General features: G+C 35.7%; 36 protein-coding genes, 5 long non-coding RNA genes and 1 pseudogene across 91 annotated transcripts; 21 read left to right on the forward strand and 21 right to left on the reverse strand.

Annotated features, from left to right (window-relative positions):
• Positions 1–5,100: 5,100 nt before the first annotated feature.
• Positions 5,101–24,491, forward strand: LOC138319675 (bifunctional glutamate/proline--tRNA ligase-like). Its single transcript, XM_069262821.1, has 25 exons — positions 5,101–5,276; positions 8,430–8,517; positions 8,923–9,022; positions 10,716–10,872; positions 11,311–11,465; positions 11,911–11,996; positions 12,196–12,322; positions 12,929–13,121; positions 13,536–13,707; positions 14,052–14,176; positions 14,592–14,700; positions 14,998–15,082; positions 15,456–15,515; positions 15,670–15,780; positions 16,334–16,470; positions 16,766–16,817; positions 18,294–18,446; positions 18,633–18,745; positions 19,065–19,176; positions 19,406–19,561; positions 19,992–20,201; positions 20,590–20,805; positions 21,161–21,388; positions 22,238–22,432; positions 24,447–24,491. Exons 1-25 carry the CDS (start codon positions 5,234–5,236, stop codon positions 24,489–24,491), a joined length of 3,228 nt encoding a protein of 1,075 aa, XP_069118922.1. The 5' UTR covers positions 5,101–5,233.
• A 35,277-nt stretch (positions 24,492–59,768) lies between these two features.
• Positions 59,769–61,064, forward strand: LOC138319676 (bifunctional glutamate/proline--tRNA ligase-like). The gene is made up of 3 exons (XM_069262822.1): positions 59,769–59,941; positions 60,386–60,540; positions 60,987–61,064. The coding sequence occupies exons 1-3, from the start codon at positions 59,797–59,799 to the stop codon at positions 61,062–61,064; spliced, it is 378 nt and encodes a 125-aa protein (XP_069118923.1). The 5' UTR covers positions 59,769–59,796.
• A 1,825-nt stretch (positions 61,065–62,889) lies between these two features.
• LOC138319677 (bifunctional glutamate/proline--tRNA ligase-like) lies at positions 62,890–79,211 on the forward strand. The gene is given in 17 exon segments (XM_069262823.1): positions 62,890–62,945; positions 63,380–63,465; positions 63,915–64,023; positions 64,327–64,369; positions 64,371–64,391; positions 64,393–64,413; positions 64,795–64,854; positions 65,010–65,120; positions 74,201–74,353; positions 74,541–74,653; positions 74,973–75,084; positions 75,314–75,427; positions 75,901–76,110; positions 76,499–76,714; positions 77,048–77,275; positions 78,137–78,331; positions 79,200–79,211. Coding segments are annotated over 17 exon segments (1,860 nt in total).
• On the forward strand, positions 75,359–96,847 carry LOC138318624 (bifunctional glutamate/proline--tRNA ligase-like). 2 transcript variants are annotated; one of them, XM_069261154.1, is made up of 16 exons: positions 75,359–75,468; positions 75,901–76,110; positions 76,499–76,714; positions 78,137–78,331; positions 87,323–87,544; positions 87,910–88,130; positions 88,266–88,317; positions 90,173–90,382; positions 90,794–90,946; positions 91,267–91,368; positions 93,585–93,740; positions 94,091–94,285; positions 94,784–94,957; positions 95,391–95,551; positions 95,887–96,030; positions 96,324–96,847. In XM_069261154.1, the coding sequence occupies exons 5-16, from the start codon at positions 87,452–87,454 to the stop codon at positions 96,478–96,480; spliced, it is 1,818 nt and encodes a 605-aa protein (XP_069117255.1). In that variant the 5' UTR covers positions 75,359–75,468; positions 75,901–76,110; positions 76,499–76,714; positions 78,137–78,331; positions 87,323–87,451; the 3' UTR covers positions 96,481–96,847. The 2 variants fall into 2 exon arrangements, with proteins under 2 accessions (XP_069117255.1, XP_069117257.1); XM_069261156.1 differs by lacking the exons at positions 75,359–75,468; positions 75,901–76,110; positions 76,499–76,714; positions 78,137–78,331 and adding an exon at positions 85,364–85,499.
• Positions 96,848–104,849: 8,002 nt separating this feature from the next.
• Positions 104,850–108,145, forward strand: LOC138318625 (tetratricopeptide repeat protein 19, mitochondrial-like). Its single transcript, XM_069261157.1, has 2 exons — positions 104,850–105,135; positions 106,947–108,145. Exons 1-2 carry the CDS (start codon positions 104,981–104,983, stop codon positions 107,950–107,952), a joined length of 1,161 nt encoding a protein of 386 aa, XP_069117258.1. The 5' UTR covers positions 104,850–104,980; the 3' UTR covers positions 107,953–108,145.
• Positions 108,146–111,949: 3,804 nt separating this feature from the next.
• Positions 111,950–139,944, reverse strand: LOC138318623 (spermatogenesis-associated protein 7-like). The gene is made up of 10 exons (XM_069261153.1): positions 139,844–139,944; positions 138,163–138,222; positions 137,659–137,748; positions 137,218–137,265; positions 136,578–136,708; positions 126,069–126,928; positions 125,578–125,625; positions 118,504–118,581; positions 117,586–117,643; positions 111,950–114,919 (listed from the first exon to the last, which is right to left on the reverse strand). Exons 1-10 carry the CDS (start codon positions 139,866–139,868, stop codon positions 113,990–113,992), a joined length of 2,328 nt encoding a protein of 775 aa, XP_069117254.1. The 5' UTR covers positions 139,869–139,944; the 3' UTR covers positions 111,950–113,989.
• On the reverse strand, positions 132,945–134,029 carry LOC138318626 (uncharacterized). The gene is made up of 2 exons (XR_011207893.1): positions 133,990–134,029; positions 132,945–133,625 (listed from the first exon to the last, which is right to left on the reverse strand). It is a non-coding gene; the product is annotated as an uncharacterized lncRNA (long non-coding RNA).
• A 3,309-nt stretch (positions 139,945–143,253) lies between the features above and the next one.
• On the reverse strand, positions 143,254–145,556 carry LOC138318628 (ESX-1 secretion-associated protein EspK-like). Of its 7 annotated transcripts, none has more exons than XM_069261163.1 (5): positions 145,455–145,544; positions 145,263–145,363; positions 144,216–144,414; positions 143,731–144,000; positions 143,254–143,510 (listed from the first exon to the last, which is right to left on the reverse strand). In XM_069261163.1, the coding sequence occupies exons 2-5, from the start codon at positions 145,320–145,322 to the stop codon at positions 143,314–143,316; spliced, it is 726 nt and encodes a 241-aa protein (XP_069117264.1). In that variant the 5' UTR covers positions 145,323–145,363; positions 145,455–145,544; the 3' UTR covers positions 143,254–143,313. The 7 variants fall into 7 exon arrangements, with proteins under 7 accessions (XP_069117264.1, XP_069117266.1, XP_069117263.1 ...); XM_069261165.1 differs by having other exon boundaries at positions 145,263–145,360; positions 145,455–145,500; XM_069261168.1 differs by having other exon boundaries at positions 143,256–143,510; positions 144,216–144,374; positions 145,263–145,360; positions 145,455–145,473.
• A 2-nt stretch (positions 145,557–145,558) lies between these two features.
• On the forward strand, positions 145,559–164,659 carry LOC138318627 (uncharacterized). Of its 4 annotated transcripts, none has more exons than XM_069261160.1 (19): positions 145,559–145,846; positions 147,355–147,513; positions 147,789–147,828; positions 148,124–148,238; positions 148,864–149,023; positions 149,244–149,318; positions 151,431–151,640; positions 152,025–152,159; positions 152,983–153,120; positions 154,853–155,065; positions 155,506–155,661; positions 155,823–155,975; positions 156,832–156,901; positions 157,037–157,188; positions 157,804–157,910; positions 158,072–158,146; positions 158,569–158,685; positions 159,916–160,291; positions 163,554–164,659. In XM_069261160.1, the coding sequence occupies exons 2-19, from the start codon at positions 147,360–147,362 to the stop codon at positions 163,586–163,588; spliced, it is 2,481 nt and encodes an 826-aa protein (XP_069117261.1). In that variant the 5' UTR covers positions 145,559–145,846; positions 147,355–147,359; the 3' UTR covers positions 163,589–164,659. The 4 variants fall into 4 exon arrangements, with proteins under 4 accessions (XP_069117261.1, XP_069117260.1, XP_069117259.1 ...); XM_069261159.1 differs by having other exon boundaries at positions 145,562–145,846; positions 147,792–147,828; positions 157,801–157,910; positions 163,554–164,658; XM_069261158.1 differs by having other exon boundaries at positions 145,566–145,846; positions 157,801–157,910; positions 163,554–164,658.
• Positions 164,660–168,781: 4,122 nt separating this feature from the next.
• Positions 168,782–182,127, forward strand: LOC138318630 (solute carrier organic anion transporter family member 4A1-like). The gene is made up of 14 exons (XM_069261173.1): positions 168,782–169,186; positions 172,633–172,746; positions 173,410–173,471; positions 173,917–174,233; positions 174,535–174,741; positions 175,121–175,226; positions 175,556–175,677; positions 176,010–176,101; positions 178,508–178,646; positions 178,989–179,184; positions 179,601–179,742; positions 180,475–180,659; positions 181,055–181,119; positions 181,607–182,127. Exons 1-14 carry the CDS (start codon positions 169,127–169,129, stop codon positions 181,837–181,839), a joined length of 2,040 nt encoding a protein of 679 aa, XP_069117274.1. The 5' UTR covers positions 168,782–169,126; the 3' UTR covers positions 181,840–182,127.
• Positions 182,128–182,260: 133 nt separating this feature from the next.
• Positions 182,261–205,171, reverse strand: LOC138318629 (solute carrier organic anion transporter family member 4A1-like). Of its 3 annotated transcripts, none has more exons than XM_069261171.1 (14): positions 204,088–205,171; positions 191,272–191,337; positions 190,581–190,636; positions 189,994–190,319; positions 189,410–189,613; positions 187,676–187,775; positions 187,030–187,157; positions 186,577–186,701; positions 186,212–186,350; positions 185,498–185,696; positions 185,053–185,212; positions 184,291–184,475; positions 183,971–184,035; positions 182,261–183,818 (listed from the first exon to the last, which is right to left on the reverse strand). In XM_069261171.1, the coding sequence occupies exons 1-14, from the start codon at positions 204,142–204,144 to the stop codon at positions 183,466–183,468; spliced, it is 2,163 nt and encodes a 720-aa protein (XP_069117272.1). In that variant the 5' UTR covers positions 204,145–205,171; the 3' UTR covers positions 182,261–183,465. The 3 variants fall into 3 exon arrangements, with proteins under 3 accessions (XP_069117272.1, XP_069117271.1, XP_069117273.1); XM_069261170.1 differs by lacking the exon at positions 204,088–205,171 and adding an exon at positions 195,244–195,346; XM_069261172.1 differs by lacking the exon at positions 204,088–205,171 and adding an exon at positions 193,798–194,578.
• Positions 205,172–210,984: 5,813 nt separating this feature from the next.
• On the reverse strand, positions 210,985–216,446 carry LOC138318631 (cholecystokinin receptor type A-like). Its single transcript, XM_069261175.1, has 2 exons — positions 216,219–216,446; positions 210,985–212,421 (listed from the first exon to the last, which is right to left on the reverse strand). Exon 2 carries the CDS (start codon positions 212,244–212,246, stop codon positions 211,050–211,052), a length of 1,197 nt encoding a protein of 398 aa, XP_069117276.1. The 5' UTR covers positions 212,247–212,421; positions 216,219–216,446; the 3' UTR covers positions 210,985–211,049.
• Positions 216,447–231,618: 15,172 nt separating this feature from the next.
• LOC138318632 (neuromedin-U receptor 1-like) lies at positions 231,619–247,155 on the reverse strand. 2 transcript variants are annotated; one of them, XM_069261176.1, is made up of 2 exons: positions 246,969–247,155; positions 231,619–236,307 (listed from the first exon to the last, which is right to left on the reverse strand). In XM_069261176.1, the coding sequence occupies exon 2, from the start codon at positions 236,281–236,283 to the stop codon at positions 235,018–235,020; it is 1,266 nt and encodes a 421-aa protein (XP_069117277.1). In that variant the 5' UTR covers positions 236,284–236,307; positions 246,969–247,155; the 3' UTR covers positions 231,619–235,017. The 2 variants fall into 2 exon arrangements, with proteins under 2 accessions (XP_069117277.1, XP_069117278.1); XM_069261177.1 differs by lacking the exon at positions 246,969–247,155 and adding an exon at positions 236,950–237,248.
• Positions 247,143–263,063, forward strand: LOC138318634 (uncharacterized). Of its 2 annotated transcripts, none has more exons than XR_011207894.1 (3): positions 247,143–247,279; positions 261,053–261,162; positions 262,946–263,063. It is a non-coding gene; the product is annotated as an uncharacterized lncRNA (long non-coding RNA). The 2 variants fall into 2 exon arrangements; XR_011207895.1 differs by lacking the exon at positions 247,143–247,279 and adding an exon at positions 248,795–248,813.
• LOC138318633 (transmembrane emp24 domain-containing protein 10-like) lies at positions 256,104–260,890 on the reverse strand. The gene is made up of 5 exons (XM_069261178.1): positions 260,629–260,890; positions 258,531–258,651; positions 257,908–257,978; positions 257,402–257,528; positions 256,104–256,990 (listed from the first exon to the last, which is right to left on the reverse strand). The coding sequence occupies exons 1-5, from the start codon at positions 260,806–260,808 to the stop codon at positions 256,869–256,871; spliced, it is 621 nt and encodes a 206-aa protein (XP_069117279.1). The 5' UTR covers positions 260,809–260,890; the 3' UTR covers positions 256,104–256,868.
• Positions 263,064–268,972: 5,909 nt separating the features above from the next.
• LOC138318635 (uncharacterized) lies at positions 268,973–275,541 on the forward strand. The gene is made up of 2 exons (XR_011207896.1): positions 268,973–269,792; positions 271,645–275,541. It is a non-coding gene; the product is annotated as an uncharacterized lncRNA (long non-coding RNA).
• A 2,327-nt stretch (positions 275,542–277,868) lies between these two features.
• Positions 277,869–314,718, reverse strand: LOC138318636 (vasodilator-stimulated phosphoprotein-like). 8 transcript variants are annotated; one of them, XM_069261186.1, is made up of 12 exons: positions 314,530–314,718; positions 296,140–296,305; positions 292,699–292,867; positions 288,654–288,735; positions 287,877–287,917; positions 287,085–287,455; positions 285,996–286,133; positions 285,562–285,680; positions 285,307–285,345; positions 284,999–285,028; positions 283,842–283,981; positions 277,869–283,245 (listed from the first exon to the last, which is right to left on the reverse strand). In XM_069261186.1, exons 1-12 carry the CDS (start codon positions 314,532–314,534, stop codon positions 283,217–283,219), a joined length of 1,329 nt encoding a protein of 442 aa, XP_069117287.1. In that variant the 5' UTR covers positions 314,535–314,718; the 3' UTR covers positions 277,869–283,216. The 8 variants fall into 8 exon arrangements, with proteins under 8 accessions (XP_069117287.1, XP_069117282.1, XP_069117280.1 ...); XM_069261181.1 differs by lacking the exon at positions 314,530–314,718 and adding an exon at positions 309,306–309,435; XM_069261179.1 differs by lacking the exon at positions 314,530–314,718 and adding an exon at positions 302,009–302,347.
• A 174-nt stretch (positions 314,719–314,892) lies between these two features.
• Positions 314,893–317,344, forward strand: LOC138318637 (signal recognition particle 9 kDa protein-like). Its single transcript, XM_069261188.1, has 3 exons — positions 314,893–315,057; positions 315,491–315,559; positions 316,016–317,344. The coding sequence occupies exons 1-3, from the start codon at positions 314,986–314,988 to the stop codon at positions 316,109–316,111; spliced, it is 237 nt and encodes a 78-aa protein (XP_069117289.1). The 5' UTR covers positions 314,893–314,985; the 3' UTR covers positions 316,112–317,344.
• Positions 317,345–322,498: 5,154 nt separating this feature from the next.
• LOC138318638 (zinc finger protein 723-like) lies at positions 322,499–329,843 on the reverse strand. Its single transcript, XM_069261189.1, has 3 exons — positions 329,777–329,843; positions 328,171–328,337; positions 322,499–327,218 (listed from the first exon to the last, which is right to left on the reverse strand). Exon 3 carries the CDS (start codon positions 327,079–327,081, stop codon positions 325,972–325,974), a length of 1,110 nt encoding a protein of 369 aa, XP_069117290.1. The 5' UTR covers positions 327,082–327,218; positions 328,171–328,337; positions 329,777–329,843; the 3' UTR covers positions 322,499–325,971.
• Positions 329,844–330,596: 753 nt separating this feature from the next.
• On the reverse strand, positions 330,597–335,132 carry LOC138318639 (mediator of RNA polymerase II transcription subunit 29-like). Its single transcript, XM_069261191.1, has 4 exons — positions 334,970–335,132; positions 333,178–333,236; positions 331,987–332,071; positions 330,597–331,573 (listed from the first exon to the last, which is right to left on the reverse strand). Exons 1-4 carry the CDS (start codon positions 335,108–335,110, stop codon positions 331,361–331,363), a joined length of 498 nt encoding a protein of 165 aa, XP_069117292.1. The 5' UTR covers positions 335,111–335,132; the 3' UTR covers positions 330,597–331,360.
• A 4,539-nt stretch (positions 335,133–339,671) lies between these two features.
• On the reverse strand, positions 339,672–417,358 carry LOC138318640 (uncharacterized). 3 transcript variants are annotated; one of them, XM_069261193.1, is made up of 15 exons: positions 417,201–417,358; positions 416,276–416,425; positions 408,228–408,324; positions 355,158–356,149; positions 351,032–351,132; positions 349,141–349,257; positions 348,611–348,761; positions 347,783–347,983; positions 346,557–346,673; positions 345,948–346,043; positions 345,421–345,550; positions 344,612–344,760; positions 344,121–344,144; positions 343,826–343,894; positions 339,672–343,428 (listed from the first exon to the last, which is right to left on the reverse strand). In XM_069261193.1, exons 2-15 carry the CDS (start codon positions 416,399–416,401, stop codon positions 340,423–340,425), a joined length of 5,376 nt encoding a protein of 1,791 aa, XP_069117294.1. In that variant the 5' UTR covers positions 416,402–416,425; positions 417,201–417,358; the 3' UTR covers positions 339,672–340,422. The 3 variants fall into 3 exon arrangements, with proteins under 3 accessions (XP_069117294.1, XP_069117295.1, XP_069117293.1); XM_069261194.1 differs by lacking the exons at positions 408,228–408,324; positions 416,276–416,425; positions 417,201–417,358 and adding an exon at positions 406,589–406,625; XM_069261192.1 differs by lacking the exons at positions 408,228–408,324; positions 416,276–416,425; positions 417,201–417,358 and adding an exon at positions 371,978–372,854.
• Positions 417,359–424,248: 6,890 nt separating this feature from the next.
• On the forward strand, positions 424,249–490,588 carry LOC138319678 (girdin-like). The gene is made up of 31 exons (XM_069262825.1): positions 424,249–424,596; positions 424,716–424,798; positions 429,938–430,043; positions 449,155–449,224; positions 452,395–452,537; positions 453,305–453,424; positions 453,639–453,799; positions 455,540–455,621; positions 456,094–456,165; positions 456,404–456,490; positions 456,787–456,933; positions 457,427–457,562; positions 458,069–459,456; positions 462,249–462,376; positions 462,810–462,871; positions 465,005–465,254; positions 466,869–466,958; positions 467,859–467,972; positions 468,208–468,307; positions 468,523–469,293; positions 469,703–469,848; positions 470,447–470,533; positions 473,554–473,611; positions 473,760–473,874; positions 476,041–476,175; positions 477,388–477,471; positions 480,866–480,990; positions 481,146–481,322; positions 481,465–481,564; positions 484,963–485,087; positions 485,229–490,588. Exons 1-31 carry the CDS (start codon positions 424,552–424,554, stop codon positions 486,690–486,692), a joined length of 6,771 nt encoding a protein of 2,256 aa, XP_069118926.1. The 5' UTR covers positions 424,249–424,551; the 3' UTR covers positions 486,693–490,588.
• A 1,114-nt stretch (positions 490,589–491,702) lies between these two features.
• On the reverse strand, positions 491,703–510,172 carry LOC138319679 (DNA-dependent metalloprotease SPRTN-like). The gene is given in 8 exon segments (XM_069262826.1): positions 491,703–493,228; positions 493,230–493,852; positions 496,245–496,515; positions 496,774–496,848; positions 497,220–497,270; positions 504,850–504,907; positions 508,248–508,490; positions 509,923–510,172. Coding segments are annotated over 7 exon segments (1,800 nt in total). The 5' UTR covers position 508,490; positions 509,923–510,172; the 3' UTR covers positions 491,703–492,748.
• Positions 510,173–510,369: 197 nt separating this feature from the next.
• On the forward strand, positions 510,370–547,457 carry LOC138318641 (tau-tubulin kinase 1-like). 3 transcript variants are annotated; one of them, XR_011207897.1, is made up of 9 exons: positions 510,370–510,487; positions 529,393–529,524; positions 529,756–529,903; positions 530,184–530,398; positions 530,851–531,021; positions 531,124–531,494; positions 532,609–534,729; positions 542,037–542,563; positions 544,089–547,457. XR_011207897.1 is itself a non-coding variant. In XM_069261196.1 (9 exons), exons 3-9 carry the CDS (start codon positions 529,468–529,470, stop codon positions 544,177–544,179), a joined length of 3,174 nt encoding a protein of 1,057 aa, XP_069117297.1. In that variant the 5' UTR covers positions 510,378–510,487; positions 511,657–511,853; positions 529,393–529,467; the 3' UTR covers positions 544,180–547,457. The 3 variants fall into 3 exon arrangements, 2 of the variants coding, with proteins under 2 accessions (XP_069117296.1, XP_069117297.1); XM_069261196.1 differs by lacking the exon at positions 542,037–542,563 and adding an exon at positions 511,657–511,853 and having other exon boundaries at positions 510,378–510,487; XM_069261195.1 differs by lacking the exon at positions 542,037–542,563.
• A 74-nt stretch (positions 547,458–547,531) lies between these two features.
• Positions 547,532–572,397, reverse strand: LOC138318642 (serine/threonine-protein phosphatase 2A 56 kDa regulatory subunit epsilon isoform-like). Its single transcript, XM_069261197.1, has 12 exons — positions 571,939–572,397; positions 567,847–568,046; positions 560,793–560,894; positions 560,318–560,410; positions 559,099–559,229; positions 558,293–558,352; positions 556,082–556,190; positions 553,936–553,989; positions 553,442–553,492; positions 551,977–552,096; positions 551,257–551,486; positions 547,532–550,902 (listed from the first exon to the last, which is right to left on the reverse strand). The coding sequence occupies exons 1-12, from the start codon at positions 572,078–572,080 to the stop codon at positions 550,812–550,814; spliced, it is 1,383 nt and encodes a 460-aa protein (XP_069117298.1). The 5' UTR covers positions 572,081–572,397; the 3' UTR covers positions 547,532–550,811.
• A 2,138-nt stretch (positions 572,398–574,535) lies between these two features.
• Positions 574,536–575,555, forward strand: LOC138319680 (uncharacterized). Its single transcript, XM_069262827.1, has one exon. It carries the CDS (start codon positions 574,536–574,538, stop codon positions 575,553–575,555), a length of 1,020 nt encoding a protein of 339 aa, XP_069118928.1.
• A 3,128-nt stretch (positions 575,556–578,683) lies between these two features.
• Positions 578,684–586,549, forward strand: LOC138318643 (mitochondrial import receptor subunit TOM20 homolog). The gene is made up of 5 exons (XM_069261199.1): positions 578,684–578,862; positions 581,380–581,429; positions 582,733–582,814; positions 583,274–583,416; positions 586,034–586,549. The coding sequence occupies exons 1-5, from the start codon at positions 578,724–578,726 to the stop codon at positions 586,103–586,105; spliced, it is 486 nt and encodes a 161-aa protein (XP_069117300.1). The 5' UTR covers positions 578,684–578,723; the 3' UTR covers positions 586,106–586,549.
• Positions 586,550–588,505: 1,956 nt separating this feature from the next.
• On the reverse strand, positions 588,506–611,659 carry LOC138318644 (ribosomal protein S6 kinase alpha-5-like). The gene is made up of 16 exons (XM_069261200.1): positions 611,459–611,659; positions 609,296–609,376; positions 608,545–608,763; positions 608,172–608,287; positions 607,236–607,343; positions 603,827–603,910; positions 603,096–603,199; positions 602,472–602,616; positions 601,882–602,043; positions 599,078–599,200; positions 597,281–597,357; positions 596,944–597,088; positions 595,722–595,892; positions 595,219–595,422; positions 594,660–594,810; positions 588,506–594,162 (listed from the first exon to the last, which is right to left on the reverse strand). The coding sequence occupies exons 1-16, from the start codon at positions 611,517–611,519 to the stop codon at positions 593,393–593,395; spliced, it is 2,721 nt and encodes a 906-aa protein (XP_069117301.1). The 5' UTR covers positions 611,520–611,659; the 3' UTR covers positions 588,506–593,392.
• Positions 611,660–618,391: 6,732 nt separating this feature from the next.
• Positions 618,392–722,096, forward strand: LOC138318645 (serine/threonine-protein phosphatase 4 regulatory subunit 4-like). Of its 14 annotated transcripts, none has more exons than XR_011207898.1 (29): positions 618,392–618,643; positions 618,770–618,843; positions 665,063–665,171; positions 674,882–675,029; positions 681,982–682,055; positions 687,013–687,119; positions 689,803–689,910; positions 690,232–690,353; positions 691,306–691,428; positions 693,807–693,925; positions 698,924–698,998; positions 699,332–699,451; positions 699,810–699,887; positions 700,038–700,127; positions 701,965–702,147; positions 702,557–702,662; positions 703,127–703,419; positions 703,628–703,669; positions 704,503–704,580; positions 705,520–705,646; positions 706,480–706,536; positions 707,453–707,500; positions 709,102–709,194; positions 713,831–713,917; positions 714,641–714,766; positions 715,680–715,842; positions 717,928–718,018; positions 718,387–718,466; positions 718,750–718,804. XR_011207898.1 is itself a non-coding variant. In XM_069261201.1 (29 exons), the coding sequence occupies exons 1-29, from the start codon at positions 618,569–618,571 to the stop codon at positions 719,480–719,482; spliced, it is 2,919 nt and encodes a 972-aa protein (XP_069117302.1). In that variant the 5' UTR covers positions 618,392–618,568; the 3' UTR covers positions 719,483–722,096. The 14 variants fall into 14 exon arrangements, 11 of the variants coding, with proteins under 11 accessions (XP_069117302.1, XP_069117303.1, XP_069117307.1 ...); XM_069261201.1 differs by lacking the exon at positions 715,680–715,842 and adding an exon at positions 719,452–722,096; XM_069261202.1 differs by lacking the exon at positions 715,680–715,842 and adding an exon at positions 719,452–722,096 and having other exon boundaries at positions 709,102–709,179.
• On the reverse strand, positions 708,064–713,516 carry LOC138318647 (uncharacterized). The gene is made up of 3 exons (XR_011207901.1): positions 713,440–713,516; positions 709,215–709,341; positions 708,064–708,676 (listed from the first exon to the last, which is right to left on the reverse strand). It is a non-coding gene; the product is annotated as an uncharacterized lncRNA (long non-coding RNA).
• Positions 722,097–722,434: 338 nt separating the features above from the next.
• On the reverse strand, positions 722,435–723,058 carry LOC138318648 (uncharacterized). The gene is made up of 3 exons (XR_011207902.1): positions 722,940–723,058; positions 722,689–722,898; positions 722,435–722,537 (listed from the first exon to the last, which is right to left on the reverse strand). It is a non-coding gene; the product is annotated as an uncharacterized lncRNA (long non-coding RNA).
• A 17,769-nt stretch (positions 723,059–740,827) lies between these two features.
• Positions 740,828–742,016, forward strand: LOC138319681 (uncharacterized; annotated as a pseudogene).
• Positions 742,017–765,429: 23,413 nt separating this feature from the next.
• On the forward strand, positions 765,430–891,709 carry LOC138318649 (sodium channel protein para-like). 9 transcript variants are annotated; one of them, XM_069261214.1, is made up of 32 exons: positions 765,430–765,739; positions 803,338–803,800; positions 837,673–837,731; positions 853,176–853,522; positions 856,135–856,252; positions 857,835–857,916; positions 858,361–858,489; positions 859,327–859,418; positions 859,920–860,120; positions 860,443–860,506; positions 861,073–861,217; positions 861,999–862,148; positions 862,629–862,820; positions 863,677–864,108; positions 865,524–865,619; positions 870,024–870,108; positions 870,257–870,307; positions 870,650–870,894; positions 871,215–871,388; positions 872,095–872,454; positions 872,977–873,095; positions 873,607–873,824; positions 876,487–876,524; positions 878,182–878,538; positions 879,140–879,313; positions 879,691–879,813; positions 880,027–880,293; positions 880,654–880,707; positions 881,087–881,224; positions 881,487–881,594; positions 884,327–884,597; positions 885,278–891,709. In XM_069261214.1, exons 4-32 carry the CDS (start codon positions 853,238–853,240, stop codon positions 886,369–886,371), a joined length of 5,862 nt encoding a protein of 1,953 aa, XP_069117315.1. In that variant the 5' UTR covers positions 765,430–765,739; positions 803,338–803,800; positions 837,673–837,731; positions 853,176–853,237; the 3' UTR covers positions 886,372–891,709. The 9 variants fall into 9 exon arrangements, with proteins under 9 accessions (XP_069117315.1, XP_069117316.1, XP_069117317.1 ...); XM_069261215.1 differs by lacking the exon at positions 803,338–803,800; XM_069261216.1 differs by lacking the exons at positions 765,430–765,739; positions 803,338–803,800; positions 837,673–837,731 and adding an exon at positions 843,649–843,828.
• On the reverse strand, positions 772,554–773,496 carry LOC138319682 (uncharacterized). Its single transcript, XM_069262828.1, has 2 exons — positions 773,465–773,496; positions 772,554–773,325 (listed from the first exon to the last, which is right to left on the reverse strand). Exons 1-2 carry the CDS (start codon positions 773,494–773,496, stop codon positions 772,554–772,556), a joined length of 804 nt encoding a protein of 267 aa, XP_069118929.1.
• A 16,959-nt stretch (positions 891,710–908,668) lies between the features above and the next one.
• LOC138318651 (alpha-mannosidase 2x-like) lies at positions 908,669–912,686 on the forward strand. The gene is made up of 2 exons (XM_069261222.1): positions 908,669–908,802; positions 909,473–912,686. Exon 2 carries the CDS (start codon positions 909,607–909,609, stop codon positions 912,661–912,663), a length of 3,057 nt encoding a protein of 1,018 aa, XP_069117323.1. The 5' UTR covers positions 908,669–908,802; positions 909,473–909,606; the 3' UTR covers positions 912,664–912,686.
• Positions 912,687–913,195: 509 nt separating this feature from the next.
• On the reverse strand, positions 913,196–923,007 carry LOC138318652 (uncharacterized). The gene is made up of 4 exons (XM_069261223.1): positions 922,692–923,007; positions 918,453–919,336; positions 914,800–914,988; positions 913,196–914,221 (listed from the first exon to the last, which is right to left on the reverse strand). The coding sequence occupies exons 2-4, from the start codon at positions 919,294–919,296 to the stop codon at positions 914,112–914,114; spliced, it is 1,143 nt and encodes a 380-aa protein (XP_069117324.1). The 5' UTR covers positions 919,297–919,336; positions 922,692–923,007; the 3' UTR covers positions 913,196–914,111.
• A 5,367-nt stretch (positions 923,008–928,374) lies between these two features.
• On the reverse strand, positions 928,375–971,734 carry LOC138318655 (tubulin polyglutamylase TTLL5-like). Its single transcript, XM_069261225.1, has 33 exons — positions 971,633–971,734; positions 970,211–970,484; positions 969,846–969,875; positions 968,474–968,586; positions 967,869–967,951; positions 965,603–965,773; positions 965,158–965,224; positions 964,846–964,928; positions 964,417–964,486; positions 964,068–964,152; positions 963,590–963,691; positions 963,255–963,346; positions 962,800–962,907; positions 962,346–962,427; positions 961,683–961,744; positions 960,484–960,572; positions 955,898–955,930; positions 953,136–953,401; positions 952,006–952,068; positions 948,727–948,756; positions 946,859–946,907; positions 946,373–946,475; positions 945,514–945,958; positions 945,234–945,348; positions 944,890–945,036; positions 941,598–941,719; positions 940,562–940,815; positions 939,933–940,127; positions 938,695–938,790; positions 937,642–938,398; positions 936,199–936,287; positions 933,871–933,915; positions 928,375–932,086 (listed from the first exon to the last, which is right to left on the reverse strand). Exons 2-33 carry the CDS (start codon positions 970,321–970,323, stop codon positions 932,079–932,081), a joined length of 4,167 nt encoding a protein of 1,388 aa, XP_069117326.1. The 5' UTR covers positions 970,324–970,484; positions 971,633–971,734; the 3' UTR covers positions 928,375–932,078.
• Positions 971,735–986,994: 15,260 nt separating this feature from the next.
• Positions 986,995–1,006,450, forward strand: LOC138318656 (homeobox protein Nkx-2.2a-like). 2 transcript variants are annotated; one of them, XM_069261227.1, is made up of 3 exons: positions 986,995–987,096; positions 997,759–998,011; positions 1,005,312–1,006,450. In XM_069261227.1, the coding sequence occupies exons 2-3, from the start codon at positions 997,759–997,761 to the stop codon at positions 1,006,073–1,006,075; spliced, it is 1,017 nt and encodes a 338-aa protein (XP_069117328.1). In that variant the 5' UTR covers positions 986,995–987,096; the 3' UTR covers positions 1,006,076–1,006,450. The 2 variants fall into 2 exon arrangements, with proteins under 2 accessions (XP_069117328.1, XP_069117327.1); XM_069261226.1 differs by lacking the exon at positions 986,995–987,096 and adding an exon at positions 988,375–988,566.
• A 42,282-nt stretch (positions 1,006,451–1,048,732) lies between these two features.
• LOC138319683 (uncharacterized) lies at positions 1,048,733–1,054,193 on the reverse strand. The gene is made up of 4 exons (XM_069262829.1): positions 1,053,143–1,054,193; positions 1,052,571–1,052,889; positions 1,051,306–1,051,982; positions 1,048,733–1,049,397 (listed from the first exon to the last, which is right to left on the reverse strand). The coding sequence occupies exons 1-4, from the start codon at positions 1,054,191–1,054,193 to the stop codon at positions 1,048,733–1,048,735; spliced, it is 2,712 nt and encodes a 903-aa protein (XP_069118930.1).
• Positions 1,054,194–1,068,265: 14,072 nt separating this feature from the next.
• On the reverse strand, positions 1,068,266–1,089,937 carry LOC138318657 (serine palmitoyltransferase 2-like). The gene is made up of 13 exons (XM_069261228.1): positions 1,089,778–1,089,937; positions 1,088,032–1,088,202; positions 1,087,570–1,087,724; positions 1,086,739–1,086,884; positions 1,083,296–1,083,420; positions 1,079,481–1,079,574; positions 1,078,864–1,078,969; positions 1,078,414–1,078,633; positions 1,077,419–1,077,545; positions 1,076,965–1,077,100; positions 1,074,942–1,075,071; positions 1,074,405–1,074,503; positions 1,068,266–1,074,185 (listed from the first exon to the last, which is right to left on the reverse strand). Exons 1-13 carry the CDS (start codon positions 1,089,904–1,089,906, stop codon positions 1,074,183–1,074,185), a joined length of 1,641 nt encoding a protein of 546 aa, XP_069117329.1. The 5' UTR covers positions 1,089,907–1,089,937; the 3' UTR covers positions 1,068,266–1,074,182.
• A 275-nt stretch (positions 1,089,938–1,090,212) lies between these two features.
• LOC138318658 (reticulon-1-A-like) lies at positions 1,090,213–1,116,072 on the forward strand. 4 transcript variants are annotated; one of them, XM_069261229.1, is made up of 9 exons: positions 1,090,213–1,090,759; positions 1,097,583–1,097,612; positions 1,099,690–1,099,734; positions 1,107,295–1,107,502; positions 1,108,450–1,108,588; positions 1,108,767–1,108,836; positions 1,109,822–1,109,868; positions 1,111,739–1,111,797; positions 1,112,287–1,116,072. In XM_069261229.1, exons 1-9 carry the CDS (start codon positions 1,090,336–1,090,338, stop codon positions 1,112,333–1,112,335), a joined length of 1,071 nt encoding a protein of 356 aa, XP_069117330.1. In that variant the 5' UTR covers positions 1,090,213–1,090,335; the 3' UTR covers positions 1,112,336–1,116,072. The 4 variants fall into 4 exon arrangements, with proteins under 4 accessions (XP_069117330.1, XP_069117332.1, XP_069117331.1 ...); XM_069261231.1 differs by having other exon boundaries at positions 1,090,213–1,090,486; XM_069261230.1 differs by lacking the exon at positions 1,099,690–1,099,734 and having other exon boundaries at positions 1,090,215–1,090,759.
• Positions 1,116,073–1,132,635: 16,563 nt separating this feature from the next.
• Positions 1,132,636–1,133,046, forward strand: LOC138319684 (uncharacterized). Its single transcript, XM_069262830.1, has one exon. The coding sequence runs from the start codon at positions 1,132,636–1,132,638 to the stop codon at positions 1,133,044–1,133,046; it is 411 nt and encodes a 136-aa protein (XP_069118931.1).
• The last annotated feature ends 20,387 nt before the right edge of the window (positions 1,133,047–1,153,433 follow it).

Raw genomic sequence — 1,153,433 nt, forward strand, 5'->3', positions numbered from 1 at the left:
TGTTATTAGCTTACCGTTATACTACGCTTATCATCACCTTAATCTGAATAATTTAATTAAAATGAATATGTTGTGAATTATAGTTGACTATCACTTCGGCAGGTGGCAGAAAGACGAAATAACATTTATAGACTACGTAGGAAATCTTGTAGTTGCTTGGTTTTGTATCCCCATCTTTGACCATCGATATACATTTTTAGTGTTATTGTTACTTTAAAAAAATTGTTTCGGAAAGGTATTGGATAAAGATGAAGCACTTAATTTATGACGCAGTTTTCTTAGGTCAGATGATAAAGGATGAAGTAGGGCTACGTGACTAACCCTAAGGCCAAAATGAATGTTGACTGAAGTGTTAATAAGAACGTGGCAGACTTGGAAAGAAAATCCATGAGAATGGTGTTTGGTACGGTGGCCGGTTAGTGCCATATCGCCACTTCGGAATGAAGCAATCCTTACAAAAAAAAAAAAAAAAAAAAAAAAAACTTCAATACATCTTTCAAGTTAGATGCAATATTGTAGCTCTGAGACTTTTAGACATATACTGGTGTCGAAAGGTAGATTAGTCCGGGTACGTAGATTAGTTCTACTTTCAAGTAACATCGATATGAGACATGTTCCTAATGAACAGGACGAATTCATGAATCAGTCCCACATTGCTGGTACAAAAAAATTAACCCCCCCCCCCCCCCAAAAAAAAAAAACCCCAAAAAAACCCCGACAACATGATATCCAAAATGAATCTCTGTGCACTGTCTAATGATCTTTTCTCTGTTTCTCCCTTTTTTTCTCTTTCTTTGAAATGCTTGACAATTCAAATGATAATGATGAGGGTCTGATGATGGTGGGCTCTAAAAAAACGTAATATCCTCGGAGATTACCAGTCAAATGGAATAGCATATGCCACTTATTTTTCAGTTCCGATTTTTTTTTCACTTCAGAAATACAAAACCGCTATTTTCCGGACCAATTTTCATAAGTCCCAACGACCCACTAAATTAACACTAAGGGGACCTTTCACACCCTCGGGTGAACTAACTACACCGCAGGTACATCAGTCAGTCGTATTTTGTTTCCGTCGACCTAATTATTCAGTATTATCCTACATGTACTAGGAGAGTGGGGTTTAATCGCCATCATTTTCATACTTGTGCACTGGCAGTTGACGTGATCGAAACCACAAAGTAATGCAAAGCCCTGTGGGCGAGATCGAACGATTTAGGCAGGATATTAAAGATTCTTTAATGTTATGAACTTAATTTCAGATATTTATGCAGTAACCGTACGGCATATCCATCTCATTTCAAGAGACATTGGTTAAAAGTACTCGCTTGACTATTGCATCAGTAATCTTTCAAAACACTTTACCGATTGTGAATCGTAAGTTATTAACTGATTGCAACATGGCGGATAATTAAAATCGATTTTACGTAAATATTAATAATAATTTACACAGATCAATACCAATTTTAGAACACATAGATCAGGTGATACTATGTGATAATTAAACCATGAGACATAGATTAATTTAATAACTATTCTAAATCTCACTGATTAAACTAACATAATAGAAAGTAATGTCTAGGTCTTTTACATTTAGATTGTCAACATTACTATCAGTGAAATAGCACACATCCCATTAAGAAATAAAATATGTCAATGCACTAGAAATAAATGGTAATCAGTCATTATATGTCCCTAATTTTTAATCAAACTTTTAAAAAATAACTTGTAAATTATTGGTTTTTGTGCAATTGCATGTATGTTTACTTATGTTTTTTTATATTTTGATTTTAAAATCGAAATGTATATGTGCTGTATATTGCATTTCTGATTCTCATAAAATTCAATTTTGAACCAAAAATACAGTACATACCGGTATATTATTAGGATACAGGAGATATCTGTTTCTTGATTCGTCATGATCATAGTCTCTACGGCCTCAGAATTACGGACCACCTCGCTATTAAGACCACTTTTACCTCAGAACCACTTGGGTGATAGGTGTTATTGTTTCTACATATTCTCAAAACACATGTCTAATGGTTTCTGGACGTCCCTTGCTCATTACACATTTTCATTTTCCGGAGCGGTTTAGGGAGCCTGGGTTTTTTCGAGAAAAATATTTCAAAACATTCACTAAATTATATCTCATGAAGCTTATAATTCTTACGTTACTCTGTGAAAGAAATTTTAGACTCAATAACATCTACCCATTTCAAAATGATTCGACTGAACGTCTTGATAATAAAACCTGTGATATTCCAACAAAATTAGTACTAATCTGATAGATTTGTATCAATTCATCAAAACATGTAAAAAGTAAAGCGTGTCACTATCCTTTCATTAAATCATATATACTACAATTATGTTTTTCTTGAAACCAAGACTTATAAGAACAGTTTTTCTACCAATATTCATATTTCAAAGTAAATTATCATGTTCAAGCCTTATGAAAACATTTTTGGATAACCCAATAGTCAAATTTTCAAAGTAAATTATCATGTCAAAGTAAAATTTCTGAGTGAAATTTGCGATCCGAATTTTGGACCTATCCTTGCTCCAAATTTTTGCTGAACAACTTTCCATAATGTTTAATAAGAAGATATTTAACCAAATTGTAGTTAGATAAAGAGACACTGATGACAATATCTGTCATTTAGGTAACTCGTGCCGTTACCAGTTTGTTAGAAATATATGTTGTAATGAACTACAAACTTGATGAACATAGAGAAAAAATATTAAACATGTTTTGACAAAAAACATCCTTCGTGCCATGTACATGTCGTTTTAGTTAATTAACTCAGGATATTTAGTTTTATAGTTAATATATATACATTCATGTACTTGAAACTTGATAAAGCATATACCGGTTAAACAGCTGATAGCTGACAGAGATTTTTTCTCGTCTCTTTCCCTCTCTTTTCCCCTCTTTCTCCCTTAGTTGCCAAAGTAGTATAAGTGAAGTTATGAAGCATGAAAGTCATCCTTTATGACAATATACGTTAGGTATATATGTTACATTACAACGGTCTGACAACCATTAATTTTTGAGTTATAGATAGTATGGTGTTTCTTAACTTGCTAGATACATTTTTGTTAAAAAGGAAATCCTTGATGTCATTTCATATTAGTCATTAAAGGTCAAATACGTGTACGGTATTGCTTAAACATTATATGAGATTTTATATATAATATAACCAGTAATTTTTTTCTTGATATCTGAAGAATGCCTGTTTAGTTATTTAACAAAAAAAAATCAATTTAATTTGACATTACAAGTCACCATAATGCTGAAAACTTTTCTTTATATAAACTTGACACATAAATACTTCCTCTTTGATTGAAGGTTCTGCACTGAAATGCATTATGTGTATTTAGAATAACTGGACCTGTACAAAATGTGAGAAAATAAATCAATGTGATAAATTATTACGACCAAATGTTGTTTTCTGATTTGTCAATATTTAGTGTTAAAAACGGTATTTTCATTGTAAATGTTGTTTTCTGATTTGTCAAAAGTGAAAATAATCAAAAATGATGTTTTCACTCGATAGAAAAATACCACGAATAGAGAATAATTCCTGTTGTCACAAGCTATCTTCATTCCTTCTTACTAGTACTCCACTCTGTGTAAACATCGGGTAGTTTCAAACGGGCCCTAGTCTGGTGTGGCCTACTGACTTTTCGCAGATATATCTTATACATTAGTATATATGCATATACATGCATTGATAAAAAAATGGGTGTAAAGTAAATATATAAGAGATGTGGTCGATATGAGTACTGTGAAAGTACAGGAGTGGGTACAGGTTGGGTTAAGAGGATATACAATGAATATATATATTCGAGATAAGATGACTAAGCTGATATCAGAACGCATAAAAAAGGTACAAATTGTGTGTAATTGGATTATGAAATACTATTGTAAATATTGTTTTTAAATGTTCAATTGTTATTATGGCTATCAATTCATTATACAACACTCGATATATATATCGATTGTCCTTTTAAAGTATATATATAGTTTAATGAAGCTAAATACATTTTGTAATCGGCAAGTTGTAGCATAAAATATAAAACCCACTTAAGTTATGGTATGCTGGACTTCAGCTCTTGATATATTTCACAGGTGTTTGGCTCTATAGACATTTTTCTCTATATATATATATGTAATACTGTGTCACACATTATTACATATATATAGAGAGAAAAATGTCTATAGAGCCAAACGCCTGTGTATAACGCTAACATCAATACAATTGCGTCAATGCTTTTAGACTACGCGTTGTTACAAAGTATCAAATAGATTTAAATAAAGATTGTAACTTCGAATCACGATATGCCAATAGACGAATGATTTGCTAATTTCTGTTTTGTTTTATTTATTATTATTTTCTTTTTGCTTTTCTCTCTCTGTTTTTGTGGGCTTTTTTTCAAATGTTATAGGCAGACATTGCAAGCAGCCAATGTATTCACAGGGATTTGAGTTACAGATTATATAATCATGGACCCACCATAGTGCCCTAAGACCATTTTTAGATATTTTAGAGGTCTATATCTGACGTAGTATTCACCCCTGGATTATCTGGCTCCTGGGTCTATCTATACAGACAAACATGTCAATAAAGGGGATCAAGAATAAAAAATGGTCTTTACAACCAATTCATATGTGTTTTTTTTATATATGTGCTTAATTATAATTACTCTGAAAGATTTACATAAATATCTGCTTCTGTACATACAATCCCAGTCTGTGCTTGACGTTCTGTCAATAATATATAACATAGATATATGAAAATACCCCCTATATATTATATAAAAACTAGTATAGAAGCTTAGGGGTATTCTTATTATATTAATCGAACGTCGAGCTCCTGTGATACTACAAAGCAAATTGTGTTGAAATTGACCATTTGGGATCTTGATAAGGTAGTTAGAAATAAATCCCGATGCATCACATAATTATTCTTGTATATTTTTTATGTAAAATAAATTTTATTCTTTGTTCAAAAAATAAATGCATAATATACTGTACACTGTACGTTTCTGCTATGTTGTATTATTTAACGTCCGGAACTTGTGCTCTCCGTATTTGGCTTCTGTATTATAATCAAAAAGTACTTCCGGGCTGATGAAACCACATGCAACTTTTTTTATTTCGAGGTCTAGATAAGCCGGTTTCCTATTTAAGGCCTCCCAAAGCTGACGATTAGTTGTAGAAACTGTTGATACGATGTCGTATAGTGTTGCAGTGCAGAAGGATAGGCCAGCTTTGGGTAAGAACAATCTCTGAATGATGCAAGGCACATCAGCCCCAGTCAAATCGTCCCCTCTTGTCCAAATATGGTATGTAAATGTAGAGTACCTTGCCCGATACCAAACGGTGTCGGCTTATTCAAGGTTTTCGAGTACTACTGCGCTCTGGCCCTAAACCAGACATCTATCTGTCATAATGTCTAAGTCTGGTGTCAGGGCCAGAGTATCTTGGGCTAGCCTAGGCTATGCAGCTAGCTGTTTATGTCTTCCTGAATTTTGTTTATATCAGCTTGTGATATGAAAGCTTATATCATTCAGGCGATCATAAAATTATAAACTGTGAAATGAGAATGAGCCCCCAAATTTCATTAGCCGTGAACAATCTCATAAACATATATAAACGTACACAAGTTTCTAATAATGTCAATCTGATGACTAATAGAATCTTACATGGGTCTGTGAAGTTGACAGGGATATCTCAACCCGAGTGAAAGATTTTGGCCGGTCAACCCGAGTGCAAACCCGAGGCTTGCACTCGGGTTGAGATATCCATGTCCACTTCACAGACCCATGTTTGATTCTTTTTCTCCCATACTTAGTAGAAAAAATGATGAAATTCCACATGATTTCCAGCTTTTTCATCGCACAATTATCGCAGTAACATCGTGCTCGTTATGCGTCAAAATTGATGACATCATCTACAATGCGTGCCGCAGTTACGCCGCATGTATTGCATGATGACATCACGTTATTGTCTAGCGCGTGTGAGCTGTCTTTCACCCCCTGTGTAAGATAGAGATATCTTTTCCTAGCTAGCAACCACAGAATATCCCTGTGAAGTATATATGGGGGAAATACTTATCTCACAGTGTGATTTAAACAATTGAATGTTTAAAAAAACTAAGGAAAATGTATCATTGACCATCCATCAGTCAGCATTTTATTGATTCATCACAATTTGAAATTTTGAATCCAGCGTATATTGGTTCACAAGCATCATTTGGCCACTGCATTATACTTGTCAAGTTGACATGTATTTATATATGGCAACAGAGACAAATTATGAATATGTATTGTTGAATTTTAGTTTACGTCTATTTTAGGCTGTTTAATTTGTACTTTTGTAACTATATATAGTAGATGGGAAAATGTAGCACATGCCTATTTAGATATATACGTAGTTAATATTTAAAAATAGAAATAAGAAATAAATATATTATATATTCAGGATAGAATTTTTCTAAATCTAGACTAACACATGTACAAGAATGAGAAAACTGGAGATTTTCATCAATTTCAGGACTCACATATGTGCATGGGTCATCTTTTCAGACTGAAAACTTAAGTATTTTGTTTGAATTTTCGGGAGTATCCTGCAATCTTAGTACTGCAGGAAACTTGACAGGTATATCAAATCCAGTATGGTAGCAACCAGACTGAGTAAAAACTGAAAAGTCAGAGATGGAAGTTCTACCAATTTAACCAAAATTAAGAAAATGTTAGGGCCAGTGAGACATCACCATACAGAGTAAAACTCGTGAATAGAGATCTTATCAACTAGACAGCTAGAGGCTTATAATTACAAAAGTCCTCTACATTAATGATGATCAACCATGTTGAGATCAGATCCTTCACTAGAATTTAATTCAACCGAACCTTTTTTGTTATTGAAGTTGCACATGTATATTATATATAAACACTAGTTCTACTATATTAAAGGGACATTTCACTCAGGCTAGTTCTTTTACATAACCAAGAAGCAAAATATGGCATAAATGTATTGTTCTACATTTCTTATGAAACATATAACATAAAATATTGACAAATTCCACGTCATTGTTTAGTATTTTAATTAATATCGTTGAAACATCAATTCGTTGATCAACACGATTAACAGGTACAATATGGACGCTGTACCCATACCCGAGCCAAAGTCACGCACGTTAAACAAATAAGCTACATAACCCCTGAGAAGGTGATAAAATGATTTTTAGGCAAGACAATTCGCCTAATAAGGTAAAATCACTACTGTCAGAGCGATTTTAGCAGTTCTAGACAAAAGTTGCATTACTCTACGAGCAAGGGACAGGGTTCGGCATACAAGAAGTTCGACTACAATGTGTAATGGCGGACAGCGAGCGAGTTTGAACATCTACACACATGTCACAACCACGGGCTTTTCAGGCATATCACAGTAAAACCGACTGATCTAATTATCCCCCGCGAAACGCGTTTGCGGGGGATATTGATTTGGGCTCTGTCCGTGCGTCCGTGCGTCCGTCCGTCCGAGTATCGTTTCCGGGCTATAACTCCTAAACCGTTCAACTTGGCTACACGAAACTTTCTGTACATGTTAGGCTAGTGCTCTAGTTGTGCCTTTTGCTAATGGGAACCTTTCATTTTCGATACTTTTTCTGTTACCATGGAAACTTATTCAAAAATACCATATTATTAAAGTTTCCTTTCTATTCCGGGCTATAACTCGAAAACCGTTCAACTTGGCTACACGAAACTTTCTGTACATGTTAGGCTAGTGCTCTAGTTGTGCCTTTTTCTAATGGGAACCTTCCATTTTCAATACTTTTTCTGTTACCATGGAAACTTATTAAAAAATACCATATTATTAAAGTTTCCTTTCTATTCCGGGCTATAACTCAAAAACCGTTCAACTTGGCTACACGAAACATTCTGTACATGTTAGGCTAGTGCTCTAGTTGTGCCTTTTGCTAATGGGAACCTTTCATTTTCGATACTTTTTCTGTTACCATGGAAACTTATTCAAAAATACCATATTATTAAAGTTTCCTTTCTATTCCGGGCTATAACTCAAAAACCGTTCAATTTGGCTACACGAAACTTTCTGTACATGTTAGGCTAGTGCTCTAGTTGTGCCTTTTTCTAATGGGAACCTTCCATTTTCAATACTTTTTCTGTTACCATGGAAATTTATTAAAAAATACAACTGGGCGCGGGGGATAATGCCAAGCTTTGCGGCTCCTTGTTTCCATTAGAACTGGGATTTTTTTTCGATATATGTACAAATTTTAATGTTTTCTTAGACTGAATTGTCCCTTTAAATATATTCAGGCATATGCATATTGTTTAGCAAAAAGTACAGCATATGAAATATAAACAATATCTTTACCATGTCTTACTTTCTTTTCATTTATTAGCTGCCTTTCTAACTGCCCAGTTTTTGAAGTCCCGTGGGAAAAAAGTATCTACAGAATTAGGAAAGGCCACTTCACTTGATGTTGGAAAGTGAGTATATTATAATGTGGAAAAGTAAAGAGCAGACAATGTATTTTGACAATATATCTCACTTTGAATTAAGGTTATGGATGTAATAGCTGATGCATTCATTGCAGTGTGCATATATATCTTGACTATAATTTTTTTTTAATACAACACATATATGATATACAGCGTTTCCCTGGAATTAACTTTTGATAATAACTACATGTAAATGATAATTACTTGTAGCTATAGGTAGCAGAAAGTTGAATTCTGTGTCCCTTTTTTTGTGTCTATGAATATATGCACAATTTTAAAATGCAGCAAAAATCTAGATGCATTTGTGAAAAATTATTTACTTTTTTTTTAATTCTGAAAAAAATTGGACCAGAACTAATATTTATTACCAGTAATGTTATTTTTTATTTACAGTGGTGATACTTTCACAAGTAATTTTTCAATTGCCCGTTTCTTGGCAAGAACATTTCCAGATGAAGGACTGCTGGGAGACTCAGTTTTACAGAAAACAGAGGTTTTTTTTTGTTCCTACATGTAGTTATGTACACACTAGTGAGTAGTGATGTATCCCACTATCTAAAAACTACATACTACCAGGTATTTGAATTGTGTGGATACATAACATGATGTGATATCTATTTGCATGGTAAAATAAATAGAGTATGTTTATTGAAACTGATAACTTCATGTTATCCTATAGAAAGGGAAAGAGATCCACTATACAAGAAGACACAACACAAAAGACACAACACAAATATATCACAGTCTCCCAAAACATACACCACGCACTTCATACATGCTACATACCACATACATAGGAGGTTGTCCTTACATGACCCTGGTTGTTAATAGGACGTAAATACATGTATAGCAAACCAAACAAAATCATGTTATCCTTGTAATGATTTAGGAATTGACCAAGAACATAAATCACACTGCCTGTATTGTATAGGGATTGGATTTCGCTTTTATGTTAACCATGCTTGTATGGAGCAACTCCTCTAAGAATATATTCTATGGGGGGCGTTAGTTGTTTGTATCATATATAAATATAATACATATATATATATTGTTTCCATTTTTCCAAAATTCTATGAAAAACAACAATACACATGTAATGTTGTGTCAAAATGTAAACAATGCCATGTGTTTCTTTTTAAAAAAAAGTAGCCCCTTTACATTGCATAGAACATTTGCATACGCAAGTTCAAAGTTCAATGTTACCATGCAGTTATGGTAAACAAAATCGGCTAGTACTTGCGTAAAGTAAGCAAGCCTAGCAAGTGTAAATATAATGTTATGGTCATTATATCAAGTGAGAGAATTTTAACACAAATCCTGAACTGAACTGTTACAACGTTTGAGTTGAAGGTGAATGCTTAAAGGGAAATAACTCAAAGTTTCGAACACATTATCTGCAGTGTCTGTACATGTAAATCAACATTCTTTCGTGACTACTTTTCACACTTTCAATTTCAATTAAAGTTGATGGAGATAAATTTTTGCAGATTTAAAAACTGAATTGAAATTTCTTTCAATTTAATTGTGTATGAGTTTACCGTTTTAATAGTAAATCTTATGAATTTATATCACCTTAATTGCAAAAATCATGAAAGTAAATCACACACTAAAGAAAGTTGGTATACAACAATATAAGGTGATTTCTGTTAGTACTTGAAGATACAGATCATCTATAAGATGGTTTACTTATAGGAGATTGTATAAATAAAAGGACCGTTTCTATATAATTAGGTTAATGTATGTATTTAAGGAATAGCTTTTTATTTCAGGCTATGAGGGGATAATGATAATTGAATCCAGATATAAAAAAGTTAATTACATTAGGCTTTGCGATGATTGAGCACATGTTAATTATGTAATCCCTGCAAAGCTGGATTAATCTTGCATGAAGTTTATTTTGGATCACTTGTCATTATCCCTGCATGACCTAATATTTAAACAAAAGTGAAAGTTATTTCTTAGATTTACGTTTTTTGTGAAGTTTAAGAAATCTATTTTTCTGAGAAATCTCTTTATATTCTTTAGAAATATTTCTTCTTTGCATCCTGTCATTGTCAAATGTCATTTTATCATACCAAAGTGATTGTTCAATATTGACAGAACCATCCTGCATGTTTTTTGTATCATTATTACTTTTTCAAAAGTATTGTTTTTAAGACAATCTGTAAATATTTGTCTATAAACAGGTTGACCATTGGATGACGTTTGGCGCCGGTCACCTATCCTGTGCCAGCGAGTTTGCCTCAGCCTTACAGTACCTAGAAGACAGACTGTCTCTTGTTACCTTCCTGGTTGGCCATGGCCTTACAATCGCTGACTTTGCTGTCTGGGAGGCACTGCATGGTAATCTATCTATTTTGTTTGTTTCTGGTTTTTGTCTTGGGCCATTTCAGGACCAGTTTTAGAAGGTGGCCTAAAGCTAAAGCACCTGGAGAATAATCGCTGATATATGATATGATATATAAAACTTGAAACCCAGAGATGGAGGGCTAGTGGTAATATGTTCAAACATCTTAACAAATGAAAGAAGACATATTGTAATTGTAGTTCTCCTGAATCCTCCACTTGTTTTTATCTTTTAATAATAATTCCTTTCTATGCCTGAATACATGGTAATAAAACTTGAAGGAATATTTCCATGGTAGCTTTTTCACAGTAGTAAAGTTGCCATAGCGTTTCATAGATGATCTTATTTTTCTTTACACAGCATGATCACTCATATTAATTATTCATATCTGATATAGAAATGAATAGTTGTTTTGAACTTGTTTTTCTCCACAGTCAACAAGCAATGGTATGATATGCTGGCTAGGAACACAGCACCAGTGAATGTTTCACGTTACTTTAAGTTTCTGTCTGATCAAGAGGCATTTACATCTGCACTGAAAGTTGTTCCTAAACCTCAACCACAAGGAAACAAAAAATCAGAAACTACTGTAAGTCAAAGCTTTTGTAGCCAATAATCAATCTAGTGTTGTTCATGAAAGGAGTGTTAAAGAATAATTTTATGTATAACTTTTTTCGTTTCAAGTACCTGTTCAAACATTTTGGAAGAAAATCTATGTCACTTTTAAATTTTCTCAGCTTTAATTTAATGATTGGATGTTTGAAGGAAAAATGCATAGCTCTTGAAAGTTCTGATAAATTTGAATTATTATATATGAATTAAGAAGAAAGATGTTGACATGTTTTTATAAAATAGTTTAAATAAAACTTAATACCGTACAACATTCTTAATGTTTAAAAATACAAAGTATGTAGGAAACGGAAGTCTTTAAAGTGTGTATACGAAGCACTGCAGGCATTATATTTCAGTCCAGTTTATCAGATTTGTGAGAAAGAAATAGACGGATTTACAGGATGTATTTTACTTTGTTACAGGTGAAAAAGGATGAGGGGAAATTTGTAGATCTGCCAGGAGCTGAGATTGGTAAAGTGGTAGTCCGATTTCCACCTGAGGCCAGTGGGTAAGTTCAACTCTCAAGGGACTGTTTTGCTCATTTTAATTCTGAGAACATACATTTGCTCCAATGTTAAATTCTAAACTATAAAACAACAAGCTCCATACCTTCAGAGAATCTCAGATATTTTATATTGCTCTGGAATACCTATAATACATTGTATCAATATTTATAGAAATTAATAGGAAATGATGTTCGTCAACAGATATCTCCATATTGGTCATGCCAAGGCAGCCCTCCTGAATTACCACTATGCACAGCTGTTTAAGGGCAAACTGATCATGAGGTTTGATGACACAAACCCAGCCAAAGAGGATGCCGACTTTGAGAAGGTAAATCAAGTCTGTAAGACACAGAAGGAAGACAAAAAATGTTCTCACTATTTTGGTTTTGATTCTTGTCATAATATTTTTCTGTGACACTTCTAATCTGGTGAAGACTCATCTTATCTAAAGCCAGTGTGCAATGATTTGACTCACAAATCCACTGTTGAATGGGGATAGATGTACCTAGTATTTATGTTATGTATTCTTATTGTAAAAAAAAAATTAGTAAAAATAAAAATTTAAAAAATGAGGAAAACCCTTTTTCCATTAGCTCGCCTCTCGAAGATATGATGGAATCACTCTGGTATGGGCATGGTATTCATTTTTGCATTAATATATGGTTACCTGTGCAAATGTTATATTTTGTATTGACAATAATTTCAAAGGAGAATAACAAAATTCAAAAGATCCAATTATACTCTAGGGTTTCCCTTTACAACTGATAAGGATTTATGCATTGATATAGGATTACAGACATCGTTATAGATATGGGCAATCTCTTTAAGAGGGAAAACACAGAATTTTGATGATTTCAAAAGAGAACGAAGGGGCTAATGTGTACTCAAAGATTGGTACAGCATTTGGATTAAATTTGATACATTTTATGTTTAGGTGATTCTGGAAGATGTAGCCATGTTGGGAATCAAGTATGACATCTTCAGTCATACTTCTGACCATTTTGACCTCATACTGAAGCTGGGAGAAAAGATGATCCGTGAGAAAAAGGCATACTGTGACAACACAGACCCTGAAACCATGAAAAAAGAGAGAGAAGAGAGGACTAGTTCAAAAAATAGATCTAATAGTATGTATAAAAGAAGATCTATTCATGGTTTAACTCAGTAATTATTGCAGTTTCTATGCATTTTGTGGTCATTTCATTTATTCATATTTCATTTCAACAAATATGGACAAGATGTTATATTTTAAAAGATTGAAAAACGGCAAAACTTACTTTGTTTTTTCTTATTGTATAGAATTAGGTAGACATCAAACCAAAGAATCCATGTGAATTCTGTATAAAAAGTGAACGTACATTTAAGGATATTATGTATAAAAGTACTACAGGTAAAGTCAGATGCCTCTGTCGTGCTACACTATTTTGTCTTTCTAGATTCTATATAAGTCAGAACCTAAAATATATAAATCCAGTCATGCAATTTGTAGCTTTGTTCAACATTAAAGCAAGGAGAAATATAGTTATATGTTTACTCCATAGGTGTGGAGAAGAACTTAGAGATATGGGAGGAGATGAAGAAAGGCTCCGATCTTGGGAAGACATACTGTGTGAGAGGGATGATTGACATGCAGTCAGACAATGGTTGTATGAGAGATCCAACCTTCTTCAGGTGTAAAACTGAGCCACATGTCAAAACAGGCACCAAGTACAAGTACGTTGCTATCTTAGAGTAAAGAGATAGAAGTGAAAACTTGGCCACTACTCTTCCTAAGTTAGAGTTATAAAGTCATAGTTAAAGTTGCTAGAATAGAGGCACACAGCTGCCTCAGACTAGCAGATGTTTGTTATTAAAACTTTGTACTTCACATTCAATTAGATTTGTTTATTTTTGTATTTATCTTTTTTCATAGCTCAGTTAGAAAATAACAAATGTGTAACATGGCTTTTTAAGTTTATACTGATAACTAGATGTTACAGTATTATATTTTGATTGGCTAGGGAAAGTATCAGTCTACTATGACTGGTGATAAAATGTACTGTGATGTTTTATAAAAGGGTCTACCCGACATACGACTTTGCCTGCCCGATCGTTGATAGTGTTGAGGGAGTGACGCATGCTCTGAGGACGACAGAGTACCATGACCGTGACTGTCAGTATTTCTGGATCATTGATGCGTTGGGTAAGTATAGGAAGTAAATAAGCCCCTATTTCATCATCACTCCTTCTTTTACTGTGAGGTAAGGGAGTTCCTAAACCTCTCCATGGGGAAGCATTAATGTAACAGAAATTAAAGGAAATCATAATGTATAGTCAAAGATTGCTTTATATATATATTCTGTAACATGAATTTCCTCATTAATATTCCACATGACAGTGTTCATACAGATAACAACACATCCGAATAGATTTCCTCAGAAAGAAACTTAAATAAATTGACATAAACATTATTGTGACATCTTCAATGTTACAAGATAGGCTTATGTTCAACCTGCCCAAACCATTTAGCATTAAAGAAAATGTAATGTAAGCAGATATGATAATTTCTACGAATACTTACATTCTGACATGTTTAAGATTTAATGTTATTTCGGCAGGTCTACGTAAGCCACATATATATGAGTATAGTCGACTCAATCTACAGAATACTGTGCTCTCCAAAAGGAGGCTCACATGGTTTGTGGACCAGGGTATTGTCGATGGATGGTACGTGTACATCTAATTGGATTTTCTGGATAAAAGTATTCATTAATGTGTAAAACCATAAATTAGATAAACTTTTGTGTCAAAATCATGTGTCTTCAGCACAAAATAGAAAAATGACACAAAATATTTAGATTTTGGGATTACCAAGTGGCCATTAAGGTTATGTATGCAATTGCATTGTGTATCTTTACCATTAACTAAATCCATAAAGATTTCTTTCTCACTGAAATATAGAAAAATCTCCCGCACTATGTCCAATTAGGTGTTTGTAGTAACATGAAATACTTTTACATATAGGGATGATCCCCGATTTCCGACAGTGAGAGGAGTTTTGAGACGTGGTCTTACTGTGGAGGGACTCAAACAGTTCATTGTAGCACAGGTAAGCTACTTCTGACTGAGTAGGTACAGTCAAACCTGTCTATAAATACCACCCAAGGAACAAAGGAAAAATGATCTGCTGAATGGCCTTAAAGCATAGGTTAGATTGTGTTAAAACTGGTCATATGGAGACCCAAATGTAATGGTTAATATAGCAGTGGTCTTAATACAAAGATGGTCACTATGGCAAGTTTACTGTATATTTAGCATCCTAAAACTTTTCTCACTACAAGTGAATAAAACAATATTTTATTGAAATAATGAATAGATTTCACATCATTAATTACAATCTCTAAATGTCAAAAAGTTTTGATGAAATTTGACAGTCATAACTTTTCTATATTCTGAATTTCTCGTTTTTTTTTTACTGACAGGGTTCATCACGTTCTATTGTCATGATGGAGTGGGACAAAATCTGGTCTGTTAACAAGAAGGTTGGTATGACATTTTATAAGACTACAAAAACTTGTTTCTGTTTCTGGCATAATACAAAAGGTTAGGTCTGCTCTCAAAAAAAATTTAGTTAAAGTTGATTCTGTGAAAATTTCTATTTCGATTCATTCTTAATCTTTTATTATATACACACAGGTGATAGATCCAATCGTACCGCGATACACAGCCCTCCTAAAGAGTGATGTGGTGCCAGTCAACGCCAAGGGAGCTAGTGTGGGCTGTAAAAAAGTCGCAGTTCACCCGAAGGTACATGTCTCTAACAGTTATTGACAGCCAATATCTTTTAAGTAAACTTAATCATTATTAGCTCCTTAACCAGTATTAGGGCACCGAAACGCATCTGAACATTTGATCGAACCAACAAGATGCTTGGAGGTAAACAAGCCTTCAATTTTATATGAGTTTGTCAATGAGTTATCTAGGTTTGATTTTAGTTTCAATCTTATTCATATATCAATTAGTCTCTGAGCATAATTTATTAACTATGGAGCTAATTTATTTCCTGTGCTTCTAAACTATAAAATTTAGATTGAGTAAGAATCCTCCATAACACAACACTCATGTGTTCAACTAAAAACACAGTGTTGTTCATGTTTTCATCTTCGAACTTAAAACATTCAGATGTACTTAATATATTTAAAAGATAAAAGTCTGAATAAGGGGATCATAAACATATTTATGAAAGGCAATTTCGAAACATTTCATAGCATTTCATAGCATTCAGAGTAATGATTAGCTGTAAAGATATTTTGATCACATTGTATGTATAAATTCATGTTTCCATTTATGATTTTTCCAGAATTCAGAGCTGGGAACCAAAGATACCTGGTACTCTCCCTTGCTCTATATAGAGGGCGCTGACGCTGAGATGTTAAAACAGGGGGAAACTGTAACCTTTATCAACTGGGGCAATCTCAAGATAACCAAAATCAATCGGTAATACCAGGTTTAGAGAAATAACCCCAAAATCATTCGGTTACAAAATTAATGTACATGTACCAATACTAGCATTGCACAATACCTATTTTTTTGTTTGTTTTACATTCTGACCGTTTCATGTTTGAAATAATAATTAGTGTTGAAATTTTTTTATAAAAACGACATTTATTATAATTTAATACATGTCAATAAAATATTTTAATTTTCTATTTAATTTGTTAACCTTTTGTTAAACTTTATGATGGTTGTAGGTTTATCTGATTAAATATCATTTATTGGTTTTACTTTACAGAACCGAAGGAAAAATAACTTCACTTGATGCCGACCTTGACCTTGAGAATACAGTATGTCATTTTCCCTATATGTTCTATTGATAGAAACAGTTTCTTACCTGTATCAAGAATCACTCATACAACCATCTATCTTATGTCTTATGTAGCTCTTTAGGAAATTATGGCTTAAAAAATACCTAAATACAGTCAAACCTCGATGTATCGAAGTTCAAGGGACCGTCAGAAAAACTTCGAAACATCGAGACTTCGAATTATTCATGGTTGAAATTAGACTGATTTTTTTACCATGACCAACTGTGGTAGCCTAGTTGTGTACATGTCGTCTCTGTTTCGTAAACTTTATAATCACTGTATTTACCACAAACAAAACAAAATAAAAACGAAGTATGCAATTAATCACACGTATTGCTATCGTTAGCAATACATGTATATTATAAACAAGACTTACTTGTACTAGGCCTAACCCATGTACATGTGCACGTTTGTTGACTAGTTAAGCGATGGTTAATATTACGGAATGAATATAAAAACGAAAACACATTGTAAAAACGAAACTAAAAAGGGGGAACCGAAAGCGCTACAACACCTACAAAATACTTTGATTTAGAATGAACGATTTGCTCCAGTATGTATGCCAAAGTTTTGCAATGTAACAGTTTTGAGTATGAGTTACTAATAATGTGGCTCGCTATTTACCGTTCCGTAAATTCTACAAACCGCTACCAATGGCGGCGGCGAACATAAAAAACACGACTAACTGTATCTTTGCCGTACTAATGATTTGATAATGCAGCTTGTAAAAACAAAGCACCAGATATCGGCCTGATCAGTGATATTAATTATCTCGTTGGTTTCAAGCAAGCAACACAAGCTGTCATAATCCCTATTGTCCGGCGAAGAGCCGTCGCGAGACAGGTGTGACAGCATGCCGCGGGGTATCGGCGAACACCTGATCTGTACAGGTAAACTTTTATTAGAATCATCGAGTGACAGTTACCTATGATTCTATAACAAATGGTCCATGAAAAAAGTTCGATACATCGAGAACTTCGATTCATAAAACTTCGATTCATACATGGGTTAGTTAGTAATGTTATATAGTGAAGAAATTCGGGACCAGACAAAAAGTTCGATACAGCGAGAAATTCGATTCATCGAGGTTCGAATCATCAAGGTTTGACTGTAGTGTTGAATTAATTGAAATATAACCATCTCAAACAAAGGTTAAATACATTTGTCAGCATCTTTTATATATGTAATTTAATTTTTGAAAAATTATTAAAAAATAAATTTCTTTCATGTTTAAGCTTATAACATCAAATTGATTTACTCAAAGACAATATCAAATATTGTCCAAAGTTCACATTTAAAATCTCTTGATTTATATTTCGGATAATTAAGTCAATTTTAATCCCAAATGCTGAGAAAAAGGAAGTGAAATGTTTTCCAAAGAATCACCTACAAAACTGATCTACGTGATCTACGTGATTGATTACAATACAGTGTATGTATCTTGATCTTCTTTAGGATTATAAGAAGACTCAGAAGATCACCTGGCTGGCTAGTACTGACCAAGCTCCGTTCACTCCGGCCATCTGTGTCCAGTACGATCATATCATCACCAAACCTATCCTAGCAAAGGATGAGGACTTCAAAGGATATGCAAACAGAGACTCAAAGGTAAAGAGGGCTCATTTGAAGAGAGAAAAATGTATACCAAGATTTTTTCTTTCAACTAGAACAGGTAGTTCATGAAAGAAATAATTCTTGTATTAAATGTTTAAAGAAAAAACAGCAAACCTTCACACTATTTGACAATTAAAAATGTAGATGAAAATTTTAAAATTGGATCGTGATATTTTACAGAAAGAGCAGGTTATGTATGGAGATCCGTGCCTTGCCAGTTTGAAGAAAGGGGACATAATCCAGCTACAGCGTCGTGGATATTACATCTGTGATCAGCCGTACCAGCCAACCAGGTAATCCCAATACCTCTACTACCAAATAACTCTCTATATCCCCATTGGGTCTATATCATTAACTCACACTTAGTATCAAAGAATTTAATGACTTAGTATCCATCATATCAAACTCAAAATCTCATATTCTGTGGAGGCAAAAAAAAAATACCATATAGCATTTTATTTCCGTGGGGTTGATATTTTAGTGGCATATTGCTGTAATCACGAAATTTATTTCTGCAAAATATTGAGATGCCTGAATCATATACATGTGCACTTACTGCCAGATCACAAAAGTTTATAACAAAATCAATTTTAAAATCCTTTCCCGTCACAGTCCATACACTGGGAAATGCAGTCCATGTGTGCTTCTAAACATCCCAGATGGTCACCAGAAAGAAATGCCAACAGCGGGCTCTAAACACAAGCAGGAGGCCAGTGCTAAAGAGGTATACAAATCCATTAATTCCTTTGCTAGTTAAGTATTGAAAAAATATTTAATTTCTTAGCCATGTGACCAAATGAAGATGAGTTGATGATAATAGTTACAAAAGGTAAAAAGTAATATAAAAGGATTCGAGGCATGATTTGTGTAAAGCATTCTCCAATAAAATTAATATTAACATTCTATCTGATCATTTTAGGAATGTACTAGGAATGTTATTTACTTAATTACAGAAAGCACAAAGCAAAAAAGGAAAGTCAGCTGAAAAATCTCCCCAAGATGAGCAAGCCCCAACTGTTCCAGGAGGGGCCTCGGCCGCTGATCTGGACAATAAGATTTCTGCCCAGGGTGAACAGATTAGGAAGCTGAAGGGCAATAAAGCTCCAAAGGTAATTTGGTGATGTTTGTGACCTTTTCGGCAGTACACATCACATATCCTGATCAATTGTGATATGAACATTAAAGTATGTTGCAGTTGAATTTCATAAATGGTGTATTATGGTGAAATGAAATGATGTTATTCTTTTGCTGTAATTTTGTATGAATGTTTAAGGTGGGACCAAAGTTGTCTTAGATAGTTCCAGTTATACAGTAATTTAAAGATAAGAATTGACCAATGTAGTGCACACTGAAGTTTTAGACTCAAAATTTCCCTTTTGCTTGTCAAGAGTCATACAATAGATTTTTATGACAATGTGTTTAAAAATATTATGTATTTATTAATTATTTACTGTGTTGTGTGCACATATTTGATATACAGTGCTTTATATCGAATGATAATGAATTTTTTGTTTATCGTAAAATGTTTCGTATGTGTAGAACCAGATCGACTCGGAGGTGAAGATCCTTTTGGACTTAAAGGCTCAGTATAAATCTGCTACTGGTAAGGACTGGAAACCAGGAGCCAAACCATCCCCGGCCCCAGCTGCTGCTGCTCCCCAAACCACTGGAGGGGGCGCCGACCTTTATGACAAGGTCGCAGCCCAGGGCAACAGGGTTAGGGAACTCAAGGGACAGAAAGCAAAAAAAGTAAGGCTTAATTTATTGCTAAACTTTACAGATTTCAGTCATCTGAAAACTTTCTTGATGAAAATTATCCAAACTTTAATAAAATTATCTGAATTGTAATCTCTTTGTATCAGATATTTCATAATTATATTTTGAAATTCACCAAAATTTCCAATATCTGAAAAACAATTTTACGCAAGTTTTTTACTTTTGAAGCAGTGTGAGAACTGTTAAACAAAACTAAATTGAATCAGTTTGAACCAAATGAATCTTAGATTAGATATGCTAAAACTTGATTAGCAATATAAAAAGTTATTATGTTCATAGTTCAGTATGTTTGTCCTATACTTAACTAAACATCATTTTGAATGGTATTGGTATATTACACTAAATAACGATTGTGTTTCAGGACCAGATCGATGCTGAAGTGAAAATCTTATTGGCGTTGAAGGCAGAGTATAAATCAGCTACTGGTAAAGACTGGAAACCAGATGCCAGACCGGCCCCAGCTGCTGCCCCAGCTGCTGCTGCTCCCCAAACCACTGGAGGAGACGCTGACCTTTATGACAAGGTCGCAGCCCAGGGCAACAGAGTCAGGGAACTCAAGGGACAGAAAGCAAAAAAAGTAAGGCTCAATTTATTGCTGAACTCTGCTAGTTTTATTCATCTGAAAATGTACTTGATAAGGAATTTTCTAAAATATAAACAGCAAGTTTCCTTGATCATTATTAAACTGATGTGTGAAATGTAATTTATTTGTAAACTGATTACAAATTTCAGGAGAATTTTGTAAGTACCCGAAAGAGTGAGTTTGGTCTATATTGAGCATGAGTGTTTATTTGGGCAAATAAGTAACATTCAGCTTTGATAGTATGTATGTATGAGTAAAACTGTCAGTGTTTATGTTTATAAATTATTATTATGAGAAATAATTTTTAGTGGTTGATGGTATACTAAACTAAATAATTATTGTGTTTCAGGACCAGATCGATGCTGAAGTGAAGATCTTATTGGCGTTGAAGGCTGAGTATAAATCAGCTACTGGTAAAGATTGGAAACCAGACGCCAGACCGGCCCCAGCTGCTGCCCCAGTCCCTACTCCGGCTGCTGCTGCTCCCCAAACCACTGGAGGAGACGCTGACCTTTATGACAAGGTCGCAGCCCAGGGCAACAGGGTTAGGGAACTCAAGGGACAGAAAGCAAAAAAAGTAAGTTAATTATTTTTATTATTTATTACTCAAAGCTTTGAAGGATTTAGAACTACGTTTTTTGACCGTTTGAGTCTGATCAGAGGTTTGTAGAGTGTTTGAGGCTGAGCGGAGGTTTGTTGACTAAGTCTGTGCGGAGTTTTGTAGACTAAGTCTGAGCGGAGGTTTGTAGACAGTTTGAGTCTGAGCGGAGGTTTGTAGACTGTTTGAGTCTGAGCGGAGGTTTGTTGACTAAGTCTGTGCAGAGGTTTGTAGACTAAGTCTGAGCGGAGGTTTGTAGATTGTTTGAGTCTTGGTGGAGGTTTGTAGACTGTTTGAGTCTGAGTGGAGGTTTGTAGACTGTTTGAGTTTTGGTTGAGGTTTTTAGACTGTTTGATTCTTAGCGGAGGTTTGTTGACTGTTTGAGTCTGAGCGGAGGTTTGTTGACTTAGTCTGAGCGGAGGTTTGTTGACTAAGTCTGTGTGGAGGTTTGTAAACTAAGTCTGTGCAGAGGTTTGTAGACTAAGTCTGTGCGGAGGTTTGTAGACTAAGTCTGAGCAGAGGTTTGTAGACTAAGTCTGAGCGGAGGTTTGTTGACTAAGTCTGTGCGGAGGTTTGTAGACTAAGTCTGAGCGGAGGTTTGTTTACTAAGTCTGTGCGGAGGTTTGTTGATTAAGACTGTGCGGAGGTTTGTTGACTAAGTCTGTGCGGAGGTTTGTTGACTAAGTCTGTGCGGAGGTTTGTAGACTAAGTCTGAGCGGAGGTTTGTTGACTGCTTGAGTCTGATCGAAGGTTTGTTGACTAAGTCTGTGCGGAGGTTTGTAGACTAAGTCTGAGCGGAAGTCTTTTACCATTTGGTGTTTTTTTTAGGACCAGATAGACGCTGAGGTGAAGATCCTATTAGCGTTAAAAGGAGAGTACAAATCTAAAACTGGTAAAGACTGGAAACCTGATGCTAGACCAGCTCAGGCAACCCCAGCAACAACTGGAGATTCTGACCTCAATAATAAGATCGCTGCGCAAGGAGACAAAGTCCGAGAACTAAAGAGCAAGAAAGCTGACAAAGTAAGAAGAGTTTTATAAATCACATTCATATCGTATTTCACTGATTTATGACTTCTGATAAGATTTTCATTGGCTGTTTGTATCAATTTAATATATTGCATATTTTGTGCAAGACTCTTCCTCTCTTTTTTAAGTATTTTATGCTATCAGATAGATATATAGGCCAGCATTCAAATTTCGGATGTTTTGGGGGGCTGCAGTGGCTGAGTGGTTAAGATGTACCGACATTATGTTACAAGTCCTCCATTTCTCGGTCATAATTTTGAATCTATGTCGGAAATTGCCATGTACTGGCCAGTGGTTTTTCTCTGGGTACTCCAGCTTTCCTTAACTTTGACCTTAGTTTAAAATCATGAAAAAACTCATTTCACAATCTGTTGTTTTACTACCTGTCCAGTACATTTTAACCACTGCTTCTTAATTAGCAGTACTAGTGGTCACTTGGAGTTACAGTGAACACTTTTTATATTGAGATTGATGCTACCTAAATACAGCTGTTGTGTTATGCTGTAACACTACCGATGTCCTCAGCAGAGGCCATCATTCATTGCATGTTTCCACCCTTTAATTGATACACTCTTAGAATGGGGAGTGGGGAGTCCAACACAGTTGATGATCAGTTACTGCGTGCCCGTGGTGGGTGTCCAGCTACACCCAAAAGATCATTCTGCTGTCATGGCCATCCTCTGCACAGCTATGTTCTGGTCCTGCCCGACAATCCTAATGCAGATAGCATTCTGCACACAGACTGTGCAGGAAAGCCCCTGCATCCAACATCAATAGGGTAGTTCCATGTCTGCTTGCCACGCTCCCTACATTCCAGCAACAGTGCCTCATACTTGGTCCTCTTCCTTTCATGTGCTTCAGTTAGCTCAATGATGACAATTTTCTTTGTTCCTGGTGACCAAAAAACCATATGCTGTCTGAGGTTGGTGGCAACAATATCTGGAAAATTTAATCTCTGGTTGAGATCTACCTCCAGCTTCCAGTGCCCTGCCTGGCTGATGATTCCGGTAGACTTCTCAGGTCTGGGTGTTCTTGTTTAACCTTCTCTTACAAACCAAATCTCTATCTATGGTAAATTATTTTTGGCTTATTAGGTGTTTGGCATGAAAGCGCCAAAATTAACACACCAAAATTTGGCTACGTATTTATTTGTTTGTATGCAACTATCTATACATCTACATGCCATTTCTTAGGTATGTGAACACATACTCTCGGGTAAATTACTCTATCACATTACATGAGCATACATTTCAGGTATGTTCTGTCAACCTGGAAAAAAAACTTTCTTTTGTGCAAACATGTATATAACTATTAATCACTTTTATTGAAGACCAATATTTCAGAGGGTTGTCTTTATATTGATAAGGCTTCAAAACTAATGACTTCAGTTTTTCATTGTTGCAAAGTAAATCTTCGTGTTTTTTTTTTTTTGACAGTAAAATTTTTGGGTTTAACTTCAGTTTTGAAATCATTTTGGAGATGGGTTAAACAAGTCATTGTACCGCCCATCTGGATTTTAATTAGTTTGTTGGACCCTATTTCAGAAGTCTCCCTGATAGCGTTTCAATGTATAGCAAGCCCCTTTTGTGCATCCATGTTTTTGTCCGATGCTCAAACAAGAGTGGTGGACTTTTTTGATAGATGCTAAGTTTGAGATTTCCAGATTAGCTTTGAATCTGAATATTTCACATGTAGTTCCCAGGTAGGACCCCTGATTAATAGGAAAGTTTGTACAGCTGATTTGTGTGATGGTCCAACATGATTATGGAGAGAGGGGCCTCTAAACAAGAAGCCTGGCGGCCATAATAGATCCTCTGTTACCGAGCTAATAGGACAGTGAGAAATTCCTTTGACTAGGGGGATTTAGTCAACCTAAAGTGACTATGTCCATCTTGGATATTGAGTTAAACTGAATCTGTGATACTGATAAATTTCTCAAAGTACTGAAAGGATCTCTCTGTTTGTCATTTTGTGACTGATCTGACTAAACCATTTTATTTCCCCACAGATGAATGAGACTGCGAAGATGTTATTAGGATCTAAATTAAGGTAAAGACTGGAAACGTTTGTTCCCATGTAGATAGGCACAATGTAGTGTAAAGGCAGCTGAGTGAGGGACCCAGCAACAAAACTGTATTGGGACTGTATAGTAAACCCCCTTTCTAATTGTTCATTGTTGCAAAAGTGTGACATAAAATTTTTGTTTTAGTTCGAGAAATAACAGTGTAAACAAAGACTGCCTGTTTTATGACCTTTTGATACTAGTCTTTGTGGGTTTCATTCTAAACAGGGTATTTTCTGTAATAGTCCCCTGTAATAGGACAGTATTTGTGTGAAATGTCCAATATAAGCGGATGTAGGCTACCACCCCTGAGTAATAGGACAAACTGTGAAAGGTCCTTTGAGAGAGGGGCCTCTAAACAAACTGTATATCCTCTGTAATAGGACAGTGTGAAATGTCCTTTGAGAGAGGGGTCTCTAAACCAACTGTATATAGTCCCCTCTAATAGAACAGTGTGAAATGTCCTTTGAGAGAGGGGTCTCTAAACAAACAGTATAGTCTCCTGTAATAGGACAGTGTGAAATGTCCTTTTAGAGAGGGGTCTCTAAACAAACTGTATAGTCCCCTGTAATAGGACAGTGGGTGAAATGTCCTTTTAGAGAGGGGTCTCTAAACAAACTGTATAGTCCCCTGTATTAGGACAGCATGAAAGGTCAATTGAGAGAGGGACCTCTAAAACAAACTGTAAAATCCCCTGTAATAGAACTATGTGAAAGGTCCTTTAAGACAGGGGTCTCTCTAAACAAACTGTATAGGGTCCCCTGTAATAGAGACAGTGGTGAAAGTACCACTGAGAGAGGGGCCTCTAAACAAACTGTATAGTCCCCTGTAATAGGACATGTGAAAAGTCCCTTTGAGAGAGGGACACTAAATAAACTGTATAGTCTCCTGAAATAGGACTGTGTGAAAAGACTTTTAAGACAGGGGCCTCTTAACAAACTACCTAGTCTCCTGTAATAGAACAGTGTGAAAGGTGCTTTGAGAGAGGGGTCTCTAAAACAAACTGTATAGTCCCCTCTAATATGACAGTGTGAAAGATCCTTTGAGAGAGGGGCCTCTAAACAAACTGTATCAAAATCCCCTGTAATAGAACTATATGAAATGTCCTTTGAGACACGGGCCTCTAAACAAATGGTAATAGTCCCCTCTTAATAGGACAGTGTGAAAGGTCCTTTGAGAGAGGGGTCTCTAAACAAACGTATAGTCCTCTGTAATAGGACAGTGAGAAATGTCCTTTGAGAGAGGGGCCTCTAACAGTCTGGTATAGTCCCCTCTGTATAGGACAGTGTGACAGTGAAAGGTCCTTTGAGAGAGGGGTCTCTAAAAACACAACATATAGTCCCCTGTAATAGGACAGTGGTGAAATGTCCTTTGAGAGAGGGGCCTCTTAACAAACTGTATAGTTCCCTGTAATTGGGACAGTGTAGAAAGGTCCTTTGAGAGAGGGGTCTCTAAACAAACAGTATAAGTCCCCTGTAATAGGACAGTGTAAAATGTCCTTTGAGAGTGGGGCCTCTAAACAGTCTGTATAGTCCCCTGTAATAGGACAGTGTGAAAGGTCCTTTCAGAGAGGGGTCTCTAAACAAACAGTATACTCCCCTGTAATAGGACAGTGTGAAATGTCCTTTTGAGAGAGGGGCCTCTTAACAAACTGTAATAGTCCCCTGTTATTGGACAGTGTGTAAGGTCGTTTTATAGAGAGGGCCTCTAAAGAAACTAAATCGGGTCCCCTGTAATAGGACAGTGTGAAATGTCTTTTGAGAGAGGGACCTCTAAACAAACTGTAATCGATCCTGTAATAGGACAATGTGAAATGTCCTTTTGAGAGAGGGGCCTCTAAATAAACTGTATAGTCCCCTGTAATAGGATAATGTGAAATGTCCTTTGAGAGAGGGGCTCTCTAAACAAAACTGTAAAGTCCCCCTGTAATAGGACGGTGTAAAGGTCCTTATAGAGAGGGGCCTCTAAACAAACTAAATAGTCCCCTGTAATAGGACGGTGTAAAAGGTCCTTTGAGAGGAGGCCTTTAAACAAACTAAAAAGCCCCCTGTAATACGACGGTGTGAAAGGTCCTTTGAGACAGGGTCCTCTTAACAAATGGTATAGTCGCCTGTAAATAGGACAGTGTGAAAGGTCATTTGAGAGAGGGGTCTCTAAACCAACTGTATAGTCCCCTCTAATAGAGCAGTGTGAAAGGTCCTTTGAGAGAGGGGTCTCTGAACAAACAAAAAAAGGTCCCCTGTAATAGGACAGTGTGAAATGTCCTTTTAGAGAGGGGTCTCTAAACAAACTGTATAGTACTCCTGTATTAGGACAGCATGAAAGGTCATTTGTGAGAGGGGCCTCTAAACAAACTGTATAGTTCCCCTGTAATAGAACAGTGTGAAAAGTCCTTTGAGAGAGGACCTCTAAACAAACTAAATAGTCCCCTGTAATAGGACGGTGTAAAATGTCCTTTGAGAGGAGGCCTTTAAACAAACTAAAAAGCCCCTGTAATACGACGGTGTGAAAGGTCCTTTGAGACAGGGTCCTCTTAACAAATGGTATAGTCCGCCTGTAATAGGACAGTGTGAAAGGTCATTTGAGAGAGGGGTCTCTAAACCAACTGTATAGTCCCCTCTAATAGAGCAGTGTGAAAGGTCCTTTGAGAGAGGGGTCTCTGAACAAACAATAAAGTCCCCTGTAATAGGACAGTGTGAAAATGTCCTTTTAGAGAGGGGTCTCTAAACAAAACTGTATAGTACCCTGTATTAGGACAGCATGAAAGGTCATTTGTGAGAGGGGCCTCTAAACAAACTGTATAGTTCCCTGTAATAGAACAGTGTGAAAAGTCCTTTGAGAGAGGGACCACTAAATAAACTGTATAGTCTCCTGAAATAGGACAGTGTGAAAAGACCTTTAAGAGAGGGGCCTCTTAACAAACTGTACATAGTCCTCCTGTAATAGGACAGTGTGAAAGGTCCCTTTGAGAGAGGGGTCTCTAAACAAACTGTATAGTCCCCTGTAATAGGACAGCATGAAAGGTCATTTGAGAGAGGGACCTCTAAACAAACTGTATAATCCCCTGTAATAGAACTATGTGAAAGGTCCTTTAAGACAGGGGCCTCTAAACAAACTGTATAGTCCCCCTGTAATAGGACAGTATGAAATGTCCTTTAGAGAGGGGTCTCTTAAACCAACTGTATAGACCCCTGTAATAGGACAGTGTGAAAGGTCCACTGAGAGAGGGGCCTCTAAACAAACTGTATAGCTCCCTGTTATAGAACAGTGTGAAATGTCCTTTGAGAGAGAGGGACCACTAAATAAACTGTATAGTCCCCTGTAATAGGACAGTGTGAAAGGTCATTTGAGAGAGGGGCCTCTAAACAAACTGTATAGTCCCCTGTAATAGGACAGTGTGAAATGTCCTTTTAGAGAGGGGTCTATAAACCAACTGTATAGTCCCCTGTAATAGGACAGTGTGAAAGGTCATTTGAGAGAGGGGTCTCTAAACAAACAGTATAGTCCCCCTGTATTAGGACGGTGTCAAATGTCCTTTGAGAGAGGGGCCTCTAAACAAACTGTATAGATTCAGTAATAGAACAGTGTGAAAGGTCCTTTGAGAGATGGGCCTCTAAACAAACTGTATAGTCCCTTGTAATAGGACAGTGATAAAGGTCCATTTTAGTGAGGGGCCTCTAAACAAACTAATATAGTCCCTTGTTATTGGACGGTGTGAAATGTCCTTTGAGAGGAGGCCTCTAAACAAAATAGTCCCCTGGAATAGGACAGTGTGAAATGTCCTTTTAGAGAGGGGTCTCTAAACAAACTGATATCCCCTGATAGAACTATGTGAAGGCCTCTAAACAAACTAAAATAGTCCCCCTGTAATAGGACAGTGTGAAAGGTCCATTTTTAGAGAGGGGTCTCTAAACAAACTGTAATAGTCCCCTGAAAGGTCTTTAGAACAGTGTAAAAGGTCATGAGGAAAGTGGATAATCCCCCTGAAATTGGGAAAGTCCTTTAAGACAGGGCCTCTAAACAAACAGTATAGTCCCCTGTAATAGGACAGTGTGAAAGGTCCTTTTGAGAGAGGGGTCTCTAAACAAAGTGTAATAAGTCCCCTGAAATAGAACTATGTGAAAGGTCCTTTAAGACAGGGGCCTCTAAACAAACAGTATAGTCCCCCCTGTAATAGGACAGTGTAAAAAGGTCATTAGAGAGAGGGACCTCTAAACAAAGTGTATAAACCCCTAAATAGAACAGTATGTGAAAGGTCCTTTAGAGACAGGGGCCTCTAAACAAACAGTATAGTCCCCTGTAATAGGACAGTGTGAAAGGTCCTTTAGAGAGGGGTCCTCTCTAAACCAACTGTATAGTCCCCCAGTGTAAAAGAAACAGTGTGAAAAGTCCTTTGAGAGAGGGGTCTCTAAACCAACTGTATAGTCCCCTGTAATAGGACAGTGTGAAAGGTCCTTTGAGAGAGGGGCCTCCTAAACAAACTGTAATAGTCCCCTGTGATAGGACAGTGTGAAAGGTCCTTTTAGAGAGGGGACCGGCCTAAATAAACTGTATAGTCCCCTGTAATAGGACAGTGTGAAAAAGACCTTTGAGAGAGGGGCCTTTAAACAAAACTGTATAGTCCCCTGTAATCAGGACAGTGTGAAAGGTCCTTTTAGAGAGGGGCCTCTAAACAAACTGTATAGTCCCCCTGTAAATAGGACAGTGGTGAAAGGTCCTTTTAGAGATGGGGCCTCTAAACAAACTGTATAGTCCCCTGTAATAGGACAGTGTGAAAGGTCCTTTGAGAGAGGGGCCTCTAAACAAACAGAATCGATCCCCTGTAATAGGACAATGTGAAAGGTCCTTTGAGAGAGGGGCCTCCTAAACAAACTGTAAATATCCCTGTAATAGGACAGTATGAAAGGTCAGGTCCTTTGAGAGAGGGGCCTCTAAATAAACTGTATAGTCCCCTGTAATAGAACAGTATGAATTGGTTGTAAAGACCATTTTTTATTCTTGATCCCCTTTATTGACATGTTTGTCTGTATAGATAGACCCAGGAGCCAGATAATCCAGGGGTGAATACTACGTCAGATATAGACCTCTAAAATATCTAAAAATGGTCTTAGGGCACTATGGTGGGTCCATGAATATATAATCAAAACAACTGTAACTCAAATCCCTGTGAATACATTGGCTGCTTGCAATGTCTGCCTATAACATTTGAAAAAAAAAACCCACAAAAACAGAGAGAGAAAAGCAAAAAGAAAATAATAATAAATAAAACAAAACAGAAATTAGCAAATCATTCGTCTATTGGCATATCGTGATTCGAAGTTACACATCTTTATTTAAATCTATTTGATACTTTGTAACAAACGCGTAGTCTAAAAGCATTGACTCAATTGTATTGATGTTAGCGTTATACACAGGCGTTTGGCTCTATAGACATTTTTCTCTCTATATATATGCAATAATGTGTGACACAGTATTACATATATATATAGAGAGAAAAAATGTCTATAGAGCCAAACACCTGTGAAATATATCAAGAGCTGAAGTCCAGCCATTCCTATATACTTTAAGTGGAGTTTAATTTTTTATGTCTACAACTAGGGCGATATACCAAAATTGACATTTTAGCTGCATTAAGCATGATATATGTATACTTTAAAATGGCACAATTGACTATTATATATATCGAGTGCTTGTTTATGAATTGTTGAGCCATATTAACAATTTGAAACATTTAAAATCAATATTTACAATAGGATTTCATAATCCAAGTACGACACATTTTGTATCCTTTTTTATGCGGTCTGATAGATCTGCCTAAGTCATCATTATCTCGAATTCGATTACTATTTATTTAATTGTTTTATTCCTCTCTCAAAAACCCAACCGGTTACGCACATTACCTGTACTTATTCACTGTTAGCTCTGATCGTCCAACATCTCTTATATATTTACTTTACACCCAAATTTTTTTATCAATGCATGTATATGCATATATACTAATGTATAAGATATATCTGCGAAAAGTCAGTAGGCCACACCAGACTAGGGCCCGTTTGAAACTACCCGATGTTTACACAGAGTGGAGTACTAGTAAGAAGGAATGAAGATAGCTTGTGACAACAGGAATTATTCTCTATTCGTGGTATTTTTCTACCGAGTGAAAACATCATTTTTGATATATTTTCACTAAATATTGACAAATCAGAAGACAACATTTACAATGAAAATACCGTTTTTAACTTGAAGACGTGATATTTGTGACAACATTAATAACAAAAATAGATATATAGCACCGAATTGCACAAAAACTTATTATATATCTCGTATTTCCCTTCATGCCCCCCCCCCCACCCTTTATCTCAAGCAGCAAGGACATCCATGGTCCAAACACATGGTTTCTTAGCTCTTTATATGAATACCTCTATTATATGTGTATTACTGTGACGATCTATAGAGCCAAAGAATGTGATTGGGTCCCAGTAACCTTGGCAATAGGTTATATACAAGAGACGGTCAGTGGGTTGGCGGAGTATTATACGCTTATATAAGATGGTAGGGTATCCAATAACCTCGGGTCATAAACCTCTCATCCGATTTGACTGGTAATCTCCGAGGATATTACGTTTTAGAGCCCACCATCATCAGACCCTCATCATTATCATTTGAATTGTCAAGCATTTCAAAGAAAGAGAAAAAAAGGAGAAACAGAGAAAAGATCATTAGACAGTGCACAGAGATTCATTTTGGATATCATGTTGTTGGGGTTTTTTGGGTTTTTTTTTTTTTTTGGGGGGGGGTAATTTTTTTGTACCAGCAATGTGGGACTGATTCATGAATTCGTCCTGTTCATTAGGAACACATGTCTCATATCGATGTTACTTGAAAGTAGAACTAATCTACGTACCGGACTAATCTACCTTTCGACACCAGTATATGTCTAAAAGTCTCAGAGCTACAATATTGCAGCTAACTTGAAAGATGTATTGAAGGTTTTTTTTTGTAAGGATTGCTTCATTCCGAAGTGGCGATATGGCACTAACCGGCCACCGTACCAAACACCATTCTCATGGATTTTCTTTCCAAGTCTGCCACGTTCTTATTAACACTTCAGTCAACATTCATTTTGGCCTTAGGGTTAGTCACGTAGCCCTACTTCATCCTTTATCATCTGACCTAAGAAAATTGCGTCATAAATTAAGTGCTTCATCTTTATCCAATACCTTTCCGAAACATTTTTTTAAAAGTAACAATAACACTAAAAATGTATATCGATGGTCAAAGATGGGGATACAAAACCAAGCAAATACAAGATTTCCTACGTAGTCTATAAATGTTATTTCGTCTTTCTGCCAACTGCCGAAGTGATAGTCAACTATAATTCACAACATATTCATTTTAATTAAATTATTCAGATTAAGGTGATGATAAGCGTAGTATAACGGTAAGCTAATAACATTTGCGACTCCACAAAATGTCAATCTCGTTTTACATGCCTTTTTTAAAAATCAAAAGCCATTTCAAAAAGGTAGTGGGCTTTAATGCTACTGGAAACGACAAGAGCCATGCAACTGGGTAAAAAGGGAATTTAAGACTATGACTTGCAAAAATGGAAAACTTTATGTATTCGTAGTCAACATTTTATGAGCACATTTTCTATTTATTAATGATGGTTTATATTTTTGCCATTTAATCATTGAATTGCATTCAGTTGACAATAACAGGAGTATGAATACCAACTGGAAAGCCGAAAGGTTTATCATGGCAGGATTTACACCTTGTCTCCCAAGACATAGTCAGATCAGCAATTACCAGTTTCTTCTTGCTAGGAGATAACAACACTACGTATGTCTGGATGTAGTGCTGTCTCCACCATCTCTGGGAAGACTGACTTTTACCCTCCCAGGTCGACAGTATCCTGCACATCCTAGAATGCCTACGTTGGCCCTGCTACATGTAGCTGTTTGTTCGTCTTTCCAAAGCTGTATAAATGGTGACCTTTTATATCTGTTGCCTTCTTCCTCACCCTTTCCAAGGTCTATGCATGGTTCCTGATGCATTGCTCTTGAACCAGTGTCCATAAATATACAATCGCAAAGTCCCTATTCATATTTGTCAATTAGGGACCTTTTTTGAGGTCCATATGGTGTTTATACCACCTTGATGAAATGAAATAATGACCGAGGACGTAGGCTTGGGTCATTATTTTAAATTCTACCAAGGCGGTATAACACCATATGGACCGAATCAAAAGTCCTTAATTTTTATATTAGATATGTAGTTCCTTTTACAATTGTGTAAATAATTATCCTTACTATAATTACAAGAAGAACGATGTCCCTTTAATGTCACAAATGAAGAACTCAACGTTTAAGTAATGACGTCACAGAAGGAATATTGACAATACGTTTCTAAACATGGAACCACAGAGTCGATATGTCTTATACCGAACTTTTTAAATGTAAGTAATGCATTATCATTTCTATCTTAACATGTCATCGCTCACAAAGACAAATACAATGTAATATATTTGCCATTCATATAATTAACTTTGAAAATGTTTTGACGCAAAAATCAATATATCGATAACCAATCTTTGAACGAAAATACCATGTTACCACCATTTGAGTAAAAAGGACACTACACCTAATGGCCAATATGGTATAAAATGCTATTTTTAACTACAACACTATCATTGAATAAAATATACCATGTAGGCATCATCATCATCATTGTTTCTTCTAATTAATTTTCCTTACCATATTTTATAATGATTTACACTGATGATATTGGATTGATATGTTACATTTACGTAACAACCAGGGTCATTTCAGGACAGTCTCCCGTGTATGTGGTGTCTTGCGTGTGTAAAGTGCAAGGTGCATGTTTTGGGAGGCTGCGGTACATTTTATACTGCTATATCACTGAAACATGTCGCCGAAGACACCAAGCGACACATCCCACCCGGCACATTATACTGACAAGGGACGAACCAGTTGCCTAAGTGCTGTGTGGTAAGCAGGAAACAGATTTGCTACCGTTATAGACTAAGGTGTGACTCGGCCAGTTGAAAGAACCCAGAGCCTACCTCAAAGGAGCGAGCGCTCTCAACTTAAAGCCAAAATTGAGGCGTGGTCAAGGAGACGCTAGGAAAAATAATGTCAAATAAGAAGATGAGAAAAGATAAGATCCTATTAATTTAGTCGCCTTTTACGATTATGCAATAGAGACAACATGTATAATTCTTACGCCCTATCTGCAGGGCAGTTCTCAGTGCATAGTTTTAAATTCTCGAATGCACCAATATAGACATGCATGGGGTTCATATAGCTTGTTCGACCTCAAATATTAGGAAGGTCAACATCAAGTGAAGTTGTATACGGAACCACGCATTTGTCCATGCTGTCATCTTTTACATCCCTAAACTACAATTTAGACACCATGCCTTGATGTGATGGCATCATGGCTTTCAACCAGTGTGAATTTGAATGCTTGTAACATTTCTGGTGAACCATAAATCGCTACTTATCAGAGTAACAAAACATCGTTATATAACTAGATTAAGAATGTAATTTTTGTCCTTACAAAGTTTTGATGAATGTCAATATTTTTTCTATAATCAGTATACAGTGCATAGGAGGAGATGAGAGACATAAGAGAGTGACCTAAGTATGCTATAGTGTCTCACCATTTGCGATTTCAAAGTAACCAATTTACGTCAATTTGGTTTACGTCAATTCGAAACTTATTAATTCGAACATTAAATTGAGTTATTCTTATAATCATCGCTTAAGTTATTGAACCTAGTCACCAAGGCTTCATCAGTTGGACTCAAGCTTTGTAATCATCTGATCAATAAGACAATAAAATATGTTTAAAGTCAGTCATCCACTTGCCTTCTTGCGGTCAGTCGCCTTTGATAATAAAGGTAAATAGGCAACTAGTCTGCTCACATATTCTTGTTATAGACAGGTGATACAAGACGTTAACCACCTACAAGACCTGCCATGTCATGTCTGCATACTGTTGTCGTAAAATTCGGCACTCCTTATATTAATCTTTTGCACATCCCTTTGCGATAGAACATAACTAAATACCATAAGTAATTATTTCGTCATAATTTAATTCTTTGCTACAATACAGAATATGCACATTGTTTTCAACGATATGAAAACGTAACATATCCAGCATTTGTATTAATTTTAAGCATGGTTAAATTAAAAAGATATTATTTTGCATCCTGCACGACATTGTTGAGTCCTTCAAATAGTTTAGAGTTTAGTATAGTTACGTACGCATGGGGTTTCGTCCTAAACAGTCAAATTGTATATCCTTAATTCTAGGTCATCAGGCAACAACGGCTTTAAAATATATCTAAAAGCACATACACGTTTCTGAAGTAATATGTAATTCATCGAAGCTTTTGATACCTTCATTCTCTTTGTTATTTCTTATATGTCTTTTTTATTTTAAGATACTACACCGCCGACGAAAATATTTTTTCCTTTATACTAAACACTTTTACTACGCTTGAAAAGTTGGGACTTCGGATTTATCTTTAAAAAATGAAATGCAATAAAAAACATAATTAATTAATTAAGATTTTTTTCGCCTCAAAGTACGAGCAAACTATACTCTATCTTGATGTTATGTGTGTGTGGGGGGGGGGGGGGGTTTAAAAAGACAGTTATTGTTTAATATTGGTTTCAAAATTTAAATACATTCTGTTCAATGCGAAAAAGATTTTGATCTTTACATCTTGGAACAGCAGGAATTATATTTTTGTTTTCATGTCGGTCTATAAACGATCTTTAACTACCAGAGTCGTATTAGAGTGAGAGAGATGGACATTATCAAGTCTTAGTTTCAAATAAATAATCGCATGATCTTGGTATCTTTAATGCGAGATTTAGTTGGATGCTGATGGCAAATTTTAAACATATACAAATCTTGCGTTTTTTATAACTTTCATATACCATTTACATTATGCGAAGGTTTGAAACAGGTTTCCCTGTACATAAAGAAGGTTTTGGTACATCCATTAAGTAAAAACGTGTAGGCCTTCTATCTAAAGAATTTTTTTTAAATCGATCTATGTTTCTTTTATCTTGAAAAAGCTAATGTATGACGGAAAAATAAATTAGGATTACCTTCACACAAGATACAAATTGCAATCGCAGACCGTACAGAATTCTACATCATCTACTGCCAACTAAGGTAAAAAAATAATATGTCTATTTAGGATTACCCGACCGACCCTAATTTTTTTTACCCCCGACCCTATTTTCCCCCATTTTTTCTACGAAAAAAAATTAAAAGTCGGGATTTCGATCTCAGCCTCCGGTTCCAGCCATTATTTTAAAGTGAAAGACACTAAAAGAAATACTCCCGACCTACCGACCCTATTTTTTTGCCAATGTAACCCTAAACAGACATATATTTTTTGGCCTAATGTATTTTTTATATAGAACTAAGGTTCAATATTCTGAATTTTGCGCTTTCTGTAGGGAAGAGAAACATATATAATTACAGGAAAGAAATATAGATTTATTTTGGTCAAAAATCAACTATTTATGTAAATGAATCAAGAGAAAACATTATTTTCCTTAGTATTGCTTATTTCTAGTTATTACTATATAAAAACTTATATTTCTACGGGCACATTTTCTTTTAAATAAAGTTCTGTTGTCTTGATCTACTGATCGACTGTAATTTTGCAACTTAAACCTTGTAAGGTATATATGCATTTATATATGTTACAATACGAACAACATTACAGTATACATTACATACATCAATGTCATCTACTAAAAGGCAGAGTAATTACTTTTTTCATTGTATAAATACTTTTCTACCTTATAATTACAACTGTTATGAGATTTTAGAACATCAAAGTTTATATACATTTCATGTGGTCTACATTTGTATACTTATTGTTTAAAAAGAAGTAAAACCATGTTTTAAAGCAATATTCTGTAAATATAATTGAAATAGGAGAAACATGAACTCTTAGAGGAGTTGTTTTCTTGAATCCAGAATTTTAACTCATGGCGTTCATTGCTTACTCGAGAAGACTTATAAAATACATGTTATAAAGTTTCTATATACATTATCAAGATACCAATACGATTTGTCCATTGTATGCACTGTATTCATTGTTATTGTACTGTGAATTGTATTATTATACTGAAAACTAATAAAAAAAATCCATGAGAGAAAAAGGTTTAATTTCAAACACTATTTTATTTTCGGGTGAATAAGAAATGCGTCCAAGTATATGGATCAAGGACGTATATGATCTCACTTATAAATCCTTGATATGGATACAGTAAATGGGGAAGGAAATAAGAATAACTAAAGGCCAATCTATTTCAAAACTGATATATTAATGTATAAAATATAAACAAAGTGTGCAAAGTGATGAAAATGTATTTTTTTTATAATGAAGAATGCTACGTATTCCAGAAAACTAAATGTCGTCAGTATAATCATCAACACCAGCAATACTATTTAAGGCTGAAACACAATTTGATTCAATAGGAAAAATGAATGCAATGGTTTTTTGCAACATAAAATATTCAAAAGTGACAAAAAATAACCTTTTAATTGACCGAACAGTATGGGTGACGCGACACATGAGAAGGTACAAACGTTTCGTAATTGATAATTTTACATATTGAATTTCATGATACCGGCATATACGGAGTGAAAATAATTCAAAATTTTGTCGATATCAATTTGTTACATCAAAGTAAAAAAATAAATGTATACCAAGCCATGCATACAGCGACCATGTATGTTATAATGCATGTGAGCCTTTGCGTGGAATGGTGTCAAATATGGAAACATGTTAAGCAACCAAAGATTGGTTGACATGTAATTTTCATATAAAGGCCCTTCACACTGGATTAGGTCTTTACTCTCCACGACCTCCACGACCTCCACCACCATTAAGATCGTACCGAGATCTTGAAACTTTTTGAAAACCATCTTCAGTGTGACTGTAAAAACGACACTGATACGCCCCTACAGCGCACAAAATAGCTTTGCGCCACATTCTTTACGTCAATGGTACGTTCTTGGCACGATTATACCACGACAAACCATGCTGCCAGTACGATATTATACGACTAGGCCCGGATGTTTCTACGCTCTAGAAGATCGCATCACGCTAGTATTCCGCTGCTTCCACGAGTGTCACGTTTACGCTACGTTATTTCCACGACTTTGTCAAGACCGACCGACGATTACTATATATATATAGATATACGATGTCCTTTGCTGATATGAAAAATCAAGCTTTGATGCACCTTACGCTATTGCAAGGTATCACTGGTTGCAGGAGGTACAACCAGTGGCGTAGGAAGATGAAACGTCAGGGGGGGGGGGGGGGGGCAAAGATCTCATCAATATTTTGTAAACCCCCCCCCCCCCCGGCCCCACACCTACAGGAGGAGATTAATTCAACTCCCAACCATATAATATATGCTTTATGTACATTTTTCATATATCACTAAATCAAATCCTTGTACACATTTATAGACAGTGGGGTCGCTAAAAGGAAATTAACGAATGGCCAAATTAGCGTGTGAGCGTCGAAGGCGCGTGTTTTATTAGGGGCCTGAGGGTGACCCCCGGGATGAGTTTTATGTATTTTGATGATTTTGCGATCACCCGAAAGCGCGAGATTTTGGTGTTTGTGGGGTCCGGGGGTCTCCCCCGGGAAAAAAATACGATTTAGAATGGCTTAGATGAGTTTTACGATGCATTTTGATGAATTTGCGAGCGCCCAAAGGCGCGAGAATTTGGTGTTAGGGGGGTCCGGGGGTCTCCCCCGGGAAAAAAATTACGATTTAGAATGGCTGAGATGAGTTTTACGATAAAGTTTAATGATTTTAAAGCGTTCTTAACATGGTAATTTTTCGATTTAAAGCTACCTGCATTTAGAAATGATAATTGTGTCGTCATAACATTATGCAACCCTACTCGATCTGAATATACAGGCTTCACACCATCGGCACATTGTTGTGTGACATAAAAAATGAATTAATCGCTCGCTACGACATATAAACAAATTGATCTGTTAAGAGACATTTTTTTTAAATAGTACATAGAATCCCTTGATGGACATTTTTTTAGTCTAGTTTGTGTGTAATGAATTTTTACTTTTTAAGGTTTGACATTATGTGCTTGAACGTTTTAGGAAATGCGCCGCGCAGCGGATAATTTTTTAGAATGAAGCACGAAAAATGTGCAGGAGGACCCTTTTTTCTTTCAAATAAGCATTTTTAGAAAAATTTCAGACGGCGAAAATAGGGGGGGGGGGGGCAAAAAGACATGTTTGCCCCCCCGTCCTGGGGAAGGGGGGGGGGGGGGGGGCAGTTGCTTCCTACGCCCCTGAACTTGGCTAGCCAGGAAACAGGGATCTGAGAATTAGTTACAGATTATATAATCAGGGACCCACCAGAGTGCCTTATGACCATTTTTAGACGTTTAAGAGGTCTAGATTAAAAAAACGATAAAAATCATACTCTACATGGTACTATATACCACAGGGACCTGGCACGAAATTTTTTAACCAACACTATACATATATATATGTTATAGTATCAAGGGTATGAACTCGGCGGTTGAGAAAAACGGACCTATTTTTTTAAAACCGTGATTATTTTCATAAATGGGTTCTATACAACATTGACGGATATCTTACCTTTAAGAGAAATAATTTATCTTTCCATTGAGTGCTTGATGAACAAAATTGGCCAAGTATTGACGAAGTTATGGCTTGATATATCGGGAAAATTTACGAAAAATATGCTAGGTAGACATTTCCCTGTCCGGTCGAAATGTCGTCTCGGCTCTAATGGGTACCTCAAAAACCAAGCCAAAATCACAAAATCTACGCTTGTGGTGGTAAACAGTACCTATAACTGTGTTCATCCACAATCTCCTTTGGAGGTGTCATGACCCGTACTTTGTAGAAACTCCATAAAAACATCGTGTAGCTCACTTACTTTAACCGTCACCGCCATGTTCATTTTTCTCTCGGAACGCTTCTCGACTTTACATAATGTGACTACATTATGCAAATTATGTAATGTTGTGCTTTTGGGTAAACTCGAGAAGCATTCCGAAGAACAAATGAACATGGCGGTGACGGTTAAAGTAAGTGAGCTACACGATGTTTAAATGGAGTTTCTACAAAGTACGGGTCATGACACCTCCAAAGGAATTTGTGGATGACCACAGTTATGGGTACTGTTTACCACCACAAGCGTAGATTTTGTGATTATGGCTTGGTTTTTGAGGTGCCCATTAGAGCCGAGACGACATTTCGACCGGACAGGGAAATGTCATCCTCGATATTCCAGGGGTTCCGATGACTTACGATCTCTACACCCCTGGACTATCTCATAGTAAAACTGGAGGCAACAGAACAGAACAGGTAATTTAGTCCTTTGATGTACATCAAAAGAGCCGTATAACGGTACACTGTGGTTGACTGTGTGGCTTTGAAGTTGGGCGTCGCTCTCTCTGTAGTCTTCAAAGGAAATCTTTGCTGGTCTGTGATTGGTCAAATGTTTTCCGCTGAGCTGCCTTCAATATCACTATGAGATAGTCCAGGGGTGTAGAGATCGTAAGTGATCGGAAGCCCTGGAGTATCGAGGATGGGGAAATGTCTACCTAGCATATTTTTCGTAAATTTCCCGATTCATCAAGCCATAACTCCATCAATACTTGGCCAATTTTGTTCATCAAGCACTCAATGGAAAGATAAATTATTTCTCTTTAAGGTAAGATATCCGTCAATGTTGTATAGAACCAATTTATTAAAATAATCACGGTTTTAAAAAAATAGGTCCGTTTTTCTCGACCGCCGAGTTCATACCCTTGATACTATAATATGTATATGTATACTGTTAATTTGAAAAAATCGTGCCAGGTCCCTGTACTATGTACGAGAAGGGTGGAAACTCACAGACTCAAAATTTCTAACCTGCCTACCTTTAGTGGCTATAAAAACACATTTCTAGCACATCGTCATAAAAACGGTAACTACCGTTGGAAAGAGCGATAATTTTCCTTTCAAAATCATCCTACACATCTATACAAAGTGTCGTCATTAAGACGATATAAGCCCCATTATGACAAACATCTTGAAGCCATCTAATTAAAAATGCATACTGGTTTAGTGGCTGATATAATATACATGAGCGAGGCTTCGGCTGCAATCTCATTGGCCGGCTATAAAATATCTCTTCTCAGGACGTCGTACATCTATATATGGAGTTCGCCGTTACTATTCAAACATATACATCTGTGGACTTTTTATAGCCGGTGTAACGTTGAAAATGGACCTCCGTTGAAAATTGACCTCGGGTCAGTTTTCAACGTTGAAAACAGACCCCGAATGCCGTTGAAAACACGACACAACATCACAACAAAACAACACACAACACAACAACACACAACAAAACCACACACCACAACACACAAACCACACAACAATACAACAACATTCCAACAACACAACAACACTCAACAACACTACACGACACAACATCACACAACACAACATCAACACAACGCAACACATCACCACAACACCACAACCATACAACAACAATACAACACCACCTAACAACAACAACACAACATTACACAACAACACAACATCACACAACATAACGCAACAACATAACTCACTAAAAACATCACAAACAATACATTACACAACACGGGACAACAACACAACACAACACAAAACACAGCCACAACAGCATACAACTACACATAACATAAACAACACATCAATAACACAATAACATTACACAACCACACATAATTAAACACAACACAACACACAAAAACACAACAACACACAACACAAACATCACACAACAACAACAAACAACACACAAACACACAACCACAAAACAACACAACACAACTACAACACAATCATAACGCAGAACATAACATAATTGATCCATACGCAGATATATAGGAAACATCTGTATTCTTGTATTGCATATATTAACAATTACTGAATACCTGACAAACGTAAAATCGTCAAAAATATAATAAAAAAAATCAATAGTACAAACTTTTCAAAAGAACCATCCGTTTATATTGGCCAAGGTCATTTTTCATACGGCTCCAGACCTGCCATTAAGAATTGACCCTAGATACTGGTCAATTTTCAACGGCATGTTCAATTTTCACAAACGGCCATTCGGTGTCTGTTTTTGCCAACGTTGAAAACGGACCCGAGGAGGACAATTTTTCAAATATTCGCAACGGGAGTGTCCATTTTCCACCAATCAGATTTCGTTTTCAAACACCAACATTCAACGTTAGACACACACACTGGCCAATGATGGCTTAAGCATATTATATTCATAGTATGTTGAGGGCATATCATATGCACGTTTCATTTTAGAAAGTGGTTATATACTCCAACCCTCACATAAAGTTTTGCAGAAATCAATATACCTATGCGAAAGTCTCCGAAATTATTACAAAGACTCAATACTACCTACTATATGGATCCATATTACTTTGAAATATATAACACCTTGCTAGGCTTTGTGTCACTATACGCTACTTATTACTTAGCCGATTTTTGTTGTACCTTAAACTGCATGGTAAAACATATTGAACTTTGAACCTTGCGTTAAGGAGATGGTATGCTGATATCAACCGTAAAAGGAGCTTACTTTTTTTTTTATTAAAAAGAACCCATAGGCTTATTTTGTTAGTATAATTATACTATTAGACGAAAACTTTAAAAAATACGTGCTAATAGTGTTGTTTATTATCAAATCATTAGAAAAAGATGGGAGGGAAAAAGTAAACAATATTAAACAAGTATTTATCTTATATAAATGACTTCAAAAACACAAATTATTGATTTTATTAAAAAAAAAAATTAACAATTGTATCAAGGAAACGGAAAAATGAATCACCCGACCGTCCCGACCCCGGGGCGGACGTGGGGCTATTCCATATATTGTTTAAAAAAGGCTGGAGGCTGACAAATGTACACCATTACCAACTGTAGCCTATGTTCGTCTCCTAAAACTAGCGACGGCTCGAGCCTATGAGGTGGACGGGTGTGAGACCCACGTTGATAAAAGGGCAGTTATAAACATATCCACTTGTCCTATGTATCTTATTGAGAATTTAATGTAAATCATTGTAATTATAAAACATGCCCGCTAATAAACCACCGTGTTGACAGTTACGCGTCACCACAAAAGCATTGTAGGAATCCATCGAAGTCAGCAGAGTGATTTGTTTCCATCTAACGATGTGGCAAATGGAAAACTAAGCGTAATTATATAATCAACCAAATCACATCACGATGGCTCCTCCCAAGGAGTAATATCCGGCCCAGGTCAGAGAGGACGACATCCTCAAACACATTGAGCTACTTGAAAATAAATCGGGTGTTATTTGGACAACTTTGGGTGGTCAAACCAAGTGTGTAATCCGGGTGTGGTGCTTCAGCATCGCTCGGCCGCCGTCGCAGGAGCGCAAGCACGGTCACCCGAAAACCCGAGTTCACACATGTGGCCGTGTACAAAATTCTTAATGTTAACGAACGCTATATATTAATAATTTAAAGCAAAAATTGAATATATTATTTAAAGTTCTGATCTGATTAAATAAAGTTATCTCTGACATTTATTTGTTTTTCATTGTTTATTTTACACTAAAATATTGAACTATTTTTTGTTCGTCGCGGCTGAAATAATTCTACCTTACGTGAAGCGTTCATCATTCGCTGTTCAAATTGAGTAAGCTCCTCCCACTTTTGATCGACTTTTATTTAATAATTTACGTCACTTTTCAAATGACTATTTTATTGCATAAAATATAAATAAAAAAAAGTCGTTGTGAGTGTAAATATAGGGATTGGATTTCGTTTTTAGTGTTAACCATGCATGTCATGGAGCAATTCCCTCTAAGAATATATTCCAATATGGGCGCTAACGCGCCCCATAGAATATATTCTTAGAGGAATTGCTCCATACCACGCATGGTGAACATAAAAACGAAATCCAATCCCTAATATGGGTATTTGTTGGATAAATTATCTCCCATTAGTCTTCTATTAGACATTTTTTCCACCAACTGAGTGGATTTGTGAGAATGAAGGCTGTGAATGTGAACATCTGACGGGGGGGTCATCTCAATATGTTAATTTGTATATTCATTATGCTTTTTAAAAACTATATAATGTAATGTTAGTTTTTAGGACTTAAAAGCGCGTGCTTAGCTCAGGGTCGGTTAGCCAGCCAGCCGTTCAGTGACAAACAGGTGCCCTAGTTCGGAAGCACATTTCTATGGGACGATAACATTTTGAATTTTTTATATAATGCATTTTAAACAAAAATGAATTTAAAACAGATAAACCGATTTATTTTTATTAAGGACAATGCACAATTTGGTCTTGTCACACTACAGTATTACATATAAAATATGAGTCAGTCAGTCGATAATACCGGTATGAACAATCAAACACCTATTATTGGTTAGTTAGCGATCTTGTGCCCAATGTACCAGTGAGTAAGAATAGATCACACTCTTTGGGGTGACACAGGGAATCTAATATCAAAATCCGTGGGGGGGTAATTCGGGGGGGGGGGGGGGGGGGGGGGGGGGGGGGGGGGGGGGGGGGGGGGGGGGGGGAGTGGGGGGGGGGGGGGGGGGGGTGGGGGGGGGGGGGGGGGTTAAGATAATCGTAAGTTGTTCAAAACGAAAAAAAGGCTGTACACTGAGTGCTTTGCAGAGATTGAGGTTTCCTGTCGTAGGCCTACACAAATGAGGGATGGAATGAAGAAAGAAGTAAATTAGAGTTCCGTACTGCTACTCTTTGTGCGCCATGTCATTGTCTCTAATGGAAACGGGGGTCAGCAATGCAAAGCAATGATGTTCTTAAGCGTGCACTGAATAAATCGTCGATCGTCATTTTGTGAGGTCTTGACAATTGTGTCGCTGAAGTAATGTGCAACTGTTACCGCTACGTTTGGGATAGTTGTTGTCGCGAGTCATAAGTTTTTTTTATCCCAGGGCCGAGATAGAATAAATACGATAAAATTAATATCATATTTAATGTAAAAAGATAACATCCCAGCCAAGGCATTAGATGATCACTTACATGGTGGAACTGACATATTTTATTAATCTTTCCATGAATATCCTTGAATGATTTAATTGTCATTTGTTACGCTTTATCATTTCTATTGCTTAGATTCTTTGAGGTAATTTTTCCATAGACCGAGAGAACTGTATGTCAATTATGACGTCAAGTATACAAAATGGTTTCGCGGGGAATTTTAAAGCGGCAGTCATTGGCCAAATTGAATTATTAAATAAGATATCACTGTGCCACATCTCAATTTGTTTTACTGTAAAAGTAAGTAAATTCAGGGAATTTATGCCTTATTGAGATATCCCCCATTGTTGAGATATGTGTTGCTCCTGCTGTACGGCAACTTCTCTTCAATTTATTGGCACAGAAGTAAAATAAAAGTAGAAGAATGATTGATTTTTGGTTTGTTACGTTAGTTACGAATCCGTGTAAATGTGTGTGTATGTTTTTTTTTTCTTAAATTCAATTTGTATTACATCTTCTGACTGCCGTAGATTGATTCATAAATTGTGCAAGTAAACGGACAAATAAACTGACGTGGCCCTATTATATTATTACACTATAACGTATACATTTACATTGATGATTTGTCAATACATGTAAAACGTATTAGTTTTTAACAATATGCAGACCACCATCTTCGACTATGAGAGTGTGAAGGACGTTTTAGGCCATGGGCTAGGAGGGTTCCCACATGCAACCCCCCCCCCCCACCCAAACCTCCGAACCAATATTTTTCTGAACCCTTATGACCCACTGATCACAAATCTAAATGTTAACATTGCATAAGTTGGGATGAACTTCCAGGTTATGACGTCATCAAGATGGCCGCCATCTCGAATTGCACTAAAAGTTGAAAAATAGTCATAACATTACATTTTTTCAACCGAAGTAGACAAATGAGGGTATCAAAATGACCACAATAGAACAACAAATACATATCAGGACCAAACAATCCAATATATGTAGTGATTTCTACGTAGGAAATGAAAAAATCTTGGATATAAAGCTCAAAAATGGTGATTTTTCAGCAAATTTTTCATATTTTGTTTGACACACAGCAACAATGTTTCCGAACAGCAATCTATTATTTCTAATAAGTTTTTTGACCACTTGTTGATCAGTTTAAGCAACAAAAACAACCAAAACTAAATGTTAACATCGTATAAGTTCCGGTTATGACGTCATCAAGATGGCCACCATCTCGAATTTCACTGAAAAAATGAAAAATAGTCATAACATTGACATTTTTCAACTGAAGTAGACAAATGAGGTATCAAACTGACCACAATAGAACAACAAATACATGTCAGGACTAAAATAATCCAATTTATGTAGTGATTTGAACGCAGGAAATGAAAAAAAAAATTTAAAGCTCAAAAATGGTAACTTTTCAGCATTTTTAGCTCATCTGACCGAAGGTCAGGATGACCTATTTGTCATCGTGTTTCGTCCGTCGTCGTGCGCCGTCCGCCGTCCGCCGTCCGCCGTCGCCGTGCGCCGTGCGCCGTCCGCCGTGCGTCGTGCGTAAGACTATTTATACAAAAGCCTACTCCTCCTTAACCCTTGAGCGGATTACATCCATATTTGGTGTGAAACATCATTGGGGAAGGACAATCATATTTTATATAAATGAGCCTGGTCCGACCCCTTGGGGCTGAGGGGTGGGGCCCCAAAAGGGCAAATTTTCTTAATTTTAGCTTTAAAATGTTTACTCCTCCTTCATCCTTGGATGGATTTCATCTATATTTGGTGTAAAACATCGTTGGGGAAGGACAATCATATTTTATATAAATGAGCCTGGTCCGACCCCTAGGGGCAGAGGGGCGGGGCTCCAAAGAGGAAATTTTCTTAATTTAAGCTTTTAAAATCCTACTCCTCCTTCATCCTTGAATGGATTTCATCCATATTTGGTGTGAAACATCATTGGGGAAGGACAATCATATTTTATATAAATGAGCCTGGTCCGACCCCTTGGGGCTGAGAGGGGTGGGGCCCCAAAAGGGCAAATTTTCTTAGTTTTAGCTTTAAAATCCTACTCCTCCTTCATCCTTGGATGGATTTCATCCATATTTGGTGTGAAACATCATTGGGGATGGACAATCATATTTTATATAAAATGAGCCTTGTCCGACCCCTAGGGGCTGAGGGATGGGGCCCCAAAAGGGCAAATTTTCTTAATTTAAGCTTTAAAATCCTACTCCTCTTTCATCCTTGGATGGATTTCATCCATATTTGGTGTGAAACATCATTGGGGAAGGACATTCATATTTTTTATAAATGAGCCTGGTCCGACCCCTAGGGGCTGAGGGATTAGGCCCAAAAAAGGGCAAATTTTCTTAATTTTAGCTTTAAAATCCTACTCCTCCTTCATCCTTGAATGGATTCCATCTATATTTGGTGTAAAATATCATTGGGGAAGGACAATCATATTTTATATAAATGAGCCTGGTCCGATCCCTAGGGGCTGAGGGGTGGGGCCCCGAAAGGACAAATTTTCTTAACTTTAGCATTAAAATCCTACTTCTCCTTCATCCTTGGATGGATTTCATCCATATTTGGTGTGAAACATCGTTGGGGAAGAAGGACAATCATATTTTATATAAATGAGCCTGGTCCGACCCCTAGGGGCAGAGGGGCGGGGCTCCAAAAGGGGAAATTTTCTTAATTTAAGCATCAAAATCCTACTCCTCCTTCATCCTTGGATGGATTTCATCCATATTTGGTGTGAAACATCATTTGGGAAGGACAATCATATTTTATATAAATGAAATAGATCCGACCACTATGGGCAGAGGGGCGGGGCCCCAAAAGGGCAAATTTTCTTAATTTAAGCTTTAAAATCCTACTCCTCTTTCATCCTTGGATGGATTTCATCCATATTTGGTGTGAAACATCATTGGGGAAGGACATTCATATTTTATATAAATGAGCCTGGTCCGACCCCTAGGGGCTGAGGGATTGGGCCCAAAAAAGGGCAAATTTTCTTAATGTTAGCTTTAAAATCCTACTCCTTCATCCTTGGATGGATTTCATCCATATTTGGTGTAAAATATCATTGGGGAAGGACAATCATATTTTATATAAATGAGCCTGGTCCGATCCCTAGGGGCTGAGGGGTGGGGCCCCGAAAGGACAAATTTTCTTAACTTTAGCTTTAAAATCCTACTTCTCCTTCATCCTTGGATGGATTTCATCCATATTTGGTGTGAAACATCGTTGGGGAAGAAGGACAATCATATTTTATATAAATGAGCCTGGTCCGAACCCTAGGGGCTGAGGGGGTGGGGCCCCGAAAGGGCAAATTTTCTTAATTTTAGCTTTAAAATCCTACTTCTCCTTCATCCTTGGATGGATTTCATCCATATTTGGTGTGAAACATCGTTGGGGAAGAAGGACAATCATATTTTTATATAAATGAGCCTGGTCCGACCCCTAGGGGCAGAGGGGTGGGGCTCCAAAAGGGGAAATTTTCTTAATTTAAGCTTTAAAATCCTACTCCTCCTTCATCCTTGAATGGATTTCATCCATATTTGGTGTGAAACATCATTGGGGAAGGACAATCATAATTTTATATAAATGAAATAGATCCGATCACTATGGGCAGAGGGGCGGGGCTCCAAAAGGTCAAATTTTCTTAATTTAAGCTAGATCCTACTCCCTCCTTCATCCTTGGATGGATTTCATCCATATTTAATGTAAAACATCATTGGGGAAGGACAATCATATTTTATATAAATGAGCCTGGTCCGACCCCTAGGGACAGAGGGACGGGGCTTTAAAAGGGGAAATTTTCTTAATTGAAGCTTAAAAATCCTACTAGTCCTTCATCCTTGGATGGATTTCATCCATATTTGGTGTGAAACATCATTGGGGAAGGACAATCGCATTTTATATATGAGTCTGGTCCGACCCCTAGGGGCTGAGGTGTGGGGCCCCAAAAGGGCAAATTTTCTTAATGTTAGCTGGCCCACTTCCTGTTTTTCAGATTTTGGTCTCCAATCTCAATGAAAATTGGTCTATAGGGGTTTAAATTAATGCCGAACAACATGCAAACATTTTCATTAAGTCTTTGGTTTTCCAAGATGGCCGCTGGCCCACTTCCTGTTTTCAGGTTTCAGTCTCCAATCTCAAGGAAAAATTGGTCTATAGGGGTTTTAATTGATTCTGAAGGGGAACTTTAGGTGAGGACAATCATATTTTATAAAGGACCGAGCTAAGACCCATGGGGATAGTATGGCGGATGTCCAAAATGGAAGCTTTGCTGAAATTTGGCTTTAAAATCCGTAAATGGGTTACAACCATATGTGGATGAAGGGCTACCAAGTTTGTTCAACGAATGACATTTACCTATTTCAGAAACTTACATATTCAACTAAGGAGTTCCTTGTATTGTTTATATTAATCGTTAACCAATACTTTATACTGTGACTTTGTTGTTTTGTGCAATGAGTCAGATGACCGTTAAGGCCCATGGGCCTCTTGTTTCATATTTGGCTTGACGCAGCAAAATTGTTTCCCAACAACAAATTAATATTCACAATCAGTTATTTGACCTCTTATCAAAACAACAACAAAAATATATAGAAATGCAAAAGAGAATTGTTATAACCATCATTTGGTTTACAAAAAATCACCGGATGCGGCATATGATTGTTATTTTTTCCAAACCGCTAACACTACAGTTTCCTGGTGTCTTGGAATTTCCTGAATATAACAAATTTGAATTTAAAGTTGGCTGAATATCTAAGTTGGACTTCAAAATAATCCATTTTCATGTTCGAAATTTTGTAGACTAGTAGCCTCTGAAACTGAATTATAACAGCAAAACGCTAACTAATAGCTATATGGTATCAAATTAAAGTTCCGTAAAGACCATGACAATTTTCGAAACATATTGTGTCTTTCAGAATGAGCACATCCATTGTTTATTTCCTGTGTATAACGCAAGGAAATATAAGATGGTTACTACAGTGTCACATATTTCTTTCACTAGTTCTTAATGGTAATCATTTTCGTTGTGCGTGCTTTCTCGCCAGAGTGTCGTCTTCGACCTCGGTGACCTGATGTGACATTGCATTACCGGGTTACCATCGTGGTTCTAACTTGCAACTGTCCATGGTCAGAGTTAATATCAGAAACATCGGCTTCAGGGATGTGGGAGCTCTTCCTGTTTCCGACCTAGTTTCACCTAGATTCACATATCGTATGTGATGTTCCAGACTTCCCCGGTATGATGGAAAAGACACCAGGTCAACATTCTGCAGAGGGTTGAGTTGGTTCTCCTTAATTCGTATGAAGCACAATTCCTCATTCTTGTGAACCTCAGTGACCATAGGTAGCACAGGTGGATTCTTTGAGGTCATAAATGAGGTCTGCAGTGAAGTTTCACTCTTTGCCAAGTCTGGAAAGCACTTTAGAGAACTTTTTACTGGAGAGTCTTCAATGGTCTCTTTGCGCATACACCAGATGTGACACAAACCTGTACCTTCAAGGGAGTGGGAAAAGTCAGACCAATGAAAAACATTTAACATTTATGCCCTCATTAATGACCTCGATGATATCACCTGTGCCATTTATGGTTGCACAAGGGTCCACAAGATTGATGAATAGTACTTCATACGAATTATGAAGTTATCTGCTCAGGAGAACCAATTCCACCATTAGAAGAATGTGCATCTGGTGTAATTTCCATTATGCCGGAGAAGTCTGAAACAGCATATACGTACGATATGTTAAAATCTGAAAGAGATCCCACATCCCTGAACATGTTGTTCCTGATATGAACTCTGGCCATGGATGGGTCATAAAAGGCTAGAACAACACTGGTAATGCAGTGTCACATGAGCTCATCGACATCGAAGACGTCGATCTGGCTTTCGACGAATTGGATACTGATATCTCGAGTACTCTGATTCGGACTGCATCTACCAGCTACCAGATATGCCGAGTCTCTTCAGTGGATAGGTCAGTGAGTCGAGAAAGCACGCACAATGATAATGGTTATCATTGAGAACCAGTGAAAGACATATTAGTGTCATTGTAGTAACCATCTGGCATTTTGCTTATTCTATGCATAGGAAATAAACAATGAATGTGCTCATTTTCAAAGACACAAACACTTTGGGAACTGTTAAAGATATTAACGAAAACACAGACTTAGCTTAGGTTACATTTGGTACGCTATCAGTAGGTGTTGTGTTATTTTTGAGACGCTGCTAATCTACAAAATTGAGGATATAACAATAATTCTTTTTTTTTATTTCTATATATTTTTGTTGTTGTTTTTGTTTTTACTGATTGATAGGAGTTTAAATAACTGATTACGAGTAATAATTTGTTGTTGGGAAACATTTCTGCTGCGTCAAGCCAAGTATGAAAAATTTGCTGAAAAATCACCATTTTTGAGCTTAAAAGTTTATTTTTTTAATTCTTCCGTACAAATCACTACACATATTGGATTATTTGGCCCTGATATGTATTTGTCGTTCTATTGTGGTCATTTTGATACCACATTTGTCTACTTTAGTTGAAAAATATCAGTGTTATGACTATTCTTCATTTTTTAGTGAAATTCGAGATGGTGGCCATCTTGATGACGTCATAACCGGAACCTATACAATGATAACATTGGTTTTATTGTTGTTGTTGTTTAAACTGATTGAAAAGTGGTCAAAAAACTTATTAGAAATAATAGATTGTTGTTGGGAAACATTTTTGCTGCGTCAAACAAAATATGAAAAATTTGCTGAAAAAATCACCATTTTTGAGCTTTAAATCCGATTTTTCATTTCCTGCGTAGAAATCACTACATATATTGGATTGTTTGGTCCTGATATGTATTTGTTGTTCTATTGTGGTCATTTTGATACCTCATTTGTCTACTTCGGTTGAAAAATGTTAATGTTATGACTATTTTTCAATTTTTAGTGAAATTCGAGATGGCGGCCATCTTGATGACGTCATAACCGGAAGTTCATCCCAACTTATGCAATGTTAACATTTAGATTTGTGATCAGTGGGTCATAAGGGTTCAGAAAAATATTGGTTCAGAGGTTTTGGGGGGGGGGGTGCATGTGGGACCCTCCTAGCCCATGGCCTATTTTAGGCAAAGCAGTAACGTCTGCTCTGAAATGTAGAAAGAAAAAAGAATAACATTTTCAAAAGAGTTTTAAAAAAAGGCTGTGGAAATGACAGTGAAACTGAAACAGCTGTTTTTGGATGATTACATGGTTACTGCTGTAAGAATTCAGACTTTTAACTTTAAACGTAAAGTCATAATTTGGATAGGTTCTGCGAACGTTCAATGAAGAAATATAGTGTAAGTAAACTATATACTTACGATTGCTACGAATGATTGAATATTACAAATGTCAATCATAAGATGGTATGGTCTCCTACTCTGAAAACGTGATTTTGTTCACGTTTTTGTAACTTTTTAACATAGACGATGGTGATTTTTCCCATGTTATGCAGAAACTATTTATACACTGCTGCCCGTCAACAAATTCATTAAACTTATAATAAAGTTGATTTTTAAATGCTTAGTATTTGTTTTATATGTTAACTTTTTCATATTTTCAAGCATTTCTTATTTTCAAATTTCAAATAGTATGATTTGGAATTTGATCTACATGTTTAAAGATTCCTTTCCTAAAATGGTTAATATTTTCAAAGTATCTTCTTTGGGAGTATACCTTTTAGAAGTATTTTATCTGAAGGTATTTTTACAAATATAAATTGCTTTAATTGGGAGATCCCTTGTTTTGAAAAAAATATCCCTCTTATCTGGACACCGAAGATATTTAACGGACAACTCGAAATTTTCTGGTGGTAAGGCCTCTGTCCTTTCTAATAATACTTTTTATCCTCGATAAAAAGTTGCGATTTCATTCAGCGTTACTTTGTTAACAAACCTATTTCACTCTGACAAGCGGTCGCCTTAAGATTAACAAGCGTTGGAATAAAAAAAAATACAGCTGAACATCGATTAAATCCAATGCAAATTATCAAATTACATATGTATTTGAAAAATAAAAAGCTCCTCGGCGACATTACAACTAAAGGTATTTCAGATAAGGAGTATTTCCATAATAAGAATATTTTAAATCGTTTACAGAATAGTGACTTTGAGTGTACACGAAGACACTAATTATAAGACACTTATCAATAGTGAATGCCTCCCCAGGCGAAGCCTCATTGTAGCTCCATTTGTTCTTAACAAAGTTAATGTTAATGTGACAGGGGAAGAAACCATGTAGTGGCCAAACAGGGACACGAACCCTGGACCTGTGAAATCTGGCCTGATTGAGCTACCTGGTCAATGATGATCGGCCAAGTCCGTTACCGCCACAGGGACCTGGCACGATTTTTTTAAATTAACAGTATACATATACATATTATAGTATCAAGGGTATGAACTCGGTGGTCGAGGAAAACGGACCTATTTGTTTAAAACCGTGATTATTTTAATAAATTGGTTCTATACAACATTGACGGATATCTTATCTTAAAAAGAAATAATTTATCTTTCCATTGAGTGCTTGATGAACAAAATTGGCCAAGTATTGACGAAGTCATGACTTGAGTTTACCCAAAAGCACAACATTACATTATTTGCATAATGTAGTCACATTATGTAAAGTCGAGAAGCGTTCCGAGAGAAAAATGAACATGGCGGTGACGGTTAAAGTACGTGTCTACAAAGTACGGGTCATGATACCTCCAAAGGAGATTGTGGATGAACACAGTTATGGGTACTGTTTACCACCACAAACGTAGATTTTGTGATTTTGGCTTGGTTTTTGAGGTACCCATTAGAGCCGAGACGACATTTCGACCGGACAGGGAAATGTCTACCTAGCATATTTTTCGTAAATTTCCCGATATATCAAACCATGACTTCGTCAATACTTGGCCAATTTTGTTCATCAAGCACTCAATGGAAAGATAAATTATTTCTCTTAAAGGTAAGATATCCGTCAATGTTGTATAGAACCCATTTATGAAAACAATCACGGTTTTAAAAAATAGGTCCGTTTTTCTCGACCGCCGAGTTCATACCCTTGATACTATAACATATATATATGTATAGTGTTGGTTAAAAAATTTCAGTGCCAGGTCCCTGTGGTTACCGCTACACCCCCCTTCTTTTCTCAAGTCTTCAACCTCGCACCTTCGGAAACCCAGTGACTTAACTCCACTATGCTAGAATGATTAAAGTCGGTAACCGACGATGTCAACCTCGGTACCCTTATTCCACCACCTTGGATATTTTACTGCCAATTTTGCTACAGGGAAATGCACATTCCTGTCAAGATCACCAACAGAAATCGAAAGGGTCTCCGGGGTGATAAAACCGAAGCATGTTGGAGTCACACTGGTCAATTTCTTTTATTTTTTTAACATAAATGTTGTATTATTTTGTGATTTTTTTATCACAAAGAAAAGAAAATGGGAGTAGTTTGAAAAATCCAATGGAGTACAATATAGTCTACATTTGGTCCACTAAAATTATGAACCACAAGTGAGGCAGGCCTGAACATTCTGTAAGCATCCTCTAACAGGCCGACTTGACCTCTGTGAAAGTCTAGGCTATAAAATATATAATTATTTTCGATTACACCTCCAACAACGAGGTTAAGATAACATCCAACTGATGATAGAAACACATTCAAACACATGGTGGTATAAGATATTAATGTTAAAGTTGTATTTCTTGTAATTTTCACCATCACAAACTGTCATAAAACATACAAAGTGTGAATATGGATGCTTTATATATGATGGTGGTAAATGTCGCATGAAATATCACACGTTTTGAAAGAACCGCCACAGTCAGCGCCATGTTTCAAACTTTCGGGTAATAACGGAAAAACCGAGTTGCATCACAATGACCGACATCGGCGATACAAGTATAGATTGTGAACCTCCAGAGCCGTAATCACATGGCCAACATCGGCAATACCCGTACAGATAGGATCAGCTATTTTATACATGGACACGGTTAAAAATCAATATTTAAAATTTAATTGTTTAACAATTTTGCGAATAATTAGAGCGGCAGAGAAAATATGTAGAATACTTAAAATACTTTTTCTATGCCAAAAATACTAGCAAGTCACAGACCATCCAAATTTAAAATAAAACAATCCTTATTATAATAAATAGCGGAATAAAATCAACTATACTAGCATCTCAAAACATAAAACTTATTAATTAAATTACGTTGTTTATCCACTTGCTTCTTATTTTCTGATACATTGCGCAACGGTTTTTCGAAAAAAAAATTTTTTTTTAGTTTATGTAAATTTGTGAAGTATATTGAGTTCGTAAGAGATTAATATAAAAAAAATTTATAGAGCTATAACACAAAACATGCATAGTTTTGTAGCATCGTATTCGGAAATTGGGGCCCCCCGCTTTCGTTTAGGGTACATAACCCGACATAAGGCCTTGATTTTGTGTTATAGTATAAACTCTATTACCAAATAACAAATACAAGTTCATTCTTCAAATCTAAAAAGGTTACATTTTACTTTTATAACAAAGTTACATTTTACGATTAGGTAGTAGATATCTAAATGAAACAAAACATTGAGTGCAAAAGAATAAATTTAAACATTACACCACGGTTTTAGAAATTTAACAAATTTAATTGCTTTATATATTTTACTGAACACTAAGCAATATTAAAATAATGTATCATGTTGCACGCATACATATTTGTTAAATGAATAAATTACTATCGTTGTCAATAATATAATGACTATAAAATTTATCAAATCCAACAATAACGAATATACATGTTTCGCGACCAAAAATAGTATCTATTTAACAGTTTAAAAAATTTGTAGGAATCTGCCTTCGTTTAATGCTCCGAAACATTCTTTTGAAAAAATGTTGTTTTTCTTCATTTCATACATTTTCAAAGACACAAGTGACTAGCTTTTTCAAAAACGTCTTGAACACTCATAATTATCGTTGAATAGATTGGTTTCCTACTGATCACAGACATAGACGTTCGTCTCTCTTAGCTAATATCCTCACCTTACTTAGCGTACTAATCGAAAAGTCGAGAATCCGGATTAACGGTTGTGTCTGTTTGAGTAGCGATTAGAATAATCGACGATTTGTTGCCTCTGAATTTTCTGATTTCCGGCAGCCAGGAATGATGTTATGTGGTTAAATGTGTCTCTATCATTGGCATTGTAGCAGAGGAGTATGACCTACACAGTCCGTGTAGGTGCAGGCTCGCATACGGGAATAGTCGTGCCTGTAAATAATAAAATAAAATTGATAAATACAGAAATATGAATAATATGTTGGCGAAAAAAAGATCGCGTACGAATAGATACTATTATAGATGTTCTGGTGTAAGGAACGACAATTGTTTTTATAAATATTTCCACAAATTTCGTAAATTGAATAAAAACAATAAGCAGGAAAAAAAAAGACACTCAGTGGATATTAAGACCAATCTCAAAATGCGGATATTGCATTAAACTTTTTCTAGATTTAATTTTTATTTGTTTGATGTGTGGACTATATCATGACGGATAACGAGGCGAGGAGGTGATAATTGGACGATAATGTTTATTTGACCCATTTACACAAACGACCTAATTTCATATGTATTTTCCTAGCAATATTGACCCATATGTACTTCTTGATGTTGTGTTTTTACAGCTGTACTTATATTTTGATCTACAAGTTTTAGCAAACTGTAGCAAACTGATATTACAGGTTTTGGAAATGATCCTTCAATCCTGAAGACGATAATAGAAAAAGTATCAATTAAGTGATTTTTGTTCTTTCTTGCTAGCCTGATTATATCTACGCAGGAAATGATTATGATAGGTTAAAAAATGTAATTTATTGATGGAAGTGGGAAAACATAAAAGAATGATTTATATATAAAAAATATATGGCGTAAGGTCTTACATGATTATAGCGTAACTTTTTTGTAATTTTGGTCATATTCCGAAGTGCTCGATGGAGGGGGGAACGTTCAGATATTTTGCTTAAGACATATTTTACGATTCTACGCTCCGACAATGTCCATCACATATGAAAAGCTGTGTCTCGTATGCACGAATCATGTGCACAGCAATGAGGTCAATGAGAATTAAATATGAGACTGGAGAGATATCCGCCCTTGCCCTACTTCCAAGTCGATCTTCCTGTCGCTATCCACAGTGCAACGTACCAAATACCGTATACAGACACTGTATATCTGCCAAAATTCCGCTGTGATCTTACTACTTATCTGGACCACTCTCTTACTTAATAACCCACCCATACTACCACCTCCTACATAGATTTCCATCTATCTATTAAAATGTCTAACACTCAAATTAAAGGTTGATATCTGTTCTTTTTAGAAATTGCCCTAATAAAGATGGTGTAAATAAAAGCAATCATCACAAAAGTTAATTTTTCATTGAAACTGCCAAATATTAAGCATTCAGGTGAGCAATTGATATAACTATTGCACAATGTACATTAGATAACGCTAGCAGAATGTGCTGATTATACGTGCCAAAGTTTAGCAGTAAGATATAATAGCTTCTTACCTTTTCATGATATATCTGTTATCATCAGATTTGCTCCTTATCGTTAATTGTTAAAACAGGAGCATCCAACATTCATCCAAATTAATTAGAAAAGCAAACATTCATGTGTGTTGGCTAAAAACACTCATCAATGATACAATTACAACCTCGTGGAGAATTATGATAAACGAAGGAAAAAATAACAAAAGGTGAAAAAAAGCAATTTAAATGAGTTGTGTATGACAATACTTTTATGTGACGCAGAATGAATACTTTACATTCATTATAACACATATATCTAAGTATTACCTGCATAGTTCTCAGAATACTGTTGCAAAGTATCTGGTCACCGATTCCTTTCCTAATGTAGGTATGAGCGATTGATGTCTTCCCAACCATTCCATCTCCGACCAGTGTACAATGAATAGGGTTTCATGTTGACCACCATCATAACCAAGCTATAGGTATACTGTCATGGAACTAGAGTAAATACTGATGGTGTTTTATACATCCGTTTATATGAGGCATTACATGGCAAACCAATCACTAGGTCGCATGTAACATGTTTGACACCATTCTACGCAGAAAGTATGACGCATTTTTCATCACATGGATGTAAAGTATATGGATACATGTATCAAGTTTTTTTTTATATCATCTTTCATATTGAGTAAGCTTAACTAAGCTGATTAAATTCTTAATCGTTATATAACCATAAACAAATTAATATACATCCAATTATGAAAAAAAAGAGATAAATTAAAGTTAATCCTAATTAAATATTGTTTTTATCATTCCTTTTGACATTCGTTTTTGCATGTTATTCGATCAATCCTTCGGTCATGTTCGATTTCTATCAAAAATGACCAGAAAATAGCAGTCATAGTAAAATGCAGTAGATAATTTAAATGTCTATTGTACGCTTCATTAGAAATTGGCAAGCAAAAGGTTCTACGTGTTGACAATAATCCGCAGCAAATATGCCTATGCTCCTGGAGCGGGTAAATCGAGAACGAACACGTCGTACTTGCATTGGGTGTGCTGTCTACGTGCAAAAACGCAGACAAAATTTGAGGCTTCGTAACGTCTATATGAGTAACAGTCCAAATAGGACACTAATATTTTTAGTCTATGCAGAACTTTTGCTTGCGTTCGGGCCTGCATCTGGTCTGCCGTTTCAGGCCAATGATTCAACCACGTGACGGAAGACGCTGGGGGGCACCGAACGTTCATCGTCACGTTCAACGGTTCGATCCATGCGTGTGTACTGACAGTTGCCACATCGTTGTCGTAGCACACAAGTATATTCTATGGCACCGGTCTGACTTAAAAGACTCGTTGGAGACAGTACGGTGCACACATCTTGAATTACAACGAAAAAGTACTGTATACATGCACCTAAATAAATGGTTAAGCATCTATCAGATTCACTCATCTATAGTATCCCAAATATGGCATACGGCGTTTGTATTATGGTAGGTACACTTGGTTCTGACATCATTGTTTCATCTTCTATCTTATTTTGATTATTTTTGAAAATGAAGAATCAACTTCTGAATAATAGCCCTGTATCGACGAAGGAAATGACGTTACTTGCGTAAAGTAAGCAAGCCTAGCAAGTGTAAATATAATGTTATGGTCATTCACGATCAATCAAGTGAGAGAATTTTAACACAAAATCCTGAACTGAACTGTTACAAATATACAAAACGTTTGAGTTGAAGGTGAATGCTTAAAGGAAATAACTCAAACTATCAAATTTTTCGAACACATTATCTGCAGTGTCTGTACATGTAAATGCAACATTCTTTCGTGACTACTTTTCACACTTTCAATTTCAATTAAAGTTGATGGAGATAAATTTTTGCAGATTTAAAAACTAAATCTTATGAATTTATATCACCTTAATTGTGTATGAGTTTACCGTTTTAATAGTAAATCTTATGAATTTATATCACCTTAATTGCAAAAATCATGAAAGTAAATCACACACTAAAGAAAGTTGGTATACAACAATATAAGGTGATTTCTGTTAGTACTTGAAGATACAGATCATCTATAAGATGGTTTACTTATAGGAGATTGTATAAATAAAAGGACCGTTTCTATATAATTAGGTTAATGTATGTATTTAAGGAATAGCTTTTTATTTCAGGCTATGAGGGGATAATGATAATTGAATCCAGATATAAAAAAGTTAATTACATTAGGCTTTGCGATGATTGAGCACATGTTAATTATGTAATCCCTGCAAAGCTGGATTAATCTTGCATGAAGTTTATTTTGGATCACTTGTCATTATCCCTGCATGACCTAATATTTAAACAAAAGTGAAAGTTATTTCTTAGATTTACGTTTTTTGTGAAGTTTAAGAAATCTATTTTTCTGAGAAATCTCTTTATATTCTTTAGAAATATTTCTTCTTTGCATCCTGTCATTGTCAAATGTCATTTTATCATACCAAAGTGATTGTTCAATATTGACAGAACCATCCTGCATGTTTTTTGTATCATTATTACTTTTTCAAAAGTATTGTTTTTAAGACAATCTGTAAATATTTGTCTATAAACAGGTTGACCATTGGATGACGTTTGGCGCCGGTCACCTATCCTGTGCCAGCGAGTTTGCCTCAGCCTTACAGTACCTAGAAGACAGACTGTCTCTTGTTACCTTCCTGGTCGGCCATGGCCTTACAATCGCTGACTTTGCTGTCTGGGAGGCACTGCATGGTAATCTATCTATTTTGTTTGTTTCTGGTTTTTGTCTTGGGCCATTTCAGGACCAGTTTTAGAAGGTGGCCTAAAGCTAAAGCACCTGGAGAATAATCGCTGATATATGATATGATATATAAAAAACTTGAAACCCAGAGATGGAGGGCTAGTGGTAATATGTTCAAACATCTTAACAAATGAAAGAAGACATATTGTAATTGTAGTTCTCCTGAATCCTCCACTTGTTTTTTTATCTTTTAATAATAATTCCTTTCTATGCCTGAATACATGGTAATAAAACTTGAGGGAATATTTCCATGGTAGCTTTTTTCACAGTAGTAAAGTTGCCATAGCGTTTCATAGATGATCTTATTTTTCTTTACACAGCATGATCACTCATATTAATTATTCATATCTGATATAGAAATGAATAGTTGTTTTGAACTTGTTTTTCCCCCACAGCCAACAAGCAATGGTATGATATGCTGGCTAGGAACACAGCACCAGTGAATGTTTCACGTTACTTCAAGTTTCTGTCTGATCAAGAGCCATTTACATCTGCACTGAAAGTTGTTCCTAAACCTCAACCACAAGGAAACAAAAAATCAGAAACTACTGTAAGTCAAAGCTTTTGTAGCCAAGAATCAATCTAGTGTTGTTCATGAAAGGAGTGTTAAAGAATAATTTTATGTATAACTTTTTTCGTTTCAAGTACCTGTTCAAACGTTTTGGAGGAAAATCTATGTCACTTTTAAATTTTCTCAGCTTTAATTTAATGATTGGATGTTTGAAGGAAAAATGCATAGCTCTTGAAAGTTCTGATAAATTTGAATTATTATATATGAATTAAGAAGAAAGATGTTGACATGTTTTTATAAAATAGTTTAAATAAAACTTAATACCGTACAACATTCTTAATGTTTAAAAATACAAAGTATGTAGGAAACGGAAGTCTTTAAAGTGTGTATACGAAGCACTGCAGGCATTATATTTCAGTCCAGTTTATCAGATTTGTGAGAAAGAAATAGACGGATTTACAGGATGTATTTTTACTTTGTTACAGGTGAAAAAGGATGAGGGGAAATTTGTAGATCTGCCAGGAGCTGAGATTGGTAAAGTGGTAGTCCGATTTTCCACCTGAGGCCAGTGGGTAAGTTCAACTCTCAAGGGACTGTTTTGTTCATTTTAATTCTGAGAACATACATTTGCTCCAATGTTAAATTCTAAACTATAAAACAACAAGCTCCATACCTTCAGAGAATCTCAGAATATTTTATATTGCTCTGGAATAACCTAAAATACATTGTATCAATATTTTTATAGAAATTAATAGGCTTCAAATGATGCCCCTTCAACACATACTCTCCATATTGGGTCTATAGCCAAGGCAGCCCTCCTAAATACTTACCACTATGCACAGCTGTTTAAGGGCAAAACTGATCATGAGGTCTATGATCGACACACATCCCAGCCAAAGAGGATGCCGAACTTTGCGAGAAGGTTTATAATCAAGTCTCGTAAGGACACAGAAGGAAGACCAAAAAATGTTTTCACTATTTTGGGTTCATTGATTTATTCGTCAATAATATTTTATCTGAGTCGACACTTCTAATCTGGTGAAGACTCTTCTTACTCTCTACTCGCCCAGTGTGCAATGATTTGACTCAACCAACAATACCACGCTGGTTTGAATGGGGATAGTATGTACCCTAGTATTTATCTTATGTAAATTCATTATTGTAAACAAAAAAATTAGTAATAATATCAACAATTCTAATACATGCTGGAAAGGAGGAACCCACTACTTCTTCTCCATTCGACCGTCCTCTCGAAGATATGATGGAATCACTCTGGTATGGGCATGGGTATTCATTTTTGCATTAATATATGGATACCTGTGCAAATGTTATAATTTTGTATTGACAATAATTTCAAGGGAGAAATCACAAAATTCAAAAGATCCAAATATACTCTAGGGTTTCCCTTTACAACTGATAAGGATTTATGCATTGATATAGGATTACAGCACATCATTATAGATATGGGCAATCTCTTTAAGAGGGATTATTGATGATTTCAAAGAGAAAAAGCGGGCTAATGTTACTCAAAGATTGGTACATGCATTTGGATTAAAAAATTTGATACATTTTATGTTTAGGTGATTCTGGAAGATGTAGCCATGTTGGGAATCAAGGTATGAGAATCCTTCTAGATCATTGATCTTCTGACCATTTCTTTGAACTCACAATACGTGAAGGCTCTAGGTTGAGATCAACGGATTGAATCTCGGAGGGAAACAAGGCACTTCCTTCAGTGACAACACACACCTGTGAAACCATAGAAAAAAAGACGAAGTGAAGACAGATGACCTAGTTTCAAAAAATTAGAGTCTTGTATAGATACTTATGTATTAAGACAGTAGATCTATTCTCTGGTTTAACTTCTTTCTATCTCGTACACTTAAATTGTCAGGTTTCTATGGCACATTTTTTGGCAATTTTGTGAGCTAATGGTCATTTATCTCATATTTGCACCATGTTAAACTAAATTTCTGTGGACCAACACAAGATGTTATATTTTGAAAAGATTGAAACAAACGGCCAAAACTGTCCGTTTGGTTTTATTCTTATTGTATAGAATTAGGTAGACATCAAACCAAAGAATCCATGTGAGTATTCTGTATAAAAAGTGAACGTACATTTAAGGATATTATGTATAAAAGTACTACAGGTAAAGTCAGATGCCTACTGTCGTGCTACACTATTTTGTCTTTTCTGATTCTATATAAGTCAGAACCTAAAATATATAAATCCAGTCATGCAATTTGTAGCTTTGTTCAAACATTAAAGCAAGGAGAAATAAGTAGTTATATGTTTTACTCCATACGTGTGGAGAGAACTTAGAGATATGGGACGGAGATGAAGAAAGGCTGACCGATCTTGGGAAGACATTACTGTGTGAGAGGGATGATTGACATGCAGTCAGACAATGGTTGTATGAGAGAATCCAACCTTCTTCAGGTGTAAAACTGAGCCCCATGTCAAAACAGGCACCAAGTACAAGTACGTTGCTATCTTAGAGTAAAGAGATAGAAGTGAAAACTTGGCCACTACTCTTCCTACGTTAGAGTTATAAAGTCATAGTTAAAGTTGCTAGAATAGAGGCACACAGCTGCCTTAGACTAGCAGATGTTTGTTATTAAAAACTTTGTACTTCACATTCAATTAGATTTGTTTATTTTTGTATTTATCTTTTTTCATAGCTCAGTAGAAAATAACAAATGTGTAACATGGCTTTTTTAAGTTTATACTGATAAACTAGATGTTACAGTTATTACATTTTGATTGGCTAGGGAAAGTATCAGTCTACTATGACTGGTGATAAAATGTACTGTGATGTTTTTATAAAAGGGCTCTACCCGACATAACGACTTTGCCTGCATCCGATCGTTGATAGTGTTGAGGGAGTGACGCATGCTCTGAGGACGACAGAGTACGGCACGACCGTGACTGTCAGTATTTCTGGATCATTGATGCGTGAGGGTAAGTATAGGAAGTAAAATAACCTCCCCTATTTCATTCATCACACCTTCTTCATGAACTCACATTCTTTTACTGTGAGGTAAGGGAGTTTTCCTAAACCTCTCCATGGGGAAGCATTAATTTATATAAACAGAAATTAAAGGAAATCATATAATGTATAAGTCAAAGATTAGCTTTATATATATATTCTGTAACATGAATTTCCTCATTAATATTCCACATGACAGTGTTCATACAGATAACAATACATCAGAATAGATTTTCCTCAGAAAGAAACTTTAATAAATTGACATAAAACATTATTGTGACATCTTCAATGTTACAAGATAGGCTTATGTTCAACCTGCCCAAACCATTTAGCATTAAAGAAAATGTAATGTAAGCAGATATGATAATTTCTACGAATACTTACATTCTAACATGTTTAAGATTTAATGTTATTTCGGCAGGTCTACGTAAGCCACATATATATGAGTATAGTCGACTCAATCTACAGAATACTGTGCTCTCCAAAAGGAGGCTCACATGGTTTGTGGACCAGGGTATTGTCGATGGATGGTACGTGTACATCTAATTGGATTTTCTGGATAAAAGTATTCATTAATGTGTAAAAACCATAAATTATATAAAACTTTTGTGTCAAAATCATGTGTCTTCAGCACAAAATAGAAAAATGACACAAAATATTTAGATTTTGGAATTACCCAGTGGCCATTAAGGTTATGTATGCAATTGCATTGTGTATCTTTACCATTAACTAAATCCATAAAGATTTCTTTCTCACTAAAAATATAGAAAAATCTCCCGCACTATGTCCAATTAGGTTTTTGTAGTAACATGAAATACTTTTTACATATATAGGGATGATCCCCGATTTCCGACAGTGAGAGGAGTTTTGAGACGTAGGTCTTACTGTGGAGGGACTCAAAACAGTTCATTGTAGCACAGGTAAGCTACTTCTGACTGAGTAGGTACAGTCAAACCTGTCCTATAAATACCACCCAAGGAACAAAGGAAAAATGATCTGCTGAATTGGCCTTAAAGCATAGGTTAGATTGTGTTAAAACTGGTCATATGGAGCACCAAATGTAATGGTTAATATAGCAGTGGTCTTAATACAAAGATGGTCACTATGGCAAGTTTTACTGTATATTTAGCATCCTAAAACTTTTCTCACTACAAGTGAATAAAACAATATTTAACTTGAAATAATGAATAGATTTCACATCATTAATTACAATCTCTAAATGTCAAAAAGTTTTGATGAAATTTGACAGTCAATAACATTTTCTATATTCTGAATTTCTTCGTTTTTTTTTTTACTGACAGGGTTCATCACGTTCTATTGTCATGATGGAGTGGGACAAAATCTGGTCTGTTAACAAGAAGGTTGGTATGACATTTATAAGACTACAAAAACTTGTTTCTGTTTTGTGGCATAATACACAAAGGTTAGGTCTGCTCTCAAAAAAATTTTAAAGTTGATTTCTGTGAAAATTTCTTATTTCGATTCAATTCTTAATCTTTTATTATAATACACACAGGTGATAGATCCAATCGTACCGCGATACACAGCCCTCCTAAAGAGTGATGTGGTGCCAGTCAACGCCAAGGGAGCTAGTGTGGGCTGTAAAAAAGTCGCAGTTCACCCGAAGGTACATGTCTTTAACAGTTATTGACAGCCAATATCTTTTAAGTAAACTTAATCATTATCAGCTCCTTAACCAGTATTAGGGCACCGAAACGCATCTGAACATTTGATCGAACCAACAAGATGCTTGGAGGTAAACAAGCCTTCAATTTTATATGAGTTTGTCAAAGAGTTATCTAGGTTTGATTTTAGTTTCAATCTTATTCATATATCAATTAGTCTCTGAGCATAATTTATTAACTATGGAGCTAATTTATTTCCTGTGCTTCTAAACTATAAAAATTTAGATTGAGTAAGAATCCTCCATAACACAACACTCATGTGTTCAACTAAAAACACAGTGATTGTTCATCGTTTTCCATCTTCGAACTTAAAAAACAATCAGATGTACTTAATTTATATTTAAAAGATATAAAGTCTGAATTACAGGGGATCATAAACATATTTATGAAAGAGCAATTTCGAAACATCTTCATCTGCATTTCATAGCATTCAGGAGTAATGATTAGCAGTAAAGATATTTTGATCACATTGTATCGTACATTAATTGCATGTTATCCATTTCTTATGATTTTTCCAGAATTTCAGACAGACATGGGAAAAAATAGATACCCTTGGTACTCCACCCTTGCTCTCATATTGAGGTGACAGCTGACGGCTGAGATGCTTTAAAACAGGGGGAAACCTGATAACCCTTTATCAACTGGACTGGCAATCTCAAGAATATAAACCAATAATGAACACTTCGGCTTAAATACCCAGGATTTAGAGAAACTATCCTCAAAATCATTCAAGGGTATACAAACATTAATGTTTACAATGTACACAATTATCTAGCATTTGACCACAAATACCTAAATTTTTTGTGTGTCTTTTTACATTCTGCACTCCGTTTCAATGCTTTGATAATAATAACTTAGCTGTGGCAATTTTTTTTATTAAAAACTACCATTTTATTTATAATTTTAATACATGTCAATAAAATAATTTTAATTTTTCGTTAATTTAATTTGTTAAACCTGTTTGTTAATAACTTTATGATGGTTTGTCGGATTTTATCTGATTTAAATATCATTTATTGGTTTTACTTTATCGATACGAACGGAAAAAAAATAAACTTTCACCATTGATCGCCGAAACCTTTGACATTGATGAATACTAGTATTGTCATTTTACACTACATTATCGTTATCTATTCCGATAAGAAAAACAGTTTCTTACCTGTATCAAGAATCACTCATACAACCATCTATCTTATGTCTTATGTAGCTCTTTAGGAAATTATGGCTTAAAAAATACCTAAATACAGTCAAACCTCGATGTATCGAAGTTCAAGGAACCGTCAGAAAAACTTCGAAACATCGAGACTTCGAATTATTCATGGTTGAAATTAGACTGATTTTTTTACCATGACCAACTGTGGTAGCCCTAGTTGTGTACATGTCGTCTCTGTTTCGTAAACTTTATAATCACTGTATTTACCACAAACAAAACAAAATAAAAAACGAAGTATGCAATTAATCACACGTATTGCTATCGTTAGTGTTATGTATGACACTAAATACATGTAGTTATGAGATAAGGGAGATAACTCCTATAGTTTTTTTTATCAATACATCCTATGAAGGTCATATCATTGATTTAGGTTTTATAGAACTTTCTAGAATTTAATCATGTATAGAACAAATATGTTTGTAAACATGTTGATTTTAAGTAGAGATCTAGAATGATCTATTTCCAGAAAGTTATGTGTGTTTACTTGTTTACTGTTTTTTAGTTAGATATTTCTAGAAGTAGAAGGTTCTCCAATAATTCTTGAATTACAGTTTTAGCTATATATACTCCAGCTGTCCCAAGGCTAATCAGAACTGTAATGAGACCTGTAATAAGACAATATCAAGAATTGTACAGCGCCATATAAAGATTCTATTGGGAGAGCTATTGTGACTTTATCTGTGGATTATTTTACAACACTTTGTGTGGATTATTCATATTGCCTGGAACTTTACAAATCATCGGTGGACATTCAATTTCCTTGTGGATTTGTGATTATTGGTAATTTGAAACCTGGAAGGATCAAGGATTATACCAAGGACATACGCGCATACAGATAAGTAACACTTTAAATCATCGTACTAGTCTTGTACCACCACCAATTACTTTAGACATTGTAAACCATCACTGTATAATATTGTATATATAATTAAATTGTGTTTTGAATTTAGCTGCTGGTTTCTCCTTTCTGTTATTCGTTCATGTAACAGGAATTGGGGGCTCGTCCGGGATCGATATTCAATTTGTGAAATCTAACTTTGAAAAATTAATTAAGAAATTTTCAAAATTTGTGTACAAACTTTGAGTTTACATTTGAAACCAACAGCTAGATAAATATGACTACTATGCAGGTAGAACAGTTTGTTAAAAGGCCATCCCTGGAAGTTCTTTTGCAAGTTAGTAAGAAGGATTTACTGTTATTGGGTAAACATTTAGGCCTTACTATCAAAACTAATTTGAGGAAAGCTGAAATTAGGAATGTAATTATAAGATATTTTGTTGACAATGACAAATTTGACTCTAGTGCATTAGATAGTATAGAGGAAACAGTCAGCTCAGAAATTCAAATTAGACAAATGGAACTTGAACATGAAATGAAACTAAGACAAATGGAAATAGAAAAAGAGTTAAGAGAAAAAGAAATTGAAAGAGACTTAAAAGAAAAAGAGATTGAGAGAGATCAGATGTTAGAGCTAGAGAAGCAGAAAATTCAAGCTGAAACAGAACTTAGAATGAAAGAATTAGAGCTAGCTTCTCAAGACAGTTCAAGTAATCTAACTTTTAGGGGTTTACAAGGAAACAGAGGTTTTGATGTCAGTAGAAACATTAGGTTAGTTCCTCCTTTTCAAGAGAAAGAAGTTGACAAGTATTTTCTGCATTTTGAGAAAATAGCTGATATTATGAAATGGCCTGAAGATAAGCTTACAATGCTTCTTCAAAGTGTCTTGATTGGTAAAGCTAGAGACATTTATTCTTCTTTATCTGTAGATGAGATTTCAAATTACCAAGTAGTCAAGAAAGCTATTTGAAAGCTTATGAGTTAGTTCCTGAGGCTTACCGCCAGAAATTTCGAAACTCGAGAAAGAGAGATGAACAAACTCATGTAGAATTTGCCAGAGAAAAAGAACAATTATTTAATAGGTGGTGTGATTCTAAAGAAATTGATGAGGATTTCGGTAAATTGAGGCAATTATTGTTGATAGAGGAGTTTAAACGTTGTGTCCACACAAACATAAAAAAACTCATTTAGATGAGAGAAAAGTTGAAACCCTTAGTGAAGCAGCTACAATGGCTGATGATTACGCTCTCACCCACAAAGGCTCATTTGTTAAAAACAGTTCTCAAGACAAAAACAGTACCACAGGTACTAGTAAATTTGGTCAGCCTAGGAACCCAACCTTTAGTGGCCCTTCCTACGACAAACCTAAATTAGGTGATAAAACTAAGTCTGCTTCTAAAACAGATGATAGGGTAGGTGTGGGGTCTCCTTCTGGTCCTGTTTGTAATTACTGCAAGAAAGTAGGGCATACTATGTCTGAATGTTATTCTCTCCAGCGTAAGGAGCAAAGGCGTAAACAGTCAGTTCCTTCTGTGTTAGCTATGTCAAAGCCTAGTCAGAAACTTAGTGATATTGTGGAAGATTCTAAAGTGTCTGTTGAGATTAAGAGCTCAGAGTCTGATAGCGTCTTGGAGAAGTACTCTCCCTTCATTTCTGAAGGTTTTGTTTCACTTACTAGTGATATTACCAACTTGAAACCTGTGAAGATTTTGCGAGATACTGGGGCTTCTCATTCTTTGATATTAGATGGCGTAGTGCCTTTGTCTGAGGAGACCTCATCTGGTAGTAGTGTTTTGCTTCAAGGTGTAGAGTTAGGTTTTGTTAATGTGCCTCTCCATTGTGTTTATTTAAAGTCAGATTTGGTTACTGGGCCTGTCACCATTGGTGTTAGACCGGAACTTCCCATAGAGGGCGTGTCGCTCATTTTAGGCAATGACTTGGCTGGAGAGAAAGTTAGGGTAGATCCCTTAGTGTCCAGTATCCCTGATAAAACAGATGATGCTGAGACTATTCAACAGGAATTTCCTGGTATTTTCCCTTCTTGTGCTGTAACTCGTTCAATGAGTAAGAAGGTTTCTGATGTTGCAGTAGTTGAGGATCATTATAGTCCAGGGTTAGGTGACACTTTCTTGGCTCATGATATAGAGGATGTCGGGAGCAAGTGTGATCTTTTGAGCAATCCTGTAGACTTTGATAGTGATAGAGTTGTTCCTAACAAGGGTACTTCTTTGTCTGACATGATGAGCAAATCATCTTTGTCTAGAGAGGAGCTTATAGTAGAACAGGAAAAAGATCCTGAAAATCTCCTTACTGTGTGATCGGGCTTTGAGTGAGGAAGAGGCGGAGAAAGTCCCAGTTTGTTACTTCCGTAGGTCAGGTGTGTTGATGCGCAAGTGGCGCCCCCCTGATGTGTCTCCCGAGGAAGACTGGAAGGTTGTCAATCAAATAGTTGTCCCACCGAGGTATAGGCAAGATATTCTGAGTTTGTCTCATGATGTACCTATGGCAGGGCATTTAGGTGTGACCAAGACTTATAACAGGATCTTAGATCACTTCTTTTGGCCCAAGTTGAAACGGGATGTGGCTGATTTTTGTAGGTCTTGTCATACTTGTCAGTGGTAGGGAAACCCAATCAGAAAATCCCTGTTGCACCTTTGCACCCCATTCCAGCATTTGAGGAACCATTTAGTAGAGTCATTATAGACTGTGTAGGTCCTCTACCCAAAACTAAGTCTGGGAATGAGTATCTTTTAACTATTATGTGTGCTTCCACACGCTTTCCTGAAGCCATTCCACTCAGGAATATTAAAGCCCCTAACATAGTCAAGGCTTTGGTTAAATTCTTTACATTGGTTGGTCTTCCAAAAGCTGTCCAATCGGACCAAGGTTCAAAATTTCATGTCTGGTATTTTTCAACAAGTCATGTACCAGCTCCAGATCAAGCAGTATAAGTCTAGTGCTTATCATCCAGAGTCTCAGGGTGCTTTAGAACGTTTTCATCAGACATTGAAGAATATGATGAGATCTTATTGTTTTGAAAACAAAAGAGATTGGGACGAAGGTATACACATGTTGTTGTTTGGCGTTAGAGAATCTGTACAAGAATCTCTTGGCTTTAGTCCCTTTGAACTTGTGTTTGGACATACTGTACGTGGTCCTTTGAAAATTTTGAAAGACAAAATTTTGGACGAAGATTCTAAAGTGAATCTCTTAGAGTATGTATCTAACTTTAAGCAAAGGTTGACAAGGGCATGTGAACTGGCAAAAGAAAATTTGGCCGTTACTCAAACCAAAATGAAAACATGGTATGATAAAGATGCCCGTGCAAGAAGTTTTGATCCAGGTGACAAAATTTTGGCTCTATTACCAATACCGGGTCAGCCTTTGCAAGCTAGATATTTTGGACCTTATGTTGTTGAGAAAAAGGTCGATGATGTTAACTACATTGTACAAACTCCAGGGAGGCGCAAGAAAACTCAATTATGTCATGTTAATATGCTTAAGAAATATGTAGATAGAGAAGAGAGCAAGACCTCTCAACCTATTGCTACTTTGGCCTCTGTACCATCACAAAGTGAAAGTACAGCTGATATTTGTAAATTAGACTTAGATGGTGGTGTACAAGATGTAGGTTTAGACTGTGGTGTTAAGTTACGGAATTCAGATGTGCTCGCGAACTTGGACAAGAAACTGTGTCATCTATCAGAAAAAGAACGCAATGAACTTAAAGATTTGATACTTGAGTATAAACATTTGTTTCCGGATACACCAGGCAAAACAGATGCTATCTATCACGACGTGGATGTAGGCGATGCGCCACCTGTCAAGCAACATCCTTACCGTGTCAATCCTTTGAAAGAAGAACACTTAAAGAAAGAAATTCAATACATGTTGGACAATGATATTATTGAACCAAGCAAAAGTGAATGGAGCTCTCCATGTGTTCTGGTGCCAAAGCCAGACAAGACATACCGGTTCTGTACTGACTTCAGAAAAGTAAACTCTGTCAGTAAAACAGACTCTTATCCAATTCCAAGGATTGACTCGTGTATTGACAAAGTTGGCAAAGCCAAGTACGTAAGCAAGTTTGACCTGTTGAAAGGAATATTGGCAGGTGCCATTAACAGAAAGAGCTAAAGAAGTGTCGGCATTTGTAACCTCGCAAGGTTTGTACCAGTACAAAGTTATGCCATTTGGTATGAAGAATGCCCCGGCAACATTTCAACGTCTTCTTAACAGCGTGATATCAGACCTGGAAGGCTGTGATGGATACATTGATGACGTCATCAACTACCACGACACGTGGGAAGACCATCTACGCAGGATTCGTGAATTCTTCGAAAGACTCACTACCATGAAATTGACTGTAAACTTATTGAAATGTGAATTTTGTCATGCAACTGTTGAATTTTTAGGCCATGTTGTAGGACAGGGGCAGGTTAAACCTGTTCAGGCCAAAGTAGAATCAATTACAGATTTTCCAGCTCCTGGAGGCAAGAGAGAGCTGATGAGGTTTCTTGGTATGGCTGGATACTACAGAAAATTTTGTCAAAATTTCTCTGTTATAGCAGCTCCACTTACTGCTTTGTTAAAGAAAAATGTCAAATTTGTCTGGTCAGACGAATGTAAGTCTGCCTTTGAGAAATTGAAAGCCATACTATCAAACTCACCAGTTCTGACTGCTCCAGATTTTAATAAACAGTTTAAACTGTTTGTTGACGCCAGCGATGTAGGTGTTGGTGCTGTTTTGATGCAAGAAGGTACTGAACAAATTGACCATCCAATTTGTTATTTCTCGAAAAAGTTTGACAAACACCAGAGAAATTATTCCACCATTGAGAAAGAATGTTTAGCATTGATTTTGGCCTTAAACCAATTTGATGTGTATCTATGCACTACAGTTGTGCCTGTGTTGGTCTCGATTCTCACCGACCACAACCCATTTGACATTCATTGGGAAAATGAAAAACAAAAATCAAAGAATTCTCAGGGTGGAGTTTGACTTTGAGCAAGAGTACAATCTTGACATCAAACATATCAAAGGGAAAGACAATAATTCTAGCTGAGTGCATTTATCAAGGATTTTAAATATTACTTGATATGTCAAGAAAGTTTCCCTTTTCAAGAAAACTTTCTTTTCTTTAAGGAGGGGTGTGTTATGTATGACCCTAAATACATGTAGTATTAGTGTGAGTACATAAGGGAGATAACTCCTATAGTTTTTTTTATCTATCACAACATCCTATGAAGGTCATATCATTTGATGATTTAGGTTATAGAACTTTCTAGAATTTAATCATGTAGTTAAACCACTAAATAAGTTTGGACAGAACGATGTTATTGAATATAAGTTAGGGAGATCGTAGTGAAAGATCAATATCCAAGAAAGTTCAAAGATGTGTGTTCACCTAGTTTTCTACCTAGATATTTAGTTAGATAGTTATACGAAGAAGTTATAAGATCAGTAGGTTGTCTACACAATATGCTAGAAATATACGGTTTAACCATAATATAATACTCCCCATCTGTCGCAAGGCTTTATCAGAACACAGAACTGCGTACCTGAAATAAGCACATATCAAGAATTGTATCAGAGCGCCATAAAAGATTCTAAGGGGGGAGAGCTATAGTATCATATCATATACTCCTGTGGAATAGATACAAACCACTTAAGTTGATGGATTAATTCATATTGCCCTGGAACTTTAGCAAATCTATCGTTTGGACATTCAATTTCCTGTGGATTTGTGATTATTGGAATTTGAAACCTGGAAGGATCAAGGATTATACCAGGGACATTTAGCAATACAATGTAAAACCATCACTGTATAATATTGTATATAAAATTAAATTGTGTTTTGAATAGCTGCTGGTTTCTCCTTTTATAAACAAGACTTACTTGTACTAGGCCTAACCCATGTACATGTGCACGTTTGTTGACTAGTTAAGCGATGGTTAATATTACAGAATATGAATATAAAAACGAAAACACATTGTAAAAAGGAAACTAAAAAGGGGGAACCGAAAGCGCTACAACACCTACAAAATACTTTGATTTAGAATGAACGATTTGCTCCAGTATGTATGCCAAAGTTTTGCAATGTAACAGTTTCGAGTATGAGTTACTAAAAATGTGGCTCGCTATTTACCGTTTCGTAAATTCTACAAACCGCTACCAATGGCGGCGGCGAACATAAAAAACACGACTAACTGTATCTTTGCCGTACTAATGATTTGATAATGCAGCTTGTAAAAACAAAGCACCAGATATCGGCCTGATCAGTGATATTAATTATCTCGTTGGTTTCAAGCAAGCAACACAAGCTGTCATAATCCCTATTGTCCGGCGAAGAGCCGTCGCGAGACAGGTGTGACAGCATGCCGCGGGGTATCGGCGAACACCTGATCTGTACAGGTAAACTTTTATTAGAATCATTGAGTGACAGTTACCTATGATTCTATAACAAATGGTCCATGAAAAAAGTTCGATACATCGAGAACTTCGATTCATAAAACTTCGATTCATACATGGGTTAGTTAGTAATGTTATATAGTGAAGAAATTCGGGACCAGACAAAAAGTTCGATACAGCGAGAAATTCGATTCATCGAGGTTCGAATCATCGAGGTTTGACTGTAGTGTTGAATTAATTGAAATATAACCATCTCAAACAAAGGTTAAATACATTTGTCAGCATCTTTTATATATGTAATTTAATTTTTGAAAAATTATTAAAAAATAAATTTCTTTCATGTTTAAGCTTATAACATCAAATTGATTTACTCAAAGACAATATCAAATATTGTCCAAAGTTCACATTTAAAATCTCTTGATTTATATTTCGGATAATTAAGTCAATTTTAATCCCAAATGCTGAGAAAAAGGAAGTGAAATGTTTTCCAAAGAATCACCTACAAAACTGATCTACGTGATTGATTACAATACAGTGTATGTATCTTGATCTCCTTTAGGATTATAAGAAAACTCAGAAGATCACCTGGCTGGCTAGTACTGACCAAGCTCCGTTCACTCCGGCCATCTGTGTCCAGTACGATCATATCATCACCAAACCTATCCTAGCAAAGGATGAGGACTTCAAAGGATATGCAAACAGAGACTCAAAGGTAAAGAGGGCTCATTTGAAGAGAGAAAAATGTATACCAAGATTTTTTCTTTCAACTAGAACAGGTAGTTCATGAAAGAAATAATTCTTGTATTAAATGTTTAAAAGAAAAAACAGCAAACCTTCACACTATTTGACAATTAAAAATGTAGATGAAAATTTTAAAATTGGATCGTGATATTTTACAGAAAGAGCAGGTTATGTATGGAGATCCGTGCCTTGCCAGTTTGAAGAAAGGGGACATAATCCAGCTACAGCGTCGTGGATATTACATCTGTGATCAGCCGTACCAGCCAACCAGGTAATCCCAATACCTCTACTACCAAATAACTCTCTATATCCCCATTTGGTCTATATCATTAACTCACACTTAGTATCAAAGAATTTAATGACTTAGTATCCATCATATCAAACTCAAAATCTCATATTCTGTGGAGGCAAAAAAAAAAAACCATATAGCATTTTATTTCCGTGGGGTTGATATTTTAGTGGCATATTGCTGTAATCACGAAATTTATTTCTGCAAAATATTGAGATGCCTGAATCATATACATGTGCTCTTATTGCCAGATCACAAAAGTTTATAACAAAATCAATTTTAAAATCCTTTCCCGTCACAGTCCATACACTGGGAAATGCAGTCCATGTGTGCTTCTAAACATCCCAGATGGTCACCAGAAAGAAATGCCAACAGCGGGCTCTAAACACAAGCAGGAGGCCAGTGCTAAAGAGGTATACAAATCCATTAATTCCTTTGCTAGTTAAGTATTGAAAAAATATTTAATTTGTTAGCCATGTGACCAAATGAAGATGAGTTGATGATAATAGTTACAAAAGGTAAAAAGTAATATAAAAGGATTCGAGGCATGATTTGTGTAAAGCATTCTCCAATAAAATTAATATTAACATTCTATCTGATCATTTTAGGAATGTACGAGGAATGTTATTTACTTAATTACAGAAAGCACAAAGCAAAAAAGGAAAGTCAGCTGAAAAATCTCCCAAGATGAGCAAGCCCCAACTGTTCCAGGAGGGGCCTCGGCCGCTGATCTGGACAATAAGATTTCTGCCCAGGGTGAACAGATTAGGAAGCTGAAGGGCAATAAAGCTCCAAAGGTAATTTGGTGATGTTTGTGACCTTTTCGGCAGTACACATCACATATCCTGATCAATTGTGATATGAACATTAAAGTATGTTGCAGTTGAATTTCATGAATGGTGTATTATGGTGAAATGAAATGATGATATTCTTTTGCTGTAATTTTGTATGAATGTTTAAGCTGGGACCAAACTTGTCTTAGATAGTTCCAGTTATACAGTTATTTAAAGATAGGAATTGACCAATGTAGTGCACACTGAAGTTTTAGACTGTCAAAATTTCCCTTTTGCTTGTCAAGAGTCATACAATAGATTTTTATGACAATGTATTTAAAAATATTCTTTATTTATTAATTATTTACTGTGTTGTGTGCACATATTTGATATACAGTGCTTTATATCGAATGATAATGAATTTTTTGTTTATCGTAAAATGTTTCGTATGTGTAGAACCAGATCGACTCGGAGGTGAAGATCCTTTTGGACTTAAAGGCTCAGTATAAATCTGCTACTGGTAAGGACTGGAAACCAGGAGCCAAACCATCCCCGGCCCCAGCTGCTGCTGCTCCCCAAACCACTGGAGGGGGCGCCGACCTTTATGACAAGGTCGCAGCCCAGGGCAACAGGGTTAGGGAACTCAAGGGACAGAAAGCAAAAAAAGTAAGGCTTAATTTATTGCTAAACTTTACAGATTTCAGTCATCTGAAAACTTTCTTGATGAAAATTATCCAAACTTTAATAAAATTATCTGAATTGTAATCTCTTTGTATCAGATATTTCATAATTATATTTTGAAATTCACCAAAATTTCCAATATCTGAAAAACAATTTTACGCAAGTTTTTTACTTTTGAAGCAGTGTGAGAACTGTTAAACAAAACTAAATTGTATCAGTTTGAACCAAATGAATCTTAGATTAGATATGCTAAAACTTGATTAGCAATATAAAAAGTTATTATGTTCATAGTTCAGTATGTTTGTCCTATACTTAACTAAACATCATTTTGAATGGTATTGGTATATTACACTAAATAACAATTGTGTTTCAGGACCAGATCGATGCTGAAGTGAAAATCTTATTGGCGTTGAAGGCAGAGTATAAATCAGCTACTGGTAAAGACTGGAAACCAGATGCCAGACCAACCACAGCTGCTGCCCCAGCTGCTGCTGCTCCCCAAACCACTGGAGGAGACGCTGACCTTTATGACAAGGTCGCAGCCCAGGGCAACAGGGTCAGGGAACTCAAGGGACAGAAAGCAAAAAAAGTAAGGCTCAATTTATTGCTGAACTCTGCTAGTTTTATTCATCTGAAAATGTACTTGATAAGGAATTTTCCTTGATCATTATTAAACTGATGTGTGAAATGTAATTTATTTGTAAACTGATTACAAATTTCAGGAGAATTTTGTAAGTACCCGAAAGAGTGAGTTTGGTCTATATTGAGCATGAGAGTTTATTTGGGCAAATAAGTAACATTCAGCTTTGATAGTATGTATGTATGAGTAAAACTGTCAGTGTTTATGTTTATAAATTATTATTATGAGAAATAATTTTTAGTGGTTGATGGTATACTAAACTAAATAATTATTGTGTTTCAGGACCAGATCGATGCTGAAGTGAAGATCTTATTGGCGTTGAAGGCTGAGTATAAATCAGCTACTGGTAAAGATTGGAAACCAGACGCCAGACCGGCCCCAGCTGCTGCCCCAGTCCCTACTCCGGCTGCTGCTGCTCCCCAAACCACTGGAGGAGACGCTGACCTTTATGACAAGGTCGCAGCCCAGGGCAACAGGGTTAGGGAACTCAAGGGACAGAAAGCAAAAAAAGTAAGTTAATTATTTTTATTATTTATTACTCAAAGCTTTGAAGGATTTAGAACTACGTTTTTTGACCGTTTGAGTCTGATCAGAGGTTTGTAGAGTGTTTGAGGCTGAGCGGAGGTTTGTTGACTAAGTCTGTGCGGAGTTTTGTAGACTAAGTCTGAGCGGAGGTTTGTAGACAATTTGAGTCTAAGCGGAGGTTTGTAGACTGTTTGAGTCTGAGCGGAGGTTTGTTGACTAAGTCTGTGCAGAGGTTTGTAGACTAAGTCTGAGCGGAGGTTTGTAGATTGTTTGAGTCTTGGTGGAGGTTTGTAGACTGTTTGAGTCTGAGTGGAGGTTTGTAGACTGTTTGAGTTTTGGTTGAGGTTTGTAGACTGTTTGATTCTTAGCGGAGGTTTGTTGACTGTTTGAGTCTGAGCGGAGGTTTGTTGACTTAGTCTGAGCGGAGGTTTGTTGACTAAGTCTGTGTGGAGGTTTGTAAACTAAGTCTGTGCAGAGGTTTGTAGACTAAGTCTGTGCGGAGGTTTGTAGACTAAGTCTGAGCAGAGGTTTGTAGACTAAGTCTGAGCGGAGGTTTGTTGACTAAGTCTGTGCGGAGGTTTGTAGACTAAGTCTGAGCGGAGGTTTGTTTACTAAGTCTGTGCGGAGGTTTGTTGATTAAGTCTGTGCGGAGGTTTGTTGACTAAGACTGTGCGGAGGTTTGTTGACTAAGTCTGTGCGGAGGTTTGTTGACTAAGTCTGTGCGGAGGTTTGAGCGGAGGTTTGTTGACTGCTTGAGTCTGATCGAAGGTTTGTTGACTAAGTCTGTGCGGAGGTTTGTAGACTAAGTCTGAGCGGAAGTCTTTTACCATTTGGTGTTTTTTTTAGGACCAGATAGACGCTGAGGTGAAGATCCTATTAGCGTTAAAAGGAGAGTACAAATCTAAAACTGGTAAAGACTGGAAACCTGATGCTAGACCAGCTCAGGCAACCCCAGCAACAACTGGAGATTCTGACCTCAATAATAAGATCGCTGCGCAAGGAGACAAAGTCCGAGAACTAAAGAGCAAGAAAGCTGACAAAGTAAGAAGAGTTTTATCAATCACATTTATATCGTATTTCACTGATTTATGACTTCTGATTAGATTTTCATTGGCTGTTTGTATCAAGTTAATATATTGCATATTTTGTGCAAGACTCTTCCTCTCTTTTTTAAGTATTTTATGCTATCAGATAGATATATAGGCCAGCATTCAAATTTCGGATGTTTTGGGGGGCTGCAGTGGCTGAGTGGTTAAGATGTACCGACATTATGTTACAAGTCCTCCATTTCTCGGTCATAATTTTGAATCTACGTCGGAAATTGCCATGTACTGGCCAGTGGTTTTTCTCTGGGTACTCCAGCTTTCCTTAACTTTGACCTTAGTTTAAAATCATGAAAAAACACATTTCACAATCTGTTGTTTTACTACCTGTCCAGTACATTTTTAACCACTGCTTCTTAATTAACAGTACTAGTGGTCACTTGGAGTTACAGTGAACACTTTTTATATTGAGATTGATGCTACCTAAATACAGCTGTTGTGTTATGCTGTAACACTACCTATGTCCTCAGCAGAGGCCATCATTCATTGCATGTTTCCACCCTTTAATTGATACACTCTTAGAATGGGGAGTGGGGAGTCCAACACAGTTGATGATCAGTTACTGCGTGCCGGTGGTGGGTGTCCAGCTACACCCAAAAGATCATTCTGCTGTCATGGCCATCCTCTGCATTGCTATGTTCTGGTCCTGCCCGACAATCCTAATGCAGATAGCATTCTGCACACAGACTGTGCAGGAAAGCCCCTGCATCCAATATCAATAGGGTAGTTCCATGTCTGCTTGCCACGCTTCTTACATTCCAGCAACAGTGCCTCATACTTGGTCCTCTTCCTTTCATGTGCTTCAGTTAGCTCAATGATGACAATTTTCTTTGTTCCTGGTGACCAAAAAACCATATGCTGTCTGAGGTTGGTGGCAACAATATCTGGAAAATTTAATCTCTGGTTGAGATCTACCTCCAGCTTCCAGTGCCCTGCCTGGCTGATGATTCCAGTAGACTTCTCAGGTCTGGGTGTTCTTGTTTAACCTTCTCTTACAAACCAAATCTATCTATGGTAAATTATTTTTGGCTTATTAGGTGTTTGGCATGAAAGCGCCAAAATTAAATACCAAAATTTGGCTACGTATTTATTTGTTTGTATGCAACTATCTATACATCTACATGCCATTTCTTAGGTATGTGAACACATACTCTCGGGTAAATTACTCTATCACATTACATGAACATACATTTCAGGTATGTTCTGTCAACCTGGAAAAAAACCTTTCTTTTGTGCAAACATGTATATAACTATTAATTGCTTATATTGAAGACCAATATTTCAGAGGGTTGTCTTTATATTGATAAGGCTTCAAAACTAATGACTTCAGTTTTTCATTGTTGCAAAGTAAATCTTCATGTTTTTCTTTTGACAGTAAAATTTTTGGGTTTACTAGTTCAAATAACTAGCAGTGAAAAAAATAAACATCACAGACTGCCTGTTTTATGACCTTTTGATACTAGTCATGTGGGTAGTCATTTTAAGAGAGTAGTCATTGTACAATCTTAATAGTTCCCTATTTAAGAGTCCCCTGTTCAAGGACCTTTTGACGCTTGTCTCATTGGTGGTCTATTCAGAGATGGCCGCTTTTACAATATAGCGGTATACCCCTGTAATAGGACAGTGTGAAAGGTCCTTTGAGAGAGGGGCCTCTAAACAAACTGTATAGTCCTCTGTAATAGGACAGTGTGAAATGTCCTTTGAGAGAGGGGTCTCTAAACCAACTGTATAGTCCCCTCTAATAGAACAGTGTGAAATGTCCTTTGAGAGAGGGGTCTCTAAACAAACAGTATAGTCTCCTGTAATAGGACAGTGTGAAATGTCCTTTTAGAGAGGGGTCTCTAAACAAACTGTATAGTCCCCTGTAATAGGACAGTGTGAAATGTCCTTTTAGAGAGGGGTCTCTAAACAAACTGTATAGTCCCCTGTATTAGGACAGCATGAAAGGTCATTTGAGAGAGGGACCTCTAAACAAACTGTATAATCCCCTGTAATAGAACTATGTGAAAGGTCCTTTAAGACAGGGGTCTCTAAACAAACTGTATAGTCCCCTGTAATAGGACAGTGTGAAAGGTCCACTGAGAGAGGGGCCTCTAAACAAACTGTATAGTTCCCTGTAATAGAACAGTGTGAAAAGTCCTTTGAGAGAGGGACCACTAAATAAACTGTATAGTCTCCTGAAATAGGACTGTGTGAAAAGACTTTTAAGACAGGGGCCTCTTAACAAACTACATAGTCTCCTGTAATAGAACAGTGTGAAAGGTGCTTTGAGAGAGGGGTCTCTAAACAAACTGTATAGTCCCCTCTAATAGGACAGTGTGAAAGATCCTTTGAGAGAGGGGCCTCTAAACAAACTGTATAATCCCCTGTAATAGAACTATATGAAATGTCCTTTGAGACAGGGGCCTCTAAACAAATGGTATAGTCCCCTGTAATAGGACAGTGTGAAAGGTCCTTTGAGAGAGGGGTCTCTAAACAAACAGTATAGTCCTCTGTAATAGGACAGTGTGAAATGTCCTTTGAGAGAGGGGCCTCTAACAGTCTGTATAGTCCCCTGTAATAGGACAGTGTGAAAGGTCCTTTGAGAGAGGGGTCTCTAAACAAACAGTATAGTCCCCTGTAATAGGACAGTGTGAAATGTCCTTTGAGAGAGGGGCCTCTTAACAAACTGTATAGTTCCCTGTAATTGGACAGTGTGAAAGGTCCTTTGAGAGAGGGGTCTCTAAACAAACAGTATAGTCCCCTGTAATAGGACAGTGTAAAATGTCCTTTGAGAGTGGGGCCTCTAAACAGTCTGTATAGTCCCCTGTAATAGGACAGTGTGAAAGGTCCTTTCAGAGAGGGGTCTCTAAACAAACAGTATACTCCCCTGTAATAGGACAGTGTGAAATGTCCTTTGAGAGAGGGGCCTCTTAACAAACTGTATAGTCCCCTGTTATTGGACAGTGTGTAAGGTCGTTTTAGAGAGGGGCCTCTAAAGAAACTAAATAGTCCCCTGTAATAGGACAGTGTGAAATGTCTTTTGAGAGAGGGACCTCTAAACAAACTGTATCGATCCTGTAATAGGACAATGTGAAATGTCCTTTGAGAGAGGGGCCTCTAAATAAAGTGTATAGTCCCCTGTAATAGGATAATGTGAAATGTCCTTTGAGAGAGGGGCCTCTAAACAAACTGTATAGTCCCCTGTAATAGGACGGTGTAAAGGTCCTTATAGAGAGGGGCCTCTAAACAAACTAAATAGTCCCCTGTAATAGGACGGTGTAAAATGTCCTTTGAGAGGAGGCCTTTAAACAAACTAAAAAGCCCCCTGTAATACGACAGTGTGAAAGGTCCTTTGAGACAGGGTCCTCTTAACAAATGGTATAGTCGCCTGTAATAGGACAGTGTGAAAGGTCATTTGAGAGAGGGGTCTCTAAACCAACTGTATAGTCCCCTCTAATAGAGCAGTGTGAAAGGTCCTTTGAGAGAGGGGTCTCTGAACAAACAATAAAGTCCCCTGTAATAGGACAGTGTGAAATGTCCTTTTAGAGAGGGGTCTCTAAACAAACTGTATAGTACCCTGTATTAGGACAGCATGAAAGGTCATTTGTGAGAGGGGCCTCTAAACAAACTGTATAGTTCCCTGTAATAGAACAGTGTGAAAAGTCCTTTGAGAGAGGGACCTCTAAACAAACTAAATAGTCCCCTGTAATAGGACGGTGTAAAATGTCCTTTGAGAGGAGGCCTTTAAACAAACTAAAAAGCCCCCTGTAATACGACGGTGTGAAAGGTCCTTTGAGACAGGGTCCTCTTAACAAATGGTATAGTCGCCTGTAATAGGACAGTGTGAAAGGTCATTTGACAGAGGGGTCTCTAAACCAACTGTATAGTCCCCTCTAATAGAGCAGTGTGAAAGGTCCTTTGAGAGAGGGGTCTCTGAACAAACAATAAAGTCCCCTGTAATAGGACAGTGTGAAATGTCCTTTTAGAGAGGGGTCTCTAAACAAACTGTATAGTACCCTGTATTAGGACAGCATGAAAGGTCATTTGTGAGAGGGGCCTCTAAACAAACTGTATAGTTCCCTGTAATAGAACAGTGTGAAAAGTCCTTTGAGAGAGGGACCACTAAATAAACTGTATAGTCTCCTGAAATAGGACAGTGTGAAAAGACCTTTAAGAGAGGGGCCTCTTAACAAACTACATAGTCTCCTGTAATAGGACAGTGTGAAAGGTGCTTTGAGAGAGGGGTCTCTAAACAAACTGTATAGTCCCCTGTATTAGGACAGCATGAAAGGTCATTTGAGAGAGGGACCTCTAAACAAACTGTATAATCCCCTGTAATAGAACTATGTGAAAGGTCCTTTAAGACAGGGGCCTCTAAACAAACTGTATAGTCCCCTGTAATAGGACAGTGTGAAATGTCCTTTTAGAGAGGGGTCTATAAACCAACTGTATAGTCCCCTGTAATAGGACAGTGTGAAAGGTCCACTGAGAGAGGGGCCTCTAAACAAACTGTATAGCTCCCTGTAATAGAACAGTGTGAAAAGTCCTTTGAGAGAGGGACCACTAAATAAACTGTATAGTCTCCTGAAATAGGACTGTGTGAAAAGACCTTTAAGAGAGGGGCCTCTTAACAAACTACATAGTCTCCTGTAATAGGACAGTGTGAAATGTCCTTTGAGAGAGGGGCCTCTAACAGTCTGTATAGTCCCCTGTAATAGGACAGTGTGAAAGGTCCTTTGAGAGAGGGGTCTCTAAACAAACAGTATAGTCCCCTGTATTAGGACGGTGTCAAATGTCCTTTGAGAGAGGGGCCTCTAAACAAACTGTATAGATTCTGTAATAGAACAGTGTGAAAGGTCCTTTGAGAGATGGGCCTCTAAACAAACTGTATAGTCCCTTGTAATAGGACAGTGTGAAAGGTCCTTTTAGTGAGGGGCCTTTAAACAAACTAAATAGTCCCTTGTAATAGGACGGTGTGAAAGGTCCTTTGAGAGAGGGGCCTCTAAACAAACTGTATAGTCCCCTGTAATAGGACAGTGTGAAATGTCCTTTTAGAGAGGGGTCTCTAAACAAACTGTATAGTCCCCTGAAATAGAACTATGTGAAAGGTCCTTTAAGACAGCGGCCTCTAAACAAACAGTATAGTCCCCTGTAATAGGACAGTGTGAAAGGTCCTTTGAGAGAGGGGTCTCTAAACAAAGTGTATAATCCCCTGAAAATAGGACAGTGTGAAATGTCCTTTTAGAGAGGGGTCTATAAACCAACTGTATAGTCCCCTCTAATAGGACAGTGTAAAAGGTCATTAGAGAGAGGGACCTCTAAACAAAGTGTATAATCCCCTGAAATAGAACTATGTGAAAGGTCCTTTAAGACAGGGGCCTCTAAACAAACAGTATAGTCCCCTGTAATAGGACAGTGTGAAAGGTCCTTTGAGAGAGGGGTCTCTAAACCAACTGTATAGTCCCCTGTAATAGAACAGTGTGAAAAGACTTTTGAGAGAGGGGTGTCTAAACAAACTGTATAGTCCCCTGTAAAAGGGTAGTGTGAAAAGTACTTCGAGGGAGGGGCCTCTAAACAAACTATAGTCCCCTGTGATAGGACAGTGTGAAAGGTCCTTTTAGAGAGGGACCACTAAATAAACTGTATAGTCCCCTGAAATAGGACAGTGTGAAAAGACCTTTAAGAGAGGTGCCTTTAAACAAACTGTTTAGTCCCTGTAATTGGACAGTGTGAAAGGTCCTTTTAGAGAGGGGCCTCTAAACAAACTAAATAGTCCCCTGTAATAGGACAGTGTGAAAGGTCCTTTTAGAGAGGGGCCTCTAAACAAACTAAATAGTCCCCTGTAATAGGACAGTGTGAAAGGTCATTTGAGAGAGGGGCCTCTAAACAAACTGAATCGATCCTGTAATAGGACAATGTGAACTGTCCTTTGAGAGAGGGGCCTCTAAACAAACTGTATAGTCCCCTGTAATAGGACAGTATGAAAGGTCATTTGAGAGAGGGGCCTCTAAATAAACTGTATAGTCCCCTGTAATAGAACGGTGTGAAATGTCCTTTGAGAGAGGGGCCTCTAAACAAACTGTATAGTCCCCTGTAATAGGACGGTGTGAAAGGTCCTTTTAGAGATGGGCCTCTAAACAAACTAAATAGTCCCCTGTATTAGGACGGTGTCAAATGTCCTTTGAGAGAGGGGCCTCTAAACAAACTGTATAGATTCTGTAATAGAACAGTGTGAAAGGTCCTTTGAGAGATGGGCCTCTAAACAAACTGTATAGTCCCTTGTAATAGGACAGTGTGAAAGGTCCTTTTAGTGAGGGGCCTCTAAACAAACTAAATAGTCCCTTGTTATTGGACGGTGTGAAATGTCCTTTGAGAGGAGGCCTCTAAACAAACTAAATAGTCCCCTGTAATAGGACAGTGTGAAATGTCCTTTGTGAGAGGGGCCTCTAAACAAACAAACTATAGTCCCCTGTTATAGGACAGGAGGTGCCTCTCAATAAACTACCTGGTATATAATCCCCTATTTATTATCCATTGGTGTTTCTTTGAGAGATACCCACTTCATAAATATTGTAGTCCCTTGACACATAACTATTTATTAATCAAATGAATGATTCTTTGAAAGAGGGGCCAGTTTAAGGACCCTTTGATTTTAGTCCCTTGGATTAGATGCAGCGCTGCACACATTTTATAGTCCCACATTTTAAAATACTTGCAGTTCCCTGCCACATTCGACCATTCAATATCTGCCCAGGACAATAAAAATTAACTTACACCAAAATAGAGAGATTGATATGTTACCTAGTTATCATGGATCTTCTTCACACTGGGCAGTGCCAAAACATGGACATAAGTTGTATGTTATAGCTCTATTGTAAAAAGTTATTGGTCAAAATTACTATTACTGTAACATCTATATATGGACCCAGGGCTTATTCTGAAGGGTTTTTATTTAGCTGCCACACAAACAGGCTCGGGGCTACTAGGCTATCTTACTGCATGAATGAAAAAATAGGTCAGGCAGTAGTAATGTGAGTCAGTATGTGTGTATGTGTACATGTTGACTAGGAGAAGTATAGCCACGTGGATAGCTTCTACAGCAGACAGGAAAACAGGCATTATATGTAAGTTTTGTATACCAGAATGGTGTTTTATATCGATAGATAGTCAAATAATAAATGTGTATCAAATTCTGATGATTCTTAATATAGATATAGGTAAAATAGATGAAATACAGGTGTAAAGATGTCGTCCCATTTGAAACATATGTGTGTGACAGTGTGTGTTTACATACAGACACATGTATGTTATGTCTACAATTTGTTTACTGAAAATTTCAAAAATAGTCTGTTATATTGACTTGGAAAGCTATCTTATCACCTATACAGGTATTTTCATTTGATAATTACATGGTGATCAATGGAAACTTAACATACAGCTTTATGTCCATGTTTTGACACTGTATAATGATATAACTAATGATCTTATATATAAACATGTAGGAAGTTTAAAATCACTATTTTTTGAGTATCATGTGAGGAATCCTCATGTAACAGAGCAAATTTGGTATCACTTTACAGATAAACTTGTTTAATTAAGGGCCTACTTAATTAATAAATGCTGCGCAGGTACTATGCTACATTTCCATATATATAGATAGCATGTAGTTATTCTGACATTTGGTGATTGATTATGAACACATTTCTGTTATAGGTATTAAAAATCTATATTGAAACAATAATAATTCCAAGTTATAATTAATGCATCACAAGTAACTTTCGACTTATTTGAAGCTTTAGTGGTATAGTATCTGATAACACAGCACATACAACACTATGTACATGTATATGTGTATGATGATGCAATATGAAGAAATTTTCTCTATAGAATGAAATACCTGTGTTATTTCTGAAATAATTGGTAGTATATATAAATATTTACAGTGCTCATTATTATCATTTCAATGACAACTCTGTAATTTTATGTACCACTAGAAGTAACTGTAATTTTATGTATCGCTCAAAGTCTTATTTAGAATATTATGCTTATCCTTATACATTTAAGTTTGCAGATTTAAAGTTTTTTATATACATTTGTATTTAAAATAAAACTTGTTCGACCAGATATTGTTCCATTCATTCTGTAATTATTGTCTAATTTAATATAATGATTTCTATATTTAGCTCACCATCATCAGATGAAATGTGGGCTATTCAAATCGCCTTTGGTCTGTGGTTTGTCCGTCTGTCTGTCCGTCAGTCGTCCGTTAACAATTCTTGTTGCCGCTATTTCTCAGAAAGTACTAAAGGGGTCTGTCTCAATTTCACATGCAAGTTTCCTTAGGGTCCTAGTTGTGCATATTGTATTTTCGGACCGATCGATGAAAAAGATAGCCGACAGGACGCCATCTTAGATTTTGACAATTGAAGTTTGTTACGGCTATTTCTCAGAAAATACTGAAGGGATCTGTCTCAAATTTCATATGTAGTAAAAGTTTGAAAAGCAGAGAAAAGATTTCTCTTTCTGTTGTTGGACATGGATCATTTTTTGGTGGGCACCAAGATTCCTCTTGGATCTCCTGTTTATGTTTCCACAATGGAATGATGGGGCATGTGCGATTGTAGTGTTGTATATCCATGTCTGTCCCATCCATTCTGATTTCCAAACTGGCATGGGGGCATTTTTGTATGTCTTAGTGACATTTCTATAGTTACTTGTTCCTATCGGAATTTTTTGTTACAATCTATGTTTACCTGGGTTCGGTTGTATACTTCATTGTGGTAGACTGGTTAAGTTGGCTGATTCTTCTACTTCACAACACCTTAACATGTGATCTTTCTTTAGATTTACTTTGAGCAATCGAAAAGCAATTTTTTATTTCTGTATGCTTTGAAATAGACAAGCACTGTCTCCTTTTCCTAGATCAAATTGCATTTGTCTTCAACAGGCGACAGTCGATGCCGAAGTGAAGGTACTACTGGCACTGAAAGCAGACTACAAGGCCGCTACTGGCAAGGACTGGAAACCTCAGCTAGCAGCTGCTGCCCCCAAACCAGCTGAAACATCCAGCTCCAACATGGCTGAGTCCACAGAGGCGAAGGATCTAAAGGCCCAGATTGATTCCCAGGGGGAGAAAGTTAGGACACTTAAGACTTCTGGTGCAGCCAAGGTATATATCTTTCTTCGTATAGCAGTGAATTGATTTATCAAAATATCTGCAGTTACAAATTATGCTTGTTTAACTGTAACAATCTTTGATATACCAAAAGATTTATATAACTTTGACCTTCATAGAGAACTTTTAACCTGTAAATGTGTATTAGTGAGAAAGAAATCATATTTTGACTTAATGGTACAATGGAAGATTTTGGCCTTTGGACCTGCTATTTTTGAGAAAAAGGTTTGCTATTTGAATTCATAGTCATGGGAATGTTAGTACCAATAGTTTTTGTCGATTGATCAAAAGTTGATCTGAGGTTTGAAACCCCTGACTTTTAAAGGAAGATGTTTATCATTGTGAGTGGACCTTTACAGGCTGATGTGGATAAAGAAGTACAGGCGTTACTGGCACTAAAAGGTAAATACAAGGAACTGACAGGAGAGGACTTGGCAGGAGGTGGACGACAAAACAAGAAGGGCGACAAAAAGGCAAAGGAAAATAAACCACCAGAGAAAAAGAAAGAATCAGCACCAGCCAAGGCCGATACAGCAAGCAAGGATGACCCGGAAAACAAAGACATTAAGAAAATCACCAGGTACATTAAACAAGCTGTTTTTGACAGTGTACATTTGATGTATAATTTTTGCGCAGATTGAATTAAATAAGCGTATAATTGATCCTATTTTTTATATATGTATAAATATTTCATCTCTGTCTATGTCCATTGTAGGCTTTGTCTGGAGGCAAAGAAAGAGGAGAATCTGTCTGACTGGTACCAACAGGTATGTCAATAAAGCTACTCAAAGTTTTCTTGTCATGATAAAGTAGAAATTTTAATTTATAAATATGTTTGAAGTTTTGAATCTTCCACTTAATGAATGAAGAATATTGCAAAATTAGCATTTCATTGTAGAAAAGCATTGAACATTCATAACGGCATATATTTTTACCAATGTCCATTCTGTTTTATCATTTCTACCATGTTCTGTGTTGTCCTGCTGTCAAGTATGGAGGCACTCACATAATGCAATGTAGTCATCGTTATAGGGTGGGGATTCAAAATTGTACAAATGATGGGGCTGACCCCCCGGGGGCCTGAGGGGCGGGGTCAAAAGGGGCCAATTTGGCTATTTCCATATAAACGACTTCTTCTCTGAAACCAAGCATGGGATAGCATCACCATAATGCAATGATATCATCCTTATAGGTGGGGATTCAAAATTGTACAAATAATGGGGCTGACCCCCCGGGGGCCTGAGAGGCGGGGTCAAAAGTGGTCCAATTTGGCTATTTCCATATAAACGACTTCTTCTCTGAAACTAAGCATGGTATAGCACCATAATGCAATGGTAGCATCCTTATAGGGTGGGGATTCAAAATTGTGCAAATGATAGCGCTGACGCCCCCGGGGGCCTGAGGGGCGGGGTCAAAAGGGGTCAATTTGGCTATTTCCATATAAATGACTTCTTCTCTGAAACCAAGCATGGTATAGCACCCATTATGCAATGGTAGCATCCTTATATTGTGGGGATTCAAAATTGTGCAAATGATAGGGCTGACCCCCCGGGGGCCTGAGGGGCGGGATCAAAAGGGGTCAATTTGGCTATTTCCATATAAATGACTTCTTCTCTGCAACTAAGCATGGTATAGCACCCATAATGCAATGGTAGCATCCTTGTAGGCTGGGGATTCAAAATTGAGCAAATGATAGGGCTGACCCCCGGGGGCCTGAGGGGCGGGGTCAAAAGTGGTCAATTTCCATATAAATGACTTTTTCTCTGCAACTTAACATGGGATTGCGCTCATAATGCAATGGTTACATCCTTAAAGGGTTTGGATTCAAAATTTTGCAAATGATGGGGCTGACCCCCCCAGGAGCCTGAAGGATGGGGTCAAAAGGGGTCAATTTAGCTATTTCCATATAAACGACTTCTTCTCTGCAACTAAGAATGGAAGAGCACTTATAATGCAATGATAGCATCCTTATAGGGTTGGGATTTGAAATTGTACAAATGATAGGGCTGACCCCGGGGCCTTAAACGGCAATAGATGCGAGGTCAAAAAGGGCAATTAGGCTACTATTTTCATATAAATTACTTTGTCTCTGAACCTATGTATTGGATAACATATTTGTATGGTATCAATAGCATCATTGTATGGTTGTGATTCAAAATTAAAACTTTGGGAGTCAATTTTGCTTATTTTTCTAATTGTCAGATTCTTGTGATAATTACTAACTTTTTTTTATATATGTATAAATATTTCATCTCTGTCTATGTCCATTGTAGGCTTTGTCTGGAGGCAAAGAAAGAGGAGAATCTGTCTGACTGGTACCAACAGGTATGTCAATAAAGCTACTCAAAGTTTTCTTGTCATGATAAAGTAGAAATTTTAATTTATAGATATGTTTGAAGTTTTGAATCTTCCACTTAATGAATGAAGAATATTGCAAAATTAGCATTTCATTGTAGAAAAGCATTGAACATTCATAACGGCATATATTTTTACCAATGTCCATTCTGTTTTGTCATTTCTACCATGTTCTGTGTTGTCCTGCTGTCAAGTATGGAGGCTTAGGCATTGATGTCTTTCATTACATACTTATTCAGATGTTCTACAAAATTCTATGTTAATCAGGTTATTACTAAATCTGAGATGATAGAATATTACGATGTGAGTGGTTGCTACATCCTGCGTCCATGGTCCTATTCCATCTGGGAGTTCATCAAGGATTTCTTTGATGGGGAAATTAAGAAGCTAGGTGTAGAGAATACCTACTTCCCAATGTTCGTCTCCAACCAAGCTCTAGAAAGGGAGAAAACTCATATAGAGGACTTCGCTCCGGAGGTGAGTAAGACTTCAATGTAGAGTGAACCAGCTGTAGATACCAGAAGATAATTCATGTATTTGTCAGTTTTCTATTTGAATGTTTAAGGATGATAAAGACAAAACAATACTTTATAAATGTATAAGGATTTTGTGACAGGTTCTCCTGCCTGAATAATGATGAAATAATATCTAGTCTTCAAAAACTTTTACTCTTAGACTAGTGCATTCCAAAAGCATTATTTCCTGCCTGAAATATATATCTAGACTTTTAATCTTGGACTAGTGCATTCTACGATGATCAGATGTGGCACTCTATCATCGACTACCGGGTAGTCCTGTCTCTTTCTGCCACTCATTGGCCACACTGCTAAACATGATAGGTTTTTTTTTTGCTGATAGGCGAATTTCAAATTTATTTTGGCTGTGTAGGTTGCCTGGGTAACCAAGTCTGGGAAGTCCGAGTTAGCTGAGCCCATAGCTATCAGACCAACCAGTGAAACTGTCATGTACCCGTCCTACGCCAAATGGATCCAGTCCCATCGAGATCTGCCACTCAAACTTAACCAATGGTGTAATGTAGTGGTATGTATGCGAAATGTTTAAATTATTTATTGGTGGAATCGCCCATAGAATTGATACAGTAAATTATATATAGTATACAGGGTTTGTACAAAAGTCCCAACTATAGACAGATACAATTTGGTAATGGGTAGATACATGTTTTAAAGTTATGAGTTTAAATGAATATCTGGATAGTCTCTTGTTGTCACATTCCATGATATTATAAAGAAATTTTAAAAATAATATTGGAATTAACGCCATCATCGACATTCTTAGCTTTTACTTAGTTATTCTGGGAAACAATGACATAATTTCAATCAAACCTATGACCTATTTTACAGAGATGGGAGTTCAAACACCCACAGCCTTTCCTGAGGACGAGAGAGTTTTTATGGCAGGAGGGTCACACGGCCTACGGTAACGCCAAGGATGCACAGGAGGAGGTGTGTAGCAATAAGTAAAATGATAGGTCGTCTGATAACCAAAACTAATCAATATAAATTTAGACCCAAATATTGTGAAAGTTAATTTACGGAATGATTTTTATTGTTTGTTGTTTACTGGTGTGTAAAATGCATTTTTAGCCCACCATCATCAGATGGTGGGCTATTCAAATCGCTTTTTGTCCGTGGTCCATCGTCCGTCCTTCCGTCCGTCCGTCTGTCCGTTAACAATTCTTGTTATCGCTATTTCTCAGAAAGTACTGAAGTGATCTGTCTCAAAATTCATATGAAGGTTCCCCTAGGGCCTCAGTTTTGCATATTGCATTTTGGGACGGATCAGTCAACAAGATGGCCGCCAGGCAGCCATCTTGGATTTTGATAGTTAAAGTTTGTTATCGCTATTTCTCAGAAAGTACTGAAGGGATCTGTCTCAAATTTCATATGTAGGTTCCCCTAGGGACCTAGTTATGCATATTGTGTTTTGGGACCGATCGGTGAACAAGATGGCCGCCAGGCAGCCATCTTGGATTTTGATAGCTAAAGTTTGTTATCCCTATTTCTCAGAAAGTATTGAAAGGATCTGCTTCAAATTTCATATGTAGGTTCCCCTAGGAACCTGGTTGTGCATATTGCGTTTTGGGACCGCTCAGTCAACAAGATGGCCGCCAGGCAGCCATCTTGGATTTTGATATTTAAATTTTGTTATTGCTATTTCTCAGAAAGTATTGAATGGATCATTCTCAAATTTCACATTTAGGTTCCCCTTGACCCTAGATGTGCATATTGTGATTTGGGACTGATCATCAACAAGATGACTGCCAAGCAGCCATCTTGGATTTTGATAGTTGAAGTTTGTTACTGCTATTTCTTAGAAAGTACTGAAGCGATCTGTCTCAAATTTTATGTGTAGTATATGTTTAAAAAAAAAGTTTAAAAAGTAGAGAAAAGATCCATCTTTCCATTGTCAGACATAGATCATTCTTTGGTGGGCGCCAAGATCCCTGTGGGATCTCTTGTGATACTTTAAAAGTTTGTTATCGCTATTTCTCAGAAAGTGCTGAAGGGATCTGTCTCAAATTTCATATGTAGGTTCCCCTAGGGCCCTAGTTGTGCATATTGCATTTTGGGACCAATCGGTCAACAAGATGGCCGCCAGGCAGCCATCTTGGATTTTGATAGTTAAAGTTTGTTATCGCTATTTCTCAGAAAGTACTGAAGGGATCTGTCTCAAATTTCATATGTATGTTCTTCTGGGGCCTTGTTGTGCATATTGCGTTTTGGGGCCATTTGGTCATCAAGATCTTGGATTTTAATAGTCTAAGTTTGTTATCATAATTTCTCGGAAAGTACTGAAGGGATCTGTCTCAAATTTCATATGTATGTTCTCCTAGGGCCCTTGTTGTGCATATTGCGTTTTGGGGCCAATCGGTCAAGAAGATGGCCGCCAGGCAGCCATCTTGGATTTTAAAAGTATAAGTTTGTTATCATAATTTCTCAGAAAGTACTGAAGGGATCTGTCTCAGATTTCATATGTATGTTCTCCTAGTACCCTTGTTGTTTTGGGACCAATCGGTCAACAAGATGGCCGCCAAGCAGCCATCTTGGATTTTCATAGTTAAAGATTGTTATCGCTATTTCTCAGAAAGTACTGAAGCAATCTGTCTCAAATTTTATATGTAGTATTTTTGAAAAAGTTTGAAAAGCAGAGAAAAGATCCCTCTTTCCATTGTCAGACATAGATCATTCTTTGGTGGGCGCCAAGATCCCTCTGGGATCTCTTGTTTGTACAGATATTTCAACATGACGTGCATTATGCATGCAATTTATTGAAGATTTGTCATACAGATACAATAGGCCTATCCGGATGCGCACATTCACACTACTTGCAGAAGTCAGTGTTCCGGTGTGTGTATTCTTGTGCGGCAACCACTGCGTTAATGCAAGTGTAAACGATTTCGCAGTTGCTATGGTTATATAGCAAAGAGAAAACGGAAATGTAAATATATGATTTTAAATACATGTCCGTGTCTTTTGTACTACAATATAATTATGCCATTTTCTGGTTGTCTTGATAAATCATTGATATAAGTTATAGGTATTCATTTTTTGAGCTATTTTGTTCAGAATGCAAAAATAAGAATGTTTTCAGTATCTAATAGTATTTTTCCATGTATAAAAATTAACTGATACTTACTGTATATTTTAAATCTTTGCAGGTCTACACAATTCTAGAGCTTTATGCCAGAGTGTACGAGGAACTCCTCGCCATCCCAGTGGTGCGTGGTAGGAAAACAGAGAAGGAAAAGTTTGCAGGAGGAGATTTCACAACAACAGTCGAGGCCTATATCAGTGCTAGTGGACGTGCTATACAGGTTAGTTCAAGGTCAAAACACAAGGTCATCAGGTGATACTTTAAATAGATATACATGTACCTTAAAACTGGTTAAAAACATAAAACTTGTGGAAATATTGTGTTTGGTTTTTTGTTTCTTCTATATACGATTAGGATTATGAAAGTTGTCTGATTACTTCATACTTTTATTACTTAGATAATGAAAAGAACATTTCCAAATAAAGCATTTGTTTTACAAATAAGATCTTCCTTTAAAATCAATTTGTTGTTGTCTTGTGGACTAAGTACAGCAGATATGCTTCACACTAAAAGCCCATTTCTAAGTATTTATGGAGCTGGACTGTTAATAGATGTTATGTTTTGTTGTAGGGAGCCACATCCCATCATCTTGGCCAGAACTTCTCTAAGATGTTTGACATTACGATAGAGGACCCAGAGACGAGAGAGAAGCAGTTTGTGTATCAGAACTCGTGGGGAATCACCACAAGGACCATTGGTGTGTTGTGTATGATCCACGGTGATAATAACGGCCTCGTCCTCCCACCGAGAGTAGCCAGTGTACAGGTACCTATGCTGTTCTTATAGATAACAAACTAGTACAAAATTGGCATAAAATTCAACAGGAGATGCAATTTTGGCATTAGTCATTGTTTTGGTTTTGACAAACCAGGATCAAAGTAAGCTTTGTGGCCTATCCTTTATCTATCTACCTATCTAAAATTATGTACCACCTGGTAGCTAGTTGGTGCCACTTTGGAAATGCACTTGCCTATTATCGAGATGGCTGTAGTTTGATTCCCTGTTTGGACCTAAAAAGGATGGGGTCAAACAAATTTCTTGAATGATGGTGATTCAATGATTGCTTATACATGTACATCATACATTTGTGGTCAAGAGTAGTGATGTAAAAATATTTGACCTGATCTCCAGTCAGTTAAGGGGTCTAGCCTAAAAGAATAGACTTTATAAAATATCAAAACTCTTTCAGTCATCTTTGTATTGTCAAAATGGCAAGATTCAAATGATATGTCGATTATTCTGGGTGTTTTATTTCCAAAACAGGTGATAATTGTACCCTGTGGTATCACAGCCAGTTTATCAGCGGCTGATGAAAAAGCTTTGCTGAAGAAGTGTGAGGATCTGCAGGCGTCTTTAGTAGCAGCAGGGATTAGGGCGAGATGTGATCTACGTGACAATTACTCTCCAGGCTGGAAGTTCTACCACTGGGAACTCAAGGTAAACAGTAGGCTGGTTGATTACCTGTACTTGTAAGAAGAAAATATTCTTAGTCTGTCAGTTTTGAATTTCGATTAAAATTACAATTTAAAACTTTTGCCTTCCAATTGATTTAACGGCTTTCAATTTTACTCATTACTTTAGTGTGCAAACTTCAGTACTTAATTGATCGGAGGTCTAAGAAAAATTTTACCTGTCATCCTTAATGGTGCTTAGTCAATAAAAAAATCTTTATACAGTAATGTAGCGAACTTTTCTTCAATAATTATTTACTAGATTGGGAGATGTTATATATATATGTGATTTGTCAAGTTTCCGTCATAAGAAGAGTTGAACAATTTTTAACTTAAAATAGCATAAACTTTCTGACTTCATATGAAAATAATGTAAATTGAAACTGACATCACATGACTTGTTAACTTAACTTATTCAGGGAGTTCCGCTGAGGTTAGAGCTTGGTCCTCGAGATATTAAAAAGAACCAGGCTGTCCTTGTGAGACGAGACACTGGAGCCAAGTCAACAGTTGCCATGGATAACTTGGCTGGCACCACCAAAGACACTCTAAACAATATACAACAGAACCTCTTTGCTAAGTAAGCCCACCATTCAAGATCTTATTCTGCCATGAATTCAGTTAAATTGTTGAGACAATCTTTTCACTGTGAATGCCATTTGATAGATTTACAAGTCTTTCCTTCAAACAAAAGGAAACGTTATGTTTAAGAATCAATTAATTGATAATTCTTTGTGAAACCATAGTATCTAAACTGTTAAGATATCTTGGGCACGAATTGCAATACTATTGAATAACCTGAAATTGATGTGCAGAACGCAAGATCATGAGGAAGATTTGCAGACCTTTATCTTTCGGTCAGACAAGTCTGATTATTTATCATTCTGATAACTGTAATTTGATCTATTCTTCTAGAGCTAACGAGGACCTGTCTAAGCACCTGCATGTAACACATGACTGGGAAGATTTCTGTAACAGTCTCGATGACAAGAAGATCATCCAGGCTCCATTCTGTGGAGCAATTCCCTGTGAGGACAAGATCAAGAAAGATAGTGCCAGGTAAGCAACTTTTCATTTCGTCACTGAATACTTGAGAACTCTTTAACCTTTAATCTGTGTCAAGCACTAATTACTATAAAAAGGATTTTGTTTGTTTGTTTGTTTGATTAACTAACGTCCTATTAACAGTCAAGGTCATGTAAGGACGGCCTCCCATGTATGCAGAGTGTTGCGTGTAAAGGAAAGCAAGAAATAATATAAATAGATAAAAGCTTTGAAATTTTACGTAAATTCAAAAATGCTTACTTTATGGGTAATTTTATACTACAGTAATGTGTATCATGTATTTCCAGGGACGCTGTGGTAGAGGAAGGAGCACCAGCTATGGGTGCTAAGGGGCTGTGTATCCCATTCAAACAGCCTAAGGAGCTGACCAAGGGTACCAAGTGTGTCATGCCAGGCTGTTGCAATGAAGCCAAATACTACACACTGTTTGGCAGGAGTTACTAAAAACATTGTACTGGACATTTACATGAACAGTTTTATTTCATTGGCCCTGAAAACAAGGATATCTATATAATTCAATTGAAAGTATGTCATGAAATTTAACATTTTACAGAGCACCTGTCCCAAAAATGAATTCTGTATGGAAAAAAAAATCAATCAGAAATATAATACAATCAGAGAAATATCAGCAGAATTGCCTGTGTCTGACTGATATGAAGAGATGTTTTTTTCTTAATTCATAAAAGTTTGTTCCTTGCCATTACAAAAAGTCACAGAAAAATCTTTTGGTGCAATACAATTCAGTATGTGTGAATACATAGTGTTATTCAAAATCTTAACTTTATTTATAATAAAATATCAATGCAATTTCTTCTGCTGGTTTTGAGTGTTGATTTCTCTGTATTCTGAATGATGTCTGATTTCCTTCTGACAAGTCTATGTACAGTACTATACAATGAGCCACTTGTAGGAATGTCACCAAGGGTAATATTGTGGCTATATTCCAATGGACAGATCATTGAGGTGTTCATTACCATGTATCACTCATTTCATTTAGTTAATATGGTTTTACCTTGGTTATTTACAATGAGTAAAGGTGGCTGGCTCGACCGTTTGAAAGTAATTAACATTCATAATCAATTTTTGTTCTCAGAAAGTACTGAAAGGATCTATCTCAAGGGACTATGACTAGGCTTTTGTGTGATTTGGGCCCTTTTTGCTTCCTCAATAAAAATCCATCAAAGTTTTAACTACATGCATGTGTTAAGATTAAGATGCAAGTTTAAGTAAGTTCAAGGATGCAGTCAAGGTGTCTTGATTAAAAACTTGGCAAAACATCACCATTATTGACCAAATACAACTACGGGTCTGCAATGGTACACAATAAACACCAATTGTATCAGAATGGTACTGTTTGAAATGTCAACATATAGAACTGGTTTGAGAAAGTACATTTCCAAAAAGAGAATTTTAAATGATTGAATTATATGTAAAGCCTATGTTTTTATGGAGGATTTTCCTCCCATAATTAGAAGTAGTTAGAATTTACTTTTACAGTCTATATTGATCTTAATTACAGTCTAAGATAATTATATTATTATAGAATTGATGAAATAATCTTCAGTGTCTATGAACATGTATAAATTGATTAATTTATAAACTTTATTAATCTGTCACTGAGTGGTAAAATAAAACTTTTTGTTATCCGAGTCCCATCCAACTCTCTTTATGAATGTAAATAGAGTATTTTTGACTCCTTTCAATTAAACTCTATTGAAAATTGTTACAAATATATAAATTCTCAATCAATTAATAGTTTGACTGTTGACCAGCGAGGAGTGTTTGCATGTGGTTAATTGTTGACGTCATAAAAATTGATATGCACTAGACCCAACTAGTCCTTCAAAAACATCGTTCTCGTCAGAAGCTGCGACAAGTTTAAGATTGCAATTTAATTCAAGTAAAAAAAATCCTTGACTCCAGGGATTCTGATCTTTACAGCCCTGGACCATCCTTGATATTCCACTGGTTACAATCACTTAGGAACTCTACACCCCTGGACTATCTCATAGTAAAATTGGAGGCAGGTAATTTAGTCGTTTGATGTGCATCAAAAGAGCCATATAATGGTACACTGTGGTTGGATGTGTGGCTTTGATGTTGGGCGTGGCTCTCTCTAATCTTCAGATGAAATCTTTGCAGGCCTGTGATTGGTTCAGCTGTTTTCTGCCGAGATGCCTCCAATTTTAATATGAGATAGTCCAGGGGTGTAGAGATCGTAATCCCTGGAGTATCGAGGATGGCTTTATCGGTCATGTCAAAACTGCAACATGACCAACCCAATAAATAGTGGTCACCTAAACATTTTCATTTGGTTGGTCCCAACACCTCGGTAAAAGAGGATTTTTTGAACTGTTGACTGTTAAGTTATGAAACATCAAACAACTGTATATCGAATTATAAAATCTTGTGACCAGAGGAACCAAAGCAGAACCTTGTTACCAAAGGTTAATTATATCTGGACTTTCTTACCAGAAGTCCAGTCTTTACCATTGCGTTGGCCCTAAAGGTAGGGCGTTAGAATTGAACCTGCTGCCCTTATTGCATGATTGTAAAAGGCAACTAAATTTAGGATCTTATCTATTACATGAATGCGAGAGTATTTTACATGTGAATCGCGACAAAATAATGCTTTTCAAAGGATAAATGGCATTTGCATGTATACTGTAGAAGATTAATGTACCACAAGTAAAACTTAAATTTTGGTTCATTAATAATCGCTCCCCCTCCCTTTTTTACAATTACTTAAGCACTAATTATGGCAAATATGGTACATTCCTCAGTTACCAAAGGATGCAACCCCATGAGAGCAGAGCCCAATAAAGGAAATACAGGGAAATCCTTTACCTGTAAATCGCTACTAGTCATATAGTTTTGCACATGGATACATCCTTTGGGGATGGGGAACTGAATTTTGGGTCGGATGCGACCTGGAGCATAAAGATTATATATTGTGGTCCAAAAGTGAAATTTGAGGTTAATCTTTAATTAAAATCCTACAGAAAAGAAACAATGATTCTGTATTCAGAACATATTTCTTGGCGACCAGATGAGCAATACATGCCCTCTGGGCCTCTCCTCTCTTTGAGGAAATTTTTGACAAGTTATTCCCGGCCAAAGACAAAATCTATTAAAATTAGACTTGAAATTCTGCTCCACTAAGATTCGCTCCAATACAAGATCTAACAACTCCTCATTCATGGTCACCTCAGCGTGACACTTGCCCTATAATCGGAACATCTATGACGTACTAATAGCCATTAATACTTTGAGAGATTCTACCTCACCTAAGATTTCAGGAGATGACCTGGCCAAATACCAAATGGTGTCGGCAAGTTCCACTTTTTAGCCCACCATCATTAGATGGTGGGCTATTCAAATCGCTTTTTGTCCGTGGTCCGTCGTCCGTCCTTCCGTCCGTTAACATTTCTTGTTACCGCTATTTCTCGGAAAGGGCTGAAGGGATCTTTCTCAAATTTCATATGTAGGTTCCCCTAGGGCCCTAGTTGTGCATATTGCATTTAAGGACCGATCGGTTAACAAGATGGCCGCCAGGCCGCCATCTTGGATTTTGATAGTTAAAGTTTGTTACCGCTATTTCTCAGAAAGTACTGAAGGGATCTCTCTCAAATTTCACATGTAGGTTCCCCTAGGGCCCTAGTAGTGCATATTGCATTTTAGGACGGATCGGTTAACAAGATGGCCGCCAGGCCGCCATCTTGGATTTTGGTAGTTAAAGTTTGTTACCGCTATTTCTCAGAAAGTACTGAAGGGATCTCTCTCAAATTTCACATGTAGGTTGCCCTAGGACCCTAGTTGTGCATATTGCATTTTGGGACGGATCGGTTAACAAGATGGCCGCCAGGCCGCCATCTTGGATTTTGGTAATTAAAGTTTGTTACCGCTATTTCTCAGAAAGTACTGAAGGGATCTCTCTCAAATTTCACATGTAGGTTCCCCTAGTGCCCTAGTAGTGCATATTGCATTTAAGGACCGATCGGTTAACAAGATGGCCGCCAGGCCGCCATCTTGGATTTTGGTAGTTAAAGTGTGTTACCGCTATTTCTCAGAAAGTACTGAAGGGATCTCTCTAAAATTTCACATGTAGGTTGCCCTAGGGCCCTTGTTGTGCATATTGCATTTTGGGACCAATTGGTCAACAAGATGGCCACCAGGCCGCCATCTTGGATTTTGATAGTTAAAGTTTGTTACTACTATTTCTCAGAAAGTACTGAAGGGATCTCTCTCAAATTTCACATGTAGGTTTCCCTAGGGCCCTAGTTGTGCATATTGCATTTTGGGACCGAACGATCAACAAGATGGCCGCCAGGCCGCCATCTTGGATTTTGATATTTAAAGTTTGTTACCGCTATTTCTCAGAACGTACTGAAGGGATCTCTCTCAAATTTCACATGTAGATTCCCCTAGGGCCCTAGTTTTGCATATTGCATTTTGGGACGGATCGGTCAACAAGATGGCCACCAGGCCGCCATCTTGGATTTTGATAGTGTAAGTTTGTTACCGCTATTTCTCAGAAAATACTGAAGGGATATGTTTCAAATTTCATGTGCAGGTTCCCTTTGGTCCCTAGTTATGCATGTTACATTTTGGGACTGATCGGTCAACAAGATGGCCGACAGGCCACCATTTTGAATTTTGATAATTGAAGTTTGTTAACGCTATTTCTCAGAAAGTATTAAAATAATCTGTCTCAAATTTTATATGTCGGTTCTCCTAGGACCTGCATATTGCATTTTGGGACCGATCGGTCAACAAGATGGCCAACAGGTTTTTGACAATTGAAGTTTGTTAGTGTTATATATCTCAGAAAGTACTGAAAAGATCTTTCTCAAATTTCATATGTAGTAATATGTAGTAAAAATTTGAAAGCAGAGAAAAGATCCTTCTTTCTATTGTCAGACGTAGATCATTCTTTGGTGGGCGCCAAGATCCCTCTGGGATCTCTTGTTTATATAGCAGTGTGCTCTGGCCCTACAACAGACATTTTTCTGTCATACGGTGCGCTCAAAATGCTTATTCTGGACAAGTTCCAATCCACAGAACAGTACCTTTCGAATGCATCAGCAGAGGAAGTAAATTATACAATATGGCGGACCATAGTGATATGAAGTAAACTGTTACAGATCTATGTATTAAAGTATGAATGAAGTCATTTTCACTCAATACATCGTTGTAAAATTCATAGAAATTTAGGAAAATAATGATAATATTCAACTTTGCCTATATAGTATTATTATATTTAAATTACTTTACAGCCAGAACTTCAAGCACCTTAATTTGAGTGTAGTTGAAATAGATTGGCGCGTTTCTCAATCTCTGGTACAAATACATCCTCGATATTCCAGGGGGTTCCGATAATTTGCGATTTTGCAATCTCTACACCCCTGGACTATCTCATAGTAAAATTGAAGGCAGCTCAGCAGAAAACATTTGACCAATCACAGACTTACAAAGATTTCCTTTGAAGACTAGAGAGATAGCGCGAGGCCTAACATCAAAGCCACACAGTCGACCACAGTGTACTGTTATACGGCTCTTTTGATGTACATCAAATGACTGAATTACCTGTACTGTTCTGTTGCCTCCAGTTTTACTATGAGATAGTCCAGGGGTGAAGAGATCGTAAGTGATCGGAAACCCATGGAGTATCGAGGATGGTACAAATATGACACATCAAATCTGAATAAACAAACTTTAGAATCTATCTAAACATTTGAATAAGCATGTCCGTGCAGGAAGCCATGTAGAATGACATCACTGTTCCAGCTGCACTGTCTCATTGGTTGGTACAATCAGAACCAATCTGGAACACTGTTCCGAAGTATCGGAAAGCTGTTTCCAGAACGCACCCCAGATGTCTAAGTCTGGTGTTAGGACCAGAGTATCGCGGGCTATGTAAATGTATATGTGTCACTATAGTGAAGCGGAATTACAAATCAAATCTTAATCAGATTCAAATGGGTAATTACTATAGGATTCCTGCATCTTCAATGCTGTGAGGTACCTTAATAATTATAAGGTCACAGCCACCTTTATGTCATCAGTAACTTAACTGAAGCATAGTTACATACAGTCATAAACTATTCGACACAAGATTGTGATGTAAGATATTGTAAATGATTAATCCATGTCATGAATATCCAAATCTTCAGATCAGATATTAAATATTTAACATTAGCAATAAAACAAAATTCATTGTAGAATTGAGGAAACAGATTTATTTGATATCTGTTCTTATGATATCAAGAGCAATGTCTCTATCACACCCTTCTTGGTTTCATCCTTCCCTGCTTTCCTCTGTGGATTTCATCCTCAACTTCGGTGTCATTAATCCAGCTGCAAGAAAAGACAATATGATATATATATATTGTTCAAATCTCATTTCCAAAGCTGTATTACTAGATATGATAAAAAGTTGAAATGGAAAAAAGTCCTGACCGGAGACCAACATATTGAAATTTCATTCCAATAATGAAGTTTAGAAAATATTTTTTGGAATAATGTACAAAATATGAATACATATATTTCTTTCCTTTATTACAACTACTTCCTTCTCTGCTGCCAATTAAATACAAGTCTAGCTACAGCCTCTCATCAAGAAATATCTTTTTTTTAATGTAATGTCAATTTGAATCTCATACCTTTTTGAAACCAATGTCATCCGAATATTCTCTGAAGCATCTTCTGCACATGTTCAGGCCATATTTACGGATGATTCCATGGGTGTTCTTGCAAACTCGGCTGAAAAAAAGAAAGAAACTTTTTAAACATACTTGGAAAATAAACTGTCTTTGCAGTTTTGTTATACCTGTCTCGTCACAATTACAAACAAGTCAATATGTAAGTCAATTGTCATGTTACATCATGTCTTGCCATTAAAATCTGTTAGACCAAAAAATACAATTGGTAAAAATTTTAAAACCGAAAGTACGTAAACTGGAAATGGCTGCCCAATATATATGTCATCACAAAAATAAGATCATGTGTTATCAATAAACTCATATTGGGTTGACATTTGACTCTAAAATAATGTTGAGTATACATAAATAAAACACGGCAAATAAACATGTAGCTGTGATTAGTCGTTTCACTGGATATTTCTCTTTGAAGACTTCGCTGTGGCTTAGTATTTGTAATGACATAAACGGCAAGATGGCGAGGTGAAAGTAAAAAGCATGCCGACGACAGACATGTAATTGTGGATGCAGGCATGTTGATTGCAAGGTATTTACGTTATTTGTTATCGGGAAAATGTCATCCTTTGATATGGCAAAGGATTTGTTCGAGATTGGCAGTTTCTGCTGTATTAGGTTTTTACTTCCAGCCACATGTTCTGTCCCACATTGCTTGTGTGTATGGCAAATGTGTCCAAAAGTAAAACTAGCTTGTAGCTTGAACATGCATCATGAACAACATAGATCTCGTTAATAAAGACACATTATATGTCGCCCGTGACAACAAGAGGACCATCTCAAAAAATAGTTTTTAAAATACAGAAACCAGCGTCCAGATTAAACGTCACAAAAAACAAATTCAACAGTAGAGTAGTTGACACATAGAATAGTTTGCCAGGAAAAATTATATCTGCGATTACATTAAAATGATTAAAAGTCAAACCTGAATCAATATTGGAGAAATGAGTCATCCAAATTTATACCCGAGTGTTTTTAGTGTTGCCTGATCGGATATTCAATCATTACCAGGAACACCTCCAGAAGCGCTTATATGGTGTTAAATTGACATAATTGAAAAAGTAAACAAAACTCTGTAAATACATGTAACCACAATAACACTGAACATGTATGGAAGGGTTTTTGTTTACAGATGTGCATCATTATGATTAGCTACTGTTGTAGCGGAAAAGATATCACCTTCTGACGGAAAAGTCAGTCAGAAGGTGATATCTTTTCCGCTACAACAGTAGCTACATTATGATAATTTCAAACAGTTCTTAACACCGACAAAAGTTAGAATTTTGTTGTTACAAAAGTTATTTTTTTCGAGTCGAGTTTCAACGTTGTATGTATTTTAAACAAAGTGAGGAAAATATTAGAGCATTCCGTGAAGTTCATAGCTTGTTTGACAAATAACGTTTCACACCCTCCAAAATAGCGATAGTGTTGTCCAATAGCCCTCAAGTTTGTTGAAATGAAATGGGTCAAATAAGGGTTATGTAAGGAGGCAACCGCTCAACACGACCGCTCGCAACCAAGGTAGGTAGACAATTTTGATAGCATTATGAGCCAATCGGACCCCATTTTCCAAACATAATTGAATCGATTTACGATTACTCAGATTAGGTCCATGACGACCCGAATGGTCATCATATAATCAAGAGCGAGATTGATAACACGCAATATGTTCCTATGTTGTTCGATTTTACAATCAAAATTTATACAACTTCTTAAGTAATTAGTATCTAATTAGCCCATTTAGCCAATAGCCATACAAGAAATTACGATTCGTTAACCGTAACACGTTAAAACAAATTAGGCCTACTTCAAGTCGAATATAATTTTTCTACACAATTCTATGAAATGACAATCTTTTAAGTTGCAGAATGATAAATTGATGTTTATTGAATGTAATGGTATAAGAATGAGTTGAATATATACCAGTAACGTGAGCCAGGCCCAAACTTTCTTGGATGAGCATTCCAAACGTTTGCGAACCCCATGATGGCGGTATTGGAAAAGAGAGCGCATGGGTTGGCCTCGTTGTGAGACCGGAAGCAGTATGCGACACCTGTAGTGTAATGATATTGGGGAAAACACTTTTTATGGTAAATCTGTCATAAAACAAGAGGAAATAAAACTAAATTTTATTGCTTAAAATATAATATCAACAAAACACTTTTAAAATAGATATCACCTACATCAAATACGAAACTCTTCTGCCAGCTTTACTTAAGGTATTTTTCAAAATGGCAGCCTCCATGAGACATGTTTTTAGAGTAGTAAAGGCTTGCTCAGACAAATTTTACAAACATACAGGATTTGTCAACACATATAGGACCAAGGTCATAACAGAATGCCCACGGCTGATACTTTCTCGAAATTATCCTTCCTTCGCAAATAGGTAAGTACGTTCTTTTCTGCATTCATACGTTGCCCTTCATACATGATGAAATCATAATGGAAATATCTGTTAGGTTGTGTGGAGGTCATTTCAAGAATCTTTACATAACTGTCATGTAATGGCTACTTGGTCACGTTCAAATCGACTAATGTACATAGATTGTTGAATAATTGGAGAAAAATTGGTGAATGTATGCAACAGTGCTATTTTCAATAAAATATTTAAGACCAAGTTATAAAGGATCAATGGAAAGGTAGATAACTCGTATAAAATTTGACATAAATGATATGTTTGACAGGATTTCAGTCTACATATGTATATACACAAATCATACTTTGAGCCATTTTCATTTTTGTGTTTTGATATTTCAAGTTTTGAATGGCAATCAGCAGGTTGGGCACAACCCTGCATATGGGTAACAGTTACCCATTTGAGTAACAGTTACCTGTTTGAGTAATCAATAAGTTATCCAAAACGAGGAATATTGTGTAAGAAAAATGCATGAAGTTAAAAAGGGCGTAATAATTTTGACATGGCACCATTACTTACATAACATAGTATATTTTTAATTAAAATGGGACAAACTTCATTGTCTCAATTTTGGTAAAAGTCACAAAATAAACCACATCCATTGTTTACTATGGTGCTAAAATTAGGTAAAAATCATTCAACCATGACATTTGCACTGAATTTCCCTGATAGCTATACACTGAAGTCAATGGAGAGCACCTAATTTGTCATCTTACAACAAAGTGTGACAACAGAATTTGATATTTCACCCACAGAAACATAGAGCCTTTGATCGGCTATAAGGCATTCTAAAAATTATGACACCCTTTTTTGATAATAAATTTTAAAACAACATTATGCGTTTTCTTTTCACATAATTACTCAATTGGGTAACTTTTGAATACTGCAAACAGGTAAGTGTTACTCAAATGGGTAACTGTTACCCATATGCAGGGTTGTGCCCAACCTGATCAGTTTGAGTCAAATGTCTTAACCACATGCAGTGTTAATATTTTAGGTCATATGTAAATGTGTTAACATTTTAGGTCATATCTAAATTTAATCATGTATCATTCCATATACAGTTCAGTACAGATTTACAAAATGAACATTAATGATAGAGTCTGAGATACAGCATGACAAGACACTTTTAAAGCAATAATGTCTGATAAGAAAAGCCTATTTTAAGGGCTGACCAGTGGACTCTCATGTTATGGGAGAAGCCCATGTATAGTTATAACAAATAATCATAGCCTGCTTTGAGTCCAAATGCAGGATTCTGTGATATACCGCTTAATACTGTTGTTAAGAAAAAACATTTAAAAAAAAAAGAAGTTAGTGACTTTTACGAAAATTTAGACAATTAAATTCCCTTTTGAGTAATAATATTGCGTTTTTTTTTTAGATATTTAACAACAAATTACTCTGTGTGTTTTTCTTTCACAGAAAATGACAGACTCCTGCATTTGAACTAATTATTGATTACGGTACTCAAATTGGTAACTTGCTCAAAGACAGGACTGCTACCCTTATGTGAGGTTGTGCCACATCAAAGTATATGTTTCCAAAGCATCACTTTGAATCATGTTTACCTCCATCATATTTGTAGAGTAATTTGCCAGATATTTTACCACTTCAGAGTCTGTGATGATCCAGAACTAATTCACTCTTTCCTCTGTTTTAAGTCTATGGCCAGAAGATTGAACTCATAATCATAAGACCTGCTGACATACATTCAATAATTCAATCAATATTATATATATATATATTTAACATCAACACCTTTTCATGTCTCCTTTCAGATTTATTCCTCTTTGGAAAGTTAGTGGCTTTGCTGCAGTTGGAATGTGGAGTTTCTTTACGGTCAAAAAAGAGGAGGAGGATGTAATTAAAAAAGAAGAAATTGTTGAAGCTGATGAAGACCATGATAAAAACCCAGAAAAGCATCGGACAGATATTGAACGTTATGTGAAGCTTGCGAAAATGGCACAAATGAAAAAAGAATTTGATGAAGCAGACATGTACTACCATAAGGCCTTGAAGGTGGCAAACAACAAATTAAACAATGAACAAATTTCAAAGAAATTTAGCACACAAGCTAGAACATATATTCATGATGCAATGGCTGATATGGCACTCAGTCGTGGCCAGTTTGACAAAGCTGAAGCACTTTACAAGGACACATTAAAAGGCTATCTAGAAACTGGTGGGAGTAAGACAGATAATGCTGTAATGGAGCTCACTTTGAAACTCTCTAGTTTGTACGCTATTGTAAGGAAAGACCATGAGGCCAGGTTAGGACTTACAACAGTTATTGATTGTCAAGAGGAGAAAATTAAAACCAATCCAAAAGCTGACATTGATACCTATGGTCTTCTGGGCATTGCTCTACAAACATATGGGCGATATCTTCTTCATCATAACGAATTAGAAAAGGCAGAAGCTACATTTGGTCGTTGTGAAGAAGTGTGCTCTCATGCAGTTGGTGAAAATTCTTCTCAGATGCTGAAAGTTTTGAATGATTTAGCAGCAGTGCAGATTATACAAACAAGGTATGCCCAAGCTGAAGTGACATTGCAAAAGGCATTAGTGATCAGCCAGGCAATGGAATCATGTGATACTGTTCATGCTATTTATAGCAATCTAGGAGCTATCTCACTTAAACTTTCACAATTCGATATAGCAGAGTCCAGATGTTCAACCGCTTTAAAACTTGCCAAACAAGCTGGAGATGACTTTGCCCAGAAACAGGCTAAACATTGCCTGGATAAAGTGAAAGAGGCAAGGCAATCACCACCTGTCCAGTGATGGTTTACATGTCTAGGATTTTATCTAATTAGAGACTGAAACTGATATTTAATTTATTTCTAGGCTATTCATATGTCAGACTACCAGTAGTTGTGAAAATGTCCAAATCGCATCAGTAGTCATATTCAATGCAATAAAAATTGTGGACCTTTTGATTTTTAAATTTGATATGTTTTTTTGTTGTTGTTGTTTTTTTAAATAACATATTGATTAAAAAAATGAAAATATAAAATCTAAATACTCAATACTGTCCTCCATGTGACCAATCATGTAATTAGCCAATGAGATCACTGGAAAATCACAGCATACGATATCTAATATCATGAATTACATGGCTGTACTGTTAGATGCATAGTACAAAATAGCAGTACTGCTTGTGTTTTTATTTAAAATCTAGACCAAATTAACTTATTTCAAATTTGGTATTAAATTTTGTTATCTTAAAATATTTGCAGACTTTTACTTTTAAAATCAAATGAAATTTTTTAAATCTAAATTCACATTTTGAGAAATAGATAATTGAATCTATAGATGTTGTTTTGTACATTTGATGGTAGTTTTTAGTTATTTTCTTTCCTTGTCCACTGGTTGTGCATACGGACTTTATAATGAGCAATTTATCTTGTTGCTACTTTATTATAGCTGTTTATAATGAGATTTACCAGAGTAACCAATGAATAATGTGTTACTTTGATAAAAAGTAATCAAAGCTGTTCATACTCAGATCTCAGGTTTGTACTGAATTGTAATTGTTATGCGTGTTTATGTTTTATGAAGTAAAAGAAAATTGAAACTACCAATATAAGTATTCGAGTTCAAATTGTACTTTGAAAACATTTATGATATGTGAAGCATCCTTTTATGCCCAAGGAAGGTCTGGGCTAAGGACTTAGACATAGACAATACATGGTCAGCGTCTTAAATTATCAGCTGTATATATATATTTGGCTTGCCACTTTCCTTTCTTAAAGATGCTCCACTGCTGACAGCATAAATGATATTCATAATTTGAACAATTATAGGTGTTTAATCGTGTATATATATGCCTAATTAACACAAAAAATAATATAAAATAATCTATTTCGCCTTTGGTGCATGCGCAATCAGTACTTCATTCCATATAGGATATAGTGTTATGGAATTTTTTCGGGACGCATTTAATTATTTTTCATATTTTGAACTTGAAGTAAAATTAGAAGCTCAACCTTTGCAATGGTGGTAATTGTGTAAAGTAAGTAACTTTTGTAACTGAAGAAAAATACTAAATCGTCTGCACCTGTTTTTGATAGTGAAAAAATACCATTTGTCAGCGGTGGAGCATCTTTAACCCTCATCAAAATACAGACTTATCATTTAAGACACTGACCATGTATACTTATACATATCTTGCAACATTCATTCAAAACCCACACATCTACTAGTAAGCTGAAAGATGTCAACTCTGTTTTCAAATTCATCTTTCAGACAAGGTTACACCCCCAAAATAGGTTGTCAAATCGGCACATTTACAAATTCTAAAATACAGCTGTTTTCTGTGAATGCTGTTAAATTATGATAATTGAATGACAAATTTATGCTATGGTGAAACCTTAATTTAAAAAAACAACATAAATTTCAAGTCTTTCTACAATGTGAAAGAAAATATTGAAATATTTTCAAACAATGGTTTTGTGCAATAATTATTTGCTGCTGTCTCTCCGATGTTTTAAAAATATATCGGGTTTAGAGCCTCCACATTGTTAGCCATAATATCTACTGTAGTTGAAAGAAATGGTGTGCAGTAAATCTTGATTTGAAACTCACAGCTCACTGACACTGTACCTTGCAATAAATGAAGCCATGCCCTATAGTTTTAGATGATTTAAAGTTTCTTATTGAATTAATTTACATAAATAAAAGCTGTTAAAATACTTTGAAGTAAGTATTTATTTGAAGGCAAAAATGCATGGTATTAACAGGGATGTCAGGCTGCATGTATGGTCATCAGCTTTTACTAAATGATTGAAAGTGTAAAAATACAATATGGCAGCTGTTTACTTAGAATAGAAAACAAAACACTTAAATGTAATTTAAAAAATGTTTATAACTTTCATCATAGAAAGCATGCCCTCACAATTGGTGAGCTGATTATATATAAGCAACAGATTGGTGCTACAAAGGACATTGCTCACATAAGTCTGTTTCTGTTTGCCATAAAGATAAAACATGTTAAGGAAATGAACATATTAATGACACACTTGATGCATTAACTAACTTAAGTGAAAACACCATAGTTAATCATGAAATGTTATTTTAATATGGATCAATTGAAAAAAAAAATGATCAAAAGTAGAATGTATGTTTTAAATATAAAGAAAACTAGGTTTACAAAAATGGAATACCAAACTACGAGCAGAGTCTTACTAAATCAAGATTGTACAGTTTAGAAGACCTCTATTTATTGTAATGAAAGTCTGATTCCTCAAATATAGAAAAATACTGAACCCTGTGAAATCTTGCCAACATACAAGTTCCTTTGATTTATTTGTTACAAGATATATTTTTTCAATGCATTTATGTAATAAATATTTTGATACTTGTAAAAATATATCTGTGCTGTAAAATACTGAATACATACAGTCAAAATTGTTTTAAGAGACCTTCCAAAGGAGACTGAAAAATAGGTCACATATGACAGTTGGTCTCTTAATTGAATCACCCCTTTCGAAACAATTAAATACATGTATCAATGTATATTGTGGGACATGTTTTGACAGTTTTGTTGTACTAAAAACAGTCAAAATAATAGGAAAATTATTAAATATATGATATATCACATAATCTAATACATCTTTTAATTATGTATTTAATTTTAGGCACTTTTATATTTTCAATTATCTATTTATTCATGTCGTTCTTATGTGAGTAAATCATTGTTCATCATTATTTTAGTTGGTTTTGGAAGTGATTATTCTTGATTTTTATCACAAACATCGTGAATAAATAGCACAGTTTCTTTGCAATATCCAGCTCAGACATGCAGACGGCTTCGGCCATCGGTACCGAAGCCGAGAGACTTCATGCATGAATAAGTGCTAATTTATGTCAAAGTGAACACCTTGTGTATATAACCAAGCCATATGGATAGCTCTTTTGTCTTGCCTTAATTGGGCTGGGTTGGAAGCCCTACAGGATAGTTAACTGGCTTGGCTTTATATATGAATAGAAGACAAATGCATGTGTGATTTGGGTCGTTAAATACAGAACATCGAGTGTCGTTGGATCCTAAAAGTATGGTCGCTTGTCGCATAAGACAGACGGTCGTTTAATACAGATAGATTATATAGTAATTTTCGCTGGGAAGAATAATTTAGGTCGTTTAAGATAGAAGGTCGCTGAATTCAGAAGGTATCTGTGCTGTAAAATACTGAATACATAAGAGATTCTACTTTTATAGTACTCTACAAACTACTAATACTTGTTAGACTTACCATCAGTCTCTATAATATACAGTATAAATATTATTAAGTTTGGTTTGATCAATTTGTCCATCTTAACAGCCAACAACATGTCCAAATCTAGAAACTAGGGGGAGATAAGCCAGTATCAGATTTCAGGTGAGAATTATTTTGAAAACTTGTGGTTTGGTAGCCTGTCTATTATACATCTCTACAACAAGACCTTCATTACATTAATAAGTCTGAATTGGTTTTAAAAGTCTAATTACAATAATATCACATTCTTAAAATATCTGATAATAATCAAGTATTTGCTCCAACTCATGTACAATTGTATTTCTGAGTAAATATGTCATGTTTTCAAAAGAAATTTTTCACAAACTGAAAATCATTTAAAATGCAGTTTCTTGTTTCATATTGCCGAAAAAAAACCATGAAATTCATGGCTGGAAAAATACATTATGTAACCAATAATAAGCTTACACAACAGTGGACGGCACATTATTTTGTCAGAAAAATAATTAGTAAATTACTTTTACTTTGATCACACTGAAGACATGCATGATACACATATATGAAAACATAGAATACTTGGTTGATTGGGAAATTACAGGTATAATCACAGAATATGCTGCAGCTTTAACTTCGTTATCACAGTTCACATTAACGGTACAAATAATTGTATTGATTTTATTATCTCTAACTTTAGAGTACATGTATGTAAATATTGTAGTCTATTCCTTTTAAACATTAAAGATGAAATTACTGTACATATTAATTTGTTTTTTGGTAAAATATCATAGTTTAAGGCTTGGTGTACACGTATGTATCAAAGAGTTCAAGGTTTTTATTAATATTATATGTGATGACTAGTACTACAATGACAAATGACACAATTACAATAACCATGCAAAATAAAAAAAAAATATGTAAAAATTCATCTGGTTTCATTAATTGCAAATTATGTAAATTATACGTAAATAACAACATACAAAATGCAAGGTTTCCTATGTATGGAGTACACAGTATATATGTATTTCTGTGTACTACCATCAAAACAAAAATATAGGATAAAATATATTGCAACAGCCATTAAATGGACGGTTAAGATATGGGAAAGAGACAAGAAACAATAATGTTAAGCAAATGATAAGTTAATACAAAACTACAATAGGTGACCAATGAAGTGAATAACAATATTAATATTACATCTACAACATTTCTTTTGTTCTAAATTTATATACCGATTTCCTTCAGCAGTTATAGAGTTTTGAGCCAGATAGAGTTTAGATCACAGATACAGCATGCATAACATTACTGGGGTAAGATTGTACTAAGTACTCCAGGGATCCCCATAACATGAAAGACCATGAACCGTGCATGGCCATGAGCCAGTTAATTTATTTTCATACAACCTAATGTAAGCAAATTTTGTTAGTTTCTCACATGGGCCTCTTATGAACAAATTGTGAGCAGATTTTGGTAAGGGTTTTAAAAGTTTCTAAACGTAAATAAACTCTCACATTGTTGCTTTAAGATAAATTTGGAACATAACATTTTATATATATGTAAATCCAGCAGCACTTACTACATCAATTATAAAAGAGATATCAATTATCAACAAGTCTTCTAAAATGCCTTTAACTGAACTACCCTGTACAGCTCTCAAATTATCATAACAAATCACATCATACATAACTTTAGGTACAAAAAAAAAAATACCCTCTATTACAGTATATTTTAAACACCTGCAGTTTAGAAAGAATTTATAGAATCCCCCCCTGCCCCATTCAATCTGTTTTGCCTAATGTTACAAGGAATGTCATGCTACAAGTTTTCATTGCTGCAAGAAAAACCAGTTTTAGCTAATTCTAATCCATCAGAGTAACATTTCTCCATGTTACTACGGTACATCAGAATTACCGGTAAATATATAATAAATATGCATGTATGTGTAGATGGTTTAATTTACAGTTATCATGACTAAAATGCAATAACTGAGGTGATGGAAAATGTGTCCGATAATTTAAACTAAGATTATACTCCACCATGCATACTAGTAGCCAGCTATTGGTAAAATGTTAAGTTATCTGTGCAGTAAGAATATCTGAAATATTGTAGTGATGACTTGATAAATTAATGATTAATTGTGACTTTTAACGACATCCGACAATGTATAGATAAGCGAGTGTGAGGGTTTGACAAGGTTTGGTGAGCAATTCTAACAAGGTACCTGGGAAGAATATGATGGGTTGATTTATGAACAAGTGAGTGGTGTTCAGTTTTTCAGCACTTTCTCCAGATATGCAGTGCATCAATAAGCCAATCAAGTGAATAACATTTAAGATAACATTTTCTCCCTAAAGACTTATAATCTTGTTGCTAAGTAAATCCTGCATCTTTTTGTTTTTCTTCAAATAATCATTTCCACCAGAACAATTTACTGAAATACATATTTTTGCACATGTATTTATAGAAAAGATTAGAACATAGTTATAAAATATTGTAGCACAGTGTCCAAAATAAACTAGGAAATCTTTCCCAACATGAGTACAAGCTGCAGATAGTTTGGAAAGATTCCACAAGTGTACAAGTATTCATTAGAAGTCATCATCCGATGTTCTGTGTGTAGCTCTGCCTAACTGATCCTCAGGCTCACTCTCCTCAAACTCGTCCTCACCATATGCCCCTTCAGTCTCGCCATCACTCAGTGCCTGTGAATGGTCGTGTGTTAGTGTGTCATCTGTCTCCTCACCACGGGAGGCCAGAGATCGTGCTTTAGGAGATTGCAGTGTATTCTGATAGCCGTCACCATATTGTCTTGGTTGTGCAGAAGCAGGTTTTATCCTTGAGTGTGTGGAGGCATTGTCTACCTCCTGTCCTCGAGATGCGGCTGATACAACACTGCTGGGTTTGCTTCTGGTGCCAGGAGTCAGTCGAGACTGTGATGCCTGAGAATGCACTGAAGCCTTCTCTAATGCCTCATCCTGGGATGGAGCAGACGCAGCATCATCTGACATTTTATTCCTTCTATTCCTTCTGCTTTTTGAGGCTGATGAATGAACCGATTCATCATCTGTTTCTCTTGATCCGACTTGTATCAGATGACCTCTGGGCTGTGGTTGTGGATCTGCCACCTCTGGTGTTATCCCCTCCTCAACTTCCTCCTCTTCTTTAACTTCTTCCTCTTCTCCCTCGTCTATTGCATCTTTCCTCGTCATTTCTAGCTGGTAGCTCTGTAGGGCCTGTGTGTTGGACATATCATCCCTATCAATCTCGGAGTTGATTGTGCTGAACATGTCTCCCGAGGTACTCTGTAGACCATATGTGTTCTGGGAATCCATGGTTGAGTTGAAGGTCCTGTCAAAGGGTTTGGAGATTCCAAGGCTGTTGGTTTTTCCTGTATATCCTGTGGATTTCAGTCGGGATGAAGTGTTTGGAGATTCTGTTAAGGAACTCATGTCAGAGTCAGGCTCATTTGGAATATCCAGGTCTCTCCTAATCTCATCCAGAACTCCTCTCATTTTATACTGTAAATCAGAGAACATTTTAAAAACAATAAGAAAAAAATTACAATAATACTTTAAAAAAATTAAAAATCACAGACTACAAAAGGCCCATGGGCCTTAACGGTCATCTGACTCATGGCACAAAACAACAAAGTCACAGTATAAAGTATTGGTTAACGATTAATATAATCAATACAAGGAACTCCTTAGTTGAATATGTAAGTTTCTGAAAAAGGTAAATGTCATTTGTTGACCAAACTTGGTAGCCCTTCATCCAAATATGGTCGAAACCCATTCAAGGATTAATATAAGGAGGAGTCAGATTTTAAAGCCAAATTTCAGTAAAGCTCCCATTTTGGACCTCGGTCATACTATCCCCACGGGTCTTACCTCTGTCCTTTATAAAATATGATTGTTCTTACCTAAAGTTCCGCCTTCTGAATCAATTAAAACCACTATAGACCAATTTTCATTAAGATCGGAGACTGAAACCTTAAAACAGGAAGTGGGCCAGCGGCCATCTTGGAATACCAAAATCTTTAAGAAATTTTTTGCATGTTGTTCGGCATCAATTAAAACCCCTATAGACCAATTTTCATTGAGATCGGAGACTAAAACCTTAAAACAGGAAGTGGGCCAGCGGCCATCTTGGAATACCAAAATCTTTACGAAAATGTTTGCATGTTGTTCGGCATCAATTAAAACCCCTATAGACCAATTTTCATTGAGATCGGAGACTGAAACCTTAAAACAGGAAGTGGGACAGCGACCATCTTGGAATACCAAAATCTTTACGAAAATGTTTGCATGTTGTTCGGCATCAATTAAAACCCCTATAGACCAATTTTCATTGAGATCGGAGACTGAAACCTTAAAACAGGAAGTGGGCCAGCGGCCATCTTGGAATACCAAAATCTTTACGAAAATGTTTGCATGTTGTTAGGCATCAATTAAAACCCCTATAGACCAATTTTCATTGAGATCGGAGACTGAAACCTTAAAACAGGAAGTGAGCCAGCTAAAATTAAGAAAATTTGCCCTTTTGGGGCCCCACCCCTCAGCCCCTAGGGGTTGGACCACGCTCATTTATATAAAATATGATTATCCTTCCCCAATAATGTTTTACACTAAATATAGATGAAATCCATCCAAGGGAGGAGGAGTAGGATTTTAAAGCTAAAATTAAGTAAATTTGCCCTTTGGGGGCCCCACCCCTCAGCCCCTAGGGGTTGGACCACGCTCATTTATATAAAATATGATTGTCCTTCCCTAATGAAGTTTCACACCAAATATGGATGAAATCCATCCAAGGGTGAAGGAGGAGTAGGATTTTAAAGCTAAAATTAAGAAAATTTGCCCTTTTGGTGCCCCACCTCTCAGCCCCTAGGGGTCGGACCAGGCTCATTTATATAAAATATGATTGTCCTTCCCTAATGAAGTTTCACACCAAATATGGATGAAATCCATCCAAGGATGAAGGAGGAGTAGGTTTTTAAAGCTAAAATTAAGAAAATTTGCCCTTTTGGGGCCCCACCATTCAGCCCCTAGGGGTCGGACCAAGCTCATTTATATAAAATATGATTGTCCTTCATCAATAATGTTTCACACCAAATATGGATGAAATCCATCCAAGGATAAAGGAGGAGTAGGATTTTAAAGCTAAAATAAAAAAATTCGCCCTTTTGGGGCCCCACCCCTCAGCCCCTAGGGGTCGGACCAGGCTCATTTATATAAAATATGATTGTCCTTCCCCAATGATGTTTCAAACCAAATATGGATGAAATCCATCCAAGGATGAAGGAGGAGTAGGATTTTAAAGCTAAAATTAAGAAAATTTGTCCTTTTGTGGCCCCGCCCCTCTGACCCTAGGGGTCGGACCAGGCTCATTTATATAAAATATGATTGTCCTTCCCTAATTAAGTTTCACACCAAATATGGATGAAATCCATCCAAGGATGAAGGAGGAGTAGGATTTTAAAGCTAAAATTAAGAAAATTTGCCCTTTTGAGGCCCTGCCCCTCTGACCCTAGGGGTCGGACCAAGCTCATTTATATAAAATATGATTGTCCTTCCCCAATGAAGTTTCACACCAAATATGGATGAAATCCATCCAAGGATGAAGGAGGAGTAGGATTTTAAAGCTTAAAATAAGAAAATTTGCTCTTTTGGTGCCCCACCCCTCAGCCCCTAGGGGTCGGACCAGGCTCATTTATATAAAATATGATTGTCCTTCCCTAATGATGCTTCAAACCAAATATAGATGAAATCCATCAAAGGATGAAGGAGGAGTAGGCTTTTGTATAAATAGTCTTACGCACGACGCACGGCGGCACGGCGCACGGCGGACGGCGGACGGCGCACGACGACGGACGAAACACGATGACAAAAATTACAATAATACTTTAAAAAAATTAAAAATCACAGCGACTACAAAATAAGTAAAGAGTTTAGGATATACCTGTAACTGTTTTGGCAACATCTTCTCTTCCACCAGTTCATATAACATTTACAATTGACAACCAATCAAAAGTAGAACATATTGTTTGATATCTCTAAAGTAATTTGAAGGGAAATTTATAAGTGTTGGAACCATATACTATTATTAAAAGGAAACAACTTCAGGGTGGTTTGATCTTGATATTTGCTTCTCTACTGATAATAACTACTACCAAATACATTATGTATACCTCATCCAGTTGTCCTTTCCTTTTCTCGATGTGTGTGTTAAAAACTTGCTTCAATACCCTGATGATAAGAAACAGTAAATCGGTACATAAATTCTAACAGTAAATAAATATCTTGTACATCTCATTGTCTAATATCCGTATTTATAATTTTGAGAAACAAAACTGCAGGCAATAAAAGTATAATACATTATTATTATATCCATGTACTGTATTTGATTAAAATGTTTAGTGGACATGTCAATGTCATTTGTCTACTCTAGGGAAATTAGAGGTCAAGTCAGTGTTTGGTGTAAATCAATGTAATTGCAGTCAAAGGGATATAACTAATAATTCATATTTCATGGCAAATTTAGTGTTAGAAATGAATCAAAGTTATTGTCATAGCGATTTTATTGTTACCCGGGTATGTGGTAACAATGCTTCAACATAAAGGAATCATATTGTTTTATGAGTAAGGTCACTTTACACATAAAACAAAGGTCACGGTCATTGTCTAGTGATATCCTAGTTCCTGATCATTATATCCTCATACCCTAGTTCACGCAATAATATTAATGTCATTGTCTTTTGATGTCAAGGTCATTGTTCAGTGATGGTCACTGTCTAGTAAAAATAGGTCAAGGACAACATATGAGAGAGGTTTAATGACAAGACTACCAACCTTGTTGGAACTAGCTTGTCTAAATTGTTGTTTTGTTTTGAATCAAAACCATTTTTGTTTAATGTAAAAGTGTTTTGCTATACTTGAATTACTGTAATGGCATTCTTCTTTGCTTTATATCGATGATGGTGTTTTGCTTTGAATCAATTGTGGTTGTAATTAATCAATACTTAACAATTGTTAGCCCACACATGGTCTTATCCAATGTTGCAAAACATGAATGTATAAAAAGTGTTCATGTTCCATGAACCACTCACCTGTTTGTAAATACACCCCTGTTAAGGACATCATCGGTCACTTCCTTCATGAACTCAACATACTGCAGCTCCTCCTCTCTGTAAAGTGGTATTTCAGATGGTTTTACTCAACATCCCTACCTCTTTTGTCAATCTAAGTACTCTGTAAATTGGTAGTTCAGATGGTTTTACTCAACATCCCTACCTCTTTTGTTAATCTAAGTACTGGAAAGTCCGGTTTATTAATGAAGCCTCTTTATCATGATGAGTATAAATCTGAGTGACAACTGGCACAGCTATATAGTTATATTTATTGTGGTATAAATCACCTATACAAGTGTTCTTATCAAGTTCTGGCACTATATTGTTTATGTACAGAGAACAGCAAAACCTACCCTACATCATAAATATCAGAGTAAAGGGCTAAAGTGACCAGGTCGGATGTCCCAACACACTACAATCAGCGCTCCACCTCTGGGTTTTAAACATACATTCACATATGTACATTGTATTGAGTGTAGGTCTCTATAGTTTCCTTCACATTCTACAATTTTCTTTGACTTCTTAAATCTGGCATATCCTTAAATGACCCTTTATGAGATGTTAAACAAAAAATATTCTTGATATCTTAAGGTTTCACTTCATCGAAAATGTTATACTCACATTTATGTTGCAACATCTAAAACTGTTAGTTACAATTAATTTTGTGTAGACATTCTGTGTAAGTGGATATCTGTTATTTCACATCATCAAATAACAATTAGCAATATAGCAAATAACATGTTATACTGGGCCAACAACTATCACTATAGCTACTTTAATATTCTTTCAATATATGTACAGGCCTTTATATAAGAAATCTGATTAAAATTGAGATCCTTTTCTCTCTTCATTCAATTAAGGATCTGACAAAATCCCATAAGAGATCATGTTCTGGTGACCTTTCATCCACGATATTCCAGGGGTTCCGATCAATCACGATCTTTACACCCCTGGACTATCTCATGAAATTGAAGGCAGCTCAGCGGAAAACAATTGACCAATCACAGGCTAGCAAAGATTTCCTTTGAAGACTACAGAGAGAGTGACGCCTAACATCAAAGCCACAGTCAACTACAGAGTACCTTTATACGCTCTTTTGATGTACATCAAATGAATAAGTTACCTGTTCTATTCTGTTGCCTCCAGTTTTACTATGAGATAGTCCAGGGGTGTAGAGATCGTATGTGATCAGAACCCCCTGGAATATCGAGGATGGTGACCTTTATACCTTCTGTATTTCAGTTTCATTTAGCTAAAGAACAATATTCGATCACATCGAATATATAGCTGTGTTGTTCTCTATGGGTGAAATGACTACACAAAAAGGATTCTGCAGGTTTTACAAACTACCTATTGCCCCAAAAATTTACTTTCTAAATTCTGGAAGCAATATTATGATAGGTCAATCTGAAGGTCACCAGAATAATGACCTGTAATGGAATGCTGTCAGATCCCCTTACAAAGTGAAAATAAGGATCTGAATTTAACATCAGATCGACTTATAGCGGATAAGTCATATTTATTTAGTCTTTGAAATATAACAGTGATTATATGTGGAAATATAATGGTGATTATATGTGGTAAACCTTTTAAAAGCTATCAAGCTATCTTTCATAAAGATAAATTATATCATTTTTCTAAAAGCCAATCAAAGCAATCATCTTTTCCTCAAGAAAAGATCCAAATTGAGTCAAAAGATTGATAAAGTACTTATTTCATACTTTTCCTAAAAGTAGCCAATAGAGCATTTTTAATACTTTTTCCTACACAATAATTTCCCCTTCATCTTTCCTAAAAGCAACCATAAGTAAATTTTATTTGTCTTAAAGATGCTACACCTCTGATAATTGATAAATTAATATGTTTCTTCAGTTGCAAATGTTACTTTACACCATTACCAACATTGAAAAGTTTGAGCTTCTTATTTGACTTCAAGATAAAATATTAAAAATAATTAATTGCGTCCCGAAAAAATTCCATGGCACTTTAATGTCCTATATGGAATGAAGTACTGATGGTGCATGTACCAAAAGCAAAATAAATTATTTTATATCATTTTCTCTCTCTGCAGTGGAGCATCTTTAATTAATACTAAATGTGAAGTGTCAAACATATTCATATCTCATCTTTGGTAGCTATAGTTAGCAGTAAAGAGTGCAATAAATTCCTTGTGCTCTTCATGTATAAGTTATGTCGAGGCAAGTTGGTTTATCAATGTAAAGCGGGTCTGTGTCTAATTTATCATCCTTTAAAAGCAGAAGCAATAATCAGTCAAAAAGTTTTTCTTCCACAATCATACGGGCAATTAAAAAATAAGCCTCTACTTTTTTATCCTGAGAAGGTGGAAAGTAGTTTTTTTTTAAGACATATGCACATTTTTGTTAAAATTTGCAAAACAAATAGCATACCTGGTAGCTACATTATTAATAACCACACTTCATTTTAAGTGCCACATTAATATCAATCAGCAGACACATTACAGAAAAAAATGTGACTTTTGTTATAAACATATATATATTATGTAAAAATGTGATCAAAATGCATAGTAACCAAATATAATTAGTAAAATTTTGAGACAGAAAAATCAAACACAGAAAGAAGAGAGTTAATGTAAGAAGCTGTGAGGGTGCAAACATAATACATGTAATGAAGACATAAAAAGTGAACCTTAATTGTCAAATATTCCATGAATAAGCAGCTTTGGAAAACTATGAATTTTATATGTCTGGTCTAATTTATCTACAAATTTGTTGAATTTTCTCTATACATTAATATCTATACAAATCTGAATCTAAAGCTCTAAATTCAAGCAATAAGGTAAAAAATGTAAGAATAAAAAATCGCAAGCAACTTCTACACAAACAACCATCAACTGCAACATTTTAACAAAGAACTTATTTTCAAAAAGGAAAACAAAACCAGAAGAAATTTCAGCAATTGATTTTAATTATTCAACATTAAATTACACTATCAATCTTTACAAAAGTTTAAACATCAAAACTTGGATCAAACAGCATCACTACAGAGGACAAAACAACCTATACCAGATCACAAATTATTGAAATACTGGACAATATGATATATGCATTATGGGATGTCAATGCAATATCAATACAAATTATTACAGCAATTTCTGATATACATTACAAATGATAGAATACTCACAAACTGCCCCTTGTGTCTAGTGAATACCGTATGTAAAGTAATTTATCAAGTATATCAATGCAGACCCATTTATCAAGTGAGAACAATATTTCATTTAAACCTCTTACTATAGTCTTGAGCTTATTAACAGATAAATATGATATCATAGTTATCAAGAAAATTGCTGTTCAATAGCCTACTGTTAGAAAAATAATTCCATGCAAACATGCTCTTTTCATTATCTAAATAAAAGAAGCAAATAATGCTGTATGGCAATGCAGTTTCCTTCAGGAAGACTTCAACAGATTATTCTAATCCACAGTCATAAATGCACCTTACATTAAATAGAAAGAATATTCAAGTTTTATTCTTGATATTAAAGCTTAGTTAAACTGTTTGACAAGCACCAATTAATTACACAATAACATATGCATTGAATCTCATTTTCCATCAATTAAGATATTGGGTCGATCATATTCTCCTTTTAATACTATTGCATGAGCTCTATCATTGATAAGTAGCTTATCAGACTATTAACAATGTACGTTTTTCATAAATAATTTGTCAATTAATTGAGAAAATATTTTAATAAATACATGTAAACTGTATATACTTTACACAAATTTGATACAACTTTAACTATCTATTACCCTAGATATTCTTTCCACTCTTGATATAAAACTAGATGGACTTCACAAGACATGCACACTAAATGTTGACATCTGATATTTAAATCAAGTCTGATGTAATTAAAATCAAGTAATAAATTTACATCACATGTATACATGTACATGAATATGCAAAACAGGAATTCAATCATCAAAAATGAATCAGTTTAAAAGTTCAGATGTTATATAATTAGAATAAATTTGAGAAAGTACCCACAGATAATTTTAGCTTTATAATGTTGAAAGGATTTGTTGGGCAAATTAGCTCTAAAGAATTAAAGAAAGCAGCTTATAGTAAGCTTTATCATGAACCTTTAAAGACTATCATTAATCAAATAACATTTAGGTCAATATTTGATCTCAATAAGGCATGTTAACCCAATTGTTCCATTTGCATGTCCTTATTAACATTTTTTAACAATATTATGAATTTTCTCAAAAGAGATTTAGTTAGGATATTTTGGGTATGATAATGCCATGTACATATGTACATGTAGGGTATGTTAATACAGTTATTGATCATGCAGAAATTACAATAACTTAGAAAACTTCTATCTCTTCTGTAGAAATAGTATCTCACCAGTGATAAAAACAGTACTTGTAAAAATTTGTATGAAACTCCTTGTTTTTCTTTGTCAGAAATTTCTAAGCAACCACATCTTTTGTCTGAAATTTGCCATATTGTTTAACGCTATATTTGATTTTAAAATTGTGGTTATATTATTAGGTCAACATGTACAGGAAGTATAATTATATAGAGAAGCATACAATCAAATATTCATCACTGGTGAAAGGTTGATAAAATATACTTTATGAATAATAATTCAAAACAGACTGAAAAACTGATAAACTGAATCAATTTCAATTCCATGCAATTACCGATCTAATTATAATCCATATACTTACATAGAGACAATTCTATAATTAGATCGTGGTTTATATTGGAACATAATCCTAAAATAGACATATTTTCCTAGCAACACTCAATATTTATATCACTTTTTAAAATTCAACATTGAGATAAGTTTTTGACATTATTTTCTGGTAAAAAATGCTTTTCCCACTAACACTTGATTCAATATTTTTAAAAAAAAATGTGAAACTATAGAATATACAGATCTGTTTTCTTATTGGTTCTTACATGTAATCTGAAATTCCATAACATGATTTCTTGAAAATTAATATAAGTTACATGAATTTTTGTTTAAGTATCAGATCAAATACATTGTATAACCCATAATTTATTTTCGAAAAGATTGTTGGAAGTTTTTAATCATAATTTAGAAGAAAGTAGTAAAGAAACAATTTCATGCTTGAAATAAGAAGTAATGCATAATTATACAACAGTATTTGTGGGGTTTAGAAGATGAAATGCAATTGTACTATTATGATACTGGATAATTTATTGTAGACTAAAAGTTGTAGGAAAATGCTTTTAAAATGAGTTGGTTGGTCTTAATTATATGTACTAAACTAAACTTTGACACAGACAAAGTCTATAAACTACAGAAAAACCTGGATTTGACACAAATTCAGTTTCTCAACTATAAAAGAAATACATGAAGAAGACTTTTTTTGAATAAATCATTTTCCAAATATACTTTGTAGATCTTCAACTATAACCTTTTAATATCATGAGAGAACACATTTTTAACATTAATTTCTCTTTCTCGCTTCCACAATTTCCGAATGCCTTTATGAAAATTGCGAATACTTAATGTGATAAATCTTCATTATAAATATAAATTACACTAAGATAAATGGAAATTTAATGCATAAAGCAACTATAAAATGTGAAATCACACACCAAAAGTGAAATTCTGGGTAAATCCTAATTATAAATCAATGTTTCCTATTGTAAAATATATCAAAGTTTTAAATTTGTTTATAAAAATATCAAAATCAAATGATATAACAGATTACAATCACACATCATTACATATAAAATCTACCATGAAATGTGCCATCTGACATTAATAGAAAACTTTTAAAAAGGTCTTTCTACAAATTTTAAACCAGAACATACAAACAAATGAAAACCAACTCCTTATTTTACAGATTAACTTTTTATATTCACTTAATACAAAATAGGTATAAAATAATCTATCATAAAAATCTTAAATTTTCCCATTCTTCCTGATATGTATACAAATTAATATAACATAATTCAATTTTGCTTGTAACAAGCATTTTCATTGGCTTAAAAATTTACTTTATCAGTCCATAAAGGAAAAAATGGCGTCGCCGTTTGTAACGTTGCTTCTGATTGGCTGAGATGACGGCGTAATGATTTCATAGACAAAAGAGTCCCAAAATGAATTTTAAATATTGAAGAGATTATCTTTAGTAAATTGAATTATAAGGATTAATTTGAATAGATTTTTTATGTTATGGAGATATAACACAAAAATCTGAGTGTACTCTCATCATAAACCGCTTCGCAGTTTATTTAGAGTACACTCAGATTTTTGTGTTATATCTCCATAACATAAAAAATCTATTCAAGTTAATCCTTAAATATACCAAGGTATACAAATGTACATCTGTATACTGAATAGATATATACACAGTAAACATTCTCTATTGTAGAGTTTCAAAAACTCCGTACATAACTGGCCTAACTTTACTAAATGCTTATTTTTCCAGTAGCTGGTTACTCATGGAATGTGCTTATAGACATTAGAAAGAAGATCTTGGATCACTTTTTTCAAATGGAGAATACTTCAGTGTGCAAGAAGAATTCATTATTCCATTCTGTCATCATATATATGCAGAGTTGTCTACTCTTAAAAGCAATAATTCATAGTTAAGTTACATCAAAACTTTGCATGAGAAAAGAATACTTCATATTCTAAAACAAAAACGGATTTACATGTTCTAATGCCAGTATATAAATCATATATAACATTGATCAACATTCATGTTCCCAAGAGCAGACAACTCTGAACATCCAAAGAAATGGAATAATATAGATATGCATAGTAGAAAATTTGTCATTAGGAATTAAGGTTAAAGGTCAAGATTTAAGACAAGTCACAGTACATTGACAGATAAAGTTTTTAAGTCACAGGTGAAAATTAAAGCAGACATTAGGTAGTAATGATACAAGTGATTGGATAGTTATAACAGGAATGTAGTCACAGCCATGTCACCCACAGGGGAAGTGTGATAGCGACAAGTAAACCAACAGAAAAGGTGCTAAGATACACAATTACGGTTCATTGTAGATACAAGTACTCACTGATCATTGAGACGTGCTGATCGACCCATAGTTCTGGTACCGAACGACCTACAACAAAAACCGTGGGTGAAAATTAGATAACAGACGGAAAAATTGTAATTATAATGTAGTTTTTAAAGATATGGAATTATTTTTTAGGATAATAAGACATCCATTCTTCAATTTCAAAATAATCATATTCTCTAGAAACCTGACAGTTTGGTAATTATTTGCTAATATTGACATGCACTAACTGTTCTGTACAAGGTTCACATTCATAATTACATTAATTTATTATCTAATCACATGATAATACCATGCTGCTCCCATTCTCTCGAGGGTTACAGATTTGCTTGAATTCGTCATTTTCAAAGGGTCAAGCTTATAGACAGTTTCTTAATATAATTGTTGCTTCACCTGACTGTACTAACAGTCAAGAATAATTCCTCAGAAAATATAAGTAATTGACCTGCAAGTGACTATGTTTAGCTACATATATCCAGGAAATTTACCTAGTGGTTCGGCCCAGACTACCTGAGGTGAGATTACCAGTCTCACCCATTTCTGTCGTCTCAAGCATGTCTTTCTCCTTTATTCGTTCCATGTTTGACCGAAGCCTTGAACTTTTGGCACGAACCTCAGCCTTGGAGGCCTGTTCCTTGATCCAATTGAGGTGGTCTTTGTCCATGGAAATATCTAGTGTTGGAACCATTTTGTCTTTACTAAACTTTGTGAAATCTCTGCTTTGTAAAGTCTCATACATAAGACTGGTTTCAGTAAGAGGAGTTTCTGTTCTATTCATAGGTGACTTAGCTCTCCTTGGTTTAGGTTTCGGCCTTTCAACTGTTTCCTCTAACCGTGTCTCGTTGTGCCTTTCCTCTGGCTGGTCTTTCCTCTTCTGAGGAGGCGCTGTATAAAATTTAGTTTGGCTCAATTTTGACGTTCTTGTTGATTTCAAAGTTCTAGGTGTAAAAGGTTTGTCAGGTTCTGTGAAAACATGTTTCCGTGTGGCTAGTATATCTCCATCCTCAACCTTTCTGTTATGTGTTGCTCCCTGTGCCAAAGCTGACCTTGATACACCACTTGTAGCCGATCGTACAGATCTAGCTGACTGAGGTCTCTTGGGATAGCCTGTTCTATTTGTTTGCTGATACGCCTGGTAGTGATAGCCTTGGGGCTCAGGCTGTTGATAACTGTGACCTTGACTGCGGTAGTTGTGGCCTTGACCTTGTCCACTATGAGCCTCATAGGACTGTGAACCGCCATAAGTCGCCTCGGTGCTCTCTACCCTGTCTGGTCTGTTAGATTTTAAAGTTGTTTTCATAATGTCCAAAACTAAACGATCATCATCATCTTCTGGGTCATAGTCATTCTGAAATAATCAAAGTACCAAGGCCACTAATAGATGCTGTGAATGAAGAACTCAAACAAAGGAATAAAGAAATTGGTTTTGCATTTAAATATTGAATTTAGTATACTAAGTGTACAGTGTTATATTAGGGAGTTAAACAAAATATGTTTACGGTATATCGTATTTATTTTATGATATATAAGTTGATTCAAGAACAATAAGTTGAATAACTCATTTTCCTGAAGTAAATTTTATATTAAAATTTTAAACTATTTCTGAAATAATGATTTCAACACCAATAAAACCGGTCAGAATCTGAGTATCTTTTTTATGATTCTGTATTAATTACTAAAATTATCAATTTCATCAATATCTCTTCAAACATTTAAGAATATTTTCGGAAAAATATAACATTAGAAATACATGTATTACCATTTCCGGATATGTTTTGGTTCCCTTTCTAAAAAATTAACATGGGTTGTTTTGACGACTTTTGACTAATAAATCACGGCCACATACTTTTGCCAAATAAAAGGTACATTATTTCGTTACATATAACACTCAGATTTATTTTAAATTCACAAGAACGCTAGTCGGTAACATCAAGGATTTATAAGTGAGAAGGATTCGTGACTGTCTCTTTACACTACTAAACACCACACGAGACGCCTATGAACCGGGAATAAAAACCGTTTTTCTCAACAAATACTTGTCTTATCAAGTCAAACGAAACACCAATGTAAAGTTTATTAAATTTTACAACGTTTATCACTTGCTTTAAGGACGGAAGATTTAGAAGATATGTCTTAAATTTTCGTTAAAAAGTACGACAGCTCATGAAATGACGGCCCCGCTTTAGAAAGTAAGACGGTAACCCTCGCACCCGCAAGCTACATCAAAGGCTGCGCCGGCAGATATCAAAGGAAAACGGTCGTCGCCCAACGTCACGGTCAGTGCACAAACACAAAAGCTCCTTCTCATATACGTCCTTGGTAACATCAAAAAAACTTGTAATGCATCGGACTTACACCCGGTCCACCCCAACTGCGAACGATGCGTGTATATAAACCCCTACCGCTCTACCGCTGACTTGTATCGATGTATTGAATGAGTGTAGTTATTTATAGACTCCAGTACTGTCGCCAAATCCACAGGTAAACTGGTACTGGATGCTACGCTCGGGCCTCTCATCCAGCTTAACGAAACTGAATGGCTAGTTAGCTTAACCGATCTATATATCATCAACAATGCGTCTATATCTACTTAAAAACAAAACAAATATTCTTCAAATTGCATAAAAATTCACTTGACTAGTATTTCTTTATTTTAGATATTTTAACAAATCTTCATATTTCTAGTAAAACTGCATATGAAACTCCTTATAGATCTAGCTATGCTCATTACGTAGGGAACCGCCATAACATGTCCCGGCTGCAGGCCGTGTGCAAAAAGTCAAAACACACGTGGGATTTATAAGACGAGTCCTAAACTGTCCTATATTTAGGATTTTCAATAAGTGGTTTGTAATATTATTACAGCAAAACTGACAAGCTAGAAGGTTAGTGGCATTTTACTGCCGTTCTATCATAAGATTGCACGATTGTGTTACAGTACTAGTGTATCGACTCACTGTAGTAGATTACATCGCTACATGTTACAGGTGAAGTGCCTATGTAACACGCATTGTGATTGGCTGAGTTGATCTAAAAATAGAAGAGAACAAGAGGCCCAGAGGGCCTGTATCGCTCACCTGGTTTGTAATGCCAAATAATTTTCTGAATACAGGTTCATTGTTTCTTTTCTGAAGGAATTTTAATATTTACCTCTATTTCCCCTATTGGGCCCCACCTCTCCTACCCCCGGGGGATCAGAGCCAAAATTTATACAAGTTCTGTTCCCCTTCCCCCAAGGATATTTCTGGCCAAATTTGGTTACAATCCATGCAGAACTCTATGAGAAGAAGTGATTTAAAGGATTTACCTCTATTTCCCCTATTGGGCCCCACCCCTCCAGCCCCCGGGGGATCAGAGCCAAAATTTATACAAGTTCTGTTCTCCTACCCCCAAGGATGTTTGTGGCCAAATTTAGTTACAATCCATACAAAACTCTTGGACAATTAAGTAGCAATTTAAAGAATTTACCTATAATTCCCCTATTGGGCCCTGCCCCTCCTGCCCCGGGGACCAGAGCCAAAATTTTTACAAACTCAGTTCTTATTCTCCCAAGGATATTTCTGGCCAAATTTGGTTACATTCCATGCAGAACTCTATGACTAGTAGCGAATTATAGGATTTACCTCTATTTCCCCTATTGGGCCCCACCCCTCCTGCCCCCAGGGGACCAGAGCCAAAATTTATACAAGTTCTGTTCCCCTTCCCCCAAGGATGTTTCTGGCCAAATTTGGTTACAATCCATGCAGAACTCTATGAGAAGAAGTGATTTAAAGGATTTACCTCTATTTCCCCTATTGGGCCCCGCCCCTCCTGCCCCCGGGGGGTCAGAGCCAAAATTTATACAAGTTCTGTTCCCCTACCCCCACGGATGTTTGTGGCCAAATTTGGTTACAATCCATGTAGAACTCTAGGACAAGTAGCGATTGATAGAATTTACCTCTATTTCCCCTATTGGGCCCTGCCCCTCCTGCCCCCTGGGGGTCAGAGCCAAAATTTATACAATTTCTGTTCTCCTACCCCCAAGGATGTTTGTGGCAAAATTTAGTTACAATCCATACAAAACTCTTGGACAATTAAGTAGCAATTTATAGAATTTACCTATAATTCCCCTATTGGGCCCCGCCCCTCCTGCCCCGGGGACCAGAGCCAAAATTTTTACAAACTCAGTTCTTATTCTCCCAAGGATATTTCTGGCCAAATTTGGTTACATTCCATGCAGAACTCTATGACTAGTAGCAAATTAAAGGATTTACCTCTATTTCCCCTATTGGGCCCCACCCCTCCAGCCCCCGGGGGGCCAGAGCCAAAATTTATACAAGTTCTGTTCCCCTTCCCCCAAGGATGTTTCTGGCCAAATTTGGTTACAATCCATGCAGAACTCTATGAGAAGAAGTGATTTAAAGGATTTACCTCTATTTCCCCTATTGGGCCCCGCCCCTCCTGCCCCCGGGGGGTCAGAGCCAAAATTTATACAAGTTCTGTTCCCCTACCCCCACGGATGTTTGTGGCCAAATTTGGTTACAATCCATGTAGAACTCTAGGACAAGTAGCGATTGATAGAATTTACCTCTATTTCCCCTATTGGGCCCTGCCCCTCCTGCCCCCTGGGGGTCAGAGCCAAAATTTATACAATTTCTGTTCTCCTACCCCCAAGGATGTTTGTGGCAAAATTTAGTTACAATCCATACAAAACTCTTGGACAATTAAGTAGCAATTTATAGAATTTACCTATAATTCCCCTATTGGGCCCCGCCCCTCCTGCCCCGGGGACCAGAGCCAAAATTTTTACAAACTCAGTTCTTATTCTCCCAAGGATATTTCTGGCCAAATTTGGTTACATTCCATGCAGAACTCTATGACTAGTAGCGAATTAAAGGATTTACCTCTATTTCCCCTATTGGGCCCCACCCCTCCAGCCCCCGGGGGGCCAGAGCCAAAATTTATACAAGTTCTGTTCCCCTTCCCCCAAGGATGTTTCTGGCCAAATTTGGTTACAATCCATGCAGAACTCTACGACTAGTAGCAATTTATAGGATTTACCTCTATTTCCCCTATTGGGCCCCGCCCCTCCTGCCCCCGGGGGGTCAGAGCCAAAATGTATACAAGTTCTGTTCCCCTTCCCCCAAGGATGTTTGTGGCAAAATTTAGTTACAATCGATGTAGAACTCTATGACTAATAGCGAATTAAAGGATTTACCTCTATTTCCCCTATTGGGCCCCACCCCTCCAGCCCCCGGGGGGCAAGAGCCAAAATTTATACAAGTTCTGTTCCCCTTCCCCCAAGGATGTTTGTGGCCAAATTTTGTTACATTCCATTCAGAACTCTATGACAAGTAGCGATTTAAAGGATTTACCTCTATTTCCCCTATTGGGCCCCGCCCCTCCTGCCCCCGGGGGGTCAGAGCCAAAATTTATACAAGTTCTGTTCCCCTTCCCCCAAGGATGTTTGTGGCAAAATTTAGTTACAATCCATGTAGAACTCTATGACTAGTAGCGATTTAAAGGATTTACCTCTATTTCCCCTATTGGGCTCCGCCCCTCCTTCCCCCGGGGGGTCAGAGCCAAAATTTATACAAGTTCTGTTCCCCTTCCCCCAAGGATGTTTGTGGCCAAATTTTGTTACATTCCATTCAGAACTCTATGACAAGTAGCGATTTAAAGGATTTACCTATATTTCCCCTATTGGGCCCCGCCCCTCCTGCCCCCGGGGTGTCAGAGCCAAAATTTATACAAGTTCTGTTCCCCCTCCCCCAAGGATGTTTGTGGCCAAATTTGGTTACAATCCATGCAGAACTCTATGACTAGTAGCGATTTAAAGGAAATGTTGACGGACAGACGGACGGACGGACGGACGGACGGACGGACGGACGACGGACGGACGGACGGACGGACGACGGACGACGGACGACGGACGCCGCGCCATGACATAAGCTCACTGGCCCTTCGGGCCAGGTGAGCTAAAAACGTGTGTGCACAGTAAAGCTGTTTTTTTTAGCCAGCCATGCTTGGTCTCATTTTCTTCCGATATTCGACGAATTTAACAACTTCTTCACTGACCTTTGTTGGTGTCATGATAGACCGAACACGTGGAAGCAGAGAACCATCTGTTCCTCGCAACTTTGCTGTTCCGACAGTGGATTACAACAACATTTGCGATGTTTCCGACAGGTGGATTTTTACGTTGAACGTCGCAATTTTAGCGAGAGATTTAGATATATTTCCATAGGTTCACTACCCTTTCGCGTACTTTTAGAGAGACATCTATCAGACGTCCGAATATAAAAGAGTCTAGAGGAGGAATCTCAATAGGGATTAGTGCAAACACACATGTAACTTACCGGTAACTTATAATATGCACGCGTTGGCAGCTTGGCGATCGACGATTTTTAGTACTTCCACACTTTTTTATTCAGTATAAAGTTCAAATTCAGAGTTAAATTGACATTTTAAATATACCTTACCATAATTATGAAACTGAACAGTTGTTTTAGCAGATACTTTCTTCTTGACCTTCATATTTATTCATTAACGGTACCAGTATTATCATGTTTAAATCAATATTATGTATTCTTCTACAGCTAGTATAACCTGATTGTGTGTTATCTCTTTCCATGTTTGATTTTTTTTCAATCATCTTATTTATATATTTACAACAGCTATTTCAGGAAACTCTGTCAGTCAAGTTCGTCACATGTGCTAGGTGTACTACGGAAAAAAACACCCAACAGTCATGTATATTACAGCGCGAATTCTAACTATATCAGCGTTATTTATTTTTACAGCGTAATACTTCTATTTTACAAATATTAATTTTTCAGATGTTTATCTATGAACATTTGTAATTGTTTCGACGTACTTACAACGTCCCAATTGCACAAATAGGTTGCATTGTGTAACGTTTATTTATATACACACTTCAGCCAATCACAATGCGTGTTACATAGACACTTCACCTGTACCATGTAGCGATGTAATCTACTACAGTGAGTCGATACACTAGTACTGTAACACAATCGTGCAATCTTATGATAGAACGGCAGTAACCGTACTGTTATATATAATTAGCCATCAGCTTGGATCTGGTGCCGTACAGATAGTGAGTTCACTCACGATGTGATTATTGCAAGCCAACGTAAATGCTATCGGAATGCTCTTTAAAGTTTGTTAATGATCTCAAACACACTTAAAACTTATTGTGGCAATATTAAAGTAACTAAATTATAATATTTTCAAATAGTTCTGATAACTATTCATGTGTAATATCTCCAGACATTGACATGTGTACGGATCGAATACGGCGGACTGCCAATGTTTTTGACATGTTCTGCAAGATCAAGAATACGGCTACAATAGCCAAATATAGCTATATCAGTGTTTTTTTAACTCTTTTTCAACAACAGCCTGTGCCTTTTTGATTGGGAAAATATGATCGGCATATGGGGGAAATTGGGAAAATATGAAACATTACAAAATCACAGAAAAAACACACAAAATCAACAATTCAGTTTTATTATGATGTACCAGCCTTTGCTTTGACTTTACAAAGGTACAATACAGTACTGTATGGCTGCGAAATGAAAATTACAGACAATTTTGTTTTCGTAAAGATTTGTGAAAAATCACAGTCTGAAATGTCTCTAAATCTCAGGTTTGAGACTATTGTTTACATCAAATCGGTGTTATTTATCAACAATACATATTCAATCGTCTTTTAGACAGTAAATTTGTATAGAATTCACATGTCCCGTTTTCTTTTTTTCAGTCCTTTGAAGTCATCAACCAACTTCTCCAGATCTGTAGATTGAAGTTTTACTTCAGTGTGGCAGATCCTCATCACACCCTCCAGCTGCCGTTGTGAAAGTCGGTTTCTCTTTGGTGTCAGAATATTGTTCATCAGAGAGAAACCTCTTTCCACAACAGCAGTGGATGGTGGGATGAGCATTGCTAGCTCATATAGTTGCTTGACAGAGGGGAAACATTGTTGTAAAACTTGGTCCGTCATGAAGCGGTGTTGTATGTCTTGAAGTTTCAACTTCTCATTCTTCCTGCAAAGACAAAAATAAAAATGGACATCAGCACAATCTGTCAGTGTGTTAATAACTATTAAGAAAATCAGAGAATTATAATGATTGAATTTATCACTACTCAACTGCCAAGTGATCTATTTTTCCTAACTAATAGTTTGATATCATAGTTATCTAGCTAAAGTTTATCTCAATCTGAAATAAACTAGTAGGTAAACACAAAGATTCATTTTTTAAGTTAGTAATTTATTTAGAACACTTAACTTAAGGATTATTTTTAAATAAAATAACTGAATAAATTACTAGTCTATTAGTGCAATTGGCAGTAGATTACCAACAGGAAAATTGAAAACAAAAGGTATCAGATATGGACTACTCTACTAACCTCATCCTGGCTGTGTGACTGTCGGTGTACACATAGTTTTACTAGTAATTCAGTTTGTTGTGTCGAATTTTTCAAATTCCAAAGGTCATTTATCCTTGTCAGACCCCTGGCATCTTTTTTGTTGAGCCGTTTGTTGTAATATTTTGAATTATGCGACATTTTCACCCTTGACTCGTACCTGCGTTCACAATCCTATAGACGCTTGACAAATACGTTTACAGATAATGTGATTCAAACTCAAGAGTGACCCTGAACGAAATACCGGAAGTAAAACGCATTGGCGATAACGATCAATCATCAGCGCGCTTTGCAGTCAGATAACAGTAAACACGGAAGTTCTACGATGTTTTTCTGAATTTATTACGGCATCTTTTGAGACAAAAAAACACTGGGACAAGACAACTGCTATCAATAAACGACAGACAACTCAATTGGGAAAATACGATTTTATTTTGGGAAAATACGATTTTATTTTGGGAAAAATATGCTACTTTTGAGCTAGGGGAAACAGCCGAAGTTCGGCGGTAGATTCGGCCTAAAAAAAACACTGAAAGTATACATCAGCTTATAATTTATGTTATTTCTTCTAAATACAACACTTTTTGTGCAAGTTGTCAAGCATTTATTGTGAATGTTTTGCAATGAAATTACCACCTTTATAACACTGAATTTGTGGTTCCCCGGACATCGTTTTCCCCAAAATTTGAATGACCAAAATAACCCGATAGTAGATTTTTTTCAGTATTTAAAGCCATAAGAAAAAATACATGTGCAAAGTACACTGGTGTGTAAGTAACACAAGATTTTACGGTATTTGTAACATTTACGATTGTGTTTGGTATAGCTGATGTAGCCAGAGCGCCCCGCGATTTACCTGTGGATTTGGCGACAGTACTCGAGTTTAAAAATAGCCACGTTGTACATGTGTCGGTAGAGTGTTAGCGTTTATCGCTACACGGTACAGAATTTCTCGCTGTGTTACAAATCAATCGATTGACGGTAAGGAACTTCATAATATTTATCATTCGCAGTTGGGGTGGACCGGGTGTAAGCAAGTAAATGGTTGGCAGCATATTATCGCGAAGAATATATCGTGATTTTTGCTTTGCCGACTTTTGAATAATAATAAATTATGGCCAGATATTTAAGTCAAATAAAAGGTACATTATTTGGTTACTTATAACACGTCAAGAAAACTAGATGCAATGCATCAGACTTTAGCAAGTCTTCGTAAGGCTACCGTAAAACAATATAAGTTCATTTGTCACTTATATAGATCTATATAATCATTATATTTTGTAAGTTTCTGTCGACAAATTTTGTACCTTTTCCCTTTCAATATAACCCAGTTGTCGATAAACAAAAGGCACAAGTCCCAGTGACCTATTAACTTTTACTGCGCAATGATATCACCAGATATAGTTCGTCAATACAACCAAATTAAAAAACTCTATAACCGTAATAAGAACTTTTTTTTTGCAATTATCTTCCAAACATTTCGTTACATTAATCGATCAGTAGGATGAATTACGTAAAATTGAAATAGACATACACAATCCAAAATCGACCGAAATTCTGCCGCGTAGGAAGACATCGAAGAAGGCGTTGTTCATGATTTTTGGGACCATACATGACGCGTAGGGATACATAAATCATAGAGTCCCAACTGAACACTTAATTCATACCGTCTTTAGTGCATATGTATGAACAAATTTAATGTTTGTGGTTTTGAATACTAAGGTTCGATACATTCATACTATCAAGTAATATGTAAAATGAACAAAACAACATTTAATTTTCATCGCGGAGTGGTTTTATTGTTTAGATGTGCACAGGTTCGCCGAGCGTACCTAAGAATGCTGTTTCACAGCATCAAAAATTATTGATTGATATGTTACCAAACAGTGAATTTAAGTTTTAAAAGGAACAAAACATAATACTATCTAAACAGAGTCTGTATAAATAAGATAATTACCAGATGCTATGTCATTAAAGGCAAGAAAAACTGAAAGTGACATGGCCTGATGCAAAATGTTGGCTAAGATCAAATTACTGTAAATGGGCCATATTTATGATGGGGTGATTTCTACTATTCATAAAATATGTATACCTTAATGATGTAGGAATTCTTTTGTTTATTTTTATAAATCATTGATGTTTTTTTTTTATTTCATCAGCTCTCTTTCAGCTATAAGTACAGATCACACTAAAATTTGAACTAGAAAACCGCTTCATACAGCTATAGTTACTGATGGTAAAATGTTGTTCTTTGTCCTGTACTTAATATCAAAATAGAACTTAAACTTTTTAATGCAACTTAACACAACCTTGTATCGGAAGTTATTTTTCTCTTACAGTGAAAATTGATTTGATAAAACTACAGTGTATATCAGGTATCAATTTAGAGCCCTATCTTTACAATCTCTGGATTTCAAGTTGGAAACCTACATGGGGCTGTTGCCAGGTACTGACTGTTCGGTCAGTGATTTTTCTATAGATTGATATGTCGGGTTTTCTCCAACTCCTAAACATGGCACATCATTTAATTATTGACTGTTAATAGGACATCAAATGAAAGAAACCCTTACCAGTTCATCATGATCAACCATTCCATCCATATCGTCATAATAAACATTTCTGGAAGAAGGTCGAACGTTCATACTAGAGCCGGGACGTACCCCAGTCTTCTTCACATAATCTCTTGTTTTCCTATCACGTGCTATGAAGATAAAAGTCCAAACATCTCATATATCAGAGGTATGTAAACATTAACCTCAAACAATATCTAGATGATTTTTATTATTATTTCAACATAAGAATCAGTATTTTTTTTAATTAGATTTGTTTTCTTCTTATTGGTCAATGTTACAATGTACATTGTACTTACATTTAAATTATAGTTTTAACTTTATATACTTAAAATTCAATATATGTTTTCTGTTTTAGCTTCTTTTATGACCAGTACTGTGAGTACAATAAACATAATTATATGTCCATAGACTTATTATTCCATAAACTAATTATATAAGTGATTACTTCAAAAGCTTTAACATTGAAATTAGATGACACAACAATATTGGAGCTATCATTTCTAAGATAGGTTTTAATTAAAATAAATTACACTTTTTTAAAAGCCACTCAATCTAATATTACCATTTAATATATTTGTAAAACACATAAGACTTCGTAAATGACAAATAGATGAAAGATATTGATTGTCTTACTTACCTTTCTGACTGGTTGCCAGTACCTTTGGTGGCCTGTTGTCTATGGCAGCTAAAACATTGAAAAATATTTTAATGAAAAAATTAGTCTATTCAATATTTTCTGTACATTCCATTTAACCTAACAATATGTGTACCATTTACAGCTTTGGTGACAGCATCAATGTTTTATGGGAACATCATACTCAATGAGGCGTCTTTCTTTTGTAATGGGCAAATGTTGTTGGTTTTTTTCCTAGGAAAGTGTTCAGATGTTGTTGTTTTTTTTGGGTTTTTTTTTCAATATTCAATCACATGTAAATGGAAGAATTGGGAAGGAGCTGGGGATCTTTCATCACTCCAAAATCACTAAACATATGTGCTATACAGGTATTTATTCTAGATTAAAGTAACTTCATTTCATATGGATGTATATTTTATATTATTATTTGATGGTCATACTTACATTTTGCATTGACAATTTTGCTGTAATGGTTGTTCATGTGATCTAACACAAGGTACTGTGTTGTCAGCTTGGCAGATGTAGGGGCCAGCGCTGGAAATCACAAAAGGAATTTGTCTTACAGTAATTTTCAATTGATTAATGTGAAAAGGGAATTTTTTTTTAAATTGAAATGTTATTTTAGTTTGAGGCAAAAATTATATATGGTAATAGACATATTTACATTATTTCACAATTAGAAATTAGGAAAAGACATTAATTTGGATATGAATTGTTTGAGTAAATAGGAACAGAAATCGAACAGGCAAACATAGTAAATTGATTAATTAGCAAGAAATATAGTGAAGTTGGAAATTTCTTAAGAAAGAACTTAACTTTTTTACATTCAAGTCATATTCAGAACTTTAACATAATTAAAAGCTACATTTGTTTACCGTTTATAAAGAAACTTATTCTCATCATTATTTTTCACGTAAAATATGATTAACACACAAAATCTGTAATTACCACTGCTGCGTAATCCAAGCTGGCCTTTCATAGCTGTCATGTTGGATTTTGCCTGCATCCCTTCAGATAAACAATATTTTTGCATATTTTAACATTCCAAATTGGGGCGAACAAAATCATATACATATATCGCTGTCATTATATCATGCACCCCTGGATTATATATGTCATGGTAGCCTACAGAGACCATCTTCGATACTCCAGGGGTTCCGATCACTTACGATCTCTACACCCCTCGACTATCTCATAGTGAAATTGAAGGCAGCTCAGCTGAAAACATTTGACCAATCACAGGCCAGCAAAGATTTCCTTTGAAGACTACAGAGAGAGCGACGCCTAACATCAAAGCCACACAGTCAACCACAGTGTACCGTTATACGGTTCTTTTGATGTACATCAAATGACTACATTACATGTTCTATTCTGTTACTTCCAGTTTTACTATGAGATAGTCCAGGGGTGTAGAGATCGTAAGTGATCGGAACACCTGGAATATCGAGGATGACAGAGACTTTCTTTATAGATTATGTAGAGACTGAGAGTAGTGATGCCGATGAACAACTTCAAAGCAATTACAATCATTCAACCAATGTTACATTATTTGATTCTTCTGATGCACACCTAGGTCACCACGACAAGGGACTAAACTAGTATTTCTGCTGTTGTACACATAGTCCAGGGGTGGATTATAACTACAGTCAGAATGTCAAGGATGAACCATGGTTACATGTACACATACAGATTCACTTCATTTTGTTATTAAATATGTTTATTGTATATACTGGCAGGCGATTAATTCTCCCCAAGTACCCATGATTCGTGATCGCCATCACATGTGTATTTGTATGGTTCTTCTTATCATATGGTCAAGCCATCAATAATGACGACTTACGATCTGTAACACAAACTTTTGAGAATAAAGTCATCTTCTTACAGAAGACACTTCCAAGCAGGTTTCTACGAAATATTGTTTGGAAATTTGAGTGTAACCATACCAATACACACATGATGGCGATGACAGGTGCTTGCCAAAAATTGGTCACTGATGAGCTTATGTTATTCCATTGTACAGCTGTTGTATACAACACAAAATAAATCTTATTGTTTCTTGTATAATGTAGGCCTATTTAATCTGATTGATGGATAAGTTTTATGTGCAATATGACTTAAGTATTTCAAATGTTTCTTAAGCTTGTGTTAAATGTTTCACATGATTGTTTGAGTATCGCCTAGTGCCTGTCACTTGTCCTATTTTTAAGAATTGGTAGTGCATTTGCTTTACTGCTGTAGCTAACATGACCTAACTTTTTTTAGTCCTAATAGCTTACTGTACGTTACATTTGTAAGCTTACACTAACGTTACAGAAAATATCCAGCGACACAGACTTCAGCTTAGTCATATAATACATACACAGATATTCATATATAACAAAGTAAGATATTAAAGAAGGCAATGGCATAGCGTCAGAGCTGTCAGAATGCATTAATAATGAAAATATTCTGGAAGGAAATCAATATACTGGAGACAGGGGGAAATAACCGACATGTTTTTACACGTTAGGAGTAGAAAAACGGTCGTATATTTCCACTGTGCGTTAAAGTAAAACGTATTTGGGATGTTAAATGAGTTGATATATATTGCATTTTCATGTCTCAAGTGAAACACGTTATTGGTAATAACCTGCATTCCCTGTTCGTCCACCCATTCTTCAATATTTATCTGGCCTTCACAAAACGTCGTCCATTTTGGTAACTAGTAACTCGATGTAAAGCGCCACAAGGGAGATAACCGTATTTGTAGTAGTAACCCAAATCAAAGTACTGAAAGTTCTGTTTCATAGCCTAAATGTGTAAGTAATTGATTCAACCGAAATTGACTACATTAATTTTCATTACTATTATAATAGTATAGAATTAAATATCCATCAAAATGGAATACATGTAAGAAGACCAAAAGGCCGTTAACAAATTTCCCATTTCTTCAACATTCTTTATACATTTCGTGCACTTACGAAGTCGGATATTGAAATATACAGAAATGAAAAAAAAGCCAAACTAATCCCAATCCAAAAACATTTATCCAATGCTGGTGATTAAGTTAAGGGGTTTTACAACTCTCTCCTTGTCCTATATACATGTAGTGATACCTAGCTGACGCAAATAAAAAATGCATTACCTTCCAGTGCCAAGGTCATCCTTTTTCGCGCACCTCCCAAAACAACTTTCTACGGTGATTCACAAATAACTTTTGTCATATAACGATATCATTTGATTCTTTATCATTTATGAAAATTACATTAGTTCTGATACAAATTAGGTAGAAAAATAACCGGGGATGTGAGAAATGTATTGATTTCAGTTTTTAAAGTATTAAAAATAATTTGATTTTAAAAAATCTATCATCCGTCCATTAATAGTTAGGCGACAAAAAACATTCCTGGCGATGATATTTTCTGCAGTTATAAAGAGTCTTATAAAAAGCTCCAACTATTTTATAAAATATATTATGGACTAACACCAACCTATTTACAAACACTCCTTCCTTCTATAGTTGCTGATAACACCCAACACCTTCTTCGTAATGTAGAAAATTATACACGTCCTGATAATAGACTCGAATACCATTCGTTTATGGAATCAGTTGCCTATAAACACCAGTCATAGCGAGTTATTCTGTAATTTTAAACATGCTATCCGGAAGCAAGACTTACTTGTAGTACCCGATTTTTTGTATTTTGGAGACCGTAATCTAAACATAATACGCAACTAAGAAACCGTTCAAGTTCCTTACGTAGTCATTTATTCAGAGCTAATATTGTAACCGATCAAAAATGTCATTGCGGCTTCCCAGTTGAAGATCCACAGCATTTCTTCTTGAATAGTAATTCATATATTGACCAAAGAATCATTCTATTCCGACAACTTAAGGATGTATTCTTCTGAGGTTCTGTAGCAAGTTGCCAGATGCAAATTTTGTCAAAAAATTACATTTCTATTTTCAGTAGATTTTTTTATACAGGGATTTTAAGAAATGACCCATTTGGCGGACATTTTGAAATTGTGTCTTTTTCCTCTTTGAGTAGAGCCATAGTTTAACCACTTTTTACTGAAATTGTTTTTACTTAAATCATCACTACACCAGCATTTTTAGCTGTTAATCTTTACTAGGTTCGTGGTTATTAAAATATTGAGCATTAATGTGTGAAGTGATACGCTTTTGTCACTTTATTTTTACATTTAATGGTAATTTGAGCACTTTTATTTTTTACTCTAAAATACTGAAAAATAACACATATTCAAATGGGGCAAAAAAGTAAGCACACTGACCCCCCATTTTTCTGCCTAATTTAGAAAGAACAACCCATTCCCTATTGATATGCAAAATATTAACAAAAGTTTAATACCACAACTGTTTCTATAAAGGGTTAAATTTGGCAAAAATGGCTGAAAATGGTGTATTTTGTAGCTCAAAATTAAGGGGTAGGGGTAGCATATGTTGTTATTCTGAGAAAAAATATGAGTCTTATTAATCAAAACTTGTATATTTTTAAAGAAGACTACAGGAAAATAAATTCTTCAAACTTCCATACATATCAAACATCTCATTAGGAAATTATGGCTTTAAACTCTTGTGTATATGGTCAAAACGGCAAAAATCCCAAAAAATCCAATATTTTGTCAACTTGGTATCTTTGAGTGACAATAGCTCAAAAACAAGCACACCGACATATGTTTTTTCTTCCATTTTCTTGTATGGTATGAACTCCTATTTCCAAAAATCTATATGAGAAAAAAAGTTTAATACAAGAAAATTTTGACTTCTCAGAAGAGTTCATCCTTAACTCATATATTCCACTCTCTGTAAATTCATTACTTTTTGGAAATATGAACATAAGTACACAAGAAAACGAATTAATCTTCATGCACACTCAGCAATATATCAAAGATACTCATAGATTTAAGTTCGTCCTCCTATTATTATCATATATCTCCATATCTGTTTTGCTCCCAACATCTTTCGAGTTTTGTATTTACACGTAAATTATATTTGTAAAATCCTCCGATACTGACGACAAAAGAGAAACGAATATTCAGAGGAAGCATAGAGTGAACAGGAGAATACCCAACGTAGGAAATGATGGTATGAATATTGATAAGTTGAAAGTTATGAAAGTGGTTTGAGAACTTCTGTCGTCTTTATCGGAGGGAAGAATAAAAAATAATAATATAGTAGGAGGCGATATTATCACTTTGATGAGCATACTGGTTATAAAATAGCTCTCCCCCTATGTCTCAAATACAACTTGTATATATTATGTATTGCTTATATTGTAAATGCCATCTTGTCTATGTAGTTTCAATGTTTTATTTTCTTGGGAACGGGCTTTATATAAGTTGTACAACTTCTTCCCAACCCCATTGCACTTTTGGCAATAAAATATTTTTAGATGCGAAATATATCTATACGTTTTCAAGCAAAAATGCTTTCCTTTCTCTTCATAATTAATATTAGGGATATTTTTTTGATGTGATGACGTAAAAACAATTTACTGGGCTTCCCTTAAACATCCTAACACAAATCAAAATTGTGACGTGCAGTTGTAACAAAAAACTAAAATAATAGAAAAAAGGCGTCTTTTTGCTTTGATTCAGTCAATTCTTAAGAAAACCAAGATATAGCAAGAACCATAAAAACCTTCACTTGTAATGATTAGTATACGTAAGTCTTGTTTATGATATATTGCTAGCGATAACAATACACGTGATTGGTTTTATACTTCTATATTGTTTTGTTTGTGGTAAATACAATTATCATAAAGTTTACGGAACGGAGACATGTACACAACTGCCACAGTTGGTCACGGTAAAAAAAACCTTGGTCTAATATTCCAACGGTTGAACCATGAATAATTCAAAGTTTTTCTCTCGGTACCTTGAACTTCGATACATCGATGTTTGACTGTATGAGTTAAATTAAGTTGTATGTAAATGCTGTACTTTCGATCTATGGTGTTATAATCGATCTGTGATGTTATCGATCTGTTTATTTTGTGTATTTTCGGAAATATATGGAACAAATTACTCATTGACAAAACTATTTTCATAATTCAGTTTTATTTTTGTGTCTAAACATGAACCGCCTTGCACATCTTAGTCAAAGTAATCATCACCAGAGAACAAATCTAAATGTCTGTAATTAGTGGACTGAACTTCTGGTGAAAGTAGAATCCTCGGCGTCCTGCTCCCATTGCTTGGTCTTGTGTCTTTTTTTGTAGACATCAATGCTTGAGACTTCGGAGTCGCTGCTTCGTTAAACTTTGGAGTAGCTGGAACCATCTGTTCTCCTCCTTCAAAGATATGATTCTCAATGAAATAATGTTACAAAATATGTGTATTGAAAAAAATGAAATAATTTTAAACTCTATAGCCTCTTTGTTCCTTTTAACCGCTCCTATAAATGTCGTTCGCGTATATGTTTGTTCATAATTATGACGATGTAAAAATGAAGACAGATTTACAGCAGTTTCATTGTCAACATTTGATATTGTTTTACAGAAAAAAATGTACCTCGAAGCCATTTCTGTTGAACATTTTGGTAACAGCTAGTTCCGGACGGTGTCCTTTGACGAGTCGGTGCCATACCATGTGTAGGTGTATGTACGAATATTGTCCCCCGTAATGGTGAAGTTCTGGTCCTTGGAAGTGGGGTCAGGGTTGGAGTCGTGGAAGATAGGGGCGTTCTGAATGTAGGTGTTGTGCCTCTACTTTCATTTAAAGGCGTGACCCATGGAGACACGGGAAAGGGATTTTGAGGAGTCCGTGGTACCACGGGTGTCTCTATACAAACAGAATGAGTACAGTGTCATAACATTATGCCAATAATGCCATGCCTCGTTCTTTTTTTACTATTTGTAAGCAATCTTTTTCCAGAATTTCAATATTTAACCAATAATTTTGGCATTTACTTGTTTACAGAAGTGAAAATTATGTAAGGAACGACAACTTTGGATAGATTGATTTTTTAACAAAATTAAAGGCAAAATTTCTTTCACCTGAATCCACAGAAGGAGCGTCAGTTTCAGGCACAACAGCTGAAGGTGATTCCCACCATTCATATTCGTGGTATCTAAGTCTAAGAGAGGGTGTGGTTGGTACATGTTGGGCTGGTGAATGGCTGTTCATTATCAATGTATGTTGTCTCGCAGTAGCCCCTTTCAAAAGGCATATCGAAAAAATATACATGTACGTACACTAAAAATGTGTAAAAAGAATATTTGAGCATGTAAAGTAGTCATTAAAGTTTTGTAGTAAACCAAAATCCTTCTCTAAGCGATCTGACCATGGGCTTTGCTCTGAAACCTTTCTGAAAAGAAACTATTCGCAATTATTGTCAACTCGCTTAAAAAATTGGATAGTCGTTGGAAAAATCGGAACTTTTTTTTCAATATTATAAAGCAGCAATAACATTAAAAGATCGTAATTTTGTACAATGAACATTTTTATCACCAGTTTCTCATCAGTCCAACATCATTGGAAAGCCAAAAGGGCTTGTAGTGATATATGTAGTATATTTACATTAATGGTAAAAGATTAAAAAAAAAAACGTGTGATTGCTTAAAATCCTTAAAAGTATGTCCCATGTTTGGGTATAAAAATAACACGGCTACTATCAGAATTGAACTAAAGAGTCTATTTAGTAGCATTGTCGCATCATTTTGATATTTTGTCAAGACCTACTCAGTACGTGTTATTGACATATTTTTGTTAACTTAGCTCAAGAACTGAGATAGAAATGTATTTGTAAGTTACTTTAAAACACACCAAACGTACGAACATGTTTGCGTTTATAGAAAAGGGTGATTAGTTCTCGATTCAAGTTGCAGTAGGTCAGTGAATGACTGACCAACTCTACTTTCTGTTCAAGTGTAGTTAACATCACAAATGACACATCAAGTGCGAAAGACAGTTCGATAATATTTATACACTATTTTGTTTCATATAATTTTTAGTTTATCTACACTACACTGTTGATTGTGGGATTTTATATACTTCAGACTTAACCATGTGCTTTTTCTTTACTATTGAAACATCATACAAACCACAGATATAATCAGAAGCAATGACGCTAACAACACGGCAGCAAGTATTCCCAGTGGCATCGTGATAAGTGTGAGCTCCTCGACAGACAACTTGGAACCTACTATTTTAAACAAAATAGTGTAGCATACAATTCCTAGAAGAAATGATTGCATTATAGCAAACCAAAACTTTGAGTGTAATAATATTATTACAATTATATATTTCGTTCCTTTGGTTACTTCGTATCTCGGCGCCTTTCCTACTTCGAAGTGTCGTCTGGTAGGCTAAAAATTACCTTTCGGGGTTGACTAATGAAAACGGTTATTACAAAACTTTTTCCTGTGACAACCAATCAAAACTCTCGTTTCATTTCCACAGGAAGTAGAAATCGAGAGGCGATTACAGATCTAGAGCTGATATTTCGTTGATAAGGGTGTATATTCTGCCATATTAGAATGGAATGAAAATGTACATGTAGATCCTGGAAAATACTTTATCAGAACAGCCTTTCAAAGATGTACGCCGGCTTCCCATTTTCCGTCAGTCGAGCTATCGAATTCTGGCCCTGAGTGATCATCAATCTCCTGTAACATCAGTATCACAGGTGCTTGTTTTTTTTAAAGAAATCTGTAATTGGTTAGTATAGAATTGATGTTGGAAATGATGTGCTTCACAATTAACAAGATAGTATAGCATGATATACAATAATAGACCTTCTATATTTATTTGAAAAATAAATAAATAAATAAATAGGCCTAAACAAAAACATATTTACATTTGTATGTCCACAAGTACTCCAATAATGTTAGAGGTGCCTAACTCATTGCCATCGGTATTGTCCATCAGACAGAAGTTTCTCAATACCGACGTCTAATAATATTGGATTAGTCCACAAGCACCTACACTGCATACTCGAACTTAAAGGTTTTACATCCTAGCCTTGTCCTTAGGCTTACATTACATGTATGTGAGGGGTCGTGCCAGGCCTGCATGGCTTTAAGTTTTAAGACATATTTGGCCTAAAGGCCTGTAAAAGGAGCGTGTCAGTGTAGTTTGTAAATAGTGTTAAATATGGTCTCTGTCACTCAGTTGACGGAGTATACTTCTTTGCATCAATCGGTAGAGCCGTAGTTTTTCACACCGGAGACTCGGGTTAGATTCCTAGTCAGGGCACTTGACAAGAATCATATGTGTATTTTCCCTGTTTTTCTACATTATAATTGGCGCCCAACTAAATAACTCACGGAAGGTGGTTATAGAGTCTCGGGGTGAAATTTAGGAAATCTCGAGGTAAACGAGGATTAGTGTAAAAGGAGCAGGTCGTTGTGGTTTGTAAATAGTGTTAAATACGGTCTCTGTCACTCAGCTGAATAGTAATGAATAAAGGATTCAAGTTGTAAACTATTTTTGGCTTAGGCCTATGTTTATATCTTGTGTTCATCAGGCCTTACCAATCTTAATCAACAGCTCACAGAAAGTTTGCATGTTAATTGGACAAGTATATATGCATTCTCTATAACAAATAAAGGTTTTCAAATACAAATAATGTATAAGTCAAAAATCTGAAATTATAATGAATACTTTCTGAATAATAATGAATGAAGAATCATTATGCTACATTTGCCACTTTTTGACTTGTAGACTATTTAAAGGCCCATTACCTTTCCGGAGCAAAATATAAAGGTTTCTTAAAAAACATTAATAACATCAGAAAATGCGTACCGGTGACCTAAAATAAGGTTACGACACCAAACGTATGCAAGATTTCCTGCGAAATAAATGAAAACAGTAGCGAGTCAATTTGCTGTTTTGACGTCTGGCGCAGTGATAGTCAACTACCGCCCGGTATTTAGGACGACGGTGGGAAACATAATACGACCCGCGTTATGAAAATAAACATTTTATTTATTTTAATCAAATCGTTCAGAAGGTGATGATAAATGTAGTATTAACGGTAAGTTAATAATTTTTGCGACTCTACAAAGTTATCGATCTTGTTTTACATTCCCATTTCAAAAATTAAAAGCCGTTTCGGAAAGGTAGTGGGCCTTTAATTATGTTGTCATTAAAAAAAGACATTTGATACTTTTTATTTTTGTTAAAATTCTCAAGGTATAATGGATTCAAAAGCAATATTCTCCCCCAAACCCAAAGAACTGAGGACCTATGGCCGAACAACAATATGTCGAGACAGACCAAGAGGAATTTTTCTTCAAAAGAAACAGATTGAGGCTCCAGCTGTGAATACTTCTGGAAATTTCAGTTTGTCAGGTAGAAAATAGCATTTATTTAATATGGCTAGGTATGTTATATCTCGTTCAAAATAAATTATATATATTATAGTTCTTTATAAAAGGATAAAAATATGAACTCCAGAATTATGTGTAATGCTTTATTATATCAATTTAGACACTTGTTGAAGCATTTCAACCTCAACCTCCAAGGGTTAACCGTTACTCTCACTAAAAGAGCATATTTTAGCATAACCATTGAGATCAAGGATGTCGGCATTTACAACCTTAATACTTTCATTATTTTACTTTTAGAAGAATCTGATGACATTCCGAAGGTCAAAGATAATAACAGGTACATTTTAAAAAGATTACAAAATGATTTAAAATTTTGTTTTAATAGATGCAAATATTTTGATCTGAGAACTGTTTCTATATATACACTTGACTATATCTAAATTACAAAATGTTTGAAAATATTCAAAGACTTCACTAGCTTCTGGACCACAAAAATAATTACTCTGACCATGTACATATATTATTTGAGACAAAATTAACTGTAAGTCTGATAACACTGATATACATGTACTCATGACACTACACTTTTGTTAGCAGAAATTGATAATTTTTTACCTTTTATATCACAACAGGAAATTAACCAATGCCAAACAAAGCAAGAAAAGCAATGGTGTTCTGTTACAAAAGCGAACAAGAAAAGCTGCAAAAGCTCCTGTCACAAAGAAACAGACAAAAGCAACACCAAAAGTGAGAAAAAAATGTTTGAATTATAGGATGCTGTAAGGGGTATTCCAGTAAAATATACCTGGCGTATACTACATCCCTGGGTCATCCCAAAACTCCAGATTTTGTTTTAAGCATACCACCCTCTAAAGTTTAGGTCAACTGAGACAGAGACCTAAGTGGACCTCAGGCACAGGGCCAAAAGGAGTCAAAATGACTAAAATCACATAATTATTCTTCTCAACTGCCATATATGATCACATCGATTTTAACACAAACTGTTAAGAATTCAAGGTCCTTTACAATTTCTTTTTTAAATTTCGGCAGTACATGGGCCTCAGATTTTCCCTGGAGTCAATATGTGTGTGAGAGGGTGTGTGTGTGTGTGTGGGGGGGGGGGGGGGACAAGTAAACTTTTTAGGAAAATAAACCATGCCATCAATTTGCTTGTAACTGGAGAGAATTCATTCAATGAAAAAATCCAATATCAGAAAGTTTTCTCTTGGGAGATGTATGAAATAAAAAGTTACCATTCTACCTTTTATCTCATAACATCAAATTATTCTGTCTATTCAATCCAATTTTGTTGACAATGATTTATGAGATTCCCTTTTGTGAATAATTCATTGAGGAATAAATTGCTGCTCAGGAAAACATAAAAGACAAGATGGTAGAAAAGAAACAGATGAAGCCAACTCCAAAGCATGGCCTTGACCAGTCCAATCAGTTATGGGTTAAAACTAAGATTAGAGGTAGTGACATCGAGGAGGACAGCATTGAGTTGCCGAGGCGTGACCAAGACATCACATGTGAGTTAATGATACCCATTTGTCAGCTTTTCTGGAAGTAAAAAGAAATTGAATAATGAAAAATTCTACCATTGTCTTCCACTTCTGTAATATGTTAGATGTAAGGTTTGAAGACATATATAATGTGATTATTGACTAAAATGTTTTTGAATACAAATTTAAAAACAAAATTGAATTTATCAGCAATATAGGCATAAAGCTAATCTTGATTTACCCACAGGGCAAGAGAAAATATCTCTACTGATGCCAAAAATGACTTTTGGGAATCAGCAACATACTGATAGAAAAATGACAGGTATACTATCGTGTTTTAATGTAATTTTAATACGGACGAGACATGTTCATAATGAAGTTTATGCTTAATTGAATTTTTTGTTTTACAGGATACAAATTAATGTTAATTTTCTTTCAACCAATTAAAAGCATTTTAAAATGATTGTGACTCTTTGCAGAGAGGTAAAGAGTCTACTTTACCTTTAAGCCTAAAGACATGGCATTTTATATAACCTTGACAACTATTCTGGCACCAGATGGAATGTTGAATGTGAACATAACCCTATGCTGTAAAACAGTGTTACATAAAGAAGTGCCTTATAATCATGACATTGTCTGAAGTAGTACATCCCATGCCAGAAAATATTATTGAAAATGTCTACCAAGTTAAAATTCTGTGATTTATTAGCCCACCATCATTAGATGGTGGGCTATTCAAATCGCTTTTTGTCCGTGGTCCGTGGTCCGTCCTTCCGTCCGTCCGTCCTTCCGTCAGTCCGTCCTTCCGTCCGTCCGTCCTTCCGTCCTTCCGTCCGTTAACATTTCTTGTTACCGCTATTTCTCGGAAAGGGCTGAAGGGATCTTTCTCAAATTTCATATGTAGGTTCCCCTAGGGCCCTAGTTGTGCATATTGCATTTTAGGACCGATCGGTTAACAAGATGGCCGCCAGGCCGCCATCTTGGATTTTGGTAGTTAAAGTTTGTTACCGCTATTTCTCAGAAAGTACTGAAGGGATCTCTCTCAAATTTCACATGTAGGTTCCCCTAGGGCCCTAGTAGTGCATATTGCATTTTGGGACGGATCGGTTAACAAGATGGCCGCCAGGCCGCCATCTTGGATTTTGGTAGTTAAAGTTTGTTACCGCTATTTCTCAGAAAGTACTGAAGGGATCTCTCTCAAATTTCACATGTAGGTTGCCCTAGGACCCTAGTTGTGCATATTGCATTTTGGGACGGATCGGTTAACAAGATGGCCGCCAGGCCGCCATCTTGGATTTTGGTAGTTAAAGTTTGTTACCGCTATTTCTCAGAAAGTACTGAAGGGATCTCTCTCAAATTTCACATGTAGGTTGCCCTAGGGCCCTAGGTGTGCATATTGCATTTTGGGACGGATCGGTTAACAAGATGGCCGCCAGGCCGCCATCTTGGATTTTGGTAGTTAAAGTGTGTTACCGCTATTTCTCAGAAAGTACTGAAGGGATCTCTCTCAAATTTCACATGTAGGTTGCCCTAGGGCCCTTGTTGTGCATATTTTATTTTGGGACCAATCGGTCAACAAGATGGCCACCAGGCCGCCATCTTTGATTTTGATAGTTAAAAGTTGTTACTGCTATTTCTCAGAAAGTACTGAAGGGATCTCTCTCAAAAAATTTCACATGTAGGTTTCCCTAGGGCCCTAGTTGTGCATATTGCATTTTGGGACCGAACGATCAACAAGATGGCCGCCAGGCAGCCATCTTGGATTTTGATATTTAAAGTTTGTTACCGCTATTTCTCAGAAAGTACTGAAGTGATCTCTCTCAAATTTCACATGTAGATTCCCCTAGGGCCCTAGTTGTGCATATTGCATTTTGGGACGGATCGGTCAACAAGATGGCCACCAGGCCGCCATCTTGGATTTTGATAGTGTAAGTTTGTTACCGCTATTTCTCAGAAAATACTGAAGGGATATGTTTCAAATTTCATGTGCTGGTTCCCTTTGGTCCCTAGTTATGCATGATACATTTTGGGACCGATCGGTCAACAAGATGGCCGACAGGCCACCATTTTGAATTTTGATAATTGAAGTTTGTTAACGCTATTTCTCAGAAAGTACTAAAGTGATCTGTCTCAAATTTTATATGTAGGTTTTCCTAGGATCTGCATATTGCATTTTGGGACCGTTCGGTCAACAAGATGGCCAACAGGTTTTTGACAATTGAAGTTTGTTAGTGTTATATATCTCAGAAAGTACTGAAAAGATCTTTCTCAAATGTCATATATAGTAATATGTAGTAAAAATTTGAAAGCAGAGAAAAGATCCCTCTTTCTATTGTCAGACGTAGATCATTCTTTGGTGGGCGCCAAGATCCCTCTGGGATCTCTTGTCTTACACATGATAGCAACTCAACAATGATCCTAAATTGTTCTTTAGGAATGGAATCTGTGAACAGGAAGGTGTCTGGTTACCCTGTATTGAACCTTAGTGCCGAGGAAGTAATAGAGGATGAGGAAAGTAGTAGTGTAGAGGATGAGGCTGATCACATCAGAGCAGTGCCCAGAGTGTCTGCGCCAAAAGTGATAAACCCCAGGCTGTCACTGGATTCACCACCACACGGTAAACCACACAAAGAGGATGATAAGGGTAAGTTACTTTTTAATAAATATGGAAGGTACAATATATCATTCTTCATTGTAGATGGATATTAAATTATTTATTTCAGTCTCAGAATTAGAAAGGTTCAAATTTGTATTAAAGATCGATTGGATAAGTTAAATCTGAAACAATGGAATTGGTAAAAATGAAGCCTGCAGATGTCTATTTCATGACATGCACTCTAAATCTCATTAATACTGATTTCCAACAGACACATTTGTTATATCATAGGTAATTCTAAAATTTGATGTTGATAGAGAAATTTTGCTTCGAAAGTTTTAAATTTTGTGAAGATGAAATGTTAAATATTATTCAAACATGATGTTTAATTCCTATAAGAACTACTTTCATGTTTCATGTTGCTTGATTCAGAAAACAACACGTCACACTCAAAGTTATCCCAAAATCATACATCAAGTGAGGAATATACTTACACTTATGAATGGATAACAGACTCTGGTAATTCACTTCCAGTCAGCCGACAGACCAGCAAATCAACACAACCAGGTCATGTGGTATTTTAGTGAAATCTTTGAGTAAGATTTTTATGCTCCTTCATGATATGGAGGATGGTAGCTTATAGTAGTACACATCCTGTACCATCACGTCCCTTCACAATATGGAGTTAGGGGCATTTATGTTTTGCAGACATTTCTTTGTTTTAACTTAACATATTGGATTTGTCTTCCCATTTATTAAATCATCAGTTGTTAGGTAAAGCATGTAAACCAATTTCAACTATTTTTTTTTTAGAAAAAGATATGAAAATTTAGTGACAAAGCCAGCACTCTCTATGCTCTTTAGACCAAAGCACTTTCAAAAGAACATTTTATCCTGTAGTTGATAATATATCTAGTCACATTCTATAACACAGTCACTTTTGTTAAGTTCATATTCATAAAGTTATTTTTCTTGTCTACACATTTAAAATGTTACCTCAGAAGGTTTTATCTATTTGGCATTCGATCTATTTCGACTTAACAAGTATTGGAGATGTCGGTCATGTGATGCAACTTGAGAGGCTTCGATCTATTCCGATCTGTACGGGTAACGCCAATGTCGGTCACATGATATGACTAAGGTTTTTGATATTAGCCAAAAGTTTTACATATGTTGTTGATCTGGCAATTATTCAAAATGCATGATATTTCATCCATCATTTCCCTTATCTTATGGTGCTCTATATGGATTTGAACCATCATAAATATGAATCCATATTCACTCATTGAAAGTCTTAGAACTGTTTGTTAGAATAAAAATTGCATGAAATATAACTTTATATTACTATACAAAATGGAAAAATAACTGAATGTTTTCATACATTATATAGGTACCGACAAGGTGACGTCTTCGACAGCACAAAACTGCAGTGATATCTACACTTATGACTGGGTGACAGATTCTGGCCAAGTCCATCAAGCCAGTAGCCAATACAGCACCTGTCCATCCACTCAAATCCAACAAAAAGGTGACTTACCCAAGATTATTATAGATTAATACAGAATTATTTGTGTCAACATGATGGTTTTTGGTTGGGGAGGAAGTTGTCAATGAATTAAAATATAATGAGTGTTAGCATATATTAAAATCACCATTTTGCTGGTATTTAAATCATATTTTGATATTTGGACTATAAGTATCTCTACAAAACTGCCTTCCTTGGCTCCAACATACTCTGAAGTATGTTTTGGTTCGGTTTGATTTTCTTTTACACCTTATTAACAGCCAGGGTTAAGTACCACGTTAAAGGCATTTAAGTAAAGAAAGCTTATATTATGCATCAATTGAAACAAAAATATAAAAGATTGAATTTTTAGCTCACCTGGCCCGAAGGCGCGGCGTCCGTCGTCCGTCTGTCCGTCGTCCGTCCTTTAACATTTCATTTAAATCACTACTAGTCCTAGAGTTCTGCATGGATTCTAATCAAATTTGGCCAGAAACATCCTTGGGGGAAGGGGAACAGAGTTTGTATAGATTTTGGCTCTGATCCTCCGGGGGCAGGAGGGGCGGGGCCCAATAGGGGAAATAGAGGTTAATTCTATAAATTGCTACTTGTCCTAGAGTTCTTCATGGATTGAAACCAAATTTGGCCAGATAATCCTTTGGGGAAGGGGAACAGAGTTTGTATAGATTTTGGCTCTGATCCTCCGGGGGCAGGAGGGGCGGGACCCAATCGGGGAAACAGAGGTAAATCCTATAAATCTCTACTAGTCCTAGTGTTCTGTATGGGTTGAAACCATATTTGGCCACAAACATCCTTTGGGGAAGGGGAACAGAGTTTGTATAGATTTTGGCTCTGACCCCCAGGGGGCAGGAGGGGCGGGGCCAAATACGGGAAATAGAGGTAAATCCTATAAATCGCTACTTGTCCTAGAGTTCTGCATGGATTGTAACCTTTGGCCAAAAACATCCTTGGGGGAAGGGGAACAGAACTTGTATAAATTTTGGCTCTGACACACCGGGGGGCAGGAGGGGTAGGGCTCAATAGGGGACTTAGAGGTATATCATATAAATCTCTACTTGTCCTAGAGTTCTGCATGGATTGTAACCTTTGGCCAAAAACCTCCTTTGGAGAAGGGGAACAGAGTTTATATAAACTTTGGCTCTGACCCCCCAGGGGCAGGAGGGGCGGGGCCAAATAGGGGAAATAGAGGTAAATCCTTTGAATGGCTACTAGTCCTAGAGTTCTGCATGGATTCTAATCAAATTTGGCCAGAAACATCCTTTGGGGAAGGGGAACAGAGTTTGTATAAATTTTGGCTCTGACCCCCCCAGGGGCAGGAGGGACGGGGCCCAATAGGGGAAATAGAGGTTAATCCTATAAATTGCTACAAGTCCTAGAGTTCTTCATGGATTGAAACCAGATTTGACCAGGAACATCCTTGGGGGAAGGGAACAGAGCTTGCATTAATTTTGGCTCTGATCCCACCCGGGGACAGGAGGGGCGTGGCCCAATAGGGGAAATAGAGGTTAATCCTTTGAATGGCTACTAGTCATAGATTTCTGCATGAATTGAAACCTAATTTGGCCAAAAACATCCTTAGGCGAAGGGGAACAGAGTTTGTATAAATTTTGGCTCTGACACCCCGGGGGCAGGAGGGGTGGTGTGCATGCCCAAAAGGGGAAGGTAAATATTCAATTTTCCTTCAGGAAAGAACAATAAACCTATATTCAGAACATTACTTGACATTACAAACCAGGTGAGCGATACAGGCCCTCTGAGCCTCTTGTTTTAGATACCTTTGGCAATAATGAGAATTCAGAAAAGAGCTGTGTTTGGAGGGAGTCAAATAAGGAGAGAAGGTCTTATGGTTACTTTAATTCAACAAAGAAGCCTGGAGCTCTCAATGTTCTACAGGCTAAATTTCCAGAGGATCTCTCAGTTATCACCAACAGTCCATCACACTGTAAAGGTAACGACAAGAAAACACAGGTTTTGGAGTTTAAAATCTTATTTATGATAAGCACAATGTTAAAATTATATACACCATTTTCACTATAAATATATTAAATTGATAGTCTATTTAAGATTATTGCTCGCTCATTCCATTTCTCATCAAGTAGTTCTAATTGAATGAAAAACGTTGAAAACAATTTTATAAGTTGCTGTTACAATGAGGAATCTAATTTTATCTTGAATTTAACTTTCTTAAAAAATACATGTTATCAAGTATAGGTGACCTCATATCTTTTCACTTCTAAATAGAAAATAGAACCCCCAAGCTTAAAGGGGAGCATCTATTTGTGATTCAGTGGTGTAAGGTACATTTGGATTGAACAGAAGAAGATAGTTTTAAAAATCAAACTGAATGTTTTGTAAATCTAAAGCATTTCTTTTCTCTTATTCAAACAGAGAATATTATTCTTTATGACAAATCGTCATTGAGCACAGGAGAAACAAAAAAGGGACTTCAACAAATGAATTCTACTCGTAAAAAGGATGGTCTGGAAATTAACATGATCAAGCTACCCGATATGTCTGCTATCGAAAGAATCAGTCCTTTGAAAGGTAAATTGAAAGAATTCATGGCTGTCATTAAAAATTGTAAGAAAAGAAAAAAATATTTCTAGATATTGTCTTTTGAGGATTAAAAAAAAAACTATGAAAGAAGAATTTGAAAATGACAAATTTTTACTGCAGTATTTTGAGAAGAAATTTTGGTTTTTCAGAGCAAGATATTGATATGAATATCTCCAAGACCTTAACAAAAGATGACAAAGTGCCTTATTACTTGAGCTCAACAAGGAAAAATGGTGGACTGGAGTTTGATAAAGACAAGTTTGAAGTTGATGTCTCTGAAATCAAAGAATTTAGTAATGAAGGTATGTGCCAGTTACATTGACTTGATCTAACATTAAATATTCGAATGTCTATAGTATTGCAATAGTTTACAAAAAGCTGTGATTTCTGTTAAGATCTTTATTACTTTTTTAATGACTTTGTAATTTCACTAAAGTGCAACCAGAGGGAGGTGAGAAACATTCCTGATATCAAGTTGGAATGGATTCTAGAACGAATATACGTACCCGGCCTACTATACCTTTCGGCCGGGTACGAATTGGTCTCTATGTGTCGTAGTGGAGCACTGCCTCCGAAAATCACTCGGGCATAGTTTTCTACACTTTTTTGTAGGTTTCCAATTATTTTATACGTATACATCCGTTTACATAATATTTTTGTCCAAAACAAACACAACCACCATTCTTAATATCTACCGTACCGCTCACAAGACGTCAAATTCACAATTTGTGGACTTGCCGTATAAATTCCCTTCAGAAAGACCTTTACCGGTATATGTATTACATAAAAAAATAATGCCTCGATGAGAATTTGATATTTTATGTGGTTCAGTTTTATTGCCTAGTAAGTAGGCGATATCAAACAATACGATAAAAATGCAAACAAACGTTTTATAATGGTTTGCATAATCATTTCTTTGCTCCATTAGCAGTAATAGCCACCAATTGTAGCTCTAAAGACGACACCATTTTCTGTCTAATAGTCTTTTGAGCTACAATATTGCAGCTAGAATGGATTCATGTCATTAAACTTCTCTTTCACTTACATTTAATCTTTTTCTTTATCTGTATTTAAATGAGGCAATTTCAATTTCAAAAGATAACTTAAAATGCAGAAATGTGAATTGGGACTAAATTGTATATTTTCTGTGGCCTGTAGATAGACCAGAACAAATACAGCTGTTACAAGAAGTAACTCCGAAGGCAAGGCAAAAGGAAACCAAACGTGTGTAAGTTTAGAGTCTTACATAAACTTATTGGATTAAGTGTATGAACTTTGTATAGGCATTAAGAAATGGTATTAAATCAGTTATTATCTCTTGGCTAGCTAATTATTGTCGGGATGGTCTTTCTTTTTCTTTTAGCAAAACTCCTGTAAAATGTGACGGTGTTGTTCCTAAAAAGAAGAGGAAACTGTTACCTCAGAGTTCTACAGTTTTGTTTGTGACAGGTTGTACTGGGGAACTGTCCTGTCACACACCATCACTGTCAGCTATCACAGGAACACAAAATACAGGTATCTCAATTATCAATTACGACTCAAAGTATGTTTGGTCGTAAGCAAAACACTAATTTTGAGCGCAATATCTACTCACTGCACACATCAGACTTGAGTTATTATACAGATAAAATTTTAATTTGTAAAGTTTGTTTTAATCCTATTAACAGCTAATTGTCATTTGATAAAAGGTCAATAATTGTCAGGTGATTCTTACAATGGTTAAAAGTCAGATTTAGAAGAGAAAGTAGAGAGTTTGTGTTGGAATTTGTTATTGAACCCAGAGTTGGAGAATTAATGGTAGAATGCTACATATATATAGTTTTTTTGTTCAGAATTAGATAGTAATGATATTATGGAACCCAGAGTTAGAAGAATTAATTGAAAGAGAAATGGTTTTAAAATGGCAATGCTACATTTAAAAAATACATTTTACAGAGCAATAGCTTAAAATTTGAATATTGTTCATATGATTTATCCAGGAAAATTAGTAATTGGTAGAAAGCTGCATAACATTCTTATTGAAAGTAGAAGTGTCTCTTTACTCCTCGAGTCCTAGTACTTATATTATCACAATATTATAATGATATTGAAATTTTAATGGCTTACTTATGCTTCTTTTCTTTCTAGTAGAAAATGGTCTTGAGGACAAGGGTGCAACAGAGGGTCACTCAGTCAAGAGAACAAGGAGTAGGGAAAAGCATTTATGTAGAAGTGGGCCCAATTCATGGTGGAAGGAGGTTTGTGTGGCAGTTAGTCGGACATTAACCAGTAATACCTGGTAAATTCTATATGAAATACTTATCAGTGTGTATAGAAAATGATTAAAAATTAATATATTGATGATTCCTTATGTACTTGATAACTAAGTGAAATCGAAGTCTTAATTAATTTATTCCAGGATGCTAAAACTTCAGGAAAGATTTTGACCAGCACTCCTGTTTCCTCTACTCAGAAACAGACTCAAAGACCAGATGTAAGTCATGATATCTTTAAAACATGAAAAATTTAATATTTCTCCTTGGAAATTAAAAAAGAGTAATACTGCAACAAAATAAAGGATATTTTACTAAAATTAATAACTGTAGAAGTAGGGGAAATTAAGAAATTTGCATACTAGTGTTTTCAAAATTGGCATGACTAATAAAAACAATGTATGCAGTTATAAGGAAAATGCAGTATTTTTATTTTCTGGCTATTGAGAAAAGCAGATACATAATGTATTTTCAAATACATGCAGTAGTAATTGTCAGTAAGAAAATACTTTTTTCCTGAATTGTTTATCCAGACATATTATGAAATAATTGGTGTGTATCATGAATTTTCTGTTTCAAAACATATGATTTAATTTGCAGGCCTGTCTATGTCCTAATCTGTCATGATTTGCTGTATTAACAGATAAACTTGACATGTGTTCCCCGTCCATGTTTTGAGGACGAGTTAGAGATCCATGAATCCATCGAAGTAAATTCTAACGAGATAGTGCCAGCAGATTTAGGGGAGGATAGTATTGAGGTAAATGATGTAATATAAAGGCGATTATTAATAGATTTCAAATTACAGTGGAACCTCCCAAAACCGAACCTTCTCAAAACCAATCACCTCTAGAAACCGAACATGGATGTCATGTACAGAATTAATTCCTCTTTATTAATAGTATATAAAACTTCCCAAAACCGATCCCTCCCAATTCCGAATACAGGACCAATTTTGAGATCGGAATAGTCAAATGTAACTAAAATACACTTCTGAAAACCGGCCTTACCTGAGCGACACCGATAGATTGCATTGAGGTCTGATCAACCGACCATGAAATACACATGTACCTGTACCATAGTTGTTGCATGCCATGTCCTTGGGCATGTATACAGATGTGAAGGCTATAGGTACACGGTAATTATACCCGAGATGGTGGTGTAATTATTTAATCATGCCTATTGTTTAGATATCTAATGAAGGTCTACCATGTGCACCCGGTTTGTTTACTGTAGGAAAACAAGCAGAGCTAGTAATAAAGAGAAAGTTTCGTATTCAAATCACACGTTTTTTTTTATTTACATATGTAGTTGTCAGATAACGTAAATTATCTGTATGAAGAAGCCGAAGCCATGTATTGTTTTAGAAAATGACTATGTCATATAATGACCGGCATCGACTGATCATCGTGTAATTAGACCATATAATTTGATTCTTGACGTAACCGGAAGCGATCGGTCATATGTAGGTTGCAGACGGTCGCGAGAACATCCCCAAGAACATTCACGCAACTAACTAAACTACGTTTATAAGCGGTAACAAAGTCAAGTTTGCTGTAATCCATTCCTTTTAAACGTATGATTCTCTCTTTTCTGATAACATTCACATTAACAATCAATATCGATCGGTTTAAACGAACACTAGGCATACCTGCGGTGCGCTAATGTAAAAAACGAATTCCGATCGATTAAATCCGGATCGTAATGATCAGTATTCGGTTCACTTCTCCAAACTGAACCCTCTCTAAGCTGGTCGAAATTATATGCATCGACCATGATCGGTTTCGGGAGGTTCCACTGTATTTTACTTTTATTTCTGTTTCAAATTCCTAATGCACTGGTTTAGGGTTTTTTCAGACTGCTAGCTAGTGCATACAAACCATATATTAACAATTTAACATGCTAGTCTAGTTCTTTTATCAATTTACTTTCAAATCAATTTTATACTATGCAGTTTATGATTATAGTGTATGTTTGTTTTTGTGTTAAGGAATGGACTTCTGTACCAGAGAAACAAAGAAGGTTTGAGAAAAAGGATAACCAGAGAAAGGCAGATGGATACAAAAAATTGCAGGTGTCCTTTTCATCAATATGTAATGTAAAATCCTCATTGCTGACTGCTCCAAAATGTTCAAACAGCAGTTTCTCTAGGAAATTATCGGTTAAACCCATCACAAAGCCAGATTCATCATCTAAAATTATGGAAAGTTGTCTCACCGATCCCATCGCAAAGACAGTTTCATCGGCCAAAATTACAGAATGTTGTCTGACAGATCCCAGTTTTGTCTTTCCTCCCACGAATAAAAGTGCACTGTACATGGAAGTCTCACAGAAAATGTTCAAGGACAAGGCTGAGTTGTCAGAAGGTGTGTATATGGTTATATGTGGCCAAAGTACATGACACTATATTCTACTATGCAAACTCAGCTGTAATGAAGGTTATTATTATTTTTGATTTAAAGTGCCATCAATGGGTAAAAATTTAACCTGGTTTTTTCCTCAACAAATTTTGAAAAAAACATAAATTTTAATGAACATTAAAATAGCATTTATGCACTGTGAAATTTCATGTTTTAATGCTATATCCTGTTTTACTTGAAACCATACCTGTAGATGTCACGTTACAATTACTAACAACACTTGAAATGTGAAATGATATGATACCTTGTAGACCGCTACTTGGCTTCACGACTAGACTGTTTGTACACAATGCACTGCACTGTATAAATGATATGAGGATTTTTAGGTCATCTGACCTGAAGGGTCAGGATGACCTATTGTCATCATGCACCATCCGTCGTCGTGCGCAGTGCGCCATGTGCCGTGCGTAAACTTTTCATTAAAACGACTTCTTCTCAATAACCGAAAAGCTCAGGGTACTGATATTTGGCCTGTAGCATGCTGGGATGAAGGGCTACCAAGTTTGTTCAAATGAATGACGTTGACCTTCATTCAATGTCACAGAGGTCAAAAAGGTTAAAATCTTTTAACACTTCTTCTCAAGACCCAGTAGGCCCAGGGTACTGAAATTGGGCCTGTAGCATGCTGGGATGAAGGGCTTCCAAGTTTGTTCAAATGAATGACCTTGATATTGATTCAAGGTCACTGGGGTCAAATAGGCTAAAATCCTTCAAACAACTTCTTGTCAATAACTAAGACGCCTAGAGACCTGGTTTTGGGCCTGTGACATGCTTGGATGAAGGGCTATCAAGTTGGTTCAAAAGAATGACCTTGATCTTCACGGGAGTCAAATAGGCAAAAATCTTTAAACAACTTCTTCTCAAGAATCGGAAGGCCCAGGGTACTGATATTGGGCATGTAGCATGCTGGGATGAAGGGCTACCAAGTTTGTTCAAATGAATGACTTTGACCTTCATTCAAGGTCACAGGGGTCAAATAGGCTAAAATCTTTAAAAGACTTCTTCTCAAGAACCAAAATGCCCAGGATACTCATATCGGGCCTGCAGCATAATGTGATAAAGGGCTATCAAGTCTCTTCAAATGAATGACGTTGACCTTCATTCATGGTCACAGGGGTTGAATAGGCTAAAATCCTTTACACAACTTCTTCTGAATAAATTAGAGGTCTAAAGACCTGATATTGGGCCTGTGAAATGCTTGGATAAAGGGCTATCAAGTTTGTTTAAATGAATGACGTTGACCTTCATTCAATGTCACAGAGGTCAAAAAAGGTTAAAATCTTTTAACGACTTCTTCTCAAGACCCAGTAGGCCCAGGGTACTGATATTGGGCCTGTAGCATGCTGGGATGAAGGGCTACCAAGTTTGTTCAAATGAATGACCTTGACCTTCATTCATGGTTAAAGGGGGTAAATAGGCTAAAATCCTTTACACAACTTCTTCTGAATAAATTAGAGGACTAGAGACCTGATATTGGGCCTGTGACATGCTTGGATGAAGGGCTATCAAGTTTGTTTAAATGAATGACTTCGATCTTCATTCAAGGTCATAGGGGTCAATTAGGATAAATCTTTAAATGACTTCTTCTCAAGAACCATAAGGCCCAGGGTACTGATATTGAGCCTGTAGCATGCAGGGATGAAGGGCTACCAAGTTTTTTTTTCAAATGAATGACTTTGACCTTCAGTCAAGGTCACAGGTGTCAAATAGGCTAAAATCTTTAAAAGACTTCTTCTCAAGAACTAAAAGGCCCAGGATACTCATATTGGGCCTGCAGCATAATGTGATAAAGGGCTACCAAGTTTCTTCAAATGAAGGACGTTGACCTTCATTCATGGTCACAGGGGTCAAATAGGCTAAAATCCTTTACACAACTTCTTGTGAATAATTTGGAAGTCTAGAGACCTAATTTTGGGCCTGTGACATCTTGGATGAAGGGCTATCAAGTTTGTTTAAATGAATGACTTTGATCTTCATTCAAGGTCATGGGGTCAAATAGGCTAAAAAAATTAAATGACTTCTTCTCAAGAACCAGAAGGCCCAGGGTACTGATATTGGGCATGTAGCATGCTGGGGTGAAGGGCTACCAAGTTTGTTCAGATGAATGACCTTGATCTTCATTCAAGGTCACAGGGGTCAAATAGGCTAAAATCTTTAAAAGACTTCTTCTCAAGAACCAAAAGGCCCAGGATGCTCATATTTGGCCTGCAGCATAATGTGATGAAGGGCTACCAAGTTTGTTCAAATGAAGGACTTCATTCAAGGTCACAGGGGTCAAATAGGCTAAAATCCTTTAAACAACTTCTTGTGAATAACTAAGAGGCCTAGAGACCTGATATTGGACCCTTGACATGCTTGGATGTAGGGCTATCAAGTTTGTTCAAATGAATGACCTTGATATTCATTCAAGGTCACAGGGGTTAAGTAGGCTAAAATCTTTAAACGACTATGTTGTATTGTACTAATAGTCAGATGACGGTTTACGCCCATGGGCTTCTTGTTGAGTAATGCCAAAATTCATTTGGAGCTCTTATTTGTACATGTAAACTTAAAGCCTATGCATTGAAAGTATTGTAATTCTTTTATATTGATAACTTTTCCTAGACAAAAACATACTAAAAGTGAGAAAATTAAGGCTCATATAACTTAAATATCTTTCAAATTTGATTTTTTGACATTTTAGCCCATCATCATCAGATGGTGGGCTATTCAAATGGCCTTTCATCCATTCAATTATCATCTGTCCATCCATCCTTCAGTCAGTCCTTCCTTAATCCGTCCTTCCATCCATCCTTTCATCCATTAACTATTCTTGTTACCGCTATTTCTCAGAAAGTGCTGAAGGGATCTTTCTCAAATTTCCTATTTGACTGACCAGTCAGCAAGATGGCCAACAGTCAGCCATCTTGGATTTTGATAGTTTAACTTTGTTACTGCTTTTTCTCAGAAAGTACTGAAGGGATCTGTTTCATATTTAGGTTCCCCTTGATCGATAGGTTTGAATATTACATTTTGGGACCGATCAGTCAAGAAGATGTCTGACAGGCCGCCATCTTGGATTTTGATATATATCCCTGTTTCAATTGTCAGACATAGATCAATCTATGGTGGGCACCACAATCCCACTGAGATCTCTTGTTTATGCACTGGAAAAGCTTAGAATAATTGCTTCAAATAAATATTCACTTTTGCTATTCTTTTCTTTCAGACATCCTGTTTACACACCGTTTCAAAAGAAGGTGACAGTGTTTTATTTCGGCAGCATACTGTGCTTTGGAAATTCTATGATTAGCTCTTAAGACAGGAACTTAAAATTGGTATTTTTGGTAATTATTATCAATCAAACATTTCATTTCGTGGAAAAGTCTGATATAAAAAAATGTGATTTTTTTACAGACATTTGTGGGTATTAGCATTGGGTAGAAATGCAAGATAGAATCAAGAATTGGACATTTTTTGGCTATGTATGATAATAATGTATAGTTTGTGTTTTCTTTGCTTATACATTTTGTCTTTCGGTTACCAAGTGATATTGGTTTTGTTTCAACTTTATAAGAGGATGTGATCATCTCTAGTTATTTCTAAATATTATTGATTTATGTCAGAGATCTGGATCTTCTTACTTTTACCAGGAACGACTTTAAATTTTTAAATGTACATAACTGTAAAACGAGTTTGATATTTTGTAGTCCTGAAAGTCATCAACTTACTGTTAATTCAGACAAATTAAATGTTAATGCAAGTCGTCTTATGTTTTCCAGCATCACTCTTATTATCACATTGTATAGTTGACTATTTTGTACCACAGGGCAAAACAACAAAACGTTTACTTAGGGATCTTGCAATCCTTTGGTGTTGTAATATCTTTTTTAGGCCACACATGCAAGTGTTCTAACATTATAATCGTTATTGATAAACTTTTAATTTTTGTTTCGGAAAATTTACATGTAGTGGGCCTTCAATGTCAAATTCAGAATAAAAAATGTTCACATTTACATGTTTAAGAATTTCTGTAAACAATGTGATGTTGTATATTTGTTGAAATCCATATTTTGACTATTGTCAACATTTATTTGTATAATTAGAATAAAAGCAAGTCTTTATAATATTTTCTTGATGATTAAATGGAGAAGAAATTCTTGAAACTAACTTTGTTGTCAGTGTTTTTAGGTCATCAAACTTCAAGGATCAGGAGGACCTTTAGTCATTGTGTCGTTGCTGTGTGCCATCTTCTGTATGTCATTTTCATTGAAATTATATCTTCTCATTCATCATCGTCCATGGACCTGAAATTGGTTCTATAGCATGCATAGACAAAAAAGTAATGAAGTGTTCTAAAGATACTTTGACCTCAATTCAAAGTCTGAGTGGTAAATATGCAAAAAAAAAAAAAGGAATTTCTCATTTAGCAAGTGTCCAGAGTCTTGATTATAGTCATTAACTTGTGTAAATGAATGACCTTTAGAGATTTAGGGATCAGGCTGCCTAGAATATACAAGTGTCTGAAGCCAAATGATTCACGAGACCAAGGCTGATAGAGATGACTTAACTGTAGTAACTGACTAGACATTGTATATTGAAGCATCCCATTCAAGCTGATTGAAATAGTGTTGCAGCACTACCATGTCCCTGAACATGTCACTGGCATTGTAAAAAATGCTTTGATGGTATGCACAGGGATCTGGCACGAAATTTTTTTAACTGACATTATACGTATATATATTACAGTATCTTTAAAATACATGTATATATGTATACTGTTGGTTAAAATTTTTCGTACCAGGTCCTTGTGATGGTATGCAACTCGTCTTAACCACAAATCATGGTATCGCTGCTTAGTAGGACCTGCATACTAGTAACTACATTGTTATTAACTGCATAACATCTCCATATCCTTTTAACTCAACTGGTCCATATACCATCATCCATCTGTCCGTCAACATCTTCAAATTTAACGGAATTTAATTGGCAGCATACTTTCGGCCTTTTGATTCAGGAACTAGGACACGGGATAATCCATATATTGTATTGTTTGCATACATATGAGAGGGGGGTTCAAATTTGTACAAGTGGTTGAGCCACCAGAGGACCTAAAGGGACGGGAAAATATTCAAATGGTTCAGAGCGTTGTCAAAGGGTCAATATCGCTATTTCCAAATAAACAACTGTTCTGAAACTCATCATAGGAAAGCACTAGCAAGACATTGGCAGCATACCTATGAACTGGCGAAGATTCATTATACATGTATTACAAATGGTTGGGCAGACACACGTACACACACCCCACCCAACCTCCTTGTTGGATAGCAAAAATGTGAGAAATGTAGGCCTAGATCAAGCCAATGACTGAAAAAGGATAGACAAATTTGGATTGCTTTGGTATTCAAGGTCTCGTATTTCTGCATGGTGCTCTTCTTAGATTATATTTGGACTCCTATGCTGTATTAACTTCCATTAACGGTTGTTAAATCTAGATAGATGTATCCTTATGAAGCTGCGTTCATGGCGTGGGTAGTAACCAGGACAGGCCGATAATGGTCGGCTTGTGTGTGCCACAATATTCGGCACATTCTGAGTCAGAAGATGAACCTGGAAGTCGGTCATTTTCGTCATTAGAGCAAAGCAAAAGGCAAGAGAGTAGAGTAAAAAGAAAAGAGCTGCGGAGTTAGGCCAACAAGGATCATTTAGTCGCGGGAACCTTCTAGAAGGCAAGATCAGATGGAACGACATGCGAAAGATGAACTGGTGAGGATCACATTATCCAGTCAGTGTATGGTATATTGCCATCTATGGAAAAACCCGCTTGGCAGAGTGACGCTATCGTATATCCTATCTGGCTGCAGGGTAGCTCTTCAGCAGTAAGGAAGTAACCGTTGGTGACATGACCAGCCTCTAGCTGCTTAAGCTGACGACATCTTGAGAAAGAATGATGGCAGAAGGGGATAGCAACAAAACAGCGGTAACCCGCCCACTTAGTTTGTGAAAGCTGGGAATAGGATGTCGCGGAAAAGAGCCCAAAACGACCGATGAGGGTTGGAATCCAACTGACGACGCTGTCCACAGAGGTTTCCGAATCTCCATGGAAGAGGTGCCTAACAGATCAGCAATTAGATTAGAAAATTGTAAGTTATCACTCAAGACCTAATGAATTCATTTTAGCTCAACTGGCCCGAAGAACCAAAGTGAACTTGTGTCATACCGTGGCGCTGGACGTCCGTCCGTCAACAAGTCACAAAATTTACTTCTCGAAAATCAATGGTTGGGATTTAAGTGGTGGAACTAAAACGGGTCAATTTGGCCACATTGCTAAACATGACTTGTCGGAGTGTATAGGCGATGTTGCTCATAACTTGTATGTGGCATTCTTTATGGGTGTGGATTCAAAATTTTACAAATGGCTGGTCTGGTGAGCGCGGCGAAAAGAGGCCGATTTGGACATATTACTATGAACAACTTCTTTGAAAGCTATGAATGGTTATTACTCATATTTATATTTAGCATCCATATGGGGTTTGGGAGTGGACTCTTGTTTGTGTTTAGTTAAACTAGGTGTTAAACATCGTTTTCCACTGATTTAACAAACCAATAAGTTGACTGAACTGGAACGTTCCACTAATTAGAACACGCTGAAGGTGTTAAACCACTTCCCAATACATTTGATTGGAGGGAGGCTTTTGATCTGTAAAATGTATATTTGACCCCATGCTAAATTTTGAAAATCCGTTTAAAAGGAATTCTTTAGTCATCTAATATGAAACATCCTTTGTTTAAAACGAGCTATTTCCATATTTATAACACTAAAGCATCCGGGTAACAAACTTTATCTATTGTTGTAAAGGAAAGGCAAATGATCTCAGAATAATTCAAATAGCTATAGTTATGTTCGAATTTGGGGAAACATATTTAACTCATTCAAATCATGTTTACCGTAAACCATTTTTTTGTGGCTACTAAATTTCGCTATTTCCATTTCAAAACATTTTCGCAGAGATAAAGTTTCGCGGATTTAAAAATGAATGGGGATATCTTTGAATTTGATTGTGCAAGAATTGATTAAGTTACTAATTCGCTGAGATAGACTTTCGCTAATTTACCTAGATCGCGAATTAGCAAAATTAAATCATCTGCGAAAGAAAGTTGGTTTACTATAGTCATGTCATTTTGGCCACTTTGTATCTAGTACTTTTGTCATTTGTTTAAACTGGTTTTGACTTCATACACTGACAAACTTTTGTTTGTCCTTGAAATGCAAATAACGGCTGTAAAGTAAACTATACAAATATTTCTTAGAGTGAGTCATTGCAATCATTAAAATACTCTTAATAGTCTGATCAAGACAAGACTATTTTGTGAAAATTAGCATAATCGCTGTACTTGGGTCAATAAGGGAAAAACTAAGATAATGCATTCACTTTTTTCCGAAGATATTCTTACTTATTGTCCACACTTACTAAGATCCAGTACAATTGTAATATTTGAATTGTAAGGCATTGTTGTTTACTACTATCCATGAACATCATTTAAGTGTTTCCTTAGTTTGTCTAGGCATGTTAAAGTGGCCCCTGTAAATAGCGTCATGGTCCATAAGCAGACCTCGGGTAAACACATACACCTACAGTTGACCGTGTTGGTTTTGTAAACCTTAGCTTTGTGCCTCTTTATATTGTCATTTTATCTTTAAAATAAAACGTAAACATTAAATGACCAATGGTCATCCAGAGATGCTTGTTCAATGGAGGTTTATATTCCATTTAAGTTATGTCCAGCGTCGGTTGTGTGGGGTTTATTATGTGCTCGCAAGGCCACACAAACACTAAAAAGTTATGACCGCCACGATTCACGGTATCGACCACTGACCCAGCCAAATTGTGCTTTCTCTGAATAGCCTTGATCAGTTATTTCTGATAAAGACATGTACATCCACCATGCTTTCGACGGCTATATATTTTAACACGTCAATCAGGAAAAAAATTATAAAAAGAAGCATCAAAATACGATATATACTTCAACGTCTCCATGCATCGCATTTGTTACAATGATGTCTGTATAAACCATAAAATATAAACATACGATATCCACTTTAACGTATCCATGTATACCGTTGATATGCGGTTGGTAGAAACCATTGGTCAAAGTTCTGCTCATTTCAATCGATCAAAATCATTATCGAGAGAGAAAAAAATGCTGATAAAAATTGAAAAAAGTTACTCCGACGTCTGTTTCGAGCGTTCAGCGATACAGCGTTCTTTTCCTTGTTTTGTAACTCTTTTCTTCTCTTATTCTTCTTCTCCGAAATTACATCGTACAAAACAGTTCAATATTGTAAATATATTTTAGATTATGGTTTACCTTATATCTTACTACATAACTGTATTTTATGAAATCTAGATAAAAATCGGTGGGTAACCAATCAGATCTGACAGTGTTCTGAGGTACAACTGACGCTCAATGTTGTGTTAACATTAGGAGACCCATTTACACAGCGGGCCTTATTTAATGTCGGAAACTACTTATTGTGTTCGAAATTCTTTTTGTCTGAGACGCTCATTGTGTCCGATACTGTGTATGTTTGTCACATTAACCCATATATGTGACACAATTTAAGGTTCCGCAATGGACATTCAGCTACCGGTTGAGTCACAGGGGCTTGTAACGTAGGTTGTGAGAAAGACTGTCCCTCGCACAAGAGCCGATTGTATCGGTCACGAGGTCAGAGTAAAGTGTCCCTGTTAAAGTCGGAATCAATCAACCATTACCAAGGTAGATCGTATAGCGTATCTTATGTCGGCTGGACATCAGATAACCACAACAGTGACCCAAAGCTACAGGATGCAAGGCCAGGTAAGTCTGTTGTAAGAATAACTTTCTATAAATTATCACAAATAGTATTCTTGTTTAAAGAAAGTTAGGCGTATTGTAATGACATGAAAACTAAAGTTATGGTAATATAAGATAAGATAATGATCACCTGTTTCTAAGCTGCAGACGATTATTTTTTTGTTCAAGCGAGACATACATGTATTCTACATATGATCATTTACAGGTAAACAGCGTGACTTTGTTTACTTTGGAAAGCTACGCTATGTCCATGAATATATACCTTAATTTACCTGTTGGTGTGTCCATACATAGTATACACAGGATGCATTTCACATCCTTACACACCTGCTATAGTGAGTACCTATGTATGAAGACCACTTCCTTATTTAGATCATTTGCTTTGTACTTTCACAAATATTGACCTTTTTAGAAAAACTTTGTTATAAATACCTGCTTTTCTTTGTACATAGGATAAGTCTGACTGTGTTGCCGGTGTAGCGTTGGAAATTGACCTCCGTTGAAAATTGACCTCGGGTCATTTTTCAACGTTGAAAACGGACCCCGAATGCCGTTGAAAATTGAACATGCCGTTGAAAATTGTCAGATTCGAGGGTCAATTCTCAACGGCAGGTCTGTTGAAAAATGACCGTTGAAAAATGACCTTGGCAAACTCTCAACGGATGGTCTGTTGAAAAATGATTTTAGTACAAACACATCTATAGCTGTTGCACAAATATAATTCTCGAATTCTGTTATCGCCATTCCTAATATAAGCGCCCCTTCTGTGTGGATGTTTAAATTAGGTAATCACCGCGATTTGAATTGAAATTTTGTATTGTTATCTTCGTAACAAATACCTCATTTAAATATTTTAGGTGCTTGTGTGTTTATTACGAAGAATACGGCATTTCAAAATTTTAATTTTTCTATAGTCATTTTGTCCGCCCGTCCGTGTAGATACTGTTAAGTGTTCTCAAACTGAGGAATAGCTATATAACACTGAGGTAACACAGTAAATAAAAAGGAATGTTGTTATATACTGCATGCAAAGTTTGTACTGTGTGATGTTCACTTCCGAGTATCAGTGGATAGTGTTACAAAACTATAATTATGGGATATTATTAATTTGTTTTTTAATTTTTGTTTTATGATCATATTTTCGACGACGATTGATTTTACGTCACAAATTGTATCTGACAAACAACTGAACTCGCCTTATGAGGGTTGCGTACATGAACACAATTTGTAGGCATTAAAACAAAAACGAAAATCAAAACAAGTCTGCAATCTCTAGCGCTTTCGCAGCTATCGCTACTCTTCAGGAGATGTTTATAAACATAACAAGACCAACAATACCACTCAAGTATTAAGGTTTTTAATACATGTTTTCGTTACAGATGCGCATGCACATATCTCTTATGAGTATGTACTTAAAACTATTTCGACGTTTACCACAAATATCTTTGCGAGACTCGAATTCACACAAGATTTTGATAGAAGTCCCTTATCTGAAAAATTCAGCTTACAAGTACTTCAACTTAGCAACAATTTTTGAGCGAAAATCTCGATATCACATAGAAGGTTAAACACACTCGGATCTATTGTTCCGTTATCTCAATTTTGTATGAAACATTTGTGGAAGACTTCACAAAGATATCCTGGACATGGCTTTGCTCCATACAAATATCCTCGTCGTGGTGCTTGTCCACAAGAATTGCATCCAGAGTCCCCGAGTAAACTGTGCTTTATTCCAATGTACGGATTCTTTATCAAATCAATGTATTGGGACGTGGAGTCTGGGTGATAATTTTTTACTCTTATGCCAAGCTGAGCGGATTTAACATCCTGTCATTTTCTGTCCACCTCGGCTCATTTGGTAAATTCTCTCCAACAACAGATAAATCCAGTTCAACTGGCACCACAGCTCTAATGAGAATGGGTCCATTTTCGTAAACTTGTGATTTGCCGTTCTGTATGCAAACAGGACAAAATCCAACTTTTCTTCCTAGTCGTTTGTATATGACAAATTCATTGTACATAGTGTCCTGTTATACCTCTCTGTAAGGCCCCCGGTCTGTGGATGATAAGGAGAAGCTATTCGATGCTGTATCCCATTCTTTTGCAAAGAGCTTCTTTTATTACGTTGCAAAATTCGCGCCCTTGCTCGGTTATAAGATTTCTTGGAACACCATGATTTAAGATGAAATGTACATTCTTACTTGGAATAGCTTTAGCGCCCACATACTTTATCAGGTATTCGGCGAATGTTAATATATATTTATTCCCTGCTATACAAAAATGCATGTATTATATACCTGGGTATGGATCAGTTTTGTTGTGATTTGCGTATGGTTGTGTTGTGATGTTGTGTTGTTGTATGTTGTTGTTTTTTGTGTGTGAGGTTGTGTGTTGTATTGTCGTGTTGTTATGTGTTGTGTGATGTATTGTGTGGTGATGTGTTGTTGTTGTGTGTTGTGGTTAGTGTTGTGTGGTGTTGTGTTGTTTTGTTGTTTTGTTGTGTGTTATGTTGTTGTGTGTTGTTGTTGATTTGTTGTGTTGTCGTATGGTGTTGTTGTGTGTGGTGTTGTTGTGTGATTTTGTGTTGTGTGTTGATGTGTTGTGTTGTCGTATGGTGTTGTTGTATGATGTTGTGTTGTTGTGTGTCTTTCTCTAGGTTCTCTGGCTATCCACTACCTCCTAAACCTGGCACGTTTTGAAATGACCTTGACTGTTAATAGGACATAAAACAAAAATAAACCAAACCAAACTAACTAATACATTTGTCCGACAACTTTTCGTTAATTTCTGCACTTATTTGCTTCATAATATCTTTAAAAAAATAGACGAAAATGTACAAAAAATCTTCGCCTTTAATAAAAATATTGACCTTGAATTTTGGCATTCATTTTTTTCCAAATGAAGACAGATAAATCGAGTCGACTGAGGCCAGTCATCGGGAAAGTTGGGTAACGTAATAAAAAAGAAACGAGTTCTTATGGGGTCACCTTTCAACGGGGTCCATTTTCAACGGGTCGGTGTGAAATGTGCACTCAAAGTTCAGTTTTCAAAAGTTTTTGGGGTCATTCTTCAACATTGAAAAATGATCCGAGGTCAGTTTTCAACGGGGGTCCATTTTCAACGTTACACCGGCATCTATACATAGACATGTGTCTAGAATTCCAAGAAACACATTTTTCAGAATAATAGAATAAATACATTGACGTTTTAGCGCAATATCATCATGAACATTGTATATGAAAAAAAATAGTTAAGGGTTGGGGTTTTGATCTAGTAGGCATATAAAACGTAAGACGAAGTATTTATTTATTATTGCACGATAAGGATATACAATTTTCCTTGATTATATGGATATTGAATCTGAGAAATATGGATTATTGAAGATTCCAGCGTTCTTAAAAGTTGTCTATAAATACTTTGAATATCTTATTTGTTCTGTCACTTTCTAGGATAATTCGTCCTACCAAAATCACAGTACCAAAGACAGGCCGATATACGACAACGCTGCCTATGTTGTGGACGCTAGTGACGTCAATGTTGGAATACGTCACAATTCTGAAAAGGTAAGTACATCAAAAACAAAAGCGTGCGAACATTCTACAAATATGGTTACTTCAAATCGATAATATGAACGTCAAGCAAACAATAAAGTCATCTGAAAAGTACTAAATTGAAAGGATCGATTTTACCGAAAAAGTGTCAACGTGTTTTTGATTTACCGAAAAATTCAACCGCCTGTAGTCATGGTTAATAGAATCTTTCCCTATCTGAAGGGTGTGGCAACGAAATCACATCCCGAGGGGATTACTCATGAATGTCCAACCCGAGGCTTGCCGAGGGTTGGCCGTTCATGAATTCCCCCGAGGTTTGTGATTTTGTGATGATTCTTTTTCTCCCATATACAAAAGGAAAAGATGAGACAATAACAAAAACTTGCATTTTCACCGCCACAAGGACATGATTCCGTCGACTGCACGTCGATATCGATATCAACAATGCACGCAACCTTCACACCCAAGAAGCCACGACGACACGTAATTGTCTTCGGGTTCAAAAGGTTAACGCGCGCAATCTGTCATACCCTAGGGGTTAACAAAGAAATCTCTCAGGCTAAAACTGTTGACAAATCAGTGAATTATGGGAGAGAAAAAAAACGGGTTATGATTTACCTGCTTTCTATTCGCACAACATTATCTAAACACTGAATACCGATACCTCTGTTTTAGAAATCTGACAAATTTGACGACGGAATAGATCGGAGATGTGGATACTGGAATCTAAAGTCAAGGTGAGCTTCATCATTATGGTCCTTTTATTTGTTACAGCAAAATGATTTCTTTTGATAGTAATTTTCATATTTGGATGACAGATTTGTCAATTTATTTTGGTAATTGAAAATATATTCAATACCCATCCACTGAATGCATTGCAAAATCGTTATTGAAATGAAAATTGTATACGTGTACGGTGCATTAACTACTTTCACCTCAATCTAAGAATCCCTGCGCTAAAAGGTCTTTTCGGAGTCACGCTGTGTGGTTTGATATGAATTGGAAGAATATTGGAATAAAGTTTACAATATATATGATATTAGTCTTTGTGTAGACATGTTATGCCCTCCCCAGTGCATTGTATGACCATTCAACGCCATTTTGTCATTGATTGTGACGCCCGTAATCACTCAAAGTTTTACATTTTGAATGATTTTTGTGTAATTCGTTGTACGGACACAGATGGATGCAAGTATTCAACAAGATGTCTATCTTTGTCCTATGGGCGTTCATACTGTGCTTCCTGGAAGGATTCGCCGTCAATGGTATTGGTAGTGCGGCCTTGCCGTCACTAGAAAAGCAATTTCAGCTGACATCAACCAAGTCTGCCCTCATCCCAAGTTCACAGGACATAGGGGCACTCATCGTCGTTCTCTTCGTCAGTTTTCTCGGTGGACGGTACCACAAACCTTTCATCGTTGCTACTGGATCGGTGATCATGGCGGTCGGCTCCTTCCTGTTCATGGTACCTCACATCGCCGAGACCTACACCCCCGGGGGTTAGTTTGCATTTATTGTTGATTGCAACACAAAAAGATTCCCTGCTTAGTCTTGTGGCAATCAGTTTTCATGAAGAAATGATATCATAGAATGAAGTCTGTTTTCATATTTTCTACATATGTATCACAAATTCTCTTATACTGATTTTTTCAGTTCCTCAAAAGCTGTCTTACTTAAATCTACTTGTGCCGATTTTTTTCTAAAGCTTCTGTAGTTGATTGCAAAAATACACACTGTGGAGTCTATTTCCTTAATCATCCATAATCTGAAGTAAAATCGGTAATTTCTAATAATTTTCAGAGATATCTACGACATCAGCTTCCATTTGTCCTTCATCGGGAGCAGGTGGCGGCTCGGCGTCATCATGTGAATCCAGTGGAGAGAAGTATCTTGGTGTTTTTATGCTGGCACAGGTTGTTCATGGCTTGGGATTTACTCCTATGTTTACACTTGGTACCGTCTACATAGATGAAAATGAGAAGCACGCCACAGCCGCAGTCTACATTGGTGAGTGTAGTTCCGCTTCCAATGTACAGTATAACTTTTGATTTATTCATATGATTTTTTTTACTAAAATGTCTTAATGCACTTACATTGCATGGTTCACTGGCAAAAAACGGAGAATTTTCCGGTGATCTTATAATCTCTATAACTATGAAAATTGAATGTTCTTGTCACAATAATTTCTTGACACAATTCTCGCTGTTAACAAATATTTCATGTTTACTCTTTAAGCTTCGAAAATCTTAAATATTATGAATAACACATAATTATTGACATAGCCGTTTCCAAAAACAAAACATACATACAAAATTGTTAGAAAATGTTAGCTGAATAAGTGTATTTTTAACAATGCCTGAGGTAAAGTGGTGTTTTTTATGATCAGGTCTGACGTACGCAGCAGCGGCTATAGGCGTTGCAGCTGGCTTTTTCGCTGGTGGTCAGCTGTCGGAAAAATTATTTGTGGACTTTGACAGAATAGACCAGGAAAGGTAACGACTGTTTTAACGGATTAAAAAAAATCAATCGACGATAGATAGGAATATTACAATTAATGAGGTTATTTTTTTGTTTTTTTTTAACATGACAAAAAATTAACCGACAATGAAGTGTTAGGTTGATATGTTTCTGTTAGATAAGTTTTAATATTAGAATTCCATAACCTAGATAAAAGTCCATCAAATTATTATAATACCAAGAATAAGTGTTTGCCACTTTATTGGTGATTTTAACAATGTTACTGCTTTTATATCGTGCGACTATTTAAAGTATCAAAAATGTTGTCTATAAAAAAGAGAAAGTAAAAAAGTATGTTTTTCAGTCTCGGATTCGGCGCCCGTGATCAACGATGGGTCGGTGCGTGGTGGGTGGGGTTCATCATATCTACAGTGGGATTTCTACTGGTCGCAATCCCTATCTACGGTTACCCCAAGCACATGCCTGGCGAGTAAATATTGACTACCTTTTATGATGAAATGAGATTGAACAAACGAATACTCAATAGTAACATCGTGTTAACCTACGGAGAATGTATTTTAATTATATCATCTAGAACAATGGTGCAGCCTTATTTCTGATCCATCTGTAATAAGTGTTTTTTCATCGCTAAAATGAGAGTGCCGCTTTGTCTGTCTGCTTCTTAATACATCTACCGATGACAGTTGTATTACCTAGTACTATCACTGTATTATAATGTAGAAAATTACTTATTGTTTTATTGATGAATGTATTTATTTATTTAAGAATTGAAACATGCCATCGCTTATACCCAACAGGTTATGGGCCAGTTGCTGGTCAAAAAGAAACCCAAGACAAGAGGACCATCAAGCAAATGATAAAAACATTCTTTAAAGACTTACTACGATTGGTAGGTTTTAAAGCATTATAACAAAAATGAAACAGTATTCCGAGAAAGGAGATGAGCCATTTGTTGTAATATTGCGCTACTTGCACGAAATAGCGTACCAAGTAATGCTCTTGATTAACGTTTGTTTTCAAATGAGGTATTTCCTCCAAAAAAACTCGATGATAACGTCAAACTCTTGGTACTTTTATTGGTTCCACACACAACAATGACAGTTTGATTACCATAATATAACACAATGGGTTTTTTAAGTTTTAATTCAATTTTCATCATACATGTATTAAACAAAACAAGACAGCACAAAACATTAGTTTGCATATGTGTACAAATATATAAAAGTATATATCTACAAATAATTTTCTTTTTTTTTCTTTTTGTGTCTTGACAAAGGGGCAGAATTTGTTCTTTTTATGTCTTGATTAAGGGGTAGATAGATCGCCTCGAAAATTCCACAATATTTTGTCCACACTGTTAGAATTACTTCTTTGCCCGATATTTACTACTTTAAGTAATTCGCATCCAACAGACATATACTTAATGGATCCAGTGTTATATGGAACACCACTGTTGATATTACTTCCTTGACCCATATATATCTAGAGATAAACATAAGAAACCATTCGACATGCCAAAATAGTAAAGTAAAAATCAAACCAGTTATCTTATGTAATATTCAAGCAATAATAGTGTTTGAGTTTAAAGTCAAGTATATGATTACTATTTTAATCAACAAGTTGAATAGGGTTTTTTGCATTCAATAAAATAGAAATTTGTTATGAAATAGCAACTATGAGATATGCGAGCGAATGACACTAAAGCATCGTACACAAATTTGTATCTCCAGTCTACATACATGCATAGCTGTGTGTCGGGTGGGGGGGGGGGTGTTGTAAACGAAGTAAACAATACAGCATTGCTACATATAAATAACTATTATAATAGTTACTATTTGTTATTTCTTTCAAGAAGTATTGGTCCTTTACACATTTACTATGTTATAAACTGTAACATGATAATTTGTTTTCATAACTGAAGCTATTTTTCTTATTTTTTGTAAATCAATGTGATTTCTATATATTTCATGGGTTTTTTATCAAAATCTTATGTAAATTTAGTTCAAAGCGTATTTGTTTTTATGTCAATTTATTTAAATATGTTTTGTTTAATAATAAGTAGAATAAGGTTATCAATGATTAAATCAGCATCACAAAGTTAAATGTTCCTAAAATAAATTCCTGTTTTACCCAATTTCAATATTTATGACTGCAAGGACATGTTTAAATTCTCTTAATAAATCACAAACTTTATCACATTCCCAAAACAGATGTTCATTTTTTTCGGAGTTATTTTTACATAATGTACAAAATAGGTTTTCTTTTATTCCCATTTTCTGTATGTTAAAATTCTATGATTTATGTGATATTGTAGCCATCTTAATTTTGAGCTATGGTTGGTTCTAAAAGGACTTGTGTATATTACGTTAAAAATCAAAGAGACCAGTTCCGTTGTGTTGTACACAACGCTCTATATATATCTTGAGCACCCTTCGTCTTCCTTAGTATGATTTTCAAATTCAGAGGTATATTCAGTAAACTTTCAGGCATTTAAAAATGAAAGGGGTGTTGTTTGTTGTCCATAAAATGTTTATTGCTCTAATTATACTATGGTATGTCAAAAAATTTGATCTAATGCCATATCTTTTTTTGACTTCCACGAAATCATAAAATGAGCCATCTTCTTTGATAAGACCATATACGAAAAATACACCTTTAGATACCATTCATAACAAAAGGCTGGTTTATTATTAATTCTAATATGTTGATTATACCCTAATGGATTTTCGCCCATGTGATCATCATATATCTTGGTTGAATCTATTGTTTGCCTCCATGCTTAAAGGACATCTTCCAAAATACATTAGTACATTCATCCAAGGTGTTCTTGATTTTACATGTTCAACAATTAGCTAGTGAATAGTTATTTATGTATTTGTCTAAAACACACATCCAACCAGCATCTTCCTTATACATTCTTCTTACCCATGTTGCTTTAGGAGCTGTTATGAAAGTTTTTAAATTAATTATTTTCAAGCCACCCTCTTTGTATGATTTAACAACGATGTCACGTTTATTTTAAAAATAATCGTGATGTTTCGGGAGTGCCATAAAGAGGTGATATAACATATTATTGACGTCACTGGTTGGATTTCCGAAATTCTCCGACCAGCTGTGAAAAATTAAATAATTTTCCTGACAACCTGAATGCCATCGATTCACCCAGTTTTTTCATAACAGTTCAACGATTTTTTTGTATTTTAAAACCTGTTACATCTTTTACAGTTGAAAGAAATCTCATGGACGCTAAACAAAATATGTCTAAATTAATCTGTGTTTTACTCCATTTTTGCAGATAAAAAATCCTGTGTATATGTTTATCAACCTCGGCGGATGTACAACATCCCTCATTATATCTGGAGTATCAGCATTCTCATTCAAGTTCCTGGCAGAACAATATCAGATCAGCTTTGATGTCGCCGGTTATCTCATCGGTATGTCATCCGACTGTCAAATGGCGACATTTCACGATGTTTCTAAATTCAATTTGATTAATTTAATTAAATAATCATCCAAATACTAGTATAACAAACACACTAAGTTAATTATAGATCGAGCCGCTGATAAATTAAGTAAAATTACAATAAATATGCATGGTAAACATGTACTTATCATTAAACTTGTTGCAGTACGTTAAAAGCATACAGTACTTTCCGTAATTTAGGGACTTTTCAATAAGGAGACTAAAATTGCATAGAAATTATTTAATTTTTTTTTTGCTATTACACGGTTTCCCTCCAAACTTTATTCTCAATGAACTGTCCTTATCTACAAAGGAGGTCTGATTCTCGTTGGAGCTGTTGGCATGGCGATGGGAGGAGTGCTGGTGAGGATATTTAAGTTGCAGATCGTGGGTATGATACGGCTTAGTATGTTGACAACACTGGCATCGGCAGTCTTGGGAGTAAGTTTCCTCGCAGGATGTCCCAACATCAACCTCGTTGGACTTTCAATACCATATTCTGATACCAGGTATGATCGGAGTTACTAATGGTGATGTTCTGTCAACATCATGAATAACCAAGTTTTCCTTTATTTGATTTCTATTCACTATTTGATTATCAATATCTTTGCATTTAGCGAGCGAGTTGACAAAATATGTTTGTTATTGTTGAAACTTCTTGTTTTATCTTTTATTGCAATCGTTTGGCGTGACTTTGAGCATAAAATTAAACCAGTAGGTTGTTTTATAATTGCTATTAAAATTGACTATTGAATTGCATGCACGCATTCCTCTACGTGTAAAAAAGAGTTAAGGGTCAAGAAATATAGAATTATGTTTTTTATTCAACTCGAAATGAAGGGTTTATACAGTATTTAGTGTAAATATAGAGGAGAGCTAAAGCCAAATCAAGGATTATCCCAGTATAAAATCTCTTTTATTTCAGTGCCGTTAATGGATACATAGATACATGTCAGGGGTCATGTGATTGCACCTCCATGTCGTATTCGCCCGTGTGTGGCCATGACAATAACGTGTATTACTCGGCCTGTCACGCTGGATGTAGAACCCAATCCTCATTAGGCCAGGTAAGTAATTTATGGTTTAAATATGATAACTGATCTTATTTGCCTAATTTGATTATTAGTGAAAGGTCTTTCTTAAACAGATTGAAACGATAAAACTATGTTTGCATCAAAGGTGATGTGCATTTTACAATACAAATAAAATGCAAAACATGCGTATATCTGTATTGTCCTTTATTCGCTAATGACGTCCGTGCGTTCCTGAACAATGACTGAATATGATGGCTTCGATCTGGGAAAACCTTCACGTAAATTAGATGAAAGGTTAGCTGAATTTATTTCATTAAAATGACAAGAAATGTTCATCGAACTCACGTTATTTTCATATATAAAACACTTTAACTTCAGTGTAACCATGAGTTACACGGAGTGACAAAATGTTCTGATGAATTTACTGTATACTGGTTTAATGTCGCGGGTGAATATTGTCACTGTTTTGTAAACGGATCTTATTCGCGATATAAAAAAAAAATCGCGCTTCATCATATACGAACTGAAACAATTTTAGACTTTATAGTTCTTAGAAAAATTTCACGCAGTATTGAATTTGGCACTGATTGATCTGATTGATCTTAAACCTTCACACGACCTCGTATTGTATAGACACACAGTTTGAAATCATGTGATGGATGTACTAATATGTATGTAATGGAAATTACTTGATATACATATCCTGTTGTTAGGATTACCTGAATTAACACTCCGCTCAGACAGATATTGATTTCATCCTTACAGGAGACCAAGTATGGCAACTGCACCTGTGTAGCCAGCCAGCTGAACATTTCTGTAACTGATGCTCAGGCATTGTTAGGTCGATGTGAGGATAACTGTACCAATCTGAATATTGTAGCCCCATGTATGTACATCGCCCTCCTCGTCATCCTCCTCAGCGTCACGCCCAATTCCATGGCAACACTCAGGTCGGTGTTATTTGATATCAAATAAAACTTAAAAGGACGAAATGACTGTAATGTGATGATATCTGATGTTGTCACTTATTAGGACAAATACAGTCGTGACATAATTTGAGGGCGTGATGATATTGTAATCTGTTAACTATCTTTTAACGTCGCGCTATCAAAATAGAGCGCTACCTAAAACACCATTTAACACATATCATACGGAATTTCTATTTGCCAAGCATGATTGCTGCTAAATTAATATTAATTATGGTGAATTTTACACGCCAAATATCTCCATTTAGATATTTAAATAATGAAATTGTAAAGAAGAAAAAAAGTAGACGAAACTATATTGGATTTGTATATCGTGCCAAGCAAACGTACTTTATCGATAAGAATTCCTTCTTATGCAGATGTGTTGATGAGGACCAGAAACCGTTCGCTCTGGGACTAGGCTGGCTTATTCTCAGACTACTAGGTACTGCAACTCGTATTATACCGAAGTCTTTGTACAGTAAATGTACATTATTTGTACCTATTGTAATAGTTTTTCTTTTTAGCAGATTTTCTCGTAAAAGCTTTCATCTTACATCTTTGTACAGTATGTATGTACATAATATGATGTAATCATATTTTTTGTATTTTTTTTTGGTATTTTAAATTACATTATTTATAACTTAAGTTAAAACATGACTAATCCCGTTCTTATGCAGTGTACGTGTACTAGTATATACATATATATGTTTCATCAGAACAAAAACTAACTGGTCCATTTTTATGGACCGTGCAATTTCCCAACGTCAAATTAATTCAAAACAAGTAAGATTGAAATATAAGTGTTGTTTTAGTTGACAAAAATTTTCAATTACCAGTATTTCTTTATGAGTGACCAGTCATTAAGGGTTTTCAATCATAATCTCAACATCAGTTGGATAATTTGTACCTATTATATTTACGGTTTGTAGGTACGATCCCCGGACCTTTGTTGGTGGGCGCAGTCCTTGACGGTACGTGTGAGATTTGGACAGAGGTACCGTGTACCGACAGTCGGTTCTGCATGATGTACAACTTGTCCAATATGTCAACAGGAATCATGATGTGGTGGGTCATTGTCTCTGCCTCGTCCGCCATCTTTTATTTTATAGCGTCAGTGTTCGCTTCAAGGAACAAAAACACATTTTCTTTTGGTTCTTCATGAAATTTATTTCGGTTTGGAATGGTGCTTAATGAAACTTAAAAGGTCGTGTCCTTCGAATTTATTAATTAACGCGCTCCATAGAATATGTTAGTTGCCACCTGCCTATATACTACCGTATACTCAATCACAATGATGTTACAGATGTTTATAAACTTTTATTCTCTTGTGATTATACCTCTATATTTTTTCATATTTCATATTCTGTTGCATTTTACATGTTAATTGTATAAAAATATATGTATGATAAATCCAATTAATCACAAATAAACATGAAACGGTTTTTTATGCTTTTATCGTTAGTACTTTCTCATTTAAATCTGCAGCTCATGTAGAAAATTACGGAAGATACCGTATAGTTGGGACTTGTTAATTGTATAAACATGTAATCTTTGTATGATAAATCCAATGAATAAAACAAAAGTAAATAAGAAAAATGATTTTATTGAAGTTAACATTCTCTCATTTATTTGAAGATACATTGAGAATATTACGGAAGGTACTGTATATATTGGGACTTTTAAATAACAATCTTAAGTTTCATTGAACTTATATTATTTTGGAATAATGCATTACGCGAAGTTATTTTCTGTGCCATCTTAATACGCAACTATTGTCCTTACTATCTTCAAAACTCAAGAACTTACTTACAAAGGCGGTTTCTTTTAACGAAGCTAAAATGTATCATGTTTTATTTACTTTGTTCTTCAAATAAAGTTACATTTCTAGTAGTAATGCATATTTTATAGCATTGGACGGATTCTAATAAGAATACTAGGAGGTTTTTGTGGCCGGTAACATCTCTTTATATGAAATCTTATATTAGAGGTATATAATGATGATTTTAAAGTAGAGTTGATTATGATTCAATAATTTCACTTTAATATCACAAGGATTCCAACCTATTGTATGAAGCTTTATAAAACATGATATTACACAAATGAAAAAAAAAATCATAACGGGGCTAATATTCTTAATGGAAGTTTTTTGTGAAGCTTCATAAAATAGGACATCACAAATCATAGGAAAATTCTTACAAGGGTTATTTTTTTGTATAAATCTTGATAAAAATAGGATATTAGGTGCCTATACTAAAGAGAAAATCCTAATAGAACTTGTATTTCAAAAGGTAGACTTCTACTTATCATATGACTATTCTGACTACAGTGATTGGTACCTGGTACTGGAATGTTACAACTACAGAGTATATCATTTATCACCAACCACAGAAGAGAGACAAATCTCAGCTGTCGAGAATACAAGTTTTCGTGTGAAAATATTATTCATGGAATATGTTACTTCCCGTAGGACGTTAAATCTTCCGTGGATATGGCTTCAAACACCTGACGATACAATTCGCAGGTAAATTCCAACTTTAGACAATGATGATGATATGATTAAGTTTTAAATGCAAATTTTATATTTGAACGTGATATGATAAAATACAAACGTCATTGTTTGTCACTTTCTTATCTATCAGAGTTACTTCCATTCGTTTCACTCCGGGTGAAACGAAAGGAAATAAGTCTGATAGGTCAGAATGGTTAGAACGTAACATTTATAATATTGAATGGTAGATTTACTCAATTAAAAATTTTGCCACCAATATGCTACATACAATCATATGAATTATAAGTGTGTAACAGTGGCCATACTATCTATGTTGCCTTTATCAGTCCCATTATGCGAACTCAATGTCACGCCATTGCTTGTAGTAGTTTTCTCGTCCGGCTGATAACCATTGTTATATTCAGACTTTATTTCCTTTTTGGAGTCTTGCCGTTGGGATTTATATGTCACACTTGCGAGGAAGAATGCACTTGCACTAAATAGTTTGACAGAGATCCACCACAGAAAGACACGCCAACCCATCTCATTCCTGTCATACACATAACAAGAACCTTCCATACCACAAAGGTCCTGCCACAGTGCGCATGACGAATCTATCACATATCCGGTTAATACGGGCCCTGGTATTGTACCTGACAACATAAAAGACAATGGAATAAGATATAAGATAAATACAACGATCATGTCTTACTCAGTGTTTCACAATGATGACAATTTCATGTTGTTCTATATTTTCTTCTCATACTTATACCAACTGTTTCATGTTGTAATAAAGCATCCATACCTAATAACCGTAGTGCTACCCACTGTAGTCCTAATCCTAGAGCTCTGTGTTCATCTGGTACACATCTACAAACAAAATAAACAAATATGTCACTATCATGAAATCGTTGTTTAAAGTTTATCAAACTAAATAATGTCAAATAAAGAGGAGTGTACGGGATAATAAGATAAAGCAGTTTCAAACTGGTCTAGATTTACTTACTACATGTGGAAAGAAATGTCACTAAGACAGTGATCCTGGTATATATTCCAAATGTATCAATGGCTCGCTATTTAGTGATAGGATATATTCCAGAACGTTAGAGAGTACTAGTGCTTTACCGCAGAATGGCCATGGAGGCAGGAGTAACTGTGGTCAGAGTCAACAGCATGCCGACCAATAGGAGGATGATAAAGGCGTACATCTGGTCACAAGTCTGTCCACACTCGCCAGACTGAGCGGAAGGCGCAAGGGTCGAACCAGTGGAGTTAAGTCGATCACTAATGCATTCACAAAAAGCAAATTTCTGTAATTGAAAAAAAATCAAGGCTTTAAACTGCAACTGACGATATTTATGAATATTACAGTGCCACGCAACAAGATTTTTCGAAAGTGGATATTAAAATCCGTTGGTTATAATCATGTTTAAATTACAAACGATGCATGGTGCTATCTTTGTGACAATGACTTAGTCGACATATGTTTCCGTTTGCCGCTGCCATCTTCCATAGATGGGCTTTGTTGACGCAAACACAATGAGGAATTAGGCAAAATAGCGTTGCTACGTCGCAGAGGCATCTGCAATTGTAACTGAAATGTCACGATGACTGACGTCATAATGTTCCTACCTTTATATAGATAGATACGTCCCCACCACTTTGCCTTTAGACAGTGACTCCATGTGATATGTATGTGTGATAGTCACTTCATATTTTACCTTTGAGATAATGGCGTCATATTGCATTTGCTAAAAGTAACGTCATTGAATATTTACTACTGTGACTTTGTCATTATGATGTTCCTATATGTGGTGCCATATTGATTAACCTACATTTAGTGCCATACGGATAAACCTACCTTAAGTGCCATAATGATGTACCTACCTTTAGTGCCCCCTCAGCAGTATAGTTGTTGTTACATCCGGCATGGCAGGGAGAGAAGTATGTCAGTCCGTCCGCCCCACATATCGGTTCGTACGTATACTCCCGACACCCACAGTTGGCATTACATGACGACTCCAAAACGTCAGTCGGGTTTATAGTACTATACGAAAGACATTCATCGGGTAAGTTCATATATAGCTCAGGGAAATCAATAAGGTTTAATAAAAAAAAAGGAAAGACATTATAATTTATCGTATAATTCACAGTTAACTTTGCTCGATCTTAAAAGAAAAAAACAACACACTTTTTATTATTAGTAACTGCAAACAGACTTTGTAAACTCTACTTCGTATTAAATGTTGTTAATGGTGTATTATTAAACATATGTAAATGTAAGTGGTTGTAAGTACTAGAATACAGAAATACTAGAGATAACTTCACTCACTCTCCAGGGTAGTATGGCTGGTTCAGTCCTGCGAACTGGAATTCCGGACAGTTGATAAAAAGTCCTCCTCCCGCCGCTATGGCCATTATGGATAACAATACACACAATCGCAGCATGCCTTTAGCCTCCAGCTTAAAGCACTTGATCAGAACACCCCCTAGTATCATACCACCAGCCCCTCCCCCTATAGTCACGGCTCCTGGAAACAAAATATTAATTACTTATTTATTTCAAAAGATTTCAAGACTTAGATGTTACCTTGCAAATTAATTTTCTCCTCTATATCATTAGTCATAAGATATTTATTGTTTCGTCTGAAGTTAATAGTTTCAAAGGTCTTGAAGTTAAAGAGTTGCTTGTGTTTTATTGAGTTGCATGTAACGCGCGATTGGTCTTTGCTTCATATATTGATAAATTATTGACTTAATATATATTCTCTAGCAGTTCAAACTTAATGTCGACATGATATTTAATTATTTCCGCACTAGTTTCACTTACAACTGAAACAAATACCCGTATTGTGCTGAGTTTAATTGATACACCAAATCCCGTTTTAAATAATAATTACCAAAAATGATGACAAGATCACATGAAATACCTATCATACATCTAAAACATTTCAATGTTTTGTCCCTATTAAAAAGCATTTTCATTTTGATATTATTCTATCTTGCATACACTGGCACTTATAAAACCGTCGCAATGTTAACTCACCCATTATAAGACCAGCTTCAGCAGGACTAATGTCGAATTTTTCCTCTAGAATTTTAGGTGCGAAGGCCGACAACCCTCCAATTATTAACGTTTCTGCGCAGGCCCCCAGGACCATACAAATGTAACTTGGATTTCTAAGCTAGACGTTAAAACAATATACATTTTAAAACTATTATATACAACCAAAAACGTTAATTAATTGTTTGAACAGCATAGAATCATATCTTTTAAAGCCTTATAAACGTACAGATATGTACGGGTTAAACGAAGGAGAAACAATTCAAAACATTAAAAGAAGGTATACTACTAAAATCATTATTAAGTCGAGTAAAATTCACTTATAATATGTGGTCTATAAAACTTACCAGAACAAATATGGCTTTTGGGAAGTCCTTGGCTCTTTGCCACATCGATCTGCTGTCATTTTTCGCAGCCTCTATTCTGGCTCTGTCTTTTTCTGTTAACCGTGCTTCACGGATGTGTTCGGTTCCTGTAAAGTAACATCAATCTTAAAACCCAGCTAATATAAGTGTAGCTCTACAAATTGCCTTTTGAATTTTCTGAAATTGTATTTCTCTTTTATTTACAATTCGATAAAAATGCATTATTAAAACGTAAAGCATTCGTAAAATATAACCTGTTTTTATAACATGTTATTTGGCACATGCATTCACAAAAACATATATTGTTTTAGTAGTGCATATCAAGAAGATTTTTTTTCTGCTTATCAAGAAATAGTGGATAAGAAAATAAAAGTAAAAAGTTAATGATAATGATCTTACTGACAGATATTGGAAGAGCAGGTACAGCAGACTTACCTGGAAGATTCTCGGGGTAACCAAAGACCGGAAGTGCAAACAGGAAGAAGAGGACAGCAGTAATGATGAATCCTACCCACCATGCACCTATCCATATCGAGTCCATGGGAGTGAACCCCTCATACAGCCTGTGTTTGGTAAAATGTATTTAATCTTGAATGTTATAATAATTGCATTATCTTATCTTGTTAAATCCGGTCAGATATGGTCCTAAACATGGTGTGATTTATTGGTGCCAATCTAACTTTCATTTTCAGTTATGACTTTTATGTAAGCAGACGATGATTTTTTTCCTATTTATTTTGTCCTCATTTCCCTAACGATTTTTTTACATATAACCAAGACGACTTTTGATAGTTATACAAGCGTTTCACGTGATTAAAAATAATGAATTTTCTGATTATAAGAAATGGAAACAATTGACTATTTTTTTCTTCCCACGCATTCGTTTCCAATCAAAACAACATATTGAAGTTTCGACTATGATTGCCTCTAATCTCAGACGAGTCTTCATACGCAACGATGTAGAGTAATTCATCTTTGGCCACAATCTAGACTATCGGGAGTAACATTAATTGTAAACGTGTTTATTTATTTATTTTTTAGTATTATTGTTTAAGGGTGTGTTCATGTATTTTGTACTTACGATTGGTCAACTCTGTCAAAATCTATCCACAGATTAAGAAACTGACCCCCGCCAATGAAGCCTGCAGCCACACCCAGCGCAGTGATTGCGTATATAAGACCTTAAACATAATACATTTGTGAGTTATTAGATTACACTGTTTAACTGTATGATAATATAACATTTTGAAAAAAAAATATCATATACTGTTTTCACTTATCTCTAGGTATGGTCAATCAAAATATTGTCGTAATTTAAGGTATCTTCAGCACCATAGTTGTTATTTATAATGAATGATATGCTATCATCAATTGGTATAGGGAGAAGGTGTGTATAGGCATGTTGCCTGCTCAATTCCCATTGTCTTAAACACACGCCAATGAAATATTCTAAAATATATTCTTACCCATTGTGACTTTTTAATATTTTTATATGCTGCTAAAACAATGCCAGAAATACTGTGGGATGTATAAAATTCATTTTGTGACGTACTTAAACAATGCCGATAAGAAATTATCTCTCAAGTTTCCTTTTTATAACATTACGAATTGTCGCACGATACTTTCAATGATGTAAGTTCTAATCGGCTTAGTGCTAAAATTTCCCTGTCGTATATGTTACTTAACTCGTTATGACTTTCCAAACAACACATTTCACGCCTGTTTGATTTATTGGTTTACGCACACGTTTCCAGTAGGGATTCACAACTTTAGGTGTTTGTGTTACCGTGGTTTTTGTTCTTGTTGTAAAATCAATCCGCCAATGACGTAATTTGACAAACCATGGTTGGATCGTTTTTGTACAATAAATACAAAGTGTCGTTAATGTTTAATAATGTATCTTGAAGATTAAAATGATATATATATTATTCCATGGAGTTGCATTACATCAGCAAATAAGGGCGTGTGAATATACAAATGTAACAGTGTTTTGCCATTTGAATCACTCTCTTACCATTCAAGTCCTTAAACGATCCTTTAATGTTGACATCTTGATCTTATTATGAAATCATTCAAATTAAATCAAATTATTTGACTTCTGGTTCTTTATTAAAATTAAACTTCTTCGTTCAATCTTCTTGATATAATTTGTGGTTACGTCTTATTCTCAATTGAGATCGAAAGTTGACATGGGTTGACATTGATTTGAGTTTATAAGTTGACATGGTTTTTGACATTGATTTGTATAACTCTTCTATGCAATCTATACGTCTAAGTAATGGAGCATCTGAGTTTAACCACATTGATTTGTATAACTCTTCTATGCAATCTATACGTCTAAGTAATGGAGCATCTGAATTTAACCCTGTACGTTTCATGGAACTTCGGTAAGGTATATTTTGTCCAATTTTGCCTTTATTTGAATTTATTTTGGGCTTATGTACAATTTGGTTATCATGTAAGCATGCTACAGCCAGTGATAGTAATGCTTTAAAAAAATACAGTACTATGGGTGGTCGGGTGGTGTAGTGGTTAAGCCGCTCGCCTTTCACCTAACCGGCCGGGGTTCGACCCCCGGCACAGACGTAAAAAGGTTAGGGGTCACCTGCCCGATCACATGGGTTTTCTCCGGGCACTCCGGTTTCCTCCCACACTAAGACCCCTCGCGCGCTTACATCCGGGCCATCGAGAGTGATTTATATAAGTTGTAAAACTTGTTTCTCAATCGATGTAAAATAAATAAAGTTTATATTTATAAATACAGTACTAGAAGTCAATGGTAGCTGCTAAGTATACAATTGTTTTACTTTATTACCTAGGTATATAGCAGTCGACTCCGTTTTGGCATTGTCGTCGACGTAGGCTGTCCCGAGGGTAAAGAATGGAGTGAATCCTACACCATGTACAAACTGTGCTAACATGAACACATACAGAAAGCCAGAAGTTTCACCGGATTTCTGCTCTGCGCAAGGATCAGGGTTGTTGGGATCACAAATATGCGTGCCATTTCCACCCGATTCTATTAAACATGCAAAGCAAAAGAAAGTTGGTGATATTAAAATCAATCAGATACTGATCAAACATTATTTTAGGGGGGTATTCATATTATTTGGGAGAAAGGACATTTGTTAGAACAAATTTCAAATTAAATTAAAGAGATATAAGAGAACGGGTTGATATAGCTAGATAGTTGTTTTAATAGTAGAAATGTTTCTTGACACGTTTCATGACAATGATATCAATTTTCTTTATCATTATCATCCTCTTAGTTCATAAAGTTCATTCAAACATTGTCCGAGAATTATATAACAATATCTGTATGGCATATAATCACATATCAGAGTTAGTTGCTATGCAACATACTGTTTCACTAACTAAGAATAATTCTGCAGTATTTACCTATTGCAGACACGTCGTAGACGTCCGAGAAAATATGTGGCAGGAGAAATATCAGTGAGCCTAACATCATCACCAGTGTTCCCCCTCCCAACCAGCGAGGCCGGTGACCTTTAGACCCGAAGTAGCTGACGAGAAGGACGAATAGGATAGCACCAATATCTGTAGAACTGACGATTAAGGCAGACTGTGAGCTTGCAAGACTGTACCGTTTCTCAAGGGTAGTCAACACAATGTTGACAACGCCGTTGACAGCAGCGCCCTCTACGAACCCAATAAGGCACATCCAGAGAACATAAAACTGGATCTTGTTGAAACACTTGAAACATCTGAAAAAGCAAGGTGATCATTTCTTATCCTACTTATCTTATCTTAAAGATTCATCTTACACATCTTCAATGAAACTTGCCACTGTATCTATTACACTTTATGAACTAAATCTTAGTCCAATTTTAATCGATGTGAATGAAGGATCAATCAAAGTATATATTCCAGTATTTATAATGTATTACTCTTACTTTACTGTTTTGTGAATTTAATTAACCATTAATTAAGTATTTTTAAAACTGATATGTACGTGATGTACTTACTTTATTGGTCCATAGCCACATTCCAATTCACTATCGTCCTTTCCTTCTTTAGAACACTGAAGAAATAAGATCCGTTTTTAAAGTAAAAATTGATATAAGCAAATATATAATCATAACCAGAAAAATGATTAATTCATTCACTGTAGAAAAATAGCCAAAGGAAATATTACATTAATTCATTTATTTCGTTGTTTTGTTTCAATATTAATGTGCTGCTTACGCACCGAAATCGTTGATTCATTTAAATGAATCTTAGGGACTTTGTCTTTGTCATTAGTTATAGTCAGGATTACTTATGGTTTGCAGCATGGATACAATTTCGTGAACAGAAAACAAATTCCGTTGTTTTTATATTCGTGGTTTCAAAGCAACCATGGAAACAACGAAAATGTGTTCATAACGAATACTTGATGGTATACAGTAGATATGTTTCCTTCCACTGTAGAAGCCAAGTTCTAGTTGCAATTCTTGATGGTATACAGTATATATGTCCCATTCCACTGTGGATGCCAAGTTCTAGTTGCAATACTTGATTGTATAGAGTATATATGTTCCTTTCTTCTGCAGAAGCCCAGTTCTAGTTGCAACAACATCTCACGCACGTGTTTTAAGTAAACTCGACAAACTTCGTTTACATTATTAAAAGGTTAACATTTTGTAATTCCATAAACAAATGAATGTCGAGTCTTACCTTTTTCTCCTCATCGTTGTCCAAATCAGAGAACGCTTTATTGTCAATACCTCCTAACGTCTTGCCCTAAAATAAAATGAAAAATGTGTCTTTGAATTTATTACGGTAAATATCCTAGTTTGCATTAAAGAATAAAATTTTGTATTTTGAAATCATTTTACTTAAAATTGGTAGAAAAAAGTATGTGTAGTGTTCTCAGTACTGTGACCATGGCAATATGTTTTGTGGGGTTGGGAAAAGGGTTAAAATGTACATCATCAACAAGTGTGCAACAATTCTACTCAATTTGCTGTTAGTATACCATCATATGAATTTATGAACTACATGAATACTAGTATTTGCTGATGATAGGAATAAGATATGTTGGTAAAATGATTTAAGCATTGATGTCACTATTTTCTAATTTTATCGGGGTATGAAAAAAAAATTGTTTGCAAACTGTGTGAATCCGCGTAGCGGATTCTCACAAAAGTTTGCAAACAATTTTTTTTCATACCCCGATAAAATTAAAAAAATAGTGACATCAATACTTATAATTAATTTTATACTCTATTTGATAAAATGAAGTATGTTTAAATGTAACGTTATAGTGGTTTTTCAAGGGATTCTTTTTTCCGAATCAATACGCAACGTCAATGTCTCTATTGTGACGTCACGAAAACGTCGGGGTTTCGCGCCATCCTCGGATTTTTTTTCATAGTGGTATGCAAAAAAAAATATTGGCTAATCAGAAAGCCAGATTTGGTATGAAAACAAAGAAAAATTAATTATAACAGTATGAAGTAGTGCTATAGGTAGGTGTTGATGAGATACAAAGTACGAAATGAAATGTACTGCCGCCTTAACTGATGTTGGTGAAAATTCAAAAAGAAAAGTCCTGTAGACGTGACAATGTAAACCCTGCGATCTCTTGGACAATCAAAACTTGTGGATCATATTGATACGATGTAAATAAATTTTAACAGGACCGTGTATACAAACAAGTTTAGATCAACAACGGTTGGTGGTTTAGATGGATAGGGAGGTTATGTTTAAACGACATGTATGAACTGTTTGAACAGGAAAGTAAATATCAATTATATGTCACGTAAAAGTGTAAAATAATCAAAAGGTAAACTGTTCAGATTATTTTGCATTTTTTCTAACTTAAAGATGCTCCACCGCTGACAAATGATATTTTTCTCTATTGAAATTAGAAGCAGACGATTTAGTACTTTTTTCAGTTAAAAGAATACTTACTTTACACCATTACTATCATTGAAAAGTTTGAGCTTCTTATTTAACTTTAAGTTAAAAATATAAAAAATAATTAATTGCATCCCGTAAAAATTCCTTGGCACTATATCCTATATGGAATGAAGTACTGATTGTGCATGCACCAAAGGCAAACAAATTTATTTTATATTATTTTTTTTGGTGTTAATTAGACATATATATACACGATTAAAAACCAATTTTTGTTTAAACGATGAATATCATTTATGCTATGTCAGCGATGGAGCATCTTTAAGGTAGGGATACGTGCTTTTTAATATGCGTCAAAATATTCTTTGAATTGTATGCAGATAATAGTGTAAATATTTTGATACAACAATGTATAACAAGTCATATAGGAAGGATTGGGAAGGGAAAGGAACAAATAATGAGCTGTTTGATAAGGTCACTGACAAATCTTCATCAATCTGTAATTGGAATTATACACAAATACAGTGACGTTGGCGTAACGACCCTCTGGCGTTTCGAACAATTGTTCTTCCTTTCCTTGAAAATTGAATCGACCCATTAAAACATAACTGCCGTATTGTGATAAGAACAATCATGTTTATTTCGCTAAAGATTTTTCTTTCTACTGTGCTTTCGTAATGACGATGAAATATATTTCATTTAACGGACTTTCGCCAAAACATAATAATAGGTTGATGAATAGATAAGTTTGTGTTGTAAAGTAAACGATGGTTTCATTAAAACAATATTAGAATTAGTATTTAATTTTGTACACAAAACAAATACACTAAACCAAATATGAATCGTAGTGTTAAAGAATTCAATACAATCAAACCAAATTCGCTGAAAAGAGAAGTAAAACATTTCTTAAAAGACGTAATGCGTTTTCTTACAAAGATGAGTCCCCGGCACTATAAAACTATTCCCAGACAGATGTTTAGTATATGATTTTACATTGACTTGAGTAAACAATCTGTCTGAGAAAAGTTTCATGGTGCCGGACCCTGCCAAGGATCATGAAAAAGACTTAAATCAAAAGCTGTCTCAATTTTAAACTTAGCCAATCAAAGATGATGTTACAAAAAGTTACGTCATTTATGATTGGCTAAGTCAAAACTTAAGTCTAAGATTATTTCATAATAATAGAGCTGGGTTTGTACAGTAGTGAAAATTTCCTAAATAAGGCGATGAGCAGTCACACATTCATTTCTTTCTCTAAACTGGTGAAAGGTTAAGTTCAATATACTTATTCAAGGACAGATATATACATTTGAATGATATATTAATCCCATATCGACTTACCTTCATATTTTTCCAATTGTTTTTAAAAACTATAATCGTAGATTGTTTTGCGTAATGTCATCAATTTAGGCGATAAAGAAACACAAATGTCGGTCCATATTCACTTCACACAACCATTGACTGGATTGTTTTTGGGTAGTGTTATCCCATTGATTTCACCGTGATTTATGTCAATAGTTCTACTTCCTTTCTTTGCTTGCTATAATAGGACAAATATGCTTTGAATATTAACTGGTAAATCCGGCAAGAACTGTAAACACGATGGACGTAGAACAGTCTTATATTTGTACCTTGTTTAAAGGTTAAGAGTTGATTGGCAGAAAGCAAATGTTTACCGCAGGTCTTTATAACAACTGGCCAGTGGTCAGCTACAACTGACCATCGTAAATTACGCTGTCCACTCTGTGACACCAGCAGGTACAAAGCCAGGCGTTGTCTAAGTGTTAATCTGTACTAACCAATAGCGACAAAATAATCAAGCTATGTACAATTTGTAAACAGCAATGACGGCATCTGTTTATCAATTGGATTTCTTGTTGTGCGTTGAAATTAACAAAGTTTTACATATTTGAAATACGGTCGGTTTGTATAAATTTGTTTATTACAAGAGAGATGTAAAATGGTAAGTGACATACGATTATGATCATACAATGTATTTAGTCGCCATCTGTAGAAGGCATAAGTTTTCTGAGAAAAATGAAGTGTTGGTAATAAGTGTTGATACATATATATGAGACAAATTCTCCCCCATTTGTCTTGTGATGCTATTGTAATTTAATATTATTTCTTGTAGTTATTATCTCCCCTTTCTGAAAGTCTACAGGTTATCATCTCTTTGTAAAGTATTTTCCGGATGTCACTATTATTTTTTTTTTTTATTTCCATGGAGCTATTTATAAAAGTCGATTAACATAGCTTGCATGACGACCACCGTAAAGAGAACAGATGCACGTATTCTGTATGTATGACGTGATAATTGAACAGCGTCAGATTTATTATATATTATCGCAAACCGACAAACAAGACAGCTTATCGAACAACTTTCGCATGGGAAGAACATGCCCGTTGTTGTAGAATTCAAATATTTTCAGTGTTCCGGCGCCGATTGTTATCGATGGTTATCGGATGGCTGACGTAAGACATTATCTCTTTCCATCTTTTTGTTTTACTATCAGTTGGCTCACGAAATCTACGAAACTGTTAAGTTTACGACTAATCTTAAACTCTACATGAGCTTAAATTAAAGCCAATACTTTTTCTTAGATTGGTCTTCCAAAGACAAAAATAATGTAAACTTAGTATAGTTAAAGTCTCCATCTCTAACTGACATATACCAACATATTACCTGTTTCATTATGATGAATAGATTTGGTACTGTTAGTGACAGTCATACATGTTGTAGATTAAAAAAAGGTAAATATACCCCGGGGAATGAACAAAACCAACCTGTCCCTCCGTGTCCCCGCCCCCTTCCTGGGGCGTTATCACTTCCGGGTGTACTCTTTTGGACATTCCCATGGTCAAGGTGTGGCTATGTCTCGCACACTCTTGCCTGACCAGGTCCCAGGATACCCGATTTAATACAAAATTAATGGTTTTACAATAGGTGTGCGTGACCGTAGATACACCCTTAATCTCCAATGATACAATAACAGTTATATTCGTCATATAGTGTGCCATAAACTGTTATCTCTGACCAAATTAGCTGTTATGCCGAGTTCGGACACTTTGTCCCCATCTCTGGTCACCTAGTGGTCATGGTATAATAAACGTATAATATTTACTACCATGCAAGTGTGTAATTATACAAAGATGTACCCTCTTGACCGTAAGATAATTCAGACTTTGACTTAGAAATAGAGCAGCTGTCTATCGAAGTTTACTTTACCGTGTGTAATACACACTGTATATTATTTCCAATGTTGATGAAAATATCATTTATATGCATCATTAATAAATCATTACCGCTCCATCAAACACTTGTATGGAATTTAAGAAATTATTCTAAATCAAGCGTTTTTTGTGATTCACAAAAAAAGCAGTGTCCAAAAGTTAAAATACGTCTACACGAACAAAGGATTGGGGAATAGTGACAAGCTGAAGTACTTTTTTATTGTATGTTACGACCTTCGTGGTGGAAGGCAGTTCATGGTATATTATCGGGACACCGTTATACCAGGTGCATCCATCTGTCGGTACTTTGTATCGAGCATGTACGAGTTAAAACAATATAATGTAGTTGTCCTCAGTGTTTATTATGTTCAATGATATTTAGTCCATTTTCTTAATCATTTACTCGCATCTCTCGAAAACACGTATCAAATAAACTTTTATTCTATTAACTGTCAACGTTGGAAGTTATTGTATTTTGAACTGTCAGATTAGCATTGTTAAAGGATTTATTTTCGGTAGCAATCAGTTTGAAGGGCTGTCAGCACCAATTGTCTTACCAGATATACTGCCCAATATAAATTTACATTTGAGTGCAAGACACTTGTGTCTGGGTCGTGGTCAATTTTTCCACATATATCATGACCCTTTTAAGTGTAGGACCGTAAATAATTTTGTCAGCTACCGATCTTTATTGGCATTGAAATCATAATTGTAAATATTGGTAGACGAACAGATTAAGGCAATATTTATGATACGAGTGAGTGCTGAGAGACTTCGATAATGATACTTTAAAGGTGCTCCACCGCTGACGAGTGGTATTTTTCTCTATCAAATAATAGGAACAGACAAATTAGTATTTTTTATCAGTTACAAAAGTTACTTACTTTACACCATTAAAACCATTGAAAAGTTTGAGCTTCTAATTTCACTTCAAGATAAAGATATTGAAAATAATTGAGTCCCGAAAAAAATCCTTGGAACTATGTCTTATGTTGAATGAAGTACTAATTGCGCATACATCAAAGGCAAAATACATTATCCCATATTATTTTAGTGTTAATTAGACATATATATATATATACAGTGTACACTATTAAACACCAATATTGTTGAAATGATGAGTATCATAGAAGCTCTGTCGGCCATGGAGCATCTTTAAGCAAGTTAATGTCTGTTTGTAAGAACGCATGGGGAGTCGTTCTTACAGTCGTGTGATATACTTGAGCTCGAAATGCTAGATTTTTCAGTCTTTTTCTAAACACTTAAAGGTCGATTTTTAAAAAGGCATTGACAATTGTAGAAATAGCTGTTTGATTTGTCTTTAGTGATCTAAGACCTGCTCGAAGTTATGAAACAACTTAAGACTTCATTTTTGATAAGCCAATCGAAATAACTTTTTGCGTCATCCTCTGAGATTGGCTAAAGGTGGTGTTCAAGCTAATGTCAAGAATCCAATAGAAACTGTCCACAGCCCAATTTTCTTGAAACTTTGCATATTGAAAGAACCACTAGTTGTCCCTTTAAAATGACACTACAATTTCCTTTTCTGAATTCTTCGTATTCATTTTCATTTAAACTACCTACACAAACATGCCAAAATAGCTTAGCCTTTGTTAAATATTTAACATTTGTTACACATAAATCCTTTGAGTAAACCGTATATGTTATATATAATTCTTTTAGATTTTTAACGGAAAATTTTGTTTAAAATAAGATTTAAATAAGATAAAGTTATATTGCTGCTTATTTCACTGTAAAGATATGTAAATTAAACATTTGATATTTAAACATTGACATGTAACTTGATGATTTAGCTCCCCAAAAGCATATGTCGGCCTATAAGAGAGCCGAAATCTAGGAATCATATATTCCTGGTTTTGAATAAAGCGCCTTCAATCACCGCCATGTTCAGTTTCTTCGGGTTTTGTCGGATTCCGAATCGTAGCACGTGGCTGACGTTCGACACGACCTGTACGTGGTGAGCCAGGTAAGTAGCGTAAGCGCACATATCTTATGAGCAAATCATGCTGGTATATGCCCAAAGATTGAGTATTAGAAACATCCAATTTACACGTTGCCGTAAAATATTGTGTGCATCAAATATTGTAATGTGCGAGCATTATTCTCTTTAAGGATTAACTTGAATAGATTTTTTATGTTATGGAGATATAACACAAAAATCTGAGTGTACTCTAAATAAACCGCGAAGCGGTTTATGATGAGAGTACACTCAGATTTTTGTGTTATATCTCCATAACATAAAAAATCTATTCAAATTAATCCTTATAATTCAATTTACTAAAGATAATCTCTTCAACATTTAAAATTCATTTTGGGACTCTTTTGTCTATGAAATCATTACGCCGTCATCTCAGCCAATCAGATTCAACGTTATAAACGGCGACGCCATTTTTTCCTTTATGGGCTGATAAAGTAAATTTTTAAGCCAATGAAAATGCTCGTAACAAGCAAAATTGAATTATTTGTAGATAGAGTCTGCTGCGGTCGATCACATGTTTTGTTTATGAAAAATTGTTGACATTTTATCTTGGTTTTACAACTCTTGTTTTACTTCGAGATTGTCGCGACGATATTCGGAAGGGTTCGGAATGATTCGGCATCTTTCGAGCCTATTTTTCACGTGTACACGTTAAAAAGATTTTTCACTTTTATAATTAAAAATACTTCCAGTGCTGTAACTTTATAAAAAGTGGTAAAATTAGAAAGTTTGAAACTCAGACAGACGGAGAAAAATATGTATAACACTTAAACAGTTTTCAATATGACAAAAAGAGCGAAAGTTATAGACCATACAATTTTAAGAAAAATTAACACTTTTGGGAAAATACGAAAACGAAACATTACTCTTTGTCATCTCATTTCACCCTGTTACGGGTTTTGTCCCCAATTTTACCCCCCCATTAAAAAACTCTCATGACATTTTCTGTCTCTGTGTTAGTTAGTTTCGAAATTAAAATCCGGGAAAACAGTTTTTGAGTGAATTGAAAATAGAGAGTGCAGGTTGCAACGGATCACTCTTTGTTAGTATACATTTCCAATTTATGATTCCAGAGTCCGATGTAAATGAAAATAGTGTACAGTAATAATTTTAAATGCTAAATATCATGATAACGCTTTTGAAAATATTGGTTGCCAATGGTAACAGAACGAAGGTCTCTGATTGGCTGAAATTAAAATGATGTCAGAATTAAGTAAAAATTGGTATATAAAGGTAACGAGGTATGCTGAATAACACGGTATCACTTTCAAAAAGATTGGTTGCCATGGAAACAAAATAGAGGCATCTGATTGGTTGAAATTTAGATTTTGTCAGATATAAGTGAAAATTGGTATATAGGACTTATGAAATTTGCTGAATAACGAGGTATCACTTTCAAAAAGATTAATTGCCATGAAAACAAAATTGAGGCCTCTGATTAGTTGAAATTTAGATATTAATAGATATAAGTGAAAATTGGTACATATAGGTCATGGGGTATGCCGAATGAGATAGTCACGAAATTAAAATTCTCTGATTGGCTAAATTTAATATTGCAGCCTTTGTGGTGCTGGTATTATTTTGAGATTAAACATATATGATTTCAAAATCAAATGTAAAACTGTTTCCCTCTTTAATCATTTTTAATTCAATTTAAAATAGTTTTGTCTACATAAGAGATGGAGTTGCTAGCGAAAATATGTTTCTTTCCAATAATTATTTGATTTCTGATATTAAAAAAGAAACTATTTCTTTCACGGAAAAGCATATCTAGTTGTTATGCGTTTTGTACTGTTAGTGGAAATGCAAGAATAAAAATGCCCTAATTTTACAGTATATATGTAAGTTTACAAAATTCTATCACTAACTGTTGTTGTATCGTTGTGTTTATGATCAAGTTTGAATTTACAGTCATCTAGGGCAAATATTGATTTTTTAAAAGATTCTCCTGGCTACATTTCAGCCTATTAAAAGCTATTTTCCGGGATTTCAATTTTTTAAAGAATCTTCTATAAGATTATACCTATAGCATGTTTTTAAAATGGTTTAAAAGTGCAAAATCGATGACATGCCTAATATTTCGACCAAACCCAATATCCTCAATTTTTATCCTTCTAAAATTTTTGATTTTTTTTAGCTTGAAAATCAATTTATTGTGAAAATAATTAATAAATATCATTATCAATGGGTATAGAATAAAGAATAAAGCATCGTATATTAACAAATATAATTGAAAAATAAAAAAAGATATGTTCAAAAGATGGACACAAGGGGTCCCCTTGCCAAATACCCAAAAATGATAGCAAAGCAAGAGCGGCAATGTGTTTCAAAATACAGGGAAGATCGATTTTACAGGGATCTACCTATTAGATTGATTATTATAAACAAAACATTCAAACATTCAGGTACCTCGAGTTCAAATTTTAAAACCTGAAATCCAAATGTATCGATGACTTTTTTACGCACGATGGCCCACCTTGTCTTGTGAAGCTTGAGAGATTATCATTATGTTATCAAAATCAAACATGCAGTAATAAGTCTGTGAACCAAGGGGAATAACTCATTTTGACCTTTAGACAGAAATGTACTGTAACCATGTGATTAAATGTGAAATAATCAGAGATGGCCTTGAAGAACATATTTGATGTCAACATACTATCAGCTTAAGGATGTATTCTTCTGAGGTTTCAGTCCCGTTGAAGTCTCGTTTCAACATAGATCAAAGAAGTTATGAGATTTTCAAATATAATTTATCAGTATCTGTAGCAAGTTGCCAATAGCAAATTTTGTCAAAAAATTACATATCTATTTTTAGTAGATTTTTTTATACAGGGATTTTTAGAAATGGCCCATTTGGCGGCCATTTTGAAATTGCGTCTTTTTTCGCTTCAAGTAGAGCCACAGTTTTACCATTTTTTACTGAAATTGTTTTTAATTAAATCATCACTGCGCCAGCATTTTTAGCTGTATGTAGCTAATTTTTGCTGCAAATCGTTACTAGGTTCGTAGTAATTAAAATATTGAGCATTAATATGTGAAACGATACACTTTTGTGACTTTATTTTTACACTTAATGGTAATTTGGGCACTTTTATTTTTTACTCTAAAATACTGAAAAATAACAAAAATTCAAATGGGGCAAAAAAGTAAGCACACGGACCCCCAATTTTTCTTCCTGATTTAGAAAGAACAACCGTTTCCCTATTGATATGCAAAATAATAACAAAAGTTTAATACCAGAACTTTTTCTATAAAGTGTTAAATTTGGCAAAAATGGCTGAAAATGGTGCATTTTGTAGCTCAAAATTAAGGGGTAGGGGTAGCATATGTTGTTATTCTGAGAAAAAATATTAGTCTAATTGATCAAAACTGGTATATTTTTAAAGAAGACTACTAGAAAATGAACTTACAAACATTCATACATATCAAACACCTCATTAGGAAATTATGGCTTTAATCTCTATCTTATATGGTCAAAACGGCAAAATTCCCATAAAATCCAATATTTTGTCAACTAGGTGTCTTTGAGTGACAAAAGCTCAAAAACAAGCACACGGACATATGTTTTTTCTTCCATTTTCTTTTATGGTATGAACTCCTTTTTCCAAAAATCTATAGAGAAAAAAAGTTTAATACAAAATTTTTTTGACTTCTCAGAGGTGTACACCCTTAAATCGAAGTAAGAAACTGATTCTTAATGTGATCTGATAGTCCTCATTTTACGTGTAAAATGACATTCTAGTGATAAATGGGGAGTAATTTAAAACATGATTAATTCAAAATAAAACAAAAATACTAATAAGTATATTATACTTGTAGGTTTAGCTTATTTTGCTAAGTTAAGATGTCTTTCTGACAAGATCTATACTATTCTATACTTCCTATACTAGTCAGAACATCATTCTCATGGGAATTCCGATAATCTCCTGAATGATTTGTTTATAAGTTCTAACAAGGTATTATCAGTAACCCATAATACCGTTGGTGTTTCTTGGAAAAGATAGCTGATCAGTGGATCTTGAAAGTAGATTGGTGGTATAAAGTAAATCTTCGGTATAATAGATATCGCCTATCTGTGGCATTACATGATCGCGTTTTATTCAATATTGATTAATATTACTATTTATTACACGTTTCTTGTTATGCCAGTCATTGCCCGACGTCTCCAGTGATACAGTGATATAGCACTTTAAAACAGTTCCACTATACAAGAAGACACAACACGAACATACTACAGTCTCCTAAACCACGCTCCTCGCACTTACACACGCTACACACTGCATGCATGGGAGGTCGTCCTTACATGACCCTGAATGTTAATAGGACGTTAAAATAATCAAACAAACAAACAAAACAAACATGGCCCAATGTTTCAATAAAGCACAATACGTCTAAAATTGGAGCTCTCTGAAATTTCATTTTTTTAGGAATCCTTTTGTAAATGAGCCTTTTTCTGTAATTTATATAATTTTCTCATTTTATCTTTTCGTTAAAGGTCCACTACCTTTCTGAAACCAAACTTTTGAGTTTCTTAAAATCAACAACAACAGTCGGAAATATATATTGATGGCCATAGATGATGTTGCAACACCAAATAAATGCAATAAGCATAAGACGACAGGCGTTATGAAAATTAACATTATTTATTTAATGAAATTGTCCATAAGGCGATGATAGGATAGTATTAACGGTAAGCTAATAACTTTTGCGACTCTAAAAAATTATTTATTTCGTTTTACATTTCCATCTTAAAAATTAGAAGCCGTTTCGGAAAGGAAGTAGGCCTTTAACTTGTAGTGTAAATAGGACTTTATGTTTGATTTTTGTTAATTTACTATCTATTTTCCGCTCGTTTACATTCCCTATTCCTCGGCCGATTTTCGTTTTATGATATTAATTCGAACAAGTCCTTGGTCCTAAGTTCAAGAACAAATGTTAGAATATAGGTTTTGTATTGTTTCTGACCGGACCTTGCAATCATTGACAACATAAAATTATTAAGTGGCGACGTGCATTCGCGCATGCGCTTTATTGTCATTCATTAAGCGGGAAATAGAGTACTTAATCGAGAGCAGTCACAATAGGCGTAAGGTCTTAATAAGTATCATCATTGTGATCTGTACTGTATCAGTGCCCTCATTCGGATGTTATCTAAATATATTTTTTAAATATAGGACAGTTCAAATAGAATGGCGAGATCACTAGGTTGTCCCGCTTAAGTGTTTGCTATAAATATGGGGAAATATTTTATTATTTAACCCTACACATGAATTGGTTTAAATATAACCAAGACACTTCAAATAAACATACATTTTGTAATAAAGGAAAAAAATTATTTAAGCATTGATGTCAATATTTTTTTATTTTATCGGGGTATGAAAAAAAATTACGCGGATTCTCACAAAAGTTTGCAAACAATTTTTTTTCATACCCCGATAAAATAAATAAATAGTGACATCAACACTTATAATTAATTTTATACTGTATTTGATAAAATGAAGTGTGTTGAAATGTAACATTATAGTGGTTTTTCAAGGGATTCTTTCCCGAATCAATACGCAACGTCAATGTCTCTATTGTGACGTCACGATAACGTAGGTGTTCCGCGCCATTCTCGATTTTTTTTTTCATAGTGGTATGCAAAAAATTATTGGCCAATCGGAAAGCCAGATTTGGTATGAAAACAAAGAAAAATTAATTATAAGTTTTTATCTAAATTCTTACCCTTTTTTGTGTATCTATTAATTTGTGTTACAGTAATATAGCATGCTAAATTTTGCAGAAAGAAAACTTTTCTGTAGATAATTAATGGTAATTTTAAAAGCTAATAAAACACAACGCATGTTCCCATACCTCTCAATTTAAAAAATAAATTCTTGTCAGTGATATATCTTTTAAAACTTTGTTACACTACAATAACGTCCTATTAACAGCCAGGGTCAGTTAAGGACACCATCCAGTGTGGGTAACGTGTTGCGGAGGGTGACTATTTTGACTATTGTGTGTCTCGGCAACATTTTTGTTAGATTGATATACTAAGGTTGATCACGAAACTTGGAATGAAGATTAAACTATATGTTTAGCATGCTTATCCCAGACGAATGTTGGGGGTGATATATATTTGTTTTAATTGGTTTTGCCTATTTTTATATACATGTAATTAAAACAATTGTTTGAAATTGTCGTAAGAGTAATATCAAGAACTCCTGCAAGACCATTACTTTACTTCCATCCCTACCACAATTTAGGGGTGATTGCTGCCACCATTAAAAACAAAACGCTTTTTGATTGGTCGTGAAATGCGGTGAAGGAGTGAGCGCTTTAACTATTGGTGGTTAACAAGTACTTATAGATGTAAGACTGTAAGGACTTCCTTACTGTATTCGTTTCGTACTTACACTTTTCCGACCGGTCGCATGAGGACAGGGTTTAGAGTCCACTTGAGATGACCACATACTTTCCCTCCGACGCGCTTAAGATGTAATCTCAACGTTCCAACCCAATTCCTTCAAACAATTATTTCTTCCAGGAAGACGAACCGGGTATACACATTATCAAGCGAATTAGTTCAAAATCCTATATTAGAAAGTTCACATGGCTCGTTTGATTTGTTGTGTTTAAATTTCATACATTTACTGAGGTCATGATAAACCATATATGGCCTCCTTTCAATAATAACTTAATTTCCACGATATGAACTCTTTGTTTAGTTTCCGTTAACATATCCTCTTTGTTATTTCCACGAAACTAGTTATCCAGTCATGGACGGAGGTCGCCCTGAATACATATTTTATTTCTTTGTATATTTCATTCAAGAGAATAAAGTATGCCGACATGTTTACATTTTTAAGACCATGCTGTACTATAAATTCAGTGAATTGAAGGGTGTAGTCAGTTGATGATCAATGTGCCTTAACCATATGGAATTAAGAGGTACTCAGTTGTTTTGCTACAAACATTGTGCATCTATGCTTTATTAAATCGTTGAGTTGTTGGGTCCTTTTTCTAATCCATCGATTTTAATTTTTTTGGTATTGCATTGCCACATTTGAGGTTTGGATTTAGGCGTCTACCACCATAAACATTTGAACAATCCGTGATCACATTTGTGATAAGGCATGTCAATGGTATACCTTTGGTTTCGGGAGATGTAAATCCGTAAATGGGAAGGAAACCTGTAGCCTTTACAACAGGACTGTATATGAGAGTCCTATGATAAGGTACTCGGTCATTCTAGATATTAAATACTGCTTTATCGTCGTGGATGTTAATGAAACAAAACTTGACATATTCTTGAAATATGTATTAGCAAATTAGACACTGGGTCAATGTACTGTTACTCTTTAAATCCCCGGAAGTCAGGTGACCACGTGACCATGTGTTTTGTAGTGTTCATTTCCCGACAAGAAAACAAAGATGACGTCGGCTAAGATAATCATGTGCGAGGTATCCATATATGGTTAGAGTTTAAAACTAATCCTGCTATAGGTTACTCCTGTAAAACAGTGGTCAAATGATTAACATTGAATGTATTTCCTTTACGTACTTTGAACTTCTGTTTTACATTATGACTGTAACAGTATGGCGCCCTAAGAATTGCACTTGCATAAATTAAAGAGTGATCGCTTCAAATAAAAACGATTATCGTATTATAAAATGTTAATTCTTTATTTGATATTCTATAGCTCTGTAGTCTTCATTTATTTAAAAAGCTCGGTAGATCTCTGAAATGCTTCGAGAACCCATGATCTGTTTCATGACTTGACCCGATCTTGAGCTTTTGTTTGGCGTTCTCATGTCGATGAGACAAAGAACTCTTACATCTCCGGAGCTTCTATTTCCTTCATCCTTCCAGATCGTTGCAGTCACAAATCTTTATTTCATTTATGGTTCATATTATAATTTTGATTTTTTTTTGTTTTTTTTTTATCTTTATTCTAAAATGTTTGGTATTTTATATCATTGAATTTTTAAAGGGATTCAGTGAGGCTAATTAAATGTTAAATGTTTAATAACCATGAAGCAAAATATGACGTAAATGTATTGTTATACATTCCTTATGAAACATATAACAAAAAATATTGACAAATTTCACTACTTTCTTAAGTATTTTGATATTCGTTGATACTCAAAAATCGTTGATTAATTCGATTAAGCAGGTACAGCCTCGCCCCTCAGGACCAATTTGATATAATGTTAAAATACTATATCAGACTAATAATGCTAATCATTTTTGACTCCTTTCATATGAAAATTGAGCAAGAAATGCTCATAAATGTGTTTTCCCTACATAAACAATTGTAAACTTAACCCCAACCCCAGGGGGAAACAAGAGACCCCCAAGGTCATATAATTCACATTTTTGTAAAAGACTTTAAGATCTTTTATCTTTGAAGAGTATATGATTCTACCATTTCCAGAATTTCAGAAGACGATTTTTGAAATTTAAGCCTATTCGACCCCTTTTTACACCGCCCCTAAGGCCCCTGTGGGTCAGTCATGGAACATTTGTTAATATGATTCAATGGCCATCCCATACTGATAATTCTGACAACATTTGACTCATTTCCTATTACAAAAGACCAAATAATGTTCAGAAATGTGTTTTCCTTATATAAACTATAGTAAACTTAACCCCATCCCAAGTGGGAAACGAGAGACCCATGGGTCACATAATTCATCTGTGAGTGGAGAAGAATATTTTTGAAAGTTTAGTCAATTTTACCCCCTTTTGATCCCTGCCACAGCCGCCTGGGGATTGGGGACCATCTAATTCACAATTTGGTTGTCCTTATGCCTCAGAAGGTTTATACAAAATTTCATTGAAATTGCTTCAGCAGTTTTGGAGGAGAAGTTGAAAACGTAAATTGTTTATGGACATACGATGGACGACGCACGACGACAGACAAACGGCAATTAGAATAGGTCACTTGAGACTTCGTCTTAGGTGACCTAAGATGTTATAACTACTTCAAAGAAAATGTAGAACAGCATACATTTGTTTTTGAGGACTATTCATGATAAAAGTACATAAAATATAGTCAAAATATTAAAGAGTTGAAAACCCTTTTCGGTCCCTTGTAATAAGCAACAGTGAAAGTAAACGTGAAATTGAAGTCATTACAAAAACATCCCTCACGAACTGAAATCAAGATATCGACTGTGAAAAGTCCACTTATTGTTCATTGAAAATAAATTAGCACCTGGCATCAGTGAGAATTGTATTATGCTGAAAAATCATCTATTACCTTTCTTTGAATGATTACATAGGTAATTATAATATGATTAACCACGTTATTAGTCATAACACTTTCAAATGAGATATTAATGCTAATGGAATAGAAGACGAGAAACATTTACTTCAATATAAAAATCACACTACTGAAAGTATAACGAGCAGAAAAACAGGTCCGTTTATCATGTTTCTTTACTTCGTCCAAATATTAGTGAGTGTCGTTAAAAGATTTGAAAGGTTTTTGTGCTGAGCAGATTTCTTAGAGTAATAAAACTTACTTTCGGTATCTGGAAACTGCCTCACGAAGACATCGAGCTTGTTATATATGTGGAGAGCTGGGAGACATATTAACATATTGCTCTATGGTACAAGATGGAATGCAAGTGGTAAAATGACAAATGTGGTCAAATATACTCAAATATAATCTGACACTTAGCCATTGCAGTCCAGAAGTGAAAGGATCGTGGCGGAATATCCCATACCTTAACCACGGTGAATTCTCTGATGTCTCACGCTATGGCAAGACCAGTAGTTTATAAGGGTTATAACTCTCCTTTTGTATGCTAGTGCGCTAGAATTTTACCTGCTGCCAATCCGTAAAAAGCGACTAAATTGTGGACCTTACATTTTTTTTCTTTTCCCTGACTTCTTCCTTGACACTGCCCAATCGTTGAGCGTTTGCTTCTGCAAGGAATGCTCTGGATTCTACCCCATTACCCAATGCATATCCAATGCCTATATATAAATAAGGTAGGTTCTGCTTCTGCGTGGGGTTCAGCATAATGGTTATGCAGTTCGGTGCCTAAATGTTACATAAATGAAAATTTTTTTATGAAGATGAGAGATTGATTTGATTTATTATCAAACACAGCAAATAACTGTCATGATGTTATACACTTGTATCGATGGTATGGTTCATCTGCATGTGATGGTAAACCTGACGTATATTAAAACAGAAAAAGTATAACAGTACATTCACATAGTTGTAGCATTATCTGGCCTTTTATAGTACACAGTTGTAAGATCAAGATTACAATTTATTTATTTCACACTTCATGCACTAATTATTCAACTACCAGTACTTAAAGTAACAAATTAAGACTGACCTTTCAGACCTGGCCTGAACAGACGTTATTGGTTATTGTTCAGTGGATATAAAATGTGATTATATCATTATATAGGGATAATGAATACAGAACAATGGCATTATAAATAATTTATGGACACACAATATCGTGGATATCAAGGTTTGATTTAATATCACATTATTATCAATGTATGGACCTTTGTTATATAAGAATTAAATCGTCCATATTTATAAGAATTAAATAATGACCGAGAGTGTAGACTGAGGTGATTATTTAATATTCTACCAGGGCGGCATAACACCATATAAACCGCATCAAACTTCCTTAATCTTTATAGAAGATAAGGATTATCTGATGTGCATGTTTCAAGAAAAACGATGGTCATAAGACGCCACCTTGAAGAACGTTTGGGCAATGAAGTTTCCACAAAAGGACTATTAACTCGGTAAATGGAAACACCGAGCCGATATAAGGTACATCGAACTTCACGTGACCAGACAATAAGAAAATTTGACCGTGCAATATTTTTGCATGTGTAACATAACCTTGAACGAATTTCAATTTGCAGGGCATTGAACGATCTCCAGGCAGTATAAAGCCAAGTTTGTTTGTTAGTTTAATTATTTTAACGTCCTATTAACAGTCAGGGTCATGTACGGACGTCTATTCATGTAAGCAGTGTGTAGCGTGTGTTAAGTGGGAGGTGCGTGCCACCGAAGACAACAAGCAACACACCCCATCCAGTCACATTATACTGACAACGGGCGAACCAGTCGTCCCACTCCCTGTTTGCTGAGCAGGAGCAGAAACTGCCACTATTATAGACTTTAGTGACTGTCTCGGCCAGGGAACTTCCGACAGAACCCAGAGCCTTCCTCACAGGGGCGAACGCTCAACTCAAGGCCAACAGTGAGGCGGTGTCAAGGGAGGCTTTAGGAAACATAAAGTCAGTTAGGAAAAGGGAAAAAATAATATCCTAAATTTAGTCGCCTTTTACGATCATGCAATAGGGACAGCAGATACAATCATGACGAAAATAGTGAACAAAAAACGTGACGTCATGATTCAAGTACAGCGGGACAAAATGGCTGCCTCCCCTGGATTATGTGATTAAAAAGTATCTTGAATGTGTGTCCATTCATGTGTTTCATGAAACTCGCCAAGGATAGCGAGATAAAGAAAAACGAGTCACAACATCAGACTTGTTTCATATTTTTTATATTATTTTCTTTCATGACTAGTCATTAAAAGACCCTATATTTAAAATGAAAAGAAAGCAAGGGACCTTGAGTCTGACAAATGTACACGTTATATGTTTTATGTGCGTTATATCCATGGGGTAAAGTGAGGTAAAATCGTTTGAAAATATAAAGAAATTTCAATTTTTTGTGAATTCTGGTGGCCGAGATGTTACATATACTTTGATCAATAGAATAGTTTTCTTCGTGATGGATCTATCACTGATAATTCATATTGCAAAAATAATGAAAAACTGTTAGCATGACATAATGGAATTATTGTGATGTAAGGTTCTTTTATATGTAGGAATGAACAACGGAGATATTCGACACGAGAGTGGTAAAACCGGGTGCTGATCATCTCGAAGGTCAAATATCCTGTCCTTCATTTCAAAATATGAAAGAGCATTCTGCACATTGATAATACAATTTCATACGCCATTTTGAATATTACCAAAATTGCACGCTTTATTTTTACAAGCTGTCACGGAAAAATAATTATCCAAACATGAAATTGACAACAAGTTTATGTTAGATTTTCAAACAAAACCCCATCGTTTGTACTCTGTATAATCAAATCTCGCGGCTGTATAGATAGCCACGTAATATAGCCATTAACTGACTACTCTGTGTTATGTTTGAGACTATATATTTCATTGGCGTCAAATGAGAGTAAACGTTTTGTTCCTCAAATAACATTGGCACTGTCGGAATTTGTTTGGCTGTATTTTGAAATTTAACACCGATTCGACTAAAAATTGTTTGAAAGACAAAATAAATATATTAGGAACAGTGCTGGCCTCTTAGGACTTATGATTTTCATGGTTTGTTAATGATGAAGGATGAAAAAGAAAAATGTGGCCAATGTCATAATGTTAAAGTTTCTCATGACAAAGAAAGCTGCTCTCCCAAGGGTCTTACTCAACAGATCACCACTTACGTAATTGTTTAATATTGGTTCTCGCGAATTTGCACTCAGTTGTCGTTACTGTAAACATATTTTGATTTTACTTGGCTGCATGAGTTTGGAGTTTTGTGTAACACGCAGTATGTACATATCAATAAAATAATTTATAAGATATAGTGCATTGACAGAAAACAGCTGTATTTTAGAATTTCAACACGTGCGCCGATGCCACTGACTTATATCCATAGCGAAACTTGGTTTGAAACACGGACATTTGCAGCGTCTTGGTATATTTTAGCTTAAATATGTATGTTTTGAATGAATGTTGTATGTTAGAAAAGTATAAATGGCCAGTGTCTTATTTTATAAACTGTATCTTTGACTCGAATTAGAAAAGGACAATGGGTTGTCATTTTTACCCTTCTTAACCCTTGCCAAAATACAGCATATATCTTCAGACTCTGAGCATGTATTCTCTCTATATCATTTAACAGTTTAAACTTCGAGTATCTAGATAAAGGTATGAACAGAAAGCTCATGAATTCTACAACCCGAAAAATAAAAAGGAAATTGAGTGCATTCACATAGCCATTCATCTTTAAACATCATAAAAAATATTGTAAGACACTGATCATGTATTATCCATGTCTTTCATCTAAAGCCCATGCCAGAGAAGTTTTTCCCATTTGTTTGGTAGTCAAAAACATCACGTCATTTTACTGTCAAAACCGTCGATAATGTTAAATGCTGTGGCCAGCTATACATTGTACTAAATACATATTTGACAGAGGACACGAAAGCAAAACTAAAAACGTAAATATCATCAATTTCATGAAATAAATAGTTTTATTGTAAAGCGTAACGTTAAAGGTAAATACATATACATATGTGATCAATTTCCATGTCGTAACCTGTGTAGACAGAAGCATCGCTTAAATGAGGCAATGAGATCCTTTCTGAATCTGACGTTGAGTATACTATAAATAAAGGGATTTGCAGCACTGTTTATCATATATGATCTCACTAGCAAATTGTAAATGATCTCTGTATCGTCAAATGAGTGACTTTCCGTAAACGCCATTTTAAGCATTTTCAATGTCCGCACAGTAAGATGAGGTAGAAATCCTAGAATAAATACAACGGTTACGGAATAAAACATCACTGTCGATCCTTGCACTTTCGGCTTGCTACGGCGTATAGCATATCCTAAACTGGATTTTCTCACGTGGTTCTTCCTGATGGGTTTTCCCTCCGTGAGGCTCTTGCCCTCACTAGTACTAGTGCTGGTACTGGTACTGGAGAGAAACATAAGTCCATTCTTATTGACAGATCCTCGGCGACGCCGGTAAAGCTTTAGTCCAATCAGAATATATATGACAATCAGAGTTATTAAAGCGCTTACAAAGGTTGCGATCAAGACCAAATTATATATATTGTCATTCATAAATCCTTCATAGTCATTTCTAAAAGTAGTACATTCTGTGCCTGTTATATTGGTATCAACACCGTCTTTGAGAATATTGAACTGTTCTGTCCCTGCAAAAATCAGAACAGGCCAAGACAATGTTAGGGCTACGATGACACAGAAGAGCGCGAGCTTCTTGGCCCTGCTGGGTGTGATGATACGTTTAGAAGCTTGGACCAGATTGACATATCGATCAATGGATACTGATAACAGAATAAATCCGGACGAAAGCACAAGTGAAGTCTCGATAAACCTGAACATTTTACAGACTTCAGTAGACTGGAAATAATGTTGGTTTCTCATGTCATATATCTCAAAGGGCATCACAAGTACACAGTTGAGTATATCGAAGATAGCTAAAGTCAGAATAAACACTCTTTTTGTAGTCTTCCTCTTTTTGATTGTCGGTGAGTTATAAACGTAACAGACTAGAGAATTTCCCACAAATCCTAGAAGCATCAGAACTCCAACAACAATTATCACCGGAAGTAGCAGTAACGCATTCTGGTTGTTTCTTTCAATGATATAGGCATCTATATCGAATGTAATGTTAACGTTACTATCGTTTGCCGACAGTGCAAAATTTGCGGCAAACGGATGGGCTCGTTCAGCCATCTTATTCATTTTACTTATCCAAAAGGTTATAATCACAAAATCCAACTAAACAATTTAAGTACTATTTCCTACGATATCATCCCACACTCATCGCCACGGTTATTGTCATGGTAACATCCTGTCAAGTTTCCGGAGCTCAATAAAGTCCTACTTTCGCTGGCGTCAGACAAATAGAGGGCAAATCCTACAACATATCAAAAGGATAGATGAACATTATGTATACACATTATAGATGCTCATAGTTTATACACGTCGATGTATATTTTGTATCCTATATATACCATGTAAACTATCGTTTATAAATACAAACGCATGCATGTAAACACCATTGACATGAGTGCACGTTCCCAACCAAACGTAGTGTTTTTTATATATATATATTAGTAAACTTCGTCATGAAACATCTCTGTAATGTATCCCACATGTTTCTATATGTTATGTTTACCTCTTGCAAGTTGAGTACATTGAATCAACGTTCCGTAACATGTTAAGGAAACATCTGTGTTCGATAATCATATAGAAACTTTACTCATCGTATGTACAGAAGTGGGACACCTGATGAACATTCAGAATAGAATTACATTAATAGGTGTGTGATTGTATCCGATAAACCGGTCCGTGAGTTTGTTTACAATACTCCTATTCATAGTGTAAGTTTAAAGTATATCTTCTTATTTTGTTCTCAAAGAATTACATTAATAGGTGTGTGATTGTATCCGTTTAGTATTTCAGTGTTAGTGTACCAATATATATATAAATATATTATATAAATACAAATCGGGGAAAGTTTTACTGTGTTGAATTCTCATAAATATTTTTTCAGAATTATAGCATATCATTTTACGATTTACCTTCAATTTCTTTGGTTGAACTGAGCTCAATTTCCGTATTAATTTCCATAAGAAAACCATACCACAATTAATAACTATATGTATCGAATGAAAGCGACACCTCTATAAACTATATATTAAACCGAGCGTAAAACTGAATGTTAAGATGTACTTGATGAAATATCCACCCCACGTAGACTACTATAACTAGGATCACTATATCGTGACGTCATAGAAATGGTTCAACCTCAAAGTTGTCCTTACAGCCGGAAATATATGTCCATAAAACGTTGATAAAACTAGGCCCTATATACAACAAATATCACGCATTTGTGAGAATATAGCATTGCTGAAAGCAATACGAGAAACATTATATAATGCATTATAACCATTATATAATATCATTTGTTGCATCTTATGGAAATGGTATATCGATATGACAAAGGAAGATAATTTCGTTTGTTGCTTTCACCTATTACAGTGATGCAAGAATACTTAATGTGAGTGTGCATCTGTCTGCTGTCTGATCATAAGATTATCGTTAAGATCACAAAGTCGAACTTAGTATAATTTTGATCATCATTTTTAACAACTATTACCAGTTACTATCGCAAGAATAACATTTGAAATTTTCCGACTCAAAATGAAAATTTAATGTAATAAGATATTTATTTATCATATATGTAAAGTAAACAGCTCGCGTCATATTATTTACACGTACAGGATGTTGTTTACTGACTCAGTATATACGTTTTATCAGTAGATTAACTAACGGTTGCTGTATTTTAGCTTAAAAGTATGCGTATGTATGTGTGTGGATTAATTGGTATCCTGATTAGTAAAAGCGGTTTGACATCAAGTTTAGTAACTGGTGGATTGATGACTAATACAACACCTTGTTCGGAACAAAGTCCGGCTACTGTGTAGTTCGTGAGTTACATCATAACAAAGTCCGGCTACTTCGTAGTTTGTGTGTTACATTATACTATCATATTTATGGGTTACCATATTTGGTTAAAAAAATCAAATTAGTGAGATCGTTATCAGATACATTAACATGAAATTATCTCTATCATTGTATAACAATGGTAAGCACATCATCACTGACATGATTGAATTTATTTTGGAAAACTAATATTAATGTGTAATATTGTTGCGTAAGCGATGATATTGGTATTATTTTTTGGTTTCAAATATATAAAGACATATATAGTGTATGTACTAGGTGTTGTGTAGGAAACCCTAAAATAGGAGCTGTCGAATAATGTTTTCTTCAGTCACAAAAGTTACTTACTTTACACCATTACCATAATTTAAAAGTTTGAGCTTCTAATTTTACTTCAAGAAAAAAAAGTTAGAAATAATTACTTGCGTCCCGAAAAAAATCATAGCACTATAGAATAGAATATAGAAAATTTTCAGTACAGGAGCTACCTAGTTCCTCTACACCGGGTAAGGTAGTTTTAAAGTTAAATAGTGTTTCCTGATTTTCCAATTATCATCCAGTCTATTCTTAATGCAGCTTATGTTGGGTGCTGAAACAACTTGTTTGGGTGGACTGTTCCACAGTTTCACCGTTTATCTATGTCCTTTATGGAATGGAGTACTGATTGCGCATCCACCAAAAGCAAAACAAGTTATTCTTTATCATGTTTTGTGTTTATTACACATGCATTTTCATGATTAAACAGCAATTATTGTTCAGATCATGAGTTTTGTTCATGTTCTATCGGCGGTTGGGCATTTTAACCATTTTAAAACATTTATCTGCTGTTTTTCTTTTGTATTCATAACAATTCTATTTGTTGAACCAAAGGAAACATATAAATAATGTATAGAGAGTTTACGACTAACTACTAAAACATCCCCACCCGTGGATACTACCACTGAAATAATAATTAAATGGTTGTCCTTGAAAACAAGGCAATACTTAGTCTGTGGTATGTAATAACAATACTGTTACATAACCTCCCTGTCACCTAAAGACACAACGATGGAGTACTTCTAATCGCTGAAAATCAATAACGTCACTGAAAAACAACTTTGCTTCCCCGTCACTATATCTATGACAAATCAACACTACTGTTGGCCTCGGTTTCTCAGTACAGAAAATAAAACATATTCTCATTAAGTCTATCTACGTTATAAACATCGTATGGCGTACTGGCACCATGGAAATCCCAGGTGATTCTCGCCAAGCCACACACCTGCCTACATGAAAGGCTATAAAAGATAATCCAGTCTTTGGAAATTTCCTGGGGTGGAAACATGACATGTTAAATATTAATAACCTGACGGTATAACAAAAGTATGACTAAGAAACCACTACGTCTGTTCTGTATAAATATAGATTTGTGAGTACAGAGTAACGGCAGTATATCGTCATGATAACTGAAGATAGGAAGTAAGGTCATATATGACCAGTTGTAGTGCAGTTTTCTATCTAGTCCAAGCTAAGGTCGTTTTAGGAACGATAACAATAGATTGTTTAAACTACACAAGATAATCTTTTACCAAGCACCTACAGGGACATACTATATAGGACCATATAGTGATGTTAAAAGGAGACTTAGTGCTAATAGATGGGAAAATATCAACAAATATTCAAAAGAATATATAGTACGTGTCAAAATGGGTGTAATACCTGCAGTACATATTGTATCAGGAAAAACACAATTCAAATCTGAATAAAATGGCCGACTAGAGTTTATAGGAAACATATCTTTATAATTTACAAAGGGAAGTATAGTTGTACTGAAAACATGTCTCTAAACCATAATGAACGATATGCACTATATTTACCTGAGAGCAACCGATCTACCCTTTTGTGTATATGTGTATAAAATGATTGGGCCGCGTACAACACATATGTGCTTAAGATACTTCATGATGTTTAACGACCGAAGAAAACACAGTGGAAATTTAAATAACTTGGATGAGATCGGTAGGGTACAATTTGTGATTTAAAATAACAAGGTATTTTGTTCATTGTTTGAAGTGATAAAACACTAAAACATTCATGTACCCGGAAATTCCTTCACACACCTGTTTATGTTGTTTTTATAGGTGTCGAAAAACACATTGATTGTATCGGATGTATTTACCTGTACGTCAGATATATAAATATATATGATGTTCATATGGTACTTACTTTGAATCCTTACAGCGTGTCTATATCTCTTCCTAAGAAGTAAAATGATCGTTTCGTATACTATCTGAATACTGTCCACTGACGAACACTTTTCCCTGTGGCCTATATCTGTTGAAGTGAAGTCACTGTAGTGTTTAAAGCCTTAAAAAGAAACTAGAGTATGTGGTTAACAAACAGGAACACACTCTTCTGACAGTGCCCCCTGTCGGCCGTACAATGAAGAATGTTGTACAGTCACACTGACTATCCCAGCTGGTCCTGTGGCTGATGAAAGCGCGCGCTATTGTTCCAGTCCAGTGACCAAATCAAACGTTCAGGATAGAGGTCATGCACTCGTGTCGAGTTTAATCCAATTAGTGGTAAAATGACTCAACCTTAAAACAGAAGTTGCAAATCAGTGTGATGCTGACGATACACGCACATATTCCAATTCCTGATCAGTTCTTTAATGTTACATGATGAAGAACATGGTTCAGCATTAGAACTGATAATGATCCTTACGATGATACAACCCGATCGATTACTGCTGTCGTTTATCAGCAAACTGGAGCCTCATTAACTAGAAAATTGTAATTTGCACATCTGACGCACGACTAATGTGGTGCTTTATATACAACAAGTTATTGGCAATAACAACCACTGGTTAATACAAATGTACACTAGCATGGTACGTACTTGTGCTTTTGATCTCAATGTATACTTACCTTGTAGTATCTTTTGTAGTCTCTTTGGTGGTCGATATTCCATCTGTCTAGATGATCGCCTCTGTGTTTACTGTAGATTCAATGTTTTACGTTCGTTTATCCTTCTACCATACTTTATTACCATTTTTTGTAAATTGGTTATAAATAAACCAGATTCGATGACAAACTGAATAAAAAAGCATATATTAATACGGCGGTTTCGAGATCCCCAAACGATGTGGGAAAAGCACAATTTACCGTCGATTAGTCCACCTCCCGGTGATTGTGACGTCATCTTTTGACGTGAATTTGGTAACGTCATAACTGGAAAGTGGGATTAATCGACGGAACATTGCCCATTACTCACGTCGTTTTAGGATCTCAAAACCCCCTGTAAATTATTTAACAAATTATGCTAGATATTTAATTGTTGTTTTTTTTAACTTGATCGGGTTGTGAAAGAAATTTTGTTTGCAAACTGTATGAATCCGCGAAAAGCTTAACATGCTTGGCCATAAAGTTTGTTCTTTATTGATTTTGTTTATGTTTTAAATCTGCATTTGGTGATTCAGTTAGGAATGCTGTAGAGTTGGTCATCTTTGACGATAGTACCTGAAAGGAAGATTTAGTTCTGAATCACATAAAATCAAGGCTCATGGATAATATGTAACTAAGTGCATATTGCTATTAAATAATTAAAACTACTGAAACTAGGTAAAATAAAATGGTGCAAGGATTGTACAATAATTCAGGAAGGAAGGAAATTAAGTAAAAATCAGGATCCTAGGGATTCAGACTCGATTGCACTCAATGTATGATTTCAATCTAGTTATGGGTTAGGTATCATCAATTAACCATTTGTAGAAGAAATTTTAGTCCACTGTCAAAATGATGAGGTTCTGTGAGGTCCATGTTTAACATGAGGATTGATTGATTGATTGATTGATTGATTGATGGGGCGTAACGTCCTTGTTCCGGTTATTACCGAGCCTAGGACACTTTAACATGAGGGAGACATACTTTTTCTTTTATTTTAAGACTAAAATTATTTCAAACACTGCAAAATGTCCAAAAAATGAACACTGCAGTCTACTGATATTCAACCAACCAGTGATATAGCTGGGTGGAACTGAATAGCCAATAAGTATGTGTTATACACAGGTGGTCAATTCTGAGTTTTTAAGATTCTTCTATACATTGCTTTGATATAATATTATGCAGATTTGGTAAGGGTGATAATATATACATAAACTTAAACTGGGGAACTAGTCTCAGTGGAATGTTTTTGTATGCACTAGTCATTTGTTTGTGAATGAAATGGGTAAATGTCAAATAATGCAATTGTGTGAACTTTAGTGTGTGTGTTGTCTAAGCAAAATGGCAGCAATTCGATAATGGATACGAGGAAGTTAAATGAATAGGAGTGGGTCCATTTAAAAAATGACATTACTAAGCAGAAGTTAGTTTAAGGAGAAATGATAAAAACAAAACACAACTGTTTTCATTGACTTACGTGCATAAAACCACGACCCACTACCAAAAAAAACCCAACAAATCATACGTTTGACACACAAGCTAATTCGACTACACTATACTTCCGTTCTGGTAACACAGGAAACACTCTGTTAAAACTATCTTACAAACCGTCACCATGATGGTACAGGACTGGATCAGTTGTGTTTTTTCCTAAAATTAACATGACAAATAATGTTGATATTAATGTGTGAGAACAATAGAGGCCATTGTTTTCTAGGGTTACGTCCCATTAAGTGATAATGCAAATCAGGAAACTAGATTGAGCACATGTATATTAGAGACGGAGGAGAGTGTGAAAGGTTGCTTTAATAAAGTGGGGTGGGGGAGGGGTGAGAAAATTAAAGGATGTGAGAGTGGTGAAGGTAAGGTAAAAAGTGGAAACAACGAAATTGAAGAAAAATAGAGTATGGAAGGTTGAATTACAAGGAAAACGAGAAAGTGAGAAAAATGGTGTTGGAAATGTTGAATTTATTAGGGAGGGGTGTTGGAAATGTTGAATTTATTAGGGAGGGTTGCAGACAAGGGAAGTCAATGAAAACATGAGTGGGGAAGGTTGAGAACATGTAGTTGGAATGGTTGAGTAAAACTGTTAACCCTGTATTGTTTATCAATGCTTGTTGGATGTTTCATCCTTTCAGTATTTATTGCTATTCATATTTATTATAATTTGTATAAAGGTTTATTGCTCCTGAAATACTCTTGTTAGACACTATTCGCTATGTATTAGCCATTGTTTACCTGTCTTCTGAATTTGATTTTAGACAGTTAAAGGTATGTATTAGAGAAGGCTCGGATATGCTCATCAAATGGCAAAAATAATGAAATCAGTTCTTTTTGCACTCTCATTGGTTTACTTTTATAACGCTTACTTTTCCAATAAAAAACAATTACATTGGAACCGACTTAATTTGAAATCAGTTATTTTGAATTACTGCTTTTTTAAGATGAATTATAATCCCTGTTCACACATATCTATTGTCTTTCTCCTTGGTTATATTGAAATATGTAAGAGTTTGTACGATGCAGGTTGTGCAAGCTTTGTGGCTTATCGATCGGGACATTGACAGTTTACTCTTGTGGAGTGCCTGGTGCTTCTCGCCTCATACTTTACAGGGTTATCCATAAACATCTGTATTGTGTTTATTGTTGTCCTTGGTAAACAGACATTGAATGTGGAGAATGTCTTTGTTATAATCATTTAACAGAACTATTGTTATTATCAGCACACAGTATTGAAATCTGAAGACTTATTCTCTGTGGACTACCACAACTGGTCAACTACACATGTACATTGAATATTCATATATATATATATATTATGAATACTTATCCCCTTGCATAGTGGTAGTAAATTGATTATGATTGTTTTAAAGAAAACAAAACATGTCGTCAAAGCATACGTGACCAACTGCACATAAAGGTTCGTCCTATCTCTGTCTGGCATTCTAATCTGTCCCATAACGAGCACCATCCATAGCCAACACAACAACTTCCGGTGCTATTATGTCCACATGGAAGTGCACTTTAACAATCGATAAGATTATTCTATACAATACACATTTAATATTATTGCAGATTTATGTGTTATTATGTCTATGGATGCCCATGGAAAATATAATAATCGGTTAAGTTTATAACGAAAGACTTAAAAATGCTTTTACTTGTGAAAATGGGCAATTTGTTGATAGTCAGTTAAAGAGAAAAATGATGCAGATACATTTATCTTCTCAATGTAAAAAATACAATGTTGATGTTGTAATAGTTTTTCATCGTCAAAGTGCAAACGAATTTTACGCTTGCCAATGAGGATCATCAACGTATTTACACTGTCTTAGTTACCAAGGACGGATGTGTCACGACAGAGTAAAAAAGAAATGTACGTATCCATTTGTTTCCTGGAATATTGATATTAAAGTTGTTGATATCGTATCTGCTTGAATCAATACAGATAAAAAGAATACTATTTCATTGTTTTATTCTTCTTCTTTTTTTTTATTGTTATAAGCTTCTGTAAACACACTTATTTTCACGAGCGATTAAATTTGCGTATGTCGCGGGAAATATGAAATCGCGAAAATGCTTCAAATACATGTTAAGTAAATCCATGGAAGAATAGAATGCGAAAAAGTCCTAAGGCATGAAAACACGAAATTACGTCGTAGTCAAAAATTCCTGAGGCATGAAAACGAGAAATTAAGTCGTAATGAGAAAGTCCGTAGGCATGAAAACGCGAAATAAGCTGGTGTACAGTATTGTAAAATCGTCAGCAAAAAGAATGAAAGAGATTCAGTTTATATTTACTGAATGACATGACACAGAAAGTCGTTTTTTGCATATTTTAATACTTTAAAAGTCTGCAATCGATGGGTCATGCAAATAAACACTATCTAAACAGGTAATAACATACAACGAGAGATATTTAACGAATTAAAGGCAAATATAAAAAAAACTTAGCAAAGGTCATAAAAAACGAAGACGCAGTTTCATCCCCTTTTTCGTGAGTGTACTTTTATAAATGAACATGATATTAGAAAAGCGTATGACACGAAATTATGGTAAAGTTTGGACAGTGATTTTTGACATGCTAAAACTTTTGATTCTTGGTTAATCAAGTGCATGTATGGTTTAGTTTAAACATAGGCACCAGTTATACAACTTAGAATTGTCCTCTCCCATACACATGTATATGATGTTACATAATAAAACATACAACAGCATTATTATATCATTAATGATTGTATACCAAATTATATGTAAAAGAAAGAAAGAAACAAACAAACATTAACAATAATCGGTAGTCACATTTGATTTCTTTAGCTATATAAATTGTTTTAACATTTGGCATTCATGACGTTACTTATTCCGTACAATTGAACATTAATTTTATAAAAAATCTAAAATGTTATATAATAATAGTAATTTTACAATAAATATCTTACAAATACATTTTGGCATTATTGTTCTTTAGAAAAAAAAATATCACGAAACAAGTTTTGATAATGAAATACCAGCAATCATCATTTGACAAGCAGTGAATGTTGTTAGATCAAACAAAACGATAAGTATTTCTTATATATTCTTGGATTGTCAGGCGTATGCTTTCATTATCTTTCGGACTAAGTGTATCGGAACCATTAAGTATCAACTTCAAATTAATATTCGTATTATACAGACAATTTTCTCATAAGTATGACACGGTGGTCATTGAATTGGTCACATTGGAAAAAATAATGAAACGTATTAGAATAAACAACGACAAGATGGTGATAAAACTAAATTAACTTTGAATAAATCAGCATTTAACGCACAGCAACCATGACGAAGTCTTGTATGCATAATATCAAGTTTTCTGTTTCCAAATGACCGTCTTGCTACAGTCTTTTTCCATGTGATATGTATGGTTAAAACTATATATATATATAATTTGGTTTGGTTTATCATGTTAACGTCCTATGAACAGCTAGGGTCATGTAAGGACATGTATGCGGTGTATATTCGTGTTGTGTCTTTTTGTAAAGTGAAACCGTTGACCTTTTTATAGTGCTATATCACTGAAGTATGCTGCCGAAGACACCAAGCAAGACAACCCATCCGGTCAAATTATACTGACAACGGGCGAACCAGTCGTCCTACATCCGGTATGCTGAGCGCTAAGTATGAGCAAAAAAAACTACCACTTTTATAGACTTTGGCGTGTATCGGCCAGAGGACAGACCACAGGGTTCACAGGGACGAGCATTCAACAGAATGTCAAAAGAGAAATGGTGTCAAGAGAGACGTTAGGAAGAATAAAAAGTCAGTTATAGGAAGAAGAGAAATTATCAAATCCTAAATTTAGTCTCCTTTTACGATGATGCAATAGAGGCAGCAGGATTGTTTGTTTGTTTGATTAATTAATGTCCTATTAACAGCTATGGTCATGTAAGGACGGCCTCACATTTATGCAGTGTGCAGCGTGTATGTTGTGGGAGACTGCGGTATATTCATGTTGTGTCTTCTTGTATAGTGGAACTGTTGCCCTTTTTATAGTGCTATATCACTGAAGCATGCCGCCGAAGACACCAAGCAACACACCCCACCGGTTACATTAAACTCACAACGGGCGAACCAGTCGTCCCACTCTCTGCATGCTGAGCAGAAACTACCACTTTTATAGACTTCGGTGTGTGTTAGCCAGGGGACAGAACCCAGGGCCTTCCAAAAGTGAGGCGGTGCCAAGGGAGGCATTAGGAAAGATAAAGTTAGTAAGGAAGAAGAGAAAAGATAAGATCCTACATTTAGTCGGCTTTTACGAACATGCAATAGGGGCAGCAGGTACAATTCTAACGCCCTACCTGCAGGGCAGAGGCAGCAGGTACAATTGTATATGTGCTTTTCAGAATGCAACCCACAAGACACAAAGTGAAGTCTGTTTTGTGCGTGTAGAATCATCATCCGAGAAAAGCCTTGCTGACAATCACCATATTTTATCATGATCAATCATACAATGTATCATATGAAATTTAGTACTCTCCGAGAAATATCAGTCACAATCTTCAACTATGGAAATCCAAGATACCTCTCCGTCGGCAATATTGTAGTGCGATCGTTCCCAAAATGCAAGATAAGTGGAACTCAAGGGGAGCATACATATGAAATTTGAGATACATGTAGATACCTTCAGTACTTTCTAAGAAGTGTGTTATCGCTATTTCATAAAATGTATGAAATGGATCCATTTGCCTCATATGCAGGTTCCTAAAGTTCTTTCAATAGCACTGACGAGATCTTTCTCAAGTTATTATCAAGGGTCTGCTTGGTCTTAAATTTTGCATATTTATTTTAAAACAAAACCAAACACAATATTGCTGACTGTGGTTGTTGCTGCTATGCAGAATATGTTTTCCTATGTATATGGATTATATCAAAAATAGAGGGAAAGGAATGAAAATCAGAGACATGATCCGTGTTTTCTTTGACTGACATATAGATATAGTGGATGCCAAGATTCTTCTGGGATCTCGTGTCAATTTAGTTCCATTTGTGTAACTGGTATTTCTAAGAAAACTACATAAGGGATCTTATACTTGACTGTGTGATGGAAACGAAGAAATTAAGACATATACACTTTGATATAGACTATCAAAAACATTGTTTCATTTATGTGGACATTCCCTATCAAAGATTTTAATGGAAAAGCAAAGAAATGTAAAGCAGAGAAAAAACCCATCTTACTGATCGAGATCAAACAATGGTGAGCGTGAAGATCTGTCTAGAATCTCTTGTTAGATAATCAGGAGACAAATGCTTAGACATATTTACTGGATAGGTATAATTACACTGTTACCTAAAGTAATACATTGTGTAATCCGTAATAATATCCTTTTTTTGTTAATCCTTGATCATATTTTCTATGAGTTGAACTTCTTTATTGACATGTTTTAAACTTTTAAATCGTATAAGGCTTCGATCATGTTTTGAATTATATTGTCAGATAACTTTAATTTACAGAAACCCCTATTTTAGACATAGGCCATAGACCCATACATAAATGAATGTTTGTTTATGTGTAAGGTGGTATTCTTAACATAAATAAAAGGTTTCATGGGAAATTCACTGCAAAGAAGACTCCGTACATCCGATAATCAGGTCATGATAACTTATCATGGTCATTATAATATTTGTAGAGCCATCCACTATTATCAAGTGATAATCTGTTGATGATAAACATTTCTCTTGAGCTAGTGTAATAGGACTTGAAATAAAATATTGTTTGTTTCCCCTTTGCGACCTACCCGCTCAACACAAAACACCTCCTACCCAAAATATTTTATTGGCATTTTCCATATCAAAAATATTTCTGTTATTTTTTTTTACATGTACTTTCAAAATACTTTCCATTGTCTATCATTTTATATCTATAATAGTATTGTCTGTTTTGGTTTTGTTCTTATAATTCATTTTATACTTCTACCAGTTTTGGAAAAAAAGCTAATAATTTTGGGTATTTGTTGCCTAACCAAAGGGGAAAGGAACAATTTATTAAGGTAGGCGTAGAGTGCTAATAGAGTACATCAATACCATTTGAAGTGTTTTAAGTTGATAATACTTCAATGTTCACAGGACTATAACTTTAAAATTGGCTTAACTTATGATAAGAACATTTTGTTGATAACAAAACAGTGTTCAAGCTAGAAAGAGTTACCTCCCCTTACCCGCTCTTCATGTCTATAATAGACAGGATACAAAAAAGGAACAAAAACCAAACGGCTTTCTGAAGATGTGTTTATTTTGTCTATTAATTACTCTCCTAAAAATACAACTACTTATTTACAGAGGTCATTATCAAAGATCTAGTCAATCCATATCCGTGTTGTATGTTCTGGTCGATGACCGGTAGGAAAATACTCAAACACTTCTTGTCTGGATTTCACGTCTGCTTTTATTTCTGGTCTTACATCTTACATCTCTCATTGCGCATGCCCAGCCTCTCACTTACGTGCGTATTGGAGTTATCTCCCTTTCCACACACATGCATACTATGTCAATACCACACTCCTCCCTCTTTTCTAAACTGAAGCATATCATGTAACAGCCATATTAAGGTAATTTCAACAATTTAATTGGCTGAACTTTCACCTACTCGTGGAAGGTTCACATGAACGGCAACAGTACAGTTCCATTTGTTCTGCTTCTTTGTTGTGTTGTTGCCAAATGTTTTCGGGCAAGCACATTCCAATTTAGTTTCTTTCTAGTATTGCAGACAATGCATCTCTTCACAAACTTTTGCACATTGTAAGGTAAACCATTTTGCAAAGTCGAATTCACTACTTTGCTGGAGATTTCCACGCTGCCACCAATTCGACAAGACACTCGCGCTACGCTGTTAGGTGGCACTCCTGTTCTTTTCATTTCTCCATTAGAAACTCTTTTGATACCACTGCAATTAGCCTTGGGTTTCAGTTTAACATCTGTAGCAGTTTCACCAACACATGTATATTATGACATCATCAGAGATAGGGACCGTTTCAGTATCCAAGGTCGGGGTTTGGCCCTGCTGTCCGACCTCTACTCGTTTAACTCCTCCTTGACCTCGTACTCTTCTGATTCATTAGCCGGCTCCAGCTCTGAAGGGGTGGAGACGTCAAGAGTCTGAACTACATTCTTCTCTCCTGTCCTTGAAGGGCAGTTTGGCTTAATATGCCCCTTCATACCACAACCATAACACATGACATCCTTTTTAGGACTTGATATAGCTGCTAGCACCTGCCGCATAGAATCTTGCAACTCGTTGACTCTCCTTTCCACTAAAGAAAGTTGTTTGGTTACCGCCTGAAAATCATGATCAGCGGTGGATGAATTCCGCTGGCTTGGATTATTCATTACCCTTTGAGTAAATGTCCGGCTTACGTTAGGTTGTTCTAGATCATCCTCATGACATGCCTCCTCATTGTTGTGATATTTTGGTCTTTCCCTGCCATAGATTGCTTTTCTGTTATGTTGAAACAGGCGAATTTGGTCGATCACTTCCTCAATAGTACCCAGTCTATGGTTTAGTACATGTTGACCGGCTTCCTTATCCAATGCTCCCTGACAAATTGTTGCAATAGCTTGTCGGTACATGAATTCCTCTGGAATGTCTCGGTAAGCTTTGGTCGCTAATGACACCACTCTGTCTGCCCAATCTGCTATCTTTTCTCCTTGGTATTGCTGAGCACTTCGCAATCGCGCTTGTGTCGTTTCGGGCAGTTCTTTGAATCCGAATCGTCTGTCCATCTTTGACATGATATCAAAGTATTCAATTTGGGGTTCGCGTTCCAACAGTAATGTAAAATATTCGCTTGCCTTTCCTTCCAATACCCAGCAGAGATTATCCTTACATTCCCTTGCTGTCATGTTTTCAGACTCTGCAAACTTAGTAAACTTTGTTACAAAGGCTTTCCAATCCGAGTTTCCGTCGTACTTTAGAGTCTTCGGAATCATCACCCGACGTCTTTGAGGTTGATAATCATAATTATGAACTGGCTCATTATGTTGTTGGTATGGATCTCGACCTCTGCCGTTTGGCGTATACCTGTAGTCTGGGGTCCATATGGATTCCTTTGAAAATGATGAACTTGATTATATGGCAATGGCTCATGCTGATATGACGGTTGTTGTTGAACATATCCATACTGAGCGCCTCCCTCATAATTAGAGAATCTATAGGTTGATGAAGGTTCTTGCTGATATGAAGGATGTTGTTGAGCAAACTGAGGGCCTCCCTCAAAGTGAGAGGATCTAGCCGTTTGAGATTTATCCTTTGGGGAACTAACCTCTCCTGGATGGCTACTGGCTGTTTCACTCAAGCTTGTTGCTCCACTCATTGAAAATTGGTCAATCCTTTTTTCGTAGCTTGGCGAAAAATCCACACAATTCATCATTGGGTCTGTTGGTTTGGGGTAGGGTATTGAAAGAAAAACTTCTCTATTAATGTCCCCTAACACCTCTCTGAGCTGTAGAATCTTATCTGCTAAGCGATCCCCAATACCGGGAATTTCCTTTAAGGAGTCCTTATTAGCGAAGTTTATGTGAATCATTTTGTGAAAGGGGAAGAGGCGACAGCAGATCACCAACCACACAAACACAAAATATTGCTTTAGTTCAAACTTATATGTGCATGGGGATCAGGCGACAACAGATCACCAACCATGCAAACACAAATAAGTAAGCTTTCAAATTTTCCTATTTGGAACTCTCCAGCTTTGAACTGTCCGCAGATATGCCAGTAATTATCTGGTTAAATAACACCTTTTTCGTCTCTGACTTGGCGTGCAAACCATCATAAAAGTGTTCGTAGTTGAAATTATAGGCCACGACAAGTTTCCGGGCTCTACCGCGTCGTTTTTTGTGCTTTTTAATCACAATGTCAGCCCACTTGACTGTCCAACTAGCTGGCACGTTTTGCTGGTTTAACAGATGAAGTCTTGAATTCACCTCCAATATCACCCTGTTATGTTGTTCCTGTAGAGGTCCAAAATGTTCGGTACACACTTGCGTCTTGCTGTAAGTTGTTTGAAAATCCTTTAATGATGCAGGAGGAATTGTCACAAAACTGATGTTAGAAGTTGGTCGTATCTCCTTAATCCTGTCCTTAAAATTTGTAAATTCTTTTACCAAATCATCTGCTGATTTTTCTGATGGTATAATTGCCTTTCCTGATGAGTCACGTTTAAGAATTAATAAGTCGTTGATACCGGCTGCGATTTTGATAGGTAGTATTTTTTGTGGCTCGAATGTCCGCAAAATTGGAATTGATAATGCTCTTAAGTCTTCTATTTTAGCGCCTCGTTGAATAATACATTTCAATCGGAATTTATCTGCAGGAGTCTTGAATTTATCGAAATTATTTCCTCTTGAGTCAGCAATGAGCACATCAGCAAAATGTCTATTACTTTATGAGTCCAAAACAAGAAATTTACAAATTCAAATACTAAAATAAGTAATTATCTTATTACTGAAAACTTAGTATATTAATTATATCATTGAGAATCAATAGTAATACATATATGTGATATAACAAATGAAATGTTAGATTATTATGGAAAATAAATTTCAAAATGAAATTGAAGAATCCTGGGATATTAAAATTACAACATTTATATCAAATACAATATCATCAAAATTACTATTAAAATGGATACAAGATATGTACAGTATTAATTAATAACAGTACCAGAATGATCCACTGATTAATCAAAATAGCAAAATTTTCAATACGTACAATGAAATAACTATAACTCTTGTTCAAAAATGCAATATACTATTAATGTATGTGAAATATTGACAAAATGTATTTGTTATTATAATAAAGTTCAAACATTAAACAATTGAAATAATAAATGATTATTAAGTCAAATACTTGCAATACTATTGGGGATTAGCGTCCACAAAACACCCACCACACCGAATAGCACAACAATATTAATCAATAAAGAAACATCACTATCAACAAAACTTTCAGCGGGAAAATAAAGCTGATTCCGCACAATAAAAAAATTCAAATTTAATTCTACACAGTACAGTTAATTACAACTTGATAATGTAAACAAAAGTTTCTTTATTACAAATTACTGACACTTCAAGGTATTAAGCTAACAGCAGACCTTCTACACAGGAAAGCTATCACTCAAAACATTGGTTAAGCTAACAAGTCGATCACGTAACAATACACCCTCTCCACGGGATATTACGATCTTGAAAACACTTAAAACACGCAAAAAAAAAACCACTGAAATTTCTGCCCAATTTCAGAAAATACTTGCGAACAAGTCCACCCTGCTCGCGACGCCAATTTGTTGTATGAATACTCAAACACTTCTTGTCTGGATTTCACGTCTGCTTTTATTTCTGATCTTACATCTTACATCTCTCATTGCGCATGCTCAGCCTCTCACTTACGTGCGTATTGGAGTTATCTCCCTTTCCACACACATGCATACTATGTCAATACCACATCCGTAACGAAGTGTTAAAGGCCCACTACCTTTCCGAAACGGCTTTAATTTTTAAAATGGGAAAGTAAAACGAGATCGATATTTTTGTATAGTCGCTAAAGTTATTAACTTACCGTTAACGCTACACGTGTCATCACATTCTGAACAATTTGATTGAAATAAATAAAATGTTAATTTTCATAACGCGGGTCGTCTTATGTTTCCCGCCGTCGTCCTAAATACCGCGCGGTAGTTGACTATCACTGCGCCAGACGGCAAAACAGCGAAATAACTCTCCACTGTTACCAAACATTACGCAGGAAATCTTGCATATGTTTGGTTTTCTAACCTCAGGTTAGGCCATTGGTATATATTTTCTGATGTTATTAATGTTTTTAAGAAACCTATATGTAGGTAGTGGGCCTTTAATGAAAAAGCAAATATTTTATATATAGATCTAGTATACTTACCTTTTTATGAATGTGTATGTGTCAGTGTGTATACACGAAGTTACTATCCTTTATAGTTCCTTACATTTTTTGTTGTTGTTTTGTTATATGCCATAAAAAATCTTTTCAGTTATATAAAAAAAAACACTTAATATTATACTCACTGACTGAGACTCGCCATAAACTAAACCAAAATGGTACTTTCTGCTCATTTGCTCTCTGCATAAAAAAGAGGTTCGTCCGTTGTCAGTATTAATATGACCGTCTGTCCTGCAGTAGCGTAAGAATTGTGCCTGCTGCACTTATCACATTTTGATCGTAGAAGGCGACTAAATTTAATATCCTTTCTTTCTTCCTAACTTACTTTCTTCTTCATAACGTCTCCCTTGACACCATCTCACTTTTGGCGTTTGGTTGAGCGCTCGCCCTTGTGTGGAAGGCTCTTGTTTATGTCTCCTGGCCGAGACACACCATAGTCTTTGAAAGTGGTATTTTCTGCTCCTGCTAAGCACTCAGCATAAAAGGAGTGGAACGACTGGTTCGCCTGTTGTTAATGTAATGTGACCGGCTAGGGTGTGTTGCTTGGTGACTTCGGCGGCATGCTTCAGTGATATAGCACTATTAAAAGGGCAAGAGTTACACTATACAAGAAGACGCAACACGCATATACCACAGTCTCCCAAAACACACACCCGCACTTGGGAGGCCGTCCTTACATGACCCTGGACGTTAGTTAAATTAATCAAACAAAAATAATATGAACGTTTGGGTGTATTTTGCAGCATTGTGGTTGGTTGGTTGATTAGATTATCGTTCCATTATGCTGAGCGATAAGCAGAGGCTACCATATTTATAGATTATGATGTGTCTCGACCAGGGAACATAACCTAGAGCCCTTCTCACTGAGGCGAGCGCTCAACTCATGGATGACCAAACCTGACTCGGTGTAAAGGAGACGTAAGATCGAAGAAAATAAGTTAGGAGGAAGAGAAAATATAATATCTTGAATTAAGTCGCCTTTTATCGATCATGCAATAGAGGAAGAAGGATCACTCCTAACGCCCTACCTGCAGCGCATTTCTATCAACATGCTTCAGTGAGATAACGCTTTAAAAAGTGCATATGATTTTGTGTACATATCAACTTTGTAAACAAACTTTTAAGTAGTTAACAATGAGTTGACCATTTTGAATTTGGAAAAATCCTGAAATATATTTCAATAAAGTATAAAATAGAAACTGTAACTGCATGTAGAGCATTAGAATTGAACCTTATTACGTAAAAGGCGACTTAATTTAGGATACTATCTTTTCTCTTCTTCCTAACTGACCTTTTTTCTTCCTAACGTCTTCCTTAACACCGCCTCACTTTTACCCTTCAGTTGAGCGCTCTTCTTTGTGAGGAAGGCTATGGGTTCCCTGACAGACACATACCAAAGTCTTTAAAAGTGGTAGTTTTAATGCCCCTGCTTGGCGCTCAGCATAAATTTAAAGAAGTGGGACGACCGGGTGGGATGTGTTGCTTGGTGTCTTAAGTGGCATGCCTCGCTATAAAAAGGGCAATATACCGCAGCCTCCTAAAACATACAGACATTCACACACCGTAACACAGTGTACACACGGGAGGCCGTCCTTTAATGTTATTGGTTGTTGATAGGAAGTTTAATCTAAAAACAAACTAAAAGGAAAAAAACAGGCTTTACCATCTTTTCCACCCCAAAGATACCAGAAAATTAAGAATGGTCACTTCTGTCCAATAGCTGGAATCGAGGTATTGACTACTTGTCATACAGTTCTGCTTGGATCGTAACCAAATTTGGGCAATCATCCCATGGACAGAGGGAATCCGTGGTGCAAGTGGAAATGGCACTATAAGGGAAAACAGTGGTATCCTTTAAATCTCTACTATGCCTAGTCATAAAGTTCATGGGTTGTAACTATATTATGCCAGAAACATCCTTTGGATAAGGGGAACAGAGTTTGTATCAATCGTGGCTATTGTCCTCTGGGCAAGTAGGGCCATGGCCCAAATTAGAGGTAACGCATTAAAACCTTTTAGAAAATAGCGTCTGAAGTACTCTACCTCTGACTCTCATAACGTTACTATCTTAACAATCTCAAAGTGAGCGATACAGGCCTTCTGTACCTCTTGTTGGTTGCTGCGTCAAAAAGGCGGGGTAAGATATGACATATAACATCTAGGATTATGTATCTCACCACATTTGTAATACACCTCTCTCCATTTTTTCTTTTAAAATAAGATAAAAGCAAAAATTAAAAAAAAAATATATATATATTTATTATCATCATATTCTGAATGCACTTTAAGACAGTTGAATTGCACATAGTATTGCACATTGATTTGTTATAAAGTATAATGTTAGATAAGCAATTGAATTTAAGACCTCGGTATAGTTAACTGTACAGCTAGTGATAGTTACGGTCTGTACCATTCTACATAGAAATTAATATTTCTGAACATTTTGAGAAAATGGATCGATACAATTTTGATCAGGATACCCCACCATGAAATGAGGGGCCTAATATTACGTTAGCGCGTTGCGTTGCATCTGCGGGTAGGTATTGGTTAAGATCATATGTTTGCGAGCGTAACGTTAGTTTTCATTGAATACGACGTGGGTTTCGCTAATAAAATAATGACGTCACAATGTATACCTTTCCGCATGGGAAATAACTCTGTAATGTGCAAAAACGATGGAATTAGTATTCAAGTCTTATAGATATTTCTATTTTTTCTTTTTTTTCTCATTTTTCCTCACAAAAAATGCTATGTGATGACGTAGGGTGGTCCTAATCGAAAGGTCATGTCATGTCCGTGTGGTTTCTTGACGTTAACAATGGTCCACATCGAGGACCGCTGTGACCACACACATCCTATCCACTTTCCTTGTTTCGCATGAGAAATATACACCTGGTTTTTATAATACAATTACACATGTAGAAATATGACGCCATAGCGTCACGGACCTGAACACCGTATGTAATAGACTGCCTACAAGTGAATAATTAGCGGGTAATAAATGTGTGTGATCTATTCCAGTAACTTCACGTAACAAACCCTAGGGAAGAAAATTTCATACACCATTAGAGCGATTTGGCTTAAGGTTAATTCTAAAAAGAGATTTTTGTAGACTTAATGACTCAAGTACAGGAAATATTATGTTTCAAGAACAATTAATTCGGTCCGACAACGCAGAAATGAAAAAAAAAAAACACCCGGAAGAATACTGTTTCCTTAAGGTTTTTCTATGCATTATATTTTACTGGATTACAGTATAATAATAAAATGCTTTCATTTAAAAGATGATTAGAGAACTAATTGGATCTTTTTTTTCAAGTGGAAGATCATCAAGGAAAAAATAGAATTTCTCCAGACATCCAACATATCCATAAAAAGGAGAGAAAAATGCAACGGTAACACATAATTGCTTTTTTGGAAGCTTTTAAGTTTGTGTCAACGGAGGAGAATGCAAAATGATTAATGCTTAAGATATTAAATTGTTTGTTACTTCGTTCACATATTAAAGACAAGGAAAAATTGTTTTTGAAAGGCGTCTTTTCAACATACACGAACTCGTTTTCATTAAATAAATCCAAACTTCTATTACATTCCAAAATATATAATGAATAGCACACGTCCTCCATTGTCGAATTAAGTAAGGGAACCAAATGTAATATAGAGGCACGTATCATAGTATGTTACGATGTATATTGTTGGAGTATGTTACACACTTAAAGCCGTTAATCCGTATCTTGAAGGTCCATTAAACAACTTTTCCCTAATTACAAGCCGAACATGTTTTAAAGTTCTACAGTACAGGATAGCATATACCCATAAGAACTAAAATGAAATGATATTTTTCTATAGATATAAGTTTATGATTGATGCGATTATATTCACAGGGCAATTTGACATCAGAGAATCGTTTGACCTTGTTTTGTTCCCATATTTCTAAATGACAAGCGGAATATGTGTGCTGTGCATTATATATATATCATGTCTATTCAAGTACTGAGATAAATCAACAATAAGTAGGCACCATTTACACACAAACTATGGACCGTGCTTGGCTGGGCAGATAAACTATGTCCCTAACATATCTTTACAATAGATGTGTGAAAGGCCATACAAATCTAAACATGACAGGAATGTCACTGAGATGGGAGTCTGACGAATTCGAGCTTCATGTGAAAGCTACTGTTAATAATATACACATTCGCGTGATGGCCCTACAAACAACCGATTGTTTTTCTAAACACATTGAACAATGGCTGTCTCCAACCTTGAGTTTGGCACAGGGACCAGTGATTTGTTTATAATAAAAAAAGTATCCCGAAACATTTCTATGCCGAAATCAGCATTTTAGGGAGAAATTATCAAAATCCAGTGGAAATACTGCCTATGTTCAATGACAATGCAAGCAGATCTCTTAAAATTTTATAATAGAGCCCTTTACAATCGTCTCCAAAAATAAATATCTAAACGTATAAAGACTAACAAATTATCAGGCTCCTGCATGTGAATACAATAAAAGACATTTGTTCTTAGTGAGGTGGAACAACGTATTGCGATAAGATCGCTTAAACATATCTTGTTGCATCTTTGAGTAAGAATATAAAAATAGACGATATTGTTAATTGATAAGAAGCGTTACAGAGATACACTATAACACTGTATCTATCACTGTATAAGAATTGTAGAGTATGATTGTGTAATGGTATAAAATAGCTTGTCAGCTCTGACCTCTAACCTTAGGTAAACAAATCACTAGAAAAATGTCTTTGTGATCTAAACAATAAGATTTCCTGTTATTTTACTCGCTGCCAACATTTGTACACTTGGTTTTACACCTGTCTATTGTATTATTCAACAAAGACCTGTTTACTGTAAACGTTCAACATTCGATTTTCAGCGGATATCAACATTTCAAACATAATGGTATTTCTCTAGTACTTAATTTCAAATTTTAGTGCATTAATGTTTTTCAAGTTTCAACAGATAGCAACAATTTCCTCAAAATTTAGACGATCTACGAGTCTCACTTACAAATCCTTGGAAATAGATATCAAACTTCAGCGAATAGCTGAATTTCCTTTAACGAATAACTGAATTTCACCAGATAAATCAACTGGCGCAACAATAATTTTTACATATATCCATAAACAGAAACCGTCAGATTTTGCTGTCAACGTGTGTCACAGATATCTTGGTGTAGTATTCTGACAATGATGATTGTTCTATTCCTAAGTTCCTATTCAGTTTATTCAGAATTAATATGCCTTTTATTAGCAGATAATGTCAAAGAATACTAAAGGCTCTATAAGAAACATAAGCACCCTGGATCATATTTTATAAAAAAAAAAATACTAAAATACAAATAAGTATAAAATGGCTCGTCCAAAGTTTACACTAAGCTTTGGAAAAAATGAAATTGTATATGAAATATTGCTGGTATTGAATGTTAAATATAACACATAAATTACACACTCTCTCACATTATAGGCATAATTTGTCATACATCAACAACGCTCGTATTCATATATGTATAAAGGTTAAACCGAAACCGGAAATGACTTATTTATATACGTATCATACGTATTTTTTTGTGTCACAAAGAATAAGTCTGCAGATGGATTCCTGCCGAATGGCAGAGATATCACCTTCGTGAATTAGGAGACATCTGTCTGTCCTGCTGACAGCACCGACAGCAATATCTTTTGAATAAAATCTTGCACTCCTTTTGGAATCGTTTGTTCAATAGACTATAGATGACTGGATTGATAAAATTACTGATGAAAAATGAACGCACACAGAGGTTGTAAACCACTTCCTCTGTACCGGTGTTAAATTCATGAAACATAGTCTTTGTGTGTTTGAGTATGTTGACGATCAAATATGGCAGGAAGCTGATGAGAAATGCAACGAAAACGGCTAGGAAAATGTAAGTTGTTCTGATGCTGCGATACATGGACTTCCGCCGACGAGACGGAAGTGTGTTGTTCATGCTGGAGTCGAAATGATTATCGGAACTCTTCAAATCGTTGTTAACATCGGACTTAAAGTGATGAACAATGTAGTCCCGCAGGTGGGAAAAGCTACTACGATTGGAGCGAAGTTCGCGTGCTGTTTCGTCGTCAGAACAGGGTTCGGCCGATGTCGACTCCTCATCAGAAAGTATTGACGTCGTCAACTCCCGTCTTCTCATAGTTTCTCGTGAGATCGGGGGCCCTCTGTCGCCAACCGGGTTCTTTTTCCGTCGATTTATTTCTATTCCAATCCTAACGTAAAGTGTAGTGAAAATCGCGAACGTCACTATAAATGCCGTCACAAGTGTTGCATAATAGATCAATGGGAACACTGTCCCGCCCATAGAGTCGGACGTAGAACATTCCTTCCCATACAAGCCTGGTTCGGATGTTTTTACTGTTTTTATCCCAAAGATGACAAGGGCAGGCCACGATAGCACTGCCCCAATCATAATTGCAACACCACAAAGAATCTGAACCTTCGTGATTGGGAATCCTTTCAGAGGTTTGCAAACTTTGTAGTATCTGTCAAACGCTACACATATTAACGTAATACACGACGAAATAATTGTAAATGATAGGACAAAACGGAGAAACTTGCATGCAAATGGTAAGGTGAATGTATATGGGAGAAACAGATCCCCTAACTCGGAGGGCATCCCTATACAACAGGAAACCAAATCCAGAACCGCCAAAAACAAAACAAAGTAGTGCGACGGTGTCTTGCGCATCCGGAAGTAGTATACATAACAGACTAGAGAGTTCCCGAGTGTTCCTAGGATCATGATAACAATGACGATAACTATCACCGGAAGTAAAAGCATGACCTTGTCCTTGTTCGCCTCCTCCAGTAGAAGCTGGTCTGACGTCACGTTTGATGCCATACTACTTCTCATTTGTTTTCACTGACTAGAGGACATCTGGAAAGATAAGAGAAGATCATTAGCATATTCGAAAAAAATGCATATACCGGAATCTTGCAACAGTAAGGCCAAATACTGACTATGAGATTGGCGATTTTGTCTTCGTGATCTCCGGTTTCCTTCATCGCCATGCGAAGACATATATATAAAAGCTATACATGGCTACAATGGGCGTAAAAATCATTTAACGGTGTGTAGAGCGGACATGCCATCACTATAGCAGATAAACCTACAACAAATTATATCATTATCAACAACATGTCCTCCCCCTCCTCCTCCTCCTCCTCCTCATTATCATCATCATTATCATCATCATTATCATCATTATCATCATCATCATTATCATCATCATTATCATCATTATCATCATCATCATCATCATCATCATCATCATCATTATCATCATTAGTATTTGAATGTTCAAAAACGAAATATATATTTCGCATGATCAACAAACATATATCTAATAACACAACGTACATGTACATCAAATTATGTAGGCACTTAATGGTAATATGAATACAGACTTGCAATATCAAGACTCATGTGTTAATTACCTTTCCTAATTTCGGAAATTTCCATATACCTTTTTTTTGTCACAGAGAGTTTCATTATAATTTGGTACTACAAACAACTTACAAATGATTCCTCGCGGTTTTATGAATCCATCATCGGAAAAAACACCAGCAGCACGATAGTCAGGAATCTATATATTCCAAAAGTCTTAATATCCTCAGTACTAATCCTTGTGATATATATTCTCCTTCGATCTTGTAAATTAAACCTAAAACATATCTATAAATGTCTTTGGTTCGTTTTCTGGATCCTTAAGTGGGAATATTATATATATCGCACGTGTGTTTGGTCAGGCAAAAAGAATGCATCTGAATATTTTGATACTAACAAGGTATGTTTATGTATATACAAGTTTCCTAGTCTTGTAACCGGAAAACTACAGATTTGTCAACAAACCGGGATTCATAATTACATTTAAGTGGTGATGGTTAATACTAAAGTACGGCGGTCAGGAGTAAACTATTTTCTCTGAGTCACTGTGCCTCTCCACACACTCAGAGGAGACTGGGAACACATGGCAAACAGACGTCCGGAAATTTGCCATTGGACAACAACACGGATCCATTATGTTAGAATCCACTTTCCGGAAGTGACGTTTCATTTTTGGAGACAATAATGCTTGAGAAATATAGTCGATGACCAAATAATTAGAAACAAAGAGTATTAATGTGGTAGTACACGTAGGTTTTGTTGATGTGACATACTTGAAATGTTCAAGTGTGTTTCACTTATTTGTTTAAATAACCAAATTAAGTATAGACTAGTTGAAATATAATGTTTGTGTCTTTTGGGCGGATTTTCTAGAGATTGGGACAAATAAGACTTACAAGAGGGGTAGTTACGTACGAATAACAGTAGTGTCAGTAGAAAATATCTAGTTACGCGGATCCATAGGGGGGCGGACCCGGCGTACGCCCCCCCTAAAAGAGAAAAGGGAAAAAGAAAGAGGGGAGGGAAGGAAAAGAAGGAAGAAAGAAAAAATAGAGGGAGAAAGGAAAAGGGGAAAAAATAAGGAATTAGATAAAGAGTGAGAATTAGACAGAAAGCTCCATTTCCTACCTTTACCGTTTGATGTTATCATTTTAAAATCTAAATGTATTCGACTTTGTGGTACATACATGCATGAACATAAGATTTTATCTCCATCGCTTAAAAGGTACAATGTAAATTCCTTCAAGTGTTTACTTTTTCCTAAAAAAAAACCCGATAAAATCCCAATATATTAGATAATTTATTGTCATTAATATTCAATATTGACAGGTTATATCTCGATATCCTTAGCAAATAAAAGAAAAGGGGGAGGGGGTGGGTATAAGGAATTGTAGCTGGCCATGAGTCTTCGCTAGTTGACTATATGTCATGCCCTTCGTTTTCCAGGTTGTAAATGATATAATACACATTTTTGATTCAGCATTAAAGTCATGTATTAAATCCGACTATCAATTCACAAATGTGTGCGTACTTTCAAAACGCCAGTTACAAGATTACTACTGACGTCGAATGCTTCTAGAAGCTTTTTATTTGTCCTAAGAAAATGTGTGTAAAGAAAAAAGTGGAAAATCAAACCAAATGGAGAACCAAATGCGACAGAAAATGAGAGCTTCTAGGGGTCTGGGTGCACACCATGGCCAGATGCCTTCCTTTTTTGTTTCAACAAAAACATATCTTACCGATAATGTTATAAGATGGGACAAACGATGTTAAAAAATTAAAGCACATGGCAAAAGGCTCCCTATTAGAAAACAGGATGATAGTAATAATTCCAGGCAGCGTCTGGCCATAGACAGACCACTAGCCTACTTTTCTGTCATTGTCCAATACACGAATTATGAAGATTGTGTATGTTAGTGAAAATAAATTATCTAATCCGACAAATAATGTATAAAAGTAAAAGCTTATATCGTTAAAAAAGTTCACATACATTTTTATTAGTCCTATAAAAACCTTCAATAGGCGACCCCTAGCTGCAACATTGTAGCTCAAAAGTATTTTAGACTGAAAATGGTGTCTTCTTTAGAGCTACAATTGTTCCTTATTACTGCAAATGGAGCAAAGTGATGATTATGTAAACCATTATAAAACGTTTGTTTTACATTTTATCGTACTTGTTTGATATAGCTTACCTACTAGGCAATAAAAACGAACCACATAAAATATCAAATTCTCATCGAGGCATTATTTGTTTACATTATACATATGAAGGTCTTTCAGAAGGGAATTTATACGGCAAGTTCACAAAATGTGATTTTGACGTTTTATGAGCGGTACGGTAGATAGTAAGCATGGTATTTATGTTTGTTTTGGACAAAAATAATATGTAAATGCATAGTAGGCCGGGTACGTATATTCGTTCTAGGCGGCCCCCAGACCCCCATCCTTTTCTTTGCTTCGTGCCTCTATAAATATTTAGATTTTAGGCAGTGCAATTCTGTAACTTTATATTCAAAATATGACATTAGACGTCAAAAATAATAAACGAACATTTTTACATGGCTTCAAATATTTTTTGGGAAAAGTGTACATGAAGTCCTCAGAAAGCAGGATTTATTAGCATTTATTCGAGGGCTTGGGGGGGGGGGGGGGGGGGCGGCCCCCAGACCCCCACCTTAAGATTTTGATATTGCAATTCTGTAAGTAAAAAATATTAAATCAAAACTTCAAATAAAAAATATGACACTTGACACGAAAACCATAAATAAACATCATTAAATGGCTTCAATTATTTTCTGGAAAATGTGTTCATGAAATCCTCAGAATGCAGGATTTTGCACCATTTATTCTAGAGCTTCTGGGGGCCTAGGCGGCCCCCAGACCCCTCGCCTGATTTGCTTGGTCACACGCCCCCCTCTAACCTCAAAACCGGTAGTTACGAATAACAGTAGTGTCAGTAGAAAATATCTAGTTACGGATAACAGTATTTCAACAATTGCATCCAAAGTAAGCTGGTAATTTTGACCCATTAAGCCTCTTGAAATTCTCAAACTACTGCGCTTCTTCATTCAAGCGATTGTCCATATTCATCACAACACTTATAATCCTGTAGAAATCAATGTCAGGGTTTTTTTTTAATGGAAAACGGTATTTCAACGATTTCGTCCCATTGGGCCTCTTGAAATTCTCAAAATCTGGCTTTTTCTTCCTTCAAAGGTTTGTCAATGTCAGTTTTTACATGGATAACAGTATTTCGACACATACAACAAAACTTTAATCTGGTGTGTTTTCCAAAGCCGATGCCATGGTGTTTCCATATATATTTTAGAGTGTTCCTACTTTCTGATAAACCAGATATTTTGTCCTTTTGTTTTACTTGCTTTCTTCATATTTCATATTCCAGAGGTTACTATCACTATTTTTATATCGACGCCTTTTTTTGGCCATTTTGATGACATATTTCAAGGGTAATATCACGACAATGATAATAACCCTTGGAATGCCGAGAACGTTTACTTTGATTCCAATTCTTCGTAAGTTCCATATTTTGAAGTTCTTTGCCATGAGACTTTGTTTAAAAATTAAATTCTTTTGTATAAAGTCTCATGACAAATAAAGTATCTTATGCATGAAATCTAATTAACATGTTCAACATTTGGAACAGACCTTAAATCTAGTGTACGACCCATAGTTCCTGATTTCAACAACTTAATCCTTCATGTACGCCGTAACATTATTATATAGGGATACAGACAGTAGACCATATATTGGATAAAGACAGGTAATAGAATTAGACGTAAATGGGATGGACAATACTGATTACATTGGTGTTAATCCAGTCTGTCCGGGCGCCATGGGATGGACAATACTGATTACATTGGTGTTAATCCAGTCTGTCCGGGCGCCATGGGATGGACAATACTGATTACATTGGTGTTAATCCAGTCTGTCCGGGCGCCATGGGATGGACAATACTGATTACATTGGTGTTAATCCAGTCTGTCCGGCCGCCATGGGATGGACAATACTGATTACATTGGTGTTAATCCAGTCTGTCCGGGCGCCATGGGATGGACAATACTGATTACATTGGTGTTAATCCAGTTTGTCCGGGTGCCATGGGATGGACAATACTGATTACATTGGTGTTAATCCAGTCTGTCCGGGTGCCATACTGTGTGGAAATACTTTATCTACAGTTGTGTGACAGTTTTTGGTAGGTTGTGCGGTCACACAACTGTAATATCACGAGTGGTTTGATCGAGTGGCAGTGAACGAGAAAGGAAATATTTAAAATAAAAAAAATCAATATTTTCCTTGTTTAATGGTGTGAATACGCCCTACAATGAATACACGCCTAGCGACATGTATATTAATTAAGGTCGCAGATATTTTACACACAAAAGACTGCATTTCATTATGATATGTAATATTGACAAAGTGTAATATCACGCGCCTCCTTCAGTTAAGGAGATAATACACTTAAGTACACCGGGTCATCTAAACTAAATTTCGGCGAAGTGCGCTTGAAAGAATAAATAGGAGTCATTTCGTCGATAAAACGCTTTTCAGCGAAATATATGAAGTGCAAGACTGAAACATACTTGACCTTTTTTCCAAATCTGGTTTTTCATATAGTCCGCAGAGTATATGACAAAGCACAGGGACCGGTAGTCCGTTAATTATTTATAAACCTGTCTGTATTAGATACATGTACATTCAAAACTGGTTTTGCCGATGATAAAGTGTATCCTTGATTCATCATTATCTCTTCCCTATAATGCTATAGTTATACGGGACTAGGAGACTGGAGCGCGAGAAAAAGTTATTCCCATCCATTGAGAACATTATGGGAGACTTGTCAGCCCTCGGCATTATTGGATGATGTCAATCTTAGTACATTACCTATGATTACTACGGAATTGTGAGAGCTATAGTAATTATACTCACTGGCTTTCCTATCTACAATCAATTTATACAATTTAAATGTGTCTATGGGAACCGTGGCAGTGCGAGTCATTATAAATAGCCAATTTCGTGATGTAATGGGTCTTTATCGGAAATTATTGGCGTAAACGAAACATTTAGAATCAATAAAAATAAGAAGGTATTTAAAACCAACTCATCTCTTTAGATTGCGTGTTCAACAGTTAACGCTTGTCCTTTGGTGACAAACTTTCTCTAGAGAAGAAGATTACTTATGTGGATAACGTGCATATTGTACTGTATAAGTAAGAGGGGCTAACTTTAATCTTATTGAGTGTCGAGATTAGTTTAAAAATTATCCATCAAACTATAACCAGCCCATTACATTGCAGCTAGCACTTTATGCATAGGTGATCTATCCCTACAGGTAGGACGTAAGAAGATCTTTAAGGCGACTAAATTTAGGATTTGATATTTTCTCTTCTTCCTAACTAACTTTGTTCTTCCTAATGTCTCCCTTGACAACACCTCACTTTTGGCCTTCAGTTGAGCGCTCGTCCCTGTGAGGTAGGCTCTGGGTTCTGTCCACTGGGCGAGACACACCAAGGTCTATAAACGTGGTAGTTTCTGCTCCTGCTTAGCGCTCAGCATAAAGGGAGTGGGACGACTGGTTTGCCTTTGTCAGTATAATGTGACCGGGTAGTGTGTGTTGCTTGGTGTCTTCGGTGGTATGCTTTAGTGATATAGCACTATAAAAAGGGCACAACGCGAATATACCGCAGTCTCCCAAAACACGCATCACGCAATTCATACACGCAACACACCGCATACAGATGGGAGGCCGTCCTAACATGACCCTGGCTGTTCATAGGACGTAAATTTAATCAAGCAAACAAGTATAGGTGATCATGAAAAAAAATCGTGAAAGTCGTCACTTTTTGGCGTACATGATGCCAAGCTTCAACTTTGCACTGTTCATTACATCAATGTTTTTTTTTATTTGTTTTACTAAGTGAAAAGTGGCACTGTGATTGTATATATATTATATATATATATTATGTATAGTAGCTATTTTTTAAAATGGCTACATATTGCAAATCTCAATATTTTCAATGAAACTTACCATTTTATGTCGAAAGTTGTTGCTATATCATCATTCTTTTCTTTATTTCGCAAAAATGAGAATATATAATACAGAAATAATGAATAATTATACACAATATAGACCAAAGTTTGAAAGTCTCATCCTAACACATAGGTGTATCTTTTGTCGAATTTTAACTTAGGCATCTTAAATGTCCAAAAAATAGATCTATGGACACTTCAGGTCTAAGTGTGCGTAGATCTGCGGGTATATATATATTGTATTTTGTGGATCGTAAAGAAACTACGATATATTCTCTATAATAATTAAGAATACATAACTATTCAATGCACCCAAAAAGATTGTTGTCCAATGGATATAAATTGTTTTAAATTGAAACATATTTTATTGTTAAATAACAAAAGGATTAAACAATACAATATCGTCTGGTCCATCGAAATTTACCAACAAACATTTTTCCATCTCGGATAAAAGTGTTGGACTCCCCGATATGTACTTTTTGTGGAAATGAATATGAAACGTATTAACAATTATTTTGCGAATGTTCAATCGTACCAAGCTTCGTATGGAATTTGATAAATGGCTTTGTGAAAATACTACTTTTAATGTTAGTTTATCTTCATTATCAATACTGCTTGGCTTACTTAGTCGCTATAACAATAGGATTGACATGGTACTATTACTTTATAAATAATATCACTGTAGAATTCAGAAAAGCTATGTTTGTTTTTTAGTACTTAAATCTCATACACGATGCGGTTGATGGCATTCCTAATTTGAAAAGGGAGAACCTCTTAAATCACTTGTGATATGCATATAGATGAATAATGGTCTAGTAATGCACATGTTACATGTATATTGCTTGTCACCCCAGCTATTTTTGTATGTTGAATTTATAATATATCAATATAGTAAAGTGTGATACACATGCAATCATTGTAATGTGTAGTGTAACGTTTAGTTTTGTCCAGTGTAATAAATTGTACTGTGTATGTTATGAAAATCAATAAAAAAAATGAAAGGTTAAAAAAAGGATTGGACACGAATTATATCAACTCATTCAGTCCTTTCCTTGATGTTACAAAATGATATACATAGTAGAATGAATGGAAAGGATACCGTTTACGTGTACTTACAAAGTGTCCTAATTCCAAATTAACAAACGAGTTTACTTGAATGAAATAAAATTTCTTTTTATCTTGACCGATTCAGTAAATACTCGCAGAGGTACGCTATTAAATACTCGGTTTATTTGAACAGATTTCTAATAGACCTATATTATGTTGTGCACACGTCAAACGTGATAATAGTAGACGTTTGTGGGCGTGCTTGATATACACCTCTGTAATGATGTATACTTACTGATTCAACCTATATCGGTCCTTTGTTTAATGGCACACGCCTTTGTTAAACAAGTAATAATGTACACGTACACTTACAATGACATACGCGTACATATGTGATAATAGTGATGTAAATGTACACATATTATAATGTACATACACGTACATAGTAATGTACACGTACACTTACAATGACATACGCGTACATAAGTGATAATAGTGATGTTTAATGGCACACGCCTTTGTTAAACAAGTAATAATGTACACGTACACTTACAATGACATACGCGTACATAAGTGATAATAGTGATGTAAATGTACACATATTATAATGTACATACACGTACATAGTAATGTACACGTACACTTACAATGACATACGCGTACATAAGTGATAATAGTGATGTAAATGTACACAAATTATAATGTACATACACGTACATAGTAATGTACACGTACACTTACAATGACATACGCGTACATAAGTGATAATAGTGATGTAAATGTACACAAATGTACAAACAATAATGTACATACACGTACATAGTAATGTACACGAACACTTACAATGACATACGCGTACATAAGTGATAATAGTGATGTAAATGTACACATATTATAATGTACATACACGTACATAGTAATGTACACGTACACTTACAATGACATACGCGTACATAAGTGATAATAGTGATGTAAATGTACACATATTATAATGTACAAACAATAATGTACATACACGTACATAGTAATGTACACGTACACTTACAATGACATACGCGTACATAAGTGATAATAGTGATGTAAATGTACACAGTACTATAATGTACATACACGTACATAGTAATGTACACGTACACTTACAATGACATACGCGTACATAAGTGATAATAGTGATGTAAATGTACACAGTATTATAATGTACATACACGTACATAGTAATGTACACGTACACTTACAATGACATACGCGTACATAAGTGATAATAGTGATGTAAATGTACACAAATTATAATGTACATACACGTACATAGTAATGTACACGTACACTTACAATGACATACGCGTACATAAGTGATAATAGTGATGTAAATGTACACAAATTATAATGTACATACACGTACATAGTAATGTACACGTACACTTACAATGACATACGCGTACATATGTGATAATAGTGATGTAAATTTACACATATTATAATGTACATACACGTACTTAGTAATGTACACGTACACTAACAATGACATACGCGTACATAGGTGTTAATAGTGATGTAAATGTACACATATTATAATGTCCATACACGTACATAGTAATGTACACGTACACTTACAATGACATACGCGTACATAAGTGATAATAGTAATGTAAATGTACACAAATTATAATGTACAAACAATAATGTATACACGTACATAGTAATGTACACGTACACTTACAATGACATACGCGTACATATGTGATAATAGTGATGTAAATTTACACATATTATAATGTACATACACGTACATAGTAATGTACACGTACACTTACAATGACATACGCGTACATAGGTGATAATAGTGATGTAAATGTACACAAATTATAATGTACATACACGTACATAGTAATGTACACGTACACTTACAATGACATACGCGTGCATAAGTGTTAATAGTGATGTAAATATACACATAATTACATACACATACATAGTAATGTACACGTACACGTACACGTGTAATGATGTATACGTAAATTTATAGTCACATACGCGTACATATGCAGCAATGTACGTGTACACTTTACAGTTACATACAGGTACACAAGTGATAAAAGTGGTGTACATGTACACATTGTAATGTACATACAATGACGTACATGCTTATTTAATTATGTACGTTAACCCATGAATCAAGTTGTATGTAATATTGTACTAATACACTTGTACGGTATGTAGCTATGTACACATATACTTAAAGTTAGCAAATACACATGTAGAGATGTACATGTTTATACATATGTGATGGTGTACATGTACGCATGTAGCGATGTATACCTGCACATATAATTACGTACACTTACTATACAGTGATGCTCATACTGAAATAATGTACATATATATTATTATATACACATATAAGTGAAATAATTTACGCGTGTGTTTAATGAGATGTACACGCGTAAAATGATGTTAACGCGTAATATGATATCCACTTTTTGAAATGATGTCATTACGTGAAATGGTACACACAAATGTAGTGATGTACACATGTGATTTAAGGTACTTAAGAAAAATGTAGACACGTGAAACGATTACTCACGTGAAATTATAAACATATGTATGTGATATGATGTATATACATGTACGCGTGAAATGAGGTGTACACATGTGAAATGAGATGTACACATGTGAAATGATGTACATGGAAAATTATGTGTACACGCGTGAAATGAGATGTACACATGAGGAATGATGTACACAAATATGCAATGATCTGATGATAACCACGTAAATTGATTTATACACGTGGAATGATGTACACACGTACATGTTGCATGTACTACTGTCACAAGTAGTATATACATATGTACATTGTATGTAAAATGTACATATATGAGTGGCGTGACGAACACATGTGCTATTTCCAGTCCAGTAATGTATAAAGTACACCATACACCTAGAGATTAGGGTATAATATCGTAGAGAACATGTCAATCATTAGTTCATATATATAACTACAGATCTATATACTTACCTCACGTTCAGATATAGGGATTTTTACCTGTACTCACCTTTGATCATCACCTGTAATTGTCTCCTACGTCTCAATATGAGTCCGTCCATGTTTTCACAGAAAATATCTACACTACCTTTGTCTGATAAATAATCCTAGAAATTCTGTGTTTCATGTTCCTGGTATGATTTGTACTCCATATTTACACCTGGTGTGTACACACACCTGGGGACAGGTAAGTGTGTGTACGTATCGGCACAGGTAACTCCTGATTTAACATGATTTGGCCCGCTAAGTATAAACCACCTATCAAAGAATCGGCTATACGGAACAACTGAAACGAAACTACTCGCCCACGTATATACCACGGTAGGTAGTCTTTATAAGCTTGCCCTAACGATAGTCATGTTCACATGTCATAAAGGTATCACCAGGAAACTGTCGTCCTTAAATTGTTCCTGTTATTCATATTATTTGCATAATTTGAATTAAAGGATAACGACAAAACAGAGTTAATGAGTTACATAATGTACATGTGATGTCTTTTCTGGATCTGATATTTTCACTTAATTATATATACATCAAGTATAGCCAGAGAATTTTTACATTAATATATATTTATAATGTATTACAAGTTCAATACCGATTCTATATTCAAAATCAACTTTGGTTTTCCATTCTAATATTTGACTATTACTTAGAATTATCATTTTATTTTACACAAGTCAGGACTGAAATATTGTATGTGAAGATGTATGTGTATATATAAGGTTTTGGCCAGGCGAGGCTACTGTTGCAGTGACCACTTCCTGGTCAATACAACCCTAAGGCACAAAACAAAATGTGACGTCACTTTTCAATATAGCGTAGCGCTTGTCTAGTCCGCTAAACCTGCCTATATCATTAGGCGTTTTAATTTTTTTTTTTTTGCCTGATATAAATTAAGGAATTTAAAAAAAAAGCCTAATAATATAAGCAGGTTTAGCGGACTAAGCACTAGTCGTATGCATAGTTCATACCAAGGATTTATAAGTGAGAAATACGTCCTTTAGTTGGGGGAGGAGAAATAGGTTCCCATGTACCCCTCTGGCAGTTTTTCGAAACATGGTTTTTTTTAGGACCGGTATGATGAATATATACATATAGAACACATGTCTATAAAGGACACCCGTCTATAAGGAACGCCTCTCTATAAAGGACACGTGTCTAAAAGAACATATGTCTATAAAGAACGTCTGTCTATAAGGGACATGTCTATAAAGAACATATGTATATAAGGAATGCCTGCCTATACAGGAAGAACACCTGTCTATAAACGACACATGTATACGTATGTAGAACACATGTCTATAAACGACACCCGTCTATAAGGAACGCCTGTCTCTAAAGGACATCCGTCTATTAAAAACACATGTCTATAAAGAACGCCTGTCTATAAAGGAAACCTGTCCATAAAGAACGCCTAGAGCAAACTAATGTATTATCGACCCCTTACCGGTAAAAGTGCCATATACATGTTTGAATATCAAGGATTCGGTGTCTTATTATTTATCCTAATTATGGATTCGACTAATATTAATCTGTCTCAATCAAAATAAATAGATATTTAGTATCAGAGATGTTTTTCAGTGTGTAATTGTATATCACTATGTAATACCGATACTGGACATATACAACCCATCGGAAATAAAAACTTCATGTTGATCACGCGGACACTAACACATCGTTAGATATGACATACATTTCTATATTTTATATCAATAGATACATGTATATGAACAAAAAGAGCGGGTACACCTAAAGAACGTAAAATGTACCCTAAAACGGGATATAATTTTAAAAGGTATCTCCTTAACGTAGTGGTGGATTCAGAGGAGTTGTTTGGAGCACAGGCACTTGGAAGGTATTCCCAATTATGTTTCATAGCAAGTCCCTGTGGTTGAATTTCAGGAAATCCCCATCCTCAGAATCATCTTAAAAATCATGAATGTCCTCAGTCAAGTGAAAATTATAAGTTGATAACTCCTATATATACATATATCAATTTGATGTGCTTTAAAATGTCTCACCACGCATTGTAACATCGTTATTGGTTACAGACGCAAAACTTGTCAGCTAGCAATATAAAATATACGGACAAAAATTATTTTTTTATTACGGTCGGATATGATGAATTTATGTTTTCTTCTCGATTCATTCAGGACTAGAAACCGAAGTTAACTACGTGTAATATCTAGTAATATCTAAAGAAAATTCTAATTTCTTTGAATTGCAAAAAGTTTCTTTGAGACGGTAAATGTATACCAGCTCAAGATAAGGCATTATAACTTTGGGACGTTTCTAATATTACGTATATCGCAGGGGCGTAGGAAGCGGGGGGAGGGGAACATGTCTTTTTGCCCCCCCCCCCCCCCCATTATCGCCGACCGAACTATTCTAAAAATGTAGAAATAAAAGCATATGAGAGAAAAAAGGGTCCTCCTGCACATTTTTCGTACTTCATTTTAGGAAATTGAGGACCTTTGACCCCCCCTCCTCCATAAGGTTTCAACTTCCTACGCCACTGTATCGAGACTTTACCGATAGTAGACTTGGTAAACTATTAGCACAAACAATCAAATTTGGGACATGATCTACAGAGTTATCCTTCTTGATTAACTTGGCGCCAAGATAGCACGGTATCATTTTATCAACGAATTCCATTTTTTAAAACTTATTTTTTATCCAAATATACGTGTGCATATAAATTAACAGACTTAAAATAAGAATTTCAAAATTCTGTTCCCAGGCATCAGGCTGTACTAAAGAACTGTCGGACAGAAGCACCATAACCCTATATATCTTCATTATACAAATTATGCCTCAGGGGGATAATCCAATAAGAATACGGCTTACTTATAAAACAAAAATTATGATTTTCAGAAACGGTGGGGTAATTAGGGAAAATGAACAGTGGTTTTATAACGGTGAAAAATTAGAAATTGTAAATGAATTCAACTATTTAGGTATGCTTATGAATTACAATGGCAAATTTAGACAAACTCAGAAAAAAGTAGCAGATCAGGGACGTAAAGCATTATTTGCGATCGACAAAATTTGTAGAGAGAATTTTTTCAACATTGAAACTCAACTATCCGTTTTTGATACTTTCGTAGGTAGTGTTTATAAACTATGCCTCGGAAATATGGGGTTTCCACCAAGCACCTGATGTCGAAAAAATACAAATTAGGTTTTGTAGAAAGTTGCTAGGAATTAGAAAGAGTGCTTGTAACAATTTTGTTTACAAAGAACTTGGGCGCTACCCTTTACACATCGTGCGAAAATTAAGAATTTTTAAATATTGGATCAAACTCAAAAACACAGATAACTGTATACTTCAGGCAAGTTATGAAAATATGCTACAGAACGGCGATAGTTGGGTTCTGAGTATTAAAAATGAATTGTATAGAAGTGGACTAGGGTTCATATGGGAGTCTCCCAATGTTGATAACGTAACATATTTAAAAATAAAATACAGAATCTTGGACATTTTTCAACAAAAATGCCACGAATCTATAATTTCAAGTCCGAAAGGACATATTTTTCAACATTTAAATAATTCGTTTACCCTCCAAACTTATCTGATCAAAATGAGCAGCCGAGTCTATCAGAGAGAAGTCACTAAAATTAGGACATCCGCCCACTTACTCAATATCGAAAGTGGTCGTTTTAGGAATATTCAAAGAACTGAACGAAAATGCCATGTCTGCGATAAAAATGATATTGAAGATGAATTCCATTTTATACTTATTTGTCCTTTATACAATGATTTACGCCAACAATTAATCAAACTGTTCTATAGAAGAAACCCAAGTGTGTTTAAGTTAATCCAACTGTTATCTTCTGATAATGTAACAGAATTAAATAATTTGGGGAAATACATTTTCCGCGCGAACAAACGCCGAGCTGAATGTCTTGTGTTACAAAATGTACAGCCGTAAATTGCCATCCATGCCATTAATGCCCTATCTTTATCTATATTATTATTTCTATGTTATTGATCTATCTTTATTTCATCATGTGTTTGTTTGTCACGCTCTCAAGGTTTTCACTCTCTTAATTGTTATGTTATGTATTTATATGATTTGTATAATCTGATTAGCGTTTGCTAAAGGAATAAAGAAATTGAAATCCAATAAGAATACGGCTTACTTGACGGGATTATCCAATCAGAGTACGACTTACTAACAGAATTATTCCAATCAAAATACAACAGGATTATCGAATCAGAATACAACTTACTTGGCGGAAGTATCCAAAAATAAAAATACAACTTACCCAACAGTATTTTCTAATCAAGAGTACAATTAATTCAACAGAATTACTCATTCAGAAAACATCTTATTCAGTAGGAGCACAGGACTTTGACTCTAATATAGGTATATATGTGTAATATTGTTACACTAGCACAGTATTATACATACATAGTGATATCCATATCTATATAGAGTCAAAGACATGTGGTAGGAGTATACTCTAACAGAATATGAATACATCAACACTGTTACACAGTATCACAGAGATATGTTATCAGTATCTCCCTCCACAGATATCTAATAATAATCTCTCTCCACAGAAATATTTAATCTGTATATCGCTCGACAGAATTATCTTGTCAGAATCTCCCCCGACAGAGATACCTCAGTAATTATCTGCACTGAGATATGTAATAAGAATCTCCCTGCACAGAGATGTCTATTCAGAATATCCCTGCACAGAGATATCTAATCAAAATCTCTCTGCGCAGAGATATCTATTCAAAATCTCCCAGCACAGAGGTATCTAATCAGAATCTCCCTCTACAGAGATATGTAATTAGAATCTCCCGCCACAGAGCTATCTCATCAGAATCTCCCTCTACAGAGATATGTAATTAGAATCTGCCTCCACAGAGCTATCTCATCAGAATCTCCCACCTCAGAGATATCTAATTAGAATCTCCCTCAACAGAAATATCTCATCAGAATCCAAAGAGAAAACTAATCAGAATCTCCCTCCGTTGATATCTTATCAAAATTCCTCCACAGAGCTATCTCATCAGAATCTCCCTCCTCAGAGATATCTAATTAGAATCTCCCTCAACAGAAATATCTCATCAGAATCCAAAGAGAAAACTAATCAGAATCTCCCTCCGTTGATATCTTATCAAAATCCCCCCACAGAGCTATTTCATCAGAATCTCCCTCCACAGAGATGTTTAATCAGAATCTTCCCCCACAGCGATATTTAATCAGAATCTTCCTCCACAGAGATTTGTAATCAGAGTCTCCCTTCACAGAAATTTGTAATCATGATCACCCTTCACAGAGATATGTAATCATGATCACCCTTCAAAGAGATATGTAATCATGATCTCCCTGTACAGAGATATGTTATCAGAGTCTCCATTCACATAGATATATTATCAAAAGTTCTCTCCAAAGAGATATCTAATCGGAATATTCTTTCATGGATATATCAAATCAGAATATCCTTCCACAGATATCTCATCAGAATCTCCCTCCAGAGATATATCTATGCAGAATCTTCCTCCACAGAGATATCTAATCAGAATATCTCTCCACTGAAATATCTAATTAGTATCTCCCTGGACAGAAATATCTAGTCAGAATCTTCACCCTCAGAGATATCTAATCAGAATTTAACTCCACAGAGATATCTAATCAGAATCTCCCTTCCCTGAGATATCTTATAAGAATCTCCCTCCACAGAGAAATCTTATCAGAATCTTCCCCCTCAGAAATATCTAATCAGAATTTCCCTCCACAGAGATATCTAATCAGAGTTTCCCTCCACAGAGATATCTAATCAGAATCTCCCTTCCCTGAGATATCTAATAAGAATCCCCCTCCACAGAGATATCTTATCAGAATCTTCCTCCACAGAGATATCTAATTAGAATCACCCTTTGTAGATATTTTATCAAAATCTCTCTCAACAGAGATAATTAATCAGAATCTTCCTCCACAGAGATTTGTAATCAGAATTTCCCTCCACAGAGATATCTAATAAGAATCTCCCTCCACAGAGATATCTTATCAGAATCTCCCTTCCCTGAGATATCTAATAAGAATCTCCCTCCACAGAGATATCTTATCAGAATCTTCCTCCACAGAGATATCTAATTAGAATCACCCTTTGTATATATTTTATCAAAATATCTCAACAGAGATAATTAATCAGAATCTTCATCCACAGAGATTTGTAATCAGAATTTCCCTCCACAGAGATATCTAATAAGAATCTCCCTCCACAGAGATATCTAATCAGAATTTCCCTCCACAGAGATATCTAATCAGAATCTCCCTTCCCTGAGATATCTAATAAGAATCTCCCTCCACAGAGATATCTTATTAGAATCTTCCTCCACAGAGATATCTAATTAGAATCACCCTTTGTATATATTTTATCAAAATCTCTCAACAGAGATAATTAATCAGAATCTTCCTCCACAGAGATTTGTAATCAGAATTTCCCTGCACAGAGATATGTAATCTTGATCACCCTTCAAAGAAAAATGTAATCAGAATTTCCCTCCACAAAGATATCTAATCAGAATCTCTCTTCACAGAGATATATAATCAAAATCTTCCTCCACAGAGATATCTAATTAGAAACTCCCTCCAGAGAGATATGTAATCAAATCTCCCTAGATATATCGAATCAGAATTTTCCTTCACAGGGATATGTAATCAGTATCTCTCTCCAGAAAGAGAAATGTAATCTGAATCTCTCTCCACAGAGGTTTCTTATTAGAATCTCCCTCCACAAAGATATGTAATTATAATCTACCTCCACAGAGATATCTCATCAGAATTTCCCCCACAGAGATATCTACATGAATTCAGAATCTCCCTCCACAGAGATATCTAATAAGAATCTTCCTCCATAGAGATGTCTAATCAGAATCTCCATCCAGAGATATCCAATCAGAATCTTCCTCCACAGAGCTATCTTATCAGAATATTCCTTCACAAAGGTATATAATCAGAATCTCCCACCACAGAGATATATAATAAGACTCTCTCTCCACAAAGATATGTAATCAGATTCTCCCTTCACAAAGATATGTAATTATAATCTCCCTCCCCAGAGATATCTAATCAGAATCTCTCTCCAGAGTTACATAATCACAATTTCCCTCCAAAGAGATATCTAATCAGAATCTCCCTCCACAGAGATTTTTAATCAGAATATTCCTCCACAGAGGTATATAATCAGTATTTCCCACCACAGAGATATATAATAAGAATCTCTCTCCACAGAGATATGTAATCAGATTATCCCTCCACAGAGATATGTAATCATAATCTCCCTCCCCAGAGATATCTAATAATAATCTCCCTCCATAGAGATATATTATCAGAAGATCGCTCCAAAGATAATCTAGAGGTATTTCATTATAATCTATCTGTTTTCTATATCGGAAAACAAATAACCCACCAGGAGTGTTTAGCCAGAACAAGATGAAATCAACAAAAGTATCCAATAAGAATACATGTAACTATCTCAGTTGAAGTGTCCAATCAATTTATCAAGAAATATCAAAATAAACAGATCTTAACATTGACATAAAACAAGAAACTATAAGGTAATTACCTTTCATTTATTCACCATATTTCCAGGGAAATATTTACAATTTAAATCACAAATCGCTCTCACATTCATTTCTGACACGTGAAACTCAAGGCTTTCAAAAGTTAAATTGGAAACATCACCAGTGAGGCAGGGAAAAGGGAAACAAAAGGATCACTCATTAAACCGTACAGTGGTATACTTACTCTCAAAATCAACTCATAAATAATGCAATAATGAATATCTACATGAACCTTCAAAGCTACAAACTTCAAAAGCTTTTAAAGAAAGTCAAAACATATTTAAGAGGTTTTTTTGTAATTTTTTTTTCTTGATAATTTTGCAAACAATATGTTGTTAATATCAAAAATCAGATTTATCAAATGAAATAATTAAAAAAAATTTTGCTTACTGGGGGAATTTTAATAAAAGCTAAAAATAGTTGCTCTAACTCAATTTAGGGACTTGTTAAGCTATAGAAGCTTTGAACAAAGGCTCTAACTCAATTTAGGGACCTGACAGAAAAAAAAGTTAATTCTAACTGTCATAAGTTCCAAAGGCATTCATACCTATCAAAGTTGCACCATTTACATATGGATTAATATATTTACACTTCTAAATCATTCACCTCAATTTCATACGTTGATGGCTTATAACAGACCCTGACAGACTGGTTAATCTATACACGGAACATGGCATGAATTCACACACATACAAATTAGGATAAGTAAGTGGGATTATCAATATATTCAGTGATGTTTATATTTTGGTTACATGCATGATTCAGTCCTATTTGTAACACTTACATTTGCAAAATTTTTAATCAAAATGATATGACATTAATCTGCAAATTATCTACCAAAACACATGATGTTGTATGCATGTTCACATTGCATAATAGATGAAAACGAAAATACAGTGAAACAAATTACATTGTATGGCTTCCAGACTTATATGGATTCAGCCCTGATGGTCTGCTCTGTCTCATTCAAAAAAGATTTTATCAATAGTACAAGCACACACCCATTCAAGGAATATGATAAAAACACTCAACCCATTGTCTTCATTCTCACTCCCTCTCATCATCTCTCTATCCTCCATATGCTCCAACTCAGAATCAACACACTGACTAAATCTATTAAAGCAATGAACACCCTACCTAAATATGCATTAAATAAGTATCAACAATTTGAAGAATTTTGCTTTCTTCAAAATGCATGTGTAGCCATTTGTCTTGAAATAAATTTTTTTTGACATCAAAAGCACTTTTCTCAAAATGTATTCCAAATATCAAATTCATATTAAGTTGAGAAGTGTTTGCATTAAGTAAATCTAGAGTAAATGTCCATGGTCATATACACAATGGAACTTTGCTAGGGAAGTAATGAATCAATATAAACTTGTTAAATAGTAAATACCAAACCAAAATAGATATATGGGACTAACCAAAGACATTGGTGTAACTGGTTTAAAATTACTGATTAAAGCAGCCTTTGAAGGGAATATTTTTAGATTTAGCTTATAATTGATATCTTTAGTGTAATATCCTTTAAAAGAAGATAAACTTTGAATGATAGTGTTAGTGCAATTCCCGTAACAGAAGATATTGAAGTTTGAATGTACAAACAGCAATTCTTTGTTATAAAATGAAAGATCAGTAAAAAAATCGTGCATTTTTAAGAAGCTCTCAGTTGAATATCCTCCAATACTTTCAGAAATTTCAGATGAATGAAAACATCAATGGTCATGAAGTAAAACTATTTCATGACTAATTACTTTTTAACCAATGGATTTATCATAAAAGTCAAAGTTGAGGTAACTCTGTTTCATTATTCAAGGCTTCATTTATATACTCACGGCTGCAAGGTTATGAGGAATGGCTGTTACTTCAAAAAAAGCAGCATTGCCCTTGTTCTGATAATTTTCTAATTTCTATGATATTTAATTTTCTTTCTATTCTAAATCAAAGAAGGTTTTACAAGAGAGAATGTGTTATCTAGTGACAATAATGTAAAAACAAATCCTTTTTTCATTTCAATTTATAGTATTTAAGATTTTTGTACTTGGCAGTCAAAATGAAATGTATAATGTACGTACTAATCAAACAAATATACATTACTCGAAATAAATTTTAATACTGAATAATCCAAATACCAGGGTGATCACAAAATCCTATACACAATTTAACTTCAGACAAATCACATATGACTGAAAAAATATTCTGCTTAATCATACCCTTATTTTATATCCAAAAATAAATAATAGAAATGCTTATTTTATAAAAGGGAGAGCACTCTCCTAGAGTGATTACAGAAAATTTATTAAATCTAAATATGACTGGTGTTCATTCGATGAGTTTCTTAGCCTTGAAGTATCGTCGTAGATAAAGAACTTGCCATGTTGCCAGGCCTAAGAGACAGCACATAGAGAAAATACTGAAGTACATCACACGTGAGTGGGTCGACTCTGAAAGAGAGAAGTGACAGAATAGAAACAACATTAGTTATAAGTCTGTAGGACAGTAATGAGGAAAACTAGGAGTTTGAGGTTTCAGATCTCTGTTTAAGCAAATCCAACTCGAGAATCACAGACTTAAGCATAAATTATTGAAATGCTTTTAAAACAGGAAATCTGTATCTTTTTTATTGCACATTGACAAGATACAAGTACCGGTACATGTCATGTAATGCATATAACAATTGAATTGAGTTTAAGCATCAATATCTGTACTTTTAAAATCATAATATTACAAAACATAAATAGATCTTGAAAAGTATATATTGTAATGAGTGGTATATCATTATACAACACCAAAATTTACCTCCATTCTATAGAAGTTAGCTATTACTTTAAAGAGTGTTTGTTTTATCAACTCACCATTTGTGTCTCTCATTTCCTTTTCTCTTTCTTTCATGTATTCAAAATCATCTACTATTGATTTAGAAAGATCCTCAAGTCTTCTCAACTCAACTTCCAATGGTTTCAGCTTTTCTGCCTTAGCAAGCTGTGGAATAAATCAATATTTAAGAGCTTTTCCATGAAGCTGACACTGATTAATATTTAAACTGTTCAGGTCTAACCTGGCCAGCTATGACTTGAACAACAGCATGAATTCCATATTTAGACAGTAAGAATTGCATCATATTTTTTATAAATACTGATAACTTTACCAATGTATTTATAGTTGGTGTCAAATCAAGTGGCATTCCCTAATCTTAAATCTTTATACATGTCTTTCTATTGTTTTTTTAAATAACATTTTTGTATTGATATCCACAGAGACAATATCCTCAATTACCCAAAGTTTAAAGGTCCATCAGATAATTCCCTTAAAATATTTGTGTGATGATAATAAGCAGATTATATCTATGTGAACTACTTACATCATCATAACTCTTAGCTTCAATGCCATGTTTCATGTCCAGTGTCACTTCTCTGTCTGCACCATGTCCACCTGTAAGTAAATGAAGTACCCGGTAATAAAATACATATTTTATGTTGTATATTATCATTTCTAATAGTTTTTATTTGTAATTTCATTAGGTACATAATGTTAAATTATATACATTGCATATCAAGCTAGCAGTAGTTTACTTTACAGTTTTAACATTTTTTAACTTATCATCAATGCTAATCATGACCCAAAAAGTAATAGATTGATCTATAGTACAAGTTTTCATAAAGGATAAAACTTTTTGGATAGTGATCAAACTGTCATAGCATAGAAGTTGGAACTAATCTTGAAATTAAAGACTGATGCACAGTCACTAAAATCAAAATCAACATTTTCCAAACAACCTTGTTACTATAAACTGCTATATATTGAAGAACATCAGCATGTTTAGGTTTGCTAAGGTACTTTAGTTTAAAAGGACTTTCAAGAAAAAAAACATACAGAAAGATTCAAATTTTATTTGAATGTTGACAATTTTGATGACAATATAGGTAATTACCAGTAGTAGCAGTATACATTGTGTACTAAAATAACAAAGACATCTATACTTACCTCCCACCATCTTAGTCTGGAAGCAAACTTCAAACATATCATACTCCTCTGTTGTAAAGGCAAATTTCCCTTTCTTGGCATCATCTTTGGTGTAGAGTATATGGCCTTTGGAGTCGGTTACCTGTTAACAAATTAAAACTAGTGTTACAGTTAGAGTGAATTAATTTGACAATTCGTGATACTTCATCATTAGCTGCAACTATCAAGTAAGGGAAACCTAGTGCTAACTTGCTAAGTAACAAAAACATGGAATATATTATCTGTCACACATATGAGGCAATGAATTAGTAAAATTAAAGTATACCTATCTATACTGTATTACTATGAGTTCATGATCAGTTGGTTAGATTTAGTATTACTTGAGGGCAAACACTGACACAAAATACCAGTAACATCCAGAGTCCCTCAAGGAACCTGTCTGGGCCCCGTACTTTTCTTAATATATATCAACGACCTACATGAATACATGAAACACAGCTCCCTTAGACCTTTCGCAGACGATAGTATCATTTACAAAACCATACACAAACAAGAAGACACACAGAAACTACAACACGACCTTGACAACACAGGACAATGGGAACATGACTGGCTAATGCAATTTCACCCCGACAAGTGCAACGTCATCTCCACTACCACCAAACGTAACAAAATCCACCTCAACTACACTCTCCATAACCACTCACTTGAACACGTCAAATACAGTAAATACTTAGACCTCACGTACATAACAAAACAACCTCCAATGGGACAAACACATTAACAACATCACCGCAAATGCAAACAGAACACGAGGTTTCCTAAAACGAAACCTCATAATCAATTCACCACACATTAGAGAACACGCATATAAAGCACTTGTCAGACCCAAACTAGAGTACTGCTCCTCTATCTGGGACCCACACAATACTGGCCAAATATAACAAATAGAAAAAACTCAACGCAGAGCAGCAAGATATGTACACAACAGATATCATATATAACACTTCTTCAGTCTCAGACATGTTATACACACTCCAATGGCCAACACTACAAACATGCCGTCTACAATCACGACTCATCCTCTTATATAAAATCACACACCATCTCGTTGCCATCAACCCAGAACAATACCTAACACCTGTAGACACCCGCACTAGACACACACATCCCTATGCATACAGACACATTGCAGCCACAAAGGATACATTTAAGAATTCCTTTATACCACACACCATCACACACTGGAATCTCCTCCCTGTGGCACTCACTCACAAATAAACACCTCATTTTTATCATGTTTTTAACTTATCTACTTTTATCTATTCCAGCACCAGAAGAAAAATAAAAAATAAAATAAACAAAATGCACTGTATATAACCCCCTCCCCCACGCCACTGAGCCGTATCACCTCATCTAAAATTGTCACTATTGACGGATGGTGATAAACCAAAGAAGAAGAAGTTTGTTTTATCAGCTCTTAGCTCTAACAACCAGGATCTAGTAGCGCCTAGTAACATGCATGTGCTTAATTGTCAGGATACAGTGCACCTGGACCATGGTTTAACTCACAAGTACATGCACATGTAGCAACCTTGTTGTGGCCAGAGGTGGAGATAAGAGTGGTAAATACAGACTTATATAGTTATAATATTTTAACATATCTCACACAGCATGATATCATATCCGCAGTATCACAAATTGCAAACTCCACTGAACTCACCATCATATTGTTGGCAACAATTTTGATGATGTGTCAAGGTATTTGATTCTTCAGAGGATGAAACTGATCATGACATTTTCCTTTTTGATATTATGGTTTATCATAATATAAAAATGACTTCTCTTCAAAAGCAAATCATAAATATCGCCAGTAGCGCGAACAGTTTTCAATCATTCGACAAGAAAGCAGTATCCCATATGTGCTTATCAGGGCACAACTTAACAGGGGAGGTAACTTTAGTCTTAAAATTTTAACTTCGTGTTACAGTTTTACTGACGGAAATATACGAAGATAAGAGTAAACATTAAGTGTAAAATAGATATCATTTATCCAATGGGTTGCTTATACTGATAAAAACTTGATCTCATCAGCAAATAGTCTTTAGTTATTGTTTACCGTTAGTGTTGCTTTCTGACCCGGCGCGTCTGACAGTTCATAATCGCCGGTCACTAAGACATCCTTGTGGATCTCCTCTCGTAAACATTTTTTCGCATTTGCTGGCAAATGAAACATTAAACAGTCAATTGAAGTAAAGAACACGAAAAATAAAACACATGATATCTGTGTCAGATCCATGTTCAACGCTGTTTTCTGTACCCAACACTGGTAACGCACGTTTGTTAACGTGGCATTCGGTAAACTCCGGCAGCTGTCGGCATCAATATCCGGTAGTAACGGGAAAATGAAATATAAGCGATATGATCACATACATAAAAAAATAATACTAACCATGATTAACAATGGATACCATTTTACAATCACATACTACCAAAAGCAATTAAATTTAACTAAATGATTTTTAATTCTCTCTTCCACGCAGCAAATGACTAGTCGGAATCTCGTCTGCGTTTGTACAGGAGGAAACTGAAACATTGCAAACAAATGCAACAAACTGACCCGGAAAAACATGGCTCGGAAGAGGATTGCAAAGTGAGTAAATAAAATATTTGTTTTTGATTTGACAAATATTTTATTTTATAATCTCCAGTGGTTAATTAATGCCATTAAAGCTTTTACCGTCACCCACCCTAAAAAAATATACACGTTTGTTTTGATAGACAAAAGTTATGTTACCACATTCAACGATTTTCAGGATAGGGCACAGATTCGGAAGGTTATCAACAGGTTGGGCACAACCCTGCATATGGGTAACAGTTACCCATTTGAGTAACAGTTACCTGTTTGCAGTAATCAATAAGTTACCCAATTGAGTAATTATGTGAAAAGAAAACGCATAATGTTGTTTTAATAATTATTATAAAAAAAGGGCGTCATAATTTTTAGAATGCCTTACAACTGATCAAAGACTCTATGCTTCTGTGGGTGAAATATTAAAATCTGTTGTCTAACTTTGTTGTAAGATGACAATTTAGGTGCTCTCCGTTGACTTCAGTGTATAGCTATCAGGGAAATTCAGTGCAAGTGTTACTCAAATGAGGTAACTGTTACGAGTCCTACTAAAGACCTGAATGGACCTGAACGGGACCTGAAGGAGGACCTGAACGGGGTTTTAGAGTATTGAATCAATATATATAAGTAACATCTCTCTTTGTTTTCCGTTTGAATATATATAAATACACATATGGTTGTAATTTTTTTGAAATATTATATATTTATTTAAATATAGTGTCCTATCATATTTTTATTTTTTTTATTTTTTTTGACTATGTAAATCAATATTAGGTAAGCATTACTTGCTATTAGCTAACAAAGAGTCAATCACCTTTACATTGATATATCTGTATACATGTATGTGTATATACATATATTAATTCAGTTTGATATCCTTACTAATAAAAAATGAGAAATTACTGAAAACTTCACTCAATGTCCATTCAGTTCATGATCATTTGTTGTCTTCTGACCACCATATAGCATTAACATAATACAGTAAAGACATCCTTGTGATCTCAAGCTTTGAAATTAAGTTTCTTTGTTCAAATGCCAAAATCATTAATATAGTTTATTAAGTGAATAATATTGGAAATAAAACATTTTGATATATGTGCTTCCATGTTCAATGTTTTTTACCCTACGAAATTAAGCACGTTTGTTAACGTGCCCATTCCTAAACTCCGGCAGTGTCGGCACAATATTATCGGTCAATTTTCAAAAGCTGTCGCGATAATAATTTCAAAACAATTGTTTTTTCAAAAAAAAACGGAAAATTAACATAATATTAAATAGATATTTACCATTTTACAATCTACATATTGAAATAATTAAATTTAAAATGCATTTAATTCTCTAAACCCCGAAGGTCCTGATCAGTCCCTAGGTCTGCGTTTTAGTTAATCCAAACATACCCATATTGCAAACAAATGTGTTTAAATCTGATCAAAAACATGGCTGTCGTAAGAAAATTGCAAAGTGAGTATTCTTATTTAAAATATTTTTTTTTATTTGACAAATATTTAAGATTCAAAATCTATTTTTAATTAATGCCAAAATATTTTTAGTGTATCGCCAATGAATGCAAAATTCTTATCAGGTTTTGATTTGTTAACAAAATATGTTCATGCAGTCGCATTTTAAGATTTTCAAATAGGGCATTTTTCCAGATTTAGGTCATCAACAGGTTGAGCATCGGACCACAGAGTCCATCGCTGGTTCGAGGCTGGCAGTTACTCTTGCCCTCTTACAATCTTGCAGTTAATTATCCAATTGTAATAATTATGCTTCTATAATATTCATAATGTTTTATTTGTTTTAGATTTACAATTGTGCTGCTTGAGAGCTTGGCAGGCACTGGTCATCGGCGGGTTATGGTTAGGTTGAGGGAAGCTGACAAAGCAGAACGCATCATGAAGGATCCATTGTGGGTACATAATCTATAACTTTGTAGCCTGAATTTTCCCTGTCCTTTATATATATATATAAGTTTTATGCATCTTATAAAGTATTTACCCATTTTAATCAATCTCTAGTACGGCGGCAAACACCACTGAAATAATATCCGGAACTTTACAAAAATAAGGCTTCGTGAGAATTGCATCATGGATGGTAGCAAATTGAGACCGCGAAAACTCTAAACGAAGTCAGTTTTATTAGATTAATGATACAAGCCTTGATAATACAGTAATCTTTTAACACATTAATATAATAAATAACGCTAAATATATCAAAATAGAGATAAAATAACATCATATGCATACTGAAGAGAAGTATTTTAAAACTGGCATGCTGAAATATGAGAGAGAGTAAGCGTGAATTCGTACGGCCGCCATGTTTTGTTTACACACAAGTAGGTTTTCTCGTAATGGCAGAATAAACAACGAACAGAAACATGACCAAGTACAATTGCTAAGATTTTACATTTTGTGAATAATTTTTATTTTATATATTACAGTACAAGTTTACAATAGTTTTCGTATTCTAAAGCATTTATACTTCAATAGTGATCCCTGTCCCTATATACTGGCTTATTAACAAATCATTTGTGTACAAAACCTGAAAAACATATAGCCCTGTCCCTATATATAACAGGTGCGGTTTAGCATCTTATAAAGTATTTATATTATCAGTTAAGTTATCTCAGTATAGTGTCTGGCCCTCCAAACTTAATTTTGACCTTTTAAAATTTAATAGCATGCATACATTTACATAGTAAATTTAAGCAGTAAGATATGAAAATGCTTTATAGCTAATCATCTACAAAATTAGAATATTTGTATTAAATTGTGTTTTTTTAATGATTAATATTTGTCTTTCATTCTCTTTTGATATGTTAACAGTTGGACAAGATGTGCTATACAAGGAAATAAAGAAACTTAAGAGTTTGAAAGTGCCAAGAAGAGTTTGAGAGATTGGGATCTTTAGATGTAGCTACTAGGGACAAAATGAATTAATGTAGGATGAAACAAGGATTTTCTGGGTGAAAGATGTTTGAGTGTTTAATGTTAAGGAATCTGGAGATTGTGACTGGATTTATTTGACTTTGTTGTGAATTACTGTATATGTTATTATGCATGTGCTGGACAATGTTGCCAATGTTTGGTAGTTCCATAGACTCTGTTTCAATGAAATCAGTTTTATATTTGTTGATGTCAGAAATAATATAAATAAAAAAAACACCAAATGAAATCATTCAGTTATTTGTGTTGCTGATTCCAGTGGTACATGTATACAATCATGTGATCCTACAAAAACATATATAGCTGTGACCTAATGAAACAACTTGTGATAATCTGAGTAAATGGGGAGCAGTATATTTGTGTAGCTGTGGGATGCAGAGCCATGCAATCAGTTATCTTATATGATGTTGAAAATGTCAAGAAGGTATAATGAAATCATCTTTACCTGTATTCTCTGATGCCTTGAAAAATAAGCGATTGAGGTTATAAAAACCATTATAACAAATTAAGATAAAATGCTGTATCATGACCTAGGATGAATTCACTACATTATCTTGTGTTAACAGTGTAGATTTTAATTTCCTGCTTTTCGGTCTCGGGCAGTGAAAGTCAATGGAAATTAGCATGGATCATATTTACTTTTTCCTAGCAGTGTAATTAATTTATTTAAGAGAACATTTAAATCGCTCAGGTGTTCATAATCGGACTAGTAGCTGACGTTATTTCATATATAAGGTCTAGATTAAATCACACGCACTTCATTGTTCATTTCAATGGAGCAGGGGCGTAGGAAGCGGGGGGGGGGGGGGTAGCTTTTAAATCGATCGAAATATTATTACCATGTTAAGAACGCTAAAATTATAATCATTAAAATACATCGTAAAACTCATCTCAGCCAGTCTAAATCGTAATTTTTTTCTCGGGGGAGACCCCCGTAAACCCCCCTTAACACCAAATTTCCTCGCGTTACCTTGGGCACTCGCAAATACATCAAAATGCATCGTAAAACTCATCTAAGGCGTCCTAAAACGTAATTTTTTTTTCCGGGGAGACCTCCAGACCCCCCAAACACCAAAAATCTCGCGCTGTCGGGGCGCACGCAAATTCATCAAATTCCATTTAAGATATTCTTAATCGTAAAATTTTTCCCGGGGGGTGGCCCCGGACCCCCCAAACACTAAAATCGTCGCGCTTTCAAGCGCTCGCAAAATCATCAAAATACTTGTAAAAACTCAACTCAGCCATTCTAAAATTACAATATTTTTTCCCAGGCGGTCACCCTCAGAACCCTAAAATACCTAAATCTCGCGCCTGCGACGCTCACAAACAGCCAACTAAACTCGCTAATTTGGCCAATTTGCGTATTCGTTAATTTTTCTTTAGCGACCCCCACTGTCTATCATATATGTGTACAATGATTAAAATTTAATGATCAATGAAGGTATATAAAGGATATATCTTAGAGGATTAAGTTCTTTAATCCTTGAAGGCAAAATAAAGCATTGGTGTATTTAAGTCAGAATTAGTGGGGGTTACACAAATATTGAGGTATCATGTAATTAAATCTTTAAAATCTTCCTAACTACAATATTATGTTCATGTGCAAAGAAATAGACATTTCAAGGCAACTACCTTTCCGGAGGAAAAGTCAAGATATTTATAATTTCCCAAATCATTAAAAAATGGTATTTATACATCAAAGATTTGTGTTTAAAAACCAGTTTATAAACAAATTTCCTGATATATAAATCTTATACAATGACTCTTAAATGAATTCATTTCTATACTATCATTACTGTTTGTTGCCGCAGTGATAGACAATTTACCGCATGGTACTTAATTGTTATGGGCGGTGGAAAACATAAATGGAACCCGCGTTTACAAAATTAAATTTCATAGCATTTAATTAAATTGTTTAGGAGAACATATAAGTATTTGTATTCAAAATGTGGTTAGAAGTTGCTTAACATTAAAGGTTATTAATTTAAATCACAAATCCATTTTTAAAATGGATCTAAAAAACGTTTCGGAAAGGTAATGGGCCTTTAATATAGTATATCCAGGAAAAGAATTTTCATCATATCACAAATTGTATGTACATTTACCGGGAAATTTCCTCTTTACATGAAGAAGAAATCAACAAAGTTAAAGTACAAATGTACATGTATATAACCGTAGCTACTTAGCTTGTTAATGTAAAAACTACACGTGGAATTTTATTGTTTGAGAAGTAATGATTAACTATGAAGTTGTAACAAAATGTGCTTGAATAATTTTCTTCACATTTATCAATAAGAATTAACGTTTTATGACAATTCTAGATCTGTTACGCATAGTGTACAAGACACGCTGATCTTACTAATAAGCTGCCGCGGATTCAAACTATGTGGATTGTACAGTATTTAATTTTTCTGTTCTCAAGTTATTTATTCTCCCGCACACATGACACTCAGTACTATGACAAACTGATAGATTATGTAATTGTTTGTCACTATTTTCATGGTTTGTATATCTACTTTTCCCCTATAATTTGCTAAAAGTACGAGAAGTTTTTCCTTGGCGAAGTGCGAGTCGTGTTCAAACGCGATCCCGTGTGCCCCGAAACGATGCGTGACGGCACATAAAACTCTTCACTTCAGACGCGATCTTGACATTCCACTGTTTGTATTTAATAACGATCTGACCAACTTGAGATTTTCTGAATAAATATCGCGCGTAGTAACTGTGTGATAAATACGGAACATTATCTACATGAACTTATATTTATGAAAACACATGCTTGTTAAACAATGTCATAAATGTAATGGAGTAAACATATTTAATTTTATTCAGTTTTAAATTACTTGAAAGTGTTCTGAATGACAGGTACTAATTGTTTCAATAAAATTACTTAGTAAATATCTTTTCAATAAACGAGTTTTATCTATCTTGAACCAAGGACTACGTCCATGCTTGAACAATATCTCAAAAATGTTTCGCCGAGTGAAATGTTCTAATAAACTTGCACATTTTATTTGCCAAAATAAACTTGCACATTTTTGTAGGTTCATTTTAGAAATACGTGCAGCGACGCGTTATCGCAAAGGAAACTACGTTCAAGCACGTAATGCCTTCATACTTTTTTCACGCCTTAATAATGAAAAAATTTTGTAATACACACGAACTAGACGTAAAATGTTCATCAAAGGAATACTATTTAAAAAAATGCTTCATAAAAGATTTTTGCCTTGAAATGTCATGTACATTTACTTAATCAAGATAATCAATCATTATAAATTTTGAGTTACACACCAATGGCGATGGGTCAAGCCGGTATGGAATGGGCTGGGTTGCATAATTGCCCGACACTCAAAATTATCATTTCTAAATGCTGGACATGTTTAAATTAACCGTACCTCCCCCATTTTCGCCGAGTGAAATGTTCTTATAATGCACATTTGAAAGACAAAAGGGTCCTCCTGCACATTTTTGTACTTCATTTTAGAAATTTTTTCGCAGCGCGACGCGTATCGTATTTAACGTTCAAGCACGTAATGTTCAAACTTTTAATAATGAAAATTCAATTACACACGAACTAGACCAAAAATGTTCATCAAGGGATTATACTATTTAAAAAAATGCTTCATAAAAGATTGATTTGTTGATATGTCTTAGCAAGACAATCAATTCATTATTATTTTGAGTTACACACCAATGTGCCGATGGTGTCATTCCGGTATGTTGATTGAGCTGGGTTGCATAATGGTATGACGACACTCACAATTTAAATGCGGGGGGGGGGGGGGGGGGGGGGGGGGCAATTGCCCGTTCCCCAGGATGGGGGCAGACATGTCATGTCTTTTTTCCCCCCCCCCCCCATTTTCCCGGAGGGAGACCCCCGGCGCCGAGTGAAATGTTCTAATAACGCACATTTGAAAGAAAAAAGGGTCTTCCTGCACATTTTTGTACTTCATTTTAGAAATTTTTCCGCAGCGCTACGCGTATCGCAAAACGTTCAAGCACGTAATGTTCAAACTTTTAATAATGAAAATTCAATACACACGAACTAGACCAAAAATGTTCATCAAGGGATTATACTATTTAAAAAATGCTTCATAAAAGATTAATTTGTTGATATGTCTTAGCAAGACAATCAATTCATTATTATTTTGAGTTACACACCAATGTGCCGATGGTGTCATTCCGGTATGTTCAGATTGAGCTGGGTTGCATAATGGTATGACGACACTCACAATTATCATTTCTAAATGCTGGTAAATTTAAATCGAAAAAAATACCGTGCCTAGAACACTTTAAAATCATTAAAATACATTGTAAAACTCATCTCAGCCATTCCAAATCGTAATATTTTTTCTCGGGGGAAGACCCCGGACCCCCAAACAAAAAAATTTCACGCCTTCGGCGCTCGCAAATTCATGAAAATACATAGTAAAACTCATCTCAGCTATTCTAAATCGTAATTTTTTTCCTGGTGGAGAACCTAGGAACTCCCAAACACAAAAACGCGCCTTCGACGCTCGCAAATTCAACAAAATGCATCGTAAAACTCATTTCTGCCATTCTGAATTGTAAAAAAAATTCCCGGGGGAAGACCCCCGGCCCCCCAAAACACCAAAATCACGCGCCTTCGGCGTTCGCAAAATCAGCAAAATACATTATATAGACGTGTACAAGGATTATATGTAATGATCTATGAAAAACGTATGTCAATTATCTCCTGTATGTGCGGGGCGCGCGAGGGGGGGTAGTTACGAAATATTGAGGACCTTTGCCCCCCCCCCCCCCCCACTACGTTTCATCTTCCTACGCCACTGTTAATGAATCCTGTGGATATCTAGCCAAAATACTAATAATAACTTTTTTGAGATAGGTGCGAGAAATAGGCGCGAAATAGTTATAGCTAAATATGGACTAGAAAATAATATCAGGCTACTTGCATGAAAACGGTATTATTTTGACACATTGAAACTTCAGGTTTTATAATTTGGGAAGATCTATATTTGGTGTTTACTTGAGATATTCGAGAAAGCAAAATTTGAGTACCGTTCGTCAATCACAACAACTTTTAATTCTTGCTTCAAGATGCTCCACCGCTGACAAATGGTATTTTTTCACTATCAAAAACAGGAGTAGACGATTTAGTATTTTTCTTCATTTACAAAAGTTACTTACTTTACACCATTACCACCATTGAAACGTTTGAGCTTCTAATTTTACTTCAAGTTGAAAATATAAAAAAAAATTAATTGCATCCCGAAAAAAAATCCGTGGCACTATATCCTATATGGAATGAAGTACTGATTGCGCATGCACCAAAGGCAAAATAAATTTCTTATACATTATTTTTTTTGTGTTAAACTAGACATATATATACAAGATTAACCACCAATTATTGTTCTAATAATGAATGTCATTTATGCTCTGTCGGCGGTGGAGCATCTTTAAATCAAGGATTTATAATATAATAATATAATCTTCGATTGTTTTATTTCTATCTAAACTAGCCAGATTTTTAAGGTGAATATGACAAGTTCACATATCTTTTTCCAAGAAGTTTGTAACCAAACAATGCTACAGAGGCTCGCGGGCACCTGCGATAATGTTTGTGTGGCGTACGTGGACTAAGGAAAGATAACTACCACAAGGTTGCTTCCCCTCGATTTCAGTGACCTACTGTGTGAAAGAGACAGCACGGTAGCCTGCAAGGTAAGCTTTAATACTCCTAGTTTAGGTTGCTCGGAATGAGGATACTGCTTGTTCTATTTAGCAATCAATGCCAACAATTAATTCATTGCATTGTATAACGTTCCAAAATCCACAGGACAGTGTACTGAGTGTAGTTATATAGGCCTATATGTTTACATACTGTATTAGCCTACTGTGTATAAACGTTGTTCATTTTTACATAGTATGCCTATTATAATCATAGCCCTGTGTCGTAAATTCTACTGTAATTTCAGAAAGTGAAACTTATTGGGCCATAAGCTCAGTGATGCGTGTTTTCCACGCGATAATTAGACATTTATTTAGCATAGTTTATCAAAATGGGACGTCCGAAACCCCGATTGTGACACCGTATCACAGTCGCTACAATATGTATATATAGGCATAAATGCTTCATTTATTAAGCCTATGTTATGTGAGCTTTAATAAGAGCTGTTACCACATATAAATGTAATGGATAGCTCTGTATAGATATATATCAGTACTGTGTAGTGGTGACTTATGAGTCATGACTTTGCTTGGTACCATTTTATATATTATGGCCTACATATTAAATGAGGTCAAGATTCCTAGCTGTACTGGAATATACATTGTAAGTATGTACATTGTAGCTTATAGCTCTACTAACCATTCATACAAAGTTATAGCAATACAAGGTATGCATGTGGCCAAGAATCATTGGTAGGTACAAGTTTATTTTGTAACTGGTAATTAAAAAAGGCTATTTCCAATTTTATGATTATGTACTGTTGCATATATGTATGTTAATTTGAAACACCACACCATGAGCTTTAGGAATAGAGGAAATAGATGATTGTTTAAAATACTTTTGTAGGTAGAAGAGAAATTTGAACAGTCTGTAGTTTTACAGTCATAAACTTCCAATGTAAACAACTGGACTTATTTATGGCTGAATTTAGGACCAAACTTCCTCCTATCTATAGAGACATTGTACATACTATAATCATGGGTAAAATCCCTTAAAACTCTAGGCCTTATCTAATGGAAACTAGCATATACAGGAAATAATTATTAAATATTGTATATTATGAACTAGACTGTGTTTTATTCACAAAATCTTGTAGTAAAAGCCCCTATTCACAAACAAACAGGGGAAAATCTGCAAAAATAATGATAAAAATATAAAAACAAAATGGTTAAAAAACCTCACAATGTCACAATCTAGCCAACTAATTATTATTTAAGAAGTATATTGATGCTTATAAACCCAACAAACAATTTTAAAGCTTTGTAACCCAAGTCACTGATAGAAGGTCCTCAGCTGAATAAGAATTACATCACTAAATAAATTTATATCTTCTAGTTTGAACAAAGTCTGGCTAAAAAAACTGGTAGCCTAGCTAAGTTTATATTATTGCTGGAAAATAATTAAATTCCCCTTATTTACAACAGGTCTAGATTCCTCTTAGCCTGGCCAACAGATTCAAAATTTGAAAAATTTGGTAAGAACTTTTTAGCTGAATTAAATTTACAGCTATCAATTATCTCCCCCTAGTTTCAAATTTGATTTAGATTATTCAATTATCTGCTGAATTCATAGACTATATTATCTCCCCTAGTTGCCCAGGCATATCATGTTGAAACCTAGACTGGCCACTAGATCTGAAGGTTTTGATAAAAAAAATGGGCTGTACAATATTCACAGTCAGCATTAAATTATCTCCCCCTGGTTTCAAATTTTGACGAGCCAACAAATCGATTATCTCTTGTTAATTTTAAACTAATTCCACATACCATGTAACATGTTCATTATGTTTAAAAGACTATTTAAAGTACATTTGTTTATTGAATACAATGTTTTTCTTTGCTGCAGGTAAATCAGTAAGAAGAATAAAGATAATGGCTAATTGTGGTTGGTTGTGGTCTATTATCTGGGTGATTATTCTCCTGGTGTTTGGCTGGCCCATAGGACTCATCTGTGCCCTCTTCTACTGCATGCTCAGTCCATTTGCTGCCTGCTGTCATGGCTGTAGTGAACTTGTCAACTTACTGGACAGAGGCGTAAAACTTCCGATGACTTGTGCTCAAAACATGGTTGCTGGAAAGTCCATGTGTTAATCCTAGCCAAGCTTCTGTTGGTAGACTGATGGGGAGCTCTAAGTGCAATAATTACATTTGTGCAACTTATATATATCCATGGATATTTGAGACAGCTAGGAGATGAGAGAGAGCAGAAATGTATGTGTACTTTTCTTTCAAAGATCTCAGTAAATCCGGAATTCATCTTAACTTTACACATGAAAAATACAAAGAAATAATAAGTGGAAACCAGGAAAAAGGCTTAGAATCAAGGAAACTTGAAGCAAAGAAATTAACAATCATGTTTTGAAATTCGAGACTTTGGTTATGGATCAATAATTGCACATGACTCCTATCAGACAAACTGTTTCATATTTACATATTTACTTGTGTATTTTACGCAGAGGGTGCATGCTACCTCACTATGTATCGGCTTTCAATCCATACTTGTCACTTAGCATTATGACATTCTAGTTTAGTTGTGTATGAAATGTATGTTTAACCTAGTACTTATCTCGGCTGGACTAAAAAGCTTCGGAAAGTCCTAATACTACATAAGATTATATGTTATAAGACAAAACTTGTACATTATACATGTACAATGTATATTAGAAAGCAAAGGGTTGTCAGAATACTTGCCAGCCAAACAGAATCACCATTTTGTATGAGATAATACCCCAGGAGCCACATGTATTCTATGATACTAAAGGCTATAGATTGAACAAGGTACCACCATGGTGGCTAAAGGGATTACCAGTAAACCCCTGATCACAGGGGCAGGAGATTTTAGGGAGATCATAGTGTAACAAAAAAAATCTATGTCACATTCCCTTATAAGGCCCTTATCTTTGGGTTGCGGTTTGGAGGTCCACACAAACGGCTTTTTCAGGGAATGTCAGCTTTCTTCCTTCACCAAATCCTGATTTGACCATATTTATTACCAGTACTATTAGGACATAAAACACAAACAAACAAAAAACCATCAAATTACGTATATCATTGTTTTCAATCTGAAATCCAAAATAGTTGCCTAAGTGACGTTATCGTTTTATGTCTTCCATCTGTGTGATTATCAAAATTAACTTTAAGCTTGCACAATTATTTCTAGGTCTGCTGCAAGGATCCAGGATAACTTTAGCGTAAAAATGCTTACTTTCGCTAGCTATGCTTTAATCAGATACTGCATATAGATGTATCATTAGTTAAACAGAATGAATAACTGGAATTCAAGATGGCTGCCATAGATCTATGATTAATTTGATTGAAACTTTAAAAATTATCCTGCTTTAGAGCCAATTAAATGCTTTAAAGTGACCAATCGAGAGTTACGATGGTACTATAGTTGTTATACAACTTTGGCGGGGCTAAAATGACCGGTCGTTAGCCACATTAAACTGGTGGTCCTTATGTACAGTGTCATTATATAGTAAAAACGAACGGGGAGTCCACATACTGGTCATTATAGACAGGTGGTCGTTATAGACAGGTGGTCATTAAAGCGGGTTTGACTGTACATGTATTTAGTAAAGTGGTCTGTGTGTGGATAATGAAAATGATAAACTGTATCAGTATGATGCTTCACACACACACACGCACAAAAAAAATGAATGAAATGCTGAATTTTAATGTTTTAAAAATGTCATAAATCATTATTTAATGTTAAATATTTTGATGAGATCTTATAATTACATGTTTATTAATACTCAAGTGTAAATGACATTGGTGTACCATTATGACTTAAATGTATGATTATGTAGTAATTTTATTTCATCTTTTCTTTGAGATCTGAGATGTTTAAAGATGCTCCACCGCCGACAGAGCATAAATGATATTCATCATTTGAACAATAATTGGTGTTTAATCATGTATATATATGCCAAATTAACACAAAAAATAACATAGAATATTTTTTTTCGCCTTTGGTGCATGCGCAATCATTCCTTCATTCTATATAGGATATAGTGTCATCGAATTTTTTCGGGATGCAATTAATTATTTTTCATATTTTTAACTTGAAGTAAAATAAGAAGCTTAAACTTTTCAATGGTGGTAATGATGTAAAGTAAGTAACTTTTGTAACTGAAGAAAAATACTAAATCGTCTACTCCTGTTTTTGATAGTGAAAAAATACCATTTGTCAGCGGTGGAGCATCTTTAAGTCATCACAAGGAGTGAAATGTCCATCACAAAACTGTGTTCACAATTTAACACGAGTCTACCATTTAGTGATGGATGCTGTATTAATTGTTCTTTGTCTGACGTGATTTGTTTTATCCTATCTCTTGATTTTCATCTTACAATTTTTTTTAAATCTCTTTCAATCTTGGTGTTTACTTTTGAAGTATTTACTGTTGAAAACTTTCCTTGTATTTTTTACATAACAATGTACATTTATCGCCTTCATGGTTCAGAAACTTACATTGTATAATATTGTATCAAAAATCAGACTTATCTGCAGTTACTTAATTACATATACCCCGGTACTGGGCATATTTTTAAACTAAATGCACTAGGTAGGTGACAGAGATTTTTCCTCTATAAAAGTTTGTTCACATTGCACAAGTTATAAATACCGTACATGTAGATGCCTTTTTGCAGGGAAACTGATGGTATCAAGCCAATATTTTAATTGCCTTACTAAAGTAGTTCAGATGTTTCAGAATTTGTCATGCTTTTCTACAGAGAATAGTCTACTTTTGGTTGATCTAACACCTATTAATGATTTTGACGTCTGTGTGACTAGATGTCGGATGTAGTATGTACAACAAACTTGCCATATAATGTATTCCAGATTGTATGTTTTGACAACTTGATTTGTTTAAGGTTGTAGTTTAAATATATATATATATATACATGTTATATATTAACCATAAATGCTTATGTGAGAATGTATGGAATTTTTCAATATTTAGATATTTTTGTTATGATATATATATAGCTATTTTACTGGTAAACGTTAATAGTATTCTAGATATATGTATATAAATACCTCTCTGTCCTGTGCCTTTCATTGGTAAAGCTCTATGCTAGTAAAGTAAAGCTACCAGATCCATCATAAACTCTTATATAATAAATATTTTTTGGAAAACATTATTAATAAATCACCATCTCTGAAAATTTGTAACATTTAAATTGTCTCCCCTTTGATAAGATTTACCATAAATGACAATGAAGATTTACCTGTTATTTGGATCATCAGTACATATGTAACCCAACATATTATTGTGGAAATTAATTTTTGCATTCACATTTTTCATACGAATTCTACTGTACCTGTACATTTGTGCTTAGAACATTTTAATAGTTTCTAACACTCCCGAAATATACGGAATTATTTACATGTGAAAGCTAATTGGTTTCCAGTTTATACTTACAACGATCATCAACATCAAGGACGGCTTTAGCATTGGCTGGTCATACTGGTGGAGCTTTATTTTACTATCTTAAAGCTTGAACTTCAGCTCTTTTAGTGGTATAGTTTACCAGGCTTCTGAAACCACACAACTTGTCCAAGTCTTGTGATGAAAATCTACCATCAAGTGCTTTTACAATAGAAAGTAATAAAGTTATAATTTTGCATAATAATAGTTATATTGTCATGCATGCAAAGCTATTCAAGGATGAAAAGGGCAATTCTATGTTTTCTGTTTAACATAATTTTTTTGTCATAATAAAGATAATACTGAATTTAGTAATATGTTTCCTTTTTATTTTCTCATCATTTACAAGAGTACCGGTTCTTCCTTTTGGAGAACAAGATATCCCCGAGTGACACATGAAGCTGTCCATACATGGTCTAATTTGGTGAAATTAGTTCAGGATCCTTTAAGTAACAGCCATCTTGATCTTGTCAACACCCTCAAGCATGTATGGCACACTCAGTACTACTTTTTATTATCCCCCGCCCAACGAAGTTGGCAGGGGATATACAAATGGGTTCCGTCCGTCCGTCTGTCTGTCCGTCCGTACGAATGGTTTCCGGAGCATAACTCTAAAACCAGTAGAGATATTTCCACGAAACTTCATACACACATTGGTCTTATGGTCTAGTAGTGCCTTTTGCTATTTTTAGGTTTTCATTTTTTGTATTTTTCTGTAACCATGGAAACATTGCTGAAAATGGCAGATTTTTGTGTAAGAATCGTTTCCGGAGCACAACTCTAAAACCAGAAGAGATATTTCCATGAAACTTCATAGACACATTGGTTTTATTGTCTAGTAGTGCCTTTTGCTATTTTAAGGTTTTCACTTTTGTACTTTTTTCTGTAACCATGGAAACATTGCTGAAAATGGCAGATTTTTGTGTAAGAATCGTTTCCGGAGCACAACTCTAAAACCAGAAGAAATATTTCCATGAAACTTCATAGACACATTGTTCTTATGGTCTAGTAGTGCCTTTTGATAATTTTAGGTTTTCATTCTTTGTATTTTTCTGTAACCATGGAAACATTGCTGAAAATATCATTTTTTTACCAGGTTCGTTTCCGCAGCATAACTGGAAAACCGGTTGAGATATATGCACGGAACTCCATAGGCACATTAGTCTTATGGTCTAGTAGTGCCTTTTGCTATTTTAAGGTTTTCACTTTTTGTACTTTTTTCTGTAACCATGGAAACATTGCTGAAAATGGCAGATTTTTGTGTAAGAATCGTTTCCGGAGCACAACTCTAAAACCAGCAGAGATATTTCCATGAAACTTCATAGACACATTGTTCTTATGGTCTAGTAGCGCCTTTTGCTATTTTTAGGTTTTCACTTTTTGTGCTTTTTTCCGTAAACATAGAAACATCGCTGAAAATATCATATTTTTGTAGCAGGTTCATTTCTGGAGCATAACTCTAAAACCAGCAGAGATATTTCCACGAAACTTCATAGACACATCCTTTTCATGGTCTAGTAGTACCTTTTGCTATTTTTAGATTTTCATTTTTTGCACTTTTTCCGTTACCATGGAAACATTGCTGAAAATATCATGGTAAATGGTAAATATTACTTTGCAAAACTCCACCCATTTTTGTGTATATAGTCTAATATAAATGTCAAGGCTGTATACCTGATTCAACAATTGCAGCCCCGCTCTACTTGAATTATACTCCATCTTTCTTTAGCTCAACTTCCTTTTTCCTGGTTTTTTTTCATACACATAAGTCTCCACAATCAAACTTACTTCAGCTTTGATATCTCCATTGGCGGGGGATCTGAATGACTATGTCCTTGTTTCTTTTTATTTTCCTTTAAAATTTACTATTTGTGAATACACTGATTTTTTTCACTACAAGGTCAATGTCTAATTGTTAAACTTAGTACAGTATCCTAAGGACAGTAATAGTCATCTTATCTCGACACTCTGAATGATATATAGAATACTTGGTACTAATGCACTTGAATGTCATGGAATTTTCACAATTTTGGTTGTCACAATCTAGTCTTCCAGGCATGCCTTGAAATACAAACTTCGCTACAAACAGTCATTCAGATGGGATAATTCTGTAGCAGGTTTTTTAAATGTAAATAGTGATATGGTCGCCTTCTAGCTTTGCGCTAGAGGGAATTTCCCTTTAACTCAGTCGGTAGAGCTGCAGACCAGCAAGTCAGGGTTGAAGGTTCAAGCCAGGTTGGTAGCACACTACTCTTACCCTGTTACATTTTGGTGCTGTAGACCACTACAGTGCAAGCTAAAGGAGATTAAGAGGCTTCGTTGGAGATAGAACCTGGGTTGACTTCTATTCGGGGGCGAACATTTAGCTCAGTTGGCCTAGCCCAGCTGGTGGTATACTACTTTCACCCTATTATACTCCTGTAAATCCAAAGATAAAGGAATATGATAAGTTCTATATTTTACATATACCATGTATGTATTCCTGAAAGGTATTGCCCTGGCAGGTTATACCATTACTTTTGTCTGAATAGTTGACAGAGACATTAAGTTTTACTAAAGACTTCTTCTGAGAAGTTGTTTACTCCTTTGGCCCCGTCCCTCAGGCCCCAGGGTATAAAAAGAAGAGATCAAAATATGATTTATAAAAGCAATTACGTTTATTGTACATACAAGATAAATACAATATACATGTATAACTGATTCTTCAATGTTGATGATTTACAAGAAACAAAATGAGTGCAAACATGGAAAATGAATGAACATCCTGCAGAAAGGGATTTTTACGAAGCATATTTGGCCCTTCTTAACAGCAGCTTTCATTTCACTCAAAACGAGGGAAAAATTATTTTACGAAAACAAATATTACTCTGCAATACAATGTACTATCAATCATAATAAAATCTATTACAGGTGCCAATTCAGAGAGATTTTTTTCCACAAAACATGGCCAAGGTATTTGGAGATCATTTAAGTTTTATTGAAATTTAACATGTAAATATATTGACTATATATTGGTACAAATCATTTACATATAACTATGTATTGGTGATTAAGGACCATATTAAAACTATATAATTATCCTTTGGTAGTTTATGTGGAATTATATAAGTTTATAAATATATAACTTGTCTTTGATCTTATATGCTAGCTAAATTACTTTCACCTTCCAAGTAGTTACTGCAAACATACAAATTTAAGCTGTGATCTAGTTTTAACTCTTTCTGCATTATAAGAAAAACAGTAAAATATTTAATTTACCCATTCTATATTATATTATCTCTATAGCACATGTATTGGATGAATTAATTGATATGCTACCCTGGTAACACTTTCAAACTCAGCGCTGCACAAAGATCTCTGTGCACTGAAAATATAGACAGTTTGGTGGTAAGAAACATCTGGTAACATTTATTTGGACATCCAAATGTTTGAAAATTTAAAAGGGTGGGGAATTATCAAAACTCAATAAGCAAACTTGAAAACTTTGATTAGGTTAATTACCATGAAATAAACAAAATTAATTCTTCAATTCAACTGTTTTTTTTTTGGAAACAATGTATTGAAAAATTTCTATGAAATCCTTAAATCATATTATAGATGGTTGGCTTGTGATTACAACAACAGAAAAAAGAGAAGAAAATTGCACTTCCACGCAGGCACATTTAGGATCAACTTCCATGCAAAATTCTGATAATGACAAAATATTTCTGCTTATCTTCTAAAAAAACATTGTGTTACAAAATGAAGCACAGATCTATGACACCTAATGGGAGATCCATAGTGTATCAGAAATTGCCTGCAATTTTGATTTATTGGATGATCCAAAATGGAACACGATTGAACTGTTAGTGGAAGAACTGTGATTAACATATCTTCAGTAATTAACATGGAACAATGGAAAACATGTATAGCAATCACACGAGCTTCACATTATATCCACAAAAAGTTTAATGCTGATATTTTCAATATACCGGGTACCTACCACTAATGACAATGTCACTAACTGAATTTCAAAATCAAAATCATTACTTTATTTGTCATTTTGTTGAATAGAAAATTGTATCAATTGAGCAAGAAATGAATCAAATGTGGAAAGAAAAATATTTCACTGGCAACACACAATCACTTGCCACTTTTGATTTATTATAAAATCTTAATTTATTATGCATCTCTATCAGTTTCTTCTATAAACCTAATTAAGTATAGCTAAATTTGTTTGTTAATCTCTCTTCTAAATTGTTATATGCTACTGATATAGGCACAGGTTAAGAGGTAGGTTATTTTTTTTAAACTTAGAATGAAATAAAATTAATAAAATTAATCAGAAATTAAGAAAAAACAATATTGATTTTGCTAAGATGGAAGAACAGTCCAATTTAGCTGATTATTCATTGTCTCTAATCCATCAACATAATTCCAAGCCGTCTATTTTAAATAAGACAATGTTTTAATAGTTGTGTTTTTTGCTAAATCAGATTCTTATTAAGTGTTCAATAATGGTTTTTGTGTTCGATACAGTGGCCGACATGAGATTAATTGATTGCATAATACATATAATAACAATATGTAAGGTTATTCTCATAGTGTTTGTATTTGTTAACAATTGTTATAACATTTTTGTATTAAAATTCTATTATGCAGTAATTACTGTAGAAAGTGGAGTGTTAAGAGATTTACAGGGTAATTCAGTATGAGTTTAGATAAAATAATATACAGTACAAGGAGACATTGATGGTTTTTTTTGTATGTAATTGATTTATCAGACTTTTTTGTTCATCAGCACTTATTAATGAACACACCATCAGTGCACACCACTATCACAAGATAAAATGAGAAATAGAAACAAAATCTATGATTTTAGCTGAATGAGCGAGGCAGCTTTTAATGGCACAGACACATGATTTGTTTTCTTTTACAAAATGATTCAGCAAACGTTTGAATATCTATACCTGAATCAGCAATAACACATTGTCTTAAAGACTAAAGTTTATAAACACAAAGATGAACTCCCCAAAACTTATGAATTCTAGTTGTAAGAAAGAGTATGAAATTGATGTAATTCTCAGTGAGCTTCTTAGAATCATGGGCTACCATAGGAGGAAATGACCATGCAGCCCAATGTCCTGAGTATGCATAAGATTCTGGCCATACTGATATATCAACATAGGGACACCTATTGCCAACTAAAAGTCCAGAAATCAGTATTATAGATACTGTATAAGGTATTTATGGGCCTTGGATTAGCATTCTATCAAGTTCTTGTGCCACCAGTACCAAACATATTCTTTGAAGTTCACAATAGGTACAACATGGCACCAAAAAGATAAATCTTAAAATTATAAAAATCTTTTCTATGATAAATCTACTTTGGCATTAAATGATGAATTTGGTCAGCTCTAACCTAAATGGGCTTACAAACAGATGATAAAAAGTCTACAATAATCTATAACTACAATGTACATGATTTAAAGCCCACATTAGCACTTCGTATGGATTTCTGTACAAAAAATGTCAGGAAATATGAAATACAAGCAAAGTAATTTCTATATATCTATCTACAGAAATTGAGAAAGGGAATTAAAATAATATCTTCAAACATTTCTTTATATAAGCAGCTGTTCCACTTTGTAGTATAACAGTACAATGCATTTGCATGTGGAGACCATGTGTTTCTCTGATGGTTTCAGCATATCAGTCATGCAGTGAAGATTTAAAGATTAGAACATTCTGTATTTAATTATGATAAGCATTTATAGTGACTTTTTTTTCTTTACTATAGACAGCTTTGGCCACATTTAATATCTTTATTCATTCTTACTTCATTGAAGATCATGTAACTGCATGCTAAAACTTTTTTCTGTACTAATGTTTTCAAATTCTCCAATTCTGAGATCAGCAACGGTATTGAGCAATCAAGCAGGCTATAGTTCCGTATCTGGGACATATCTAAGTGGAATGTGGAGTCTGTCTTATAGAAAACAGACATCCATCCACTTTATCTAAACCATACAGTTTGACTGATCAGAGCAAAAATTCCTTCAACTATCAACTGATTCTATAGGTAGAAATCAACATAGGTTAGACCTGAGCATCTGAAAGGATTTTGGCGTTATGTATATATCAAGACCAGACCCATAACATTATAAAGTTGTAATAACGTGAGCTTTCTAACTACTTCCAAACAAGAAGCACCGGATAGAACTTCTCATGTCATGGTGTCAATGATTATCTCCCTTTAAATGTCATTCTTCTATTATATCACTGCTCCATTCCTTTAGTATAAAATCTACATGAACACAACAACTCACTCCTCCTTGATTACTCAGATTGCACTTTTCCATTGTCTTACTAATTATCCATTCTAAATGAACATACAACAATCAAACATGAATTAACCCCCTTTGTATTGATTATCTCCCCTCCCATGACATTGGTACAGAAATCACGGGGAGGATATATGTAAACTATAGTGTTATTTATGACCCACTGTTTTCAATATCTTTGTCTACAAAACATGTACAAAACATTTTACTAAACTCTAGTGTAGTTAGGCAAGGGAGATGACCAGTGATCATGTTTAGTTCTGACTGACATTAACAGACACAAAAAAAAACATGTTTTATAAATATTGAGATATAATATTCCTGTATCGACAGTAGTTTGTGTGGGCGGGACTGACCCCTCCCAGTGACTGGTCTCTAATTAACATAACAAATAAACACATCAACAAAACATCTTATAAATATCAAATCAAAATATTCATCAAGTTAGTGTACTAGATTTTGTTTTCAAGGTAAAAAAAAAAATCATTTGTCCCTCATCAGTTAATACTTAGAATAGCAGTTAACATGAAAGTGATGGTCCTATGTATATGTGACAATAAACCTGACCATGTGACAAAATTCAGGTCATGTGACAATGATCCTGAGCATGTGACATATTTCAGATCATGTAATATCAAACCTGATCATATGTGACACATTTAAGATCATGTGACAATAAGCCAAATCATGTGACAAGACAAGTCTGATTTAGTAATAATAACATATGTGATGATAATTATAATAATAATGTTAAAAAAAATTTTGGCTCATTTTCTCATCTACTCTCCATAAATTTCTTCTCTACATTTCACTAAACCACTCATTCCTCTCTCATACTTTCATAATTATATTTTCAAAGAAATGTGACTCAAGGAATTAGAAATAAGAATTGATTAGTGGCCAATTTAAACAATATCTAATAAATGTTGATCTGTCATCATTTATAATTTGATTACACTATACACATTTTTACATTGAGATACATTCGCCTACAAACAGGCTACAAGTTGTTTACACCGATATTGCCAAATTATTGTAAAATCCAAGACTGACTATAAAAGCTGATTACTGAACAGATCCTGCATCTATCTGTTCTAGCTTCAGCAAAAACTTAACTAATTCACCCCTATAGACATATTTAGACTCTTCCAGTTCAACGACTGGAACATTCCACTATGAAAGTCCAAAGGTAAATGTGTTAAAGGCTTATTTCTTGAATATTTTTATGACCTTGGCTAAATAGGAATTTGTTATATTAGATTTTAACTTGCTAGATTATTCTGGTCAAAAGTTGTTTCCTGTTACGATATGACCAGATGTGTATACCTGTCCAATCCAAGACTGACCCAGTCATTTGCTCCGAAACTAACAAACTGTAGCAGTTGTTACTGTTGGAATAGATGCCACATTCTGTCCAAGTTATAAATCTAACACAAGAGGAAAACAAAGCCTCTCCATCACCTGTTAGCACTGATCACAGCAGTGACATTAAAGCCTCAAGCTTTCAGGGTATACTGGTTACACAATGATTTTTGGTCTGCAGAAAAGGTCTGCTGGGCCTGTAAACATCTTGTGTTGATGCTGCACCAAAGAGGTGACTCCTAATTCAGAGTATGCAGTCCATAGTTCACACACACCAGCTAAACAGCTATCACACTACGCTTTATCTATGGCCCAACTCTTGTCGAATTGCTGCAACAAAAACATTGAAACAAACATCACCTAACCATAAAATGATTCACTTGATAAGTAAAATGAAAACAACTAAAAGAATTTAATCTGTTAACAAAGAAGCCCTTCGTTAATACAGTTCCTAGTAAATATCTTTAGTTGTTTTTTTAACAAGAGTTATCTGATCTTTGGAGGACATGTGACTTTGATTTTTATGGCATTAGTATGTTGCTTGAAAAAATATGAATTACTTCAAAAACTTTGTGATGTCATTCTGAAAATGATATACCAATCAAAACATACTCCGAAGAGCAGACATATATATATATCATCCTTAAATAATTCCTTTTCAAAATAAATATTCAACCCAATAAAAGTTCCCCCATCCCTATAAGTTCACCTCCCCCTTTTATAGGCCTAAATATCACTTACCTCTCATTACTTAATTTAGGTACAAAGATATCCCATACCTTTGTTTGACGTATAAAACAACTTCGAGCCTTTTATAATATTTCTATTTATTATAACAATCATAATTAATTATAGAATAAGAATAATTATAAAATTAATAAAAAATTTAATGATTTAAGATTATCAAGAGATATATTTCCTCTCACCGTCTATAATTTCTAGTTTGACTTTTTGCATTTCATTCCTCATCTCAGTAAGGATTTCTTGTTTGAGTGACTCTAGATCTGAACTGCTTGGTCCGTTAGAAACCCCCGTCGTGTCCTGGCCAGGTAAAGAATTTATTCTCCTACAGAGAAAAAAGTGCAGACTTGTTGGTCTTCAGTATACTGATACAGTGTTACAGAAAACAGAATTATACATTTTTTTTCCGTTCCTCAAAATGTGAAATATGTCTTTGAATCTGATATGTCATTCTGATTTCTCAAAACAAACATGAAATTTTAGACAAATTCTACTTACCTTATATTATTTTTATATTTGCAAACTTATCCCATGATTATTTAAATTTTGTAGACTCTATCTTCATCAGAATTAAATAGAAATCACTAATGTAGAGTTTTCATTCATTTGTATCTAAGTACATGTATCACATATGAACATTTTTGCTATAGTTTTATGCCAGGATCATTCCCTTAAAATATCACAATATTAATGTCATTTAAACAAACGAAGTTCAAAAATTCAAAATTCTACCTACTGACTTCAAATCGTAGCAAAATACTAAAATCATTTCACCATCAGAAATCATTTTTACTTAAATTTTACAAAAAAAATATCTTTTTACAATTTTGTACGATAGATCAAAGAAGCTATGATTTTAGAGCAAATAAATGACACCTTCCCAAAGTTGAAAAAAAATCATAAAATTAAAATTTCATTTAAAAAATATTCCTTTCCAAGTGACAAAATTTCTTACAAAAAAAAAAAGAAATAAAATTAATTCCTGACCCAGTGTAAGAAATATTTACTCTTTGATGGCAATATTTACAAGACTCATAGGTTAATCGAAGTTTAGAGATAGTATTGCTAAATTTGACAAGACAGATCATCTAAACACTTTCATGCTACATTGAGGTTAAGATCACTGAGATAAATGGCAGATATATCATGACTTTAGAGGAGAACAGAGAAACTAACATATCTGAAGCTAATAAAATGACAAATACATTTTTGAGTTGAGAATTATCAATATTAACAAGAAATATGACTTGAGTTGAGGTCTGGTTCTTTACACAACAGTATATGTGATAGAGTCACCATACAATGACATGCATCAGTAGATAACAGAAGTATATCGCTGTACCTGTCAGTTTTTGTCAAATATGAAGGCTTCCTACAGCGAAAAAATTAATACTTTATGAATAAAGATTTGTTTTAATTATGTGCAGCTAATACACTTATTTAACTATTATTTATCAGGGCTTTTTTCATTAAGTATTTTGGTTTTCTGGGGGAATTGCAAAAAAAAAGTTTCCAATAGAAAAATAAATAGAAATAGATATTTATTACAATTTTTTTTTTATTAAGAAGTTACTGACTGTTTATCATTGAAATACCAAAGATCCTGATCCTGAACAGTACCATAGAGAATAGTACCATGCAAAAATATACCTTGGGAAAGAGGGTTCTGGACTTTGATGGGGATGGGATCTAGATGAAATAAAATATCAAAACATTTTGATACCTAACAAATCAAGTAACATTACATATACATTCACCTCTAAAACAAATAGTGAAAATTCAGATGTTCGTTCTTACATACCTTAGAATCCTACCCTTCAGCTAACCACTATTATTTCAAATTCAAAATTTTCTCTTATTTATTTCGTTTGAAACTTATTCCCAAGGGAGGTAACTCTTACTTACTTTCTACCAAGCTGTGGTGAATCTGATCCATTTGATAGTGCCTTCCCATTGGATGCTTTTGTTGGTGGCGGTCGATTACTGGAGACGGGTCCTGAGGGTGGAGTTTGGTTACCAGGGTCCTATCAAAAAATCGAAAGAACAAAATTTTCATTTTGATTAGGACCAAATTGGCATTTGGTGTTGAATAATGAAGAACATCGGGTAATCATTTTTATTTTTCTTGGCAAAATGATTTCATTACGATACATTATAAATATTTTTTTTTTTATTTGCGTTTTCTAAACTGGCAATCAAATCTGCAAAAAAACACTCCTAAAATCTTGTTCACCAAAGTCTCTAATTTTGAAATTGGGTTCATGAAATACTGTATTACTTTTACAAATGCAAATGTTAATCTAGAAGAGAGGCTTTAGCCAAGCTCCTGAAGTCCTTACATTGGATGGTGGTGCTTTAGATTTCTTTAGTCGGTTTTGTAGTTCACTCATGAAGTCACCGCCTCCCCCACTTCCTGATCCTCCGCCACTTCCTCCACCACTACTTCTGTTCTTATCTCCACCACTAGTCCGGTCAGCCTATAACACAGCGTAACAAAAACATAATTACAGAAAACGTATACAATTTATTTGAATTGTTAAATAATGTTTTTTTCCAGTAACAAAGCAATTATTGATTTAGAAATATTTACATAAGCAAATATGTGATGAAAGTGTGTCCATCTGCTAATGACTAAGGGTATACGGGTTACCAAGGTAATAATTATATAAAAACGTTTTGATATACCATATAGCCTTCCCTACAATTTTTAATCGGTGTAGCCTACCCTAAAACATGAAATTGTCATTGATACTTTTGTTTGTAGCTTATACTTTCAGGTTATTTCCTGGATAGAAATTACTCAGAAGTATTTGTAGCTTATGGCATAGTGCTTCCAAAAGTGAACGAAATATAAATCAAATTTGTTTTTATTTGTGGTTTCATAGCAATTACATAACCAACGAGCTTTACCCCAAAAAACACCTTATGTTATACAAAAGGTAACATAATTTAAGTATATGAATACTTCCTTAAATGTATAGTGTTCTTATACGAGTGACTACCTAGTGTATAACGTTACATAGTAATCAAGGAACAGCAGACATGTCCGGAAAAATTTGATGCAGACCACCTATTCTAAAATCTGGTCCGGAGCGACCATCCAGTAATTATTGAGAACTGGAAGTCAGTAGAAATGGCAAGCCTGCTCATTTGATTTAATTAACAAAATCATTACTTTTTTACCCCACAGCAATGTAGAATTAAAATGCATAAAATAATTATGAAAGTAGCTGCCTGAATACTAATAGCAGGAAGTTATGTTTACTTTCAAAATTCCCAATAATGTTCGGTCCGACAAAGTCTTGTTTGGTCCGGCTTTTTTTCAACTTTCGCGATGTCTGGAACAGACATGACAATATGTTAAAATCATGTATGTAAAATGTTCCCTATATACTGGTGAATAGCATCAAAGTAGATTCTTTACTTACACTTTCTACTGATTTCATCTTCTTTTGTTGAGCCTGTAGAGCTGCGGCTAGACCTCCGCCTCCCCCTGAGGATATACCAGGACCTCCTCCACCTCCTACTGGGGGTGGTGGCGGCGGGGCTGGAGGTCCACCGGGTGGTGCTGGTGGTCCTCCAACAGATGGCGGTGCTGGTGGAGCTGGAGCTGGAGGGGCAGGTGGTGCTGCAGGGGCCGCTGGGGGTGCTGGAGGAGCAGGAGGGGCAGCAGGGGCTGCTGGGGCTGGAGGAGGGGCAGGTGGTGCTGGGGCCTGTGGAGCACTAGGGGGTTTAGGGGCTTGTGGGGGTTGTTGTGGTTGCACTTGTTGAGAATCATAATGGCTGAAATCTCTGGGTGCTGAAATCAGAGGAAAGAAACAATAGTACACATACACCAGAATTTTAAAGTACCACACATACAGCTGTTATACCTGTAATTTATTTAAGCTTTTTGTGCAATACTTCTGTTTAAATATTTAATCTTTATTAGGATACACAAGAAAAAGTGATGAAGTAATTATTATATCCTATTTGTAGTAAAAATCAAAGCATCAATATTCAATTATGGACAAAGAAAGAAATTTGCTGATCGCCTGACAATTTATAGTAACGCCTTGTGCTCGCACACATGTACCTTATTCAATGTCAGAACAAGCATCGTAGCATACATAATATAAAATGTAAGTCCCATGCTGTTTGATTGACAGCTGGCGATCCATCAATGATAGAAGGAGTACACTAATTGTATAGAAAATCAACATTTTGTTACCATGACTTACCTCCCCCTGATGGATGTCTAACATGACCACCAGCAGAGTGTCTGTAAAAGAAACAAAGTACCTCACATTATTGTCTTGGACTTACGACCTTATTTACGATAACAGTTAATTCACATATTTTATGGATGATTGCAAATTGAGAAAATTATGTTTCAAACATAGCTATAGTCAAACCAGAAAACTGATGAATTGCACTAATCAAACTACTTTCATTTACGATTACAGTTAATTCACATAGTTTACAGAAGATTGGAAATCAGAAAATAATAACTCAATCATAGCTTTAGTTAAACCAGAAGATTCTAAAATCTAAATCATGAAATTAAATTGGAGTGTAAAAGATTTATGGAAAGAAAATGCAAAATTAAGTCAATGTGAAAAATAGTGGTTTACAGAATCCTTCTCCCTTTGGGATGTCAATCTGAAGGGCAGGATTCTGACAAACCATTGTCTAGTATCTAACAACTTTACCTTGGCCAAGGCACTACCTTTCCGAAACAGATTGAATTTTTTCAAATTGGAATGTAAAACGAGATTAATAATTTTGTAGAGTGGCAAAAGTTATTAGCTTATCGTTAATACTACACCTGTCATCACCTTCTGAACAATTAAATTTGAATAATCTTAGGCCATCGATATACATTTCCTCATGTTATTAATGTTTTTAAGAAACTTAATTTTTTTGTTTCGGAAAGGTAGTGGGCATTTAAGCACAATGCAAATGAAACTTGGATACATTTTTGTTTATACATGTATGACTGAGGAAGACTGCCATACCTGTGGTCGGGTCCGTTTGGGTTGGCAATGTTTGGTTGGTTGTAGATTTGCTGAGCTGGAGGTGCAGGGGGAACTTGTCCTCCTGTCAAATAAAACCACGGCATTACTTAGCATGTATAGTAAAATCTGTGTTAGCAACAACCTCTGTATAAAGACCACCTACTTAACAAGATCACTTTACTTGGGATTCAAAGGGTCACTTTTCTGTGTATTAAAACCACTAAGCTGTAAAGATTACACTCTCTTTATCCCTTTACGGTAATATAGATTAGTTTGACAGTACAGCATCTAGATAAGTTTTACAGTAAAACATATCTTACTGACATATATAGCTTGACAGTTATATAGACAAAATAACCTACTGATTTAAAAATCATCCTTTCAAGTCATATGTTGAGTTTGTTTGTTTCAATATGTCTGGGTATAGTTGGTATCTTCTTTCCTTCATTTTATATTGAAATTTTTTTTGATGGCTATCGTTTGAGCCAGCAACTTCTACACTTTTGCACTTAAAGATAAATATGCCCCATAAATGGTTATTTATATGAGAGGACAGCATGTATATCAATCATGATTCCTTTTTTCTTTAGTTTGATGTTTGACCTTTGGAAAACACTATGACATTTAACTTTATTTTCTTTTTTAGAAAGAGATCTAAAACATGTAGATTTAAAATTAGATAACAAGTAAATAAACAAAGAACAATGCAGTAACAGCAATAACAGCAATAAATGCTAAAATCAAAAATCAATAAAGAAATGGGAAAGAAAATTTATGTCTGATTTTATACCCACGAAAAGCCTAGTGAACAACCAAATTACATAATACTTGCAAACATAGGATACAGTTTAACATCGTTACAATTCGGTTATATAGAAAAGCAATATAAATTGATAGGTTTGTAAACAAACCTGTCTGTTTGATTACGTTTTAAATCTGCTTTCTGAAGTTAGGTGTTTTAATGGTGTATCATGTTTGGTTTTACTGAATTTGATCTAATAAGCACCCATACATAGCACACAAATCATTGGGAAAAATAGGACTAGCATTTCACAGCATTATTACACAAAGTAAGCAATAAATCAAATAAAGAAACTTGCATGGTTTTCATATTTTCATTGCATTTAATTTGAGGCAAAGTGAAATTGGGGCTTCAAAAAGAGGTGAAGCACTAATAGGGATGGATGCTAATATTTACACAATTTAAATAAATGTTGACCAAGTCCTTCTTGATAGATTTTTTAGATTAAAGTATGAGAAAACCCCATTTTAAACCACCGTTGCTAAACAAAAATGTACATAAATTAAGAAGCATTACAGTGATTAGATATGGCTTCAGGAAGCTAAAGTGAATCAGGTCATAAAGTGGTAACAAAATGACAAATCCATTGTAAGTACATAAGTGTTGGGCATGGCTTATTATGTAATTACTAACTGATATTGTAAAATCTTATCACGAGATCAACTCGCGGAAGAAAAACAATGTGAAAACTGCCATTTCAGAAATATCAACATTGTGTTAATGTGCATTCTATCAATTATTAACAGGCACTTTCCCTAAATCACAGCCATTGCTATTGAAGGACACACAGAACAGTATATATGTACACAATATGGTAATATTTGATAAAACAATACCAGATTAATCATTACCAGATAACGTCTTCCTCAGAGTTTGAAATCCCTTGGAGATTTTTTTCATTGTCTGTCGTTGGAATGGATGATAAAGTTTACTGTAATTACGACAACTTTAGATGTATATCTGTTGCTGTGAGTAATGATAGCCGTGGATTTGTTTCCTGACATATGCCTTCCTGCCATATACATATCCTTTATAGACAAATTTCAAATCAACATTGGTTTCAAGACGGATTGTTTGTTAGCTTAAGATTTGTAAAAGTACTACTATTACAGAAAATGTTTTGTGTTTTTCTTTCAAGAAGAAACATAATTTTTCATAAATATTCAATTGCAACTTAAATCATTTATTAATTTGGTTGAAATTTTACTATTTAAGCATTTTTTGTTGTGATTTTATATTTTCCACAGGTGTTAGCCCATATCAAGATCTACATGTATTTAAAAATGAATGCCCTATTGGCCCAAACCATTTTTCTACGTATAGTGAACTGAAAATATAACTAATTTACGTGGCTGGTTGGGCAGCTGCAGTCTTTGCTTGTATGTATATAGAAGTAATCATTTTAAGTAATTCATCTTCGTACTAGTCAAAATTGAAGATGGGCTATTAAATACATATCTGCTTAAAATACAACATTTACAAAAATATTCAATAGAGTCTGAGAGCCAAGAAACATAAGTGTTCATGAAAACCTGCCTAAGTATCGGATGCAGAAAATAGCTTCCCTCATTAATGTTATGTATTTGAGGTAGGTATAAATATAAAGTTTCCCAGAGAAACATCAAGCTGACCAATATATATATAGATATATGTATGTACATTGGATCTGATAACAATTTACTGATAATGTTTGATTTTCTATACTTAGTAGTATGAAGTGGATCTTTATCTTTACATTATAGCACTTCCTGTTTCAAATTAATTATATAAGATGACCTAATTTATCTCTAACTTATAGGCAAGCATTTCAAAAGATCAATATGGTGTACATATATGTATCCTACTTACAAACCGGATGTGTTTGTGTACCAAACATCTGTTATTAACTCTTTATTAATCGTATAACTAAAGGTAAATTTGCTGAAACATTTTGATGTTATGTAATTGTACATCAGTCAATACATGCGATGAGTTTTTATATTGGGAATTTACACCACATAAACTCTGAAATATACTACAGTTGTCCCTCCATCATAGTGGTCTCTATTATGAGGTAAAATTAACATAACTATAACTATTATGTAGTACATATGTCTCCCAAGCAAACTTTAGCATTGCTCTACTAGTTTATAGTAGGTCATCATTTCTGTCAACATTGAAATAGTGCTCCCATTCTAGTGAAAACAAATGAAGCTTCCATCCGTGGATGGGTGTCTGTGATGAGAGTTACAGCCAGTTAATTTGGTTTAGTCTCTGAAGTAGATTTTTTGTTTATGATGTTCCTGCTCCTGTTACAGGCACTGACCTCCTCACTCCGAGATAAGATGGAAATATCTGGCTCCAGTGAACTAGGTCTATATAACTATAGTGTGAAACCTCATACCAGGTCCATAAACTATCAATCAAGTTCCAATCACCATCCAAAGATTACCTCCCTTCAGAAGCCATCCATCAAATCTGGCTCTGTCAAATTAACAATGGTATCACATGCCTAGCCTAACCTAAACGTTTGGATGTCCCTGGGTTGAAGAAGTTGGCTGATTATAGTGTAATAATCTGGAAGCTGGGTGTACTTATCTCAAATTAGCCTCTAAAATATCAATCAAACCAGACATCATCATGCTTGGTTAGTGCTTTTTCATCCATAAATTTTCAAGTTTGAGGCACACATACCAACAGAGTATACAATTTGTTTTTTTATTTAAAATGTTAAAAGCATCCAATATAACATTCAATTACTGGTTAACTGAAGCATCAGCACTTAAATGATAAATTTTCACTCACAACTTGATAATTATCAAATAAATTTGATTATTAAATGAAGCATATATCATCCTGCTTCATTTTCAAAGCTTATAATTTAACAAATTTCACATCCAAACTCATACACATACTAGTAGTACTACAAATCCCTTTCTGAATATGCATTTGTGCTTGGACATTTATATACATTTTTGTATACATATACAAATGTACATTTTATTAAATAAGGCAAGAAAATGAAAGATGAATAAGTATGCTTTGATCATCTGTAACTAAAAATCCTTGTTTTACTCATTTTCACAAAGATCAGAGACTAATAGATTTGTTCACCCAATTACGAGGTGAGACATGAAAACAAGAGGGATAAGATTGTTTTAAAATGTGTCAAACACAAGCTTAAGGCTTGCCTGCAGGGAAGAAACAAATCAGCATGATGATTATGTAAAAATTTGCAAGAGAAGTGCATCGAGCTGAATATACCTTGATTTAAAGTTTCAAGTGTTGTCATCATAGCCTGGGCAAAACTTTCCGCATCTTCCCGAGAACTGAAGTTTAATCCGTACACCTGTTTGTTGTCTCTCCATTGATGGAATGTTGCTGTGGCTTGATTGTATTTTAATGTTCGTAAAATTGCACAATTTATTACAACCTGCAAAAACAAAAATAATAAACAGTGTAAATAATTAAGAAAATTATAAGGAATACAGCCATGGATAGAAGTAGAACTTATTAAAATTAGGATTTATAATTACAAATTAGCACAATAAAATTTGGTTGATTTTGATAACTATCCTTACACTTGTTTAAAGATTGTCTTGTCATGATAGGACAAGGATGCATGTGATCAAATTAGGTCAATTTCATGGTTTGGGAGTCTGCCACATATTTATGATTTGCAAATTTAAATCTGCTTTCTTTTCATACAAAAACTCTGATAATAATAGCTATACAAATAAATCTATTGTAAGTATGTAAAATTTGTAATTTCAGTGATCATGATAGGTATACAAATAAATCTAGGTATGTTAAATTACTGCACAGGAGTAAATATTCCAATGATAAATGATCTCCCCTTAGTTTTGCCTAAGAAGATCAAAATTAGAAATGTTATATTTTGATTTGATGTTGGGTTTGGGCATATAAAGACAAATGGGCTAGTGTATGTACACTCCTGGTGTGACCACATCCTTCTGAAAGGCTACACCTCTTATATATAGTACAATGTATTAACTGCAGGTCTAATCCAATACATTAAACTACAGGGAAGTGGCAAGTCAAGATTCACACAATATTGTACCATAAACCAGATATCATGTACATTGTCTGTCAAGTCTAGTTAACCCAAATTCTCTGTATCTTCACAAAGGCCAGTACAATGACTTATGTGGTACTTGTGATATTGTGCACATAGCACACCTAAAAAGATTTTAAAGTGCCATTTGCTTTTTAAACTAAAATCTTTGTCTTAAGCTGTGGGTTTTTCTGACAATTATTGTAGTCATGTCTCTGATACTGTACCAGTCTAGCTATAATGTCTATTATATTTGATAGATTGTAGTTCCTGTTTCCGGTTCTAACACTTCCATTTAATGTCCTATTTAACAGTTGGGGTCATAATTTACGGACATGCAGTTTGAGCAGGTAGAGGAAAGTCAGGACACTACAAGAAAAATCATCCACCAACATTCAGTACATCGGGCTACTGCACATGTTTCACAACCTAGAGGTTGAGGACTAGTGGTAAAATGTGGGACGTTCCCCGCCATTTGGCCACTTGTACTACAGGATTTACTTGGTACCTATAGGTTCAGAGCCTGGTATATCCTGTATGTTATGAATGTAAACACACTTCACATCCTTCCGAAGCGACAACAATACACATTAACATACTTACTGTTGTTTGTAACATTTATGTATATATTACTGACTAATTTTACTGAGATATGCTACACTCTCTACTAACAACGAGCTGCCTAATAAAACAGTCTTCTGATGTAGCAACAGTTTGTTGTGTCTACATGCAATGATGGCTATCATCCAGTGGAAGGCTTTACCAACAACTAAACAATGATAGAGGGGCCACAATGTCCGAGTTAAGACAATACTTCTTGTCCTTCACCTCTATGTTGTGTCAAAACCCACTTGGGGCATGTGCAGTTATAATGACCAGGTCCTGACCTGTGGGCTACCTACTTTTTTCTCTGACTTTATTCAACTCATAAACCTGAAATGTCCTTACATGACCCTGGCTTTTATTACTATATTTTTAGGTCATATTAAATATAAATTAGTAAACAGAACTTCTATTTCACTTTATCCATATTACAGTAAAACCTTTTTATAACCAACATGCTAACAGCAAATTCATGGTTATAACATTTTCACTCCCCTTCACAATTCCTATAAGAGGCCTGTAATATGTGTATAACAAACTATGTTTATAACGATGTGGTTTTGTTGGCCCCCTGGGGTTTGTTATAATCATGTTTACTGTATACAATATTAATTTATTTTTAATGCATTGACCACAATAGTCTCTAGCCTGATTTTATAAGGGGGATAATCATGTGTCAGTTTTTCTAATTGTTCCAATATCTAAAGTTGTTTGTAACCAACTTTCTACACCCAGTTTAAGGAAAGTATGATAATAGCAGGCTTAAGGTTTATTCTGAAGCAGTCTCCTTGTAGTAGCTGGTAGCTATATACAGATGACCACATCTAAGCCAGAAGTATCTGGAGCTATATACAGATGACCACATCTAAGCCAGAAGTATCTGGTGACAAAAGTATCTGGTAGCTATATACAGATGACCACATCTAAGCCAGAAGTATCTGGAGCTATATACAGATGACCACATCTAAGCCAGAAGTATCTGGTAGCTATATACAGATGACCACATCTAAGCCAGAAGTATCTGGTAGCTATATACAGATGACCACATCTAAGCCAGAAGTATCTGGTAGCTATATACAGATGACCACATCTAAGCCAGAAGTATCTGGAGCTATATACAGATGACCACATCTAAGCCAGAAGTATCTGGATAGAGTAATGTGTCTAGCATATGCTACTACAGCAGAGGTAAATGTATAGATGTGTGTATATTTGTTTTTTTTAGCTAAGCTTATTCTTGATAAATGGAAACGCCCTTGAAAACTGAAATTGGATCATACACCAGGTAACCAGTAATTCTGGAACATATTACAACATCATTCAACAGCAAGAATGCCACAAATGATAAGGCATCAAGCCATCCTTGAATCTAAAGATTGCCTCTCCCCAGGTTCCAACTTTCCAAATCTTCCCTCCATGGAATTTTAATCTAGAACAAGACTAGATATTACTATCTGGCAGTGCTTAAATATTAGCCTTGGTGTTCAGAGAATTGTCAGTAACTTATAATGAAAAAGGTTTAAGGATTCTTGCTAAACTGAAATAAGCAGCAACAACACTAATACCATCAATCATGTAATATTGTATTAAGGTTTCGATATTCACATTTAAAACAAATCTTGGACAAAGAAGCATGAAATTTCAATCTCAAAATTAATGCTGACAACAGGCATTGGTCTCAGAGATTGTAATTGTCAGCAATGAATGGTTATGATGACCAATGAATCAGTAGCTGTCTTAAGTATCAGTACGTAAGTCAGCAGATCTAGATACTACTGTAAACGTGTATATATTTGCAAGTATTTAATTTCGCGATTTTTATGTGTAAACATTTCACGACATTGCTATTTTTGTGATAGATAGGAGTGCTTTCCTTTTGTAATATAGCTTCATAAAAACACAACATAGAGCGGAAATTTTTCGCTAAAAAGGCATTCACGTAGTTAGTGTTTATTTCCTTCTTGCATAAATGTAAACATTCACAGTATGATAAAGTGTTGTTACCTTCTACAGACTTTCTACCTTACCTGATGGTCCTGTAGTTTACGGCCGACCACTCTGAATGTGTTGTTGACTGTATGTGAATAGATCTGGACTTTGGCAAGACCCTGTGTACCTCCACTTGGAATCCATCTTTTGTTAAGATCATCATAGATCATAACATTAGCCTTAGCTGTCACAACAGCTACCTCACTGCAAGTAAAAGTAAACACATGATAAATAACCAATCCACACAAAAATGTTGTAATGTGCACTGAATTTAACATATCTATAGTTTAATTCCATCTTAGTGAGAATTGTAGTGAATTGAAGACTGCACCTTTACAATCCCTTTCAAGGTAAAGTCTGTCAGTATTGGTTGGTGACAACCTGACAACATACATCAGCACAGTACAGACTGTTTCTCAATTGGCATCAATAGCCCTGAACTATCTGCTGTAGGACTCACTGATAGAGATCAAACTTAACTAAGCTAGTTCACAAATAATGGAGCTTTTATGTTTTGTCAGTCATAAAAGCTCATAGAAACTGATTATTTAATAATAAATCCCTAGAACTTTAGAGTATATATCAGATTGTATGAACCATGAAATATCTTGCCACAACAATCTTTTTATAATAGTATAATTGATACCATCATAAAACTGATATAATGATAGCAATAAACTGCAGTATTTACCTCATCTTGTGTAATCAATGTGCTTGTTTTACCTTCTGCTGTACACACATGTATAACAAAGTTACCTCATCACGTTTGTGACACACAGAAATCATATACAAATGTAGATCTGTATAACGTGCAAAAAATCTATCCTTCTTCCTCAAAATGTAATAACCATGTATAAGCTCATCACACACCAGGAACATTATGTATGTACAATGTGTGAGGGTATACACCTATACAGATTGTAGCTTTATCACACAAGTCATAAACATACATAACATATTATCAGTAAGTAAAAACGAAATGATCAGATCGTTATTTATATGATGATAAACTCAGATAAAAATCAAACAGGGACTCGGGTGTTTATTTTCTCTACCTATGTTCTCTATAAATAGATATGCATGAATATCAACTTGGTTAGTGGGATCCACCCTCTAGACCAGCTATATTATTGTATTCCAAGAGCTTTTTCTTTTCTTCATCAGTATGAATATACACTCATTAGACAGACAAAATCAGTAAAAGGATATACAGTTACGACAGACAGCTTATAAGATATTTTGATGGGAGTGCCAAGTACATATATACTGCCAGATAGAATATCATTCTCCAGTTATAATATTTCTATCAACAAGACGACACACCTTATAATATTGGAATGTAAAGAGAATAACTGATGATGAGTCTAGATCAGTTGAACTCTTTATAAATAGCTGTTCCTTCTGTTTGGTATAATATTGATATAGTGAATCATATGTTTGGCAAAGATTGCATGATGAGTGGCTTGAGTAAGGAGCTAGCTTACAGAACTGTTATATGGTTATTTTAGGATTTAATACTGAATTTCAGAAATTGATAATCTAGATTTTAAAGCTAGTTTCAAAAAGGTTTCACACCTCTTTAGTATTCTACATTTTAACGAAATAATCTCATAACTGAACTATGGTAATTCTAGAACCATGGTTATTCTAGATTCAAACTGTCAAAACATGGATGGATGCCAATTCTGAACTCTGGCGTGAATCAGAACATTTCAGCATCAGTCAGGAGTTCTGTTTGAAATGATGATCACACAGAGCTGGTAAATGTAAGGATATCAATAGGTATATCTAACCACAACATAGTCGTACAAGCTGATAACTCAATCCAGGGATGAAGGATATGAGTATTTTAACACTTTTACTGATATCAATAAATACAAACTATAGATATTCCTACCCTCATCTCATTATCCATTATCCCCCACCCTGACAGGTCTCATCTTCCCCATCTGATACTACACCTGCCACCCCATCTTATAATCTCTCATCTTCCTTACCCATCTTTTTATCGCCCTTCTAACCTTCCATGACTCCCATTGCACCATCTCATCTTTCTTATTCCCTAGGTCACTCTATAATCTTCCTTTGATACCCCCTAAATCCCTCATGCTCAAAAATCTTTCCCCTGGCATTCTTGAGCCCCATACACCTCCCATTACTTCTCTCAGAAAGGCAGTACATGTAAGCAAGTTGCTAAATTAAAAGGATATTTTAAGAAAATTTAATCAATGTTTTAAGAAATATACATAGCTATGTAAAACACTGTTGAATCAAACCTTCACATAATATAACATGTTACTGATTCATTTTACGGTTATATGAGAATGAGAGAGGGTTGCCATGTTTTCACCTCCACTGACAGGTGTGTCTGGCGTGGAGCCAATGTCATAAGGAGTCAGGATCATATAGATAACTTATAAAACAAACACACTGATAAAGTTCAAACTATAAAACTTGTGTTTACATTCCGGGTCAGAGATTCAACATTCTTCAATATAATTAAAATCTACGATCAGTTCTGATAGAACATCCTCATCAGTAATCTACCGACTGATCTGACACAGGGAAATTTTAAGTAGAGATGTAACAAGTTATCTCCCTTGGCCAGTAAGTATAAACATTGTAGCTGTGGCAGTTCTGCTGTAGTATTTACCAAAGTCTAGCCGTCTAGACTGTAAGGTGTAGGAATCCTATGGTATCTACAGCTGCCACAATCATACAAATATTACAATAATCTCCAGTGGAGAGCACCCTCCCTCCTCATCTGTCTGTGTGTGATGTTACAGTGGTACTAGAGTAGTGGCGAAGCACTTCCTGAAAAGCTACCAAATAATCAAAGAATTCAATAATTCCAAACTTCCTGTCAGCCACTTAATGCCTATAATGCTATTTAAATCCCAGTCTCAGGTACCTGTAAGCACTTTTTCTGTCAGGAGTCCTCATAATGTGGTCGTTCTATGGAATTCTAATTCAAGCCATCAACAACGCGAAGTCAGGTCAAATGATGACATTGGTGTAAGACAACACCACGAAGGCTAGGTACACCCAGTCTGTAGTGGCCACAATAGCTCAGGTAAAAAGACACTGCAAGTGTTACGAGGATCTTTCTACTGTCAAAGTCACTAGAGCGTGAAAAATTCCTAATGACAATCCAACCATTACAAGACATCAAGGCCCAGTGACCTGGAGCTACCAGTTGGACTGTCCGACTCTAGGACAGAGGGACACGATTGTTTATATTCTCAATAGTAATCAGTAGTAATCAGTCCTCGGGTAGACAACATACTGTAGGATATCACATCCAAAGTCTGGTAATCTTACTTATACAGCATCCCCTAACTCAAGGCATCATATTTTTCCTATTGCAGTTAAGAACCACTTTAGTTTTAGATATGTTCGAATTTTAATTATTAAATTTTACTAAGTAGAACATATAAATTCATAAAAATTTACATACAAGTGAATTTTCCCCCTAAAGCTGACAATTTTGTATAATATTTACTGATGACAGCTGGAACAGTTTATTTTATACATCACCATATAATACAAATGACAACCTAAATAATTCAAGCATTGTCAACTTCACCTACAATTTTCTTTAGTAAACTTGGACACCTGACATCAATCTTACTAAAAAGTATGAAAATAAATCTCAATTTTTCACACCAAAAACTAAATTTAGACATAGAATTGAAATGTAAGATAAACTGAGAGATTTGAATATAAATCCAACACAAGATTTCGAGTCCTAAGCTTGTAATTGTGTGACCATGAAATGGCTAGGAATTAATGTGCAGTTGGTGATCATGACTCACTTTTAGTTAGACAATTGTATTATATAACATAAGGAAATAACAATAAAACCACATATACACACATTCATGACCACTCAATTGCCCATAACCAGCTTTTCATTTCAAGCCAATGGAGCAGTAAAATGAGAGGAGAGTTTGGAAAGGGGGAGACGAGGGGGTAGGAATAACTATACACTAAAAATATATTAATGATCATGATAAATATCCATTAAATATTGCTAAATAGCAATTAGTGCTGTAGTTATAATATATATTGTATAATGTAATTCCCCTTTCCCTAGCTGGTGATAGAAAATGGACTTTTTCGCAATGTTGATCTTTTTGTGTGTGGATTGTCATGATCATCTATATTATCATAGCTATTGAAGAGCCATCAGGATATGGTGAAAACAGTTACGGATGTGTCATCATTATTGTTATGCTTGTATGATTATGACTTACAATTTTAATCTCTTCCATGCAAATGACTCATTCCAAGTTTCAAACTAAGGGCAGATAATCTAGAATAATTAGGGTGATTGATGTCTTAAGTTTTTATACATAGATTATATCTATCTGTGTTGAAACAAACTGACAGCATCATGCTCTTTTGTTTACATTGAAATGTAATGAAAATAGTTTGTTGATAAACATTACTGACAGAATATCTCTATGCCTTACATATAACCACTCTACAAAATGTATTTATTGACATATAAACGACAAACATTCCCGTGAATTTTATTGACCTTCTATGTTTACAAAATTTCTCTATGAACTCGTTTGAAAGCTGTAATATGTACCTCTCTATATATGTTAAGCTCTATGTGTATATTTATTTATTAGTCTGAAATATTTTAAGTGAACTAGCAAAACATCAATAACAAAGGCTTTTAGTGAAAGTGAGGCTTAAAATGTATTCCTAAAGGACATGCATTATACATTATATTTATCTACATTGGGCCGATAGTTGTACCATTTGATAATAAATATGGGCACTCTATGATTACATTACAAGGATTACAAATTACAACAATTTTACAAAAGTCTATTGGAAATACCTATATGGTATTAATTCAATAAGCCTAAGAGAGCTCCATGAATCCTCCTCTGTAGATGGTGATCGCGATCGAGGAAGTAAGGTGTTGTCTATCAGTTTCAGTAGGATGAAAGGATAATACGACTTTGGTTATAATTAAACAAAGACTGAATAATGAATAAATCAAAGTATATTCTTCTTTGCTATAATAGAGTCTGTGTATACCATTATATAAATCGTGGGAAACGCCAGGATATTCCAACAGACATTTGTATGTTTTGTAAGTTTGGATACAAGCTAAGTAGAACAACTAGAGCATACCAGAAACAGCAGGTGTTCATTATATAAAACTAATCCTCATGTTTGTGTAAGTTTCTATCACCAGAATGTAAAACATGTGCACTTTGTGAAAAAGGTTATCCCCCCTGCTGGTCCAATTATTATTAAGGGTTGCTAAGGGCTACAGACTGGTAAAGAGGCTGGCAGTCTTATCAACTATAACTACTGTACCATTCAGGAAACCAAAGACATAGAGAAACACATTCAGATATCACCACAAATATGTGTAGAAAAGTTTGACATTTGAGAGATAAACATTAACCCTGTATATATACTTGATAGCTGTGTTCGCTGAGTGGTTCCACAAAAAAGATTTTCTTTAACTAGCAGTTAGTACACCAGGTTTTCTGATGTTTATTTATTACACTTGATACGTCTCTTTCTTTTTCACAGTAGTATTTTGTTGAACCTAAGCAAATTTTACACCACATTTTTAACCCCAATAAATTAATTTTTTCAAGCTTATATGGTCCTGCTGGTTTTGAGACAACAAGGTTTGACTGTTGATTTTGTACAAATCTGTCATCTGGTTTCACATACATATCAGCTTTAAGTACTTACAAAATGCTAATATAATGATAAAGTATAAGGAAGTTGCATTTAAGTTTCTTGCAGAAAGTTAAAATAATGTACATGGTATTTGTGTTCAGAACATGATTTAAATACAAAGTTTTGTTGCGTTTTGGAGTACATATTTGATAGTGAAATATATAATCTAAGTTCATAAAGTCTTACATGTCCTCCATGTTAGGTGATCCTCTGCGCATCAGTACCATGATTGTCAAATATCGGGTAATCCACTCACTAAAATGGCTTGGCCACTTCTCACACATTTATAAATACTCGTTAAAGGTACTCACTCAGGCAGGTGAGAGTGGTACTTGTGCGTCAGTTACATAACCCAAATAATTTGAATTTGAAGACAGTTTGAACATTTGGTTCAATACGTAGCTATGGGCTACAAATTAAAGTTCATATTGGAATGATAGATGACAAATGATGTAAAGATGTACCCTAGTGACGAAAGTTTACAGTGACCTCAAGCCAAGGTGACGAATTTCACTCCTACCTGGACCCAAACAAACCTACAACCTGACGTACGACAACAGTCTTAGCTGGCCTCTGGCTATACTGTCAATCACGAATCCTAAAGACATATATCACACATATTCCTACACTCCTCATGACATCATAAGCACTGACTTGTCCGAGTCAATTACTTGTACAGGTAAGCATGTTCACAAGTGTGTCTTGTATTTGCCTACTGTGGAAGAAGAATTGGTATTGTATGCATACCTCTAAAACAAATGAAATGTTTGTAGGATATTTGTTTAACCAGTAACCTGAGACTGATGTTATTACACACAGGTACCCCTACTTTGGTCTCCTTCTGATCTATACTTTATCAACATCAAAATTTCAACTCCTGTTTCATATGATATTGATCTTTTTATCTACTGATCATGAGTTCTAGTCAACAACTCATAATAAGCCTTGCCATGAGGCTAAAACAGTGGCCATATATATATCAGAACATACCTGGTATTTCTCCAGATATTATTTTAGGAACTACAATTGTTCTGCTTTTGGTTCCTTTGTCAAAAACTATTGTTCAATGTTCAAAGATGTACACCAAGGAGATAATACTGCTTACTCACTTTTATACAGTTTAAAAAGATATGTATGTTAGGTACATTTAGTCATTGCCCTGAATTTCTGATATTTCAGAGTCAAAACGTACATGACATCCACAGACATTTTGGCGAGTGATTTTGGTATAATCTAATATTGCCATTGCTGCTTTTAATGTCTTCGATTTGTAAATGGGTGGTGGAAAAATCCATTGTTTGTTGTGGTAAATACAGCAAAGTTCACTTCTGTTGCACTGCCATTAGCATTTATGATAGAGTCAATATCTTACAATTCTACATATTCAACAGCAACAAAAAATCTACTAAATTGGGGCATCCGCATAATCGTTAAACCACTGGTTGTTTAGCAGTTATATTTGTTCCTGCTTTTAATAGAGGAAAGAACTTTATTTGTGAATTAACAGCAGTTAACATAACCTGCCGTGGGAAAAGGAGGAAAATCAATACTGATTCAAGTGAATTACCTTTGATTTCTACCGATGGGGGTTCACTTAGCACGGCAATGTACTGAAAACACACATACCGATAAAATGTTTACTGATCTGTGACAGGAAATATAGCAAACAAACAAATTTTCCATTACATTGACAGTCTATGCATGTTTATATACATTGGGGATTGATCATAGATGTACACAAATTTCCTTATCCACAAATTGCACACAGAATAAAGTCTCAGCCAAGTTAAGGTATATATAGAACGACTAGATTTCAGACTACTTCCTACACATTGTCACAGACTTTACATATAAACATATGCATTTGGGCTTTGGATGTACATGCACTTGAAATGCAGTAATCACAACAAATTTATCAAAATCTAAAATTCATACAGTTGGCTTATGTTACTGTATTTGTAAGTGCATAAGGTTTAAATGAAGGAGCTCAAGCAATAGCTATAAGTATTGGTTTACCATAAAATAACCCATTCTTTTCCCCCAACAAAATCTAATGATTTTACATCGGGTTTTTTTAAATTCATATTGAGGGTTATTGGATCAAAGGTCAAATTAAGGACATGCATGCAATAAAAGTTTATGTGCAGTCATTATATGTACATGTTGCACTTGAGCCTCAAACTTGTGACTCAGACAGGTGTATGTATCTTTGTGTTAGAATGTCAGATACATCAACCATTCAGATGCTCACTGGTTGCCGCTATGTTCAAATAATCTATTGCTTCTGTAAAATTTACTTATAGATTTGGATTGTGGTATTTACAATACCAGCATCTCCCAGACCTTGTTTCTATCACATGTAGGAAACATATGAATAATTCATATTTTTGGGAATTCAACACAAACTCATAAATAATTGTTAGGGAAATCCAAAGGCAGCAAAGACTTTTTAAATACTTACATCCATGATTTCTATTTTTCTACAAAAAAATGAAATTTAATCACATGCGTCTTTTACGAAAACAATTTTTACTTTGGTGCCTTTACTTTAGTCCAATACTGTGTTGTTTTATCACACTGAACAAAAAAGACTTTATTTTACATTCTATCCACTCATGCATTGAACTGCATGCCTATAATAAACGCATTTCTTAATATAATTATATAATTGTATATAACCAGGATGATTGCACATTCATTTTAGATGTCGATAGAGGGGTGAAAGGTCATAGGTCAGAGTGATTTAATTTACTTTGTTTTGTTTAACCTTGATTAACAACTACATGTACTGTGGTTTAAAGACATACCATGGCCACTGGACAGTGAAGGAAAGCCAGAATACCCAGAGAAAAACTACCAACCTCAAGTCAGTGCCTGGAAGGCTGTGGTAGAGAGTGTGGACATCCATTTGGCTTCTACCTTTAGTAGCCTGAGCAGATGGTCTATATCAATGTTGGAATGACCTTCTTTCTATACCTTATGGACTTTGATTTGAGTGAAGTCAAACTAAACACTTGCTTGTCTGAAGTATTTGGCTGGAGCAAAAAGTTAGGTAGTCTTTAATTTTATCTGAATTGATAAAAGGTCATATTGTTGATAAAACCTGACTAACTTCCTTTAAATTTGGTACATCTTTTTGAACTCAACCAAGAAGACAGTGCTTTATTTTGTAGGAGATAATGCTTTGAAAGGCAAAAACAAAGACTGATGAACACAACACAAAATTTAAATCTCTTATATTACAGTTCTTGTTGATAATAATTGAGCTAAGAATGTTTAAAAGCAAAAACATTAATTGATGAGTCAAGAGCTTGATATTGCAGTCAGAAGCTTGGAGTTTTGGAGTCTCGCGACTCATATATTTGGATGTATCAAAGCACAAGATTAAGTAGTTTTGATCAGGAAGAAGCTCAAAATTAAGAAGTCTTGATCAGGAAGAAGCTTGAGATGACTTAAGACAACATGACAATGTATGCAATGCCCCTTATACTGCTGTATGGTCTGACCAAATCACCATGGCGATCTGGACTATAGGGTCTAGTATTGATCTGCATCCTCAACTGGCACCTGACAGACAAATCTAGGTCTGACACAAATTTAAGAGTTTCCATAAACGGATTCCCAGCACTGATGACTTTAAGACTGTGATTGATACAGTCATTTACCTGGGGAATTATCTACTAGCCAGAGAGTCTAAAACCATTGGCAGCATTTAATTGTAAATCAGAAGTTTCAGGACATAATCACATTTTGTATAGAAGCTAGCTAGGAACCATGTTTTACTTATACTGATACAAATGCACTATTTATTGGATATGTCTGTATTATAAGTAATAAAGATTCCAAATGATCATGACAGATCATAAAACAGTAAAGGAACATCCTATCAAAAGATTTGTATGAGCTTTCAGTTATTTTTACAATCTTAACACAATAATCTGCAATAGTAAATTATCTTTACACACCAAAATGACCAAGCTAACCAAACGCAAGCTGACCCCAGAGGGTTAACTGTAGAAAGCATTAAATATTTAATCTCCAACAAAATCTACCCCTCAGGCTGACAAATCTCTCTGACAGGTTCATCAATTTTTCATATTATGTTCGCCAACTCATTTGTTCTTTTTATTCTACTGTTCACAGTATATGAATCCCTGCTGGTTCAGCTACTAAATAGTAAAGCTAGGGGTATTATTTTTAATATAATATATTATGAAAGCAACATTCTTAACAGATAATTAACTAAAATTCCTGAATTATGCAATACTAGTGGTGTACCAGATTTGTTTTCTATGACAGATTCTTACACTAGCATAACACTCTTATATCAATAATTACAAAATCATAGACAGTTGTGGAGCTATAATTAGGTATAATCAGATGACCTAGTAAATCTGACTAACAAGATAATATGTAGGAAGTATGTTACAGGATGTAGCTGAGGAACACAGTCTCCATTAATCAGATGAAGGAAGTGGAGCACCCTGTTCCAGTCCACACCTACCTAGATCAGCTGTTTACTGCAGGTCATGATTCACTTTAATCTATATCTTCAGCACATAAATATGACTTGTGTGGAGTATATATAAGTACCATTTTGATGTAAAACCAATAGTAGAGATGGTAGTCTGGTGCAGCTGTTTCTGGAATTACATATACATGTATCTGTGACCAACTACAGTAAAATATGGTTTTAACGAACCTCTGGGGACCACAATCACTTCATTATAAGCATAGTTCGTTTATACACACATTACAAACATATCATATGAACATTGATTGGGAATGAAAATTACTATGTACAGTTATAACCATGAATTTGTTGTAACATGTAAATATGTTTTTTTTTCTGTATTGAGTTTGAATTATAGTAGCTAGTATCAACAATTATAGCAACACTTCTGTATTTTAAGTTCAAGAGAATACAAATCAATTTTGCTAAACAATATAAGCTATAGATGTATGTGATAAAACTTGTAATTACCTATATGTCCCTTGCACACACACCCTAATAAATCTTATTTGAAATCATGAGATGGTGCTAAAATTTTATAAGCGAGCATACAAATATATTTCATAAAGACTTAAAAAGTTACAGACACATGACAACTTTAAACTGCTGTAGTACAGTCATGAATGTTTTTCACAGGAGTATAGAATATGTAGATGTACAATTCTATATAAAATTGCAGGTACAACTGAGTCAGGATACAAATCTGTACCTGACATGTGCATGTTCTTAAATGACCATTAGGTGTTCATAAAGGATAGAACAAACCAAAGCAACAAACCAAACTTTTATAATTAGACTGTAAACAAGGATATACAGCACTAAGGCCTTGTTCAGATTACAGGGCCTTTATCTTATCAATGTGGCTACGTGTTACGTCATTTTGAGCCTACAGTTACATTTCTCTGATATTTTTAGCGGTAATTCACTATGAAAGTTGCACTGATAAAACACAATCACCATCAGAAAATGGTCATGTGGTGCTGATTGCTGGCTAAGATTAATTCTGGGCTGGATTCTTTATCGTTAATGCAGGGATGATATAATATTATGCTGCAAAGAGCCAATGCAAACAACTCAATGGTAAAACGTAACTGTACAGCAAATAGGGCCAATACCCGCACAAAAGATTTGTTTACATAATAATCAGTTATTTTTTTGTGTTGTAGAGTTTAAGGAAATAGGGAACACCTGTTAATGATTATCATTGATTTGTTTTGTGAAAAAATGGATTACTTAGTCATAAATTAACTACAGTCTTGATGTAAATCAGTCTTGGATGATGTTATATAGCTTGTACAAATCTACTGTAATACAATATTAATTGAATGATGAAGCCTTGTAAATATTATCTATTTCTTGGTGATTATAAATCATATACAGATAATGGTAACAATCACTTAAAATTCTTTATATCAATTAAATGTTGATTTAGTTTCAGTTTTTCAACACCCCATCAACAGTCGGGGTCATTTAAGGATATGCCAAATTTATGTGATGGAGGAAAGGCGGAGTACCCAGAGAAAAGTAACAAGCCTACGGTCAGTACCTGGTAACTGCACAACATGGGATTCAAACCTGTGACCCAGAGGTGGAAGGCTTGTAGTAATTTGTCGGGACATATTACTACTCGGGTACCATGGCATGATATATATATATTTTTTTATTTTTAAGCTATCATGAACTAAAAGTTCCCCCAAACGATAATTATTTGCTGTTATATAAGATCCCATGGTCCTATATAGACACTGGATTAACATGTATCAGGTGATTGACAATAGAACCAACATATGGCACACACCACCAAGACAATACATTTGATCACTTAATGATTGAATTTAAAACATGTTTCCTGGTCTCACATTTGTTGTGGCTGGAGTAAGCGACTAGGACAGCTGACGGTGGGATTGGGTTACCACCAGCCACAGAGGGAGATATAACCAGGGGGAGGGGGTTCACACACTTTTAAAATTATTCCTACAAGCATGAATCAGCACCAGGAATGGGATACGGTACAGATTTAATGATACAGAAGGAATCCACTTTACACTTGGTTCCACAGAAATAAATCGTGGGAAAGTGTAACCATAGTGCACATAACACTGAATCAAATAATTACCTGGATTGGATCACATCGGTGACACAATTGGAGTTTTTTTTTCTCATAATTTTTTGCCAGAGAATAAGACGGTTACAAAATCCTTGAAACCATTCCATCGCCATTAGTCATTCCTTCATAGTGTTTTGTGTACATGTTTTTACTTAAGTTTTTACATATTGTTTCTATATTTTTTTCTCCAGATTGGTACAATTAATTCAAGCAAGCAAATCTTGTTAGTCAAATGTGAATCTACACAATTATCTTATTTATCTGATAAATATTGTCAATATTGCAAATGTAATGTTACATATTTAGGAACCTGAAAATTCTGATGCCAACGCCTGCACTCAGTTCTTAATTGATGAGTACAGCAAATGTTATACTGATATATATCACAAGACTATACAGGTGATGAAGAATCTATAATACACACCACATGTACAATCACAATGGAATAAACATACAAATTACCCCGATCTCTGTCTAATTGGAAAGGCCAGAAGTAGTGAATAGTGTAATAACCTATGACATTAGCCCTAATACAAACGCATTTGGGATCATTTCCCTTGGCACCAGATCGAACACACGTAACACAAGCAGGAAACACATCAGAAAACAGAATTTATTTAAAAACTTCACGAAAATTCTAAACATAACCAGGTACCTAATAACATTTGAAAACTTTATGAAAATAACATTTCTGTATTTTTCTATATAAAGATATACTGGTTTGTTACAATTAGTTATTTCATCAACATTTCGAGTTAGACCATGCTGTCAACCATGATGGACCAATAATCTGCGTGGTCGCACAATGTAATTACACACACTTATCACCGTGGTGACAATTAGCCAATCGCCAGGGCACTTACCCATATGGAGATGTATAGATATCCTCTTCCTCAATACTACAATTATTGGAATCCACACCATAGTGATCATAATACTCCATCATCGATCATTCATTTGGCTACAGTACTACTCCTCCTCCCTCACAGACAACACACAAGCCTAGTATTGGTACGTGGAGGTGGCCTAGTCCCTACTACGCTGCCATGTGCTATAATTGCCTTCCCACATTGATCCAGTTCCCAAACCTTAACACCCCCTCTACTGGCCATGACTGACACAGATAGGCCTGACACAATTCTCTTAGGCCACAAGTCATACATGTATGCCATTAACTAAATTCACTAATTATTTTTCAGGCAGAATAGACTCAAAAAGACAATGCAAATATTGATATCATTCCCTTGAAACATTTCTTTAATGTTGTATAAATCATAAAAAAAAATTATGTTGAGCAAGATCAAAATCAAAATGTTCAAATGTTTAACGTATTAATCATGCATTGATCAATATTAACACACTTCAATGTTGACATAAATATTATATCAACAACACATAGGACAGGTGACTAGGAACCTGAATATGGAATGCTAAACCAATGCAATGTTATTTATGATGTAAATTACCATAGTTATCATTATATTAGCCTCAGATTGAGGCTTGATTATCGTGAGTTCTCTTAAAGTTGTTTTCTGATATTTTTTACAAACTTTTATGCTTCATGCATAAGCAATAAAGATGATAATTGGGTACATTTATTTGTGAACTTATTGATTGTGTAATTAATTGATTCATTAATTATAATTGCCATATTGAATATGTGAAACTGCCATGAAAACATATGATTCGTGAAATCATTCCAAACCACAAGATTTCATTTATGCATCTTTTGATAAGAAATGGCATATTTTAGGGGTTTTAAACTTTAACATTACATCTCTTGCTATGTACACTATTTTAACTAATTTTCTGTGAAAGGTTTAAAGCTAATAAAGCCCTACAGTATCAACTTACCACCAAAGATAACCTGCTGGAAACTATTGTCTGATTTTGCTAATTTTGAAGTTAGAACACTTGAGGAAGCCTCAGCTCACATAGGGCCATGATTTGGTAGAAGTAGTTGGCCATGCCTCATTACCTAGGAATCTGGCTAGACAATCACATACAGGCCTAGGTCAGGCACATTGCACAAACTACTAGTACCAAAATATTTCACTTGGCATCAAATCATTAACAAAAACACATGCTTTACCATGTTTTGATACCAGATAGTATCTGCTATACATGTATGTATTTCAATGCAATGATAAGACTAGCTAGCTTACACATCATTAATTAGGCCATAGATAAAGGATTCTGGACAGCCATATGGTTTAAACATCAGTTTTAAACACTTTTTATAACTATCTTACTTTAATAATTCTAAATTAAGTATTTTATCAACTTTACATATGTTGGAGCATTAAACGCAAGCAATGTTCTGTCATTCCAACTTTTTTTTTCTAATTTTTAAGCTATACTTTTGTACAATATATTTCAACATTAGTTAATTACATGTACCAATATTTTGATATTTAAGGTCTACATAGAGAGCTCCCACAGTGAAGGCGTTTGGGTGAGGTTTTATGTAATTACATGTATGTAAGTAAGACAGGAATATCTTGATATTTATTGAAAAAAAGAAATTTTCTAACCTCTTTGAAAGTAATTCCGTTTTGTAATTTCTTTCAAATTTGAAATTATATAAGTAAAATACAATAAAAGGTAAGTTCAAGCAAGTTTCAAATGTACACTTTCTGAAAAACTCTAGTACCTTTTTAGCACTGACCAAAAAATCCATCGTCTTTGCGAACCATGTTTGCAGTGACTGACCATATCCATATTCTACATTTTTTTTTACATATATACCCTTTCTTTAACATCTGATTGTTCAGCTCAAAGGCAACAATTTAATCAAATGTTAATTAAAGAAATAGACCAGTATTAAACATGTTGTTCAAGATTGTGCTTGTAGTCACTAGTAAGTTGAAGCTTTTGGTTCTATCACAATAATCTCTCAATTATAACATTTAAAAGAAATGCCACAGTCCGAAGAATCAAGGGAAATAATTCATTATTCAACACTTGATATAAAGATCCCAACCTATCTTTTCCCTTCTATTATCTACACTACAAATGCCTTACGAGTAAGTTATATTTTAAAGTGTCTTCAACCAACAAAGTTAGTGATCTATGATACAGGCTGTTTAATTACTAATTAATCTCTGCATCTCCATTCTTGTGTCATTATATAATTATTAAATATCATATTAGCAAACATTTTGGAAGACAAAATATGTACTAGTACTCATTACCTTAAAAACTACCAAACAAAAACCTATATTACATAGCCAACCTTGTATTAATATCATCCCAGTGATGAGGAGAACAGAAACATTTAACAGTCTAAAGGTACATAAGTGTTAAGCTCTTACATCAGGTCAAGTATGTATACATCCCTTTCAGCCAATGAGTAACACAGTAAGTCTGACGAGTTTGCAGCAGCTTTATTTAATACTTAGGCTCATCCTTCTTATTCAATATCCAGTTCAGCTACATGTAGGTTACAAAATGAATTCAAATAAATCTCCATCACAAAATAATTGTTTTATTAGCAGACATTATCTTCTCAATAGTTGCTAGCTCCTGAAAGACATACACATACAAGGGCAAATTTATTATTTAGATCCTTTCATGATCAGTTGTGTACGCATCTCTTTAATTCAAGTTGGCTTCTAAAGACAACATGAAGACATACAGTTGTAAAACTTGTAGTTGTCACATGTTTACATATACTATTTTATTATTATTTACTATTATATTTTTGGCTTATGATTCCATATATCAGACTTAGATCCCTATAATAATAAAAAATATATATATCTTATCTTGGATCAAACTTTTTTAATTCATCTGACATCCTGTTGTTGTGGACAAGAGACATACACTTTAATGCAGTTCTTCTTGTAGTCACTGATTGCTATCTCACTGAAAAACAATGCTAAGGCACATTCCATCAAGAACAATTATTGTCAAAAATTGCTATATGTCTGGCCAAGATCACAACACAACAGCTAGATAGAACATGCACAGGACATTTTACTGATTAACACCAATTAAGCCCTAGCTACCATGGGTGTTGGAACTTTGAACGCTCGAGCACTTCAGATTACACTGGTTATTGGCTATATACTTTGTATATTCCATTTTAGCATATTACAGGGTTACCTCCCATTATTGAGTTTCCTCCCTTGCATGTAGATTATGATTATGACACCTTATTTTGTCAATGAAACTTCTGTCATATCCTCTGAAAAGTTTATGACGTTACGCTCACAAATACATGACATCTGATCACAATCAATATATACCTACCCACAAGGGTACATAACTCTATAAAATTCAAATACAGAATACTGATTTGTATCAAAGTCAGAATAAGATTAAGTACATTCCATGGGTATGTTTTTTTATACCTTGATTAGGACTTATGATTCAGATGAGATTATCTCAACAAACTTAATTCATCTGAAAATAGATTGCTGCTTCCAGTTCTTTTGTAAATTGAGATTTATATATAATTAACGAAAGAAAATCTATCAAATAGTATATTATTAATGTTATTATATATATATTTATAGGTCAAGCAAGTAATATCAACAGTTGTTTTCCATATAACACTGAATCCTTATAATTATAGACATATGCTGGTAGGATACAAATTACTTAAAGTATTAAATATAGGGCAAAGAAGTAATTCTAACAGTGTGGACAACAGATTGTCAAAGGAGAAGGTACGTTAAGACTCGAATATGGCCCCAAAATTAATTATCCAGTAAAGAACAACATATTTTGCCATATAACAGTTGAATACATTTGCTAACACATTACATCCCAAAAATATCCCGCATGTGCCAATTATGTTCACTATGACGTCATCAACATGCAGTTTCCCGCCATTTTTCACAAAAATCCTTGAAAAATCATACTTTTTAAGTGGTTTTCTCTAAAAATGAATGTGGCCGCCTTTGTGGAGCAGAAAGAGATTTTCACATGTTGTGTAACCTATATTTATGCATACTCATGCAAAATATAAAGTTGCTCCAAGGTGGCGGCCAAATCCATTTCGAGCCTTTTCTAACCTAAAGATGATAAATTTCTAGCAAAATTTGACGAGAAGAGGAAAATCATCAATTTGATGACGTCATAGGTGCAGCACATCGTGCACATGGTTATGAAAAGTTATGTTTTGATGAATGGCAAGTATGAGAGTATTTATTGATGTGAAATTGATTTGGATCAGAGTTAATATTTTTCGGCCTGAAAAATTAAGGCCAAATACTGGTCCTATCATATCTACTCCTTTTTCGAAGGCGATGTGCCCCATAACTTGTCAAGACATGAGAAGAACAAATACAATTAAGGATATGGTCACTGACGTTCACAAAAACGTAAACAATGAACACATATATAGAACATACACATAAACTATAGTGACAATAGCTCAAAATAATATTTCTGGCATTATACATGCATGCACACAACATGATGTATAGGGATTATATCATCATAGTGAAGTGCTTGTAGATATCTTACACTGTACATTGATACAGGCAATATGTAATCATAATAATGATGTATGTTTGATATGCATGGATTTGTGCATTGAAAACCAACATTAGACAACATCCTGTCCTAGTAATATACACTAAAGTGATAATCATATCAATGTGAGATAATAGAATAAGACTTGCATAAAAAAATAATATTGGTAATACACAGTCACAAGTGACAATGCATATTTTACAACTCATTGGTTGCAATTGTCGGCCTACTTATTATTAAAACCGAATTCTTATGAATAAATGTTTAAACTAGTATATTACCTGACCACCGATGTACTTAATCGTGAAGTTAGCCCATTATCCATCATGTATGTTATGCACTGCACAGTACCGTTGGAGATTGTGTATTGTTAATGAGAATCTTGTGTATTGAGCATAAAACACTTAACTAAAAGTGTATGCTCATTGAGTGTATTGAATTAAATGACAACACCATATATGCGTTTTTCGATACTATCCAATTTCATTAACTGCTTACTGTAAGGTAAGTTTGGAAGACAGATTTATATCTTACGATAGACAGACTGGCTGTATCTCAAGGTTTCATCACGATGATGTCGTAAGGATAATGGGATAAACTTACCTCATCTTTAGGCTTTTACAGTGTTTCTTTAGTCGATAGGCAGACGTCTAAGATTAAAAGGTGAATGTATACACCGAGGAGCAGAAGGCGATATCCTCTGTACGTTTTCTTGTTTCATATAAACTTGTTTCCGCATAACCCCATCTTCCTTGTCACAAAAGCAACGCCATTATTGACAAGTGAGAATTATGGGATTAATAAAATATTTTGGAAACAAATTGACCTAATACCAAAATTTAACAGCTAATGTGTGAAGTATGAATACATTAAAAATGGGGAAATGGCTGAATAATGTTTAAAATTCCGAAGAAATGAGATAATCTATGTCGAAATTCACCGGAAGTTGCATTTACTCCGTATCTTTGTTATCATTCCTTACTTCCGGTATAGAAATCTGCTAACACGTTGCATGCAACTCAAGATTTAAGCCGGTAAATCAAACAAGACAACGTCAAAATGACATTTATGACATCATGGGAAGAGTTTTCAAAAGCGGCAGAACGCCTTTACTTAAACGACCCTTCAAAGGTAAGAAAATTGGGCTGAACATAACTTGCGTATTACAGAAAGATTTGACTTACCTATTGAGGCTATTCTTCAAACATCTGTCATAGACCAAACACCGAATAAATAGAATAGACACAGCTTACAGAGAGGGATCACGCAACATATGGAATAACAATATAAGGTGATTTAAATTAGGCTTATACATCTTAGCTCTGATGGAAAAACATTTTACACAATTGGTTTCGGTTATTGTTTGGATTTGTATATATATTTGCTGATATTGCTGTTACTAGCAAGGCTACTGCAGCAATTTTATGCTTACGATATAAACCTTGACCAGTTCGCCGATCTTGTAACATTAAAACAGGTATCAAGTCTTCATTTTTATTATTCCAATCTTAATTTTTTATTTACATTTTTAACTTTTATATATTCATGATTTTTTATGTTTCAGTGTCGGTATACCATCAAGTACAGACATTGTGATGGGAAAGTCAATGTTAAAGTGACTGATGATACAGTGGTTAGTATTTTTTTTTCATTTATTTTTCAATCTTAAAACATTTGTATCATAGGAAGCATTCTATTCTATTTTTTTCTTTTTGATGATAACTCTATGTTAATTAGCCTTACTCTCACTGGTTAGGAATATTCAATACCATACCAGTAATTTAACTGTGCCCATTAGTTCATTCAACCGAACATTTCAATTACATTATGAAATACGAAAAAAGACAGTAACTATATCTCCATATGTATCTTATATACATGTTAATAAACAACTTCATTTACAGAAATCAATTAAAATATAATACTGGAAATTCAAAATTTGACTTTTTATCCTAGTTACTCTGTATAGATATATGGAAGTTCCCTACAATGGTAACATTTAATGTCAGAATAGAATAACATTGTTGTCAAATATTGACTGTGAAGTACTAACACATGTCTTTAAATAAATAAGTCAATTATATTGCAGTGTCTACAATACCGTACAGAACATGCACAGGATGTAAAGAAACTGGAAAAATTAACAAGCTTACTGATGAGACATATGGCATCAAAAGAAAAATGAAAATGTGGTCAGCAGATCAGGGCTGAAATAATAAAATGAACAAGATTCTACATCAGTATGGGACTATGGCAACACAAATCCACCAGTGTTATTTCTGTAGAAATGAAAATGTGTTGTTGTTATGAAATATTCGTCAAAATAATTTAAGACCTTTCTTAAATAGAAGCATGGGAAAAAAACAAACCCAAAATTAAAAGAAGAATGTGTTAAAAGAAAAATCCCAAACAATCTTCTTTTGTATAATCATGGTACTGTAAGAAAACAGATGTAATTATAACCCTTGTCCCACTTGACTGTCGAATGTTATATTTTGTGAGTTGGTGGATGTGCTTTGATTGTAATTGAGAGATTTGTGTGGGAAAGAGGAGCGAGTGGAAGAATTAAACACTTATTTTTAAGTTTCTATGTATGCATCTGATCTAATTTTTTATGAATTAATTATAAACAATGTTGGAATATATAATATTGAAATATGATGATATTTTGATCTGTCATAATATATTATGAATGCATCATGATAATTCATGCAGTACTAAGATCTAGTTCATTGCAAGCAGTTGCATGAAAAAATGTATTCAAAGGGCCATAACTCTTGACATTTTAATATAAGCAGAGCCTACCTTGATTCTGGAATATAACTTCTGATTACTCCATTGTGGTTTTTCTACTTTTGGAAATTCTTTCATCTATAAAGCTGGAAGATCTTCTGAGGAGACTTCTTTTCTTAGAAGAAAGCAAATCGATTTGGCCTCGGGATAAATAAATGTAGTGAGAATTACAAAGATTATGAAGTGTAGTATAAGCTTCAACAACATTACTTGTTCCTTTTCAAAATTGAGTTCACATTATTTTTTTCTGTTTTTTGTTAAAATTTATTTTGATTGTATAATTTTACAAACAGATTGTTTGTTTCTTATGTAAGCTTTATTGGTAATGATTTTATAATTAATTATAAAGACTGAATCTGCTAGAGGTAGAGTCTGAATAAACACACATGTATTTCCAATGTTAAACAAATAAAGTGTGTGGAATAAAATTAGGCAACTATCTACAACATTATTTAGCACTGTTTAAATTTAGCTTTATTTATGTAATTTGAAATGTCTTGCTCCTGACATTGAAATTTAGGATTTATTTTTAAATCCACGAATTATTTATTAACAGCACTTGAATATCAGTTCAAATTGTATAAAGACAATGCCTTTGAAAGTTGATAATAAAATGTTACAATAAATAAGAAACACCTTTGTTTGCTTTATTTCAATGGAATAGTGTTACAAATTCAGTAAAATTGTAACTTTAAAGAAAAAAAAACAGAAGTTCTTCACTAGAGAACATATATATACAATGTTCATCAGAAACCTGGAAAATTCCACATTTAGGTATGTTTTTAAAGAGGCTGTTTAGTCTTTACCAGTAACCTTGACAGTTTACCCTTCTAAGACCAGAAGAGACGCTTCACCAGAAGATTTTCAAAAAAAAAAAAGGTCAGGTTTCCTTATAGAAAAAAGGGTCCCTATATCAAGGTGACTCGCCACCAATTTGTACAATATTACTATGATCACTGAAATTTGACTTCATTACCAGTATTTATGTTTCTACAAGATAAATTGTCTGATTAAACTAGGGGAGATAATCTAATATCAGAATTCGGATGAGAAAAACGCTTGAGGTCTGGTAACCAATCTACTCATCAGGTTCTGGGAATGTTCTACCACCAGAAATGAGTGTCCATACTTCACACAACGAATTGTGAACCGTGATGACCAAGATCTGAGAAGTTCACCAGGAAAATGGACAAACAGGCCTTCTGTTATTCAGACAGAGAAGTTCCCAGATCGAGGGAAATGATTCTGCCACTAGCAACCTAGAGAGGAAAGGATGGTTCATCCAACAGTAGATGAGATGGTTACTACTTTAGAATCTGGAAGAGAAACCTAACTAGTAACTGAAATGATTTTGCCATCAGAAACTGACAGTGCTGAAATTATTCCCTCACAAAGAATTTGGAGGATTCCACAACCAAAACCTACTGTATAAGCTAGTGTGCCATACCAGAGCCTGGTGTCCTTAAGGATCCTATCCAGGGTTTTGGTAGACTGCCCAGAGGTGGAGGGGTCATGGTTCTTAAAGAGAAATCTAAAGGTCCAACAAAAAAGGGGATGTTTATACTTGATTTTGCCCTTACTTATCTTTACAAGGACTTTTATTTCATAAAAAAAATTATACATAATGTTTGAACTTATATATATAATTATGTACAAATGTATACATTATGTATTAGATACTTCATTCAGATTGTCTACCTGTCTGTCCGTCTGTAGACAATGTGATAAGGGTCTTTCATTAATTATGAAATATGGCAGCAATAATTCAGTTGACCACCTGGATGACATTCTAGTACTGAACATATAAGTTGGCAGGTTTTTTCATGTCCTTAAATGACTCTGACTGCATTGATAAGATGTTAAATAAAACGGTCATCTGACTATCATGGTCGTATAGGAAATTAATTAGATATGGGGTTAGGGTAGCCATATTCAATTTTGGATCAACCACAGATGTAACAACACTTTGTCAGGACCATGTCAGGATCTTTTAAGGCAAGTTTCAGCCAAATTGCACTGGTAGAACATGAGAAGAAGTTCAAAATGTGTTTTCAAGTTGGCAGCTATAGCGTCCATCTTGGGTTTCGGATTGACCTGAAAAATAACAAAACTTTGTCAGGACCATGTGAGGATCATTTCAGGCAAGTTTAAGTCAAATCGCACTGGAAGAACTTTTGAAAAGTTTACTGACGGCAAATAATGACGGACAAAGCATGATGACTATAGATCATCAGACTTTGGGTCGGATGACCTAAAAAATAACTTTCTATACCTGAAGAAGACTTATAGATATTGGCGGTTGGCTGTGGGTCTTTTATATTGTAAAGACTTTCAATCCAAGAGTTCTGGTCACTGGAACTTGACCAATCAACAGGCGGTACGTAGTCACACCATGTGCTCACACACGCATGTGTACCTATTTAATTGGTCTAGCAGATACAATGCAAAATACAAAGTCACATGCTGCTTGATTGACATCAGACGAACTGTCAACTTAGTTACAAGTTTACCAAGATCATGTCATCTATTGTGCACCAAAATTAGATTATGTCATTATCTTTATTAGGCCAAAAAAGAAATATGTCTGTTTAGGGTTACCAGACTGACCCTAATATTTAACCCGAACCTATTTCCCCCTCCACCCACTTTTCTACGAAAAATATATATTAAAAGTCGGGATTTCGATCACAAACTCCTGTCCCGTCATTATTTTATAGTGAAAGACACCAAGAAAGAAAAACCTCCCGACCTACCGACCCTATTTTTTTACCTATGTATCCTTAAACAGACATTTTTTTTTTGCCATATCTTCAATTTAAACTATAAATATGGTAATAGTAATGGATCTTATCTACTTTTTTATCTTTCTTTTTCTCTCAACAAATCAAGCAAAAATAACTCATTATATCATTGCATATTTATTTCCAATATTACTACAATAAACTACAATATTTCTAAGAAGACAACATTCAGACAAGATAGTTTCATGTGTGTTTAGCTCCTGAGACCTCCATAATAAGCAATTCAAGGACAGAACAGTCACACATAAAATCACACTCAAAATTTTAACACCAGTTACAATGTATGTATTACAATGCCAGTAATGGTGACCTGGACTACATACCACAGAAATCATTTTATCATAATGTTCCTGCTTCATATAGCATGTATAATGCAGAATATTTTCACAGCAACTTTCGCATTTTCATGCCTTTTGACTTTTTAACAGTATCTTAATTTAACAATTTACTGTTAAAACACTAAATTGTAGTTGTGGATGTTGTGTTTTTGCTTTTAGTTTATTAACTCCTAAGTGAGTTTCATAATACTCAAAATGTATATATAATTGTCTGCAAAAGTTAGTTGGTAGAATAAAATAATTATATAGGGTCTTAAATAGTAATTAGATGCTCCACCACTGTCAAATAGTATTTTTTCACTATCAAAAACAGGAGCAGACAAATTGGTATTTTTCTTTAGTTATAAAAGTTACTTTACACGATTACCACCATTGAAAAGTTTGAGCTTCTAATTTTACTTCAAGATAAAATTATCAAAAATAATTAATAATATCCAGAAAAAATTCTGGAATGAAGTACAGATTGCGCATGCACCAAAAGCAAAGTAAATTATATTTTTTTTTTGTGTGTGTTAATTAGACATATATAATTAGACATATATATACATGATTAAACACCATTTATTGTTCAAATGATTAGTATTGTTTATGCACTGTCGGTGGTGGAGCATCTTTAACTGTTGTTAGTGTTAATTTCATACAATATTTTATTTATCTGAGCCTGGAAAGTTTAATCTCTTTGTATGATATTAACACAAATATACATTTTTTATCACATAACTACAACAACTCACATTTTGAAGAATTTCAAAGTCAAAATGTACATGTTATGAAAACCCAGCAAAGACAGCTAATTTGTCACATCATCTTCAGATTCTATGTGACATTGATTCTTTGGATCACATCGATGTAAATATCATGACACCTCAATGGATTTCCTGCCAAGCACAACCAATGAAGACTGCTCCAGGTTATATTAAACAAATACATACCAGTATGCAAAAATGTTAATTTTAAGCTGCAACCTTTTCCCTGGAAATCTGGAGTGCAATGTATATGTGGTACATTTGTATGTGGTTTCAATGTACAAGGGAAAATGGAATATAAAACAACTTTGCTATATGCAGCAATAAGGATTTATATACTACTGTATACAAGTGTACTTGTTATTATAGAAGTGATGTTGATAACAGAGTTACTGTAAGCGTACCTATTTTAGGGGCAGATTTTTAAATTTAACATTCAGTTATACAATGTAATTAATTTTCTCTTTGTTTCTGGCTTTCAAATTGGCCTATTCATGTTTTTCATTCCGTGCTGAAAAAAATTCTGAGAATGACACGGAAACCTGACGTTATCGTGACATCACAATAGAAACATAGACGTTGCGTATTGATTTGGAAAAAATAATCGCTTGGAAAAAATCAATTGAATCATACGTGTCAACGTATTTCATGTTATAAAGTATTCTGGAAAGTTAATTATAAGCATTGAAGTCACTATTTCTTAATTTCATTGCGTTATGAAATAAATTTTTGTTTGCTAACTTTAGTGAGAATCCGCTACGCGGATTCACACAGTTTGCAAACAAAAGATGAAATTAAAAAATAGTGACTTCAATGCTTAAAGATGCTCCACCGCTGACAAATGGTATTTTTTCACTATCAAAAACATGAGCAAACAATTTAGTATTTTTCTTCAGTTACAAAAGTTACTTACTTTATACCATTACCACCATTGAAAAGTTTGAGCTTCTAATTTTACTTTAAGTTAGAAACATAAAGAAATATTTAATTGCATCCCGAAAAAAATCTGTGTCACTATACCCCATATGGAATGAAATACTGATTGCGCATGCACCAAAGGCAAAATTAATTATTTTATTATAGTTTTGTGTTAATTAGACATATATACATACGATTGAACACCAATTATTGTTCAAATGATGAATGTCATTTATGCTCTGTCGACAGTGGAGCATCTTTAATTGAACCCCCAAATTGCGCTAATTCATATCCATGCAATCATGATTTTCAGTTTTTGGCAAAAAATTTCACTGTGCTATATAAGTACCAGGTAGATTAACAGTTGTGTGGATGATATCTAGAGAGCCTCTAGCTACTTATTAAGGTAGCTCCATACTTTTGGGAAAACCCATGTCATTTTTTTCTAACAGGTCTTATTTTCTTGCATTTTTCATGTAGATTTCAAATCTGTAAAGATAAATGGGTGTTCTCGAACTACTTTTTGAGATATTTAAGCTCGAAATATACCATCCATGCAAATTTGCTGGCCGAAAATAGAAAAATTCATAAAATTATGTTTTCTGTAATATTAGGGTGAATGTAGTCTCGATCCTGATGAATTTTTGTCCTATATTTCTAAGGATAGAACAATGTACAAAACTATTGTATTTTTACAAATGCTTACTAATTTTTGTTATTTTCCAGGATGGTTTCTATACGTAATTATCATGTTTTGTCATATTTTCGCCCGTAAAAAATCAATGAATAGGCCAAAAAGGAAATGAAAACCCATGTCAATTACACAATATTTGTATATGATATGCTCAAGATAATATATTTTTCAAATATCATACAAAAACATGGGGTCCTCGAAAAAACAATAAAGGGTGAAGTTTGTAACTCACAACCCTTCCCCCAACTTCGCTAGCCAAGGGTATTAGGACCGATTCTCTTTCTACTAGTAGAGAATCGGTCCTAATACCCTTGGCAAGCGAAGTTTCCCTACCCCCATTTCATCAGCGCTCAGATGGGTGATATATGACTATTTTTTTAAAATCATGCCGCAAAAAAACATTCCACATCAATTCATATGTTTTATGTGATAGTATATCTGGTTTATGTCTGTTTGTTTATATGATTTTCTCCAAATTTTGTGTTTAAAGGAAATCCGTATGCGATTTTTTTAGAATTCCGGAATTTCGGTCCGGCCGGGTCCCCTCTTACCATTTATAGCAACGAACGGCACTTCCGGTGTTTGAAAATCCATTCCCATTTACGACGGGGAACGCAAAAACCTCAGAGATAGCATATAATTTTCTCTTCACTGTTTTTATTTGATTTATTTACTGATTTTAAACATTCAATATTATATGTAGACAATTTTCACCTTTTGAAAAAATATCCAAGTGGGATGTCGTGGCGTATCGGAGACCATTCTGGAATTCAAAACAACCTCCGCAACTTCCGGTATAGCGTCATATGAATTGGCGCGGTCTTCAAAAGTATAGACCTACCTTAACACAACAGAAGGATTTCATTTACAAAATTCTTCTCACAAGTAACACTAAAAATAAATTTCTCACAAAAATCAGTGATTTGAAGTGGCAAATTTCCTGCATATCCAGAAAAAAATCTTTACAACTAAACAGTTCTTAATTACTTTCCTTCCTAATTATACAATGTATTCAACAGATCCTATGTACATGTTTCATTTCGTAGAGAGAAGATTTCATTTTTTGTTCATATAGCATTTTGTAATAGTAAGCTATACAAGTTATCTTTCTTGTCATTCTTTCCATTTAAGTATGTAAGTTTGAAGAAATAAATTTAATGTGAATGACACCAACTCTACAGTATGCTAATCAGTTTTTAAAGGTGTCAATTTGACCTACTGTAGTATGTTTACTTCAATACTGTATTGAAATGTCAACTGAACTAATACATCTCGACTTTTTATTGTTTTTGATCATAGATTAAATTAATTATCTAATATAATTAAATCATGGACAATGGTCATGCAAGCATCAGGGGTGGAGGGGATGGAGGGTGGGTAAATGGCTGTTCCTGCAATCTAACCCTCTGTGTAACACATACATATGTATAACAGATGTATTGTAGTTGGAAGTTAAAACAGGTCGCAGACCAGTGTTTTTGTTCACTAGGAACTCTAGCTTCCTCCATTCTCAAAATCCTGTATGTTATTGATCCTTAAACAAAACTAACCAACAAGAAAACTACAATCATTAAACTTTATCTAGCTATAGTAAGAATGTAGTCAATATGTGGAATCTCCAATTTTAATTACGGTAGACAATTTTTGGTCAGATAACAGGCTTTCGGAATATTATGCTCCATCTACAAATACCTACACAATATGATTTTATTAGTTTGATGTCCTATTAACAGCCAGGGTCATGTAAGGACGTGCCAGGTTTGTTGGTGGACGACAGTCTGAGTACCCGGAGAAAAACCACCGACCAGCAGTCAGTACCTGGCAACTGCTCCACAAGGAATTCTTGTTCTCTATATCTTATATTAGGCTCAGTTATATGACAGGAACAAGCTTAAGGATGTTAAGTGACCATCAATCAATATTTCCCTCTATACAGAGACATGCAGGGTACATTTTGGTTATCATGTTGACAATAACCAGGACATGAAGGCATATGGGTGCACATCATGAAAACATTATACAAGATTATTATTTCTATCACAAATTAGGGCTTTTCAATATAGACTCATGGGAAATAATTTATAAGTTACATAGGGCCTATACAAAAATGTATATTTAACGAGTTTACATGTGATGTATATTTCAAAGATATACACAAGTCAAAAGAATCTACAGAAATGTTGTAGTACATGATCAGTGTATATTCAAAAAGGATATGGGTTTAAGTTAAAATGTATTTTTGTGCTGCAAAAAAGCAACTAATTAAGGAAATTAAGTTCAATTTAAAAATGTGTAAAGATATGTATATTTAAAATGAGTGAAAATACAGTAAATACTAATACATATAATATACAAATGTAATATACTTTTAACAATTCATGTATATAAAAAGCATTTTAAAAATTTCTACATATATATATATATACATATTTACCATTATTTTGGTATTATATATTTCTATCACAATACATCATGTTTTTTACTCTCGGGCCATCATATTTTGTGTCAAGGCTGTTGGATAAATGTATTGATATTTAAAAAAACTTCTGGTCGTCAAACTGCTGTGCTCCGATTGTAAAACAAATTAATAATGGAACTGAATGTGATGTAAGAATCATTCATGCTGTCCTATTTGTGTAGCATTAAATACCAATTCAAAGCCCTGTGGTCAGTTATATCTTGAAAGGACCCTTTCAGTAATTTTGGTATAATTAACAATTAACATACCACATTAACTGGACTTGATTACAATGGTTCAATGTCTATAAATCATGCAGTAGCTACAGATATCACTTTGCAGTAAACATACCTGCATGCAGTTTGTCAACAAGTAGTTAATTCTCAAGTACGTAATCTAGATCTAAAAAGACGTTCAATGAGTTAGAATATATATCATGGAGTTTTTGCTGAAAAAAAAATCATTGATATTTTCTTTATGCAATTAAGATTTTGAATATTAATGAGTGCCTACTTCAATTTGCTTACGAAGATATATCTGTACACCTTATTTGCATATCTTGGCAAAGGTGTTTTACCTAATCTAGCATGTTTAATTTGAAGTTAATTCATTATACAAAAAAAGGTATATAATTGTGGTAGAAAATAACTAACATTTATCGGATATGGAATTTATTTCACACTTATATGTCAGTTTTTAAAAGTTACAAAAAGACACTTGCTAAAGCTTAATAATACACTTATCTAGAAAAAATATCATATCTTTAATTTTCCAACTACCACTCACTGTGTAACCTCTATATCATTCACATTTCATGTAGTTTAACAACAAGGACATATTTTCATTATTCTAATCCTAATAGAGTTAATTTCTCTTCAGTTCTTTCCAGTGTATGGTCACCTCAATTTGAGCTTTTCAAAAATAAAGGCTTTCCATATGATCTACAAAACAAGAGACTGTAAATTATATTCTAGAAGCGAAGTAGGTAGATGAAGAAGAGGGCGAATCGTATATCTAGCAAAATGAGGGTGGCTACAAGGCTACTTTAGGCTTGTAATTGTTAGTCCACCATATTGCAACAAAAACAGAAATTTTAATTCAATTAAATACTTGTCTATCATACTATATCATCATGGGGCGCCATAGCAACAGGACATTAGAAAATTATTGCAACCAGAAATGTTATTTCATAGTTGTCTATGACGCCATAAACATGTAACAAAAGGGAATAAAAAAGATTAAAAGTCACAGAGAAACAGAATCTGAATCTGAATTCTCCATGATTTTTCCTGATTCTTTAGGTACCATTACTCATCGAGCTCTGTCCTTCAGGCACAACACTCATCGGCCATTCTTCTACTGGTTCACAGGTGTGCTCCTCTAATTCATCGGAATCTTTAAACCCCTTACCACACGCATCGCATGTGTGTGATATCTGATGATCATCATGTATGGTAATGTGTTTTTGCAGCCTATCTGTGTCCTTAAAACTCTTACCGCAGATATCACATGTGTAAGGTTTAGAATTAGTGTATGTGCAGGTGTGTTTTTCTAGATTATCAGAATCCTCAAATTCTTTACCGCAGATGTCACACATGTACGGCTTCAGTTCTATGTGTTTCTTGGAATGAATCTTTAGATCTGATGCCCTCTCGAATCCTTTACCACAGACCTCACATCCGAACGGCTTCTCTCCTGTATGTATCTTCATGTGTGTCCTCAGATTGCCAGACTTTCGGAACTCTATACCACACCAGTCACACTTGTAGGGTGTTTCCCCAGTATGGAGCGTCATGTGATCCCGTATGCTAACTCCCCATTTGAATTCCTTTCCACACACATCACACTTGTATGGTGTTTCATTTGAATGTATCGAGGCATGTTTCTGTAGATTACCGGACTCACTAAACCCCTTCCCACAGATTTCACATGTATATGGTTTCTCTCCTGTATGTGTTCGTGTGTGTTTCTTTAAGCTCCCTAATTCGCTGAACTCTTTAGGACAGAGCTTGCACTTATAAGGCTTTTCCCCTGTATGTGTTCTGAAGTGTTTTCGTAGGCTTCCTGATTCCCTAAACGCTTTTCCGCAAGCAGCACATTTGTATGGTTTTTCTCCTGTATGTATACGGAAATGTCTCCCGAGACTTCCGGAAGTCCTGAAATCCTTTCCACAGACTTCACATTTGTGGGGCTTCTCTATGATAGCTGTACCAGTATTAGATAGTCTATTTATATTTGGATCCATTCCATACATGTTGGAGGTATTCTGGCCACCTGCATGTCCCTGATAGAAGTTACCTGGCACATCGTGTGACTTCTGATTATTTTCTCCTTCCTTTGTTCCACTAGTTTCAGCTTTCACTTTGGGGAAATTGTCTTGTGTTAAAAGTTTCAGCAATTCACTCATCGTTGATGGTTAGCATTGACTGTATCTGTGGATTCGTAATTTAAAAGTCTTTGCGGTGTGTTTATCCCCTTTGTATCAATCTGTGTTAAACTTGATCTTCCCGTCCTATTGTCATGCAAGAAGATTCCTCAGAAGACCTAAATGGAACAAATTACAAAAATAAACAAGTTACCTTTACACTCTATTGCACAAGTTTACCTTTACACTCTATTGCACAAGTGTTCATCAAAAATTGTTCTCATGGCAACCATTGTTTTCTATAAACATGTACATGTATATCAGTTATCTCATAGTCTCATTCGTAATAATATATGCAATTAATACTTAACTGCTCATACATGTAAATCATCTGTGATGAAAAGATGATAAATTACTTTTGGGAGCATATGTAATACAATTGTAGCTTATTATTACGTAAACATGTAGTTTGACTAATTAAAATTAAATAGTTCAAGTTTTGGAACCCATCGCCAGAGCTCCAAGAACGACCCAAGAAAGTTTATACTATAGATTAAAATAAAATCCCTATATATATGTATATAGAGATAACAATTAAGCTAAGAAACAATAAATGATTATATTTAGGATCTTTTTTTCAAAATTATGGTATTTTGTGACATTTGAGCATCATGCATTGATGATAAGTAATGCCAACTGTGGCAAAATCTTCCTGACACAATACAAGCAGACACAAATTATACATTAATATCAAAATTTCTAGAAAGATGTTTTTGACATCTTTTAGGCAATAAAAGATACTGTAGGTACAAAGGGCAATAACTCTTACACATGGTCTAGATTATTTTGTTATTGTCTCAGAAATCTCTCACAAAGTTGAACGAAAAAAATCAGTTTTTAAATATTCAATTAGTTTTTTCTTTCAAAATTTTCTTAGCAATAAATACTTGAGGTAGTAAGTTAATGGTAAATATTACATTAATCCTTTCCATTTACAAATGAAGCGAAAAATGTTAATGAATGATGTAACAGCTATGAGAGATTTATATCTCAAGACTTGCAACACTGTAATTACAAGGTTGACATTCTACCATTCAACTCAAAGGAACTAAGATAGTAAGGCAATGGTACCTGATGCTCTCACTTCAACTTTTTACAATTCTTTAAAATTCTCCACCACAAAGTCTTCAACCAAAAAAATAACAAAAATCTATGGCCAGATTCAATATCGCCAAGGAAGCAGTTCATCCTCCAACAACTTCAATCCCTGAATAGTTTAAATGGCTTATGCAGCAAATCTGTAATAAAAGTGAGAAGAAAAACTCAACAATGCTGTTGAATTGTCAAGACATTAAAACTTGTGCTTCTTTTATGTTCATATGATGCACACTATACCATGCATGTGGACTTCCCTCAATTTTAGAGAAATTCACATTAGCAGAATCAAGATATGTTCACATGATGCACACTATACCATGTGGACTTCCCTCAATTCAAGAGAAATTCCAGCTAGCAGAATCAAGTAAAATCTATATACATTATATAATTTCTAAATCTCTGATAATATACTGTAACGTTAAACTGTAGAGCTCTGTTACATTCGTTCCATTTAATATTCAGTTTGCTTTATACTCATTCTTTTCTTTTATACATATAGTTTTACCATACAAAGGTGTGACAAATGATATCGAAATACATAAAGATATACTACATTATTATACGATTGGTGTTTTTGCTGTATTTTGATTGGCCAAAACGTTTTTTGACGTCGAGTCGTACCCAAATATAGCGTAACAGGGGTTTCCTAATTCAATGACGTCTGAATAATCTATTGTGACGTCATTATTATAGTTGGCAACATTTATGACGGAAGTTTACTGCAACCAACGGTGATCAACTGCGAACTTCAATTTATGGAAAACGTTCAAGAATGCCAGACGGGCAATTGATGCAGCGATGAAATACTCGGATCCGGTTCTACCAGTCTAAAACATTAGCAAGAAGCATTTGGATATTTACCATTTACTACAGGTAATGGATTAACTACTTTTGTAAAAAGAACAATTACAAATATCATCCAGTTTAGTCTTTTTGAATAGCCGGGTTAGTATCCTGTAAATGTCATATAATAAAACAGCTATCGACCTATTTTCAAGTGGATAGGGTGAGTTATCAACCCTCGAAAATGATATAACCCTCGGCCTTTGATCTCGGGATATATCACTTACTTCGGTTGATAACTCACCGTATCCACCTGAAAATAGGTCGATAATTGTAAAGTATCATGATCACAAATTCAAAAAGAAGTAAGTTTTAAAAGAAAGTAACCGTAACATTAAAATGCAGCAATTTTCCAATGTTATTGATATTCTTTTTTTAATTAGGCCTACACAGTAGTAGTTGTCTCCCTTGTACCTTTAAAATGTTACTTACAATTTAAATATTCATTTCTAGTACTAACTACGAATAACCTAAAAATATATATGCGACGGTATACTCGATTTCAGCTTCACTTTGTTTTCATATCACTGGATAGTACAATTATAGGCCTAATTCGATTCGTGCACACACAAAGCGGCACTGATGCACTGGCCCATGGCATATCACCGAGTAAAAGTGTCGCTATTTCAGCTTTATTTATTCCAGGTACAACTTTTATATCAGTTATTTAATTTCAATAATTTCCAGTATTTCATATTTAGTAAATAGGGAGAATTAATAACGGCTAAGTCCTTACCTCTGAATGATTTTGTCAATGTTTAATTTCCATCTTGGATTTTTTATTGTCATATAGTCGTTGTCGGTAAAACGCTTGAAAATCATAATAGGGACTTACTACTATCAGGATTCCTCATAGGAACGGTTACGAATCGACATGATAAAACAGTGAAGACTCTAAAGTGGGATAAACCCCAGGGGGCCAACTCAATGAAAATGGATGTTGTCATACATTTTTTTTGTATTTTGTGGTTGGACTGATGAATATGTATAACAGTCATGTGATTTTTTTTCAGAAAATACGAGATTTGATAGTAAATACGAGATAAAATACGAGATTTACTCTAGTAAATATCCTGATTTTTAAATAATTTTTCAAATCTTGCATTTTCTGAAAAAAATCACATGACTGTTGTTCATATTCATCAGTCCATCCACAAAATACAAAAAATGTATGACAACATCCATTTTCATTGAGTTGGCCCCCTCTGGGATAAACACAACGCCAACGACTAGTGTATTTGCATATACTGCAAAACTTCAGAAAATATTATTTCCAAAAGCATTATGAATCATCTTATTACTACCAACATGGTTTCTGTGCAAAATGATCAATCAAAACGCATGACCTCAAAATCTAGACAAATTAACCTGATTTCACCAAATCATTTGACATACATTATACTTCTATGGCACTGGTTGAAAACCCTTAAACTGGATATTTTCGTTTCCTCTGCAGTGTAACTCAAACTGTCATTACACTGTACAATGTTTGTCTGAAAACTAATTCATGTTTGTCTGAAAACTAATTCTTATTACAAAGAGAAAGACAACAAAAGTATGTTGTTATTCTTTTTATTTTCTTTCAATCATTGTACATGTAGATTGTATAGCCAGACATATTGTCATACACTTTACACTCGTACACATATTCTACCACAACTTTCCCATAAAAAATCCATATACTCACTCATATATATACACATTTGTTCTTACTTCTCTAAAACACACTTATTTACCATCATTTATTCATTGATTTATTCTTCTTTACATACCCACAATTAGTGTCAAAACACTAATTACTTTTTCAATTTTTAAACAGACATGAGATATTTTGGGACATCAGAATGTCTAGTAACAACAGGGAAAAAATGAAAGAAAAAACTTAGTCAATTACTGAAATGCTAAGAGCACTCTGCTGATATTACTTTTATAATTTTTTTTACATCTTTACATAGACACTGACTGTTTGAAAGACACCTCACGGTACTGTTGGATTAATTTTCATGGTAAGGGAGATTTTAAGGTAATTTTAATTATATGAAAAATAATAATTGTATACTGGTATCAGTATTTAATCAATTAATTTAATGGCAACTAAAATGGCACATCTCCATCTTTTAACTGATATAGTTTCATCATGTTATAATCACAGGAGCCTTGCACAATATTTCCCAACACATCTTCCAAATACAATGCATACTATATGCACTACAGTACATAATGGAGATTGAGTATATAGGAATCAGTGACTAAATCCTGTGACCACAATATATATACACAATTTTTGATGCCATTTTTTCATGAATTTCTCTCAGTATAGTTATGAGTCAGAAATTTTCTTTGAGCAGTCCATTAAGAGATCATGAATTTCCTTGGCACAGTTGATTTGCTGTCTGACCATTGAGAGGAATTGAGAGTAAGGTACTGCTGTAGGAGTCTCCGGCCACTGGTTGTTCTCCTTGGGCACATTTACAGTAAATGGGATAAACTTCTGGCTGTCTGCATTCTGTTGGTGAATTTCTAATGCAAGTCGCTGAAAAAACAATCATAAATGTGGTACTTTCATGTACAATTTATAGCAGTTCTTTATTTTGTCTCTTTACCAAGTTATAAGGATGTTGATTATTGAGGTTATCACACTACAAATAAAAATGTTAATAAAATAGAGTAAGAAAATATCAGCTAACAAAAATCTTAATAAGTCATATCAAATAATCATGCAATTTCAAACTAATATTTTGAAGGTAAAATTTGATTTTAAAAATATTCCATTGTAATTTCAATACTACTAAATAATCTTGATTTGTTTTCTGATCCCTATTGTCTACAACATAACAAAGATCTTTTGACTGTTTGTACAATTCTATTGTGACATTGGTAGTCATGAGATATTTTTTATGTTACATTCAGAGCCTTGATTCTATAATATATTGTAGACCTACTTACCAAATTAGACTCAATCTGGTCACAGAGAGAATAAAACTCCTCCAGACTTTTCTCAAACTTTTGCTGTTGGCTGTCTGCAGGGCGCCTGTAAAGTAAAATCAATACAAGATCAAAGAGGGATCTGAGCAAATAATACCGTATATTAAAATGTTTTAAACGGAATGTTTTAAATGGACCTTTAAAATCGATAGCAATTGATAATTATAAACTTTAAAGATGCTCCACCACTGACAAATAGTATTTTTTCACTATTAAAAACTGGAGCAAATGATTAGGTATTTTTCTTCAGTTACAAAAGTTACTTACTTTACACCATTACCACCATTGAAAATTTTGAGCTTCTAATTTTACTTTAAGTTAAAAATATAAAAAATAATTAATTGCATCCCGAAAAAATTCCATGTCACTATATCCTATATGGAATGAAATACTGATTGCACATGCACCAAAGCAAAATAAATTGTTTTTTAATTTGTTTTTGTGTTAACTAGACATATATATATATATACGATTAAACACAAATTATTGTTCAAATGATGAAGATCATTTATGCTCTGTCGGCGGTGGAGCATTTTTAAGCTTTCAACTAAGTATATATATCTCAAAGAATTGTTGATAAAAACTTGGTTGATAAATGTAAATCTCAATTAGCAATTAAAATGTAAAAACAATCTTGGAATTATGACATGGAGATTTCACCTGCATTATGCATCCTAAAGAATGTAAAAACAATTGTCAATCGTGACAGAATGATATCAGAGTAGTAACATGTATACCATTCTATACGTTTATAATGGTGATAGGGTATCCAAGGATTAATTGTCTTTCTTTGATACTTTATTGGTTTAAAAAAATCATTGACCGTTAGAGACCGACAGTTAGTCAGTCGCAATGATGGAAGATTTCTGACAGATGGTAGTCGGGAGAAGAAGTGGAGGCAGGGTATGATTACCGGTATTCAATCTACCATGGTGATTGCACTATGGTACGCTACACTTATCATTGGACATGTAGAGTGTAGTGCAATCAGCCGTGAGTCTCCGACAAATCCGATGCAGAAAAAAATTGGTATGATTGAGACATTTGGTTAATGATTTAATTATCTATTATATCATAATATGTTAAAATTTTATCAAATTGCTTGCATAGATTTGTAAACGCTATATGTAGTGTTTTAAATTGTACACTTACAATCCGTCATCTGTCAATGCATTCTGACGTAAGGACTGGCCTGCAACTTTGATGAGATTCTACAAAGACAAAAATGTCATTTCAATAACTTTATAAACTGGGAATACTTCTCAATATTACATTAAAGATGCTACATCACCGACATAGCATAAATGATATTCATCATTTGAACAAAAACTGGAGTTTAATCGTGTATATATATGCCTAATTAACACAACAAATAACATGAAATAATTCATTTCGCATTTGGTGCATGTGCAATCATTACTTCATTCTATATAGGATATAGTGCCACGGATTTTTTTCGGGATGCAATTAATTATTTTTCATATTTCTACCTTAATGTAAAATTAGAAGCTCAAACTTTTCAATGGTAGTAATGGTGTAAAGTAAGTAACTTTTGTAACTGAAGAAAAATACTAATTCGTCTGTTCCTGTTTTTGATAGCGAAAAAAAAACATTTGTCAGCGGTGGAGCATAATATCATGTATCACAAATTAAATTGTACTCCATAAATTGCAAAAAAAAAAAAAAAAAAAAAAAAAAGATGAAATAGTTTCAGTATTAGTGCGTTGTCCGAGAATTTCCAAAATAAGTGATCTAGTGTTTAGAGGATTGCCAAAGCCTTTAACAACACAGACGCCTACAATACAAATTAAAATACTACGGCATAACAGGCAACACACACAAATCAATCACAGACTTTCTCTCACAACAACAATCAAATAAAATACAAGTAACTTCAGGAGTCCCTCAAGGAACATGTTTGGGCCCAATTCTGTTTCTCACATACATTAAAGATTTCCATCAATACATGCAGCACAACATACTAAGATTATTCGCAGATGACAGTATTATATACAAAACAAAAAACAACAAAGACGACACAATAAAACTACAGAAAGATTCGGACGCAGCAGCACAATGGGAAACAGACTGGCTAATGAAGTTTCACCCAGATAAATGCAACATCAACAGTGTTACACCAATACGCAACAAAATACATCACAACTACACACTCCACAATCACACACTCGAGCAAGTAAACTCAAGTAAATATTTAGGACTAACACTACAAAAAAACCTAAAATGGGACATGCACATAATTAATATCATCGCAAACGCAAACAGATCAATAGGCTTTAAAGCACAACTTAAAAATTAATTCACCAAATATAAAAGCACGCGCATACAAAGCACTAGTCCGACCCAAACTGGAATACTGCTCTTCCATATGGGATCCCCACAACACACACCAAATTCAACAGATAGAAAAAAACACAACGCAGAGCAGCAAGATATGTTCACAACAAATATCACGACATCAGTTCAGTTACAAACATGATACATCAACTCAACTGGCCAACATTACAGACACGACAGCTACACACAAGATTAATACTTTTCTACAAAATAATATTCAATATAGTTGCCGTTCTTCAGACAAATCTCTGCTACAAAGGACACATACAAATATTCATTTTCCCCACAAACAATAACACAATGGAATCTCCTCCCTGTACAGGCTGTAGCAGCAGTACAATGCACTACACTCGAGGACTTCAAGGCACATATTTCCAACGTAGCCCTTGAAGCCCTCACGCATTAGTTTTGCACACACCTGTTATCTATATACTAAAAAAAATCACAAATTTAATCCCTTCACACCTTTTTACCCCTACAGATCACCGTGACATAATCATCATTTTTTGACGGCGTTCATGTAAAAAGAAGAGAAGATTACTCGACGATGCTTTCGTATATTTAGGCAATACTCAAAGTGTTACCTTACCGCAAGTGACTCTTTGAGTCGTGGTACAAGAATTTTAACTCGATGAACGGGATCTGAGTCTGTTAGTTGCTGCTGCTGTTGTGATGGAGCATTCTGTTGTCCCTGTGGCGCCTGCATTCTATGATCTGCGGAGGCAGCCATTTTGGGACAATCGGAATCAAACAGGTGCTTTTATCGAAGGGTCACATTCGATTCGGAGCAATGTTACTTGGCCAGGATGGACAGGATCACAGTTGCCAATATGTAATATTTACATACTACACTAGTACTGGTGCACTCAAGTTTACCGAAAATTGTAATAAAGATAATTAAGCCTGAAGTTTATATAATTAGAAAACACAAACAGGCCTACTGTAAAAAATTATATAAGCTGTGTCTAACATTTCATCTATTCAACGAGCGATAATACAGTGGCCTTGGACTTGAATGTACGAAATCATATGCGCCATATATATCTAAATAGAGGACAAATCGGCCAAACCCAGGGGCGTTTTCGTTCGACCGTTGTTAAAGCACAGGTTTACGACGCAAAAAAAAATAAAAATAAAAATATAAAATCACCAGGTCCGTCTTTAATTAATAAACGAACAACTAGGTCCAACCAGTCAAACCGTATAATCGAAAACGGACCAGGTCAAATCGGCCAAACCTGCTATACAAATCTAGGATAAATCGGCCACACCCGCAAAACAAATTTATTAAGGTCGCCATACAAATTTAGGTCAAATCTGTCATACCTGCCATACAAATCTAGGTCAAATTGGCCACACCCGCAAAACCAATTAATTTAGGTCGCCATACAAATCTAGGTCAAATTTGTCATACCTGCCATACAAATCAAGTTCAAAACGATAATTTTTAGTCAACTTTACAACGTTGTCGAACAAATCAAGTTCAAATCGGCCACTTCAGCTCAAAGAGCGACAAGGCAACAGCGCATATAGTTCCCATGGATATTTCAGTCGCCTAAAAACATTGATTAAACCAGGAAATGACAAGCAATATTAATTTTATATAGCTAAAAACATTGATTAAATTATCGGTGATTTGTGCTGTCGCTTCGAGTGTAGCTATTTCCGGTCAATCTAATTAAAATTATACTTGTAATTCCGCTCCACTACGATACTCTACGTTACGCTCCAATACATTTTAATTAGATTGTATTTCCGGTGTACCGATGTACATGTATGGCCTATTGAAAGCAAGAAGCTGACATGATGACGTCATGGATCAGTAGTTACATGGATTCGTATGAAGGTAAGACGCTTTGCATTAATAACTTTAAATTCTGATAAGTCTTTGGGAATTATTATCCAATGTTGAAAATGATAATGTCAATAGATCAGAATAATTTGATAAAGAATGGTCTAAAATAAAGTAAGTAAAGAAATGTCGTTCATATCGTTTACAACCAAATAAAAGTTGTCGATTGGTGTCAGAAGAGTCCGTCATAACGAATTGTTGATGTTAACAAAGCATGAAGGTATGTCAATTAATTCTACATGGGTGTAATCATCTTTTTTCTTCGATGTAAGTTTCGAAGACCGACAGTAAAAATGAAAATGAAAAAACAATGATTGGCAGAAAACCAAATCATCTGGACAATGACTACATGTTAACTGTTGCCGATGTCTTCTTTTTGGTTATGTTCATGCTCAAAAATCAAATCAAACATTTCATCAATAAAATATTCATCCTTTATAAAATGAAAGTTAACGATATGCGATGCCTGTTATATTCCAAAGAACGATTACATGTGGTGATAAAATATTTGGCTTAAATCAATAACGTCCAAAACAGGGTCATTTAAGAATGGAGTTTCGTGTATGCGATATGTTGAGGACTGTGTGCACACGTGCATGGTCTTATGGACATTAGTTCGGGCTTACCACATTAGATTAGTTTAGTTTCTTCTGCATCAGTCGTATCAAACTGAAACTGGAGTGGTAAAGAGTCGTAAAATAATTCAGTAAAGGTAAAAGTATCAAGGAAATGACGTGGAACTTTATTGTCAGATTAGACGTTCTAAATTCCCTAATATAAAGCTCATGCTAAAACACAGCATGTTTTTGTGTGAAAAAGGTTGCTTAAAATTACCATTCATTTTATTTGCTCATATGCGTTATGGATACGCCTTCGAAATATACAATGTAAGCGATTTTCTAATGCAGATTGGCCTTATTACAGACATAGAGAAAATAAAACAAAAACAAATATGCTTTCAGTATCAAATTTATTCGTATAAGAAACATCTTTTTAAAAACACCTTGTTGTACAATATTATGTAGACTTCTGTACAATTGTATGTATGAAACGTCTACTTTGATACCGGGTATAGCACAGTTAAATATTAGCACATTAATTACATGGACATTGCAGTAAGTAATCACAAACGCCTTGGTCCATCTACATTACGTATTATATCATTAACAAACATATCATGAATCTAGTGAAATGCTCCAGGCTCCTGTGCTCATAATATGGCAGACTATACTACGTGATTTTTTTCAGTATAAGGAAATATTATAGTTGGCCCAACAAAGTGGTTAACAATGACGTCTACAAGTAGGATATGATGCATTCAGTCTGTGAAATGATATTCATGGAACATTTTCACTTGTATGATACATGGTCATTGTTTTTTACATGTATAATATGGATCCTTTAGGGTGATAAAACAATGTAACAATTTTTGTTAATTATTTATAGAGCTTACAGATATAGAATACATGTTGCAAGATAACACACAAGTAATTATAGTAGTAGATCTTCACACAAAAATGAAAACTACTATTACTTACAGCGGAATTGATTCCAGCAAACTTGAAATGTATATAGTTATCAAAAAGCAAATAAGTTTTAAAGAAACACAGACGCTCCACCGTCGACAGAGCATAAACAATATTCATCATTTGTGAACAACAATTTGTGTTTAATCATGTATATATATATCTAATAAACACTAAAAAGAAATATAAAATAATTATTTTGCTTTTGGTGTATGCGCAATCAGTAGTTTATTCCATATAGGACAGAGTGCCACGGAATTTTTTCGGAATGCAATTAATCATTTTTAATATTTCTGTCTTAAATAAAATTACAAGCTCTAACTTTTCAACGGTGATGATGGTGTAAAGTAAGTATTTTCTGTAACTGAAGAAAAATACTAAATTGTCTGCTCCTGATTTTGATAGAGAGAAATAATACCATTCGTCAGCGGTGAAGCATCTTTAAATAACCTTAAGTGGAGTGTCTTTTCGACATCACTTTTAAGAAATGATCACTTTCATATTCTAATTGTAATTGAACACATCAAAACACGAATATGGAGCATTTACAAATTATAATCAAAGAAAGAACAAAAGAAAACGTAAAGAAAGCTAGAACTTGGTGAGATAATTGCATCACAAAGCTAATACGATAAACAGCATTATGTCGTGGTAGCATTTAGATTGTTTTCCGTTAGCTGGCGTGAAAAGCAACATTATGACATACAGGTATACTCAGATGATTACAAAAGCTATACCCAAATGAACTTCATCCCCCTACTGTAGGCCCACCTAAGGACAAGATCCGACAAAAGCAGCGGCGAAAATATTTACGAAAAGCAGGGGCAGAGCAGAATGGTGCGATTTACAAACACAGTCACAGGCACAGAACATATCCGGTAAGCAGTCTTTAAACATTTAAAATTGTAAATAAACATTACACTGAAAACTCGTTTGTTTTCGCGGTGATTGTACAAATAAATATTTCGTACGGTCATGACTTTAGTACGGTCATGACTTCATTACGGCTTCAGTACGGTCATGAGTTCAGTACGGTCATGACTTCAGTACGACTTCAGTACGGTCATGACTTCAGTACGACTTCAGTACGGTCATGACTTCAGTACGACTTCAGTACGGTCATGACTTCAGTACGACTTCAGTACGGTCATGACTTCAGTACGACTTCAGTACGGTCATGACTTCAGTACGACTTCAGTACGGTCATGACTTCAGTACGACTTCAGTACGGTCATGACTTCAGTACGACTTCAGTACGGTCATGACTTCAGTACGACTTCAGTACGGTCATGACTTCAGTTCGACTTCAGTACGGTCATGACTTCAGTACGACTTCAGTACGGTCATGACTTCAGTACGACTTCAGTACGGTCATGACTTCAGTACGACTTCAGTACGGTCATGACTTCAGTACGGTCATGACTTCAGTACGACTTCAGTACGGTCATGACTTCAGTACGACTTCAGTACGGTCATGACTTTAGTACGACTTCAGTACGGTCATGACTTCAGTACGACTTCAGTACGGTCATGACTTCAGTACGACTTCAGTACGGTCATGACTTCAGTACGACTTCAGTACGGTCATGACTTCAGTGGTGAAGACCATCTGAAATATGTATTCGTAACACATTATTTTTTCAAAGTAAATTATCCTGTCAAAGTAAAATTGCTGAGTGAATTTGCGTCCCAAATTTTGGTCATGTTTTTGCATACAATTTGCAGTAAGAATAGGACCAAAATGCGGGTCGCAAACTTAGCATTCACTATTGACAGGATATTTTTACTTTGATATAAAAAGAATGTGTTTCGTGCTCTTTGATTTGTTGGTGGATATCTGATTGGTGAATAAAGAATACCCAGAAAACAAAGCGAAAGTTAAACAGCCGCGTAAACTAATGATTTTATAGTAAGGTGTTCTCTTGTTCATATTTGTCCAGTTGTTATATTGACAACTTGTTGAAAAAGTGTTATCTGAACTATGAGAATCGACCCTCAAGTGTAATGATATTTCCTTGTGAATTATAGTTCACGTAATTATCAAACTAACACTAACTGTCAGCTAGAGCTTAAACTCTCATATCGATAGCATTTTAATTGAAAGTATGCATATACATGTCTAGTTCTTTACATAGGAATTCGACCAATTGAAAATAGATTTTAGATAATCAAACACGTTTTCAAGTAGTTCATCACAAAGCTAACGATATTTCGTAAAATCATTGTTTCAGAAAACTGGAAAAATAAAGCAAAGGTTTTATCTCTTTCCCAATTAATTTTTAGAAACAATGGATCTTGTATATTTTGAATTTATGTCATAAATTAGTTTACGGCATGTTTAGTAGCAATAGAAAAAAAAGTTTAAGGAAAAAATGAAAACCTGTTTGCAATACAGTATAAAGTTTGAAAGTTCGAACCAAAAATGTAAAGGAATCAAAACAAACACCTATTATAATAAGTTTACAGCAATATACAGACATCAAATCACAACACATATATAGTAACAAAACTAACAATACAACAACGCAAAGTGTCTTCTTATGGGTAACAAAGTAAACTAAACATAAACTCACTGTTGTCCGTAACTAATAAAAAAGTAACAAATTAAATTGATTGGTCAGGACTGTTGATAACACATCAACCGATTATAAATATTGAACGTGATCAGGAATTTGTTGACTGAAATTTGTCAATGAGTTGTTGGACCCATCCCTTCATAACGACAAGATTGTCGGCATCTGAAGTCAGCTGGTCAAGGCGACCCAAGGACCGTGATGGTTTCAGAGCACCGCTTCCCGGCGTGCTTGACCGACTCCTGAACACCTGAGCAGGATCAGAACTTTCTCTGAGGAAGTAACCGTCCTCTCCTCTACAGGGAGTTGACGCACGTTTATACCTAAACCTGCTAGCTAAGGGAGACGACTCCCGTTCACAACTGGCCGACTTGGTGTGGGCACGGAGTTCTCGCTCTTCACTGGAGGGTCTGGAATTCCGATATATTACATCCTGCTGAAGACTTTCCATTCTTTGTTTCACAACAGCTCCTGGCTCTTTGGGAGGTTTCCCTATCCCTGCCCCAATCTTGTTTACTATCGAGTTGCTTATGGGATAGTGTTTAGTAGACTCGGGAAGCACAGTCACTTCAGACTTTGGCTGGATTTTCTCCTCCAGTCTTTGCACATAGGCCTTGATCGGGAGGTCAGCCTTTGGTTTTGACACTAGTGAGATAGAAGGTATTGATGAGACAGGTGAAAGTTTATCATTGTGGTCAACAGGGTCAACATCCATCTCGCAGTATACGGCAGAATCTCGAAACGCATCACCGTCGTCAAAAGCCATTGAAAACTGACGCTCATAAAAACTATCTCCAGAAGAGTCAGACTCAGTGTGATCTCTTAGTTTCACATTTTCATCAGTGCTACGAGGAGAGTTTTCAGTGTTGCAGCTTTCGCCAATAGAAAAGGCAGAATCACATTGCTGAATGTTGAGGTTTTGAAGGTTTAATAGAGTTGAAGTAGAATCCTTTAACATTTCCGAAGACAATTCTTCACTCCCTTGTAACTCGTCGTTGTTGAAACTGCAGACCTGCTGCAAGTTTTCTATACTAGGCGTTAATGAAATATTTGATTCAGGAAATATGTGTTCTGGATTTCTAGACATGTCCGACTCGGCCATACGTTGGCCTATCATAGCACCACCGAGTTCCCCTGACTGTAATACCGACGTGAGATCTAACTCACGTGACTTTGGCGACCCGAACCACGAGTTGACAGACAGAAGACTGTGTCTATTGTCTTGTTTCTCTGAATACGTATCATCCTCCTGCTCACACACACCTTGAAGTTTATTGTCATATGAGCCTGATCGTCTGTGCGTAATTTTACTTGCAAAATCATGAATTTTGTTTTTCAGCGTGTCTACGAGACTATCGTTACAGGAGTCTTCATCGCTTTCCTGACTTTCATAAGAAGAGGATGACACGTTAGATGCACAGGAATCTCGATGAGAAAGCTGATTGGTTGTTTCATTTTCTGGTGGTATTTGAATAATATTTGTTGGGAACTTTTGCGACTCGAGAGATAAAGTTGAATCCGATTTTTGCAAATATTCTTCCATTTCTGCCACAATTTTTTCATGATCAAATATAACTTGATCCATATCGAAAGAGGAGGACCTAGCCCCTTTCAAATTGTCACTGGTTGGCACGCCAACTCTAGCACTAGGCGTTGAGTTTGACCTTTTCAAGGGTCGATGCTTACGAATTTGCGGGAGTTTACCCAGCGTGCTGTAATCATCTCCATCCCGATCATATGGCGAGAAATTCTGAAGATGGCTGTATTTCCCGATCTGCCTGCTTGAACCTCCGATGCCTGAATGAAGATCCGACACTGAAGAAGAACCGTTGGTGGTGACGAGATCACAATGACAGGTGGACTGGTAGTGGTGACCATTGTAGCAGTTATTATTCTTACTGAAATCACTGAACACATCCTCTGAACTGCTTTTGTCCAGTCTTTCGCGTGACGAGTTACCTTTACATAACTTAGGTATATCGTCAGTAGAAAATCCTGTCACCGGAAGCGAATTTCTATTTGCATACACCATCCAATCTAGACTATCTAATTCCCCATCAGTAGAATGGGCGCGCTGACGCATTGGCTTATCGTTAACCTGTCTCACATCTATATTTGACTGAACCCAGGGGTTCTCATTCCTGAATGAAGAACTACGATTCCCGACACTTTCAACATTTGAACAACTGGATGAACACATTCTTTGGTCAGACGTTAGAGAGGATGATAAAGGCAATGGTCGAGTAAGGAATACGGACTTTTGACCAGAGGGAGACGATGTTCTAGATGAATCTTGCATAACCTTTCTAGTGAATGTATCATTGAATGCAGACACTGATTTCCCATCTCTTCGTAAATTGCTTAAAGGTTCTTTAGGGGGAGAATTTTGATCACGATTCACTGTAAAATATTGTTTGATATCGATCACTCTCTTTGGTTGAGGTAAAAGAGCACTAAAACTATCTGTACTACAGACAGAAGATCTCTCCACACTTGAACGTGGCGTGGACGGTCTCTCGATGTCAGAACTGTGTATACTGGATCTTTTATTGTCCAAACTTGTATTACTAGAATTTGGTGTGACACGTCCATTCACCCCATTCTCATTAAGAACTGGCATACTTGAATAAGTGTCTAACCGATAACTATTCAAACATGGCCTGCTGGTAATACTGATATGAGATCCCGGATCCTTTGTTGTTGGTCCAAAGTTATCCATAGCATTGTCTTTCACGGGAGTGTTCGGACCAGAGACAGAAAGGCACTCTTCACTAAAATCAACAGATCTTAGAGGTTTCATACGAGTTGCAATTCGAAAACTTCTTGATCGCCTTGTGACGGCGTCCCCATTTGGCTTCTTATTTTCTGTATCAGCGGTTTCTTCTCCGGAGTCGATCGAAGCAGACAGTAATGGGCGACCTCTCACAGCTGATTTAAAGCTGCGAGTTCGACCTAGGGCATTTCCCTCAGAGTCATCATCTTCCATGAGACTAAGGTCGCCGTCGCTTTTCAATGCTGAAATGTCACTGGCTGCTCTGTCACGTGACATAGGGCTATTTATCTCCACTGCTGAACCATATTCTGCCTCTTTACGACCCTGTAGAAAAAAAAAGGATCAACAATCTAAGTAAGGCGGATGTCTATTTTTTACATTTATAAGCACGAAAAGAAAAACTGCGTGAAGGTCAGTGAAATTATTGCCAAGAAATAAATAATTTGACAAAATAAAAATCATCTCCCATTACATACTGAAAACATCCATGATTAAGTGAAAGTCTTCTTAAAAGTGTACTTATCCTAGAGAAATCATGCTAATTTAGTTATGATTTGACTGATATATTTTTATTGGTGTAATTAAATGTACTTAATTTAGCACTGAACTTGCTGCTATAATTTAGATAATGAACAAAACTTGACAATATCAAAATAAGCATACACATTTAACAAACATATTCCCAATCCAATCACAAGTATAACTGATTATAATGCCTCACCTTTATCTTTGGAGTAAGACTCATTTCTGAAGCAGTAAGGAGTGAGTGCTTCCTCGGAAAGTTTGGTGACTGGAAACAATAGGAAACAAAAATTAATTTAACAGACATTCCCTCTAGTTTTCTGGCCTAACAGTGTCAAAGTTGATAAATCAAGATATTGTGGAAATATTTCTAATGATTAACTGAACTCTTTGCTAAACGATGCATTACTCAAATGTTTCATTCCCATCTTTAACAGCCACGTTATGATCTGGATATGACAAAGTTACTGACGATAGAAATAGGCAACACTTACCACCCTTGGACTTACAGACTCCGCCTGAAGGTAAGTCAAACATAAGAAATATCAGTAAAAGCTTGGTAGTTAATCATGCGACAGTTTATGTCAGTTTAAAAACATAGGAAGCATCATCGTAAAATAGTACATGTAATTTGAAATCTTCAATTACACTTAAATGTTTCTATTTATTCTATCATACTAAACTGGCCATTTTGGACTGACCTAGACATTACCAAAACTGTTCATAAATCTGGTTTTTCAGTGACGAATTTAGTTATTTCTTCTACTTCAAGTTTTAAGACAACACCTGCTTGCTTTGTATTAAACCCTATATACTCAATCTGGTTTTTCTGTATGTAACCTTTGTCCACCAAATCTCATAGCCATATCCTTCTTTTTTTGAAGCCATATTCGATTATTTTTTAATTTTTGCTGCAACATAGGGCAAAGTTTTTCTTCATATTATTGAAGGTATATAACTTTATTTCTATGATTATAAGACTTACCCTTCTATTATCCTTCCTGTTATGAGGTTTCAGAAGTTCAGAGATAATGGTGCCTGATTTTCGCCTCATCCTCTGTCGCCTCTCTAAGTACTCCGGAGCATTGTGGTGGTGGATCTTCTTGGCACCAAGGTCTGCAGGTGATACCGACTCTGGCCAAACAAATTCACTCGTATAGAAATCAAGGTATCATAAATCCTATTATCACCATCTGACACTGTCTGAATGATTTCTTTTTAAGGTCGAAAAAATATTTACGATGAAAGTTAATGATTACTTGCACTACATGATACAAAATAAGGTATCTAAATGGTGTGGTTTTCATTAAAATTACTCTAAAAACAAACAAGTTGGTCCCTTGATTGCATGATGGTATGAAATGATAATTATCTACCAGGTATTTGCCAGTGTCTTATTTCATCACATCTGAGGTATGTGAAAAGACAAAAATATCCTCCTCATTATGGTATGACGAGTAGGTTTATGATATTATATATGAAATAAAACATACAGAAATTGTCACCATAACTTGCACAAATGTTAAAATAATATCACTAAATTGAAATGTAATAGAATATCCGTCAGAAGTGAGGAAATACTGAAATATTGGAAGCTCCTGTTGCAGGGGACATCTTTTCCCTGTTAAGTGGAGTGACATTAAATATTAAGAACACTTAAACCACCATTACATTTAATTGCTGTCAATACTGTTTTGCAAATTTTATTTTGAAAAGAACATAAATATACTATGAGATCCACTGATCAGTGACAGATTGCCCGTCTCCCACCACCAGCTCTATAACTTTACTGACCTTCCTGTTTACTCTTGCCGAGCTGCATCACCAGACCTTTGGCTTTCTCTGGGATTTTGTCCTTGTAACTTTCGATGATGAGTCGTTTGATTTCCTGACACCATTTGTGTTTCTGGTCCAGATTTCTCGCCTGTTGAAATAAAATTTGAATTTTCATTACATGCCTGCATTTCAATGGTTTTCAGTGATCATTGTCATCATCTTCACAAACATTTATATATATAATTAATAGTTGAAAGTTTAAACCATCATTTTGCATTGTGACTTATGGATACATATGTTATTGATATATTTTCTGGTACATTGCACTGAACCCTGCCTTAGGATTAATAGGATATATTGTTTTTGTTTTATTGTTTATTGTTCAATCAAAGAATAATGAAAACTCGTTGGCAACTTTTCAATCGAAGATTTTAATTGAAATTCCTCTTTATCATCGTATACAAAGTAACGAGCTGTCATGAGCTGCAGATTTATTCTAACAGACAGAATGTTATATAAACAAGGAGATTGCAATCAGTACAGACCTGAAGTGTATGTTGGCCTCGTGGATTGTCAAAGGGAATTATCTGGAAACTTAATGGCTCCTTCGGCAAACTCTCCACCAGCATCAAATTTGAACACTACAAAAACGTAATTTTCAAATATGTGGAACGGCTCCAAATCCTCAAATTACCTATGGAGCTAATAGATTTAGGACTATTGATAACAGCAGCCATTAGATGTTTGGCATTCAGGTGCAATAAAAATGTGTGTTGGTAAATTTCCCAATTCAATCAAACTCAAAGTATACAATATAAAGAGTTATCTCCCCTTAACCTCAAATCAATGAGGAGCCATACAATATCAAAAGAAGCAAAACTACAATTTTTTTAATGAAAATTGCATATTCTCTATAAAATTACATATTATTTCTAATTTGTCTAACAAAAACACTGAAATTATATATCCATGACTTTTAAGAGAAACAAGAATTACATAGATTGATTCTAAAAGATCTAGCTAAAATTCTTCGAAACATAATATCAAATTCATCAATGATACCAATACAATCTTTTTATGGAGATTCCTCATCGACTTTTTTATCAGAAAGAAGCTAAGAAAATCTGAGGCTATTTTAAAGATGTAAAACATACCAATATAACGCCTTTACTACTGAGCATGGAGTCTTCCTTCCTCTTGGCAATTAGAATTCCCTTCTCAAACAAGAACACATGTCTGGACGTCTTAGCTCCATAGATACGAAAACTTCCCTGCAGAAAGATCATTAGAAAGTATAAGTAAGTTTATTAGAAATGAAACATATTTTTTCTGAATAATGTGTAAGAGATTGGGGTAAAATTTCAGACTTTTTGTTTACTCTGTACTAGCCTTCCTAATCTCCATGATTATCTTTGTTATGGATTAAACATTCATGTACATAGACATACAAATCAAATGTTTTTGTGTTTGGACAAACAAATCCAATGTCTTTGTGCTTGGACTTACAAATCCAATGTCTTTGTGGTTTGACTTATAAATCCAATGTTTTTGTGCTTAGACTTACAAATCCAATGTTTTTGTGCTTGGACTTACAAATCCAATGTTTTTGTGCTTGGACTAACAAAGCCAATGTTTTGTGTATGCACTTACAAAGTCTACATTTTGTGCGTGGACTTACAAATGCAATTTTTTTGCTTGGACTACCAAAGCCTATGTTTTTGTGCTTGGACTAACAAATCCAATGTTTTTTGTGCTTGGACTTACAAATCCAATGTTTTTGTGTTTCGACTTACAAATCCAATGTTTTTGTGCTTGGACTTACAAATCCAATGTTTCGTTTTTGTGCTTGGACTAACAAAGCCAACGTTTTGTGTATGCACTTACAAAGTCTACATTTTGTGCTTGGACTTACAAATCCAATGTCTTTGTGCTTGGACTTACAAAGCCAATGTTTTTGTGCTTGGACTTACAAAGCCAATGTTGCCCAAGCTAACTATTTGTAACTCAATTCAAGAAGGAAAAAAAGTTCATGCACCTATCCCTCTGCCTTTTAGACTTACAACTATCCTGTAGCAATATCACTACCTATTTTGTAAAGCTGATGCAATTTCTTTATGTCGTAATGACCCATTACCATATCAGTAGACTGGTCTCCTCACTTTGTGAGTATTTTTAAGCTGAATTTCAATGAGTCATTTACTCCTAGTTTAAAACTAAGAATCAGACATAGTAGAGAGCAAAACTCATTAAGCCAAACAATTTTATAAATAATTAAAATATTCTAAAGACTGTTGGTGAATCTAACATGTTTGTAACAGGGTAATTTTGAAAATAAGACTGCATTCAAATGATAAATTTCTCTTTAGAAAATCATGTGTACCTCAAGGACAAGTTCTCCGATTCTCGTCAAGTCTTCTCCCTCGTATTCCTCTAACTGTGACTGAATCTCCTGAACTCTAACAGCGTGTTCGTGTTTGCGTTTCATCTCGTTAATGTGCTGCGCCATGCCCGTCATGTGATCGAGAGCTGTAGACAACACCTTATGGCCAGGGTCCTTCTTGTCATAGTTCTTCAGGATGTTCTGTCAGGATAGAAGTATTCTATGTACTAAAGTTTGCCCTAATGAAGCTTTCTATGAGTGTGATTTAAATATGGGCCCTAATTCATCAGCATTCCTTAACTTTTAGGAAAGAATTACAGAAGTAAGAAAAGACTATCCCTAACTTCTGCAATTCTCTCCAATGGATCATTTTTAGTTAATGAATTTCTTAAAGTTAATGGATGTTGATGAAACTGGGCCATGGTTATAAGGCTTAACTACTCTGTAACGATTACCTCCCAACAGATTATCATACAAGTATTCAAGGTAAGTGAAATGGAATATTAAGGTAGGATGAAATCAACCAAAGACATCAAACAGAGTACATGTAGTACACTGTAACTAAGCCTTATGGAAAACAAGGCTCTAATAATCTCCTATAAAATCAGGCTACCAGGGTATAAACCTATTGTTTTCATCAGAATAAACAGGACCTTTTCTTATCAATATGTTTATTTGAGAGTTGTTTGGTTTAGTTGGCAGGTATTCATTTTTCATATTTCTTTGTAATTTCAGAAAGTATTGCAATTTTCTCTCACAAACTCCTGATATAACAACTATTACCCACTCACAACAGCAGATAACTTTATTGTTTCTCTTCCTACTTACATGGAGCAGGAGGTGATATTTTAGCACTCTTTGGACAGGCTTGAGGAGGTAGGAACCCAGGGGAAGGTTGTGGCCAAGTCGTTGTTGTTGTTTCTTCAGCATCTCACAGAGATCAGGGTCCATCATGACTCTAGTTAACACCTCCACAGCACTACAACATCATGTTTATTTTTGTAATTTGGTGTATTTACAGGTGATAAGAAATCGTGAAAATAAATGTATGTCAAAAAAATGTTTCAAATACAGGAAAAGCAGAAACATAGAAGTCTACATCGCGATTGCAGTGAAAAAGTCCTTATGCAAGAATATCCTTAATTAAATGGTGGCCAAAATAACTTGGTTTACATTAATGTGCTTATTTGACCTTTATTTTCTGTTTTTAGTTTGGAATCACAGTTTTATTAATATTTTTGTTTTCATTATTTCATGTATTACACAAATAAACCATATCATAAATCCAATGTAAGTTCAAGCATACTTATACTCTTATATATCTGTCAGCAGCATTAGATAATTTAGGATGGATATACCTTGGATAGTTGGTGCAGTATTGTGCGTAGATTGCAAATCCTTCATTGTGTCTAACAAAACAGTCGGCGACCTTCAGTGGGTTATCATCACATTGTTCTAGTTCTCCCAGGAACACTCTGGTCAAAATACACACAAATGTTATACCCATCAAATATATTCAATGTTCGTATAATTAAACTTCGGACATAAATTTAAGTATTGGTAAACCCATGCAGGTTAATTTGAGCTTGTAGAGACAAATGCTCTTTGTCAACATTGGCGTAAATAAACTTTACCCTACAACTAATTAAACAAGCAAATTTGTGGACTTTCCATCCCCTGCTTTCAGGACATATTGTAGGTAAACGTTATTGAGGTTAGGTTTAACCTTGATTAAAATATGAAAAATTAAACTGAAGTCTTATTCAGAAGTAAAACATTTAACTTTGCTACCAAGAAAATCGGTTAATATTTACAGTTATTGTACGGAAGTGGCAGAAAATGATTTTTTTTTTTATTAAATCAAAGGGCCATAACTCTGCTAATTAAGATCTGCCAAAAGTGGCGATCGAACTTGGCTAAGCCCTTAAGGCATTTAAGAAAAGGGCCATAACTCTGCTAAATAAGGTCCGTTGGAAGTCGCGATCGAACTTGGCTGAGTCCTTAAAGCATTTAACCTTGTTACTAAGTTTGAAGAAAATCAGTTTACATTTGTTACACTTATTGCATGGAAATGGCAGAAAATGATGTTTTTAGTCATTCACAGGGCCATAACTCCGCTAAATAAGGTCCATCGACAGTCGCAATCAAACTTGGCCGAGCCATTAAGGCATTTAATCTTGTCACCAAGTTTGAAGAAAACCGGTTTACATTTGTTACAGTTATTGCACGGAAACAAATTGTTACAGACAGACAGATAGACAAACAGACAGACAGACGGACAAACCCAAATTAATATTGATCCCCCGTTCCGGAGAAAGCGGGGGATAATGAAAGTTAATTAAATGATCAAAACTTTAACAACAGAAAGTCAAACTTCAAGAAAATACTAAATTCAGACATTTTAAATCTAAAAGGTAGAGAAGACAGTTAAGTATGTACATGACCATAAATTAAAGACTTGAATAAGTGAATGGGTAAGTAGATGTACATGTAAAAGCAAAGTAATTCAAACAATTTAACAATTTAAATACAATTTAGATTCAGCTTTGAATGTCACATGCATGTGCTTAATGAGTTGACATGATCAGGCTTGCTCATCCAGCCTTATATACATGTGTTAATGATTCAAACAAATGTAAACTCTGCATTTTCATGTTGATCTAATGTCCTTTACTCCTACATCAAATTCAGTATATTAATTCTGGAGAAAATTACGTAACTTTGTCACATACCGGTATATCCCATGACATGATATTCATCACAGATGAAAATAAATTACTCAATCCTAAAGTATGGTATGAATTTAGTTTATCCACTAATTAGCTGAAGAAATTTATTTATATTTTATCTCATTGTTTGATAATTTTGACAACTGTATGTAGATAACCCTATCATAATTCAATGCTAATATATCAACTTTTCGATTATTGCTATCAAACCATATACCGGTATTTTTTTTTTCTATTTTACTCATTGTATTTCATCTTATCAAGTATATATAACAAAGCTATCAAAATATCACATCATTGATTTTTCTGCTACTTCACTTGTTAAGTCCTTTGTTTTGTTTGGTGTATAGCTTTATTTGCTTGATCAATTGTGGAATGGGGGGATGGGTTGAGTGGGGTTGGGACATATATATATATAGGACACTCTTGCAGTCCTTTTATAGACAGGTTTGACTATGTATACATTTCTGTGTGTTGTGTCACTTCATTGTGTTGTCAGGTGATTTTTTTCGCCCATTACCTGCTAAACTCGTAAATCTCTATTATATTTCCAAACAAACAGTCTCGCTCCTTCTTAGATACCCTTTTCTTGGTCGCATTCTTCAAAAATTCTAAATATCCCTGAAAATACAGAAAAAATCTTTATAGATACAGATAAAGCAGGTGTAAAATGAGATTTGTTATTTAATGCAACATTTCTTTTTTTCCATGCAGAATCATTTTTCATCCCATGAACAATGTGTACGTTATAATACAGGATTCTTTAACAACACCTATCCAAGTTGTTTACAGGTGTCAAATAGACTTAGAATGTGAGAAATGTAAATGAGGCCAAAATCTAAAACTTGATGAAATATACATGTACCTGGTAGTACCTGTACTTAAAACATTTCAGGGTATATATCCAAATTTTGACAAATTAGCGAAACAATGGTTTTAATCCTGTACGTTATAATACAGGATTCTTTAACAACACCTATCCAAGTTGTTTACAGGTGTCAAATAGACTTAGAATGTGAGAAATGTAAATGAGGCCAAAATCTAAAACTTGATGAAATATACATGTACCTGGTAGTACCTGTACTTAAAACATTTCAGGGTATATATCCAAATTTTGACAAATTAGCGAAACAATGGTTTTAATCCTTCACCGCTGAAATTTCCTAGGGACAGGTCTAGACTTTGAATCAGAAGAGCCTAAATACGTAACCAGTGGTGAATGAGTTAAGCTCCCAAAAATGTTTCCCAAAGAATGACAAAGTAGAGAGCAGAGTAAAGATTGTAGATTGTTCTGAAATGACCTAAGTTGTTAATTTGACATTAAGCCTATTCAACCAACCAACCAATTGTAGTATTCTAATATTAGGATTATTCGTAAAGAAGCAGGAAAATGTCGGTGCAAAAACACACTCAAATAATATTACCACTAAGATTTGTGTATAATCAGTATGTAGAGTCTCGAGTGTAAAGCAACTTTTCATAGCCCTTCTAAGTCTGGTGCAGTGACTTAATTAGTTCATTATATAAATATTACATAAGATATATCAGTAGCAGCGTGTGCCTTCTCTGCACCTGCCTGCGGGCAGCAGGTTTTTATTGGGGAAATGGTTCCTTGTAACATTATTATCTACATTATAGTAGTATGTCATAAGTTAGGAAGTCTAATGCAATTCCTGTGTTTACACTGCAGAAATCCTTTATTTATAATTTGGTGCTTTATATCAGAATTCTGTCATTTAGTCTCCATTAACTTATAACTTCATATACTCACTCCAATAGCATTGTGACTAACACATAGATATATCACGTAGGTAACAGAATTGAAATTACCTGATACATGTATACGTTTTGGGTTACAGTTTTATTAGTTTAACATCCTATTAACAGCCAGGGCCATGTAAGGATATGCCAGATTTGTTGGTGGAGGAAAGTCGGAACACCCGGAGAAAAACCACCGACCAGTGGAGTGGTCAGTACTTGGCAACTGCCCCACATGGAATTCAAACTAAGAGGTTGAGGGCTTGTGATAATATGTTGAGACACCTTAACCACTCGGCCACAGTGGCCCCTACCTGACACACAGCTATGTTTCAAAGATACCAAGGACTGTATTATAAACTTTATGATAACAAAATTCTTATAATGTATTATCTCCCCTTGATTTAAAACTTGCTAAAATTATCCCCAAATTACCATTCCTAGTGTTATAAAATAAATATTTTATAGAATACCTGTAAAGTTAATTTAAGAGCTCAACCATACCTATGAACTCATTTTAACTTACTATTGGAAATGGCAGCGTCTGCAGATGAAATTGGCTGTTTTAAATCATTTTCATTTGTAAGTTTAATGCCAATTGTATTCAATTATTGACAACATTTAGAATGAAATGTCAGTTTGGCTCACCTAACCATTCTAAACAATCAGACAGAACCTTTGACATCTTACAGAACTATTAACAATAAAATGTTGGAATTTTGAAAAAACAAACCGCACCAAATGTCAGTACCTGGCAACTGGCAAGTGTTTTGAACTCAGGTGTAAATGTCTAAATTGATACCTTAACCCACTAAGTCATCATGGCCTAAAGGTAATGGTCAGCTTGGCCGAGAGATAATTCTTAAAGGACTAGTCACAAATGTCAGACACCTTAACCACTGTAGCCTCTATTCATATTGAAATAAACCGAAATGAAGAAACAGCATGCTGGTTCTAATCTACATAAAAAGTTCATTTTAACATTTGAATTATTCAGTGTCTACAATTTCTGAGTGACAAATTGTGCACGATCCTATGTAGGATAAAGTTACAGAAATGTCAGCTATAGGACATATTTTGGCAAGCATTCAACTCACTTTGAATTTATATTTTCTATCATTTACATGTACTTAATATTGAACAGCATGTATTTCTTTTCAAGTTCTGGTATGAGCATATCTATGAATTTCTTTGACATTTACACTCATACATTAAAAGATGCAAACCATGCAGTTTCTCAGAGTTGTGACTGCAATGAACAAATGTTAAGATATGTTTGGCATTTTGTTTCTAACTTTTAAACAAAATGCCAAACTTGTCCATTACAACCTGAATCTTTTAAAAAAAGGCAGCAGTGACCAAATGGTTAAGATGTTCTGACATGTTATTTCAAGCCCTCTACCTGTGTGTTGCAAGTTTTAACCCCATACATGTAGTTCAGTTCCCAGGTGCTGACCACAGGCCAATGGTGTTTCTACAGATTACTCCTGCTTTCCTCCATCTACTAAACCTGGCATGTCCTTCTAAGATGACTTTCACTGTAAATAGGACATTATATCAAACAAATCAAGCTTTCAAACTCTGGGTGGCACGTTAGAAGCCCAAGTGTAGGAGTTACCAGATTTTGATCAATGGTTGGTGGTTTTTTCTCCAGAAGTCTGGCTTTTCTCCGACACATAAAACCTGACACATCCATAAATGACTAAATCTGCTTAATGGGACATAAAACACATTTATACCAAACCACATTATCGAAGTGATATTACACCATTCCTAACTGAACTATAGGTGGCTTGGAATGATGTGTTTGTAGGTGTCATTGACTGTTTATGGAGATGAGGTGTAACGTTATACCCGCTATCACAGTTTCTCTAAATAGGTCCTCAAATCTCTGAGAGAATCCAGAGAAAAGATTCCGACCTTTTTCAGATTTTATGAAGATGAGGTTAGGGCCCCCTTGACATACAAAACAACTTCCTAAGTGAGAACTCGAGGATCGTAAATTACAAAAGTGCTCAACCACATCAAATATACCTGAAGCTGCTTCATCTGTGTACTTAACATATACTTGTTTAAACTTCAATTTAATATCTAAGGTGTGATTTTTATCGACATTTAATTAGAAACAGATCAAGCTTATAAGAGCATACTGAACAATTTCACCACATTTAATCGGAAGTTACTCACAGTTAAAAGTAATTTCTCTTTTAAAAGATTTTTTTCCTTCCAAATATTACCACCCATCAAAAACATTATATATCAGGGTTTCCATAATACTATTATATGTAGGCCTTGAAGCATTCATAATTTTTTCCTGTTTGATTGAAATGTTTTATTTGTTCCATGAGTTTAGGAGCCGAGTGGTTAATATAGTGTGCAATATTCTACCACTAAACTTCCACATCTCACTTTCAAGTGGACAGTTTAGTTCAGTATTGAAGGTCAGTGATTTTCTCAGGTTACCATGGTTTTTCCTCTACCAAAAAAAACAAAAACAAAAACAGATTTGTCCACAAATGACATACTGCATGACACATAATATTTCAAATAAAAAAGGTAGAACTACCTGGTATTAGGGATTTTTGTGAAAAGTTGACAGACTGCGGACACCGTGCCGTGACCTAAGCTCACCAGCCCTTCGGGTCAGGTGAGCTAGATAACACAACAGTACATCTTTATGACTTGTAACTAGTACCAGACTGAATTTGATCTCCACATTCTAAAGAAGCAGTAAAAATCAACCCTCCCTAAAAACTTCCATTATGTAATATTTTTCCCAAAACAGTACCCTGAACATACATCACTAAGTCTCAATGACAACAGCCATTTGCTTTTGTGAGGGTAACAAATATGGGAAATTCAGTTCCTAAATTAAAATTAAAACTTACATCAATGATTTCCTTGAGGTATTTAACATAAATTCGTTCTGTTTCAACGATCTCTGCCACCACCCTCTGCACGTAGGTCACATATTTAGAAGGACTTGTACTGTCTCTGCGACTAAACGAGTGAGAGGACCGCGGAGTGACCCCTGGGCTAATCCCCGACGCAGGGGAATCACTCGCTTCTGAAGTCACAGATATTGTAGGTGGTGTTACACTGATGTTTTTTGATGTACTCTGTGATTCCTGAAGTGGACTTGAAGCATTGCTGTTATCATTAAATGTGTTGCTACGGCACTTTTCCCCTTGATTTATATTGCACAAAGTGGTTCCTTTCTCCTTGGCCCCGCAACTGTTTCTACGATTTTCCTTATCATTGTTTTCTGAAGATTGACTAGTATTTGACATAGTACTTGCAGACGACACCCCACTCGTAGACGACTGCGTACTAGTAGACGACAGTATGCTTGCCGAGGAGTGGACACTGGCCGCTGATTGGTCGTATTTTTTAAAACTTTCACTGTCTGTGTCCACAGACATGTCATCATCACCAGTTCCACTCGGTACATCATCGTCTATATACATTAACTGGTCTAGCTTTTCCATGTCGCCGCGTCCTAAAGTCACAGGATCACACTCACACAAATTTGGTCGTTTTCGAATGTGACGGGGTAGTGAGGACGACGATGAAGAAGATACTGAACTAATACTGAGAGGACGTTTCTTGCTGTCGTTGGGATCATCATTATGTCCAGCACCATCACCATGGCAACTATTACCCTCACATGTTGTATCCCCAGAATCAAGTTTAATCAATGGTGGAATTCGAGATACATCGTCCTGATTGGAGGAATGGCTGTCTGATGAACTATTTTGATTGGTCGAAGAAGATGTGTCTTGGTCATTTGATTGGTCTCCCACATCTTGTGACGTTTTATTGGCTAAAGCGATACTATCATACAGCGATAGAAGGGAGGGTGCTAAGTCCAGGGACGAGCCTGAAACATCAACAAACATGCTGTTAGATTTACAGCAAAAACGAAAAACATGCATTTTTTCTTATCTAATAACCTCTGCATAGGTTTTTAAGACATTGTTTGGATAGGCAATAAATAAAATATGTGTACAGTCAAACCTTGATAATTCAAAATTAATGGAACCATGGTCACACTTCAAGAAATTGCTTCTTTATATAAACATAATTTGTATATTACAAACAACTTATATTAACCTTGATGGGGGAATGAAAAATATGTTAAAACCATAGATTAATTGTAAGCATATTCATCATGACCATGTTTTTTCTGTATTCAGGTTAAGAGTACATGTACTTTCATATAGAATGTATTGAAAAGTGTGGTTAGGACCAACAAAACCCTTCAAAATAAACAGAATCATCGAGTTATATACAAGTTCAAGTTCACAAGGTTCTACTGTAATAGAGAAAGAAAATTATTCTTTGTGCTGCATTATTAGCTGTAAAAAAGAGGCGCAGAAAATTGTCTAGTGACTACATGTATGAACTTGGAGTCTGAAGGAATGTCATGCTTATAAGATAACCAGGAAAGTGTTATAACATTCGGCCAATATTTTTTCCGATACATGGTAAATTAGGTACCTGGCAAACATATACAGGTATCTCTGTAATACATGTAGCTCTATCGAACCCCTGACATCATGTATTATTTATACACCAAAGGTATGTAGAATGTACACCTGAGATTTACACCTGGTGCAGTGAGACTGAAAGATGGTAGTGCAATGGCATTTTGTATGTTTATAGCCTATCTGTTTTGTAACATGATAACATTTTAAAACCTATATCTCTTTTCACAGGAAAATTTTGTTTTATCTTAAAACCAGGTAAAAGGCATTGACAAGTACTGGTGTTGGTTCCAAAAAAAGTTTTACTGTAGCCCATTAGCAGCATATAAGTAATGCACCTTTAAATATACAATTGAACAATCCTGGTTCAAAGACTGGAACAGCTCAAAGTGAAATTTCAGAAGTGGATGAGTTAAATAAATATCATATAAAACAATATCAATGGTATAATTTACAAAGGTTTAAACAGCAAAAATATAATCACCAACAACATTTCTTTTCCAGCAGCATATAAAATTCATTTCATTTCTGAAGTTCATGTACTCTTAAGAAAAATGGCCCAATCTGATGTTTGTGCACATTGAATTCTAAACCTGAAATTTCACTTTTGTATATCCAATGACTCCTACAATGAAATTTGATATAATACTTCAACCTGAACACTAGAATAGCATTAACCTCCGTGGGACCTTGAGTTTCCTAAGACATGGTTGTATCCCCCATTTCCACCTCCTCCCAAACATTTGTACTTGGGAAGTGTTTAGATTATTTCTATAGTCATCAACTTTCTCTACACAGGAAGTCAGAACTTCAGATCATGTTCTGTAAAGAGCCAGGCATATCTCCTAAACGTCTGCTGGTACCAAATCAGAGGAAACCAACAACAACATTTTATATGAAAGCGTCATACAAATCTCATAATGTTTGGAATTGTTGTAGAAATATGAAGAAAAGACAAAAAAGGAAAACTAATATAAATCACCAGCTAGGAGTCCTCATTTGAATTTGATTGACAAGTTTTTTGGAGTTATGATGTTTATAGAATGTAGGGCTAAACATTTACTGGTGTATAGCGAATGTTGGGGAGTACCATCTGTTGTGGGACAGCCTGATGGGATCTACAGACAGACTTGGCCCCGGGCTAACCCCTTACACAAAGCCTGGCCATTAAATGTAGCCTGTCATCTTCATCATTATAACTAAACATCTCCCCGTCATCCATATACACCATAACATATAGTCATGTTTATTCTATTAAGGGTTTTGTAAGATCCCAAATGGCAGCCTCACCTGTGCTGCTCCACCAAATAGCTTCCTCATCATCTACACTAAAATGCTTGCCTGCTATGAATTTATATCCAGTAACTAGCATATTCATTAAATTAATGCCCCACTGTTACAAGGGTATTCGTTAAAAAAAAAAAAAAAAAAACACACAAAAAAATCCATTCATGTCTGGAGAGTTACTCATCACTTAGATGCTGAAGTTAAGCAAGAGGCCCAACAGTCCTGTATAGCTTTTCATTCAAACTGTAATACTAACTAAATGTATTACATCTTACATTATTTTAGAAGTTGTTGACCACATAAGAGCTCTTACTTAATACCTTTTATTTTGATGTTAATTACCTCCCTTTTCTATCATAAGGCATCAAATATTACTTTCTCTTTTTACTCATTTATCATTTGTGTATTTAATTTTTCCATACAATGTATGATATCAAATAAAACCATTAAAATACTGACAAGTCATTCAAATAAATTAAAATGGTATTTTTTTCTGTGGAGTTGTTGGTTCTGAAGAAGATTTTTGCTTGTTGAATATTGTGACTCTAATTACAATACAAGTAGATTCAAAGACTGTACATAAGGTGTCAAATAGAGCCAAGGATATCATTAGTTTCCCCGATAACCTTTGACTCAGTGACAAAACCCTAGTTTAAAAGCCAGAGATTCCGACTTTACACCAAGTTTTGTTAGTTGGTGTGGCAACATTATCAAAACAATCACATTGTTTACCCATATACAAACTCCCTTACAATCAAAATAGACTTTTTTAACAGTTTCCAGTGAACAATGACATTGTACTTTGTACCAATGATGACAGACACACACCATTAGACAGACAAAATAGGGACAGCACCAGTCACACACTCCCACCAGAAATTCAGTTAACATTTTCTCTGAAATATTTTCATAACAAATTTTTGTTTTTCAAGATTAATTCCAGAAAAGTTTAGATGAAGTTTTCATTAAGTTTTTTCAATATCTTTCTGAAAATATAAAGTTTGTCTTAACATATCGCATTAGCTCTACACCATGGTCTAAATTTCTATTTCAAATTTTTTCATCTATCAAACAAAATATTTTCAGACCATTATCATCTCTTTTTTACATTGAGGGTATAAATGATTCAATAAACAATACAAATAATGTGTGTATAATCTAATATGATCTCAATGTATACAGTGGACCCGCGATAATCCGGACGCCGATAGTCCGGAAAACTCACAATCTGGACGGAAATATCAGGGAACGGATTTCCGTAACGTTATTTATACTAACTTGTCCGGAAATTCGTATTCCGAATCCGGAACTCCATTTTGGGAACGGAATGTAATTTTCGTTAATAAATTCCCGAAATAATCCAGACAATTTGTTGTCGCCACGTGCCGAGAAAATCCAAGGCCAGCTACAGTCATGTGTAAAATATACACTGCCAACTAACACTAGTTAAGTAGTGTGTGTTGTCATAACAACGGCTGCCAGGTCATAGCCACGGGCGTTTACCTGAACACCTTTCAAACGGGTACATGCAGTCGGTTTTCTATAGGAGATCAAACTTCAGTGTTGTAATTGAGATACAGCAATATATTTTTAGCCACTCTCTTTTAAACATGCAGTTTGAGTTTGAGTACGGGTACGTATGTTGAAGATACCTTACTTGTTTCGCATGCAGAATATATCACTATGAGTATCGGATACAATAAAGTGAGATAATACTCACAAAATTAATAAAGAATTTTAAATGTAAGTGAATCTATTTGAATTCATCGTCTGTGGTATAAGATAAAAAGGCTACGGCACATGCCATTTACACGTGTGTGACATTGTGCACGAAGTTAGACGTGAATGGGCGCGTGGTTGTTACGCATGCCTGTTAGTCAGAAAGCAAAGATTTGTGGAAATGGTTATTAAAAACACACAATATACAAAATAACAATTATATGAGTTCATAAAATGTTCACAACCATTTGTTATCAAAGGGTTTTTTTATGCCAAGAACGTAGATGTTATTGATCCTTGGTTAGGCAATTTGCCGTACGACAGATCAAGAGTGGCATACATAGTACACGATTAGCGATGGCTTTATGTTTTGTATTTTGAAAAAGAAATACGTTTATTTATCATTCTTAACGTAATGATATAAGAATACCTATAAAACATAACAAACAAAGTATTAATTATATAGTAACTCGTACGTGACAATTTAATTGACTAAGAAAACGAAATACGGCAGTCCGGAAAACTCGTAATCCGAACGGTTTAGGCTGGGAACCAAGTTGTCCGGATTATCGAGGGTCCACTGTATATAATTTGTTTATTTGAGTTTTATATCCCAAAATTTTTCATTTTGGTGGTGGAAATTCGGAGTATATCCAAGAAAAACAACCTACAGTCACAATCTTCTGATTTGAGGCGTAGAGCTAGTGGTTCACAACCCCCACCAGTATACTTTCTGTAAATTTTGGCTGATTGACATCCCTCTATAAGGGCAGTATTTGGGTAGTCAACTTAAAGTACCAAATGACCAGCTATCAGTTTTGTTATCTATACTAAACGGTCCAACATGTTCTGATCATCAAATGACAGATGTTTTAGGAGATTTTTTTACTGACATTGAGACCTATAATTAGACCAACTCGTGTAGATAGATGCAATCTCAATAAAATATCTTAAATATCAGCCTATCTGTCGTCCCATCAACAGGAAACAAACTGAATACTTTCTTTATCCTTTGTTATACCATCCTGTTTCCGGTTATCTAAGACTATATAACAAACTGCTGTTGTGTTGAGATATGTTATTGATGGTGAGGCAGACAGCTCTCTCAACAAAGCTACATTGAAACAGTAGGTATGACTTTCATCATCCCCTCCCCCAACATCATCCCCTCGTCCCATTGCCCCACTCCCACCCCACACACATCATCACTGAGCACCAGTGGACAAAACAAAGATGTATAGTTACCCCCCCCCCCCCATAACCCCCCCCCCCCCTGCAATCTCTATTCTGATGTTATATTACCTCTCTTAGTTGTACCCTATCCCCATAAAAACCCTGTCCAAACAGGACAGTCCACTTTAAAAACCCCTTTTAGACCTCCCAACCCTCACACACAATATCTGCTAAAGATAACTTAGTTAAAACCCAGACAGGACAGTCTGTCCCCTCCATTAGCCCACTCCCTTCATCTCCTGTCCCCAACCCTCTTCCTTTTAGATTAGTCTGACTTAGCCCCCTCCTTTTATCTTTTATGACTAGTCTGAGTTCACCCCCTTCTTCCATTCTATGCCCCCTTTCCTCCTTTTAGACCAGCATGACTTCACCTCCTCCCCTCAGACCAATATCTCTTAGCCCCTACCCCTTCCCACTTGTAGACCACCCTGACTTCACCCTTTCACCCCCTCCTTTTAGTTCAGTCTCACTTAGCCCCCTCCCTTCCACCTTTTAGACCAGCCCTCTCCCCTCCTCCTTTTAAACCAGTCTAACTTAGCCCCCTCCCTTCCACCTTTTAGACCAAGCCCCCTCCTTTTAGACCAGCTTGGCTTCACCCCCTCCCCTCCCTGGATCAGCCCAGCCTGAACCTGCCGTCCCCTAACATTATCTCCCCTGAGAACATCAGTCATTGTCCCCTTCACTCCCCCAGCAGATCTATGAATCCCTGATAACAGGGCAACACAATAGCCCAGTCGGCCCTCTTATCATGTCCTCTCCCTTGTTAATGTTGGATTACATTACTGTATGATCAAGATTTATTTCACACAAAATGTGAATGAAGGGCAGACTTCTCTGCAGCAGATTGTATTCAATGGTGATGAAGGTATCTGAAGTTCAGAAGAAACATTTGGTATAGATAGTGTTGAAGTAGGGAAGAAGTGGAGCTGATGGGGGGGGGAGGGGTAGAGGAGGAAGGGAGGGGGTGAGAGAATTGAATGACAATGCCATTCCATGCAGATTTTATTTGATCCGAGATAAAAGGAGAATTCTTATTCACATAAATTCTAAAAGGGCAGAACATATCAAAATAAAGTAGAATTAGATGGAAAAGACAAGAGTGACCATCAGTCTCAAGAGCACCAAAATTGTCAATAAAATGTACAAGATTTATCATACTTGTCTTTATTATTATTTATATGTCTGAGTCTTAGTTTCAAATGGGGAGATAATTCAATATTAGAAAAGGGGAGAGGATTTAGAATGTAGTAAGTTAGGGGACAATCAAGTGGAGGGGGGAGGGGAGTGGGAAGGATCATAAAGTGAGGTCCAGGGGATTCAGGTGTCTGTGTGGGAGGGCAGATCAGAGATAAAGGTGTGGGAGGGCAGATCAGAGATAAAGATGAGGAGGCCAGATTTGTAAAGTACAATGGTAAGGTGATTTTTTATGAGGACAAAAGGATGTCTGGTAACTAGGAAGACTAGGGTATTGTTATATAGGTCTGAAGGTCATAGTGTCACCGCCACACCCCTGTGTAAATCTATCAGATTTCTGTATAGAGCTATCAAAACTTTATCTTAATCTCTTCTTACACAACAGGTCTGCCACTCAAACCAAAGATAACAGGATGCCTTATCAACAAACCTTTACTAAATGCAACTCCAAAATGCAAATGCAGACCCCTGTAATTGCAATTTTTTTATAATAAATATTCATTCTGCATTACAAAAGAGTTGATTATGATATTCTATGTAGTCGAGTTATAGTTCTCCATACAATACACTTGATGACCTTTCCATGTACTTTGAAATGTTAATTATACAGATTTAGTGTAGAAGTAATGTGCACACTCAGCAGATCAAAGTCGGTCTTTACGATTATAGTATATCAATGTCTGCTTCAAACAAAAAACCTCCATCTCTTTAGGGACCCTACTGCCATCTTTTCCTTTAATCTTCCGTCTCAGCAACAAAAACCATTCAGTTCTCATCAGGGATAAAAAATTGCAGTCTTCTTTCAAGTTCAGATACCAGAAATTTTGCAGCATTCATAGCATTTGTTGTAAATAATGTAACTTAAAAAAGACTGAATGTTTGGGCTTTTCATGGCTGTCATAGTAACCAGCCCAACATCCCTCATACCTTGAGGGTCTATAGTATTGACCTCTGACCTATGCTGGTAGTAAAACTTGCAATTCAATGTAAATACTTATCACGTAAGAAGTGTTTGCTATGTAACACTTATTTTTTATGATCAGACAATAAAATAGTACTTGTTAGCACTTTGGTAACTCGGAAACAACAGAAAGGGGATGGTTTGTTAGTGGGCTTGGGCTTACATTAACAGTAATAAAATAGTTATGACACATTATAACTGATTTCATTCAAAGTGATATTTGCTTAATTTTACTCTTGTACAATATATTATCATTTCTGTTTGAATTATAAATGCCTTAAATACATTAATACCTGCACCTTCTGACTCCATACATCAAAGTGGTGCGACCAAAACAGGCAGGATCGAGACGGGACAGGGACGGAACAGACCAGGATGGGATGGGACGCACATGGTTAACTCATATGCCCCCATCCCTTACATTTCTTGGTATTGTGGGGCATAATAAAATTGATGACATTTTTTTTTTTACATATTTCAAGTTAACAAGTTAAAACCATCATTATTTTCCTCAAAGTGACATATTATTTCCTGTTTGTGTCTCTGATACAATACAAGTGTATTTCTTTATTTATGGTACTCCACCTAATAACTTCTTGTCAATCCACACCTTGGACGTTGCATAATCATGATCGGGCAAACCGAAGTCGATTATATGTCATACAATACGTCAGAGAGACATAGGTATCCAGATGAGAAGAGTTATATTGTCAGACAATACGCCATGAAGACGTAACAAACTCAAACAACAGATTGCCTCATCTTTTCATGCAAGAACAGATCTGCTGATATACCTCCCAGATAACATTAGATACATTGCCAGTAACACGATGTGGTATAGGGTTCGTTACTGTTCTACCAAAGATCATTCAGCCCACTGGAGGTGGTGACTGGGTACATCATAGACAAAGACCAGTACTATCGTACAGTGCATTATGTCCAGGCGATGATAATTTGTTTAACATCTTTTGTTAATTAGGGATACAGACAGATGTATATACCTTTAACCTGACGGTTTCTGTTGGCAACATGTAAAAGGTGATAATGTACACTGAACTGCCTTATAACCTGGTAACATTAACCTTTGACCTATTATATTATAACCTTGTTCATATTATTAAACCTTGTCTATAATATTAACTACGTAACACCCTTATAACCTGGTAACATTAACCTTTAACCTATTATATCATAACCTTGTTAATATTGTTTAACCTTGTCTATAATATTAACTACATAACACCCTTATAACCTGGTAACATTAACCTTTAACCTATTATATCATAACCTTGTTAATATTGTTTAACCTTGTCTATAATATTATCTACATAACACCCTTATAACCTAATGAACACATAAACTATATCCTGACAACCATTCTAACTACACAGCTCTACTTTAGCCACATAACACAATTTTCACCCTTTATAAGCTACTACACCTTTAGCCTATACAACATTTTGATTTCACCAGCATCCCTTTATACTTGGTATTGATAAAACTACCACCTGTTATACAAACTGACTATGATAATCTGGAAAGTTTTTATGATTTACAGTAGAATAAAAACAATATTCAGTGAGATGATCCAGCAATCTATATTATCCAGTGTACAGATTACACAGGTTCTGTGGTATAAACCACTACCATGACAAAAACCACATTCAGTTCAAACTAGACTGGTTATTCAACATTTTTGAGTGATGTATACCAGGTACATCGTGAAAAGTGTGTCTATTTTCGTCAGAGATTGGAATAAAAAAAGTGCGGGGGTTCTGTCAACTCCCCAGGGGCTGTGGTTTTTCTCCCTGCGTATTGGGTCAAAAGTTTATCTGATATGGACTCAAAGAACATCCTCATGATAAATCAGATCCTGCTGGAATGGGACTGTTTTGGGGGAGTTATATCACCCTGGGGTTACCATGCTCTGAAAGCTAGAACATATCTTAGAGGAAATTAGTCAGAGATTTGCTAAAATGATAAAAATCAAGTTATTTATGGCATCTTAAAATCTCAAAATAAGTCATGATTCTTCAGTTGAACAGGAAATCTTGGTGAAATTTATACACAAGCATTGAATTTGTTCTTTAAATATAGAGTATCTGTTAGCAGTGCTCATCAACAGTCGACTTTGTAAAGAAACATGAGGCTTCAAGGGCAATGCCTTCACGAACACTATAAAACACATGTTCTAATCCACTCGCTATTGATACAAGTAAAACATGTGCATCTGTAGCCATGTTCATTGTGTTTTTATTTCTGCTGCCAATACAAAATTTAAAAGAGAATTTTACATCTATTCAGCTAAAGACATTGCCCTGGTCACTTACTTGGTTTGATCAGTGTTTCATCAGTGTTAAAGTGAACCGAAATTTCTCTTCTATACTGACGATTGTTCAACCATAACAACATCTGGTTCTTAAAGGTTTTATTGGTTGATGGGTTGTTAATTTCACGAAAAAATCAACCACCTGAAAAATATACCTGGTGATTACAAGCCCTGCTAAACAGTGATAGGAACCAAAAACACGGCTGTCTGATACTTTTATTGGATTTTTAAAGAAAATCCCTAAAATACCCCTCGACTTTTATACAGCTGACAGTCTAAAGAGTTGGGGCTCCTTCAAAACATAGACAGTCGCACAAAGAAAGGAGGAATTTATGAACCACCTTGATGTTTTAGAAACATTCTACCCAGAGTTGACACGATTCCTTTGTAAGTTTAATCTCTGGTGTAAGTTGTTTTAATAAGAATTCTTATCTCCTGTAATATCAGCGTGTCGTCTTACATAATGTTATTGCGTGTGTATGTAGGTAAAAGTTTATAATAGGCTTTCCCTGTAGACTAGACAGTTACAATAGACATGAGGGTCTCCTCATTGACAGACGTGTGACATAGTGTTCACAGAAATACACACATAACCGTCAACAAACACAAATAATAATATTATTGTATTAACAACATTTCAGCTTGATGGCCTACAAACACAATATATTGTCTTCTCCCCACATTGGGAGCCTTTCCTTCTTTTAGGAAAGACAAATGTGTCAGTGGGTAACATTATGTAATCTAAATCCATAACGTGTACAATACTTCTTTCTTACTAAAATTTTATTAGTGTTTTTAGAAAGGATGACAGGTCTGAGGATTTGAGCACTGACATATTAGTGACAATTTCAATTTAGTAGAAATCTCTAAGTGATAGAGTTCAAACGGCAAACAACCGTGTAGCAGATCTGTTTACAATGCAATTCAATTGTAGCGGGATTGGACTGGGTCAATCATCAGTGACCAGGTAGCGCAGCTGTAGAGCATTTAGAGGTCCCGGATTCGAATCCCGTCTGACTGCTCCATTTTCTCCTCTCCTGTTACACAATAATACTCTATCATGGTCTAACATTCGTACTTTGTAAATAATTCTGTAAAGTTACATACCTGGTATAAAGTTACAACTAGCAATGTCCGTAAGACATAATAGTACATAATGTCCCACCTCCATATGGAATCAGAGTGGGAAAGATGGACATACATTGGTAACACTATAGACCCCTTTATTTCATGGCAGAACATGAAAACGTATTGACAGAAGAAATGGTTAAATGTTTGGTATCACTGTTATCAGTTATAGGTATTGACCAGACGTAAAAACATGATATATGATCCCCTCTAGGGAAACACTTGTCTACACTGCACAACTATACAGAACATTGACCTAAAGGTAAATAATCTTACAGACAGATATAGGTCAACCTTGGTGACTTATCGTTTAGGGCTGGCACACACTGATAATTACTGTCGAAGAAATTAACATCTTACTCGAACTGAAACCACAAAATTTCGATTGATACCTGTTAATCCAGACCTAAAGGACAAAGAAACAATCTGTCCATCCAGAGAAATTACCATCTAATTCAAACCTGAGCACCGAAATTCAAAGAAATGTCCACCTTACTGACACCAAACAACAGACTTTGGATTTATATCCCTCCTAACTCAAACCCAAATGACACACAGTTCATATCAGAGACATTACTACTTAATTCAAGCCTGAGCGACCCATTGACACTCAGAGAAATTACCCCCTAACTAAAACCTAAAGAATACTTTCCACAAAGAAATTTCCATTAAATTCAAGCCTTAATAATAAATTTAGCCCACTAGATAAATGACCCCCTTATTCTAACCTTAGGACACTTGGGCCATCCAGAGAAACTCTCACCTACTTCAAGCCTGAACAACAAACAGACATCCACAGAATTACCTACTGTTTCAAACCTTAAAACTAAAGTAAGGATCTTCACTTTCCACCATTTTTTTTACTTCAATAAAAATCCAATCAGGGAATTCATACAACAAAGTATGGATCTGTACAGAGATTTCAGCACAATAAAGAATAGAACCAGGAGGTTCACAAGGCTTGGCATTTCCATACTCCCTCCACATCACTCTACACATATGCATATTGGTATTATAGATACACACCATAGGAGATACCAAAAAGGATACCATAAAGAAAACCATCCAATTTCATATCTTCATATAAACTTATGTCTCCCTAATCCCTGCATAATAAATTTCTCTCTCAGCAAACGACATGATAATCATTAAAATGGGAACAAAATATCAATGCTGGATAAAAACAATGAATCGACGAAACATATATTATAAGAGATCACAGCACCAATTTCCCACGGCAAGTTTGATATTTAGTACATACATACTTTGTAGTTGTACACATCGTTTGTGACATGTAATGATGTATATATGGTGATAAATCATAAGATCTCCTATAAACTGTATATTACCTGTGTATTCACAGAACAATGACGACATCAGTCAATCAGATACCATAGGTGTCAGCGTATGTCCACTACTGTGTTCACTACCGGTCAAGCCTATCTGGTCATTAGACCTATTAGTCAATGTGAGGTGACAGTTAACCCAATCAAACACTCACTCTGACCATTAGCTAACCAAATATTCACATGATTAACACTTTGTTACGTAACCATAATCATTATTCCTGGCACAGTACTTACTTAGATAGATATATTACATGTTTATCATAAGGGAAAAGGTGTGTACTACTTGGCCACAAGACTCTAACCAATTGAGTATTGGCTATTTACCAGTGGCATAGAGGTGGGTGCTCCCTAGCCAATCTTAGCTGTGTGTGTGCAGGTTTCTCAGAGAACTGAGAAAGGACTGGTCTGTGCTGATGTGGCTGTTTCTTTTCAGGTCTTAATTTGTTTAGATCCTATGTGAGGTATCCGCCAGCTTCTACAAAACGATCAATCTTAAAATGGCCCTGATTTTCTTTGCTTACCACCATACTGATTCACCAGAATCTAAAATAAGTTTTAAGCATTATTTATTATTTACAAAGTGAATTCAAATGACTATTTTACTGAAAATATAAGATATAAGATATCCCATATCTAAAATGCTACATCTATTTCACATTAAATTTCATTTGCTTCCTACTCCATGTGCAATAAACATGTTTAAAAAGCAATTTCTATCTCATTCTTCAGTCGAACTCTAGAATTGAAATGTCACTTGAAAAATATATATGATGTGGTGTGAAAGGTATTTGTGATAATTGATGGAAAGAAATCTATATATTACACTTATCACCTTATAATTATCGTGACCGTGTTTAAGATAAATCGGTATGATTATACCACATTCAGTACTGGAGAATGTCTCAGCATAAGTCAGGTAACTCAATCGGCCAGGTGTGTTGATGTGCGAGAGTAATGGAAGATGATGAACTGGTGAAATGGATAGGTAAGATTGCTGAGTGATGATGAGGCCCCATCAACTATATATACATAGCCCCCAGGTAGTAATGATATACTGACACCAGACCAGAGAAAAATGTGACTGGCTCCTAGTGTGTTCTAGTGACCTTGACAATCCGGGGATATCTTCACCTATATATTGATATAAACCTGTCTTTAAACTGTGCATACTTGTCAAAAGCATACATCTATAGTATAAACTTATAATATACCTGTCTACAGAGAACACAAAATAGCAGACTTGTGACTGTGTATACCTGCATACAGATTTGTTTACAGTGCATGTACCTACATACTTGTACACACCTGTCTACAGTTCACACATGTACAAACCTGTCTACAGTACACACCAGTACATACCTGTCTATAGTACACACATGTACATACCTGTCTACAGTACACACCTGTACATACCTGTCTACAGTACACACCTGTACATACCTGTCTACAGTACACACATGTACATACCTGTCTACAGTACACACCTGTACATACCTGTCTACAGTACACACCTGTACATACCTGTCTACAGTACACACCTGTACATACCTGTCTACAGTACACACCTGTATATACCTGTCTACAATACATACCTGTCTACAGTACACACCTGTACACACCTGTCTACAGTTCACACATGTACAAACCTGTCTACAGTACACACCAGTACATACCTGTCTATAGTACACACATGTACATACCTGTCTACAGTACACACCTGTACATACCTGTCTACAGTACACACCTGTATATACCTGTCTACAATATATACCTGTATATACCTGTCTACAGTACACACCTGTATATACCTGTCTACAATATATACCTGTATATACCTGTCCACAGTACACACCTGTATATACCTGTCTACAATATATACCTGTATATACCTGTCTACAGTACACACCTGTATATACCTGTCTACAATATATACCTGTCTACAATACGCGGTAATACATACCTGTCTACAGTACACACCTGTACAAACCTGTCTACAGTGCACATGTATATACCTGTCTATAGTACACACCTGTACATACCTGTCTACAGTACACACCTATACATACCTGTCTACAGTACACACCTGTACATACCTGTCTACAGTGCACATGTATATACCTGTCTATAGTACACACCTGTACATACCTGTCTGTAGTACACACCTGTACATACCTGTCTACAGTACACACATGTACATACCTGTCTACAGTGCACATGTATATACCTGTCTATAGTACACACCTGTACATACCTGTCTACAGTACACACCTGTACATACCTGTCTACAGTACACACCTGTACATACCTGTCTACAGTACACACCTGTACATACCTGTCTACAGTGCACATGTATATACCTGTCTATAGTACACACCTGTACATACCTGTCTACAGTACACACCTGTACATACCTGTCTACAGTGCACATGTATATACCTGTCTATAGTACACATCTGTATATACCTGTCTACAGTACACACCTGTGCATACCTGTCTACAGTACACACCTGTGCATACCTGTCTACAGTACACACCTGTACATACCTGTCTACATTACACACCTGTACATACCTGTCTACAGTACACACCTGTACACACGTCTTCAATACACACCTGCACATTCCTGTCTACAGTACACACCTGTCTACAGTACACACCTGTATATACATGTCTACATTACACATCTATACATACCTGTCTACAGTACACACCTGTCTTCAGTACACACCTGTACATACCTGTCTATAGTACACACCTGTCTACAGTACACATGTGTACATACCTGTCTACAATACACACCTGTACATACCTGTCTACAATACACACCTGTAGGTACCTGTCTACATGCATACCTGTCTACAGTATACACATGTACATACCTGTCTATAGTACATACCTGTCTACAGTACACACCTGTACATACCTTGACATGCCTGTCTACAGTACATACCTGTCTATAGTACACACCTGTACATACATACCTGTACATACCTGTCTACAGTACACACCTATACATACCTGTCTACAGTACACACCTGTACATACCTGTCTACAGTACACACCTGTACATACCTGTCTACAGTACACACCTGTACATACCTGTCTACAGTACATACCTGTCTACAGTACACATCTGTACATACCTGTCTACAGTACACACCTGTACATACCTGTCTACAGTACACACCTGTACATACCTGTCTACAGAACATACCTGTCTACAGTACACACCTGTACAAACCTGTCTACAGTACACACCTGTACATACCTGTCTACAGTACACACATGTACATACCTGTTTACAGTACACACTTGATATACCAATTTACAGTACACATCTGTACATTACACCTATACATATCTATCTACAGTACACTTGCAGTTTTAATTCACTCTTGCTTACCTCAAAATATCTACTCAAAATCAGTGACATACATATCAGTATTGTTTCTATAAGAATGTTTGTTTTGCAGTTGATATTTAAAAATCAATAATGTTTTAAAGTTAGTCAGACGTAAAATTAGGCTAGTGTGCGTCGTAGGAGCTAGGTGTGTGTCGTCGGTGTAGGAAGTCTGGAGATAGCACCTGTCTATTATTATAAGGCCAGACAGGTAGATTACGGAGAGTTAACAGATAAACAACTTACAACACACCATAACACACCATTTAAAACGGCTATAAGATAGGTGTCAAACCGACCTATAGGTTTATATATAGGTGAGAATAAAGGTACGAAGAAAATATATATGTTCTAAGGATAGAGAGAATATGAAGATTGGACTCTCTAGTCTCTCCTTCTAAAGTGTTTCAAAGATGATTAAAACTTTGGTTACTTAATGTTAATCTAAAATTATTAAATGCAATATCATCTGAAGACTTTTGCATACAAAAACTGTACAATTATAACTATTAGACACAGTACTTTAAGATCTGTGCAAGGCTGTTCATCAATGTCTTGACAATAATCACATAAAAAATATGAAATATTTGAAAACAATTTCAATGTGAATAAGATTCATACCAAAGAACTCATCCCAGTGCATCGAAAGGCGTACAAGAGTGGGGTCTGAAGCATCACTGGGGGTGGAGTGACCCCGTCCTCCACCCCCCTCCCCCCTCACATGTTTACGTAGCTGGGGTTCCTCTCCCTCCCCTGAATCCTCCGAGGGGCAGTCCAGGTCTGCCCTACCCAGGTTCCATAGATCCTCTCTATATTCCTCCAAACGAGATTTGTAATCTGGACACATCCTTACACCTTTCTTCATCTTGGTTTCACTTGTTTTGACAACTTTAAAACCTTCCTGAAATTTTCACTGAATTCTGGCAAGCATTTTTCCTCCAAACAAACTTGTGTCTGTAAATCCCAGATCTAGCAGACGACACCTGTCTGCCATTAGTCCCCTGTTCAATAAACTTGTGTATCACCAAGTAAGAATATCCTGACATTCAGAGTAATTTTTTAACACAGAAGAGTAAATATTTAGATATGGCTTGGCCCACTAGCCCCACTGTACTGTGGAGAACTGAGGTATATTGGACTGTGCCTGTGTGTTATGAATGAAGCGCTCTGCCAGTACACCTATAGGCAGACATCAGACACCCTCACACTGTCACAGGCAAACCTCACTGTCATGTCGAATAAACTTTTATCTTTAACATCCAAATCCAACAAACTATATCAAAATGTTTCCATTGAAACCACAAAACACTGTTTAACTTATCTGTTTAAAACTTGTCATTTTTTACAAAACGTCTGCACATCACTTTGATCTCTTTCCTCTACCATTATCATTTCATGATCTAGATCTGAACTTGTTGATTAAAAAGTTCATATCTTTTTTATAAAGTTATCAAAATAAAATACACGTCTGTCTGTGACTGTAGGAATGGCACAGTCAAAGGTAAACTTCCATGTATGACTCAACAGCGCAGTGGCGATAAAAAGTAGATATTACACCGATCGTTACACACATACCGCATGGATACTAATAATAGTTTGTTCATAATGATTCTAATAATATCATAATATGCTGATCCATTACAGCAATTTCATAGAATTCACTTCTAAATGTTTATTGTTACCTAATTCCAGTCAAGGTAATTCCAGTGTAAGAGGTCCTGGGAGTCCCAGAAAAGGGATATAGCTTAAATACAACTAAGCTTAAGGGTGTATGTTACTTTAAGTACTTATATTAACCTTATTTCATAGAAAGAAATTGATTCTTTCCAGATAGTTCATTTCATGATTAAGATGTAATTATTAACATTTTAAATTCTGAGCTCAGTATTAGAAGATTGTCAAAAAGATCCAAAAGATATTTAGCATCTCTTTTCCTGCAATAAGGACATGCCAATTAATTTGAAGAAATAATATATGAAACTTGAAGAACAAAAAGCTAAATGCTGAAAACTAATGATAGTAAATTGGAGTTCAGACTTATTGACTTTATGATATCATAATTTTCATTTTATGACAGTACAGTTTTTTTGTCTTTAGCATTTTTAGTAATTATTACCGTACAGGTTTTTCATCTTTGGTTATTTTGTTTGGTTTTTCTTTTACTATTTGTACAGTTCTGGTTTTCCCTCCCAGGGAATGTTTTACTATCCACACAGTACATGTTTTCCAACTGTATCCTAGCTATCCAGTCAGGGCCACCTCTAATGGACTTTTTTTAGTATCAGTATGGTACAGGTCGCAAGTATCCTATCCAGTCAGGGCCACATCTAATGATATTTTTTAGTATCAGTATGGTACGGGTCCCCTTGAATCCCATCCAGTCAGGGCAACATCTAATGATATTTTTTAGTATCAGTATGGTACGGGTCCCCTTGTATCCTATCCAGTCAGGGCCACATCTAATGATATTTTTTAGTATCAGTACGCTACAGGTCCCCCTGTATCCTATCCAGTCAGGGCCACCTCTAATGGATACTTTTTAGTATCAGTACGGTACAGGTCCCCCTGTATCCTATCCAGTCAGGGCCACATCTAATGATATATTTTAGTATCAGTATGGTACAGGTCCCCCTGTATCCTATCCAGTCAGGGCCACATCTAATGGATATATTTTAGTATCAGTACGGTACAGGTCCCCCTGTATCCTATCTAGTCAGGGCCACATCTAATGGATATATTTTAGTATCAGTACGGTACAGGTCCCCCTGTATCCTATCTAGTCAGAGCCACATCTAATGGATATATTTTAGTATCAGTATGGTACAGGTCCCCATGTATCCTATCCAGTCAGGGCCACCTCTAATGGATACTTTTAATATCAGTATGGTACAGGTCCCCCTGTATCCTATCTAGTCAGGGCCACATCTAATGGATACTTTTAATATCAGTATGGTACAGGTCACCCTTTATCCTATCCAGTCAGGGCCACTTCTAATGGATACTTTTTAGTATCAGTACGGTAAAGGTCCCCCTGTATCCTATCTAGTCAGGGCCACATCTAATGGATATATTTTAGTATCAGTATGGTACAGGTCCCCCTGTATCCTATCCAGTCAGGGCCACATCTAATGGATATTTTTTAGTATCAGTATGGTATGGATATTTTTTAGTATCAGTATGGTACAGGTCCCCCTGTATCCTATCCAGTCAGGGCCACATCTAATGGATATATTTTAGTAACAGTACGGTACAGATGTCACTGTATTCTATTCAGTCATGGCAACCTCTTACGGACACTTTTTAGTATCAGTATGGTACAGGTCCCCCTGTATCCTATCCAGTCAGGGCCACATCTAATGGATATTTTTTAGTATCAGTATGGTACAGGTCCCCTGTATCCTATCCAGTCAGGGCCACATCTAATGGATATTTTTTAGTATCAGTATGGTACAGGTCCTCCTGTATCCTATCTAGTCAGGGCCACATCTAATGGATATTTTTTAGTATCAATACGGTACAGGTCCCCTGTATCCTTTCCAGTCAGGGCCACATCTAATGAAACACATGCCTCTGTTTTCCTTGCTATTAGTACAGCAATAGTTTTCCTGTCTTAAAGCAAACCTTTCCTGTCCATGTAATTAACACACATTCTTAGTCTCATCATTCTTTCTTTACAGAAAAAAATCTTTTATACTTCATATATAACTTCTTTTGTAAAAGTCATGCATGTCTTTCTGGTCTATAATCATGATGTTTTAGTGTTTTCTTGATGCATTGTGAGTATTGAAAGTCACAATGTCTAGTCCAGTTGTCTAAATGATTGCTCAGCAATTCTTCACAATCATGCCATATATGTAATATATATACATTTTGTACATATATAACATAAACAATTTGATGAAAACTTAAGTGTATTTTATAATCCTAATAAATTATTCCACTGACATCCTGAACATGCATGCAAATGCAAATTGCTTCACTTTCATTAATTTTATTCAGTTTGCATCTTACACTCATACGTATGCTATGTCTTTCCTATCATATATTTTCATATCTTCGATATCAAATTTAATTTGAAAATGAAATATAAATGCTACATATCAAATGGTGTCACCAGGCTAGATCTTTGACATGTTATTGTAAGCTTTCTTAAAACGAATGAAGAAAAAAAAAGTCATAACCCATAAAACTGACACAGATTCAGTTCTCCACATGTATAATCATCTCAACAGAAATACGTTCTATCTAAATTTGTAACAATCTGACAGAACCCCATGATTCCAAAACAAAAAGATAATTTTTAACATCTTATTTTTTTCTTCTCATCATTCGTTTCCAACACACAACATTTCTCTGTATAAATTTCTGATATAAACTGTGTTTACCATTAAAACTTAGATCAGTGACAGACATTCACAGACACACATGTATTTGTTCTGTAAGTCTTGATCCTGTAATTTTATGAAAATAAAACCAGCTTGTCGCTGTATTACAATGCCCTACAGCATTAGAACTACTTCACTGTAAAGTGACATTGTGTAATAATCCCAATAGCGTACAGAAATTGTTTTATTTAGCTGTTAGAATCATTAAAGGTGTCTAAGTGTTTTAGTGAATGGACTGTATATTTTACCAATATTATGCAAGTTTTGTTGTTTTATTAGTTCTATAAATGGATCAGTCCAAGTACACCATATAATTGAACATGACATCTCGATAAATTGTTACAAATTACATGGATTTTAGCCAAAGGCAAACACCAATGATTTTAACACAAGCTTTAAATACAGTAAATTCACTGACCTAAATACCTGCCTTGTCTGGGCTAATGTAAGATGACCAATGTCCAGGTAATTAAACCATTGGTCAAGCTTTAAGACCTAAACCAATTATGCATGGCGACAGACCTTTGTACTGAGCCAATGGACTGTCCATCGATAGGATAGTCACATCCATAGCTGATACATTTACATTAAAGGTCAACAGTTTTAATTGGATTTGAATCTCAAATAATCAAGTTTTCTAAGACATTACTTACTTAAACTTGCCTTGACGTCACACACTAGAAATGACTGAAAGACATGAATGCCCCCTCCCCCACCCACATCTCTTCCATATGACAGACAGAGTGGGACAGAATGGGACTTTAGACATGACAGGACACAACAGGAAACACATGGCTAACACGTTATGTCTCCTCCACCAGGCAGGGCATGATTCCCATACTTATACAGATATTACTTAAAAATCAATGGCAGCAAGAAAAACGTTAAAGAAATCCAGAATATATGAAATAAATGTTTACATTTTGAAGAGATTATGCCTACTAATGGTTATCCTGGATTATACAGTCACTGACATTCCTGATAGCAAAGTTTGATGTAAAAATTTAAAAAGGTTGTTTTTTCTTCATTCTTAAAAAATCTTTAAACAAAATGGGTGGAGAAATGGACAGAATGGCCTCTGTTGATACCTGATTTTTTATGATTTTTACCTGTCGCCATTTTCAGCTGTAACATGTCACTATCCTGACATCGTCCTTTAGCATTAATGTTGTTTTGAAAATATGTCAGGTAGAAGCGATGACGCTGAAAATTTTAATAATGGACTTGACTACGGACATTATATTATCGTTCTTGCTGTGTAATGATCTTGTTTACATATATCCAATGTTATTAGGTATTTTGTGAGGTTTTTTAGGTACACAAGATAAATCTACATTACATTAAATCAGACAAAAAACGTATCAACGAGTTTTAACTGGTGCTTTATAAAGACGTATACAACCGGAAAACATTAAGCAGTTATGTATAATGTCAAAAAAAATAAAATAATATACAAAGACATTTATTGTCATGATAAGCAATAATATAGGTAATCCCTTCCTCTTTCCTTCAGAGAAAAGCTTTGAACAAATTAGCTTTACCATGCTGAATCTGTGTTAGATCCTTTATCAGCTGAGGAACATTTCAGGCCTCACTGGTTTTAGATATGCAGGAAAACCAGAGTTCCCAATGAAAAACCACACACCAATAGCTTGTACCTTGCTGCCAGACATGGGCCTTGAACTAGTGCCCTGAGATAAGGGTAAGTGGAAGAATGTCAGACAATTGTCCACACAGCTTCAAGTTAGAGGCTAGGTGATACACCTGAACCATTAAGCCAATCGTGGCCTCCCATATTAATACATCCATAGGCAAATAATACAGAGATTATTTAAGGCTCTATGCAAATCCATTTATTTACCCATTCAATGCTAAACAGTCATTGATCTAGTTAATACAGGTGACCAGACTAAACAGGTTAAGTTGATATGGAAAAGAGGCCAGAACATACAGGTTCAGTTGGTATAGAAAGGAGGCCAGAATATACAGGTTAAGTTGGTATAGAAAGGAGGTCAGGATATACAGGTTCAGTTGGTATAGAAAGGAGGCCAGAATATACAAGTTAAGTTGGAATAGAATTGAGGCCAGAATATACAGGTTCAGTTGATATAGAAGGAGGCCAGAACATAAGGTTAAGTTGATATAGAAAGGGGGCCAGAATATACAAGTTAAGTTGGAATAGAATTGAGGCCAGAATATACAGGTTCAGTTGATATAGAAGGAGGCCAGAACATAAGGTTAAGTTGATATAGAAAGGGGGCCAGAATATACAAGTTAAGTTGGAATAGAATTGAGGCCAGAATATACAGGTTCAGTTGATATAGAAGGAGGCCAGAATATACAGGTTAAGTTGGTATAGAAAGGAGGCCAGAATATACAAGTTAAGTTGGAATAGAATTGAGGCCAGAATATACAGGTTCAGTTGATATAGAAGGAGGCCAGAAATAAGGTTAAGTTGTATAGAAAGGAGCCAAATATACAGGTTAGTTGATATAGAAAGGAGGCCAGAATATACAGGTTCAGTTGATATAGAAAGGAGGCCAGAATATACAGGTTAAGTTGATATAGAAAGGGGGCCAGAATATACAGGTTCAGTTGGTATAGAAAGGAGGCCAGAATATACAGGTTCAGTTGGTATAGAAAGGAGGCCAGAATATACAGGTTCAGTTGGTATAGAAAGGAGGCCAGAATATACAGGTTCAGTTGGTATAGAAAGGAGGCCAGAATATACAGGTTCAGTTGGTATAGAAAGAAGGCCAGAATATACAGGTTTAGTTGGTATAGAAAGGAGGCAGAATATACAGGTTCAGTTGATATAGAAAGGAGGCCAGAATATATGGGTTCAGTTGGTATAGAAAGGAGGCCAAAATATACAGGTTTAGTTGGTATAGAAAGGAGGCCAGAATATACAGGTTAAGTTGGTATAGAAAGGAGTCCAAAATATACAGGTTAAGTTGGTATAGAAAGGAGTCCAAAATATACAGGTTAAGTTGGTATAGAAAGGACTTCAGATCCCTTAGATTAAGGTATTTAAGTCAGATATATATACATTTCCAAACTAATATCCTAATCAAAGTTCAAAATTAACACAAGAACTTCTAAAAACTTCAAGCCTTTGAAGCATTAAACTATAGACCAGGAATAATGAAAGATAAACAATACCAGCTGACTCTATTTGTATAGCCCACAGGACTTGTGCATATGAGCACCTAATCAGGTATAATTTGTACCTGTAATTATGCATGCCGAGCAGGTAACTCATACAGGTATGACAACAGGATGGGTGTATATTCCGATGATTCACCAGAATGGGGTCACTCGGTGCACCCCTGATCAGAATACCATGGCCTTTTTCGGAACTGTCGGTGACAACAAGCCAATGAAGTGAAAATTTGACTGATTGTACAGTGTGCGAGCTGTCAACTCTCGGGTTCCACAAAACCAGGTCTGGTCCCTTGGTCTATACAACATTATCATTACAATGAGTTCAATCTACACAGACTTTAGAATGTCCAAATTCCTCAATTTATCTACTAACAATGCAGGCTGACATTGAGTTTGTGGTCATCTAGGGTTCTCCATTGTAAAAAGCATGTCTCTAATATTCTGTCCATCAGAATACCATATCACGTTATTGTCAAAAACAGTATCACCTTACAACTGGCCTCAGCACTATAGAAAAAAACAGTTTAAATGTCTTTTGAAGTAGAAAATCGGTGGATTAATCCAATATCAAATTTCAATGTTTTTTACCCAAATGAAGTTTAGTTTACTGAAGATCTGAAAAAAAACAATTCATTTAAAACTGCAGAATAAATCTTTTTTTTATTCCAAAAATACTAGTTATACTGCTGATATTACCATATTCAACCCAATAAGCAGTGAATAAACCCCCCAGTCACAATAAGTATACCCTTCCATTTTTGAGGCAAGTTATCTTGAATATAAATCTTCATTAAATGTAGACCGAAAGTATGAATACTTTATATATAGTTTCTCCATTTATTTCTTTTGGTAATTGATTTGTGGCTTCGTTAACTTATCCAATAATTTTGTGAAATATCCAAGTTTGGAACCATTTAGCACTTCCAAAAAACATTTTGAAGATTTTAAAGTTCACTGGGCACATATTGGATTGAATATGGTACTTTGCTATATCTTTAATAATAGAAATTTTATGACATCTTAATTGGAATAATTAATTCGTTAGGAAAAAAGGCAATGACAAATTTATGAAATATTACAAGCAAAAATGTCCATGAATCCTTGAAACCATATGCAGCTGCATTAGGGGAAAGGTGTGGGTAAAACTACACTAAAAATCTGTTACATACAAAACCAACAGTTACATTGTCTGTGTCATACCGAACAGATGAGGGTTACATGCAATGTGCGGCAAGAGGTCAAAGGTCACTGTCAGACATTATACAACAGAAACATTTCTGTAAATTGTACAATATATTCACCAGGAGCTACATTAAATGTGACAACAAGATTTTCTGCAATGCAGGCCAAGTCACCGTAGAGATAAAGGAGCCCCTATCAGCCCTTCTTTGTTGGTCTGGTCGTCTAGGAAGGCAGACTTCTCCAGTCTTGTCAGCTCGAATTCTACCTCAAATATTTGTCAGGGTGATAATAGATAGTTTTTTTATATTTAAGGATTAAGTGTCAGTAATATCTGTTGTGAATATTACAGTACCTAATATTTATTTCAGTACAATCTAAACACACGAAACATCACTTCAGAAAATGAAATTTAATATCCGAAAATCTTGTTTAACTTTATTGCAAAATATTTGCATTTAAAATAAAAAAATCATATTTAAAATACATAGTAACAAAAAATATTTTGCAAAATCAAAGTTTTTTTTACATTTTTTCTTATCATAAATGCCACAGAACTTCTTCTCTACCATTAGCTCTATTTAAAGGTTTATTGACTTATGGTACTCAGTTTTACGTGTAATTCAAATTTAAAATTAAATGCATCAACAACCAAAACTGCATATATTGATAAAAAATTGATAAACCATAAAATATTTAATTTCTTAAAACTTTTTAAAACATCACCATTGAAATTTAAATTTCATTTTGATGTGAAGCTTGACAAAGGTGATCAAGCTAGTTAAGTGATGTTAGTCTTCCTAGATGTACAGATGTTCCAACTCCTAGCCTGGCTTTACAAAGCACAATTCATACCTGTATTTATTATGAGCGTCACTAATAAAACGTGGCATGTTACCTGGAGCATGCTGTATTATACACGTTTAAATTTCTTTCCTGTTACATAAGATCCACACAGCTGCACGTTAACTTCCCTTTGTACTATTCAAAATTTTATTTAGCATGGACAGTTAAATTTTTTTTCCCTTTAAAGTTTTGTAACAGAACAGTACCAAAAACTCTTCTTTAGTGATCGGCCGTTTGCTATATGCAAACTGTTAACTAATAAAATGTAAAAGGCAAACCTGGACTTTAAAGTCTATGGAGTTTGGATAAGTTAATTTTGCTGTATGTCCAATAAACAACCAAGGTCATCTACACTATGCAAGGTTATTTTTGATGAGTTGGAGATGGGAGTACCCAGAGGAAAAAACACCGACCTACAGTCAGTTGGTACCTGGTAACATGTCTTACTTGGACCTCATATTTGACCAAGAGGATGAGGGCTTTTGGTAGATTGTTGGCCATCATTACCCTCAAAGACCTATGGAATATTAGGAAGAAAACAAAGATCAGGGACACCTTGATTTACTCTTGATTAACCCCGGTCCAGGGTTAGGTTTAGGGGTTATTTGACAATGATTTAAATATTAATATATGTTAATAAATATTGGTGTCCGTAGTGACCGAGTGGTTAAACTGTTCCAATATATCAACAAATGCCCTACAGATCTGGATCGCAAATTCAAAACCTAAAGAAACAGATCATAGGTCAGTCAATTTGCTATTGGTAAATCCTGGTATGTCCTCAAATGACTTCGGCTGTTGATAGGACATCGAGCAAAACCTGCATTAAATGTTGATACTGTTATATTAAATGATAAAAAATCATTCTTTTAGTTCAAATTATTTTATAGTACTAAAATGCTTATTACTAAAATTTCTATTATTTTGAAATGAAAACATTGGCTCAAAAGAAAGTCATACAATGAAGAATAACTATCAGTATGGATTATGATGATGACAATACAGGCACATATAAATCGTGTGTACAGTTACACACAATTGTGTAGTTACAATAACAAAGTCAAATGTACAAACAGGTAGCAATTGCTTTTCTCTTAAATTAACATTTCAAAACATCTGAACTGATTAATTGGTACAAAATATATTTTGCAAATTACTCTCAACATCAACCTTTTATAGTTCCTTTTACTAAATTGTACTATCTCACTGTCCTAAAGAAATTCTCTTACAGACAGCTTCTTAATGCTGATTCTTTGAATATTACATGTTGGAAATATCAACAAATTCAAAACGTTTCCAAACAGAACCATCCCTCACAACCTCGACATAACATGTTATTCTGATTCAGACTTAGATAAGGTAACACTGATCCTTTGATTCAGCATCACATCATGGTGGAACATCACGCAGATATCTGTATACTAATAGTTTATATTTCCAGTACAGTATACATTTATAAAGACAAACTTTGCAGTGACCCAGAATATCCAGATTCCCAAAGATGTTTAGATTTTATATGATTGTATGCCATAAAACTTGAGTATAAAGAAATTCAGAAACAGTATAAAGTTGTCATAGGTGGGGGTTTGGGGAGGGAGTTGGGGTGGGGGAGTGGGGGGGTTATTCCACAGACTCACTCCTGATACTAATTCCACAGATTCACTTCTGGTACTATGGCCCTGAAGAACCAAGCGGGTAATGCTTGATCTCTGTAACCAACAGCTACTGTTCATCTTAAAAGAAATAATTCTCCCCCAACCAGCTGGTCATACAATAACAGAGTAAAACATCTGGAGAAAAGATAAATAGATTCCCTGTGTATATATATATATCTCATTCCTACGCCCTTCAGTTATCCAAAACCCACAACATCCCTAGTGATTTCTGATTCAAATGACAACCATTACCACTTCTAGTTATCATAACTCACAAAATAATATCCTCTCTTATCATATTAATGATCATTACAAACAAACATTGAGGTAGAAGATATGTTTTATTGACCTTGCCATGAGTAGACGTTTTGTTGAGAGACACAATAATGTACAATATTTGTTTATCATCCTTTATAGGGCTTCCCCAATCCATCTACTGGAAACTCCCAAGATATAATATATAGTAAATGATTTTCTGTCGCTGTTTAATAAATTGAGGTTAAAAAAACAACAATATGTTGATTGACAGCTGATAGAAATCCTCTCTTTCAATGGAGGAACAAAGGCCACATTTTACACATGTCATCCAATCTCTATAATGCTGCATGCAGTGTGCACATGCGAAAACAGTTCAATTATGTATAAAGTTAGATAAGAAATATCCCAGAACAACTTACCATACAATACGCTCTTTCATTAGAAATCAAAACTGTTTCTGATACATAAAATTAGAAACCCACACATATTGCTTTTAATTGATGATTTTGATAAAAGTAAAGTTGTTCAACTTTTAACATTTTGAAAATATCCACAAATATATCAATAGAATCAAGACACCTGAACTGTTGATTTTTTGTCATTTTATGAATAAAACCACATGTCTTGTCCTTAACAGTTTGAAAATGAAGAAGCATTTGCATTGTTTTGAATAACATAATAGTAATGCACTGCACATAGCTTGGTGATTCAGCTATACTTTAACTTTATTCAATATATTTTAAATGGCTTAAAGTTAATCACTTAAAAAATAATTACAGTATATTGTGATTATTATTTCTGTTTTCCTTCACCATTGACCTTGGAGGTCAGACTGGTTTGACCACTGCTAAGGAATCTTGGATGGATGGAAAGAGTTGCATATAAGGAAAAAATTAAGAAGAAGACAAAGTTTCATACAAAAAGTACCTGTGATGTACTTGCTTCACATCAACACCCAGTTGATATACACAGAGATGGAGATGTTGACCATATATCAGCCTATTTACAAAACATAAACCATTAAGTATGGTTCAGCTTCATGCCCCAGTTGCCTAAGTAGGCTATCTATATTACACTTTATAACCAGGATCACTTTTTAAATTACCACAACTTTGTAGCTTTATTCAGGGGGACTTTTATCAACAACATAGTTCATTCGAGTACTGTAGTCTGTTTTTAATACTCTCAACTGTTCAAGATAACAGGATATAGGTAAAATTAACATAAACATATAGACATTATTTACATTTCTAGCCATAAATAGTTTATCTTTATCTAATATTTAGAGTTCTCCATTAAAATCATTAAAGTTGAGTTCATATTACAGCATGTGTCACTATGGGTACAACATTGCCTAACATATCCCAATCAAAAGTACAAGTTCAGGGTGGATACTGTGACCTATGGTTTTATCAAAAGTTTAGACAGGGCTGGGATAGTTGGTATGACCCCATGGTTTAGACAGGGCTGGGATAGTTGGTATGACCACAAAGTTTACACAGGGCTGGGATAGTTGGTATGATCCCAGGGTTTACACAGGGGTGAGATAGTTAGTGTGACACCAGAGTTTAGACAGGATTGGGATAGTTGATGTGACACCAGAGTTTAGACAGGGCTGGGATAGTTGGTGTGACCCCAGAGTTTAGACAGGGCTGGGATAGTTGGTGTGACCCCAGGGTTTACACAGGGCTGAGATAGTTGGTGTGACCCCAGGGTTTACACAGGGCTGGGATAGTTGGTGTGACCCCAGGGTTTACACAGGGCTGAGATAGTTGGTGTGACCCCAGGGTTTACACAGGGCTGGGATAGTTGGTGTGACCCCAGGGTTTACACAGGGCTGAGACAGTTGGTGTGACCTCAGGATTTACACAGGGCTGGGATAGTTGGTGTGACCCCAGGGTTTAGACAGGGCTGGGATAGTTGGTGTGACCCCAGGGTTTACACAGGGCTGAGATAGTTGGTGTGACCCCATGGTTTAGACAGGGCTGAGACAGTTGGTGTGACCCCAGGGTTTACACAGGGCTGGGATGGTTGGTTTGACCCTAGGGTGTACACAGGGCTGAGATAGTTGGTGTGACCCCAGGATTTACACAGGGCTGGGATAGTTGGTTTGACCCCAGGGTTTACACAGGGCTGAGATAGTTGGTGTGACCCCAGGGTTTAGACAGGGCTGGGATAGTTGGTGTGACCCCAGGGTTTACACAGGGCTGAGATAGTTGATGTGACCCTAGGGTTTACACAGGGCTGAGATAGTTGGTGTGACCCCAGGGTTTACACAGGGCTGGGATAGTTGGTGTGACCCCAGGGTTTACACAGGGCTGGGATAGTTGGTGTGACCCTAGGGTTTACACAGGGCTGGGATAGTTGGTGTGACCCCAGGGTTTACACAGGGCTGGGATAGTTGGTGTGACCCCAGGGTTTACACAGGGCTGGGATAGTTGGTGTGACCCCAGGGTTTACACAGGGCTGGGATAGTTGGTGTGACCCCAGGATTTACACAGGGCTGGGATAGTTGGTTTGACCCTAGGGTTTACACAGGGCTGGGATAGTTGGTGTGACCCCAGGGTTTAGACAGGGCTGGGATAGTTGGTGTGACCCCAGGGTTTACACAGGGCTGGGATAGTTGGTGTGACCCCAGGGTTTACACAGGGCTGGGATAGTTGGTGTGACCCCAGGGTTTACACAGGGCTGGGATAGTTGGTGTGACCCTAGGGTTTAGACAGGGCTGGGATAGTTGGTGTGACCCCAGGGTTTACACAGGGCTGGGATAGTTGGTTTGACCCCAGGGTTTACACAGGGCTGGATAGTTGATGTGACCCCAGGGTTTACACAGGGCTGGGATAGTTGGTGTGACCCCAGGGTTTACACAGGGCTGAGATAGTTGGTGTGACCCAGTTACAGGTTTACCAGGGCGGATAGTTGTGTGTGACCCCAGGTTTACACAGGGCTGGGATAGTTGGTGTGACCCCAGGGTTTTACACAGGGCTGGGTAGTTGGGTGTGACCCTAGGGTTTACACAGGGCTGGGATAGTTGGTGTGACCCCAGGGTTTACACAGGGCTGGGATAGTTGGTTTGACCCAGGTTTACACAGGGCTGGGATAGTTGGTGTGACCCCAGGTTTACACAGGGCTGGATAGTTGGTTTGACCCCAGGGTTTACACAGGGCTGGGATAGTTGGTGTGACCCCAGGGTTTACACAGGGCTGGGATAGTTGGTGTGACCCCAGGGTTTACACAGGGCTGGGATAGTTGATGTGACCCCAGGGTTTACACAGGGCTGGGATAGTTGGTGTGACCCCAGGGTTTACACAGGGCTGGGATAGTTGGTGTGACCCCTAGAATTTACACAGGGCTGGGATAGTTGGTTTGACCCCAGGGTTTACACAGGGCTGGGATAGTTGGTGTGACCCCAGGATTTACACAGGGCTGGGATAGTTGGTGTGACCCCAGGGTTTACACAGGGCTGGGAGTTGGAGTGACCCCAGGGTTTACACAGGGCTGGGATAGTTGGTGTGACCCCAGGGTTTACACAGGGCTGGGATAGTTGGTGTGACCCCAGGGTTTACACAGGGCTGGGATAGTTGGTGTGACCCCAGGGTTTACACAGGGCTGGGATAGTTGGTGTGACCCCAGGGTTTACACAGGGCTGAGATAGTTGGTGTGACCCCAGGGTTTACACAGGGCTGGGATAGTTGGTGTGACCCCAGGGTTTACACAGGGCTGAGATAGTTGGTGTGACCCCAGGGTTTACACAGGGCTGGGATAGTTGGTGTGACCCCAGGGTTTACACAGGGCTGGGATAGTTGGTGTGACCCCAGGGTTTACACAGGGCTGAGATAGTTGGTGTGACCCCAGGGTTTTACACAGGGCTGGGATAGTTGGTGTGACCCCAGGGTTTACACAGGGCTGGGATAGTTGGTGTGACCCCAGGGTTTACACAGGGCTGGGATAGTTGGTGTGACCCCAGGGTTTACACAGGGCTGGGATAGTTGGTGTGACCCCAGGGTTTACACAGGGCTGAGATAGTTGGTGTGACCCCAGGGTTTACACAGGGCTGGGATAGTTGGTGTGACCCCAGGGTTTACACAGGGCTGAGATAGTTGGTGTGACCCCAGGGTTTACACAGGGCTGGGATGGTTGGTTTGACCCCAGGGTTTACACAGGGCTGAGATAGTTGGTGTGACCCCAGGGTTTACACAGGGCTGGGATAGTTGGTGTGACCCCAGGGTTTACACAGGGCTGGGATAGTTGGTGTGACCCCAGGATTTACACAGGGCTGGGATAGTTGGTTTGACCCCAGGATTTACACAGGGCTGGGATAGTTGATGTGACCCCAGGTTTACACAGGGCTGGGATAGTTGGTGTGACCCCAGGGTTTACACAGGGCTGGGATAGTTGGTGTGACCCCAGGGTTTACACAGGGCTGGGATAGTTGGTGTGACCCCAGGGTTTACACAGGGCTGGGATAGTTGGTGTGACCCCAGGGTTTACACAGGGCTGGGATAGTTGGTGTGACCCCAGGGTTTACACAGGGCTGGGATAGTTGGTGTGACCCCAGGGTTTACACAGGGCTGAGATAGTTGGTGTGACCCCAGGGTTTACACAGGGCTGGATAGTTGGTGTGACCCCAGGGTTTACACAGGGCTGGGATAGTTGGTTGTGACCCCAGGGTTTACACAGGGCTGGGATAGTTGGTGTGACCCCAGGGTTTACACAGGGCTGGGATAGTTGGTGTGACCCCAGGGTTTACACAGGGCTGGGATAGTTGGTGTGACCCCAGGGTTTACACAGGGCTGGGATAGTTGTGTGTGACCCCAGGGTTTACACAGGGCTGGGATAGTTGGTGTGACCCCAGGGTTTACACAGGGCTGGGATAGTTGGTGTGACCCCAGGTTTACACAGGGCTGGGATAGTTGGTGTGACCCCAGGGTTTACACAGGGCTGGGATAGTTGGTGTGACCCCAGGGTTTACACAGGGCTGGGATAGTTGGTGTGACCCCAGGGTTTACACAGGGCTGGGATAGTTGGTGTGACCCCAGGGTTTACACAGGGCTGGGATAGTTGGTGTGACCCCAGGGTTTACACAGGGCTGGGATAGTTGGTGTGACCCCAGGGTTTACACAGGGCTGGGATAGTTGGTTTGACCCAGGGTTTACACAGGGCTGAGATAGTTGGTGTGACCCCAGGGTTTACACAGGGCTGGGATAGTTGGTTGTGACCCCAGGGTTTACACAGGGCTGGGATAGTTGGTGTGACCCCAGGGTTTACACAGGGCTGAGATAGTTGGTGTGACCCTAGGGTTTACACAGGGCTGGGATAGTTGGTGTGACCCCAGGGTTTACACAGGGCTGGGATAGTTGGTGTGACCCCAGGGTTTACACAGGGCTGGATAGTTGGTGTGACCCCAGGGTTTACACAGGGCTGGGATAGTTGGTGTGACCCCAGGGTTTACACAGGGCTGGGATAGTTGGTGTGACCCCAGGGTTTACACAGGGCTGGGATAGTTGGTTTGACCCTAGGGTTTACACAGGGCTGGGATAGTTGGTGTGACCCCAGGGTTTACACAGGGCTGGGATAGTTGGTGTGACCCCAGGGTTTACACAGGGCTGGGATAGTTGGTGTGACCCCAGGGTTTACACAGGGCTGGGATAGTTGGTGTGACCCCAGGGTTTACACCCAGGGTTTACACAGGGCTGGGATAGTTGGTGTGACCCCAGGGTTTACACAGGGCTGAGATAGTTGGTGTGACCCCAGGGTTTACACAGGGCTGGGATGGTTGGTTTGACCCTAGGGTTTACACAGGGCTGGGATAGTTGGTGTGACCCCAGGGTTTACACAGGGCTGGGATAGTTGGTGTGACCCCAGGGTTTACACAGGGCTGAGATAGTTGGTGTGACCCCAGGGTTTACACAGGGCTGGGATAGTTGGTGTGACCCCAGGGTTTACACAGGGCTGAGATAGTTGGTGTGACCCCAGCTGAGATAGTTGGTGTGACCCCAGGGTTTACACAGGGCTGGGATAGTTGGTGTGACCCCAGGGTTTACACAGGGCTGGGATAGTTGGTGTGACCCCAGGATTTACACAGGGCTGGGATAGTTGATGTGACCCCAGGATTTACACAGGGCTGGGATAGTTGATGTGACCCCAGGATTTACACAGGGCTGGGATAGTTGGTGTGACCCCAGGGTTTACACAGGGCTGGAGATAGTTGGTTGTGACCCTAGGGTTTTACACAGGGCTGGGATAGTTGGTGTGACCCCAGGGTTTACACAGGGCTGGGATAGTTGGTGTGACCCCAGGGTTTACACAGGGCTGGGATAGTTGGTGTGACCCCAGGGTTTACACAGGGCTGGGATAGTTGGTGTGACCCCAGGATTTACACAGGGCTGGGATAGTTGGTGTGACCCCAGGATTTACACAGGGCTGGGATAGTTGGTGTGACCCCAGGATTTACACAGGGCTGGGATAGTTGGTGTGACCCCAGGGTTTACACAGGGCTGGGATAGTTGTGTGTGTGACCCCAGGGTTTTACACAAGGGCTGGGATAGTTGGTGTGACCCCAGGGTTTACACAGGGCTGGGATAGTTGGTGTGACCCCAGGGTTTACACAGGGCTGGGATAGTTGGTTTGACCCTAGGGTTTACACAGGGCTGGGATAGTTGGTGTGACCCCAGGGTTTACACAGGGCTGGGATAGTTGGTGTGTGACCCAGGGTTTACACAGGGCTGAGATAGTTGTGTGACCCCAGGATTTACACAGGGCTGGATAGTTGGTGTGACCCTAAGGTTTACACAGGGCTGGGGCTGGGATTAGTTGGTGTGACCCCAGGGTTTACACAGGGCTGGGATAGTTGGTGTGACCCCAGGGTTTACACAGGGCTGAGATAGTTGGTGTGACCCCAGGGTTTACACAGGGCTGAGATAGTTGGTGTGACCCCAGGGTTTACACAGGGCTGGGATAGTTGGTGTGACCCCAGGGTTTACACAGGGCTGGGATAGTTGGTGTGACCCCAGGGTTTACACAGGGCTGGGATAGTTGGTGTGACCCCAGGGTTTACACAGGGCTGGGATAGTTGATGTGACCCCAGGGTTTACACAGGGCTGGGATAGTTGGTGTGACCCCAGGGTTTACACAGGGCTGAGATAGTTGGTGTGACCCCAGGGATTTACACAGGGCTGGGATAGTTGATGTGACCCCAGGATTTACACAGGGCTGGGATAGTTGGTGTGACCCCAGGGTTTACACAGGGCTGGGATAGTTGGTGTGACCCCAGGGTTTACACAGGGCTGGGATAGTTGATGTGACCCCAGGATTTACACAGGGCTGGGATAGTTGATGTGACCCCAGGATTTACACAGGGCTGGGATAGGTTGGTGTGACCCCAGGGTTTACACAGGGCTGGGATAGTTGGTGTGACCCCAGGATTTACACAGGGCTGGGATAGTTGTGTGACCCCAGGTTTACACAGGGCTGGGATAGTTGGTGTGACCCCAGGTTTACACAGGGCTGGGATAGTTGTTGTGACCCAGGTTTTACACAGGGCTGGGATAGTTGGTGTGACCCCAGGGTTTACACAGGGCTGGGATAGTTGGTGTGACCCCAGGATTTACACAGGGCTGGGATAGTTGGTTTGACCCCAGGATTTACACAGGGCTGAGATAGTTGGTGTGACCCCAGGGTTTACACAGGGCTGGGATAGTTGGTGTGACCCTAGGGTTTACACAGGGCTGGGATAGTTGATGTGACCCCAGGGTTTACACAGGGCTGGGATAGTTGGTGTGACCCCAGGATTTACACAGGGCTGAGATAGTTGGTGTGACCCTAGGATTTACACAGGGCTGGGATAGTTGGTTTGACCCTAGGGTTTACACAGGGCTGGGATAGTTGGTGTGACCCCAGGGTTTACACAGGGCTGAGATAGTTGGTGTGACCCCAGGGTTTACACAGGGCTGAGACAGTTGGTGTGACCCCAGGGTTTACACAGGGCTGGGATGGTTGGTTTGACCCTAGGGTTTACACAGGGCTGGGATAGTTGGTGTGACCCCAGGGTTTACACAGGGCTGGGATAGTTTGGTGTGACCCCAGGGTTGTACACAGGGCTGAGATAGTTGGTGTGACCCCAGGGTTTACACAGGGCTGGGATAGTTGGTGTGACCCCAGGGTTTACACAGGGCTGAGATAGTTGGTGTGACCCCAGGGTTTACACAGGGCTGGGATAGTTGGTGTGACCCCAGGGTTTACACAGGGCTGAGATAGTTGGTGTGACCCCTAGGGTTTACACAGGGCTGGGATGAGATAGATGTGTGACCCCAGGGATTTACACAGGGCTGAGATAGTTTGTGTGACCCCAGGGGTTTACACAGGGTTGGGATAGTTGGTGTGACCCCATGGGTTTACACAGGGCTGGGATAGTTGATGTGGACCCCAGGGTTTACACAGGGCTGGGATAGTTGATGTGACCCCAGGGTTTACACAGGGCTGGGATAGTTGATGTGACCCCAGGATTTACACAGGGCTGGGATAGTTGATGTGACCCCAGGATTTACACAGGGCTGGGATAGTTGATGTGACCCCAGGATTTACACAGGGCTGGGATAGTTGGTGTGACCCCAGGGTTTACACAGGGCTGGGATAGTTGATGTGACCCCAGGATTTACACAGGGCTGGGATAGTTGGTGTGACCCCAGGATTTACACAGGGCTAGGGATAGTTGGTATGTGACCCAGGATTTTACACAGGGCTTGGATGGTTGGTGTGACCCAGGGTTTACACAGGGCTGGGATAGTTGGTGTGACCCCAGGATTTACACAGGGCTGAGACAGCTGGTGTGACCCCAGGGTTTACACAGGGCTGGGATAGTTGGTTTGACCCTAGGGTTTACACAGGGCTGAGATAGTTGGTGTGACCCCAGGATTTACACAGGGCTGGGATGGTTGGTTTGACCCCAGGGTTTTACACAGGGCTGGGATAGTTGGTGTGACCCCAGGATTTACACAGGGCTGAGATAGTTGGTGTTGACCCCAGGGTTTACACAGGGCTGGGATAGTTGGTTTGACCCCAGGATTTACACAGGGCTGAGATAGTTGGTGTGACCCCAGGGTTTACACAGGGCTGGGACAGTTGGTGTGACCCTGGGTTTACACAGGGCCTGGGATAGTTGGTGTGACCCCAGGATTTTACACAGGGCTGGGATAGTTGGTGTGACCCCAGGGTTTACACAGGGCTGGGATAGTTGGTTTGACCCTAGGGTTTACACAGGGCTGGATAGTTGGTGTGACCCCAGGGTTTAGACAGGGCTGGGATAGTTAGTTTGACCCTAAGGTGTACACAGGGCTAGGATAGTTGGTTTGACCCTAGGGTGTACACAGGGCTGGGATAGTTGGTGTGACCCCAGGGTTTACACAGGGCTGAGATAGTTGGTGTGACCCCAGGTAAACAGATAGTTGGTGTGACCCCAGGTAAACAGGGCTGGGATGGTTTTTACACAGGATGCTAGTATGACTAATGATGACATACATGTGATGGTTTACACTTTGTAAAATGGATAGTTGATGGTATTGACCTCATGAAAACAGGGCTGCTTTTTTGAAATTGTAGGAAGGAAGATAATCCAAACAAAAAGTCTATGTGGTTTTTTTTCTGTCCAGAATAGTGCTCTGTATATCCCTATACCTGATAGCATAGGATCCTCATGTACCAGACTCCAAAACATACACTCACTGATTTATAAACCAACCGACATCTAATTTTAAATGTCAGATAAAATGTCTGTATAATGTATATTTAAACTAAAGAATTCTCTCTCTTATCAACAAAACCTCTGTAGCTAAATATAAACACTTACATTGCCTCTGGTTTAGATATGACCTACATGTCTAAATCGATATCGTAGGGGAGGCAACTCTTGCAGGTCTATGGCTTCACAATGTCTATCTATAAGTCACACTTCCTCCTTACAGACAATTACTCTATTAAAACAGAACCTCTTAATTGAAATGAAATTTCATTGATGGACAGATTATAGTTTTTAATCAATAGGGTTAGAACCATGCTCCCCTCTTCCTTGGTGTGTGAAATTTACATGAGAATATTGTGGTTTTTTTTAAATGAAAGATGTTTGAAACTTTCACCTCACCACAGCCACAGTCACAATGTTAAAATGAAAAATACTTGATTATTATCGACAGTGTGACAGCAAATTAGTCACTTCTTAAACCAAACTCTGTTTGTAGCTTTCCATGAATTATAGCTTTTGAGTAATTGGTATGATTTGTTGCAATCTTGACATTTCTAATAGACATAATAGAAAGTAAAATGTGTGTAATATCGAACACAAATTCAGTCTCTAAGTGGATAAAGTGGCTCACTTCTACCACTAACCCTCCACCCCTGAGTCACACTGGCTGTGTAGATAATGTGTCAGACATTCTACCACTAACCCTCCACCCCTGGGTCACCCTGGCTGTGTAGGTAATGTGTCAGACATTCTACCACTAACCCTCCACCCCTAGGTCACACTGACTGTGTAGTTAAGGTGTCAGACATTCTACCACTAACCCTCCACCCCTGGGTCACACTGGCTGTGTAGATAATGTGTCAGACATTCTACCACTAACCCTCCACCCCTGGGTCACACTGGCTGTGTAGTTAAGGTGTCAGACATTCTACCACTAACTCTCCACCCCTTGGTCACACTGGCCATGTGGTTAATGTGTCAGACATTCTACCACTAACCCTCCACCCCTGAGTCACCCTGGCTGTGTAGGTAATGTGTCAGACATTCTACCACTAACCCTCCACCCCTGGGTCACACCGACTGTGTAGTTAAGATGTCAGACATTCTACCACTAACCCTCCACCCCTGAATCACACTGGCTGTGTAGTTAAGGTGTCAGACATTCTACCACTAACCCTCCACCCCTGAGTCACACTGGCTGTGTAGTTAATGTGTCAGACATTCTACCACTAACCCTCCACCCCTGGGTCACACTGGCTGTGTAGTTAATGTGTCAGACATTCTACCACTAACCCTCCACCCCTGAGTCACACTGGCTGTGTAGATTAATGTGTCAGACATTCTACCACTAACCCTGTGTCACACTGGCTGTGTAGGTTAATGTGTCAGACATTCTACCACTAACCCTCCACCCCTGGTCACACTGGCTGTGTAGTTAAGGTGTCAGACATTCTACCACTAACCCTCCACCCCTGGGTCACACTGGCCATGTAAGTTAATGTGTCAGACAATCTTCTACCACTAACCCTCCACCCCTGGGTCACACTGGCTGTGTAGTTAAGGTGTCAGACATTCTACCACTAACCCTCCACCCCTGGTCACACTGGCTGTGTAGTTAATGTGTCAGACATTCTACCACTAACCCTCCACCCCTGGGTCACACTGGCTGTGTAGTTAATGTGTCAGACATTCTACCACTAACCCTCCACCCCTGAGTCACACTGGCTGTGTAGTTAATGTGTCAGACATTCTACCACTAACCCTCCACCCCTGAGTCACACTGGCTGTGTAGATAATGTGTCAGACAATCTACCACTAACCCTCCACCCCTGGGTCACACTGGCTGTGTAGTTAAGGTGTCAGACATTCTACCACTAACCCTCCACCCCTTGGTCACCCTGGCTGTGTAGGTAATGTGTCAGACATTCTACCACTAACCCTCCACCCCTGGGTCACACTGGCTGTGTAGTTAAGGTGTCAGACTCTACCACTAACCTCCACCCCTTGTCACACTGGCCTGTGTAGGTAATGTGTCAGACATTCTACCACTAACCCTCCACCCCTGGGTCACACTGGCTGTGTAGTTAAGGTGTCAGACATTCTACCACTAACCCTCCACCCCTGGGTCACACTGGCTGTGTAGTTAATGTGTCAGACATTCTACCACTAACCCTCCACCCCTGAGTCACACTGGCTGTGTAGTTAATATGTGTCAGACATTCTACCACTAACCCTCCACCCCTGGTCACACTGACTGTGTAGTTAATGTGTCAGACATTCTACCACTAACCCTCCACCCCTGAGTCACACTGGCTAAGGTGTGACATTCTACCACTAACCCTAGTTAAGGTGGGTACCTGGCTGTGTCAGACATTCTACCACTAACCCTCCACCCCTGGGTCACACTGGCTGTGTAGTTAAGGTGTCAGACACTACCACTAACCCTCCACCCCTGAGTCACACTGGCTGTGTAGTTAATGTGTCAGACATTCTACCACTAACCCTCCACCCCTGGGTCACACTGGCTGTGTAGTTAAGGTGTCAGACATTCTACCACTAACCCTCCACCCCTGGGTCACACTGGCTGTGTAGGTAATGTGTCAGACATTCTACCACTAACCCTCCACCCCTGGGTCACACTGGCTGTGTAGTTAATGTGTCAGACATTCTACCACTAACCCTCCACCCCTGAGTCACACTGGCTGTGTAGATAATGTGTCAGACATTCTACCACTAACCCTCCACCCCTGGGTCACACTGGCTGTGTAGTTAAGGTGTCAGACATTCTACCACTAACCCTCCACCCCTGAGTCACACTGGCTGTGTAGTTAAGGTGTCAGACATTCTACCACTAACCCTCCACCCCTGGGTCACACTGGCTGTGTAGTTAAGGTGTCAGACATTCTACCACTAACTCTCCACCCCTGGGTCACACTGGCTGTGTAGTTAATGTGTCAGACATTCTACCACTAACCCTCCACCCCTGGGTCACACTGGCTGTGTAGTTAAGGTGTCAGACATTCTACCACTAACCCTCCACCCCTGGGTCACACTGGCTGTGTATATAATGTGTCAGACATTCTACCACTAACCCTCCACCCCTGGGTCACACTGGCTGTGTAGTTAAGGTGTCAGACATTCTACCACTAACCCTCCACCCTGGGTCACACCCTGTCAGACATTCTACCACTAACCTCCACCCCACACCTGGCTGTGTAGGTAATGTGTCAGACATTCTACCACTAACCCTCCACCCCTGGGTCACACTGGCTGTGTAGTTAAGGTGTCAGACATTCTACCACTAACCCTCCACCCCTGGGTCACACTGGCTGTGTAGTTAAGGTGTCAGACACTACCACTAACCCTCCACCCCTGAGTCACACTGGCTATGTAGTAAGTGTCAGACATTCTACCACTAACCCTCCACCCCTGGTCACACTGGCTGTGTAGTTAAGTGTCAGACATTCTACCACTAACCCTCCACCCCTGGGTCACACTGGCTGTGTAGTTAAGGTGTCAGACATTCTACCACTAACCCTCCACCCTGGGTCACACTGGCTGTGTAGTAATGTGTCAGACACTACCACTAACCCTCCACCCCTGGGTCACACTGGCTGTGTAGTTAATGTGTCAGACATTCTACCACTAACCCTCCACCCCTGGGTCACACTGGCTGTGTAGTTAAGGTGTCAGACATTCTACCCACTAACTCTCCACCCCTGGGTCACACTGGCCTGTGGTTAATGTGTCAGACATTCTACCACTAACCCTCCACCCCTGAGTCACACTGGCTGTGTAGTTAATGTGTCAGACATTCTACCACTAACCCTCCACCCCTGGGTCACACTGACTGTGTAGTTAAGGTGTCAGACATTCTACCACTAACTCTCCACCCCTAGGTCACACTAGCTGCATACCCCCCCCCCCCTGTAGTTAATGTGTCAGACATTCTACCACTATAGTACCCTCCATCCCTGGGTTACACTTGCAGCATGGTTAATGTGTCAGACACTCTAACCACTTGACCTTCACCTCTGTGTCATGGTGGTGAAGTGGTTGAGGTTTCTCTGGGTGATAATGGCCTTGACATTCTACTACTATAACTTTCCACCTCTATGTCACTATGACTCGGTGGTCACAGGATATGCAGAAGTTGCTAGTTGGGAATTTTCTCTAGAAACACGTTTTTTTTCAATATTTTGAGATTACCATGTTAATAGGACAACTGCATGATATATGAGCTCATCACTTGGTGTCACCTATATATATTATAACTATATACTTTGTTTATTTTAAACAAATTGTAAAATGAATTACACAACTTATATAAATCACTTTTGAGGCCTGGATTTTAGCAGCACACAAGGGATCTTTGTGTGGGAGGAAACAAGAGTGCCCAAAGAAAAGCCCAAATTATATGGGTGACCCCTAACTTTTTCACATCCTACTAGGGATCAATCCCTGGATGGCTAGATGAAAGTCAGTGGTTTAACTACAATACACCACTAGATCACCCGGATGTTTATATCATCATCAATGGGTTTGTTACAGTAATCATAAAGTTTATATCATGGTAAAGAAGGCCATATGCTTCAATATTCAATTGTCGGACTGTTGTTTCATACTTAAAAGCTTTTCAAAAACTTATCATTAAAAACTTTTTGAATGAGCCATCAATGCTGATGCAGATACCATGGTGACATAACGACTAAAATATGATTACTTATTATCATCAGTGAGCTAATGATAAATCAAACCAAACTATCATGTGACACGTCCCCAGTTTTCACTTTGAGAACATGACATGATCCAAGTAGTTTATCTAGATAAAAACAGCTGATCACATCGAATTTGTGTCTTAGATGGTCTCTGTATGTAAGGTTTTGTTCATACGTTATAATTGTTTCATTAATAAAAACTTTCCTCTTGTGGTTTTATATAACAAACTTAAATACCACATGGACACTTCTGGGATTCTCTGTAACTGCCTGAATTGACTTCTGTGTGAATCATAATTACGTCAGTATATAAGAAGACAAACAGCACCTATATCTGTAAAACTTATGAATAGACATACAGGAAGTTTACATTTTCTATTGTTTACCAACACAATAGCCTGTACTGTACAAATAGAGAGCTAGGCCAATACACTGGACAAAGTTAATGGGTGGGGCGACGGTGATAAAACAATTCTCTGGGTCACCACAAAACAATGCTGTTAAGCTTCATTATCAGCTGCTATCTGTAAACAACTTACGGTCTACACAGGTCCTGGCTATCCCTCTCACAAACGCTCCATATGTTGTCCAAAAACTTAAACAAAGATTCTTGTTATGTAACGGCTAGGAGTCAAGTTTCAAGTTAACCAACACATTCCACTTTTAGAAAACTTCCAAACTCACAGATAATTCTAATAAAAAAGTTTGAAAGAGTTTGTTTTTCAATTTTAGATCTAAATTCAAACTTCGAGACGCTGTTAAATTTTCAATCCAGTTAAGATTTGAAGTGTTGAGTATGTTTGAACATGGTGTAAGGGTTAGCTGACTAATTCCCAACACATGTACAGCTTCCTCTCGGTACAAGGTAAACTTGCAGTGACAGCTAAGAACTGCAATCAATACACGGGGGCCCATCCAGGTAGCCCATGAACAGGTGAACTTTAATTACAGGTGCCACCAGTACGTTTAAATTCCATTAGGTATACAAATAAAGTGGTAGCACACAGACATTTAAACCCTATAAGCCTTATTTTGTGAATGTGGAGGCCAGCATCACAATGATAGGTATAGCGTACATAAGTATATAATAGCATTACAGGTCACAGGCCTTACCCCCAATACAGACAGTCTAGTCGCTTTTCAATCATTGCCTTTCCAAAAGTTATTTCTCTGTTAAATTCATGTCACTTCCTTTATACATGTATTTCATTCAGAGCTGTTAAACAAGTCAACATGTTTTGAATTATTCTCGTAAAGCAAAACCAATAATATGAATGATTTCCATGTTTTTGAATTAATTAGAAATCTTTATATCAAAATATGTGAAATATGCATTTTAATATTTTTTTTCTCAAAAGAGGTCAACATAACAAAAATAGGTTATAGTGACCTACATTTGATGCATGACATACTTATTCACCTATGTGAATCCATGACAGTTTTAGATAATGAAACTCAAATGAAAAGCTAAAAGAAGACAGCAAATGGAATTATATTTTCTTCCATATAGAATGTAGGTAATAATATAGGTCAGAGTGATCTTATAATTATCGTCCCTAAGACATTAATCAATACTTAATGACATTAGAAGAGTTGAAAGAAAACCTTTTACTTTGATGTTGGTCAAATAAATTTGAAAATTTAGGTCTCAGCAACATATTTTTCATACATGGGTAAAATAAATCTCAAAAGAAGGTCAAATATCATATTGTAGGTCATAGTGACCTGTTTTTCCACTTTTCTATATTGTCTGAAATCAAAATCAAACTGTCAATACTAATATGGAACAATAAATGAATGCCTCGCTTTCTTGCTTTATTTCACAATCTAGTATCCTTCATTGTTAAAATATGCCAGCTAGACTGATCCAAAGATTGCTTTGATAAGTTTTCTGTAAACAGTCAGGGTCAGGTCAGGTTTAGGTGGTGGAGGAAAGCAAAAGTACCCGCTGAAAAACCACCAACCAACCTCAATTCCTGGCAATTGCCCCACATAGGATTCAAACTTGTGACCCAGAGGTGGATCATGGAGGGCTTTTGGTATTATATCGATTGTGACAAATTAACTACTCAGGCACCACGGCCCCCTCCATAGACCAAATAAATATGACAAAATCAATGTATATTCATACCGGTATGTATCTTGATCTACACTTTCTCTTTTATATTTAGAGGTCAAATGATCATTTTTTGATCAATAATCATAGCAACTGATAAGGGAATTTTAAATAATTATGCTAAGATTTCATTTTGCCATTAATTGGATGATAACAATATCAATATATTTGCTTAATGCATAAAAATGCTAAAATAATATTTTCCTCAATCAATTGACTCCCCAGACATGTGAAGATAAGCAATGCTCAACCATTGGCTGTCCATCGATTATGGATTTTGACATTCATAAATTGGTCACTAACTTAACCCAATAAAGAATTATCTTTTTTAGAAGTTTGTCAAAATAAGGTACAAGTATCAAGGTACAAATTAAAGCACAATAATCTGCTCTTACCTTAATGCTGGATAAGGAAAATATGAAATGCCCAATATTACCAGGTGTGCAGCAGCTCGTTAGCCTAATATCCCGGTAGGTAAACCAGTCTCAGTTACACCTGGGCAGGTGATAATCTACAGGTAAAAGTTTTACAGTGCCGAAACTTGTGCCGAGCACGATACTACCCAGGATGTCACGGTGGTTGAATTACCCACACTAACTTGGGCTTTGGCTGAAGAACAAAAGAGCCAACTGCCAAATGAAATATAGCCAGACTATTGTATATAGGCCGAGCATGATGACTCCATTGTCATCATCTCCTGTCAAAATATTCCATTTACAATTTTACGTTAAAAAATGTGAGGATCATCTCAACTTATAGCTAAAACTATTGTATGCATATTTTTTTTAGAAATATAGAATATCAGCAAAAATGGATCATGTGTATACTAAAAGGCATTATTATCTATCCAAATGATGAACATTTCAATGCATTTCACTTTCTGATAGCTTTTCAAATAATCTCATATGACAGAAAGGTCATATGTCTTTCCTTCATGCTTATAATAAGAGACTGTCTTGTTGTCGTAACCCATTTAGTTTCAACAGTGATACATCATTTCCAATAAATTTTGGAACTTTTGTTAAGTTTTTCTTACAGGCAGTAGTCTAAACGAAAGACAAAAGGTTGACAATTTAATTGCTCCTCTTTTTATTTCTTTTACTTCTGCATGATGGTACATCCAAATCCCCTATCTGAGTAAGAGTCTGTGAGATATCCCATGGTAAATCCAAATCCCCTATCAGAGTAAGAGTCTGTGAGATATCCCATGGCATATCCATATCCCCTATCTGAGTAAGAGTCTGTGAGATATCCCATGGCATATCCATATCCCCTATCTGAGTAAGAGTCTGTGAGATATCCCATGGTATATCCAAATCCCCTATCAGAGTAAGATTCTGTGAGATATCCCATGGTATATCCATATCCCCTATCTGAGTAAGATTCTGTGAGATATCCCATGGTATATCCAAATCCCCTATCTGAGTAAGATTCTGTGAGATATCCCATGGTATATCCAAATCCCCTATCTGAGTAAGAGTCTGCGAGATATCCCATGGTATATCCAAATCCCCTATCTGAGTAAGATTCTGTGAGATATCCCATGGTATATCCAAATCCCCTATCTGAGTAAGATTCTGTGAGATATCCCATGGTATATCCAAATCCCCTATCAGAGTAAGAGTCTGTGAGATATCCCATGGTATATCCAAATCCCCTATCAGAGTAAGAGTCTGTGAGATATCCCATGGTATATCCAAATCCCCTATCTGAGTAAGAATCTGTGAGATATCCCATGGTATATCTAAATCCCCTATCTGAGTAAATGGGTTAAACTATAAACTTTATTTATAATACATTCACTGCAAAACAAATCATACAACAAAATACTTTCAATGGCTCAGATGTAAGCACTTGAGGGGTAAAGTGTGGCTACTGCAAGAAAACCCATCTATGATTGGGCTGTGATCTCTGACTTTTTCACTTCCATAACTAGGATCGAAGCCCAGACGAGAAGGTGACAGGGCGAATGGCTTACCACTTCACCAGACCATCCTCTTATTCATGCAGTTGGAGGTGGTGATATAACTACAGCTTTGATTTACTTATCAAAGGTTAAAAATAGTAAAGATGTATAAATGTCACCACTCTGTTAGTTGTAAGACAGGTTTTGCAGTTGTCCTGAGATAAACCAGAAACAGTCCCACTATCATAGGCTTCATGTAGATTCAGAGTACATATTGGTTTTTCTCCCTTTGCAAAATTAGACCTGCTACAGCAACATCATAATAAGCAACCTTGGGAGTTATCTTAAGCTCTCTATAACCCCAACACATAATGCTGATATACCATAGGGTCCTTACAACCGAGTCATATTTCAGGTAAAAAGTTATAATGAACAGATGAACTTGTACTTACAGTATGCAGTTTGTCATCAGCCTACAAGCAGTTTGCGTTTTGTCAGGTAAACATGAAGAGTACAGTACACACATTAGTATTGTCCTACAGCAATCCTATGGCCAACTCCTTAGACAAAACCACAAACTTTTGTTGGCCCAGAAAACATGAAATATACTCTGTCTCACCTCTAATAAACAGAGCAGAAATGATGTTAACATTTCTGAAGTATTTTTTAGGTTCAAATAATTGTAAAACTAATTCAGTGAAATTGCAATACTAAATCATAGGCTGTTATGGCCCAGTAGTTTTTTAACATCTGTACTCGGATGCTGACGTCCCACAAAATCATCTGAATAATATGTAGTAAATGCACCTAAAGCCTTCAGTTTATCTAGCACAGTATGTAATGGACTTATCATAAATTACATTTTTCATCATAAACTACATGTTTCATACCCAGTAGCCAAATTTCAAAACTTTTATTTTTTAAATTTTGAGAGTATATATCGAAATATATAAAAGTTTTCATTTTTCATTTTTTGTGCTGGGAAAATGCATGTACATTTTCTACAGCTGTGAATTATCACAAAATAAAACAAAAAACATCACATATAATCCTTGAATACAGTACATGCATTCCTGAATGCAACTGCAAATAAATTCTGACATGTATACCTACAACTCAAAGAGATTTTAAAGGGATTTTACATGAGACACACTAATATCGTAAGAACATTTGACTATAAAACTGCATCATCCTAGGCTTGGTCACTATACGCTAATACTAGCCGATTTTGTTTACCATAACTGCATGGTAACATTGAACTTTGAACTTGCGTAAGGAAATGTTCTGTGCAACGTTAAAGGACTACTTTTTTTAAAAGAAACACATGGCTTTGTTTACATTTTGACGAAACATTACGTGTATATTGTTGTTTTTCATAGAATTTTGGAAAAATGTAAACAATATATACATGTTTTTATATTTATATATGATTCAAACAATTTTTAAATTAACAATTGTATAAAGAAACGGAAAAATATCCCGACCGGGGGCGACGTGCTTTCATTTTTGTTAAAAATGATGGGTGTCAAATGTAAACATTACCTCTGTGCCTATGTTCGTCCTACGATCGAGCCTTTGGGGTGGACGGGTGTGAGACCCTCTGATAGAGGTCAGTTATAAACATATCGTCTTGTCTTTGCTCTTTGAGTATTTAATCATGTGTATTATAAAACATGCACCGCTAATAATCCACGTGTTGACAGTTCCGCGTCACCACAAATACATTGTATCCATCGAACACAAGTGAATTTGTTTCATCTATCGATGGCGATATGGATCTAAACGTAGATTATATAATCACATGGCTCCCAAGGATGTAATATCGTCAAGTCAGACGACATCTCAAACACATTGAGCTACTTGAAAATCGGTGTTTTCACAACTTCCGCAAACTAAAGTGTGTAAGCGTGCGTCAGCTTCGCCTCCCTGCACAACGGTCACCGAGTTCACACATGTGGCCGTGTACAAATTCTTTATGTTATTACGCTATATATTAACTTTTAGCAAAATTGAATATATATAATTGTTAAAGTTCTGATCTGATTAAATAAAATTATCTCTGAAATTTACTTTGTTTGTCATGTTTATTTTTACACTAAAATATTGAACTTTTTTGTCGTCGCGGATGAATAATTCTACCTTACGTGAAGCGTCATCATTCGCTGTTCAATTGAGTAAGCTCCTCCCACTTTTGACCGACTTTTATTGAATAATTACGTCACTTTCAAATGACGATTTTATTGCATAAAATATAAATAAAAAGTCGTATGAGTGTAAATATAGGGATTGGATTTCGTTTTTATGTTAACCATGCTTGTATGGAGCAATTCCTCTAAGAATATATTCAATATAGAATATATTCTTAGAGGAATTGCTCCATACAAGCATGGTTAACATAAAAACGAAATCCAATCCCTATATAAAACTGCATCATCCTGCTGTTTACATCCTATGGTTTGTCAGTGGTGGGTTATAAAATCAAAACTTTAAGTATATAAAAACATATCATAGACCAGACCATTGAATGCCAAAATTATAAATGAGACAGCACAGAAGACCCATACTTCAAGAACTTGATTTTTTTTTAGAAATTCATTTTTTTTTTAACTGAATTTCGAGAGAACTTTCCTCAAGATAATCATGGTCACTAATATAATCTCATAATAATATACCGTTAATAACTTAATTGATTTTCCTGGTGGAGCCATTATGTGATTTTTATAAGGACTGAAAAGCATTCAGCTTATCAGCTGAAGAATGAACAATGCTGAAATGTTCTCTATATCATTTACAACAGAATATTTGAGACATTCAACACAAAATATCAGTCAATCGCCTCTATGTCAGATATAGACAAGTCCCAATTCCACAACAATTTGGTAGAGCTAGAGACAAAAACTAAATTGACAAGCATTTTCTCAATGTAGGTCAAAAGTTAATATATAGGTCATAGTGACTTTCTTAGGGTATGTCACATATTATCTCAAATAAGTCAGAACATAGCCCATTTATGAAGTTGCCATGACAAATTGTCTTGGAGATATGGTATAGGTTAGATAAAAAGATAGTCAAAGAACAAAATCTAGGTCACAGTGACCCTCCTTGTGAATGTGTGACCTAATTAGTGCTTATAACTCATAGCATTAGAAATATAGAACAAAGAATGTTTCAATGTGTATGCCAACTATCAAAATATAGGTCTTAGTAAACTTAAAGTCCTTTTAGACAACCTATGTGTGGAAGGAAGGGCACACATTCAGCCCTATTCCCCTGAGGTAGCATGCATTCATGAAGCCAAAAATATCGGATATAGAGGAACAGCGCCTTTGTTTATTCCACATTTAAGGTGGGATATCAGGTAAGTTTTCAGTGACAATATCAATACAAGGTATTTCTGTTTATCATTGCAGAACAGCAAAATGTCCAAAGGAAGACATCAAATTCTGAAAAATTCAGGCATGACATTCATAAAATTCAAAAACATTTTGCAATATCTAAAGTCAAAATGTGTTCCTGGAAAACACTGCACAATTTAGCAGATATCTAAAGTCAAAATGTGTTCCTAGAAAACACTGCACAATTTAGCAGATATCTAAAGTCAAAATGTGTTCCTAGAAAACACTGCACAATTTAGCAGATATCTAAAGTCAAAATGTGTTCCTAGAAAACACTGCACAATTTAGCAGATATCTAAAGTCAAAATGTGTTCCTAGAAAACACTGCACAATTTAGCAGATATCTAAAGTCAAAATGTGTTCCTAGAAAACACTGCACAATTTAGCAGATATCTAAAGTCAAAATGTGTTCCTAGAAAACACTGCACAATTTAGCAGATATCTAAAGTCAAAATGTGTTCCTAGAAAACACTGCACAATTTAGCAGATATCAGTCATTGATTGATGACCGTAACTGATTGTTCTTTGCATTTTGCAAGACGTAAATCAAACTGAATCAGATGTTATTATACCACAATAAATTTCTGGCATCGTATTATTGTCAGAAGCATGGCGTCATAATCAATGTCTAACTCATACTAATTATACTGGTGACATTGGCGAAAACATGTGACACAACTGAATCCACTGTATCTATAACTAAGGAATTCAGTATCCCCTCTAACAAGTAAAAAACTATATATTTGTTATAAATATCAGTGTGAAATGGTTATTGAACATTATGATCAAAATGGCCCTGACTGACCCCCAGGGGCACATGGGGCGGGGCCAAATTACATAACATAACAGACTGCACAATCACCTACCTGCTACAATGTATACATCCCCTATACCTTCACAGCACAAAAACACAGCTGACAAGGTTTCCAGCCGATAAAATAGTTTACTGGCAAGGAAATAGCAGTATCGAGGAAGTTTGTAACAGTTTGAAAGTGTACCAGAGATAGCAGTGAGAGGAGGCTGTACCCTGTTGTTTGTTGGGGGGGGAGTTGTTATCTCTCCCCAATACACAGATTATAGCCCCGGCAAGGTTACACTGTTACAGTTTTACACTGTATTAATACTCATAACTAACATACAGGGTACCTATAAAGCTTTCGGTTGTTTTTGTGTTACAGTCACATTATAAGTCCAGATTAACTACATAAATCTGATGGACCATATCCTTGAGAAATTTTTATAATTTCTGTTCAAAATGATTGAAGTGAATTCAATTCTTCACTGATTAACTCTGTGATAGTGATGAGTTATATGCTTAAAGGATATTAACCTGTCAAATGAATTAGGCAACCAAAATGTTTATAAAACATCTGAAAGCTGGAATTAGGCAACCAAAATGTTTATAAAACATCTGAAAGCTGGAATTAGGCAACCAAAATGTTAATAAAACATCTGAAAGCTAGAATTAGGCAACCAAAATGTTTATAAAACATCTGAAAGCTGGAATTAGGCAACCAAAATGTTTATAAAACATCTGAAAGCTGGAATTAGGCAACCAAAATGTTTATAAAACATCTGAAAGCTGGAATTAGGCAACCAAAATGTTTATAAAACATCTGAAAGCTGGAATTAGGCAACCAAAATGTTTATAAAACATCTGAAAGCTGGAATTAGGCAACCAAAATGTTTATAAAACATCTGAAAGCTGGAATTAGGCAACCAAAATGTTTATAAAACATCTGAAAGCTGGCAATCAAAAATCCCATCTATCCCATAAATTTGGTAAAAAACCAAGTAATTAAGAACCAACTGTCTGATCAATTACCTTAACTACTATAAAAGATTATTTTATGATTATAAAATACATATCTACCTGCACATGATCTTAACTCCATACGACCGAACTCCTAAAGATATGTCCATGATTGTAACTTAAGTGTGTATAATAACTTCATTGGTCGGTTTGGGAATCTATGTTATTTACAGCTAGCAATGAAGACATATCCGAAATGTCCGTGGGCAGGAGATTTGTAAATGTGCTATTGTTATTACACACCTGAAGAGCATGGGATCAGTTTTCACACTGAGCCTCATTCAAGTGTGAAGTTTACTTTTAAGGGTGAACTGAAATTATCTATACATCTGGATGGAATAGCAGTCTGACATTCCAAGGGAGGGCACTCTTAGCCATTTCTCTGTATTCCTTGACCACCATATCGATTTTATTGTGTATAATCTCTAGATATTAGCAGATATATAGCCAAAATATATAGCCAAAATGAGGATGACAATTTTATTCCTAGCAACTTCTATTGTAAAATATCAAAATACTGCTATATTTACTGAAATAAAGTTTTCTTCCCAACAACTATCAGAATATTTGTAATTTACTAAAGTGATCTTCATGAACTAATCTATAAAATAATAATGGTCTGTAATGGCTACAGATGTAAACATATACCAGGGGTATTTTGTACTAGACAACCTCTAACTTGTAACAGTATTTCATGCGTAATGAGCTCTACTGTATTTTGTACTAAAAGACCTCTTCTGACATAATTGTACAAGTTGTATTGTCTTTAGACAGCTTCTAGTGACTTACACGTATGTTGCACTACTGTATGTTGTCAGATTCAGATTCAGTATGTTGTACTGTCTTCACATGACCTCTACAGACTTACGTGTATGTTGTACTGTCTTCAGATGACCTCTACAGACTTACCTGTATGTTGTACTGTCTTCAGATAACCTCTACAGACTTACCTGTATGTTGTACTGTCTTCAGATGACCTCTACAGACTTACCTGTATGTTGTACTGTCTTCAGATAACCTCTACAGACTTACCTGTATGTTGTACTGTCTTCAGATGACCTCTACAGACTTACCTGTATGTTGTTCTGTCTTCAGACGACCTCTACAGACTTACCTGTATGTTGTACTGTCTTCAGACGACCTCTACAGACTTACCTGTATGTTGTACTGTCTTCAGACGACCTCTACAGACTTACCTGTATGTTGTACTGTCTTCAGACGACCTCTACAGACTTACCTGTATGTTGTACTGTCTTCAGACGACCTCACGACGACCTCTACAGACTTACCTGTATGTTGTACTTTCTTCAGACGATCTCTACAGACTTACCTGTATGTTGTACTTTCTTCAGACGACCTCTACAGACTTACCTGTATGTTGTACTTTCTTCAGACGACTTCTACAGACTTACCTGTATGTTGCACTGTCTTCAGACGACCTCTACAGACTTACCTGTATGTTGTACTGTCTTCAGACGACCTCTACAGACTTACCTGTATGTTGTACTGTCTTCATACGACCTCTACAGACTTACCTGTATGTTGTACTGTCTTCACACGACCTCTACAGACTTACCTGTATGTTGTACTGTCTTCATACGACCTCTACAGACTTACCTGTATGTTGTACTGTCTTCACACGACCTTTACAGACTTACCTGTATGTTGTACTTTCTTCAGACGACCTCTACGGACGTACCTGTATGTTGTACTTTCTTCAGACGACCTCTACTGGCAGATAAGTTCAAGGCCCCAAGGCTGCTGGATCGTTTGCCTTCCACAATCTTTGACAAAGTCTGCACAAAACAAAACAAATCTTGAAGGTAATAACTGAAAAAAATGAACATTAGTATCTAAAAATGTGAAACCCAGATATCATGGAACTGGGTCTGAAATTAGATGGGAATATCAGAAATGTTGAAAAAAGAGAATGGTAGATCTATGATAAATAATAGACTTTGTACGATACAATTATTTTCTTTTTACTCTTCATATACAATCAAAATCTTGTTAACCCATATAACACAAAGTTCCTGTTTAATGTGATTTAATTTGTGTGACTGTTCACATTATATATTTAATTAAATAAAACTCTACTTATAACTTGAGTATTTCCATGGCTCCATTTACCATATGCCTATTACCTTTGAACACAGATTTCTGAGGTTCCATTTGACATGCCAGTCCTGTGACCAGACACAGAGAATATTCCCAGTCTTTATCAGTCAGGAGTACAAAATGACAACATCCATCATCCTTGGACAAATTGAGATGATGACATTAAGCTGTATCTGTTTCTTTTTAATCAGGATGACCTTATCTTAGCAGGGTTATATTTAACATTAAGACGGCCAGGCCTTTCTTATTCTCAATGTTCTGTGTTATCTATGGGATGTCAGCAGTAACCCTATCAGGGTCCACGTATTTAGTAGGGGAGAATGGGGTAAGAAGGCAAGGTTATTGTTATCATAGCTATAGGAGATGTGAAAAGTTTAAATGTAGGGGGTGGGTCATGGGTGGGGGTGGGGAGAATGGGTGAGAGGGGAAGATTATTGTTATCATTGCTATAGGAGATGTGAAATGTATAGATGTAGGGGGCAGGGCAAGGGGGGCAAGGGCCAGGAGAATGGGTGAGAGGGCAAGGTTATACAAAGTAGTTATCATTGCTATAGGAGATGTGAAATATAAAGATGTAGGGGGTGGGGCAGGGGGAGGGGGGTGGGGAGAATTGGTGAGAGGGCAAGATTATAGTTATCATTGCTATAGGAGATGTGAAAAGTATAGATGTAGGGGGTGGGGCAGGGGGGGGGGGTCGGGGAGAATTGGTGAGAGGGCAAGGTTATAGTTATCATTGCTATAGGAGATGTGAAAAGTATAGATGTAGGGGGTGGGGCAGGGGGGGGGGGTGGGGAGAATTGGTGAGAGGGCAAGGTTATAATAGTTTAGATGTACGGGGTGGGGAGGGGGAGGGGAGGGGAGAATGGGTGAGAGGGCAAGGTTATAGTTATCATTGCTACAGGAGATATGAAAAGTTTAAATGTAGGGGGTGGGGCAGGGGGAGGGGGGCGGGGAGAATGGGTGATAGGTCAAAGTTAGAATTACCATTGCTATAGGAGATATGAAAAGTATAGATGTAGGGGGTGGGGTAGGGGGAGGGAGTGGGGTTTGGGAGAATGGGTGAGAGGGCAAGGTTATAGTTATCATTGCTATTAGAGATGTGAAATGTATAGATGTAGGGGCTGGGGCAGGGGAGGGGGAGGGGTTGGGGAGTATGGGTGAGAGGGCAAGGCTATTGTTATCATTGCTATAGGAGATGTGAAAAGTATAGATGTACGGGGTGGGGCAGGGGGAGGGGGCGGAGAGAATGGGTGATAGGTCAAGGTTATAGTTATCAGTGTTATAGGAGATGTGAAAAAATAGATGTAGGGGGGTGGGGCAAGGGGGAGGGGGCGGGGAGAATATGGGTGAGAGGGCAAGGCTATAGTTATCATTGCTATAGGAGATGTGAAAAGTATAGATGTAGGGGGTGGGGCCAATGGAGGGGGCAGGGGGAGGGGTGGGGACAATGGTGAGAGGGCAAGGTTATATAAGTTTAGATGTACGGGGTGGGGTGGGGTGGGGGGGGGGCGGGAAAAATGGGTGAGAGGGCAAGGTTATATTTATCATTGCTATAGGAGATGTGAAAAGTTTATAAATGTAGGAGGTTTGGCAAGGGGGGAGGAGAATGGGCGAGAGGGCAAGGTTATAGTTATCATTGCTATAGGAGATGTGAAATATAAAGATGTAGGGGGTGGGTCATGGGAGGGGGTTGGGAGAATGGGTGAGAGGGCAAGGTTATACTTATCATTGCTATAGGAGATGTGAAAAGTATAGATGTAGGGGGTGGGGCAGGGGGCGGGGGAGAATGGGTGGGAGGGCAAGGTTATAGTTATCATTGCTATAGGAGATGTGAAAAGTATAGATGTAGGGGGTGGGGTAGGGGGAGGGGGTGGGAGAGAATGGGTGAGAGGGCAAGGTCATAGTTATCATTGCTATAGGAGATGTGAAAAGTATAGATGTAGGGGGTGGTGGGGGGGGGGGGGGGAGAATGGGTGAGAGGGCAAGGTTATAGTTATCATTGCTATAGGAGATGTGAAAAGTATAGATGTAGGGGGTGGTGCAGGGGGGGGGGTAAGGAGAATTGGTGATAGGTCAAGGTTATAGTTATCATTGCTATAGGAGATGTGAAAAGTATAGATGTAGTGGGTGGGGTAAGGGGAGGGGGTGGGGAGAATGGGTGAGAGGGCAAGGTTATAGTTATTATTGCTATAGGAATGTGAAAAGTATAGGAGAATGGGCGAGAGGGCAAGGTTATAGTTATCATTGCTATAGGAGATGTGAAATATAAAGATGTAGGGGGTGGGTCATGGGAGGTGGTTGGGAGAATGGGTGAGAGGGCAAGGTTATACTTATCATTGCTATAGGAGATGTGAAAAGTATAGATGAAGGGGATGGGGCAGGGGGAGGGGAGAATGGGTGGGAGGGCAAGGTTATAGTTATCATTGCTATAGGAGATGTGAAAAGTATAGATGTAGGGGGTGGGGTAGGGGGAGGGGGTGGGGAGAATGGGGTGAGAGGGCAAGGTCATAGTTATTATTGCTATAGGAGATGTGAAAAGTATAGATGTATGGGGGTGGTGCAGGGGGCGGGGAGGGAGAATGGGTGGGAGGGCAAGGTTATAGTAATCATTGCTATAGGAGATGTGAAAAGTATAGATGTAGGGGGTGGTGCAGGGGGAGGGGGTGAGGAGAATTGGTGATAGGTCAAGGTTATAGTTATCATTGCTATAGGAGATGTGAAAAGTATAGATGTAGGTGGTGGGGTAGGGGGAGGGGGAGGGGGCGGGGAGAATGGGTGGAGAGGGCAAGGTTATAGTTATTATTGCTATAGGAATGTGAAAAGTATAGATGTAGGGGGTGGTGCAGGGGGAGGGGGGTGAGGAGAATTGGGTGATAGGTCAAGGTTATAGTTATCATTGCTATAGGAGATGTGAAAAGTATAGATGTAGGGGGTGGGGCAGGGGGAGGGGGTGGGGAGAATGGGTGAGAGGGCAAGGTTATAGTTATCATTGCTATAGGAGATGTGAAAAGTATAGATGTAGGGGGTGGTGCAGGGGGAGGGGGTGGGGAGAATGGGTGAGAGGGCAAGGTTATACTTATTATTGCTATAGGAGATGTGAAAAGTATAGATGTAAGGGGTGGGATAGGGGGGAGGGGGCTGGGAGAATGGGTAAGAAGGCAAGGTTATAGTTACCATTGCTATATGAGATATGAAAAGTTTAAATGTAGGGATGGGGCAGGGGGAGGGAGTGGGAAGAATTGGTGAGGAGGGGGGACTCAAAAAGGCTCATAGCTGGGTGAGAGGGCAAGATTATAGTAACTTATCATAGTTATAGAAGTGTAAAGATGTAAGGGGAAGGACAGGGGTTGCTAATTGGATTGTAAGGGGAAGGACAGGGGTTGCTAATTGGAGTTAATGTAAGTATTAACTAGCAGATCACTATTGCACACTCCTTACAACACTATCAGAGATAGTGAAAACCCTGGACTTCCACGACAAAATTACTGGACACAAATCACCACACTTTTGGACACACCTAAAGCATTGGTGAACTATAATCCTCACCAACAATTAGATGTTTATTTACACACTATTGAATACCCACTTCTAACCTAATAACTAGACACACCTCACCATACTATTGGACACCCCTCACCACACTATTGGACACTCATCACCAAACTATTCAACACCCCTCTCCACTATTGGGACACCCTCACACTCACCCCTCACCACACTATTGGCCCTCACACACTATGGACCCTCACCAACTATTGACACCCTCACCAACTGACACCCTAACCACACTATTGGACAACACCACACTATTGGACACCCCTCACCACACTATTGGACACCCACACTATTGGCTTTGACACCCCTCACCACACTAGTACTATTGGACAACCCCTCACTCACAGTATTGGACACAACCCTCACCAAACTATTGGACACACCCCTCACCACACTATTGGAAACCCCTCACCACACTATTGGACACCCCTCACCAAACTATTGGACACCCCTAACCACACTATTGGACACCCTCACCACACTATATTGGACACCCCTCACCACACTATTGGACATCCCTACCCACACACTATTGGACACCCCTCACCACACTATTGGACACCCCTCACCACACTATTGGACACCCCTCACCACACTATATTGGACACCCCTCACCACACTATTGGACACCCCTCCCACTATGGACACCCCTCACCACAACAATTGGACACCCTCACCACACTATTGGACACCCCTCACCACACTATTGGACACACCCTCCGGACACACCACCACACTATTGGACACCCCTCACCACACTATTGGACACCCCCACCACACTATTGGGACACCCCTCACCACACTATTGGACACCCCTCACCACACTATTGGACACCCCTCACCACACTATTGGACACCCCTCACCACACTATTGGACTCCCTCACAACACTATTGGACACCCCTCACCCCCACTATCGACATCCCTACCCACACTATTGGCCCCCTCCTACCACCTCTATAGGACACCCCTCACCACACTATGGCACCCCTCACCACACTATTATTGGGCCACTCACCCAACGTCACCCTCATCACCCCCTCTTCGACACCCTCACACACTATTTGGACATCTCCCTCACCACACACTATTGGACTCCCTCATCCATAGTAATTGACACTCATCACCTAACTAATTCGACGCACCCCTCACCACACTATTGGACACCCCTCACCACACTATTGGACACCCCTCACCACACTATTGGACACCCCTACCCACACTATTGGACACCCCTCACCACACTATTGGACACCCCTCACCACACTATTGGACACCCCTCACCACACTATTGGACACCCCTCACCACAGTATTGGACACACCCCTAACCACACTATTGGACACACCCTCACCACAGTATTTGACACCCCTCACCACACTATTGGACACCCCTACCCACACTATTGGACACCCCTCACCACACTATTGGACACCCCTCACCACACTATTGGACATTCCTCACCACACTATTGGACATCCCTCACCACACTATTGGACACCCCTCACCATAGTATTGGACACTCATCACCAAACTATTCGACACCCCTCTCCACAGTATTGGAAACACCTCAGCACACTATTGGACACCCTCACCACACTATTGGACACCCCTCAACACACTATCGACACCCCACACCAAAGTATTTGACACCCCACACCAAACTATTGGACACCCCTTACCACACTATTGGACACCCCTCACCACACTATTGGACACCCCTCACCACACTATTGGACACCCCTCACCACACTATTGGACACCCCTCACCACACTATCGACACCCCACACCAAAGTATTGGACACCCCTCACCACACTATTGGACACCCCTCACCACACTATTGGACATTCCTCACCACACTATTGGACACCCTTCACTGCAGTATTGGACACCTCTCACCACACTATCGACACCCCACACCAAACTATTGGACTCCCCTCACCAAACTATTGGACACCCCTCGCCACAGTATTGGAAAACACTCACCACACTATTGGACACCCCTCACCACACTATTGGACACCCCTCACCACACTATTGGACACCCCTCACCACACTATTGGACACCCCTCACCACACTATTGGACATCCCTCATCACAGTATTGGACACCCCTCACCACACTATTGGACACCCCTCACCACACTATTGGACACCCCTCACCACACTATTGGACACCCCTCACCACACTATTGGACACCCCTCACCACACTATTGGACATTCCTCACCACACTATTGGACATCCCTCACCACACTATTGGACATCCCTCACCACACTACTGGACACCCATCACCAAAGTATCGGACACCCCTCACCACAGTATCCGACATCCCTCACCACACTATTGAACACCCCTAACCACACTATTGAACACCCCTAACCACACTATTTGACACCCCTCACCACACTATTGGACACCCCTCACCACACTATTGGACACCCCTCACCACACTATTGGACACCCCTCACCACACTATTGGACACCCCTCACCACACTATTGGACACCCCTCACCACACTATCGACACCACACACCAAAGTATTTGACACCCCTCACCACAGCATTGGACTCCCCTCACCAAACTATTGGACACCCCTCACCACAGTATTGGACACCCCTCACCACACTATTGAACACCCCTAACCACACTATTGAACACCCCTAACCACACTATTTGACACCCCTCACCACACTATTGGACACCCCTACCCACACTATTGGACACCGCTCACCACACTATTGGACACCCCTCACCACACTACTGGACACCCCTCACCACACTACTGGACACCCCTCACCACACTATTGGACACCCCTACCCATAAGATATGCCCCAAGTGACACATTGTTTTCTCATATCAATGCCTCATTAAAACCTCCCAGATAAATTAGTATCAGGTTGCCCCAGCTGACTTATCTTTGTCCTAAAATAGGTCTGTATTTCCTCCTGCTCTATATGTACTGTATAGACACTGCATTTCTCTACACTTACAAAGTCTCTATTTGTTTACATTTTACATGTTTTAACACACATTGTCCTAAATGATCACTTTGATCCTGTTTTCACACTGATGCCGTATGAGTTTGTTTGGTTTTTGTTTTGCTCATTGCAAATGTATAATTATTATCATCGTTGTATACTAATGTAAAAATGTGATTCTTATTAATCAATAAATTTTCAAAGAGTAAACAAATAAGCTAAGTGAAAAACTAGAGACATCTCAAATAAATACCCTTCATGGGTAACACTATATGCTTCCATGTATCATAGCAGCAGCCATTTTTGTTCTGCCAAAGAAATAAATGTAGACCTACTGGTATTTCATTTTTAGTGCATTCTTTCTATACAGGTAAGGCATGTCTGATAGAAGAACACAATAGCCTTCTGTCAACTGAAGGAATACAAGGATTGACCAACTGTCCACTAAAGGATTGACCTTCTGTCCACTAAAGTACAAGGATTGACCTTTTGTCCACTAAAGAACAAGGATTGACATTCTGCCCACTAAAGGACAAGGATTGACCTCTTGTCCACCAAAGGACACAGATTGATATTTTGTTCACCAAAGATCAAGGATTGACATTCTTGTCCACTAAAGGACAAGGATTGACCTTTTGTCCGCTAAAGGACAAGAGTTGACCTTCTGTCCATTGGAGGACAAGGACTGACCTGTCCACTAAAGGACAAGAATTGACCTGTCCACTGGAGGACAACAAATTTTAACTTTTTTGTCAGTACAAACTGACCATCTGTCCACTTAGGATCATTTTATATATGAACAAAAATTAGATTTCTGTTTGCTAAAGAAGGACTGAACTTTGGTTTACTGAAGGACAAAGATTGCCCATCTGTCTGTCGAAGGACAAATATCAATGACAAAAGGATCATCAAGGCCAGAGTAACTCACTTTGTTTCCGGTGAAAAAAACACATATAAAATAAGACTTTAAAAACTAGATTGAACTTGTACAAAAACTGACTTCTATGATCTGTATCACATTGATAACGTATATTCTCCATCATCCATTTCCTCTCATTCCTCTAACGAGGCTATAGGTGAAATCTCATCTCACCTGTACTCTCTGGAAGACAAATCCCTTCCGTCGGACAGCCTGGCGCCGATGAAATCGAGCATTATCCTCCTCAAGAGTATTTTCCATCTTGACTAAAGGAAACTGGATCCTCAGAAATGAAACCATGCACGAATTCTATGGTATAACTCCCTACAAAAAACATTGGAATAAACATTAAATATGTAGGTCACAGATTAAAGTCAATCATTATAAGTCCCAGAACAGATTTAACTTCACCACAACACTTTTAAATTTAACTGAAATTCACATCTTTAGAGAATTCAATAAATTCCCAGATAAAACCTTTTAGTAATGTAGGTACATATTACCTGTAGTCGGTACATAAGTCTAACTGTGTATATATCCGTATACAGGTAATTATCCCATTTCAGTATGACACAAAAATATTCAAATTTTCACTCAACCATGACCATATATGTAAACATAATACACTTTACACCCATCCTAAGAATTTTTACATTATGTCGCCATGGTGACAAGGTACGCACTTCACTTTTTCTTTATCACTTTTCTGACACTAGAAGTTAATCAACCTTGTCTGAAAATCAACAATTTCAGATTAAAAAGTAAAACTTAATTATTAACTTACCTTACCTGAGTGTATCAAATAGGTAATAGATGTACGTACTTAACAACTTTAAATCTGTCAAATTGATAAACAACAGTGTGAATCACTTTGACATTTCACAAATAACAAAATTAGTTTGAAGAACACTTTAGAATTAAGTGAAAGTCATTTACCCCAACTTATTGGATCTAGTTATATTACAGCTAGATCTAAATCTGTATACTACAAGTATTGCTATACAGTATGGGATACTAAGTTGTACTTACATGTACACTATACTAAATTACCTTGACATGAAAAAGTTATAAAATAATTTTCATTTACAACTACACTTACAGTGTCGTAATGATGAAATTAGTCCCCAGTACATCAAATGACACTAAACTGCTTTGGAATGTGTAACACTCCCAATTAAAACCGAAGATAAATCCGCACGCCACAGGAAATCACATACATAAGCGACACCCTCAAATAAATAACGACAGGTTTCATTTCAATATTCACGCCCACAGGACAAATACACGTGCCTCCGCCCGAGTTAGCGATAAATTGTAGCTGCCGATAGCTCTTTACCTGGAATATATCATGTTTTGTGCCTTGATAAACAAACATTTGTAAAATGTGCACCGCCACATACGTGTCAGATGTTTACGTGTGTAAAGCTGACAATGCTGTAATTTTCAAACTTTTTTGTAACATGTTATTTCATTGGATGAGAAATTCTTTTGGTCGGCTTCCCATTGCCATACCTGACCAGCATCATGCACGAACTCCGGAATGGTCCAGATGGTTTATGATAACCTTATTAGATATCATGCCACTACACATAGGTTTGAACAGCCAGACATGAAAAGATTGTTTGTATGCATGTAAAAAAAATGTATAAATGACTCTGGATTTTTTGTTATCCAACTGAATATATATCACAGACCACACATGCAATTGACATAATGAACTTCCGCACATTTTGTTAATTTGTAATGATGACGTACAGAAGTATTGAAGTTTAAAGGCCCACTAACTTTGAAATTCAATAACTTTGACCTGACGGAGAGATATTATAGAGTGTCCAGAATGTAACCGATATGTTCCATACATTACTGACCATCTCATATTTCTTCTTCGTTATTTTCTTTCTACTATCCAATGTTGCTTTTTTTAATTTCTTGATTTGATACACATAGTTGTTATATTATATACACATTCATGGCGCGCGCGCATCCCCCTACCAGGATTTCGTTTGATTTTATAGTCGAAATGGTAATTTTGGCACGAACAAGTTCTTTCCGGAAGCCGTTTTGGACTTCATTATATCCAATGTCAATATATGGTAAAAAAGACTTTCTCAGAAATTCCTGAGACATTAAGAATCTTGCCGCCGTTTAGATGTGGAATTGGTCTTTTCTTTGATGTTATACCAATCGAAGACTCGCTACCCGAAGATTTTTTTTTCGGAACAGGAACATGATGTAAGATCCTGTTGTACCACTCATTTGTAGTAGAATCAGTTGAAATGTGGGGGGCAACTGCCGTAAAACTCATCTAACCCATTCTAAATTTTAGACGTTTTAGAGGTATAGATAAAAAAACCCCGATAAAAATCATATTCTACATAGTACTATATACGGAAAGGGTGAAAAGCCTTAGACTCCAAATTTCTAACCCGCCTACATTTAGCGGCTATAAAAACACATTTCTAGTATATCGTCATAAAAACGGTTACTACCGTTGGAAAGAGCGATAATTTTCCTTTCAAAATCATCCTACACATCTATACAAAGTGTCGTCATTAAGACGATAAAAGACCCATTATGACAAACACCTTGAACGTCAGCTAATTAAAATTATAATATGCATAAGCGAGGCTTCGGCTGCAATCTCATTGGCCGGCTATGAAAAGTCCATAGTTGCATATATTTGAATAGTAACGGCGAAATCCATATATAGATGTACAACGTCCCGAAAAGATAGACTTTTATCAGTGGCGTAGGAAGATGAAACGTCATGGGGGGGGGGGGGGGGGGGGGGGCAAAGGTCCTCAATATTTTGTAAAACCCCCCACCCCCCCCCCCCCCCCCCCCGCACACCTACAGGAGGAGATTAATTCAACTCCCAAACCATATAATATATGCTTTATGTACATTTTTCATATATCACTAAATTTAATCCTTGTACACATTTATAGACAGTGGGGTCGCTAAAAGGAAATTAACGAATACGCAAATTGGCCAAATTAGCGTGTGAGCGTCGAAGGCGCAAGATTTTGGTGTTTTATTAGGGGTCTGAGGGTGACCCCCGGGATGAGTTTTATGTATTTTGATGATTTTGCGATCGCCCGAAAGCACGAGAAATTTGGTGTTTGGGGGGTCCGGGGGTCTCCCCCGAGAAAAAATTACAATTTAGAATGGCTTAGATGAGTTTTACGATGCATTTTGATGAATTTGCAAACGCCCAAAGGCGCGAGAATTCGGTGTTAGGGGGGTCCGGGGGGTCTCCCCCGGAAAAAAAATTACGATTTAGAATGGCTGAGATGAGTTTTACGATAAAGTTTAATGATTATAAAGCGTTCTTAACATGGTAATTTTTCGATTTAAAGCTACCTGCATTTAGAAATGATAATTGTGTCGTCATAACATTATGGAACCCTACTCGATCTGAATATACCGGCTTCACACCATCGGTACATTGTTGTGTAACAGAAAAAAAATGAATTAATTGTCTCGCTAAGACATATAAACAAATTGATCTTTTAAGAGACATTTTTTTAAATAGTACATAGAATCCCTTGATGGACATTTTTAGTCTAGTTTGTGTGTATTGAATTTTTACAATTTAAGGTTTGACATTATGTGCTTGAACCTTTTAGGAAATGCGCCGCGCAGCGGAAAAATTTTCTAGAATGAAGTACGAAAAATGTGCAGGAGGACCCTTTTTTCTTTCAAATAAGCATTTTTAGAAAATTTCAGTCGGCGAAAATGGGGGGGCAAAAAGACATGTTTGCCCCCCCCCGTCCTGGGGAACGGGGGGGGGCAGTTTGCCCCCCCCCCCCCCCCCCCCCCCCCCCGGTGGGTCCATTATTATATAATCTGTAACTAATTTTCATATCCCTGTGGTACCCAGCTAAAAAGTGGGTACACGGATTTTCCACCAATTAGCATACAGAACTTCTGCACGTTTTGTTAATTTGTAATGATCACGTGAGAATTTTGAAAACTGTGTTAGGAAACTGATGTTAAAATTTAGCAACTATTCACTCAAGTTAAAGCACTTTTAAATTAATCACAAAATTCTTTGACACAATTTAGTACCCTTCAAATAATAACAGGAATACGTATATTATACACATGGACTGGCATTACTACAGGGACATGGGACTTTTGTTACAGTCGAGAGGCTTATCTCACAGGGACTTGGCGAGTTAGCTACACTCTTCTCACGTATCCCTATAGTTTATGTGTTTAGTTTTTGGTGTCACTAGATTAAAAGTCAGTAAAACAATTAGCATACAGAGATTTTTTTATCAGTTTCGTCAATCTAGTCTCCTAAAATATCTACAGATGTTCCGATGACACCAGATGACCTAGGATGGATTAGCCCCAAGGTTAATGTGGTTTACTAAAATGAGACAACAGCGTAAGTTATCTAAGTTACATATATATAGGAAGGCGATCACTATTTCTCACCCAGAAATCCCGCATGGATTTCATATAGGCCTTTAAACAGTTTTATCTTTTCCTGCATACTAAGAAATAATGCTTCTCGAATTTCACTTGGGTAATTATATAGTCTACAATATGTACACAGCTAGTTAGACATGACTTTAATGTGAGGTGTCACAGAAATACGCAACATTGAAGAAGTAAACGAATCTTGAGAACAGCTGAACTATGAGTTGTTACACAGAAAGCCCTTTGGGCCTGTTGTGTTTCTAGTGTTGCGCTGTTAGATGTTTCTGCATGACATTGTTGACATTTATATCATTGTTTCCTTATATTGTATTTCAAGGAATCGTCCGCATATCTAATGAGGATGTGTAGTCTGATTTCAAGTATGATTGTCCATATAGATGTATATATAAGGAAGAGTTATGATGTCGTTGAGGAAGGGTAATTTGTAAAATCAGAGATTTAGATAGTATCCATGTTCCAGAATAATATCCCTGATACATATCTACGAACCATAAATAAATTACAAGAACTTTGACGGTTTTCCCATTTATCATTTTGAAATACAAAGGGTATAAGTCTCGACGCCTTATGGCTGATTCTCAAGTTTTAGGATGCAAAAAAATATATGGATATGTGATTATATCTTTAAAAAATATTATTAGAGACACTAGCTGTTTGATTATGAGAGAAAAAAAAATCGTTATATAGGGGAGACAACTGGTATATAGTAACAAAAGTTTTTTCCTACTGAATTGTCTCCCTTTTTGTTAAATGTAAAATTTAATGCCACCAAATACATTCTATGTTTATGTACTATAGATGCTTCTATCATGGAAGTGTACTAAGATCACAGGCACTTGCGTTGCACTTGAAAGATAACATTTGACTTAATTGTTGAACCTAATTATAGAATTACCAATATCCCTGCCGGATTGTATTTTTTAAATCAATTTTTGAAAAGCAATGCAATTACCTGCGCTAAAGACAAGCGAAGTGAACTTATTTCAAGGTAAAAAAGGAAGACATTGATCAAGAGCGGGCAAGGTGAAGACGCTAGATCATCAGAGGATCGTATATGTACCTATCATTGAGGTTTTCCTCAAAAGTGTCGTGTAGCGGTTGACGGCAGACGAGTGGAGAATACAAGGTAATCAAATGGACCTCGTTATAGTCCAATTGCCTTGGTGTATCTTGAAGCATTGTGTCTACGCCAAGTACGGACACGTAAGAGTTGCCTTTCATATCTGTAGAGGCAATTGGGAAGAATGATATAGTTGAAACTTGGTCAACTGGTGTACCTAGGAACTTCAGAAGTATTCAGGAGAACCCGCCAGATAAATTAAGTGGTGGCCGCCAGATAACTAAGTGGCGGTTGCCAAATAAAACATTTTGATTTTTCAATAAAAAAATCCTGTGTGAGTCTAACACGCTTCCGTAGGTGGGTTTGTGGTTTTTTTGTTTTCTTTCTATGTAACATAATCAATAAAATGTTCAGTATGTTTAGTAACCTAATAAGATAATGTTTGGAATAAGGGAGGCAACTCCTCCGATCGTATCGGACAAGCTGCACTAGATACTTTGTACATGTTTTGAATTGCCATTGAACCGCATGGATAACATCTTTAATTTATAATAAGTTAACTTGAAAACGCATGATTTGTATCCTGTTGAATCGTATTCTTGTTTTTGGATGAAGTGCATGGTGCTTTATTAGTTGATATTCCTTTAAAAATGTGTCGATACGAAAAAAAATACTGCCCAATGTCAGGAGGAGGCAATTCATGGAACTTGGGGCAGTCCTTTTGAAATATAACTTAATCTTTTCGCTTTAGTTTTGTATTTGTAGAGAATCACAAAAGTAATGCTAACCTTTTCTACAGACAAAATTCATTATAATGTTTGCTTCCTTTGTTTTCTTGTATTTTCTGTTGTAATTGTGGCATATCATGATGTCATGCAACTTCGCTAGCCAAGGGTATTAGTCCGATTCTCTTTCTTAGAAAGAGAATCGGACTAATACCCTTGGCTAGCGAAGTTGGATGTAATGGTGTTGTTTGTTTTATGTTTTTTTTTCTTTGTATGTCTTGATAAAGGGACGAACTAGAAAATTCGACAATTCTTAATATTTTGTCTAAACGGTATAAATACACTTTGAAGTCACTATATAGGCTATATACTTTTGTAATGATCCGTATTATCCGATCATATTACCTCTTGTTTCTTAGATAGAATTTATCGAGAATATTCTTTTTTGACATTCTAGTGTTTGCATTAAAAATATATCCATGTATTATAAAAGAAACCGATCACCAGCAAATGGAGAAAAAAGCAAATATGTACATTGTACATGTACTGATGATATTATGTAGCGGTAGCACTTACTACTATCCTTACAATGATGTACGTTACACAAAAGTGATAACTCTATTAATAATGCACCCTCGTGTTCATCAATATAGGTCTAATGCATAGATCTGTCCACAGTGGTGGCAGACTGATTTTGGTGTCCATGCTCCTTAGTTCAAAAAAAAAATACATATACGTCTGTTTAGGGTTAAATTGGCGAAAAAATAGTGTCGATAGGTCGCGACATTTTGAATATATATTATAAGCGTCTTTCACAAAAAGTAATGGCCGGAACCGAAGTCTGAGATCGAAATCCAGACTTTTATTTAGTTTTTTTTTGTGTAGAAAAGTGGGAAAAAATAGGGTTGGGGGTAAACAATTAGGTTCGGTCGGGTAACCCCAAACATATATATATATATTTGCCTTATAAATAAATTTTCTGATCCTGGATCATGATATTTAAATAATTTACTGTAAAGCCAAAAAAATATGTCTGTTTAGGGTTACATTGGCAAAAAAAATAGAGTCGGTAGGTCGGGAAGATATTTTTTAGTGTCTTTAATGATGTCCAGGACTGGAATCAGAGATCGAAATTCCAGACCTTGTTTTTTTGTAGGAAAGTGGAAAAAATTAGGGTCAGTATAGACAGATATCCTTTTTAGGCGTTATAAATAAGTTTTCTGATCCTGGATCATCACCTTCCTAAAATATCAAGTAAAAGTAATTTAAAAAGAAAGTTTTAAAACAACTTATGATATTTAAATAATGTACTGTAAGGCCAAAATATGACTGTTTAGGGTTACATTGGCAAATAGGGCCGGTAGGTCGGGAGTGTCTTTCACTCTAAAACAATGGCCGAAACCGGAGTCTGAGATCGAAATCCCAATTTTTAATTTATTTTCGTAGAAAAGTGGAAAAAAATAGGGTCGGGAGTTAAAAAAAATAGGGTCAGTCGTGAAATCCTAAACAGACATATTATTTTTTGGCCTAAGTATGATGTTTTTGTCGATATTTTTGATCTATAAGACCTTGTATAGATTGGTCCATTTTTGAGAAACTAAGTCACAGATTGTAAAACTTTGTTACAGACACTACTGCGAAGTCACCAAGAGTTGTCTCCACTTTAGCGTCATTGGTATCCACCGACAGATGTCACTGGCATTCGTAGAGCACCTTGCATAAAATATAATTCCATATATATTTACGTGTTATATAATTTTAAATTGATTATTATTCAGAATTTTTGATCCAATAATCAATTACAATTAAAATGTAGTCGCAGATAATTTAACAAAACAATGGATATCGTTTAATAGCTCATTTATTTCTGAACATTTGGCGTAAGAATATCTACTCGTAGGTCAAAGGTCAGCGATACTCATGTCAGCCAGTCGGTGTTACCTGAAAACTGATATTTGTGTGTGACAGTGTGTGACAGCGTTTGTGTGTCGGTTGTGGATATTTCACGTGCTATTATTTTGTTTCCGATATTTACGAATGGATTACATAATTTACCAAGGAAAGGATTAATATACCATGTAATCTATCGCTTGTTTACTGTTCCGTTATTCGCCACAATGGAGTTAGTTTGTAAAATTCAACATGTCTCATGTGAATTTTACACTTTGTTAAAATTGAAAAGAAATGCATGATCGGGCAAGCTATCGCTGAGAATGGCTGCCATTAAAAATATTATGGAGACTCCACTCGTTTTATGGGTAAGTGTTAAAGATTTTGTCTGGAGTCGTCACGAAATATTTCACCAAGAAGAACCTACAATGTTCAATTTGTTTATGTCCGACCCCGCGCGTACAGGTGTGTTTTCTTTCTTTTACAGGTGGAGTCTTTCAATCAAGGTAAATCTCTCGAGTATGCCGAACTTTATAACGGAATATTCCTCAACGATGTCATGCAGCAGATGTAAGTGTCTTTTTCTCACCATACCTTAAATGTTGTTTATTGAATATAAATGTATTATGATTCAGTAAACACTAAAATGACTAATTTACATGTAAATACACGTTACATTCCTGATTAAAAATCTACTTATAATCGGACATTGTTGTAAGATTAAATTCGAGATAACCTCGTGCTTGAGATATCGCAACCGGTGTGTTTTTGTGATTTAAAAATTCTCATTAAATACCATACAGCCTATTTATTGTTGGAATATATTTGACATTTTATGTCTGTATCTGAGTAATTTTACCAGGTAAGTGCCTCGGTGCCAATACACTTATTTGAATTAATTCATTAGGCTAGAGCAAGGGTACAAATTAATTAAATGTAACGTTAATTGCATGCTAACCTTACCTGGGTATCTACTAACATAAAGCCTACAAGTCTTGATGAATTTAAAACAACAATATCTTGTCCTTGGATAGTGACCCCCGGTTGAATGAAGGATAAATGGAATTTATTTCTTTATTATTATTGTTTCTTTATTTCCTCCAAATATGAAGAGCAATAATTCAGTTGAACATACAATTGATACTAAAAGAGAAAGTTGTACTGCATGTGGAAGCAAGGAAGCATTTCTTATTATAATATTTCTTGTCTAGAAAGCTGCATGTATAAATATGATTAAACAATAATGCTGACATGTGTGCATGTTTAAGTATAATGATAGAAGTTTGAAATTAACTTGTTACGGGTTATAAGGTGCATCATTGCTTAGTCATCTTAATCTGTTTTCAAATCCATATACATGCAGTCATGTTTCCATGAGAATCAAATGCCTACACTTACTAGTTAATGTAGACATATTAATTTTGGTAGGAGACTTATATGAACACCCACCCCATCATGATCATCTACTGTATATCAATTTCAATAAGATAGAAACGATAGACCAAAAAATAAAATATGTTATTCGTTTTATCTCTATGTATATACCATTAGGTCGTTGTCTTTCCTGTCTACTATGGGTGTGTATTATACTGTTTCCGATACCTATACATGACATGTACTGTATATATATATATATATATATATAATCACTTCAAAGTCAGAGTAATTGTTCAATTTTCAAGGTCCCCATGGCCATAACATAGTAATGTATCTGGTAATCTATCATATCAACCCATATCAGCACACAGACATACCCACCTTATTAAGGAATTCCCCAAGTCAATGTCATTATAATTATGATATTGATTAGACATATTAATTTTGTTCTCATTTTTCTTTTGCTCTTAGAGCCTTTTTAACATGTTAAAGTGACCCTGTTGGATAATATTGTATACATTCAATGGTACAAACACTTAGCAGTGTGCATACATCTACCTGCAATATGCTAAAAACTTTAAACTTTTTTGCTCTATCAATTGTTTACTCAAAGAAAATGTATTAAATTAGATTATGTAATCAAATAGTTGTTGAGTCATAATGATATTATCTTAGAGGGAACAAATCCCTGATAGCAACCGCCTATTAGGGCATAGCAATTACATGTTTAGTGTTTGGGAAAGTTTTTTTATTTCCAAAATCTGCGAAATTTGTTTCTCTCTAAGAGATTGTAATTACAATGAGTAAATGTTTTATCATGTATATATATACACACCTAGTTATATCATGTTATTAGAGACAAGTTAATTGAATTTTGTCCTGGAGGCTACTGAATTAGTGCTTTGGTAGTTTGGAGCACAAGATAAAAATAACGGCAACCTATAGCTGTTAAACATCATGTTTTTTCATCTTGTTGAGCAAGGAAACTATTAAGCATATCAGTGATGTAAGTTAAGTTAATACCAAGGAATTTGTTTTTATGACCTTACTTCAGCAATTGTATGGAATCACAGCATGATGCCATTATAGCTAATTTGTGTTACATTAATACCTGAATTTATGTACACTTACAAACATTTATATATACATCTACTTTGACTGAACACAAATGTATAAAGATGGTACTACATTTTCTGTCCTGTTGAAATTAGGGTTTTTATATTTTTGTTCCTTTCATTAAAAGACTGAAGATTTAACTTTTTTATGGAGACTTGTGACATGTATCTCATAGAATAGTCCTATGCTCTGTATTTTGCAATTAAACAACTGGAAAATGTTTTAAAAATGTATGTAAATTATAAGATACATTTCATTCAGTTAAATTGTCATATTAATATCCCTGTTTTAATCCACATACCTGGAGGTATTTTAAATTTCAAATACTGGTACAATGATATGTACCGTTTATATACTAAGAAGATGAAATACACAAGACATACAATTCAAAAATACATATGTATCTCTTTAAAACAGCATGCACATGCTGTACTTAAAGGTCTAAGGTATACATCTAATTACTGTATGTATCAGAACATTTTCTGTAAAGATGGCTTGACATGTCTTTAATGAAAGCCGCTGCTCTCTATCGCCTGTGGATTGTGTTAATCATTTGCTAGTGTTTGTGATGGTCGTGTTTAATGAAGATGCCGCCATGCCACGGTTTGTCTAACAGTAATGATGCCGCCATGTGTGGCCATGGAATGGACCATGTGTTTTTCTGACAGCTCACCAACAGTTTAATCTAAGTACATGCCATATACAAACACATGCAAACATATCACTTAGTAAAGATTGTTGATCCATACCTACACTATTGTTTTTTCGCTTTAAGCCTGTTGAGTTAATTAAAAATCGTGAATACCATGTTTCCTAATAATTATATAGGAGTTTATCAAGCCTAACAAATATGTTATGCATCATGACTGAAAGGGGTAGGGAATACATTTAGTGTCATCCAAGTCTAAAATGTATGTCTATCTATACCGATAGTCATAGGCAATTTCAGATGTTTTGAGGTACCTGTATAGTTAGATTAGTCTTGTCAAATTGTTTAGTGTGTTAAAAACAAAGGGGATTTGCACATGTCACTCTACATGTACCACCGAACATATCCAGGACATTCACATTCTCATACATGTTAAATCTGACAATTATAATAGGGGTTTCAAAGGTCAAAGCCATTTAGACCCCTCCTGTATATGGTACATGTAGGTAGATTAAAGGCCAGGGTGAACGTTATGTATGCATGCTAGTCTGCAGGTTTTCCTTCATCAGATATTTTCCAACCTATTTTGATGTATTGATTATATTGCACAATATTGCATTGGTCAGGTCTTAATTGCGAGCATTTCTCTTTATAACTGCAATTAGGAAGTGAAAATAAGTTAGATACAGGTTATTTCTATAAGGTTGAAGATAAATCTATGATTACATTCAGATGAGGTTCTTCTAAGTTCTTGGATTCTTAGATTGCCTATTTTGCTACAAAGACCAAATAAATTATGTTAAATGGTTACAAAAAAAAACCCCAAAAAACAAACAAACAAACAAAAACCAAATGTACTTTAATAATTAAATGGAGTCTAAAAATGCAGATTGGCTTGTAGGTAGATACATTTTGTTGTAAGATATGTACAATAATATCAATGCTACATGTCAGGTATCATGTTTCAAATGAATATCATATGATTTTCACCTGGTCGCTTTTACGATGACTGCTACACAGGTAGTATAATGTGAAGTGGCCACTGGTCTGGAAAGTTCATGTATTTCAGTAGGACTTCATTCATTTTATTGTTCACTTAATGAGTTGTCCTGGTTTAGACACATGCCTTTAATTTTACCCGGTCACCAGGTGTATTAAGTTATATTACAAACTCGTCAAACTGGATCACGTCTTATTCATTTACTAGAGAGATCCATTATCGGGGATCAGAAGAGATTTTCCTATCATACTAAATATGGCATTCATAATTATCAATAAGGCCAAAAGTTTGTTTATCGAAGGGTTTTTTTCCCAGTTTGAACGATAATATTCAGTAAATGTTAGACCAAATTTTGCCCATCATGGTGTTAGATTTGACTATAGATATATTGAAGTTTTGGTCTTTTCATAATTTCATTACATTCACAAATTAAAAAACAAGAAATAGATTTAAAGTATGAAGTTCAGCTGCAAAGAAATCTATTCGGTTGACTTCCTTCCAATAAAGCAGTTGTCATATGCATGCTTAAGCTGGTATGTATGTACAGGAATGCAAACTTATAAAAAATGCAAATAATATAAACATTTGTATGTGAAAGTACAATCAAGAAAAAACATATAATTAATGTTTTGGCCTATTGTAATCCACTGAGTGAAAACAAACATTTCCGCCAGTAAAAGCTTTTAATGTATAGTGGCACACTGTATTGGGTAAATGGAAAACTACTATTGAGTGGAATTTAATGGAAATGATCTTTTCTATTCAGTGATAACTGGAATTGATTATAAAGTGACTGTAACAATTGTGTATAAACAGATAACATGTTAAATACCTCGACATGCATGCTAACAGTGACCTACAATGTAGTATAGTCGGAACTGCTTTGTCTGTTGTAATCAATGGAGAGAATTATTTATGGTATCTTATTACGCGCTTGATCAACTCAGGTCAATGGCAGTTGCATGTCGTTATGTACATCATTGATTTTAAGTTTCCACCTTGTGTATAAAGAGTTGTTGATATACATGATATTATGCATTTAAAAAGAGTTGTCTGTCTTTGCATAGAGTTGTCTGCCCTTAGATATTAGAGTTGTTCGCTCCTTTCTATATATGGTACAGTAGATTGAGAATTTTGCCCCAAGATATAAAATTGTCTGTCATGACATATATATGGTATAGATAGAGTTGTCTTCCCATCATATCATTTAACATTGATTGGGTACCTGCCTTGCTAATACAATTCTGAAATATACAAAATTTGTATTTCACTCATGTGTGTTAAAATTTAAACAGTATGTTTACAGTTTGAATATATGTATATGTCTTTCCCTGCAGATACATTTTCTGCTTGTTAGAAAACTACATTATATAGTAAGAGTTGTGTGCCCTTAAATACATCTGGGTTAGATATAGTTGTCTGCCCCTACATGTAATTTGTTAATAGACTTGTCTCCCTACCAGCTGGACTGGTCTGCCGGACCTCCATATAATTTTATAAAATTATGTGAATGGATTTGCTTTCGTATTTGTAAAATGCATAACATTTTGAATTTTAATTTTTGTAGTGACCCTCGTCCCACCAATCAGAGCGTGAATCGCCATGTGGATGATGTTGATGCGCGACTACATAACTGGGACCTCCTCCTCCGAAACATTAGAGGCTACTATGTGGTATGTATACTTGTTGAGGAAGCGTTTAACACATTACAATGTCTGTACTAAAATGTACGGAAATCAACTCATCTGATAAATGTCATAAGGGTGATTGTATTTGGCAATGCAATAGCTATATATATACATATCTATAGTATTTCTTCTAGGGTATCATGTTTTCTTGGTTAGTGTTTTAAGCTAAACAAAGCTACAAACATACATGTTCCATACTTAATCTGTCATGAGCAATTCTTTGAATACAAAAACGACTTTAAAATGGTAATCAATAATGAATTTAAAACCTTTTTGAAGCCAATTTAGATGTGTTATGAAATATGAACACCTGAAGAGCTATATATGCTGATGTAGCTTCCTGTTGATCTAAATTATGTATATATAATATTCTCTGGAATGTCGGATGTTTAATCCTAGTATTTCTTATGTTGATCTGTATTACATTTGCTGGAATTTCTGACCAATAATCGTGAGATGTTTGATGTTTTTTTCTGACACTCCCTTTATCACTGGAGACATACATACATGTGTATTTAGTGGCAGTAAGGCCAAAGCTGGCTTAGCGCTATATATATATTATATAATCATCTACAAGGAAAAATCTGTGACATAGAAAAAAAAAGTTACCTAATTGGTTTCCCCAAAAGATTTGTTTGGACTTTCATTATATTTAGTATTTTCTTTGTTTAGCAAACAGACCCATGTTAATAAGGAAACTTGGGTTTAAAATGAGAAACAAATCCAAGTGGATTCATTTACATTTTACTTGTTTGATTAATGTATAATCCTAAGCATGATGATGTATACACACAATATGATTTTGAAGAACTGATTTTCAAAGTATCAGTATCATTACATTATTATATGATTATAGCCAAAGAGGCATTGTCCCAATGATAATGATGTAGGTCCTACACCGATATCGTCATTCAAAAGGAATCTGATTCCAAGTAGGCTTCATTATCAGTAATGCACGACAAGACTCGCAATGCTATATATATATATATGTAATGTGCAAGCGTTGGAAATTTGATAGGATAGTGTAATTAAGACAGATGTCAAAGAAAAGTTTTAATTATTCATGAGACGTGTTCATTTAATGCACAGATAGGTTATATATGACATACTGCTAAGCTTAGCTAGCATTTTGGTGCATAAGATGTCTACGACCTTTGACCTTATTGTCACAGCTATCGTTGATCTAGAACAATGTTTATTCTGTGATAAAGTCCAAACATCAATATTGACTGATCCTTTGATTGGGACGTACCTGCTCTGATAGACAATTCTCCACACACTTGACAGCTACACAACATAAAAAAAGGCTTACATATACTGGATTGATATAGATTTATAATCACGAGAAACCTGTATTTGTAAATGGGAGAAACCTGCCATATCAACGAGACATTCAAAACCTGAGAGATATAAAATGTTTCTATCCTTTTAAGGTCAGCTTTCTTTATCAAAGACATTGAAACTAAATCCTTATAATAAAACAAGGTTATTTATATACACCAGCTACTCAGCTAGCTAAATAGTCTTGGATATCTATGTATTGAATGCATAATTTTCCAAAATTGTCTGCAATACGCCAAAAGTACAGTGTAGTCGAGAAATTTCAATTTTGAATTAAATCTTTTAACTTCTGTTATTGATGTAGTTTTGTAGCTGTTACATGGATGTCAGTGTTCTGTATATGGCATCACATGTAAAGTTTGGCCTTTGCCTGTCAAGGACACCAGAAAGTGATGTAAACAAGCTGATCACTGAAGGTTAAATCGCTCTATAATGACCCATGGCCAAACCCTTATATGGAATTCTTGATACACATCCGACATGTAGATACACGATCTTGATATAGCTACTGTTATTGATAAATAAATTATACAGGTATGTTGAAAGGAATGAAACATTAAAAAAACGTTATGTTGATAGCAACTTATTGATTATACAGGTATGTATGGCTTTTAATGTCTCTGCAGATGTAACGATACCTTCTACGTGAATTCTTATAAGCAGCTACAGGTAATGGTATACGCAAATAGTATAATCCCAAATAACGCTAGAGATATCAATTATTTATCTCTACACAAGTAATTTCTCTGTCTATATTTGGCTTAAGATGCCAGGTGTATTGTAACACCTTGGCGCACCTGGATGGAAGCTGATTCTCAGGTATATCTATACCTGTGTTAATTGCAATTCATGATCAGCTATAGATAGCGTTGTATCGATTTTACTACCCGGTTTATATATTTCTAATTAATCACCAGACGATCCTGATGTTAATGGCCATCTGATGACTTTAGCCTGTTACAGACTGATCAGCCTTATAAATCTACTGATAGATTATCTCTGACTGATTTTTTTTATCAGCTGATTCTAATCAGTGCAATTGGGAGATTATCTGAATATCAGTACTGGTGTCTATACAATGGATAGAAATCAGCAGGGTGATTAAGATAAGGTAATAAGATATATATGATCAATAAGGAAACCTGTAGTCACTGGTTTCCATAATGACAGAATTAAATAAATCAAAACTTCTTTTTGTGTCTCCTGCACTGCAAGGGTGACACATATATATAGGTATCACTAGGTCGACAGCAGTGGCATCCGGGAAAAGGTTCCCATGCAATAACTTAAGTATTTATTGTCCGATTTCAACCAAATTTGGTATATTGCTTTATATCAAAGAGATCTTAGAAGAGTTCGATAAAAGTCAAAGTCCGTCATTATATGCAAGAGTTACGGGACTTCAAAGTCGTAAAAACAGATAAATCCATGGTTTTTGCTCGATAACTTTAGTATTTATTGTCCGATTTCAACCAAATTATATATATTGCTTTATATCAATGAGATCTCAGATTGGTTTGATACTGCTCAAAATCTGTCAATATTTGCAAGAGTTGGGACCTGATAATTTTACCTAATTATAAACAATATTTTCAACTGTAAATATCTATTTTTTGTGATGTTTTAAACTGCTGTCCAGGCGACACATCCACCTCCACGGAATTCTTGTCTCTTAAAAACTTATTGTACAGCTTCTGAAATTATTTTTCTATCTGGAGGAATGATGGTGCAAGTATATATATGAAAGTTCATTTGATAGTAACAAGGATTTGAAGTTGTATTTTTGTGTGTTTATTTTTTTTTTGGGGGGGGGGGCAATTAGCTGGTAGTTGTCCTACAGAAATGTTTCCAGATTTTTCAGATCTGAGCTAGATAATTCCAGTAAGAGTGTTGATGTTTGTGATTTAGTGGAGAGTGTGTACCCTGATTACAGTAATTCATTAGATAAACAGCAATAGATTGGATACATAATGTTAAATAAAGTTTGTGTAGATTACCTTCGGGTCCGGTAAACTTTTTTGGCTTTTAACTAGGCAGCCTAGCTACCATATATGTGAGACTTTCCCCCCAATATCTTCATTTTTAATGGAGTAAGTTGCATGCTGGACAACATCGGTTTTCTTTGTGATTTAGCCGGCTTCATGAACTTTATTTAAATTTCAGAATTTCAGAATTGCAGTGACTAGGTTGTGGCGTTGGTTTAAGGATGTATTGATAAGAAAATTGAGAACAAAAAAATCAAAATAGACATCTCTGTTTCACATTATCTCTTTAATTTAAAATCTGTCTGACTTAATTGCTTGTTGATTCCTGTTAATTTCCAGACAGATATTTCCATGTAGACTTTATCAGTTGTGGATTCTTAGTCACGAGCCCCTGTCTGTACACAGCCAAACATCTGGGCATCATTATCGGGCCTCCTTGATGCTTCACTGATACATCTCACGATTATTTACAAATTATGAGTGTCTTAATTGAGGAATGTTGTTTAGTACTTGAAGGCTTCAGGCAGGTTTGCTGGTACAAGATAACCTGTAAATGTCCTCTCCTCGTGTACACATATATCATGTCTACTCATGTTTTGTTAGGGACAACATTAATTTGTAACAGGCAATGTTTATAAACATGTGTCACAATATGTTATATAACTTAAACAGTACAATTATGCCACATTATTATTAAACAAATATATGTACTGGTTTAACCTATCTGCAATATGTCACAATATTGTATTAATTAATATATCATAAACATAGGAATTTGTGTTTCTTCAACAGAAATATTATCCTAGGTGTTGGTGGATGTTATAGGTAACCAATGTAATTAATATTGACACCCCTTACCCCCTCCCCCACACCTTGCATGCTTATTCCCAATCATGATCCTTCTTAGAATGTTAACATAATCAATCATGACTCTAGCTAGATTATTCACATACAATGCAATTCTTCTTGAGTGTTTATAACCTGCAGTCATTATTCTTCTTCTTCTCATATCCAGTCATAATTCTTCTTACCCAAAATACAGTCATGTGCCTTGTTTGAATGATGATAAGCAATCATGATCCTTGCTAGAATGATGATAATCATGATTTAATTGTCTAAAATGATGATCCCTCATAGAATGTTCATAACCAATTATGGTTCCTCCTAAAACCTTGATAGCCAATCATGATCCTTCCTGAAACCTTGATAGTCAATCATGACCCTTCCTAAAACCTTGATAGCCAATCATGATCCTTCCTAAAACTTGATAGCCAATCATGCTCCTTCCTTATACCTTGATAGCCAATCATGATCCTTCCTAAAACCTTGATAGCCAATCATGATCCTTTCTAAACCTTGATAGCCAATCATGATCCTTTCTAAAACCTTGATAGCCAATCATGATCGTTCCTAATACCTTGATAGCCAATCATGATCCTTCCTAAAAATGTGATAGCCAATCATGATCCTTCCTAAAAACGTGATAGCCAATCATGATCTTTCCTAAAACCTTGATAGCCAATCATGATCCTTCCTAATACCTTGATAGCCAATCATGATCCTTCCTAAAAATGTGATAGCCAATTGTGATCCTTTCTAAAAACTTGATAGCTAATCATGATCCATCCTAATACATTGATAGCCAATCATGATCCTTCCTAAAACCTTGATAGCCAATCATGATCCTTCTTAAAACCTTGATAGTCAATCATGATCTTTCCTAATACCTTGATTCATGCTGGTTAGCTTAAGCTTTTTAAGCAACACTTTTATGACCTTAACTGTAGAAATGTTTTTAATCAAAACCAAACCAGTAAGTTCATTATTGATTTTTTTACAATCTTCAGAACTAGTTTTAAAATGGTAATGTAAAGAATTATTGAGTTCTTAATGAATGAGTGCAAGTTATTGCAAAATCTTTTCAAAAGTCAGTTCAGAATCATTTATATTTATGCCATATCATCCTGATATAATCAACTAATTTGTGTTTATTGATCAATGACAATTGGCACATACTCACTAAGGTACCTGTAGATCATTAAAGTAAATCACTCTGAGTTCCTATCCTATACCTTTAGGGTTCCCTATGTATTGCAATTATAAAGTGATTAATTTCATCATTGGTACATAGATTAGAATTTTAATGATTTAATAATTGTAAATTTGAACATTCCTCAGTTCTCAATTCCAATAAAATACCCAACATAATTTAATTATGTAATGGTATAATATTCATTAATGTGCCTTTATCATATTTGTACACTATATAGGTATACATAAGTTTATCATCTGTATAACCAGTACCTATTACTATCTATATAATACATTTTTTCAGGATCAAGAATTTCACATTATGCACGTTCACAGAGAAATGTGGTTGCTGTGCACTTGTGAAGTGTATTCTAAGGAGTATTATCTATACTTGTGTTCTTTGTATTCCTGCTGCCTACTATATGGACATGTTTTATCTCCCAAGCAAAATACATAGGAATCAGTGATCGGGGCTAATATCATATCACAGCTGGATATATTGTCATTTGACAGTTTGACATCAGTATTAGTGATAAATATCATGTCAACATACTTTCTTACAAGGTTCGCACTGCTTTCAAATTCCTTTTGATATTTTGTAGCTTCAATATCATTACATATATATTAATATATATTCATATGTTTGGAAAGAAGTGGTCAAACATTACCCAAATTTTCTCTTCTTTATGCACTTAGAAGTTTATAGTCCCATTTTCATGTTTTCATCTTATGGACATACAAATTTGCCCTGCAGGTAGGTGTTAGAATTGCTGTCCTATTGCATGATTGTAATTAGTGACTTTATTCAGGATCGTATCTTTTCTGTTCTTCCTAACTGACTGGTGTCTTTATTCTTCATACCCTTTGACATTGCCTCACTTTTGGTCTTCAGTTAAGAACTGGCCCCTGTGAGGAAGGCTCTAGGTTCTGTTCCCTGACACAGATGATGCTCTCCATAAATGACCCTAGCTGTTAATAGAACTTAACCCTAATCACCCAAATCAAATGTATACTGGTGTAAAATTATTAGACATATATTTCTGGTTTGGTATATACCTAGGGTATCAGTAAGTCCTGAATAATTAAATTGACTATCAGGTAAGATGTAGTTGTAGGACAGATTGATGGCTCTTTTACCTGCTAGCCTCGTAAAATGCCAACAATCCCTGTGGTCTGCAATCCTTTAAATCTTTATTCCACCATATCTTTGAGATGGAAATTGGACTTTGTTTATAACCCTAATCAAACACACAACATCAGTTTATGTGTGAATTATTTATAACGTTTTACTCAAGTGGTTCATAGTCAAGTGGACTCATAATCAATTTCAGAAAGGGGAGATAAGAATGAAACTGAAAGTGTAACAAACGCTCCACAAAATATTAATAACTGATTTATTTATTGTGGTGCTGGTGTGGCATGTACAGGCAGGTTTCTGCCACTGAGGTATTTACCTCCATCTGTGTAGGATAACATACCTGGGCTAGGTCGAGATTCAATTTGTGCCTTTGTATCTGGGTCAGGATATACAATTTGTACCTTTACATAATGGCAGATAGGAACACAAAACTCTGTCTGTATTTAAGTCTCATTAACACAGCGATATTTCTGACATCAATATTTGTGGCATTCTGTAAGGTATTCGCGACATTGTATTGGATATTGGCGACTTTGTATTGAGTATTATTGGGGACATTGTAGTTCATGTGTATAGTTGTGGTGATTACGACGCGGGTTAATCTGTGTGTATATAGGGGTATACAATGCCTGTTGTTTTACATATAATTCCATGGAGAGATAGACTAAGGCTGTCACTGGCAGAAAATTACTGGTTATCTGTTGTATACCTTCAAATCTTTACCTCACATGATTTTATACTGTCTGAGGAATCAACATATTCAAACTACTATTGGTGGTCAGGTGGATATTTCCTATCACATGTCTGAATTATGTATCCCCTAGTCCTCAAACCTATGATTAAAACAAGAACCTCTATCGTGGGAAACGACAGACATATATCTACAATTCTACAGGACCAGACGCGAGTGTCAACAGCTGAACACAGCCCAAAGAAACATTAATTGGAGAAATGTCAAATTATAAACATAATTTATATGTAAAACTAGAAATAGATTTGTCAGTTTTTGGCATTCACTGTAAATCCTCGTGCTGGATTACACCTGGAAATTCTACTTTATCTGGAATATCCGTGCCGAAATCAACATAGCTATTTATAGACAGGTATCGGATTACTCACACCAGATCTCTGATTCTGTTATCTGTCCAAAGCATTGTTAAAGAGACTTAAAAGATTGTCACATTGTGGTCTAGAGACCAATGTTTGTATCTGGGGTATAGCTAAAATGTACTGGAGGCAACTCAATATCTTCTTGAGCAAGATGAAAAAAAAGACCTCAAACTATTACAAATCAAATACATGGTACTGCAGAGTAAAAAACTATATAAATAAACCTCCTAGTTTTAACAGAAACCTCAATGAGGTCATAAAAACCTTTAAAATTCCTTATGCGATTTTCATGATAGAATACAGTGGAAATAAATATCAAAATTGGACAGACAAATTATTAGAGCTCTTAGCTTCCTTTGAGATGGAGGGTTCAGGCTAATAAACTAGTCTATGACCAGCATGCAGTGTAACTTTAAGAAGACATTTCTTCGTTATCAATTAGGTGATTCAAAGAATTTTCATAGACAAAAAGATAAGTTTGAACAGATAACAACATGTTATAAGAATATTGTAACCTTAAATCATGGAATGTGAAACTAATTTCAGGACTTGATTTGTAATGCGTCTAAACTTTTCCACTATATTGTAAATAAACGCTAATCTGCTAATCAAAGGAAAAATATTTCAAAGATAATGTAAACAAAAAAGGTGGGCTTAAAAGTGAGCGTTATTTCTAGTAGAGGTAAATATATTGTGGAGGCATTTGGGAGTAATTTATGGAATGTGTGCTCTCCATTGTAAACATGGCTACAAATTAAATACCAATACCCAATCAGCTTTACAGGATTGTAAATACGTTATTTATACAGTGTTAAATTGGAGTAGCTATTCCAATGTCCAATAGTAGTGCACATGACTGGTCACAAATACTTATACAAGGCAATGTACCTGCACACATATACAGTTTTACTGGGTACAGCACGACGACTAAGGACTTTATAACGGTCGACCGAGGCCGTTATTGAAAACCTTATACTATAATCTGTTGAATTGATACTACTCGGGGAATTATTGAGATTTAAGGTGTAATTTGGATTTTGTATGGCTCGTTGGCCAGTATAGGCTCGTTATATGTGTATTTGGTCTGTGGATCAGGAATGTTTTCTACCCAATATTGTATAGGGCCATTTCTCATGGCTGTATGATAGTTCAACCTTTATAAGTACTGCCATTTCTTTTAGTATGTGAATCTTTTTCTATTCGAAAAAGGTGTTTGTTTTACGGCTAAGGCTATTTCCATCAGTCATTGATAGCGAATGTTGGACCAAATTTAATCTGCATGAATGGTATCGTGTAGCCTGCAGAAACAAATAGAAGTCCCCCATTATCATCAGAGTTATGGGCCTTTTCAATTTTAATAGGGTTTACTTGTTCTTTTCTGACACCAAAACTTTTCCAATATCCAATGTGATGATCCAATATATAAATGTTAGTCATCATACGATATATATATGTTTTTATGTCCTGATGCCGTTTCAGTCTGAGAAATAAGGATCATTATTTTACTTAATTGGATTCTTTATAAAAATTAGTCGAAGATTTTGCTGTTTTGGATACAGCCCAATGTTGCAGTTTTCCAAAATATCAACTTCTGATTGTCTCTGCACATTTTAACATAAAACAAGAAAACTTTGGGCCTAATCGGTTTTTCTGTCTGCCTGTTTAAAACAATCGCAGCTGTCGATCACATAACCAGTCATCATCCATCACTACACAACTACAGTTGTCATGGTGACAGCAGCCATGCTTGTCTTGTGTGTGTGTCTGTAAAAACAACATCCTCCCTCAAGCTTCTGTCAAACCATTGAACAATCAATTTTTAAATGATTTATCTAAAGCTCATGCATATGAAGCTTGAAAATTAAATTAACATGAAGTGCAGTAGTTATGTTGTTCTGGCTGGACTTTCATTGGTGGACATCTGTTGTTTATGTGAAATGTTCAGATCTTGACCGAAGAAATATTGATCCTGGTCTTGATAAACTTGAAGGATTTCTTGTTTGGTCAAATTTCTTTATGATAACCATTACCCTAATTTGCAAGACTCTTTCCATAAATATATGGACTTCTACTCTGTAATTTCACTTGATGTCTGATAGATTTTTATTTTTAGAATCCATGGTGTTTGCCAGGTCTAGAGACTTGCTAAGAGTTTCCAAGAACAAAGCAGATTGAACAGATGTTTCTATCAATCATTCTTCTGCGGTCACCAATAAACTCTGATTGGATCGAAATCCATTGTTTAGTTGGTAATTGCCTGCTCACTAAATATGAGCTACGCAGCTCAAACATATGCATAATACCTGGTAGATGATAAAAAAAGTAAGCCCTATGGACCTTTTACTCAATAAAAAGGAAGGTCTGTTTTGAGCTAAGCATATCAGCAGGCAGTTGAAATCTTGCATAATCAGAAAATGTTGTTTGATAAAGCTAAGGATTTTAATTAAATGTATAGAAATGCTGTATAAATTTTGAGTTTACAAAACATGCTACGATCAACAGTGTGTACAATACCACCATTAAGTGCCGTAGTTATTGATCGTTCACTGGATATAGGTAGTGGGTTCAGTAGACTGGAACTGGTGGACAGTGAACGGGAGACAAGGTCGACCAAGCATGACCTCACACCTGTTCTGGGAGGGGGACATGGGTAGAAGGGAATATGATAGGCTTCAATGCTCCTGTACTTTTTGTGTGATAATTAGCATCCCAATGGCATATAGTCTGCTTTTAAAACTGCTGTGAGATTCTAAAATAATAGTGGTAGATTAAATATGCACAAACATTATTTGAATAAAGAGTTCACTATTTAATAAATAAAATGATCATGATATAGAGATAAGTTAATAATTAACTTACATTATGTATAATAATGATAATAAAAATACTGTAAGAGGTATCTTCATAATTCCAATTGTTCTGAAATCAGAATGATTTTTAAGTGTTCTAGCAAAATTAATGTAGTGTAACTTACTTATTTTTGGGGAAAATCAAATTTTTTATTCGGTGTTTATTCCCGTTGAAAATAAGCGTTCTGACGCCCTTCGCTGGTTAAGTTCATTTTATGAATTTAAAGTCAACAAAAGAAGCGGAACAATATCAAGAAACAATGCATTTTCAGCTCTAATATCGACATTAGTCGGGCACAGAACTTGATACCGGATAATAAGAATTTCCTGTAATAGTTGCAATAGGAAAACATTACGATGTCAGTAAATAGATGTTTAATTTCTTTTGTTTGATTCGATTTCTAAACTTGATGACTTGATCCCGAACATTCCAGTGACGTCACTTTTAGTAGGACAGAATGAAACGGCAGTCAGTCCCGCCAAACAGTGACGTCACAATCACCGGAATGACCTCGCTTACAAATATCCCACGGTAGTAAAATGGAGTACACACTCATTCGGTTTAGTGAATGCATCTTTTTTTGATCATCAAAGAAGCATTTCGCTTTGAGCAAAATCGTGTAAATAACAGGCAATTTGCTTTTGTTTTGAATACCATCTTCTGTATGTATAATGAAAAAGTTGAAGGATAAACAGAATACACGGTCACTATCTTACAATACAAGTTTTATTTTGGTGTCGACAGGGAAAACCGAGATGACTCGGCAAAACCTCCTCATCTCATCTCATTGCACAAAAGATAGCAGCATCGATATTAATTATAGCAAAATAAAAATGTCCAACGTTGGAAATATTGCAAGAACATTCATTATTTACATAAACCAGAAATTAGAATAATCATTTATTTCATCTAGACTAAATAATTTGCAAATCCAATACACCGCCTGCAAGGAGACGTCCTTGGCCTATCGGGGAGTATCGCTACCCACGATGCTCTAAATCGTGGTCTGATATTATGTAACTTTTAACGGGATATTAAATCTAGATATATCTGTTTTTCGATAGTTAAATTTCTATGAACACGTGTAAAACAAGCAGTCTCAACTGCTATTCAGAGACCTTAAAATGCAATCTTGGTCACCTCAGCCAAAACACAGGGGCACGCAAATTATAACAGAAACGTTTACAAGTAATTTGATACATATGTCATTTAAAAGTATTGGAGAACTTTTGATATGCACGTGTATATCATGACTTTCAAGTGGCTGCCCGTATTATTTTTTGTGAAAAATGAATTATACATAGATGTTATAAAACTCAGTTAGCTTTTTTATTGTCATTATTGTTATATACACTGGATGTGAAATATTTTACCAAAGAAGCCAATGATATATATATAATGTAAGTATCGGTTAGCTTGTATAATAAATATTATTAATATTTCATGTTGACTTTGTTGTGTTTGTCACAGAAATAGCGTTACTGTGCTTATGTTATATGTTTATAATATACAACGTTAAATAAAGCTTCTTGTATCATGCATCTTGTAAGTTGCATTGCTTAAACTTTATGAAATTACATATTAATTTGTTCATGGTCAAGTCATGTTTAATATAATGATACATCCATATTTATACAATAAATGTCTAGACAATGAGTCAATGTTGAATCATGTGTCGCATACACTTTTGTTAAAATGTATAGAAACTAATTATATATACCTTAGGGAAAAAAACGGAATGCTGCTAGCTGAACTATTTCACAGAAGTTCTTACACTGGTCTTCGCTTGATACTAGAAAAGTACATGTTTTATTATTGCAGCTGGCAGAGTTGGGTTAGAGTCAGGTCAGATTTGATTGATAATCAAATACAGACACCTATACCTTCACCATAACTAGATTATAATATTATACCAGTAAGGAACCCTCTTTGGTACACCAGAAACTATTTGGAAGCTTCTTCTCTCTATAGCTAGTTATAATTTATATCCTCCATCCCCTGGGCCATCCCAGTATCTCCTTGTGTTTTCACACAGCTGGTTACAATCAGTCTCTGCAGTATCAGAGTGCATGGTCAGTCTGTGTTAGTGACCACCAGATTCTGGCTAGTTGCTAACCTTGAGCAGTGACCTTTTGATGGTCAAGCTGTCTGGCCATTATTGGCCTGTAATGACTGGACACTTAACTAGCCATTACAGGTTCTAGACCAGGGATGACAGGGGACATAATCACAGTATAATGGGTAATAGAAGGTCAGGCCCATATCTACATGGCCTTATCACTTTGCTGCATGCTCTCAGGTTGGCTGGGGTGGCAGATCTGTCTATTATAAATTACCCAACGTGTCTAAAATGCTTTGAAATGGGCAAAGACTAGGATTTCAAAATAGAATTTCGGAATAGATTTAATGTTTGTTTTATTGTAGCCATGCAGATGTCATATAACATTCATATTACTGGAATACTTGCATATCATGTGACTTTCAAAATCCATTGAAAACTTTATCTGAAACATATCTAGTGCTTTTGCCAATTTTTGAGAGCTTTTCAGTTTGTAACAGATACAGGTGTGCAAACTATTCTAAGCATCCTACGTATATCACCCAGTGACCCCTTCTTAGTTATGTGTAGCCATGCAGGCAGTAAAAGAAGTCCTGCAACAATTGATTGTCATTTCAAAGCAGAGATTTGACCTTTATTGACCTTGAACATGCTGTGAGAAATTTTTAAATAGCCTGTATAGAAAGGCTAGTGAAAACAGACACAAAAAGACACCATACATTTCAAGTACAATTGTAAAGTCACAGTGGTGAATGTGTTGTTGAGTGTCAATAAAAATACTTGTAAAGGAACCATATTAACCCTGGGATCACCGGCTGGATCTGAAATGCTCTAAAAACAATCATACACTAAATATGCTTTGGGAATTTGTTTAACTACATGGATAAAACTGTTTTAGACATCAACATGCATTCATGCTGTATTCATACTAATTCATAAGGGTCATGCCCTGAGGTTGTTCAAAGAAGTATGTTACAATTCTTATCATTGGTTGAATGAGGATTAACTAGAGTTGCTGATTGGTCAAGGTGCACCACCAGAAGAACAAAGGTTAGGTACTGGCTGTACACATAGGGATCTTTCTCTCTGTACTTGAATTGGAACTGACCTTCCACCACCTTCAAACCAACCCAGTATTGCAACCAAAGTGTCCAGATGAGAAATGGTTACAATAGCCATGATGGGTGGGAGCCAACAGTTGGGCCAAAGATTGTAGACTGTTTATTGTAACAAATGATGTGTGTTGATAGACATGATTTCTCACTCCTTAGGGTATAATTTGTTAGTGTAAACTCCAATAGTATCTGATAGGGATATATCCAGTATTAAGAACCAATTGTGTGCCACAGGGACCTGGCACGAATTTTTTTTGACCAATGGTATACATACATATATTATAGTATCAAGGGTATGAACTCGGCGTCGAGAAAAACGGACCTATTTTTTTCAAACCGTGATTATTTTAATAAATGGGTTCTATACAACATTGACGGATAACTTATTTTAAAGAGAAATAATTTATCTTTCCATTGAGTGCTTGATGAACAAAATTGGCCAAGTATTGACGATGTTATGGCTTGATGAATCGGGAAATTTACGAAAAATATGCTAGGTAGACATTTCCCTGTCCGGTCGAAATGTCGTCTCGGCTCTAATGGGTACCTCAAAAACCAAGCCAAAATCACAAAATCTACGCTTGTGGCGCTAAACACTACCCATAACTGTGTTCATCCATAATCTTCTTTGGAGGTGTCATGGCCCGTACTTTGTTGAAACTCCATTTAAACATCGTGTAGCTCACTTACTTTAACCGTCACCGCCATGTTCATTTGTTCTTCGGAACGCTTCTCGAGTTTACCGACAAGCACAACATAACATAAATCTCGGCTCTAATGGGTACCTCAAAAACCAAGCCAAAATCACAAAATCTACGCTTGTGGCGCTAAACACTACCCATAACTGTGTTATCCACAATCTCCTTTGGAGGTGTCATGGCCCGTACTCTGCTGAAACTCCATTTAAACATTGTGTAGCTCACGTACTTTAACCGTCAGCCATGTTCATTTGTTCTTCGGAACGCTTCTCGAGTTTACCGACAAGCACAACATAACATAATTTGCATAATGTAGTCACGATATGTAAAGTCGAGAAGTCGGTTAAAGTACGTGAGCTACACGATGTTTAAATGGAGTTTCAGCAGAGTACGGGCCATGACACCTCCAAAGGAGATTGTGGATGAACACAGTTATGGGTAGTGTTTAGCGCCACAAGCGTAGATTTTGTGATTTTGGCTTGGTTTTTGAGGTACCCATTAGAGCCGAGACGACTTTTCGACCGGACTGGGAAATGTCTACCTAGCATAGTTTTCGTAAATTTCCCGATTCATCAAGCAATTACTTCGTCAATACTTGGCCAATTTTGTTCATCAAGCACTCAATGGGAAGATAAATTATTTTTCTTTAAGGTAAGATATCAGTCAATGTTGTATAGAACCCATTTATTAAAATAATCATGGTTTTAAAAAAATAGGTCCGTTTTTCTCGACCGCCGAGTTCATACCCTTGATACTATAATATATATATAGAACCAATTGTGTTTAAAAAAAAGTCGTGCCAGGTCCCTGTGTTGTGTGCTATCTCCATTGGGGAACTTGGTTGTACACATATCTATATGAACTTGCATTGGTCATTGGTCTCGTCTAATGATATAAATGTAAGGTGGTATTTATCAGTTATAGAAAAATTTCACTTTTTTATCAAATATTAAAGAAATACATAAAGAATGACCCAATATTGTGATGTCGGTCGTTACGTCACAATGGGAATGTTGACTCTGTACAGTATTTAAAAAAAAAAAAATGGAAGCATGAGTTGGTATGCTAAATATCGACCTCATTATGACTGTTTAATTAGCCAATGAAAATAATGGAAACTGGAAAGTCCGGAACATATCTTATATCTAATTAAAAGGTGATTAGAGCTAGGGAAGTACAACATGGGTCTTTATCAATATCTGTGGGGATTATCTGAGAGGAATAGTAAGAGATGAATATCATCAATACTGAATAGGTATGGTAAATACAGGGGAGGGCTATACGGCTATAGGTATGATAAATACAGAACTGGTCAGTTAATATCTGAGGGGATGAATGAAGGTTGGGGAATGATTAATAGGAAAGAGGGTGGAGAGTATGTCTATCTATTAGACATAGGGGAGGGTGTTTGGGGTTGGGTATAAGATAGGGGGAATAGGGTATGTATATAGTTATCTGTAAGATAGGGGAGGGAGATTTAGTATAGATGTAGCTATTTATATAGCTACAGTATCTATATGATAAGGGAGGGTGCAGAGTGAGATATTTACAAAAAGATAAATTGGCTCCTCATTAGATATTACCCTTGACTTAGTGCACTTGTTGGTATATCAACCTCACAAAAAAAACCAGGAATCTCTCTCTGGAATCTCTTGTTGGTATATCAACCTCACAAAAAAAACCAGGAATCTCTCTCTGGTATATCAACCTCACAAAAAATCAGGAATCTCTCTCTGGTATATCAGTCTCACAAAAAATAACAGGAATCTCTCTCTGGTATATCAGTCTCACAAAAAATAACAGGAATCTCTTTCTGGTATATCAGTCTCACAAAAAAAACCCAGGAATCTCTCTCTGGTATATCAGCCTAACAAAAAATAACAGGAATCTCTTTCTGGTATATCAGTCTCACAAAAAAAACCCAGGAATCTCTCTCTGGTATATCAGCCTAACAAAAAATAACAGGAATCTCTTTCTGGTATATCAGTCTCACAAAAAAAACCCAGGAATCTCTCTCTGGTATATCAGCCTAACAAAAAATAACAGGAATCTCTTTCTGGTATATCAGTCTCACAAAAAAAACCCAGGAATCTCTCTCTGGTATATCAGCCTAACAAAAAATAACAGGAATCTCTCTCTGGTATATCAGTCTCACAAAAAATAACAGGAATCTCTCTCTGGTATATCAGTCTCACAAAAAATAACAGGAATCTCTTTCTGGTATATCAGTCTCACAAAAAATAACAAGAATCTCTTTCTGGTATATCAGCCTCACAAAAATAACAGGAATCTCTCTCTAGTATATCAGTCTCACAAAAAATAGCAGGAATCTCTCTCTCTGGTATATCAGTCTCACAAAAAATAAAAGGAATCTCTCTCTGGTATATCAGTCTCACAAAAAATAATAGGAATCTCTCTCTGGCTGGTATATCAGTCTCACAAAAAATACACGGAATCCCTCTCTGGTATATTAGCCTCACAAAAAATAACAGAAATCTCTCTCTGGTATATCAGCCTCACAAAAAATAACAGGAATCTCTTTCTGGTATATCGGTCTCACAAAAAATAACAGAAATCTCTCTCTGGTATATCAGCCTCACAAAAAATAACAGGAATCTCTTTCTGGTATATCGGTCTCACAAAAAAACCCACAGGAATCTGTTTCTGGTATATAAGCCGCACAAAAAATAACAGGAATCTCTTTCTGCTAACTAGCTGGTCTTTTGATACCAAAAAGAAAAGTAAAGGTCGGTGGGTGGGTTGAGTGTTTCTGAAAAAGAAGGGAGGAGAAAAAAGAAGCTGATGTAGTCTGTTGGTGATTTGTGTCCGAGTTTATAGACATCATTATTCAGGTATCACCACTGTGCAGTTGTTTCTTATTTTTTCTTACACATTGATAACTCAGGCGAGTGTAAGAGTTGTTTGATTGCTATAAAATGGTGTTAAGTCCATTTCCATGATGGACCCACAGGTCAAGAAATTGTTAAATCTACCCACCTTGGTATGACCTTAACTATTATGTGGCCTTCCACAAACATTTACGGACACTGGTCCAAGTTTATTAAAAGTAACAGTATATTATCAGTCTGATTTGTATGTTATCTGTTATCATAGCTTAAACCTTATTGTCCCTTCCTCTGGGCCATACAGGCATTTATTGATCAGAATGAAATGAAATGGTGTCGGATTTGGACAAGAATTATCGAAATGCGTGCTGTAGGGTTCCTGTCTGAACTAGCTTTCATCTAGAAAAAGAACAAATTACCTACCTCTATACAAATGAACTGAGGATTTTTTTGTAAGGGAAGTGGGATTATTGTTGAATTGGTAAATTTGACCCAACTAATATTTAAATCTATATACATTTAACTTGTACTTATTTGAACCTAGTGTATGGGTTATAAATTTCCGTTATTTCAGTTGACGTAAACGGCTTCGTCAAAGGCGCGGTATTATATGTATATAGACCACTGTATCAAACATTTGATCTAGAGGAAGTGGTATGCTGGTTATATTCGGGTCAGTCAAACAAAACAATGGTCAGTGTGTCTGACCGTTCTGTTCTCTAAGGACAATGGAGAGAGAATGCATGAGATCAAGTCGAAAATTAAGTGTTTGGCGTGAGTGCCCTCTGTCAGGGTAGTTTGTACTCATTATGTAAATATCACAAATAAACTTTACATTCCTTTACCAACACACCGATATACAAATATTTAACACTGAGTAAGAAGCTCTCCCTAATCTCGCTTGTTAGGAGTTCCACAAAGGGAGATAATCCTCTTACAAGACCAGTAATATTGTCTGACTTACGTTGATCCAATTAACAACAATGTTTTGGTGGCTTTGTCTCGCTGAAACAACCATGATTTCGATCCGTTTTCTGTGCAATGGTCAAGTGCCTTTTGCTTTGAAAGTTTAAACGAACATTATTTAATCTTTAACTTAAGGAGATCAGCGATACAGTGAATCAAAAACCAAGGAAAAATAGCCAAAGTGATTATCTTTGATTTTTCACTGCCTCGAGGTGTTAGGTTCAAGTTTATTTTAGCCAGGAAACTTGAGCCCCACCCGAGTCACAAACAGTAAACTGATGTAAAGGTCAAGAGGTTTTAAATATATATTTGTATGTATAGTAAACAATTATTTGGTTTGGAAATATTATTTCAGAAGTGTAATAGTTACATTTCACATGTAACTTATGGGTAGGGTTGATATATTTGTATGAATTCTTGACGTCAGATTTTATTAAAGGGTCAAGAAAATAGGTGTGATACCAAACATGGTAAAAACATGTTAATCCTTCATTTTCCTGTGATCTGGAATACCGTACATAATGTTCCTGTCATTCATTACAGCATAATAAATATATAAAAACTGTAAAACAGCATTAAACAAGCAAATAATGATAACTATAAGCACAAATGGATTTTGAAATTGATATTTATAAATGATGGATCTATGCAAGCCTGTTTTAAAATGTGTGGTCTTTATAGCAAGTTAAGTGGTCTTTTTGCATATTGTCAATGTGTGTTGAAATTGGCCAATTAGGACCCCTAGAAATTGGGCTTATTAAGCAGGTGGTCTTTATACAGAGGAAGTTGCAGATTATAAGTAAACCTTGGTAAGAATGACATTTATGAAAGTAAGGTTTTTTTGACAAACCAAATATCAAACAGAAAGAATGGAATATTACATTTAGATATCATTGTTGTATTCGCCTGTGTTGTATTAGCAGTCTGTATAATTTGTTTTTATTTTTTGTGTTTTAGGAAGTGTTACAACAGTTACTGATACTTAAACCACCAAACGTTGGTCTCATCTGTCGACATCCAGAAAATGGTAAGTCACAAAATACATTGGTCCCATTTGTCAACATTCAGAAAAGGTAAGTCATATAATAACACATTGGTATTATATCAGTCGACATCCAGAAAAAGGAAATGTGTCATAAAACAATCTATTTCCAAAATGTAATAATTCACAATAAAAACATTGTTGATCTCATCTGAAAACATTTAAAAGATACGAAAACAATATCCGTGAAGTCTACACCCTGGAAATGACCAATCACTAGAAGTACAATAGAAATCGAACATGATGTCATAATCAGTATATCAATGTTGTAACGGAATAGAGATAATACCATTTTAAGAAAAGAAGTTGAGATTTTCACCAGTGTTGATGGTTTGGAGAATTTCTATACAGTATAACTTGAGTTAATCAATGGAGGTGTGTTGTATAAGATGGAATGTTGAGCCAATCAGATGATATCTTATGTACACAGACGTTGTAAGTTATCAGAGTACTACCCACTTAAATGAGGTGTGTGTGTTTGTTCCTGTGTTTAGTTAGACTTGTTTGTAAACAGAACGACTAGATATAGTTCTATACTGGCCTAGACAATTCAGTACATGTACAGTACTACTAATAGTTACTGAAGTATATGTAAGGTTCTCCTTACCTACATCAATGGTAGACAAAAGGTTAACTATAGCTTGTACACCTGTCTGTTATAAAAAATTCTATGTCACACCAATTCCGTCTTTGCATATTACAGAGTTATCTTATTGACGTCACTATTTTGTGTCCAGCGAAATTTTCATTGCTTTCTCTGAAAAATACGATGCCACAACCAACTCACAAGGAAACTCTTCAATATAGAAAGATGGAATACCTGAACACCATTTGGTGTCCATACAGAGGAATGAATAGTAAACTTCATTTAGTTGTATTCTGTATATTGTTTTCCATGTTCCTAATGATACCAAATTGTTCTGATGAAATTTTTAATGATACCAAATTGTTCTGATGAAATTGTTTTATCTCATTCGTTTCTCAGTTGGTGAAGCCTTACACATAAAGTGTAAAGATATAATTGTGTTTCCTTATGTATGAATCACTTGAATTTTGTATTTACTAGCTAAGAATGACTGATCAAGCAATTATTTGTAAACCAGGTATGCCTCAGGCCAGGTGCTGTGCCTATTAGAGGGCATTATTAGCATATTGGTATAGAAATGATTGGAATTTAAAGTCAAACTGAGGTCTATTGAGATGCCTGGTGGGAGGGTATCTCTCACTCCCTGGCAACCACAAGCTGTGTCGTCTGATCATCAAGGAACTACAGCTGCTCATGTATCTGCTCAGCTCCTTTACCAAAATATAAAGGAATCTGGTGCCTTTCTTATATATTAGTAATTGTATTTTTGACATTACTATGAAGGAAATAAAAATTTTCAAAAGTTTTTGTGAAAATTTGGCCTAAATTTTTGTCTTTAAAATGTAGTATTTATTTTAATTCACAGTAAATTATTAATTGATGCCATCGACAATTTTGACATGTTAAGAGTATTTGAAAATATAATTTCACATATATAATATAAATAGCAATACTCTATTACTAGTAAACCTAGCTATTATTTCAGAGTGATTATCTGCCCATTTTCAGCTGACACTAATTCATCCTAATTGGTTTCTATAATGTCGTTGGTACCTCAACATGTAAACACAAAGATCATAATCAGTGATATCAAAAGGAAAACCCGAGACATTGTGTGATGATGTCCATTCTTCATTGTAATCTTAACTTACTCTCGCTTCGATGTTCAATTCTATACACAAAGTGTTTTGCTTAAAAAGCAGAAAATGAGTGATTTTGAAATTTCAGATATTATCTTGTTGTAATCGAAACCGAGGAATGAGAGGATTAGTGTAATTATGAACAGCTGAGTAATTTCATTACTAGTGACTTCGTCTTGTGTTCTGACTATCAATAGAGTCTAGTTAACACTGAACACAGATTTAGAGCTTGTGATAGCTAGTGATAGTTATTGTTAGTACATGTATTTAAAGGTAATTGACTTCAATAGACTTCAATAGCTATAATAGTCACCTGTACAGGATTGAAGGTTTGCAGATTTATATGATGTCATAGCTTAATGCTTCATGGACGTTAAGGAATTCCTGATGGATAATTAACTGTCCTAATTTTATACCAAAAAATGAACATCCTCACTAGTAATTGGTATTCAATGACTTCTATAGAATAACAGTATTTTATATACTAATGTAAACCAGCTTTATTTCGTGGTTACAAATTTCATGATTTCCATTTAAAATCCAATTGTATGAACATTTATTTCGCAGATTAACCAATTAAAAACATTCCAATATGGCTAATAAAGTAATTATTGATTCACAGAGGTAAACTTTTATTTACTTTGATCATGAAGGTAAATCGCATATTTACTTTGATCGTGAAGGTAAATCACATACCCCAGTATTTACTTTGATCATGAAGGTAAATCACTTATTTGCTTTGATTGTGAAGGTATATCACATATTGACTTTGATCGTGAAGGTGAATCACATATTTACTTTGATCGTGAAGGTAAATCACATTTTTACTTTGATTGTGAAGGTAAATCACATATTTATTTTGATCCTGAAGGTAAATCATATATTTTACTTTGATCGTGAAGGTAAATCACATATTTACTTTGATTGTGAAGGTAAATTGCATTTTTACTTTGATACTGAAGGTAAATTGCATATTTATTTTGATCCTGAAGGTAAATCATATATTTTACTTTGATCGTGAAGGTAAATCACATATTTACTTTGATCGTGAAGGTAAATCACGTGCAAAAGAAACTTGGTTTATAGTATTACATATTATAACTACAGCATTGCTGTTGAAAAGCAGTTAAAATATCTGTTTTATTTTGTCTTTAATAAACATTAAGCCAATGTCTTTCTGCTTTCAATCAGAAGCATCAGTTTTAACATCTGGAGCTGCCATTTAGTCACCTGCACCTTTCACATGACATATGTTTTAGCCTTTTAGTGCCCTTTTGACAGAGTATATGTGTTATGTGATATGAGCAAAGTATCTTGTTATAATTAGAGCACCCCTACTGTTACCACCACCACTACCATCAACATTGTATCTCACCAAACAATACTGAAATTAAGATGTATTTCAAAGTGTTTTTGTATTTGTATTACAGATAGTAGTTTCCAGGAGGTAAAGAAGGCCATTCTCCTCATCCTGGGATGTGCGGTCCAGTGTGAGCGAAAGGAGGAATTCATTGATGGCATCAAACGTCTCGATGTCGATGTCCAACATGCTATCGTGGAACACATCAAAGAGGTAAATTGTATTAAAATAAACCTCAAGTGAATTAAATCTGTAGAGGTAAATGAATTATTGTTAAAGTGTTTCTTCAGAAATCTTTATAGTTAAAATTTGGTATTGAAATTTCCATGTGAATTATGAATATTTCATCCTATAAAGTATCCTATAAAGTTATCCTATAAAGTATAATATATTTGCCAACGTTTGGAGAAGCAAAAACTACATATATATTACTCTATATTCAGAATTTTGAGAAAACATCCTTCTGTTGAAACAAAGCCTTTACTTGTATTTCTAGAATAATCTGAATCCTTTTGGTTTGTGACTGTACATTTGTATCATTTGATTTTTTATGGAAGTTTCAGACCTCTTTAGATATTTTCCTTTCCTTTTATATATCTGAGATTCTATGTTGTATAGAGTTATAATGCTTCTCAGTTTTCTTGATAGAAGTTCATGGTAGAATTCTTTGTGGTCGTTTTCAATTACGAAGGGTGCCGTGTGCAGTTATTGTCTGTACAAAGGTCAGACTTGTTTTCAATTACACAAGGGATGTTTGACCCTAATGTTTGGGTGTCTGGTTATACATATGGCTGAGGTTTACCACAAGGTGTCCACAATCTTCATTTTTATATTTCAATGATTTTCTCACTCTATATTGTGTAAACAGGTTGGCTTCAACTGATATTTGACACTTAATTTAAAAATGTCCTTGTTTCAGACCTTCAGAAGTTAGATTTATGATGGTGATGTTTTCATTTTTTCTGTATTTTTCACTACAGGTCACGGATGACACCGAGTGTGTGTTGTCAATGGAGCCGACGGAACATCTGGAGACATACACAGAGAAGATGTTCAATCACTTGACGAGAGTTCTACGGGAGCGTGATGATATCGTGGAGGTTGGTTAATACTACATTCCATCTATATATGGCTAATTTGTCTGGAAAATAGAAAATCTTTTAGTTGTTTATTGTCTAGTCATTTTTTTTACCTTCGCTTGTTTTGCGGAGTAGATTTACATAATTATGCATTCCTTAAATGTAAGAAATGTTATTAGCAGAAATTGTTCATGAATTAGAAAATCCTAATTTGTCTTTCTTTGTATTTGACCAGGTAACTAATGAGATAGCTCAGGAGCGTGACTTCTATCAGTCACAGGTACAAGAACCCCCCCAGCTCAATGTGACGCCCCCGACGGCCAGTCCCGACAAACATCATACAGCGGTCGAACTGGCGGACGCTAAGGCTAAGATACGGAAGTTACGTCAGGAACTGTAAGTGTTTAGTTTGACATGGTTACACATTAGTGTTGTATCCCATCGCTCCATCAACGTAGTCAACGGTGCAATATTCAAGAATCCTATTAGAATCAGACAAATACAGAAAATCTTAAGCAACAGCCTGACACTTTTTTGACCAATTTTTGCATATTATAGAGTCATATTCCTTGTGTATAGTCATGGATTGTGATAACATTGCTTTGTGAGCTAAAATTGTTGCTTCCTCTGAAAAATATAAAGTTAAACTCATCAAAACAATATGTAACAATCAATAGCTACCTATAACTATGCAATATGTAAATGCAGTAATTACAATGATGGTGTTAAATGTTGTAGGGAAGACAAATATGGGGAACAGTAATTACAATGATGGTGTTAAATGTTGTAGGGAAGACAAATATATGGTGGGAGTAACAGTAATTACAATGATGGTGTTAAATGTTGTAGGGGAAGACAAATATGGGAACAGTAATTACAATGATGGTGTTAAATGTTGTAGGAAGACAAATATGGGAACAGTAAATTACAAAATGGTGTTAAATGTTGTGGGAAATTGGGAACAGTAATTACAATGATGGTGTTAAATGTTGTAGGGAAGACAAATATTGGGAACAGTAATTACAATGATGGTGTTAAATGTTGTAGGGAAGACAAATATTGGGAACAGTAATTACAATGATGGTGTTAAATGTTGTAGGGAAGACAAATATTGGGAACAGTAATTACAATGATGGTGTTAAATGTTGTAGGAAAGACAAATATGGGGAACAGTAATTACAATGATGGTGTTAAATGTTGTAGGGAAGACAAATATGGGGAACAGTAATTACAATGATGGTGTTAAATGTTGTAGGGAAGACAAATATGGGGAACAGTAATTACAATGATGGTGTTAAATGTTGTAGGGAAGACAAATATGGGGAACAGTAATTACAATGATGGTGTTAAATGTTGTAGGGAAGACAAATATGGGGAACAGTAATTACAATGATGGTGTTAAATGTTGTGGGAAGACAAATATGGGAACAGTAATTACAATGATGGTGTTAAATGTTGTAGGGAAGACAAATATTGGGAACAGTAATTACAATGATGGTGTTAAATGTTGTAGGGAAGACAAATATGGGGAACAGTAATTACAATGATGGTGTTAAATGTTGTAGGGAAGACAAATATTGGGAACAGTAATTACAAATGGATGGTAGGAGTTAAATGTTGTAGGGAAGACAAATATTGGGAACAGTAATTACAATGATGGTGTTAAATGTTGTAGGGAAGACAAATATTGGGAACAGTAATTACAATGATGGGTTAAATTGTGGAAGACAAATATATGGGAACAGTAATTACAATGATGGTGTTAAATGTTGTAGGGAAGACAAATATGAACAGTAATTACAATGATGGTGTTAAATGTTGTAGGGAAGACAAATATGGGGAACAGTAATTACAATGATGGTGTTAAATGTTGTAGGGAAGACAAATATTGGGAACAGTAATTACAATGATGGTGTTAAATGTTGTAGGGAAGACAAATATTGGGAACAGTAATTACAATGATGGTGTTAAATGTTGTAGGGAAGACAAATATTGGGAACAGTAATTACAATGATGGTGTTAAATGTTGTAGGGAAGACAAATATTGGGAACAGTAATTACAATGATGGTGTTAAATGTTGTAGGGAAGACAAATATTGGGAACAGTAATTACTATGATGGTGTTAAATGTTGTAGGGAAGACAAACAGGAACTTATCACAGACCTGAAGGATGATCAGGAGGAAAACAAGATTATTGTGGCCAAGCTACGGAACGAGGTGAGACCTAGTCATTTTCCTATCATTCACAATTTGTTTCTTCTTCTTCAAAAATGTTCAGGGCTCTGTCACCCCATGGGATGACAATTATAGCATATCTTTGCAAACTTCACCAGAAGTAAGAAATATATACTTTTATACATGTTGCCCCATTCAAAAATCTTAACAATAACTTCTAGCTTAGCTATAGTTTCTTAGAAAATAACAAGACCTTGTGATTAATACTTGCTGTTGGAACAATGCAAGCTCTAACTTAAATTTCTAAATCAATTTGGCTTTCTTCAAATTACTTTAATCATGAAATAGCAATCACATTTTTGGAGTACAAATAAACATTTTGAAATATTGAGTTGTTTTTGAGTATGAGCTCAACTCTGGTGTTATTGGGTTCCTGGTCTACATAACCTCAATATTATTGAAATTATAAGCAAAGTTAACAACATTTTCTGATCTTGGCTATTGATCTTTACAGAATGTGGAACTGATACAGGATGCCCGGTCAGCACGCTCACTCAGAGATGAGCTAGACATTCTCAGAGAAAAGGTCAGTTGTTTGCAGACAAAAGGAATTCTAGTCTTTAGATTCTGCTATGTCTACTGTAAATTCATATTTTGAGAGAAAACAATTTACACTAAATATATTGATCACATCATACAATATAATGTTTATCCACTCATTATAGTTTGGAAATGAAATAGTGTTTTTTGCAATTTTTAAAGCATTCATTATTTATGTATTTATGACTCAAGGGAAATAACTCTTTATTTTTTTTCTGTTACAGTTTGGGAAAGTGAAAAGCTACGAGACTGAAATCACAAAAATGAAGGAGAAATTAAATGAAATGGAGTTCTACAAGTCACGAGTAGATGTAAGTTTATACTCTTAATTGGTTGTTATTAAGATTGATTTCTAGCATGTGAAGTACTAAAATATTGTATAGTCACATCATGTCTACATTTAAATGATTTGAATCATATTTATTATTCATTAAATTATATTTCAACACACTATCTGTCCCTCTGATATAAAAACAAAAACATAACATATTCATTATTTGTCATCAATGCAACAATTTTGAGGGGCTTTGTAAAACATGGTGGGTTTTGTACTTCTAAGACTTGACATTTTACAACTTTCTTTACTTGTGATCATTAATGTATACAGGAACTACGAGAGGACAATGCTATCCTAATAGAAACAAAGAATATGCTCCAGGAACAACTCGATAGCTGTCACAAACGTGTGGAGACTGTAATCGCCCTGGAAAACGAGCTCGGACGCTACAGACAACAGGTGGAGGAACTGGCCAAGGTGAGATATTATACCATGTTCTGTATTTACATATTACAGAGTTATCTACCCTTGTGGAAAACGTTATGATCATTATCTGCCGACAAGGTATATATTAACTCTGTAATATGCATTAGACTGAATGTACACTAATTGACTTGCTAGTTGTTTGCCCTGATCATGTGTAGGTTCACAGGAATGAGGTAAAAATATTCCAGGCAAGGATATAGCATTGGATAAAAAGGGAGGGGAATGTCGAGTTATACAATAAACAAAATATTTCAAGATAAATATTCGGACAAGTGATACAAGGATGGGGTAAGGGGAGGTAACTTCACTGGGAGGTAGCTAGGTATAATAGGGCTAGTGATCTTGGTTTTTTTCTCAGCTGCTCTCTCCTCTTCTATAGTCATTCTTTTTGTAAAAATCGAATCTCACTTAATTAGCATCTCATTTCAAAACTGAAAAAAAAGTGCATCAATAGAAAATATATAAATTATGGACTTTGTTACAGGAACGAGACACAGATCGACAGAAGATACAGATACTGACAGAGGAAAACGCAAACCTACAGTTTGAGAAAAAGACAAACATGAATGAGAGTACCAATATCGAAAAGGAACTGGAGTCTGCACGTCTAAGGATAGCAGGTAGTGAAAAGTATTATATGGTCATGTATAAACAATGATTTAAAAAAAAAAAATTTAAAGGATACTTAATTTTTCAAACCTACACGAATCGAGCCTTATGTCACTATGCATTTGCATGAACTTGTATAAATTTTGGCCCTGTTTAGTTAAAGTAAATATCAGCATGTTTTGGGGGGAAGAGGAACAGAACTTGTAAAATGAAAAAAAAAGGAAGAAAATTTTGAGAGCAACCTACCTATCAAGGACTCTTTTCTACTGTAAACCAAATGATTTTGTTATCTAATTTAAGAGTTCTGTTTTGTGGTGATTTTACTCTCTGGTTTCCCCTGGGGGCAGGAGGCGGCGGGGAATTCTCAGGGGGTTGGGGATAGGGGATTTAGAGGTTAATATTAAAATTTTTAAATGTTGATTGATAATACAATGCTCAGTGTAACCTGCTTTTTTGATTAGAAGTCTCAGATGGTTTAAATGTTGTTGATAATCCGAACTAATTTGGACTTACTCAGGTATGGGAGGATCATTATCAAATCAACTTAATGAAACGACCAACGCCAAGATTCTGAGACTGGAGTTAGAAAATCAACGTTTACAGCAGAAACTGGAAGAGGCAAGAGAAAGCGCTCTAATAGAAAATACAACACTGACTTTAGAACTGGAGAAGGAAAACCAACGACTGGCCAAGAAAGTTGAGAAACTTCAGGAGTCAAGTCGTGAAATGTCAGAGACACAAATTGAACTGGAACAAAAACTTGAAGAGTTCCAGCATGAAAAAGAACAGTTATCACAAACATTAGAAACGGTGAAGGAAAGTGCTGATAGACAGGTTCGAGAATTAGAGCGTGAGAATGAGAACTTAACAAGTACAGTAGAGATTGTAAGAGCGCGAAGTGAACAAACTAATGATGCAAGGCTCAAAGATCTCGAACGGGAAAACAAACGTATGCATGAGACAGTGACAGCAAAAAACCAATTACTGTCCAAAATAGAATTCGAAAACAGACAATTGCAAAAATCTTACAATAAAATAAAGCAAAGTTCCGATAAGTTGTCAGAATTAGAAACAGATAGTGCGAATCTGGAGAAAGAAAATCTAGATTTACATAAAACTGTGCAAACTCTTAAGTTAACTTGTGATAAATTCGAGGAAATTGAACAGGAAAATTCTGATTTGGAAGTCGAAAATAGAAAACTTAAGAAAAATGTTGAGTCTCTTCAAAGTGCTTTACAAAAAATGGACCAGCTTGAAAAAGAACACATTAATTTGAATGTAGAAAATCAGAAACTGCAACGAAATTTAGACTCTCTCCGAAATTCTTCCTCCAAACTTGTAGAGGTAGAGAATGATAAAGATTCATTAAACCGTGAAATCCAACAGCTTCGTAAAACGATAGAGGTGCAGCGAAGTCAGCAAGTCAAGCATGAACAGATGGAGTTAGATTTGCTGGACTTAGACAATGAAAACCAACGACTACAGAAGTCACTAGAAATGACTACCAAACGGTTACAACAATTGGAGCATGACAACACCGACATGGAAATAGAAAATGAAAAATTACAAAAAAGTGTAGATGCTTTTAAAGCGTCAACAAAACGTCTCCAGGAGTTGGAGAAAGCCAATGGAGAACTGGATAGTGAAGTGTTGAGACTTGCCAAAGACAATTCGGTGTTAACGAAAGAGAAAAAACGATTAAAACAGTCAATTGAGCTAAAGGATTCTGAACTTGATGACCTTTCCTCAAAACACAGTGGATTAGAACGGACAAATCGTAGCTTAAAACAACAGATTGACAGACAAAAAGACACTCTAGCAAATGTAAAGGAAAATGAAAAAGAGAACAAAGAGTTACTACAACAAGCCATTATCACCAAGCGCACACTGGCAACTCTTCGTGAGGTAAGGTGTTGACTCTCTCAGAGTTATTGGTACTTCAGTGTGCCTAAAGTTTAAAATTAGCAGCAAATATTTTCAGTGTAACGGTGACTTTGAATCACTAAAAATTAAACACTCCAATAATTTTTATTGAATTCATATCTATTCGATTTGATTGTACAGGACATTTCATAATTTAACTTAACTGCCAATAGATCTAGATCTAGAGCAGCTTTGAAGTATCCGACACATATGTACTCAAGAAATAAATATTATAATTACATCCTCAAAGATAAATGGATTTACATTTCTTATAAGAAACTAACAGTCTGTATATATATTTTAATTGCCTTTATTGATATGTAGACTCGTGGAAAGGGAGATAGATCATGATTTTTCATACAGACGCTTGAGTTATGACAGTGCCCCAAGCTCTTCAAGCATTTGAATGACCGCGATTTGATTAATACCCCCTTTTCTGAAGTTTGAATTTATGAATAAATTATTTTATTAGTTTGAAAAATAACAACACAAATAATCCTATCAATCTTAAATTGCTATTTTTCTGGTAAAATATATATTAATTAAACATTGTTAATGATTTTAAAACTAAAAGTATTGACATCTAGGCTATATTGTAACAGAAAATTCTGCAGTGATTGTATAAAAAGTATACATATTAGGGGAGATAACTCTATTGTGAATCCCGTCTTTTTCAATGAAAAATGAAGGTTTTTTGGTGCTAAAAATGCTCTATCTTGACAAATTGTGGTTCAATTTTCTTGAAAATTGAAAGATTAAAAGCAACTTTGTCACTTTTTAGTCTGTTATTTTTCTATAAAAATTGAACTTCACAATTTTGATTTATTTTCATTTTGGTGAGAATATTTTAGGTAATTTACTTGCATCTTTTTTACCTAATTTCCTCCAAAAATGATCACTAGAAATTAATTATGACGAGAAGTAAAGCATTTTCTTCAAAAATGGATTGATATATATCACATCAATTAAACAATATATATATCGTAGAACATTTTGTTAATTATTTTCATTTACAGGGCAGATTTAGTACAGACTAATGCTGTTTTATCATGTGCAGTATCTACTCAAAAATGGCAAATTTGAATATTTATTTAGAAAAAATGGATGGTTCAATTTCTTCGAAACTTTGACAGAAGATGCATAACAACATATTTACTTCATAAATCAAATATGAAAAATATTGAACGACAGGAAAATTTTGGGGAATGTGAGACTACCACCTTAATTGCCTCTATTGATCTTAGCTATGATTGTTGGTCACTGGTACCCATGACCATGGCATAGAGTTATGTCCCTTTGTCCATATTTCAAACTAAAGATGGGTTCCCGCATAAGTTGCGCTCAAAGTCACTTATAGGAGAAGGAATACAAATTTTTTTATTTTTCCTCAATGCCTAAAGTTATAAACTTAAGTGTTGATACAAAAATCACCAAGTAATTTGAAGTATAAGTAATTAAAATATACCACGTGTACGGAATATATAATGTGCCGATGGTTCCCGATCAAGCTTGCATGCTGTTAAAACACTAACCAAGGAAAATAACAACGGCTCATTTTCAACGAAACCCTGGTCATCCTAGATTATTAACTGACACTTACAGAAATTTACTTCATTTTACTGTTTAAATGCTTTTATGTTAACCTGACCCACATAGCCCTTACATGATATCATTGATGTTTATTCCAAAATTGTTACAAATATATTTTCTTCTTCCTTTTTTTTGTTTGGGTGGGTGTGGGGAATATTTACTACATTAACCAGGTAATCGATACAGGCCTATAAGATCTGCATGTGCCTCTAGTTTCTCATCCTCAATACTCAAGGGGTTCCAATCACATAAGATCTCTAGCAACCCCTGCAGTATCAAGGATGCTAGTTTCTATACAGCTTCTGTTTTTCGATCTTATGTGTCTTGACCTCTGTTTAACCGTCCTCAGGATATGTGGATTCATAAAGTTTACAAACAAAATTTTTTTCATAACCCAATGAAGTTAAAAAATAGTGACATCCATGCTTAAATGTAGTTAGTTACAATAGGAAGTTATTCTGACGTCGTCTACATAAGTGTGCCTATTTCTAATTTTTTTTTACATTTTTATTGATTTTCCTCTAATAAATCCACAAGAAATGCATATGCTAATCGGTTTTGTGGTTGAAAAAAATTCTCTTATATACAGGGGAACCCATCTGTAAGGTTTAGCCATATAGCAAGATAAGGGAACTGAGGCTGCTAGCCTGCTAGACAGGATTTTATGTCTGAAGGCTCCATTTCTTAAATATAAAATTCTATTGGTCTTGGGAATCACTGATATGCACACAAATAAGTCAATATTGATGCTCTGATATGGAAAAATATCTGTATCTATAAATATTACAAAAAGGAAAGTTTATTTTTATAACCCTTTGTCAGAGGATTCAGAAGAGTTATGATCTTATATGTGTTAACACATAATGTAATTTGAAACTGGTAATAGTTTTCAAAAAAAGGAATGGTACATGATTTTCGAACTGAATTTTATCATTTAACTGTTTCGTTTCTTGGATAACTAGCAAATACATTTGATACTCTGGTGTTGTAATGGCTTTGGATTTGTTTTTTAACTGAAAACCTTTTAAAATTATTCTCAAGACTTTATATGAATTTGGGTCTTTAAAAAAAACTTTGAAAATTAATTTTATTGTTTTTCATTCCAATTCATTGATATACTTTTGTATTATTTATTCTTAACGAAATCCTATTGTTATCTATCCATTTATGGTTTGTTTACATAGGGCCTTGTGAATGAGAAAGTAAAGAGTCAGCAGATGAAGAATGAGATGGACAGATTGACACATGACCTGGAGCGTGTCGGTATAAATAAGGAGAAGTTAGTCAAGGCAGATAACTCTCAGGACGACAGGTAACAATTACTTGATTTATACTGTTTATAAAAATAAGTTATCATGGGGACTTTGTGTTACCTATCATGTGCGAGATCCAAACTTGATGGCTTCTTTGGTAATCATCCAGCAGATCAACACAGCAGACTAGGAAAGAGCATTTAGTTCTCAATTTATGATAAGAACAATGCGTCAAACCTTGGCACAAGGATAGATCATCTGAAAAGAGCGATGATTGAAGGAGAAGAGGATTAGTTAGGGGACTTACTAGGATGTCCAAAAATGGAGAACCAACAAGACACAGGCTCCGCTCAATAGAATTGTCCTTGACTTGAGAGCTTAATTAATTTTTCATAAGCATGCAAAAAGATGTGCAGAAAAGGGCGTCTTTTGCATGTCAAAATTGTCACAATAGAGTCATGCCAAATGTTGCACCACTTCGATAGTGCCCAGGGCAGCGCCACTTCAAGAGTGCCCAGGGCAGCGCCACTTCGAGAGTGCCCAGGGCAGCGCACGTTTGCTTCATACAAAATTGCAGATTAAAATAAATATGCGAAGTAAGAAAATACATGATGTCCTGTGTGAATCCATGTATAACTTTTCTCAATATTTTATGATAATTAAATTTGTTTAGAAAACTAAACAAACTCCCTGTCCACAGCAGTAAATCAGGAAAATCAGGAAAATGAAATGGATGTTATTTGGACATAATGATCTGGATATCCCAAAAAAATGGTATCGGCCCTTCATTAATATTGAGTTTATAGTCAGATAAGGTGAAATATAAGCTGTTCATATCTAAGTTTATATGATCAATGATTATGGCCAAATGAAGTATGATTTTGTCTTTCAGTAGGTAGTTAGATTATTAAAAAACATGTTGGCTGTTTAGTAAAAAAATTGATATTAATTAAAACTTTTAATGAAAATATAAAGTGATATTGGCTGTAAAATAGTAAGTGGGTCTGATCAGTGATGAATAACATCAAACATAATAAAAATAATTATTTATATATATGTACCTAGCATGTGAAGGTCAATTGATAAAACAGTTTTTTTCTCTGGGTAAAATCATAAAACCTACAAGTGTTTTATTAAATAGACAGGGAATGTGTATTACCAAGTTGTAAAGACCCGTATGTAGATATACAAGATACAAAAATGTATTTCATAGTTGGCTACAGTTTTCTCATGCATTTGTATACATATGAAACTAAACGTTTTTCATTGTTAAACAGAGAGAGATAAATAATTGATACCTCCTTTGTCATAAGGCAAGAATTCTATTGAATAGCCATACCATCGTACTGTAGAATTCTCACAAGCTTTCAAAGAATATCCTGCTTACCTCTATTTAACAAAACTAAAAAACCTTATAGATGTTTTTGTATGATGTTATTTAAACTATTATTGACTGCAGTCAGATCTCTGGAGCTTTAAAAGGTTTCATTTGAATATTAGAACAGATGTGGCTTTCACCGATCACAGATGTAAGATAATCCCCGGATGTTGTATAAAATAACACCATGCTTTACCTTATTGATTTTTAATTGATTTTTGGCCTCTTTTGTATGGAGTTTATGGGAGTGTAAATATTAGGCCACGGGCCGCCTCTTGACCCTGCCCCGAGCTCCAGCTGTATTTATACGACTGTGTCCACACCAAAGTGTCAATTGGTTTGTTAGTACTTTACAGTGTTGTTACAATGTTTTTGTATTAGTACCAGATTCTTTCGGGGCTACTTAAAGCGGGTCACACTTCATTCATTTGCAAACTTATCAGGAGCTTATGAATGACGTTATAAAGTTCAACACATGTTCTCAACATAGAAACTGGAGGAAATCAATTGACTATTGACTCCCCATAGGGTGTATAGGGTACGTTACTGAGGTGAGGCTGGATACTGGTACACCTGGAATACCTCCAATAGAGGACTAGATAGAGAAATCTAGTCTGGAGTACGAGCATTTCACATGCAAAGTAGTGTTACAATCCAGATATCAAGCATATTCTAATAAATACTTCATATCATACCAGCTGTAGGATGTTATTGGATCCGCGCTTTCCTAAATAGGACACGCCAGGATGTTATGAGAAACAGTGTTGCTTGGATTAGTTGAAGTTGGATGTGTTTTTGAAGGACACGGTATTACATAAAAGACTGGATGTTTAATATATGCTGTGTACTAACTTGGAAGAGGAATGACTTTGATGTTTTAAATAAGGACAAGTTGGATGTTTTTAAAGGCCATACCTTTATAGTAGGACGAATAGAGATATTTACTGAAACAAGGGCCGTTCTATTTACATGTATACTGATACATAGCCTGGGCCATACCTTCAGTTAAAGGACAAGTTGGAGGTTTTAAAAATATGGGCGACTTTCAGTTGGACAAATTGGATATATCCATGATTTAAAGCAAACAGGGGCACCTGGATTAATGTTACAGGTAGCCAAAGTATATTGATGTGACATCATAATTTCCACACAGGATCATTGCACTTAGAACTAGATCAGGTGTCATAAGGACATGATTTGACCTTGACTTCAGGGATTCCCCTTAAACAGGAGATATTACTTTAAATCCCAAGTAATCGCCAATACAGGAAGTTTGTGTTTACACATGGATTTTGTGAGGAACTGTAAGCCTTGATAGGCATGGTGGATGTACAGGAGTACTACCTTTCTCTCCTACCCCTGGGGGAGGTAGGCCAGCCCCCCTGGGAGGAGGAGGAGGAGACTGAGGGACCACGGATAGAGGATGAGTACTGTGTTGAGGAGGAGGAGGGTGGAGAGGAACAAGAGGAACTCCTCCCTGTCATAGAAAATGTACCTGATCAGGGAGGGGTACTAGAGGAAGAAATAGATTTTCAAAATTTGAAGGAGCAAGTAATTATGTGAGTGAAATGAGAGTCTGTTTTCTTAAGGAATTGATTTCTAACATATTACTGTTTATCGCACCTCGGACAGAAATGTCCCCAAATGATTGGCGGAGAGCCGTCACGTGGTGACCCCCCTATCACTTTATAGGGGGTCAGTAAATTTTATTATGGTGCAATATGGCGGCTTTCGCCCTCGCTTCAAAATTTTAACACATTATCTTCAATTAAATATACCACTTCATTACCGTAAAACTATATATAATTGTTTATTTTTATGTAAAAATACGTTGAATCGTTTTAATACTTCAAATTACATGAAATGCATTTTTTAAATACGAGTTGCTTCCCCTACGCCAGTTTGAAAGTTGATGACGCGGCGAAAGTCAAACATAACAATTCAAGCGTTTCTAGACTGTGATTATAAACAAATGGAGGTGTTCGTTCCTACCTACAGATCAATCTTCACTCTACAATCAAATTATCGGCATAACTTTTAAGTGATTATCTCAGCGAGAATGCACAGATGATCAAGGAGATTGTGCTTAAAATGTTAGATGGATATTTGTGTCACTCTTTTTTGTGATGCTTTCAATTTACAGACGGTCTGGTGTCGTATTGAGGTAGGCCTACTGTGCACATAGGAATGTCGAAATTATTGTTGATTTATGAATTATTCATTATTATTCTGCAGGTTCCTAATACAGTATATTTGAAAATTCTTGAAAGAAATACATAGATAAATATGTAGCCTAGGCCAATTATTTTAAAATCGGCGATTGTTTGTTATCATTCGCGCCAGCATGATTTAAGTTTGACTTCAGATTCTTGACCAAACAAATAGGAAACAAAGAATTAATAAAACAAATAAATGGTCCTCGATGCGATAAATTCGTTATATAGTCAGTTACTGACCCCCTATAAAGGCATAGAGGGTCAGTAAGAAGTATAGGAGGCTCGGGCTACGCCCTCGCCCCCTCGGGCTACGCCCTCGCCCCCTATAAATCTTACTGACCCTCTATGCCTTTATAGGGGGTCAGTAACTGACTATATAACTAATAATATATATCATTGACAATTGGCATTCTGTTCAGGTGTAGTGGGTTTTTTTATGATACTGACATAATTATGATACCAATTAAGTTTAAAAAGACAATGATTTAGCTATATATATATTTCTAATCATTCCAAGGAATCATGTAGCACGACTGTCTCCCATAAATACTGGCCATATTTCCCAGGACATAAACTGCTGTAAATGTCACACTGACAGTACAGAATTCTTTAGTATTGATTTTTGTGTATTTCAAATACAGAATTGCTAACTTGTTCTTTTCAAAAGAACAGCATTAAAAGTGATGAATAGATAGAACTCCCAGTATAGGAATGTTGTGTTTATCTTTATGTTGGTGGAGCCCATTGATATGAAAACATTTCATTATTTAGCAACATGTTCATCGCTGGTGTCATTGACGTTAGGACCCCGCCTTAATGACTGACCAGCTGAGTTTAATTACAGGGTAAAAGCCTCAGCTTACATAGCTATTGTTGTTGAATCTATATGGAACAATAAAAAAGTATTGGTAATTCTATATGGTACACACTAACTATATATATATTTAACTTCCACAGTCGCTACAAAGCCTTGGAAAACATGATGGAAGATGCTCTGAAGAAGAGCATGGAGATCAAAGAAGAAAAGATCCATGCCCTTGAGAGCAGGTATAATTACACAATTACAAAAAGTTAAATCCTCCTGACATTCCAGCATCTTGATGCTTCCCTTGGTCCTTTTATCTCCATGTTCCATCATTCATACATTCCCATGTCCTTAAATTCCATTGTCATTTAATCCAGTAATTTGTGACTCTACTATTAGCATCCCTCTGTTCTGAGTCATATAATCACTGTGTCCCAGTATATAGTCAGGAAGGTTTCTCAAAAGTATTTAAAAGCTACTTTAGTACTTAGATATTACCAAATTGGATAATGGGGAATAAGCATAATCAGACAAAAATATTGAACTTTAAAAAAGGTGATGTTTTTCACCATATTATTTGATCAAAGTGTGAAACTGTCATGAATATTCATGTGTAAGGAAAATCTTCCTGGCAGTTGTCAAATATTTTCTCTATACGTATGAATTTGAAGAAAAATCTCAAGCACATTGTTATTGAAATTATTTAGATCTACCTTCTCCATCCTAACTGATCTTACAAAGATATTCATAAACCTGATACATGTAGTAACCATTGCATACCACTAGCTTTGGAAATTAAGTTATTTACCTATATATATTATTTCTACATGAAGCTTGCCTTAACTTCCTTAGTCATTTTACCTGTGAGGTGTCAACATTAATTTGTTAAACTAATGGGAATAGAATATTGAGGAAGTAAAGGGAATCAAAACTATTTTTTTCTTAAATCAACACTTTGTTGTCCTGACTTTCTAATTGATTTCCTCTTTGGATTTTGTTTTGAAATCTGTGACCAAGATAGTACATGTATTTAAGAAAGAAAGAAAAAATGGGAAAAAAAACCACAAAGAAACCCAGAATAAACAAATGATGAAAAAAAATTGAAAACTGATGTATACAATTGACATTTAATCTATTTATAGATTAGAGGAGTCAAAGAAACGCAACATCCGACTACAAGACGAGTTACGTCAGCTGAAACAGGAGTGTGAGTCGCTGAAGCAGAGATATGAGGAGGAATCTCACGCCCAAGACAGGTAAAGGGGCTCAGGTGTTCTCATCAAACATGATATGTTGGTCTGGGGTTCTCATCCTCACAGATTCCTACATTTGATCCCTACTGTAACAGAATTCAGAATTACAGAATCTGATAAAATATCATCATACAGATAGCAATATCGGAAAAATACAGAAAAGGTCAATAACATATTATTTGTAGGTGCACTAAAAAAAATTTAAGTGAGTTGTATATGTTGGTGTTTTATATTGCAGACATGAGAGTGGTGTAAGAGGTAGTCAGTCAGGTCGCACCAATAATGCATCCAAGGAAATGTTTGAGGTGAAGGACCATCTGATTCAGGTGGAGAGACAGGTGGGTTGTGTGGTTACATAATGAGGAGTTCTGAAGTTCAGCATTACTATAAATAAACACAATCTGTTTAAAAATAAACCATTTGAATATAAGATCAATATTGCTTTCCATCTTAAAAGTGTAAAAGACAATTTAAGCCTTGTCAAGATGGTGTCCTCTAGAAAAGACAATCCTGAAACTTCAATATTGAGGTAATCATTCAATTTTTTTTCCAGAATGCCACATTCATGGCAGAAAACAAGAATCTGAAATCACAGACCAACTCGCTGAATCTTCAAATACAGAAGTTGGAAAGTCAGAATTCTACACTTCAGAGCCAATCATCTTCATTCCAAGATCAGTTCACTTCACTGCAATCCAGCAATGCTAAGTTGCAAGTAGAGAACTCAACGTTGAAGTCAGAGTGTTCCACATTACGGACCCAGATGTCAACATTACAGTCACATCTGTCACAGCTGGAGGGTGAACACAAACACTTACTAGAGAACCAGGAGGAGCTACAGTCCTCACATGAACAACTGGTTCAGGATCACGAACAATTACAGCAATATCATGAACAACTCGCGTCTGAGTATGAGGGACTAATTTCTGAACATGGCTCGCTAAAATCTGTACATAAATCTATGAAAGGAGAAAATAAAGAGATGAAAGAAAAGCTAGATGCCTTCCTGCAAGGTCGGGAAGATGTTTCACGTGTTCGTGACCGAGCCCAGCGTGAGAAGGATGCGCTGCGGTCCGAGTTACAGTCACTAGGTGGTGTACAAATGGAGTATGATCACCTGCGCGAGGAGCATGTTAAACTGCTGGGTAAACATGAACAGTTGTGTAAGGACTATAACGATGTGGTTGGTGATAATAAACATCTCAAAACAGAAAACAATACATTCCTCACCAAAAACACTGAGCTCAAAACACAATGTGATGAGTACAGAGAGCAACTACATTCCATGGAAATCGATGTCAACAGTCTCGCTCATAAATATGATGTAAGTGAACCTAAACCTGCTGTAGAATGATGTATATAGAGATCCAGTGTTAAGTTATTCACATGTTTATCTTTTACTGTAAGTTTTATGTTCACATGGCCTTTGCTCAACTTTACTCACCAATTGCCCGTATTGGTCATTGATGAACTGTTGCCTTTCTGTGTGATCTAGTTGACATTATATTATCTTCTTTAAACATTGATATTGCCAACTCTGGACAAACTAAAAAAATCTTATTTACTTTTTTATTGACTCTTTGGTAACCTGTATTGACCCAAGTTGATTTATAATGAACTTATATTTGACCTATATTGACCTGTGTTGACCTGTATTGACCTATATTGACCTTTGGTTAACCTTTATCAACTTTAGTTGTTGACCTGTATTGACCTCCCTTTGGTGTTTGCAGACTCTGTACCAGATGAACCAGAAGATGGAAGAAGACAACAAGAATCTGTTGATGCAGATCCAATCACTACTCAACTCTAACCAGGAGCTGTTATCTCAGATCCTCAACAGTAAAGAACACTTCGCTGAGGAGGAGAAATCCTACCTGTATGTATCTTCCTTAAAGCTATCAGAATACATAGACTAACCAGAAAATGTGTTCAGTACGAACATTATAACAAAAACAGAATTGTCATACACAATTTTCATGTTATGGAGTTCCTGATTACCTGTGACACCATCATTTTCTGCGATGTCATCATTTAAAAAGGATGTTATTCTACCACGTTTTCTACATTATTGGTGCTTTTGCCAAAGAGTATATAGTTGAAATTCTTTGTCACATAGCCTGAAGAACAGCTGTTAGCCTGATGAACATCTTAGAAGTTTGGCTAGAATTAATAATACACTAAAAGTTCCACAGATTTTAAAGATTCCAGTTACCTATATGAGCTTAAAAAATCATAGCTTATATGTTCTAGTTACAAAAATTTCCTCCAACATCAAACCTGACCTTACAAAATGTTTCAAAGAAAATAACATTTGTCACTAGGTTCAAAATTTCTCTGTGTAGAAAGTGAAGGCTGATGGATTGAAGTGCGATGCTCTATACTAAGTATAAAACTGCATCATTTAAAGTGTTTTAGTTAACAAATAGAATCATTGATAAAATTCTAATAATAAATAATCCTATTTCCTATTTTAGAGAAAAGATGTCAGACTTACGGCGTCAGAAGGAAAGACTTGAAGAGAAGATCATGGATCATTACCGGCGCCAGGAAGTGTCAAAGAAGTATGCAATAATTTGTTAATTGGAAAACAGTGTCATTATACATCTTTTGTACTTGAATATAAACTTTTACCAACACACACTATTTCAGCATACTCCAACTTTAACTCAGTTATTGAGTTTTTAACCAGAAGTAATTGGTCTGTCTTATGTGATACAGTTGGATTTTGCTATTGTTTTGACATTGATAACCAGAAGTCTGTATTGTGTGATACAGTTGGATTTTGTTATTGTTTGACATTGATAACCAGAAGTCTGTATTATGTGATACAGTTGGATTTTGTTATTGTTTGACATTGATAACCAGAAGTATGTATTATGTGATACAGTTGGATTTTGTTATTGTTTTGACATTGATAACCAGAAGTATGTATTATGTGATACAGTTGGATTTTGTTATTGTTTTGACATTGATAACCAGAAGTCTGTATTATGTGATACAGTTGGATTTTGTTATTGTTTTGACATTGATAACCAGAAGTCTGTATTATGTGATACAGTTGGATTTTGTTATTGTTTTGACATTGATAACCAGAAGTCTGTATTATGTGATACAGTTGGATTTTGTTATTGTTTTCAAAACAATAACAAAATCCAACTGTATCACATAATACAGACTTCTGGTTATCAATGTCACATTGATAACCAGAAGTCTGTATTATGTGATACAGTTGGATTTTGTTATTGTTTTGACATTGATAACCAGAAGTCTGTATTATGTGATACAGTTGGATTTTGTTATTGTTTTGACATTGATAACCAGAAGTCTGTATTATGTGATACAGTTGGATTTTGTTATTGTTTGACATTGATAACCAGAAGTCTGTATTATGTGATACAGTTGGATTTTGTTATTGTTTTGACATTGATAACCAGAAGTCTGTATTATGTGATACAGTTGGATTTTGTTATTGTTTTGACATTGATAACCAGAAGTCTGTATTATGTGATACAGTTGGATTTTGTTATTGTTTTGACATTGATAACCAGAAGTCTGTATTATGTGATACAGTTGGATTTTGTTATTGTTTTGACATTGATAACCAGAAGTCTGTATTATGTGATACAGTTGGATTTTGTTATTGTTTGACATTGATAACCAGAAGTCTGTATTATGTGATACAGTTGGATTTTGTTATTGTTTTGACATTGATAACCAGAAGTCTGTATTATGTGATACAGTTGGATTTTGTTATTGTTTTGACATTGATAACCAGAAGTATGTATTATGTGATACAGTTGGATTTTGTTATTGTTTTGACATTGATAACCAGAAGTCTGTATTATGTGATACAGTTGGATTTTGTTATTGTTTGACATTGATAACCAGAAGTATGTATTATGTGATACAGTTGGATTTTGTTATTGTTTTGACATTGATAACCAGAAGTCTGTATTATGTGATACAGTTGGATTTTGTTATTGTTTTGACATTGATAACCAGAAGTCTGTCTTGTGTGATACAGTTGGATTTTGTTATTGTTTTGACATTGATAACCAGAAGTCTGTATTATGTGATACAGTTGGATTTTGTTATTGTTTTGACATTGATAACCAGAAGTCTGTATTATGTGATACAGTTGGATTTTGTTATTGTTTTGACATTGATAACCAGAAGTCTGTATTATGTGATACAGTTGGATTTTGTTATTGTTTTGACATTGATAACCAGAAGTCTGTATTATGTGATACAGTTGGATTTTGTTATTGTTTTGACATTGATAACCAGAAGTCTGTATTATGTGATACAGTTGGATTTTGTTATTGTTTTGACATTGATAACCAGAAGTCTGTATTATGTGATACAGTTGGATTTTGTTATTGTTTTGACATTGATAACCAGAAGTCTGTATTATGTGATACAGTTGGATTTTGTTATTGTTTGACATTGATAACCAGAAGTCTGTATTATGTGATACAGTTGGATTTTGTTATTGTTTGACATTGATAACCAGAAGTCTGTATTATGTGATACAGTTGGATTTTGTTTTTGTTTTGACATTGATAACCAGAAGTCTGTATTATGTGATACAGTTGGATTTTGTTTTTGTTTTGACATTGATAACCAGAAGTCTGTCTTGTGTGATACAGTTGGATTTTGTTATTGTTTTGACATTGATAACCAGAAGTCTGTATTATGAGATACAGTTGGATTTTGTTATTGTTTTGACATTGATAACCAGAAGTCTGTATTATGTGATACAGTTGGATTTTGTTATTGTTTTGACATTGATAACCAGAAGTCTGTATTATGTGATGCAGTTGGATTTTGTTTTTGTTTTGACATTGATAACCAGAAGTCTGTATTATGTGATACAGTTGGATTTTGTTATTGTTTGACATTGATAACCAGAAGTCTGTATTATGTGATACAGTTGGATTTTGTTATTGTTTTGACATTGATAACCAGAAGTCTGTATTATGTGATACAGTTGGATTTTGTTATTGTTTTGACATTGATAACCAGAAGTCTGTATTATGTGATACAGTTGGATTTTGTTATTGTTTGACATTGATAACCAGAAGTCTGTATTATGTGATACAGTTGGATTTTGTTATTGTTTTGACATTGATAACCAGAAGTCTGTATTATGTGATACAGTTGGATTTTGTTATTGTTTTGACATTGATAACCAGAAGTCTGTATTATGTGATACAGTTGGATTTTGTTATTGTTTGACATTGATAACCAGAAGTATGTATTATGTGATACAGTTGGATTTTGTTATTGTTTTGACATTGATAACCAGAAGTCTGTATTATGTGATACAGTTGGATTTTGTTTTTGTTTTGACATTGATAACCAGAAGTCTGTATTATGTGATACAGTTGGATTTTGTTATTGTTTGACATTGATAACCAGAAGTATGTATTATGTGATACAGTTGGATTTTGTTATTGTTTGACATTGATAACCAGAAGTATGTATTATGTGATACAGTTGGATTTTGTTATTGTTTTGACATTGATAACCAGAAGTTCTCTTGTTGTATCTTTATTTCTGGAATCCTATATAATTTCAGAAACCGAGGTCTGGGAGCAAGAATAGCACGGAGAGCTGCAAAGATTTTTGTGTCTAGGGTAGGTCCATCAAATTTTATGTTAATTAAAAAAATAAGGTTCCTTACAAGAAATTTTTTTGATTTGTATCTGCCTTTATCTTCACATTTGATATTTGACCTTTAGTCTCTTGACAAGTTCTTGACCTCTAACCTTTTCTACCCTCCAGAATCGAGAGCGCAGTAAGAGCAGAAACAACCTGTCGAATATAGACAACAGTCAAGACAATACGTCACAGGGATCAGGGGACATAACCAATGACCACAACGACTCTCGTAAGTCAGGTGAGCATTATGGGATACAGTATACTGGGGCATGAGGTGTAGATCTTGTCACTAGATAGGCAGTGGTTCTCTGGTGACAGATGGCTGATTCTGTAGTAGGCATATATACTCTAAGTACCTTATATGGTGTGCTCTTTGGATTTGGGGAGCTGTCATGGTAAATTCATAACAATAAAGGCATCTGTTCTTATGTCATTCTGATTTGACATTTTAAAAAGTAAATGTTTGACAGGATACAATTAAAAACTGCTAGAGAAAATACATTGTTCGTTTAATTTTAACAGATTAATAGGTTATATAGGTCTAGCTGTTAGATTAAGTGTGAATGGAAATTATGTTTTGGCATGTTTTGAAACAGTATGTCCTTAATTTTAATATATTTAGATAATCACAGTGTTTTTAATAAATTAGGGCTACAATTTGACATTTTATTTGTTGTAATCCTTTAATATTTTCCTGGAATATCACTAGCATTACCTCCTGTAATGTTATCTCTTAGGAATATCACTAGCATGACTCCCTGTAATGTTATCTCTCAGGAATATCGTTAGCATGACCCCCTGTGATGTTATCTCTCAGGAATATCACTAGCATGACCCTTTGTGATGTTATTTCTCAGGAATATCATTAGCATTATCCCCTGTGATGTTATCTCTCAGGAATATCACTAGCATGACTCCCTGTAATGTTATCTCTCAGGAATATCGTTAGCATGACCCCCTGTGATGTTATCTCTCAGGAATATCGTTAGCATGACCCCCTGTGATGTTATTTCTTAGGAATATCACTAGCATTACCCCCTGTAATGTTATCTCTCAGGAATATCACTAGCATGACTCCCTGTAATGTTATCTCTCAGGAATATCGTTAGCATGACCCCCTGTGATGTTATTTCTTAGGAATATCACTAGCATGACCCCCTGTAATGTTATCTCTCAGGAATATCATTAGCATGACCCCCTGTGATGTTATCTCTCAGGAATATCGTTAGCATGACCCCCTGTGATTTTATCTCTCAGGAATATCACTAGCATGACCCCCTGTGATGTTATCTCTCAGGAATATCGTTAGCATGACCCCCTGTGATGTTATCTCTCAGGATACCACTAGCATGACCCCCTGTGAAGTTATCTCTCGGGAATATCACTAACATGACCCCCTGTGATGTTATCTCTCAGGAATATCACTAGCATGACCCCCTGTAATGTTATCTCTCGGAAATATCATTAGCATGACTTTTCTGTGATGTTATTATCGTTGTCTTGAGAATGACCTACTTTGAATCCTTGTCTGTGTTGTCATGGAAATGACCTTCATGGTCACTTGACCTTTGAAACCTTAAATCCTCCTTGTTATTGAAATATCCTTTGTAATATATGTGTTGTCATGAAAATAGCCTCTAAGCCTGTCAGTGTTGTCATGGAAATAACCTTTGACCTTTGTACAGTCTGTATTGTTTTGGAAATATCCTTTGTTACCTTACTTGTGTTGTCTAAGAAATTGCCCTTGTAACCTTACCTGTGTTGTCATGGAAATGACCTTTGTAACCTTACCTTTGTTGTCATGGAAATGAACTTTGTAACCTTACCTGTGTTGTCATGGAAATTACCTTTGTAACCTTACATGTGTTGTTATGGAAATAGCTTTTGTAACCTTACCTGTGTTGTTATGGAAATGACTTTTGTAATCTTACCTGTGTTGTTATGGAAATGACCTTTGACTATTGTTACACTGCATGTCTTGTCTTTGAAATAATATCAATTGTCACCTCACCTGTGTTGTCACCAGAATGAAATTGTATTGTTTCCTTGTAATTGTCAAGGGCTTGGGGAAATAGTTTCTGTTCCAATTGGGACATATTTGTCCCTGCATGTCTCCCAATGACTAGGCATGCTTCTTGGTGTCAAGGTCTACCTTTAATCAGTATGACTTTGCACAGAGTTTGTGTGGGCACATTAACTAATTTTCATGTTCTGGTGTGGTCAGATATTTTAATGACTATCTGTGCTAACCATTCAGCATGTATCCAGTCTATTATTGCTGACCTGTATTCGGTGACCATGTGATATATCCCAGCATGCTCTTCACCAATTCTCTAGCAAGCTTCTGTGTATAGCTTCTGTAATAGAGGCAGTGGTTTTGAGCGTTTTGTTTTTGTACCATCAGAGCGGAAGCATAATCGCCGGGGTAGTGCTGAGAATATTTTGGAAACTTCGGCACTCTCTAAGCAGAGTCGAAGTCGTGCAAAGTCCACCACGGCTCTCAACCTTGAAGCTGACAGTAGTGACCGATCTGTCAGAGGTAACATTGTAGCATGTGTTTCCCGGTTATAGTACCGATTATTGTTGTCTGCGATAGATGTCTCTTTGACTATATATTATATTTTATATACTGAATGTTACATTAATCAGTATATTTTATTCTGTTTCTATTTAAAATGCCTTTGTGTTGTTCATTTTAGTAAAATTTGTTCCATTACATTAATGTTCCTATTTTCTATCTCTGTTTTGATGACTTACATTGTGGTGGTATATCTATTCTGTCCTCTTCCCATATTTACTATCCTAGTGGTATTGTGGTGACTGTCCCGACTCTGTGGGTAGAAAGATGATGTTCGTGATCTCCTGTCAGTGTATTTGTCATTTATATATACAAGACATGATTTCCTGGAGTAATTTTGTCATTTTTCATACTGTCTTTAAAGGCTCAATATATGTAGCTTTGGGTAAAAATTGAAAATCTTTAGAGATTTGTTCCGAATCAGCAATATTGGAACAACAGCATTTGTAAACAAGGCTCTGGTTTGAACTAAATGCAACTGAAATGTGGTTGAAAATATTTTTGTTGAAATGATCTCGGAAAGTTCCTAACCCTTCAGAATGTTGATCAACAGTGATTTGTTGTTTTTGTATGACTATTATATTTTTCTGATTTGTTTTTCATAATCATATAAAGAGGTGTATATTGGGCCTTTAAAAGTATTGAATGAGTTCAAAGTTGTCTCGTGCTGTGGATGGCCATGATAAAGCTTGTAGCTGTATGTATGTTGAGTATTACCAGTCTGTGAAAGTCTCAGGATTTTATGTAGAACTAACATTAGCTATAGAAGTTTGTGTGCATATTTTTCCTTGATATAATTAACCAGAGCACTTGGGGATGGAAGTAAATACTTTATAAGCACTAGACTGGGAACGATACAAATTGTATGTAATATAAACGAATTCAAAGTCAGATAATCAACGTTACACTCTTTTTAAAAACTGTAAACTCATAATCTTCAAATAGGAGTTTGCATATGGTCACAGCTAATTTAAGGTTTTTTGAAATTTAGAAATATTTTTTCTCAATTCAACTGGTAACAACATAACAATGTCAAGGTAACAATTGAGCAAATAAAAAGAAATTGTCAAAATTTAGTGAAGTATTTATATCATGGTTTAGTATAACATACCTAGAGTCAACATCACAAATCATCTGCTTCATTATATGCACCCTAAATCCTGTTTGATAAAGGAGCCAAATCCAGTGACAACCTCTTGGATTCTGTACATGGGGACAAGGGCTCCACCAGCTTTCCTAGTAGTACCACGTTGCCAGGTAACGGTCTGCTTGGGAATATCTAGTTCATGTGGTGGTGGGACTACAGCATGCCGTGTTGGGACCTTGCTTGTACATATAATACAGCATGCAGTGTTGGGGCCTAGCTTGTTTGCAAAACATGTAACCTAACTGTGTGTAATGGTTCTTTTCTGATATGGAAATTTTGTAAACATTTGTGGTTTGCTATTTCTGTTCAAAATACTGTTACTAGGGTACATATTCAAATTGAAATGTATTTCAAATATTTGTCAGAATATAACTTGGTCATTTTATTGAAAATCCAATTTTTGATTGAAACAATAATAAAAATTTCTTTCTGTTGAATTACTTTTGCTCTTTCAGTATTCAGTCAAATTTCCTGCTCACTACCGATTAATTAGTTTTCAATCAATTGCATGTATTCAATATTTCAATTATGATTGTGATTTAGAAATGTACACAAAATTTGAATTCAGAATTGAAAATTCAGTTTCCACACAGAAAATTTCCATAGCAGCAGAACAGTGCCTATTTATGCTTAGCTGAACACACATATACTGCTTGCTTAGTTGCCATAACATCACTGAATTTTATGTGCTTTTGTAGCCTCCATAGAACCGTTTGCAACTTTCACAAAAATATGATACATAGCTGACTATTTACCACATGTAGCTTTAGTTGGTAAAATCTGAAATTTTGTGCCAGAAAATCAATAACTAAGTCAAATATGTTTCATTTTCCCTCCACATGATAATTAATCTTACAACATCTACCAATAAGTCTATCCTAGTTACATTTACCAATTTATGACTTTCTGGTGACAATATCAATTTTGCTTCTGAACATTTGTACCTGTGTCCTATAAGCATTTTGGAAAAAAAACATCATTGAGAAGAAAAGTAATTCACAGTATGACCAGAGTATGACTATTAGTTTCCCCTGACAGATTCGTTCCATTAATGGTTCATTATGGCTATACATAGTTACTTATAAAGACAGTGCTAATGTAAGCTTGGTATTAAATAACAGAATGTCACAATATACATGTATACCTGTATAAGTTAAATCAAACTTGGGCCCTCTGGATTACTAGTCTTGCACTCACCCAATCAAGCTAAAGAAAGGTTCCCTCTAGCTGAGAGATATTTTGTGACTAGTATTCACCAAACCAGGATTACATTATGATAAAAATTATCAAATATTGAAACTGTATATGTAGACTAACATTAGAAAGATCTCTGATGACTTTCAAAATTGACTTGATTCGACTGTAAATTACGGAGTTATTGCCCTTTGCAATTATAATTATTATTGAACCTTGTGAATGCGATAACTAGTAAATATGAACCGAGCTTATGGAACTTTTTGTGTAGACTAACATGAAACAATCTCGGACAAGTTAGAAAATCAGCATGATTCAATTGTAATTTATGAGTTTATTGCCCTTTGCACTAATAATTATTATTGGACATTGTGAACACAATAACTTTAGTTAATATGAACTGAACTTAATGAAACTTTTTGTGTAGACTAACAATGGAAAGATCTTGGATGAGTTCGACCTGATTTGATTGTAACTTACAGAGTTATTGCCCTTTGCAATAATATTTATTGAACCTTGTGAACGTGATAACTTGAGTAAATATAAACAGAGCTTAATGAAATTTTGTATGTAGACTAATATTAGAAATATCTCAGACGAGTTCAAAAATCAGCTTGATTGACGATAATTTACAGAGTTGTAATTATTATTGGACCTTGTTAATACAATAACTTGAATAAATATGCACTCAGCTTCATGAAACTTTGTATTTACCGGTAGACTAAAATTTGAAAGATATCCGACTAATTCAAAAGCCGCCATGTTTAGACTGTAACTTACGAAGTTATTGTCCTTTGCGATTATAATTATTGAATCTTGTGAACATGATAACTTGAGTAAATATGATCTGAGCTTAATGAAACATTGCATATAGACTAACATTGGAAATATCTCGAACAACTTTGGAAACCAGATTGTTTGACTCTAACTTATGAACAGAGTTATTGCCCTTTGCAATAATAATGATGATTGGACCTTGTGAACACGGTAATGTGAGTAAATATGCACCAAGCTTAATGAAACTTTGTATGTGCATGTTCCTATTTCGTGAACAAAAGACATCAGTTAGCTAGTAAATTACATAACTAATTTGTATCAAATATCAGGTGACTGTTAAGGCCCATTGGCCTCTTGTTTGAAATAAAATTTGTTGAAATTGAGAAGAAAAAAACATGGTTCTTTCGACTGCAGTCAATATTGATGATGTCATCAACAATGCACACCATGATAACATCGCATGAAGTCATGATACCGCATAATTTTCAGGTTCAAAAGGCTAGTGTGCGCAATCTGTCATAGCCTAGGGGTTGACAAAGAAATCTCTCACGGCTAAAATTGTTGACAAATCATTGAATGTTTGGAGTATAAACTCGTTATTTTCTTTTATAAAAATCTGCTGGATTATCTTTACTTGTGAAGTTTTCTTATGATCATTATGGAACTGATTTATGCACATATGGTAAAATGAATAGTATATGTATAGCATTTCAATTAAAACCTATTATCATTGGTCAAGATTTTTTTTCGTAATTTTCTTTAGAATTTTTTGTTGATGAAATCTGGAGTTTCATTTTATTTGTCATTTAAAGTTTCTCATAGCACTGTACGAGAATTGTCTGTACCCATACTTCAACACCCTAATTTTGAGGTCAAGTAGACTTTTAGTAATCATCAGATGTGCTTGTTATATAATAAACATTGTAGAGAGCCTGCTTGTTGTTGCTTTGTAGATTTTTACTAATAGTTTTATTTTAGCAGACAAATTACTTTTACAGCATGACAGTCAATGTAGAAAGGACACTGTACATAATATTACACCTTGTACACCTTGTATGAAATGTAAACAGTACTATACACTCTGTAACTGTACATCAGAAGGCTATAGATAACATTATTAGGAATATAATATTTTTAAAACCGTGACCAATTAAAACAAGTATCTACTTTATTTATCTATTTGTTAAACTTTTTATTGTAATTGAAACTTATCCAAACATACAACAAACTTTTATGGCAAATGTTATTTTTTAGTCATATTTTATATTAAGCACAATGGATGAAGATGTTTAAGTTTGAAAGGAATATTTTAAGGGATAATTAACAATTAATATATATAGAAAAGAGGGGAGGAATTGGATTATAATATGTCTCAAATCCACCATCCATATACCTGTTATGTTTTCAGCAATATGTTCATGATACGTGTGAAGTCTGTACTTTGAATTGTCCCGTTACTGTATTTTGTTAATCTGTTGATAGGCCTTGTACTTTGAATTGTCCCGTTACTGTATTTTGTTAATCTGTTGATAGGCCTTGGCAGACCAACCTGTTTCTCCGATGATGATGATGGTGGATTCCGTTCTAACGCTGCCGAGGGTGGCAATGACTTGCTGACTTTGGAGGAGTTCCTAGGAGAGGCGAATCGTGACAATAAGGTAATAAAATAAAAGTAAGAATAGTAAGGTAATGGGCAGTGTAGTACTCATTCAAAATTACTTGGAAGAAGTTTGGTACATGAATTCTTTGAGTTTATTTTTATTTATGCACTTGATGTGTAATGATATTAACTAGCTTGCTTGTCATGTTTCAGAGGCAGTCAACTGACCTTGGTAAGATCAAGGATGATATGGAGTCAAAAAGTAGCGAGAATTCAGACAACAGTTTCCGACAGAAACGACAGGCACCACCTCCACCGATGACTAACAATCGACATATGCATTCCATTCCTGACGTGGCTGCCGTCTCACATCAAGACCTAGTGGAACTGGTAACAACATAACAATGTCAAGGTAACAATTGAGCAAATAAAAAGAAATTGTCAAAATTTAGTGAAGTATTTATATCATGGTTTAGTATAACATACCTAGAGTCAACATCACAAATCATCTGCTTCATTATATGCACCCTAAATCCTGTTTGATAAAGGAGCCAAATCCAGTGACAACCTCTTGGATTCTGTACATGGGGACAAGGGCTCCACCAGCTTTCCTAGTAGTACCACGTTGCCAGGTAACGGTCTGCTTGGGAATATCTAGTTCATGTGGTGGTGGGACTACAGCATGCCGTGTTGGGACCTTGCTTGTACATATAATACAGCATGCAGTGTTGGGGCCTAGCTTGTTTGCAAAACATGTAACCTAAACTGTGTGTGTGTAATGGTTCTTTTCTGATATGGAAATTTTGTAAACATTTGTGGTTTGCTATTTCTGTTCAAAATACTGTTACTAGGGTACATATTCAAATTGAAATGTATTTCAAATATTTGTCAGAATATAACTTGGTCATTTTATTGAAAATCTAATTTTTGATTGAAACAATAATAAAAATTTCTTTCTGTTGAATTACTTTTGCTCTTTCAGTATTCAGTCAAATTTCCTGCTCACTACCGATTAATTAGTTTTCAATCAATTGCATGTATTCAATATTTCAATTATGATTGTGATTTAGAAATGTACACAAAATTTGAATTCAGAATTGAAAATTCAGTTTCCACACAGAAAATTTCCATAGCAGCAGAACAGTGCCTATTTATGCTTAGCTGAACACACATATACTGCTTGCTTAGTTGCCATAACATCACTGAATTTTATGTGCTTTTGTAGCCTCCATAGAACCGTTTGCAACTTTCACAAAAATATGATACATAGCTGACTATTTACCACATGTAGCTTTAGTTGGTAAAATCTGAAATTTTGTGCCAGAAAATCAATAACTAAGTCAAATATGTTTCATTTTCCCTCCACATGATAATTAATCTTACAACATCTACCAATAAGTCTATCCTAGTTACATTTACCAATTTATGACTTTCTGGTGACAATATCAATTTTGCTTCTGAACATTTGTACCTGTGTCCTATAAGCATTTTGGAAAAAAAACATCATTGAGAAGAAAAGTAATTCACAGTATGACCAGAGTATGACTATTAGTTTCCCCTGACAGATTCGTTCCATTAATGGTTCATTATGGCTATACATAGTTACTTATAAAGACAGTGCTAATGTAAGCTTGGTATTAAATAACAGAATGTCACAATATACATGTATACCTGTATAAGTTAAATCAAACTTGGGCCCTCTGGATTACTAGTCTTGCACTCACCCAATCAAGCTAAAGAAAGGTTCCCTCTAGCTGAGAGATATTTTGTGACTAGTATTCACCAAACCAGGATTACATTATGATAAAAATTATCAAATATTGAAACTGTATATGTAGACTAACATTAGAAAGATCTCTGATGACTTTCAAAATTGACTTGATTCGACTGTAAATTACGGAGTTATTGCCCTTTGCAATTATAATTATTATTGAACCTTGTGAATGCGATAACTAGTAAATATGAACCGAGCTTATGGAACTTTTTGTGTAGACTAACATGAAACAATCTCGGACAAGTTAGAAAATCAGCATGATTCAATTGTAATTTATGAGTTATTGCCCTTTGCACTAATAATTATTATTGGACATTGTGAACACAATAACTTTAGTTAATATGAACTGAACTTAATGAAACTTTTTGTGTAGACTAACAATGGAAAGATCTTGGATGAGTTTCGACCTGATTTGATTGTAACTTACAGAGTTATTGCCCTTTGCAATAATATTTATTGAACCTTGTGAACGTGATAACTTGAGTAAATATAAACAGAGCTTAATGAAATTTTGTATGTAGACTAATATTAGAAATATCTCAGACGAGTTCAAAAATCAGCTTGATTGACGATAATTTACAGAGTTGTAATTATTATTGGACCTTGTTAATACAATAACTTGAATAAATATGCACTCAGCTTCATGAAACTTTGTATTTACCGGTAGACTAAAATTTGAAAGATATCCGACTAATTCAAAAGCCGCCATGTTTAGACTGTAACTTACGAAGTTATTGTCCTTTGCGATTATAATTATTGAATCTTGTGAACATGATAACTTGAGTAAATATGATCTGAGCTTAATGAAACATTGCATATAGACTAACATTGGAAATATCTCGAACAACTTTGGAAACCAGATTGTTTGACTCTAACTTATGAACAGAGTTATTGCCCTTTGCAATAATAATGATGATTGGACCTTGTGAACACGGTAATGTGAGTAAATATGCACCAAGCTTAATGAAACTTTGTATGTGCATGTTCCTATTTCGTGAACAAAAGACATCAGTTAGCTAGTAAATTACATAACTAATTTGTATCAAATATCAGGTGACTGTTAAGGCCCATTGGCCTCTTGTTTGAAATAAAATTTGTTGAAATTGAGAAGAAAAAAACATGGTTCTTTCGACTGCAGTCAATATTGATGATGTCATCAACAATGCACACCATGATAACATCGCATGAAGTCATGATACCGCATAATTTTCAGGTTCAAAAGGCTAGTGTGCGCAATCTGTCATAGCCTAGGGGTTGACAAAGAAATCTCTCACGGCTAAAATTGTTGACAAATCATTGAATGTTTGGAGTATAAACTCGTTATTTTCTTTTATAAAAATCTGCTGGATTATCTTTACTTGTGAAGTTTTCTTATGATCATTATGGAACTGATTTATGCACATATGGTAAAATGAATAGTATATGTATAGCATTTCAATTAAAACCTATTATCATTGGTCAAGATTTTTTTCGTAATTTTCTTTAGAATTTTTTGTTGATGAAATCTGGAGTTTCATTTTATTTGTCATTTAAAGTTTCTCATAGCACTGTACGAGAATTGTCTGTACCCATACTTCAACACCCTAATTTTGAGGTCAAGTAGACTTTTAGTAATCATCAGATGTGCTTGTTATATAATAAACACTGTAGAGAGCCTGCTTGTTGTTGCTTTGTAGATTTTTACTAATAGTTTTATTTTAGCAGACAAATTACTTTTACAGCATGACAGTCAATGTAGAAAGGACACTGTACATAATATTACACCTTGTACACCTTGTATGAAATGTAAACAGTACTATACACTCTGTAACTGTACATCAGAAGGCTATAGATAACATTATTAGGAATATAATATTTTTAAAACCGTGACCAATTAAAACAAGTATCTACTTTATTTATCTATTTGTTAAACTTTTTATTGTAATTGAAACTTATCCAAACATACAACAAACTTTTATGGCAAATGTTATTTTTTAGTCATATTTTATATTAAGCACAATGGATGAAGATGTTTAAGTTTGAAAGGAATATTTTAAGGGATAATTAACAATTAATATATATAGAAAAGAGGGGAGGAATTGGATTATAATATGTCTCAAATCCACCATCCATATACCTGTTATGTTTTCAGCAATATGTTCATGATACGTGTGAAGTCTGTACTTTGAATTGTCCCGTTACTGTATTTTGTTAATCTGTTGATAGGCCTTGTACTTTGAATTGTCCCGTTACTGTATTTTGTTAATCTGTTGATAGGCCTTGGCAGACCAACCTGTTTCTCCGATGATGATGATGGTGGATTCCGTTCTAACGCTGCCGAGGGTGGCAATGACTTGCTGACTTTGGAGGAGTTCCTAGGGGAGGCGAATCGTGACAATAAGGTAAGAATAGTAAGGTAATGGGCAGTGTAGTACTCATTCAAAATTACTTGGGAGAAGTTTGGTACATGAATTCTTTGAGTTTATTTTTATTTATGCACTTGATGTGTAATGATATTAACTAGCTTGCTTGTCATGTTTCAGAGGCAGTCAACTGACCTTGGTAAGATCAAGGATGATATGGAGTCAAAAAGTAGCGAGAATTCAGACAACAGTTTCCGACAGAAACGACAGGCACCACCCCCACCGATGACTAACAATCGACATATGCATTCCATTCCTGACGTGGCTGCCGTCTCACATCAAGACCTGAATTTATCTCGAATGTCTCGTATATCTACCGGCAGCAGTGGGAGTGGTCAAGAGAGTCGGCCTGAGAGTTATGGACAGGCCACACCTCCTCAAGGCAAACTCCCCGAGACCTCCACACCAGCACAACATAACAATGGAGGATATCACAGCAATTCTCTCGAGGAACTAGACAAATTTTCTCCATTCCCACGTCAACAACCCCCACATGATTTCAGGAGAAATACTCTTGGATCAACACCATCCACAACTACAAGAACTCTTCAGTACTCAATGTTATCATCTCCTGGCCAATCAGGAAGCTCACCAGCAAATCGCTCATCCAATCAGAACAGAGAGCTGCCCCCCACACCTTCAGAGACGGCTACAGACAGACTTGATAGACTCACCTCATTTAGTCAATCCTCATCCTCACATAACAACTCCATCATTTCCAACACATCAAACTTCAGTGACATTTCCAAAAACAATAGTGTATACTCTCCTAAGGACAGTTATAATTACCAGTCGCCTCATATGGCAAACAAACCACCCACCCCTAGGGGATACCAAAACCAGCCCCCAGGGCCAACTCGGGCCCCTCCCCACCCTAATCAGTCAGGAATGGTGAGGAGTCGACAAACCCCTACAGACAGTCAACCCAGTCCTCAGCAATATTCACATAACGGTCCAGTCAGACCTATACCCACAAGAGATGCTAGCCGACACGGTCCCATGTCTCGACCAAATAATTATATGGACCAAAATAACAGTGCAAATGTCTATTCTAGTGTGGGGGATAATCGGACACGCAATTCTATGGATTATTCTCCACAAAAATCTAGTGTTCAAAGTAATGGACCAACGGAAGGAAGTCAAGAGCATCATTACGCGCGTGTACAAAAAATAGAACGACCCAAGTCGGTTCCTCCAAACATTTTTCAACAATTGCAAATGCAGGCTCAGCAACAGCAGGGACAGAAACAGGACCAAGGACCAATATATTCACAACCTCAGAAAGGCCGTACACCCCCTGTGCCTCCCCCACGGAGGAATCGCGAAGTAATCGCTCGTGTAAGTCTGGTCCGAGAACCAGGACAGATGCCTACAGGGCGTATGTCTGCCCAACCGTACCAGACCTCGGGGGCCAACTCCTCTAACGGTCCCGTCAGTAAAACCCTGCCTGGTGGGGGCATGTCTCGTTCAGTTACTCCAGGGATAAAGTCACCGCCCTCATCCGCGCCACGACCAATGAAACCAGAGGAGAATACTGCAGAACCAAACGAAAATTCACGATGGTACGAGTATGGCTGTGTGTGACGTAACGCCACAGTCGTAAACATCTACCTCATAGTAGACGCTTTCTAATGTCTCTCCTCGCAATGGCATAGACATTTTGTCTGGTTAATCATAATATATTTCATTATTATTATTATTTTTTTTTTTTTAAGAATTTGTTTCCATTTATAAAACACTGTCTGTGGAATGCATATGAATTCAGCACATAATTTAACACACTAATGCTTAAAACCTTACAATAGCTTTCTATGATACACATGTATGGAATCTCATTTAATCTGACAATTTCACACAAGAAGATCTGCAATACTTTCATCTCAAAAACTGATAAAAGGTTTTAGATGGCATGGTTCAGTGAGATTCCATTTTCCCAGCATTTATGAAAGCATGAGATTTTTTTTCTCTCTTTCTGCTTCATTTTTTTCTGTAAAACATCAACTTTTTTATGCTAATTAAAACAGATATATTACAAAATTAACTTTTAACTTGTCTAAAAATGTTTATATTTTTATTTTTTGTCTTTTAAGAATCTCTACTCTGGCCAGTTTATGACTGGTCCGCCAACATCTTACTGATAACATTTTCTCTTTTAACAGGACTAGGGAAGCACGGTGATAGGTGGACAATTTAGCCCTATGCATGTGGAACGGTGTAGTTGTCTCCCCTTGCCAGAGACAGAACAGTCTATTTATAGTAACAAGTGTTCTTTTGTGTCGGGAGATTGTGAAGTCAACTGTTAGCAAGGAAGCGAATCCATGGGCATTATATGTGGAATGTTGAAGAAACTAACTTTGTCTTTAACTCCTTGACCTTGACCTTTGTTGCTGTCTGTCCTTGACCTTTGTATGATGTAAAAATGTTGCATCTCCCAGCACCTATCCACAAGCATGTTGTCTGTCACTCGGATTCAATAAACACATTTTCATTACAAATTCCAGAAATGAATTGGCAATATTGTCTTAGAAACATATTACAATTTTCCAACAGTTCTTTCAAATGTTAAATTTTGTAGCAATTTCATTTTGAGACCGAAAGATGAAAATGTGGCCTTGAATCTGATTGGCTATTGTCTAACCCTTCACTAAATGCTTACCTTCCTTGTATCGTTAACATGAAGGCGGCAGCACTATCCAGTCTCCACAGAATGATTTATCTCGCAGTTATATGGCAGCCATTTTGATTGATGACACTGCCATTCTAGCTCTGTCATCATCATCAAAAGCAATATTTTCCATGGGCACCATTTGTCTGTCCAGGCAGCCATTTATGTACATCTGTTTAACACAATATAGCCGTACTGCAGTTTGTATGTATGTATATACAATTGTATAAGTGATGGTGTTTTATCTAATAGTGACCTTGTCAATGACATTGAGGTATATTTACACCGTTAACAAGTGTAACAATATTGGAGTCACTTGAAGATATATTTGATAAAATTATCATTCACATATAATTTTATTAATCAACTCCACAGTGCTGTATGTTACATTACTTCTATACAATCTTTGAAATCCAAAATACTTGGTACATGTAATTTATATTTTTTTTTATCTTTGCAAGCTTTACAAACAATTGAGATTTTTCACTACATGCAATGAACTTGTCTGTTTTGAATAAGAATCCAAGACAAACCATTAATTTGCTTCAAAGTCTGTTGCAAGTAAGAATGTATCTAGAAGTATTGAAGTAAGTTACTGCAAGAAGTTTGTTTCTGTTTTGTTTTTTTAAGTGATATCACATTCTTAGTTTTGCATTTAGATTCATATTTTTCACTGAAATTCAAAGATAAATGTTTACAATAATTCAAAAGTAAAAAGATAAATTTACATGGATGCGGATGAATTAACATATAAACACCAATTGAAAATATTTATGTATATCCAACCCTTGATACATATTTGAACTCTTCTTGTCCTAGGATCGGATCAGTTCATTATGAATTTACAGGAATTAATTAGTTAAATTTATTACTATTGTTTTAAATACAATAGTATTTCATCAAGCTTTTAAATATGAAATCAATACCACTTTACATTTCTTAGAAGATTTAGCTAAAAATGTCCACTATTCTTTGAATGTTCATCAAACGAACAGCTTGCCAGTACACAATATGTGTTTGCTATGTTACCATGTCTATCAGGCTTGAATGGGATTGTTAAGTGTAACCATAGTTACACATGAAACAATGTATTTATTTATAGAACTATAATATCTATTTAAAATTATAGTTCAATTGGATTTTTTTAACTTTGAGCACTTTCCTTACAGCCAGCCATAATGTCCGTCCTACAATAAAAATATTTTTATAACTGTCTCGACCGCGACCCCCGAGACACTGGCTCTCGTGTGGGAGCACATCCACTATGGATATATGCGCATGTGATGAAATTGTGTTGTGATTAGCGTTTTGTACAAAGCTAGTTATATACATTTTTGTGTTGTGAAGTTTTACACTAAAAGTCATTCCATTATTGTATATCACCTTCTCAGCTTACTCTGTAAACCATGGGCTTCTTTATGGTTTCTAACCAGAAAACACCTTTCCTAAATCCCTAGGGACCATCCATGTATTATTGATGGAGTACCTGAAAGTAAATTCTAGTTATATAAAGTAAAATTATACAGATTTTCTATTGGTTTAGACAGACTTACAATAGGCTATTTTTACAGATTTAGATGAATGCTACAAAATTTAGTTAAGACAGTTTGTCTCACAATGTAATATTTATAAATCAGCTGATATCTACATGTGCCTTGAGATTATATACCTTTACTTTTGTAATTTGCTCACCTGTTCACTGTCCGCCTTACTGTAAAACATCAGTGTATGTGAATTTTACACCTAAATTCAAAGTCAGTTTATAGTGGATGCACAAATTTGTTGTAATTAAAGATTAAGAAAGAATGAATTGTTTTACAGATAGTTGTTTATGGAAAGATGTGAAACATCTCTTATTTTCTTTGTAGATTTGTGTCAATATTTTGTAAAAATCTCTTGGGTAAGCATTGTAAGCTTAAGGCTACTCATTATTTATTATCTATCATGCTCACTCTACTTGTCTTCACTTGTGACGAAAGTCGGGAACATTACTAGATTTAAGTGTCCACATGACGCTGATCTGTCAGAGTTACTTCCCTTTGTTTCACTACAAGTAAAATGAAGGGAGGTAACTGTGATACATCAAAAAGACATGCTACTGACGTCATTCCTTCATTAAACAGACACTCCATATGTATTTGTCAGATAATATGTCCTCACATCTATACGCAGATGAACTCTGATTGTCCGTCCTCCACTAACCTGTCTCAATTATCTCCCCTGCTAGACAAATTTTTCCATATTCAGTTTTAAAGCATGGAAAATGTTATTTTCAACTATTACAAAATAGTTGCCATGAAATTCCTTAACCTTGTTAGTGAAATTTTACTTACATTGGAGTGATAAGAAATAAATAACTTCACACTAACGTCACTATTCAACTCTCTTTGCAGTCATAAATTATCAACAAGAATATGTATAGATATTTAAACATGTTACACTGTTATATATATATATTTTTCAAATTTTACGTAAAGATCATTTTTACATCAATCCTGCCTTTTTCACATTAAGATTTTGCTTGTATATTTTTGTACCATTCTCATCAACTTACATTGTTTATAAGACAGCAGTATCGGACCAGTGTTAATATTATGTTGGTGATGCAGCGTTAAATCATTGTTAACAAAATGCTAACAATGATAAATCAGTGTTATGAAAAAGCTTGATTGGATATATATAATCATGTGGATTCCACTCTGCTAACAGTGGATACATATCCTAATAGATGGTCATTGTTTTTGCAATAATTTATTACATGGATCACCAGTTAATATGAATTAACTGAATAGAATTAAATGTCATAAAACTGAAATATATTGTTTGTTTTCATTTACCTAAGAATACCTATGTAAAGCCCAAGTTATCAAAGAGGTTGATTAATGTGTCTGACATTTTACCTCCGACCTTTAACCTCTGGGTTACAAGATCAAGGAAGACTTATAGGTCCTGCATCAGATGGTAGACTGAAAATTTTTTTTGAAAAATAAATAATTTTTTTTTTTTTTTTTTTTTTTTCAAAATTCATTTTCGGGACAGCTCCTTGCGTTTCTAAGGATGAGCAGTTGCCATTTTGATTTAACTCTGCTTGGATACAACATGCCTCCTGACCCCTATTTAAAGCATGTGTATCTACACCAAAAATTTCAACACAAGTGAATAGAAATCCAAATAATAATCCATCCACAAAGCTCAACGTATATCTTCATACTCGATGCACTCGACTGGCTATGTACATGCGACGTAGCTGTCCCAAACTAGCGATAACTACCAAGTACACGCACGTTTTGATGTATGTGTAAAAATTTCTGTATATTGAAGTGTTTTATTAGCTTGTATTGGACATATTTTGGGATCTAACTGACAACACATTCATGTATTACTTCATTAAAACCTTGTCAGGTTAGTGCACTGTTTATTTTCATTTTGACATCGTTATTTGCAATATCAGGGCATGTGTATCCGAGACCAGGTATGTTTAGAATGACGCACCGTCACATGTGTCAAGTCTGGGACTTGACACATGTGCGTCACTCTAAAGCATGGGACTGTCCCATGTTTTTTATAGGGAGTTGGCCAGTGGTTACTAAGCAGAGCCAAAGAAAAATGGCTGCCACTTCCTTGGATACGATGCTCATAACTGGGGAATATCTCAAAATCAATTTTCGAAAAAAAAATATTTCTTTATATATTTTTTTAAATTTCAAATGCATACTTTTTAACTTGCTTTGTCAGCTTTAATCTGATTTTGTAAATATTTTATCATGTGACTTGCAAAACTCAACAAAAAACATTAATACTTTATATTCATTGTACAAACACTGAACCATTCCTGGATATAAAAATCTTAAATTACCGGAATCTCAATAAAGTGCTTTTGGACAAGATGAATATCTTGTTGAGAATAATGAACTCAAAAATTATGTAGGATAACAAATTTATTAAAAGTCAAATTGAACAACACAATATTTATTCAAAAAACTGTCAAAAAATTCTGATAAGCATGATCACCTGAAGGACAATTCCTCCTGAAAATAATAACCCATGTAGACCATAAGTAAAACATGTACTGCATGTAAGACACTCTAACATATCAATTACATCTGTAATTATGATGGCTGATCGAGGACTATGTAAGGTTTGGGCCCTTTTTGGCCCCCAAATTGTAAAATTTTCAAAACTGTTATTCAGTATTTTAATTGTTGGAATTTACATATGTAGTATACCGCTAATTTAATTGTAATGATAGTTTTCTAATTTTGCAGCTTCTGTTGCCAGGTAATCACTTGAAATATGCATAAATTACGAAAATGTGGAAATTTTGACATATTTGGCAATTTTTAACAGGTTTTTGTTTTAGAAACCATAGAGTGCAACCTTGAACAAACTTGATATTTCTCCTAAAGATGTATTGGAAATGGAGACATATTTCGGTAAATATTAAGTTTGTTGAAGGACGTGCTCTTTAGTTTCATAGACAAAAATGAAGCAAAAAAAATGGCAAAAATTGTCAAAATTCCATATTTTCAAAATTTATGCATATTTTAGGTGGTTACCATGGCAACTACATCTGCAAAATTAGAAAACAGTCATCATAGTTGATACAAGTTTGATGAATTTGGGGCTAAAAAGGGCCCAAACCTTACATAGTCCTTTGTCAAGTATAATATAGTTACTAGCACCATTAACAAAAACCGGAAGACAATGATTGCTTGAGGCATTCAATGAAGGATCAAAATAACTAGGTCTGTATCATGACTATTGTTACTGCATCGATTTGTGAGTGTAATGTCATTATTCAGAGAAATAACAGTTTTCGTACATAAACTTCCTGATATAAAAATACCACAGTATACCCTCCAGAGAAATGGATTGTAGTGAAATTGATGACAAATACAGCATACAAAGTAACATCACTCGCAACATCTATCTCCACATCTATCTCGGCCCTCTTTTGTTAAATTCACTCTCTTTGTCATGATGATAGACATAAATCTAAATGAGTATTCATCTCCGTAGCCAGCACACTCTTAGTGCAGACTGGACATTCATGGAAAGTCGGAGAGGAAGGATCAAGGGAGACTACTCTGTCACCACTGTCTTTCGATGGTGATCTCATTTTACTGAACATATCACTGACTGTATTTTGATTACTGCCAATCACAGTTTTCTGGCTGCCTGAGTGAGATGTCTTTTTACCAGGATTGTTTTTACCAGAAATATTTGTCTTCTTACTGCCAAAAATAGAAATACTTTTACCATCCAAAGTAGCTGACTTAGTTTTGGACGTGATATCGTTTTGCGATCCAGATCGAAATTCTTTACTGTCGACAGAAAGAAAGTCTGAATTACCAGATGTGGTACCTAATATTCTATCTATACACTGTTCGCTGTCCTGCTCACTTTTGCACCGTTTGGTAACACTAGAGCCGTTAGTAGACTGGTACCCCTGTGTCCAATTTCTTAGGTCTACTGAGCGCAGGTAACCCTGTTGAACTAGAAGCTGAATCAAATTTATTTGCCCAAACTTCCCTGAGTTTTAATCTCACATCACCTTGACCACTGGTCAGTGCACTACTGTTGCTATCTATTGGGGTTTGATTTATTGTCACTGGCTTACAGATCTCTGACCAATCATCCTCATCAGAATCTAGCACCGTCACATGACTAGCATTACTCACTTGGTTGTCTTGGTGATGAGGTTGTGTGGATGACCTAGATCCTGAAGTTACACTATTTACAGATACTTTACTGGAAAGAACACCATTGACCAGAGTGTTTGATGTCGGTTCTTGTGTTACTGTAGAGGTTGGCTTATTTCCACTAGTTGCAACTTTCTTGCCAGTATTTCCATTGGCTGTGACCTTCTTACCAATGTTTCCACTGACTGACACTTTTTTTTCAAGAACACCACCTACTGAGACTTTCTTATCAGTATTTCCACCTATTCCTCCTATCCTCTTATTTCTGTTTTCATTTGTTGAATTTGTATCATTCACAGAACTACCTTTTCCCTTGTCTGAGGTCATAATATTTCCTTTACCTCCGAACAGCCTGATGTCCATGTTTTTGTTGGTTTCTGAAATGAAAACAAGTATAGATCTTCATTAGTAAAGTGGTCTATCTAAAGTGATGCCTTCATAGCAACAATAGCATTAAGCTTATAAAAGCTTTGATGTTAAAACAAAAGATTCACCATTCATTGTAAATGATGCAGTAACATGAATCCATCTGTAGCCCCTACAGTAAGCACTGAAGAATGGAAGCAACAGGTTACTGAAAGTTAACTGTGAGTGGATTTTTTCGACACCCATAAATCTTAAGATAAATTTTATGTCATATGTTGTTGAACAAAATGACCACCAGTAAAAAATCATCGGAAGTCATAGGTCCTGCATGATGTGGATAGATTGTGTTTCATATATTCTATCAGTACCTTTGGTCCTTTAAAAATTTGAGAAAAAACAAGAGGCCCATGGGCCTTAACGGTCACCTGAGTTCAGATACAGAATGAAAGAATGAAACACACACTATATGTAGATATTGACCCATTACACCTTGAAATAAATCAGTAATTTTATCAATTTTACCTTTTAATTTATGGCAAGTATTTGATTCAATCACATATGTTTAGAAAAAAGTTTTTGAAATTTTAGCCATTAATTTTGACCCCTTTTGGCTCCGCCCCTTTGGCTCCTGGGATCAGCCAGGACCAATTTAGATATGATATTAAAATGCTATCTCAGGATAATAATTCGAACCAAGTTTGACTATTATGAATCCAATGGAAACTGAACAAATAGGCCTAATGCTCATAAATATGTTTTCCTTACATAAATTATAGTATATTTGACCTCAGAGATCCCAGGGCCAAGAAATTCACAATTTTTGTATTCTCACTCTTACTCAATACTCTTCTATCAATGAAGAGTATTTGATTCTACCACATCTGTGCGTTGAGAAGATTTTTTGAAATTTTACTCAATTTTACCCCTTTTCGCCCCTCCCACAGCCCTCTGAGGGGGACCATATAATTCATAATTCTAGGCCTTATGCCTTGGAATGTTAGTGCCAGATTTCACTGAATTTGCTTCACTAGTTTTTGAGAAGAAGTCAAAAATGTAAATTGTTTACGACACACAGCAACACTCAAAAGGTAATTAGAATATATAGGTGACAGGTCACTTGAGACTTTTCTTATTTCCTTGACTTAATTCCTATGAAATTGTTCTAGCATATTGTTTATCGTTGCACGACAGATGGCGCACAATGACGGACCAAAGACAATTAGACTAGGTCACCATGAGACTTCGTCAGATGCTCCACCGCTGACAGAGCATAAATATTTATCATTTGAATAACACTTAATGTTTAGTCGTGCATATATATGTCTAATTATCACAAAAATATGTATGAAATAATTTGTTTTGCTTTCGTTGTCTGCGCAATCAGTACCTCAATCCATATAGGGCATAGTGTCATGGATTTTTTTTTGGTGTGCAATTTATTGTTTAAAATACTTTTATATTGGAAGTAAAATAAGAAGCTCCATGGTGGTAATGGTGTTAAAGTAAGTAATTTTGTTACTGGAGAAAAAATACTAATTCATTGGCTCCTGTTTTTAATAGACAAAAACTACCATTTGTCAGGAGTGTAGCATCTTTATGTATGTAAGACATCAATATCATCAGCTTCATATGATGAAATCTGAACAGGATGGATATACTACTTGACCCATCACATATGGGGTCATAATACTGTGAACTTTTGTATTTATAAATCAAAATACTAGTAAGAATCTACAATGTATGTTATGTTGGTTTGGAGTGCTGACGTTTAAAATTTGAAACTTTAGTCGTTAATCAATAGAGTACAAAATCAGAGCATGGCCTCTGATGGGATGTTGTCAGATTTAACTTCAACTAGCAAACATGGCCTCTGATGGGATGTTGTCAGATTTAACTTTAACTAGCAAACATGGCCTCTGATGGGATGTTGTCAGATTTAACTTTACTATCAGATTTAACTTTAACTAGCAAACATGGCCTCTGATGGGATGTTGTCAGATTTAACTTTAACTAGCAAACATGGCCTCTGATGGGATGTTGTCAGATTTAACTTTAACTAGCAAACATGGCCTCTGATGGGATGTTGTCAGATTTAACTTTAACTAGCAAACATGGCCTGTGATGGGATGTTGTCAGATTTAACTTCAACTAGCAAACATGGCCTGTGATGGGATGTTGTCAGATTTAACTTTAACTAGCAAACATGGCCTCTGATGGGATGTTGTCAGATTTAACTTTAACTAGCAAACATGGCCTCTGATGGGATGTTGTCAGATTTAACTTTAAATAGCAAACATGGACTCAATTTCATTTTACCACAGTGACTTTTTTCTTTTTTTGTTATTCAACATTTGTCAAAGGGAATATTATATATTACAACTAACTCTACAGTCACATACTAACCCTTGCCTTTTCCTTGCTTTTTGACATCAGAGCTCTCTGATTTCTCAGAAGCTTTCTTTTTCTTCCCGTATCCCTCGGGTTCCTTGACCTTCTCAAACACACCATTACAGCTGTTCTTATGGTCTCTCCACCAGGGATCTCTCTCAGACGGTGCACGGTTCATGGCTCGTTTAACAAAACCAAAGAAGGGTTTTCGTTGTCGACAGGGGCCGGTACATCGCCACCAATGTTGTCTGTAATTCTCAACCTCGTCATGGAAGGTGTGGTAAACCTAAAATTACAACAAACTTCACACTCATCTTGACTGTACAAAGCAGGTGTCAAAACCATGTACATTGTAGTCCAAAGGGTTTCAGACTATATGATCTGCTATATATTGAGTTGATGATATGATCAGTAGTCACTAACACTAAAATTACATCAGAACTTTTCAGACTTTATACCATATCACCATAAATTACACATTTCTCACCCTATACACAATTACACATCATTGTTTAGATCTGGGCCTTATATATGTTATACTTACGGAGATGTTGGCCCCGGTCTCCTTGTTAATACGGTACATGTGTTTGTGAAACTCTGGCCCATGTCCATCGTGGTCCTAAAGATTTGTGAAAATTAAAAAATAAATAATCTGGCCACTCCAATACTAATTTGATAATGTATCTAAAAGAATTGTGTTATAAATATGTATTTGTTAATAAAACAATTAAAATAACTTCTATAAGCTATATGTAAATAAAAGTAGATTACCAAATTGTTTATAATTTATATAATATCAATGCCACAATTTGAGGATTAATATCTTTCATCAGAAGATAACAATTAACATCAGATTTTAAAGAAACCATTCTCTTTCAGATCTATCAAAATATTGGGAAAGTAAAAATCTATATTTTTTACACTACTTCTTTTAACTATACTATTTACATTAACTATATTTTATAGAAAACTGAAAATTTTGTACACTACCTTGTTATTGTCTGTCACAAAAAGGTACGCATGGATCATTTCATGCTGTAAAACACAAAACATAACAACATGTTATTATGTCAATGCAACTACAAAACACCATGTATTATACAATCAGTGGAAAACACAAAACATAACACTATGTATTATACAATCAGTGGAAAACAAAAACATAACACCATGTAATTAAACCATCAGTGGAAAACACAAAAACATAACAACATGTAATTATACCATCAGTGGAAAACACAAAACATAACACCATGTAATTATACCATCAGTGGTAAACACAAAACATAACACCATGTAATTATACCATCAGTGGTAAACACAAAACATAACACCATGTAATTATACCATCAGTGGAAAACACAAAACATAACACCATGTAATTATACCATCAGTGGTAAACACAAAACATAACACCATGTAATTATACCATCAGTGGAAAACACAAAACATAACACCATGTAATTATACCATCAGTGGGAAACACAAAACATAACACCATGTAATTATACCATCAGTGGAAAACACAAAACATAACACCATGTAATTATACCATCAGTGGAAAACACAAAACATAACACCATGTAATTATACCATCAGTGGAAACAAACAAACACATGTAATTATACCATCAGTGGAAACACAAAACATAACACCATGTAATTATACCTCAGTGGTAAACACAAAACATAACACCATGTAATTATACCATCAGTGGAAAACACAAAACATAACACCATGTAATTATACCATCAGTGGAAAACACAAAACATAACACCATGTAATTATACCATCAGTGGAAACACAAAACATAACACCATGTAATTATACCATCAGTGGTAAACACAAAACATAACACCATGTAATTATACCATCAGTGGAAAACACAAAACATAACACCATGTAATTATACCATCAGTGGAAACACAAAACATAACACCATGTAATTATACAATCAGTGGGAAACACAAAACATAACACCATGTAATTATACCATCAGTGGAAACACAAAACATAACACCATGTAATTATACCATCAGTGGAAACACAAAACAACACCATGTAATTATACCATCAGTGAAACACAAAACATAACACCATGTAATATACCATCAGTGGAAAACACAAAACATAACACCATGTAATTATACCATCAGTGGAAAACACAAAACATAACACCATGTAATTATACCATCAGTGGAAACACAACAAAACATAACACCATGTAATTATACCATCAGTGGAAAACACAAAACATAACACCATGTAATTATACCATCAGTGGAAACACAAAACATAACACCATGTAATTATACCATCAGTGGAAAACACAAAACATAACACCATGTAATTATACCATCAGTGGAAACACAAAACATAACACCATGTAATTATACCATCAGTGGGAAAACACAAAACATAACACCATGTAATTATACCATCAGTGGAATACACACATCATGGAACACAAAACATAACACCATGTAATTATACCATCAGTGGAAAACACAAAACATAACACCATGTAATTATACCATCAGTGGAAAACACAAAACATAACACACCATGTAATTATACCATCAGTGGAAAACACAAAACATAACACCATGTAATTATACCATCAGTGGAAAACACAAAACATAACACCATGTAATTATACCATCAGTGGAAAACACAAAACATAACACCATGTAATTATACCATCAGTGGAAAACACAAAACATAACACCATGTAATTATACCATCAGTGGAAAACACAAAACATAACACCATGTAATTATACCATCAGTGGAAACACAAAACATAACACCATGTAATTATACCATCAGTGGAAACACAAAACATAACACCATGTAATTATACCATCAGTGGAAAACAAAAACATAACACCATGTAATTATACCATCAGTGGAAACACAAAACATAACACCATGTAATTATACCATCAGTGGAAAACACAAAACATAACACCATGTAATTATACCATCAGTGGAAACACAAAACATAACACCATGTAATTATACAATCAGTGGGAAACACAAAACATAACACCATGTAATTATACCATCAGTGGAAAACACAAAACATAACACCATGTAATTATACCATCAGTGGAAAACACAAAACATAACACCATGTAATTATACCATCAGTGGAAAACACAAAACATAACACCATGTAATTATACCATCAGTGGAAAACACAAAACATAACACCATGTAATTATACAATCAGTGGGAAACACAAAACATAACACCATGTAATTATACCATCAGTGGAAAACACAAAACATAACACCATGTAATTATACCATCAGTGGAAAACACAAAACATAACACCATGTAATTATACCATCAGTGGAAAACACAAAACATAACACCATGTAATTATACCATCAGTGGTTAACACAAAACATAACACCATGTAATTATACCATCAGTGGAAAACACAAAACATAACACCATGTAATTATACCATCAGTGGAAAACACAAAACATAACACCATGTAATTATACCATCAGTGGAAAACACAAAACATAACACCATGTAATTATACCATCAGTGGAAAACACAAAACATAACACCATGTAATTATACCATCAGTGGAAACACAAAACATAACACCATGTAATTATACAATCAGTGGAAAACACAAAACACATCATCACCATGTAATTATACCATCAGTGGAAAACACAAAACATAACACCATGTAATTATACCATCAGTGGAAAACACAAAACATAACACCATGTAATTATACCATCAGTGGAAAACACAAAACATAACACCATGTAATTATACCATCAGTGGAAAACACAAAACATAACACCATGTAATTATACCATCAGTGGAAACACAAAACATAACACCATGTAATTATACCATCAGTGGAAACACAAAACATAACACCATGTAATTATACCATCAGTGGAAAACACAAAACATAACACCATGTAATTATACCATCAGTGGAAAACACAAAACATAACACCATGTAATTATACCATCAGTGGAAAACACAAAACATAAAACCATGTAATTATACCATCAGTGGAAACACAAAACATAACACCATGTAATTATACCATCAGTGGAAAACACAAAACATAAAACCATGTAATTATACCATCAGTGGAAACACAAAACATAACACCATGTAATTATACAATCATGGGAAACACAAAACATAACACCATGTAATTATACCATCAGTGGAAACACAAAACATAACACCATGTAATTATACCATCAGTGGAAACACAAAACATAACACCATGTAATTATACCATCAGTGGAAACACAAAACATAACAACCATGTAATTATACCATCAGTGGAAAACACAAAACATAACACCATGTAATTATACCATCAGTGGAAACACAAAACATAACACCATGTAATTATACCATCAGTGGAAACACAAAACATAACACCATGTAATTATACCATCAGTGGAAACACAAAACATAACACCATGTAATTATACCATCAGTGGAAAACACAAAACATAACACCATGTAATTATACATTCATGGAAACACAAAACATAACACCATGTAATTATACCATCAGTGGAAAACACAAAACATAACACCATGTAATTATACCATCAGTGGAAACACAAAACATAACACCATGTAATTATACCACATCAGTGGAAACACAAAACATAACACCATGTAATTATACCATCAGTGGAAAACACAAAACATAACACCATGTAATTATACCATCAGTGGTAAACACAAAACATAACACCATGTAATTATACCATCAGTGGAAACACAAAACATAACACCATGTAATTATACCATCAGTGGAAACACAAAACATAACACCATGTAATTATACCATCAGTGGAAAACACAAAACATAACACCATGTAATTATACCATCAGTGGTAAACACAAAACATAACACCATGTAATTATACCATCAGTGGAAAACACAAAACATAACACCATGTAATTATACCATCAGTGGAAAACACAAAACATAAAACCATGTAATTATACCATCAGTGGAAGCACAAAACATAACACCATGTAATTATACAATCATGGGAAACACAAAACATAAAACCATGTAATTATACCATCAGTGGAAGCACAAAACATAACACCATGTAATTATACAATCATGGGAAACACAAAACATAAAACCATGTAATTATACCATCAGTGGAAGCACAAAACATAACACCATGTAATTATACAATCATGGGAAACACACAAAACAAACATCAATGAAACACAAAACATAATGTAATTATACCATCAGTGGAAACACAAAACATAACACCATGTAATTGGAAACACAAAATACCATGTAATTATACCATAAGTGGAAAACACAAAACATATCAATGTAATTATACCATCAGTGGAAACACAAAACATATATCAACCATGTAATGTAATTACCATCTGTACCATCAGTGGAAAACACACCAAAAAACATACACAGTGAAGCACACAAAACATAACACTCCATGTAAGTATATACCATCAGTGGAAGCCCAAAAATTTAAAAAATCCCACCATGGGAACGTCACTTGCATACATAAAAGTTTCAGAGAAAAGTCATCAGTGGAAATAGCAAAACACACACCTGTCAGGTAGATATAAAGCTACACATCATAACAGCACACACCAGCACACCTGTCAGGTAGATATAAAGGTACACATCATATCACAGCACACCCATGCACACCTGTCAGGTAGATATAAAGGTACACATACATCATAACAGCACACACACACACCAGCACACCATAGATATAAAGGTACACATCATAACAACAACACAGTCAGCACACAACCATGTAATATAAAAGGTACATCATAACACATAACAGCACACACCACACAAAACATAAACCATGTAATATAGATATAAAGGTACACATCATAACAGCACACACCAGCACACCACCATGTCAGGTAACATAGTATATAAAGGGTACACATCATAACAGCACACACACCAGCACACATTTCAGGTAGATATAAAAGGTACACATCATAACAGCACACACCAGCACCTGTCAGGTAGATATAAAGGTAATATTATAATGATACACATACACACCACACCAGCACACCTGTTTAGGTAGATATAAAAACACACAATAACATACACAGCACACACCAGCACACACAGCACACATAACACCATGGATAGATATAAATAAAAAATGTAATTATACACATCAAACAGCACACCAGCACACCTGTCAGGTAGATATAAAGGTACACATCATACCACACATCCATATCAGCCATGTAATTTATACACACACAAAACATACACCATGTCAGGTAGATATCAAGGAAACACATCAAAACATGTAACATTAACATATATAAAGGTACACATCATAAAACACACAAACATAAACACACATCATGGAACAGCTGCACAAAACATTGCACATGTGGAAACAGCATTAGATATAAAACCATGTACACCATCAAACAGCAGCATGTCAGGTAGATATAAAGGTACACATATAACACACACCAGCACACCTGTCAGGTAGATATAAAGGTATACATCATAACAGCACACAGCACACAGTCAGGTAGATATAAAGGTACACATAAACACACACCAGCACACTGTCAGTACACATCATACACACACACCAGCACCAGCACCATGTCAGGTAGATATAAAGTAAAACATATATAAGCACACAAACAGCACACCTGTCAGGATATACAGGTAACAAAATAACACATCATGCACACACCACACACCAGCACCTGTCAGGTAGATATAAAGGTACAATCATAACAGCACACACACAAAACAGCACACCTGTCAGGTAGATATAAATCATGGTATAACACATCATAACAGCACACACAGCACACCTGTCAGGTAGATATAAAGGTACACATCATAACAACACACACCAGCACACCTGTCAGGTAGATATAAAGGTACACATCATAACAGCACACACACAACACCAGCACACCTGTCAGGTAGATATAAAGGTACACATCATAACAGCACACACCAGCACCAGGCACACACTGTAACAGCACACACCAGCACACCTGTCAGGTAGATATAAAGGTACACATCATAACAGCACACACCAGCACACCTGTCAGGTAGATATAAAGGTACACATCATAACACACACACCAGCACACCAGTCAGGTAGATATAAAGGTACACATCATAACAGCACACACCAGCACACCTGTCAGGTAGATATAAAGGTACACATCATAACAGCACACACCAGCACACCTGTCAGGTAGATATAAAGGTACACATCATAACAGCACACACCAGCACACACCTGTCAGGTAGATATAAAGGTACACATCATAACAGCACACACCAGCACACCTGTCAGGTAGATATAAAGGTACACATCATAACAGCACACACCAGCACACTGTCAGGTAGATATAAAGGTACACATCATAACAGCACACACCAGCACACCTGTCAGGTAGATATAAAGGTACACATCATAACAGCACACACCAGCACACCTGTCAGGTAGATATAAAGGTACACATCATAACAGCACACACCAGCACACCTGTCAGGTAGATATAAAGGTACACATCATAACAGCACACACCAGCACACCTGTCAGGTAGATATAAAGGTACACATCATAACAGCACACACCAGCACACCTGTCAGGTAGATATAAAGGTACACATCATAACAGCACACACACCAGCACACCTGTCAGGTAGATATAAAGGTACACATCATAACAGCACACACCAGCACACCTGTCAGGTAGATATAAAGGTACACATCATAACAGCACACACCAGCACACCTGTCAGGTAGATATAAAGGTACACATCATAACAGCACACACCAGCACACCTGTCAGGTAGATATAAAGGTACACATCATAACAGCACACACCAGCACACCTGTCAGGTAGATATAAAGGTACACATCATAACAGCACACACCAGCACACCTGTCAGGTAGATATAAAGGTACACATCATAACAGCACACACCAGCACACACCTGTCAGGTAGATATAAAGGTACACATCATAACAGCACACACCAGCACACCTGTCAGGTAGATATAAAGGTACACATCATAACAGCACACACCAGCACACCTGTCAGGTAGATATAAAGGTACACATCATAACAGCACACACACCAGCACACCTGTCAGGTAGATATAAAGGTACACATCATACACACACACACCAGCACACCTGTCAGGTAGATATAAAGGTACACATCATAACAGCACACACCAGCACACCTGTCAGGTAGATATAAAGGTACACATCATAACAGCACACACCAGCACACCTGTCAGGTAGATATAAAGGTACACATCATAACAGCACACACCAGCACACCTGTCAGGTAGATATAAAGGTACACATCATAACAGCACACACCAGCACACCTGTCAGGTAGATATAAAGTTACACATCATAACAGCACACACCAGCACACCTGTCAGGTAGATATAAAGGTACACATCATAACAGCACACACCAGCACACCTGTCAGGTAGATATAAAGGTACACATCATAACAGCACACACCAGCACACCTGTCAGGTAGATATAAAGGTACACATCATAACAGCACACACCAGCACACCTGTCAGGTAGATATAAAGGTACACAGCATAACAGCACAGACCAGCACACCTGTCAGGTAGATATAAAGGTACACATCATAACAGCACACACCAGCACACCTGTCAGGTAGATATAAAGGTACACATCATAACAGCACACACCAGCACACCTGTCAGGTAGATATAAAGGTACACATCATAACAGCACACACCAGCACACCTGTCAGGTAGATATAAAGGTACACATCATAACACACCTGTCAGGTAGATATAAAGGTACACATCATAACAGCATACACCAGCACTACTGTCAGGTAGATATAAAGGTACACATCATAACAGCACACACCAGCACACCTGTCAGGTAGATATAAAGGTACACATCATAACAGCACACACCAGCACACCTGTCAGGTAGATATAAAGGTACACATCATAACAGCACACACCAGCACACCTGTCAGGTAGATATAAAGGTACACATCATAACAGCACACACCAGCACTACTGTCAGGTAGATATAAAGGTACACATCATAACAGCACACACCAGCACACCTGTCAGGTAGATATAAAGGTACACATCATAACAGCACACACCAGCACACCTGTCAGGTAGATATAAAGGTACACATCATAACAGCACACACCAGCACACCTGTCAGGTAGATATAAAGGTACACATCATAACAGCACACACCAGCACACCTGTCAGGTAGATATAAAGGTACACATCATAACAGCACACACCAGCACACCTGTCAGGTAGATATAAAGGTACACATCATACAACACACACAGAGCACACTGTCAAAAAGGTACACATCATAACAGCACACACAGCACACCTGTCAGGTAGATATAAAGGTACACATCATAACAGCACACACGAGCACACCTGTCAGGTAGATATAAAGGTACACATCATAACAGCACACACGAGCACACCTGTCAGGTAGATATAAAGGTAACACATCATAACAGGATACACCAGCACACCTGTCAGATAGATATAAAGCTTAAGGTACACATCATAACAGCACACACGAGCACACCTGTCAGGTAGATATAAAGGTACACATCATAACAGCACACACGAGCACACCTGTCAGGTAGATATAAAGGTACACACATCATAACAGCACACACGAGCACACCTGTCAGGTAGATATAAAGGTACACATCATAACAGCACACACGAGCACACCTGTCAGGTAGATATAAAGGTACACATCATCAAACAGGCACACCTGTAGAGAATAAAGGTACACATCAGCACAGCACACCTGTCAGATAGATATAGCTTAAGGTACACATCATAACAGCACACACGAGCACACCTGTCAGGTAGATATAAAGGTACACATCATAACAGCACACACGAGCACACCTGTCAGGTAGATATAAAGGTACACATCATAACAGCACACACCAGCACACCTGTCAGGTAGATATAAAGGTACACATCATAACAGCACACACCAGCACACCTGTCAGATAGATATAAAGCTTAAGGTACACATCATAACAGCACACACCAGCACTACTGTCAGGTAGATATAAAGGTACACATCATAACAGCACACACCAGCACTTCTGTCAGGTAGATATAAAGGTACACATCATAACAGCACACACCAGCACATCTGTCAGGTAGATATAAAGGTACACATCATAACAGCACACACCAGCACACCTGTCAGGTAGATATAAAGGTACACATCATAACAGCACACACCAGCACATCTGTCAGGTAGATATAAAGGTACACATCATAACAGCATACACCAGCACACCTGTCAGGTAGATATAAAGGTACACATCATAACAGCACACACCAGCACACCTGTCAGGTAGATATAAAGGTAAAAGTTACACATCATAACTGCACACACCAGCACTACTGTCAGGTAGATATAAAGGTACACATCATAACAGCACACACCAGCACACCTGTCAGGTAGATATAAAGGTACACATCATAACAGCACACACCAGCACACCTGTCAGGTAGATATAAAGGTACACATCATAACAGCACACACCAGCACACCTGTCAGGTAGATATAAAGGTACACATCATAACAGCACACACCAGCACACCTGTCAGGTAGATATAAAGTTACACATCATAACAGCACACACACCAGCACACCTGTCAGGTAGATATAAATGTACACATCATAACAGCACACACCAGCACTACTGTCAGGTAGACATAAAGGTACACATCATAACAGCACACACCAGCACACCTGTCAGGTAGATATAAAGTTACACATCATAACAGCACACACCAGCACACCTGTCAGGTAGATATAAAGGTACACATCATAACAGCACACACCAGCACACCTGTCAGGTAGATATAAAGGTACACATCATAACAGTACACACCAGCACACCTGTCAGGTAGATATAAAGGTACACATCATAACAGTACACACCAGCACACCTGTCAGGTAGACATAAAGGTACACATCATAACAGCACACACCAACACACCTCTTAACTCACCGGAACCTGAAACAATAACTGTGATGGGTCGTGAGAGCGGTGAAAGCCGATAATATTTGACCTCGACAACAGGCAACAAGTAAAGTGGATATAAAGGTACATCAAGTTGTACCGAATAAACTATTTCAACAGAACACCATGTCTTGGTTATGTAGCTCACTAAAAAGTATTCTAGCTGGATAGTAGCTGCAATTTTGTAGCTCAAAAGACTTTAAGACAGAAAATGGTGTTGTCTTTAGAGCTACAATTGGTGCCTATTACTGCTAATGGAGCAAAGTAATGATCACGCAAAACATTATTTAAACGTTTGCATGCATTTTACCGTACTTGTTCGATATCGCTAACCTACTAGGTATTAAAACTGAACGACATTAATTATCAAATTCTCATCGAGGTATTATTTTTTTTACATAATACATATGAAGGTCTTTCTGAAGGGCAAGTCCAGAAATTATGAATTTGACGTCGTGTGAGTGGTACGTTATATATTAAGAATGTTAGTTATGTCTGTTTTGGACAAAATAATATGTAAAATCATGTATACGCATACAATAATTGGAAACCTACAAAAAAGTATAGAAAACTGTGCCCGAGTGATTTTCGGAGACAGTGCTCCACTACGACACATAGGGACCAATTCGTACCCGGCCGAAAGGTATAGTAGGCCGGGTAGGTATATTTGTTCTAGTTGGATAGCAGAGGTATATGTGAACTGGAATCAATTATAATCAATGATAATCAACTTCATGGACTATCATTGAAATTGATTGTTCATGGTTCTTATGCAAAATATAATAAATTCTCTTGATAATTCCTATGCTATAATTATAAATCTTTACTAAATTGCATAAGAAGCCAACAGATACATGCATATAAATAAAAGTGTTGTCATACAATGTCATCCTTGGGCTCCAACGAACTTCAATTCCGGCCAGCCTCCCCCAAAAGAACTGATCATTAAACTGAAGAAACAGTGCTCTGATGTCAGGTATTGGGTCCAGGTACTCCCAACTGGGATCAACCGGAGAAAGTTTGGAGTGGTCATCTGGAGTTGTTTTTATGACAACTGCTGGAGATTCCTCATTGAATTCACTTTGAAGTTGGATTGCTAAGGCTAGATCTTCATCAGTGTTCATGCTAAAAAAGAGTTTACAGATGCTTTATAGACTGAACAAAGAATATCAGTGACAATCAGAAAAAAAATGGGAAAACACATTCCTGCAGTTCTCTGCACATAAAATGCCAATCATAAGAAGTACTCTTACTTTACAATAATGCATTTGAATTGCCATTTGAACGAAAATTATAAAACCCTGCTAGCTTTTTAGCTGATATTTATATAGGATCTTACATGAGATTGAATGAAACTAGTCTATGAAGTTTTTATTTTTGCAAGCCTTGGCGAGCAAAAATTAAAATTTCGAGATAGGTTTCATTAAATCTCATATGAAATGAACACAAATTTCCGAAAATCCAGCATAGACTGCCATTTTGTCCTGTCGTCCTTGTAATCCTGACGTCATGTCATTATTCCTGACGTCACTTTATTATTTCTGATGCTGATGTCACTATGAATTTCCAGCAAAATCACTGGATATCAGTCGGATTATGTGATAAATTATATTATGCCTACTACAGGCATACACGTGGCTGGAAATTTGTTTACCTCTAAACTACACATGGTTTTTTAATAATAAAACCAGAAGCAATTGTGATTGGCTGTTGGTTTATTCAACCAAATGTGTAATCGGCAGCCATTATAAATGTGTGAAATAGAAGGGATTCGGATGTATTTCATTGTGCAGAGTTGTTCAAATGGGATGTAACATGGGGGCATTGGAGTACATATAAGATCCCAATAATTAGGTATGTGTACGTTTTCCCGGCATAGCATGCACAATGTATTAGAGATGCTAATCTGTCCAACAATTTCACGTTTGTTAGAGGTTTCAAGGGCTGACTATATATTAGGTAACAATTTTTTTTTTTTAAAAGCCTAATAATATAGGCAGGTTTAGCAGACTAGGACCATACATTGTACATGTAGGTTCAACTTCAACTTGCAAGCTATGTTGGAAACTTTTACCTACATTCTTACACTGGACTATCTTTCTTAGAAAAAGCTTGTCAAAGCTCGGCCATCTCCCACGGTATTAATTTGTAACTGGAACTACATGTATGGGAGTGATGATATATTGTATCAGAAGTGGGTCACAGTGACCTATTATTCTATTATGGCCCTTTCCAGAGGGAACTGTTCTCCTATAGTGTTGTCTGGCGAGGTATAGTCCCCAAGTCGAAGACGAGGGGACTATACCTCGCCTGAGACAACACTATAGGAGAACTGTTCCCGAGGGAAAGGACCATAATAGATTTAGTACGTCACATGACATTCATTATGACGTCATATATTTGGCCGTGTGCTCATTCCCGGGGGACTATACTTTAGTAAAGTTCCCGTAGTCAGGTATAGTCTCCCGTAGTGCAAAATAGACCATGGCTGTTATCCAATCGCATTCATAGTAATTATCATGTGATGTATTAAATGTTATTATCCTATTTGACCTACTTTCACATTCGACGACAATCAGCCATAAAGCAAATTTCAAAACACTCTTATGGCAATTGGATAATTAACAGTCGTCACTTGGCCTAACACCTGCAAATAATATAGCAATGTTTTTTAAACGAGTGGTTAAGTAGCAGTCAACTTGTGTGCATGTGTTATGAAACAGTCCATATGCTCGCAATCGATTGGATACAAAGACTTTCAGAACACTTTAACGCATTATCTATTAATTACCGATTCAGGTAAAATCTGTTTATAGCCGCATACTCTGACTACAAACTGACAGGTAAATATATTGGTAGAACCTACTTATCTTACCTTCAAAATCAACAAGATTGGAATATTGTATAACACAGAGGAATTCCAAAGGGCAATATTATGGTTTCATATATTCTTAGCTACATAGCTGTATGTTCCGAATGAGCAAAAACTCGTCATAGCCGCGTTCTGGTAACCGGAAGCTCATGAATATAAGGAATGTCAATGCAGTCGACAGGGATGTGATTACCGACAGCGAGCTTATAACGTGTTCACGGACAGTATTTATACCAAAGAGAGCCAATAAGTAAGTGAGACAACCAGTAAGAATTATAGAATTAATCCCCTTACCACAAACTATTCTGAATACCCGTGATTTTTCTCGTTTTGTAAAACGATGGTGGTTACCATGGCATGCTAACGATAACTAGCACTGCTGGAATCGACATGTCATACAGCCAAGTCTATCGATGCAGTTCGCTTGATGTTGAAGATAATTAAGTTGTGTTACAGTCTGATAGGTATTTTGATATCTCATCAGTCACTGTTGAAAAATGATTTTTTTTATTTGTAAGTGCATATCATTTTTCAAAACACTTTGCTTGTAGACATTTTTAATTAGATATCAACCAGTACTATCCATTGTACATAGTAATGTAGTTAAAAGAGATTGCATATATACAGGTGTTTTGGCAAAGAGAAGTTACCTGTCCTGCAGGTCTTCATATTATAGGCTGGGGGCCTCTCTGACCCATCACATTTAAATCTTCAGGTTCCGGAAGGTTTTAAAAAGAGCTTGGGTTGAATTTTAGTTCATGGTATTTCCAGAAGTTGGTTAGTCTACTCTTAAAGTGTTGATGTTTGCAACATCGACTGTATTGTCTGGTAATGGGTTCCATGTGTTGATGACGCGATGGGAAAAGTTGTATTTTCTAGTATCCAGTCTACAATTACTCTTTGGTAACTTATATTTGTTTCCTCAAGTCACAGTTCTTTAGTTGAAGCTAAACAGGTTGTTGCGGTCACAATGATCTATTTCATGGACTTTAATATTCTAAACACTTCAACCATGTCACCACGGAGTCGCCTGTATTTTTATTTACACAACACCAGGAATTATAGACAGATTATAATGCATCAGTTACATACATGATACAGAAAAGTGTTATTATAATTTATTTATAAAAAAAATGTATCTTTAAGTAACATACATGTATCACAAGATTTGTATGTCAACAATGAGATAAAGCCAAGCAATGAAGGACTTTTGTAATCTATGAAGAATGAAATGTTTGAAAATAGAAGTTTTTTACATTAGGATTTAGCAAAAACAGAAACTTGTTCTTTTGTTTATATATATAATTATTGTGGCATCACTGACAACATGACAGCATAAAACGTAGCCTTGATCTAAAACAAAAACAAAAAATGCAATGAACAATAACATGGTACAGGTGTAATATGTCTAATCACCAGGATTGATGGATCCCAGCAAAGAAGAGGGAGGCCTGTATTGCAATAGGTCCACACAATAAATTGACTCAGCAGATCCCTGCAACAATAATGATGAGTGGATAGATCATGTCTCAACATTTATATAGATTGGCTCCAAATATCCTAACAATAGCATTGGATATCTCCAACAGGTCCCAACAGCAGCAATAACTAGTGAGGTAGGTCCCAACGGTATCAATAACTGGTGGGATAGGTCCCAACTGTAGCAACGACATGGTGAGATAGGTCGCAACAGTTGCAATGACATGGTAAGGTAGGTTCTAACAGTAGCAATGACTGGTGAGGTAGGTCCTAATAGTAGCAATGACTAGAAGAGGTAGGTCCCAACAATAGCAATGACTGGGTGTGGTAGGTCCCAACAATAGCAATGACTGGTGAGGTAGGTCCCAACAGTAGCAATGACTAGGTGTGGTACGTCCCAACAGTAGCAATGACTAGGTGTTGTACGTACCAACAGTAGCAATGACTGGTGAGGTAGGTCCTAACAGTAGCAATGACTAGATGAGGTATGTCCCAACAGCAGCGATGACTGGTAAGGTAGGTCCCAACAGTAACAATGACTGGTGAGGTAGGTCCCAACAGTAACAATGACTAGGTGAGGTAGGTCCCAACAGTAACAATGACTAGGTGAGGTAGGTCCCAACAGTAGCAATGACTAGGTGTGGTACGTCCCAACAGTAGCAATGACTAGGTGTTGTACGTCCCAACAGTAGCAATGACTGGTGAGGTAGGTCCTAACAGTAGCAATGACTAGATGAGGTATGTCCCAACAATAGCAATGACTAGGTGAGGTAGGTCCCAACAGTAACAATGACTAGATGAGGTATGTCCCAACAGTAACAATGACTGGTGAGGAAGGTCCCAACAGTAACAATGACTAGGTGAGGTAGGTCCCAACAGTAACAATGACTAGGTGAGGTAGGTCCCAACAGTAACAATGACTGGTGAGGAAGGTCCCAACAGTAACAATGACTAGGTGAGGTAGGTCCCAACAGTAACAATGACTAGGTGAGGAAGGTCCCAACAGTAACAATGACTAGATGAGGTATGTCCCAACAGTAACAATGACTGGTGAGGAAGGTCCCAACAGTAACAATGACTAGATGAGGTATGTCCCAACAGTAACAATGACTGGTAAGGTAGGTCCCAACAGTAACAATGACTGGTGAGGTAGGTCCCAACAGTTGCAATGACTAGGTGTGGATAGGTCCCAACATACAATGACCCATGACAGGATGTAACACAACTGGTAGGAAGGACAGGAACAATGACTGGTAGGTAGTCCCAACAGTAACAATGACGGTGAGGTAGGTCCCAACAGTTGCAATGACTGGTAAGATAGGTCCCAACAGGAACAATGACTAGATGAGGTAGGTCCCAACATAGCAATGACTGGGTGTGGTAGGTCCCAACAATAGCAATGACTAGGTGTGGTAGGTCCCAACAATAGCAATGACTAGGTGTGGTAGGTCCCAACATTAGCAATGACTGGTGAGGAAGGTCCCAACAGTAACAATGACTAGGTGAGGTAGGTCCCAACAGTAACAATGACTGGTGAGGTAGGTCCCAACAGTAACAATGACTGGTGAGGAAGGTCCCAACAGTAACAATGACTAGGCAAGGTAGGTCCCAACAGTAACAATGACTGGTGAGGTAGGTCCCAACAGTTGCAATGACATGGTAAGATAGGTCCCAACAGGAACAATGACTAGGTGAGGTAGGTCCCAACAGTAGCAATGACTGGGTGTGGTAGGTCCCAACAATAGCAATGACTAGGTGTGGTAGGTCCCAACAATAGCAATGACTAGGTGTGGTAGGTCCCAACATTAGCAATGACTGGTGAGGAAGGTCCCAACAGTAACAATGACTAGGTGTGGTAGGTCCCAACATTAGCAATGACTGGGTGTGGTAGGCCCTAACTAGGAGTGTAAAAATACATCAAACTATCGTTCTATAGCAATCGTATGCCTCTTAATACAACTAATTGGTGGCCAATGCAAAAAGTTGATAACAATTGATAACAGTCGATAGTACCCCAATCTATCCATAGTTTCAATAGTCAGATATTGTATGATACAACAACAGACTAGCAGTCATGCTTTAATGTCACTTTTTCCATCCTATTCAATCAAAAACATTGTTCTATATCATGATTGACGGTATGTTGGAGCTCGAGTTGCTATTGATGCTAGCAAGTTGCGGGAAGTTACTCTAAACCAACACTGCACTTATAGGACATGACGACCAATTTAACGACTGGCATTTAATAGAATTCAGAATTTCCCAACAGTACCAATGACGTGGTAAGGTATTTCCCAACAGTACCAATGACTTGGTAAGGTATTTCCCAACAGTAAAAAATGACTTGGTGAGGTATTTCCCAACAGTACCAATGACTTAGTAAGGTATTTCCCAACAGTACCAATGACTTGGTAAGGTATTTCCCAACAGTAAAAAATGACTTGGTAAGGTATTTCCCAACAGTAAAAAATGACTTGGTGAGGTATTTCCCAACAGTACCAATGACTTGGTAAGGTATTTCCCAACAGTACCAATGACTTGGTAAGGTATTTCCCAACAGTAAAAAATGACTTGGTGAGGTATTTCCCAACAGTACCAATGACTTCGTAAGGTATTTCCCAACAGTACCAATGACTTGGTAAGGTATTTCCCAACAGTACCAATGACTTGGTAAGGTATTTCCCAACAGTACCAATGACTTGGTAAGGTATTTCCCAACAGTACCAATGACTTGGTAAGGTATTTCCCAACAGTACCAATGACTTGGTAAGGTATTTCCCAACAGTACCAATGACTTGGTAAGGTATTTCCCAACAGTACCAATGACTTGGTAAGGTATTTCCCAACAGTAAAAAATGACTTGGTGAGGTATTTCCCAACAGTACCAATGACTTGCTGAGGTATTTCCCAACAGTACCAATGACTTGGTAAGGTATTTCCCAACAGTACCAATGACTTGGTAAGGTATTTCCAACAGTACCAATGACTTGGTAAGTATTTCCCAAAGTACCAATGACTTGGTAAGGTATTTCCCAACCCAATCACTTGGTAAGGTATTTCCCAACATGACTTGGTAAGGTATTTCCCAACTAGTACCAATGACTTGTAAGGTATTTCCCAACAGTACCAATGACTTGGTAAGGTATTTCCCAACAGTACCAATAATCACTTGGTAAGGTATTTCCCAACAGTACCAATGACTTGGTAAGGTATTTCCCAACAGTACCAATGACTTGGTAAGGTATTTCCCAACAGTACCAATGACTTGGTAAGGTATTTCCACAGTACAATACTTGGTAAGGTATTTCCCAACAGTACCAATGACTTGGTAAGGTTTCCCATACCAATGACTTGGTAAGGTATTCCAACAGTACCAATGACTTGGTAAGGTATTTCCCAAACAGTACCAATGACTTGGTGGGTAAGGTATTTCCCAACAGTACCAATGACTTGGTAAGGTATTTCCCAACAGTACCAATGACTTGGTAAGGTATTTCCCAACAGTAAAAATGACTTGGTAAGGTATTTCCCAACAGTACCAATGACTTGGTAAGGTATTTCCCAACAGTACCAATGACTTGGTAAGGTATTTCCCAACAGTACCAATGACTTGGTAAGGTATTTCCCAACAGTACCAATGACTTGGTAAGGTATTTCCCAACAGTACCAATGACTTGGTAAGGTATTTCCCAACAGTACCAATGACTTGGTAAGGTATTTCCCAACAGTAAAAAATGACTTGGTGAGGTATTTCCCAACAGTACCAATGACTTGGTAAGGTATTTCCCAACAGTACCAATGACTTGGTGAGGTATTTCCCAACAGTACCAATGACTTGGTGAGGTATTTCCCAACAGTACCAATGACTTGGTGAGGTATTTCCCAACAGTACCAATGACTTGGTGAGGTATTTCCCAACAGTACCAATGACTTGGTAAGGTATTTCCCAACAGTACCAATGACGTGGTAAGGTATTTCCCAACAGTAAAAAATGACTTGGTGAGGTGGTGTTTAACAATAAATCATGCATTGGATCACAATAACAGTACCAATCAATTAGGTAGTATGTGCCAACAATAGAAAGTTCTATAGATTGTTGAACTTAGTTACAAATTAATGGGATCTGAAACTTGTATTGCCTGATGAAACTTGCTAGACACTGCATCCAGCTGCCATAAAGTACAAGCTTATGAAGGAAGAAGTTTTTGATAATTCAGATCTAGGCTAGTGTGAAAAAGTTGAATATTTACAACTTTACTGAACTTAAAAATAAATAAATTGTAATTACTGAATCTTTCCTGAATAGCTTGTGCAAATATTACATGTTTTAAATGAAATAAAGCCATTTTTAATTTATTTTTATTATTTTTACATGAGTATTTTTAGGTAATCTGTAGTTTTATTGTTAAAGTATTTTACAAACATACAACTTATGTTAAACACGTGAGAAATGTTGTGAAATATTCATTAACAGTGTACAGCATCACATACTAGATATGAATGCCTATTGAATATTCATGAACTACACTGAACAACATTTCCACATGAAAAGTGGAAAAAAAACGATAAAAATTAATAATTGATTTGTGCAAAAGATTGTACTGAAGAGAATACATTCAATATAGTAAAAGGTAATTATTGGGGCCTGTGGTGGGTTGTCTGAAAATTGATTGTTGTTTATTGTTTGTTTATGTTTCACATCCCTGTAATAAATACCTTATCTTCAGAGCCAGTTCCTTCTGGTAACTATCCCACTTGGGCCTCAAATATGGGATCTAAAATTGAAGTGCTCATGGTATAGTGTTAGACACCTTAACCATTGTCACTGCTGTCTCTTTGTTATGTTTTGTTAGAATATACAATGTATACCATATTCCCCGTAATTAGCACCCAAGGCACTTAAAATTTTTAACAAAGTGGGCACTTATTAGGGAACTAAACTAAGTTGTGGACGAAAACCTCTAAAAAGTCTGATGTACTTCAACTTTTGCTGTACTCATGGCACATTAAAAACAGAAAAGGCTAATGCTATTTCATTATTGGTAGAAAAGGCTAATGCTATTTCATTATTGGTAGAAAAGGCTAATGCTATTTCATTATTGGTAGAAAAGGCTAATGCTATTTCATTATTGGTAGAAAAGGCTGATTCTATTTGATTATTGGTAGAAAAGCCTGTTACTATTTGATTATTGGTAGAAAAGGCTTAGCTATTTGATTATTGGTAGAAAAGGCTAATGCTATTTGATTATTGGTAGAAAACCTATTGTTGCTCAAAGTTTGGCTCCTTGCCCCATTTCTGTATGTTCCCAGTTGAATTTATCGGCCAATTTAGGTAAGAATGCTGACAGTAAATATACAATGGTTTCAATCCAGCAGGTTCTATTGTTAATAAGGAGCCTGGTAAGGAAGGGAATGAAGCATTGCAGAAATTATTGATTGCCGCTGTTTCTCAATGTAAATATAATTTTCTGAAACACCAAGTTGATCTTGTAACTTGTATATAGGACTGCTATGTGTGTATATCGGTGGTGATTGTACTCTGTAGTGATATAAACCTGGATATGTTCACATAAAATGTTGGAATATCTAGATCATCGTACTGTTGGGGAAATATTGACAGAAACTACACTGGCTCTAGCCAGTTACCGTACCTATTTCAAATGATAGCGCATACAGTATTCATGATAATAAGGATCCAGTCAGTAGGTGTAATGTATTTTGACGATCAAACAAATATTGATACATGGTACATATTAATTACTTAATTGCTGATCACCAATCTTTAGAACCTTTTAACATCAATGTTTGACAGGGTATTACGTAATCTGAATCATTTTATTGTGATGAATTGGGCAGTACCTCCTAAGTTTACTGCTACATGTAGTTTACCCTCATGATCACGAATCTAGGGAGCTGTTTACAGCTATAGCAATCTGATTGAAATACAGATCCTTATAACCACTCCGTTCAATAGAGGATCAGACAACATCCCATAAGGGGTCATGTTCAGATGACCTTTGTACCATGTATACTTCGGACCAAGAGATTTTTCTACACATTGCAACGTCATGTTGGCCCAGTATACATATATACAATTAGCTCTCTTGTGCTGTTTGAGCGAGATGACGTCGTTCAAGAAAATAATTCTGACAGCTTTTCTAAACAATTTCGTCCCCATAAAGTCACATTCAAGGTTCTAGCAGCAGCAATTTGATTCGCCATTTACAAAGGTCACCTGGACATGACCCCTAATGGGATGTTGTCAGATCCTCTTATCCAATGCAGTGATAATAAGGATCTGTATTTTAATCCGATTGCAGCTATGGAATCAATTTATTACAGTCCTGTAGTTCAAGCAGTTGATCAGAGGGGCTGTGTTAACTCCTACATGTAGATCACCTTCCCTTCACATGTGTTCGACTTCCTGATCCCATCAGATTTTAACTTGTAGATTACCTTCCTGACCTTTAAAGAATGTGTTCTTTTTCGTGGTCCCAGGGGCTTTGATATCTTGTAGATCACCTTCTCCAACCCCATCCCCAAAGAACATGTTTACCTTCCTGATCCAAGAGGCTGTGTTCACTGCTACAAGAAGGTGTACGATCCATTTGAACTGTCTTACAGAAGATGTAGAAGCGACATTTGGTAAATATTTGACAATGGTTCCCCGCCCCCTCATATCCTTACTGTGAGTTATAAAAACCTCACACTCCTTGATTATGTCTGGAACTTCTAATCTACATTGTGGTGGGAGAAAACTAGGCTGGAGTCATAAGATTCCATCTATAGTATTGATTTTACATGAAAGTTACACTGTCTGCAGAATCCAGCACAATGGCTAACTGAGTGTTCCACTGCAGGTGATATGGTCTTATACTGACTGTGGGATTAGCTAGGTGCTTCTCTTTTACAGATTTACGCACCCGGACATGTCTTTGTATTGCCATGGAAACCTGTCTAGTAGGCTACTACAGTCATGTGACACATCTGGATTACAGACCAGATCTGCTGAGAATTTTACTGTGACAGTATTAATTTATACATGTATATGTTTATACCATGTGCTGCGATGTGTATGTCCACATGTGTGAATATTGTGTAATCATTATACGTGTACATCTTCTAAATAACCAAGAGGCCTAAAATTCCAACATTGTGACTTTAGCATTCTAACTTAAAGTGCTACCAGGATCTGAGATAAGAAAAAAAAAAATTTGCTTCAATCCATAAGGTGATGGAATCAAATTATATATCAAATATTTAAGCATATTTTCAATTGCTATTAAGCAACGTACCATAATGTAGATTTGCAAATAAGAGTTATAAACACAAGAGGTTTTTAAAGTTTAATGGGGCTTAGTCTAATTCATTAACTTATTTGCCAACCATTATCAGATGGTGGGCTATGCAATCACCTTTAGTCTGTGGTCTGTCCTTCTGTCTGTAAATAATATACAGTTGTTGACTGGGGTTTTCGAACAACAGATGATTTGTTGGACTTTAGACAAACTGTTGCCTGAGGTCAATGGTCCTCGCCAAGGGCAACAGTTTGTGTGAGGGTCCAACAAATCATTTAGACATCTGTTGCCCGAAAACCCAGTTGATAATTGTTTTGTACTTCTTGGGAAACAGCAATAGCTTTTGTTATACCCTTATAAAATAGTTTCTATATAAACTCTATTGACAAAAATACCAATAAATGAACTGTATCGTCGAGCAGTCCAAAGAATTGTTAAAATTGACTGTTAAAATTTGCTGTTGGACCGGAGTGACGTCACACCTGCAATTTGTGATGTCAAATGTTTTGAGTCAATGAGGTATAACAAATGTACTGAAGGATCTCCCTGAATCCTAGTTATGCATATTGCATTTTGGGGTCAGTCAGAAAACAAGATGGCCAGCAGGCCACCATCTTGAATTTTGACAGTTTAAGTTTGTTATCGCTAATCAACTTGAAAAAAAAAGTATTTTTTGTTCGAAAAGAGTTCTGCATTGAAACAGACAGAATTCTCGGGTACTTTGAGATTCATTCCTATGATTTATAGTTGTAAGAAAACTTAGAACTACCATCACTGGTACTTATAATGTCAAGTTTCTAGTAAAAAATGAACTATATACTGTCTTATTACATTCTGCTCCACTTTTTGCAACACTAACAGTATACATCAGTCTCTATGGCTTTCAGACAATTTTAATTATGTGATCTCTATCGATAGCTTGTCAGTGAATCAGATGGTGATAAAGTAATAGTAGATAGGCCGAATATATAATGCTTCTTCCCATGTTTCTAATAAATGGACCATAAGTTATTAGGTCTATCCATCTCATATAACTGGTGAATGAGATGTATACACTATACATATATACAGCATACTGTGTCCTATACAAACCCCCTCTGATATTATTGATACCATCAGTGTCAAGTTGCAGGCTAGCTCAATCCTCATCAGCTTGTGATTAATTAGGGTATACCACATACTGTACAATAATCTCTGTACTGATATTACTGCTTTGGAGTTATGTCCCTATAGCTACCTGGGTTATGTCCCTTTATGTTCTATACTCCCATGTCTACAATTCACAGATTGTGTGAGTAATTATAACCAGATGGATAGCAGAGAGTGATGCTTTTAAACATTGTTATCTTCCGCCCAACGAAGTTGGCGGGGGATATACAAATGGGTTCCGTCCGTCCGTCCGTCCGTACGAATGGTTTCCGGAGCATAACTGTAAAACCAGTAGAGATATTTCCACGAAACTTCATACACACATTGGTCTTATAGTCTAGTAGTGCCTTTTGCTATTTTTAGGTTTTCATTTTTTGCATTTTTTCCGTAACCATGGAAACATTGCTGAAAATATCATATTTTTGTACCAGGTTCGTTTCCGGAGCATAACTCTAAAACCAGAAGAGATATTTCCATGAAACTCCATAGACACGTTGTTCTTATAGTCTAGTAGTGCCTTTTGCTATTTTTAGGTTTTCACTTTTTGTGCTTTTTTCTGTAACCATAGAAACATTGCTGAAAATATCATATTTTTGTAGCAGGTTCATTTCCGGAGCATAACTCTAAAACCAGCAGAGATATTTCCACTTCATAGACACATTCATTTTATGGTCTAGTAGTACCTTTTGTTATTTTTAGGTTTTCATTTTTTGCACTTTTTCCTATTTTTTTTCATACACATAAGTCTCTACAATCAAACTTACTTCAGCTTTGATATCTCCATTGGCGGGGGATCTGAATGACTATGTCCTTATTTTCATACACATAAGTCTCCACAATCAAACTTACTTCAGCTTTGATATCTCCATTGGTGGGGGATCTGAATGACTATGTCCTTGTTTTTTTTGGTACTGAAAAAGAGTTAATAACGTTATTGTTCTTTGATTTCTTTTACATGGTGTGCACATTAGAACAAGGTTTAATTTGTTTTACTTTATGTAGGGTCATTTAAGGATGTTCAAAGTTTAGGACATCAATTACATTAGTGTTATTAAGGTCAAATAGTTTTATACAAGCTAAAATGTATTGATTGATTGACTAAATTAATCTGTCAGTACATTTTGATGAATTGGTGGGTGAGTTGATATTTTTCAGATATTCAAACAATATGTTACATAGGACTCTGTATTTCAAGCTGCAAGTGAGAGCTATAGCACATCAATGGCATCATTACATTATAATTATGGTTTATAAATGGATCCTAGGTAATGGAATCACTCAATAGTAACTTTTTGCTGTTCAACTGGCAGGTCATTCCATCCAGTGGGATTTCCATAAAATTACACAATGTCACAGAGATTCAGTACATGTTTGTTTGGTGGTAAACAGATGACGGACCAACACACCATTGAGTCATGTTTCTCCTACAGGCTTTCATGGACTCCGTGTACAATAACATCACCAGGGACAAACAGATTTCTTGATGAGATTTCCACAACTTGTAATTCTGTTTCCGTGTACAATTTCCAAGGCTGCTGCATCAGAACCTGCACTTTATCTGATAGCGCTCTAAATCAGGAAACGGTAATGAAGTTTTAAAACGTAATAGCAGAAGACATCTAGTCTTCCCTTTGGAAGTACAGTGTGTTTGGCATTACCTTAATGGAGCCTTTTTCTGAATCCAATTTTCACTTTCTTTTTGTCTACTTTTTCAAGGGAATTTTACTGCTTCCAATCCAGTTGAGGTGTAAAAGGGAAATGTAAAAGTTAAATTGCAGTCTAGCGCAAACACAGAGTAATTGTTTGCTAGTTCATCAAGTCCTACCCCGATTTGAACAGGGTACATAGACATTCATGATACACAAGTATTAACCATGAATCTATTTATAGGTGATGTTCATGAACAGAAACACTAAAGATACTATACTATAGATTGTTTTACAGAAATAATTGCTGAAAAGGCATGCAGTAAGGAGAAAAAGCATGCAGTAAGGAGAAAAAGCATGCAGTAAGGAGAAAAGGCATGCAGTAAGGAGAAAATGTATGCAGTAAGAGGAGAAAACGTATTCAGTAAGGAGAAAACGTATGCAGTAAGGATGATTTCAATCTGGTGTATAGCCATTCTGTCTGTGTTATTTCACTACTGAAGTGGCATGACAACAAGTAACAAATCAATAATGTTTAGATTTTTAAAATCATAACATGAACTGGAGGCAGCTGTTGTAATTGCATTTGTAAGTGTTTACTCTGATTGTCTATTTCATCTTGGTATTAAACTATTTGTTCAAAGTTTGAAAAGTATAGATACCGTATGTTTTCTTAAGTTGTAAAAGATATGTGTTTTATTGATTGAACTAATTATATAAGTCCACATTCCAAGAGGATCAAAATAAAGGATTATTGAACAAAAGAATGGGGCATTATGTACACACATAAACTGGTAGGTCTACTTATAATGATTAAGTGTTTATAAATTAACTCATATGGTATTGTATTGTAACCCTGAAATAATTACTATACTGCCGATACTTGCCTGTAGTTAAATAGTTAATGTATCATACTACTAACCCTTCATCACTTGACCTTAGTTGTTAAGGTATTCTACCACTAACCATCTACCTATAGGTCTCAAGTTTGAAGTCAATGTGAAGCAGTTGTCAGGAACATAATTGCTGGAGGTCATACCTTTTTTCTTGTATTTTTTTTTTGTCTGTCAGTTTGGCATCAACTTGTTCCTTTAATAAAATTATCCAAAATAGGCAAAATAGTCAAATATGCTAATGTCTTCATGAAAATGATTTGTCAATAAACAAAACCATAATGACACGATGTGCCTTCCTCAGTATATTTGTTACCTAGTGGTAACTTGAAACAGATTACCATATTCGACCGCAAATAAGACCCCCCTCCCAGAGAAGCAATAAAGGTCAAAAGTGGTGGGGGGTCTTATTTGCAGACATCACGCCTGATAAGATCGTTCTATGAGGTCTCCATCTTGTATTTTTTTAACGTTCTGTCATTGTTGTAACAGTCGTATGACTGATGGGATGATGTTAAAGTATTGATAATAAGAATGAAGACGTTTGATTAAAAATAAATCAAATGTTAAAACAAATTAAAATATGAAAAAAAAATACCAGTTGTAAGTCTGCAAGGGAAATAGACTGTGTTTTTGCAAGAGTCTTGCGGACATTCATCACTGCATCAAACCCGAAACAAAACACGTAAATAATCATAAGCAATATCATTTTAATCCAGAAGTTTTGATATTGTATAGTTAATTTGAAATAGTCAAATTTGGTTATTGTTTAGGCTACGTTACATCTCCGTTTTGTAAACATGTGAATCAGTCGCAGTGAATCGGAAGGACAATCACCGTTCAAACTTGGGCCTATTTAAAAGTAAAGCAGACCATATCCATTAGGTCCTTGACTTTGGGGTTCATATTTCATATCCCTTAGTTTGTATTGTCATGTGGATTTCATGTTTTTATATATGATTTGGATTATATTATTGCCTGTATGATGGACTACACATAAGATGCACCTACATGTATACATTGTAATTGTATATAGTGTAATAATTGGATGTGATGTTGGTTGTGTGTTAGGTTTGGTAGCATTGTCATTTGGATTTCACATTCTGTGTGCCATACAGGTCTGTTTGTATTATACATTGAGTACGAGAATATCCTGGCTCTGTCTTTTCCCGCTGTTCATGGATCAATTGTCTGGGTTAGCTGACTGTCCCTGTGTGGCCTAGGCTTGGTATGGAGCCAGCTTCTACCAACAGGCTGGAACAGTCTGACATCATATAGGGAAGTCCATCTAGGGCTGCTAATGGGGGAGCTTACATCATATATAGGGAAGTCTTTGTAGGGCTACTGATGGGGGGATCTTACATCATATATAGGTAAGTCCATGTAGGGCTACTGATGGGGGGGACTTACATCATATATATAGGGAAGTCTGTGTAGGGGTACTGATGGGAGGAGCTTACATCATATATAGGGAAGTCCATGTAGGGCTACTGATGGGGGGGACTTACATCATGTTATATAGGGAGTCTTACATCATATATATAGGGAAGTCTGTGTAGGGGTACTGATGGGGGGAGCTTACATCATATATATATAGGGAAGTCCATGTAGGGGCTACTGATGGGGGGAGCTTACATCATATATATAGGGAAGTCCATGTAGGGCTACTGATGGGGGAGCTTACATCATATATATAGGGAAGTCCATGTAGGGCTACTGATGGGGGAGCTTACATCATATATATAGGGAAGTCCATGTAGGGCTACTGAAGAGCTTACATAGGGCTATAGTTTTCTTGATGAGATTTCCACAACTTGTAATTCTGTTTCCGTGTACAATTTCCAAGGCTGCTGCATCCAGAACCTGCACTTTATCTGATAGCGCTCTAAATCAGGAAACGGTAATGAAGTTTTAAAACGTAATAGCAGAAGACATCTAGTCTTCCCTTTGGAAGTACAGTGTGTTTGGCATTACCTTAATGGAGCCTTTTTCTGAATCCAATTTTCACTTTCTTTTTGTCTACTTTTTCAAGGGAATTTTACTGCTTCCAATCCAGTTGAGGTGTAAAAGGGAAATGTAAAAGTTAAATTGCAGTCTAGCGCAAACACAGAGTAATTGTTTGCTAGTTCATCAAGTCCTACCCCGATTTGAACAGGGTACATAGACATTCATGATACACAAGTATTAACCATGAATCTATTTATAGATGATGTTCATGAACAGAAACACTAAAGATACTATAGATTGTTTTACAGAAATAATTGCTGAAAAAGCATGCAGTAAGGAGAAAAGGCATGCAGTAAGGAGAAAAGGCATGCAGTAAGGAGAAAACGCATGCACTAAGGAGAAAATGTATGCAGTAAGAGGAGAAAACGTATTCAGTAAGGAGAAAACGTATGCAGTAAGGATGATTTCAATCTGGTGTATAGCCATTCTGTCTGTGTTATTTCACTACTGAAGTGGCATGACAACAAGTAACAAATCAATAATGTTTAGATTTTTAAAATCATAACATGAACTGGAGGCAGCTGTTGTAATTGCATTTGTAAGTGTTTACTTTGATTGTCTATTTCATTTTGGTATTAAACTATTTGTTCAAAGTTTGAAAAGTATAGATACCGTATGTTTTCTTAAGTTGTAAAAGATATGTGTTTTATTGATTGAACTAATTATATAAGTCCACATTCCAAGAGGATCAAAATAAAGGATTATTGAACAAAAGAATGGGGCATTATGTACACACATAAACTGGTAGGTCTACTTATAATGATTAAGTGTTTATAAATTAACTCATATGGTATTGTATTGTAACCCTGAAATAATTACTATACTGCCGATACTTGCCTGTAGTTAAATAGTTAATGTATCATACTACTAACCCTTCATCACTTGACCTTAGTTGTTAAGGTATTGTACCACTAACCATCTACCTATAGGTCTCAAGTTTGAAGTCAATGTGAAGCAGTTGTCAGGAACATAATTGCTGGAGGTCATACCTTTTTTCTTGTATTTTTTTTTTTGTCTGTCAGTTTGGCATCAACTTGTTCCTTTAATAAAATTATCCAAAATAGGCAAAATAGTCAAATATGCTAATGTCTTCATGAAAATGATTTGTCAATAAACAAAACCATAATGACACGATGTGCCTTCCTCAGTATATTTGTTACCTAGTGGTAACTTGAAACAGATTACCATATTCGACCGCAAATAAGACCCCCCTCCCAGAGAAACAATAAAGGTCAAAAGTGGTGGGGGGTCTTATTTGCAGACATCACGCCTGATAAGATCGTTCTATGAGGTCTCCATCTTGGATTTTTTTAACGTTCTGTCATTGTTGTAACAGTCGTATGACTGATGGGATGATGTTAAAGTATTGATAATAAGAATGAAGACGTTTGATTAAAAATAAATCAAATGTTAAAACAAATTAAAATATGAAGAAAAAAAAATACCAGTTGTAAGTCTGCAAGGGAAATAGACTGTGTTTTTGCAAGAGTCTCGCGGACATTCATCACTGCATCAAACCCGAAACAAAACACGTAAATAATCATAAGCAATATCATTTTAATCCAGAAGTTTTGATATCGTAGTTAATTTGAAATAGTCAAATTTGGTTATTGTTTAGGCTACGTTACATCTCCGTTTTGTAAACATGTGAATCAGTCGCAGTGAATCGGAAGGACAATCACCGTTCAAACTTGTGCCTATTTAAAAGTAAAGCAGACCATGTCCATTAGGTTCTTGACTTTGGGGTTCATATTTCATATCCCTTAGTTTGTATTGTCATGTGGATTTCATGTGTTTATATATGATTTGGATTATATTATTGCCTGTATGATGGACTACACATAAGATGCACCTACATGTATACATTGTAATTGTATATAGTGTAATAATTGGATGTGATGTTGGTTGTGTGTTAGGTTTGGTAGCATTGTCATTTGGATTTCACATTCTGTGTGCCATACAGGTCTGTTTGTATTATACATTGAGTACGAGAATATCCTGGCTCTGTCTTTTCCCGCTGTTCATGGATCAATTGTCTGGGTTAGCTGGCTGACTGTGTGGCCTAGGCTTGGTATGGAGCCAGCTTCTACCAACAGGCTGGAACAGTCTGACATCATATATAGGGAAGTCCATCTAGGGCTGCTAATGGGGGAGCTTACATCATATATAGGGAAGTCTTTGTAGGGCTACTGATGGGGGGATCTTACATCATATATAGGGAAGTCCATGTAGGGCTACTGATGGGGGGAGCTTACATCATATATATAGGGAAGTCCATGTAGGGCTACTGATGGGGGGAGCTTACATCATATATATAGGGAAGTCCATGTAGGGCTACTGATGGGGGGACTTACATCATATATATAGGGAAGTCTGTGTAGGGGTACTGATGGGGGGAGCTTACATCATATATATAGGTAAGTCTGTTGTAGGGCTACTGATGGGGGGAGCTTACATCATATATATAGGGAAGTCCATGTAGGGGCTACTGATGGGGGGAGCTTACATCATATATATAGGGAAGTCCATGTAGGGCTACTGATGGGGGGAGCTTACATCATATATATAGGGAAGTCCATGTAGGGCTACTGATGGGGGGAGCTTACATCATATATATAGGGAAGTCCATGTAGGGCTACTGATGGGGGGAGCTTACATCATTATATATAGGGAAGTCATGTAGGGCTACTGATGGGGGGAGCTTACATCATATATATATAGGGAAGCTCATGTAGGGCTACTGATGGGGGAGCTTACATCATATATATAGGGAAGTCCATGTAGGGCTACTGATGGGGGGAGCTTACATCATATATATAGGGAAGTCCATGTAGGGCTACTGATGGGGGGAGCTTACATCATATATATAGGGAAGTCCATGTAGGGCTACTGATGGGGGGAGCTTACATCATATATATAGGGAAGTCCATGTAGGGCTACTGATGGGGGGAGCTTACATCATATATATAGGGAAGTCCATGTAGGGCTACTGATGGGGGGAGCTTACATCATATATATAGGGAAGTCCATGTAGGGCTACTGATGGGGGGAGCTTACATCATATATATAGGGAAGTCTATGTAGGGCTACTGATGGGGGGAGCTTACATCATATATATATATAGGGAAGTCTATGTAGGGCTACTGATGGAGGGAGCTTACATCATATATAGGGTAGTCTATGTAGGGCTACTGGTGGAGGGAGCTTACATCATATATAGGGAAGTCTATGTAGGGCTACTGATGGGGGGAGCTTACATCATATATATAGGGAAGTCTATGTAGGGCTACTGATGGGGGGAGCTTACATCATATATAGGGAAGTCTATGTAGGGCTACTGGTGGGGGGGGACTTACATCATATATATAGGGAAGTCCATGTAGGGCTACTGATGGGGGGAGCTTACATCATATATATATAGGGAAGTCTATGTAGGGCTACTATGATGGGGGGGACTTACATCATATATATAGGGAAGTCCATGTAGGGCTACTGATGGGGGGGGGGACTTACATCATATATATAGGGAAGTCCATGTAGGGCTACTGATTGAGGGAGCTTACATCATATAAAGAAAAGAGGGTGTTGGATACTGGAATCGGGGGGGGGGGGGAGTTTTTCCAAATGGTTTATATCATATACAATGCTATGCAAACGTGGGAGGGAAGGGGGAGGGCTCTGACTGTTGATGGGATATGCACCTTATTACCAAGAGTTAAATGGGAAAATGACCATTGTGAAAGGGTCAAGGTAAGGAAATGCTGACAAAGGGATTAGGATGGGGAGGGATTCTGTTATATTTTACAATGATTTAATGTGTTTGCTGTTAAAGAGATGTTTACCTGGAGGTTAAAATGATTTCCTACACCTCAGCATGCATAGATCTATTACTTCAAAATGGAATTGGATATTGATGTCAATCATATGGCAATTAAGGAACCTTGTAAGTGTGAGAGGAGTAATTGATCCGAAGAGTACGCGATGTGTCATCATTACTCATTGAGACTTAATCTCATGACAAGTCATGTATGGAGAACGGTTCAATCGAGTTGCATTCAGATACCTTATAGGGAGGTGATTGAGTGCTGAAGTATAGTAATTCCATCAGAGTGCATTACTGCAAGATGCATTAAGGTGTAATGTATCCATTTTTCCCAGTAATATCAACACTTTGCATATGTTAATGATTTTGCCCATTCAGATTTATTTTCAGAGGTTTAATGGACATCCATGGTATAAGAAATATTCTTATCTAATGTTATAATACTAATAGTAAATTGTACCATCTGTAGACAATATAACAGATTCTGAAAGTGTCCCTGTATAAAACAACAGCCTGGATGGTTAGGGAAAGAAAATCTGTTAGATAAAATTTTTTTTGGGGGGATGGGATAAGCAGAGGAGGGGTTGTATATAGGGATTGGTATGTATATATGTGTGATAAGTTAAGGCTTGTGTGTCTGAGAAATAATGTGACATCTGTGTGTCATACAATGTAGGGGGCTTGGGAATGGCAATTGTGTATTTGATAATTGAGGCCAATAAGGTAGTTTATGTGTACAAATTGTCCTTACCTTGCTGCTGAGGTTGTAAATATTCCTGCAAACATCATCTAAGTTAAGTAATCTGTTCATCGCTTACACTGGTCTGTCAAGTCAGTAATACTCTGTGTATTGTTTACAGAGATGTCTAAGCGATGGTCTGATGATGGGGTAACTTGGACATAGGAAGTTCAGACATTCGGCCAAGGAGGTCACCATGACAACTGAGGACCTTCTACAGGCCAACCAGGTGGTCAAGGACCGCTGGAAAGTGGCAAGTACAATGATCTATATGTTCTTTGGGTGTTCAAAAGCAGTGGAAGTGATTAGATAATGCTAGTTGTTAAGGAATATAATGGCACTGCTATTCTCAGTAATCAGGGTTTTCAATTATTTTAGAAAAAATTCTGATTAGCTCATTAGAATTCATATTTACTGATCATCGGTGGTTTTTGAAATACCTTGTAAACAACACAGTGCCTATGAGCTTTGTTTTTAATCACAGGTTAGGAAGATTGGGGGTGGAGGATTTGGAGAAATTTACGACGGCATTGACCAAGTAACCAAGGAAAATGTTGCTCTCAAACTGGAATCAGCAAAACAGGCCAAACAAGTGCTCAAGATGGAGGTGGCTGTCCTCAAAAAACTACAGGGTGAGATTGCATGTACAATTGCATTCGATTTCAAGAAATATAAACCTTTTGAATTTTATATCGTACCTGACTGACGATTCGTATGTTTTGGGACTCTTTCAGGACAATTTTAAGATCAAAGTAAATTTGAGAATGATATTACTGCCATGAAAAGTAATTTTGGTTAAAGAGTTGAATTCACACAATTATGTTGAAGCAGATTTTGAATGATAAATGTTACCAAAATATAAATACTATTTTGTAAGTCTAACTTAATATGTACCTTAATCTGGTCTTGTAGGACATGACCATGTTTGTCGGTTTATTGGCTGTGGCCGAAATGAGCGGTATAACTATGTGGTGATGACACTCCAAGGGAAGAACTTGGCCGAGTTACGACGGAGCCAATCACGAGGATGCTTTACACTCAGTACGACTCTACGCCTCGGTGCCCAAATACTCAAAGCCATCGAGGCAATACATGAAGTTGGTTTCCTACACAGAGATATCAAACCGGTGAGTTTAATTATTATGTAGTATTTGACACAATTAAAGGATGATGTCCATGATGATATTGCTAGAAACTGGAACCACTTTCACCAAGAATTAAAAGCCCCAGATTGCTTTTATGGACCTCAATCAATAAAGTCATATTACTGTCAAACCTCAGGATCTTTGGTGTTGATGCTTTGTCCTGCTTCTTACTTGTATTTCTAAATTGTCTCTGAAGCCCTTCTAGAAAAGTCTGATTTCCACCATTGATCCATCTGCTGATACGTCTTCCAACCATGAAATACCTATAGGACATCACAAACATTTACTTTTAATGATACCTCTATATAAAAAACAGCCTCTGATGAAACTCCTTGACTTTTGTATAAAGGGCTAGGACAAAGAATGATTTTGCTCGGACACTTTGATGACCTTGACCTACTTTCAAGGTAATATGCCTATTAATTGTATTTCAGTCTAACTTTGCCATGGGTAGACTACAGAAGGACAGTAAAAAGGTGTTCATGTTAGATTTTGGTCTGGCACGTCAATATACCACACCAGCCGGCGATGTACGCCCACCGAGGGCAGCCGCAGGATTCAGGGGAACAGTCCGCTATGCTTCAGTCAATGCCCACAAAAACAAAGTATGTTTACTTCTAAATGTGATTGATTTGTCATTCCTTTTATTTAAATGTATATGATATATGATAAGTTATTGTAAACTTACTGTCGTATTTTTTCTCCAGGAAATGGGTCGCCATGATGACCTCTGGTCCCTGTTCTATATGCTTGTTGAGTTCCTGGCAGGCCAATTGCCATGGCGTAAGATAAAGGACAAGGAACAAGTGGGCAACATGAAGGAGAAATATGACCACACACAGCTACTGAAGAACATGCCAAATGAGTTTCGCTCTTTTCTTGAACATATCCTCAGCCTCGACTACTTCGACAAGCCAGACTACAGTCTGTTACACAACTTGTTTCAACAGTGTATAAAACGGAAGGGCATCAAGGAAGCTGATCCGTATGACTGGGAGAAAATCTATGCAGACGGATCAGTAGCCACGACAATCACAACGTCTCCCCCTATAGGGATCAAAGCAACACCAGGAGCAGGGTATAACAATGATTTTATTATACCTACAAATATATGTATGATGAAGATAAAACCTAGCTTCTTGATTCAGAAATTATTGAAAGTATTTCATTCATTTTCATTATAAAAATTATCTGAGCCAAAAACCTAGTAAAATACCTTAAAAGTGTTTATTCTGGCACAATCATATTTTAGCTCAAAATTCTGGCATGGTTATCACCAAGATAAGATTATCACTAAAACGTCAGGACCGATTCACATCAATTAATTTGAAAATAAAGAGATAATATTCTGAGCTGATTGTATATATGTAAAGAAAAAGAGAAAATATTCTGAGCTGATTGTGTATGTAAAGAAAAAGAGAAAATATTCTGAGTTGATTGTATATGTAAAGAAAAAGAGATAATATTCTGAGCTGATTGTATGTGTAAAGAAAAAGAGATAATATTCTGAGCTGATTGTGTATGTAAAGAAAAAGAGATAATATTCTGAGCTGATTGTATGTGTAAAGAAAAATAGATAATATTCTGAGCAGATTGTATGTGTAAAGAAAAAGAGATAATATTCTGAGCTGATTGTATATGTAAAGAAAAAGAGATAATATTCTGAGTTGATTGTATGTGTAAAGAAAAAGAGATAATATTCTGAGCAGATTGTATGTGTAAAGAAAAAGAGATAATATTCTGAGCAGATTGTATGTGTAAAGAAAAAGAGATAATATTCTGAGCAGATTGTATGTGTAAAGAAAAAGAGATAATATTCTGAGCTGATTGTATGTGTAAAGAAAAAGAGATAATATTCTGAGCAGATTGTATGTGTAAAGAAAAAGAGATAATATTCTGAGCAGATTGTATGTGTAAAGAAAAAGAGATAATATTCTGAGCAGATTGTATGTGTAAAGAAAAAGAGATAATATTCTGAGCAGATTGTATGTGTAAAGAAAAAGAGATAATATTCTGAGCTGATTGTGTATGTAAAGAAAAAGAGATAATATTCTGAGCTGATTGTATGTGTAAAGAAAAAGAGATAATATTCTGAGCAGATTGTATGTGTAAAGAAAAAGAGATAATATTCTGAGCTGATTGTATGTGTAAAGAAAAAGAGATAATATTCTGAGCTGATTGTGATGTTACAGAGTGTTACCGGGTGGTCCACACACAGCTGGACATGGAGCTACTGAAGCTGTCGATGTCAATCTCAGCTACAACCAAGAGGACGGCGGTGATCAAGAGGAGCGCAAACTCAAGGAAGCTCAGTACATCCTAGAAAACAAGAATCTACATGACATTGACAATCGACTACGTGAGGAGGTCGGAGATATTGTACTTTTGCCTCGAAATCAAAATGTCAATCACTTGGATGTGGAGGAAAAACACCAGATGGAACAATTAGTCCAGGAGGACAACGTGGCTCCACAGGTCGGGTATTCGGTGGAGGAGAGAGGGAACACTGGGGAAGCTCCTCCTCAGGATCAACCTGATGCTCCAAAATCAGCCGATCTGAATGTACTCGCGAACCAACTAACTCGCATCCTTAAACAGGATGGGGAAAAGATGGAGGGTCGGCCTGTAACTCGTGAACAGCCCCACGATCAAATTGGTCCCGGTATTAGATTTTCTGAGGAGATTCTTCCTGATATGCGAGAACGAGAACAACCACCAGGTGCTGGTGAAAGACGACATAGTAAAGGACGTCACCATGAAAACCAGCTATTCAAGGAAATCATAGACCGTAAAGTGCAATCAGCTGCTGCATCCAACAGGAAAAACAGTCTTGTTGGTGATGAGGAGATGTCAAATAATCCAGAGTACCAACTGGATCCACTCGCCAGTCGTGCAATTACCTTTGCTCTTATGCAGACAGAGGAAAAAACCCACACAGCCGCTGATGAAAACATTGACGAGAACGCCACTAGGGCTGCTCCATTTACTGTGGCTAGTCAGTGGGGGGCTGTGTCAGCATTCGGCTCAGATTCCAATAATAGTGACGCAGATGATGAAAGTGAAGGTGACGATGGTAATGACTTAAAATTAAAACCCTCGCATAAATCAAGACGGGGCATTATGAACACTTTAGCTGATGAAGACGATCTTCGATTAGACAGTATTGTTAGGAATTCACTAGTGTTACACGACGCTGACCGCGAGTCACAGGAAATGCTCCGTAATTCTCTTGTGTTTCTTGATGATGATGCAGATCATGGTCAACAAAGAGATAAGATTGACTCAGGATTTCATTTTAGGAATTTATCTGATAGAAAACATTCTAGTAGTAGTTTACAATTTCTCAATGTGCAGGGCAGTGAGAGGACTACAGACAGCCCGTTAGAGAAATCACAGTCAGTAGACAGTATACATAGTAAGTTATCTAGTCCTAATAGAATGCCAGAAAAACTAGCCAAGGAGATAGGCAATCTTATATCATCTCCACTCAGTAGTCCTTCTAAACATTTATTTAAAGGAAAAGACAGTCTAACTGATATTAAGAAACTAGCTTCACTTAGTCACTTAAAACCTGTGGGTAAGCCTCCTACTCCCCACTATATATCTGCGCGTAACCAAAATACAGACAAAAGTGCTGACTCTAACAAAAAACCTGTGCTATATCCTAGTTCTGTTAAAACATTAAGTGATTCATCTAAACCTACAGATAACAAAGCTGTTAATAGTGAGGATGTGAAAGTAAAAAAGACAAAATTAGTTGATAAACATGATAAAGGTGGAATACCTGAGAGGCGCGATGTCGCAACTCCAGAACGACGTGCCTCAGATGGTGGACGACCTGGGAAAAGTACGAAAATGTCTACCATTCCTGAGGATCAGAACAGTGAAAATAAGTCTGGAGGACCGAAGTCAAGTAAAAGTGCAGATCAAATTCATACAACCAAATCTACAGCCAGTGATAATAGTACTCTATGCAAGGATGACAAAGTGCCCAGCCATACAGAAAACAAGACCAGTAAAAAGGACACTAATTCACAGAAAAAGGATCTCAAAAAGGAATCTATTGTGCATAAAAAAGATTCAAGTTCACAAAAAAAGGAATCTAGTATACTTAAAAAGGATGCCATCTCAAAACGACAACAGAAACGCCGATCGTCATCAGCATCTCGTGTAACAGAACGCACTGCTAATGAACTCCGTGAAGCTCTCTCAGTATTGACCCCTGACCCCAATGAGAATCCCGAGTCAGACAGTTCGAGAGTACCCAAACCACCGCCAGGACAAGCTCCCAAAAATGCTGTCACGTATGCAAGGTAAGAGGTGTTTAGGGTCTGTGTTGTCTGCATTGTCGCGCATGACTATTGTGTTTCAGTCACTCGACCATTGACATTTTAGTGAGTCTTTTTGTTATGCAGATTGTTCTTCTGGGAGCAGGTACTATAACTGTTATGTCATTTACTTAGCTATACAACTTGTACAAATCTTTTCGAAGGTTCAGTTGTATCGGTACTCATGCGATTGGGTAGATGACCTCTGACCTTTTCATGTGCTTACAGAATATAGAGCCCTCGCCAGCTGGATATCTTAACATACTGCCTGAACACCCAAGTAATGACAAAACAATCAATACATGTACTTGCTCCCCTTGTTAGATACCTCTGTGTAATGAAGGGATTGAGTAGAAGGCTTCTGTCAGATTAATTTATTTAGCAGCTTTTTAGGACAGATTTGTAACAGAACAAGAAAATCATCTTTATTTTAGGTGAGTCTGTATTTTGTAGTGCACTATGAAACCTGTAACATGACTTCAGCAGATATATGATATACTATATACCTGATACACTATGTACATGATACCATATATACCTGATAACCTATGTATCTTATACTGTGTATCTGATACTCTGTGTATCTGATACACTATGTATATGATACCCTGTGTATCTGTTACCCTATGTATCTGATGCTCTATGTATATGATACCCTAAATGCATGTATCTGATACCCTATGTATCTGATACACTATGTATATGATGCCCTGTGTATCTGTTACCTTATTTGTATCTGATACTCATTGTATATGATACCCTGTGTATTTGTTATCCTATGTATCTGATATCCTATATATGATACCATAAATGTATCATATATTCATACTGATATACTATGTACCTGATACCTAATTACATATCTGATACTCTATGTGTCTGATACCTTACATATCTGATACTCTATGTGTCTGATACCTTACCTTACATATCTGTTACACTATGTACCTGATACCTTACATATCTGATACACTATGTACCTGATACCTTACATATCTGATACACTATGTATCTGATACCTTACATATCTGTTACACTATGTACCTGATACCTAATTACATATCTGATACACTATGTACCTGATACCTTACATATCTGATACACTATGTATCTGATACCTTACATATCTGTTACACTATGTATCTGATACCTTACATATCTGTTACACTATGTATCTGATACCTTACATATCTGTTACACTATGTACCTGATACCTTACATATCTGATACCCTATGTACCTGATACCTTACATATCTGATACACTATGTATCTGATACCTTACATATCTGTTACACTATGTACCTGATACCTTACATATCTGATACACTATGTATCTGATACCTTACATATCTGATACACTATGTACCTGATACCTTACATATCTGATACACTATGTACCTGATACCTTACATATCTGATACACTATGTATCTGATACCTTACATATCTGATACCCTATGTACCTGATACCTTACATATCTGATACCCTATGTACCTGATACCTTACATATCTGATACACTATGTATCTGATACCTTACATATCTGATACCCTATGTACCTGATACCTTACATATCTGATACACTATGTACCTGATACCTTACATATCTGATACACTATGTACCTGATACCTTACATATCTGATACACTATGTATCTGATACCTTACATATCTGATACCCTATGTACCTGATACCTTACATATCTGATACACTATGTACCTGATACCTTACATATCTGATACACTATGTATCTGATACCTTACATATCTGATACACTATGTACCTGATACCTTACATATCTGATACACTATGTATCTGATACCTTACATATCTGATACCCTATGTACCTGATACCTTACATATCTGATACACTATGTACCTGATACCTTACATATCTGTTACACTATGTATCTGATACCTTACATATCTGTTACAGTATGTACCTGATACCTTACATATATGATACTCTATGTATCCGATACCTTACATAGCTGATACTCTATGTACCTGATACCTTACATATCTGATACACTATGTATCTGATACCTTACATATCTGTTACACTATGTACCTGATACCTTACATATCTGATACACTATGTACCTGATACCTTACATATCTGATACACTATGTATCTGATACCTTACATAGCTGATACTCTATGTACCTGATACCTTACATATCTGATACACTTTGTATCTGATACCTTACATATCTGATACACTATGTATCTGATACCTTACATATCTGATACACTATGTACCTGATACCTTACATATCTGATACACTTTGTATCTGATACCTTACATAGCTGATACTCTATGTACCTGATACCTTACATATCTGATACACTATGTACCTGATACCTTACATATCTGATACACTATGTACCTGATACCTTACATATCTGATACACTTTGTATCTGATACCTTACATATCTGTTACACTATGTACCTGATAGTGATACCTTACATATCTGGAACTCTATGTACCTGATACCTTACATATATGATACTCTATGTATCTGATACCTTACATATCTGGAACTCTATGTACCTGATACCTTACATATATGATACTCTATGTATCCGATACCTTACATAGCTGATACTCTATGTATCTGATATCTTACATATCTGATACCTTACATATCTGATACTCATTGTATCTGATACTCTATGTATCTGATTACATATCTGATACCCCATGTACCTGATACCTTACATATCTGATAATCTACAGAGACCGGACAGAAGTAATCGGACAAACGCGTCGAGATATATACCGCTAAATTTCGCGCAGCGTGTAAAATCAGAATAAATCCAGTTTGGCAAATTGGTTCGCGTCATCGTATACGTTATCGGAAAGATGACATCATGCGTAATGTTTTGGCGGCAAGTGTTGCAGATAGGTTAGGCATACCAAAATCTACAATTTCTGATATTTGGAAGCAATATGTGAGATGAGAAAACATTGAAAATACACATCGATGTGGAAGGGCGCCATATTTGACAGATCGCGACCAGAGAAGGCTCTTAAAAGTCCTGCGTGGAAATAGGAGAAAAACGTTGGATGAAGTAACAGCCAAATTAAATGACTACAGGAACACTGTAAATGATTTACAGGTTAGTAGTAAAACGATTGACCGGAATTTAAAAATCAGGGATACCGTAGAAGGGTAGTGAAGAAAACCATGGTTGTGCATGAAGTCAATTTGAGGAAACGTGTGACATTTTGCTTTGATAAAAGAAATCTGACTGAAGAAAACTATTGGAAAGATGTTATTTTTTCTGATGAAAGTCAAATGGTGATCGGTAATGACAACAGAATTTTTATATGGAGGCGAAAAGACGAGGCATACCGGCCAGCCTGCATCTGTCCGCGGTCACACCGGAAACTTTCCGTGATGATTTGGGGGTGTATTACCCATCATGGAGTTGGTACTGTTTGCAGTGTAAATGGAACCATCAATTCACTAAAATATATTGAAATTTTGGAAGAGAATTTGTGGCCAGTTTTAGGGAGACACTTCGCAAACCAAAACTACATTTTTCAACAGGACAATGCTCTACTTCACAAGGCTCGTGTTGTGTCTGAATATTTTACAAACCATGGTATTTCCATTTTAGAATGGCCCCCACAAAGTCCTGATTTAAATATCATCAAAAATGTGTGGTTAAAAATTAAAATACGACTAAAAACAGTGGTCAACAACATCACTAATCAAACAGAACTTTTTGACGCAATACAAATCATCTGACAAGGCATTGATGTAGAATACATTCAAGGTTTATACCAATCGATTCCTGATCGTCTGAAGGAAGTACGAAAGTCTAAGGGTCAGATCACCAATTAGTAGGTCAGTATCACAACACATACATTTTTTATAAAGAGTTTTATTTTCCTAGCGAGATGTACACATGATGTTATGGCGGCCATTTTGTCCGAATACTTCTGTCCGGTCTCTGTATGTACCTGATACCTTACATATCTGATACCCCATATACCTAATAAACTATGTATCTGATACTCATTATATATGATACCCTATGTATCTGAAACCCTATGTACCTGATAACCTGTGTATCTGATACACTATGTACCTGATATCCTTTGTTCCTGATACACTATGTTTATGATACTCATTGTATATATGATACCCTATGTATCTGATACCCTGTGTATCGGATACTCTATCTATATGATACCCTGTATCTGATCATACTCCTAAAACTCTCTGTATGCCCTGTATATCACAATGATCTGTGTATTATCATAGAAAGCTGCTGACCTGTAATATGACATGAATTGTGGATGATTGGTTTTCATTAAAAAGCTTTAATTTGGTTTTTTAACCACACACAATCAAGTAAAAATCATTACATGTCAAAAATATTTTTTATTTTTTGCTCAACACAATTTTCACTTTATATTTGATTAAAACCCTTTTAAAAACCATCCAACTCTTAATTCAATAAAATCAATATGAAACATGAAATGATTACATGTACATTTTTTATTACGACTTATTGCTTGTAAATTTGCTATATTGGACTATTATTCAGTGCTTGAGGTGTCTAAATGGATGTAATGTGATATATTAAGGCTATCTATGTGTTGTCATATCTATTAAATTGAAACAAAAACTGCATCAAAATATTGTTAAACCAGTAGTATTCCATTGTCCTCTGTGGATACCAGTACTATGTGTACACACAGCGATGTACTGGCTTTAGAATGCTATATATGTATTATTGATAAAGCCCTAACATCAATATCACTGTCCTTGCCAATGTTCAATCCCTATGGCTCGAATCTTGTATGATGTGTATTTTTATCAATAAAATATCATCACCCATCGCAAGTAAAATTCTGAATTCCGCATTCAGTGTTTCTGATAATACTCCCAAGCCTTTGTATTATCAATGATTTTGCCCATATCACAATATTTTGAAATCAGAAGATAAATATTTGTTATCTGAGTTCCATGTTCCCTCCAGGACAGCTAGATGGTTTGGGTTTAGTGTAACATCCTATTAACACCTTGGACAGGTCATTTAAGGACATGCCATGGTTTAGGAGATCTACATGGACCAAAGTCAAAGACATAGAGAAAAACCATCATCCTATGATTAGTTGCTGGGAACTGCCCCATATATCAACTGAAGTAGCAATAGTACATCATTTCCTAACCTCACAAGGGTACATGTATTACCTATAGCTGCTTCGGTGCTTCCAGAGGCAATTAAAGTGGCATGAAATTGATTGTGATTGTATTGTGACGTCAGTATTAGAGACTTATAGAGTACATGATCATAACATTGAACTGGAACAAAATATGGTGGACAGGCTGTGGTGTATAAGGGGAACAACAGCAGTTCTACATTCCAATTTGGTTGTGAAATGGATTCTTGTTTAAAACAAAACAAAACAAAAAACCGAGATATCTGTAATTGGTATTCTGCAGTTATATGGAAATCAAGATGAAGTTGAGTAGCATCTCTTAAGAAATCTACAGATTAAAGGTGAACTTATAAAATGTGGGTGTTTAGTTGGTTTGGTTTATTCAGTTTTACGTCCTATTAACAGCCAGGTTCATGTTTGGACATGCCAAGTTTGATGGTGAAGGAAAACTGGTGTACCTGGAGAAAAAGCACCGACCAGCGGTATGTTCCTGGTAACTGCCTCACATGGGATTTGAACTTGCGACCCAGAGGTGGAGGGCTTGTGGTAATATGTTGGGATATCTTTACCACTCGACCACCCCTGCCTTGGGTGTTGTACTAAACCGATGCCTCATTGTACCGTAACCGGATGGGATAGTGTCCTATGACCTGGTAGATATATTCCATCCCTCCACCCTACTATAAAGCAATAGATAGTGCCCTTTCAACAGGGCTTTGATGAATTACTAGTGAATTAAAAGATGTAATGATACAAATTCTCCATGTAAGAATGGACACAGAGTAAAGTCTTTTAAAAGCTACCGTATTTCTTCAATTAAATTTCGTCATTAAATTCAGATCTCTTTCCTTTATAATTTTTGGCCAAGATCAGCCTAGTTCATGCATTCACAATTTTCAATGCTGAATCTGAATGATTACGGCCAATAGGAGCATTGAATACAGGTTTCATTGTACACTATCAAATACATAGCTCAATAACTCTAAAAAAAAAAAACTTGTTTTCATTTAACTTTACAAGCAAAGAATTGCTGACTGTGTATTACATGTATTATATATGTCTGGTATGTTTACATCATTTTCTTTTCTAGATGTGTAGTCTATAGTTGTTTTCATTTTTGTGTATAATTTCTTATTATTTATACATCATATATATATTCATGCTTGTTTTTTATTTTATTGACTGGAATATTTCACCATGCACTTATGAATTTTTCATGCCAGTTTTTTGTTTGTGGTCGTCCTGTAGAGTAGATATATAGCAGTGTTCCCCATTTCTGTATAGCAGGTTCTCAATCTAAGCTAAGAATCACAATTGGCAAGATCAGTCTATTATATTGATAAGGGGGGATCAGCGTTTTTGCTCCTTAGATACAAGATCAATAACATGTCACTTTGTTAGACTGAAATTGCTCTGTGTTAAACATAGATTTTCTTTCGGGACCAAACTTGCCTCTGTATGTCAGGTATAATTAGACCTATTGATAGTTTGGATGTTTGACAATTCTACCTAAAAAAGGACCAATAAGTCATTTCTCACTTTTTTACCAAAATGGAGGTCACACTGATCAGGTGGTTAAAGTATCTGATGTTATACCACATCTCCAGGTAATGAATTTGAGCCCAAATAGAGTATGATAGATGCTGGACACGGTCTGTAGTTGGGGGACTTTTCTCCTGGAACCTAAGCTTTCCTTTGACACCAAAACTTGTCACATCCTTAAATAATCATGGCTCTTCTAATTAGAAGTGAACCACAACCGATCCGTCACATACCTGTCTACTAATAGAGTTATCTCCCTTCCAATACTTAACAGGTGATATACACTACTTGATGGAATTAATGTTTCTTGGTATTGTTCAGATTGAAGTTTTGGTTTGTTATCAGAAGTTTTAAAAACAAGATGGATTCTTGTATGATGGCTGTTTTTTGGAGATTGCCATGTAACTGTCAGGTGTCAATAGGCAGTTTAAAGAAGATCAAATTTTGTGTGATGGTTGTGATTTTTAGAGATTGTCGTGGATCTGATGTCAATATCGAAGCTATATGTTGTCATGTAGAGGCAGTTTTAGCTGATTGACTGCATGACATGTGTTTTATTTTGCAGGCGTCGTCGTTACAAAATGGCTTCCACAAACACAAGTCCTCGTGAGCCGTCATCCCCACGCGCCCAGTAACCCTGCCCACTTGCCTGTCGCCTGCCTACTGTCCTGTTGTTGTCCTTTGTAGCCTCCAATCTGCCGTTTATCTTGCCATTAGTTTAGCAGACGGCGACTACAACGCCACTGTGTAAATCAAAAAGGGACAGTATGTGCAGAGGGGATGGTTTGGGGATAACTGGGAAGGAACCAGTTAGGGGGAGTTCTTTTATTCCATTGGATACTATTTTTTATGTTAAGTTTTTAGTGAGGAAGACGGGAGACTTAATTGACTTTTTAAGAGGATGGAAGAAGCGACAGTTTTGCTGTGTAATGATGTGAGGGAGGAGGTAGAAATAGCTAGCTATGATAGGGAGTGAGAGAGGGAGGGATCATTTCATTATTTTAGGGAGTTTGGGAGGGAGAGAAGGGACAGTAGGCGGGGCCAGCTTGAAGTGAGGACTTTGGGGTTGGACAACAGGGACATCTACATAAGGTATACTTTTATAAAATTAATTAAAATCAAGTAGTCATTTTTGATATATCTTTTCTTTGCTAACATCCAATCATGTTTGTGTTATCGACATAAAAAAGTATTTAAGATGTTAGTATTTAAAGTTGTTGGGTACTAGCTTCAAGTGCATTGAAATAGATTTGTCGCACATTCCAGCAAAACCCTTTAGAAATTAGACAAGCACTATTTATCATGTCTTTGCTTACCCTATCAGGTTGCCTTTCATGCCATTTGAAGCTCTTTTGCTTATGTATGTACAAACATCACTGGTACATTACCAATATGTTGTAATATGTTATTATTTCAATACTATGATTTTATGTTTCGACCTAATGTGAGCTTTGTTTGATAAAAAATATTCAAAATGAAGATGTACTTAGGAATATTACAGAATTCAATAATGTGGGCTTCACTTCGTTTTAGCTAGTCCAAAAGCCAATTGAAATGCCTTGATTTTTTCACAGACAATTAATTGTGTTTGATTTGTTTGAACATAGTTTTAGAAAGAATTTATTCCCACCTTCTTCAACATTTATTTAATTTTTATTTTATTTTGTTCCTTTGCACGTATTTTAATTATTTTGGAACAACATTTCATTCTTTTTGCCATCAATGTGAAGAAACCCTTTGTATACCTCTCTTATTAATCGTTTATCCCTTCAACTACTTAATTCTGATAATTAATATGCTCTTTGTTTTCATTTTATATATTGTGTTTTTATATATGTATATCTCTCTTTTTGTTTGGTAGGAAGGGAGGTGGTGGGAGTGTGTGACATGTTTTCATTTTATATATTGTTTTGATGTTTTTATTTCTCTCCTTTTTTTGGTGGGAAGTGGAGTGGGGGACAGGTATTTGCTAAAATTATCATCTTTGGGGTAAACAGTTTTAGTAAAAGGATTGTGCATCCGACTAGATTTTGAATTAATTCCGTAATGAAAGACTTTAATATGCAACACTTGTTACCCCTAGCTTGTCTGGTATGGTATATGTGTAGAAACATGAGCATTTTTGTAGTTAACAGTTAGAAAAAGCCTTGCAATGTCTAATTATGTTCTGTTCTAGAAATGCAAGATTTCTCTAGGTATTTTGAGATCTTTTAATTAGTAACAATTAGCCTGTTCATTAAAAGTTTGTGATGATTGATATTGTTTTGTAGGCTACATACAATTGTATATTCTGTTTCATAATTATCTGGTATGTCCTGATCAAGTCGTTTCTAGTATTTTTTTCTATAAATGTCGCCATTCCAGGTTTTCCCAGATCAGGTGACCAGGAACAAGCATGGTGATTTATCTACAACTCCTGTCTTGGAGTATGTAATTGACATAATATACAGTGTATAGTATAATCTAGATACATCATATTCTGCTCTGAAAATGGCCTGTAACATTCCAATAAACTGTTCGAAATCCATTATTTTGTATTGTGTAACAAAAAATCTGAATTAGTGAAATAATATTTGTTGTTTACTGAAAACCTTAACTTTTTCAAATAATTTTTTAGATCTCTAGACCAAGAGGACCCCAGCACAGAAGTCACAGAGCCCCAGGGAGCCACACTCAGTTACCATGGTGATGATGAGGATTCTGGGTAGATTCAACGAGCCATATAATCCCAGTGAGCCATACATGGAGATTAAGAGGATTTTGGGTAGATATATCAGGTCACAGAGCCTCAGGGTACAACACTTTGTTACCATGGAGACGAGAATTACCGAGTATTAGTAGATATATGTACATGAACTTGAGTTACCTTGGAGATCATGAGGATTCTAGGTAGACACAACAGATAGCAGCCATATTATTACCATGGTGATTATGAGAATCCAGGAAATAAACAGTTAACATCATGCTTCTTTATTCCAAATTATTTGTTGAAGATAAAATATTTCTGACCTCTTTAAACATCATATTTGTTGGACTAATAAATGGTGATAAGATAACGCATTAAGATCTTCAATGCTCACGAGATATCATGGATAGTATAAATTGTGTTCAGGAATGTGGATGTGACCACTATTTTACCGGATGGCTTTGGGAGCAACTAGTGACTACATTTGGGCAGACAACTCAAAGTTCCTCTATTCATACTCTGAAGACTAATGACAATACTCTGTTTGTGCAATAACTGTTTGATAGTGTACGGCCCGCCTTTATGTTACAGGATGCTACTTTGTCAGTGTAAGCCTCTTTGTTTGTAGTTTTTGTAAGCAACCATCCAAGAAGGAATTTATTAGTTAGCGATTGGTGGACAAAGTTTAGAAGAAAAACTCTTCTCTTGTTCACCAAAATCATAACCTGCAAATTTGTTTTTGTTTCACACCAAGATTTTTAGACTTTGAAAATAATTATTTGAAAACTTTTACGTTACCATTCTTTTTAGTATAGCATTCTATTGGCTATGTCGTCTGGAATCCAGTGTTCAGAGAGTTTTATGAGGCTCATGGCATATGCTTTTTGCATCGTACAATATTACTTATAATTTTCTGATGATTTCACAGGTAGAACCTTAAGCTTTGTTTAGTAAAGTCCAACTTTAAACTGAGGGGTTAATGATGTAATCAAAGCCACTCAGCTTATAAGTCATGCTGTAGTTTTATGAAAACTTTTGATATGTGATACAGCAGTATTTTAATGTTGAAACATAATCAGAAATTGTTCTCAGTTGGTGTCCTGGGAATTTTAAATGAATTCTAAAATTAAAAATAATTAAACAAGGAAGAATATTATAGATGAAATTTGTGACATTGGTTTCTGTGATTTCAGCAATTGAATTGCCATGGCCAGCACAATGATGTTTTTAAGACTTTACATGTAATGTACTAGATTACCACTAATATATATGCCAGTACATATTTCACAATATATCAAATGTTTTACTCTGTTGAATCACCCCATCTTTTCCTTTTCGATGTTGCTGTTTTCAGTGCTGCAGGGTCCAAATCCTAGAAACTATCCTCAATGTGTGATGTGTATCAATTTTTTAAGGATAATAAAAAGGTTTAGAAATACATGTACTAAGTACAAATTGTATACTCAAGCTGCAATAATATTGATTATGTTTGCAAGATAATTCACCATAAAGATTCATGAAATTTGAAGAAAAAAAAGCCTTATGTACGCAAACAAAACATGAACCTTATATCACATTTGGACTTTACTTCTGATGAAAAATCACACTTGAAGCTCAATTTTCGGTGATGTTATTGGATACATGAATTTTGGAAATTACATAGTAGGTACCAAGTCTTACAATATTTTAGTATTTGAGTTGATCATGATCAAATGAAAACTATTGATGTCAACTGATCTCATTCATTTAGTTGCACTGAAAGAAACTACAAATGTAAAAGTCTGATATCTTTTCCTTAGAAATACCAAAGCAATTGTAAAAGAAATTATGTAGAATTGTTGCTTTATGTTCTGATAACTGCCAGTACAAAAATATTGTAGCCCATGACAGCCCTGTACTCATCAGGTCACCCTCAGGTGGACAGCCAGAGACAGAATGATCCTTATTCAGCTTGACCAGATTTAAGCCAAAAACAAATAAAAGCACTACCAGTATTTTTTTTTTCTGAACAGTTCTATAAAAGTGATCTTTGCTACTTCCAGAATATAAAATTTGCATTTTTGATGCAGATTGTTCTTTTTAACATGTGTCTGCTAAAAACATCTTTAGTTTTGTTTTGTACTATTCATGGTCCAAGATGACCAATTCTGTTAACTTTTCTGTTGTTGCCATAGTGATACTGTGTATTGTTTTTGTTATTACTTAACTCTCTATTTATTATGTGTTCACTAAGCCAAATATATTTGGTCACGAAATGCAATTAACTCTTTTTAAGATTTAACAATGTTAAATGTTATAAAATGTGATTTAGTGAAAAAGTAAATTAAAATAGCTTTGTGTCTGTTGTTAGTATATTATTAACAATATATGGGAAAGCTTATGTGGGTGAATATGTTAGCGTGTTGGGTATATGGAGAATGTAATACATAAATATGGACATAGATGCACATGTTCCATCGTAATGCTTTGCTGAAAATTTACTGATTATTTTCCAAAAAAAAAAAGTTAAAATTGAGAGATTCTCTAAGAATCATCCTGCCAAGTTAATGTGTAGTGCAGTTCATAAAAGTTTATACATATTTGGTTGTGAAGAGTGTGCACTATCAAAAACGCAGGAACACACCAAAATAAGCAGACAGCAACTCTGAAGCCATGTTTCCATTCCGAAAACAACTATAGAATAAAGTTGATGTTTAAATTTAAATTTGTCATTGCTTTGAACAGCCTTCAGTGTAAGTCTTACAACCAATGATAATATATCGCCTTTTTTTTCTTCAAGACAATTTACTCATGCGTGGTGTAAATGACGAGTTCATTTTCGTTGTATTATCTATAACATATAGTCATAAATTTATAACTGGTATTCCAGGAAAGATATGATGCCAGTTTACTAAAGGTTGTGATAGCTATTCAGCATTTTGGCATTTTTATGAGAATTGTTTTTAACACTAATGCTAAGTTTAAAGGGACATAACCCTTTTTATTAGCCCATAGTCAGACCATCTTTTACCTGGTATTTGTAACAAAATGTTACTTTTTCTTCTTCAATTTTACATCATCTGCATACAGTGAAATTATACTATAAATGCTTATCAAAAGAATCGGGCAGACACAAGCAGAAGTATCAATTTGCTAATGGTTGACTTCAACTTCTTTTTGGCATTTCTTACCCAGTTTAAGATATAAGAGTTTTAGAATAATAATTGTATGAAATTGCATGTGATAAGTATGAAGCTACACAGGCTTTTATGTGTGAATGAATCAATTCAATAAACAGATGGGAAGAATTCGGCTAAATGACTTGCATGTTGTTGTTTTAGTGTTTTCCAACCTTTTCCAACCCTCCAGACAAACAGAACTCAGAATTTTTACGATTGGTAGCAGCAAATACTTTAATATTACAAAATAATAGGCATTTAATAATGTACAGACTGGAGGGTAGAGACTAACAGACTAGGATCAAGGCAAGAGTAGTACAACACAGTGTGTTCAGGTTACTGGTGCCCAACCACATACTTAAACCTCATCATTGGCTAATTTACAGGTAGACTCCATAGAGTTGTGTACATGTACTGATATATACACCAAAAGAAACTTTAAACATGGCAGTATCCCAAGCTCTTCATGTTCTTGTAGGTGAGATAAGGTCACAAAAACTGTATTCTCCAACAACAGAGTTTAACCAACTTGTAATCAACACAAAGTGGAAAGTTCAACACAGATATCAAAAGTTTAGTAATACTTCCTGAAAAAAGTGCAGCTCAAAAATTAACACAACTACAAAAAAAAAATACCTACCCTACTGTTTGACAACAGTAGAATATCAGTTTTCCCCGAGTTACACGAACAGAACTACAGCAAAGTGTTTACTGCTAGACCCTTAATTACTCCCACCATTCCAAAGGCCCTCCAAATATATGGAGGGTAATGGTTGCCTAAATTTATGCCACGAGAGTGAAAAGTAATTTTATTTAAAGCCTGTGTCTAGAAATATACTGTTACGACAAAATGCAAGAGTTGACACTGTTCAGTCTAGCTTAGAGTGTCCAGAGAATTCTACACACTTTCAGCAACGGAAGTGATTGTCAAGTGTCAACAAGACGGGAAGGAGATCAATATGACAAGACCGGGTTGGCACTAAGAGTCTGACATTAGTACACAGCCATGTACATAATTACCCATCTATATATATATATTTATATATACACACACACACTAACAAATTTATTGCATATAATTTATATTTAATAGTTTAAAACATGCCACATGAATTAGTTATCTGACAAATGCATGGTTTCAAAATGTTCTTCTTGCAGTCTTAAAAATCATAGCTCATGCACTCCAGGTAAAAGATGACAGAGGAGAAAGCCAGGCAGGCTACCACAAGTACATTGTCCGAGGCTGTCGGAGTGACCTCCCCTTTACATAAATATATATACATGTGTACTAGGAATAAAATAGTAAAACTATCATACACTCGTAATATTAAACGTAACTGTAATACCATAAATTTGTAGTGATGACATGGATGGAGACAGCTCACAGAACACTCTCGCTATTACCCCTTGTAGCAGTAACTTGTTACATTATCATTTCTTACACAATCCTATATCATAAGCTACAGCACAAAAATACCCACTGGAAATAATCAAATCCCTAACCTGTATAGCTGTATTAAAAGAAACTAGATTCAAATGATTTTTCCCTGAATTGAAAGTGATTTACAATCAACACACAAACTTTCCAGTGGTTCCCCTATCCCCACTGCCCTCCATGAGTTTTTATGGTGATGCTGTTACTCTTCACCAGTAAACCGATATAGAAATGATGGTATTTCTTCTAACCCTTGGTCAGACTACTCATGAATACCCTGATGTTGATAGATTAGATTTAAATCCTTTAGCACTTGACACAAATAGAAGAAATAGTCCCCGCCAACACTATTCCAGTGGTATCAGAAGATAAAATCTCATACAGGAATACAATAAATGATGATATATATATATACTATGTGCTTAATGCATATCATGTTATACTCCATGCTCTAGATATGTTAAAAATAAATAAGTCATAAATATTAAGAAACATCTCAACTTCATAACAAGATGAAATTATGATTCATGAACAGCTGCATCGGTTAATCCTGATGAAGCTTTTATGAAGCCTGAACAAACTTTATATGTTATCGTAAAGTATTTAATCGCCTTGTGCTTTACTACATTTTTGTTGACAGAATTACTACCAGACCACAACACAATGTAGATTTGGGTGTAATTCTTAACTCATCACAATATACTGATTTCCATCAAACAATGACAGGTGAACTGTTAACGGTCCACTATCTGCATATTATATTACCAATTAACACATCTGAAAATTTTCAACATACACATATCATGATTTAGTGTTACAAGTATCTAAAACATGCAGAATACATGACAATCTAGCAGTTATCATAACTTTGAACTTTCCAATGAATGATACATCTGAAAAGGGCTTGATTTACAGTTACCACTAAATGCTATGTGGGTGGTACTATAGGATTCATAGCCATCTAATTGTCATATCGACAGGAGCATTATCGCAAGTTAGTGCTAAAATACAAAAACTTAAAATGCTATTCCCTGACTGTATGGCACAAAGATACAGCTATATCCTTTGTTGTTCTTGTCCAGCTATAATGGAAGGTTGGCCTCACCTTTAATCTGCTCAACACAATTTTTACCTGTACAGTCAATAAAGCTGATATAATATGGAACCTAATGTGAGGAGGACTGTCGTTATAATGAAGCACACACACGATATCCCTGTGTCAAAGGGAATAACGCAGTCCTTAGTACACAATAACTACACTAAACAAATCTCTCATGCAGCCAATCATCCTATCACATCAGCTTCTCATCTCTACACACATACAAGTTACAAAACCAAATCATACATTTTTTTTTTGTTTTGTTTAAAATTACATTTACATTAAATAAGCTGTAGAGGTCTGATGAGAGTAATGGTTGATCATCACTTCATATGGGTAGCCTACCCGAGCTACTTCTCTCTTTCACCTAATCATACAAGCTGTCGCAAGCTTCTGTCCAATACAGGTAAACCTCAACACTACTAGCCACTTTGGTGGCCGTGCAACAGGTTCATGTGTCACCATTCTGGAGGCCACACTTCAGATATGAGCCACACGGGCCGCTCCAGAGGCTAGTTGGACAGGACACGGCTCTCAAACATCCCCGATACGATTCTTGACTGTTATCAGCTATCCTCTACTGAAGCAGTGTGGCCGGGAGAGGAGAACAGGGGCGTTACAACCGTTAGTGGCAAGGGAGAAAAACAAAGGTCCTCCGGGAAAACGAAAAAAAAATCACCAGAATCACGAAGCAACAGGTCCGGTGTGATGAAGACGCAACCTACACATGAGCGCAAGAAAAGTGTTAAAATGCCAACATCCAGACACAGTCCCCCAGGCCCAGGGCAAGACCTGAACACGGGTGGAACATCAGACAGACTGTCCCATTCATCCGTCAGTTCATGGTCAGACAAGTTCCATCTGTTGTGGCATGCAGCTAATGTAATGTGTTATAGTATGAGTGATGAGAGGAAATTCCCTTCCCATTGCTGGCCAAAAACTGCTTCTAATATGGCAATGTTTTATGTCTTGTTCTGTAACTGTTTGCTTTCAAATTCTATCTTCTCTAATTTTTTCCACAATTCTTCTCGGTCTTTCTCCTTCTTTTTCTCTCTGTAAACATGAAACATTATAAGCTTACTTCACTTAAATTCAAGCAGAAATGTTTCATATACATGTAATCAGCACCTTTATTGTATAGTTTGTAATAATAAATGAAATTAATTGATGTAAATGGCATTAAAACCCTCATAAATCATGTTTGCCTCTTTTACAATACATAATCTAGATTTGATGAATAAATATATTTGTGTAAATATTTTTCAATTTTTTAAAATAATGTACAAATATAAATAGCAATTATTGTCAAATTTTACTTGTATAAAGGAAGATAATGATACAACTGTATAACGATTATTATTTGCTAAAATTATGAATTAACGAAGGTTCACTTGAGGAATCACTTACTTTTGTCGTTCAGATTTATAATTTGCCGTTAATTCATCAAATAACTTTGTATTCATTTCCATGAAGGTTTTGAGTACATTATAGACGAGGGCTACAATGGTCTGGTTCCAGTGCTCTTTTGATATCCGATAGAGTGCTGGGAACATGATAGGGAGGATGGCTTTGGAGCTTTCCTCGATCAGACTCATTATGTATTCATTATTCCAGTAATACAAGGCCCGCTCTGCCACCTGTCAAAAAAACACAGCTGGATTGTAGGATTTTGAGACTCTTGAAAATCAGATTTAATAGTGTGAAACATCAATATTATAGAAATATTATGGAACCTCATTCATTACAGCAGAATGTGACGAAATTACAAAATATATACCTATTACTATGTGTGTCTGACAGAATACATTATTGAAACCAACAGTTTTGCATAAGCTCCAATACATTCAGTGTCTGATAGGTTGAAGAGATACACTATTATGTTAAAATTGTAAATTCATAATACATTGTTTTATACTGGTTTCGTTTGGAGATATTCTGTATTTGCATATTACAGAGTTATCTGCCCTTACAAGAGGGTATTGTTTGTGACATAATGTGCTTGCGAGTGCAACGTCATACTTTCGTGAAATGTAACTAATTTAAAACATAATTTGTTGCAGCTCTTGCATATAGTTTCATTGCAGGCCAAAGATTTACTGTTCTTCTTTTTGTTTGTTTGTTATTTACCTGAAAGTGAGGGCTGGAGACACATCTAGAAATTTGTCGGAACAAAGGATCCAGAATGCGTGTAAACTGAGCAGGCTCTATCACATCCAGGATTTCCTCAATCTCTCCTAGGAACATCACCTGTAATCAATTGAGGTTAAAAATCATTACAAGATTAAACTGAGCAGGCTCTATCACATCCAGGATTTCCTCAATCTCTCCTAGGAACATCACCTGTAATCAATTGAGGTTAAAAATCATTACAAGATTAAACTGAGCAGGCTCTATCACATCCAGGATTTCCTCAATCTCTCCTAGGAACATCACCTGTAATCAATTGAGGTTAAAAATCATTACAAGATTAAACTGAGCAGGCTCTATCACATCCAGGATTTCCTCAATCTCTCCTAGGAACATCACCTGTAATCAATTGAGGTTAAAAATCATTACAAGATTAAACTGAGCAGGCTCTACCACATCCAGGATTTCCTCAATCTCTCCTAGGAACATCACCTGTAATCAATTGAGGTTAAAAATCATTACATTAACATTATCACCAACCACCATTAGAATACTTGTCAGCCACTTTCTGGAGAAGACTTCAAAGAAACAGAGGAGGATATAAGCTTGCAAGTGCTCTGTAATTAATAATTCTATCTTCAATTATTGGTCACTCTTCTAGTAAAAAGGTTTTAAAATCCAAAAACAACATGGGTAAAATACTATTTACTGTCAATTAGTCCCACCTTCCAGTGATTATAATGTCACAAAAATCATGTCAAAAGATGTTACAAACACAAGAAGGTGGGACTAATCAATGATAACTTTTTATTTTAAACAGCGTTTTTGTATCTCCAAACCCCCGTATTGGTTTCCTGTCCACAACTGAACCACACCTGTTTTTGATTAACATTATATTCTGTTAATGAGGATTGCAATCAGCCAAATATGACCCACATCAACTTTCGAAAGTCCAGGCAAGAACATATGATCCTAATCTACAGAAATTTCCGGAATACAACGTTCAGTCAGTTTAGTCATGTGACTTTCATCAGCACTTGAATTTATTTAGGGCACATTTGAAACAAAATGGCAGCATATGTAATGATTGTACACGGGTTGTAAAATACATATTATGACAGAACACTTAACATTAATTAATATAATATAATATTAATATCAAAACATTGTATTAAATATAATCTAAATATGCATGAAAATTGAATTTAGACACTTCACAAGGAAATGACATGTAAGTTACGGCATCAAATGGAACCGTCACGTAACAGTTGGAAATAAAAAGTATCTCACTCACAAATATTTCTTAACTGCATATTTTTTTCCAAAAATCAATATTTAATAAGAAACCCAAAAACATAACAGTTTATCTTAGTTCCGTTATCTGGTAAATAATATCGACAATGACCTTTACTCATTGGAATCCATTTGCAGTGTCAATATTTTATTTATAAACCCTAATATTTACCTCTTTTTGGCTGCAGGTCTTGGGCCAGTACTTAAGCAGTCCCTTTATTACCTAAAAGAAAAACAATCAGGTTTATATTTCAGATAACAAGGAAGGATTAACATAATACTGTAGAACGTGTATAATAGGAAGATCTTGTTTTGTTGTAAGTGTTTAGTTGGTCCCAACCAAAGTGTTCACTTTATATTCAAGTACACTTAACTTGGAATACTCAGATAATTTTTTAAGTTAATGAGGTTTTCCTGTACTTTAGTTCCTGCATTTTTATTCTATAATTTCTTTTTATCTAATACCAAGCATGCCTGATTTTATATATTGAAGGTAAAAACTTGTATCATCGATAATATATTACTAATAAGAGTAAAAAAATCTTTACACAAGTTTTGCTGACTCTAGGTTTAGAATTCTACACCAAATACTACCAAGAAATATGCAAATTCTTTACAAAGGTAGCAACAGTATCCAATTTCTTTGATTCTAAAATAACAGATCACCTCTTCTGTTAATGCAGCATCTTTTTCCAAAAATTGCACCACACAGTACGCAAGCTGAAAAATACAATAAATTCATTATGTATGAGATCAGTCATGAAATATAGAATATATCCAAGATGTATAGCCAACACCGTCATTGTATAATGAGTTGTTTATTCAGGAAATAGCAGGTCAAACAGTTTCGTCCGTATCATTGCCTGATCAAGTCCAACAGGCATGGGGTAATCGTAATCGTGTAATCGTAATCGATTGTAATTAATTACATTTTCTCAAGTAATCGACAGTAATCAGTAATCGAAGGCTATTTTGATTACTTGTAATCGTAATCATAATTGATTACAGTAAAAATTTACTGTGTAATCATAATTACATTTCGATTACTTTTCAATTACATTATACCTATTATGAAGTTGAATTTTGCAGCCAGTATACTAAGTTTAGAAAGTGTAAAGTTCAACTTGTCTGCTGTAGATCAACTAAAACTGAAGATAGATGTAACAATGTTTAGTATTGGTCTATAAAAAATATTTTATAATTAGTTTTATGATGAACTGTAAGGCTCAAAGAAATAAAGAATACGAACGAATTGTCTATACAGGTACACTTTATAGCTAATTTCAAGTTTCACCAGTGTGCCCATGGGCATTATAGCATGTTGTATTAAACAATGGAAAGCAGTGTTTTCATAAAAGTCAACAGGTATTGACTAAGATCAATTCAGTTGTTTCAGGGAGTATGTCCTCAGATTTCCAATGAACTTGTTGTTTTAGGAAACAATGAGAAGTCAATTAATTCTGTTTGATATTCCCAGTAACTGTTCTTTTTACCTGTACAGTCAACCAAGATTTATTTGTTTAGCTCAGAAGCATAAGTCACATTTTTGCTTGAAAAAAATCCTTAAATTATATATATACTTGATTCATTTTTATATATTTAACAGGCATTGCATTGTAAATGAAAATTATAAATATAAGAAAAATTACACTGCTACAGATTTCCGCTTTCTCACTAGAAGAATCAAGAATTAGATTTCAGGTTTAAAATATCTTCTTGTTGTGTTATACCGTCATCTGCAAAATGCTGGTTATCAATTAACCACATACGAAAAATACACATGGTCATTTCTTAGACACACCAGTTTAAAAAGCATGATGTGGGACAGGTGTAAACTTGAAACTAAATTAACAATTTAACTAATTCCAATGAAACTATTTTATATAAATATAACTGGTCTTGGAATGCTATCAAATCGTAAAAAGGAAAAATTGAAAATATTGTGATATATGATAAAATTTAATAAATCAACTAAATAGGTAATCGAATGTAATTGAAAGTAATTTCAATTACTTTTTGTAAAGTAATCGATTGTAATCGATTACAGGTAAATGGTACCTGTAATCAATTATTAATCAATTACAGCATTTTCTCCCAAGTAATCGATTATTAATTAATTACATTTTGAAGTAATTGTGCCCATACCTGAAGTCCAATAGGGGCAAAACCAGTAGACCTACTACCTGTATAAATCTCAAAAACACCCACCACCTGTCTGTTGAGATTGTCTTTTCTTTCATACCTACGGGTGTAATACTGGCTGGTCTAGGATAATACACTCATGCCGCCCAAGGCTGTGTTGCATGGTTACCCATGCAATAAAGCCTCGTGATGTCACGGCTATAACAAAAATTCTATTTCCTCAGTAAAATTTTTAACATTTTTTAACAAACTCGACTGGTTTTACTATAAAAGATGCAAACAATGGAATTTTTGTTGAAAACATCACATAATTTTTCATGTATGAAAAATTGACTTTAAGCCGTAGATTTCTTCGAATTTATTTCAAAATGGCGGGATACTATAGTTGTAAAATTGCAAAAAAACGTCAAGGTATGAAAGAAAAATACTCTTTCATAAGTGGATATGAAGGACAGGGATATTCTACCCTCGGCAAGCCTCGGGTTTTACTACATTTTGTGACCCTCGGGTAGAATATCCCTATCCTTCATATCTACATATGAAAGAGTCTTATATTCTGTATCATGAAACATAAAAATTTTAAATCTGTATTGTTCAAATTTATATCTACTGAAATCATCCAATTCTGCTCTTTGTTACTATAAAGGATGAAACTGATATGTGATATTACCTGTGCATGATAGAGATTGAGTGTCTTGGCCTTGTGTAGTGGTATTAAGACTTTGATCAGAAACTGTCTGTGCTCATTCTTTAGGGGTAAGGCAAATCCATTGATAATGCTGTGGAGGAAAAAAACAATTACAGATGTTAAATCAGTCTGATTTATAGGGGAAAATCTATATATCCCAGTAATAGACACTTACAGAACTAATTTATCCACCCAGGGGAAAATCTGAGATCCCAGGGCCATGGAATTCACTTTTTGTAAAGGCCCTTTAGACCTTTCAATCTATGAACAGCATTTGGTTCCATCAAATCTGTGAATTCAGCAGAAATTTGTCGAAATGGCTCCCTTTAGGCCCCGCCCCTCTGGGCCCCAGGGTCAGCCAGGACCAATATGGATATGCTGTTAAAAATGCTATCTCAGGCTAATAATTCTAACCCAGTTTTATTAATTTTTTATGAAAACTAAGCAAATAATGTTCATAAATGTGTTTTTCCTATATAAACTATAGTATATTTGACACCCTCCCAAGGGGAAAATCTGAGATCTCAGGGCCATGAAATTCACAATTTTTGTAAAGGGCCTTGAGATCTTCTAATCTATGAAGAGTATCTAATTCCATCAAATCTGTGAATTCAGCAGAACATTTTTTAAATTTTAGCCATTTTGACCCCTTTTGGGCCCTTCCCCTCTGGCCCCTGGGAGTCGGCCAGGACCAATATAGATATGACATTAAAATGCTATTTCAGGCTAATAATTCTAACCCATTTCGATTTTTAGACTCCCCTTGCATTTTTACTATATAATGGCACTGTGCATGACGACCACCTGTCTAATGTGGCTAACGAGCGGTCATTTTAGCCCCATCAAAGTTGTCTAACGACCGGTCGCTGAGATCGACTTTTCCAGCACCGAGTAAGCCTACAGTGTGTGTGTAGTAGCGTCCCTTTGACCTACTTCTGGTAACTAACTCCCTTAGTAAGCAAATGGCAGCCATTACTGAAACCTAAGCTATGAATTGTTTATACAGGACTGTATGGTTTTTAACCTAGCGGTCGTAACATTTGAGGTACAAATATATTTGCCGACTTGAAGATGGAAGTTTTAACGACCGTTTATGCCTATCAAAGACTGAAATTATGTTTGGTCGCAAACGCCATGTGCATGAAAAAATCACTCGTAAAGCATGATTTTGAAGCCATAACTCGGATGATATGGTAGGCAAAATTAAACATGCCCATTTATATAATGTGTTCCGTTATTCATTGTTGATTTTTAACATTGTTATACTACTAAGAAATGGTCTGTACTTAACTCTTTTCTAATAAGGCCTTTAAAATTACGTTCGAATTATCGCCCGATGAAACCTGGGTATTCTCGATGTGTTTATCAGTAAACTACGGTCCCATTATTGGTAGAAATGCTACTGAAAGTTAATATGTGTACCTGAATTGTGAATTTAATAGTTTTGAAGCTATATATTGTAAGAAAACGCCTCCAAATCGATCTTTCATGTCCCGAGGTTAATCCGTTAAAACTGGTTACACTACAACATTTACACACGACTTGCCAGCGAGAAAGTGTTGTACGAAATATTACATGTATATGATGTATAAGCAAATAATGTTCATAAATGTGTTTTTCCTATATAAACTTTTGTTTGTTTGTTTATTTTTACGTCCTATTAACAGCCAGGGTCATGTAAGGACGTGCCAGGTTTGTTGGTGGAGGAAAGCCGGAGTACCCGGAGAAAAACCACCGGTCAACGGTCAGTACCTGGCAACTGCCCCACATGGGATTCGAACCCGCTTCCCAGAGGTGGAGGGCTTGTGGTAATATGTCGGGACATCTTAACCACTCGGCCACCGCGGCCCTCCTATATAAACAATAGTAAACTTGACCCCCTTCCCAGGGGGAAACTTGAGACCCCAGGGTCATATAATTCACATTTTTTGTAAAGGACCTTAAGACCTTTCCATCAATGAAAGGTATTTGATTATACCAGTCCCAGATTTTTGAAGTTTTAGCCTATTTTACCCTTTTTTAACCCGCCCCTAAGGCTCCTGGGGGTCAGTCATTGAAACTTTGTTAATAGGATTCAATGGCCATCTCATAAGGATAATTCTGACAACATTTGACTAATTTCCTTTCATAAATGACCAAATAATGCTCAAAAACGTCAAAAAAATGATAATGAAAGTATAATAACATACAAACCTGCCCAGAATTTCCAACAGCTCTCCAACTCCATTAAAGGACTCAGTCTCATATATGAACCTACAGCCACAAGTATGGACATTACATTTATTACATCAATTCCTTTTGTAAAACAATATCTTTATATTAAAGATGCTCCACCGCTGACAAATGGTATTTTTTCATTATCAAGAACAGGATCAGACCATTTGGTATTTTTCTTCAGTTACAAAAGTTACTTACTTTACACCATTACCACGATTGGAAAGTTTGAGCATCTAATTTTACTTCAAGATAAAAATATTAGAAATAATTAATTTGCATCCCGAAAAAATTCCACGGCACTATGTTCTATATAGAATGAAGTTCTGACAGCGCATGCACCAAAAGCAAAATAAGTTATTTTATATTATTTTTTGTGTTAATTAGACTTATATACACAATTAAACACCAATTATTGTTCAAATGATGAGTATCATTTATGGTCTGTCGGCGGTGGAGCATCTTTAACCAATTATTAACTAATATTTCATTCTATTTTCATTTGACATTTTTGATATAGTGACTGAGACTGCTACTTCTTGGAATGTCAAAGAAATACTTAAATATAATTTTCATTTGTCAAAATTAAGATTTTGTTTATCTTTAATTGGTCTTAAGGAACACATGCATACTATTAACACAGATGAAAGATGATTTACAAACAAAGCTTTAGTAATATCAATTCTGTATACTTGGAGAAGTAATGGTAATACCAAGCTTGACTGCCTCTAGGCTGTGTTAATTCTGATAAGTCCAAAATGGATTCATGTTTTCTGGTGACTTACCTGAGAAAGATATTATTAATCTGTTTTCTAATGAAAGCTCTGAGACCCAAAAATTTGCCATAAATCCTATGTAACACAGTCTTTAGAAAATCTCTTTCTCTCGGGTCTTCACTATCAAACAGCTCCAAAAGCTGCAAGAAAAGTTCACGTTAATATAAATTAATTTCTTACACTAAATCTATATGATGCATATTTAACAAGAGGCCCAGAGGGCCTGTATCACTCACCTGGTTTGCAATGTCAAGTAATGTTCTGAATACAGGTTCATTGTTTCTTTTCTGAAAGAATTTTAATATTAACCTCTAAATCCCCTATTGGGCCCCACCCCTCCCGCCCCCAGGGGGTCAGAGCCAAAATTTATACAAGTTCTGTTCCCCTTCTTCCAAGGATGTTTATGGCCAAATTTGGTCACAATCCAAACAAAACTCTAGGACAAGAAGTGATCGATAGGATTTACCTCTATTTCCCCTATTGGGCCCCACCCGTCCTGCCCTCGGGGGACCAGAGCCAAAATTTATACAAGTTCTGTTCCCCCTCCCCCAAGGATGTTTGTGGTCAAATTTGGTTACAATCCCTGCAGAACTCTAGGACAAGTAGCGATTTATAGGATTTACCTCTATTTCCCCTATTGGGCCCCGCCCCTCCTGCCCCGGGGGGGGGACAGAGCCAAAATTTATACAAGTTCTGTTTCCCCTCCCCCAAGGATGTTTGTGGCCAAATTTGGTTACAATCCATGCAGAACTCTATGACTAGTAGCGATTTAAAGGAAATGTTGACGGACGGACGGACGGACGGACGACGGACGCCATGCCATGACATAAGCTCACCGGCCCTTCGGGCCAGGTGAGCTAAAAATGAAACTCGTTTAGCGCTTTATTGAAGAGAAATCGTTTCTTGCTATTGAATACTATATAATGGCAGCAAAATTTTGGATTTCCACCGCGCAAGGATGTCAAAGTTAAATAATTGTGACATCCGATGTACATGTAATTGGTTAGATCCAGATGAAGATTAAGCTGTGTCATTGATATTAAGTGCCATAAAGTCAAATTGGTCTGATTTCCACTTAGTTGTATCATTTTGAAAACCTACCACCAAACACTTCCAGTGATCCCTGAATTCTAATCAGCTTTAAGCAGAAGTTGCTGGAAGAAATTCTATGAAGTTGTAGGATCAAGTGAACTACTCTAAATAAAAAACAAATCCTAGGTCAATATACCTGCAGCACAAATCTTTGGTCTATATATTTCTTGGCTAAACTTGGTTGGAAGTCTGGTGATTCTAGAAACCTCAGAAAGAATTCATATACAATCTGAAAGATAAAAGGGTTTTCTCATTTTAATAAAGGAAGGGAAGTGTTAATTCCAAACTTTATGACATGTGTATTTACATTGTTATCAATATAGCAGGCCAGACAAGTAGCTTTAATTGATTCTATATTAAACAATTTGCATGATGGTCAGAGATGCCTACAGCTAATCTAAAGACCTCGGCGACAGCTAACAGGTATAAAAAAGAATATCTATTTGGGATTTTTTTTCACTTAAGAAAGCATTACATGCCTAAAACTAAGGCTTTCATTGATGTCCAAGCTGCCAAAACAGTATGTGTAATTGGCCAAGGTACCCTGGAACATGAAACAACCAGCAGACATGTAACTGATAAACACTATTGATTATTTGAAGTGAATTCACCTGTAAGTGGGGCCAGGATGCCTCTAGTGTAGGATCATCTTCCTCCGGATCAAAGTCAGGATTGTCATTAGGAGGTAACGTCCGAAATATATTACAGGCGATCTGTAAACAAAATGTCAACATATACAGTCCTCATCAAATCTAATTATACAGGCATTTAATTATATATAACATACAAAAAGACTTTTTATGTATATCATCGCAAGATTGTTTATGAGGCAATTTAATTAGAATTATATCATCTGTATAAGATACCAAAAATACATCTTACTATCCATGACAGATGGCCCTTACTGAATTTTATGACATTGGTACATGACATCACATGATGTTGGTTGTGGTGTTAATACATGACCTGAAAATCATTGACACTGCATGTCACATGACCTGGTATAAAAAGGTGTAGATGTGTCACAAGACAAAAGCTCTTGTTTAACATGTTACATGCATGGCCTTGGTTTTGAAGTGTAAACAGACAAGGACATCACAAAACATCTGGTCTTTTTTTAATATCAAACTACAAATTAGAATGAACATTTTCATGACAGGTCTGGCTTGTTGGAATATAAAAGTAATCAAACTGTAGTTTTGTATAGCTAAGTTGATGTGTAGAGAGGATACCTGTTCATCATATACACTACTTTTGAAAGGAGATTATGTCAAAAACAGATGAGTATTTGAGTAAATTGCTACTACATTGAGTCTGGCCTGGCTGCCGTGCACACACGTGTCTACATGCGAGCAGGCCAAGCCCCTGTAAGTTGTAAGCTGATACTCCTTTTTCACACTTTGAGTATTGCAATGTAAAAGTTTGGCTTGATGAATTTAAGCCTAACAGTTTGTATGCAGTACAATGTATTATTGCCCAACAGCCATTCCCTAGTCCAGTGTACATTCTCCACCACACACCAGGCATGGCTGGCCAATCTGGGAACCAGCCCAGTCTCTATAAATAGGCACAACTGCAGTTTAGGCTAGACTATATATAGAACAACAGGGATATTTATGATGCTTTCCACATCAATACTAAAATTGTGAAAGGTGTGCCAGAATATGGGCTAGGATATTTCCGGTATGGGATAGACAGCTATACTCTTGTCACTGTATCTCACCTGTGTCGCAGGCTAATTATACATGTGTATATGTATATATACTAGGCTTATTACACACCTTTTACACGTTACAGCCATTAACTCCAAATGTAACACCAATTTTAACCAGCCTATAATGCACTATCAGTACAACTTGGAATGAAATTAGATTTAAGGCAAAGTACTGTTTGATTCTTTCAGAATATCTAATACTCCGTTTCTGATGACTCATTTGAGAGTAATATTCACACACTCCACTATTCAATCAAAATTAGCTAGTGCTAACCTATTAGTAGCTAATTTTCATATATTTTATTGGGATTTTTCCCCAGTTACAGTACACTTACATTCTGGCCCGAAAATACTTCCAGCATATACACTGGCAAAAGATTTTTTTTCCTGGAAATGATTCAATAAGAATGCTTAAAGGATGAGCTACTGATGAATATTTATGATGTATAATCTCCAAAAAGCAAGATATGTGGACTAGTGGAAAGCCGTAGCTTTAGCACTGCTTACAGTACACTAGAGATTATTCAATAATTTGTCACTATACCCCAGCAATACATACCTAAACCTAATCCTGGCTAAGCTCATCTCCAGTTAAGAATCGAACATATCTGGCATTCTGATGATCAGGACTGTGATGATATATACAGGCCATGTGACCAGGTCCTGTCCCTGCTAGACTCCCCACCCAATCTATATCTGGGACTGACCCTGATCAGGACTGTGATAATATATACAGGCCGTGTGACCAGGTCCTGTCCCTGCTCAACTCCCCACCCAATCTATATCTGGGACTGACCCTGATCAGGCCAGGACTGTGATAATATATACAGGCCTAGTGACCAGGTCCTGTCCCTGCTCAACTCCCCACCCAATCTATATCTGGGACTGACCCTGATCAGGACTGTGATGATATATACAGGCTGTGTGACCAGGTCTTGTCCCTGCTCGACTCCCCACCTAGTCTATATCTGGGACTGACCCTGATCAGGACTGTGATAATATATACAGGCCCTGTGACCAGGTCCTGTCCCTGCTTGACTCCCCACCCAATCTAGATCTGGGACTGACCCTGATCAGGACTGTGATAATATATACAGGCCGTGTGACCAGGTCCTGTCCCTGCTCGACTCCCCATCCAGTCTATATCTGGGACTGACTCTGATCAGGACTGTGGTGATATATACTGGCCGTGTGACCAGGTCCTGTCCCTGCTTGACTCCCCACCCAGTCTATATCTGGGACTGACCCTGATCAGAGGACTGTGATGATATATACTGGCCGTGTGACCAGGTCCTGTCCCTGCTCGACTCCCCACCCAGTCTATATCTGGGACTGACCCTGATCAGAGGACTGTGATGATATATACTGGCCGTGTGACCAGGTCCTGTCCCTGCTCGACTCCCCACCCAGTCTATATCTGGGACTGACCCTGATCAAGACTGTGATGATATATACTGGTTGTGTGACCAGGTCCTGTCCCTGCTCAACTCCCCACCCAATCAAGATCTGGGACTGACCCTGATCAGAGGACTGTGATGATATATACTGGCCGTGTGACCAGGTCCTGTCCCTGCTCGACTCCCCACCCAATCTATATCTGGGACTGACTCTGATCAAGACTGTGATGATATATACTGGCCGTGTGACCAGGTCCTGTCCCTGCTCGACTCCCCACCCAGTCTATATCTGGGACTGACCCTGATCAGAGGACTGTGATGATATATACTGGCCGTGTGACCAGGTCCTGTCCCTGCTCGACTCCCCACCCAGTCTATATCTGGGACTGACCCTGATCAGAGGACTGTGATGATATATACTGGCCGTGTGACCAGGTCCTGTCCCTGCTCGACTCCCCACCCAGTCTATATCTGGGACTGACTCTGATCAAGACTGTGATGATATATACTGGCCGTGTGACCAGGTCCTGTCCCTGCTCGACTCCCCACCCAATCTATATCTGGGACTGACCCTGATCAGGACTGTGATAATATATACAGGCCGTGTGACCAGGTCCTGTCCCTGCTCAACTCCCCACCCAATCTATATCTGGGACTGACCCTGATCAGGACTGTGATAATATATACAGGCCGTGTGACCAGGTCCTGTCCCTGCTAGACTCCCCACCCAATCTATATCTGGGACTGACCCTGATCAGGCCAGGACTGTGATAATATATACAGGCCTAGTGACCAGGTCCTGTCCCTGCTCAACTCCCCACCCAATCTATATCTGGGACTGACCTTGATCAGGACTGTGATGATATATACTGGCCGTGTGACCAGGTCCAGTCCCTGCTAGACTCCCCACCCAATCTATATCTGGGACTGACTCTGATCAAGACTGTGATGATATATACTGGCCGTGTGACCAGGTCCTGTCCCTGCTCAACTCCCCACCCAGTCTATATCTGGGACTGACCCTGATCAGAGGACTGTGATGATATATACTGGCCGTGTCACCAGGTCCTGTCCCTGCTCGACTCCCCACCCAGTCTATATCTGGGACTGACCCTGATCAGAGGACTGTGATGATATATACTGGCCATGTGACCAGGTCCTGTCCCTGCTCGACTCCTCACTCAATCTATATCTGAGAAGAACCTTGATTCAGATGATGAAATAAATATATATATTATACTGACCATAATCCTGTCCTTGTGTAGCTCCCCACCCAATCAACTCTATATACCAGAATTCTACCATTCCAATTACAGCTTACTGATGGTTGGAAAACACTAATCAATATTTCGCCCCTTTATTCCAGTTGTCACCTCAGCTCCATACTAACATCCAACTTATCACTTATTTGGTTATGGAAGAAATGGGCTGTGCTATCGATGCATGGAGTCCATTCTACTGTGACTGTTAAAAATTTTATTACATGCATCATTGCATGGCCAAACAGTACTAAACCTTATTCTCCTCCATGATGGCACACTGGAAGATCAGATAATTTGTCATAAAAAGAAATCAGATGATCGGCTGGTGTTTTCATTCGACTATACAAATAAAATACAACAGTACCAAGAGATAAATTGTGAGATGTGTGTCACAAACATAATACCGCCCATACACTCCAAACAACTTGCACAGATATCCATTATAAATTGACTACCTCTAAACACTACAGCATTCCTCGTAGGTACTACAATACTGTAAATTCCAGAGTTATAACAAGAAAGGTTTCCTGAAGGTAGATTACATTTTATGTAACTTTATGATTCTAACAGTACAGTGACAATGGTACACACAACAAAACATTCCACCAGTTGCACTATAGCTCCCAGAAGTCTAAGACTCTTTCACACAGCATTAAAGAATTAATTTATTTTTCAATCTCAAAGTCAGCTGCCTTGCTCTTTTTTCTTTCTTTTCTTTGACTTTTCAGCAATATATTTACATTTACTTGTCACTTCTACTATATAAACTAACCAAGGCAAAGTGAAGAATATGACGGTATATATAACTGACACCCAAAACGTGGCCATATATGACATCACTATTATTGATGTGGTGACGTCAACTAATTTGACGTGATGACGTCAACTGATCACCATCAAAATAGGTGTTCATTTCGTGGATTAAATCGTCGTTGACAAACGGTTTTCCTGGTCTAGCTTAAACAATGTTAATGCAGAAACCCTAAAATGAGTTGATTATGTAAATATAAGCATTAAAGGGACAATTCAGTCTAAGAGAACATTAAAATTTGTACATATATCGGAAAAAACCAGTTCTAATAAAATTAGATCAGTCGGTTTTACTGTGATATGCCTGAAAAGCCCATGGTTGTGACATGTGTGTAGATGTTCAAACTCGCTCGCTGTCCGCCATTACACACTGTGGTCAAACTTCTTGTATATATGCCGAACCCTGTCCCTTGCTCGTAGAGTAATGCAACTTTTGTCTAGAACTGCTTAAATCGCTCTGACAGTAGTGTGTTTACCTTATTAGGTGAATTGTTTTGCCTAAAAATCATTTTATCGCCTTCTCAGTGATTATTTAATTCATTTGTTTAACGTGCGTGACTTTGGCTCGGGTTGGGTACAGCGTCCATATTGTACCTGCTTCATCGTATTGATCAACGATTTTATATTTCAACGATATTAATTAAAATACTTAACAATGACGTGGAATTTGTCAATATTTTATGTTTTATGTTTCATAAGAAATGTAGAACAATACATTAATGCTATATTTTGCTTCTTGGTTATGTAAAAGAATTAGCCTGATGAGTGAATTGTCTCTTTAAACTGTCTTTCTATGGCATCTATGGTCTATATAGATGCCAGAGCTTTGCAGACAATCTTAGCACGCATTATGAAATGATTGTCGGCATATCATTATATAGACCATAGATGACATAGAAAGACAGTTTATTATACAGAGGACCTCACATAATCGAATAACGGTTATTTGAATATTTCGGTTATTTGCATAAAATTCCGCGGTCCCGATTTTTTTCCTTCTTTATCTCTGTTTTTCAACTCCATGTATTTGAATAGACTTTTACATGACCTCCGGTTATTCGAATGAAATATTTGGGAAATTCTAAAAAAAAAATCAAATATTTTTCAATTTTGCAATATATTTTTAACGAAATTCTCCGATATATGTTTCAAGATACTTCGCTTTTATTAAAAAATCATTATGCTGACAGATGAACGTTATCGTATGGCTTGTTATTTTATGTATGAATCTGCAAAGGTATTCGACGCTGTTACGATTTACATCAGCAGCGGTAGATCATTACTTTAGTATAATCACTGACTCAATCATCTAATTAAAGAATTTGCACTTTCAAATATGTTTATTTATTAACATAACGTACCTTAGTTCGCGATCGGTTGGAGAAACCATGCTTCCTTACAATAATCACCATTCATAAGTAGTCTAGTTCAACCAGAGTCTTGTTGACTACGCCAGACGTGTGCGTATCAAGCGTCTAATTGAACAAGACATAAAAGCATGCAAAGTCGGCGTGTAATGACTACCGCAAGTTTCGTATGTAATATTGTGGATACAAAAGATACTTGCTACATTGTTTCATTGCTACTTGAATATGCATTTATTTCTGAAATGTTATCAGGCTTTTTGCTGTATCGATCAATCGATCAACAATACAGGAAGAATTCTCAAAACACATTTAAGTCCAGTGAACGCATGGCTTCATCACCTGCCGCCATTTTCAAATTCATACACATGTGTCAAAACAACACTGCTAGTTGATCGGCACTTTGAAGCTTTAATCACGATGGTAAGCTCTTTTTGCCAGTCAAATGTACGTAAATTTGTTTATTATTTAGGTTCAGAATTGCAGACATAAATTCAATCCTGTCTAGTTATTGCATTTGATATCGATCGAGGATCGTTTAGCTGTTTCTCAAAGATTCATGTGTCGATCTAACATAAACAAGAATCTAATATTGGAATATTTTTTGTTATTAAACAATTAAAATTGATCTACAACTTCGAAAATAATTACTTGTTGTTCGTTTTATGTGTAAATAATTTACCTATTTATCAAGTATACGATATCTATTTGCCTGTTCACATGTATGTGGGGGGGTCATACAGAGGTGCAAAATGCCATCTCCGCCTATTCGAATACTCCGGTTATTTGAATATTTTCTTCTGGAAAATGACTTATTCAAATAAGCGGAATCCTCTGTATATGTTATATAAAATTAAATAAATAACATTGCTGTTTATAAGCACAAATGTTTCACCATTGTGTCAACAACACAAAAAATTACTTTGCAGGTCTGTGATTACCATAACGGCAATCTATCTTAGCACTGTGTTATCATATAGAACCACAAGAATGACTCGGAAAACTGAATGTTCTCTTGATGTGAAAACATCATGCAGATATTTATTATTGACAGAAAAGAACTTCAGATGAGTTGAGTAGCAAAATGTTCCATCAATATGATGACAACAAAGACTTACCATGCGGACAATCTCAGGGTACACTGGGTCAGACAGTACATTCCGTGTAGCTGTTATGTAATCCACCAATTCATTGAGACAGGCTCTTTTCACCTCTTTGCTCTTTAGGTCAGACACTGGGTCCATGAAGTCAAAAACAACACAGCATTGCTGCAACTTCTTGATGAAGAGTTCAGACTGGTCGGAGCCAGGATTAGCATCTGTAATCAACATAAAATCAAAATGTTACGACATCAATATGAATACTGCAAGCATGCCGATGTGACTTGATAAAAGACCCAGGTCCTAGCTGGAGGTTTCCCATCAGTTATAACTGGAGCAAGGATGTTAAGCTCAATCAGACTGGAACAAGATACTAGAAATGATACTAGAATGATCATAACTTTATGGTTATCTTATTTTTTCCAGTTTGTTTTATGCATATATATATGTAAAAACATTTCATTCCAATGATTGTGCTTATTGGTACAGATCCCTGTTTATTGTTTTGGGTATCACTGACAATGCTGTATTTGTGTATTACAGAGTTATCTGCCCTTATGAGTAGGTATTGATTATGACGTCATGTGCTTGTTTAAGCATATTGTCATACTTTTAAGAAAATAAGGTGAATTTTGCTCACAAAATACTAGTGACGTCACAATGAATACCTATAGCCACACACAAGGGAGGTAACTCTATAATGTGCAAAGATGGAACACTTAAACTAATGCTGATTTGTTAAATGTTAGCAGCTGTCAGAAAAGAAAAAAATCTATATATAGTAAAGGTAACCTTCATACTAACTGCATTTCAAAAGAGTTTAAAATACAAGAAAATATACCTACCAGTGACTGTGTATCTTTTTAAAAGGATTGCTTTCTTATAACTTAATTGTAGTATGGCAAAATCAGTTTAAAATGTGTTTACAATATTTAATTTCCTTATATCGATAAAACAGTAAACAACACTACATTAATTTGTATCTTTATTTATTATATATTAGATTGTTAATTGTGCTGCATACAGCCGATGGCTTTATTGAATGATTCAGATCCATGTACCAGTACCTATATAGCTACCTTCATATTGTATATAGCTAGGACAGGTATATATCATGTTTGGTATACATATATGGAATCAAATACATGTGAAAATTAAATAAACCATAATTATTTAATAGGCCAGTCCTAAATATATATAGTGGACTACTGGACTAGCAGAGTGTTGTAATCTATCAGGTCAATACAAACACCTGTCTTTTAATTACAATACAGTTAATTATATGACTTGGTACGCCTCAGTGCTCCTAGCCTGCTTGTTAGTATTGTTGTGTTGGCCACGCCTCCAGTTAGCCATAATAACATGTAGACAAAAGCTATGACAGTATAATTGTATATCGGTATTCAGAGCAAATATTTTATTATGTTTTATCAAATTGTGCAGGCCTAGGTAGCATGGTAGATAATTGTACCTGCTGCCCTCATTATGCTATTATATCAGGTTTTCTATCATAATTAGTAGCCAAGAGAATTGATACTGAATTTGGAACAAACAATTTTTCATTAATTCCTCGTTACCACTTTACGTATCAGTCCATGACCAAAGTTATGTAATTTTGGCCATTTTTCAGTTAAAACGTTGGCCCATTAAGGAACTTTTGTAGGCTTGAGGGAGGGTCGAGGGGATCAGAGATGTTATTAATATTAATGGTCAAACAGAATCAATCTCTCTCTCTGTACATCCATATAATACATGCAGCTCACAAGCAGGAGAGCTTGAGGGTCTAGATCTGCTAATGATATAATAGGACTCATTACAAAACCAAACATAGCCTCAATGAACAAATTTTGCTTTTGAACCAATCAATACTGAAGGTTAAGGAAGAAAATCATTAAAGGTCATGTCCTGTGTCAACAAATTCTACATATATATACATCATAGCAAAATGAGCTAATTCAAGGGTAGGAAACTTATGCTTTATTTCCATTATTCCCTTTATTGTAATTTCTGCTTGTTTATTTGGAATAGGTGTATGCAATTGCTGCTTTGATTTGCAAAAATTTTAATGTGATAAAAACAAAAAATTTAACCAAAACAAATTGGTCACTTATTTATTTGGTAACAGCTGTTTGGGTTTTATTATATTTAGTTTCCTTTGACATCCTATTTACAGCAAGGGTCATGTAAGGACGTGCCAGGTTTGTTGGTGGAGGAAAGCCAGAGTACCCGGGGAAAACCACCGACAAATGGTCAGAACCTGGCAACTGCCCCACAAGGGATTTTAACTCACGACCCAGAGGTGGAGGCCTAGGGAGTTAGTTAATATGTCAAGACAAAATTAAAGCTGTGAACCAAAATATTCACAAATCTTTTATGGTTTTTTTCACCCTTTGCTTTTTTTTTATATTACTTGAAATTTAATCTGCTGATTAATTTGCTGATTAATCATATATTATCAAGATGTATAGTGTTCGTCTTAACTCCATGTAATAATACTGGGTTTCTAAACAACATGCATAGGTAATGTATGATTTACTGTCGATTAGTCTGGGACTTAAAATCAATGGTAAATCATACACATTGCCGACACTGTTCTGGTATCTAAAAACTGATGTATTGAATGTGTATGTTATACCTACAGCAATAACTGAACTATTTTATGACTGAAGAGTAGCTAGCAGCTTTACTGTGTCAAACTTGTTATCTGGGATCTTTTAATGACTGCTAATCATCCACAGAGAGATGCCTAATGAGAGTCAACAGCAGCAATCTTCAGAACAGAACAATCGGGGACAGCAAGCTTAAAGTGGGGGAGCTGTAGATGTACTGAAATGTCAAGGCTTCTTGGAAAAAGCATTCAGCAATAAAGCTTAAGGCTCCCTTCTAGTAAGTAAAACAAATCAATGAAATCAGCAATGCATATCAATAAAATATTAATATATTTATATAGGTTATGTATAATAAACTAATAATGGCTGCAAATGATAAATGGACAATGACCTTTGACCTATATTCCTTTATTGTGTCTTTGAGCTAGGAAGTACATAAAGAATGAGGCCCTGCACTTTATCATCATGCCATCATGCATCTATACATATTCAGGAAATGCAAAAGATTATATTTATTAACATTATACATTTTATATTACAGCTTCTGACCAATATGAACATGATGACAGATTTGTGACATTTGACGTCAACATGACTTTGAGTTGACCTTTTGATGTACAGATCAAACTTCAGAACTTAATGACTGATCTCTTAGTTATGATTATAATCAACACTTTTTTTTTCCATTGTTTTGAAAACATCTTTTTGATTGGAATATGTGTATAACAAATAATCATTATTAACCTCCACTGAAGTGAACTTAATAAATAGTGTTGTACATTTATAATTTTTCAGTCTGGTCATATATATATATGCAGATAGTTAGCCTGGTGTTCCGGATCCAAGTTGCAGATCTAGATCAGATCTCCTTTACATATATGTTCGTTTAGGATAATGTAAAAATTCCAAGATTATTATTTTATGACATGAGAAAGATGATACAAAGAAATCATGCAAATTAAACTAGAAATAGGTCTAGCAGGCGACTTTTTAAACACACGTCGAGAATTGTGAATGTAGCTAATTAAAATGAAATAATCAATACATTCAGGAGTAATTCTTATTTACAATGTGCAGTAATAATATCATTGGTAAAATTGAAAGGGTTGTGGTTAGGTGTTTTTTTTTACACCAGTGACTGTTGGGTGAGGCATGTCAAGCACAAGTCGGGATTGTGGATTTTGAAATACATGTAGCTACAAACTGTTTTACACAATATATTAATATTGAAAATTATTTTGATTCATCATTTGCAATCAAATTATTGAAATTGCCAACGAAGGATTACAAATGCAAAATACAGTGGTACAGTGGTTCAGTTAGAGACACACAAAATACAACACTGTAAACAAATATAAACACATGTCATTTGGTAACGTAATCCACGAGAATGGCGATATTTCGGTTCAAAAATTGACGTTCTTTTATCATCTTATTAGTACAAAGAGTATGGATAACATTAAAAGTACATATACAAGATGTTGTTTTTCGCATAACTTACCTTTTAAGTGGGGCAATGCCTGTAATTCAGGGGTATTTTTGGTTCGGTAATGCGACGACCCCTGAGAACGTTTTTGTTTTTTAGTTTTTATCGACACTTTGCTTGTGAAGGGGTCAATCCGATCCGCCGTTTTAGATGCCATGATTGTAGTTTATATAGTTATACAGTATGTAATCCTTTTTTAAAATGTATGAGAGTAGGCAAGCCTACTGTTTATTTCTCTTCAGAGCATCATGGCTCCTCGTGAATCGGATTGTCAAATCCGTGGTAACTGCCGATGGTATGTTTAACAGAAATTTACGTCAATTTTACCGTCAATTCCTCCTGAACATTGTAGAAGAATATCCAAATTATTGTTTACTATCGTAATAATATCCATAGATCACCATAAATATCCTTAAAACCAATTTACTCCGAAGGTTATGTAGGTTGCTACTTCAGTTGTGCAGGTTTATCTAATTCTCGTCATGTGGTACAATACACGAGAATCTACGTGAGTTGACATTATGAAAAAGGGGGGAAATTCAAATGTTAAAAATATTATGCCTCGTGGTCTATTTATGCATGAAAACCATCAGTGATAACTTTAACTTCTATTTACTTACGCAAATGGGATATAATTTACAAATAAAGGAGGTCAGGACCCCTCCCTACTATACTTTATCAGTAAATTAATTTGAAATAGGTATATATTTCCAGAAACATATATACATAGGCCTTATTATATTAATATATGGCATGTTCAAGTCTGATCTTTCCTTATAGAGTGCGGATCGTGTTCATATTTCAAGTTTGATATTTCGATGTTTTTACTTGAGTTCACATAACTACAAATTGTAAGTCTAAAAGGTGTTATTGATAGATTAGTCTATATGAAAGTTTTGAATATTGAGCAGGTATGATTAGTCCGCTAATCCTGCCTATCTTATTGGGGTTTTTTGTGGGGTTTTTTAAGTTTTGCCTAATATATATTAGGCAAAATTTAAAAAAAAAAACTAATAATATAAGCAGGTTTAGCACACTGATAATTCCCATAACTTGATGTGCAGTGCATGGCAGAATCCTCACATCCTCGATACTCCAGGCGTTCCGATCACTTACGATCTCTACACCCCTGAACTATCTCATAGTAAAATGAAACTTACTATGAGATAGTCCAGGGGTGTACACATCGTAAGTGATCGGAACCCTTGGAGTATCGAGGATGACATCCTCGATACTGTAGGGGTTACTATATAGACGTTTAATTGACTCTGGCGATCCCCCAATATACACCTCTGGACTAGGCTGTCTCATAGTAAAAATGGAGGAAGTCTCTGCAGGCCTGTAATTGGTCAGGTGGTTTTTTTTCTCTTAAAGTGCCTCGAAAGTTACAGAGAGAGCGACGCCCAACTACAGAGTAACATAGTCAACCACAGTGTAGTGTCGTGGATGTATGCATAGAGCTGCTCACCTAACGTTGTGGTTATCAAAATATCCCTAATTTACTTATTAACTATGACATACCACGACGAAATATGGACACCCGCTATGTACAGTGTATAGGCCTTTTCCAGGCGTGGATATAACGTCAGTGATAGTAACCCATGGAGTATCGAGGATGAGGCCTTATACGCAAGATGAAAAAGAATATCAGTGAAATATACCTGACAAGATGCGAACACAAACATTTTCAACCGCATGGATCTGAAAATTACTTACAGCTTATATAAATTGTGGACCCACCAGAGTGCCGTAAGACCATTTTAGACGTTTTAGACGTCTAGGACCTAGATAAAAAAAATTGGTAAAAATCATACTCTAATAGTCATAAATAGTACTATATATGCACGTATTGCGTCATCCTCGATACTCCAGGGGTTCCGATCACTTACGATCTGAAGGGAATTTTATAACCTATAGAGGTCATATTTTCTATTCTTGAATATGGTTTTAAAGATGCTCCGCCGCTGACAAATAGTTTTTATTCTCTATCAAAAACAAAAGTAGAAGAATTACTTTTTTTTCTTCAGTTACAAAAGATACTTACTTCACACCATTATAAATATTAAAAATAATTAATTGCATCCCGAAAAAAATCCGTAGCGCTATGTCCTTATATAGAATGAAGCACTGATTACGCATACACCAAAGGCAAAATGGAAAAGTGGTTAGAAAATCTTGAGGGCCTTATTCACAGTCCCCTGAACCTCTCGAACTTATTGATCTATCAGAGTTACTCCCCTTGTGAACTGATTGTAATTGAGTTCAATGAGTGGCCACAACCACCATCCCAAGCTAGTATGTCAGTTCATTGAATAGGTAATTAGTTTATAGTGAGTGGCCAACCTACGTTATCTACTTAGGTGATTTAATCATAATAATATTTTTTTAATGGATATATCTGAAAAAAAATCTTACCCTGATAACTTATATATTTTGATCAAACATCCCGAAATGAACACGTATATTTTCTCCACATCAGAATATTAGGAGGAATTCAAGGTGACTAAGGTCAGGCAGTTACTCATGCTGAGGGACAGTCGGGATGCCAAGGTTAGAGAGGCAAGAGTAAATTAAACATCAGAACAGGACGTAAATGGTCAGCAAAGAAGACTATGGAAGAGGCAGAATCACAACTTCAACATGGGGACATCGTTGGAACAATAGCTTTGGGTAGGCGAGGGCTTGGAGTGACAACAGGGAAAAAGTGGAGGACATCAAACCAGGAGGAGAGGAGACATCTTGTTCAGAAAGAAGTTCGTGCAATGGAAGAACAGTCACGAATGGTTAGAGCCACGGGTATGAAGAAGCAAGGAAATTGGCTTAACTGGGAAGGCGCCCGCCTAAAGAAATTGTCATGGAATGACATTTGGTGCATGGAGCCTCAGAGGCTGCAATTTCAACTAAAGTCTGTATACGACGTATTGCCGACTCCATCTAACTTGGCAACGTGGGGAATGACGGACGACCCAGCTTGCAAACTCTGTGGAAGACCAGCCAATTTAGAACATATCCTTTCTTCTTGCTCAGTGGCCCTAGCGGATGGACGGTACACTTGGCGTCACGACAAGGTTCTGTCTGTACTTGCAGACACTCTGGAGAACAGTAGAAAGAGATCAAAGAGGGACAAAGGCGGCTTGAAATTTATCAATTTCGTCAAGGCCGGAGAACAGAGTGTTAAAGGCAGTGTGGAAGGCAGTGGAGTGCTAGGTACAGCAGAAGATTGGCAGTTGAGGGCAGATTTGAATGGCCGGATGACATTTCCACCAGAAATAGCAGTAACCAACCAAAGGCCAGACATAGTAATTTGGTCATCATCGTCCAAACAGGCTGTGCTGGTGGAGCTGACAGTGCCGTGGGAGGATCGTATCAACGACGCCTATGAGCGAAAACAGGCCAAGTACCAAGATTTGGTATCAGACTGCCAGCAACGAGGATGGAGAATGTGGTGTCTTCCTGTGGAGGTTGGTTGTCGTGGTTTCGTTGGGCAGTCTATGTGGAGGGCCCTGCGGATCATCGGCATTACTGGCATAGAGAGAAGAAGATTGATAGGGCGGCTCTGCAGAGAGGCTGAGGTGGCATCAATGTGGCTGTGGAAGAAGAGAGAGGAACAGTGGAGAGGGCAACACCAGTAACATCAAGTTGTGTATGAACATTAAATATCAGAACAAACAGTGTTGCAATATACTAGCGGACAGCTGAGTGGTTCCGGGCTGGGACCTGATCACCCCAGTCGGCGCACCTCCGGAGGTTGTAGTGAACAGCGCCGAAACAACCAAGGAAGGAGGATTCACCTGACGACGGGACCATGACGCATCATACCATCCAAGATGTATATAGGTAATAGTAAATATTGTGTACGGAAGATGGACAGGTGCCCGGAAAATATGTGTACAAAAATATCTCGCTACATTTATGAATATCAATAAAAACATTTTTTAATAACTTTTGTAAAGTTATCAACCATAAAGTTCTATATTATCATGGATGAAATGTAATGATACATTTTAATAATTTAAAGCGAAGATAATTGTTTTTCACATAATGTGTAAGTACCAATAAATTACAGACACTGTAATAATGTATCTAATCTACACGTGATTACGTGATTTGCCAAGTATCGTCATTTACCTGTGAAACCGTTGGTAACTGATACTTGGTATATACAGAAATGATAATCGTACTTCTTTATAACAGAGATTTAAATACTATTTAAATCTCTCTTTATAAGTAGGCCTATACGTCATATACGTCCTTGGTAGTTACAACAATGATAGCACATCTTCTAATTGGTTTGAATCCGGGTAGTTAGTTACCTGTGTGTCTTTACAATGTTCCGCCTAAAGGGGGAGGGGGGGGGGGGGGGGGGGGGGGGAGGTAGTCACAACATATACACCTGGCAGACTTCTAACGACGATGAGACACGTCACGTGTATAATATGTTAGTTGGATGAGGGACACCACGATGTCACCAGCAGTTCCTTGGCTTACTTAGTTACTTACCAGTGCAATATAAGTAACCAGATTTTTAGATAACTTATCTATGTGTCTGTAAGTACGTAGGTGATTTCAAAACTTAGGATTATCTGTCAAGATTTCAAGATTTTATTTTGATATAAAAATGAATATTTCTGAAAAAAATACTAACTATGGAAACTGATATATTTTTGAATTCCAATTTATCCTGTCTTAATTCATACTGTGTACGGAAGATGGTCATTACCTTTCCGCCTACCCCGTTTTGATATACATGTAAAAAGTCAACACCTTTTAGATATTATAGCAAAGTTTTAAAGAGAGAAAATGTCTGTAAAATGTCGTTGTTACCTGGTAAGCTGGTGTCAGGGAAGTCTCTGGCGGGCTTAATTTTGTGTTTCTCATTTATCTGTTTTCCTCAACTCGGGTTGATATAATATAACCATTGGTCGCACACCTTATTTGCATCGTAATGATCTAAGTATATCATGTGTAGTCTTCGATGTGTCTTTTTGTAATTCAACCCTAGGCAAGTCGTAATACACATGATTTTGTAACAAATGGCACACAGTATCAAAAACGAATAACGGGTGTGATTGATTAGCATTTTCTTTAATTGATTCAATGCGGTGCAAATGTATGTTCATGTGAAAGATCAGAAATTGCCCAGGAAATACTGTAACATGTGTAAGTAATCTTTTCAAAATGGATTTGATCGACCAATCTCAAATAGAAAATTTTACAATTAGTATATTGATATTAACCTATTATTATAACTATCATACTGATACATATAGAATATATAATCATTTTATTTATTGATATATATATATTATACCAAATATCATCGATACACAATTATAATTCAATTTTGCTTGTTACGAGAATTTTCATTTGCTTACATTTACTTTATCAGTCCATAAAGGAAAAAATGGCGTCGCCGTTTGTAGCGTTGCTTCTGATTGGCTGAGATGACGGCGTAATGATTTCATAGACAAAAGAGTCCAAAAATGAATTTTGCCGGAATATTTAAGAGATTACCTTTAGTAAATTGAATTATAAGAATTAATTTGAATATTTTTTTATGTTATGGAGATATAACACAAAAATCTGAGTGTACTCTCATCATAAACCGCTTCGCGGTTTATTTAGAGTACACTCAGATTTTTGTGTTATATCTCCATAACATAAAAAATCTATTCAAGTTAATCCTTAAATATTGTCAAATCTGTTCAAGACATTAGGGAGAGAAATAAGACTGACGTGTGGGTTTCATTGCAACATTGCTTGGTTGGATTACCATCAAATCATATATTGACATTAAAAAATATTGTTATTGCCATGGATAGTAGTTTTTGATACACAAAATTTTTTGTCACAAGATCTTTTACGATTAAAAAAATAATGCAGAAAAACAACAAGGTTTTATACCAGACATTACACGAATGATATGCATGGTATGATACATTTCTCCAGGGAAAAAAATCGTTGGCGAACTACTTGAAGAACGACCACGGCTAGAACGTATGTCAAATGATATAGATTTTATCAGCGACGTATCTAAGTCTCTAATATTCTTAGATTCAAATGTATTCACCCTAAAACTAGTTAGCACTTTCTTTGGAAACTCCTTGTAAAATTCCCACAGTGTAGCCATGTACATCATATTTTGAATGTTTGTGTAAACTCACGAATATTAAATTGAATAGAATTATATCAATATAGTATATTGTGGAATTGCTCATGTTTACATGTAAACCCATATTGCATGGTGATAAAATTAACGAAATTCGTGACGAATAGGCCTACTGGTGTTTTTTGGTGAACAATTTTGGATTAGAATATAAGTAGGCCTATTAAATTTTGATTTATGTAATACATTGGTGGAGGTAAGGATTAACCTTTGATTTTTTCAAATATAGATATTTAGTTTTTTGTATCGATACTCGAACTTGTAGAAAACATTTCTTTACTGTTTGTTTAACTTTTTCATGTTTAATGCCATTCTTTATGTAATCTCCAATTTTGGAGGAAATGAAGATAATAGGACCTAGCCTAATATATCTCTATTTTCTTGTCTTTTGGCAGTAGGCCTAGGCCGTTTTCGTTTATTCGGAACAACTGGTTCGACAGTTTGTTAAAGTCATTATTTCATGTATAAATCCGTTTTTAATTTATAAACGAACAACTTGGTCCTACCAGTCAAACCCGCATTTATATATATATATGCCATTTGAAGGGAGGTAATCGAATATGAGCTTGCTCTCCAACAAGCGTCTGAGCGATCTTGAACGTTCAAGCGCATGAGGACGTAACTTTGAAGAAGCATGTCAGTGTCTGCTATGCTACCGAAGTCTGCTTTAGGTTACGCCGCTGCAGGAGCAGGGTTATGTTTCCTGGGCTATTGTGCATACTTTGACTACAAAAGAAGGAGTGACCCAAACTTTAAAGAAAAATTACGTGAAAGTAGGTGTTAACCAACGTAACACTACCCTCCTCCAGCACTCGGGTCATAGATAGAAAAGAACCGATAGAAAATGACACTGGACGTTCTTTGTTAAAGGAAACGCAACTTGTTTTGCTATAGGTGCTGAAATCAATTGTTTACATAAAACTAAACCCTTCTGATATACTGTAATGACTATTGTATTTAAATTTACTAACTTACATTACACATTGCTAACTTATAATCATGGCGATTATTTTATCATTGACATACATAACAGTTTAAAGTTACAATACACCGATACATACATGCATGGCAGATCTACAGGTTGGACACAACACCACATGTGGGTAACCGTCCTATATTTGAGTAATGATGAACCATTTTAGTAATCACTCAGTTAAATGCAAGATTCTGTGACATGGAAACGCAAAAGTCGTTTAAAAATTTTTAAAATATCAGCCGGGCTCGAACCCATGACCCCAGACTTACTGGTCCACCCGCTCTACCGACTGAAATTCCCCCTAGCATAAAGCTAGAAGGGGACTACAATTTAAACCTGCTACACTACTCCCAGTCCATGCGAAATATGTCGCTCCGATGGACATGTCCTGTAAAAATCAATTGTGGTCCGACGATTTATTTCATTTCTCTGGACCAAATGTCCAACATACGTTTCCTACCTTACTCACATGAAGAGTCATATCACTTTAGTGTTTGAAGCTATCGTGTTGTATCACTGTATTCAAGCGCTTACATAACCGCCGCCGACCTTGTCGCCGTTGTTTGGAGGTCGACATGCTTCGCTATGTTACTGGGGCAAAACCCGGCAAACCACTGCCGAAAGAACCGAAACCAGATCGGAGAAAGCAGTATGAGGCGAACTGAAAAAATTTGCACATCGCATGATCTTTTTAATGACTTGAAATTTGGACCAAAAAAAAAATACCAAGATGTCGTGTAGAAGTTGTTTCCGTCCTGCATGCTTTGGACAGTTACCTGACCATATGTCCTATTAGAAATTCTGTATTTCGCATGGACTGTACTGCCCCCTTTCAAAAGTGTTTGCCCCAGAACACAAGCCAACCCAGGTTTTCTCTCTAAGGAAGCCTCCAATTCTTCCACTTGGAGTGGCCTATGGTAGTCTCTGTACCAAATGTAACAGGACGAGAGTAGTGTACTGAGTAGTTTTATAACCTGCTACACTTACATGGTATATCTACCAACACTTACAAAACATTGTACAATATTTGTTAAACAGGGTCACACTTCATTAAGATCTCCCAATGGAGTGGGGAACTTATTGCGTTTGCACCGTTTCTTCTTCTTCTGGTTCTTTTTTTTTCTCCGCGTCAACTTTGTCTGACCATTTGCTCGAAAGCTATAAGTCAGATCACCAATAAATTTTGTAAGGTGGTTTCTGGTGATCTGCATATGTGTCAACCGATTTCATTTTTCCCAAGATGGCCACCACAGTCTTTCATTGTTCGATATTGAACTGCTTATAGATATTTGACTACTGGTCCGATTTGCCTGGAATTGGTTTCAATATGTAGTTTAAATCAGATTCTAAATTTTTAAAGTGAAAAATACCAATGCATGATTATGAGTAAAAAAAACAAATTTTCTAAAACCAGTAAGATTTATCTCCCTTTCTACACTGGTCAGCAGGGATCTGTTTTAGGTCCAAGTTTATTTTTGTATTTTTAAGTTATAGATCATACTGTTACTAGTGATATAAAACTGTTTTGAGGTCATTTTTTGGGCAACTTTTGAAGAGCAGGAATCAAGATGAATTCCACGACATGCAATTGGTCAAAATTGAACAAAAACGAATATGGTTGAGAACACAAATCTAATACAATTATAGGCATTGCTGTGCCTAATATATTAGCTTTAAATGATGTGAATTTTCAAAAAGCATTTTTCTTTTGCGAAATACAATTTATTTACCAGTAAGTAAAACAATGTAACGTCATCATTCAGGGGAGGTCTTCTTTTGTCAAATTAGGCACTGTGGAGGTTGGGGGAACTTTATGTGACGACACTTGTCACAATTAGATCTTGTTGTAATAGTAATAAACTATATCACTTCCATGCTTGTTGGTGATATGGGTTAAGAGTTAAAAGTTTAGTATTTTTCTGTCCCTTGTTTGGAACCACCCCAGAATGTTGAGACAATTTCAGAATTGAGAGACAATCAATCCTTTCCCAATGAACAGAGATCAAACGGTCTCTGCAATCAATGTAAAATAATATCAAACTTTTATGTTTGGACATATATACCCCGGTAATAGCATCAAATCTAGATCATAGGGGTTTGTAACATGAGTTTGGGGTGATGGGAATGCTGTGTACCTATATACATGGTATTAAAGCTATACATATAGGACTAGGGAAATATGTACACGAATATGAAATTTCTGTCTGTCGTTTGATGCATGTGAATGACTTGTCACAGGGGCCTTATTCCAATGGTAGGGGTAAAGATCTTTTTTGTATAGTTTGTAATTATAGTGTCTACTATTGGGTTTCAGAGAGGAGGAAAGCAAAACATGCCAGCAGCAGTAAGCCAGGAAGTGCACCGGTATGTACTCTGTATATAATACTGTTAATACCCTGGTACTTAGCAGGAAAAAATTGATAATCTACAATTAAAGATAATTAGCACAGATATGGTAGTTTTACAGCATTTCTTAATGACATATGATGTCATAATTTTGAGTATAGAGTATAAAATCAATACTGGTAGATACCATTTGCAGCAATTGCCAGCCAATGACATCCTTACTTTGTGGAATAAATGAATTAAGACACAATGAATTACTGGTACATGTATTTGCGAACTGTAGACATTGATCGTAACAAACCATGACCCCATTATTGGATATTTGTCAGATTACATACTCTTGAGGGTATAATTGTATCTGTGGTCATAAGTGTGAGAGTGCCCATCATTTTTTCTTCAATGTAATAAGGAAGTGAATGGCAGAATCATTTTATTAGATAGCTTAAGAAACTTGAATGTTGACGATTTGAAAGTTTTACTATGTGGCAGCGAGGTATATGCTGATCATATAAACCATTTTAGACATGCATCAATTTATAAAGTCCAGTAAAATCTAAGATTTTGATTTTATAAAAATGTAAATTTTGTATTTAATGTTATTAATATTGTCTAGATCTATTGTCTCTTGTTTCATCGTTGTATGTTAGAAGAAGGCTTATATAAGTTGTAATAACTTTTGCCTGATCCTTTTGTCTTTTGTAATGACAATAAAATATGTTTAAACTAAAAAAAAATGTAACAGTTGATTTGTATTATTCAGTCTGTGACGTTAATTATTTTTGCTGCGAGTCATTTGAACTTTAGTAATCCCTAAAATGTTACTAGTACAACAATTTAATTACTAGTCCTGACAAGTAAATGTACAGACTTTTATAAACTTCTTAGCGTGGAGATTGGAAATGAAAATGAAACAAAATAATGAATTTGTTTGATCCATATTTTGTAAACCAAAACGATCTAAAAAGACATAAATATTTTGTAGCGAAACTGTTGATATATATTATTTACCATAATCAATATAATACAAAGAAATTGGCCTTACATTTGAGTGATCTTAATTATACATACAGGAGTATTAGGTCATATGTTATATGCAATAACCAGTCCACTGGTTTGTCTACCGATCCTTTTTATCTATATGTCAAAAAAAACTATGGGTCTCACAAATCGAGGTAAACTTAACTATTTCCTGAAACTCTATGGGTCCTTTCAAAACTTATGGACCTGGGATGCTCTTTTACTTACATACATTTTTCAGTAGTAAAGAGAATTTGTTAAATATAATCAAGGTAACTAAATAATTTTATTTATTTTTCTTCAGTCAATCAACAGTGGCAGCTATGAAGACCTTCAGAAGTTTTTCCTCCAAGAAGTCCAAATGGGAGAGGAACTTTTGGCATCAGGTAAACAAATTTAAAATGAGTTTCTCAATCATGTTTTCTTACCAGCTGTAACATCTTATTCTATGTTTTATCACTTATCTGATTAAAAAAAAAAAAAATTATGTCAATTGACAAGCATTATTTATACACACTGACTTTACAATGGATCCCAGATATTATTTAGACATTAATTGCGTTCATTAATGTTATGCTGCACTAGTATATTATATCTATGTATTTCTTTGTATACACTCTAGGATATGTTATCAAAATACTTTAAAATTCAGTAATGGTTATTCAGGCACTAAACAATAAGGTTTCTGTTTCTCATTAAGTGATTGACTTTGTTATGGATAGCTAACAAATGGGCCATGTTCTCGTTATAGCCCCCATTGGAACCCAATGCTGTCCTTTTCACGGACATCTGTACTTAAATTGCCATTCTCTTAGTGTTTTTAAGAGGAAACTTTTTTGTTGCAGGTGACATTGAGGGTGGAGTTGACCACTTGAGTAGCGCTATAGCCGTGTGTGGACAGCCACAACAGTTACTTCAGGTGTTACAATCCACACTGCCTCCCCAGGTGTTCCAGATGTTGCTGCAGAAACTACCTACTGCAGGCCAGGTAAATATATCACACTGGAAATATAGGTCACAGTCAGGTAAATTAAAGTTCCAGTAAATATACCATGCAGGAAGTAAAGGTCATGGTTTGGTAGACAAAAGGTCAGGTAAATATATCATACAGGAAGTAAAGGTCACAGGTAGGTAGATAAAAGGTCAGGTAAATATATCATGCAGGAAGTAAAGGTCACAGTTAGGTAGATAAAAGATCAGGTAAATATACCATACAGGAAGTAAAGGTCACAGTCAGGTAGATACAAGGTCAGGGAAATATACCATACAGGAAGTAAAGGTCACAGTCAGGTAAATATGTCACACTGGAAATATAGGTCACAGTCAGGTAAATATGTCACACTGGAAATAAAGGTCACAGTCTGGTAAATATGACACACTGGAAATATAGGTCATAGTCAGGTAAATATGTCACACAGGAAGTATAGGTCACAGTCAGGTAAATATGTCACACAGGAAGTTAAAGTCACAGTCTGGTAGATATGTCACACTGGAAATATAGGTCACAGTCACGTAAATATGTCACACAGGAACTATAGTTCACAGTCAGGTAAATATGTCACACAGGAAGTTAAAGTCACCGTCAGGTAGATAAAAGACCAGGTCAATATATCGCACAGTAAGTAAAGGTCATGGTTAGGTAGATAAAAGACCAGGCTAATATGTCACACTGGAAGTAAAGGTCATGATAAGGTAGCTATATAGATAAAAGGTCAGGTAAATATGTCACACTGAAAGTAAATGTCATGGTTAGGTAGATAAAATAACAGGTAAATATGTCATACAGGAAGTAAAGGTCATGGTAAGGTAGATAAAATGCCAGGTAAATATGTCACACTGGAAGTAAAGGTCGACATGGTTAGGAAGATAAAAGACCAGGTTAATATGTCACACTGCTCTGGAAGTAAAGGTCATAGTTAGGAAGATCAAAGTCAAGGTAAATTTATATCATACTTTTAAGTATATCTTCAAAGTCAGGTTTACATTTTGGAGGTTCATTGTTTAAAATCAAATCATATGGAAAGTAAAAGCTTAGTCATATCTGGTTTTTCCCTCAAAAATTGAAAATGCTATTCTGTGTCAAATGTTTTTACTGCTATCTCATAAAAATCATCTTAATCAGAAACAAGAAGCCCAAGAGGCCTTGACGGTCACCTGAGTGCTGATACAGAAAGAGCATTGCAAAGTTGGTGCAAATCTGTAAAAAATATTTACGAATTAGAATAAACTTTTAAGTTGAACCTTCGTTTTAGAATTTTTATTTTTTGTTTTTCATTTTGATAGTTAGCCTTCAATATGCTTAAAATTCCAATTTGCTTTGCCAACGTTAAACAACAAAACCAAACTAGAAGTCAGTCAGTGTCAGTGATTTCATAAATTTCACTTTTTAATCTTTGAAGATTATTTGGTTCCATCAAACCTGTGAATTCAGAAGAAGATTATTGAAATTTTAGCCATTTTGACCCATTTTGGCCCCGCTCTCTGGCTCCTTGGGGTCAGCTAAGACCAATATGGATATGGTGTTAAAATGCCATTTCAGGCTAATAATTCTAACCTAGTTTGACTCATTTCCTATTGAAAATAAGCAAATAATGTTCATAAATGACCTTTCAATCTATAAAGAGTCTTTGGTTCCATCGAATCTGTGAATTCTGAAGAAAGATTTTTGGAAATCTAGCCAATTTGACCCCTTTTGGCCCCGGCCCTCTGGCCCCTGGGGGTTTGCCAGGACCAATATAGATATGACATTAAAATTCTAACCCAGATTAGCTAATTTCCTATAAAAGCTAAGCAAATAATGTTCAAAAATGTGTTTTTCCTATATAAACTATAGTAAATTTGACCCCCTCCCAAGGGGAAAATCTGAGATCCCAGGGCCATGAAATTCACAATTTTTTTAAAGGGCCTTAAGACATTCCAATCTATGAAGAGTATTTGATTCTACCAGTTCCATAATTTCAGAAGAAGATTTTTGAAGTTTTAGCCTATTTGACCCCTTTTAGCCCACCCTTAAGGCCCCTGGGAGTCAGTCATGGAAAATTTGTTAATAGGATTCAATGGCCTTATTTCATCACATAGGGAAAATTCTGACAACATTTGACTAATTTCCTATTATAAAAGACCAAATAATGCTAAAAAATGTGTTTTCCCTATATAAACTATAGTAAAATTAACCACCTCCCAAAGGGGAAACCTGAGACCCCAGGGTCATATAATTCACAATTTTTGTAGAGGGCCTTGAGACCTTTCTATCTATGAAGAGTGTTTGATTCTACCACATCTGTGAGTGGAGAAGAAGATTTTTGAAATTTTAGTCAATTTTACCCTTTTTAGCCACTCCCACAGCCCCCTGGGGGTTGGGGGTTGTATAATTCACAATTTTGAATAGCATTATACCTTAGAAGGTTTGTGCAAGATTTCATTGAAATTGCTTCAGCGGTTTTGAAGAAGAAGTTAAAAATGTAAATTGTTTACGGACATACGACGGACGACGCTGAACAAAAGGCGATTAGAATAGGTCACTTGAGACATAGTCTCAGGTGACCTAAAAGGCCTGTTTGTATTTTGCAAAAATGATGATATTCTGAACCCTTCTTCTTTTCCAGAGAATAACCATGTCGTCTGCTCCGATGTCAATGGGCATGTCCGATATGACAATAGCTGAGGATGTGGAATGAAGATGAGATGGGGTTAGGAGAGCATATTTTGTCATGGATAAGCATTCACAGATAAGAGTGCCATTTTCCATCATGGACATCATACTGAGTATTCCAATTGTCATACAGTCATTTTGTTACATGAGGTTCTCAGATTTTGCAGAGCCGTTTTATCTGTACCTGTTAAGCAGTGGAGGGCTAACTGATAAAGGGACCGAATTATTGACTAGTGTTACAGGAAATTCTGGGTATATAACAGTCCTCTTTAGACAGGAAGTTTTACATTTTAGCAATTTCATTCCTAGTAAATTATTTAAGAAATTATTGTTGACATTTGTCCTGGTTAGACAATGAAATATCTTTGTTCATTGCGACAGAAATGCACAATACATAATATAGACATTTAACGCTGACAGAGTGATGGTATTATATGTTTGAATTAAATGTGATATTTTTGAAAATTGAGATTCATATCTTGTGTTATTTTGTTATAACAACTATTTAATGTATGCAGCTCTAGTCATATCTACCGGTAAATGTGGAGGTCTTTGGCTAAGTACTGTTTATTACATTTAAATAGAGTTCCTTGTGTTACGTCTGCAATTGCTTTTTCCAGCTTCAATTTTGTATATCTATCAGACGTCGCATCTAAATTTGAAATACCTGAGATAAGATTCCTCATAGTTAAATGGAATTCCTGGGTTTGTAAACTCATCACATCTAGATGAAGTTCCTGGGTTAAGATTCCTCACATCTAAATGGAGTTCCTGGGTTAAGATTCCTCACATCTAAATGAGTTCCTGGGTTAAGATTCCTCACATCTAAATGGAGTTCCTGGGTTAAGATTCCTCACATCTAAATGGAGTTCCTGGGTTAAGATTCCTCACATCTAAATGGAGTTCCTGGGTTAAGATTCCTCACATCTAAATGGAGTTCCTGGGTTAAGATTCCTCACATCTAAATGGAGTTCCTGGGTTAAGATTCCTCACATCTAAATGGAGTTCCTGGGTTAAGATTCCTCACATCTAAATGGAGTTCCTGGGTTAAGATTCTTCACATCTAAATGGAGTTCCTGGGTTAAGATTCCTCACATCTAAATGGAGTTCCTGGGTTAAGATTCTTCACATCTAAATGGAGTTCCTGGGTTAAGATTCCTCACATCTAAATGGAGTTCCTGGGTTAAGATTCCTCACATCTAAATGGAGTTCCTGGGTTAAGATTCCTCACATCTAAATGGAGTTCCTGGGTTAAGATTCCTCACATCTAAATGGAGTTCCTGGGTTAAGATTCCTCACATCTAAATGGAGTTCCTGGGTTAAGATTCCTCACATCTAAATGGAGTTCCTGGGTTAAGATTCCTCACATCTAAATGGAGTTCCTGGGTTAAGATTCCTCACATCTAACGGTAAATGGAGTTCCTGGGTTAAGATTCTTCACATCTAAATGGAGTTCCTGGGTTAAGATTCCTCACATCTAAATGGAGTTCCTGGGTTAAGATTCCTCACATCTAAATGAGTTCCTGGGTTAAGATTCCTCACATCTAAATGGAGTTCCTGGGTTAAGATTCCTCACATCTAAATGGAGTTCCTGGGTTAAGATTCCTCACATCTAAATGAGTTCCTGGGTTAAGATTCTCACATCTAAATGGAGTTCCTGGGTTAAGATTCTTCACATCTAAATGGAGTTCCTGGGTTAAGATTCTTCACATCTAAATGGAGTTCTGGGTTAAGATTCCTCACATCTAAATGGAGTTCCTGGGTTAAGATTCGTCACATCTAAATGAGTTCCTGGGTTAAGATTCCTCACATCTAAATGAGTTCCTGGGTTAAGATTCCTCACATCTAAATGGAGTTCCTGGGTTAAGATTCCTCACATCTAAATGGAGTTCCTGGGTTAAGATTCCTCACATCTAAATGGAGTTCCTGGGTTAAGATTCCTCACATCTAAATGGAGTTCCTGGGTTAAGATTCCTCACATCTAAATGAGTTCCTGGGTTAAGATTCTCACATCTAAATGAGTTCCTGGGTTAAGATTCTCACATCTAAATGGAGTTCCTGGGTTAAGATTCCTCACATCTAAATGGAGTTCCTGGGTTAAGATTCCTCACATCTAAATGAGTTCCTGGGTTAAGATTCCTCACATCTAAATGAGTTCCTGGGTTAAGATTCTTCACATCTAAATGGAGTTCCTGGGTTAAGATTCCTCACATCTAAATGAGTTCCTGGGTTAAGATTCCTCACATCTAAATGGAGTTCCAGGGTTAAGATTCATCACATCTAAATTTAGAAATCCTGGTTTTAGTCTCTTTACATCTAAATTAGGACTACCTAGATAAAGTCCTTGATGGGGATTTATCACATAATTATTGTTGTAGTAAAAATATAATAGTGTTCACTGCAACAACACCAAAGACAACAATTGTTTATATATCTTGGTATGTTTTTTTTAATTCAATTATCACTGACGTGCCCCATATAATCAACATTACAAAATATGTGAGATAGATTAATCTCATTTGACAACATTTTCCATCCAAAACATCTTACTATTTAAAAGTGTGAACAATATAATGGAAACAATATGTTTTAGACTTCATACATAAGGCCATGTCAAAAACAATATATCTCCTCTAGTCTTTTCATTGGGCAGTTATCTGCTCTTGTGAGAAAGTTATTTTGTCATAAGTTTGTACGACAAATGCGCTATCTCCTCAAACCAGTGACTTAAAATACTTGCTCACTGCATTACAAGAAGAGAGTAACATATCCTACGTATGAATATTATACAATTGTAGTTAAATTCTATCTCCATAAAGCACTTTTCATTTAACTGGTAACTAACTATAGATATAAAAATAGATTAAAAGAATTAAAAAAAATAATTGTTTAACATCTAAACTATGATGAATTCTCCGCTCTTTTAGAGGGGATAAATTTTTTTCCATGTTACTTGAAGCTATTATTTTTTGTCATGGCCTTCATGGTAATACATTAATTTAGAAACATGTTATGTATTTATATACATGTAATACTACTGCAGTGATGTAATTCATAAAGGAATGTGTGATATGCTAAAATCTAGAAATATTCTGGATCTCATTGACTTGAAATCCATACAATCTACACCAATGGCAAATAACATTGAATTTATTTCTTAATATTCAAAGACCAAAGAATTTCATCTTGATTTATTTTTAGTAGAACTTTTTAGAAAATTTGTACCAATTACAAACATTGATTTATAACTAATGGTAGCCAATAAGAAATTAGAATACATAATTTGCAGAAAGAGAAGATATTTAAAATACCATTTAAGCCAATCAGAATGAGAATCTATTGTTGACAGAAACTCTCACCATATACCAGTATATGTACATGCGACATTCATTTCTTATGCAAAATTAATTTTATACAAATGAAATATTAAAAATATTTTATATAAAAAACAGGGGTTTGTATTATTCCTTATATGAGTGTTAAAAACAATTACCCCTTTATGCTAATAAACAGTATGTATACATGTACTGTGCATAGTTTGGGCTAGTATGGTTTTTAACTTCATATATATCAAACATTACAGATCTCTGATTAAAATCATCAAATTGTTTAAATTATTTATAAGCTAAAAGCATGCCATCATCATGCTACACATACATACAGTATTCAATACCAATATGAATTAAATATGTATACAGTACATTTATAGATTTAATAATATATTTACAATTTCAACTTGAAGCAATAAAATTTGCAGGTGTACAATAAAGTAAATTTTTCGTTAAACGTACATTCCATAATGGTGTATATAAAATGTGAAAATGTGCATAAAATTTCACTGTACTAAGAGTACAAGGTGCCCTTAATAGATTCACATTGCATTGAAAACGCATCATCACAGACATGAAACATAACAGTAGCTAGTGTGACGACACAATTAAACACATGCTGCCAAAATGGCCAGCTATACTTAGATAATTTAAGCAATGGAAAACATTCTTATCAAATAACTGATTCTGAAAATTGAAAATTATAAATTTATCTCGAGATTTTGAGGGCGTCTGTAAAATAACACTATTCACTGTATTTCTGCATTAATTTAGCAATTTCTTGCTTAAAAATTGTGGAGATAGATTTTCACGATTTTGAATTGCATGCAAAATGTACACGCATGCAATACATGTATATAACTAAGTATACAGTATATATATATATATCATAAATATCTAGTACCTAATGATTTATGTTCATGATTTTTGTATAACCAGAATCAAGGTCTGAGTGGCTTGATTTTGTGATTACAACTGTAGCTGGAATCTTAATTCAAATTGTGTTACAGTGTAACAAAATTAAACTAAAGAAGGGACGCAACAATAAATCAGGAAATTATCACATCGTTAAAGGGATAAACCTTTCTATACACTGTATACAACACTAAAAGACTATAGCCAGGTAGATTGGGTGGTTAGACAGTAAATTCTGCTGAAAGGCTTTAGCATCTTAGAATTTAATGCCTTTTAAGTTTTAAGTCAGAATAATCAACTTTATTTCCACATATATTATTTTATTTTGGCTGGGACGATAACATTAACCTCATTCATACCTCTAAATTATAATGAAATTTTCTTGTCATTAAAATAGAAACAGGGGTACTGTTGAATGAGTTCAAATAGGATAGTAATTGGTCCACAAAATCCCTCCCTCCCTACGTAAATATGAAACTTTGCACAAAGGCAGGCAACTTCTTATTAATTACACATTATTGTTCATGTACACATAGTTTACAGAACAAAACATATACTGATAATGGAATACAACTAACAATATCAAAAACATGATTTTCAAAATCCAATAAACAAAAAACTAATGGTACTCTATATGTCTTTGGGATAAGTCTTAACATTGTCTCAATAAGTTTAACAGAAGACACGAGTTGACTAGTTTGTATTAAAATCATACCTGTGGTAAAATCATAAATATTAAGGTAGAATCATACCTGTGGTATTGATGATCAAGATCAAAGGAACTGCCCCGCAGACTTATTATATACATATACACATTTAAGGATACAGAGAGTAACAATGACAGCATCAACACAGCCATATATAGGGTATGTCATCTCAGAGTTTTCATGATAAAAAATTTTTTGAGGTTAATTGTCTTTCAACCTTGACCTCTTTAATAAAACCATTTGTGAGGTAAACTTACACCTAAAATAATAAAACAGTCTATACATTTATCATACATGTAAAGTAAAATTACCTTTGACCTAGATATCTTGGTGATAAAACAGTTCTGAAGGTAAATTATACTTCAACATGACTTCTTGTGACCTTCACCTCTCTCTTAGTAAAGACATTTTGTTACATAACTTGCCGTATGACTTTGACACCTCCCCCCCCCCCCCAAAAAAAAAACCAAAAAAACCAGTATAACATGTCTTTTGGCTTAAAACATTAAAAAAAAAAAATACTACATAGTTGAATATTTGGCCTTTTGGATAACTAGTTTTGTAGCCTCATCTTGTTCTTTCCAAGATGGTAGAGTTTGATATTCCATCAGATTGTTTAAAATTAAATGTCAATGTCAGTAGAAACTCTGAAAACTACTTTTGTCTGAAAAAGTAATTGCCGCCAACAATACAATACATTATAGTTTCATATTTATACACAATTACACAGATATCTTCCAATGAATGGTAAAATATCACAATAAAAATATTACCGTAATCATATAAGAAATAAACAAATGATAAAAGGGGCTAAGTTTAACCTCACACATTTTTTTTCTTAAATTATCTAACAACTTTTTTTTATAACAATAGTGATTTCATAATATTTTTACTAAAACAAAAACATAATGATTGAAACTGATGGATAGTTTTTCCCTGAAATTAATACACAAACATGCATGATACCTGGCACACATTTCTGTAGGATTCAATAGACACAGAAGTATACCTCAAGTCAAGTAAATATTCAAAAACATTGCACAAATCACTGTCAAAAACAAACCACAGATCTCAACACCTAATCACTATCCACTATATAGAATCCTTCTATTTCAAATCAAGCAGTATTTTCACAGTATAATTCGTTATTGTGAACACTATACATACTGCATCACTGTAATGTAATAATGATCAGGTAAGAAGTAAATATTTGAAATGAAAATGTGATTTAATCTACACAGTGCATGACTTAGGTCTTGGGTGTACCAATTTGATTAATAATTTCCAATCTGCACCATTAATAAGACAGATACTGCCTTGAAAATCAGTATTTCAGAAATACATGAAAGCTGACATTAATGAATTTACTTAAGGGAATAGTTCACTCAATACACTTAAAGGGACCATAATGTCTGTTATCTTATAACATAAACATTAAATTCAATTGAGTTTCAATGAAGATATGTGTCCTGAATCATGTTTTACATTCATACATCTTAGAGAAAAATAAACTAAAGGACTGATGCCAACTACTGCAAAGCATAAAAATTAATTTTTGCTCCTTTGACATTTGTCATGAAATAGAAATGCCCTGTACATGACTTCCACTATAAAAGCGAATTGTTTTCTACTTTAATACACTGAATAATCTAGTAACTACTTATTAGCTCCTGATCTGTTTAATAGTGAAAATTACCTAGAACTGCCAAATCCACAAAGCTGGCATTCGAGAAATGGATAGAGGAACCAAAAGGCTAGGAGGAAATGAAGAATACTATCAACTCTTAAAAATGCTCCACCGCCGACAGAGTATAAATGATACTCATCATTTGACCAATAATTGGTGTTTAATCGTGTAAATGTTTGTCTAATTAACACACAAATATATATTAGATAACTTATTTTGCTTTTGGTGCATGCGCAATCAGTGCTTCATTCTATAAAAGATATAGTGTCACTGATTTTTTTCAGGATGCAATTAATTGTTTTTTTATATTTTCAACATGAAGTAAAATTAGAAGCTCAAAAGTTCCAATGGTGGTAATGGTGTAAAGTAGGTAACTTTTGTAAATGAAGAAAAATACTAAATCGTCTGCTACTGTTTTTGAAAGTGAAAAAAATAACATTTGTTAGCGATGGAGCATCTTTAATCAGAATTCTGAAGATTCTGGTTGAATATAGGTGTGTGTAAGGCAACTTTATATCCAAAACAAGGGGATTGAAGATTATTGGATATCAGAAATATGCCTTTCTTATCTTGATGTAAGGGAAAGGCGTTGTGAGTAAAACACTTATGGTAAAACCTATTATATTCTACAGTAATAAGGTACAATTTTTCAGGAAAACCCTGATGAAAAAATATTAATCGTCGATAATGATAGGACTGGCCTTTGAGCGGGTGTCTAGAGTAACAGTGAGTACATCAGTAGTGGGGACAACAACAACACAGTCCTCTTCATCACAACTACTACACCCACTCTCTCCTACACTACTGTGCTTGCGCTTGGTGCCCCGCGACGCCTGGAAAAGCTGCGAAACATCTTCATCTTCTGTCGAGGATGAGTGAATAAGAATAGAGCTTGACTGGCTATTGCCGAGTACCTGTGTCATATGACCAGAGTCGTCAGACAGAGTTATCTGTCCTTTGTTGATGGGAACGAACCCTGTGCTAAAAGTTGAACCCTGTGAGGTATTTGAGCTATTTGAAACATCTGACAGATTTCTGACTGGGAAACTGGCCAAGCCTGCTTCTGCTAGTAAAGATTCTGGTGGCGTTGAGTCTGACTGTGACATTGTATCTGACTGTGTAGTGCCTGATGAGCTGCTGGAGTTATTACTGTCAGATGATCCACTGCGGGGCTCTCCACCAGAACTGTTTTTTCTTGTGCCCTTCCTTCGTCGAGCTAGAGGTGCCTTATGAACTTCCTGTAGTCTGAATCCTTCGCGAGTGGCTTTCTGAAAGGCACCCATGGTAGCGCTGAGCTGCTGGTGTACTGCCACACTCTGACAGAGTACCCCTGGGGTACGCAGTGGCGTGGCAGAAAATACTTCACTGTTGTTCCCTCTTAGCCATTCACTTTGTTTCAGATTGTCCATTGTCAGCCTCTTTCTTGGCTCAACAGTAAGTAAACCTGAAAATATGACAAAATCAGACATTCTCTCATAGCAAATTAGAGTATCATTACTACTCACGTTCATCTTTTACTAATATACCCTATATGTTGGTTATTTTCGCAATTTTGCAGGTCATCGTAACAAAATATTTATCCATGAACTATTAAGAACTGATTAAATTTCAGATCAAATCATCAAATTTTAATTTGTTAAAATTGAATTTTCTAGTTTAAGGTCAAAATAGCCAAAATTTTGACCTGCAAAAATAAAAAATAAAATATGTTTTCACGTATGATTCTATTGGTTTTACAAGGGATTATTTTTTCCAAATTAATACGTAACTTTAATGTTTCTGTGACGTCATGATAACATCGGGTTTTCGCCCCATTCTCTGATATTTTTTTTCCATAGTGGTATGAAAAAAAAGAGTTGGTCTATCATAATATTTCTGTATGGAACACAAAAGCTGTAATTTTAGTTTGTTTCTATTGTTAAATATTCCAACATTAATTACCTTGAATGAGAGCTTTAGCTGGCTGGGATACTGCCTCCCATTCTGTTCCTGAGAAGTCAAACTCGCCCACTTTGATCCTGTTCATGATAGCGCTGGCATTATCTGCCTTACCCCTGGTCTGGAATGGAACCTTCCCCGACAGCATGGTGTACTGGAAATAAGGAAGCAACAATAAATTAAACTACAATGGAAGACAGTTCCTCTAATGGCTGAACCTTACATTCTAAATTAAACAACTCAAACCAAAATGATTTGATGTATTTTGTTTGTCCTGGTAATGTTTACAACTGAGTTTTAGAGTATTTCTGTTCAAGGACTTTTATGGTTTTGGCCCTTATTGGGCCTCAAATCTATCAATTTTTCAACAAACTGCAATAAGCAATTTAATAATATGTTGTATTTGATTTGGGGATCAAAAAGGACATAAACCATAAAAAGTACTTTGAATTGCAAAAGAATGGATAACATCATATGCCCCCAATTTCATAGCAAGATCACTTTCATAATATTTGGTATTTTAATCTAACTAAGTGCTGGTGATGAGATAAAAACACTTTACCAGAATAACACCAAGACTCCACAGGTCACATGATTCATCGTAGCCATCACGAGGTAGCATTTTACCAGGCAACACTTCGGGAGCTGCATACGGTAATGAGAAACAGGGGGTCTGCATCATTTGTTTTTCTGGCTTTTGTCGAGCAAAACCAAAATCAACAATCTTAATATTAGCATTTTCAGACGAATCCTGGAAAAGCAGGTTCTGTAAAAAGACAATATGTTTAGATTAGTCAATTATCATCAGAAATAAAATATTATCATAAATTATATCGGAATGCAGAATTTATTTTATTTAAGAAAATTGTTTGAATGACCTAAGCCTCTTCCTATATCTCATTAATCATAAGCAATATAGTTTATCTTATCATAGAATATCATTTATAAAGAAATGGTTCATCCTATATACAGTCACTTTACAATCGCATACTGACACATTTATTCTTGCTCTTTTTATTACTTTTCAATACAATGTACAGTTTTTTTACATGTTTTGAAACCTACCTCAGGTTTCAGATCACGATGGACTACACCTTTGGAGTGCATGAAATCTACAGCCTGTACAAGCTTCCACATGATCTCGCTGGCTTCTGGTTCTGTGAAACTCTTTTTCTTTCGTATTCTGTCCAGTAACTCACCTCCTTTCAATAACTCTAACACTATGTATGCATGGTACTAAAAACAAAAACCATAAGAGAAAAATCCTATAAAATCCATACTCTTTGCTTCGAACTTCAATAATTTCCCTTGTATTGAAGGAAATTAACAAATGTTGAATTCGTTAAAAGGGAAATCGATGAATCATTTTCTTAGCCAAATGTATGTAAGGACTGAAAGTCTATGGTAATATATTGCTTCTGTTATTTTCTGACCATGATTTAGTGTCTAATACTTCATCTTACACATTGATAAATAAGACATTTGGTACTCCACATTATGTGCAGTGAAGCTGTATACCCCTTGCCTAGATGAACCCATATATGAAGTTCATGTGCCCCATATTAATTGAGAAAAGCCCCAGACATTTTTTTTCATGAATGTATTTCAAAGATCAAAATTAAAGTCATTACAATCTTCTTTGTGTACATATTATTATGTCTCACTTGGACCATATATCAAATACAAAATTTCCAATATCATATCATTTGGGAGATAGAATCTGCACTACATTTTTCTTAATTTGAGGTCAAAGGTTAATATAATAAAACCCGTCAATTAAAGGCTCGCTACCTTTCTGAAATGGCTTTTAATATTCAAAATGGGAATGTTAAAAGAGATCGATAATTTTGTAGAGCCGCACAGGTTATTAGTTTACCATACTACACTTATCATTATCTTACATTTCCCACCATCATCTTAATTAATGTGCGTTGGTTGACAATTACTGAATCTCCATTGTTAACATGGATTACAAGAGGAATCTTGCATTTGTAACCTCATCTTAGGCGGTCGATATACATTTTCTGATGTTACATTTGTTTTAAAGAAACTTTAAATTTTTGCTTTAGAAATATTGTGGACCTTTAAGATTATCCAAGGGACAAAGAAAAAGTCTTTTTATTCAAGTGTCTTTACACACAGGTCAACTTGGCCAGGATAAGATCACGCATGGAAGGACAGAAAGATGAATGGTTATGACACAAACCTATATTAACGTCCTCAAAATTGCTGATGGGGGATTTTTATTATACAATGATTTACGATAGTCCTGACTTGTAACACTCACCTCATCGTAATAGACTTCTATAAATTCTACAATATTTGGATGTCCCTGGCACAGTCTAAGCAGTTTAACTTCTCTAGAACAGTCGACTCTCTTGGATACAATTTTTACAGCATACTTGGTTCCATGTTTTTTGTGATAACATTCCCTGTAAAAGGAAATTCAATAAATGCATAATCATGTATGTATATCTAAATCTACGAAAGGGGGGGAATTTCCAAATGTCGCTTCTTTGCGAAAATTTCCAATGTGCATTTTTTTTTGTAAATGTATGAACTGGGTTGCTAAAATACAAAATACAGCACAAGCTGGAACGCTCCATCACTGCATATAGACTAACCTGCATATAGAGAAACTTCCATCCCCCAAAGGCTTTTTCTTCAAGTCTATGTCATAATGCTGAAAAAAGGTAGAATTCTGAAGAAAAAGAAAAGAAAAAGTAAATATAAGTATAATTGGAAAACATAGTAAGTGATGATTTTATGACATCCAAAAGAGAAAATGCAATGATGCAAAATTTCAATTTTAGATAATTTGAGAACAATGCAGGATGTCTCCTGACATATTTCTGTTTGTTAAGCATTTAGATCCAGGTCAGTTGAATCTATTTTTCCAAATCACAATATTTCAAAAGCAAAATCTATGACCTAGTTACACCTATAAACTATATCATTCAATATTAACATCCACAGCAAAATGTATCCATGCCAATCTAAACAGTCCATTGGGGCTGCCTAACTTAACACATGAATTATACAAGGAATTCCACTTAGCTATTATCAGAAACTATGCTACTGATTTTACAGCGCCGTTACAATAAGTGTTCCTGTTTACATTCATTCACTCGATAGACACGTTGGCTGGTAGCTGATATAGTAGGCTGGTAACTGATGCAGTAGATTAGATTTTAGGTGGCATAACACGAAGGCACTGATTGGCTGAAGCATCGGCAGCCCGGCTGATTGCTTCCTGACTGACAAAATCGCCGACAACATTGAGAAGTAGGCGGAGCCAGCGGGTCTTTGATGTTCATACCCGACTCTGTTGTACAATGTGTTTGATCACGTTGTGTACTATTTAATTTTTTACAATGTATACATTCAATCACTGTATTAAAAATTCGTAATTGTTTTGTTTCACTTATTAAGCGATTGTTTTGAGGATGTTTTGTTCATAAATTATTGGCCATTTCTCTCGATTTCGGGGAGTAACGTTAGTCATACTGTAGCGTGACGTTATGTATCTACCAACGTTCCAATGGATCAAACTTTTCATCGTGTTTATTAATGTGTTGGGTTTAAATCTATTGAATCCATTCTAATGTTACATGTAATGTCACAGCCGAATCTAGCTAATGTTGTACCTTCTGACTGAGTTTCCGCTGCAAGGTCCGTTTTGTGTGGAAAAAAAATCAGGTACGGCTGACAATAGATTATGTCTTATCAGAATATATTCCGATCAAACACGGTTTTGATACATACCTGGATGTTACATGTAGTAGGGGATGTTGTTCTAATTGTAGACTTTGAGTTTGAATGCATTGCCTAAACATTTATTATTTAATTTGATTCATATTTGCGAGACCCTCACAGGTAATGTTTTGGGACGTTGGCGCATGTGCGGCGGCAGTTTCCAAAATGTAGGTTGATTTTAGTCGAGAAATTGTCAACACTAGATTCAAATGCATCTCTCTGATTAAATACTGGTGACAAAGTTAAAAAAAATCCACTACAACAGTAGCTCTTTCCACACGTACTTCACTGATTAGCGCTGATTTAGAGTCTATACATGAGGTAATTAAAATTGTATTTGTGTAATCTTTTTTACATTATGAAGCTTACAATGCCGATCATTTTATGTAGTAATCGACGACAGACATTTCCAACTGTTTTAGCTCCGCCCCAACATTGAAGCGACAGCCAATGAGAGCCGTGCTTACACAGCTTATTGAATGTCGTTGGCAAACTGACTAGCTACCATGCAACCTGACTAGCTATCAATCAAGCGAACCACCTACTAGACTGGCCGTCACACGTACGCTTATTGTAACGGCGCTGTAAGAACAGGCACAAATGTATATTGGATTCTCCTTAGACTTATATGACTCAGACAGGGAGCTGATGTGTGTAATGTTTACCTTAAAATGTCGAGCCAGCTGTATTTTATGATCTACTGGCTGGTTCTCTGTAGACTTCATCAACAGATCAGAACTGACCATATTTTCACTGAAGATGATGGACGGCGCTATGTATGAGTAACCCTGAAATGTACAATATGATCAATGTTTACAAACAGTTTAGTATAACATAAACAAACTAATTTTTGGGTGAGATTCAATTTTGTGTATTTTGTGGGTGGTTGGAATCAGCAAAATTGATTGGCCATGCAAGTTCTGAGTGTAGGTACAGTAGAACCATCTTAATCTTTATCATGAAATTGAATCATTGTATAAATGTTGCTTGTCATGAAAAAGCAAAAATAAGTAAGTTTACATGACATCATTTCAAAACGATTAAGATCGTGTGTTCAAAGTTCAATTGCTACCTTAATTCATTAGAACATCTAAAGATACAACAATCACTTGCTGCCATTGTAATTGTCTGTGTAAGATCATCTACTGGAATTTCAGACATTGATACAACACTGCAGAGACATAACATAATAGCAACAATTAATGTGAAGAACCATTTGTATACTACTAAGAAAGCCTCTGTAATTCATGGATCTTGACATAAAGATGTTTTCAGTGTGTTCTGTATCGTATTTTCCGGACAATAAACCGCACCTGTGTATAAGCCGCAGAGGCCTTTTTTACGAATTTTTCAGGTTTTGTACACGTATAAGACGCACCGTTAGATAAGCCGCACCCAAAAGTTAGGCCCATGCACCCACGTAACCATCTGTGTATACGATCAGAAACATACGATCGATCTCTATTGAAGTATACGGTAATGCTTATCGATCGTTAAGAATCACGAAAACTGTCTGTAAACTTGTACTGTTTATATAACAAATACAAATAAAACTCACTATGATGTAAATATCTTTAGCAAAATGGACTTGGTCATGTTTTTGTTCATTGTTTATTCTGCCATTACGTAAGCCTACTTGTGTGTAAAAAAACATGGCGGCCGTACGAATTCACACTTACTCTCTCTCTCTCTCTATTTCAGCATGCCGGTTAAAATACTTTCTTCAGTATGCATATGATTTTATTTTATCTCTATTTTGATATATTTCGCGTATTTATTATATTGATGTGTAAAGGATTACTGTATTATCAAGGCTTGTATCATTAACCTAAAACTGACTTCGTTTAGTGTTCTCGGTCAATTTGCCATCCCATGATGCAATTCATCGAAGCCTTATTTTTGTAAACTTCCGGATATTATTTCGTGGTGTTTGCCGCTACAGAGATCAATTAAATGATTTTGATATGATTGTGCGATGTTTTACACTCGGTATAATGTTCTAAATTACATGTGATTTACGTGTATAAACTTGATTGCTGATTATTTCATTAAAATCACGGCGACAGGATTCCGGGAAATTCCCGTGTTGACCGACATATGTGAAATATGTGTGTAAGTTCATGCTTACTCTCGCTCATATTTCAGTACGCCAGTAAAATACTTTCTTCGGTAACGTTATGCATAGGAATGGATTATATATCCTTTTTGATATATTTTATGTGTTAAATATATCTTTGTGAAAAGAGTTACTGTATCAATCGACTTCGTTTAGAGTGTTAAGTATCCCATGATGCAATTCACCGCAGCCTTATTTTTGTAAACTTCCGGATTATGACCTCGTGGTGTTTGCCGCTGCATAGATCGATAAAATGATGTTTTATAGACTGTTTGATGCTTATAACATTGCTATAATGTTCTATATAACATGTAAAACACGCGAATCAACTTGATTGCTGATTATTTCATTGAAATCACAGCGACAGGATTCCGAGAAATACACATGTTGACCGAGTGTAACACGTGTGCAAGTTAGCAGTCATTCAAAGATCGTTTTCTTGCTGTCTGCGGACATTTTTATTGTTTGATATTTGATGATTTTTGACGTTTCGGTTATTATTTTCTTGGTAACAATCCTGCAGCAAATCGATAGCGAAAATCTGTCCGCCATTTTGTTGTGACTGTAAACAACCACGCTTCAGTCGGCCGATTTTCCGTGAATTAAACAATTTTACGATTGAACATGTATCTGGTACGTTATTATTTTTATCTTTATTATATATTCATCACATATTATATAGTTTAAACAATTTTTACAGTCATTTTTTCGATGTATAACTTTACTAAACCGCCATTGTGTTGTGACTGGAAACAACCACGCTTCAGTCGGCCGATTTTCCGTGAATTAAACAATTTTACGAATGAACATGCATCTGATACGTAATTATTTTCATCTTTAATATATTTTCATTGCATATTTTATCTTTTAAACACTTTTACAGTGATTTTGTCGATGTATAACTTAACAAAACTGGCGAGTAAAACTAACGATTTTCACATGTGAATCACGACGTAATGATGCAAAAACATCGTCAGATTTTGGTTTTCGTCCACGGAGAAGCCGCACTGGTGTATATGCCGCACTACCGATTTTCAGGGAAAAAAGTAGCGGCTTATACTCCGGAAAATACGGTAATTAATTGACAGATGACAAACCCATGATCAAAGTTGAAAGTATCAAATTAATTGGGTCAACTGTATAGTATCAAATTAATTGGGTCAACTGTAAATCATCCATTCTACACTAACACAACTTGTTCATTTTTTCAAAAATATTTATACACAAACTGAATAGATATAGCACCCTGAAACTAATAAATTCAGATACATATAAATTTTCCACAACTATTCATTATCCATATCGATATACATTGTACATGTATATTACATTATTATATATATGCTTACTAACCTTAAATATTTTTTCTGAGTCCATGGGTATAATTGCCGGTGAATCAACAGCATCCATTCTGATAAACTCATCTGCAAAATTACCAGTATCCAGCTCATGGTCAATCTTCGGTACAAATGGAGCAGGTACTTCCTTCAGAGCTAGTTTATCCCAGTTTAGGCCCTGTTATGCAATCATTGAATATTGATAAGACTTTTATCAGTCCCAATTACATTTTCAACTTTATGTTCAAATGCATTTAACTGGAATTTTTGGATAACTCCAGTTTTTCAGACTTGACTGTATTTTATATCTACATTGTCAAAGCAACCATGAAAACAATAAATATTTCTACACAGCAATTTTACGTTAAATAAACAACACAATGCTATTATGTATTGTGAAAACTTTGATCTAATATATAACATGGCTTAACTTTGATCTTAAAATATAACATGGCCAAACCAATTTGAGGATAATAAGTTCATATTCAAATACAAAAGGTCCGAAATATGGAAGATATACACTCGAAGCAGTCATTACAAAAATATGTTGTCATAAAGCTAAGCTACAAACAAATATTTCAAAATATTCACTGATCAATGACCTACCTTGAAAAAGCGATGTTTTTTAATGCTGGCTGTACCATCAGCGCCAAGCCTCTTGTTCGGGTCCTTTGTAAGTAGTTTCTGAATTAAGTCACGCACATCACTGGAGAATTCACCAGGCATAGGGGGGTTGGCTTTCAATATCCTCCTACAAAATTCATACAACATGACAGAGTTGCAATATTAAATTGATACACAGGTTATTTGATATCTTCAACACTGAACTATAGTATTTTAATTATAACTTCCTCCCCTACCCATTTGGACTGAAATGACAAGGAAATCCATATTCTATTAACGACCTTATCTTAATGATAACACAAATTTGTAATTATGCTTTTAAGGCTATTCCATCAAACATCAACCTGATTCAAAAACTCTAAATTTCACCATTCCTATTGTTATTTTTCCTTTTACAGAACCACTGTGCATTTTATCAAATAAATCCAGTCTGGTAGTGGTACTCCAGAATATAGCTGGGATAAGGGTAGATGTTTGGTATTTCCAAGTAATGCTGGGGTAGGGTAGATTTTATTTATTGGAACAGTCCTTAGCTTCCATCTCTATCTGACAGACATATTGTGAATTATATGAACTGCTTTTTATGAAGTTTGAGGACACTCTTACCTAGAGATTTCTGACTGAGTATTTTTCTCTCCATCAACAGTGAATGGTGATGCTCCAGTGAGTAGTTCATAGGTCAGCACACCTAATGACCACCAATCAACAGCCTGTTAATAAACAAGTGACAACATTATCAAAGTAATCCACCAATCAACAGCCTGTTTAAGTAAGTAAGCGACAACATTAGGAAAGTAATCTACCAATCAACTATAGAAGAAACCAATGTATGAATGTAATCACCAATCAAAATTCTTTTAAATAAGAATGATATCAGGGGTACCAATCTACGTCATCGATACCAATCAGCTGTATTATGTATGGGCAGTGGGCCATTTTGAGTCACGCCTTAGTGAGTAATCATCATTAGCGGCCATTAGTGTGAAAAAGCCTGAGTTCACAGAACCTAAATAAACATAATGAATCTACACTGAATCATCTTAATTATTTCATATATTGTATGATTAGTAAGATTAAGATTACCCTATATCTTGCACTTGTGTCCACTATATAGCCATGTACATCTGTGTGATATGGATGAGGTAATCTAACAAATCCAGCATTTTGTAAATGAAATAAGACGACACGCAGCTTGGAATGTTACTCTAGGTTCTGTGAACTAGATCCTTTTTACAATTGTGGCTGCTAAATATGATTAATATGGCATACTTATAGTCCATTGATGACGAAGATTGGTACCCTTGGATATACATTGATATGTAGGAATAAAAACTTACATAATTATGCCCAGTGCCTCCGCCTTCCACCACCTCCGGGGCCATATACTCTATTGTACCACAAAATGAGTAAGCTCTGTGGTTCTGGAAATATATGATAAATATGCATTAGTGACCACCTCTGTAAAAAGAACACCTGCATAACAAGAGATCCCAGAGGGATCTTGGCGCCCACCATAGAATGATCTATGTCTGACAATTGAAAGAAGGATCTTTCCCTGCTTTTCAAACTTTTTCAAATATACAACATATGACATTTAAGACAAATCGCTTTATTGCTTTCAGCGGTGAAATCCAAGATGGCGACAGGTTGGCCATCGTGTTGACCAATCAGTCCCAAAGGAACTATGCACAACTAAAGTCCAAGGGGAAACTACACATGAAATATGAGAGATATCCCTTCAGTAATTGCAGACAAATAGCAATAACTATCAAAATCCAAGATGGCTGCCTGGTGGCCATCTTGTTGACCGATCAATTCAACAAGAGATCCCAGAGGGATCTTGGCGCCCACCAAAGAATGATCTATGTTTGATAATGGAAAGAGGGATCTTTTCCCTGCTTTTCAAACTTTTTCAAACATACTACATATGAAATTTAAGACAGATCGCTTCATTACTTTCTGAGAAACAGTGGTGAAATCCAAGATGGTGGCCGCTTGGCCATCTTGTTGACAGACTAGTCCCAAAGGTACTATACACAACTAGGGCCCAAGGGGAACCTATGCATGGAATTTGAGAGATATCCCTTCAGTGATTTCTGACAAATAGCGGTAACTATCAAAATCCAAGATGGCGGCCAGGTGGCCATCTTGTTGACCGATAAATGCAATATGCACAACTAGGCCCCTAGGGGAACCTACTTGTAAAATTTGAGAATGATCCCTTCAGTACTTTCTGAGAAATAGCGGTAATTAACAAACTTTAGTTATCTAAATCCAAGAAGCGGGCTGTCGGCCATCTTGTTGACCTATCAGTCCCAAAATCTTTATGCCCAACTAGGGGCTAAGGGAAACCTACTTATGGAATTTGAGAGAGATCTCTTCAATACTTTCTGAGAAATAGTGGTAACAAACTTTAACTATTAAAATCCAAGATGGCCGTCGGTCGGCCATCTTGTTGACCCATCAGTCTCAAATTGCTATATGCACAACTAAGGCCCTAGGAGAACCTACATATGAAATTTGAGAAAGATCCCTTCAGTACTTTCTGAGAATTAGCGGTATAACAAACTTTAACTATCAAAATCCAAGATGGCCGCCGGTCGGCCATCTTGTTGACCCATCAGTCTCAAGTTGCATTATGCACAACTAGGGCCGTAGGAGAACCTACATATGAAATTTGAGAAAGATCCCTTCAGTACTTTCTGAGAAATAGCGATAACAATCTTTAACTATCAAAATCCAAGACGGCCACCGTTTGGCCATCTTGTTGACCGATCAGTCTCAAATTGCAATACGCACAAACAGGGCCCTAGGGGAACCTACATATGAAATTTGAAAAAGATCCCTTCAGTACTTTCTGAGAAATAGCGGTAACAAACTTTAACTATCAAAATCCAAGATGGCCGCCGGTCGGCCATCTTGTGGACCGATCAGTCTCAAATTGCAATATGTACAACTAGGGCCCTAGGGGAACCTACATATGAAATTTGAAAAAGATCCCTTATGTACTTTCTGAGAAATAGCGATAACAAGAATTGTTAACGGACGGACGGACGGAAGGACGGACGGACCACGGACGAAAGGCGATTTGAATAGCCCAACATCTGATGATGGTGGGCTAAAAATGCAATATGCACAACTAGGGTCCTAGGGGAACATACATATCACATTTGAGAAACATCCCTTCAGTACTTTCTGAGAAATAGCGGTAACAAACTTTAACCATCAAAATCCAAGACGGACGCCAGTCGGCCATCTTATTCACTGATCAGTCCCAAAATGCAATATGCACAACTCGGGCCCAAGGGGAAAGTACATGTGAAATTCCCACCAGCACTTTCTGAGAAATAGTGGTAACAAACTTTAACTATCAAAATCCAAGATGGCCACTGGTCGGCTATCTTGTTGAGCAATCGGTCCCAAAATGCAATATGCACAACTAAGGTCCTAGGGGAACCTACATATGAAATTTGAGAAAGATGATTCCTTCAGTACTTTCTGAGAAATAGTGGTAACAAACTTTAACTATCAAAATCCAAGATGGCCGCAGGTCGGCCATCTTGTTGAGCGATCAGTTCCAAAATGCAATATGCACAACTAGGGTCCTAAGGGGAACCTACATATGAAATTTGAGAAAGATCCCTTCTGTACTTTCTGAGAAATAGCGGTGACAAACTTTAACTATCAAAATCCAAGATGGCCGCAGGTCGGCCATCTTGTTGAGCGATCAGTCCCAAAATGCAATATGCACAACTAGGGTCCTAGGGGAACCTACATATGAAATTTGAGAAAGATCCCTTCAGTACTTTCTGAGAAATAGCGGTAACAAACTTTAACTATCAAAATCCAAGATGGCCGCCAGTCGGCCATCTTGATGAGCGATCGGTCCCAAAAATGCAATATGCACAACTAGGGTCCTAGGGGAACCTACATATGAAATTTGAGAAAGATCCTTTCAGTACTTTCTGAGAAATAGCGGTAACAAGAATTGTTAACGGACGGACGGAAGGACGGACTGACCACGGACCACGGACGAAAGGTGATTTGAATAGCACCACTGGAGCAGACAATTTTTGTGAATACCACCATCTGATGATGGTGGGCTAAAAAGACCACATTTTTATAGTCCAAATGACCAATATTCCAACACAATTCTACCTATGTATAAAGACCACACGGCTATAAAGACCATTTTGCCTCTCTCCCTTGGGTGGTCTTTATAGACAGATTTTACTGTATATTAGGTTTTTTTATTGATAGACAAATACAAAAAGAATGTCACTAAACATTATTGGATCAACATTCCAATGCAATGTACCTGTGATATTGAATCAGTTATAGGAGACATTTTGCTATACATTGACAATATAAGGTTGGTGGTGTTTCTCAGGGTAATCAAGCTTTCATCCACCAACAAGACTTTCTAACCTTACTTTGGTTGGTTAAAGGATGTGAAACACAAGCAGCTAGATATAGATAATATAAAACGTTAAACTTTTATAGGGTAAATCCTGGACTCGACAATAACCATTGCCAGACTGTCCCTGTTGGGCAGTTATATGTGAGTGACTTGCAAAGTAAATATTTTAGTGCCAATGATAACTCGGTAAATATGAAATCATAAAGAGCTAATCCTGTATTATATCTACCAAACAGGAGGAATAAATATTTGTAAACAAAAATATACAACAGAAATAATACAATTCAGACAGTTTCATATAACATACAATAAAAAGGAATTCTCACCTCAGTCGGCAGAAATTCTTTGCTTAGTCCAAAATCTGTCAGTATGATGTGTCCCGTGTTGTCAAGGAGTAAGTTCTCTAGTTTTATGTCCCGATAAATGATACCCAGCTGTTGAAGGCAGAACAAAATTAAACAATTTCAATATTTAGTAGATTTTTTTCTTCGCCATACATGTACTAAAACTATGCAGTGAAGATAACCAATTTACAAAATTTACCACAGTAATGTAACTAGTAAACTGACATCAGTGATCAGGAAGGGACAGACAAATGGACACAGTGATTACTATATGCCTCTAACATCTCCAATGCCAGCCCTTAATGAAAACCTAAGCTTTGCACATAATTTTCCATGAAAACTTATCAATCTCCATTTGTTTAAAAGTTATATCTTGCAAAAATACTTTAATCCTCATTTTTTTTTTTTTTTTTGTAATACCAAGTTATGTTTCACTGTTTTGTTAGTTTTCAGACTCCTTTCAGATGTTGAGCTAATAGGGACTAAGTACATATACATGGTTGTCCATTGCTTATTCCCAAGTGATGTGGCAGCAACTGCTTGGGTGTAATGTCAACAAGAACTTAAGTCAATGACTAACTACTGTAATAACTCCTCCTCCTTCTTGTTTGTTTCCATGGTAACCTTTATTGAAGCATATGATAGTGACCTGATTACAATGGCAACCAAAGTTTTGGCAAAAGAAAACCTGCAAGACTACATATATATATATACACATGGTCCTCAACATTGCTGTGAAGTTTCATTGAAATTGACCCATTGAAATTCACCATGTAGTTAAGAGCTGTCCGGACAGCTCAAAAAACCTGTATAATATGACTTAGTTACCATACTTTTTATCAATATATATGTGTGATATTAATAACTTTAAACAAAAAAAAAATAACTTAACAATGCATACTACACAAAACAACTTACCCTATGAAGTGTTTCCAAAGCAAGCACAATCTCACCAATGTAAACTCGTACTTCTTTCTCAGAGAACTTATCATGCTGATTCAGATGGGTAAAAAGTTCACCCCCATTCACATAATCTGACAGAAAGAAATCAAAATAGACTTAATTTTATGGTTGATGACAATTCCTTTTTTAATAAGGGTTTCATACTGATAATACAGTTTACGTTTGACTTTACCTTCTGGTTATACTATAACGTCGAAAATTATTCAATTAGTTCTATAAAAACTTCATAATATTTTATAACTTATTTGAGAGGAAATAAAACTGACAATTATGTCTAGTGAATGATGAATACCTCATAACAAATACTGCATACACACACTGAACCTACCAAGGATAAGATGAAGTTTTGCCTGAGTTTGAAAGGCGTAATGTAAGGTGACTAGGAAAGGTGACTGACGAATCACTTCCAACACTTGTCGTTCTGTCTTTGTGTGCTCGGTAGTTTTAGTTTTCTGTACAATGGCCGCCTTCTTCAAAACTTTCATGGCATACAACTTTTTATCATCAGCCCCACCAATTTTTCGCACCAAAAAAACTTTTCCATATGCTTGAAAAAAAAAAGTCCAATGATGTACATTACATACAGATACTTTAATGAACACTTAAAATAAAGAACATCATTAATATTACATGCAAATTATCTACACTATGCAATCATAGAGTTAGTGATATCAAATAAAACTTTAAATTATCTGCATATCTCAATATTGTGGAAGTTTAAATTTAGTGTGACATTTAAGAAAGATATAACAAACATTTCAAATCTAGGTTATAAAAGTTCTGATATAACAAGATATATTTGTATATGATGTATGGCTATGCCCTCCAACGGTTCTGTTACATATGTTGAAATTTGCTGGCAATTTGTCTCTGAGAGAATCGAACTCTCGAAAAAAGCAATTAATGAGCTAGAGAAGATAAATAAGTTGATAGATAATATATATACTGATGTCTGTATTAAAATATTTCTGTACTTAACGTATATTTGTAAAACTGCATGTGTAACCGAACTTTTGGAGGGTAGTGTATATATCCAGGAACATAATGTATAGTCTACCAAATGTGTTAAATTCTCATACCTCCTGTTCCTAGAACTTTCAGCAGTTCAAAGTCCTTCATACCAATATGACTTTTTTCTTGATCATGATCATGAAGATTCACTGAAACATCGTTAAAGAAGCAGATGTAGAAAGTAATGTAAATCTAACCATGCTTATGTACTGTAATTAGAGGATCTTACATGAGTGGCTATGCGACATGAAATTTATCAAGCTCGTTAAATAATTTGATATGCCGTGAGCCCAATAACAAGTTTGATAAATTTCATATCGCATAGACAGGGGTGTAAGATTCTATCTATCACAAAACTTTGATGAATAGAAATATAAGAGTAAACTTTAAATTTCATCTCTATATAAAACAGTATAAATTTGGCTCAGATATTGATGTGATGTTTCCGTCTACTGAGACAATCATGTGACATCATATATATATAATACAGATTATGACGTCAACACTACATGTGATGTAATACTAATATTATCTTCCCCTGGATTGACCCTTAGGTCTCTAAAATCTGACATATATACCATAGCTCCAGATCTAGAAAAGACAAAAATCTGAAAGTCATATTTTAGTGATAGCTTTAATTTGAGGTTTAGACTAGCTAGTGGCTAATCCAAGGTTATAATTATAAGAGAGCAGTCAAACAGTTCATCTACAGATCTTTTAATGCAAGCATCAACTTCTAGTATATAGTACTATATACTATAGGCAAAGATTTGTAAAAAGTGGCCATGGGTAGATCTTCTAGAAGGTGAAACATAAGTAATCAATTTCTAAATGTAATTGTGCAGAAAACAGATGTTCTATTCATTCTAATGAAGAAGGAAATATAACTTCCACACATGTATATGTAAGATATTTAACCTTTTCTCTTATTGCAACTTTATTGCATTAATAAGATGCTTTTCTTTTTATCAAAATTAATGCATCCATGCATAATTTTAGGATTCAATGCCACAAGGCACAAGGTGCATGAAACCCTTTTGAAGTTTTGAGAATTCAAAAAGCTTCCTTATAATCTATTGAAGTTGGCCCAGTCTAAGTATATTGCTCTTTAATTTACAAAAGTTAAAATTTAAAGTTAAATTTTGGATAACATTGTCACGTAAACATCTGTAATAAGATGCTTTTCTTTTTATCAAAATTATTACATGCATGCATAATTTTGGGGATTCAATGCCATAAGGTGCATGAAACCCTTTTGAAGTTTTGAGAATTCAAAATGCTTCAATATAACCTATTGAAGTTGGCCCAGTCTAAAGTATATAGCTCTTTGTATAAAGTTGATTTTTGGATAACATTGTCACCATACACATCTGTAGGTGTCATATTGCAATATGCATGTGACAAAAAGACACCTTAGGCAGAGAGTTTGTGACATGGTCATAAAATGACAGACAGACAAACTTTAGTGCACTTGTATGTAGCAGGAGTCTCCCCTGGCAATAGATATTGAACACTTTGATTGACAGCTGTACATGCATATCACACTGTGGCCAATTTCAACCAGAGTTAACAGTTTGATTCTCTACAACTGTATTGCATGAGTTAAAAACATAACTGTACAGTAAACAAAAATATTTTATTGTGTTCATTGTTTTGCGAATTAGTCCAAAATTATTAATAATTATATCCTTAATCTTAACAAAGTTTTAGGTTTTAATTTTGTTAGCTTTGGATTTGGCTGACATGTTCTAATAAATTAAAATAATTCAGATCCTAATTAGTTCCTTTTGTAGTCTTCGAGGAAATTTCAGAACTGTCAGATGCGGAAAATGGGTATTTGTGTTATAATATGAATGAAATTTTCAGATCAAAATATAATCCAAAATGTGCCTTATTATGACCCCATCAGTGAATAGACGTTTGTCTGTACTCAGTTCACAAATTAAAAACCCATAACACAATCCATGTCAACAACCTCAGTCAGGTAAGATTCTATTTATGGACTCATTTAACGAAATAATAACGAAAGTAAAACTTAATTCATTATCAAGAATTCAAACCTTCCTAACTAAAATCATGATTTATTTGGCAATCCCAGATTAATTTCTGAGTGAATAAAGCAACAGACCAAAACGTAAAAACAATCAGCTGTTTGTTGACGATGGAGCCTGGTGCAGACGGGAAACATGGTGGCGACAACGCAATGTGCTGTACTCCTGGTATCTACTTACCATCCTTCAGCTCGTACGTAACTGTAGTGTGCTCCATGGAGGATGCTGGATCTAAAGCCATCTTTTAAAATGCATTAAAATGTTTTCATCTGACACATGTTGTCTGCGACTTGTTTTCGTTCTATCCTGGAGTTCTTGTTACCCATGATGCAATGTCTAGGCGGAAGTTGTCTATTTTTAGTACGCGACCACGTGTATTTGTTTGGGTTGCGTTGACTCGCAGCGATATGTAATCTCAGAGTCCAATTGTGTTTTGTGAACATAAAAAAATCAAAACAATGTATTTAATCTTGTCAAATTTGGAAACTAATCTGAATGCACGCCTTAAACAGAATATTTCATTAGACAGTGAAAATAATTGAAAAGCTTTACATGTAATACAATGTACAAATGTACCTGTATATCTATTCTGTAATTTAGGAGCAATAATATATGCCTACATGTATATATGGAAATTGAACACCTCGGCCCTACTACATGTCGGCCGGGCCGAGGTGTCTTGACAACCTCGGCCCTGGTAGAAGTCGGCCTCGTGTAGAGTCGGCCTTATTAAATATATATGTGTTGATTTAAGTCACGTGTTTGTTATTTGTTATAATAATTTGTAATTTTAATTCAAATATTGTTATCATCAGAAAATTTATGTATTTAAATTTACTTAGTAGGATAGACAGTTTCACACATTTTAATCTGTACATGGATATCGATCGGCTTCCTATTCAATTATTTCTATTTAACCTAACTAATTAAATAGTAAATTAATATGAAATTGACTTCTTTTTTAATGAAAACGTATATCAATCACTTATGGTGAAATTGACTTTTAGGTGATAAACTTTTAATAATTATAACAATTCAATGATATTTTATCTATCCATAAGCCAAACATACTGGATGGGTGTGAACATTGTATTGTGTATATTTTATATTGTAATTGTATTTTGTGTGTTAATACGTGATACTTTAATAAACTAATTTATGATTATTTATTTATTATTATTTATTACTTAATTACAAAACCAAAACCCCAAATTGTGCAGAGGGGGCGCTATGATGGAACATGTTGTTTTAACAGAGTACCTCAATTAGAGTAACTCATGCATTAGCAAATCACTGAAGGGCACAATAAGTATATCAATTATGGTGATCTCTACGTCAAATCACTTGATCAGTTTCGATCTTATTATCATCACGATGTCTCGCCTCTGCCTTGCCTGTGCCAAGCCCGTGCGTCCCCGTAAGGAAGCCTTGAGCTGCCGTTCTTGCAGCGGTTGGCAGCATAGAACCTGCACTCCTGGTAAGTCCAGTTTTAATTACTTATTTTCACAGCGTATTAACCAAAGAGACATTAAAATTTTTAAACATTTTCAATACTTTCAATTTGATTTAAACATTGTTTTTTACACATGTATAATATATGTATATAATAACATCATATGTCTACTTGCTTACTTAATTTTTATATATTCATTTAATTTTATTATTGTTTTAGGATGTTGGCGAGCCGTCCGCGCTGTTTTCCCAGATATCGACCTGAAGGGCTGCAGCTTCCACTGGGCTCAGGCTGTTTATTGCATGGGTAGCTATGCAATACATCATCAGGCGACATGAGTATATTACCCTAGACCAGCCAGTATTACACGTGTAAGTATGAAAGAAATATATACATATATACCTGGTAATATATTCGAAAGTGAAAAAATTATAGAGCCAAACGCCTGTGGTTAACCCAGATACTTTCAAAGACAAAGAAGGTAAACAGTAAAATTAACTGACAAAATCAAGAAATATATTTTATTTCATGCTATATTTTTCTTGAGTTGTATAAGTTATCAGTTTTACCATTACGACCCTGCGTCACTCTATCCCTATCACAAATGTCAAGGCAATGGTATCAGGTCAGATATTCGTCAATCCGAAGAGTTTTTAATAAGTATTATCATTCAGTGGCGTAGGAAGATGAAACGTCATGGGGGGCAAAGGTCCTCAATAATTTGTAACCCCCCCCCCCCCCGCCACACCTACAGGAGGAGATTAATTCAACTCCCAACCATATAATATATGCTTTATGTACATTTTTCATATATCACTAAATTTAATCCTTGTACACATTTATAGACAGTGGGGTCGCTAAAAGGAAATTAACGAATACGCAAATTGGCCAAATTAGCGTGTGAGCGTCGAAGGCGCGAGATTTTTGTGTTTTATTAGGGGTCTGAGGGTGACCCCCGGGATCAGTTTTATGTATTTTGATGATTTTGCGATCGCCCGAAAGCGCGAGATTTTGGTGTTTGGGGGGTCCGGGGGTCTCCCCCGAGGAAAAATTACGATTTAGAATGGCTTAGATGAGTTTTACGATGCATTTTGATGAATTTGCGAGCGCCCAAAGGCGCGAGAATTTGGTGTTAGGGGGGTCCGGGGGTCTCCCCCGGGAAACAAAATACGATTTAGAATGGCTGAGATGAGTTTTACGATAAAGTTTAATGATTATAAAGCGTTCTTAACATGGTAATTTTTCGATTTAAAGCTTCCTGCATTTAGAAATGATAATTGTGTCGTAATAACATTATGCAACCCTACTCAATCTGAATATACCGGCTTCACACCATCGGCACATTGTTGTGTAACATAAAAAATGAATTAATTGTCTCGCTAAGACATATAAACAAATTGATCTTTAAGAGACATTTTTTAAAATAGCCTAGAATTCCTTGATGGAGATTTTTAGTCTAGTTTGTGTGTATTGAATTTTTACTTTTTAAGGTTTGACATTATGTGCTTGAACGTTTTAGGAAATGCGCCGCGCAGCGGAAATTTTTCTAGAATGAAGTACGAAAAATGTGCCGGAGGACCCTTTTTTCTTTCAAATAAGCATTTTTAGAAAATTTCAGTCGGCGAAAATGGGGGGGCAAAAAGACATGTTTGCCCCCCCGTCCTGGGAAACGGGGGGGGGGGGGCAGTTGCCCCCCCCCCCCCCCCTGCCCCCCGCTTCCTACGCCCCTGTCATTTATGAATTTTTAATCAATGTAGTAAAATATCAAGTTCAAAATAATATTTGGAAGTACGTTACAATAGTAATTCAGATTTATAATAGTTACCTCCCTTTAACCAAATACTAACGCTCCGAATGTTTCTCTATTGATCGGATCACTAACTTCTAGGGGACGGACCTCCTATTGTATATTGTTTCAGATCACCACCTCCTATGGGACGGACCCCCTCCTGTATAAACGCATGCTCCGAAACGATAGCGTGACGGCACGTAAAACTCTTCACTTCCTGTATATCGTTTCATATCACCACCTCCTAGGGGACGGTTCCCTCCTATGATTTGTTTTAGATCACCACCTCCAAGGGGACAGACCTACTCCAGTATATTGTTTCAGATCACCACCTCCAAGGGGACAGACCTACTCCTGTATATTGTTTCAGATCACCACCTCCAAGGGGACAGACCTACTCCAGTATATTGTTTCAGATCACCACCTCCAAGGGGACAGACCTACTCCTGTATATTGTTTCTGATCACCACCTCCTATTGGACGGACCCCCTCCTGTATATCGTTTCAGATCACCACCTCCAAGGGGACAGACCTACTCCTGTATATTGTTTCAGATCACCACTTCCAAGGGGACAGACCTACTCCAGTATATTGTTTCAGATCACCACCTCCTATTAGACGGACCCCCTCCTGTATATCGTTTCATATCACCACCTCCTAGGGGACAGTTCCCTCCTATGAATTGTTTCAGATCACCAACTCCAAGGGGACGGACCCCCTCCTTTATGTTATTTCAGATCACCAACTTTTAGGGGACGGACCTACTCCTGTATATTGTTTCAGATCACCACCTCCAAGAGGACGGACCTACTCCTGTATATTGTTTCTGATCACCACCTCCAAGAGGACGGACCTACTCCTGTATATTGTTTCAGATCACCACCTCCAAGAGGACGGCCTACTCCTGTATATTGTTTCAGATCACCACCTCCAAGAGGACGGACCTACTCCTGTATATTGTTTCAGATCACCACCTCCAAGAGGACGGACCTACTCCTGTATATTGTTTCAGATCACCACCTCCAAGAGGACGGACCTACTCCTGTATATTGTTTCAGATCACCACCTCCAAGAGGACGGACCTACTCCTGTATATTGTTTCAGATCACCACCTCCAAGAGGACAGACCTACTCCTGTATATTGTTTCAGATCACCACTTCCAAGGGGACGGACCTACTCCTGTATATTGTTTCAGATCACCACCTCCAAGAGGACGGACCTACTCCTGTATATTGTTTCAGATCACCACCTCCAAGAGGACGGACCTACTCCTGTATATTGTTTCAGATCACCACCTCCAAGGGGACGGACCTACTCCTGTATATGGTTTCAGATCACCACCTCCAAGAGGACGGACCTACTCCTGTATATTGTTTCAGATCACCACCTCCAAGAGGACGGACCTACTCCTGTATATTGTTTCAGATCACCACCTCCAAGAGGACGGACCTACTCCTGTATATTGTTTCAGATCACCACCTCCAAGGGGACAGACCTACTCCTGTATATTGTTTCAGATCAACACCTCCTAGGGGACGGACCTACCCTGTACATCTTGTTTTATATGATCCCTTGTACAGAAAACGGGGTTTCAGCTCACCCATTATGTATAAACTTGAATATATATATTTGTGTGTGTTTTGATCAATTTACCACAATTTCCAAAGCCCTTGGTAAGTTGTCATGCCCTAACCGTACAAAATCTTAATCTAAAAAAATGTTAATTTTCATAACCGGGGTCGTCTCATCCTCGATACTCCAGGGGTTCCGATTACTTACGATCTCTACACCCCTGGACTATCTCATAGTAAAACTGGAGGCAACAGAATAGAACAGGTAATTTAGTCATTTGATGTACATCAAAAGAACCGTATAACGGTACACTGTGGTTGACTGTGTGGCTTTGATGTTAGGCGTCGCTCTCTCTGTAGTCTTCAAAGGAAATCTTTGCTGGCCTGTGATTGGTCAAATGTTTTCAGCTGAGCTGCCTTCAATTTCACTATGAGATAGTCCAGGGGTGTAGAGATCGTAAGTGATCGGAACCCCTGGAGTATCGAGGATGGTGTCGTCTTTGATGTGCGTTAGTTGAAGAATCTTCAATGTTAACGTGTATTACGCATTGCAATTTGCATTTGCTTTGTGTTGTTTAACCTCATCTTTATCGATAATATTTTCGTATGTTAACTAGTAGGCCTACTGCTTGTTTCGGAAAGGTAGTGAAATCCCTTTCCTTAGGAAAGCCTTCGGCCTAAATAGTTTTTTTTCATTAACTAATGTAATTTCTATGGAATATTATGTAAAGGAGTTTCCTTATATATGATAAAACTGGTCCGGACGCTCGGGCATAGCCGGGTTAGTTTGGCCTTGTAACAGGTTAGGCTCACGGGCAGTTGCAGACTGAAAAATAATCTGATAGCATGTCTTGGTAATAATGATTTCAGAGAATACTACCAAGACATCTATTATAATTAAAGACTCCAAGCTTTACTTTTGACCAACACATTCAGACCAGGGTTAACAAGGCAAACAGCATTACTGGTCTTATCAGAAGAACTCTCACTCATTTGGACGAGGAGAACTTCTTAAAGTTATAAGGCCTTAGTGAGACCCCATCTAGAATATCTGGCACCATTATAAAGTGGAACACATAACAGCAATCGAGAACGTCCAACGAAGAGCTACAAAATTAATCCCAACTATTAAGGATCTTCCATATTCAGGTCTGACTGAAAAAATACGCCTTCCAATCTTAGCCTAAAGAAGAATCCGAGGTGACATGATATCTAGAGACTTACAAAATCTTCAACAAATACCAATCAGTCACCCTCAACTTGCAACGTAACAACAGCTCTATAAGGGCAAGGAGTCACAACAACAAATTATCCCTAAGCATTGAAAATATTGTTTAATTCCCGCAAGGTATCTCCGTAGAATAATCTACCATCCAAAGTCGTTTGTCACCAAACATCAAAACTTTCGAGGCATGTCTTGACAGACACTGGAAAAATAAAAATATGCTACATATGACTATCACCCCCCCCCCCCCCCAAAAAAAAAAAAAAAAAACCGGGAAGGTTGCAAAAGAATGAGCTGAATATAGAGACCCCAGCGTGTGTTCAGAAATCACCCCAAGTTATCCTAAGGTAAAACACTTGCACCTGTGGTTAGGCCAGAGACATTATATATTTTGTAGTGAAATTGAGGATGAAACCCACAAGTTCCACTTTTAAGTGTTCCGTTAACTCTACAGTGAAAACAATTGTCTTAAATAGTCATGAGATGTATCCACCATCTAAGTAAACAGATTTTGAAAATTTGATACGACTCTTGTCTTCTAATGATCTAAAACTTCTACAGGATTTCTAAGGCCCGCCTAAGGCCTCTTTGTTAAAAAGTCATTTGGACTGAGGAAAGCTGGCTTGATAATTAGTTGTTTTTTTTTATCTACTGTGTGTTATGTACATATATGTTATATTGTACCATGTAGGCCTAGAGTATGATTTTTATCGTTTTTTGATCTAGACCTCTAAAACATCTAAAAATGGTCTTAGAGCACTCTGGTGGGTCCATGATTATATAATCTGTAACTGTTAACTAATTCTCAGATCGCTGTGAGCCTTTTCAGTAACATAGGCCTAGTCATGTGCGTGGATATGCTTGCATATATTTGCAGTGTATTGTGGCTGCTCTTTGACTTATTAGTGTGATTTAATGTAGTTAATGATGTTCATCAAGGACGTATATAACTTATAAATCCTTGTGTTCATCAAAGCCATCAATCTGAAAAAAAACCCACTGTTTCACGTCGTATTTTGCCGCCAACGACCTCGTTGCCATATCTCGCGAGAACAAACGAGATTTTACAAGTACCTGAGCATGATGGCTGATCGGGTTGTCAAGTGAAGCCGTTTTTAGTGGACAGTAACAACCGGCATTTCAAGCATTTTCTCCCCTGCACTCGAGGGTGAAATGGGAGTTATTATTTTTACATGATTGAGAAATGTTGGTGGTGAAACGACAATATAGTATACTACCTAAAATCACATAATGGATAAAACAACAACGTCGCTTGCAGATGACCTGCAGGATTTGCAACTCGATCGACCAACTGAGGGTCTAAAGGTGGTAGTTTACTCTTTATTTACGCTCGTAATTATTTATTATGAATCATGACATTTTACAACCGATATCTTAAATGTCTAATTATACAACTGAGAAGTAATAACACGCGTTTTATATTGTTTACAGTCGACAGAAGAACTCGAAAAACTAACGGTAGATGAACAGCTCAGTGATATCGAGAGGGCTGTTTACCTGCTAAGGTAAGTACAGCGAGTGGTCTTGTCGTAAACAGGGGCAATAGGAATATATTCTGTGTTTAAATTGTCATCAGACCAATCCATGCATTTTATATCGCTTTATTGTATAAACATTATGCTAACGTTTGTACCAAAACATCGGTATTAAATATATCAAATTGATCCAGCGTGAGTGAACGTGTAACGTTAGCTTATAAATGTTGTTCCACCTGCACTGGGGTGTAAATCATTCATGAATAGATGTCGCACTATACCATTGATCTGCTTTGGTATTAAATGATGACTATATAGGAGGATTATGAAAAGTAAATACTTAAAGAAATAATCTTCTTGTATTAATAGCAGATGATCTATACCTTTTAGTAACGGGAGTGAATTAAAATTTATCAAAGACATATAACCTATACTGTATGTGACATATTTTAATTTCACCACGACTTTACAGAAATATTTTTGATTGCATACCAGTTACCAAATGTCAATTGATATCTGATAGATAACATGATTATAACGCTCATAAATTCCATAATTTATGTTAGACTAGTGCCATAGAAAAAACACATTGTTAAGGAATATTGAACTATGTAAAATTCAATCACAGTCCAACTTTTCCATCAAGACCACCCAAGAGTCAATAGACAAAAAAAAAAAAAAAAAAAAAAAATGGTCTTTATAACAGAGCAGTCTTTATACACAGATTGGAAAACCTATTCCTGGGTAGCAAATGTGGTTTTATACATATATACATACATTATACAGAGGTGGGCACTAAGGCAGGTATTACCATGCTAATTGCCTTGGTATTTTACTTGTTAGACCTGCATATTTAAAAATTATAATATTGATAACCAAAAGTCTTTAAAATGTACACATTTATGGCAACCTTGATGAATATATTTGTAATAGATTAGAAGCAAAATCGCCAGCAAGGCAGTGATCAGTACAAATTACAATTCTTCGTGAGGACAATTTGCTGTTCTTGGTTATTTTGATGAAGTTATAGTGGTCATTGACCATATGTGATTTATTGTATCATCTCCTAGTGATGTGAAAGTAAAACCATATATGACTGCAAATAAGACTTCTTTATACCAAGAAGAAATAAAGTTCAAAGTGGTGGACGTCTTATTTGCAAGCAGACAATCCTCTTAAGTCTTGATTAAAGAAAGAAAGGAATGCAGTCAAGATTTGTGGCAGGGTTTGGGTTTTATTAGTTTAACGTCCTATTAACAGCCAGGGTCATGTTAGGATGTGCCAGGTTTGTTGGTGGAACTCACTGCCCTGAGGTGGAGGGCCTGTGGTAATATGTCATGACATCTTAACCACTCGGCTACGGCGTCCCATTTTTTGTGGCAGGTTTTCACATGTAAGTGAATTCCACTTGACTCAATAGATATATATACTTACTCTAGGTTTAGAATGACAGACTTAGATTTTATAGGTACATTATGCAATAGACAATAATGAAACATTGTTTTAGTTGCATTGTATAGTCAGTGGTGTGCTCTAAAAAGTTTGATGCAAGAATTCAACTCACAAGCTCACATGCATTACCATCCATTCATTTCATGTAGTTTGAGATGTCCCTGATCACAGAAAATGCACTTTTTTATTATGATTTTATTATATTATCTATCGTGCTTGATAAAGATTGATGCAAAGATGTATAGAACTGATCATTTATACAATGAGGTTGAAAATATTCGCACTAATTGAGCTAATCATACTAATTAAGTGTGAAATATGGGTTGATTCCAGATTTTGTAATAGATAGCAGCTGTAGGAAAATGAGAAGGCTTTCATTAATTTGGTTGAACATGCAATGAAAATTAATATAATTGCGGTAGGACATTATTATCTATGTTTATAGCTATAGGGTTGAATAACTGATCTTCTAGTTAGACTATAGGGATGAATTATTGATGAACAAAAAACAAATATGTCCAGCACCGACTCCCAATGTCTGTACCAGGGAAGTGGCATGTTGGTCAACAGAGTGCATTTGCTCCTAGTGTCAAACATAATTGTGTTTTGTCCGTCTGATAAAAATTGAAATGGAACAACAGCATGTCACAAAACACATACTGTTTTGTGGCATCTGGGACTAAGATCATTAAAAACATATGGGTTTCTAGTTATTGGGTTTTATTAAGATAACTTATTTTCCTTTTAGTTGCCTTAGGTAAAGACATTTTTATTTTTCAATCATTCATTTTATTCTATGAAAAACTATCAGAGATTTCCTTACTCAATAATTTATGGGGCCTGTACCTTTTCAATTGGGAAAACAATACATTGCATCTTTCTTGAAGCATGTATATATTTTAAAGAGTTTTTCTTTATTTGGGAAAATATTAACATACAATTGGGAAAATACAAAAAAAATTCCCTAGGGGAAGGGGCCTTTATTCAGCCCCAAATGTACCTAAAGAAAATCACTGACTATGGCTAATGAAAAAAAAAAAAAACTTCAGTTGATTCCAATTTCTTCTAGTCCATTCAAACAAAGGAATTGTATTAGTCCACATTCTTCCAAAATGTTGAAAGTATCATTAGGGAAAATGCAGTTTATTTGATTCACATTGGCTTGATGTGCAGCATACTGCTATTTAATCACCAATGGTATTTTACCATGACCTTGAATTCAGACTCAAAGTGCAAATAAGTGAAAGTTCTTTTCTCTCGCCTGCCCGCAATAAAGCTTAAAACTATAAAGATGTGCTGCTAGTGACAGAAATTATAGCATCCATACCAGTTGACCTAAACCTAAAAGTCGGAAGTCTAAATATTTTATTTCAAATTTTCACAGATTTTGCCAAGGGGATGACATTGGCCCTTTACTTTCAAACCATTGAAGAGAATTAAAGCATACAAAAATTTGTTAAAGGAAACATTCAGTCTTAAGAAAGTTATATCTGGATGGCTCTGTTTCTAAATCTGTATAGTAAATTGCTCTTTGCACTGACAAGGCCAGGTCTCTTGTAGCTATTGCTGTTGACAACCTCATTGTAAGAGAGAGCCAAGGGATATGGAAGATCTGCCTCTGTTGATACAATATTCTGAATCCATATATCGTGAAGGCTGAGTTTACGTTTGTTAAATAAAAAATTTATGAGTTTAAAATATTACCAACAGTTGCTAGGATAAGGAATGATTGCTCAAAAGTTTGAATTGATGCTTGCTATCTTGAATTCAAAGCTTTGATCAATGACAGACCACTTTAAGTTATTTGATTGTCTGCCTTTTATGCAAACCGACAATTAAATAAAGTTATTGTCATTACATATGCAAAGATTGTGTAAGAGGTAACATCATAAAAGCTCTAACGGACACATGTTTGACAATGTTATGATATATATACATATAGTTCTATTAAGGTAATTGGGATTAGCAATTGTTAGAAAGTAATCCTGTATTATACGATTACAACAAACTAGTTTGGTTTAGCTGGTAGGAGTCGTCTTTCCCCCAGTGTAAGATTTATAAACATTTAATCTGTCGTCTGGTTGTAATGGTGAAACCTCATTCAGTGAAATGATTTCTAATTACATTCCATTCAGATTTGATTTACATAAATGTGTATATAAATAAGTACAACTTCAATTGTCCTTCAGCTGTTTGTTGAATAATTGTGCACGTATTAGACTAAATGTCATGCATACATGTATGTGCACCTCCTGGCAGAGTGTGGTCACCGTTATGTCCAGATGACATCAAGGTAGTTATTTTTTTTTTTTAACTTGTTCTACTGATTGACTAATCTATATTTCCAAAAGTAATTATTATATGTACTGGTGTTCTATTTTTAAACAGGTATATAAATGAGTTTCTTTCATACCTAGACGTGTAATACTGGCTGGTGCAGGGAAATACAATCATGTGGCTTGAGGCTGTATTGCATGGCTACACATGCAATAAAGCCTTGTGATATCACGGCGTCAACAAAATCTCTATTTCCTTGGTAAAATTTTAACATTTTTTTTCACAAATATGACTGGTTTTACTATAAAAGATGCAAACAACGGAATTTATGTTCCAAGTATCACTTAATTTTTCTTGTATGGAAAATTGACTTCCAGTTACGGATTTCTTGGAATTTATTTCAAAATGGTCGGATATTATAGTTGTAAAACTGCAATAAAACATCGAGGTATGAAAGAAAAATACTCTTTCATAAGTGGATATGAAGGATTGGGATATTCTTTCCTCGGGATCACAAAATGTTGCAAAACCCTTGGCAAGCCTTGAGTTTTACTTCATTTTGTGACCCTCGGGTAGAATATCCCTATACGTCATATCCACATATGAACACACTCAGTCTTATATTGTATCATGGATATGAAGAGACATGTGATAAGATAATAATTTATCAGGACATACATATGGTTGTTTAAACAATTCATAAGATTTAGTGGGGCATATTTTTGAATCACACAATTTATGAGACTCTAAAATCATAACATTTAACTAGAAATGAGATTTCTTAGACCTCGGTATACTTATTTAGATTTAATGGAACATGTTTTTGTAGCACAGGAGGTGATTGATGGAATGGTTGTTAGACTTTTAATACACATAGTTGCTTAGTCCTTTTATCATACAGTTACTTAGTCCTTTTATCATACAGTTACTTAGTCCTTTTATCATACAGTTTCTTAGTCCTTTTTATACAGTTTCTTAGTCCTTTTATCATACAGTTTCTTAGTCCTTTTTCATACAGTTACTTAGTCCTTTTATCACACAGTTTCTTAGTCCTTTTTCATACAGTTACTTAGTCCTTTTATCATACAGTTTCTTAGTCCTTTTATCATACAGTTTCTTAGTCCTTTTATCATACAGTTACTTAGTCCTTTTATCATACAGTTTCTTAGTCCTTTTTATACAGTTACTTAGTCCTTTTATCATACAGTTTCTTAGTCCTTTTTCATACAGTTACTTAGTCCTTTTATCATACAGTTTCTTAGTCCTTTTATCATACAGTTTCTTAGTCCTTTTATCATACAGTTTCTTAGTCCTTTTATCATACAGTTTCTTAGTCCTTTTATCATACAGTTTCTTAGTCCTTTTTATACAGTTACTTAGTCCTTTTATCATACAGTTACTTAGTCCTTTTATCATACAGTTACTTAGTCCTTTTTATACAGTTACTTAGTCCTTTTATCATACAGTTTCTTAGTCCTTTTTATACAGTTTCTTAGTCCTTTTATCATACAGTTACTTAGTCCTTTTATCATACAGTTTCTTAGTCCTTTTATCATACAGTTTCTTAGTCCTTTTATCATACAGTTTCTTAGTCCTTTTATCATACAGTTAGTCCTTTTTATACAGTCCTTAGTCCTTTTATCATACAGTTACTTAGTCCTTTTTATACAGTTACTTAGTCCTTTTATCATACAGTTTCTTAGTCCTTTTATCATACAGTTTCTTAGTCCTTTTATCATACAGTTTCTTAGTCCTTTTTCATACAGTTACTTAGTCCTTTTATCATACAGTTACTTAGTCCTTTTTATACATACTTAGTCCTTTTTTACATTACTTAGTCCTTTTATCATACAGTTTCTTAGTCCTTTTATCATACAGTTTCTTAGTCCTTTTATCATACAGTTTCTTAGTCCTTTTATCATACAGTTTCTTAGTCCTTTTATCATACAGTTTCTTAGTCCTTTTATCATACAGTTTCTTAGTCCTTTTATCATACAGTTTCTTAGTCCTTTTTCATACAGTTACTTAGTCCTTTTATCATACAGTTCTTAGTCCTTTTATCATACAGTTACTTAGTCCTTTTATCATACAGTTTCTTAGTCCTTTTTTATACTTAGTCCTTTTTACAGTTACTTAGTCCTTTTTTCACACAGTTTACTTAGTCCTTTTTCATACAGTTACTTAGTCCTTTTTCATACAGTTACTTAGTCCTTTTATCATACAGTTTCTTTAGTCCTTTTATCATACAGTTTCTTAGTCCTTTTATCATACAGTTTCTTAGTCCTTTTATCATACAGTTTCTTAGTCCTTTTATCATACAGTTTCTTAGTCCTTTTATCATACAGTTTCTTAGTCCTTTTATCATACAGTTTCTTAGTCCTTTTATCATACAGTTTCTTAGTCCTTTTATCATACAGTTTCTTAGTCCTTTTATCATACAGTTTCTTAGTCCTTTTATCATACAGTTTCTTAGTCCTTTTTATACAATTTCTTAGTCCTTTTATATACAGTTACTTAGTCCTTTTATCATACAGTTACTTAGTCCTTTTATCATACAGTTACTTAGTCCTTTTTCATACAGTTACTTAGTCCTTTTATCATACAGTTTCTTAGTCCTTTTATCATACAGTTTCTTAGTCCTTTTATCATACAGTTTCTTAGTCCTTTTATCATACAGTTTCTTAGTCCTTTTTCATACAGTTTCTTAGTCCTTTTATCATACAGTTTCTTAGTCCTTTTATCATACAGTTTCTTAGTCCTTTTTTCATACAGTTACTTAGTCCTTTTATCATACAGTTTCTTAGTCCTTTTATCATACAGTTTCTTAGTCCTTTTATCATAAATTTTAATAGGACATATCTTTTAGTCATAGATTAATTGAGAAATTTCTGACTTGTAAGATTCTTTGTATCAGATAGATTTTGTAGAGAATTTCCAATGATGCATGTATGTTGTCGGTTGTTAAAGTTGCTTGTTGTTAACAAGTGAGAATGTTACCTTGGTGGCAGCAGGAAAGCTAATTGTGAATCATGTTTATTTCTGATAATGTATTCATCCTTTACAGTTTATTTGTTGACTGATATACAATAATGTTCCATTTACTTGACACAATGCACCAAATTATGATTTTAATTAGTCTGGAAGTCTGACTGTCATTTTGTTTATCACTGTAATCAATTAACCCAAAATATTTAAAATACTGGACATAGTTTAAGAGGACCATCACTGCATAATCAATCCAAACAATTTCAGATTAATCAAAAAAATACGAATTATGTTTAAAAATGACAAAAATCTCATTAATGCAGTATTACATAGATTTTTTTGAGAGTAATTGCCGATAATTGCCGATTTAAAAAAAAATTGACATTTATCGTTAAGTTTCTTTGTAACAATAATCAGTGATCATCAAATTTAAAAAAAGCTAATTGATATGAATCCATGTTTAGTTTCTGAACTAAGCTCTACCTGGCACCGTGTTAAAATCACAACCTGGAGCCGGTACACATACCAGGTGTTACAGTTCGGAAAATATTTGTAGTCCCGAGGTACTCATTAAGAGTAGCTCATAACTGAGGAGGTAGTACGTGTTCCATTTACAGTTTCACAGATCACGGAAATGTCGAAGTCAACTGCACCAAGGATTATGATTTAAGTTTAGGGTGAAGACCTGAAGAGGAAGTCAATTGAGACTGTAGCTGTTGAAAGGGGAGACATTTCGGACGTGCTAAAAGAATTCGGCATCTCCATGGCTGAAGTCAAAAGAACAAAAAATCAAGACCGCTTTAGCAGGACAGAGCGTACAGCGAAATTTGAAGACATTGAAGCAGCAACCTTCTCTGAAGTGGTTCGCCACCCATAGCCAGAGATCAAAATCTCCCTATTTCACTTGCCGCTGGATTGATCGATTTAAAGACAGACATGGTATCTGCTTCAAGAAAATAGTCCGTAGACAAATTCCATGTGACGCAATCATGCGTGCCTAGACCGTACCCTGGACTTCAAAGTGTACCGGACTGTTAAGCAATGTGTTTGCGCCAACATGACAGATTAATGACCGGAGTTTCGCCAACCAGCAACGCCGCATTGCTAAAATGATCTCCGAGCCATCAAACTCATATTCCTGCCTCCGAAACCGAACACCACAGCAACACACAGCCGATGGACCAAGGTGTGATTCAAAACCTCAAAGTTCACTACAGAAAGCGTCTACTACTGCGTCACATTAAAGCAATCGACCGACAGCAGACAGCAGAGATCACTGTTCTTGATGCGATGAAACTTCTAGCCGTACCTTCCTGCGATGTGTGACAGCGACAACAATAAGGAACTGTTTTCCAATAAGACCGACAGCATTCCTAACCCCCCCCTAGCAGCGACAGCGGAAGACGACGATTACATTCCCTCTACGCTCATCCTCATCAACCTCCCCCGTTTCCTTTTGATACGTACGCCTCCGTTGATTCTGACCTCCCCACCAGCGCTACCATGACAGACGATGACATTGTCGACGACATCATTCCACGCAGAAACGCCACCTAACGGACGAAGATACTGATGTTGACAGTACTTCTGAGACTGTACCTGAAAACCACCACTACCAACTACCGACATGGCTACTGATGCGTGTGCCCTACTTATCCGTGTATTGGAAACCCGCCCCAACAAGTCGACACAGATTGAGACTCTCCTCCGGATTTCCGATGAACTCATCCGCGAAGATCTCGTCGCACAGTGCAACGCCAAGACTCAGACAAAGATAGCAGACTATTTCAGTGACTTTGTGTGTGAACGCGAGACAGATGTTTAAAATTTATATATCAAGAGACTTTATTCTTGTGAATACTGCGATTACACTTTGCGCTGTTCACCATCCACCATAGTGATAAAACACTGATAATGTCAAGCTTGCGTAGATTTACTATCCTGTACATTGTAACTTCCAGTCAACACATGTGTCTCGGTAAACGTAAGTTTTCTGCTATTTATATGATTCTGTTACATTCTTTTTGTATGTTTGAATAATTTGTTGTGATTTCATTAAAAAATATTAAGATATATTTCTGTTTTATAGTTATAACTTTGCGACCCAGTGGAACCCACTTATATTGAAATCGATTACCGGTGAATTTCAATATTGAAATACTGTTTATATCCATATTCACAATAATTCCATGCGTCTTTTTGGTTTATATTTAAATCTCAATAATTTTTGAAAATATTCCCCCATTCCCCAAGGACTTCAATATAAGCGGTTTTCCAACTGTACATATAAGATTTTGACACACCGTCCTTGCTTACGACGTGAGACTACTAGTACAATGTGTGTATACTTAGTGCGAAGAGATTGACAGTTGGACTTGAGAACTCGCTTAATCGAACAATCGATCGATAACTCCGAAGTTATTTCCGATGGTCCCCTTCGAGTTCGGATTAACCGAGTTTGACTGTATTATCATACATTAATATTTAAGGTGATCAACATAAACTTAAAGTTTATGTACTGATTAATAAGGAAGATGCTAAAGTGACAAGCCAGTATATGGCTTAGTGGCTCAGGTGTCTGACACTTGGCTACTAGCTTCCCTCAAGGCAATTGCTTATAATTACTAGTCATGGATTGTTAGTTTTTCTCTTAGTACTCTGGCTTTTTCCGTCATTATCACCTGACAGATCATTAAGTAAGGATATAAGTAAAGGTCAATAATTAAACTTTAATTTTTCCAAAAGAAACTGTTGTTCTTATGACAAGATCATAGCAGCAATTTTTTATCATAAAAAGTATGGGAAGACTGTATAGAATCTTCCAACATACATTGCTTATTAAGAAATATGTATGCAATATCATTTTGAATTCTGAATTCAAATAGCTGTTTTCATAATCTAGAGACATCAACTTTTTCAAGCATGCATCAATTGTTAATCGATTATTTTGACACTTTTCCACCAACATTTATTACACGCCCACAGAAGATATTATAGAATAATGACAGGAAGACAAAAAGTGACAATGTTTTAAACTTCATATTTTCCTCTATAGAAGTGTGAACTTAAAACCAGTAAGGAAATATCCAACGACATGCTTTATTGTGCTTTCTGTAAACCATTATACTGTATAGAAATATTCCATGTTTTCAACTTTTGGATTTGAAATTTCCATTGATTTTTCCATCATTTACTGAATAGATGTCTCTGAATAATTACTAGAATCGGCTACATGTTTATGCGTGGTTTTACCATAAAGAAACTGTCTCCTGGCACAAATTGCTGCAATATCAATAATTCAATACATAATGTCTGTGGACCATTGGAAGGGCCAGCAATTCAACGATTCAACAACGAGACAGAATAGCAGTTAAGAGTCAAGTGAAAATTACTTTAACGCATTCTATAGCGTATCATGCTGAATTAATTGTTATGATTAATTTTATGCATACATTATACCCACCTGTAATTCAACAACCAGAATAATATTGTGATGCAAGAAAATAGTGAAGGATAAATTTCACTTGAAAATACCTTTGTTCATAGTTATAAAGTCAAGCATGACAGTTGCTTACATGTTGTTGAGCAGGGTAATTAATATCAACGCCATCATTGAGAACTTGATTTGGTCAATACTATTATGTATTGGACTAAAATTAATTACATACCTGCAGACTTACAATGATTTATCAAAAGGTTTTATGATCAATAACACCCTTTATAGGAAACAGTATTTTTTTTACCGGTAAATTGTCAAAGTTATCTTTTATCTATCATGACTTTGTAAAGAAAATCCTTTCTTTTGATAGCTTTGTTATGTCGGACATTGGGATGATGGTTAATTGATTTTATTTTTTGTCTGTTGATATTAAAATTTCCAATTCAGCCTTGATGAAATGTTTTCCAACATTTCTGCATATTGTGATAGACTGTTAAATTCAATTTGATTTGAATAGACTTGTCATAAGGACAGTCATATAGGGATATTGTTGTGGTAGGGATTTTTGTGATGTTACAATTTGAGCAATTAAGTCTAATGAAATTGAGGAATTTAAGTCTCAAAATCATGTTTTGTTTGGACGTTTGGATATGGTTTTCTTTAAGGTAGGTCCATACTTTTGAAGACCGCGCCAATTTCATATGACGCTATACCGGAAGTTGCGGAGGTTGTTTTGAATGGTTTTCCATACGCCACGACATCACACTTGGATATTTTTTCAATAGGTGAAAATTGTCTACATATAATATTGAATGTTTAAAATCATTAAATAAATCAAATAAAAGCAGTGAAGTGAAAATATATGCTATCTCGGAGGTTTTTGCGGTCCCTGTCGTAAATGGGAATGGATTTTTTAACACCGGAAGTGCCTTTCGTCGCTATAAATCATAAGAGGGACCCGGCCCGACCCGAAATTCCGGAATTCTAAAAAAATCGCATACGGATTTCCTTTAAACACACAATTTGGAGAAAATCATAAAAAACAAACAGACATAAACAGATATTATAATATCACAAAAACGTATGAACTGATGTGGAATGTTTTTTTTGCGGCATGATTTTTCAAAAAAAATAATCAATTATAACCCATCTTAGCACTGGATGATGAAATGGGTAGGGTTGCGAGTTACAAATTTCAAGCTTACAAAATTGTGAAATTTTGATCGAGGACCTCGTGTTTTTAAATGATATTTGAAAAACATATTACCTTGGGCATATCATATACAAATATGTGAAATTGATATGGGTTTTCATTTCCTTTTTGGCCTAATTATGATTTTTTTGGGATGTTTTTACTGTCTAGTGCTGCTGCATTTGGTCTCCATGAATGAGTCTGTGTGTTTTGGACTTTGATAAATGATCAAGTCCCGTCTTCTATATTGTATTTGGGACTTAGTAGAGGCAAGACTCAGTCAGCTTGCATAGGTGTTAGATTATAGAGGTTCTTGATCTCATTATTATTGGTATTCTGAATTTCTCAAAATTTGTGTGAGGTAGTTGACTATGGGGAAATGACGCAATCTTACCTGGTATTTTGTATGATATTTTGGAATTTTGAGATGCTGGATCATCTGCTGGAAGTCGTATGATTTTCCTCACATATGTATTTTTCCTTTTGATCAAAAATGAAAAAGTAAAAATTTTTTTTAATTGCTTATAGAGGATGAGGTTTCTTATTGAATAGTTCTGGGGTAGATCTTCTTGTAGTTGAAAAATAAGGCTAAAATCCGTAGTTGGAGAGAGAGGCAGTTATGATTCACAGTCACATATTTATATTAATGATTTAAAAAAGGTTCTCGAATTATGAATATTACTCTGTGCCAGCTCAGAAATTCCTCTAGCAAATTAAATTCTGACCTATTTTGCGATCTAGCAAATTAAATTCTGACCTATTTCGCGATCATTTGAAAGATTCTCCAATTTGTTCTTGTGGCCTTGGTGATGAAACAGCAGAACATTATTTTTTTATATGTCCATTATTTAATGAACAAAGATCATCTCTCAGAACCAAAATACATAACTCTAATATTCCCCACTCGCATTTTAACACAAAAACTCTACTACATGGCTGTGACAATTGTGATGAAGAAAAAAATACATATTTATTGCAATGCATATCAGAATATATCTGAGACTAAAAGATTTTTTTAGATTTTTCTACTGTGATAGGTTGGGGAGATACACAAATAATAATATTCATTCATAATGTAATGTTAAAATACTTTGTTGATAATTGTACTATACCACACAAATAATTAATATTCATTCATAATGTAATGTTAAATGTTAAAATATTTTGTTGATAATTGTACTATACCGGATTTGTTTGGAGATGGCTAATAAAGTAATATAGGCTTTGCCTGTTGCCAAATCTGTTTGCATATTATTTGCAATAAAATTTGTTGAAATGAAATTAATGGTAGAGGCCATTAGACTTTAATCATCTAAAATGTTCTTTGGACTAAATTTGTCCTACCAAATCAAGCATTTTCGTGTCATTAAAGTTTTTATATGTAACATACCTAAAGCTATAGAAATTTTCTTCTGTCAAAAATTCAGCATATTTCATACATTCACAATTCACATATTTGCGAATCAGAAATTCTTTATAGATATTTTTGAAGCTTGATTGGACAAATATATATAGAATTTCACCCAAGTGATACATAGTTTTACATTAGTGATTTAAATTAATTTACTGAAGTTATCCAAGCTTCTTGTTTGGGCCAGAGTTGTCTTGCATAAGGTCAGATTTCTGTCGATAAGGAGGGACAAAATAATGTTCAGTGGACAGGGTCTAAACCTTTTATGGCAAGACAGAAGCCTATGATACCGCCCTTTGTCATTTCTGAAGGTACATGTCCCTGATATTTAAGATAAATTGTATTTTGTACCTCTCCCGTATTTGGTCAACCCTTGCAGTTTTCAGTGGTCTGGAATAGAGAAATTCACATGCGTTTTGGAGCATTAAAGCGAATGAACAACAATAGGAAGCAGCACGGACGTGATTGGCTTTTTTGTTCCAAGTGATCATAACTGATCTATCTCATACAACCAGACCATTGACTCAGTTATAAACTTGAATTAGGGAAGGCGATTTAAATTACTGCATTGGGGAAGACTTTTTTTTAAAGAAAATGGAAATGTTTAGGAGTAAATCACATTTTTTGAGATTAGGTTTGTTTTGTTTGGTTTAAAGGTCATTTAGGACATGCCAGTTTTAGGAGGTGGAAGAATGCCTGAGTACCTGGAGAAAAAACACCAACCTGTATAGCCAGTACCTGGGAATTAGGCTAAAATAAAATCTGTTGAACATGTTCACGCTATGGTTGGCTATAGACAAAACGGTTGATAGTTTGAAAATAAACCACATATGATCATTCACCAACAACAATTTAGCCAAGTCAGATATTTATAGTGTAATGTTGTAATCAGATTTGGAATTTGGATACTTAAACAACAAGGAAGCAGTGACTAGGAAAATTACAAGTACATTACATTATTGTGGCAGAAGTCCATTGATAGCCGTATTATCTTTTGTGAACTTAATGATAACAAACAGGAAGAACTAGAATCTTGTTGAAGCTATAAAGTGCATTATAATTCACCTGTCCTGATTCAATGTTTTGATAACCTTGACTTCAGAGATGAAATTTAATGGTGCGATTTTTAACATCTTTATCTTAGGGGACAATTTAGTCATGTTAGCATGTCATAAAATAATTGAAATTGTAGATCTAACTCTTCTTATTACAGAGGTAATAATTCATGCTTTTATAGTATAGTTAAATTGTTCCATAGTTGTATTTTAAAGTTTTAATTTAGACCTAATAGTGCAGTCGATGGTTGTTGCCAACTTCAGAAGATCAAGTTCGTCTTTTACCAGAAATTTATCATGATCGCCATTTTAGTGAAAGTTGTATTTATTCAGCTCCCACACAATATACCGTATTTTCCCTAATGAGGGCGCCGGGCGCGGGTAAATGGCTTAGGGGGGCGCCGTTATTTGAGACCATTTTTAGATGTTTTTTTTTCTGAAACAGACTATAGTCATCTTGCTTTTAGTTTCGTATTTTTCTGAAACTTACTATAGCCAAATTACGTTTTGAAGTCAAGTAAGTATTGAAATTACATAATTATGAAGAAATGTTTGCACCAGAAGTATTAAACATTGGTTAAATATGTATGTTTCACGGAATTTTGGCATTTTATGCTAGCCTGTTTGTTTACCATGCGTACACAAAATGGCGGACGGTGCTTTCGATCGCTACTTTCGTTTTGTGGCAGATGGGAAATACCGACAAGAGCACACAATTAAATGCTTAAAAATGATAACATGCCTGTTATTTAGTAACCTTTATCATAGACATACAGTAAGTATTCATAAAACCTGTATAGACATCGCTAAAATGTTGTTGCCAGTTAGTCTTCATCCATACACGTGTGTGGGGCATTCAAGTGACACGTTTTGTTTTGAACATGGAATTCTCGCTGTTTCTATGTGTAAACACTTGGCAAAGATGTCCTAAGTTACCCAGTGTAATACATTTATAGCTGATCGGATATCTGTTAAGCATCAGATTGATGTGAAACAGTATTTTATTAGCGTCTGCAAAGACAAATCGTCACAATCTGGCACAAAAATTGTATGAAATTAGCTGATTTTTTTCAGCAAAAAACGTGGGGGCGCCCTTATTAGAGGAGGCGCTCTTAATAGGGAAAATACGGTATTGTCTGTGTTCTTGCTCTCTACACTATATATATCACTTGGTCAAAGTTCCAGATAAGTAAGTTAGTTTGAAATAGGTCCCAAAAGTAAGTCACTGTGACCTGATGTTTTAATCTTTTACATTGAATTATTCAAGAAATACATTGTTTTTGACCATTTTTTTGGGAATTTTGATTTCCAACTTATCTAAATTCTTTCTCATATCTTTAATATGAGGACTCAGGCGGATGTCTGAGAGCTGTTTAAACAACCAAGGGGATACACCAATAATCAAATGATTTTTGAGAGCATTTCACAATTGTTATAACATAATATAAGTCATGCCAATTACATAGGTACCAAACATACAATGGTAACGGTGAACTAACTCTGTGTAGTGGAAACCAGTGTTATAGTCCAATGGGAAAGAGTTGTTGCACTTGAAGACCAATTTTCCCAACTTGATATGCACCTTCAATAAAACATTTAATGGACATTTGATTGTTTACACTATTAACAATGTAGTTTAAAAAGGTTTTTATTTTATTGCACTTTAGATCTTGAAGTGTTAATCAGTAAAATTGTGGGTAAAAGCTATACAAGAAATTAAAAAAATTTAAATTGGGAGCAATTTGCTGGTTTCCTGTTTTTCATGTGGCGTCTGCCTCTGGTCACTCAATTCAGTCATTGATTTTTCAATTGTACAAATTGAGCCGAGCCAATAGGTCACAAAGGTTTGCCGTTTTAAACAATTTTCTGCTGACCAGCCAAGCATGTAGGCCTTACGTGTAAGTGGCCAAACAATGGCAGTGGTAGACATTCGTACACCAGTTGAATTATGGGTCATTATAGGGGACCACAAATTGGTGACGAGGCTCAAGAGGGTGACTCGGCTCTACTGTAGACAAGACACCTATAAACCTGCTGTATGTGCCGTTTAAATCGTAAATACAATGTGTGTCCTTTTAAAGATAAACCAGGTTTTGTACGTTCATTTGAATAGATTTCGGAAAGAGAAAAAATCCGGTCGACTTTTAAATAGAAGCATAGCTGTATAGAGTTTCGTGTAGTAGGTGTATTAGTCCAACTTCTTATTCATCTTGTATTACTTAGATCTCAGTCAAGCTTTTAATGACTTGGGTCGTTATTCCAAAAAAAACATAGAATAAAAAGCATTGTAGACTTACAGATCTGTTAGAATATGACCTTGATTGAGGTACACCTTGTGTTGGTGCCTATTGTATGTATAGAAGGGTATATTGACAAACTGCAAGCTTTCTTTAGTATTTGCTCATATGCTTCAGCTGATCTTGAATTGAATATATACAATTATTTATGATTGAAATTTCTTTTTGAAATTTTTTTTGCACCTTTAGTTCAATAAGCAAGTCCATGAGAAACATTTTAGAATGCACCAGAAAATATCATATTTACTGGGTTGCGACCATTTACCATGATGTACCAATTACCGTGATTTCTGTGCAAGCTCTATCTCCCGCACAATTTTTTTGATTTTTTTGAACAGCCAAATCACAGTAGCCATTCAAGTGTTCATTCAACAAAAAATTGTTTATTTTCCAACCGATATTGCCAACACATCTACGTTTTCCTTTTGAAATCAAATTTGGCAACACTCAATCACAGCGGGAGATAGCTTGAAATCATGAGTTACTTGCATATTAATCCTGAAATTTTATGAAATCATCGTTTATTTTGTTTGTCAGTCGTTTTCAAAAATCGTCTGCATCAAAGTAGGTCAAACTATGCAAAATAATGGGTATATGGCAAGTTCCGATTGGGCATGGATGGACAGGATCGTAAAACAGAAGGTAGTTTTTACCTGGTTCATACGTTTTGTGTATACTTTTTTCTCAAACAAAATAAATTAATATGTGTTTATTGAATTTCTGTAAGTTTTAAGTCGTTTACACCTTTGTTTGTCTTAATTTACTCCTGCCCATTGCTGAATCCTGTTTTTAGTCATTCCCTGGTCACCTATCGAACGCATCGTGATGCTTTCGGTCAGTCACTGGATCCAAAAATAACCATGCATTACGATTATATTATTCCACTAAAAGATATCAAATAGATGTTGGTCGCTTTTATGAAACACAGAATAAGTTTTGGTGCAATAAGCATGTTTTTAAAAGTGCATTTCCTTTTCTCACGGTAACTGGTCCTGTATGTATCGTCAACTGTACCAATTAGCGGTGAAAATAAATGGTGTCTGGTCAAAAAACATATTAAAATTAAACAACGACTATTGTTACTGAAGTATCTTGGACTAAAGATAATTAATGTCGATTTCAACACCTTCTGTGCGTTAGTTTTGACAAAATCCTTCAAAAACCTGTAAAGAATCACGGTAACTGGTCGCAACCCAGTACACATTTATTGTAATTTTCATTTCCATTTTGGCCATAATCCAGATTAAGATTTCTGTATCTTTTAAACATTTAGGTAAAACTGCCACTTGTAATTACCTAAGTAGACTGTATTTCTTAAATGACATTTCAAGACGAGACATTAATGTCAACTTGGTATTTTAATAAAGGAATTCTGAAGCATTGCCATAACGGTCTTGTTAACAACCACTAGTGAATACTAGTTTTACACCTGGTTATAGTGATAGAATTAGTCTTATTTACAATGTTAAGTAAAATTATTATATAAAGAAGAAAAACAGTAGTGGTGTACTAATAACTGGAAACATCATTTATATAGAGTCTGACCAGAAGTTGATGATCAATTTTACATATGAAAAAATGATTTTGAAAGTCTCCATTGAAATAAATTGTTACTGTTTGAGATTTGTCTCAATTGACTGATTGCCAGGTGTAATAAAGCCACCCTTCGTGCTCCCTTACACACATGTACATATTCAATGTCCGAGCAAACATCGTAGCATACACAATGTAAAATGCAAAATCACGTGTGTTTTGATTGACAGCTGGTGATCCACCAATTGATCAGATACATACATAGGTTTCCAATGTTTTTGTCTTGGATACACCACATTAGAAAATCAAATTAATATTTCAAGGGTGAGAATGTGATGTGACCTGTAGGAGGGACAGGTGAGAATGTGATGTGACCTGTAGGAGGGACAGGTGAGAATGTGATGTGACCTGTAGGAGGGACAGGTGAGAATGTGATGTGACCTGTAGGAGGGACAGGTGAGAATGTGATGTGACCTGTAGGAGGGACAGGTGAGAATGTGATGTGACCTGTAGGAGGGACAGGTGAGAATGTGATGTGACCTGTAGGAGGGACAGGTGAGAATGTGATGTGACCTGTAGGAGGGACAGGTGAGAATGTGATGTGACCCGTAGGAGGGACAGGTGAGAATGTGATGTGACCTGTAGGAGGGACAGTTGAGAAAGTGTTGTGACCTATTGGAGGGACAGGTGAGAATGTGGAGTGACCTGTAGGAGAGACAGGTGAGAATGTGGTGTGACGTGTTGGGAGGGACAGGTGAGAATTTGATGTGACCCGTAGTAGGGACAGGTGAGAATGTGATGTGACCTATTGGAGGGACAGGTGAGAATGTGGTGTGACCTATTGGAGGGACAGGTGAGAATGTGGTGTGACCTATTGGAGGGACAGGTGAGAATGTGGTGTGACCTATTGGAGGGACAGGTGAGAATGTGGTGTGACCTGTAGGAGGGACAGGTGAGAATGTGGTGTTGTCTGTTAGAGGGATAGGGAAATATATGGTGTTTCCTATTGGAAGAACATGTTTGTTAATTGTCTCATTGACTGTATCAGTTTGTGGACACTCAGATTGATGTTATAGCTTGGACACGCCTTGGTCAGTGTAAAGTACTTCAGAATGTTGAATTATCTTGTTACCTGTGTATACAAGGACAAACTGACTGATCCTGTGCCAAAAACTGGTCATTATGGAAATCTGCACAATATAGGTATCAAATGGAAACCAACACCAATATTGACACATGTTCCTTAAAGTCATTGCATGCAGTATTAACAGTTCAAGAGTTGGTGTACGCCTAGCTGATGCCCATACACAGAGTAGCCAGTTCAAGAGCGATGTGTTTCCTCTTTTATTCTTCAGATTTGTTTAATAATAATGTTGCTAAGTTTGATTAGTATCTTAGACAGCATCAGCTATTTCAGAACCATATAGAGTTATGTGCCTTGATTTAGTTTAGATGCACCATATGGTGTCACTGGAGTGGTTTTCATTGGCTGTGCTATACAATCAAACCTGTCTATACCGACCACTGAAGGGGAGACAGAAATACGGTCACTAAAGACAGGTTGCCTTGATAGACAGGTTGGGGCTTTCATGCCAACCAGTGAGCCAGTAAATATAACTGAATTATATTAATGCAAAACAGACCTGCTATTGTATATTTATTACTATGCATTATTTAAGAACTAATTGTGTCAATGACTGTATATATAATGACAGAAACACGGAAGTGATGTCTGGAAACCTGACATAACGTCATGATTGTGAAGATGACGGGACAAAATGTCAAAAATAAGTTTTAATACAGTTCTTTATATTATGACCAGATACCATCAGTTTCTTTATCTCATTGGAAATGAAGCTATGGTTTCCGAATAATGTATAGAATAATTTAGTTAACTCAGGTTAGAAGGTGTACCAGATGTTGTGTAATCCCCTAAAAAAAGTGATCCTTATATGGAAATAAGAGTTAATTAGGGCAAATAAATGATACACCAGGTAAGTAACTCTCTGTTTCCAACCACTGGTATTCCCTATTAATTCTGATTACGTCTCTGTCACCCTTCTCCATCTGTTGAATTTCCACATGATAGCTACCTAGTTATTTACTTTTGCTAGATTTTTAAACAAGTTCAATATTTTGAGTATGTATGACTATAGGTTTGTAAAAGTTTAATTATATATAAATAGTTGTATGGATTGGAGTCACTCCAGATATATTATTAAAAGGTGGGTTTGATGGGACCTCATGATAGGGTTCTATGTCAATAGTCCTGTTTACTCACCATTAACTGTTTTTCAAAGTTTGGATCTATATGGTCGGTTAGGTTAGACCAGAGCCGCGACAAGCTGCAATTTAAACTATTACCAGCGGATATGGTTGTAAATATAGAAATGAATATTGATTCTTTCTTGTTCTATATGGCTCCCATCTTTATAATCAATAACAAAATTATTTCACTATTCATGTAGAATTCATTTAAAGGCCAACAATAACCCTTGACATTTAAGGCTGGTTTGGCAGTATACATACCTAATCCTATTTCTGTGTAGTCCTATGTCAATATCTAGATCAGGACAACCAATAATGATGAGATATTTAGGACATCCTGCATAGCTGCAGATTAAATATAGGTTATATAAGGTTTCATTAGGATTTAGTCAAAAGTATGGTTAGGATTTCAGTTAGGTTTGAGCTTTGTAAAGGTTTGGTAAATGTTTGTTAAAGGTTTGGTGAGGATTGAGATTGGGATTTGGTTAGGGTTTGACAAGGTCCAGTTAGATTTTGTTAAAGGTTTGGTGAGGATTAAGATTGGGATTTGGTTAGGGTTTGACAGGGTCCAGTTAGATTTTGTTAAAGGTTTGGTGAGGATTAAGATTGGGATTTGGTTAGGGTTTGACAGGGTCCAGTTAGATTTTGTTAAAGGTTTGGTGAGGATTAAGATTGGGATTTGGTTAGGGTTTGACAGGGTCCAGTTAGATTTTGTTAAAGGTTTGGTGAGGATTCAGATTGGGATTTGGTTAGGTTTTGACAAGGTCCAGTTAGATTTTGTTAAAGGTTTGGTGAGGATTAAGATTGGGATTTGATTAGGGTTTGACAGGGTCCAGTTAGATTTTATTAAAGGTTTGGTGAGGATTAAGATTGGGATTTGGTTAGGGTTTGACAGGGTCCAGTTAGATTTTGTTAAAGGTTTGGTGAGGATTAAGATTGGGATTTGGTTAGGGTTTGACAGGGTCCAGTTAGATTTTGTTAAAGGTTTGGTGAGGATTCAGATTGGGATTTGGTTAGGGTTTGACAGGGTCCAGTTAGATTTTGTTAAAGGTTTGGTGAGGATTAAGATTGGGATTTGGTTAGGGTTTGACATGGTCCAGTTAGATTTTGTTAAAGGTTTGGTGATGGTTGGGTTGTGGGTTGATCATGGTTAAGTTGGAGCAAAGTTTCAGTACAGACTTGAGTAGGGTCTAGTAAAAGTTTGGTTAGGGTTTAGTTAAGGATTGGTTAGGTTTGGTAAGGATATACTTAAGATTTGGTTAGGATCTAGTTAAGGTTAACAAAGGTAAGTGACCTAATGGAGGGACAGGGGTTTTGTTTAGGTTTAGGTAGGGTTTATTTAAGGTTTGGTTAGGGTCAATTAAGGTTTGGTTAGGGTTTAGTTAATATTTGTTTAGGATTTTGTTTAGGTTTAGCTAGGGTTTTGTTTAGGTTTGGTTAGGGTCTAGTTAAGGTTTGGTTAGGGTTTTGCTAAGGTTTAGTTAGGGTCTAGGTAAGGTTTTGTTAGGGTTTTGTTAAGGTTTAGTTAGGGTCTATGTAAGGTTTAGCTAGGGTTTTGTCAAGGTTTAGGTAGGGTTTAGTTATTGTTTGGTTAGGGTTTTGTTTTGAGATTTGGTTAGGGTCTAGTTAAGGTTTAGTTAGGGTCGAGTTAACGTTTGGTTAGGGTTTTGTTAAGGTTTAGGTAGGGTTTAGTTATTGTTTGGTTAAGGTTTTGTTTAGAGATTTGGTTAGGGTCTAGTTAAGGTTAAGTTAGGGTCGAGTTAAGGTTTGGTTAGGGTTTTGTTAAGGTTTAGGTAGGGTTTAGTTATTGTGTGGTTAGGGTTTTGTTAAGGTTTTTTTACGGTCTAGTTAAGGTTTGATTAGGGTCAAGTTAAGGTTTCGTTAGGGTCTACATAAGGTTTGGTTAGGGTTTGGTTAAGGTTTAATTAGGGTCTACATAAGGTTTGGTTAGGGTTTGGTTAAGGTTTAATTAGGGTCTACATAAGGTTTGGTTAGGGTTTGGTTAAGGTTTAATTAGGGTCTACATAAGGTTTGGTTAGGGTTTGGTTAAGGTTTAATTAGGGTCTAGGTAAGGTTTGGTTAGGGTTTGGTTAAGGTTTAATTAGGGTCTAGGTAAGGTTTGGTTAGGGTTTGGTTAAGGTTTAATTAGGGTCTACATAAGGTTTGGTTAGGGTTTGGTTAAGGTTTAATTAGGGTCTACATAGGTTTGGTTAGGGTTTGGTTAAGGTTTAATTAGGGCTTGGTTATGGATTGATTTGGATTCAGTTTGGAGATTTGGTTAGAACTGAAAGTTGTCTACAATGTACAGATCTTCTGGCTATGTTGACACGTTATAAGGCTAGATGATCAGGTAAACAGAGCTTATCTCAGTCTAATGTTAACTTACACCCTGTGTTTACACACATAACACACCACAATGTTCTTCAGATACATAAGGACATGCCCAATGGATTTGAACTCTAATTGTAGTCAACTACAGGTGTCTCAAAACATTCTACCTCAAATAAACATTTCATTGACACATCACCGCCAAACACATTTCAAAAAATGCTTATCGCCATGATATTACATTCAAAAAATGCTTATCGCCATGATATTACAAATACTTATGTATCCTTGTAGCTGGCTTTAGCTGGGGATTTCTTCTGTTTGATTTATAGATACAAGTCAATTCCTTAAAATCTTTTCAATATTTTAATTTTCGTATAAGTAATACTTATTTTTCATTTTTAAAGGAAATAACGAAGGCATTATGGTTGATATATTAATATACTTCAAAGTTGAACTGTCCAGGATATTTTTGCACAACCTTCAAATTTTTTGATGATAGATGTCCATTGAAATTGAAGTTTGTTAGATAAATAAGACATTAGTGGATTTATATAAATAGCTGCTGCGGATCTAAGTCTATTGACTTTGCTCACGTCGGTAAAAATTGAACTTTAATGATATATATAGCATGTTGAAAATAAAACCTTTTCTGACAGACTGTTTAAATAATTGGAATGTACCAATGATATATCATGGCAACAGATGAAATGTCTGTTCTGTATCTTCTTTTAATGTGCTCAATCTTTTATCCCAGAAAAGCCGTAATCTGGAAACAGAAAAATGTACTTTATGTGAAGATTAAACACTCTTGCTAAAACAACATATTTTTAACTGGCAACAGGTTTTCTTGGATTATGTTAATGTAGAGAAACTTTTGAACAGTAAAATGCAATTATTTTGAAACACACTTGATTCTATAGCATTTTAATTTAAAAAGCAAAGAAATTTTTCATGGGATTAGGTTTCTCAACGTTTTCATAAAAAAAACTTCATTATAAAATATTTGTATTACTGAACTTGAGGCTATATATATGATTAAACCAGTCTCAATATGAACGTCTACCATGAAGCATTATCTAAGAGCAGTTTTTTCTTGACATCAAACCACTTGGCTTGATGTAAAGCTAGAAATAATTAATGTCCTGCCGGTATCTTCAAAGGCTTTATTGTTGGTTTGAAGTCAACACCTGATAACCTCATGTGGTTTAGTTTTTAAAACAATAGTCTATAAATACTGGTTAAAAATAGGTAATTCAAAATAGTAAACATATGTTATGGTTTGATATTATTAATTAATTGGAAAATAGCTAAGCTTAGGTGCGTATACATGAAACCAGCAAATGATTCAATGTAAGGGAGGTAACTTCTGTCAGTGTTGGGCTGTCGTCATCCAGAATCAGTTGGCATTTAGCCATGTATCAATAGTAGTTTTAATATTCTTTATCTAAAAATCATAGGTTTTAAAAAAACTTATTTCTAGTTCTTTATCTATAACATGGCAACAGGGTTTTCATAGTGATTATGTTAATGTAGAGAAACTTTTGAACAGTAAAATGCAATTATTTTGAACACACTTGATTCTATAGCATTTTAATTTAAAAAGCAAAGAAATTTTTCATGGGATTAGGTTTCTCAACGTTTTCATAAAAAAACTTCATTATAAAATATTACTGAACTTGAGGCTATATATATGATTAACCAGTCTCAATATGAACCGGCTACCATGAAGCATTATCTAAGAGCAGTTTTTTCTTGACATCAAACCACTTGGCTTGATGTAAAGCTAGAAATAATTAATGTCCTGCGGTATCTTCAAAGGCTTTATTGTTGGTTTGAAGTCAACACCTGATAACCTCATGTGGTTTAGTTTTTAAAACAATAGTCTATAAATACTGGTTAAAAATAGGTTTTCAAAATAGAATATGTTATGGTTATGATAACTATAATTAATTGGAAAATAGCTAGCTAGGTGTATACATGAAACCAGCAAATGATTCAATGTAAGGGAGGTAACTCTGTCAGTGTTGGGCTGGTGTCACAGCATCAGTTGCATTTAGCCATGTATCAAAGTAGTTTTATAGTTCTTTATCTATACAATCATAGTGCTTCTGTCTTTTTATTGTGTGTTAATGTGATTTAATGGCTAAAGAAAAGGTCGGGATGGGAGTGGGAAACTGGAGTGGACATACAAGTTAGTATACATATATCTTGTTAAATTGTCAAAAGTACATGATTCTTGATATGAAATTATGAAATATCAAAAAAATTATAAAAGATTTTCATGTGCAACATCATGCACAACTTCTTTGATAAAAATGATATGTTTTAGTACTCAAAACAAAAACTCAATCAAATGAATCTTTTTAACAGATAACTTTACATGAAAATAATTGAAATGGTTAAGCTGTTACATGAAATACTGATGGATCTCTCCGATATTCCAGTAAGTATCAGTATATTTAAAGGTCCTGTACATTATTTAGTGGTATAAGCTGGCACATCTCCAGGGATCATGAAAACATTATGGCTACTTTATATAACACCTGAGCATTAATATCAGTCAATAATTCGTCCGGAATTTGGTATTGTTTGTTTATGGTAACAGCTTCTTAGTTCAGGTTTAGTCTGCCATATCAATAGTTTCCTATATTTGGAATAACCCGGTTTTTTAAAATAAGGTCACAGAGAATTTGTATTGTCAAGAATGTACTTGATGTGTTGTTGCGTCATGTATATGAGACATTCGTTGAAGTTTTTATCCAGATTTCATTGGAAATTTGTTGTGTATCAGAAATTCAATTGCACATATTTATCACTATGAAAAAGGGAGATGAGATTAAGGGTAGGGGGTGTTGGTTCATTTGTTTAGTGGTTTGTGCATTGAGGGGAAATGAACTAGCCCTCCTCTTCCATCAAAACTTGGCAAATAGGAAAATTACAACAGCTGTTACTAGTACATAAAATACAAACAAAAATGCAAAATCATCAATTTAATGTAATGATGGGCATGGGGAAAATACATAAATAATGAATCAAATTGACCCAACAAAACATAAATGGAAACCTGTCCTATTCTTTATATAAATTAATGACATTTATTACTATCACAATTTGTTTATTGAGCTATAACATTCTTCATTTTACTTGTGCGAGTAATTCTGTTTGTCTCTTATGTCACAAGATAAGTATAGAGAGGTGAAAACAATAAAGAAAGTACATGTTGATGTACATTACTGTAATGTAATGTTCTAAGTGACTGTATTATTAAGTGTAATGTGTAGGGGTATTCTGTGTAATATAGGGGCAGCATTATTGTAGGAGATTACTAGGAATACCATGGCCAGCTGGGACATGGATTCCTGGGACAACAGATGGCTTAGTCTGCTGCATTCATGGGTTTGTGAATGGGCTCAGTCTCAAGTGGCACTTCCTGTGAAGTTATGATTGGCCTTCCAACCTCAAATTAGGAATCTGTCAATCTTAGCCAAACAAATAGCTCTAGCATACCCCAGTTTCATATGGAATTTCATGTAGCTCACTGGTTGCTAAATCACTCTTTCCTAATAAAACAGACTATATGACATTAATTTAGCATTGGTGATAATTGCTAATAAAATGATATGAGCCAAAAAACTCAAATAGCCCTAAGTAGTATATCCAGAAGCACTAACATTATTCCTTCTTTTATTCAAAATTGTGAAATATACTGAAATTTTACTGAACTGGTTAGATATACTGACTGTATACTGCAGACTTATACTGACTTCATAAAGAAGTACATACCATAAAGTATCAGAAGTGCAGCTGATTTTATACTAAATGTTAAATACACATCTATATTAAAGTGTGAGATATACTAATTTTATGCTGCAGTTTGTCTTATACTGGCTCTATATTGAAGTGAGAGTTGTACTTTTCTGAAGTTTGAATTACTGACCTTATACTGAATATATACTTAAAGTATACTGAAATGTAAAATATACCGTATTTTCCGGACAATAAACCGCACCTGTGTATAAGCCGCAGAGGCCTTTTTTACGATATTTTCAGGTTTTGTACACGTATAAGACGCACAGTTATATAAGCCGCGCCCAAAAGTTAGGACGATGCACCCACGTAACCATCTGTGTATACGATCAATCTCTATTGAAGTATGTTAATGCTTGTTGATCGTTTAGAATCACGAAAACTGTCTGTAAACTTGTACTGTAAATATATAACAAATAAAACTCACTATGATGTAAATATCTTTAGCAAAATGGACTTGGTCATGTTTCTGTTCGTTGTTTATTCTGCCATTACGTAAGCCTACTTATGTGTAAACAAACATGGCGGCCCGTACGATTTCACGCTTACTCTCTCTCATATTTCAGCATGCCGGTTAAAATACTTTCTTCAGTATGCATAGGATTTTATTTTTATCTCTATTTTGACATAATTCGCGTATTTATTATATTGATGAGTAAAGGATTACTGTATTATCAAGGCTTGCATCATTAACATAAAACTGACTTCGTTTAGAGTGTTCTCTGTCAAGTTGCCATCCCATGATGCAATTCACCGAAGCCTATATTTTTGTAAACTTCCAGATATTATTTCGTGATGGTTGCCGCTACAGAGATCGATTAAATGATTTTAATATGACTGTTCGATGTTTTACAATTGGTGTAATGTTCTAAATTACACGTGATTGACATGTATAAACTTGATTGCTGACTATTTCAATAAAATCATTGCGACGGGATTCCGGGAAATTCCCCTGTTGACCGACATATGTGTAGGCCCTAACTAACATGTGTGCAAGTTTGAGGTCATGCTTACTACAGTACGCCTGTAAAATACTTTCTTCAGTAACGTTATGCATAGGAATGGATTATATTTCTTTTCTGATATATTTTGTGTATTAAATATGTATTTGTGTAGAGAGTTACTGTATCAATCGACTTTGTTTAGAGTGTTCTTCCACTGTTTGTTAGCTAGGTATCCCATGATGCAATTCACCGAAGCCTTATTTTTGTAAACTTCCGGATTAAGACCTCGTGGTGTTTGCTGCTGCAGAGATCGATTAAATGATGTTTTATAGACTATTTGATGCTTATAACATCGCTATAATGTTCTATATAACATGTAAAACACGAATAAACTTGATTGCTGATTATTTCATTGAAATCACAGTGATAGGATTCCGAGAAATACACATGTTGACCGAGTGTAAAACGTGTGCAAGTTAGCAGTCATTCAGAAGATCGTTTTCTTGCTGTTTGCGGACATTTCTTGCACACACATAATATTTAAATAATATATTTAACTTATTGTTTGATATTTGATGATTTTTGACATTTTAGTTATTATTTTCTTGGAAACAATCCTGCAGCAAATTGATAGCGAAATCAGTCTGCCATTGTGTTGTGACTAAACAACCATGCTTCACTGGGCGATTTTCCGTGAATTAAACAATTTTACGATTGAGCATGTATCTGGTACGTTATCATTTTTATCTTATCTATATTTCCATCACATATTATATCGTTTAAACACTTTTACAGTGATTTTTTTTATGTATAACTTTATTAAACCGCAATCGTGTTGTGATTGTAAACAAACACGTTTCAGTCGGCGGATTTTCCTTGAATTCAACAATTTTACGAATGAACATGCATCTGATACGTAATAATTTTCATCTTTAATATATTTTCATTGCATGTTTTATCTTTTAAACACTTTTACAGTGATTTGTTCGATGTATAACTTTACAAAACTGGCGAGTAAAACTTACGATTTTCACATGTGAATCACGACATAATAATGCAAAAGCATCGTCAGATTTTGGTTTTCGTCCACAGATTAGCCGCACTGCTGTATAAGCCGCACTCCCAATTTTCAGGGGAAAAAGTCGCGGCTTATACTCCGGAAAATACGGTACTGACTTTATATTGAAGTGTGAGATACATTAACTTTATGTATACTGATGTGTGAGGTATATATGAAGTGTTAAAAGAGATCCACCTAATATTGTACTGAGTATATTAAACTTGCTATATATTGAAGTGTGCTGTGTACTGAAGCATGAGGTATAAGGCAAAAAAATAATTAAAAAAATCATGTTTCAGGTACCCCTACTTACAATTGCTTTTGCCTCCGACCCTAGCTATTTTATCACACTTTTTCTGAACAAAAATTTAGTGTGTGAAGTTTTCAGTTTTGATTTTTACACTTGCTTTAAGCATATCCAGATAAAGTTAAATTACAGCAATGAGAAATAAAGACTTCTACCCAGCTAAAGCCTAAATGACAAATTACTTCGTAATGTAGTAATAAAGCCACTGAACTCCTTCTCAAAAAAAAAAAAAAAAAGTAAAATAAAATTAAATAAATTCTGACCTACCTTTTTTTCAGTCATGTAATCTGGAACATTCATAAAAAAAATTTTGGCTTAAATATTTATTGTTTGTAACAGTAATGTTTACTTAGTTATCATGATGTACTTTATATACACTGATTATATACTGGAGTTGTAGAAACACAAAACATAAGCCAGGTTACATGTGCCTAGTGTGATGTGTGAGATACATGTGTTGTAGTATACACACCCATTGTTGTAGTAGTGTGATGTATCTATATGTGATTCATTTCCTGTTCTCCTGGTAACTGGGATATCGCTAGGCCTCTCACAACCAATGGAGAAACTGGGGGTTTTCCCCATATGTGTGGGACACTACATAGTGTGTATAACTAGCTCTCTGTCCAAACTCAGCATCAGTTGCATGGCTCACACAGTTGATCAATGTGGGTCGCATTAGTGTATAGGGACAGTGTAATACACCAGAGTGTTTACAAGTGTTTTCTGTCTCTGAGTTTAGTTCTGTGACAACCAATGGGCCACAAGTCCCAAGCAAGCTGACAGTGTTTCTACATATTGGAGTTGTTGTGGGAAATATCCTTTGTAAAATGGTCTTATAGTCGGAATCAATACTTCTAGGAATAATGTCAAAATGATATGGAGGAAATAGAAGTGTTTTCATGCAAGCCATCCAGCACTGGTGAAAATGTGAAACTCTTTCTGGAAGAGGAAGAATGTTACCCTTTTGATTGTGGTGAGGTGGTTGGCGTTGACATCCCAGAGTAAGTAGTTATATAATGACCCTAGTTAGGGTGCCAGTCAGCCGCTGGGCACCACCCTCTAGGGGACTGTAGTATACCTATAGGTTATGTTTTATATTTCTACTATGTGATCATTGTGTATGTTGTGAGTTTTGTGTTGGGTCAGTCTGACATGCTCATGTAGTGATCCATGTGGACAGCTGGTCAACACATATCTGATGACAGTAATAAGCACACTAATAACTGCAGCTTTTATTTTGATCAATATAAAATGGACCAGTTTTATAGGCCATTAAGCTGCTGGTCAGGCAGTTCATTAGCATGTTATGCTGTATGGAGTCCACACAGATGATGCAGACTTGTGTGTTAAAATCAATTATCTTGTAGGGTATCTTGCCTAGAATGTCTTAAGGGGTACTTGGTCAATATTATCTTTATGGGTATCTGGTTGGTACTGTCTTTATGGGTATCTGGTCGGTACTGTCTTTATGGGTATCTGGTCCATACCATTTTTAGGGGTATCTGGTCATGACGGTCTTTAGGGGTATCTGGTCAAGGCAGTCTTAAGGGGTATCTGGTCGAGACTGTCTTTAGGAGTATCTGGCCTTGACTGTCTTCAGAGGTATCTGGTCAAGACTGTCTTCAGAGGTATCTGGTCGAGACTGTCTTTAGGCTTTCTGGTCCAGACTATCTTCAGAGGTATCTAGTCCATACTATCTATAGGGGTATCTGGTCCATACTATCTTTAGGGGTATTTGGTCTAGACGGTCTTTATGGTATCTGGTCAAGACTGTCTTTAGGGGTACCTGGACGAGACTGTCTTTATGGGTATCTTGTCGAGACTGTCTTCAGGGGTATCTGGTCCATTCTATCTTTAGGGGTATTTGGTCCATACTATCTTTAGGGGTATTTGGTCCATACTATCTTTAGGGGTAGTCGAGATTGTCTTCAGGGGTATATGGTGGAGACTGTCTTCAAGGGTATCTGGTTAAGACTGTCAAGGGGTATCTGATTGAGACTGTCTTAAGGGGTATCTGGTCCATAATATCTTTAGGGGTATCTGGTCGGAACTGTCTTAAGGGGTATCTGATTGAGACTGTCTTAAGGGGTATCTGGTCCATAATATCTTTAGGGGTATCTGGTCGGAACTGTCTTAAGGGGTATCTGGTTGAGATTGTCTTAAGGGGTATCTGGTCCATACTGTCTTTAATCTGACTTAATAAGTGGTATTTGGAATAATTTTTTAGTAATAAAAGAAATTTCTGTTAAGGATATCAGAATGTTTGGTTATGGCGACTAATTTTGTTATAGTTCTAGATCGGGTTGATTATCAGTAACCAGGTAACCCAACTGGTTTGAGTATTTGACCATGTGTTTTTCTGCCCCTTTTACAATTTTAGATTTTCTAGTCCTTATGACCACAGATGAATTAACTGGTCCAGATTCTTTATAGAGACGGTATTTTTGGGTATTTTGGTTTGGTCCAGATTATCTATTGACAGTTTTAGGAGTATTTTGGTGAAGACTGTGCTTAGTGACACCAGGTTCAGACTTTATTTATTTGTCCAATGTTTTGTCTTAACTTCGGGGCTATATATCTGTACTTGATACATAATCAATATAGCTCCTATGTCTGGTCCCTAACTCCTATTTGTATTATTCATATCATAGCAGTTAAGTGTCAATAAGTGTTCCACTAATTCATTGGCTGCATATTGGTAATATTTGACATAAAAAACACAACTTAACCTAATATGTTGTCTGCGTGTTCAGATGTCAACAAAACTGTTTTGTTTTATTGATTTTTGTGCTAGAAGGACCATTTGTCAGGACATGGGTGTTGATCATGCAATACTTTGTGGTTTGTAGTTAGCCTAAAGATCAGAGATGGACTTGGGATGGATAGAGTTGAAATAGTGGTGACATGTGATATATGTGACTGGTATTTTTTTTTTCTGTGTACAAGTGACTAAGGGTCACCTTTCTTAAACCTGATATTAGCAAGAGTATTACATGAACCAATAAATTGGTCATAATGCTAAATGCTAGCTGCTGAGGCAGTGCTATGTGACAGGTTGATGCAAGTTATAGGTCACAGACTGTCACTCCAGACCTTGTCACTACAGGTGGTGTCCAGATGTGACAATGTGGTACCAATTTACAGGTCACAGACTGTCACTCCATACTTTGTCAGTACTGGTAGTGTCCAGATGTGACAAGGTGGTACCAATCTACAGGTCACAGGCTGTCAACCAAGACTTTGTCAGTCCTGGTGGTGTCCAGATGTGACAATGTGGTACCAATCTACAGGTCACATTTCAGGATTTTTATCATGTCATATTCAGTCTACCATGGGAGTGTCAAATTGGTGAAAACAGATGGGTTTGTAGGTAATTTTGAATCCAATCCAATATGCCATGAGAATATTAATATTGTGTTAAGATAATGATGAGACTAAGGATGATGGATATTTCATGTCTGTTATAGAAAGTGATGTTGTAATATTGATTATAATTTGAGCATGTCTGATATAAAACACTAAATAAACAGGTTGGTACAGACAACATTCTGACATTTATTCTGAAATAAGTACGGGAGAATCATGTGTCCTGTTGATGGTGCAACAGAATGGATTTTTCTCGAGTATCATTCATCTTATTCTACATCCCTACAAATTAGGTTATATAACACTTTCACTTGAGATGGGACCAGCATGTTCATTAAATGTACCACTGCTGCAGGAGACTCCATTGTCAGCTATTGAACTAGTTGGATCCTATAACAAAACTGGTTCAGAGACAGAAGAGAATTTTGTCATTGATCGTAGTCTGGTTAAATCGTCACTGCATTCTAACTACCTGAATTTGCCTATTGATTTCTAGTGTTTATAATTACAAGCTTTCTATGCAAAAGCAAATAGATTTTGTAATCAGCAATTTTGTCTTGAAACAGTTTGATACAGATGCAGATTGGTTACAAAAAACTACACACTACATATTTGAGAACAAAGCAATAAAAAACGTGACACTTTACATTTGAGAATCCAAAATAAAAAAAAATACGATATATTTGAGAACAAAACACTTTCTCTATACAAGTCTTTGTCTTAATACAAAATATGCAGTGTGACAAAGATTGAAATGTTCCTACTGTAGTTTATATGTATACCCATATATAGTCGTTATAGTGGTGCAAAAACCATTAGTCTAATTACAAAGACAATCTTCCTTATGAACGTCAAATCTACCTAATTGTAGTCTTATGTGTTAATTATCCTTTGTCAATGTGCTCGTGCTGTTTGATTTAGTTTTGCTCTAAAAATAATCTGAAATAATGAGATGTAAGCTGTTCTTAACTTTGTGTTCTTTAACTTTTGCCTTTTGTTGAGATCTATTCTCAATTGCAATTTCACTTGAACCTCTCGAATTATAGAACTTTTATAGCTCAAAGACCATGTTTGATACAGAGTGATTTAAGATTTAACATGTTCCAAAGGTTGAGCTAGGTTTCAAACTTTTAGATAAATTTCCTTATTCATTTACATGATTTAGTTAGATTATCTGCATCAAACTGACAAATTATATAGGAGTTGTCACATACATGACAGGCTTGACTCACCATATAAATACATTACTTAGTAATCTGAGTAGGAGATCTGATTGTGTTCATATTTCCTGGTATGCTTTGGTGAAGTTAAATAGTTTTAACTTGATTATTTATTATATTAGAATAACTCCGAAAGTCAAAGGATGTACAATGCCTATAATTATTGATAAACTGTACATCTGTCTTATCTATCTGCTAATCATACTTGTTGACGGTACTAATTAGGGGACAAAAGTGTTGATGATGGGAGAAACCAAATCTAAAAAAGCACCAAGATTCTCAAAAAATGCCAGTCCAATATCTAAACCGATGTTTGGCTTTCCAATTAACTGTTTCGTGTACCCAGAAGAACTTTCTGAGTAGTCAATTACAAGCCTATAGAAGCAGTCAGTGGTAGACAGTCATTACAACACGTCTGCTACCAGTTGTAAAAGTCTAAAGAAATGAGAAGAATCTTGTTCTAACATTACCTGGCTATTGTCTAATGGCTGTATGGCAAGTTGAACACCAGTTTTTGCTAGGTAGAGAGAAAAAAAAGTTACATGGTGAAGATGAGGAACATCTGATGTTATCATTATATCATGGAGGTAGAGACTCTGGGGAGGGGGGATCACCTAGTGCTGCTTCAGATCTCTGTAACAGCTGTTTTGGTGTTACTCTATATCCAACACACATAGTAAAGAAAATGATGTATTTGTCTTTTACTTAACAGATTAGTTTCATGGTAGAGATTTATTAACCTGATAACCTAATAGTTTTGTTCAGCATCAACACACACACCTTGGATTGTTTTGCTATCTAAAACCTTTCCAATCAAAACAACAAGGGTTTCCTAAGTTCTTTACCAAAAGTGATTATGGGAAGATTTCCCTACCCATATCATTGGCATTCTTGTTTAAAGTTGCTAAAAGATGTAAGGAATTAACATATGAAAACCCCTACATCAAAGCATTTTGGTTCTTATGAATTGGTTCCTATCTTGCCAGAAAAACTGATAAATACATTACCAGTTGTAAAACTTGAAATTTTCAATAATTGCTTATTTTGTAAGATAGATGATATGGCAATCTGTCTGTATCTGTCATAATCAGATAATATGGCAATCTGTCTGTATCTGTCATAATCAGAATATTTTAAGTGTTTTTTTTTTTATTTTGAAATTGAATACAGGGTATGAGACATGTAAGATTATAACATTTATGATGCTGAGTGATCATGATTTCAATCAATTAGAGAGTTGTGCTCCAGTACTTAATTATTAAAATGCTGACACATTATGATAGTTACTGAGGTAAAGGAAAATGATGAAGGATGTAATGGATGAAAAACCACAAATTATTGTGGTGATGTTGGGAGAGGGAGCTTGAATAAATACCAAAGTGAATTAGATAAAAATAAGTTAAAAATTATAAAGTGAATTTAATGGATGATGAGATAATTAATGGAAGGGAGGTTGGTTGGCAGACCGCCCCAAACAAGTGGTGATATGTCTCTATAGGGACTGGTTACCTCCCAACAACCTTACTTCAAAGGCTTAGGAGGCCTTCAAGGAATGGGAGGTCACAGTGGGTGGGGAAGGGGAAGAGTAGTTTGTAAGCTGAGAATACAATCATTCAGGCCATAATGATGAGGGCAAATGATCTCCCTACCTTCTGTGGCTCAGCAGGAATTTAATCGCAGGATTCTTGGTTTTTGATGGGTACTTAATTTCTTTACTGCTTGTGTGTATTATTGAACTGGGTTTATTGCTCAACTGTGTATAAGTAGTTTCCAACCTGAGCATTTTACTAGATATTTTGTGCTCTAGATAGCCAAATTTCAATATACTCTCAGTTTTACATGGTATTGAAGAAGTGAGCCTAATTGCTTCTAGGAGTACCTGGTGAAAGTAGATTTTGTTAAATCTCATTCTTAATCAGCTGCATTTTCAAGGTATTTGTTACAAAAATCTAGTTCTTACTTGTTAAACCTTTCAGTCCCAAGAATGTTAATAGTCCACATGTCCTAGGTGTCAGGTTTTGGTTTTAGAGGAAAGCAAGCTCCCAAACAAAAACCATGCACATACAGCAACACTTGGTAGTGCAGACATGGATCTGGTGAGCAAGAAGAACCAAGGAGGATAAAGACAGAATGTCAGGAGATGTTTAATCAATTGTCAAATGGGGCTAAGATCTAGTTTGAGGACTGTAATAGTGGAATATTAGACACTTTATATATAATTAACCAATGGACTATTGTGATCCTAAGGAAAGGACTAATGGTGGATTAGAATGCAAGATACTCAGTCATAGAGGATTTTAGATGAAAGTATCCACAGTGGCTTAAAGATGAAAAGTTAGTGGTTGAATGCCAGAAATGTTTTTACCAATTAGACACCAAGAGGTAGTGGATTAGTGGTAGAATATCAGACACCTTAACCACTTGGCCACTTTGTCCCCCACGGGAGATGAATGACCACAACGGTTTACACACACTAGGTAAAGCTTTATCTGTATAAGTATAAACAAGTATTTGGACTCCATCCAGAGCTATGTCATTTTCTCTGATAGTGAAGGTTTTTGTACCAACATATGTCAACAGACACTTGAAGTCTGCCCCAATATTATTGTAGGTACCACGAGGTGTCAGGCCAACAGGCACTTGAAAACCATTCTGATCTACCTACTATACCTGGAATGATTTATTTATTTCAAAAACAATTTGCCTCCTTCCACATGTTGACCTTGCTATGTTATTTACTTTAAATAAATTTGTTTCTTTATTATAAGTGTGTCCCTTAACTACACAGTCAGATTTTCAGATCATGCAAGTCATCGGATATTGAAGCCTTTAAATTATAACAAGTTCAAATGACATCATTAGGGAAATTATACTCATTTAAACTTCTTCAGAAAATAAGATTCTTGTTTGCTTTTTATATCATACTCAGTAATTTAATGTGGCTGATGAGGACATTAACACTGCAAACAAATGAGGGCATTAACTCAACCTTCAATCTACAGTTTGAGGGCATCAGCTCGGCCTTCAATCTAAAGAAGTGTGAGGGCATAGACTTACACTTCATCTTTAGTGTGTGGGCATAACATTGTCTTCAATCTATAGATGTGTGAGGGCATGAACCCATGATTAGTCTTCAATATAAAGTGTGGGAATGATTAGTCTTCAATATATAGAAGTATGAGGACGAGTGAGGTTATTAACTCGACCTTCTGTTTCTGTAGAAGTATGAGGACGAGTGAGGTATTAACTCGACCTTCTTGTTTCTGTAGAAGTATGAGAGAAGTGAGGGTATTAACTCAACCTTCTTGTTTCTGTAGAAGTATGAGGGAGTGAGGGTATTAACTCAACCTTCTTGTTTCTGTAGAAGTATGATGAGTGAGGTATTACTCCTCTTGGTAGAAGTATGAGGGATGAGGTATAACTCAACCTTCTTGTTTCTGTAGAAGTATGAGGCGAGTGAGGGTATTAACTCAACCTTCTTGTTTCTGTAGAAGTATTGTTTAACTCAACCTTCTTGTTTCTGTAGAAGTATGAGGGCGAGTGAGGGTATTAACTCAACCTTCTTGTTTCTGTAGAAGTATGAGGGAGTGAGGGTAAACCATTTTGTTTCTGTGAGGAGGGAGTGAGGGTATAAACTCAACCTTCTTGTTTCTGTAGAAGTATGAGGGAGTGAGGGTATTAACTCAACCTTCTTGTTTCTGTAGAAGTATGAGGGCGAGTGAGGGTATTAACTCAACCTTCTTGTTTCTGTAGAAGTATGAGGGCGAGTGAGGGTATTAACTCAACCTTCTTGTTTCTGTAGAAGTATGAGGGGAGTGAGGGTATAAACTCAACCTTCTTGTTTCTGTAGAAGTATGAGGGTATTAACTCAACCTTCTTGTTTCTGTGAAGTATGAGGGCGAGTGAGGGTATTAACTCAACCTTCTTGTTTCTGTAGAAGTATGAGGGCGAGTGAGGGTATTAACTCAACCTTCTTGTTTCTGTAGAAGTATGAGGCGAGTGAGGGTATTAACTCAACCTTCTTGTTTCTGTAGAAGTATGAGGGCGATGAGGGTATTAACTCAACCTTCTTGTTTCTGTAGAAGTATGAGGCAAGTGAGGGTATTAACTCAACCTTCTTGTTTCTGTAGAAGTATGAGGGAGTGAGGGTATTACCTCAACCTTCTTGTTTCTGTAGAAGTATGAGGGCGAGTGAGGGTATTAACTCAACCTTCTTGTTTCTATAGAAGTATGAGGGAGTGAGGGTATTAACTCAACCTTCTTGTTTCTGTAGAAGTATGAGGCGAGTGAGGGTATTAACTCAACCTTCTTGTTTCTGTAGAAGTATGAGACGAGTGAGGGTATTAACTCAACCTTCTTGTTTCTGTAGAAGTATGAGGGAGTGAGGGTATTAACTCAACCTTCTTGTTTCTGTAGAAGTATGAGGGCGAGTGAGGGTATTAACTCAACCTTCTTGTTTTCTGTAGAAGTATGAGGGGAGTGAGGGTATTAACTCAACCTTCTTGTTTCTGTAGAAGTATGAGGGAGTGAGGGTATTACCTCAACCTTCTTGTTTCTGTAGAAGTATGAGGGAGTGAGGGTATTAACTCAACCTTCTTGTTTCTGTAGAAGTATGAGGGAGTGAGGGTATTAACTCAACCTTCTTGTTTCTGTAGAAGTATGAGGGAGTGAGGGTATTAACTCAACCTTCTTGTTTCTGTAGAAGTATGAGGGAGTGAGGGTATTAACTCAACCTTCTTGTTTCTGTAGAAGTATGAGGGAGTGAGGGTATTAACTCAACCTTCTTGTTCTGTAGAAGTATGAGGCGATGAGGTATTAACTCAACCTTCTTGTTTCTGTAGAACTTCTTGTTTATGTAGAAGTATGAGGAGTGAGGGTATTAACTCAACCTTCTTGTTTTTCTGTAGAAGTATGAGGGCGAGTGAGGGTATTAACTCAACCTTCTTGTTTCTGTAGAAGTATGAGGGAGTGAGGGTATTAACTCAACCTTCTTGTTTCTGTAGAAGTATGAGGGAGTGAGGGTATTAACTCAACCTTCTTGTTTCTGTAGAAGTATGAGGGCGAGTGAGGGTATTAACTCAACCTTCTTGTTTCTGTAGAAGTATGAGGGCGAGTGAGGGTATTAACTCAACCTTCTTGTTTCTGTAGAAGTATGAGGGCGAGTGAGGGTATTAACTCAACCTTCTTGTTTCTGTAGAAGTATGAGGGAGTGAGGGTAATTAACTCAACCTTCTGTTTCTGTAGAAGTATGAGGGCGAGTGAGGGTATTAACTCAACCTTCTTGTTTCTGTAGAAGTATGAGGGCGAGTGAGGGTATTAACTCAACCTTCTTGTTTCTGTAGAAGTATGAGGGGAGTGAGGGTATTAACTCAACCTTCTTGTTTCTGTAGAAGTATGAGGGCGAGTGAGGGTATTAACTCAACCTTCTTGTTTCTGTAGAAGTATGAGGGCGAGTGAGGGTATTAACTCAACCTTCTTGTTTCTGTAGAAGTATGAGGGCGAGTGAGGGTATTAACTCAACCTTCTTGTTTCTGTAGAAGTATGAGGCGAGTTGAGGGTATTAACTCAACCTTCTTGTTTCTGTAGAAGTATGAGGGAGTGAGGGTATTAACTCAACCTTCTTGTTTCTGTAGAAGTATGAGGGCGAGTGAGGGTATTAACTCAACCTTCTTGTTTCTGTAGAAGTATGAGGGAGTGAGGGTATTAACTCAACCTTCTTGTTTCTGTAGAAGTATGAGGGAGTGAGGGTATTAACTCAACCTTCTTGTTTCTGTAGAAGTATGAGGGGAGTGAGGGTATTAACTCAACCTTCTTGTTTCTGTAGAAGTATGAGGGCGAGTGAGGGTATTAACTCAACCTTCTTGTTTCTGTAGAAGTATGAGGGAGTGAGGGTATTAACTCAACCTTCTTGTTTCTGTAGAAGTATGAGGGCGAGTGAGGGTATTAACTCAACCTTCTTGTTTCTGTAGAAGTATGAGGGCGAGTGAGGGTATTAACTCAACCTTCTTGTTTCTGTAGAAGTATGAGGGCGAGTGAGGGTATTAACTCAACCTTCTTGTTTCTGTAGAAGTATGAGGGGAGTGAGGGTATTAACTCAACCTTCTTGTTTCTGTAGAAGTATGAGGCGAGTGAGGGTATTAACTCAACCTTCTTGTTTCTGTAGAAGTATGAGGGCGAGTGAGGGTATTAACTCAACCTTCTTGTTTCTGTAGAAGTATGAGGGCGAGTGAGGGTATTAACTCAACCTTCTTGTTTCTGTAGAAGTATGAGGGCGAGTGAGGGTATTAACTCAACCTTCTTGTTTCTGTAGAAGTATGAGGGCGAGTGAGGGTATTAACTCAACCTTCTTGTTTCTGTAGAAGTATGAGGCGAGTGAGGGTATTAACTCAACCTTCTTGTTTCTGTAGAAGTATGAGGGATGAGGGTCAATGTGAGGGTATAACTCAACCTTCTTGTTTCTGTAGAAGTATGAGGGGAGTGAGGGTATTAAACTCAACCTTCTTGTTTCTGTAGAAGTATGAGGGGCGAGTGAGGGTATTTAACTCAACCTTCTTGTTTCTGTAGAAGTATGAGGCGAGTGAGGGTATTAACTCAACCTTCTTGTTTCTGTAGAAGTATGAGGGCGAGTGAGGGTATTAACTCAACCTTCTTGTTTCTGTAGAAGTATGAGGGCGAGTGAGGGTATTAACTCAACCTTCTTGTTTCTATAGAAGTATGAGGGCGAGTGAGGGTATTAACTCCAACCTTCTAGTCGAAGAAGTATGAGAAGCTAGTGAAGCTAGTGAAGCTAACTCAGCCCTTCAATCTTAATGTGAGGGTATTAACACAACCTTCAATCTAAGTTATGAGGACATGTCAGGGCCATTAACACAACCTTCAATCTATAGAAGAATGATTGCTAGCATTCTATTAGAACCTTATCTAAGTATGAGGGCAAGTGAGTTAGTCACAAAACACATCCAGGAAAATTAAGGCAGGAATGTGTAGGTATAGTACACTTTTTTTTCTGCATATGTGGCGTTCATTTTTTTTCCTCCTTTTTTTTTTGTGTCTATGGCGTTATGAATGAGAAGGGCAACCATCGGTAGTGTGAGGTCAAATAAGGACTTTAACATAGTTAAAGTGATCAAAATTAGGCTCTAGTCTATACAGGCAAGTAATTAAAAAGGGCAAAATAATGAGGGCATGAACTCTATGGATGAAACTGTTAACTCAATAGAAATCTGAAGGTGATTTGGGCATGTAAAATGAAGGCATTGATTTTGCTTACAGCAAGAGGGCAAATATGGACATTAACCAAGCTTACAGAATGTGAGGCAAAAAATTAAGACACAAACTCCGCCTACAGATGATCAAAACGTAGAGCCTAGCACATGTTTAGGATAGCTAACTATTGAATTTATGTCTTTAATAAGCTTAATCCTCACTCATGGACATGGGTGTTGTCATTTAAAAACCTTTTCATGTAGGTACAAAATATATTTCAATAAAATAAGGTGTCATGTCAGGAAATACAAAAAATTTAATGTGTAGTTTTGAATAATTTGTGTATGTCATATCAAGTTATACAAAATGTTCAATGAGTATTTTATTAGAATAAAATCATGTATCCCTTTTAATGTTCGCATTTACATACTACCTGCAGGGTTGTTATCAATTGGCAGTGCATTCAAGCAGTAGTTAGCTGGAACATGGCATTTAAATTGGAAAAAAATACTTGAAAATCAATTTGTGTGAACTTTCTTTACATCAGATTCCAATCTATTCTAAACTAAATGGTCTAGAGAAATATAACAGAGTCAAACTTGGGGACGGATGATCTCAATTAAGGAAAAGTGGGACAAGTTACACCCAGCCCTCAAATTAGTCTTGATTTGATTAGTGAAATCAATATTTATCTGTCCAATTCAACTGTAATCAAGAGTTAATTTATTTGGGTGACAATCATGTCTAATTATCCTAGGGTTCATCAGGAGATGACCTACAGCATGGGTCTTGTCAGCTTCTTCACATTTATCACAACTTCTTCTCTGTTAATTTAAATTCTATACTATAATGTTAAATTAAGTTGTTATCTGAAATTATTCATATTTGTTTTATTAAAAAAAATATAGCTGAAACTATCTATAAGTCCATTTAGTTTTGAAAAGTTGACGATGCTCTGGATATTGATGTAGGGCTAAGGAAGGTTACACTCGTCAGCTGGTTACAGTGGCTGGACAGTGAGGTGGACTAGTACTGGTCAGCACCAATATAAAAACTCATCCATCACAGAATTCCAACCCCTAATGTCATGGTCTTATCAGATGGAAATTTGAATTAGTTCCTGATGGGATCAGGGTGACTGTGGCTTGTGATATGACACAAATTGTTCCATTCCAAGTAGTTTATGATGCCAAACCAACACCATTTAATGTCATGGGGATAAGAACTGAAATAAGATTCTAATTGCATATTTTTTTTAATAGTTTTTAGACGTGTTGATTCATTGGAATTCAATATATAGATACCGTTTTATGGTCAATAGTAAGGCCATATCTGGAGACCATCTAATCCATACGTCGATCAACACCACATCTGTCAATCGAAAGAGATCAAAAACTAAGATTAATAAGATGCAATAACCCATATTTGAAGAATTTCATTTTTTTTTTTAAATCTATCAATAGAAATTTTTCATAAATTTGACAATATTATATAAATAATTTCCTACTTTTAAGTTTATGTTTTTTGTTTGAATTGAGCCACTATTCAATATAATTAGAGTGATACTAGGTATGTTACATATTATAGGGGACTAAAATCTCACACTTTGGTATGTTCTCTTTATCAATAAAATAACAGTTTGTTTCTATTTCATCATTTACCTTTGTCATTTCCTAGGCTAGACTTGTTCCAAGTATTTCTATTACTTCTATATCAAAGAAAAAAATTGTATCTGAGTAGAAATGCATCATCATGAAAAGGTGAAAAATGATGACATTTTATTACACTGAAATGTTACACGAAAATAAATTGTCATATGTCAGTGTTTAAACAAAAACCTGTAGCTTAGATATTGAAATATTTTGTTTGACGACTTTGTTGTTTCTGCAGATATTAGATGGTGAACAGGTATTTGTCTACACAAAACTGTACTGCCCTACATGTAGGGAACATAACAATTAGACTACAGTTACCGCCTTCTGGGCAAAATGGTTAGGTTTAAAGGGTAAATATTCAAAACATTGAACACTTTCTGCAAGGTAGAAAATCAAGACTGTTCAATAATAACAAAAAATACATATATATTTGATAATCAAATTGAAAAACAATTTTTAGCTCACCTGGCCCGAAGGTCATGGCACGGCGTCCGTCGCCGTTGTCCGTCCGTCACCGGCCGTCCGTCAACATTTCCTTTAAATTGCTACTAGTCATAGAGTTCTGGATGGATTGTAACCAAATTTGGCCACAAACATCCTTGGGGAGAAGGGAACAGAACTTGTATAAATTTTGGCTCTGACCCCCCGGGGGCAGGAGGGGCGGGGCCAATTAGTTTGAAATAGAGGTAAATTCTATAAATCGCTACTTGTCCTAGAGTTCTGCATGGATTGTAACCAAATTTGGCCAGAAACATCCTTGGGGAAGGGAAACAGAACTTGTATAAATTTTGGCTCTGACCCCAAGGAGGCAGGAGAGGGCTGGGCCAATAGGGAAATGAAGGTAAATCCTATAAATCGCTACTTTGTCCATAGAGTTCTGCATGGATTGTAACCAAATTTGGCCAGAAACATCCTTAGGGAAGGGGAACAGAACTTGTATAAATTTTGGCTCTGACCCCCCGGGGGCAGGAGGGGCGGGGCCCAATAGTTGAAATAGAGGTAAATTCTATAAATCGCTACTTGTCCTAAGTTCTGCATGGATTTGTAACCAAATTTGGCCAGAAACATCCTTGGGGGAAGGGAAACAGAACTTGTATAAATTTTGGCTCTGACCCCAAGGAGGCAGGAGGGGCTGGGCCCAATAGGGAAAATAGAGGTAAATTCTATAAATCGCTACTTGTCCTAGAGTTTCTGCATGGATTGTAACCAAATTTGGCCAGAAACATCCTTAGGGGAAGGGGAACAGAACTTGTATAAAATTTTGGCTCTGTTCCCCCCGGGGGCAGGAGGGGCGGCCCCAATAGGGAAAATAGAGGTAAATTCTATAAATCGCTACTTGTCCTAGAGTTCTGCATGGATTGTAACCAAATTTGGCCAGAAACATCCTTGGGGGAAGGGGAACAGAACTTGTATAAATTTTCGACCCCAGGGGCAGGAGGGGCGGGGCCCAATAGGGGAAATAGAGTCTATAAATCGCTACTTGTCCTAGAGTTCTGCATGGATTGTAACCAAATTTGGCCACAAACATCCTTGGGGGAAGGGGAACAGAACTTGTATAAATTTTGGCTCTGACCCCCCGGGGGCAGGAGGGGCGGGGCCCAATAGGGAAAATTGAGGTAAATCCTATAAATCGCTACTTGTCCTTGAGTTCTGCATGGATTGTAACCAAATTTGGCCAGAAACATCCTTGGGGGAAGGGGAACAGAACTTGTATAAATTTTGGCTCTGACCCCCCGGGGGCAGGAGGGGCGGGGCCCAATAGGGAAAATAGAGGTAAATTCTATAAATCGCTACTTGTCCTAGAGTTCTGCATGGATTGTAACCAAATTTGGCCAGAAACATCCTTGGGGGAAGGGGAACAGAACTTGTATAAATTTTGGCTCTGACCCCAAGGAGGCAGGAGGGGCGGGGCCCAATAGGGGAAATAGAGGTAAATTCTATAAATTGCTACTTGTTCTAGAGTTCTGCATGGATTGTAACCAAATTTGGCCAGAAACATCCTTGGGGGAAGGGGAACAGAACTTGTATAAATATTGGCTCTGACCCCCCGGGGGCAGGAGGGGCGGGGCCCTATAGGGGAAATAGAAGTAAATCCTATAAATCGCTACTTGTCCTAGAGTTCTGCATGGATTGTAACCAAATTTGGCCAGAAATATCCTTGGGGGAAGGGGAACAAAACTTGTATAAATTTTGGCTCTGACCCCCCAGGGGCAGGAGGGGCGGGGCCCAATAGGGAAAATAGAGGTAAATTCTATAAATCGCTACTTGTCCTAGAGTTCTGCATGGATTGTAACCAAATTTGGCCAGAAACATCCTTGGGGGAAGGGAAACAGAACTTGTATAAATTTTGGCTCTGACCCCAAGGAGGCAGGAGGGGCTGGGCCCAATAGGGGAAATGAAGGTAAATCCTATAAATCGCTACTTGTCCTAGAGTTCTGCATGGATTGTAACTAAATTTGGCCAGAAACATCCTTGGGGGAAGGGGAACAGAACTTTTATAAATTTTGGCTCTGACCCCCCAGGGGTAGGAGGGGCGGGGCCCAATAGGGAAAATAGAAGTAAATCCTATAAATCGCTACTTGTCCTAGAGTTCTGCATGGATTGTAACCAAATTTGGCCAGAAATATCCTTGGGGGAAGGGGAACAAAACTTGTATACATTTTGGCTCTGACCCCCCGGGGGCAGGAGGGGCGGGGCCCAATAGTTGAAATAGAGGTAAATTCTATAAATTGCTACTTGTCCTAGAGTTCTGCATGGATTGTAACCAAATTTGGCCAGAAACATCCTTGGGGGAAGGGAAACAGAACTTGTATAAATTTTGGCTCTGACCCCAAGGAGGCAGGAGGGGCGGGGCCCAATAGGGGAAATGAAGGTAAATTCTATAAATCGCTACTTGTCCTAGAGTTCTGCATGGATTGTAACTAAATTTGGCCAGAAACATCCTTGGGGGAAGGGGAACAGAACTTGTATAAATTTTGGCTCTGACCCCCTGGGGGCAGGAGGGGCGGGGCCCAATAGGGGAAATAGAGGTCAATCCTATAAATCGTTACTTGTCCTAGAGTTCTGGGGCCGCGGTGGCCGAGTGGTTAAGATGTCCCGACATATTACCACAAGCCCTCCACCTCTGGGATGCGGGTTCGAATCCCATGTGGGGCAGTTGCCAGGTACTGACCGCTGACCGGTGGTTTTTCTCCGGGTACTCCGGCTTTCCTCCACCAACAAACCTGGCACGTCCTTACATGACCATGGCTGTTAAATAGGACGTAAAACTTAACAAACCAAACCAAACCTAGAGTTCTGCATGGATTGTAACCAAATTTGGCCAGAAACATCCTTGGGGAAAGGGGAACAGAACTTGTATAAATTTTGGCTCTGACCCTCTGGGGGCATGAGGGGTGGGGCCAGATAAGGGAAATAGAGGTAAATCCTAAAAATCGCTACTTGTCCTAGAGTTCTGTATGGATTGTACCACCCAAATTTGGCCAGAAACATCCTTGGGGTTAACAGAATTCGTATATATTTTGGCTTTGACCCCCTGGAGCAGAAAAAGTGGGGCCCAATAGGAGAATTAGAGGTTAATATTCAAATTCCTTCAGAAAATAAACAATGAACTTGTATTCAGAACATTACTTGGCATTACAAACCAGGTGAGCGATACAGGCCCTCTGGGCCTCTTAATTAAATAGTGTCAAGTTCGGTATTTATAGGACTTTGATCAAATATTGATATTGGGCCCATAAGTAGTCTGTTAACTAATTCTTAGAGTACAACTTGAATGTTTTCCTTTTGGATTTCAACATTTGGCCCAAAGTCTCCACATAGTTTACATAGAGGCATGGCATACTTTGTGACCTTGTGTATCCTCACAATACTGAGTCGTTTAGTCCTGCCTCTCTGTATGTGATATATTTATACAGGGCACATATTGTTTGCATTGAAAAGTGCATGTGTACATTATGATAAAAGAAATATGAGACTAAAAATGGTATAGATATAAGTGGATTTAATATACTTTGATATTCTGTGCAATCAAAGTTAAGAGCAAAAGTAGTTTTGAAAAAAAATTCTGCTGTGAAAAAAAAAATGAAAAAAATAAATAAGATCATCAAATAAATGTGTACTTTTATGGTAAGTTGTTTTAAGATCTAAAATTATTTAGTATATATGCATGTATAAGGACTGCACTTTGTTAATATTATCAAGGTAACAAGGTTACAATTCATCAATGCTCAGTCACAAATCTTAGCAATGAAAGAGACAATCAGTAATTATATCTAAAATGATTAAAAGAAGATGTGAACTCAATATGTCATACTAGTAGAGGAAATGAATATACAACATCTAAGCATAATGAAGTTTGATTGTCTTCTACAAAAAATTATTTATTCTATTTTCATGTATAACTGCCAATCTAATGTTTGTTTTTCTGTTTGTGTTGTAGCTCTGGCCAGGAAGTTCAACGGATAAGTGTCATTCATAATCTACCCGACCTTCTTAGAGACACCGAGAGTCATGATGAGTGTATGCGAAGAGTTGTGCCCAAAGTGCGGGTAAGTGTCAGGAAACCCAGCAGAATCAGATGATCATTGTCATGGCAATGATGTTTTGGTGTTGAGTATGAACTGGAATAACAAATTGTAATAGTGTCATCCTGGTAAAAACAACCAGCCCTGTTACAATAGAATCAACAGATATATTTTACATAGAAAATTAAGATTAAACATAATCGAAATTGTTTTTGAAAATATTCCAAAATTGCCATATTAACATCTTTTCATATCTGAAATGTTGATTAATGTCAGACAAATTATGTTATCAATTAGAAGTTATAATCATACAAGGAAAATTAGATAAAATCTACAGGACAGTCATTCCGTTACAGCACAAAAAGTCTGAAAACTAACTATTATATTATGACGATTAAAAAACCCCAACAAAGATGTGTATAAAAATTAGTCAAGTGATTAGCTATTTGCTACATACTACTGTTTCCTTGGGGGTTTTGTGTATGAGCAAGGTCAAGTCAACAATTGATGAGTTAAGTAAAGGTTATTGCCCAGGCATTTCCTTTGTGTTAGGTTGGAGGTATGCAGTAAGGTGTTTTCATGGCAAGAACCCTTGCTTTCTCATTAATAGAGAGGATCTGTTTATGAGAAGCGTTACCGATTTTTTTTTCTTTTTGCACCTGATATCTTTACAATGGATTATTCTCATAACAAATTGCTTCCAGTAGATGAGATAGACTTAAATAGCAGCACATGTAATTTTTTTTTGATACTTTCGTCTCATTTTTTTCTCATTGGCTAAAATGTTATTGAACTTAATGTACATGTACCTTAGTACATGCTATAAGCATCTACATGTTTGATAATTAACTTACATTATATATAATAATAATAATAAAAATACTGTAAGAGGTATCTTCATAATTTCAATTGTTCTGAAATCAGAACGATTTTTTAAGTGTTCCAGCAAAATTAATGTAGTGTTACTTACTTACTTTTTGAGAAAATCGACTTTTTGTCTCCCTATTTCCCCTGATGCAAATATTCGCTTTTGCCATACTTGGAAGGTCTTTATCACTACGGTGTTTATTCTCATTGAAAACAAGCGTTCTGACGCCCTTCGCGGGTTAAGTTCATTTAACGAATTTAAAGTCAACAAAAAAAGCGGAAAAATATCAAGAAACAGTGCATTTTCAGCTCTAATATCGACATTAGGTCGGCCACAGAACTTGATACCGGATAATAAGAATTTCCTGTAATAGTTGTAATAGGAAAATATTACGATGTCAGTAAATATTTTTTTAATTTCTTTCGTTTGATTCAATTTCTAAATTTGATGATTTGATCCCGAACATTCCAGTGACGTCACTTTTAGTAAGAATGAATGAAACGGCAGTCAGTCCTGCCAAACAGTGACGTCACAATCACAGGAATGAACATTCTGTGTAAATAACAGGCAATATGCTTTCGTTTTGATTACCATCTTCTTTATGTATAATGAAAAAGTTGCAGGATAAACAGAATACCCGGTTGCTATCTTACAATACAAGTTTTTATTTTGGTGTTGACAGGGAAAACAGAGATGACTCTGCAAAACCTCCTCATCTCATCTCATCTCATCTCATCGCACAAACGATAGCAGCAGCGATATTAATTATAGCAAAATAAAAATGTCCAACGTTGGAAATATTGCAAGTACATTCATTATTTACATAAACCAATAATTAGAATAATCATTTATTTCATCTAGACTAAATAATTTGCGAGTCCCGTACACCACCTGCAAGGAGACGACCTTGGCATATCGCTACCCACGATGCTCTCGATCGTGGTCTTATATTATGTAACTTTTCCTGGGATATTAATTCTAGATATATCTGTTTTCGACAGTTAAATTTCTTTGAACATGTGTAAAACAAGCAGTCTCAGCTGCTATTCCGAGACCGTAAAATTCAATCTTGATCACCTCAGCCAAGACACAGGGGCACGCGAATTATGACAGATACGTTTACTAGTAATTTGATACCTATGTCATTTGAAAGTATTGGAGACCTTTTGATATGCACGTGTATATCATGATGTTTCAAGTGGATGCCCGTATGAAAAATGAATTATATATATTATATACATGTTATAAAATTCGGTTAGCTTTTTTATTGTCATTGTTGTTATATACACTGTATATGATATTTAAACGAAAACACATATTTTACCTAAGAAGCCAATCACATATATAATGTAAATATCGGTTAGCTTGTAAATGAATAATATGAATAATATTTTGTACAATTTGTTCAAGCAAGGTCAGCCATGATTTTAAATTTCATTTAATATTTCAAAAAAAAAAAAAAACTAAGACACTTTCTAGACAAGCAACACATGAAAGAAACCTGTACACCAGTGATTATCTATTGGTAGAAGGGGCACATGACTAAATTGTTCAAATCGTATATACCTATCGTATTATAGAGATTTTTCTATAACTAGTTCCTCATTACACCATAACAGGGAAGAAACGCGCAGGAAATTACACGGATAGGAAATTGTTTTTTCACTCAGAAGTAACGGTCGGAAATAGATGTACTGCCTACCATTAGTAGATCTAGAAATATGCTGTCTCAGTCACAACATGTGAGATAGGGCTCCATTCACTGACGTTTACAGAGATAAGTAATTGCTTGTGACATGCTTTCTCTACAATGATAGAAGAAAGCATTATTGATGCAGAAAATATTCAAGACGATGTAGGAATATTGACATCTTTATGTAGATAGGAATATAGTTTCCCTAGAGTTTTGGATTCTGTGTTCATTAGATGAAGGATTTGGTCTATGTATAAATCATTTGTAGCAGAGCAATTTTAGAGATGATGTTTACTCAAGAATATGAGAGATGTTATCTGTTAATAAAGTGAGAGTTCTAAAAATGGTGTTTCACTCAAAGGAAGGAGGAATGTGGTATATTGATAAATTATTACTGAGTTATTAGGATTTTGGTTTTCCTACAAATATATTGATAGTGTTGTAAAAGAAATGGGTTGATTGTGACTTTTGCATTGTTTTAGATAAGGTCTCTGTCTCTGCTGAAAGAGTATGCTTCTTTGGCTCAGTTGCTAGACTATATGGCTAGAGCCATTGGTTTGAACTGATTTTGGTTCCAGGTTGAGACTCTACCTGAATATGTATTTCAGTGTTCTGCTACAGTAGCGAGAGTTCAGTACTTAATTTTCCCCACAAAGAAGTGTATACTAATGAGGTACATTAATTGGCCTACAAATTAGTAGAGAACTATATTTACAGAGCACCAAGTGTAACAGGGGAAGCTTCGCCTCATGGTTAATTTGTCAGCCTTTGAGTACAAACCAGTTACTAATTTTACCTGCCAATCACTGGTGCTAGGCCCTCAATCAGTACCACCTTTACAACCTGTGGTGTAAAAAGTGTAAGTTTCTGTAGCATCCTTCAGATCTGTGCCAGCTTCACAGGAGGAAATCAAAGCCTGCCCATTCAGCCTTCTATAGCTTACACAATGTGCTGTGATCTGTAGATACTCTAACCAAGACAAGACAGTTGGTTATTTAGATGATGATAAAAAACTACAAACAAAAATTTCCTTACATTAATGAAAAAATGAAGCTAATTCTTTACTGGTTGTTCTATCATGTAGACCAGTTGTTCAAAAGTATAGGTATCCAGTGATGGGAAACACAATCGTTGATACCTGTAGGTACTTCTGGGGGAGTTTGGCCGAACATGAAAGGCATGTGCATTGGGAACAGAACATGAAAGGCATGTGTGAAAGAAGCACAGAAAGATCAGTGGAAGGGGAGGTGCAAGTTAATGATAGGGTGCCATCAATCTTTGATGGTCTTGAAGTATTTGTCTCAGCAGCCGTGGCATGAACTAGACAGAGGTGTTTGCATTGTAAGGCAATCTCTGTTTGGCCAAACAAATGTCTTATAGGCAAGGGAAAGAGTATTTACTTGCAGATTTATGAAAAATTTTCAGAAAGATGGCAGCTTGACCTAAATCAGTCTACCTTGAACTGTTTTGAATTTGGACTGTTATTGATGAGCATCCATCTGGAGCCTTGCCTTGTTAGAAGATGAAAGTTTAACATGTATTTCCTTTTATCTTCCAAAGCCACATGGCCATACAGGAGAAATCATTGCCATAGTTTTATAAATATTTGGGAGTGGTGAACTAGAAATCCTGAAAGTTTCACATGATCTTTTCCATAACCTCAACAGCCTTCATTGTCAGATGTTAAACTTGGAGTATTTAACTTCCTGTTGTAATTTCCTTTACTAATCATTGGAAACGATTCTTTTGTCTAATCCCAGTCCAGAGGTTGTGGCCCCTGTGGATAGTCCTGCTCTTTGTTATCATTTAACTTTTGGCAGCTATTTAATTGTGTTAAAATGGGTCATACAGACTATATAATTAAACTCTTCATGACATTTAGATTTGAAGTATGTAGTTATAAACATATAGGATACTCTGTGTTGGTGATATTGTGGATATATGATTTTATCAATTAGGTAATATGTGACTTCTGGAGACAGATTTAAGATAAGTATAAGTTGCAATTCTTAGTTCACCAGTTCTTAGGCACTGAAGGAGTTAGTTTAACTATACAAACAGATGTTGGAGATGTCCATTGCTTATTTTGGTAACATTTATTGAACATTATTGAAATATAATGATTTCTTTTGTATAATGGTATTGATGAGAAATAGATGTCCAGCATTGGGAAAGTCGGGGTGTATATATCTATGGGAGAATCTATAACAAGATGTGTCTTACTCCTTAATCCATATCAACGGCCTTGCATTAAATGTTGGGACACAATATATAATACATCAAGTTTTGTCCTTGTTACAGACATTTTTGGCTTTCATAACTGGCCTATTTGATCCAAAAGGTCATTCAACTTTGATAGTGTTCACTATTGATTTAGAATTGGTATTCTCTTGAATTAATCTCATTAGCCGGGGATAATTGTATCCAAGCCTTAAATCCATTGGCCATGGTTTGGGTATATATGTTTATTGTGTAGAAGGGAAGCCTATAAGATCCCCTATGCTGTGTTACCTTCTGATCCCAAGGGAGTTGGTTAGGACCATTATAGCTTCACAACTTATTCTACCAGGACTCTCAAACTGACCCTCACAGCCTCACACCTTATCCTCCCCCAGGGACTGACCATCCTGTTAGACTGACCACTGTAAATTCTCCAGGGACTCGGACCCTTACTCCACTATAAACATCCACCAGTATTGTGCAGTAGTTTCTCTAATCTAATGCTGTTTTCCTATACTTATTCATGTGTTTATTATCGTAACATTCTCAAGCTGTCATAATTAGTATTTACACTACATTTGACATTTGTACATAATGACTAACCATTATAACCAGAGATCTGTTTGTTGTTACTGTCCTATAGGGAATTTTACGTAGGAGTCTATAACATGATAGTCTATGGTAGTAAAAATGATTTATAGCATATGAAACCGGGTGGACTTAATGATTGTTTTGTTCCTGAATGAATGTCATTATCAACATTTTTCTGGCATTATAACCTGATCTCGATGGCAGCATTAGAACAATACAAGTAGTGATGATGACTCGTTAGTTTCGACCAAACTCTATTAAATATAGAAACAGAAAACAATTGCTAAAAATGAAATATTTATCATTTTACCAATATATGCTAAAACATGCATCTCTTTATTATCCTGTGCCTCTTTTAGACATATTAACAATTAACCAGCCTTTAACCTCTGACCTATGACCTCTGGTGACACATTACCAGGTATCCCCCATCTCCACACCCCTGTAACAATTATCCTATCATGCACCCTCCCATTTCCTTCTCACACCTCAGAAACCGCAAACATTAAACATGTGCATGTCTCCAAAATCTAATACAAGCAATTTCCGTGTTTGATTAATTCTGATATACATACGAGCATTTCACTGATATTTTACAAAAAAATCCTGTGTAGTGGTCATGATCTATAGCATTGACTGGGATTGGTTGAAACATAGTAAGGTTTATTTATCACCAGTGACTAACTGCTACAAAATAATGTGAGAGCAAAAACAGAAAGTATTCCATAACATAAATTTTAGATTAGTCATTAGTGAATTTCAGTTTGATTGGAAGTTACTTGGATGTTTCATGGTAAATAAGGTATATAGTTCATGATGATTGTATACAGATGAGAAAATCCTGCGTTTATTGTTATAGATTTAAACCTTTCTACAAAATGATAAATTAAACTTTGAGATTGTAATGTTTTCTGACAAGTATTGAGAATGTGTGCTCAAGTGATATCTATTTTACATCTGAAATGCACATAAAATGTCACAGGAAAGATTATTTGTCTATCTAAATTGTAGCTTTTCATTTGATTTCAAATAGATTGTCAATTATTTTAAAATTTCCTAAATATTTATTCAAACCTAATTGTCCAGTTTTAATAAGATTAGTGTCAAATAGTGTAAGAAGCAAATGACGTTACCTGTATAAAAGTAGGATAAAACACTGCTTGGGTTGGTCTTTTTTTTCTTCTTTTGATTTTTTTTTTTACTCCAATGATGGAGATAAACGTTACATACATGTAACTCACATGGGCCATAAATGTAAATCTTTAAGTCTTGAGTTCTTGTGAAACCTGGTTAGAGCAGTTCCGATTTAATTAAAATCTTTCATCCCTGATGTAGAACTATTCCAGATGGAGAAATTTTTATTGTTGAAAGCTTCCAGACTTGATTTTAATTCAATAAACTCCAGTTTTGCTGTGTGCCAGGATTTTCTTTATGCAAATGGACAGAGCACATGGAAACACTAGAAGTAATATTATTGAAGAAGGGTTTTGTAAAGAAGTATCTTGGAATGCTGCAATAAATAGACTAGTTTAACTAGACACTGAACGATGCTCCAGAGTAACTCTTATTTAAGTATACTTTGAGGCATAAAAATGCGCAAAACTCTACCTGAAAAAATTGAAGACTAGTAACAAAATCAATAATTCCTAGTGTTTTATTGGCCGTTATAGGCAGCTATCTTTATATTTTACAATATATGTGTAATTTCACCTTTCTAACAGAGGGAAATGTTTCTTTTAGATATTTCTTTTATAGCAACGTGTTGCCTTGATCATTTCAAGGTTTGGACGGAGTTATATCATAACTTCATTTAGATGAAAATGTTTAGAATGCTATTCATTATACATTTGATGATTTCCTATCTTATTCTCACTTTCAATGGTGAAATTTAGGGATGCATAATATCTTGTGTAATTCTATATACTTCAGCATGAAGAACACAATGACTGAATCCTTTTATTGAATAGTTATAATAATTTAAAGTGATTTACGTTTTTTATTTCCAATTGTGTTGAAATATTATCTACTCTTGGGAGAAGGGTATTGATTTTATATCATTTATTTTTGTGAAATTATTGTTTTGCTACAAATTAAGGCTATACTGGCTTACAAGAGCAGATTATTCTATACAGGAACATTTCTAATTGCAACTCTACTAAGGATAGCATAAAGAAGTTTCCTTGGAAAATTATTTCTGCACTGGAAAACTGAAATTAGCATTACCATCAGAACCAATAGACATGTGGGCTTGTAATCATGTACTAAAGACGGGACCATAGACTCTGGCTCCATCTAACTTTACCCATACATTGTATATAGCATATCGCCCTCTGGGTGAATACTTCATTTATCTACCAAGGAAATTGCATCTTCACTTATCTTGTGCTTTAAAAATGTCTTCCTATTGATTTTGTCTTATTGTCAGTACCTATTTACATACAAGTTTGAGGTGCTTGTCTATTTATTAGGAAACACTTATTATCGGAAGCAGACGGTTTGCAATCATTTATGACCAGAGAAGAGTTCTTGTCATCATGATAAGATGATCATGTGTTTGCTGTGTAAAGTGCCAGTAGTGTTTTAAATAACATGTTATGGTGACTTGTGTTGAATGTCTGATTCAACAATGGCAAACCAACAAGATATGTTTCTTATTTTTATTGGGTGTTTGAATTTGAGGCAGTTATGCAAATTGCATTATGTAGTAGGTTAAAAAAATTTCTGGTTGCACACTTCATCCCATTCATTGTCACAGAGAATAAATAACACACAAAAAAGATCTGTAATATCTGTTATATAGAATACAGTTTATAATAACCCCAGGCCCAGAAGTCTAATTAGCACTGTCTGTGGCTGTCATAGCTCTGTTGTCATGGATACTAGATAAACATCTTAAAATTTCTCTCTCAGTTATATGCTGGTAAAATGTCATTAATTTTTGCTATCAAATTGATCTTGTTCAGTGATTTACATGGCCTTACTTTTCCAAGCATGATGTTATTGTTGCAGTTGTTATAGATGGATTCTTTGTATAAAGTGAAGGGGATTGTAAAGTGAAAATTATTGTAAATGATTTGAAAGTTTTTAGCCTTCTCTAAAAACACATTTCTGTAGAACTTGAATGTTATCACTTGGAAATGACTGGCAGTACTTATCCACCCAGATCAATGTATTCTGTAAATGTCATGTTAAGACAAGAGATGTTCCTAGAGTGAACTAGACTAAAGATACTGGTATAGCCAGGCATGGTATTGGACAGAACTGTCACCCTTAATCATTACTAAAGGTTCTGTGTTAGATTCCCCTGACCTGATGTGGAAAGGTATGGGGTCACCTCACATAAGGTATGGAAGAGTAGGGGGTGGGGAGAAAGGTATGGGGGGGGGGTGTCATAACCTCACATGAGGTTTGGAATAGGGTGGATGAGGGAAGTATGGGAGTCACAGCCTCACATGTGGTATAGAATGTGGAGAGAAAAAGGTGGACAGTTGAGGGAATGTGGGAAGAAGGGGAAGATAGGTGTGGGGGTCACCTCCAATGAGGTATGGAATCTGTGGGGGTTAAAACCTCAAGTAAGGGGGTTGGAATAACGGAACAGGGGTAAGATGGGCCTCAGCATGCTCAAATTGTTTTTAAGTTTTTATTTCTCTTCAAAAAACATCATAACAACATATATTAAAGTGAACAGTTGGGCAAAGGAAGGCTAAAGTCAGTAAAAATGGTGTTAATATATCCAGTATAATCTCTTTAGAAATAGAAAAATAAGATTTCCCATCAAAATTGTATTGCATGCGAAGAAATTGATTTATATTTTAGAAATTCTCAAACGTCCCCCTGGCTGGCTATAATACCCATGTTGACATTTCCATGCTACCTCGCTTTCAGAATTTGATTTGAGAACTGTGCTAAATTTACACTTGGCTTTTCCATAATTTCAATGGTCAAAACTGGACAAAGTAAGCAGAACTTGACTATTGTTTTGATATATAATGACTTTTGGAAGGCCAATGAATGCATTAAGACTGGTTTTCATTGCACGGCTATTCACTTTCAAGCATTTGTTTGAAATTTAAGGTAAAATAAAATTGATTTCACATATTTTTATAGATGTTTTGATTGTGAAACAAAAACAACATGATTTTAGACACTTATTATTAGAGAGAGAAAAAATGCTTCAAGACTGAAATGGTGAAATCCTGTCAATTGAAAAATGAATTGATAAAAAAATAATCTTTGAGTAAGATAAAAGCTTGTATGTTATGAATGACCAACTTTGCATGTGTGTAGTTGGTAATGTTTTTGTGAGGAGTCAAGATGATTTAAGATGGCACTCATCAACATGCCTATGTATCTGTTTGACAGGAGGTGCTCTATGTGGCCCAGACGGAGATGCAGCTGGCAGCCTCTTCTGCCTTCCTACAGATTCTACAGAAAAACCTTGTCCCCATACAGAACTACACACAGACCTTCCTACAGACAATCCTCAACAGTGTTGACGCCAGGGATCCAGGTATGTATTAGATTTTTTTGGTCGATCAAGTCTCCCTATTCCTTCTTCCCTTGCTTCAATCCTTACGAGGTGTCTACCCAACAATTCCTAACATTAGGAGTCTCCCATCCCCTATTTTTATCCTCACTGTCCCCCACCCCAATTATTTCTGTCTTAACTATTCCCCTACCCTCTATTTTTATCTTCAAGAATCCCCCACTCCTATTTCTATCCTCACCTGAAACCCCCACCCCACATTGCTATCCTTACCAAGCCCCACCCTCCATCTACTAAAGTCCAATCCCCCTATTTCTGTCCTGACCGATCCCACACATCCCATTTCTATTTTGACCAATTCCCACCCCCTATTTCTATTCTGACAAATTCCCTTTCCCCTATTTCTATCTTGACCAATCCCCAACCCCTTATTTCTTAACTGGCCAATCCCTCACCCCCTATTTCTACCCTGACCAATCCCTTCCCCCTATTTCTATCCTGACCAATCTCTTCACGCCCTATTTCTATCCTAACCAATCCCTCACCCCCTATTTGTATCCTGACGAATCCACTACCCCCTATTTGTATCCTGACCAATCCACTACCCCCTATTTCTATCCGGACCAATCCCCCACCCCCTATTTCTATCTGGACCAATCCTCTACCTCCTATTTCTATCCTGACCAATTCACTACCCCCTATTTCAATCCTGACCAAATCCACTACCCCCTATTTCTATCCTGACCAATCCACTACCCCCTATTTGTATCCTGACGAATCCCCCATCCCCTATTTCTATCCTGACCAACCCCTTCACCCCTATTTCTATCCTGACCAATCCCCCACCCTCCGTTTCTATCCTGACCAATTCCCTATCCTCTATTTCTATCCTGCCCAATCCCCTATTTCTATCCTGACCAATCCACTACCCCCTATTTCTATCCTGACCAATCCCCTTCCCCCTGGGGGCCGTGGTGGCCGAATGGTTAAGATGTACCGACATATTACCACATGCCCTCCACCTCTGGGTCGCGAGTTCGAATCCCATGTGGGGCAGTTGCCAGTACTGGCCGCTTGTCGGTGGTTTTTCTCCGGGTACTCCGGCTTTCCTCCACCAACAAACCTGGCACGTCCTTAAATGACCCTGGCTGTTAGTGGGACGTTAAACTAATCAAACAAATCAAACCTTCCCCCTATTTCTATCCTGACCAATCCCCTACCCCCTATTTCTATCCCGACCAATCCCCTACCCCCTATTTCTATCCTGACCAATCCCCCAACCCCTATTTCTATCTGGACCAATCCTCTACCTCCTATTTCTATTCTGACCAATTCACTACCCCCTATTTCTATCCTGACCAATCCACTACCCCCTATTTCTATCCTGACCAATCCACTACCCCCTATTTGTATCCTGACGAATCCCCCATCCCCTATTTCTATCCTGACCAACCCCTTCACCCCTATTTCTATCCTGACCAATCCCCCACCCCCTGTTTCTATCCTGACCAATTCCCTATCCTCTATTTCTATCCTGCCCAATCCCCTATTTCTATCCTGACCAATCCCCTACCCCCTATTTCTATCCTGACCAATCCCCTTCCCCCTATTTCTATCCTGACCAATCCCCTACCCCCTATTTCTATCCCGACCAATCCCCTACCCCCTATTTCTATCCTGACCATTCCCTCACCCCCTATTTCTATCCTGACCAATACCCCACCACCTATTTCTATCCTGGCCGATCCCCTATCCCCTATTTCTTTCCTGGCCAATCTCCTACACCCTATTTCTTTCCTGGCCAATCCCCTTCCCCCTATTTCTATCCTGACCAATCCCCTACCCCCTATTTCTATCCTGACCAATCCCCTACCCCCTATTTCTATCCCGACCAATCCCCTACCCCCTATTTCTATCCTGACCATTCCCTCACCCCCTATTTCTATCCTGACCAATACCCCACCACCTATTTCTATCCTGGCCGATCCCCTATCCCCTATTTCTTTCCTGGCCAATCTCCTACCCCCTATTTCTATCCTGACCAATCCCCCCTAGCTACCCCTTATTTCTATCCTGACCAATCCCCCACCCCCTATTTCTAACCTGACCAATTCCCCACCCCCTATTTCTATCCTGACCAATCCCCCACCCCCTTTTCTTATCCTGTGAGGTCTCCACCCTCTATTCTAATACCTACAAAGTCTCCATGCCTACTCCTATGTCCATTTCCTTGTACCCCTTTTCTTATCCTGTGAGGTCCCCACCCTCTATTCTAATACCTACAAAGTCTCCATGCCTACCCCTATGTCCATTTCCTTGTACCCCTTTTCTTATTCTGTGATGTCCCCACCCTCTATTCTAATACCTACAAAGTCTCCATGCCTACCCCTATGTCCATTTCCTTGTCATATTTTCACATATCTCCTCACCATATCCCTATACCATCCATTCCCTACCTCAGTACTTCTGATTCACCTGCCTTACAGTATGGGAGAGCAACCCTAATGTTGTATTGACTCCACATGTAGGCATCTCCTTGTTTACATTGGTCATTTAATGGACTGGTCAGAGAATGGTGACCACTGCAGGCCAGTTATGGTGATGACTAATCACACCAATACTGACTGGACATCATTAGGCTTGGTGCTGATATCTAAAACTCATTTATTAAATATCAATAAGGTTGGGAACTGGCTGCAGGTGAATATTTCCCACATCATTATCTTACTTTCAAAATGATTAATTAAGATTAATGTTGGGTATGTCATGGTACTGGATTATAAAACGTTTGATATCAAGTACAAATTGTGTAAGTAATTCTGTAAGTTTGTTGGCACTTTCTGTCGTGGTTTGGTTTTACATGATTAGTCTATTTAAATCTGATATGTATAGTACAGATTTTGTTGTAATGTTTTATAATCATGATTCAACAGCAACCATGAAAAAACACCAAACTTTTTACACAACAAATGAAAACTCTTATAGCAATTACTTTCGAAAATTTATGATTCCATAAAATATGTTTTAGAAAGTAGAAATGAAACAATTTCATTTCCTGTTGAACTTTTTTGATGTGTTCTCAATCGTGGACATCAGGAACTGTGACAGCTGTAGACAGCTAGGAGAGTATATTCTATATTTCCTAACATATGGAAGAACAGAAATCTATCATTAGAATGTGCAAATTGTCTGCTTCAGTTAATTTCAATCACTTTAACATGTGTCAAGTATCTTCATAACTTTTCTTTACCCTTCAAAGCAGATGTTAAGGTTTTAAGCATCAGAATGTATGATTCCAACGGCTGTAGATAATTGGTACATGTAAACTGAAACTTTCCCTGTCCTGGAGTCTGAGAAATCTATATTGGAGGTAATAATCAACTCGTCAGTACAGTGTAGATATTAAACCCTCCAGTCCCGTCCTCAATGCAAAATAAATGATCTTTTCCTGATTAATGAAGTTTTGGATTCTTGATTTCACAGAATTCTTTAGGAACATGTAAGATGAACTCCAGCTAGGGATAAGAAAGTCTTTGTTGTGGGATGTTTAGCAGCAAATAGATCACGATTGTATCTTTATTATGCTGACTCAGGATTCTGTATGTGTGTGTGTGGTGCTGATATATTGATATAACTTGGAAAGGAGACCATCAAGATGTATGGTCCGACAGACTGGGGAGGTTCAGATAGACATTGAAGGATCTTATAATTACTAGTGGATTTCCTAGGTTAGGTCTAAAATCAATGAAATGATGTCTTATAACCTGGGTTAATTAGGGCCCCGCATCGAGATGCGGGTGCCCTATAGTAATCAGGTTGTCCGTCCGTCTGTCGTGTCTCCGTCCGTCCGTCCGTCTGTCCGTTTTTTTTCTTTTGCACATTAATGATGGAAGGGAGTGGAGTATTTTCCCCATATTTTACATGATGATTCCCCATCCATCCTAGATCTGCTTGGTAATTTTTCAGGCTGAAATTAAATTAAAAAATCGGCCATCTTGGATTTTAACATTTAAAAAAATCACAATGTTGTTGCTCTTAACTGATAAACATTTTGTTATAACATTATGATGCAAAGTTGTTCAGAATTAAACAAGGAGTTGACTGTCCAAAGGTAAGGTCATGGGCCAAGGTTACTAAGTCAAAGGTCAAGGTCAAATTTAAAAAAAAATATTTTCTCATGAACATTTTGCTACAACATTTATAATGAAGCAGAGTTGTTCAGAATTAAACAAGAAGTCAACTCACCAAAGTTTTGACTGCTTAATGCACTTTTACATGATTAAAATATTTGAGCAAGACCTTTATTCCCTTCCTTTCACATTTGTTATGTGTTTCTTCAGCAAACTATGAGGTTTACCTTGTTTAAAAGGGGTATTTGAGTTAATTGTATGCTCTTAATGTAATGTTAGCTTGGAATCAGGATTCAAGTTAAATACTTGGAAGACTTTTTCCAAAGAATTATAATAATGCACCATCATCGGTTTCCCAATTAATGTTGACATTAATTATTTATTAGCAACATATAGCTAACACGGAAGAATTCGTTGTCAAAATACTACTTTTCCACTTAAGCACGTCAGACACATAGCGGGGCCCTTTCTGACGTGTCAGTGTTCTAGTTCTTTTGGGAAAATTATATGTCTGTAGTTGTCATTCATATGTTTCATTTATTGAAATTACTGTCTCTCAATGGCAAAATTTTGGTACTCAAAAGCTATTCTATGCACCTTCCATGAAATCAGGGGCACATAGTGTTACCAATGTATGTCCTGGTTCGTCCTATATTTTGTCCTGTTATGTTGTGTCCTGTCCCATCCTTGTGTCATATGGAGATGAGGGCATTTATGGGATACAGACATTTCTAGTCTACAGTAATTAGAATCCTTGTATCACAGACAACAAGTAAAAGAAATTTAGTGTCAGATGCCATAATTAATTCAACATGTTGACCCTATGAATAACAGATTAAAGTGGGAATTCTGTTTTGGAATGTCATCAAGTAAGTTCATGTGTTATCTTTTATAAAAAAATGATTATTGGTATTGTGAATAGAATAGAAAAAAAGGCTCTTTGAGTTGTAGTAAAAAAAACCAACAACCTTTTCACGGGCCAGAATGTGTTTTACTGACTATCATTTGTCTACAGCACCAGGGCAAATAATATTGATTGTATGTGAATCATCTGGTAGTTCCCCTTAGTTCTTCTCATTCCCACATCGACCACCATTGATATTAGCCAACATGTTAGTAGAGCAGGCCCCATATATCATTGTAGCCACCATTCTATCGGAGTACAATCCATTCCTGGTCCTGGCTCTGGTTGGAAGATATGTTGGTAACAATGGAATCCCATCAGACAGCAAATAAAATATATGTATGGTTTGGGCCTCCCATTCCTTCTCCCCATCCTGCTCTCTCCAGATATGAAATCAGTAATATAGAAATTCGAATAGACAGTCGATACAAATGGAGGTTTTGTGAATCTAGCTTCATCCCTTGCATATGGCCTTGTTAAAATATCATTGGCAACAGTGGAATTTGAACAGACAACCAATGAAAAATATATTGCCTTCCTTTTCCTTCATTCCCAGCATTAGGAAGAGTAAAATGATTGGTCAATTTGGCTTGAGAATCGAATGATCAGCCTAACCTTAGCCTACATTTCAGATTAGTGTGACAGCCTATGGAGATAATTGTGGAGTAAAACCCAAATTATGTCCGGACAATCAATAAGTGGCGATGCCTTACTTGTAGCTAATGCTCAGGACACTTAACAGACAGATGGTAATTCTCTGGAGGCAAAGAATCACCACAAAAATGCCAACTGAACTGAACATGTTCATCATTTAAATCCACAGAGAGAGACCTTTATTTTCTATTATATGGTCTCATTGTTGCATTCTAGCAATAGCAATCAATCATAATGTAAAAAACTTTTTAAAAAATGTTTCAGAAACATGTAAAGGAATGCCTGTAAGTTCACCTGATTGTATGAAAACTGTTTCAAAGCTTTTTGGATTGCTTGTTTCATCTTTGCTCTTGTTGTCAGAAACTCCATATATTCTAAGAGCTCTTGGATTGTAGAAATGGTTATTACTACAAATCCTTGGAAATTCTTCCATCTTAGAGATACATTTATATTCAGGAGCTTCATATACTTAGGTTTCTAATTGCCATTAGAAGTATTTTCATCTTATAAAAAAACATTTCTTATTTGTTCAGAAATTCCATGTCTGACAGTTGAGCTCTTGGCTTATAGAATTGATTGTTGTTACATAACCACTGAATTACCAGGTATTTTCATCTTATGTAAACTTTTTGAACAGAAACTTGATGTTCATGGAGCTCCAGGGACATCTATCTGATGTAAAATCATTTTATCAGTATCACCGTGTCTATACAATATTTCCTTTGTCTTATGTTGCCTGAGTAGCACCAATAAGTCAGAGACATTCCATCTTGGACAATAAACAGCTCTGATAGAAGTTTAGGAGAATCCCTGTCCTGATGTTAGGTTATTTATAGTGTCATGGCATGCTTGGATAGCTCAATAACTAGGCCATCTCAATGGATCCTCGATTGTTAGGACAGTAGTGGCTAAGTGGTCAAGGTGTATGACATTCCAAACATTTCCTACCCTAGGTCAAGGTCAAACCACCATATATAGCAGTTGCAATGTGATAGCTGTAGATCTATGTTTTTACTCAATACAGATCATTGCAATTGTTGTTTTCTCTTCAAAAAAGGATGCAAGCAGTGATGAAGCACTTTTAAACTTAAAGAAATGCTTTAGTTTCATTGCAGCGAAATAGTTTATAACTACTATTGCCATAAAATTACATTGGGGGCAGAAAGTTTTATGAATGTGCATTTTGTTCTGTCCTTTTTCCCAATTCATACTATTGTGGAGAGTTTGATATTTTCCACTCAGTTTTATTTAATGTTTTTCTGGTAAAGTCAGTATCTTATATTTACAGATGTGGCCAGTGCCTGGCTAGATACTCTACTGGACGTCATCGACCTACTGCCCAAAGACATCATCAAAAAGGAGGTCAGTACCATCACAGTTACTAGTGCCTCGTGTTTTATACAATCAATTTTATCAGGATCATCACCACATCTTATTGCAAAATGTCTAGTTCCTTCTGTTTACCACTGACCTAAAATTTTCCTTTAAGTGTAGAAATTGTTAGAATAGCACTCAAAATAACTTTTTTATCAAAACCCTGTTGGCAATCCAAGCATCCATAAATACAGCAAATTTTGACTAAGTATGATCACAAGGATTGGCCCCAAGTAAGGTGTTATGTAAGCTAGACGTTGATATCAAATCTAATTAAGTTAATACACAGTCATGTTGAAAGGACCCCGATTGATTTCCCTGGAGCTGGAAGGATAATAGATTCCACTTTCCAACAGATGAAACCCACAAATCTATTAACCCAACTCCTAAACAAATGATTGATGCTGACTTCGTTAATTGATAAAACAAATGAGGAATATGCTGAAATTTTTAATTGACGAAACAAACGAGGGGAACTGAATATGTTATGTGGATGGCCTTGAGCTTTGAAGTATTGAAACCCATTATCAAAAGAGATTAAACTGTTTGCCCTTGTGTAGGAACTGGGGATACATTAGGGATCAATGATTCAGCCCTGCAGAACCGTATTGATCAGGGTCTGGGAGCCAGGACCAATAACAATGTCATGTTTTGTTTTATTTCATAGAGCAGAACTTTGATTATATCATAACATCAATTTTGGATCCATTGATTTAGCCCTGAGTTGAGATTTTGTAGTCCAGATGTAATTACCACTAATCCTGTTACTTTGCCAAGTCTAGGCCCAATAGGACTTTTTCTGATTAATATAGAGAGGGAAGGCGATAGAAATAGAAAAGGCTTGTTATTCATATCGAATAACAGTGGATAATATGATAAAGATCACTAGCAGTAGGATTCTGTTTCTTATCCTCAAATCTGGTAAACATACCAGAAATGTGGGGAGGGAGCTATAGGGGGACACTGGAGAGGTGTATAAGGGAGAGGGGATCCTGTCTAGCATGTTTAGTAGGCTTTTATTTTATGTGTGGGGTAAGGATTAAGTAGTCTGCTTTTACAAGGGAGGGTTATGTCTAGTAGGCTTTTTATGTGGGGTAAGGATTAAGTCGTATACAAGGAGGGTTGTAGTAGGTAAAGGGAGGGATTATGTCTAGTAGGCTTTTTATGTGGGGTAAGGATTAAGTCTGTATACAAGGGAGGGATTATGTCTAGTAGGCTTTTTATGTGGGGTAAGGATTAAGTCTGTATACAAGGGAGGGATTATGTCTAGTAGGCTTTTTATGTGGGGTAAGGATTAAGTCTGTATACAAGGGAGGGATTATGTCTAGTAGGCTTTTTATGTGGGGTAAGGATTAAGTCTGTATACAAGGGAGGGATTATGTCTAGTAGGCTTTTTATGTGGGGTAAGGATTAAGTCTGTATACAAGGGAGGGATTATGTCTAGTAGGCTTTTTATGTGGGGTAAGGATTAAGTCTGTATACAAGGGAGGGATTATGTCTAGTAGGCTTTTTATGTGGGGTAAGGATTAAGTCTGTATACAAGGGAGGGATTATGTCTAGTAGGCTTTTTATGTGGGGTAAGGATTAAGTCTGTATACAAGGGAGGGATTATGTCTAGTAGGCTTTTTATGTGGGGTAAGGATTAAGTCTGTATACAAGGGAGGGATTATGTCTAGTAGGCTTTTTATGTGGGGTAAGGATTAAGTCTGTATACAAGGGAGGGATTATGTCTAGTAGGCTTTTTATGTGGGGTAAGGATTAAGTCTGTATACAAGGGAGGGATTATGTCTAGTAGGCTTTTTATGTGGGGTAAGGATTAAGTCTGTATACAAGGGAGGGATTATGTCTAGTAGGCTTTCTATGTGGGGTAAGGATTAAGTCTGTATACAAGGGAGGGATTATGTCTAGTAGGCTTTTTATGTGGGGTAAGGATTAAGTCTGTATACAAGGGAGGGATTATGTCTAGTAGGCTTTTATGTGGGGTAAGGATTAAGTCTGTATACAAGGGAGGGATTATGTCTAGTAGGCTTTTTATGTGGGGTAAGGATTAAGTCTGTATACAAGGGAGGGATTATGTCTAGTAGGCTTTTTATGTGGGGTAAGGATTAAGTCTGTATACAAGGGAGGGATTATGTCTAGTAGGCTTTCTAGGTGGGGTAAGGATTAAGTCTGTATACAAGGGAGGGATTATGTCTAGTAGGCTTTTTATGTGGGGTAAGGATTAAGTCTGTATACAAGGGAGGGATTATGTCTAGTAGGCTTTCTAGGTGGGGTAAGGATTATCTTCTGTATACAAGGGAGGGATAATGTCTAGTAGGCTTTCTAGGTGGGGTAAGGATTAAGTCTGTATACAAGGGAGGGATTATGTCTAGTAGGCTTTTTATGTGGGGTAAGGATTAAGTCTGTATACAAGGGAGGGATTATGTCTAGTAGGCTTTTTATGTGGGGTAAGGATTAAGTCTGTATACAAGGGAGGGATTATGTCTAGTAGGCTTTTTATGTGGGGTAAGGATTAAGTCTGTATACAAGGGAGGATGATTATGTCTAGTAGGCTTTTTATGTGGGGTAAGGATTAAGTCTGTATACAAGGGAGGGATTATGTCTAGTAGGCTTTTTATGTGGGGTAAGGATTAAGTCTGTATACAAGGAGGGATTATTCTAGTAGGCTTTTTATGTGGGGTAAGGATTAAGTCTGTATACAAGGGAGGGATTATGTCTAGTAGGCTTTTTATGTGGGGTAAGGATTAAGTCTGTATACAAGGGAGGGATTATGTCTAGTAGGCTTTTTATGTGGGGTAAGGATTAAGTCTGTATACAAGGGAGGGATTATGTCTAGTAGGCTTTTTATGTGGGGTAAGGATTAAGTCTGTATACAAGGGAGGGATTATGTCTAGTAGGCTTTTTATGTGGGGTAAGGATTAAGTCTGTATACAAGGGAGGGATTATGTCTAGTAGGCTTTTTATGTGGGGTAAGGATTAAGTCTGTATACAAGGGAGGGATTATGTCTAGTAGGCTTTTTATGTGGGGTAAGGATTAAGTCTGTATACAAGGGAGGGATTCTAGCATGTCTAGTAGGCTTTTTATGTGGGGTAAGGATTAAGTCTGTATACAAGGGAGGGATTATATCTAGTAGGCTTTTTATGTGGGGTAAGGATTAAGTCTGTATACAAGGGAGGGATTATGTCTAGTAGGCTTTTTATGTGGGGTAAGGATTAAGTCTGTATACAAGGGAGGGATTATGTCTAGTAGGCTTTTTATGTGGGGTAAGGATTAAGTCTGTATACAAGGGAGGGATTATGTCTAGTAGGCTTTTTATGTGGGGTAAGGATTAAGTCTGTATACAAGGGAGGGATTATGTCTAGTAGGCTTTTTATGTGGGGTAAGGATTAAGTCTGTATACAAGGGAGGGATTATGTCTAGTAGGCTTTTTATGTGGGGTAAGGATTAAGTCTGTATACAAGGGAGGGATTATGTCTAGTAGGCTTTTTATGTGGGGTAAGGATTAAGTCTGTATACAAGGGAGGGATTATGTCTAGTAGGCTTTTTATGTGGGGTAAGGATTAAGTCTGTATACAAGGGAGGGATTATGTCTAGTAGGCTTTTTATGTGGGGTAAGGATTAAGTCTGTATACAAGGGAGGGATTATGTCTAGTAGGCTTTCTAGGTGGGGAGATGTGGGGTAAGGAAAAGTCATAGGGTGAGGTAGTCTTGTGTTTTGGAGAAGGGAATGGTCTAGGATGGGAGTGGTCTGTATCTTGAAGATTCTTGGGGAAGGGAGACATCAGATGGGGTTGTTTTGGAAAAGTGAGGGGCTGGGATGGGTACAGTTCAGAGAAGAGAGGGGTCTGGATGGGGACAGATGAGTCAGAGAAGGGATGAGTTTCAGGACAGGGTCAGGGCATCTTGGAGAAGGGATGAATTTAAGGATAAGTTCAGGGCATCTTGGAGAAGTGATACATATAGAAGCTGCTGTTGATAAGTTAGCTTTATGCTAAGATCTGTGTGAGAATATCTTACCATTAGAACCTGATTTGTTCCTTTTCATGTCAAATTTCAAATAAAGCTAAATAATTTCATCAATAGATTTTATATATCAGTAATATTTGTGACTGATCCTTACTGGCATAAATGTAAAACCTAATAATGGTCAAGATCTAATTGGATTAGGCTTATGTGTACATTAAGCTGATAACATAAGTTAGAATGTAAACCAGACCCACAATAATAGAAATATTCCCCTGTTGTAACAATTTTTAATTCCTGGATCTTAACAATTTCAACAATGTTCCTATTATGAGTTATTTCCTTAGACCCTGCCAAACACCTAGAGAACCTAAGCCGTATTGAAGACTTCACTTTTTTTCAGCAACTCTTCCACCTCCTTCATTGGGGCCCAAACATATTTTAGAGGAGGTAAAATATTCCTGGTTTTAAGACAAGTGATTATTCACCATTAGATATTTTACTATGGCATTTCTAAAAATGATTTGTAAAAGATATTAGAATGATTATGAAACAAAAGTATTTTTCATTATCTCTTGAAAAATATGCCAAAGTTTTTCCCTAATTTACCTCTGCAAGTATGATTTAAAAAGAGAACTAAAAGTGTTAAGTGGTGAACTAATGAACCTGTGCCAGAAATAAAATCCTTCATGAAAAACAGATTACTAAAATATCAGCCCTACTATGTTCATACTATGAGCATATCTGTAGTGCAGAGAAATGATTATTTTCATAGTGTAATGATAAAAAAAAAATCAAAAAGTTACAAAAATAAGATGAAATGATGATGACCTTTCATGTGCAGTGGTTGTGGCTGATTTTCACAACATATTGACTGTCAAACAATGGAACTCAAGCTGTAATTAGTTGGGAGGAATCGCCTCTACAGCTTCACACAGGAAATAGTATTTTCTCTAATCATTTCTTTTTTTTTTACTGCAGATTTTAAACATTGCCATCGCTAAAGGCCAACTATCTCAGGCAGTACATTCTCGGCTCTCGTGTTGTAAAATCCTCGGAAAGATTGCTACCAAGTTTGAACCATTTGTGTAAGTAATGTTGATAGAAATATTTTAGTTCATCCCTCTGCTTTTTCATCTTTAAGGTTTTGAATCATTAAAGCCAAAATCTTGCTGAGAAATAATCTTGACTGATCAAATTTACCATTTTATGTGTTAATTTCCCTGTTTCATGTTTGATCTGTTTGTATCAATGCAATCTTTAAGTGCACGGCTCCTCCAACTTGTCCCCTTCCGCTCATCGTCCTTTGAGATGAAACCCTGCAGTCAATCTTGGTTAATGCAGATTGTCTGCTACAAGTAATCTAATTATACACACGTTTCTAGACAATTTGGAGATTTTGGAGTCTGCTTCATCTCATTGTTTTGTTTAGAGTTCTTTTTTTAACAGCTTCCTCTCGTTATTGGTGTGGCTATTCCAGCTTATACAGAACAAACCCCCCCACCACCACCCACCCCCCAACCCCCCAAAAGAAAAAAAAACCCAAAAAACTCCTAAATGTATCAATCATAGTTAACTGTCATTGGTTCAATACTGTGAGAAAGTGTCTTTTCATGATAGGAAAACAACAAAGATGACAATTAATGTTAAGTGAACATGACCTATGACCTATTAGTTGCATTGTTTAAGAACTGCAATGCTCATATATTTCACATGATTACCCATTGACGGCTCAGAAAATGATCAAAGATTATGAAATGTTAATTGGTTGGTCAATAAGGCTGAACATCCTATTAACATTTAGGATGGCCACCCCTGGATGTGTGAATGTGTGTGTTTTGGGAGGCTGTTGTATACTGTGTCTCCTGTAATACCCTTTGTATCAGTGTTATCTCACTGAAGAATGCCACCAAACACACCAAACAACACACCCCACCTAAACACTGAACATCTTCTTTGGCCAGATAGTATGACTGCTACCAATGATATATGAAAGTATTAGTTTAATATTGTCAATGATACAACCGTCTTTACCATTAAACATGTCTATTTCTCAGCTATCCTAAGAAATTATATGCAAACCAATATCAGAACTTGACATTTGGAGAGAGAGAGAGAGATAAAAATAACTGAGATATGAAATTAATGTTATGGATATTAAAATGGTTGAGAGCATTGTTAGTTTGCATATGAACCTAATGAAAAATATTGTGAATTTGTGATTATTACTGAAATATTGTGAATTTGTGATTATTACTGTACAGTAAAAACATCACATGGAGAATCTTATTAGCATGTTTTAGCAGTGTATATACTTTCATTGCTGAAAGCATTAAAATGAGATTCTACATTAGCAGTAATGGAATAATGGGGCAAAATGTGTCATTGTCATATTTGTGACAGAATAAAATCATACACTGACATGTTCAAATGTCAAGGCAGTGAAAATTGTTGTTATTGTCACTGGTATGAAATCTGTTGTGTTTGTTTACAGAGAAATGAGAGAAAGCATGAGAGGCAGATTCGCCTGTTAGAATAGGGGGGAAAAAAAGCTGGCAGAAATACAAATCTGAGGGTATATTTGATAACGTAGTATGCCAAGTGTAGGGAATTATTCATTAGACCCAAGCAACAGCATATAGAACTAGTAAATATTATCAGACCAATTATGATACTGCAAAGTATCGAATGCTGTAATCAGCTCCTTGTTCTAGCCTCTTCTCTCCCAGCAACTAGTCGATATTTCTCCACAATGAGACCAGCGTACAGTCTATACACCTTCGCTGTGTAGCTGCTTCCATGACACGCACGCAAAATATTTCATATTCATTTATGACGTGAGGAAAAACATACCATTTTCACTATCACGCTTAGCATCGGTTCATCTTCTAAAACTATTTTCCTAAGATTTCATATCTTTTTAATATGCAAAATTTGAGAATGCCTTTCAGATAGAATCAATGAATTTTGTCAGTGATCATCCAAGCTTTCTGTTGTGATTTTTAAGGCTGCATTATGTCATGATATGTTGACTAGCTAACAGCTGTAGCTATTGAAGTCTTTATTAATCATCCCCAGATTTGCTCTGAGAAGACTTCCGTTAAATGTTTTATGAAGTTTGATGGCTCAGAGATGTGAATAAACTAACAAATAACTTTTGTGAAGAGGGAATTGATCAATATTTTGTAGTTGTAAATTCTACTTCTTCTTAAAGTTCTTTCAAATTAAATTTACCATGTACACCAGGGAATTGGTCGCTAAGTGGTTAAGATGTCTGAAATTTCTACCTTTTATCTATATTTTCTTGGTTACAATTTAAGGCCTATTTGGGACTGTTGCCAGATATTGGTTGAAGGTTTTTCTCATGAAACTCTTAATTTTGTCTACTAGCACTTCCTGTTTTGTCCTTTAAGTGACCATAGCTGTTGGAAGGATATCTCAGCAGTTATATCTAGTGACCAAACCATACCTATTATAAATGTCTTGGTATGATTGGATTATGACTTTGTATATTGATATAATACACACGCTGGCAAATTTCCAGTCAGTAAAATAAAAACATAATTCAAATGCATATATGCTATGGTCTTATCTCAAAAATACTTTGCTTCTGCAACCATAGCATTAATTTAATTTGATTGGAAGAAACTATAGACTGTTTTAAGATTAAGATATTGTGTGAAAATCAAGTCTGTTTGCCTTATTCCATTGTGACAATGTTAACTATTTTGTTGTTTTTTAAAGTTTCTTTTTTTTTCAATTTTCCTCCAGAATTAAAAAAGAAATCCTGCCGGTGGTACAGTCTCTGTGCCAGGATGTGGACTATGAAGTACGGGGCTGTATGTGTAGACAGTTGGACTGCGTGGCCCGGGGGTTAGGGTGAGCACTTATATCCACTCTTTGGTAGAGGATTCTGATCCTATTCTAGTCTATATTGTTATTGATATGTTGATTTATAGCTATGTTAATCTACAAGTTTTAGAGACATAGATCTTATAGTTTCCGTTTAGAGAAGAAAAATGAAAGTGTATCCAGTTTTTGAGTGATAAGAATTGTAATTCTTCACTAGTAACATGACAGTGAAATATTTTAGTTTCAGATATGAAAAAAAATCTTAAAAAAGATTAGGAAGTTTGGAAAACTATTTTTAACTGTTAGCAGGTATTGGTCAAAAGAATATCATTATGATTTATTTTGCAGTCTTGAACCAACAAAAAGTGCAATACTACCTGAACTGGTAGAACTAACCAACGATGAGGAGGGTTTTGTGCGGACAGCTGGTCTAGAGACAGTTGTCAGCATTCTTAGTCTACTTGACGAAGGTAAAGGCCCTACATATAATATACAAACCTTTGTCTTTATAAGTTGATTATCTCACAGGTTCCTGTCTGTTAGTATTAATTAAGGCCCTTTTTGATAAGTTGTGTTGATATCTCTATAAAACTTCATTTTATTGTGTATTAATATGTTTGATGTTAAGTACAATGCCTTTGGTGTCTGTACATTTGTTCTGTTCCTCTCAACACCGATTGGGTTTGATAAATATATCAAAAGCTACCATCATAATGAAATCTAGTGTAGTCTTAAGGAGATACAATTTTTTTGAGAGGATGAGAACTTTGTTTTGCCTGAATTGCTCTCCCTACACCATCTATTGGAGTGAGGAGGATTACTTGAAGTACTCCCTCTTAACCGATGAATGGAGGGAGATGTTGTATTGGCCTTTTACCTTAAATAATATGTATATTTCAAACAAGCATGCAGTGTCATTTGAAAGCAAAATCATGGTATCAATTTACCATGACATCTATATGATGATAATTCCGTACTATCTTGCATCTGGCTTTTAATTAATTATAATTGTTCCATTCACACTTAAATTGTATTTTTAATTTCTAATCAAGGAAAAATAATGTTTGTGTCATATCATCAATCGACTTTGATTCTTTTGTGATAAGATTATCCAAAAGCTTCCCTCCAAGACAAACTTATTATTGATAAGAATCAATCTACTCATCTTGTTAAATTGTATAATTTAAAACACAATGCATGTAATATGATTGTTATGGTCCCAAATGAGAGGTAGTGGGTAGTATTAGTTATCCATTGGCTTACGACCTTCACCATGTTATGCCATTGTTTGACCTTGAACTTATTATAACATAGTTGACCTTGAAGATGTCCTGATTTTGTTGACTGTTATATTTTTTTATTTGTCATATGTCTGGCTTTGACTTTAAAGATACATGATTGACCTTATTCTTGTAATTTCAGACACATGCAATAACACCATCATCCCTTTGGTGTGTAAATTCTGTCAGCAGGCGATGCAGAATGAGGATAGTACACTACCAGTTGTTGCCAAACAACTCGGCCGTCTTGCTCATGGTTTACAAGGTAAATACCCAGTCGTCAGTTGTCACTACACTCCAACCTGTCTATAAAGACCACACTACGCTCAAACCTGTCTATAAAGACCACACAACGCTCCAACCTGTCTATAAAGACCACACTACACTCAAACCTGTCTATAAAGACCACATAGCACTCAAACCTGTCTATAAAGACCACACTACACTCCAACCTGTCTATAAAGACCACACTACACTCCAACCTGTCTATAAAGACCACACTACACTCAAACCTGTCTATAAAGACCACACTACACTCAAACCTGTCTATAAAGACCACACTACACTCAAACCTGTCTATAAAGACCATCCAAAGCACCAAGAAAAAATGGCCTTTATAGCCAAGAGATCTTTACACACAAGTTACCGTAAATGGAGTTGGAATTAACCATTTGGGACCCTGAGAAAGTGGTCTTTTAAGCAGGTGGTCTATATACAGATGTGGTCGCTAAGTCAGGTTTGACCTTATATAGACATTTTGGCCATCTTTTTATGTCTTTCTACATTTTCCAAGGTAAACATAGGTTAGTTGATTAGTTGGTTGCCACCAAACAACTAGCTTACCTCACTTGTGGTCTGGATGCTAAACTTTAAATCAATATTTGTTGATACAAAGGATAGCAATAAAACTTTGTCATTTGGTAGTTATGTCATAAACAATTTAGAAGAAACATGATTCTAATACAAACACAATTCACCACATCTGGCTTATTACAGTTATATGGATTTTGAAGCCTCGTTCACTTGAAATAAATAAAAAGCTCTTAAATATTTGATGACCCACAGCCGTGTTTTAGATTTTTATATGATTTATAGACGAAGAGGCAAAAACAAATCTAAGTCTAATAATGTTACGATCAATGAATGGTTGGATATGACGTAAGCCAAATCATATAGCAGCAGAAAAAACAGAACTGCAAATGTTTTATAGAACAGATGGAGGAGCGTTTTACACCTAAAGTTTTATTTGTCTATTGCCAACAAAAAAAGAAACTTGAAGGGAACAATGGGAGAAGGTTTTTTGGGAGAAGAAAGGCAGACAGGGGCATTTATATGTCCTGGCAGTTGTTTATAGAGCAAAAAATTTAATACAAATAGAAGCTATAGTATTTGTTTATTGAATTTACAGTTGGGTTGTATAGACATTCTGGGATAACTTTGTGTGATGCAGTATAGGTTTATGAGTTAAGCCTGGAGGCCTGAATTGGTCTGGCTTAGAAAGAACAAAAAAATCAATTGAACCATTTGTAGAGCATTGTAGAATCAAATGTTCTTGTTTTATGATTATGTTATCATTGGTGAGTAAACTATGGTTATCATCTGTCTGGCCAAGAACCTAACAGGGAGGGGGAGCTACGTTAATTACGCCCTAAAATTATCACCAATAATGGAGGGCCTCGGGAGGAGGAACCACAACTGGGTCAAATAGCTCAATAGTTATTGTCTCAAGTATGACAGATGGGCACTTACAGTCTCACCACTGCTTTATGCCTCTACTTGCTCCCCCGAGGGCAGATTCCAGATTCATAATGACAGTTTTGGCAGAGTGAAAATAAGAGATTTATTCCTTATAGCTTTCTCTATAAGTGGTTCTCATCAGTCAAACATGCATAGCAACAAGCCATTTCCTTCTGATACATAACTGTAATGAGTGCTGGTAGTCACAGGATTTCATGTCAGTTTGTCACGTTTTGGTGGAATCTTCCTTTTCACATACATGTACTGAAGAGAAGTTATTTTCATATGGCTAATATTTTTCTGGTTCCTTTGAGATAGGGACATATTGGATGCAAAAGTTTGATCATGAAATGTAGTAAATTAAAGAAAATACAATTATATTTTTAAAGCAAGATTATGACATTTCAATTTGTTGAAATTTCATTTTTATATTTACTTGTGGTTTGAATTTCAAAATGCTCGACCTGCAGAAATAATTGATTATCTTGTATGATAGAATTTAAACTTCCTCAAAGTTCCATATCATATTGAGTTGAAGGCAAATTCTGTTACTTATCGTTTTCAGCAGTTTTGTAATTTTTAGCTGTGAATCATAATAACTTAAATGGTCTTTACGTATCTTTTTCATCCCAAAATGACAGGGTTGGGGGTAGGAGGAGATAAAGTATTGTCCATGTCCATTGCATCACATCCTACGTAATGTCCCTATGTTAGTTTAGTGTGGTGCCATCTGTGGCCTGTAGATTTCTAGTAACTTTTGAAGATCTTGTGTTTTGGGAAAGTATGGGGATTGATTTTGTATATAGGAAGTCTGACAATACATACACACCGATTGACTATTCTGCTGGTATAAAAGGCAATACTTTAGGATATTTTACAACTCTGGTATCTGATTTTGTTTTGTAGCACATCTGACAGACGAGCAGAAACAATGGTTTGTAGACTACTACAGGAAGTTATGTAAAGTCGGCCTTTCTTCTGAACGTGCCAAAAACACAAAGGAGGCGGACTCTGAACAAACTAAGGTACCAAGCTATATCATATTTCTGTGACAAGGTGAACTAGAGCAATCAATATATTAGATTATATTGAATTTCAGAAATAATTGAAGTCATTCTATTAGCCTTCTGTAATTCATTTAATTTCCACCAGCACTTGTGTTTTAAATTAAAGATGCTCCACCGCTGACAAATGGTATTTTTTCACTATAAAAACGGTAGCAGACGATTTAGTATTTTTCTTCAGTTACAAAAGTTACTTACTTTACACCATTACCACCATTTAAAAGTTTGAGCTTCTAATTTTACTTCAAGTTAAAAATTTGAAAAATAATTAATTGCATCCCGAAAAAAATCTGTGACACTATATCCTATATGGAATGAAGTACTGATTGCGCATGCACCAAAGGCGAAATAAATTATTTTATATTATTTTTTGTGTTAATTAGGCATATATATACACAATTAAACACCAATTATTGTTCAAATGATTAATATCATTTATGCTCTGTCGGCGGTGGAGCATCTTTAACATTAAATTTTAATTATTTCATATAAATCCCATTAACAAACAAACTGTAGTTTCATCAATATTCCTTTTTGTGAAGAAAATTCACATATCAAATTCTGAAAGATTTTCTTATTAAGCTATGGAATGTGCTTAAATCTAAATAAGGCTTGATAAACATCTGGTTACAAACCATCAACGCTATACACCAGGACACATAAATCCAGTGTCGACTTACTATAAATGAACAACTCTATACACTGGGACACACAAATCCTGTGTCGACTTACTATAAATGTCCAACTCTATACACCGGGACACACAAATCCTGTGTCAACTTACTATTAATGTACAACTCTTTACACCGTGACACACACAAATTCTGGGTTGACTTATTACAGTACCTGAACCGTTTAACGTTCCCAGCCTAACGCAAACGAAACGCAAAAAAATCGTCCGTTAGCTAACTCTAACAATTAACGATAAACGTTTAACGCAATACCGGCTAACGATTAACGACTAACGCAAAACGCAAAACGATCGGCTAGGATAAACCGGAAATACCATTGTTATAATCACGAACACGGCTTGACGGTAAATAAATTACGGATCTCGACGTTCTGAAATACAAAGAAAGTACAAGAAAAACTGGAGTATGTTCAGGATTAAAGTTTCTGTATATCAATAAACATTTGCCTATGAAAACTCTATGTGTCATATTTGTGCGACATTTTAAGAAATAACAAACAAATTGTTACAACAACACTTTATTGATAATATTACCGTCAGAATGTCATAACTTTAGTGAAGCGATCAGGCGTATACCGGTACATGTGTACTTTAAATAGAATCATGGTATTGAAATGACGAATAACATATTTTCACACAAACACATTTAAAATGCAGTAAATCAAATTTCAATCTAGATGTTTGATTTCTATTATCGATGTTTCATAACTCAACAATTGTAATAATTTACATCTTTTAGTGTTTCCCGCATTAATCACAATTTTCAGGGTTTTTTCAGATTGTCGAAAGGCTCTTCCGCTTACCATGGAAAATTGTATTCTCGGAATATTTGTTTCATAACGGATTACACGCTGTATATATTACTAGAGTGTGCATTCATAAAAGCTTCTACTTACAATTGACCAGGCATCGATTTTAAGGTAGCACATGTACATTTACAAATGCACGTACTACATACGCCACAGCTACTGTAATAACGATTGAACATTTGAATTCGTGTTTCGCCATTTGCAGTTCTCTCATTTTTTTAGTTCATGCATATAATAAAGATATAAAGAATGAAAATATTTCACTTCTTGTTATTTATATTCAAATTAAGTCAATTATGCATAATCATTGATGACAACGATGATGAAGATAGTGTTGCACATGCATATATGTACAGTATGTACACTGAAGATTACTGTAAAATTGCATTGCGACAATTTTCTACGTATATTTGTTTCTAGTGTAAGAAATATAGTTATTTGATCACATTTCACATCAAGCAAATTTTCAATTTACAGTTTAAACAAATTAATTATTCATACAATGTACGAGTGTAAGCTAATTCATTCCAACGTAATTTATAGGAAAGCATATTGCACACATCAAAACTTTGAAATACGACAGTACATAAACATTTTGTATGCACGTGAAATGTACCGTCACAGTGTACGGGGCACAGGTAATTATATAAGTTTGGTATAAAGTTAATCTCCCTCCCAAGAAGGTGTTAATTACAGATGAACTCCGCCCGTGGCCAGCTACAGGGGGTCGACACAAGGTAACACCAGTCGTGACCTATATACCTGTACAGGTAAAATACCCGTGCGCGTCACGCTGGGAATTGAAGAGAGTCCAGGTACAAATAACAACGAACACGTATGAGAAGGTACCCGTGACTGTTTTTATTGATATGATTTGACACGCGTACAGTACGTGTGAAGGCTTACAATGTAACGTACCTGCACAGTTCGAATTCTCTACACGTGTTCTACATGTAGTAGTAGGTATACTCGTACATTGCAAATGTTTACGTCATTTTATTCCCTTTTCCATTTTTATATAAATACAAGTACTAATTAATTGCGTTCAAAAATATGACATGTAAATGCTAAATCTCACCTATTCCCCGTGTTCAAACTCGTCATATTTATGATTTTTAAATTTCACGAATTTATTTACAAATCTTCCGAGTCTTTTTTTTTTTTTGCGTTCTTCATACATTGATAATATTTAACATAACAAGAACAATATTATGCAGCGGGTCTGTAATAACATTTTTATTATCTGTTTTAGCTATTTTCTTATGTAATCTTTCAGTTCAGCGGCGTAGCTAGGTTTGGATAGGCCTGCATGCCTGGGGGTACAGGGGGCGATAGCCCCCCTGCTCAGGGTCCAGGGGCGAAGCCCCGGAAGGGGGTTCGCCACCCAGAAGCTGACGGGAACTTGTTACAATGTAGTAACCATTTTACTCCAATGGTTAAATGGAGGTCACGATATTTAGTTGATAACTATGCAAAACTATACACAAAATTAGAACAGTGGTGATTTTTTTATATACATATAATCGTACTATACTAGACTCCCCTGACAAGTGCTCGAGCAAAAAACACGGATTTTTGTCTGTAAAAATCAAAATAGTAAGCAATGGGAGAATTTTGTGTTATAACTTAAGGCGAATATTTTAAACAAAATTGAAATTAAGTTTACGTGTTGGTTTGTTTATGACAGCCAGTCAAAGACCACTGTCAAAATGGCGTAAATTGCGTACGAAGGGACCAGTCGACGACCACCTCAATAAAAAAATTAAACATAGTATTTATAACCTATTTTTCTACCTATTCTGTTCTAATTTTAACAATTACAACAACAACAAATATTTTCTAAATCAACAATCTGTTCATATTCGACAAAAATAAAAGTAAACTTTTTCGTGAGTAGACACCGAAAATCATGGATTAACACGCGTTTTAACGGGGCGGGAAGTGAACTAAAATTGAAAAAATTGGCCAACACTTTGGCCAAGAACATGTTGCAATTGCTATTTTAGTTGATTTGTTATCATTTTAATATAGTTATATGCTTTTAGAATATTTTTTCATGCGATATTGTTTATTTTGGTATTCGCAAGTGTTTCCCGATTCAAAAGCCACATTTGCTTGAGGGATTTTTGTGAAGAAGTCTAATAATGTCTTCGACAAGATTCAAACAATCAAATTTAACAACTAAATGCACGTGGTAACCGGAAATATATAGACTATTATAATCAATTTCCAGAATGGCCAATCTTCAAGTCTTTCTAATGTGCACAAAGTTATGTCAGGTATATAGTTGGACATATCATATGTATTTATACGTAATTTATATTCTGCAGCGTTACGTGTATTCAAATGTTGTGTTTTTTTCTGACTGTATAAAAATGTAAGTCAGAATATTTCTTGCATGCTTGAGCATGCAAGCATGCACGGGCGCTACGCCACTGCAGTTGTCGTGGATTCTTTCTAAATAATGCTTTTGACATTAATATTCTGTAAGACAGTTTCGTTAATATTTCAATTGCTTTCGCAGAAATCACAGTAACAACAAACATATATGATATATGTTTCTAATAATAATAATAAAAAAGTGATAATCACATTACGTTTTGAAATGTCATTTAAATACGAGTATTTCAGAACGTTTTTACGGATAGGAGCGTCATGTATGCGATCGTGTTACTGTACATATATTTATTTCAACCACATCTAACAAACATATATACATCCAAAAGAGATATAAAATGCAATACAATACACTTTATTCATTTTTTTTATTTGATAGATGTTATGATAATCGCTTCTACACGAAGCGGTAAACGTAATATCTTAGTAGATAGAAATGAAAATTATATCCGGATTGTCAAAGCATCTCACCGGCATTTGGTTCTATTTTTAGTGGTTAACGTTAGCGGAAGTGGGTCCTGCTAACGATTAACGCAAACGATTTCTAACGCAAACGATTGTAAACACAACTAACGATTAACGATTGCTAACGCAAACGATAACGATTAACGATAAACGATTGCTAACGCTAACAATTGCTAACGGAAATAACGTAAACGCAAACGAAACGCAAATTTGGGAACGTTAAACGGTTCAGGTACTGTATTAATGTACAACTCTTTACATCGTAACACAAATTCTGGGTCGACTAACTATAAATGTACAACTCTTTACACTGGGACACACAAATCCTGTGTTGACTTACTATAAATGTACAACTCTATACACTGGGACACACAAATCCTGGGTCGACTAACTATAAATGTACAACTCTATACATCGTGACACACAAATCCTGTGTTGACTTACTATAAATGTACAACTCTAATATTTACTATTTTTGGCGCAGTCAAGTTTTACCCCAAAACTGATTGAGTTAAGATAAAACATGCACATTTACATGTATGTTTATTGTTGTGTAATTTGTAGTAAATGTAAAATATTGTCGTTTTTCTACTCTAGGTTACAGACATGCCACAGTCTGAAGAAGATGATTCGTGTTTAGAATGTAGAAAAAATGCTGCCTTTAATTTCCCTGTAAGTACATGGTTATAAATAAACTGATCATGAGAATTTTACCCCTTCACTTGTAATATAATGTAAAAGCCTCCAACTGTGAGGTAGGAGTTTGGTAAACATATGAGGCTGTTTTTATATAATGCTATATAATGGCCATAGGTCGAATGTCAACCTCTGTGTAGTCTGGTTCTCTTTTACCACCAAAACTTGGTAAAACATCTCAATTTAACAGTACAAATCTATTATATCAAACAAAGCACTAGTACTGTAGATATAAGTAATTCAAAGTTACCTCTTCGCACCGTCACATTTTTCAGTGATAGTAAAATGATGCTGTATTATTTTGGACAGGCAATGTTTGTGTTTGTTGGACCTAAGCACTTCAAGATTGACTTGCTTGGCATTTTCTCTAGTCTCTGTAAAGATCCTAACAGCCAAGTTAGGAAAACTGTGGCCAGCGGTTTCCACGAGGTAAGTATTGTTACCATATACTGTAACATTGAATTATGTCTCTCTTTTTCCTTTCGAATGTACCCATATGGCACTATTTAGTGATTTGATTGGTCGTTCTTGATAGCTGTAACATGTAATATGTACTGTAGGTACTTAGTAAATTATAAGTTTTTGTTAAGAGTTGATCAAGCATTTACTACAGGATAAACTGTTAAATGTTTTACAAATATTAAACAGAATTTTCATTGTGAATTCATTTAAATGCTAGTTGCAATAATAATTGTTTAAAACATGCTCTGTATAAAATCAAATAATGATGAAATGTTGCTTCTACCTTTCCTATCATTAATCAGAATGATTTTTATTTCTGTTACAGGTGACCAAGTTGCTAGGCTCACAGGTACATATATTACAACCGGATCTCATCAATTTGCTCAAGGACGATTCTATAGACGTAAGTATATTTACCATCAGAAATAAAGACATATATTGTTAATAATTGATTTTAGCATTGTTGTCAAAAACTGAATTTGTCAATGAGACAAATTGACAAACCAATCATCATCCACATCCATATCATATGACTGTTGTTTTCTTTTTAAAGGTGTTGCGTGGAATTTTGACGAACATTGTTGATATTTTGGATTCATTCCTGGGTTCGTCCTCGAGCAATCACACTCTGTCAGAAGCTAAGGTATGTAACTTTCTAGTTGTAAATCTATGCTACTTTTGTCCCTGATTTTAGATTGTTTAGTTATTGTTCTTACCTCTTTCTATCTTTCTTTGTACACTCTCAAACCTTCTGATCCTGCTCTAAAAGTCATTAAGCCCATAGCCCTGTCTGCTTGTATGGATACAGTTAATGATTCAAAGTAGAAAAATTTACACCATGTAAGTTTAGGCCCCATGGATCACACTTTGTGGATGGGGCTGTGGTGGCCAAATGCTTTAAATGTCCTCCACCTCTGGGTCATCAGTTTGAATATCTTGTGAGGCGATTGTCAGGTTGTCAGTAATTTTCTCCGGTTACTCCGGCTTTCCTCCACCCATAAACCTGCCACAAATTTAAAAATGACCTGGTTGTTAATTGGACATTAATCTAATAAAACCAAAGCACTTTGTGGACTCCATCACTACCCCTAAATGAATTTTATCTAGTGTTAATTTTGGCCCCAGATTGCCCAATACTTCAGACCATATCAGTTGACAGAATTGTATCTGTTGTTTGGACCCATTAGTCACCCCTTACAAATCAATACCATCACAATGAGAGGCATTGTGTTACACAACTTTAGTAATCAGTTACAGCTAATGAAGATAGAAAGTTTAGGACTGAATTTAATAAAACTAAATGTCTGGTTTACTTCCATATACTACTTCAGTGAGTGATTAATGTTTAATTAGAAAACAATCTGTTTGTGTGACAGTTTGATGTGATTGAAGATATTCAAGTAAAAAATCTGTGATAGGAATAGAAATATATAGTATAGGCATTATGTAGGAATATTTAAGGTTTAAGCCAAACAATCTATCAGCCATGAAGGTGTCCTAGAAGAGGACCTACACACACTCAAGGAGGAGAGTGGTGGTGATGCCGTGTGAATTATTTATAAATATTCACACTTGTTTGTCGTTTGTGCGAATCAAACAATTGAAGAGCTGGTGATTGATTGGTCTGTACTCTTGTGTCCTGTCGTGTCACTGAGGACACAATGCCATTTGTTGAGTGGAACTTCAGACATTTGTCTGAATGACTGCTCAGTGTAGAGGCTTGATTCTGTTATAAAAAAACCTTTTCATTCTCTTCATCTGTTAAATATGACAAATGTCCCTTTATTTATAAAGTTATCATGCATTAAGGTTAAGTGATTAAGTTTTAAAAACCATTTTCATTTAATGCTTTTTGTTCATTGTTAAGACAATAAAATACTTTGAATCTCCAGCTCTTATGGTATGGCTTGTAAGTCGGTTTATTTACTTGGCTTGCCTATAAGGACTTATTTACCCAAATTTATACTTGGCTTGCCTATAAGGGCACATGGTTCTTATTATAGCACTATTGCAACTGACCAAACTTTAAAAAATCTCAACTTTCCTTAGTTTCCTAAAAGTACCATCCTGAAAAGTCAAGATCTTTATGATGAACATCAATTTTAAAATCATGTTTGTCGTGACATTTTCTTCAGATAAATCTGTGATATATCCTAAAGTAACATTCCTAAACTGTAATGATCAAGGTCTTATAGAAGTCAATTACATACCTGTTAAGTTTCCCCCATTGGACTGGAGACTAAGAAATTAGTTTCCAATTTATAAAACGAGATCTCTAGTTTACTAACATTTGATTTTGACTGTTCTGCAATGGTAAAGGTTAAAATGTTACTTTATTCAGAACTATTGACTTAATATGTTAGAATTGTCATAAACATGTAGATATTTGATTGGTTCAACTTCCACTTGATGGATTTAAAATTATGCTGCTCTACAACTATGAACCAGTTTATAATGACATTAACTCTGTAATGTTCCAGATGAACAGTCTAGGGGAGGTAATTCCAGCGATACTGGCTTCTGACGAGGTGGTGTCAAGTTGTAATAACTGGAGATTACAAGAGGAATTGATGACCAGTCTGGCCAGTTTGACCCGATGTTGTACTAACGAGGTCCTCTACACCAAAGTCATTCCTGTACTCTTCAATAAACTCAAAACAGCGGTTAGTATGAGCTCGCTTGTTTTTGTCTTATTTCAGCGATTATTTTGGCAAACAAATGTTTGAAAACATGTTAACTTCATTTCACTGTTGAGCCCTCTGGCAAAGTGAAAGTCAACTACTACAAAGTATTTAGGATGTCAGCAGGAAACATTTAACGACCCTTGTTATGGAAATTAACATTGAATTTACCTATTTAAAATTGTTCTTTAATAAATAATAAGTATATATTTAATGGTAAATTAATAGCTTTTGAGACTACAAAATTATCAAAAACTTCTTTTACAATTAAAATTTAGAAATTAAAAAGTTTTGTGAAGGTAGTGGGCCTTTAATGATATTAGATTTAATTGAAAGTTTTCATTTGACCAAGAGACATCAGATCTATAACAAAACATGATTCTTTCTACAGAGAGCATTACCTGTGAGACATGCATGTGCCAGATCATCACTAATAATTATCAGGACGCTCAAAAAGCTGGAACAGCGGGAGGAACTTGTGAATCGCCTTGTGACAGGTGGGTCTCTTAGTTTGGTGCTTGTAAGGGTGCCAGACCTTGTGGTGCATTTATAAAAAAAAAAAAAAAAAAATCAAGCCTGAAGGGGAAAGCTAAAATTTTGACCTCATGAAATAGAAAACATGTACCTACATAGGTTAAGAAAAAACCTAAAATCCCCTAAATCTTTGGTAGATGAAGTCTTATATAAATAATAACAATATTTCGGGATAAATTAATTAGTGATTGAAGTAAGGGTGGTTGTGTGGCACAGTGGTGGTTCATTGCATGGTTCATTCTCCTGTAAGACTTCTTCTGTGCTTCACTCTTCACCATCTTATCCTATAAATGATATCAATTTGTATATATACACAGTTAATTTTGCATTTTTTGATAGCCAAAAATTCTTTAAATGCTTATTAATATTTATTTCAAAAAGCAATGTTACTCAATGTACTTTATGTGTGATCCACTCTTTGTTACAGAGTTCTGCCAGGGGAGAAGCTGTCATCAAAGGAGTTTGTTCATAGACATTTGTAAATTTGTGATAGAGCTCTATTCTAAGACATTTTTTAAGAAATATTTTTATGAAGTTGTGTTAGAACTGCACAAGGACCCAGTGCCTAATATACGATTACGATTGTGTTCATTACTACCACCTTTAAAAAGACTCATCAAACTCCCAACGGACCGTAACCTGCTACAGCAGCTGGACTTATGTGTGAGAAAGCTGCTGGTCGCAGAGAAGGATAAAGATGTGCAGAATGCCATCAAACTGGTAATCTCATAGTTCATAAGTACAAGAGTTATATTCATGAATTATATTTGTTTTTGAATAAAAAGAAAAATAAAGAAAAAAATTCAAAAATAAATGAATGAAAGAAGTATTCAAAATATTGTTAATTGAATTAAGAGAATCATGGAAATGGTTTTGAGTATTTGTAGATATTATGTAAACTTTAATTTTGCTTTGTATTTTTTCCCAGGCTGTTGAAGAACTAGATAAAATTCATGTTCAAATGGAATCGGTAAGTCTTCATTCACTCTAGATGTTAGTGGTTTAAGTTACCTTAGCTGTAGTTCTCCTTAAACAGACTGACAATTGTAGTTAGCCTTAAACAGAATGTACCTTTAGTTTTAATCAGATTACCCTTCCCTTGTAGTTAGATGTGTACAGATTTATCCCTGGTAGGTCATCACTATTTACTGAAATGGTGGGGGAATGTTTTTATGAACATTTTGGTTGACCCAAAGGTTCCAAAATATTGGACAGTTTTACAACTGAATTGAAGAATACAGAGTGATAATGTTAAACTTACTGAATTACACTATAAAATAAAATTTTCCACATTGAAAATTATCACTTATCATTTCCACTTGACTTTTGCTATGAAAGCAATGGATAATCCATAACAAATGGTCCTTGGTAATCTGATAATAAAACACATTGATTGAATGAATCTTTATATTGAAAGGGGTTACTCTGAAATATTATTCCAGTTTAATGCTTTTCAAAGTTACATGGGTCATATTTTGGTCAAGGTCACACAATGGTTCTATATAACATTGTTAGACAAGGTTACTTGCTAATATACAACAAGGTCACAAGGTCATATGAAAGAAGATGAGGCAGGGTAGTACGTAAAACATTGGGCCGGTTCATATTGTCCTGATTTTAAAGAAATTTATTGTAACATTTTCAAAACCATATATGATCACTTCTTAAATGAAAACAATTTTATACAATTTCTGCATTGTTACTTAAAAACTTACTTTTGGTCCAAAAGATGTCTGGGAAGCATTTCTATGTATAGAGATACAGGTCTTGGTTGGGTCAAAATATTGATTGATTTGTTTACAGTTATCTAGAAGGATGCTGTTTGAACAAGATCTAGTGGACCAGAAAAAGGAAGACGAGGAAAAATTGCTCATAGAATTAGTAAGTTGGTGATGCCTTCCATAGTTACCTGCCCTTGGTTGAGCAAATGATTTATGATTCCTTCAATTGGACAAAAATTATCTACCTTGGCCAAATAAGAAATAGTCTACTATTACTAAAAATAAAACAAAGTTATAATAGGTAGGCAAAGGGTGATGGTATAGAGATATATATAGTCCAAATTGTAACCTTCCTGTAAGCCAAAGAGGACGGAGTAGCATGTTATTCCATTCTCTTTGGAAAATATACCTGGTACTAGTATATAATTATACCCTTGTTAGTTGGAGGTAATTGTTAACATAGTTTTGGTTATCATATATTAGCGTAGTCAATTATGTAATTATATGAGAGAATTGTATATTTATTCTCCCTTTAGTCGCACCAAAGGTGATTGGTCACTTAGAATTGGAGACAACACAATAAATATACAATGTAATCCTACCAATCAGATCAAAATTGTACAGATTTGTGTATATTTGGTTTGGCTACATAGTTGTGTTGGAAAAAACCCCATAATTTTCAATTAAATCATGTATTTGCTGAGAGAATTATCAAGTTTGAAGATGCCTATTGACCACACTGGAAGTGGGTTTGTATTTACATTTTGATATATGGAGTACCACTATCGGAAGAAGGAAATTGTACTCAAAATTATTTTTCCAATTTCTCTTTTCATATATTATTTTCAAATACCTAATAAAACTAATTTTGTGATTTTTTATTTAAATTGTGAATTTTCTTTGTCTCTTTGGCCATCTAAGTTTTGGAATATTAAACTAACATTGAATATTACTAAATGGTTAAAATTCACTGTTACATAAAATAAGTCCGCATATTATTCATTGAAGTTGTACACGGTTAATATATGCATAAAGGACTCTTTAAGTTTTTACAATGAGATATCAATAAAACTATACAAGATTATTACTGATTGTATAGGAAGAAAAAGACCAGAAGAGGGAAGAAGAAGCAGCTGAGAAGAAAAAAGGAGAAAAACGTAATTCTGTAACTTCTGCAGCAGCAAAAAAAGGGGATAATGGAAGTAAAATTCCTGGTCCACGCAAAGGTAGGCAACTCTAGTATTAGAATTTAGAGCTGTCATAATATTTGCTAAAACTATTATTATCAGTCCATAAGAATAGGGGGAGCTAATGTTGTCACCCCGGCGTCGGCGTCAGCATTTGCGTCCCATTTCACGTTGAAGTTTTTGAGCAAGTTTCTGTTTCGTCAATTGTTTAAGCTTAAGTCATCATAAATGTTTATGATTTTATTTTCCTAATGTGTATGGATTCTGAACATGATAATACAACCAATTTGGGGCCCTTTAGGGTTTTTTTGAGTCTGTTAATTTGTCATATTTCTATGTTAAAGTTTTTGAGCAAGTTTCTGTTTTGTCAATTGTTTAAGCATAAGTCATCATAAATGTTTATGATTTTATTTTCCTAATGTGTATGGATGCTGAACGTGATAATACAACCAATTTGGGGCCATTTAGGGGGTTTTTGAGTCTGTTAATTTGTATATTTCCGTGTTTAAATAGTAAATACTTGAACATCAACTTCTTCTGAATAGGCGAGCTTTGCTGTTCTCCAACAGCTCTTGTTTTCATTGGATTGATCTTTTGAAAAGTAACTTGTTTCAAATATAGTATAACCGTACTTTAGAAAACCAGCTGTATGCAAATTTCTTCTGATTGTTGTAAATTAATTAAATTGATGAAAGAAAAAATTATTCCAATCTTTAATTTCTATTATTGATTTCTGAAGTAGAATTTTTTTCAAGTCCAGTTGGATTGTTTACTTTTTTGAAATATTTGAAGACAAAATTTTAAACCTCTATTAAGGATTAGATTGTTCAGTAGAAAAGGAAATTGGTAACATTGAAATGTTGAACTTTCAGGTACTAAAAATTTAGCTGTATCCGGCACGACATCGCCAAACACGTCTACATCTAAAGGTGAGTAGTGTTGTGTTGTGTGGCCTCAACAAGTAAGTATGGGGCAGGACTGGTGCAGGGAGTAGAACTGGTATACTCCAGAGTATACACAGAAACTGCTGCTATTCAGGTCATAAAAAGATGCCATAACAAGAAAATAATATCCCCAAAGTATTTCTGGTAATATTTCACATCATTGATACTTTTTGCAACTCAAACAGCAATCATTATTTCTCCAGATATTTTTCTGCATTATTGTTGAAATATTGAACTTCTATTTTGACCCCTCCCTCAGATGTGAATTATTCTGTCAAATTAAACTTCTTTTTCTTTTTTAATTTTGTGTTTTTACGTCAAAAATTCCCTATATTGATTGTAGTAGCTAAACAAATAGCCAAATAATCACAGCGGCCAGAAATCTTTAATTTTTCATCCTCTCTCTCAATTTAAATCCCAAAGTTAAAGTAAACTCTTAATATCGTTTCCTCAGACTTAATCTCTTATTCCATCCCTAGATTTCTAAATATTCTATCTCTACATACCATTATGTAACCAATATTGGCGATGTGACATTGTTCTGTCTGAGAAGTCTCCCTGCTGTATATATGCTTTTGTTGGCTTATACCCAGCATTGCAGTGTTTGTTTGTGTGTGTCCATAGTTTTTGGGTTGGAGGTACTTGTCTATGTAGGTGTGTAAAGATGGATGCCTGCATCAAGATTTATTTATTTAGAAAAAATAATAATAATAAAAATCGAAGGAAGGAAAAAGGCAAATAAATAATGTAATAAATACTCATCTTGTATAAACCAAAGTCATGTTGTGTAAAAAAAAAAATTAGATTTTGAAATTTTATCCAAATCCAAGATTTGACAAAGAGAATTTTATGCTGTTTTTTACTACCACACATTTGAAACATTGTGATGCTATTTTCACAGATCTCACCAGTTTTAAGTTTATTTATCCACCATATTTGCAACCCGAAGGTAAAAAATTTCGCAATCACATTTTTTGCTTCACAGCTGTTGAAAGCGACCATCTTTGCTTACCTATTTGGTGTATCCTACTATTCCTTACTTATTTTACTGACAGAATACTGAATGTATCACATATCCATATGGTAGAACAGTTTTACATATATATATTGTATACCCGTATATCTTATCAATTTTAGAAATGACAAAAAAGTTGAAATTATGATATTTCTCAAATACAGCATTGATAAAGAAAAAACAAATTCTTGGTTTGAATTTAGTTTTTATTTAATTGTCTATTATTTTGAAACAGCAGTGATGAATGCCTATTTCAAGGTCATATTGCGATTAAAAGGACTGCAAATTTTGTTTAAAAATGACTATTTTTCTACTTTCACTTAAAAAAACATAGCCGCTAAAATGCTCTTTGCCCTCTTCTATTTTGTAAATGTTGTTACTTAATATTAAGTTATTTAGATGAAAATTAACTTGAGTTCTAGTAAACATATCATCATCTTTTTATCTGGCCTTTTTATATGTATTGACAGATAATAATGACTATAGTTTTTGGCCTGTGTGCTGTTTTGGTCATGACACAGTGTGACTTTGCACTGTGTGATTGTACACTGAAGACATAAAAACATCATTTAATTTTATTATTGAAAGATAAATTTTTATTTCTCTAAAATAGATGTTTAATTCATAGATGTTAAATTCCTTTCCTTTCTTTGTCTTTTCTGCATGTCGGGGTTGCAGTCAATACTTTTTTTCAAATTCCATCCTGCTCTTCAAATTTATGAAAACTTTAAATCTTGACAATTTAAAAAATTCTTAAAATCATATATAATGGTATTGTATGTTGTAACCTATATATTTCAGTCTAATACCTATATAGACAGCTTGATAGTTAAGCTATCATATCCTATGTGAGCTTATATACCATTTTCTCTTAATTCCTCTTCACAAATGTTTAGAGATGGTCATCATCTGCTACAGCCAGGCTTAGGGACAGATCAGTCGTAAAATCAGTTGTAAAGAGTGCTGGTATCCTTAGCTATCGGTCAGCTGCTCAGTTCTGTATGATATTGACCACTATGCTTTGTTATACTCATCATCATTGACTAGCCCAGCTTATAGATATATAACTGACCATCAACTACTTTGCATGTAATAAGGTATCAGAAGAAGCTGAAATAAGATAATGTGTTTAATTAGGTACAAGTATAATAGTTGATTTGTGTTTTATGTATATTATCCTAATGTATATTCACCAACACTCCACAGTTCAATTATAGACTGACAAAGCTGACTATTTTAATGTATGTGTAACTGTTAATCAACAAGTCATAACAATAATTCTCTAACGTCACTTAAGTTAAACAAGGTACCACAGAGTTATCTCCCTTATTCATTATATGTCCCTTTACTTATATATGGGACATGAAATGCCATTTGTTTTCACTTTGTTGAAATGTTAGTATAAGTAGTTGGCATGCTGATGTGAGGGTGAGGATTAATTACCACTACAGTCAATGATTATATTATGTAGATTGTGTATTTTCTTCATGTTAATTGAAATCATTATCACCTTGTCATAAATTTGTCTAATCAAGATCTCCAGAACAGACAGGGAAAAAATAGCATAGCCAAATCAAAGTCGACTAACAGTTTGTCTCAGATTCCTCGCCGAGGTAAGATAACTTCAGGTAAAGACAAATGCACGCACCTGTCAGGTTTTTACCTGTGCCCTGTATATCAGTGTTGTGGTTCTGGTCCAGAGTCGACCCTGCATGGCTCTCTATGGTGGAAGGCTGGCATGAGTAACATCTCCTGAGTGTAGAACGTGTTTTAACCTACAGAATAGTACAGTACTCTGTAGCTCTATTATAGATTTATTACTGATTAGTGTCATTTCATGCAATATTTAGATCAGAGTATCTATAGTCTTTGACTAGAGACATGATGTTAGTATATATAAATTCAAATGCTTTTTTTTTGTAACCAAGATGTAGATTTGAGCTTCATGCACTGGTAATATTTTCAGTGATTGGTTATGATTGATTGCTGACTAGAAAATAACACTTGAAGGTGTAATATTCCAGTTAGCTAAATCATGATTTATTTCTCTATAGTAATTGTTTCTATTGGATCTGTCTAAAGCAAATGTAGATGTAGGAAATCCATAATATGATCACAGGGGTTCGTTTCTAATATAAATATAAGTATAATACTTGGTCAAGGTCTATAACTCGGCCGGCCATATAACACTACCCAATTTCAGAAAAAGTATGATTATTAACCAACCGTATAGGATATGACAATAGGAATACTCTAAATCGACAGTCAGATAATTTATCTTTAATTTGGTATATGACACAATATATATCATGCCGTATAAATGTCACTAGGTCTCCAGAAACATCGGAAAACAGCCAGATTTCAACTGGTCGGACACTGTGGTGTCCTCCGATAAACACGCCAGGGCCCTAATGGGTAGCTCAAAAACCACTGCATGTCAACACTTCAGCGTCATAAGAATGAAAGTTTGGTAGAAAACAAACTTACTGGTTAGTAAATCCATGTATAAATACCATCCATTTGCCAAACGTAGCCCTTTGAAATTTCCGATTGAAAAATTTGTGTCTCTAGCCGCCATGTATGTATGCATTGCAGTAGATTTGTTTTGTCTGCGTTGATTAGCTCTCGAAAATTAATTGACCAATCAACGCCGAGAAAACAAATGTACTACACACATATCAACATGACGGCTAGAGACATTTTTTCAATCCGAAATTTCAAAAGGCTGTATTGAGCAAATGGATGGTATATAGATAAACACTAACATACCGGTAAGTTTGTTTTTTACCAAACTTTAATTCCTAGCTGAAATGTTGACATGCAGTGGTTTTTGAGCTACCCTGTGGTATGATATACCCGTGAAAGGTTAATTGTCTCCCTTTACCTCCTGGTATACTGTATCAGTCATTAACCTAGAATGAGTTATCTTCCCTTATTTCCTATTGGTATCTTGAGTTACCTCCCCTTTATCCCACTGGTATATTTATGTCGCACCTATTATCTATATTACAACTACCTGCACATATACAGTAGTCCCTATATATATGTATAGTTTCATCTAACTTTTCCCAATATTGATGTATTAATAGACATGTAAATCAGATTTAAAAAACTTATTGTGTCATACAACAATTTCTGTACTAATTACAAAAATAATACATATAAGCCAGATGTCTATTTTTTCAAAAGGTAAGGATTTTTTAAATCTCAGAAGAAAGTTCTTCAGAAGTTATGGGTAGATTATTTGATTTTATTCAGTTACTTTTGTTTTATTGTAGCTGTAAATTTTGTGATAATGTACAGGCATTAGTTGTACACTATAAATATAATAATAAACAGGTGTACTAATATGTATGAGTGTACTGGGTCATGATGTCATCCATGATATAAATTAAAAAGTAATACTTTGAATACCATGCAGATACATTTTAGAATAGGCAAGAATCCAAGTATATTTTCAGTTTGTTAAAATATTAGAATGATTGTTGACTTATGAGATGAAATAAAATATTGGATATGTTTTTAGCTCACCTGGCCCCCGGCCATATAACACTACCCAATTTCAGAAAAAGTATGATTATTAACCAACCGTATAGGATTATGACAATAGGAATACTCTAAATCGACAGTCAGATAATTTATCTTTAATTTGGTATATGAAACAATATATATCATGCCGTATAAATGTCACTAGGTCTCCAGAAACATCGGAAAACAGCCAGATTTCAACTGGTCGGACACTGTGGTGTCCTCCGATAAACACGCCAGGGCCCTAATGGGTAGCTCAAAAACCACTGCATGTCAACACTTCAGCGTCATAAGAATGAAAGTTTGGTAGAAAACAAACTTACTGGTTAGTAAATCCATGTATAAATACCATCCATTTGCCAAACGTAGCCCTTTGAAATTTCCGATTGAAAAATTTGTGTCTCTAGCCGCCATGTATGTATGCATTGCAGTAGATTTGTTTTGTCTGCGTTGATTAGCTCTCGAAAATTAATTGACCAATCAACGCCGAGAAAACAAATGTACTACACACATATCAACATGACGGCTAGAGACATTTTTTCAATCCGAAATTTCAAAAGGCTGTATTGAGCAAATGGATGGTATATAGATAAACACTAACATACCGGTAAGTTTGTTTTTTACCAAACTTTAATTCCTAGCTGAAATGTTGACATGCAGTGGTTTTTGAGCTACCCTGTGGTATGATATACCCGTGAAAGGTTAATTGTCTCCCTTTACCTCCTGGTATACTGTATCAGTCATTAACCTAGAATGAGTTATCTTCCCTTATTTCCTATTGGTATCTTGAGTTACCTCCCCTTTATCCCACTGGTATATTTATGTCGCACCTATTATCTATATTACAACTACCTGCACATATACAGTAGTCCCTATATATATGTATAGTTTCATCTAACTTTTCCCAATATTGATGTATTAATAGACATGTAAATCAGATTTAAAAAACTTATTGTGTCATACAACAATTTCTGTACTAATTACAAAAATAATACATATAAGCCAGATGTCTATTTTTTCAAAAGGTAAGGATTTTTTAAATCTCAGAAGAAAGTTCTTCAGAAGTTATGGGTAGATTATTTGATTTTATTCAGTTACTTTTGTTTTATTGTAGCTGTAAATTTTGTGATAATGTACAGGCATTAGTTGTACACTATAAATATAATAATAAACAGGTGTACTAATATGTATGAGTGTACTGGGTCATGATGTCATCCATGATATAAATTAAAAAGTAATACTTTGAATACCATGCAGATACATTTTAGAATAGGCAAGAATCCAAGTATATTTTCAGTTTGTTAAAATATTAGAATGATTGTTGACTTATGAGATGAAATAAAATATTGGATATGTTTTTGAAATTCTGTAATAAGAAAGATTCAATGAGTCCCTTAAGTTTTCTTCATCATTTCTGTGCTTCAGGATCACCATTCCTTGGTCATTTCTTATTCTTAGTATGTGATGTGCATGGATGTAAGAGTTATGTCCCTTATCTTATTATCATAATATTGTTGTTTGCCAAGAATGCATGGCAGATGTTCATATGAAATCTACTTGTTAATTAAGGGATATAAAAAAATTGTCTTTAAACAATTTGAATCCTTCTTAAGGATGTTATTTCCATTTATGCAGTAGTGTAAACAGACTTTTATGTGCATGTAAAATCATTGTGAATGAATGCTATCATTGTATGTACATGTATGTATGTTGTAGCTGTGTAATATATTAATGTACTTACATTGGGTATTGTCAAGGAGATCCAGATGATGCATTTTGTTGTAAAATTCAGCATGTAAACTTCCAGAGCTTTATATATAAATCTTTCTATGTTACTTTATGGAATATTGTCAATATTGTGATATTGTGTATATACATGTTGGTGTTGACACTTGTCTATAATTTATCTGATATTGAAATTTGAAAATGATTTGCTTTTCTTATATCTTTAGTTATGCTATGTAGCCTGAAATGTTTGTGTGTACCTTTTTGTTTAAAACAATTTTGTGGGTTAAATCATGAAACTTAATTTGAATTAGATAATCAGCATAATGCAGAATTTACTATCAATTGATGTTTGGAACATAGTAATATTTGTTGTGTTTGGGGAAAAAAATTATACACAATAAGCTTTTCATCTTATATATGACAATATGTTGAATATGCAATTATAGATTCAAGCTACCAAAGTTATAGACAAATTAAAGTATATAGTATGTAAGTGCTTATAAGATGAAGGGGGCCGCGATGGCCGAGTGGTTAAGATGTCCCGACATATTACCACAAGCCCTCCACCTCTGGGAAGCGGGTTCAAATCTCATGTGGGGCAGTTGCCAGGTACTGACCGTTGGCCGGTGATTTTTCTCCGGGTACTCCGGCTTTCCTCCACCAACAAACCTGGCACGTCCTTACATGACCCTGGCTGTTAATAGGACGTAAAAATAAACAAACCAAAAAAATATAAGATGAAGATGTTTTGTAAAGGACAATAAAGAATAACCGGAATACAGTAACATTGTTAGATACATTTTTCTCTATGTGCAATATGTATGTTTATCTTTAGTATACATTACTTTTTCAAAAAGAAAAGGTCACTTTTAGAATATCATTGTTTATTGTTAAGCTTATTCAGTTTTATATGTTGTTTGTTTCTGAAAACTACACTGAACACATTCATGGTTGAACTATGACTAGTTTTTACACACATTGTTCTATTTTTTGTGTTATTTCGTTCAGAAAATATAGGAAAACCAGACTCACCCAAACCTATCAGGAGCAAAATACCAGCAGCGAAAGTCAAGCCTCTATCGAACAATGACTCAGGTCAGATCTTTGTCTCATGCATGTTTGTCCTGCATGGATATCAGTGGGTGTTTGTATCACGATGGGACGACTAAGTTTTAAATGTTCATTGTGAGGAAACAATGCTTGTTATATTGGAAATTGGCTATAATTCTTGTTGTAAAAAATGTTTACTTCTCTTGTGTTTACTTGTACTATAAATGTTTTCCACTATCTTTTTCAAAGGTAGTTGTAATGTTCATGAAACTTGTTTCACACTCATCCTAAAAGAGAGAAAAAGCTGTATACATTTTGAAGTCATCAAAATTTAGTATATTAACATGTTTATTAGAGATTTTTAGCCTTTTTCTAGAAAATGAAAAGAACCGGAGGTACAACAATTCTTGTATAAACATATTTTAATTACTTCATTTGTTGTCATACATGTATTGCTAACTAAAGCTCTTTTCTCTAAACTTTATAAGTACACTAAGAGGGTGTGCATACAGTTTAAAACATTAGACAATTACCCTCTAAGGATATTTGTGAAATCTAGTTTTCTTTTCATAAATACATTTTTTCCAGGTATAAAAATAATTCAAAAGTTGTGTTGGCATTATTTGTAGAATTTGTGAATATATTCTTTATCTAAATTTTTCTATAAAAAAGAGGTATAATCTAACTTATATTTCTTTCTTTGGAATTGTGGGGAAACCAGCTGAGAGGTCTGTAGTATCATCATCTCTGTTTCTTTCAATTGTACAGGGAAGAAAGATGTGACTGTCTCTAAGTCTATGCCTAAAAAAGCCCTACCTCGGCTGAGTCGTCTCCCCTTGTACAGCTCCCAGCCAAATCTACATTCTTCTCAGAGCAAGTCCCCGGTTGGTCGAGGTGAGGGGATTCTCCCCGCACTCGCTGCCTCACTGCATTGTGTTTGGCGGGTGATTCGGTGCATGTCGACTCGTACTACTGACCATCATCACAGTTTACTGACAGAAATCCTCCTCACACGCCATCTATCTAGAAAGTCACTAGGGGCAGATAACTCTAATCATCAGTTGCTCCTGCTATAGCAGTCTATTGTCTTGTGATTGTTCTGTGAATCTCGTTTCCCTGTAGTCGGTGTTCAGAAGGACCATATATGCACGATCTTTCTGGAAAAAGTAACTACACTGCCTTGCCTACTGCAGAACTGTTCAGACTATTGTTGATTTCTTATAATGTCTTACAATTTTCGTTTCTTCTAGTTTACCCCAGACACAAGTTTTTGGTCATAATTTTGTTCTTTACTCAAGACAAACTTTTGCTGAGCTTTTCTGATAAGTTGTTCACAGAAAAACAGATTTACTTGTGAGTGTTGTTTTAGTTGTGATAGTGGTGTCTGCATGGCATGGATTACAGAGGTATTGTCTAGTGTTTCACACCAGTCATTATTCATTACACTTCCTATTCAGTAAAAATTCTTAAAATTTCATCTACATTTTGTCACTTTATTTTTTTTTTTTTTTATTCTCTTGTAAATTCAATGAATTTAATAATTAAAATATTTTACATAATCAAAATCTTTGTTCCATAGACATTTCAAATGGAAAAAAAAACTTTTGAAAAAGTTTCATTGTATACTTTCTATACACTTAATTTGTTTCATTCATATTTTCCTTTAAACTGTTGTGTATAAATCTCATGGATGTTGTATGAATGAAGTAAATGTTGACACCAATATTTCTCTTGGTTATAATGATTGATTCCTGTGGTGATGTATCTGGTTGTTTGAAGTGTTAATGACCTCTTGTCATTTGCCCAGCGTGTAAACCTGCTCTAGCCCCCAAGCCATCAGGGGGCACTGGCCTAAAGAAGACTCCCGTTTCAAGGTTATCCAAACTACCATTGTACAACTCGAATCCGGACTTGTGCTCCGAAAGGCTCAGGGAGGCGGGGCCTATAAGGGGACAACCTAGAGCCCAGAGGTACCGCAAATTCCTCGCTCGATCATCAGATTTTGATTTCTGTCCGATGCATTGAGATATGCTTTTTGTCTTCTGCAAAAGATCTTGAGTTTGCGTATAAAACTATGTAGATTATGTACCTATGCATGGCTGAGATTAGGGCATTATACTATTATTTCCCAATTTCTACATTGCTGGTTGATCAATGGCACACGACGAAATTCCTGCTCAACTTTGGGTTCAACTTTTATGTATCCCTGTTATTTCTGTGCTGTGCTCTTTGACTTTCTGCTGTGGCCCAGGTCCCTTTCTCTTTCTTCATATTTAAAGTGTGATCAAATTATTTAGTTTTTATACAAATATAAATTGAAGCATGTACCAAAGTTTATTTATTTTGGTGTGATTTGTCAAAATATTCACAGTGATAAGCTATCATGTATTACAGAAAGTTTTTTTTTTTTTGTGTGTTAAATGGTATAATACCTAAAACCAAGTTAAAACAAAGACCTGTATTCAACATTTATATTCAACATACTCACTCATATGGATTTTGGAATTTTTGAAAAATAGTAGATGGGGGGAGGGGAAGAAGAAGGAAAACCTCCCATCAGCATTGTTAGATTATATAAATGTGCTTCTGATAGATATTTCTCATCTGGGAATTGTATAATATCTAACCAAGAAGTATCTCATACAAGGTAAACCTTTCCAGCTTCACATATAAGTTGAAGTTTGATAGTTAATTATTAATTTGAAACCTTAAATACAGTAATGGTGTGTAGTCATTTAGATATGAAAGCTTTATAATGTCTTTTATCTGCATGTTGTATTTGATGAATTACTTTTACACAGACCTGAATCTGAGAGTGTCAAAATTTGAATTTTGATTTCATACATTTAGATCTGAATTGGTATATACTAAATATCAGCAATGCATTTTGAAGAAGGTTGAATTGTGAAAATTGATCTTACTAAGTTTTTGATTTTGAGAAGGGGGAGGTTGAAAAAAAGACCCACTAGGTCTTACAAATGCATGTAAATACCTGTTTGAAGGAGAGAGAGTTGTGGAGGAAGTGTAGAATACACAAGTGGTGTGATGCATTTTGTTTCTGTAAATGTACCTTTTGATATTTTGTTTAACCTTCACTTCACATTGTATACCATCTATCATATGACATTTGATAATGTGTTTAAGAAGTAATTTAATATTCAGCTAGAAATAATAGAGTTTCAGGTTCTTAACATACCTGAAAAAATTAAGCTTTTACTCCTTGGCAATCAATTTTATTGTAAAAATAATCTTCTTGGGTTTTTTTTAATCAAGATTAACTTGTATGATTAAAGATGGAAGGGAGATAACTCCAGCATAATTAGGTAGTTGTGGTTATGTACTACAAATAACTTTAATGACTTTTTGACTTTGTAAACATGATCATGTTATTGAAGCACTCTGTGTTATCCAAAAATAATAAGATTCCAATGTTAAATGAGATATATATTGATAAATTTTAAAATCTTTAGAAATTATTTGCTTTCATCCACAGATATTTTCCCAGCTTCCCTAGCTAGATGTGAATCCCTTTTTTATTTCAGTCTCATAGCTGCTGTAACTGCTTTTAACTGTTACTGTTTTGATTTTTTCCTTCTCCACGGAAAATCCTTCTTTACGGAAAATATTTAAATTTTGAATCAAAGCAAAAAAATTGAGGGGGATTATAACAATTATCATTGATGTAAACTAACATCCTGTCTATATAACTTGTATGTCAATGAAATATGAATAATCATAGTATTTGTAATTATCATTCATCCATTCAGAACCAGACTTGTCTTTGGGAAATATACTCAATAACAAATGTAATCTGGCATTGCCCTTTTACATTTAAATAACCTAACTTCATAGTCTTACAGATAACCTAACTTCATAGTTTTACAGTTGAGTTTTAAATGTTTACAACCTTGGGCCAAGGTTAAGGGTTTGTGAGTTACGTGACCTTTAACCTATCAATGTTAAGACTCAAATATTGGGATGATCTTGAATGTTACAAGGTTGCTAGTTTCCATGGTCATGCCTAGTAGATTTACATATGACCTTGAACCTTGCAGGTTCAGGCAGCAAGACCGGCTCCGGTACCAGCAAGGGAGCAGCGGCCCGTTCAGGAGCACTGCAGGCCCCCGGGAGTGCAGGAACTAGCAGGTTGGCTATTTGTATTTTGTGATATTTTAGAGGTATCCTATTTTCAGAACTCATTGGTGTGTTTCTTATTAGCAGATATTTAATTTCACAATTTTTCATGATTTAAGTGTGTATTTTATACTCATGAAGCTTTTCGCATTCAAAAGTTGGAATAGATTATGAAATTATTTTATTTTGCAAATCAGGGAAAGTAATTCATTATCGTACTTTTCTGTTTAAATTTGATTTTATATGGATGCTTTGAATTGAGCCTAAAAACTAAGCCTGTTTACTGTTATCTTTGTCCTTATTTGAACCTCATTGAACAGTGCTCGTGTGGTACCATATATGTATTGTGGATGACAATATTGTATTTTACTGTTTTGTAGTAGAGGATCGATGACTGGCCTAGCCTCCAGTCCCAACAACTCCGGGAGGCGGGGCTCCTTCGGTAATGTTTCCAATACTGGTAAGTAATACGTTTCTCTTGGATATTCTGTCCTACCAGACAAGACGTTGAGATTGATTTCTCTTCTATATTTTAACTTATCATTGTAGTATATATAATAAGTCAAGAAAAAAATATGTTTCCATGTGTCCATTAATATCCATAGATTCATTCTCAATGTCATGGAAGAAATTTCAGGCAAGATTAAGAGAATTGTGAATTGGATGCACAATGTATCAAGCAATGTAGATATTGGCATATACTGGTAGAAAAGATGTGTATATAATTTTGTATTTAATTTCAGAAACGTCGTCTGTAAAATCCTCAAAAGGAAGTAATGGTGCAGTTCCTAGTACTAAGTAAGTACAGTAGAACCTTCCTTACTGACACCTCCATCTAAGGCCACATGCTCAATAAGTACACTTTTTCCCATTTGGCCAATTCCAACTCATTTTAATCTGTGTATAAAAACCACTTCACTACAAAGAGTAATTTTTGATTTGTTGTTGGGTGGTCTTTATAGATAGTTTTGACTTTAAAGTAAAAGGAAAGTAGAAAGAATGATATCATATTAAGTCGGTTAATTAAAAGTAAAGAGGAAAGTAGAAAGAATGATATCATATTAAGTCGGTTAATTAAAAGTTAAAAAAAAAATGTTACTGTTATGATCAATATTTGTCATGTTTGGAGCAACTATTTTGTATTTACTGTAAACAAATGATTATTTTTCACAGTATTTTAACAAATCTATCTTTCATAAGACTGACATTTATCATGCAATGGAGATCTTTAAAGTATTTACATGTACCAGTATAATTCTATGCTTAGACATTCTCCAGTTGAAAAGCAATTCTCTTTAGAAAAATGGTGGCAAGATGTCTAAATACAATTTGTTTGTAATGTTTTATTGCCATCTCTTTCAAAATTGGTGTAGTTATGTCCAGCCTACCAAATAAATAGAGACCAAACAAATCATATAATTCAACTTTTTATATTTTTTTTGCAGGGAGAAGATCAATAGAAAGAAATCAAAATGAATTTGTGGTTAATTGATGAAGAAAATATTGGCTACAGAAACTGGCCTTTGTATATAAACAGTTGGAGCATATGAATGGGACCATTTGTGTTGCTGCATACAGTTACACACATTCTTTCTGGTCAAACCATCAGATGGACACTGGTTAGTTGATCCATCTTCACAATACTCCTGGCCGTAATGGGTCAATGACTGGTCCCTGCTGGACCTGTTCCTGTAGTTGATGGCCTATGACATTGGTCAGCTGAAGGAGTGAGGCTGGAGAAACCAGACTTGTCAGTCCAGGCTCAAAATTTCTTCTGTGCAATTTATAATTGATGACTGTCCATGAAATATTAACTTTGTCAAGTCTGAAGATGGCACAGCGAATCTGTTCTGAAAATGATACCATGAACCATAAGTGTTTTCAGTTTTGAAGATAATGTGGCTAAATCAGACTGTCTGAATGCTGAAATACTTGTAATGGTCCGTTGAATTGTTCACAGCTTCCAGAGGATGTCCTGATTATATTGTGTTATTTTGGTTGTTCTTTTTTCTGTTCTCATTAAAGGATATATGAGAGGATCTGGAAAAAACAAAGAGACTTGACTGCTGAAACCACCAGATGAAAACGGCAATCATTGTTAAAGACTGCCTCACTAAGTAGAGAAAGCTGTGAGGTTGTACTCCTACAGGTGGTTCTGGGTCTACTTCTACTAGACAAAAGCTGTGATGACCATCAGGAAATTCTCACCAAATAATGTAAAACTGACTCCATGCTGTTGAGATGATAGCAACCTATGCAGTCTTATTCTCCACTTCAACAATATGGGGTCATTCCTCACTTCAGCTGTCACATCTATGACCTCTGCTGTTATATCTATGTCCTCTGCTGTTACATCTATGTCTTCTGCTGTTACATCAATGTCCTCCATCAAAGAGGATATGACCTATTGACCCATTGTGCTGATTCATTATTGGAATAGAAAAAAAAGGATATGACCTTTTAACCTTTTGTGATGATGCATTTTGGGAAACACACAAGTGTTCTTTTCCTTTTGTAATATTAATGATGTGATGTATGATCAATAGATCATTGAGTCAGTGATGTTTCAGATTTATCAGTCTGAGAAGACATGATAATGCAATTTAAGTTTTTTGATTTATTTTTCTTTTTATTATGATTTTTTTTTCATAGAGAAATCACTGTAGATAATCATAATTTATTTTTATAGACATGGAATTGTGAGGTTTGGAAAGCCATCTTGATTGCCCTTGCTTATTCACGAATAACAAAAGATTTTTTTTATAGAAATATGATTATCCTTTCTTCCAAATCTAATTTTTGTTTTCAAATATCAAAAAAAAAAAAAGATTTTTGTATGTGATAATTTGTATCAACTTATCTAGAACTGAATGTTGATCAGTACTAAAAACTGATACATGTATAGATATTAAGGTTAATTATAATCATAACTACTCTAGATCCAATGTAACTATTACACTGTAGTAAACTATGAATGGGCAAATACAACTACCATTGGATGGAACAATTTTACAGTTACAAAACAGACCACAAACTTAATCATGACATACCGTATAGTGTAACAGGAAAATGTCGCCAATCAATGCAGAGAAAAATAACAATGCATCTGTTTCATAAGTGCTACCATGTTATTATTTGAATATATGTATGTTTACAATATTTACTGTACAAATTGTTTGTACTCCTGATATATCTTCACTTGATCAACAATTCCCATTTGTAGTTTCTGATTTAGTGAACCTATATATACACTCTGTTTTAATGACAGATTAATGAAGATGAAAATATTTTTGCATTAGATTAAAACATAATTTGCCAGTTACAATATTCACTATGACAGCAGATTAATTAATGCCTGCTAACTGCTGTGAGACATGGATTGGTACGGGTCTGTCTTACATATCACGAGTACCAGCAATATTACCTATGATATCTATATATGGCGCTGTGTATTCATTGTAACTAGTCACAGCATATACAACATCAAACTGCTATCATTATATCATTAAATTTGTTTATACTGATTTTGTTCTATCTGAACCTTTTTTTATCATTTTTTTGCACAATTTCCTCTGTTTATGCCTACCCATTTTTATACCCATGAAGTGATATACAGAAATGTATATAAATTGCCTAAATATATCTAGTTGCCTATAAAATTGGGAATATGCATACTTTGTGCCTTCAAAAGAATGTATTGAATGATGATGATTACAGCTGTGATCTTTTATATTATCCTTTCTGGACTAGTCTTTAGATATAAGTAGGATCTAACTGGTCAAAATACAATCTAAAACTAATCAGATATTCCATGGAAAATGTAGAACTCTTGTTAATGTTTTCTTAGGGATACTTTTTAAATGGTTTTTGGATTTTATTTTCTGATATGATTAGCTGAGAAACATGATTTGGGTGTTTCTAGAAAGGATTAGCTCAGAAACATGATTTGGGTGTTTCTAGAAAGGCTCTTAAAATAGCTATACATTATGATTCTTTAATTGCTACACAAGGCAGAGGATTAATTAATGCAGTTCTACACTTCCAGTTTTAATTTTGGTGCCTTAATAATCAGTATATGTTTATAAAATCACTTCATTTTTGTTTGACGATTTTAAAATGCCCTCCACCTACACTTTAGAATCAAATTGTATGCCAAAACTTTCCAACTTCTCATCATTGTATTGCATTTAAATTTTTCAAAGATCTATTATGAAGATCAGGAGTATAGTGATCTTACCTGGAGTAGTCTCCATTTTATATTGCTGAGATGAACATTTTGTAGACTTATCTGCTCCTGAATGTGAGTATTCAACTTTTCATCTTAACTATAAATGAAAAAAAAAACAGGTTGTTTTATCACAAAAAAGTGGGACGAGTCTTGCAATCAATGACTTAAGCAATCCATACCTAATAGAGTAAAGGGTAGGAAATTGTAGAAACAATCCATACCTAATAGAGTAAAGGGTAGGAAATTGTAGAAACAATCCAACCTAATAGAGTAAAGGGTGGGAAATTGTAGAAACAATCCAACCTAATAGAGGAAAGGGTAGGAAATTGTATTAAGCAAAGGGTAGGAAATTGTAGAAATCAATCCATACCTAATAGAATAAAGGGTAGGAAATTGTAGAAACAATCCATACCTAATAGAGCAAAGGGTAGGAAATTGTAGAAACAATCCATACCTAATAGAGCAAAGGGTAGGAAATTGTAGAAACAATCCATACCTAATAGAGTAAAGGGTAGGAAATTGTAGAAACAATCCATACCTAATAGAACAAAGGGTAGGAAATTGTAGAAACAATCCATACCTAATAGAGTAAAGGGTAGGAAATTGTAGAAACAATCCATACCTAATAGAGTAAAGGGTAGGAAATTGTAGAAACAATCCATACCTAATAGAGTAAAGGGTAGGAAATTGTAGAAACAATCCAACCTAATAGAGTAAAGGGTAGGAAATTGTAGAAACAATCCATACCTAATAGAGCAAAGGGTAGGAAATTGTAGAAACAATCCATACCTAATAGAACAAAGGGTGGGAAATTGTAGAAACAATCCATAACTAATAGAGTAAAGGGTAGGAAATTGTAGAAACAACCCATACCTAATAGAGTAAAGGGTAGGAAATTGTAGAATCAATCCATACCTAATAGAATAAAGGGTAGGAAATTGCAGAAACAATCCAACCTAATAGAGGAAAGGGTAGGAAATTGTAGAATCAATCCATACCTAATAGAATAAAGGGTAGGAAATTGTAGTAATGTAGAAACAATCCATACCTAATAGAGTAAAGGGTAGGAAATTGTAGAAAACAATTCATACCTAATAGAGGAAAGGGTAGGAAATTGTAGAAACAATCCATACCTAATAGAGTAAAGGGTAGGAAATTGTAGAAACAATCCATACCTAATAGAATAAAGGGTAGGAAATTGTAGAAACAATCCATACCTAATAGAGTAAAGGGTAGGAAATTGTAGAATCAATCCATACCTAATAGAATAAAGGGTAGGAAATTGTAGAAACAATCCATACCTAATAGAGCAAAGGGTAGGAAATTGTAGAAACAATCCATACCTAATAGAATAAAGGGTAGGAAATTGTAGAAACAATCCATACCTAACCTAATAGAGCAAAGGGTAGGAAATTGTAGAAACAATCCATACCTTATAGAATAAAGGGTAGGAAATTGTAGAAACAATCCATACCTAATAGAACAAAGGGTAGGAAATTGTAGAAACAATCCATACCTAATAGAACAAAAGGTAGGAAATTGTAGAAACAATCCATACCTAATAGAACAAAGGGTGGGAAATTGTAGAAATACAATTTGGGAATAGTTATTGTTTCATTCAAATTTCCCCCTTTTAAAATAATTTAGCACAGTTTTTACATTAAGGCTTTTTGATGCGGTCAGAGTTATGGTAGGTATGTTTAGTTTTTATGATGGTACATTCACAAATATAAATGATGCAACCATCATTACCTCTATATACATAAAAGTAGATAACTGTGTATTAAATGATTAAGAAATTGAAAAGAGAAATGTCTTTTTGGTTATTCATAGTTATACACTTTATCAGGTAACCCATGCAACTTATTAAATCGGAGAGAAAGAAATCATAGTAAGTTTGACCAATCTATAGAATTGTTCTAAGGCCTTATTTAAAAAAATAATATTAACAAACACATCAATAAACTTGATGCTAGCTTGGTTGCCTGGTAACAAATTTTATTTGGAAATGGAATATCTCAGTTCTACATTGTGAAATTTGCCTTATATTGATAAATAAACACAAAAATGGTAATAGTAATGAAGATTTAAATATTCATTTGCATGTATTGGTTGAAAAGGAGGTGAATTCAAGCTAAATTTTTGTTTCCTTTTTCATTTAATGAAGATTAATGATTTAACGAAGTTTGTTTTAATTATAATAATATAAATAAATGTATGGATAGAAATTTATATATATAAAAAATTATTGAACATTTTTTTATGAACATGTTTTGGACAATTGATGAATAATCAACATAAGTAATAAATTACAATTGAATGGTCCCATTATAAAATGGAGTAAAACATACAAATCAGTTGTACATATAACTTTGGTAATGGGGCCAGTTGTATCCAGGCCATTGACCGAAGCCAATTCCATTCTGTATAAGTTGTAGTTATAATTGACATTAATTGTCTGTATTTATTGCTCTCAGAAAGTACATTCCATTTCAAATGGCACTGTTGACCTGATGTATATCTGTGTGTTTTTTGTGTACAGATTAATTACAAAGGGCATGTTTTTGGGATCCCAATGTTTTTTTTGTTTCTTTTGTACAGATAAATTATAAAGGGCATGTTTTTGGGATCCCAATGTTTTCCCTAGATACATGATTAATATAGTAGATAGAATATAATGCCAAACAACACTAGATCATCATCCACATTTCCTTCATAAGGGGATGTAAAAGACTATTCTTACCTGGGTTGACAGTGAGAGCACTATTCTGCAATATATCATGAATTCATGGTGTGATGAAAACGCGGGCTGTGGACCCTGCCTCGCATGTATGGTAGAGGTCAGAGGTGAAAGGTCGAGTTGAGGTGAAATATTGTGATTGAGTGAAAGGTTGTGAGGAAGTTTGCGATATGCATTGTATGGGTTGAGGTGAAATTGTTTCATCAAGTTCCATTAGAAATATCAGTGAGTTTGATCTGAATGTAAATCTTAAGAAATCTCTAGCCTTTGTGAAAAAGAAAAAAATATTCTGTGTAGGTTCACAAACCATGATTAAAAGAAAGCTAAACATTTGCTGTTTCTTTGTTGTTATTTATCCACTTAAGCTTGACCATGACTGTAATCACAGGAGTGTGTACATGATTTAGCTTGACCATTACTGTAATCACAGGAGTGTGTACATGATTATAAATGTTGAAGTAAGATAAACCTTTGGAATTTCTGTCAATATATAGAAAACTGAGACCTGAAAGCTTCATGTTACACAAGGAGAATATGTCTGCTGGCAGAAATTGCCTGATGGTATCTGATCTAAATTAAACAAGCTTTATATAGCCACTACAAAATGATGAAATTGTAAAGAAAAGTGTGGTGCCTGATGTAGGAACAGGCTTGATCCCTTTGGTACTCCAGAAACAACATCTACATATGGCCAATGCTTCTCAACAAACGAACATCACATAAAGTCTTTGAACAGTCATAACCAGATGTCAAATGTGTATAAATATGTTGGCATGTAAAATACTTCTGAGATGTCCACTGTAATAAATCCAGTTTGCCCATTGCGGACATGCTTTAAATTTAAAGCTCGCTAACTTTTGAGAAGTGTTTACTTTTCCCCACCACAGAGTTGGATGCGTCAGAATCCATATTTTTTTTTGAGCATAACGTAGTCTTGAGTCATACGTGAACTGCCTTTAGGCCTACATTTACAAAGAAATGTAGGTTTCTTCATTCTTTGTTGCATATAGTGTAGATAATGATTACACGTGTTTTATAACCGTTTATCTGTATTTGCAAACTACGATGCTTAAATCACCAATGCATCCTTGCTTATAAGTACAATGCCGATATGGGTTCAATGTTATTGGTCAATGTTACATCATTCTGATATATCGAGTTATTTCCTTTCGTTTCACTCCGTCAGTTAACGAAGTCTATCAGAAGGCGTATAGTACCCAATATTCCACACCACACAAGCGCCTTGTGGTAGGAAATAGTCTGCATTATATAATTGTATAGCTTTGCCTCCTCTTCGGGAGCATGTTTACCATGATGATTTATACATGTACTAATCTCGCAATAAACATTTGCCAACATTAAAATCGCAACATAACAGCATTTCATGGCGGGGCATAGCGTATATTTCATACAGCCGTCTCCTCTTCTGGAGCATGTATACCAATCTCGCAATTAACATACGCCAACATTCAAATCATAATATTCATAATTTATTTAATTAACTAACGTCCTCTTAACAGCCAGGGTCATGTAAGGACGGCCTTCCATGTATGCGGTATGATGCGCGTATAAAGTGCGATGTTTGTTTTGGAGACTATATTGATTATATTCTTGTTGTATCTTTTTGTTTAGTAGAACTTAGTGCTATGTCACTGAAGCATGCTGCCGAAGACACCAAGCAACACGTCCCACCCGGTCACATTGTACTGACAACGGGCGAACCAGTCGTCCAACTCCCTGTAGCTTAGCGCTAAGCAGGAGCAGAAACTACCACTTTTATAGACTTTGGTGTGTCTCAGCCAGAGGACAGAACCCAGAACCTTCCTCACAGGTGTGAACACTCAACAGCTGTATCAAGGGAGACGTTAGGAAGAAGAGAAAAGATAAGATCCTAAATTTAGTTGCCTTTAACGATCATACAATAGGGGCAGCAGGAAGACCGACTTCGCTAGCCAAGGCTATTCGGTCCTAATACCCTTGGCTAGCGAAGTTGCAGGAAGACCAGCAGCTCTTTTGTAGATACACGTATTTGTTACCACAAACATCCCAGGAAATTATGCCTTTAGGAGTTATCCCCCCTCGTACAATATTACAACACAAAATATAGGCTTCACTTCAACACCGCCCAGCCCAAACCTCAATTTACTAAAAACCTCGACTCAGCATGTCTCAACATTATTTAAAAACAATCTTATGGGTCTGCAGTTTGCACCTTGTCAATGCTTAACTGTAAAAGTGGAATTATTCGCAGTGTACAAATCTTTCGCTTATTATCCTGTCGCCATGATATCCCCGCGAAAATATCAACATGCGAGTATATAACTGTTGGACCTTTAGATGTTCAGCGCGAAAATTATCACAACGCAGATAGTCTGAATTAGCGAAAACAGTCACTTGTCATGAGTGTCATGTTTTTAGAAACATTCATTATTTTCAATTGTTAAGAAATATGAACATGAAACACCGCCTTTGTAAATACCACCGATTAGGAATTCTTACCATTTAGTCATTACGATTATACGTGTTATCTGATTCTGAATAAGAAATACAAACACCCTTCAGTGGCGTAGCGCCCGTGCATGCTTGCATGCTTGAACATGCGAAAAAATAAACTGACTAACATTTTTGTACTGTCAACAAAAAACTACAACATTTGTATACACGTAATGCTGCAGAGTATCAATGACGTATAAATGCATGTGATATGGCCGACTGTATGCCTTACATTTTGTGCATATTCGAAAGACTTTAATTTGTGAACCATTCCGAAAATTAATTAGAATAGTCTATATATTTCAGGTTACCAAGTCGTGAAATGTAGTTATTAGACTTCACCAAGATCCCTCAAGCAAAAGTGGATTTTGAATCGGCAAACACATACGATTACTAAAATAAACAAAACCGCGTGAAAAGTAGAAATATTATAAAACATTATTATGTTGAAATGATAGCAAAACATCTAAAAGGCACTTTCAATATGTTGTTGGCCTAAGAAACGAAAAAAGTGATTTTTTTTTTCAATTTTAGTTCACTTCCCGTCCCGTTAAAACGCGTGTTAATCCATGATTTCCCATGTATTACTCACGAAAGAGTTGACTTAGTTTTTTGTAGAATACGAACAGGTTGTGGATTTAGATTTTTTTTTTTATAAATAGACATCTAAATAGACCAGAATAGGTAGTAAACTTGTCATAATTTTTTAACAATGCCTTATTTTTTTTTTGAGGCGTTCGAGGACCGGTCTTTTCTTACGCAACTTTCGCCATTTTGATAGTGTTCTTTGACTCGCTGTCGTAAACAAAGCAACACGTAAACTTAATTTTAATTTTATTGAAAATATTCGTCAGTTTGTCCTCAGCTAAAATAACACAAAATTCAACCATTGCTTACTATTTTAATTTTTACATCCAAACTCTGTGTTTTTCGTTCGAGCACTGGTGAGGGGAGTCTAGCATAATTACGATTACCGATATACATGTATGTATATGAAATCGCCAATTTCTAATTTTGTGTTTTATTTTTCCATGGTTATCATCTAACTATCGTGAACTCCATTTAACCATTCGTATATACGTTAATAGTTACTATAAAGGTAAAATAGTTACTACATTGTAACAATTTCCCGTCAGCTTCTGGGGGGCATCGCTCCCCCTACCCCCTACCGGGGCTTTGCCCCTGGACCCTGAGCTGGGGGCTGTGCCCCCTGCATCCCCAAGCATGCAGGTCTTTTCAAACCTAGCTACGCCGTTGCCCTTGAAAATAACGCGGTGTGACATTGTTTTTGTAAATTAAGTATATACATGTAATTACAATGTGTGTTAGAATACCCACACACCAGGTCTGTGGGAATTTCAACAACGATTGCAGAAAGAAAATCTGAACTTACTGACTACTGGAAATTGAGGCGAGATGTCACATACAAGTAGACCTAGGAGTAGTAAACCCACCACATCACGTATAGACATTCCGATACACAGCATTAGGTTTTAATAATTCAAAGAGATAGGAGGATATTTCCGATCTGATTGCGATATTGAGTCATTATTGTGAGAGAGGGAAGTTGTGTAAGCGAACCATCGATGAATCATAACTGTTTAAATGAACGACGGTGTTTCGTTTTTCATTACCGGCATCACATTCCTTGGTGGGGAAAAAAACTAAAATATAGATCTACCATTTTCTTCTAGTCGATCATGTCGGCATATGTTGTTTTTTGTTGTTGTTTTTTTGTTTTTTTTTATATATATATATTTTACGCCCTGTTAAAGAAATATCAGATTTGGCAGGCGGAGGAATGTCGGAGTTCCAAGAGTCCAAACACCGACCAGATCCACATGGGTATCGAACTCGCGACCCAGGATATGGCCTTCACTCTGCTACAACGGCCTCTTTCAGTCAATTCATCCATTGCGAGATGTAACTGCCATCCACTGTTTTACTGTCTGTAACTTCTGCATGTCCATGGTGGTATACCTACCACTAGTCGTTATGATTTGTATTTTCTGTCTTATTACATCTTTGTCTTTCTATCCCTTCTACGTTACGTGAGGATATTTAGTGCTGTCCATGTATGTCTGTTCCGCCTTGTCATTTCTCATTTTCATGCAACATTGGTTCTTCGGCAAGCCATGCAACTCCACTTTTCAAAAGAAAAAAAGAAAATAGTAATAATAATATGTATATATATATACGTTCGTATTCTACAGATGGTATATGTTTGATTGTGATACAGCGTCCCATAAAGGACAAACCATATACAAGTATAGAATATCTTTGGTCGAAAGTCATACAAAGGTGAAGCATGTTTTCGCAATTCTGAGTTCAAAGGTCACGATGCAAAAATGTGGATAGGGGGGCTAAGCCATTTATTTTCAGACATGCATTAAAATATAAGTGGTGGCAATTATTGGTAATTTAGAATATCGAATACGAACAATTTCATGTAAGAAGTTTGTCGAATGAATGTACAAATATAAAATATATTAGATATTTTCATTTTCCTGTTAGGAAAAGGATCCTCTATATTAACGCCATTTATGTCTCAGCCTTGTGGAATGGCATGCTCGTCCTGAACCACTGATATCATACTCCTTTGGACTTCACAATACACACATTTCTGTAGATTCAACAATATGTTAATAAATACAGCAAAACGCCAAGGATGAGTAATTTTATCTTAATTAATAATTTATACGGAAGTACAGCACGTGAAGGATAATTGACAGGTCACGTGACGTTGTGAATAAAAGCCGAGTGTAAAGGATGCCATTTATTTTAGCTAACTGACGGACGTGGATGACACCATGTTCCGCTGATATATATACATGGCTTAGCAGTATACTATTAAATATGACGGATACTATTCAGGGCTTCAGAGACTAAAGAATTAGTTACGGTTACTGCATTTTAACCATCCTAGCCATAGTGACAAATCTCTTATGGACATGTATGGGGGCATTCTGTAATTTTATTGGCTGGCAAGATATGAATGTTTTAATATTGGTTCTTCGGTAAGCCAATCGGATTGCAAGAAGCTTTTTTTTAGTTTATTTATAAAAATAATACCGTAATTCTGACAAGTTGAATTGCATACAATTTGTCATTTAAGTTGCATAGATTTCAACAAAGTAGGTTTTATTTCTAATTCAGTGTTTTCACTCCGAGCACTCAGGAATTATACAAATAAGTTGCTCATAAGAAGGAGGAATTGTTTGTTTGATTAATTAACGTCCTAGTAAAAGCTATGGTCATGTAAGGACGGCCTCCTATGTAAGCTACATGTATTGTGTGTATGTTGCGTGTTTTGGGAGACTGCGGTATATTCATGTAGTGTCTTCTTGTATAGTGGAACTCTTGCCCTTTTTGTAGTGCTATATCACTGAAGCATGCCGCCGAAGACACCAAGCAACACACCCCACCCGGTCACATTATACTGACAACGGGCAAACCAGTCGTCCCACTTCCTGTATGCTGAGCGCTAAGCAGGAGCAGAAACTACCACATTTATAGACTTTGGTGTGTTTCGGCCAGGGGACAGAACCCAGAGCCTTCCTCACAGGGGCGAACGCTCAACTCAAGGCCAAAAGTGAGGCGGTGCCAAGGGAGGCATTAGGAAAGATAAAGTCAATAAGGAAGAAGAGAAAAGATAAGATCCTAAATTTAGACGCCTTTTACGATCATGCAATAGGGGCAGCAGGTACATTTCTAAAGCCCTACCTGCAGGGCCGAGGAAGGAGGAACCTACTGACAACAGCACATGAAGTGGCCTTAAATAAGCACAGCTGTAATACTACTACACATTAAACATTAAACCCTACCGAACATACCTACAGTTCCAATGATGTGTAGAACAAATATGGTAAATGAAAGGACGGTTTCGTGGACATTTATCTCATATAACACTGGAAAGCAATTTCAATTTTTACATTAATCTGTCTACAAGTACAGTGCTGCAGAGTCCCTTCTAGCCTATTGACTCATTGCGCATGCTCCTAATGTATTCCAGAAGAAATCTCGCGATGAATGAAAACCCATTGGGAACAGGCAATGGATAATTAAACTCAAGATTGATTTTTATCTTTTTATTCAAAATACCGACACATGCACGAGACTGTGATTGCATTAGGTAAGTGTTAGGAAAGTAATTTGGGAAAAGGAATCAAGTCATTGAAACAGAAGATATTGTCTTCCCAAAGTATTTGATGATTTATCGCCAAATCTATGGATCCTGTTGAATCACATGAATGATTATATTAACTAATATTTTTGGTGAACTGAAATTTCTATAGAAATACGCGTCATTGTAACATGTATATATTTTAGTGGAACAGTTTTGTATCCCGAAGTATTACCAAAAAGGTTTATTTTCGTTGATTATATCATAGTTTACTGTGAAATATAGATACGGTCTGTTGGAAGAGAACAACTTTTGACGACCATGTTCTGATGAAATTCTTCACTATTAGAAGTGTAACTAACGCGCAGATCCCTGTGCTTCTGGCTGTTTCATATGTGCACAAGACTCCCAAAACGGAAAAAGGGGATTCAAACATCACAATGAAAAGTACCGTATACACTATGGTAAAGGTGATTTTTGAAGCATTTATGTGTTTTAAGAAGTATATATCGTGACCTAATTTTTCCTAATTTGCCGATCATTGTTTCCGCAGTCTCGTTGTCTACACATATGAGCGTCTTACCAAAAGCTGTATAAATGTTATTTGAAGAGGGTGCAATTTATATAATTGTAGCTTTACATACTATCCTTCTAATTGTTTAATGACTATAAACCCAGATGCATTATGGTAAGGTTTTGGGTGACTAATTTTCCCTGTCCGATAATTTCATATTTACATTTTGTTGTATAATCTCTGATTAAGATAATAAAACCAAATTTGTTTTTTTTCTATAGAGGGATACAGATAACGACATATACAGTGTTTAGGTCGTTTTTGTACCTCGAGTGTGCCATTTGTATTCACCGGTACATATACAGTGTTTAGGTCGTTTTTGTACCTCGAGTGTGCCATTAGTATTCACCGGTACATATACAGTGTTTAGGTCGTTTTTGTACCTCGAGTGTGCCATTAGTATTCACCGGTACATATACAGTGTTTAGGTCGTTTTTGTACCTCGAGTGTGCCATTTGTATTCACCGGTACATATACAGTGTTTAGGTCGTTTTTGTACCTCGAGTGTGTACAGTGTGCATTGTATTCACCGGTACATATACAGTGTTTAGGTCGTTTTTGTACCTCGAGTGTGCCATTTGTATTCACCGGTACATATACAGTGTTTAGGTCGTTTTTGTACCTCGAGTGTGCCATTTGTATTCACGGGTACATATACAGTGTTTAGGTCGTTTTTTGTACCTCGAGTGTGCCATTTGTATTCACCGGTACATATACAGTGTTTAGGTCGTTTTTTGTACCTCGAGTGTGCCATTTGTATTCACCGGTACATATACAGTGTTTAGGTCGTTTTTGTACCTCGAGTGTGCCATTTGTATTCACCGGTACATATACAGTGTTTAGGTCGTTTTTGTACCTCGAGTGTGCCATTTGTATTCACCGGTACATATACAGTGTTTAGGTCGTTTTTGTACCTCGAGTGTGCCATTTGTATTCACCGGTACATATACAGTGTTTAGGTCGTTTTTGTACCTCGAGTGTGCCATTTGTATTCACCGGTACATATACAGTGTTTAGGTCGTTTTTGTACCTCGAGTGTGCCATTTGTATTCACCGGTACATATACAGTGTTTAGGTCGTTTTTGTACCTCGAGTGTGCCATTTGTATTCACCGGTACATATACAGTGTTTAGGTCGTTTTTGTACCTCGAGTGTGCCATTTGTATTCACCGGTACATATACAGTGTTTAGGTCGTTTTTGTACCTCGAGTGTGCCATTTGTATTCACCGGTACATATACAGTGTTTAGGTCGTTTTTGTACCTCGAGTGTGCCATTTGTATTCACCGGTACATATACAGTGTTTAGGTCGTTTTTGTACCTCGAGTGTGCCATTTGTATTCACCGGTACATATACAGTGTTTAGGTCGTTTTTTGTACCTCGAGTGTGCCATTTGTATTCACCGGTACATATACAGTGTTTAGGTCGTTTTTGTACCTCGAGTGTGCCATTTGTATTCACCGGTACATATACAGTGTTTAGGTCGTTTTTGTACCTCGAGTGTGCCATTTGTATTCACCGGTACATATACAGTGTTTAGGTCGTTTTTGTACCTCGAGTGTGCCATTTGTATTCACCGGTACATATACAGTGTTTAGGTCGTTTTTTGTACCTCGAGTGTGCCATTTGTATTCACCGGTACATATACAGTGTTTAGGTCGTTTTTGTACCTCGAGTGTGCCATTTGTATTCACCGGTACATATACAGTGTTTAGGTCGTTTTTGTACCTCGAGTGTGCCATTTGTATTCACCGGTACATATACAGTGTTTAGGTCGTTTTTGTACCTCGAGTGTGCCATTTGTATTCACCGGTACATATACAGTGTTTAGGTCGTTTTTGTACCTCGAGTGTGCCATTTGTATTCACCGGTACATATACAGTGTTTAGGTCGTTTTTTGTACCTCGAGTGTGCCATTTGTATTCACCGGTACATATAGTGTTTAGGTCGTTTTTGTACCTCGAGTGTGCCATTTGTATTCACCGGTACATATACAGTGTTTAGGTCGTTTTTGTACCTCGAGTGTGCCATTTGTATTCACCGGTACATATAGTGTTTAGGTCGTTTTTGTACCTCGAGTGTGCCATTTGTATTCACCGGTACATATACAGTGTTTAGGTCGTTTTTGTACCTCGAGTGTGCCATTTGTATTCACCGGTACATATAGTGTTTAGGTCGTTTTTGTACCTCGAGTGTGCCATTTGTATTCACCGGTACATATACAGTGTTTAGGTCGTTTTTGTACCTCGAGTGTGCCATTTGTATTCACCGGTACATATACAGTGTTTAGGTCGTTTTTGTACCTCGAGTGTGCCATTTGTATTCACCGGTACATATACAGTGTTTAGGTCGTTTTTGTACCTCGAGTGTGCCATTTGTATTCACCGGTACATATACAGTGTTTAGGTCGTTTTTGTACCTCGAGTGTGCCATTTGTATTCACCGGTACATATACAGTGTTTAGGTCGTTTTTGTACCTCGAGTGTGCCATTTGTATTCACCGGTACATATACAGTGTTTAGGTCGTTTTTGTACCTCGAGTGTGCCATTTGTATTCACCGGTACATATACAGTGTTTAGGTCGTTTTTGTACCTCGAGTGTGCTATTTGTATTCACCGGTACATATACAGTGTTTAGGTCGTTTTTGTACTTCGAGTGTGCCATTTGTATTCACCGGTACATATACAGTGTTTAGGTCGTTTTTGTACCTCGAGTGTGCCATTTGTATTCACCGGTTGCACTTTGACGCACATGTACAAGCTTAATAAATACACGTATACATATGCTATTTTGAGGATAACATTATTTAATTGATAATTTTTGAAAATCGAATTTCACAACAAAATATTTGACGTTTATATATGGTTGTTTTTGACACGGTGAATTTGTCCACCCTAAATTACATGCATACGTACAAGATATTCCACAATAAAATATGGTTTTTTTTCTGCACAGAGATTACTTTAAAAGTCTAATTTGGGGAAAGGATGTGGTTAGGAACTCGTCTTCAAATTACAAATAATTAGTTCAGTTAAACCAACATGTATTATAGAAAAAAATCAGTATTGTCTCTATTCTAATACAAACTAGTACTATCAACAAAGATATCTGATTAAAAAAATGCTATCCATTGCAAAAATGCTTCTATATTTTGCACCTCGTCGACAAACCAAAAAATGCAATTCTCTGAAGAAATCCCATGATTTCAGTCTTGTATCCGAAAAATGTCCAAATGAATATGAAAAACAGGTTTCATTACAAAGCGAAATTTTAACAGCTGTATTTTAAAACAAAGATAAATATCAGAATTATCCCGTTTGAGAGATACTGTTTGTTTGTTTATTTGTTTAAATTAACGCCCTATTAACAGCAAAATTCATTCCAGTACGGCCTCCCATGTAGCGGTGTGTTGCGTGTGGTGCGTGTTGTGGGAGACTGTGGTATATTCCTGTTGTGTCTTCTTGCAAAAGTGGAACTGTTGCCCTTTTTTACAGTACTATCCCACTGAAGCATGCCAACGAAGACACCTAACAAGAACACCCTACCCAGTCACATTATATTGAAAAAGGACAAACCAGCCGCCACACCGCTGAGCGCTAAGCAGGAGCAAGAACTACCACTTTTATAGGCATTGATGTGTCTCAACCAATGCTACAGAACTCTAGTTTAACACCGAGGCTAGCTTAAAGTGAGCCAGTGTAAAGGGAGGCATTAGGAAGAATAAAGGAAAATCCTGAATTCAGTCGTCGCCTTTTACGATCATGCAATATAGGGCAGTAGGTGCAATTCTAACGTCCTACCCGATTTTGTATAAAAGTACAACGTAATATCCCATTAATGAACCCTCGATTGCTCTTATATGGTGGTCCTGTTATAAGGGTTGACTTGCCCTTTTTGGTCATCCTATGGGATGAGTTGTCCATGTAGCATGATCGTTAATATACGATCTTCCAATAAGAAATATTGCGAATATTGCATCGTGAAAGGCGACTAAATTGGAATATCTTAATTGCAAATGTTGCCACTGTACAAGGTCGCGCTGTTGTCAAGATTGCTGTCCTTATTGCAAGGTCATAAAAGGCGACTAAATTTAGGATTATTAACTTTTCTCTTCTTCCTAACTTACTTTCTTGTAAGGAAGGCTCTGGGTTGGTCTATGTGGTAGTTTTTGCTCCTGCTTAGCGCTCAGCATAAAGGGAGCGGGACGACTGGTTCGCCGGTTGTCAGTATATGTATACTGTGACCCGGGTCGGATGTGTTTGTTTGGTGGCTTTGGCGGCATACTTCAGTGAGATAGCACTATAAAAAGGGCAGGAGTTCAACCAAAATGTGCTAGGAGGCATAACACGAACACACCACAGCCTTCCAAAACATACAGACATTCACACACCTTAGGACACACACGGGAGACCTTGAATGACTGTTATAGGCCGGGATCTAGGGGGGTCTACGTGCACCCCCCCACAACTTAACGAACCAATGTTTTTCTGAAGCCTTATGACCCACTGATAACGAAATCGAGAGGTAACATTGTATAAACTGGGATGAACTTCCGGTAATGACGTCATCAAGATCTCGCCATCTCGAATTTCACTAAAGATTGAAAAATAGTCATAACATTGACATTTTTCAACCGAAGAAGACAATGAGGCATCAAAATGACCACAATAGAACAACAAATACATATCCGGGCCATATAATCCAATATATGTAGTTATTTCTACGCAGGAAATGAAAAAATCGGATTTTAAGCTCAAAAATGGTAATTTTACAGCAAATTTTTCATATTTGGCTTGACGCAGCAAAAAATGTTTGCCAACAGCAAACTATTATTTCTAATCAATTATTTGACCTCTTATCAATCAGTAAAAACAACACCAACAAAAAAATAATGTTAACATTGTATAAGCTCCGGTTATGACGTCATCAAGATGGCCGCCATCTCGAATTTCACTAACAATTGAAAAATAGTCATAACATTAACATTTTTCAACCGAAGTAGACAAATGAGGTATCAAAATGATCATAATAGAACATCAAATTCATATCGGGACCACATAATTCAATAGCTGTAGTGATTTCTAGGTAGGAAATGAAAAAATCGGATTTTAGCTCAAAAATGATAATTTTTAGCAAATTTTTCATATTTGGCTTGACGCAGCAAAAATGTTTACCAACAGCAAACTATCATTCGTAAACAGTTATTTGACCTCTAATCACTCAGTAAAACAATAAAATATATAGAGATGCAAAAAAGAATTATTGTTAAAACATCATTAAGTTTACAAAACATCACCGGGTGCGTATACTGGGTATATGCTATTTTTCTAACTCCAAACCGCTGACACTACAGTTTCCTGGTGTATTACAAGTTCCTTAAATAAGTTTGACTATTAGCGATTTATAAGTAGGAAACATGAATGTAAAGTTGACAAAATATCTAGCCTCGGGTAGGACAAGTCACAGTTTCGTTTATTTCCTATGCATATTATTAGCAAAATGTCAGATAGTTACCACAATGTCACATATTTCTTTCACTGGTTCTCAATTATAACCATTATCATTGTGCGTGCTTTCCCACCTCACTGCACTATCCTCTGACGTGACTCAGCATGTCTGGTAGCTGGTACATGCAGTCCAAATCAGAGTAATCGAGATATCAGTATATCAGAGTAATCGAGATATCAGTATCCAATTCGTTGAAAGCCAGAGCGTCGTCTTCGATGTCGATGAGATGATGTGACACTACATTACCAGTGGTGTTCTAGCCTGTCATCTTTCATGGTCCATCCATGGCCAGAGTTTATATCAGGAACAACAGGTTCAGGGATGTGGGATCTCCTTCAGATTCTAACATATCGTATATGCTGTTTCAGACTTCTCAGGAAATTACACCAGATCCAGATTCTTCGAATGGTGGATTTATTCAAGCACCATTCATCAACCTTGTGGACACTCGTGCGACTATAAATGGCACAGGTGATATCCTCGAGGTCTTTAATGAGGTCATAAATGTTAATTGTTTTTCATTGGTCAGACTTTCCCATGTCCCTTGAAGGTACTGGTTGTGTCGCATCTGGTGTATGCGTGGATACAACATTGAAGACTCTCCAGAAAAAGTTTTCTACAGTGCTCTCCAGACTTGGCAAAGAAAGGAACTTCACTGTAGACCTCATTTATGACCTCAAATAATTCACCTGTGTCATCTATGGTCACTGAGGGTTCACAAGAATGAGGAATTGTGCTTCATACGAATTAAGGAGATGCAACTCAACCCTTCGCAGAATGTGGCTCTGGTGTCTTTTCCATCCTACCGGAGAGGTCTGGAACATCATATACGATATGTGAATCACTAGGTTGAAAACAGGATGAACTCCCATATCCGTGAAATCGATGTTCTTGATGTTACCTCTGGCCATGGACGGTTGACAAGTTAGAACCACGATGGTAAACCGGTAATGTAATGTAACATCAGCTCATCGACACTCTGGCGAGAAAGCACACACAAAGATAATGCTTATCATTAAGAACTATTGAAAGAAATATGTGATACTGCAGTAACCATCTGACATTTCCTTACGTTACACACAGAAAAATAAAGTTAACAGTGAATGCGCTATTTCTAAAAGAAACAAATTTCGGAAAGTGTCATGGCATTAACTGAAACAAATGCTTTCTTCAGTTTTAATTTGATACCCTATTAGTTGGCGTTGTGCAGTAAAAATTCATTTTGAGACGCTACTAGTCTACAAACTTTCGAACATGAAAATGGATTTTGTTAGGAAATTGTCAAGTCCCACTTAGATATTAAGCCAACTTAAAATTCAAATGTGTTAAGATATCGATCGTCAATTGCCAATGTTATCTTCAGGAAGTTCTAAGACATCCGGAAACTGTAGTGTCAGCGGTTTGGAAAAAACAGCATTCATATACCCTGTATACGCACCCGGTGATGTTTTGTAAACCAAATGATGGTATAACAATAATTTTCTTTTGCATTTCTATATATTTTAGTTGTTGGTGTTTTTACTAATTGATAAGAGGTCAAATAACTGATTACGAATGATAGTTTCTTGTTGGGAAACAATTATAGCTGCGTAAAGCCAAATATGAAAAATTTGCTAAAAAATTACCATTTTTGAGCTTAAAATCTTCGGTTGAAAAATGTCAATGTTATGACTATTTTTCAATCTTTAGTGAAATTCGAGATGGCGGCCATCTTGATGACGTCATAACCGGAAGTTCATCCCAGGTTATACAATGTTACCTCTCAATTTCGTTATCAGTGGGTCATAAGGCTTCAGAAAAACATTGGTTCGTTAAGTTGTGGGGGGGGGGGCCCCGCACGTAGACCCCCCCTAGATCCCGGCCTATTAATAGGACATTGAACATAATTAATCAAACCAATAACCTTTGCAGGAAGTGCCTCTATTTCATGATCGTATAAATCTACTTTTAGGATATTATCCCTTTTTCTTCATTACGCCTTTCTTGACTGTGGTACAGTTTGTTTGATTTATTAACGTCCTATTAACAGCTATGGTCATGTAAGGACGGCCTCCCATGTATGCGGTGTGTTGCGTGTATGTTGTGCGAGGTGAGTGTACTGGGAGACTGCGGTATGTTCGTGTTGTGTCTTCTTGTATAGTGGAACTATTGTCCTTTTTATAGTGCTATATCACTGAAGCATGCCGCCGAAGACACCAAGCAACACACCCCACCCGGTCACATTATACTGATAATGGGCGAACCAGTCGTCCCACTCCGTGTATGCTGAACGCTTAGCAGGAGCAGAAACTACCACTTTTATAGACTTTGGTGTGTCTCGGCAAGGGGACAGAATCCAGAGCCTTCCTCACAGGGGCGAACGCTCAACTCAAGGCCAAAAGTGAGGCGGTGCCAAGGGAGGCATTAGGAAAGATAAAGTCAGTTAGGAAGAAGAGAAAAGATAAGATCCTAAATTTAGTCGCCTTTTACGATCATGCAATAGGGGCAGCAGGTACAATTCTAACGCCCTACCTGCAGGGTTAGTACACTATGACATATACTAGTGGTACAGTATACATTTTACACTGTATAACTTACTGATACAGTGCACCATGTACACTGTACAAATGATCTTTTGTCAATGCTTTTGTTACCATCCTTCAAGTATTAGTAATATAACCCTGCGATAACAATATGGAATCACTATAGTTAGCTCCTGAAACTTATAATTTAATTATTAACGATTAAAAACGTTTTCATTTTAGATATCTTCTCAGCAAATTTTAACTTTATAAATACAATTACAATGTATAACTATAATTTTTGGGTTTGTTTGCGTTTATTATATTTACGTCGTACGAACAGCCAGAGTAATTGAAGGATGGTTTCCCGTGTTTGTGTTGTTTTGCGTGTGTAAAGTGCGACATGGTACGTGTTTTTGGAATACTGTGATATATTCTTCTTGTGTCTTCTTGTATATAGGGACTTTTGATGGTTTTATAGTGATATATAAAAACATGCAGTCGAAGGCACCAAGCAACATCCGGTCACAATATACAAGGGGTAAACCAGTCGTCCCACTCCTTTTATGCTGAGCGCTAAGTAGGGTTTGACTATGGTGTGTATGGACCATTAGACGGAACCCAGATCCTTCCTTACAGAGGTGAGCCCTCAAATGAAGGCCGAAGGTGACGTGGTGTCGAGGGAGGCGTCAGGAAGGAAGAATGAACAGATCCTAAATTTAGTCTCCTTTTACGATTATGCAATATGTGTCAGCAGGTACAATTGCAAACGCCCTACCTGCAAGGCCATTTGTTTGTTTGTTTGATTAATTAACGTCCTATTAACAACGAGGGTCATGTAAGGACGGCCTCCCATGTATGCGGTGTGTAGTGCGAGGTGCGTGTGTTGGGAGACTACGGTATGTTCAGGTTGTGTCTTCTTGTATAGTGGAACTCTTGCCCTTTTTATAGTGCTTTATCACTGAAGCATGCCGCCGAAGACACCAAGCAACACACCCCACCCGGTCACATTTTACTGTCGTCCTACTCGCTGTATGTTGTGTGCTAAGCAGGAGCAGAAACTACCACTTGCAGGGCCAGAGTGCCAGTTGTAATTGTAGGAACACATAAGGAGAAGAAAATTAGTTAGGAAGAACAGAAAAAACAAGATCCTAGATTTAGTCGCTATTTACGACCATGCACAATTCTAACGCCCTACCTGCAGAACAAAAACGTCCTACTTGCTTTTCAATAATGTGATATTGACTTAAGACTTTTGGTGTTAGAGGCATAGCCAACAACAGAAAATATCTGGACAAATGCTTCATCATCAAAATTCTGAAGATGACTTGTGGAAAGTGTCGCATGTAATTTGATAACAAGAAAATATCGCAACATATTGTTGCCAATTATTCTGTTCTAGATATCCCCAAGGAGGTAAATGTCCAAGGCAAAATAAATTCCTATAATCTTTCATTAACATTGCCGTCTGTAGCTAGATTATCAAACATCACCTGTTGTGTATGTCGAAAAGGAATGAAAAACATCTATTGTAGTGTCAACATTTACAAAATTAAAAACTTTTATTTGTTGGCATTTGGAGAGAAGCAAGTAAATTGCTGATGCCATATTGCTTTAGTCATGGAATTAAACAAGACAGAGCTAACAAATTTAGTGACCAGTTAGTGACGAGATGCTGCTATCGAGAATAAAGAAAGACACGTGGATTTTGATGCCGATTATCTAGAATACCTCAACCTAATGGGAGTAAGTAAGAAGGCTTTTGATGACAAATATATACATGTTAAGAACGCCATACAGTTGTCAGACATATATGAATTTTCATCACCAAAAATGATTTAATGGCAGACTTTCTTCCAATGAATATTGACTTCAGTCATGTAACAAGGGAGGCAATTATTGAAAATCACAAAAGACCTTTAGCATAAATATTGTTTGGAAGACCTTTTCTACCAGCTCGTACTTGTCATAGAAGTTTTAGTTTCAACATAAGTCCTACAACATGCACAGAGACCTTTGTTTCCATTACTGGCTATATTGTTTGGTTAGGTTTGTTATATGATCGTCCTATTAACAGCCAGGGTCACTTAAAGGACGGACTCCCGTGTATGTGGTGGTGGTGTGCGTGTGAAGTACAAGGTGCGTCTATTGGGAGATTGTGGTATATTCGTGTTGTGTCTTCTTGTATAGTGGAACTATCACCCTTTTATAGTGCTATATTACTGAAGCATGCCACTGAAAACACTAAATAAACACACCCCACCCGGTGACAACGGGTAAACCAACCTTCCCACTCCTTTAATGCTGAAAGATAAGTGGGAGCAGAAACAGAAAAGTGAGATGGTGTCAAGGGAGACGTTATAGGAGGAATTAAGTTAGTTAAGAAGAAGAGAAAAGATAAGATCTTGAATTTAGTCGCCTTTTACTATCATGCAATAGGGACAGCAGGTACAATTCTAACGCCCTACCTGTAGTCTAACACGCCCCATTATGAGGGTTAGCTTGCATTACATGGTCCCTATTATAAGGGTTAGCTTGCATTACAAGGTCCTCCGTTATAAGGGTTAGCTTGCATTACATGGTCCCCCGTTATAAGCGTTAGCTTGCATTACAAGGTACCCCGTTAGAAGGGTTAGCTTGCATTACAAGGTTCCCCGTTATAAGGATTAGCATGCATTACAAGGTCCCCCGTTATAAGGGTTAGCTTGCATTACAAGGTCCCCGTTATAAAGGTTAGCTTGCATTACAAGGTCCCCGTTATAAAGGTTAGCTTGCATTACAAAGTCCCCGTTATTAGGGTAAGCTTGCATTACAAGGTCCCCGTTATAAAGGTTAGCTTGCATTACATGGTCCCACGTTATAAAGGTTAGCTTGCATTACAAAGTCCCCGTTATAAAGGTTAGCTTGCATTACAAGGTCCCCGTTATAAGGATTAGCTTGCATTACAAAGTCTCCGTTTTAAGGGTTAGCTTGCATTACAAGGTCCGCGTTATAAGGGTTAGCTTGCATTACAAAGTCCCCGTTATAAAGGTTAGCTTGCATTACAAAGTCCCCGTTATAAAGGTTAGCTTGCATTACATGGTCCCCGTTATAAAGGTTAGCTTGCATTACAAAGTCCCCGTTATAAAGGTTAGCTTGCATTACATGGTCCCACGTTATAAAGGTTAGCTTGCATTACAAAGTCCCCGTTATAAAGGTTAGCTTGCATAACAAGGTCCGCGTTATAAGGATTAGCTTGCATTACAAGGTCCCCCGTTATAAGGTTTAGCTTGCATTACATGGTCCCCCGTTATAAGGGTTAGCTTGCATTACATGTTCCCCCTTTATAAGGGTTAGCTTGCATTACAAGGTCCCCGTTATAAGGATCAGCTTGCATTACAAGGTTCCCCGTAATAAGGATTAGCTTGCATTACAAGGTCCCCCGTTATAAGGATTAGCTTGCATTACATGGTCCCCCGTTATAAGGGTTAGCTTGCATTACAAGGTCCCCCGTTATAAGGATTAGCTTGCATTACAAGGTCCCCCGTTATAAGGGTTAGCTTGCATTACAAGGTCCCCGTTATAAGGATCAGCTTGCATTACAAGGTTCCCCGTTATAAGGATTAGCTTGCATTACAAGGTCCTCCGTTATAAGGATTAGCTTGCATTACAAGGTCCCCCGTTATAAGGATTAGCTTGCATTACATGGTCCCCCGTTATAAGGGTTAGCTTGCATTACAAGGTCCGCCGTTATTAGGGTTAGCTTGCATTACAAGGTCCCCGTTGTAAAGGTTAGCTTGCATTACAAGGTCCCCGTTATAAAGGTTAGCTTGCATTACAAGGTCCCCTGTTATAAGGATTAGCATACAATACAAGGTTCCCCGTTATTAGGGTTAGCTTGCATTACAAGGTCCCCGCTATAAGGATTAGCATGCAATACAAGGTCCGCCGTTATTAGGGTTAGCTTGCATTACAAGGTCCCCGTTATAAAGGTTAGCTTGCATTACAAGGTCCCCCGTTATAAGGATTAGCTTGTCAAGTAAGACATCATTTTTCAACGCAGTGTACATGTTATGATCAGTATCACATCTGGAGTATCGTCTACCTCTAATCTTGGCATCTTGCGTCTGTTGGAGTAGAGATCAATTTTATAAGGAGGACTAATTTCAAATTTCAACATCGAATGTCAATGAGCAAGACACACGAGAAACGACAGAAATTTGATAACAAAACATATATATTACATAACATTAACAGAACATGGTACGTATTGTACGTATACATAGCCATGTAGAGAGATACTGAATTACTGATAAGGTAAAACCGATTATGTAACTTTTGGATTTCATCTATTTTGAAAAATCTATCGCTCAGCATACAAGGAGTTGGACGACTGGTTTGCCCATTGTCAGTATAATGTGACCGGGTGGGGTGTGTTGCTTGGTGTCTTCGGCGGTATGCTTCATTGATATAGCACTATAAAAAGGGCAACAGTTCCACTATACAAGAAGACACAACATGAATATACCACAGTCTCCCAAAGCACGCACCTCGCACAAAATACACACAGCGCACCGCATGCATGGGTGACCGTCCTTACATGAGCATAGCTGTAAATAGGACGTTAATTAATCAAACAAACAAACAAACAAACCTAACTTACTTTCTTAGTGTAGATACAGATATGTCTGGGGAAGAGCCAACATTGTTGCGAAGACAAAAATTGACGGATCCATTTCTTTTCTTCCATTTGGAAAATGGCAACTACAGATCCTGTTCTACATGTAGGTAAGAATCGGTCTGGATGGGGAGAGGCGACGTAGGGTTGGCCCTGCCCTTCTGGTTGTCCACAAACCATGCATGTCATGTGCTACTTAATTAGTAGATACCTTGGTAGTGGCGACTTAAGGAGATAAGCCGAAAACTGAACTATTATTATTATTATTTCCTTTATTTCCTCCAATATTGAAGAGTTTACAGAAAATAATACATAAATAAAGAAAGAAACATTCTAACATACACACGTTACACACATATATACATATCTATCAATACAAGAAAATAATATTAGATATTCGACTACATTTCGCCATTATCTAATAGCGGAGAATGCTTATAATAATTAGCTACAAACATATGTAGACGAGACATCACAAATGATACATACAGTTTGTAATAACAGATATATACGTATCAAAAGTCTATATATAAGGCTAGCACAAAAACATACATAATACAAATACTCTGGAGTTCACAAGATTAAGCATACATATAACTTCAGTTGAAGTTAATACAATCAAATATTTGCCTAAAAAAAGGTCAGTTATGGATACCACTTTGTACGAACATTTTGTTAACAATAATAATTGAATTTAGTCTAAAGTCTTCCATTTCATTTTGAGATAAATGGTAGTTAAATAGTCCACCAAGAAGAACATGCAGTAGATGATATTTTGACATTGAATTGAGATAAAAAACAAAATCTATATCTTTCACAGTACTGATAATACACCACAGTTGGTCTCGCAAGTTCTCAGTGTGGCTACATTCAAGTACAGTGTGCAATATGAGATCATTATACATTAGACCACAAAAATGACACAAATATAAATTTTCATTATCGCGCATTTCTACGCATATTTTAACAATTCGTTTAATGCATGAACTATACTGTGGAAAACGTAAAGCAAGTTTCCATATTGCATATGGTTCTATTCTTTCATGTAAAAGAGAAAAACGAGAAAAATCTTTATCAGCTTTCATCCTTTCACAAAGTTGAAACTGTTCATATTTTTTAACATGGGTATTTACTAAATGTTTCCATTTGCATGGAAATGTACCACATTTTAAAAATCCATTCAGTACAAAATACAAATCATATTTTTTCAAAATTTGGATAATGTCAGGGATAAATCCTCTGTTAAAACTGCACAATTTAAAAATCGAAAAGACGTTTTATGAAAATTTCACGGGTTAAAACTCCTATATCCATGGAACATATTCTACCAAGGAACAACAATTTTTTAATACTAATATACACTTCAATAGAAAACCAACCAATCAATGATGTGGACATATCTGTCCTCGTTATTATATTAAAACCTTGTATAGATTTGACATTGAAATTTTGTGCTTTTTCTAGCATGTATACTTCATTTTTCTTTAATTGCCACAACTCACATCCGTAGAGTGCAGATGGATAAACTTTGCATTTAATAATCTTAGCAGTGGTCAACGGATTCAGGGCACACTGGTGAGCACCAGAACGAATAAGAGACATTACACCACACTTTAATTTAGAACAAGCACGTTCTGTACGTTGAACATTGTTATTTTTACCATTCAATGTTATACCAACATGAACAATACTATCAACAATTGGTAGTTTATTTTCATAAACTGTAACATTACAAGAAACATTTGGCTTATTTTTGGAAGTAAATATGACAATTTTCGATTTAGAAGCGGAAAATGTAAACCTCCATTTTCTACTGTAGTTCTCACAGATAGAAAGTAAGTATTGAAGGTTAGCTACATTATTGCTAATAACACATATGTCGTCGGCTTGGGTTGGTATATTTACCCGCGATGAATTAATTACCGAACCTTTCCCGCTGAATTCTACTTCATTAAGCAAGTCATTGATGAAAAACGAGGTACATTTTTGCAGATAAAGAACCACCCTGTAAGATTCCTCTTTCCATTATTACTTTTTCCGACATAAAACCATTAAAGACAACATTACTGGAGAAGCGGGAATACATCTGTTTTAGAATGATCCATACCTTTCCATTGATACCCATTTGATAAAGTTTATAGAATAAGCCTTCTTGCCATACAGAATCGAAAGCCTTATTACTATCTAAAATAAGCAACGAGTTCATCTGATCCATTATCTAGGTTATAATTTATACTTTCCTGCAGGTTAAAAGAGGTGCATAAACTACACAGTTTTTTACGATATGCTGATTGATGTCTATTAGGAAATGTCCGTGATTCTAAAACTGGACTCAAACGGGAAGACAAAAGTGACTCAAATATTTTGAAAAATATTGGAATTAATGTAATACCTCTATAACTGTTAGGGTCGTCTTTGGGTTTCCGATTTCCTTTATATAAAGTGACTATTGTACCAACTTTCCACGATTGTGGAATATATTCGTACTTTACAATAAGGTTGAATAAAAACGTGATATGTTTTAACATAAGATTGTTGCAGTATTTTTACATGTTCGTATACAAGGCCATCTGATCCACCAGACTTGTTTGTCTTAAGACACTTGCAAATATCAGAAACCTCTTTAATACCGAATTCTCTGTCTAGAAAAATATCTTTGTCGTGTTTCGCTTTTTCAGACATATCTTTTACATAATTAAGAATATGGTTTGAAAATTCCGTGTCGAACAATTCATTAGGTTTATTTTGGAAAATTGTGCTGAAATGAGAACCCCATGCTTTTGCTATTGCTTTTGGATCACGAAAGACTTGTCCGTTGTACTTGAGTTCTGTTTGAACCAATTTGAGCTTACTTGATTTATTTTTGTATAACTGCCAAAACAGAGCTTGGTCGACTTCGCCTGATTGATCAATTACTTCAAATTGACGTCTCATGTATTCGTTAAAGGCACATCTCAACTTATTTCTAAACACATTTTTACAAGATTTGTAATCTAAGAAATAAACATCGTTTCCTCTACGTTTACCATTAGCTTTCCAAAGTTGTCTTTTACGAAGCTTGTGATCACTTGTCAAATCGTCACTCCAATAGGGTTTCAAATGGCTCTTGAATTTACGTTTCGGAATGCATTCTTTTGATGCTATGTGTGTGAGAGGGTACAGCAACGAGTGCTGTACCCTCACACACATATAGTATAGTTTTCGGCTTATCTCTAACTTAAAACACAGTTCCTTTTGTGTAAATAAAACCCTACTATACAAATCACTCAAATGCGGGAAATAACAACAATGTACATTCATCCATATCATTCTAGTCATCACATGTCATACCAGTAACAGATAAAGCATGCACATTTTCACTCAGGTGTTTATGAGTGCAGTCAACCATACCAATGTATTCATCACATATAAACCTGGCAAACATAAAATACGAATAGTCATCCTTCTATAATGAATATTATTCATTTCTAAAATGTCTTCCGAGGAGAGACATTGCATTGCTCTACCAGGGCAACTTCTTAACTGAAAAGGATTTACAATGTGTCATTTAGTGTTTTCTTGCTTATCTCACAAAACAAAATGAAAAACAATGCTCGAAAAAAGGATAGGGTAAAACAAACATCAGCTTTGCTTTACCTGAAAGAAACTCACCAAAAAATGTATGTTAAAATATGATACATCGGTGTAGTTGGCCATGAATAAGATTTTTGGATACCTTAAAAATTGGAAAAAAAAAGAAAAGTACTAAAATATTTTATAACGGGGGACCAAGAAATTAGATAAAGGATAATTATTTGTGTGTTGGTAAACTAAGCAACATGTGGGAGTTGATTTAACCCAACAAAGAGTTTGTGAATACGAAAATTGGATTCACAGGATTATACTCCAACTATTCTAACAGATGTGTCTGGTAGGAGCTCACGTAATGTAAAAGTGAATGTGGAAAAATGTTGAAATGGGGTTATCCAGATGACCAAAGATCACCCAATGTTTTATATATGTACGTACAACATGGAACACGCTTATGTGCATGCTTTGCTGCAGAAAAAGTGACAGTGTACATTCAGCCCTAAAATATTATTACCATAGAGGAAGGCTCTGGGTTCTGTCCCCTGGCCGAGACACACCAAAGTCTATAAAAGTGGTAGTTTCTGCTCCTGCTTAGCGCTCAGCATACAGGGAGTGGGACGACTGGTTCGCCCGTTGTCTGTATAATGTGACCGGGTGGGATGTATTGCTTGGTGTCTTCTGCGGCATGCTTCAGTGATATAGCACTATAAAAAGGGCAACAGTTCTACTATACAAGAAGTCACAACCTGAATATACCGCAGTCTCCAAAAAACACGCACCTCGCACAACATACACGCAACACACCGCATACATGGGAGGCCGTCCTTACATGACCATAGCTGTTAATAGAACTTAAATTAATCAAACAAACAAACAAACAAACAAACAAAACCCCTGGCCGAGACACACCAAAGTCTATAGAATGTAGTAGTAGTATGTGACCGGGTGGGGTGTGTTGCTTGATGTCTTCAGCGGCATACTTTAGTGATAAAACCCTATAAAAAGGGCAAGCAAACAAACAGCTTAAGTAAGACATTAGGAAGAACAGAATAACCGTCTTTTAAGGCCTGGTCATGTTTGCGTTAATAGTCTATCGTAGCGTATTTAAAAAATAAGGGGGTGAAAGTACGTTGTGGTAGTTTTCTTGTATGTATGGCGTTATAATTGTACCTGCTGCCCCTATCGTAAAAGGCGACTTTTAGAGCTTACCTTTTTTTATAAAATAACTTGTTTCTTCCTAACGCGTCTCCCTTAACACCGCCTCACTTTTGCCATTCAGTTGAGCGCTCGTCCTTGTGAAATAGACTCTGGGTTCTGTCCCCTAGCTGGCGGGAGCATACTATAGTATATAGAAGTGGCAGTTTCTGCTCTTGCTTGGCGCTCGACATTATGGGAGTTGGACGACTAGTTCGCCCGTTGTCAGTATAATGTGACCGGATGGGATACGGTACGTTACTTGGTGTCTTCGGCGGCATGCTTCAGCTTTTGTTACTTTAGATGGTGTGACATAGTGTACCATAGCCTAGCTCTTGTATGATTTAGTATAAGCTTGGCAAATAACGTACCCCAACGTGACTCATTGTGCGATAGTAACATTATATTTTCGTTACGATACTTTAAATAGTACGCTAAGTTACGCAAAAGGCAAAGTCGTTTTAGTCACTGTAACGTTACGCTGTACATTTTTATCAAAACTCAATTAGCGAATCACAATTTTGTGCATGTTCAAAATGTAGAATCTCGCTAAGTTAAATCGCAGAATCATACGTTACGGTATTCCACTGTAGATTAGGTGTAGGTTAGGTGTAGGTTAAGTCACGCAGTGGTAAACTAGTAACTATGTACTATATACTAGACCGAACAATAATGTACTTAACAATAAATTACGATAACAACGACCCTTAGCCCTGTATTTCTAGTGAAAATGGAGAGGAAACATCCGATTTTGAGTTCTTGTAGCAATGAAAATATTGAATAATTGATTTGCAACTCAAAATGGTGAAGATTTTGTTTTCTCGATGTCACTGGGAACTTTTAATGCAACAATACTGGTACCAGTCCTGTTAGCGTGCACAAAGATAACTCCCGTCAGTAGCCTGTAGCAGTTTATGTAGCATCCCTGTGGATATATACCGCGGGAGGCAGAAAACAAGCGTTGCGTCAACGAGCTCTATTGATCTGATCCGGATCAAGTGAACGCTTGGCTATGAGCCTACTTGATACATGCAGTAGAATAGGGTGATTGGCGTAGATGCCGATATAAACGCCTCTAGTTTGCATATTATATGTGATTACCTTCCGATCGGATTTTGAAGATAAGATATATTTTCGAAATGATTTCCTTACTAAGCAGAATGCATGCAACTTTGCCTTTGAGTTTCTGAGTGACGGTGCCTTTCGTGTATGACTGAAAGCGAAGTTCAGAGTTTGTAAAAAAAAAAGGCTGCCCCTATCGTAAAAGGCGACTTTTAGAGCTTACCTTTTTTTATAAAATAACTTGTTTCTTCCTAACGCGTCTCCCTTAACACCGCCTCACTTTTGCCATTCAGTTGAGCGCTCGTCCTTGTGAAATAGACTCTGGGTTCTGTCCCCTAGCTGGCGGGAGCATACTATAGTATATAGAAGTGGCAGTTTCTGCTCTTGCTTGGCGCTCGACATTATGGGAGTTGGACGACTAGTTCGCCCGTTGTCAGTATAATGTGACCGGATGGGATACGGTACGTTACTTGGTGTCTTCGGCGGCATGCTTCAGCTTTTGTTACTTTAGATGGTGTGACATAGTGTACCATAGCCTAGCTCTTGTATGATTTAGTATAAGCTTGGCAAATAACGTACCCCAACGTGACTCATTGTGCGATAGTAACATTATATTTTCGTTACGATACTTTAAATAGTACGCTAAGTTACGCAAAAGGCAAAGTCGTTTTAGTCACTGTAACGTTACGCTGTACATTTTTATCAAAACTCAATTAGCGAATCACAATTTTGTGCATGTTCAAAATGTAGAATCTCGCTAAGTTAAATCGCAGAATCATACGTTACGGTATTCCACTGTAGATTAGGTGTAGGTTAGGTGTAGGTTAAGTCACGCAGTGGTAAACTAGTAACTATGTACTATATACTAGACCGAACAATAATGTACTTAACAATAAATTACGATAACAACGACCCTTAGCCCTGTATTTCTAGTGAAAATGGAGAGGAAACATCCGATTTTGAGTTCTTGTAGCAATGAAAATATTGAATAATTGATTTGCAACTCAAAATGGTGAAGATTTTGTTTTCTCGATGTCACTGGGAACTTTTAATGCAACAATACTGGTACCAGTCCTGTTAGCGTGCACAAAGATAACTCCCGTCAGTAGCCTGTAGCAGTTTATGTAGCATCCCTGTGGATATATACCGCGGGAGGCAGAAAACAAGCGTTGCGTCAACGAGCTCTATTGATCTGATCCGGATCAAGTGAACGCTTGGCTATGAGCCTACTTGATACATGCAGTAGAATAGGGTGATTGGCGTAGATGCCGATATAAACGCCTCTAGTTTGCATATTATATGTGATTACCTTCGATCGGATTTTGAAGATAAGATATATTTTCGAAATGATTTCCTTACTAAGCAGAATGCATGCAACTTTGCCTTTGAGTTTCTGAGTGACGGTGCCTTTCGTGTATGACTGAAAGCGAAGTTCAGAGTTTGTAAAAAAAAAGGGAGAGAAAAAAAGAAATACTGATGATGGAATATTCAATCCTTGCATTTATAGGAATGTCACCTGAAGTATATAAGGATGTATGTATAATATGACTGGAGGCAGGGCCTTAAAGGGCGCAGCCAGATGTTCCAGTAACAGTTAATTATGCACTATTCAAAAGTTAAATTTATGGGAATAATGTAACCGAATTTTCTGTTTATTTTTTATGCATATATTCACACTCTATTCTTGTCCCAAAACCTACATCTGAGAAGGAAATCCACATAAGAGAAGGAAGTATTTTTTATTTCCGTAACAGATATTCCGTTTTTGGTCAGCTGATTATATTGGAAAATGGTCTGTCACTTGAACGCTTGCAAATAAAGAGCAATAGCACTGAGCTTCTGCCGAGTGAAGATTATGTTCGTTGGATCATAAAAGCGTTTGAACCGCTTGATTACATAACGAGCTGACTTCAAAGCATCGCATTCATGCTGATGGGATTTTTTACAGTGGGTAAAAAAATGGCGGTCGCAAAATGAAGCTGTCCGTGTGTAGGATTGAATTTTGAAGATTGAGTTTTTTCTTATATTTTCATGTATGTGTTACCTTAGAAGTGCATCGCAATTTGTGCCCTGGCACGAAGGGCTGCGCCCTTATAGGTGTATTGTATATATAGGTATACTAGTGTATGCATGCAGGTATTATAAGGTGTAGTAAAGTATCTTGCTTAGATAGGCTGAATAGTTTCGACAATTCCAATTGATCATATGATAGATTGATTAATGTCTTTTTTAAAGAATTGAATGATTTATTTGTTTACTGGCTGATTGGTCAGTTGATTGATTGATTGGTTGGTTGTCAGAACAGCAAAACAAAATCTTGCTTTATTTAGGCTCAAGCTATCACTATGAAATCATAATAAATATCTGATACTTAGGTTTCTAAATCTGGGGAATCAGGTTCAAAAATGGAGGCTTTCCGTCAAGTCTGACATTAATAGGAAGAGAAACCTTCCTAAAAGTCTAGCTACTTGTGTACACCGGTTATTGATATCATAACAACTTCCGGTCTATTGTATCCAGCATGCTCGCAACAGTAAAACAAAACTGACGGTGTTGGTTAATTTGGCACGTAAGACGTTCCATTCGAGAACTTATTTTAATGTTTTACATGGCTGATAGTGTGTATCTTTTTAATTTGAGAAACATTTTCGAGTTGTTGCTTAAGACGGTGTATATAATTGAGTTAGATGAATGCCGCTTGTTCTCCCCTTTATTGATATGCCACGAAAATCACAAACAGACATATTTCTATACCGTATTATAGCCATTTAAAACTGTTCTGAATGATCCATATTTAGGTAGGGTCATGAAACCCATACGATAATTTGCGGTTAGTCAAAATGCTGGAAAGAGAAGATATCCAATGATTTTTAGTTTTTACATTATAACATGCCGCCCACCCTCCCAATGATTCTATCAGTCGATGTAGACACGAACTATCGTAGTGACACTGGTTTGTGAAAAGGCAATAGATAACAAAACAAGTATGAAAAAACGCACATCGCTGGATCTGTGCCACAGTGGGGAAAACTTACTTTTTTAACGTTTAGGAACATTTCATCGATTGGCAGTACATGAGTTTAAAGATTTGCTTTGGGGTGCCGCAGCCATTTAAAGAGAGTATAAATCAATACCAATAAAGATTGTCATTATCTGTTACCTTACTGTTGATCCGACATATAGACCTATGTCTGGACACTGTATGTGAAGCACAGGCCCCAAAAGGCTCGTGTTCCAATATAAAGCTGTCCTGTGGTCGGGTATTTATGACTTTGTGGTGGAATGTCAGTTCGTCAAACAAAATCGTCCTGTGTAATTAGCGAAATTATTTTGATGCGATGTAAGGGATTTTGCAGATTTTCAGTGAGACAGTCGTGTGGATAAATGGTTAAGGTGCCTGACCTTCTAACATTGACAATGCTCGTTGAAGACCGATGGTGAGTAAGGGGCCACTGGTGTTGATAATACCGCCAGTACACTTCTACCACAATACTGTAAACGTTTCCCGATAAACCACACCGGTCCTCATAGTCATCCTAACGATATATGCTTACGGAGTGAAATGATTTCTTTTTTCTAACGTCTCCCTTGACACCGCCTCACTTTTGGGCTTTTGTTAAGCGCTCGTCCCTGTGAGGAAGGCTCTGGGTTCTGTCCCTAGGCCGATAAACACCAAAGTCTATAAAAGTGTTAGTGTCTACTCCTGCTTAGCGCTCAGAATTCAGGGAGTGGGACGACTGGTTTTGCCCGTTGTCATCATTATGTGACCGGGAGGGATTTGTTTGTTTGTTTGTTTGATTAGTTTAAGTCCTATTAACAGCTATGGTCATGTAAGAACGGCCTCCCGTGTATGATGTGTGTGTTTTGGGAGGCTGCGGTATATTCATGTTGTGTCTTCTTTTATAATGGAACTGTTGCCCTTTTTATAGTGCTATATCACTGAAGCATGCCGCCGAATAGAACGAATATACGTACCCGGCCTACTATACCTTTCGGCCGGGTACGAATTGGTCCCTATGTGTCGTAATGGAGCACTGCTTTCGAAAATCACTCGGGCATAGTTTTCTACAATTTTTTGTAAGTTTCCAATTATTTTATGCGTATACATTCATTTACATATTATTTTTGTCCAAAACAAACATAAATACCATTCTTAATATCTACCGTACCGCTCACAAGACGTCGGATTCACAATTTGTGGACTTGCCGTATAAATTCCCTTCAGAAAGACCTTCATATGTATTATGTAAAAAAATAATGCCTCGATGAGAATCTGAAATTTTATGTGGTTCAATTGTATTGCCTAATAGGTAAGCGATATCAAACAAATACGATAAAAATGCAAACAAACGTTTTATAATGGTTTGCATAATCATAACTTTGCTCCATTAGCAGTAATAGGCACCAATTGTAGCTCTAAAGACAACACCATCTTCTGTCAAAAAGTGTTTTGAGCTATCAAGCAACACACCCGACCCGGTCACATTATACTGACAACGGGCGAACCTGAGCGCTGAGCAGGAGCAGAAACTACCACGTTTATAGACTTTGGTGTGTCTCGGCCAGGGGACAAAACCCAGAACCTTCCTCACAAGGGCGTCTTCCGCAGCATGCTTCAGTGATATAGCGCTATAAAAAATGCAAGAGTTCCACTCCAAAAACACGCACCACATACGCATACATGGTAGGCCATCCTTCCATGACCCTGGCTGTTATTGTAAGTACGTTAATTAATGAAACAAACATACCTCTGATACTGCTATATCAGACTGTCGATAAATGGGAATACGATACACTAGTTATGACAAAGAATTTGTTACAGAGTTACTTGACGATTTGGAGACTTTATCACCAGAACAAGTTACCGCAATGCATATTAATAATATGGATACAATGAAAGTGAAAGTAAAATAGACAGTCAACATCATTGCGTCTTGTCCTCTCTGAGGGATATCTCTTTCCCAAGCAATAATAATGCGTTCGAGCGCAAAAGAAAGAAAGAAAAAACTTTTATTCGTATGACTTTTATTGTCTATGTCTGTTTCAAGCCACCGTACAGTCGGGAGTACGCGACCTTAATTCTTTGTATACTATTGATCTGTATAATGGAACCACTAGCTTTTTATCGATACAAATATTATTTTCAGATTGTGTAGATCTATCTCTAATTTAGGAAGCAAATAATTTAATCTAATGTATCGTGTCTATCAGGGGAAATTAAAGCTGCATTTGATCATCATACTGTAAGCCTGGTTCTCTACTTAATGGACTCCGTGGTGTTTATACTGTAATCCCGGTAATATTTACCCCATCCTTCGGCTATAGCTCATATGACAAACACAACTCCGGATAATGTGTAGTTTGGTTTGTGTATACACGGGAGACTATGGTATATTCTATTTTGTCCTCTTGTGATAGCGGAACTCTTGTTCTCTTAATAATGCTAACTCATGAAGCACACTGCCAAAGACGCCCAGCAGAACAGCTGTACATTCACTGGGGAAGTAGAAATGCGATGCTGAAACATTTTCAGGTGATTTAACAGGTAACATTTTGTCATCGCAGGAGTCTGTAGTTAAATTATTCCAAGCATGCCCGGTTAGTAGGACCCAAGCCTGTCCTGTTGGTAGGACCCAAGCCTGCCCTGTAAGTTTGTCCGAAGCTTGCCCTGTTAGTAGGACCCAATCCTGCCCTGTTAGTTGGACCCAAGACTGCCCTGTTAGTACGACCCAAGCCTGCCCTGTTAGTAGGACCCAAGCTTGCCCTGTTAGTAGGAACCAAGCCTGCCCTGTTAGTAGGACCCGAGCCTGCCCTGTTAGTAGAACCCAAGCCTGCCCTGTTTGTAGGACCCAAGACTGTCCTGTTAGTAGGACCCAAGACTGTCCTGTTAGTAGGACCCAAGCCTGCCCTGTTAGCTGGACCCAAGCCTACACTGTTAGTAGGACCCAAGCCTGCCCTGTTAGCAGGACCAAAGCCTGCACTGTCAGTAGGACCCAAGCCTGCCCCGTCAAAAAGACCCAAGCCTGCCCTGTTAGTAGGACCCAAACCTACCCTCAGTAGGACTCTAGTTTGTCCCCAGCCTGCCCTGTTAGTTTGTCCCCAGTCTGCCCTGTTAGTAGGATCCAAGCCTGCCCTGTTAGTTGGACCCAAGCCTACCCTGTGTGTTTGTCCCAAGCCTTCCCTGTGTGTTTGTCCAAAGCCTTCCCTGTTAGTTTGTCCAAGGCCTGCCCTGTTAGTAGGACAAAAGACTGCCCTGTTTGTAGGACCCAAGTCTGCCCTGTTAGCAGGACCCAAGCCTGCCCTGTTGGTTTGTCAAAAGCCTGACCTGTAAGTAGGACCAAAGCCTGCCCTGTGTAGTAGTAGGACCTAAGCCTGCCCTGTTAGTAGGACCCAAGACTGCCCTGTTAGTTTGCCCAAAGCCTGCCCTGTTAGTAGGACTAAAGTCTGCCCTGTTAGTAGGACCCAAGCCTTCCCTGTTAGTTTGTCCCATGCCTGCCCTGTTAGTATGACCCAAGCCTGCCCTATTAGTTTGTCCTAAGCCTGTCCTGTTAGAAGGACCCAAGCCTGCCCTGTTAGTTTGTCCAAAGCCTGCCCTGTTAGTAGAACTAAAGTCTGCCCTGTTAGTAGGACCCAACCCTGCCGTGTTAGTTTGTTTCAGGCCTGCCCTGTTAGTAGGACCCAAGTCTGCCCTGTTAGTAGGACCCAAACCTGTCCTGTTAGTTTGTCCCAAGTCTGCCCTGTTAGTTTGTCCAAGGCCTGCCCTGTTAGTGGGACCCAAGTCTGCCCTGCAAGTAAGTACCAAGTCGGCCCTGTTATTTTGTCCCAAGTCTGCCCTGTAAGTAGAACCCAAGCCTGTCCTGTTAGTAGGACCCAAGCCTGTCCTGTTAGAAGGACCCAAGTCTGCCCTGTTAGTCTGTCCCAATCCTGGCCTGTTAGTAGGACCCAAGTCTGCCCTGTTAGTAGGACCCAAACCTGTCCTATTAGTTTGTCCCAAGTCTGCCCTGTTAGTTTGTCCAAGGCCTGCCCTGTTAGTGGGACCAAAGTCTGCCCTGCAAGTAGGTCTCAAGTCGGCCCTGTTAGTTTGTCCCAAGTCGGCCCTGTTAGTAGGACCCAAGCCTGTCCTGTTAGTAGGACCCAAGCCTGTCCTGTTAGAAGGACCCAAGTCTGCCCTGTTAGTCTGTCCCAAGCCTTCCCTGTAAGTAGGACCCAAGTCTGCCCTGTAAGTAGGACCCAAGCCTGCCCTGTTAGTAGGACCCAAGCCTGCCCTGTTAGTAGGACCCAAGTCTGCCCTGTAAGTAGGACCCAAGCCTGCCCTGTTAGTAGGACCCAAGCCTGCCCTGTTAGTTTGTCCCAAGCCTGCCCTGTTAGTAGGACTCAAGCCTGCCCTGCTAGTTTGTCCCAAGCCTGCCCTGTTAGTTTGTCCCAAGTCTGCCCTGTTAGTAGGACCATAACCTGCCCTGTTAGTAGGACCCGAGTCTGCCCTGTTAGTCTGTCCCAAGCCTGCCCTGTAAGTAGGACCCAAGCCTGCCCTGTTAGTAGGAACCAAGTCTGCCCTATAAGTAGGACCCAAGCCTACCCTGTAAATAGGACCCAAGCCTGCCCTGTTAGTAGGAACCAAGCCTGTCATGTTAGTAGGACCCAAGTCTGCCCTGTAAGTAGGACCCAAGCCTGCCCTGTTAGTAGGACTAAAGTCTGCCCTGTAAGTAGGACCCAAGCCTACCCTGTAAGTAGGACCCAAGTCTGCCCTGTAAGTAGGACCCAAACCTGCCCTCTTTGTAGGACTCAAGTTTGCCCTGCTAGTTTGTCCCAAGCTTGCCCTGTTAGTTTGTCCTCAGTCTGCCTTGTAAGTAGGACCATATCCTGCCCTGTTAGTAGGACCCAAGTCTGCCCTGTTAGTTGGACCCAAGCCTACCCTGTGTGTTTGTCCCAAGCCTGTCCTGTTAGTTCGTCCAAGGCCTGCCCTGTTAGTAGGACAAAAGCCTGTCCTGTTCGTAGGACCCAAGTCTGCTCTGTTAGTTTGTCCCAGGCCTGCCCTGTAAGAAGGACTCAAGCCTGCCCTGTTAGTTTGTTCAAAGCCTGCCCTGTTAGAAGGACTAAAGTCTGCCCTGTAAGTAGGTCCCAAGCCTACCCTGTAAGTAGGACCCAAGCCCTCCCTGTTAGTAGGACCCAAGCCTGTCAGGTTAGTAGGACTCAAGTTTGCCCTGCTAGTTTGTCCCAAGCCTGCCCTGTTAGTTTGTAAGTAGGACCATAACCTGCCCTGTTAGAAGGACCCAAGTCTGTCCTGTTAGTAGGACCCAAGCTTGCCCTGTTAGTTTGTCCGAAGCCTGCCCTGTTAGTTGGACCCAAGCCTACCCTATGTGTTTGTCCCAAGCCTGCCCTGTTAGTTTGTCCAAGGCCTGCCCTGTTAGTAGGACAAAAGCCTGCCCTGTTCGTAGGACCCAAGTCTGCCCTGTTAGTTTGTCCCAGGCCTGCCCTGTTTATAGGACCCAATTCTGCCCAGTTAGTAGGACCCAAGCCTGCCCTGTTGGTTTGTCTAAAGCCTGTTCTGTAAGTAGGACCCAAGCCTGCCCTGTTAGTAGGAACCAATGCTGTCCTGTTAGTAGGACCTAAGTCTGTCCTGTTAGTAGGACCCCAGCCTGCCGTGTTAGTTTGTCCTAGGCCTGCCCTGTAAGAAGGACCCAAGCCTGCCCTGTTAGTTTGTCCAAAGCCTGCCCTGTTAGAAGGACCCAAGTCTGCCCTGTAAGTAGGACCCAAACCTGCCATCTTAGTAGGACTCAAGATTGCCCTGCTAGTTTGTCCCAAGCATGCCCTGTTAGTTTGTCCCAAGTCTGCCCTGTAAGTAGGACCATAACCTGCCCTGTTAGTAGGACCCAAGTCTGTCCTGTTAGTAGGACCCAAGCTTGCCCTGTTAGTTTGTCCGAAGCCTGCCCTGTTAGTAGGATCCAAGCCTGCCCTGTTAGTTTGACCAAAGCCTACCCTGTGTGTTTGTCCCATACCTACCCTGTGTGTTTGTCCAAGGCCTGCCCTGTTAGTAGGACAAAAGCCTGCCCCCTGTTCGTAGGACCCAAGTCTGCCCTGTTAGTTTGTCCCAGGCCTGCCCTGTTTATAGCACCCAAGTCCGCCCTGTTAGTAGGACCCAAGCCTGCCCTGTTGGTTTGTCCAAAGCCTGTTCTGTAAGTAGGACTCACGCCTGCCCTGTTAGTAGGAACCAATGCTGTCCTGTGCCCTGTTAGTAGGACCCAAGCCTGACGTGTTAGTTTGTCCCAGGCCTGCCCTGTAAGAAGGACCCAAGCCTGCCCTGTTTTTTGTCCAAAGCCTGCCTTGTTAGAAGGACTAAAGTCTGCCGTGTTTGTAGGACCCAAGCCTGCCCTGTTAGTTTGTCCCAGGCCTGCCCTGTTAGTAGGACTCAAGTCTACTCTGTTAGTAGGACCCAAGCCTGCCCTGTTAGTTTGTCCAAAGCCTGCCCTGTTAGTAGACCTAAAGTCTGCCGTGTTAGTAGGACCCAAGCCTGCCCTGTTAGTTTATTTCAGGCCTGCCCTGTTAGTAGGACCCAAGTCTGCCCTGTTAGTAGGACCCAAACCTGTCCTGATAGTTTGTCCCAAGTCTGCACTGTGATTTTGTCCAAGGCCTGTCCTGTTAGTGGGACCCAAGTCTGCACTGTTAGTTTGTCCCAAGTCTGCACTGTTAGTAGGACACAAGCCTGCCCTGTTAGTAGGTCCCAAGCCTGTCCTGTTAGTAGAACCCAAGCCTGTCCTGTTAGTAGGACCAAAGCCTGTCCTGTTAGTTTGTCCCAGGCCTGCCCTGTTTATAGGACCCAATTCTGCCCAGTTAGTAGGACCCAAGCCTGTCCAGCTAGTTTGTTACAAGCCTTCCCTGTTAGTTTGTCCCCAGTCTGCCCTGTTAGTAGGACCCAAGTCTGCCCTGTTAGTAGGACCCAAGTCTGTCATGTTAGTAGGACCCAAGCTTGCCCTGTTAGTTTGTCCGAAGCCTGCCCTATTAGTAGGATCCAAGCCTGCCCTGTTAGTTGGACCCAAGCCTACCCTGTGTGTTTGTCCCAAGCCTTCCCTGTGTGTTTGTCCAAAGTCTTCCCTGTTAGTTTGTCCAAGGCCTGCCCTGTTAGTAGGACAAAAGCCTGCCCTGTTTGTAGGACCCAAGTCTGCCCTGTTAGTTTGTCCCAGGCCTGCCTTGTTTATAGGACCCAAGTCTGCCCTGTTAGCAGGACCCAAGCCTGCCCTGTTGGTTTGTCAAAAGCCTGACCTGTAAGTAGGACCAAAGCCTGCCCTGTTAGTAGGAACCAATGCTGTCCTGTTAATACACGTAGGACCTAAGCCTGCCCTGTTAGTAGGACCCAAGACTGCCCTGTTAGTTTGTCCAAAGCCTGCCCTGTTAGTAGGACTAAAGTCTGCCCTGTTAGAAGGACCCAAGCCTTCCCTGTTAGTTTGTCCCATGCCTGCCCTGTTAGTATGACCCAAGTCTACCCTGTTAGAAGGACCCAAGCCTGCCCTGTTAGTTTGTCCAAAGCCTGCCCTGTTAGTAGAACTAAAGTCTGCCCTGTTAGTAGGACCCAACCCTGCCGTGTTAGTTTGTTTCAGGCCTGCCCTGTTAGTAGGACCCAAGTCTGCCCTGTTAGTAGGACCCAAACCTGTCCTGTTAGTTTGTCCCAAGTCTGCCCTGTTAGTTTGTCCAAGGCCTGCCCTGTTAGTGGGACCCAAGTCTGCCCTGCAAGTAAGTACCAAGTCGGCCCTGTTATTTTGTCCCAAGTCTGCCCTGTAAGTAGAACCCAAGCCTGTCCTGTTAGTAGGACCCAAGCCTGTCCTGTTAGAAGGACCCAAGTCTGCCCTGTTAGTCTGTCCCAATCCTGGCCTGTTAGTAGGACCCAAGTCTGCCCTGTTAGTAGGACCCAAACCTGTCCTATTAGTTTGTCCCAAGTCTGCCCTGTTAGTTTGTCCAAGGCCTGCCCTGTTAGTGGGACCAAAGTCTGCCCTGCAAGTAGGTCTCAAGTCGGCTCTGTTAGTTTGTCCCAAGTCGGCCCTGTTAGTAGGACCCAAGCCTGTCCTGTTAGTAGGACCCAAGCCTGTCCTGTTAGAAGGACCCAAGTCTGCCCTGTTAGTAGGAACCAATGCTGTCCTGTTAGTAGGACCTAAGCCTGCCCTGTTAGTAGGACCCAAGCCTGACGTGTTAGTTTGTCCCAGGCCTGCCCTGTAAGAAGGACCCAAGCCTGCCCTGTTTTTTGTCCAAAGCCTGCCTTGTTAGAAGGACTAAAGTCTGCCGTGTTTGTAGGACCCAAGCCTGCCCTGTTAGTTTGTCCCAGGCCTGCCCTGTTAGTAGGACTCAAGTCTACTCTGTTAGTAGGACCCAAGCCTGCCCTGTTAGTTTGTCCAAAGCCTGCCCTGTTAGTAGAACTAAAGTTTGCCGTGTTAGTAGGACCCAAGCCTGCCCTGTTAGTTTGTTTCAGGCCTGCCCTGTTAGTAGGACCCAAGTCTGCCCTGTTAGTAGGACCCAAACCTGTCCTGTTAGTTTGTCCCAAGTCTGCACTGTGATTTTGTCCAAGGCCTGTCCTGTTAGTGGGACCCAAGTCTGCACTGTTAGTTTGTCCCAAGTCTGCACTGTTAGTAGGACACAAGCCTGCCCTGTTAGTAGGTCCCAAGCCTGTCCTGTTAGTAGGACCCAAGCCTGTCCTGTTAGTCGGACCCAGTCTGACCTGTTAATTTGTCCCAGGCCTGGCCTGTTAGTAGGACCCAAACCTGCTCTGTTAGCAGGACCGAAGCCTGTCCAGCTAGTTTGTTACAAGCCTTCCCTGTTAGTTTGTCTCAGGCCTGCCCTGTTAGTAGGATCCAAGCCTGCGCTGTTAGAAGGAACCAAGCCTGGTCTTTTTGTAGGACCCAAGCCTGCCCTGGTAGTAGGACCCGAGCCTGCCCTGTTAGTTTGTCCCAAGCCTACCCTGTTAGTTTGTCTCAAGCCTGTCCTGTTAGTAGGTCCCAAGCCTGCCCTGTAAGTAGGACTCAAGTCTGCCCTGTTAGTAGGACCCAAGTCTGCCCTGTAAGTAAGACCCAAGCCTACCCTGTTAGTTTGTTTCAGGCCTGCCCTGTTAGTAGGACCCAAGTCTGCCCTGTTAGTAGGACCCAAACCTGTCCTGTTAGTTTGTCCCAAGTCTGCACTGTGATTTTGTCCAAGGCCTGTCCTGTTAGTGGGACCCAAGTCTGCACTGTTAGTTTGTCCCAAGTCTGCACTGTTAGTAGGACACAAGCCTGCCCTGTTAGTAGGTCCCAAGCCTGTCCTGTTAGTAGGACCCAAGCCTGTCCTGTTAGTCGGACCCAGTCTGACCTGTTAATTTGTCCCAGGCCTGGCCTGTTAGTAGGACCCAAACCTGCCCTGTTAGCAGGACCGAAGCCTGTCCAGCTAGTTTGTTACAAGCCTTCCCTGTTAGTTTGTCTCAGGCCTGCCCTGTTAGTAGGATCCAAGCCTGCGCTGTTACAAGGAACCAAGCCTGGTCTTTTTGTAGGACCCAAGCCTGCCCTGGTAGTAGGACCCGAGCCTGCCCTGTTAGTTTGTCCCAAGCCTACCCTGTTAGTTTGTCTCAAGCCTGTCCTGTTAGTAGGTCCCAAGCCTGCTCTGTAAGTAGGACTCAAGTCTGCCCTGTTAGTAGGACCCAAGTCTGCCCTGTAAGTAAGACCCAAGCCTACCCTATAAGTAGGACCCAAGCCTGCCCTGTTAGTAGGACCCAAGCCTGTCATGTTAGTAGGACCCAAGTCCTCCCTGTAAGTAGGATCCAAGCCTGCCCTGTTAGTAGGACCCAAGTCTGTCCTGTAAGTAGGACCCAAGCCTACCCTGTTAGTAGGAACCAAGCCTGCGCTGTAAGTAGGACCCAAGCCTACCCTGTTAGTAGGATCCAAGCCTGTCCTGTAAGTAGGACCCAAGCCTGCCCTTCTAGTTTGTCCAAAGCTTACCCTGTTAGTTTGTCCCAAGCCTGTCATGTAGGACCCAAGCCTGCCTTGTAGTAGGACCCAAGCCTGCCTTGTTAGTTTGTCCAAAGCCTGCCCTGGTAGTAGGACCTAAACCTGCCCTGTTAGTAGGAACCAAGCCTGTCCTGTTAGTAGGACCTAAGCCTGCCCTGTTAGCAGGACCCAAGTCTGCCATGTTAGTTTGTTCCAAGCCTGTTCTGTTGGAAGGACCTAAGCTTGCCCTGTTAGTAGGACCCAAGTCTGCCCTGCTAGTTTGTTCCAAGTCTGTCCTGTTAGTAGGACCTAAGCCTGTCCTGTTAATAGGACCCAAGTCTGTCCTGTTAGTAGGACCAAAGCCTCTCTTGCATGCATGACGTACATTCTGTTAATCTAAACGACTTGCTCACTCCTGGCGCCTTCCTTGACACCACATGACTTAGGTGTTTTTGCTGAGCGTTTGCTACCATAAGGGAGACTCTGGGACTTCGGGTTCTCTCCTCTGGCCGAAACCTGACGAACTCATTTCCTGCTCCTTCCTATACACAGTTAGTGGGACGTGGACCTTTGTCATATTGGTCGAGTGGTTTAAGTTAACGCCATATTTTAATTTACCCTCCATTTCCGGGTCACAGTGACCGAGTGGTTTAAGTTAACCTCATTCTGTTATTACCCTTCATCGCTGGGTTCCATTGGCAAAGTGTTTAAGGGACCACCATCCTATAACTTACCCTCTATCTCTGGTTCACAGTAGCCAAGATCTTAACCTTCAACTCTTTGGTTGTGTGGTCGTAGTACTTGTGTCATGGCGGACGATTTGATATAGCCTTCGACCGGTATTTTTTCACATAGTACTCTGGTTTTCTTCAGTCAATTTAATTTGATAAGTATTCAAATTGCATTAATATTAAGAGATAAAAACCAAACGTAAACTCAAAACACACTATAACATCATTATATATAAAACTCTTGTTCCGTCGCTAGAAAATGGACAGTGAGTGGTATATTGTATGCGGGAAATATCCCAGTGGTATAAATAATGATATTAACTCGCAGATACATATAGGTAGTTCATTATTCTAGTATTATATATTCACTATACATACGCTACTACAGCGTTAAGTGTAGCAGGAATACTATACAACAACGCGGTCGGAGTAAAATCGTGCCGCACCTTGTAAATTGTAAACAAATATGTCCAAAAACGGTTTAGAATCAGGGAGCAAAGAAATAGCATGTAAATCTCATGTCTGTTCTGTAGGGAGAGAGAGAAAGATGAAAAGGATGTTGAACATGTATATTTATATATGTATTTTGTAACGACCAACTGGCGACGCGTGTTGTCAAATATCGATTCCTGTGCTGCAGGCCTAGAGCCGAGCATCCTCTCTACAGCCGGGCACCTCGCCATATTTGTAAATGTTTAATATTCGCTCGTCCTCGTATACTGTGACGTAACAGAGAGGGGATCTAGAACATTCCAAATACCTTATCGATAATGTATATGATAACCAATATAATCATTTGAAAAATACATATTAGACAGGAAAACAAATTAATAGAAATAACCAAACTGTACGGAATTGCAGAAAAATGCAGTGAAGCGTTAAGGCGTGTACTATTTTTGCTCCAGTATGATGTAGCAGGATATCCCCCTTTCAGTGAACGAATTAATTAAGCTCATTGATGAACAGTTAATCAGAATTTTTAAATTCAATACGAATGATAGAACAAGATTGTTTTTCCTAAAGAACTATCTTGATACGTAACGTAACATTCGAGTCGCCCCGACTTTACAGGCAAAAAAATCAATAATAATCTCATTGAATATGTTGGACTCATTTGCGAGTCTTAGACCTGCACAACTAGCGGGTCCGTGGACCTAGGAGTGGAGGCGATTTTACTCTGGAACCCAGGGACTTCCATCTGATCCGTTAAAGGTAAATCCTGTTTTATAAACCGAAAATTGTCCTTCTAGAACGCGTGTGGTAGCCGTGTACATTGCTCTGGTATTCCACACATACACCAAGACTACTCCATACAATCAATATGGCTGCCTGGAACCTGCACCACAAGAAGGCTAAAATCAAAATGGTCTAAGGGAACTGTTTATCGGGAGACTCAACGATACAGGCACATTTAAGGTAGGTGTAGTTTTTATATAATGACACTGCCCAGGCGCACATTTTGTAAGAATTATCACGGCTCTTTATTTAAGCGAAAAAAAATATAATTACGTTCTTGTTCTTTTACTTGAATATAGATATATATACCCATCCCATGTTTTGTCCCTGCTTCGCTTAGGTTTCTTACGCTATATGCCAATCTCTTCTCTTTAACTGGATTTAGGGAATTGGTAACAAGGAAACTGATTTAACGGCCATTATATATAGCTTTAGACAATCATGTATTTTTAAATGGCAGAATGATTGTTGAATTTGTTTATTTCTACGAAAGGTTATAGAAAATGGAAAATGTCATGCGATTGTTATGTGTCATTTGTAAGTGGATGTATGTTTTTTGGTGTAAGTCTCAGACACTTTCCCGAATGTTCGATTTGGTTTTAACGTGCCTTGGTAAAAACAAGAATATTGGAATGATAGCAAATTCCAGACACCGATCGATCTAAGTCTACGCAACAAAATGTGCTCCCAATGTGCGGAGGAATTTCGCCTACCGCAACAGGTTTGGGAAAGCAAGGGTCGATTGCATTAATTTTTCGACATAACAAAATTGAATACGATATATATAAATAAGCAAAAATATGTTTCAAGATTTATTTAATAGATTTTTAATACTTCCGGAATTATGGGTTTCGTTGATGCTTTGACAATTAGTTGGTAGAAGGTACTATTCCCCCGCCCACACATTGCCTGTCCTATGACGTAATAAAGTGATGTTTGCAAGGATCGGGAAAATTGGGGAAAAGAAACTCCACCTATTTCTTCTATTTACTTTACAATCAATCAATCATTTTAGAGCTGTCAATTATATCGATTTTTGTTGCGATACACTCAAGCTTATTATGATGCTTGTACATATATTTTCTGCGTTGAATATAAGATAGAAGTACAATGTCTGCCATTTTGAAAACTAGAACTTTCTTTTCATAAGAATACTCTAAATGAACTATTACACAAATTATATCGAAAATAAATCGCTTTAAATGTTAAACTATGCATGCGATAACGACATTAATTTGTAGATTTTTAATTTCTTTGTATCTTTATAGTTTTGGTGTCAGATGTTTTAATAAGATGAGGGCAGTAATTTTAACACTGCCGAATCAAATTACTTTATTGAAATAAATTTACATGGCTGAGTTCATCCTCCAAAACGAGGGGCAGATGGCAACTTGTCCCCTCCCCAAATTCCGCGCCAGCAACAACGAACAAAATATAAAGACAATTGCTTACGTCCAGATGATACTAATGTTCTATAAATGCAATTTCTTTATTTAATTGCATTGTAAGAACCGAAATGTGTTCCTTCAACAGGCGAAACAAAGTAATCTGCTTTCTTGGCATAGGAGTTACGATTTGCGTTAGTAAATTTATAATAAAGATCCTAGATACAGATGTGCACATCGTAACAATGCCATTTTTAGCATACAACCTATTGGTATTGAGTTGTCAAATTATAGGTGGTTCGATATAGGAGAACAGAGTGTGCTTTCTATTCCTTCTATGGCGATGGAGTCATATGACAAGACCAAATACTGATCACTGATTTTGGAGATACATCCACGCTCATCAAATTAATTATAGATACACATCAGTTCGTTTTCATGATAGTTTATAAACTCAGTTCATTCACACACCGGGTTCAGGTTTTCAGTTAACATATGTGCGTGGAGTTTCTGCAAATGTCATCCTTCAGTAGATTCGATTAAACACACCGAGTCTATATCAACTATATTTATTTGAGCGGATAGTAGTTTTCAGTGAGAATATAGCATTGCTTAAGTTCATAAACCGATTGATACCGGAAAGATGTAAATAATTTGATATCAATGGCTTAGCAAACTTGAAGTTGTTGGCAATCACAAAACCGGAAGCGGTGTCGGTGATCTAAACTAACATGTTGTTTGCTCGGTAAGCCGGCATACCGATCCGGATTTTATGGCAATCTTGCTCTTCTAGTAAGTTGATCGATCACAACACATAAAAGTGACGTCACAAAGTACACAGGATTTATTTGTGGAATGTATTGGTAGAGTTGATTAATATAATAAGCATATCGATAAATTACTGCATTTCACAGATCAAGGTGAGGAGCTTTCATTTCATCGTATGGAACGACTTTCCAAAGAGCAACGTTACATAAATCTGTCTTTTAAAATGACCCGAGGTTAAATTGTTCTGAACATTTGTGAACTATTGTCACAACAACTCTCCAATTGCGTAACCCTGACACAGAAATGTCAAAGTAACTTAGACATTTTATCTCTCCAATTTAATCCTGTTGGCGATGGAATACGACAGACACACTGGTATGGCGTATCAGTCAAGGATTGGTTAGATGTTTGTTTTGTGTCTGTATATAGCCAGCGTCAGTTGAGTGCTTGTGATGTAAGAGGAGGAGCCGGAGTATTCGCAGAAAAACCAGCGTACATACCAACTTCTTTTGAGTTTCTGAATTGCGACCTAGAGATGGGACACTAGTGCCAGACATTCAGCTTATTTACTGTCAGAGCCAGCGTGACCCATTCATGAATAGCGTTTTCATTGTCATGTCACAGTCATGGAGATGTCATGTCTCTCCGATTATAGTTTAAACACTGATATGTAATAAATACTGTTACAATGATGACAAATTGACACCAATATATTGAATATACTGTCATGATATTCTCCCAGTGCACCGCATTGACATGGGATGTTTCCCTTGTCATTGGGAACGAATTAAGGGGCCGCGGTGGTCGAGTGGGCAATATTTCTCGACGTATTTCCATAAGCCCTCCACCTCTTGGTCGCGAGTTCGAATCCCATGTGGGGCAGTTGCTAGGTACTGACCGCTGGTCGTTTCCTTTTCTCCGGGTACTCTAACTTTCCTCCGCCAACAAAACTGGTACGTCCTTACATGACCCTGGCTGTTAATAGGACGTTTAACTAATAAAACCAAACCAAAGGGAACTAATTTCCACACAGATTGGCTTGATTTGTTTTACTTCATATTAACAGCCAGAGTCGTGGAGGAAAGCTGGAGAAAGCTGACAAGCGGTGGAGGGACATCTTTACCATCCGCCAACAGCGGCTCCAATACCACAGAGATAACATTACATACCCCAATGTTCGTCACACTGTCACCAAGATATAAGATATATTATCATTACATATCCTTATATACATCACGGTGACACCGACATGTTACAAAAACAATGTTCACGTGTACCTAATATTGGCATTGACATAGTATTTACAAGTTATACATATTAACATTGTAATGTCATATTGGTAAAGCAATACCGCATTGACAGTGTAATGTCAAATTGGTTACGCATTACCGTATTGACATGTAATGCCAAATTGGTGACGCAATACCGCATTGACAATGTAATGTCAAATTGGTAACGCAATTCCGCATTGGCAATGTTATGTTATATTGGTGATTGACAATTTAATGTCATATTATTAAAGCAATACCACATTGACAATGTAATGTCAGTTTGGTAAAGCAATACCGCATTGGCAATGTAATGTTACATCGGTAAATCAATACCGCATAGGCAATGTAATGTTACATCGGTAAATCAATACCGCATTGACAATGTAATGTCACATTGACAATGTTATGTCACATCGGTAAATCAATACCGCATTGACAATGTAATGTCACATTGACAATGTTATGTCACATCGGTAAAGCAATACCGCATTGACAATGTAATGTCACATTGACAATGTAATGTTACATTGGTAAATCAAAACCACATTGACAATGTAATGTCACATTGATACTGAATCTTTGTCCGTATACATCACTGACTTTGGACTCTTTTGGGTATGTTTCGCCGTGTATGTCTTAGAGTCGAGCGTCAGGGGCATAAAGTCGCACGCTAATGAGTAGTATATGTCACAGCTCTGGAGAACAATTAATGAATGAGCAAGAATGAGGCAGTTTCAAGTGACAAATCAACAGAAATTGGTCTCGAGAAACAATGGAATATGCCACTTTCTGGTTGTCTTTTAAGAATTGTGCTAAAGGCCAAGTGAAATTAAATAAGATCTGTTAAGAAACCGTTTTTTTCTCATAATTTTCATTTGATGTCGATTTATCATCAACAGGTTTTACCACTATCTTGTGTCGGATCTATTCTAGGAAGTTTGAGGGTATTCTAATTTTTACCCTTAAACATCTAAAACCATCCATTGATGAAATATCCCGTTTAATCGCACAGTAGAGGTGGCAATGGAATTTTCTAAACCATGAAAAGTCGCTGTGGCCAAGAAGTTAAGGTTATAATGCACGACTAGCCTTCTGTTTCTTGATAATCTCATGCCAACCTCACTTTTGGCTCTTCTGTTGAGCGCTCACCCCTATGAGGTAGGCTCTGGGTTCTGTCCCCTGGCCGAGATACACAAAAGTCTTTAAAAGTGGCAGTTTCTGCTCCTGCTTAGCGCTCAGCATTAAGGGAGTGTGACGACTGGTTCGCCCGTTGTCAGTATTATGTGACCGGTTGGGGTGTGTTGCTTGGTGTCTTCGGCAGCATGCTTCAGTGATATAGCACTATAAAAAGGACAACAGTTCAACTATACAAGAAGACACAACATAGATACATAATCACATAGATATTTAACACACAGACACACATACATAGTACAGATACACCCAACACGTGCACGAACGCTACGCTAGTGTAGAGGGTGTTTCTACATTTGTTTCATACACACCGCATGCATGGAAAGCCGTCCTTACATGACCTTGGTTGTTAACAGGACGTTAATTGATCAAACAAAAACAAAAACAAAAACACACAAACAAAAAACACACAAACAACCATTGCTTATAGTTTTTTATTGGTGGTCGGTGGTGTCCTTCGGAATCCTCTGGCTTCAAAAGCTAATTTTTCTTTGTCGTTTTTCAAATGCCAATTTCATGTCAATATCGATGTATTCTCATCTAATGTTTCAAATGAAAGTGATATAGCTGACAGTGTCCTTAATATAGTATGTTTCCTGATTGCTTATTTTGGGCACTGCCTCTAGGAACGGAGTCATAGTTTTGGCTTGTACATATGACCTTTACCACGAGATTATTTTGGTTGTTGGTCAAGACGAATTCTGCTTATGGTCGATCGGTGTTTGATACACCGACCATTGAGCAATACTATCACGCTCATACATATATGATGGACGTATACATGCAGACATAACTAGGCTATAGCGTAACACGATCGATCACTGACATATTATACACTGACCACTGGTCAGTATCGAATCTAATTCACAGTTAAGGCTTTATTGTCTCAAATTGTTTTCGGTGAAACGTTGGCCAGGTTATGCGGCAGGTTTTGATATGGTGGTGCAAAGTTAGGGGATGATGTGTTGTGTGGAAGGTGAAGGGATGGTATGTTGAGTGGAAGGTTAAGGGGTGATGTGTTGGGTGGAAGGTTAGGGGATGGTGTGTTGAGTGGAAGGTTAGGGGATGGTGTGTTGAGTGGAAGGTTAGGGGATGGTGTGTTGGGTGGAAAGCTAAGGGATGGTATGTTGGGTGGAAGGTTAGGGGATGGTATGTTGAGTGGAAGGTTAGGGGATGGTATGTTGGGTGGAAGGTTAGGGGATGGTGTGTTGGGTGGAAGGTTTGGGGATGGTATGTTGGGTGGAAGGTAAGGGGATGGTATGTTGGGTGGAAGGTTAGGGGATAGTGTGTTGGGTGGAAGGTTAGGGGATGGTATGTTGGGTGGAAGGTAAGGGGATGGTATGTTGGGTGGAAAGCTAAGGGATGGTTGTTGGGTAGAAGGTTAGGGGATGGTGTGTTGAGTGGAAGGTTAGGGGATGGTATGTTGGGTGGAAGGTTATCGGATGGTGTGTTGGGTGGAAGGTTAGGGGATGGTATGTAGGGTGGAAGGTAAGGGGATGGTGTGTTGGGTGGAAGGTTAGGGGATGGTATGTTGGGTGGAAGGTTAGGGGATGGTATGTTGGGTGGAAAGCTAAGGGATGGTTGTTGGGTGGAAGGTTTAGGGATAGTGTGTTGAGTGGAAGGTTAGGGGATGGTATGTTGGGTGGAAAGCTAAGGGATGGTTGTTGGGTGGAAGGTTTAGGGAAAGTGTGTTGAGTGGAAGGTTAGGGGATGGTGTGTTAGGTGGAAAGCTAAGGGATGGTTGTTGGATGGAAGGTTAGGGAATGGTAGGTTGGATGGAAAGCTAAGGGATGGTTGTTGGGTGGAAGGTTTAGGGATAGTGTGTTGAGTGGAAGGTTAGGGGATGTTGTGTTGGGTGGAAAGCTAAGGGATGGTTGTTGGGTGGAAGGTTAGGGGATGGTGTGTTGAGTGGAAGGTTAGGGGATGGTATGATGGGTTGAAAGTTAGGGGATGGTGTGTTGAGTGGAAGGTTAGGGGATGGTATGTTGGGTGGAAGGTTAAGGGCATTGTATGTTGGGTGGAAGGTTAGGGGATGGTATGTTGGGTGGAAGGTTTGGGGATGGTATGTTGGGTGGAAGGTTAGGGGATGGTATGTCGGGTGGAAGGTTAAGGGATGGTATGTTGGGTGGAAGGTTAGGGAATGGTATGTTGGGTGGAAGGTTTGGGGATGGTATGTTGGGTGGAAGGTTAGGGGATGGTGTGTTGGGTGGAAGGTTAGGGGATGGTGTGTTGGGTAGAAGGTTAGGGGATGGTGTGTTGGGTGGAAGGTTTGGGGATGGTATGTAGGGTGGATGGTTAGGGGATGGTGTGTTGGGTGGAAGGTTAGGGGATGGTGTGTTGGGTGGAAGGTTAGGGGATTGTTTGTTGGGTGGAACGTTAGGGGATGGTGTTTGGTGGAAGATTAGGGGATGGTATGTTGGGTGGAAAGCTAAGGGATGGTGTGTTGGGTGGAGGGTTAAAGGATAATGTGTTGGGTGGAAGTTTAAGGGATAGTGTCTTGAGTGGAAGGTAAATTGTTGGTGTGTTTGGTGGAAGGTTAATGGATGGTGTGTTGAGTGGAAGGTTAAGGGATGGTGTGTTTGGTGGAAGGTAAGAGGATGGTGTGTTGGGTGGAAAGTAAGGGAACAGGTATCTTTTGAGGAAGATTAGGGAATGGTATGTTGAGTGGAAAGCTAAGGGATGGTTTGTGGGTGGAGGGTTAAGGGATGGCGTGTTGGGTGGAAGTTTAAGGGATGGTGTGTTGGGTGGAAGGTTAGGGGATGGTAAGTTGGGTGGAAGGTTAGGGGATGGTAAGTTGGGTAGAAAGCTAAGGGAAGGTTTGTTGGATGGAGGGTTAAGGGATGGTGTGTTGGGTGGAAGGTTAAGGGATGGTAAGTTGGGTGGAAGGTTAGGGGATGGTATGTTGGGTAGAAAGCTAAGGGATGGTTTGTTGGATGGAGGGTTAAGGGATGGTGTGTTGGGTGGAAGGTTAAGGGATGGTGTGTTGGGTGGAAGGTTAAGAGATAGTGTGTTGGGTGGAAGGTTAGGGGATGGTGTTTCGGGTGGAAGGTTAAGGAATGGTATGTTGGGTGGAAGGTTAGGGGATGGTGTGTTGAGTTGAATGTTAGAGGATGGTGTGTTTTCTTGAAGGTTAGGGGTTGGTGGAATCCTGATTTATTTTTTGGTTTACTCGATGTTTATTTTCCAGCTGGAAGGATATATGATGGTGACTTAGTTCTTCTCAGGTTTAAGCAGAATGTCTATTTGTCATTCATTATAAAGAATGAGGTCGTTTTAGTTCGGCCTACTGGCACCATAGCTCGACCTGTAGCGTGCTCATGTTGGCTTTGTCTATGAAAAGTTAATGACGAGGTATATTTAACCAAAACTAAAGTCACGTGAACCTTATTTATAAGGCACTGTGTCAGCGGAATGTAATCCTTGATTATATTTGTCAAACCACCAACCAATCAGATTCAAGTAAAAAACACGTGATTTGCAACACTGTTAAGTTGTTTTACGAGATGGCCCAAAAAGCAATGAATGGGAAAGTATGCGATCAAGAGTGAGTTAGAATGTGGCTTTAGGTATCACAAAACACGCGCTCTCGTGACTTTTATTACAGGGCTGTTAACGGCCTTACTGGCTACACTTAAAACCGGTTCAGTTGTTGTTAAAGGTAAATTCAGATTAAGACAATATTTTTGAGTCTGTGATTGACCTGTAGGTTGTAAATAAGATTTTTCCATTCATCTTCTTTTAAATGATTTTTTCACGTTTTAGTAATTTCTAAATTTAAATCATTCGCCAGTATTAGAAAGATTTCTTTACCATGGCAAAATGTTCTAGACAATGTGATGTGATCGGGTAAAATTATGGTCTAGTGAGATAACGATATAGTAGAGAGCTTCCAAAAGTTCTACCCATCACAAGGATACACAATATAAACCTGCATTTAATCGATGCATTCTGTGTCCTTTTGAAACAGAATCTGTCACATTTCGTTTTCACACACCTCGATTTCATAAACAGTGTCAATAAAACGCTTGATACAGTCTCGTGTTTGAATTGTTATGTCTAAGTCAAAGAAGCGTTTCAATTTTGAACTATGCGATATCACTTTTTCTGCAATATGGGTTCCCTGTTCTTGCAATATAAGGAATGGTTCACACAATAATTAATTACCTATATGTTCTCCTAATCAATTTACGTGATTTGATTAATAAAATAAATTGATCCTGGTCACTACACCAAGAAGAGTGGGAAAAAAGCGCGGCCAGACCGAGGGTAGAACCCGGGACCTCCGGACAATAACCCGGTGCTTCATTTGTACATTTGTATACGGACTGATCATGAGGTACCCTGTCGAAGGCGATCGATCTAACACATCACCTACAGCAGTATCTCAAAACAAACGAGCATATAATGCATGGCTCTTCGCTCAGTCCAGTTCATCTATAACTGTTATGTAATTTATCAGCCAAAATTTGAAGTGAATTTGATATCATTACACATTGTATATTGATAACTGATTGGGAAAATTTGATCAGCCACATATGTGATAAACGGATGTTTATCTACAATCACGGTTCCGATGCACATCCGGAAATTACGCACCCTTTAAACCTACGCATATTGTTGGATCGGATGAAGGATTCCAACCGGCTCGAATTATCGGATATTCGAATGTCACGTTTAATATGAACATATACGTTCAATCGGAAATTCGTGTCCATGTCATTATCAGTTGGAAGTTTGAACTCGTGCCTTATAGTATGTGTGAAAAGGTCTGTGAAAACCTCAATAACAATATCCGGAACCTATTTTTTCCGTCTCAGCACTCGGGGTCTAAATTTAGCTAATACTATTTTCCCTTCGTGGTTATTCTATTAACCTATGTTAATTGACCTGATATCGGGGTTACATAATTACCTGGCCCGTTGTTACGAGTCTTTCTGCCTACGAGGTGATTACGGGTTCCCAGCTGATCTCCGGATCGATCCGATACCTTACTCTAGTCGTGTATTATATTGTTACTTCCAATAATCCGGGTACTGATACAGGTCGCGCGTCACCATGGCGACCCTATACTGTACAGGTATTCACGTAATTATATAGGAAGAAATACATTCTGCAATTATTTTCTGTTATTATACACACGAAATATTCATAAAACTCATAAAATATTTAGAATGAGAGCGGGTGGGCACTAGAATTCAAACATTTTACGTTCTCGATTGAAGTTATTGAAATTGAAATAAAGTGTTTTTTGTGCTTTAAGAAATTATTCTCAAAACTCTCTTTTTTTTTAAGCTGTAAACTTTAGTAGAAGCATTACATACGTTAGTTATATATGTTGACAAACATTATTCAAACGTTTTACTGTGAAATTATTTTGTTTCGCGTGTTTAAGGTAAAATTAGATACAACTGGCCATTATCTTGATCCGGATCTAATTTTTCTTATGTTAAGAAATTGATGTTTGCACTTTAAGGACAGAACTTCACAGAAGTAAAAGAGAGAAAAAAAGAAGAAGAAAAAACATTCAGTACATTAGTGATACAGGCAGTTGCTGCGTTTTCGAATTAAATGCAAATTACTGACTTAAATATCTAAACAGCTTTGTACGGAAAGGTCGCCGTTTGATAATGGCATCCGTATTGTTCAGTAGGAGACTTTGTGGCAAGCAACCGCATACAAAAACGAGTTGGCCTCAACTGAAAACAGAGTCAGAGTATCAGTGTATAAATCTCCAAAGGAGGGAGGGACACTTTTTCTGTTGCGAAAGAATCATTTATTGAGGAATAAACATCAATAGAAATTAATAATTGTTGAATTCTTCAATAGTTAAATTTAATGATGGCACTAAATATGACGTTCACTGGCGGACCTCCCGCTGATTGTGATGGGTAAGGTATCTGTATCAGCTGATTGTGATGGGTAAGGTATCTGTATCAGCTGATTGTGATGGGTAAGGTATCTGTATCAGCTGATTGTGATGGGTAAGGTATCTGTATCAGCTGATTGTGATGGGTAAGGTATCTGTATCAGCTGATTGTGATGGGTAAGGTATCTGTATCAGCTGATTGTGATGGGTAAGGTATCTGTATCAGCTGATTGTGATGGGTAAGGTATCTGTATCAGCTGATTGTGATGGGTAAGGTATCTGCATCAGCTGATTGTGATGGGTAAGGTATCTGTATCAGCTGATTGTGATGGGTAAGGTATCTGTATCAGCTGATTGTGATGGGTAAGGTATCTGCATCAGCTCATTGTGATGGGTAAGGTATCTGTATAAGCTGATTGTGATGGGTAAGGTATCTGTATCAGCTGATTGTGATGGGTAAGGTATCTGTATCAGCTGATTGTGATGGGTAAGGTATCTGTATCAGCTGATTGTGATGGGTAAGGTATCTGCATCAGCTCATTGTGATGGGTAAGGTATCTGCATCAGCTCATTGTGATGGGTAAGGTATCTGTATAAGCTGATTGTGATGGGTAAGGTATCTGTATCAGCTGATTGTGATGGGTAAGGTATCTGTATCAGCTGATTGTGATGGGTAAGATATCTGTATAAGCTGATTGTGATGGGTAAGGTATCTGTATCAGCTGATTGTGATGGGTAAGGTATCTGTATCAGCTGATTGTGATGGGTAAGGTATCTGTATCAGCTGATTGTGATGGGTAAAGTATCAGTATCAGTTGATAGGAAGAGACAGATAATAAAGTTGGTGTTTTTTCTTCGGGAAATTCTAACACTCCGCCTTCATAACCTAACAAATACCCTTGTTAATAATAATAAATAAAAACCCATTTAACTTTCAATTTAAAAGAAAATAAATTTATATTGCAGCAGCTGATTTCAAAGAGACTCTAGTAGAATCGCAATGATACAGGTTTAGATTTTGACTATAACGATCAAACCGTATCTCCTCCCCAGGGTAAGTAAATCCTTGAGCGAACTTCCAGTGTCTGCTGTGCGCATGTATTACGTAATGAAAAACTATTTGGAACAGTCCGAACACGACGCCATCTCACAGCGTCAGGGAAAATCGATGGCTGGAAGACACATAGAAATGTATGGTGTATAGGGCTTGGCCAGGGCGATGTACTGCGCATTTGAAGAAATGGCGATGAACCTGTTGTGAGGGTAAGATTATGGCGATACAACGAGCGCTAAATAAGTTGGCGATATATCGAGAGTAACTAGATCTAAGCACGTGCGATGATATGAAGTCTTACATACATAGCGTGTAGCAAAATGGAAGTTATCGATATGATTGATGTTTGTTTGTTTGTTTCATTAACGTCCTATCAGGGTCATGTAAGGACGGCCTCTCCTGCATGCAGTGTCAAACCTGTATGTTGTGTGGGGTGCGTGTTTTAGGAGACTGTGGTATATTCGTGTTGTGTCTTCTTTTATAGTATAACTGTTGCCCTTTTTATAGTGCTATATAATTGAAGCATGCTGCCGAAGACACCAAGCAACACACTCCACCCGGTCACATTATACTGACAACGGGCGAACCAGTCGTCCCAGTTCCTGTTTGCTGAGCGCTAAGCAGGAGCAGAAACTACCACTTTTATAGACTTTGGTGTGTATAGGCCAGGGGACAGAACCCAGAGCCTACCTCAAAGGGGCGGGCGCTCAACAGAAAGAGTCAGGAAGAAAAGAAAAGATCCTAAATTTAGCCGCCTTTTACGCTCATACAATAGGGACAGCAGGTACAATTCTAACACCCTCTCTGGATTGATTATGACGATATGTCTGATATGTACAAAACGGCGATGAGTCGAGCATGTAGCAAGATGGCGACACATTGGCTTGTACCGAAATGGCGATATAGCGAGCATGTAGTAAATATCGATGTTACGGAACGGCGATGAACTGAGTTTGTGCCAAAAGTATCAACCATGTACTGTAAATGTATTTATTTTCCTCATTCATCAGCATTGCCATGTTAGATATGATTGTTCTTAATGTATTATATTGCCAATATGTGAGCGGTGATTTCACGGATTTCATTGGATAACCTGTTCAGGATCACATTTACACTAACAGTTGATTGCACCAAAATAAGTACGTTGAAACTGTATCAATAATACGGTGCATCCGACAAAAGAATAGCAAGTAGCAAAAGAGCAGAGTTTCGAGCAAAATGTCAATGATATTTTAGAAGAAAAGTAAATAAACGAAAAGACGAAAATTTGATACAAGTGTACACTCCTTCACGGCCAGTATATAGTGTTGTCTTGTCCCATCAGTAGATGACACGTGGCCTTTAACGCTGGGTAAGGCCCAAATCAACGTGAGACATACCAACATGACTCCATTTTCACATTCTATTAATGACTACTGAATTATACACTATATAGCCATACAATATAATAAAACACCTTAATACCTAGGTCGCCATTTAAGTTGACATTAAATTAGAAACTTCTAAGTCCATTTAATACCAGGTTAAGTTCTCGATGTGAAGTTTAATGAAGCGTTTGATGTAATGGAGAATACCTGTCCATAAAAATGAGATTTACGTCAATAACACTTGTGTGTAAAAGTATTATATTAGTTTAATTGTCATAAAACTTGAATCGCTCGGGTTGTTCTGTAATAAATGTTCAGATGTATAGTCAAAGCTGGTCGGGAACATTTCTGATCTGATAAAATTCTATAACATTTCGCTCATCGTTATCATTACCATTTGTGATAAAAAATAATATTTATTCAAAAAGCAGTAATATTAACACAAAGATATTTCTTTTGATGTAAATCGGTGTAAATAATCTACTCTAGTTGTAAAAATCATAACAAACTGCTGCAGGGAAATCATTAATGAAATGATGACAGAGAATTTCTTGATAGATTATTGATGGAGGTGACCTTGGAGGTTATAGCTATGTCCTGATAATGTATTGGTGAATGAATAGTTATGAAATAGGTAGTGGGTATATATTTCATAATTGTTTATGAAGGAATCCCCAAGAAAAAGCTATATTTTTGCTTAAAACGTGGTGAATGAATCCTTAAGTTTTTACGAATATCATTGTGAACATGATATTATGCCATTATGTGTCATTATTCGGATCTTTAAATAGGTGAAGATTTACATGATAGACAAACGCCAAACTTTACATAGTGTTGTGAAATTGATAAACCGTACTTAATGTGACATGTAAAACACGTAATACATGCAGGTATTTAGGCCAGCCTGGGTCATGTAGGCACGCTGAGAAGGTTGTACTACGTGTCTGACACAGACGCACCCTGTACATTCGTCTGTGCATTCATTTTGGTTTTGAAGATTCAAGGTAATTTCTCACATATGAAAGACATAATGGTTCTTTTTTTATACATAAACTATGTCTCCTTAAAAGCTTTGTATAGGACAATAATCTTAACCTCAATATATATTATCGAATATTTTCAATTCAGTCTACCCAATACCCGTATCAGTGCCAGTGAAGTGTCGCTGTAATGTGTCTTAAAGCGACGATGTCTATATCATACCAGTTTGGTGGATACTTGACAGTTGATATTCCTCGTCAGACCCGTTAGGTGGATACTTGACAGTTGGTATTCCTCGTCAGACCCGTTAGGTGGATACTTGACAATTGATATTCCTCGTCAGACCCGTTAGGCGGATGCTTGACAGTTCACATTCCTCGTCAGACCCGTTAGGTGGATACTTGACAGTTGATATTCCTCGTCAGACCCGTTAGGTGGATACTTGACAGTTCACATTCCTCGTCAGACCCGTTAGGTGGATACATGACAGTTGATATTCCTCGTCAGACCCGTTAGGTGGATACGTGACAGCTGACATTCCTCGTCAGACCCGTTAGGTGGATACTTGACAGTTGATATTCATCGTCAGACCCGTTAGTTTTCGGTTAGGTGGATACTTGACAGTTGATATTCCTCGTCAGATCCGTTAGGTGGATATTTGACAGTCGACATTCCTCGTCAGACCCGTTAGGTGGATACTTGACAGTTGGTATTCCTCGTCAGACTCGTTAGGTGGATACTTGACAGTTGATATTCCTCGTCAGAACCGTTAGGTGGATACTTGACAGTTGACATTCCTCGTCAGACCCGTTAGGTGGATACTTGACAGTTGATATTCCTCGTCAGACCCGTTAGGTGGATACTTGACAGTTCACATTCCTCGTCAGACCCGTTAGGTGGATACTTGACAGTTCACATTCCTCGTCAGACCCGTTAGGTGGATACTTGACAGTTGATATTCATCGTCAGACCCGTTAGGTGGATACTTGACAGTTGATATTCATCGTCAGACCCGTTAGTTTTCGGTTAGGTGGATACTTGACAGTTCACATTCCTCGTCAGACCCATTAGATGGATACTTGACAGTTCACATTCCTCGACAGACCCATTAGGTGGATACTGGAGAGTTGATATTCCTCGTCAGACCCGTTAGGTGGATACTTGAAAGTTGACATTCCTCTTCAGACCCGTTAGATGGATACTTGACAGTTGACATTCCTCGTCAGACCCGTTAGGTGGATACTTGACAGTTGACATTCCTCGTCAGACCCGTTAGGTGGATATTTGATAGTTGACTTTCCTCGACAGGCCCGTTAGGTGGATACTTGACAGTTGGCATTCCTCGACAGACCCGTTAGGTGGATACTTGACAGTTGGTATTCCTCGTCAGACCCGTTAGGTGGATAGTTGGCGACAGTGGCAGACGGAACCATGCTATAGTTAAACAGTGCTACAGCAGTATAAGGAATTTCTCTATTACTCCTCTCATGCAAAATGTTTTGAATTTGGCAAATAATCGATATTTGTTTCAGAGACTGTATGCTTCAGTTTTACATTCGGTCTAACCACTCAAGTTTGACTGTACATCTCTGGGGATTTATTAAATTTTCTAAAACATTAACATCAATCATAATGGCATAGTTTCTAAATGTACATGGTTTGTGAATGTTGCCGTTTCATTAAATGTTCAGTAATATTTCGTACCGAGAACGTACGACTTCATTGACAGAATGTTCATGTCAATGCTTTTGAATTCGTAATATTCAAAAGAATCAGAAAACAACCATATATATGAACTTGTTAATTGTAGAGAGCCGCAAATATCAAACCTCGATGCAACCCTACTTCCGGTTTAATAATCAATCAAAAGGCTAAACTGTTAATGGTTATGCCGTTAGTCAGTGATCTAGGTCCTTGATACGTTTGACGTCATCAATGTGGATATTGCATCTTACTTATTGGTTATCTCTGATCCCTGGACTTTTTAATGCCCACTCAATCTGCTGCGAAATATTGTGACGTCAAGCTATGCACATGCCATGCCTTCTCGAACACGCTGCCAAGATTTTGTTCGATGTATATGCATCGATTGGAAACTGCATGTAACGTGTAAGAGTTTCATTCTTTGTGTTCTTGGAATGGTGGGAGAAAAGCTACTCACGTGCCTGCGAATTACCAGAGAACGACAAACATACGTACAATGTACATTGTGTAATCTGATGAATGCAACTTTGCTCACAAACACTGGCAGATGAGTTTTGATATAGTCATTTCCATACAAATCTATCCGCGTAAAGTAAGTATAAAGAGAGGTGAAGTAATCTATTCTTGTGCATACATGTATTGTCACGAACCCAACTGTAGAGAACTTAATGGTAAACAAGACACAACATTGTGAGTGATTTTGCAAATAAATACAATATCCTCAATATATATACATGTATATGAATTACGTGTATAAATCAAATTCACGCACAGTAATATATGAAACGATAAACACCTATATGTGTTTTTATAACATGTATATGTGTGTGTAAGTGTTAGCAGTAATTTTACACCTATATGGCAGCTCCATGCCGTCGGTGTGGCTGCCGCCATAGGTTAGGTAACTATGGATGATAATCTCTAAATACTCTCCATGTTCTGGTCATTTAATGGTACGTAAGAATGAAATACGATATTTGAAAACAAGAGACTATGATACTATAAACAAAGCGCTTTTATATATGTGTCGTCTTGAACGACAGTTATCCAGATTCATTGCAGTTTATCGAGATTTCCAGTGTGGATTACCAGTATATGATATGGAAAATATACATTCAACATGGCAGCCAAACGTAATTTAATGTGTCTCACGTGCTTGATGTTATTGCACGCGGTATGTCGTCTGCCTGAGTCGATAGAAGCAAATTAGTTTTAGTTCATGGTATTGCTCCATTAATTTTTCATTCTACGAAAGCTACTCTTCTCTTCTCTTGGCACCAGGACAAAATCATATAGATGTGGACACGATTTGTCAACTTATTTCCATATCAATAAATATTTGTAATGTCTAACCAACAGTTCTTATAGATTGCATATATACGATATATTTGATCTTATTTAAAACGTAATTAGCACGTTATGTGTACGTAAATATATGGAATCTCAATCCGACTTTTAATAACATGTTGATTCCTCCTTTGTTTAGCTTTAGAATATGTAAGCTGGCAAATGATAACTACAAAGCAGCACTGTTCGTAAGTTTGCGGTGCATTAGATGTATATTACACCATGCGATATACCATCCCAGCTTTCGGACATACATTTGTACGACACCATGTACTGTACAACCAGCGTTTGATTATCTAATGTCCTATTAACATCCATGGTCATTGAAGGATTTGTCGGGTTTAGATGATGGGATTCGAACTCGCGATCTTGATTGATCTAGAGGGTTTGAATATGTCGGGCACATTTATATTGGTCGCTGTGGCCCCTATAGAGGCGACGATGAAACAAGTAGCCGAGGTAACAGCCGTTCATCGACCATAACTTTCTTTTGGTCGCAGGATCAGAGTCTACATTGGGCAGATACCAAATACGGTTATTTTCCGGGAACTTTAGAAGATGCTGCGTCCTTTGAAGTCCAAGTCTATTCGTTGACTCTGAATATAATATGTGTTGTCAAAATTTCGAAACAAACGATTTTGACCAATTTATTAAGAGCAAATTAATTAATAACTTAGGCACTTAAGAGAAACAGGCTTAAATCGTCCAGAGAGACACCGGTATTAACAGTCGATGAAGCTCACTACAAAATATTTAGGTGATAGGAATCGTGTCAAAATTCTGAATACCATGAATTACAATAAAATGTCTGAACGACTGCAATAACGACCATGGATCACCACAAGGATTTCAGGGCAAAAAGCAAATCAATTTATATTTAATGAAGTCTGGATCCACGTGTTTGTTCTCTTACCACATAATAGAGAGAAAGAAAATATTATTTTAACACGGTCATAAGTCACCGGAAACAAAAACATTAAACATATACAAGCAGAACTAAAAACGATATACAAACTCAACATTAAGAACTATAATTAGAATGCCGTTTAAGCTTCATATACCACAGAGTCCTTATGATAATGGAGTTGTATATAGGTGTGACTTACTGTGTCACTGTAATACCCGTAAGGTTCCTGTTACAAATCTGGTTAGACAAGTTTCTTCACGTAAGATCGTATTACGTCGCCAGTCTGTGACGTAAGCAGCATGTTTTGTATACATAATAGACATTATTATGAAGAAAGTTATATTGAATTATTTTTTTAAAGATAATTTTATAGTATCTGGCAATGAAATGGTTTATTTTATAACCGGTAACAAGTAAAACATATATTATGCATTCCGGAAAATACTTCAGTCATGAGAAGAAATAGTTTCCTTTTTTTAAGTATACAAATATGAAGTATTCTGAACATTGTTAGTCAAGGACATGTCGGGATTTTGTAGCAGAGAAAGCCATAGGTTATTGAGAAAAAAATCGTCGACCAACGGTTAGTATCCAGAACATTGAGGTCAATTTAACCCATGAGTGGAAGGCTTCCGATGTCAGACACCTAGAGGAAGGCTGTTCCACATGGTGCTCTAAGTGAAAGATCAATATGTTCAGAAAATGTCGAAAAGGCAGGGTTGGTATTTTCCGAGGATGTACGAATATTCTTTTGAAAATGTCCTAAAAATGCATAATTTCCCAACGGTGTTTTTACCATCGAAATGTACGTATATTCTCGCCCGTAGCGGGATTTTTGAGAGCGAAGCACAACCATGGGAGCGCAATAAATATAAGAGAATCCATTTGGTAGATGAAGGGTATTAATATTTCATACGTGTGTTTATCAGTTTGATAGAGATGTGCTTGCTGTATGGTCGTGTCAGCACTATTCGACATGTTTTACAATAGATAACTAACACCACATTCCAGAACATTTATATGTGAAGTATTCCGGAACTTTGAAAGTCATGTCGGTTTTTAGGATGTTTAGGTCTCTGTCAAATGCTACCATTTGTCTGTTATCATTGACGTAGAAACATTTAAAGCGTTATCATCCAAATTATATAAAAACATCATTTCTTATTGATCTTCAACGATTATTTAATATAAAAGACGCTTCACATCATATGAACACTCGTTTATTATTTATGTCATTCAAATTGATGTAGTTTCATTCAATTCCTTGGCGCTTTTCGCGACTGAAAAAAATGTACTCATGTCTGTGTAAAAAGTGGGCGTGGTCTAATTGTGATTGATTTTCTTGTGTGGTAAACTATGTAAAATAGGGACTTTTTAAAATTATGATTAACACAATTTTTATTCATTGTGATTTTCAAATTCGTATTCGAATAATATATATAGTAGGCGGTCCGTGATTTACAAACCTATATCGGTGTAAAGAGGGTGCCGTCTATTTCATAATAAGATAATTACATCTGAATATCAGTGGGCGGGATTAATTGTGATTAATCCATTTAATGGAGTGCTTGTTGTCGCTTTGTCACTGAATCGCGTCGTCATCAAATTACTGCAGACGATTTTTGAAGACAATTTGTACAAGTACATGTAGGTACGGCAGCTGGTCTATCACGAGTAATGACTCGCGCCGATGTTTATTACGATGATTGTTACGACATCGCGCGTGCAGCCGATTCACATTTATAATGAGACAGGAATGTTTATTTCCTTACCACGTGTTGACAAAGGAATGAGTAACATTTAAACCAGATGTTGACATCAGGTACACCGCTACTGTCACGGCATAGCTGTGATCTGGTGATTCTCATCCAACATTTCTTCTCTTTCTTATAAAACATTCAGGTATTTATCGCATAATAGATATTACGTGAGTCATAAAAACGCAAAAATTACTCCAATCTCACGATATTTTTTTAATGTATCAATTAACGGAACAAGAAACATTTATGCATTCGATTTGTTTCTCCGTAACCAAAGGATCGTCTAATAATTTGTTTACATTTTTTAAACATTCGCCATCAAAGGAGCCTATTTTTACATCCTAGATTTTCTTCCCAGTTTTAATCCTATGACGTAGCGTTAGCCTGACAGACTTTAGCTTCCAGAAAACTAGGCAATATATATGTATAGCGTTGGTATGACAGACTTTAGCTTCCTGAATACTGGGCTATAGATATGTATAGCGTTGTCCTGACAGACTTTAGCTTCCAGAATACTGGGCTATAGATATGTATAGCGTTGTCCTGACAGACTTTAGCTTCCAGAATACTGGGTTATAGGTTGAATTGGCTGCTTTAGATTAGTTTGTCGTTGAATGACAACACGTTGTAACATATCGGCTTTTATTGGGAACGGTAATATGTACTAGTATGTGTAGACGTAGATATGTGAGGTGATAGGGTCGTTACCCGATTTATTGCTATACATACAGTAAATGACAGATATTTGTCCTGTGCTACTTCTGTTCGTGATAAAGTCATCATAAAGTGACCAACGTAAATATAATTATGATGTCCTATATATGTCCGTGGTAGCTGGTTTTAAGAGAGTATCATATGGATATGATATTACCTATTTTCAGATATTTGAGGTTACAATCACGTAACCTTTTCTGAGAGGGTATACCATCGACCTGTGGTTACGACTAGTATAAACCAAGAGCTTGTGATCACGTGATATTCTGAGAGGGTATACCATCGACCTGTGGTTACGACTAGTATAAACCAAGAGCTTGTGATCACGTGATATTCTGAGAGGGTATACCATCGACCTGTGGTTACGACTAGTATAAACCAAGAGCTTGTGATCACGTGATATTTTTTGGGTATGTCCTTCATCTGTCCGAGCACGTGATAACTTGTCACCATCCCATGACCTATTTTATAGTGACAGTGACCTATATTGACAGGATGTCCAATATCTGTCCATAAATAACTAAGATACCGTAACCTATATTGACAGAGTGTTCCATGTCCTCTGTCTGTCCGTAACATGCCATCATTTACAGGATGTCATCTGTCTGTTCGTAATATGCTATCGTTGACAGGATGTCCTCTGTCTGTTCGTAAAATGCCATCATTGACAGGATGTCATCTTTCTGTTTGTAATATGGCATCATTGACAGGAAGTCCTTAGTCTCTCCGTATTATGCCATCAATGACAGGATGTCCTCTATCCGTCCGTAATATGCCATCATTGATAAGATGTCCTCTGACTGTTCGTAATATGCTATCGTTGACAGGATGTCCTCTATCCGTCCGTAATATGCTATCATGGACAGAATGTCCTCTTTCTGTTCGTAAAATGCCATCATTGAAAGGCTGTCCTCTGTCTGTCCGTAACATGCCATCATTGACAAGATGTCCTGTGTCTGTCCGTAATATGCTATCATGGACAGGATGTCCTCTTTCTGTTCGTAATATGCCATCATTGAAAGGATGTCCTCTGTCTGTCCGTAACATGCCATCATTTACAGGATGTCATCTGTCTGTTCGTAATATGCTATCGTTGACAGGATGTCCTCTGTCTGTCCGTTATATGCCATCGTTGACAGGATGTCCTCTGTTTATCCGTAATATGGCATCATTGACAGGATGTCCTCTGTCTGTCCGTAATATGGCATTATTGACAGGATGTCCTCTGTCTGTCCGTAATATGGCATCATTGACAGGATGTCCTCTGTCTGTCCGTAATATGCTATCATGGACAGAATGTCCTCTTTCTGTTCGTAAAATGCCATCATTGAAAGGCTGTCCTCTGTCTGTCCGTAACATGCCATCATTGACAAGATGTCCTGTGTCTGTCCGTAATATGCTATCATGGACAGGATGTCCTCTTTCTGTTCGTAAAATGCCATCATTGAAAGGCTGTCCTCTGTCTGTCCGTAACATGCCATCATTGACAAGATGTCCTGTGTCTGTCCGTAATATGCTATCATGGACAGGATGTCCTCTTTCTGTTCGTAAAATGCCATCATTGAAAGGATGTCCTCTGTCTGTCCGTAACATGCCATCATTGACAAGATGTCCTGTGTCTGTCCGTAATATGCTATCATGGACAGGATGTCCTCTTTCTGTTCGTAAAATGCCATCATTGAAAGGCTGTCCTCTGTCTGTCCGTAACATGCCATCATTGACGAGATGTCCTGTGTCTGTCCGTAATATGCTATCATGGACAGGATGTCCTCTTTCTGTTCGTAATATGCCATCATTGAAAGGATGTCCTCTGTCTGTCCGTAACATGCCATCATTTACAGGATGTCATCTGTCTGTTCGTAATATGCTATCGTTGACAGGATGTCCTCTGTCTGTCCGTTATATGCCATCGTTGACAGGATGTCCTCTGTTTATCCGTAATATGGCATCATTGACAGGATGTCCTCTGTCTGTCCGTAATATGGCATTATTGACAGGATGTCCTCTGTCTGTCCGTAATATGGCATCATTGACAGGATGTCCTATTTCTGTTCGTAATATGCCATCGTTGACAGGATGTCTTTTGTCTGTCCGTAATATGCCATGATTGACAGGATGTCCTCTGTCTGTAATATGCCATGATTGACAGGATGTCCACTGTCTGTCCGAAATATGCCATCACCGACAGGATGTCCTCTGTTTGTCCGTAATGAGCATCATTGACAGGATATCCTGTCTGTCCATTATATGGCATCATTGACAGGATGTCCTATTTCCGTTCGTAGTATGCTATCGTTGACAGGATGTCCTCTTTCTGTCTGTAATATGCCATAATTGACAGGGTGTCCTCTGTCTGTCCGCATTATGCCATCGTTGACAGGATGTCCACTGTCTGTCCGAAATATAGAATCATTGACAGGATGTCCTTTGTCTGTCCGAAATATGCCATCATCGAAAGGATTTCCTCTGTTTGTCCGTAATATGGCATCATTGACAGGATGTCCTCTGTCTGTCCGTAATATACCATCGTTAACAGGATGTCCTCTGTATGTCCGTAATATGCCATCGTTGACAGGATGTCCTCTGTCTGTCTGTAATATGCTATCATGGACAGGGTGTCATCTTTCTGTTCGTAACATGCCATCATTGACAGGATGTCCTCTGTCTGTCCGTAATATGCCATCGTTGACAGGATGTCTTTTGTCTGTCCGTAATATGCCATAATTGACAGGATGTCCTCTATTTGTCCGTAATATGCCATCGTTGCTAGGATGTCCTCTGTCTGTCCGTAATATGCCATAATTGACAGGATGTCCTCTATTTGTCCGTAATATGCCATCGTTGATAGGATGTCCTCTGTCTGTCCGTAATATGCTATCAATGACAGGATGTCATATTTCTGTTCGTAATATCCCATCATTGAAAGGATGTCCTCTGTCTGTCCGTAACATGCCATCATTTACAGGATGTCATCTGTCTGTTCGTAATATGCTATCGTTGACAGGATGTCCTCTGTCTGTCTGTAACATGCCATCATTTACAGGATGTCATCTGTCTGTTCGTAATATGCTATCGTTGACAGGATGTCCTCTGTCTGTCTGTAATATGCCATCATTGCCAGGATGCCCTCTGTCTGTCCGTATAAATCTGTTGACCTTTTTGACTAGATGTTTCCCCACTATTACACTGACAGACGGTGTAGCACACCAGGCGACTAACTCGATCTAATTGATTCCACAAAAAGCAGACACTTGATCAGCAGTAATTGTAGTTGGCATTTGACCCAAAATGTGAAGGTATACACGTGGTTGTGTTATGAGTGCTATTTGCACGTTCTTCAGACTAGGGCGTGAGACAATACGCTTCTACAGATCCAAGGGCCGGATGACGTCATATTTTGGTTGTGTTAATATCTTTATGATCCACGGAGATGACACATTGTCTGATGTCAATCCGATTGATCGACGTCGTAATATCAAGGATATTTGATGACATATCTCACTAAACAATCGTTTGTGTAAGATGCCAATATACCGAATATTTAATGCACGAGTACTTGAATTTTATCAAGGATTTACTGTAAAAATGTCTTTTAACGGATAGATGACATTTATAATGTGTTGTGACATTTAAAATGTGTTGTTTAAGGAAAGGTGACATTATAACAATGTTTTACTATCAAAATAATATTTAAAAAGTAGTTGCAATATAAAAATGTTTTACTGTACAAAAATGATATTTTAGGCATATATGTGACATTAAAACAAAGTTCCAATGTCGTTATATCGAAGTTCTAGTGATGATGTAACACAGAGTTTTCTTGATTAAATTGTTTCAGTAAAACAGAACAAAGTTATCTGGAGAAGACACGTTTAATGGTGTATTACCGCAACCATAAAAAACCTCTTTTATTGCAATCACTTGCAAAAGTAATTCACGAAACAAATTGGAATTGGCGATTTATCAGAAACATAACATCTCATTTCATCCATTTTTCCACCTTAACAAAAAGCCACTAGAATACGACAGCCGTCCTCAGTCGTGAACAAAAAATAACGATTTTTAAATAGAATGTATTGACGAGGCATTGATGAACCCGATACTGCCCTGCACCAGCGATAGGAAACTATTTTGAGATAATTTACTGTCAGTTTTATTGCCTCGGAAAATACCCAGAACATTTACGGACAAATATGTTCACATTTGAACGTGTAGTGATCGATAGCTCGATCACTATTCAGGTATTTACAGCGCTGTACCCGACATGCAGATCAATCAGGACTCGCAATCAGCGGGTTACACTGCGTCACCGGCTGCTGCTGGTCGTGATGGTTGTAATGCTGATGAGGCTGATGATGATGATGATGCTACTACAGTGAGAGACTGATGAGATGCATTCAGTCATGACCAACAAATCCTCACGTGAATATTTTTATCGGGAAATAGGCAGAATCAATTATGTTAACTAAATCAATCGATTAAGTCATTTACATGTTTACAAGTACGTGGCACCCAGGTTAAATTAGATTGGATAGAACAATATTGTCCGGATTTGGTCTAATTAAAACACCTGTATTTGGGTCATGGAACTTGAATGTTTAAATAGGCCATGGGTGATGCATTTGATGTTTCACGGGCTTTAAGACGCCAAGAATACCATACAAACAGTGGAGAATTAAGGGTCACCCCTATCAGGTTTTATCAGGTCAATGTCATCGCTCTAATCAAAGGGAAGGTAAAGGTCATCTAGCCTTTCTCTTCATTATTTTGTCAGGAATGGTTTTGTTTTTATTTTGCTAAACGTCCTATTAACAACTTATAAATCATTTGAAGGTCACATGGTTTCCGATTTATTCAACGTAAAATGGTCGACTTCTTGAACCATAGAATATATTAACCTTAGCTGGGTTCAAGGTCATTTCGCTGTGGTGAGTCAGGATAATCGTTGTGTTGTTTGTATTATTTGAGGAGAAGGCAGTCCCCGGTTGCAGTATAATGGGTAGAAACCACGCATTTATCCTGAAGGCTCCAACAACCACAACATTACACTGGAATGCATAAGAACATTATATCACCAAACAGTATGTGTGTATTTCGATTACTACCAATACAATATTACTACACAGATGTTTTCTACACATCACACATTTGTCCGGCATTGTGGCAGTCAGCTAGATATTCCCGGTAGTTAAATGTTTCATTAGCGTACATACCTTATTATATACTACAATGGTCATTCAGGGACGTATGGGTTTATGCGAGATCGAAAAATTGTAATTTCAGACAAAAATCGCCGGCCACCGGCATGGGGGTCATGGTGTATTGCAGCGAATACCGACACACGCATTGTTGGGATCAAACCTATTTTTCTTAGCTTAGTGTATTGATGACTACTGATTTTATTCTGAGTGTCGCAAGGAAAACTGGGTTAAGCTATCGACAGAATGGTATAACTACCAATACAAAAATCTAGCCACTATTACATACCATTCAGGCATTAGAGTACAATATAATATTGTTATTACCGTTTATTCAATGTAGCCAATTATACAGGATTAAGAACTAGATCAATGACTCGTTATCTAGAACTAGGACAATGTATCTGTTTATTATACGCCTGTATGTTTTTTTTATAATATTATCAAAGTATGATGATGTAGAACGACTTTGAACAATGGCGATTGTTGCTGCGCCTAAATGACACTGTACACACCGAACACTATCGATCTAGTTTCCTGTATAAAAACGCCGCCTGGGAAAAATAGGATTCCAGGAGTACCATCTATTGATAACCATGTCTTCCGAGCTTCATTGTTACACCCCGTGGCTGTATCTGCACGTGAGCGCGTGCGAACCCTAAATCCTGGAAACACAAGGAAGACATGACAATACGAATCCCGAGGGAAAACAACAACGTTCGCTAGATATTTCACACACACATACACGGCAGTAAAACGACTAGACCAACAACCGAAATAAACAATGTGTTGCTTGGAAGGCGAGTTGTCATGGAACACTTTAACCCTGAAAACAGTGAGTTTGAGGTATTGAGGGTGAAGCTCGTGCTCGCCGCGCGGAATACTGACAATCGATTGACGGTATACTGCGCCACTGAAGAAACAGCTGTTGCGGACTGTTTATGCAGGTCTTTGCGCGCGCCCTAACACCTGCCCCGGTACGTTCCTATGGAGGTGATGTTTTAAAAAACCGACTCTCCTTTTTGGTATTCATACTTAATATGGTTTATTGGTTCGCACCTGTTCGATGCATACGTATATGTGGAATCCGTGATATCCCTGCTTTGGTTACGATTAATGTATAGAGCTAGGACATTAAGTGATTAGAGTTATTCCTAAATGATGATTTCATCTTTCAATTCAGAGTTTTATAATTTACGGAACCATTATTTGCATCTATCGTCTTTACATAAAAATCCATTTTGAGATGGTGTCGCCCAGAAAACATTTTATAAAAATAAAAGAAGAAAAAAACCCACTGTGGTTAACCAATGTCAGTTTGGAAATAGCAGATATCAGATCTATAGGACTCGTCAGTAACGTCATAATAAGAACAGGTTTTACCATCCGTAATCAAATATGTACGTTTAACTCTATGAACGGAAAAATAAAATGTAAAATAAAACATGGATTGAAGAGAAAGGGGGAGTGTTTGGGAAGGAGTTGAAAAGGGATGGAATGTTGGTATGGGAGTACAGGGTGTTAAGGGATGGTGGAAGGGTGCGGCTATTAGAGGTTGTATTCTTTATAGTTGTGCAGCAAGCCGGATAAGGTCAACCGATTTGTTGATAACAGCTAGCATACAAGATAAACGAGTAAATAACAATGATTATTAATAAATAATCGGCCTCTTATTATCAGCGCATTACGTGTCATCTCAAGGATAATACACGTATACACCTGTACGTGTGTTACATATGTACACGAGGTGCGTCAAATGGCCCAGTGGATAGCGTTAATACTTTTCATGGAATGCAGCATTGGCTAGAATTCCCTTTCTGACATAGAAAAAGATTGGAAATTGCCAGACCAGATATTGTTTTCCCGACCATTCGGGATACTTAGGGTTCCTCTCGTATTACACTTACAATTGTACATTCATTTATCAGGAACACGTTAGGCCTATTATACAAGTCCGCACATATCAAAACCATGTAAAATGCGACACGTGTTGCGACATTACACAACACACATATAAATGTTGTCGGGTGTGAAGGGCTGGTGCTTTGGAACTGGACCAATATAAGTACACGTGTATATCATGAGCTCGTTACTCGCTGTGTTGGATCATTCAGCACACAGGGTCATGGTTATACATTAATCTTTGTCCTCATTATTGACATTTTGTATCTATGACCCAGATTTAGATCAAATTGTGTTTTCCTCATTTACTATTAATGAATGTTTATTCTCAGGTCGGTATTTTAGGTTAATTATGGTCCGAATTATTGGCTATGTCACTTCCTAAATTTATCTACCATCCATTTTGGTGCATGGCGATCTATCTAGCCATTGGTTAAACATCAAATTTTACTGATGCAAACTAAAAAAAAAGCTTTGTTCTTTAGATATCAGGTTGTACCAAACTCCGTGATCTAGTTCAATTATATGTTCCATGACAAATATTTTATCGAAAGAAGGACATGTCCTGGAATGATTGGTGCATGTTTTGGCAACAATGGTGATCATTTCTAGACAAGTAAGACTCGAAGACGAATAGGAACGAGGCATGACACAAAGGTCAATAGCTCCATGGCAAGACAATACACAAAGGTGAATGGCAGCATATAGGATCGAATGGGGTTATAGCAAGACAGCACACAAAGGTGAATGGTTCCATATGGGATCGAATGGGGTTATAGCAAGACAAGACACAAAGGTGAATGGTTCCATATGGGATCGAATGGGGTTATAGCAAGAAAACACACAAAGGTGAATGGCACCATATGGGATCGAATGGTGTTATAGCAAGACAACACACAAAGGTGAATGGTTCCATATGGGATCGAATGGTGTTATAGCAAGACAACACACAAAGGTGAATGGTTCCAAAGCAAGACAACACACAGAGGTGAATGGCACCATATAGGATCGAATGGGGTAATAGCAAGACAACACACAAAGGTGAATGGTTCCATAGCAAGATATAGCACAAAGTGAATGGGCCTATAGCAAGATGTGGCACAATGGTGAATGGAAAAAATAGCAAGACAATACACAAAGGTAAATGGGACCATATGGAACCGAATAGGGACATAGCAAGCTAAGACACAAAGGTGAATGGGGCTGAAGCAAGACATGGCACAATGGTGAATTGGGCTACATCAAGACATGACACAATGGTGAATTGGGCTACATCAAGACATGACACAATGGTGAATTGGGCTACATCAAGACATGACACAATGGTGAATGGGGCGACGGCAAGACATGACACAATGGTGAATGGGGCTACAGCAAGACATGACACAATGGTGAATGGGGCGACGGCAAGCCATGACACAATGGTGAATGGAAACATATGGGACAATAGCAATATATGACACAAAGATGAATAGTTCCATAGCAAAATATGGCATAACGTGAATGGTCCTATAGCAAGACATGACACACAGTGAATGGTTCTATAGCAAGACATGACACACAGTGAATGGTTCTATAGCAAGACATGACACACAGTGAATGGTTCTATAGCAAGACATGACACACAGTGAATGGTTCTATAGCAAGACATGACACACAGTGAATGGTTCTATAGCAAGACATGACACACAATGAATGATTCTATAGCAAGGCATGACACACAGTGAATGATTCTATAGCAAGACATGACACACAGTGAATGGTTCTATAGCAAGACATGACACACAGTGAATGGTTCTATATCAAGACATGACACACAGTGAATGGTTCTATAGCAAGACATGACACACAGTGAATGGTTCTATAGCAAGACATGACACACAGTGAATGGTTCTATATCAAGGCATGACACACAGTGAATGGTTCTATATCAAGACATGACACACAGTGAATGGTTCTATAGCAAGACATGACACACAGTGAATGAGTCTATAGCAAGACATGACACACAGTGAATGGTTCTATAGCAAGACATGACACACAGTGAATGGTTCTATAGCAAAATATGACACACAGTGAATGATTCTATAGCAAGACATGACACACAGTGAATGCTTTGGTTCTATAGCAAGACATGACACACAGTGAATGATTCTATAGCAAGGCATGACACACAATGAATGATTCTATAGCAAGACATGACACACAGTGAATGATTCTATAGCAAGGCATGACACACAATGAATGATTCTATAGCAAGACATGACACACAATGAATGATTCTATAGCAAGACATGACACACAGTGAATGATTCTATAGCAAGGCATGACACACAGTGAATGGTTCTATAGCAAGACATGACACACAGTGAATGGTTCTATAGCAAGACATGACACACAGTGAATGGTTCTATATCAAGACATGACACACAGTGAATGGTTCTATATCAAGACATGACACACAGTGAATGGTTCTATAGCAAGACATGACACACAATGAATGATTCTATAGCAAGACATGACACACAATGAATGATTCTATAGCAAGACATGACACACAGTGAATGATTCTATAGCAAGACATGACACACAGTGAATGGTTCTATAGCAAGACATGACACACAGTGAATGGTTCTATAGCAAGACATGACACACAGTGAATGGTTCTATAGCAAGACATGACACACAGTGAATGATTCTATAGCAAGACATGACACACAGTGAATGATTCTATAGCAAGACATGACACACAATGAATGATTCTATAGCAAGACATGACACACAGTGAATGGTTCTATATCAAGACATGACACACAGTGAATGGTTCTATAGCAAGACATGACACACAGTGAATGGTTCTATAGCAAGACATGACACACAGTGAATGGTTCTAGCAGCAAGACATGACACACAGTGAATGGTTCTATATCAAGACATGACACACAGTGAATGGTTCTATAGCAAGACATGACACACAGTGAATGGTTCTATATCAAGACATGACACACAGTGAATGGTTCTATAGCAAGACATGACACACAGTGAATGGTTCTATATCAAGACATGACACACAGTGAATGGTTCTATAGCAAGACATGACACACAGTGAATGGTTCTATATCAAGACATGACACACAGTGAATGGTTCTATATCAAGACATGACACACAGTGAATGGTTCTATAGCAAGACATGACACACAGTGAATGGTTCTATATCAAGACATGACACACAGTGAATGGTTCTATAGCAAGACATGACACACAGTGAATGGTTCTATAGCAAGACATGACACACAGTGAATGGTTTGGTTCTATAGCAAGACATGACACACAGTGAATCATTCTATAGCAAGACATGACACACAGTGAATGAGTCTATAGCAAGACATGACACACAGTGAATGAGTCTATATCAAGACATGACACACAGTGAATGGTTCTATAGCAAGACATGACACACAATGAATGGTTATATAGCAAGACATGACACACAGTGAATGGTTCTATATCAAGACATGACACACAGTGAATGGTTCTATAGCAAGACATGACACACAGTGAATGGTTCTATAGCAAGACATGACACACAGTGAATGATTCTATAGCAAGACATGACACACAGTGAATGGTTCTATAGCAAGACATGACACACAGTGAATGGTTCTATAGCAAGACATGACACACAGTGAATGGTTCTATAGCAAGACATGACACACAGTGAATGGTTCTATAGCAAGACATGACACACAGTGAATGAGTCTATAGCAAGACATGACACACAGTGAATGGTTCTATAGCAAGACATGACACACAATGAATGGTTCTATAGCAAGACATGACACACAGTGAATGGTTCTATAGCAAGACATGACACACAGTGAATGGTTCTATAGCAAGACATGACACACAGTGAATGGTTCTATAGCAAGACATGACACACAGTGAATGGTTCTATAGCAAGACATGACACACAGTGAATGGTTCTATAGCAAGACATGACACACAGTGAATGGTTCTATAGCAAGACATGACACACAGTGAATGGTTCTATAGCAAGACATGACACACAGTGAATGGTTCTATAGCAAGACATGACACACAGTGAATGGTTCTATATCAAGACATGACACACAGTGAATGGTTCTATAGCAAGACATGACACACAATGAATGATTCTATAGCAAGACATGACACACAGTGAATGGTTCTATATCAAGACATGACACACAGTGAATGGTTCTATAGCAAGACATGACACACAGTGAATGGTTCTATAGCAAGACATGACACACAGTGAATGGTTCTATAGCAAGACATGACACACAGTGAATGGTTCTATAGCAAGACATGACACACAGTGAATGGTTCTATAGCAAGACATGACACACAGTGAATGGTTCTATAGCAAGACATGACACACAGTGAATGATTCTATAGCAAGACATGACACACAGTGAATGGTTCTATAGCAAGACATGACACACAGTGAATGGTTCTATAGCAAGACATGACACACAGTGAATGGTTCTATAGAAGACATGACACACAGTGAATGTTCTATAGCAAGACATGACACACAGTGAATGGTTCTATAGCAAGACATGACACACAGTGATCTATAGCAAGACATGACACACAGTGAATGGTTCTATAGCAAGACATGACACACAGTGAATGGTTCTATAGCAAGACATGACACACAGTGAATGATTCTATAGCAAGACATGACACACAGTGAATGGTTTCTATAGCAAGACATGACACACAGTGAATGATTCTATAGCAAGACATGACACACAGTGAATGGTTCTATAGCAAGACATGACACACAGTGAATGATTCTATAGCAAGACATGACACACAGTGAATGGTTCTATAGCAAGACATGACACACAGTGAATGATTCTATAGCAAGACATGACACACAGTGAATGGTTCTATAGCAAGACATGACACATATTGAATGGTTCTATAGCAAGACATGACACACAGTGAATGATTCTATAGCAAGATATGACACACAATGAATGGTTCTATAGCAAGACATGACACACAGTGAATGGTTCTATAGCAAGACATGACACACAGTGAATGATTCTATAGCAAGACATGACACACAGTGAATGGTTCTATAGCAAGACATGACACACAGTGAATGGTTCTATAGCAAGACATGACACACAGTGAATGGTTCTATAGCAAGACATGACACACAGTGAATGATTCTATAGCAAGACATGACACACAGTGAATGAGTCTATAGCAAGACATGACACACAATGAATGATTCTATAGCAAGACATGACACACAGTGAATGAGTCTATAGCAAGACATGACACACAATGAATGATTCTATAGCAAGACATGACACACAGTGAATGGTTCTATAGCAAGACATGACACACAGTGAATGGTTCTATAGCAAGACATGACACACAGTGAATGGTTCTATAGCAAGACATGACACACAGTGAATGATTCTATAGCAAGACATGACACACAGTGAATGGTTCTATAGCAAGACATGACACACATGAATGGTTCTATAGCAAGACATGACACACATGAATGGTTCTATAGCAAGACATGACACACAGTGAATGATTCTATAGCAAGACATGACACACAGTGAATGGTTCTATAGCAAGACATGACACACAGTGAATGGTTCTATAGCGAGACATGACACACAATGAATGATTCTATAGCAAGACATGACACACAGTGAATGAGTCTATAGCAAGACATGACACACAGTGAATGATTCTATAGCAAGGCATGACACACAATGAATGGTTCTATAGCAAGGCATGACACACAGTGAATGGTTCTATAGCAAGACATGACACACAGTGAATGGTTCTATATCAAGGCATGACACACAGTGAATGATTCTATAGCAAGACATGACACACAGTGAATGGTTCTATAGCAAGGCATGACACACAGTGAATGGTTCTATAGCAAGGCATGACACACAGTGAATGGTTCTATAGCAAGACATGACACACAGTGAATGGTTCTATAGCAAGACATGACACACAGTGAATGGTTCTATATCAAGGCATGACACACAGTGAATGGTTCTATATCAAGACATGACACACAGTGAATGGTTCTATAGCAAGGCATGACACACAGTGAATGGTTCTATAGCAAGACATGACACACAGTGAATGGTTCTATAGCAAGACATGACACACAGTGAATGGTTCTATAGCAAGACATGACACACAGTGAATGGTTCTATAGCAAGACATGACACACAGTGAATGGTTCTATAGCAAGACATGACACACAGTGAATGGTTCTATAGCAAGACATGACACACAGTGAATGGTTCTATAGCAAGACATGACACACAGTGAATGGTTCTATAGCAAGACATGACACACAGTGAATGGTTCTATAGCAAGACATGACACACAGTGAATGGTTCTATATCAAGACATGACACACAGTGAATGGTTCTATAGCAAGACATGACACACAGTGAATGGTTCTATAGCAAGACATGACACACAGTGAATGGTTTGGTTCTATAGCAAGAGACATGACACACAGTGAATGGTTCTATAGCAAGACATGACACACAGTGAATGGTTTGGTTCTACAGCAAGACATGACACACAGTGAATGGTTCTATATCAAGACATGACACATATTGAATGGTTCTATAGCAAGACATGACACACAGTGAATGGTTCTATAGCAAGACATGACACACAGTGAATGGTTCTATAGCAAGACATGACACACAGTGAATGGTTTGGTTCTATAGCAAGACATGACACACAGTGAATGGTTCTATAGCAAGACATGACACACAGTGAATGGTTTGGTTATATAGCAAGACATGACACACAGTGAATGGTTCTATATCAAGACATGACACACAGTGAATGGTTCTATAGCAAGGCATGACACATATTGAATGGTTCTATAGCAAGACATGACACACAGTGAATGGTTCTATAGCAAGACATGACACACAGTGAATGATTCTATATCAAGACATGACACACAGTGAATGGTTCTATAGCAAGACATGACACACAGTGAATGGTTCTATATCAAGACATGACACACAGTGAATGGTTCTATATCAAGACATGACACACAGTGAATGGTTCTATAGCAAGACATGACACACAGTGAATGGTTCTATAGCAAGACATGACACACAGTGAATGGTTCTATAGCAAGACATGACACACAGTGAATGGTTCTATAGCAAGACATGACACACAGTGAATGGTTCTATAGCAAGACATGACACACAGTGAATGAGTCTATAGCAAGACATGACACACAATGAATGATTCTATAGCAAGACATGACACACAGTGAATGGTTCTATAGCAAGACATGACACACAATGAATGGTTCTATAGCAAGACATGACACACAGTGAATGAGTCTATAGCAAGACATGACACACAGTGAATGGTTCTATAGCAAGACATGACACACAATGAATGGTTCTATAGCAAGACATGACACACAGTGAATGGTTCTATATCAAGACATGACACACAGTGAATGGTTCTATAGCAAGACATGACACACAGTGAATGGTTCTATAGCAAGACATGACACACAGTGAATGGTTCTATAGCAAGACATGACACACAGTGAATGGTTCTATAGCAAGACATGACACACAGTGAATGGTTCTATAGCAAGACATGACACACAGTGAATGGTTCTATATCAAGGCATGACACATATTGAATGGTTCTATAGCAAGGCATGACACATATTGAATGGTTCTATAGCAAGACATGACACACAGTGAATGGTTCTATAGCAAGACATGACACACAGTGAATGGTTCTATAGCAAGACATGACACACAGTGAATGGTTCTATATCAAGACATGACACACAGTGAATGGTTCTATAGCAAGACATGACACACAGTGAATGGTTCTATATCAAGACATGACACACAGTGAATGGTTCTATAGCAAGGCATGACACACAGTGAATGGTTCTATAGCAAGACATGACACACAGTGAATGGTTCTATAGCAAGACATGACACACAGTGAATGGTTCTATAGCAAAACATGACACACAGTGAATGGTTCTATAGCAAGACATGACACACAGTGAATGGTTCTATAGCAAGACATGACACACAGTGAATGGTTCTATAGCAAAACATGACACACAGTGAACGGTTCTATATCAAGACATGACACAAAGTGAATGGTCTATATCAAGACATGACACACAGTGAATGGTTCTATAGCAAGACATGACAAACAGTGAATGGAACCATAGTTCTACAAGAAAATAAAACGTGAATACGGGGAAGGAAACACAGGACGATGTCCGCACTATCAGATGGAGGAACAGAAAAAACCCACTTTGGACAGCGTCAATGGAGGCGTTAAGGAAATAAGAAATTACATGACAGTGGATACTACTGTAGAACTGTATGTTTTTGTTAGAGATGATCACGCTTGGGTGGTGTGCAATAATTATACAGTCAGCTCCCAACGCGAAATACATTGGATATGTACTGGTTTTTTTTTTTTTTTTTTTTTATTTATTTATTTATTTTTTTTTTTTTTGAGGGGAAGGGGGGAGTTTAGTGGGGAGGGAGAGAAAGCAATCTATATTGCTTATAAGTGTCACAACTGGTTTATGTTGGTGGATTCGTACTTTTTGAATAACAAGCACCTTAACCACTGAGCCAAAGTGGCTTTATCAAGCTGGTTAAAGCAGATATTGTATCAAAACCATCAAAAACCAAAATCATTTCTCAAGGAGCAGATATTAACACTTGAAATGTGAATCGCATGATATTATTTCATCATAATATTTAATTACGTTGTTGCGGAAGCTGTTGGATTCCTTGTCGACATCACCTTAATCCCAATAACGTTGTATCAAAGGTCTATTGAGTTGAGCTGGATCAGCTGCTGGTGATTAATGGCGGAGGGATATGTTTGCCTGAGCCTCTTTACTCCCCAGTGAAGTAAGCAGATTTATCCAAGAGATGCTGCTGATTTTTTATATATCGGAAGAGAAATTTATCTCAATTTATTTTCAAACTACACGAAATAATCCAGTTTGCGATTGTTTATTTCCATACGAATAATCAAAATGGACATTTATTTTGCTTCCAAACAAAGAAATTAATGTTTCTGTTCAAATGAAAACACTATGAAATAGTAGTATAAGAGTCTCTCGTCAATAATTGGGATATTTCTAATTTGACATATAGAAGTTATGCCATACTAGTACTATATGTAAACATTGCTACCTTGCTACATTTCCGTGGCACGGATGAATGTTTTCTAGATTGGTCTTCTCTAATCAATTGGCACATTTCCGTATAATTTTTAGGGATGAATATATATCAAACTCACCCTGAAGCATATATTTTTACATCTCTAAACTAAGGTGACTGGATTTAAACTGTCGTTTTAAGAACTGACTGATTTTGTTAGCAAGGATGAATTTATTTAAAGTTGTCTTATAAATCTAACGTAACCTTTCCTAACACGACTGAATATCTATCTATCCTCCAAGTCCTAACGTTACATTTCCCAAACATGATGAATATCTATCTATCCTTCAAGTCCTAACGTTACATTTCCCTAACATGGTGAATATATATCTATCCTCCAAGTCCTAACGTTACATTTCCCTAACATGGTCAATATCTATCTATCCTCCAAGTCCTAACGTTACATTCCCCTAACATGATAAATATCTAATTGTCCTCCAAGTCCTAACGTTACACTATCTATCCTCAAAGTCCTAACGTTACATTTCCCTAACATGGTGAATATATATCTATCCTCCAAGTCCTAACGTTACATTTCCCTAACATGGTCAATATCTATCTATCCTCCAAGTCCTAACGTTACATTCCCCTAACATGATAAATATCTAATTGTCCTCCAAGTCCTAACGTTACACTATCTATCCTCAAAGTCCTAACGTTACATTTCCCTAACATGGTGAATATATATCTATCCTCCAAGTCCTAACGTTACATTTCCCTAACATGGTGAATATATATCTATCCTCCAAGTCCTATCGTTACATTGCCCTGAAACGGGTGAATAGTTGATTGCACAGTCAGTTCCGGTTGAGAGGATGCAGGTTGTTTGAACCCACTGTATCAGGCTTACTATGCCTATCTGGTTATTGAGAACTAGCGTTATCCCTTAGTTCCTGGCAGACCTAAGTATTGATCTGCGAGATGTTTTGATAAAAGCGCGCTGGTTTTGATAAGTGCTATATGTAAGTGCTGAGCTGACACGGTCGGTGTTGTCCATATATGTGTATGTTTTATCATTTCCCCACATCGATCCTATAGTTATTTTTCGTTGTAGATCACGATTGCGGTATTGAGGAACCAACCGTATTACTAGTGGAAGTTTTCACTCAATGGTTGTTCAGAATTCCCTGGATTATACCGTAACGAGTCGTCCTACCAAACAGCAGTCATTACAGATTCTCCGACTAGGATTGGCACAATCATGTCATTGACATACAAGCTCGAGTAGTTACACGTGTGTTACGTGCTTGCGTGATTACCGTCATGGATTATTCTGCCCTAGACGATATTTTGTCATTTATTTAAAGAAAGAGAGGAGATAAATATGTTTCCAAGAATCTGTGTGGTTCGGTGGACCATGGTTTAAAATGTGTATTCCGAGTGGATGTACTTCGTTCGGAATTCTGTGATACATTGGACATCACCGTTTACGTCTACGGTGGAAACGTGTAACTTCAAATTTCCAAGTGTTTTAAGCAACGTCTCGACTGAGAGGAAAGCCCGAGACAAGCCGACAGGTTAGTTATGTGTCCGGGAACAGCTATAATGAAGCTGGCATTGTCTATGTAGCCATAGTTTGGTACACGGGCGCTATCAATGACGGGGTGTTTCACTATAGACTGTCCAATCGATATGGCCCCAGATACGTAAGGCTATTTACAGGCAGGTTGGGCCAGTACTCCCCTCAGTCTGGGAAGCTGAAAATAATGCTTTTTTCCCACTTAAACAGAATATCTTCCCCTCGACTAATGCATTTATTCTTTGGTCATTACACAATGCCATTCTTAGTACTTATGTGGTATTGTTGCGCCACATTGGGTGGGGGAGCGGTGAAGGAGAATTGTTACCATTTTTAAGTTCTAATTATTATAGTGTTAGTTTAATTGTGTTGTGTGGCTTATTTGGTACCGTGGTATGTTGTGGCATCTATGCATTAGTAAGTTGTGGACTCTGAGACATCACTTGTACATCTGTAGTTTGTTTTGTTTGATGTCATTTGTACAACTGTAGGTGATTGTGTTTGATGTCGCTTGTACAAATGTAGGTGATTGCGTATAATGTCATTTGTAAAACTGTAGGTGATTGTGTTTGATGTCATTTGTACAACTGTAGGTGATTGTGTTTGATGTCATTTATACAACTGTAGTTTGTTTAGTTTGATGTCATTTGTGCAACTGTAGGTGATTGTGTTTGATGCCATTTGTACAACTGTAGGTTGTGGCGCAAAATGTCATTTGTACCAAAGTAACAAGTGGCGCTTCTTGTAGGTTTTGGCACCTGATATAATTTGTACAACTGCAGTTTGTGGTGTCTGATATTATTTGTACAAAACTGTAATTTGTGGTGTTTGATATAAATTGTACCAAATATAATATAATATTATGTTGTGAAGTCTGATATATTCTGTACAGCTACAATGTATATGATGTAACGCCTGATATATTTTGTGCAACTGTATGCTGTAGCGCCTGATACCGCCGTAAAAATTTTCATTGATAACACCAATAGATTGACCTTAGACTTCTTCCTAAATGTAGAGGAATTTAAACCGTTATGACATATAAATGGTAAAAATTCATAATTCATAATCAATCCATTGAAAGTCTGTTTAGGCTAGCATAGGCTTGGTGTAAGCTTGGTGTAAATGCAAATCTGAAACTTCTGCTTCACCTGAAATGTAGATGAACAGTGGAATCGATTGCCAATAGAGGTATATTGTGAATGTTACATGTAACTGTCTGCTCAACAAAACTCACGTGCAATTATACATCCAAATAAAGCACATTAAGGTCACGTGCTTTCTGGTTACGCATCGGTATCGATTTGACCTGAGTGACACGACTATCCTTTAATAATGTCAGAGAAATAAATACCATTCGGCTAATCCTCTTGGCTTTTCTGATGTATTCCTGTTCCTTTTGACATACGGGCCATTAAAATTAGAAACGTTAATTACATTCCAAATTTAATAACACGGCAACCATTTATAGGCAAACACTATAAGGAATGTCCATTTATCTACGATGGTAAAACGATTATAAACCTTATCCAATTGATTTCATAGAACATGGCTGACAAAAATATTAAAATAAATAAATAAATACATTTGGCGTAATGTCAAGGTGCGCTCTTGTATCGTGTTTAAGGGTACTTAACTAATAGCAAGGCGTGCTCGGGTGCTGTATACCAGGGTACTCGGCTCGTACTGGCTGATGATTACATTCACTCACTCGTAACCAGTCTATTGGCATTGTCATAAAAATCCAATTAAAGCGAAAACGTTGTCAGTTTCCCCGCAGTTTTATCATCGAATGAATTAATATTAATTTGTCAAATACTAACTGAAATCAATACAAATTATATACTTTTTTTTGTATTTTAGATATTCTGATCATTGTTTTACAGTTCCTATCTGAAAAATGAGTTTTCGTGTTTTGTTTGGCTTGGTTGAATTGATTTTTAGGGATGACAATGCTATGGGTTGAATGGAGTCATCCCGAATCTAGTCGAGCGTGACAAAATCTATGAGACTAGTGGATTAAATGTTAATGAATTTGTGGTTAGCATAACTTTCCCACACTGTGTGTTTTGTGAATTATTGCCAGCAGTTTGATTACACTGTTCTGATGATAAGGACCGTTACGATAAGTGTTCCATCCTTTACACCTAAATGTACACAACAAATAGTTGCATGACATTTTCTAGATTCCTAAAATATCTACGAATAATCTATGGACAATTCCAAATGTTAACTATAACTTATTATCAGGTTTATTTCTACTTATGCCAAATGGCGTTTCCTAATAACTCGTTCTCTGAATATTACTCGTTCTCTGAACATTCCAACGCTTCTTTTCTGATGCGTTGAACGGAATACTAATATTGCCAGAAAGATTCAAAGTTGGCTGAATCGGATTAAACTAGGGTTTTTTCGAATGCAATGCTGTTGATATATCGGTCAATGATAGAGATTTATGACATCTATAATCATTTACAATCGTGTCAATAAGATATGATTGGTATGTCATTACACAATGGTCACTAAAATGTCCCTAGCTTTCCTAACCGCCACTTTGCTCGAGTTGCTATTAGTTAAGCTCTGTTTATAGCGGTTCGTGTCCTTTTAATCAGGTCATTTAAGGACAGACAACTCTATTGGTATGGCTTTAACATTGATTTTGTTTTATTTACAAAGCTATTGACATTATATAGATTTACCAGGCGGAACGTATCATTTGTTTGTTTATTGTCTGTGTACATATATGTATTTCATTTTAACGTTAGCTGGAAACACTGGACAATTTGGTGGTCAGTAACAACATTATCTCCTGTATTAGTTGTTTAATTAACGTGATTTCAATTAACTGAAGGTGAGATCAATATCACAACCTACCTTGATGAGTTTGACCACGTAAAGAAATGTTACGAACCATCTCTGCTTGACTACTGCCTGATGAAAATCATTAACAGCTTAAAACTGTCTGACTACTTCTTAAGTTTGAGCTCAAAGCCAAGGCGTTATGAATGTACCTGTTGCCCCTATTGTATGATAGTAAAAGGCGACTAAATTTAGGATCTTATCTTTTCTTCCTAACTGACTTTATCTTTCATAATGCCTCCCTTGGCGTCGCCTCACTTTTGGCCTTGAGTTGAGCGTTCGCCCCTGTGAGGAAGGCTCTGGGTTCTGTCCCCTGGCCGAGACACACCAAAGTCCATAAAAGTGGTAGTTTCTACTCCTGCTTAGCGCTCAGCATACAGGGAGTAGGACGACTGGTTCGCCTGTTGTCAGTGTAATGTGACTGTGCGGGGTATGTTGCTTTTAGTCTTCGGTGGCATGTTTCAGTGATATAGCACTATAAAAAGGGCAACAGTTCCACTATACACGAAGACACAACACGTACATGCCACAGTCTTCCAAAACAAACACCTCGCACTTCACACACGCTACACACATCATACATGGGAGCCGTCCTTACATGACCCTGGCTGTTAATAGGACGTTAAAATAATCAAACAAATAAACAAAAACTCTCTGTGAGTTTCTAAACTCTGAGTCCTAATAAATAGTTCCCGCGTAAAGCTTAACGAAGCTTATGTTTGAATTATCCCTGGGAAATGTTGGGGTGACCTCTGAATTGTACCTGCTGCTTCAGTTGCATGATCATACAAGGCGAATAAATTTGGGATATTATCTTTTCCTTTCTTATAAATTATTTTCTTCTGTCTAACGTCCCTCTTTATACCGCCTTGTTTTGGGTTTGAGTTGAGCGTATGTTCCCTGACCGAGACACACTATTGTCTATAAAATTGGTAGTTTCCGCGAAGGCTTAGTGCACATGTTTAGCACTTGCTGTTGATGTCTGTGGCAACATTCTTTAATAAGATAGAACTATAAAAGGACAAGGATTCCTCTGTCATTATCACATCACATGTACCACATCCCTCCAAAACATACAGACAATCACAAAAAACATTGTGTACAGCCCTTGTGTAACTGGTACTTAAATTGACCTTAGCTTTATTAGCACATTTAACTCAACCACCTTATATTAAAATGGTGTTGCGTCTTTTAATGACTATGATAGTTAGTCAATAGGGCGTAAAACACCACATAAACCTGCCATGACGTGTTTAGTAAAGCTAACTAAATGAAGCACTCTCATTCTTTTTCATCCTATATGTAACGTCTTTCCTAATCAGAGGGACCATAACGCCAAAGGAATCATCGGTATTATATTAGGCTTTAACTAGCCGAGTTGATCCCGAGCTCCTTATAATTTATGTATGATGCACGTCCGCGGTTCGTCCGATAGGGAGGGAGGATAAACGAACGGAACACGTAATCTATTCCCGTAATGACATCTACTTTCTGCTTTTATGCGCGGCCGAAAGCCACCACGGAATAGTAAGTGCGTGACAAACAACAATATAGTACTCAAACGCGAATATCTCATATACATTGACTAATATATTCCGGTACTTCAACCGAATCGGCAGATTATACACAGTTTCTATAGCTATGTTCAGAAAGACAATGGTAAAGTGTATTTGCTGTTGCACACTACATTGCCTGTAATCAAAGAAATATAATATGTTGAACATTATTAAATAATGTGAAAACATTAGCTTGATTAATTACTCGTCAGAGAGAAGTCGTGGAAATGCCGATTATAATAGACTGAATGCAGATGTCAATAGTTTAACAAAGGTTTTCATATATTTTCCGTCTGTAAATTATCGTATGCTAAAAATAAGCCATTGAAACATGCCCTCTAAATTGAATTGGATGTATAGCATGCTCTCTAAATAGCATACACTTAATCAAACCTATATTGACCTATAGTTGATCCGCGCAGGCAAAGTTGGCGTAGTCGTTGATGTGTCTTAAATTCTTCCAATGACCCTAACGTCTTTGACATGAATCAGAGACCAACATGTAGCATTTGCTTTATAACATTATCGATGGTTGTTTTTCTGTTTCCGGAATTATCATAAAAATATGTCCATAATTTAGAACTTCAACTGTTAACGTACTTTTTAGTGGTAAATTTATGTTATCGCACATCGCACAATAGCTGCTTTGTAGCTCGAAGACTTTTAGACAGAAAATAGTGTGGCCGAAAGGTATAGATCGCACAAGAAACATAGCGTTAAATTATGGTTGCGCTAATTACACATGTTTAACATGCCTTGATGCAGCAATATGTATCGTGCGAATTTCACATCACTTTTACTTATTCAAGTTTTACGGTAAAAATTAAATGCGTCAGAATTTAGTACGTTTGCAGAATATTATGGTATGTAAAGCACAGCAAACATGCACACTAGATGGCGCTACGTTTGTCTCGAGCAGGTTGTCCTTCATCGTCACTGAGCTCTATCCACTGGCGTCTTTCTGCCATAGCTGTTGCGTTTTGTAGAAACATAATCAATGGAACAGGCCTTATACGTAATGCATTCTGGGACATATTTCTCTTCGTCAGATTTTTTCTTTGCATACTGATGAATGTTGCATGTGCCGTGCTCATATTTCGCCTCTCTCTGACTGCACCGTGCAATATATTCTCGCTTGTTGTTGGGGTTGCACGGAACCTGGTGTATATTTAGTCGTACAAGTATTTAAAGCAGCAATCTATCCGTCTAAATCTGTTGTTTTATCATAACCTGTCATCGGGTCCATGTTGATCAAGTAATTAAGGTAAATGTTCTTGTGTGCGAGATAGCGATAACGAAGAATTTTATTTTTGATCATTTTAGATAAAAATGAAGACATCTATAGAGATATTCATGTATAAATAAAATGCTGTCAATAAATACAAAACTGGAATTTTGGCAAGTTTAGAATAGATCTCTAGAGATTTTTGTAAGTAAATGAATTCAGTTTAAACCGACCTTTTCCACGATAAACCCATCGGTGAGTTGTTGTTTGTATTAATTGTTTAATATTGTCAATTTGATATACACCATGAAAGAATACTCTTTCAAATTGTTTCACTCAATATTTTGAAAGACGTCGCACGTCTCGACCACGACGGCGAAAACACAAGATGGTCAATTGAGCAAGCTCCGAATGAAAAATGTAGGCCTGGAAAGCGAAACGAGCTACACCAAATACTCGGAGTTTTCGGGTTGTCTCACTGTCTATTGATCGAATAGATACCGGAGTACTTGAGGCGTCTATGTATTGATTGGACAGATACATGAGTACTCGGAATGCCTCGTGGTATATTGATCGTATGTTGTCCTGCTCGACCATTTTTCACAACACTGATGTCTTACATAAACTTGACATTAGGTGGCACGGCCTCACGTTACAATAAATCAATGATTGGAATTCGAACTTCATGGAAAAGTTTATTCCTGAACCGGAAACTTTCACCATCTTTTTGCCTATTCCTTACACAATATCATTTATAACTTCCATCATGACCCAGAATTACGCATCCGAATATAATCAATAATGGAAATCTCTGCTTAGAGTATACTTTCTACTTTCCCCCAGTCACTCGATCATTTTCTTCATCTGCTTCGTGACGACACACTTTTACTTTCTTGGATGCATTCGGAACACATTTGCAGTAGTAGTGATCAATGCATTATATTGCTGATGTAAATATTAACAGCATACACTTCGATATCATATCGACATTCCAAAAGGAGAAATTGAATTATCTTTGTATACAAAAGCACGTAAATGCATGGTCGAATATAACCATGTAATTCGTAATTGGTAATACACGCTCTTCTGCCAGTATCGCGTGCTGAACTTCAATCATGATTTTGATTCTACAAGGCTTGGCTGCACATGGACGCCAAGACTGCGTCGCTAGTTGAATGGAAGACTTCAGCATTACATATACCTAGTGACTCTTAAACACCCTTGCGATATATAAAGGGAGGATAAATAAAGGTTGGGTTCGAGGCTTGAAAGTTACATAGGCAGACTGGAAGGCATATGGTCGAGATATGTATAGGTTGGGACAGTGATGCATATTGAGAGAGGTCTAGAGAGCTGGTTCAATGGTTGATGGGTGTCGAAAACGAGGCTGTTAGTTGATGGGAATGTTATTTTCCTTTGATCTGATTAGGAGACAAAAAGAAATGTACAAAATGTCTCGTAAACTAGGTCACATTGTCACCACATCCTTAGTGCTGATGGCTTCCTCTACTTGACATCATGGGCATTTTACCGTTTTTTACGTATTTCTCCGCGTGGCTGTTCGTGTGAATCATGCAACGTGCACGTGACTTCTGCTGGTTGTATTTTACTGATGTACTTGTGATGTATTTCAGTTATATAACCAGTGGTTGTTGTAAACTGATTTTTTTCACTCTGTTCAAACAGATACTCTGCTAAACACGAGCTTTAGTGAGAAAACGTTTATATATGTTTCTACCATTATGAAACACTTTTTCGAAGATCAATAGGAACGAATGTGTATCATGAATTTTTAGTTTCGGGACAGAACTATGTGATGGAATGGAAATCTCTAAACAAACATGATAATTTCAAAAATGAATGAAAATTCTGCATTTTGCTTCATCCCTAACAAAAGAGGTTCACGCGTTCATTAACATATGTTCATTAGTATGTAACAGAATGCTTATCAATGGTAAACTGGTTGATATTGGTATCATTGAGACCAGTGAGTGGAGCGGTCCGCAAATATCAGCCAATCAAATGATGTACTGAATCACATGAGCAGATATGTACTGAGAACTTATTTTGACAGCCAATTAAAAAGCGTTATATAGTTGATGCTACGTGACGTTATTCTATAAACGCATGCAATGTTTATTTCATTATCGTGTTGATGGATATCGCATAATGTGGTAGATACTAGGATATAACCATAGAGCACCAAAATGCAATTCCATTGGACGGAATCCTCGTGCATAAACATTAATTTTACTGTTTTTGTGGAAGAATGAAGAAATTATCACATCAGGTTTTGTCTTGGAAAAATACTCCATTTCCCATACTATCACAAAGCCAGTTAACTGCCATGTATTGGTGGTTCTATCACATATTTCAACCATAGTTTCTACTTCTGAAATGACGAAAACCTTATGGTGAAGATGCACAAAGCTAGGTGGTGATGGAAACCAGAATACGGATAATAAATTTCTGCACGAAGAACGTTAGGGAGAAACCTGCCATGTATAATTAAAGCCATGCACTGCTGTAAATAGCCATTCAGATGACATCACTGTCATGCTTTATCATTTCTCGTCCAAATCTTTCACGCTATCCTCATGAATATGCATAGATTGGAAACCAGCGTTTATAAAAAACAACGTATCATCATAAAACAAGATGAATATTTTAAGCCTAGCTAGATATTTGTGATTTTTTATTTTGATGACTAGGAATGCCTGGTGGAATATTCGATCGGCTATTGAGAGATAAAATGATAACATTTATGTAACACTTGTGAACGCAACATATAACTCACTGGCGTCACATACATTTATGTAGCACGTGCATCCGATTCCACCGCTAGATGGGGCGACACACGGCTTCCATGTATTTCAGTGGCAGTAAAACTAGCCAGCTAGTGTCATGGATATAGTAGAAATTATACTAAATTAAGTCTAATATATCTAGAAGCAAATGGATATTTCACGGACAGCACGTGGACATATTCTATTGAAAATTTGGCATGGATGTCTAATGGCCATATATGGCAGCGCTGAACTCCCAAATGGTCTCAGTATATCCGACACCAGCGTTAGGAAACTGTTCGGTGTCTGCTATTTAACTCAATATCAAACACGGTGACATTAGTTTGTTTGTCAGTACTTTTGACACCGTAATAGGTATTCTAACATACATATTTTAGTAATATTTATTGATAATATTTATTGATTCATGCGAAAAATAATCATTATTGTATGTAAATCAACAGATCATTCAAACATGTTTCCCGTACTCCGTCCTCATGTACTACAGTATATCTTCACCGTCATAAGGGGACCGCAATGACAAAGTGGTAAGGATGTCTGAATTTCTATCACATTCTTTCCATCTGCACGCCGACAGACGATTTACCAGGTTCTGGTATTCTAATCTATTGTAGTTACTTCCCTTCGAATCGAGTTACTCCACAGTACTGACGGAGTGGAACGAAACAAAGTAACTTTGCTCGGTAAGAATGGCTACACAGACTTTCTTCTCCACTTAAACTGGGAAAATCTTTGGATGATCAACTTCTCATAAAATTAATACAGGAAAGGGTGTGTTCCTATTAGTTACACTGTGGTTTAATTAAACAGTATTCAATACAAGGTAATTTATACAGGAAAGGGTGTGTTCCCATTACCATTAGTTACACTGTGTTTTAATTAAACAATATTCAATACAAGGTAATTTATACAGGAAAGGGTGTGTTCCCATCAGTTACACTGTGTTCTAATTAAACAATATTCAATACAAGGTAATTTATAGAGGAAGGGTGTGTTCCAATCAGCTACACTGTATCTTAATTAAACGTTATTTAATACAAGGTAATTTATACAGGAAAGGATGTGTTATCATTAGTTACGCTGTGTTCTAATTAAACAGTATTAAATAAAATGTAATTCATACAGGAAGGGTGTGTTCCCATCAGTTACACTGTGTTTTAATGAAACGGTATTTATTTCAATGTAATTTATACAGGAATGGGTGTGTTCCCATCAGTTACACTGTGTTTTAGTTAAACAATATTCAATACAAGGTAATGTATACAGGAAAGGGTGTGTTCCCATTAGTTACACTGTGTTCTTAATTAAACAGTATTCAATAAAATGTAATTTATACAGGAAGGGTGTGTTCCCATCAGTTACACTGTGTTTTAATTAAACGGTATTTAATACAATGTAATTTATACAGGAAAGGGTGTGTTCCCATCAGTAACACTGTGTTTTAATTAAACGGTATTTAATACAATGTAATTTATACAGGAAAGGGTGTGTTCCCATCAGTAACACTGTGTTTTAATTAAACGGTATTTAATTCAATGTTATTTATACAGGAAAGGATGTGTTCCCATCAGTTACACTATGTTTTAATTAAACAATATTCAATACAAGGTAATTTAAATACCGGAAAGGATGTGTTCCCATCAGTTACACTGTGTTTTAATTAAACAATATTCAATACAAGGTAATTTATACAGGAAAGGGTGTGTTCCCATCAGTTACACTGTGTTTTAATTAAACAATATTCAATACAAGGTAATTTATACAGGAAAGGATGTGTTCCCATCAGTTACACTGTGTTTTAATTAAACAATATTCAATACAAGGTAATTTATACAGGAAAGGATGTGTTCCCATTAGTTACACACTGGTTTAATGAAACAATATTCAATACAAGGTAATTCATACAGGAAAGGGTGTGTTCCAATTAGCTACACTGTATTTTAATTCAACAGTATTTAATACAATATAATTCATACAGGAAAGGGTGTGTTCCCATTAGGTACACTGTGTTTTAAAGTTATATGTGCCGTAACTGGGCGATAATTTCGACATGCTATTTTTTCATCATTAATTTATTAAAAACCATAAGTTTTGATGATTAGAGTTGTAAAAATCATTCAAATGGCTTCAGATGACTTATAAACGTTAGTTATAACACAGAAATTTTGTACTGAACAATTGTTGTTTTATGCCTTAAATATGTTTAAATGAAAACATACCTGCAGAAGTCACTTTATAATTACTAAAAACATTGTAAAAATGTGTAATGAAATTGTAGACCACAATTTGGCTTCATGGTCTCAACTTATGTACTCATTTCACTTTACTATTGACGTAAATAAATGATTTTTGGCAGTACTGCCAAAAATCATTTTCAGCTCTTATTTGTACATGTAAAATTAATACCTATGCATTGAAAGCACTGTAATTTTCAAAAAGTTGGTAATTTTTGGTGTTGAATAATATATTAAAAGCTCATCTTGATTCGTGAGTATGAAAAATACGGCACATATAACTTTAATTCAACGGTATTAATACAAGGTAACTTTTACAGGAAAGGATGTGTTCCCATCAGTTACACTGTGCTTTAATTCAACGGTATTTAATACAGACGTCGCACACAATGTTCGGTCACTTTTATGTAACGTCATTGAATGTAAAAGACGTCAATATTTTATAACATGTCGAAAGCAATTGACGTCATTTTCGACATTCGGCAAACTTGCAATCAGGAAAACGCAATTTTTCGAATACTTTTTTTTAATTTTCAGTAGAGATTTCGCACACGTATATTTGAGCAAAAACGTATTTTTTTATTCTGAATAGAAAACATAATTCCTAATATAAAGTCATTTTTAAACGTCGTGAACTTGCGTGACAGAACAGTCACTCTAAAAATTTCATTTTGTGTCATTTCTGCAAGACAAAGGTTTTGTTCGATAAAAAAGTAGAACGACGTCGCAGTCTATAAATTTCTGGCATGTTATTAAAATAGAAGAAAAATGTATTTTTATATTATATGACAATTTATGTCTCTATGTCATGAATTAGTACCGTTTTGTACTGTGCGTATTCGTGGTTTTTCACTTTTTTATCTTTTCTCTTCGGATCTGTCGATCGGCAAGTCTAGAAACAAAGTCCATCATTTTGAAGTATGACGTCACAATTCATTATAACGAAATGACGTCATGATAGTGCGTTTTCGGGGAATCTCTGTGTCAAATTTTACCGCCATGTGGTGTTCAGTATGACCACAGTGACACTTTAACTGAAACCGCATACAGATGCGTGTTACATCTCTCGCGCCAAAAAACGTCATTTTCTCAATAAAACGCATAAATAGAAAAAAAATATTGCAGACCTTTTGATAAAAGTCCTCCCGTAATTGAATAAATATATCCTTTCTGTTTTTCAATTTAAAAAAATAGTATTGCCCTTATATTATTTTACTGTTCAACGCTTTTTCCAATGAAATTCTGGCGTGACGTAAAAGTGACGGAACATTGTACGTTATGACAATGTAATTCATACAGGAAAGGGTGTGTTCCCATTAGTTATACTGTGTTTTAATGAAACAATATTTAATACAAGGTAATTTTTAGATAATTAATTATGAACATCACCGAGCTCGTCTGTAGCTGATTAACATGTCATTAGGTCTCAAAAGACAAAACCTTGAATAAGGACATGACCTATTAATACTGATAACTTCCACATTTGTTGGACTTGTAATTGATAATTCAAAAGTCCTCAGTTGTGTACTATAAATGGCAATGTAAAGTATCATTAATATGTAGAGCCAGTTTAATTAAAGATGACCTTAAAACAATATGTCCATTTTTCTGTACGCTGAGTTAAAATTCTTGACACTGTAATAAATACATATACCGTTGTTTTGAAATTCGTGCCGAGTCCCAGTGGTCAAGAACATATTTTGGATTATTTGATAGATTATCTTACATGAGTGACTATTTAATATGGAATTTATCAAACGAGTTCAATAATTTGATATGCCACGAGACTTTAGGCGAGTGGCACAACAAATTATTTAACGAGTTGGATAAATCTCATATCACATGGTCAAGAGTGTAAGATTCTATTTATCACATTTTTGTTAACATTTATCACTTTTATTAATAGAAATATAAGCAAAACTTAAAATTTCGTTTCTATATAAAACAGTAGAAATCCGGCTCGGATGTGAAGTTTCCGTCAATTACATCATACATATATTGTGACGTCATAATAGTGTTATTACACGTGTATCCTACGATATTATGACATGGTCCGTATGACATGCCTGGACGGGCAATTCATGAGATATATATTTTTTTAAGATTGGAGAAAAATGATATGATAATAAAATTTCAACCAAACCAGCTTTAGTACATTTAAGTCAATGAATTTTGTTTATGTATTCTTGTCTCCAGATATACTTCAATGAAGGTTCTCTAAATTACTTTTGGCTCCAGCCTTAATCGATTTGTAAATTCTAGGCAGAGACTATTGTTTTAGCGGTTCCATTTGAAGTTAATACTTTACCTGCCGTATGGTACCTTACTCACTGAAACGCTTTTCCCTGATCTGTATCAGCAGGACGTTTTAGATACCCGCAGTTCCATGATCGATGGAGGCTTGGAAGCCAATGTATCCTATGGCAATGTTTTACTGTGAATTATTAACAGATAAAAGCAGGCACTTAATTCCCGACATGGTTAAACTACTCGCGATGTGAACAGGTAGAGTCTGGTTAACTTGAATCCTTCGGGAATTTCAATGAAAAAAACATTCGTACACGATTGTAATTTTACTCATGCAAATAGACCTCTTGTATTGTTTGAACATAACGCTAAACCTGTGTCACCCAGGCATTTATGTGAACCATACACTCACATTGTAACCTTATATCATTGCCACCTGACTACATATATTTAACAATTCTGAAACTATGCCCTTAACCCTTATGATCAAATACCACTGTTCATTCTGATCCATATCCCTGACCATAATGACCAAATATCCGTTATCATTGTTCACACCCGTAACCTTGAATTTGGCAATCCATACCTTGACCTGTTGCCCCCCACCCCTCCCCGTACATCGAACCTCTTGCCTTTTTTGTAAACTCATACCGATATCTTTTTTTACAGAGCACGACAGTTTTGTTTTAGTGCAGATCGAGACATTGTTATCGGGACCTCTATTGTGGTGGTAGAATCACCAACGCGTGTAAACTGATAGCCAGTGGCCGCACTGACAATGTGTACCGTGATACATAATATAGTTTTTATAGATTGACCAGTATAGCTCGTGTATACATATATCGGCACTCTATCTTGGCTATAAAACGGCACAAAATTATCGTCGAGACGAAATAGACGTTCATACACAATAAACGACGATAATTTTTGATATCAAATGACCAATATCCATTAGTCTTGAAATATTTAGAAATGTTGATTATTGAAAAGTATATTTCCGTCAATTACATCAGTTGTTATTATTACCTATATCCAAAGCACTTCAGAAATATATACGCTATATGACGTCAAATCTGAATACAGGCATTATGACCACCGTTAGGAGTGTCCGAAGACCAATGTGACGTATCATAATAGTGTTATTACACGTGTATCCTACGATATTATGACATGGTCCGTATGACATGCCTGGACGGGCCATTCATGAGATATATATTTTTTTAAGATTGGAGAAAAATGATATGATAATAAAATTTCAACCAAACCAGCTTTAGTACATTTAAGTCAATGAATTTTGTTTATGTATTCTTGTCTCCAGATATACTTCAATGAAGGTTCTCTAAATTACTTTTGGCTCCAGCCTTAATCGATTTGTAAATTCTAGACAGAGACTATTGTTTTAGCGGTTCCATTTGAAGTTAATACTTTACCTGTTGTATGGTACCTTACTCACTGAAACGCTTTCCCTGATCTGTATCAGCAGGACGTTTTAGATACCCGCAGTTCCATGATCGATGGAGGCTTGGAAGCCAATGTATCCTATGGCAATGTTTTACTGTGAATTATTAACAGATAAAAGCAGGCACTTAATTCCCGACATGGTTAAACTACTCGCGATGTGAACAGGTAGAGTCTGGTTAACTTGAATCCTTCGGGAATTTCAATGAAAAAAACATTCATACACGATTGTAATTTTACTCATGCAAATAGACCTCTTGTATTGTTTGAACATAACGCTAAACCTGTGTCACCCAGGCATTTATGTGAACCATACACTCACATTGTAACCTTATATCATTGCCACCTGACTACATATATTTAACAATTCTGAAACTATGCCCTTAACCCTTATGATCAAATACCACTGTTCATTCTGATCCATATCCCTGACCATAATGACCAAATATCCGTTATCATTGTTCACACCCGTAACCTTGAATTTGGCAATCCATACCTTGACCTGTTGCCCCCACCCCTCCCCCGTACATCGAACCTCTTGCCTTTTTTGTAAACTCATACCGATATCTTTTTTTACAGAGCACGGCAGTTTTGTTTTAGTGCAGATCGAGACATTGTTATCGGGACCTCTATTGTGGTGGTAGAATCACCAACGCGTGTAAACTGATAGCCAGTGGCCGCACTGACAATGTGTACCGTGATACATAATATAGTTTTATAGATTGACCAGTATAGCTCGTGTATACATAGTATCGGCACTCTATCTTGGCTATAAAACGGCACAAAATTATCGCCGAGACGAAATAGACGTTCATACACAATAAACGACGATAATTTTTGATATCAAATGACCAATATCCATTAGTCTTGAAATATTTAGAAATGTTGGAAAGGGGGACTTGGAATTATTGAAAAGTATATACAAGCCGGTCAATATTGCCAAAGTAATGGCCACTTAAAGAACGTTCAAAAACACCGCACGATTTTCTAAGACTGCTTAATTCAGAGCAATGGACATATCTAGAAATGCATATGAAAGAATGGGACAAATATTGCTGCAGTTGTTATTATTACCTATATCCAAAGCACTTCAGAAATATATACGCTGACCAATACAGTTTTCACCAATGTTCAAAATACTGGAAATATATTCTGGGTAATATATTTGGAATCTCCAAAACACTGTGAATTATACGTAAGTGAATACAGGCGTTATGACCACCGTTAGGAGTGTCCGAAGAACAATGAACATGAGATACAATCCGTTGTATATAAATATCACCTACGCGTTCAATATATAATTCATCGCTATATATAACGGAATGTGTACTCAGGGGAATCGCTATCACCTCCTATACATAATTCATCCCTCTTTAGCAAGGCTTCTCGCACATAGTTTTCCATTCCTTTATTTATTTTGTCAGTTTGTGTAAAAATGATGCTGTTTCCGATGTTGTTTTGGTTCATGCAATTGCGTTCTAAATATGTGATAGATATAATGCTTTGGCTTTCGCAAATTGTAATAAGCTTCAATGCAATATGATTCTCATTAGGTGATAAATGTAAGGATATTATTTTTTACTTCGAAAATGGCATGGTTTCCAAGAAAAGCTTATTCTAAGACAGGACAGTTCAGTATGCCAATTCATGGGTGAATAATGAAAAAAAACTCTAGAGCTCAAGTCAAGTGCATTCACTAGATTGCTGAAAACATAAACAAAGAGCTAGCCTGTCTATCCTGGTCACAGACAGTGTACGCTGTGGTTCTGTCACCGTGTCACTGTCAGCCATCAGAAAAACCCTGAAATGTATAGTCTGAATCCTAGGAGAGTTTGCGACCTTCTCAAAATGCTCATATCTTGTCACGTCAGGCATGACGTCATCTTTTTCATCATGTGACACACGGCCATTGCAGATTCATCAGACCAACACCTGTTCATGTGACCTCACATAGAAGGTGCACAAAATGTTGTAGTTTTGTATAATATTTGGTGCAAATTGATTTTTATGTTATACCTACTATAGTGTAATACATTTCATTAGGGTAAAACCCTCTGTACGTGTACAAGGGAGGCCATCTTTAGGCTAGCTTATGGTGGATTACTCTTTGACGTAGTCACATTGACTAAAGGTTCTTCTGTAAGTTGTCTCCAAGATCGTATGCTTCAGTTGTAAATTGTAAATAAGTTTCGTCATTCACACATTTTTTGAGATGATAGTAAAACCTGACTTAGCTATCAACTTTGCATGAAGGCCACCTGTTTAATAAGAGCAATTTGTTGGAGTCACAAATGGCAATTTCAACACAGTTCAACCTGTCTATAAAGAGCACTTGGCTGTCTCTAAAGACCACCTGACCATAAAGACCTTAATATAAAGTGTTATTATGTCTGGTGTCCATCTTCATCTTTCCACATAAAATCTTTAGGTTTCGTATAAATAAATCAAAAGGTCCCCGTATTTGCACGATTCCGTCGGAAAGTCAAAGTCCATTTGGAAGGGTTAGGGTTAGAGTTACCGATATCGATTTGAAATGTACATATATATGTAAATGATGCGTATTTTATAGGCTTTGATAAAAGGATTGGAGCCTGATCCATCACGTGACGAGCGCGTGCTATCGTTATCCAGAATTGACCATAAAATGCCAATATCCGCAGTCAGGTCCCTAAGGCTCCCGGGAAAAAATGTATAACTTGTAAAGGTTACGTCTATTTCGTATACTATTGATGATGAAAATAGACTAGTACCAGTATTGATTGATTCATTTCTCCTACAACATTTCCCATCGCTTATGAACCTTAGTCATAAAAACGAATATATATCATATTATTACCAAATTCTAAACTTATTAGCAATTCGTTAAACGGACAATTTGATAAAGCCATGATGTAAACTCAAAGAAGTGACGTTCCTGAGTGTTTTGAATTATCAACAATTACATGTTGATAACTGATACCGATTATTGACTTGTTTTTAATGTCAACCCATTCATAAAAAGAACAACCCAATCACGTATTATGGGTTTATACTTGTATCATGTGATCCACATACGGGGTTAGTACTCTATAACAAGCATTGGGATTAAGGCTCTGTAGGTAGGATTGGTCCTGCAGGTAGGACGTTAAATTGTTTCTGCTGCCCCATTGCATAATCGTAAAAGGCGACTAAATCGAAGATCCTTTCTTTTATCTTACCGTCTCATTTTGGCCTTCGATAGAGCAGGCGCTCTGGGGTATGTCCCCATATGTCCTCATTCAGAGACACACCATAGCCTATAAGACGCGATAAAACTTGGGATTCTGTTCTGTCCTCTGGCTTGGACCCACCACAGTCTATAAAAGTGGTAGTTTATGATTCTGTTCAGCGCTCAACATAAAGGGAGTGGGACGACGGGTTTGCCCGTTGTCAGTATATTGTGACCGGGTGTTGCTTGGTGTCTTCGGCTGCATGCTTCTACAAAGCACTATAAAACATCATCAAGAGTCCCAATATACAAGAAGACACAAAAAGAACATACCACAGTATCCCACAAACACGTACCATGTAGCACTTTACACACGCAAGACAACACATACACGGTAAACCATCCTTTAGTAATTATGTGACTGGATGCGGTGTGTTTGGTGTCCTCAGCGGCATGCTTCATTGACACATCACCATAAAAAGGAGTCTCGACACAATAGGCAAACTACAGCCTTCCCAATATCGCATCCAACATACGTCCATTCGTGTACACAACACATTGAATACAGTGAAGTTTGTCCTTAAATGACACTAGCTGTTAATAGAACTTTACGTCCAACCGACAAACATTGGGGTTAGAAGCGCCTTGTGACGGGGATTAGGGGTTAGCAGTAGTACCAAATATTAAACATTGATAGTAGATATTAGGTATTATTATTCTTTACCAATAACTTTAGGGGTTAGTACCCTATATAACAGACATTAGGTGTAAGTACCCTTTATAATAGACATTAGGGTTTAGTACCCTATATAACAGACATTAGGGGTTAGTACCCTATATAAAAGACATTAGGTGTAAGTACCCTATATAACAGACATTAGGGGTAAGTACCCTTTATAATAGACTAGGGTAGTACCTTAACATTAGGGTTAGTACCCTATATAACAGACATTAGGGTTAGTACTATATAGGGTATAACAGACATTAGGGTAGTACCTTATAATACAGACCTATAAGACATTAGGTGTAGTACCTTTAAAGACATTAGTGTTAGTACCCTATATATAACAGACATTAGGGTTAGTACCCTATATACATTAGGTAGACCTTTATAATAGACATTAGGGTTAGTACCCTATATAACAGACATTAGGTGTGAGTACCCTTTAAATAGACATTAGGGTTAGTACCCTATATAACAGACATTAGGGTTAAGTACCCTATATAACAGACATTAGGTGTGAGTACCCTTTATAATAGACATTAGGGGTTAGTACCCTATATAACAGACATTAGGGGTAAGTACCCTATATAACAGACATTAGGTGTGAGTACCCTTTATAATAGACATTAGGGGTTAGTACCCTATATAACAGACATTAGGGTGTACCCTATATAACAGACATTAGGTGAGTACCCTTTATAATAGACATTAGGGTGTTAGTACCCTTTATAACAGACATTAGGTGTAGTACCCTATATAACAGACATTAGGGTGACATTAAGTACCCTTTATAAAGACATTAATTAGGTGTTAGTACCCTATATAACAGACATTAGGGGTTAGTTCCTATATAACAGACATTAGGTGTGAGTACCCTTTATATAATAGACATTAGGGGTTAGTACCTATAACATTAGTAGTACCCTATATAACAGACATTAGGGTAAGTACCCTATATAACAGACATTAGGTGTAAGTACCCTATATAACAGACATTAGGTGTAAGTACCCTATACCATTATACCTATATAACAGACATTAGGTAAAGACATTAGGTAGTACCCTTATAATAGACATTAGGGGTTAGTACCCTATATAACAGACATTAGGGTTAGTACCCTATATAACAGACATTAGGGTGTAAGTACCCTATATAACAGACATTAGGTAAGTACCCTATATAACAGACATTAGGGTTAGTTCCTATATAACAGACATTAGGTGTTGAGTACCCTTTATAATAGACATTAGGGGTTAGTACCCTATATAACAGACATTAGGGGTTAGTACCCTATATAACAGACATTAGGTGTTAGTACCCTATATAACAGACATTAGGGGTTAGTACCCTATATAACAGACATTAGGGGTTAGTACCCTATATAACAGACATTAGGTGTGAGTACCCTTTATAATAGACATTAGGGGTTAGTACCCTATATAACAGACATTAGGGGTTAGTACCCTATATAACAGACATTAGGTGTGAGTACCCTTTATAATAGACATTAGGGTTTAGTACCCTATATAACAGACATTAGGTGTAAGTACCCTATATAACAGACATTAGGTGTAAGTACCCTTTATAATAGACATTAGGGGTTAGTACCCTATATAACCGACATTTGGGGTAAGTACCCTATAATATACATTAGGGTTAGTGCTCCGTGCGCAGGTTGCATGAGTCGTGTCATTCATAGCCATCAATCGTTCGTTTTTGTCTGGAAAACACAGGAGCTGTCTGATTCAATTAGAACACCCAGTTTAATACCGGCATCGAGGGAAAGGCGGCCATGCATGATGTATCGGGTCTATACTCCAGCCTATGTCCCCAATGGTAACTTAACATCGATTTCATGGCTTTGTCTTACAACGCATAGCCAGTGTTTTCTGGAATACTGATAAAATATTCAACACTGTGTAGTGCAGTGCTATGCTAATGATATCGCCCAAGAACCACGGAATACAACCTACCCCATCTCCCGTGGCGCCGGCGTGGGGCGTACTCGATTACTCCCAACGAATGAGCCCGCGACATACACAACTGTAAATGCATGTGAACCATACTATGTTCTGTGATATTTCCGCGAACAAAGTGCGTCTTACATAAATGCACATATTTATGGATTGTATTCATTGTAATGCATTGTTGATTACGGAACACAATTTTATCTTTGCTCCTACATAATTGTGCGTTTTTATGTTATCACTGTGGTATTTTTGTCATTTTGCTCTTTGTTCGATATAAAACTTCAACCTTAATTGAAATCATGGGCAGTTGCAGCATATATCCGCTTTTATATTTGAAATGTCCAAATCCTACGTCTAGTTTGATTTCCTTCCGAGTTTTTAGGCAGCTTGATATATTTGGTATGTTTATAAAATAATTTTGAAAATACATATTAAAGATATATCTAAGGCGATTTGTAAATTAACGTATGTCTAAGGTTGTTGCATATTTAAAAGATAAACAATTAAAAAGAACCTAGCATACAGTTTGTATATAAAATATGTATTGCTCCTTTTCCTATAATTGCACTAACTGGACGGTGAAGGGACGTGGGGATTCTATCTTTTCTAACTGTTAGACCTGTTACTTTCTAATCCAACAGCTGAATAGGGATTTATATGTATATAATGTATTTTCACACTGCTGCCATATGTCCTGCGTTCAGTGACTGTTACCAGTGATGAATGGAGCTTATTTCCCATTAACATGTTAGTCCCGAAGGCGTAACGCGAGGATACAGAAACATTATACAAATAACACTATTACGGGATGTAACGTACACTTGCTCTTTGCTCTATACACTATTTATTATAATTACACCCGATATCCATAAAAACATATTCGACCGTTACAACCTGTCACCTGACGTCACATAAGCCCACACATTGAAGAAACCTGTAGCCATTATCAGTCAGTCGAGGATTCTAGACATTTCCCCCATTCATGTAAGCAATTCCAGCGATCATTGCATTTACATGAAATCGTGGCTTTATAAACTATTTCGCTGTTTTCTATGACGTAATTCAGGATCTTCTCCGAGTTTAACATCCGGGCATTGCTCGATTGTATCTTTTCCGACATGACAGTTACAAGCAATATCGATCCTTGTTTAACAAAGTCCCACCGCGATGCTGTGAATATGGACAATACCACTTAAATGACTCTATATACATTTATCATGATGGCTAACTGATTTCTTAAAAAGCCAAGTGATTTCTTAAAAAGCCAACTGATTTCTTAAAATACACACTTTGTTGGTAATTATGATAATTAATCTAGAACGTAAGTTCTAAAAGAGGAAAGTTGTTTTCTAAATGATGATACTTGCTTATGTAACATGCTGACTTGGAGTCACTTTTAGCCTACACTCAATACCCTAGCATAGACATTGCTCATCTGAGTGGCGTGGGGTCAGCTATTATGAACCTTCAACATTTGTTGGCAGGCGGTAAGCCGATAATTTTGGGATTCGCGGTTGTCTTCTTCCTAAGTAGACGTTGCCCCCTTTTGGTGCCAGGCTGATGTTGCCCTCTTCCTTTGGGGCAGGCTATTGACTGTTAACAGTAGCTCTCGCTTTTTTGTGACTAGTAATTAACTGATTTAATGTCAGTGAGTGCTAAATTGTACCATCCTCCTCATTAGTCCGTGTAATATGCTCAAACAAAATTGTTATCTGACAATGACAGATACACTTCGACGATTACCAAACACACCGTTTCAGTTATACATAAATTTTCGAAAGTCACAGATTTTCATACTTGCTGAAACGTAATAATCGTATCGTAAATTTGAGTTTTTTTTCTTCAGTAGACATTTATAGAGCATGTTGACTTTCATGGTGTCATTCCTCACCATACCTATGCTAATCCACCAAAGGTATAAAGAAATTTCACTGTTGTACAACCTTAATAAAGAACTTGAATACATTATATATATATATCAAGATATATTTGGTAACTGGATGACAATAGGATGCTAAGCTGGTTAAGCAGCCAATATAATTGAAATAGTCTTACATTACTAGTCTAAAACTATGAAGAAAACATCACTGTAACATAAGTTGATTGTATTTTGCATGTTCTAATTTTACCATTCAAATTAAATGCAGGATCAGTTCACCATATAATTTCTCAGCAGAAAGACCAGTTGCTCATGTAATCACTGTTTAATATGGTCAATGGTCTTTAGCACAACTTAGTACTACCAGGATATGCTCATTTATTTCTAGAGTTTCATCTCTGTTGAAGAAGACGTTTTTGTTTCTCTGTTTATTTTGCTGCTACATAGAATTGGTTTGGTTAACGACTGCTGTGTTTTCAATCTTTTAAAATACGTTGATGCTTCTTTTTCTTCGATTTAATTTTCTGTTTCATGCAATCATTTTGGTTGTGTGTAAATTGTCTTTATTTAACTACAGTCTGATTACTGTTGCCACAAACTCCGATGTCAGGGGAGGGGTTTGTTTCTTCCATTCCTATACCCTACTTCCGGTGTAATAATAAACTTGCATTGCTATACCCTACTTCCGGTGTAATGATAAACTTCCATTGCTATACCATACTTCCGGTGTAATGATAATCTTCCATTGCTATACCTACTTCCGGTGTAATGATAAACTTCCATTGCTATACCCTACTTCCGGTGTAATGATAAACTTCCATTGCTATACCCTACTTCTGGTGTAATGATAAACTTCCTTTGCTATACCCTACTTCCGTTGTAATGATAAACCTCCATTGCTATACCCTTCTTCCGGTGTAATAATAAACTTCCATTGCTATACCCTACTTCCGTTGTAATGATAAACTTCCATTGCTATACCCTACTTCCGGTGTAATGATAAACTTCCATTCCTATACCCTACTTCCGGTGGAATGATAAACTTCCATTCCTATACCCTACTTCCGGTGGAATGATAAACTTCCATTGCTATACCCTACTTCCGTTGTAATGATAAACTTCCATTCCTATACCCTGCTTCCGGTGTAATGATAAACTTCCTTTGCTATACCCTACTTCCAATATAATGATAAACTTCCATTTCTATACCCTACTTCCGTTGTAATGATAAACTTCCATTGCTATACCCTACTTCCGTTGTAATGATAAACTTCCATTCCTATACCCTGCTTCCGGTGTAATGATAAACTTCCTTTGCTATACCCTACTTCCAATATAATGATAAACTTCCATTTCTATATCCTACTTCCGTTGTAATGATAAACTTCCATTGCTATACCCTACTTCCGTTGTAATGATAAACTTCCATTCCTATACCCTGCTTCCGGTGTAATGATAAACTTCCATTGATATACCCTACTTCCGGTGTAATGATAAACTTCCATTGCTATACCCTACTTCCGGTGTAATGATAAACTGACAAGTCTTTGCTGGCTATATAGTGCTGTACAAGTATAGCTTTGATGTCCCGCCGAACACAGATCTCTGCCGCAGTACAGGAATAAGCTGTTCTATATATGTTCCTCAGTAATAGACAGGCACGCAATGCAAGCAAATAACCCGCTCCATTTGGTATATACGCATACTCTCAACGTCTTAACTTCAGTTTCGTATTTTTCCTCGCTGAGTAATTAAGGACATGGTCGAGATGTGATTATTCATAGAAATTCAAAACTACCTGACAATGGAAAGTTTTCGTGTCAAAATCAAAAGGAGTTTTCTATAAGATTCTTTAAAATACTGTAATACGAAAATAACTAATGTTGTAATAAAACATGGCTTTATTTGTGTTATCTGGCCTACATCATGTAGGATACAGGAAGAAGCCATCCGTGACTGTTTTGTTAAGTTCATTAATATTCAATGACATTAGGAGACTTATCGAATACGATGATTCTACTACAAAGAATGCAATCAAGTGTGGCGTTCATTGTATAAAAACCATTGTAATTAAATCTCTTACATAATTAACTACGTAGGTTATAAGAAAACCTTTACGATCTGGAGCGTTTAGGAGATTATTTTTTAGAAGAGAATCCAAGTAAAGTGTGGGGTCTGAAGTAGCGGAACTTCTGTAACACAAATACTTACATTCTATGGCATCTTTTTTTATTTGGGGACATTTGTACTAATCAGGTTTGGAATCAGCTTAATCAAATATTGTGATTTTGTCTTGTTTCGCGACGCATAAAGTACAGTAGTACTAGGTGATTGGTTGATTACCACCTCTGTCGAAAATATTATACCAGTGTTACTTCATACTCCTAACTCATTATAAACTAGAACAGAGAGTTCAATGAAGTGTCTTAATCCGGGTATTTTGTTACATCACTTCCTGTGGTAGTTTACTCGTTTTTAATGTACACAGGATTTAAACGATGTTTACACCAGATGTAATTAATGTCCTCCGAAACACAACAGATTGTTAATCAATTCAATTATCGTAATGCCAGCACACCTGTTAATGACGGGCCGATGTAAGTATATGAACAACTACATGGGTAACGCAATCTATAGAAAATCCACTCAATGAAGCCACATGTCACTAAAGAGTATAAGAATAATAAACAGGGTTACAAAGACGATAAGTGAATTATTCAATGATCGGACCTCCATCCTGACCGTCTCCGAAATGTAATCTCTACAATGCTATCGCTGCCGCTATTGGGTAAGAGTGGTACAAATACGTTATCGATGGTGTTAGAAATTTTGGAAATGATATCCTCGATGGCACACAATTCACTGAATTATATACAATAAAGCTTATAGTCATGGTTGTATAGATGTAGGATAAATAATTGACATGCTATAATTTGTAATTGGAAGAGATGAAATCCTTCATCATTACAATTGTCCGTCAACATATCGCTTCTGCTCACACGGTTGCCAAATATTGCTGCAGTAACAACTTGTCAAAACTAAGAATGAGGTTGTGAAAAGTAGGCATTTTGTTCATTTTTTTTATTTTGTAGGTTTTTTTGTAAGTCATTCAACTGGCAGAGAATATTTCATATTGATAAACTTTTGTAAATCATACTTTGCGATATGGTTTTTGCACCAAAAAGCTAGTTCCAGCGAACTTCCGGAATTGCGTTAACATAATCCGGAAAACCAATGGTTTTACCGTTAAAATGAACCAATGAGAATAAAAACGTTACTCTTTAGATATTGACAAACGGCAATTCAGTCCCATCAGTGGTTCTAGTAGGATTAGGTGTATTCCCATGCAGATGGTAATAGTTTTCCAGAAAGACTTTGAGATATAACTGTTTTTTTACTGGAGTTTCAGAAATAAATTACTCACTTGAAATATTAAATGATTGATTGGCTCATTTGGTGCTGTTTTAAAGTATATACCGAATAACACATGGGTGTTGTATTCATAAATTAACTTGTTCAGCAATTATTGAAATGCTGATTCAATCATTGTTTTCTTATTTATTGCAAAGATTGAGCTATGGTTAAAGATATGTAAGAATTATTGATGATAGAACTTCCCACTAGGCGCATAAACTAAACTTAAAATACGTTCATTAAAAGATATATTTTTTTGCGTTATAATCGACTCCTGCAATGCACTTTGCACAGACTGTTACCAATGCAAAGACTTTTAACTTTCATCTCATATTTAAAATTTTTTCTCTCCCTAAAAGTTTCGAAATATATGATATTTGCAATAAAATAATGAGGTTGATAAATGTTTTCCAACAAGTTATATTCATTACAAATTCTCTTTACATGAGCTTTACAGCAAAGCTGTGTTTAAACTGATCATGCACGAATGAAAATATCGTATTTAAAGTCTTTAATTTTTTCTTCATGAGGAGGTGAATTTTTGAAAATGATTTACACTAAGAGAGTGGAAATCATCCTGGTTTAGTTAGTTTATAACTGTGTTCCTCCTCTTTTCTCAACACCGGCTTGGGACCGTCGTAGACGGAGTCTAAACACCGGCTTGGGACCGTCGTAGACGGGGTCTAAACACCGGTTTGGGACCGTCTACGACGGAGTCTAACGCGTTGACACATCATAGAAAACCGGTACTTACTTAGTGGATTTAAAAACAACAAACCCTTTGAGTAATTCCGATATTTTCGCATGTTTGTGTATTTTGACCTAATCTGCACTTTTTTTCAGTTTGCTTTCTTCCTTACCACAATGCCATGTGACGAAAAGCGGAAATAAGCATATCGTACGATGAACTATGATATATGTATATCTATTATAATGTCCCGAAGAATAAACTATGATATATGTATATCTATTATAATGTCCCGAAGTATAAACTATGATATATGTATATCTATTATAATGTCCCGAAGAAGTATAAACTATGATATATGTATATCTATTATAATGTCCCGAACGATAAACTATGATATATGTATATCTATTATAATGTCCCGAAGTATAAACTATGATATATGTATATCTATTATAATGTCCCGAAGTATAAACTATGATATATGTATATCTATTATAATGTCCCGAAGTATAAACTATGATATATGTATATCTATTATTATGTCCCGAAGTATAAACTATGATATATGTATATCTATTATAATGTCCCGAAGTATAAACTATGATATATGTATATCTATTATAATGTCCCGAAGTATAAACTATGATATATGTATATCTATTATTATGTCCCGAGGTATAAACTATGATATATGTATATCTATTATAATGTCCCGAAGTATAAACTATGATATATGTATATCTATTATAATGTCCCGAAGTATAAACTATGATATATGTATATCTATTATAATGTCCCGAAGTATAAACTATGATATATGTATATCTATTATAATGTCCCGAAGTATAAACTATGATATATGTATATCTATTATAATGTCCCGAAGTATAAACTATGATATATGTATATCTATTATAATGTCCCGAAGTATAAACTATGATATATGTATATCTATTATAATGTCCCGAAGTATAAACTATGATATATGTATATCTATTATAATGTCCCGAAGTATAAACTATGATATATGTATATCTATTATAATGTCCCGAAGTATAAACTATGATATATGTATATCTATTATATGTCCCGAAGTATAAACTATGATATATGTATATATTAATGTCCCGAAGTATAAACTATGATATATTCTATTATAATGTCCCGAAGTATAAACTATGATATATGTATATCTATTATAATGTCCGAAGTATAAACTATGATATATGTATATCTATTATAATGTCCCGAAGTATAAACTATGATATATGTATATCTATTATAATGTCCCGAAGTATAAACTATGATATATGTATATCTATTATATATGTCCCGAAGTATAAACTATGATATATGTATATCTATTATAATGTCCCGAAGTATAAACTATGATATATGTATATCTATTATAATGTCCCGAAGTATAAACTATGATATATGTATATCTATTATATGTCCCGAGGTATAAACTATGATATATGTATATCTATTATATGTCCCGAGTATAAACTATGATATATGTATATCTATTATATGTCCCGAGTATAAACTATGATATATGTATATCTATTATAATGTCCCGAGGTATAAACTATGATATATGTATATCTATTATATGTCCCGAAGTATAAACTATGATATATGTATATCTATTATAATGTCCCGAAGTATAAACTATGATATATGTATATCTATTATAATGTCCCGAGTATAAACTATGATATATGTATATCTATTATAATGTCCCGAGTATAAACTATGATATATGTATATCTATTATAATGTCCCGAAGTATAAACTATGATATATGTATATCTATTATAATGTCCCGAAGTATAAACTATGATATATGTATATCTATTATAATGTCCCGAAGTATAAACTATGATATATGTATATCTATTATAATGTCCCGAGGTATAAACTATGATATATGTATATCTATTATAATGTCCCGAAGTATAAACTATGATGTATGTATATCTATTATTATGTCCCGAAGTATAAACTATGATATATGTATGCCTTTTATAAATACCATCATTTCGAAAGTGACTTATGTGATATTTAGAGCTTATTTGAATTTAATGAATAAAATATACCATTTATCGTCAGTCTGAAAGGACACTTATCCCTATAAAACGATAATTACGGTGTTGTTATGTGATGATGACTGAGTATATTAAGTTGTCCCACACTACGTTGCCACCTTTGAGTTACGGTGACCAAATGATTGAGATATACAGCATTTTAACACTAGCTTTCCACCTCTTGAATCGTGTGACAGTGGCCAAATTGAAGCGACTTATGAGTGATGATTTATAATTATTTCTTTCAATTTATCATTATTCGTTTGTGTTTTGTTTTTTGTTTTTATTCTAGGTAAGTTTTTAATGCCAACAGATGCATTAAAGATGCTCCACCGCTAACAAATGGTATTTTTTTACTATAAAAAACAGCAGCAGACGATTTAGTATTTTTCTTCAGTTACACAAGTTACTTACTTTACACCATTACCACCACTGGAAAGTTTGCTCAGAGCTTCGAATTTTACTATAAGTTAAAAATAATTAATTGCATCCCGAAAAAATTCCGTGGCACTATATTCTATATGGAATGAAGTACGGATTGCGCATGCACCAAATGCAAAATAAATTATTTTATATTATTTTTTGTGTGTTAATTAGACACATATATACATGATTAAACACCAACTATTGTTAAAGTGATGAATATCATTTATGCTCTGTCGGCGGTGGAGCATCTTTAAGTGCATTGTAACATTTTTTTTTTAATTTATAATGTAGTCATTGAGATTAAATTACAAGTAGATTTCTATGTATATCAAAACACTTGATTTATAAATGTTAAATGATGCCACGCGTGATTGACATTATAAGATTTTCTTATTTATTTTCCTGTCCATCTGTCTGATCAAGCTTTACACTTAATAAAGTACCTTAAAGAGTCACATTAACTACAATATTTTATTAATGAAATACATATATCGGGTTATATCGACCCACCATTGATTGATTGGGTAATTTCGCCGCTATTGCTGGCATATGCTCCTTTGGGAACTGAGACCAGTATCAGTTCAATGTATTGAATAAGTATGTGAATGCTACACTAGTCTACATATGTAAACTACACATGTGTACACGTCACGTAGAGGATGGTACGGAAAAGACAAAGGGATTATTCATACGAAAACAGAGAAGTGAAATTTCGTCGGAATAGAAAGTGTTAATTTATTGTTGTGTGTGGTTATTTGATATTCGAAATATTTCAGTCGGAGGATTATCACAAGGAAAGGTATGTTAATTCTTTCGTCAGCTCCAACCACATTTTGCCATAGAAAATGGGTGGAGGGCCTTAAAATCAATCCGAAATAATCTCATTAGCAGTGGAGTTGAACGATTTTAGAAGGTGTTTGCACAATCCAAATACTGTGCATTCACTTATTTGAAGGCACAGGTCAGCATAACTATTTCAAGGCGTGACACAGGTATGAAATCCAGATTTTCCGGATAAAAACCTGCCCAAAACCAATATTGGAACTTGTGGTCCAGCAATGGTGTGTTCCGTGATATCTTGTTACATTACACCTAAATACAACGCCATGTAGTCACATTTTAAATTCCATAGATGGGTCAGTGAGCAAAGTTTGCTCATTCAAAATTTAGATATTATTATCGTTGCCTGGTGATGATTGGAAAGTTCGAGATAACAAGGGTGTATAGTGCTAACTGCTTTATCCCTGTCACGTGATAAATTAGACATTAACGCGGGAATCACCCGCAGTCGAGATAACATGTAGGTGGATACACGTGTTGTATATTTGCGTGTTAGGAGGGAGAAAGAAAACACTGCAATGTATTTGTATGGCGAAATCACCGTGACATGACAACGACACTTTGCTAATAAATGGCGGAGACTTTTTATCTGACGATCCACTTACTGACTCAGGTATTTTTTTCTGTAACAAGGACACATGCCGGAAGTTCTATGGGTGCCATACGAATGCACCCAAACTAACAAATATGGCTGACACTTATGATTCTTGTTACGTTGTGATAAAAACCCAATGCCATGGCCTTGAGCAGTACTTGAAGAACACAGTCTGATTACTGGTTGTTTATTGTGATTTGCCGGCTTGACACCAACAGGGCATCAGGGCTATTTTCCTTTTAAGTTTGAGGTAAAAATAATTGTATCAATGTCAAATAACGCCGATACGTCAGTGAAAAGTGAGATTATAAAAAGGCCAATTTGAGTGCGCGCGCATTACAGATGGGATGGGGGTGCATAAAAGTATAACAGGAAAATGATCTTTATCAACTTTTTTCTCGTTTTATTCTATTTTCTATTTTAAAAACAAATTCCTAAAGTGAATTATTATGATAGTCTTCATGTATATTTGATAGCAGATACCCATAATCATGAGATGATGTACTTATTACATGTAAATCCTTTATTAGAAAAAGTAACTTGCAGCTGTCTCTAGAATCTTCGAGAAATGGATATCTGCGTGCTCTAAAGTATGTCATTTCTTACACCTCTATAAAAATGACTCTCTTATTGAAATACCTGTATGGATGACTTAAACAAAAAAACTAAAAGATCTAAAAGATAGAGTATAAAACATTCTATGATATATCACATAAGCTTTTTTCTGAATGTCTGAATGTCAGTTCTAGAACATATAGTATTGATTCAGTTACTCCCACATCAATACCATATGCTGTTTATTTGGGGAAACATATTTTGCGTTTCGTGCTCAAAATTGCATCTATTGAAGAAGCAGTAATTTGGTATGGACGTTCTATAGATAATATGAGTTGATCGACAACTCTATTGATTCGAGTATAATTCACTATACACGAACAAATTCCCGCGAGATCTCGTGAAATCACGGAGAATGTATGGCAGTATACATATTCCTCGCTGTATCGAGTAAAGTGTATAGACACATAATTGTTTTCACGTGAGGGGGAGAAACCTGGCCACCTGTTGTCCAATAGCTGACTGGAACCCAGTAGGACATACACTGTAATTGAATGTAAGCATTCGATAACATGTGATTGTGATGGCCGAGCAATTAAGGAATTGATATATACGGTATATTCTCTGTAGCCATCAGTACACAAGATTCAGTGCTATGACGTCAATAATATTGGTTCATTATATAAGTACGCCACATTGATGCACAGTGCACTGACAATAAAAAATGTTTCCACAGGCTTTGTGTGACAATGTAGAATTGGTTTTATTTGTGGAAACAAATAGTAGTAACAAAATACACTTTTGTTTTATTTGAGTTTCCGCTTTGTTTGACAATGCAATCAATAACACGTTTGGTCTTTAGCATCGCTGAAATGTCCTAATCAGAGAAGAATTAGAGAGTACTATTTCTCTCATACCTACAGTTGTAATACTGGCAGGTCTAGGGCAATACACTCATGTCGCCTGAGACTGTATTGCATGGCTACCCATGCACGAAAGCCTCGTAACATCACAGCGTCAAAAAATTACTATTTTCTCGGAATAATTTTAACACCTTTTTTCAGAAACTAGGCTTGGTATACTTTAAATGATATAAACAACGGAATTTGCGTTGAAAATACCAGGCAATTTTTATATATATGGAGGATTGACTTGCACTCAAGGTATTTTTTCCGAATTATTTCAAAATAGCGTAAATTATGGTATAAAATTGCAATTAAACGTCGGTGTATGAGAGAAAAATGCATAATATATGATTTTGTTTTGGTCCATGTGAATTAGAACCAGCACTGTCTCCATGGAGATATAAGTTAAATTATGATTTGCAGAGATTGAAACCTTGAGTTATGTCTTATCGTTATTAAGTTTCAGTGTTAGAGTTTATTAACTTGCCGTGGGTTGGGATACCGCTAGGATTTTACCGTCACTGGAAGCCGTGATTTCATTAAGGCGATCCAGCGAAATGTTCCTACAAAATCAATAATACAATTCGATTACAACAAGGATAAGAACATGAGTGAACTCGAGCTATCTTTTACAGAAACTTTTGCCTGGCGACGTCGATCGAAATCTCATTTCGTAATATACTTATTTTCTGAGGGAAAATCGGTAAACTTCAATCTAGTTGCTATTTTTGAAATTGACTTTAAACTTGCGGTTTTCCGTTATCTTCTTGTTTTGTGTTAAAATTAATTCCATTATCCCTATAATGTTTTAATGTAGGCTCAAAATTGATCCTTTTCTGAAACAATATATTTCATATAAGATGAGATTTTGACGAATAATGTTTTATGTTAAATATATAATCGGTATCTCATTGTTCCATTGAATACACCGACCTGCTATGTACATATACGTGGACGTAAGCGTGGCTCGAGTGGTTCGAACCCAAGACTTCCGACCTCTGGCTAATAAAGAAAGCATGTGTAGGGAAGAGCCCAGTTCGTGTGTATATATTGCTGGATTAGCCTTACTATTTTCTCCCCTCAGAACCCCGCTGTCCTTACACCTGACTAGCCAAGTTATATCAGAGGGGGTACGGTGTAATTAATTAGATAATTGTATATATTATTAATGGTGTATTAATTACATCTACACAGCTTGTTTATACCATCTACTCCTAACATAATGCACTCTTTCCAAAACACGAAAACAACACTATGAGAGATGGTTGTAAGCGGATTCCTTTGGGCTGGGAAACCTGGTATCATTAAACAGTATGTGGTTAGCATTCGGCACAGACCAAGGTCAAGTGGTTAATGTGTCTGACATTCCATCGCTTTGCCGACAACCCTGATAGGCCAGGTCGATGTCAACAGGAGACATTTGCCAAGCACCGGCTTTCTGGCCGTAAGTCGATTGGTGTTCTCCGGATTATTCGTTTTCTCTCAATCATCAAATCCTGTCAAACCGCTTATAGACAATACATGTTAATACATAATAGTTAAACTAGCTAAACTATTGGAATATACAAGTCTCATATCTCAGTTCTAAAATCTCAAACCGGCAGATGTTAAAATTTCATCTCCAATGAGAAAGAGATGAACGTTGACTGATACATCCAAGCTGCAACTTTTTACGCAAATCCAGCTGATGTTAAGTAGTAACTGTTATAAATGGGGTTAGTTAATAACAACTCGGTGTTCAGCATGTCCACAAGAAAATAATCAAAACAACTGTTTATTGAGGTCCAGTATTTGTTCATAAACCATGATTTAACAGCAATCACTGTATTACAAACAGACATAGCAACATGTGAAATTTCATATAATACAATCGGAATAACGATGGCTACTATGCTGTTTAAGACGGAAGCATAGATAATTACAATTAAAAATGTCGAAATATTCCTAAATCATATGCATTTTTATATGGACTTCTTTGTTTCATCAGATAACGATATATTGTATTATAATAAATGCTTTTGTATGACAATGAATTTGTTAGTGAATAATTTTCTTCTTTCGAATATCTGATGTTAATGTTGCAGCGAATATGGACCACACACGAAGGTTGTTGGTTCAGTTGGTGACGTCATTTTTACCTTGTGACCCTCAGCATATAAATCTTACCTGCTAGATGCTAATGAACTTTACCTTTTTGTATTTTCCAGGTTTAAGGATGGTGCCAAATAACACAAGCTTAATACGGTGACCCAGTATGTTGACTAGGGTAAGTTTGTTTCTCTGTTCATATGGGTTTTCTAACCAAGAAATATATAGTACCGAGACATCCCCTAGTTGAATCCATAGTCCACCACTTCACTACAACCAGATAAACAAATATGGCGGACGAAACATACAAGAGGGATGTCTCGGTATATAAATCATAGGTTGTTAACCAAACCAGTGTGTAGAAATTTGTACTAATTATTGATTGGAATCATTTGGCCTTGAGCAACCTTAACAAACATTCTCTCAATGATTGACGAATCTTTGATATGAACTACTGATAGGGCGATAATATTCTGTAGAAGTAAGGGTGTGTGAAAGGCTTTCTCATTTCGATGTGAGACTATGAAATAACAACATAACTATTTGAGAAATCGAAAAATATATTTTAGTCATTATATAAGTGGGACAAAGCTATTGATAGATGCCAACTACGGACGGGGAGGATGTATATATATTAAAAATACGACCGGCATACTCACAAAGTCATAGTCCATACCCTATATAGAATAAATGGGGACACGTATACTCATGAAATAGTACAAGAATAACAGAACCACGTGTTTCTCAATAGAAAGCGTTTCGTTTTCAACCCGCCATACATATCTAGTGGCTGTCACAAAAGGTAGTTGTGCGGTGACTGCGAACACACAAGGGTATTTTAATTCAGAGGTACTGGATACCCTTTACGTTATACAACATTGGGGCATTTCTAGATGAGATCATCATGTTGACACATTTCCCATAGTCTCCATTAGTATGCACCTTTATTCCCCTTGTTATTCATTTTATTTTTGACAGTTGTCACGAAAGCTTTGGTAATGTAATCATAGTAAATAGAAATCCTTTGTTGTTTTCAAGACAACATACATAACCGTTTCGATATATGTGATAACATAATGTATTAATGTATGCCTCTTTATTGTTTAATCTGTTATAATGTCTTGTTGAGGTATTTCACATTTTACCAGTCGTATATAAAATTTCGTTCAGGCATTTTTTTTTCTAAATATTTCCTTCCGTTTTTGTATCTTTACATATACTGTATCATCATATCATAAAACAAGTTTATTAAATATTCGTGAAACCTATACTCCCTTCCGAGTCACTCAGAACAATAAAACATCATATGGCGTATTTAGATTTGACGAAATCTGGTGTTATGTTTCGGATTAATTTGCGAAGTAGCGTAATATAGTAAGATAATAGCTGTTTATCTCATTCTCTAGACGATATCAACCTCCATTCCTACTCTATACCCTGTAATTGTTCAAACATATATTGGAGTATTTTTGTAAATGTTATCATTATGTGAACTTAAAAAGATATTTCGCTAGGCGTGATGAATTTTAGATATTCGTTATTTTTAGAAAATATTTCTTTACTTTATCCCGAGTCCTTTAGCCAGCGAGACTTCTTGTCACAGTTGAGTGGTTTTTATTGTGCAACGTACTGAATAATCAAGGTAATGCGTACATAAAAACAAAGTTGCCCTTCTTAAATTTACATATATTATACCATTAACCATTCATTAAATACACGAATTAGTTAAAGGTGGTATGTTACCTTGGGAATTACACATGCGACCGCTAGCAATAAGTTAACTCCTTTAACAACTGCATTTATGTTATTGAATTAAGACATACTCACGTACACATATTAAACTCATTCTCGTGTCCTATCTTGACAATGACAGGCTTGTCAGTCAATTCAATATTCGTATATAAAAACATAGAATTATGTAAAACCATTGAAATTATGACTGAATGCAACATGATTAAATTGAAAATTAAATGTCTAAGTATGTAATGCAGCAGGTGAACTGTCAAACTACATTCCTTTAGCGTGTTGTTAAAACAAAAAATGTGATTTAAATTTGTAATTAGTAATGCACATTGCAAGATGAATTTCTCCTCATTAGCAAAATTGCATTAGTTTGTCATATATACGTCTACATATTTTTAAGTTTTTATGATATTAACATGACTCGACAAGTTAACTATTTTAAAATTCCATATTAAAGATGTAAAAATATATTGATCTAATTATCAGCATAATAGGCTATACGCTCGAGCACCAGTGGTTGGGAACATCTTGAATCCCTAGAAAGCAGGTTTACGAAGTCTTTGTAGGAATTTTGAGGTCGTTTTGTGATTTTATCTAGATATTATAGTAATATGCCATAATATCAGTCATGTCCGATACTTCTTAGCGCGCTTACCTAGTACTGGTTCTGTCTGCGCTCACCTAATCCCTGATTTACATTTGAATTTTTTGCCTTGGCCTGGCTTTGACGCCTGACAGTTAACGCTACTCTTCCGGAGCCCTAGAGACTTTTTCTTGTTTGTATTTTTATTTTACATTTGATCGTTTTTCCCGCATTAAGGTACTGAGCTTGAATTATGTGTTCATACATGCAATGGTATTGGTGTTATTCTGAAATATTAAGTTTTTCAAAAGTTTATCCTAAAGGTTTATACTTAATGAAAGGCTGTGTTTGGAGAATTGCTGTAGTCCCTGTACGAATTATATCAAATTAATTCTAATGTGTTCACTCATATGATATTAATCACTATGGATTTTGTCGGGATTACTCAATACTAATAACAATAATTCGGTGAATAGATGGAAATTAACAATACAATATAATTCAGTTGGTGTAAATGATTACGGTCTGATTTACTTGTCGGAATTCTCTGTTGTTTAGTAAGGACGACATATTTACATATGTAAATGACTACCTTGGTGAGCTGTAAACAAGATCAACATAACCTAACTGATTGTTTTATAGAATCAACGTCACCGTTGCTGTTTATGTGTAACTTACTATAATCGGTAAGTGTGGTCAATTCCTGTGGTAGATTTTAAGGAAGGTAAGACCGTACAACAGATTGAAAATAAAGAAAAAAAAAGGTTTCTTAGATTGTTGAATTCTATTATATTAGATCAGAAAATTCAGCTTAAAATCTAGAAATATTGATAAAGGAAATGCCAGAAATGAACTAAAGCATTTGCCTCTTGGCTGAAGCTTTGTAGTTATTATTTACCAAGACAGTCTAATAAGTCTGCTTGTACTGCCGGAACACTCCCCTCGTTAAGATTGCTACAAACGAGTAAATCTTTCATCTCACTTTAACATGACATGAGGCCGTTTCATTTCACGAATGGCCATTTTGAGAATGAGAAAATATGAAGTGCTATTTCCAATCAAAGGCCACTGAACAAATATTTACAGGCTTAACCTGGCTATCACAGGTAATGCACAGCTAAATAAGGAAACAATTCCAATCAATATTGCTGCACTGAAGCGGTTCCAGGGTTGATTACATCAGTAGATCCATCGGCATTCAGTTATCCTTGCTGTGGTTGCTATTACAACTCTTAATCAATGAAGCGCTAGAAAATTATCATCATGCTTTTATTTTGTCTATGCCAATGGAAGAGGTATCAAGCAGGCAGGGGCTTACAGCGGTGTCCGTGTCACCTGCTGATTGACGTTATCTTGTTATAGTTTCTGATTTATTGATCAAAAGTCTCACCATTCCTCATTATTTTAATATAAAACATAAGTTGAACGCAAGAAAGTGTTATTATCATAAGTTTATTTAAAAGTGACTAATTGCAAGTATATTCGATGCTGCCTAGTGATGCTGGGAACCTGAACGAATTTTGAAAGGAGGCAACCGCATGAAATCAAACCAATTTTTAGAATCTGGTTGAAGAATGCAGCCAAACTAAATAAGTATTTTACGGTTTTTTATATCTATTTTGTTTTAGTATGACTTTCATATTACTGATGATTTAGTATAAAATTATCTCGTACTTCTGTAATGAAAGATAAGCTAGGGGACTACAAACATTGGAGATATATGTTTGTCTCAATACTGACTTTTAACTTGCATTGTCAGCTTTAGAATCTATATATCTGTACAGATAAGAAGTGAGTTTTTCTTTTAGTATAATTAATTGGCATGACAATTTAGTTAAAAAAGTTACATGTATCTCAATTTTTAACGCGGGATTATGTAGAGTAGATTGAAATATGAATTAACTTGATTTTTCCATATTTCGAAGCATTATACAAAAATGTAAATATTCAGTATTTGCATATTACATAGTTATCTGCCCTTGCTTGCTTGTATTGATTGTGACGTCATGTGTTTGCGAGTGTAACGTCATACTTTTCAGAAAAAAACTACGTGAATCGTACTCAAAATTTATTACGCCACAATTGATACCTACCCACAAGGGAGGCAACTCTGTAATATGCAAAGACGGAATACATTGCCCCGCTGTTGTTTAGAGCACACTCTGATTTATAGTATAAAGTTAAATATAGATAGTCTTCAAGTGATATACTATACATTGTTCAGCTGTTTACCTTAGTTGTAATGGAACATTTTATATTTACCTTAATCCAACTAGACATTATAATTATCTCATAACGTAGCACGACAATTCATTATGTATAAGTTTGCAAAGTCTGCTCTCTGTTCGTCTATGCCTGAAGGACCCAGCAATATATTGCATGGAAGTCATAAATCTTTTGGCGAAAAAACTTGTGTATTAATTAAGTAGTTGAGCATGCCAGTGCTAGAATAACAATATATATTCATATATTATATGCATGAGATATGGAAAGCATATGTCTCCGCCTAGATGGTTCCAGACTGAACTGATATGACCGGGATGAGAAAACGCAAGGTCGTCCTGTCCAACGGTTCACACCAGCTCAAATGTCCTGTCCTAACACACGCATACACTATATACAAGCTTGCACACAGTGTTTTGGGCGGATATCAAATGTGCAGGCATTGTGCAACTGTAATGAATTAATTGTTTAAAGCATTTCAGCAAGGCGTGAAGTCCTATAAACGCGATAAAATATACATGTTGACATGGTTGTGTGATCAGACTCCAGTACTTCACGCTAAACCCAGTAGATTTAAACATGTTACCTCACATTGCTTCGCTATTAAGCTACAGACCGACGACGGTACTGTTGCTCTGGAATAATTGGGCACTAGTTAATGATGCAAAAATTGATGATGCTTACGTAAACGTATTTTACCCTGCGGCCTTCCATATTGTCAACTAAGCAATGCAACATCAGGAGTCGGGAATACTTATTGATTTTGGATTGATCAAGAATCGTCTCATCTCTTGTTCGGGCTAGATATTCTCGCTTGCTTACCTTGTGCAATCCTATTATTAATTAACACTATCCCTGTACTTCCAGGCTAAGAATTGAAACACGAATGTTTCGTTTGTGAAGAAAACTACCTGAGTTGGTACCTTTGTTTGCTTTCTGTGTGTTGTACACAGCTATGGTCAATAAATACGTATCGAGGTTGAGACATGGAAGAAAGCCGGAGTTCACACAGTTAAGGCATTAAATTGTTCCATTTGAGGTTAGAACTGGCCATTTAAATAAGGATCACAATTGGTGGGATACTATACAGCTTACAGTGTAAGGGAATACCTAAAAGGGGAACTGGTGCACTTAATTTCACAGAGACCTAAGAATATGGGTTTTCTTCCACTTCATATATTTTCAGTTAATAATGTTAAATGCAAGCCCTCCACCTCTGGGTCGCGAGTTCGAATCCCATGTGGGGCAGTTGCAAGGTACTGACCACTGGTCGGTGGTTTTTCTCCGTTACTCCGGCTTTCCTCCACCAACACCCCTGGCACGTCCTTACATGACCCTGGCTGTTAATAGAACGTTCAACTAATAAAACCAAATCCAAATATTAGATGCATCACAGATTAACGCCTTCACATAAACTCAAAATACATATATTTACAACCTGAAATTATCTTTTCTATGACACCGCTGTATAGCTATCATGTAAACTAATACAATAGGACGAATTATATGTCGAGAGTATCCGGACGACGAACGACAGGCGAAGGCGTTCATTTATAAAGGTGAAGGAATGGTGTTAAAGCATAAGGGGTTACCGAGACGCGAGGGTTTTAAGAGTCTAAAGGAGTGACCCAAAGGCGAAGGATTAAGAGTAAAAAAGTGACAAAAGACAAGAGTGTTAGAGTAAAAGGAACGGCAGGGACATTCGACATGTTTCCATGTCCATAAGGTATGACGTTCGTGTCTAAAGGGAATGTCAAAAATAGTAAAAAGAGATGGGCGAAATTTAACACTACCGAATCTAAATAGATGGCATGTTAAATACATGGGGGCTGATTAGGAAACTTGTCTACCAGTCCATGTGCAGTTAATAAGAAGAAACAGGTGTCGAGGGTGTAACATAAGTATCAGGGGAGAACAGATGTAGCGGAAATGGGACGGTCACCATTATCTTTGTACATACCAATGACGAATTTTCTAGAAGTGCACAAGCTTGTTGTACTACTGAGGAAATGTGAGATGCCATATAAACGAGGCAATATTAACAACGTGTTTACATTCACTCATCACCCATGTTTGTTTTTACCAAAGACTTCATCCCAATACAAAAGATGCACGAGTGTCTCTTAATCACCGTGCTGCATGTCATCTCAAGGGTTTCGTCATGTAGGTAATATGTTTATCAAGGATGCTGTCATTTACATGGAAACATATCTACATTCACACAAACACCAACTCTACTATACATACAACACCTGGTCACAATTCTGTAATCGAGATTGGTAAGCTTTCTGCCTTACTGCGTTTTATGTTTTTGTGTTAGGTGATTCACACTTTAAATTGTGTGCGACAAAAATGTAAACATTGTATTTTGTCAGATGGAGTGTCAACCTATGCATTCTCAAGTTTTAAGATTAGATCATTATCACGTATATGAATAAAGAAAAGATTTATGTAAGAATGTCGTCAAGCTGTCTAAGCTTTAATTAACAATGGCGATTATGATTAAGTCATGCCTGTTACTTCATTGTTTCATTATATACATAATATTTTATACTTTACAATGTATACGGCTAATTTTCTGTGCACTTTACGTTCATTCTTAACAAACCCATGTGCAGTTGGACTTTGAGCGTAACTTAGCAATCATTTCTAATAAAGTAGTATATTTGATTAATATGTACATGGATTTGCATAAGTAATTTAACAGCAATCAGAGTTTCGTTTTATACGTAATTATATTAAACTCATACCAGGGTTTGATGCTGGTTGTAAGTCGGAGTTTTGGGATACAAATCGCAGACCAACAATCAGTGTCTGGTAGCATTCGCACGTATATCTCAATCTGTTGACCCAGATTAGTGGGACTAATGAAAGACTCCCATACACATTAAATGCCGACTCAGAAATTACAATTATAAACGAAATTGCTATTATTTAACCAAATCTATAATCTATAACACCTTTGAAACAATCAAAACTATATAGCTTTCTGTAGAATGAAATACGTTGCGAATTGTTTCAATGGTTTGTCAAAGCCAAATGTTTAAAAGCCAAGCGTTTCGGATGACTACGCGCCCTTTATTTTATCACTGGGCCCCGCTGAACTCCACCCAATGTAAAACATCCTTGTCAGCGAATCTTATCTTTACATAACGCTTAAACTATGCCAGTTCGTAATTTAAACAATTAATTACAATTCTCTGTGGTTAGATGGAGTCGTAAGAATTACTTCACACACCGTTCCGCATGACATTCCACTAACCTATACCATAGTATTACCATTGTTATCTTCCTAAGCCAACCTTACAAATCGTACCCATCTGTATCCTTTGTTTTATAATGTGATCTATTTATTACATGATAACGCTGAATATTATCAGGATCCACCTTGTGCTTTATAGTTATTGTAATTACGGCACACGTTGGCACGGTGCCCGACTTGACCGTTCGTCAGTGTGGATACATCTCTAACGAAGTAGGTGTCCCCGCGCCATCTGTTGGGCCTCCGTCAGCCCTGCACGCTATTCTGTGGTAGCGGTTCGGAGCCAACATGTCGTTTTAATGGATAACTATCTCCACAAACAGGTAACCAATTAACATCATTGATTAATTACTACCAATCACAAATTTTTGTCTGTTCAAATGTTCGTTCAGAAAAAATAGTTCGTAAAGTAATTACGGTTTAGGTGTTGGTTGGTTGTTCTTTTTAAGCGGACAGTAGTTTGTATAGGTAGCTTACACTGATGCAGGAACTAAAATGATCATGTCTTGTACTTTATACGAATTGCGTTGTTTTTGTAGATAAATCCATAGTTGTTGAGTGAGACATTATATTTCTAAACATTCCATGTTTTTTTCTTGTGTTTTGGTATTTAGAGGTCTTCAGAAATGCCCATTGGAACATCCCATTAATATGTGTTGTAACTATGTAAAGGATGGCGTATAGACCGTGAGACATAACTGATGACACTTAGACATGCTTGTCAGCAGACGTAATATCATGCATCATTTATATAAAAGTATGACCTACTTTAAATACTTTATATTATGCATAGGTTTTGCAACAATGGTCATTCAGTTTATTTAAAAATAAGTTTTGTTTAAATAATTTCTCATTTTCAATTTGTTTTTTTTACTTCTTTGGATGTTCCTCACAAAGTTCTTTAAAAATATTACTTAATACATTGAGTATTTTTGTGATTTTCTTCCATTAGATTTATGACCTATTTGACCTGTAGTAAATGGTGATAATAATTAATTACTAGTTAGACGATTGCTTGTTTATTCAAAACAGTTTTATTTCATTGATATAGATTTATGTTATTATTGTGCCAAGCCGATTAATTTTTGAGGTTATGGATTGAACAGGATATAGCCTAGATTTAAATGAAAGTTTTCGTCAAAGAACACTTGATCTTTCGAAACTTCTGAAACTGATTTTCTTGTACTGCTTCAAAATATCAGTATATTTACACTTACAAACCTAGATCTTTTGTCGATGTTTTTAAAAACCAAATCTGTTCTTATGTCGATATATGTTTATATAATTTTCCGTTATATTTTGACAATTTTTCTTTCCTTTGATGATTACATATATCACATCTCTCCGAAATCAGAAGCAGACGACACGTGTATAACTTCAGCCAACAATGTGACAACATTTGTCTTTTATCCTTAGCACTGGTAAATGACAATTATTGGCCAAAGTAAGTGTAATGTTCCTCTTGTCAACACCCGAGACAAAACAGTAGTCTATCGAAACCAAAGAACGATAGTCATCTACGGCGAATGTATCTAGTCGCATATTTGTATTAATGTGTGGAAAAAATGACGATAATTGTCAAATAATTCTCGGTGTGTGTAACAATGGCGTCGTAGTTACTCCCATCATGTTAATTAGGATGTAATGAGATGTCAATCCACAAAGAGCGTGGTTATAATCGTCGACAGTTAGAGCGTGGTGGTGAAAATGATGGTATGGTTCAAATCATGATCCTCTCGATGTTTGATCATGCGTAGATATTAGCGGGTGTTTTTCATTATAGCAATTTCGTAAGCACAAACTGGATTTATGTATAATTCTCAATATTGCAACCTAGGTGAATAGTAATTCATACAGGGAATTTAAAGGTGTTCATCAGTGTAATGTTGTATATATCACACTGCACCATTTCGAATAAAAAAGATCAAATTCCCAACAAGATCATTTGTATCCCATTGTTGGTAGGGGAAATAAAGGATTTTTTATTTAGATGCTTTAATATTCATAACACCGTAATGAATCAAAGCTTTATTGTATTGTGTCGCCTCCAGAACACGATATACTACTGTGCAGTGGACGCAATGATCCCTAAATTACAGCATGATCCTGTTTCATAGATATCAGAATTGGAATCAAATACCAGATTCTATAAATAGCATAGTGGGGTTTTCCAGTGCAAACCCTAATTGTGACCCCGCTTTCGGTTTATAAATACTGTTATTACAATTTAAAATAAAAAGATGACATGATAAATTTAATTCAATTTATTTCGATTTTTTTCAATGAAAAAATGCAACGTTTTCTATAATACAGCAAAACCCCTTGGTTAGCGTGGCATTCATTATATACAACAGTTTTTAAGGGTTTGTTTTAACTATTTGACTTGATTTTCCCTTCATTTCCCCCAGGTATTTTTAACATTTTGATGCTCTAAAACAATGTTTATTTTAGATTTAAATAAGTAACTTAAATTAATATTTAAAATTTAACAATCATCAGTAAATAAATTTTGCAGATTTCAATTAAATTAAATTGACCGACGGTTATTGTCTATATAGAAAAAAAGTTTGAAGATATGTTTCGAGATATATGTCGTTCTAATAGAGAGCTCTAACACCAATTAAATGTAAGGATATATTAGATCAATAACACCTTTAGTAATAACAAAAATAAGACCGAAATTCAAGGATTGGTGTTGACAGCCGTGGAATGTACTTTCAAATACAATGTCTGATGTAGCTATATCTCATTTCGTATGTTCGTCCATGGTGTGAAATAACTCATAAAGTTTGGTATTTGGAGGAACGGGAATCCGAAAAGGTCAACACAAAATTACAAAATCATGCCTGGGATGTTACTAAAGAGCAATCAACGGGAAATAAAATGATGCAATCCGTCGACTTTGTACCTACGGTGTGAAAGTGTATAATACGTCGCAACCTGTAGTTTATTTAACACACTCGAATAGACAGTATTCGGTAATAGATTTACTGGATTGAAATAAATAGATCGATTTTTCCGCCGGATTATCTGAGAACAATGTGTGTATATGTATAGGTATAGCTTCGTTACAATGTGTTAATTAGCACAGGAGGCCAGTCGCATGCATACAAGTGTAAGCTTGGTGTGTAGAGCATTATGGCACACATCCTGTAAATTAGGTACGTCCAGGCCAAAATCTGTTATGTATTATGCATGTATTTGATGAATGGTGTATATATATACTGTGCGTGTAATCGTCCACTGATCGCCACGACTGTATCTATCTAAAGCTACAATGAATTAACTCCGTGCGTTGCTCAGCCAACCGGTGAGTGCCACATCATTTACAAAAATCTTATAGAGGTTTTCTATTAGCAAGATAAAACAACTTTTGATAAAGATGTAGAGTATTTGTTGACATATGTAACTAGTTTGCAATAAGTTAAATGTTCTAATGAGTGTTAATATATTTTAGCCTTCTCCAACTCAGTCTTTTATCAGTAGTACGTTCATATATTGGTTACTAATTTCTTTACATATAGAGAAAAAATAGAAAGAAAAAGACAGGGAATACGCTTTTTGGACTTTGTGATTTTAAAATACCAGGGCAATTTATAAGGATTTGAGGCGACAGAAGCCGTAAAAATGCCAAGACACTGTGAGGAATAGAAAAATTCGTTATTATCAGGTATATGTAAAATTTCAAAAACTAAACAAATAATAACAAATGATTATATATATATTTATCACTTCATCCTTCTCATCATATAAATTTTACAATACATTCCAGGACGCCTCCAGACCGTTTGACATTCAACCAAAATGGGAGTTTCTACTATATTTTTTTGTAATTATTGACATGCACTGAGTTTATTCTTAAATTATAAATTGTTGTTGGTGTTTATCACCATCTTATATCTGCACACTATGGAATGTTTCCTAGTTTTGTATTGCAAATGTCGTTGGTTAAACACAAGACGCTTACCCTTCCAAAATGATTCGGTTTGCTCTTTCTAGCATTTCTCTGATATAACATTTAATACAATTTCCAAACAGTTTGATATCTAGTATGAAATTCTATCTTTGTTGAATTCTCATATTTTTTCCTCTCAATGTCTTGAATTCGTTTGTCTGACGAAAGGTTTAAATAAAATACAGAAATTCTGCTGTTACATAATTTGCAGGTTTGTGTTAGTGATATTGAGGAATTCAGAATGAAATTTACATATATAATGAGTGACATTTGACAGGCTGATGACAGGAAAGGCGATACATTCCTTCATGTAGAAATTACATAACGAGTTTTTAAAAGATCTATATTTTTAAACATGTGTTTCCTGTATATTTTAGTTTAAATTTAACATGATAATGGCTTTTCCAATAGGGAGATGACAAGAGTGTCATTTAAAGAAAACTTTTTATAATATCGTACGTAAGTTTTATCGTATTGGAAAGTTTATGCTATAAATAAGCTCGATAATGAATAAGCGTCCACAATGAACGTAAGTCAAAAACATGGCATTGGTGGAATTAGGTTTAGCGTCGTGGTTTCAGTTCGAAACAAAATCATTACTTAAAAATCTTCTTTAGCAATGTATACCTGGTATAGTCCGGACATAAATAGGAATGCCATTTCTCATTCGTCCATTGGTGGCCTCATGTACGGTATATCGTCCATTGGTGGCCTCATGTACGGTATATTGTCCATTGGTGGCCTCATGTACGGTATATCGTCCATTGGTGGCCTCATGTACGGTATATCGTCCATTGGTGGCCTCATGTACGGTATATCGTCCATGAGTGGGATCATGTACGGTATACAATCTAACCCTAGTGACACAATAGAGTTTCTTAACAATTGTTTTAGTCCAGATATTGTAAAAGATAACAGTTGTGCCAAACCATTTTATCGTTTATTAACTATTATCGGTATGACTAATATGATATACACCGAAAATATATCCAGTGCTAATATTAAGAATTAAATAAGTTTTGTTAATGATTTTTTTTTTTAATTTATAAAACGTTATTTGCTCTTAATGTTTGAGAAGATGGCAAAATTTGTGCATGCGAAAATTCATTTTTCAAACTTGCGTTGAGTTAAGGTCCATGTATTTAGGGCGTTTATATTCCAAATTCAACTTTAGAAGAGAGCGAGAGAGGGAAGGAGTGACTTTAAAATGAAATATGTCTAGTGAAATAGCAATATAGTATACAGGGAGCGCTTCAGAGAGTGAGATACACACACAAATGTTTCCGAGAACAGTGTACCAGGCAAACAAAGTTGATATTTTTGTCAAACTTCAAGGCCCTCACGTTTCTCTTGGACGCCGCATTGTTTGCGAGTTCAGTCGACCTTTGTCTGCTGTGTGTAGTACATTGTCTGCCTTTTTTGTCACGTGTGTTCGGGCATTAAAGACTACTTCTCTCTCTGTGGCATACAGCTCTTTAATCACTTACATTGCAAGACACTGCAATATAGATGGGATGTGGTCGATTCGTATCATCAATCTCATTAAGATCGGGCAGTTGCCAGGCGCTGGCCGCAGGTATATATTCCATCTTTCAACCAACACCAAAACCCTAATACCAGGATGTCTTTGAACTGATTATGTATGTCCATGTGATGTTTATTTGTAAGCAATATCAGCAGCTGTTATTTTACCTTTCCCCACCACTCACCATATAAAATATATACACGGGGTTTTAATGTTTTACATAATTGGAATGATTCTGTTAATACACCTTTCTTTCTATATATAAGGTTCGCCTGTGACAGTTTAAACATATGCATGTACAAAAATAGATGAATAATAGATGATTATGATGCCTTACAGATTACAGCTGGAAAAGATGGATATGCTTTTTACTATATTTAGAAGTAGAACAATTAGTAATGTCTTTCTTACAGTGTCAATCTTAAAGTATATACGTAAACTTTAACGTCTTACTTTTAATGAATATAGCACATGTTAACGATTCCCGTTATCATTGCTTTTAACTATACATAATTGGTACTAGAACTATTTCAACAAACTATTGTTTTTTATATTTTCGTTGATAGCTAAGTCAAATTGGTATTTTGTATCCATGATGTATGACAACCTAGATATACATATTATTTTAAATGTATATCACTAAAGATGCAATCGAAATAATTCCCTGGAAAAGACAAATGAAAAGACGAATTCAGGATTCAATTTACGCAGAAACTCTTCATTGAGCCCCGAAAAGACTCGATAGAGCGGAACCGGTGATTCTACCAGTATTTTGGCACTATTCGTGTCGCACTGTGCGTGTTATGCTCAGGATTTACATTTTCGATAATATTCAGTCGTTCACGAAAACATAAGTGAAATAGCTACTAGCTAGGAACACTTATTGATTATAGTAGCTGACTCATCCATTTCCTCAGCATCAAGCCTAGCCCAATTCAGGATTCAGCTAGACTTTCGTCATATAATAAAGTTTGCATTGATCTAAGTATGTACCAACACGCATCGTGTGAATACGCATCGGGAATGATATACTCAAAACAAACATCAAAGTAACCCTGATCACGGAGTCAATGCGACAGGGTCATCAAAACTCTTTACAGAAATCCTGAGTGCCATGCTCGATCATTGATATTGTTACTGCTCATGGACCCATTTAAATAGTGACCAGCGATTGGACAGGATATCAGTGACGCAAATTATTCCCTAATGATGCCTGAAGCTGAAATAACACTAGTTCATTACAAGCTTTTATTCGAATGGAAGCGACGCCTGTGAACACAATGAATGGTAAAGGCTGGTGCCAGAGGTTTTGACCCACTTGTCATTTAGGTTTCACTGAATTACGCAGTTTATATTTATAGTTCATATTCCAAATAAAGACCGATCGTGTCCATTATCGTACATTCATTAATCTTACATCAAGGTTTCAGCATTCTTGTTTTATTTCCGACAGAGATGTTTTGTTGTAACGAATTGTTATTGCTGTACCAACTACTTACTATATAAACTTACAAATACTAAATCAACCTGGCAAATCAATGCTGATCTTTTCTTAACAAATCATGTATTAACTTTTGACCTTAATTCATATTTCGATTGTTCGATTTGGTAGTCGCTTGGCTCCATCAACTCTTCTGGACCTTAACATTAAGTTCTAGAAGGACAAAACCGCTGTTTGATGCCAATACCTAATCGTACATATCTTGTCCCCGTATCTAATAATGTCTAACACTGCCTTCTTCAGATCTCACCGCTGCTTAAAAGGCTTGCTCAATTGAACTTGAACAATGCATCCTACCACACATAGACATGTGAAGGGGTAATGTTTGTGGAAACAATATCACATGTCGATGTCAGAATCATGTAACCAGCGTGTAAATATCAGCTTTAGATATAGACTGAAATAATTTATTTTATCAATTTAGTGTATTGTTAGTAAAGTCTCTATTTGGTTATTGACCCCATCCTCTACCACATCCACAATGATGGTCCTTTTCTCTAACTCGTTCACCAGACCCATATAAGAACTCACACCACGTTACCGGCTGGGTTAACCATCCTTTTCAAGTATGGTATCCTATATTTGTGGTCGTCTGCTCGCATGTTGTATTTCAATACCAGTCAACATGAAAATAACACAGTTTGCAAAAATGAAACAATAGAAAGGATATTACCATAGTCATCATGTTGGTTCCGTAATATCGAATTCTATCTTCTTACGTACGTTTGAGAGTCATCATTAAATGTCATAACATTCGCAATTTGTCCGATGTCGTTTTAGAATTGTCTGGCTGTTATTGATAATGTTGTTCTTGGTTTTGTATTTTTCAGGAGAATTATTATTAAATGTATAACCGATCCAGCACCGCAGAAAAAACGTGTATAACGTCAAGATGGAGGAAGAAGAAAATGAAGTCAGCATTTTTCAGCTTTTTACAAGGGAGTCTATGTTCGCCATTGAACAAAGGATTGCCGAGGAAAAAGCAAATAGGAAGGCTGAAAGGGAGGCGGCCGAGGAGGGGGAGGAGGAAGAACCCCAGCGGGAAGAGGATGAACTCAAACCTGATGAACAACTGGAAATCGGAAAGAAGCTTCCCACCTACATGCAAAATGACTTCCCTCGTGAATTAATGGGCAAGCCCATAGAGGACTTCGATGACTACTATGCCAACAAATTGGTGGGTGTATTGTAATGAAAGCATGCATGTTGAAACAAATCTTTATGTGCGATTTTGTTGTTGAAGGATGCGTAGTCCAACATATTGGTTAGTATAAGTTTATGTAACATCGTTGAAGGAGTCATTAGTTTAAATGATTCGGTGTACCGCTGCACTATAAATGGTGGTCATATAAGTAACCGATGGAAACTACATACATACATTTACAAAGTAGCAAATGTATATTTGCATAATATATATTGAGGAATGGAGCTTTCATTTATCAAATTTAAACATACACTATACTGATCTGAAAATTACATCGCCAAAGTCAAAATTAATCAACACAAATAAAAAAGTGCATTTTTGTAACAATAGTTATCATATGACCATATACTACAGAACATATGCTTTACTACGTCATCGATTACAATACAGTCATGAGATTATTTTACTGATGACTGATGATAAGTTTGTCCATGTACAGACCTTAATATGCGTCAATGACATTGTATACGTATAGCCAATATTAACTACCTATTATTGTCGCCACATGCTTTGAAGTACAAGTACGTTGTATCATGCACATATACTGTTCTCAGGTTTTTTTAACAGGTGAAAACAGGTTTTTAGTTTACCTAAATACCACGAAATGTTTACTTGATCATTAAAAGTATGAGCATATGAAATTAGTTCTTTGCCGATGATGGTACGACGGAATGTACTATTACTGAATTGCAAAGCTGTTTAGATTACAGCTCCGTTATATTAAGTACCATTCCCGTAAATCCTAACGTGTGTAATGGACACTTTTATTCACCTTCCAGTTAAAATCCCCTTTTCTCCCAATTAGATTTCATACGTTCACGGTATTAGCCAATCGAAAGCAACTTAACATATGACGATATCAGTTATGAATAAAGAATTTAGACCAAAGACGTTAACCAAAGTTACAAGTGAAGAAAACCAATGAATTCCTCAAGTGTTTCAAATGCTTATACATATAACAAGATATGATGACAAAGTGTTTCACCAATCAATGGGAATATATAAAAAACTTCATTGTTTAATCAAACAATCTTGTCATAATATAGTACCAATGCAACTGTAAACTCATATTGAGGTAGAAGAAATATATATAAATCGATATAAGCGATGATATCATTTCTTTCTTGTACACGTTTTATGTATGAAATAACTGTAATTATATCAATAGAATTGAAACTTATTTGTATCATGTAAAGCTAGTAATGGTCTTCTGTGTGTGTGATATCTTATTGACTTAATAAAATCCTCGACCTCGGATCTAGGTCAGTGCTCTACTAGTGACAAGACCAAGTAACCTCCTCGAGCTGACCCTCTACACTAGCTCTTGGCCAGTTAACCAGTGTGTCACTATGATCATGTATATCTCAGGCTTTTAGACATTGAAAGCGTGTATAATATTCATTGTCGTCATTTTCATGCATAATTCTTTCCCTGCAGGCAGAGAGTTTGGGGTTAGTTGTTTGTATAGATAATTAGGGTGGTCATGTTTTGCGTCATTCGGTGTCTCCAGTCAGCGTGTCGCCTTCTGGTGTAAGCATCACATGTAAAGAAAGTAGTGTTCTCTTTGAATTGAAGATTTATTCGACAACTTTATGACACAGAACTTTAGAGACCAGTACCTAATCTCCCTCACAGTAACTAGGTCGAGAACCAGGCGACATTCCAAACACCGCATCCTCTTTCTGATGTTTAAGACGATTCACAATCTGATACCCTGAGATTTAAAAACTCACTATACTCTCATGACGAATAATACATGATGTTGGCTAGGTATGACACAGGCTCAGTTACAGGTAATTTACGTCACTTAATCACACTTGAGGCAGAATAAGGAAAGTATTTGAAGAACGAGGTATCTAGACGTTCTCAGGTATACAGACTAATTATGGGGAAACCTGATAGCGTTGCATAACGACCCTGAAGGACACCTGGAGTTCAACTATATATTTCACGTGTATTCAGCTGTACAATGACACATCCCTACCTACAATTTAGACAAGTTATTTATTCATCTAACAACGGGTTTATATTATGCTGACGGAGAATTATCTGAAAACATTATTCGCCTTAAGGATATAATTTCATTTACCCGTAATCATGGAGTGATTTCTGTTGGAAATAAATACAAAATATGTTCAGATTTTATTATCACATCCTAGACAAAATCAGATTAATATCTTATTAATAAGTTCTTTTTGTACTCTTTCGAGAACTGGCTAATTTATTACTCAAAATGAAAGGTGAACTATCCATCAAAGTTTTACCGAAGCCTGCTTTGGTTGGTTTGACTTGTTATGAAATAGTAATAGAACCATTGTTCATTGACAAATAAATTCAAGCATTAATGATGTATGCAATTCTTTTTATATTTAATTTAATATATTGTTCTGTGTTGTACCGGCTAAACATAGATAAACTTTGACAAAAACAAACACAGAAAAATATTTTTGAAAACGTATATTGGATATAAAATAAGCATTGATTACCTATGTTTTGTGATTCAATATTTTGTAATTTGATTTGTTGATATCAGCGGTAGTGAATTGAATATATATTTTTAAAACATGTTTTTTTCCTGTTTTCAGAGTTTTGCCGTGGTGGCAAGGGATTGGACGATCTTCCGATTCAGCGCCACCAAAGCTCTTTACATTCTTACTCCGTTCAACCCTCTCCGGAGGATTTCCATTTGTATTTTAACTCACCCATATCCTTTTACGTCTGACCCATTAATTAAAACAATAACTATCGTAAACATTCATATTCCATGCTGCACTAAATCAAATAAATCATCAATTAGTGAGATCTAAGTTCTATTTTTTTAAATCCGGATATATCAATAACAATTACTTTTGTACTCTTAGTAATATGCCCACCACATGATGATAATTGTTGACAGTAGGTGTTATTTCTTCCACTTCTTAACAATATATAAGATTATTTAGATGGCATAAACACCCATTAAAGTGTATTTGCATTCGAGCGATCAAGAATTTAGTATACTGTATATATGCTTCAACGGACAACTAAAATGACGTTTCCTCTTTGTGAAGTGTTGAGATTCAAAACAAAAATGAAATATAGAAAGCATGTGTTATAATGCATGTCCGTAATAGAATAATTACTGAATGGTCTAGGAAATGGATGTAATATTAATGTATTTACAAATGTGCAATAGCACTATTATATCTATTAACTCCATTTTGACTAGAACCTTTTTCAATATAAAAAAACTGTTATATATATCATATATGTGTTTTAATTTTAATTTTTAGTTAGTTATATGATGTGTGGATTTATGATATATTAAATCCACATCAACTTGTGATCAACCTGGGTGCAATCAATATTTATGTTAATATTACACTTTTCGTTGTTTAGGGAAAATGCATTCAGTTGAATTTCTCATAACTCTAAAACCGCTTTAAACAAATATCTGCCAGAAACATTGTCTGAATGCCCTGTTGGTTATCACCTTTCAATAACGACTCATTCTCAATGTTTCACCTAGGTTCACACCAGCATATCAGCCATGTCTGCCAAGCGTTAAACGAACGTAGATTTACATTTCAGATAGACGCTTGTCTGTCCTCTTCTAAAACCATTTGAGACTATATAGTGTGAATGTAGGTAAAAATAAATTGTGATCAGACGGAACCTAAAAGGACAGGCCTGTTTTCTTCACTAACTTAATTGAAAACTTTTAAGAGACATTGATCGGTTTTTGATAGGTGTTTAATGTACAAAAGAAAGTGTCATATCAGTGATATTGTTTTGGGGGATTTGATAATTAAATGCCATGGGTATAAAACTATTAATTAAATACGTTAAAATTATAAAGTCTTGATGATAATTGTTAATTATTTTTATTTTTTAGCCTTATAATTATCAAATGTAAAAATAAATTGGTGCACAACGATATATAATTTGATAATGTGAAATTAAGGCATTGTTGTAAAATGTATATGAATGTTTTAGACACTTGTCACGTGACTATTTTGGCTGTTTATTACCCATTCTTATTTTACAGAACGTGTAATCACATAGATAAGTATTGAGAATATCGATGTGGAACTAATAAGCAATATATTTCAATCGAAATTGCAACACGATACAGATTTACACGAATGTCCCTTTTTAAATTTTGTAAGTGAATCCTTTTTTCCATGCAAACTATTATAGTATTTAATTTCAACGCCTTCTTTTGTACGTGACGGTTGGTCGTGAAAGAAAAGAAGAAAACAATAGAAAACAATGAAATCATATTTTGAATCCTTAACACAATGTACTTGCTTCAACCTCTGTGTTATTCTCACCATCATCGTCAACTGTGTATTTATGGCTATGAACGGAAGTTTTCCCACCATGGAGTAAGTTACTATATCTTGTTGTCAAATGTAACAATGCTCTAAAATATAGTATCAATGCTATGTAACTATAATCTAACATATTTTTGTCAATGACATCAAACAAAAGTCAACTGTCTGTTAAAAAAGTCCAATAATATATGATAAAACATGTATGCTTAAATACCATGTTCTAAATATCATAATTGTTACTTATAAGATCACTTGTTTTTGTGTGTATGTCTTTGTTACCAGAAAGTTCCACTACTTCGATTATACATAACGAAAGTATGTTTGTCTTATCTAAGATTTACCCAACACGAAAGAAAACTTGATAAATAGTCATGATTAGCGAAACGTAACTGTTTATCACAAATTAAGTGATTGATTTAACCAAACGGTAATTCAGATTTGAAATTTGGATTAAAACAGAAATTACGTTATGAATAATCATTTCATCTTTAACAGAAAAATCTTCACTGTGATCTACACCATTGAAGCGATTGTGAAGATCCTCTCCCGAGGGTACATCATGACCGATTTCACATATCTACGAGATCCCTGGAACTGGCTAGATTTCTCAGTAATATCTTTGGCGTAAGTATTGGTTTTTTGATTATTTCTATAAATGCACGTGAATTTATGTTTGAGATAGTACATTGTACAATGCATGAGCATAATTGTTGTACATAGAGAATAATGATTAGTGTGTAAAATAGTAAATTTATATTGGTGAGGGTAGGAGAAAGATAAAAGTTGCGAGCATTCAGTCAACCAGTTAGGTTCTTTCTGAGCCAAGCTTAAACACACTTGACATATAATCTGTTCTGATTTTAATACACACAGTTACACTATACCAACGGTGTTTAAATATATCGCCTTCTAAACATATGTCTTTGACCTCAAATCTCCTTGATTTTTCTATGGCGCGTGGAACGTTTATTTCTCGGGAACATAGGGACATATTGTTAAGTCTGTTAACAGTCATGTATATACTGCTGTATTCGCTATTTCTTCAAAATAAAAAAGAAGACTTTTCTATACACTAGTAAGCCGCTGTGTTGACGAAATGCCTAATATGTCTTATTAAAGAAACGAAGTATAGTATGTAATGTCGTAGTTCAGGGGAACAAACATTCAACACAACTGACATTAATGTCAAACGTCTCCACGACACTTTGTATTTCTTTAGTTTAAGGTTATTCGACAGCAGCATACTATAAAAACCAAGATTTGCGTACGATTGTCTCTCGCGAATTTTGCGATCAATGCCAATTGTCTTCACGAATTCATTTCTATTTTAGTTATATTTAAAGGTATTAAAATTCAACTTTAATTAAAACGGAAATCACAGAATTAAGTAGATACGATAACAGTTGATTTACAGTAAATTATTTAATTTTAATCTTGATTCTTATGGTTTTTTTCCTACAGATATATCACGATCTTTGTCGAGTTAGGAAATCTCTCAGCTCTTAGAACCTTTAGGGTATTACGAGCACTGAAAACCGTAGCTGTAATACCAGGTGAGATCATCTTTAGTACACAAACTGTATTTTGAACATGTGACCCTTGGAAAATGCTCAACTTTATCTGAGAGCGTTATAAAGAAATATACATGTAATATATAGTTTTCTATATAGACATATTAAGTTTGTGTTAAATATATTTTTTTTCTGCATCGGATTGAAATTGTCTTTAATTTAAATCAACTTGATCATATAATAAAGTCAAATTAAATTGAAAAAAAACCTCGATTTTCAAAAAAATTATTCGAAATATCCTATTTTTTTAGTTTTTAGTCCATTCGTTATGCAACGGAATTTATGAGAAACTTTCTTTTAAATGAAACAATGTTTATTATTGAGTGAGTCTGTCACTTACCATCACCATCAGATGACATAACAATTGATACCAGGAAGTGCAGAGGTACTTAATACTATGTATTTATAACGAAGCCTCAAATCACGGCCATTGCTTTACTGAATATGTACAATGATAAAAAAGTAGATTCGACTTCTATCCAGGGTTGAAAACCATTGTGGGTGCCTTACTGGAGGCCGTACGGCGGCTACGTGACGTCATGATTCTGACTGTATTTATGCTGTCAATCTTTGCCTTGATTGGGATGCAGATGTATATGGGGGCACTACGCAGTAAGTGTGTCCTCAATACGGACAACCCAAACATGACTGACGAAGAATACTTCGACCACATCTGGGACAGAAGTAAGTTTGCATGCTATAAAGAAGGGTACTATTACGCTAATTACGCGAAAGTCTTATTAGTTTAAGAATATCCCGCCCATGCGCAATATTTTGTGTATAAATGAAAATATGTTGCAGAAAGTTTACAACCATATTTATAACAAACAAGAACAGAAAAGGGAATTGACAGATGAATATAAGGGGACTGAACTTCAATAGAAATGAAAAGTTGTGTGTATTGTTTTGTGTAATATCAGTAGATTTTAAAATATTAATCTTCATTATTTAACAAATGATGTCGAATCGACGATCAGATTTTAAGATCCTAATTTGCTGTACGTAGGTAACTGGTACCCACAAGAACAGTTTTCGGAGCCACTTCTTTGTGGAAACTCGACAGGAGCGGGGTAAGTTCAATATTTATGCTATTTCCCAACCTCAATAATGATATTGCGCCTAAATTTGAACATGCTGTTATGTCTTTTCACTAACAACAACCACGATCAGCAACGATGCTGAAAACATTAACAGTGTAATTCAAAAATGTTTCAAACGAAATCTAGGCATTAAGTATTTTAGAGAATTTTAGCAGATTATAATGTCCTTTTATTTCAGAAGATATATCCCTGAGTTATATATAATACAGCAATATTAGCACATCGCAGACAGTGTTTCATTTCTCATTAATGGTAAACTCTTATGAGGTTGTCTCAGTATTTCAATACACATAGAAACTATCTAGGAACCATACAAGTGTTTTATTATTAATTTTGCTATCTGTAGATATTTTCAAGAATACAACAGCTGGCTATTTAATCGTACAACAATATTGAGCGTTTCATATAAACTGCCCAGAGAACGTTTTTATTTTTCATTATGAAATAGTTGTTTTTGTGCTAATAGCCTATAGAACATATCTCAATATCCACACCTGTACTCTGCCATTAAAGATCGACGGACTTTGTTATTGTAGAGATTGTCCAGACAACTTCACGTGTATTCCCGAACTACATTCCAATCCAAACTACAACTACACTAGTTTTGATCATTTTGGAGTGGCTCTTCTCTGTGCCTTCCGTCTGATGACACAGGATTACTGGGAAAATCTCTACATGCTGGTATGGCCATTTAGAACACGGGTTATTAGAACATTAAAGGATTTTTGAGAAATAGATAATTTCATCCAATGTTAAAAAAATTGTCTGGTCAGCGAACGGCTTGACGAGTACCGACCAATCAAGTTCTTTCTACTTTGTGCATCCATATCTATGATTTTTTTTTCTCCCATGCTTAAATTGGTGGCGTCTCGTAATTATTTTACACGTAAAAGCTGCCTTTTTCGTTCCCAGGATAAAAAATCTTGCGAATTTTTGGAGAATTAACTTGTCTTTAACGCGATCAGCTGAGCGTTAAACTTGTAACTGTGATATTTGGGGTTTAATACCTATTCATTGGTATTTAAATAAAAAACATGAGGAAACAAATCCAATATTTTTTTGTGTTTTTAAAGTAACGTTATAACACAATGTATCTACAGGCTGTTTTTAGAACATGAAAGAAAGGTAAATACTATACCATAAATAATTGACTTTCTCACTAGATCCTATTTAGGTACTCGAAGATATACTTATAGATGCATAGAATAAGGCACCATAATACAGTTGGCAAGGACTTGACGTTATCAAAATAAGACTGATATATCAATATATCAAAGCACATATTTTAATCATCCTATCTATGACGGAATAATGATATTCTAAGATTAAAATATAACATTTTAATTTGGTACTAAATTATGAACAAGATTTGTTTCCTTGATTTCATTGTTCTTTGGATATCACCGTTTTCCTTGATTCTTTGTTTTGAAGACTTATTCTAATTATCTCTATCCCTCCACAGGTTCTACGTGCGAATGGTCCTTGGAACTGTCTGTACTTTATTATCGTCATCCTGCTCGGTTCGTTCTATCTAGTCAATCTGATCCTCGCTATCGTCGCCATGTCATACGATGAACAACAGAAGCAGGACAAAGCAGACGAGGAAAACGAAGTAAGCGATATGTTTATTGATATGTATTGGATATATTGAGAGATGTTTGATCTAGTCAAGGGTTCAATTTCGCGATTCCTACTGTTTATCTTAAGGTATAGGAAGAAATACATGCTGCTGAATGCTAATCGAGTATGGAGTGTGTTTCCCAGGCGTATGAAAAAAGAGGTTCACATAGAAAAGACCGATGATGTGCTTTACCAATTATAGATAAGAATAGAAAGGCTATTCAGAGCAATCATCTATCAGAAAAATAGAGAATTCAAAATGCTGAAACGGACTTTAACATGTAACTAATTTTGTTTGGTTAAAATAGCATAATAATATAATCTTCCTTTGCGAAACCTTTTATCATTGTCCCCTTAGTATACTCTCGTACCTTTAATCCTCAAATCACTGTATTGTTTCCATAACAATAAGCAAATTGTAGTTCAGTCAAAGACAAATTAAAATGTTTCCTTGATTTTTTGTAATTTCAAGGCGATTGAACTGGCAATGAATTCACCAGAACCACACATGCGGACAATAACAGTTGTGGTTCCTCCGGGAATGACTAGAAGCCCAACCGGATCCAATCTTAGTTTACCGCCATATAACGGTAAAGACAAGGAAACAGCAAGTATCCAGTCAGAAAAGCCATCAGAGGATCACGCCCATCATCCGACCGTAAAGGTACGTCACACACATTTCCATTTTCATTTTTTTTACACTTTCGGCTTCTTGTGCATTATTTCCAGGTGTATATGCTTACGCTTTCACCTTTGGGCGCTCTTACGTTCTTGGTCGTGACCTTGAAGACTGGGATGTCACATTTAACGACAGAAAAAACCCGCTTTAGAAATCAAATCTATGTCATGTTTTAATTATAGCTTTTTGCTATATTGCATGTGTTTTAAGTGATGATTCCAGGTTACTTGCCCGCCCCCTTCCAGTCGCTGCAGTGTTGCAGCTACTCCAGATTGTCATGCATGCGCTTGCTTCAACTTGAATTGAGTTGGCGCAGTATGTTTCCCTTTATAGTTTTGCAGAATGTTGCTTAAGAGCAGACGCTGGTTCTGAAACATTGGAATGTCTCTATCTGAGACATAAAATATAATATTTATTGTTCGAAATAGTATCACAATTTACATAATATACAGAATCAAGTCGATCCATCTGTTGTTTCAATAAAGATAAGATTTCCCCATACATACATTTAACATTACAGAAAAAGTAAACACAACTTATGTACTTTAGATGAATAAGATTTTAGAGACAGTTTTGATTGTATGACTTAATAAAATCGTCTAAATTTGTAAATGAAGAATCGAAAATTATTCCCCAGAATTTTAGAGTTCAAGTTCAATAACATAATATTTTATCAGTGAACAACAGTTGCATTGGGAAAATGAGAAATGAGGGAGCATGTAAACAAATGAGTGGAGTTGACGTGATTGTATTGTTTGTAACCTTTGACCCTGGCATCCCTACCATGCACCTTTAACATTTTCGTTGCCTTGGATACTAAGCTTCCTTCTCCCTTTTTCAGCCGAGCTTCAGTCTACCAGGCTCCCCGTTTAATAGTCGAGGCAAGAAGAAACCTAAGCTTGGTTCGCAAAACGCTGATCGCCAACCCCTTGTGCCGCCTTATTTGGAAATATTCTTGCCCTTTGCTGATGAATCTAATGCAGTAACACCCTCTTCAGACGAGATGTATAATGTAGATACTTTAAAAAAATACTTAACTAATGACCACGGAAGAAGAAGTTTGGCATCACTAGGAATGAGAAACGATGGACGTCCTTCCTCACGACGAAATAGCGTCGCTTCTCTTCTTAGTCGTGCCTCTCATGGCAGTCGGCGTTCACAACCTTCCAACAAGACGCCAAGTAAATTAGAAGTTCTTACACGAACCATGAGCAAGCACAAAAGCCAGCATCTTACGCCAGAGGTATATGTAGACAGATGTAAATCTGATGATGTAAGTGTTAGTTATAAGACAGACGGCATGCTCCTGACACGTGGTGAAGGTCACGCTCTACTACTTCTACTGACGTCATTGAAACCTAAAACAAATCGTTCAAAATGGCGGAAACTATTAATTCAGTGAATTATGTTTTTTACTGTACAATATGTTCTTGTTAGATTGAACAAAATATAAAAAACAAAACACAAAAAGTATAGCCATACTGTTGCAATCATTTATAATGTTATTGAAAGCCAATATCAGTTTTGAACGGTTCTTAACTAGGTCAATGAATTTTCTATCAACCAAATATTACTAAACAGAGGTTGCATATTTTTGATATCACAATCATTCATGACTTTTATTATTCATTAATACACCAAACGTGGATATATTCACCCAATCACTAATTACTTAATACCACTTCATTGTTCACAAATTCTACGTTCCCTCTTTTCGTTACATTGTATGTAGTGAACTGATCTTATAATCTGGTATTACATGTGATAAAATTAAACAATACACATGCATTACGAAAGATGGAGTTGACCACATCACACACAGTGGAACAATACATGATAACTTGTCATGCTTCACGTGGTTACGTGGTTTTGTCGCATGCTTTGTATAATATCATGCTTTGTATAAACCCAATATCATGCTTTGTATAATATCATGCTTTGCAATTTGACGCTATTGTAACAAGCTTTATATCGTACTGTAATCATTTCGTTTCTTTTATCTTCTCTAACACTTAACAATATAAATAAATTTCCGCCGTCTCTTAATTTTGCCTAGAGAATTAGATACGTGTATGCCCATTTTCAAGATTTCTTAAACGTTGACAAAAATCATGTTATAAAACATAAGATTGGTTCATTTTTCTAATATCTGGTCGTGTTACTGCCGTTGAACCCTATCTTTGAACGCCGAAAGTGGACTGTTAGCTAACACACTGACCAATACTTAATATAAACAAACTAATTTGGGTGCTTTTGTAATAAAAAGAAAAAAACTCGCTGTGTTTTTTTGCTTCAATGGTAACCTAGTACATTACATACATTAGTCTGGTGATGGAATTAATCAATTTATAAACATTTTTCTTACACATTTTAAACATCATGCTAACCATTAAACACATTTATTTATCGAATAATTTGGAAAGGAAATGTTATGAAAAATTGATGATATGATAATTGAGAAAACGTTATTAAGAAAGTATTAATGCGTTTCTGTGATATTTAAAAACAACTATGTATTTGATAAGTAATTTATACATATATATACTGCATATATACATATAATCCTATCAGGTATGATCGTATACATTGATAAGTTATGTCTATACATACATGCACTGGAAAGCTTTACCTAGGTCGTCTGAGATTCAGTAATAGAATTTGAAATAAAGCCGAGTGAATTTTGAACAGGTTCTCTATGCTAGGTGTGAACTTGAAGATGATCAATCTTGGGAACTAAATGATAAACCGCAGCACAGGTTATACCTCTCCCAACCAACAATCCAGGTAATGATATAATGTATTACTAATAAACAACCAATTAATAAGCTATTAAAATTGGAGAATCTTACTAACCAATTAAATTGTCGACAATATGTTTTTTGTTGGTGTTTTTAGAATAAGATAGCAATAACTTTATTAAAGTTTATTTATTCAATTTAGCAGAGCAAACGTAAATGTAGGTTTAAGCCAGAAAGAGACGTTTACGCCAAATGCATGAAAAGAATATATTTCCAACTGCGTTTATCGCCGAGGATTGCAGATTATGGATACTTTTATTGGGGTGGGGTAATAGTATAGATAATAGCCATACTATCCATTAACAACATAACAATAATGTATTATAAGAAAAAAAAACATTTTTTAATATTGAATTAGCAAACATCGATCATTATGAAGTGATATATAAGTGAATAATTTATATCTTTTATGTGAAACTGGAATGCTTAATATATTTATTTGATTGAGTGAACTTCGGGTTGAAAATTATTTGCTTTAAAAATTCGTAACTCATTTATATGGCAACATTTTGTTCTTATTTTTTCAATGACTAATTTCTTTTACCACCTGTATAAGCTTGTATTGTTTCGTGTTAAACTACGGTTTCATTGAACATCTTGTTGACAGTTTTCATGGTTCACTGTCGTTGACGATTATTGTTTAAAATCACACTTATTCCGTACCCTGTAATGGTTTTAGTATTAAAATCACTCTGATTCCGTACCCTATAATGGACAGCTTAATGTTTTAGTATTAACATCACACTGATTCCGTCACCTATAATGGACAGTTTGTTGTTTTAGTATTAAAATCCCACTGATTCCGTACCCTGTAATAGAGAGTTTGTTGTTTTAGTATTAAATAACACTGATTCCGTACCCTATAATGGACAGCTTAATGTTTTAGTATTAAAATCACACTGATTCCGTACCCTATAATGGACAGCTTAATGTTTTAGTATTAAAATCACACTGATTCCGTACCCTATAATGGACAGCTTAATGTTTTAGTATTAAAATCACACTGATTCCGTACCCTATAATGGACAGCTTAATGTTTTAGTATTAAAATCCCACTGATTCCGTACCCTGTAATAGAGAGTTTGTTGTTTTAGTATTAAATCACACTGATTCCGTACCCTATAATGGACAGCTTAATGTTTTAGTGTTAAAATCACACTGATTCCGTACCCTATAATGGACAGCTTAATGTTTTAGTATTAAAATCACACTGATTCCGTACCCTATAATGGACAGCTTAATGTTTTAGTATTAAAATCACACTGATTCCGTACCCTATAATGGACAGCTTAATGTTTTAGTATTAAAATCACACTGATTCCGTACCCTGTAATGGACAGTTTGTTGTTTTAGTATTAAAATCACACTGATTCCGTACCCTATAATGGACAGCTTAATGTTTTAGTATTAAAATCACACTGATTCCGTCACCTATAATGGACAGCTTAATGTTTTAGTATTAAAATCACACTGATTCCGTACCCTGTAATAGACAGTTTGATGTTTTAGTATTAAAATCCCACTGATTCCGTACCCTGTTATAGAGAGTTTGTTGTTTTAGTATTAAATCACACTGATTCCGTACCCTATAATGGACAGCTTAATGTTTTAGTATTAAAATCACACTGATTCCGTACCCTATAATGGACAGCTTAATGTTTTAGTATTAAAATCACACTGATTCCGTACCCTATAACGGACAGCTTAATGTTTTAGTATTAAAATCACACTTATTCCGTACCCTATAATGGACAGCTTAATGTTTTAGTATTAAAATCACACTGATTCCGTACCCTATAATGGACAGCTTAATGTTTTAGTATTAAAATCACACTGATTCCGTACCCTGTAATGGACAGTTTGTTGTTTTAGTATTAAAATCACACTGATTCCGTACCCTATAATGGACAGCTTAAAGTTTTAGTATTAAAATCACACTGATTCCGTACCCTATAATGGACAGCTTAATGTTTTAGTATTAAAATCACACTGATTCTGTACCCTGTAATGGACAGTTTGTTGTTTTAGTATTAAAATCACACTGATTCCGTACCCTATAATGGACAGCTTATTGTTTTAGTATTAAAATCACACTGATTCCGTCACCTATAATGGACAGTTTGTTGTTTTTGTATTAAAATCCCACTGATTCCGTATTCTGCCATGGACAGTTTGTTGTAGTAGTATTAAAATCCCACTGATTCCGTACCCTGTAATAGAGAGTTTGTTGTTTTAGTATTAAAATCACACTGATTCCGTATCCTGTAATAGAGAGTTTGTTGTTTTAGTATTAAATCACACTGATTCCGTACCCTGTAATGAACAGTTTGATGTTTTAGTATTAAAATCCCACTGATTCCGTATCCTGTAATAGAGAGTTTGTTGTTTTAGTATTAAAATCACACTGATTCCGTGTCCTGTAATAGACAGTTTGTTGTTTTAGTTTTAAAATCACACTGATTCCGTATCCTGTAATAGACAGTTTGTTGTTTTAGTATTAAAATCACACTGATATCGTATCCTGTAATAGACAGTTTGTTGTTTTAGTATTAAAATAGCACTGATTCCGTACCCGGTAATAGACAGTTTGTTGTTTTAGTATTAAAATAGCACTGATTCCGTACCCGGTAATAGACAGTTTGTTGTTTTAGGATTAAAATAGCACTGATTCCGTACCCGGTAATAGACAGTTTGTTGTTTTAGGATTAAAATAGCACTGATTCCGTACCCGGTAATAGACAGTTTGTTGTTTTAGGATTAAAATAGCACTGATTCCGTACCCGGTAATAGACAGTTTTTTGTTATAATATTGATATCACACTGATTTCGTACCCTGTAATAGACAGTTTGCGATGGTCAGTTATTTTTATTCATGCATGTTTAGATTGTTTTATAATCGTTTATCTTCTTTGATTAACATTTCAAGTTCACTGTAGGTATTTGTGTTGTATGTACACAACTCTCATAAACGCCTTGTTTTTGCAATATTTTTGAACTATTAATACGAATATGGGAACTCATTACTTAAGCCATAGTTGTTATTAACAGAAAAAAACCAACAACTTTACCCGTTCTAGAAAGAAATGAGGCCAGTATTGATGGAGAGGGGTAATGATTTATGCAAATCTTTGAGATGTTTAATATCTGTTTTATGAAGAAGGGAAGTAACTCTAAAATTGAAAGCCTTAAATGTACCTCTTCAATACAGATACACTATGTCAGTCATTTTATTTCGTTCAAGAATTTTTTTCTCAAAATATTATGGTAATTATTACGAGATTTTTTTTGTTTCATTATGTTACCGGGGAATAGTTTAAGCATATATCAATAATATTTAATAAATGTTTGTTATCCGGCTAATTACCTAGTGTAAATTACCAATTTCAACCTTACATCCTATTCTGGTAAAATCATCCCCACATAATGTACTAGCTTACCTTAGTGTAATATCAAAATTAGTGTATCACCGTCAATACCACATTAGTTGATTGTTTTATAATTTATGTATTCACTTACAATAGAATGTGGCTGAACTGTTGCTTCTGTCGCTGGGTGTTGTGGTCGTATTCTTTATAGAGAAATTACAATCAGTACCCGGCCATATACATACACAAATCTTACATTTAAATAAAGTTCAATGACGTAACTCAAAAGTAGAAAGAAAATTACATTTATATCTAAGTTATAAAAAACACTTACATTTGACATCATTAACAAATCACATAAAAATAATTGATTGCATCTTTAAAAAATCCTCTTCTTCCCCATGACCAAATGTTTTAAGGCATATACCATTTTTTCCAAAAAAGAATATTTTATTTAATATACATGTAAATAACAATATATATTCCTTTCGTAGAAACATTTCCATGTTTCATAATTTTATTTTTAAACAAGCGTACATCACTCTCTCTTTATTACAAATTATTTATCCACATCCGTTTAAATGAAATCAATATCATGTAGTTAATTTACTTAATGTTATTAGTATTTTTTAGTTATTTTTTTTACTCGAACAAAAATAGATATCAGGGAGACAATTCTTTGTGAAAATAAATATAGAAGGGAGACAACTCCATTTCACTTTAATTTTAATTGAAATTTATTTACCTACCTCTGGGTTGCAGGTTTTAAGGTACATGGCATACCGACCGACGCTCAGTGTTTTCATCAAATATTTATGCTCATTCAAATAACTGTAATTTCCCGTTAACTGATACACCCAGGAGCCCACACACAACTGTTACCACTGGCTACTATTCACGTTTAGTAACAATATAACCATAATACCTTTACCGCAACATTCCATCATTCTAAAGTCACAGATATAGTCAACTATCTACCTGATCAAAATGCACATGAGTACACATTATCAATTCTTTCATTGAAGGGATCCCAGTCGGATCGTGAGGGTGAAAAGAAAAGTCATCCAAATTCTTGCCGCACCCCTAGTGTCCCGGATGTAGACATGAAAGGTAATGGTTGTGTCTTCTTTCTGTTTAACTATTAAGTTAAGTACACGATTCGTTAGACCTATCCAATGAACATTACTTTTTCTTTATATATATGTCGATAGCTTACGAAATTTAGCCCTAAACAGTAAAATTTGTCGTTTTCTTTCAGACGTGACAGTTATCCGTGAGCTATTGGAAACTGCTTCCGGTCATCGTGGAAGTAAGTTGTACATTAAATATTGCCAGGCTGTGCATTCAATTACAAATCTAGTTATGATATTTCCCTTTTTACTCTGATATTTATATTTCAATGCTAGACATAGCTTAACTCATTCATAACCATCCTTGTTCCATTTTTGGATTTTATATAAGGGGAGGCATGACTAGTGTCGTTAATGATGCGTGTAAACGATCATCTGGACAACCTGGTTCTATTCACCTTAACGATCTTACCTTACTGGTGTACATTTCTGTTTTGTTTCCTCACATTGTTTAAAGCCTCGTTTTATACCAAAATGTGTTGTTTTGTTCTTATGGGAGGAAGTTTTGTAATTCCGCACAGGCTTTATGAGTAGTGACCTTGGCGAGCCAGTGATTCCCTTGAAGGACAGACTTTACCTGAAGTTCTGCAGTTGGACCTGCTGTCCCTGTTGGGTAATGTTCCAGAAAGGTATTGCCTGGTTCATCTTAGACGCCTTTGTAGATCTGTTCATCACCATCTGCATCCTTGTCAACACTGCTTTCATGGCTTTGGACCAGTACGGGATGTCAAAATCCTTAGCCAATACCTTGACAAATGGCAACTATGTAAGCTTTATACGATTTGTTTAATGTTTGAGTAGTTTGTGTATACCTGTACTTTATTTCTTTACTATAAAATATACTGATACAAAACTGTACGCATTGAAGCCGCTTATCAGTATAAATTGAATATATGTTATACAATAATCACGAAATTATGTTCTTATTTTGCCCGACGTCTGTTTAACCTGTATTAGCACAAAAGCCACTGTCTTATCAAATATCCCATGCAATGTTATTTAATGATTCCACAACATGAAAAAGTATTTAAAATAAATCATATGCATTAAGAACTCTAATCAAAACAATGTACTTGGTATTTGTAGGTGTTCACGGCTATCTTTGCTACTGAGGCCTTCCTCAAGGTGATCGCTTTAGGTCCCGTGGTGTATCTGAAGGACAGATGGAATTGTTTTGACGGCATTATTGTATTCCTTAGCTTTTTGGAGCTGGCTCTGGATGGTGTATCTGGACTCTCTGTACTCCGTAGTTTTAGATTAGTAAGTCTCACAATTCTGTAATTGACAGTTCGAAAAAATAAATAAATAGATTATAATTATTTTTGATGTACACTAATCATTTATTCTTGATTAACTTAATTAAATACAAATCTTAACCGAAATTAAGGATTTATCGGTTATCAATAAATTTACAGAAATAATGTTTACAATTTTCATATTTTAAGAGAAAACAATTAATGCTTTGATGGCACATTCACAAGTTTGTAATTAGAAAGAAAGAAGGAAACGTGCAATGCTTTGCATAAATGCAAATGTGCTTAATTTATCTTTAGAAAATAAATATATGTTATTTTCACAATATTCAAATACGCTAAAATATCAGGTAAACGACTTTGTTTAACAGATGTCACTGTCTACTGAACGAAATCATAATATATGTTAAAAATAATTAAATTCATTTTAGAATAATGTTAACCGCTTTTATTTTCAACATATATCATATATTTGCGATTACATAAATTCGAGATAAAAGGCTCGTACCGATAATCGTGCATTCCTATATATATATTTGATAAAATTATTCGTGAAAAATTTGAATTCGCGTTAGAGCTCCCTCTCTCGCGAAATTACGCCAAAATACATATCTCTTGAAAAAAGAGTGGTTTACAGTATCTTGTTGTCAAGATGTTGCGACAAACGTTACTAACAGTTACATGTGTAAAATTGTGTTTCCTTTCATTGCCAGTTGCGTGTGTTCAAGCTTGCCAAATCCTGGCCTACACTGAATATGTTGATAAGCATTGTGGCTAAGACAGTAGGTACGCTGGGAAACCTAACCTTTGTCCTCGGCATCGTCGTGTTCATTTTCGCCGTGATGGGACAACAGCTGTTCTCCAACTCCTACAAGGATGCATACGGCGAGAATGGAACTTACGCCGCGGAGCCCTACCCGAGATGGAATTTTGATGATTTTTTACACTCCTTCATGATTGTATTTAGAGTGTTGTGTGGAGAATGGATAGAATCAATGTGGGGATGTCGACGTGTAGCTGGGATACATTGTATACCGTTCTTCCTCATGACCATGGTGTTAGGCAATTTAGTTGTAAGTGGCGAAGTTATATAAACATTTCCATTATAGTCCTATTCTCTCTTTAAGTAATCCACACACAAAAAAAATGAAATATTCAGAAACTTTTGAAGCAGAATTTCAATATTAAAAAAATACTAATCAATTCAAATACAGTAAGACACGGTTATGACGAACCTCTTCGTTCAAAACATAGTTGTTTCTTATATACATATTACACATACCTTTTATGGACCTGACGGAGGTAAAACCTTTAATTCATTGTATGTGTGCGTTATAAACGTATTTTGCTGAAGAAAAAACAATGGCCGATGGAAAGCAAACAGAAATTGGTAAATGTACTATTAAAACTTTTGAAAAAAAAATCAATAACTTTATCTATATTCTCGGAGATGGTTTGAAACGTATGTATTCAATTCTTGTGTTGTTATCATACTAGTTACATATGAAGGGGATGTCATTGTTATTTTGTTTTTGTTGATGACTTTTTACCAATTTCTTTGAAAAAAAGTATCTATTTCATTCCTTTTTTTGTAGGTACTGAACCTGTTTCTTGCTTGTTTGTTGAGCGCGTTTGGAGCAGACAGTTTACAGGACTCAGGAACCGAGGACGCCGAGCCTAATAAACTCCTGGAGGCGATTGACCGCTTTAAACGGTAAAGATGCACGACACAATGGCTTTACACGTTAAAGATATATATCAAACATTAATGCTTTAAACGGTAGGGATATATATATTACACAAATACATTTTAGTAAAATGACGATGTGCCACAGCTAGACTCTCCAATTCTTTGATTAAAGAATAATAATGAAATCTTAAAACAAAAGTTAATATAATGACATGAAAAACAAATATTAACATTGTAACAGAAATATAGCGATTTTTATGATAAAATATGTTACTGAGGATACGATATACTGATATTTCATTATAAAACTAAAGTGTGTAACAAAAGGGAATTATTAAATATATTAATATATTGTATAATTGTATCCAATGAGAAAACAGTAATGGTGGAATCGTTAAAAAAACTATAATCTATAAATGTTTAAATAATCGACGGTGTGAAATAAAAAAAAGTAATAAAATGATAATTTATAAATGATGTAGTGCATAATGCTAAACCATAAGTATATGTTTTTTTTTCTGAATATCTATTTCAGCTTCGGCGCCTATGTCAAAGTGAATATCATCGTATGCGTGAAGGTGAAAATGCAGCGTAAAAGTAAGCCTCCCATCTTGCCTGTTGTGTCACCGAGTCTATCAAGGGTAGAACTGAATGGAAAAGAGCCGATATCTGATGGACCGACTCCTGTTATCCGTAACGGTAAACTGGAAAAGACTCACGAGCCGCCCACTCCTACCGCCACCAAGCCTACAGGTTCACCCACTCAACTACCTCAAAATATTGTTTATACCGCTCTCAGTCAACATGTTTTAGTAATTTATCTTTCCTCTCTTCTGGTCCGTGCACTCTACTTCCTCAAAATATTGCATTATGTTGCTCTTAAGTCAACATGTTGTAGCATTTTTATCTTTCCTCCCTTCAAGTCCGTGCACTCTACTTCCTCAATATATTGCGTTCAACATATATAAGTGATTTCTGTTCTTCCTTTTGGTCCATGTACTCATCAACCTAAAAAATTGTTTTTATATCGCTTTTAGACAACAGAATAACAGAGATAACAGAATTTCTCCTTTTGATAGAAACATTCTACTTCTCTAAAGTTTGTTCATACTTTTAGTCAGAATTTGAAACTCTTCACGGCAAGTGATTTTTGCGATTTCTGTTCTGACGCACAACACGCGAAAAGAACATTTACAATGTATCACTTAGATTTCTAGATTTAAGAAACCAGAGACTATTGTTGATACCACCCGAATTATGTCAAACTACTTTAAAATGATCTTTCTCCCATTTTCTAACCAAACATGTTTACTTATTTTCCTTTCTTCTAACTTAAAGGTTCACATGAAATTACTTAAAATATTATTAGTATTTCCGTCCTTACCTTAAGCTGCCAAATCAATAACTAAAGATATTGTTGATATTACTTAAGGCATTCTGTCTATCCTCTCTCCGTTATCTCTTATATGTAAAACTACGTCATTTTCTGGTAGTTTTATGTCTTTGCTTATCCCTTTCTCTCTTTCTCTGGTAAAAGCACACGACTCATAGAAATGCTTTAATATTCACGTTTCCTCCTTATTTTTTATTAATTTAAAAAAAAACTGCCTCAAAATACCGTAACATTCCACATAATTTATTTCTTTGCTCTATCTTGTACATACAGACACTGCAAACCTAAAATGACTCCATTTAGCATGTTTTAGAATATATGTCTCTCCCTAAACAAAACAAACACGTAATTGCATCATGCTTTACATCATAGATCACTGCGCATTACACTACGTATTATGTTATTAGTAACTATACTAGAATCTGTTATGTTTTTATCAGTTCATTTGTACACATTGTGGTTGTCTCTGCTTAGCATGGTTTTGTAAATGTCTCTGAATTTGTCCATATCTACCCATTTGAAACGAAAATAATCTTATCCAGTTTCTGGAAACAAAACATACCTTTCTAAATTTCTTATTACAAATATAATCCACATTAATGTCTAGAATATTATTTCATAATAGATATATTGGGTTCTTTTTATCTGTTCGTTTGATTAGATTTAGTGCATTTGCTCAGGTAGTAATAATTATTCTGCATTTGCATATTACAGAGTTATCTGCCTTTACGGGTAGGCATTGATTGTGACGTCATATATTTACAGGCGTAACGTCATACTTTTACGACGTTGTTGCGACTACAAAATAATGACGTCACAATGGACACCTACCCGCAAGGGAGCTAACCCTGTAATATGCTAAGACGAAATAAGGTTATAAAGTCCCAATCGGCATAATCATCTTAACGCGTTTCTTTATAGTTTTGTAGAATTTGATTTTATTGTGTAGAATTGTAAATTTTCAAATCATTCCTTGATAATACAGTTTGTAGTTAAACTTTGACTGATTGTAGTATTCGAGTTGAGTATAATTTAGCAGTGGCTGATCTGGAACAACATTAAAATCAATTGATCAAGGTCTTCGGTTATGCGATTTTTTCTGTAAAGGCTTATAATTTTATCCGGTGCGTTGTTAATTGACAATTTCTCAATACCGGTAATACCAATAACAAAACAAGTGTGAAATCACTTAAACGGGTTTATTAGGATTTTCTTGCGTGACAATATCAGATATGCTCTGATTTTCTGCTAATCTCATTGAATAATACATGATAATGTGAGACTCAATATATACCATATCGACTTAGAAACATAGAGTCAATTTCCCGTTTATGAAATTTATTGCCAAAACGTTGAGTTATTTGGGGTGTCGTCCTATGATAACCATGTTGACATTCGTCCACGAAACTTCATATCTTATATACATATTAAGGACCTTTGATTTGGTCCATATGTTATACCGCCCTTGTAGAATACATAATATGCCCTCGGTCATCATTTAATATATATCGAACCTAATGTGTATTTACAATGAGAATAGAGGAAAATATCCAGTACATATCTAATATTACATGTAATATGATATTTTATCGAAGTATTTTGTTTTCCTAGCTTTTCATTATAACTATATACACATCACTCGAATACTTTCATTACCCGAAGCTTTTCCAAAATTCATATATGTTTAGTCTGCATGCCGATATTTGCATTTACAACAGAAAACTTTTCCACAATGTTGTAAAGTCATCTGCTTGAGTGCTTTTCTATGACAATAACGATCAATTATCTAGAAAATGTTGATACGTTTAATGTTTGTGCTGCTCATCGGAACACATGCAAACGATGCTCAAATCATTGATAAACAAGTATCAAAATATCAACATTTTTCGTTTTTGAAGTATCAATTCAAAATAAGTTACAACGTACACCAAATAGTTATATGCATTTAATCCGAACAAACTGTACAAAACTATAATTGGACACACAGAAGTCTTTATAGTATCTATTTGTTTTGTCTTACAGCTGATAGTGCAACCTTTAGCGTGAAGGACATGGATAAGGTAGGTGAAAAATTGAAAGGTTTCTTAAAAACCAATTATAACTTCAGACAATTTATATCTATGTCCTAACATGAGGTAAAAAAACCAACAAATGTTTGCCGCTGTTTTGCCGTTAACGCGCGGTAATTAGGACGATGGCGGGAAACATTATTCAACCCGCGTTATGAAAATTAACATTTGATTCAAGTAATGAAATTAATTGTTCAGAAGAAGGTGATGATACGTGTATTATTAACGTTGATCTACTACCTTTTGCGGCACTATAAACTTAGCAATATCGTCGTACATTACAACCTTTAAATCATAAGTCGTTTCGAAAAGGTAGAAGGCCTTATTAAATACAAAAAAAATGTAGTTACTGAAACAAAACAATCAGGGTTTCGTTTGGCAACTATAAAAACATAAATTGAATTGGATATTAACTATGATACTGACTTCTCTATAGTGTGAAATGCGGATATGTCAATATAAGGTATGATCCAATTGGCGACTATTCATATTTGGCTAATTAATGGTCACCTAGAGGTCGATAGACGCAATATTTCTATGTTTAGAAACACTCTCGGTCATCATTTTTCTTGACTCAGAAAGGTCCATAATTGATAATTATTACTTTACTAACAATATACACTAAATACAACAGAAACTGTCATATTGTAGTGCTGATGTGCATGCGCGAAAGCCCTAAAATATTATTACCCCTGAATCGTATACATTTGCAGTATCATACTGGTTTAGAGTTATAAGGTGGTTAATCATTGATTTATTTGTAAGCTCAGTGATATTTCACCAATGTATTTAGAGAAAAATAATACTAAGAAATGAATTTATCCTGCAACTGTCCTACATACTGACCGATAACTACTGTCGGGTAAACTTGTGCTTTATCCGTCAATACGAAATGCTTTTTCCGTCAATATGATCACGTGAATTTGTTCCACATTTGACGGAAATTTTTCTAACTTAACCCCGAATTTAACATGAATGAAACGTCATTCAGTCCCGCTAAAAAGTGACGTCACATTCACCGGAATGATGTCATTCTTACGATATCGAAAACCTCGTATGGTGGTGTGGTATATTTCTTGGCTCATGGCAAAGGTATGTATTGTTATGTAATTATTTGGCGGGTAATCATTGTTTTTCAGTATTTTCATATTGTTTCAGTGATATTACATACTGAATAGTATTACCGGTACTGTTTGCGAATGCGCTTATATATTTCCAACGGTAGTACACTCTTATTCGGTTTCGTGAATGTATCTTTTCCTCCGCAAAGAAGCGTCTCGCTTCGAGCGAAACCAAGTAAGAAACTTGCAATTTGCTTTCGTTTTGAATTACATAATGGTTGCAGGATAAACAGAATACATGGTTAGTATATTACAATACAAGTTTTATTTTGGTGCTCGAAATGGAAAGCCGAAATGATTCGGCAAAGCCTCGTCATCTCGGCTTTCCTAAGTCTCTCACCAAAATTAATCTTGTATTTTAAGATACTAACCATGTATTCTCTATTTCTATGCTTTGACAACATGTGTTAATAGATTATCAAATGATGATTTCAAATATATGACCATGAGTTCATGTAACCGAAAATCATTCTTTGAAAATATCTCAAACTAAAGCAATACTCTACTATTTTTCCACGTGTGTCTAGCAATCGGAATCCTCTACTAGACCTGCAAGTCGGGCAACACTGAAAAGTCATAAAGATATGGATGGCAGTTCGTCTGGCTCTTGTTCAACGCTTTCAGAGGATGCGAAGGAGCGCCTCAACATGGTTGATGCTGAGGGAGACCCGGAGATAAATGAGGTTGACGTTGTCTTTGCGAATTATCCAGACGACTGTTGGTGTCAAATAATCCGAAGTCGTTGCCCGTGTTGTATACGATTTGAGAATTCAGATACGGGGAAAAAATGGTGGAGTCTGCGATGTAAGGCGTATGCAATGGTCGAACACAACTACTTTGAGTCTTTTATAATCATCATGATTCTGGCCAGTAGTCTAGCATTGGTAAGACTTTCGTTTATGATCCTGGACAATTGTATGTGTAAGTTTAACATTACTGGTTATGATAATCTTTGCGAATAGTTTTCACGAGTTAGAATCAATTGTTTGATCATGATATTTGCCGATCGCTACGCTAGATACGGCTATCATATAATATTTCGCCAGGAACCTTGACTTCATCAATTTTAGGTCTATGAGATACTGGATAACGAGATTCAAATGTGTCATTAGTATCATGATTTTATCTTAAAAGTTTGAAGTAAAAGTTCAAAAAACTATTTTTGCTTTTCCCCCGACTTTTCTGAAGAGTGATATTATCAAATAAAATATATCATTTAAAACTTAACTCATCTTGCAGCGACTACCCTACTTCCACAAATTGTTCCTACGTAAGCGAGGGGGGAGTCTTAGAGTGGGAGAATTGTTCCTACGTAAGCGAGGGGGGAGTCTTAGAGTGGGAGAAAACCATATTGTTTGGGGAATACCCAAATGCCTGGGGAGGGGATTTGTAACATTCGCACTTTTGTGCCGGCTATGTGAAAGGCAAATGCCATTATCTAATACCTAACATATATTCCAACGTTTATTTTATTCTGCTTAACAGGCAATCGAAGACATCTACCTGCCAGAAAGGCCTATATTGAAAGAAATTTTGTACTATATGGATAAGGTGTTCACCACAGTTTTCATCATTGAGATGTTTATCAAGTGGGTAGCCTTTGGGTACAAGAAATATTTTACAGACGCATGGTGTTGGTTGGACTTCGTGATTGTGCTCGTAAGTACATACAACATTCATTTCAGCCAGTATTGATGTTGATTGTTGTTTATATCATAATAGGTCGGTCTAGTCATGTCATAGGGTCATGTCATAATATAAATATCGTAAAGGAAACGTTTAACAACACTATTATGATGTCACAGATAGTTTTGACGTCATACTCAATACAATATTGTTTCGGTAGACGGAAACGTCTCATCTTAACCGAATTTCTACTGTTTTGTAACATTTATTACATAACAATTACACAACGTTCACTCATTCTTTAGTTTTGAAAATGACGTAGTATTCTCACGTCAGCTGATGACTTCATCTGCGGAGAGATTCCATACAACGCCGATACTTTAACTTCAAATTGTATTGATAAATTCCAGATATCCATCGTGATGTTGGTTGCCGAAACCATGGGGATAGGTGAAGTGGGAGCATTTAAAGCTATGAGAACACTAAGAGCTCTTCGGCCCCTCAGAGCCATCTCAAGATGGGAGGGAATGAGAGTAAGCATACTAATAGATATGTTTTCCTCTTTTTGTTTCATATTCAATCAATGCAAAACACTTTTGTTAAAATGCATTTGTTTATTAACTAAATACTAGATTACAAATTCAAAATTTCATAAATAGTGCAATTCTCACACTGAAAGAAAAAATTAACGTCATGAAAATGTGCTGTACTTAACGATTACTATCAATTGATGTGCATTTTTACAGGTTGTAGTCAACGCTCTGATTAAGGCCATACCTTCCATTTTCAATGTGCTGCTTGTGTGTCTCGTATTCTGGTTGATATTCGGAATAATCGGAGTTCAGTTTTTCTCGGGAAAATTTTTCAAGTGTGTTGACGCTGAAGAAAACAAGGTGTTACCAGAGGAAATTCCAAATAAGACTATGTGTCTGAACACCGAAGGCTATAAATGGATAAATGCCGCAGTGAACTTCGATAATGTTTTAAATGCATACCTAGCCCTATTCCAAGTGGTGAGTACCTTTACAACGCTATTTTGCATTTGAACGTTTCATCGCAAATGTGTTCTTTGCATATTGCCCTTTATCGAGCATTTTCGTATTAATAATATTACTGTTGTGAGATGACATGGGGTGGTACTCCATTTTACCCTCTTATTTGTAAAATGATGATTGAACCGTTACCAGTTTCGATTACCAAGGACATAGATAATCATTTTTGATAATAGTATATATCCATAACTCATGAATAATTTCGGTATATACTTTCTTTCTGCAACTTTTATAATAGCAGTTTTGTAATTCAAATTTCTTAATGGTTTAATATTATAGTGAAAAAATGCCTGTTGATAACGCGTCAATTTCACTTTGTAGGCAACATACAAAGGCTGGACAATAATCATGGATGATGCCATTGACATAACAGGGGTAAGGCATGTGATATGGATACTCCGCTCTTTACATATTTTATATACACGTATATATATAGAGAGAGAAAGGGGAAAGAAGTAATTCTAACAGTGTGGACAAAAGATTGTCGAATTTTCGAGGCGATTTGCCCCTTTGTCAAGACACAAGAAGAACAAATAAAACTACATGTTACATTTTATATTTGTTTTGCCAAAGTTTATGATCATCACATTCATAATTTAACCAAATAAGACTTTCGGACGATAATCGTCAAAATAATTGTCATGGGTTTTTTATTGTGATACTTTTGTCACTGTAACAATTTGTTTTTGTTTTTTTCAGGACGACCATTTTTATGATACCTTTGTCGCTATAATAATTTCTTTTTGTTTTTCAGGACGATAAACAGCCGTTTCGAGAGAACAGCATCTTATATTACCTTTATTTTGTCTTCTTCATTATCTTTGGATCCTTCTTCACTCTTAACTTATTCATAGGTGTTATAATTGAAAACTTTAACCAACAGAAGAAAAAGGTAATGATAATTTTTTTTCTAGATTATATACATAATAACAACATTATGATAACAACACGTATTTCAATTATGATCGTGGTTATTTTTGTTTAATTCTTAAAACTCATGTTTTCTTCTTATCTAAAGTTGATGCTTTTTATTTTGGGTTAACATAACCTTTATTGCTTTGTAAATAAGGTAAGTAATCAAGATTATCAAGGGATGTAACTCTTCACTTTTTTACGTGTTACATCGTCATATATTACCTTCTCCATGTTGATAGGCAGGTGGTTCATTAGAACTCTTCATGACAGAGGATCAGAAGAAATACTACAAAGCAATGAAGAGGATGGCTTCCAAAGCACCCCAGAAATCAATCCCTAGACCAGAAGTCAGTTAAAAGCAAGCATATAATAAACTAAACAGAACCTACTGTCACTCTCCTCGTATCTGGGGCGTTCACTCATCTGCCTCTTTGAGTGTCGTCTAGTGTCTACTGCAATATGCTTGCTTCGCTGGCTTGGTGCATGTGTACTTGTCTTTTCCTAACTTGTACGTATACTTCTGCAGGCTGGTGGGTCGCTCGAGATGTTTATGACTGAGGACCAGAAAAAGTATTACGCGGCCATGAAGAGGATGTCGTCCAAAGCTCCCCAGAAATCCATACCAAAACCATCTGTTAGTCTTAAATAATTCCTCTTTTTTATCTGAATAGATGCACCTTTTCACTATATACCACATTTTAGATTTTTTTTAGATTCATTGTAAATGAAGTAGTTTATTTTCTAATCAAAGATCACAATTTTCTGAATATTACTATTAACCACCTTACTCACGTCAAATTTATGTGCATCTTATCAGAATTTAGAGGATTTTTATCTGTTTTTTTACTAAAGCACAGCACTTAATTCAATAGAATGCCGACATGCTGATTTGAATTTTTACCCCATTTCACCGTATTAAGATTGTTTTTTTCGTTGTCAATTTATTTACTTAATAACGAATTAATATATGGTTGTTGATTTTATTGTAACATATATCATTGTTATGACATTTATGAAAATAACAAGTGTTATTTGCCGTGATATTGGTAGTAAGCATGTTACCCCTTACTGACCTTAAATGGAATTTATATGCGCGCGTGGACGAACTTCAACGCCATTAATTGTGTTCATATCGCCGCATCATATTAATCGTAAGATCATTTTCAGTGCAAGACCTGAAATATAAATATTCTTAAAACTAAATTTCATTCATTCGCACTTAACTTTAATAGAAAAAAAAGTATCATGAACGTGTACAAAATAAAAGTTCAGAAACTAGCCGTATCTTTCAATCTTCACGCAGGTTAAGAAATTACTCTCCTTTGATTCATATGATCCTTGCAATATTTTGACTATGCATTTATTTAGGGTATATTTTAGAGATCCTGGACGGTATCTGGCTATCAACGAAGTATAGCTGTATTACAGCAAGTCCCACCATCCATGCATCGTGTCCACCTAACCTATTATTCCCTTCCTTTATATATAACTGATTTCTGTGATTTGTATGAAAAGAGAATACATTTCTGAATGTTACGGTTATCTACAATTTATTCCATTCTTTTAATCATATTGGTAAAATTTCTCTTTGTTCAATTCAATAGATGTTGAAAGTAATAATGATCTAATTTTGCTTATATCATTTCGCACAGAAAACAGTTACTATACTGTTTGTGATATTTTCCACCTGCACAGCATGATTGTGAGCTTGCATGCCGTACACTACTTTTATTCCATCCTTTCCTGCATGGCACCGTTCCATAATATTCCTAATAAAATGTATGAGGTATTTTATAGCAATCGAATCTGCTATTTACGCAATAGTACATTTATTCACTTACTATATATATATATATATATTTGATTCTATAAACTTAACAGAAGACTAATGAATTTAATATCAACCTCATCAAAAATATTTTCATAAAGATTTTATTATCAGAATGGTGTGTCATGACGTATATACATCTACATAAAAGGAGATACCTCTTTCTTCTAAACAGAGCACACCGTTTCCAGAATACGTTAACGTTCAGCCAGTTTATTCAGTTATTCAATAGTGGGTAGATGAAAACATCGATCAAATGATATGGTAATTATAATAATCTTAAGAAATGAATTTAGAATTAACAGACGGAAATGACAAGTCAGTTAGTGCATCAACTAAAGTTGTCATATAGCAATTGGAAATAAAATAAATTTGTCTCGTTCGCGAATATTTCATAACTTATTTGTTTTCAAGTAAGAATGTATAAGTATTGATTGGGCAGTCTTCGTTATCATGGGAAAATGATGACACGGACATTTGTATTCTCAGTCTTTAGTGTTGCTACAATAACGGGAAAATGTGCCCTATTTTTTTAGCGGTTATATGACAAATCTTGACGTTCTACCTCCCGAAGAGTTCCTGTACCCTATAATTGACGTATTACTATGTCAGCTCTTATCTACCTACCAAACCGCTTAATCATGCTATCAGTTGTGTTTGCTGAATGTCTTAATAAAACCAAAATCAAATAAATATAAAGTAGAATCTTAGTTAAATTGGCATGTTCTTGTTGATATTATCAAAGCTGTGTGATTTTACTGAATTTATCTGCATGCTTCACTGTTTGTTCTTCTTCTAACTGTCCATATCATTTGCATTAATGAATTAATGATACATATTATCTTCAAATATACATTTTTCTATTTAAAAAAAACCGACGTGTTTCTGTTTCTCTATTTCTCTTTTTATGTTACATGTATTATAAATGTATAAAGTTAAAATTGTGAATATTATTTTATCACATGTATTTATTATGAGCGTTGCTGTATAACAAAGGAATTGACTTTTTTTATCTCATACGAATTGTCAATGTATTGAATTTATTTATTATATATGTGCCTTTGTATGTTCAAAAACCTTGCAGGAAGTATCAAGAACGTCTATTTGAAAGACAGATAAATAGATAAATGTTAATGTGTACTTCTTTTAGTAAAATCAATTTATCAGCCATTGATGAGTATTAGTATTATACAGTGAATTTCGTCGTTTTTAGATAAACCCTACTGCATTGTATTTTATGTTATTTTACAGATGAAGATTGCAGCCATAATTTTCGACATCACATCGAATCAAATGTTTGATATTGGCATCATGCTCGTCATCATGCTGAATATGGTCACTATGGCAATGGAGCACTACAAACAAACGGAACTGTTCACTAATGTCTTGTACTATATCAATCTTTCTTTCATCATTATTTTCACGATTGAATGCTTGCTCAAAATAATAGGACTAAGACAATATTACTTCAAAATTCCATGGAATATATTCGACTTTGTTGTGGTAGTTCTATCTGTATTAGGTAAGTATTGTTATTTTAACTTCCAAAGAATCTCATTCACAAACGATGAAACTTTGGCAATGAACCGAGACCAGTGAACTTATTTGTTTACTTGTGCTTTTCAGCGAATGATCATATATTATGGTCATTATTTTCAGTAAAAGTAAATTAATTAGAACACACCATTATTTGACCAACCCAACAATGTTATTATCAAATCCTCACACCTGTTTTAACTCTTCATTTTGGCCAAAGCACAGGTTAAAGTGAGTGGCATTTTTGAACTTTTAAAAGTAATGTTAACTGTCATGTTATAAAATCGTATTTGGTCTGGACAATATTGCTTTCTCTTTTTTGTGAATGAAATCCTGGTCTCTCATATATAAAGTGTACATTGTATATCAATTTGGAATTATTAATCATAAGATGCTTGAATTTGAATAAGAATAGTACTTGTAAATTAAGTTATATTTACATTTCTGTGTGTCTATTAATTGATTTTTGATAGCTTGATAAGATATTCAAATATTTAGAATGTTTTATTTCCATTCACGTATAAATTTATTGAAGGACTCTTTTTGAAAAAGAGAGAATTAAATTTTTTTTATATATATAAATTTTTTATCATTATACCGGGTATACTTTTTCCATTTTCATTTTAAAAAAGCGTTTGTGTAATAAAAACTTTTGTTCTGTTTCAGGTATTGCGCTTTCCGATGCGATGGAGGCATTTTTTGTATCGCCAACCTTATTGCGTGTAGTGAGAGTCTTCCGTGTGGGGCGTGTGTTACGTTTAGTAAAATCAGCGAAAGGAATTAGAACATTACTTTTCTCTTTAGCAGTGTCCCTTCCCGCTCTTTTTAACATTGGCTTGTTATTATTCTTAGTCATGTTTATCTATGCCACTTTTGGAATGAACTTTTTCATGCACGTGAAACACACTGGCGGTTTGGACGACTGCTTCAACTTTGAGACCTTTGGTAGGAGTATTATATTGCTATTTCAAATGTGTACATCCGCAGGCTGGGACGGAGCTCTCGCCGGGCTTTCAAATGAAGAGGATTGTAGTGACGAAGAAGGCAACTGTGGGACATATGAGATGGCAGTGTTTTATCTTGTTACGTATCTCGTAATCAGCTTTCTAGTTGTAGTGAACATGTATATAGCGGTGATTCTGGAGAATTTCAGTCAGGCAACAGAAGATGTTCAACAAGGCTTAACGCCAGACGATTTTGATATGTATTACGAAAAGTGGGAAAAGTTCGATCCGGATGCAACACAGTTTATAGCTTTAGAGAAGTTATCAGATTTCGTAGATTACCTAGAGGAACCATTAAGACTTCCAAAACCAAACCACTTCCTTCTTGTGAAGCTAGATATAGCTATTTGTGAAGGTGATAAGTGTTTCTGCAGAGACATCTTGGATGCTCTAACAAAGAATTTTCTGGGAACTTCAGATACTGGAGATATACCAGCGGACGCGGGAGGTCCGAAAGAAAACGTTGAATATAAACCAATAAGCTCGACACTAATGAGACAGAAAGAACATTACGCAGCAAGGCTAATACAAAAAGCGTATCGCGCCTACAGGCGAAGGCGAGGAGAACTCGGCGCGCCGCCTATGTCATATGATGAAGCAATGGCCGACACAACACCTCAGGAAAAAACAGATATTGAAAAGAAAGGAGATGAAAATGAAGACAAAATAGAGAAAAAGGAAGAGGAAACAGAAGTGATTACTCCCTCAGAACAAAAAACGGTTGAATTAGGACCGGATAGCGACGTTGTAGCGTGATCAGTGTCCTTTTCTGTAAAAATTGAGATCGAAATGAATTTACGGCTTTTGTGCTTGTGAAGCAGAGAAGAAAACATTGGCTTCGGATGTTAGCTTTTTATTGAAATATTGATCCGCAGATAATCGGTGTGTTTGATGTTAAGTACTCAGCGTTGGGACAGAATGTCTTTCCATTTACAGGTTTTAGGATGCAATCTATTGCACTTCAGTATATACACGATATACATTTGTATATGGTTATATATGTGTATAATTTTATATATACAATATATACATATATGATTAATATATACACATGTTATTGTATGTGTACCATGATGTGCCGTGTATATCATTATATATCAAGTGTGTATCTCCCAATTCGAATTGTGAGAACATTTTAAGGTATTTAAATGTTGTTACATTCTACTTTGCTTGTGCCTACCTAATCCTGAGGAACAGTTTCGTAACGAATTACAAATTTTTACAATTTTAAATCGTGACCAATATACCGCAGCACTATTTTATAACCAGATGAAGGACAATGTTTTTAATTCGACATCTTAGCTTCGTATCAACAAAAGGTCCACGTGACTGTAGGAAAAAGACTGGGTATACCTTAATTGATAAAACAAAAATAAGCGTTTATAAAACAAGACATCGTGGGTTTTTATCAAATTAATATCAGCAGATTCTCTAATATAAAGAGATTGAATATCAGAACATTTTGCTAACAATACAATGCTTTATAGTAATTGTTTTACTGCTACGATAAGACACTTTGTAGAATAAAACAAATATTGTTGAGAGAGTAATCACGGCCGTATGTAATTCCATATACGAAGCATACTTTACTTATTTCAACATTTTTTACAGAAAAATGTATCAATTTTGCATTCTATTTCAAAATTTGCATGGTAGTTGTTATTTATACAATGTATACAAGGCTTAAATTATAAAGGCATTCGTCTGTGTCTCGTGTATAATGATATAAGTCTATCGCTTACTATTTACTCCTCATATCTATCGTAGCGTGTGTTAAGATTTGTAAGATTTTTTTTCTGGAAGGGAGCAGCTAACGTCGTGTACTAAAATATGTAATCTGACACCAGTTTTGTTAAAATGATCTCAAAGGAAAAAAAACAAAAAAATGTTGATATTGCATATGCATTTGAAAACTGTTTTCATTATGCTTTTTTGAAAGAGTAAATTTTTCGTTTTCTTTATTTTAATTTTGAAAATAAAAAATACAAATACATGTTAATATTACAATCGAAATGTTAAAATTTGTATTGCACTTCTTTGAGAGAGATAGATTAAAAAGTACAAATACAAAAAGTTGTTTACATGTTTCGAGGGTCATATTACGCATTTCAGAGTAGATGTGAGCAGATCATATAAAATCACTTTAAAAGACGAAAAAAATTTGAAAATAAATATCATTATGCATTAAGCACAGTAAATATTGACATTTTTAGTGAATATGAACATGGATTTTCTTTATTATGTATTTAATTTGAAAAATATTTCAATAGTGTCAAACCCATGATAAATATATTGGTATTGTTATACGGGTAAATGAGTGTTCTATATAGAAATCTTATCCGGAAAAATCGTATTTCCTCTTTTGTCAGTAATTGTATTTCCTAACAAAGTTTGAAGTGTTCTTCTGGGAAAATGTTTGCACACTTTTCCATGTAATCAAATATTTTACTAAATATAGTTTATTTCGCCGCATTCTTTGATATTGATTAAGATAGTAATCTTAAACAAAACATAAAGTAAAGATATTGCTTTCTTTTTATCGAATGTATCGGGACAGTAACATTTTGTTAATTAGTTACGTAGTATTTTTTACATGAAACTGGTAAGCCATTTTGAGATTAAAACGAAGAAATAAATATAATTCGATCAACTATATCTAAGTTACACAGTCATCAGAGAGGGACCAGTTTTGTTCAAGTAGCCCCGGATAGTTAAACAACCTTCAGTATAATGTGTTAACCCTCCTATTTAAGATACTGCAAACGTACGCATTTTAGCGAACTCTTATTTTAGCGAAATACCTGCAATCGACGCTTTAACAATAGCTACCGAACAAACCATAGGCGGAAAATAGTGATTATTAGAATTAATACTCCTGTAATATTCATTGCACACACACACACACAAATCCACCCAACTTATTACTGTGCAATGCAAGAAACGAGTAAGTACATTAGACATTTAATATTTAACTCATTCCACTCTTTGCTTTAAGCTCATCTACCTTTTGACTTGAACAGTGTGAAATTAATGAGGTAAATGACCACACGAATTGCTGAGTTTTGTAATAAAAATAACCTGTGAAACTGTTATCTATACACGTTTTCGCATTTGTCAAGGAAAATGGAATCACTATTACAAGTTAACCGCTAAAATACGTACGTTTACATTTTGTTGAGTAACATTACCCTAAAGAATAATGTGATTTTTCAGTACACTCCACGTTTTAATGTTTTAATCGATATGCATGGCGGTTGTGTAATTGTTAGCCATGGTTTACCCATCTACAAGGATGTGTATATGTATTTAAGCCATTGTTGATTGCCTCTTGTATTATTATATTGTTAAACAATACCATTCCATGATTTTATAATGATGAAGATTATAACAGTATTTACTAACATAGACATCCGGAATCATTTTCATTTATATTTCAATGATGCAACATTTGGAGGAGAAAATCAGTTAAATCTTGCGATCAATTTATTTGATGTTATCTTTGTAAGAGATCAAGTCACAAATAGAACAAAATATTACGAAATGATTAAGCAAATCTCTAAGTAACGTTTGTTCAAAAACAATTGTCCAGATATACAAGGTAAGTCAAAGATGTTTTGCTCATCACAAACATTCCTTTCTGTGGCATAGATGATGAACATCTTTCACATGGGAAAACAATATTGTTGTGATGTAGCATCTTGTCGGGTGAACCTCACCTGGTCGACCTACTAGTTAGAAATCATAATACTATGCAAATACGTATTTGTGTTAATCTGTATGTGATAGGTATTCATTAATGTGTATAATTTGTCGTGTCTCATGTTTAATCAGTCAGATCTGTTTGTCATAACCCAAAACATGTTCACAAGTTCACTGGTGGCGGGGTGGATTCGGTTGTAATAATAACTACCGGAGGTTTCATTATTTCGAAACCGGAAGTTTCATTATTCCGAAACATACTCTATCTGTTTTGGTAATGGAGTGTGTATTGCTCATGATGCTTTCTAATAGAGAAAAATGTCGTTAACATTTTTCTTGCTGGATTAAATACTGATTTAAAGAATTTTCCTCTTTAAATATCATAAATGTGCGGCATCGTAACCTTTTTTTTTCACTTAATATATATTATACATAAACACGTATATATATAAGTAACTAGTATAGTTAATCAAGTACATGTAATTAACCTTGTAGTTAAAAGGAAACATTATGTTTGTATTTCCGAGCCATTAACAATGATTTGATCGTCATTTTAGCCTACAGTGATGATGGCGCTTTCAATGCTTATGTTAGTTAGGCCCTTACAGATGGCAGGTGTAGTATTGACGCGCGTGCTCCTTTAAAACATTACATTTTGTGTCAACCTGGGAGGACACCAAGTGCACAAAAGCTGAATACTAGAATTTGGTATTCTACTCCTCTCAATGACGAATGTCTCTTTCTTTCGATAAGTCAGTGCATTACTATTTCAAAATTTAAATGACATTTTCATTGATCAAATTCCTATAAGTCAAAAAATTCATACGAATTCAGCAATTTTACAGAGTTGTTTATTCAACTTGGATCAGGAGATATATTTTTTTGTCAGCAGACGTCATCTTCAGCTAATAAAATATATTGAGGTCAGCGGCTATTGATCATCAAGCTAGTAGAATATTCCTGATTAAAACAACAACTGTGCTATTGGAGAAAACATCCAGTTTTGGCACTGAATCGGTATTAGTACAATACATAGTTCTCTTTTCTATCTAATTGTTCAAATGTTTGCGTCATATTGCATTCGACTATAATCGTGATTGTTCGACAGCATCCGTCATTCTTCGGCAAATTTCGTCATTGCTATCAATCACACTTCGAACATGTCAAAACATGTTTATAGCTAGTTTAAAAGAGCGCCAGATCCACCCTGGTCGATCGTGTATTCCATCATTTGTGTTTTACCTCTTTATACTTGCATTTGATATTTTATTGAAGATGTCATAATTATTACATGTTCTCGTTATTGATATCGGGTGGTTTGACATGTCGCATTTATTAGATTACTTGATACCACTGTTTAATTATCTTGCCAAAAACAAAACCATATTCCTTATTACAATGTCTGCTCAGCTGATCGATATGTTAAAAACTTTATTCAATTGTTTCACCATTTGAAAAATGAAGAATTAAAAAATAATAACGAATCTCAGTATAATGTTTTAAAAATCTAAAAAGCGCAAAAAGACAGAAATTATTTGCAATTTTTGGAATTTTCTCTTTCTTCTTACACCGTGTTGATTAAGCGAGTCCATTTTCCACTTGAAACCTTGTTAATGCTAACATGTGATAAATTATGAAGGGCGTTTTCTTTCATATATTATTTTGATAAAACGATTTTTATACGGACAATATGTCGCTTCGTTGTCATTTAATACATAGTGTAACTCTTGAGATGTATAGTACCTATGTGATGTGTGGACCTGCCTACAGCTCACTTTTCTTCCAATATATATCCTGTCACGTGTTTTCGCTGGTATATTGAATGGCGATGATTACTGTTAAAACGGCTCTCGCACCGTGCTGTTTTTGTGATATTATACGAGGGCGACAACAACAAAAGTATTCAAGGTGAATGTTCGTCATTTTTACTCGTCAGAGTAACCTCCCCTCCACTTGCGTAAAATAAAACGGAAGAGAAGTAGGAGGTTACTGTTGCGGGTAGGAATGTGGACATGAAACCTTATGGATTTTAATGTTTTCTTTAGTTAATATAACTAACCTGTCAACATTTCACTGTGTTTGTTTTGAATGGAGAATGAAAGTGAATAAATACTCGTTTTTGGATGATGTCTAAGATCAACGATTTGCCTCCATGTGTGTAATTTTCTCTCCAATAGCTCAATTTTATCAGACGATAATACGGAAGCTTTGTTTTGACGAGAAGGTGTGATACCCGTGTATGTGAACGCTTGGCTCACGTGTACATGGACCGTCTGTGTACACCCATATTTATGCACAAGAATGCATGTTACGACGGACACACGTACTTGTATTGCCATCTTTGCTTAAATCATTAACACCTTGATTCTTTATGTAAATAAAAGATATACACAAATGGTAGTTTTCTGTTTTTTGTTTCAAAATTTTACATTATAGAGATATTTCTTACATAATATATCACAGTGAACTTTATAAACATCGAAGAGGGTTTTTTTTGTTACAACTTCATTATATTTCTAATAAATCAACTTTACACAACTATCCAATCACGAAACACCACATGTTTTATGAAAGTGTCATTGTTGCATCAAATCAGAAAAGACATTATAAACGTATAAATATATACAACGTCATTAGTTTTCACTATCAGAAGATAACACAAAATTTAAAGGCAATGCAAATTCTTGTTACATGCAAGATTGAATTATAATGCAAGAAACCACTTCCTAATCCAAAATTACAATACAATACTGTTGTGCAAATAGTTTTCCTGTCTGGTTCATTGAAAGCTTCTTTACAAACCATCACAAATATCACCTAAATGACGGGTAACAAAACACCTGAGCTCACAGAAAAGGTTTCAGACCCTTCACCATCAAGGATTTGTTTTGTCGATTAGTCTCCGAGCGTTGACAGATCGCAATGTCAGCATTTCAGATAGAAGTTTATGAAGAATGCATTCTTCAGTTGGTAATTTGTTTTTTGCTTTGTCGCATACATCTGGACATACAGCTCACCAATTAGTTTGGTACTCGAAAGGATTTGTTGAATATGATTTGTGTCTCGTAAAACGTAAGAAAAAATCTCGAACAATACATTTGGATATTTTGTGACGTGATGAACTTTTCAAAAATTCGAAACTTTCTTACCATATATCTACAGCCAACCGTGGTTCGCTACGCTGGCTTTAAAACATAAATTATCTCTTAAGATGGCCGATCTTACGATAAAAATAGTTTGTTGTAATTAATAATGGAAGTGTCAGATTCTAGATTACGTTGCTTGCATTGATTATTCACTACTAGCAATTTTAGATACAGCTACTATTAAAGGCTGCTTGTTCATTTAAAGGGTAAAATGAAATAACTCGATTAAATTAAATCACAAAATACATTAATAAATAATTCAATGATTATTTTAAATGAATCGCAATGTGCAAGCAAGCTATGCACAAAAAATGTATTCACAAAGTGTATAATATAGCAATATAAGTATATGTTAAAAGTGTATTATAGAGCAATGTAATGTAATTTTTATCGTGAATATAAAAAGCCGTGTAAAAAATCAACCTGAAACCATTTGATACAATCTGGAGGCTGTCATTAGAAATCATAGAATCACGTGGGAGAATGTCAACAGAAAGTAGGGAGCACGTGGGGGGATGTCAGTAGAAACCATACGGAGCACGTGGGAGGATGTCAGTAGAAACCATACGGAGCACGTGGGAGGATGTCAGTAGAAACCATACGGAGCACGTGGAAGGATGTCATTAGAATCCATTGGGAAGACGTCGTTAGAAACCATATGGAACACATGGGAGGATGTCATTAGAAACCATAGGAAGCACGTGGGAAGACGTCATTAGAATCCATAGGGAACACGTGGGAGGATGTTATTAGAAACCATAGGGAACACGTGGCGGATGTCATCAGAAACCATAGGGAGCACGTGGGGGATGTCATCAAAAATCATAGGGAACACGTGGAAGATGTCATTAGAAACCATAGGGAACACGTGGAAGGATGTCATTAGAAACCATACGGAGCACATGGGAGGATGTCAATAGAAACCATACGGAGCACGTGGGAGGATGTCAATAGAAACCATACGGAGCACGTGGGAGGATGTCATTAGAAACCATAGGGAACACGTGGAAGGATGTAATTAGAAACAATAGGGAGCACGTGGGAGGATGTCATTAGAAACCATAGGGAACACGTGGGAGGATGTCAATAGAAACCATACGGAGCACGTGGGAGGATGTCAATAGAAACCATACGGAGCACGTGGGAGGATGTCAATAGAAACCATACGGAGCACGTGGGAGGATGTCAATAGAAACCATAGGGAACACGTGGAAGGATGTAATTAGAAACAATAGGGTGCACGTGGGAGGATGTTATTAGAAATCATAGGGAACACGCGGGAGGATGTCATTAGAAACCATAGGGAGCACATGGGAGGTTGTCATTAGAAACTTTAGGGAGTGCGTGGCAGGATGTCATAAGAAACCATAGGGAACAAGTGGAAGGATGTCATTAAGAGCCATAGGAATCACGTGGGAGGATGTTATTAGAAACCATAGGGAGCACGTGGAAGAATGTCATTAGAAACCATAGGGAACACGTGGGAGGATGTCATTAGGAGCCATAGGAATAACGTGGGAGGATGTCATTAGAAACCATAGGGGGCACGTGGGAGGTTGTCATTAGAATCCATAGGGAACACGTGGAAAGAGGTCATTAGAAACCACAGGGAACACGTGGGAGGATGTCATTAAAAACCATAGGAAACACGTAGGAAGACGTCATTAGAATCCATAGGGAACACGTGGGGGATGTCATCAAAAACCATAGGGAACACGTGGGAGATGTCATTAGAAACCATAGGGAACACATGGGAGGATGTCAGTACAAACCATAGTAGGAAACACTTGGGGGATGTCATCAGAAATCATAGGAACAGGTGGAAGGATTTCATCAGAATGTATAGGGAACACGTGGGGGATGTCATCAGAAACCATAGGGAACACGTGGGAGGATTTTATTAGAAACCATAGGGAACACGTCGCGGATGTCATCAGAAACCATAGGAAGCACGTGGGGGATGTCATCAAAACCCATAGGGAACATGTGGGAGATGTCATTAGAAACCATAGGAAACAGGTGGAAGGATGTCATTAGAAACCATACGGAGCACATGGGAGGATGTCAATAGAAACCATACGGAGCACGTGGGAGGATGTCATTAGACACCATAGGGGGCACGTGGCGGATGTCATCAGAAACCATAGGGGCACGTGGGATATGTCATCAAAAACCATAGGGAGCACGGGAGATGTCATTAGAAGTCATAGGGAACACATGGGAGGATGTCAGTAGAAACCATAGGAAACACGTGAGGGATGTCATCAGAAATCATAGGAACACGTGGAAGGATTTCATCAGAATCTATAGGGAACACGAGTGAGGAGTCATCAGAATCCATAGGGAACACGTGGGAGGATGTCATAAGAAACCATAGGGAGCACATAGGAGGATGTCATTAGAATCCATAGGGAACACGTGGGAGGATGTCATAAGAAACCATAGGGAACACGTTGGAAGACATCATTAGAAACCATAGGGAACACATGGAAAGACGTCATTAGAAACCATAGGGAGCACGAGGGAGGATGTCATTAGAAACCATAGGGAACACAAGGGAGGATGTCATCTGAAACTATAGGGAACACGTGGGAGGATGACATTAGGAGCCATAGGAATAACGTGGGAGGATGTCATTAGAAATCATAGGGAACACGTGGGTGATGTCATCAGAAACCATAGGGAGCACGTGGGGGATGTCATCAAAAACATAGGGAATACGTGGGAGATGTCATTAGAAACCATAGGAAACACATGGGAGGATGTCAGTAGAAACCATAGGGAACACGTGGGGGATGTCATCAGAAATCATAGGAAAAGGTTGAAGGATTTCATCAGAATGTATAGGGAACACGTGGGGGATGTCATCAGAAACCATAGGGAACACGTGGGAGGATGTCATTAGAAACCATAGGGAACACGTGGGAGGATGTTATTAGAAACCATAGGGAACACGTGGCGGATGTCATCAGAAACCATAGGGAGCACGTGGGGGATGTCATTAGAAACCATAGGGAACACGTGGAAGGATGTCATTAGAAACCATACGGAGCACATGGGAGGATGTCAATAGAAACCATACGGAGCACGTGGGAGGATGTCATTAGACACCATAGGGGGCACGTGGCGGATGTCATCAGAAACCATAGGGAGCATGTGGGGGATGTCATCAAAAACCATAGGGAGCACGGGAGATGTCATTAGAAATCATAGGGAACACATGGGAGGATGTCAGTAGAAACCATAGGAAACACGTGAGGGATGTCATCAGAAATCATAGGAACACGTCGAAGGATTTCATCAGAATCTATAGGGAACACGTGGGAGGAGTCATCAGAAACCATAGGGAACACGTGGGAGGATGTCATTAGAAACCATAGGGAGCACATAGGAGGATGTCATTAGAATCCATAAGGAACACGTGGGAGGATTTCATAAGAAACCATAGGGAACACGTTGGAAGACATCATTAGAAACCATAGGGAACACGTGAAAGGATGTCATTAGAAACCATAGGGAACACATGGGGGATGTCAACAGAAACCATAGGGAACACGTGGAAGGATTTCATCAGAATCTATAGAGAACACGTGGGAGGGTGTCATTAGAAACCATCGGGAGTACGTGGTAGGATACCATTAGAAACTTTAGGGAACACGTGAGGGATGTCATCAGCAACCATCGGGAGCACATGGGAGGATGTCATTTGAAATCATAGGAAACACGTGGGGGATTTCATCATAATCATTAGGGAACACGTGGGAGGATGTCATTAGAAACCATAGGGAACACATCGGAAGACGTCATTAGAACCATGGGGAGCACGTGGGAGGATGTCATTAAAAACCATAGGGAACACGAGGGAGGATGGCATTAGAATCCATAGGGAACACGTGGTAGGATGTCATCTGAAACTATAGGGAACACGTGGGAGGATGTCATTAGAAACCATATGAAACACTCGGGAGGATGTCAGTAGAAATCATTGGGAACACGTGGGTGATGTCATCAGAAACCATAGGGAGCACGTGGGGAATGTCATCAAAAACCATAGGGAACACGTGGGAGATGTCATTAGAAACCATAGGGAACACATGGGAGGATGTCAGTAGAAACCATAGGGAACACGTGGGGGATGTCATCAGAAATCATAGGAACAGATGGAAGGATTTCATCAGAATGTATAGGGAACACGTGGGGGATGTCATCAGAAACCATAGGGAACACGTGGGAGGATGTCATTAGAAACCATAGGGAACACGTGGCGGATGTCATCAGAAACCATAGGGAGCACGAGGGGGATGTCATCAAAAACCATAGGGAACACGTGGGAGATGTCATTAGAAACCATAGGGAGCACGTGGAAGGATGTCATTAGAAACCATACGGAGCACATGGGAGGATGTCAATAGAAACCATACGGAGCACGTGGGAGTATGTCATCAGAAATCATAGGAACACGTGGAAGGATTTCATCGGAATCTATAGGGAACACGTCGGAGGAGTCATCAGAAACCATAGGGAACACGTGGGAGGATGTCATTAGAAACCATAGGGAGCACATAGGAGGATGTCATTAGAATCCATAGTTAACACGTGGGAGGATGTCATAAGAAACCATAGGGAACACGTTGGAAGACATCATTAGAAACCATAGGGAACACGTGGAAGGATGTCATTAGAAACCATAGGGAACACGTGGGGGATGTCAACAGAAACTATAGGGAACACGTGGAAGGATTTCATCAGAATCTATAGAGAACACTTGGGAGGATGTCATTAGAAACCATCGGGAGCACGTGGTATGATGTCATTAGAAACTTTAGGGAACACGTGAGGGATGTCATCAGCAACCATAGGGAGCACATGGGAGGATGTCATTTGAAATCATAGCGAACACGTGGGGGATTTCATCATAATCCATAGGGAACACGTGGGAGGATGTCATTAGAAACCATATGGAACACATGGGAAGACGTCATTAGAAACCATAGGGAGCACGTGGGATGATGTCATTAGAAACCATAGGGAACACGAGGGAGGATGACATTAGAAACCATAGGAAAACGTGGGGGGTTTCATCATAATCCATAGGGAACACGTGGTAGGATGTCATCTGAAACTATAGGGAACAAGTGGGAGGATGTCATTAGAAACCATATGAAACACGTGGGAGGATGTCATTAGAAATCATAGGGAACACGTGGGTGATGTCATCAGAAACCATAGGGAGCACGTGGGAGGTGTCATCAAAAACCATAGGGAATACGTGGGAGATGTCATTAGAAACCATAGGGAGTACGTGGGGGATGTCATCAGAAACCATAGAGAAGACGTGGGGGATGTTTTCAGAAACCATATGGAGCACGTGGAAGAATGTCATTAGAAACTATAGGGAACACGTAGGAGGATGTCATTGGAAACCATAGGGAACACGTGGGGGATGTCATCAGAAACCATAGTTAACACGTAAGAGGATGTCATTGGAAACCATATGGAACACGTGGGGGTGTCATCAGAAACAATAGGGAACACGTAGGGGAGAAACCATATGGAACACGTGGGGGGTGCCATCAGAAACCATAGGGAGTACGTGGGGGATGTCATCAGAAACCATAGGGAGTACATGGGGGATGTCATTAGAAACCCTAGGGAACACGCGGGGGATGTCATCAGAAACCATATGGGGCACGTGGGAGAATGTCATTAGAAAACTAACATAATCTGTCACAAGCTGGTTTATTAACCTATCCCATATTATCATACGAAATGATAAGATCTTGTTTTGTTTGTGTCCGGTATCGTTTTGACATTTTTATATGAAAGTGACGCTTAAGATCTAATTGAGTGCAAATAGTAGATCTAATTGAGCTCGGATAGTCTTCGTTTGAATATCTTGGTAAATGTTGAAATAGTTTGTAACATGTTAATCACGGGTTAAGTCTATGTGTGTCAATAAATTATATTTACTGGCTCAGTTTAAAATGGTAGAAAAATGTGTCTGATATCAATAGCTACCCATGCATGATTTTTCCTTATGTGTAGACAGTTTATTTCTTGATCTTACGTGCTTTCTCATAACTATCAACAAGTTACACATGTAGAATTGGCGATTTTTATTTCTCGATTCACCAAAAAATAGGGAGAAAATAACCAAACATAAACAGTGCATTTTTGAGTTCAAGACAACCGCTAAATATTACTATGGAAACGTTCGGAGATATTGCTATCAAAAAACCAATGTTTTAAGATTTGCGCAAAACCGATTTTAAAAAGACATGTAGAAAAAGGTCAACTTTCTTTTTGATGCGAACACGTGTTAATCATTAACTCATCAAGGATAAAGTAAATTATAAAAATAAAACCCGTTCTTATGAAAATCCATTATCAGATTGAAATTGATTTGGAAGATCGTTAAGATATTTCAGAAGGTCGTGTAGGAATTTAACTTCCTCTTCATCTAACTCCGTGTTTGGGTGTTTCTGGTTAAGACCGCCAGATCCACATTGTTTTTTATCAGTAGACGAAAGCCTCGTATTGACATTCTCCTCATTTCGGAACATCGCCATACACAGTCTGATATGTAAGTCTGCTTGATTAAGCTCTTCAATACTCTCAACCCTTGAAACAGCATCTGACTCAGAATAATAGTCAAGTTCATTTTCCGTATTCGTTGAAGAAACATCAGAAATGTCATTGGACAATTTATTTCTCTGACCCGAAAATGCATATGAACATAGCATATCCACATCTGCATGAGGTTGGTAAAGTTCTCTTCGTGAACAGTCATACCATAATGTCGTTTTGTCACTGTCCATTGATGTCCTCCTTAGCAAAGGTGTACCATTAGTACGAATACATTGGTGTAGTACTTTCGCTTCCCCAGTTTTTTTACAAGGATTGTTATGTACTTCGACACACATCTCTTTTACACCATCCTCATTTATCTGTTTGTGCATGTCTTCAGTATGAATAACTTTGTCCTTTTCGCCTGCAAGGTAAATATTGTTTTTATTCTCCAATATCTTGTTCACAGCAAAATGATTTTTTAGCCTTGGTGGCTTAGATGCACGATCGCCTGTTGCTCTTGATGTTTTAAATAGCTCCGGAATAACCCTAGCCATTGAAAGGTTCTTCTTGACCACTGCCAGATCAGGGCCGTGAAGATTGTGCTCGGTCTCCTTAACAACAATAGATTCCAGTGTAATGATACGTCCCCCACACAGCCTGTTTGTACATTTCCAGTACATCCTCTCCTTGTATTCTCTATCCTTGCAGTAGTCATAGCCGCGGAAAGTAGCCTTTCTAGTTCCTCGCCGGTTCAGGTAGAAAGTTATCTCGTCATCCATAGTGATTTTTTAACGCGTTTGATCATCGTATGAGTCTTCTTTGATATTCATACCTGAAAAAATGATTACGTTATTGATGCAAATACACAGATGTATGACCAAAGTTGTATACATAAAGAAAATATTATAATAGATTATAGATTATTTTGCTTATTGCAGGCTTACAAGAAAAAAAAAATACAGAAAAGTTAAAAAAATAACTTATGTTAATGCTGAGGCAACTCCGATAGTCATCAATAAGTATATTATGTCTCGGAAATAAGATTTGTTTTCTTCTAAAAAGCAACAAAAATCACAACAAACAAACAAAACAAAACAAAATTGGAGGCATCTTCAACCAAAATATAAAGGACAAAGCTCAAACGTTATCTCCAAAAAGTACAGTTTGTGTCACTAAAGACTTAGCGTCGCATACTACATTTATGTCTTCTTTGTTAACTCACCACCACCCACCACACAAACCTTTGTTAGACCGATAGCACCTATATCACACCCTTCTTGTAATTCTAGATCAAATTGACAGCCTCTATAGAAATTGTCCAGGTTAAAGCTACCGTACTTCGAAAAGAAGTCGGATTGCATATCATATAAAATAGCATAGAACAATGGATCATGTCTAAGCATTTGTCTTATTTTATGTTCAAAAATAAAAATAAAGTGGCATTGCATATGTAAGTTAAGAATCTTTCATGAAAACGTTTAATTATACGAAACATATGTAAACAAAATACTGTTTAGCTAAAGAAAAACAAATCACTTTTTCATTTGATTATTTTAATATTCGTGTGAATTTTCCGCTACCATTGCTTTTTATTGTTATACCATTTATATCATATCATTTATTGTCAGCTAATGTATGAATTTGAAAAAAATGTTACATATTTGGCATAACACGAAATGAAAAAAGATATGTCAAAACCAATTATAATATGCCTGTAGGAATTATATGCCGTTGTTCGCGTATCTTAATGCATGTCATAAGTTTGCTTCTTTGAAACTTTATAGATAAGCTTAACTTAGGAAACGCAAAACTTGTTATTGTCAAAAGCAAAATAATTTCAAAATATTCAAATGTGCAACAGTCAGTTTCAAAACTTATAACGATGTACTGTTTTCTTCTTAATCTCGCATACAAAACCAATAAATGCAAAAAATATCTCCATATTTAAGTTATTGGATTGAAAGTGACATGAATATTCTGCGTTAATTGACCACTTTTGCATACAGAAAGAAACGTTTATGAATTTTAAGAATATTGTGAGTAAAAAGGAAACAATTAATTAAAAAAAAATAAAACAGAAAGAGATAAACAATGAGATTAAAGACGCACAATGTATAACGAGGTACGGGAGCAAGAAATTAAATTTATCTTTTAGGTCAATGAATGTGAAAAGTGTCTATAATCAACAGAAGAGAGAATAAGCAGAATTCAAGAGTTTCACATAAATTTTTTCGCCACGTTAAAGTTAAAAGCTTCTAGCTTCATATGAATTTATTACAACTCCAAGATACAATGTATGTTACATAACATAAGAGACAAAATTTGTAGAAAAACGGAAGCAACTATTTTTAAACAAATTGTCAAAATAACTAGCTCTGTTAAAATGACATAACAAATAAAATCTAGCTGACAAAATTTATTTAAATTGAAGTATACAAGACGTTAAATTTTATTTAATTCAAACAGTGCGAGAAAATATATTTCTGTAAGTATTGTTTTTAATATATTGCAAACGAGATATAGAACTAGTTTTCAATAATCTCATCATTTGCTGCGAGCAGAGAATAGTCTCAACCCATGAAAAAACACTTATAAATAAAATAATCTTTCCATTTTATCATCAATCAAAATATTTATCACTTTAGAACCAAATCTACAAATCAGACTCATAATATACCTGGTTTTTCTCTCCAAAAGTAGCCACTGCTTCTTCTTCAATACTAATGGTGATGATGATATGAAGTATGCTGATAGACTCTATCCAAAACTCAAATATATCAAATATAAAACTGAAAACTACTTATGGATCATTTTCTCAAGAAAATCAATAATGAAATACACTGAAATGTAAGTTATATATGAACAGGGTATAGCTGTATTTATATTACCCTCAATGGATTAATTTTGCTCTTCTTATACTCACCGACGTTCGTTCAGAAGTCAATAAAAATAAAATCTTGACCTTGGTAATACACATATAAATGCGGCAAAATAAATTAAGGCAGTAACGTTACATCATAATTACACACTTTTCTCCTATTAGCATAATGATACGATTCTACCATGACTTATCTTTTTATTTTCGTGAGTTTCATTTACAAAGCAATAACATGTATGAAAGATACAGATTAAAGGCAATATTTATTGTATCATTATGGCGTTTTACGATACAAAATAAGATGTTTCTTATAGCGTATTGTGAAGATACGATTGTGCATCGCCAGCTTGAATCTGATCGGAGAACTTATCCGGGATATTACGTTTGATAATATCTCTGGGAAAACCAAAGATTTTTTTTTTCAACTGAAAAGTTGTTTTTTTTTATTTGTGAAAGTTTAACGATACGCAAAACACATCAATCATTGTATATAGCGAATAATTGAACTATCCTCAAATTATGAGATCAAAACCAGCAGATATCTGGTGAATCACCTTTAATATCTCAGTAATTGATAGTGAAATTTGTATATTTTAAAGTACAAAACGTGTTATTTTCCTATTGCGATTTGGTGTAATTGTACCTCAGGTATTGAATAAGTTGATTTTAACCACTTTCTCTGTGTTATATAATGTTATTAGATAGAAGAGAGCACGTGGCTTACACAAACATACATCAGGCCACAATTAATTGTGCCGATAAGATGTACCTTCTATCTATCATTTAAGTCATTTTCATTTGTGATGAGATCAAACGATACACTTCTGGGAGCATTTCAGATATCAAAATTACTAAAACGTATGATTTTGGTGGTATGAAGTAAAATCGTTGTGCGTAAACTGTCATGATTAAATTTGATGTTCGTTTAATGTGAAGATAACCGAATAAATAGACAAAAACGAATATTGCCCCCTTTTATGTCTATACATATCTTATAACAATTACATTATTAATGATATGATGGTTTTATAAACTGACATAAAATACTATGTAACCAGACTATAGGTAGTAGATTGAAACATAAATTGTATTTGGCTTCAGATTACTTAACAAACAGTGTACTTTCTGACCTACATTTCCAACTGACCGATATTATTGACATTTTAAATCTGTAAAATTAAACAAAGCCGTAGGCCACAACGGAATTATTAACATGTTAAAAATACTGCTCTATTTATCGCTTATATTTATATCTTCTTTTGACACTGGTATTTACCCAGATGAATGGAATCTACCATTAGCAATGCCTCTTTTTTCTCTTAAAAACATTAATCTGTTAATTATAGGCTTAGATCCTTACTTACCACAATCGGTCAAGTTTTCGAACGATTAGTTGTCAAATATATGCATAATTATCTGCTTAAAAATTCGGTTATATACAAATATCAATCTCATTTTCAGACTGGTCATTTTACTGTTCATAAAATGTATCATACATTATGTGAAATCTTGAAAAAATACAACCAACTTGTCTTGTTTTTTGTGATATTTCAAGGGCGTTCGGGTATGGCAACAAATTTTGGTGTTCCGCAAGGGTCAGTATTGGGTCCATTATTATTTATTTTGTACATAAATGACATGTCTGACATTCTAGAAAGCCTATCGAAACTATTTCCCTGATGATACTTCATTATCTCGTTCTGAACCTTCAAATTGAGAACGATCTAGATGAAATAAAAAATTGGCTGATAAATGGCAGGTAAAATTAAAACCATTGAAAACGAAAGCTTTACTAATATCAACTATCGAACATAACATATTATTGAACTAAAGTTGAATATTTAGTAAATTATCGTCACTGTCAATGCTGATTTAAAATGGAAAATGTATCTCACTTCTTCAACTGTAATAACTATGTTCAGCAACGAATAAAATATTGCGTTTTAAACAATTTCATACCTTTAGATTCGCAGCTGTTAGCGCATGGAGGTAATGAATTATCAGATGATGAAAAGATGTTGAAAATGCACTCATATGCCAGAGCACCATGAAATACATTATTGATACAAATAGATTTTGAAAATTACAATCCAGATGTCTTTTCCCTCTCTTCCTTAGTACACAAAATATTTATTGTAAAACAGTATTATATTTCGAAGTTAATGGTATATAGTGTTAAATCCTGGAGTGACAGGAGAACAAAAACATGCCATGGGATGTGACAGAAACAGCAGGATAATAACTAAAACTTCCTTTCCTTCTTTCTCTCTTTTCCTACTTACTCTCCCCTTCCCCTATCTGTATATCGTACTGTGTTTGTTTTCTGCAGCCTCTTTACTTCCCATCTATCTCTCCCTCTCCAATTGGTAGATATGTAAATATATTATCATCTTGTTGTGTATGCATTTATTAAATCATATTTAGAGAGGGCTTAAAATAAGTTGGACAAGCTATGCCCGATCCCATTGTATATATTTGATACAAATAAAAAATGTTTAAATCAAATAAATAACTAGATACTGATAACTATATATACATCTTTAAGGAGACAGGTTGTATTTAGTATAAAATAGGGGCTATTTGACTCACTGAAACATTGACCTCCCTTGTTGTCTGAAATTGAAAACAAAATATGATCAGCGACATGTTGTACTTGTCGAGTTATGATTTGGTTGAGAGTCTTCTTGAGAGAGGGAAATTTAGATATATAATATATATAATAAGCGTCGAGTTTTCCTTTTGGTTTGATATAATGGTTGTTTTTCCCCGTAGATTTTTATGTTGTGATCGTAAAGTATCGTTATACCCATGCAATATTGTCATTATTAGTTAATGTCATTCTTTAAAAATGGTAATAGAGTACAAATAACACCTGCTCCATTTAAATTCCTTTTGTGCACCATAAAAGTTTTAGAAATTTCGATTATGTAAAGTATCTCAATAATGATAGCCCTTTAATGAAATGAGTATGATTGTCTGTTGATTGGATATTCTAAATATGATTTATCTTGAATCACTAATCATCCATAACGTTAAACATTTAGACACTCTTTACCAAATAGATTACTTATACCAAGTGACTTAAACCATTGTATGCATGTTTAAATTTAATGCGATGTACCTTCATATGGATCTTAAACACTTGAAATTGATTTTGTTTTTCAAACACCACTTGACCTTCATTCCAAAGTCATTGCAATTAGTGACTTATTGACTTATCCTCAAGTTATGAAATCCAAACAAACATATATCTGATGAATCACCTTTAACATCTCAGTAATTGAAAGTGAAATTTTCATATTATAAAGTACAAAAAGGTATCTTTTCCCTGTCGTGATTTGATGTAAATGTACCTAGGGTGTGCAATTCAACATTTGATTTTAACCAATTTGTCTGAGTCGTCAAAAAGATGAGAAACATACGCATGTATACATTATAGCACAATCAATGCAGATAAGATGTACCTTTCATCTATCACTTCATTCATTTTTATTTGTGATGAGATAAAATGAAAAACACTTCTGGAGAGCATTTCAGACATCAAAATTACTCAAAAGTATGCTTTTTGACATTGTATATAAAATGTCATGATTAAATTTGATGTTCGTTTAATGTGAAGATAACCGAATAAATAGACGAAAACGAATATTGCCCTCTTTTATGTCAATACATATTTTACAACAATGGCATTATTAATGATATGATGGTTTTATAAAGTGACATAAATACAAATTCAAATTCAAATTATTTTATTACGTTAGGCTTTACAGCCCATCAGTACAAAATGCAATATTATTACAAAGCAGGCACTACACTAAAGCAGTGTAGAGAGGACAGGTTACATGTACATATGTATAATAAATACACGGTTAGAAATATATTTACTCAAATAAAACCATCAACTAAATGTCGGTACAGGTAACATTTCGGGGAGTTCTCTAGTAAAGCATACATACTCTGAAGCGCATTGTCAAGTTTTTCGTTGTTTTAATATATGGTAAATCTACAGAAATATATATATTATTTTGGTTTGACCATACATCACCAACACCAAGTGAAAAAAACCTTATCTTTCACACCAAGTGAAAAAAACTTAGCTTTCACAAAAGCTTCCCAATTAAAAACACTATTACGTCTAGGCAACAATATTAACTCCTGGGAAGCTGTTCTAAGAAGACAATTACTACCATTCAAAAGTTTAAACCAGTACTGAACTACATTATAATAATGTGTATACATTAAAGGAAATCTACGTAATTCAAAATATATCATGATATTACATGTGGATTATTTAACACATAAAATCCTTTTTTTTTTTTACAAAATTCCAGTTGCACTTTCTCAATCTCACTACCATTACTAGGTCCCCATACAGATGAATAACAAAGTATGCTGCCAACATAAGTGTAAAAAGCTTAATTAAATTATGACAATTTAAATACAGTACATCCTATTACACCTTTACAGTAAAGCAAAGACTGCCTTTTGGCCTTGAGCAGCAAGCTGCTTTAGTCCAATATTAAATCTATTATTATACTTGAAAACAAAACCCAGGTAGGTAAATTGTTCCACTACCTCTAACTTCTTTCCATAAAAAACATACTTTATCATTTCGAAGGTGACCTCAATTTCTAAATACAACAATTTTAGTTTCATCAGTATTTATTGAGAGCTTCCATGCGCTTGCATAGTCAAATCCTATTCAGCATATCTTGTAAATCTAAGTTCATCAAAAAGATATGGCTTAATACCGTTATTAATATAATCATTCTAATAATCATTTACATACAACGAAAACATATTCAGGACAAAATTTCTCATTGGCCGAGCCCGAGATTAATTTCAAAGAATTCTGAGCATTTTCCTTTTGAGGAGACACATGTCTTACATGGATTTCAATATAAATAACAATTTACCACAAAGTCCAAGTTTGGACAATTTATACCACAGCTTGCAGCCATCAATGGAGTCAAAAGCTTTTTTGTAGTCAACAAAACAACACTATAAGCGTTTACTCGAACTCAAAGATTTTGTGATAATTGTATTGTAACTGTACTAAACCCAGAACAAAAACCAAACTGTACATCATTTATAATATCATTAGACTCTGACCACTCTAGCCTATAAGTATTCCATTTATAATTTGTTCTTCAAAAGCAGGGTCCATTTCATCACGTGAAACTGTATGATCAGAGTCTGAATGTTCACGACCTGAAGCTAGGTCCTTAAAATGATTATAAAAGTCATTCAAAGAAACTTTAGACGACGTTTCGACCTCGAGAACTTCTTGTAAAACATAACGTAGGTTGGTTTTCTTTAAGTGCTTTAACTTATCACCCTTCAACTTCCTGTAATTTCGCTTACTAATGTCTCTGCACGTTTATACTTGCGGTTAGGTGTCACCAAAAGTTTATGAATTTCATAACTTTTATCTCGATTGAAATACTACGTAACCATTACTAAATAGCTTGATAGATAATTATATCTATAAATCTTTTAGCTGACAGGTTGTATTTGACTCAAGAAACATTCCCTTATGGTCTAAAATTGAAAACAAAATATGTGGTGCACAAATTGCATTTCATATGCCAACATTATCATTTTACTAGCTTCATTTTAATTTTTATTTAAGTTTTGAATTCTGCTAAACGTCCTATTAACAACGGTTTAAGACATTTCTTTCTCATTATGCGATGTCTTGTACGTGATGATTACGATGTTTTAATTTATCCATGTTGTGTCTCCATGTGTCCAAATGAAATACTGAAATAAAGAATATCGGAATTAGGGAGAAAATTAGAATCTCTTAATGAGGAAAAACCAGAGGAGCACAGGTAAGATCAAGGGTAGCATGGATTGAAAATGAAGAAAAAATAGTAAATATTTTTTTAGGGATGAGAAGACAAAGACAAACGATAATGACAATAACAAGTATCGGGCGTGATGATATTGTAGATGACCCCGAAAAAATAAAAGAAATTGATTTTTTTATTCAAATATCTATAGCAGTTCGTGTATTGATAACTGTGACGTTCAGTATAAGTTATCGGAAGACGAAAAGTTATCATGTGAGGGTTAGTTGAAAAATCTGAGCTAAAGAAAAAAAGTATTTTAGCAATATTCAACCATGTATCCGTCTCTATTGGATATATATATATAGGGAGAAGGCTTTTATAAGTTACAATAAAATTGGGTCTATTGTAATAAACGATCAAAGCGAATAACAATATACCCGTGTATCAAATGTTGTAATATAGCCGACACCGTAGTATAGAGCGTTTAGGACTGTTTTTACAATGGTGGCGATAACATCTATAGAACTGTATAGTGGTATATGTGTACCGACACAGACTATTGTAGAGCTCAACATACAGAAACCAGCCATCCAGCACTAACACCAGCATATTTACTGCTAGATAGCTCAACCATATCGTATATTTTTATTCTTGACATTTACATTCATCAGAAACCTTCTCATTGCCTAATTGTTTTATTTTTTAGCTATTCATTCTATGTTCTTACATTTATTATGCGATCATACATTATATAGTTATAATAACATATGATATATACTTTAATGTGTATAGCATAATTATTAATTCAAATCATTTTTAAAATATTGTGTCAGTTTACCCCATAACGAAAAATACATGTTTCGGTTTTCGTACTTAATTATTTATCTATTTTTTTTCTTTTGGTATTTTCGAAACATAACGTCTGATTGACTCTTTTTTACCTGAAGTCTTAATATAATTAAACTTCTTTTGTTATATACAATCAACAGATAACAATGCGGCACACTGTTCAGTGGTGTAGTTTATTTTTGTACACGACGACCACCCCAATCAGCCTGTCAGGTCTGTGATTGGACCCAAGGGAAAATTCACTTGAAAGGTAAACATCATTTTTATGTTTGTTTTATTATTAGTATGTATCAGTACTTTCTTTTTCCATAGACGCGTAGGCCATATATAGATACCTTAATTGTGAGGTGTATAAGTATATGAATATACATAGGATATGCAATGCCTCTATTAGTTCACAGCATGTTACTAACATTTGGAGAAGGGTTTATTATATTGTCTTTATCTCTATCAAAAGAAGTACTAATGCTGTATCTATTGTACTGAATCTGGTTCATAATTGGTCATAGAGTTACTATGCATACTTCGCAACACAGTTTATAATGATATCATCGTATTTACTATTTACAGACAACCTACACGATCATTAGTGACAATGCAATATCCTTAGAAATGCCACAAGTGTTAAGCCAAATGACGTATCAAATTGAGGCTTATATTTATATGACACTGTCAATAGTGTGAATATTTTAATTAATATTTCGTTACTTTACTGTATATGATTCTTGCATGGATTAATGTCACGTCATAACGTCATAAAGTACTTGTGGCATAAAAATAATGATTATGCATGTGCCTTACTGTATTTATAATGTAGCATGATCGTATGAAATGATTGAAATAATGATGTGATAGACTATTTTATATGACTGAATACGGAATATCTGTTTCTCAATGAAGGTTAGATATTCATGTTGTAGATACAGTTGCCATGGCAGTAACAGACTATTACCACTTCGAAGTCCTCGTATACCTATAGTATGATTAGCAGGACCTAGAAGAAGGCAAAGTTTGATGAAAGTCCGTCCGATCATTGAAGGATACCAGTCAGGAAATGATGAAATGTCGAAAGAGGGCGCTGTTGTCAGCTATCTTTACCGTCTTATTCGTGATAACCATATTGTCACTATGGCTATCAAAACATGATGATCATATCCACCGATATAACTTTCACCAGACTGATTTACCCATCAAAGGTTTGGAGACTCCGGTGATTGAGAATGTCATCCAAAGGACAAAGCCAGGTCCTAGAACAAGGCTGACGAAGAATTTGTTTGACAATGAGATAGAACCTTCTAATGATGCGACAAGAGAAGGACGAATCATTACTATCATTGTACCGCATTCACACACGGATCCGGGCTGGCTTTACACTGTGCAGGACTACTATAACAAAACAGTCCGTAGGATCATTGACCTGGTGGTCAGTAAACTGACCTACCGGTCAGAAATGACCTTTATCTGGTCAGAAACAATTTTCTTGTACATGTGGTGGACGGAGGCAGATTCTGTTAAAAGATCCTTGTTGAAAACCCTGGTACAGGAGGGAAGATTCGAGATAGCCGCTGGTGGTTGGGTGATGGCGGATCCGTCCGTTACCCATTATGCGGCTCTGCTCATCCAGATTCAAGAAGCACGCGAATGGTTATCTACAGAACTGCAAGTATCACCAAAGGCTGCTTGGGCAATTGATTCCTTCGGTCATTCTCAAACTCTCCCTTACCTTTGGTCAAAAACAGGTTACGATTTCACGGTAGCGCAGAGGGTAAGTCAGAATTATAAACGTATCATGGGGAGCAGACGATCACTTGAATTTACGTGGCGTCAGCATTGGGACGAACAAGGTAGCACAGATTTCTTCTGCCATATACCGCCGTATAAATTTTATGATATTGCACACTCGTGCGGACCTGATACATCCGTTTGTTCGCTTCTGGACTTTAAGACCTCATCCCTTAATTTCACTAAAGTCAGACGAAAAGAAGGAACAGAATCAACCATAGACCATCTCATCACTTCCATTGTCCGACAACTAAGACGGAAGGCGGCCAACTTTAATCACAACGTAGTTCTTCTGCCTCTCGGAGATGACTTACGTTATGATAATGAGCAGGAGTGGGTTACGATGTATGCTAATCTGGATATCATCATCACATACATCAACAATAATCCAAAATTCAACATGATGATGAAGTATGGCACATTGAAAACCTATCTGATGGAAGTCAAGAAACAATACAATACATCAAACTCACCTATCTATAGCGATGATTTCCTGCCATACACAGATAGTCCTAATGACTACTGGACAGGATATTACAGTAGTCGTCCGGAACAGAAAAGAGCGATTCGAGAGCTTCAAGAAACGTATTACGCAGCAAGTGTTTGGAATAGTCTTTTACTTACAATGGATTCCTCCCACCATTCACGTAATGATTTGGAGCACGTGGTCCGCACGCTTAGTCTACTGCAGCACCACAACGCAATAACAGGAACATCAAAGTCAGTGGTGATAGGAGACTACAGAAGTCGAGTGCGCGACGACCGCGATCTGGCAAGAACGGTAATCTGTAATAGTGTTCAGAAGATCATCCAAACAAAATCTGATAAAGAATCGCCAGAAAGTGTCGAAAGTGTCTGGAAATTCTATGAGTTTTCATGGGAAAGGCCACAATTGATAAGTTTTAGTTCCAGGAAGACGTGGTATCTAGTTTTCGTGAACTCTTTACCAAAGCCGAGAAACGAGGTGATATCGATAATCCTAGATATTAAAGATCTCCTTGTGACAAATAGCTATGGGATCGAGGTCCCAATACAGATAAACCCATTTAGGGAAAGCACCCATAGGATATCCCGACATATTTATGTTATACAAATACCACTATCTATTGAACCCATGTCCATCACTACCTTCACAATTTCCCGCACAATAGCTTATTTGTCTCCACACAAAAATATAGCTAAATTAATACCTTCTGATAAAGAAGAAAAAAAACAGGATCTGCGACTGTCGAACAGTCATATCGTTGCAGTGTTCTCACCTCTGACCGGCAGTTTGACATATGTATATTTGAAAGACTCGGACACAAAGATTACTGTCACCTCAGAATTCCTAGTATATAATTCCTCAAAGCACAGCGGCGCCTACGTGTTTGCACCAGACGGTATTGCAAGAAGGGTGTTTTCGTCCCCTCCCACTATCTTCACTGCAGCTGGTGACCTTTCTCAGCAAATAGATGTTATATACAAAGGAGTGACTTTGACCTACACTCTATATAACACGGAGAATGGGGTTAATGCCAAGGTAATATATGTCGCATGTCAAATGGATTTTGATATGGCCGAAATGAGTGACCTTGAAATCATATTAAGGTTTGTTACAGACATAGATAGTCAAGGAATTCTGTACACGGATGTTAATGGTTTTCAACATTCGATGAGAAGCTACAAAAGTGATAAACCAATCGCCGCTAATTATTACCCAATGACAACGAACGCAGTTATTCAGGATAATATTACGCGATTCACCGTACATGCAACGCACGCGCATGGTGTGGCAAGCCTACGTAACGGTGAACTAGAAATAATGCTTGATAGACATCCTACCAATGATGACGGGAAGGGTTTGGGCCAGGGTATAGCTTACAGCAATTCACATGTCGACAGATTTTTGCTTCAGTTTGAAAAGTGTAATGACAACATGTGCCAGTCCGAGTTCCTCCCAACATTAGACAGTATATCAGCCAATGATTATTTACAATGCCCAATCATTAATATTCTATCAAATACACAATACGAACAGAAAACGTTTAAATTACTGACGAAACAATTACCGCCTGACACCACGATTGTGACCATGAAAAAGACAATAGTCTCAAGTAACCAGTTTACCCTGCAGTTAGTACTACACAGACGCGGTGCAGTTGAATCTCGAAAAGCACGAGCACAGTCCATTAATTTGTGGTCCATGGTTCAGGATATGTACGCACTGAATGTGAAGGAGACGTCCTTGGACTTCAGTCAAGTGAAGCGTGCACTGTCTCCGGGTGAAGACGTCTACCTACAGCCAATGACTATGAGTGCGTTCGAGATTGGTCTCTTGACTGTGTAAATTATCAATTGCAAGGCTTTTCTCAACCACTCAACCATAAATAAATATTCTTCTGATTCTTCTGTTGTTATAGTTCTGATAAGAAAAGTCGTTGTATTCTCTGACGATATCACGAATTGCGACAAAAATATGTTTTCTCAAACAAAAATCATTTTAATTCCATTCTTTCTTTTTTTGTTTATTCCTGGTGCAATGTTAAAATAGCGTTTTTCAGAATTTCAGGATTTTCTAGTTATATCTCTATAACATAAAATAAATTCAAGTTAATCCTATAGCGCAATTTATGTAATCGCGCTAATTGATGATTTCTTTTTTTTCCAATAAATCATAGACGACGTTTTATCAGCCAATCAGAGACGACGTTTTATCAGCCAATCAGATACGACGTTACAGACTGAGAGGCCATTATTATACCTTATAAGATGATCCATTATTTTTATGCCATTTGAAATGCACGTTACAGGCAAGATTGGATTATAAGATTCCAAACATCAACAATAATTCAATTTATTTATTTGCATTTTTACATCCACAAACAAGGATCAATAGCAAATTACAAAGATAAAATTACATGTATAACACAGTAATAATAAAACAAGAACAAGCATTCAGCACGCCCGCTTTCCTCAGTTCAAACGGCTTTTTAATGAAGAGACCAAACTCCTGCAGAAGTTGTGGTTCATTAGATGACAGTAACTTTATTACATTTTCATAGTCTGTGAACATAGACTTCATTTTGCATTTAGATAAAAAAGTTTTTCAGTAGAATTTACTGTACAGTTGAGGATGAATTGAGCTTCATCCTCCACAATATTGCAAAATTTGCATAACCGGTGCAGCCGAGGTATATTTTTTGTTCTACGTACCAGCTTCAATTTCTAGGTTGTGATTACTGATTCGAAGTTTTGCCAAACATTTTCGATATTCAACATTTTGCAAAGAAAGATAGAAAGATACCAACATTCTCAATAAATCAACTATAAATACAGAGATGAGGGAGATGTGTAGAACGTTAACTAAGGGAAGAATCTTTTGAACGGGAACTAACGCATAATACATAGTTACTAGTTATAGTATAGGTATATGCATGTATAATTTGGTTCGTGTGAATATGTTATTTTCGAAGTATTTGAGACATTAGGTAGATTAGGCACAGTTTATGACTTTGATTGTTCTAAACATGTGTTTACTGTTCCTTCAAAATTTGACGAAATGGAAACTACTATGTTTTTGAATTCATGGTCAGATATTTGTTTCTTTACTTCAACAATGTCTGGTAAATCAGACTATTTTTTTCGCTATTCTCATCGAGCGTGAAGCACGAAAAGAGTAACTTATCATCTCTTAGATAACACAGTTCTGACAGATATACTAAAATATTCCTTTCTAGAGAATCCTTTCTGGAGAACAACACAACAAACGCCAGTGAAAGAGAACCGTCAGTGATATTAAACCCCAGCGAATAACGAGCGCACCCGAGACGGCGAGCCGAAGGCACTGAGAGCCAACGCCTGTAGTTCTCTCTCCCTTTGCTGCTTCTTTAGATGGCGGTCCTCCACTACAGAGAAACAAAGAGGAGTCATGGTTCGCTAGGAACAAACATATAACATCTCGATCATGTAATTAAAACACATCAATAGAGATATTTCCTCTAGAGATTTACATTTCTACATTTCTTTTATTTTAATTTATTATTGATTAGGTTTTAAATGTGCAGTTGATATGTCATTGAAATAAAATTTAAATGAATTTTGCATAAAATCAATTAAAAAAGCAAAGGATATTATGTGTGCAAAACATCCTATACGCTGTGATGTTTTGACGAACTGCCACATTTGCCTAATACATGTCCGATAACAGTATCCCGTGTAAGAAATAGCTTTCGTTTTATCCTACTGGTTACACATTTTACGCAAATGGTCAACCCTTGCTGCAGATATTGTCCATGTCTGGTACATAACATCATGCAATAAGGTAATTAAATTGAGATGTTCTAAGGAATGTTAGAATATCACTATTTAAATGATGCTGTCACATCCAATATATGAGAGTGATACTGAACATGTACATTTAAACATGTCTTGTATTAACGTAACATTATTGATGAAATTTGATATGAAATTCCTCTAGACCTACCGGCTATGGTGACCATTTTGAGACCCCAGGCCAGACTCCAGAACCAGCCCACCAATAGGAAGGTTACGGTAAACAATTGGGCCACGCCCACCATGACATTGACACACAGTGTAACAGTCAGCTGATCATCTTTGGCCTGGATTCTAGCCTTCCCGCAGCACAAAATGGAACAACCGCTCAGTATGGTACCTGTATATAAGGATAAAAAATGTTCAAAGTATAGTGCTCTCATACTAGAAAGAATATGCTCAAAGTATAGTACTCTCTTACTAGAAAGAATAGACTCAACGTATAGTACTCTCATACAAGAAAGAATAGACTCAAAGTATAGTACTCTCATTCAAGAAAGAATAGACTCAAAATATAGTACTCTCATACTAGAAAGAATAGACTCAAAGTATAGTACTCTCATGCTAGAAAGAATAGACTCAAAGTATAGTACTCTCATATAAAAGAAAAGAATAGACTCAAAATGTAGTTCTCTCATACAAGAAAGAATAGACTCAAAGTATAGTACTCTCATATAAGAAAGAATAGACTCAAAATATAGTTCTCTCATACTAGAAAGAATAGACTCAAAGTATAGTACTTTCATACTAGAAAGAATAGACTCAAAGTATAGTACTCTCATACAAGAAAGAATAGACTCAAAGTATAGTACTCTTATACAAGAAAGAATAGATTCAAAGTATAGTACTCTCATACAAATAAGAATAGACTCAAAGTATAGTACTCTCATACTAGAAAGAATAGACTCAAAGTATAGTACTCTCATACAAGAAAGAATAGACTCAAAGTAAAGTACTCTCATACAAGAAAGAATAGACTCAAAGTATAGTACTCTCATACAAGAAAGAATAGACTCAAAGTATAGTACTCTCATACAAGAAAGAATAGACTCAAAGTATAGTACTCTCATACAAGAATGAATAGACTCAAAATATAGTACTCTCATACAAGAAAGAATAGACTCAAAGTATAGTACTCTCATACAAGAAAGAATAGACTCAAAATATAGTACTCTCATACAAGAAAGAATAGACTCAAAGTATAGTACTCTCATGCTAGAAAGAATAGACTAAAAGTATAGTACTCTCATATAAGAAAGAATAGACTCAAAATATAGTTCTCTCATACTAGAAAGAATAGACTCAAAGTATAGTACTCTCATACAAGAAAGAATAGACTCAAAATATAGTACTCTCATACTAGAAAGAATAGACTAAAAATATAGTACTCTCATACAATAAAGAATAGACTCAAAGTATAGTACTCTCATACAAGAAAGAATAGACTCAAAGTATAGTACTCTCATTCAAGAAAGAATAGACTCAAAATATAGTACTCTCATACAAGAAAGAATAGACTCAAAGTATAGTACTCTCATACAAGAAAGAATAGACTCAAAGTATAGTACTCTCATACAAGAAAGAATAGACTCAAAGTATAGTACTCTCATACAAGAAAGAATAGACTCAAAGTATAACCCTTTGAAAACGGGATACGATATCTATGCGAGATAAAAACAAGACAGTGTGGCTGCATCGTATAACGTCTTGTAAACAGCCTCCAAGTAGGATGTCTTATGAGGAGACTCAATATATGGTACAGTTAACACTAATGTAGTTCATCATAATAACATGATAATAAAGATGGAATAGCGGTTTGTCACAAAAGCTTATCCCTTTTGATATGTGGACAGATCTATTTGGAAATATTTAACATTTCCAAAACTGGTTATATTACAATCGGCGAGTGTTTGTACGGCATTTATGAAGTTGACAGCAAAATCCATCAATATACAAACCTTTATACATTTACAAAAATACAAAAGCTGATATTTGGATTGATTTTCTGAATTCGGTTTTTAGCAACACGATCTGTTTGTTCTAATTTATTGGAAATTGTCAAGCAAGTTGGATAGCCTTACATCAAAGGAATGTAATTGTTTGAGTGGTAAGATGATTCTATATGGCGACTATCGTAAATTCTAATTATAACATTAATTTACATTTGCGACCAGCTGGATAGTTAACATTTATACATATAATGCACATTAATGTGTAATGGAATTGTGGAATCATTACTTATCCTGTATCATGTTGATGAGAAGAATGTTATCTTGGCTGAAGTGCGAACTCAGATACCAAACAATCTTATTTCATTTGGTCTTACTACCCTTATAGCGTTCGTTATATTATGACTATTTTATTCTTACCGAATCACATTGGCACTAACCTAACCTGTTACAGAGTTTTTACTGTACTTGAACTTAGCAACAAATGAGTTCACATTAATATTTCATAGTAACATTTTTCTTGGAGTATGTCCTCGATCTACGTCATTGGTTCTTACCATAGCATAATTGACTAGGTTAATTGACTAATGAATATTAATATAATCCTATCAGGTACAGTAGCTTGATTGGTGCTGATGATGATGTTGTAGAAACTCGTTTATCTACATGGATATATGGCTTGGGTCATCCTCGATATTCCAGGGGTTCCGATCACTTACGATCTCTACACCCCTGGACTATCTGATGGTAAAACTGGAGGCAACAGAATAGAACAGGTAATTTAGTCATTTGATGTACATCAAAAGAGCCGTATAACGGTACACTGTGGTTGACTGTGTGGCTTTGATGTTAGGCGTCGCTCTCTCTGTAGTCTTCAAAAGATTTTTTTGCTAGCCAGTGATTGGTCAAATATTTTCAGCTGAGCTGCCTTCAATTTCACAATGAGATAGTCCAGGGGTGTAGAGATCGTAAGTGATCGGAACCCCTGGAGTATCGAGGATGGGCTTGGGTATGATAATTCACCCGTTAACATAATAAGAACAGACGTTAAGAGGAATTCAAACAATAAACGATAATGTTTAATATGTTTTCCGTTATAAAGAAAATGATATATTATTACAAACGACTGTTTCGGTCGATTTAAAAAAGAAATTGGGTCAAGGTGGGATCATGTGGATTCCTTAAAAACGAGAGGTTTATCATGATCAAGATTTACGTAGATACAAATATATGTTAACTTCTGTCAGGATTTTCTGAAACAAAGGAAATATGGTAAACCTAGTCTTTTGTCTTATCCATATATCTATTACCTATTTGAATAGACATATGCGATTTTTTTGCTGGTACTGACATAAATTTAAATAAATTGGGAATAGAGATATGAATAATTTATCAAACAAAAAAATATAATGCAATGGGTTACATATCAATTAGTGCTAGGAAGTAAGCGCTGTAATTAATGGAAAAATATCATAGTATAAGTAAGTTTGTTTGAAACTCTTTACACAGTGGTGTCTATTAAAATATTTCAACCAACCAAAACAAGGGGACAGTTGAAAAGTAGTACGTTTAACAATATTCAAATGTTTTCATGCTAAAAAAGACATTAATTGTACGTTTTGTCTTTAAGTGACACAATTGAATGACCTATCAACATTACTACAAACAAGGACAAATGTTCGTGATATTATTGCATGATATTCACTTGCCATTGTAAATTTAATAAAATATTATCTGTTGATATAATTTGTATAAATAAAAATTGATTTGAGAAATTTTAGTTATCATTTTGTTATACAAATGTTCTTTTTATTTTTATACATTTATTCTCAGACTTTAATGATAACATACGCACCTGACCCGGGAATCAGAATGTTGAGGACAAGACATGTGATGGCGAACCAGAGCGGAAGTGACGGTATGGCAGACCGTATCCAGGAATCATTGTTAGAGAAGACCGACTTCTGGGGCTTCTCTTCAGTCGGATACACCACTCCAGTTGTTTGTAGGTTAGCATCGACAGACACACGGGAGGTGCCATCAAGAGAAACTCTCGAAGAATCTCGTCTTGGGAGAGATTTCTTGCTGTCTGGTGTATCGAGCCTCTCTGTTTTCGATGTTGGCGTTTTAGGTGGCGCTAAAGTAGACTTCTCACGGGAGAAAACATTTGTCTTTCTTTGTGGTGCTCCATTAGGAATCGGTGATACACCATTGACAGTCACGGGTTTCCCTTTCTGGTCTTCTTTCACTGTATTTAAATCATCTTTCTTTAAGTTAGAAGTCTCTTTCTTAGGAGTCTCTGAAGTTGTTTTAACCACTGGATTAACTTTATCAATCTCAACAGCCACATTGTTATCTCCTTTTTCCACATTATTATTTTTCGTGAGGTCAGTATTTGCCTCCACACCGCCTGTGTTACTCTCCTGTTCGTTAGTCACGGTGATGTCCTCTACTTCAATATCAACAACACTCTCGGTTTTTGATTCTTTGTCTTGATTTATTTGTGATGGTTTCCCCTTTTTCTTAACACCTACTGATTTGAGATTAGTCCAGTTGCCGACAGGGCTTGATTTTGTACTCTTAAAAAGTCGCGATTTTGATTTCTGTCTTCCCAAAGACACATTGCCGCTGACCTTTCCTTCGGGAGTACGCTTACCATCTGTTAACCGTTCAGTTGAACCTTTGGGTCCTGACGACATTATGTATTGCTATGTCTATGACCATCAAACTGACAGCACCCTGAAAAGGGAAATTACAATAGGCGATGACAATAAAATTTAACCATGTTATGTTTTATATCTAAGACGTTCCTACATTTTGTTCAAAGGGATACTTTGATACCCCAGGGAAACCAATGAGCTACGAACAATACTGTACGACGTTGGTCTCAATCTCGCATGCATGCTGAAGGAGGGAGGAAGGTTAGCGACGGGAATGGCAGACGCTTTGCTAACGTTGCTATGGTGGCCCACCGATTGATTTGGTCTCCAAAGCATTGACCTATAATGACTGCTCGTAAAAACGCTGCTAATAAGGATGAATTAGAGTATATACAATGAATCTCTAATTAAATGGTGATGCATACGTTAATGTGCTCTACAAGGTTTAATTAGAGCACACGATTAGACTTGTCGATTATATATTCAATACCAAATCAATGTATGTCGTGAGGGTTTCACTTCTCGCGAAATGTCACCGGATGTACTATTCACGTTAATCCCACAATGAGGACATCATTGGCGATTGATATTACCTAAATCTCATTATATTCAGTCTTATTTTGACTTTTTCCTGATAGTGATTTCAGAAAAAAACAACTAAACGTCAATTGGGTCTAAGTCGATCTAATATGATACCATTTATGTTTGTACTGTGACCTGAAAGGACAATTATAAGATATACCTAGGTCTACATGATACACTTTGAAGTAACAGCAGTGGGAATGTTCTATTTGTACCGGCGTAGTACTTGATGATCTCCCAGTATAAGAATACATATCAATGGCAATTGTCGCAGCTTTTCAAATAAAATCTTATTCAGTTATCACAGAACACAATGCATGGAATGAAAGGTTCATTTTCAACTAAGAGCTACATGAATATATTGTTTATTCCAATAAAATAAAGAATCAATAACTTTTTTTAAACAAACACATGACTGTGAAAACAAAAACAAGAAAATAAATGAAAGATCTGATACTTCCTGATTCATACTACACGAAAAGTTCTCCAAGAGGAACATGCAGACATCAGTAGAGACTTGTCTATGACACATCAAAGGCAATAAAAGCTGTTTTGGATTTGGAGAAAACCTTAGAAAAGACTAAATTGTGGAGGAGCAATGAATGAATCAAACAGACACCAATTGTATCAAAAGTGTCACGAACAGAATTCTTGCTCCAAGTCTATATCTTGAAGTTGAATGAAAAACATTGACGACCATCGAGGTTATTATCCTTAATTATATAATATTCTTGATGACCAAATTATGATTTTGTAAAGCAATGTGAAATTTCTTTCCGTGTGAATTTGTGAAAGTAACCAGTTGATGCTGCCTCCATCTTGTCTAAACAGGTCTAATTACCTGAGTGTGCAGTGATAGTGATGTGCGTGACCTGTGATAAATGAATTATATAAAGATATAGTTTGAAAACATTTTGCGAAGATCTAAAGCAAAATATCATTCAGACATTGACTGTTATTTGAAAGACAATAATTTTAAAAAAATCAAAATAATAATAAAACATAGTACTCAATAGTTGTCAATAGAATTTCGTTGATATTTCAACTAACAACACACACAATTAAGTACAAATACATGCATAATATGTGTTAGGAATGAAAGTTGTACCTTGTTTATATGTTATATAACTTTGTCTAATACAAATTTGGAAAAATAAAATAAATACAAAAAAGGACAAATGATATATCGTTTGCATTGATTATAAGTAACCATATCGCATTTATTCCCACATCTCTAAACAAGAGTTGGAGAGTATCGTTTGGCTGTATGCCTAACCCTGGCGATGATTTTTTCTTCATATTTTCAGTTTTTCTTCCAATTGTTTTAATATGTATCCATCTTGTTCGGGTGTTATGCATAAAAAAAGATGGCAAAAACGTGTATGCTGTAAATCCCACATCAAAGGTAAAGCCATCTACGTAAAGTAATTTAATTACCGAAACATTGGTCATAGCGTGTTGTCTATACCAATTATAGAGGTTCCGAGCGACTTACATGTGACTATCAAATCAGCACAGTGTGACCCAGAATTGATTATATTATTGATTGACAGATTCGACTAATATATCTACTGTCGAATACATATGATGGAAGACACTCATGATTCTCTGCTTTCTTTTTTACTTTACAAATAAGTATTTTATGTATAAAGTTTAAAACCAAAATTAACAAGAAGCCCATAGGGCCTATATCGCTTACCTGGTTTCATTTCCTCAAAAATTTTAAAGATTTACTTCTTATTTGTCTGTTGGGCTCCATTCCTTTTGCCCTATGAGTGTCAGAGCTAAGATTTAAACAAAAAACCCCACACCCTTTGATCAAGGATGTATCTGGCTAAGTTTGGTTACAGTCTATGCATAACGTGATGAGAAGTAACGATTTTAATAAAATATTGACGGATGAAGAATGAACGAACGAGCGGACAACGGACGCCACGCCATGACATAGACAATAATCTGAAATGGAAATAGTTTCCCTATCATTCAAATAAAACGAAACTGGTGAACTGATCTTTATGCGTAATCAGTATAATCTAGTTTTTCGCCTACTAATATTTACTATCAATAACAAATGGAATTGTACGCTTTAATGCTGATTATTTCTTGCATTATCTGAATAACACATGCTATTCTTATCAAGCATTCTGAAAGTACCTTAGCTAAAGGATAATTGATAATATTGATAATCTATGTGTCAAGGTTTGGGATACCGAACAGAGAAACAAAGTTAGGAACATCTGTTTGAAAAAAAGTCAAAATAACACAACAGACGAATACATTTGTTCCTTAACATACTACCGGGGTAGACGATATCAGAACATATTTAACATGTTCAACCTTTAACGTACATTTTGTATAGAGGTAACATCATAATCAAAGGTTAACCTGCATATATTTTGATGCAGGTTAATGAAAAACAGGAATATGTTTTCACAGATTGCATCCCAATCACATCAAAATATGATACATTCTTACATGGATATCCAGAACGTAGGTGTATGTGTGTGAACGTACCAATCAAATTTGTGTTTATATTTGTTGCTATGTTCCATTCAAATAGCTTGACATGCTTAGACATCATTATACAAATATCGTCCAGTATAATTATATATATAGGGGCCACCGAAATTACATTCCGAAATAGATTAAAGAGATCGAATTATGGTGTTCTCATGGACTTATTCGAGTACAGTTGATCATCTGTTATCTCTCTTATCTATACTAAAGACACAAGACAATAGCATCTGTCAAATAAGCAACATCATATACCGAGTGCGTCTTTCTGAAACACCAAATGGTCAAATACGAAAGGGTCTGATAAACTTTACCATAATGCCGAAGAGAAAACTTACGTGTTGTATCTTAGGAAGTTCCCTCCACTTAGAAATGCATCAGAAACGTTTTGATTGTAGAGAATCTGTTAAAAATTTAATCCATTGGTTTGATTGTATTCACCTTTACCCTCGTATAACTCATTGTTTAACGTAGTAATGTTTAAATCCTAGAAACACATACCGCTTCTGTCAGGTTATCCAACGTTAGCTATACGGCCCTAAATAAGGAACATCGGCTCAGAACCGAAAGGTGAAATTTCAATGCTTTTTGATTATATTTTAATGTATAAACATACACGGGTTCTCAGTGCGCCGACCATTTATGCCTTGTCGATGGGACTGGTATTCCCGTATCGATTCCTGTTCTATCTGATCAATGCCGACTCCTGCCTATTGGGGCGTTGCCTTTGGAATTGGTGTTCTTTCCGGCTGTCCTGCTGGTATCAATAACAGCTATCACAGCCAATCTTAGTGGCGTAATTTGTTGCTAGTTATGAATATGGATTTTTAAAGCTATAAACGGATGAGATGAAACTCTCCCTTACTTCATCATAGCTAGACATCATTATGGAATGGAAAAAATGGAAATTTGCGTTCACCATTCAAACGTATAGTTAGGCTCTAAGATAGACCGGATTTTCATTTGGTTTGGTAATTTCTCAATCATTTGATAATATGGAATTGAGGTTCCTCGACTAGAAGTTATAAAACCTCCCTGATATATTTCAACAACAAAACTGTTATCGAGAATAAAGAGCTCATTTTCATGCCCGGGACTCCCCCACAACTCATTTTATCTCAATGCTGGTGATTATTATTGGTGGAAAGAGATGTACACAACATACCAGTCCGCACCTTACAATCAATAATGTTCTGAAAGAACGGATTTCGATGCACCTTGATATCTATTGAACTTTACCTGATAACTTTAATGTTAGGTTTGTGGTATCGACAAACTCACAGTGTCAAATTTAATTTACCCGAAGATTCTAAAACAAACCAATAAACACCATTGTTTTTATGTGATTTTTGTTTATTTCCTATCCTTGATTTTAATTTTCATTCGTTGATTATGGTAATACTTCCCTTCATTCACATTAATATCGGTTTGAAATATAACCAATATGTTTATCAAAGAAAGATCTCCTTATATGTCCATGATGATTGTGTGTTTTATGATATTGAGGTATATTTTGTCTCCTTTTAACAAAAATCAGTCACTTTATGAAGAACAAATCACTAGATGAATCGTAGCATTATATTTTATATAAAACATTTATATCATATTATTATTGTATCATAACCCAAGAGTTATCGATAATTTTACAACTTACCTTGGAAAGGAATTTGTATAAGGTTCAAGCTTGTATTCCAAACATTCTTTGATTTATATTCATGAACACATATCGATATATGAATAAATATTGATGAAGCTAACCCCGATATCCCTAAATTATACAATAACATATAAATGAAGCAATATAAAACACTTGGTATAGGAACATCAGGGTCATGCTGGCTTGTTACATTATACATCCTAACAAATCGGCTGTTTACCTGATCTGTTAAACATTACTATTTCAAATTGAATAACACTTACCGTGTCTGTTTAAATATTTAATACTAATCGTTAAAGAATAAGGAATCGGTTTGAATAATGTCCCGAATAAAAGCCGTCATTTGATATGAAACGTTAACAGTTGGAAATATGCTCCAAACACAAATGAAATATACTGACTTCGGGTACCATCATATAGTTATCATTGATCAGGAGAAATAGTCCATTATCTTTCTTCTACTCCATTAACAAAAGAAGATATTATTTGGGCCGTTCCATTGGATGCGTTGCTAGGTCAGATTTCAGATGACATTCTCAACAGGGAATCGGTGAAAGCAAGCATCAAGAAAAACAAAGTATTACCCACCTTCAGGAACTTTCTCAATGCTAACGAAGCACGAAGACTCTCGATGAGTAATTTTTACATCGTCCACACTCTGCTACCCCGAACAAAGACATGCGGGATGAACCTTGTTACACAGTAGTCTAAGTACAGTTATAATACCCATGTCCGATCTCTCCGACCACTTAAAGGTCAGATTATACCCATTCGTCGGTCAGTGTCCAAAGAGAAGATTAAAAACTGTCATTGTAAAGCGATCAATGATACTAAAAACAAGGGTGTTTACAAAGACAGTGTTATTCAACATTAACATTCTCCAATTCAGATTCCCGAATTTGGCCTATTGTGTTTTTAAAATATCAAATATTATCAAATTTATTTTCGATTTACATCGAATTCTGTTATTTTTCATGAAACTTATTTTTAAGGTGAACTGTATCAATTTTTAAGAGAGGTAAGGTTTGATTCTGAAAGTCCAATACAAAATAGGGTTCAACAACCTAAAATTTAACCTCGAGAGATGAACTAGTATAGGCCTATAACCATATGCATACGAAAGGAAAACAGCACTGACATACTACTGTTATAACTGAACGTTAACCATAATCAATACTTAGGGTTACATTACAGGATGTAAAATGATATACACTTATACAATGTTAATTTCCCCTCTGAACTGGAATAATTACAGTTGTATTACCAAGAACGAGACATTAATCATAGCACTTAATGTTAATAATATATGACGGTTCCGGTACCGACAAAAATATATATAATGTAGTTTAGAAATGCTTTTAAATGGCAGCTGTTGGTTGTCATTCTACATAACCATTGACAAGAGTTATATGAAACGCCGGGTAATATTTCATTTTAACATCGACCTGAAATGCAAACAGAATCAATAAACTTGATTAACCGGTGTTGTTGCTGGCACCAAATTGATTGATAAACAATTCACCAATATGCTTGCTTCGTTGCTTTTTGGAAAAGCGTTGGTGAGTTTCATGTTTTGTTTTGATTGAACAATATTACAGTGAAACAATTCACATGACAGAGTGTTTTAACAAGTCATCGAGTAATTCTATGCTATTTTTTTTAACTTGACCTAAATAGGCCATATCTTAAATAAGGTATTTGGCACACTTATCATTTTATCTTTCATAAGAGACTGTTTGTGTTCCAAACTTTCTTTATACTTAAAGTCTTTGGATGGAATCCGAATCAAAATTACAGTCTTGAACTCAGTCAAACGACATATAACATTTGGTTAGAGGATTTGACAGCATTCTGAAATACTTCAATCACGTATATTTTTTTTCTATTTTTTCCCCTTTACCTTTGAAAAAATCTCTTCCATGTAGAACATGACGTTACCTCATAACGTGTAAGTGGATCCAATAATACAACAATGACTTAGAGCTATAATTGCCTTCGATTTTACATTATCGATACATGCTCAACACTATAAACGGGTCTGATGCATTAAATGAGACTGGAAATAGCATGCCATGCGCTATACACGTTTCACTAGTGATTAACTTCGCCTGATAGAATCATAATCCCCAATGAAGTTTACAGTACCGATATGGAACCTCAAACATTACTACATCCATTTCCATACATGTCACGTTAACCAACTCAATATCATTGGCAATTAAGTTGTTTGTTGAAAGTACAGCATTATAGAGCAACAATGTATACACTTCATTCATGCAGTGGAAATTCAACTTAAAACAAGTACAATCAATGATGTTTTTGAATTTTTTATTAAAAAAAAACACATTTCAAATTTTGACCAAGACCGCTTACTGGTTAAAAATTGACAACTTTCAAAATGATTTGAAATTATTGTCCCATAGCATAATTCATGAAAATCTTAAGAATAAATAATCCGGTTCTGAAAAGCTTCTTATTATGTTGCAATAACTTAATGGCAAACTTTAAAGGGAACGAAGTATAAGCATAAGATTTAGATAGACCAAAAAAGGTAAGCAGAAAATTTATTACAAAATTGTTTTAGTACAATATTGAACTACATATGCTCTACCAGGATGGGTTTTGTAATCAACATACGATGTACCTCAATCATTTTAAGATCGCTACACTAAATGTATGCTATCGAGGGGATGAAGTCACACGCATATTTGGCAATAAGCATATAAGTTGATACAAGTAAACAGTTGTATCACTTTCAAAGCCAAACCACTTGCGAGATAAACATCAAATGCATATCTAATATATATATAATGGAACAACTTAATATACCTGCAAGTAGGGCGTTAGAATAGTATCTGCTGCCCCCTATTGCATCGATCAAGGCGACTAAATTTAGGATATTATCTTTTCTCTCCGTCCTAACGTCTCCCTTTACAACGCCTCATATTTGGCCTTCGGTTGAGCGCTCACTCCTGTGAGGAAGGTTATGGGTTCTTCCCCCGTCCGAGACACGCCGTAGTCTATATTTTTTGGGTTTTTTGTTTGTTTGTTTGTTTCTATTCCTGCATAGCGTTCAGCATAAACTTAGCGGGACGGCTGGTTTGCCCGTTCAGCTTTGTCAGTATGTTACTGGGTGGTGTGTGTTTGTTTGGTGTCCTCGACGGCATACTTCAGTGCAAAAGGGCAAGAGTTCCTCTATTACAAGATGATACAACACGAATATACCGCAATCTCCTAAAACACACCGCATACATGAGAGGCCGTCCTTACATGACCCTGACTGTAAATAGGACGCTAATTTGATCAAACCAAGTATACAAAATATATGTCTAAACCTACAGTACCCAAAATATCTGGTCTTACAAGTAGAAATGTGCCTCCTGTCCCCATTGCGCATGTGTTCGTAAAAGGCGACTAAATTTGACATCTCTTCTTCCTAATGTCCTTCGCCCATATCATCGACAAGTTACACCTTCAACTTATTTGAAGAGAAAAAAGTGGGGATGAACCACTATATGTATCCTACTTCATTGCCTGTCCTTAGAAACGCCAAAAACCCTAGCAAGGCTCTGTGAAGAGGTGGAAGACAAAGGTATGAGGATCAAGAGGCCCAGTGGGCCTTAACGGTCATCTGTTAATACAATATATAGTAGAACTGAAATACACAGTAAGTTCTTTAAAACTTGCAGTATATTTGACCCTTGACCTTGAATGAGGGTCAAGGTAATTTATACTACAAGCTAGGCCCAATATCAATACTCTGGGTCTCTTATTTATTCACAAGTAGTTTTAAAGATTTTAACCTTTTTGACCACTGTGCCCTTGAATGAATGTTAGGGTTATTAATCAAACTTGTTAGCTGTTTATGCCAGCATGCTGCAGGTCCAATATAGGTTCAAAGCAACCCTGTGCTTTTCAGTTATTGAGAAGATGTTGTTTGAGTGGCAAGACGGCACACGACTACAGACGAAGCATGATGAAATGTTATCTAAACCCTTAGGGTCAGATGACCTTATTATCCATGTACATGTAACAAAACAAACGCATGTTTTTAATAAATATTTTATTTATTCACTATTTATTGCTAATTTTCTATTTTCTGTTTTGAAAAGCAAACCACAAGAACTTGCAATCCCATTGACACTGTCAATCAGAAAAAAGATTTAATTAACTTTATTAAGTATACAATTTGTTTTAAATATACGACAATGACAACACATCATGGAATGTAGTGTGGTACGATATCACTATCAACTCATTTTTCTCACGGGTATAACATAATATTAGAACCGCCATTTGTTTTTTTAGTTTGTATCACGGTGATTTTGCAGTATATTGAATACTCAATAAACTTTTGTTTCCCAATTTTCTTTTGGCTAACTCTGACCAAACACAAGGTATATTGTTGAGCTTTTAATACTAATTTGAGTTCTGGTTATTTACACCATGTTCAGATTAATTTCTCAAGTGATTGGAAATCTGCATTTTCTTAATAGACATGTTACTAAGAACCTGAAGAAACTATAGAGTGAATCAGTGCCATGTGATGAAAGTATCAATAAATTAGATTACGAAAACATTTTATTGATACTGATATTAATTTTTAAGACTGAAATACCGTATTTTAAGTTATTTTCACTTAAAACTAGATATCAAAACGAACAGAACAATTTGTCTCAAAGAGATTATTTACTTATTCCTTATTTCACGGATCAAACTTAATATATTGATATGTAATCGTAGAAGTGACACCTACAGTATATGCATTAAACACCAGGCCTTAGTTTGCAGTCCGAATTCACAGTTCAACCACATTTCTGATCATTAAGAAATAACCAGAACAATAAATTATTCTTGAAGCATGCTTGATGTGCGGATTCGTGGTCAGTAACATTTGACAATAAACACTTGGCTTCGTACTCTTAAGCACAGGTTTGTTTCTATATGAATTGATAAACAAATGACTTCATACTCGGTGAGAATTGTGTATCACCAATTGTATTACGTATACTGTCGCCGATCGGTGTTAGCACAACTGCGTATACCCCTTACCCTGTCAAACCTACATGTACAGATATATATAAGTCACGTTTTATAAAGTCTTAATACATTTTTGATTTGAGATTCGTTACAATAACAGAGAAACTTCAATTACTATTTTTCTTCTTTTGAGTAATATCGTCTATTAATGTAAACCTACCATGTCTATAGTACACGTAATATTTTCAGCCTGGACAAGACTAGAAGTTGACAGAAGACAACCACAAGACGAGATACCAAAAGGGGACATCTCATTACAATGTGGTACCACTGGTAATACAATCATCTCAAAACATGGCAGCAACGTCTTAAATAAGTAGAACTGTTATATCACAAATACATTTACATCAAATAAAAGTGATACCACACATAATGTTAAAATGATTTAATTAATTGGCTCTTATTGGGTTAACAGACATGATCTGCTGATAATCTGTACAATAATACACGTTTGCCTTAACTCATCCACCCCTGGAATTCAAAATAAACGGTTCCAGCGTTTGATCAAGAAGAGTCCAAATGTGCATCTAGGGGTGAATGAGTAAAAGTTCTAAGTATATCTGTGATTAGTTTCAACCCATTTGATAAAAAAAATAAGTTTAGCATTTTCTGATTGGACATTAAAGGATTAGTTTGTTAAGTTAGAGCACATTTTGGAATAAGAGACGCAAATTTGTGGTTGACATTTTATGATTCACATTATTGAATTGTATACTGATATCAATCATCACATGTTATGGTACGTTTGCTTGAGTAAGCATGGACGACGTGGAATTTCCATTGACACCAATTTGACCAGACACAGAAAATAAAATATAAATACATGTTACATATCATATAATACAGTATGAATATAAATATGTGGACGGATTTGAACAAGTCTTGATTATGACAATACTATAATAAAGAAGACGTGGCATAACCTGGATAACAAAGTTCATATCGGGATCAGTTGATTATAAAGAATTAATACAACAATAATGGCACCATGAAAATAACCGTGTTAACAGCTGAATTAAATTGTGTTACTCCAACACTTGTTTCACCTATTCAGGGGAAGCATTGTTACTCCAACACTTGTTTCACCTATTCAGGGGAAGCATTGTAATATTATAGAACATTGGAATTCATCACTTTGACACCAAGGTCCCAAAAGCAAGTGCGGGTAAGTTGTAATTTTTTCTAGAACATTCATATATTTTCTCGATATAAAATATAGTACTATATAAATCCATGGACCATATAACACTTTTATATACGATGTATTTCAATTTCATATCAACAAACGAAACTCAAACGTAACAATTTACAATTGACATGGATATGTTGGATTTAGGTGATAACAGAAACAAAGAAATGTATGATTCACATCTGCTTCTAATAAAACGAACTGCTTTCTTAAATATCTTTGGTTATGTCTGTATACAAGTACAAGAACCTCTATAATATCTCACACATCTGTATTTTGATTTTTGTTTCTATCCTCCAACTCATTTTTATATATTTTAATTTATCAAGGCATCCAACTTAATGAGATTTTAATAATTAATGTTGTGTAAAAGTCATATCGTCATTGCTCCAATATTGTATAGACATGTGGTTTTTTTAACACCTCCAACATTAACTTTGAGATTCTCTCACTCACTATAACATCATCATTATTACAAACAAATCCTCATTGTATATAATTTGGAAAAAAACATTTGCTAGCATTATCTGTACACAACGTTGTGTCCAGTAGGTAGATATGCATACAGCATGCTCACAGCTAGTGTCTACATGATAACACAAAATATCACAGCTTGTTTTAAAGCATCATCATAAAATTGGAATGCATATCATTGAACAGCATTTATTAAGTAATAACACATGCTTAATTCCTGCATGAAATGTGTTTTTTCTTCTTCAAATATTGGCCCCGTTCTCTGAAGATTTACACAACATTACCCTGAAGCAACTAATTCAAACAAGTTGCACTTACATCTTTTACATCTTACAGTTTTTATAGTTTTTTTTACATTTTATTCTTAACATGATCATAATATCTACCAACAAATTGTCTCCGATACTGTTTGACATACAAATTTGGTATGTGTATAATGTTGCCGTTTGTAATTGTATCATGAGTCAAGATCAGTCAAACTTGATATATTTATCACTCTTTTTAAACATTATGCCAGAACATCCACGATTCCGCAAAGCTTCTAATTGAATTTTAGACTACCTTTGAAATGAAAGTACATTTGATGTACAATGTTTCTATTAAATGCATAATGTTATAGTTTACAGGGCTTTTTTAATCATAACTCTTTTGACTATAATTAAGAATTCGGCAGGAATCACAATTGGCAAAACGTTTTTGTATGCAAAAGTAAAAACATGAATGTGTAATGACAAACAGGCCATACAATAAATACCAGAGAGGTTAGACAGCAAGGCAGTCAGTTGTATTAAAATACCTTCTGTTAAAAGCTGTATTTGATATTTAAAAAAAATAAAAGCATGCCATCTTGAAATTATTTGACAAATTAATACTATATATCACAGATATGAAGTGGTCTAATAAATATATGTAATCGTATGTCCTCAGACAATGTAGATATACATGTAATACAAAAATGCTGACAAGTGGATTTGTGTACATAACGTAACATAAGAAAAGTAATTTATGATGTTTTGATAAATGAATAAGACAACCGTTTAACTTTTACTGGATTAAAATCAGCTATAATTCTTTGGTGTCTGAAAATAAACAAGCGACAATCATAGAAGAGCAGATGGTGCTGCATACATCAGTCTGCAAGCAGTAATTTGAAAAGATGGAAGTACATTTGAACTGTAATACATTTTTATCTAACTCTCTAGCTGATATGGGCTTCCTAATAACAATACATGTTACAGATTCGGTCAAGTGAAATATTTATTTGATTAGTCCTACAGACTAGAAATGTCTTCTTGGATTTCCAGGTAGTGTCTTTATGGTGATATCACAGTCATCAGCCATAGCCTTCATCGTACAATTGAGATCCTACCATCCTGTAAAATAGACAATAAATTCGTGACTTGTATCATACAAAAACCTTAAATCTACTCTTCCCCATGATGATCCATAATGCACAATGTACAGAAGTATCAATTTGTCCTTTTCTGCTCATTTGCAGGATAAATACTTAGAGTTAATTGGATCATATATTAAATATAGAAGTTAAATACAGACGCTTTAGTCATTTGACAATTTCTAACATTTCATCTCTGATTTATAGGTGATATCATTTAAAGATACGAAGCATTTGATCTGACATGGAAAGTAGGCCCATGTCATTAAATTGCCCAAAATAATTAATAAGTCAAAGTTAAAAGGTATCAACTGCATGAGGGCTACCAGTAACTGACAAAATGGGATGAATATCCATTAAATTCCTGTAAATTTGAATTTTCATATGTAAATGAAACAATTTAACAAAACAAATCACATGCATCATTTTAAAATAGTAACAATCATCCCTAGCTGATGTTGATAGTAGTTGCTGTCAATGAATTTTCATACTTTTGATCGATTAAAATATTCTAATGTTTTAGAATTTGATGTTGCCTGTCGAATTAAGTGTATATTTTATATCATGCGAAGTATTTATGCATATAACACAAAAGCATTTATGATCAATTGCTTTTCTATTCTTAAGATATTATCAAATATGATAACTTTACAAAAATGCATAATTGAATATATTCACTTCAAAACATTTTGGAACATAATAAATCATTGAAAACATTATTTTATGAAGCTGACAGTTCATAAAATAGACAACAATGTCTGAAAACTTAAAGCAATTGATATGTAGATAGCATTAATTGATATAAATAACCCATTCAGTACAAATAGTGATGTTAAAACATTGAATTGAATTCAAATGATTTTGAAAGGGGTTCAAAGACATTTTGAACTGTAGAGTTAAATATTTTTGATAAAAGATTCAAGAAATTAGATGTGCAAGAAAAGATTTTTTTCAGATCACCAACAGGAATGAAAAATCATTCTGGCAACTACTGTATTTTGGTGCTCAAGGAAAGAAACATTGCATAGGATAGGAAACTATATAGTAGTACACAGAGTATTCATGTGAAATCAACCAAATGCCATTGAACTTATTATAAAAATGCAACTGGACATACTGGTCATAATTTCAGAGCAAATAACACTAAATACAAATAAGTCTCATCACCTATATCTACAAATTGAGAGCATGGAAAAATATAAACACAAAAAAATAACTTCATCAAGACTTGTATGAATATTAGAACAATATAATTTACAATGGACTGAGTGTGCACGTGGTTTAAAATGCCCTCTAATACAACCCAACTATGTATAGATAGGTGCTTTATGAGTTATCTTTTGCCACAATCATGCATTCTCATTTTTTAATCCAAAAATAATCAGAAAAAAAAGAAAGAATTATATGTCATCTTATGTAAAGCAGAACAGGAAACAGAAGTTGAATACAGTACAGAAAATGTAAGGAACAAAACACCTAAAATTACAAACAATGAATGACCATTATCCGTCAGCAATTCTTTTTTTAAAATAGAAGATCTGAAAATGAATTTTGTTTTCAACCAGTCACTAATAGTAAACCTTAAAAAAATATTGCAATAAATGTCTTTTGTACAACATATACCATACGTTATCACTTCTATCTTGTTAACCACAGTACTTTCAGTACTTTGATGATACTTTTTCTCTCGCTACACCAAGACCATCAAACTACAAGAGATCTACTACTTGTTTGGAAAGATGATGACAGTGTAGATGTAATTACCTAACCACTCCTGACGAGGTTGTTTTCGGTATATGATAGGACAGTCTGCAAATGACAATTTCACATACAAAAATGTACTGTCTGGCAAAATCAGTGTCTAAAATAATAACTAATATAGTTATATTCCTGTTTTCCATATTAAAGGGACAATTCACTGAGGCTAAATCTTTTACATAACCAAGAAGCAAAATATGGCATAAATGTATTGTTCTACATTTCTTATGAAACATATAACATAAAATATTGACAATTTCCACATCATTGTTCAGTATTTTAATTTGATATCGTTGTAATTACAAATCGTTAATCAATACGATTAAGAAGGTACAATATGTACGCTGTACCCATACCAGAAACAAAGTCACGCACGTCAAACAAATGAACTACATAACCATTGAGGAGGTGATAAAATGATTTTTAGGCAAGACAATTCACCTAGTAAGGTAAACACACTACTGTCAGAGCGATTTGTGCAGTTCTAGAGAAAAGTTTCATTGCTCTACGTGCAAGGGACAGGGTTCGGCATACAAGATGTTCAACCACAACGTGTAATGGCGGACAGCGAGCGAGTTTGAACGTTTCATACGCATTTCACCACCATGGGCTTTTCTGGCATATCAGAGTAAAACTGGCTGATCTAATTTCCATTAGAATTGGCTTTTTTCCCGATTTGTGTACAAATTTTAATGTTCTCTTAGACTGAATTGTCCCTTTAAAGACTTAGCTGCCCTTGAAGTTAGGTATTACAAGTGACATCATCTGTTTGCTGGTATCATAATGTCATATATTTCAGAGAAATTACTTTAATTTTGCTCACAAAACAATGATGTCTAAATCAAATCCTACCCACAAGGGAAATAACTTTGTAATATGCAAAGATGGAATATAACTATTAAAACAAAATGCTAATGAGTGTATGATGCGCAACATCATATCACAATAACTTGTTCAAAATTAAACATGATTTGTCTACGATAGATAAGTACTTTAAATATTGTATTCTTTACCAACCTTATCTTTAAATTGAACACCTTCCCCTATCCCCTTTCAAAAGAGAGAGTAAAAACTTTACCAAATATGCAAGTATCTCTGAAAGAGTCGAGACAAGGAAACGCTAATCTGAAATAAGGGTTAATATCATGATATTCATTTTTAAAACATGTTAAAAGAACTCCAAAAACTAATACATGTAATAACTTTCACAACAGAGAACAATTACCAGTAAAAACCTTGAATTTCATGTTGTTATAGGCATGCTGTCACAGACATGAATACAAACTAAAGAACAAAACTCATGAAATAAATCAAACACAGACCCAAAGGTTTCCGTCCACCTCACTCAACAAGTCTGACCAATTAATTTACCTTTGCCTATACCTAACTCAGTCGTCCGCATCTGTCAGAAACAATTAAAATTATATTTTTCTTCTATTATCTTACCCTTTTATCAAAACAAAAACATTCCCCAGTGTTAAAAGATTTTATATTACTATCAACAAATTATTTTTCTAAATTCTGTTTTCAGAAAATTCATTTACCATGCAAACATTACCACTAAAGGTGCTTTTAAAATTCATGAAAAATACATCAATTCACTTTTTTTCCACATCAAACTTTCACAGTTAAGCTCAAAACGTTTTGAATGCATTATCAGGTCATTGTCAGACAGAAAAATGTCTCCCATGGTAGCATAACTTTAATTTTAATCAAGCCTTAAAATCATTACACATTTTATTTTTTAATCATTTGTTTAATTTCATTGATGTCATAAGCAGGCAGAAGCGAGTTTGGTGGATTCAGTGTAAAACTACTGTCTAACAAACTAAAATTTAAACATGATTTGATGATTTTAGTGGATAATGGTAGTGCTTGCTAATCTAAAGTCACACAATTATATATATATTTCATTTAATGTATGTCAAAGAAAATACAGCACTCATGAAACCTACACATTATATCTAACATTAACAAAACTTTTTTAAACATATCTCACTTATGTCTTGAATGTTGAATTTATTTTTATTGCTGAAATAAATTAGAAGTACATCTATATATAATCTATTAAAATGGAAAATTAAAAAAAATATATAATATAAAGTTTTTAAAAGGTAAAAAGAGACTATAAAATCAACAGAGTGTTAAAAAGACAAAGATATGTCTAACATCTATGCTATAATTAAGTGCCTTACTGAAACTGATAAAGATTTTTTCCCAAATTTTTTTGAAATGTGTAAAAGTCAATGGAGTGAAACTAATTTATTTTCTAAAATTTGTTATAAAGAGAGAATATATATAAAGTTTTGTGTGACTGTAGGGCTTTAACAGTACCTGAGGATGGTCGCATCTGTCCTGTATGTATGTCATACTTGAGACTGTTGTGAAAGTTGAAGTTAAGTGATTCTTCTGGTACGGCACTCCTGTCATACACAAATATATGGCCACAAATCAAAACAAAATCTGATTACTTATGTAAGCTCCTCCTGTGACCAGTGGGTCTGTATCTATCCTATATCACTAAATGTGAAGTATATTGCAAAATGTGGGCACCTGGCAGCGAGCTAGCAAGAATAAAATCTGGTAGGCAAATGAAGCAAATAAAATTAACCAAAATTAAAACAAATCTCCATTAATTTCTCTACTATATTGATAAATTGTGTCATGCAGTTTTAATCTAAGACTGAATAATACAATACTACGAACAAAATAGAAAAAAAATCAATCAAGAATAAAAAATATATATATTTAATTAAATTATAGCCATACGTCTCAGATGATAGAAACCTTTTTATGCCATGCCACATAGTTTGATACTAACACATGTACAATACTTTTATTAAGCTTGGCAGGCCATCAACTAACAATATTTTTAATGCAATTCTTTATTACAATTTATGTACAATTTATGTATCAATTAGTTTGCTGAAATCCTCATACACTCTTTCAAATCTGCAACAGTTTACTGTCAATACCTATATCGGATGCCTACAAGAACAGATAACTCTACTATAGGACAAGACCAACAGTGTGGGACATTTGTTTAAGTTTTGTAGTAAAGGTTTTAGATTTGTTACAAGTTTCAGGTGTAAAAACCACATTTAGGGAAGCAGCCTTTCTGTAATAGAGTTGGTATGGGGAAGTGGGTTCTGGAGAGAGAGAAAAAACACCAGTGACAGCTTTTATTTGTATCAAGATGTAAGGGAAAAGCCAGTAATACCAAGATTACAACACTAACACCACAAAGTCAAAAGAGTGGGAAGTACCAGGGGAAAAAAAGGACTCTTACAAAAATCAACCTATAGAATACGATGGTAATATAATTAAACCTTATATCCACAATTAATTAGTAAGTCTGTTGTGCTGCAGTAATACCTTGATCAGTTTCCCTATAGGACAGACATCAAACATTCTACATTAGCCACTGAATACTTAGCATGTTGATTTTCTAGAGCTGGTTTATATCTAGCCTTGGAATACACAAACATACCATTATATTTTCTCCTCATCGCCATTTAGGTGACTTACTGCAGGAATTAAAGGATTAATTCAATCTAACATGTTACACTTTCTTCTATGGACACATTTGTTTCTTATTCAAAAGCAACACTAAGCTTTAGATCCAGTACAACATACAAACTTGTACAGGGCAAGTGGTGTCCTAAAGCAAGACAAAGAAAGCTGTACAATAAAGAAATAGGTATTATACTCAATCATGCAAATTCTGTGAAAGAAATCAGCCTAAAATGATATTATAATTGAACAATGTGAACTGACCTTTGTACTCGATGCATGCCTGCCTTGCGTGTATGTGATGGCTGTGTGGGTGGTTTGGGAGCGTACTTCTGAATGGCACTCTCTACTTCGACCGGTCCCATGTGTCGGTACTGGGTCTTGGCCTTCTGTACACCACTCTCTAGGTCTGTGACCTTAGTTGTCTGTCCCTGTAGAGACTTCTGCATAGCATATGCCTGGGCGACCATAGCTTGGTGCTTAGCTTTACTTTGTTCCAACATGGCTTTACTCTGTTGCTTCAATGCCTGGTGTTGTTGCACTAACTGAAACTGCTTACTGGACTGAGAAGCTGAACTATAGTTGCTTGGTAACACACCCGTCACCTGGTTATATGCCATGGCAAGGTCCCCTTGATGTGTACCATCAGTGTCCTCTATAAAGCTATTAAAAGTGGCATTAGCGTTTCTGTTACGGCCGACTACCCCAGCCGACTGGATACGCTGAGCCGGGGGTGGCCGCGACTTTAAGTAGTGATCCTCCATAGATATATACTTGGGCTCTGCTTTGTTCTTGTCAGAGCTGCCATTTGGGAAAGACTGAGGAGTAGACTTATAAGTACTACTAATATCACCCGCTGTCATTGGTCTATATTGTTTTGACACCATTCCTGATGGGGGTCGTGACCCCTGAGCATCCAGCCCTATGGCACTTGTACCGTTGTGTGCAGAGTACTGGCGCGACTGTTGACGCAGGGCAAGTTTCTGAAGGGCATCCTGTATAGCTTGGTCATTATAGGAGTCTGTAAAAGCAATAAAACAATGTCAGTTAAACTCAGAGTGGTATAATGTGGCTAGTATTGACCTGGTTTACAGTTATATCAGCTAAATAATGATCCTAGCCCCAGATCTCAAGGTTTAACTGTTTCAAGTGACAGTCACAACTTAACACATAACTGCTTTGATGACAAAAGAATGGAGACTGATTTTGTATGAAACCTTACCAGGTAAAGTTTAAAAGCACAGTATAAGTTTTTTATATTCAACTCGACAGTTGATTTTATTTACCAAGAGAATCCAATCAAAATCATTTGCATACCAACTGTGGGGTCTGTAGTTGAGTAAGCACTTGCTGAGGAGGGACGGTTTTGAAGTACAGCAGACATCGGACGCTGGCGAGGACCATTAGATGAAGCTAAAATGAATAAAAATTCAGAGCTTCAGGAAAGAACTGAAGATCTGCTTCAAGTTGCAAAGTATGTAGCTTAATTGTTTTAAAGGTTCTACCACCTGCCCTCCACTTCTAAGTTTTGAGTTCAAAGCCCATTTGTAAAAGTTACAACTAAAATGACATATGGTCCACCACCAAAAATGGCTTATTCGTAATGACCGCAACTGCCAGTAGAATGTATAAAACAAGTAATGATTTTGCTAATTAGTGAAGAATGGAAAAAACAAGCATTACGCATAATAACAAGTATCGCCCATACTGCATTGTTGACTTTTATTGAATTTTTGAGAAACAGAGCTAAACCCAAAACTTTAAAGTCAAATCTTATATAAATAGTTTAGCATCCCTAAGTTTCACAGCCTCTGCATCCCACAGCCTGAAATGAATCCAGCAATAATTAGGTGTGTTGAAGTGATAATGATGTACTTCAGCTATGTTTAAAGTTTGGTTAGGATTGGACTTAAACTTTTTGAGAAACAGAGTTAAACGCAAAACCTTAAAGTGAAATGTTGATGACAACGCCGCCACCGACGTTGCTGCCAGTACAGTAATACCATAGATCGTCTTCGCGAACTATCTCATGTACAAAAAACAATGAAACATTCAAACAAATTTTCTGTACTCAAAGTGTATTATTCATACAAAAATGAACATCACACATATGAAATGAACATCACACATATGAAAAGTTAAGTTTAAAAATATAATTTCTCAATCATATGTATTCTAATATAAAGCATGAAATATAAATATTCTGATTTGAAATCAACCACTAACTAACAAAGACAGTAATCTAAAAAAAAATGCTTAGAAATTGAGCATCATTCTACACAATTATGTGCTGTTGTGCTACTAAGAATCTAGTGTTAAAACAAACCTTACAGTCAAACTTCATTACCCTCAGCTCTAACATCTCAATGAATCTCTTAATTTTAAAGAAAAATACACTGACAACTGTAAAAAGTTTCTTTCAATGCTATGATTATTTCAATTTCTTAGCTATCTCAAATGTTTCTCAAGTTCCATTGATATGAAGATATCATGTTAGGTTTGACTATAAGTACTACTGCTGTGAAGCTGTAAGCCAACACTGCTGTGAGTCCTACCTGGACGCTGACTAGAGGCAGACCGGGGCCTGTTTCCTGCTCCCAGTTTCTGTGTGTAAATCTGGACAGCATTAGCATAAGATGACTGGGTGGGGGTGTGATACGTAGATGTACCATTGTGACCGTGGTCAGCAGCTGAGCCTGCAGTGTAGCCAGTACCTGACCTACTGTCGCCTACATGAGAGGTGCCGCTAACTAAAGAAAGCAGATAAAGAAAGGCTAAGAAAGTACATAATTCAGCAAAATTCTAAAGAAAAATCTTTTAAATTAAAAAGAAAAAAAGAAAAACAAGAAAACTTAGTAAATTATTAATAAAACAAAATAGAGTACAAATTAATATCCAGCATTTAAATAGGAGTTATATTTTGTTTAAAACATTTTTAAATCATTGTTTCTTTCTTAAAAGTACAAATTATTATTCTCTAGCAAAATGTTTAGCACAACACCAACAATTAATGGAAAATGTATAATTATAGTAATGCTAATAAAAACTGCATTACTCCGTGAAGGACTGCATAAAGTTCACCTTTAAGAGAACACATTTTGTACTTGCCTACAGCAGACAGCAGTGATATACATGCATAAGCCTGAGAGTCTAAAAATAGCGCCATATTCAGCTGTAGACATACCTTCGTTTGATACACTATCACGTCTGTCCTGTGATGTGCTGTCTCTTCTTTCTCGGGAAATACTATCCCTGCGTTTCTGGAGACTGGGATCGGAGGCTGATGTTCCAGCAGCTCTTGTCACTGTGCTAGGCCGGGATGCACTGCTCTCTGTGTTGGCGGTAGATTTGCTGTTAGCATCTCCTCCCCCCAGAAATATGCTGGCGGATTTGTTGATGCGTGTATATGTTGTCAAGACTTCTTCCAGTTCCCCCTCACTGTCAACAGAACATTTAACAGAATTAAGATCACTGAATCTTTTATAGCAATTTCTAAGAGATATAGACAGGGCAAATAAAAAAAATATATCAATCTAGTTTTTGATTGACTTTCTACTCCTAGCCGTCCTCACAGCTACAGTGAGAGATATACCATGTTAAAATAGCTACAGGAACAACCCAAACACATGGTCCATGACCAAGAATTGAAGGTCTGGTGATCAGAATGTTAAACATCTCAACCACATGGCCAATGTTGAGATTCAATTGTTACTCAGAATGTTAAACATCTCATGCCAATGTTGAAATTCAATTGTTACTCAGAATGTTAAACATCTCAACACATGGCCAATGTTGAATTCAATTGTTACTCAGAATGTTAAACATCTCAACACATGGCCAATGTTACTCAGAATGTTAAACATCTCAACCACATGGCCAATGTTGAAATTCAATTGTTACTCAGAATGTTAAACATCTCAACCACATGGCCAATGTTGAGATTCAATTGTTACTCAGAATGTTAACATCTCAACCACATGGCCAATGTTGAAATTCAATTGTTACTCAGAATGTTAAACATCTCAACACATGGCCAATGTTGAAATTCAATTGTTACTCAGAATGTTAAACATCTCAACCACATGGCCAATGTTGAGATTCAATTGTTACTCAGAATGTTAAACATCTCAACCACATGGCCAATGTTGAGATTCAATTGTTACTCAGAATGTCAAACATCTCAACCACATGGCCAATGTTGAAATTCAATTGTTACATACCTGGCAATATTGACAAACTTTTCAAATTTCTTTTCACAAAGGGTTTCTCCTTTAGGATGCACTTCTGCTGTTTTACCCAGTTTTTGCTCGGCCAATTTCTTCAGTCGAATTTGTTCTGTTTCCTGAAGATAAATATCAAAACCATTTGATCATCTTCTTAAGATTAATAAAATGTTATAGTGAATTTCAAAAAGTTTCAGTTTTCTCTCAAAAGAATAAGAACATAGTCAAGGCCTGATAGAGTCAAACCATCAGTCCAACGCTTTCTCAACTAAAAAGAAGTCAAGCTTTTCAGTTCCTTGATAATCAATATTCACTTTAAGAGGACTACAAGCACAAACAGGTGCATTTAATTTTGTCCTAGATGAGTTCAATATTAACATTTCAGATATAAATAATGAACAATGTGTACGTATTTTTCTTGCCCAGAGTTGAGACAAATGTCTCAGGAAACTACCCCAGAGTCCCCCCCTCCCCCCAATATAAAAGCACGCTTTCTCTTCCCTGTTACACTGGTCTAGCTATGAACACAATCACAAACCTAAATGCTAGCTATAAAACATTTTACATCAACCCTGTATCCAAATCTTCACACCATTCTTAAATTCACATGTCTCTAGCCAAGCATGACCATTTAAAAAAAAAAAATACTAAGTAAACTGTTCCACATGCATATTAAACAATTTTTGATAACATGTTTTTTTTTACATAAACCTATTTATATCTAAATTGATTGATTTATTATTGTTATTATCACATACATATACAGTAATACTATAGTAATTTTTATTATCTCCAAAGTGTCAATGATGTAATTTCAACATTAATACCTAACTATTAAGTACATTTTGCTTACATTATGTATTTAAAGAAGAGTTTTACAAAACCACACATTTTTACAAAAGTTGTTTCCATGTATACATACATACATAACTATAGCACTAATTTGTCGCAAACTGCAGCAGAAATACAAGTCGGTATGCTTACAGTATCTATATAGTTCCTAAACACCATCTGTCAGATTTATATAAACGGGAGGAATGTCAAGCAATGCCTTGGCTTGTGTGAACATAATAAATCAGACAATTTAACATGATAAAATATAGGTCTGATTCAGGCTTCATTCCATAACTCAAACTTCTCTATTGCAGCATGCAATTAAAACCTGATTGAATCTAATTAAACTATTTTATAATATTTAAAGGCATTAAAAATAAAATAATAATTAATGCTGACAAGTGTTTATCAAAAGAAAAAGACAGTTTTCTATAGATTTACAATGATATAAACAATAATATACTAGACTTAGTATTATATATAGCTGTTAAGTTTGCATACCTATATTTATAAGTTTAAAAACACAAAGACCCTTTCAATTAGAAACTTAAAGGATTTCTTATGTATGTTTAGGATAACATGTAAAAAAGGGTAATCTCCTTTTTAACAGTATAGTTGTAATAATAAAATTATTATAGGTAATTATGATACAGAAGACAAGTTGTTTAAGGTTTATGAACTAGCTTGCTACAGTCAATACCATGCTTTCTATACCTGCTTGCTGTGATGGAGTAACTGCAACAGAATGGTGCATTCTAACAGTTTATCAAAGTGCAAGATAGAGAATTTTGAAAAGTGCATAGAGCTCAGGAACACTTTAAATGAAATTGTACAGGGAAGCTTATAAAGTGATCAAAAGAACTCACACTACTCTTCAGTTTATCAGTCTGAGGTAAGGCAGCATAGAAGAGCTTAAACTTGTGCAATAATGTTTGCAATACTATCTGCTGATCAGATCAGGATGTACGGAAGAATGGAGCTCACAACAATCATTGTTTAACACAAAGCTTATATGATTGTACATATCAATAGGACCTTATCATTGCTCATTAGAGCTCGCAATAGGACCACTTCCAGCTAATCAGAGCTTATTAGAGCTTACAATAGGATCACTACCAGCTTATTAGTGCTCATTAGAGCTCGCAATAGGACCACTACCAGTTAATCAGATAGGATGATACAGAAGTTTAAGGAGATCAAACAAGATATAGAAAACTGTAATACATTGAATTGTATCAGCAGAGTAAAAGTACAATAATGCAGTATATGGAAAAAAGAATCCAAAGATTGACTGTAGGAAAAGGCTGCTTTTAGACAACGTATATAGAAGTTTTATCTAAAGGTTTGCTCAAGTATCAGTATTTAAACCATTATCTAAAATGATACCCAAAATGAACAAACCAATGATAGATTTTATCGCACCTCAGACAGAAATGTCCCCAAGTGATTGGCAGAGAGCCGTCACGTGGTGACCCCCTTCCACTTTATAGGGGTCACTAAATTTTATTATGGTGCAATATGGCAACTGTCGCCCTCGCTTCAATATTTAAACACATTCTCTTCAACTAAATATACCATTTCATTTCCGTAAAAATATATATTACTTACTAATATTTTGTGTAAAATTAACTTAAATCGTTTTAATTCTTCAAATTAAATTAAATGCATTTTTTATATACGAGTTGCTTCCCCTATGCCAGTATGAAAGTTGATGACGAGGTTAAAGTAAAACGTAACAATTCAAGCGTTTTCTTGACTGTGATTATAAACAAATGGAGAGGTTCGTAGCTATAGATCTATCAATCCTCACTCTACAATCAATTTATCGGCATAATTTTAACTGATGATCTTTGCGAGAATGCACAGATGATCACCGAGATTGCACTTTTAATGCCGGATGGATGTTTGTGCCACTTTTGTTTGTAATGCGTTCAATATACAGTCTGTCTGGTGCCATATTGAAGTATACCTAATGTGCACTAGGTATGTTGAATTATTGTTGATTTATGAATGATTCAGTATTGTTCTTCAGGTTCCTTGTAAAGTATATTTGCAAATTCCGGAAAGAAATACATAAATAAATATGTAGGCCTAGGCCAACTATTTTAAAAACAACAATTGTTTGTATCCTTCACCAGCATGATTCAGGTTTGATTTCAGATTCTTGACAAAACAAATAGGAAACAAAGTCCTAATTAATAAAAAAAAAAAATGGTCCTCGATGCGATTAATTTGTTATATAGACAGTTACTGACCCCCTATAAAGGCATAGACGGTCAGTGACTGACTATATAACTACTAATATAAATCCATTAAATCTACTCTCTATCATTCTGAGATCAACTTTCAGACAAGTGATCTTTCATAAGATTAATTTGTGAAATAGTCAGGAACTTCTGTAATATGGATGTATAGTTCTCTAAGAGCTAGTAGATCCTATACCTGGCCTACTTACCTTGTTGTAAATGTGAACAAAATCTCCAAGTTGTTTGGCGAGAATCCGGCGTCGGTCGTTGAGCGGTAATTTGCGACTTGGTACGATGACCTTGAACTGCTGTTGTAAATTGACAGCAGCTCTCTTCAGGAATCGTAAAACTAAATCCTGTAAAATTTAAAATGACAAGCTTACAAAATTATTAATCTGGTAAGATGTTAAGTAATTATGATGTTAATGATCCAACATTATAAAATTTAAAGGGGAAAATTATCTTATATAGAGTAATTGGTGCTTCATGATTATCAAAGTTTCTCATAAACACTTGGTGTGAAATATTCTGACATGTTTGATATTAAACTTACCATTTGCTCATTAAGAGCATCTATGTCTTCCTGAGAGGTAGGATTGTGTTCTGACACAAGACGCTGTTGGACCCTAACTAGGTACATGGCGAAAGCACTTCGGGCCTGCACTTTACTGTAACCAAGATGTCATCATCATAATTACAATGTTATCACAGTTTACAACCATTATAGATATCTATGGAAATCAAAATGGTAGTCTAGATATTCTTTAATCAAAATTTTATACATTTCTAATAAACACGAAGTATATCAGAACTGTCCTACACCAAATGTTTACCTGAGTGAACTGCCTTTGTGTAACATCTCCACGACCTTGAACTTGGGTTCCTGAGGGACAGGCGGTTTAGATGGTACCACTGTAGGCTGTGATTCCTTATCTGGCACTCTGGGAGGAACAGAAGCATCTCCAGCACTGACAGCCGTCGTAGTCTGAGGTTTGGAGGGTACTTTTTCTACTGGTTTATTAGGTTTGGGTGGGGGTTCCTCAGAAGAATGAGACACTAGTTTTTTTGCTGATTCTATTGTCTTTGAGGGGTTCTCAGCCTCCCCTTCCATCGGTACTCTGTCTATATGAGAGCCTGATTCATAAGATGTCACAGTTGTCCTCTGTTCATCTTTAGGACTGGGGTTGTCTGCCCCTGCGTCCTCCTCCATACACTCGCCCTCCTCCTCTCCCTCACCCTCCTCGGCTACACCCTGCACTAACTTTGTCTTTGGTTTTGCTAAAATTTCAAAATAATTAATCAAGATTTATTTAATAATATAAAATTCCATATTAAACACTGTCAAATGAATTATTGCTGTTTGAAAAAAAACAACTGTCAAATAAAAGATTGTAATTTGAAAATACTTTTCATAAATTCTTGAAGCCTAATTAATTTAGCTAGGATAAATACCAGGTATAAAATGATAATGAGTGTGACATAATCCTCAATTCCAACATCATAAATATGGGACAGTGATTTCAAAATATATATCCATTCATAAATTGTCCGAAAGTCAAGCTAATTTTCCTTCTCACTCCAAAGACATAGACTAAGGTGAACACCAATACACTCTGAAAGTCCTAGCTTACTCAAAGATCTCAACAACTACTGAATCTGTAAAAGCTTAGTACTTTAACACTATTACAATACCTTTACGTGCTTTTCTTTTCCCCTTTCGACGATTACGACCAGTTCCAAGTTTACGTTCATAGTGTCTTGTCCTTATGATAGCATCGGCATAGCACTCTGCCAGCTAATGAAAAGAGGAACAAGCTTATCATCAAATTATCTCCCTTCATTAGAACCACCAGATAGTGAAAACAGGAAACAAGTTATCAGCAAATTATCTTCCTTTTCAAAGTGCTAGTTCACACATTAGTTATTGTAAAAGGTCAGCACTATCTATAGCTAGTAGAGTGTATATGGTACAGTAAACGCCACATTCAAGGGGGTCGTTTATTTTAAGATATCTTCTACAACATGACGGAAATAAAAATATCTTTACCTGGTCAAAATTTCTTGATATGTTGGTTATTATTAATAATGAGTCTATAACATTGAGAAACTGTAATCTTAGTAGTATTGCAGCATATTGAACCGAATACAATATTCTTTTCTTTTTCTCTTTTCACTCACCTCTGCATCTGACTTCCCAGTTGAAAGACCAAGGTGAGCATAGGTGTTCCTATAACGATAAATTAAATCAATATTTATAATACACAATTAACGAAATCTATATATACAAAATTGAATCATTTGTTTAATTTAGTAATTTTTTTAAATTCATATATATATATATATATTTACACAGTGCACTTTTCCTTTCAAGGAAAAATTTGATCAAACTTTGCATTTTTTTTTTTTGCAGCTGTCCCATAGGAAAGGAACTAAACTTCCTAAATGAAATTTGACAGCCAAAATCAATTCAATTAAACTATTTCAAATTCAAAATATCAATAACAACTTATTTGCATATGTATCTGTTCAGCCTTTTGTATAGAAAACATGAAAGAAAGAACTTGTCTACTGTAAGTGGATAATATGATACATATTACATGTCTGAAAATTGAAACTGTACAGTTACATTAAAGGCAGCTCAGAGACTGACAGGTGTGCTTTTAGCATGCTTAAAATTAGTATAGAGTGTAATGTATATATCATCTGAAAGTTGGAGAATTTAGAGTACAGTTTTACAGCTAGATTTATGAAAAACTGTCAGAGATTCTAAAAAAAATTAATGTAAAGTAATAAATCTAATTCGTAGAATAATTATGTATTCTATGTATACCCATCAGACAAATTAACTCACATTTTTTTCTCTACTCTGGCAGCGATGCATACTTTTTTAACAACATATTTTGATAAATGCTTAAGATATGGCCAGGTATTCTTTAACAACTACTTTTTTTACTCTAAACACCTAGGTTATAATTACTGCTGTGTTTCTATAAATCACATTAAATATAGACACCGAACGATGCATGCATAAGCAACTGTACACTGCCACCAACGAGGGAAAAGCTGGACGACATGCTGACTCTGTTGAATATAGGTCAATTGGACACTTTCTTAATAGCTGCAGGACTAATAATAGAAAACCAACATATTCTTCAATAGTACCTTATCACCTTAGTAACTTCAGGAGTGATTACATGAAACTGCCACATTTACTGTGGGACTGTGTCAGTTTAACTTGACACAGTAACTGTACCGGACTTTTCAATAGCCAGATTGATATATGGTGGGACTGTTGAACTGAAACATTAACCGATGGACTATCTCTGCACCTCCCATAATCAGTTTAGTTATTTATTGATGAATTTTACCATCACACTTAGTAAATAAACAACTGTACAACTCTTGAAAGGCTGTAATCAACAACTCTAGATTTAGCCATATTAGTAGTTAAAATCTTATTATCGTCCTGCAGCTAAAGTAGAGACCAATTTGTGCATATTGAAAATCACTGATAGTGTAGCATGTATCAGTGAAAAATAAATAATCTTCCAAAAACTGTAACCAATCTGTGAAAATAACTTTTACCAACACCAAATAACTTTTTGTTAGACTCAATATCCATATAGATATATAAGTGTTGTATAAATATGTTGTTGTCAGAGAGCTAATTATTATTTAGGTATGTAGTTGATCTATCATGAGTATTAGCAATCTTTAACAAAAATCAATCACATTTTAAAAATGTCCTTTTGATGCCAAGGCCACAAAACAGCACTAATCTACATGATTGGCTCCTTTGGCAACAGGAATTGGTTCTAACACCACTTTGCTATGAGAGAGCAATACATTTTTGTTCAACAAATCAATCATTTTACTCTCATAAACAAAAAAAGCAAGTAATAAAATTCCTTTCAAAAGAGCAGATAACTGTATATTACTGAAAACTGAAACAGAAGATAAGTGAATATGATGCTGTACATTCTAGAACTGGAGATACACCATGCAGTTCTACGTAAGTTACTGTTACAATGTATACCCGTACTTACTTGCAGGAGGATCGTAATATAGGATTAATTCTGAAACAGTTTGGTATCAATCATTTCTCATTTCTTTGAAGGCCTCAGATCAGTTACTAATACTTATGGAAAGTTTATTTCAAGTATATTAAATTTTCTTAATCATACTATTTTGAATTGTTTCATTATTCTTTATTAATAAGATGGTATTTCAAACTCTGAATACTAATAGTGGCCATTTAGGTCCATCTAGTATGTAGAACGTATATATGTATTAAAGGTGAGATAACTTTTCATGATCTTGCTATTTGAACAAAAATGGCCACCATCAAAATGAGGGCTATTATTAACTGTAGGGTTGAAACGATTAGTAATTTTTATATTTGATTATTCGGTCACATGTAATCGATTACTAATCGGTTAATCGTTTGAATTAAAGGCAACTATATTGTTTCACTACTGACTACTGAAAACGTCCGCCATGTTTTGTTATCAACTAATAATAGCACCTACTGTACAATATGACAGAGGACATGCCTTATATAATATAAGTCTACCAACAAATAAGAATAGATTTATTGACAAAACAAACGTATTTTATCCAAAATAATCTCTGAATTCCGTTCCCGTATCGTTTTCCGTAACATCGTTTAAATCTAGTCTGCTAACCCGCTGTTTTGACGTGACCTTCACACGTACGAACAAGAGGCCCAGAGGGCCTGTATCGCTCACCTGGTTTTTTGTTAGTGATTATCACAAGACTCTGACAATTAGAAAAATAAGCAAAATTGACTCCCAAAGTTTAATTGTGAATCACAAACCATACAATGATGCTATTGATACCATACAAATATGCTATCCAATACATAGGTTCAGAGACAAAGTAATTTATATGAAAGTAGTTGCCTAATTGACCTTTTTGACCTCGCATCTATTTCTGTCTAAGGCCCCGGGGGTCAGCCCTATCATTTGTACAATTTCAAATCCCAACCCTATAAGGATGCTACCATTGCATTATAAGTGCTGTTCCATTCTTAGTTGCAGAGAACAAGTCGTTTATATGGAAATACATGTAGCTAAATTAGCCCCTTTTGACCCCACCCTTCAGGCCCCCGGGGGTCAGCCCCATCATTTGCAAAATTTTGAATCCAAACCCTATAAGGATGTAACCATTGCATTATGAGCGTCATCCCATGTTAAGCTGTAGAGAAAAAGTCATTTATATGGAAATTGACCCCTTTTAACCCCGCCCCTCAGGCCCCCGGGGGTCAGCCCTATCATTTGCACAATTTGGAATCCCCACCCTATAAGGATGCTACCATTGCATTATGGGTGCTATACCATGCTTAGTTTCAGAGAAGAAGTCGTTTATATGGGAATAGCCAAATTGGCCCCTTTTGACCCCGCCCCTCAGGCCCCCGGGGGGTCAGCCCAATCATTTGCACAATTTGGAATCCCCACCCTATAAGGATGCTACCATTGCATTATGGGTGCTATACCATGCTTAGTTTCAGAGAAGAAGTCGTTTATATGGGAATAGCCAAATTGGCCCCTTTTGACCCCGCCCCTCAGGCCCCCGGGAGGTCAGCCCTATCATTTGTACAATTTTGAATCCCCACCCTATAAGGATGCTACCATTGCATTATGGGTGCTATACCATGCTTAGTTTCACAGAAGAAGTCGTTTATATGGAAATAGCCAAATTGGCCCCTTTTGACCCCGCCCCTCAGGCCCCCAGGAGGTCAGCCCTATCATTTGTACAATTTTGAATCCCCACCCTATAAGGATGCTACCATTGCATTATGGGTGCATACCATGCTTGGTTTCAGAGAAGAAGTCGTTTATATGGAAATAGCCAAATTGACCCCTTTTGACCCCGCCCCTCAGGCCCCCCGGGGGTCAGCCTCATCATTTGTACAATTTTGAATCCCCACCCTATAACGATACTACCATTGCATTATGAGTGCTATCTCTAGCTTAGTTTCAGAGAAGAAGTCGTTTATATGGAAATAGCCAAATTGACCCCATTTGACCCCGCCCCTCAGGCCCCCGGGGGGTCAGCCTCATCATTTGTACAATTTTGAATCCCCACCCTATAAGGATGCTACCATTGCATTATGGGTGCTATCCCATGCTTAGTTTCAGAGAAGAAGTCATTTATATGGAAATAGCCAAATTGGCCCCTTTTGACCCCGCCCCTCAGGCCCCCGGGAGGTCAGGCCCTATCATTTGTACAATTTGGAATCCCCACCCTATAAGGATGCTACCATTGCATTATGGGTGCTATACCATGCTTAGTTTCAGAGAAGAAGTCGTTTATATGGGAATAGCCAAATTGGCCCCTTTTGACCCCGCCCCTCAGGCCCCTGGGAGGTCAGCCCTATCATTTGTACAATTTTGAATCCCCACCCTATAAGGATGCTACCATTGCATTATGGGTGCTATCCCATGCTTGGTTTCAGAGAAGAAGTCGTTTATATGGAAATAGCCAAATTGACCCCTTTTGGCCCCGCCCCTCAGGCCCCCGGGGGATCAGCCCCATCATTTGTACAATTTTCAGTTAGTAGCCCATAAGGATGCTACTAGTCAAATTTTGTTGAAATCCGACCAGCGGTTATGGAGAAGAAGTCGATTGTTGACGGACGCCGGACGGACGCGGACGCCCGACGCCGGACGCTGCGGTATCCCATAAGCTCACCTCGGTCCTTCGGACCAGGTGAGCTAATAATCAACCAAATCTGGATCGCCACGGAGCGACATGACCAAATTTTCTCATGACATCCATTTTGTCATTGATTAATGACTTTAACTTCTACAGAGACGTAATTTAAAGAGTATTTCTCACATCATATATGCTTTGTTTGAGTTCAAAAACATGTACATAAAGAGATGAAACTCCAGTCGGAATGGCTTACTCAGAAATCCATGATTTGTCAACGTGTTTAGTCAGCTTACAATGCACTTGCTATGCATGTTACGATTAACGATTATAAAATCTTTAATCGATTATCAGCGATTAGCTTCATTAATCTAATCGCCTCCGATTATTCGACTAATCGTTTCAGCCCTAATTAACTGCATTTTTAAAACAACTGTATTGGCATGCTTATTTAATACTCATCTAATACTAACTTTGAAATGGCAAGAATTTTGTTTCTTTTCTAAATCTGTATGCTGCTGAAGGGTAAGAGATATAATGCTGCTGACAGGGCTTGGTGCAGTAGACAGTTTGAGATGGGTAACAGTTAATAAGTGCCAGACCCAAAATAGACAGTCCTCATATCTGTCCCAGACAATCCCGATATTTACCTGGCTCTGGACCCCAATGAGGCTGTTCCTGCAGTCTTTGTCTGGCTTGAGTTTGTCTTGTGTCTGTTAGTGTTAAACAAAGATTAGGTTTGATTAATACATTGATCAAAGTTAAGTTAAATAATAATTGTAAAGCCTTGATGTGTAAGACTGACCTTTCTGGGTAGAGAATAATTGTAAAGCCTTGATGTGTAAGACTGACCTTTCTGGGTAGAGAATAATTGTAAAGCCTTGATGTGTAAGACTGACCTTTCTGGGTAGAAAATAATTGTAAAGCCTTGATGTGTAAGACTGACCTTTCTGGGTAGAGAATAATTGTAAAGCCTTGATGTGTAAGACTGACCTTTCTGGGTAGAGAAATAATTGTAAAGCCTTGATGTGTAAGACTGACCTTTCTGGGTAGAGAATAATTGTAAAGCCTTGATGTGTAAGACTGACCTTTCTGGGTAGAGAATAATTGTAAGCCTTGATGGTAAGACTGACCTTTCTGGTAAAATAATTTAAAGCCTTGATGGTAAGACTGACCTTTCTGGTAAGAATTGTAAAGCCTTGATGTGTAAGACTGACCTTTCTGGGTAGAAAATAATTGTAAAGCCTTGATGTGTAAGACTGACCTTTCTGGGTAAAAATAATTGTAAAGCCTTGATGTGTAAGACTGACCTTTCTGGGTAGAGAATAATTGTAAAGCCTTGATGTGTAAGACTGACCTTTCTGTGTAAAAAATAATTGTAAAGCCTTGATGTGTAAGACTGACCTTTCTGGGTAGAGAATAATTGTAAAGCCTTGATGTGTAAGACTGACCTTTCTGGGTAGAGAATAATTGTACAACCTTGATGTGTAAGACTGACCTTTCTGGGTAGAGAATAATTGTAAAGCCTTGATGTGTAAGACTGACCTTTCTGGGTAGAGAATAATTGTAAAGCCTTGATGTGTAAGACTGACCTTTCTGGGTAGAAAATAATTGTAAAGCCTTGATGTGTAAGACTGACCTTTCTGGGTAGAGAATAATTGTAAAGCCTTGATGTGTAAGACTGACCTTTCTGGGTAGAGAATAATTGTAAAGCCTTGATGTGTAAGACTGACCTTTCTGGGTAGAAAATAATTGTAAAGCCTTAATGTGTAAGACTGACCTTTCTGGGTAGAGTCTGCTGTGAAGCATGAAGTTGTTGGTACTAGAATATTGTAGAAATGAAGAATAGAGATCCCAAGAGTCTGGCGTGGGGAAAATCCGAACCCAGCCTCCAGACCGATTCTCCTCCTCCTTTACTCGACGTAAAATCTTTATCTCTTCACTCGTTAAACCGGACATGCCACTAGGTTTGTCTGATCCTCGATCGGAATTCCGTGAAGATGTCCGAGCATTATTGGAAGAACCTGCAGACATTGGTCTTTGTTTCTGCAAGTTAAAAACAAACATTAATCCCTTCATAACTTTCTAATATAATTTCTGTATGCCAAATTTGAATTCTGAAACATTCTTAAGTACCATCACCCTTATTACAATGTTTAGCTTTGTTGAGACCTATAGGTTTATTCACTTATCAGACAATGTACACATAAAGGTCTATAAATCCTATTAATATCTGACCATTAAGATAAATATAATAGGTAATAGCTAGTACAGTAAGTCTTCACCATGCACACATGTAAACAGATATTCACGCAGCTGACCAGACAGAGGATCTATAAAGGACATGTATATAGTCACTACATGTAGTAGCTTCATCACATTAAAAGCTATAAACAAGCAGATCAATGTTTGCAAGCAAAGATAAAACCACTAATTCAGGCACTTAATGTAGCAATCATTCAATGCATGTGCAAACATCCATTCACCAAGTATCACACCTAAGATAGCAATAGCTAGGTCTTAACAAATATATTTACAAACTTCAAATCTAGAAATGTCTAAGACACAAATTCTCCATTTATCGATGTGGACAGAATGAGGATGTAATGAGATAGGATGAATATATCACTATACATTCTGTAGCATAAAAATCCTAAGAATAATCTCATTACCCCAACAGAAAACCTTTAATTTCCATAACAATAATCAATAATTCTTTTTAGAACATATCTCTAGCTGTATTACACAGTATGAATTGATTTGTTGTATTAAACTAACATTTCTGCTTCAATTTTTTTTTCTAAAAACAGGAAATATAAAATTTAACAAACTAAGATATAAATACACAAAGAGAATGCTGACTTAGAGAGGAAAAAATGACATTTTATGCCCTTTACCAAATATTACAGATTCCATGGATTATGAAAGAAAAATCCAACAAATCACAGCAAATTCTATAAGCTGATTGAAAATCTGTCCATAATACCATCAAGGCAAAGTCAGTTGACATACAAAGAACATATTAAAATACCTGCTCTAAGTCCCAACAGATAACTGTCAAGCCTGTGATGGACTTTATTGGAGTCAGAATTCAACTATTTTAAATCCACTTTGGCATCTTGGTAATTTATTGTAAAATGAATAAAACCAAAGGTCCATACTTATTATAATGCTAGTGAGTTTGACCTTCACACTTTGATCCCCCCCCCCCCCCGCCCCAAAAAAATACATATAAATATATATTGACCACAGGACTAACTATTAGATTGGTGTAAAGCGCGGCTAATCCATCCCAATCATCACAGGCTTGATAGAAATACAGAAAATGAACAAAAGATACACCAAATGGAACATCATTTGTATGGTGTAAGACACCAAAACTGCAGAATCATGCATAGCGAACAAAACAACAACAGAACAGAATATAAACAGCATGACTGTAACCAGACGATAAATGCAGACATATACAGACAACGGCTAGGGAACAAGATGGGTTGCAAGTACAAACCCGTAAACTCAAAGACGGTTTAGAATCCTGGAAACAAAAGTCATACCAATATTAGACAATTGTTAATTTGTCTTTATCATATGGAGTTATCTGCTCTTGACAAAAGGCATGTTTTATCATATGTTGGCGAAAGAAAACTGTATCTGTCAATTCCTCATAAAACTGATTAAGATACTGCTGTTAACATACAAGGGCAGATAACTCTAAATCAGGGGATGGACAGACATCCTACCTGACTTCAATTAGGTTTCCATAATCTAAATACATGTACACTTTTACCACAATATGATAAACCTTGTTAATAGAAACAGCACTGAAAGTACATAATACCTGTTAATAGTCTATTTAATTCATGGTTAATTACTGAACTAATTTTAAAAGCCAAAGAAATCCTCATGCACTATGTTGATCTACATGCAGACAGCAGGCTGTGTACTATAGGACAGCTAGACAGTATAAAGACAGACCCATAGATATGAGGGAGAAACAGGGTTATAAAGTAATAGGTTTCATTCACAACTACATCTGTATCATTCCGTCATTTCTGTTATACAGATATCCTCATTTCTGTATAGTAGCATTATGTACTGGTGAGAAAACTAACAAATTGGGTACTTTTATTATTACCATAAGCAATGATGATGACTTGCTCCTAAATTGACAACTCTACATAAACAATTGACCAGCAAATGATTTTTTTTACAATAATTTCCATGTTATTGTTCCTCAGAAAGATGAAGGATCATTTTTGTTAGTAAATAACATACTGCGTAGCTGATTATTTCACTTGCAATGGAAAAAAATTGTCTTCTTCAAATTTTATGCAAATTTTTTGTGCAAAACCTTGCACTGGTCATTTGAAGCACAAGGGAATATATCAGTAACATTTTCGTGATCATGTCAGTATCCTGTAAATTAACCAGCTACAAAGTACTAGTGCTTTTAAGTAGACTTTGAAATTCCAAGAATTCATCTTAAGATACTTTGATGCACATAAACCATCTCTGGCAGACTGACACTGGACTATGACTTACCGTGGTAGCAGAAGAGGGTCGGAATCGAGCAGACTGAAAAATGGCAGGAGGTGTGAAGTGTAATCTACAAGTTTACTAACAATGAGGTGAATACAGCCATGTGGAAACCCCTTCTGTGTCTTACAGTACGTGGGTGTAGGCTGCACATAACAAGGGAAGGTCGATAAAACATAGCAAATGTAATCTTTGCTAACAGTTGATGAACCCTAGACGACTAAATGAAGCAGATTCCTGAAGATCTGGCAACAAATGTACCCTTAGGTTTGTATTTCCCATCCCTAATGACCTCTATACCATTGTTCCCATCTTCTTTTTTCTAACAGTTATATCGGGACAGGGTGACCAATGTCCAACATTTTACTTATAACTTGGAATTTCCTTCATATGATCATGGTTTTATGGCAGAAAGGTGATGGCTAGGTTGGTGGTTTTTCTCTGGTAAGTTTTATTTTCCTCTACCCACATTGACCTGGCAAGTACTTAAAATAATTCTTGCAATAAGTGAGATTTACAACGCAATCAAACTCACACATATCCCATTATACTGACACTGATCACTCCATACTATCTCTAGAAATACATGTATAATAATTGCCATACTTCCCCTTCTCTAATACCTGTAATCAAGTATCTCCAACGTATCCCATCCCAGTTTAAAATACAAATGTATAGTCTGGTAACTCACACATTTGAGATAAATAAGAAAATCTACTTATATTGACTACTAGACTATTGAGCAATGGAATTGGCTGCAACTACATAAAGAGCAATAAAATTGGCTGTAACTACAATAGCTGCTTTGCAAAACTTTGAGAGGGTTAAAAGAAGGGGTTTCCACTAAATCAAATGTAATGTTTAGTATGATTGTGAGAATTCTGATGTTAATTTGAAAGAAATAATTAACAGGTAAACATGTTAGGTTTGAGCTGAGAAAATAAAAAGGGACATTTTTTAAATCAAATGTAAGGAATAATTTTTGTATAAGGGTTTAACAGATATACTCAAATTTTCACAATCAACACTAATATATACTAAAGTTCATGCATTGTGGTCATGTCTACTACATTACATATATACACATGCAAGGAAATGAATGGAAAGGCAAATCTGAAGTCTGTATGTATACATATATATATTTAATTAGAACAAATTTATAACTATGCTCACATAATATCATATATGTGTGGGAAGCCAATAATATGTCAGGATAAATGAAATCTTAAAAAATTTCATTGTAAGCTAGCTTAAAACATATTTCACTAGTGTATGCTATCAGTCATTGTTCTTCATTGTCACTAATAAAGAAGAATACATCTTCTGTTGATTCATCATACCTTTACTAAAACACTCTATGCAGATATATATGCATAAGTTTTTAATAATCTTAAACAGTCGTATGAAAAGATTGGGCTCCTCCTTTTTCCTATTTGTTTATCTCAATCAAATAAGTTAAAAAGAATACAGTCAGTCGTTCCTAATAAATAGCTTACTTGAGACAATCAAAATCCAAAATGTCACCCAAAGGAAATTTCATTTACCCAGGGTAGTTGATAAGTTCCATATGATAGGCAATTAAGGCTGCATAAAACCAACCATGGTGATTTAATCACATTAACTACTAATACCAATAAAGCTTAAAATATATACATTCTCACAATATTTTTCTATCACATCTACTGAATAGTCAAAGCTGTAAATGGCTGCTAGCTAGCATGCTAATTTGACTCGGTGGAGATAGATGTAAATGGCAATACTATGTGAAGAACACAAACAGCTATATATAGATACAAATGATTGGGTGAAGAGAGTAGACAGCTTTGTAGATCTGTATCATGTTAATCGCTGTCAGGTGTTCTGTCATACCTTTGCTCTGGAGGCTATTTTGGCAGTGACTTCTTGGTTCCTTCTGCTTTGCTGAAGCGTCCTCATCATTGGATCATGACAAATGATGCCTGTAATATTATTACAAATAACCCTACGACTTGTAATATTATTACAAATTATACCTGCAATGTCATAACAAACTCATCATGAATTAAACTTTACTGTAATGACAGTTCCTAATTGTATTGTGGTGAACAAGGAAAGGAAGTGATCTCTGAAAATCAAACATCTTAAATTCAACTATACCAAAGATATTTCACTGCATTTTTTTTTCTAAGTGAAAGATGCTCCACCGCCGACAAATCATCTTTTTTCACTATCAAAAACAAGAGCAGGTGATTTTGTATTTTTCTTCAGTTACAAAAGTTACATACTTTACACCATTACCACCATGGAAAAGTTTGAGCTTCTATTTTTTTCTTCAAGTTAAAAATATGAAAAATAATTAATTGCATCCCGAAAAAATTCCTTGGCACTATATCCTATATGAAATGAAGTACTGATTGCGCATGTACCGAAGGCAAAATGGATTATTTTGTATCATTTTTGTGTTAATTACCTGGTAGACATATATATATACACTATTAAACACCAATTATTGTTCATATAATGAATATCATTTATGCGCTGTCAACGGTGGAGCATCTTTAACATGTATTATTTTTTCAAGAAATGCTATTTTTATACAACAAACACTCAGGTATCGAATGTACAATGACTGCCAGAAAATAAAAACCCCATCCCTAATTTATGAATCCAGCAGGAATCAGATTCACAATTTAATGCACAATACCAATCTTTGAGACATTGTTGTGATCATTAATAATATGACAACAGCTAGGTGATTACAACATCAAATAGTATATCATGTTAAGGTGATAATTTTCTATGGCATTGTTGGATTAAGAACAGACTGAGAATTAATTTAATTTATGTCAAATCATTTAAAGATTCTGTAGTGAAGAGGAGTAAGATTATCAGGAGATAATATCGGCAACTGATCAAGTACCTGTCCCTGAAGGCCTCAAACTGACGACCAAGAGATGAACTGGTAGTGAGAAATCACGGATACTTTATCAACATTTAGCCACTCAACCCTGAGATTAGAGGAATGAACACTATTTATCTCGCCATATAACCCTAAATAGATCACCAAAGATAAATGATGTTTTACTTACCTGAAAGACTGAATAGGTCACAGATTAAATTTGTTTTTATCTTTAAATCCAGAGGTGCATCACTGAAAGAAAGAACATAAAACTTACAATTTACATCCTGGACATACCGTATTGTAAACACTGAATGAACATTTTTCATAGGATGTTATATTACACTAGAGGACACCAATGACCAATTTTCTATTTTCAGTAACAGTTACAAACTTTTACCCTGAAAAGCAGCCCTGTGCAAGCACTTCTGGTAAGAAAGATATGCATGACAGTTTTTAGTTGAATTAGCCCATGGCTTTTTCTAGTGGGCTTTCTTAGGCTGAAAGTCCTAATATTAATTGAAATTACTTCAATTTTAGCTAAATTCAAGTTTATTCATGAAAATTGATTTACCAATTTAATGTTTTTCAAAAAAAGTTGAGGAAAAAAAAGCCTTACACTTGAATTACATTAATCAAATAGAGAAAAAAAATCACATCAATAATGAATGTGATTTTTTTTTCTCTCTATTTTCAGTAATAATTAAATTGATGCTTGTTTTGGGATATAAAAAACACACAAAAGCAAGCATTTTTAGCATGTGACATAAAAACTACTGATAAAAGTTATTGATAAAATCCACAAAACAGTTTAACTAATATATTGGCTTACATTTGATGTTAAGTGAACTTACCAGGCTAAAGAGGGAGACAGATTGACTTCTAGCACCCATGGTTTCATGTTGTCGTCAATGAGGACATCAAAACCATATAATTCTGTAACACAAGATTAATAGAGTAACAGTTTGTGTAATAACTGTTTTTTAATGAAATATCAAAAACATTTCAGTTTTATAACCTAATTTCCATTTTTTTTAAAACTAATATCACAATAGTCAATATTTTCAAGCCTGCATACAAGTGACAGATGGAATACACGGCATACCTTCAATGTGTTATCAATTTCATGATTTGCTGGGATTCAAAATTATGTACAAAACACTCTATGCAGAATATATATGCATAAGTTTTTAATAATCTTAAACAGTCGTATGAAAAGATTGGGCTCCTCCTTTTTCACTACTAAATTTGTTTATCTCAATCAAATAAGTTAAAAAGAATACAGTCAGTCGTTCCTATAATAATTACATCTTCTATTCTCATCTAATAAAAATAGCTTACTTGAGACAATCAAAATCCAAAATGTCACCCAAAGGAAATTTCATTTACCCAGGGTAGTTGATAAGTTCCTTATGATAGGCAATTAAGGCTGCATAAAACCAACCATGGTGATTTAATCACATTAACTACTAATACCAGTAAAGCTTAAAATATATACATTCTCACAATATTTTTCTATCACATCTACTGAATAGTCAAAGCTGTAAATGGCTGCTAGCTAGCATGCTAATTTGACTCGGTGGAGATAGATGTAAATGGCAATACTATGTGAAGAACACAAACAGCTATATATAGATACAAATGATTGGGTGAAGAGAGTAGACAGCTTTGTAGATCTGTATCACGTTAATCGCTGTCAGGTGTTCTGTCATACCTTTGCTCTGGAGGCTATTTTGGCAGTGACTTCTTGGTTCCTTCTGCTTTGCTGAAGCGTCCTCATCATTGGATCATGACAAATGATGCCTGTAATATTATTACAAATAACCCTACGACTTGTAATATTATTACAAATTATACCTGCAATGTCATAACAAACTCATCATGAATTAAACTTTACTGTAATGACAGTTCCTAATTGTGTTGTGGTGAACAAGGAAAGGAAGTGATCTCTGAAAATCAAACATCTTAAATTCAACTATGCCAAAGATATTTCACTGCATTTTTTTTTCTTAGTGAAAGATGCTCCACCGCTGACAAATCATCTTTTTTCACTATCAAAAACAAGAGCAGGTGATTTTGTATTTTTCTTCAGTTACAAAAGTTACATACTTTACACCATTACCACCATGGAAAAGTTTGAGCTTCTATTTTTTTCTTCAAGTTAAAAATATGAAAAATAATTAATTGCATCCCGAAAAAATTCCTTGGCACTATATCCTATATGAAATGAAGTACTGATTGCGCATGTACCGAAGGCAAAATGGATTATTTTGTATCATTTTTGTGTTAATTACCTGGTAGACATATATATATACACTATTAAACACCAATTATTGTTCATATAACGAATATCATTTATGTGCTGTCAACGGTGGAGCATCTTTAACATGTATTATTTTTTCAAGAAATGCTATTTTTATACAACAAACACTCAGGTATCGAATGTACAATGACTGCCAGAAAATAAAAACCCCATCCCTAATTTATGAATCCAGCAGGAATCAGATTCACAATTTAATGCACAATACCAATCTTTGAGACATTGTTGTGATCATTAATAATATGACAACAGCTAGGTGATTACAACATCAAATAGCATATCATGTTAAGGTGAGAATTTTCTATGGCATTGTTGGATTAAGAACAGACTGAGAATTAATTTAATTTATGTCAAATCATTTAAAGATTCTGTAGTGAAGAGGAGTAAGACTATCAGGAGATAATATCGACAACTGATCAAGTACCTGTCCCTGAAGGCCTCAAACTGACGACCAAGAGATGAACTGGTAGTGAGAAATAACGGATACTTTATCAACATTTAGCCACTCAACCCTGAGATTAGAGGAATGAACACTATTTATCTCGCCATATAACCCAAAATAGATCACCAAAGATAAATGATGTTTTACTTACCTGAAAGACTGAATAGGTCACAGATTAAATTTGTTTTTATCTTTAAATCCAGAGGTGCATCACTGAAAGAAAGAACATAAAACTTACAATTTACATCCTGGACATACCGTATTGTAAACACTGAATGAACATTTTTCATAGGATGTTATATTACACTAGAGGACACCAATGACCAATTTTCTATTTTCAGTAACAGTTACAAACTTTTACCCTGAAAAGCAGCCCTGTGCAAGCACTTCTGGTAAGAAAGATATGCATGACAGTTTTTAGTTGAATTAGCCCATGGCTTTTTCTAGTGGGCTTTCTTAGGCTGAAAGTCCTAATATTAATTGAAATTACTTCAATTTTAGCTAAATTCAAGTTTATTCATGAAAATTGATTTACCAATTTAATGTTTTTCAAAAAAGTTGAGGAAAAAAAAGCCTTACACTTGAATTACATTAATCAAATAGAGAAAAAAAATCACATCAATAATGAATGTGATTTTTTTTCTCTCTATTTTCAGTAATAATTAAATTGATGCTTGACCTTGGGATATAAAAAACACACAAAAGCAAGCATTTTTAGCATGTGACACAAAAACTACTGATAAAAGTTATTGATAAAATCCACAAAATAGTTTAACTAATATATTGGCTTACATTTGATGTTAAGTGAACTTACCAGGCTAAAGAGGGAGACAGATTGACTTCTAGCACCCATGGTTTCATGTTGTCGTCAATGAGGACATCAAAACCATATAATTCTGTAACACAAGATTAATAGAGTAACAGTTTGTGTAATAACTGTTTTTTAATGAAATATCAAAAACATTTCAGTTTTATAACCTAATTTCCATTTTTTTTAAAACTAATATCACAATAGTCAATATTTTCAAGCCTGCATACAAGTGACAGATGGAATACGGCATACTGAATAACATGAAATTTCAATGTGTTATCAATTTCATGATTTGCTGGGATTCAAAATTATGTAACAAAACTTCATTCAATGATAAGAATTGAATTTTAAATTATACACACTTTTATTTCATTATATTATACATACAGCTGTTTCACCTCTAAAATTCTTTAATTTCAAATCACTTACTAAATTTGATCTGGATATATAATCTTACCAAAACAGTTTCCTCTGAATGGCATAAACATCTTACAGGCTGTGGCGATGGGCAGTTCTACTGAGAGGATGGCCTTGATAATTACATCTTCTATTCTCATCATCAGAGCTTAAGTCAAATATCAGAGAGATATCGGTAAAGGGACACAACTAGGCACCAAGAGGACAGTTAAGTACTAATTAAGGGATGGAGAGCATGAAATGTATGCATGTGGCGGTGTACAGGGAATGAACTGTTCCTTGTAGCATTCAGGTACAGCTTCCTGCCTCAGTTGACACATTAGTTAATTGTTCCTACAAAAAGGCACACACCTGTGAATACAAGTTGGCCTCTCTTTAATGATAAATTAATGAGAAAATAGCTGTAAACTGATTTGATAAAGATGGTAGCTTATGGTGTGTAGTACTCTATTTTATCGAAACGTTACCAGGATGGAAGTCGTTGTAGAACTTTACCTGTTGTGTCACGTCCATGAGATCGAAGGTAACGTAATAAAGCCCCTAGTGACCATTTGTTTCCATAGTCTTCTACATCAGGGTCGTCATTTCTAACAAATGAAAAAGAAAATCAATAACTATATTCAAATGATCAGACGTGACAAGACATGAACAGTAAAATATGTTTTTTTTGACTTGTGAACAAAAGGTTAATTTATTCTACTTTGTTTCACAGCTACTAAAATTCACAATTTCCACATTTAAAACAGCTTTTGGCAAGTAACCTTATATAAAGAACATAACAACAGGATTTATAACAAATGTACAAAGAAGTGTGTTTCTTCTTCACTTACCTAACATAATCATCACTTTTCTTGTTGACACTGTAGTTAGTAAGATGCATGCATTGGTTACGGATGTGTCGGCCACTCTTCTCATACTTCACAGTGGCAAACCTTTAAGTCAAAGAATATGAAAATGTATAGTATTATAATCAGGTCTAATTTTACTTGGTCTTCAACACATTTAAACAAATGTTCTTATCAGTCTGTGTAAATTGATTGAAAACACAAATGAGTCTATATAGATCTCTTTACAACAACAATTAAGCTGAAATCACATCCACAGAAGAGAATCATTTTCATATTTATCACATTGATTGATTTTGTTTTGACAAAGGAAGCACAAAAGTTTTAAATGATCTGGAAAAGGTTGAATGCCATTGATAACTGGCTGCTTGGAACTCTGCAAATTGGAGTAAAATAGCTGAGCTGAAACAAGCCACCAATAAAATGAGGAATTCTTTAATAATCATTTTGAAACAGAACTTACCTGGTGAGTCCCTCCTCAAATAGGTAAATGACTAGTGGATCGTAGGAGGTAACACACACATACAGACGTACATCAAACTTAAAACCTGTCAAACATAGCAAATATAACAAATATGTCAGTGATTATATGATTTAAAAGTCTTAACAGCACATTATATAGCTGGTGAGCAGAACAGGCTCGTAATGATTGAAATATCATTCTACCTTATCCATTGATTAAAGTTTGAAATTAAATGTCTGATTCTTATCTTAAGAGTTATATGATTATCTAATAATAAAAATTAATCAAGTTATAATTCTGAACACTATTGTTTCTATGATTTGTCATGTTTTACATTAAATAAACTTACCATCTATAAGAAGAGGCTGATTTAAGTAGCGAGACACAATGAGATTCTCGTCTAAAGGCACCTGGTCCGGCTAGAAAACAAAGAGTCAACGATTAAAATAATTAAATAGGTAATACAAATCTGTTGGCTGTCACGATACACTGGAATAGTACACCTAAAAGCTTGTTTATCTGAGATGTTAGAAAGAATTATGTTATGTAGCTGTGAAGTACTAGTAACCATTGGTTAGATGGTTTTCTTCACCCAGGGAAAAAAGGCTTTAGAGCTGCTTTTCTCCCCATGCCTTAGTTATTTTTTCCCTGAGGAATGAATTGACTAGCTCATTTCTTTCCCTTGGAAAAGAATAGTTAACTAATTCTTCCCCTCAGGAATTTTTCAGCTGTGTAGAAAGAATTGGCTGTTACTTGTAAATGTCCAGACATAACTTACATGGTTACAGAGAAATACTCCTCTTCCTCTAGATGATGCCACTGGTTTCACAATCCAGGTCCCTTTCTCTCTTAGAAATGAGGCTGGAATGAAAAATAAACTCTTTGGAACTAGAAAATAAATGTCAAATAAATGCAATCCTCAATTCATAGCATTATCTGAAATAGATTTCTAATGAAAATCAGATGATTTACTCAATCACTTGACACATAAATTCATTCCATTAGCAGGTAATAGGTTATTTTTATGAATATTTAGATATCAAAGAAGGCAATTATTAGCACAAAATAGAAATGATAATTTGATACTTACCACAGAAATCTTGATATTCACTTGGCAGTATAAAACTTGATGGCAAAATATCAAAATGTTTCATCCCCTGTAAAAGTTAATGATTGAATAAAATATGTTTAGAAAAATAACATTATCATTTTGATGTTGATTTTAAGGGGAATACTAGTATTAAAATAATTATGAAGATCTTAAATTTATTTAGGAAAAAACTTAAGGACAGTGAAATAAGTTCACACTATTGACTCAATCTTAACATGTTTTTCTGCCATGTAAAAACAATTAACATTGAGACAGACCTTATTCTTTTGAGTGTAAATCTGTTCCCTTAATGGAATTTGTTTCTTTAACTTTAAATGATTTCAATGAAAGAATATTTGACTAAGAATTAGTTGTTCATATCTACTTTACGGATGAACAATTTATTTCAACTTCATACAGAAAATTATGTCTTATAGATATATACCTTTATCTGTTGCATCCGTTGAACATTTTTGTAAAGGCGATCCTTTCGTGTAAGTTCATATGAACGAGGAAAGTGGTTGATTTTTTGAAACTCTGTAAGACTGCGTAGTGTAAACGGCTTCAGATGGCCTCCTGTCCAAATGAAGTTGTAGTCAGAGCTATTTGGATGGACCTAAAATAAACAAGAGGCCCAAAGGGCCTTAACGGTCATCCGACTACCTTGGCAATAGTAAAATTAATCATATATGGTGTCACTTTGTCAGTACCATGTCAGGATCATTTTCAATTTCTTTCAACAAATTTTATTTCAAACAAGAGGCCCAAGGGCCTTAACATATAGAATATTAATTAGATATAGTGTCATGGTAGCCATCTTCGATTTGGGATCAACCAAAGACAGGGTTGGGGTAATTAACAAGAGGCCCAAAGGGCCTTAACGGTCATCTGACTACTTTGGCAATAGTAAAATTAATTATATATGATGTCACTTTGTCAGGACCATGTCAGGATCATTTTCAATTTCTTTCAACAAATTTGATTAAAAACAAGAGGCCCAAGGGCCTTTAAATATAGGAAATTAATTAGATATAGTGTCATGGTAGCCATTTTCGATTTGGGATCAACCAGAGATGTAACAATACTTTGTCGGGACCATGTCAGGATCATTTCATGCAAGTTTCAGCCAAATCCCTTCGGTAGAACTTGAGAAGAAGTTCAAAATGTGTTTTCAAGATGGCGGCTGTGGCGGCCATCTAGGATTTTGGATTGACCCGAAAAATAACAACACTTTGTCGGGACCATCTCAGGATCATTTCATGCAAGTTTCAGCCAAATTGCACCGGTAGAACTTGAGAAGAAGTTCAAAATGTGTTTTCAAAATGGCGGCTGTGGCGGCCATCTTGGATTTCGGATCAACCCGAAAAATAACAACACTGTGTCGAGACCATGTCAGGATCATTTCATGCAAGTTTCAGCCAAATCGCACCGGTAGAAATTGAGAAGAAGTTCAAAAATGTGTTTTCAAGATGGCGGCTGTGGCGGCCATCTTGGATTTCAGCTTGACCCGAAAAATAACAACACTTTGTCATGACCATCTCGGGATCATTTCATGCAAGTTTCAGCCAAATCCCTTCATGAGAACTTGAGAAGAAGTTCAAAATGTGTTTTCAAGATGGCGGTTGTGGCGGCCATCTTGGATTTCAGATCGACCCAACAAATAACAACATTTTGTCGGGACCATGTCAGGATCATTTCATGCAAGTTTCAGCCAAATCGCATCGGTAGAACTTGAGAAGAAGTTCAAAATGTGTTTTCAAGATGGCGGCTGTGGCGGCCATCTTGAATTTCGAATCGACCCGAAAAATAACAACATTTTGTCGGGACCATGTCAGGATCATTTCATGCAAGTTTCAGCCAAATCGCACCGGTAGAACTTGAGAAGAAGTTCAAAATGTGTTTTCAAAATGGCGGCTGTGGCGGCCATCTTGGATTTCGGATCGACCTGAAAAATAACAACACTTTGTCGGGACCATGTCAGGATCATTTCATGCAAGTTTCAGCCAAATCACACCAGTAGAACTTGAGAAGAAGTTCAAAATGTGTTTTCAAGATGGTGACTGTGGCGGCCATCTTGGATATCGGATCGACCCGAAAAATAACAACACTTTGTCGGGACCATGTCAGGATCATTTCATGCAAGTTTCAGCCAAATCGCACCGGTAGAACTTGAGAAGAAGTTCAAAATGTGTTTTCAAAATGGCGGCTGTGGCGGCCATCTTGGATTTCGGATCAACCTGAAAAATAACAACACTTTGTCGGGACCATGTCAGGATCATTTCATGTAAGTTTCAGCTAAATCGCACTGGTAGAACTTGAGAAGAAGTTCAAAATGTGAAAAGTTAACGCACGGCGAACGGCGCACGGCGGACGGCGGACGGCTGACGGCGGACGACGACGGACGAAACATGACGACTATAGGTCATCCTGACCCTTCGGGTCAGATGACCTAAAAAGGGAAGAATTGATTGAAATATCTTCTGAATAGAAAAAACATAGCAATTTCATTTGTAGCAAGGTAACATTTGTTCTTCATAAGCTTTTAAATGTAATAAATTTACACTCGTTAGGTCAAAGATCAAAATGCTAAGGAAGATAATCATTATTTTGAAATAAGGAAGGAAAGAAAGATGCATAGGTAAGTGCAATAAAGACTGACCGTCCTTAAGAAAATTCAGTGTTCACAATGTCAAAAGTATGGGAAAACTCACCTCATGGAATCCATGGAAGTTAAGGATGGTTCTCACAACTTTACATTCTGAGTTTCCAAACTTATAGGCAAGATGGTATCTCTCTGAAAAATAGACACATACATAAGATTGTATTTTAAATTTGCATTCACAATAAAATAAATCTATATAACTGTCACAACATATTCCAGGATGTTAAAATTCCAGTGACTTAATCTTAACAACAAGTTAACAATGTGTTTGACTTCCTCTTAACAACATGCATGTTAACAATATTATGATGTACACCAGAGTAAAGTTTCATTTACCACATTACAAATGGCCTTTGGGTCCAGTCTGAATTTGTACTTATTTTCAGTAACAGAAGATTCTTACTTAATTCAAACACTATTTCAAAATACAGTCCTTTACAAGCATATTTCATTTCATATATTTTTCCCTTGGTTATACAAGTTTTAAAATTATGAATTCGAAAAAAAATGTGAAAAACACCTTAATCTTTTAACAACTTTTTATTACACTGAGTAACTTTAATTAGCCATAATCTAAAGTTCATAACTTATATAGAAATTCAACTACACAGAATCCATTTTTGAGTATCAATCATTGTTGTGTTGAAAAAATACCTCCAACTGTTTTCATGTTGCCTTTCTTTGCTAGCACCATCTCAGGATTAAAGGTGACAACCGGTGTTTTCTTCCCATAGCCTGTCCATTGGATGTTCAACATCTCCTGGTGTCTGATAATAGAAAGACATCAAGTTAATACAATAATATATGGATACTACATATTACTGGTGAATAATATCCAAGGTGGAAGCGAAAATTACTGACAACACAAATTTATTTCAATTTAACATCTTATTCATTTTTAAGTGTATAAAGGTCAAGAAACTTTAATCAAAGAAAAAAGTTTTTATATTGTATTTGTTTATCATATATCAAATTTACTCAAGTAGACAAAAAAGGCGTATCATAAAAAATTACCTAAGAAACAACATACCGTTATGCTGTTTTTATATAAGATCATATTTTTTGTTAAACTACATTTACTTTTAAATCTTGGAGAGTCTATCTACTAGGTATGGTGCGCCTTTAATAATTATCAGTCAGTCTGAGTCAAACATTTGAAACTCAGAAGGACAGAATATCTGAGATATTAAAAAAGATGGAGTGAAACCTGGCCTAGTAAAAGTATCATGCTGTATATACTATATGAGCTAAAAGTACATTGTAGACATTATATGGTCCAGCATCTTTCATTTTAATTATATGTTGCCTACACACATGACTTTGTTTTTATAAATTGGCAAGCTATCATGCTAACAGAACTGACACAGCAAACAACTATATAGATACATGATACATAATATATTATGTGAAAATGATCACTACACACTAGGAAAATTGTGATGTTGTACAGGGGTGTCTATCATATCAATCATAAAAGGGAGGTAAGATAGACAAGAAATAAACACGTCTTAACTTATCTATCTGCTGCAGACTAAATGCTTTTAATATGAAATGACATCGGGTGATTTTTATCCTTTCATTTAAAATTTTTGAATATATTTAACATGTCTACTGCGAAACTGGGAAATATTTGACGACAGAAACAATGTTTAAATATTGATTATAATTGTCATTCACTGTATATATATTGATTTACAAATCATGTTTTGGGAATTATCAAAATTCAAATTATCAACTGAACCAAATAGAAAGCAAGATATACATATATTATGCATAATAAAAAAAAATTAACTTGCAAATATCTGCCAATAAAACAGCATTGTTTTTAAATTGCAAACATTCAACAAAAGTACTGATGAAACAATGGGATTTTACAGTGATATCATGTCTATATGGATCACATAGATAGAACATTAAGAGAGAAAGTGTGGTAGGTCTGGGATATTAAGTCACTCAGAAACAATCCAGACAGAAGGAGTGTGTTTATGTGTCCGATCAAAGGTTAATCAACTAATACAGTGTATACCTTCCATATCTTAACCGATGGTGACGTTTTCTAGAAAGAAATGTTTTGATCATAGAATACAAAACCAGGAAATAACATAATTATGAATGTATTTATCTAATATGCATGCAGAAGACTTTTTAGAATATAGATAATATTATGGAAGTATTTTTTATGATTAGTGAGATTTTATCATTTGTATAACTATCATTTTTTAAACAAAGCTAAACTAAAGAAAATTTACTTTTGATCTAAGAGTGAAAAAACTGAAAATTATCAAAATATGAAATATATTTTGTTCTCTTCATACTCTAGAATTATTTTATTGTTTTCACTAAGTTTCATTCTTAAAATGTCAATTCAGCAACAAACAAAAATGAACTTACTCTTCTTCATCAGTTTCATAATCAGAATCTCTTTCACTCCTCTCCTCCCCATCACTAGCTTCTGAGGGAGTCATGGAGCCTCCCCCATCGGATTCTGGGGGTTTCCCAGGCATTCTTTTTTTTATTCAATTACCAATACACTTGATATTATACTGTGCACGACTGCACAATAGCGTCTTCAGATGGAAGGCCATCTATAAATGCATGTAAACACTGCTTTGTGACTTCTTTAAAACATCTCAATTTCAGTTCACATTTCTTTGATGGGTTTCCACTGAAAGATACAAAACAACGTCACACATAAAGACCTTAAGTATCTTTTGTCTGATTTATGCTATTTTACTTCTAGAACAACTTGACTTACATTTCTGATGAACTTTAGGAATCATTGGCTCAGCTACATTCATTCTGGATATAATCCTTCTATAAGACACAGTAATACATGTGTGCACAATAAAACTGAAATACACTGACACTGTACAGTATATTGTATTTGCACTTTTAATCAAGTAATAATCAATGATGCACAGGTTAAGTGTTGAAATTCCTAGAGGATTTTATCAGATAACTATTGGGCAAGCCCTCCTGCCACATGGCTCATAGTTAAATTTACAATCTGATTTCCTTCCTCCAAGGACGTTTCTGTCCAAATCAGATTAAAATCCATTCAAAAACTAATAAAAAAAAAAACAATAGTTGCAATTTTATGAACTATTCCAATTTTCCACCTATTGAGCTCTGCTCCTCATAGCCAAGATGATTATGAAATCAGTTAAGGTATGTCACTTTGTACGCATCCATAAATTATTATAGAAGTCGACAAGGAAGATGATTTCAAAGTTATGGGCAGATCATGGATTCACTCAGTGCTGTTTAAATCTGCAGCACACAGTTGTAAATATTGGCTGAATACCATCATACATATTTCTTTTCTTTATTCAAATACTGTATAAGGATATTTTATTTATTATAAGTACGTCATACATGATTATATATCAATTAATCAACCCAAGGCATTCAACGTTATCGGAAGTGCAAATCTAAATATTATCTACTGGTTTTTAGTTTACAGTATCCATGGTTTCGCGTCAACTTTTTCTTTACCGGAAATCAATAAAGAGTACTTCCGTTCCGCCAAAAACAAAATATACAAAATACAGTTCTTCAGTTGATGTGTTAAACATCACAAGATTTGGCAACCTCTTTAAGAATATGCTCAAATAGTACATTGTCTTCGTACACAAACATAAACAAATACAGGAAACTGGTTAAAACACGACCAACTTAAGAAAACGAGCACCTTGCACTCGCCGACTCCAACTTTGCTGTCAATGAAAAACTTGAAATCACGCCTATTATTTCTTTGATAACAATTTAACATATAGCTTAAAGATAACATCTAGGTAAAATGATGAATTTTACCTGATCCATTTCTTGATCTAGATTAAAACCATTGTATTCTTCTTTGGGTCAGCGAGTTAAGACAGGCGCTGGAAGTAAACTATGGAACTATGGGTAATTCGGCCAAAGGCGACTCCTAATGAAAGAAACGTATTAAGTAATTTTCCGGAATATTTGTTATTATGGTACATCTGTGCTGTTTATTAACTTATATAAATTATCATTATAAAAAAATCATTCATTTATCTATCTGTTTATTCATTTAAAAATAAATGGAATATAATTCATTTCTTTATTCATATTATCCATTCAGTCACGTGATGGGTTAGGTGGGTGAGATCGCTGGAGATTGTTTTTTATCTATTTTTTTACCAAGAAATGCAGTGATTACTCTCCGATTTATGTGTCGAAATGTTTACTACATAGTAGACTAATATGTTGTATCACATATATTTTCAAAATTTTAAATTGTAAACTGAAATTTTTTCTTTTTAATTTTGTATCAAATTCCACAATCACCACAATACCATACTTCAAATTTCAGTGAAACTAATGATGTAATTATAAAGATGCTCCACCGCTGACAATTACAAAAGTTACTTATTTTACACCAATACCACAATTGAAAAGTTTGAGCTCCTAATTTTACTTCAAGTTAAAAATATGAAAAATAATTAATTGCATCCCGAAAAAATTCCGCGTGGCACTATATTTTATGCACCAAAGGCGAAATACATTATGTCATGTTATTTTTTGTGTTAATTAGGCATATATATATACGATTAAACACCAATTATTGTTCAAATGATGAATATCATTAAGCTCTGTCGGCGATGGAGCATCTTTAATGTTATTGTCTTATGTTAACTCGCAAAATGAAATCTTGATACTTCATGGACATGTATATCTGTAAAAATGCATAACTTTTCTTTTCATATAAATTACAAACGTACGACATCGAAATATAAACTTTATTTATTTTACATCGATTGCGAAACAAGTTAGGTCTTAGTGTGGGAGGAAACCGGAGTGCCCGGAGGATACCCCCGTAATCGGGTAGCTATATAATATAGGTGACCCCTGAACTTTCCACGTCCGTGACGGGGATCGAACCCCGGCCGGCTAGGTGAAAGACGAGTGGCTTAACCACTACACCATCCGATCATCCAATGTAGGACATCAGAATCAATCTTTATTTTTGTTTTACATTGTGTAAATGCTGTACTGTTATTAATGCTACATGTGTACTAAAGCGTCATGCATATTTTGTAGTTAGCTTTTAATGCTATATGAAGGAAGCAACTGGTCAAAATTTATGTGCCATTTATTTATGGATTTCATGATTTTTATTTTTTATGTACAATGTATTTTCCTGTGCATTTGCCTTAAAAAATGTTGAGATCAAATGAACGAAAACACTATTTTTAAAGCATGATATAACACTTACGGACAGACCAGCCCGCCTTTCCCGAGAAGTCCTATATTAGATTTATCAAGATAGAGTAACATCAAAACATATTATGGAAATATATTATGGATATGTACATCCTGTAAATATCGATCTATTGGGAGTAAATCTAAATAAGATGTACATGTACTTTGGCATAAAATATGCTCTCCGTATTGTATGAGAAATGATTAAATAAAGACGACTGATTAAAATTAAGACATATAATATAAAGAATGCAAAGCATAAAACAATACCACCGGGTTTCTTTATTGATTGGTTTTTACACGAATTCAATGTTATAATCCACGTATTTTTGTTTTGATTTATGTAATTTATTGTATTATAACATTGTTCGCTGTTCAGATTGTTTTAATTCATAGTGCATCGTGGGGTTTGTCAGGGCGACTCCTTGAGTCCATATATATCAAAACTAAATTATCGGTTTTAACAGTATATATATATATTATGTGAGTGGTGATTTAGATACCTGATATCATAGTGATAATAATTTGGACTTTAGCTTTGTCTATTTACAATTTAGAATTAATTCTTACCACTTATTGTCTCCCTGAATTGTTGAGCGTTCTCTATAGCGTTACTTTCTGCTCATATGCATAGTGCTCAGTATATGGGGAGTTGGGTGACTAGTTTGTCGCTTGAGAGTATAATGTGGCCGTGTGTGGTGTGGTTGTTCTGTGGCTCAGGAGGTAGTGAGATATTACTATAAATAGAGCGAAAAGCACATACTGCAGCCTCCCAAAACACGCACGCACTTCATACACGCAATGCGCCGCATTCATGGAAGGCCGTCCTTAAATGACCATGGTTGTTAATATAGGACCAGTTATTTTTTTTTCTATAATTTATTTCTACTGAAATATACACACATTTCCTTTAAATTCTAGCACATGTAAAATATTGAAAACGAAGGAAGTGACATGTATACAACGTATGCCCAAAATAGATTTGATAAAAACGGTAACTTTTACCTATGTAACCGTCAAGTATGGAACGAAAATATCGTTGAGAACCACTGCTAGGTAAACTCGGAAGATTTGAGGGGATAAGATGTTTGATTTGAGAACGGGTTAAATAATATTTGCTCATTTTTTTAGTTTTGCAACTATCCTCAATACGAGTGGTCTCCCCTCAAATACAAACCATTTACAACTCGTGTTAAAACCAATTCAGTGTGACCCCCTACCCCACACACATTTTTTTTTAAATTTTATTTTTCCAGTTGATTTTACTTCTTTTTTCTTTTTCTTTTTTACTTTCTAAATACCGATTTAATTGAAATAGTGGAGATCTAATGTATAAAATGGATAAGACTTGTCGGTAGTTATACATGTACTTGTGTATTTAATTTTAATGAAACAAAATATTCCAAGAAATATTGATAACTATTTCAGCAACACCAATACCAGAAAGCTTTTTTGTATCCGTTGAACACCTGTGTATTTTACTGAAATCCCCCTGGTGGCATCTTTTATCAAACCGACGACTAATTATCATTGGAAGGCAACATTTAAACATTAAATAACACTAAAACCTTCCCACTCATCCATTGTCGGGGTTTCTCCATCTTCTAATTGTCACAAAAGAGTAGTTCATTACCACAGAACAGGTATTTTTTGTATACTTGCTCTTTGCCCTGTCCACAAATGACAAAACTGAAACACGCTGAGGAGACCAATATACCAGAAAAGACCACAAACTTTTCTTAAAGAATTGTATGAATGATTTAACTTACAAGTACGACCAATTAATGAGGTCGTGTCAGTTTGGGAGGGAAGGGCACAACCTTTAGTGGCACGGGTCGAGCGCTAATGAGAGGGGTCATTTCACAGAGCCACCGAGGAGAAAGTTAACAAAATAACCTTATACAAACAATTTAAACAGATCGTAAAATTATTCAAATGTCTTGTTAAAATGGGCGGAGAAATTACACGGCTCCAAGCGACAAACGGCAGGTATAGCGACTAATTTCGCTCACTGCTATTCTTCCTGTTCCCAACATCTGTTTATTTTCGAGAGGTTTTCAAGAGTTTTGGAGAAATGTTGAAGTGACGCTGGCCCTAATGTCATTGTTGACTATTTAACGAGCCGATCTGCCCATATGACCGCTGTTTGCGACCAACACAACTCAGCTGGAAGTGAAAACTTAAACTTAGCATGACAAGCTTGCGCAGATTTTGTCAAGTCTAATTTTGATAGTATTCCATCAAAATTCCAAACTAAATGCAATTTTTTTACATGAACCAAATACATATACTTATATTTGCTGTTAACGTTATTTTGGATAAAATGTTGTGAATAAATTCTACAAAATTTATTTGTGACAATATATCTTGTGTTCAAGCTTGATAGACGTTCGACGGCCACAGGCTTAATTTACTGATAAATTATCGATGGAAATGTATTATAAAAGTCAACTGAATGCTTGAAACGTTTTCACAACAGAGTGAAACATATTTCCGAATAGGATATCTTTCAATGCAATTTGGTGTGAAATTGATCTTTCTTTAATTTGGGAACTGCAAAAGTCCGAGTGCGGTTTTCACTGAAATATCAATGGAAATGCTAAAGGAGAAAAACGAAGATGAGAGAAGTGATGATACCAGTCATTAGCATTGCCTCCAAAACGGACACACGTGCATGCTACCTGTACAATGCAATGGAAACATCTTTCTTTGAATTAAATGAAGTATAAAAAATGTTTTCAATTTATTTGCACCTCTTTTTTTCGAGTGACTGAACATGTTTGGGCGAAAACGAACATCATTTATAAATCTATTTATCAAATATCTATCATTGTCATTGATTTCCTCTCATCAATTATCTTAGACACTTCATTCGAGGGGCTCGTAGAGCCAACTAAAGGATGACCATATGATATCTTATGCCTTATTATCAAAAGAAAATAATATCTGTGTCGATAGATTTTTACCAAGCATGACTGCTTACTTTCACAATGTATAGAATGAAATGCCACAAAAAAGCATATTTGCAATATAATCAAAAGAGAAAACAACAACAAAAATATTATTTATGGTGAAAATTTCATTTACGTGTACAGTATATTGTAAATTGTAACAATCATAGATCAGAAGGAATGGTAATAGTTAGTACGATGGTTTGCAAGTGTTGCGTGCAGTAAACGTTTTACACACAATACACTTCATTTGCAAGCATATTTGTTTGAAATCGATGTTATGATTTAAACAAACGTAAATTGAGGTGACTATATCCCCAAAAGTAACGTACAACGTAAAATGCCAAAGAAATATTAAATGGACGAATGCAACAGATCGATAATATATTGATACGAAATGTCGATTAATTACTATCAATCAAAATTACAATATACAGTGTACATGTAGTACAAATAGTTTTAATAAGGTTATAACTCCATCGAAGTCAGTCCCAAACTGGTGTTGAGAAAGGAAGCGGGGAGAAAATCTCTAGTAGAGGTTGTAATCTAACTGTTGACTTTAAAAACCCAAACGAACCATCAATATTGTGTTACAAATATATCATTCGTACCTATAGATGCTACCGCTGACGAATGATAATGTTTCTATACAAAAACAGGAGCAGACGAATTAGAATTTTTCTTCAGTTACAAAAGTTACTTACTTTACAGCAACACCACCATTGAAAAGTTTGAGCTTCTAATTTTAACTCAATATATAAATATCAAAAAAACCCACTATGTACTATATGGAATGAAGTACTAATTGTGCATTCAATCATCAAGAGCAAAACGAATGAGTTCATATGTATTTTGATACATATGCACACGATTATGCTCTGTCGGCGATGGAGTATCTTTAAATCACACGTTATTGTCTATCCTTTAATGTAATATCAGCACCTAAAATGTACGCGGGTCATTTGAACGATGCGACTGTTAATCAGACAAAAATAGTTATTCTTTTTTTCATATAAAATAATGACTGACATCATTCGTAGTAATCATATGGGTTATTTGAGATTGAAATTCACTTAACCTGTTCACTTATTAGTTTTTCATTGAAATTATTTTAAAAAAAGAATATTGTATTGCATAGGTTAACAATGGAAAAAAGCGTCAGCCATAGCCTGTATTAGCCATCCTCCAATTTTGACATTTGTGGTAGAAGATGCGGTTATTCATCATTATCTCTGATATTATATACTTTTTTTTCCTTTACCACCACTGACATTTCCAAGGGGGACATAACAGCTGTGTGACTCGCTCTATTTACAAATACCTATTTAAAAATATACAGTTTTCGCAAATAATCACAAGTGAATAAATAATTAGGTGTGTATTTTAGCTTACTTATTAAACAATGGAGAGACAGCTGTATTTGTCACACTATCATTATACTATTAACACTTTTGTACTTCATACATTTTAATTTTTATAGTTTATTAAGAAATTTTACACAGAGCTAATAAAAGAAGAATGATATGTCTGTATTTTCCGATGATATTTTTAAAATATTTGTTTTTATATTTTCAAATTATTTTTGTTGATAAGGACAAATTACAGGACAAGACATACGATAATGAATTTTACAAAATATAAGAATACATGTATAAAATCATGTTTCTTGAAAAGAAAAATGAAAAAAAAATCCTTCTACGAGAAAATAATAATACGTGTATTTGGATGAGAAGACAAAGCATATTAACACTTTCGACCAATTTGATTAATTTTCTATAATTATGAATATCAGATTAAAACCATCTCGTTACTGTGATAAAGTTTATGTTATGAGCCCTGTCATTTTAAAAATCTATCTATAATATCAGACAACCATTTATATATTCATGTTTACTTATGGACCCATTTTAAATGTCTAATCACTTCAGTTAATGATCCTTAAAATAATTGTTTATTGTATTGACTTTTCAAAAATAGAATTTACAAAAAAAGAAAACATAACTGAACAATAAATATATTTTCATGGAGCAATTCTGATTCATGAAATAATCAACCTTATAAGGAAATTTGGGGAGTTGGTGCATTAAGGCACGTAAAATCTTGGACAAATTCTAGCCCCTCCGATTAGGTAGAATAATCGGGTATAGTTTAATCCCAATGGTAGACGTACGGACTATCCGTATGTAATAAAATACTGCGATGAGTGAAAAACGGTGTACCTTCCATCTTAAAATCCACTGTGCAAATAGTCAAGTCAGACATGATAAATTATACACGTAATTTGAATAAAACATGTCTATGCTTTTTAATGTTAAAGAAGATTTCCTCTCTTTTCTACCTAATATTTAATCTTAAATATGATATACATAATCTAGCTGAGTTTTCCTCTCGAGTCGCCACCGAACCAATACAGACAAGGATTAAAGAGTTAAGAGCAAGTGTTTAACTTCAAGTTGTGAATTTTTGAAAACTTGTTGACATTGTAAATATTGACCAGACGGATGTTCTGGACACGTTTGTTTAGTGTGACCATCAATTAAGTGCAGCTTGGGAATAACAGATCGGTGACACTATACTCCTGTCTGGAGGTACTGAGACAGAGAGTTAACACTTCTGTTTTAGAGTACACAGACGACATGACCGTGCATCTATTAGCGATATGAACAACACACGACAATATCAATACAGATAACCTTTATACGACAAGCGTGTGCAGTAGTTTTTTTTAATCAAACAACGCTGGACAGGTATGATGAAACTTATTATGATATGACGTTTCGCAATGTACCCACAGCCTTTCTTTTAATGATACTTATGGAAAGTGAGTTGAGATTCTAGATACTATTTCAGTTTTTTATAGTCAATTTTGTTTTATATGTTAAACAGAACTCATAATTATTTGATGACTAGAAATGATTTCAATCAATTTCACAAGCAATGAAAAATATTCTTTGTTAACATGATTATAGTATGTCATGTTATATAACTTGATAACCTGTAAAACGTATCAAACATAAACACATATTGCATTTATTGATATAACATATCAGTTTTTTTCTGATCACCAATTCTCATCAAGGCGTATGATTTATTCTTTAAATTAAATAGTTTAAAGATGCCCCATCGCCGACAGAGCACACATTATATTCACCATTTGAACAATAATTGGTGTTTAATCGTGTAAATGTATGTCTTATTAACACAAAAATAATATAAAATAGTTTATTTGGCCTTTGGTGCATGCGCAATTAGTACTTCATTCCATATAGGATATATTGCCACGGAATTTTTTTCGGGATGCAATTTATTATTACATATTTTTAACTTGAAGTGAAATTAGAAGCTCGAACTTTTCAATGGTGGTAATGGTGTAAAGTAAGTAACTTTTGTAACTGAAGAATAATACTAAATCGTCTGCTCCTGTTTTTGATAGTGAAAAATACCATTTGTTAGCGGTGCAGCATCTTTAAGTGTATGGTAAATTTTTAGTTATATGTGCCGTCGACATTTTCATACTCAAGAATCAAGAAAAGCTTTTAAAATATTAATACCATTATTTTGAGAATTACATTACTTACAATGCATAGAGTTTTATTTTTACAAGTACAAATAAGAGCCGAAAATGATTTGTGACAGTAAAGCTAAAAATCATATTTACATAGATCTACATATACAATGCAGAACACACGTTGAGACCATAAAGCCAAGTTGTGGTCTACAATTTTAATTTACATTTTACAGTGTTATTAGTAAATGTAAAGTGATTTCTGCTGGTATGCTTCAAACAAGAATTTTACAGTGCATAAATTCTGCATTGTAACTTATGTTTATAAAGCAACATATTTATTGTCCATTTGAATGTTTTTTACATCATAATTCATTAAACCGAACTTCAATAGATTTTGAAGAAAAAATAACATTTAAAATTTTCGTCCACATATAACTTTTTAAAACGTTTTCATAACGTTTTTATAATCTAAAGTGGAAAATACATTCATTATTAGCTAGAACCGCTAAAGTAGTAATAATTTCTCTCAGATTCAACTATTCATGGTAAATGTAATAAAGAACTCCAATTTGATTGAAATCCTTTAAATATGATTATAATTTGTTTCATTGTATCTATTTAAGACAAATTTCACAAAGCAATGATATGTTTCAATATGAAATAGAATTATATTGATATCGAAGTTACGGTAGCATGGAGTAAGAGGACAGGAAATACAACGTTTTATCTACATGAATGTCAGAGTAGGAATAGCGTTTAGGATTATTATAAAGAACAGCTAGAATTTATGGATTTTCTATATGAGAATGGTAATGTAGTTATCGGCTACTATGTATATATCGACCGATGTTCCCGATAGGACAACTACGTCATTACATACACATATCATTAATTTAGGAGCGTTCGAGTAGGCTGTTTGCTTTTAGCACTTACGGAAATTCAAACACATTGTCTGTTTTAGTGGTAGGAACAATATTAGTCCATTTCCAATACCCGGTTTTATCATTTTGAACCGAAACTACAACAATATAAATGTATTTACACAGACACGCGACGCTGTTTGCATGTCCTTACTCTAAAATTCAAATCCATTTTCTCCATAAAACATAGAAATAAACAAAAGTTTGTAGGCACGTTCCGGCCATGCATTTGCCTTTATATGACCTAACCATAAGACACCGATATTATTTAAACGCTGCAGCACTTTTAAGGCCTATATGTACACAGACAGATTTATTGGAAAATGTTTCGAACAATGAAAATTAACACTTCCATAGAAAAATGTAATTAATTGCTTTCGTGTAACAATATTGGGGTTTCCTAATGCTCTAGACAACAATTGTTAAATAACACTAGTAGTATTTACTAACACTTCGCCACATCGATTGTAGGCAACCCAGTACGATATAGCCTCGCAGGGCTGACCGGCGTTGCCGACGTCATCCCAGTACGATAACCAGCATTACCGTCGTCATCCCAGTACGATAACCAGCATTACCGTAGTCACCCTAGTACGATAGCCTTGCAGGGCTAAACAACGTCATCGTCATCATTCCAGTACGAAAGCGTTGCAGGTCTTACCAGCGTTACCGTAGTCATCCCCGTACGATAGCGTTCGATCTACACTCATTCTATCCTAGCTTTGTAAATGGGTATAACATACATCATCGAGTCATATCTTTTGTTTATGATGTACATTTTTAATTCGACAATAAACATTATAAAAGTCATCGATTTTGCTTTTCAGATGCTTTAACTAAGGGGTTTGGCACTTTTTCATTCACGTTTCGAATTTTGTCGCCTTCGACTATCTGCCGTTTTATAGCAATGCAAACTTTTGTTTATTTACATTGTATATCATTAAAAGTAAAAAAAAAAGGCATGTTTGGTGATTTTCGTATTGTAATTTTTAATGCATTTTCGGGTTTGATTAGATGAATTAGCATACAAACCTTACTTGCTATATAATAAGTTGCCTAACATCATGGAACAAGTTGAAATCCGTACTAAATATTTCTATAAAGATAATGAAGGAAGGTTTTATAGTTGACATTTTAAGTACCTCAACCAGAGATGATTTACGCGTGAGATGTACGTGGGTTGGGTCAACTTTGTTTCTTAGGAATTAAATTCGATATTAAGTAAAAACCACATAGAGCAAATCATGATTTAGCACAATACTTAAAATGTGAAAATGTTTAAGTAGGGTACAGCTAAATTATAACATTATAAGTAGATTCTTGGAATTTCTCCAGCAAGTAATATTCCCTAAGAAGTGCTGATTATATATCAAAGGGATACATAATAAAGAGGAAAACAAATGGAAGTGTTTAGCAGAGGACAAGAACTACATTCCTTTTCCGCTTGACAAAATAATTTGTTAAAAATCAAAATGTAAATTAGCAAGTAAAGACTTTGACATTTTTATGAAAAATTCAGTACCTGAATTGATTCAAATTTGGTTTATTTCAATGTTCACATCACTGTCAACACACAAAAGCAGTCAATTTTGCATTTACAAGACTTTGACTGAAACTAATCCGACATTGACGGCTTATTTCGGAATTGAGGGGAATGGGGAACGTATGTTGAATGTTAAAGGCCTTGTTTGAATAGTTCTGGAGTAAAACTTTTAAATATTCTCCGTACAAGGTTTTAATCATTAGTTTCCCCTCTGTTCCTTTATCAATCCCATTGGACAGTCTCATTGTAGCGTGGCCCTTATTGTATCAAACCAGATGGCTTTAAAACGTCAAATGACAATGGCGGCGAACAAAAAATTGACGTTAAATACATTTTCTGACAGTGTACTTGAAGAGGTGTTCCGAGGTATTGCTTGCAGTTAATCTGGATTTATTAAGCCGGGGTCAAAACATTATACTGAAGAAATTGTACCACGAATAATTAATTTCGCATTCGATTTCAATCCCTTCAGAGGTACCGCAATGAGTCGAACTGGGAGGAGACCCCCTATCAGCTATAAAAACTACGGCGGGTACAACCTGTTCTGGGACTCACGAACCTAATACAGGATAAATATTACTCAACGAACCAAAATAAAAATATACATAGTCCTTTATCTTGGTTGCTTGGTTTTCATTTTTTTAAGTTTATAATGGCATTATACATGCAGAAGCTAAAGCACAATTGAATTTCTGTTAATCGCTAAAATTGAGCGCATCGGTATTTGTCAAACATGAAAGGGTGTGAATATTTTATTTGGATTCATATCAAATTAAGCTATGAGTTAAATTCCAAAAGGTTTATATATACTTTTAATACGTTTAACTAGTTTTGGCAGAGAAAAAAAACATGTGTATACTACCTAACTTTATTAAATGGCATGTAGTGCAATCTATCCTCATACGTTGTAAAAAGAATTAAAAGATAAATATGTAAAATGTTGTATAATTTCATAAGGTGTTAGCGCTCAAATTCATTTATATCTCCAACTTTTAAAGAATAAAAATAAAAGCGTAATCAAAGAATAATATGAGATTTAGTCCTGTTAAAGTCTTAATTCGATCTGTAGCAGAGATTTCGAAACTTTTAAATATGAAATTCAATACTTGTAGATGTCATTTAAATGATGTGTAAATAATATTCAAATAATGGCCCATCTGGCAACCATAATGAAAATCTGTACATGCATTTTGACTGTCACCATCACAATTTATTTACTTGGAAGTTTTCACTTAATGAGTTAAAAGTTTAATCTGTATCCAGATCGTATTTTGCTGGTTAGTTTATGGTTCATGAAAATGTTAGTGACAAATTATGCCATTTACATTTTCAATATTTTAATATTTCAACAGAAAAAAGAGTAAGAATGCGAATGATGATTATTTATAAAATATATATAAACTCAGTTCAGACAGTCAGTCTGTCAAAACGGGGGAAAGTCCTTGTAAAATCTTTTTTGCATTTTTGTTCCTTTCCACATAATTAAAAAATACCTTACTTGAAACAAAACACGATGCAAAGGTCTCTTAAGCGATAAACTACGTATACTCCTACTGAGAAACAATAGTGTATACCTATTTATTTCTACTTCCGTACGATGCCTCTACATACATTAAATAGTGTATTCTAGAGGAGTAAACATAAGCAGTGTATTTTGAAATCAGAGACCCATCAGATATAATTATTTGCGCAATACTGTTTTCTTTGTTTACAGTTGTGATCAGTCGTTTTAAGGAAGTAACCGATCGGTGTTTCACAGCCAGTCAGATAACGTTGTTCACAATATCACGTTTACAAATAATTACAAGTTAATAAATAACTACTCTCCCCTCCTATACTCCTCCATCTTTTCTCCTTCATTCTTAAAATAGAAAATTTTGATTCATATTATATATATATGTATTGTCTTCATTGCTGTCCAGTATGTATATATTCATATTATATATTCGGGAGAGGACATTACTAAGTTGGCAAAACGTGTGTCCAATCTCTGTTGTCAATAATTTACGACAATAAAAATATGTTTAAAATATAAATCTGCATGCTTCCAAAGCACTTTAAGTAATAGATGTCATACATATGATCTTAATTTCAATAGAAATGTTAAGAAGAAAAAAGATAAGAAATAAAAATATTCATTAAGACTTTTTGAGTATTACCAAACACACATCTAGTGCCCAACCTATTAATACATGTACTCCCATACACTGCCTGTCTTCATTTTATTGATGCTATGGTTACACTTAAACAGCACCAGCCTATTGTACTGGATACAATGAAATAAATTTACTCGTAATAAAACAATTATAAATACGAATCTATTGTATATTTTATCATGCCATTACAAATTTATGAGGGTCAATTGAAAATTGTTCTACCTGCACTTTTTATTATTACCAAAGTGTTACCCTAATAAACTCATAAACTTAAAACAATAATTAAACCAATGACACAACCATACCAAGATGATTTAAAATACAATAAAGCTACGTACTTTGGTACAGTTTTCTAACTGTACAATCAAAATCTCTTTAAGGTGTCAAATATCGCACTTTCACTAGCCAATCAAAATGAAGTGTAAGACATTTGAATTCACGTAACTTGTAACATGTTTGATCCTTGGCTTGCTATTAATGCTCCTTACTCGTATCCCTGATATGGGGCATAGGACTTGAAGAGGGATATCGGATATCATGGTAATTCCACGATTCAACTTTATTTTCACTGCTGCTGTTGTAAATATATCAGAAGGAGATTTAGGAGATCAATATTATTTAAGTTGGACGACATCATAGTGAGTCCATTTCACTTTTATTGTACACCAAATAACACTAGGAGTAATTTATACGACTACATGCTACCAGTTTGACTGTTATGTAACGGCAGAAAGACAGTGATATGTGCTTTGCAAACATATGGGTAGAATAAAGAATTCTAAATTAAAGATATCAAAATCAAAAATCAACAATGATCATTTGAAGACTTCTCTTTTGTTTACTGAACTAAACTTGAGTACATTCAAAACTAGCTTGGGCGCAAAGATTAAAAGAATTAAAAAATTAAAAAAAGACGTCTCACTTAATCATATTGTGAGATATGACTCGCTTAATCATATTACATATATATACATAATATACTGCAGACACCAAGAGGTCAAAATGGTTACTTCGACAAATAGCCAGACATTTGTTTGTACATTGGACGTTCAATTAATAGTTATGATTTAGGAACATCAAAATTTCATTATGGAGGATAAAGGGAAAAAAAACGACCTACGATCTGTCCATGTCAAACTGCCCCATATGAGTCTCAAACTTATGACAAAGAGGTGAATGACATATCGACAAATGCCAGAAAAAGTATTTGTAGCACAAAAAAACCTTCAGAGTATTCGATATTATGTAAATGAAATACAATACGCATGAATAGTACAACAGGAGTTCAACAAGCGCAGGCATCTTCTAATTAGTTTGATACACTCGATATACATGAAAACATTTAAGCAAGGTATTTAAAATTCAATCTACTTAAAACGTAAATATGATTTTCACCCTGCCTTGCTTTACGAGGGAAAAAAACCCTTGTAAAATTTGCATTTTGTATTTGTCGTTTAAATTTTCAAATGTCGATCGAATTAAAAACGTATTGAATATGATGCTCATAATCAATTTCAACGAATGGTACAAAAGACACATTACAGTAAATTGATTATTTTTCACACAATCGTAAAATCAATTAAACGAACACTATTCACACATAAACATATTGGAATCTCCGTCTCCAATACTAAAGTATTAAACAAATTCTGTTGCACATGTAAATATTGTTTCGTTTTAATCTTAAAATGTAACTGTGTCAGTTTCTCTTAAATTATACCAGTTGACCACGTAAATAACCAAGGGTCTGGTTCATTTCATTCTACAATCAATTAACACCATGTAGTTCTAGTCCCCAAACAAATAGCGTGGATTCCGTTCGCGACCGATGCTATATGTTGTCAAGTGTTGAACCATATGTCTCTGTTTACTCGCTGTGCGGGTCGGCCACCAGCCCCAGATAGCGTATAATCTACCCCATCAGTACGATTAGGCTGCTGAGGCTGGGTATTAGGGCCAATTGATGGCCGAATCAATAAGGGCATGATAACAGTTTGAAACATTAACTAAGGACGACTGAAGTTTTGCCCACGAACGAAACACACTTGTTTCTCATTGTGAGCTGAAAGAGATTCTTCATCGTATTATCTAGAGACATTTGTTTTCTTAATTATGCATAAAAATAGTATTTACATTATATAATATAACATATCAAAATGATTCGTTAGCGGATTAAATGCTTACGTTGGGGTGTAAACCATGTTACCGGCAATTACTTAGGTCGCTAGTTTTTCCCATAAAAATTCTTTCTCCATAAAAATACTTTCTGTCCTAGGAACTGCCAGGGTTATTTAAGGACATACCAGGTTTTAGAGATTAGTATAATCCCAGAGAACGTGAACAAAACTCCTAGACCGAAATTCTATCCTTTCCTATATGAGTTTCGAACTCATATCCCAGAGGCGAAAGACTATATATGCGGTATATATTAATCTAATGCCGCTTTAGTTAAAAATGCTAAAAGCTGTGATATTCCAAGACTATAAATAACAATTGGAATTTTAATTCATTACAATCAAAAATGAAAATCACGAGAGCATGTTCGATATTTGAACGTTTGATATATGACGTAGGTGTTGATGACAATGCGTGGGTATTAGCTTTGTCGATTTATGAATTTATCGACGACAACAAGCCCCGTACATTATCAGTACTACATAACACCTAATGCAGTATTTTATACACCATATGGCATTCTTTGTTTTATCGATAGGAATTAATGTACAAATGGGGTTTCATCCAGGTTACGGAAATCTAAAATGATAAATGGCTTTGTTACTAAAGAAACATCTCGCCATGACTTGGCGGCTGTTTAATTTCTATGGTAACGGTATATATGGTATCCTGACAGGATTGAGGACCTCTCATTTAACCAAGAACCCAACAGCACTTCGTCCTCAACTATATGAAGCATCTCTTCAACCAACTACTCATTAATTCCAATTGAAATCCAAGAGCTCTCTTACGCCGAAGGTAAGTTCAGTTTGCTTTATATAAGTATCTGACCCTTGACGACACCCTTAAGCGACCCCTTGATTTAAAGTGTATCGTTCGGGTGTCCTCGTGAAAATCCTTGTTCAATGTATTAGCCCCTTGATTCAAGTGTATTGCTGGGCATCCTTGAATTCTGTCAATGACGCTCCAGAGCAAAATCCAGTGCCCGGTAATGGCAAGACAGAGCAGATCCTCAATTGTAATAAAAGGAAATTTATCGTTTCAAAACAGTATTTTTACATAGATAAAAAACTTCATACACATAATTTAGTTGATGCTATTTACTATTGTATTTAATTACTTATAGTTTGTGTGACATTTCAGATAAACTATTGAACTAAACAATTTTCTTTTATTTCAAATCGCCATGAGCATTTTTCAATAAGAAATGTGTGGAATCTTGAACTTATAACTAGACATTCTCACCAATTTGTACTTCTGAGAGGCACTTAATCAGCATTTTGACTCGGACAATCACAAAATTTTATAAGTATTCAAACAAGTATTTGAATAACATAATGTTATCTGGAATTTTTTATTTTATTTTTTTCAAGATAAAGTCTGGAAAAAGTCATATTGTCATAGGAGTATAATTTATTAACACTTAGAATTGTGCTACCTTTAATTGGGAGTATTTATTGACAATGGTTTCCCTTTTACTGTTTGATTATTTTGTTATTTTGTCCTTTAGTGAAAATTATCAAATGAATTAATTCAACATAAAAATTCTTAAATATCATGTCAGCTATTAAATGTATATATTATTTGTTAATGTTATCAACATTATTTCAAGTATGTTTCTTTAACACATTCCTATCAATTAGCTGTCTTTGATTTGCTTTACCTTTTTCACTAGTAGATTTTTCGCCTTTTATCATCAACATCTTAGCATTATTGACGAAAAGTAGAAAGGTAGATCAGCTACACGTATATTGGTGCCGAATGGTATGTTGAAATTGCATGTACCTTCATGTCATATAGATATTTTTGTATATAAAAATGGAGATTAGCACGATGCAAAAAAGACCTGATGAATGGTAAGACACTTAATCGGCCACTGAATGACACAGCATTACTAGGCCATTTCCCTGTCTGCTGTCACACCATTACACCATCCGTATGTGTAGACCCAAAGACTATATTACCCACTGTAAATAAACGTTATCATCCCGAGCACTTTCTCCTTGTAAATCTGTATTTCTCTGTCAACATGTAATACATCAAAATGTCAACTGTATTACGGTCTACCCTGGGTGGATTGGGGCGTGTTCTCTATGCTATCAGTGGAGGGGACTAAGGATGAAAACATTACTCTGGCCTTTGTAGAGTGCGACTTCAAAGCGGACTGAAGGGTATATCTATTTCATTGATGATAAGCGAGGAAAACGTGCGAAGCCACGACTTTATCACATAACTCGTGTCGATTTCATTTAAACGGGATCATTCAAGGTAGGTGTTAAATGCCTTCCGCTTGGTTAGGGGATGCTGTGTGAGTGTCTCCTTACTGTTGTCGTGATAGTACCCATCTTAATATCAATATGGATACACTAAATGAGTAGTCAAGTGTTTTACACAATTATTTTTCTACAATATGAAATTTTACATAATGGAAAAAATAACTCCATGTAAAAAGAATACACACATATATATAATGTGAACAGTTACATATATGTCTAATCTATCTAGTGTTGGCTTCAGTTGTTTCCCTAATTATAAAGGTACCGTTATCATAAACAATGAGTCGCACCTTCAAATTGTTTCCTATAGATACATACAGTAATTTGTGTTCGCTATGCTCTAACTCCGCAAAAACAAATACTCATTATTTTTACTGGCTGCTGCTTAAGCTCCGTTTTTCACAGATGTGATATGGAATGAAATATATAACAGAAACCATAACTGAGAATGATTGTCAGTTTATTAATTGACTAGCATATCCAGAACAACTGGATAACTGAACAATTAACACAAATTTATGTTACAAAAACATCACATAATATAAACTCTATGTATATATTTTACATTCAATGAAACGTGCATAAGACATAGAGGTAGCGTTTGTCAAAAGTAACTTGAAATTATTTCTGAAAATCATTCCACATTCACCAGCAGTGGATTCGATGGGGTACGCATATTAGCTTTTAACAAACACATCTGAGATGTAAGAGATTAATGTTTCCCGTATTTTCTTCTGATGTCACATTTTTCGTTTTTTTCATCAAAATGGTCTTACATACAACAAGCGTTAGTATATAATCTACAAGGTAGAAAATCATTTAGGCCGTTTAAAACATTGCTTTTCATTGGTGGAAACAGCAAGACAATACATTCTATGATTTACTTAGTCAATTTTGTAAACTTAGAAATTGTAAAAATGTATCTAAAATGGAGAAAAAAAATAAAAACCAAACTCCTAACTGTTTCTTGACTCTTGAATAAATAAATTCATAAATTAAGATATATTTGTTATGAAGTCATATAAAGAGAAAGTTTTATCACTATATCGGCGTATTAAAGCTCACTACTACTTGACTACTAGCATCAGTCATATGGTTTAAACTGAAACCAATTTCAATTAGATATCATAAGGGATAACAAAAACCAAAAGGTAAAATATTTATAGTTATATACCATTTTTCTTTTCTTTTTCCTAAAACTTTGTCTGTGATAGCTTTAAATAATTTATTTCGTAGATATGTGGTATTTTTTAATGTGTTTTCAGAAAGCAAAATTGAATTGGGAACAGTTAATCAGGTAATTAGTAGTCTTTTATTATTTCATTTTTAAATAATGAATACGTTAAGACATTTTAAAATGAAAGGTCAACTAATAATTTGTTACAGTTTTATCTATTTCCTTTTTATCATAGGAGGAAACTATTTTTTTCAATGTTGTAAATTGAAAAAAATATTATCATGTAATTAATATATTAATTACTACTTTCAACATTTGAAGCAATGAATAGATAAAAAAATACAAAATACTAATCAGTTACGTTATACGAATAACAAAGTGTCTGTAAAATCCATAGTTACCAAACAGTGTTGTAAACAATTCAATAAGTACTATATAAATACTGTCATAATAAGTTAAATTGAATTATCGGTTATATAAAATGTGATAATAATCGCCATGGCAAATAGTTATCGATAAACACCATTTGATACTTAACATGATGCAGAAAAATAATGATTGGACAAAAAACTTATATAAGCACCTTTGATAATTATATATCCTCATGCAAATAGTTTCTTCTTCTAGAAAGTACATCGAGGGCCAATTCTATTGATTGCAGGAATTTGATGTTTTAATTTTGCAATTATTTACCAAATAAAATTAATCTAGATACGCTTGTAGCCAAGGAAGAATAAACTGTTCAAAGACATAGAAAAGGTCATTAAAACCATATTACAAACCGTCCAGGTGATTGTTTGCAATATTCAACACCACCTGGAAAGACGAAAGCCATCTTCTTTATAATCAGGAAATAAACTACAAATATTGACGTGACTTTTAACACAATCACATGGAGAAGCCCTCCTAATAGGGTAAGATAGTAGCGAATCACATACAGTGACAAATCCCTCTAAATCACAAAGGTCAATGATTTGGAGGAGTTTAGAAAACATCTGCTCCTCATACGGCACTCTCGTAATGATTTTCGATGGCGTCTAGGACGTGAACACTGCGATAAAACGCTAAAGATAAAAGTCTTTACGAAGTAGGGTATACGATGTCATAGGTCAAGATTAAAGAGCTACAAACTACCCCAGAGTGCAGAAGATCCATGTAGACATGAAATGCCGTGTTTTTATATTGATCTTGGTCGCTTGGAAGCTTAGCCTGGTGTCTTGACCTTTGACACGGAACCGTTAAATGATATAGCCACATAGATTTGTTTCTACAACTGCAATGGACACTGTGGTATTTTATACTACATAACTGTATATCTAAATGATCGAATCGGATAGTTGGATATTTGTATCCTTAACGCTTACTAATTAAGAAATATAGAATGACGATTACAACAGATAGTTTAGACTTTTCAGATAGTTTAAATATTCATATTTTTTATTAGATAGATTTTTTGTGACTATTCTGTATCATCTCACACTTGGATTTGTACTTAATTCCCTGTTGCCAAAAAAGTTAGGTTAAGAATGTAGCAAGTTATGGTGAAGTAAACAAGAAGGGATATCGTAATAATAATCGACCAATAACCAGTTACTTGATGATAACTCTCCCCCGTGGATTTAACACTCGAGACCAAGATGCGGAATTCTTGTGATAAAATGAATGCTAGACTACCTAAACAGCTTTACAACAGTTGTTATATGAGGTTATACTAATTAACAAAGATTTGAATATATTACTTACTGCTTAATCTAATTTCAGTCATTAGTATCCTCAATGGCAATTCGAGAAGGATATTATATGCTTAAATTTCTTTTTACAATAATCAAACGTTCGCTAAAAGGACAGGTTATACCATTAAGATTAGATTATTAATCTAATTTTTTATAAACAAATATTTTGATAAAAGATGTACAGTTGAAAACTTATGTAGATGCTTATATAAGTAATATTTAGATATATATATAAGTATATATCGCAGAATACTGGAGATAAAAAGTCACAAAGTTTTCACGGTATCACGTCGTAAAGAATATCAGGTTATGAAGAATAAAAATTACCATTTATATCTATTCAAAATGGCATAGTCATTATAGGCCCCACCATTAGGAACTATTTAATATTTGTTAACACGCAAAACCAATAGTGACAATGTTTTAAACTTGCCGTTGCTTTGCTTGTCGTGGTCACTAGGTACGCTATTTCTCAAACACAATGTTGAAGTTTGATAGCCTGCATATTGCATGTCATCGTATTTGCAGAGGATAAACGATCATTACTTTATTTGTTTATAAATGACTCATGAGTTAGTGGCGTCCCTTGACGGGTGCCCTACTGCCGACACATGTCATTGTAAATTTTCCTTGCGTCTTTTATTGTCAAGGCAGAAGCCAATATTGCACCAAGAAAAACGCTATTGCAAGATTGACGATTTCAATTTCGCTTTTTGAAAAGAAAGTATAACTATAATTTAATTCTATTTTACATTCAAATAATGGATATTTCTTATCTTCGAACATGCCGAAACGTGGATCCAGAAAATATTTTGTCTAATAAGAAATCACATGTAATGCCTTTATAGGTAGAATCGTAGGTATAAGTAATATAATCGTTCAAATAAAGATCAATAGATATTTATTTCCTAGTAATACAAAAATGAGAGACACGGTGTGCCTAAGGGTTGTTTTACCTTTTGACAAGCAGCATTTCTTGTGATTGATAATTCTGCTATTAATTATATGGAACATTTGTCTTTAAATGATACTTATTCTCTCAAAATAATGACCATCAAATTAGGCCAAAAAAAAACTATTAAATCCTATGGTTTTTACAATAAGTATCTACATAAACAAATTTTGAATAACTTAGCGCAATGGTGGAATTTCACATTCTCAGGAATTACTTCATTTGATTATAATGTGGAATCATAATGAAGGAGGTAATATATCGTAACAAGGTGCTCATATTGTTAATCTTTGTTTTCATGTTTGTTAAGGCAATTGGTTCCTTTATAATGTAACTTTTGTTTTACTGCTGTTATGCCCTTTACACGTTTAAATATTTTCTATAGTATCGTTGTCTCTTTCCGTCCTTTTACTATCCCGTTCTGTCTCATTTCTATAATACCCCCTTTATTTCAGTTTTTTTATCGCAGATCCTATGTTTCCTCGAATCAAAATAATGTATTGTTGAGTCTCTCCGTGTCCCCCCACCTTTCTCAGTTCTGTGCTTTTCGTTTTGGTTTTTCATCCAATTATATTTCTACGTTTCCTTTCGTGTTGGTTTCTCCTCCAATCTCATTTCTTCCGTTGAATGTCCGTATTGCCTTTGTTTTGGAGTCAGATGGTTAGTTGTTTAGGTTAAGTTCTTATCTATGTTTTTAATTTATTTTTTGGTTGCATTTTCTTTTGTATCTCTTTCGATCTCACCTCTGCATTGTCCATTGAGATTTGATGTCTACTTTAATGTGATTGCAGTGTTTCCTGCTTACATTTCAGGAGGTAATGGTTACCTTAGTTTGCATTTTCTGTTGTTCATGGCACAGCGAGCGGTGTGCCAGAAGTCATCCAAATTTTGCTCTCGAATTATTTTTTGTCGGCGCTTTCAGGGTATCGCCCGTAGGTCATTGAACAGTCTCTTAGAACTCAAACTTTCTTCCTCATGCCAGACATAACTCGTTCTTTACTAACCATAACTGTTTATAGACCGTTAATTCAATCAAACCAATTTTACCCGCGTTTGCACCGTACCCATTGTTATAATTAGCCTGTTTTCTTACTTCTTAGGTTTCTATGTTTGTGTATCAAAGTTCAATGTCTAAACAGATGTAAATCAACAGCGGGATGGATAGTCTTGTTACCACGGAAGAACGGGTTATACAGCTCACAAAACTATATCTGCAGTTTAACAAACAAAAACTTTCTCAAGAAGACATCTCGACATGTGTGTGAAAAGTGTACTGGGAGGGGAAAATATTTGTAGGTGTTTTAGCAAACGTGTCAATAACGGGGATGATAAACCAATACCCATTTGATGGCCCCACGTGTTTGTTCTTGGTAAAGGTAAACGTTCCAGCCGAACAGATGGTGTCATATTCCAATTTCGGCGTCGTCTGCCGGTTAAGTTTATAATGAGATATTTGCTAATCATAAAACTATGGCATTATATCGCTGTAAATGGATGATAGATTTATAAGAGAGCTTGGCCGTTAGTTGACTGTATCCCGCTTTGTTTGTCTCTTACCTGTAAAGTCTGTACTGTCTGATAAAAACTTGATGTCGGAGCGTGTAGCCATGACCAAAACAAAAAAGTTACGACATACCTTGGTTACCAACCAAAGAAGCATGGGACACTTCAAAGAGGTGTCCATTGTAATGTAGTAGGTTCGTCATGAGGCTTATCTATAATAGGGCCGATTTAAAAGCTTAGTCTTGTTAAACGGGTGTATGAAGAAGATTTCACTGAGTTTGTGACGGATCAGTATGGGGTATATTTCCTAATCCCAGAAAAGACAGTAAGGCTTTCATGGTAAAGCAATACTTTCTCACCAAAAGGTCGAATATCAGGTTTTACTAGTGAAGAAATCATTAACAATTCGCCTTGGCATTTCTAAACAATCTTTTGGTATCGAGTGCACAACAATTATTATCTTTTTTGCATGTCTTCACTTAATAAAGCACTGTGTTGGTCAAGTGGCGACGATGTCTGTCACTCTACCATTAGGCACCCAACTTTTGGCCACACGTTAGAGGTATTTGTGGGACTGTTACCAAGTAATGGTCGTAGTGCTGCGTTCTTGTTCCGGAAACTCGACCTTTAGTCCGCCAATATAATAAGGTTTATTTTCGAATATTAGTATATTCTCCTAGTTAGAAAGTAAAAGGCAAAACAAAAATATCTAATTTTCATTGATATATGATGCGTGTATTGCGCAAAACTGAAAAAGACTTTCTTACATTGGAGTTTTCAATTTTCATATTACATTTTATATCGACAAGGATGAAGTAATTCTTTATAATAGGGAATAGACTTAAGTCTTATTTGTGTTTGGATTATCTATGTATGAGAGTTCCATTGGATAAGATAACTGAATTGAAACTGAAGTTATATATTTGATGTATAGAGGCTTCAGCTTAGAAAGTTATCTTGTAATAATTTATTCTGGTGCTTTTTTGTTTTCGCTCTAAATACTAGTTACACTTATATAGAACGGACATCAATGAATACCTTGTGAGAAAAAAAAACCCAAACAAGATCGATATGCAACATATTAGCCACTCTATCAGATATATTTCAGTTTCTCCATTCAATGGAAAGGAGTTTGAAAATTACTTAAAATTATTGATTTCGTTAAAAATTGAAAACAAAATGATACAGAATACAGACTTAATCAACCTTGCCATACATCAGTATTAATTTCTCTCGTCAACAGGTTTTGCACTAAGCATCATTGATGTGGCGAGGACTGCCTTGCCTTTTAAGAATCAAACTATTATCTGGTTCTACCTTTGCTGAATATGATTTGATATTATTACCCAAGTTGCCATTCCTCAATACAAACCTAATGCATCGATGTATGAGCTAATACCACCCTCTGTAGACTACTTAGTATTTAATTTCAATCGCTTATCTCATTTACTTAATACGAGTGCTATAAAGCTAGATAATCGTTATTGACTTGTCTAAGGCCAAACAGCGGTAAGATAACGTTTTACTAGGCTATTTACTCAAAGTCAGTTTCCCGTATGATGATAACATGTTAAATTGTGAACCTGTTTCAATAAATAACATAATACTACGAGACTTGTGACCTGTTAGCAGTCAATAGCTGTCCGCCACTCCGACGTGCAGTTATCTGAGCACGACATGGATTAGGATGAAATGGAAATTGCTGTCTGACAATGTTGTGAATCGTTATTGATTAGGCTTTCTGGTAATTAAACGTAATTGTATTTTGCACTGCATGACTGTACAGCGTATCTCTACACAGAGTGAAATGTGAATGTTGTCTGTAAAACAACATATATATATTGATGATGCATTTTACAATAATGTATGATTACCGTAACATTTAACAAAAAAACGTTAATTGGTTAATAATGAGTAATTATGACTTCATATGTAAATACAAAAGTGATCGTAGAGTAGACAAAATATATCAAATCTTCAGAAATTCAAAATCAAGAATCATTCACTTCTCTTTTTCTTCGGTGACTTTAGGCATGTTGATGTTTTTGCAATTTGTACGTTGATATATGTTAATTAATTTTTGATTTGCGAGTGTGGGTGCGTTTGGGATTTTTATTTTGACGTTAGTTTTAGTTTTTAGATTTTATTCTGTGATATTTCCGTTTCAATATGTGTATTTTATATATATTATTATATCATCCTTATTTAACAAAACAAATCAACCAAATGTCACTAAAAACGACTCCAAAATAAGCAAAATTAAAAAATATAAAAAAAGATATTTATTTAACAATTAATTTAATATATTTATTTTTTTCGGTTATCGATATGAATAAATAACCTTAGATTAAAAACATATTGCTTGAAAGTCCGATAAAAAAATAACAATTATTAACCATCCTGTATTATTCCGTTTTTATTGGTGGAGTATTTCCCAAGAAACAGATTCGCTGCTGTGTTAGCCAATCAAACGTTTGTCAGCTGTAGCGTTGCGTATCATAGGACAATAATAAATATTAGCTAACATATTAAATTATTACATTTACCAAAAGAATTATTACTGAAAGAGTTATAATGCCTCTTTTGTTTACATTTCTCCTTGTATTTTTTAAGTCAGGATGTAGCAATACACTAAAAAATTCAAATTACGTTTGGTTAAATTATTATCGCATGAATATGATTATTAGATAATTTATGAAAAGTGCGGGTATAACTAATAACTATTGCTTGTGTTGTCCAAAATATGTTATCAGAGTATCAATGAACTCCATGTAAATTTCCCCTGGTCAGGAGCAGTCAGGAGCACCTGACCAAACCATTACTTTACTTAGTGTTTTAAGGTAGTTGATGTCCTGGAAAGGACCAATCACCATCACGTTAGTGTTGTGCTTCACAGCCACCCTGTTGTTGACACCATGTATGTACAAACACTCACAAGTTAGCTAACCTGCCTCTCCACCCGATAGTGATAACTTGCCAATTGTATTGTTTAAATTATCAGATTGGCTGAAAGTAAAGCCGTTCTACTTGACCGAGAGGATGGAACATCCACTCCACATAGAGTGTAGTGTACACTGGTTATTCTATGTAATAAGTATCAACCTGTTGGAGTCTTTTAGTGTATTGATAAGCTTGTTTCATTACCCTAGCCGTTTGTACGCCTAAGCTAACATTGGGAGAGGACTTTGAAGTACCCGTGAAGTGGCCATGCCTATCTCAATACATTTGATATTTGTTTTCTTTTCATTTATATCATTCATAGAGGACATATACACAGGTCTACTAATTATTGGTTTGTCCAGCTTTGAATTTTGTCCACGTGTCATTAAGCCAAGTGGTATCACAGAGAATGATTGTTTGAAAAAGTGTTCTGTTTATCGGAAAATTGGTTGAGCATTGATTCTAGTGCGACTCCTTCGCTTGCTGTCAAGTATGTGTAGGATCTCTCGCGGACTCCCATTGATTTTACGCTGAGTCTAGACACGCCCACTCTGTTTACAATGATAACACCAGTAGGCGTGGCCTAACTCCATCCAACCAATCATCTATATAGGAGATACGGGTAGTGGATCAAATGCTCTCTCTGCTCTCGATAAAGGCTCACCTACCCTAATTCTACCTTCTTAATTGTTTTGAAAATAGAATCTTTGTGTGAAGATGTCATTCCAAAGTTGACAGCTGAAACCATTACGCTAACACGAGTTCTTAATTCAATGCGAGGATCGCTGAGAGGCAATTTAGAGGCTTTAAGTGGCCAGTTTACATGTTTGAGTGTGCACGGATTTATAATCTTAGCATAAAATCAATTTTCACACTTAGATGGACTCACATCTACAAGAAATGAACGGAGGGGCTAAATCCAGCAGTAGCTTCTCCGTAAAGGATATACTGGATCTACCTAAAGGGAAATCCGTCCTTAGCCCCGGGGGTCAGACTACAGTCAGCAGCGCCACCCTACTGTCCATCCCGACGGTCCCGGAGGTACCAGACCTACCCTCAGTCACAGGATACTATGACAACGATAACCCATATACACGCTGGCTCCAAACCAATGAACACATGCATTATACTAGTAAGTATGTTAATCTATAAAGTTTCATATGTTAAAGGCCACCAGAAGGAAGCCATTATACAAAGTAAATCTTCTCTGGATATCTCATGGGGTACTGGCACAGATATGATAACAACCTTAAATGCTATAGCTGTATTTACCGTAAACCCTTCAACTAGAAATTATTTTATAGAAAATGAAATATGTCGAAATTTTACTGATAACAGAGTATCTATTTTCTTTTCATTTAATTTTAATGAACTATCATTTCGGCATTATCATTACTTTTGAAAAAAGTATATCCAAGAAGTATCGAAATACGAAGTATTCAATGTAGACATAATTGAATTTTTAAACACCATTTTGAACTATAAGCAAAAAAGCAAAATTTTCCCACTCAAATGCTATCATAGAAGACCAGTAGAAACGTTTTCTGGTTCACCGATATGATCTTACTGTAAACCTATCTGTCGCCAAAAACATGCGACAAAACACAATAACATAATCCGAATACCCAATCCATAATATTAAAATGCCGTTTCACTGAAAAATACAAATAAGCAATAAATAGATTTTGTAGAAAGCATTACACTTGACACTCCTTGAGGTTAACCAATATTGGCCAATATATTATTGATACTTCTACCTGGTCAATTTGCGTGTGTCGTTTTTGATATATAACTCCCTACACTTGTAGCCGCTAAACTATTCATTCCTTACAAGTTAACGTTATTCTCGCGTCATTCATTTAAGTGGTATATGTATAAGTGTTGGTGGTGTTTATATTAGTATCAAAGTGATAACAATACATCATTATATAATGCAAATACAAAATGTATAATAAATTAAAATTTACTATAAATTTTATAGAATAAAACTGCCGCAGTGTTAGAACTGAATAAGAAAATCTCTGTCTACATTCGGAAAAAAGTAATTCTAAAGTCTTAGGTATATGCCATATATATAACATAAGTAAAAAAGTACATAACGTTAGAAGTGAAATGTATATCTAACACTCTGGAAGCTTGTAGTACCTTTCAAGGACGAGTGTTTAAGAATGAAGACCTGACTTTGTTTGCTGTAGCTTTGTTTGGAGTCCATCACCATTAATCAAGATCTAATATCACAGGGATTATAATCGCCTAGTATTTGCTGTAGGATTGGGCGCTATCTCATGCTGGGAGGAAAGTAAATACCACCGTGTCATACAATATATGTATTGCGTTAGGTAACATTATCTGTATCCTGTAAGAAATAGACCTGTAAAATAAAAACCACGCAAATGTCTTTGAATTACACTTTTTTTCGTTTTCAATTTGGTTACTTTTACTAATTAGATTGGTTAAATTGTATTTAAAAGAAATTAAGTTCAACTGTTATACGTTCATTTTTGATAACTGAATGATATTTATTAACGTTCAACAAATGATAAAATAAATATTTTCTACTGTTGCACGAACCAGAACAGTACCATTGTTACTCGGGGTAAAAAGTAAGGAACCACAATTAAGTAATACACAAGCACTAGAAAAAGTAGTAAAGTAGATCTTTATAGGTTAGAGTGAGGTCGGAGATAATTCTTAAAGTATTATAAAAAGGTAGGATATTTCATAAGGGGATGCCATAACTATATAATTAACTTTGTTAGTGTTTACTTAGGTTATACACTCTATAGTGTAATTAACATGGCCAGTGTTAGCTTAGACGATTAGTAAACAATAGGAGATGTGTTTACGGGCCATTGTGTAGATCTACACCTGGGCTGACCTCAAGACACCTTTCCTGTCAACCGGACCTAGTGGTGAACTGAGTGTTCCATACAGGATACATTGTATATCAAACTAACTTAGATATATCGCTATAATATGACTAAATGAACTTATTTCAACAAAACTCAATTAATATGATAGTATTTAATAACCAATTCTAAAGAATTATTATACTCGTGGTCGTGGCTAGTTTTTATTCGTTAAAATAGTTTTACATTTGTCTCTAGGATATGTTATTAAATCAGTTATGAGAAACTTTTAAAGTTTTTATATTACGTTATCATTTGACAAATTTCATTATATTACGAAAACCAAATCAACTTTTCTTTGAAAATCTCCGTTCCGGGTATTGAAAATTATTTCAAAATTTGCATATATACATAGTATAAGTTTCCGTTTATTCCCAATTTTAATTCATTAATATTTAGTGGTGTTTCGTTTGAGTATCGACTGTTGACTATCATTTATTAACGCAATAACTCAAACATCTGGATATTTAATATATTAATTCAAAGAAACCTAATTATTGAAGTAGCATTGGTATTGCTCTAGGATTCCGCTACGCTATAGCGATATTCTTGTATGTTATATTCTGTCTTTAAACAAACTATGGGACATGTATTTGTAGTGAAAGATGTACTACAAATATCATGTATTGTAATAAACTCAGAAATTAATTTTTCTTTAGCACTAAAAGATTACATCGAAATTATTTTTGTTTAAACATCTTTATCACACAAATAAATGAATATATGTCAACATGTATACATGTATTAAATTATTAAAATTATGTCTTCATCGTCGTTTATTATTAAGAATGTAATTTGTCCAAATATGAGAAAAAGGAAAAACTAGAAAAAAAAGTCTCCAATTTAGTCGATGATAAATACTATGTAGTCAGTATTTATAGATAAACATGATGTAATACACATCAAAATAAATCAGATACCTAGTTAATCACAAGTTGTTAATTAGCAGATACAAAACGCAACAAATTAGTCAATACGCGATAAGACTGTACTGTAGGAGTGGCTTTAACAGGCGTGTGTAATTAGACCATAATATTTTATCAATAGACTGGAGTGTATGTGTTATGGTCTGGCCCCTCGGGAGGGAAAGTGTTACGAGGAGCTATCCTCGTATTGTTAGCCATTACAAATGTATGTCTCTAATTGGGCAATGAATTAGGGATTTAATTCAAATAAAGCAGTTATATTTCACCCTCATAAAATATTTGCATTTCATGTTTTCACAAAGGAACGGAATAGGCTGAGCACATTAGAAGGGAACATCAATGTTTGATAAGAGCATATTTCGAAATTGGGAGACCACCCATAGTATATGATCTGTAAACAGCCATGTAGTATGAGAGTCAAACCCCTTTCTGGAGGACATCGTTTGAAACTTCTTTATTTTTAACGACGGTACAAATTAAAATCTCAATTGCAAATATTTGAAAAGTGTAACGGATTGTTGGTTTCAAAGTTTTGTAAACAAATCCCTACCATGGAATATATTTACACTTCTGCTCAAATTGCAAAGATAATTCAAACTGAGCTGTCAAATTGTTTTACTATTCCGTTTAAATTTGTTGTATTGGGTGTCTCAAAAAGAGATATGGGATATGATTATGATTCTCTAATCTTTAAAACTGTATCAAACGTTATTGAAATGATTGCTGATACTGAAATAATTGAAGCACGTGTTGTTGTTTTTTTTCAAAAATCACGTATCGTTGTAACTTTGCCTAAAATACAATTATATTTGATACAAAATATGTGTTTACACTAATAGTATATACCGATTAGCCATAGCACTGTCCTGGTCACTGACATGGTGTAGCATCTTATTGAAAATCTTTCATCTTATTAATAATAATGTTATCAAATTCACAAGTTATTTAATAACAACAAGTGTATACAAGAGTATTTAATGCACATTGATATAACAATAATTGTATATATGTAATGGATATGATGTAAATGTATTTTGAATTTATCAATACGGGAATTCTCTACCAGATAAACATGGAATGAAATATATTATCAACCTATCTTGTAATAACCCTATTTATTCACAATTTATTTTACAATATGCAAACTTAACAAATGTACTTAGATTCGGAAGAAACATGGGCATATATGAATAATACAATTTCAAAATGTATAATAAATAATGTCTCTAAAATCAAACTAAGTTTTAAGACTCTTACTACTAAACGTTTAATGCTTTCTAAATTGATGCTGTGTTAATATATTTCCCGGTGTCTTTGAACAGTCTTTATTATGGGAACATTTTACATGGCAGGCCTACTTTGCTGGAACAAAATATTGATGCTAAACTGTAGCGCAAAACTATATAATACCGTAGAAAGCACAATCCAGATATCATAGTGCTGAAATACAGATTTAATAAAACATTTTATACAGCTGTACCAATTTTCTTAGATGTCTGTGTAAAACTGAAGAAAACGAAAATGTTTTAGCTAGTCATTATCAATCTTGAGGCCTTTAAATATATTTGATTAGACATAGATACTGTCATTGTATCATATTTATTCCACAGTTAAAAAATGTCTTCAGAAAAAAACTTATAGCTATTAACAGATACATTTCCCTGAATTAAATAGTAAACAAATACCCCTGTATCTAAAAACATAATTAAATGTATATATTCAAAACCATAGATGTTTCAACAACATCGCTCATTATATATTGTTTATTTATAAGTATCTTTTAAACAAGAAAATGTTGCCTAAAATTCGGGACAAATACATTCCTCTTATTTACTTTATTTCTCATAAAGAAAAAGAATAACGTTAAAATATTGATATGTTAAAATTAATTCCAGTTTAAATTATATTATATCTTTAACATGATTTGATACATGATTTTTACAGTATAAAATAAATGAATGGAGTGTTGATTTTGGTGTTTTTGACTAAAATTTATCAAGATGTAACAAAAATAATTGGTATCCAATATGGTATACTTAGTTCGTACAGTGTTTTTAATTGCCAAACTAATTCTCGCATATTGATTGATGTTTAGGTACGTAACATACCGCTGCTTCTTTTTCCAAAGGAATTCTCGCATATATACCATTTATTTGCTACTCTTTTATACATGTATATTTTTCTCCGTGGCAATACATGTATTTCACTTAATTAGAATTCTCATCATTTTTCGTCCTTCATTTAAACAAATGCTGATATTGGTCTATTTTCATTCCTATATGTTTTCGTGTTACCAAATTTTAAATGTCCTTTTATCATCATTACTATTTTTCTTGTTCTCATGATATCTTTTCTGTTTCGTGTGTTCTTTCTCATCTCTGGTGCTGTACTGTGACGTCATTTTCTTTGGTTGTTGGTTTGCATACACACATCTGCTATTCTTTATAATTATTTTCTCCGTTTATGCAATCACAATCTTTTACTTACGTTGTTATTTCGCCAGAAATAAATATAATTTTAAGGAACGATTTTAAGTTACGTTAATTATGTATTATGTACAAACATTCTATATTCATATCAACAACATTTCCTTCACTCTTTATTCCATGAGTTCATCGCACTTTTCTCACTCCAAAATATATTGACACAAAAAAACGAATGTGTACTCGTCATAATCACGTATTCCTTAGCATCAGACATTTACGATGCATTAGTAGGACCGCGATCATTTGGTTGTGATTGGTCTGTCACTTTCGTAAGACTTCCTCATACGAGATAAATTTACCTCATGATAAGAAAATGAAAACAGGCACTTATCAATCCAATCTCTAATAGAATTTTTATAAATATTTTCTCGGCATTGGTTAAAAATCAAAGTTAGCCGTCAACACTGATAAAGCCTACCTGTGTGTTTTAAACGATCAAACAGAACGTGGTAGCTAATTTCAAACATCGTTACGGTACTGATCAACGAATCTGGGATGATTTTACGGGCAATTATGTTCGCCATGGTGAAGACCTGGAGATCTCTGATGGTCATCTCTCATATGAATTCATATTAATAGGCGCACTTTATGTGAACGCACTTTCAAGCTGCTATCATTGCTAATGGGGGACTGTGAGAGGCTTTCCGTTAAATGATCAAGATACTTTCAGAATAATATTTGACAGCCACTCCGATCGGAACGGAAGCCATTATAGAACAAACCATGAAATCAATTAAGCGTGAAATGTGAATCATATAAATTCATTTTCTGATAATATTCCAACTTTAATCATACTTGTTACTCAATAACGAAATAAGATAGCGCGATAGCCGTTGTGTCAAAAGTATTGTTTGAAGTTAGTTTCGGTACGTTGTCAGTATTTACATGCGTTAATGAATTTGGTCTCTAGCGTCAAATGTGATATTTCGTAAAAATGTAATTCATCGTCAGGTATTGTTGTGAAAAACAAATTTGTTATGACTATAAATGATAAATTTGCTATTTTCTAAATTAACTTAATTACCTCCACAATTCTCCTTATAAACAAGGATATACATGATATCATATATACACTGTGTCATTTATTAGTATACAATGACACAGAATGATAATTTTTTCAATGAAAATTATTTAATGTTGCAAGGCTTTTGTTAATTAGATTTTAATATTTCTAACTTTGACTAAATTTAAAACTAGAAAATGTTTGGAATAACATAATAATGATTATTTCGAAAACAGATTTATTTATAGAACGACCCGATAAATAAATACTTCTTTTGGCTATGTGTACACAATATTGATCAATATCATTTAGATAATTTAACATAATCCCAGCAGATGAATCCTGACAAATACTCAAATAGATCGATATGCTTTATTTGGCTTCATTACAAAGCGATACCAGTGACTGGGGTACATGTACTTAACAGAAGAGTTTAAACATGCTTTTGAAACAGAAAATGGGTCGCGTGTTAGCTTTGATGTAAAAACAAGATGCAGCAGTATTAGGGCAAAATAAGTTATGTATGTTTTATTTTGTATAACTTGATTTTTAATTTAATACTAGAAATTTCATTAAAATGAAATAAAAAAATAAAACGTTACGATTAGTAAATGACAATTTATTTTCGAAAAGAAAGCAAGAACTCATTTTACAACGTTTCTACTCACTTAAAGGTTACATTCCTCGTTGACTTAGATAAACAAATCAATATGTTTATTCATACATATTGCCTTCAGTTATAAGGTTCCAGTTGCTATCAATGGCATCAAAATAAACAACAACTCAGCCAAGGGTAAGATCCAAATAGTACTTATCACTAGCACAACACAACTACCTAACACCAGGAATAAGAAAACATTACAATGTTAGAGTTAAAGCTGGGTGGCCGAAATTGGCCGATTTAATTAAACTGACCCTCGGTAAAGACGTTGGTTCGATCTATGTGTTATTGTTATCATAGTCTGTTGTCGATTCACCGCCATAGGTGAGAGAAGTCGGTGTTGTGTCAGGTTTGAAAGGAGAAGTGTGTCCATGTCATGACTTGATTAACTTATAAAGCCGTCGGCGGTATTTATCATTACTGATTTGTGTTGGTTTCCATCTTCAGGTTTACCTCACATGAATTCACCCAGCGACTCGAATCATTCCAGCGATGTGTCCGCCACGGAGAACCATTCTACTGTTCATAATGACATTACAGCCGTAAAATCGGAATTAAACAGTTCAGAGGACTGCGACAAACTTAGTGACAATGAGGGTGATGATTCGCCTGGATCAAACAACAATGACGGCCAAAAGAAGAGGAAACGAAGGGTGCTATTTTCAAAAGCTCAAACGTATGAACTTGAAAGGAGATTCCGTCAACAGAGGTATCTCAGCGCACCGGAACGTGAACATTTAGCTAGTATAATTAGGTTAACACCGGTACAGGTGAAAATTTGGTTTCAGAATCACAGGTATAAGTTGAAGAGGTCTCGACAAGAAAAAGGGTTAGATCTGAATCCATTACCATCCCCAAGACGTGTGGCTGTTCCCGTGCTCGTGCGGGACGGTAAACCATGCCAACCAGGAATGAACGGTATGGTTAAGTCACAGGAACCGTTACCAATGCAACCTAACATGCACTCACCAGTGAATATGAACAGCAGTTTGAGTAATATGAACATGAACCCAATGGGATCGTTAACCATGAACAATTCTATGAACTCAAGTTTACCAACATCGATGAATAGCATGAACATGAGCTGTTCGTATAACTCAATGGGATCTATGAACGCAATGAATTTGAACATGAACATGAATATGAACAACATGAATGTGTTGCCAAGTTACAGTCACCCGTTGATGCAACCACAAACTCGGTGGTGGTGATCGTTCACAAAACGGATCTGTGTTTTAATAGAAATTGTGAATTTCAAAGTCAATCTCACAGAATGATGTAGAAGTTAGTTCGACAAAGTTGGCACAAAGTGCTATTTCGCTTTCAGTTTTCAAAGTCGTATTTTTCTCTTTGAACACTCATCAGAAATGTGTTTTACATGGCGATTTTTTAATAGTGCAAAACATTAATTTATTGATTTAATATTAAGTGCTTTATAGAATATTTCCGACATTATTGTATAGATTTGTTCGTTCGCCATCTCCATCGTATGCATCTACTCCATTTCTGTGTTTATCTATGATGCCATTGTGTATACTATATTTATATTGAATCGGAATGAAATATCATGACATGTTTGTCCAGGACTTTTTGTTTTGCATTATGTCATTTTATATATAATACAATACCCTTAGAGTACACATGTGTCGGTAACAACACAACACACACACTATTAGAGTTAAATTTACAAATCCAAGTGCTTGTTATTTTAACGATTTTTCATCTTAGACTAGCAGAAATCCGTTTAAATAAGAGAATACAGTATTAAAGTCATTTCTCACCATTGTTTTCAACACTTAGTCTAGTTAGTTTTTGGTGCTTAAGAGTGTTAATAATTCATTAAAAGATATCTGCTAATTTATAAATACTTGCAATATTTTAGCGTTTGACAAAGAGGCAATGGTCAATGAAAATATAAAAATACTAAATTTTATTTTGAATTCAAAATCTTATTTTCTTCTACTTTTCAAACTTTCGATGTTAATATCAGCGATATTTAACACTGTAAGATTCGCCAACACTGAAGGTTTGATTGCAATATCTGTGATTTTGACTGTCATGTTTAACTCTATGCGTTTCGTTGACATTATAAATATATTATCAAAACTGCTGTTTCCATATGGAACACAGTATTAAAGACAAGCATGATATAATCATCTTTCCAAACAAACTGAGAGTAGATAAAGTAGAATAAATAAGATAAAGGTGCACCATACAGCTGTTTCGTCCTTTTAGGTCTCTTCAGAGAAGCTAAGGGCTTTTTGTTGATAAGGCGAAGAGATTGGGGACTAAACGAATCATAACAACATCTGAGTTTTATTTTCCTTTTGAGATAGTAGATTGGTTCGGTATTTTTAATCAAATTCAGAATTCAAAATTGAAAATTATCAATTGTATTTCCGAAAATTTTCACAATTCGTGGACCATAACTCTGTCGCCAATTCCAATTATAAGTATATATGTTTTTGTTTTTGTTTTTTTAACATTTCATCTTCTATGATTTTATGTTTCGCTCTTTATCAACCATCAATGGTTGTAACCCATTTAGAATGTAAATGAAATGTATCCATATTTTAACAACACTATGTTTCGTTCTCATGCACATCCTTATACTATGTATTCCCTCAATCATCACCACACCACCGCTGTTGCTCGACCTTTATTTCCCCTTTCCGGCATACAATTGCATTATAAGTCATTGTTAGTTCCATTTCCATTATTACAATATCCACACGATTCTCCAATTATACACATGACATTGTACTAACAGTTCTCGAGGGGTGCCTTATTGGGATTTATAAACATGACATTGTACTAATAGTTCTCGTGGGTTGGCTTATTGGGAATTACAAACATGACATTGTACTAACAGTTCTCGAGGGGTGCCTTATTTGGAATTATCAAAGTTGATAAATTTTCCTTAAAGTTTAGTTCTGGGGGGTCTTTTGTGCATTCAAAATATTTTTCAAACATGTTTGATATGTTTCCAGTCTTCTTACTGGGTAAGCTCAAATGATCATCACTTCAGATCCCTAGCACCACTGACGAATCCTATATTCTCATTGTTGCATCTGTGATTCGGATTGATCTTGACGGCGCTAAAGTTAGCCTTTTGCGGATTTTGTCACTACTTAAAAGTTTTTAATTAATTGTTACATTCTTTCAATAGTTTGTTTGTTTGATTAATTTACGTCCTATTAACAGCAATGGTCATGTAAGGACGGCCTCCCATGTATGCGGTGTGTTGCGTGTATGTTGTGCGAGGTGCGTGTTTCGGGAGACTTATGCGAATATTGTTTAAATTACTATTCTATTAACAGGTGTTGTGGTAAAGGGTATCCTTCCCTTAAGCGATGCTTATCGTCCTATGAACAAGTATGCCCAAGTAAAGAAGACCTCTAAAGCATGTCATGTTCCGTTTTTGGAGACTGGTATACGTTTCGCGTTGTCTCCTTGTAATAGTAGAATTCCCTCATATTTTACAACGCTTTCTCACTAAAGCATGCAAACCAAAGACAAAAACCAGCACATCACATATTCCACGGTGCGGGGCCTTGTAGAGGATAAAAAAAAGTAATGCGGAATTATGTGTTAGGGGGAAGACTTTTTAAATACCCCCCCCCCAGAAATTATGTTATCCCTAATCCCTAATTTAGTCGCCTGCACTATCAAGCAATTGGGAAAAGCAAGGCTAATACAAACGTCGTAAACACTGACTATGTCAGTGACAGGACCAATACACATCTCGTCGTAGAGTTCTTGTCAAGCAAAGCGTTCAGGCATTCAAATACGTCTTAGTAAGGACATTACGTTAAGGTTCTCTTATCAAAAACATATAAACCTAAACATGAAAAATAAACCGATTTCACTTACCTGCATATGTCACAAGCGTTTCGTGAGCTACACACACCTAAATAAACTTTATTGTAGGTTCGATCTCTTTTATGAAAGAAAGATAGCTGAGGGAGTAAAGGCCATCCGTCAAGGGCAGGTTTGAAGTCCATCTTCATTCGTTTTCTACGCAATTCGTATTATAATTATCCTATAGCCTAGATTCATATACATTATATTAAATGAGTGTTCATTTTAAATGAGATTTTATGAAATAAGTTTTTGCTATTTAAGCTAGCATTGGCGAGCACAAATAGAAATAATCGAGACGAGTTTCATAAAATGTCATAAAATTAACACAATGTGCTTTTTTTACATAACTAACCTACATTTCGAAGAATCTCAACGTAAAGATATATTACAAAAACTCTGCGAAAACCGCCATTTTGTCCAAACGTCCTCGAATCCTGAAGTCACGTCATTATTTACTAACGTCAAGGCATGACGTCACAATACGTTTCCAGCCAATGGAATGTTCCCGAGGTTATATTACACTAGTCATTATTTAATAACATAGATGTCAGACTAATTATGTGATAAATTGAGAAAAGTCTTAGGAATAGACCCACTCGGAATAACTATCATGCTCTAAGGGAAGGTAACAACAGAGGCTTAAAATCATACTTATAACTACACGAGAAAGAACTTAACATATTAAAATTGAACTCCCAAAACATATTATTGTTGTTTATATACACGTGTGTTAAAGTTAATTGAACTCTAGGCTTCTTACTATTGTTTAATTTTCCATGAGGTTTAACATGTAAAAGTCCAGTAAGACCATTTTTAGAATATGCCAAAGACGAATATTAATAAGATATGTGAGTGTTATTACCGAACAATTTAGATACTACCATAGTGTCAATGACATGTAAGATAACATAAAATGACGTTCCTTTTAACTAAAAGAAAATAACGACACTTAAAAAAATACACAAAACACAAATGTAAGTTTCTTAAAGCGAGCAGCCATACCCGACATGTATACCAGAATACATTTCAATTGATCTCATGTAAAACTAATACGTGACAATATGTTTTCGTCCTTGACTAAAAATCTGTAAAACACCCATCCTCCGGACTTCGGTTCGGCTTTTACTTTAGTATTAACGTAAGCATGTGTCAAGTAATTTTCGCCCTGACATAATATCCGGCCTTATGAGGATGACCGATATTATACATTGTATATAAGTATCACAAGTTGATAAGGAACGTCAGCATAAGGCGGAAGTTTACATGTCAAGATAAACGTTACCATGGATACGCTTTCAGCCTCCACACACTTTTCATGTTCAGTTGATGAAGGAAATGATGCACATGTCAATTCCATATTTGGACATAGGGTATGGTAATTTTGGATGGATAGTCAGACAAGACTAAATATGCTAATATGTCTGAATTAATGATTCTTAATACATTTATCAAAACAAAATTATATCCAGCGAAGTAAATAGGTATTTAACTGAAGCAAATTGCACAAATTATTTAGATATCTAACAGACATTATTTTTTTCAATAATAAATAAAAAATGGAAATTAAAACGAGGAATAAACGTATATAAAATCCAATGATTGCAACAAGTAATTATTATGATAACGTTATATGATCTCATTACGGATTAATAAATAAAAATTTAATTTCGCTGAATTCCAAATTAATTCCGAAGTTGACGATAGAACTACGTTTGATTTATTTTATTAAATGCTTAGCCAAGGATAACCTCTGGATAGTCCTTATCGTGTCCAGGGTGATGGAGTTTATATTCAAAAAGTAATAATTGATGGAGTTGGTTTTTATCGTGAACTGTTACAGGTATAATCTGTATTGTTTACGAGGTACTAAGGATGATTCAACTACAGCATAGCTCGACATTAAACACACGTCAGATATCGGGAACTGTCACTTGAATTTCATATTTCAATAATTAAATTTTACTGGTTGGTTCTTTATGTTAAATTACAGGTAAGCTCATAAAAGGGCGTACTGTGATTGGGTATAGGGGAAAGCTGGAGTACCTACAGAAAAAAACACCTACCTACGGTCAATCTGTCAATTATCTCACGCAAACCGCGACCGAGAAATAGTGATACAATGAATGAAGTCCGACATCTAAATAGCCAATTAACCATAATTTGATATTACTTTTGTATGGATTATCACATGACACCAATCACGTTGTGTGACATGAAAACTTAAGCAAGTTGCACGGGAAGTTTTGATTTTTTTTGTTATTCGACTGTGACATATATATTTTATGTCTCGATCACAAAATTTTCATATACAAAACGGTAGTTTGATAAAAACGTTGGTATATTTTGTAAGAAAAGTTTTGTAATTACTGAAAATACATTGTAAGAGTTTTGATAGACTTGATCAAGTAAACATAAACAAAACATATTAATATTTTTTTTAAATGATCATAAAATCCCTAATTTATTGTGAGGTTTTATAAAATATATTTTTTTAAATAAATACTTTTTATAATCTGACATTTTAGTAGTATGCTTATTAATTCCCAGAATCTGGGGAGAGAATGACAGTTTTCGACCGATAAATCCGTCTGCCGAAAAAAACTAATAAGGGTTTTAACTATTACTGACAAGTTAGGGAAGTAACATAACAGATAAAAACAATTCTGCGTCTATCTCCGGACTCTGTTATTATCAATGGATGTAATAATATTTTCATTTGTTAGCTTGACATGAATAAACAGAGCGTTTGTGTCATACACCTAATTTACTGGGTCAACTTATCGGGGCCTAGTGGTCTCGCAATAATCTTACAAATAAATCTGCCCACCAAACCCGGTGTAATACTGACTGGTTGTGTATGCCATGTGATGAATTAAAAACTCAAAATTAACATGTTATTATTCTAGGCGTATGTTTTATTATGACTAAGCTAACCAGACGTTTCGATCTGATTCATAGCAGTGTTTAACGATTTTTGTCTCATCGATTGTTGGTCTTAGTGCCGATAATCTGCTACCATTAGCACTACGGGTAGGCCTCATCACTTTGCCATCCTCGCCACGTGCGCACGTGCTACGGACCTGTATCGGAATCACTTAATTACAAGATACTATTAGCTATTAAAACTACTCCGACAATTTTCCTACTATCCTTTCTCGGGCTTTTATATCCTTAATTTCACAAACCGGGTGAAAGTAATTGTTTTGCTATGGCGGGATGACAACGTTAAACGTCACACTACCATAGAAGGCCCGGTCTCCGTCATCAGCTCCGAATTTAGAACTTCGTTGGCATGACTTCGTATTAAGCTGCGGCAGGACAAATTAAAAGCGCTTCATGTAGGAGCATCGCGTGCTTAGGAGCGGGCGATTTAGTCTAATCAACATCTAACTACCGGGATGAATATTATACGATCCTCCAATAGCTTAATTGAATGTCGGGTAACTTTGGAACGAAGGCTTTGGCGGCTTTTAACGATTCTATAAGAGTCCTAGTGAAAATGAAAATTTTGAATAGAACAGTATAGAAATGGAAAGAGAGAGGAAGACCTCACAGATACCTTTTTAATGAGTGCCTGTCGCGAACCTGTGACGTAAAATGACCCGTTTGGTCCATACAATTGACAGCCCAGTGGGAAACCATCGGGCCAGGTGTTGATAACTTGGGACTTCCCTTTCAGAGCGCGCTAAGGCAATTTTCCGCCACGTTAACAATAGTTCGAGGTGCCATAGTTGAATAATATACGGAATTAAATGGTATAACATCGCATTTAGTGACCCGTGTTAAATTTATACACAAAACATTCCATTGAATTTCGATAGGGAAATATTAAATAGATAGCGATTATATGGCTGCACTTCTCGGTAAGGCAATCACACATGTAAGTTTATCCTACCAAATGACCAATTGATAACTCACACCTGATATGCGTCGTCAAAAATAAATTTACCTCCCCAGGGCTCCGTGCCATGTTTACCATCGAGACAGCACCATATACGACCAGGGGGTTGTGTAGCAGTCAGCTAAAATACTATAATGAAATATATATATATATAACTAAGTAATGTCATCTATATTACGTATACAATATGGACAAGATATGGGAGATCTATATCTGATAAAATTTAATAAGCGACCGTCAAACGGCCTTTTTTCTGCGTGTTCAGTACATTTAATCAAGGATTTATTTTCTATTCGGTTCTCATTACATTTTTCTTTATAAACAGAAAGTGTTGTAAGGATTTTTGTTTTCCGTGTTTTGGGTCTGAAAAAAAATTCCATGTTGTCCCTTAATCCAAACAATGCCAATTAAAGCCTCATGTTGTCCATACATGTACATAGTCGGTCATGTCAATTGCAGTCCATACTCAGTCCGTTATATGATCCTCCATAGGCAAGAATAAATCATTCATGCAAACTTCCGCTGTAATATTCCAGATTTAGTCGCCATTTTACAGTCACCTCTAGTCCAGATTTTGGTCGGTTACATCACAGTTCCCTGCAGTTTTGATTTAGTCGGTCATGTCACAGTAATAATCCCTTGTAGTCCAAACTCAATCAGATATGACCCATTGGCCTTTTACATGTCTCCTGAAGCCCGCCGACTTTTTTTGCTGATGGGTCTGTGGACTTTGAATCCCAGATTCGTTCACATGCATTGGTGACCAGGCCATCGTGCGCCCCGCTTACTATCAGGATTATCAGGAAGTTTGTTTTAGTGCCAATCGGAGGAGGTGGAGAAATGTGCCCCCTAATGATAACTAAACCATTGTTTGGTGATAAGAAACCTTGACAAGGCGATCTGTTTGTTCGGCAAACATCGGGACCCGAAATAAACACGGTGGCCGCCGTACCAGAAAAGGTGTGCCAGGTGACTCTAGGTCACTGTATCCTACAGGACATGTTATAGACAAGTGTGTCATCTAATTGAACAATATTACCAACAATAGTATAAACTATAGTATAAGTATTTTATTCCACCTTCGTCATGAATAAATTTCGTTCAAGATTGATTTGCCATTTATTAGGGAAATTAAGTGTTTAATTGTATAACATCGTAGAACCGCCAATGATATTACAGAAAGAATTACATTACGTCGAAGAACTTTTCGATATTGTACAATATGATTACTTCAGGTTGAAACAAGGATTTTTTAAACCTAAAATGTGAAATTTTACACAGTTGTATCTAAAGTTTCTTTTTCCCTTTTAGCAAGTAGAAAAGGTTCTTTATTAACCAGTACATGCATGTAATGATTACATATTTATATTTTCGAAAAGATTCAATTGGATAGTTTTAACTTATTTCACGAAGAACCCTTTATACCAATATCACTAAGCTGAAATGTTATACTTAATAATGTTCGATCCTAAATAAAGTGAACCGTTTACATTTTTTATTCCTGTCCTGTATTGATCAGACATTTGTACAAAATCAGTATTTAAGCTCGTGACAAAACCAAACTAAACTTCGTCACACGTTGGCGAGGCGACTGTCAAACGCGGGCCAAACCCTGTCGACAAAACGTCTGGCAGAAGAAACGGCGACCATACAAATCTGATCCGTAAATAAAATGTCAAGTCACGAAGGCCCCCTCCACAAACAGTACGATGGTTTACTCAGATGTACCTCCGAAATCGATATACCTCACTTCCAAATCTTTGTTTAGCTTGTTCATAAATTAAGAGACCGTTAATAGCATATGCTTATTCAAATATTTGAGAACAAGCTATCATATTAATGTTAGGCTTCATTCGATGATCGGGCGTTTCCGTTTGTCTACGGATTTCTCCGTGTTGCCATGGATACTTAAAGGCTTAGTTCCGGTGTGGTGTATGCTACTAGAATGGAGAATGGCCTTTGATCGTGCTGAGGAGCCCCACTTAATTATGAACATACAGGCAATATTTGCCTTCCGAATAATAGCGTCAAGCTCTACCAATGAGTTTCTGTTCTAGCCAAATAAAGTAGACGTACAAACATTGTCTGTTTCAGTGAAATCGAAACGGAAACGAAGTGTAAGTGGGACGGAATACAATTGCAAGTGTACGAGAAATCGGCGAAAGGGACACAATGACTGAATTTTCGATACCAGAAGTGTTTTCTTTTATTGAAGTTCTGTTGGCGTTTCAACACGCATATAATATCGTATATGCATATACAACATTATTATTTTCCTGAAATCTCTTTATATATAGATATTCAAACAAAGACTATCGAAATGTTGTATCTGGGTTTGAAGATCGTGGTAAACATTGGTGCTTTATCATCGCATGTTTAGTATTTGATCTGAAATGATTTATATTCAGTGCTTTTAGAACAAACCAATGCGTATACATGTTACATATTTCAACCTTTGAATGTACTTCAATGTAAATTTAACTCCATTTAATGGTTCTGAATCCAATTTAATGCATGGCCATTTGTGGACTGGTATATTTTAGTTTTGGGATGGAAAAAACGGAAACAGGAAAACACTCATTGTTTTCTGTCTAGTACCTGATCAGTAGATTTTAAACCGGCGAACTATTTATAGAATGTCGGACACCTTGACCGTCCGACAAACGCATGGTAACTATAACATGTCTTGATCAAGGGACATAACCCAAAGCCTTCCTCGCAAGGAGAAGAGTTTGTTTGATTATTTATGTAAGGACAGCCTCCCAGGTATACAGTGTGTAGCATGTGTGAAGTGCGAGGTGTGTGTTTTGGGAGACTGTGGTATGTTCGTGTTGTGTCTTTTTGTATAGTGGAACTGTTGCCCTTTTTATAGTGCTATATCACCGAAGCATGCCGTCAAAGAACCAAGCAACATACCCCACCCGGTCACATTATACTGACAACGGGCGAACCAGTCGTCCCACTCCCTGTATGCTGTGCGCTAAGCAGAGCAGAAACTACCACTTTTAAAGACTTTGGTGTATCTCGACCAGGAGATTGAACCCAGAGTCTTCCTCACAGGAGCGAACGCTCAAGTCAAGGCCAAAAGTGAGGCGGTGACAAGGGATGCGTTAGGAAAAATAAAGTCAGGTAGGAAGAAGATAAAAGACAAGATCCTAAATTTTGTCGCCTTTTACAATCATGCAATAGGGGCAGCAGGTACAATTCTAACGCCCTAACTGCAGGGCTAAGGAGGAGAGTTCAACTCATGACCAAAAAGAAGTAGTGTCAGGGGAGTCGTTAGGAAGATATAAACGATAAATTCTCAAACTTAATCGCCTTTTACGTTATCAAGCAATGGGGTTGTTTGTTTGATTAACATCCTAATAACAGTAAGGTATGGACGGCCTCCCATGTATGCTGTGTGTTTTGTGTATGAAGTGCCTGGTACGTTTTGGGACACTGCTGTATACAAATATTATGTCTTCTTGTATACTGGAACTGTTTCCCTCTTTTAGTGCTATATCACTGAAGCACGCCGTCGAAGACTCCAGCAACACCCCCACCCGGTCACATTATACCGACAACAGGAGAACCAGTCGTCCTTTGGTGCTGAGTGCTAAGCAGGAGCAGAAACTACCACTTTTATAGACTTTGGTGTGTCTTGGTCAGGGGACAGGACCCAGAACCTACTTCACAGGGGCGAGCGCTACACAAAAGGCCAAAAGTGAGGTGGTGTCAAGGGAGACGTTAGGAAGAAGAGAAAATATGAGATCCTAAATTAAGTCACCTTTTACGATCATGCAATATGGGCAGCGGGTATACTTCTAACGCCCTATCTGCAGGGCTGATGACAGCAGGTACAATCCTCAGGGCAGTGCATTGAACAATCTGAATATCAGTATTAAACAGAAAAACACAATCTGATTACAACTACCGTACCGAAGAATTTATTTGGCCATCAACGTCGTTAAGAACAATCTGACAACGAGCATCGCATTGAAGAATCTCACATCGAACATTGTTCCGAATAATCTGACCATGAAGGACGTTCTGAACAATCTGACCATGAAGGACGTTCTGAACAATCTGACCACAACCATCATATTTGAACAAATCGACCAAAAACACTGTTCTGAACAATTTGACCACGAACGTCGCACTGAACATTTCGACCACGAAATCGTCTGAACAAAATGATTATGAACATTGCTCAGGACAATGTAATCATGAACGTCTCACTTGAGCAAAAGAAAAAAATTGCTGCATTTAAAAACATCTTAAAGGGACAATTCAGTCTATGAACACATTAAAGTTTGCAAATATATACGAAGCAAACTAGTTCTGATGGATGTTAGTTTAGTTGGTTTTACTGCGATATGCCAGAAAAGCCCATGGTGGTGAAATGTTCAAACTCGCTTGCTGTCCGCTATTACACATTGTCGGACGTCTTGTATGCTGAATCCTGGCCTTTGCTCGTGGAGTAATGCAGTCTTTGCCCATAATTACCTAAATCGCTCTTACATTAGTGTGTTTACCTTATTATGTGCATGTTCCTGTCTAAAAAAAACAATTTTATCAACTCCTTGGTGGTTATATATTGCATTTGTTTAACTTTTGTGACTTTGGCTCGGGTGTGGGTACAGAGTACATATTGTACATGCTTAATCGTATTGCTATACCATTTGAAGCTTCAACGGTATCAATTAAAATACTTAAAAATGACATGAAATTTTCCCATATTTTATGTTACATGGTTCATAAGGAATATAAAACAATACATTTATGCCATATCTTGCCTCGTGGTTATGTAACAGAATTAGCCTCACTTAATTGTCCCTTTAACACAAATGTTGGTACACTTGGCAAAATTTAAGAATAAATACCCTTTCAATGGTGCTATATGACAACATCAGTTCCGGTAAAATTGATAATTGGTCGCCGGAAATAGTAGCAGATTTACTTGGATACGAGTGACTGAGGGTATCCATCCTCGTGATGAGCTCACAAACCGTAATCGTAAAATTGTCGGGAGGATTTATAAGCACCTGTATATCTGACTACAGGTAAACACGATCATCCGGTGGTTATAGCTTTATGACTGATACCGAGGGTCGTAAATCACATATAGAGAATGCTCAACCGGGACGCAAGATATGCATTCAGTAATAAATTACAATAACCGGTTACAGAGCCGGCTGTCAGTCAATGATCATATAGCTAATATACCCTAAGGTACTGGTCTTCAAAACAACCTAATTAGCGATACAGAAACACTGACCATAACAGATTGGTTGATAGGATGTCACCTACAGACAGAGAGTGTCATGCCTAAACAGAAGATACTTGTGATTTGTCTCCGTATCATACCATGCAGTATGGTATTATGTGACTTATACCCTATAGAAGGTTACAATGTCACTTATACCCAAAAGAAGGGTACAATGTCACTTATACCCAAAAGAAGGGTACAATGTCACTTATACCCTATAGAAGGGTACAATGTCACTTATACCCTATAGAAGGGTACAATGTCACTTATACCCTATAGAAGGGTACCGTGTCACTTATACCCAAAAGAAGGGTACAATGTCACTTATACCCAAAAGAAGGGTACAATGTCACTTATACCCTATAGAAGGGTCAACTAAGTGTCACTTATACCCAAGAAGGGTACAAGTACTTATACCCTATAGAAGGGTACAATGTACTTATACCAAAAGAAGGGTACAATGTTACTTTTACCCAAAGAAGGACAATGTCACTTATACCTTATAGAAGGGTACAATTACTTATACCCTATAGAAGGGTACAATGTCACTTATACCCAAAAGAAGGGTCAATGTCACTTATACCTATAGAAGGTACAATGTCACTTATACCTATAGAAGGGTACAATGTCACTTTACCCTATAGAAGGTACAATGTCACTTATACCCTATAGAAGGGTACAATGTCACTTATACCCTAAGAGGTACAATGCACTTATACCCAAAAGAGGTACAATGTCTACTATGAAGTACCCAAGAGTACAATGTACTTATACCCAAAGAAGGGTACAATGTCACTTATACCCTATAGAAGGGTACAATGTCACTTATACCTATAGAAGGGTACCGTGTCACTTATACCTATAAGAAGGGTACCGTGTCACTTATACCCTAAAGAAGGTACAATGTACTTATACCCTATAGAAGGGTACAATGTCACTTATACCCTATAGAAGGGTACAATGTCACTTATACCCTATAGAAGGGTACAATGTCACTTATACCCTATAGAAGGGTACAATGTCACTTATACCCTATAGAAGGGTACAATGTCACTTATACCCTATAGAAGGGTACAATGTCACTTATACCCTATAGAAGGGTACAATGTCACTTATACCCTATAGAAGGGTACAATGTCACTTATACCCTATAGAAGGGTACAATGTCACTTATACCCTATAGAAGGGAATGGTACAATGTCACTTATACCCTATAGAAGGGTACAATGTCACTTATACCCTATAGAAGGGTACAATGTCACTTATACCCTATAGAAGGGTACAATGTCACTTATACCCTATAGAAGGGTACAATGTCACTTATACCCTATAGAAGGGTACAATGTCACTTATACCCTATAGAAGGGTACAATGTCACTTATACCCTATAGAAGGGTACAATGTCACTTATACCCTATAGAAGGGTACAATGTCACTTATCACATCAATGTCACTTATACCCTATAGAAGGGTACAATGTCACTTATACCCTATAGAAGGGTACAATGTCACTTATACCCTATAGAAGGGTACAATGTCACTTATACCCTATAGAAGGGTACAATGTCACTTATACCCTATAGAAGGGTACAATGTCACTTATACCCTATAGAAGGGTACAATGTCACTTATACCCTATAGAAGGGTACAATGTCACTTATACCCAATAGAAGGGTACAGTGTCACTTATCACATCAATGTCACTGCTAACTTTTGGTTGGTTGGTTGGTTGGTTAGTAACGGTTAATTTCTATTTACAGGCAGGGTCATATGGACAGTCTCACGTGTATGCAGTTTGGTAACTGAGTGTGTGTTTTTGAAAACTGCAATATGATTATGTTACGACTTTTTGTAATTGTGGAACTCTCACCCTTTTATAGTGTTATAATATAAATCATGCATGCTTTTAGAACAGTGATACAGCATAACAAGAAGCCCGTGGACCATTTGATAAAATTAATTGTTATTTACTAGCCAACTGTTTTTTGTCTTTTGTTTATGAAATAGGAACATAGATCTAATAGGTCTACATACAAAGTTTCATTAAGATTGGTGCATATCAACTCACATTATCGTGTTTACAAGGTTCAATAATTATTATCGCAAAGAGAAATAACTCTATAATTAAATTAGTGTCGAATCAAGCTGATATTTGAATTTGCCCGAGATCTATCCAATGTTAGACTTCATACAGAGTTTCATTCAGCTCGGTTTATATTTACTCAAGTTATCGCGTTTACAAGGTCAAATAATAATTATTAGTGTAAAGGACTATTACTCCGTAAATTACAGTCGAATCACGCTAATTTTCGAACTAGTCCGAGATCTTTTCAATATTAGTCTACATACATATATAAGTTTCATTAAGCTCGGTTTATATTTACTTAAGTTATTGTGTTCACAATGTATATTAATAATCAGAGTCGAATCAATCTGATTTTTTAACTTGTCCGAGATCTATCCAATGTTAATTTACATACAGAGCTTCATTAAGCTGAGACGGTTTATATTTTCTCAAGTTATTGTGTTCACAATGTGTATTAAGAGTTATTAGAGCAAAGAGCAATAACTCCCTTAATTACTATTGAATCACGCTAATTTTCGATCTCATTCGAGATCTTTTCAATGTTAATCTACGCACAAAGTTTCATTAAGCTCGGTTTGTATTTACTCAAGTTATCGTATTCATAAGGTCCAATAATAATTATTTGTACAAAGGGCAATAACTCCGTAAATTACTATCGAATCATGCTGATTTTCGAACTCGTTCGAGATCCGAAATGTTAAAGGACGACGGACCTATGGTTTGGTGACCTAATAAAAAGGGCAATAGTTCTAATCTACAAGAAGACACGATACGATTATACCACAGTCTCCAAAAACACGCATCAGACACTTCATACACGCTACACAGTGTATGCATGGAGGACCTTAAGACGTTAATTTAATCAAACAAACAAAGTATGCTTGTCCGTGTGAAAATCTAGACAAAATAGGAAAAACTATATGAAAAAAAACTAACCGCCTTATCATACAATGGGGTACAGGTACAATATTAAAGCCATACTTGTCGGCAAATCATATCCTACAGAAGTTCATGTCCCTGAACATTTTTCTACAGCAACAAAGTGGTACTGATGGTATGCCGATTCATTGCAGGGGACGCACTTGTATCCACGACTAGATACGCTAGAGGCCATAATGTTATAAATCTGATTTTCTTTCATTTTTTTCTTTATTTTTAGTGTCATTTTCATTTATGACCCAGAACACCAGACAACAAAATGTTTTAAATCAAACTTTTTACCCCTTGTATCAGAGTAAAGGTCGATGCTTTTGTTTGAAGAACTATTGTTTATTTAAGAACATGTACTTGATGACTACTGTGAATTTAAAGGACATATTTTATTGATATATCTATGGTCATTGGGATTGAATAACTCCAAAAGTAGGAGAGAACATTAAGGCCATGAGCTCCTATCTCCAGGAAATTATTGTCGTCATCAGTGTTTACATTTCCAACAATAGTTACGAAATAGTGCCCGATATTGTGCTTTGTTATTGATGTATTTATTCTTTTATTAAAAGTAAGTTATATTAACACAAATTAAACTTGGTCTGTATTTACATTGCCATATTTGAATTCAACATTGCTCTGTTCATTTCAGTTTAGTTTAAGTTTAGTTGTGATTCCCCAGAAAAATCGTTTAACTATAATAAAAAAATAATAAATTTTCATATCTGGTCTTCAAACATACGACATATGTGAATGAATGCTGGTATAATGATACATACTTTTACAACTAAGCCATCTCAGCCTCGAAATGTTTATGAATATATTACACCTCCAGTAACTATCGAAACTTTAAATGCACAATAGTTATATAGGAGTCAATCAAAATCACACGGGTCGTACCTTTTTTACCTTGTCGCAATGACAGAACCACTGTTTGACAGAGTACATAAACTTCAATGCCATCCCGGTCGTTCGGGCGCTTTAACATGGTGACAAATATTTAACTAATTCCAATGGTTACACCGTAACCAGGATCCATCACTCCCTTCTATTAACCCAGCTACTAAATCACAAACGTCGGTTTAACACCACCAAAATTTCACGTGCGAGCTATAATTTGACTCACATCAAATCCACAAAATGTGACTGCACGAGGAAAATGTTTTTGAATGAGTCGGCGGCCATGATTGATTTGCTTCCAATGGGTTGTAGAAGCGATTCAAGGGGATTAGCGATGCACAGAATGTTCTGAAAGCTGCTTAAGCGAATCTTAAACTATTCAATTACTAAAACCTTATGGATTGCCCAGTTCTGCTACAATAGAAGTGTTTCATGCTTTGTCGCTATGCTCGGATATCCGACTAAAAATCACAAACTCTCAATTGACCCAACCTAGTTGACAGGCACAAAGGTCCCTTCGGTGTAAATCGGAAAAAAAACCCATACATTTGTTAAGACTGTCCCAAGGTATGGTTTCTTCAAACTAAAGACATCATCATTTTATGGCCGAAATTCATGTATATTTTGCTACGTTATTGCAAAGGTATTATAGCCCGGTCTTCAGTAAAATTCGACATGGAATGGTCATTTCGATTTAATGAGGTATACGACAATGGGATGGTCAGCTACTGTCAACGATTTATTGTGATCAAGATTTGTAGACATATTGAAACAGGAAACGAGAGTTTTATTGGGTTGATTTTTCAACAAAGACCGGTTGAAACACAGATCTTTAATATTAATTTTAATGCAGCAGTCTTTTTTTCTTGCAGCAAATAACTACAATACAAAAAAAAATATGGAGTATAGAGGGAGGATATTGGCGCTAAATTATGATTGAGTGAATGTTTGTTTTCCTTTTTTATATAAATTCATCATTGCGCCCATGTTTAAAGAAAATGATTTTGCGCTAAAATTATGATTATCTTGAGTTATGCACGTTAATTGTATATGGTTTAAGAATCTACTTCTGATCAACCGGTCTTTGTAAAAACTAATGTGTGTGTGTTTTTGTTTTTTTCGTATTTCAAAGTTGTTTTTCACAATATGAAACTGTTTTTTGTGTAACTATTTATTTGTTATATTGTTGTCTTGATTTGCGGTTTTCTCTATCATAAAACCTTTACAGTCTTATAACAATGGCAACAGTTACTGGTTGTAAATATATGTCCAGCATTCAAGCAAATAATAATAATAATAAAATGAAAATAAATATTTATCATAATTCATGAGCAGCTTATTTTGTAAATAAATGTTAATTTCAGGGACAGAAATCAAAGTCCAGATGACAATCTTTTTTTAGATTGATAACAAGATTTGAATTGTGCTAGACATTTAATGCTTTTCGTATTGAAGGTAAGTGCTATCCTCATACTATTACAAAACAATGAGAGAGAAACGGTCATGGTATCTTTCTGCTTTATCGGGCGGGGTTAAAAAGTGTGTGACAACTGGTGTCGGCCGAGTGAAGAACGACAAACATGTCACCTGAACTCGTCCATCAACTTTGGCGTCATGTTACGTGAACGGGACCCATCAGTTCTATGATACCTGCCCGATTGCCTCCCCAAGCACATCCATCCGGACACATCGTTCCTTATCGGATCCGGATTTTAGTATGTCAACAAAGCGTATAATAGATAAAGAGGCGACCGGTTAGATATAGCCGGAATATCGATCGTAACCCATCATATTAAACCGAATTGGTTAAATACAATTATGCATTATACAGATTAGACTATCATGCGTGTAACAGGTAATTGGTCTTGTTATATGAACGTTATTGAGTCACGTGATCAACTAATCTCACTATATGTGGGTTGTCGGGACGAACGCGATCATGGCGTTTTATATTCCACATTTATTAAGTTGAAAAGCAGAAAACATGTTTGGTCTGAACATTTTCATATTTTGAACACGTTATCTACTTTAAATAGACCACTTTAAGCAGGAATATAGTGTATTAGTGATATTTCCGCGAATTCATTGTGAAGAAATCTAAATAAGCATTGAACGGCATTCCGTTTGCAATAATGGGAGTATATATGCCAACACCACAATGGCAAATTCAACATGAATCGCGTTGTTGTTATTCATACATCCAAAATTGCCAACTTAGAAAATTAAAGTTCGATGCTATTATTTACATTTGATATCAATTCTATTATAAAATCTCGAGATTTTGCATATTTCATTCTAACAGTCATCTTCCGTGATTTCTGGAACGACAATTGTTACGTCACAATGATAATGACGTCAAAATGAGCCAATAGCAATTATGTACTGAACAATGCCAACTGCGTTTGGAAAGGTTATATATTGGGGCTGCAGTGAAATCTAAATATATGCGCATACATCAATATTGGCAGACTAATACCCCCCCCGGTTCGGGCTAATTCGCGCTTTTAATTAGTAATAACTCCATAAATAGGAGACATTGCATAACTCTGTATCGTTTATTCGACTTCTCTTAATGTCAGGGTTCTGTGAACCAAATTAATCAAAATCTCTCAGGTAGTTTAGGAGAAGTTGGCCAGACAAATTGTGTTTGCCGCTAGGGCTAATTAGGCCTTTTAATTAGTAACAACTCCATTAATATGGGACATTGCAGAACCCTATAAAATTTACTAAATTCACCTTTATGCCAGGGTTCTGGGTACCAAATTTTATCAAAACATGTCAAGTAATTTAGGAGCAGTTCGCCGGACAAAGTTGTATATACAGACAGACGGACGGAAAACCAGATTCCAGTATGTCCACTTAACTTCGTTGCGGGGGATTTTAAAAATCGAATTTCTGATTAACAAACAACCAAGTCAAAAATATCTGGACGGTTAAAATAAAACATATCTGAAGCTTCAACTATGAATTTCGTCAAGGTCTGCAGAAAGAAAAGATCCAAACCGATATTGTTGATCCACCCATTCAAATTAATACAAAGCCACGGAAAAATGTAAAAGGCCATAATGTTATAAAAGCAAACAAACATATCACGAAAACTCAGTTTTAATGCTAGTCTATGTGATTATACCGTATAATATTTAAGTGTCTTAAACCTATTTTATTGCAGCAGCCTAATCCTACCTAGGTAAGTACAATAGCTCTATAGCTGGTAGTAATCCTACCTAGGTAAGTACAATAGCTCTATAGCTGGTAGTAATCCTACCAAGGTAAGTACAATAACTCTATAGCTGGTAGTAATCCTACCTAGGTAAGTACAATAGCTCTATAGCTGGTAGTAATCCTACCTAGGTAAGTACAATAGCTCTATAGCTGGTAGTAATCCTACCTAGGTAAGTACAATAGCTCTATAGCTGGTCCCTGTCCGTAACTAATACGTCTTCACCAAATAACAATAATGGCGAAATAGAATTTTAACTTCTTATATCAATCGTGTTTGTTGCCCCGAACGGATTTGCCTAGTTTGGATAATTTTGTAACTCCTTGTAACATCAATATATCTCTATAATTAACGTGGAAGGAGTCCGGAGTACCCGGGGAGCCCATACATCTTCACGTTTTATAAGTGATTCGAGCCCTGACCGTCTGAATGAAAGGAGGCTAAAATCGTTCTAAAACGATTTTGTACCTTGCCATCTTTTTAGCAGGACTTCAAAGTAACATAACTGGTTTAAACTGTTAGTTGAGAAGTTGACCTTCTTTATTTTCTCACCGGAGTTTGAACCGATACAGCACAGAATGATGACGTACAACCACGTGACACTCGATTAAGGTAAAGTATTTACCAAACAAAACAGAACATGGCAGGTTTGTATCCCAAACATGCCTATCATTTCACTAGCAGGCGGTCCAAGTAAAAGCCTCACCTGAAAACAGGACGTTTTATTTCAGCGCAGAGATACGAAACGTAAATTTTAAGATTATACGGAATACCTCCGAACTTCTACCTCGGTTGTGTAGTACATGTACCCGGAATACAAAATGAAGGCCATGGGTTTGTCTGAACACCCGGAAAACGGACCGCAGGTCAACGATACACACACGGTATACTGCAGCGGATGGTATCATAGCTGCATTTCTCAAATACCTGTGTAAGGCGTTGTTTATGATGGACATCTCCAAGTCATATATATATGTTTGTCCTAAATATTCATGAATCTTATATAAATTTTGACTATCAACATCTTAATATACAAAGTCATCTGATGACGGTGTCCCCTGTGTAAGGTATTACAAACTCTTAAAATGTGATGAAAGAATTTTCTTATTTAAATAAAGCTCAACGCATCTCTTTAAACAGAATAAAGGAAATAAGCCTTTATTTTGAAAATTATCTGTAACATAACTATGATTAAGGATCAAATCTCAAAAATGAAAGGACATTGTTTTAATGACTTTAGAATTTTGTCCATGTTATGTAATTCTGGTTGCAATAACACGTATTAAGAGAAGAAGACTTTTTGTATAAATTAGAAACTGACAGCGGATTACATGTGTCGAACTCAAAACCTATAGGTAGAGGCCTAGATAGATCATTAGGGCAACTAAATTTATATCTCCTATTTTTTTCTTCTTCCTAATGTGAAACCACCTCACTTTTGGCCTTTTGTTGAGCGCTCGCCCCTGTGAGAAAGGCTATGGGTTCAATCCCCTACGGATCCTGTCCAAGACACAGCAAAGTCGATTAAAATGGTAGTTTTTGTTCCTGTTTTGCGCTCAGCATACAGGGAGTGGGGAACTGGTTCGCCCGTTGTCAGTATAATGTGAGTTGGTGGGCGTCTTCGGGGGCAACATGCTTCTGTGATGTAGAATTATAAAAAGAGCAACAGTTTCACTATATAAGTATATACAACACGAATAACTTGCAGGTATGGCGTTAGAATTGTACCTGCTGCCCCTATCGTATGATCCTAAAAATTGACTTAATTTAGAATCTTTTCTTTTCCCTTCTTCCTAAGGTTTCCATTGACACTACCTGACTTTTGGCCTTCAGTTGAGCGTAGAGGTAGACTCTGGGTTTTGTCCAAACCAAACCACAGTCTCCCAAAACAAGCACCAAACACTCCATACACACTTCACACTGCATACATGAGAGGCCGCCCTTACATGACCCTGGCTGTTAATAGGACGTTGATTAATCAAACTAACAAACATTCTTTTATTTTTCACATTTGAAGTTGGTCGATATTAAAATTCAGGTTATTCGGCAAAAATCGACGTAGTGTGCTAGTTGCTGACATCCAATCAGCTTGTCCAGTTCCAGCAATTACTCCAAAGGCAAAGGCGAGCAATAGCCCAAAAAGCTGTTTGGCCGAGGCCATGAATTGGTAGAAAAATTGATATTGGCATGTACAGTAACTTGATGGTATACTTGCTTAATATAGGTCCACGTGTCTTTCACAACTTTATGAGAATGTCTCCAGCCATGTTGGACGAAATGGTGAACCGGCTTACTCTCTGACTGACCAAGAAATAAACAAACTTCATATCTAACGTGCCAGGTCCAAGGGGACCTCTGGTACTAGGTATAGGAACATGCAGTATGGAGAGTACCACATAACCCCAACAGCAAAGTTGTCAAGTAGTCTGTTGAGAGAGCAAAACTCTTCATCGGTTTTCTCACTAACTGGGGATCTGTTGTTTTATCATGGCCCTTCTTCCACCTGCCCTTCCTTTTTCAAACATCAGGAAGTGTCCCAGATGCATTTCCGACATCACCAGGAGCAACTTCTGGAGCCTCGTCCTCAGGAGGTGGGGTTGGAAACCTGCCCTAGCCAGGAATAGCACTGGGATGGGAGACCAAGGACACTGTTGTTAGAGGATGTGGTTTGAGTGATATAGCTAACTCTTCTGTCTCACCGGCAGCTATCTGCCTCTTCGACTGTTTCATTGATTTGTTTCGCATGTTGTCGCTGTAGTGGTGTTGTGAAAAGTGATGCCGAAAGGTCCGAGTGTTATTTTGAAAATAAATAATTTAGTGGATTTAAAAAAGTACTTAGTATATTTCATTAAAATAATTTCATTGTCTACTGTAGTGATTAAAGTGATTTGCGTTATACAGCTTATAGCCATATATTTATCAGAAAACTTTTTAGAAAATAAGTATCTAATGAGGGACTAGTTTTGTTTTGTAAATACTGACTGTTGTGTTCATGGTATGTGTGGTATGTGTGTGCGTGTTTGAAGAGCGTGGTTTGGGAGACTGCAGTATATTCTTATTATGTAATGTCTTCTTGTAAGAGAAACTCTTGTACATTTTGTAATGCTATCTCGATGAAGTATGCCGCCGAAAACACCAAATAAGCACGCCCTACTCGATCACATTATACTAACAACTGGCAAACCAGTCGTCTCACTCCCTTCAATCTGAGCGCTAATCAGGAAAAGAAACTATCACTTTTATAGATTATGGTGTCTCTGCCAGGGACAGAATTGCCCTGCAGGTAGGGCGTAAGAGCTGTACCTGCTGTCCCTATTGCATGGTCGTAAAAGGCGATTGAATCTAGGACTTTATCTTTTCTCTTCTTGCTAACTGACATTATTCTTCCTCACATCTCCCATGACACCTTGTTAATAGGACGTAAATTAATTTAAAAAAAACAAATTGAAAAAAACTAGTAATAATTAAACGTCCTATTGACAGTCTCGGCCAGGGAACAGAACCCAGAGCCTTCCTCACAGGGGCGAGCGCTCAACCAAAGGCCAAATGTGAGGTTTGAAGTTTGTTTGTTTGATTAATTAACGTCCTATTAACAGCTATGGTCATGTAAGGACGGTCCCATGTATGCGGTGTGTTGCGTGTATGTTGTGCGAGGTGCGTGTTTTGGGAGACTGCGGTATATTCATGTTGTGTCTTCTTGTATAGTGGAACTGTTGCCCTTTTTATAGTGCTATATCAAGGCCAAATGCAGCCGAAGACACCAAGCAACACACCCCACCCGGTCACATTATACTGACAACGGGCGTGGGGTGGTGTCAAGATAGTCCGCTAAACCTTCTTATATTATTAGGCTTTAAAAAATTAAATCAAACAAGAGGCCCAAAGGCCTTAACGGTCATCTGACTACCTTGGCAATAGTAAAATTAATTATATATGGTCATATATGGTGTCACTTTGTCAGGACCATGTCAGGATCATTTTCAATTTCTTTCAACAAATTTTATTTCAAACAAGAGGCCCAAGGGCCTTAACATATAGGAAATTAATTAGATATAGTGTCATGGTAGCCATCTTCGATTTGGGATCAACCAGAGATGTAACAATACTTTGTCGGGATCATGTCAGGATCATTTCATGCAAGTTTCAGCCAAATCGCACCGGTAGAACTTGAGAAGAATTTCAAATGTGTTTTCAAGATGGCGGCCATCTTGGATTTCGGATCGACCAGAAAAATAACAAAACTTTGTCGGGACCATGTCAGGATCATTTTATGCAAGAATCTGCCAAATCGTCTTGGTAGAACTTGAGAAGAAGAAGTGGCGGCCATCTTGGATCTCAGATCGACCCGAAAAATAACAACACTTTGTCCTGACCATGTCGGGATCATTACATGCAAGTTTTAGGCAAATCGCACCGGTAGAACTTAAAAAGAAGTTCAAAATGTGTTTTCAAGATGGCGGATCGACCCGAAAAAATACAACACTTTGTTGGGACCATGTCAGGATCATTTCATGTAAGTTTCGGCTAAATTGCACTTGAAAAACTTGAGAAGAAGTTCAAAATGTGTTTTCAAGATGGCGGCTATGGTGGCCATCTTGGATTTCGGATCAACCCGAAAAGTAACAACACTTTGTTGGGACCATGTTAGTTTCAGCTAAATCGCACTGGTAGAACTTGAGAAGAAGTTCAGAAGCATGCCGCCGAAGACATCAAGCAACACACCACCCCACCCAGTCACAATTATACTGACAACGGGTGAACCAGTCTTCCTACTCCCTCTATGCTTAGCGTTTGGAGCAGCAGAAACTACCACTTTTATAGACTTTCGTGTGTCTCGGCCAGGGGATAAAACCCAGAGCCTACCTCACAGGGGCGAACGCTCAACAAAAGGCCAAAAGTGAGGCGGTGTTAAGGGAGGCATTAGGAAGAATAAAGTCAGTAAGGAAGAAGAGAAAGGATAATATCCTAAATTTAGTCGCCTTTTACGATCATGCAATAGGAAATAGGACGTTAATCTAATCAAACAAAAAAACAAACACCTTGGTGGTAGGAGGTTACTATGTTCCTAGGTTTTCTTTCATTTTGTTTGTTTTAATTCTACAAATGACTCTGCAGGTAAGGCGTTAAAATTGTACCTGCTGCCTCTATTGCAGAGCCATTTGTTGAAGGCGACTAAATTTTGGATATCTTTTCTCTTCTTCATAGCATCTCCCTTGATATTCCCTGTATGTGTTTTTTGTGTGTGTATGAAGCGGTGTGTTTGTGTCTTCTTGTTTAGTGGAACTCTTGTCCTTTTCATAGTGCTACATCACCGAAGCATTCCGATGAAGAGACCAAACAACACACCTAATATGCATTAAAACGTCAAATGCTGTAAAATATTAATTATAAAAGGTTTTGTCTAAAATGCATAGGCCATAGCGTAACACAGTTCCGTCTGTAATTATATTTATAGGCTCATTACTAATAATATTATTTGTATAACTTAGATTAGTTCTATCCAAAATAAAGTAATATTTATGGACATTAATAAATGCAATTTGACATATATGCTGTAAACATGACACCATAAAAATTAAAAAAAAATATATATAATTCTGTCAATAAAATTAGTACAGTTAATATCATCTGCTACCTCATGTTTGTATGTTGGTTTTATAATAATGTTACATCAGTTATTTCTTTAAGTTGACTTTCGTGAAATAATGAACAAACGATATCGTATCATTATCTAGGAAAGTTCAAATATGTTCTAAGTATTTCTTTCTGTTTATAATTTTGTCTATTCATTTTTTTCTATTTTTATCAGTATGGTAGGTAGTCGACCTGAAAGAGTTAATAATAATTTCCTGATTTTTCGATTTCATACTTTTATAAAATCAACGATTTTGTCATTATTTTAAAAAAATTATAAAACTTTTTTCAGACCATTCTCGATCGTATGGCGTCGTGTGGAGTTAGTAAGGAATCTCGATCATCTACCGAGCCCATGTAAAAGTAAATATGTCATTCACAATCTTGTATTCCCAGACTCGGCGATATTACCTAATTGTGATATATTACGTGATTGCAAATATTGTAATTAATTTCCCTATCCATCATGTTGTTTGTACACGTAGATATTCAAATAAAAGACCATGAAGACAAACTAGGGGCCAGCAAAAGGGATGTTAGATGACGAAATCGAAAGCCATTTTTTACTGAACAGAAACGCCCTAAGCCAATATCAGCAGATGATGATTTGGCTAACATAAATATTTATCAATGCATAATACATAAACATATGTCTGAAGGTAATGCCCCTGTTTAACCGTACCTTTATGTGGCCCTAACACGAGATAAAGAGCAACACGTATTGAAATAATGAAGTTAAGGATAACGCTTAACACGAGTTGTCATTTATCTGCTAACCCTGTTTGTTTGATAGTTTTGATTAAATACATGATTATAGCCTTCTTATATACTGCCATTTTAAATTTATTGTAATAAATTCGTGCGTGCGTGTTTTGTTCTATAAACACATGGCTTTGTCAAACCACTCCGTCACGGAATTTTCTGATAGTGAATAGGCGATGGATGTCCGTCTCTTTCTGTGATATCCCTTTTGGTCAATAACTCTTAACTTAACTTGTCATTTCAATTGAAACTAAATGAAATGATGCATTCATTTGTGTATGAAACTGCAATAAAAATATCATGAAATAATCATAACTCTTTGATTTTATTAATGAACATGATATTTTTTACATTGATCGTATTAATAATAACCCTTACTATTATATCATAAACTATTTTTCTATTAAACTTACAGATATAAACATTTTCTTAATATACTATATACATGTATACGTTAAGTGTTAATTGTATTCGTTCTACTTGTTTGCTAATTACAATGATAAATTACACAGGTTTTGCCTAGTGAAATAGCCCAGATAATCTACATGTTTTGGGGTTTACTCAAGGACAGAGTAAATGTAACTGAAGTACTCGGTATCGAATATTTTGTTTGGAAATCTTAAACTACAGACACACTTGAGATAAAGTGTGTTTGAAACAGTATTTATAAATATGATAATATCAATAATACTGTTTTCAAAATACCATTTACATTAATTCTTAACCGTGTAAAGAATGGATTATAGAGCAATATATAAAATATCGTTTATATCAGTATTGGTAAAAAACATTTGGTGTCCAGTTGATGCAATATCAATTCAAAACTTTTAGGTCAAGACACTCTCAAATGGTTTTGATATTGAACTTATCTTTTATTTGACACCAAAGGGCTTCACATCATTAAACTGCTCTTTGAAACGTTTGGGTTGGTTTTATATTGTTTCACGTCCCTATTAACAGCTAGCCCCATTTAATTTTTTCAGGTATTATCCAGCGTTGTATTGTACTAATGACATGCAAACATATTACACGAGCGAAATCACTGTGAATTAGGCATATTTGGTAAGAAGATTTTGTATTAAATAGTATGGGTAAGTTTCGTTTAAATGGAACTTGATACTATTATTTTGTTATCTAAGACAAATAATTGGTGTAATTTAAAAAAAGAACTTGAAATGAAGAAAAAAATGTTTTCAATACTATTTTGCAATGAAAATGAACACTTGGCTAAGTTTAAGTAAGACTTTGTAGTACAGATGAGCAGTTGTTTTACTTGTGAATAGGACTGCAGAAAATGTGAACGATATTTGCTTGGATTGGACTTGGAAGTGAATATAAACGATTGATTTTTGGTTGAATAACATCTAATTCTGCTTTCACAGTCACCACACGGCTTTATCGGTGTTATGTTAGATGTGGCTACTGAACTTCGTAGTGTCATCTAGAACGACCGCCTGTCTGTTATTTTACACTTTGAATCATTCTGTAACATCACGAGCTAATTCAAACTAGCATCATGGAACACTTGGAAAATCCCCGAAGCGATTTATTTGATTTCATAGAGCTGAAGAGTTCCACTTGTAACATTTACAGAGTTGAGGAGACCTGGAAGTATTCATTTCCAGGTCTCTCTGAGTGTACCTGTTTTATCGATCACGTATACTATTGTACAATACTACTTCATCAGATTTATAACACGTGTCACATATCCTTACGATAGTATCCTTATACCATATACACACATATGCTTATCTTTAATGTTATCTGCCCGGTATGCATTGACTTCGGTTGTATGATATTTTTTATTGTTCTTGTTTGCAGATGTTTCTAGTGTTCTATAACATGGATAATTGTCGATTGTCTTTACAATTGTGACGACCTAATATAAAAATACGACAGCATAAATAATTATGTGCGTCCGTTTGAATTTTCGCAAACAATTCTGTGTATCAAAATAAAGGTTTTTATTATTTTATATTGTTTTTATTTGATATAATTTTAAATCATTCCTTGCACGCATACAAAATAACAAGACAACAAATTATTTATATGTGTTTATATTCGAACACACAACCATTTCAATTTAATGAAACAAGTTCTTTAAGAGCAGATCAATTAATGTGTGCAATTATTTATCCAAATGACATTTTAAAGCAAATCAATCTTTGAATATCAAAATTAAGTCATCAAATATTAGAGCAAAATATAAATTAATACTTCATAGACAGTTACTAATTTTGTATAATTTTTCGTAATAATGTTATGTATCAATAGAATTGATTTGTTGTTCTTGAAATACTATAAAATATTCTGTCTGTATTATCCTAAGTGAGTGTTGATACTACCATGGGCAGTGATATCCACATTTTATCCTCGGTACATGTTCCTGTCTCACTATATTCCCTGCCTTATTGACACCACATTTGTTCCTGGCTGCTGATGCTGTTTGTGTTGTGAGTGATTGTGATGAGTTATTTACTTGTGTATTGATATGCCATTCTGTAATTATATCTATTGTGACTGTTTTTTTATCATTGCGTCTTTGTTTCAAAGGCATATTATTTTATTTTCTCCTTTTGAAGATCGGCATTTCAAACATGAAATAAACAGTAAATTAAATTGGACTTTTCGTAGAAATTGATTTGATATAAAATATATTACTAAGTAACCAAATCGCCTGTTTGATAAGATATGCAATGAAACATAACAGAGATTGGTCTGGCCTAACATTTGATCGACACCTTATCCGCAGCTAGTGTTTACACTCACTGTCAATTAACCCAACCAAGCAATTACATGATATTCATTTCATTATTTTATTTTCAATATCTGACGCGACCTCCAATGAACGTCTACAAGTTAATGGTCCCTGAGGATGCGGTGAAATTTATTGGAGATAATTTAAGCGGCAGTCGCCTGAATATTGTAAACAGTACAATCAGAACCGGTGTCAGGGCAAATTATCATCCTTTTATGGGGGTATATAATTACACGGATGGAATACAATGGGTTCAACGACTTTATAAAATAATTACAATATTAATATGAGTTTATTGTCGTGTTATTTATGCATGGCGGTTTAGTTAGAAACAAATAAAATATTGAAAATTAAAATAGATTCAGAAAGGTTGGTATTTACAGACAAATAGAAAAACATTAGATTAATAGGGAGTTATATCACAGGGACATCAATTTTCACACGTTCCATAGAAAATATCTTTTTCATTAAGTGTTTCGATTAGACTTTTTTGTCAAATGTAAATCATTTTAACCCATGGAACTGAACGAACGAAATCCTTTCCAACACCAGGATTAGTTATTCCTATAGACATATCATCTGTTCCATTTCATTACAGATGACAGGTAATGTTTTAAGAACAATGATTTTATAAAGTGTAATGTATAAAATGGCATCAAATAAGCGCTGAAGTCCAGCAAAATATTTTGCTTTTATAAAGATGTAAAAAAAATTATGTGATGTTATTAATATTATGTAGGTCTATTGTCACTTGTCTCGTCATTGTATGTTAGGAGAAGGCTTTTGTAAGTTGTAATAACTTTTGTCTTTTGTTTTGACAATAAAATATGTTTAAACTTAAAAACATTAAACTTAAGCGCTGAAACGTTTATTAATAATCAAAGTTTTTTTAAATTTTGTGTTTGGTTTTTCAAGCTTTCCCAATGTCTAGAATTTCGAAACTTTTATCAGATAGGTTACAGTAATTTGTGTTTCCATCACCTCTTCAATAATTATGATCATATTTGGAAATAAAAGGTATAATAAAAAAAACACCAAGATTTGGGATAATTTTGTTGGAAATAATGACAAATTATGAGAATATGTTTATGCGTTTTTTGTTCATGTTTTTTTTTTTTTTTTGAGTTTTAGTGAAATGGTTATTTTTATATTTTAAATATGCTATTTTTCCAGAATTCTTTATAATAATATACTTTTTTGCAGTATATAGAAATACAATACATCCTGTTATAGTAAAGGGAGGTACTATGAAATAAACTTTATTTCATTAATTCATACTTTTATATAAAATATATTCTAATCGATACAGTATATATCAACACATCAATGGTATACAAATTTAATTGGATTCAACCACAAATAAAACATACTTATGATAAATCGGACTGCAGAAATTAAATCATATCGATTAATTGATATGTTGTCTTTTTTTTTTTTTTTTTTTACATATTTGTATTTCTCATACATAATATAAAATGCAAAACTCTATGATGAAAAAACTGGTAAACCCAGTAAAACATGTTCCACATGTTCTAAAAAGTATTTCTTCATCAATGGCTTCGGCCATACAAAGTTACACATACCAGTTGAGGATCGGGGAAGACAACAGGTGCGTGGAAAAGAATTAATTGACAAATAAAAAAAAAGTTGTCCGCGCAAGATGGTAGGTTAAAATTTTGAAATTATAAATAATACGTACAACTTTGAAACAAGGAATATCAAAATTAATAGAAAATATAAGTAATGACATGCTTCAAATGCAATCCTATACAATCTATGAGATTTGAGATTGTTGCATTGTTAAACGCTTAAAAGTCAACATAATGATTTGGGTTCTACATGCGTCAATGTGTGATCACACATAATATAGTGTCTGTCACAATTCATAAAGAAGAGATAAAATACCCGCCGTTTGCCGTCGCCTTCAACCGACTAGTGTTATTGGCTCTGGAGCCTTAATTAGTGCTGATGTGTCGTAAATAGAGCGTCTCATCACTGATAGGGAAGCAAACTGAAAAATTAAGTAGCATCTTTCCTGACGTGTCCTACACCGACGTGGCGTCGTTTATAGTTGTTTAGCGAGAGGACTGGATTTAATCGAGCTTGTGGTTTTACGCTTTTCAAATCATATATTCAGTACAAGATTACCTTGTCTTCCCATTCTCGGAGTATCGATTCAAGCGTTCACGAAAGAGAATGCGCGGAGATTGTTTCCTGAGGAAGCCCAAGTCATGCTCTAAGTTTATATGAAACAATTAAGGAAGGCAATATTGGGAGGGATTATTAAGGAGAAGCCGGATATGGTCGCTACTTGCTTTCAGAGAGTTTGTTTATATGACTCTTCATAGAAACAAATTAGAAACACTTCTGTGTTTGAGAGTCTTGAATGAAGACCTTTCCATTAAATAGAGAGGACGCCTAATGCTAGACCGAGAGTTTTCTTAGCTATTAGAGCTAATTCCTTACCGATATTGGCAGAAGGCTAAGTATTTTACCGGAGAATCTCTCTGAATCACCTAACAGCATGAGTAAGCAAATATTGGTTTTCACGGCCAGGGAAGTGCTCTATTGTAAATCACGTTTTGTCACGTGAAATTACGAGACGAATCTGACCTATCCTTAAGCCTAGATAATTATGTACCATTACGGTTTTTGAACGGGTGGCTGAGCACATCTAACAACACTTAGCAGGATGAAGCTACGTAAAATCATCAAACAAAATATCAGATGTACAAATTAGTTCCTATTCAAAGTAATTCAAATGAAAATGGCGTTAATCTTTATCATTTGGACAAGTTGGTATGGGGTAGGGACAAGACACATACATTAAATATTGTCATTGTCTTAAAGTCTTGAACAATATCTTAGTACCCCCTAAAGCGTTGTCGTATGGAGGAATATATTTATATAAAGATCGTTTTGTCAAATGCCTTCCTTAACATCGCCTCATTACTTTTTATATTGTCCATTCAAGGATTACAACGGAATCTGGGTCGCCTTGTATGAAGCATCCCAAAAATGAAACAAGCAAGCAATGTAATGTCTATGGGAAATATGAGAATTCTCAGGCGGTCCCTGTTCCATAGTTTAGATTCACCGTATATTATAACAATAACGACTGTTACATAAGCATATAGTGGTCAGCTACTTGTTGGCCAGTTGCTATTTTATTGTGACTGGTGTCATGTCTCGATGTCCATTTCTTTCGCAGTAAGTATGCGGAAACAGTAGATTCGGAAATGTTCTTATTTGCAGATAATACAAAAACATTTCGGATAATTGAAAGTAATCAAGATATTATATATCTTCAGATAGACCTTGACACTACGTGTAAGAAGCGCGATACATGGCTGCTAAAATGCACCCAGGGAAGTGTAAGCATATGAGGATAGGCAGATAGGCAGAAGAAGTATCGAGAATCACAATGATGTCGGACAAGTGTTTTTTCTCAACGGAAACAGCATGCAGAAAATTATTCCGGAAAAATACATTTTAACTATGGACTCTGAAATAACATTAACACATATCAGGAAAAAAATAAGGGGTATCCAAAGAAGAGCAACAAGGTGTCTCCCGAAAATGAAAAAAAAAACCTAAATCTACCAACGCTGGCCTTCGGGAGAATCAGAGGAGATATGATTGAACTATATAACATAACGAGTCATATTTATGATAAAGAATGCTTTAATGCCATATCAAGTAGTTGGATAATCTTTTTTTCAATTACGAAGCAACAATATCATAGAAAATCATAATTGTGTATTTAATGTATTTTACTTATGTACAGTAATATGTATCTACACGAGTTTGGTATAGAGGACATAAGATAGTCCTGAGCCGGAATAAATCTTATCTTATCTTAATAGTTCATGCAATTGCCAGGAGGAACGACAAACATATGAAATTGTCGCGCTGTATACACATAATATGATCGTCTTTTAAATGATATTAGTTGCTGAAGTAAAATATAATCAAAGCTTAATGTAGTCGATTTGTCAGATTGATACAAAGAAGTTTGCTTATATCATTTTAAAACACCACAGAAAGATACAGCTGGGTTCCGTTAAAGCCGAATATTACAAAATTTGATTATTGGGTAGGTGTCCTCCGACAGAGAAAGTACCTATATATATAACTTTTAATAGCATTCATTTTTGCTTAGATGAAAATGTGACAAATGAGGATTAATTCTATTCAATATCAAAGCATCAAATCTATTGTTGGCATTATAGCTAGCCACAATCAATCAAGAGCTATTGCTGATAACCGGAACTGCTTTATTTTGTCTAAATGCAAATTTCGCCGATAATATTTCCGGATGGTTGGGTTAGGGGATAATATATTTCCATATCTGAACTATGGTGGCTGATTTGTGAAATTTTCGCTAGAACAAAGCCTCAGTTCCTGGTCCGAATTGATACCCCGGGTTTGCTGTTTCTGACAAAGTAAACCATACTGTTTTGAGCGCGTGTTTTGTTAGAGAGAGATGACATGAAAGCAAACCGCCTCTTCGGTTTTCACTCGTTCAACGACATTCTCGCTCAACTGGGTTTCAAAGTAGTTCTGTAATTTTCTACGGTAATAAAATCATTTAGGGACATAAAGTTTTAATATCACCACGCCATTTCATGTGTTGGCTCATGATGGATGTTGATTTAATGGAGCCATCTTTCTTTTTATGCAAAAACGCACTCTACGTATCAAAAGGAATGACAAGGGCAAGCATTTGGCATCGGCAGTTCAGTTTGCTGTGTCGTCTGCTGTTTTCGGTGAACCGACCCCCTGTTTCTCAGATGAACAACTCTGTACTGGATCAACGTGGTCAATGCATTATGTCAGGATTAAAGATTTTACACGTGCATAATGTATTCAGCTCGTGCACATATTCATATTGTTATAATAAAACATGATAATGTAAACCTAAAATATTCATCGATATATAGCTGATGGTATGTTTGAATTTAATCCTCAAACATGGATTCCCTATTATTTGCGTTCTCTGCAGATTCACTTTGTAAAAAGTATTCAAGTAAGCTTGTTGAAAGCTGCGTTGATACAAAATTTGTAAAGTATTTCGCAATGTAGGTGAATATCTATTTTGTTTTATTAATCTTAATATTGAGGACATCAACGTCTTTATTAATAGGTATAAAATTACTGAATAAAAAAATGGAACAATAATGATCAGCAAAATAAAAAATTCGTTGGAATACATATAATGTATAATAATCAACAATTCCAAAATTATTATTTGCAAGTAGACAATCTAATTCTTGTATGGGGGATGCTCAGGAAACAAAATTTTGCAGTTATAAAACATTGTATACCCTTCATAAAAACCTGCATTCTTTGTCTCTAAGCCAATCACATGTTTGTTTGTTTGTTTGTTATGCCTAAGTAATAGTTTGCGGACGCAGCTTATATGTTAACTAAGAATGCATTGAAAATTAAGTTTTATTTGCTCGTGTGAACAATAAGCCAAATTGTCATCAGGTTACTTAAAAGATGCTTTAGTGATATTCGATAATCCTGAAACTCCTATAAACAGCCAGTTGCTCGAAATAAGAACAGGAATGGATTTTATAAGACTTTTAGTTATGATTTACAGAGACCGAACACTCAGACCACAGAGCTAATTTTTGTTGAATTGATACCTAGATATTGCGCCACTGGTACGTTTTCCAATAACTATAATCCCGTATAGTTCACGACTTTGTATTCGAAACGCGATTGGTCAAAGGTATATCACTGATATCATTGGTTCTTCACTTTTAAACAGGTAAAACATGACAAATCAAATCAATAAATAAGAATACTCGAGTATTGAAATAATCAACGACACTGTTGTTGTGAAAACGTGATTTACATACCATCTTTTAATTCCAATTACAAATATATCTTATAACAATGTGGATACAAAAACTGAATGATCGGCGAGAGCTTGATTCAATAAAAAAAATCGTGTTATTTTCAATGGCTTATCTACACTTAAAGAATAATATACTTCAGTATCTATGTCAAACGATTAATTTTGTGTTTGACTGTTGCTGTAACAGTGATTGAGGCGTCGGTGAAATTATGTCAATAATTATTCATCTTCGGGTCACAAGCTTTAGATGCAGGCGGGTTCTGGACGGAGGTCAACTTTTTCCGTGTATGTAACAAGAGAGGATAGAATGTAGTGCCCAGAGCGGTATTGGAACACGGGGCCCCCAAAACTACAGACTAGGCTACCTGTATTTTCGCCTTTTTTAATTTTTCCTTAAACGTTAAAATGATAACAATACTATACCAAGCTTTACATTAGATAAATATTATCAGGGAAATAAATTTATCATTTTTCATTCACAAACGCACAGCAGGCTATTGACCTTTTATATCATTGAAAATCTGTAATATACCGATATAGGTCACAACTCCCGCAACGAAGTGAGGTGTGAGGGTTACTGGAATCACCCTGTCCGTCGTCTACAAATCTGGTCCGGGCAACTCTTCTATAATAGTGAAGCATTTTCAATGTGACTTAATAATGAGAACCTAGTGTTCATATGCACGAGGGTTTTATTTATCGAAAACTTTGGTTGGTATGGTTACTTGGTCACTATACACAGATTTGTAAAATGGTAAATACATGATTAGTCTTTAGATTAATTTTGTTCAAACTCTTGGCCAAATGATGTAATATACCAATGCCTAATATTTCACACATTGCATGGCTTGATAGCGGCTACCATGGATACATAAATGAGGTTTCATATTGATAGCAATTTATGTATTGTCCGATTAAGCTGAAATTTGTTATATAGGTATTGAAAGGATATGACATTTGGTTACCATGGCTACCAAATAAAACGTCAAAATTTACACAAACGGCATTTTGTGTATGGATCAATGGTGGTTGGTCTTATTTCCAAAAATAACGTTATTTGGTTGGTATGGTCTATAATTAGTTGTAGCGGAGGTACCCATTGGCTTACAGTTCGAATATAAATTTATTGTTATACCTTACAAAGATTTTATGTAGCTATCTCCTATGACATCCCAGGCACAATGGGAATCGGAGGCGAGTTTTATCATCATTGATACGGAAACTGTTAATCCAGGTGAGCCTATATCTATCGCGGGTAGTTGAAGATAACGTGCAAATAGAGGATAATATTATCAGTAAATTATGACTGTCAAAACTGGCGAAATATTGATAATGTGACACCTTACTATCTTCAGGTCCCCCACGTTGTTGTGGTGAGGACAGGACGGATGCGGAATGCGTACTGATGGTGTCACGACGTTTGTGCTGTCTTCATTCACCAGATTCTGTAAACAAATCAACATAATGTAATCTGTTCTACCGATCCATCCCCAGAACTTCAAATGGAACTCTCTAGTCCTAAGGCTAGAACAGTTCAATTTAAAGCATTAGGTATAAAATTTGATATTTTAGCGGGGATATCATTTAGCTAGATTTGATTGTACCAGCACTGAAAAAGCACTTATAATCGGTACATAAGCCTGAATGTGCGAAAATGTGATAGACGTAAACGGAGATGTAACATATTGTTATACATCGATTAAAATACATTGAATTCGTTTTATAATAATTACAATGGTTGTATTAATACTGCACAATACAGTTTTGCTACTAACACGCACCAATGAACACCCAATGTATATTACACCAATGAATATAAAAAATATGACAACCAATGCTTAATTGTTATACAACGATTAAATTACATTCAATGCAGACTTACATTTCCACAACTGCAGTAAAACCAAAAGTATCGTAAAGAAATTTCTGTGTGATGTAACTAATTATTCCAAAGGAATATATACTGCTTACGCAACCAGTGAAAGTTTCACGTGTGATATTTCAATGACTACTACGATGTGTATACGGTCACCATCCTCAGACAAAAATCAATCAGTTTAGAAACCCCTAACTATGGCATCAATGAATGGTTGTTTATAAAAATCACTTACTTTAATTGTTACCACTGATAATGTTCTTAAGATCAAGGTATATGTTTTAATGGCAAATAATTTAGATTGGGTTTTAAAACAAAGTCCGATTATCTTTTCCGATATCAAAAAATGAACAAAATACAATACTATCATAACTGATAATTTCAATTTCATCTCCGTTATAAAATCGGAGAGAAGTTGACTCGACATAGGACAGCCATAGAAACTCCAGATTAAAGCAACGAGATATAGTATTTAGATTTCGATGTGAGAAGGGGGGCAACTCCTACTAGTTTTAAAATAAATATGGTGTTAGTCCTACTTTTCAGACATGGGAAGGGAAATAAATCTAATAAACATTTCATTTCTTTTATATCATATTGACAGTTAGCACTACAGGTAAGGCGTAAGAATTGTACCTGCTGCCCCTATTGCATGATCTTATAATGCGACTAAATTTAGGATCTTATCAATTCTTTTCTTCCTGTCATTTTTCATTCCTAACGTCTCCCTTGACATCGCCTCAATTTTTGGCTCTGAGCGCTCGCCCCTGTGAGGTAGGCTCTGGGTTCTGTCCCCAGCCCGAGACACACCAAAGTCTATTTTAAAGTTAATTTTTGCGCCTGCTTAGCGCTCATCATACCGGGAGTGGGACAACTGGTTCGCCCTTTGAGATTATAATGTGACCGGGTGGGGTGTGTTGCTTGATGTGTCCGGTGGCATGCTTCAGTGGTATAGCACTATAAAAAGGGCAAGAGTTCCACTATTCAAGAACACGAATATACCACAGTCTACATGCAAACATGCACGGGAGGGTAGGCCGTCCTTACATGACCCTGGTTAATAGGACGTTAATTTAATCAAACAAAGAACCAACCGAAGGTCAACAGTTATGCGGTATCAAGGGAGACATAAGGATGAAGAATGTGCATTAGGAAGAAAAGAAAAGAAAGAAAGAATCTGCATAAAGATCTACTGATCTAGTTAACCTGGCATGCCATGCTTTTGATTACAAAAAACTAGTCAGATAAGAATGATGTTTCAGCTCTACTGAAAGAAGGAGCAGATGATATCAAGGTTACACAAAACAACACTGCTTACCGGTAATGAATGTGACAATACCAAGCTTCACGACGAATAAAATGACCTAAAACTGTAAGTCAAGGAATGACCTAGACAAGTTCATCTCTTGAGCGTTTGGCAAAGAATCGGCCAATAATGTGTAGGGCGAGATGATTATCAGAACATTTTCAAGGTAATCTACCTGTTCGTTGTCAAATAAATGTATCTCCACAATGAAACGTATAAAGGACGACTGGGGTGCCGATTATCTACAGAAATACTGGACCGTCTACTGGGAAAATCCATTGAAGAACCAAAGTTGGAAGATTTGATCATACGCTTGCTGTTATAAGATGAGAGGATCAAACACTGTGCCATACGGACCGGGACAGTGACTTATCTTATGTTATTAAGTCACTGTCACTTATAAGACGATCAATCCAGCTCAGACAATAACGTGTGACACATTAATCATATGTTACAAACAATGAAAAATATAATATATATATTAATGAAATTGGTTGCTTCTAATTTCACTTTTATAGTGACAAGCAAGTTTCTAATTTGGTGTATTGAATTTCAGATCTTATTCTCCGATAGACAGAATCGTTCGGGAATAGACGTGTGTCTGACCACAGGCACTGGCAGATCATGATATAAAGTTGTTGTAAAAAGTACATTTTGTTTGTTTATTTGATTATTTTAACATCCTATTAACAGTCAGGGTCTTGCAAGGACGGCCTCCCATGTATGCAGCGTGTAGCGTGTGTGAAGTGCTAAGTGCGTGTTTTGGGAGACTGTGGTATGTTCGCGTTGTGTCTCCTTTTATAGTGCTATATCACTGAAGCATGTCGCCGAAGACACCAAGCAAAACACCCCACCCGGTCACATTATACTGACAACGGGCGAACCAGTCATCCCACTCCCTGTATGCTGAGCGCTAAGCAGGAGCAGAAACTACCACATTTATAGACTTTCTTGTGTCTCGGCCAAGGGACAGAGCCCAGAGGCTCCTCGCAGGGGCGAACGCTCAACTCATGATCAAAAGTGAGGCGGTGCCAAGGGCAATCTGATTAAAATACAGATCCTCATTATCATAACGTTTCATAAGAGGATCTGACAACATCCCATTAGGGGTGACGTCAAGATGACCTTGGGAAATGGCCAATCAAATTGGCACTGCCAGAATCTTGACTGGAGACGAAATAGTTTGAAAAAGCTGTCCGAATTATTTTCGTGTATGAAGTCATCTCGCCTAAAATGCACAACAAAGCTTAATGTACATAATGTATGTGTATACTGGAACGAAATGGCGTTATCAATTGACGTAACAATGTGTAGAAAATGTATTTGATCTGAAGTACGCGTGGTAAAACGTCATCCGAACATGACCGCTTATGGGATGTTGTCATTTCCTCTATTGAACGGAGTGGTTATTTAAAGGATCTGTATTTTTAATCAGATTGTGCCAAGGGAGGCATTAGGGAAGATAAAGTCAGTTAGGAAGAAGAAAAAAGATAGGACCCTTAATTTAGTCGCCTTTTACGATCATGCAATATGGGCAGCAGGTACAATTCTAATGTCCTACCTGCAGGGCCACCAAATGTTTACTAATATTTTGAGAATAAATAACAGCTGAAAATAATTTTAGCAGGGCTGCCAAAAACTATTATGTTTACATATTTTGACAGTGTTTATTAATTATACGTTGAGTGACAGTGTTTATTCAATTTAAAGTGATTTTTCAGGAATATTTCCATAGCATGAAAAAAATAATAAGGCATAAAATCAGTGTTCTAATTAATATTTACAATGCATCGTTCATGTCTGTCCTTTTGAACGATTTTCACAGCTTGATCCATCAAGCCTTATCGATGTATTTTGATGATTTTGCGAGCGTCGAAGGCGCGAGATTTTGTGTTTGGGGGGTCAGGGGGGTCTCCCGCGGGAAAAATATTACTATTTAGAATGGCCGAGATCAGTTTTACGATGCATTTTGATGAATTTGCGAGCATCCGAAATAGCAAAGGTCCTCAATATTTTGTAAACCTCCCCCACCCACAGGAGGAGATTAATTCTTTAATTCAACACATAACCATATATCCTTTATATACTTTTTTTCATATATCATTACACATAATCCTTGTACATATTTACAGACAGTGGCGTCGCAATTAAAAAAGTAATTAATACGCAAATTGCCGTGCGAATTTTTGTGTTTGGGGGTCTGAACCGGAAAAATATTAAGATTTAGAATGGCTGAGATAAGTTTACGATGTATTTTGATGATTTTGCGAGCGTTGAAGGCGCGAGATTTTGTGTTTGGGGAGTCCAGGGGGTCTCCCGCGGGAAAAATATTACGATTTAGAATGGCTGAGATGAGTTTTACGATACATTTTGATGAATTTGCGAGCATCCGAAATAGCGAGTTTTTGATGTTTGAGGGGGTCCGAGGGTCTCCAACGGGTAAAAATTAAATAAGAATTTAAGAATGGCTGAGATGAGTTTTACGATGTATTTTAATGATTTTAAAGCGTTCTTAATATGGTATTTTTAATTTAAAGAACCTGCATTTAGAAATGATAATTGTTAATGCCGTCATATCATTACGCAACTCTGCTCGATCTGAACATACCGGCTTCACACCATCGGCGCATTGTTTTGTAATTCAAAATAATAATTAATTAATTGTCGTGCTAAGACATATAAACAAATGAATCTTTTAAGAGACATTTTTTTAAATAGTATGTAGAATCCCTTGATAGACATTTTTAGTCTAGTTAATGTGTATTGAATTTTTACTGTTAAAGATTTTAACATTATGTGAACGTTTTAGGAAATGCGCCGCGCAGCGGAAAATTTTCTAAAATGAAAAATGAGCAGGAGGATCCCTTTTTTTCAAATGTGCATTTTTAGAAATTTCAGTCGGCGAAAATGGGGGATGTTTTGCTTCCCCAGGAGGACCATTTACATTTCAGTCGGCGAAAATGGGGGATGTTTTACTCCCCCGTCCTGCCCCCCTCCCCGCTTCCTACACCCTGAGTTATGGCACATGCAACTTTAAGTAAATCGTGTCAAAATTGCACCCTCCCCCGCTTCCTACACCCTGAGTTATGGCACATGCAACTTTAAGTAAAGTGTGTCAAAATCGATAGACTATAGTATAATCACCACTGAAGCATGCCATCGAAGACGCCAAACAAGCAAACCACACCCAGTTCCATTATACTGACAACAGGCGAACAAGTCGTCCCACTTCATTTATACTGACACAGAAACTACCACTTTTATAGACTATGGTGTACCTCTGCGAAGGAACAGAACCTGGAGCCTTCCTCACAGGGACATGTGCTCAACCGAAAGCCAAACATAAGGCGGTGTCAAGGAAGACGTTAGGAAGTAGAAAGCAAGCTAGGAAGAAAGTAACAAACAAGGTTCTAAATTTAGTCGCCTTATGGAATGGCGGATAGGTACAATACTGAACAGCAGTCTGCTACACTCCCCCTATCCCTTCTACCTAAGCCAGGCATCAATTCTGGGGGCAAGGAAACTAACAAAACTGACAGTACTGACATTATCTTATTTGCTTTGATGGTGATTGCTTGTATGGTATGTTTTTGGTTCCAATTAAGTTCTGAAGTGAAAGTAACCGCTAGGTATTTCCTTGAATTTAAGTTGTCAAGGACTTTGTTGTGTAAAAAGTCTTTAAATGTTTTTCATTTTTGGAGATGTTAATGATTGAGCATTTTTTTGGCATTGAATTTCATTTGTCATTCATGACTTTGATTCATTTTGAAATTTGTTACAATCGTCTATTGGTGATATAGCACTATAAAAAGGACAACAGTTCCACTATACAAGAAGACACAACATGAATATACCGCAGTCTCTCAAAACACGCACCTTGCACAACATACACGCAACAAAACACATACACGGGAGGCCGTACTTACATGACAATAGCTGTTAATAGGACGTTAATTAATCAAACAAACAAACTATTGGTTTGATTCTTTGTAAGGGAAGCAGTCATTAGCAAGAGTTTGATGTTACAAGATACAGAGTTGACAATATCGTTGATGTATATCAAAAAATGGGTGGGACGACCAAGAAGTCCCAACAGGAATATACCGCAGTCTCTCAAAACACACACCCGCACTGAATACACGCAACACACCGCATACATGAGAGGCCGTCATTGCATTTCCCTGGCTGTTAATAGGACTTTTATTTAATCAAACAAAGATGTTCAAGGATTTTGAAGCTCCATGACAATAGCAGGTAGGGGTAAGAATTGTATATGCTGTCTGTAAAAGGCGACTCAATTTAGGATATTATCTTTTCTCTTCTTCCTAACTAACTTTTTTCTTCCTAACGTCTCCCTGGACAGCGTCTCACTTTTGGGCTCGTCTCTGTGAGGTAGGCTCTGGTTTCTGTCCTCTGGCCGGGAAACACCAATGTCTATAAAAGTGGTAGTAGCGCTCAGCAAATACAGGAAGTAAGACTACTGGCCAAGCCGTTGTCATTATAAAGTGACCGGGTGGGTTGTGTTGCTTGGTATCTTCGGCAGCATGCTTCAGTGATATAGCACTATAAAGAAGGCAGGAGTTTCACTATATACAACACGAATATACCGCAGTCTATGGCAAGCCGTTTGGGTTTTTACCTATTGAAATGAAGATATCTCTATTTAATTAAAGAAGTCTCTATTTAAAATGAAGATATCGATATTTAATTGAAGATATATGTAATTTAAATAAAGATATCTCTATTTGAAGAAAGACATGTCATATTTAAATACAGATATCTCTATTTCTACTGAAAATAGAAATATCTTCTTTTAATTACAGATATCTCTATTTCAAATTCAGATATCACTATTTGAATTACAGATATCTTTAATCGTAATTGAGATATCTTTATTTTAATTAGAGATATCTATAATTATTGTCCAATTAAAGACATCTTTATTCAAAATAGAGATATCTCTATTTGAATTAAAGATATCCATATTTTAAATAAAAATATTTTTAATTTTGTTTATATAGAGATGTCTTCATTTTAAATACAGATATCTCTAATTCAAATACAGATATCTCTATTTAAAATAGAGATGTCTTTAATTGAATTAAAGATATCTTCAATTACTTTGCAATAGAGATATCGCTATTGAAAATAGAGATATATCTATTTGAATTAAAGATATCTGTATTTCCACGTGTTTGCTCAGTACAAAGATTAATTTTGAAACACAAAGAAAATAATGACTACTCCCTAATCCTGATCAATGTTAATGAAACGCTTGTAATAATATTTGTTGTGCGTATTGAGAGATCTTGACAAAGTCGTGGTTTATTCATTCTAACAATAATAACGTTACAAACGTGACGTCACAAAGCTATGACGTCACAATGCACTATGGCGCGCAAAGGCATACACAATGTTAGTGAAATATCTGCGACATACTGGGGTCGCCAAAAGTGCATTGATGTAATAAGGTTACGAAACTAAAATTATTGTTCGCGTTGTGTAATTTTTTTATGATTTGGTCAGTCTCTCACTTCTTCTTGGTTCATTGATATTTATTTCTAACGGAAACAGTTTTGTAATGGGTCTGTTAGATCTCCCGCTACGTGTTCTCACTGTAGCAGCTCTCGCGTGTCCGTCGCCTCCAATGATAAGGTCCTCAACTACTCCCAATTTCCAATAGATCCGTTTCGTATCGTCGTGAATTTGTACCACATCACCAATCTTAATCGTTTCTTGGACGGTACCAGATGCGCGTTGGAATTCTCGTAGAGATGTGAGATATTCCTTCTTCCACCGTGTCCAGATATGTTGCAGTATTTCCGTTTCACGAGAATACTGGTTGTTTAATATTACATGTGAAACTGGTTCATGAGGAGTCTGTCTTTCATCGGGATACACGGGTGATGATATTCTGCGTCCGTAAAGTAAGTGTGACGGAGTGAGTGGTTCTGGATCTCTGTTGTCCACGGACACGTGTGTTATAGGACGGTCATTAATGATCATCTCGACTTCTGAGATGAGTGTGGATAACTCCTCTATAGTAATGTAGGCTGATCCAATCACTTTGAATATAGTTGTTTTGACTATTCCTATAAACGTTCCCAGAACTCGCCAAACCAAAGGGCTCTCTTTGGGATGAATTTCCACTCTGTTCCATGCTCTTGTAGTTTTTCCTTAAAAACCCGTGAATTTGTAATAGATTTAACTGTCTCCGCCGCAGCCAAAAATGTCGTTCCATTATCGGAAATCATTGTTTGTGGGGTAGACTTCTTGCTAACAAAACGACGAAAACCCATAATGAATGAATCCTCGGTCAAATCTGACACCTTTTCAAGATGTATGGCACGTGTACTATCACAAGTAAATAGGCAAATGTACACCTTTTTGTCCCTCGAATTCTTCATTTTCACATGTAAAGCTCCGGTAAAATCTACTCCTGTAACTGTAAATGGTGTAGCGTCTTTCAATCTGTCTTTAGTTTGTGGTGGTGGGTCTGGTGCAAGAAAACTTTTCCCTGTCACTTTCCTACACGGAACACATTTGCGTAGACAATTCCGTACTTCTTGTCGAATGCTTGGTATCCAAAACTTCTCCCTCAATGTCACGATCGTTGCCTCTGGTCCGTAAGGGCAAAAGTTCCATTATACAAGAAGACACAACATGAATATACCGCAGTCTCCCGAAACACGCACCTCGCACAACATACACGCAACACACCGCATACATGGGAGGCCGTCCTTACATGACCATAGCTGTTAATAGGACGTTAATTAATCAAACAAACAAAAAACAAACAAAATGGTCCGTAATGCAAATTCCGTCGATGTGTATCTTCTATAATGAGTTTAGTAAATGCATGTGACTTGGGTAAGAGGAGAGGAAACGAAACTTTGTGTCGTCCGGTAATGGTGCGTTATGTATCCTACCTTGACATCTGATCAATCCATTGGAATCCATGAACAACTTTAACTGTCTGATTAAGTGGTTCCGTTTAGTGTTGTTCAAACTTTCCTTGACAACTCCATAGCTTTCTTGTTGGACAACTTTGATCCAGTATTTTGACGCCTGGTTTAGTTCCTGCGAAATGATGTCGCCATCGATCCGATCATTTTTTTCATTTCAGAAATATTTTATTAACAATACAAATATAAAGAAAATTACAAGGTATTGTTAAAAGAATTAGACAACAGGCGCAATGCCTATATCAGTCATTTTTGCTCTGTCTACAGTTGTTTGCAAACCGAAGTATGTAAGCAGTGATCCGTAGCAGTTTCTGGTATGAACTGTAGTTCGATAGGGTAAGGATATGAGGTACTGCTCGTTCACATCCCTCTTGTTGAATTTCCTCCTCTACCGCATGCTCTTTGACCTGCGACATCATCAATTTTGTCGTGCTATTTGGGTCCCATACAGGCTATTCGGGCTGATTAATTATCCACTTAGGTCCATGAATCCAAAGTGGATTATCCAACAACTCTTTGGCTGATATCCCCCTTGTTTGAAGATCCGCTGGATTACTGTTTGTGGGTGCATATCTCCATGAATGTTTTCCCGTCAGTTCTTTTATCTGTGTCACTCGGTTTGAAATGAACTTTTTCAGCGGTTTATCCGATTTCAACCATTGTAGCACTATCTGACTGTCACACCAAAGTGTTATTAAGTTTGTGTTTAACACTGATTCAAAGTATTCTGCCAACTGAGCACCAATGACTGCTCCCAAAAGTTCAATTCTTGGTAGGGTAGTTTCTTTCAAAGGTGCAACGCGGTTCTTGGATAATAGAAGTGTTGAATTATCGCCGTTCACCAAGTAAGCGCATGCTCCGTATGCATGAGGACTAGCATCTGTGAAGATGTGTAACTGACTAGCTCTAATATCCTGTTGTTGAGGAATATATCTCGCGACGTTCAGGCTAGTAGCAATTCTAAATTCATCGCTCACAATCTTCCATTTTCTGTCACGTTTTCAGGCAATTCCTAATCCCATGTATAGTTATGTTTCCACAATTCCTGCATAAATATTTTTCCTCTTATGGTAACGGGGCTCAGAAAACCTAAGGGTTCAAAAATCTTTGACGACTGACTGGGTATCTCTCTCTTGGTCAACTTATCAGGTGGTGTTAGTTGTAGACATGGATATCCTAGTGTATTGCTGTCTACGTTCCATCGCATCCCTAAGATTTTGACATCTTTTGTTGAGTCCTCAACTCTGTCCGATTGAGCTTGATCCGTAAGTTGAGTACTATCTGAATTCCAACTACGGAGATTGAAACCGCCTTTCTGTAGTAAGTTGCGAGACTCTTGGTAAAATGACAGCAAAGTATTCTCATCCGTGAAGCTATTGAGTACGTTGTCTACATACAAGCTTTGCTTTAATGTAGTTGCTGTTGTAGATTCGTTGTCTTGGAATAATTTCAGCAAGGTTGCGTTGAGAAGAAAAGGTGAGCACGTTGCTCCAAACAAAACTACCTTGAACCGATATGAAACGATCTCGCTTTTTGGATATGTGTAATCCTTAAGCCAGAAAAAGCGTGTGTAGTCCCTGTCTTCCTCATCTAGCCCGACTTGTAGGAATGCCTTTTCAATATCCGCTGTAACTGCATACTTGTTCATCCGAAAGTTTGTGAGTAAAGTTTTAAGGTTGTTTAACTGCGGAGCATTCGTTCCAAGACAATCGTTCAGACTTGGTGATCCTTTGGATTCCTTGCAGCTGCAGTCTTTCTTCAGTCCTGCTAGTCTTTCTTCAGTGAATCTTTCTTCACTGCGTGGTGAGGTATGTAATGAACATCGTTCTTTCCATCATCATCGTTGATCTCTTCGATAAAGCATTTCTCTTTCTGATCTTTAATGATACTGTCGTATACCTGGATCATTCCTGGTTCTTTTTTAGACGTTGTACAACACTCTTAAGTCTCAGCTAAACATCAGGTCTATTTGAAGGAAGCTGAAAATGTTCCTCTTTCCATGGTAGCCTTGCGATAAATCTGCCATCTTTGTGTAGGATCTTGTTATCCTGATATTCCTGTATTTTAGTGTTAACTCCGATGTATTTCGTATCCGGAATGTCTTCAATGTCCCAGGATTTCGTCAGGTTGACTTATTCGTCTTTATGCTCAGTCAGGACCTTGTATACCCTTATGTTTGTTGACTTGGAGTTTCCGTTACTAGGACCCGAAATTAGATAGCCAAGTTTAGATTGTACAGTAGTATGGTCGTTACCGCTGGCTACATGGTCCATGATGAAATTCCAGTAATAATTCGCTCCTATCAGAATTTGTATTTCAAATGAGGTATTTCCTGGGCCTTTGTGAGCGAGTTGCAAATTGCGAAGATATTTCAATTCCTTTACCTACGAAGAATGCGTTGTAATTGCGAAGATATTTTAATTCCTTTAGCCTCTATGGGGATACGTTGGTTGTTTACGACGATGACGAGCAGACGAACTTTATCCAGGTTGCTAATTTCGCCGTTTGTCGAACCAAATCCAGATAAGTTGAGGACTTCTGTACCTATCGTTTTCATGGCAAGCTGGTCTGCCATTTGTCTAGTAACAAATGACCGTTGTGATCCTTCATCAAACATTATGTTCGCGTCACATCCTGTTCCGTTCGTGGATTGTACTTCAGCTACTGCCGTTTTCAATAAAATGTGAGACGCTGTAGGTGTCGCTGAATGCATAGTGATCACATCTGATTTAATTGGTTCTGATGTCCGCGTTGTATGATTAATGTTGTCCTTTGGACATATACTAGTGTAGTGTCGACGCTGGCAATTTTTGCATGACTTTTTCGAATTACAATCGACCACTTTGTGTGATCCCATGCAATTGTAACACAGTTTGTGTTCTTTCAAAATTTTCGTCTTTTCCTTTTTCTTTTAAATCACAGTTTACAGGGGCATGTATTCCTTTGCAATACGCACACGGTCTTGAATTGATATCGAACTTTGCTTGCTTTGTTGATACTGAACTATTGGTTGACTTCCGCGAGGTACGATTACTGTTGTTACCGTTGGTGAGAAACGTAGCAGTAGTTGTTGTGTCGGGTTCACGTTCGATTCCGAAATTTGTTGAATCACGAATGCATATTTCTTGTTTGATACTCCCTAGTAATGAATGTAAATCCCAGTGGTCACTTCCGTTCTGACGCGTAATATCCTTGAGAAAAGCACGAGGTAGTTTCCTAAGAATGATAGGTACTAGTAGGGCCGAATAAGATTCCGCGTGGGTACCAAGAGATTCGAGACTTCGAATATAGGTTTTCGTCTTGTCTAAATAACTCCGTAAATTTACAATGTCTCGTGGAGCAGGTAATTCTACTAAGTTTTGCATGTGTGCGTTCACGATTTTGTGATTCTGTCCATACCTCTCAACTAAAACATCGATTGCCTGTCCGTAATTAGTGTTCGTCAGTGTAAAACCGGACACTGCCTGAAGTGCCTCCCCACGCAAAAGTGAGCGAAGATAACTAAACTTGTCAACATTTGATAAACACACTTTGTTGAGAATACTGCTTTCGAAACAGTCCCAGAAAGTTTGCCAATCAAGAAGATTTCCCAAAAATGTGAGTAGGTCTAGCTTTGGTAATTTATGGTTGTTGTTTGATAATGGAATGTAATCCGGGGCGTTAGCATTGAGACTCTGATTCAAAGCCCGTGTAAAAGTTGGACGTTCTCTTCCCATTGTATTTGAGTTTTTTGTCAAAGCATTAGAATGTTCTTTAATCTTCAGATTTAAGTTAATCATATACTCATCTGAATCGTCAATCTCTGTTCCGATGTCTTCATCCTCCGTCATCGCATTCAGTATCTGATCATCTAGTTTCTTAAGTAGATTTCTCTTTTCCGTTAGAGTCCTCACGTATTCTTCCAGCGTAGCTTCATCAAAATTGCAACCTTCTGAAATCTTCCTCAATATTTTAGTTGCAGCACCCCGATGTCCCGTACGAACCGATTTTAACTTTCCAAGTTCCATTTCGTTGACCCGATGATCACGGCACCAAAATGTTGTGCGTAGTGAGAGATCTTGACAAAGCCGTGTTAGTTCATGGTAGCTACGACGTCACAATGCACTATGGCGCGCAAAGGCATACACAATGTTAGTGAAATATCTGCAACAATATTGAAAGCATATACGTTGTAACACCGTCTGCATTCCCCGCCATTTTGCGTCACTACTGCTTACTTCCGTCATGCGCAAAACGGAGAGTCAAGGGAGCAGTCGTTTTTCCTATTTGATAGTTAAATACAGATTTCTCTATTTCATGTCAAATAAAGATATCATTTATTCAAATAGAGATATCTGTATTTAAAATAAAGATATCAGTATTTCTACAACAATTAGAGATATCTTTAATTGAATTAGAGATATTTGTATTTGAATTAGAGATATCTGTATTTGAATTAAAGAATATCTGTATTTGAATTAAAGATATCTTTATTTTAAAGATGCTCCACCGCCGACAGAGCAAAAATGATATTCGTCACTTGAACAGTAATTGGTGTTTAATCGTGTATATATGTGTCTAATTAACACAAAAAATAATATAAAATAATTTGTTTTGCATTTGGTGCATGCGCAATCAGAACTTCATTCCATATAGAATATAGTGCTACGGAATTTTTTCGGGATGCAATTAATTATTTTTTGTAATTTTAACTTGAAGTAAAATTACAAGCTCAAACTTCCCAATGGTGGTAATGGTGTAAAGTAAGTAACTTTTGTAACCGAAGAAAAATACTAAATCGTCTGCTCCTGTTTTTGATAGTGAAAAAATACCATTTGTCAGCGGTGGAGCATCTTTAAAAACAGATATCTTTATTTACATTGAAATGCAGATATCTCTAATTGAAATAAAGATATCTTTAATTGAATAAGATATATCTGTATTTGAATTAGAGATATCGTTATTTCGTGTTTAATTAAAGATATCTGTAATTCAAATACAGATACATGTATCTCTAACTCAATTAAAGATATTTATAATTCAATTAAAGATATCTATAATTCAAATACAGATATCTCTAATTGTTGTAGAAATACAGATATCTTCATTTCAATATGTAAAAACCCAAACGGCTTGCTATAGCAGTCTCCCAAAACATGCACCGTGCATTTCATACACGGAACACCCACCATTCATGGGAGGCCATCCTTACATGACCCTGGCTGTTAATAGGACGTTAATTGAATCAAACAAACAAACAAACAAATTTCTGTGCCTTTTTGACTGCATCTTCAGAATATTCCTTCGAAAATACATTTTGAACGTGGAAATTAAGGCTTGATATTTTATTATGCAATGCATATAGCCAATTAAGATCATTGGTTTGAATATAATTTAGTCCTTTATCTTACATGGCTAGTTCTTCAAAGAGGGCGTTAGAATTTTACCAGCTGCCCCCGTTGTATGATCGTAAAAGTCGACTTAATTTGGGATCTTAATTTTTCGTTTCTACCTAACAGATCTTTTTAGCCTACCATCAAGGGCTATTCAAACACCTTTCATCCGTGGTCCTTCCGTCCATAAACAATTCTTTTTACCACAATTTCTCAGAATGTACTTAAGGGATATATCTAAAATTTCATATGCATGTTCCTCTAGGACCCTAGCTAGTTGGGACCGATCGGTCGTCAAGATGGCCAACAGGCCGCCATCTTGGATTTTGATAATTGCAGTTTTTTACCGCCATTTCTCAGAAAGCACCGTATGAATCTGTCTCAAATTTCATAGTAGATTTCTATATGACCTTTGTTGTGCATATTGCATTTTGAGACTAATCGGTAATCAAGATGACCAATAGGCCGCCATCTTGATTTTTGAAGTTGAAGTTGATTTCCACAATTTCTCCGATCGATGAACAAGATAGCTGACAGGTAACCATCTTGGATAATGATAATTGTTTGTTACCGCTATATCTTAGAAAGTACTGACGGGATCTTTCTCAAAGGACCTGAACATTACACTTACCATTAAATTTTGCCCACGAACCAATTTAACAAAACCCAGGTGCATCTTATAGTACTATGACAGAGAACCTGTAAGATACCTTTGAAAAATTAATGTAATTAAAAAAATGATAAAAACTGAATGTTCAATTTGGGAGTAGATGCATCATTTTGTTATTGATAATTGAATGCTCATTTCGGGTTCAGAAAATGTTCTTTTTACGCTTTTACGCAATTAGGAATATAGACATACAGTGTTACTTGGTAATAAAGCTAATTTTTCTTATCATGAAAAAAATAATTACTGAATTATGTGAAATATATTTCGGTTATAGTTTTATGAAAAATGCAATTAAACATAATAATAAACACATAATTCTAGTTCTAATTGAACAAAGCAAGTTATGGACAGAAATATTTACATTTATAAACCGCCATTTAGTTGATGTTTATAAAATCTTAGCACAATGGTTATACTTGTTTTGTTACTGATGACAGTTTTAAATTGTCACAATATTAAATAACTACTGAACCTGGTATTCAACTACACACAGTTAACGTTATATCTTCATTTTCTAATGGCATATTTCCTTTATATACATCCAAGAAATGGTAATCAATTTTTGTTTATACATCTGCACCTTTTTGAAAAGATCATGAAATGATATAAATATCCACTACTTCCTATGTTTTTTTGTAAATGAAAAAAATCTTTCTACTGAAAAGAACCTTGCGGTGGTTTGGTTAGACCTAACCAATGCTTATGGCTCAGTCCCACACAAGCTTATTGAAGTTGCAATGGATCTTTACCTTGACATAAAGTTTTGCTTTACAGTGGATGAAGTGACTACAGAGTGACAACAACTGGAGAAGGGCATCATGGCAGGTTGTACCTTATCGCCTATCCTGTTCATCATGGGAATGAGCCTGGTAACCAAGGCCGCCGAAAAGGAAGCGAGAGGTCAAATAATCGACTCTGGAATATACCAACATGCATCGCATGAAGTTCAAGCCTCGCAAGTCACGGAGCTTCATCTTAAAAGGGGTTGCATTTCCCAGATGAAATTGAATGTGCAGAACGAAGAAATCCCAACATTCCAACAATCCAATCAAATGCTTAGGGAAATGGTTTGATGAGTCACTAGCAGACAACAATTCTATAAAGATGGGTCTATCACAGGTAAGGTCATGGGTGAAAAAGGTGGATGGAAGCGGACTACCTGGGAAGTACAGATTAAGCTTGGATATACCAACATGGGATTTTGCCAAGGCTGATGTGGCTGTTGCTGATCTATGAGGTCCCAGTGACGAAAGTTGAGGGGTTGGAGAGAGCAGTTAGCAGTTATCTGCGGCGATGGCTAGGAGTCCCACCAGGATTTACTTCCGTAGGATTGTATGGGAAATCTAACCAACTACAATTACCACTTTCATCCATAGTAGAGGAGTTCAAGGTAGCGAAATGTCGTCTAGCCATGACATTGCGAGACTCCTTGGGTGGAAAAGTCAGCGGAGCAGGTGTCTAGACAAGGACAGGAAGAAAGAGGCCAGCATCAACCTCTATAGACCAGGCTGAAAGTATGCTGGAACTACAGGATGTAATTGGGAACACGTGCAGCGAAAGGCAAGACCTAGGGTTGCAACACTTTCAACAATGTCGTCCCCAGCAAATCTTCATCAGTGGAGACTTATTGAGGACCCATCATGTCAACTCTGTGGGAGCCAGGGATCAATGACCCACATCTTGAATTTCTAGTCATATAAGTGCGTTTTCACTTTAAAAGTTGTCCTGTATGATGTCTACTTTATGTAATCATAAATGTTTTGTATGTAAATGCCCCGTGCGGGACCTTGATTGGTTTAATAAACATTGCCTATTGTCTATTGCCTCTTGTCAGGGTGTCAGACATCGTTGTCACAAGGCGGTACAGATGACGTCACGATAAGGTCCTACGCGAGCTGGCAATCATTGTAGAGGAAGAAAGGCGGAGGAAGTGCCCGAAGTCAACACCTGGTAATATAAAGATCTTTGTAAGGGAGGGCGTAACAGTGGAGAGGGGGAAGGCAGCCACACCATTGCTGGATAGAGGATAGGACTGGGAGCTCAAAGTGGACCTGGACGGAAGGTTTTGTTCCTAATAGTGGTGACTACATTACGTCCAGACATGGTTTTGGTATCAAACCAGTCCAGAACTATCATTGTAGTGGAGCTCCCAGTACCTTTGGAAGAAAATTGTGAAGAGGCTCATGAAAGGAAGAACTTGAAGTATGCAGATCTAATAGCAGACTGCAAAGAGAAAGGATGGAAGGCATGGCTGTTGGCAGTCGAGGTTGGATGCAGGGGGTCCCCAGCTCAATCAACGAACAAACTCCTGCAACATTTACAAGTACAGGGGAAGGCAATGTCATCAGCCTTGAGAAGAACTGGTGAAGCTGCTGAGAAAGCATCTTTCTGGTTATGGCACTTTCAGGGCGACTTGGAATGAAAGTCAGGATCCATCGAGTAGTGGATTGGCCACCACTACTGACCCACCAACTGGAGGATGCCGTGGTTTAGGGTTGGAACATCTGAGGATAATTGGCGACCACCTGATGACGATGGAGAGTGACAAGTGAGCACCGAGGGGCAGAAAACCAGTTATTTGAACTACATGGATGCCAGGAAGATGATGCAGTATTAGATCAGCTGTAAGTGCAATATAAAAAAAGTTTGCTGTTTAATGGTGAAGTTTGATTTTTAATCAGATGCTTAATTTAATTTTATTTCAAAATGAATATTTACAAATGGTGCCATTTAAATACTCATTCAATAATTTATTTAACCAAGGACTACTATTATCTTATCATACATGTATGCTCATTGCATGAAATAACATTTTTATGAACAGACCTGAATATCAAATAATCAACATGTCTAAGAAACTATATCTTTATAAGAAATATAAAGGTTATGGTTAGTGCATAACACCATTTTACATAAATTCTAGTGTTAAATTTTCCTAAATTGATCAAAAAACACAAAAAAATGAAGAAAAAACAACATATATTCCAAAATTGAATATTGCAGTTAACTCTTTCGCTTTAAACTTTGACTTATCGAATGTTAATACTGTTGCACAATTTAAAACACTCCTTTTTAACATTAATAAAATGGAACATGATATAACAAATACCTTTATAAACAAAGGTTCTCAAATTATAAATATTACTCTGTGCCAGCTCAGAAATTCCTCTAGCAATCTAAATTCTGACCTATTTCGCGATCATGTGAGAGATTCTCCAATTTGTTCTTGTGGCCTTGGTGATGAAACAGCCGAACACTATCTTTTCATATGTCCTTTATTTAATGAACAAAGATCATCACTCAGAACCAAAATACATAACTCTAATATTCCCCACTCGCATTTTAATACAAAAACTTTACTGCATGGCTGTGACAATTGTGATGAAGAAAAAAACATATATACTGCAATGCATATCAGAATATATATCTGAAACTATAAGATTTTTTTTTATTTTTCTACTATGATAGGTTGGGGAGATACACTAATAATAATACTCGTTCATAATGTAATGTTAAGGTGGTAGTCTCACATTCCTCAAAATTTTCCCGTAGTTCAATATTTTTTATATTTGTTTTATGAAGTAAATATGTTGTTATGCATCTTCTGTCAAAGTTTCGAAGAAATTGAACCATCTATTTTTACTAAATCAATATTCATTTTTTTCTTTTTTGAGTAGTTTCTAAACATGAAAAAACAGCATTAGTCTGCACTAAATCCGACCCGCAAATAAAAATCTTTAACAAAATGTTCTATGATATATGTATTGCCTAATTGATATGATATATCTCAATGCTTTTTCAAGAAAAAATGCTTTACTTCTCGTCATAATTAATTTTTAGTGAAAATTTTTGGTGGAAATTAGGTAAAAAAGATGCATGTAAATTACCTAAAACATTCTCACAAAAATGAGAATAGGTCAAAATTGTGAAGTTCAAGTTTTTTTAGAAAAGTAATAGGCTAAAAAGTGACATAGTTGCTTTTTTTCAGTCAATTTTCAAGAAAATTGAACCACAATGTTTCAAAATAGAGCATTTTTAGCACCATAAAACCTTCATTTTTCATTGAAAACGATGTTAAACACAATAGAGTTATCTCCCTTATTATATATACTTTTTATACATTCACTGTAGGTTTTCCTGTTTTTAGTTTTAAAATAAGTAACAATGTTTAATCAATATATATATATCATTAAATAGCAATATAAGGTTAATGGGATAATTAGTATTGTTCTTTTTAAAACTAATAAAATAATTTATTCATGAATTCAAACTTCAGAAAAGGGGATATTTATCAAATCGCGTTCATTCAAATGCTTGAAGAGCTTGGGACACTGTCATAACTTAAGCGTCTGCATGAAAAAATCATGATCTATCTCCCTTATCATGAGACTAGATTCTTAAATGTTATAATATTTTGTTGATAATTACGGTGGCTGATTTATGCCATTTCGTCTTTTCGTCTTTTCGGGGCGAAAAGACGAAAATTAAATATCTTAATTCTCGTCTTTTCGTCTTTTCGCCCCGAAAAGACGAAAATTAACAAATTTAAATTTCGTCTTTTCGCGGCGAAAAGACGAAAAGACGAAAAGTCAAACACGAAAAGACGAAAGTGAAGCACGCTAATTAGCGCCTTTAATTTTCGTCTTTTCGCCTTCAAAAATCTCGTCTTTCGCCCCGAAAAGACGAAAATTACAAACCTTAATTTCGTCTTTTCGTCTTTTCGTCTTTTCGCCCCGAAAAGACGAAAATTAACAAACCTTAATTTTCGTCTTTTCGTCTTTTCGCCCCGAAAAGACAAAATTTAACAAACCTTAAATTTCGTCTTTTCGTCTTTTCGCCCCGAAAAGACGAAAATTAACAAACCTTAATTTTCGTCTTTACGTCTTTTCGCCCCAAAAAGACAAAATTTAACAAACCTTAAATTTCGTCTTTTCGTCTTTTCGGGGCGAAAAGACGAAAATTAACAAACCTTCATTTTCGTCTTTTCGTCTTTTCGCCTTTTCGCCCCGAAAAATACAAATTACAGATATACTTTGTCATCTATCATATACGACGGAGATTATAATGTAATTTCTAATGTACAATTATGATGAAGACCATGTCATGTATGTAGTCAAAATGTCTTTTCAAATAATACACAGTACATTGTACCTACTGATTGACTGTTATAATTAACTGTATTTGAGCAATTTCTTGGTACAAGTCCTTCCTTTAAACTCAAAGTCTTCACGAGTTGTCTTTCATAAATTATTTTGTTAACAAGTTTATCCGTGGTTCAAACGCTTTCAAATAATACCCGCCGACAACTTTTTTTTTCAAGTTGTGTAGGGGAGGCAACTCCTGTAAGTGCTATGTTTAGCATCTTAAGTTCATTATGGTCCTTACATATACACGGCAATGTTTTGATAAGCGTAATTGCTAAAGAGGGCGATTGGAACACAAAAAATAAGATATTAATGAATTTTTAAAAAATGTATCAATCACGCTAAAGGATTTGCGGAATGATGAATCTGTTAGTGGCACGTGGCATATGCCACGTGTGAGAAATCTACGTAACTGCTGTAAACAAACATGTTGACTTCTGTTTTTAAAACTTCTAATCTTAGTTATTGATGAAGATACTTGTAATACTATCAATTTAATAAATCGATTGTTATCATAAACTACTTTGATGCTTCTATATTGAACAATTAAGTCAATATTAAGATAAAAAGATTTCAAAATGACTTCCACACCAGACCGGAAGGCGAAAAGACGAAAAGATGAAAATTAAGGTTTGTTAATTTTCGTCTTTTCGGGGCGAAAAGACGAAAAGACGAAATTTAAGGTTTGTTAATTTTCGTCTTTTTGGGGCGAAAAGACGAAAAGACGAAAATTAAGGTTTGTTAAATTTCGTCTTTTCCGGGCGAAAAGACGAAAAGACGAAAAGACGAGAATTTTGAAGGCGAAAAGACGAGAATCAAAGTCGCTAATTAGCGTGTATCACTTTCGTCTTTTCGTGTTTGACTTTTCGTCTTTTCGTCTTTTCGCGGCGAAAAGACGAAATTTAAAGTTGTTAAATTTCGTCTTTTCGGGGCGAAAAGACGAAAAGACGAAAATTAAGGTTTCTTAATTCTCGTCATTTCGGGGCGAAAAGACGAAAAGACGAAATGGCACAAATCAGCCACCGTAGATAATTGTACTATACCAGATTTGTTTGGAGATGGCTAATATAGGCTTTGCCTGTTGCCAAATCTATTTGCATATTATTTGCAATAAAATTTGTTGAAATTGAAATAGAACACAAAAAGTTAAGCAAATAGAGTTACCGTTATCTGTTAAGTCATGTGATGTTTCCTGTATTCTGTCATAGATAACAATTAAAAAAGGCCCACATTTTTAGTACTTTAGGGGGTGAAGATCCCAATATATTAGTCCTGATGAAGCCAAATGTTCGTGCGAAACCGATAGACGAAATAAAATCATCACACACCAACATCCTTGGCTTGTTGCGATTGAATTCTCATCTTAATCTACTCAACGCCTTGGTCGCGCAGAAGGTGTCCAAGCTAGGATATAGGAACCTACAGAACCTTTACAAATAGAAATTGTGTTGGCTCTATCCCTTGATCCACAAAAATATTTTTGGTGTACAAGAACCAGAAGTGGGTGTACCACTTCGGTGAACATATTATATTGCTAAAAAGGGCTCCCAAATTCGGCCATTTTTGGGATTCAAGACTTAAAAATTTAATTTAAATGTTTTTAGCCAATATTTGCAGAAATACGTACTCTTGAGAATATGATATCGTTTTACGAAATTGAACATCAATTTGATATAGTTTTGGACCAAAAAGGGAACCCTCGTGTACACCTCGGGAGGGCAACATTAAATCATCCCTAGCACAGGCTAGGCCCTTGGGGCCTTTTGTTTTTTTTAAAGGTATCTTACAGGTTCTCTGTTATAAACTTCAGAATGCACCTGGGTTTGATTTAAATTGACTCGTGGGCAAAATTCAATGGTAGCTGTAACAGGTCCTTTCATATGTAGTATGTTGTCAAATTTGGAAAGGCAATGAAAAGATCCCTTTTCCATTTTCAGACATAGACAATTCTTTGGTGGGTGCCAAGATCCCTTTGGGATCTCGTGTTTCTTCCTGATGTCTTCCTTGACACTGCCTCAATTTTGGCCCTAAGTTGAGCACACCTCTGAGGAGAAGGCTCTTGGTTTTGTCGACTGACCGAGATAAATCATGGTCTATAAGTTGTAGTTTCATCCCTGCTTAGTCCTGAAGATAGGGCATTAGGATTGTACCCGATGCCTCGATTTCATGCGGATCAATTTAGGATTTTTTTTTTTCACGTCTCCCTGGACACCACCTTACATTTTGCCTTCTCTTGAGTGCTCGCCCCTATGAGGAAGGCTCTGGGTTTTGTCCCCTGGCCCAGATCCATCATATTCTATAATAAGTGACTTCGCTAGAGTTAACACTTCTCAATTAAACAGCATTTTCTTGAAGATTTCAAAAGAAAACAAACGATTTCTTTTCAAATTCCTCTCTGGAAATTTTATTTACTGTCAGCAACAACAAGTTATGTCATTAAATGGTTTTGTGTCAACTGAACCCCGACTTCATGGCAACTCTCTGTACTCAGACTTCAAGCTAGACCCATTAAGAATAGAACATTCTTAACACCAAGGGGAAATAATTATCAGGGACTATCTACAAAGAGATTCTAGCCAGTTCAGAAAAAAACACATTTAACATAACTATTACTTTAAATGCACAAACTAAAAAAAAAATAACACAACTTACCAGGCTATGCATTTTCAATAACCAAGATATCAGAATATAAAAGTACAAAAAGTATACATTGTATATAACAGACGAAGTTGTTGTTCTTTGAAAAATCTTTGGTTTCATAAAAGAAGGAAATTAAGATTTGGTTTTTACTGATCAGAAAACACTTGGTTACTGAAAAGGACTTTTGTCAATAATTCAGTAGTGATGGTTTAAATATCCAAGTTTTAGTTTTATTTAAAGTAGGTTTACATTAAAACTGAAAGTGGGTTCTCGCATATTTTTGATGTATTTTTCAGCATTGCGAAAATGAATAATTTCTGTTGTCATCTGCAAGCAAAGATATAGATTTTCTATTCTAATCAATTCACTGATAATAAGCAACTTTATATGGTAAAGAATTATTCCTAAACAAAATTCTGGTGTGAATTTCGGGGCGAAAAGACGAAAAGACGAAAATTAAGGTTTGTTAAATTTCGTCTTTTCCGGGCGAAAAGACGAAAAGACGAAAAGACGAGAATTTTGAAGGCGAAAAGACGAGAATCAAAGTCGCTAATTAGCGTGTATCACTTTCGTCTTTTCGTGTTTGTACTTTTCACAGGTCTTTTCGCGGCGAAAAGACGAAAAAGGTTGATTAAAGCGACTTTTCGCCCCTGGGACGAAACAGATTAAGCTTGGATATACCAACATTTTTGCCAAGGCTGATGTGGCTCGATCTATGAGGTTGACGAAAGTTGAGGGGTTGGAGAGAGCAGTTAGCAGTTAATGGCTAGGAGTCCCAAGATTTACTTCCGTAGGATTGTATGGGAAATCTAACCAACTACAATTACCAGCCACCGTAATAGAGGAGTTCAAGGTAGCGAAATGTCGTCTAGCCATGACATTGCGAGACTCCTTGGGTGGAAAAGTCAGCGGAGCAGAATGTCTAGACAAGGACAGGAAGAAAGAGGCCAGCATCAACCTCTGTAGACCAGGCTGAAAGTATGCTTGAACTACAGGATGTAATTGGGAACACGTGCAGCGAAAGGCAAGACCTAGGGTTGCAACACTTTCAACAATGTCGTCCCCAGCAAATCTTCATCAGTGGAGACTTATTGAGGACCCATCATGTCAGCTCTGTGGGAGCCAGGGATCAATGACCCACATCTTGAATTTCTAGTCATATAAGTGCGTTTTCACTTTAAAAGTTGTCCTGTATGATGTCTACTTTATGTAATCATAAATGTTTTGTATGTAAATGCCCCGTGCGGGACCTTGATTGGTTTAATAAACATTGCCTATTGTCTATTGTCTATTGTCAGGGTGTCAGACATCGTTGTCACAAGGCGGTACAGATGACATCACGATAAGGTCCTACGCGAGCTGGCAATCATTGTAGAGGAAGAAAGGCGGAGGAAGCGCCCGAAGTCAACACCTGGTAATATAAAGATCTTTGTAAGGGAGGGCGTAACAGTGGAGCGGGGGAAGGCAGCCACAACACCATTGCTGGATAGAGGATAGGACTGGGAGCTCAAAGTGGACCTGGACGGAAGGTTTTGTTCCTAATAGTGGTGACTACATTACGTCCAGACATGGTTTTGGTATCAAACCAGTCCAGAACTATCATTGTAGTGGAGCTCCCAGTACCTTTGGAAGAAAATTGTGAAGAGGCTCATGAAAGGAAGAACTTGAAGTATGCAGATCTAATAGCAGACTGCAAAGAGAAAGGATGGAAGGCATGGCTGTTGGCAGTCGAGGTTGGATGCAGGGGGTCCCCAGCTCAATCAACGAACAAACTCCTGCAACATTTACAAGTACAGGGGAAGGCAATGTCATCAGCCTTGAGAAGAACTGGTGAAGCTGCTGAGAAAGCATCTTTCTGGTTATGGCACTTTCAGGGCGACTTGGAATGAAAGTCAGGATCCATCGAGTAGTGGATTGGCCACCACTACTGACCCACCAACTGGAGGATGCCGTGGTTTAGGGTTGGAACATCTGAGTATAATTGGCGACCACCTGATGACGATGGAGACTTGGCAAGTGAGCACCGAGGGGCAGAAAACCAGTTATTTGAACTACATGGATGCCAGGAAAATGATGCAGTATTAGATCAGCTGTAAGTGCAATATAAAAAAAGTTTGCTGTTTAATGGTGAAGTTTGATTTTTAATCAGATGCTTAATTTAATTTTTTTCAAAATGAATTATTTACAAATGGTGCCATTTAAATACTCATTCAATAATTTATTTAACCAAGGACTACTATTATCTTATCATACATGTATGCTCATTGCATGAAATAACATTTTTATGAACAGACCTGAATATCAAATAATCAACATATCTAAGAAACTATATCTTTATAAGAAATATAAAGGTTATGGTTAATGCATAACACCATTTTACATAAATTCTAGTGTTAAATTTTCCTAAATTGATCAAAAAACACAAAAAAATGAAGAAAAAACAACATATATTCCAAAATTGAATATTGCAGTTAACTCTTTCGCTTTAAACTTTGACTTATCGAATGTTAATACTGTTGCACAATTTAAAACACTCCTTTTTAACATTAATAAAATGGAACATGATATAACAAATACCTTTATAAACAAAGGTTCTCAAATTATGAATATTACTCTGTGCCAGCTCAGAAATTCCTCTAGCAATCTAAATTCTGACCTATTTCGCGATCATGTGAGAGATTCTCCAATTTGTTCTTGTGGCCTTGGTGATGAAACAGCCGAACACTATCTTTTCATATGTCCTTTATTTAATGAACAAAGATCATCACTCAGAACCAAAATACATAACTCTAATATTCCCCACTCGCATTCTAATACAAAAACTTTACTGCATGGCTGTGACAATTGTGATGAAGAAAAAAACATATATACTGCAATGCATATCAGAATATATATCTGAAACTATAAGATTTTTTTTTATTTTTTTCTACTATGATTTCCTGTTGTTATAATATCTGTTTTGTACATATTATTTGCAATAAAATTATTTGCAATAAAATTTGTTGAAATTGAAATAGAACACAAAAAGTTAAGCATATAGAGTTACCGTTATCTGTTAAGTCATGTGATGTTTCCTGTATTCTGTCATAGATAACAATTAAAAAAGGCCCACATTTTTAGTACTTTAGGGGTGAAGATCCCAATATATTAGTCCTGATGAAGCCAAATGTTTGTGCGAAACCGAGACGAAATAAAATCATTACACCAACATCCTTGGCTTGTTGCGATTGAATTCTCATCTTAATCTACTCAACGCCTTGGTCGCGCAGAAGGTGTCCAAGCTAGGATATAGGAACCTACAGAACCTTTACAAAAAGAAATTGTGTTGGCTCTATCCCTTGATCCACAAAATATTTTTGGTGTACAAGAACCAGAAGTGGGTGTACCACTTCGGTGAACATATTATATTGCTAAAAAGGGCCCCCAAATTCGGCCATTTTTGGGATTCAAGACTTAAAAATTTAACTTAAATGTTTTTAGCCAATATTTGCAGAAATACGTACTCTTGAGAATATGATATCGTTTTACGAAATTGAACATCAATTTGATATAGTTTTGGACCAAAAAGGGAACCCTCGTGTACACCTCGGGAGGGCAACATTAAATCATCCCTAGCACAGGCTAGGCCCTTGAGGCCTTTTGTTTTTTTTAAAGGTATCTTACAGGTTCTCTGTTATAAACTTCAGAATGCACCTGGGTTTGATTTAAATTGACTCGTGGGCAAAATTCAATGGTAGCTGTAACAGGTCCTTTCATATGTAGTATGTTGTCAAATTTTGAAAGGCAATGAAAAGATCCCTTTTCCATTTTCAGACATAGACAATTCTTTGGTGGGTGCCAAGATCCCTTTGGGATCTCTTGTTTCTTCCTGATGTCTTCCTTGACACTGCCTCAATTTTGGCCCTAAGTTGAGCACACCTCTGAGGAGAAGGCTCTTGGTTTTGTCGACTGACCGAGATAAATCATGGTCTATAAGTTGTAGTTTCATCCCTGCTTAGTCCTGAAGATAGGGCATTAGGATTGTACCCGATGCCTCGATTTCATGCGGATCAATTTAGGATTTTTTTTTTTTCACGTCTCCCTGGACACCACCTTACATTTTGCCTTCTCTTGAGTGCTCACCCCTATGAGGAAGGCTCTGGGTTTTGTCCCCTGGCCCAGATCCATCATATTCTTTAATAAGTGACTGCGCTAGAGTTAACACTTCTCAATTAAACAGCATTTTCTTGAAGATTTCAAAAGAAAACAAATGATTTCTTTTCAAATTCCTCTCTGGAAATTTTATTTACTGTCAGCAACAACAAGTTATGTCATTAAATGGTTTTGTGTCAACTGAACCCCGACTTCATGGCAACTCTCTGTACTCGGACTTCAAGCTAGACCCATTAAGAATAGAACATTCTTAACACCAAGGGGAAATAATTATCAGGGACTATCTACAAAGAGATTCTAGCCAGTTCAGAAAAAAACACATTTAACATAACTATTACTTTAAATGCACAAACTAAAAAAAAAATAACACAACTTACCAGGCTATGCATTTTCAATAACCAAGATATCAGAATATAAAAGTACAAAAAGTATACATTGTATATAACAGACGAAGTTGTTGTTCTTTGAAAAATCTTTGGTTTCATAAAAGAAGGAAATTAAGATTTGGTTTTTACTGATCAGAAAACACTTGGTTACTGAAAAGGACTTTTGTCAATAATTCAGTAGTGATGGTTTAAATATCCAAGTTTTAGTTTTATTTAAAGTAGGTTTACATTAAAACTGAAAGTGGGTTCTCGCATATTTTTGATGTATTTTTCAGCATTGCGAAAATGAATAATTTCTGTTGTCATCTGCAAGCAAAGATATAGATTTTCTATTCTAATCAATTCACTGATAATAAGCAACTTTATATGGTTAAGAATTATTCCTAAACAAAGATATACATGTACATGTTTGGAAAAATATAGTAGCAAGTAGTAAACATGACATGTACATTTGTATTAGTTTGATTTTATGCATTGTTATATATCCTACATCAAATTTGGTTATCAATAATTTAATGATTAGAAAATCAAAGTTGTAAGTCAAAAATATGCAGGAACCCACCTTTAACTACTGTGGAAGCTATGGAGGTTAATAAACTCTATGGTTTTTACAAACATTGGGACTTGAGATTTCAACTATAGGTTCATACATGTGTTAATATATCACAAGCAATTTACATATATTAGTGTTGTTTAAGCCAACTCCAAGATAAAAAAACAACATTTATATAAAATAGATTTTGTTATATCAGCATTACATATTTTTATATAAATAATGAAACCACTTCGTGATTGAAAATGTATTACCTATTAAGATATACAAAATACATAGTTACTATAACTACATTTGTACAATACACAACACTGATGTCAGAAGCATGGACTTTTAAATGACGTTTATCATTTATGGTGAAAACTTACTGACATATTTCATAATTATTTTGAAGAATATAAATTTGCAGGCAACTGTGTTTTTAAACATATTATATAATGAATATGCAATTATTAAAGAATAAATCTGCAGGCAACTGTGTTTTAAACATATGATATCATGAATATATATTTCTTCAATGCAGTAAGTACAATTTTATTTTATACATTATTATCTGGTATATGAAATTTTAATAACATACAGTTTTTGCTTTGAAATCAATATAATAAAAAAAATAAACATTGAAATACAAAAAACAAATGTAACATTTTAAAACTAAATGTTGACTACTCTTCTTACCAGTCTTAAGATATCTTTATTAACAGAATCCTAGTATATACCAAGGAAGTGCATTATATAAAATCTATTGTAAATAAGAGGGTTGGGCATTTGAAATTAGCAAGTATATTTTACTGAACTGCAATTATCAAAATCATAATGCTATACAGATTTATCTACTAATCTTAAGAGCAAGTATTACATTTTTCTTGTAAGTAATTATAACATCACAAACAAGAGAGAAAATAACACAATCATTCACATAAGTGTTTATGTATCGGGTAAAATCAATACTCACTAACAAGAGCAGATAACTGTATATCAAGACGTCTATATATAGCCAGGTAGAATATAATCAACAGGCTTATAGTCAGATAGACTTGGTAAAATTACTAAATGGCTTGAATTATGCACTGATAAAAAATTAGTATGATGCTCTTTCAAAAGACTAACGTCATGTCATTATGAATAGTGATATGAAATTTTTTAAGTTTATACAAAAGCTGTTACAAATATTTTAAAATTTTGATTCTTATTTATCACATGGATTAACACAACTCAGACTTACATGGCAGGAATCGTAAAGGTTTTTTTAGCAGAAAACCACATCAGTAAAACCACATCAGTATGCAAGTGTGACAAGCAACACATCAAAAAGATAAATGGGATTGATAAGCATACAAGAGTTCCAATAGGCCTGCATCCCTAACCTGAGTTTCTGTATTTTGACAAGAATGGATTAACAGAAAGTAATTCATCTTTAATTCTTAGACTTTCCTATGAGTTCCTACATGGATTAATGATGGATCTCTGCCTTATGAAAATATAGGAATAAACACTTGTTTACATTATAGAACAAACCCCACACATGCAGTTCAAACTAAAAAGCTATCTGAAATTAGATAGGGAAATTACATCCAATACAGATAACTATTACCCTTTATCATCAGCATAGTGAACAGCAGCAAACTTTTCAACCCACCAAATTGTCCCCCATAAAATAGGAGATTATACAAAATACATATATATTCAGTCCATCCTAAGTACAAATAATAAACTTCCCTCGAATCAGCTCACAACAAAGAACTAACAATACCTCTCAAATGTGATTGGATAAAAAGCCAGAAAAGTCATACAGCATCTATTAAAAGTAATGTGCTGAAGTGCATTTTGAATTATTTACGTTCCATCTCGATCTACTTAGATACCAAAGCAGTTATATCAATGGGCCAATATAACTTGTACTCCTAGTAGCTGTTATCATATAGAGGTTAAGTAGAAGTCACAATGGATGTCTGAAAGACACTTAAAAAGACTACATCACCAATACTCACAGCAGATAATGGAGCAACTTCGCTAGCCAAGGGTATTTGTCCGATTCTCTTTCTACTACCCTTGGCATATCTCACTTCAGAACGGGTGGTCCTGCACTGCGCCACCTGCTGGATCACCGTAATTTTCGCCCCTTCCATTTACATAATAAGCAACCAATTAAAAAGCTCGTACCATTGTTGTATGGTTGAAAAAATGGCAGCACCCTATGAAACACGCGTGTTGCTTGCGACAGATTCAAAATACCAAAGATGAACATGTGAGTGAGTCATTTGTTTATTAGTAAGTTCGAACACCAGTTTTTGTGTTTTATGCAGAAGTTCTGCAATGTCCAATTTTGTAACGAGATCGTAGTATATCTTTTAATTGTTTAATTTGTGAAACATAAACCACACACGTACTTTCCAAACTGTTGAGAGCAACGTCACCAAGATGTTCACTTAGCTGGTATAAAACATCTAATTGATGAAATAGATAGTAATATAACTTCGATAGGAGTTGATGTTGACAGGCATGACATGCCTGATGCCCCATTATACAAATGTAGGTCACTATACTATCGCTTCAGCTCAGTTTTGTTGGTATATCAAAGCTGCGTTTTCATTGGTCGCCAGAACCTAGCCCCATCCAATCAGAATTTGAAAGCAAAGCACCTGTTCTGAAGTGAGATATGCCAAGGGTAGTAGGAAGAGAATCGGACTTAATACCCTTGGCTAGCGAAGTTGATGATCGAGCTACAAACTAGTATATCTTAAATAGACATGAACTTCTTAAATACATTATCTGCCTGATCAGTTGGTTTATAATATAAGTTATCTTCTGATCAGTTGGTTTATAATATAAGTACATATTCTGAAAAGTAAAACTTGTGAAAAATATATTTGATCAGTAAATCTTTGATTGCCTTTGTTTTATCGTCATTTTGACAGCCAGGAATGTGTCAGATTGAGAAAAGGAAGAAAACCAGAATATCTGCAGAAAAACTACCAACTGATGACCAGAACCTGGAAACTGACCCAAGTTAACCTCAAACTAGCATCCCAAAAATGGAGGGCTAGTGGTAGATTTTCATCACACATTTTTGTTGTCAAAACTATATAAAACAAGATGAACCAATTACAGATAAATCTCAGTGATGAAGTTCAAAAAGGTTACTCTGATCCTACAGAAAAAGAAGTAATATATACATGTATACAATCTCGACCAATTAGAGGTAAATCAGCCACAAATCAAGTCTGAAGGACAGGACATCAAGAAATTACCGAGTACTTTAGAATACTTCGTAGTTTACACATGTTGCCACACAAACATTACTTAGTTTGTATCAAAGCAAATATTTTTTAACTAATTTTGTTCATATTCAAAAACAATTGATTTTGTACAGATTCTCCAAACAAACAATTTGTACACACTCTTCAACAAAGGTGATTAATTTTAAAAATTTCCAAATGCAAACAAACGTTAACAAATTTGTACATAGCCCCAAGCAAACAAAACAAGCTCTGTACATGTTCTTAAGCAGGCAGCAAGAACAATCTGATTTCTCCAAACATAACCGATTTTGTACAAGTCTCCAAATAACAAGATATGTACATATTTTCTAGAGAACATAACTAATTCTGTATGTACATGTTTATATAAAATGTAATAACTTGTTCATAACAAAGTAAAATTTGGTGAAATAGAAGAAAACAGCATTATAAGGAATGGAAGGAATGAGAGGTATTTGTGATTAGAATATACTTAGTAACTCCACAGCCTAAGCACATGGTTTTGTAAGGTCAAGATTCTAGTTTTTATCATAAAACAACAAAACAAAATGCCTCTGACCTTCAATAATAAATGAAGGTCGCAAAACATCAATATCGAATGTTACTTTATCAAGGTCACAACAGATCTCAACATTGATGTATCAATAAATATTACTGAGGTACAAATATCTATGTGTTATAGGTTATACCCCAACAAACAAACACAACACAAATATAATTCTATTTTGGTAGCTGCAAACAGATAACTTAGATGATAAATAAATTAAATAAAAAAACATATACATATATATGTATATTCTGGTTAATGTCCATTTGGCCAGTCTTCATAAAAAATGAGATCGCCAAAAATGTTCAGTATATATAATACACGTATTATGTTGTACAAAATACTCCTAACCAATGTATGATTTACAGGATTAAAGTGTAATATGTGTGCTAGCTGACACACTTTTACTTTGGACTATTATTTAATGGCAAACATGCATGAAATATAGATTACGAAAATAAAATTACATAAAATTATATGTTTATAGTATCACGATAACTCCTATCACGATAACTCCTATCAGGAGAAATATATATGCCACTCAGAAAAAAGAAAGAAAATCACCAACACTCAAATCAAACACTTTCACATATATATTTCGAACAAATTTGAATATAGCCTCATTTTCAAACAGTCTCTTTCTTAATTATCTCCAGCCTCATTTTCAAACATAACTAGCTTACAAGCAAACTGACTCTTTCTCAACAGCACCTCTAGTCTAATTTTCATGCACAGCCATGCTCTCAAAAATAATAACAGTTTCATTTTTCTCAAAACTTAAGTGTTTGTTTAAGGAATAAGCACAATTGTGTCTTGTTAAAATCTGTATAAAACATTGTGAAACACACTGCTAAGCAATAATGAAACTAGTACTGAAAAAGTGTGTTTATATAGATCAAAGCATGCAGATCCACATTCAAAAGGCAAATGCACAAGTCACCAACTTACACAATGTAAAAATAACACTTCTTTCATTCCCTGATAAAAACTGAACACATAGACACATACATCTTCACGGATGTCTCGTCTGGTTTCAAGTACACATATGGCATAGTAATGTCTGATCCTCCATCAATGATATCAAACGGGTGAAATGATTGCCGTCAATGAAAATCTTTTAACCATAAAGTTGTGTGGCTTAGATCTGCTCGGGCCTGGAATGAGGACGAGAGGTGCAACAGCTTTATCTGCCCTTTATTAAACTGTTTCTCTCTTTCATGCCAATCTTCCATTCCGATGATGGTAATGAAGGAACATCAAGATCAGTTTTACTCACTGAAAGATGATAAGATTGAATTATTTACTTGATGATCTAAAGACAATAGTAAAATCTTTATAATGATAACTGTTTCTACTGTTACTACTGTTTCTTCTAAGACTTTGATAACATCTGCACTGTGTATGAAATCTACATAGCGAGAACAAAATTAATTGCGAAATTCCAAGATGGCTGCTTGTCAGCCATTTTTTGAATGTATATAACTGATTGTTTACCTCAATAAGTTTGATGTCTGTTTCATCGTGTGGTGGCACAGCCATTGTGGAATATTTGAGGCCAAGAACATCCCCTAATTCATCGATAACTTTCAAGGCCTGGAAAACACAAGCATTTTGGTATCAACCAATCAATCAACAGTTAAATAACCATCAACATTTCAATTTGTATTCATCAACAGTTCAATTTGTATCTATATCTTTAACCACCTATACATAAATATACAGAAGTACTTAGTTTCCTAGAAATGTTTCTTATTTATTTAATTGCTATCATTGCAATGTTTAAAACCAAATAAAGACTTGCACATTAGGTATATATAAATATAACAAATATCTGGATTAGTGGGTCTGATATTTTCAATATTTTGCAATACATGAAAGTGTTTGTAAAAATTAAGTCAGTGAAACAATTAGAAACTGATAAACCATGTGTCCTTGTACATGTAGATCATGGTATGTGAAAATTTAATTTTAATCCACAGATATGATTATTTTTAATCACTAATATCCTTTGGCCAGGATAACTGTAATTACCTTGTCCAGCTGTTCTTTACTGTGAGCAGCTGATACACAGAATCGAGCTCGGCATTCAGTGATAGGTGTGGCTGGGAAACCTACCACCACCACCCCCAGGCCTCTGTCCAGAGTCATACGGGCAAATGCTCTGTACATCAAAAAGGTTTAATAGTTAGACAATAGTGAATACAGTTATACAACTGAAAACAACATCTGTAAATTTGGCCAGACAAATTAGATTTCTATGCAAGAAATGTGAACAAAAGATATCAGGGATAATATTTCAGAAATCTCAACATTAATTTTTAAATCATTTTTAAACAAGAGATCCCAAAGGGATATTGGCGCCCACCAAAGAATGATCTATGTATGACAATTGAAAGAAGGATCTGTTTTCTGCTTTTCAAACTTCAACTATCAAAATCCAAAAATGTGCAACTAGGGTCATAGATGAACCTATATATAACATTTGAGACAGATCCCTTTAGTATATTTTGAGAAATAGCGGTAACAATCATATACTATCAAAATCCAAGATGGTAGCAGGTTGGCTATCTTGTTGACCGATTGGTCCCAAAATGCAATATGCACAACTTGGACCCTAGGGGAACCTACATATGAAAATTCAGAAAGATCCTTTCAGACCTTTCTAAAAAATATGGTAACAAACTTTAACTATCAAAAGTCAAGGTAAAGGCCAGTCGGACATATTGTTGACCGCTCGATCCAAAAATGCATTAAACAAGAGGCCCAGAGGGCCTGTATCGCTCACCTGGTTTGTAATGCCTAAGAATGTTCTGAATACAAGTTCATTGTTTCTTTTCTGAAATTTATACAAATTCTGTTAACCCCAAGGATGTTTCTGGGCCAAATTTGGTTAAAATCAAAGCAGAACTATATGACTATTAGCGATTTACAGGATTTACCTCTATTTCCCTTATTGGGCTCCGCCCCTCCTGCCCCCAGGGGGTCAGAGCCAAAATTTATACAATTTTCTGTTCTCCTTCCCCAAGGATGTTTCTGGCCAAATTTGGTTACAATCCATGCAGAATTCTAGGACAAGTAGCGATTTATAGGATTAACCTCTATTTCCCCTATTGGGCCCCACCCCTCTTGCCCCCGGGGGATCAGAGCCAAAATTTATACAAGTTCTGTTCCCCTTCCCCCAAGGATGTTTCTGGTCAAATTTGGTTACAATCCATGCAGAACTCTAGGACAAGTAGCGATTTATAAGATTACCTCTATTTCCCCTATTGGGCCCCGCCCCTCCTGCCCCCGGGGGGTCAGAGCCAAAATTTATACAAGTTCTGTTCCCCTTCCGCCAAGGATGTTTGTGGCCAAATTTGGTTACAATCCATGCAGAACTCTAGGACAAGTAGCGATTTATAGAATTACCTCTATTTTCCCAATTGGGGCCCCTCCCCCCGGGGGGGTCAGAGCCAAAATTTATACAAGTTCTGTTCCCCTTCCCCCAAGGATGTTTGTGGCCAAATTTGGTTACAATCCATGCAGAACTCTATGACTAGTAGCGATTTAAAGGAAATGTTGACGGACGGACGACGGACGACGGACGGACGGACGACGGACGACGGACGCCGCGCCATGACATAAGCTCACCGGCCCTTCGGGCCAGGTGATCCAAAAATGCATTACATATGCACAACTAGGGTCCTAGGGGAACCTACATATGAAATTTGAGAAAGATCCCTTCAGTACTTCCTGAGATATAGCAGTAACAACCTTCAACCAACAAAATCAAAAATGGCGGCCGTTGGGCCATCTTGTTACCTAATTGGTCCAAAAAGCAATACATGTATGAACAACTAGGGCTCTAGGGAACTTACATATGAAATTTGAGACAGATCCCTTCAGTACTTTCTGAGATATATATAAAAACGGGCGGACATTCTTTTTCATAGACGGAAGAATGTCCTTCCGTTTTTTTCTATGACTTCATAACCCAAAAAGTTATCGAGAATAATGTTTAAATATCTGTTATTACACAATAAAACTTGTACAGCAATTGGTTATAATTACTTACGCGACTTTTGTAGGCATAAACATAAGGAGTGGGACAACAGGGGAATCTTTGTTTCCATAAATGATGAAGCCCAGCTTATGTAGGCGATGTCGGAAATACCGGGTGTTCCACTTCAGTTGTTGAATTTTTCTTTTTCCTGTAATCAAATCAGATCGTATTTTGTTACTTGTTAAACCATTGGTTTTTTTTTCTTTTCAAAATATTTTATTAAATCCAAGATAAGATTTCACATGGATTGGGCCGCAGACAAAGTCTATATATGCCCTCTGCACACCGATTATGTACTTTTTTAAACAGAATGTAGAAACAAAACAGTTATTCATATCTGAATACTTATTAATTAATTCTTTTCGATTATCGCCTTCCAGGTATATCAGTCAAATATCTAGGCAGTTTAAAAAGTTTCAGTGAGCTTAAAATTCACATCTGAAAAGAAGACTGTGTCTATAGTTACCTTCAAGTGTGTTATCCCGTCCCATTACAATCTTCATGGAAGATATGACTTGCTGCAGGACACATGGGGACATTGATGTGGAATAAATTGCAGCGTGAGAATTCACGCGTAGATGTTGCACCAGTTTCTGCAAAGAAAGATAACAACACTGCTATTTTCATTTTTATAATGAACTTTTTATTTTGAAGGATCTACATCAGCTGCTTGAAGTACATACTCTTGCACCATAATGCCACCAAATAATGCTTACATGGCTCTATAGGAATTTGATATTGTTGCCAAACTTTAGTTAAACAGGATTTTTTGCTGGTATTTTAGGGACAAGTTGAAAACATTTTTTTTTGTTAATGAAAGTTCAATAACTATGCCAAATAATACTGTTCATGTAAATCTATTGACATGATTTACAGTAATTGCACAGAAACAATAAAACACATTGTGTTTTGTTAATGAAGGGGCTATAACCCAATCAAATAACATTGTGGATCAGCCATTGAGTCCTTTTATTTTGATGACAAGACAGGGTTTGAAGGAAATTGACGGTTTGCCAGTTGTGCCTGTCAATCAAACTCACCGGGTACCACTCATGACTTTGTATTTTGTATGTTACAGGTACATGTGCTTAAGTGACCACCTAGCCTGACTAAATACCATCTGACAATCATTCAATTGGTTATTATTTGTTATTGCACAGAAAGAGAAGATGTTTTCAAATCAATGGGATATGACCATGTGAAGTAAATTGGAAAATTGGACATGCCCTCAAAGCTTTCAACCTTGTTAAAATATTTGTAGAGAATTGGTCAACATTTGTAAGTTGTTGCTTGGAAACAAAAGAAATAATCAAGTGGCCATAACTCCACCAGTCAAAGTGAAACCATTTAATCTTGTTAGTGAGCTAGAACAAAATCATGTATCATTTGTTGCTCTTATTGCATGAAACAAATTGTGACACATAAGTTTTGTCTAAATTTTTGGTAACATAACTGTAATACCTTTGATCCACCAATATAGCCACCTGCTGCACCAAAACTCTTTGTGAATGTTCCCATCATCACATCAATATCTTTGGGATCTAATCCAAAGTAGTCGACCACACCTTTGCCATTTGGACCCAGTGCACCTATGCTGTGAGCTTCGTCTAAATAGATGTAGGCCTTGTACTTCTTTTTTAGTCGGATGACGTCTGGCAGACGGATAATCGACCCCTCCATACTGTAACAGAGGTAACCACAATCAATCAGTCATCTTTATATACATTACACACATCAATAACACTGCAATAAATACACCCTTACTACATTTTTGTATGTATCATCATGAACATTCAACAACTACTAAAAAAGGTTGTATGCTGCTTTCAGGAATTCTAAATAATCAAAATCAGATGATTCAGTAGAAGCCAATTTGTTCATGTTTAGTAAAATATCTTAAAAGATTAATACCTGTACACGCCTTCCACGACTATAAGGATTTTTTTCCAGGGTCTGTGAGTTCTGGGCTGGCCCTCAATCACTGCTGTGCGGAGTTTGTCCTCCAAATCCACCATATCTGAAAGTACCACATAAACATGTCAGTTGTGTTACAGTATGGATGTCATGTAAGCTCAATCACTGAGAGTTGAACCAGTTGAACAAGTTACTGACTAGAACTGTCACCAGAGAGGACGACTAATACCCCTGCTGTACAAATTTAGTAATAACTCCATTAATAGGGGATATTGCAGAACCCTACATAGTTTACTCAACTCCCCTTTACGTCAGGGTTCTGTGTACCAAATTTCATCACACCTCTCAAATAGTTTAGTTTAGTTTGCTGGAGAAAGTTGTGTCAGACAGACAGATGGACCACCCGATTCCTGATTCCAGTATACCCCCCTTTACTTTGTTGTGTGTGTGTTGTTGTGTGTGTGTGTGTGTGTGTGTGTGTGTGGGGGGGGGGTTATAATAATTGATTTAGAGCTTCCAAACAATGGCAGTGTATGAACTCATAAAGATAAAAATAAAAGAATGTTTCCTGTAAAATAACTGGCTACAGACATTATGGTTTCTTTAATACTTACTGTTATGTTTGAAGGTCCTGATGGTGGCCCCGGTCAGTCGCGATCCTAACACTAACGATGCATGGTTCAGGGAATCACTCAAAATCAAACTTCCCTGAAATGGTTAATACAACAAAATATAACCATGTCCATTGAAGATATACAGGTCTTGGAAGTGGAAAAAGCTTGAGTTCTGAACAAAATATGTATATCCTCAAATTAAGACTCATTCCTGTTAAAGACCTTGCATACTATGCTATTATGGTTCATACATCCAAACATTCTGAACAATTCTATAAACTATATACAACAATGAACCCAATGTACAATGTCACTTCAAAGCTTGGAAGACATTAATAAACAAGAGGCCCATGGGCCTTAACAGTCACCTGACATCCAATAGTAATTTGTCATTTAAGGGCCAACATAAAAGCTATGAGGGACTTTAACACATGGTGTGTTAATTTTTTCCCTCCTGTATTCAACACAGAAGCTGAAGTAAATATGAATTGATGTTGATGAAACTCTATATGCAATGAGGTATTGGATGAATTTGCATACTGGAACAATTTATCATAACTGACATATGGTTGTTATTTTTCTTTCTAATTTTATCATCCATGGACCCTGTGAACAGTATACAAAATAAATGAGTGTTTGGGATCCCGAAACAAAATCATCATATTCAGAATATTCTTGTATTCAAATTTTGTATAATTTTCACCAAAATCTGCAAATGAATCAGTCAAGATATTTAATATACGTGGGTCATTATTTGAATGCTACCTGTCTGATGTTGAAAAATCACAAAAAACACTTTATATATATTAATATTAACACTTAATTTACTGATATGATATTCAACTGATATGAATAACGATTACCTGATATCAATATCAATGTAATTTACATCATATAACATGCAATTGTACCTATTTGGTATACATGGCCACCAATTTATCATCTGTCCAGGTAAAATGTCTGTGGTGTTACCCATCACAACTTTGTGTAAATTTGAGGGGGGAGAGGTGCTTTTGCAAGTAGTTTCCCTTTGACACAAGGTCAATATAGAGCTCACTTAATTGATTTAAAAGAATCATAATTGTTACTAAGGTAACACCACTGGCATCAAGTTTACCTTAGGCAAAGGTAACACCAAGGACTGACAAATGCAATGGTTTTTTTATTACTTTCATACAATTGTTTCCATTACAAACTTTATAATGCGAAAAGCAACCTAATGACGTGTTATTTAGGAATGACTGGGAAGCATAATCACTTGTTAAGCCTAATTAATTTCTTCTTCTGGTTTCCAACATGCAATTTGGTGATATGGCATGATCCTTTTCAAATATATAACAAGAGGCCCAGAGGGCCTGTATCGCTCACCTGGTTTGTAATGCCAAGTAATGTTCTGAATACAAGTTCATTGTTTCTTTTCTGAAGGAATTTGAATATTTACCTCTAATTCCCCTATTGGGCCCCACTCTTTCTGCTCTAGGGAGTCAAAGCGAAAATTTATACGAATTCTGTTAACCTCAAGGATGTTAGCCAAATTTGGTTACAATCAATACAGAACTCTAGGACAGGTAGCGATATATAGGATTTACCTCTATTTCCCCTATTGGGCCCGCCCCTCCTGCCCCAGGGGGGTCAGGGTCACCATTTATTCAAAATCTGATCCCCTTCCCCTAAGGAGGTTTCTGGCCAAATTTGGTTGCAATCCATGCAGAACTCTAGGAAAAGTAGCGATTTATAGGATTTACCTCTATTACCCCTATTGGACCCCACCCCTCCTGCCCCAGGGGGGTCAGGGTCACCATTTATGCAAAATCTGATCCCCTTCCCCTAAGAAAGTTTCTGGCCAAATTTGGTTACAATCCATGCAGAACTCTAGGACAAGTAGCGATTTATAGGATTTACCCTCTAATTCCCCTATTGGGCCCCGCCCCTCCTGCCCCAGGGGAGTCAGGGTCACCATTTATGCAAAATTTGATCCCCTTCCCCTAAGGAAGTTTCTGGCCAAATTTGGTTGCAATCCATGCAGAACTCTAGGACAAGTAGCGATTTATAGGATTTACCTCTATTACCCCTATTGGGCCCCGCCCCTCCTGCCCCTGGGGGGTCAGGGTCACCATTTATGCAAAATCTGATCCCCTTCCCCTAAGGAAGTTTCTGGCCAAATTTGGTTGCAATCCATGCAGAACTCTAGGACAAGTAGCGATTTATAGGATTTACCTCTATTACCCCTATTGGGCCCCGCCCCTCCTGCCCCAGGGGGGTCAGGGTCACCATTTATGCAAAATCTGATCCCCTTCCCCTAAGGAAGTTTCTGGGCCAGGTGAGCTAAAAAGAGAGTATTTCGTGCAAAAATTCACATATGAAATGATAAAACATTCTTAGTATTTCTAAAGCTGTACATGTCTCCAAATGGCCCCCACGTGGTATTAAAATGCAATGAGAAAACACTGAAACTTCAACTTAAAAATTTAAGCCATTTGGACCCCACTGGGCTCCACCCCTCATCCTTTGGGAATGAGACAGGGTCAAAATGACATAAAAGCAAAATGTCCTCTTGTGGTTATAATGTGAATCAAAAGTTTGAACAATTTCCAGTAGAAAATAAACAAAATATACCCAAGAAGTATTCAATATAAACTATAGCAAACTTAGCCTCCTCCCCAGGGGCAAACAAAGAGGCCAAGGGTTATAAAACTCACAATTCTGATAAAGCACCACAATATCTTTAGAACACAAGGTCCAATAATAGCATTATTACAAAAGACATGAACTCTATAATATAGTTACCGTTGAAAAATTCCCTTTTTCAAACTCATCCTAGATCTTGTTGATATAAGGCTACATACAGAGTTTCATCAAAATCAGTTCACATTTACCAAAGTTAACTTGTTCACAAGCACAATGATAAAATTAGAACAAAGGGCAATAACAGTACGTTACTGTCGAATAATTCCCATTTTTGAACTCGTACGAAATCTTGTTGATATAAGGCTACATACAAAGTTTCATCAACCTCGGTTAACATTTACTCAAGTCATCATGTTCACAAAGTAAAATTAACGCACGATGGACAATAGGCTATTGCAGTAGGTCAATATGACGTATGGTCAGGTGACCTAAAAATAGTAACAGTGACCTTGACCTTGACCTGGCAATCCTGAAACTGTATCTTGTCAAAAATACTATGGTCCTTTAAATTTGTGTGAAGTTTGATCAAAATCACTCAAGGAATGAAGCCGCTAGAGCACTGAAAAGGATTTTCTAAAAATAGTAACGGTGACCTTGACCTTGACCCTGCAACCTTGAAACTCAAAACTTTTTCAGTCCTTTGTATTTGTGTGCAGTTTGATCAAAATCACTCGAGGAATGAAGCCGCTAGAGTGCTGACAAAGAAATTATCTAAAAATAGTAACAGTGACCTTGACCTTAGTCTGGCAATCTTCACACTCAAACTTGACCGAGATATTATGATCCTTTGTCTATGTGTGAAGTGTGATCAAAATCACTCAAGGAATGAAGCCGCTAGAGTGCTGATAGGGATTTTCTAAAAATAGTAGCAGTGACCTTGAACTTGACCCAGCAACCCTGAAACTCGAACTCGTCCGAGATCTTGTTAATGTTAAGCTACATACAAAGTTTCATCAATCTCGGTTCACATTTACTCAAGTTATCGTGTTCACAACAAAAAGTTAACGCACGACGGACGACGACGGACAAAAGGCTATCGCAATAGGTCACCATGACCTATGGTCAGGTGACCTAAAAACCAAAGCTAATGCTCCTTCTCTATAACAGGGTAGTTATGAAGTACCAACCTTACTGACAAGACATGGCATGTTCATGGAGTTGGTGGCGAAACCCATTGGAAGTGTAAAGGCTGCCTCCACACCAACAAACTCAGCAACGAGGTCATCCAGTTCTTTGTGTAACTTAGAATAACCTGAAGAGATAAAGATAAACTGTCTGTAATACACATTTATTTTATTACAATGCATACTCGTGCTCAAATAAGCCTATGACAAATTTTGAATGCCTAATAAATACTGGTAATATGCCATCTTATCTAAATTAAACCATTTATATCACTCCCAATACTATCAGTCCACTTCTAGAAGCTGACTTACAAGGAGTTTAAATGCTGTAATTGTATACCTGGTGATAATCAGTGTTAACACAAAGTACTGTGTGTAATTAAAGAATTACCAGTACATCTAACCTTCATCAAAACCTACCGAAACATAAAGTCCAATCAGTCAATAGTACACACAACTTACATCTAACCTTCATCAAAACCTACCGAAACATAAAGTCCAATCAGTCAATAGTACACACAACTTACATCTAACCTTCATCAAAACCTACCGAAACATAAAGTCCAATCAGTCAATAGTACACACAACTTACATCTAACCTTCATCAAAACCTACCGAAACATAAAGTCCAATCAGTCAATAGTACACACAACTTACATCTAACCTTCATCAAAACCTACCGAAACATAAAGTCCAATCAGTCAATAGTACACACAACTTACATCTAACCTTCATCAAAACCTACCGAAACATAAAGTCCAATCAGTCAATAGTACACACAACTTACATCTAACCTTCATCAAAACCTACCGAAACATAAAGTCCAATCAGTCAATAGTACACACAACTTACATCTAACCTTCATCAAAACCTACCGAAACATAAAGTCCAATCAGTCAATAGTACACACAACTTACATCTAACCTTCATCAAAACCTACCGAAACATAAAGTCCAATCAGTCAATAGTACACACAACTTACATCTAACCTTCATCAAAACCTACCGAAACATAAAGTCCAATCAGTCAATAGTACACACAACTTACATCTAACCTTCATCAAAACCTACAGAAACATAAAGTCCAATCAGTCAATAGTACACACAACTTACATCTAACCTTCATCAAAACCTACAGTACACACAACTTCCATCTAACCTTCATCAAAACCTACAGAAACATAAAGTCCAATCAGTCAATAGTACACACAACTTACATCTAACCTTCATCAAAACCTACCGAAACATAAAGTCCAATCAGTCAATAGTACACACAACTTACATCTAACCTTCATCAAAACCTACAGAAACATAAAGTCCAATCAGTCAATAGTACACACAACTTACATCTAACCTTCATCAAAACCTACCGAAACATAAAGTCCAATCAGTCAATAGTACAGAGGACTCCACATAATCGAATAACGGTTATTCGAATATTTCGGTTATTTGCATAAAATTCTGCGGTCCCGATTTTTTCCTTCTTTATCTTTGTTTTTCAACTCCGTGTATTTGCATAGACTTTTACATGACCTCCGGTTATTTGAATAAAATATTTGGGAAATTCTAAAAATAAAATCGAATATTTTTCAATTTTGCAATATATTTTTAGCGAAATTCGCCGATATATGTTTCAAGATACTTCGCTTTTACTAGAAATCATCCTGGTAACAGATTAACGTTATCGTATGGCTTGTTATTTTATGCATGAATCTGCAAAGGTATTCGACGCTGTTACGATTTACATCAGCAGCGGTTGATCATAACTTTAGTATATTCACTGACTCAAACATCTAATTAAAGCACTTGCACTTTCAAATATGTTTATTTATTAACGTAACGTACCTTAGTTCGCGATCGGTTGGAGAAACCATGCTTCCTTACAACAATTGCCATTCATGAGTAGTCTCGTTCAACCAGAGTCTTGTTGACTACGACAGACATGTGCGTATCAAGCGTCTCGTTGAACGAGACATAAAAGCATGCAAAGTCGGCGTGCAATGACTACCGCAAGTTTCGTACATTATGTAAGCTTAGGATACAAAAGATAATTGCTACGTTGTTTCATTGCTACTTGATCATGAATATGCATTAATTTCTGAAATGTTATCAAGCTATTCGCCGTATAGATCAACAATACAGGGAGAATTCTCAAAACACATTTAGGTCGAGTGAACGCATGGCTTCATCACCTGCCGCCATTTTCGAATTCATATAGGCCTAAGCTTACATGTGTAAAAACAACACTACTAGTTGATCGGCACTTTGAAGTTTAATCACGATCGTAAGTTCATTTTGCCAGGCAAATGTACGTAAATTTGTTTATTATTTAGGTTCAGAAATGTAGACACAAATCCAATCCTGTTTAGTAGAATCTAATTGCATTTGATATCGATCGTTTAGCTGTTTCTCAAATATTCACGTGTCGATCTTAACGTAAACAAGAATCTAATATTGGAATATTTTTTGTTATTAAACTATTAAAATCGATTTACAACTTCGAAAATAATTACTTGTTGTTCGTTTTAAGTGTAAATAATTAACGTATTTATCAAGTAAACGAAACGATATCTATTTGCCTATTCACATTGATCTACATATGTGTGGGGTCAAACGGAGGTGCAAAATGTCATCTCCGCCTATTCGAATACTCCGGTTATTTGCATATTTTCTTCTGGAAAATGACCTATGCAAATAAGCGGAATCCTCTGTACACACAACTTACATCTAACCTTCATCAAAACCTACCGAAACATAAAGTCCAATCAGTCAATAGTACACACAACTTACATCTAACCTTCATCAAAACCTACCGAAACATAAAGTCCAATCAGTCAATAGTACACACAACTTACATCTAACCTTCATCAAAACCTACCGAAACATAAAGTCCAATCAGTCAATAGTACACACAACTTACATCTAACCTTCATCAAAACCTACCGAAACATAAAGTCCAATCAGTCAATAGTACACACAACTTACATCTAACCTTCATCAAAACCTACCGAAACATAAAGTCCAATCAGTCAATAGTACACACAACTTACATCTAACCTTCATCAAAACCTACCGAAACATAAAGTCCAATCAGTCAATAGTACACACAACTTACATCTAACCTTCATCAAAACCTACCGAAACATAAAGTCCAATCAGTCAATAGTACACACAACTTACATCTAACCTTCATCAAAACCTACCGAAACATAAAGTCCAATCAGTCAATAGTACACACAACTTACATCTAACCTTCATCAAAACCTACAGAAACATAAAGTCCAATCAGTCAATAGTACACACAACTTACATCTAACCTTCATCAAAACCTACCGAAACATAAAGTCCAATCAGTCAATAGTACACACAACTTACATCTAACCTTCATCAAAACCTACCGAAACATAAAGTCCAATCAGTCAATAGTACACACAACTTCCATCTTACCTAAATGTTGAGGACTGCTACAAAATGACATGCCATATTTTTTAGTAGATTCCTCGGCAGCATCTGCACATGGGCCATAATTTTGAGAAAATCCAAGGTAGTTGTAGGATCCAAGGTTTATTACATTATGTGTTTTACCTGTGGTTCTGTAAAAGACAAAACAGTCAGTATGAAACTAACTCTGCAAAGTGGTGAAATTGGTATTCTTCATTAGTAAAGGTCAAACCTGTCTATAAAGGACACCAAAGGCCAGGAACATAACATAAAAGTCTTATAGACAGGTGCCCTTTATGTATAAGTCAATTATATAGTAAATTATACCAAATGGAGTTGATGAGTCTCCGATAAATGCTCATTGCATGTGTAATTTATAGAAGGTTAGACTGTATTAACAATAACTACTGGTATGTCCTTTTAATCATATTTATATCAACTTAATTATTCTTAATATATGAATTTTCTTAAATAATGATTGTAGCTTTGTGCTGATGCAAATTTGAAATTACATTCTCTGTAAATCCTAGCTCATATAGGTGAAGGAAGACTCTAATAAAGATTCTTCTCATCTTCAAGCAAAGTCAAAAAATTACTGTAACACATAAAACAGGTATAGTCTGTCAGAAGATGATGTTTCCTACCTGAAAGTATGTGATTATGATCATGAAACAACTTTTCCAATGACAGATAACATTCTAAGGATTAATTTAATTTTTCATTAGCTAAACCTACGCAGAAATTTGTTGATGACCTTGGAACCAGAATTCAAATTCAGTTTTGTTTCAAAATTAGAATGAGGCGATATTTATCTACATTGAATATATGTATACATACGTAAAGTTCCAGAAGTTGTCATTGGAAAACCTTTCCACAACATCTAATGTAGCTCCTGCACCACTCGTTACAGGCCTGTTCCAGCAGTCACGGATCCGGCGATAAATGTTTCTTGTGTAAAAACTCTCCCAGCTTTGATACAGTGGAACGAAACCCTGTATTAAATATATTTTTACAAAAAAATTTAAGTATATATGGGGCCTGTGTCATAATTATGTGATGTCAATATACTGTAATCTCCAATGTGTTTTCTAAAAAGATTTTCCTTCAATTTAATTGGAAATAGTTTTTACAACTTCTTAAAGAAGATTTTGATACATCAAAAGGAATTTCCATAAATAAACTTTATTTTTTAAAATCAGTATTACCATTAATGGTCTGAACAGGCAGCTAGATAATGACCTGCAAAAGCTTCTGACAACACAGAATAATATTCCACAATATGTTGCACACATTACTTACAGGTAACTTTGGTTCTGTGCATGATTTTATTTTTTCTAGTCCAATATTTCTTAACAAGTCACGGATATGCCCAAATACCACAAGCAGTCCAAAGCAGAAATATGTGTAAATAGCAGCAATTATGGGAGTTTCTTCAAAGGATTCCCAGAAATCATCTCGCCAGTCTGGTTTCTGTTCAAATAGAATTGTCAAAGTCAGTAAACAAATACCTGGTGAATTATATTAGGGAATGTTAATGCATATATAAAGTAAATCATACCATCCAGTGGTTCAAACCCATCAGAAAATGATATCCTTATTGATCAATCAAAAAAGCATATCCTCATATATTTATACCCACAGGAAATTATCCATCCTATCAAGAAATCTGTCATCACTATCCTATTTCAACCAATCAGGAAATACCTTCATACTCATCTGCGAATAAATCATACTCTCTTAGCTTCACCACATCAGACCTGAAGGAATCACCTTCTCTATCCCATATTGAGATAAGAAAATCATATACCGATACATCTATATAGTACCTTAACATCATATCAGGAAATACTACCCTCATATCCATCTTCCCCACCAATGCACGATTGTTCAAAAGGTGGCAAGGCTTATACATTATATAATGTAATTACTATAATTGTATAGTAGTACATGTATATATATTAAAAGCAATATTGTGACAGGACGAGTATAGTGTTCCGCCAGCCGGGTTCAAACCAGGGACCCCTTATAATCACTGGTTCGTCGCTTTACCGACTGGGCTAAAGGGAAATTCACTCTAGCCTGAAGCTAGAAGGCGTCTATATCATTACATACAGCCTGTTACAGTCACTACTCGCCCCTTTTAAAAATGAAAAATCCATAGGTTTCAATTTTTATTATATTAACACAATAAAAACTTTCTTTAGACTAAATATATATATTCCATGTAATGATAAAAGCAACATATAAATTTATACATGCATTTGTTGGTGTGTGAAATAGTGAACTTTATAAATGTCTTTTCAGATTTAAAGCTCACCGTCTTCTTATAATTACCACATACATTGTAACTATATAAATACAAATCTTATTGAAACATACTGTAGCTGTTATGTAAAAAAATTTAATTTTAACCTCTGATCATGATTTCATAATATGCAAATTGTCCAGCATTACTATGGTGCAATGTAAACACAATTATATATACAGGTACCTTATAAAATGAAAGTAAGTCAACCATATCAGATATTTTAACTTCCAGTCAACTTTAGTAGATCTATCTAATCTGGTGATGTTCACCAGCATAACATATCTTTAATGAAATCATAATCTCAAGGATTTCAAAGCATTAATCATCAACATGTTAATTAAAATTTTAATTTACATAACATGCTTCACAAAAGTCACATTTCTTGACCTCAAAGCATCAATACATAAACAACAGTAAATGTTTACTTAATCGCTTGACAACAGATTTGTAGGGGACGTAACTCTGCATTTTCTGGCATGATCAGTGGGCGTGGTTAAGAATTTGTTGTGGTAATGTTTTCAAAGTTGCAAAAGGGAATGCAACTGCTACAACTATAAATTTGATTGTTGGATATTTTGCTGTCGAATATGAGAAAACTTAAAAAATAGATCCAATAAAAAGCACGAATGTCATGGAAATATTTGTACACACTGTCATATGAGCACGAGTCCCACACCCAAAACTTGCTGTAAGATTCTTGTTACGCAATCTAAATATCGGACAAACGTAAGAATTACCTTTTGAGAATCTCCGTTCTTTCCATTAGTATTGTGTCCATTTTTATGGTGATGAAATCCGTTAGTTTTACCATTTTTCACATGATGTATCGAGCCATTCCCAGATCGGACGGCACAGTCACTAGCCATCTTGAAGGTTTGCGATAAAATGTAACTGATTTGTAACGCTTTCTGTGATTGGTCTATGGGATTTTACAATGACCAATCAAATTAGATTTGAATACAGTATTAATACATTCGGAAATTTTGATGTATCGTTTTAAAGATTTTTTCTTAATGAAATAGATTGCAATTGACAGTTTGACATTAAACATTGTCTCATTTGTTTTTTAATATAATTCAAGAAGTTTTACGTGCAAGGAATTTCTAATATATATGTTGTCTGTAAGCTCGGTAGCGCAAATCTAGAGATGTTCCGAATAAATGTGTATTCGGCGCATGACCATTACGTCAGGTCCAACTTCTTTCGGATCCAGGTCTGGTTGCATGCAACACTGTCGTGCTGTTTCAAATTGTTTGTGATATTTATTTAAAGGCGCACTAAAAGCTAATCCAGCAATGGCGGATTTACTTGGTGACTTTCAACCAATCCAGGAACAAGGTAATAACGACGACTTTGAGAAGGTGGATAAAATCCCTGAGCAAGACGAGGCGATAACCACGACGTCGTTCACCGGTGAGGAAGCAGAGGAGGATCGCTATGAATCTGGTACATCCGAGGCGAATGCCTCTAGTCCTCTCGTAAACTTTGACGATGACTTGACACCTCAAGATTCCCATACAAGAGAACCTTTAATTAGCTTTGGTTCTCAGTCGGGCCCTCCCGAACCAACTGCACCCCCTGCACCAACAAGTGATTTTACAAGTGGGATGGGGGAAACCAATCGTGGCTTTGAGTACGAAGTAGAAGCAGAATCACCATTCATGAAACCCGAACCAAAAGTAACATCAGAACCTGTGTCTATCTCCAAACCACCGGCAGGTAACGAATGGCCAATCGTTAGAGATGGGCACCTCTTGCAAACTTGTTTCACGTTCTTCTCTTTAAACATGCTTTCAAATGGGAAACGTTGATGCACGTAACTAATTACTCGTCAAAATGGCGCAATATACAAATGACAAGGCTTATTTGATGCTGGGTTGTTGGGTTTTTTTTTTTTGGGGGGGAATGAATGAAAGTCACAGAAATATATAATAGATACTGTTTATTTATTTATGCATGTGTATGTATGTTTCATATTGTTGAGAAATACAATATGTATGTAAGATTTTAATACCCCTACTGTATGAGTCCTTATTCCACCTGATTAACAAGTTTTAAATTACCACCTGTTCTACAATATGATATGTTAGAATATGGATAGTATTTGATTTGCCATTACTTAAATTCTTTATTTTTTGGCTTTAACAAAATTGGGGGGTGGGGAGGCAGGAGGGGGTGTTATTCAATAAATATATGATACATGAAGATTGTAACTCTGGCATATTATTACTTTTAACTATAGGGATAACCTGTAAGCAGAGTTGTCAGTTTTGAATTTTTCTTTAATAGCTAATAAGTCTTGCCTTGTGTAAATCATTAAGATGAGTAACTGTTGCGTACATTGTCATTCTCCATGATGCTTGGCTTGGTTTCCACTGTCTGGAATGACCTATCACTATTAATGTCCATTATACTTCAGCCTTCAAATCTTGTATTATACACTAGTCTTCAAATGATTCTGCTCTCTTTCCTTCTCATTCTTGCACATATAAAAGCCAATGTTGCAGATGGAGATCTTATGTTGGATCTGACGTTATTGGAAGAATATATATATAATGAAAATTGAAATTGCATAAAAGAAACAATTTCTGAGTGTTATGAAAAAAAACATGATGCTACATGAAGGTTTAAATCTCCCAAAATGCTAGTGGTTATAGCACCACAATTCTTTCTGTTAGGCTCACAACTAAGTTTGAGCCCAGAAAATTGAGGCATTTATTCTGTGCTGTCAGATCAGGGTCCCTGCCATGAAAAGACTTGGTTTGTGTTTTATTACTGTGTGTAGTTTAACCTCCCATTAATTAACAGCCAGGGTCATTGAAGGATGTGCCAGGCTTGTTGGTGGAGGAAAGCCGGAGTACCTGGAGAATAACCAGCGATCAGTACCTGCCAACTGTCCCTGTCCCACATGGGATTTAACCTTGCAACCAAGAGGGGTTGTGGTAATGCAGGACTTTTTTCACTACTTTGGGAATGGGTCCATGTTTTTGAATTTGGGAAAATGTGTGACAAAAGCAAGATTTGGAAAAAATAATGAAATATAAAATCAAGCAAAACCAATCTGCGACTTTAAGCACTAGTCAGATGTGCACTACTAGTAATTTTGCGGCCGGACGAGTGCCAATTGTAATGAACTAGTTCGATTGGAATAGTGGCAATCGGTAAATACTATATAAATTCACAAATATTGTGGTTAATTGCATTTTTCAACACATTTTGAGTGCATATTAATGTATGCAATTATTTCAGTCCGGATGCATCATTTTGTGAGAATTTGAGTAAAAAAAATTATAAACTGATCATGACAGAAGTGCTGAAGCAAAACGGTTGTATATTTAATTTGGACTAGTGATTAAATAGTCGCACTAGTAAAATTTTGGGGTTTACTAGTTCAAATGACTAGCAGCCTTATGCATCATTTGGGAATTGTCACAGACTGCAAAATGAATAGGATTATTATTATCACTGCAGTTTATGTACTTTTCTGAAGGAAAAACACAAATGAATAAGCCTTACAACTAAGTTCATCCAAAATCGGTGACTAGTTTTCATGTGACTTTAATTTTGGGAAATCTAAGACTTGAATTCGGAATATTTTAGAGGCTTTGCCATTGGGAATGGGACAGAAATTTGACCCCATATCATGCTGTGTAATATATCGGGATGTCTTAACCTTCCGGCCATTGCAGCCCCTGCCACATAAAAAGGGAATTGGAAATATCAGTATACTACAACTGTTAGTAATATATATGCTAATAATATGGAGACGGTGAAGTATTTGTGTTGCAGACATTTTCAAGTTCACTGACTTAATTGCCTCCACCACCAAGACTTGACACAAAAACAAAATTATATGCTTCATAGTTCATACTGTTAATAAATTTGCAAAATAAATAAATTTATGAAAGAAACATGAAAGGAAAGCTGACACTATTAAGGTTGAAAAAACTTAAAACTGGCAATTTAGTAATGAGACTTTAATTATTAATCTTCTGAAAGTCAAAACTTGAATAATAATATTCTGCTAATGAGGAATATTGATTTGTGACCACTAGTGACTACACTATCATACTTTAGGTCAGGTAAATATTGGATAATCTAGCTTTACATGTTAGCCAGAATTAGAACATTAAATATCGGAAAATCCAGTTACATGTTAGCTAGAATTAGAATGGTGTATTTTTAGTTCAGATTTTACTGTTTACTCAGTTTAAAATGACAAATGGATATTATCAAGCAAAGTTAAACATGGATATAATTTGAACTGACCTTGAACCTTGTTCCAAGCACTATAGGCTTGTCATGATCAGTGCTCACTGGCATGGGTATAGAATATACAAGTCACTCTGGTACAGGTGTGTGTGACTGTGTTAGCTATTCAGAAATGAATATATATAGCCACATACATACTATAGATTTTAATTAACTACATGTATAAGCTTAATTCATCTACCTAATACTTACTGATAGATAATATTTTTGTAACCGTGATAATGAATAATTGAATTTTGCTTGTGTAAATTTAAATAGACTATATATACATGTACCATACATATATATCCCCAGTGCATATTAAAAAAAAATCCACAGGTAGCTGTAGTTTGCATGATCACTAGTATATGTACCACATACTTGCAGCATGATCACTATCACATCAAATGATATGATAAAACCAGTGATCTGTTCAAAGTTAAAGTTACTCTGTACAGACAACTGATGTGATGGATATAAAATGAAGGTTGGATTAATATATGAAATTCATTTTTGTATTGAATTTATAAATAGTGATGATCATTGAATTGTAATTTATCACAAATTCAATGAAAGTATTCATTTAAATATATATTTACTTAAATTTCTATCTGTTGTAAATAGTTATTTTCTTTTCTATGGCCCGCTTGGGTATACTCCTAATATTATACACTTTTCTTTTCATTTCTATTATATTTATATACTGAGACAACACTATCTATATTTATTTATTAATAATTAATTAGTTAAGTAAAGCAGGATTTCTGGAGAGGACCTGTATAGGCTTTGCCTGTTGTCTAATCCATTTATCAATACAATAATATAATATCTTTCTCTGTAATTCCTGTATAACTTGTATTGTTTAATAAAAATATTTTGAAATGAAATGAAACTTGAAAATTAATGTACCCCTGCAGACTGTTTCAAAATTTCCATTACATTATTTTTTATACAGTCATAATTAATAAATACTCATATTCAAGCTATTCCATTTTGAGGATTGCATTTATACATGTTTATATATGTTCCACATTTATTATCAATGTATGAGAGTATATAGACCAAAGATGTTTTTCCTGGAAAGGGGGAGGGGTTAGGGTGATGTATAAATTTGAAAGGTATACTCCCAACGACCTAAGCTAAAATTATAGGTGCCATTGGCCATTGTTTCAAGTATAAACCATGCGTTGATACATAACTAAATAATCCAATATATTAAAGCATCAGTGAATCCTCATCTATTGTTAAACCTTTATTCTGTTGATATTATGGGTTCACTGGAAATCCATATGTTAACATTAACGTTTAAGGATCTACTAGTATATTAATATCCCTTAATTGGGTGATTAGTCCTAATTACTAACTTGACGGCAGTAAGCTTTTGGCTATCTATGCATGCATCAACCATGACCTATCAGAAATTATTGGTTTAAATTTGCACAAAATAGTCATTAGCTATATAATTTCCTTCTTTATGATGGCCAATATTAATGCTAGTGTAAGGAGTTGGTCACCATCATGCATGCCAAACAGGTTTTATCCTTTGGCTGTCCATGTATGATGTCCATACTGGGAAGTTTTCAGCCAGGCTTTATAGCCCTGTTATACCAGAACAATAAATGTGATTGTCAGCATCTGTAGCCCATATATTGAAGTAATATATGATGGTCAGCCATTGAGGAGGATAACATTTTATAGCCCAGCATCAGCATCACATGTTGAGTGTGTATTAGAGTATTAGTAGACCTTGGTTTTACTGACCATCTGTGTAGTACTGGAATCAACATGGAGATAGAAACTCTCACATTTTATAAACATAAAGCAGGGAGGATGGTGTTAGACACCTGCCTCATAAGTTCCATTGCCAGTTAGAAACAGACTGGTACCATTTTCATATATTTACACTTGCTAGGCTTGGTCACTATACGCTAATACTAGCCGATTTTGTTTACCATAACTGCATGGTAACATTGAACTTTGAACTTGCGTATGAAAATGTTCTGTGCAACGTAAAAGGACTACTTTTTTTAAAAGAAACACATGGCTTTGTTTACATTTTGACGCAACATTACGTGTATATTGATGTTTTTCATAGAATTTTGGAAAAATGTAAACGATATATACATGTTTTATATTTATATATGATTCAAACAATTTTTAAATTAACAATTGTATAAAGAAACGGAAAAATATCCCGACCGGGGCGACGTGCTTTCATTTTTGTTAAAAATGATGGTTGTCTAATGTAAACATTACCTCTGTGCCTATGTTCGTCCTACGATCGAGTCTTTGGGATGGACGGGCGTGAGACCCTCTGATAGAGGTCAGTTATAAACATATCCTCTTGTCTTTGTTCTTTGAGAATTTAATCATGTGTATTATAAAACATGCACCGCTAATAATCCACGTGTTGACAGTTACGCGTCACCACAAATACATTGTACATATCCATCGAACACAAGTGAATTTGTTTCATCTATCGATGGCGATATGGATCTAAGCGTAGATTATATAATCACATGGCTCCCAAGGATGTAATATCGTCAGGTCAGACGACATCTCAAACACATTGAGCTACTTGAAAATCGGTGTTTAGCCAACTTCGGCAAACTCAAGTGTGTAAGCGTGCGTCAGCTTCGCCTCGCTGCACAATAACGGTCACAGAGTTCACACATGTGGCCGTGTACAAATTCTTTATGTTATTACGCTATATATTAACTTTTAGCAAAATTGAATATATATTTAAAGTTCTGATCTGATTAAATAAAATTATCTCTGAAATTTACTTTGTTTGTCATGTTTATTTTACACTAAAATATTGAACTTTTTTTGTCTTCGCGGATGAATAATTCTACCTTACGTGAAGCGTCATCATTCGCTGTTCAATTGAGTAAGCTCCTCCCACTTTTGACCGACTTTTATTGAATAATTACGTCACTTTCAAATGACGATTTTATTGCATAAAATATAAATATAAAGTCGTGTGAGTGTAAATATAGGGATTGGATTTCGTTTTTATGTTAACCATGCTTGTATGGAGCAATTCCTCTAAGAATATATATTCAATATGGGGCGCTAACTAAATCCAATCCCTATATGATCTGTAGAATAATGAATTGAACTGGAATCATCCCAAATACTCTGTTGCTCAAGTGGTTACCACTGGCCCTCCATTTCTGTGTTGTGAGTTAAAAATAAAATTATGGTGTAGTTTTGAGGTACTAGCCATAGCTAGGTTGGTGGGTTTTCGCTGGGGTAGTCTAACTTTCCTCCACCTTCTAAACCTGTCATATCTTCAAATAGTCTGGTTCTAATCCAGACCCCAAAAGCCAGATGACCTTCAGGACCTATCATCATTGGAGAAGTCCTGAAGCTACCATCCCTATCAGATCTCAACATAATTTCTATGACACTGAATGTTAATCAGGACATTGTTTATAGTAGCTACATTGACTTACCCATCACATCAATGTCTACATAGCAGGGGTATGCTGGAAGAATCTGCTACAGTTTACACCTGCCAAGTTTATCTTGTTTAACATCATATTCTATGCCCATATTAATGGTATAGAATTGAATTGAGATTGTACTGAACACAGACAGCTGTAACCCTCCTGACTAAGCTTGTGAGACAAAACCTAGCAATAGATGGAGTCATGTAGTTCTATGGTAAACCAGTAATTACTGTAAACAAACTTCTCAAGAAGATTGCAAACTCATGACTATATATGTAAATATTTATAAAGTTATCCTTTCTCATGATCAGTAAATAATATTTTCATTAAAATCCTTCCATCACCCAAACTCTATAGTGAATGGCCATGCAGGTCTCTTTATAGAATGTACATTTTGACCATGGTGAAACATTTCAGTAAAAGACTTGAAAGCCACAGCTAAAACTTCTTGCTTTCTGAGACTTGAATCATATCCATCTTTCTCTCACTTTGCATGTTAGTTACTTCACGATGTCAAGAGTTTCAAATTAATTAGACAGCATGCTTTACATTAATATTTTAAAACTATTTTATATTGTCAAGTTCCCACGAGCTCATTTGCATTTCATTATTTTCTTTATATAGTTTGTATAAAGTGTTTTAAAGAATAAGTTTCCATCTGTCAGTTTGTTACCTTGTTCTTTCATACTTTCATTTCATTTTGTTGTTAAATTGGTAAACTTTAATCTACCATTTAACAGAATGGTTTTCCTTCGAGTGCTGTTTTAGTTGAAACGTATGTAATGAAGCCATCAAATTCACATTGATATTAAAATGCTTATCTTGTTCATTTCCAGACACATGGTTGAAGAATGTAGACCCTAGAGGTAAGATCTTTTTATATACCGGTAACACATGCACAAATAGATTTGTTTATGTTTACATTTAATGTTTTCACTCTTTGTACAATGCTTTGACTTTGACTATTTTATGGGTATTGCCACTGACCTGACAAAGACAAATGAACAAGTGGCAGGGCAACTTTGCTGGCCGAGTATTCAGTACCTACGGTACTCTCCCTCAAACCCTTGTTGGTTCGCACATCGAAACTGAAGTTTCTGTTTTCAAATTCTCATTGGATGTGGCTAGGTTCAGACGACCAATGAAAACATTTTTTTTCTATGTCAACAAAACTGAACTGAAGTGATCATGGCAGTGACCATTGAGGCATGCCATGTCTGTTAACAACAGCTTTCAATGGAGAGTATCATACTGAATACCCTTGGCTAGCGAAGTTGGTGCCAGGGTTGCCTTCGAATATCTGAACTTATTTAAAAATGCTTGCATGCTAACCTCTGAATGAGGAGGCTTATATTAGGTGTTTTACAGACTGATTGAAGCATATTTATTCTACTACACACTATTAGTATGTATGATGGTTATTATACTGAAGAGGAATAGGGTAGGGGAAAAGGTTAGAACTATAGTCAGATCAAATTTGTTCAAATCGATGACTTTAACCTTTGATCAGGGTCACACGGGTCAATAATACTTCTTTCTTAAACTTCCTTCATGAATAGCAACAAGGAGCTAGAGAGACCTGATAATAATGCATTATTAACATAATATATATATGGTATGCAGGCTTACAATTAGGTCAGTTTGTTATAATTGCTCTTCACATCATAAGCATATTGAATTTTATCAGTTGTGCAAAGGAAGATCTATATTGTTTTAATGAGTCCACCTGTTTTTTACCCTAGAACTTGGCACTAGAATCTGCTGGAAGTCTGATCTGATAAAAGACCAGCTAAATTGTAAACAGGTCTTGTTTCTGTAGCCCCTACAGTATGTAGTATCACAGCCTCTGGTCATGATCTATTATTCATTATATCATACTACGGTAGTTGGATCATTATTTATATAGGTCACACATAAATACATTAATTTTTTAAAAATGGTGTAATTTCTTGATGGCATTCATGTTAGCCGTGGTAGCTTATGAAGTACAACCACAACGTATGATATGCATACAACATGTACACACCCTATACCGGATTTCAATGATAATGTGTATGTGATATGTACAAACATGGTACACATGCATGGTGGGTTAAAGTGGACTCAAAGTCTAGACTCAGATTTCATATAAAACTTTTAAATCCACTTGTAAAAAACAGTCTATATAGTATATAAGTTCATTTAACATTATCATAAAGAGCAGTGGTTTAGAAGATCATTCATTATGTAGAAATTTACGGAACCAGCAAGATGTGCACTCATGCATATTAGACCGGTTCAGTGTGATACATAGATTAATGTGTAACTATAACCAGTATACAAATACGATCAACAAATGTGTGACACATGTTGAGGAGTAACTATACTGTCCTAGCTGTGTGTAGACAGTGATACACATACTGATCATGCTCTGTACTAGTGATCTTGTCTGGAATCTAGTGGATTCTACTAGGTCTCCTATACAGTTGATACATTGTTCACATTTTTATTCAGAAATTTATGAATATCCTAAATATTTCTTTAAGTATTATATTCTGAAATACCTTATCTGTGATATTGTAAATCAGCAGGCAGTAACAACTAATCTGATACATGAACTTTGTTTAAGATTTTTCATTTCTCTTTGAAAAGGAAAATATTTATTTAAACTGTTAGAAGTTTAAGTTTTGATATCAATTCATCAGCTTGTAGGTTTGGAGTTACAGACACAAAACTCTGCAGAACTTAATTGAATTTTAGCAGGAAAGTTTTAGAACCAGAAATAACATTTAATGGATTTGACTGTGCATGTAGTATCTTATGAAATATAAAAAAAATCTTGCAACAATTTTAAAACAGAGTTGTTGCCCTTTGGAGGTATACACTTTGGTAATGATTCTGGACAGACAGACCTTTTTCCATTTAATGCTGATAGAACAGTTTCATTTTCTCCCTTTAACATAGGACAAGGCAAATTACGAGAATCTGATCGGCTAGAGATGAAACGATGTAAGTTGTACTGCATGGTACGTTGGCTCAAAGTACATGTAGTGCATAACAGGAATGTGTATAAATATCTATATGTATGGGAAACCAATCAGTCTGGCATGATGCTTGATCGTTGGTAGGTGGCAGAAATTTGAAACGGATTACTCATAGGTGCTGGCATATTGTTTTTACACACCTCTGAAAAAACAACTAAATTCACCTAACAGCTTTCGGTGAGGCATGAAAGACATCTATGTATGGGTGTGTATACATGCATTGTTTTACACTCATCTCCAAATACAAATTAATTCACAAAACAGTTTTCCATGATGCATGAAAGACGGATCTTATGTATCGACATGTTAACAGATATATTTGTTCATAGTAGTTCACTTAATTTAACATGAAAGGTTATATCAGCTTAAGTTGCTTGACATCTTGCCTTTATGCTCTTAAAATGTTCCTCATGAAAACTACCCACCCCCTGAAGAATTTCAGTGACACATGAATATCTATACTGTAGTCGACTTTCTTCAAGTGTTTAACTGTAAAAGTTATCTTTGAATGACATAGCTAAAAACTGTTGTATTTTGACCCACAAGATGTCTAGATCTTCTTGCCTTCAAGCTATATGGTCTGTACCTCTTCTTACCTCGATAGGAAAGACATGAAGGTTTCATCTCCCCTTTGATGTAACAGATGAAAAAGAGCAAACTGAAAACGATACTGTTTCTTGGTTATCTGTCAAAAATTTTGTCTTTGGCCATTAACTTCCAAGTGAACTTATTTTTACCATACCATATTGTCAGGACTCCGGATGTAATAATAAATCAAGAGCAAAGCTAAAGCATTTATAGGTGTTTGTATTTGGTGAAATGCAGTATCTACTATAGAGTGTGTATCAAGGGCTTTGGTGTATGTGACTTTGATTACCAACAAAGCACAGTAATATTAGGGGCTCGGTCACTTGCATGCTACTAAAAACTGGCTGAAATTTCAATTGATTTGGAAAAACAGCAAACACAACATTGAAAGAAACGCATAAAATATTGTGAGAAAGAAGTGAAAACATTTTCATGTGGATGACAGTCATTAGTTGTTAGTAGAGACAGAAGAGATTGAATCATGAACAGGTCATGAGTTTAAATTTCTTTTGTTACGTCATCCAAGGAAAAATTAGATAATGATTGATGCATTTGCTTCCAGTCAATCCAAGTTATAAAATTTTCTGCTTCAGATGTAGTCCATCATCATAAATAAGACCACTTCATTTTATTATGAGTAACACAACTGAGGTTTTTTTTACAAGGCTACGAAACGTTGATGAAAATTTGGATAAAGATTAGCAAATATTATCAGCAATTCCATTTCAAAATTACCAGTTAAACTAATTATGTACTTAAAATAATGAACTCTTAGAATTAAAGTGAAAATTGAGAAGGGAAAAATATTTGAAATAGAGGAAGATGTGAAGAAGATTAAACTGAAGGCATGTACTTGTGATGTATGCATGAAGCCACAATGACATATTGATATATCATGGCCATGTCTCACAAGTATTTATGTGGCTGTTTGGGATTGAGATGTTTAATGCCAAACCAGACTGCTCCAGTGTTTTATGTAGACACCAGCCACATCACCAGATAGATGTACAGAGGCTGGATCAATATTATTGCCCAGTAATAGGATTGAAAATGATAGGCAATATTTGCGGCATGGAATTGGTTAGTTAATATGCTAGCATGTGTTCAATTTCCCCTCAACACTTCACCAAGGTGCAGGTTGTGGCTGGAAAATAAATCTTGAGCTGAAATCAATTTTCTGTTTTTCTTAGCTGTTAAGACATACTGCACCAGTCATGAGCATGTCATGTGTGAAGGAACATGGCTAATGTGTTTTTTCATATGTACCAATGCTTGATGTGTAGTGCTTTAGTGGTGTGTGTGTCGGATGCTTTGCCCTATAACAGGTCATCCGGAAAGTGATGTGATTAGTCATGTAGATAGTACTCCAATGTGATGTGGTGGCATTGTCAATGACAACAAACATACTTGGTCCTTCTGGGCAGTGAGTTTGGTTTGGAAATTGCTTTAAAGTTATGTGTTCAGTGTCTATTATTGATGTGTTGATCAGAGAAAATACAGGCAATAATTGCTGTAGCATCTATATGTAACAAGATTTGTGAGGGAAGATTGGCACCAGATGTTTTTGCTGTCTCATGGAGATGGTGTTGTAATCTTAGGCCCGCCATAGTTGATTATTTTCACTACCTAAATTTGATCACAAGGGTAAACAATCTTCTAGTAATGGTTTGTGTTTCTTCCCTTTGCAACGATGTCCTTGCGCTAATCCATGGCTGCTGTGTCAGCCATCACTATTGCACTGCACTTTCACCATCTGTAATGCAAAGCAATGCAGAGGTGATCATGGCTGATTTTGTTTTCCTGTCATATACCTTGAGACATCATGTAATGCAAAAAGAATTTTGCATTTGGAGTTTGGTATTGATTGTGCTGGCTCCTCGGTAAGCAGCTTGGTGCTGCTGGCCCAAGGCTTATGATGCTGTAGCAGTATTGATTGTGTGTTGGCTCGTAGTACTGAGGAAAGGGTCATATCAGACTACATTAGACTTGTGTAGCATCAGTCAGTGCCAATATTCCAGTTACTAAACAAAACATAAATACTGAGCTCCACATTTCATCTGGATCTGCTTGATATATAGTCCAACTCTTGTTATGGTTCTACTGACTTTCTGTCTTTGTCTTTGCTGTATGTATTCGCAAATGACACTGACCTTTTGATTTTAGGATAATCATCAGGATATTATCATGATAACAATGTCAACAAATAATTGCTTGTTATTGAACTTATCCATTGCTTCACGAAGCATCATAATGTACACCCCAAAGGGGGAACTCATATTGTCTATAAAATACTAAATGTATTGTTGTCAAGGTATAGAGCCTTAAAACTGATGTCTCAATTATACATATCCAAACTATGCATGGATACATAGATGTGGCATAATTGTAGGAGAATACATTTAACTTCATCTGAATATGGATGCTGCTACATATAAACACACAGTGGCATGAAAGAACAGATTTAGGAGGAAAAACAGAAATTGATCAACATACATGTTTTCAAAAATAAAGATATTACAGTAGACCAATCACCAAAACTTCTGACACATTTTCCTATCTATGGCAGACATTGACAAAAAATGGGAGAAGAATTGGTCATCATACTTAAGCCTTGGCATACAGACTGTCAATGATAGTTTAGCACAAACACAATTGAATGCTTCGTATACAGTCAATAATATGTCACATGTGACGGCTAGATCATTCAGACAGATAAAACAACGGTTGAATATTGAAGTCACATAGATCATCACAACACATACTCTGTAGGTGTTGATAAAAGTCTGCAGGAAATATATAATTGTATATATAAGTGTCCATCACTTTGCATTTACAGTTCTGATTTCTATAGCGGTTTAGATGAATTGAGATGGTGGCACATCTTCTAAATTGTTAAAATATAATATGCAAAAGAAACTTTTAGCCTCCATCACTTTACATTTAATTATACCCCCAGCAATGAAGTTATTTGGGGTATCCTGGATTTAGCTTGTTCGTCTGTCTGTCAAAAAAATTGCGCGTTATGTCCCCTTTTTATGCCCCTTTGTTACAAGTCGGGGAGGGTGTATATATATAGGTCTGTATAGTACTGTTGAAACATTAACTTTTAAAATGAAGACTTAAATTGTGTGGCAAGGATAGACCAGAGAATAAAATGTTTTCGACGTTGTCTGTGCCACTCCACCTTTTCCTCTGCCACCAGCACCAACACTTCATGGGTTTAAATCACGACATCTGCAGTATAAAACCCATTTATAAGTACAAGAACCTTGATCAGAAGAATTTGGTAGTGCATAGGAAAAAAAACAGTGATATATAATTATATCCTTAGTAACCTGATAGTTAGTTTTGAATGTTACAAATCAGGCTGTTAATTGTAATAAATGTCAATCAGGTTACTTGTACACTCCACGAAGGGTAACGTAATCAGAAGCCTTGGCTAGCCAAGATGGGTTACTTGTTGTGAACATAAGGTCATTGTTTCAGGGAAACAAATTCTACATTGTGTACATTTGGACCTTCACCACTACAATTGTCCAAGGCTATACAAATCATTGATGTAATCATTATGATACCAGTGCCAGTATGTGTTGGCTGGTAATAATAATGTGTGTGTATGATGGGTGCACTGGTTGATCTGTGAGTATCTGTAGGAGGAGGAGGAGGATGTCCTGATGTGATCTACCACATATATAACTACACACAACAGCCTCCCACAACCTGCCACTACAGTCCACTACAACAATCTGGTTCCAATGATAGGGGGTTGTAGAGTGATGACTGAGGAGACACACTACTGTGTACTGTAGTTAGAGCTGTACAGCCCAGGGTAATTAGGTCCTGATATGCTTCATAAACACTAACACATACACACACATTATGTTTAACTCAACAAGAAACTTCACATATATTCATAGACATTATTGGTTTTCAATTTGTTTTTGCTCTTTTACGTTTTGCATTGTTAATTTTCCAAGGTCAATGTCACAGATTCAGTAGTTTCTATCAATCTTCAGCGATTGATTATGTCTGACGTAGGTAGAAACTAATCATGTACAGTAGTTCCTTTGTAAAATCTCATTTGCACATCAACGTGCAAAAAAAATGCCAAGGTAGAGCTACAGTTTGGATTGTGTCAATGTTGTCCCTAGAGCTTCAAACTAAGGTACCATATTTAATCCAATAAGTACCATCTTCACTTTTAATTAAGGCCTCAATTTCTTTTAATATGGATTTGAATAATGGCTTACTTTGTGCAATACTTCTATGAAAGGTTAGTCCAAATTTGGTCCTGGGCAGTTATTGGGTGTAATATGGTACATGTGCCATAAGTGATTCCTCTCACCTGTTTTCGGAGCCTTCATGGTTCAGGTACATGGAATTTCATTTTCTTTGGGTACCCTCAGAGTTTGTGCTAAGTGTAACTATTACATAAATGGGGTCATCCTAAGATAAAATGGGGTCAACTAATGTAATTGGAATGGGGTCCCAGAAAAAAAAGTGGGTAAAAAGGTCTTGGGGACCAGATGGCCTAAACCCAAACCCTGGCTGGTTCTTAATTTCATGGAATAGTCTTGTTTAGGTTTGTAAGCTGACAAAAAAACACATTCTGCTATACTAAGGGCCTGTTCTAATATGGTGATTTACGCTATACTGATAATTATTCAGCTTAATGATAATGAAACTAACCATACATTGGCGAGTAATTTGTGTGTTTATTGGTATTTCTGCTGTCTGAGATTCCTGTTATAGTGTGTTGACTGTGGCTAGCAGATTGTGTGAGGTTAGTCAGCATGATGCTATTTCTATTTCAGCAAGTGGATCAATATTCTCAGAGTCTTAATGATCTTGTCATGTTCTCATCATATTCACTATAATTGCAATGCCACAAAAAACTACATGTATGATGTAACATAGTAATACTTGTTACTCTATGTGCTATAATTACAGCTACCCTTCTACTAAGGGGCCACAATGACCTATTAGTTAGGGTGTCTGACATTATAACCACCTGTACATGTCTACCACTAGCCCTTCAACTCAGGATCACTGCCACATTGGCCAAGTTCTAAAAGTGTATAAATGTATGGCATATTCTACCGCTTCTCACCTTTGGGTCAAAATGACTTAGTGGTTAAGGTGTCTGTCATTCTAACACTGGCTTTCTATTCTACCGTTTGTTTGGAGCATAAGTGGACACAAATTGAAGGGCAATAATGTTTTGGAGGAACTTCTTACCACCTCCAAAATGTTGCATATCTTGAACAAAGCATCTGAGAATGTAAATAACAAATGATGACAAAACCTGTTATTCTGTATACACTATCATTTATTTTCTTTATCTGTATGTAACACAATAATTATATATACATATCAATTATATCTATATATAGCATTTCTAATATATAACTACTTATTAACTTGATAAGCCAACCTTGTTGACTTATAATATGCATGCAGGTCCTAAGGCTTTAATAGATATAGGGGCACTTGGTTACTATACATAATTTAGGGAGAGAGCTTGGTTTGGTTTTTTTTGCAGCAGTTAAAATTATCCAGCATCAAATATAGATAGCAAGTGTGACTCATAAGTAAACTGTTGTGTTGAAAAATTCTTCCGAACAGCCATTCATACCAGGAGTTGTTTCAGTAGAGTGAGATATTGATCGTGGTATATAGGCCAACCTCATGCCACCAAGTTAAGGAGGAACAATAGTACAAATGTGGAATAATAAACTCAGTTTTAATATACTGTTAGAACCATATGAAGGTTAATTAAATGTTGCCGACAAAATGATATGATAATGCTTTATTTTGTAAGCGTGGATGTACTAGGTATGTTGAATATTAGAATTAACAGTTGGTTGATGGACATGTTCTGATGTGACTCATATGTTGATCAGTGAAAAGATTATTATGGGATGTGGGATCAGCGTTTGTGATTCATTGTTGTAATTACAAACACAGAATTGATATAGTACACATAATGGTAGTTAGTGATTCCAGTGTTCAATAAGGAGACTCTAACTGTGGTATATGTATAGATCTGCAGGGAGGATTAATATATTGTGGCTACACATAATATATATATATATATACACTGTATATACTAGCCGTCAGTCTCCAGGGGCTATCTATATACACTGGGGTCCTCAGGGGTTATCATGTATGCTTCCCAGGCTTTTATTACCTCATAGAATGCTGCATGATACAGGAAAAAATATAATCTGAAATCGGTAGTCACATGCATTTTACTGTAGGTGAATAAATGGATCATGTTTTCTGGATCACGTTTACCTGTAAATTCCATACCAGACTTCATATATAGTGTTCAAATGTCGTATACCTCAATCTACAGGTGATACAAGTGAGTACTGCAGGACAAAACTCACTTTCTTGTGCTGTCTACTTCCTAATCAACTCTAGTTTACAACCGAAAGAAAAAAAAATTTAATAACTGTTGTGTTAGTGTCATATACATGTGTTCTGCATAAGCTGGCGCACACAACAGGTTTTCAAATTAAACAAGAAACATTGGAATGTATATACTCCTAACAAATTGTGTCATTTCCTGTGCAAAATATACTGGTATGAACAGGTGACTACAGTAAAATCATTTATCGTTAACACCCCTACAACAATTTCATGGTATAATATAGTGATTTTCATTCCCTGCCATGGATCCTATAATATTTGTAATATGTGTATAGCATATGTAATGTTTAAAAACGAAGTGTTTTCTTGGTCCTTAGAGGTTCTTTATAACCATATTTTACTGCATGTGGGGAAAAAATAAGAATAGAAATTTAATTAGATTTTGAATTACCATACTGGTATTTGGTCTTTATAAGAATATTTAAGTATGATATCAGTACATTTAAGTATCCTATCAGCACATGCAAATCTTTATCTGAGTTTTGTTCCTTGTTTGCTGCAGTGTTGAACCTTGTATACTGGCGTGATGTGAAGACGACTGGAGTGGTGTTTGGCTCAATGATGTTCATCCTTCTGTCACTCTCCTGTTTCTCCGTGCTCAGCGTTCTCGCCTATCTCTCTCTGGCAGTCATTACAGTCACCCTCAGCTTCCGTATCTATAAGAATGTCCTCCAGGCTGTGCAGAAATCAGGAGATCCACACCCATTCAGGTAAATAACGACATATACAACAATATTTCCCTGCATGTAGACTTCTGCAGAAATTAGGAGAATCCCTTCAAACAAATTCTCTCATGTAATTTAATTTGTTCACCTAATCGAATTATACCTTAATCAAAACACCAATACCCACTCAGGTAAAAATCTCCCACATCTAGATTACCAGGCATACCAAATCTTGAAACTTGTCTTGCAACATCCTTTTGTACATACCCTAGACCCAAACTTCTTCAGTAAAAGGGTGAACAAACTAGGGGATAACTTCCTTTGAAGTCTGGAGACACATTAAAAGAGGGGAAGTTTTGTAAAAGAAATTGTAAACAGCAATGTATACTTCAGAATTTACACTATGTGTCATTATTGAATCTTGAACATCTGTGCATTTAGAGTAGATCCAGACACTGTTGCAATGGTAGGGCTATATCCTGCAGCGGCCACCTCTTAGTATCTCATGCCCAAACTCTCTAGAAACTGGCTAATAACAGACTGGCCAAAAGTCAATGATAAGATTAGAACGCTTATGATGTCCGTTCCTACATAATTTTACTACCAGACTAGGCCTTCATCTATGCCAATATTTCTTCACAGTAGTGACCATTTTCTCTATAATAAGGACATTCTTCAATGACAAAGAAGTCAAAACAGTTAATTGTATAAATATACCCTCGGTATGCAAACTATTAAACGTATAAGCCATTGTTTGAATTGCTGAACACAAAAAAAAAAGAGTTTGATATCGATTCTGTCGATAGCTTGCTCCTGAGCTTATACGGTAAGTTTAAAAAAGACTTCAACCATTTATGAATTAAAAATGGCTCACATAAGTGCAAAATGACTTCTAAATCAAAACAATGTTGCAGTAACATCAAGCCCTGATACTCATTCTGTATATATATGATATCTAGGAGATACACATTGTGTTACTTAATATGTTTCAGAGTGTATCTGGATATGGACATCGATGTGCCAGAAGATAAGGCCCAGATGGCTCTCAAAAACATCACACGACACGTCAACAACACCTCCCGGGAGCTTCGTCGTCTCTTCCTCATTGAAGACCTAGTTGATTCTCTCAAGGTATAATATACTTCTGGTCTGCTTTTCAGATTTTATAGATAGAGCTCACACATAATAGACATTTTGAATGGTACAACATAATTTGGATCATAGAAGTTTACAAAAAAAATCATGTGTATGTATATTTATTTATGAGATATTGTTGTGTTGCCTGTAACTATAAAGTTTGCCATTGTAGTTTGGACTATTGTTGTGGGTGCTCACCTATATTGGAGCCTGGTTCAATGGAATGACACTGATCATCCTCGGTAAGGCTTGTTTCTAGTCCATACATGGGATCTCTTGTAGGTCTCCATTTACAATACTGTCAATCTCTTAAACCTGAAGTTGGTGAGGCCATGCTAAATCTTCAAGTAATCCAAATATTCAAGTTTGTATAATTGAATATATAGTGAAATATGTGATCATGACCCAAAAAATACAAATAAGTTTTAGTTATTAAGTTTCAACTTGTAAATTGAAATAAAATGATGAACAAATTTATGTTTATACATGGAAATTCATAACAAATATTGAATTATAAGACATTTGTAATTTGTTAAAGATATCCTGTAATTGCTATATATGGAATGGTAAATCAACCTTGATGATGGGCAGCTGCTTACAATAGTGATAAATCACATGTTGTATAATCATGGCCTAAATTATGCTGTTATAATTCAATATTGGTGGGTTTTTTTCTAGATAGTAAAATGTGTGTCTAAATTATCAATTTATTTCTTACATATATATACCTTGGTAAAAGAGAACATTCTTACTTCAAGGAAATCTTGTGGTTGCTAGGAAACAATAACTCTATCTTACACAGAGGGGGAAGAGGGGTGTAAGATAGCCAACTCACCGGTAGACAATTTCATATTTTGTCTACCAAGTATGGGAGAGAAAAAAAGAATCAAACATATATCTGTCAAGTGGACAGGGATATCTTAACCCTCAGGAAAGATTTTGGCAGTCTTACCCTTGGAAAGCCTCTGGTTGACAGGCGAAAATCTGTAAATTGGGTTAAGATATCCATGTCCACTTGACAGACCCATGTGATATTCTACTATTCAATCCTGGGTCAGTTTTGTGGTCAGATATATCAAACTTCATATACCAGTTTGTCTGGCTAGTACCATTCAGTATGGTGTCGAGTAGCAAAACTTGGTTTGAGAAATCGTTGTCTGTGAAACAATCCTGTACAATCTTAGCTGTTATACTAGAAAGTAAATCTAAAAATTTATTTCTTTACAGCTGTCGTGTCTGTGTTTACACTACCTAAATTTTACGAGACTTACAAGGTGAGTGAGATTCTATAAAGCAATTATATGAAGTTACCATTCTTTAGGGCTTTTCACTATATGGTGAAAGACCTATTGTTTTCGTTAAGATTCTTATTCTTATTATTCTTCTTCCTGATTTTGTGAACGCTGTATCAGTCAAACGGTAAGACATAGGATAAAAACTATTCCAGTATGTTTAAGCCATGTAACTAAAGGTGATCCATGAACAAACTTATGTAGGTAAAAAAATCCAATATGGCCGCCATGACATAAAACCTAAAACCACAAAAACTGCTATACCTCAAAAAGTATAAAAGCTATTTCAAATCTGAAGATATTTTTTTGTATAGGATGGACATATCTAACCTTTTCCCATTACATGTTTTCACAAAATATGTCTCGTTAAAAAGCTGACAAGAGGTCAAAGTTTACCAAATGTTACTATCTTAAGATATTTTTTTTCATTATTCAATTTTCCTCAAACTTTTTGCATTATATCGATGCAGTATGTCATTCTGAAGATGTTGATGTTTTCAAATTCAAAATTGGTCTGCTTATTAATTCTTTATGACCTAATTAATATTTAACAAAGAAATTTTCGCAAATTTCGGCAATGATATTTTAAATGTCTCCTCTTATTCCACCAGTTAGATCAAGTCTTGTTAATATGGTCCCGATTCAAAATCAAATATGACTGCAATGACATCACTTCCAGTTTAACCTAGACAGCCATAACTCATTAACCACTGAGCCAATTTCTTTCATTTTGTTATATGTTATGTAGAATAGGATATGGAGAAACTTTGTAATTGTACATTTTTCTCTAAAATGTCAACTTCCGGTTGATCATCGACTCATAATGCAAAATCGTTGTTTTCTGTGAAAATTACGAAAAAATCTTCTTGTCAAGTTCTACGTAGTATAGAGGCTTCATATTTTGCATGAAGTAAGCTGAGGTAGTTGACTATCAGGTTTGAAAAAATAAACGAGCTTGATCTTCATGAAAGGTCACAGAATGCATGTGATTGTAGAGCTATGAAAATGATCCTGTGAAAATTCAGCTCATTGAGACAGCCGTAGCTCGTTAACCACAGAGCCAATTTCTTTCATTTTTGGATATGTAATGTAGAATCAAAAATGAAACCATTAATTAAGTACCACTTTTCCGTAAAACGTCAACTTTCGTTTGGAAATAAGGGACAAAGTTCAAAAACAAAAATTTTTCGACAAAATCATTAAAAAAGCTTCTTCTCAATTTCTAGAGAAGGCCTAGAGACCTAATATTAAGCATGAAGCATGCTGACATGCCTTTCAACTTTATTAATGTGATTGACCTTGACCTATATCCAAGGCCACTGGGGCTAAAAATCCTAAAATCTTCAAATGACTTATTGTAAAGTTCTGAAAGGCCTAAGACCTGGTATTGGACTTTTGGTACGTTGAAACTAAGCGCTACCAAGTTTATTATGAATGACCTTGAATGGAGTAGCTTTTAGGTGAAAAGCCGTTCAAATTGTCTCGGTGACAATTTCTAGTTTTATTATTTTATTCTATCAGCTCTTGTTACTTAGCTCTCAAAACTGTTTTTATGTGCTAAAACGTTTCCAAACTACTGTCTTCAAGCAAAACAATCTGGCAATAACTTTTCATTTTAAAATCACATTATTTAGACAATGAATAGAAATCAATTATTTAGGTATATCAACACCTTGTGACTTGGTTAGTTTTGACCAACTTATTCCCTTAAGAATCATAAAATTGATCACTATCTCCAATCTCAAAGAGAGACGTGGACTTTGAAGGCACTGTGATGTTGGTGTCAATGAATGTTGAATGGCAGCTATAATGTAAATTATCCATTTGACAAATGATTTCTCCTTCCCCTTAGGTCCAGATTGATAACTACTTCAACATGGTCTGCTGCCAAGTGGATGGTGTCATGAAACAGTAAGTACAAAAGATGTTTCTCATCAATGTAAAATATGGAATTTGGTTAATCTATATACAGTATTCGCTGTAATTTATTAGGGATCTAAAATATAAGTTGAGGACAAAAACTTCTAAAAATTCAACCATATATTAACTCTTTTTGTACTCATGGACCATTAATCTCAGTAAACATGCATATGCTTTCATTCCTTTGAGACACATTATTACTCTGTGATTCACAAATTTACAAAATAGGCTTATCGTTTTGGTTGGAAACAGAAAAATCAGTTCTTGCTGTAATAAGTAGAAATAGACTTCTTAATTCCTTCATGTAAGTGGTCAGCAACAATGTACAATTTCTACTCTGAAGAATATATAGGTGCGTTATGATTGTATTCTACTCTAATTCTTATGCCAAAACTTTGTGCTAGCTTTCTGTTTCAGTTAGACCTATAAAAAAAGAGTTTTTGTCCCTGTGATTATGAAGAATTTTTGATTTATTTGCAGAGTGCAGGCTAAAGTCCCTTTCCTAAAGAAGAAAGAGAAGGCACAGTAGACCTTGCAGGCCATTAGAAGTTTTTGATTATGTATAACAAATTTCCATAAATAGAATATATTTCAAGACTGAGATTGTGTTGCATCAGGAGATGAGCACAGCATATATTATCCCAGGACGGATTATATTACTGCCGCAAGATAGCCATGACACGATACAGGAAGTTGACAAACACATCTAGTGTGGAATTGCATTGTACTTAAAATTGCTTACGTCGTAGATTTCATGTACCTAATATGCGTACTGGCAAGAGCTTCTGTACAATCTTCCAATAATAATAGTGTGGTAGATACTATCTGAAGAATAGGAGAACAGTTGCCTCAGCATTTAGATATTTTAGACATTTCCATATTACATGTGTTTGTTCTCTTCATCTCGTTCAAGAGAGTCTGGTGTTAAGCAAAGGTACAGGGTGAATATAAGGTCTACGAACACATCACATTTTGTATTTTTGAGTGACTTTTCAGAGTACAGAGAAAATACACGAGCCATGATGTGTTGTTACAGTATGCATTTTAGAAATGAAATAGATGCTTCCTTAATGAATTTTAGAACAGAGAAAATTGTTCTTTAGAAACAAATAAACATAAAAGCAAAAAAAGTGAGGAAATTAAACGTTGGATGTACAAAGTATTTCGTAAACAATTTCCTAACTGGTAAAAATGGAAAAGTGTGCTATTAAGAATTGCTGTCTTTTCCCCCCATCTTTTCCCTCAATTTACATTTAGATATCATCCTTCTAAGACAATTGAGTGTGTAAATAAATATGATGTATACATGTCCCCATCTCATTGCCATCGTAGGGTAACTTCATTGTCACTAGCTTATACAAGTACTTGTCTCCGGAATATTGTGTGTTTTGCAATGTTTTTGATCTCTTATTTACCCAAACTAAAAACCGCTGTGTTTGGACTGTCTCTAGATGTTGTTCTGGGTATCTTGTGTGCCAAGACAACTTTGTACCATAGATATAAACAAGACCTTTCGGCCATTTAGTATTTGATAACTTATAGCCAAGACACTGTAAAAAGTATTAACAAAGTTCATTTAGGCCCAGATAGCAGAGATTGCATAATTGATATACCGTATAGTTATTGCAAATGCATTCAAATAAAATTACTTAGCCTAGCCTTCAGTCATTAAAGGGGGATAATCCATGGTGTCCTTGGGCTCAGGTTTTCATATTAATTGTCAACTGAGAGTATAAACTAAAAACTATCAATATTGACTCTCTTTTTGTTACGAGTATCGTTTAATTTAAACTACTACATTGTTGCGCATACAGTATTGTGAACATTTTTTTCATATATTTATATATGCACTATATGCAGATACACCTTGATAAGCCAGCGACCGACAGTCCAATACAACGTTTGAACATGTTGTGACAGGAAACTGTAAAATACCTTTATACAAATTTTCTAAATTTGAGTCCAGGGACACCTTTGTAATGTCCCCAAGGGACATAACCCAGTATTGATAAACCTGCTTACTAAATACAGTATGGAATACGTCGTATTATATTTTGTGTCCTTAATGTTGTTTTGTGTAGGAACTTGTCTGCCTGGCATTACACAAACTTTTATATGTATATACATCTATTATGAGAAAATTCCATTGTGTACAAATTGAGAATATTGTGTTCATAGTTACTTAGTAAATTAATTAACATTTTTGATTGTATGTTAATAGCTTATTTATGAACCTATTCTTTGAGCAGACCAGCTTGATGTTGGTGAAGTGACATACCTTTATGTTCTCTCTCTGTCTCTCATTTTCTCTGTTTCTCTTCCTCTCTTTCTTGTTACCATAAAACATCATGTTTATATGCCCATCAATTGAAAAGTGGAATTTGTGTACCATAGATTTTCAAGGAATTTTGAATCTCAAAGTTAATGTTCTAATATGGTAAGAGAAAAAACGACTTTTGTTATAACATGATGTCGAACAATGGTCTATATACGTTTTCTGTTATTGTATCAAACCATCTGTGTTAGATTAAACCTTGATGAAATTTGTTGGTGAACAAGAAGTTGTTGTTAACCATCAATCTTTGCTCCTGTGAAAGTTAAATACATGATAAGTAGAGGAGGCCATGTTGGCATTTTAGTAAAGTACATTTTAATCATTAGCCAAATTTCCTCTTCAAATATTCTTTCAGATAAATGCGAGATTCATTTTTGATATGCTCAGGAAGTAAACATCATTACATTATTGAAGTACTGATACTTCAAGAAAGAAATTCAGCACCACTTATAGGAAATCCAACCATTAATCAAAGAGGAAAGCCTATGGCGACTTCATCACAGATTCTACTTAATTTTATGAAACTTAGAAATGATGGGGCTCTGACCAATTATTAGATATTTTCAGGATGATCATCTGTTGAATGTTTTTGCCAGTTAATAAGGCCAAGAGACTAGTTTGAGTGTTAAGGCCCCTTTGGGCCTCTTGTTTTTGTTTATATTTATTTTTGTTTGTTTTCAAATCTGACCATGAACACACTTGGGAGAAAACTCCAATAAGTGGTTAATCCTTTGTATATTTTCTCTTTGTCAACATATAATTGTTTGTTGTAGTGCGTACTGTAGGATATTTGTATGTACAATTTTTATTGTCATGATATTGCAGTATTGTATTAATAAGTATACAAACTATTTATCACATAATATATTTGAATATTTCTTATTTAAATTTTTAGCTCACCTGGCTCTTTGGGTGTGTGGTGCATCATCAAGACTTTATCAAATAATGCTTTTTTCAATTTGGATTAAATAAAAAATTCAATGTTTAGAAATCACTTCCTTGGATTCCTCCTAGTTTAAAAAAACTTTGTATAATTTTCTATCTGTTATCAATATGTGTCTAATGACATTTTGATGTTTCTGTAAGTCATTACTTATGAGATATCACAATTGTTCGTCATGGTCACAAAAGAGACAGGTGAGCAAAACACCCTCATGGGCCTCTTAAATCTTTAAAAAAAAAAATACAGAAGTACTAGAAATTTTAACAAATAAATCTTTTTCTTTGAGAAAAAAGTTTACACAAGTGGCCTTTTTGTAAAGATATTGTTAACTGTTTCGTCTGAACATATTAAAAAATAAGCCAATTTCTTTTCACTTTTATTGAAGTGTGGAAAGAAATTGGTAAAAAAAAGTAGGTAAACTGGAGAAAGATGAACAATTTGTGGCTTTATTAGTTTCTGACTTTAGTATGGCTGTATCATTCAAGGTGTATATTTGTGAGACATTTGATGGTATATTATTTTAAGTTTACATGATGTAACACCCATTGCAACCAATATTTATATATAAAATTCAAGTGTTAAAACCAAAAAATGAAACGTTTTACTGTTCATTTTCTCGGAATATCTATAGAAATGCAATTTATACATTTCCGTTTTATTTTTGTCGGTGAAGATATTTTAATAATGATAAAGATTTATCTTCTCTTTCTAGACTTGAGTGTGTCCCACTTTCTAACACTAATTTAGCGTGTCTCACAGTTGGATTGGAAGTGTGCCATTTGTTACGATTTCTATATGTTGCTTCTATTGACTACCCGATTGTATGATGTGACCTATCTCTGTATTCTAGTGTTTATGCAATATTGTGATGTACTTGGTTTACTCCTGTAATGCCAGGCTTACCAATGTAAGCTTCAATTTGTACAAGAAAAATTATAGCTTGTGACTGGAGTCAATACAGTTCATCTTCAATTAAAAGTGAATGTTATACCAAGTGTTTTTGTCTTGTGTCCTATAGATATGTTTTTAGCTCACCTGGCCCGAAGGGAGGTGAGCTTATGTCATGGCCCGGCGTCTTCCCATCAACATTTCCTTTAAATCGCTACTTGTCTTAGAGTTTTGCATGGATTGTCACCAAATTAGGCCACAAAAATCCTTGGGAAAAAGGGAAAAGCACTTGTGTAAATTTTGGCTCTGACCCCCTGGAGGCAAAAAGGGCGGGGCCCAAAAGGGGAATTTGAGGTAAATCCTATAAATCGCTACTTGTCCTTGAGATATGCATGGATTGTAACCAAATTAGGCCACAAACATCCTTGGAGGAAGGGGAACAGTATAAATTTTGGCTCTGACCCCCGGGGGCGGGGCCCAATAGGGGAAATAGAGGTAAATCCTATAAATCGCTACTTGCCTAGAGTTCTGCATGGATTGTGACCAAATCAGGCCACAAACATCCTTAGGGAAAGGGAAACAGAACTTGTATAAATTTGACTCTGAACCCCTGGGGGCGGGGCCCAATAGGGGAAATTGAGGTAAATCCTTTAAATCTCTACTTGTCCTAGAGTTCTGCATGGATTGTGATAAAATTAGGCCAAAAACATCCTTAGGGAAAGGAGAACAGAACTTGTATAAATTTTGGTTCTGACCCCCTGGGGGCCCAATAAGGGAAATAGAGGTAAATCCTATAAATTCCTACTTGTCTTAGAGTTTTGCATGGATTGTAACCAAATTTGGCCACAAACATCCTTGGGAATAGGGGAAAAGAACTTGTGTAAATTTTGGCTCTGACCCCTGGAGGCAGAAAGGGTGGGGGCCAATAGGGGAATTTGAGGCAAATCCTATAAATAGCTACTAGTCTTAGAGTTCTGCATGAATTGTAACCAAATTTGGCCACAAAATTCCTTGGGAGAAGGGGAACAGAACTTGTTTAAATTTTGGCTCTGACCCCGGGGGAAGGAGGGGCGGGGCCCAATAGGGGAAATAGAGGGAATCCTATAAATTGCTACTTGTCCTAGAGTTCTGCATGGATTGTAATAATTAGAGGTAAATATTCAAATTCCTCAGAAAAGAAACAATGAACCTTTATTCAGAACATTACTTGGCATTACAAACCAGGTGAGTGATACAGGCCCTCTGGACCTCTTGTTTGGTTTGGGTCTAAATACCCTGGCAACTGGCAATGGTCAGGTTACATTATTCAAATCAATTCTTTATTTCTTTGAACTTTATGCTTCTCACAAGAACCACACTTGAACAGTTTAACGAATGCAGAATGAAGGGTCAGGATGACCTATAGTCGTCATGCTTCGTCCGTCGTCGTCCGCCGTGCGCCAGAACTTTTCACATTTTGAACTTCTTCTCAAGTTCTACCAGTGCGATTTAGCTGAAACTTACATAAAATGGTCCTGACATGGTCCCGACAAAGTGTTGTTATTTTTCGGGTCGATCCGAAATCCAAGATGTCCGCCACAGCCGCCATCTTGAAAACACATTTTGAACTTCTTCTCAAGTTTTACCAGTGCTATTTGGCTGAAACTTGCATGAAATGATCCTGACATGGTCCCGACAAAGTGTTGTTATTTTTCGGGTCAATCCGAAATCCAAGATGGCCGCCACAGCCGCCATCTTGAAAACACATTTCGAACTTCTTCTCAAGTTCCACCTGTGCGATTTGGCTGAAACTTGCATGAAATGATCCTGAGATGGTCCCGACAAGTGTTGTTATTTTTCAGGTCGATCCGAAATCAAAGATGGCCGCCACAGCCGCCATCTTGAAAACAGATTTTGAACTTCTTCTCAAGTTCTACCGGTGAAATTTAGCTGAAACTTGCATGAAATGATCCTGACATGGTCTCAACAAAGTGTTGTTATTTTTCGGTTTGATCCGAAATCCAAGATGGCCGCCACAGCCGCCATCTTGAAAACACATTTTGAACTTCTTCACAAGTTGTATCGGTGCGATTTGGCTGAAACTTGCATGAAATGATCCTGACATGGTCCCGACAAAGTATTGTTTTTTTTCGGGTCGATCCGAAATCGAAGATGGCTGCCATGACACTATATCTAATTAATTTCCTATATGTTAAGGCCCTTGGGCCTCTTGTTTGAAATAAAATTTGTTGAAAGAAATTGAAAATGATCCTGACATGGTCCTGACAAAGTGAAGCCGAGTCATCTCGGCTTTCTGTGTCGAGCACCAAAATAAAACTTGTATTGTAAGATACTAATCGTGTATTCTGTTTATCCTGCAACTATTATGGCATTCAAAACGAAAGCAAATTGACAGTTATTTACTTGGTTTCGCTCGAAGCGTGACGCTTATTTGATGCGGAGGTAAATATTCATTCACTAAACCGAATGAGAGTGTACTCCTTTTTACTGCCGTGGGAAATAAATAAGGGCATTCACAAACACCATCCGTAGAAACAATATGAAAATACTCAAAAAACAATTTATACCCGTTTAAAAATTATTTTGCAATACATACGTTTGCCATGAGCCAAGAAAAAAACCACACCGCCATACGAGCTTTTGGATACCGTAAAAATGACGTCATTCCGATGAATGTGACGTCACGTTTTAGCGGGACTGAATGACGTTTCATTCACCGGAAGGTTCAAGTTCTGGGTCAAGTTAGAAAAAGTTCCGTCAGATATGGAACAAATTCACGTGATCTTATTGACGGATAAAGCATTTCGAATTGACGGATAAAGCACAAGTTTATCCGGCAGTAGTTATCGGTCAGTATGTGGGACAGTTGCAGGATAAAATTAATTTTACTATTGCCAAGTTAGTCAGATGACCGTTAAGGCCCTTTGGGCCTCTTGTTAATTGCTGCCAGAAGCGGGGCCTAAAAGTGTTATAAATATCTAACATAAACCATGCCGCAAGGATTACCAATTTGAATAACGTTGACAATATTCTGTATGCTTAACTTGCTTCTCAGTAACTGTGGCTTGGTTTATTACGTCATATTAAGGATGTATTCTTCTGAGGTTTCAGTCCCGTTGAAGTCTCGTTTCGACAAAGATCAAAGAAGTTATGAGATTTTCAAATACAATTTATCAATATCTGTAGCAAGTTGCCAGTTGCAAATTTTGTCAAAAAATTACAGTTCTAACTCTAGCAGATTTTTTATACGGGGATTTTAAGAAATGGCCCATTTGGCGGCCATTTTGAAATTGTGTCTTTTTTCGCTTCAAGTAGAGCCACAGTTTTACCATTTTTTACTGAAATTGTTTTTACTTAAATCATCACTGCACCAGCATTTTTAGCTGTATTGAGCTAATTTTTGCTGTAAATCTTTACTTGGTTCGTGATAATTAAAATATTGAGCATTAATGTATGAAATGATTCACTTTTTTCACTTTATTTTTACATTTAATGGTAATTTGAGCACTTTTAATTTTTACTCTAAAATACTGAAAAATTACAAATATTCAAGTGTGGCAAAAAAGTAAGCACACGGACCCCCCATTTTTCTGCCTGATTCTGCCTGAACATCCCTTTTCCTATTGATATGCAAAATATTAACAGAAGTTTAATACCAGAACTTTTTCTATAAAGGGTTAGATTTGGCAAAAATGGCTGAAAATGGTGCATTTTGTAGCTCAAAATTAAGGGGTAGGGGTAGCATATGTTGTTATTCTGAGAAAAAATATTAGTCTTTTTGATCAAAACTGGTATATTTTAAAAGAAGACTACTGGAAAATAAATTCTACATACATAAATACATATCAACCACCTCATTAGGAAATTATGGCTTTAATATCTTGTGTATATGGTCAAAACGGCAAAATTCCCATAAAATCCAATATTTTGTCAACTAGGTATCTTTGAGTGACAGTAGCTCAAAAACGAGCACACGGACATATGTTTTTTCTTTCATTTTCTTTCATGGTATGAACTCCTCTTTCCAAAAATCTTAGTCCGAATGATTCTGACTATCTATCCGCTTTTTATATACTGACGTGGGCGGATCACTTCAAAAATCTATATGAGAAAAAAAGTTTAATACAAGAAAATTTTGACTTCTCAGAGGAGTACATCCTTAACTAAACAGCTTGGGTCATTTGATGATGGACTCACATGTGTGCAATGTGTTACGTGTATAAAAGTCTGTGAGGCTGCTGTATGTAATCCGTGCTGTATCTCCTTGCGGCAATAGAACTCTTGTCCATTGTATAGTGTATAGTGCCCTCTAGCTAAAGTATACCGTTTGGTATCGAACAACACGCCCTGTCATCTCACCCACTCTATGTTGAACATTTTTATACCTAAGGTTTGTCTTAGTCTGAGGACAGAACCAAAAGTATTCCTCACAGGGTTGGGTGCTCAACTCCACGACAAAGGTGAAGCAGTGTCGGGGGAGAAGCAAAGAAGAAGATGAATTCCAATGCCATTAACAAGCATGCGATTGAGTAGCACATGATACCTTACCTGTAGGACGGACACTTATATGTTACCTAGGACGGACACTTATATGATGTCATTCATTCAATGTAAGACTCAACCCTCTGTATAGATTCTTCAGTTGACAAACGTCGTGTTTGACAGAATCTTGCCCTTTGAGTTGGGATTACAATGTCTCGCACTTCGCCTTTACATTTTGCTCTTCGCTTGCTGCAGAGTATGGGACCTTAAAAGCCCATCATGTCACACTCCTTACTCAGCATACTCCCCTCTCTTCATCCTTAAAAGCAATCAACACTTTCACTTTTGCATTAAGTAACTGTTGTTACCTATCGTAAAAGGCGACTAAATCTGGGATATGACTCTAACGTACAAACAACACGTATTCAGTAATTATTGTAGATCTACAATGTGGGAATGTATTTCTTTGAATAATGATGTTGAGAAACAAACCTCATCTATAATATTTTGCGTGGGACAAAACTCCAATATATTTTCATATATAGGTAACCACAAGGACAAATATTCAATATTTAGTCGCCTTTTACGATGATGCAGTAGGACAGCCGTCATCTTTATCATCTGCAAAGGAGGGATATCACTTTAGGTCGAATTTACAGTCATTCGGTGATAAGCGAATTGTCTTGCATGAATATACCTTAAGGTTTGTTGGATGCTATTCAGAATATCTCTTACATTACCTGATTAACATGATTACATCCTAAAGTCACATGGGCTGGGTTAAGGAGATAAATAGGTCTGTCAACTTAGCATCTTCTGGATTTTCCATGTTAAATCGGGTTTTTGGATTATCAAAGTTTGTTGTTATGAGAGAATAGCAATCAACACATTTTGGCATTGCATTAAGTTGTTATCGTGAAAGCTGACTACATTGGGATCTGGCTTTCACATGCAAAACATATATAACAATGTGAGAATGTATTTCTTTGATAATAACTGGTTTGCATTGACAGAGAAGTGATGATGAGAAAGAAGCCTCATCTGTAATATTTAACGTGGGACAAAACTCCAATATATTTTCTTATAGGTAACAGAGGATAAATATTCCAGATTTAGTCGTCTTTTACTATCATGCAGTGGGACTGAAGTCACAGTTCTAATATTCTACTTTGATTGAGATTTCCATATGATAAACTTAATTAACCTGATGTAAACATGAAAAAAATACTTAGTTGACAGACGATTCCAGTCATTGAATATGGCCTAATTTATTCTAGTCACCCATCCCATGTGACCCTAGGATGTAATCATATGGAGCAGCTTATGTCCACATCCATAGTGCTAAACATCAATCTCAAGCTGGAAAATGGATGAAAAATAAGCGTTTAGGTAGCAACGAAGATAAATTTCCAAATTTAGTCGCCATTTATGATGCTTCTTGTAGTGTATGTGTTGCTTGAGATTCTCTCATGAAACAAACTTAAATAAGTGCAAACCCTGCTTTAAACAAGGGAATTCCAGTAGTTGATTTAATTTGTCCCCGTCACCTAGCCCATGTGACTCTAGGATGTAATCGTAATAATCAGGTAATGTTCAGATCCACATAAAGTACTAAATATCAGTCTCAAGATATCAAATCATTAGAAAGTTTCCAGCAAAACCGTTGTTTGTTTGTTTTTTAATCTAAAATAGAACAAATGTTTAACTAGGTCACTGTGACTTTTTAAAATTTTTCATCTGTGCTTTGAACTGTAATTCATATACTTTTTTAGATAATTCGCAGGCAAAACAATAAAATAATCATTTCTACTCCATTATTTACTTAAAGATGCTCCACCGCCGACAGAGCATAAATGATATTCATTATTTGAACGATAATTGGTGTTCAATCGTGTGTATGTATGTCTAATTAACACAAAAAATAATATAGTTATTTTCATTTTGCCTTTTGTGCATGCGCAATCAGTACATCATTCCATATAGGATATAGTGCGTCTGAATTTTTTCGGGATGCAATTAATTATTTTTCATATTTTTAACTTGACATAGAATAAGAAGCTCAAACTTTTCAATGGTGGCAATGGTGTAAAGTAAGTAGTTTTTTGTAACTGAAGAAAAATACTAAATCGCCTGCTCCTGTTTTTTATAGTGAAAAAAATAATATTTGTCGGCGGTGGAGCATCTTTAAACAGTGAAAACATCAAATTTTCCCTTTTGCATTTTTCCTGTGAAATCAGAGCCCAGACAAAAATGCCTGTTCTGAATAGCATACAATATGCAGCATAATTCTGCCCCTACAAGTAAGATGTTAGAATTGTACTTGTTGCCCTATTGCATGAAAGGCGACTAGATACCAGACCTTCTTCCTAATATCTCCCTTGACACCGGCTCACTCTTCGCCTTCAGTTGAGCGCTAGTCACTGATAAAAAGACTATGGGTTCTGTCCCCTGGCCGATCACACCACAGTCTATATGAAAGTGGTAATTTCTGCTCCTTTGATAATCTGTGAAAAGACAAGCCTTAAATACAATACACGAGAATAATTTGGTTTATAACATTGCCTTCATATCTTTACAATCAGGCTCTGCTTCAAATACCAAGATTATTGTTTCGAACAGTCCTTGGAGACTTGTTATATTCTTTAATATAGTAAAAGGCTAGACCCATATAACACCACAGAATCGAAAATCCAGATGTATGCCAAAAGCCTTGTAATTTCAATCAGTTTCCACATATTTTATTGTGTGGATTGGATACTAACCTTGTCGACGTGTAAGGTAGTATTCGGTCAAACGCAATTCTAGATTTATACAATACAATACAACACATAAAAAAATAACACACATTTTACCACTATACCAATTCCCTGACTATACATGTACAACGAGGTTTGTAGATACAACGATGACAACATTGATGATGTAGACAATATATAATCATACTGGACTTGAACTGGCGAACCTCTCGTTTCCTATTTCTTCCAACAAGTAGTAATTGTCATTAATCTTTCATATGGATTATTAAGTGAATATTATCATTTCAACTAAAATATAATGAAGCAAACAATGTAAGTCACAGAAATCATGACACATATCGCATTGCAAAATAAGTACATTATGCATAAATCATATAATGTTAAATGGGCAATGTAATATCAGGATCTATATAGATAGCTCTTAGACATAAATGCCTTTGTGCAATATTGATTCGTGATATTGAATCAAGTTTTTCTTGATTGTGTTATTTACAAGAACATATGACCCTGCATAATTCAATCATATTATAAGTCAGAGTGTTATACCTTTCCTGAAAAGGTTTTGCAAAATCAATTGAAAGCGGTAATTCTTTTTCATAATTATCAATTTTAGACTCAAGAATGTTTGTGCAATATATTCATAATTCAAAATATTTGCTCGACTTGAACAATAGCTACCAAATAAACTCAGATCTTTATTGTGGCATTGTTCCACATTTTTCAATCCATTCTTGAAATTGTGATTTAATTGAGGTGTTCTACCGATGCCTATAGAAGAATCGTTAACATTGATAAACTTATTTCCATTTCATTAGAAAGTAGACCAGTCAGCCACCAGCAGATCCTATATCTGACAGAGACAGTAGCAGATAGATTAATAGGTCATCACAAGATTTATTTCAATCTTGTGCATACAAAAAAGTGAATAATTTAATTTCCAATGAAAAGTTAGAATTTTCAAAGCCATAATAAGAGCATATTTCACGTTAAACATAAGATTATAAATAATATCAGATGTATTGATGAAAACGGATTAATATCAGTTTTTATAAGATTGGTGTAAATTGTATATTGATATGGATTTTATATGAATGAAATAAAGATTACAACGTATGTGAATTTGTCCTTTATACATGAAACATTTAGTATAACACTATCAAACTGTTTCAACAAAACGTGAACCATGATTTATAACGCAATACTGCATAGTGCAGCAAAATGATTAGGCACTAAAATCTCATAAAACAAGGATGGAACATGATTTAGTATATATGTTATGGCCTTCAATATCATCATCTCAAAATGAAATCTAAAAATGTCCAACTGCACAATTACATATATATCATATAATAGCCCAATAACCTAATGGTTATTAATAGAGTGAACTAGTCGAACTGAGGATAAATATGTATATTTCCACATGAATATATTCATATTTCATTAGCAATATCAATATTAAGTCATATAAAAATTGTGTTGATAGGGCGGGATGCTTGATAACATTTCTATTTAAGTTTCACACCTTTTATTTTACATTCATTGTGACTTTTGTTTGGGATGAAAATAAATAATTCAAAATTTGAAAGGTTAATCAAGGTTGTTTCAAATATAGATTAAAAAATATGACTTGCTTTCACAATTTGTCTCCTTAAATTTATACTTTCTTACAAATATGACATTCAGACATTTGTTATATGTATTCAAACAAATAATCTAAGGAAAACTAACTTGTTTAGACTACATACAGTACTTTAAACTATTCATATATATTTCTTGACAACATCATTTCATGTATGTATGCCTAATCCATATTGTGGCAAATATGACATTCCACATTTTTCAATCCATTCTTGAAATTGTGAAAACTAATTGTTTAGACTACATGTTAAACTATTACCGATGCCTATAGAAGAATCGTTAACATTGATAAACTTATTTCCATTTCATTAGAAAGTAGACCAGTCAGCCACCAGCAGATCCTATATCTGACAGAGACAGTAGCAGATAGATTAATAGGTCATCACAAGATTTATTTCAATCTTGTGCATACAAAAAAGTGAATAATTTAATTTCCAATGAAAAGTTAGAATTTTCAAAGCCATAATAAGAGCATATTTCACGTTAAACATAAGATTATAAATAATATCAGATGTATTGATGAAAACGGATTAATATCAGTTTTTATAAGATTGGTGTAAATTGTATATTGATATGGATTTTATATGAATGAAATAAAGATTACAACGTATGTGAATTTGTCCTTTATACATGAAACATTTAGTATAACACTATCAAACTGTTTCAACAAAACGTGAACCATGATTTATAACGCAATACTGCATAGTGCAGCAAAATGATTAGGCACTAAAATCTCATAAAACAAGGATGGAACATGATTTAGTATATATGTTATGGCCTTCAATATCATCATCTCAAAATGAAATCTAAAAATGTCCAACTGCACAATTACATATATATCATATAATAGCCCAATAACCTAATGGTTATTAATAGAGTGAACTAGTCGAACTGAGGATAAATATGTATATTTCCACATGAATATATTCATATTTCATTAGCAATATCAATATTAAGTCATATAAAAATTGTGTTGATAGGGCGGGATGCTTGATAACATTTCTATTTAAGTTTCACACCTTTTATTTTACATTCATTGTGACTTTTGTTTGGGATGAAAATAAATAATTCAAAATTTGAAAGGTTAATCAAGGTTGTTTCAAATATAGATTAAAAAATATGACTTGCTTTCACAATTTGTCTCCTTAAATTTATACTTTCTTACAAATATGACATTCAGACATTTGTTATATGTATTCAAACAAATAATCTAAGGAAAACTAACTTGTTTAGACTACATACAGTACTTTAAACTATTCATATATATTTCTTGACAACATCATTTCATGTATGTATGCCTAATCATTTTCTTACAAATATGACATTCAGACATTTGTTATATGTATTCAAACAAATAATCTAAGGAAAACTAACTTGTTTAGACTACATACAGTACTTTAAACTATTTATATATATTTCTTGACAACATCATTTCATGTATGTATGCCTAATCATTTTTTCCGGATTTTTTTTACAGTAAAAAAGTTTCAAAGATTGTTTATTTTAAATAAGGAATAAAATATCATGTCATGCTGCTTTTGTCACATGTGTATGAAGCTTGATATCGTCTGTGTCATAGTCAAAATTAGTCAAAAAGGTGACCGATCCATTTATACTGTAGGTAATAGGACTTTTCATATTTGAAATTATTTTTTTAAAACTAAATTGATTACAAACACAGTGTACATACCAAAATGAAAGAATAAAATGTTATAAGATATATAATGGCCTTCATAAAGATTTTTATTGACGTACACAGACACATAATTAAAAGAAGTCTATTATTTGCCTTTTATTTGTCAAACATGGAGCAAAACATTTTAATATAATAATAAACCTTGATTTGATATGTATCACTGAAGCAAGGTAATTTTAAGCGTAACAGCAAACCGGATATAAAAGCATTTTTTTATAGGATTGCACAAAATCTAGATGACAAGCATTAGATTCAAATGCATCTATCTGATTAAATAATGGAGATAAAGTTAAAAACTCGACGTCTACAGCTAGAATAGCATTCCCATCTAACATCAAGGTATGTGTCAAAGCCGTGTTTGATCGGAATATTTTTGACGAGACATAATCGATGGTTGGTCGTACCTGATTTGGTTTCCCATACCTTTATAGAGAGGCTTTGCAGTAGCGGAAAAAGTCAGTCAGAAGGTGATATCTTTTCCGCTACAACAGTAGCTATAGACTTATTGCACGGCTTTCGTGTAATACGGGATTTATTTTACCCGAGGGAAACGATGGTGTAATAAGTCCCGATTAACGAGAATTCATGCAATAACTGACTTGCTGCATGATTATTAACATAGAACAAAAACCGGCTGATTGAGAATACTCGTCTTATTTATGTTATAGGAGTTATCTTTCCTTGGATCGAAATGATAAACACGACAACTTTTGCCTAGGTATTTGACGACATATGCGACTAGGAAACGAAAACCCCTGAACCATATATATAGTTCCATGTTTGGTGCTTGGGTTAGGTGGATTCTGTTGAAATCTATTTTTACAATCAATACTAATTTAAATCTGACAATCTGAATTGCAATATATAATATACACTGTATATATCTATGAGGAAAATATTTCCATTGATACTATTACTCCTATAGAATGGTCACCCAGATTTGTTTGACAATACCTTTACTGTGTTTCTAGAGATACACTGTAGTCATATAAATGTAGAATCTGAAACAACCAAAAACAATGTTGAAAAAACGACCAATTAGACGTTCGTCTACACATGAATCCTGCAACATACAACTTTGATACAGATTATAATTCATTTCAATATGTGTACTACAATGATTAAAGTATGGGTGAAATAGGCGATGCCATATAATAAATGATCTTAATAGAAGTAATGTAAAAGTAAAACATATAACTGTCTGTTATGCCTTGGTTCAATATTTCAGCGCTCCTAGATAAAGTGTTCAAGGTTGTTTTAAATATAGATAAAAGAATTACAACATAGTTTCGCCAAAACAAATTAATATATTTTTCTATAACATTCAGACACTTGCCATATAAATAAATTGTTGTATTCAAACAAATAACACTGTTTTCTTTAGACTGCATACACTACTACAATGTATAAACAAATATTTTTTTCGTAACAACATAATTTCTTGTATTCATGCCTAATTATTTTATTTTGACATTACAGTCAAAAAGTTAATTTTAACTATTTGAATCTCCATCAAAACAAAATTCAACTACAGTGTAATAGTAGACAAAATATGGTGATTTATAAGTATTTCGTTGCGTTCCTTGCCGTCGTTCCATATCTTTATTTCCAATCACAATAATTACATACGAGACTTACCGTCAGGACTGTTCCGTGGAGGCTTGCTGCATACTCAAATATAGTTAACATTATATCAGATTCATATAACAACACTCCTATTTCAAAGATCCACATACATACCAGGAGCACTGTAATCTCCATGAATACAATCAGTTTGGATGTTTGTTTCCTAGACGGGGATGACACGGAGCTCGTCAATGTATAAGTTATTATTCTACCAAATACAATTCGTGTTCCATACAACATAAAAGATATGGGAAGGATAAAAGTGAGAAATAAGACCGACGTGTTCGTAATGAAACACATTTCCCCGCCATACCAATTTTCTGACGATGTATGGTATACGCTAATAAGTTTTGTAGATACAACAATGAAAACATTCACAGCTAAACCGACACAAACATACTGTACATACTTTTCAGAACTGGCGAACCTGTCTGGATTTCTTATTTCTTCATACAAGCGATATGAACACAGGAACAAGAATACAAAGCAGCCGAACCACGCAAAATGATGAAGCATGCCGAACCACTCACAAAATAGGCTTACTTTCTTTAAATATACAACTAAAAGCGAAACGTGGTAAAGTAAGGAAAAGGAAAACATCATCAATATCAGATCAAATTTACCATCCCTGATTTACCATCCCTGATGACAGGAATGACACCATATCGTACCAGACAGCAGATCAATCCCAATATAGATAAACTGTTACATACTATCACAATAACAGTCACACCGGACAATTTCTGATATTTTGATAAATATGTAGCAACACACAGATAAAATTCATTATTGTAATATACAATGTCTGAATGATCGATAAGTGTTCCATTTAGATCAAAGAACACATTTCCTGTAGAAGTCTTTTGTAAGTGAGTCAAGTCCGAGGTGTTCCCTCCGAAGACGTTTACATGCACAGCTGGACAGGGTAAATAAGTTCCGCTCCAATACTGATCCATAATGTACATAGGGTTACTTAAAGTCAATTTTGTCCTACAGGTAGATTCGGTGACGTCATTGACGTGCATAATAGTGTGTCCAGGGTAAAATGTCTTTCTGTAGTGTTCTGCAGCTTTAAATACCAGATATTTTTCCTGTTCTGTAGTACAGGATGATTCGCCTCCTTCTCTCTTTAAAGGAAATCTAACTCTGGCAAATGAACAAGATTTATTAGTCGTTATATTTTTACCCAGAAACACATCTACCACCATCTTTTTTTTTACATACAATTGTCCTGGATAACTATTACAATCGCCAAGTAGTGCCAATATGTTGCGTAGCAAATGGTTGAATGCTGAAACTATATTGGACGTTTTCAAGTTTAATACCTCGTTGGCATCAAACAGTAGGTCTAAGATTTTGCCATCAGTAGAAGATACAACATTGCGACACCCGCCTCCATACGGTACTGTATTGATGGGACAATACAGTCGGTGACACATTCCCTACAGAAAATGTAAATCAATTAAACTAGTAATGTAGTGCAACGTAAAGGTTTGTTTTGATGAATGACATGAATCTCTTTACAAATAATAATAATACTGTAAAAATGTGAAATGAAATTGTTAACCACAACTAGGCTTTATGGTCTTGTTGTATGTTCTCATTTCACTGTACTGTAGAATCATTTTGAGTTCCTATTTGTAAAATTAAAACCTTTGCATTGAAAGTATTGTTATTCTCAAAATATTGATCAATAGTTATAATTAACATATTAAACGTTCGTTTTGATTCTTGAGTATGAGGCACATATAACTTTGATATTTTACTTCACTCATCATGTGATACTTACCTCAAATTTACCTATGGATATTTCCCTGTATAGTACCGATTGGCCACAACTTCTTCCCTACTCTCCAACGGATGCTGGGAGCTAAAAAAAAAAACCGCGAAACGAACGCGCCCTAGCTCTCTATATCCGGGCAACTAAACACCTGTGGTCGCCATTGTGGTAACACGTGTGGTAAACCGATTTGCTCATATTTGACTTACTGTCGATTTTCGCGTAGTTTTTTGCATTGAATTGAATTGGCATATTGTCTTTAACTGCTGTTATGAGTTCTGATGCACTTATTTCTCCCGATGACCCTGCAGATCGGCGGGGAGAGGGGGTAGGCGTGGCCCACGTGGAGTCTCCTCGTGGGCCGAAACGGAAGAAAGACGATTCGGCATCCCAGCTAGGGGATGGCAATGATTCGTCCGGTAGAGATGATTCTCCAGATCGGGAGAGTAGACATCTCGAGAAAGCCATAAGGTCTCGGCCCCGGTCCGGGGACCACGAGAGTCAGACACCAGTCACGGCGCTAACTTAGTCGGCTCCTTGTACCTGAAGGCTAAAGCGCCCAGTGTACCCTCAAAATCCAACCCAAAGATTTGGAGACATCTGGGTTGTTCAAAATGTTTGGGTTAGCATCAGTGGTTCAAGGGGTGGACGATGATTATACCCCTAAACTATGTCTGGACCATTCTCAGAGAGAATCTCTGAAGTCGTCCTTGTGCACACCAGCTCCTACTAAGCTGAGGGCCCAGCCGAAATAAAGAGTTTGTATATACCCTTTACATAACACCACATCTGATATATTGACCTCCCCTGACATTGTTCCAGTGTTTCCGAGAAAGAAAGATCTTAAGAAACAGGCTCTCTATCAGAATAAGGGGGTAGTAATCTCACCTTCTGGAGAGACACTAGATACAAGTTTGTGCTTGGTACATGTACAACGGGCTCTCATCACTGGTATGGCAGCTTACGCATTACTTCAGCAAGGATTGGGGTATGTAATGTCAGAGTTACCTGCCCCTCCTGAGACCTTGGACCCGGCGAAAGCGAAGGCGACACTAGCCGACACGTTTCTGGCGTCTCAAGATGTCTTTGACCTAATGGGCAGGGCCTTTGCCATTCAGCACTATGCTATGAGAGCCCAGATAATTCTGGTCTTTCCTCTACAGCCTTCAAATCAGAGATTTTGTCAATGCCCCTTGATCCCCAATGGTTGTTTGGTGAGGGTATTCAAGAAGTGGTGGACACAATAAGGCTCAGAAAAGTGCCCAGAGCTTGTTGGGTAGACAGGTCCCTCAAAAACATAAAAAGCGTTTTAACAGTCCTAGGCGGGCCGCCTCGAATGATCAGGGAACGAATCGAAACCAGAATCCTCCCTCAAGTACTAAGGGAGCAAGTGGCTCGGGCCCTTCCAGTGGTCCAAGGTATCCTCCTAAACCTCCCTGTGCTGACCGTGGTCAGGGAAAATTAAAACCCAATCAGCAGACCCAGAGTGGAAAAAAGGGAGGGAGGACACTGAGTACCGGCCTCCGTCGAAGAGAGAAACAATTGTTCTTTTCGTAAATTTTAGCAATTTGCCTCAGGAGACGCATGCTATGAAAGGAAGGTTGAGCTTTTGTCTGGCGGAATGGGCCAAAAATTACTCAAGACTCGTGGGTTTTAGAGGTGATAGAAAAGGGTTATACGATAGAGTTTTTATCCGGTCCACCAAAAGGGGCCGGAGTCAGAAATACCTCCGTTCCTCAAACCCACAGGCAGCAGAGACATTAGAGTCCGAAATTTTGACGCTGCTTCAGAAATAGGTAATTTGCTCATTGCCTCCAGACGAGAGGGGGGGGGCAGGCTTTTTACAGCACGTTTTTTTTCTTACCCCAACGAAAACATGTGGTTTCAGACCTATCCTAAACCTGAGACCATTCAATCATTACGTAATGAGAAAAGGTTTCAAGTTAAATTTTCTAAGATCAGTGAAACTGTTCCTTTGCAACTTCACTGGATCCCAAGGATACGTACTATCACATCCCAATTCGAGAATGTCATCAGAAATTTCTCAGATTCTGCTAAAAGGGCGACCATTTCCAGTTTTCAGCCCTTCCCTTTGGCCTTTCATCAGCGCCACGGGTTTTCTGCAAGGTGTTAGCACCAGTGTTAGAGACCACTTTCATACACTGGGCATCAGGATTCTGTTCTATCTGGACGACGGCCTCCAATTAGACCAGTGTCCACACCAGTTGGCGTCAGACACCAAACTTGTATGGACCACTATGCAGAATTTAGGATGGATAATATCAGTAGAGAAATCTTAGGTGAATCCAAGCAGGGAATTCACGTACAGAGGGGATGTTTTCAACACAGTGACAGAAAGGCTCTGTCAAGTAGAACAGAGGATCATAGCTCATCTGGCCCAAGACCTTTGAGCAAAGGGCTACTCCGCTGTTCAGCCTATCTTGGAGATTCTGGGCCACATGGCATCCATGATAGATCTTGTACCTTTGACCAGTCTCAACATGAGAGGTGTTCAGTTGTTTCTCCTGAGGAATTGGCGTTCGCACAAGGTTGCCATGACGAAAATTGTCCTGGTGGACGAATGGGCTTGTCAGAATCTAGAGTGGTGAGCAAGTCCATCGAAATGGAGAAAGGGAGGAATCATCTGGCCTCTCGAAACAGGTTGCGGTGGTAACCGATGCATCCATGGCAGGATACGGTGCCCACTGGCAAGATCAAACAATGGAGGGCACATGGAACCAAGTAGAATCAGGTTATCACATAAATGTGTTGGAACTGATTGCTGTGATTCGGGCCTTTCAGAAATGGGATCAGGAATGGCAGGGTCAGACAGTTCTGATAAGATCGGACTACATCACAGTAGGCCAATATGTAAATCGTCAGGGAGGGATAGTATCTCCCCAGCTGTGCCTCCTTACAGTCCAACTATGGGAGATGGCTATAACCATGCAAATTACAATGAGGGCAACTCACATTGACGGAGTACGGAATGTGATAGCAGACGCTCTGAGTTGCCAAAAGAACAAATTGTCACGAACAGAGTGGTATTCTCCCTATTCTATCGCCCAATGGTGGATCTGTTTGCGTCTCATCTGAACCACAAATTACCGACCTATTGCTCATGGGCGAGAGACCAAGCAGCCCTGCAGATAGACAGTCTATCCATGTCTTGGGAGGGAATTCTAGGGCATGCCTTCCCTCCAATATCCTTGATCCGGAGAGTCCTCAGTCTCATTCAAAGATCACAATGTCGAATTCTGGTGGCATCAAGGTGGCCGAGGAGACCTTGTTTTCCAATCATTTTCCAGTTGCTGGAGGATCTTCCAATGGTCATTCAGACATCCCAGCACCTACTCAAGCTACCCGGAACAGACATATTCCACCCAGACCCAGAAATCATGAGGCTCATAGTGTGGCCTCTTTCAGGGATCGAGTCTCGACGACAGGAGTTTCACAGGACTTACTCAGGCAACTCAGGACTTACTCATGGCGTCTTGACGCTCGGGTACAAAGAGGGTTTACATCTCTCAATACAGAATCTTTCTCATCTGGTGTGCTCAGAGGAACATCGATTCCTCTTATCCTTCCCTAGGGGAGGTTTTGAACTTTTAAGCTGACCTTTATGACCAGGGCAAAAAGTATCGTACTATTTGTGTGTATCGGTCCATGTTGTCTAACACCTTGTATCCGATTGATGCTATCAAAGTGGGCGAACACCCTAAAGTTATAAGGTTACTGAGAGGGGTCTTTAACTCTAGGCCATCTTCGAGATCTTTAGTTCCGGAATGGGATCTCCTATTAGTCCTAGAAAGACTTAAGGGCCAGCCCTTTGAGCCGTTGAGGAAGGCACCAATCAAAATGATATCATATAAGTTTGTTTTTCTTCTATAAGCAATAACTGCCAGGAGAGTGAGCGACTTAAGCCACTTTGCCATAGGCGACAAATGTCGTATTCAGGCAAACAAGGTAACTTTCTTGCCAACAAAGTTGGGAAAGGCTGATGATCCTTCCCATTTCCAAAGAGAGGTGGTGGTTCCGTCATTTTCACATAAGTTGTTGAATATTAAACGGGTAATGACATACTACCGGAGGGCGAAAGAATCTAGACGCTTGGAGTCTGGAGATCCAGACGCATTGTTGCGGTGCCTATGTAGGCCATACAAGCCAGCCTCTCCTCAAACAATATCTCGATGGATAACAGACTGCATCAGACTGGTATGTGATATCGCACGTCATTCAGATGTTCCTAAGGCCCGAGCTCACTCCGTTCGGGATATGGAGCCTAACTGGGCAGCTTTAAAAGGAGCATCCAAAGAAAGCATCATACAGGCAGCAGATTGGCATCGAAAATTTACTTTCACCAAGTTCTATTTGAGGGAATTGAAAGAATATCAGACGTCCTTCGGACGAGCAGTTTTGTTGGCAGCGGCTTTGGAAGACACTCACACTCCCTCCTCCAGCAATACTGCTTAGGAATCTCCATAGGTAAATTTGAGGTAAGTATCACATGATGATTGAAGTAAAATGAGATAAATCTAGATTTTACGAACGAAATCGTATGGTACTTACCTACCCTCCCACCTCCCCCAGTGTGGTGTCCTTGACTCTTACGTTGAGGTTATTCGTCCACATGGAAAACGGGTGTTTAGTTGCCCGGATGTAAAGAGCTAGGACGCGTTAGTTTTGCAGTTTGTTTAGCTCCCAGCATCCGTTGGAGGGTAGGTAAGAAGTTTTCTGTGGCCAATCGGTAATATACAATGAAATATCCATAGGTAAATTTGAGGTAAGTATCACATGATTTCGTTCGTAAAATCTAGATTTACGAGAAATCTCGCATTAAATAATACTTCGTAACGTTCACAATATACTGGCAACCATTACATAAATGTGTTAATGTAATCCTTGCCGTTACAATAGTATATAACCTACCTTATCAGAAAGGTAAATCTTCTCATCGTCACACCTATCAGAGCCCGTCTTAAACAGTGACGTCATATACAAAACGGTTATAAGTGTCCATTTGGTTATACGACCATTGTATAATTTATTGGCATCAGAAGTAAGAAAGCATCCTATATTATCTAATACTGTGTGTAAACTGAGATTTAGAGTCTCAATAACACAATGAATATTCCTGTAAGTGTCGTTTATGTACATAACGGGTTTCAAAATGCGGATTCCATGACATGTGGAGTTAGTGACATCAGGTAATTCACTCCGTACGTTATAATCAAAATGTCGAAAACATGTCCTGGTTTTGGCAAATTCCGGCGGTACAAAGCGATAGCCACAATCACTATCCCGCACGACAGACTGGACAGACTCGTACAGAGAAACGTAGGGTTTTCGGAACCCTTTGTACAAAAATGACTCCAATCCACAATGTGTTTCCAAATTCCACGGGACCCAGTTCTGTACCTTATTACATTTGGCACAGTGTCTGTTTTTGAAGGTGACATTGGTATTTTTTTCAGTTACAGGAAGGTTGTCCGTAACATCACTTTCAGATACATTGCTTTCACATTTATACCTTAGATCTACTTTGACGTTCAAAGAATCGGGACACGATGATACCATGAAAGTACCCTCTTCCTTGTTTACATTGAATAACTTTCCATAGTTTACAAAAATACAAGACGTCCTGTCACCAAACTCAGGCTGTTTGTGAACCTCTTGCGAGGATAAATCAGTGATTTTGTTCGTATCGTAACAACAGTCATCGAAGTATTGGCATAGCGAGTCACACCGACAAAGCTTCTCTTTCTGTTGTCCAAAACAGGAATGGAATTGGCTGTGACATTGCTCTACATCAAGTCTTGTGTTCCGATTCTGTGATCTACTGAAGAGCACAAATAGCAAGCACACAGTTACAAGGCACTTTACTAATGCCATGCTGCTTTTGTTAGAAGTTGATACCTCAACATTGCATTAGAATACATTTATGGAGGGCCATCCATGACTTTAGCTGGACATAGGACGCATCCTCGATATTCCATGGATTACTATCACTGTCGTAATGTACACCCCTGGACAATATCTTAGACACACTGAAGGTTGACACTGTCACTGTGTGACAACAGATAGGCATGTAATTTGGTTGTTTGATCAAACAAATTGAACTATGCTACACTGTGTGACTTTGAAGTTGGATGTCGCTCTTTCTATAATCTTCAAATAAAGTTCTTGCTGCCCTGCGATTGGTCAGTGTATTTTCTCTTAAACTGCCTTCCGATTTGTTAAAACATTACCCAGGAGTAGATTGAGTAGATTATAAATGCATAATCATTGATAGAACGAGTCATTATAATTGGAAGTGCCTGCATGTATAATTAAATAGAAATTAACCGTAATACATAGCTTCGTAATAGTGAACAGGATTTATTATGTAATACTGCCCAAAATTCGTACATATAATGCTACCTAAATGTTCAAAAGCATTAATAAACTATTCGATATGATATAATCGCTTTCATTAAAACTATAGAAAATATGAATCCCCGCTTCTTACCTCATAGAAGGGCGATACTTGCCATATAACTTGTACGTCCCGTCCATATCTTGGAAACTAATTAGAAGACAATTATAGATTATGTTGATAGAATTAGCCTTTGATCGGTCGTTCATACATGAAACATCCAGTAAAAATCTATAATATGATCATGAATCGTGCTTCATTATATTTCTATCTTAACAGTAAAACAGATATTAAAGCGTTATTTTCAACGTATATTAAGATACACAATTATTATAATTATATCCAGTATGGGTAATGACGTCTTGTTTTCGATAAAGAAATCATTTCGATGACAAGGAATCCATGTTGCACGCTTCAGGAAACAAACTGTGTGCGTGATAAAAATGTTTCTTCTTCATGTATCAAAGCGAGGAAGAAAAAGAAACATCGGGAAAGGAACAATCTGGAAGACCATTTCTAGTTACCTTCAAAGTTATGGAAACCAAGACGAATCTATTAAAGAACATCGCTTGTTTACACCAGAATGATACCTACCGGCACATAAGAATAGGAAACGACCCCACAAAAGCCGAAAGAGAGAAGAAAAAACAATCATTACAAGAGGCAAAATCGAAACAAAAACAGTCGTCAGGAAATAAAAATACAAAGTACGGGACACACCGTGGGCGAGAAAAATCGTACGCATATCGAAGTCACAAGCCAAACAAAAACGTTTAACGTCGAAGCCTCAATTATCTACAGCGGATAGTATAGGCATTGCAGAAGTGAAATCAAAAAGTAGAATGCAAAACTTTACTACAGCAGAATTCAACATAGATGAAATAGTAAAATATAACATATTTTCCAAGAACATAGAAAACGAGACGGGTAGAGGTCGGCTACTATATACACAAAGCGTGTTCGCAAAAGAAGTATACATGAAAACAATTTTTCAAGAATACAATTTGTGGAAATTAAAATAAACATGCGCGAAATAAACTCAGTAGGTATCATATACATATCATCAACGGATAAAAGGCATAATTGTAAGAACGACAACTTGCGCAACATCTATTGATAATGGGGTTTCAACTTTCCGGATATGGACTGGAAGTTACAAAACGAACGCTACAGGATAAAACTTGTTGTCGCAAGAGTACATAATTTTAGATCGTGTATTTGTTTCTTTATCAACACGTGATTGAACCAACAAGATGGAGAGGTAGTGATCATTCGCAAATTTTGTTATTCACAAATGAAGAAAATATATGCAAAGACACTAAACCCTATAATCCCTTGTGGAGTGAATCTGACTTCGTTGTACCGTCATATAGGCGGGTGCTCCGAAAAAAACCCCGGAGGAATTTATGTTGTTACGTACATATGGTAAATGATTTGAGATATAGCAGTCTGCTTGGAAAAATTCAAATGGTATGCTAAACCAACACAAGAAACTAAAAAGAGGAAATGTCACGTTAAGGCAAGTTTGATAAGAGCTAATGTGGAACTGTCACATATAGCTTTGGCCAGATATCAGTCTAATACAGATGTAAATACAAAATAAGAATTTAGATAGGTAAATAGAAAATAGGGAAACTTAAACTTTCAAAAACGGAAAAATGAAATACAGTTCCGTTGAATACCGAAACTAAAGAAAACAACAAAACTCAACAAGAACTATTTGGGACGGAAAGCTATTTTTAAAACTAAACATCCTGATACTCAAAGAGATTATAGACGTCATCATCCAGAAATAGAGGAAATTCTTTGAAAATTTACCGTCAATAATGTACCACTGTAAAGTGAAAAAAAATTTCTCTACATACCGCTGCAGTGTGGAACAACTTACCAGAGTTTACGCCAAAAATTTCATTTTTTTTAAATAATTTGATAAACATTGGAAAAACATCGATTTATTTTATAATTTCAAGGCTAATTGACAACCTGAGGTGATGTTACAATCAACTACTGTTATCATAAAGTATGTACAAAATTGAGTCTGGAGTAGACGATATATTATCCTGTACTAGAAATCTATCATTAAATATCATTCAATAAATACATAAAATTTTGAACGTAAGTGAACGTAGGGCGTTAGAATTGTACCTGCTGCCCCTATTGCATGATCGTAAAAGGCGACTAAATTTAGGATCTTATCTTTTCTCTTCTTCCTAATTGACTTTATCTTTCCTAATGCCTACCTTGGCACCGCCTCACTTTTGGCCTTGAGTTGAGCGTTCGCCCCTGTGAGGAAGGCTCTGGGTTCTGTCCCCTGGCCGAGACACACCAAAGTCTATAAAACTGGTAGTTTCTGCTCCTGCTTAGCGTTCAGCACACAGGGAGTGGGACGACTGGTTCGCCCGTTGTCAGTATAATGTGACCGGGTGGGGTGTGTGTTGCTTGGTGTCTTCACAGGGGGCCAACTCAATGAAAATGGATGTTGTCATACATTTTTTTTGTATTTGGAGGATGGACTGATGAGTATATATGACAGTCATGTGATTTTTTTCAAAAAATACGAGATTTGAAAAATTATTAAAAAATCGGGATATTTACTATAAAACAGAGAAAGGGACGACAGTCGCCATATTGGATTTTTTACCCCCACCTCGATAAAGTTAATTTTTTCACAATAGTATACCTTTTTTCCTAGAGTCATAATCACGCATCAGTCCTCCGATAATCCATAATCACACACAAACCATGCAAAAGCATATAAACGATGTCTATATAGTCAAACGCAATATTTTAATCCAAAATTACCGGCGCTTTCTGACTTGTGACATCGAAAGCAACGTCCTAGTGAAGAGCGATTAGAGTGACTTCCCCTGCAGTGTAATTCAATCGGTTTAATCAGAGATATTCCGATACGTTTGTTTTCGCGGAAAATTTGAATATTAAAACGTATCGGAATACCTCTGACTAAACCCATTGAATTACACTGCAGGGGAAGTCACTCTAATCGCTCTTCACTAGGACGTTGCTTTCGATGTCACAAGTCAGAAAGCGCCGGTAATTTTGGATTAAAATATTGCGTTTGACTATATAGACATCGTTTATATGCTTTTGCATGGTTTGTGTGTGATTATGGATTATCGGAGGACTGATGCGTGATTATGACTCTAGAAAAAAAGGTATACTATTGTGAAAAAATTAACTTTATCGAGGTGGGGGTAAAAAATCCAATATGGCGACTGTCGTCCCTTTCTCTGTGTTATAGTAAATATCCCGATTTTTTAATAATTTTTCAAATCTCGTATTTTTTGAAAAAAATCACATGACTGTCATATATACTATCAGTCCATCCTTCAAATACAAAAAAATGTATGACAACATCCATTTTCATTGAGTTGCCCCTGTGGGTGTCTTCGGCGGCATGCTTCAGTGATATAGCACTATAAAAAGGGCAACAGTTCCACTATACAAGAAGACACAACACGAACATACCGCAGTCCCAGTACACTCACCTCGTACAACATACACGCAAGATACCGCATACATGGGATGCCGTCCTTACATGACCATAGCTGTTAATAGGACGTTAATAAATCAAACAAACAAACAATTAGACGCAATGGAAAATATAGATACCGTGTAAAATCAATAAGGCTAATGCTAAGTATGAATGGAGTTGGACTCAATGATGTCTCCTCTCGCTGCATTACATGTTGACTTTACAATTTTACCAAACCCTCGCGATGGACATCCCTATAAATACAATAAGTGAGGAAAAACCCATTCAGTACTTTCTGAGAAGCAGGTAACCACAATCCAAGAAAGCTGCCGATCGACCATGGCTTTCCTTACACAAGATACAATATGCGCAACTAGATACCTACATATAAAATTTGAGAAACATCCCTTCAGTGTTTTTCTGCGAAATAGCAGTTAACAATCCTAATGCACTATCAAAATCCAAAATGGCTGCCAGTCCGCTATCTGGTTTATGGATCGATATCAATATGGCACAATGCAATATGCATAATTAGAGCACACGATGAGTCTACATATATTTGAGACAAATCCCTTCATTACATTCTGAGGAATAGTGAAAACAAACTTTTAACTATCAAAATCCAAATGACTGCCTTTCGGCCATCGTGTTTATGGATTGGTTCCAAATATCAATATGCACATCTAAGGTCAAATAGAAGTTCACATATGCAATTTGAAACAGATATATCGAGTATTTTCTGAAAAAGAAGCGGTAACAAACTTCAACTACCAAAATATAAGACGGTTACCTGGCGGACATCACTGCCATCTTTAAGACGGATTTGCAAGATCCAAAGGGAGTCTTCAAATGAAAAAAATAGATGGTTGCCTGTCGGCCATATTTTTAATAAATCGGTCTCAAAATGCAGTATGCACAAGCATGCACCAAGAAGAACCTATACTAAAATTTACTGTGAAATTGCTCCACTTTGATAAACCATTGTTGAAATAGAACGAGTAACAAAGCCATTGTGGGAATGTGTCATGCTAATGTCATGGTGGTCATGTCACTATTACGCCAAGGTAATGAGCATTGGAAAGAGCATTTCAAGAATGGCGGTCACCCTTAACTCAATTGACGGATCGCCAGCAATCAATCAAATCGCCCAAACAAACATACCGCACGTGATCACGGGCATTTGCAGATGAAATCCAATAATCTGACATGTCTTGGTAATACATTGATACCAGAGAATATTACAAAAAAACATACATCTTTCTTTAAAAAACCAAGTGTGTACGCCTGTACATGTGACTATGCATTTTGTATTGTTTATGGTACGACATTTGCTACGACATTGAATAGGTACACGTAAGTTTGCGAGCGCGAGGCGTGGTGACATACCGCTTAGCGACCTGTTAGATACTGTTAGATACTGTATATTTATAGAATCGAATATCAACCTGAACGACGCATTAATGTCTTGTTCTGTTGCCAATCACATAACATGGTATAGATTAAAAGGTTGTTTTTCTCCACTAGAAATTAATTTGGCACAATTTTAAATATTATCATTTGTAGTCATGATACGGGTTACATTACAAACAAGTTTAGAAAAATATAAAATAAAAAGTGATGTAGGCGTTTTGTAGAAATTGTACCTGCTGGCTGAATGCCCCTATTGCGTGCTCGTAAAAGGCGACTAAATTGAGGATACATGTATTATCTTCTCTTCCTTACATTTTTTCCCTTTCTAATTTCTCCCTTGACATCGTGTCCCTTTTTGCCATTGGTTGAGCGCTGCACCTGTGAGGTAGGCTATAGATTCTATCCCCTTGCCGAGACATACCATAGATTTTTTTATGTTAGTTTCTACTCCTGCTTAGCGTTGGAAAGTAACTGGTACGACTGGTTCGCATTGTCAGTATAATGTGACTGGGTGAAGTGTTGCTTGATATCTTCGGCGTCATGCTTCAGTGATATAGCAGTATAAAAAGGGCAAGGGTTCCACGCCAATGCTTCACGTTATTAATTAAAAAATTAAACAATGACGTGACACGTCATGAAACGATTGCTGGTTGTTGTAGCTATATGATAAAAAATCGGGAAAAAACGTTTCATAATATTGCATTTGAAATGACCACCCAGATAAGATACTGTATCATTTTTGTCTACTTCTAAATCTTAATCATATTAAAATTTCATTTTCGCTTAATATAGACAATCATTGATTTGTCCAAAATGAAGTATTCACGAATTTTTAGATTGATTTGTCATTATTATTATTATGCTTTGATATGCTTGCGCATTTTAGTGATTTTCATTCCCATTCTTTTTAGGGAGTAAGAACAATGTGACCGATGAGTTGGTTGTGTTTGTTTGATGTATTTGGCGGTATTCTCCAGTGAAAAATGGCAAAAGTTTCACTATTTATATATTTTTTCCTTCTTTTGATGGCACTATGGTCTGATAGTGTTTCCTCCCAAGACAACACTATAAGACCATAGTGCCCTTAAAAGAAGGAAATTATGTTTTAATTACAAAACGGATTGAAGAAAATAATTAAATGATAGAACAAACAATTATGTACGATTAACAATAACAATTTCTTTAAACAGGTGCGGCCACGTCTATTTCAGAAAGGTCATGGTCGGAGGCGTCTATACATTTTTCCAGGCAGAAATATCTTTCATTTTTGTCCAATAAAAGATATCTTAAGTTGAAATAAAGATATCTCTATTTGAATTAAAGTTATCTCTATTTCAAATAGAGATACCTTTAATTTTGTTAAATAGACATGTGACATTTAAATATACAGATATCTCTATCTAAATATATTTAATTGAATTAAAAATATCTGCAATAACTTTGCGGTACAGATATCTATTTTTCAAATACAGATATCTCTATTTGAATTAAAGATATCTGTACAGTAGTGCATTTTCATGTGTTTGCTCAGTGCGAAGATTAATATTGAAACACAAGAAAATATTGATTACTCCCTTATCCTGATCACTGTTAACGAAACTCTTGTAATTAATATGGAATTTCCGGAAACTATATGCATGCTAGAGAGTAAACCGAATCATCGGTCTCTTAAAATATCTTTTTTTAAGGTTTCAAAATTGATTTTATTCCCCAGCAAATTAGAGGGATGCCTGGGTTGGGACCCTGGGTTCATCCCTCTTACAACATATAGCCTCTCACAGGAGGTCTCTTTCACTCCTTTTACTCGATCGCTTTCATTCATCACATTTGATTTGCTCCATTCATTCTCCAAACTCATTCATACAAATACAGATATAGATATATAACTTTAAAATAAGTGAAAGGGTTTCTCTTGTATTCATACATGTAATCATTTATATTATTGATGTTATGTCACCTTTTTGTTAATTATGACATCATATTTTTTTAAATTCTTGTGGCATAAAATTGAGCACACATATATATATCTACAAATTTAAAATAAGTGAGAGAGAGAGTTTCTTTTTTATTCATACATGTAATCATTTATATACATGTATATGCTATATCACATATTCCTTGTTTTTTATATCACAATTTTTAAAATTTTAGTGACATAGAACCTAGCACTGAAAAAAGAATCAGACAAATCTGTAACATTTGTAGATAGGATCAATTGATATAAAGTATAACTGCTTACATGTATGTATACAAGAGACGCTAGGTACAGTATCAATCATTAATAGGAAACCTCAAAAATACATATATGTATTGCACACTTACATTATGAATATATATGACTTTAGACATTACGAAAAACAAAAAACAAAAACAAACACTACATATATATCCATAGCACTCGACATATGTGCAACTAAAACAATTGTTCCATTTCTCATTTTCCTATACCAGCATATATATATTACATGTCTCTTAAAATAAGCTTCTTTTTTAGGTCATCTGACCCGACCTATAGTCGTAATGCTTCGTCAGTCGTCGTCCGCCGTGCGTAAACATTTTACATTTTGAACTTCTTCTTAAGTTCTACCGGTTCGATTTGGCTGAAAGTTGCCTGAAATGATCTAGACATTGTCCCGACAAAGTGTTGTTGTTTTCCGGGTCGATCCAAAATCCAAGATGGCCGCCACAGCCGCCATCTTGAAAAATAACCTTGTCGATGTGTAAGGTAGTATTCGGTCAAATGCAATTCTAATTTTATACAACACAACACATAAAACACATTTTACCACTATACCAATTCCCTGACTATACATGTACAACGAGGTTTGTAGATACAACGATGACAACATTGATAATGTAGACAATATATAATCATACTGGACTTGAACTGGCGAACCTCTCTTTTCCTATTTCTTCCAACAAGTAGTAATTGTCATTAATCTGTCATATGGATTGTTAAGTGAATATCATCATTTCAACAAAAATATAATGAAGCAAACAATGTTAGTCACAGAAATCATGACACATATCGCATTACAAAATAAGTACATCATACATATTTGGAAAAAAAACACTATTGGTAGGTCAGTTATACATGGAACAATAGAGAACTTTATAATATATTACATTATATAATGTTAAATGGGCAATGTAATATCATGATCTAAATAGAAGCCATTTAAAAGTAAAACATATAATTAGCTCTTAGACATAAATGCCTTTGAACAGTATTGAAGCACTCAAGTTTATGTAATTTACAAGAACATATGACCCTGCATAATTCAACCATATTATAAGTTAGAGTGTTTTACCTTTCCTGAAAAGGTTTTGCAAAATCAGTTAAAATTCTTTTTTTAATTCTTTTTCATCAGTATCAATTTTAGACGCAAGAATGTTTGTTAACATCGTGCCAGCTATTTACAATGAAACATAAACATTGGTTAAAAAACGTACAATTTTACAAGAACTTTAATCTATAAGCAATATACTAAAGTACATGTATATAATCTTATATATAGGTTATCATTATAGAAATGGACAATAAAACATACAGCTAAATAGTACCACTAATGAATTCTGACTTTTTTACTTGAAAACGCGATTTTTATTGTTTTACTCGAAAACGCGAATTTTATGCAGGAGTATTAGTCTATGTTTTTTCCGTCTTGCAGCAAAGGTGTCCCAACCAAGTTCATAGTAAAGTTTATAGTGAGAGGTTCCCTTACGCAGTCCTGTGATAATGCGGGCAGCTTCAATTTGAATAGATTCTAGTAAATTTGCTTCTTCTTGGGTACAGTTATCGAAAATAATATCACCATACTCTAAAATAGGTCGAATATAAGAGGTATACAAAGTGACTAGTGTTTTACGGCTCATTTTATATTTTACTGATTTTAGTAGATTAAGACGTTTGCATGCTTTCTCATAAATATAATCAATGTGATGATACCATCTGCAGAAAAAAATACCGAGGTGTTTATGTGACGTTACCTTTGATACAATTTCGTTTTAGAATAAGATATCAGGATAAATTGTGTTCCACATTTTTCAATCCATTCTTGAAATTGTGATTTAATCGAGGTGTTCTATCGATGCATATAGTTGATCGTGTCACCTTAAAATCGTTGACATTGTTAAACCTATTTCCTTTTCATTAGAAAATGGACCAGTCAGCCACCAGCAGATCATATATCTGACAGAGACTGTAGCAGATAGATTTATTCAATCATTCTGACAAAAAAGTGAATAGAGTTCTAGATTCATTTCCAATGAAAAAGTAAGAAATTCGAAAACCATAAAAAGAGTATATTTCACATTAAGCATAATATTATAAATAATATCAGATGTATTGATGGAAACGGATTTATATTGGTTTTTATAAGACGTGTTTCAGAATCCAATTAAATGTAAATTGTATATTGTAGGAATTTTATATGAATGAAATAAAGATTACTTTAAAGATTAAAGTATATGAATTTGTCCTTTATGCATGAAACATTAAATATAACAGTATCAAACAGGTTTCGACAAAAAAAAGAACTATAGTTTATAACTTAATACTGCAACAAAATGATTAGGTACTAAAATCTCATTAAACAAGAATGAAACATGATCTACTATATATACTATGGTCTTCAATAGCCTAATCTCAAAATAAAAAGTAAAATATTCAACTGCACAATTACATATATATCTGGACAATGTGCTTATGGTTATTAAAGTTGTATGGTCTGTGACTTGTTGTTTTTTGGCATAGAAAAAAAATATTTAGAGTGTTCTACATATTTTTCTCCGCCTCTCTAAGTTTCAAACTTTCGATGCTTACTGAATTTTACCAAAGTTCACATTTGCAAAGTTATTCAACAACTAAATTAAAATATTGATTTTAACGCGTATACATTGTACGTTTAAAATAGCTCGGAAGTAACCGACCTGTTTCGATTTATTCAGATCGGGTATTGCCGATATTGACCACGTGATATGGCTCGCGAGGTTCGGATCTATACGCGTATTGCCGATGTCGGTTACGTGATGCAACCCGGTTTTCCGATATTACCCGAAAGTTTTAAACATGGCGTTGACTGTGGCGGTTCTTTCAAAACGTGTGATATTTCATGTGACATTTACCGCTATGTCAATAGTATTTTGGTGCTTTCATGTATCTGAACCATCATATATAAGCATCCATATTCACACATTGTATGTTTTGAGTGAACTAGTCGAACTGATGATAAATATTTATATTTCCACATGTATTTCATAAATAAATTCATCAATATTAAGCCTTGTATTTTCCTGTCTATAAATAATATGTTGATAGGCTGGGATGATTGATAACATTCCTATCTAATTTTACACATTTTACTTTATATTCATTGTGACATTTATTTGGGATGAAAACAAATAATTCAAAAGTTGACAAACAAATAATCTAAGGAAAACTGATTTGTTTAGACTACAAACAGTACTTTAAACAATTTGTATATATTTCTCGACAACATCATTTCGTGTATGTATGCCTAACTGTTTTTCCGGCAAATTATTTCAATATTACAGTCTAAAAGCTTCAAAAGTTGTAACTGTACATAAGGAATAAGATCTGATATCATGTTGCTTTTGTCACACGTATGATGTCAAGAATCGTCTGTCATACCTAAAATTACATAAGCAGACCGATCCATTTATACGGTACTTAATAGGACGCTGACATATAACCAAATCAAACTTTTCGTAGTTGAAATGAAATTTTTAAATCTAAGTAGATCATAAACAGTGTACATAGCAAACCGAAAGAATAAAATGTTATATGATATATAATAACCTTCATAAATATTTTTATTGACACACACAGACACATAAAATGTAAGATAATAGTTAAAAGAAGTCTAATATTTGCCGTTTATTCGTCAAACCTGAGGCAAAACTTAATGTAATTATGAACCGTAATTTGAAATATGTACAATTGCAGCAAGGTATCATTAAGCGTAACAGAAAACCGGATATAAAAGCAGTATTTTATAGGGTTGCACAAAAACAAAATGACAAAGAACAGAATGATGTAAGATATTACCAGATCAACAAAGGTATTGCACGACTTTCGAGTAATACATGATTTATTTTACCCGAGGGAATCAATGGTGTAATAGGTCCCGATTAACGAGAATTCATGCAATAACTGCTTTGCTGCATGATTATTAACATAGAACAAAAACCGGCTGATTGAGAATACTCGTTTTATTTAAGTTATAGGAGTTATCTTTCCTTGGACCGAAATGATAAACACGACAAATTTTGCGACTAGGAAACAAAAACCACTGAATCAATAATACAGTTCCATGTTTAGTGCTTGGGTTGATCTATATGTGACGGGAAAACATTTTAAATGCAAGAGGCAAACGTCGTCAGCTTTTTAGGCGGATTCTGTTAAAATCTACTGTTAAAATGGGCACTTATTTAAATCTGACTATCTGAATTGCAACATAAAATATATATTTATGTGTGTGTGAAGAAAAATAATAGTCATATAAATATAGAATCAGAAACCTACACAAAGATATTATTATTGAACAAAGAAAGTTGATCAGCATAATTATGACATTACCAACCAAAATGAACATTATAAAAATGTTAAAAAAACGAGCAATGGGTTGTTCGTTTATACATGGAACATGCAACACACAACTTTGATACAGATTATAATTAATGTTAATATGTGTAATATAATGTTAAAATATAGGCGTAATAGGCGATGCAATATCATAAATGATCCTAATAGAAGTCGTGAACTATTTCAGCGCTCACAGGTAACGTTTTTAAGGTTGTTTTAAATACAGAGAAAGAATAACAACATGTTTTCGCCAAAACAAATTACCATTTGTTTCCTTAACTTTGTACTTTCGTTACAAATATAACATTCAGACACTTGCCATGTAAATATATTACTATATTAGAAGAAATAATCGTAAGTTTTGTTTAGACTTCATACACTACATTAAACAGTTTATACATATTCGTGAGACATAATTTCTTGTGATCATGCCTATTTATTTTATGGCAGTTAAATTTCGTTATTACAGTCAAAAAGTTTCAAAAGTATTTCATTGTGTTCCTCGCCGGCAATTTACATCTCTATTTTAAATCACAATATTTACATACGAGACTTATCGTCAACACTGTTCCTTGGAGGCTTGCTACATACTTAAATATAGTTAACATTATATCAGATTCATATAACAACCCTCCTATTTCGAAATTCCACATACATGCCAGGAGCGCTGTAATCTCCATGAATACAATCAGTTTGGATGTTTGTTTCCTAGACGGGGATGACACGGAGCTCGTCAATGTATAAGGTATCATTCTACCAAATACAATTCGTGTTCCATACAACATAAAAGATATGGGAAGGATAAAAGTGAGAAATAAGACCGACGTGTTCGTAATGAAACACATTTCCCCGCCATACCAATTTTCTGACGATGTATGGTATACGCTAATAAGTTTTGTAGATACAACAATGAAAACATTCACAGCTAAACCGACACAAACATACTGTACAGACTTCTCAGAACTGGCAAACCTTTCTGGATTTCTTATTTCTTCATACAAGCGATATGAACACAGGAACAAGAATACAAAACAGCCCAGCCACGCAAAATGATGAAGCATGCCGAACCACTCACAAAATATGCTTACTTTGTTTATTAAAACTACAATTAAAAAGGAAATGTGGAAAAGTAAGGAAAAGGAAAGCATCATCAATATCAGATCAAATTTACCATCCCTGATGACAGGAATGACACGATATCGTACCAGACAGCAGATCAATCCCAATATAGATAAACTGTTACATACTATCATAATAACCGTCATGCCGGACAATTTCTGATATTTTGATAAATATGTAGCAACACACAGATAAAATTCATTATTGTAATATACAATGTCTGAATGATCGATAAGTGTTCCATTTAGATCAAAGTACCCATTTCCTGTTTTTTGTAAGTGAGTTAAGTCCGAGGTGTTCCCTCCGAAGACGTTTACATGCACAGCTGGACAGGGTAAATAAGTTCCACTCCAATACTGATCTGTAACGTACAAAGGGTTACTTAAAGTAAACTTTGTCCTACAGAATGATTCGGTGACGTCATTGACGTGCATAATAGTGAGCCCAGGGTGAAATTTCCTTTTGTAGTGTTCTGCAGCTTTAAATACCAGATATCTTTCCTGTTCTGTAGTACAGGATGATTCGCCTCCTTCTCTCTTTATAGGAAATCTTACTCTGGCAAATGAACAAGATTTATTGGTCCTTATATCTGTTCCCAGAAACACATCTTTTACCATTTTATTGACATTCAATCGCTCTGAATAAGTAATACATTTGCCAAGTAGTTCGAATATACTGCTTAATAATTGGTTAAATCCGGACCCCATATTGGACTTTCGAAATACCTCGTTGGATTCAAATAGCAGGTCTAAGATTTTACCGTCAGTAGAAGATACAACATTGCGACACTCGCCTCCATACGGTACTGTGTTGATGGGACAATACAGTCGGTGACACATTCCCTACAGAAAAATGTAAATCAATTAAACTAGTAATGAGGTGCAAAATAAAGATACACGGAGTTTGTTTTGGTGTTTTAGTTATTTCGTGTTCTTTAAAAATTAACTATATGTTTTAATCGTTTGCAACAATTAGTTGGTCAGTGACAAGTTTTTATAAGTAAATTGCGCTTAGTAGATACCAACTTATCTGTTAATGATCAATTAATATTAAACAATGCTTCGCAAAAAATCACGAGCTTGTAAATAATATATTTAATTTAAATATTAAGTTTCTAAATCACCTATCATGTCCCAGCAGACCACGGCAATTCCTATGCCAATTGGATAAACTTTGTCGAAACAATTTTGTTTAAAGTGCATGCCACTTTGATGGGAATGAAATGATTAGGCTAATATCTAATCCGCCGTATTATTGGGTAAGGAAATAGGAAGCAGTAAACTTGTATTATTTTGAAAGAAAGATGGTAAAATAAAAATAATCTGCTGCTGAATTACAAAAATATTTTTAGATTTTTGCAATACAACACATGATATTTTTGCAACACTGTATTCACAAAATATTACGTGCAAGGGAAATTGTCGCCGTAAAAAGCCCTTCGCATTATTAATGTAAAGTCTGGCATTTTCACCATGCCAGTTGGTTTGTTAATAGTATTCGTTACATAAATATGTGATTTCAAACCCGTTACAATAGTCTTGAACTTACCTTATCAGAAAGGTAAATTTCTTCATCGTCACACCTATCCGAATCCTTCTTCAACAGTGACGTCATATCGATAACGCTGATAAGCGTTAATAAGCTCATATAGTCCACAGTCTTTCGTTGCATCTCATAAGTAAGGAAACATCTTATCTTCTCTGATACTGTGTGTAAACTGAGATTTAGAGTCTCAATAGCACAATGAACATTCCTGTAAGTGTCGTTTATGTACATAACGGGTTTCAAAATGCGGATTCCATGACATGTGGAGTTAGTGACATCAGGTAATTCACTCCGTACGTTATAATTAAATTCTCGAAAACATGTTCTGGTTTGGGAAAATATCGGCGGTACAAAGCGATAGCCACAATCACTATCCCGTACGGCAGACTGGACAGACTCGTACAGAGAAACGTAGGGTTTTCGGAACCCTTTGTACAAAAATGACTCCAATCCACAATGTGTTTCCAAATTCCACGGGACCCAGTTCTGTACCTTATTACATTTGGCACAGTGTCTGTTTTTGAAGGTGACATTGGTAAATATGTCAGTAACAGGAGCACTGTTCATAACCCCACTTCCAGATGTATTGGTTTCGCATTGATACCTTAGATCTAGTTCGACGTTCGAAGAATCGGGGCACGATGATACCATGAAAGTCCCCTCGCCTTTGTTTACATTGAACAGTTTTCCATAGTTTACAAAAATACAAGACGTCCTGTCACCAAACTCGAGCTGTTTGTGAACCTGTTGCGATGCTAAATTGGTAGTTTTGTTCGCATCATAACAACAATCATCGAAGTATTGGCATAGCGAGTCACAACGACAAAGTCTATGTTCTCCAAAACAGGAATGGAATCGGCTGTGACATTGCCCTTCATCAATCCTTTGTAGATTCTGGGATCTAATCAAGGAAGCAAATGACAAGCACACAATTACAATACACTCTAATGATGCCATGCTGCTTTTGTCACACGTATGATGTCAAGAATCGTCTGTGTTATACTCAAAATTACATAAGGAGACCGATCCATTTATACCGTACTTAATGGGACGTTTAAAGGTTTCTATATTTCAAATTATTTTTTTTTAATTAAAGTAGATCATAAACATAGTGTTCATATCAAAATGAAAGAATAAAATGTTATATGATATAAAACGGCCTTCATAAAGATTTTTATTGACACACACAGACACATAAAATGTAAGATATTGATAAAATGGAGCCTAATATCACATGCACACACAGTAAAACGAAACAGAAAGATTTATGAAAAAACGTACAATTTTACAAGAACTTGAATTTGTCGAAAATATACTATAGACATATATATAATCTTATAATGGTCATCATTCTATACAATAAAACTTACAACTAAATAGTACCACTAAGGGCTAAATGAATTTTGACTCTTTTTGTACTCGAAAACGCGAACATTATGCATTATACTCATATTTCAAAATTTAAGCTCAACTTGAACAATAACTACCAAATAAACTCAGAATTATTGTGACATTGTTCCACATTTTTAAATCCATTCATGCAATTGTGGTTTAATCGACGTGTTCTACCGATGCCTATAGTTGCTCATGTCACACACCCTAGCGACGAGAAGAATCGTTCGCATTGCTAAATTTATTTCCATTTCATTTGAAAGACCAGTCATTCATCAGCAGAACCTATATCTGACGGACTGTATCAGATAGATGAATTGGTCATCTCAACATTTATTCAATCTTGTGCAGACAAGAAAGGGAATCGATGCATTTTAAATAAAAGTAAGAACTTCCAAAGCCATAATAATAGCATGTATTATACCTTATCCATGTATTGTTGCCTCTGATAAGTCAATACAGAATCACGTGATTAAAAACAATCGTCATGTCATCTGTAATCGTGCTGCATTGATTGAAATTCCGTAACGAGAGGTTCGCGGTAAAAGGGATACGTCGACTTCAGGACGAATCGTTTATTCTGGTTAACGCAACAATTATAGCAGCTGAACACCTGATTAAAGGTGAACCAGCATTAATTGAATGTTATTCAGTATTTCTTATTTATCACTTCATCTCTGTTCCCTGTGTATAATTTGTACGCAGACGGTCTGATAGTTGTTAGACTCCGGGACACGACACATGATCATGTGTTAGGAACTTCCATGTCCCCTTCCTAGACACAGCTTGAACATATCGGAAATACATCTTTATGTACGGTAATAGGCCTAGTATACCTAACATGTTACTCTGAATACTCCCGCAAGCTCAACAGGCACGGGAAAAAAACTATTTAGACCTCCCTAACGATAGTTACAACATATTGTAGGGTTTGAGTGATTTGTTACATTTCCAATGTTATTAACAAATTTAACATATATCTCAGCATTGTTTATGTGAAGACTGATGTTAACCTGATAAGGGCAATTGAAACAGAATATTTCAATATTTTCAACTTTGTAAAGAAGCTGAAATATTCGAATTATAAAACAAGTGATTCCCCCGTGATGGAGCGACATGACTATTTGCCCAACCTCCAGTCGTCATGTCACCCTTGGGAACATAACAACTCTCCGTTGGTCAAATCGCTCCATCACGGGGGCATTAATTGTATAATTTAACATTAAACATAAGATTATAAACAATATAAGATGTATTGACGGAAAGGAATTAATATTACTTTTTATCAGACTTGTTTGCGAATCCAATTCTGGTTTAATTCCCTAGTTTATATATTGATATGATTTTTATACGAATTAAATAAAGATTATATTTATGTATCATTTATACATGAAACATGTTGGAGAACACTATCAAACTGGTTTCGACAAAAAGTGAAAAAAAAAATTATAACTTAATACTACATATTGTAGCAAAACGATTAGGCACTAAAATCTCATAAA

The sequence above is a fragment of the Argopecten irradians genome, chromosome 3 (assembly GCF_041381155.1).
Source record: "Argopecten irradians isolate NY chromosome 3, Ai_NY, whole genome shotgun sequence".
In the NCBI taxonomy this organism is placed as follows: Eukaryota; Metazoa; Mollusca; class Bivalvia; order Pectinida; family Pectinidae; genus Argopecten; species Argopecten irradians.

Bases quoted from the DNA above. Each gene is read 5' to 3' on its own strand.
- LOC138319675 (XM_069262821.1), top strand. From the start codon at position 5,234: ATGTCGTATAGTGTTGCAGTGCAGAAGGATAGGCCAGCTTTGG. The intron at 18,746-19,064 runs GTAATCCCAATA...TTCCCGTCACAG, and splicing joins CAGCCGTACCAGCCAACCAG to TCCATACACTGGGAAATGCA. The intron at 20,806-21,160 runs GTAAGGCTCAAT...ATTGTGTTTCAG, and splicing joins AGGGACAGAAAGCAAAAAAA to GACCAGATCGATGCTGAAGT.
- LOC138319676 (XM_069262822.1), top strand. From the start codon at position 59,797: ATGACGTTTGGCGCCGGTCACCTATCCTGTGCCAGCGAGTTTGCCTCA. The intron at 59,942-60,385 runs GTAATCTATCTA...TTTCCCCCACAG, and splicing joins TGTCTGGGAGGCACTGCATG to CCAACAAGCAATGGTATGAT. The intron at 60,541-60,986 runs GTAAGTCAAAGC...ACTTTGTTACAG, and splicing joins ACAAAAAATCAGAAACTACT to GTGAAAAAGGATGAGGGGAA.
- LOC138318624 (XM_069261154.1), top strand. From the start codon at position 87,452: ATGGCTGAGTCCACAGAGGCGAAGGATCTAAAGGCCCAGATTGATTCC. The intron at 88,318-90,172 runs GTATGTCAATAA...TATGTTAATCAG, and splicing joins TGTCTGACTGGTACCAACAG to GTTATTACTAAATCTGAGAT. The intron at 96,031-96,323 runs GTAAGCAACTTT...ATGTATTTCCAG, and splicing joins ATCAAGAAAGATAGTGCCAG to GGACGCTGTGGTAGAGGAAG.
- LOC138318625 (XM_069261157.1), top strand. From the start codon at position 104,981: ATGGCAGCCTCCATGAGACATGTTTTTAGAGTAGTAAAGGCTTGCTCA. The intron at 105,136-106,946 runs GTAAGTACGTTC...GTCTCCTTTCAG, and splicing joins TATCCTTCCTTCGCAAATAG to ATTTATTCCTCTTTGGAAAG.
- LOC138318623 (XM_069261153.1), bottom strand. From the start codon at position 139,868: ATGGGTGGACGAACAGGGAATGCAG. The intron at 136,709-137,217 runs GTAAGTAAGACA...TTATCTTCATAG, and splicing joins ACTGGCAACCAGTCAGAAAG to CACGTGATAGGAAAACAAGA. The intron at 118,582-125,577 runs GTGAGTACTTGT...ACCACTTTACAG, and splicing joins TCAGCACGTCTCAATGATCA to AGAGGAGGAGCTGCAGTATG.
- LOC138318628 (XM_069261162.1), bottom strand. From the start codon at position 145,415: ATGCAATCATTTCTTCTAGGAATTGTATGCTACACTATTTTGTTTAAA. The intron at 144,415-145,262 runs GTTTGTATGATG...ACACATTTTTAG, and splicing joins TGCTTCTGATTATATCTGTG to TGTACGTACATGTATATTTT. The intron at 144,001-144,215 runs GTGAAAGAAATT...CTGTTTGTATAG, and splicing joins CGCTCCTTCTGTGGATTCAG to AGACACCCGTGGTACCACGG.
- LOC138318627 (XM_069261158.1), top strand. From the start codon at position 147,360: ATGGATTCAAAAGCAATATTCTCCCCCAAACCCAAAGAACTGAGGACC. The intron at 148,239-148,863 runs GTGAGAAAAAAA...ATTGCTGCTCAG, and splicing joins AGACAAAAGCAACACCAAAA to GAAAACATAAAAGACAAGAT. The intron at 153,121-154,852 runs GTGACTTACCCA...ATTACAAACCAG, and splicing joins CACTCAAATCCAACAAAAAG to GTGAGCGATACAGGCCCTCT.
- LOC138318630 (XM_069261173.1), top strand. From the start codon at position 169,127: ATGTCGGCTGGACATCAGATAACCACAACAGTGACCCAAAGCTACAGG. The intron at 169,187-172,632 runs GTAAGTCTGTTG...GTCACTTTCTAG, and splicing joins GCTACAGGATGCAAGGCCAG to GATAATTCGTCCTACCAAAA. The intron at 174,742-175,120 runs GTGAGTGTAGTT...TTTTATGATCAG, and splicing joins CACAGCCGCAGTCTACATTG to GTCTGACGTACGCAGCAGCG.
- LOC138318629 (XM_069261170.1), bottom strand. From the start codon at position 195,315: ATGGGAATGTCCAAAAGAGTACACCCGGAAGTGATAACGCCCCAGGAA. The intron at 187,776-189,409 runs GTAATAAAGTAA...ATTATGTTTAAG, and splicing joins GTCGACTGCTATATACCTAG to GTCTTATATACGCAATCACT. The intron at 186,702-187,029 runs GTAAGTCTGCTG...GTTACTTTACAG, and splicing joins TTACCCCGAGAATCTTCCAG to GAACCGAACACATCCGTGAA.
- LOC138318631 (XM_069261175.1), bottom strand. From the start codon at position 212,246: ATGAATAAGATGGCTGAACGAGCCCATCCGTTTGCCGCAAATTTTGCA.
- LOC138318632 (XM_069261176.1), bottom strand. From the start codon at position 236,283: ATGAGAAGTAGTATGGCATCAAACGTGACGTCAGACCAGCTTCTACTG.
- LOC138318633 (XM_069261178.1), bottom strand. From the start codon at position 260,808: ATGGATCTGACACAGATATCATGTGTTTTATTTTTCGTGTTCTTTACT. The intron at 257,979-258,530 runs GTAAGTATAGAT...ATTTACTTACAG, and splicing joins CCAGACTAAGATGGTGGGAG to GTGGACATGGTGCAGACAGA. The intron at 257,529-257,907 runs GTAAGTAGTTCA...TTTATTCCACAG, and splicing joins AAGCTAAGAGTTATGATGAT to CTTGCTAAGGCAGAAAAGCT.
- LOC138318636 (XM_069261179.1), bottom strand. From the start codon at position 302,106: ATGTGTGAGAAGTGGCCAAGCCATTTTAGTGAGTGGATTACCCGATAT. The intron at 287,918-288,653 runs GTATGGCAGTCT...TTTCTTTTACAG, and splicing joins CCAAACGGACCCGACCACAG to ACACTCTGCTGGTGGTCATG. The intron at 283,982-284,998 runs GTACAGCGATAT...TTTTCTCTGTAG, and splicing joins TATTTGACAAAAACTGACAG to GAGAATAAATTCTTTACCTG.
- LOC138318637 (XM_069261188.1), top strand. From the start codon at position 314,986: ATGACATTTATGACATCATGGGAAGAGTTTTCAAAAGCGGCAGAACGC. The intron at 315,058-315,490 runs GTAAGAAAATTG...TTTATGTTTCAG, and splicing joins ACTTAAACGACCCTTCAAAG to TGTCGGTATACCATCAAGTA. The intron at 315,560-316,015 runs GTTAGTATTTTT...ATTATATTGCAG, and splicing joins AAGTGACTGATGATACAGTG to TGTCTACAATACCGTACAGA.
- LOC138318638 (XM_069261189.1), bottom strand. From the start codon at position 327,081: ATGAGTGAATTGCTGAAACTTTTAACACAAGACAATTTCCCCAAAGTG.
- LOC138318639 (XM_069261191.1), bottom strand. From the start codon at position 335,110: ATGGCTGCCTCCGCAGATCATAGAATGCAGGCGCCACAGGGACAACAG. The intron at 333,237-334,969 runs GTAAGGTAACAC...TTGTCTTTGTAG, and splicing joins GACTCAAAGAGTCACTTGCG to AATCTCATCAAAGTTGCAGG. The intron at 331,574-331,986 runs GTAAGTAGGTCT...TTGTTTTTTCAG, and splicing joins ACCAGATTGAGTCTAATTTG to CGACTTGCATTAGAAATTCA.
- LOC138318640 (XM_069261192.1), bottom strand. From the start codon at position 372,221: ATGAAGAAAGGTGTAAGGATGTGTCCAGATTACAAATCTCGTTTGGAG. The intron at 346,044-346,556 runs GTATGTTTTACA...ACGTTTTTGTAG, and splicing joins GTAGTAAAGGCGTTATATTG to TGTTCAAATTTGATGCTGGT. The intron at 343,895-344,120 runs GTAAGTGTTGCC...TATTGTTTCCAG, and splicing joins AGTCTGTAAGTCCAAGGGTG to TCACCAAACTTTCCGAGGAA.
- LOC138319678 (XM_069262825.1), top strand. From the start codon at position 424,552: ATGGCTGCCATTAAAAATATTATGGAGACTCCACTCGTTTTATGG. The intron at 453,800-455,539 runs GTAAGTGTTTAG...TAAATGTTGTAG, and splicing joins CGGAAGTTACGTCAGGAACT to GGAAGACAAACAGGAACTTA. The intron at 481,323-481,464 runs GTAACAACATAA...TATGCACCCTAA, and splicing joins ATCAAGACCTAGTGGAACTG to ATCCTGTTTGATAAAGGAGC.
- LOC138318641 (XM_069261195.1), top strand. From the start codon at position 529,468: ATGACAACTGAGGACCTTCTACAGGCCAACCAGGTGGTCAAGGACCGC. The intron at 529,904-530,183 runs GTGAGATTGCAT...CTGGTCTTGTAG, and splicing joins TGTCCTCAAAAAACTACAGG to GACATGACCATGTTTGTCGG. The intron at 531,022-531,123 runs GTATGTTTACTT...TTTTTTCTCCAG, and splicing joins TCAATGCCCACAAAAACAAA to GAAATGGGTCGCCATGATGA.
- LOC138318642 (XM_069261197.1), bottom strand. From the start codon at position 572,080: ATGGCATCTAAAACGGCGGATCGGATTGACCCCTTCACAAGCAAAGTG. The intron at 553,990-556,081 runs GTAATATCACAT...TGTATTTTTCAG, and splicing joins TCAATCTCTATCATGCACAG to CTTGCGTACTGTGTGGTGCA. The intron at 550,903-551,256 runs GTAAGTGATTCC...TCATGTTTACAG, and splicing joins TATAAATCTGAACGACAAAA to AGAGAAAAAGAAGGAGAAAG.
- LOC138319680 (XM_069262827.1), top strand. From the start codon at position 574,536: ATGGAAGAGGCAGAATCACAACTTCAACATGGGGACATCGTTGGAACA.
- LOC138318643 (XM_069261199.1), top strand. From the start codon at position 578,724: ATGTCAGTGTCTGCTATGCTACCGAAGTCTGCTTTAGGTTACGCCGCT. The intron at 581,430-582,732 runs GTATGTACTCTG...ATTTTTCTTCAG, and splicing joins GTAAGCCAGGAAGTGCACCG to TCAATCAACAGTGGCAGCTA. The intron at 582,815-583,273 runs GTAAACAAATTT...TTTTTGTTGCAG, and splicing joins AGAGGAACTTTTGGCATCAG to GTGACATTGAGGGTGGAGTT.
- LOC138318644 (XM_069261200.1), bottom strand. From the start codon at position 611,519: ATGGCTTTAGATCCAGCATCCTCCATGGAGCACACTACAGTTACGTAC. The intron at 607,344-608,171 runs GTAAGTTGTTTT...TGCCTTCAACAG, and splicing joins CTTTGGAAACACTTCATAGG to CTGGGTATCATTTATCGGGA. The intron at 597,089-597,280 runs GTTAGTCTATAT...TTCCTTTTACAG, and splicing joins GGAAGTTTCTCTATATGCAG to GGAATGTTATCACAAAAAAC.
- LOC138318645 (XM_069261201.1), top strand. From the start codon at position 618,569: ATGGATAAAACAACAACGTCGCTTGCAGATGACCTGCAGGATTTGCAA. The intron at 675,030-681,981 runs GTATGTATTAGA...TTATATTTACAG, and splicing joins TGTTGACGCCAGGGATCCAG to ATGTGGCCAGTGCCTGGCTA. The intron at 699,452-699,809 runs GTAAGTATTGTT...TTTCTGTTACAG, and splicing joins TGGCCAGCGGTTTCCACGAG to GTGACCAAGTTGCTAGGCTC.
- LOC138319682 (XM_069262828.1), bottom strand. From the start codon at position 773,496: ATGAGCACGCTACAGGTCGAGCTATGGTGCCA. The intron at 773,326-773,464 runs GTAGGCCGAACT...AAAATAAATCAG, and splicing joins CAGGTCGAGCTATGGTGCCA to GATTCCACCAACCCCTAACC.
- LOC138318649 (XM_069261214.1), top strand. From the start codon at position 853,238: ATGGAGGAAGAAGAAAATGAAGTCAGCATTTTTCAGCTTTTTACAAGG. The intron at 862,149-862,628 runs GTAAGCGATATG...TGTAATTTCAAG, and splicing joins AAGCAGACGAGGAAAACGAA to GCGATTGAACTGGCAATGAA. The intron at 865,620-870,023 runs GTAATGATATAA...CTTTCATTGAAG, and splicing joins TCTCCCAACCAACAATCCAG to GGATCCCAGTCGGATCGTGA.
- LOC138318651 (XM_069261222.1), top strand. From the start codon at position 909,607: ATGATGAAATGTCGAAAGAGGGCGCTGTTGTCAGCTATCTTTACCGTC.
- LOC138318652 (XM_069261223.1), bottom strand. From the start codon at position 919,296: ATGTCGTCAGGACCCAAAGGTTCAACTGAACGGTTAACAGATGGTAAG. The intron at 914,989-918,452 runs GTGCGTATGTTA...CCTTATATACAG, and splicing joins CATTCTGATTCCCGGGTCAG to GTACCATACTGAGCGGTTGT. The intron at 914,222-914,799 runs GTAGGTCTAGAG...GTTTCTCTGTAG, and splicing joins CAAAATGGTCACCATAGCCG to TGGAGGACCGCCATCTAAAG.
- LOC138318655 (XM_069261225.1), bottom strand. From the start codon at position 970,323: ATGCCTGGGAAACCCCCAGAATCCGATGGGGGAGGCTCCATGACTCCC. The intron at 965,774-967,868 runs GTGAGTTTTCCC...TGTTTATTTTAG, and splicing joins ACTTCCATGGATTCCATGAG to GTCCATCCAAATAGCTCTGA. The intron at 962,908-963,254 runs GTAAAGTTCTAC...ATTTGACTTAAG, and splicing joins TCATGGACGTGACACAACAG to CTCTGATGATGAGAATAGAA.
- LOC138318656 (XM_069261227.1), top strand. From the start codon at position 997,759: ATGGACTCACATCTACAAGAAATGAACGGAGGGGCTAAATCCAGCAGT. The intron at 998,012-1,005,311 runs GTAAGTATGTTA...TTCCATCTTCAG, and splicing joins TGAACACATGCATTATACTA to GTTTACCTCACATGAATTCA.
- LOC138319683 (XM_069262829.1), bottom strand. From the start codon at position 1,054,193: ATGGAACTTGGAAAGTTAAAATCGGTTCGTACGGGACATCGGGGTGCT. The intron at 1,051,983-1,052,570 runs GTAAAGGAATTG...CTCACCACGCAG, and splicing joins TTACAACGCATTCTTCGTAG to TGAAGAAAGATTCACTGAAG. The intron at 1,049,398-1,051,305 runs GTCAGTCGTCAA...CGGGTTTTTAAG, and splicing joins GACCAAGAGAGAGATACCCA to GAAAAACTACAAGAGCATGG.
- LOC138318657 (XM_069261228.1), bottom strand. From the start codon at position 1,089,906: ATGGCTAGTGACTGTGCCGTCCGATCTGGGAATGGCTCGATACATCAT. The intron at 1,086,885-1,087,569 runs GTATGTATACAT...TGTCTTTTACAG, and splicing joins GACAACTTCTGGAACTTTAC to AACCACAGGTAAAACACATA. The intron at 1,078,970-1,079,480 runs GTAAGTATTAAA...TGGTACTTTCAG, and splicing joins CAGGACCTTCAAACATAACA to ATATGGTGGATTTGGAGGAC.
- LOC138318658 (XM_069261229.1), top strand. From the start codon at position 1,090,336: ATGGCGGATTTACTTGGTGACTTTCAACCAATCCAGGAACAAGGTAAT. The intron at 1,099,735-1,107,294 runs GTAAGTTGTACT...TGTTTGCTGCAG, and splicing joins TCGGCTAGAGATGAAACGAT to TGTTGAACCTTGTATACTGG. The intron at 1,108,837-1,109,821 runs GTAAGGCTTGTT...ATTTCTTTACAG, and splicing joins AATGACACTGATCATCCTCG to CTGTCGTGTCTGTGTTTACA.
- LOC138319684 (XM_069262830.1), top strand. From the start codon at position 1,132,636: ATGGCAGGATACGGTGCCCACTGGCAAGATCAAACAATGGAGGGCACA.